A 1,072,635-nucleotide genomic window follows, 5' to 3' on the forward strand; every position below is an offset into this window, starting at 1 on the left:
CGTAGGGACAGGACAGGAATAAAGATGCAGATGTAGAGAATGGACTTGAGGACACAGGGAGGGGGAAGGGTAAGCTGGGAAGAAGTGAGGGAGTGGCATGGACATATATACACTACCAAATGTAAAATAGCTAGCTAGTGGGAAGCAGCTGCATAGCACAGGGAGATCAGCTAGGTGCTTTGTGCCCACCTAGAGGGGTGGGATAGGGAGGGTGGGAGGGAAATGCAAGAGGGAGGAGATATGGTGATACATGTATACATATAGCTGATTCACTTTGTTATCTAGCAGCAACTAACACAACATTGTAAAGCAATTATATTCCAATAAAGATGTGAAAAAAAAAAAAAGATTCATGGCAAGGGGATGTGTATGTGTGCAGAATAGTCACCTGTGTGTTAACAGAGAAATGTTTTCCAGCGGTTCAAGGGAATAAAGAATTTACCCACTGGCAAAATAAATGGAAATATATATTACTGCAACACACACATACAAACCAGAAAAAAAATATTAACAATAGCTTGCAAATACTGTTTCAAGTTCCAACCATAATTATAAGTTTCACCATGAACCCTGCTTATTCTTTCTGACTTCTGACGACTCAGTCGCCTACTCAAAAAGGAGAAAATAAAGGTGCAAGAACCTTTAGTTAAAGTGTCCAGTCACATCCTCAAAAAGCAGAAAACAAAATCTCATCCAATTTGTTTGGAAAGAGAGAATTATGTACTTGTTCCCATATAGTATCTACCAGTTGGGGAGGGGGCTGGTGAGGAGGGGAGGCAGGGTACAAATGAGGACAGGGATCTACGCTGGGGACAGTGGTTCCACAGACAGAAATAATCTAGGTTCTCTTGGACAAAATGAGGAGGTAATTTAGTTGCTGCTGGATCAAGGTTTCAGAGCAATAAGAATCAGGTAAGGCAACAGTGAAAGTTAATAGAGGATCGTTTAGATTCACAATAAAGATATAATTTCCTTAGGGCCTTCAAAATAACAATAACTTCCAGAAGGTAGTTAGCATGCAGATTTGGAGATTACTTTAGCTCATCCTGTTCATCAAGACACACATGGGTCCACCCACAAGAGCCAGTAATTAGATTCCACCACTCCCTGTCCCAAGCGGTCTTGGACAGTGACCATTAACCCTCTGCCCCAGAGGCAGGAGAAGCGATCTGGGAACGCTGCGTGCACAGGCCAGGGTTCATCACGACAGCAGCAATTACCCTCCCTCCAAGTGTGTGTCTGCCTCGGTGGGACCAGGGCACTTGGCACATTAAAGAGCATTTATAAACAGTAGGTTAGAAGAGCTCAGGGGAAGATGAACCATGTAATGAGTGATGGTTATTAATGACCATTATTATCCTTGTCCTGACCCAAGAACCATTCCTCTGAGAACGTTTACTTAGTATGCAGGACTGGAGTTGAGTCAAACATGAGGAGTTCTGTTTTTAATTCTGCTATTAACCCACCAGTTTTACAGGGAAAGGAAATAGCGCCATGAAGTGAAGTTCTCTTCTTAAAAATTAATATATATAAATGAAAATTTTAGAGCCCCTGTGTTCCACATGAAGAGAAACAGATCGATTCTCAGTGTGGCAAGTCACATAATGGAGAGCATAAGGGCAGGTTTAACGTGAATAAGATATTGATTTCCCCTTGTTACTTGATTCAACTTTATTCCTTTTGGATTGCCAAAGGCCTCTGTGACAACACAGGCTGTGGTCTAGAGGGCAATTTGGAGCTGTATTCTCTGGTCCTTCATTTATTCATTAAAGTTTTGTGCTAACAACATCTGAGTGAAAGAGAGGTTCAGTTAAGCCAACAAGTATGCCTGAGCCTTTTCAGACTGAAGAAAGAGTGAACAGTTTAATTATCAAGAAAAGGACAGGCAGGCCATTCTCAGTATGGTTTATGGTATTTTGGAGGGGTCTGGCTAATTTTTTTTACTTGTCAAAATTTCATAATTCATTACTACAGTTTTGTTAATATTTCATATCATACAAAAAGACTCTGAGGAAAAAGTGAACATCCTCTTTCACATACCTGCTCCCCTCTCCCAATCCATATGTCTCCTCTGGGTAATGCTCTTAACACTTAGATATGTGCCCATCCAGGATTTTCTATGCCTTTGCATCCATACTCATGTATATAGATTTGTTTTCACAAAAATGAAGCCATACCATAGTATTGTTCTAGAACATAATATGTCTTGGAGATCTTTCCGTGTCAGGATAAAGAGAGATCCCTCACACTTTTTAACAGCTGCACAGTATTCCACAATATGAATACTCTTCACTTATTTAATCCTTCTCCCACTGATGGGATTTCAGAACATTTCCAGTTATTACTGCAATGATACCACAGAGATCACACATCTCAGCCTCACAGAAGGTCCCTTGACACATGGGTAGCCAGAGGAGAGGCAAAGTGGTGGTAGGATAGGTCTGGGATGGCAGAGGTATACCCTGGGACCACCATTTCCTGTCCTGGTAGCCTATGGCCCCAGAGACAGGTTCAGGACAACATCTGAAAGGTTCCCCTGCCCCTGGCTGAGCCCATCCTGTCCCTACTTTGCTCAAGACAGGTGCAGATGAGGCTGAGAATGAGCTGGTGGCCCTGACTAAACCTCACAGTTAAGATGAGGGTGTTGAAGTTGAATAAACGGGTGGGATCCAGTGACCTGATACAGGGGCGGCATGCAGGGTGGATACATCAGTAACAGACACGGAGCATTTAGAACCAATGTAATAAAGAAGAAAAGAGACATGGCAGCAGAATCCAGAGGACAGATACCTCCGTGTAGGGCCGCAGCCTGGTGAGAAAGGAAGGAGGGAAGAGAAAAAGAGGAAAATAGGAATTGCTTGAGTATTTATTCAAAAGAGACTGAATTCACCTGAAGACTCCCAAATTTGCTTTGAATTGGCAAGATCAAGTTTATCACCATCATTGAAAAAGATTTGAGTGTTGTATTGGTTTGCTAGGTCTGCCATAACAAAGCACAACAAACTGGACGGCTTAAACAGCAGAAATGTACTCTCTCACGATTCTCTTAATTCTGGAGGCAAGAAGTCCAGGATCAAGGTATCAACATGGGTGCTTCCTTCTGAGGGCCAAGAGACAGACTGTTCCATGCCTCTGCCTTGGCTTCTGCTGGTTCCCTGGCAATCTTTAGCGTTCCTTAGCTTTAGAAGCACCACTTTGATCTCTGCCTTCTTTGGCATGTGGTGTTTTCCCTGAGTGCATGTCAGTGTCCAATTTTCCCCTTGAGGTAAGGACATGGGTCATATTGGATTAGGACTCATCCTAATGACCTCATTTCAACTTGACTCCCTCTGTAAAGACCCTGTCTTCAAATAAGGTCATATTCTGAGGTACTGGGGGATCAGAACTCCAACATATCTTTTTGGAAGGACAAAATTCAACCCACAACAAGTATTAAGGTCAGTTAAAGAGAAAAAAAGTTCTAATTTTGCACACCTGAATTATGTAGACTGAAATTTGAATCTCCAAAACTATTTCACTTGCATTTAAATACAGGAAAACTAATGTAAGGTTCTGTTCTTGAAAATGCTTGACCTGTAGCCTAGAATACATCTCACACTAGGTTGTCTCTAAGTTTAGCAGAATTTGCAATAGTCCTCTGAAAATCCACTGCCTCACCTCTACAGGGGTATGACCCTCAAGGTTCCCAAGGAAGCTCCCCAAGGAAGACCCCACTGGCCACCGAGTTCACCAGAGAATCAGCCCTAGGAGGCAGCACAATAAGTTACCATGTGCTGAGTCTTGCACTGAAGAGGTGCCAGAGGAGTTACCTAAGACCAGCAAAGGGGGTCGCCCAGGTTGTCTATGCACAACAGAGATGCCTAAGAGCAGGGAGCAGGATAGAAACCAGGAAGCTCGTGTGAAGCATCCATTTGACATGCAGCCTTCCTAGGACTCTTCTCATGATTCACTTTCCTGTTCATCCTAGCAGGTGAGTTCCAGGCACCAGCTCCAAGGGGCAGTCCAGGTGCCCATGCCAACACTTTGAATGGTCAGGTAGAAAGCAGGCAGGATCCATCCCAAACTCAGAGAGGAAGAAACTTGTCAGAAGCCAATTCACTCTCAACTAGTCAATGTCTGAAATGAAGGCAGCAATTCGGCAGCAGCAGTCATTTTGTGGAGCTTCTGAAGGACTGTAGTACCTGCCATTGTCTTGACAGTTTCTATGAGACCTCATCCAGTTAGGGAGCTGGTTATGGAGCTTTGTACAAGGCTGTCATTTCCTCGTATGTGTCAGAGGTTGACAGTTCTTGGAGGGAGCGCTGTCAGCACAACAAGTGATTGAGCTGTTGGAGGCTGCCGCAGTACATTCCAGCCAAGAGTGGAGCTTAGACAGCCTCTTGTGACAAAGGCAACAAAAAACACAGAGACAAACCACCGAGAGTTGGTGAGAGGCTCCCACCTATCTGCTAGATGGGTTTTCTCCAAAAAGCACAAATTGTGTATCACGTGCATGCTACATGCAGTGCTAGAAAAGCGGTCTCAAAGGATGACCAATGGAATGTGGTAAATAAACGCCCAGCTCCCTCACTCCAACTGGGAGAACTCCAGGCATCTTTTGTACACTGGCTGTAGAGTTCCCCAGGGGCATAAACTCTAGTTGCCCAAGTGGGCACTTGATAACACCCCTTTACCAGCTGCCTCCCTTCCCTGTCTCACTTTCCCCTTCCTCTACTGGTGTTTCCTGGAATCAATTTCCAAATAAACTCCAGGCACCCAAATCCTTGTCTCAGGGAAGACACAACCTAGGACAATCACCTGCTGAACTGGATTGTTCCTATTTCACCAAGATGTAAACCCAGATCTTAACATGGATTTGCTGAGAAACCTACTCTGTGTTCAGTACCGTGTGGTCTGGGGAAACACAACCTAAGCTGAAGATAAGCTCCAGGACAGCCGGTGATAACAGTGATTGAAGGTACAGAGAGATGTAGGTTTCACTGAGAAAGAAAAACAAATGGATGTAGAGGAGCCATCTTCTCCTCCTAGTCCTGAACCAGATCTTAGAATAAGAGTTTATGCCCTCTCGCCCCCAGCTTCTCCATTCCCTTTAAGTCCCATCTTCCAATAGAGGGAGGTGTCCTAAGCATGTGAGTAGCTGTCATTGGCTCTCTTTTGGATCCAGCCTGCCACAGGCCTCAGGTAGTCTCCACACTCCAGACTTTTCCATGCCTTTAAAGTCTACATTTTACTCCTGTGGAATCTAGCCACCCTGCTTGTGATGGGGTCATAAGTTCAGTTCAGATGGGGAAGACTGTTCTCCTTGGATTGGAATAAGGCAGGTGCTTTGAGCCCTTTTGGACCCTTATGACTAGTCTTTAACTGGTCCAGGATCCAGGCAGCAGATGACATGAATAGTTGGCTCCTTCAAACACCTACAGACACCAGATATGCTACTTTCATGATGGAACAGTGGGAGGAGAACACGTTCACTTACTATGTTGGCAGACGGAGTGTTTCACTGCTTCATTTTGTGGGCAGAAGATCAGATGGTCAACCCAGGAACAAATTAGCAGCACCAGGTGGCAGGAGTCACATAGCCCAACTCCAGCTGCAAACATCTGGCTTCACTCCGACTCATTTAATGAAGATTGGTTCTCCTCACCTCCTCAAATCAGCTCCACTAGAAAGCAGGTCCACCTGATGGGTGGCACAGGAAAGAGAACTACCCATGTGTCCTTAGCCAAGCCACTTCATCTCAGGGCTGCAGGGAACTCCTTCTCTTCCCCTGCCTTCTTGCTCAGTTCGTAATTGCTAGGTCTCCATGAACAAATGTGTTTTCCTCTGCGAACTTCCCCATTGACCCTGTGCTGCAGCCAGACCCTGAAGCATCTCACAGCAAAGCCATCTCCTGTGACACAGGTAATCCTAACCCCCTTCCAGCTTTAGGACTCTATGGTTCTGTGTGCCCAGAATCCCTCATACATAGAACTTCTTAACACTTCAATTCCCCCAGCCGGGGAGTCACTGCCCATCCTCCACCTGGCAGTTGTATAACTATAAATAACTCCCTGAAAATCCACTGCAGAGACACAACCCTCAAGGCTCCAGGGAAGTCCCCACTGGCCACCAAGTTCACCAGAGAGGCCCTAGGAAGCAGCAAGATAAGTTACTACATGGTGCATCGTGTGCTGCAAAGGACCGAGAGCCCTGTGCTGTGTCACCCAGGCCTGGAACAGAGAGACAGTGGTAGAGGCAGGGGCAGGCCATGACCCCAGGTAGACTCTACTCCCTCTGGACTATCAGAAATTCATTGCTATGAGAAAGATGCAGGGAGGGAGGAATGTTCCATCACAGTGAGATCATGTGAAACAAATATTTCTAAGCCCCAGGTATTGGCCTACGTAACTCAAGTGGGGTTGACTTGTATTAACACCAAGGGAGTTAGCCCAGGCATGGGGAGTTCACTATCATGGACTTTGACCATAAGTATATTCTCCCCACTCCTAGGTACTCTTATTCTCCATAACCTGACATCCCAGGAAAGCCACCAAGCTTTCCACTGGGGCAGACCATGAGGGAGGGCCTAAACCAGAGCAGAAAGATCAGAATAACCGGAGCAATTCTGAGCTAGGAGAAAGGACACCAACCAGTTGTCCTTCCTCCGTGAAATAGGCACAGTTGGAATTTAATACCTCCAAGGTAAACAGCTGAAGGGTCATTTATGCTCTCCAACCCAAATGCCCTTTGATTGTGTGGGCAGAAATGATGTCCCCTTGGCCTAGGGCCTTTGACTGCTTCTACCACACTTACCATCAGGCTGGACATTGAGGCCTAGTGTGAGACTTAGAATACCATTCTCTGCCTCCATTGTAGTTATTCATGCTCGTATCTTATCTTTAGCCCAGGGGTGAGGACCCTGAACTGGGAGTTAGAAACCCTGGGTTTGATCTTGGCTCAGCACTGAAAAGCTAGAGATCAAGGGGAAATCTTTGACCTGTTCTAAATTCCACTTCCCTACTTCAAGAAATAAGTGGATAAACCAGGAAATCTCTAAGGTTTCTTCCATCTCCTAAAATATCTCTACTTTCATTCAATTTAAAGACACACAATGGTTTAATTGCTTGCATAGGCCATATTCAGTCACGGGGGTAAGAGAGGCAGATGGTTGAGAATAATACCTTTTCAAGACACCAATAAAAAGTAATTTATATTTCAAGACTCCCATTCTGTCTTCTTGGAAAGCCTGAAAGAAATTTCTTCTTTTATCCGGTTGCCAGACAACCTTTCTATTGAGGATTTCATTCCCCTTGTTTTAAAAGAAATATAAATCTGGCTTTGGATACCTGGTTGGGGGGTGAAAGCTGACTTCAGGTGTCCCTCAGCAAGAATGTGAACTATGCTTGCCCATCAGGAGCTTGACTGAAATTGAAAGAATTTAAGGAGAATGCTTTAAGGCAGCGGATGAAACTAAAAATGGCTGGTAGATGCTGGAGGCTAGAAAAAGCCATGGAGAGGATCGATAATTAAATGGTGCATTGTATTTAGTGATCCTCTATGTTGCAAAGATATCTTCCCAAATTGTATTCATCCTCATATTAGCCTTTTGAGTAGGAAGGACAGTCTCTTTGTAACTGATGAACAAATTACACCCAAAAGGATAAATGACTTGCCTTAATTTTCATTTCTAAATAACGGCAGAGACTCTCCAGTTTGGTGCCTGATTTTTGGGTGAGCGTCTACAGAAGACAAAGAAAGGTTATTTTCATCAATCATCTTCCCTCAGACAAGCAGCCCAAGAAGGGCCAGGACACAGAAAGATGAGAAGCACCGAGGCAGATTAGGCAATGTACCTCTAGGCCGGAAAATCCAGTGTTACTTTTTCAGGGGACAAGAAGAACCACATTTCCCTTGTCTCAAGTCCCTGCCCAGCCCCTGGGAGAATATTCCCTCCTAGGCAACCAGGGCACCTCCACTTGTCAGGACTCAGCACGACGTTTTACGAGGAAACAGAAAGAAGTTCGTCTGTTGGCAAAGCCAAATTCAGCAGAGAAAGTTGTTCCATTTCAGTTCCCCAGCACCACACTGCCAGTCTATAGAAAAAAGAACCACTTGTCGCACTGTAATATATTTGTTTATATGTCTATCTTCCTATTAGACTGTAATCCCATTGAAAGCCAAAGACTGATGAAGCATACAAGTAGGTTTAAACTGGCAGGGAGAAACCACTTTTGCTTAATCTGTAAGGTTACGTGCCTGATTTCTTTGGCCAAGAACGCCAGAAGCGGTCGGGCAGCCACCCAGAGCAGAAGCAGATGAAGCTGTTTATAGCAGCTTCCCTTGGTGCCCAAAGCACCTGAGGGGCTGGGGGTCATGATGCAGCCCAAGTCTAATCCTTTTATACCTGGGACTTGCATCACTATTCACGAATGTATGCAAATAATTCATACCTTTGATAGGAAATATTTCCAGATACCATCATCCCTTTGTTTCTTGAGTCACACCCAGCATCAGCAAGGCCATATCCAGAGGTAGAAATGGGGTGAGATGGGAGGGAAGAAAATAAAGGCAAGTATCCAAGCTTTTCCTGGACAATATTCTTACTTCCAGGTGCCCAGCAGGCTGGAAAGTCCATTTCCCTGCCATTTCTTATTCTTCCTGTTCCCCAGTGTCTATATAGTGTCTGGTCCATGGTTTGTACTTCACATGCATTTTTGAATTGACTACTGTAGTTGCCTCTTAGCTGGATTTCCATCTAAATGCCTTTTTGCTCCCATCCTAACTATACAAACATGAGCTTTGGAGACATTAAATGATTTGAGTGATGACCCAGCTAGTTAGTAGCATAATCCAGATCTACAAGCATTAATTCCATCATTTTTTCTACTCTACCACACAGCTCCTCTCCTCCTAAAAACCCACAGTAGTTCCCTATGGGTTCTAAAAAACCTACAGGGGTACCCCGTGGTCACTACATCAAATTTCGATGTTTCTGCTCTCAGTCTTCTCTCCCAAACGCCACCCATCTCTCCATTTTTTCCAGGTTAAAAAAGACTCTCTTTGCTAGTCAAGCACACCTGCTGGTCATCTCTTCATTCTTGCATTCTTACAAGCCCTTAATCGGGCAATAAAATGTTCCCCCGCCTCTTTCTATGAATTCATGTCTCTTTTCCTTTTTTGGAAAGTTAGGTCAGACTGCATTCCTCCAGGAAGCCCATCCAAACTAGTACCACCTCCCTCTGCTCTAATCTGACCACTCCCCTGTCAGCATCAAGTACTTCTATTCTCTTCACGGTTCATACTGGCTGACACATAGCACAGACTGAATAAATCTGTAGAGTGAATGAATAAATAGATGCTGTTGATTCTATTTCTGAGCCATCTCTCAAATGTGTCCCTTCCTCCCTGTTCCCACTGTCATAGCCCCAGGTAAGCCTCTCATCATTGTTCCCATGGACCATCCAAATAGTCTCCAAAGAGCTTCCCTTCCATCTTCCCTCTATCCAGACTCCACAAGTGCCACCTGAGTGAACTTTCTGAAAGAAATTTGATCATGTCTCCTAATTTCATGGTTCCCCAATGCCTTTGGGATAAAGTCAAAAGTTCTTAGCATGACTTTTAAAGCTCTTCACAATCAAGTCTCAAACAATTCTTCTGTCTCTATTACTTTTCGCTAACCCTTCAAGCACAGAGTGTATGTTTTTTTTTGTTTTTTTTTTTTGGCTGCGTTGGGTCTTTGTTGCTATGCGCAGGCTTTTCTCTAGTTGCAGGGAGCGTCGTTGTGGTGCGTGGGCTTCTCATCGCGGTGGCTTCTCTTGTTGAGAGCACGGACTTTAGGCACGTGGGCTTCAGTAGTTGTGGCGCATCAGCTCAGTAGTCGTGGCTAGCGGGCTTAGTTGCTCCGCGGCATGTGGGATCTTCCCGGACCAGGTCTCGAACCCGTGTCCCCTGCATTGGCAGGTGGGTTCTTAACCACTGTGCCACCAGGGAAGTCCCAGGGTGTATGTCTTGTCAATGCTATTCTGTTTGCCAGAGGCATCCTCCCTTCTTTTCTACCTGCCAAACTTCCACTTATGTTTTGGGGTCTATCGCACATCTTACCGCCACAGCCTGGATGGCTGCCCCACCTAACCCTAGAGATAAACCTGCCCTCCTCTGAACTCCCAGTGATTTGGGGCACACTGAGTACAGTTCATTTTAATTGCTAGCTGGTCAGTCTTGCTCTTGCTTTGTGAGCCTCTTGAAAGCAGGACCAAATGTTCCTGTCTTTTATATCCACAGCCCCATTAGAGTACTCAGCTCCTAGGATGCTCTCAGTGAATAAGTGAACGAAGCAGTTTGTTCACACCATGTTAATTTTCATTCACTTGAAACCATACACTTTTAAAGCTGAAAAAGATATTAGAAAATATATTTTCTAAACTGTTCATTTTTCACATGAAGAAACTTCAGCCTGCAGGGCTTTAAGAGACTTGCCCAAGGTCATAAAGAGGCAGCAAGGGGCACTGATCCTGGTCACCTGACTCATAACACCTTCTACTTTATTGCACATATAAAGTTGTGATGCCAAAAGCCAGAGTAAGCACCTCAAGCAAAAAAAAAAAATGAGTATCTTCTTTCTTTTGCATTTTTCTATACAGGGGACTATATATCCTCATTTGAATTCAACAAATGTGACTGAATTAATGACATCTACAGACCTGCATCTTTGCTTTGCAGTTGTGCAGTTGCCCCTTGATATCATTTTGAAGTGCATTTTAATGAGTCAATTCAGTTGACTTACATTTTTTAAAAATTCTTCAGATATATTGAAATTCTGCAAAACTCCTCTTTGGATGATGTATATTAAAGTATTTAAGTTAAAGTGTTGGCGAGGATGTGGAGAAGAGGGAACACTTGTACACCGTTGCTGGGAATGTAAATTGGTACAGCTACTGTGGAAAACATACAGAGGTTACTCAAAAATTAAAAATATAACTACCATATGATTCAGCAATTCCACTTCTGGGTATTTATCTGGAAAAAAAAATGAAAACACTAACTGGAAAATATATATGCACCCTCATGTGCATTACAACATTATTTAAAATAGCCAAGTTATGGAAACAACCTAAGTGTTCATCAATAGATGATCAGATAAAGAAGATGTAGTATATATATACAATGGAATATTACTCAGCCATAAATAGAAGGAAAGCTTGCCATTTGCAACAACATGAATGGACCTTGAGAGCCTTATGCTCAGTGAAAAAAGTCAGACAGAGAAAGATACCACATGATCTCACTTATAAGTGGAATCTAAAAACAAAACAAGCAAACAAGAAATCAAGCACATGGATACAGAGAAGAGATTGGTGGTTACCAGAGGTGGGGGCTTGGGGATGCAAAATGAGTGAAGGGGGTTAAAAAGTACAAACTTCCAGCTATAAAATCAATGTCATGGGGATGTAATGTACAGCATAGGGGCTATAGTAAATAATACTGTATTATATATTTGAAATTGCTAAGCGAGTAAATCTTAAAAGTTTTCATCACAAGAAAAAAAGTGCTGTAACTATGTGTGGTGATGGATGTTAACTAGACTCACTGTAGTGATCCCTTCACAGTATATACAAATAATCGAATAATTAGGTTGTACAGCTGAAACTAATATAATGTTATCTGTCAATTGTATCTAAATTTTTTAAAAAAGAAGAATAGTAAAGCAAGCAATATCTGAACCTGAATTTTCCCATAAATTTCCTTTGGCCCTCCTCTATACTTTACTGTTTATAGCCGAAAAACTATGTATTTACAGATAATTCCTTCAAATGTCCTGTTAATGCTTGAAAGGTGTTTGCTTTCTACATAAACTGCACCTCTACAATACAGAAGTCAAGCTTAATTTTGATTCCATATTGCTTAGATGTGATACTTATTTTTAAGTCCTTGTTTTATGTAAAATTAAATAGAAATTAAATGGCCAAAACACTGGCAAAAAATAAAAGTTTACCTTAGACAGTTATGGACACTGACTTCTTCTAATACCCAAGATCAAATTACAAAGTTCCCAATTTATGCCATTAATGTAGACAAACACTAATGTCTAGCTATTCCATTCAGACTTCTTTTTTTTTAAACTTATTTATTTTATTTTACTTATTTTTTGGCTGTATTGGGTCTTCTTTGCTGCGCGTGGGCTTTCTCTAACTGCGGCAAGCAGGGGCTACTCCTTGTTGCAGTGCGCAGGCTTCTCATTACGGTGGCTTCTCTCGTTGCGGAGCACGGGCTCTAGGCACATGGGCTTCAGTAGTTGCGGCACACGGGCTCAGTAGATATGGCTCACGGGCTCTAGAGTGCAGGCTCAGTAGTTGTGGCGCACGGGCTTAGCCACTCCGCGGCATGTGGAACTTCCCAGACCAGGGCTCAATCCCGTGTCCCCTGCATTGGCAGGTAGACTCCCAACCACTACACCTCCATTCAGACTTCTGTCTCACAGTATGATGCTGAGGATAATTTGCTCTTCTCAGATGGGAAAAGTCAAAGAAAGATGATCTTAGTGATAATCATGGTAATAACAGACAAGTGGAGAAGCAGAGGAACTGACACTGTCAATCAGTGGGAAAATAGGGCACTCAGATTCTTCTATTTTTCAATCTTCTACAAAACTCGAACACAAAGAGAAATGCTTCTTTACAGGAAAAAAAATTAAATGAATTCATACTTTACTCTTTTGAGCGATGCAATTCAACGTGCCCTCAGGATTCATCACTGCTTCCTGCTTGTTGACCCTGTCAGTCACGAGTTTGCATTCTTCTCACAACAGAGGGCAAGTGTCTTAAAAGATTCTAAGAATTTTGTTCAAGTAAATACACAAAAAGATTTTTCAGTCATTTGCCATAGAAAGGGAAATGGCCACTTTAGAGAGATTTAATAGCCCTTAACATCACATCCGTGCACGAATGTGTGCGCAGCCTGTAAGCGAGGAGGTTATCTTTTACGCTCCTGCTAATACACTCCATTTCCCCCTTTGTCCTGCTTATAGTTCAAACAGGCTTCAGTAGTCACATCACTGTCATTTGGTGCTATCTCAAAGTTAAATCATAATGAGCTTCGAGATTGTTGCTTGTTTCTCTCTTGTTTCTGCAGAAATGCGGGCTCCTTTTCCATTTTGGAGGGTATGAGCCTCCAGGTTTCTATGATTGCCTCTCACGCCTTCTTTCTCCTTTTATTCTCTCTTCTTCTGTGGCTCAGAAAGCAAACTCATTACCAAACCAAATATATAAGCCTCCCACACAGAATCTGGAGGAGAAAGTCATCCCATTTAATTCAGAGGAGCTGTTTCAGAGGCCCTCCACCGTCCTCAGCTTCAGCGGCCTGCAGGCCACGCCACGTGTCACCTGACTAAATACGGGACTGTCTCTTCAGAGCCTGCTCTGTTGGCTGAACAAAATCACTGACATGGAAAAGTAACTAATTTTCTACGGAATACACTTACTCCCAAACAATTTACAATCTCAAAATTAAAATTAGTACAATAATAATTACAACAATAGTAACAACAAACACGTAAGCACTTTGTGCCAGGCACTCATCAGAGCACTTCACATATATCATTTCATCTAATCCTCACAACAATCCTATGAGGTAGATCCCCTCATTATCCTTATTTTATAGATAAGTGAAGTGAGGCTCAGAAAGTTTACTAACTTGCCCAAGTTCACACAGCAGCGAATGGCAAATGCAGCCTAAATTTCAAACACTCTGGTGCCAAGTTCATTCTCTTCACCCCTATGCTGTGCTGTCTCAAATTAAAGGACAAATATATCCTTTTATAATAGAGATAATAATAAAAATAGTAAGAACAAACATTTATTGAGGGCTTACTATGTGCCAGATACGTAACTTATAACAACCTTCTGGTGTTTATTATCCTCATTTTCCAAATGAAGAGACTTAGGTTAAGCAGCTGGCCAAAAATTGCGCAGCTAGTAATTGTCAGAATTAGGAAGTGAATTCATGCACCCTGACTCCTAAGTCATCTTGGTATACTTCTTCTCCATCTTACTTCCGTAAACATGAGGAAAATGAGGCCCAAAGGGGTTTAGTATTTATATAACAATAACCTGATCTAATTATTTTCAAGGTAGTTTTTCAAAAACTCAGACCAAATTCCAGGTCTTCTGAGTCTCAATTATGTGCTTTTCTCATTGTAGCTGCCCTTCCTATGTTCCTTATCAGTGAATGCTGCCCGCTCCAGTCACGTAGGAGCCCATGTTAGACACCTGAAATCATTCCTAGTTCCTCTGTAATGCTCAGCAGCCTATAGCCAATTTGTCATTATGTTCCATTGAATCTACCACCAAACACTTCTCGAATCTAAATCTTTTGCCTTTGGGATAATGTCCAAACTCCTTAATGTAGCAACTTAAGGTCCTTCACAATCTTATCTCAACTTTGTTTGCAAGTCTCTCATTACCACAAGGGACCCCACGCCATACACATAAACACACACACACACACACACACACAGACACACACACAAACACACACACACACTGTACATTGCACAGTAGTCATGCTAAGCTACATGAAACCCATGTTTCTTTATACCCATGCTTTTGCAAACACTATTCTCTTTGTAGGCAATATTCTTTCCCAAACTCTCCATTTTGTAAACTCCTATACAATCCTTAAAGCCTTCTTTTGCTTACCAGGCAGATTCAGTCTCTGCTTCCTTGATATTCCCATGTCACTTTTGTAGTATTTATCACACTGTGTTAGCATTTCTTATCAGACTGTAAATTCTAGGAGGGCAAGAACTTTGTTTTAAATTCCTTTGCATCTCTATCACCTAACACCATGCCTGCATCATACTAAAGGTTTAATAACTGAGAGTTAAATTGAACTTCTCTTACACAACAGCTGCCTTTATTGGTCTAGCTCCTTGCTACTCAAAGTGGGATCTAAGAGTAAGGCCCTATGGGACTAGTATTTGAATCTCCCTTGTACTTAGTTATAACTTGAAATACTCAGGAATGTATTTTCCTTTCTTACCCAACTAGTATAACTGATATTAATTTTTATTAATACCAGTCTTCTAAAATTTGTGGGAGTTCACAGATATGCAAAACTTTGCAATCAGATATTATTTCTTTAGGCTTGGCCAACCATGGAGATACTATATTAGGGTAACTTTCCCTTCTCAGTTAAAAACAAAACCACTCATGAAAAATCAGAGTTATATTGAGGAAGATAAATAAAAACTTAAAAGTTCTCTTTCAACAATTACAATAGAAATATAAATACTCCAAGTTGAAAGTTTAAATTGGCCTTGGAATTCCAGCTAAATTAATACATACATAAAAATATACAGAGTATATTTCCTTATTAGTTTTTAAGCACAGAAGATGAGCAGCAGAAGGAGTTGATAGTGTTTCACAGTTAGAACTGCTAAGGACCTAAAAATGATTTTTTAATTAGTTTTTCTTCCCAATTTTGGGTGGCAGGACCATATGGCTACCCATTCATTTTAAAGACGAAGAGAATAAAGCACAGAGAGTTAAATGATTTGCTGAAATTACCCAAACTACCACCTTCTGGTAGTAAACTAGTAGTAATCACTTATTGGGGCTTATTCTGTGACTGACAGAGTGCTAAGAATTTCTATGAATTATCTTAATCCTCACATGAATACCATGAGGTAGGTGCTAGCCTACTTGCTCAACTGTAATATCCTTTGATTAAAAAACATTTTCACATCTCTAAAATAGGTGAATTTTACAATCAATGTTGTGTCATAGTTTGATTGGCAGGCATTTTTCTTCATTGGTTGTATAAAAAGTAATGTTAACATCCTAGATCTAAGAAAATACAGTATCAGCCCAATTTTTGCAGGTGAGGAAATGTGACCTTGGAGAAATAAAGTCAGCTCGTCCAAAGTCAAACAGCCAGTAGGTGGCAGAGTCAGGATTTGAACCCAGGAATTTGACTGGAAGCCCACATGCTCAACCATCTATGGTACCACCTTCGATAGTTAATTCACACTCACGGTATCTGAAGTTGCTGGTGTAGTAAAGAGTGCTCTCCATTGGCTCTAGAAGACAGTTGTCTCTGGTTGCCAGGGTCATTGAGAAGAGTGATGACTGATGAATGAATGAAAAATTGAGTTTCCCTTAGCAGGTGGCCTTTGACTTCTTGGGGGTTCCTGCAGTGATACAAAGCATCTATTAGTAGGAAAGGCCTGTGGGAAGTACATGTTCTTCCCAGAGGCTACAGTTGGGTTGCAACACCTTCCAGCAGGTGCCATGGGGTCACACCTCTCGCTTTCATCCCCCAGCTCTGCATCTCCCTCTTGCAAAGGCAGCCAAGTATGGACCAAGCTCTGATTAGATCATCATCCTCTATGAACACATTCTACTTCCTAACATAAAGCCTGAATCTTCTCTAAACTGTGAAAAGCCTTCTAAGACCACAGTTAAGTTTCCATTATTGGTTATGTTTTAGAAAACAAACTTGGCAAGACTTAAACTTGGCAATAAAAAAATAGATATGTATTTTTCATTAAGGAGCATTAGAATGCAGTTGTCTGCAGGAATTGGAATGTGTCAGCTGCTCAGAGAGAGACACACAGTTGATATGGGGAGCAGTGTGACTAATTAGGTTTTCTTTTGTGAAGGAATTGGTTTGTATTGATTCATTTACGTCTGATGTAACTCAGCAGTCCTCCCTCTGCCCAGGGAAGCCTGCCTGGACTGGTAAGAGATAAGAAGACTGGCTCACTGGGGCTACGTCTACCTCACTGCTAAATCCGGTTTTCAGGGCCATGGTGACCAGATCACCCTTACTGGTGTCCATTCCCTGCTTAGACACAGGCCAGTCCTATGAGCTATCCCTGCTGGCTGGATATGGAAGGCCTAATACCAGGGCCGCCTTGAAAAGTCACTGGAGAATGCTCAGATTCTGAGCTGCAGAGAGTTTGTGCTTTCCTGATTCAATAAACTAAACCAAAAGGGACCCATCCTATATCTTATGTAAGGAAAAGCTCACTCCCTCTCTAGATGCAGACCGCTACCGTCACGCCCATCACAGGTAGGAGAATCTCTCCAGTGACAGAACTCAGCACTAGAGTTAATATATCAAAAAACTATGCATGGGCTTCCCTGGTGGCGCAGTGGTTGGGAGTCCGCCTGCCGATGCAGGGGACACGGGTTCGTGCCCTGGTCCGGGAGGATCCCACATGCTGCGGAGTGGTTGGGCCCGTGAGCCATGGCCGCTGAGCCTGCGTGTCCGGAGCCTGTGCTCCGCGGCGAGAGAGGCCACAGCGGTGAGAGGCCTGTGTACCTCAAAACAAACAAACAAACAAAAAAAAACACCCCAAAAGTATGCAGACAAAGCATTCAGGGCAACTTTTGGCATCAATAGTGCTTTTCAAAGAGAATTAGGAGGGGTGGATCTCAGATACGGTTTTGTAACTAATTAGCTGAATGTTCTTGATCAATTGACTGAACTTCTCTGGGTGTCTTTTATTTGTAACATTTCATATTAAAGGTGACACTAGTAAATTTGTCATCTCTAGAGCCCATGCAGAGTCATTTCTCCCAAGAGACTAGTGGTTTTGCACTGAGTTATCCACACTCTTTTGCCCAGAAACCGTTGTCTGCAATACACACCAGTACTGAGTCACTAAGAGCAGTCTGAAGTTCTGCAACCATGAACAGCATTTATTTCTGTAAAAACGGGCTCAGAGAGATTAGGTAAAGTCACCCATAAGTAGTAAGAGTGAGATGCTAACCCACGTCTGTCTCAATCCCAGAGTCACTCCTTTGTTACTACTCTACTGCCAGTAGGCTATGGACCCGGGAGACAGGAGTTCCTGAAACAGTGAATCTCCAAGAAGGGAGAATAGAAATCCCACTTGGGCATGCCACGGAGTTTTTTTGGTTTTTTTAATTTATTTATTTTAATTTACTTATTTTTGGCTGCTTTGGGTCTTTGTTGCTGCATGCGGGCTTTCTCTAGCTGCGGCGAGCAGGGGCTACCCTTCATTGCGGTGCACAGGCATCTCATTGCGGTGGCTTCTCTTTGTTGCGGAGCATGGGCTCTAGGTGCACAGGCTTCAGAAGTTGTGGCACGCAGGCTCAGTAATTGTGGCACATGGGCTTAGTTGCTCCACGGCATGTGGGATCTTCGCAGACCAGGGCTTGAACCTGCGTTCCCTGCATCGGCAGGTGGATTCTTAACCACTGCACCTCCAGGGAAGCCCTGCCATGGAGTTTATAGAGAAACTAGAAGACTTTTAGAGAAACTACCAGAGACAAAAAGCATAAACTTTTTAGTACTAAAACAGGTGGTAGAACAGAAGCAGCTTCCTGGGAATGGAAATGTCCAAAGAAGACCAAGCCGGGTCAAAGTAACCAGCATGGCAGAGCATAGGAAATGCTGCCAGATCAGGTTCAAGTGAGCACAGAGAGAACAGTTTCATCCCTACACTCTGTGAGCAATCTTAGGACCCAAGCAGAAAGGGCTTTGTCATCTTACTGACCGCCAGCCTGCCCTTGGCAGTTGTGATTTCAAATAAGTAAGGATCTGTATTTAAGGTTTTTTGGGTGCAAACAACAGGAACTGACTCTAGCTAATTTGAACAACAAATTAAAAAGAAACCTTAGGAAGTACATGGGGCAGTTCACAAAAATTAAAGGAAAGCTAAACCTTAGATTTTAGAGCAGTCCAAAATAAGGGCAGCTTAGACAATCTCAATAGTAGGACCATTGGACAGTCACTTCAGGTCACTCTTCCAAAAACAATCCATCCTTGGGTCAATCTGTTTAAGATTTAAATTCCTGAAGAAAATATCTGATTGGGCTGGCTTTTCATGTGGGGTGTGTGTGTGTGTGTGTGTGTGTGTGTGTGTGTGTGTGTGTGTGTGTTAGGTCTTAAAAGATTACAGTAATAATGTATTTAAAGTATTCATCAGCTTCTAGGTTATATCAACAATTTTAACGCAAACATTCCTTAGGGCATCTTTCCCATTGCTCCCAAGATATCATCTCTTTCTGTTGCTATAGGCATAGATGGCTTCACTCCATTCTGTCTTCTCTGGACCATGACAGAATTCCAGAATTTCTCACATTTCTTGTACTTGGGAAAGTGAAACACCTTTCCCTGTCATAATTATTTTCATCCAAACATCTGCAGAATCATCAGATTCTGACAAGCACACGTGCACACACTAAGAAAGGACATGCTCCAGGCAAAAGTCTCATCAAGAGCTGCTTGCAGTGTGGGAAGGGTAGTTTTACCACCAGGAGGGAAGGAAGGGCAGGCAGAAACAGTGGACATCCACTGCAGGGTCCCAGACCAGCAGTTCTACAACAGAACAAAGAGGGCAGATTGTGTACCTTTCCAGGAACTATACCTGGGAAGTTCCTGGGAACCAGAGGCTATGCCAAGCTGAAAGAAAATCCACGCATGCAAGTAAGTGCTGGGGAATAGGAGGAACTCAGGAATCAGATATTCAGAGCAGAACCGGTGGACAGAAAGCCTGGACAGTGTGACCAAATTTCACCCCAGCCAGAATCATCTTAAATATTTCTTGCTACAGTTGCGTTCATATAGAACCTGGGTTAGCTGAGAGAGAGAGAGACAGAGAGAGAGACAGAGAGAGAGACAGAGAGAGAGACAGAGAGAGATGTGAGGTGTTTAGGAGTTGGGTAACGGAAAATAATACTAAGTCTTGCCAATGACAAGATAGAGAAAGCTGAAACAATTAGTTCTGCCCCTGGAGAGCAGGTAGACTCAAGTCAAACAGGGCAGGAATTATCTCTGGGAGCCCCCAGTTGTGCCCCAATACACACTAACAGACACAGACACACACACCACCACCACCACCACCCTGGGGTAAAACCAGGGAATAGATGCTATTGTCTTCAGTTTCTCCCTATCATTCTTCAAGAACTTAGATTAGTGTCCTTGACTTTCAAACTCTTGTCCCCCATGTTTTTTTATATTTGCAAACTCATTTAGAACATGTTATGCTTTTGCACTTTAAGACATTATCTTTTATTCCAACTCTGGAATAAAATACTTTATTGCTAAAACGTAGTGGAAAGAGCATTTTATTTGGTGTCAGAGGACTTAGGTTGATGAATCTAGGCTGGACACTCATCATCAGGCTGTTCTCCCCTTGGTTCTCCATCACTGCAGGGTGAAGGGCAAGACAAGGAACTGTGTTCACTCATCTTTCTCTCTCCTTGGCCACTCCAATCCTCAAGGTCTAACCTTCATTCTAAGCTGCTCTACCTTGTAACTAAATCATGTCCAGCCCACGTGAAGACAGTGTGGCATAGAGGAAAGGATCCAATTGCCCCAGTTCAAGCCCTAGGTCTACCACTGATGAACTGGAAAGCTTTAGACAAATTACCTCACTAAGGCTCTGTTTCACAATCTGTAAAATCCTCTCTTTCCAGAAGTCCGTGAAATAGTTTATAAAGAAAGAAATGCCCACCGTAGCACCTGATGGCTATTATCATTACCTCTCACGCAAAGCCTTCCCTGACCAACCCTTTCCACTGATCTCTCCTTTCTCATCATACCTTTGGATGAATTCTCTGTATCATTTAGATAGTCATCCAATGCTCTGGGCTGCTAAAATATTACCTTTCTTCTAACACCAACATCAAAAATGTCCCCAATGTATTGTTTTAAAAACCTATTTGACAATGATCTGGTATGTTCTTTTTCCAGGAAATATCCTTTTAATTAAACTCTCCCATCAGCATGAAGTCCTATGACTTAGCAGCATGAGTAAGATGTTTAAAAAAGACCATTTTGAGTAAGAGGTTTATAACTATATGCTAAAATACCTAAGTCTGCTCCTTTTCCTTTTTAATTTAACCCAGAAAGGCTCTTCATGTACATATACTCAATTTCTGAACCTTGGGATAAGCATATATTTCCTGACTACCCGGAGTTAGTTGCTTCTCTTTTCCTGCTATTAATCCTAGTCACACCATCCACAGCCTGGCAGTCCTGTGTCCTAGTTGTGCACATCACCCTCTGTGTTTCAGTTGTGCTCAGCATTGGGATTTGTTAACCTAGGAAAAATGCAGAAGTGGGTGGAAATAAGAGCCAGGCTTTGTTGGAAACCTTGCCTGTAGTCCTCCCCTTTTACACCTCCCCAGGCACCACAGCCCTCTAAGGAGTTATTGAATTTGAGTCTCCTTTCATCAATTTCATCAAAAGTCCAGCAACAGCTGCTGCATTTGAGAAAAAAGGCAACGAGTGAGGAAGTTTAGAGCTCTAATATAAATTCAGCAAGTTCAAGTCAGAGACACAATTTGGCTTTCGTGGAGGAGATGAAAGGGCATGGTGGATGGCTTCCCTGGGTGGGAGGGAAATGAAGTCTGAAGGCTGTTTCTGCTGAGTGTGCTTATTGTCAGGTGTCTGGAAACAGATCCCTAAAAATTGAGCAACATCAAAGGACTCATCAAAGAACTATTCATCAAAGCTGGAATTCCATGCAGTCTGTATTAGAAACCATGTCCTCTCTCCAGACCCAGGAGAATCTGCACAGGCGGAGACAGTCTTCACTCCTGCTTATTGGTGTAAATCAATGATACTCAAAATGCGGAGGGGAGAAAAAGATAAATACCAGGAAAGTCAAGGTCTCTGAGAGCTTTATGGCCTTTTGAAACTCTTAAGAAAATCTCTACCTCCTTCCTTCCTTTCCTAGGAAGGCTCTCGCTAGCACCAAAAATAGGTTTATAGCTCTTACTATTTGTAAAAGGTAACACACTGAATGCCAGCAGTGATATCACACAGTGTACAGTTAGATCCGATCTCCGTCCTGTGGGCTCACATTCCCACTGAGATATAAATGAGAGAAAGGAAACAGAGGCCCTCAGGAGCAAGTACGTGCGTAGTATTTACACATGTTCTCTTGCTTTCTCCACCAAGCTGCGGGAGAGTGGTGAGCTCTGCATCCACAACAGCCCCTTGCCTCTAGAAGGTACTCCAAGAATTGGAAGAAGAGAAGTTGCACTTTGTTTTAGCTACTTTTGAATGCTAGATGAAAACTGAGGGGGTTTGCCATAGTCACAGATGGTAGACAGATAGGCAGAAAGGAAATGCCAGAGGCTACATCTATCTGTGATGAAGGACAAAGCCATGACTGGCAGACAAACTTCCCACCACATTTTCTTTTTTTTTTTTTAATATTTATTTATTTTTTTATTCAGCTGTGCCGGGTCTTAGTTGCGGCACGTGGGATCTTCATTGCGGCATGTGGGATCTTTTACTCGCGGCATGCAGGCTTTTAGTTGCAGCATGCGGGATCTAGTTCCCTGACTAGGGATCGAACCCGGGCCCCCTGCATTGGGAGGGCGGAGTCTTAACAGCTGGACCGCCAGGGGATTCCCCCCACCACATTTTCTTGAGAAGCAGAATGCATGCTATGAAGTATTGGGTTGGGTACAGATTCATAATAGACTCGATACTGCAATTAAAGTTCATGACTTTCTCCACATGATCTCTAAGCCCAAGACCACGTGAAAAACAACAATGGATGAAATGTTTCTCCCTAAAAGATCTTGGTGAGACAATAGTTGATGATTCAAGGTTATGGATTAAAGGTTATGAGCCCAGATGTATCTTCCAATAAGGACAGAAAAATAGGAGTCAGTTTTGGACATTGCCAAACACTGTGATGTCTTTGCCAGACAAATCTTGTCTTAACTTTAAAAGCATTTGAGAAATGGGATGCTTCCCTACAGTATAGCTTCCTGTAGTTTTCATAGAAGAAAACCAAATGTTGCAGAATTTGAAGGGAACAAAAATCATCCAGTCTAATTAAGTTTTCAAGTGAGAACTGAGTTCTCTCAAATGAGGTCTTTTCAAGAGGAAACTGGATCCACATTTCCTACAATATTTGGGGTATGGCTACAAGTAGACTTCTCTTCCTTATGGTCTCTGACCCTCTTCCAGGAAGTAACAGCTAAATGCAAAATCAGGATGAGGTCTTACCGGGAGGGCAGTCTCAACAGGAAGACTGTTCCAGGGAGTAGTCCTTCTGGGAAATAAATCCCCACACTTCAGTGACAACTGTGGGAAATGCTCTCAACAGATTTGCTATAGAGCAGCCACTGGGAGTGGGGTGGAGGATGTCACTGCCTGTCAGACACACAGCTTTTACTTATGTTTCTTAGGAAAACAGTACATGTCCCTTCTGTTTCCCACTGAGAGTGAATTACTCTTGCCTGCGCTCAAGCAGAGAGAGGCTGACGGGGCTGGGAGGGCTCAGCTACAGCCTATTTAACTGAAGTTGCCTTTAAAGTTTGTTAACAACAAGAAAAACTCTGTGCTCCCATCTATGTATATATCCAAGCTCAGATAAAGGAGAAAAAAGCTGGTGCAGAGGGACTTCTCTGGTGGTCCAGTGGTAAAGAATCCACCTTCCAATGCAGGGGACGTGGGTTTGATCCCTGGTCAGGGAACTAAGATCCTACATGCCACGGGGCAACTAAGCCCACACACCACAACTATTGAGCCCGCGCCCCTCAACAAGAGAGCCCACGCACCCTGGAGCCCCAGGCACCACAACTAGAGGGAGAAAACTCCATGTGCCACAATTAGAGAGAAACCTGCGTAGACCACGGCCGAAACGAAAAGATCCCTCATGCCTCAACAAAGATCCCATGTGCCGCAACTAAGACCCGAAGCAGCCAATAAAGAAATTCCTTTCTTAAATTTTAAAGTTGGTGCACAAAAATGCCTTCATTTGACAAATGTAAATGTTACTGACTTGATATCTAAAAACTCTTAAAGTTGTTGATGTAAAAGTTAAAATGCAACCTGAAAATGATTAAATCTATATTCTCTGATAGTTCAAATGTCTTGCTCACTTGCTCACACACCCACAAACAAAGTGACTTTCCTGGAGGTCAAACTGTACACAGCCTAGTTCGGCAAAGGAAACAGCAAACGTTTCCTCCCACTCTGTATCGTTATCATTGGTGTTTAGCATTAGTGCAGCATAGCACTGCACTTTGGGTTGTTATTTATAAGCATTCCTATCAGCCGGCCCTGAGCAGTAACCTTCTTTTAGAGGTCAGGTCAGAGAATGCCAGTTTGCAAAAGAGTCACATGGAGGCCAAGTTTTGAGCAGAATCTCAAATCAAGAAGCAGTATTTGAGTACATATCTTTGAAACAAGAACTAAAAATAAGGTAGATAACCGTCATATTCCCAAACCCGGTTGTTAATCATCTAGGTTGTTTCTTTTAGAAAAATTTTCAGGCCAAATCCATAGCAGTTTATTACCAATCCCTAGTATCTTTGTCTTTATTCACTATTACAATCAGCTCTAGGCAATTCTAAGATGAATTTCTGTTATGAAATAGCATTGATATAAAAAGCCTACATACTTGGAATTATCCTTCCATCAGTCTCACAAAGCCTGGTTTTATTTTACTACTCAAAAGCCATATTTGTATCTTAATTGTCCAAATCAACTGACCTAATTATTGTTGACATATTTTAACCATTGTTCAATTAGTTTAGATAAGAGTTGGTAACTTTGTATGTCCCTGTCACAATTTTAAAAGACAAAAGAACAATTTCGACATTCAATGATTTAGTATTAGCTTTCAATGGAAAGCAGAAACAGTAAAGAAAAGCAAACTCAGCATCACACGCCATGATTTGTCAACTGTAAAGCACAATACAAATGTTTGTTGGTGTTGATGATGGTGAAGGGAATGATGTGGAGGAGGAGACAGTTGTCATTTCCACAGAGAAGTACCAAGTGTCATTTCTGGTCCTTAGTTTCAATGATGTAGACAATCAGCCTTGACTAATCTTAAACTGGTTTTGAAAAGTTCTGGTGGTACAACAGGGCTTGTGGCCTGGTCTGGAAGTCTAAGCTTCTGATTGCAGATAAGTTGACCATATAACAGATATTTTGCTGGAGTGACAGGATCTCAATCATTTATCTAGTCTTTGATCTTGGAACTTCCCAAATGGCAGAAAGACTCAGAATGTCATAAAGTGTAGCTGGAAATAACCTGGGACTAACTTGTTTTTTTTTGGGAAGCAAAGGACACTGAAAACAGCTGGCTCTTTTTCAGAATCAGAACATCCAATAACTTGCAGTGATTTCAGCCAGGTACAAAATGTGAACATTTTGAACTCAGATTGTAACCCATTAAAGCTTTCCTATCTGAAATTCTGCAGCAACCATGAAAACAAGCACTAACTTGTGTACTTTGGGCCTAAAGAAAATTAGACAATAAGCTGCAAAAAGCTAACTCCGGTTTCTTTCTTTGTGCTATTCCCATGAATATCTGTACAGATAGCCTATAAACATCAAGCAGAAAAGCACCACCATCCCATTCAAATGCCCTCTTTTCTGGTACAACATCCCTTCCCATCATTACCTCCAAGTATTTATTTTCTTAACTTATGCTGCTGCTTCCCCACCTACACACCACCCCCACTCTACCCCCAATCCTAATTATCTATCTCAGGTCATTGACCCTGAATAACTGGATAACTGTCTGATCATCCAGCCACTGCTGAGACATGGATAGTAAGGCTGTGTCATGTGGTGAAAGGGCCACAGACTCTGGAGTCAGACTGCCTGGGTCCAAATCTCAGCTTTGCCAGTTTCTTGCTACTTGACCTTGGGCAAATTACTGAACCTCTCTGTGTCTCAGCTTCCTCCTCTGTAAATTGGGCATGAGAAATTGCTTCCCCCGTAGGCTGTCATAAGGATTGAATGAGTGAATACATGTAAAGTGTGTGGAGTAGAACCTAGAATACAGTAAGCATTCTACAAGTCCAAGATATTTTTCATCATTAAGGGCAAATGTTGAACAACCTTGCTGATGTCCTATTTCTGAAAAATACACTGCCTCTCTCTGGACAGGCAGGCAGCTCTCTGAACAACTTTTGGCCCCTGACACTCCCAGGCCCTCCTTACACGCTACAGATGGGACCATAGCCACCAAGCTCTCTGGTGCAAGCACCCCCGGACTCTATTCATCCAGCTGTCACTCATATACCTCCTAACCTATCCCTCTGGCCACCACTACTCACAAGTGTCTCTAGAATGGGTACAGATTCAAGTAAAATTTTGTTGGGCAATGAAGGAATAAGATTGCTAATATTAGTAAGAGAACTAAAGCAAGGTTTCTTGTCTGTCTCTGGTCTGAATACTCCAGAGGGTAAATACCTTAGAACTGGAACAGGTCATTGCCAAGAAGCACTTTCCTTTCAGCATCATTCATCATATGATCTGCATAAACATTCTACCCCTCTCCTTCTCCTTGGCAGAAACATCCATTCAGTTCTCCTCTAGCCAAACCCCTGTTGCTTACTTAGAGGCTGGATATCAACTATCCCTATTAAGGCTTTCTACCTTCTCTGAAAAGTCCTAAATTGGCCCACTTCTCCCCAACATTTCCTGCAGGTAGAAATTTAAAACCATGTAGGAGGAAGGAGAACCAGAGGCCAGTGGAGAAATGAGCTGGGACGAGCTAGATTCTCATTTCACCTTACATTTCTGACCAGCCACTTTCTGAGGGTGTTCGTATCACATTTGCTACTTGTGCTGTTTCCTGAGAAGGAGCCAGAAGGAAGATAGTGACCAGGAATGGTAAACATGGCAGGTCCAGTTTGAAAACTGACTTTGGAATGAATTTGTTTTTCTAACAGCAAAGATTGGAGAGCAGATACCAACATGCAAAGTGCTGGTCGTTTTCCACTTCTAAAAAATTGAATAACAGGCTGTAAAGCAACCTATCCTATAATAAAGAATATATTATGTTCTACCATGAGAAGGAAATAGTCAATAAGTATTTTTGAAAATAAGATCTTAGGATCCTCCAGGATCCACAAAGTACTCCATTATAATTTTCTTTTAATTTTGTGACTTTATGGCAATTATGTCTTTAAAAAATAATGTAAGCATTGCTATAGGCTGAATGTCTGTATCCCCCCAAATTCATAGGTTGAAATCTAATCACCAGTGTAAAGGTGTTTGTAGGTGGGACCTTTGGGAGATGATTAAGCCATGAGTGTGGAGCCCTCATGAATGGGATTGGTGCCCTTATAAAAGAGGCCCCAGAGAGTGTCTCAGCCCCTTCTGCCATGTGAGGACATAGCACCAAGAAGCCAGCCCCTCACCAGACATCAAATCTATTGGTGCCTTGATCTTGGACTTCCCAGCTTCCAGAAGTGTCAGAAATAAATGTCTGTTGTTTTTAAACCATTTAGTCTATTTTTGTTATAGCAGCCCAAACAGACTAAGACAAACATATTCTGGATCTCAGGCTTCCAAAGTCTCAAAAGCCACCAAAGATTGAGAAATCCATAGAACAGTTCACTCTTGAACAGAAAATATGGAAAACACGTATAAAACTCTAATCTAACAGATGCAGATAAGAAAAATGGCAGCCAAAATAAAAGTATCTTTGAATTTGTTATTTCAATCTTTTTATGAAAATTCTCAATTTTACTTCAGATAGTGTCACTTTTGCATGCTCTGTCCATAATTTTTATAGGAAAGACATTTTTCCTGACTCACAGTCAACTCAGGTGATTCTAATAACAGTTTCCAAGCCTTACCTCTTGTCTGATTGGGCTGAGCAGAAGCTGATAACCAGGTTCCAGGAGTAGTTCCACCTTTGCTACAAGGGCAAATACTCAACTAACATTTTTACTTACCTTTGGTTTGATGTTTCCCCCTCCTTGATCCTCTAAATTAGTTTAGTGAAAGATGCATTCCTCCCTTCTTCTTGAATCCTTGTAAATAATGGAAGGTTTTTTACTGATTATTGGGGGAGGAGAACAGCTATCCCCACACAAACATTTTACAGAACTGAAAAGGTAGGCCAACAAAAAGAGAGACTGCTAGGTTATAAACTGAATTAAGATACAGAACAAAAGGAAAGATAGTAATTTCTTTCATCACAACCTCCATAATAAATCTCTTCTCTTCCATTTCTTAATTGGCTCAGTCATTTGTTCAACAAATATTGATGGCAATTATGACCACAGGCACTATTCTTGGCCCCAGATATCCAGCAGTGACAAAACCAAGGCCCTGGTCTCATCAAGTTCACATTCTAGTTGTGGGAGCTGGTGGAAATAGACAAGAAATAAACATGCGGTGGGGTGGGGGGGGGATGCTAAGTACTAGGAAGAAAAATGAAGCAGGCTTAGGGAGCAGAGTATGATGGAGGGAGGGGGTGTTATGCAGTGTGGTTATTATGCCTTTCTCATTAGGCAAGACTGCAGCTGAGGCTTAAAGAGAGCAGGGCAGCAAGTCACTCAAATATGTGGGGACAGCATATCCCAAAGAGAAGGAACAGTATGAAATCCTGGAAGCTAGAGGGTGTTTGGAATGTTCTAGGAAGAGTCAAGAGGTCACTGTGCCTGGAGCAGTGAGAGCAAGGGGACAGGGATGACCCATGAGGTCAGGGAGATGGCAGAGGGACAGGGGGTGTGCAGTCTTGAAACTCATGGTAAGGATTTTGCGTTCTATTCAGAGTGATAAGAGAAGATTTATAGGTTTTAGTGCAGAGGAGTGACATGGTCTTATTTATATTTTTAAAAGATTCCTCTGTGGTGGGGCTTCCCTGGTGGCGCAGTGGTTGGGAGTCCGCCTGCCGATGCAGGGGACGTGGGTTCGTGCCCCGGTCCGGGAAGATCCCACATGCCGCGGAGCGGCTGGGCCCGTGAGCCATGGCCGCTGAGCCTGCGTGCCCAGAGCCCGTGCTGCGCGACAGGAGAGGCTGCAGCAGTGGGAGGCCCGCGTGCCACAAAAAAAAAAAAAAAAAAAAAAGATTCCTCTGTGGAATATATGCAGGGAGTGGGGAAGAGAGGAGCACAGGTAGAAGCAGAGAGAACAATTTGGAGGCTGCTGCAACAGTCCAAATGAGAGATGATGATGGCTGAGATTAGCATGGTAGTAGTGGAGGTGGTGGAAGTGAGAATTCTGATTTTATTGTGACGATTCCATCTCTGGGGGCTGCTAATGGACTAGGTGTGCAGCAGGTGAGAAAGAGGGGTCAACTGGGAGAATGGTGATGCCATTGCTCAAGACGGGGGAAGCCTACAGGAGGAATAAAAGCGGTGAGAGGTAAGAGAATCAACATTTGTTATGGACATGGCAAGTTTGAGCTCCTGTTAGAAATCCAAGTGGAGATGCTGAGGCTATAAAATATGCAAGGTTTTTCTCCCATGTGTAAAATATTCAGGAGAGCGATTTAGGCTGGAGACAGAAATTTAGGAGTCATCAGGGAAAAGACTGGATGGCCAAGGTTGCCAGATTTAGAAAATAAAAGCACAGGACTAAAAAATTATTGGTGGTCTATCTGAAATTCAAATTTAACTGGGAATCCAGTATTTTTTGTCAGCCCTGTGGGTAAGGTTGGCTGAGATCACATAGGCAGTTAATGTGGACAGAGGAAAGAGAATGGCCCAAGGAGTGAGCCCTGAGGCATTGCAAAGTAAACAGATGAGAAAGGGGAGGGAGCCAGCGGAGAGTCTAGAAGGAAACCCAGTAAAGAAAGAGTTCTAAGAAGGAAGGAGTGATCAACTGTGTCACTTGCAACTAATAGTACAGGGGGAGGAAAGTCTGACTGGAGTGGATGGAAGAAAAACAATGGGAAAAGAGAACAAGAACGTAGGCAATACTTTTTGAGTTTTACTATAATGGGGAATATATAAGTGGGCAGTAGCTGGAGTGTGATTTGTGGTCAAAGGAAGTGTTTTTATAAGATGAAATAGTGGCCAGCAGCCAGGACAGGGGACTGAACTGGCATCCTGACCCCAGAGTGGCCATGCACTTGACACAGAGAAGCTGGTACTCTCCTGTACACAAACTCAGAGCTTTGGCAGCCAGGTTGGAGTGGAAGAACCACAGCGCGTCCCACACCAGGAGTGTCTAAAATGTGCACAGTGTAACAGCAAGTTTAACTTAATCCCCAGAATGTACCACTGTCACTGGGGTGAGAAGTGCTTCTGCATATAAATCCCTAACCCTGGGAGTTTCAGGTTTGGATGGACGCTGTGTGGCTGAGTATCTAGGATGCTACTACCTCTGACTGCTGGAAAATCAGAGAGATCTGAAACAATGGCTTGTCATCTTTTCAGCAATCAGAGATCTTGTTTCTCAATAGAAACAGGCATTATGGAACTGAAAATACTTATATTTCTACTGCTCAGATGCTTAGGGCTTTGAAGAGGCAGCACAAGAGCTCAGGCATGTCCTTGCAGTATTCAGGTGCTGGAACAGAGGATGTGACCCAGATGAAGGGTGCAGCTGGGGGAGATTCGAGGTCCAAGAGGAGACAGTCAGATGGGGGGCTAGCAGCCATTTACAAGGCAGCCAGGTGTCTCCATGGCTCATGGGACCATAGATGAGAGGCACCAATGAGTCCAGTGACTTGGCTGACAGAGCAATCTGGCACCATACACCTTCCCTCTGTATCCTCACAGGTGATGAATCTTAACAGTGCTGAGCAATACAATTAAAGAATTTAGAGAAACAAATGTGTTCACATTTCTTCACATTTAAGAATGTGCATATTATCTTTCTGGTACTTTCTTAGGAGTGGGAGAGTCTAAGCTATACCACTTCTAAACTTATTCTAACATCATCTGTATCAAAGTTATATGATTTCCTAAGTTTACTAGAAGTTTATGGCCCATCATTGTTGATTTTGTTTAATTCTTCCACAGAAACCTGGTAATAATGCCTGTTTCTGCTTAATATTGGAGACTACCCAGCTTTAAATATAACAATTAAGGTTTGCTTTAGCATATTTTATAGACTGTCTACTTATTGTGTCACTAACTTTGAGCTTTGAAAAAATGTTTTACACTTCACTCAGGGAGAGGAGCCAGCTTCATGTTTTGTACATAATATTTTCCCTTATTAAAATGACTGTTCAGAAATTTGTTTATCTAGCTTATAGTTAACACCAATACTGAAATTTTTTAAAGGGTGAGTTATTGCAGCATGCATGGTGATGATCGACTAAGGAGGAGGATCATGCAGGAGAGAGTGTAAAATTGCAGAAATGTCCTTGAGTAAGCAAGGTTGGGGCATGTGCAGAATCTAGCCCGCAAGTGGAAGGACTGCCCTATATAGGTGCAGGAATAGCTCACCCACTGCAGCAACAGCAAGAGCAGGTTTGTGGGTACAGATGCAGCTAGGTTATGAGTTTGGGTGGTGAGAGCATGTGGAATTTCTCTTCTGAGTGCTTGTATCCTCTCAGTGAAATAAGAAATTAGGTCATGAGCTGAGAACGAGGAGTAGGGAGGGACGTTGAATGCTGGAGGAGAGAAGGTATGAGATGATGTTCTAGCAGGGATGGATGGAATTGACTAGGGAAATGCTGCAAGATTGGTTGGCTACACGATCCACGTGAGGCTGTGGTAATTAATTCAGAGTAGAGCAATGGAGAAATAAGGGGGCAAGGGAATTGAAGATACATGCAAAGAAATTTGGAGGGGGGGCAGTAAAGACTTGAGATAATGATCAGTGCAAAGGGGATAGAGTCAAAGGATTGGAGGTGAGGCAGAAGAGCTATTGGAGTCCAACTACTGGAGGGAATGAGCCTGACAGATGGTAGATGGTGGTAGGATATCAAAATATTTGAAACTGATATTATGAAGGGAATGCATTTCCATCAACATTCTCATTGCCTGCCGTTATTTCTAAGGTTCAATAAGAGTCAGTTTGATATTGCCTAAGAAGACTGCACAACTGCCAAGGAACGTAGTTCAGAAAAATCTCCCCTTCCCACCACCCTTCTTACTGCTTCTTCCCATCCCCTTTCCTCCCTCCCTTCACCCACCCCCCTCATAAATCTGAAATGGAATAAAACTGCTCAAATTTGAATTTAACTGAAACAGACTAAAACCAATCCCTGATGAAAGAGCATCCTTCTGTTGCTCTGAAGATGTAGAGAAAACATAAAAAGAGCATGTTGCTGATAGAAGTTGAGAGGAAAAACACAAGAAATAGTTGTCTCTGGCATCTAAGCAAGCCTGATGCTGGGTGTTTTTAGATTTATATGACTGATAAATATTACAAGATTCCCTGTAGAGGACAAATCCAAGTGAAAAATAACCAATTGAGAAGAGAGGTATGTGGTTAGTGATCTCAACAAGAAAGGATGAGCTATTCTGAAATCCAAGATATCAAATGATGATTTCTCATTTGTAAAATTATACCCTTGGCAATTATCCAGCTGCCTTTCTCTCTCTCTCTCTCTCTCTCTCTCTCTCTCTCTCTCTCTCTCCCCCTCCCTCCCTCCCTAATGGATTTACATCTCTATCCAAGTAAACTGAGGTCCCATCTGTATTAGCAGGAATTAATCCTGGATGTTATTTTATTTGGAAAATTCTTTGTCTGTTTTTTTAAACCTTTCTATTTTTCTTCTCATTCAAACATTTCAGCAAAATTCTTCTCCATGTCTGGCATTTTCAACCAGTGGAGTAGTGGGGTCGGGGATTACTGTGCTTTTCCTTGGGAGTGATCTGATTTCAAAAGTGAAAAAAAAAATCCATCCACTTTTTTACACTAAGCATTAAACACTTGGGCATTCATATTTAGCAGAAGAAATGCAAATGGTTAATAAATATATAAAAGGATGTTCAGTATCACTGGAATGCATTTATTTAACTCATATAGTGCATATTATGTCAGGCACTGCTCTAAGCAGTGTTTAGGCACCATTCTAAATCTTTACAAACATTAACATAATTAATCCTAATAATAATATTATTTTGCAGATACTATGATTTTTCCCATTTTCAATGGGAACAATGAAACTGAGTCACAGAGAAGCTATGTAACTTGCCAGGGTCACACAGCTAGTAAGCAGCACAGCCAGCCAGGTGGACTGTGGGTCCATGCTTTTACACACTATACTATGCAGTCTTGCCAAGGAAATGTAAATTCAAATAAGATACCATTTACTATCCAACAGATGGGCAAAAAATTTTTAAATACTGGTAACATCAAGTGCTGGTAAGGATGCAAGCAAATGAACATTCAAATACTGTTACACCCTGTTTAAAAGGCAATCTGGCAGTATTCACTAAAATTTATAGTACACAAAACCCTCTAAGTAACATTCTACTTTGAGGACTGTGGCCTACAGAAATAAAAGCATAAGTCCATAAGGCTGTATATGAAATTGCACCAGTGTTTGTGGTGATGACAAAACTGGAAAGAGTACAAATGTCCATCACAGGAGCTATGGCTGAATAAATTGTGTTACATCCATACCATGAAACATTATGCAGCTATTTTAAAAGGCTTCGATCTATATCTATTGATCCAGAGAAAGTTTCAATAATGTGTACAGTATGATCCCAATTTTCTGAGCATATTTGACAGTTACCTCAGGAAGTAGGACGGGCAGAGCAGATTATTAAATTTCTCCATATATATTTCTGAATTGTTTGACTTTTTATATAAGCTTGTATTATCTCTGCAATTTGAAAATCTAAGTTAAAATAATTATAAATGTAATAATCAGCATAGAAAATTTGTTTTAGATCTTCAGAAAATTATATAAATAATATGGCTTTTCAGATCAAATGTGAAAGACTCAGATTTATATTTATGGAGATCTCTTATGTACAGGCACTGTAATTTATAGTTCTCAGCAATTACAGAAGAAACATTAATTTTCTTTAAAGGGCATTTCTGGCAATAGAGAACAGAAGGGATAATTTGCTCATTCTTTGCTTAACAGTATAACTAGCTAGTGAAGGGTAATGTTTTAAAAATCAGTGTATACAACTACTGAGCCTGCGCATCTGGAGTCTGTGCTCCACAACAGGAGAGGCCGCGACAGTGAGAGGCCCGCGCACCGCGATGAAGAGTGGCCCCTGCTCGCTGCAACCAGAGAAAGCCCTCGCACAGAAACAAAGACCCAACGCAGCCAAATAAATAAATAAAAACGAATTTAAAAAAATAAATAAATAAAAATCAGTGTATAATCTACAATCTCCTTTTCTATTCCTTCAGTTTCACCCTCAGGTAGAGAGAAAATCCACATTTAGGAGGGAAATGGAGGGGCTGGTGGTGTTGAAAGGTTTAAAAATTCCTTTCTTCTTTGATAAAGAGGATTAGACAGACATTTTGGGGGCTTCACTTCCTTCTTTTTATACTCTACTCTGTGTAGGGCTCAAAGAGGTAAAGTGGAAATCTGAAATAGTGGCTGGAAATGTTGGGGGCGCCGGGAAAACAGTAAGGAGATTGCCAGCGTCATTTGATTTCTGGTTGTGTTAACCATAGGCCCTTCCTGGGCTGGTGAAATTTAAAGTGCTGCTGCTGCCATCTTCAGGAGTTCACCACTGTCATATTTGAGTAAGGTTATAAGTAAGTTGGGTACAGCCTTATAAGCCTCTCCAGGAGTTCTGAATTGCAGCTACAAAACAGACACCTCAGGTTACTGCTAAAATAAGCGTAGTTCCTCCTAAAAGCTTGAGACAGTTACCTCGCAAGGCAGCTTTGGTGTATATGTTTAATGTTACGAAGTGGTAAATTTCTCCCTTTGAGAGGTCATACTAATTAAATTAAGACTTAGGGTCCAAAAAAAATCCTCAAATGTGACTGAGAAGTAAGCCAAGGCTTTAAAAAAATGGGAAGGGGGTTAAGTTAGAGCAATTTGGATGTACCTAGTGGCTCTGAACGCAATCTAGTCAGTCTCCCGGAGGACCATGTGATCAATTTCCACAGCCAACATTAAGTTTAGAGAACATTTGTAAAAAATGAATCTGTGGCTTTCCACTTTTACCTCATTTCTTGAGTGGTTTGTTCATTAACTCTAAGCCTGTCTCTCTTCTCTGAATTCTTGAGTTATGGCTAATGGATATAAAAGTCCAAATTATCTAACAGTACTCTCAATAAATTTCCACTTCTTTCCCAGAAATAATTTTACTTCACTGCATTGTGAAGAAAAATTAATTAAGCCCTAAAGCGAAAATAGGTCCATTACACTATCTTTCTTCATGATAGTTAGAGGTGTCCACAAACGGTACAGGAAGTCCGTGAGAACATGAATACCGCTGGTGGCTCCCAGCGGGGCAGTGATCCAATCTTCAGGTCATGATATCACAATATTCTCTCCAAATACTCTTTTGAGACACTGAAGTTATCACAGAGCTCACTTCACACTGTTTCTTTTTTGTTTATTCATCATTTTAAGCAATCTTAAGTTCTCATGGCAAGTTGGAATGTGCCTTATAGAGTCCATTTTTGCTCTTGGTTTACATTATTAAAAGCAGAGAGAAAATCCCTTTCAATTCACCTTTAGAAAAGTTTCACAACATTTTAGATATCCAAGTTCCCTTTCACCATAAATCTGGCAGTTAAAAAAATGTATACTGAAAGAAAGGATTATAATACACAGCTAGCGCCACACTGGGTATGTCATCAGCATGACACTTCTGAAACTTCGCTGTATTTGGAAGACTGTCTATGTCTTCTGAAATCTTGCCTTGGCGTTATTTATTTCCTTGGCAAATACTTTCTAAAGGCGTATTAATATGCTAGGTACTTTTTATATGTTTTCTGTTCATTCTTCACAATGATTCTGTGAAGATCATACACTCCCCCTTTAGCAGATGAGGAAACTGGGATACAGATAGTTTAAGCAACTTGCCTCTGGTGACTTAGAGAACCCGAGTGTGCCTTACTCTTATGCCTACACTGCTTGCACAATAGAATTGCCAAAGCTGGCAACATTCTGAGCACTTTACTGTCTACTACAATTATGAAACAAGTCATTCAATGAACAGTTGACTCTTTGCTACATTCAAGGCATTGTGAATTTTATTAATACAGCAGTAAGAGAGGAAAAAATAAGTCAGGCCTAAAATTAGACTATAAAACAAGCAAAAGTGATAAAAATGGAAAGTATGACTCAAAGCATATTGAGCTACCTGTGCTCACTACCACTGGGGGCATTGCTGACTTACAAGTGGAAGGAGAACTAAGTGAACAGATTACACACCAGAGAAATCCCATACCTTTAATTTTGAACCCATCCACAATGCCACATAGAAAGAAAATGTTTAGGTAAAAGCCCAAGACATACTGAAATGCACCTCACCACAATTTGGCATCTGGGCCGAGGTATAGATTACAATTTTTATTTCTACTTTACTTCCTACCCCTATTACACCTGATCACTTGAAATGGGAAAACAAATGCTCCTTTGCAAAATTTACCCCATCTTGTTTTATGTATGATGCTGTTACTATTTCTGGATCTCAGAGCCTATAGCCTTAATTCACTGTTAGGGCAAATCTGGCCATGTTCAATTTCACCGCACTCACTGTTCTTTCTACAGAGCTTTAAATGGTCCCAGATGCAGAAGTTAAACAGTGAAGCCACCATCTCAGCCCAGTGCCCTAAGAAGCCTCTGGTGCCACTACACAGCTGCTTACAGCTTAATGAACCACTGCTTAGTGTGCTGCTAAATGAGGTTGCAAAGAGCGAACCATTTCTAATGGCATCAGCCTTTCACTCGAGAAAAGGAGTTCTCATCACTTACCCGACTTCACCTGAAGGACAAAAATCGCCCCCCAGCCCCCTGCCCCGAAGACATTTGCATTTGGGGAAACTGGAAACTCTGTAAGGAGCAGATCTGACTCTGCCCGCTGATCTGACTTTCTGCTCTAACACCCATCATTAGTACTAATGCTAAACTGGAAGGAGAGGCATTGGGGTCCTCGGGCAGAAAGTCAGCACAAAAGGCTGAATGTGAATTAGCCAGGATGGATGGGCCACACTTAATGCTGATAATGATGAAAACTTTATATTGCTCAAGTGCTTCTTGAGGAGCGCAGACAAATGCTCCTGATTCAGCCTAAAAGCAGTGAAATCACTAGTCTTGTAATGACATTACGTATATAAAAATGAAAAGTTGAGGAAATCGTTTGGATATCTGTCTAGAGATGTACTTCGTGTTCAAGGAGACCCTCTACCCTAGAACTGCCAGGGCCATTTATCTGAGCCGCGTAATGGAAACTGCCTCAGACCTTAGGAGTGTTCATTTATTCCTATCACCGCAAACTCAATAGGTCTAGAATATCATCTGCAGTATCCCCAGCCTCCTCCTAAGCTCACTTGGTACCTCAACTATCCCAATGTCTCCAGCCTCAACAACGGGCTCTCCCCCACCCTCTGCCTTGGCCCCAGCACTCAATGTCATCAAGTCTTCCTTAGGTCCACTTCAACATCCTTCCATCTGCCTTCCCCTTGTCCAAATTCTCATCATTGCAGTTCTGATTCTACACTGACTTGACCCTGAGGGTAGCAGAACATGCCACCCCAAAATAGGCTACTTTGGTAAATTAATTATTTTGAACTGTAGGCATTTGAAAAACAGCAAATGCAGGGAGAGGCTTCCTCTGAACTCCCTTATCTGCCCAAAGTCAGATCCTCCAAAAGGATCTCACTTGTCATAAATCCCCTCCCCAGAAGTTTCATCAACCAGGCGAGATTGACTCTTATCACAGGAGAGGAGCCTAGAAGTCGACACCACACCCAGACACACTTTGTCACAAACTATCACACCTCCCCTCTGTTCTTCTAAAGTCCATTCATCTTTTCTAAAAACTATTTACTCTCCCCTTAAGGGGCCTATGTACCTCTCCTCTTTCTCTGTTAGGATGGTATTTAACCCTGAATTCTAAGCCACCTCGGAGAGTTACTCATTTTTCCCTGGGTATCTCCCATGTATACATGAGGGCTACATGTTAATAAATTTCCATTTGTTTTCTCTTGTTAATCTGTCTTTTACTAAAGAGATCTCAGCTAAGAACTCAGAAGGGTAGAGGGAAAATTATTTTCCTCCCCTGCAACGCATAATCAGTCTCCTGGCCTTGCAGCATCCTTCACAGATTAAGTTACCTAATGTGCCACACTCCCCCATTCAAACCCCCTCTGTGGCTCCCAAGTCTTCAGTCAAGTTCTGACTCCTCAGCATGGTAGTCAAGGCCCCCATGAGCATCCCAACATAGGGCTTCACCTACTTCTCTAAGCTCACACGGCCCCAGACAGACCAGCCTCTCTTCCCGCCCCCGTAACAGGCCCCATCCCATCACTTCCATCCCCTATTATTCAGGCCATTCTGCCTGCCTCTTCTCTCGTAAAAATCCTACTTCTTTTCAAAGACTGAGCTTACAAGAGTCACCACCAGTAAGCCTCCCCAGTTCACCCATCTGTGCTCTTTTCTTCTCAACACGACTTCTTTATTTATAACACTGTTTCCCAGAAGGATTTACAGCTAACTCCTGCAGAGATTGCTGACTAAACCACTCGCCACTCGTTTACCACTTTCCATTATAATAGTAGTGAACACGTATAGTGCTTACTAATGCCTGTCTCTATATAGTGCTTTACATATATTAACCTATTTAAAACTCACAACAAACCTAGGAGGCAGGTACTATTATTTCTCCCTTTTACAGATCAGACACTGAAAGCTCTCACAATCTGCCCAAGGTTGCCCAGCTAAACAACTGCAGAGCCAGGATTTTGACCCAGGCAGTCAAACTCCAAAACTATGTTCTAATAGTTAATCTTCTATTATTCATTAACTTTTTATCCCTGCTCCTACCTTTCCACATAGCAGTCACTATGTCTCATGCCTCATCTTACCCCTTCCCATAACTAGTACAGAGGTTTGCACATAATTAGTTCTTTACAGTTGCTGATCTTATCTGCCTCAGATTAGTCTTAAATTCTTCCCGGGAAAAAAAAAAGCTGGATATAAGCAAATAAATTATGAAGTCTTTTACATGCCAGTCTCCCTGAAAATCTAGGACCAGACCTTATAAAGACTTTTATCATCTCCTTTGAATCACGAATGCAAATCACATAGTCTGAAAAATCTGACTTTCTAGAATGTATGAATTCTAGTAACAAGGCATGTAAAGTGAAACCATTCCCCACCTCCCCCATACACACACCAATTTCCAATATAATGTTAAAAAGTATTTTTACAGGGAAAATAATTCCCAAGAAAATAATTCTTAAACGCATTAAATAAAAAATCATTATTGAAGAAGATTTGGGGAGGGTAGTCAATCTATTGCAATATTATCTTAAAAGAAGTTTTTGCAGCATTTAGAATTTATTATTCGCAATATATAACCACCTATGAGGTCAAGAACCTTGTCTGATACCACATTTATATTGTCCAAGCACCTAGCATAGTGATAGACACATATTAGTTCTTTAAAAATTCTCTGAATTGACTTCTCCAACTTTGGGGTTTTCTCGCCACCACTGATTTCTTTTCCTATCTTTCCCTGGAATATGTTAATTTCTCCCTAGCCTATGGATTCCCCTCCTCAACCTTTCCAGCTCCTGCAGCTTTGTTCTCTTTGCTCATCTTTTTCTGGGCCATTCCACTGCCTACTAGAGTTAGCCTGTAATATCATATTTGCCAGCAGGTGCTGCCATTTGCCATAGGATTTGCTAATTTTCAAAATTCCCTAAACCTGAGACTCCAGATTTTGTAAAATAGTACAGTGCCTAATTTATCAACTTGGCAGGTTTGAAATGCTATAAAATCAGTTACCTAAAATGAGTGAAACTTGTATTGTGCTGCACAGTTTTAATGAGCAGAGCTCCACTGCTCCATTAAGACAACAGGAGACCACATTGAGAAAATAAGCAGCAAGAGTGTAGGTTGAGAATAGCAGGAAAACCTGCTTCTTGCCCACAAGATCCCAGCGGGGACAATGTGTTCAACAATTGACTTTCTCCTTGACAACTAAAAAAGACTCATCTTAATGTCTTTCATATCTGTCCTTCCTCTCCATTTCCATACAAGGTCAGCCTTTTATTACCTCCTATAAAAATTACTCCAGTAGCCTTATGTCTTTGCTCCCTGCCCCCAGGTTCTTCCCACTCCAAACCATCCTGTGCCTTGCTGGAATAACTTTCCTAAAATGATTGCTTGCCTAAAAACCTTCAGTGCTGCCCACAATCAAGGCAGCCCTCTTCAATGTGACACTCCAGACCCTATAATCCAGTCTCAGGTTACCTGTTCAATCTTACTTTCTATTATTCCCAGATTCTCCACTTTGACAAGGCAGGGGATTTTATTCTTCGCCACAGATTAAGCTCCTTCCCGTCTTAGTATCTTTGTGCCTGCTAATCCACACACCTGAAATGCCTTCCTTCTCTTAACTCCTTAGTCAATGCTATGGCTATCGTAATTTCCCAGGAGTAATTAAATGCATGGAATATTGCTGGTTAACATTATTCCTTCTCCCAGCATTCCTGGGAACATCTGAAATGTAGGACAAGTACTCTCTGACAAAACAATATTAATGAAATACAATACTGTGTAACACTTATACAGAGCATTGAGTGAGCAGACAACACACAGATAATTCCTGAGGGACCTCTGTCAGCACAAGCCCTTCTACTTGCCCATTTTTGCATTCCCAGGTGAAATATGATTTTGAAGGAGCCTCCCCACCTTCTCAGGACTTACCTTCACTGCATGAGTGGAATCGTAGAGGTAACAGGAAGAACCCTCTGCTCCATTTAAGCTCCATCTTTCCTCTCTGCCAGCCCAACCCACATTTTCTTGCTCTCCTAACTTCCTGAGAGTCACAGGCCACATCATGTTGTTGCCTACCCCACTACCCTGGACTTAGGACACACAAATCATGACATTCACTGGGATCACCAGAAGGAGGGCCAGCTCCATAATGTTTCCCTTTTCAATATGTTCATAGGCTCACCAGAGACTTCCCAGCTCTAGTTAGTCCTCCAAGAGCCTCTCTACCCACCCAGTCAGCCTCCTCTATGATACATCCTTGATTTATTGTGTTTGGATGAAATATAGTCTATTTGAAATCAAAAATCAAAAGGTTTTGAGCTTCCCTGATGGCGCAGTGGTTGAGAGTCCGCCTGCCGATGCAGGGGACACGGGTTCGTGCTCCGGTCCGGGAGGATCCCACATGCCGCAGAGCGGCTGGGCCCGTGAGCCATGGCCGCTGAGCCTGCGCGTCCGGAGCCTGTGCTCCGCAACGGGAGAGGACACAGCAGTGAGAGGCCCGCGTACGGCAAAAAAAAAAAAAAAATCAAAAGGTTTAGATTCAAGTTCTAGCTCTGCTACTATCTAACTGATGTATATGAACCTCTGTACCCTCAGAGGTAAAATGGAAATTATAACTTCCAAAAATTCAAGAAATGAGCTCAAAGGGGATAATGTATATGAAGCACACTGAAAGCTATAAAGCACCACACGCAAGTACAAGGTCAGGTATTTCTTCATTCACTTGGTAGCACTCACAAACATACAGTTCACCCCATGAAGAAGACACAATATGAACAAAGCTAAGGCCCTGGCAGGAAGGAGGAGCACCCTAGTTATTTTATTTTATTTTATTTTTGCGGTACGCGGGCCTCTCACTGCTGTGGCCTCTCCCGTTGCGAAGCACAGGCTCCGGACACGCAGGCTCAGCAGCCATGGCCCACGGGCCCAGCCGCTCCGCGGCATGTGGGATCTTCCCGGACCGGGGCACGAACCCACGTCCCCTGCATCGGCAGGCGGACTCTCAACCACTGCGCCACCAGGGAAACCCCCTAGTTATTTTTTTTCTTAGCACCATTATGCTATAGAAGCAAGAATTTGTCCACCAGTTCCAACTGAATGTCATCTGGGCACAAATTTCTTATGAGAATGGAAGTACGGCAAATACAAGTGAGGGTTCCTAAAGTATGACCCTCTGTCAGTATTATTAATGCACAATGTAAGTCTCAGCCTTAGCATAAGACAAATTAGTGGCCACCTATGAGGTACAATATAAAAAATTCTGATTAAGGCCCTGTTTCTTAGGGATTCTCCCCCCATTCTCCCATACCCCCCAAATTTCATCATTAGAGCTTCATTTATTCAACTTTTGGAGGGTTTTTAGTCTTTAAAAGTCCTTTATTAAAATTAGAAGATCTTTGAGCCCTTAAATCTCTTCTATCTCACACCTGAGTAGAGTTTAGCTGAAGGAAAAGAAGAGCAAAGTCATACAGGAATAGAAATCAGGAGGGGGAGGGAAGAGTGGAGGGCCTTGGAGGGTCACGAGAGGGTCAAAGAGGAGACCAGGAGGACCAACGGCAAAGTCCATACTCGCCCTAGTTTTGCTTTAGCCAGACCTTGTTAATATATGTTGTTTGCCTGATTTTCATTCTTTTTGTATCCAGCAGCTTACTATTAGCCTTGATGGCTGATGAAGCCCATACTCAAGCAAAAGTGAAAAGAACGTGTATTTTATTTTAAGTTTTAAATGTATCTCTGGAGCTATCTCGGCACACACAGAGGTCGAAGAGGAGCAGGGGGGCTGTAGGCAAAAGGGGGACCTGCCTTGTGATTTGAGTCCAAAGCCGGTGGGGCTTCCCACCAGCAGCCCTGGTTTGGCAGCGTGGCACTGGAAGCATGCCTCTTTGGAAACGTATTGGAGCCCTGCTTAGCTGTGTCTGCTCCTCCTCAACGTGCTTCCTCTTCTATCTACAGCATCTAGAAAGATGAGAGACAACGCTATGAAGAACACAAAAGCTTTTGCAAACTGTCTCTGGCTTCACGTTCAAAGCTGTTGCTATCAGGGTTAGATTTAGCAACCTGGCATTCACTTCATAGGACCACCCCTATTGGTGGCCATCTGGAGTCTTGGAGAAGTTTTAAAGAGACACTGCTTGGAGAGCATTTTGCAGTGGAGGAAGCACTAGTGTTCAATCCAGGAAACCTGGTCTGAGGCCACCATCAGTAGCTAAGTGGCCTTGGGCAGTCCACTGCACTTCCTTGAACCTCTGTTTCTCCATCAGTTCACTGACTTGTTAATTCCTTGCAAGATTTAATAGTCTGGGGCCAAGGTCCCCAAAGTGTGGTCCCTGGAGGAGCAGCATCAGTACCACCTAGGAACTTAGCAGAAATACACATTCTCAGCCCCCACCAAGGCCTCCTGAATCAGAAACTCTGGGAGGAGGGCCCAGCAATCTGTGTTTAAGAAGCCCTCCAGGGAATTCTGACATCCAGTCAAATTGGAGAACCACAGCTGTAGAGTTCCTTGTTGTCCTTCTGCTGTTCCCAGTGTGCCTGGGTAACACTGATTTGCAGTTGGGTGAAAGTGTGCTGACTGCTGGCCACAGGAGGCACTCACCTGCAAAAGATGGCTGACCAGGCAGCTGGAGAGGTCCAAATCAGAGTGTCAGGGATCCTGCAGAAGACCCTTCTGTCACTTCCCCAGCCTCTCCCGTGGCCAAAGTTCCAGAAAATGCCAAGACTGTCTACAGAACAGATGTATCTTCTGGGCCATGTTCTCACAGCACATTTTTACAACATCAAAAGAAACAAGAGCAAAAGTGGTTTTAATGATGCTAACTTCTCTTCCAACTATTTTCGTCTCTAGTCCCCATAGATACATGTCATTTAGTGCTGGGCAGGGAAAACTACTTCCTTCATTTTAGCTTTTTGTTTCTCCCCCTACTTTTTCTGACAGCTCTTGGCTTCCTCTAAGTTATCAGGGACAACTTGCAAGTGTTGTGCTGGGTCCCACCAGGGAACTGTGGTTTCCTAGCAACAGCCAGGGCCTGCTGGGCCATTCTGAGTCACCAGCTCCGGGCAGCTCCTGATAAGCAGTGCGGCTTGCAGAGGAACCCTCTGTGGACCCCACACTGGGGCCTGCCTCATAGAGTGATGGGATCTATAGAGAACAGACCATCGCTAGGACCTAAAGAGAGGCATAAATAGAGCGCTCTTTATTCTAAACTAAATGGTTCCTGATTATTCCATGATGTGTTGAAGAAGGAAAAGGGAGGAGGGAGGGAAGTAAGGGCAAAGGGAGAAAGAAAGGAAGGGAGGGAGGAAAGAAGAAATGTTTTCAACAAACATCCCCTGAACATCTGCAGTGTATACTTTAGCTACATACTGGAGATGCAAAATCAAATAAAGTGTAGTCCTTGACCTCAGGAAGCTTGTAGTCTAATAGGGAAAACAGTTCAGTAAACTCAGTTTGCATTCCATCCTAATAGATGTCATACTCCAATTTCCATGACAGAGTATAACTTCAGGGCTTCATGAGCCATAATAAGGCCTCTTTTGATTCTGTAGTATTTTTATTTCCCTATAAAATCATCATTACCATTGAGATTTTTAAATGTCTGAGGATTAAGTCATATACAATATTGTTCTTACAAGGTATTTAATCTCCGTATCTGTGGTTATATAACCTTTCTTATTCTTAATGCTGTGTATTTGGGTCTTTTCTCACTTTTTTGTGATAAGGTTTTCCAAGAGTTCGTCTCTTTTATTGATCTTTTTGAAATAGGCTCTTGGTAAATTTATCAATTTCACATTTCTTTCAAATGTATTGATTTCTGTTTTTGTTTTTATTGATTCCTTTCTCTTGCTTTCCTAAAGTTATATTTGTTTTTTGTCTTCTTGAGTTGGAGCCATAATTGAATCCATTTATCTTCATTTTTCTTGTGTATTAATAAAAGCACTTAAAGCTGTGACTGTCTCTGATTTCAGGTTTGGCTGCTGCCGTATGACTTACTATGAGCTCTTGTTGAATGTCCTTATTTAATTTTGTCTGCTTGATCTAGCACAGGGATTAAAGTCCCCCTCTATGATTATGGTTCTTGTGGATTTCTCATATTTCTAAGAGGCTTTGATATATATATATTTGATGTACACGATTTAGCACTTAAAGTTTCAATGATTCCTTCATCTTTGTTATGGATTGCACCTATTAGCGATGGAAAAAGGAAGAAAGAAATAGAAAAATGCTTCTTCATCTCATTTAATGGCCCAGGCCTTGAATTCTGCATCATCTGATATTAATAGTGTCACCCCTGATTTACTTTTATTGTCCATACTATTCTCTACTTTAAATAGAGGTGTGTCTTGTATTTTGACCAAGTGTACTTGGTCCTGGATCTGTTTTCCCTCCAATTTATTCCTTGTGCTTCTCTTACTTAGCTCTGCATCATAGTGGGGTCCCTACAGACTCTCAGCTGGCTTCCCACTGGGTTTGGCCAATAGAAGAAATCTGTGAGAGAAAAAAATAAGCAGGGGTATTCCTCTTCCCCCACCTCTTATGTGTTGTTTCTTCAATAGCTGCAGCTCCGCTCTGGCTCCAGCTCCTCCTGAATGAGCCTGTTCTGCCTTCTCCCTTGTCTAACATTGAGTGGACAATAGTTTCCTGAGGTTGCTAATCTCTGGGCTGCCTCACTGTCCCCCGTTTAGCTTCTGTACTCTTCAATCCCCTGTGTAACTGACTTCCTACATTAAACTCCCTTTGTGGTAAATATTCAGTGGCTTTTGTTTTCCTGAGTGAACCTTTAATACGAAGATTTAACCTATTCATTTTTACAGAAAATACTGTGGGTTGACTTACTTAACATCAATCCCAAACCCCCTTTTCCTTGGCTTCTCTAGTACAAAAGCTGCAAAACCAGAAACTAAACTCTCTTTCAGCAAGCAAGGCCATGTGATACAATGAGACATATATAGAAGTCTATTAGGAATTTTTGGAAAAATCTCGCTTTCCAAATAAAGATATCACCCTTTCTTTCCCTAGGCCTTCTTCTTCCTGTCTGGACACTGGATTTGATGGCTAGAGCTTCAGCAGCCATTGTGAGACTATGAGGAAAAGACAACTAGAAACGCAGTGAACTGAGCCCTGACCTGAAACGCTTGAGCCACTCTTGAACCTATACCAGCAACCTCCAGACTTCCTGTTACATAAGGAAAAGAAAATGATTATTTGTTTAAACTACTAATAGTAGGATTTTCTGTTATCCTCAGCAGAATGCAATTTCTAACTCAATATTTCCCAAAAGGACATAATTGACACTGGGGGCTGGTCAATTCTTTTTCTATAGGGGCAGTCCTACAAATTGCATCCCTGGCCCCAGGTATTAAATGCCAGTAACACCATTTAAGTATTATGCAAATCAAACTCTCCCCCCATATGGGGATATACGTATGCATATAGCTGATTCACTTTGTTATACAGCAGAAACTAACACAACACTGTAAAGCAATTATACTCCAATAAAGATGTTAAAAAAAAAATCTCCCCCATACATTTCCAAATGCCTTTGGAAGGGATAGGGTTGTGCCCTTCCATAAAAACAATGTGTATACACAGCAAACACAGGAAGTTTTGTTTTTTTCAATATCATGTCAGAGTTACATGCACCCACGACCTCCCTAAGAACTCATCAATCTCCTAAAAAAATTATTGTTGTAAGGACATAAGTTTAGATATTTATTACACTTTTGGGGGAGTATGAAAGTTTCTAAAAATAAAGAAAAGTACAAGAATAATATAACAAACACCCATGTATCCACTGTTCAGAATTAACAAATGTTAACATTCTGTCACTTTGCTTCAGATTTTTTTGAATAAAGGAAGCAAAATATTATGAAGTTGAAGTCTTTTATTTCAAACCACAGTCTCAAAACTCCCCTACCCTTCTTCCCCAGGGGTAATCACTATCATGAGTTTGGTATGTTTCCACTTAGTTCTTGTTTCTTACTGTTAATCGCTGTCTTTGTAGGCAATTTTCGTAGTAAAGTGGGTATGGCTTTGAGTGCTTCTTAAATGTGCATGAATCCTAGCATGGTATTCATACCATTCTGGAATTTGTTCTTTTTTTCTTTTTAACTAACTTTATGTTTTTGATATTTAGTTAAAACGCAAATGTAGTTCACTAATTTTAACGAATGTATATTATTCAATTGTGTGAATTAATCAAGTTCATTTATCTATTCCCCTTGTGATGGACATTTAGATTGTTTCCACTTCCTCACTATGACAAACAGGGACATCATTGGAGGAGTTCATGGGGAAGCACATTTACAAGAGTTTCTTTAAAGTGTATACTTAGAAATCAAGCAGCTGAATACACACACCTTCAGTTTTGCTTCACATTACCAAATTCTCCAAAGTATTAGTACTAATTTAAAGTCCACCAAAAGATTAAGAGAGTTTGTTTCCCCATATGGTCACCAACATGTGGTATTGTCAGACATATTAATCTTTGGCAATCACATCGATGGATAAGAATTAATATGTCTTTGTTAAATAAAATTTGCATTTTTCTGATTACTAGTTAGATTGAGTATCTTTTGGGGGGAGGGAGGGAGCATTCGGCTTTTATTTTCTTCAAATTGCTGTATTGAATTTTTCCTTAATCTTTCTATCAGTCTTTTTATTATTGTTTCATGGGAGTTTTAAATTATAATTGGTTATAGAGATTTGGCAGACTTTTTATTCATTCATTAAGCACCTGCAATATGCCAGGCACTATTCTAAGCCTGGGGATAAAATAGTAAACAGATCAGACAAAACATATATACTCACAGAGCCTCTATTTCTCCCTCTTTCCTCCACACTCTCAGGTTTTTATCTGAATAATCTACCTTTTTAGATCATATTATTATCATTTTTCATATTTTTGCTATATTTTATAATGCTAACAGCAATCATTTATACACTAATACTAAATTTTATTGGTTTCATCTTTTGCAATAACTTCTGTGATGCGCTGGCTTCCTCCAGTTTGAATTATTTATTTTGATTCCTTTCTTGAATTGCTATAGGACTTCTTCAAGGAATTTTTCTCAGGAAAAGGAATATTTTATTAGTTCTTGAATGTGTGAGAATAGATTTCTCTATGCCCTCTCACATAAACCAAATAAGAAATTCTTGGGCAATAATGTTTCCTTCAAAATTCTATGTATGTTTTTCCCTGTTGTCCAACAATTAGTATGGTGGGAAAGTAGTATGCTGATGCTCTTTTTTCCCTTTTCCAGATAATCTGTTTTGCTTTGTTGTTTTTCCCTGAGTGCAGGAAGGCACCTGCATTGGGCTCTATCTTAGTGTAGGAGTCTATACGCTAAGTTTACCTGATTCCTAGTAGGTCCTTTCAGTCTGAAGACGCAAATGTTTTATAAGTTTAGTTTTTTTCTATTATTTCTTTTTTGTTACCATTTCTGTAGCTGCTCTCTCCTTTTGGTATTTTTATTATACCTAAATTGGATCTGTTGGATTTATTCCCTGTATATGTTTCCTTTATATATGCATTATGGTTAAGTTTGTATTTTTTCCTCTGCAATCTAGGAGACTTTCTCAACTTAATCATCTAATTCATCAATTCAATTTACTGCGGGGTTCAATTTTCTCTATGCTGCCTTTATTGAGAATTTTAAAGATTATATTGCTGATTTTATGGCAATATTTCCTACCCTTAGATTGTTCCATTTTCATAAATACAGTGTCCTCTCTAATCTCGTATTGAAATATTAAAAGGAACTGGTGATTCACCTAAGTTTTTTCTTCTTCTGATTTCTTGGAATAAGTTCATTTCAGAGGGGCTGTTTCCTTGGATTGCTCTGACTGGCCTCTCTTCTTCTACCCATGTTTTCTTTTGTTTTGCCTTCAGGTCTTTGTATATGATACAAAACCTCTGAATGAGGCTCTCATTCTAGCATAATGCCTGGCACATAGTAAGTGCTCAACAAAAATTTGTTAACAAATGCATGTCTACATTTTTCCTGTTTGGGGATTTGAAAAGTGGCTTATCAGAAACTGTGCAGGTCTCTATTCAAACTGTTTCATTTCAGACAAAGAAGAAGGAAATTTTCATATTTTCATGACTTTATTTTTATAAGATTGGCTGTCTAGTTTGTACCCAGAAGTTAGGAAAAAGCATGTGCAAGAAAGTTTGCCTGTTTAGCCCATTGAACTTAGGGGATGCTTTTCTATGTTTCTTGTGGTCCCCCAAGCCAGCCCTTTCTCTCAATGGCACAGCTTTCCTTAGTACCAAACTGCTGTGATGATGCCTCCATTTTACTTGACATGGCAGTTCATGGCAAGGATGGAGTCAAAGTCCAACTTCCCAAGGTAATTTGTAGGGTTCAGATGTGTCCCACATTTACTTGAGCCCCTGTTGTCTGAGCCTGGAGATTATCGGAGGCTCTGCTAAGGGAATCTACCCACTTATTGTTCAGGTATCTTTTCTTCATATACATTGGAGTCAGTACTCCTCTAAATCCATTTTTTAAAGTCTTCAGTCAAGCTTGCATTAGTTTCCTAAGGCTGTTATAACAAATTGCCACAACCTGGGTGACTTAAAACGGTAGGAATCTATTCTCTTCCAGTTCTGGAGGCTGGAAGTCCAAAATTAAGGTTTTGGCAGGGCCATGCTCCCTCACAAGGCTCTAGGGAAGAATCCTTCCTCGCCTCTCTCTAGCGTCTGGTGGTTGGCGTTCCTTGGCTTACAACTGCACCACTCCAGTCTCTGCCTCGCTTGTTACATGACGCTTCATTCCTGTGTATATATTCCAAATATCTCTCTTCTTATAAGTGCACCAATCATTGGATTAGAGCCCACCCTAATCCAGCACGACCCCATCTGGGTTTGATTACATCTATAAAGATCCTATTTTCAAATAAGGTCACATCACAGGAGCTTGGAGTTAAGACTTAAACATATTATTCTGGGGGACACAACCCACAACAAAGCTTTTAAAAATAATTCGTAAAGTAAGAATTTTTCATTACTAAATAGTAAGACCCTAAATCAAGTTTTATATGAACTATATCTTATAGAAATGTCTCTAAAGTTTCCGGCCTCCAGTTGCATCGTTTTCTGTTTTCTAGCTCTGCTGCAGATGTTTGCTAATATTTCTTGAGCCGTTTCAAATAGAAATGGGGTGAAAAGAAGGAGAGTTAAATGTGTGGATTCAAATCACTATCTTAAGTGAAATAATGTTATTTCACAAACTTTATCAATATTCACTTAATGATAAATATTAAATGGGATTAATAACGAGCACTAGGAGAGAAAAACAGTGCCATGGCTTTCAGCCATTAAAGAAATACAAATAAAATGATCGATGATGTCAAAAATCTCTGCCCTGAGATTTTACTGAACAACAGCTCAAGGCACACTGCTTCCCTCTGCTGAAAAATAGTTTTCCCCCAGAGAACTTGCTTAGGTGCCTAGCTTAGAAAATATCTAAGGGTGTTTCTCAAAATTTTTCTAATGTCAGTAAAAATGGAAAGATAATGTGGAGAGACATTTTCTCATTCTTCCTGCTGAAGGGAGGAGGGAGGCCCCAAGCACAGGTTGAACTTTGGGAGCAGTGTAGAGGGGGCAGCATGGATGAGGCAGGCGGCCGGAGGTGAGGAGAGACCAGGCACCTTGTCTGTTCCCACAACTGACCAGGGACTCTTCGTGGACTAATTCCTTTAATCCTCATGTGAGCCTGCAAGACAAGTGGTATTAGTTCTGTTTTTACAGATGAGGGACCCAGGCTCAAAGGGATTAATTTCCCCGCATGATCATATAACAGTTAAGAGACAGAAGCAGGGGGAAAGGGGTGGGTTGTTAAGACAGAAGTAAGTGCGGGGCTTAACAGTGAGGCAGGTACTTATCTTCTCTGAGCCTTAGTCAACTCATCTGCAAAATGGGACTAACACCCACCTTGATGGGGCTAAATGAGACAAAATATGTGATACCTGTTTCAGAAGAACATTAGTTCTCTTCTCCCACTTTTCCCAACCTAGAAGGGGAAATATCCCCAAGGGGATCCCGACCTGCCTAGCTTTGTTGTTTGAATAATACTTTTTCCTTTCATTCTCAAAGTACTTCCACATGCATTATCCTAGTCAATTCTGGTTAGGAAAGTCTAACCCCCACTCCACTGCTCTGGCAGGTAAAGAAACAGCCTCAGAAGCATTGAGAAATCATCCCAAGGTCATAAGCTCCAGCTGGAACTGGGCTCCAGATCACCTGACTTCTGGTTACAGCTACACCTAATGGAGCAGTCCTGAAACACCGCATTTGCTGAATTACAAAGCGCTGTAGCTGTACATCAAAGCCAAAAGCTATAACAAGCTGCTGTGACAGCAATTTTGGGTTGAGATTCTATTGACCTGTTAGCTGTCCACCTTTACTGAGGCATCAGCTATCTCGCCTATTCTGTGTACAGTGTGGGGCTTCAGTAAAGAGCTAGGTGGGGACCATCCATCAGTGTCACCTGCTGTGTCTGGAGGCTCTCGAGGAGACAGGAGTGGTGGGGGAGCAACACTGCCCACAATCTGTGACCTGGGAAGCAGGCTCACGTAACATTTGAATTGCCACTCCACGGGGACTCAGCCACCTAACGCCACCTCTCAGATAGAGCCTTATCTAGGAGATAGAAATGAAGGCCCCTGTCCCCTTAACCCCACAAGTAAAACAAAGAATAATCATAAATTATTATAAATAGTGTGGAGTAAATCAATCATTATCTATCTATCATTATTTAACTTCCACTCTCAGATTTCTGCAACCACTTAATCTCTCTCTCCCACTCTCTCCCTCTCTCTCTCTCTCTCTCTCTCTCTCACACACACACACACACACACACACACGCACGCACACACGAGTCTAAATCAGGTTCAAGTTTGCTGGTGTACATATATCTTGACTTTCACAGAAAACAAGGCAAATGTTAAATCCTTCTTCCCGTTTGGATCCAAATCAATAATTTTTGGGAGCCTTAATACTTAATCCTTGGAGACAAGCTCCAGAGTAATGCTCAGTTAAAATGCTGCACAAGCGGCCTCATTTCCATCGCAGGATCTTAAGCTCCTGATTGTTAAATCTTCTGTGATGGGAATCCTTTGCTTACTATTCCCCTCATGTGCAGGCTGCATGATGAGCTGCTCAAACGCGAGCCATGCTTCATGCCAAGGTGATCTCAGGCTACCGCACACATTACACAGACTTTGCATATCGGGGGAATAAATCTCAACGACCCTAAAATCTTTCCCTCATAATCAGTTTTCTTTCCTGTAACTGCATCTCTCTAAGGACTGTCTGGAGCTTTACGGCAACAAATAAGTTAATATAGGAGAGGAAGCAGATGGGCTTGACTGCGTTCCGGGATTTTTATAAAGCAACTCATTTTGGAAAGTGTAAGTAAGGTTTTGTCTACAAATTCCCCAAAGGCATGAATAAAGAATGGGAATTTGTGTCCCAAAATAATAAGAAAAGACAATAATTATAGTATCAACGCACAAGTGGCCTGAGAATTCAGTCAGTAGCACTGAGGTTCCAAACGCGAATTCCAGATAGTCACGAACTCACTTTATGATCTTACACATGTCAGTTAAAGCTCTACGCGGAGTTGGAGTTTTCATTTGCAGCACAGGTTTGATATTACAAATGTCTATTCAAAGTGAACATGCTACTTTTTACTAGCCACTAGAGATTTTTGTGCCTTGTCATAAAGAAAGGTTTGAGGCTCAGTTTAATTTAAAAATAACAAATTGTCATCAACAGACCACTTCCATGACTCAGGACTATCGATCATAAAGGTGGTATGCTGAGGGTGAGGTAAGGGCTAGATAGGAAGGGAGAAATTCCAGAAATACCCAGATCACTCCTTCTTTTCTGAGAACTGCTCCATGGGGGCCTCTGCATGACTGTGACCATTCTACTCCCACACACCACTGCCCATCCCCATCCTGAGCCATGTTTAGCAGAGTAGGTATCTGACCTAAAGGGAACCCATCCTGAGACTGAAATGGAGTAACCAGATTCTATCTCCTAGAAATTTGGAATTAAAAGACAATGGCGGGGGGGGCTTCCCTGGTGGCGCAGCGGTTGGGAGTCCGCCTGACGATGCAGGGGACGTGGGTTCGTGCCCCGGTCCGGGAGGATCCCACATGCCGCGGAGTGGCTGGGCCCGTGAGCCATGGCCACTGGGCCTGCGCGTCCGGAGCCTGTGCTCCGCGGCGGGAGCGGGCCACAGCAGTGAGAGGCCCGCGTACCGCAAGAAACAAAAAAACAACAACAAAAAAGACAATGGGCCTCATCATACATTGCTGGTGGGAACACAAAATGACGCACCCACTATGGAAAACAGTATGGCAGTTCCTCAAAAGGTTAACATGGAATTATCATATGACCTAGCCATTCTCCTCCTAGGTAGAGAATTGAAAATATGTTCCTGTAAAAACTTGTACACAAATGTTCATAGCTGCATTATTGATAATAGCTAAAAAGTGGAAACAACTCAAATGCCCATCAGCTGATGGATAGATAAACAAAATGTGGCATTTCTGTATACTAGAATATTATTTAGCCATAAAAAGTAATGAAGTATTCTTACATGCTACAACATGGATGAACCTTAAAAACATTATGCTAAGTGAAAGAAGCCAGACACAAAAGTCATATGTTATATTGTTTCATTTACATGAAATGTCCAGAATAGGCAAAGCCAAAGAGACAGAAAGTAAATTAATGGTTGCCAGAGAATGGGAGAGGGGGGATAGTTGGGACTAGATGCTAAGAGATACAGGGTTTCTTCTGGGGTGAAGGAAATGTTCAGGACTTAGGTAGTGGTGACGGCTGGACAACATAAAGAATATACTGAAGACCACAGAAGTGAACACTTTAAATGGTGAATCTTACATTATGTGAAGTGTATCTCAATTTCTTGAAAATACTATATTAAAAATAAGCATTGAGATTAAGTCAGATAGGAATGGGCTGTGGACAGGAAACTTCCTATAACACAGAGACTGAGGGTACCATTCATGGGCATCCATAATGAGCCAAACACAAGCTCAGCAGAGAAAGCTGGTCTGCAAGGGAAACAGAGAAGGAGCAGACATTGCAAGAGTAGGAGGAACAAGGTGACTGGCAGCCCCTGGAGTGCAAAGCTCTCTGAGTCCTAGTGGATCCTTGTGAGACCCATCTGAACATCCTGCCCTTGGGAGATAACCCTGTATCTACTTAATAGGTTCCCCACTTTTGCTCAAGCTTGTTTGAGAGGATTTCTGTTACTTGGAACCACACAGTCCCTGTCCAAGACCAGTACCAAGTAAATAACAATACAGTTAAAGTATTCATTCCCCTTCTCACCCCACCGAGATGTTAAAAGCACTTTCCAGGTTTCTCAGACACCCATATGAAAATAGAAATACCATCAAGTACAAAATACCCGATTCTACTTGAAGAAAGGAAAGCTCACTTTCGCTTGGTCAGCACACTTTCTCACCACAGCTTCTGAGCCTGCACTCTAGAGCCCGTGAGCCACAACCACTGAAGCCCGCGCACCTAGAGCCCGTGCTCCGCAACAAGAGAAGCCACCGCAATGAGAAGCCCATTCACCACAACAAAGAGTAGCTCCCGCTCACCGCAACTAGAGAAAACCCACGTGCGGCAACAAAGACCAAACGCAGCCAAAAATAAATAAAAATAAAATAAGTAAATTTTTTTTGAAAAGGCTCGGAGGCCCAAACATAGCAGGAGCTTAGAGAAACATATGTCTAACCCAAGGGCCAGGGGGCATGAAAGACACAGCAAATACTGGTCTCACCTGACTCCTCAATCAGGGCTTGAAGGAAGTTCACCTTCAAGGTAGCTGCAAACTTCTCAGAGAACCCCTCTCAAGTTTTCTCCCTCCACCCTACCTACCCTGAGGGTATCCTTATTTCCCACTGAAGGGCTAAATGGTAAATGTCAGGGAGGACACTCACTTAAGTATAGTAGAGAGGGTTGGGCCATTCCCATGCCTGTCTTTTTTTCTTTTTTTTAATCACCTATATAAGAGCTTAGCTTTTCTCCCAAAGTATAAAGTAACATGATATAGGAGATAGGCTTGTTGAACACCCTTCCTAATAGCATCCATGAAAATTAACTTTCATTGATTTGCTATTAAAATTCTACATCCATAACTACTTTGTATAATGATTTACTCAGTAAAGCTGATTTTGAGTCATGAGCTGGCAGGTGCATAGGTGCATTTATAGCAGAAAATTCAATTCTTTTAAGGGTGCCAGGAGATGCCTAAACTCAGCATCACTATTCACCCCAAGGTTCCTGAAGATTGGAATCTCAACATCTTCCAGAGATGCAGCTTACAGAAACTAGGTTTGCAAAATCAGGATGTTGCCTGTGAGGTCATTGGACCTTGGCCTAAACCTAATTTGAATAATTACATTTCATTCCATCCTGAGTCAGTAGAGGCCCCTGATTAATAATCAGCATTTGCTACATGCCAGTGAAGGTTTGCTGCTATAAATAGACAGAGTTAACAATCTCATTAACTATAGGAACTGGCAAGATGAACACTTCATTCAGGGAGAAATATAGATGACAATATTTTTAAGGTCTGTGAGCACTGAGCTGTCCCTGACCCTAATCCATTAGCAGTTATTGTCAAAGATCACTCTGTTAACCCTCAGTTTTAAAACCTCCTTCCAAAAGCTGTCCCCTTTTCTTCCTGAGGGCAGGCATTTCAGTAATAAATATTCTGTAATGATACCATAGAACCTTGAGATGCCTAAGGATAAAACGTGACTGGAGAAGCATATGTCACTGTCATTCTAACACTTCTAACTCTGATAGTTCACAACCCTTAGACTTGCTGTCCTCAGTGACCAAGGCCCAACCTCTAGTGGCCAGGCCGGAACAATTCTGCCACTGCCTTTTTCACATCAGTGCTTGGCTCTCAGAGTTTCTTTGATGCTTTCTTCTACCCAGTTGCAATGAAATAAAATCCAGTATAGGGCAAGCCTCCTGGGCCAAGAGTGTGTTCTATTAAGTGATTTATAATCTAAAGTTCACAATCCAACTTCCATCTGAGCGTATCTGAATTTGGTCTACTATATAATTAAAATGAACATTTTGCCAACAGCAGGATTCCCGTCCTTTTGTTTTTTCTCTTTTTATTTCATTTGCAAAAATGTGTCTCCTTCCCTTGTCTTGCTCCCCAAAAAAAGGATGCCTGAGGGCTTCCCTGCTGGCGCAGTGGTTGAGAGTCTGCCTGCCGATGCAAGGGATACGGGTTCGTGCCCCGGTCTGGGAAGATGCCACATGCCGCGGAGTGGCTGGGCCCATGAGCCATGGCCACTGAGCCTGCGTGTCCGGAGCCTGTGCTCCACAATGGGATGTCTGAGTCCTAGAGTACCAAGCCAGATAAGCTGTGGCCTCACTATTAATCTCTGACCTTTAAAGAATTTTCTGAAGACAGGATCTTGGTTTTTCACACATTAACTAGATGCATATATCACCCCAGTGGCTGTGAGCCCAGGGCCTGGGGTCCATCTTGACATTTGGCCGTAGACTATATTTCTCTCCTTTCTTATTATCAAACCTCTCTACTGAGTGGCGCATTATCTGTTGCATTGGTCCTCTGCCTTCACTGCTGTGTCAAATGCCACCAGTGGTGTCCTAATGACAAAACCTCATTTCCATGGCTCTGTGGAAGTATCTGCCACCACTGAGCACCTTTTGCATTCTTGTACTTCTCTCCTCCCTTGGTTCAACTAACATTCTTCTGATTTCCATTAACTTTGGTGATAGGGTTGCCAGATTTAGCAAACTACAGGATACCTAGTTAACTTTGATTTCACATAAATATGCATGGGGTTTTTTTATACCTAAACTATTATTTGTTGGTTAACTAAAACTTGAATTTAACTGTGTGTCCTGTATTTTACCTGGCAACTCTACTTGGTGATGATATTTCTCCGCCTTTTTCCATCCAGGCTTTAGTCTTTGTTCCTATCATTTCCTTTATGTTTGCTTGCCCCTCTACGAATGTATCTATTGTATCAGGCTCAACCATCATATTCCTTCTAGATCACCTCTCTCCTTCCTCTGAACTCCTTACACATGTCTGGCAATTTAATATGCTTCCCTGTCACATACAGCTCTTCCGTTGTCTTCAACTATTATTTGAATCTTTCATGTGTTCATTATTTATTGCTTACATGATTTTAGATTCCTAGAGGTCAGAATTCTTCTGTGTATACCAAGGCCTGCAGCTTGGCTTCCACGGATGGGCTTGTCAACAAACGTATAAAATTCCCATCCTTTGGCTTATATTCAAAAAATAACCCCTTACCTTTTCATATTTACAGTGCTGCCTGGAGATCCTACCACTACGTTTCCTCAGTCCTTTCACTCTCCCACACTTCTGAGTGTTGCATCTCTTCATAATTCCAGCTCCTGCCCCTCCTTGCTCTTAGCTGATTGTCTTTCTTCCTGCCTTGCTGGGATAATAGAGGCATTCAGAGAATACTTGCACAGGCTCTCACTTGTGTGACAAGCAACCTACCCGTGTCTGTACCCATATATTATGCCTTCCCCCCTGTGACAATGACTCTGCTCCGTGCTCCTGTCCAAAGCTAACCTTTCCCCTGTTCAGTGGATCTCACCTCCCCCACTGACTCAAGGACATCACTGCAGCAATTCTCCTTTCTTTCCCTTGTACATTCAAGGTTCTCCTTTCTAAGGGTTGTTACCATTAACTTGCACAAGTATTTCCCCTCTTAATAAGCAAACAGACAAACCAAACTCCCACTCCCTTGACAGCAAATTACTCTCCAGCTACCACACTATTTTTCTGCCCCTTATGCAGCAAAATTCCTCTAAAGGGTCTCTATATTCTGTCTCTACTTCCTCTCCTACTATTTTCTTCTGAATCCACTGCAAGCAGGATTTGGTCCCACCTACACCTAAACTGCTTTTGTCAAGGTTGCCTATTAATCACTTCCAAGTTGTCATAATAGGTGGAAACAACTTCGTCTCACCTAACTCAGGTGGTCAGCATTATGTGTGTTGAGTTCATTGCTTTAGCAATTGTCCCTCTCTCTTCTGTGTGATAAGTTTCCAAACATTCTTGAAACATCATCTTCCCTCAGCTTCTACACCTCTCCCTTTTTGTTTTCCTCCTTCCTCACTGGCTGTTCCTTCTCAATCTCTTCTGCCTATTATTTCTTATTTTCCCGACCCCTATAAGAAGGAATGTCCCAGGACACAAGCTCTGAACATATTCTTTGTCTATATGCAACCCCTTAGGTGATCTCATCCAACCTCATAGATTTAAATACTTTCTATATGCTCTCAATTCCCAAGGTTTTGTCTCTAAGGAGGACCTTTTCCCTGAGCTTCAGACTCATATATCCTTTTGTGTACACAACTCTACTTGAAAGTCTACAATGAATCTCAAGTTAAAATGTCCAAAATTAAATTGGTCTCCCCACTCTTACCCCAAACCTACTTCTTTCATAGAATTCACCATCTTAGTAACTTTTAAATCCATTTTTCTAGTCACTCAACTCAAAACCTTGGAGTCATCCTTGATACATCACTTTCTTCCACACCCCACGTCCAATCAATCATAAAATCCTGTCATGTCTACCCTCAAAATGTATTCAGAATCTGACCACTACCTCTTGCCATTGATCTAGGACGGTCACGTAATCCGGCCTCCCATAACATTCTGACCTCCAATCCACTCTTCTTCTAACTGGATTCCTTGCTGTTTTTTTGAAGATCCCAAGAAAACTCCTTGAAATCACTTTTTATTTGCTATTTCCTTGGCCTGACATAGCCTTACCTAGATACCCATCACTTCCTTCACAGATCTGCTCCAAAGTCACCTTATCAGAGAGCCCTTCCTGACTACTTTATGTAAAATAACATCCTTTCTCCCCTCTCCCCAACCCCATAAGCCCTATCTCCACTATTCTGCTTAATTTTCTCTCTAAAAATGTCATGTCAAGATAGGAGTCTGTTTTATGTCTATCTCCCCGACTAGAGTGTAAGCTCTACCCAAACAGGGACTTGGTCTATTTTGTCACTGCTGTATGTTTAGTACCTAGACCCATGCCTAGCACTTAGTAAACATTCCACAAATAATTTTGTGTACATGAATGAGTTTTGTATACTCTATACTTTAATATAAGACCTTAAGAAAAGTTATTTTACCAGCAAAATGAATTTATTTGAGAATAGTAGAGAATTGCAATTCAGGACAAGCAAACTATGGCAAACCATAGGCAAGTCTGGAGAACAGAGGAGAGGGGAAGGAAAGGAGGAAATTGAGGAGGGCTGTGATGGTGTTTCATTGGCTGCAGGCGGTGGGCAGCTTGTAGCTGATGGGTGGGAAGGAAATCGTTCTTCCTGCTGGCGTCTATAAATTGTGGTGAGTGATACGTGTGTGAGAGCTCCCCCTTCAGGGTTTCCTGACTGCAATTTAAATGAGGTTTCCTTTATTCATTTTCACAAATATATTAGCCTTCTCTCAGCTGAAATGTTTTAAAAGATTCTCATGTTTAAGTGTCAGATAACAAAGGCTCATCCATTCCTTTATTCATTCAACAGATACACGTTGAGCATTTACTATGGACCAAGTGTTTTCCCAAACACAAGACAGTGGAGTATATGGAGTGGAGACCAAAGTCCTGTCCCTAGGATTTACCAGCTGCGTTGCCTTTGACAAGTAAACAGCTTCTCTAAATTCTGCATTGATCAGCAACATTACATCAAGAAAACTATCCACCTTGTAAGGTGATTGGGAAAAACAAAGAAGGTAATATTTTCACCTGGATGTGCTTTGCAAACATTTTAGGGCCATGTAAATCATTATTGATCCTCATCACAACTTTATGAAGCAAACTGGGCGGTACTTTTACAATAGTCCCATTTTTTAACTAAGTTTTAAAAACTCATAAAGGTTAAGTGATTTGCCACTAAATCACAGAGCTAGTAAGTAGCAGAGTTAGAGCTTCAGGCCTGTGTCCTAGCTCTATTTCCATGGAACTCTTCCTTCCACGCAGTTCAAATTATGTTGTATGGATTAATGGAATTATGTTTATGAAGTCCTTCAAATGTCTTCGGCAAAAGATCTAGAGACGTGTCTGTATTATTTTCCTAGGGTTGTGTGTGGTTAGGCCATTCAAGATGACTGTTCTCTTGCTCTCTGTACCTCCCCTGCACAACCAGTCCCTGCTTTACTCACATGACTATCCAATCCTCTTAATTATAGACCTTAATTAGCCCCTGGTAACTAATAAGCCCATATAACATCGATTCCCCCCTATAAAAGGTAGCCTCGTTCTCCCTCGTTCTCCCTCGTTCGAGTAGCAAAGACAGTTGCTGTGTCCTGCTTGCCATCTCCTGCACACAGGGGGTTGTCACTCCAGGACCTTGCTTCAGGTATGTAAGATTCCCCTGGTCCAATAAGTCACAGATGTCTCTGTCACTGACTCCTGGCTCTTTCTTCCATCTTGAGGCTGGGCAACTGCAAGGCTTGCAGGCCTGCAGGGTGCAGCCCAACAGGTTGCCATAAGTATCACAAATTAGGTGACTTAAAACAACAGAAACGTATTCTATCACAGCTCTGGAGGCTAGAAGTCTGAAATCAAGGTGTTAGCAGGGCCATGCTCCCTCTGAAGGCCCTAGGTAAGACTCTTGCCTTCTGCTAGTTTCTGGGGTTTTCCCACAATCCTTAGCATTCCTTGGCTTGTAGAAATATCACTTCAATCTCTGCCTTCATCATCACGTGGCGTTCTCCCTATGTGTCTGAATGTTTAAATTCCCTCTTCTTATAAGGACACAAGTCATTGGATTAGGGCCCACTCTATCTTACAATGACCTCATCATAACTTGATTACATCTGCAAAGACCCTGTATCCAAATTAGGCCACTTTGGCAGGTACCAAGGGTTAAGACTTGAACATCTTTTGGGGGGACACAATTCAACCCAGAACAGTATTTAAAGGGCCTAGAAACATCTTTCAAAGAGCATGCCAGGCAGGAAGTTAACATCGTTGGAACGTATGCATGTCCAAAGACAATCCAGGTATGCATGGCTCAGACACAAGACAGTTTCTCTTGCAACTGACAAATACAAAACCTAAAGGCGTGAAACTGTCACCCTGGTGGAGAAGGGTTTGGCAAAATGCCCTTGTTTCTCTGAGAGGCAGATTGATTCCTAAAGTAATCTACCTTAATCAGCGTTATATAATCCCACAAAAGGACGTGCCATGAAAGCAATGATGCAAGCAGGGCAGAGCTCAGGGAGGAATTTTGCCCTACATTGTTATGCGGTGCCGGCACACCTTTCATCTTGCTCTGCCTCTAGCACCTCAACTGGCAACTAACCCAGTTTAGTCAGACCTTCCAAAGTTAAGGGAGCTCTATATTTAGACAGTGTTCCCTGCCTGAGGATGAACTATACTGGCTGCAGTGTCACACCTTAACACAGCTCTGTGCCTGCCCTTTGTGTTTGTTGGGGGAAACAGCAGCCTTCCCTGGCATGTGGACTTAAGGTATTTTTAGAGCTAGAGAGACCCCCAGAAGCTCAACTAATTCAACTCTTCCTTTTAACAGCATCCACGTGCAGACTTTGGATTTGAATCAGAGTCCCAACAATTCCTAGCTGTGTGCCTTTGCCTCAGTTCCTTAACCTCTCTGTGCCTCATTTTTCTAGTCTGTAAAATGCAGACAATAGTAGTAGTATTTACCAGAAAGGGTTATCGGAAGAATAAATAGATCCATGTAGAGTGCTTAAAGTAGTTCCTGGCACATAGTAAATACAAAAGAAGTTTTAACCATTACTATTTTCATCATTTCAGATGAGCACAATCAGACCTGGAAATATGATGTGAGTTGCCCAGTTTAACCACAAGCGCATAGTCAGACTTGGAATTGGTCTGCTGGGGAAATACTCTCTCATTTGGTCCACAGTTAGCACACTTAAAGTAGCTCCTTTGAGATGGATAAGAAAGGTAGGAGCCATGTCTCACCAGCTCTACTGTTCTGTCTTTAATTTGTTTCCTAGGTTACCTGATTGTGAAAGTCAGGAGATGGGCCTAAGGGGATGAGATAATAATAAAAACAGCAAGTTAGATTGGAGGGGTGTGAGATTAAAGGCAAGGGAACCACTTAGTGGCCATTACAGTAGGCCAGCTGGTAAAAATTAGATGGGCAGGGAAGAAAGAATGGGGAAATAGTTTATTAAAAAAATCATAATAAACTAAGGTGGTTTATTACCAGCAAAAGCACAAGGCAAGCAGTGAAAGTGTAAGTGTCTTCCTGGATAAGACCATGAAGAGGACTCCAGGCAGGTAAAACTGGTTTGGTAAAAGTATGTGATCACTTCAGCTTGTTAGAAGTTAGATGTAAAGTTAACTGCTGAGGTACCCAGGTGGAATCTTCTCAGGTTTCAGCAGCTATTTAAATCATATGAGGAACGAAAGAAGAGAAGCTGTAGGAGGATTTATTCCTTCCCTCTAAATCTAAACAATTGAGGGTTGACAAGCCCGAGAAAACACCCTGACCTTCATAGCATAAGAGAACCTTGTGTGGCACTGAAAAGCAGGGTATCTTGAGTAAAGGTACAAATGAACTTTTCTCAGGAAAAGAAAACTAATACTTTAAAAATATCTCTGAGCTCCAGGCATGTCAATTCATCTCATCAAATTCTTGGTCCCTGCATGAGACCGCAAATGATAAACAGGTTAAGGAAGTATGTCCCCATTTTACAGAGAGGAAGAGGTGTTGATAGAACTTGGTAAATTATTGGATGTGGGGATAAAGGGAAATGAGGCCTTGCGGATGACACCCAGATGGAGGGCAATTTCCTGAGTTTGGAATTAACAAAGCACTTTCACATCCACTTCTCATTTCTCCAAAGTACCTTAAAAGACAGGTAATCACAATCATTTGTTTTTCATACCTACTTTCTTTAATCCTCAAAAGATCTCTACCAGGTAGACTTATCTTTATTTTACAGATAAAAGAATCGAGATTCAAAGAGGTCACAGAACTCTGGTTTTCTGATACCACTTTCCTGACTCTCAAGTCTGTCGGCGTGGTGGCAATGAGTCTTGTAAGGAAGGAGAACCAAATATGGCAGTAACTGAGAGAGCACACTCGGAAGCTTTGGCTTTGAAATGCCACATCTAACTGTCAGGGCCAAGAGAACATTCTAGCTTTACACTCAGACAGTGGGCCTCTGGAAAATCATGACACAAATTTACTCATTCATTTGTACATTCAGAGATACTTCTTGAGTGCCTGCTATTTGCCAGGCTGGTCCTGTTCTAAATGCTGAAGATACAGCCAAGGACAATACAGACAAGGGCCCAGTGCTTTGTCTCCTAGATGGGGAAACAGATAATAAACAAGTAAACAAATAAGATCTTCACAATGCTGCAAAGAAAGTAAATCTGAGGCAACTGGTACGGGGGCTCTGAGAGGGTATTTATCGTCATGAGGTGAGTGGGTCAGTGAACACATCCTCATCTACACTTTTTTCCAAATTAAAAAGAAAACCAGCAGAGAATTTCAGGTGAAAGAGTGTTGTTATCTGATTTGTTTTTAAAAGATTCCTCTAGTTGCCATATGGAAAATGGATTGTAGGGCAGCATGAATGACAGTTGGGAGACAAGTCAGGGTATTCTATAGCCTGAAACGAGAGATGGTGTGGCTTAGATTAGGGTGAAAGCAGTGAAAATGGAAAGAAGTGGATGGATGTGGTATATCCCTTTTTTGAGCACAGAGCTAATGGACTAGATGTGGAGAGTAGAAGAAAAAAGGGACTCAAGTAAGGATAATTCACAGAGCTAAGTTAATTCACAGAGCTAAGTCCTTGCTGTCTGCTGTGGTGAAAGAGAACACCATTAAGCCTAGGCAATGGAGGCAATAAATCGATGCAACCAAGGCAGTATGGAGGATTAGGGAGGACTCAGGCTTTGGCTGCAAATCTAAACTCCAGTTCTGGTTCCATCACAAGTAACTAACTTTGGACCAATTTTCCTTCGTCTCTGAGCATAGCCTTCCCTCATGTACAAAATGGTAATGATAGTGCCTTTTCTCCTAGGATTATTGCTAGATAATTCATGGAAAATACTTAAAACAGTAGTGGCATATAGTAAGTGCTCACTAAATGCTAGATTACCATTCTTTTTCATTAAGAATTACTTATAGGGAAGCAAGGTGTCACCTCTTTGTGCTTAGCTTCCAGATCTCTTGTTTCTTATCACATACCTAATCACATCATCCTCTTGGATCTGAAAGCAGCTCTCTTTGAGTTGGGTCCACAAAAGAAAGACAATTGATCACCTGCTCTCTGGGTGTTCACCTTATGGCAACAGGTACAAGGTTTCTGGGTCTACCCCAGGCATCCTTGCCGGGGATACCTGGCAGGTAGGACATTTTCACAGGCCACTCCTGGCCAACTCTGCTCAAGCCAACTAGGATTTCCTTGACTATACTTGGCATACTCAGAAGCACTACTCAAGTGTTTATGCTATATAATACATAATAAAGCTTGGTTATTCATGAATGGAGTCATATCGTGATATAGTTGCACTAGTCATCTGCTAGATCAGCATATTTGAAAAAATTTTAATCATGACCTCTAGTAAGAAATACATCATAACCCAGTAAACAGTGTGTAATGGAACGAACCATCATGGAACAGCATGTATTCTTAATACACATGGTGCACTCTGAATATTTCCTGTTCCTGTTCCCACCACCACCTTTTGTTTCAACTTCTGGTCACAACCCATTAAACTGATTTCATAACCTATTAATGGGTCATGACTCACAGTTTGAAAAGCTATGCTGGAGGGCTACAGCAAATTGTTCTATAGCTGAGTATATGTTTATTTCTCTAAACCTCCCTTTTCAGAAAGTTTCTCGAGCCTCACCCTGTGTGGTTTGCTGTGATTTTCATGTATTTGAACTCTCTACATCTGTAAAAGGCATTCATTGCTTGTAATTTTTCAAAGGATGCTTCTAACTCAAGTGTTAACCCATCTGTTAAGACCTATTTATTGCTTTTTTTAAAAAAAAAATTAAAAGCAAATTAGGAATTCCAGGCTTACACTAAGCAGGATTTTTTTTCCTTTTGTAAAAGCCTTCCATCTGCCTGCCCTCTTTTGCACATAACTCAAATAGGAGCACACATCTCGTCAAATCAAATGTGGGCTCTGTCAAAAAGCTGCCAAAATATCATGCCAGTTGCTTTATTTTTTTAAGGAGAATTCAAATCAGATTTAACATAATGACTTGTTTGTTTTGTTGCTTTTCTTTCCATCCATTATAGAAACATGGACTTCAATTTACTGTAAGTGTATGCACTAGCCTTCCAGAGGCAGTCCCAAGGTACACTAAGATAAATCAGGATTACACAGTTCTGCCGGGTCAAAGATTAGTGGTGGAGAAACAAACCACTGTAGGAGCTGGGGTAGATCAAGAGCTCGGAGCTCTGAGCCCCATTAGACTAGGAACACCAGGGTGGGGCAAATTATCCCATCTGACTTGTTTTACTCTCTCCCACAGAGCCTGGCCCAGAGGAACTCACCCTCCCATTCCATTCCCCTGGCAAGTCATTTAATCTTTGACTAGTTCTCTTTCTTGACCTAACCTTGAGATTTAAAATAATAGCTGTCTATTCCCCCAAAGAGCTTCTAAGAATAATCAAGAATTAAAGAATAGAGTATAAGCAGATTGAGGGACCAAGAAGTTACTGCCCAGTTATCAGATGAAAGAGCCTGAAGCCTCTTGGAGAGATCTCCCTCTCTTCCTCCCCACGATGGGTGGTCTCAGGACTACTACCCTACCACCCACAAGGATGCCACACCTGGAGGGGAGGCTGGTGATATGCGATGGTTAAGGGCAATGACTCTGAAGTCAAGCAGATCCTTCCATTCAAATTCTGACCCTACCATTTAGATCTGTATGACCTTGAAAAAAATCACATAATCTCTCTAAACGTGTTTCCTCCTTGTTGTGGGATTAAATGAGAATAAATCATGTAGAGCCCTGAACATTCTAGAGAAAAAGAAGTCCACAAATAGCAGACACTATTATTTTTGTTATTGTTACTTCTATTAAAGGAAGAAACTTAAGTACCTTGTAGGTAAAGAGCAATTGAAATGTAGAGAAATCTGTAAAAAAAAAAAAAAAAAGAGAAAGCATGCTTATGATGAATATGTTGATAAAGCCAAATGCTTAGATTTGAAAAGCAATGACATAATACAAAATAAGAGATTGATGAAGCTGAAAAAGTAAAGCTGGAAAATTATTTTAAATGGAGTATTTAGGAAGAATTGCTTCCCTGAATCAGCCTAATTAATGTCTTGGTGGTTGGGCCTTATTTAATCGTGCATATATCTTGTTACCTAATCATAGGGTTTTATTAAAGCAGAAGCTTATTTTTCAATTTCCCTTCACATCATTTTTATCTTTTTTTGTCACATTCTCATACTGAAGAGCCCTTCACAAGAAAGCTAATTTTTGTTTACTCAAAATATGCCCTATCACATCTTATCCACTAATGCTTTATTATTCTGTGATGTTAAATCTCCTTCTGTGGTTCTAATCAATGTACCTCTTGAGTAGTACTTGGGTATTCCATGCATATATCTGAAATAGAAGTAATTAAAGGGAAGTGGGGCAGGGGATCTTTAAGTTTGAAGACTCTGATAGAGTAAAAATAACTATGACAACATTTTCGGTCGGATTTTAGCAGCATTTATTTACTTGTAGAATTTAGTATAACCTATTTATCTGGTCTTTCCATTTCATAAATAAGAATCTTGTCTCCAGTTTTCAGCTCAGTTCAGTGACTCTCCTAATGACATCTGACAGGGTTCTTTTCAATGTAGCCTTCTAAAATACGTCTTCTAACTACCTAGGCATGAATACATTTCCAGCCCAAATCAATCCACTTCTAGGATACATGTATTTATGGAAAATGGAACATATTAAGTTGTATTTTCCTGTGATTTATTATTCCAGAAATTCTGTATCCTCATCTCTTATTGATCAGCATTTGGCCATGGCTCCCTAGACTCTGCATCAAGTAACTAATGATCAATAAATAAAATGTGCCAAGGAAACTGTAATTTAAAGAAATCTTGCAATTTAAGAATATTTGTCTATAAAATAAGTATTATTTTATAATGTAGATAAATTTTTTGTGTTTAGACTTCTGTCGAGCACTTTTCTTAAAGGGGAGCCTCAAGGCTACACCATAAAGGAAAAACAAGCCCATATTTAAATCCCAGTTAATGTCTCTTGTGTGTAGTCTTGGGCAAGGTATTTAGCTTATCAGAACCTCAGTTTCATATCTGTTAATGGCAATGATATTGTGTACCTTGACTGTTGTAAGGATTAAAACTGATGACTAACACAATATTGTAAAACATCTATACTTATATTTTAAAAATGAGATAATATTCCTGGCAAATATTAGCCACTTAATAAAGGCTAGCTATTTGCTATTAGAAACTCTGTTTATAATAATGAGACTGACAGAGCTGAAGAATAAGTCAAGCAGGAAAATTATTTTTAAGTGAAATATTCAGGAAGAACTACTTTCATGAATCAACCACATGTCTCTGTGGTGCCAAGTCATTCAGACTAAGCAAACAACCACTATGTATCCACTGGTGTGGCCCTTTGGGGGAAACTCTGAAAGCTTAGACTTCTGTCTCATTGGATAACTTTGCCGCCATGCTGATTTCCTTCTGTGTCATTTAGTAACCAACCTTCTTTGATTTACCCAAGTATTATCTGGGTCTGATTTGTTATTGGAGGCTAGTAGTGACATTTGTTAATGTGATGGTTAAACAGAGTTAAATGAGATAATGCAAAGCTGGAATCTTAAGTGCTCACTTAATATTATTATTTCCTAGCAGGTAAAAATAGTTGGATAAGATGACCCCTGAATTCTCTTCTGTTTTTTTAATATTTCATGAGTTCAACCCAAAAGACACTAGCAAAACTCACTGAAAACTGCGTAGTCTTTTATCTACAATTACAAAACACAAAATGCTCTTAAAACTGAAAGTTTTTCATAATTCATCTGTCGACAAACTTGACCTGAATGGCTGGGAAGCTATTCATAGTCCTTACACATTTCACTGCAGAAATATTCATGCATTTGATTGCAGGGTACTTGACCCAGACCATCCTGGCTGTGTTATATAATATACACAGATTGTGTCATTCCTTTACAGTGGCCTGTAAACACTATAATCCAGGATCATATCTGGAAATCCTGAGAGTCACCCGTCACCAGATCTTTTCCTACAGAGCTCAGCACAGTGCCTCGCCTAAGGCAACTTTCCCATTCAACTGATTAGATTCTTGTGAAGTATGTTCCTGCCTTGCAATTGTCCCTGCAACCCAGGTTTTAGCCACTTGACTCAACAAAGTAAAGACGGGAAAGAGAAAGGAACCAAAATTAAATCAGTAAGTATGTCTAATTATTAGGAAAAAATATTTTTTAAAAAACTTGAAATTATTGGTAAAAAATGAGACAGGCATTACATGGAGCCTTCACACAAACACCCTTCTAAGACACTAACACCATTATCACCAGACATTTTGCTAAATTCTTTCCAAAGAACTTCTACATAATATTTTACCCAAAGTGTATATAGTATTTATAGAAAACATAACAATTTTTACAAACAAAAAAAACCTAGACCCAGCACAGTTTTCTAATTACCACCATTAACATCAACAGCAACAAAAATGTCTTTGTGTAGAAGAGTACAGGTTATTGGCAGACTATGACGTAGGGTGATTCACTGTCTACAGCAAAGTTCTGGGAAAACTGGGAGGAGCTGTTCATCCTCCTCCTGTGCTCTTTCAGTCATGATTTCCTTCTACTCTTTTCCTGCTTGGAAAGAGAGCCATATCACTTTTGAGCAAGTAGCTAGTGTATAAAATACAAGGAAAAGTCATTACAAAAATTACTTTCAGATACCACGTGTACTTCATATTTAAACATTAAACTCTGCTAGGTAAGAAGCACAGAACAAGTTTGGAGAAACAATTTACTACTAATAGGCAGACTTTGTTTTTGTTGTTGTTTTCTTCAAGCTTATCTCCATATGTTTGTTCTTTTATAACAGTTAATGCCTTATTTATGCTTTTACAAAATCATCCTGTCACCATATGATCCAGCAATTCCATTCCTAAGTATATAGCCAAAGGAATTGAAAGTAGGGACTCAAAAAGATATTTGTACACCAGTATTCATTATAGCATTATTCACAATTAACAGATAAATGAATAAACAGTACACGGTATGTACATACAATGGAATATTATTTAGCCATAAAAAGGAATAAAGTTCTGATACATGCTACACCATAGATAAACCATGACGACATTATGCTAAGTGAAATAAGCCAGAGACAAAAGGATAAATATTGTATGATTTCACTTGTATAAAATATCTAGAGAAGGCAAATTCATAGAGACAGAAAGTAGACTGATAGCTACTAGGAGTTGCAGGGAGAGGGAATAAGGATTTATTGCTTAATGTTTAGAGAGTTTCTGATTGGGGTGATAAAGTTTTGGAAATAAGCAATGGTGATGGTTGCACACTACTGTGAATGTAATTAATGCCACTGAATTGCTCATTTTAAAATGGTAGATTTTATATTACATATATTTTACCACAGAAATACCCCAAAAAAACTCATCTCTAAAGACTGAAAAAAGTGAATTAGGAAAAATTAGGCAAAGTATTGAAGTCTATGGCTAATGCATTAATAGACTATTAAACAAGTTTGGTGTGCTAAACCCAGAATTATACCTGATGATATATGAAATACACCTTTCTCTTGTGCCTTCGAAATATCTCCCCTTTCTATATACAGGTCTCTACTCAAAGCTTAAACATTTTGAAACATAGTCAGATTTCTTCTACATTCCTTATTAAAAATATGTACTTAGGCATTGTGGGTGAGGCTAGCTGTTTAAAATACTGGAGGACAGGCAGCTTTTCAACTCAAAATAAGTAAGAAATTATGTACTTAAGAACAACAATCTTCAGAAATAGAAGTCATCCCCAGAACTCCAGGTTCCTCAGAGATGTAATATACCAAGAATAGACCTTGTCCAGGCATCACCCTCTAAAGCTCCATAACCCCTGAATCTTGTTTTCAATTGTTCATTCATACCGTGAGTCTCTTCTAAATCACACCTGGGGGATTCTTTTTGCATATAGATATTCAATTTTTCTAAGACATTTGCTGTAAAGATTATATTTTCTAATTGAATTACTTTGGCACTTTTGTCAAGAATCAGTTGATCAAATATATTAAGATATATTTTAGACCTTCTATTCTGTTCTGTTGATCTATTTTTCTATCTTTATGACAAAATCACACTATTTTGATCATTTTAGCTTTACAGTAAATATTAAAATCAGATACTGTAAGTCCTACAACTTTGTTTATTTCCAAAATTTTTTGTCTATACTAGGTCTTTTGTGTTTCTATATAAATTTTAGAATCAGCATGTCAATTTCTACCAAAAAAACCAAACCTTGCTAGGATTTTTATATCCACAATATTGAGTCACTCAATTCATGAACATGGTATACTTCTCTGTTTATTTAGGTCTTTAATTTCTCATAATTAAATAGTGTATATTTTTCAATATACAGGTCTGGTACATGTTTTATTAAATTTAACCCTAAGTATTACATAGTTTTTGATGCTATTGTAAATGGTATTTTTTTACTTTAAATTTTCAATTTTTCGTTTTGAGTACTGTTGATTCTCATTTTTGCAGTAGCTATGCTCTATGAAGTCATCACAAACACTGAAGTAATGCATACTGAACCTTTGCTCCTGGGGAAAATACAGAATTAGGTTGCTGTGCATCTCTGTTCACAACATTTTCATCAAATGATCAGTAGATAATCTTGTTTTATGTCTATTTCTGTTTAAAGACAACTTAATATATATTGTCTCCTTAGTGTTGAACTCACATCCAACAGCACTATAACTCATGCCTGAATTAAGCTTATCCAAACCAAGTAAGGTATATCACAGCTTTCTTGCACTTAGGAACACTATACAGCACTTTAACACTATTCTTGGTGTCATTTTAAACAGCAAACTCATCAACAAAAAGCAAAAAATATGAAAAATGTGACATTGGAGCCCCAAAAAGGAAACTTGTTTATAATATGAGAACTGAAACAAGAAAGCAAAACATCACCTTATTCAACTTCATCTGGGAATGTGAGTGTTGGGTGACTTGAATTTTTCACTGCTCTGTACATGTCTACAAATGATCACAAAAGCACTATTAAGTATTGATTTGGCAGTTACAAGTAAGCAAATTTTAGTGAGTAAGCAAATTTGCAAATACAGAATCCAAGAATAATGAGGATCAATTGTATTTATTTTTTTTTAATTTTTATTGGAGTATAGTTGATTTACAATGTTGTGTTACTTTCTGCAGTACAGCAGAGTGAATCAGTTATACATATACATATATCCATTCTTTTTTAGATTTTTTTCCCATATAGGTCATTACAGAGTATTGAGTAGAGTTCCCTGTGCTATACAGTAGGTCCTTATTAGTTATCTATTTTATATACAGTAGTGTGTATATGTCACTCCCAATTTATCCCTCCCCCACTTCTCCCCCCTGGTAACCATAAGATTGTTTTCTATATCTGTGACTCTATTTCCGTTTTGTAAATAAGTTCATTTGTTTAGATTCCACATATAAGTGATATCATATGGTATTTGTCCTTCTCTGTCTGACTTACTTCACTCAGTATGACAATCTCTAGGTCCATCCATTTTGCTGCAAATGGCATTATTTTGTTCTTTTTCTGGCTGAGTAATATTCCACTGTATATATGTACCACATCTTCTTTATCCATTCTTCTGTTGATGGACATTTAGGTTGATTCCATGTCCTGAGTGTTGTAAATAGTGCTGCAATGAATATTGGGGTGCATGTATCTTTTCAAATTATGGTTTTCTCCAGCTATATGCCCAGGAGTAGGATTGCTGGATCATATGGTAACTCTATTTTTAGTTTTTTAAGGAACTTCCATAGTATTCTCCACAGTGGCTGTACCAATTTACATTCCCACCAACAGTGTAGAAAGGTTCCCTTTTCTCCACACCCTCTCCAGCATTTATTGTTTATAGACAATTTGGTGATGGCCACTGACTGGTGTGAGGTGATATCTCATTGTAGTTTTGACTTGCACTTCTCTAATAGTTAGTGATGTTGAGTATCTTTTCCTGGTCTTCTTTATGTCTTCTTTGGGGAAATGTCTATTTAGGTTTTCTGCCCATTTTTTGATTGGGTTATTTGTACTTTTCATAATGATCAAAGACTTTTTATAAGTTTGTAGGAACTTTTTATTCTCAAATTTAAAACATATACTGTAATTTACCACACTCTATAATACTTTCAAATAATATTATACCTCTTCAAGTATATTATAAGAATCTTACCACAATATACTTCCATATCTCCCCTTTCATCCATTGTGCTAATGTGGTTCTGTATTTTATTTCTACAAAATTATTAATCCCAAAATACATTGTTATTATTTTAAATAATCATCTCATAGAGTTTTTATTTTTTTGAAATCGGAACTCTTTTAATTTTTATTTATTTATGGCTGTGTTGGGTCTTTGTTTCTGTGCAAGGGCTTTCTCTAGTTGTGGCAAGCGGGGGCCACTCTTCATCACGGTGTGTGGGCCTCTCACTATCGCGGCCTCTCTTGTTGCGGAGCACAGGCTCCAGATGCTCAGGCTCAGTAATTGTGGCTCATGGGTCCAGTTGCTCTGCAGCATGTGGGATCTTCCCAGACCAGGGCTCGAACCCATGTCCCCTGCATTAGCAGGCAGATTCTCAACCACTGCACCCAGGGAAGCCCCTCATAGAGTTTTTAATGAGAAAAAAGCTTTTCTATATTTACTCATATATTTGCTGTTTCTAGTCTTTTTACTTCTTTGTGTAGATCCAAATTTCCATTTTCCTTCTGTCTGAAGAAATACCTTTTACATTTCTTGCAGTGTAGACTGCTGGTGATGAATGTGTTCTGTTTTTGTTTTTATGAAAATGGTTTTTTTTTGCCTTTATTTTTTGAAAAATATATTTTGCTGGGTATAAAATCTTAGGTTAGATTACTTTCCTTCTGTACTATAAAGATATTCCATTGTTTTTTGACTTGCATGGTTTTTAACAAATCTGTTATCATTTCTCTCTCCCTCTTTGTTATGGCTTTTATCTCTAGTTGCTTTAAGATTTTGTCTTCACTGAATTTCAACAATTTGATTATGATATGTCTTGTGGTTTTCTTCTGTTTCTACTACTTGAGGTACATTGAACTTCTTAGATCTGTGGGATTTGGGGGTTCATTAAATTTGGAAATTTTTTACTATTATTTACTATTATTCAAATATTTTTCTGCCATCCCTTCTTGTTTTCTCCAATTACATGTACATGTACATGTTAGAACATTTGATAGTTTCCCTGAAATCGCTGATTTCTTGTTACTGATTTTTTTTTTCTCTGTATGCTTAATTTTGGATGGTTTATACTGTGATATCTTCAAATTCACTGATCTTTTTTGCTGCAGAGTTCTAATTATCAATTCCATTCAATATGTTTTTTATTTATGATATTGTATTTTTCATTTCTAGAAGTTCAACTGAGATGTAATTAATCTTTCTTTTCTCATCATTTTCACGCTTTCCCTACTCAAACATATGGAGATGGGCATTTTTAATGTCTTTGTCAGATAATTCCATCATCTCTATCTTTTTTGGATATGCTTCTATTGATTTTTCTCCTAGTTATGGATACTATTTACTGCTTTTTGGATGTCTGGCAATTTTTCTCTTGGATGTAGGCCCTTTGTATTAGAAATTCTTACCACTCTGGCTAGTGAGAACACCAGCTATTCTGAGACCTATGAAATCTACCTACTCTTTTCCAGGGTTCTTTCCATGACCTCAGGTAATTTTCTCAGATGCAGTAGATAATTACTCAGCCAAAGACTCAAGGAACTCCTTCTACAGATATGTAAAGATTTCTTTCTGTGAATTTCTCACCTCTCCCACATTTTTCCCTGAATATTCTGGCCACCTTGGTCTGCCTAAACTTCAAACTCTGTCTTCTCATCTCAGCAGGACTACTACTCCCTGTTTGGCTTCCCCTTCCTGTGCTGCAGTCTGGAAACTCTCTCCAGGTAATAATCTGTTATATTTGTAGGACTCACCTCATTTGTTTCCCTGGCTTCAGGGATCACTGCCCTGTGCCACCTGTTGTTCCATGTCTGAAACCCATTGATTCATTTTGTCCAGTTTTATATCTGTTTAAGGAAGGTGAATGAATATGGTCTTTTTTACTCAGTCATGGCCAAAGGTTTCCTGAGGGGTTCTTTTAAATGTGAGACATTTTAGAGGTCTCACATTAAAAGTATTAACTGAAAATAATTGAACTGCTTTTTGAAGATAGGTATTTTGTTTTGTTGGTTTAATAAACAATTAGCTAGGACATAAGTTAAAGTTTAATCATGCGTAACAGTTTAGTGCATGGACTCTGGAATCAGATTGTCTCAATCTTAGTGCTGCCATTTATAAGCTGAATGAGACTGATCCATGTTCTCATTCCCTCTTTCCCTCTGCTTCCCCACCTGTAAAATGAGAGTGATAAGGCTACCTAGTTTGTAGGGTTGTGGTGAACCTTAAGTGAGCCATATGTGCATAAGATACTCTAGCCATAATCTATTGCTGAGTAACAAACTTGTATAACAGAATACTCTAAAACTTAGTGACTTAAAAGAATAACCTACTTAGCTCACAGTTTGATAGGTCACAATTTTTTTAAAAATTTATTTTATTGAAGTATAACTGATTTAAAATGTATTAGTTTCTGCTGTATAGCAAAGTGATTCAGATATATATCTATATATATATATTCTTTTCCATTATGGTTTATCACAGAATATTGAATATAGTTCCCTGTGCTATACAGTAGGGCCTTGTTTATCCATTCTATATATAATAGTTTACATCTGCTAATCCCAAACTCCCAATCCAGCCCTCCCCCACCCCCCCCTCCCCTTTGGCAACCACAAGTCTGTTCTCTGTCTGTGAGTCTGTTTCTCTTTTGTATATAAGTTCATTTGTATCATTTTTTTAAGATTCCACATATAAGTGATATCATACAGTATTTGTCTTTCTCTTTATGATTTCCTTCACTTAGTATGATAATCTAAGTCCATCCATGTTGCTGCAAATGGCATTATTTCATTCTTTATTATGGCTGAGTAGTATTCATATATATATACACACACATATATATATATGTGTATATATATATATACATATCTCACATCTTCTTTATCCATTCATCTGTCAATGGACATTTAAGTTGTTTCCATGTCTTGACTATTGTGAATAGTGCTGCTATGAACATAAGGGTACATGTATCTTTTTGAATTATAGTTTTCTTGGGTTTTGGGGGGTTTTTTTTTGGCTGCATTGGGTCTTCACTGCTGTGTGCGGCCTTTCTCTAGTTGTGGTGAGCAGGGGCTACTCTTCATTGTGGTGTGTGGGCTTCTCTTGTTGCGGAGCTCGGGCTCTAGGCACGCAGGCTTCAGTAGTTGTGGCTCGCAGGCCCAGTAGTTGTGGCACACAGGCTGTAGAGTGCAGGCTCAGTAGCTGTGGTGCACGGGCTTAGTTGTTCTGCAGCATGTGGGATTTTCCCAGACCAGGGCTCAAACCTGTGTCCCCTGCATTGGCAGGCAGATTCTTAACCACTGCACCACCAGGGAAGCCCCTGAATTATAGTTTTGTCTGGATATATGCCCAGGAATGGAACTGCTGAATCATATTGGCAACTCTAATTTTAGTTTTTTAAGGAACCTCCATGTTGTTTCCCATAGTGGCGGTACCAATTTACATTCCCACCAACAGTGTAGGAGGGTTTCCTTTTCTCCACACCCTCTCCACATTTGTTATTTGTAGACTTTTTAATGATGGCTATTATGATTGGTGTGAGGTTGTACCTCATTGTAGTTTTGACTTGCATTTCTCTAATAATTAGCAATGTTGAGCATCTTTTCATGTGCTTGTTGGCCATCTGTACAACTTCTTTGGAGAAATGTCTATTTAGGTATTCTGCCCATTTTTCAACTGGGTTTTTTTGTTGTTGTTGTTATTGAGTTGTATGAACTGTTTGTATATTTTGGAGATTAAGCCCCTTATGGTCGCATAATTTGCAAATATTTTCTCCCAGTCTGTAGGTTGTCTTTCTGCTTTGTTTATGGTTTCCTTTGCTGTACAAAAGCTTGTAAGTTTGATTAGGTCCCATTTGTTGTTGTTTTTTTTTGCTTTTGTTTCTATTGGGTAGGTCACAGTTTTGATTGCACTTCTGAACGTTGCTGTCTCAATGTGGCTTACTCATTCATCTACAGTCAGTTGCCAATGAAATAGTTGACTCTGCTTCTGGGGTTCAGCTCCTTGTTGGCTCTGATGATGGGGGTAAATGCACCACATGTCCCTCATCCTCCCACATGGTAGCCTGAGCTTGTTCATATAACTGTTCAAGGTTCCAAGAGCAACAGCAGTGCAAGCTCCATTGCTCAAGTACTTCTCAAGTCTCTGTCTCTGTCAAATTTTCTATTTTCCCAATTGCCAATACAAGTCATATGGTGTAGCCCAGAGTCAATGAAGGAAGGCACCGTCAGAGGTGTGAATACAGAAAAGGGGCAAATTTGTGGCCACTTTTGCTATCTACTATAAACTCTTAGCAAAATTATAACTGTTTAATACATGTTAGTTATTTTTTATTTTATTTTAATATAATACAACAAGCATGTAGTAGTTATTATTTACAAATGATAGACAGTAATAAGGATCAGGTAGCTGTGGTACCAATTGTTAACTCTCTCATCAGTATATAGTTATAGCTAAAATAAATGTGTTTGTCTTGGCTCAACTGATCTTTTCACTCTGCTTCTGTGCAATCATTACAACTTCAGGGGACATCTCTTGCCTCCAATTCCACAATCACGTTCTGCTGCAAAATTCCTTCTCTCTGCACTCTTCAGTGGGAACAGTTGTATAAATCACCCAGAATATTGACAAGAAAAGAGCAACTTCTGAGCTGAGTGCTTTTTGAAAAAAAATCATTCCTGCTTACCCAGAAGTCATTTACATACATTAATTGCTGGGAGTTGAAATCCACAGCACCCCTTTTGCTGTAGCAACTGTGGGAGAAACTTTTTTTTTTTTTTTGCAGCATCACAGAGGATTTACTGCTTAAGCATTTTATGCACACATAAGTGGGTACTCCCGACAACAGAAATACTATGTATTTTTCCTGCACATTTAGGATTAAATAGCTCTCCTTCCCTGGTTGTGTTACTCTCCTGACACCAAATGCCACAATTACTGTCCCAATGAACTATTGCCTGAATCTCCCAGGATCAAGCACTTATCTGCAAATCATTGCTCAGTCATTCTCTGGTCCTACATTCCCAAACTCGATTCAATCATCAATAGGCTGTGCATATCCCACAAGTCTTCACTGAACCTCAGTAACCTACAAGTCACCTTCTTTGTGGCAGGATGATTCACTGAAATATTAATTTTACCTTGTTCCTGCTGTAATAGGAGAATACAAAGAATGAAAGGGAAATTTTCCTCATCCTACCTTCCTTCCAAAAATAATCATGCCCCTGTGACCAGCCTCCCTTGCTTTGTGAGAATTATTTTAGTAGCTTTTTTGTGATTCGGAAGAGACCTTGAAAGCAACACCCCTCTCACACCCAGATCTCTGAGAAGAAGCTGATACTTGGAAAACAGGGAATAATGGCCTGACTTCTGGAGAAAGAGAAGGATTCCTTCAGAGTAGGAGGTTCTTGGAGCGGGGAGAGAGGTATTGTGTGTTTCAGGTGTAGATGGAAGACTTGGCCTTTACTCCCATGCAGTGGCCAGACCTCTGCTGTGGCAACACATGGATACCAGGTATCATGGTCTTTGGAGCCATGACCAAGTTTGGTACAAGGGAGTGTTCATATTCAAAAGGACCAGATAGGCTTGGGCAATGAACATCTTAGCAGCAACTATGACAGAATAAAGACTGAGGGCTTTTCTCCAAGTTTCCTACATTGTGTAGGAAATCCTTGTAGGAGAACAGCCCTGTCCCACCCTCCCCTGCCCCATGTGCCTGCAATTAGATTTCCTGCTAGCCCTAACGTGACCAAGCCAGTAAACAAATCATGAATTACCTTTCTTACATCTTAGTCAAAGTGCGAATTTACGGTGATATGCTCATGAAAACAAAATCTTCATCACAAGTTCCTAGGAGCTGGTGCTCTAAGGTATTTTCCCTTGTACTTTTTGGTTTCAAGCTAGTCATCAGAAATCCCCGGGATAATATGATACAGGAGTTGGTAGGAGTCTAGTATGTCAGTGCTAAAACTTCCTCTGGATCTGGTGCACGATAACTAGCTAACTGGCACCAATAATCCTGTTAGCAGGTGTGAGATAAAAAGGGTTCAGATCCTACCATGCCCACAGAAGAAATTACGTAGAAATGTAGCTGTAGGACTTAACATTAGAAACTCTCCATCAGTTCTAGTTGTCTCTATCTACTAGTCCAAAGGCAATTTCCTTCCAAACTTTTAGCATTACAGATTCCCTCTTTCCCCTTGAACCTGAAAATCCAGCTGTGTTCTCTCGCCTCTGACATCAGCATTATTGGCTTTGATACAGCCAACCATCTGGTTGATGAGGCATGAGGCAGAATGGAACCTAGCTCACTGTTCCCTGCTGTTTCCACATGAACACTACCAAATCAGCTGGCATCAATATGGATGGTGAGCTGTGACTCAGACTCACAAAGAATGAACGTGTTGTATGACCTGGCCTGTAATTTCCAGTGACCATCATTGACATTTTCAGGTTGAGAATGAGGCATCTCTTCTTGTGATATCATGGAACTTTTGGAGGATGCTTTTGGTTAGGTGATCTCCCCAAGAAGTTTACCAGATGATGGGAAATCTTTAGTGCAGTTGATAGAGATCTAGAAAATTGAGAAAAAAGAGTTAACATTTTTAGCTATTTTATTGTTTAAGTATGAAATGTATCTGTTCATTTACTGTTTGAATTCATACTCCTTCTAAAGTTGCTCTTTATTTTTTCCTACTCCTTTTCAATACCTTATCTGTAAGTAGGAAAGTTCTACCCATCAGTGTTAACCATTTTCTTCACCTCCCACCCAAAATAACTCACTCCCCCAGCTTTCCTGTCATTTATAACTTGGGGAGTTATAAGGGAAAAGAGACAACAACAACTACAAAAAAGGAATAAGAGTAAGAAGAGGCAGTATGATGGTGGAAACAGATTTTTTAATCAGAGAACCTGGAATTAGTTTTCATTCTGCTACTTACTAAATGATTGTATATCTTTGTATAACATCATTTGAACTCTCTTCACCTCAAATTCCTAATCTGTAAATTGGGGAATAGTAAATGAGGTCAGGTGTGGTCTGTGCAAGCCCTTATTGATATTATTTATTAAAAGAAAATTGAGAAAAGGGTTTTGAACTTTATATTAGACCAAAAATAGAGGCAATAAAATGAAAGTTGCTGGAGAAAACTAGTTTCTCCTTCTCATTTTCCCCATGAGCACTGAGGTAGGGACAATACTTGTTTGGTTTAGTACTTTCATTATGGAGATGAATTCTCTGAATAGATTTTCCCTGGTAGGGTGAGACTTTCTCTCTCTCTTCAGGGAATAGAAATTTAGGATTTAGGAAACAACACCAGGCCCTCTACTTATTTATCTGCCTGTGTCCCTGGACTGTCCATTTGCCCTTCTCCAGCTCTCCTTTGAAACTGAAATATAAAAAGAAAAGGGCCATCCACATCCTTACTCAATGTGACTGTGCAAACCTATTTCGTTCTTACTTTGTATTCAAGACACACACGCTCCTTCTCCTGTAGTATTTGCTGATATACTTTGCACTCCAGCTGCTGCAATATTTAAATCAGTGATTCAGTACACAGACCACACGATGTGCCACTACACTCCAACAAGCAAGGTCTGTCTCTCCGTGGGGACAGAGGATCTAAGCATCTGTCATTCTCTTCCCGTCACTTATAATTAACCACACACCCCTTTACACACATAAATATTTATGTGCAAAAATAAAACTCCCTGGTGCTTTAAGCCAATCTCTCTTCTCCTCAGTGAGCTTTGAAAGTTGCCAAAATGAATGTTTTACTTAATTCATGACTCTATAAGAAACTCTTTAGTGTGAAGAATTTATAACACATAATTATAGTCCCAGAAAATAATTTTAAAACTTTGGAGTTAGAAGTAGGATACATGCAAATTTCTAGAATGTGAGCTTAATGAGGGAGTGATATTTGTTTTCTGTCTCATTGACCCACCCCAAGTGTTTAGAACAGTCCCTTGTGTAAAGTATGAGCTCAATGAATATTTTTTGACTGTTGAATGAATGAATACACAGAAACCCCAAACATGAGGCATGATTCTGCTGTTTAGGATGAAGAATTTAAGACTAGAACATCTGGGCAAACATTGTGGAATCTGAAAATACTTTGATATTAAGTAAGAGTAAACCAGAGTGAGAAATAATCACCTACTTATTTATTAATTGACTCAACAAATCATTTAACTATTGTCAAGCATCATTATATTAAGTCCTGAAACTTTTATAAAAAATAAATAATGGTCCTTACCCTCAAGGAACTCTTGGCTTGTGTGTGATTCTCAAAGGATGGTGCATGGATCTCCTACCTGTATTTGTTAAAAGTGCAGATTCCCAGGTCCCACCCCAAACCAACTGAATCAGAATCACTGAGGCTGATCCTGGGAATCTGTATTTTCAACTTGCTAGCCAGGCACTTACTATTTGAGAAGCTGGTCTAGTGGAACTTCTGTTATTTTACTGTTTCTCAGCAATTACCATTCAGGTAATATTTACATTGCCACAGCCAAACATCCCTTAGTGAATCAATAGAATGTAATAATATTAAGGTAACATGACCGTTTTAGATTAGTTGTTCAGTGTCTTATTAATTGGAGCCTACAAAATGGTCCTCTTTAAAACCAACCTTTACTGGGACTGTAATTTGAGATGAGTTAAAAAGACAAACGTAGCGCATGTAGACTTTCAGAAACAGGTCTAAACCGAATTTCCTGCATGTTCACTAAGTTCCTAAACTTCTTCAAATAGTGTTTGAAACTTGCTTCAGGCCTCACCAATTTCAAGTATTCCAGTGTCTCCATTAAACTGTCCTGCTCAGCACTAACTCCAGAATTGACTGACACCTGTACACCTTCTTGAAAAGACTAATTAGGTCTTCAGTGCCTAAGGTGTAATCAGAATCAACTACCATCTGTCTCAGGATGACACAGCCTTAACATTCTGAATGTTTAGCTTTAATTATGTGTTTGTGTAATTTAGTGCAATTTTTTATGACTACTGACATAGCACATCTTTAAACAATTTGCTGGCCTCCTGTGGATTGTAAGATCCATCCATTTCCCAGTTGTTCTTCCCCATTGGAATATCTTCTTGGACCTCACTTCAGCAGGCAGAGCCTTTCACATTTTTAATTGTCTAACGTCTTGTTCACTTCTACTCTTGGATATTTCCACATTGTTCAACTCTGTGATTTCTTCTGGCTCACGAATCATGTCCTTTATAGATCCTGACATCTTTAATAACCACTCTCCCCATTTCAACATCCATGCCAATCTTTCTCCAATTCCTCAACAATTCTTTTTGAAATGATTTGCAAAAGTTTAATATTTAATTATTTTCCTTGTTCTATGACTCAGAACTGTGTTGTTTACCATTTAACTAAGTAGAGAGTACAAACGAAGAGTTGATCACATACTAGTGTTGGTTATTATTTATATATTAGTATATTATAATCTTATCCTCTGTGGAAAAGGTATATTAAATTTAATGCCAGCCAGAAAAATGAAAATGGTTTGGGAATTGCAAACACTGGTCACTGAGCTAGATGCAAACACCTCCTCAACATTTTTTAAAAAACAGATTAATAATGATTTGAGATAGCACCATTTAATGTCTTAATGTTAAACTGTTCATATTTGCTGTTAATCGAAACAATTTTTTCAATTCAAAGTGATGGTACTTAGTGTTCTGTTAATTATACAAGGAGCTAATCAATTTGTCCCTTAAATGGATGTTCAACTGATTAAGAGAAGTTAATCATCAGTTATGAAATCCATACGGCTCAGATGAGTCAGTGATAAAATGCTTCTGCTAACTTGGGGCCAGTAGTTCTGTCTCCTTAAATTACCTCTTATTTCAGTTGGGAGAAGTTATTTTCTTTTCTTAAATATGTAAGTGTTATACTCTTATTTGTGGATTGGAAATTAAAGCCCAGGTTAGCCTATAGTTTAGGAATCAAACCAAGGACAATGCTATGGTAGTTCAATTTTGTGTGTAATCCCTAAAGGACAATAACTAGGCACAGGAAATATAATTCAATACTAAGAATAGATTGCTATGAATGAAATAAGACTATAAGTTTAACTCCCCTCAATGCTATAAACAGGGGTTAGGTATGTTAATTGTTCAGTACTCTAAAAAGATCATTTTTCTGATAATACCATCCATTCAACAAATTTTATTAAGCATCTATTAAATATCAGGTACTGTGCTAGACACCAAAAATGTAAGTAAGGGCATATAAGACACAGTTCCTGATCTTAAAAGGCTAACAAAGAACCAAAAACAACCACCATGGTAGAGCTTAAAAGTCCTACTCACAAGAAAAAATAAATTCTATCTATGTATAGTGACAAATGTTAACTGGATTATTATGGTGATCATTTCACAATATATGCAAATACCAAATCGTTATGTTGAATACCTGAAACTAATATAATGTTATGTATCAATTATACCTCAATTAAAAAAATTTAAGCAACCAAAATGACAGGTAATTAGATACATTTTTACCTATGAGTTACTCAAAAATAAACAAATAAAACAAAAAAGAAAGAGAAGCAGAGTCATATTGCAATGTGCTAAAGCTTATACATCAGAGATTAACAGGTAGATAAAAGCTACTCATGCCAGAAAAAAGCATAGTTCAATGACTCCAAATTCAACTGACTGGCAGTCAGAATGCCTGGCCTCTAATTCTAGCTTGTAGCTGTCACTAACATCCTATTTGACTTTGGGAGTATTTAAATTCTCTCTGTATTTCAACTTTCTCATCTGTAAGAAAGAAAAAAAAAAGGCAGTGAATTTTCCACCATACAGTAGAGGTCAATTTTAGATCACATGGAGGAAAACCAGCACATCCTCAAGGGCTTCTGTACTCGGAATCCAAATGCAAAGTGCATTGGTCAATCAATCATTCAGTCAGTAAGTATCTATTGATTATCTACTGAGTGCTCTTCAAGAATGCCAGGCCCTGTGGGGAAAGAGGAAATAAAATGATTACTTTCTTAATTAGTTGCCAGCCTTGTTAGGAAGAAAACAATTAATATGCAACAATAATGAAGAAGGAAATAAATGAATGAATATTTATTGGGTGACTATTATATGCCAGACACTGTTATGCTCTTTAGACTGCAAGGCGTTTTCACATGTTATATTATTTAAGGGTGAGCAAGTGTATATAATCAAATACTAGACTGTGTAGTCTATTAAGATCTGTATAAAGTTGGAGGAGAGAGATACCAGTTATGCTACATTCAGTGATAGCTCCACTGAAGTTAGAGGATTTGAACTAGACCAAGATGTAGAACTCTTTGGAGCAAATGAAGTTGGACAGAAAGCAACATATTCCAGAGTAAAGGGATCAAACCCCAAAGAGGCAAGGAGCGGAAGCTGATTGTGGTGGATTTATGGGCATATGCTTTTACTGAAACAGAGGTCATATAGACAGATGATGGGAAACTAGAAATGGACTTTGAATGCCTAATTTAAAATTTGCAGGAATGTCAATTTAGGAGAAAGTGTGTAGAAAGAAAGAAAATATTTGAAATTGGGATAGGATGAAATTTCTAGAGTAGGGAACTCATGTGATAAAAGAGGCTTAAGGGAGATTGATCTGGTAATGTCATATTGACTAGATTTTAGGGTTCAGCAACTAGACCATCAGGAGATCGGCTTTTTCTGATCCCATATTTCTGATTTCTGCAACACCCAAATCACAGATTTTGTTCTTATCTTTTGCAGAATAACATATCACTGAGAGATTTTAGATCTGCTATTTGATTTACTGAACCAGCAGTAACAGATGGCTCATGCAATATAAAGTGTTAATCCTACTTTTTCAATTTGAGAATTGTCATGCAAAGATGTTCTCAAAAAGAGGACAATTGTTTATTTGCCCAACTTATATTTCTTCACGGTCTTCCTACCTATATTTGTTTTAGCTCAACCCTGAACCAAAAGTCAGCAAAATAATGCCATTAATCCTTTTCTTCCTTCAATATCCAGGCACAATGAGTGCCTGGCCGAGGTGAAATGGGACCATGACTCCTGTGGGGTCCTCAAAGGTTTTTGTGGAATGAGAAGTTGGAGGTCAAAGAATCAAAATGAAAGTTGCCACAGCAACTGCTCTCTGCACGGTGACTGGAGAGAGCTTGGAAAGAAGAAGAAGGGAGGAGCAGTGAACAAGAAGAAAAGTGGAGATAAAGTGGGTGTTCTTTTCAAGTCTAGAAGAGGAGCCATGGGGCCAGTTCAAGACACAAGCTCAGTTCTGCAATTGCCTAGAGCATCTTAGGAAACTTCTGGGCAACACCCCCAGCAGAAGCATTCACCTTCTGTCTTTCCTCTTCTGTTTCCCCTCTCTCTATGTATCTCCAATCCACAACACCCCTCCTTTGCCAGAAACCAGTGCTTTTTTTATGCAGAACTACTATTCAAAGGGGAAAGAAGGAGAGTTCTTTGGTAGCACACAGGAGAGGCTGACATTTGATTTTTATGGAGAGTACATTTTTACAAGTTATGCTTCATGACTGTGTACCTATCTATCTATCTATACATCTATCTAAATATATTTTAACCTGATACCCTTTTGTAAGCAGGACCATAGGAATCTTGATTTTCAGGCCTATCTGGAATCCTCAAAAATATTCCTAACTACCATATTTTGTCCCTTATTTTTCCTATCCCTTCCTCCCTGGCTCTTCTCTACTCACTGTCTTCTCCTCTTCTCCATGCATGGCAGAAAACGTACAAAGCAAAAGAAAATATGGGGACTTCCCTGAAGGAATGCTGACTCTAATAGAGGAGACTGACTTTCTGGAAAATGTAGACTGTACAGGGGGACACCCAGACAGCACACTATTGTTTCTTCATTGTTTTTGTCAATGGCCAAAGGACTTCCCTCTTTCATACATCAGTGGATCTGAAACTGGGTCACTTTAACCACGGCCCTATTCATCAAGGTTTCAAGAATCATTGTGCTGCAGCCCTCATGCTCCTTTCTTGCCTCTCACAGAACCCCAGTGGGAATAATGTATTCTCATCTCTACCAGAATAGCTTTATCACTCAGGCATGCACTCCTGGCCATTGAACACAACACAGAAATGCTGAGATATTGCTTTGTGCTGGAGAGTTAGAAGAGAAGCTCATCTAGTCTAGAGCCTGGACGGAACTTTCTGAACCCTTTTAATATTCAGTTTTTTTATTTCTGAAATCAGACATACTCCCATCATTTCTAGTTTTTTGTCCTCTTCCCTCCCGCTCCCCACCCCCTCTCTTTTACACACACACACACACACACACACACACAAACACACACTTCTCTTATTCTATTTTACAGCAAAGAACTCCTATCTAGTTCCCTGTATTTTCCTCCATTTCAATTGCATGTAAAAACATCAGCAATGATACTAAAGCCATAAATTTTATGATTTGGAAATACTATATTCTAATTAGTTAACAGTGCATGGAGCATCTGTACACTGTTTCAGACCAAGTTCTGACTACTACACTTCCATAGTGTCATAAGCCCACTCTGTGATCAATTTTGTAATAGGAAATGGGTAAGTTTTAATAAATATTAGTCAAGTTCACCCACTCTGAACTGGTCTTCAGATTTCTTGTCAGTCCCTAGATTTCAATCACAGGTATTGCTGAAGTAATCATTCTCCATTGCTAATCAATAATAATTTTCCATTAGCTAATCAATGAGCTTCCTTGTAAGAACTTTGACAGTTATCTAAGTATTAAAATAGAGGAATAGGATGGAGTAGAAAAACCAACAATGATTTGTTTTTAGTCAGACATAGTATCAGACATGTACAAGTTTTCATCTTAACCTCATTGTGATGAGTTGAAAACAGAATAATAGGACTCTGATAGTCAAGGATTCAATGGCTTCAAAACATACTGGGTCTATTTTTCCTACAAGTATGACAAAGATATATTTTTACACTTTTTCTTCTAATGCAGTAATCTGGTATCATACCTGTTATATTAAATAATATTCCATTTTAACCTATTTAAAATTCATTTTTAAAATTAAAAATACTTTTTGACTCTTCTTAGAATGTTTCAGACACATACTGCTACATTAGACACATTTCACACCCACATTAATCAAAGCTCAGAGAAATTATTACTAAAGATGTGAGATTGAACACTGTCTTTTGAGACATCTAGAGCAGACACTATACTGCACAGAAGACAATATCCAACTCAAACCTCCATCTGCCCTCCTTCCACTTTTCAAAAAATCTCTACTAAAAATTTTTATAACCCAAAGAAGCCACCACTCAAGAAAAATTTTTGAAATCTTTACAGCCAGATCTATTTTTTACTTTACTGGGTAAACAAACAAACAAAAGAATAATCCATGGCAGTTGTGGTTATATTATAGAAATCCTGCTCTTAGACTTGGAAGAGTTTAAGAGAATGGAAGTTATTTTTCTCCAGAAAGCCATATTGCTCTCCATTAACAGTGATATTGTCATTTACTTTTATAAAGCGCATTGACATCAAGGGTCAGCAATGTTTTTCTTGAAAGTGCGTTCATTCTTTATTCAAAAAATATTTGACATCTATTATGCACACAACTTCAACATACTGGGGTTACACCAAAGCAATCTTGAGAAAGAAGAACAGAGCTGGAGGTATCACACTCTGACTTCAGGCTATAATACAAAGCTACAGTAATCAAAACAATATGGTACTGGCACAAAAATAGACATATAAATCAATGGAACAAAAGAGAGAGCCCAGAAATAAACCTACGCAACTATAGTCAATTAATCTACAACAGAGGAGGCAAGAATATACAATGGGAAAAGACAGTCTCTTCAATAAGTAGTGCTGGGAAAACTGGATAGCTACATGTAAAAGAATGAACTCAGAACATTTTCTCACACCATAAACAAAAATAGACTCAGAATGGGTTAAAGACCTAAGTATAAGACATGGCACCACAGGGCTTCCCTGGTGGTGCAGTGGTTGAAGAGTCTGCCTGCCAATGCAGGGGACACGGGTTTGTGCCCTGGTCCGGGAAGATCCTGCATGCCGCGGAGTGGCTGGGCCCGTGAGTCATGGCTGCTGAGCCTGCGCATCTGGAGCCTGTGCTCCGCAACGGGAGAGGCCACAACAGTGAGAGGCCCACATACCAAAAAAAAAAAAAAAAAAAGACATGGCACCACAAAACTCCTAGAAGAAAGCACAGGCAGAACACTCTTTGACCTAAACCATAGCCGTATTTTTTTATCTGTCTCAGCCTAAGGCAAAGGAAATAAAAATAAACAAATAGAACCTAATTAAACTTAAAAGTTTTGCACAGCAAAGGAAAGCATCAACAAAATGAAAAGATAACCCGCTGAATGGGAGAAAATATTTGTAGATGTTATGACAGATAAGGGGTTAAAATCCAAAATATATAAACAGCTCATACAACTCAATATCAAAAAGTCATACAACTTGATTATAAAATGGGCAGAAAAAAATAAATGGGCAGAAGACCTGAATAGACATTTTTCCAAAGAAGATATACAGATGGCCAACAGGCACATGAAAAGATGCTCAACACTGTAAATCAAAACCACAATGAGATATCACCTCACACCTGTCAGAATGGCTATCAGCAAAAAGACCGCAAATAACAAATATTGGCAAGGATGTGTCAAAAAGAAAACTCTTGTTGATGGGCATGTAAATTGGTACAGCCACTATAGAAAACAGGATGGAGGTTCCTCAAAAAAATAAAAGTAGAATTACCATATGATCCAGCAATTCCACTCCTGGATATATATTCAAAGAAAACAAAAACACTAAGTTAAAAAGCTATATACATACCAATGTTGTAAATAACCGCAGCATTATTTACAATATCAAAGATATGTAAGCAACCTAAGCGTCCATCAACAGATGAATGGATAAAGAAGATGTGGTATATATATATACAATGGAATACTACTCAGTAATAAAAAGGATGAAATTTTGCCATTTACAATAACATAAATGGACCTGGAGGGTATTATGCTTAGTGAAATAAGTGGGACAGAGAAAGACAAATACTGTATGTGGTTACTTATATGTGGAATCTAAAAAATGAAACAAATGAGTATAATAAAACAAAAGCAGACTCACGGATATAGAGAACAAACTAGTGGTTACCAGTGGGGAGGGGGAAGAAGGGAGAGGCAAGATAAGGATAGGGGTTAAGAAGCACAAACTACTGTGTATAAAATAAATAAGCTACAAGGATATATTGTACAATCAGGGAAAATAGCCAATATTTTATAATAACTTAAAATTGAGTATAATCTATAAAAATTTAGAATCACTATGTAGTACACTTGAAACTAATATAATATTGTAAATCAACTATACCTCTTTTTTTTAATTTAAGAAAAAGGAAAACTTGTTTAAAAAAAAAAGGACTGGGGATACAAGATTCCTCTTTTTCTGGGACTTATATTCTAGAGCAGTGTTATATAATAGAACTTTCTGCAATGATGGAAATGTTCTATATCTCTGCTGTCCAATATGGTAGCCACTAGCTACATGTGGCTACTGAGAACTTGAAATGTGACTAACACAGTTTGAAAACTGTATTTTGTATTTTATTTAATTTAAATTAAATTTATATTTAAATAGCCATAAGTGGCCAGTGGCTATATATTAGTGTGGTTTAGTGCATGCACGAGTGAGGGTGGGGGTGTAGTGAGGGGGTAGAAACAGCCTCCATAAATACTTAACCGAATAAGAAACATCAAATTATACTAAGTGCAAAGCAGTAGGGTGACGTGATAGAGAATGTTTGGGAGGCTACTTTAGAATGGGTGGTTGAGGAAGGAATCTGACAGAGTGACATTTAAGCTGCCATCTGAATGACAAGAAGGATCCATGAAAATATCAGAGGATGAGCATCACAAGGAGAGGGAACAGCTGGTGACAGCCCTGAGGTGAGAACCAGTTTGGTGTTCCAACACCAAGAACAGAAGGGAGACTAGTGTGGCTGGACTGGAGGGCAGAGAATAAGAGGAGGGCAATAGAGTTGAAGCTAGTGAGTTATAAATACACCTGTATTTGTTTCCTAAGGCTGCTGTAACAAAATACCACAAACTTGGTGGCTTAAACAGCATAAATTATATTCTCTCACTGTTCTGGAGGCCAAAAGCTGAAATTAGGGTGTCAGCAGGACCTACATCCTCTAAAGGATCTAGGCTCTAGGGGAGAATCTTTCCTTGCCTCTTCCCAGCTTCCACCAGCTCTCAGCAAGCGCTGGTGCTCCTTGTCTTAACAACTGTATCACTCCAATCTCTGCCTTCGTCTCCACGTAGGCTTCTTCTCTATATCTCCTCTGTCTCTGTGTCCTCTCGTCTTCTTATAAGGACACCAGTCATTGGATTTAGGTCCCACCCTACTCCAGTATGACTTCATTTTAACTTAATTACATCTGCAAAGCCCTGTTTCCAAGTAAGGTCACATTCTGAGGTTCCAAGTAGACATGAATTTTGGGGAGGACACTATTTAACCCCCTACAGCACCCATTTTGTAAGACTTTGAAAGCCAGATTAAGGAATTTGACTTTTATCTTAAATATGTTAATAAATTTATTGGGAAATTCGGAGTAAGGGAGTGACTAATATGATTTATGCTTTTTAAAAAATCGTTTTGACAAGAGGAAGGAGAAGTAAGGTGGAAGAATGGAGACCAGTAAAGAAACCATTGCAGGAGCCCAGACATCAGTGGCTTAGATATGGTAGAGTTGGTGGAAATGGAAGAAGCAGGCATATTTGAAAGATGTTTGGGAGGTAAAGGGGATGGGATTAACTGATAGATTAGGTATGGGAATGAGGGGAAAATAAAAGTCAAGGAAAACTCCTAGATTTGGGGTTTGAGCAAACAGTAAGTGGTGTTGTCAATTATAGGCCAGGGCAGAGTGTGACTGAAGCAGGTTCTGTTGGTGATGTTAAGTTTGAGATGCTTTTTAGAGAGTCAAGTAGAGATACTGCTAGGCAATTTCACATGCAACTATAGAGTTCTGAGTAGTCAAATCTGGAGATGTAGATTTGGAGATTCAGATGAAGAAACTAAGGCACAGAAAGCTAGGGAAGTTTTCCCAGGTCACACAGCTAGTAAATAATGGCAGAGGTAGAGTTAGAACCTGAGAAGTCTGGCTCCAGAATCCATTCTTTAACCAATATGCTGTACTACCCATTAGCACTTAAAAGGAACTGAGCTAACTGGAACATAATATATCCAATGAGAATATACCCAATAAGAATTCAGCAATGTCCTGATCAAGTACAATCACACAAAAATAATTGTTTATTTATACCAACTATCAGAATTTAGTAATTAAACTGTAGCAACAGTTGATGCCATACCTTATAATTAACATAGATCAGTTTTTTAAATGGCATCCATGATTAGTGACAAATAGCAAAATACTTCAGTTTATAGTCACTGTATTTACTACCAAGAGAGACTGTAGCACTGGTAAAAAATTTCAAACTTTTGAAAAAGAGAAAAGTAGGAGATTTTAGAAAGATGTAGTGTGCACTGTAGACTCTTTTCTTTGGGGACTTTTGGGAGGCAAGAATGCACGTGGTTAAAAGCACAGATGGCTCTGTGCCCTTCCGTGTCCTCAATGTGGGACACTGGGAAAGTTTTTAACTTCTCTTTCTTCTATTTTAAATATCTCTTAGAGTTATGGTAGGAATAAAGTGAGATTATACACAGAAAATGCTTAGAACACTGCCTGGCACATAATAAATACTCAAAAAATGTTAACCATTTTCAGACTTCCTCAGTCTGTCTGTCTTTCTAGCCTTAGTCTGAAATTATTGTCTAAATATGAGGTGGCAAATGTTAGACCCTCTTCAGAAGCTCCCCCCAGTATGAAAGGGTCCACTCTACTGTCTGTATCTCTTCCTTATCTCTGCTCTTGGGAGCTAAATGTTTTCTTCAGGAAATCATTCAAAATCCCCATTGTCAACCATGAAATTATACTTCTAGAATTTGCCAAATTTATTCTAAAAAGAATTAAGAAGTTATGCTCAGATTTAGCTGTCATGTTGTCATTAATAGTGAAGAAATGAATTCAGAAAAAGTTAGTAACAACAACAGAGGATTGTTTGGATAAATTGTGGAGCACAACACATACAATAGAATCTTAAGCAATTCTAAAAAGAATATACAAAAATAATGAGTGACGGGGAGTGAAGTTCATAACATATATTTTTTTCATTTTTAAAAAGCATGCTACAGTGCAGCATATGCTCTATGGTACTATTTTTTTAATGTATAAGTTAATATAAGCACAGAAGATGTCTCAAAGGTTTTCCCCAAAATGTAGCACATCATCCACTCACCCCTCCCATTAACATTGCAATGGTCTACTAGCTAGTCTAGAAAACCAGCCATTCTTGTGTAAGTTCAACCTAAACCTTCTCTTGCAAAGCAGAGACTGGGAGAAGAAAGGGGACACACTGGTTACAACTGGAAGGTAGCAGCAGCAGTCTGCACCTTCTAATTCTTCCCTGTATACCTCTTCGTGTTGAAGGATTTTCTGCTGGGGTTTCTCGTGTCAATGTCCACAAGTAGCTAAAGGAGTCGTGGATGACAACAGAAGCAAAAGTTACTGTATTTCCTGTGTAGGACTTTGCCCATGGTCACTGCTGTGATTCTAGGGCCATTGTCCTACCCCTGACCTAGGCCTTTCAAATGATGTTATGATTATTCAGGGATTTGAAATTGTTCAAATAGTGAATGATCAAAATTAATCTCCCTGCTTTGTATCACTAATGGCAATATTTTTTAAAACAAATTATAGATTCAATTTATTACTATATTCTTAGTTATGAAATACATGCAATCCTTTTTAACCATAATAATTGAGAGTGCTTGTTTTAACTTCAGAAATGGAAGGGACTTCTATGTGTTAAAGTAATCAATATTTAAGGTCATTAAATCTTTTTATAATACATTCAGATGGTCATTCCACAGTCTCTGGTAAGAGATTTATGATTAGCCATAAAAGTTCATAGTAAAATGTCTGCTTCACATATTTTAATGAAGATGCTATAATATTTGTTCTAATTTTTGAGATCACTTTCAGTTCCTGGCATTTGTAAGCAAAGAAGAACCCTTTTAATGAACATTAAAGTACATTTTCTCCAAGCTTCAATGTTTCCATCACTTGGAACTATAGGTATAAATTAGCTGGTAATTTGTAAACTAAGATCAAACAAATGAAATTGGCAGTTTTTGACCTACTAAAAACTGACAATTTCATATGGTTCATCCTAATATAATTAAATATATATAAATGATTTTTAAAGTAAAGCCCCCTAAAAATATTTTTAAACAATTATTTTTACACATATATATTTGTTATATACAACAGAGTTTGTTTGTTTTTAATCTGAGATTTAACAAAAATTTTATAATCAGTATGTTCTAAGGGAAACAGGAACAGGGAAACATTAAGTATAAATTATGTAACTTGCTCTAGGAAGTAAACAGGTTAAATGGGAAACCAGGGAAAGGGCCTCAGAGCTAAAATAACTTTTTATCCATTCAACAGATATTTGTTGAACTTATATATGTGGCAGGCACTGTACCAAATGCTGAGAACACACCAGTGAACAATTCCCTCATGGAAACTGTTGTCCAACTTTTTTACTTAATTTTATGTAAATATTCTCACAAGTATATTTCTTGTTTCTAGGGAACATTTAGCTACTATATATATGTTTTTCTCACACTAATAAAATATTTTTATTGTTTTATATATGACATCAAAAATATTTTTTGCAATGAGTTTATATTCTTACTCATGTACCACTGTCACCCCTGTTGCATTTTTTTAATTGTAGTAAAGTACATATTAAATTTACTGTTTTAACCATTCTGGCAATATGGTTTTTGTTATCAAGTGTGTAAGGAAAGTGTTCAAACTATGTGCATTTAATACTATAGATCTATGTGCATTGGACATTGTGGATCTGTCTAATGAAGTACCAAAAGTTCAAAAAGTAGGAAACTAAATCAAAAAGAGAGTGTACCCTTTGGGAAACTGGCAGTCAGAGCATGGTAGCGACTTGGCAGCAAGTTCTAGGTCAGTGTTTCCCAAACATGTTTGATTATAATGTGGTGATGAAAAATCAACAGCTCATAAAATATAATAAGCATCTGGATTAAAGTAGACAGTAAAAAAGTGGTCTCTGCTGTTAGACATCATTAACATTTTATCCATAACACAAATGTGTGTAATACAGGCTGAAGATCATGGGAAATTCGACATACGTTGCTGTTTAGATTAAGTTGGTAAAATGGTCAAATCTGACTCTGCATTAATTAACAAATTGAACACCAGTCAATTATGCTTCAGGTGACATATGCAACTTCCTTTGCTCTTAGAATTGCCCACCATATCTTGAGGACAGACTTTTGCATACTAAGGGCAACAGAAATACGCTTAGTATTTTTCTCACATATATATATATATATATATATATTTTTTTTTTTTTTGAAACACACTTTTGAAGCAAATATTGCTCCCACCAGGTTTTGGGGGTTGTTTTTGTTTTTGCTGAACCTATTAATATCTTAGGACAGTTTGGGAACACTCTTTTATCTGCCATGAGAAGCTATAAAGGATTAATGCAAAAGGCTTTGGTCATGTGTGGTACCTCACCTTATATTTCAAAAGGTTTTATGAACACTGAGAATACCTTCCAACTTATGTGGCTATAAGTGATCTCCCCTAATTATTTACCAGGTTGGGACATTATAGAAAGCTAAGATGATCAGTTAATTAATTAAAGTGTTCCTTCTTTAGATTTTAAACTCGGAGAGACAAGGAGAGAATCAGCTCCTGGTTTATATCCCTATTCCGCTCCTTATTTAAAGCATCTAGCATTTATCTTTCAACGTCTGTGAAAAAGAGGCAGTATGGCCTAGTCAGACACACCTGAATTCAAATTCTCACTCAACCTCTTAATAGCTGAGCAACCATGGGCAAATTCGTTAATCTCAGAATTTGTTAATCCTGTATTATACGATGGTGACAACTCATTCCACTATTGCTGTGAAAAGTAAGTGAGATAAATATAATGTGTCCAGTACAAAACTTGGGCACACAATAGAGACTCAACAAATGTAAGGTCCTTTCCCTTACTTATATATTCTTCATACCAGAGTCAATCCGAAAAAAAATTATAAAGTGAAGCCCCCTTGCACTTTCCCTTTTAGTACCCAAAGACATTTTCACTTGTGGTGGGTTGATTAGGGCTAAGGTATAATTCCTGGATGTTCAAATTCCCTCTTTTGTCATTACAGTTAATTGGTTGAAAAAGTTGGTGACCTTTAAGGTTTCTTTCAGCGCAAGAATTCTTTCAGCTCATCATTCCCCTCCTCTCCTCCCTACCAAATTTCTACTTAATCTGATAAACTAGGCATCAGGGAAAACCTACGGCATATTGCCCAAGGCTTCCAGAGGCAATTTTCTGGGCACAAGCAATTAGCTGTCCTCGGCAACATTGCACAGTAGGCAAGGCTTTCCTCCTCCCTCTCCTGCTGTACTCACCCCCATACCTGCAGGATTCCTCAGCTGCCTTCAGCCTGCCAGAGCATTCACACCCACCTGCAATTCTGACTTCTACCGGAATGGAGCCTCAAGCTCTAAACTTTCCCCCTCCATCCCCCTTTATAATCTTCTATTCTCTCTTTGGAGTTCATCTAAACTAGGTTATACAAGGTAACCTGATTTAAACTTTTCTGATTGACACCTGCATTTTAAAGAAGAATGCGTTCATGGACATATATACACTACCAAATGTAAAATAGATAGGTAGTGGGAAGCAGCGGCACAGCACAGTGAGATCAGCTCGGTGCTTTGTGACCACCTAGAGGGGTGGGAGGGAGACACAAGAGGGAGGGGATATGGGGATATATGTAAATAAAGCTGATTCACTTTGTTATACAGCAGAAACTAACACACACTGTAAAGCAATTATACTCCAATAAAGATGTTAAAAATTTTTTTCTAAGATTAAAAAAAAAAAGAAGAATGCGTTGGCATAAATAGTGAAATGTTTATGGGAAATATTTCTGAACCTTTGAACCATTAAGATGCCCTTTGCACACTCTAGGCTACCAGATCTTGCTCTACTGTTTTATCTCATCAAAAGAATAGAAGCCATTTCTTATATCCTTGCTTATGAAATATTTCCAATTATTATGATGTTATTTCTTTTGTGTTATGATTCCTACTCATCTGGTGTGAAACTCATAGGATTTAAGCTATATTAAGTAATTCAAGATAGAGTCACAGTGGCCAAAGCGAACTTCTGTATTAGTTGTTTTGAAATTGAAACGTCTGGTATAGGACTGCAAGTATCTCTCGGTCTGATAAATAAAGAGTGCTACTTTAGATAAGGAATTTGTTTGTTAACTCCAAGGAAAGATATCACTAGAACAGAAGGAGGAAATGATAGAGACAAGACTCCCGGGGGCATAACAGTTACACCCTACTAGAAGACTCCTTAAAATGAGACCTCTGAGCCCAGTGACTCTTTGCTGGAGGACCTGACTCCACGCTGCTGAGAACTAATGCAGATGGAGGCTGCCAGAGGCTTCTCCTTGGAATGGGTCATTTTCTCTTTTCACTACTTTGACTAACCTGTGTTGTGTGCTAATTGTGTGCAATAGACCAGTGATTAATAAATTGAATATTAGCTACGTTTCCTCCGTCTCCAATCCCGTGATTCTTACCTGGCCTTACCACTGGGCCCTATGTCAAAACACCAATCCCTGTGATAAATTAACCAATGCCAGTAGAGCTCTTAGAAAACATGCAAGTCTCAGTGACTTCTTTTTCATATTGCCCTTCAATCTGTAATACCTCACTATCCTTCCTCCATCTATATAAAATCAGGGGTCTCAAGTTGGTGGCCTAGGATTTCTGTAGGGCCCTGGATATGTTTTGTTGGCTATTTCATTGGGCCTATAATAGGTAATGAAGCACATATTATTCTTACCCAGCAACATAAACAGCTCAGCACCTATTGTGTTGTACCTAGTCTACTTCATATATTTATGTTAACTGCACAGGTACTTGAGTTTGTCAACCCCCTACTCATCCTTCAAGACCTCTCATCATAAAATCATCTTTTCCATGAAGATTTGAAAATCAATCCTTTGCATATTTACAGCAAGTTAGTTGCTAGTTGCATTAAGTTAGACTGCCTAGTCTTATGCAGGGGCTCTGAATAGAATAGTTGACAGCAAATGCAACCCAGTGGAGTAGGTGTCATGGTGGAGATTTCAGAATGTGGCATCCAGGAAGCAAGAGGTATTTTGAAGCTGACTGACCTTTTCTGTGCCCTTAAATTGCCCAGTGTAGGATGCTAACTCCTTTACATCTAGGAATGTCTAGTACAGCCACTAGTACCTTCTAGTGGCTCTGGAGGCAGTACTTACCCTTATATCCTATATACACCATGTCAATATTTATACAAATTTCATTTGCATTATGGAACATCACTTTTCCCTCCCTCTCATGCATAAACTGAACTATTTGGACTACAGCCAGGACCCACTCCTTTGTTACCTTTCTGCTCCTCTAAGCAAAATAAGCAAAAGCAGCACATCCTGCCCTCAATTGCTTCCTTCCATTGTCATGACTCTCCCAAGAGGATAAACATAATAATAAGGAAAGTAATCACCAATTTTTTTAAAAAAGGACTAAATCTAGTGTCTTGGAGCTTTTCTATGGGCCTACCATATAAGAACCATTTTCCTGGTATTTTGGTAACTGAAGCTCCTTGGACTGGAGATTGAAAGGACATAATATTATTCTAAACCTTATTCTTTTGCAAACAACCTAATGGCAAAATTCCAGCATAATAATACTGGATGTTTACATAATGCCCTTTTCACAGGCATTCATAGTGCTTTGCAAAATTTTTATGCATTTTTTTTAATAATAGATAAGAAAAGAGGGGAAGATGATTGATTTTCGATGGGGAAAGAGGGATAGGTAAAGCCTGGGGGAAAAAAAGTGTGAAACAGAAAACTTAACAGTGGATTCCTGACTCTGAACCTAATGTTTGTTCTCTCCAATATCCTTCTAATAGCAAAGAATTTTTTTTCTTTTATTGAGTCTGCTATTCAATAGCACCAAGTGAATATTGAAAAGCAAAAGAACATTAGAGTGGCCCTTAGAATTGGACACAGACAAGAGACATGTTTAGAAGGCAAGGTTTGTTAAAAACAGGTTCCAAATAAGCCTATTTTTATGAATTAAGAAACCAATAGCAAGTCAAAATTAGGAGAAAATATTAAATACCCACAAAACAAGCTATATCTTTGTGTACCCTAATGATGGAAGATATAGGAAATTGTTAGCTAAAAAAAGACCAGACTATCCTTAAATAACTTAGAGATAAGCAATAATAAATTATAATCCAACTGATAAATTTCTCGAAACAAAAATACATCCAGCTTGGACTCACTGGGGATTTTTCAGAATACTAGATTTAGAAGAGAAAAAACAGTACCTGAAATAGAAAAGCGGGGTGGAGGGGGGAGGCAAGGAATATATAAAGTGATTAAATTCTGAGCCTGATAAAAAAAAAAAAAAAAAAAAAACAGTAAAAAGAACTAGTGATGTCATAATAGCCCTAAGGATTTAAAAAGAGTTTCCTCAAATATATCGGGGGGATAAGAAACACTGGAGAGAAAATAGGCCCATTAATAAGTGACAAATGAGAGGAAATCAGATTTTGAAATAGTTGGGTTACTGAACTGCTTTTTTATTTTTTTAATATAAATTTATTTATTTTATTTATTTATTTTTGGCTGCGTTGGGTCTTCGTTGCTGCGCTCGGGCTTGCTCTAGTTGCGGCGAGCGGGGGCAACTCTTCGTTGCGGTGCACGTGCTTCTCATTGCAGTGGCTTCTCTTGTTGTGGAGCACTTGCCTTACCACTGAGTACACCCAAAATGTAACAGTAAATTTCATCAATCCATTTTCTACTTCCATAAGCAAAGCAAACTTCCTTTACAGATGTATAAACACACACACACATTCACACACACACATAGATGAATAAAACTAGAAAATATTTTGGTTCCAATGTGTTGTATCCATATATATTTAAAGTATATACAAAAGAATAGTTTTTTGCTATTTGTTTACTGATTTATTTGCTTACAGATTTACTTCTGTAGAAAGGATCTGAGGTGATTTATTAAAATAATAAAAAAGGGGAAAAGTCATTTAAAAAATCAGGACCAAGAAAAATATTAATTACGTTAGAAGATCATAAGCAGGGGTTAGGACCCAAATGTCCAAAGTAACAAAATTTTCTCGGAAATTCCTAGTAAACCAGAAGAAAAGAAAAGCAAAACCAGTTTACTGACTTATCCCTAAGGAAAACTACACACCAATAGTTCTCTGAAGAGGCAATACTTTCTTTAGTACCCAATTCTGGGTGAAATTTGTGATGTGTGGTCACCTGTGGGCAGCACTGGTGGCCGGAGAGAATAGGTGAGAGAATGATGTTTTGGATAATCTTCTTTACAAATGCAGGAAGTCTTCATAAAATCTTCTCAAGACCTCCCAAGTGAAAGGTGAAGGTGTGACACAAAATATGACTCAGAGGAAGCAGGCAGTTCTACAGATGGCCCAGAAAAAGTCGATTCAAGCAAGTAGCTTTCTGCTGATGCATTGTGATCTGAGAAGGAAACTTGAAGTGGTATTGCTCAAAGGCCAATCCACAGATGACATATCAAAATCACCAGAGACTGCTTGTTAAAACTGTACTTTCTCCAGATCTACAGAGTAGGGATCTCTGCGGGATGAGCCTGGAAATCTGCAGCTTTTACAAGTTTCCCAGGGGATTCCTAAATACAGTAGAGTCAAGAACCACTGCCCTGGAGCAGTGGTCTTTAGACTTATTATTTTTTGCTTGTCTATTCTAAAAGAATTTTGAAACACTAGGGAGCTAGGTATCATTTCACATGTTTTTAGATTGACATCTAAACTTTTTTATTGTAAGTTTAAGTGGTTAAAAAAATACAATTTCTGATGTAATATTGATGTTTTCAAATAAATCTTATGTCACTTTAAAATGTATACAATTAATCTTAAAAACCCATATGCAATAAAATCTAAATACATGAACAAGTTCTTCTTTAGCAGTCAAAATTTTTACATTTTTGGGTCTTCCCTGGTGGCACAGTGGTTAAGAATCCACCTGCCAATGCAGGGGACATGGGTTTGAGCCTTGGTCTGGGAAGTCACCACATGCCGCAGTGCAACTAAGCCCGTGTGCCACAACTACTGAGCTCACGAGCCACAACTACTGAAGCCCCTGTGCCTAGAGCCCATGCTCCGCAACAAGAGAAGCCACCGCAATGAGAAGCCTGCGCACTGCAACAAAAAGTAGCCCCTGCTCGCCGCAACTAGAGAAAAGCCCACATGCAGCAATGAAGACCCGAAAACAGCCAATAAATAAATAAATAATAAATTCTTAAAAAAAAACAATTTTTTTTACATTTTCTCCTTTTTCTCCTTGAACTCAAATTTCCATCCCATTTCCCCCACAGAATTTTATTCAAATGCAATGTATTTTATGCTTGAAGTCTTTTTTTATCACCCTATCGTTCTTCTCTGCAAAATATGCATGTACATTGAAATTTTATTTTTTATTTCATGTGACCTTAAGTTTCTAAATGTTAAAATTTCTTCAGAATTGCATTAGCATTATAATTATTAGTAAGTAGTACACATTGACAAAAAATAGACATTTTCATAATAATTTTTAATTATAATGAATTATTTTAGAAATGCTTGTATTAATTTGATGGGTAGACTGTTTTCCCCCTTATTTAATTCTTCTATTAATAGGTGAATATTATTTATGGCTAGAATAAGACAGACTTCAGCATCAATTTTATTCATAGTTTTTGCTTTACATAAAATACTCACTTAGAAAAATTGTTTACACAAAGTAAATAGGAGTGGAAGGTGTTTTGTTATAGCAGTGTCACTCAGATCTTTGAAATCCTTCTGAATTATAAGCCAAAACCCATATAAAAGTGTGATTAGGAAAGGGGAGATAGGAAAAGCCACCAAGGGGCATTTTCAGGCAGATCCACTTCAGTAAAAGAGTACTTGTGGAAACCGAGGATCCAGCAAGATCCCCTGAAAACTACCCTTGTTTCCACGTTTCTTAAAAAGTCTTTGTGAAAGTTCAAATACCTCAGTTTGAAGACCATTGTACTAAGTATCTGGACACATTGAGAGAATACTTTCAAAAAGTCCTCAACAATAACAGAGAGTTTAAGAGTTCCAAAATTTAATCTCCATCTTCTAAACTACCCGGATTCACTCCAAATGTAGATGCACTGTATCCTGGGACAGCTATAGCACAGATTAAAGTGAAGCAGACCACAAAACGGTCATAACAGACAACACAGGGAGATGTGGGAGATCTTCAAGAGCCTACAATTTTTGCTATTATGATTTTGCCAGCACACCTCTCCTTATTTTAGTTAATGGAATTCTTAAAATCTCCTCAGGGGCTGAACTGGCTCTGGGTCAGAAAGGACCAGAAGGTCCTCATGTTTCTTCGCTGAGGAATTCTGTAATTTTATTGCTACAACCAAGGATGAGTGTGAGGAGGATAGGAAAACTTTTTTTTTTTGCTTTAATATGAAAATAATTGTCTCTACTCTTGGAGACCTGACTTAATTAAACTAATCTGATTTTCTACTGGTAAAACTAACAAAAGTGCTATTGCTCTGAGTTCTCTAATTATAGAACAATGACACTTTCTCTTAACAGATACTAAAATCAAATGCTATAACATTGGATGAGGTCATTGTGAATAGCTTGTTATAAGGTCTATTTTGAGGTATCACATGAATTTCGGTGAATATTATGCAGTGACAGGAAGAAACAAAGCTTACTGCAGAAAAAAAATTATGAATTGCTACTAAAATTTATCTAATCAGTGATGAGGTTCTACAAGTTATTTCATAAGAAGTATGTTTGCTAACCATAACCTCCTGTTCTTCCACCCCAAACTCCTTAAATTCAACCCCTTCTCGATTTCCCCTCTTAGCTACCCCCTTCTTCATTTTTTTCCCTGCATCACCTGAATGAGATGATCAGCCTTTTGATAGATACTCTCACCAGTGCTCTCAGTATCCTTACTCCCTTGAACTTCTGCACATCCATTCTGCCAAGTCGCAGCTCAGAATCGAACAACCATCTGCTCTCTCTACTACTGCTTCTAGTTTGCCAAGTACTGCTGGAGAAATTGCATGACTGCTGATTCATGCCGTGGCAGATCAGCAATTCCCAGATTACCTTGACCCTTAGCACTACTTGGCAATCCTTTCACTCTTGCATGGTTGGCTTCCTTTTCCACTGCTCAAGTGCTATTCCAAACCTCAAGTTATTACTCTTCTAAAGTTTCCTAGCATGCTTCCTCAATCAACAGATGACCTAAACATCCACTTCAGGAAAAATTAGTGTTCAACTTCCTTCCTTTCCACTTCTAATGTTCATCTATATCTTCACCCTCTCTACCTCTGTCCCAGAGATAATGTAGTATGTCAATTATCCCCTTTCAAAACTGGGGGGTTTGGGGTTTTTTTGGGGGGGTTTTAAGCTCTTAAAGTCTGTGTACATTATTACAAGGCAAATATTCTTCTTAGAAGTCATATTCCAAGTTGAAGAAAGAGGCATCAGAATGTTAGGAAATTAAAGGTGCTGATTGGCTATAGAAAAGAGCACATCAGAATAGCAAGTGTTCTACTTTCAATCATTCCCAACCAAGGACAGAAGAAGAGAAGGTGAGTTGGGATTCTGCATGTGCATTTAAAGTTTTAAAATTCTAACATAATTCTGCCAACCAAATGTCACAACAAGAAATTTAAAGAGGTCATGCTTCAGTGATCAATGCCATTTTTGTCCTCTATTTGCTACCACCTGCCACGTCTGCAGTCTAAAAAGCCACAACTAATAATTAGTCCACCTTGTTCCTTCTCTTAACTGTGTGGAGTTCGCTCACACTCTTTCAATCCAAACTTTTCATGGAAAATCCTAGGGCAACCAATGTGAATTACATTATGTTTCACCTGATATGGCTATTCTAATGTAATGTCATATTACACTAGCTATCATACAAAAATTACAAGTGACATATATATGCTTTAGAAAAAGTATTTGTAGAGACTGCCTAAAGAGAAGTTTTGCTGTAGAAGATACTTTATATACCCTTAAAGTGTATATAATGTGGGGAGTTCTCTCTTTCCAAAAAAGAATACAAAATTATGAATACCAAATGAGGTCCAGGGCCCTTTGGAAGAGGTCTGTGAAAATGAAGGGCTCTGAAGCTTAAGCTTCATTGGGATAATATAAATCAGCTTTTTTGTATTTGACCTCTTACTTAGGACATTAAACAATACCTAAACCCAAACCATCCAAAAATTCACTAAAATGTAAATACCTGATATGAGCCAAGAACTCCACATATTGTATTTCATCCTTACAACACACCTTTTAATTTACCATTCTCGTTTTTATAAAAGTGGAAACTGGGACTTAGAGAATATAGTTTGCTCACAGTCAGCCCACTTCTCACAGCAAAGCTGAGATTCAAACAAAGATCCCGACAAACTAAATCTTGTGTTATTTTCACTACAATACTCTGCCTTTAAGTTTTCCCAAAAGACAAAAGGTTTAAGTCATTTTGGAGAATGCCCCTAGAAAATCCCTGAAAAGTCTCAGTTAATACTTGAAATTAACATGACAATTCACATTTGAGAACATCATTAAAAATGCCCTAGGGACTTCCCTGGTGGTCCAGTGGCTAAGGCTCCATGCTCCCAATGCAGGGGGCCTGGGTTCGATCCCTAGTCAGGGAACTAGATGCCACATGCCGCAACTAAAAGATCCCGCATGCAGCAACTAAAAGATCCCGCATGTCACAACTAAAGATCCTGCGCGCTGCAACGAAGATCCTGAAACTAGGACCCAGTGCAGCCAAATAAATAAATATTTTTTTAAAAAAAATATTGTCCTAAAACTGTGTGTACAGAGCATAAAAGGGAATCCCCTAGCAGTCCAGTGGTTAGGACTCCATCATGCTTTCACTGCATGGGCCCAAGTTTGATCCCTGGTCAGGGAACTAAGATCCCACAATCCATGCAGCGTGGCCAAAAAAGAACATAAAGAAACAAATGTATAACTCTTACAGTTATCTTCTGATCACTAAGTGAATAGTTGAAGATGGGAGATTTTAGGGTCTAGGAGAAACGTGATTCTAATAAGGAGAGGAAAATGGAGGCAAAATCAGAATCTGGAGGTAAGTCTAGAATTACAGCCTCTCAGGAAGGAACTTGGCTATGAAATGACATACTGATGGTATGATCTTTTACAAATTATATCTTCTTGTTTCATGTCTGATATAATTCTACCTTGCCATTGTGATATATCACGTTTTAAAGATAGCAAAGTAGGGGCTTCCCTGGTGGCACAGTGGTTAAGAATCCACCTGCCAACGCAGGGGACACAGGTTTGAGCGTTGGTCTGGGAAGATCCCACATGCTGTGGAGCAACTAAGCCCGTGGGCCATAACTACTGAGCCTGCGTGCCACAACTACTTAAGCCCGCATGCTACAGCCCATGCTCCACAATAAGAGAAGCCACCGCAATAAGGAGCCCGCGTACCGCAACGAAGAGTAGCCCCCACTTGTCGCAAATGGAGAAAGCCCACGAGCAGCAACGAAGACCCAACACAGCCAAAAATAAATAAATAAATAAAAATTTTTTTAAAAGATAGGAAAGTAATGACAATTGGTTCATGTATTATATTACTCAATATTATACCCATACCTGTATTTGTCAGTTTGGTCTCTATTTTCTTTTCTTTTTTTGTTGTACGCGGGCCTCTCACTATTGTGGCCTCTCCTGTTGCCGAGCACAGGCTCCAGATGCGCAGGCTCAGCGGCCACGGCCCACCGGCCCAGCCGCTCCGCGGCATGTGGGATCTTCCCGGACCGGGGCACAAACCCGTGTCCCCTGCATCGGCAGGCGGACTTTCAACCACTGCGCCACCAGGGAAGCCCTGGCCTCTATTTTTTTTAAATTGTATCCTAGAGGTATCCCCTCCTCCTCCTAAGTCTCCCAGAGGCAGATGCTCTGTCTTTACCTTTTCCTTATTCACAGAATCCAGTGCTGTGCCCTACAGATAGTAGGCATTCCATGGAGGTCAATTGCCATGGAAGATGGTGTTGATGGGTAATTTTTGACAAGCCATCATTTTCTAACACAATAGGAATTCCATAATATAGATGTGTTATGATTCTACCCCACTCAGTCAAAAATTTCAGAATAAAACTTTTGGCTTTGGTTAAAGCTAAGGCAAGAACTGCTCAGATGTAGTTAGTATTTTCAGTCAACAAGCTGTCTCTGATGTTGGAGTTATTTAAAAGACCTGTTAAATCTGTGGTCTTAGCGCCATTGTGACCTCAACCTGTAGCTAAAAATCTGTCCAATGAAACAGGAGTTTCAAGAACAGCAGCACAAAAATGATGACTTAAATGAATGGAACAAGAAGGCACATATTTTCAAGAAGACCTTTCTTATTCTTAGAGTAGAAGTTTTCCTTCAAGATGTCAAGTGCTTCAAACTCTCCGGGATCTTACTTATCTTCCAAAACAAGGTGAGTCTTTGACGGAAGATGCCAAGTGGTAACTATCCAGGAACGAAAAGAGGGTCTCTGTTATTAGCCCGGGCTGAAGGCAAATATAGTGTCTCTTCCCACAGAAGTCCAAAAATAGATGACAACTACTTGAAGGAGTTGAGTGAGGACTTAAAACTAAGGAAGCAGGAACTGCTAGAGATGCTAAAACCTCTAGAAGATAAGAACAAGCTGTTATTCCAGAAGTTGATGTCTAACTTGGAGGAAAGACAAAGAAGGTAAGTGTTCCCTTCTCAGGATTTCCTAGAAGGGGAAAGGCAAGAGAACTTTAATCCATAGGATTTAGCAATGATTATTTACATTTTTTAAAAGGTTTAGACCTTCAGCTATAGTAAATTAAAAGAATGTAACCACAAAATCAGGGTGGCAAGGAATCCTTCTTCTTTTAGTAGAATTAAATATAACTCAGCTCATCTCACAGGGCTACAGTTATTACTTTTCTTCCCAAGAAACTGTTAAGAGACTTTACTATCCTCAATCCATCATGGTCACACAGATAGCTCCTCATTCGTGTTTGTGGAATCACTTTAGGATAAATGATTCTGTTCTTCCATTGCCACACAGTGAAATGGTAATCATTTCTGAGCATCAAAGTCCTCTGGATTATGGTCTGGCCTTACTAAATGTACTAGGCAGTTGAGGTCTTAACTCTTTGCTAGGGCACTCACTGTTCTTGGGATCCACCAACTCTCTTTTTCCTTTCTAGTTTCAGAGAATCTCACCTTAATGTGTCTACCTTCATTCTGTACCCTACCATAAACATTTCAGGGAGCTCAGACTTTTGGAGAGCAAAAGCCAGGCAGAAAGTTGTGAGAACAAACGTCAGGCAGAAAGTTGTAGTCAAAGCACCAGCTGTTTACAACCGAGAAACTCAGCCCTCTCAGGGCAAGAGAACACAAAGGCTTGCTTCTTTGCTTATAATTAGAGAGGGAAAAGCACAAAGAAAATAAGCATAAGTTAATTAATACCTTTAAAGAATATCCTCTCTTACAGTCATAGATTGGATATTCGGATTTTATCAGAAACTTCTTGATGGCCTGATTCTCTAGAGGCTACCATAAGGATATAAGTGGGTTCTCCAACTAACTCAAATGTTTTTATGTGGAGAAGTAAAGTAGGGGAGATGAACAGAGATGGGGGTAGGGAATAATTCTGAGATTTATCCTTAAGACAAGAGGTTCTTCAACCTCCTTCTTCACAGAGGCAAAAAAAGTCCCCTTCTACCCCAAAAGTCATATAACAAAATTTTCTTCTGAAGGGGTGGAGAGGAGTCTCACTAGCTGTTGGACACCTAAGTTCTGAGCCTTACAGAGCACAGAATTCGTTATAGAGCACATACCTAAGGCAAACGTCAATTAGGAATGAAATTGTCTTTTCGAGACCTTCTATGTCTAGAAGGACTTCCATAAATCTTGTGATTTCAGCCCCTATCTCCCTCTCATGGTAGAGTAGTTTCTGACTGGTCATGGAATATTAATATTTCTTTTTAGGAAGTATTATGTTTTGTGATATCTCTGTCTTCTTTCTAGTCTGCAGATCATGAGGCAGATCATGGCAGGGAAGGGGAATGGTGAATCCTCAGTCATTGAGCTCATTAAGGAAGCAGAAGAGACGAAGCAGAATCTGGTAAGAGGTTGATGGGCACTCCAGGGAATGGCCTTCTGAACAGGGCTCTCAATTCCATTGCTGTCAGACAGAGTGCTCATCTCTAGCATTGGTGCTCCAACACTCATAGGTCCTTGATCTAGAAAAGTCCTGGGTGAACCAAAGGGAGTCAGGTGAAATGTTGGGAAGAATAAGAACTAGCTAGCAAAAATTCTATTTTTTTGACTTTTGAAAAACTTTTCATCTAAAGGTTAATGCATATAAGCATATTAACCCCTCACATTTCAGAAGAAATAGAAAATAACCAAAGTAAAAGAAAGGAAAGAGTTTGGTCTGAGAGATTCTTTCAAGATTTAAAGAAATTAACAATATAGGACTTCCCTGGTGGCACAGTGGTTAAGAATCCGCCTGCCAGTGCAAAGGACACGGGTTCAAGCCCTGGTCTGGGAAGATCCCACATGCCGCGAAGCAACTAAGCCCATGTGCCACAGCTACTGAACCTGTGCTCTAGAGCCCCCGAGCCACAACTACTGAAGCCCGTGCACCCAGAGCCTGTGCTCCGCAACAAAGAGAAGCCACCACAATGAGAAGCCCGCGCACCGCAATGAAGCGTAGCCCCTGCTCTCAGCAACTAGAGAAAGCTTTTGTGCAGCAACAAAGAACCAACACAGCCAAAAATAAATAAATAAAAATATAAATAAATTTATTTAAAAAAATTAACAACATAAAGGATCTTAAAAATTAGTGGTCTAAGCCCCAAAGAAACTGCCATATGATCAGAACATCTTACGTGTTTCAAGTGTGAGAAACTCATTACTATATTGATATACCACAATTACCATAATTAAAGTTACTATTCCAAATTGTTATTATTTTTTATCATCATCATCAATCTTATCTCTCATGTTCCTGGGTTTGGGGCTAGGCCCATTTATTGCCTTCCTCTGTGGTTTACTATGCCCCTACCCCTTAGTCCCCCTATTAGTAATTTCTTCCAACTTTAATGACTAGACAAACACATATTTCTATTTGCTTTTTCCTCTCCACCAGGAAAGGAAAAACAAGATGCTTCGGAAGGAAATGGAGATGCTATGGAACAAGGTATGTGTGCCTCTAAGGATCTCTTGAAAGTATCTGTCTTACAAACCAGAATGCAAAGAAGCTTCCCTTTTTTCTGGTCTACATCCTCATTTTTTCATGTCTCTGCTTCCACCCATGCCTCATTCCAATTCATTCTCTGATCTTATTTAAAACAATCAAGTAATGTCACTCTCCTTAGGAAAACCCTTTACAGCCATTCCAGGTATAGTCTGGCTCTTGCCTACCTTTCTAGTCTCCTCTCATAGAAGTCCTCCCCTCCCACACTGGTCTCCACATGCCAAGACCTTTCCTTTCTAAAGACTTTTGCTTTTGCTTTATCCCTGGGCTTTGTAATGCTATTTTCTTATAGTTGGCTCATTCTCATCCTTCAGGTCTCCGCTTAAATGTCACCTCCTCAGGGAAGCCCTCCTTATTCACTCCACCTGAAAAAGGACATCACCCCCCACACACACCCTTCCTATTATACAATTCTGTTCATGTCTTCCATAGCACTTTTTATAATATAAGATCACTATTTTTTAAATTTTATTGTGTTATTATTATTTTATTTGTTTCTTATCTCCCTGCCCTGTTCTGGAATACATGCTTCTCCAGTATCTTGATTGCTTTGTTCATCTTGGAATCCCTAGCATGTAGCACAATGCTTGACCCATAGTAGACAATCAATAAATGTAAGTTGAATGAACGAATACCTGATTCTAATTCCCCTTTGACTTTGCAATAATCACAGCATTGTTTAATATAAAAATATTTTGCTGGGAAACCAAGCAGGGGTAGAAATTCCTTTGTGGACTAAGGCTTTGGGATCCAAGTGTTTTTTCACAAATTATGAGACCTTAATAGCAGATTGTCTTGTGATATAAACAGGTGTGAGTGTGATCGCTGACTGCTTTTTCCATCTCACCTTTCCACAGATAATTAGGATACTATCAAGCACTGCATCTTGTACTGAGATCTGCTCCTAGTTCTTAGTGGCAGCTACAAATCAATTCTATGAGTTGTGAGAAGTTTTAGTTTCTGAGTTCTTGAGTCTTAGTGATAGGAAATATGCCAGCATCATTCCTCTATCAAAATCCAGTTTCTCCAGAGCTCCCAAAAGACTTTGTATAAGGGATGTCCATATAGCTGAGCTTGTGATTGACTTTCCCTCCCCATACTTTTAGACAATGAGAAATAGAGAGACAAGATCGTATGCCTAGTGGTTAAGAAGACAGACTTCAGAGTCCAAGAGATCTGGTTCAGATTCCAGCTCTGTACTTTCCTAACTGAGTCACCCTAAACAAATGACTTAACCTCTCTAAGACTCAGTTTTCTTATCTATAAAATGGAAATAAAAATAGTCCTGTGAGGATTAAATGAGAACATTTGTAATGTAGTAGAGTAAATAAGTAATGTAGTAAGTAGCTTACAGTAGTGATTGACATATAATAAAGGTTCAGTTAATAGTTTTTATTATTATAAGTTTCACTCAAAAGACCAGATGGAAGGGCTCATTCCATTCTGAACCTCCTTTGGTAGTACACTTTTCATATCAGGCCCTGAGAGTTTTCTGACTGGCAGGAACCAAAAGCCTTGACATTGGCTTTCCACTTCCCTCATGAAGTCCCAGTAATTTAAAGCTTTGCCAAAATGTCTCTCTACAGACATTCAGCACAGAAGAACTCAGTGATCAACAAAAAACACTGCAGATAAAGAACAAAGCAGACTTACAGGACAGAAAGGCAAGTGGACTGCATGGTGCTCAGAATTTCAAAGTTGTTGATGCCACACCGATGGCAACAGCCCGTTGAGAATCAGGACTGATTAGGGTAGACAGATAGGAAGGATCTGGGCCTTAAGGGTATATTGGATTTACTGTCTGCTAAGACATTGCATTTCTTTCCTGGGACCTCCTTTTCCTTTAGCTCTCTTCTTTCTTCCCAGGCTCCCCAAACCCCCTCATCGTCTAGGAAGACCAAGAATGAACTGGAGACATTGTATGCAGAGAAAGTGAAGGAAATAAGGAAGGTAGTATGATCTTTCTGAAAGTAGTGGCTTTTAGAGCTGATAGATTAGAAATCTTTAATGTAGCAATAATCTGCCTAAGTGTGCTCCTGAACTGATACAAAATTTTATAGGAGATCTGGTTCCCTTGGGGTATTACATCTGAGTCAGTGACACGGCAAGTTTCTGGTAAATCATGATAGCTAGAGCAAAGTGGGAAAATCTGTACCAATAATGACAACTTTGAAATAGCTATGTGATGTCAAAACACTTGTTAATTTGTTTTTGAACATTTATTTAGAGATATTATGCTTGTATCTAATCTTCCTGCAGCCAACTCATTGATAGAAAACATCCTGTTCTTTTAGCTTTTAGCTTTTGGAGAGTGGGATGTACAGGTGATGCCAATTAAGAGGACTGCAGTTGAAACCAATATATTAGTGAATCTATGACACCATAATTTTGCTATAAAGTCTTTGCAGCATATTGAGAAAACTGATTTCTGATCTCAATTTACTTTGTCACCAGAGGCTCTTTCTTCCACCAGGAAAAGCAACAGAGGAAAATGGAATGGGTCAGGTATCAGGAACAAGCTAACTTCATTCAGGTACTAAGTCTTCCAAGGCTGGACACAGGGTACAATTTCATTCATGCAATATACAGGCTTTTAGTTTCCTAATGGTAAACCTGATCCTCTCATCTGGATTACCAATTGTCATGCTAAAAGAAATGTTTTGTGGGAAGATGGCTGAAGAGACCTATCTCCAGCTTCACCTTGAGTATAGCACTTTTTCCCTATGATCTTGATTTTGTCCTATTTGAAATGGGGGGAAAAATCACACATAATTTCTGCCCACTTTTAAAGACTGAGCATGATAGGTTCATTTTTAAACTTCTGAGTTAAAAAGATTCAGGTAATAGTGGATTTAGAGAAGTCAATACTATATGAGTAGTTTTGAAAAATGTTCTCTTATAGAATGACTTTAATGGCCAAGTGATCAAGCTGAGAATTGAAGCCTTGAAGAACTACCAGAAGCACAATGATCTTAAGTTATCACTGTACATACAGCAGAATTTTGAGCCAAAGCAAGCATTTTTTAATCTTCCTGGGTCCCGAGGTAGGTAGAGTATCATAGGTACACAATTTGAGGTTTGTTTGGTTTTACATTGGAGATCCCATTACCTGTAAAGTGATAACACAATACCTGGCACACAGTAAGTTAGTTAGCGGTGTTATAAAAAATGTTTTCACTATCATCATCATTATTATTACACTGAAACTCTTATATCAAGGTAAGGATTCCTCTAGAGGAAATAAAATTTTCCTTTGTAAAGACTGAGTAATATATTATGTGCTTAGCATATGTAGTTGTTACATAGTTGACACCTGATAAAATATTAGTTTTCTCCTCACCTTGTCCCCTTTCTTAGGAATTAGAGTAGTTTGATCTCACAAATCTTATTGGAATAGACTCTGCTACTTCAGAATAGAAGGCCAAAGAGACATCCAACAATGGTTGTGAGTTTCACCAATCCAGATATTCCTCTGGGAGTTTCACCATTTCCCCACCCCAAAGAATTTATGGCATCATTAGAGGAAATCATATAGCTTATCACAAAAAAATAAAGGAATGGTTTTCTTAGGGACAGGAAGATAGGGCTCTTAAATTTTCATGGATCTATGAATCTGAACTCTGTAATTTAAAAAAGAGACATGCAATAAGAGATCATGGCTAAGGGATGCCAATGTTTTATCAGTATTAATATGTATGTCTCTAATTTCTTCTCAATCATATTCCATAAGGTCTTGAATAACTTATAAAATCACACACAGCATGAAGATCAAATAAACAGATGACTAAATCAAGGCAAAGGGAAAATAAGTTGAAGCCAGGTAAATACATAAAAATGTGTAGTGAAATTACCATACAGTTGGTACAGGTAGGCTTCAGTCTTGGTTATGAATTTCCCCGAAAAAGAAACATGAATTTATGGTGTCCACAAAATAAAAATAAACCAAGTTCTCAGAAGAAACACAGCTTTTACTGGTACTGAAATGAGAGAGAAATTTCTCTTCCAGGTCCTCATCAGGGGAACAAGACACTCTATGTGTGTCATAGTAGCTAATGTCCTCAAAAATATTTCTAAAATAAATTCAGAATCTAAATTTCCTAGGCTGTTTCTTATCTGTTCCTTGGCACAATCTGATAAGAAATTATTGATGTGAACTTTTTTTTTTTTTTTTTTTTGGCGGTACGCGGGCCTCTCACTGTTGTGGCCTCTCCCGTTGCGGAGCACAGGCTCCGGACGCGCAGGCTCACGGGTCCAGCCGCTCTGCGGCATGTGGGATCTTCCCGGACCAGGGCATGAACCCGTGTCCTCTGCATCAGCAGGCGGACTCTCAACCACTGCGCTACCAGGGAAGCCCCTGATGTGAACTTTTTTTAAAAGTGATGGATCAGCTCAAGATGATTTGGTCCAGGTCCATAGCACTCTGTTGGTCTGACTTCATCCATATTTAAAATTTAGAAAATCTGGATGATTGGAGGAACTACCTATCCTTCAGCCAGTGTTCCATTCATGTCTCTCTTTTAACTGTTGTTCTGATAAGATTGGAAAGCAGAAAGCTTGAGGTTTTCTTCTCCAATAAGAACCTGGAATACAACCAGAAGCAGTATAAAGTCATTAAGATGCAAATTAAAAAGATAGAGGAGGGGAGGGTTATGAGGGTGAGAGATCCACGTCTTATTTCATTTAAAATTAGTTGAAAGTCATCTCAAGGGATCCATAGAGTAAGGAGCCAAAAATCTTTTCACTCTGGATTCAAATCAAGCCAAGAAAATAAATAGTGAAAGATTCCCTTCAGCGTGATCACCGCGGAAGATATTTTTTCCCTTGCTTGCGGAACACTGAATCTCTGAACTCTGAACTAGAACAGCCCACAGATCAACATCCTCTTTTCTCTTCTCTCCTCTAATGCTTCTGGAGTATTAAGCGATAGGACTCTAAACTGTTCAGTTACCACAAGTGCACGTAGCCACAGGCATGCGTGACCCATTGCTTGTGTGTTATTGACTGCACATGCATTGAGCACTGATTGTAGACCAGTTTCATTTTCTAATACACACATATACAAAATCTCTGAGTTTGTCTGAGCCCAAGTGGATATGAAATTTAAGTCTTAGATTTTGGTTTTATTGACCTATTTATAACCTAGTGTTTAATTATTGAAAAGAAAACAAAAGAAATATTAGTTTTCTTCGTAGAGGGATTTTTAAAGTAGTTATATTAAGATATTATTACCAACAGTAATATGTGTTGTAAACGAAAAACAGATGTAGTTTTCTATAATAGAAAGTAAACATAATAAGTATACTGAGAACAAAATTTTAGTATTCTAACACAGTGCTGAACCCTAAGACCTGTTTTATCTTTATTAGGAAGTGAGATCAGCAAGATGTAGAGAGTTTTAAAGAAAACCAGCACCAAACTGAAACTCTTCTCCTTGATGCCATCAAGGTGTCAAGTTTGAAAGAATCAAAAAAGGAATAATTTTCTCACTGTGATTTATAGTATTTAATGCTGTGTTCCAGCACCTCCTAAATTTATTGCAGTTGCCTCCTAAAATCATCTCACCATCAAATTTTGGGAAATAGCAATTTACTGGGAAAAGCACTGGATTTAGAGTCAGATATATGAGTTGCAGGCCTTACTCTGAGGCTAACCATTTAGATGTCCTGGACCAGTCATTTTGTTTCAGTGTTTTTCTTTATCTAAAGCAACCATAACATATTATAGAGCATGTTGAAAACATGATTTTGTGTAACCCTCACAATGACTCTGTGGGGTAGGTATTATAGAACAAGAAACTAGTTCAGAGAAGCCAGGCTTCTGACTGCATATCCAAAGTTCACCTCCTAAAATATGCTATAAAGTGACAGTGTTCCAGTATGTGATTTCTTATGACTCTTCCACAACTAAAGGCTATGATTTGAATTCAAGCTTATCACTTGTTTAATGTATAATCCTCCCAATAAAGAATCATACCCCCAACATTAATTTGTTCAGTAACAAAAGAAATACTACTTCCAAAAGGGGTTGACAGATTTGTAATTCTTCATTTATCCCAGTAGGTGGCACCAATCACATCCAGGCCTTTAGTCCATAAACAGTGGTAATTCAGGAACCTGCAGGGAGCCATCAGTCTTCTATTGCCCTTAGGACAAAATGTGCTACATTTATGTATCAAATGAAAAAAATAAAAGATCTCCTGGTGTTTTCTGCCATGCTTTGTGACACTGAGGTGTATTACTGGCAGCCTTGATTATCCCGTATTAAATTCAGCATTCTGCTGCAAAATCTGTACCTATTATTCCACTCCGTGAACTACAGTGTCCTCCATTCCAAAAACAGCCACTGTCCCGCCCTCCACAATCCCTAATACTGTTTGTTTTTTTTCTACCACAGATAAATCAGGCGATCAGGACAAGGAATTAAAAAATCAGGCAATTGCGCAAGGTGGGGACCTTTTGAAGTTTAAGTACTTAGTAGTGTTCCTGGATAATGTTCCTTTTCCTCTAGTTTCAAAAGAATTGAATTTCACAGATCTGTCTTAAAGGATTGAATGTAATTTTGGACACACCTTCCAGCCAATCAGGGTACAGGCCCTTCTGCTATAGGCATTTCCAAGTAGAGGGAGGGTTATCTCACTGCTCCTGGCCAAGAATTCCTCCTCCCACATCGTTTGTCCTGTGTGCTGGTTGGCTGCATTGCAGTGGTGTGATCTGTTTGGTTGGCAAAATATAATCCTGGGGCTTCCCTGGTGGCGCAGTGGTTGAGAGTCCGCCTGCCGATGCAGGGGACACGGGTTCGTGCCCCGGTCCGGGAAGATCCCACGTGCCGCGGAGCGGCTGGGCCCGTGAGCCAGGGCCGCTGAGCCTGCGCGTCCGGAGCCTGTGCCCTGCAACGGGAGAGGCCACAAGAGTGAGAGGCCCGCGTACCGCCAAAAAAAACCCCCAAAAACATATATATATATATATATATATATAATCCTGTGTTAATACTGACTTTGTAACACTTCAAGCAATCTCTACGTGCAAATTCCCTTGAGGCCCAGGTTGTATGTATCATTAGCCAGGTCAGTCTCATCGGTTTAGCATACTTCATCACCTAGTCTTACAGAAGAGAAAAATATTTTACATCCACGGTGAAGTCTTTCCAGAGACGGGTCACATTTGAAGGGATTTACTTCCAGACCAGTATAAAATTACAGTTTGACCCAGAGTGTACGGCAGCCCTACCCAGAATTCTGTAGAGTCAAGAGAGCAGTTTTGGCCTTTGGCAGTCACCTATCTTAGAGCGCACAGGCACGAAGCGATCTTTAAATTCAGCTGTTTCCCATCACATCTGCGGGTATTTAAAGAAGAGGTTTATCTTCCATAATAATAGAACTGGTGATAAGACACTTGATTCTGACAGCCTTGCTCTTCTCTCCTCCCCTATCCCACCCCCAAACGCCCACCCCAACTCTTAGCATTTCCTTGAGCTCTTTTAAGAAGCTGAAGGTTGCATGTGAATATTTTGCTACACTTATAAATTCAGATGAAAGCCCAGTGCAGTGGGAAATGAATACTCTTGAGACCTTATTTATTCTATAACTCCCTCTGTTCTGAAAGCAAGTCATTCTCCCCAGCTTCAACCTTTACTTCACTTTAGTATTACTCCTCCTGATGGCTGAATACACTCCAGCAGGTGCTGCTGAAAGGAAAATAGTAGTGTTAAGCTAAAATTCTGAAAGGCAGGGGCGGAAACCCACAGCTGGCTCCAATGTGAGTCCTTGATAAATAACATTGCCCTCAAATACAGGCTTTTTCAAGCCTTGCAGCAACTTGAACCTTTTGAATGTCAGTCTTCGGTTCATGGTATTAGTAGGTCATGAAGTTAACTTTTTTTATTTTTATTTCTTTATTTTCAGTTGCATTGGGTCTTCATTGCTGCGCGCAGACTTTCTCCAGTTGCAGGGAGTGGGGGCTACACTTCATTGCGGTGCACGGGCTTCTCATTGTGGTGGCTTCTCTTGTTGTGGAGCACAGGCTCTAGGTGTGCAGGCTTCAGTAGTTGTGGCACGCGGGCTCAGTGGTTGTGGCACACGGGCATAGTTGCTCCACGGCATGTGGGATCTTCCCAGACCAGGGATCGAACCCGTGTCCCCTGCATTGGCAGGTGGATTCTTAACCACTATGCCACCAGGGAAGTCCGAAGTTAATTTCTAAACTAGCTCATTCTTTCACTTCCTATAAAACTCCACAGAAGTCCAGGGGAGAACAAAAGTCTTCTTTCCTAAATATAAATTTTGAAGGTTGAAAAAGAAGTAAACTGTACCTGTATTGATATTATGATTATTTCAGTGAGTGACAATATATTCTAAACTTTTTTGCATCACACAATCAGGAGAGCAGAAGGTTGTCTAGGATTAGGTTGTCATACTTAGCTAATAGAAAGAAGATCCCCAGTTAAGTTTGAATTGCAGATAAACAATAAATGTTGAGTTTAAATATGTCCCAACTATTGCATGGGACATACATATACTAAAAATTATTTGGTGTTTATTGAAATTCAAATTTAACCGGGTGTCCTATATTTTAGTCTGGCAGCCCTCACCTAGGACTGACTCACCACAAAGCCTATTTAACACCCTACAATTCTCCCTCTTTCCCTTTTTATTCTCTCCCTTTCTCTCTCAGTCTGTGCCTCTCTCTCTGCCTCCTCTTTCTCATCCCCACCCCCACCTTCATCTTTTGTTTGTTCTCCGCTGTCCACAGTTAGCCATTTTTGTGGAATGTGTGTCTGGGTTACCAGAGGGTGTGCAGATATGTGCGTGATTTATCATCTCATTTCTTCATTTAAAAGTTGTATTGGAAGCACACTTTGTAGATTACTTGATGTAATCTTCAAACGATTTTTTTGTCCTGTGGGATATGAGCTCTCAACAGAAAAAAAAGGTTTGCCAGGGCTTCCCTGGTGGCGCAGTGGTTGAGAGTCCGCCTGCTGATGCAGGGGACACGGGTTCGTGCCCCGGCCCGGGAAGATCCCACATGCCATGGAGCGGCTGGGCCCGTGAGCCATGGCCGCTGAGCCTGCGTGTCCGGAGCCTATGCTCTGCAACGGGAGAGGCCACAACAGTGAGAGGCCCACGTACCCCCCCCCCCACCAAAAAAAGAAGGTTTGCCACTTCAACTTTAAAAACATTGTTTGATGAAGTTATTTTCTAAAACAACAATTAGAAAATCCACATCAATGCTAATACCAGAGTCAGTCCTACAATGATATGGTACTATGACGAATGCTAATAGCCTTGCAACTCAAAATAAAACTAGGTTTTTTACTCAAAGAAAGCTCTCATTTTCCTAATTTTCCCCATCAGGTACCATGGACACTGCAACTATGAGCAGAGCAACTACTGGCAAAAGTGAATCTAATGTGAAAATTACTTTGGTTTTCGAAATCATTTCAAAGGCTTGAATAGATAGTGGGTGTAGAATTTTGGAATGCATTTGTTAATATTTTTAGTATTCTAATTTAATATTTTTAGAGGATTTGCAAAATGAGTGCCAGGACACTTGGTGCTTTAGCTGTCATTTTTTTCTGTTTTCTCCTGTCTTAGAGAATTCTGGGCGCAAAGACCTACACAGAACAACAAGGAGCTAAAGGAAGTCAGTTTGATGAAGGAAGAGGGAGGCTCTTTTTTCTGAGGTCAAGGCCAGATGAAGCGCTGAAGGATTAGAAAGCTTTCACTCCCTTTGCTTTGGACAGATTTAAAGACTAGGTACAGCCATTTGTGTTAATTAAAATCTCTCAAACCTTCGTTTTAGTGCTATTTCCACTCTCTCTCCCCTCCACAATGGGTGGAAATGCTAGTTAGATGCTTGGCCTTAAGCATGTCAGGAATTTAGTCATTTAGGGATTGTAAACAGCCTCTGATTATTTTGATAGCTTTTGATTTTTGAAATGACTAGATTCAAACCACACTGTATGTTGTTAACAAGTCCATAAAAATCTGTTCTCTCCACCTCTGAAGTGTTTAGTTCTGGGCAGATCCTCCACTAGCAAATGAGCAAAAGTAGTTACAAAATAAGGAAATAATACTCCATAGACTCCTCTACTCTTTCACCCACCACACCCATCTGCACTGTTGATACTGCCTCCTAGTTATCTATTCCTTGAATATCTTCTGCCTTCCCAGTGCCACTGTTTTAGTTCAGGCTCTCTTTCCTGCCTGGATTACCACACCCTCTTTTAACTAGTTTCCCTGATTCCAGCCCCTCTAATCCATCTTCCACAGCACCACTGAAACTATCTTTTCGAAAGGAGAAATGAGATCATGTCACGTCCCCACTGATTTCCCCTTGACTTCAGTATAAAGTCCAAACTCCTTCACAAAACACATAAAGATCTGCCTCCTGCCTACATCCCCAATCTCATCTTTCACTGTAACCCCCTTCCCTCATACATCTACAGTGAGCTGCACAGAACTAGTTGCAGTTCCCCTGATTCACCATGAGTTCTGTTATATCCATGCCTTTGCACAAAGCTGTTCCTCTGTCTGAAAGATTCTTCTCCTCTTGTCTGCTTGACTGTTGCCTATTTGACCTAAGGGCCAAGTTTGGTGCCCTTCTACTATCCCAGTAATTCTCAATCTTAGTTGTGTATCAGAATATCCTTGGGAGCTTTTAAAAACACCAATTCACTAAGCCTCTCTCCAGATCATGTAAATTATGATCTCTGAGGGACTTCTCTGGTGGCGCAGTGGTTAAGAATCCACCTGCCAATGCAGGGGACACAGGTTCGATCCCTTGTCCGGGAAGATCCCACATGCCATGGAGCAACTAAGCCCATGCACCACAACTACTGAGCCTGCACTCTAGGGCCTGCAAGCCACAACTACTGAAGCCCGCGTGCTGCAACTACTGAAATCCACGTGCCTAGAGCCTGTGCTCTGCAACAAGAGAAGCCACCGCAATGAGAAGCCCACCCGCGCACCGCAGCGAAGAGTAGCCCCAGCTCACCGCAACCATAGAAAGCCCGCTTGCAGCAATGGAGACCCAACGCAGCCAAAAATAAATAAAATTTTTTAAAAAAATTATGATCTCTGAGAGAGAGGGTAAAAACACCTGTATTTTTTAAACAGTTCCCCAGGAAATTCTTATGTGAAGCCAGGTTTCAGAATCATTGTTCAGGCTACCTTACGTCTACCATAGCTCTTAGCGAACTATCTTGCAATTGTTTATTTACCCAACTATTGATCTCCCTTACCAAACTGTGAGCTCTTTGAGACCCAGGACTGTGTCTTCTTCATCTTTTCATTTTGATCACCTAACACAGTACCTGGGAGTTGATAGAACCTCAGGTATGGCATAAGGCCACAGAAAGTTAATTCCAAAGTCCCAGGTCTATTGACACCCTGTCTTGCGTCAGTATGATACCACTGGATCATACTGTAGTCCCTGAGATCTTCAGATCTTTTCTTTAATTAAGTTGTCATTAATTTCCTATCTCATGTCAATATGAGGAAAGTTGATTTGTTACAAAATACTTCATTACCTGTAGGAATCCCTTGTATGGTGTAATGAGTAAAGTAAGCCAACTAAGTAAAAATCTTCCGTCTCCCAAGGTCAATTTACATTTTTAAAGGTTGCTTTAAAGGCGGATTTTTTAAAATGTACTTTCAGACTGGAAAACTTTACATGAAATCATAGAATTTGGGCATTAGATGGAACTTTAAACAAGTATAAATCTCCATCACTTTACAGAAGAGGACACTGAAGTTCAGATATGTTGAAAGGGTGTCCAAAGTCCCACATGTTACTGCCCCACGGTAACAGTTAAGCTAATTACCAGAGCCTGGTATTATTACTGCCAATTCATACTCCAATTTAACTCATATCTTTCCTCTCTTGACCACAAAAATAACAGGCTCTGCAGTCCTGAGACAATTAGTTTCATGTTCTACCAACTGAGTTAGCTGAGTGTATAGTCCACGTTCTGTTTCAAGAAAGCCACATCTGTTCTCATCTAGGCCCTCTGTGCTTTAGCAGTCCTGAAAGATTTTCCAAGTCAATTGGATTAGACAGAGCAATGAGAACAAAAATTAGGAAAATAAAATCTGATTGTACCACTGACTATCTGGAATACATCATTTAGTCACAAGGCCTTTGATTCCCCTTTTAAAAATTGGATTAAAAGAATACCATTCAAATGTTTTAAAATCATGGTTTTTGTTTGTTTTTACCATTGAAATGGGTTTAGATGAGTATCTGACCTTTTTTCCCATTTTTTTTTTTGTTAACCAAAGCATGAAATAAACAATTCACTTGCTAGCAGAGATGTATAACTTCTTAAAAAGTGAATCATTTGCCATCTCTAAAGTACTGAAATTGTATGTTCATTATTATTAGGCTTATCACCTTTCCCTCAAATGTTCCAAATCTTTCAATTTCTTCAAAGCACAAAACTGAAATATTATAGCCTTTTTTTCTACTGTCTTTAAGACTTCACATTGGATTCCGACTTTCACCTATATGGCAGTGCAAAGTTATCTGTTAGATTGGCTGGCTATGCCTGGGTGTCTGCATTTTGATAAGTCCAGAATATGGATCTCAGCTTTGTGGGTACAAATTTATTCGGTCAACTTACCCAGCAGATCAGAGACTCATTCAAGATACCCAAACTCCCAAGAGAATCACTGATAAATCCAATATTAGTTTAAATTACAGGGAGGGCTGTTCCTTCCAATATGGTTGGAATATGTCTATATTTAGGACACTCCCATCTCAGAATCAAATTATTAGCAAAACTGAATTAGTAATCAGAAAATATTTATGGCACTGAAACATTACAATTTTATTTATACTCAATATTCCAGTTATGTTTCTCTCAGAATAAAATCACTGATACACTTGACTGTACTTGGGAGATACTTTTCAATTTTAAATTCAACTGAGGAAAACTTTATCCCATCAGTAAAACATTTAATAACCATAATCTTGGGTAGCACTATTTTTGTGGCTTATCTCATTTATTTTACCTTGACATTCTAGCTATTCAAAGAATATTTGCTAACATTTCACCCCCAAAAGTTGCTGTTTTGCAATGACCACAAAGTGATTTGTAATGTTTGTCATACTTCTTTCCTAAATGAAATAAGGCCAACAACAACAGTCTGCTATTTTCATCTTTAATCTAGAATTGCAGTCATCAAAGGGGACAAGGGACAGTATGCAACATTTCGCCTTACTCTTTTAGATCCAGGCAGAAAAATCCAGCTTTAATATTGTTTATGTGAACTCTGGCCAGGTTAGCTGGTGTCTCCTTTTATAGGCAGAGGCTTCTGCAAGCTGTTACATGGCAAGGCAAATTTCTAACAGCCCCTCTGGTACCTTGGGAGTAGCCTGCACTGCTAGCAATTCAAAGTCCCTATTGCCTTATATGTTCTGTATTTAGTCATCAAATATTAGGAAATGGGAAGGAAACAAGGTTCTGTGTTGGAAAGGGATTCACGCTCTGCACCCAATCAATCCCACAGCAGGTGATACACAGATAAATATGAAATGTAATTATTACATGGTAAAATGAGATTTTTCAGCACAACTGAAAAATCCATCATCTCTGCTTCCTTCACCAATTCATTTATGCTTTTAACATTTCAAACTTCTACTGCAGTTTCATTTTAAGCTAAACTACTGTATAAACATTCCTATCGACGATACTTCCTCCAATTATTAGTCAACCTGGGAGAAAATGAGGTTATTTAGGTTAACAAAATAATTTTTTGTTGCTTTTATAGAGACAAAACTATTTTTCTAGGGTAGTTGGGCTTTGATTATATGGAAACCAATTAATAATAATAATTATTGATTTTTTTTAAAAAGCTCACTTAAACTTAATCCATGTCAGTGGTTAAGTTTTGGATTATTTTTTCTTTGCTTTATTAAAAATATTTATTTATTTATTTATTTGGTTGGTTGCACTGGGTCTTAGTTGCGGCAGGAGGGCTTCTTAGTTGTGGCTCACGGGTTCCTTAGCTGTGGCACGTGGGCTCCTTAGTTGTGGCATGTGAACTCTTAGTTGCGGCATGCATGTAGGAGCTAACTCCCAGACAAGGGATCGAAGCTGGCCCCCCTGCACTGGGAGCACGGAGTCTTAACCACTGTGCCACCAAGGAAGTCCCAGGGACTATTTTTTCTTTACTTGTGTATACTGTATCCTAAAAACTGAAGACCTTGTAAACAGAGCCCTTTTAAGAAATTAAATAGTTTCTGGACACTTAATGTTACTTTTCCATTTAACAAATCTCATTCTCCTTTCCCTTATCCAATAATTCCTTCCTCTTCTAGCAAATACTGTCCTCCTCCTCTTTCGTCTACACTTTCTTTGAATTAAGGAGGGAGAAAAACCAGTGCTTTCTTTAGAAACAAAACTTTTTTGTTTCTGGTTTCCTTCTTTTATCAGGTAAGCAGCCATATAAATAAGTGGTGACCTTGTACATTTGTAAATTGTCAGGACACACAGGGAAGAGCTTCTCTAGCTTCTGAATATTAACATAAAACAATGTGGGTCGTATCAAATGTATAAATTAAAGCCCTCAGAAAAGATTAAAATCTATAGTAATGGTAGAGAGAGATAGGAGATTTTGTGTGTGTGTCTGTGTGTGGGGGTGTTATGCATTTATTTTCCCAACTGTTATGCTACTTCAGATGCCTTAATGGAAGTATCCAGCTTTTCAACTTTTTATCACCAGAAACAATTTTAAGTCTCAGTTGACATTTCAGTTTAAACCCTTTCTGACTAACTACTAATCTATCAAGGCACTAGCCTTACATATGGTACCCAGATGCATCCTCCCTTGATCTTTGTCTATTTGGTAGGGGTTCATCTGATCCGGATCCTCTGGGTGAACACATGACTGAGGCCAACCAATTAGAAAATGCTATTGCCTTTGCCTTAGTGCTTTGGGATGGAGACATGACCTAAATTTGTGGTTTTCAAGATTTTGGTCTCAGGACACCTTTACACTCTTAAAAATTATTGAGGACTCCAAAGAGCTTTTGTTTAAGTAGGTTATACCTATTGGTATTTACTATATTAAAATTTTTAAAATATGAGAATATACAAACACACATTCCATTAGCTATCAGAGTGATGACATCACTACACATCACGTAGCCTCTGGAAAATTCTACTGTATCTAATGAGAAAATGAGAGGGAAAAGGCACAAAATGGCTTAGTATTACTATGAAAATACTTTTGACTTTGTAGACCCTCTGAAAAGATCTTGGAGTCTCCCGGTATCCCTAGATGGACTCGAAAACTACTCATCTAAATTATAGCTTACAGAAGCCAATACATGTCTGAACTTCCTAGCTGCGTGAGCCAATGAATTCTTTTAGGCTTAAACTAGCGTCAGTCACTTGCAACCAAAAACAGCCTCATTCATCTGGATTTCCAGTTGGGGACCTCAGAGGAAGAGAGTAAGTGTGAGGAAGAATACAAAAGACTGTGGCATAAAATTATTCAAGCAGCAATCTGGGCAGCAGAATATAATATCAAAAGCCCAAGGAAGGAAAAGTTCAATTAATTTTAATAAACATGGCAGACATCGGAAAACATTGTCCTAGTTGTTCCCAAATAAGTGTCATCAAACTCCATGAGAAATTGATGTGGCTCAGCTCCACTTTACTAAAAGATAACAAGGGTATCAGAACTAAAACCAAAATGTCAATTTCATTAGTAGGACTGACTAAATTTATCTTATTAGACTTTGGAAATTTCTAATTTTGAAAACTACTTCTGGGGGGAAAGCATGAGGCTATTTAGGTCAAAAATTTAAAATTTCCCCAGTATTCTCTATTCTATAGAGCTGTATTTTCTCTAAAAATGTGTCTAATTTCTAAATCTCAGCTTTTTATTTCTTTTGAAAAATTATTTATTTATTTTTGGCTGCATTGGGTCTTCGTTGCTGCGCACAGGCTTTCTCTAGTTACATTGAGCGGGGGCTGCTCTTTGTTGTGGTGTGCAGGCTTCTCGTTGCAGTGGCTTCTCTTGTTGTGGAGCATGGGCTCTAGGCCTGTGGGCTTCAGTAGTTATGGCTCGCAGGCTCTAGAGCGCAGGCTTAGTAGTCATGGCGCAGGGGCTTAGTTGCTCCGCGGCACGTGGGATCTTCCCAGACCAGGAATCGAACCAGTGTCCCCAGCATTGGCAGGTAGATTCTTAACCACTGCGCAACCAGGGAAGTCCCTAAATCTAGCTTTTAGAGAAACTTCTGAACATTCTTTTCTAATGGGCTGAGTTTGTAATTTATATGTTTACACAGTAATGTAATCTATTACCACCTGTACTGGGTTGAATAGTGTCCCCTCAAATTTCACATCCACATAGAACCTTGGAATTTGGAAATAGGGTCTTTGGAGATGTGATTAGTTAAGATGAGGTCATAGTGGATTAATATGGGCCCCAAATCCAATGACTGGTATCATTATAAGAAGGGCAAGTAAAAATACACACAGGGAAGAAGGCCATGTGAAGACAAAGGCAAAGACTGAGTGATGCAACTGTAAGTCAAGGAACACCAAGAATGGCAGGCAACCACTGGAAGCTAGAAAGAGGCAAGGGAAGAATTCTTCTCAAGAGACTTTAGAGTGAGCATGGCTTTGCTGACACATTGATTTTAGATTTCTGGCCTCCAGAACCATGAGAGAATAAATTTCTGTTGTTTTAAGTCACTGAGTTTGTTGTACTTAGTTATGGCAGCCCTAGGAACTAATACCTTGCCTGATTCAGTCAGTCAAAAGTTCATCTTAACTCTATCACCCTTCCTTTGGGGAAAATACTATGTTAAAATCAACCAGAGCTTCACCTTACATCCAGTTTTTAAAAAATTGTGCTAACTACACCAAACAAAATTTATCATTTTAATCATTTTAAAGTGTACAATTCAGTGGCATTAAGCATATTCAAAATGTTGCTTGCACCCATTTGTAATCCACTCAGTTGTGGCTATTAGCCAATCGGGAAAGAGGCAAGAGTAGAATAAGCCTTAGTGGAAGAATAATGCATTACCAAATTTGTTCTTGCTTACGTCTAGTGCTAATGAGGAGCGCCTAACCCCAGAAAAGCCAGTAAACTTTTGCCTTATTTATATTGAAAGTGTGATTAACCACAGGAAAACTAAAGTACTAGGAGGACTAAATGTAAATATACCAGTACCAGAAAAACTCAACTGTCCTTCATTCAGTAATTCACTTCTACTGATAAACTTTCATCTTTATAATGAAAGTCATTATGGCAGCCAAGTGTTTACCCATCTTTTGTGTTCTCAGTGTAAACTCACTTTTCATTATTAATATCTCAGGAATGGAGAGAATAAATCCCTGGGCACTTCTAATGCTTTATATACAAACTCTGAACTTTTCCACTTTCTCCCCCCCCATATATGTTCCTGAGACGTTTATCAATCTTTGGAAATGCTACTCTCTTCCTACTTTCCAGAAAGTTTTCTTTGTTGTAACACTTGATTCCCAGATGAATTCTGAAGAAATGTCACATGGTGACAGGAGTTAAAAAGCATGTGGATACTGCAATATTCATTCAATAACCAGCAGTAAAACAAAAAGTCCCACTAGACAGCAAGGTCACTAGGCTTTTCCTGTGTAAATTTTCTTAGAGCTTCCTAAATTCAGCTAAGATGAATATACTTGAGGAAAATTGTTGAAAGACAAGCATCTATTATAATTGTCCAGTTTAATTCTATTAACATTACTTCTTTTCAGCAATTTTAGCAGGTTTAACAAACTAACCTCCATATACTTTAAAAGGCTTAATTCATCTTCACCCTTCCCAATTAAAAATTTTTTTATAAATTTATTTATTTTTGGCTGCATTGGGTCTTCGTTGCTGCGCGCGGGCTTTCTCTAGTTGCGGTGAGTGGGGGCTACTCTTCGTTGCGGTGCGTGGGCTTCTCACTGCGGTGACTTCTCGTTGCGGAGCACAGGCTTCAGTAGTTGCAGCATGCGGGCTTCAATAGCTGTGGCTCGCGGGCTCTAGAGCACAGGCTCAGTAGTTGTGGCGCACGGCCTTAGTTGCTCTGCGGCATGTGGGATCTTACCGGACCTGGGCCCGAACCCGTGTCCCCTGAATTGGCAGGCAGATTCTTAACCACTGCGCCATCAGGGAAGTCCCGAATGAAAATTTTAATGAATTTCACCATTGCTGATTTTATAGATACAGAAAGTCCTTTGTTTTCTGTTATTTGTGAAACAAAAGTGCCAGTTTCTTCCCATGAATAATAACGGAATATTCTAAATTGAAAGGGTGCTTATCTACCAGCTTATATAAACGATAAAGAAAAAGACCCCAATTCATTTACGTTTACAGAACCTATAGTGGGCAGAATTAGAATTTCTCTCTCTGAAAATTCAAGACATTTAAAAATCATTTCAAATTTGGGGGCGCTAGAGGGAATAAAGATAGAAAGGCAATGTAACCAACCATTTTCGCATCTTTAGTTTGAAATAAAGAAAACATACTTTTACATATATATCTCTCATTTGAAACTAGTTAAGAACCCATTGGCTCCCAGGCTCTATGGTGATAGATTATTATAGGAGGTGGGTTCATGATCTGGCTTCAATTTTAAATCCACTGTCAAAAATACTAGCAATACACATACTCAAAAGAAATTTTACTAATTAACTTTCTCCCACCTCAATTCCACCCATCATCTCCTTTGTACCCCCATTATTTAAAATGAAATACATAACAATGTGAATCTTCAGTTAGAGAGTAAGTCCACGTTCTAGTTGGCACAATAAAACATAAACATCAAACTGAGATTTTAATTGTATACAAATGATTATACATTTTTTGACATTTTGCTTTTCATTTTTATGCTTCCCGGTTTTACCAAAGCTGAGAAAAAAAATACATATACATGTGTGTGTATATAATGTTTTTTATTCATTAGTTGAAAGGACTAGAAAGAAAGGAACTAAGAAACCCATGTGAAATAGCCACAGGTGATTCATATCACACTTTATGAAAGACACATGAAGGTAAGTGGCAACAAAAGCTATTTTCATGGTAACCTCATATCCCACAAATACTGAAATGAAAATTGCCACCACCGGGGTTCTATTACCAGGTTTGTGATTGTGGCTCCGGGGGGAGGTACATTCTCTAATCTCATTCTCTAAGATTGGTGCTTTTCACCTAAAAGCAGAGCCTTTAGCGAAGAAGCCTGATGCCACAAAACCATGCGACAGCGGGAGAAAGAGAAGCCAGCTATCTCTCCTCAAGATGCTCTGCCGCAGGCTCCTAAGCTTCGCTAGTGAGGATCCTCCTGAAGGTACAGACTTGGACCTTGGACTTGGGAAATCCTACGGTAGGGCGGCAAGCGGGAAGATAAGGCAGGATAGGATACCTCCTTCCTGCCAACCGCGGGCTGTCACAGCAGCTGCGGTTCTGCCACCCACGCAGCTTTCTAAGGCACCTCCAGGGTCCCTGGAGCCTTTCCTCTTCCCCTCGGGAGAGCTGTTTTGCCGCCCCAACAGCCGCCCGGAGTAGCTGACAAACGCCGGGCTCGGCAGGAGATTGCTTCTGTCTGGAGCTCGGCTGAGGCAGCCTTCACGTCTCGCGCGCACCCGCGTTCTCCCAACCAATCCCGCGCTACTCGCGCGCCCAGGAGCGTTCGCCGGTTCTGCTCGGGCTGCGCCGGCTCCTTCCCGCTCCCAGCACTCGGAACCGAGCTCTTACTCCTCCCCTCACTCGCCACGAGTTCCACGATTCGCGGTGTAGCTCCGCCCCTGTCCTCGAGTCCGCCCCCGCGACCTCCCGAGCTTGTGCTCTCCTTTCCCCTCAGTCTCCTGCCGTCCAGCGGCCCTGGGTCTCGCGCTCCGCAAAGCGACAGGAGTCTCTCTCGCCTCGTTCCTACGCCTCCGCGCGCTCTCCCTCAGCAGCCACCGCTTAACCCACCCGCAGCTCGCTGTCTCGGACCCGGACTCGGGGTCGCGCGCCCTGACTCCGCCTACTTCCCCCCTCGGACTCGCGCCCTCGGGGCCCGGCCTCTCACTCGCACAGGCCGCCGAGCGCTCGCCTCGCGCTTGCCTCGCGCTTCCTAGGCGCTCTCGCGCTTTCCGAGGCGAGCGCGCTCCCGGCCCGCGCGCTCCGGGCTCTGGCTTTTCCCGGCTCCCGTCAGTGCGGTGACTGCGCTGGGAAACATGGCGACCGAGGGAATGATCCTAACTAACCACGACCATCAAATCCGAGTCGGAGTCCTCACAGGTAACCGGGGGAGGAGGTCCAGGACCGCCGCGGCTGCTGTCCCCGGCTTGCCTCAGGCTTCTCGCCTGTGGTGACCCTTCTCTGTGGCCTCGGGAGGAGGGAAGGCTGAGGAAGGGAACTGGGGGGGGGGGGGGCGGACGTTTTACAACCGTTGAGAACTGCTGGAGGTTGGGGTGTTCTCGCGGGGTCCCCCGGGAGCTGGGGCCGACCCCGTGGGATGTCGGGTCCCACTGCCTTTGCAGCCGAAGTCCTGGGCCCCTGGGGACAGAGGGGCCGGTGCGGCGGCCGCTGCGGGGCTCCCTGCTGCCAGCGCAGGCGGCGGGATCCCGGCTCCGCAGGCTGGAGCACGCCGCTCTCGGCTGGCCCGCGCGCTTCCTCCGCTACTGCTGGTCTCAGAGAGGGGGGAATCCCATTTCCACCCCCTTCCTCCTCTCCCTTCCCCCCACCCGGGCGGCCCCGCTCTGCTCTAGGCGTGCTTTCGCGGGGCACCGGCCGGAGCCGACACGGATGTTCGTTAGGCGAAACTCTGCTCCGCCTCCAGCTGCCCCTCGCGAGCCGGGAATCCCCTCAGCCACTCACGGGACACCCCTCGTCTCCCCCGGGAGGTGGGGGATCGGCTTGCACCCGGACCTCGGAAAGTGTTTGCATTCCTCCTTCCCAAGCAAAGGGCCCTCTGCCCGCCTCTTCGTTTTCTTAGAGGGACAGACTGTTATCTGCGGCCAGGGATCCAGCCCTTTTTACTTGAGAGGGAAGGAGTCCCCCACTCGGGCTCCTCTGTTCCCCTCTCTTCGGGGACCACCCCCCGCCCGGATGGTCCCGAGGCTTCTGAGGAGCGCACTTTTCCCGGGTCGCGTTTCCCTCCCTCGCGGAAGCCGTGTGTGCTCTGCATGTCTGATTCCGTTGCGCTGTATTTGGGTAACATCCCTCAGTTCGGCGACAGGCAGTTGCTGCAGGGCATGACTTCCGAGATGAATAGCAAGCCGATTTGTAGGGGTTTCTGCTGTGGTTCTGTAGTTGGTAAGGTTTCTGTGTAATTGAGTGGCGAGGTGGGGGTTAAAGAACTATATTTGGAACCTTAGGGCTTAGTTCGGAGTGAAGGAAATCCAGGACTTGCTGATTTCGGAAAAAGAAGCGAGGTAGACGGGAATCCTGGTGTTCTCCTCCCACCTCCCGCCCCCACAACACACACACACACACACACACACACACACACACACTTTTAAATTTTTTTCCCTTGTCAAATTCTGACAGGTTGAGACGGTGCTCCAGAAGGAACTGAATTGAATGAGACTTGCTTTTATTATTAGGTAGAAAAAAATCTCTCTTGGTAAGATAAAAAATGCAAAGCTTAATTTGGCTGCTGAGTTTTATGAAAAAGATTTCCATGGTACCCCTTCCTGTCTTTTAAGTAGCTGGGTCGCCTTTCTCTGATATTGTTTCCAGATGTTAATGGTGATTTATTGAATTTTCCTAATTGAAAGCCCCTGCGATAGAGAAACTAGTCTAAACCAGTTGCAAGGAAGGGACCCTCCCCCGCCCCCCCATTACAAGATGCGCTGTTCTTTTCTTTTGGTGCTGAAGTTCTTGCCTTGTGTGAAGATTCAGTTGTAACTCAGAAATCTTGGAGTTGACATTGCTGATTTTCAAAGAATCTAATTGCGGGGTGTAAAAGTATATGCCCTATATCAACCCTCAACTTGCACTTTAAATTCTAGCTGTGCTTTGAAAATTATTAGAGTAGTGAGAATGAAGCTTAATAGAAACCAAAGTATGTCAACTGTCCATGGAAATGAAAGGTCATAGATGTTTTAAAGTTAAACCATAGAGATTAAAAAAATTTTTTTACTTAAGCTTTCTATAATAGTTTTATTTAGTGAATCATCCCACCTGGGTTAAGTGACATTGTAGATAGCTGTTGTACAGAATGCTTTGAAAGATGCAGCCCTTATCTGTGTCTCTGCAGTCCAATAGGGATGACATTGGTATGCAAACAACTAAAGAAACAGTGTATGTCATCACTGTGCTAAAATTGTCTAAATAAATTACTTGTGTGATTGAGAGCTAAATATAAAAGGTATTCCATACTCGGATTAGGAGCAAATGTGATTACCTGAAGGGATAATTTGGTACATTTAGCAGGGCTAAGAAGAAACTGACATTTTAAAGGGGAGTTGAAAGTCAGTGGCAACCTTATAAATGAATATGTTGCTGAGAGTGAGGCTCTTGCAGAAAAAAAAAATGTAATGCAAAGGCCCTGGAATGCCCAGGTAGGATAGGTAGGTGGCACGAGCAGAATGTCAATGAGAGAAGATAACTTTGGCAGTGGAATTAAAGACAATCTAGGGAAACTATCTCATGAGAATGAGGTACAGTAGTTTAGGGGGAGAAGTCTAGGGTCAGGAATAAGGATATAGGTGAAGGAATGAAAAGGAAGTTGCAACAGAGAAGTGGTAACAGAGGACAATAGAATTTGGTGATAAAATGGATATTTGAAGTCAGAAATAACTGAGAGGTTTCTACTTAAAGTTAGTGATATAAGTATTGTCTGCTATGATAGAGCCTGGAAATGTGGAGAAGAATCATAGGAAAGAGCACCAGTCCCCAGTCTGAATAGTGGATTTTACTACAAACAACTTAATATTTATGGTCTTAACATTCCATGTGATTTTGTACACACAAAGAAGACCTACAGAAATAAAGCCATGTTGCACAATTTTGTCTTGTAGAACTTTCAAGTACTGCAGTTGTACTATGTAAAATTATTCTTTACTGAACTTAAGTACTGTGATTTCATACTTAAGAAAATTGAATTTGAGGCCACACCTAAAACCTTGATTTTGTGAGTTATAATTTGTGGCTTTCTTAAAAGTGGAAGGCTTGTTTTATAAAATATCCTCTCAATGTTTCATAATAGTGATTTTAAGTATTTTATCTAAGTCTGTTTTACAGAGGTTTTAGAGGAAAACTTAGAGGTTTTAGAGGTTTTACATATTTTAGAGGAAATGCACACATTTTACAATATGTTAGTATTTTGGTAAATTGTGTTGTCATTTCTAAAATCTTTGATTTCTTTGTGACATCTTTGATTATGTCTTGAAAGATAGATTTTATACCACTTTGAAACTTTTCATCTTCTAGGTGTTTTTGTAATCTTTATCTCAGCTATGAATTTGGCAAATGTGGTACGCAGTCTATTGAAACCGTAAAAAATGAATTAACTGTTAGAATTTTGAAAGAATATGGTAGGAAAATATTTAGCAAAGGCATTTCTTTTTTGTATTACTATCTTGAATCATTCAGAACTTGGAAATCAGAGTATGATACTTAATGTAATATGGATATTTTAGTTATATTATCGTTTTGTTCAGGAAAATGGAAACATTTACATAGATTTTCATGGAAACGTTTTATGTTGAAGATTATCGTCCATCTCTAAAAACAATACCTTGGTTAGTAACTGTTTTATGTTGATTTGTTAGAAATGAAAGTTACATGGTCTTTAGTGATCTAAGCTCTAGGTTTTTTTTTTTTTTAAGAAGATGTTGAGGGGTAGGAGTTTATTAATTAATTTATTTACTTTTGCTGTGTTGCGTCTTCGTTTCTGTGCGAGGGCTTTCTCTAGTTGTGGCAAGTGGGGGCCACTCTTCATCGCGGTGCGCGGGCCTCTCACTATCGCGGCCTCTCTTGTTGCGGAGCACAGGCTCCAGACGAGCAGGCTCAGTAGTTGTGGCTCACGGGCCTAGTTGCTCCGCGGCATGTGGGATCCTCCCATACCAGGGCTCGAACCCGTGTTCCCTGCATTAGCAGGCAGATTCTCAACCACTGCGCCACCAGGGAAAGCCTTAAGCTCTAGTTTTTAATGCATCTGTATCTAATGTTCTTTACTTCTATTACTATTTTTTTTTTTTTTTTTGTGGTACGCGGGCTTCTCACTGTTGTGGCCTCTCCCGTTGCGGAGCACAGGCTCCGGACGTGCAGGCTCAGCGGCCATGGCTTATGGGCCCAGCCGCTCCGCGGCATGTGGGATCTTCCCGGACTGGAGCACGAACCCGTGTCCCCTGCATCGGCAGGCGGACTCTCAACCACTGCGCCACCAGGGAAGCCCTATTACTATTTTTAACAGACTAAAGACAATGTGATGAATAACATGAGGCAAATAAACAAATATCTGTTGCTTTGAAACTAGAAAGAAGATGTGGGGCAGATGTAGGAATTTTTATTATTTTTTTACAACTTCAGTAGTAATTATACTTAAAGTCTTAACAAGTACACAGCAGGCTCACTGTATCAAATGTGTCATTTTTCACCTGTTTTTGTCTATTTCTAAAGAAGCTGTTTATCAAGGGAGCACACTACTTCTACCACTATAAGTTCCATGGAAACATCAGGAAAATAATCAATACATATATGTTTGTGATACAGAGTGGGATAGATTATGTTTCGTTGGTTATTAAATATCATATTAGCTAACCACTGCTAATGTTTGGTATACCAAAGCACTTAGCTAAAGATGATAATCCATTACCTAAATATTCACTAACAGTGGCATGGATGAGAAAAAGATACAAATTTTTAGGAAAGGGCATTTTAAAATCATGTTTTTGCTCTAGTAATTTACATTTTATTGCACTAAATTGTAGATTTGTAATCAGGAAGAGTTATTAGACATATATAAAACTAGGTAATAAAGATTGGATAAAAGACTAATTGTAAACTAGAAAGCAAAAATATTAGTTACATGTAGGGAGTATTTCAGTCATTTATAAATAAAGCCATTCAAAATATTAAAAAAACAAGTTCTAAGCTAAGGAGGTAATAATCATTTGACTCTGGAATTGTTCAGTTGTTTATTTCATTCCTCATGCTTATCCTTGTGCATTATGTGTGTCAATATTATTTTCTGAAAAGCCCATTTATTGATAAAGATATATAGATATATCTTTTGAGAATAGATGTTGTCATTAAGTAAGGCAAATCACTATTGCAAACAAAACCTATATCCTGTGAAATGGAATTGTGTGTACTGGCAAACATACCAATATTGATCTATATGACTGTTATTAAAAAGAAGCCTATTTCTCAAACTAGGTCGTTCTTTCATGAATTTTTGGTTGGAAGCAGTGTATTAGTGATTAAAGTAAGAAATCATTACATTAACTTCTATTGAATACATTTAATACTATCACCACTGACCAAAGACTTTATAAACTAGTAGTATGTAAACATAGTTAAGAGTTTTAACTATATTCAAGGTACATATGACTGTTTGACTTTAAGGTATGTCGTGGAGAATCAGCAGTATGTTATTGGGGAGGAAATGATGAATGAATCTGTTTTTCTCTTACTGGTGAGAGATTCCTGGTTAAGATGAATAGGGTGCTTTTTTGATACAGTGAGTAAAATAGATAAAGTCTATACTTTGCACCTGTAAATAGGATTGAAGAACTAAGCATATTTGGAATGTGAGATGTTAAAAAAAAATCCTAAAAAAAAAATTAAACCACAAGGGGTTTCTTCCTTCACCTCTGGGCAGAGAAGATGAATACCAAGGAAGAAGAAAAGATTATTTAACCTGTTTAAAAGTAGTTGGATCTCTCAGTGCTTTGTGACCACCTGGAGGGGTGGGATAGGGAGGGTGGGAGGGAGATGCAAGAGGGAGGAGATATGGGGATATATGGATATGTATAGCTGATTCACTTTGTTATAAAGCAGAAACGTAACAAATGATTGTAAAGCAATTATACTCTAATAAAGATGTTAAAAATAAAAAGTAATTGGATCTGTATTTAATATGAATAACATGAAACCTTACTTAATTTTTGAGTGACCTCCCCGAAAAGCAGATGTCTAATGAGGTATTGTGATGTAGAAATTCCATCCAGGTTGTTTAGTGAGTTCATAAGTGAGTTTGTACTTAATTGATTTAAACTAAGTAAGTAGAACTTCTTGAATGTATTGTAATTAAAATAAACAACTCCAACAACTTTTACAATAGTTTTGCCAGTACGTATACATTTTGAAAGAATGGAATTAAATTTACTATGCTTTCGAAAATGTCCTGATTTGACAAATAAAGGAGCAGGTGGAAGGAACTTTACGCAATTTGTGCCCTGCTTCTCAAGTTGGGTTACATGACATTGTGTTTAAGGGATACTCTAAGGATTCTAAGCCTTAGAATCTAAGCTATGGGAACAAACATAATAATTCTTGAAGTATCAATTTTACTTAGAGTATATAATTTAAACCACTTTAATATTACAGTAAGCATGAGTAAATTAGGCATGAATATAGAATTGTAAAGGAGCTTTTAGACAAAATCAAACTTCAAAGAAATTTCAAGTGAACCCATTGTATAACTACAGACCTCATTGTTCTTCTGTTATTGGTACTTTGGTGAGAAAAAATTAAGGAGCACAGGGCCACAGAAAGAACTCTAGAAGACTCTATCTAATGCTAGTTTGGCCAGTAACGTCCTGTAACTTTGAGCAGTATTATTTAACTCTTTCTCTCAGCTTTTCTCACCACTAGCATGAAGGAGGCTCATATGGCAATATAGGTTTCTATCCTTTAGTATCTTGACCAGCCAGAAAGAGAAATATAGGATATCAGGCTTAGGTGTTTTTTTTTTTTTTTGGCTTTATAATGGGAATGATTATGGGGAGGGGTAGATTATACATTAAAAATGCAAGAGGAGGGCTTCTTTGGTGGCGCAGTGGTTGAGAGTCCGCCTGCCGATGCAGGGGACACGGGTTCGTGCCCCGGTCCGGGAAGATCCCACATGCTGCGGAGCGGCTGGGCCCGTGAGCCATGGCCGCTGAGCCTGCGCGTCCGGAGCCTATGCTCCGCAATGGGAGAGGCCACAACAGTGAGAGGCCCGCGAACCGCAAAAAAAAAAAGAGGATAAGAAATGGAAGAAAGGATGAAAAATTTCAGCGATTAGGTCCAGTCAGTATAAACCGAAGGGAAAATATTTAGATTTTTTTTTCATTTAGAAATTTTTGTGGTATTAATCACAAAATTAACAGTAGTTTCAGTTTTATACTTAATTTCAGACTCAGCTCACACTTCATTTCCACAACAAAATCTTTCCTGGGAATTATTCTCTACAATGATGTCTTTCTTTTCCTTTAGTGTTTATAAATGTTGCTACATCCTGTAATCATGTACATGTGGGAGACTGCAAGATGTAGTTTAAAGAAAAAAAAAAGACTTTGGAGTTAGACTTGTATTTCAGATCTCAGATCCTGATATGCCCTTTATTTTCGAAAGTCATTTAACCTCTATGAATTTCAATTTCCTTCTCCAAAATGAAGATGGCAAAGCTTACTTCACAGAGTTGTTAAGAACTGAGGGGACTTCCAGTGGTTAAGAATCCGCCTTCCAGTGCAGGGAACACAGGTTCGATCCCTGGTCGGGCAACTAAGATCCCACATGCCCTGCAGCTCTAGAGCCGGCACACCACAACTAGAGAGCCCACGCGCCGCAACTGAGACCTGACGCAGCCAAATAAATAAATATTAAAACAAAAAACAAACAAAAAAACCAACAACAACAAAAAAAACGGGACTTCCCTGGTGGTGCAGTGGTTAAGACTCTGTGCTCCCAACGCAGAGAGCCCAGGTTCGATCCCTGATAGGGAACTAGATCTCACATGCATGCCACAGCTAAAAGTTCGCATGCCACAACTAAGGAGCCCATGCGCCACAATTAAGGAGCTGGCGAGCTGCAACTGAGGAGCTGGCGAGCCGCAACTAAGGAGCCCACCTGCCACAACTAAGGAGCCCACCTGCTGCAACTAAGACCCGGTGCAACCAAATAAATAAATAAATTAAAAAAAATAACTGAAATAATGTATGTGAAAATGCCTACCATGTATGTCTAACTTGGATTATACAGTTGACTCTTGAACAGTGGGGTGGTGGGGGGAGTAGGGTTGCCAACCCCCTGTCCCCCACCCCCCACAGTCCAAAACCCGAGTTTAACTTTGTAATTGGTCCTCCATAGCTGTGATTCTCCCCTATCCAAGGTTCCTTATATGTTGATTCAACCAACCTTGGATTGTGTAGTACTATAGTACTTACTGAAAAAAATCCTGGGTGAAAGTGGACCCGTACAGTTCAAACTCCTCTGGTTCAAGGGTTAACTGTATACTCAATAATCTTCGTTTCCTCTTCATATGCTGTTTTGGCATATTTTGCTAATAGCTTCATATATAAGCATCTTCTTTAAAGTAGATAAAGTTCTTGAAACAGGTGTTCTTCACTTCTTCTGTGCCTTTCTGTCATAGTACCTATTAATGAAGTATTTGCATAGAAGATGTTTAAAAAAAATTGGATGGTGTGACATTTAGTAGTTTAGGAAGCAGCTACTGAGAAACATTTAGATAAACTAGAACTTCGCAATTATTACTAAAAAGACAGTTCAGGGTAGATGGAGTGGGGTTTAGTATTTTTCTGTATATTTATTACTGATAATAGGTTGATATCAATGATGTCTATTTGAGATATTTTATACTATCAAATTTAATATTTTATATATATTTTTTATATTTCCCTTATGTATTTCTTTATGTATTTTCTTATCTATTTTCTAATTAATTTGTATATGTATTCTTAGTTGATGGGCATAATTTGTATGAGGATTATTTTAGAGTAATTTTTAAACTGTCATCTTAAAAAATGAAAAATTGAAATTATAGGTAAACTATTCTGAAAATGCTGAAGGTTATTTTGAAGGTTAATTCTGAAGGTCAAAGTAGCATAAAATATGAGTCAAAAGTTCTACATCTTCTACTACTTTCAAGACACTTAACCACATTTTACCTCAGTTTCCTTAGCGTTGAATGGAGGAAATTATGCTTACCTTACATAGTTAATGTGAGGGAGAAAGGAAATAATGTTTTCAATAATCAACACCTACTGTGTGCCAGGCTCTGTGCTAAAGTGAGGGATACAATAGTGAATAAAACAGACACAGTCCTTATCCTCTTGGAGCTTGTATTTTAGCACTAACATGAACACACTGTTTAGTCAAGTTAGATGTTGACAAATCATGCTTCGTTTATGTTGCATTTCAAGGAATAAAGTGCTTCTATATTTTATTTTTGTTGTAGATAAGTATAAGCACCAAAACCGTTTTCACGTTAAGCCATTTTTGACACAGATTTTTAAACCATTACACATTTCCTGCTTTCTAAGATAGAAAATATTGAACATAATTTAATTATTTTATTCAGGTTTAAGTAATTATAGCTAACATCTGTCGAGTTTATATGTATACATACATATATATGGCATAAATATGTTCTATTTGTGCTTAGCACTTTGCCCATGTTATTTTATCCTTACAACCTTTATAAGGTAATATATTATTCCGTTTACACCGCCTGAGAAGTAGGTAGCTTGCTCAAGATTACACCAGTGGCTTCGCCAGAATTCGATCACAGGTCTGACTGCACTCTGAGCAATTACATTTCTATATTCTGTTCTGAATATCTTTTATTGTGGAGTGTGGTAGTATAGTTCTCTATAGTGTTTTCTTTTCAGTTGTGACTTTACACACTTGTTCCCTTCCCCGCTTCTAGTTTCTAATCTACTGGAGCTGCCTTTTTGTGGCAGTCAGTGGCAGACTACAGGCCATAACTGACCAGTACACATGTTCATTAGGCCCATACTGTGTCTTTACAAAAAAGTATGTTTCTAACATTAAAAAATGACATTTTATATTAACCCGTACTTTTAGCTTTTTAAGATTCAGCAACACTGCAACCTCTTTCCCACAGGACAGTAGTTGATTAGAGTGGTTTGAGATAGGGCATGTATTCTCCAGTTTGCCACGATTCCCACTTAACCTATTTGTTATCTGCCTCACCTCATAGGTATTTGAGTTTGTGATCTTTGCTCATACATATTCTTCTTTTAACATCATATCTTGGGCAACTTTTCATATTAGTGAAAATGATAATACAGAGTTTATCATGAGCTTACCAAGTGTGAAATAATTTTCTAGAGCCTGCCATAGAACCTATTAATTTATTTAATCCTCATAATAGTATCACCATTTTACATTTGAAGAAATTGTAGCAGAGAGAGATTAAGTAATTTGCTCAAATTACTGCAGTAAGAAGCCAAGCTGATAAAAGGCCAAACTGTAAGTTGAACCCATGTAGTCTGTTACTAGAGTGTAAGCTCTTAACTACTACATTATACTCCTTGGCATTTAATAATTAATTCATATAGATACATATCTTTCTTTGTAATGGCTCTATTGTATTGCATCATAAGTTATGCTATATTTAGTCCGTCCTCAATTGATGTCCATAGCGGTTTCTTATTTTTCATGTGACAAATGTTGCAGATAATAACATTGTACATTTATTATTGCATATTTGTGAGTTTTTAAAAAAATATAAGTTAAATTACTATAAGTAGAATTTTGGGGTCAACAGTATCTGCGTTTAAAATTTTTGATAGAAATTACACCCTTTTTGGAAGACAAGTTTGTACTAATTGTAATTAGTATTCTCACTTTCATTTGGTATTATCTTTTTAATCTTTACGAGTTCTTTTGAGATACAACTGTTTCTTGAGTTATATACGTGGATTAGATTGCAGACGACAGATACCCAGCTCACAATTACCTTAAGTGAAAAGGGGAATTTATTAATTTACATAGAGTATAGAGGAGGAACTGACTTTAGATACTCAAGCAGTGTGTCCAGGGGATTACTGTAATGATGGACACTTATTCTCCGTTTTAGTGCTTTGATTTTTCAGTTTGTTGCATGCTGACTTCCTTCATGTAGCCAGAATTGGGGCAGGGAGAGTGCAGGTTAGGAGATTATAGTAATAGGCAGTCAGGTTTTCCGTACCCAACTAGTGAATCCAGAGGAGAGATTTTCTTTTTCATGGCATTTGTATATAAAATTCCAGGTTGCTTCTTCACCTGGCTTGGCTCACAGGTCCATCTTTGGGCCAATCATTGTGACTAGGAAAGTGAGGACTATGATTGGCCAGGTCTGTATTTCATGTCTGTTTTGGGATTGGGACACTAAATAGGCAGCGTCACCAGAATCACACGCAGAAGGGGATAGGGAAGCCTTCAAAAGAAGAGGGGTTTCTGCCACTAGAAGGGCAGAATTTAGAGGTTTTCTTAAGTCTTTATTATGCCTTTTTTGCTTTCTTAATTTCCCCCCTAAGAGTATAGTTTATGTGTCCTATTTCCTTTCTCCTGCTTCTTCCATGAAAGTGGTCCTCTGGCGGATAGTTCTAATTGGAACTGGAACAAGTTAATGTGTGAGAACTAGTGGGTTAAACTCAGGGCCCCCTAATATCAACAGTGGTTAGTTTATCAGGAGCACTCACAATGACTGACTTCCACTTTTTCATATACTGCATAAGTGTGGTTATTTAAGGACATTTTAGAACAGTAGTATGCATGTAATAGAGTAAGATTTTACTAGTTTTTACAGTAGTTCTTTTATGTTGCTTTATTTAAATTTTTGATCAGCTATGAGTCTTTTTTTAATAAGTTAATTAATTAATTTTTATTTTTGGCTGCCCTGTGTCCTCGTTGCTGTGCGCGGGTCCTTTCTAGTTGCGGCGAGTGGGGGCCGCTCTTTGCTTTGGTGGGCAGGCTTCTCATTGCAGTGGCCTCTCTTGCTGCAGAGCACAGGCTCTAGGCGTGCGGGCTTTAATAGTCCTAGTGCAGGGGCCCAGTAGCTGTGGCTCATGGGCTCTAGAGCTCAGGGTCAGTAGTTGTGGTGCACGGGCTTAGTTGCTCCACGGGACGTGGGATCCTCCCAGACCAGGACTCGAACCTGTGTCTCCCGCATTGGCAGGCAGATTCCTAACCACTGCGCCACCAGGGAAGTCCCTAGCTATGAGTCTTTAGTCTTTTTTTTCCTACAAACGATCGCTCCCAGTATTTCCTAAGTTTTGTTCCTAAGTTTAGCACTTCTCAGGGAAATGTTATAATAGGTATGATGTTAAGAGATGAAGAGCGGCGGGGGCCGCTCTTCATCGCGGTGTGTGGGCCTCTCACTATCGCAGCCTCTCTTGTTGCAGAGCACAAGCTCCAGACGCGCAGGCTCAGTAGTTGTGGCTCACGGGCCTAGTTGCTCCGCGGCATGTGGGATCTTCTCAGACCAGGGCTCGAACCCGTATCCCCTGCATTGGCAGGCAGATTCTCAACCACTACGCCACCAGGGAAGCCTCTTTTAGCTTTTTGCTGTAGAAATAGTGGTTTCCTACAGTAATCTCTACTATGAAAATTAATTCTTTTTTTCTGGATTTGCCTTTAAAGTATATATATGTATATATACTTTAAAATGTAAATATATTTTTTTGTTTTGTTTTCCCAGTTATCACCTCTGACCTTTTTTTCTTTTTCTTTCCACATTAAAAGATTGGCTGACTATATTATCTTATTCAGAAAATCTATGATAGCGAAGACCAGTCTTGATTCTGTTACTACTATATGGGGAAAGAACCCTGGAATAAGTTCTATTTTGGATTTTTCCAGTGAGCATTTGGTATCGTTATTTGTAAAATGTAAAGATGAAGAGATGCTTTCTAAAATCTCCTTCAGCTCTAAAAACTTAATAATCCCAGTCTCAGAAACATACATACCTCATGTTTACCATTCTCTCATTGCTTGTATTCACGTTCTACAACCTGTTACTGACAGCAAAATTATTGATTTGAAATGTCTTCCTTGCTTCAAACAGGAAAAACTGCTAGAAAACACTGACATTCATACCAAGTGTAAATGGAAATAATGTCTGTAACTTCCATTGCAAAATTTGTGCAGTTTTATTTCATTCACTATCACATGCTGCAGAGTTCAAATTGCAAAATGTTTAAGATTTAGAATAAGAATTACACACATGTAAGTGTAATAACTGATTCACACAATCAAGCTTAGAAGAATAATAGAGATTTAGAGGTTTCAAGGTATTACCTTTTTCTTTTTAAATTTAAATTGTAGTGATATACCAGAGACCTGGAAAGCAAAAATTAGTATTCTCCCCAAATACTATGATTGTTTTGCTATTAAATATTTAAAATGAAGCTATTGTAAAAATAAGACATATACCTTCATGAACAATATTATGTTTTAGGTTCACACAGATATTCAGAATAGTAGGTAGGCTGTGGATTAGACCACCTGGGTTTATACCTGAGTTAAGTGTAGGTTTTAGAGTTACTTAACTTCTCCAAGCTTCAATTTTCTCATCCACGAAATGGGGAAAAATCCATTGCCTGCCTTAGAGGGTTGTTTTGATAAGTGAAATAATAAATGTAAATGTTGAGTGAATGTGCCCACATAATAAATATTCATTAAGTGTTTGTTATATATTGTAATAATTTGAATCTAATTACCTTTACAAAGATGATAACAGAAAGCAACCAATATAACTTTTAGATATCTGACCCAATCATGGTTTATTTCCATGCTGTTTTTCTCTTTTATTGTATCTTATTTTAGGAGCATCATTAAGGAACAATACTGTACTGGGGTTTTGCTTGATCTAAATTCTTATTTTCTAGCTTAGTTCTGGTGTTGTTAGAGTCAGAAGATGCTGTTTGTAGTGTAGTAACTAAGGACAAGAATTTGAGATTTTTGAGGCGTAGGTTTAAAGTAAAGTATATATGGGAAACTGCTTCTGATATTCTCTAGGGCTTGTTAAGATCTGTGGAGAAAACTGCCTCTACATACAGATATGTAGGTATTATAGTTATGGAATACTTTACTATAGTTAAGAAAGTGGAAAAGTTTTAAGTGTTATACAAATGGTGCAGTAATACAGGGTGGTAAAGTGATAGCAAAATGAAACTATTTACATCGATAATTGTTGATTTGTAGAAAAGAGAGTTTTAATTGACATATGAGGAAAATAGTAAATCCCAGGGACAGTGAGCCAAGGCTTAGACCTTGTGTTTGGGTTGACTTGGGGCATAAGACAAATGAATATTATATATAAAAGGAGAGAGATACTTTATAAAATCAGGTACCAAAAGAAAATCTATAGAATTTAAAGCATTGCCAAAGATGATTTTGGGCAGGAAGGTTTGAGAATAATTGACTTAGGTCAGTATTGGACTTGGAATTTTCCGGTTTTCTTCTGCAGATGGGTCTATGAAGCATTATTAATTTAAAAAAATTGTCACTTATGCATCATAATGAAACATTCATTACTTTCTGATTCTTAATGCAATTCAGAAGTGGGTCATATCTAATAACATGAGAAACTTGAAATAGAGACCCCCCCCAACCCCATAAGTAGGAACTTTTAAACAGCTAAATAGGTATGGATCTGATTTTATTACTATTGTTTTCCTGGCCTGTCATTTCCTGTTGATTAATCTGTTAGTCTGACTATAGCCTGACTTGTTAACAGACAATGCAACACAATTCAGTAACTGTCTCAGTCTACTTGGGTTGCTGTGACAAAGTACCATAGACTAGGTGGCTTATAAACAACGGAAATTCACTTCTTACAGTTTTGGAGTCTGGGAAGTTCAAGATCAAGTTACCAACAAATTCAGTGTCCAGTGAGGGCCTACTTCCTGGTTCATAGACAGCCATTTTTCTCTCTGTCTCCTCACATGGAAGAAAATGGGAGGGAACTCTCTGGGTCTCTTTTATAAGGGTACTGACCCCATTCATTAGGGCTTTGTCCTCATGACCTAATCACCTCCCAAAGGCCCCACATACTAGGGGAATAAGTTTCAGCATGCGAATTTGGTGGTGCCTGACACAAATATTCAGCCTTTGGCAGGTATGTGCCATGTGATATGCTTTGTGTTTTGTTAAGCTAATACTACTGAATGTTTATAGTGTCATCCTTTAGGTACGAGGAGTTGGTTGTAAAGTAGGTTTACAGGTTTAGTTATTTATATATTAAAGCACTTGCCAAGTCCTGCATGACAGGGTTTACTAAACTTTTTATGTAAAGGGCCAGATAGTAAATATTTTAGGCTTTATATTTAGCCACTCAGCTCTGCCCTTATAGCATAAAAGCAGCCATAGACAATATGTAAATAAATGAGCATGACTGTGTTCCAACAAAACTTTATTTACAAAAACAGATGGTTGGCCAGAGTTGACCCAAGGGCCATAGTTTCTCAATCCATGCTCAGAGACATAGTCTGTGTTAGGAAAGTATAATTTTAAGTTACCTACATGTGAATTAAACTTTTATATTAAAATTTGCATTGTAAACCACCACAAAACTTAGTGGCTTAAAACTACAATTTAATGTTTCTCACATTTCTATGAATTAACTCAGTCATTCTCCTTTATGTGGCATTGGTTGGGGTTCTGGTATAGCTGCAGACATCTGGAGGCTTGATTGGACAACAGGGCCTTGGTTCTCCTGCATGTGGGTTTCTCCACATGGCTGATTCATTAGCCTCATGGTGTGATGGCCGGGTTCCAAGAAGTATTCCAAGAGCAAGCATTGTGACAGGGAGGAAACAGATCTGCCAGGATGATTAAGGGGTAGGCCTGAAACTGGCATAGCCTCACTTCTGACATTATTCTATTGGTCAAAATGCTCAGAGGCTTAGCCCAGAGTCATCGTGGGAAGAGACTAGGAATACTAGGGAGCATGATTAATTTGGGATCATCAAAGTGTCAGTCTATCACAGGATTGTTTTGGTTGCAAGTGACCATTCAAATTGGGCTAGCCTTAGTAAAGGGGACATTTATTGTAAGAATAATGGGGTGTCTATCTCATAGAACCTAAATATGGGATGAGGCCCTAGGAATATTGGACCCAAGGTTTGAAGGTCCTAAGGACTGTTTCTCATCTTGCTTCACTCTGTAAAGTAAGCTCTATTTTCTCTTACCACAGATCTGCCTTTTTCGCAGTGTGAAAAACATTACCATTGACTGCTCCTGTATTGTTTAGATCTTCCCATTTCAGCCATTCAGAAAAGGACTGACTTTATTTTCGCAGTTTTGTTTCTAAAATACTTGAGGAAGAACTTTGTCCTGGACCAGTCATTTGTGATACGAGGATAGAGGTTATGTTGTACCATTGAGACAGGAGCAGGAGCAGTTAACAGAAAAGGGATGCTGAATATTTAACTCCCAAGTAGTTCGCTTGCTTTCTCCGTAACCACCTATTTCCTGACATAAACTAATTTGGTAATTATTTTAATAAATAATTTGTTTCCCCATTTCAGGCCTAGTTTACTTTTTTTCTTCAGCTGTCTGCCTTTGGCTGTTTCATTGTTCTGCTGGAGAGTAGGCTAAAGTAAGGACTGGAATTAGTTCAGTATTTGAATATTCATTGTAATTTCTTCTTGATTTGAGTAGGGTATAGCAGCATTTAGTATCTGTTATTTCACTTTGCCACCATTAACATAGACTCAGATATGAAGGTGATCCTACCATGCTGTTATTCATTGATTCCTAAGGTTGATTTGGGTGATCTGGTTGGCTTGAGTGAGTATATCCTTTCTCTGGAAAGGGTCCACTTGCATACAAGAATGCAGGAACTATAATACAGAATGAAATAAGAGCTGTAATAGATACAAGCAACATACTGCGGGTGCACAGAGGAAGGAACAATTAATTTTGACTGAGTGGCTGTAGGAGGGATGGTATTTTAAAGGAGATGGTTTGAGCGGGCGTGGAAGAATGAATAACCCATCCTTAGAAAAACAAGGAAAGGTAATCTGGCTGACAGGTTTCTTTCGCTGTTGAAGGGGTGGCACCAGAATGTCTTGGCTAAAGTAGATGAGCTTAAATATAGGTATAGAGGATTCAGGATAAACAGCAGCATGTACTTCTTTTAACCGTTTTCGGTTAAAATTACAAGAGCTAATTTGGTTTTGCTACATTCAGGCCTTAGGTGACTATGTGGTAGTTTGAAATTTGATTTTGTAAATAAAAGAGTATATCTCAAAGACTCAGATTTTGGATATAGAAAGAACTTTAAGTATTATCTGTACTAACCCACTCTAGTACATAAAGAAACTAAGACCGAGTTAAATGACTTATTTAAGTTTACACATCTAAATGATAGAGTTGGAGCTAAATCCAGGCTACCTTACTTCTAGTCTTGGGTATTAAAAAAATTATATGGTGTATCCTTTGTAGTAAGAGTTGTCCCGAATATCCCATTCAAATTATCTACTGTAGGAGTTTTAAAATTTAAGATATAACATGTATGCAGTAAAACACACAAACGTTAATTATACAGTATGGTGAATTTTTCATATGTATAGATCCTTGTAAATACCACCCATGAACATTTCCAGCACTCCAGAATTTTCCTTCATGCCTTTTACTCGTCAATATCTAATTCCCCTGCCACCTCCAAGTAATCACTATTCTGATTTTTATCATAAAGGATTAACTTTGCCTGTTCTTGAATTTTATATAAATTAATGACTTCTGTCACTCATTATTATGTTTGTGATATTATCCACATTGTTGTGTGTAGCAGTTATTCGTTCTTTTTATTAATATGTGGTATTCCACAGAACAAATTTATTATTTTTCTGTTGGTGGACATTTGACTTGTTTCTAGTTTTTGACTATTTTTAATAAAGCTGTCATGGATATTCTCATATGGGTCTTTTGATAAATATATTGTCTCCATTCTAGGTGTAGAGTTTCTGAGTTATTGTTTCCCCAAAAGGTTGTACTATTTTCTGTCCCCACCAACAATGGAGGCAAGTTTCAGTTGCTCTACATTCTTGTCAAAATTTGCTATTGTCAGTCTTTTTAATTTTGACCATTCTGGTGAGCGTGTAGTGGCTTCTAATTTATATTTCCCAGATAAGTAATGATGTTGAACACCTTTTAATATATTAATTTAAAAAATATATATTTTTAATAGGACTGTCTTTGTCTTATGGATTTGTGGGAATTCTTTATAATTCTGAATATGGGAACTCTGTGTATATGTATGGCAAATACCTTCTCCCAGTCTGTGGCTAGGCTTTTCACTCTCTTAATAGTGTCTTTTAATAAATAAAAATTCTTAACAGTAATGAAGTTCAATTTATTAAATTTTCTTTTTATGATTAGTGGATTTCTTGTGTCTTGTTTAAACAGTCTTTGCCTGTTACAGGATCATTAAAATATTATCCAAAATTTTCTTGAAGCTTTATTGCTTTTTCCCTTTTACTTAAGGTTCTGTGATACATTTCAAATTAATTTGTATGCACGACGAAGTAGAGATCAAGAATTTCTTTTGAACATATGGGTAGCCAGTTGATCTGGCATCATTTTTTGAATGAACTGTCCTTTTCCCACTGGATTGTAGGGTACCTTTGATATAAATCAGGCAGATTTGTTTCTACAGTATTTCTGTTCCACTGGTCTGTTTGTCTATCTTTGCACCAACATTACCTTGTCTTAATTACTATAGCTTTATACTAAGTCTAGGTATCTGGTAGTATAAGTTCTCCAAAGTTTTTCTTCTTCAGCTCTTTTTTTGTTTTTTTTTGGGGGGAGGGCTGTACTCCATCATTTGTATTGTCATATGCATTTAGAATCAGATTACAGTTTAAAAAATCTGTTGGTATTATGACTGGGATTGCATCCAAGCTGTAGATCAGTTTGGAGAGAATTGGCATGTTACAATATAGAGTCTTCCATTCTATGACTATGGATTATCTGTCTATTTCCTTGGGTCTTTAAGTTCTCTTAGCAGTATTTTATGGTGTTCAATCTAGATGTCTTACATAACTTTTGTTAAGTTTATGGCTAGGCATGTAATGTTTTAAAAATGTTGTTGTAAATGGTATTGTTTATTTAAATTTCATTTTCCAGTTTCATATTAATTCATAGAAATACCATTGATTTTTGTATTTTGGTCTAATGAACAGCAACCTTGCTAAATTAGCTTTTTTTATTGCTTTCTATTTTATTTATTTGAAAAATTGTTTTAATTTTTTAAATTGAATTAAAGATTCTTTAAATTCTATAGTGCTTTACAGTTTTCAGAAGTTTTACAAACATGATTTCATATAATCCCATAATAAACCCCTTTTCCCCCTACTCCTTTATTGCCCTTCCCCCCTTCTCTCCCCTCTGGTAACCACTAGTTTGTTCTCTATATCTGTGAGTCTGCTTCTTTTTTGTTTTATTCACTAGTTTGTTGTATTTTTTTTTTTAAATTAGTTTTTATTGGAGTATGGTTGCTTTACACCGTTGTGTTAGTTTCTGCTGGACAGCAAAGTGAATCAGCTATATATATACATATATCTCCTCTTTTTTGGATTCCTTCCTGTCTAGGTCACCACAGAGCACTGAGTAGAGTTGCCTGTGCTATACAGTAGGTTCTCATTAGTTATCTGTTTACTACATAGTAGTGTATACATGTCAATCCCAATCTCCCAGTTCATCCCCCCCCCCACCTTCACCCCTTGGTATCCATATGTTTGTTCTCTACTTTTCTGTGTCTTTGTCTCTATTTCTGCTTTGCAAATAAGTTCATCTGTATCATTTTTCTAGATTCCACATATAAGTGATATTATATGATATTTATTTTTCTCTTTCTCACTTACTTCACTTTGTATGACAGTCTGTAGGTCCACCACATCTCTGCAAATGACACAATTTCGTTCCTTTTTATGGCTGAGTAATATTCCATTGTATATATGTACCACATCTTCTTTATCCATTCCTCTGTTGATGGACTTTTAGGTTGCTTCCATGTCCTGGCTATTGTAAATAGCGCTGCAGTGAACATTGGGGTGCATGTATCTTTTTGAATTATGGTTTTCTCCGGGTATATGCCCAGGAGTGGGATTGCTGGGTCATATGATAGTTCTATTTTTAGCTTTTTAAGGAACCTCCATATGGTTCTCCATAGTGGCTGTATCAATTTATATTCCCACTGAGTTTGTTGTGTTTTAGATTCCACATATAAGTGTTACCGAGTCCAAGCTCATACTGCTTGCCACATAACATGCCAGTAATTCAAGAGACAAGTTGTTGGGGCAAGGAATAGAGACTTTATTTGGAAAGCCAGCAGACTGAGAAGATGGTGGACTAGTGTCCCGAAGAACCATCTTGCCTGAGTTAGAATTTAGGCTTCTTTTATAGTGAAAGAGGAGGGAGTGTGGTTGGTTGTGCAAATTTCTTGGTGCTGTAATCCTTTGTTCTTGTAGCTGTCTGCTAGGTCTGGTCGCAGTGTCCCTATAAACCTCCATCAAGACAAATGTTATTCTCTGTTCTGCAACTTTTTAATCTCTATATGAATAGAAAAGTTTTGAAGGTCAGAGCCTTGAGAATGGTCTATCCTGTATATTTCAGGCTATAGGCAGCATTCTTTTATTTATTAACTTGTAGCAAAAGCAATAGAACACAAAGGTTAAAGTAAAAGAAAGAGATCCAATATGGAGTCAGATTTGTTCTTCCCTATTCCATAAGTGATATCATACAGTATTTGTCTTTCTCTGTCTGACTTATTTCACTTAGCATAATGCCTTCCAAGTCCATCCATGTTGCTGCAAATGGCAAATAAATTAGCTTATTTTTAATATTTAGTAGTTTGTAGATTCTTTTGTATTTCCTGTTTACAACCATATCATCTGAGGATAATAATGATATTACTTACTCCTTTCTAGTCTTTATACTTTTTTCTTTGTTTTTCCTTATTGCAATGATCAAGACTTTCAGAACAATGTTTAGTAGAAGTAGTGATAGTTTTATTCCTGAACGTAGGGGGGGAAATGTTCACTATTTCAACATTAATTATTTCGTTAGCTATAGGTTTTTGTAGGTACCCTTTGTCAGATTAAAGAAGTTTCCCATCTATTCCTAGTTTTCTATATTATTAATGGCTAAATTTTATTTATATTTAATTTAAATATAAATTAACTATTAATGGTTAAATTTTATGAAATGGTTTTTCTGCTCTTACTGAGATAAATCATATGAATTGTGCCCTTAATTCCGTAATATGGTGAATTACACTGATTTCAATGTTAAACTAACTTTGCACTCCTAGGATAAGTTCCACTTGGTCACAATGTATTGTATCACTGGATTTAATTTGTCAGTATTTTGTATGGAATTTTTATGTCTATTCACTAGCCTGTAATTTTCCTTTCTTGCAAAAAGTTTTGTCAGGTGTTGGTATCAAGTTTTCTGGCCTCATAAAAACTAGTCTCTGTCTCTTTTTTATTCTTTGAAGGAGTTTGTGTTAGATTGGTACATTTCATCTGCTATAAAAGAATGTTCTGCAATTTGTTGATGTTAGTGTTATGTGTCAACAAGGTCAAATTGTTTAATCATGTTGATCAAATCTTTTAATGATTTTGTTTCTGTTTTTGCCAGTTATGACAGAAGAATCTTAAAATTACCAACTATGACCATAGATTTTTCCTTTCAGTTCTTTCAACTTTTACTTTATGTATTCTGGAGCTCTTGTTAGGTATATAAAAATTTAGAATTGTTATAATTTACAATTGAACCATTATGTCATCATAAAATGTCTTTCTCTATCTCTAGTAGTATTCCTTGTCTTGAAGTCTACTTTAGAACTTCTATTAATATGATTGCTCTTTCTTTTCATCAGTATTTCTACAGTTTATTTCTTCCTTTTTATTTCAAGCTATCTGTATTCTCTTGTTTAAGGTATATCCTTTGGAAGTAGCATATTATTGGGTCATGTTTATTTGATCCAGTTTGACAATCTTTGTGGATTTTTTTTTTTAAGTTCTTAATTTAATTAATTTATTATCTTTTTGGCTACATTGGGTCTTCGTTGCTACGCGCGGGCTTTCCCTAGTTTCAGTGAGCAGGGGCTACTCTTTGTTGCGGCGTGTGGGCTTCTCACTGCGGTAACTTGTCTTGTTGTGGAGCCGGGCTCCAGGTGCCCGGGCTTCAGTAGTTGTGGCATGTGGGCTCAGTAGTTGTGGCTCATGGGCTCCAGAGTGCAGGCTCAGTAGTTGTGGCACACAGGCCTAGTTGCTCCACAGCATGTGGGATCTTCCTGGACCAGGGATTGAACTTGTGTCCCCTGCATTGGCAGGCGAATTCCTAACCACTGCGCCACGAGGGAGGTCTCAATCTTTGTGTTCTAATTGGAATGTTTATTTACATTTAATGTGATTACTAACATAGTTGGGTAGAATTCTGTCATCTCACCAACTCTTTTTTATCTATCCCATCTGTTCCTTGTGTTTGTTTTCTTTCTTCCCTTCCTGCATTTTTTGAGTTGTCAACTTTTATAAATTTCATTTTTACTGATTAACTTTTCAGTTATACATTCGTATGTAATTATACTGTTTTAGTATCCTAGAGATTTTCATAAACATCTTTGATTTATTGGTGTATCTTAAATTAATACTTTTTCAACAATATCTTTTTCTATTTATCCATATATATATACTCTTTCTAGTGCTCTTCACTCATTTTTGCAGTTCTCTGCTATCATCTGGGATAATTTTCCTTTAGTTTGAGGTAATTCCTTTAATATTTCTTATATTGCTGATCTCTTGGAGGGAGATTTTCTTAGCTATTGTTTGTCTGCAAACATCTTTACTTCACCTTTCTTTTTAAAGGAAAACTTTTCTGTTACAGAATTCTAGGTTGGTGTCTTTTATTCTTTCTACAGTACAAGTATGTCATTCCTTTTCTGGTTGCCATAATTCCCTTTGAAAAGTCAGCCATCAGTCTTATTGTTGCTCTTTTAAAGGTAATGTGTGTTTCTTTGCTGCTTTTAAGAATTTCCTTTTGCTTTTAGTTTCTAAAAGTTTGTGTGGTATCTAAGCATGATTTTATTTGCATTTATCCTGTTTGGGGTTTGCTGGGTTGATATTTTTCACTAATTTTGGAAAAACTTTGGCTTTTATATCTTTGTTACTTCTACTCTAATCTTTCTCCTCTCTCCTCAACCTTGTTAGATGTTTTGGCTGTATCTCATATGTCTCTTGTGCTTGTCCTCTTTACTCTCTTCTCTGTGTGGGTTAGTTGGGTATTTTCTATTGACTTTTTTTTTAAAATTAATTAATTTATTATTTATTTTTAGCTGTGTTGGGTCTTCCTTGTTGCATGCGGGCTTTCTCTAGTTGCGGCGAGCGGGGGCTGCTCTTCCTTGCAGTGCACGGGTTTCTCATTGTGGTGGCTTCTCTTGTTGCGGAGCATGGGCTCCAGGTGCACGGGCTTCAGTAGTTGTGGCACACGGGCCTAGTTGGTCCGCGGCATGTGGGATCTTCCCCGACCAGGGCTCAAACCCATGTCCCCTGCCTTGGCAGGCGTATTCTTAACCACTGTGCCACCAGGGAAGCCCTGACTTGTTTTTTAAACTTACTGTTGTCTCTTGATGTGTTCAGCCTAATACTGAAATTACTTCAAATAGCTTATTTTTTCAGTTTTAGGAATTAAAAAACAATAGAGTCCCATTTTTAAAATAGTCTTTTTAAATAGATTCCCATTTTTGTTGACTATCTCTATCCTTTCATAAACTTTTTCTATTTTTTTCTTTCATGAAAATATTGATAATTGCTGTTTTAAAGTCTTTGCACTATCTGCATCATCTCTGACTCTGCTTCTATTTTCTAGTTTTTGTCTTGATTATAGGTCATATTTTCTTGTCTCTTTACATACGTTGTGACAGAAGGAAAAAAATATACCATGCAAATATTGATGAAAAGAGTGGTTATATTAATAGAAATTCAAATTTTTTATTATATACTGAACACTGTATATTGTAACTTAACTATATAGAGGCTGAAGAGGGTATCTTCCTCCAGAGGGTATCTTTCTTCCCTTTTTCAACTGTTAGGCCAATTGGGTGAGGTGCTGACATCTCAGTTTAATTAAGAATTGAGCTGGATTTAATCAGGGTCAGTCTGGAGTGCAGTTACAGTAATATTTTAGTAAGATTGAATCGTCTCTTACTTGTCAACCTTGCCCTACTAGATTTTTGATTGAGAGACTGTCAGGTTTCTTCTCCACAGTCCTGAAAGACTACAGGAGGTTCAGTTCTGTTCTTTGGAGGTCTTGAGATTGGCCCTTTCATCTCTTGCTTCACACTGCTTCAAATTCAGGCAATGTTGGAGACGTGTCATGTTTTGCTAGTGTGATTCTCCCTCTTCTAGCAAGTTTTCTCTTAAGTACCATGAAACTAAGGGAAATCTCACTCTGCAATTCTAGCTCATTACCCCAACCTCTTGCATCACTGTAGAACTCAGCAAATGTCCTTTTTAGCCTTGTATTTGGAGCTTTCTAGTTTTCAGTCCATCACACTTAAAAGCTGTGCTGCTTACTGTTTTCACCAGTCCTCCTGCCTGGGCCAGTCTCAATTCTCAGTCTATGCCAGGAATCTTTAAAAGCTCCTAGGAAAGAAATAGCAGGTGATTATCACCTCACCTAAAGAGGGCTCTTTAGGTGGAAATTCAGTTTATCTACTTCTTGTTACTTCTTAAGTTCTTTGATGTCTTAAAAATATCACATTTCCTTCATTTTTTCCCCCTAGTTGTTGTTGAAGTATTATGCACCTATTGTCCTTAAAGATGGAAGCAGTGAAATCTATTTTTTTCTGATTATAAAAGTAATACGTGCTGAATTAACTTTTGCTGAGTTATACTGCATGACAAATTACCCCCATATTTCACTAGCTTACAAAGGTTTATTTTTTGCTCTTGATACATGTTACCTGAAGGTTGGCAGTGGCTCTGCTCTTGCTCTGTGTGTCTTCTAATTCTGAGATCCAGGCTGGAGAACAACTCCTATTTGGGCCACTCTGTTCTCCCAACAGGGGAAAAAAGAAAGATTTGGCAGAAATACGTTCTGGCTCTTAAATCTTCTGCTTGGATGTTTGTTTATACGTCATTGGCCAAAGCCAAAGTCAGTGGGGCATAGATGTTTACTTCTATAAAAGTACTATGTTATATAGGAACAAGTAGAGGTAGAGGTTTCTTCTCCTTTTGAAGAAAGGTAGAATGAATAATTGCAAATTGTAATAAAACTTAGTAGCCATGCTAACTGAATATAAATGCAGAGATGTATAGTATTTATAGTAGAATTCTACCTTCTGCCCTCCAAGATCGTCAGTGGTGATAGTTTGGTATATATTCAGGATTAAAGACTTCTTATTGTCCTAACTTGATGGTTTCTTTAAAAATAATAGTCGACATAAATTATAAATAAGACCTTTGTCTTTTCAGCCATTTACTCATAATAACAGAAGAGACCTCTAACTGGCTACATTTAGTTCTTGCTTGCAGGTAGTTTCAGACTTACTGTAATATTCAATTTACATTTCTAAATATAAAATATCTTTTTATTTAAAAAAATTTTTCTTGGGCTATAGTTGTTTTACAATATTGTGTTAGTTTCTACTGTACAGTGGAGTTCCCTGTGCTGTACAGAGGGTTCTCATTGGTTATCTGTTTTATACATATTAGTGTATATACGTCAATCCCAACTTTACACAAGTTTGGGTCTGATTCATGGCTTGTAGTGTTATCACTTTCTCATTCTCTGAGAGAAGATAAAATTCTGTATTGTGGGATTTTATAAAGGATATATTTAAGGGAGAGAGTGCTGGCAATAAGAAAAGTCAATAAAAAGTTCTCGTGCAGCTCAGTTATTTTACCTAATATGGTTCACGATGAAGTTTAAAGTGGGTTAACCAGACTTCCTGTTAGAATGAGAATAACCATGAAGAGGGTTTATTTAGTCATTTATATTTGAGATATTGGGTTGGCCAAAAAGTTTGTTCAGGTTTTTTTCCTGTAAGATGTTAATAGAAAAACCTGAACAAACTTCAGTATTTTTACATTCAGAGCGATTCTTAGCGATTCAGATTTTCATGAAGGGGGTCCATTGGTAGGGAGAAATGAAAGTAATTTTGTATAAATCGGGGGGAGGGCAAGACTCATTTGTGAGTTTGGACACTGAAGGGCTCTTAGCGTTTGAGACATGGAAGAAGAGGGAGATGAAGAGGCCTGGGAAAAAATTGTTTAACTTGTAATTTGCCTTAGGTCCAACCTGGCAGAGGGTGGCATGCCAGTGAAAATCAAATTTACAAGACAGCCTGGCGCCGTTGGTACCATGGAAAGAGTGACTTGAATGAAGCACATCTGAGTTCATATTCTGTTCCAGTTATGTAACTGAAAAGATGTGTAGGGCTTCCCTGGTGGCGCAGTGGTTAAGAGTACGCCTGCCAATGCAGGGGACCCGGGTTCCTGCCCCGGTCCGGGAAGATCCTACATGCCGCGGAGCGGCTGGGCCCGTGAGCTATGGCCGCTGAGCCTGCGCGTCTGGAGCCTGTGCTTTGCAACGGGAGAGGCCACAACAGTGAGAGGCCTGCATACCGCAAAAAAAAAAAAAAAAAAAAAAAAAATGTGATTTGGGCAACTTAAGTCTTATTTATAAAATAGAAATAATTGATTTATTGCTTCTACCATCTTTTAATTTGTTCCTCTGTCCCTTGAGTCACCACTTCCTCTTTTATCCAACTTTAATTTCATGGTCCTTCATTATCTGCAGCATGCATCCTCAACTCCCTGGCATATACCCTTAACTTTCTTGTCTCATTCTAATGTGGTTACACTCACTTGGAAAAACCATAACCCAGATTAAATCTAATATTCATTTAAATCCAATCTGTGTCTGTGGAGCTGTATGTGTCTAGAGGAAAATGCAAAATCATGCTGACTAGTTTTACTTTAAATTCATCACACATGTCAAGTGAATCCTTAATAAATAGTACCATATTTTCCTAGATCATTTATTTTTCTATTCTCTTAAATGACTGATTTCATGTTTTTTGTCATGATACCTTCCAACAATATCTCATCCCCCGTCTTGTCCTCAGCTGATGATTTTGCTTCCTTCCTCACTGAAAAAAAATGAAGCAATCAGAAGAGAACTGATTGCATGGACTCCTTTTACCACATCTACCTACTAGCAACATCTCTAATCCCTATAGTCTGTATTCTCACCTATTACTTTCTACCGTTCTAAAGCCAATTCCCTTCATTGTGTTTTAGATTCTATTTTTTTTATGCCTAATTAAGGACATCAATTCTCCACTCTCACCATGTCATAAAATTTTCTCAGTACTGTATCACTGCCATAAGAAGACAAAAAAACCTACTGCTCTTTCTATCTTTAAAATATCTTTTTTTCCCCCTACTTACCAGGTAACACTTTATTTGCTCCCCATTTACAGCAGACTCCTTGAAAGAGTTGTCTGTGTTGTATCCAATTCCCTTCTTTTTATTTCCTCTTAAATCCAGTACAATCAAGCTTTTGCCATTACCACTGCATTGAAACTACTTTTGACAATGTTACCAATGACCTTCATATTGTTAAATCTCAAATTAATTTCTCCATACTCATCTCCCTTAATTTAGCAGCAGCATTTGACACAACTGACCATTCCTTTTTACATATACCTTCTTCACTTGGCTTCCAGGACATTATAGTTTTCAAAAATCTTTCTTCCTATGTCACTTGTTTTCCTCCTCTTCTCAGTCTCTTAAATATTGGAGTATTTGTTTTGGGTTCTCTTCTATGTCTATACTCACTCCCTTGATGACCATGGCTCTAAACACCAACTATACCCTGAAAATTCCTATATCCTGAAAATTCCTAAATTTGTATTTAAGGCTGATCCTTGAACAACATGGGTTTGAACTGTGTGGGTTCACTTATACTTGGATTTTTTTCACTAGTAAATACTACAAGTACTACATGATCCATGGTTGGTTAAATCTGCAGATTCAGAACCAAGGATACAGAGAAACCTTGGCTAAGGAGGGTAAACTATAAGTTATACTTGGATTTTCCACTGTGTGGAGAGTCATGTGTCCCTAAGCCCTGTGTTGTTCAAGGGTCAACCGTATATCCCCATTTAAGATCCCTCTCTTGAATTCCAGACTCATAGATACTGTACAGATCCTCTACTTGACACTGCCATTTGGATTTCTGATTAACATCTTATAATTAATATGTCTCAAACCAAATTACTCATTCCCTGCTCAAAACTTGCTCTTCCCACAATATTTTTTAGTTCAGTAAATGTTTACTACGTTCTTCCAGTTGGAGCTGCTCTTGATTCTTCTTTCTTACTCCCAAAACCAATTTGTAATCAAAATCTTGTCAAGCCCTACTTTCAAAATATGAAAATATATTTAAAATGTGTCAGTTTCTCACTACCTAAGCTGGTTTCACCCTGGTCCAAACCACTATTATCTCTCACCTGGATTACTGCAGTAACCTTGTAATTTGTCTCTCAGTTGCCCTCTTTTTTTGTTGTTGTTTTTTTGCGGTACGCGGGCTTCTCACTGTTGTGGCTTCTCCCGTTGCGGAGCACAGGCTCCGGACGCGCAGGCTCAGCGGCCATCGCTCACGGGCCCAGGCGCTCCCCGGCATGTGGGATCTTCCTGGACCGGGGCACGAACCCGAGTCCTCTGCATCAGCAGGCGGACTCTCAACCACTGCGCCACCAGGGAAGCCCAGTTGCCCTCTTACATGCCATCTAACAGTCTTTTCTCAACATAGTAGCTGAGTGATCCCTTCAAAAAGGGATTTTCCCTTTAGAAAAACTCTAAAAGTTTAGAACTCTCCAGTGGCTCCCAGGAACCACACAACCAACTTCTTTAAATGTCACCATCTCAAACCACTGTAATTAAAATGGCATCCTCATCTCTTTTTCACATACACTCCTCCCCTATATACGTCTAATCCCCCTTACCTGCTCTGTTTTTTTCTGTAGCATTTTTTGCCATTTAACACATTTCTTAATTTACATGTTGAATTCAAGACAGAGCATCTCTTGAATTGTCTATCTCTTCTGTCAGAATAAGCTTCACCAGGGCAGAGATCTTCATTTATTAGTTCTGTTTACTGTTGTATTCTGAGTACTCCAAACAGTGCCTAGCATATAGTGCCCAGTAAATATTTGTTAAGTGAAAGAATTGCCTGCATCTCAAGATTGTGTAGATATTAAATGTGATAATGTACTTGTGTGAACCTCATACAATAACTGGCAAGTTGTACATATTAATTTTGTTCTCTTTCATCCTCTGTTTCTTAGTTACTGATGCTTTATGTAGGTTATCTGGAGGTATTAGGAGTGCTGTAGACTTCTAGATACCATATTTTATCCCATTCTCCCTGGTGTAGCCTTTGTACTTGAACCCAGCTTTTCCTAATTCTTCTTTTTGCTCGCTTCCTCTATCCAACAGAGGAGGGAAGGAGTTAGAATTAAAGGAGTAGAAAGAAAGAGGAGGAGAAAGAGGTCTCTAATCTTCTTGTGCATGGATAAAAAATTTATTAGACTTCTTTTAATGATCTCTGTCTCTCTCATTTTAGTACACCTCTTTTTTTCTTTCTCTCCAATATTATTTTCTGGTTCATAGTTCACGGAACGTAGTTGATGCTCAACAATTTTTGAATGACTGTATTTCCTCTGTTCAGTGGAATTGATCTTTCCAAGCACAGACGGTTTCTTCTATGGATCAAATGAAGCAGAAGTATCTGAGAACTAGGGAGTCAATTCAGAACAGTGAGGAAAAAGCTGATATAGTCCTATGCTACATGGGCCAGGGAGAGAAAATGTAGTTATGCAGTGAATCAGAGATAGACAGGTTTTGGCACGAACAAGGTGTTTGAAAAAAGTACAGCCCCTTAGATTTTATAAGTCAGTTTTTTTTTTTTTTTTCTTACAAAACATTTGTTATCCCAATGTTATACATGGGGAAACAGGTTCAGAGTTGTGATATATCCTGTACAAGGTCAAATAGTAAGTATCGGAGTTGGTGCTCAAAATTAGGTCCTCTTGATAGCTAATTTCCTGCTCATTCTAGTAAGACAAGGAAACAATAAGGAATAACACAAAATTAACATTCTGAGGCATTTATCCTAAGTTTATGTCCTAGCTCTGCAGGTTATGGGTCAGATCACATTCTTTCTCTGAGCATGATAACCTTTTACAGGGTGATGGTTATGAGATTTAAATGAGAGGATGAATGTAAAAGTGCTATAAAAATGTTGTGTTTTTGGTGTTGTTATTCTATCACAGGGTGGCAGACCATGACTGTACTGAGATTATAGAAAATGGTAAGACTGAGTAGAGGCAAGTAAGAATACAGTTGTATCAAGCTCCTAGGAAAATGTCACCAGAGGTGAATAAGAAAAAAAAAATGGGGCTGGTGAATCTGAAGAAAATTAGTAAATATTAAAATGAATGAAAATAAATGAGAAGTTAAGGGAGAAAGAAATAATTTCAGAATGAGCAGGGGAAAGAGATGATATAAGCTCCTAATTTAATGAGAAGAGAGAATGTGAATTTTCTCCAAAAGCGGAAATTCTCAAACTGGAAGAGACCTACCTTAGAGTCTCTCATTTTATAGGTAAGGAAATGGAGGAGTCTCAGAGAAGTCAAGCAGATTGCTAAAATCTGCAACAAGTGGTGAAATTAGAATTTAAGCCCCAATCCAGGGCTTTTTCTATGTAACAGGAGAAATACTCTAATAATCATAGTTAACACATATCATTATGATTAGTATATATCAGGCTTTGTACTGAGCATTTTACATATATTAACTAGGTTAAAAGTAATCATAACCTAAAATAATAAGGCCTATTATTCCATTTTTTCATGTGAGGAAAACTGAGGTACAGAAATATGAAGTGGTATATCTAAGTCACATAGTTTACTGGTGGAGCTAGAATTTCAACTTGGGTAGTTTGGGTTGTCCATTTTCTTAACCCCGCTGCATTATATTACAACTTTATTTCATGGAGATAAATGAAATAATGTTAAAGATACCGTAATTAGCTCTTTGAATGAAATTAGTATTTTTGAAAATGATTAAGTGATCAATTTTGAATGTGTTGGTATAACTGAAATTAAACAGAAGATGGCATTGAAATACCTGCTTTTCCAGTGAACCTGGTAAAGTTACTCACCTGTCTTTTCTAAAACAAGTGTTATCAATTTAATACAGAAGAAATATCACTGAAATTTTATTTATACAAAATAATGCTAAAATAAGGTATTTCCAAGCATGCTAATATTAATAAATCATCTAGTCTACATTGGTAGCATTTTGTGAAGTCCTTGAGTTATGTTAACATAGATTAAAAAAAAGCCGGGTTTTATTTTTTATTTTATTTTTTGCGGTACGCGGGCCTCTCACTGTTGTGGCCTCTCTTGTTGCGGAGCACAGGCTCCGGACGCGCAGGCTCAGCGGCCATGGCTCACGGGCCCAGGCGCTCCGTGGCATGTGGGATCTTCCCAGACCGGGGCATGAACCCGTGTCCCCTGCATTGGCAGGCGGACTCTCAACTGCGCCACCAGGGAAGCCCCCATATACACTTTAAATCATCTCTAGATTATTTATAATAAGCTAATAACAGTGTGAATGCCGTGTAAGTAGTTGGAAATATAATGTAAATGCTATGTAAATAGTTACCAGCACATGAGAAATTCAAGTATTGATTTTTGGAACTTTCTGAAATTTTTCTTTAATATTTTTGATCTGCAAGTTGTTTGAATCCACAGATTCGAAACCCATGGATACAGAGGGCTGACTATAATTCCATTTTCTTGCCCCTTTTTGTGTGATTTTTCATCATATGTTTTACTTCTGTGTATGTTATGAACCCCACCTTACAGTGTTGCTATATTTTGCATTTAACAGTTATTTGACTTTTAAGTGATATAAGAAGAAAACATAATCTTCATATTTACCCAATTATTTACCATTTCTCGTACTCTTTGTTCTTTCCTTTAGATCTAAGTATCCATTTTGTATCCTTTCTTTTTGACCTGAAGGACATCCTTTAGCATTTCTTATAGTGAAGATCACATGGCAAGTATTCCTTCTCTCAACTTTTGTTTAGCTGGAAGTGTCTTTTTTCACCCTCATGTCTGAGGGATATTTTTACTGAATATAAAATTTTAGGTTGCTACTTCCCCACACCCACAGTACTTTAAAGATGTCATTCTGTTGTCTTCCGACCTCTGATGAGAAGTTGGTAGTCATTCTTATCCTTGTTTCGCTTGTGCGTGATGTGTCTTCCCTCCCCACTTTTTTTCTCCGTTTTCTGGCTGCACTCAAGATTTTTTTCTTTATCTTTGGTTTTTATCAATTTGACTATGATATGCCTAGATGTGGTTCTCTTTATATTTATCCTGGTTGGGATTGGCTAAACTTCTTGAAATTGCTGTGTTTCATCATACTTGGGAAGTTTTCAGCCATTTATTTTTCAGATATTTCTTTTGCCCCAGTCTCACTGTCTTCCCCAGTGGGACCACAGTTATACGTATTTTAGATCATTTGATAATGTCTGCAGGTCCCTGAAGCTTAATTCATTTTTCTTGAGTTTTTTTTTTCTCTCAGCAAGGTTCAGTAATTTTAATAATTGGTCTTCAACTTCACTTTCTTATACCATCTCCAGTATACTGTTAAGCCCCTCCAGTAGTAAACTTTTAATTTCAATTCCAGTACTTTTAAGTTCTAGAATTTCCACTTGGAAATTCTTTGTGTTTTCCATTTAGTTAATTTCTTTATGTTTTCCATTTAGTTAATTTCTCAGTTAATCTGTTATTGGTTTTTATATGGATAGTTTCCTGGCTTCTTGATCTTCCTTTTGTTTAATTTCATCAAAAGCCCTTTTATTTAATTTCATCTTGATTATAAAATGGTACTAGATATAATTTAGTACAAATTAAAAATATTTGTCTAATTATCTAAAAGTTTACATTTTGGGATATTTTACTTTCCTGAACTTCCTGGGTTTTATTGTTTAAAAACCACATGGATTTACAATTTATGCAAGGATTGGTGTGTGTAATCAGGGGCAGGGATGGGGACAGAAATGAGATTAAGGTTATGTTGGGTAGAATGGCCAGTGCAACAAATGGGGCTATGGCTTTAAAGACGTTTTAAATTAGGTGCAGGTCCCAGTAAATGATTGGATTTTACTTGAGTTTTGCTCTTATACTGTCAGTTGTACAGTTAGGGAATCATAGACTTTTAGTACCTGAACAGACTTTAGAAGTGATCCTAATAACCTCATTTTCATTCTTTGAAAGTGGGTATGTAAGGATTTCATTCACACCGAGTTGAACAGATATGTGAAAGATACTTCTAATGCAGATTGTTAAGCAAAAATACATAGTATAATACATACATGGTACAATATAAAGGTTTCAATAGTTTTCAGCCAGTTTGTGGCAAATAATATTAATGTTTAGATTTAAAATATTGGAACAAAGGTGGTTTCAGAATTTGAAGGATAAAGAAGTTTAAAAACACTAGTTTAAAAACAAAACAAAAACCAAAAGATGGTAGTAGCATAAGCACCTAATGTTTTTTTTATTATGTCACAAAACAAAATCTCTGTAGCAGATCATGAACATATGGTAGGTTACATAGAATGGTATATTACAAGTATGGTACATTATATCAAATATATTTATGCACATTTATTTATGTACACACATTTACCTAAGTTGTAAGTTCTATAATATTAAGTTCTATAAAATTAAGTTCTATAATATTACCAAGTAATAATATTCATCTTTCCTATATTGATATGGGATTCATAGATGTTTATCAGTAAGAATGAAGTGACTGTTTTGCAAATGTGTATATTGTTTATCACTCTTATCTCCCTAGCATCTATTATAGTGTCTGGCATATGGTAGATGCTTAATAAGTATTTATTGCATGAATAAATGAATGCATACAATTTTTTTTTTTTTTCTGCAGTACACAGGCCTCTCACTGTTGTGGCCTCTCCCATTGTGGAGCACAGGCTCCGGATGCGCAGGCTCAGCGGCCATGGCTCACGGGCCTAGCCGCTCCGCGGCATGTGGGATCTTCCCAGACCGGGGCGCGAACCCGTGTCCCCTGCACGGCAGGCGGACTCTCAACCATTGAGCCACCAGGGAAGCCCGAATGCATACAATTTTTAAAAGAATTCTTTTTAAAGAGTGCATACAGAGATGAATTTCATTTTTGTACTGACGGTACTACCAAATACATTATAAAGTTGAGGCATAAGCCTATACAGAAATAGAACTGTTATCCTCAAAATTTGGGGTTTGTGTTAGTATTTGGGATTTCTTCTTAGTCTGCTTCATGAACATTAACTTGTTTGTTAGTAGACAGGTAATTGCTATAGCATTTTTATGTGATGTGTACCTAAAATTATCATTTGACCTTTTTTACCCTCAGTTTCAATGGTTTCCATTCATTTTGGCATTTAATCACCTTCTATCTTGTATTATTTGTTATTTAAATGTTTCATGTATATTAATGTTATTTAAATAGGTTGTGTGCTTCTTAAGTATGGAGGCCCTCTTTTATACAATTATTTGCCACATCGTGTAATATTACTCACGTAGGTGATGGCCAATACATGTTGAATGATTTAAAAGGAGGTTGCAGAGCAGAAATATGTTTGAGACTTTGGTGGACTTTAAGCCAAGACTCTAAAGAGATGTTGTTAAGTGCCTTTCTGAAACCCATATCTTTGTAAGGCAAACAGCTTCTGTACTATTACAGCCCTTGCCAAAGTGGCATGCTGAGGCAGGTATGCATTTTGTATCTCTTGATACCATTCTTTCCACCCGTAGCCATTTGGACTTAAGAGGGGGCACCTGTTTCAAGAGATGCTCAGTAAATAAACTGGCCTGTAATCTGTTTATCTTCTTGTGTCTGAAGATGATTTTATCTAATCTGATGGGAATTAAGAAAATGAATGATTTAGCAGGGCAGCTGAAATAATGAGATTTCATGAGGTTGAATTAGTTTATATTAAGTTGAATCTTGTACTGGCTGAAGTCATAGGAAGCAGAAAAGAGAAAGGATAGAAAGTAAAGTAGCTTGTTAGTAGAGAGATCAGAGCAATAGCTATGTGAATACTTAGATATGACACATAAACTGGCTTCACTTGAATCAGTATTTTAAATTATATACAATAAGGACTTAAGTTTTTGAAGTTTTATACTTAAAACAGGAATGACATTGCAATGTCAAATACGTATATGCCTGTTCTGTGACTCATCTTTTGTAATCTTATTGAGGATTAGTGTTAGTTTTTGTTAGGGCTGATCTATTTCACTTTTGCTCTTGTTCCATGTAGTCCAGGCCATTCTGAAGTCTCAACTTAAAGCCTAGGGTACTTTATCAAGGTCCTTTTAACTTTATATGTATGTGTGTGTGTGTGTGTGTGTGTGTGTGTGTATTTATTATATATATATTTATTTATTCATTCATTCATTCAGGCTGTGCCATGTTTTAGTTGTGGCATGCAGGATCTTAGTTGCAGCATGCGGACTTCTTAGTTGCGGCATGTGGTTAATGAGGCCTGCATGCGAGATCTAGTTCCCCGATGAGGGATCGAACCCTGGCCCCCTGCATTGGGAGCACAGAGTCTTACCCACTGGACCACCAGGGAAGTCCCAAGGTCTTTTTAACTTAAATTACAGTCTTACCAACATGTGTGACTACTGAAACCTCTGCCATTTTCTGCTGGCATTCTTGGAGTTTTGCTCTGTGCATGTAAAGTTTAGGAGTATGTCAACAACTGGAGAGAATATCTTTACAGGTTTTTAGCCTCCTACTCTGCAATTCCTTTAAAGTCTCAGTCCCAGTAGTGGTTTAATAATAGTTTTATTTGTTTTCCCCCAGCCTTCTTTTCAGAAGCTAGGGTTGTGGTGGTGTGGGAGAAGTTTGAGGTATAAGTTCAAGCAGTGAGTTTAGCTGTGGTCTTTGCTAGAGCTAGAGAACTTTGGTTCCCGTTACCCTACAGGAACTGACTGATTATCTGCCACTGCTTTCTTCTGTACAGAGGAGCTCAATAGGTCTGTAGCTTTCACTCAGCTCACTTTACATTTTTATTTTATTTCCAGACCACAGGATGGGAGTGGGGTGAATATATAAACAGTAGGCCCTTGAACAATATGTGTTTGAACTGTGCGAGTCCACTTAATATGCAGAGTTTTTCCAATAGTAAATACTATAGTAGTACATTATCTGAGGTTGGTTGGATCCGTGGATGCGGAATTGTGAATACGGAGGAACTGAGGATACAGAGGGCCAACTATATGTTATACATGGACTTTCGATTGTGCGGAGGGTTGGAACCCCTAACCCTACGTTGTTCAAGGGTCAGCTGTATGTTTGTGTGTGTATATATGTACATACATACACACACAAGTATGTATACATAAATATAAAATATAAGTATATAACTATATAAAATAAGTATTTTATGTACTATTTATATAAATATATTTTTAAATGAATGTTGAGTAAAATTGACTTTTTTGGTACACTTCTATAAATTTTAATACATATATGAATTCACATAGCCATGACCACTGTCAGGATACAGAACAATCTCATCCTACCAAAAACCTCCCTTGTGCTATGTCATTTTGGTCACCTTCTCCCTGACTATAAGTTCTGGCAACTACTGATCTGTTCTTTGTCACTGTAGTTTTATCTTTTCAAGAATGTTATTTCAATGGAATCGTACAGTATTTAACCTTTTCTAGACTAGTTTCTTTCAGTCTGCATAATGGCTTCTGAGATTCATCCAAGTTGTTGCATTTATCAGTAGTTCATTTCTTTTTATTGTTGAGTTGTATTTCATTGTACAAATGTACCATGGTTTGTTTATCCATTCACCAGTTGAAGGACATTTAGGTTTTTTGTTTGTTTGTTTGTTTGTTTTTTTAACAGATCAGCTCTAAAAATTTACGTACAGGTTTTTGTGAACATACGTTTTCATTTCTCTAGGGTAAGTGAACATACGTTTTCATTTCTCTAGGGTAAATACCTGGGAGTGGGATTGATGGGACCTATGGTAAGTGTATATTTAACTTTTTAAAAAACTGCCAAACTGTTTTCCGTGTGGCTGTACCATTTTTGTCCCCCCAACAATGTATGAGAGTTCCAGTTGCTCTGCATCCTCACTAGTATTGTTTGTGTCAGTATTTTTTATTTTAGTCATTCTTTTAGGAATGTACTGGTATCTCATTGTGATTTGCATTTCTCTATTGGCTAATGATGTTGAACATCTTTAAAAATGTGCTTATTTGCCATCCCTGTATACTATTTGGTGAAATATCTGTTTAAGTTTTTTAAGTCTTTTGCCCATTTTTCAATTGAGTTTTTTTTTTAAGCCTCACTAAATATCTTTTTTTTTCCCCCCTTCCCAGTTTTCTTTTCTCTTTTCTGTCACTACCGTGTGTTTGGAGCTGATGCGATGAGTCTGTATAAACTCACTACACCATTCTTTTTTTTGGCTGTGCTGCATGGCATGTGGGTCTTAGTTCCCCAACCAGGGATCGAACCCTCACCCCCTGCATTGGAAGCGCAGAGTCTTAATCACAGAACCGCCAGGGAAGTCCCACTCACTATACCATTTTGATAGAAAGTTTAAGACAGAATATTTTCAAAGGCAGAATTTTTCATATGAAGGGATTGCAAAAAAACTATGGGAATGGAAATGGAAGGACATAATTGGGAATATCTAAATAATCCCACTAAATATTCGTTTGCAGATATATATCCTGATCAAAAAAATGGAATGAAACTAGTTTTTATTCGGATCTATATAAGATTTTGAGAGATTAGTGTAAGACTAACTTTTGGTTCCAAAAATTTAAATTTCTGCATTTAAAAAATAGTTTTAAAAGTCTGTTTATATAGTTTTATATTAAATATATTGAACATTTAACATTGACTTCATTAAAGAATAACAGAAGTACTGTTGTACTGTTATGTCAGATATGTCAGATTACATATATGTCATATTACATATGTCAGACTACCTTGACATGTTTTATTTCATTACCATTTTAAATTGGTGTTCCTTCATGGCAACTGTCATAGTATCTTTGGGTGCTAGAATATACAAAGCTTCTACTTCAAACATTTGTTACATGTCTTAATTAAAACAACAAACTGATAATGTTTAACGAATACTAAGATATTACAATGTTTTCCCAAGCTTTGTTGAGAATATAATGGCAAAACGATGGTTTAATGCAAAAGCAACTTGTAATTACCACTTTAAAATAAAAGACAAGTCATCACTGATTTAAGTGAACAATGACTGAGATACTTGACACCTGTAAATAGAATGACTGCTTATGTAAATTATGTCATCTTTAGGAAAGTTGTATTGGCAGAATTATGATGATTTCTAAGGGAAATATTCTAAGGAAAAGAAGATACATTTTTTACATTAAATTATAAGATGGAACATGCTACATAGTTTTTGAAGGCATAGTTTTGAAGTTTTCAAAGCCTACGTGTTTTCTCGCAAATAAAATCAAAGTATTAAATTACAAGAAAAGTAAGGTCTCACTGTCAGATTATCTGTATGTTCCCTTCTGAATCCACTGGATTCTGTGATTTAAGTGTGTTTAAACAAGGCTGTCATCAAAAATCATCTTGACTTTTAAAAGTGTATTCTACTTCAGAATTATGTGTGGAATAAATCCCTTAAAACTGAGTTATTTTCCAGTTATGTGAGTTATTAATGTATCTTATAGTTGTGGAATTCCAAATTATGATAATCCTCTCTTGCCCTTGATTCTCATTTTGGTTTGAGAATATTTCTTTGACCTGGCTGCATACTAATTACTATCCACTGGAGACATTTAATAGTAATCATTATTTTAGAAGCAGTTTAGTAATTTATTTGAAAAATTACTAAAAACCTTCACCTGAAAAAAATGACTCCCCCCCACCCCCACTAAATGAAATCTCTCAAACTAACATGGGATAGGTTTCCAGTTGAAGAATTATGGTAATCTTTACTACTGTGTGCTAGGAAGTTTCACTATATAAAACTGAATGTTTATTGATTCCTGAGGAACTATAGCATCATGGTAACATGTACTCCCACTTAGAATTTATTTTAAGAAATGACATAAATACTGTGTTGTAATTGATCTCTTGTACAAAAAGTACTGAAATACAGTGAGGAGAATACATGAAGAAGACAACATACAGTCTTGAAGATCAGAAACAATTTTTCTGTGAAATTCTCAGAATAATGAAAATTTGAATAATGAGGTGTGAGAGTGAAAAAAATAATCTGATTTTACTGTCTGTCTTAGATAATGATACTCATCAGACCCATATATATATATATATATATATATTTTTTTTTTTTTTTTGCGGTACGCGGGCCTCTCACTGTTGTGGCCTCTCTCGTTGCGGAGCACAGGCTCTGGGTGTGCAGGCTCAGCGGCCATGGCTCACGGGCCCAGCCGCTCCGCGGCATGTGGGATCTTCCCATAATGGGGCACAAACCCGTGTCCCCTGCATCGGCAGGCAGACTCTCAACCACTGTGCCACCAGGGAAGCCCCCCATATATTTTTTTATGTGGCTTCCTTTCAAAAAAATCTTTGTTTGCTCAGCCCTGAAATTTGATCCTTCATTTTAAGTCATTCTTACAATTGCTTATATCATTTAGTATAGAATTCATTGTTATAAATGGAATTAATTATGTAATGCTGTTCTCATTAACATAATCTTAAATTAATAACTGTTTCTATATTCTGTTTAATCCTCAGGATTCCGGAGTCTAGGATTGACTATAATTGCTGTTTTGATTTATTTCATAACAATTGCTTATGGGTTTCATATTACTGATGAGGAAATTGGTGTCCCAGTGGTGAATAAATGGTTTACCCAAGGTCACACAGATACTTAGCTGTCAGACTGTGACTAGAATTCAGGTTACCTTATTTTTAGTCTAGTATTTTGCTTTATATATGTCTGTATGTGTATTATTTCTAAAAATAGGCTAAGTTAAAATAATTTATAAAACTGAAGTTATAGAATATATATTTTCAGTTGCTGCTGTAACAAATTATCACACAGATGGCTTGAGCAATACAAATTTGTTAGCTTATAGTGTGATAGGTCAAAACATGGATCTCACTGGGCTAAAGCCAAGGTGTCAACAGGGCTGCATTCCATTGTGGAGGCTATAGGGGAGAATCTGATTCCTTGCCTTTTCTAGCTTCTAGAGGCTGCCTGCATTCCTTGGCTCATGGCCTCCTTCCATCCTTAAAGCCAACAATGATGGATTGTGTCCTTCTCATACTACCATCCATCCTGTTTTCTTTATTTGAAAACAATTGAGAAGGGTACCCTCTTTTAAGGACTCAGGTGATTAGATTAGGTCAACTCAGATAAACCAGGATAATCTCCCCATCTCATGGTCCATAATTTTCATTACATTTGCAGAATCCCTTTTGCTATGTAAAATAACATATTCCCAGATTCTGGGGATTAGGATGTTTACAGATTTTAGTGCGGAGGCACATATAATTTTTTTTCTTAAAGGATTTAATCGTAATCTGTGAAGAGCTTCTTATTAAACAAAATGTAATCCTCTAGACCTCTCTAAGACTAACAAATTTTAATTATAAGACTTAATGAACTTGGTTTTTTGAATGCTAGAAACATAATTTTAAAGAATAATATAGGGTGTAACATCTAGGATGGCTAAGTTTGAGCACATTAAATTAAGATGTAATTTAAGCCTCATACTAATATACAAGGTTTGGTACTTAGTGGGTTTATTATATACTTAACCTAATTCTTTGTTGATGGTTTCACTTCTGTCCCAAAAGCAGGAATGAAGAATTCTTTCTTTATTATTTCTGAATACCAGGTTTCATTTAAATGACTTCACCCCTTTTCCTTTTAGCTCTCTAAAGTTTTCATCTGAGCCTGTTAAATGCTCATTTGAAAGTTAGGTCAGACCTTAATATAGCATCAACTTCTTTCTAGATGAAGGAAATGTAAACAATCCTAAGTCAGTAACTTACTTTACATCCCAGTTCTAATATTTTTAGAATATTCTTATTTTACACCCCAGTTCTAGTTATATTCTTATTTTACATCCCAGTTCTAATATTTTTCTTTATGTCTTATGACCAAACCCTTTTTTAGTACTTTGGTTCCAGTAATACGTATCATGTCTGATTCATCACCACCTCTTTGGCCAACTCATCTTGGTAATTTTGCTTGACTGCTTGCATTTTTTTCATTGGACACTTGTATGTCTCTTTCTAATCGCAAATGCTAGTAATTTCTAGTCTGGCTTTTCTTGCCCACTGACAAATCCTTGGTTCTGCTATTCAGAGTTTAAGGAGACCACAGCAAGTTTTTATTATATTAATGTTTTACATTACTGTCAGCATAGGTACACAGTAAGTACTTGATGAATAAATTAAGTACATGTTCCATTTGAAGCATTCAGAAGGCATGAACATATATTCTTAACAATTTCCTGACAATTTCTCAAGTTGCTATTCATCTTTGTACCTCTGGGGAAATAGATAGCTATCACTGTATAAATGTGGTTCCTTATTAAAATACAGGGAGATTTAAACCTTTCATTGGACTCAAAACATACCTGTCTTTAGCATTTACTTTAGTGGTTTCTAAAATTTTGGATTTCATGGACTAGTAAAATGTATTAAAAAGTTTGGAGGATGGACAAAGAAGTGCCAACTTTTTATTTTTCTAAGAGCATAATAAAAACCCAACTGTTATCAGCTATCACCGTCATAAAGGAATGTTTGAACGTATAAAAAAGGACGAAGTCACTGAATAAAAAAGTCCTCTAAATTTAATAAAGTTAGCTTTATAGAAAAACTCAATACATTGTCATTTACTTTTCTGAGTGTACTGAGAATGACTTAAACTTAAAAAAAAAAAATTGGTCTTGGGTACCACTAATGTAGTCATTCCCTTTTATTTAAGTGAAGCTTCAGTCTCAGTGTATGTGGCTTTCTTAAGTCTTAAAGCTAGCTGGTTGAAACAAAAGGCTAAGAGGAATTTAGAAGTACTTAGTAGTCTTTTTCTTAGGGTGACTTGCTTTGATCGCACATCTAACATTTTGATGTAGTAAATAACATTTTATCCTTTCTGCTTCCCTTACTGTCCATTTCCTACAAAAACATCACATTCTCCCACTATGTATTCAGTACTCTGTAATCCTCTGTATTTTCCAGACCCTTGAGCCTTAATTTTGTTGTTGTGGCTATCTAATGCTTTTTTCATGGTCTGCTTAGTACTTCTGATTTATTTGTATTTAATATATACATACATTCAGTATAGCACAGAAATGTTTAAAATGAAAAAATTTTCAACCTCAATCCCTTGTCCTTTTCTTTAAAGGTAGTCACTGTAAATTTCTAGTATAACTTTTTAAAAAACATTTTATACATATACCAGTACCTGGATATATTTAAACATGTCTTCTAATATATACATCTATTAAAACATACAGCAATGGGTTTACATTTATGGTACATTTTTAGCTTTATTCCTGGCTCTACTTTGGTCTCACCCTTGTTTTTCTGTTTTTAAGAGTTTATGTTTAATTTATGCTCTCATCACACATTTTTTAATACACATATTTAGATGCTTCTTCGTACAAGTAAGGATACAAAAAAATAAATAGTACTTTGTTATATTTTTAGTATGCTACAATTAAATCTTGATTGATAATAATTACTCCTTTACAAGTGCTAATGATTGTAAGCCAAGAATTTTTTTTTTACCAGTTAAAAGTATTAGCATTATTCCTTGGCATGTGTATCATTAAATCTTTTCCTCAAATTTTATAACAAAGTATGTGTAAGAAGTAAAATTTGCTGTTTCTGGCTAATTTTTGTGTTGGGTGAGTCATCTATAAAGTGGGGAGGAAGAGGAGAAGGGTAAGTGTGTATGTCAGATTTTGTTTAATTTGGAAAGGTATTAAATTATCACAAGAAGAGGGTATATTATATGCCAACAACCATATCCATTCATAAAAATGAGATTTATCATAGCAGTCATAGTATAAAGCATTTGGTTCTTTTTATTGTAAATGTATCATCCATTCCTTTTGCTGATGTTCTGTAGCTAAGTGTTATGTACTTTTTTGATTACATTTCTCTTTCCTACTGAGATATAACTAGTTTGAGCAAATCACTGAACTGTGGGCTGAGACTCCTCTTTGGTAACAATGGACATCTTTCAGAGCACAGTGGTACTTTGAGCATCATAGGTCTGTTTTACCTGGACTTGACAGGTTTCCTAGACAATGAATTTGGTGTCTTGATGAAAGAAATCTGCTAAACTGGTATAAGATGCATGTATTTTTTGGCATACTGTTTTCTTATTGTGTTAGTTTAACTTATTGAAAGTCACTACTCAGACAGAAGCAACTAATATGAGATTTAATGCTGGGTGTTTGACATTTCAAAATTAAGTAATATTAGCTAGGTGAAAAAAATTTTTTTCTCTATTTATAAACTGGATAATCTTGAACGATTACACAGTCCAACCCAAATAATCTTAAATGAATTGGTTGCATGGTGTAGTTTACAAATTTGAAAAACTTGCTCTTAGGCCTTGCCTGATGTACTTTATGTATAAATATAAATATACAAATTAAATATATTTGTTAAGGTTATCTAGCTTGAATACTGCTCATCAGATTTCTTTTTCTTAAATTCTAGTTTGGCTCAAAATCAATGTTGTAATTATGATGATTATGACTATTGATATGTTTAAAGGGACACATAGGTTTAACTTTACAACATTCAAAGTTAGGCAGGGAATTTCTGCTTTGTAGGGTATGGGAAGCTAATGTTAATTTATTGTCAGGGAAGAGAACTTAAATAATAGTAATTTTTTGTTTTTGAATCTAAACTTCTGGAAAAATTTTTTTTTAATGAGCTAGCAAGTACAATTATTCTATTCATCAGCTAAGAACTGAATAACTTGAGTTTCAGCCCTGACTCTGTCATTACTTAGTTGTATGACATTGGGAAAATCCCTGTGGGCTTTAGTTTCTTCACTTTTTATTTTATTAAAAAAAAAAATTTATTGAAGTATAGTTGATATACAGTATTGTGTAAGTTTCAGGTGTATAGCCAGCAATTCAGTTATATATATATAACTGAATATATATATATATATTTTTTCAGATTCTTTTCCCTTATAGGTTATTACATAATATTGAGTAAAGTTCCCTGTGCTATAGAGTAGGTCCTTTGTTGGTTATCTATTTTATACTTAGTAGTGTGTATATGTTAATCACTGCCTCCTAATTTATTCCTCCTCCCACCCTCCTTTCCCCTTTGGTAACCATAAGTTTTTTTTCTGTGTCTGTGAGTCTCTTTCTGATTTGGAAATATGTTCATTTCTGTCTTTTTTTTTTTTTTCTTTTAGATTCCACATATAAACAATGTCATATGATATTCACTTTTTAAATAGTGGAGTTGAACTCCTAGTTTATCTCTGAAATCCCGATCACTTCTAAAATTTGGTGACATTTTAAGATTCTTCAGCCCCTCCCCCCAGGCCAAGATAGTTTTGAATTACATTTAAATTTACCTTTTATTTTTTTCTATATATAAATATGGTTTTAGGACTTTGAAATTGAGAGGGTACAAGTTCTAAACCAGAGAGAATCTTCTTAATAATCCCTTTGCTGACCACGATGTATGACCTAAGGAAGGAGTTAGGGGTTCTAGGCTAGTGTGAGATAGGAATAATATTTTATGTGTATGTATGTATTTGTTATGTATGTATTTAAAGGTATGTGTACATATATATATATGTAAGTGTATATAATTCACTCTCGTGCTATCAACTAATGTTATTGTTAAGTCCCAGTAGGCAGGCATTGTGTACCTGGATATAGGGATTAAGGCCTTTACAAGTGTTCCTTTCCCTCTTCTAGTTGTAAGGCTGGAACTAGCATGTATTCCTGCTCCTTCAAGAGTAGAGCATCCCTTCCCCCTATGCTTCCCTCTCCTAGCTACAGTGAGTTTCCACCAGGCTATTATGGTTTTGATGTACTTCTCCCTATATATTAAGGATTTTCCTCCTTATGTTAGTGCAGGGTAGGTTCTTGTTTCGTCACAGAAAGAATTCAGAGATGAGACATGGAGGCCAAGTAAACAAAGTGAGGATTTATTGAGCGACAGTACAACTCTCCGAAGGGAAAGCCGGCAGGCTCAGGTGAGCCCCAGAGTTCCTTTTAGCAAGATGGTTATATGGGATGTGAAAATGATTGGGTGGAATATTCATTGAGGAGGGAGGAGTTTTGGGGGTAATTTCCTGGTTTTCATCCCAGCTCCACCTTCCTGAAGGGAGGGGAAGTTTTTGTCCTTATTTGGTCTTCTTGGATCTGTCATGGCATCAGGTGCATGATGGGTACTGCTCTGGTTGCAAGGCTAATTCTGTGGAAATGAGGGAATAATGAGCAAAAGGTTACTTTCAGATTCTGGAGGTTCCTGCCTTTCTTTCTTTGCCTCTAGGACCCCTGTTATCACAAGATGTATGGTTTCCTGTCACATGACCTGTGACATGCTCACTGAGAACTAGCTTCTCTGCTCACATCTGGCTAACTGCCTGCTCTAACACTTAGGGGAGACAATCCTGATGAGTGTGGTTAAAGTTTCCCACCTAGGTTAATTAGCAATTTTATTCCAAGTTGTATTTGGACTAAATTATTTTTTTCCTTCTTAACTTGCTTTATTCTGTGGGCTAATGTTGAAACATATTTGTTCTAGAGACTGACAATTTTAGGGATGCTGGAACTGCTTTTCTCTGGACTGGATGTACTTTGATTCTTTTGATCACAATGAGATTTAAATTTCAGTACACTAGGAAACAGAAACCTATGAAAAGGATTTCTCCCACCCTTTATTTCCTATCCAAAGGAATGTAGACAATACCTCTACTTTTCTGTACCCACCTGAAGGTGGGAATTGTCTAAAAAGTCCTTGTACTGAGAACTAGCTTTGTTAGCTTAAAGATTGTAGGTTGACCAACAGGAGAGTTTTGCCTCTAATCTGTGTCCAGGCATCTGTAGATACTAGCAAATGACTGCTCCAGCAAAAGGAAGTGTTCTGACCTTTCTCTATGGAAGAAATTGTGGGGTCCAGTGACAACTTCTCTTTGCCTTGTTTAGAAAACTAGGAGATGGATTTGTCCTATAATCTATATATGGGGACAAACATATCAAACATGAAAAAGAGAAATAAGAGATCTTTCAACACAGAATTTGCAGAAGTTACTCATTTTATCTTAGGGAAAAAAATGTAATCCATCTTGTAGGAAAGGGTGCAGGGACTTTTTATACCTTGCCTAGGAATGAGGGTTATTATTTGCTAGTCCCATTTGTTTCCACAGGGTCAAATTGTTACATGATGGTACCAGGAATCTTAGACCTCAAGTATTACTTCTTAATATAAAACTAGAGAGCTAAAATACTTTAAAAATAGAGAATACTTTTATCTAAAATTTTGAGATATGAATAAGAGGACCTAACAATTTGTTTTCTTTTGTTCATTTGGTAAAAGAAAAATGATTAGGAATGGGGAGATGTTTCTCTCAAATTTTTAGTTAAAATCATATAACTGCTGATTAACATAAGATTTTGTCCCAAACTATGAAGGCACTGAACACTGAGATGAGCTGTTAAACAATCTTATGACTAATATGTTAACAGTTTTACAGTTAAAACAAGAGAATATTTTATGTTTCAAAGTATAAGGTAAAGTTTGCTTTACTATTGCAATACTGCCATATTCTTACCTATAATTCATTGGTGTTTAATTGTAGAGGATTAGGCTTTGTTTCTTTGAAATATATGACCATTGGAAATAAGAATCAAAGGATTTTTTGGTTTGTTTTTGGTTTTGTTTTTTTTACCCTTTTTTGGTAGTAGTAGTTTTTGATCTGTTCTAGTAGTTGCCAAAAGTTCACTCTAAATTTAAGTTAAATGCCACAAAGTAAGCATTTCCAATGTAAGAAAAATAGCATATCCTCTGGTATGCCATTTTTAGTACTGAGTGACAAAAGCAAAGCAAGGGCTTGAAACACACACTATAGTCATAAAATGTTAGGACTGAAAAGGGCTTTAGAAATTATCCACTCTAACTTCTTCCCTTTTAAAATTACCATCTTTGGATAGATGAATAACTGTTTTGAACCTTGATTTACTTTTATATAATTTGGCAACAGACTTGTTGAGCCTTATGTGACTGTTATGATTGAATATAAAAAGATGACAGTTGTAAAATGTTAATGATTTTTATTGTTGTAACCAGTTATTGTTACCCTAATTTTTAAAAACCAAGAACAGTAGCAAAAGATATCACGCATAAAACTACAAAACACAAGAAATACTTGAACAGAAAATTTTGACTCCAAACCCTTGCTTTTGTGTGTGAACTAACAGATAATAACTTACATTTTTTATCCTTAATTTCATTTTAGTCATTTTACTATACATAAATAATCTGAGATTTAAAGTAAGGAAATACTGAAAACATGAAACTAAAATATAGTGCTAGATTTGAGAAATTCTTTCAAGACTTGCAGGAAAAAAAGAAACAATATAAGAGAAAAATGAAAGAAAAAACAAAAAGAAAATTCATTTTTCTACTTTCTATTTATTTTAGGATTTTCTATTTTTTAATACCATCAGTTTATCAATCCTAAAGATTCTTCTTTCTTCATTAGGAGTGATAATAATTTTAACATCAACTGAACTCATATCATCTCATGTCATTTTTTTTATAAAAAGTCTTCCTTCATTCCCCTACCTTTAAATTTTATATTACTGGGAATTTAGTTAATTCATCTTCTTGCCTTAAAGAACCTTAAAGTATTTTTGACATTTGAGTTATCTTTAGCCTACTTTTAAAAGTCTCTGGAGAAAGAGATTCCACTATTTCACTGAAATCCATTCAGGTATTTAATAGCACTCATTGAAGAGATATTTCCATTTAATCAAATAGGTGGGCATAAAAGAGACATAAATCCTTGTATCTTGGGTATTTTCTTAATTCTGCAACTGACTTTAGAAGATAGCTAGGCTGTTTTATGAGGGAATAAAAATAACTAAGGAATTGTATCGACTGTGTCTCTGACACATAGTAAGCAGATAGTATTTTTTTATTGTCTACTTTTTTCCCAGTCTAGGTTATATGGGTTCCTAAACTATATGTACTGTTAACTTAATGTAAACCTTTTGACCCCACTAGGCTGAGCTCCTTGAAGGAATTTCTTCTTCATCTGGAAGATCTTTAATCAGGCACAGCCCTGGGAGGTAGTCAGTCAGCTTTTGTTTGTTGGTTTGTTTTCTGAACTGGAGATATTTTGAGTTTTAGAGGCTTAAGAGTGTTTATAGACTCCTAAATATTTTGTAGAATAAGGCAGAGGACATCACATTTTGGGGCAATGACAACATTTCTCTTGGCAACACAGGGCTGTTGATAGTTAAGGAATGTGAGACTTAACAGAGATTTAGCCTCTCTGAAACTTTGTAGCATAGTTTTGCCTGTAGATGTGGACTTTGGAAAATAAATCCCATAGGTAAGAGAGTAACCAAAAGGTGTGGCAGGCTAGGTTGTCTTTAAAAGTGTTGTGAGCACTACATTTTTAAATGGAGCTAGTGCCAATCAGGCAGGGCATTTCAGGAAATTCAATATAGGTAAACATCATGAAGGGATGTAATTATTACCTTGGAGCCAGATTTTGCCATTTAGCAGAGTCCTGGGATATGAATTTAGACCCCCAGATAAAGAACTGGTAAGAAAACAGAAGCAGGCACTAAAGCAGAATCCAACCCTGGAATCTTGTGCATACTAGGTTAGAGAAAGCTGAGACTCCAGAGCAGCATTAGAGCCTAGAGGTGGTATCTTATCTTTAGATTTGTTTAGCAGTCTAGGGGACTTGGGATGGTGGTGCAGCTTTGGCAGCAGTGGCTCTATGTCATTACTTGGTCTGGAAGGGTGACTAATGCTAAGCCCTAATGGATAAATAGGTAAGGCTATTTAATACTGAATTGCCTTCATCTGGAATCTTCCAGAGGCCTGTTTTGTCCAGATATAGAGCAAGAAAATGAGAGAGGGTGGGATGCAGAGCTGATCAATCTAGGAGGATTGCTTTGATTCCTGTTTAAATCCCTAGGGATTTGTTTGGATCTTGACAATACATTGTAGGTTCACAGAAAATATTTGTTGAATGACTGACTAAATGTAAATGGTCACTTTGATGCCCTAGGGCTATTCATACAACCTAGTTTAAGTTATGTGGATCATTTCCTCTATGTGATTATGGGAATAATAAACTCATCACCTCAGAACTTGAATATAAAATCTCCGAGTTAAATTACTGATCTGGGTAATAGGTTTTATTGGTATCAGTTTTGTTGCTTTTGTTCATTGATGTATACCCTACTCAGTAAATAATTATTGAATACATTTTGTTGCTGTATACTATGTTTAGTGATTAATTTTATTTCGTGTCTTTTTTCAGTAGGTGTTTTTTGAGAGTCACTGTGGGATCTATAAAGTGTAAGATGTACTCTCTCTGCGAATAAGGAGCTTAAGTGACCGTAGCTGACTTAGAGGAAGTTAGGTAACTGCAAGTCAGTAAATGCAGTGAGTGATGTTTGAGAAGAAAATATTTGTAACTGTACATTCAAAACTTGATAATGGCAGCCTAGTTAGTATTTTGAAAACATTATTCTCTAATAAAGACACTGTTAAAAGAAATAGAAAGTACTGTTATTTCACATTTTAATTAGAGGAAAGAGAACCAATTTATTTTTCAGTAGAGGTGTTATTAGATCACTCATTAATATTTCCAAAAGAAAAATTATAGAATTCTAGTCAAGCTGCAGTAGGAAGGAAGTAAATGTTTTGTAAATAATCATTCACTGTATTTAAGATTTGATTGGTTCAATGCATTAATTAATACAGATGTTCAGGATATTGTTTTATATTTTTGGGTGAAAGCACATTAGTGTTGGTTAAGTTTGTGTGCCCTGTTTTTTGTATTAGATCCATTTTAATTTAATGAGAACAGTGCCATCTACTGAGTCACCAACATGATTTAACATCTGTTATTTACAAGGAAAAAAAGAGGGAAATATACTTCTATGAAGTTACTTTTCTTTCTTATTTTATTTATTTATTTTTTTGCGGTATGCGGGCCTCTCACCGCTGTGGCCTCTCCCGCTGCGGAGCCCAGGCTCCGGACGCACAGGCTCAGCGGCCGTGGCTCACGGGCCCAGCCGCTCCGCGGCACGTGGGATCCTCCCAGTCTGGGGCACGAAGCCGCGTCCCCTGCATGGGCAGGCGGACCCTCAACCACTGCGCCACCAGGGAAGCCCTCTTATTTTATTTTCAAATCTAATTGTTCAGTATCAAAAGAAGTTTTAATGAAAGAATATGAGTAAACAGGTGCTTTGATGCTAAAAAATTCCTTGGTTGGAAATAGCAATTGAATTTGAGCTTTAAATACATTCTTTTTCTAGTACATTAAACAGATTGAATGCTATCAAAAGCCTCTTGAACTACTTGTAGAATATATCACTTTATCCATCATCATCCCCATGCTTTCTTACTTTTATACTCATTATTCCATAAGCATATTTTTCTGCTTAAGTCAAAGTTTTTTTTTAATAATGGATTGAATTCTTATCTTTTCAATTCAGTGGGGTAATTAAGTGAATTGTGAAAATTATCCCAATATCCCATCATTATATAAATTCATAGCATGTTTATAAACATATGGTTACATTTGGCCTTGAAAAGATATTCTAGGAAATCTCTATTTCCAAGAATAGAAAAGCATCTTGAAGAAAATATGTTGTGCTGTATATTGTAGCTAAATTCAAATCATTCTAAGCACATGAAGTAGTATGTAATGTATATATTTTTGATTTGTTACTCTTAATTTATTGGTACTGAATTATGGCTGTGTTTAAGCACCTCTGTTGATAGTTACCCATGACTGATGAAAAAGTTACTCTTCCTCAAGAACTAAGCAAACCTGTTTTCCCCTGCATGAATAAATCTATTGGTATGCTAAGGAATTGGTTGTACACAACTGAAAGGGAAAACGGTCACTGTCATTGTGAAATTGAATTAAAATGTGATCTTACTTTTCTCTGTTCCGTATACTTCTCTCATTTCTGTTAACAGACCCCCTTCCTCCCCCAACACATACCATTGTGCTTTTGTTGAGATTACCGAACATAATATTCTACCCTTGTTTATTGAGGTGGGGACTTAATCTAGATGTAGTCAATTATAATGCCCCATCCCACTGGCTATGGCAGTATATCCAGGGGCAGACAGGAGTTCTAACCTACCAAAGGTCATGCTCACCCTTCCATCTCCCACACCATGTAGATAGATAACCTATGTTTAGCTGGAGAGAATGAGATCCACTCACAGAGTGAAGAGGCAGAGATAATCCTGACTGTGTGGTCAACTCCCAGGTTCTAGTTCCTCTTGTCCCTGTAGTGGTCCTATATCTGGCCAGTTTTTGATACACGGAGGTGTCTAGATATCCTATAATAACCATACCCTACCTCTCTTTTTAAAACTTAAGTTATATCATTTACAATCAAAATAAATCTTTATTTTTCATACTTAATGTTGCCGGTTCATTTTTTAAGCACATTTGCTAAGAAAGCTGACTCTGCTTTAGTCCTCAAATTTAAATCTTTTCCTGCGGGCTGGAAAAGGCCTCCATTTTATCATTAAGTCGAGGGTTTAGAAACAAGGTTTTTGGCTCAAGGGATACTTGTGTTTTATATTTTTATTACCACTCTTCTTTCAGTCTTGGAACATGTGTAATACTTCTAATTAGTTCAGGAATGAGGGTGGGGATTTGGGAGGAAACTAGTGAAGTCAACAAATGTTTGAGATTCCAGGCCTGGGACAATTCTTGTAATGATAAAAGAAGTTTAGAAAATTCTCACTAAGGAAGGTTCTGAACACAGCCACCTTCCTTGAGAGTATCCTCTGCCTCTCTACCCTTTAACCTGGGACAGTCTTAGCAATGTGGGTGGAATTCTGGGTGAGTATCTTTGCCAGCCTAAGATTTCTCCTTCTACTTCTTGTGGAATATTTTTGGGCAAGTTATCTTCCTAAATGTATATAGCCCTTCCCTGCTTCCTCCCTGCCAATCTCTTGTCCTTCTGACCCTAAATAAAATGTCAGAAGAATTCCTTTGCCTTAAGCCATTCATTTGACATCTGCCTGCACAGCTGTTAGAATGAGAACTAAGAAATTTCAGAGTCCCTAAAAACACTTCTGATTAGGCTAGTCACTTACTGTCTCAATACTTAACATTCACATCTTTAAATGAGTAAGTTAAACTAGTAGGTGATCTCATTAGTCTTTTCAGCTCTGAGAAATCAACAGTTCTAAATAAATTGCTTGTTTTAATGACTTATCTTTTTGGTTCACTTAAACGTATTATTAAGTGCCTACTGTGTACCAGTTACTGGACTAGGTGCTCTGGGGAATTAAATACAATATTCATTTCCTGTCAATAGAATTTTAAGCTATTTAGGGAATTAACCAGAGAGAAATATCAGTTAAGAAACAACATGGTGTGGTGTAGTGTTTCTCAAAGTGTGTCACATTCAGATACTTGGGATGATGATAAGGTGTTCAGGACAGAGCATTAAATAACATCAAATTGCATAAAAACGTTATCCGTTTTTCTCTTTCAATCCTTTTCCTTGTATCTATAAACATAAGCCCTTAGCACCTCTTGAACACATTCTCCCTTTTTAACAAAGAGGGGCTCAGGCTCAGAACATTCTGTGGGCAACATTCACTAGTAGAATTTAATGATATTCTACTGTTATCTTTACTGTTGTGTGTGTGTGTGTGTGTATATATATATATATATTTAATTTTTATTGGCGTATAGTTGATTTACAATGTTGTGTTAGTTTCTGCTGTACAGCAAAGTGAATCAGTTATACATATACGTATACACATACTCTTTTACATTCTTTTATAAATTGGGAGATTGGGATTGACATATATACTGTTATCTTCTATTTATGACAAGTCATCCATTTCTCTCATTTGTGGTAATGATATAAAGGTTTTGTTTGGAAGTTTTTGTTTTAAAAAGTGAGTTGATTAAAAATGGCTAACATTGGAAATTTGGTATACTGTTTCAAGAACTGCCAAAATTAATGTCTTCCTTCTCTTGCCTGGATTGTTTTAATTTCTTTTAAATCACAATAAAGTAGAAATTTTAGGAGAGATGGTTCAAAGGTACTCATTCTTTCTTTATTCCTTATCAAATGTAATGTCTTAATATTTATGTGCTCTACTTTCAGTCATTTGTCTGAAAGTGGGACTCTTCACTTGTCCAAAGGGTGTTGGTTCCAGATATGATACTGTTCCTTCAATGATTAAGGGCAGAGGAGTACAGAAGGATTGTGCATATAACCTTTACTAGGATAGGTATTTTGGGTCCTGTGGTGAAATTTAGTCATAAGTTTATCCCTAGTGAAATCTCATCAGAGTTCTTCTCAGGCAAAATTCCTTTAGTTTTTTTCTTTGGCTGTATTTTGGTAATCAGATGGATAAATCTCTCTCTAAAATATCTTAGACTGGTCAAAACAGCAGGGAGTAGGATTTCTTAATTTCAGAAGGAGAATTTGCATGTGTTATTCATTTTCCCGTAGTGTAGATGTGACTGATACAATTTCAACCTTGATTGGCAAATCTTGCCATAATTTAATAATACGATAGGTTACTTGAAGAAGGAACGATTGTAGCATGACACATTTGAAGGATTTCAGGTTCCCTATATAGATTTAATTGCCTTGTAATTACATATAAATAATTGAAAATTGAGAAGCACTGGTGTAGTGGAAAGTGCACGGAATCTGTTGTTAGGATAAGTTGGATTTTCTTTGGCTCTACTACTAGCTATAGTGACCTTGTTTAGGACCCTTAAGTTCTCTCTGTTTTTATTTTAATTAATTAATTAATTCATTCATATTTGGCTGCGTTAGGTCTTCATTGCTCCCCGCCTGCTCTCTTTAGTTGCGGCAAGAGGGGGCTACTCTTCGTTGCGGTGCGCTGGCTTCTTATTGTGGTGGCCTCTCCTGTTGTGGAGCACGGGCTCTAGGCATGCGGGCTTCAGTAGTTGTGGCACGTGGGCTCAGTAGTTGTGGCTCTCAGGCTCTAGAGCGCAGGCTCAGTAGTTGTGGCACACAGGCTTAGTTACTCCGCGCCATGTGGAATCTTCCCAGACCAGGGCTTGAACCTGTGTCCCCTGCATTGGCAGACGGATTCTTAACCACTGCTCCACCAGGGAGGCCTCTCTGTGTTTTTAGATGGATTATAAATTTCGTAAAGTCCTTTCCAGCTCTAAAGTTTTGTAATAACCTACTATATACCCTACTTTAAGTTCCTTGCTGCTCTTAAGTGTAGTCTGTGGTCTAGTAACAGTGTCATTTGGGAGTTAATTAGGAGCACAGAGTCTCAGGCCTCAATCCTAGACCTACTGAATCAGAATCTGCATTTTAACAAGATTCCTGGGTGGTTACATGGAAATGAAAGTTTGAGAAGCACTGCTATAAACTACTTATGTATTTTAGTTGTTACTTGAATGTTCAGTTGCTCATCTGAACATAGGTGAAAGTGTTTTAGAAGGCATAGGAATTGATTTGAAAAAAGGGAAATGTGGAGATTCATGTAGATTAGCATAACTGAAGAACAATTAAACTTGATAATACTATTTCAAATTGTGAATTATTTAAATGGTTAGAATTCATTTTAGAGAAAAAAGGAATTAAAAAACAGTTCATCTCTTTAATACAGAAGAGAAAGATGATAGCCAGCGTTTATTAAGAATATACTAGTTTCAGGAATTCCCTGGTGGTCCAGTGATAAGGACTCCGTGTTCTCACTGCCGAGGGCCTGGGTTCAATTCCTAGTCCAGGAATTAAGATCCCAGAAGCTGTGTGACACGACCAGGTGGGGAAAGAAAAGGAATATACTAGTTTTAATTACATGATTGTATTATTCTGTTGGTAGCACCGTGGGATTGACATGAGGGTATTTTAACTTTTCCTGTTATTTCCACCAAAAATTCCCACCCCCACCAAACCTTCCAAATAAATTTAGATTGCATATAGAAAGTATGCTTGCTGTGAAAATTTAAATCTTTTAGCTTTATGCTCTTCCAGGCAGATTTCTATCCAGGAGTCCCTCTTACATAGATATCACTGGCATCATTATACACATTTTCAAGATAAGAAGACAGGTTGCAGAGAGGTTTAGTAAATTGACTAAGGTCTCTCAGCTAATAAATGACTGAGCCATGATTCATATCTTAGGCTGACTGGGTTTAGTTTTTCTACCATTATACCTTACTGTTTCTCTCTTGAAAAAAAAATTCAAATTTAGTACAAAATATCTAAAGGCGGAACATTTACTTTATAAAATAATTATGCTTCCTTTAAAAACCATCAGAAGGCTTTCACAGTCCTTGGTGAAATAAAAATAACTTTTAACTTTTTAATTTCTTTATAACTTTTAGAGATACATGTAATGGAATAAGGGAAGTATGCTGGTATTCTCAGTCAGAGTTCAGTAAGGGAAGCAGAACCATCATGAGTGTTATGGAATCAAGGATGTATTATAGACATAAAACCTTGTATAATTGTGGGAGAAACTGTCAACTAAGAATCCTACAAGGGAAATTGGAAATGCAGAGGAAAGTCACTAATCACCTATTCTGAGACATTGATGTTGGTGTATTAATTGGAGCTTGCAAGGGAATATGGGAACCCAGTCATTTCAAACTATTAGAGTGGGATCACAAAGAATAGCTACTGGATAAGTCTGTGGAAGGCTGTTGCCTGTGCTTCTGTCTTTCATCACATCTAACCATGACGATCTTCAGAAACTAATGGCTACTGCTTCATCTCCGCCTTCCAGGTCTCATGGACATTTCTATGGATTAGCCCAGAACTAATCAGAGAAGAGGATTCTGGGAAACATAATTTTGGCTTATCCAAGTGGACGTTATTAAATCACCACAATGTGTCTTATGACCTAAGACTGAAAAAAGATGCTAAGCAATTGGTTGATGTTGTTATATACTATTAGCAAAGAATATGTTGACAAACTCCTTTCATGAATAATTCAGTGTGAGATTTTGGGTGAAATAGCAGTACTTTGGGGAATTTAGATTCTGATCATATCTTAGATTTATGGCCTAGTTGCTTAATTGTAGTCATGTTCTCTTCTATAAAAAGAAAGAGCCAGCTTCATTTGATAAATATTAGTAAAATAAATAAATGGAAATCTCTCAACTTCCCCCTAATGTTTTATTCTAAAAATGTTCTAACATACAGCAAAGGTGAAAGAGTTTTACATTGAATATCTGTATAGCACCATCTAGATTCTGATACTAATATTTTATTTTTCTTGTTTCATCATGTGTATCTAGCCATCTGTCTATCCCACATTCCGTCTGTTAGTCCATTTTATTTTTGGTGCATTCAAAGTAAATTGCAGGGCTTCCCTGGTGGGACAGTGGTTAAGAATCTGCCTGCCAGTGCAGGGGACACGGGTTCGAGCCCTGGTCCGGGAAGATCCCACATGCTGTGGAGCAACTAAGCCTGTGTGCCACAACTACTGAACCTGTGCTCTAGAGCCCACGTGGCACAAGTACTGAAACCTGCGTGCCTAGAGCCCGTGTCCCACAACAAGAGAAGCCACCACAATGAGAAGCCTGCACACTGCAACGAAGAATGGCCCCCACTTGCCACAACTAGAGAAAGTCTGCGCACAGCAATGAAGATCCAATGCAGCCAAAAAAAAAAAAAAGACAAAAAAAACCAAAGTAAATTGCAGACATCAGTATGGTTCTTCCTAAATACTTCAGCATGAATGTTATTAACTAGATTCAGCATTAATTTACAGGTTTCTTTTTTCTTTTTATGTAAAATTTACATACAGTGAAATAAATCTCAAGTCTATTTTCCCTAAGTTTTTTTTTTTCTTTTTTTGCGGTACGCGGGCCTCTCACTGTTGTGGCCTCTCCCGTTGCGGAGCACAGGCTCCGGACGTGCAGGCTCAGCGGCCATGGCTCACGGGCCTAGCTGCTCCACAGCATGTGGGATCTTTCCGGACCGGGGCACGAACCCGTGTCCCCTGCATTGGCAGGCGGACTCTCATCCACTGTGCCACCAGGGAAGCCCCTTCCCTAAGTTTCGACATGTGTATATCTGTGTAATCAAAATCCATATTGCTGTAGACTGTGTCCCACCCAAAATTCATAAATTGAAACCTAATCCCTAATGTGATGGTATTTCAAGGTGGGGCCTTTGGGAAGTGGTTAGGTCATAAGGGTGGAACCCTCACGAATGGGATTAGTGCCCTTATAAAAGATTCCGGAGAGCTCCCGTATCTCTTCCACCATGTGAAGACACAGCAAGAAAATGGCAGTCTGTGAACTAAGAAACAAGTCTTCGCCAGACACTGAATCTGCCAGTGCCTTAATCGTGGATTTGTCAACTGTGAGAAACATTTCTCTGCCCGCAAGACAGAATATATGTTTTACTCTAAAACCATTATAGTTTTAGGCCTGTTTATCTCAAATTAATTTTTGTGTATGATGTGAGGTAGATGAAATCTCTATACACTTGGATCAGTGAATGGAAATCACTATGGGTTATATTTTATCCAAACACACTAGATTTTATTTTTCCCCAAATATGATAAAACAGATGCTGTGGATGTTATTTGTTTAATGTGTTTCTGGGTTAAAAAAAATTGAGAGTGGAAATGATCACAAATCGTATGACAGAGTCTTTCTAGCTGGCTCTGAGTTGACATTAGAAAGTGAAGACCACGCTGGGAACAGAAATCTACATGTGGTAAATAATTTTGCTAGAGAAAGGGGCTGACTGTGGTGGATGACCTAATGTAATTCTGGTATAAAAATACCGTAAATGAACTTTATTATGATTTAGTGTCAGAGGTGAAATGCCTGCTTTTAAAGTTAAAGTGACCAATTATAATGTATGTGTTGAGACATACTTTCTTAGATACTTTTATTTTTTCAACAGGCAAAGAAAGCAAATATGGACTTCCAAAAACTAAGAGTATTATCTCCTAGTGTAATACCTACTAGGTGATTCAGTTTGTTTACCTTTGGTGGTAAATTTCATAGCCAGCAAGCAGTGTCAGTGTAGGACTACATAAAGAAGTTGCTCTATTATTGAAAAATTTATGTCAAGTTGTATAAGTTTCTTAATCTGGCTCTGATGTGCGTTTTATCTTTCTTATACCAGGCACAAAAATATTAATTTTAGCAATCTTTAGATCATAGTGTTATTTATGAGTGACAGGAAAGAAATGTAAATGAATGAAAAACTCAAAAACTAAAACTACTCATTTAAGTATAATATTTTTCCAGTGTTTGGGTCATAGAAGTTATCAAATTCTTATGATTGTAAAATCTTTTATATGTGTAAAAATTAAAAGTTTATAGTAAAAATTCTTGGGCACATAGTAAATGCAACCATCATATTAGCAAAATTGTCATTTTTCAAATGTTCTCATAGAACACTGAGATGATTTCTGTGGGGTTTTTTTCTGTGTTAGTTGATATGATCATATCAATTTTCTTCTACTGATATGGCACATTACGTTGATTTTTTTTTTTTTGAGTATTGAACAGTCTTGCATATCTGGAATATATCCCATTTGGTCTTGGTGTGTAATTCTTTTTATATACTGTTATTCAATTTGTTAACATTTTACTGAAGAGTTTTTGCATCTAAGTTCATGAGAGAGATTGCTGTGTAATTTTATTTGTACTATTTTTGTCTGTTTCTGGGTTCAGGGTAATATTAGCTTCATAAAATGAGCTGGGAAGTGTTCCCTTCTCTTCTCTGTGTCAGAAGGGATTTTGTAAAAATGTTCTTTAAATATGTGGTAGAATCCTCCAGTGAAAACATCTGGGCCTGGAGATTTGTTTTCTTTTTTTTTAAACTTTTAAAGTTATGAATTCAGTTTCTTTAATAAGAAGCTAATCAGATATGTAGACCTAATCAGATATTCAGGGCTATTTCATCATGGTTGTATTTAGTAGTTTGTGGTTTAGGAGGAATTGGTTCATTTCTTATAGTTTGTTGGATTTGTGAGTGTAAAGTTTTCTGTAGTATTCCTTTGTTACCTTTTAATGGCTATGTGATCTTTACTACTGTTCTGCTTTATTCCTGATTTTAATGATTTGTATCATCCCTATTTCTTTCTTTGTCAGTTTTGCTACAAGTTTTAAAATTTTATTAACCTTTTCAAAGAACCAGCTCTTTGTTTCATTGATTTCCTTTATTGTTTTTCAGATTTTAATTTTATTAATTTTTGGTTTTATAATTTTCTTCCTTTTGCTTGCTATGGGTACATTTTACCATTTTTTTTCTTTCTTTTTTTAGTTTCTTGAAGTAGTTGGAGCTTGGATTACTGATTTGAGGCCTATCCTTTTATCTGATATAAACATTTAGTGTTATGAATTTTCCTCTTGGTACGGCTCTAGCTGCACCCATAACTTGATAAGTTGTATTTTCATTTTTATTTAGTTCTATGTATTTTTAAATTCTTTTGAGAGTTCTTTCACCCCTAGATTATTTAGGAGTATGTTCTTTAATTTCCAAGAGTTTGGAGATTTTCTTGTTGTCATTACATTATTGATTTCTAGTTTGATTCAGTTATAGTCAGCATACTCTGTATGATATTAATCATTTTAGTTTGTGAGGTTTATAATCTAGGATATGGTCTATCTTGGTGATTGTTCCATAGGAACTCGAAAAAAGTGTTTATTCTGTTGTTACTAGATGGAGTGGTCTATAAATGTCATTTAGATTCTATTGCTTGGTCATGTAGTACAGCTCAGTTCCTTCATATTTTTGCTGATTTTTCTGACTAGTAGTTCTTTCATATGCTGCAAGTGAGATGTTGAAGTCCCCAACTAAAATGTGGCTATGTCTATCTCTCCTTTTAGTTCTCAGTTTTTGTTTTTTTTAATATAAATTTTTTTTTTTAAAGAAGATGTTGGTAGGAGTTTATTAATTAATTTTTTTCTGTGTTGGGTCTTCGTTTCTGTGCGAGGGCTTTCTCTAGTTGTGGCAAGCGGGGGCCACTCTTAATCGCGGTGCATGGGCCTCTCACTATCGCGGCCTCTCTTGTTGCGGAGCACAGGCTCCAGACGCACAGGCTCAGTAGTTGTGGCTCACGGGCCTAGTTGCTCCACGGCATGTGGGATCCTCCCACACCAGGGCTCGAACCCGTGTCCCCTGCATTAGCAGGCAGATTCTCAACCACTGTGCCACCAGGGAAGCCCTCAGTTTTTGTTTTATGTATTGGGAAGCTCTGTCATTTGATTCATACATATTTAGGATTCCTGTGTCTTTTTGATGGGTTGATCGTATTATCATAAGGTAAGATTCTGCTTTGTCCCTAGTAATTTTTATTGCTCTGAAGTTTATCTGGTGATAATGTATCCATCTTTGCTTTTTTTAAAATTAATGTTTGCATGACATCTTCTTTTACATCCTTGTCTTTTAATCTACTTATGTTTGAAGTAAGTTTCTTGTAGAGAGTGTATAGTTTAGTTGTGTTTTTTAAATTCACTTTGGCAATTTCTGCCTTTGTGTGTGTGTGTGTGTGTGTGTGTGTGTGTGTGTGTTTGAACTGTTTACATTTAAAGTAATTATTTACATGTGAGGGCTGAAGTCTGCCATTTTATTATTTGTTTTCTCTTTGATCCCTTGTTTCTCATTGTTTTATTTCTGTTTTCCTGGCTCCCATATAGATTACTTGAACATTTTTTAGAATTTTACTTTGATTATAATGTATATAGTTATCCATATAATTCTTCCAAAACCAAAACTACTATACCCTTTGTATAGTTTTCTTAGTGGTTGTTATAGGTAGTATAATAAACGTACATAATTTATCTTAGTCTACTGGTAGGTGTAACCATTTTACCATTTCAAGTGAAGTGTAGAAAACTTAATTTCATTTAGACCACTTGCCCTTATATTTAAAATATAATTGTTATAACTATTTCCTTTACTTGTATTGAGCACATCAGATTGTGTTATAAATTTTGCATTTGCCATCAAATACGATTTTATAAATTCATGAGGAGAAGGATAGTCTGTTATATTTATTACTGTCATTACCTATTCCACTGGACTTCTTTCCTTTCTGTACTTCCAAGACTTCTTTTCTGTTTAGAGGACTTACTTCAATCATTCTTTAAAGGTATGTGTGCTAACGACGAGTTTGTCTGAGACTGTGTTTCCCACTCATTTCTGAAGGATATTTTTGCTGAATATAGAATTTGTGGTTGATACGTCTTTTCATTCAGCATTTGAAAAATGTTATGCCACTTCCTTCAGGCTTCCATGATGTCAGGTTAGAAATCCACTGTCACTGGAATTGGTGCTCCTCTATACATTGTTTCTTTCTGATTTCTTTCTTTCTTTTTCTAAAAAATTTTTTAAAAATTGAAGTATATTTGTTTTTGCTTTGTTTTGTTTTCCCAGCACCACTAATTGAAGAGGCTGTCTTTTCTCCACTGTATATTCTTCTTTGTCACAGATTAGGTAACTATAGGTGCATGGGTTTATCTCTGGGCTTTCTATCCTATACTCTTGATCTATATTTCTTTTTTTGTGCCAACCATACTTTTATTTTTTTTTAATACAACAGGTTCTTATTAGTTATCTATTTTATGCATATTAGTGTATATATGTCAAGCCCAATCTCCCAATTCATCCCACCACCCCCGCCCCCTACTTTCCGCCCTTGGTGTCCATATATTTGTTCTCTACATCTGTGTCTATATTTTTCCCTTGCAAACCGGTTCATCTATACCATTTTTCTGTATTCCACATATATGCGTTAATATATGATATTTATTTTTCTCTTTCTGACTTACTTCACTCTGTATGACAGTCTCTAGGTCCATCCATGACCCAATTTCGTTCCTTTATATGGCTGAGTAATATACCATTGTATATATGTACCACATCTTTATCCATTCATCGTTCCATGAGCATTTGGTTTGCTTCCATGACCTGCGTATTAAATAGTGCTGCACTGAACATTGAGGTGCATGTGTCTTTTTGAATTATGGTTTTCTTTGGGTATATGCCCAGTAGTGGGATTGCTGGGTCATATGGTAATTCCATTTTTAGTTTTTTAAGGAACTACCATACTGTTCCATAGTGGCTGTATCAATTTACATTCCCACCAACAGTGCAGGAAGGTTCCCTTTTCTCCACACCCTCTCCAACGTTTGTTGTTTGTAGATTTTCTGATGGTGCCCATTCTAATTGGTGTGAGGTGATATCTCATTATCATTTTGATTTGCATTTCTCTAATAGTGATATTGAGCAGCTTTTCATGTGCCTCTTGGCCATCTGTATGTGTTTTTTGGAGAAATGTCTATTTAGGTCTTCTGCCCACTTTTTGATTGGATTGTTTGTTTTTTTAATATTGAGCTGCATGAGCTGTTTATATATTTTGGAGGTTAATCCTTTGTCCGTTGTTTTGTTTGCAAATATTTTCTCCCGTTATGAGGCTTGTCTTTTCGTCTGTAATTTCCTTTGCTGTGCAAAAGCTTTTAAGATTCATTAGGTCCCATTTGTTTATTTTTATTTCCATGACTCTAGAAGGTGGGTCAAAAAAGATCTTGCTGTGATTTATGGCACAGAGTGTTCTTCCTATGTTTTCCTTTAAGAGTTTTATGGTGTCTGGCCTTACATTTAGGTCTTTAATCCATTTTGAGTTTATTTTTGTGTGTGATATTAGGGAGTGTTCTAATTTCATTCTTTTACATGTAGCTGTCCAGTTTCCCCAGCACCACTTATTGGAGAGACTTGTCTTTTGTCCACTGAACATCCTTGCCTCCTTTATCATAGATTAGTTGACCATCGGTGCATGGGTTTGTCTCTGGGCTTTCTATCCTGTTCCTTTGATCTATATTTCTGTTTTTGTGCTAGTACCATATTGTCTTGATTACTGTAGCTTTGTATTATAGTCTGAAGTTAGAGAGTCTTATTCCTCCAGCCCCCTTTTTTTCCCTTCAAGATTGCTTTGGCTATTCGGGGTCTTTTGAGTTTCCATACAAATTTTAAGATTTTTCGTTCTAGTTCTGTAAAAATTGCCATTAGTAATTTGATAGGGATTGCATTGAATCTGTAGATTGCTTTGCGTAGTATAGTCATTTTCACAGTATTGATTCTTCCAGTCCAGGAACATGGTATGTCTCTCCATCTGTTTGTATTATCTTTAATTTATGTCATCAGTGTCTTATAGTTTTCTGCATACAGGTCTTTTGTCTCCCTAGGTAGGTTTATTCCTAGATATTTTATTCTTTTTGTTGCAGTGGTAAATGGGAGTGTTTGCTTAATTGCTCTTTCAGATTTTTCATCATTAGTGTATAGGAATGCAAGAGATTTCTGTGCATTAATTTTGTATCCTGCTACTTTGCCAAATTCACTGATTAGCTGTAGTAGTTTTCTGGTAGCATCTTTAGGATTCTCTATGTATAGTATCATGTCATCTGCAAACAGTGACAGTTTTACTTCTTCTTTTCCAATTTGTATTCCTTTTATTTCTTTGTCATCTCTAATTGCCATGCCTAGGACTTCCAAAACTGTTGAATAATAGTGGAGAGAGTGGACATCCTTGTCTTGTTTCTGAATTTAGAGGAAATACTTTCAGTTTTTCACCATTGAGAATGATGTTTGCTGTAGGTTTTTCATATATGGCCTTTATTATGTTGAGGTAGTTTCCCTCTATGGCTGTTTTCTGGAGAGTTTGTATCATAAATGGGTGTTGAATTTTGTCAAAAGCTTTTTTTGCATCTATTGAGATGATCATATGGGTTTTCTTCTTCAATTTGTTGATATGGTTTATCACATAGATTGATTTGCATATATTGAAGAATCTTTGCATACCTGGGATAAATCCCACTTGATCATGGTGTATGATCCTTTTTTTTTTGCGGTACGTGGGCCTCTCACTGCTGCGGCCTCTCCCGCCGCGGAGCACAGGCTCCGGATGCGCAAGCCCAGCGGCCATGGCCCACGCTCCGCGGCACGTGGGATCCCCCCCGGACCGGGGCACAAACCCGCGTCCCCTGCATTGGCAGGCGGACTCTCAACCACTGCGCCACCCGAGAAGCCCGTGTATGATCCTTTTAATGTGCTATTGGATTCTGTTTGCTAGTATTTTGTTGAGGACTTTTGCATCTATATTCATCAGTTATATTGGTCTGTAATTGTCTTTTTGTAGTGTCTTTGTCTGGTTTTGGTATCAGAGTGATGGTGGCCTCGTGGAATGAGTTTGGGAGTGTTCCTTCCTCTGCAAGTTTTTGGAAGAGTTTGAGAAGCGTAGGTGTTAGCTCTTCTCTAAATGTTTGATAGAATTCACCTGTGAAGCCATCTGATTCTGGACTTTTGTTTGTTAGAAGATTTTTAATCACAGTTTCAATTTCATTACTTGTGATTGGTCTGTTCATATTTTCTATTTCTTCCTGGCTCAGTCTTGGAAGGTTATACCTTTCTAAAAATTTGACCATTTCTTCCAGGTTGTCCATTTTATTGGCATAGAGTTGCTTGTAGTAGTCTCTTATGATGCTTTGTATTTTTCCGGTGTCCATTGTAACTTCTCCTTTTTCATTTCTAATTTTATCAATTTGAGCCCTCTCCCTCTTTTTCTTGATGAGTCTGGCTGAGGGTTTATCAGTTTTGTTTATCTTCTCATAAACCAACTTTTAATTTTATTGAGCTTTGCTATTGTCTTCCTTGTTTCTATTTCATTTATTTTTGCTCTGATCTTTATGATTTCTTTCCTTCTACTAACTTTGGGTTTTGTTTGTTCTTCTTTCTCTAGTTCCTTTAGGTGTAAGGTTAGATTGTTTATTTGATATTTTTCTTGTTTCTTGAGGTAGGATTGTATTGCTGCAAACTTCCCTCTTAGAACTCCTTTGCTGCATCCCATAGGCTTTGAATTGTTGTGTTTTCATTCTCATTTGTCTCTAGGTATTTTTTGATTTCCTCTTTGATTTCTTCAGTGATTTCTTGGTTATTTAGTAATGTATTGTTTAGCCTCTACATGTTTGTGTTTTTTATGTTTTTTTTCCCTGTAATTTATTTCTAATCTCGTAGGGTTGTGGTAGGAAAGGATGCTTTATACAATTTGGGTTTTCTTAAATTTACTGAGGCTTGATGTGTGACCCAAGATGTGATCTAACTTGGAGGATGTTCTGTGTGCACTTGAGAAGAAAGTGTAATCTGCTATTTTCAGATGGAATGTCCTATAAATATAAATGAAATCTATCTGGTCTGTTGTGTCATTTAAAGCTTGTGTTTCCTTGTTAATACTCTGTCTGGGTGATCTGTCCATTTGTGTAAGGGAGGTGTTAAAGGCCCCCACAATTATTGTGTTACTGTCGATTTCCTCTTTTATAGCTGTTAGCAGTTACCTTATGTATTGAGGTGCTCCTATGTTGGGTGCATATATATTTATAATTGTTATATCTTCGTCTTGGATTGATCCCTTCATCATTACGTAGTGTCCTTCCTTGTCTCTTGTAACATTCTTTATTTTAAAGTCTATTTTATCTGATAGGAATATTGCTACTCCAGCTTTGTTTTGATTCCCATTTGCATAGAATATCTTTTTCCATCCCCTCACTTTCAGTCTGTATGTGTCCCTAGGTCTAAATGGGTCAGCTGTAGACAGCATATAGGTGGGTCTTGTTTTTGTATCCATTCAGCGAACCTGTGTCTTTTGGTTGGAGCATTTAATCCATTCACATTTAAGGTAATTATTGATATGTATGTTCCTATTACCATTTTCTTAATTGTTTTGCGTTTGTTTTTGTAGGTCCTTTTCTTCTCTTATGTTTCCCACTCAGAGAAGTTCCTTTAGCATTGTTGTACACCTGGTTTGGTGGTGCTGAATTCTCTTAGCTTTTGCTTCTCTGTAAAGCTTTTGATTTCTCTGTCGAATCTGAATGGGATCCTTGCTGGGTTGAGTAATCTTGGTTGTAGTTTCTTCCCTTTCATCACTTTAAATATATTATGCCACTCCCTTCTGGCTTGTAGAGTTTCTGCTGAGAAATCAGCTGTTAACCTTATGGGAGTTCCCTTGTATGTTATTTGTTGTTTTTCCCTTGCTGCTTTTAATAATTTTTCTTTGTCTTTAATTTTAGTCATTTTGATTACTATGTGTCTCGTTGTTTTTCTCCTTGGGTTTATCCTGCCTGGGACTTTCTGTGCTTCCTGGACTTGGGTGGCTTGTTCCTTTCCCATGTTAGGGGAGTTTTCGAGTATAATCTCTTTAAATATTTTCTTGGGTCCTTTCTCTCTTCTCCTTCTGGGACTTCTATAATGTGAATGTTGGTGTGTTTAATGTCCCAGAGGTCTCTTAGACTGTCTTCATTTCTTTTTGTTTTTTTTTTCTTTATTCTGTTCCATGGCAGTGAATTCTACCATTCTGTCTTCCAGGTCACTTATCCCTTCTTCTTCCTTAGTTATTCTGCTATTGATTCCTTCTAGTGTATTTTTCATTTCATTTATTGTATTGTTCATCTTTGTTTGTTCTTTAATTCTTCTCGGTATTTGTTAAATATTTCTTGCATCTTCTGAATCTTTGCCTCCATTCTTATTCTGAGGTTCTGGATTGTCTTCACTATAATTATTCTGAATCCTTTTAATGGAAGGTTGCCTATCTCCACTTCATTTAATTGTTTTTCTGTGGTTTTATCTTGTCCCTTAATCTAGTACATAGCCCTCTGTCTTTTCATTTTGTCTGTCTTTCTGTGCATGTGGTTTTCATTCCACAAGCTGCAGGATTGTAGTTCTTTTTGCTTCTGCTGTCTGCCCTCTGCTCGATGAGGCTATCTCAGAGGCTTGTCGAATTATATTTGACTTATAACATTTCAGGTGTACAGGAAAGTGATTCAGTTATACATATATATGTATAACTGAGTATATATATATATTCTTTTATATATATATATATATATATATATATATATATATATATATATATATATATATATATACTTTAGATTCTTTTCCCTTATGGTTTACTACAGGGTACTGAATATAGCTCCTTGTGCTATAAAGTAGGTCCTTGTTTATCTGTTTTCAATATAGTAGTGTGTATATGTTAATCCCAAACTCCTAATTTACTCCCTCTCCCCCCACCATCCCCTTCAGTTTTCTTTCTATGACTGTGGGTTTATTTCTGTTTTGTTAAAAAGTTCATTTGTATCATTTTTTTAAGATTCCACATATAAGTGATGTCATATGATTTTGTTTCTGTCTCACTTCGCTTATTATGATAATCTCTGGGTCCATCCATGTTGCTGCAAATGGCATTATTTCATTCTTTTTTGTGGCTGAGTAATATTCCATTGTATATATACACCACATCTTCTTTATCCACTCATCTCTTGATGAACATTTAGCTTGCTTCCATGTCTCAGTTATTGTAAATAGTGCTGCTGTGAACATTGTGGTGCACATTTCTTTTTGAATTACAGTGTGTATCTTTTCCAGATTTGTGCCCAGGAGTGGGATTCCTAGATCATACCGCAGCTCTATTTTTAGTTTTTTGAAGAACCTTCATACTGTTCTCCATAGTGGCTGCATTAGTTTACATTTCCACCAGCAGTGTAGGAGGGTTCTCCACATCCTCTCCAGTGTTTATTATTTGTCTTTCTGATTTCAAGATTTTTTTCCTTTGGCTTTTATTTCTGGAAGTTTAATTATGATATGGCTTGGAATGGATTTTGGAGGGTTATCCTGATGTGGCTTGACATGGAATCTTTTGGGTTTTTTGCCTATAGGCTTATGTCTTTTGTCAAATGGGAAATTTTCTCGCAGTATTTCTGTAAATTCTTCTCAGCCTGTTCCTCTTTCTCTTTTGCTCCAGTGATATGAATTTAGGTCTTTTGATATTATCCCACAGGTTCCTCAGTTTCTGTGTATGTGTTTTTTTAAGTCTATTTTTGCTGTTTTGGTAGAATTTCAAAGAGCGTTTGTAATTGTTTTTGAAGCAATTTTTTAAATTTATTTATTTTTTTTGATGTGGGCCATTTTTAAAATCTTTATTGAATTTGTTACAATACTGCGGTTTTTTTTGTGTGTGTGTGTGGTATGTGGGCCTCTTACTGTGTGGCCTCTCCCATTGCGGAACACAGGCTCCAGACGCACAGGTTCAGTGGCCATGGCTCATGGGCCCAGCTGCTTCATGGCATGTGGGATCTTCCCGGACCGGGGCACGAACCTGTGTCCCCTATATCGGCAGGCGGACTCTCAACCACTGCGCCACCAGGGAAGCCCCTACTTCTGTTTTATGCTTTAGTTTTTTGGCCACGAGGCATGTGGGATCTTAGCTCCCCAACCAGGGATTGAACCCACACCCCCTGCATTGGAAGGTGAAGTCTTAACCACTGGACTGCGAGGGAAGTCCCTTGAAGCATCTTTATGATGGCTACTTTAAAATCCTTGTCAGATAATTCCGGCATCTGATTCTTGATGGTGTTTGTTGATTTTTATTCTCATTGAAGTCTTGATTTTCCTTGACCTTGGTTTGAGGAGTATTTTTTGGTTGTGTCCTACAAATGTTGGATGTTGTTATTGATTCTATTTTAATCCTCTAATTTGGTAAGCATACACACTGTCAGTTTAATGCATAGTCTCAGCCTACTTTTGGGAGCTGTGGTTCCAATGACAGTTTAGTGCTCAGAGCTGTTATAATGCTATTCTGGTCTCCTTCTATGCATCCTGTTTGGTCCCTAATGGTGCCATCCTCAGTTGTGGAATGAATGTCTCTGGTCTGGATCTGCTAGGTCAGAGGTAGATGTCAGGCCTTTGGACACGGAAGACTCTTTCCCTGGCTGCCTGCTGCTGACAGGACTCCCACTCCATTCCAGTTGGTGCTTTTGTTGGAACCAAAGGTGTTTCTCAACCTGCCTGGGCTGCTTTTTACCCCTGAGTGTTGGGTCGGGTAACATCAACGCTGGGGTGCCTTTTTTAGTTAGGTGATAGATTGAGCAATGCTGCGCTGCTGTGTTATTCTTCAAGTTCTGGGGTCCCTAGCCAGTTGCCTTCTTTTTTCCATCTTTCAGATTTCTCCTATGGCTGTCTAGTATACTATTTCCAGTTTTTTTAGTTGTTCTTAGCATGGAGAAGCATGGAGAGATGAGTCCATGACATTGTGCCCCAAACTGAAATCCTAATGCTTTTTTAAAATAATAATTTAAAAAGGTAGTAGTACTGTAAATGAGGATTTGAGAGGTTTTTTTTGTGATGGATATATGTTTAGCAGTATTGGCCATTAGATTTATTTATTCTACTTTCTTAAATTTGCTTGGATTTTTTTCAGAAATAGAAAGTACTAAAATTTTTTTTTTAGATAGTAAAAACACACAATAATCAAAAACAAACCTAATTTTCATGTAGCACCATTTTAAACCACATTATATTGGAGAGTACCATTAAAGCAAATTATTCTGAAACCAGATAAATATTTAGGTGTTAATTCATTTTTACATTTTATATTCTGTATCCCTTTAGCCATCTATGTATTTCTGTTGCAATTTATTATTATGGAACTGAAGTGTGTATGATACTGGATTAGCAAAAAACCCTGCAAAGTAGACCTAATAAAAGATATTGGTAATGTTATAATTAAAGAACAAAACCTTTTGTTAGCACATTCACTGAATGAGATACTGTTTCTGGGAAGCAACAAAAATTTTTTTGATAACTAGCATTAGGATAAAAGTAATTTGATGACATGGTAACAAGCTGTCTTTTTAGTATGTTTGTTGATTTTGTGGTTAGTGGGTTCTCTCTTTGAATAAGTACAATTGAGTAGTATTCAGTATATTGACAAACTTGTACAACTACTACCACTCTCTACTTCCAGAACATTTTCATCACCCCGTAAGGAAATCTTGTACTTATTAGCCGTCACTCCCTATTTCCCCCTCACATCACTTCCTGGCAACCACTAATCTACTTTCCATATAAATTTGACTATTCTGCACATTGAATATAAATGGAATCATACAGTATGTGTTTTTTTTTGTCTGGCCTTTTTCCCTTAGCACATGCTTTTAGGGTTTATCTACATTGTAGCATATATCAATACTTCATTTAAGTGCCAAATAACATCCCATTTTATGAATGTACCACGTTTTGCTAATCCATGGATCAGTTGTTGGACATTTGAGTTGTTTCCACTCTGAATATTATGAATTATGCTGGTATGAGCATTGATATACAAGTTTTTCTATGGACGTGTTTTCATTTCTCATGAGTAAATACCTAGTAGTGGAATAGCTATGTCATACTGCAACTTTATGTTTTATTTTTTAAGGAGCTGCCAAACATTCTGAAGTGGCTGCATCATTTGACATTCCCACCAGTAAATGTTTGAGGGTTCCAGTTTCTCTACATTCTTGTCAAGACTTGCTATATCTGTCTTTTTTACTTTATTCATCCTCTGATATCTCATTGTCATTTTGATTTGTATTGCCTGAGGACTAACAGTGTTGAGCATCTTGTCATGTACTTATTGGCCATTTCAATATCTTTTTTTGAGAACTATCTATTCAGGTCCTCTGCCTACTTTTTAAAAATAGACTATTTTTTTAGAGCAGTTTTAGGTTCACAGCAAAATTGAGGAGAAGGTACAGAGATTTCTCATATTACTCATGCCCCTGCATATATATAGCCTTCCCCACTATCTTAAAGTCCCACACCAGAGCGGTACATTTGTTACAGTTGATGAATCTACATTTACACATCATTATCACCCGAAGTCATAGGGTGATACTCTTGGTGTCATTAGGGTTTACTCTTGGTGTCATATTTTGTATGGGTTTTGACAAATGTCTAACACATGTATTTACCATTATAAAATCCTACAGAGTAGTTTCACCCTCTACACTCTGCCTACTTGTTCCTCTCTCCCATAGTCTCTGGCAACCATTGATCCTTTTACTGTCAGTACAGTTTTGCCTTTTCCAGAATGTCATGTAGTGGAATCATATGGTGTTTAGCCATTTCAGATTGTCTCCTTTCACTTAGTAATATGCATTTAAATTTCCTCCATGTTTTTTCATGGCTTGGTGGCTCATTTATTTTTAGCACTAAGTAATATTCTGTTGTCTGGATGTACCACAGTTTGTCCATTCACTTATTGAAGGACATCTTGGTTGCATCCCAGTTTTGGCAGTTATGAAGAAGGTGCTATAATCATTTGTGTGCAGGTTTTTGTGTAGGTATACATTTTCAGCTTGTTTGGGTAAATACCAAGGAGTGCAATTACTGGATTGTATGGTAAGAGTATGTTTACTTTTGTAGGAAACTGCCAAACCGCCTTCCAAAGTGGCTGTACCATTTTCCATTCCCACAAGTAATGAATGAAAGTTCCTTTTGGTCCACATACTTGCCAGCATTTGGTAGGGTCACTGTTTGAGATTTTGGCCATTCTAATAGGAGTGTAGTGGTGTCTCTCTGTCATTTCATTTTGCATCTCCCTAATGACATAAGATGTTGAGCATCTTTTCACATGCTTATTTGCCACTTGTATATTTTCTTTGGTTAGGTGTCCATTAAGATCTTTAGCCCATATTTTAGTTGGATTGTTTTTTTTTTATTTTTGAATTTTAAGAGTTCTTCTCCTATGTATCTTCTAGGAGTTTTATATTTATAGTTTCATGTTATATATTTAGATCTATGATGTATTTTTAGTTAATCCTCTGCCCATTTTTAAATTGCTTTTTTGTTGTTGCTGCTGAATTGTAAGAGTTCATATCCCTCATATATATGATTTGTAAAATTTTTCTTTCATTCTGTAGGTTGTCTTTTCATTTTCTTGATGATATCCTTTGAAGCATAACATGTTAAAATTTTGACGATGTCCAATTTGTCTATTTTTTTCTTTTATAGCTTGTGCTTGTGGTGTCCTATTTAAGTAACTGTTGCCTGATACAAGTTCATGAAGATTTACTCCTGTGTTTCCTTTTAACAGTTTTAAAGCTTTATCTCTTACAGTTTGGTCTATGATCCCTTTAGAGTTAATTTTTGAATATAATGTGAGGTAGGGGTCCAACTTCATTATTTTGCATGGGGATATCCAGTTGTAATAGCACCATTGTTTGAAGACAGTATTCTTTCCCCATTGAATGATTTGGCACTATTGTCAAAAACCACTTGACCATAGATGTATAGTTTTATTTCTGAACTCAGAATTCTGTTCCATTGATCCTTATATTTATCCTTATGCCAATAACATACGATTTTGATTCCTGTAGCTTTGCAGTAAGTTTTGAAATCAGAAAGTGTGAATCCTCCAACTTTGTTCATCTGTTTCAAGATTGTTTTGACTATTCAGAGTTACTTGCAATTTCTAGGAATTTTAGGATAAACTTTTACATTTTTCAGAAAAGGCCATTATGATTTTGATAGGGATTGTACGGAATCTGTAGAGCATTTGGATTATATTACTGTCTTAACAGTAGTGAGTCAGTTCATGATTGTGCAATGGCTTTCCATGTAGTTAAATCTTATTTAATTTCTTTAAAAACGTTTTGTAGTTTTCAGTGCCCAAGTCTTGTACTTAAAAAAACCCCAAAACCCTAAGATTTGATTAGGGTTTTTTTTCTTTTTGATGCTATTGTTAATAGAATTGTCTACTAAATTTCACTTTTGGATTATTCATTGCTAGTGTATAGAAATACTGTATATTTTGGTATATTGATTTTGTATCCTGCAATCTTGCTGAATTTATTCTAATAATTTTATTGTGAATTCCTATGTGTTTTCTGTGTACATGATCATGTTTCCACAAATATAGATAGTATTTTTTCTTCCCTTTCAACTGGGATGCCTTTTATTTTTCTTGCCTAGCTGCTCTTGCTAAAACTTCTAGGACAATGTTCAGTATAAGTCATGAAAGTAGGCTTTCTTTTTCTTGTTCCTGATTTTACAGGGAAAGCTTTAACTCTTTTATCATTGAGAATGATGTTAACTGTGTTTCTCGTAAATGCTGTTTTCATGTTGTGTAAGTTCCTTGCTATACCTGGTTTGTTGAGTGTGTTTGTCGTGAAAGGGTGTTGGATTTTGTCAGATGCTTTTTGTGCATCAATTGTGATGATCATGTTGTTTTTTTCTTTATTACAGTGGCCTATTATATTAGATCTGATTTTGGCTACATTTCTTTATCCTTTTCAGTTTTCTGTAGTATTTCATTCTTTCTTTAAAAAATCTTTTTTGAACATTTGTTAGCAAGCACTGTCTTAGACACGTATTCATTCATTTTTGACCAGTTTTAAAATTCTTTTATATATACTGTTGTTTTATTCTGTGTTTGTTTAGGTTTGCCTTTACATTAAACAAGTTTTTTAAATAAATTTATTCATTTAATTTTATTTATTTTTGTCTGCATTGGGTTTTCGTTGCTGCATGCGGGCTTTTCTCTAGTTGCAGCGAGTGGGAGCCACTTTTCACTGTGGTGCGCAGGCTTATAGCTGTGGCTTCTCTTGTTGCGGAGCACAGGCTCCAGGCGCATGGGCTTCAGTAGTTGTGGTGCACAGGCCCAGTTGCTCCGCAACACATGTAATCCTTCCGGACTAGGGCTTGAACCCATGTCCGCTGCACTGACAGGCGGATTCCCAACCACTGTGCCACCACAGAAGCCCACAAGTTTTTTGATCATCATTTTTATTCACTTCTTATAGCTTTCTTTTAAGGACACATTTCCTCTTCTTTGGCATGCTTTATTGAGAAATTCTTTTTTTTTTTAACATCTTTATTGGGGTATAATTGCTTTACAATGGTGTGTTAGTTTCTGCTTTATAACAAAGTGAATCAGTTATACATATACGTATGTTCTCATATGTCTTCCCTCTTGCGTCTCCCTCCCTCCCACCCTCCCTATCCCACCCCTCCAGGCTGTCACAAAGCACCGAGCCAATATCCCTGTGCCATGTGGCTGCTTCCCACTAGCTATCTACCATACTACGTTTGTTAGTGTATATATGTCCATGACTCTCTCTCGCCCTGTCACAGCTCACCCTTCCCCCTCCCCATATCCTCAAGTCCGTTCTCCAGTAGGTCTACGTCTTTATTCCTGTCTTACCCCTAGGTTCTTCATGACATTTTTTTTTTCTGAAATTCCATATATATGTGTTAGCATACGGTATTTGTCTTTTTCTTTCTGACTTACTTCACTCTGTATGACAGACTCTAGGTCTATCCACCTCATTACAACAGACTGCCAACAAACACATGAAAGAATGCTCAACATCATTAATCATTAGAGAAATGCAAATCAAAACTACAATGAGATATCATCTCACACCAGTCAGAATGGCCATCATCAAAAAATCTAGAAACAATAAATGCTGGAGAGGGTGTGGAGAAAAGGGAACACTCTTGCACTGCTGGTGGGAATGTGAATTGGTTCAGCCACTATGGAGAACAGTATGGAGGGTCCTTAAAAAACTACAAATAGAACTACCATATGACCCAGCAATCCCACTACTCGGCATATACCCTGAGAAAACCAGAATTCAAAAAGAGTCATGTACCACAATGTTCATTGCAGCTCTATTTACAATAGCCCGGAGATGGAAACAACCTAAGTGCCCATCATCGGATGAATGGATAAAGAATATGTGGCACATGTATACAATGGAATATTACTCAGCCATAAAGAGAAATTCTTTTTTGAAAGCTTGACAAGCTCATTTATTATATATCTGAAAATGTCTTTGTTTTGGTTTTGCTCTTGGGGAAAGATTTTTCCCCTCTCACCAAGGTATACCATTACCAGTTTAGGTTGGTAGTTATTTTCTCTTAACATTTTGAAGTTATTATTACATTTATCTTCTAGCTTCATTTGAGCTATTAAGAAGTCTTTCATCAATCTAATTGTTATTCCTTTGTTAGTGAACTGTCCTTTTACTTGGGCTGTTTTAAAGATCTCTTTTTTTTTGTATTACAGTTTCTGTGTAATATATCTGGATTATGTATAGTATGGATTTATATTTGTCATTATTTGTTCTTCCTGTATCTGCAGGTTCAAGTCCTTGATCTGTTGTGGAAAACTCTTAGCCATATTCTTTTTAAGTGTTATTGCTTTTTTATTCTTTGTAGTCTCTCCTTATTGTGCTAAGTACTGTGGTAAGTAATTTGCTTGTATTGTCTCATTGAATCCTAACAACTGCCCTTTCTTACATGTAAGAATACTGAGACTCTGCCAAAGACATTAATTAACTTGCTCATGGTTATATGTCTAGTGAACCCAACAGTCTTACTTTGGATGAATGTTCTTAGCCAAAGGATACAGTGCTCCTTCTTCCTGATTTCCACCCCTAAAAGCCAAAAGCAAAATAAAGAAATGGAAAGAAACTCAGTGGTCATTTTATCCAACCCTGTAGTTTATGTGATCTTTAGCTAAACACTCTAATAGTTTGAGAGGGAAGGCCATTAGTATAGTTTTGTATATGTTGAGCTTAAGAAGCTTTTGAGGCATGAATCTTTGATAGTTGCCTTACTTTCATGTATAACATTTCCTCAGCTCATTTTGTGCATTTTCTTTCCTTACTTAAAGAAACTCTTTTTAGTGGAAAGTAGTTTTAAGGAGTTTAATCTGCTAAGGGTGTTCATTGCTTTTCTGTAATAGTTATTTTTAAATCTTTCATTGGGTGGAAGTTTTTAAACTTTTTCTTCCTTACTCTGAGTTCACTTATTTCTCTGCTGTATATATGCCTTTGTATTTTATTTTATTATTTTCATTATAGGCAGAGTCTTCTCTTCATTTTTTTTATCTAAGTAGTTTTTTGGGGGAAGGTATATATGAAATTATATACTTCCTATTTGTTAATTTTACATCTTATTTACTAATTCTCTTGTGATTTGTTATAGATTTCTGTTGATTATTTTTGCATTTTTATGATGTAATAAATTATACCATAAGTATAGATTGCTCTAAATAGAGATTGCTTTATGTGTTTTTTTCCTTTTTTTTTTGCCTCTGATGTTTTCTCTAATTGTATTGTTTAACACTACCGATAAATGTTAAATAATAGAGGTGATAATGGACATCCTTGTTCCTTATTTGAGTGAAAAAAGTGTCTAGCACTTTCCGTTAAATAAGATGCTGGATCTTTAGACACACACACACACACACACACACACACACACACACACATTCAGGTTAAGAAAATATCTCTTAATTTCTATTTTAAACTTTTTTTATTTTTTGTACATGAATCGTGTTGAATTTTGTTACTTGAGTTTTCAGCAGTTATAAGGATGAATATTTAAAATTTCTGCTTGTTTTTGTTAATATGATAGATTTTATGAATGGATTTTTGAATATTGAAGTACACTTGAATCTCTGGAGTATACCCCACTTTTTTATGATTTTTTTCTAGTGTTTTGGATTTTTTTTCCTAATATCTTAAGACTTGTACATTGTTTTTCATATGTGTGATTGATCTGTAATATTCTTTCTGTAGTTTTTGTCAAGTTTTGGCATCAATATCATACTTGTTTTATAAAAATAATTTGGAAATTTTTTTCTATCTGGTGCTTACTTTGATTTTATTCAGGCAGTAATTCAACAGAGATTTGAGTACCTACTATGTGCTAAATAACAATAAAGTATTAATGGTAATTAATAGATACTGATTTCTCACTATGTATTTGTCAGTGTTCTAAGATTCTCATTAACTTGCAGTATTTTGTACTTTTATAAAGATGCCACATATACTGACTTAGTAGATACTGAACCATTGCTCCTGGAGGAATTACAGGGATAGGTTCCTGAAAGTCTCTCATCACAACATTTTGGTCAACTGATCAATACATATAACCTCCGTTTATGTGTGTTTCTGTTTAAAGACACGTTATTTAATATGTAATTGATTCATTCATGTTGAATTCATGTCCAACAGTATTATGACCTATGCCTGAATGAAGCTTATCTAACACACATATTTTTCTCCTTAAAGCGTATCACAACCTTCTTGCACTTCAGAACACTAAACAGCACTTCAGCACTATGCAAGGGGGCCATTCTGAATAATGAATCACCAACAGAAAGCACAAAAATATGGCACTAAATAGACTGTGTAAAGGATACTTGTTTACAGTATGTGAACTGAAACAAGAGTATCACCTTGTTCGAACTCAGCTGAGGTCATGTGAGTCGACTCAAGTTTTTCTTGGTTCTGCATATTTCTGCAGAATCGCAGAAGTACAGCAAGTATTGATGTTGGGCTTACAAATAAATTTTAGTGAGTAGGCGAATTCACAAATACTGAGTCTATGAATAATGAGGAGTGACTGTGCTTCTATGCATTTAATATGTATTCATTCATTTATTCATCACAGCAGTCCTGTGAGGTAGATTTCACTATGGTAGATGATGTACTCTGCAACAAAGAGGTTAAGTAGCTTTTTTAGTGTTACACAATCAGTGAGTGATGAACTTAGGACACTACTAAAACAATAGGACTGATACCATGACATAGTACCTGCCCTTAGGGGCCCTTTCTGTCTAAAAGGGTTAATAGGGTGTTTTGCTAAAATAACTAAATTCAAAGTAATTTTTGTTAAGTAGCCTAAGGGTAATACCACCAAAATATAATAAGTATTCAGAGGAAAGATTATTTCAGAGATCTTGGAAGGGTTTTATGTAGCTGATAGTATCTAAACTAACTCTTGAAAAATCAATAAAATTGCACTAAATGGGCTTGTGAGAATGGAAGAGATTACTTAAATTCAGAATGTGCTCATTTGTTACATAATGGCTGGTTCTAGTATTGCTGGAATAGGGAAGTGATAGTGGAGGGTCAGGCTCTTAATTTTCAGGATTCATGTTATCACTGTGACCCTTTTTCAATTACTATCTCTTTTTCTTCTGTTCTTGTAATGTCAGAAAATATGACAGTAATGCCCTTAATTGGAAGAGGAACATGGCAGTGTTTTTTTTTGTTTTTTGTTTTTTTTTGGCGGTACGCGGGCCTCTCACTGTTGTGGCCTCTCCCGTTGCGGAGCATAGGCTCCGGACGCGCAGGCTCAGCGGCCGTGGCTCACGGGCCCAGCCGCTCCGAGGCATGTGGGATCCTCCCGGACCGGGGCACGAACCCGTGTCCCCTGCATCGGCAGGCGGACTCTCAACCACTGCACTGCCAGGGAAGCCCCCATGGCAGTTTTAACGGAAATGCATGAGTTTCTTATTAATGGAAGATGGAGAAACATTAGCTAGACGGAGAAACATTGGCTGAAACCAATCGGCATTTCCAAGTAGGACTGCAAAGAGTGTGTGTTTTGTGGCAGAGTAAAACAAACAAAAAAATTCAAGTAATTATTAAAAATTGCTAAAGTACAGAGGTTTTTCCCCCTCATATATTACCTTTTAAATACTAGACTCATTGTCTTCTTCAGCTACATCTTATTAGACCATACCTTTTATTTTTTATTTTATTTTTTTGCGTTACGCGGGCCTTTCTCTGTTGTGGCCTCTCCCGTTGTGGAGCACAGGCTCCTGACGCGCAGGCTAAGCGGCCATGGCTCCGTGGCATGTGGGATCTTCCCGGACCGGGGCACGAACCCGTGTCCCCTGCAGCGGCAGGCAGACTCTCAACCACCACGCCACCAGGGAAGCCCTAGACCATACCTTTTAAATTCATCGTAAAATCCAGAAAATTAAGAGGAGAATTTTTTAGGATCTCTTTTAAACCAAATGTTTTAATAGGCAAAATTGTGATTACCTTCTTAGAACTGGGTTCTTATAATTCAGTTGATTCATAGTAGGTGGTATATGCAGAAGTCTGCTGGAGTATGAACTAGTTGAGGCAAGAATTGTGGCTTTTCATCTTCTACATTCCTAATGCCTAGCAAAGTTCTTACCACATAGAAAGCTCACAGGAAATGTTAATATTAATGTTAATGAATACTTCCAAACCCTTTGTGACTAATATAATTAGAAGTGGCACATATAATTAGAAATGTTTATTTGTTACTTAAATCTTCATAAAATCTTAAGTTAGTGAAGGAAGTTTAGAAGTTACTCCAATTCCATCTTAATGCCTATAGTAATAAGCACTTAATGCTGATAAAACTATTTAATTTACTTAACTAATAGGTAAAATTTGTCAGAAAGACAAATTACTACCAAAATAAAGAAAATAGAACATTTTAATATGACTTGCAAGCTTCTTGGGCTCACATATTTTAGGGAGGATAGTTGGAAGATGAAGTTTAAGGATCACAAAGGCCTTAGCCAATTGGCCTTAGCCAATAAAATTGAACATTTTGAAATAAGAGTTATAGAGTACTTAGTCTTTGTTCTTGGTCAAATTTTTTTTGTCCCCCAAGAAATTGGTTTTTGATCCAGTGTTCAGTTTGTTTCTGTTACAACAGGCTCATGAGGCTGAAATGGGGATCATTGAGCAGGTATTTCACCAAAGAAAATTGAAAAAATTGTTTCGGAAACATGGGATCCCGTTGTGAATCTCATAGGCTATGAAATCCTTGTAGGAAATTTATGTCGGTAAAAACTAAAAGAATAGGATTTCTAAAAATTCTGACTTTTAATTTATAAAATAATAAAATTTGAGAAATGCAAGATACACAAAGAAGAAAATTAAAAATTCCTGTAACCCCTCTATCCAGAAATAGTCATAACATTTTGATGTTTTTCCTTCCAATTTCATTTTCTCTGTGTATTTTGCAAACTTTGAATCAAACTCTAAGAACTGTTTTGTTCCTTGGTTTTTTCAGCTTTATGAACATTTCCCATGCTATTAAAAATTCAGCACAGAATCATTTAAATGGTTATATAACTTTCTATTGAATACGAATGTCATAATATAATCTTTAGCAGTTGGACATTAATTATATCCAGTTTTCAGTAGTATGAGCAGTGCTATGCTGAGCATTATTATGCATAATTTTTATACACTATTACTATTTTTTAGGATGAATGGAATGGGGTTTTAAATCATGTATTATGTCTTGCAGCTATGCTTCTATTTTATCTTAAATATTTTCCAATTATGTCTTTAAATATCTATCTTGGTAGTATGTAGTCAACAAATATTTGATATAAATTAGGTCACTTTTGTCTAAGGTAAAATATTCTTTATTTCCATTTTTCTATTTTTACCCATCAGTTGTAGAGTATGAAGGAATCTTATATTTTCTTAAATCTGAAACTTTTAAATGTAAAGAAGGAAGCTTGTATTTCTTCATGTCTGACAAGTTGATTACACATCTTATCATTAATGTTAATATTCCCTGAGAATATTCCACTGTCCTTTATGTACAGTCAACTGTACGTTGTCCACTGTGATAAAATATACCTCTGTGATATCCTGTGAATGCATTAGTTGTCAAAAACTTAAGGTATGAACACTTTGTTTCCATATTAGTCAATATGTGAGACTAAGCACTTTAATTGGATTATCTCATTTAATTCTCACAATATCACATGAAGCTAAGGTAGTATTTCTTCCTATTTTATAGACGAATTCTGATTTTTAGAGATTTTGCCAGAGTTTATGCAAAATATAAATGGTAGAATCACTATTAGAACATAGGAACTCTGGCTCTAGCATCTATATTTGCAAACATATACAACAGGAATGTATGTCACCTAATACTGTTCTCTTCCTTCTACTCTCATTTCTGAAGCTTATGGTTAATCTTGTAGATTATCTCCATTAGCGCAAGTTTAAAAATTTACTGAATATAATATCTATGCATATATTTGTGTGTGTGTATTCAGGTGTAAATGTACACCCACAAGCGCAACTTAATGTTAAAGATTTAATATTAAGAATATTAAAACAGTTACTTTGTAGACACTAGGTTATAGGATATCCATTAAATGAAGTTTTGTTTCTGGCTATAATTGGAGTATAATTAAAATATAACTTTACATGTCTTTTTAAAAAATATTTCAGAAAAACAGATTTTACTGTTTGCTTCAGAAAATTATTCCAATTCTGTGACTACATTTGTACTCAGAAGTGCTTATGTCTAATTTAAAACTATTCGTTAATTGTAAGCTAATATTTTTTGTTGTCAGTAGGATGGACAATAGTTATTTGTCCTTATAAAGCCCTTCAAATAATAAAAACAGATTTAATGGTTATAAATTTAACCTTGAACAGAAATTTTCCAGATAGGGAACTAATAGAGTTCAGGGATATGCAGGGTGATTTTTTACTAGTAATTTGGTTATGTTTCCTTTTTTTTTTCCCTTAGAAGTTACATGAGAGCAGTGGTTATTTCTGTTGACTAAGGTTTATTCATTTGAATGTAAAGCATTATTTTTATGCTAAAGCCATTGGTGGTGGTGAAGAGGGCTGTGATAAAGAACTTTATTGGATAAGATGCCTTTATCACCAATATATTCTTTTTGTTTTGACACCATTTCTGTAAAGGCAACAAAGCATAGAGAGTATACTCATTGCTATTTGGAGTACTTTGTTGCCAATCTGGAATCCCTGCTTGTACTTTTATAGTAGTTCCATAACAAGGCTATTTTTAAAAACAACATACTAAACTGAAATTCCAACATTAATTGGATTGATACTGCTAGTTGTAAATTAACACTTTCAGTTGTAAATCTTGAGGAAATTGGCATCAGACTTCAACATATTCTGTTTTCATTTGGTTAGTGTTCTCAATATTATATTGTGCTAAAGAGAAGAATCTCAGTGCTTAAACCGCTTTAAAGATGTATAACTTGATATTTGTTCTTTTGAAAATCTTAGCCATCAATTACCAATTCAAATGCCTGTGTCCTTGGTTCCCTGTTCTTCCAGTCATTGCCCTGTTAGAGCATTATTGTCTCTCATAGGGACATAGTAATGCATCCATACTGTTCTTCATATTACTGCTAGATTAAAGTTTCCAAAGTTTAGCTCTAATCATGTTGTTTCCAAACTTGAATGTGCAAAATGATTTCCTGTTGCCCAGTGTGTTTTCTGTGGCCCAACATTTTAGGCTGTTTTGATGATTTCATCATCTATCTACTTTTTCAGGTGTCTCTCATTATTGTTTTCTTTTGACCTTATACTTAAGCCAAACTGTTCCCTAAATAGCCCAACACTAATAGTACTTTTATGATTTTGTTTACACTGTTTTCAGTGTCCACTTCATGCATTTGCCTGCCTTTGCCTGTCCAGAAAGATATACCAAATATGCCCAGTTCTAATGACTTTTCCATGAAGGCCTTCAAATCAAGTAATCACTTTAACTGTTTCACTTTTATAAATCTCATTTTCTCTCCTGTAATTTGTCTACATACTTGCTCCTTCTCCTATTATTTTTTAAACTTTTCATTTTGGAAAATTTAGGGAATATACAAAAAACAGTATGATATACCCCTGTGTACTCATCACCCAGATAGAGCAGTTAGCATTATGACTTCCTTGTTTCATTTATATGTTCCTCCACTTTCCACCTTCCACTCAGTTATTGTTAATTATTTGAGATAATTTATATATATTAAAATTCACAAATGTTAGCTGTATAGTGTTGACAATTATGTGCATACATGAAACTCTTCCCCTTTCATAATATAGAATGTTTCCATCTTTCCAGGAAGTTTCGCCTGCCACTTTTCAGTCAGTCCTCGCACACTGAAGCAAGCACTTTAATTTTTTCACCATATATTTGTTGTACGTTTCTTATTCTTTCCACGTAAATGGCATTATACTCTTTGTGTAAGGCTTCTTTTGTTCAGCATAACTTTTCTGATATTTATTCCTTTTTATTCCATTTTATTGCTGAGTACTATTCCTTTGTATGACTATCCCACGATTTATTTATCTGTTTGGTTAATGGACATTTGGGTTAGGTTCAGTTTTTGGCTGTTGTGAGTACAGCTGCGATGGATATTTGCATATGTCTTTTTATGGATATAGTTGATTCTCCTTATTTGTGGTAGTTATGTTTTATAAAGTCACTGTGAACATTGAACTAGCTAATACTAAACCATTTCTTCTAGGGGAAGTACAGGGTTAGGTTCCTGTGAGCTTCTGATCACAACATTTTTGTCAACTGATGAATATATAACCTTTTATGTATGTTTCTGTTTAAAGACATGTTATTTAACATATTCTGTTGATTCATTAGCACTGAATTCTACAGTAGAAACTAACACAACATTGTAAAACAACTATACCCCAATAAAAACAAACAAAGAAACACTGAACTAACGTCCAGCAGCACTATAACTCATGCCTGAATGAAGCTTACATAATACTCGTACTTGCACCTTAAGGCACATCATAGCCTTCTTGCACTTAGGAATACTAGAGAACACTTCAGCACTATGATAGGGGGACATTCTGAACTGCAGCATCACCAACAAAAAGCAAAATAACTTGAAAAACATGGCACTAAAGAGACCACAAAAAGGATGCTCGTTTACACTATGAGAGTTAAAACAAGGCAGAGTGTTGCCTTGTTCCACTTGAGCTGACAGTGTTTGTGTCAGGCAATTCAAATTTTTCTCCATTCTGCACATGTCCACAAATTGTTATGAGAGTGCTATAAATGTTGTTTATTGGGTTACAAATGAGTTTTAGTGAGTAGGTGAATTCACAAATACGGATTCTTTGAATAATGAAAATCGACTATGTATGTTTTCATTGGTCTTGGGTAAATATTTATAACTAGGATTACTGGGTCAAATAGTGTCTTCAACTTTATAAGATACTGCCAAACCTTTTTCCAAAGTAATTGTACCATTTAAAATTTCCACCAACAATGCATAAGAGTTCAGTTGTTTCATATACTCACTAATATTTGGTATTATCAGTCCTTAATTTTAACCACTGTTGTGTTCATTTGGTTCTTACTTGCTGTAGTTATTTTTTCATATCTTATCTTTCCTTCCTCTCCCAGCTGGAAACTTTTTGATGGCGGTATATAATTCACCTTTGTATTAGCCAAACTAGTATTTTTCAGAGGTACTATATAGCCTTGTTGTTAAGTGCAAAAACTTTGGATCCAGATTGCCTAGATTCAAAGCTCACCTCTTCCACTTACAAGTTTTGAGACCATGGGCAATAAAAATACTATAGCATTAAATGAACTTTTCATAGTTAATTAATTGTCTCTCCCAACAAATAATTTTGGACATCAAGCTTCTTTGAGGTTAAGTAACTTGTCCCAGAGCCAATGAGTGGGAAGTACTAGAACAAGATTTTTAAACCCGGACTTAACTGACTCCAAAGCCTATTCTCTTAATCACTATACAGCATATTGCTGTCACCTGATTCCCACTTTGAAACCTACTATATATCATTAAGTTACTGTTTACTATCCTCAATTAAGATGTAAATGAATGAAGGTACATCTTTAAATGTTGAGTGTTCCAATTCATGAATTTGATGTATCCCTTCATTTACTTAGATATTTTAATTTTTTTGAATTAAATTGCATAATTTTCAGTGAGGACATTTTGCATACCTTTCATTATATGGTACCTAGTTATGTGACATTTTCGATGCCTTGGTAAGTGGTGTCATTTAAAAAATCTTTATCTTTGTTATAATTAATTTTTTATATTGACCCTACATCCTTCAACCTTGCTAAATGTGCTTAGTAATTCTAATAGTTTCACTGTACATTCTTCGCATTTTTTGCCATATTGTACTGTTTAGCACCACCAGTTCATTTTTGAATAGAAGTGATAATAATGAATATTTTTGTCTCATTCCCAATTTGAAAGGGGAAGTTTTTAACATTTCATCATTAAGTGTAATGTTTTGCTTTTTGTACATATCAGACAAGGATATAACTAGTTGTAGATATCAGACAACTATTCATAGTTGGCTCAGAGTTATTAACATGAATGGATGTTGAATTTTATTTAAACATTTTTTTTCAAGTGCGAGATGGTCATATGTTTTTCTCCCTTAAAAGAGAAATATTGGTATAGTAAGTAACATTGATTTTTTAAAAATATTAAACCAACCTTGAATTCCAGTAAACTTGGCTGAGGTGTATTTTGTAATTACTGGATTTAATATACTAATATTTAGGATTTTTATAATATGATTATGAGAAAGGTCTTTTTTATATATATATATATATATATATATATATATATATATTTTTTTTTTTTTTCCAGTACGCGGGCCTCTCACTGTTGTGGCCTCTCCCGTTGCGGAGCACAGGCTCAGCGGCCATGGCTCACGGGCCTAGCCGCTCCGTGGCATGTGGGATCTTCCCAGGGGCATGAACCCGCGTCCCCTGCATCGGCAGGTGGACTCTCAACCACTGCGCCACCAGGGAAGCCCTGTCTTATTTTTTTGTCTGATTTTGATATCAGGGTTATATTGGAAGGGCTCACTTCTTTTCTGGAAGAGTTTTTATAATACTAATGGTATTTCTTTCTTTCAGAACTTTATTACTCTTGTTTGTCTTTTTCTGTGTTACGAGAGTGTCTAGGATCTTCAGTACAATATTGAATAGAAGTGGTCAGAGTGAATATCCTTGCTTTGTTGCCAATTATTAGAGGGAAAGCCTTCAGTACTTTAATATTATGAGAATTTTAAGCATGTGGTTTATTTATTGGATTTTATTAGATGCCCTATACTAGACTGAGGAAGCTTACTTTTATCCTTAGTTTAATGAGAGTTTCTTTTTTCAGTCATGAATTTGTGTTGAATTTTTTCAAATGCTTTTTCGGTCAGTATCTATTGAGGTTATATATTCATTGATCTGTGTAGAGGTTTTAAAATGTTAATCCAGTTTTGTGTTTGTGGTATAAACCCAGTTGGTCATGATGTATCATCCTTTTATATATTTCTGGATTTCATTTTCTATTTTTAAAAAGGATGTTTGCATCTATACTCATGTTGGGTACTGGTCTGTGTCTGTTTTTTGTTTTCTTGTGATGTCCTTGGTCATTTTGTTGTCAGGATTATGCTGGCCTTATAAAATAAATTGGGAAGTTAAATATTTAATAGAATTTACCAATAAAGTCATCAGTGGCTGGAATCTGGGTTTGCAGGTTTTGTATATGGTTGTTTTAGATGGGATGGGGTATGTGGAAATTTCTCTTTTTTTTTTTTTTGCGGTACATGGACCTCTCACTGTTGTGGCCTCTCCCATTGCGGAGCACAGGCTCCGGACATGCATGGCTCATGGGCCTAGCTGCTCCGCGGCATGTGGGATCTTCCCGGACCGGGGCATGAACCCGTGTCCCCTGCATTGGCAGGCGGACTCTCAACCACTGCGCCACCAGGGAAGCCCTGGAAATTTCTTAATTAGGGAGAGTACCATTCCAATTTTCTATTTCTTCTTGTGTCAGTTTTGGTAAGATGTAGTTTTTCATGGAATTGATCCATTTAATCTAAGTTTTCAAGTATATTAGCAAGCAATAGTTCATAATATCCCCTTAATCTTTTAATGTCTGTATAATCTTTCATGATGTATGTCAAATCTTTTAATTTTTTTAAAAAATAAAATGTATGTATGTATTTATTTATTTATGGCTGTATTGGGTCTACATTGCTGTGCGTGGGCTTTCTCTAGTTGTGGGGAGCGGGGCCTACTCTTTGTTGTGGTGTACGGGCTTCTCATTGCGGTGGCTTCTCTTGTTGTGGACCATGGGCTCTAGGCACACAGGCTTCAGTAGTTGTGGCACATGGGCTCAGTAGTTGTGCCTCGCAGGCTCTAGAGCGCAGGCTCAGTAGTGATGGCACAGGGCTTAGTGGCTCCATGGCATGTGGGATCTTCCTGGACTGGGGCCTGAACCCATGTCCCCTGCATTGGCAGGTGGATTCTTAACCACTGCACCACCAGGGAAGTCCCAAATCTTGTAATCTTAATATTGATTATGTGTGTGTTGTTTTTTTCTCAGTCTTGGCACAGGTTATAAATTTTATTAATGCTTTCAAAGACCCCAATTGTTGATATAATTTTTCTCTATTGTTTGTCATTTTCTATTTCAGTGATTTCTGTTCTTTTATTATTTCCTTTCTTCTATTTACTTAGGGATTAGTTTGCTCTTCCTCACTCCATCCCCTAGCTTCTTAAGGTAGAAACTTAGATCTTCGATTTTAAACTTTCTTCTTTTATAACATAGGCCTTTAAAACTATAAATTTTCCTATAAATTGTTTTAGATATCTCCTGAAATTTTTGATATGTTTATCATTTGAAATATTTTCTATTTTCTCTTGTGATTTCTTCTATGGCATTATTATTTAGAAATACATTCTTAAATTTCCCATTATTTGGGGAATTTTCTAGTTACATTATCATCATTGATTTTTTAAAATATAATGCTCTTGAGGTCAGAGAACATACTTTGTATAATTTCAGTCCTTTGAAATTTATTGAGACTGTCCTTCATTGGTTAAATTCTTGAACAAACTTTGGTACTTTCAAAGAATGGAATAGTACTCAGCAATAAAAAGGAATGAACCATTGAAACATGAAACAACCTGGATGGGCCTGAAGGACTTTAGGCTTAGTAAAGAAAGTCAATGTCAAGAGGTTATAACCTATATGATTCTATTTATATAACATTCTCCAGAAAAAATATCAATTGAGATGAAGAACAAACTAGTGGTTGCCACAGGAGCAGGGACAAGCATGGTGTGGGATGTAGGTGTTAATACAAAGAGATAATATGAGAAGTTATTTTGTAGTTTATGGTACTGTTCTGTATCTTGATTGTGGTAGTAATTAAACAAGTCCATAAATGGTATAAAACTGCGTGTAACTATATACACTAATGAATACATGTTGAAAATAATAAGGTTTGTAGACTAGGTAGCAGTGACGTACAAATGTTAATTTTTCTAACTTCGATGTTGTACTATATAACATATCACCATTGGGGGAAACTAGGTTAAGGGAACACAGGACTCTAGTATTTTTGCAACTTCCTGTGAGTCTGTGATTATTTCAGAATAAATAGTTACATTATGATAACATTCAATTTGTCAGTTTGTTCTCTAATGGATTGTGTTTCGGTATTCTAAGAAATCTTTTGCTAAATCAGAGTCACAAATATTATCTTAGGTTTATTTGGAGAATTTATACAATTTTAAGCTTTAGGTCTGTGATCCATTATGAAATGATTTTTATACATGATGTGAGGTTTGGATTGAAATTCTTTTTTTTTTTTTTTTTTTCTGTATGCTTGGCCAATTTTCCCAGCATCATTTGATGAAAAGACTGACATTTCTCTACTAAATTTCATTTTCACCTTTTTCTAGAAACAAATTTCCACCTATGTCAGGGTCTGTTTCTGGACTTCTTTTCTCTTCCTTTGATCTATTTATCTGTTTTTACACCAATACCATCCTAGTTTGACAGCTGCATCTTTATGATAGTTCTTGAAATCAGATAATGTTAGCCTCCAAATTTGTTCTTTTTCCAAATTTTTTTGTGGCTATTCTAGATCTTTTGCATTTCCATATGAATTTCAAAAGCAGTTTATCAAATTCTACAACAAAATCTGCTTGGATTTTTTTTGGTAATATCTGTATTGGAGTATAACTGCTTTACAATGGTGTGTCAGTTTCTGCTTTATAACAAAATGAATCAGCTATACATATACATATATTCCCATAACTCCTCCCTCTTGCATCTCCCTCCCACCATCCCTATCCCACCCCTCTAGGTGGTTAAAAAGCACCGAGCTGATCTCCCTGTGCTATGCAGCTCCTTCCTACTAGCTATCTATTTTACATTTGGTAGTATATATAAGTCCATGCCACACTCTCACTTCATCCCAGCTTACCCTTCTCAAGTCCATTCTCTACATCTGCGTCTTTATTCTTGTCCTGCCCCTAGGTTCTTCAGAAACTCTTTTTTTTTTTAGATTATATATATATGTGTTAGCATACAGTATTTATTTTTCTCTTTATGACTTACTTCACTCTGTATGACAGTCTCTAGGTCTATCCACCTCACTACAAATAACTCAATTTCCTTTCTCTTTATGACTGACTAATATTCCATTGTATATATGTGTCACACCTTTTTTATCCATTCATCTGTTGATGGAAATTTAGGTTGCTTCCATATCCTGGCTATTGTAAACAGAGCTGCAATGAACATTGTGATACATGAATCTTTTTGAATTATGGTTTTCTCAGGGTATATGCCCAGTAGTGGGATTGCTGGGTCATATGGTAGTTCTATTTTTAGTTTTTTAAGGAACCTCCATACTGTCCTCCATAGTGACTGTATCAATTTACATTCCTGCCAACAGTGCAAGAGGGTTCCCTTTTCTCCACACCCTCTCCAGCATTTATTGATTGTAGATTTTTTGATGATGGCCATTCAGAGTGGTGTGAGGTGATACCTTATTGTAGTTTTGATTTGCATTTCTCTAGATGTTGAACATGTTTTCATGTGTTTGTTGGCAATCTGTAAATCTTCTTTGGAGAATTGTCTATTTGGGTCTTCTGCCCATTTGTGGATTGGGTTGTTTGTTTTTTTGATATTGAGCTGCTGCTTGGATTTTTGACTGGAATCTACATAGGTCAATTTTGAAACAATTGGCATTTTAACAATATTGAGTCTTTTACCCACAAACAAGGTATATGTCTTATTTATTTAGATCTTTAATTTTTCTCGGTAATGTTTTGTAGTTTCAGTGTATAAGTCTTTCACATTTATTGTGACGTTTATTCCTAACATTTCCATAGTTTGGATGTTTTTGTAGTTGGTACTTAAAAAAAAATTCCCTTTGTTCATTGATAGTATATAGAAACAGTTTTTTTGGGTACATTGACGTTGTATTCTGTAACCTTGCTAAACTTACTAGTTCTAGTAGTTTTTGTGTAGCTTTGATGAGAGATTCGGATGCTGATAGACATGTGGCTTTAGGGAGGGAGGACAAATTCCCCCATTGGCTAGGTTAAGAAATGTGAGAAGATTCCCTGGGACCTGATAACCAATGCTTTACCTAAGTGTTGAGCATGAAGGCTGGGTGGGGAGGGAATTCCCCCATTGTCCTACCGATTGATGATGTTTAGAGGTTAAGCAGTGAGTTCCAGGATTCAAACAAGCTGCCCAAATGGTACTTTGGTTGTTCACTCTCTTCTGTGTGGGAGGAAAAGGAAGGTTATCCTGAGAATGTGTTAGCAAGCCCTGTGGCCCTAGTCAGAGGCAATATTGCTTGGCTGCTGAATCAACAGTTCCCCCAAAATGAAATAAATTGTGTCAGCAGTGAGGATATAGACCTTTGGGTGAAGGAACAATATTAGAAGTTGGTTTGGTTGAACGATGGGACTGGCTGCTCAAAACTGAAAGTAAATGCAAAGCCATGTTTATTGTTTTGTGCCACTTTCTCAGTCTGCATCCTCTTATCCCACCTTCCCTGTGTACCTTGACCTCAGATGCTTCAAAGGAAAAACTAAGTGCTCTTGGGAACTCTGAAGGAGAGGAGGGACTCAAATTTTTATGGCTCTGTTGAATACAGGTGCTGAATTCACCATCCTTCCTGGTCCCACGTGAGGAGGAAAAGATGGCCACAGGTGTTACCAAAAGTGCCAAAGACTGAAGGGAAGAGCTGCAGTGATATGTAGGTCCCCTGAGCTGGGGTGCTTTCCATATATTGGAAGTTACATGAGGGAGGAAACAACCCCAGGGCTTGAACCCAACTGTGGAGAGAGAAGCTAAAGGAGAGAAAAAGCCTACCTACAGCTCTTGGTGTCCCCAGCATCCTTTTTCTCTCTTGCTACCTGCTCTTCCCTGCAGTTACACCTGGGAGTGTCATTTGTAATCATTTGTGGCTATTACTGTAGCCCCTGATGTGTGCTTATTAGACACCTTGGTCATATTTTGGTAGGGGAAAAAGTACCTGAATTCAACTGGTAGATTTGAACAAAGTTTGCAGCTGGGAAATAATGTTAAATTGACCTTCTGGGTAAAGCCCTTAGACTGATTACATATACAGAGTTTACCTTAAATGTTTGGGCCTGTTTCGCTGATGATTCAGCTAAGTGAAAAACTGATGGTGTCCACTGGGTGGCAGCCACTCTCCAGCTCCAAGGACAACTCTGAAAGACCAATTGTGGTAAGGGCTGATTATGATTAGCACAATAGGCTAAATTGAAAGTTGTTTTCTTTGCCTTAGACCAGGAGTTGGCAAACTTCAGCCCATGTGCCAAATCTGGCTGCAGCCTGTGTTTATGCTGCTTTGAGCCTGGGAATGTTTTTTACACTTTTTAAAGCAGTGGGAATAAAATGAATACACACCAGAGATTGTATGTGGCTTATAAAACCTAAAATATTTACTATTCACCCTTTACAAAAATAAAAAATTAGCCAATCCCTGCTTTAGCCAGTACTCCAAAGGATCAAGTATGTTATATTTTTCCTGAGTGGTGGGCTATTGACAGTGGCCTCACTTGGGTAGGATTACAGAATATCAGATTAAAGGCACATCCTCAATGAGACCACAGCTGTGGAAACAAATCACAGCTGCCATTTGGAAGGTCTTGGTCACTCATATTGATGCTTAGAGTAAGGGCCTGTTTTTTCATGAGAGTGACTAGAATCAAATTGCTGATCAAGCCTACACTGCTCAGGTCACCACCACGGCCACCTGGATCCATCATCGTACTGGGTGTGGCTAATGTATCCACCACCGTAGACTGGACCAAAGATACAGTACTATATGCTTATGATGTACAGGCCATCACTGCCTGCCAAACTTGTCACCCCTGGCAGAAGTTGGCCTGTTTTTCTCATGGTGAAGGACCTTTGACTCCATCTTGGGTCTAGTGGTGGTCCTTCACATAACTTTTTTAGGAATGGTTTTGTCGTCCAGTCAGATCAACTGACTGGCTATACCGTTGTGACCCTTGAAACGAATGTGTCATGTTTTTGGCCTTCTGAACTATTTACATTCTGACATTGGTGTTCTTTTTGTCACAAAGGCCAAACTTGGTGGGGCAGTAGTCAAATTGTTTGATGGAAGTTCTGTGTTTCGTACCATCCACAGGCATCTGGTATTGTTGAGTACTGAGTTGCCCTTCTCCAACAACAGCTTAAAAACATTTTTGACTGACTCTCTTTCACCACCTCCTGGTGCACGTACCTTGGTAAGGCAATTTGACACTAAATGTGGCCATCCTCAGAAAATGATCATCTCTTGACTGCTTCCTTGCTAATAATGATCAGGGCTAAAAGGGCAGAAGATAATGTAGACCTATTTTGAAAATTCAAGATTTTGCCTTAACTATTCCTGAGCATAATGCTTCTTTCTTTCCTGTAATAGTTACTAGGCTATAATGGTTGGTATATCCTCAAGGTGTCAGCTTAGCCAAAATGGGGAGAGTTGGATGGCAGGTACAGACTTTACTTGTGGCTGGGGTTCTAGAGATTCTAGCCATCATGCTAGCCCACACTTGCCTTTAAATATTTGATAAAATTTTTCTGGTTTCTTCTTGTCCCCATTTATGGTGACTTCCTCCTGTTACAGCTGTTCTACCAAGGATGAAAGCAGCTCTTCTTCCATTTTCTGGAATTTATTTCATTTAGGTTTCTTTGGTAGAAGAAATCTCCCAGCTCTATGATTTTTTTTTAAATAATGATTTTTTGGTTTATTCAACATGTTCTTATATTTAGGGTGAGAATGATGTTCTCTTGTGACTGTAACTTATGCAGAAGAAGAAGTCTCTAGGGAATAGCTTTTAAATAATATAAAGCATAGAAAGCACTTTGTGACACAAATAGGGAACACTCAATAAATGTTAGTTTTTATTTGTGTCATTGCTATTATTGTTACTTATGCTATCCTTCTCTCAAAGGAATAGATTATGCAGTCAAATTTCTTTTATTATGATCTCCTCTGTGATCTAAACATTGTAGCTAGGCAGAATCAGGTAAATAAATATGGAACAATAAATATTTTAAATCAGATAGAGAAAATGAATATCATTTAAAAAAGAATATTTTTTCTTGTGTTTTTATCTTCAGAATCAAGGAACTGCACTGATATTATTAAATGGAAATTTTTATCATGAAGATTCAAAAGCAAAAGAAAAACACATTTTGTTACTTAAAAATGCATTGTAGCTATTGCTGGTAATTTGTGACAACTTTTTAATACAGTACCAGGTAACATGATAGGGTAGAAATCAGAGAGCACATTACCAAGTTGTTTGATACTACAAGAGGAAAGTCAGAGGCAGAAAAAACATGACTTTCTATAGAATGCCAGCATATTACAGTTAATTTCCTAGTATATCTAATATTATCTTTAGCAATATATCTCATCAGAACTTTGATAATTATATGATATTCACATGGGTTCTTTCCTGAGTTATATGATAGTTCATACCAACCTATTTGGTTATTATCCATGTGGATATCAAACATTATACATAAAACCTTTTGGATCCCAAATTCATTAATCCCCTATGAAAAACTAGACTTCATATGACATCTCAAGGGATTGTATTTTATCTAAAATCAACGTTTGTCACTTGGAGATTTTATATATAAAAGTAAGCAGTGCTCATCATATTTGTGTTTAGAAGGGTAACTCTGAGTCTATTGGAGGTTAAGTTATGGCCTCTTAGAAGAAAAGATTAAATGTAGTGATTTAATGAGGGATTAGGGATGATATGGACTGGGGTATGGCATTGGTTTTAAAGAAGAGGAAATGCCTAGGTGGAATGGATCATATTATTTTGTTTATTCCTGAGTTGATGTGTGTGTGTGAGATAATCTTTTTTGGCACAAGAAGTGGTTTTAGAAGGCATCTACAATAGTTGTTTTTCTAGGTCACATTAAAAATTAATATAAAATAGTATGACTTACCTAAAATATTTTTTACCCTTTGGAATTTTAAAAGTGTACTGCTACCTTATTAAACTGTTAAAATGTCAAAGGTGCTGCTAGAACTTGCTTATGGGGCAAAAATTATTCAGAGACTAAGTTTGACTTTGAACATCATTTTGGATTTAATATAGGCTTTCAAGTAAGTATTTGATGATGTAGAAGCTGAGTTTCGAAACTTTTTGAGTGCAGTGGAGTAGCTGGCAGCAAATTAGCATTCTTACCTAGAAAAACAGGATAAAATATAGACATTATATTACATTACATTACTATAATATGAACAGCTGAGTTTATGTTGGGGGCGTATTTTAAGTCTTAGTTGCATCTGTGTTAAGTCTCAGTCTACCTGTTCTGTCCTAATCATACTGGCAATTACATTAAATATAAACAGACTAAAATTCCAATTGAAACACTAAACTTGTCAGACTGTATAAAAGAAAACAAAACCCAATTACATGCTACTTTCAAGAACCACATCTTAAACATAAAGACCAGGGGAGGTTGAAGTAAAAGGATAGATAAAGATCTGCCATGTACTCTTAAAGGAAATCTGGTGTGGCTACACTAATGTCAAAGTAAACTTTAAAATCAAGACTAGATATAAAAGATGTATGAATATAATGATAAAAGGGTCAGTGTTTTAGGAAGTTATCACAATCCTAAATCTACATGGACATGGTAAGATAGTTTTAAAATATATAATGCAAAAATTGGTAGAAACAAAAGGAGAACTAGACAAATCCTCAATCATAGTGGGAGAATTTATGATAGCTCTATTAATAGCTGATAGAAGTAGATGATCAAAAAATAAAGAGATAGAAGAGTAATCAATGACCTCATTAATAACTCTACAACATGTCACTGGAAAATGATAGAATACACATTCTTTTGAAGTTCATATGAAATGTTAGCTAAAATTGACCACATAGGTCATATAGATTAATAGCTGTAAAGATTAGTGCAGTTCTTATTATAAGACACATAGATTTTTTGTTTGTTTTTTAAAATTGATGATCTAGTCTAAAATTTCTTTGGAAATTCAAAGGGCCAAGTATAGTCAAGGGAATCTTAAGGAATAACAAAGTAATTGGAAGACTTTAGGATACCAGATATTGATTTTCTGTAACACTAGAGTTATTAAGACAGTGATATTGGTGCAAGGGTAAACTAATGGAACAGAATAGAGTGTTCATTATAGTCGAGAGAATAATGTCCTCCAAAGATGTCCAGCCCTAATCCTTGGAACCTGTAATATGTCACATTATATAGCAAAAGGAACTTTGCAAATACAATTAGGGATGTTTAGATAGATAGATGATCCTGGGTTATCTGGGTGTGCCCAATCTAATCACTTGAGCCCCTAAAAGCAGAAAACTTTCTCTGGCTGGAAGCAGCAGATAAATGCAGCAGAGGTGAGAGTTGGAGAGATTTCAAGTATTGGGAGGATTCTATGCACTATTATTGTTGGCTCTGATATTCAGGTGCCCATGTACAAGGGCTAGAAAGAGGCCTCTGGTTGCTAAGAGCAGTCCCCAGCTGACAGCCAGCAAGGAAACAGAGACATGAGTCCTGAAACCAAAGGACTTGGATTCTGTGAACTTGAATGAGTTTGGAAGTGGATTCTTCCCAGAGCCTCCTAATAAAAGCCAAGCTGACAGACACCTTGATTTTGGTTTTGTGAAACCTGAAGCAGAAAAACCAGCCAAGCCAACCCAGACTTCTGACTTACAGAACTGTGAGATGGTAAATTTGTGTTGGTTTAAGCTACTAAAATTAAGTTAGTTGTGTTAATTTGTTACAGTAGCAACAGAAAACTATTAAATCCAGGAAAGGATTTATACATACACTATCATCTGATTTACAACAAAGATAACATTGCAGTACTGTACAGAAGAGAATTTTTCCCCCATTGGATATCCTTATGGAAAAGATGACCATTGACCTCCACTTCACATCATACGTAAAAATTCATTTCAGATATATTATAGGTCCAACTGAGAAAGATAAAAAAAATAATGCTTTTAAATGAAAACATGGGAAAATATCTTCATGATCTTGGGTTAGGCAAGGGTTTCTTAAACAGTAAACAGAAAAATTTGATAAACTGGATCACATTACAACTTAAGGAAAGACTGTAAAATTGGATCACATTAAGAACTTTAGGAAAGATACTATAAAATACTAAAATGCAAGCCATAGGATGAAAAAAGTTATTTGCAATACATATATACAGCAAAAGATTCATTTCTAACAACCCAATTTAAAAAATGATCAGAAGACTTGTAAGATACTTCACAAACAGTATGTGATCAATATGAACATGAAAAGGTGCTCAACACTGATAATCATTAGAGAAATGCAAATTAAAATCACCACAAAATATATATCTCTATACTTCCACCACAGTGGCTGGATAAAAAGATGACATTTCCAAGTGTTAAGAAGTTATACAATTATCCTATACACAAATTGGTACTATCACTTTGGGAAGCTGAACAGTGTTTACTAAACCTGAACATACATATTTTCTGTGATCCAGGAATTTCACTCATAGGTATATATCTGACAGGAATATTTGCTTATGTTCACCAAAAGACATGTGCAAAATGTTTATAGCAGTGCTATTTGTAATAACCTAGATTGAAAACAATCCAGACGTCTGCCTATGTTAGAACAGATAAATAAATCATTGCATTTTCATGCTGTGAAATACTATACAATGAGAATGAACAGTGCACAATTAAATTTAAAAACATAGATGAATCTCATAAGCATAATGTTTACCAAAAGGTACTAGATAGAAGAAGACTGCCTGTAGTGTGATTTCATTTATATAAAGTTCAGAAACAGGAAAAACTAACGTATAGTTTCAGAAGTTAGATAGTAATTCCTACTGTTATGGGTGGAGTAGTGACTGGAAGTTTTGCTTTTTAAAAAAGTAAAGATTTACACCCTGCTTCCAACAACATCTATGGTTATATTATGGTTATATTAATATATGGTTTTATTATCCTCTACTGTGGTTATATTAGAGGAATTGGCCTTTTAATTCTTTTATTTCCTGTTCTATATGATAAGTGATTCTGTTTCACTTTCATCAGTTTAATGGCACTGATTATTTACACCTTTACTTGAGTCTTGTACCTGTGCCAGGCAGGTAGGTAGGAAGGTATATGCATAGTCAAAGGTAACCAACTGAGATTTATTTGTAAGTGATGGCTTAATTCTAGTGAGATTTTAAATTACTACTTTTAATTAACCAGGTTTTTGGCCTTCATTGGAGTTTACCTTTAGAGCTGCCTGACTTTATTGCAATTTGGATTTCTCTGTTACTTAGATTTATGATTACTTCTGTAAAATTTCCAGTAAGCCTTGGGTTACATTGTGAGTTTGGGAAGAAGTAATTACAAGTATATAGTAAGGTTCTCAAAAAATCTATGTACTTCAGATACCATCTTTCTTAAATTTGTCTATATAAATTACAGTGTAATCTAGTGGTTCAGTATACTTTTTTAGATATTCATGATGCTTTCTAAGATGAATTTTATTCTCTGCCCACATTAATATCTTTTCTGATTGCCTTGTTAATTAGATAAACCTTTAACTGTGAAATGTGCCATCAAAAATGTTTCAGTTTTGCTTTTATCCTTTTAAGGGAATGTATCACAAAGCCAAAGCAGAGACAATAGTAATGATTACAATAATAGAAATAATAGCAGTAACATTTATAATGTGTCTGGCAGTATTCTAATCACTTCATCTGTATTGACTTATTTACTGCTTGCAACAACTCTGAGAGAGGTGCTATTATTGTTAGCCTCATTTTAAACATGAAAAAGTCAAGGAACAGAGAGGTTAACTTGCTGAAGGTCACACATTGATTAAATGGATGCTAAGATCAAATCCAGGTCATCTAACTTTGGAGTCTGTGTTCTTAAACCACTATGCAAGTAAAAGAAGGATAAGGAGATTTTAAAATTCAGTTGCTAAGTAAACTAGTCTGAGGTTTTTACAAAGTTTTGAAGAGGTTAATTATTATATTTAAATAGAAGTGATTAATTCTTACATAAAAATTTATAATTGCATATTTAAAATACTAATTTAAAATTTGCAGTAAGGCATGCAACTGTTTACTTATTTCATGCTTAGAAGTTTTGCTGTGTTTTTCTTTTCTTTGTTGAAAGAAGAAAGTAATTCATGCTCTATCCTATGGAAGAGTGGCAGGTTGTTCTATAGCTCCATGTGATGAAGTTGATATGGAATTCTTAAATTGCTCCTTGGAAATTCCTGAATATTTAGGAACTTCCTAAGAGTATTCTGGAAGCAAGCATTAAATGGAGAACATGGTACTTAAAAATCTATGAAGCAAATGAAAAGTAGAAAAGAATTGGTATGAATGATAAGAATGACACTAATCTGAAAGATATTTATCTGGCTCCATTTATCCAGGTTTTTCTGATTTACTTATCATACATCCCAATCCTCAGTCTCTTTCCAGGTTGGTACATCTTTATTTTAAAATTTTCAAAGCTGTTTAAACTGATTTGGGTGCAGCATTTATTTATATAACTTTATTTTATAGTTTTACAATTATCTCGTTTGATATTCAGGCTACCCCTATGAGATCGGATAAGGGCATATAATTGTCCCTATTGTATAGATGAGGGGCATAATGCTTAAAAAGGTTAAAATGTATATACAAAGTCACCTTATAAATAATGCAACATAACTGTGTTTTGAAACACAGTGGGTTTTTTTCTACTGTTATTGGTTACTTTCAATACAATTTAAAAAAACTTACATATGATTAAAATCACACTATTAAGAGTTATAATTTAGTTGCAAAAGATGAAAAACAACTCAACAATGAAAATCAGATGATTGGATTAAAAATGGGCAAAAAACTTAAATGGACATTTCTCTAAAGAAGATGTACAGATGACCAACAAGCATATGAAAAGATGTTCAACATCACTAATCATTAGGATAATGCAAAATAAAACCACAATGATATATCACCTCATACCCGTTAAGATGGCTACTGTCAAAAAATCCAGAAAATAACAAGTATTGGTGAGGGTTTGGAGAAACTGGTACCCCTATGTGCTGCTGGTGTGAAAGTAAAATGGTGCAGCTGCTATGGAAAACAATATGGCAGTTCCTCAAAAAGTTAAAAATAGAATGATCATATGATACAGCATTTCCACTTCTGAGTGTATATGCAGAAGAACTGGAAGTAAGATCTTGAAGAAATATTTGTACAACTATGTTCAAAGCAGCATTATTCACATTGGCCAAAACGTGGAAGCAACCCAAAAGTCCATTGGCAGTTGAATGGATAAACAAAATGTAGTATATACGTAGAATGGAATATTGTTCAGCCTTAAAAAGGAAGGATATTCTAACTCAAGCTACAACATGGATGACCTTGAGATATTAGGCTAAGTGAAACAAGCCAGTCACAAAAAGAAAATACTGTATGATTCCACTTACATGAGATTCCTAGAGTAGTTAAAGGCATACAAACAGAAAGCAGAACTATGGTTGCCAGAGGCTAAGGGTAGGAGAAAATGAGGAATTGTTGCTTAATGGGTACAGAGGTTCAGTTTTGCAAAATGAAAAGTTCCTGAGATTGGTTGCACAGCAGTGTGAATATATACTTAAAAATGGTTAAGATGTGAATTTTATGTTGTGTATTTTACCATAATTAAAATTTTAAAAGTGAATTGTATAAAGTTTTAAGAAAAACGTAAATCAGATTATGCCAACCCTCCAAAGCCTCCTAGTATACTTTAAATACAATTTAAATTTTTAAGAAAGAGATTAAAAACTGTACAAGAAATGTGTATGTGTTTCTTACAGTTAGATATGCTCCTTCCCTTGTATTAAAGATCTTTTAATTTTTACAAGAAACCAAATATCAGCACGTCTTTTACTTTTGGATGTATAACAACTCAAAATATTTTATGTAGTATTTATGTGTGTTAAATGGGAAATAAAGGAAGATTTTAAAATATATATTCAAATATCATCTTAAACAAGTTGCTACCTTGATTTAAAGATCAACTTGCAATGGCAATCAACTTGCAAATCCAGGGGAATTTGCTATTACCTGTGTGTTTTCAGTTTTACCACAATGGAGTTATTGATAATGTGGTATCAGAAGGTTAAGAATCATGTGGTGGTGTGTATGTAAATCAGCTGATTTTGCAGCCAAATAACCCGAATGTTATTGGTGTTCTGGGGATAAGTTTTATGATTGCAAATAGTTGGAAATGATTGTGAATGATGTGGAGAGAAGGATTTTTAACTATGGACACTTGGAGACTTTGCTGCAGTGGGTTTAACTCTGCATACTGACTACAAAATGAATGAGGGAAACAGAGCTCCAATGAAGATGATCTGAGATTTGCATGATTCAAAGTCCTTTACCTTAAAGGAATCCTTACTGATGGTTATTGCCATGTTAGAAGAGATATTTTTAATAAAAGACACATATTCAGAAATTAATAAAATAACATTTACTCTTGAAAATATTCCATAATGTCAGTCAAGGAACCTTGAATTTAATTATAAACCCATTGTACATTTATCAGTCCTGTTGATCTCTTTGCCTTAGTAATGTTAACCATACATCTTATTTATATGGTATCTTACAGGTCTCAGTGTGCTTTAACATATTACCCATTTGCTCTTTTCAGCAATTCTGAACATTAGATAGTACAGATATTCTTATTCCCGTTGTGTATATAGGTGAAGAGTCTGAAGGATATATACTTATGCTCATATAGCTAGTAATTGATAGAACCAGACTTGAGGTCGCTGTTCAGACTTTACTCTTACTGTTCTTTCTGTTGTACCATTGATTTTAAAACCTGACTGTACCCCAAAATCTTAACTCACAATTGCTGAGACAGAAGGAGGTTCTGGTACTTAAACAAACAAAAAACAAAAATTCCCTGGATGTTTCTGATGCACGTTATGGTTTGAGAAGCATTGTCCTTTACTATGGTTAATTAAATTGATTGCAGCAAACATTACTCTTAAAATTTTTTCATAATACAATGTACAATTTGTTGGGCATCTTCCCAGGAGATCTGGTGACTACTCATTGTATTCCATAGCTAGTTATCTGATATTTGTCTTCTAGAAGAGAAGGAGCTAGAATTGCTGCTGAGCCTCCAGTTCCTTATAGAGAAAACTCCTGATTGCTTAATAGGTCTTACAAATCAGAATATTTTTGTCTTCAACAGAAGTCTCAGGACTGATTTCTAATTCCATGTGAACTGAGAATGGACAGGACTTTTTATTTATTTATTACAAATTATGATCTAATAACTTCCACAAGGTAGAAGCAGATACACACACACAGAGACACACAGAGGCACAGACACACACAGACACACAGACACACACACACACACACACACACACACACACACGAATAGTAATTGTTAAACACATCCAGTACACTTTACTGCAATCGAGTACTAGATTTGACTCTTAAGTATCCTGGAAACCAAGACAAAATAGGAACAAAAAAAATATGTCCTGTGGATATCATTATCTGAAAAGAAGAATCATATCAGTTTTCCAGGAGAGTCAAACTTCTCTCTTAAAAAAAAGTGTGAGTAATATTCAACATAAGCAATTTATAAAGCATAATGGATAAGGTATTCAATTATGGACTTATAAAAGATATATAAATGTTTTTCTATCACTTTTACTATTATGCTTTTGTAAGGAGGTGAGCATCAGAGGTTTTTCTTAAAAGGAAGAAGGTTTAACTATTTTAAATTACATGCAGACATATTTGGTTGTTCTAAAAAGAGATAATTTTTGGTAGTTTCTTTCACTTTTCTAACAGGATTTTTCACACAGCAGCAGTTTTTGGTGAAATACAGTTTATATATATTTCTTTTTATGGATGGTACTTCTTGTTTTAAATCTAAGAATTCTTGCCTAGCCCGTAAGACTTTCTTCTGTTTTTTTCTAAGAATTTAATATAATTTTACATTTCACATTTAACTCTATGATCTAGTTTGAGTTAATTTTTCTTTAAGGTGTGACACAGGTGGAGGTTAAACTTTTTTGCCTCTGGATGTCCACTTTTTCCAGCACCATTTGTTGACAAGATTGTCTTTCCTTCATTTAATTGCTTTTGTACTTTTGTCAAAAATGAGTTGGGCATATTTGTCTGGGTCTGTTCTGGGTTCTGTGTTCTGATTTATTGATATGTGTGTTCATCCTTCTGCTAATACCACACATTCATGATTACTGTATCTATATGTCTTGAAATCTAGAAGAGTGGTTCCTCACTCTTAGTTCTTTTTCAAAATTGTTTTAATTATTCTAATTCCTTTGTCTTTCTGTATGAATTTCAGAGTGATATTGTGTAGATATACAAAAAATTCACTGAGATTTTGATAGGAAGCATGCTAAACTGGATGTCAATTTGGGGAGAATATGTATTGTTACTGTGTACTGTGTTGAGTCTTCCAATCCATGAACACCATATATCTCTCTTATTAGTTCTTTGATTTCCTTCATCAGCATTTTATAATTTTCAGTATACAAGTGCTGTACAAGATTTGTTAGATGTACTTACGAGTATTTCATTTTCTTTTGAACAATTGTAAATGGTATTATATTTTAACTTTAAGATAATGTTTTCATGGCTAATGCATAGAAATACAGTTGATTTTTATATGTTGATCTTACATCCTAACATCTTGATAAACTCACTTATTAGTTCAAGGAGTTTTTGGTAGATTTTGTCTGTTGATGACGATGTTATATGTAATGAGGGATAGCTTACTTCTGTCTTTCTAATCTGTATGCCTTTTGTTTCCTTTTATTGCCTGTTGCACTGGTTAAATCTTCCATTACTTCATTCAGTAAGAGTGATGAGAGGAGACATCTTCATTTTGTTCCTGACCTTTAGGGGAAAGCATTCAGTCTTTTTACCATTGAGAATGGTTTTAGCTGAAGATTTTTATAAATGCTGTTTATCAAGTTGATGAATTTCCCTTTTATTCTTATTTTTTTTGAGATTTTTTTTTTATTATTATGGAGGGATGCTGAATGTTGTGAAATACTTTTTCTGCCTCAGTTGAATGATCATGTGATTGTACTTTAACCTTTTACTATGTTGGATTACATTAATTGTTTTTCAAATTTTGAAACAGCCTTGCATCCCTAGAATAAACCCCATTTGGTCTTGGTATGTAATTCTTTTTATATATTGCTGAATTCTGTTTGCTGACTTTTGGCTAAGGATCTTTGGAGTCTATATTCAGATGGGAAATATTTGTGGGATTTTGTTTTTTGGTACTGTCTTTGGTTTCTGCATCAGGGTAATAGTAGATTCATAAAATCAATTTGGAAGTTTTCCCTCCACTTGTTTTCTGAAAGAGATGGTATAGAATTGGTATTAATTGTTCTGTAGATATTTGGTAGGATTTTCCACTGAAGTCATCTCAGCCTGGAGATTTCCTTTTTGGGGAGTTTTTAAATTTCAAATTCAATTTCATTTATAGTTGTAGGATTATTCAAATTATTTATATCATATTGGGTGAATTGTGGTAATCTGTGTTTTTTGAGAAATTGGTCTGTTTTCTTTATGTTGCTAAATTTAACTCCTTTATAGTTGTTTGTAATATTCCTTTATTATTATTTTGATTTCTATGGAGTCTGTAGTCATATACCTCCTGTTTTATTCCTGATATAGGTAATTTGTGTCTTCTATTTTTTTTTTTCTTTGTCAGTCTTGTTAGAGGTTTGTCAACTTAATTGATCTTTTCTCAGACCCAGCTCTTTAGGGTATGTGTCCTGGTGACAAATTTTCTTAGTTTTAACTTCATTTGAAAAATGTCCTAATTTCTTTTCCACCTCTGAAGGATATTTTCACTATATATAGTATGTAGGTTCACAGTTCTTTTATTTGAGCACTTCTTTCTTCTCTGGTTTCTGATCTCCTGTCATTTGAGTTGTTTTTCTGCTATTGATAAGGTGTAGTTTCTCTCTCACTGTTTTCAAGATTTTTTCTTTGTCTCTAGTTTTCAGAAATTTGGCCACGATTTGTCTTGGTACAGATTTCATTACCTTTCTCTTGTTTGAGGTTTGCTCAGCTTCTTGCATCTGTATGTTTGTGTCTTTTGCCAAATTTGGGAAGTTTTCAAGGCATTATTTCTTCAAATACTTTTTCAGCCCTGCACTTTTTCTCCTCTCCTTTAAGACTCAAACGATAGGAAAGTTAGGACTTTTCTTATGGTCCCATAGGTCCTTGAGGCTTTGTTTATTTTTAATTTTTTGGGGTCTATTTTTCTGTGATTAAATGTCTTTATCATTTCTGTATTGGTACCTATCAGTTGTCTTTTTTCATTCAGTTTGAGATCTTCCTGGTTCTTTTTATGACAATTGACTTTTTATCTTTTTTTTTCTTAATTGAAGTATAGTTGATTTACTATGTTGTGTTAGTTTCTGGTTTACAGCAGAGTAATTCAGTTTTGTATATATATTCTTTTTCATATTCTTTTCCATTATGATTTATTACAGGATATTGACTATAGTTCCCTGTCAATACAGTAGAACCTTGTCATTTATATATTTTATTTATAGTAGTTTGTATCTGCTAATCCCAAACTCCTAATTTATCCCTCCCCAAACCCCTTTGGTAACCATAAGTTTGTTTTCTATGTGAGTGTTTCTGTTTTGTAAGTAAGTTCATTGTATAATATTTTAGATTCCACATATAAGTGATATTGTATGGTATTTGTCTTTCTCTGTCTGATTCACCTCACTTAGTATGATAATCCCTAGGTCCATCCATGTTGCTGCAAATGGCATTATTTCATTCTTTTTTTATGGCTGAGTAGTATTCCACTGTATATATATGTATATATGACATCTTCATTATCCATTCATCTGTCGATGGACATTTAGGTTGCCTATTGTAAATAGTGCAGGTATGAATATTTGGGTGCACGTATCTTTTCAGATTAGAGTTTTATCTGGATATATGTTCATGAGTGGGATTCCTGGATCATATGGCAACTCTGTTTTTAGTTTTTTTAAGGAACCTTCATACTATTCTCCATAGTAGCTGCACCAATTTGCATTCTCACCAACAGTGTAGGAGGGTTCCCTTTTCTTTACACCATCTCCAGCATTTGTTATATGTAGACTTTTTAATGATGGCCATTCTCACCAGTGTGAGGTGTAGTTTTGATTTGAATCTCTCTAATAATTAGCAGTGTTGAGCATCTTTTCATGTGCTTGTTGGCCATCTGTATGTCTTTTTTGTAGAAATGGCTGTATGGCTGTTTAGGTCTTCTGCCCTTTTTTTTTTTTTTAGAAAGCAGAATTCAGTATTAAACTCCAAATTTCAGGGTTTTTTAAATTAATTAATTTATTTTTTCTGTGTTGGGTCTTCATTTCTGTGCGAGGGCTTTCTCTAGTTGTGGCAAGTGGGGGCTACTCTTCATCGCGGTGTGTGGGCCTCTCACTATCGCAGCCTCTCTTGTTGGGGAGCACAGGCTCCAGATGCGCAGGCTCAGTACTTGTGGCTCACGGGCCTAGTTGCTCCGTGGCATGTGGGATCCTCCCAGACCAGGGCTTGAACCCGTGTCCCCTGCATTAGCAGGCAGATTCTCAACCACTGCGCCACCAGGGAAGCCCTTCTGCCCGTTTTTTAATTGGGTTGTTTGTTTTTTAGATATTGAATTGCATGAGCTGTTTGTATGTTTTGAAAATTAAGCCCTTGTTGGTCGCATTATTTGCAAATATTTTCTTCCATTTCCTAGGTTGTCTTTTCATTTTGTTTATGGTTTCCTTTGCTTTGCAAAAATGTATAAGTTTGATTAGGTCCCATTTGTTTCTTTTTGCTTTTATTTCTGTTGCCTTGGGAGACTGACCTAAGAAAACATTGGTACAATTTATGTCAGAGAATGTTTTGCCTATGTTCTCTTCTAGGAGTTTTATGGTGTCATGTCTTATATTTAAGTCTTTAAGCTATTTTGAGCTTATTTTTGTGTATAGTGTGAGGGAGTGTTCTAACTTCATTGATCTACATGAGGCTGTCCAGCTTTTCCAGCATCAGTTGCTGGAGAGACTGTCTTTTCTCCATTGTATATTCTTGCCTCTTTTGTCAAAGATTAATTGACCATAGGTGTAAGGGGTTTTTTGGGGGCTCTCTATTCTGTTCCATTAATCCATAATGACACTTGATATTTTTGTTGAAACCTGGGCATTTTGGGTATTACATTATGAACTGGGATCTTATTTAAATCTTCTGTTTTTGCTGGCTTACTCACACGTTGCTCAGGCAGGTAAAGGGAGGTAGTCATTTCCTCTTTACTGCCAGGCTGGGGTAGAAGTCAAGTTCTCCATTTGGCCTCCTTTGATACTTGAGTTAGGCTCTCCACGGCACTGCTAGGTGAGAATGGTACTTCTGGCCCCCCACTGAGTCTTCAGTGATCTCTCATTGTCTAGGATTGGTCGGTGAACATATATGAGGATGGATGAATATATTTGGAAGTTTTCCCAATAACTTGAGTTTTGATATGGGATTTAGCCAGAGATATAAAAAATAGAGGAGAGTATAAATCAGTTCTGTAATTTATGCTGTTCTGTGCATAGTCATGGAAATATGCTATACTAATGCATGTGCTAGGGATTAACATCAACTAGCTCTGTATGGTGCATGGTAATCCTGCTGTGTTCCTATAAACCAGAGATCAGTAAACTTTTTCCATAAGGGGTAGATAGTAAATATTCTGGGTTTTGTGGGCCAAGAGGCAAAATTGAAGATATTATGTATATACTACTATCACAAGAAAGAAAACGTATTTTTACAATTTCTAAAATTTATGAAATCCAAATATAATTATAATAATTAAGTGCCGTATTTGTCATACACATTTACCAATTTAAAGAATGGAATTGGGTGAGGAATGATTAGAGTTTACAGTTAGTATTTCTTGTCATCAAAATAAATTGTAAATGTTCATTTATTAATGCTGATTTGTATGGAGTGTTTTATTTTTGCGTATGTCTTTCCACTCATTGAAAAGATAGTTACTGGTGAATACTGATATCAGTCCATGAACAGATAATTTTAATGGAGCACATTAATTATTTGGAATGTGGTTTTAGAATTCTATTAAGTTTTCTTGCCTTTTAGCATGTATATTACATTGCAGAATAATCAATGTCCAATTGAAGACAAGGTGGAGGCTCCTTAGTTGCATAGTTATTAAGTGGATTTTAAAATATGAAAAAATTTCTTTCCACTTGGATCAGATCCAAAAAATCCTGCTCAAACTGTAGTTTGAACTCAGGAAACATATCTGTTGCAAATTTATTGGGAAAGGAGATTTCGCTTATTGTTTTAAATTTTCTCAGCGTGGGAATGTGTTACCTTTTGACAGCAAAGTGCACAACAGCTTGAAATTACTTAAAATTACTTAAGATTCAGGCATCATTGGTAGTTGTGAAATGGTTATCATAGTATAGGTTTTACATATTAGCATTATTTTGGCTTGTAATTTTAGGTTGGATATATTAAGAACATTACTAAATTTCCATCATGACAATTTTTATCTTCAGTTTGCTCAGTAATAGTTCTTTACTTAGTTTGCGTCCTTTTTAGGAGAATTCAGGGAACTTTTCTTCTAGGAGGTAGAAAATGGTAGGACTTAAACATGGAAAAAAATATGAAGTGGCATACGAGGGTAGGTAATTGGTAATAGTCAAATGCATCTTAAAATGAATCTACTTAAAATGGGAAAAAAATTTGGTGTAAGAAATGGATTAGAGTCCTAATATTCATATGGAATTGCAAGGGATGCTGAGTAACCATAAATATCTTGAAAAAGAAAAAGTTGGGGGACTCACAGTTCCCAATTTAAAAGCTTCTTACAAAGCTACAGTAATAGAAACAGTGTGATATTAGCATAAGGGTAGACATTATAGATAAATGGTATAGAATTGAGTCTAGAAATCAGCTCATGTGTCTGTGAGTATTTGATTTTTCAGAAGAGTGCCAAGGCCATTCAATGGGGAAAGAACAGCCTCTTTAGTAAATGGTGCTGGAACAACTAGATACCCACACGTAAAAGAATGAAGCTAGACTCTTACTTTCACACCATGTACAAACATTAAGTCAAAATGAATAAAAGACCTAAATATAACAGTTAAAATTTTGAAATTCTTACAAGAAAACATAGGGGAAGTTCTTCATGACCTTGGATTTGGCAATGGTTTCTTAAATATGATACCAAAAGCACAAACTACCAAAGAAAAAATAGACAAATTGAACTTCCTCAAAATTAAAAACTGTTGTGCATTAAAAGACATCTAGAGAGGGCTTCCCTGGTGGTGCAGTGGTTGAGAATTTGCCTGCCAATGAAGGGGATACGGGTTCGAGCCCTAGTCTGGGAAGATCCCACATGCCGCGGAACAACTGGGCCCGTGAGCCACAACTACTGAGCCTGTGCGTCTGGAGCCTGTGCTCCACAAGAAGAGAGGCCGTGACAGTGAGAGGCCTGCGCACCGCGATGAAGAGTGGCCCCTGCTTGCCACAACTAGAGAAAGCCCTTGCACAGAAATGAAGACCCAACACAGCCATAAATAAATAAATAAATAAATTAAAAAAAAAAGACATCTAGAGAGCATAAAGACAACCTACAGAATGGGAGAAGATATTTGTAAATCATATGTCTGGGTCTAGTATCCAGAATATATAAAGACGTCTTACAACTCAACAACCTAATTAAAAAGTGTGCAAAGAACTTAAATAGACATTTCTCCAAAGAAAATATACAAATGGCCAACAAGCATATTAAAGAATGCTCAACGTCATTTATCATTAGGGAAATATAATCAAAACCACAATGAGATAATACTTCACACCCCACTGTTACGACTAAATTTAAAAAGACAGACAATAACGTCTGTGGATGTGGGGAAATGGAATCCTTGTACATTGTTGGTGGAATGTAAAATAGTGCAGCTGCTTTGGAAAACAATTGGCAAAAAGTTAAACATGGAATTTCCGTATGATCCAGCAATTCCATTTCTGGATATATACCTCAAAGAGTTGAAAACAGGTACTCAAACAAATATTTGTACGTGTGTGCTTACTTAACCTCTTCACAATAACTGAAAGGTGGAAACAGCTCAAATGGCCAACAAAGGGTGAGTGGATGAACAAAAGTGGTACATACATACAATGGAATATTATTCAACCATAAAGAGGAATGATTTTTCTCTGTACATGGATGAACCTTGAAAACATTATGCTCAGTGAAAGAATTCAGACACAAAATGTCCTATATTGTATGCTTCCATTTGTATGAAATATCCAGAATTATTAAATCCATAGAGACCAAAAACAGACTGGTGGTTGCCAGTGATTGGGGGAAGGGAAGGGAGGATTGGGGACTTGCTGCTTAACGGGTACCAGGTCTTCTCTTGGGATGATGAAAATGTTTTGGAAATAGACGTGGAGGTGCACAACATTGTGAATGAACTAAATGTCACAGAATTGTGCACTTTAAAATGGTTAATTTTGTGTTATGTGATTTTCATCTGAATAACAAAAAATATAGAGATTTATCTTAAAAAAATGAAACCAGGAATTATGGAGTTAGTCTAATTTTTCTTATATCAGGTATTAATTGAACTATCTGATATATTTTCAAAATAAAAGGAATTAAGTGCTCCTATTTTTTGGTATATTTTAAAATTACAGCATAATGACATTTTCCACTAAACCTTTAACTTTCACACTGTGATCATAGAAAGGGACAGTTTTTGAAAAATATGTATGTTCCTAAGAACCAGCTCTTAATTTTGTGATATTAATCATTGGAACAAAGAGCATAGTAATTCCTTTTGTTGGCATATACTGGGGGGGGGGGGAAGAACAACAAAAAAATATGATGACCAAACTGATTGATTTTGGTGTGATTTACACATGAAAAAAGTATGTTCACTAGCTTCTTAAAATCTACCATGTTCTTATTTATAATTCAAAAACAAGATTTGTTACATTGGTGAAATATATTTTATTTTATATTTTAAATATATTTAAATATTTTAAATATATTTTATTAAAAATAAATATATTAGGCAGGTAGAGTTTCAGAATATTTGTTAAGAAACTATTGAATTTCTTTAGATTTCTTGCTCTGTTTTAAACTTAAACTTTGGATGAGATATGAACATTAGAAAGTGCCTCCTTTAGCAAAATTCATTTTCATTAGCTGACTAATAAGCCTTTATAGGAGCAAAGGTTTATTCTATTTTAATTAAGCCTCCCAAACTTTCAGGCTCTTGAAGTTTTAACTAAGCTCTCATATTTGCCAAATTGGGCAAGAAACTTTATGAGAACAAATTTTATGATATAATATATTATAATTTCAATATTAGTTCAACGCAACTGGAAACCAACTTTTCTTATAGTGTGGCAACATTATATTTTTTTCCTTTTGGCCCTAATTAGGAAATGTTGTAATGAGCATTTGTGTTAAAATTATGAAGAGCAGGAAATTTGTCTCGAATCAACAGGTTGAGATCAGTGTCTGTTAAATATGGAGAGAAAATTATATATTGATCAAAATTACCTCATTGTGAAAAAAAAAAGTAGGGGATACCTTTTTGGAGTTAATAATAAAACTGCAAACTTGATTTCAACTTCAGATCCTTTAAATGCATCATTATATACGTTTTTCATTTATATTAGAGGCAGATTCAGATTTAGGGAGCTTATAATTTTGAGCTGTAAGAAAAGGGAATATAAAATATGAATAAAATATTAGGTAATGGATTTTTGAAAGGGACAAGGCAAGTGTTATATTCTTGTTGCTCCTTATGAAGATTGAAAATGGCTAAGAGATACATAATAAAACTGTTAAATTGAAATAGGAAATAATAACTTAATATTTATGCTTACAAATACAAAACTTTTATATGAGTAAAATTTTATTTCACCTTTAATTTTGGGATGGATATTTTATCAAGGTATAGACTTAGATTCTAGATATTCCCCCAGCATTTTAACTATATTGTTCCATTGTCTTCTGTGTTCCATAGTTTATGTTGGACGCTCAGCTGCAAGTTTTATTGTTTTTCCTTTGAAGGTGATGTGTCCTTTTTTTCCCCTTGCTGTTTTTAAGGTTTTCTTCTTATCTTTGATTTTCAGCAGTTTGCTGAGGGTGGTTTTCTTTCACATTTTCCAGTACAGGGTTGGCTGTATTCCCAGAGTCAATGAGTAATGTATTATATCAGTTTTGGAATATTCTCAGCTGTTTTTTCTGAAAATATTGCTTCTTCCCCATTCTCTCTCTTCTCAACTACAATTACATTAGCTGTTTGATTCCAACATGTCTCTTATGCTCTGTTCTTTTTTTTTTCTTCTTCTTTTTACTTCAGTTTGGATGCTCTCTTCAAGTTCACTAATCCTGTGTTTTGCTGTGTTGAGTTGGCTAAAAACCCACCCACAGATTTCTTAATTTCAGATACTGTATTTCTCAGTTCTAAAATTACTATTAGATTCTTTTTCACAGATTTTAATTCTCTATTGAAATGTGAGAACTTTCATCTACTGTGAACATTTTTTGTATATCTTCTTTAACTTATGGTTTTCTTAAAGTCCTTGTCTTCTAATTCTGTATTATCTGTGGGTTGGCATATACTTTCAACTGTTTATTGGTCACATTTTGTCCCCTTTCCTGTACTTTGTAATTATTATTGTATACCAAATACTGTCTATACTAGGATAGAAATTGATGTAAATGTTATTTTCTTTCAATATTATATTAGAAAGAAATGATTAAGTGTTAACCGTCTCAACTCAGCCACAAATTGAGCTGGGTGGTTTGAGTGACAGCTTTAGATATACTCAGTGTGCCTCTGGTTTTAAATGTCTTAAGGGCCAGACCTGTTGCGTTGCAGTTATTCCTCTGTGCTGTGGCTTTGTACTAATGTACTATGAAATTGTTGGAGATTTTACTCTACCATTTGGCTTCTGCCCCCTTTTACTCATCTCCCCTCTCAAGGTGGGATGCTTTTGATTGAGAGCAAATATCTTGAGGGGAGACCTATTGAAATTCTGCACTGAAAGTGGTAGACTCCATCTGTTGTAGTGTGACTTTAACTCCTAATCACTTCTGCACTGCAGAAAACATTATTTGCCCTGTGTCCCATTCTCTTCTCCTTCCCCCAGAACTTCTTGTACAGTCCTAGGCCCCAGCAAATCTCGCAGAAGAAAACTGTCTGTGTCTTGTGGGTCCCATGGAATTCCAGTCTGTCATTGCCCGCCCAAGAGCTATCGCAAACTATGCTGGTTTTTCTTTTCCCTGGTAGTGTCCCTCTGTCTGGTTCTTACGTCTAGATGGTAAATCCTCCCAGTAATGAAACAATCAGGAGGCTCAGCTTACCCAAGAAGAGATAGCACTTTTCTCCTAGTTTATCCTTTTTGTATCCAAAGTTCTCCATTGTCTTTAAAAATATGATTTGGGGGGATAGTTTACCTTTTTTTTTTTTTTTTCTAGTTGTTCTGGAAGCAGTGACTTGCCACTATGGACTGGTAAATTAGTCTTGTAAAAGTAAAATAAAATTTAGACTCGTATGTTTATTCTTTTATATATTGTATTTATATAAAGTCTGTGTGCTTAGATTATTGATGTTATTGAATGTTAATATTTGCTGTTCAATCTACCAGGCCTAGAAATTGATCATTCTTGATGTTTAGAAAAACCCTATCCAGAGAACCAATTTTAATTTCAAAATTCCTTTTGGACAGTAATAATTTAAATGAAATGTAAACAAAAATTAATTTTCTTTTTCTTTCCCCTTTTCCTGTTTAGTGAGTGATAGTTGCTTCAGGAATCTTGCAGAAGATCGCAGTGGGATAAATCTCAAAGATCTTGTACAAGATCCTTCTTTGTAAGTATTTGGTTTTCAGTATTAAGTGTAAATTAAAACTTTATGATTTGTGTGACTTTTTCCAGAAGAGTTGTAACAGAACTGATTTAAGGTTGAGTAATTTCTTGTTTTCTGACAATTTGTGTTACATATAGTGAAGCACATAGAACAGTTTCAACAGAAGTGAAGTTATGGAACACTTTCTGTTTAGAAATTGAGGAGATTTTAGAAGATGAGATAAAGTTGTGATTAATGATTGACTTTCAAAGAGTATCTACTAATGGTTGATGATATCTTACCAATGTGGCAGTAGATAGTAGGCAGGGAAGATGATTAGTAGTTGTTTTGCTTGGGAAGGCAAGATTGAATTTGTTTACATAAATTTTAAGCTTTTTTGAATAATTTATAATAATCATTTGTAAGTATAATTACAAATGTAAAACGGTTATTTGTAATAACAATATACTTGACTGTATTGAATGTATTTCTGATGTTTTACATTAGAACACTATGTATAGCACAAGATTTTTGAAGAGTTTTGTAGGTTTCAATTTTTAATGTTCTGGCTCATGAGTCAGTTCCATTCTTTATCAGAACATATTTCATATCAGAATATAATGTCACTTTCTATTTCTATTTCATGAATCAATTTTTTTCAGTTTTATATTAACTGCAAATCATGCATACTATCTTCTGTAGGAAAATATCCTTCCAGTAAGATCACCTTTTATTAAAAAAACATTCAATACTAGTTAAGCCCTGGGCAGCAGGGAAAGAAAATTGAGTGTGGGCAGATGCTTTCTTTAATGATACTTAATGCATTCAGTAAAATATATTATAACAAAAAATTACTCTTCCACATCAGATGTAATCTATACTCATCCAGATTTTACTAGTAATTCATTTAAAATTGTGTGAGGAATAAAACACAGGAGTGTGTTGAACCTGAAGGTTATTGATTTCATAATGATTTTCCAAGTCATTAAAAAATATAGTTACAAGACAGAATGGTGAAAATGATTGAATATTGAAGTTATTGTAATGAACTCATTATTGTAATGAGTTTCGAAATGAGTTTCCAATCCCAATTCTCTAGTTTTTTTTTTAATGTCTCTCTTTTCCTCATTCAAAAGGATTGTCAATATTCTTTCTCCATGATTTTTATTGAAAGGAAGATTGATAAGTTGTCCTTTCAGTTCTATAAATATTTAATGAAGAATAGAATTGTTCTATGTGGATATAAATATTCCTAGTAAATGAATATTGAATAACATGTGCATGAGGATATGGGAAGAAGCTTTACAATATCATTGAAAGATGTCACCCATTTGGATAAAATAAATTATTCCATTGTATTATTTGTAAGGTATATTTTTGGTACAGTGGGATTATATATCTTTTTAATGCAGTGTTTTTGGAAAAAAAAGTGCTTATATGGACTTCAATAATATAAAAGCTGTGGAGAATATACTTGAAAATTGGATTATAATAATGAGTTGTAGTGTTTTGAAATACTTTGGTACTTCTTCCTAGAATGTAGAATAATATTCATAATGTCACCTATCACTAAAATAGGAATTTAATCTTAGAGAAAATTTCTAAGAGAAATTTATCTCAGATCACTACTGCATTGAGTGGACAAAATAATTCTAAGTCTCTGTTTTAAAGTAGCTAGATATCTTAATTTAACATCATTCTCTTAACTTGGCATTAGTCTCTTGGCATTAGTCTTGAATGTAAGAATTCAGTGAGCAAGAATTTGTCTTTGCCCTTGACACTTGGATTTGGAAGGAACTTTTTTCTTAATAAGAATTGTCAAAATGTACTATTAATGACTGTAATTCATTTTTTAAAGATATATTTCTTACTTGCTGAAATTCTGTAGGGAAAGAAATGCCTGATGTGGAAAACGAATGTGTTTTTTTCAGTTGTTATGATGGGAAATATTTTATTTTGAGTTACTATTCTATAGCAACATTGACTTAGTACATACCTTAGTACATACCTCTTGTCTGGCACAGACTCCCAGATTTTTGATGTAATTCTTTACTGTTTGTTCATCAGTTCATGTACACTACTTTTTGGTTCTATATGAATTGTTTATGTTGTAACATTAAGTAGAAAATATTTCGGAAATAACTTTTCTGCAAAAATCCCCTCAAAAAATAACTGGCATTTGATGAGTACTCCTGACTAGTGTAAGGGTTGCTAAAATTGTATAATATGTTATTTTAATAAATGTTCCAAATAAAAAATATTATTAGAATAAGATATGTGTATTGAATGAATGCTCTATGTTAATATGCCTGGCAGATTTGTATTATGCTTCACCTACGTGAGCTCCTGATGCTGAAAGGAGTTGATGTGTGAAGAAAAATTAAGTACTGTGTTTCAATCACTAATGCTGTGAGAAAGGAAGACAGAATAAAGAGAGAAGGAAAAAGTAGGTTGAGAAGAACCCAGGCTAATCTGATCAATATTGACACTCAGAATGGTGTGTAGAGTGTCTTAATCAGATAAATGAGCAGGTATGGAATATCTGTGGACAAAGTATAGTAATAAAACCGAGTTGTATGTGTGTATATGTATGAATGAATGAAGTTTGAGAGGTTTACTGCCACAGAGGAGAGCAAAAGGGCAGAACCAAAAGTGACTGCTTTATACTCATATCTATGGCAAGCTAATGGAATAATGTGATAGATCCTCTGTAGTTTATCTAAACTGTGTATAGTACACAACCCAAGATTTTTAGTAAAATCATTGTAGTAAAAGTAATTATTGGGCTTGAGTGAACTGAGTGAGCTATATTGTGTGAACATGATGAAGGAGGGATGCCATGGGAGGAGAAAAAAAAAATAAAGTTGTGAATCCCTAAGCAAGACTTTCTGATCTTGTTACTAACTTTTGATTTGCTGTAATAATGAGAGCAGAATCTGACTTGTGGCAAGGTTGTGGTGAGGAGAATACATGACAAGCTCTCTTCTTTGGGTAGTTACTCTAAGAATATTTGTTTCTGTCGTAGTCTTGTAGGTGTTACGTACAAGACCAAGTAGAGGAACTTGACTTTCACTTTTTGCTAATAATGTGCCTAAAGATTTGTTTGACTTAGTAATTTGCATGTGTGTTAAATTTTGAAATAAACAATTAACAGCTTTAATTACTTATCTTCTATTTATGATTATAAACATTTTAAGAATGATTTCCTCTGCTGTATGTATAATTTGTCAATTTGAGTTGTTTTATGAGACTTCTTGTATTAGTTGTGGTCTTCAATGGCACATTGAAAAGTGTCAAATGTAACTTGATGTTATGTTAGAAACGTATCTAATGTGATATGTAATTTTCATACATACAAGAAACTATTAACATGGTATAATTAATTTTTGTTCTTTTTAAGTGGAGAGTTATGTGCTATTTAAATCATAAAAATTTTTGCTTTTTCTTGTTATCTATGCTGCAGAGATGACTATTATATGAAAAAGAGATACTGTATATAGCATACAGGAGATACTGTATATAGCATACTTTAAGTTATATCAGTTGTGTTCTCTATAGTGATAATTCTCAAAAATGCTTTCAAATTTCCATTGTCTATTTGCTGAAGATGAAAGATAAAACATATTAGCATATTTATGCTTTAGATTTGTTATTGCTTATTTATAAACTATTTAGCAGAGATAATTATTTGAACTCAGATTCATTTATAGAAATTATTAAAAGCTGTTTAAGAATCAAAAGAGGAAATGTAACATAAGAATGTAAAGGACTAACAGAAATTGAATACCTGTTTGTGCTACTCATTGTGTTGATGCTGATTGTGTGTGTGTGTGGGGGGGGGTATAGATGGATGTGCCTTGTTTGTTTAATTTGCAAAAGCTCTTAAAAATTTTGGTGCATCGTAGATATGTGATATGTAAATCAGAGGAAGAATTGTTTAATTCATAGAAGAATTGTCCATCTCTGAATACTAGAAATATAATTCATAATGTAGGATATTAGTAATTTTCTTTATAGGGCAAATAGGGAAGGTTTATATTCCTTGAAAATTTTGCAAAACATGACAATTACGTCAGTCTTTGTTGTTTTTCTTTCTGTTACTCAGAATGTATTTTAAATTGCTTCAGTAATGTTAAGATTTTGAAAAAGATTTTACCAAATTATGACCTCTTGTGATTTTTAAGAAAGGATGATTCAATAAAATAGAAGAAATCTTAATTATAAATTCTGGATAAATTGTATTATGGATGAGGAAATACTTCTTGTCAATATTCTTGGTGTTTTTTTTTAATTGTGGTAAAATAAGTGTAACATAAAATTTACTGTTTTAACCAATTTTACCATTTATAAGTGTACAGTTCAGTAATGTTAAGTATATACACACTGTTGCAGCCTATCCCTAGAGTTTTTCATCTTGGAGAACTGTAACTTTATACCGATTAAACAATAACTCCCTGTATTCCCCTCCTCCCAGCCTCTGGCAACTACCATTCTTTCTGTTTCAGTAGTTTTGGAATACTCTAGGAATCTCATAAGTGGAATCATGCAATATTTGTCTTTTTGTGATTGGGTTTATTTCAGTTAGCACAATTGCTTCAAGGGAGTTCCAGCATGTGTCAGGATTTCTTTCCTTATTAAGGCTGAGTAATGTTCCATTATATATATATATATATATATATATATATATATATATATATATCACAGTTCATTTACTTATTCATCCATTGATGGGCACTGAGTTGCATCTACCTTTTGGCTGTTGTGAATAATGCCGCTCTAAACATGGGTGTGCCAATATGTCCTTGAGACCCTGGTTTCAATTCTTTTGGATATATACCCAGAAGCAGAATTGCTGTATCATATGGTAATTCTGTTTTTAAGTTTTTGAAGAACTTCCATAGTGTTTTCCATAGTGATTGCACCATTTTATATTCCTGCCAACAGTGCATAAGTGTTCCAATTTCTCCACTTCCTCACCAACACTCATTTTCTGTTGGTTTTTGTTTTTTAATATAGTGGCCATCCTAATGGGTGTGAGGTGATGTGTTCTTGGTATTTTTAATTGAACTTCACTTCTTTTATCTTTAATAATTTTGATGCAGCTCATCTAGAGAGTAAAGAAAAATAAAACGTACTCTGGCTGATTATTATGATACTTTGGTACCTTGTGAAGTAAACTGTGTTACTTAGTAAAATAGAAATTCTTTTCACTGTCATTACAAAGATTATAAAGTACAAATACATCCAGGGTAATTTCATAACAGTATCATTTTAATCAATTAATCTTCCTTGTTATGTATTGTATTACTTGTCTTGTATTAATACTTCTCTTTGTTATACCTAATCTGTAAAGGATTGCTTTTGGGTAAAAAATAATTTTCTTTTTTAGTTAGAAGGTGCCTGATTGGAAATGCAGCATACTAATTAAATAATAACAAAAACCTGCTAGTTGAAATGTATTTTGATAGTATAGATCATTAGTGTTTGATAATGGCATTTAATGTTTAAGAACAAAGATAAAATTGGACAAAATAGTTGTATCTGATTGTAAATTTCTTAGACATGAACATTTTATTTACCTTTATGTGCTTCTTTACAAATTTTACCACCTTTGGTGGAAGCTATTCTTTTCATGGTCCTGAAACACAGCCTCATCCCCCTGAGTATGTATACTTGTCTTCACACTACAATCTGATTGAATGATATTTTGGTCCCTTGGATCATGACATTAAATATGAAGGAAAGGCAGGATTGCCATCTGGAAAGCAATCATATCTAAATATAGCCTGTACTTATCTGCTGGTGTTAAGACAGGTTGCTGTGGTGAACTGAATTTCTTAAAAATGCCAGTCAACAGAAGATAAACTGGTTTTTGAAGTGGTTATTTTCTGTAGAGCTGTACATTCTCATACTGCAGGTAGATGATTTTAGTTAATGTTTTTTACGGCTTTTTGATTACATTTCAATTTTAATGTTTTTTATGGCTTGCTTATTAAATTTCAATTTTAGAGTATCTTTGAGACCTTTAAGATATTTAAAAAATATTTCTCTTTAGGTTTTTTTAAAAAATTATTTTATTTTTGGCTGCATTGGGTCTTTGTTGCTGCATGCGGGCTTTCTCTAGTTTTGGCGAGCGAGAGCTACTCTTCGTTGTGGTGCATGGGCTTCTCATTGCGGTGGCTTCTCTTGTTGTGGAGCACTGGCTCTAGGCACGCAGGATGCAGTAGTTGTGGTGCGCGGACTTATTAGTTGTGGCGCACAGGCTTAGTTGTCTGTGGCATGCTGGATCTTCCCGGATCAGGGCTTGAACCCATGTCCCCTGCGTTGGCAGGCGGATGATTAACCACTGCGCCACCAGGGAAGTCCCAAGAGACCTTTAATTATTAAACAAAATATAAGAGTTTTTATATTGTTATCCTTTGTTTCTCTTAAGATAAATTTCATTTGATGTGGAAATGATTTTTCCAAGGACAGCATTTTAAACATTATTGATCATTCATTTTGCTCTGCTGCCAATAGTTCTGCTAGATCTAAGACAGATACCAAAGCTGTCTTGTCTGTAGTAACATCTCTAACTGTAAGTTTTTATCATTTTTAATCAGGTTCCTTTTTGGATTATATGGTTATTAGACTGTAAAGTATATATTTGGACAGTACAGCTTAATCTAGGCTGGTGCTAAGGTATTATGGTACTGTGCTCTATGTCAGAACTGCAAATCCAAAGACTTTGGATTATACTTTACTTTTAGAAGACTTTCTCTCATTTTCATCATTCCGTACATTCCTGGGAATGTATGTTGCAGTTTTTATGGGTTCATTTGTTTAAAAATTTATTTAATCAAAACACTAGTAGATATTCATCTTACATCCTTCAGCAATTAGGTTTAATTGACATTGTTCTTGTAATTAAGGAACATATGATTGAAGATGGGTAATATCTGAGTTGTCTGCCTGAGGCATATAGATGACCAATCCAGTATTAGAATTTTTTAATGAAATAAATAATGTATTTTAATTAGTTGATTCTTTCATTTTCAGCGTACAGAAACCTAAGTCAAACTAGCTTCAAAAGCTAATTTGTGATTTGATTGGCATATGTAACTAAGGAGTACTTCTCAAGGAATCAAGAAAGAGTTTCAGAAACCAGATCAAGGGTGGGAGCCTCAAAGAAGAGAATTACAGAGTTTGTGCAACTGGTTTTGTTTCTCTCACTTTCCGTCATCATCTCTTTTGGTTTTTCTTGGCTTTATTCTCACTTACGGCAGTCAGGCTTTCTCCATGAAATGGGCAAGATGGCTGATAACTTACTCTAATTCCCTTCCTTCTAGCTTCATGATCTCTCTTCACTTCATCTCTAAAACATAAAATCTCATGGAATAATTCTGATTTTGTTAATCTGGTCATGTGTCCAAACCTCCGCCAATCACTGTGGCCAGGGGTATAGGCTATCTTTACTTACCAGTCATGGGAGAGGTGCCTGTGGTCAGAATGGTGGAATATCCTAATTAAATGAGAGAGAAGATAGTTCCAGAAAAAGAGTGATAAAACTAAGAGATGTGTAGTGTATTCAGTCTCAGCTGTTAATTTAAGGACAAATGTATACATTGTCAAGAATTGTTATTATTTTAAAGCAGAACATTTTGCTTGCCTTCCCATATCATCTCAATTAGATAGGTATTGGTAGTAATAGCTATAATAATTTTAAAGGACTGCATAGTTCAATTAATTGATAATAGTTGTTCCCTGTTTCCTGATATTATTTACTGTTGATGTAGTACACACACGCAAATGTGAAATGACTCAGATGAATTTATTACATTAATTACAACTGGCTAGACAGCAGGTGGAATAATAACAGATTATTTCTGTCTTTCCATACTTCTTTCTTAAAAAGAGAAACTTTACCGCTATCAGTCAAAAAAGGAAAAGGAGTCAAAGATTCTTATTCCCCTTTCCATTGTAATACCTTAACTGAGGAATATTATTATAGAGGCATATAAAAGTTTAATGGGAGCACTGACAAAGTATTTTAAAAAGAGGTGATCCTTGAAATGAAGCTTTTGTTAAGGAAAAAAAAAAGCAGGAAAGGAGGAATGGAGGGAGCAAAGAAGGAATAACAGAGAGAGAGGGAGAGAATGATTGATTATGAGAATGAATAGAAACTCCAGGGGTATGTTACACTTTTTAGAAACTCAGTTTGGCTGAAGATGAATGAGAGTCTACGAGATTAAAACTAGTGATTAAAACAAAGTTTTGATATCCATGTATTTCGTTTATCAAGAACACATTGATACATCTGACACTGATGGTCAGAGTGAAAAAATGAATGATTGCATTGTCTACTTATATTAGTTTTATATTGCCATGTAACAGATTACCACAAACTTTCTTAAAACAATACGTATTTATTATCTCACAGTCAGGATTTTGGGCACAGTTTAACTGGTTCCTTTGCTCAGGATCTCCCAAGATTGCAAATCTAAGTGTTGGCTGGGGATTGCATTTTCATCTGGAGGCTTGACTAAGGAAGATTGCTCCAGACTAGTTCAGGTTGTTAGCAGAATTTGTATCCTTGTGTTGTATGACTGTATATCCTGCTTTTTGCTGGGAGTTGGCTAGTTTCCATTTGCACCTTCCATCATCTTACAGTCTATTGCCCACTACATTGAAATTGCCTTTTCTGCATGGGAATCATACTCAATTAGTTTAGTTCTGTCAATTTAGAGATGTAAAACCTAAAGCTCAGCTGAGTTGTGATTTATCTAAGGTCCTAAAACTACATGGTGATGGGCCTCCTGACAACCAGGCATTGCGTTCTTTCTACTCTTCGCCTTAGTTTTGACTTTCTTGATTTTGTTCTCACATTTAAAAAATTTTTTTTCCAGTTTTATTGAGATATCATTGACATACAGCACTGTGTAAGTTTAAGATCTACAGCATAATGACTTCACATTTGGTTTTAGTTTGTATTGCTGCGTTTATTAAAAATATGATGGAATAACATCTTAGCACTGGCCACCTAGGAACTGACATTAAAATGTTTGAAAATATTTTTTTCTATATGGCTTGTACGTATATGACTTTTGATCATTTAATTGTTCTCTCACCATGAACTTCTATATATATATTTTTTTCTCAATTTTTATTAGGAGGAGGTGGAACAGAATTTTTGTTTCCTTTGGTTATGGTTTATGTTGGTATCTGCAGAGACTAAACGTGAGATTGAAAGTGAGATTTAACACGTGCAAAGGAAAAGCCTCAATGAAATAATGACAGTTGAGTCCTATATATGAACTCCTTTTGGATTTTTCAGTGAAAGATTGTTGGTTGTTGGTTGGGAAGACAAACAGGCAGGTAAAGAAGCTTGCTAATCAAAAGTCTGCCTAAGTATGCTTCCCTAATGAGTTTCCTAAGAAACACCTGCTTGTGACTCAGCCCACATTAGGAAGAAAATGACAAAAGAAAAGCTAGGAGAAGAGACCCATTTATTTCTTTTCTAGATGTTTTAAGAGTTTAAAGTTTTAAAATACTATTCTTTGAGAGTAAGGAGAATTAAATTACCTTTACCCAGCTGGGAAAACGTCCACAATACCAGACAATTGGGCAGCAGTTTAAAGGAGACTAGCCCTTGCTGCCCCTTCTTTCCACTCCTACCTGGTCACTGTGGTAAATGTTAACTACCCTAATCTTTTTTTACCTTCCGAGAGAGATTAAATGAACGTTAAGAAGGAAGCCTAAATTTTAAATTTAGGGTAATCCATTTAGGGAGGAAGGCTGGTTGAGCTGATAGAGCTTGGATTTTTTTCCTTCCTGGAGTCCTCTATGATCTCCCATGTGCTCCTCCTATATGTTGCCTAAACTTCTATCATAGCTTTTTACACTATATTATCATTGTTTGTGTATGTACTATCTGTATTTCTCAATAGATTATAACTTACTTAAGGGCAGAGACTGTTCATGTTTAATCTTATATCGCTACCACCTACCACAATAGACCCAACCAGACATATTCCTTAAATAGTTGAGTGAAGGAATGAATGTGCGATTTAGTGACTAAATGAAAGAATGGGTAATAGAAAGAGTAAGAGAGTAACAGACTGAATGTATAGTGAATATACATTGGCAAAACCTGCGTTTTCCCCATTCTTCAGGCAGTTCTAACATTCAGCCCTTTATTGGTGTTCAATACAAAAGTCTACCCTCTGTTGACCTAATAGCTGTATTTAAACTTTGATCAGCATTGGTTCCTTCTGCAGCCTCAGTATCTTTCTAAGTGTGTATGACATAAATGAGAGACCTAACTCCATGAGCAAAAGGAGTCACTAATCCTCATGGTTTTGATTTATAGGCAGTTGCTGTTTAGAATACTGAGAAGATGTTGCCAACAAAGGATTCCATTTTTTCCTGATGAAAGCGAGGAAGATCCCTGAAGGCATTTTCAAAATTGAATCTATTTCTGAACAGTTCACTTTGAAAATAACTCTCATAGCATAACTTTGTAGAGGAAAAAAAATAATTTGAGTAATTCAGTGTTACTTTAACTTGTTTCTTAAAAGACAGTAATTTAAAAAGTAAGTTAAGATATTTTTCTTTTCTGTAAAGTTGTATCTTATCTTTCCCTCTTTTATAAATAACTAAGAGCATAGTCAGACGAAAAATATTTGAGTTGCACTTTGTGAGGTGAAGTGACATTTATATTCTGGTCAGACTTTCACTTAGCCACCTGGCATTGAGTGCAAATTTTTATAGTTCACTTAAATTGGAAGCAAAGTGATATTAAGTTTTGACATTTTTTAGCAGAAAAAAATGAAATGTAAATAGGGTACTTTTTAATACTTAGTTTAAAACATTCTTTTCTCCTCTATCATTAAGTCAAGAATTTAGAAGTGCTTAAAAAATAACTAGTGAATATTTGTTGAGTATATACTATGTGTCATTTAATATGGTAGGACCTGGAAAATAATGGTAAATAAAGCAGGCATGGTCCTTGCCACAATTTGGGGGACAGTTTTTAATAAAATGGACTTCAGGTTACTCTTTCTGTTTCCAGAATACCTTTATAAAGGACAGTGGTTTGGGAAGGTGTCAGATATTGCTAAAAAGATGTAATCCAAAGGTCAGTTGTGTGTCCTAATAAAGTATATTACATTCTCAAAAGGGTAGAATTAGATCATTTGTTATATATGTTATTTATAACTTTTAAATTTAGTTATTTCATTGATTTATTCAGACCAGTGATTTAGTCAGGATAATTGGATTTGAGAAAGCCATCCAGAACAAGCTGTAGTTTGTCAGTGCCTCCCTTAAAGTGTAATGGAAAAACTGAAGACAGTGTTTTAGATTTGATCTGGCTATCACTGAAGAGATTAAGACTTGCTGAAATTGTTTGTTGCACTTCTAATTCTTTGTGAATTTACTTTAACTTTTTTTTTTGGAGGGAGTGGGGAGCAGGTAGGGAGCCTGAACAGAAGAAGCATTATCCTCCTTTTCTAAGGATCTTTTTAATGTCTAGACAACTTTATTCTTTATTGAGATCTAAATCATATACCATACAGTTCATCCATTTAAAGTGTACACTTTAATGGGTTGTTTTAAAATTTTTATTTTATATTGGAGCATAGTTGATGAACAATGTTGTGTTAGTTTCAGGTGTACAGCAAAGCTATTCAGTTATACATTTACATGTATCTATTCTTTTTCAAATTCTTTCCTCATTTAGGTTATTACAGAATATTGAGCAGCATTCCCTGTGCTATGCAGTAGGTCCTTGTTGGTTATCTGTTCTGAATACAGCAGTGTACATGTCAATCCCAAGCTCCCAATCTGTCCCTCCCCTCCACCCTTCTCCCCGGTAACCATAAGTTTGTCCTCTAAGTCTATGAATCTATTTCTGTTTTGTAAGTAAGTTCATTTGTATCTTTTTTTTTTTTTAGATTCTGCATATAAGCGATATCATATGATATTTGTCTGACTTACCTCACTTAGTATGGTGATCTCCAGATCCATCCATGTTGTTGAGGTTGGCATTATTTCATTCTTTTTAATGGCTGAGTAATATTCCATTGTATATATGTAACACATCTTCCTTATCCATCCATCCGTCGATGGACATTTAGGTTGCTTCCGTGTCTTGGCTACTGTAAACAGTGCTGCAGTGAACACTGAGGTGCATGTATCCTTTTGAACCATGTTTTTTTCTGGATATATGCCCAGGAGTGGGATTGCTAGATCATATGGTAGCTCTATTTTTGGTTTCTTAAGGAACCTCCATACTATTCTCCATGGTGACTGTACCAATTTACATTCCCACCAACAGTGTAGGAGGGTTCCCTTTTCTCTGTACCCTATCCAGCATTTATTGTTTGTAGACTTTTTGATGATGGCCATTGTGACTGGTGTGAGGTGATATCTCATTGTAGTTTTGATTTGCATTTCTCTAATAATTAGCGATGTTGAGCAGCTTTTCATGTGCCTCTTGGCCATCTGTATGTCTTCTTTGGGGAAATGTCTATTTAGGTCTTCTGCCCATTTCTTGGTTGGGTTATTTGTTTTTTTGATATTGAGCCGGATGAACTGTTTGTAAATTTTGGAGATTAATCCCTTGTGGGTCACATCGTTTGCAAATATTTTCTCCCATTCTGTGGGTTGTCTTTACATTTTGTTTATGGCTTCCTTTGCTGTGCAAAAGCTTTTAAGTTTAATTAGGTCCCATTTGTTTATTTTTGTTTTTATTTCCATTACTCTAGCATATGGCTTGGAAAAGATATTGCTGCAGTTTATGTCACAGAATTTTCTAAGAGTTTTATTGTATCTGATCTTACATTTAGGTCTTTAATCCATATTGAGCTTATTTTTGTGTATGGTGTTAAAGAATGTTCTAATTTCATTTTTTACACATAGCTGTCCAGTTTTCCCAGCACCATTTATTGAAGAGATTGTCTTTCCTCCATTGTATATTCTTGTCTCTTTTGTTGTAGATTAATTGACCATAGGTGCATGGGTTTTTTTCTGGGCTTTCTATCCTGCTCCATTGATCTATATTTTGGTTTTCGTGCCAGTTCCATACTGTTTTGATTACTGTAGCTTCGAAGTCAGCTCTGTTTTTCTTTCTCAAGATTGCTTTGCCTGTTCAGGGTCTTTTGTGTTTCCATACAAATTTTAAGATTTTTTGTTCTGGTTCTGTGAAAAATGCCATTGGTAATTTGATAGGGATTGCACTGAATCTGTAGAGTGCCTTGGGTATTATACTCATTCTGACAATATTGATTTTTCCAATCCAAGAACACGGTATATCTTTTCATCTCTTTGTGTCATCTTTAATTTCTTTCATCAGCATTTTATAGTTTTTGGAGTACAGGTCTTTTGTCTCCTTAGGTAGGTTCATTCCTAGGTATGAATAAACCTAGGAATTATTCTTTTTGATGTGATTGTTTCTTTAATTTCTCTTTCTGATCTTTTGTTGTTAGTGTGTAGAAATGCAACAGATATCTGTGTATTAATTTTGTATCCTGCAACTGTACCGAATTCATTGATGACCTCTACTAGTTTTCTGGTAGCATCTTTAAGATTTTCTGTGAATAATATTGGGTTGGCCAAAAAGTTTGTTCAGATTTTTCCTTAAGATGTTACAGAAAAACCTGAATGAACTTTTTGGCCAACCCAATATTAAGTAATTTGCAGTGACAGTTTTACTACTTCTTTTCCAATTTGGATTTCTTTTATTTCTTTTTCTTCTCTGATTGCTGTGACTGGCACTTCCAAAACTATGTTGAATAAAAGTGGCAAGAGTGGACATCCTTGTCTTGTTCCTGATCTTAGAGGAAGTGCTTTCAGCTTTTCACCATTGAGTATGATGTTAGCTGTAGGTTTTTCAAGTATGGCCTTTATTATGTTGAAGTATATTCCCTCTGTGCCCACTTCTGGAGAGTTTTTATCATAAATGGGTGTTGAATTTTGTCAAAAGCTTTTTCTGCATCTATTGAGGTGATCATGGTTTTTATTCTTCAATTTGTTGATGTGGTGTGTCATACTGACTGATTTGTGGATATTGAAAAATCCTTGCATCCCTGGGATAAATGCCACTTGATCATGGTGTATGATCCTTTTATTGTATTGTTGGATTTGGATTGCTGGTATTTTGTTGAGGATTTTTGCGTCTATGTTCATCAGTGATATTGCCTGTAAGTTTTTTTCGTGGTATCTTTGTCTGGTTTTGGTATCAGGGTGATGGTGGCCTCATAGGATGAGTTTGGGAGTATTCCTTCCTCATCAATTTTTTGGAATAGTTTCAGAAGGATAGGTGTTAACTCGTCTCAGAATATTTGATAGAATTCGCCTGTGAAGCCATCTGGTTCTGGACTTTTGTTTGTTGGAAAATCTTTACTCACAGTTTCAATCTCAGTACTTGTGATTGGTCTGTTGATATTTTCTATTTCTTCTTGGTTCAGTCTTGGGAGATTGTACCTTTCTACGAGTTTGTTCCTTTCTTCCAGGTTGTCCATTTTATTGGCATAGAGTTGTTAATGATCCTTTGTATTTCTGTGGTGTCTGTTGGAACTTCTCCCTTCTCATTTCTAATTTTATTGATTTGAATCCTCTCCCTTTTTTCTTTTTCTTTTTTTTTTTTTGCGGTACACGGGCCTCTCACTGTTGTGGCCTCTCCTGTTGCAGAGCACAGGCTCCAGACGCACAGGCTCAGCGTCCATGGCTCACAGGCCCAGCCACTCTGTGGCATGTGGGATCCTCCCAGACCGGGGCATGAACCCGTGTCCCCTGCATGGGCAGGTGGACTCTCAACCACTGCGCCACCCGGGAAGCCCTCCCTTTTTTTCTTGATGAGTGTGGCTAAAGGTTTATCAATTCAGTTTATCTTTTTGAAGAACCAGCTTTTAGTTTCATTGATCTTTTCTGTTGTTTCCTTTGTTTCTATTTCATTTATTTCTGCTCTCATCTTTATAATTTCTTTCCTTCTATTAATACTACCTTTGGGTTTTGTTTGCTCTTCTTTCTCTAGTTGCTTTAGGTTTAATTTTAGGTTGTTTATTAGAGATTTTTCTTGTTTCCTGAGGTAAGATTATATTGCTATCAACTGCAGAAGACCTTCCAATACTGGCAGGTAGGCCTGGCCCACAGGTCACTGATTTTTTCCCCTGGGTCCTGGTGTGAACAGGACCTTGTATGCACCCTCCAAGAGTGGAGTTTCTGTTTCCCCCAGTCGTGTGGAATTCTTGCGATCAAATCCTGCTGACCTTCAAAGCCAGATTCTCTGGCAGCTACTCCTCCTGTTGCCAGACCCCCAGGCTGGAAAGCCTGACGTGGGGCTCAGGACTTTCACTTGTGTAGGAGAACTTCTGTGGTATAATTATTTTCCAGTTTGGGGGTTATCCACATGGCGAGTATGGGATTTGATTTTATCACAGTTGCACCCCTTCTACCATCTCGTTGTGGCTTCTTTTTGTCTTTGGATGTAGGGTATCTTTTTTGGTAGGTTGCAGCTTTTTTTTTTTTTTTTTTTGGGTCAATGGTTGTTCAGCAGTTAGTTGTGATTTTGGTGTTTTTGTAAGAGGAGGTGAGCTCACATCCTTCTACTCTGCCATCTTGCTGGCCAATTCCAATTCTTAATGGTTTTTATTGTATTCACAGAGTTGTGCTCTCATCACCACCATCAGTTTTTTAGAATATTTTCATTGCCCCAGAAACGACTCCCCAACCTCCCCCCTCCTAGACAACTATTAGTTTACTCGTTGTCTATATATTTGCCTGTTTGGGATAATTTGCATAAATAAATAAATATGTTCCTTTTCTGACTGGCTTCTCTCACTGAGCATAGTATTTTCAAAGTCCATCCATGTTGTTTCACATGTCAATACTTCATTATTTTTATTGCCAAATATTATTTCATTGTATGGATATACCACATTTTGTTTATCCATTCATCAGTTAATGGACAGTGCGATTTTCCCACTTCTTGGAATTATGAATAATACTGCTATGAACATTAGTTGTAAAGGTTTTTGTATGGAAGTATGTTGTCTTTTCTCTTTAATATAGAGCAAGCGGTAGAATTGCTTGGTCATATGGTAACTTCATATTTTAACATTTTAAGGAAGTGCCAGAATCACCCCCTTTCCCCCCAAATTTTTGTATTGTGGTAAAATACACACAATAAAGTTTACCATCTGAACAATTTTTAAGTGTATAATTTGATGGTATTATGTGTGTATTTTTGTGCACTTATCACCAACATCTATCTCCAGAACGTTTTCATCTTCCCCAAATGAAACTCTGTACCCATTAAACACTAACTCCAGTTCTGTGCTTCTCTGCAGTTCCCAGGAATTGCTCCTGGCAACCAGTATTCTACTTCTGTCTCTATGATTTTGACTACTCCAGAAACCTCGTATAAGTAGAATCATACAGTATATATTGTTTTATAACTGACTTATTTCACTTAACATAATGTCCATAATGTCTTCAGAGTTCATCCGTGTTGCAGCGTATCAAAATTTCCTTCCTTTTTAGGGCTGAATTATATTCCAGTGTATGCAAATAGCCCATTTGGTTTATCAGTTAATTTGTCAAAGTATACTTAGATTACTTCCACATTTAAGCTATAGTAGCCATCCTAATGGGTTGAGGTAGTACCTCAATTTCCCTGATAATTAGAGATGTTGAACATCTTTCCATGTGCTTATTAGCCATTTGTGTGTCTTCTTTGAGAAGTGTCTATTCAAGTCCTTTGCCCATTATTGAATTGGGTTATTTGTTTTTTTGTTATTGAGTTTTTGGAGTTCTCTGTATAATGTGGATATTAATCCCTTATTACGTATATTAATTGCCCACATTTTCTCCCATTCTGTGGGTTGCCTTTAACCTTTGTTGACATTGTTGTTTGATAAAGAACATTTCTTAATTTTAATGAAGTCCAGTTTGTCTTTTTCTATTTCTTTTTTTGCCTGTGCCTTTGATGTCTTATCCAAGAAATCACTGACAGATCCAATGTTATGAAGCTCTTGGCCTATTTTTTTTTTTTTTAATATTTGTTTATTTGGTGGCACCAGGTCTTAGCTGCAGCATGCAGGAGCTTCATTGCAGCGTGTGGGATCTTCGTTGCGGTGTGTGGGATCTTTAGTTGTGGCATGTGGGATCTAGTTCCCTGACCAGGGATCGAACCTGGGCTCCCTGCATTGGGAGTGCAGAGCCTTAACTACTGGACCACCAGGAAATTCCCTTGGCCTATGTTTGATTCTGAGAGTTTTGTAGTTTTAAGTCTTACATTGAGGTCTTAGATCCATATTAAATTAATTTTTATGTAAGGCATAAGGTAAGAATCCAACTCATTCTTTTGCATATGGACATCCAGTTTTCCAACAGAGTAACATTTTAATATCTTTAACAATTTTTCACTATATTTTTGAAGTATTTTCTTAGTGGTTACTCTATGGCTTACAACAAATATCTTAACAGATCCTACTTATTTATAATAACTTAATTTGTGTGAGATATAGAAATATTAATACTGTATAGCTCTATTTATTTTCCTCCCTTTTTAAAAACAATTATTATACATATTTTCTCAAAAATGTTACAATCCCAACACATAAATTGTTATAATTAGGTTATATAATTTTATATCTTTTCAGGAAACAAAGTATGTGTGTATAAAAGTGTTCATTGTGTTAATATTCTTACTATTTTTTATTCTTTTCATTTGTTCTTGTGGGGTTATCATCTAGTATGTTTCCTAACCCAACACAGCCTTGTCCCTCAAGCTTCTTGTGTTATTTTGTCAATTATATTTTGTTTTTATGTGCTATAGGCCCAACAATATAATTAGGTCTTTCTCTATATACATACAAACATCATTTTATACAGTTGCTCTTTCAATCAGTTAAGAAAACAAGAAGTATACAATTATACTGTCTTTTATAATTAACCTACACAGTTACCTTCGCTCTTCATTGTGTGTGTCTCCGTGTATATTGTAATTACTCTGGGGTATTGGCTTTCAGTCTTGAAAGTTTTTTAGTATTTATTGTAAGGTAGTTCAGCTAACAATAAATTCTGCCTATTTTATTTATCTATGAATATCTTTATTTTGCCCTCATTTTTGAAATATTACTTCCCTGGACTTAAATTTTTATTTGACCCATTTTTTTTCTTTCAGTGGTCTAAATATTTATATCATTCATTCTACTGCATTCTAGTCTCTGTTTCTGATGAGAAGTCAAATGTTAATCTTATTGGAGTTCCATAATATGTGATAATTCAGTTTTCTTTTTACTTTCATGGTTTTGTCTCTCACATTTTTACTGTAGTGGGTTTATTTGTGGATGTCTTATCTTAATTGGAGTTGGTTGAGACTCTCAGATGTGTAGACCAATGTTTTTCATCAAATTTTGGAAGTTTTCAGCCATTTTTCCTTGTAATATTTTTCAGCTTCATTCACTTTATTTTCTCCTGATACTCCCATTACACATACATTGATGTTTTTGGTGGTGTCCCAGACTTTTCTGAGCCCCTGTTCATCTTTCTTTATTCTTTTCTCTCTGTTCTTTGGTTTACCTAATCTCCATTCCTTTATCTCCAATTTCATCAATTCTTTCTATTGCCAATTCATATTTAATGTTCCCCTAGTGAATTTCCATGTCTTTTTTTAAAAAATAAATTTATTTATTTATGGCTGCGTTGGGTCTTCGTTGCTGCACCCGGGCTTTCTCTAGTTGCGGCAGTCGGGGGCTACTCTTCCTTGTGGTGCACAGGCTTCTCATTGCGGTGCCTTCTCTTGTGGAGCATGGGCTCTAGACGTGCAGGCTTCAGTAGTTGTGGCTTGCAGGCTCTAGAGCACAGGCTCAGTAGTTGTGGCGCATGGGCTTAGTTGCTCCGCGGCATGTGGGATCTTCCCGGACCAGGGCTCGAACCCGTGTCCCCTGCATTGGCAGGCAGATTCTAAACTACTGCACCACCAGGGAGGTCCTCCATGTCAGTTTTATACCTTTCATCTGCAGAATTTCAATTTTTCTTTTTTTTTTTAACATCTTTATTGGGGTATAATTGCTTTACAATGGTGTGTTAGTTTCTGCTTTATAACAAAGTGAATCAGTTATACATATACATATGTTCCCATATCTCTTCCCTCTTGCGTCTCCCTCCCTCCCACCCTCCCTATCCCATCCCTCCAGGCTGTCACAAAACACCGAGCCAAAATCCCTGTGCCATGCGCTGCTTCCCACTAGCTATCTACCTTACATTTGTTAGTGTGTATATGTCCATGACTCTCTCTCGCCCTGTCACAACTCACCCTTCCTCCTCCCCATATCCTCAAGTCCGTTCTCCAGTAGGTCTGCGTCTTTATTCCCGTCTTAACCCTAGGTTCTTCATGACATCTTTTTTTCTTAAATTCCATATATATGTGTGTGTTAGCATACGGTATTTGTCTTTCTCTTTCTGACTTACTTCACTCTGTATGACAGACTCTAGGTCTATCCACCTCATTACAAATAGCTCAATTTCGTTTCGTTTTATGGCTGAGTAATATTCCATTGTATATATGTGCCACATCTTCTTTATCCGTTCATCTGATGATGGGCACTTAGGTTGTTTCCATCTCCGGGCTATTGTAAATAGAGCTGCAATGAACATTGTGGTACATGACTCTTTGAATTCTGGTTTTCTCAGGGTATATGCCGAGTAGTGGGATTGCTGGGTCATATGGTTGTTCTATTTGTAGTTTTTTAAGGAACCTCCATACTGTTCTCCATAGTGGCTGAACCAATTCACATTCCCACCAGCAGTGCAAGAGTATTCCCTTTTCTCCACACCCTCTCCAGCATTTATTGTTTCTAGATTTTTTGATGATGGCCATTCTGACTGATGTGAGATGATATCTCATTGTAGTTTTGATTTGCATTTCTCTAATGATTAATGATGTTGAGCATTCTTTCATGTGTTTGTTGGCAGTCTGTATATCTTCTTTGGAGAAATGTCTATTTAGGTCTTCTGTCCATTTTTGGATTGGGTTGTTTGTTTTTTTGATGTTGAGCTGCATGAACTCAATAAACAATAAATGCTGGAGAGGGTGTGGAGAAAAGGGAACCCTCTTGCACTGTTGGTGGGAATGTAAATTGATACAGCCATATGGAGAACACTATGGAGGTTCCTTAAAAAACTACAAATAGAACTACCATACGACCCAGCAATCCCACTACTGGGCATATACCCTGAGAAAACCAGAATTCAAAAAGAGCCATGTACCAAAATGTTCATTGCAGCTCTATTTACAATAGCCAGGACATGGAAGCAACCTAAGTGTCCATCAACAGATGAATGGATAAAGAAGATGTGGCACATATATACAATGGAATATTACTCAGCCATAAAAAGAAATGAAATTGAGTTATTTGTAGTGAAGTGGATAGACCTAGAGTCTGTCATACAGAGTGAAGTAAGTCAGAAGGAGAAAAACAAATACCGTATGCTAACACATATATATGGAATCTAAGAAAAAAAAAATGTCATGAAGAACCTAGTGGTAAGACGGGAATAAAGACACAGACCTACTAGAGCACGGACTTGCAGATATGGGGAGGGGGAAGGGTAAGCTGTGACAAAGTGAGAGAGTGGCATGGACATATATACACTTCCAAACATAAAATAGATAGCTAGAGGGAAGCAGCCGCATAGCTCAGGGAGATCAGGTAGGTAGTTTGTGACCACCTAGAGGGGTGGGATAGGGAGGGTGGGAAGGAGGGAGACATAAGAGGGAAGAGATATGGGAACATATGTATATGTATAACTGAATCATTTTGTTATAAAGCAGAAACTAACACACCATTGTAAAGCAATTATACTCCAGTAAAGGTGTCAAAAAAAAAAAAAAAAAGAAGTATAGAGTATTCGAAAGGGAGCGTCTATCTCCTTTTGGCCAAAGGCTTCATTAAGGAAAAGGAAAGAGTGTTTGAATTATCAATATCCAGAGATAAGGTAGATTGTAGGAGCACAGTTGTGGGTATTTAAAAAAAAAAAGAATAGGAATTGTTTGGCAAATAATGAATGTGCAGTGCATTAAATACATAAAAGAAAGTAATGGGAAACTATTGAAGGAAGGGACTTGAATGGCAAAGGAAAGAAAACTTGTGAGCAGGAAAGGCATGTTGGGAATTGTCATTAAAAGGATAATTAACTGACAGTAGTGTGCATGAAATGGGCTGGATCCAGAAAAACATGGAGATTATTAATGCAATTGTACATACTTGACTATTCCCATAAATCACCCTAAGTTCTAAGTTATTCATATTTCAAAAGTTAATAACTTTATATATTAAGTTGTGGAAATACTAGAATTACTTCTACAATACAAATATATGGTACATAGATTCCAGTCATCAGTCATATAATAATTTGCTTCTCTTTGATTATAAATCCCAGAATATATATTCAGGGTTTGGAATCTGAGAAGTCTCTTTTTCAAAATACTTTACATATTATATGAGCTATGTTAAAGTGGATCTAAGTTTAGTTTGTGCATCATCACGTTTCAGAAGCTGCTAGTTAGCCAGGTCGTGATATGTCTTTTTCACATATACATGAATATAAAAATAGCACTATATGTATAAATTTTCTTTTTAAGGTGCTTTACAAATATTATTTCTCCCTATATTTTATACTCCCTATACTTAATTCTCTCCTTTTATTTTATACTGCTTTATCTTTTTTGTAGCACACTTAATCAGATCTGCTTCCTTACTCTCAGGTGGAACATCTGGTAAGTAGTATTTATGGTGGAGTAGTATCTGGGAAAATAATTGACATGCAAGACAATATAGCACAAAAGTTAAGAGCTCAGATCCTCGTGTGACAACCTGGATTGAAATAGTATGTTTTCCTCTTAACAGGGCTTCTTAACCACTGGGCCTCAGTTTTCATATCCGTAAAACTGGGATAATAATCTTACCTGCCACGTAGGATTATTGTGAGGCTTAAATGAGGTAATATAAGTAAGAGCTCTTAGAACAGATTCTGCTAAGTGGAAAGCACTCAGTAGATGCTGTCATTATTTTTATAATTTGAGTTATTTAGATAATCTGTGAAAGCACTATATATACTTAACTAGAATAGTTCTCAAACTTTATTGGGCAAATTTTATTGTACAAAGGTTAGGAATTTATTAAATTATATATTCCTAGGTCACAGCTGAGAGATTCTGATTCTAGAATAGGGGTAAATTCCAGAAATTTGTCTCTTTTTAAGAAGCATCACAGGTAAACCCGTTATGGAACGTATTTTCAGAAATTTTCCTTGAGTTTCAGAAAATGTAACAGTTGAGCTATTATAGGAATTGATGCATTGGATATTACTAGTTTCCATGTAAATCATACAACTTTGGAAAGAATTTTGGCATTTCTATCAAAAGCTACAAAAATGTTTTATGATTTGATTCAATAAATCCATTTTTGATTATTTTTCCTAAGGAAATAATCCAAAATGTTACATTAGTTCATCCTTTATTTTAAAATTTTGATATCAAACATGACAATGTCTAAATATAGATTGCTACCTGAATTATTGTTTATCTGTTTAGCGGATCATTGCATAACCATTAGATTTATAATTGTAAGTACTACAGTATCATAGGAAAATATATAGAAAATTAGAAAGCATAATTTATATGCACACAGTATTTGCAGTTGTGTGAAAATGTAACTTGGCAGGTGTTACAAAGAATGAAAGGAATATGCTCAAATTTAAAATAGTTGGCCTAGGATTAATTTAAAAGGGGGGTATATATACGTATGAACCCATTGTAAGCTATTTGGACAATGCATGGATTAAATTCAATGAATTATGCTTTCAGACTCAGCTTTCTTTGTATCATATAGTCTCTCCCAAGATAAAACAAAAATAAAGCTTCACAAGTTTTATTGTCAACACTTTCCTATAGATTCAGAGGCATTGGGTCCTCTCTAGCCTATTTGCTGAGTAGAGCCCTGATGTCAGGGATCCTTCTGACTCTCAAAGATAGAGAAAATGTATTAATTATCAGTACAATTCTAGAATGTTACACTAAGGGTTAATAATTGCTTTCTGCTCACCTGCTGGCTTATGAAAAGAGAGCTGACAGGCATTAAAGATTTGACATTACACACACACACACAAATACCATAAGCCCAAACACAGCCAGTTAGTATAAATTTGGTACTCCCACCCCTTGCTGGTATCTTTTAGTCGATGAGTAATCAGTTAAATGACAGATCGGTGGCAAATGGTAAAGCAGAAAATAGGGTATGGCATGATGCAAGAAAGTTTCTGTTTTCTATCATATAGGTTGTTTTTATTTATTCTTGTGGGACAGTTCGAGTCTTAAGATTTTTCTGGATTATCATTCTAAGAGAAAGTTAATCTACTAAATTGTGTTTTTATCAATTAGGAAACAACAGAAAATGCAACTCAACTTGGCTTAAACTACAAAAAGAATATATTGGTTTATAACATTTAACAAGTTTATAGGTAATTAGGGTTCAAGTATAGTTTAATCAGAGCTCCAGCTGTGTTTTTTGGTTTTGATTGATTAGTTGGTTGATTGGCTTATTTATCAATATTTATTTTTTATACTTCTCTCAACTTTGCCCTCTCACAGGCTGACAAAGTAGACAGCAATTCTAAGTTATTGATATTGAGAGAAAGCTTCTATGTCTCTGAATTCCCAGTGGACGATCGTAGACTCACTTTGATTGTATTGGCTGGTTTAGGTAGTATACCTGAAGTGATCACTTTGGCAAGGGGTTAGAATGTGCTGATTGGTTTAACTTAGTTCATGCTTCAGCATTGAAGCTGGAAGTCCAAGATCAGGGTACCACTATGAGGACAGCAAGAAGGTGGCCACGCAAGCCAGGAAGAGAGCTCTCACCAGAACCTAACTAGGCTGGTACCCTGGTCTTGGACTTCCAGTTTCCAGGACTGTGAAAAAATCAATTTCAGATGGTTAAGCCACCTAATCTGTTAGTTTGTTATGGCAGCGTGAGCTGACTAACATACCTGGCAAGCTTAAATGTTATACAACTGTCAAGTTTAAGGAGTATGTAGTTACTGTCTTATATCTTGATTTAGTTGAGTCTTTATTTAGTTCTAATATTTTCCCCTCATATTCCTTGCCTTTACTGGAAAATAATGTGCTTCATAGTGTGGCAGTAGATAGCCACACTTCATAGTGTAGCAGTAGATCCTTGAAAGTAATGTTTTTAGGTGCAGAAAGGACAGATAGTTTTAATTGTCCCATTTCTATATTCTTCTGTAAATATAGAATATTGAATCCAGTTTTTATATATAGATAAAATTTTGCTTCAGGTTTTTTTAAAAGAAAATATTTCCATTTTTAATGTTCACCTTAGAATTACAAGATGGTCATGCAATTCATACGTGGTACTGAATAGGTCAATAAAGTCCTTCTGACAGCTTACTATTGAAGTTGCTACTATATCTTGACATTTATAATATACCAAGATGAAATCTGGTCTTTAGCATCGTGATCACTATTATTGTCATCAGCTCTAAATCAGTTTCTTCTGGGTTCTTGGATCAAAAGAGATGAAATAAAGACTGATACTGTTTCAACTGAAAGACATACAAATAACAGCTACTGCCAAAGATTGCTGAAATTAGAATACATAAAATATCAAATAGTGCCACAAAGTAAACATTTCTTTGGAAGACAAATCAAATATGTCTTACCTGTTCTCTGTTAAATTAATACAAATACACTATTCTTTTTTTTTTTTTTTTTTTTTTTTTTTGCGTTACGCGGGACTCTCACTGTTGTGGCCTCTCCCGTTGCGGAGCACAGGTTCCGGACACGCAGGCTCAGCGGCCATGGCTCATGGGCCCAGCTGCTCCGCGGCATGTGGGATCTTCCTGGACCTGGGCACGAACCCATGTCCCCTGCATCGGCAGGCGGACTCTCAACCACTGCGCCACCAGGGAAGCCCTCTATATTCATTCTTGAATATTACGCCAAAACAGTAACATAAAATTCAAGTTATAAATTGAAGCACCGTTAATTCAAAACTATCTTTTCTGTTTTATATTAAAGTGTTAAGCTAAAACAGATTTTCTTCCTATCCCAAAATAGTTACATAAGAACAGTCTGTTGTCACAGAAATCATTCTATTATAAAGGGTATAGTCTTTATTTAAAATGTTAAGCTCCAAATATTTATCCTTTTGAGCCATCTGCTCTCCTAAATACCCGTAGTATTTTAGACTAAAATTTGAAAAATGGAAATACTTGAAAACCTTTTCATTGTTGACTTGATTTTTTTATAGCATGTGTCTTGCTTTGAGTGAAATAGATTGATGCTCACGTGAGCTTACTTGCAAAACATTACATTACCCTTATTAAAAAAAAATTTTAAATCCTCTTATAGAAAGGACCCTCGATATCTGAAATTATTTTATTAAAAATACAATTTGTGATCTAAATAAATTTAAATAGAAACTCTACTCAATATATTTATTCCCACAATAAATATATTTAACTCTTTTTTTGTCTATTCTTGACATTTTGTATATATATTTAACTCTTTAAGTTTAAAATTCTATTAGGTGAATTTATGTTTAAAATCATTACCTTAATTAACTAAGAAAGTTTCTGTTAGGAATGTGTGGAGAAAAGTTTGCTCCTCACTCCCTCCTAATGAAATCATTGTAATATTGCCTTTATAACTCCAGAAAATTAATAATGTCTTTAATTAGCCATTTTTATGAATACATGTTTTGTTGAATATTTCATATTTCCTTTTTGGATGTCATTTCTCTAAACATTTGGAGAGAGATTAGTCACGCTTGTACTACCTCTGCTCACCCATCACTCACACACACGCATGCACATGTGTGTGCACACACGCACACACACACACCCATTCCCAGAAGACCGAAAAATGGAAAGAAAGATGCATTAGAGATGGACAAAATAGGGGTTTAAGAAAAGTCCCTGAGAAGTAGTAACCATGATCTTAGAATGAATTTTCAATTCAAATTCGTATCACCTGGACTGTACAAAAAAACGTAAATTTGTGAATTTAGTTTAAAGTAGTTCGTGACTGATAGTGCTTCTGAGCACCTCACAGAAACAAATGCAGATTCCCTGGTGAATATATTTTATCCTAAAATTCAAAGAAATGCCACAGATTATTTCCTATGAATATGAAAAGCCACAAGGAAATCATGTACCATGAATGAGAATTACCAGAATCACTGGACAAGTTTTGTAGTTTGATTTGGAGGCAGTTGCATTTGTGGATTCTATTCTATTTGGATGGGATTGTATATGCCCCCAAAGCAAGAAATTTATTAATTTTTTACTGTCTAGTATCCTTCCCCTGTTAGGATTCATTTGTGGAAGCAATGGTCCAGTATCCAGCAGCCATGATAGTGGCCTGAGCTTGGAGAAATATGTTCTAGAGTCTAAGCCATGCTGTTTGTTCCACTAAAATATAATAGTTATTTTTCCTGCTCCTTTTGTAGTTGATTTTGTTTCCACTTGTCTTCTAAGCCTGATTTTCTGGCCTTAATTTGGATTTTCAAACTTCTATTTCTTGTTTATGCCCTTTTTTGCTTAATGAAGATGGGGTTAGTTTTTTGGTTGTTTGCAACCAGTTATTTTGGTAATTGCCTTCACATTAGAAGGACCCTGTGCATTTTCTCAACTGTTCCCTCCTTGTGAACACAAACCAGGAAAAAAGCTTGCCTCTGTTGAACATGAGCATGTCACCGCCATGTAGAGAGTTTGTTTGTTTTTTGTTTGTTTGTTTTTTTTTTTTTTTTTTTGTGGTACACGGGCCTCTCACTCTTGTGGCCTTTCCCGTTGCGGAGCACAGGCTCTGGACGCGAAGGCTCAGCGGCCATGGCTCACAGGCCCAGCCACTCCACGGCATGTGGCATCTTCCCGGACCGGGGCACGAACCCGTGTCCCCTGCATCGGCAGGCGGACTCTCAACCACTGCGCCACCAGGGAAGCCCCTGTTTATTTGTTTTTGAATGGCTCCAGTTTATACTTTTGGTTGATTTTTAATCTCTATTTTCCCCTCATAGTCCTAGTGAGCCCCACTCTCAATTTAAACACTAATAGTTTTCTTTTAAAAAAAAAATAAAATAAAACACTGATAGTATTCTATTTTCTATCCAAACACTTAAAAGGACAAAATTCATTGCTTTTCAAGGTAACATATGCCATTTCTTTTTCTTTTTTTAAAACATGGCTCCAATGTATTCAGTATCCTCTCTTTTATTGAGCCCAGATTTATCTCATTGCTGGTTCTAAATCCCTTCACAAGGCATCCAGAAAAGCTTACTCAACCTTCCATATAAAAGCTCTTTAATTACTTGAAAATAGCTAACAAGGTCAAGGCTCATTTTTTTCTTTGGGTTTTTTTTTTTTTTTTTTTTTTTTACCTTGTCAAAAGGGAGAAACTTTAGAATTTAATATTTGGCAAGTCAGTATAGGAATAAGTCATCATTAGTGAAGAATAAACATTAGCCATATTGTTATTTTAAACAAAAGTTTTATTTTTGCCTTCAGAATTCTGCCTGTTATTTACTGCTTCTCATCCTTTCTCCTAAAAGTTCCCAAGCTTTCAGCCATCTCAATTAAAGCATAACTTACAGTTTTAACTAGCACAACTATATGTAATTGGTTGATGATACTGGATCCAATTGTGTATGTTCTGTAGCCTTCTTTCTGTCTACAGCTTGATTATAAAATTGCTTTGAGTAAAGTAAGAGACTAATGAAAGCCTACTCTGAGTTACACAAAGTTTAATTGTATTACCTCTACTTTCCTTTTTATATCCTTTCTCTCCTATCTTCATTGTCTTCATGATAGCTCCCTCTTCCGTTTATTAAATCTTTTCTCAGGAAAAGATCTGATCACTTAGTTTATTGAAGATTTAAGTGGCTGGTCAGAAACAAGTTCTTCCTCTGGACTCTCTGCAGTTTAAACAAGGAGTGAAGTCATATACTGTTTTTGGTGGGGAGTGGTAGGGTGTGCGTGTGTGTGTGTTTGTGTGAGATATCTTCATAGCAGCCATTAAATCATACTATGCATGCAACTATCTACTTGTAAATCCAGTGCTTAGAATAAACAATGAATTATCTAATACATTTTGCAATTTTTTTTACACCATGAAAGAATGTAGTGGGTACTCAGTTCTTATATATTGAATAATTGACTAAAATTTCAGAATACTAAGAAGTTAGGAATTGTAGTTGACAAAATATTTTAAGATGCTATTATATACAAGTTAACAAAAGCACTGGCTGTCCAGATTGGACTCTGTTGATTGATTCTGCCTAGAAAGGCAGTCATCTATTTGAGCAGTAGTTTAGTTGCCATTTCTGGTTGGAGATTTAATATAGCAATGAATAATTTATCTTAGAAAGCTTCTTTATGAGGGATTATGATCCCAAGTAGTATTTGACGTGTGGATAAGGTCTTTTATGATATAGGAGCTTCATCTCCAGGGTAGATGCCCATAAAGCCTCAAGTCAAATTGATTCTATTTACACTTCAGGTAGAAGACCCATTAGGGCAAAAGAGAGTGAAGACACCAAGCTTTCAAGTGTAAAAAATTCTACATCTCAATAGAGGTTATAAATACTACATAAAGTTTATTTGTTTGTGAATTTATTATTTTCATCTTTTTGTTGTTGTTATGCCTCTTTTTTTCAACTTTTTATTTTGAAAACTTTTAGCTTTCAGAAGAGTTGAGAAAATAGTGTGATGAACACCTATACACTGCACACCTAGATTCATGAATGTTAGTATTTTCTAATACATGCTTTATCTATACATATATATGGCTCACTTTTTTTCCCTCCACTCTTTGAAAATATGTGCAAATATCATGGCATTTCACCCCTGAATACTTCAGCATGTGTCCCTAAAAATAAGGGTATTGTTCACAAAACCCTTATCATATGCTAGAAGTTTAACACTGATATAATAATATCACCTATTTTACAGTCCAGTCTAGATTTCTCCAGTTTTCCCAAAATGTTATTTATATATTTTTAAATTCAATATTCCATCAAGAATCATGAATAGCATTTGTACTTTATTTTTAATTAATTTATTTTTTAAAATGTATTTTTTGGCTGCGTTGGGTCTTTGTTGCTGTGCACGGGCTTTCTCTAGTTGTGGCAAGCCGGGGCTACTCTTTGTTGTGGTGCGCGGGCTTCTCATTGCAGTGGCTTCTATTGCTGCAGAGTACAGGCTGTAGGCTCACGTGTTGCAGTAGTTGCAGCACACAGGCTCAGTAGTTGCAGTGTGCGGGCCCTAGGGCACGCGGGCTTCAGTAGTTGTGGCTTGCTGGCTCTAGAGCACAGGCTCAGTAGTTGTGGCACACGGGCTTAGTTGCTACGTGGCATGTGGGATCTCCCTGGATCAGGGATCGAAGCCGTGTCCCCTGCATTGGCAGGTGGATTCTTAACCACTGTGCCACAAGGGAAGTCCCATGAATAGCATTTGTTAGAGATATCTCTTCAGTTTATTATATAAGTTGTCAGAAATTTGATGCAGAATAATTCCATATTTTAGCAACTATGGAAAGTGTCTTTTCAGTCATGAAAATATATATATATATGTAGATAATTTAGAAATATTCCACTGTAATTTTTATTATATAGTTGAATTTATTATTTAAAGTGACATATTCCTTGAAAACAGTTTACTTATGGATGTATGTGTTTGTGATGCCCTAATTAAAATTCTTTTATCTCTTTTTAAAAATTTATTTTTAAAATAATAATATAGTAAAACTGACTTTCTTTTCTAACCACCACCACAATCAGGATACAGAATGGTTCCATTATGCCCCCCAAATCCTTTGTATTTTCACTTCATAGTCACACCATGACATCCTCATTCTACCTCTGATGACAAACACTGATCTGTTTTCCATTACTATAGTTTTTGTTTTTCTAGAATGTCAAATAAACTGAATCAGATGGTGTGTACCCTTTTGTGACTGGCTTCTTTCAGTGCATTGTCTTTGAGATTCATCCAAGTTGTGTGTATCAATAATTTATTCCTTTTTACTGAACAACTGTGGATATACCACAGTTATTTATCCATTCCCCTATTGAAGGACATCTTGATTGTTTCCAGCTTTTGCCTATCACAAATGAATTTGCTGTGAACATTTATATATAGTTTCTTATGTGAACGTAGGTTTTCATTTTTCTGGGATAAATACTCAGAAGTAAAATTCTTTGGTCATATGGTAAATGTGTATTTAACTTTATAAAAAACTGCCAAACTGCCTTCCAACATTTGCATCATCTTGACACTGGAGTTAGTTGATTGTCTTTTTCTGAGTTTGTATCCTGTATTATAAGACCCTGAGTCTTAGATCCTGTGAATAATGATATTTTTGTGGACTTCTGTGGGCTGTGATTCTAATATCAGCTCTGTTTTACAAGACTTTGCCATGCTATTTGGGTTTGTCCTTCAGTGCACCCTTAGTGGTCACTCAGGACCTGCCTATGGGTCTACTCATTACTGAAGGTCTTTAAATCTTTGGTATGCTAATTAGGATCTCAGGTTCATCCATAAATGGGCAGGTCAAGAGTGAGTCCGTCAGTTCACAATAGCTTTATGGGGTTGCTTTCCTGGTCTCCCTTCTCAGTTGTTGCCTAGGTATTCTCTGCTTCCTTGCAGTCTGCTTTTTGTTCCTCAGGGAAGAAACTGCTCTCTTCAGCAGTTGCACTACATCCAGGGCTGTGTGGTGGGAAGACAGTGACATACAGGAAAAACCTACAGGGTTTGGCCCTGCCCTTTTGGTTGTCACTGCTTCTCTGAGAGTTCGCTTCACCTTCCTCAGAGTTTTGGCTCCTGTAAGCTCTCATTTCCGGCCTCACTTATCACAGTTGCTGTGGGACTGCCCAGGCAATTGTGGTATGGAAAAAAGGAGAAGGAAAAAAAGAAAAGAACATAGGGATTTCTCCAACTCTTTATCAGTGCTTTAAGAGTTTAGAGCCACGGTCCCCAACCTTTTTAGCACCAGGGACCAGTTTTGTGGAAGACAATTTTTCCATGGACTGGGGGTGCGGGGGGTGGTTTTGGGATGATTCAAGTGCATTACATTTATTGTGCACTTTATTTCTATTATTATTACATTGTGATATATAATGAAATAATTATACAACTCACCATAATGCAGAATCCGTGGGAACCCTGAGCTTGTTTTCACTTGCCACTGACTGATAGGGTTTTGATGTGAGTCTGCAAGCAATTAATTTATTATGGTCTCTGTACAGTCAAACCTCTCTGCTAATGAGAATCTGTATTTGCAGCCGCTCCCCAGCGCTAGCGTCACCGCCTCAGCTCCACCTCGGATCATCAGGCATTAGATTCTCATAAGGAGCATGCAACCTAGATCCCTTGCATGCGCAGTTCACAGTAGGCCTCATGATCCTATGAGAATCTAATGCTGCCGCTCTGACAGGAGGCAGAGCTCAGGTGGTAATGCGAGTGTTGGGGAGCGGCTGTAAATGCAGATGGAGCTTCGCTTGCGCTCCCGCTGCTCACCTCCTGCTGTGCAGCCCAGTTCCGAACAGGTCCTGGACCACTACCAGTCCGTGGCCCAGGGGTTGGGGACCCCTGGTTTAGAGAATTTCTCCTGGATCTCACCTGCATCACACAGTACTCACTTCTGGGTTCCTGGTTCCTGGCTTCATTGAGTTCAGGCAAGAGATAAGAGGGGAAGAAATGTTAAATTTACCACTGTTTCAGTGGTATTTTGAATTTTGATGTTCTTCCCTGATGTGCCTGTTAGCATTTTTTTTTGCACAGTTTTCAAACATTCTGTCCAGGTTTTATAGTTGAATTGCTGGGAGCTAAAAGGAGTCTGGTCTTTATTCCATCTCACTGGAACCAGAACTGCTAATTGAATTTTTAAAGGGTATTGAGGATATAATTGACCATCTACTTTAGTAGATAATTTCCAAACTGTGGGAAAAGCGAATTTAAAACAAACATCAGGCTCTTTTTGTTGTCGTTGTTATTTGTACCTTTGGCATGAGATAAAATTTGTGGAAGGTGTAACTAGAACATCATAAGAAGAAATTGATCCTAAGTGAAATATTAATTCATTCAATAAAAACGTAATAAATAGCAACTCTATGCCTGGGACTGGAATATGATAATGAAGAAGATAGGTAGAGTTTATTTTCTGTAAGGGGGTAACAGATATGAGACAGGCATTTATAGTACACTGTAAAAACACTATGTTCAGAAGTGCAAAGAGAACACTTAAATTGTTTTTTTCTTAAAGTATTTTTTAATTTATTCTTTAAGATACAACTTTTAAGGGTGTGGGGCCATGTTAAAGTTAAATGTACATTAATGCATTGATATATGAAATAGCTGAAGATTTTTAAAAATTCATTTAAAATAATTCTATAAATTAAATAAACAATTGGCCCAGCAGGTAAAAGGAAGATATTTCATATTTTTGTAATGAAGCCATAATATTTTTTTCTCTCAAAACTTTAAATGCCACATTATTTACTTAGGTAGTGAACTATAATTTCAACATTAAATAAATTTCCAAGCTTTTTAACTGCCAGACTGGAAAACAGTAGTCCATAGTCTTTTAAAATTGTCTTCTACCAGTGTATAAATACCTTATATCATTGTGTACTTTATACTTTTTTCCCCCCTAGGTAATTTTATATCCAGTCTCTAAGAGATCAAATTAGTCATCAGGCATTTTCTTTGATCAGTATGTTGATGTAGAATTGATAGACCAGATATTAAACTTGAACTAAAATATCATTAGCTATAGATTTTAAGATTGTCTTAGACCTGTCAAACGTAATATGTTACTGATGACTTTTAAAATTCTAAAATATTGAAAAATTAAGTGAAATTATGAGTTTGGAATTTGGTGACTTTGACTAAGATCATTCATCATGCCCTTCCATAGTTACCTCCTTTCCCAGGGCCATTTTCCCCAGTATCATTTCTTTACTTTACTCAGAATGCACTTCCCAATATTTCTGACTTAAGGTATTTCTCTATACCAGGACACATATTTCATATAACAAGATATGAATATCCTTACTGCCATTTTGTAAAGGAAATTTCTGAGAAATTTAGACAACTTGATGAGTTACTAAGAGATCTCAGCTCTTTCATTCTTGCAATAAGCATACATAAAGCTCCTCCTGTAGTTGGGCATATTTCTAAGCTTTGGAGAAATGAAGACATAGTTCCTGATTTTAAAGACCTTATGTGGTAAGGTAGAAAGCCATGATAATAAAACAGGTGGAATAAGATAAATGCCAAAAATAAGGAATACAAGATATAATACATGCACATTTAATAACTTCCCCTTAACCATTTAACTTATTTTCTTAATTACTTCTGTGAAACACACTGACAGATGTTCATAATACACTAAACCTTTTCCATTAGAGTAACAGACTGTTCTCTAGCATAGCTGCATACTTGTTCCCAGCAATTGGCATTTATGCTTCCAAGAATCAGTTGTATTTATCTCAAACCAGTTTATCCTGATAGAACTTTTTATTATAATCACTGAATTAAACAATAAAAACTGTTGAAATAAGAAAGCGAAAAATTCATTTGTGTTAAAACTATTTTTAGAAAGATTGTAAAGTTGAGTTACTTAGAAATTTGTTTGAAAATTAGATATTATATGAGATAAAATCATACAAATATATTCTAATGATAGTTCCATAAGAAATTATAGATAATTAATTATTGAAAGAAACCTGATGCAAAACTCCAATCAGAAGACCCGTACTCAGAGAAAAACCTTAGCCAAGTCACATCAGAAGATTGGTGAGTAGATGTTCATGTATATGTTTTAAGGTAAAATGGAATGTGTAAGGAATTGTTTTTATGATTCCCTACCTTAACTAATTTTATTGATTAATCAACCAACACTCATGTTGAAATAGGCCTAGTTTTCATAGTCAATGAAACATAATCAGTTCTGCTTTTTCTAATGACTTTTCTTTATCAGAAAAGATTTTGAGTATTAAACAACTGTGAGGCTTTTTGTTACATTACAGTTTTTTCTTCTTTTTTTCCCCTTAGTTTATGTCTCCTGAGTCCATATGCCTTTCTATTCAGTTGAATACTAGTATCGTTGGAGCCGAAGTTTGCTGAGCACTAGTAATCATTAACATACAAACCCAATTATTTTGTTCATTCCTTTTTTTATAGACAAGTTAAAAAATGTGCCTGGCATTATCTCCCAAATTTGATGTCTATTTTACATTTCACCTAACTAGGTAACAAAAGGTACAGAAATATTGTGTTGAAGTAGAATACTGGAATAGGAGCCAAGAGATGTGACTTCTATGCCTGGTGCAACGTTAACTGGGATGACCTTGGACTAGGCACTTATATATGTTTTTTATCTTAAAATGGAGAGTTAAACTAAATTACTTCTGAGCTATTTTTCCTTCATAAAACCCAAACAGAATAACCCAAACAAATGCAGTCACTCTTTTATAGATTTCGACTTCTTTCAGAAGGCATTCCTTTTCTGGGGTTCTGATTTTTGACTCTGCAAGTGTCACTACTCTGATACTAAAATCAAACTTATAATAGCTCTGTTTTCTGAATCTGGAAATATAGAAAGGGCACAAATGTAGTAGCCATGGTCTTATAGGTTTAAAAGAAGAAAAATGTATTAATTTGGGGGGAGTGAGGACGATGGCCTCAGTGCCTTTTTTTTTTTTTGCGGTACGCGGGCCTCTCACTGTTGTGGCCTCTCCCGTTGCGGAGCACAGGCTCCGGACGCGCAGGCTCAGCGGCCATGGCTCACGGGCCTAGCCGCTTCGCGGCACGTGGGATCTTCCCGGACCGGGGCACAAACCCGTGTCCCCTGCATCGGCAGGCGGACTCTCAACCACTGCGCCACCAGGGAAGCCCCCTTTTTTTTTTTTTTTTTAAGCAGAGGTAAATTTGATTTATAATGTCAACCTGTACTTTTTTTTTTCTTTTTTGTAGTAGGAACAAAATAAATTAAAGCTTGATAGGGCTCAGTAAAATTATAAATGTTGTTGGCCTTCTTGTATTTTATCCATGTAGAAAATCTGATGATTAAATCCTCAACTAAATGAGTTTGAGACTGGACTGAACATGCTCTAAGACTTCATGATTTTGACCCTTTTTATTTATTTTCCCATGTTACTGTTACTCCTAATTGTGGTAGATAGCTTTGGCTTAGATTCCAGCAAGCCAGGCAAGCTGGAACAATTGTCCTGAAAATAAAATTTTTGTTTGTTTTGCTGGGATAGCCTTTGGCTGATTTTCTAATTTTTTAGATTTGGCTCAGAATTAATTATGTGTTACTTTGATAGCAATGTAAGATTTGTATTTATAATATTCTTTTTTTTTCTAGAAGTTGTAAAATTTAAAAATAGCAGAAGAGCAGTAAATGATATTGAAAAATTTGTGGCACTCACATTTTGGACATGATCTTCTGAACGCTCCTAAAAGAAGCATTGTTCTATAGTATATTGGTCTTATACCTATCCTTGTTTTCTTTTAAAAAATTTTATTTTCTATAAATATTTATTTTTTTATTGAAGTATAATAGTTGATTTACAGTGTTGTGCCAGTCTCTACTGTACAGCACAGTGACTCAGTTATACAGATATATCCTTGTTTTCTTTTTATCTTTTCATACTTGAAACAAACTCTGGTTAGAGGAGAGATTAGGGTACCTTCCTCCTTTTGCAAGCTTGTGTTTATGAATCACATATTTAGAACCAGAGGTCCACAGCAGTGTTTTTCCAACTATGATCTTGGACCACTTACATCGGAATCACCTAGAGTGCTTGCTTAAAATGCTTATTTCTGGACCTCATCCAAAACCTGTTGAATCAGAATCTTTAGGGATGGAATTCAGGAATCTGGATTTTAACAGGCTCTCATGTGGTTCACATGCCCACTTAATGTAGAGTAATGGTCTCTGAAGTGGGTGGCATATACTCCAGAGTACAGCTTTTTGAGACCATTGTGACGAAGACTAAATCCTGTGCACCAAAATCTACTCTCTCTTTCTTCCTTCCTAACCTTCTATTGCAGTTAGGCATGGCCATGCGCTGACTGCCAGCCAAGGGGAATATGAGCTTACATTATTTGCTACTTCCCCGGCCTGGCCCTTATAAACGTCTATGCATATTCTTCTATTTTGTTTTTTCCTTCCTCTTGCTAACCAGGACTGAGATGACCATTATTAAAAGCTTAGAAGCAAAATGTTGAAAATAGTAGAGCCTTGTCACTGAATTTTGGGGGAGACATTATATCATCTAAGCCTACCTACCCTATCTAATATGGTAATGTTTTGGATTGAGGCAAAAATGTTAAAACTTACATTTATATATTTTGTTTTGTTTTTTTATTGAAGTGTAATGTGAGTCAGGGTTGGAAAGGTACTAATTTAAATACAGTGTACTGTTAGTCTCTAAAACAAGGAAAAGGAAAAGAATAGTTTAAAAGGGAGACTTCTAAAATGGTACCAAAAAAAATATTTCGGTTGGTGAATGACCAAAAGAAGTACAGGGTAATACATGTCAAAGTTTGCCTCAGGTCCTGACCTTCAAGAGTTTCTCCCTACCAACTTATTAAAATTATGATTAGTTAATATTTATGCAAATGTCTGCTTAATGTCTCCTTCCTTTTATTATAAATTATATGAGTGCAAAGATTGTCTATCTTAGTCTCTTATTTATCCCCATTCCCATTACATTGATACATAGTAGTATTTGCTCAAAAAAGTATTTGTTAAAAATATTCATGAATTTGAATGTTTAACTTACATATTTACTTAAAAAGTACTTATGAAGAACTTACAGATTTAGTATGAATGTTCATTGCATGTTTACATGTCAATATTTAACAGCTAAGAATTATTCTGTGCTTACTTAGAGGTTATAAATGCCTTAACACTTATTATTTGTTGTCAGTAATCCTGTGAGGTAGATGATGGTACAGTTTCTGTTTTACAAGCAAGCAATGTGCAGTTTAGATAGAGCAAATAATTTGCTGCAAGGACACGTAGATTTATAAGTGACAGATTCTGGACTCAAACCATTTGTTTTTAGTATCTTTGGATTCTTATATTAACTTTGTGTCATATACCCAGTTGTTCATTAAGTAAGGGATGGTTGCAAAATTAACGTCTATATAATTATTATTTCAAATAAATAAATGAGTACTTTGGATTATTTCATATGTGCTGAAAATAATAGTCATCTTTGATAATGAGCATGATATTTCATAAATTTAGGTTTTGTTTAAATCTGAATTACATAAAAGAAAACAGAGCAGCCTTATTTCTAAGTTAATTCTGCAAAGCAGAAATAGAAATCCATGGCAATTAATGAAGGAGGAGCACATAGTGGACCTAACTTAGTTATTTTCTTGCTTGTTCTACAAATACTTGAGTTCAGCTCATTAAATTTTCTTTTATTTCTTTAAAACCAGTTGCAGTAAGCAATAATACAAGGAGTGAAGGGAGATGACAACTGAGTAAATCAAGATATTTTGTTGAGAGTGTGTTTACGTGAGATTAGGGTGGGGAATCTGGAAAAACCCATGATGATATGAAAAAATAAAACTTACTGGTATATTTTATTTGGACTGGTAGAATCTCTAAGAACTAAAGAACTAAGAACTAGAGAACTGGAGATATTCATTATATAGGATCATCTTTTTTTAAAGAATATGTCAGTCTTATCTTAATGACTAAAAAAGTATGCAGAAGTGTATATCCATGTATAAAAAAGGGAATATCTGTATATATCTCTATCTATCTATGCAGTTGCTTTTATATGCATAGAGGGACACATAGGAAACAGGTGTATCAGGCTAGGGAGGAAGAGTTTTCACCATGCTTTCCTAACATTGGATTTTTTTTTCAACCATTTAAGTGTATTATTTATTCCAGAAAGTAACTTAAATGAAAAATAATGATATCTTAAAACAAGTTAATTTTTCTACATTTTGGGAGAAAACTGTAATCAGAATGAATTTATGATATTTATGATTTTCAATTGAATTTTCTGAGAGCTTTCTCTTTTTAATTGGTTATTAGCAATTTTGATATTAGCCATGGTGTTTTTCTAGATCTAGTGTCCTCTACTTGATAATAATTAAAATGTTTAAGATATATCCTCTACCTTTTTAAAAATAGCTATTATTTTATTCAGTTCTACCTGTGAACTGAATTCTTTGTTCATCTTCACGTTAAGTATATGTTTGATTCCTTAAATTTCATGAAGCCTATCAATAATTATTAATTGTATTTTATTTTATATCAGAAATGAAGTTGTAGAAATTTTTAGCTTTATTGAGATATAATTTGATATACTAAAAATTGCACACATTTAATATATGCATCTTGATGAGTTTGTGCTTTTGCAAACACCCATGAGACTGTCGCCATAATGAAGGTACTAAATATACCCATTACTTCCAAAAATTTCTGTGTTCTTTTGTGTTGTTGTTTGGTAAGAACACTTAATATGAAATCTGTCCTTAACATATTTTAATAAATACCATATAGTTAACTATGGGTACTGTGTTGTATAGTAGATCTCTAGAACTTATCTTGTATAAAGAAACTTTATATCCATTGGGAAAGAATTTCTCATTTCTCTCTCCCCACCAGGCCTTGGCAACCACCATTCTATTTTCTGCTTCTGTGGCACTGACTATGTTAGATACCTTATATAAGTGGAATCATGCAGTATTTTCCTTTTGTGACTGCCTTATTTCACTTAGCATAATGTCCTCTAGGCTCATTCATATTGTTGCAGATGTCAGGAATTCTTTCATTTTTAAGGCTGAATAATATTCCAGTGTATGTATGCACCATGTTATCCATATCCATTTATTTGTCGATTGACATTTGGGTTGCTTCCATATCTTGGCTATTGTGAATACTGCTGCAGTGAACATGGTGCAGATATCTCTTTGAGATCCTGATTTCAGTTCTTTAGGATATATACCCAGAAGTGGGATTGCTGGATCATATGATAGTTTTATTTTTAATATTTTAGGGAACCTCCGTACTGTTTTCCAGAGGGGCCGCACTGTTATACATTCCCACCAACACAGTGTAAGTGTTCCTTTTTCTCCACACTCTGGCCAACACTTGCTAGCTCTTGGTTTTTTGAAAATAGCCCTCCTAACAGGTGTGAAATGGTAGGTCATTGTGGGTTTGATCTGCGTTTCTCTGATGGTTAGTGATGCTGAACATCATTAGTGATGATGAGTGATGTTTCATATACCTGGTGGCCATGAGTATGTCTTCGTAGGCAAGTCCTTTGCCTATTTTTTAATCAGCTTATCATTATCATCATCATTATTATTTTTCTATTGTGTTGGAGATTCTTAAATATTTTGAATATTAACCTCTTATCAGATAGATGGTTTGCAGATATTTTCTTTCCTTCTGTAGAATACCTTTTCACTCTGCAGATTGTTTCCTTTGCTGTGCAGAGTCTTTTTAGTAATGTAGTCCTTCCCACTTGTCTGTATTTTGGATTTGTTGCCTGTGCTTCTGGTGTCAAATCCAAGAGGTAGTGGCCAAGACAAATGTCAGGAAGCTTTCCCCCTATGTTTTCTCCTTGGAGTTTTGCAGTTTCAGATTTTACATTTAAGTTTAGTTAATTTTGAGGGTTTCTTTTTTGTATATGGTATAAGACAGGTGTCCAGTTTCATTGTTTTGCATGTGGATATCTAGTTTTTCCAACATCATTTGTTGAAGAATCTATCCTTTGCCATTTAATATTCTTAGCATTCTTGTCAAGAATAGTTGAATGTATATATGTTGATTTATTTATGGAGTGTCTGTTCTGTTCCATTGGTCTATGTGTCTGTTTTTATGACAGAGTCATACTGTTTTAATACTTTAGTCCTGTAATATACTTTGAAATCAGGAAGTGTGATACTGGCAGCTTTATACTTCTTTCCTGAGATTGCTTTCGTTATTTGTGGTTTTTGCAGTTTTATATGAATTTTGGGATTGTTTTTCTATTCCTGTAAAAAAATGCCATTTGGATTTTGCTATGAATTGTATTCAATCTGTACCTTGCTTTGGGTAGTATGGACATTTTAACAATATTAAGATTTCTTTCAGCAAGGTTTTGTAGTTTTTACTGTACAAGTTAGTTGCCTTTTGGTAAGTTTATTTCTAAATATTTTATTCTTTTTGACACTATTGTAAATGGAATTGTTTTCTTAATTTCCTTTTCAGGTAGTTCATCGTTAATATATAGAAATGCAACTGATTTTTGTTTGTTGATTTTTTCCTGAAACTTGGCTCAACTCATTAATTATTTCTACCAGGTGTGTGTGTGTATTCTTTAGAGTTTTTCATGTATAAGTTTATGTCATGTATTTACAAACATAGACAATGTCATACTTCCTTTCCAGTTTGGATTCCTTTTATTTCTTTTTCTTGCCTAATTGCTCTGGTTAGGACTTCCACTACTATGTTGAACAGAAGTGGTGAGATGAGACGTCCTGTCTTGTTCCTGATCTTAGAGAAAAAGCTTTCAGTTTTTCACTGCTGAGTATGGTGTTAGCTGTGGACTTTTCATGTATGCCCTTTATTATGTTGCAATATATTCCTTCTAAACCTAATTTGTTGAGTGCTTTTATCACGAAAAAGTGTTAAATTTTGTCAAATACTTTTTCTGCATCTATTGAGATGACCAGTGATTTTTACCTTTTATTCTGTTAAATGTGGTGTATAACATTAATTGATTTGGATATGTTGAATTATCCTTGCATCTCAGGTATAAATCTTACTAAATCATGACATATGATCCTTTTATTGTGCTGGTGAATTCAGTTTGCTAGAATTTTGTTGAAGATTTTTGCATTTCTACTTTTAGAATATCAGTTTTTTTTCTGTTTCTGTTGGCTAAATATCAATTTATTTTTCCTATTTCTGTTGGCTTCCACTATCCTTGTACAGTCCCTTATCACATATGATTTGGAATATTTCACTATCCTTCTGACTTCTCTGTCTTTAATCTTTCACTAATTAGATCATTTTGCAGGCTATTCTTATAAAAGTTTTTTCCATCTTAGTCAAAACTCCATAAGCTCCCAGTGCTTTCATAAGTTAGTCCCTCCTTATTTACATATATTTATTTTCCACTAAATTTTGCACAGTTCCAGTGTTTTGCTGCCTTCTGTTTTCTACATGTACAGTTCTACAGTTTCTACCTCCGGGCTTTTGTTCATATTCTTTTTCCCTCTTTCAGGGTTATCTCCTACTTTGTCCAATCATATGTGGTACAGAAATATATTAAAATATTTGTAACATTCTATACCCTTCATATCTCCCAACTCCATTTCTACATAATAGTTAGAAAGGCAAGTGAGAGAAGCCACTAAATTGCTTCACATAGTAAAGAGATGACTGGAGAAGGAGGAATTGAAAGGGGAAAGGAACATTAAAGTAAGAGATAAGTTTTGAGTAAGTTTTAGAGAGAAAGGAGAGAGATTGCAGTTAAATGAGATATGACTCTCTTCCCTTAGAGATTGACAAAAAGACCTTTTAAGAAATTTTGCTGTGTGCAGGTAGTATGCAATGTAATTCCTTCATTCACATATTTTCTATTTAAAATAGTTTTTCCTTATATTTTCTCATATATGTGACTTTTTTCTCATGTATGAAAAAATATGAGAAAAATACATTAATATAAAGTAAAATGTATTAACTTTTTTTTTTTTTTTTGCGGTACGCGGACCTCTCACTGTTGTGGCCTCTCCCATTGTGGAGCACAGGCTCCGGACGCGCAGGCTTAGTGGCCATGGCTCACGGGCCCAGCCACTTCCTGGATTGGGGTACGAACCCATGTCCCCTGCATCGGCAGGCAGACTCTCAACCACTGCACCACCAGGGAAGCCCTAACATTTTATATATTATATAGCATGCAAATAATTTATATAATACCTGCATATATAATATATAAGCCACACATATATATGTGCCCATTATATATATATATATGTAATTTACATAATTACATATGTTTTGCTCCTCTATCAAGATTATAAAGTTCGTGGAACCAAAAACCATCTCTTTGTATCCCACAGATAACCCTGAATATTGCTAAAGTGAGTTTCCGTTGCTTACTTTTTTCATCTTTGTATTAAAGAGTATATCTTTCCATCTGTTTGTGTCATCTTCAGTTTCTTTCATCAGTTTCTTAGAGTTTTCTGAGTACAGGTCTTTCACCTTCTTAGGCAGCATTATTCCTAGGTATTTTATTCTTTCTGATGTGATTTTAAATGGGATGGTTTCCTTAATTTCTCAGTTTGTTGTTAGTTTATAGAAATGCAACAGATTTCTGTTTGTTACTTTTATATCCTGCAACTTCACCAAATTCATTGATGAGGTCTAGTGGTTTTTTGGTGACGTCTTTAAGATTTTCTTTGTAGAATATCATGCCATCTGCAAACAGTGACGGTTTTACTTCTTCCTTCCAATTTGGATTTCTTTTATATCTTTTTCTTGTCTGATTGCTGTGGCTAGGATTCAATACTATGGTGAATAAAAGTGGCGAGAGTGGTCATCCTAGTCTTGTTCCTGATCTTAGAGGAAATACTTTCAGCTTTTCACCATTGAGTATGATGTTTTACACCATGGAGTATATGGCCTTTATTATTTTGAGGTATGTCCCCTCTATGCCCACTTTCTCGAGAGTTTTTATTATAAATGGATGTTGAATTTTGTTGAAAGCTTTTCTTTCATCTATTGAGCTGATCATCTGATTTTTTTCCCTTCACTTTGTTAATACTATGTATCACATTGATTGATTTGTGGGTATTGAACCATGCTTGCATCTCTCAGATAAATCCCACTTAATCATGGTGTGTCATCCTTATGTGTTATTGGAGTTGGTTTGCCTGTATTTTGTTGAGGATTTTTGCATCTGTGTGCTTCAGTGATATTGCCCTGTAATTTTCTTTTTTGTGTGATATCTTTTTCTGGTTTTGGTATCAGGGTGATACTAGTCTCATAGAAAGCCAGTGGGGATTACTTTCGAAAGTCCCAAAAGGCTGGGGTTAATAGAGATTTCACTCTTAAAGGGCACACTCAAATGGGTTTGGAAGCATTCCTTCTTAGGCAGTTTTTTTTTTATATTTGTTTTATGGGGTTCTTTTTTAAAATTAATTAATTTATTTTTGGCTGCATTGGGTCTTCGTTGCTGTGCGCGGGCTTTCTCCAGTTGCGGTGAGTGGGGGCTACTCTTCGCTGTGGTGCGCAGGCTTATTTCTCATTGTGGTGGCTTCTCTTGTTGTGGAGCACGGGCTCTAGGTGCGCGGGCTTTTACTAGTTGTGGCACGTAGGCTCAGTAGCTGTGGCTCGCAGGCTCCAGAGCGCAGGCTCACTTAGTTGTGGCACACGGGCTTAGTTGCTCTGCGACATGTGGGATCTTCCCAGACCAGGGCTCGAACCTGTGTCCCCTGCATTGGCAGGCGGATTCTTAACCACTGCGCCACCAGGGAAGCCCTCTTATGCAGTTTTTTAGAATAGTTCGAGAAGGATAGGTATTAACTCTTCTCTAAATGTTTGGTAGAATTTACCTGTGAAACCATCTGGTCCTGGACTTTTGTTTGTTGGGAGTTTTAAAATTACTGATTCAGTTTCATTACTGGTAAGTGCTCTGATCATATTTTCCGTTTCTCCCTGGTTCAGTCTTGGGAGATTGTACATTTCTAGGAATTTGTCCATTTCTTCTAGGTTGTCCATTTTATTGTCATATATTATACTTGTTCGTAGTCTCTTACGATCCTTTGTATTTCTGTGGTGTTGGTTGCAACTTCTTTTTCATTTCTGATTTTATTGATTTGGGCCCTCTCTTTTTTTTCTTGATGAGTTTGGCTAATGTTTATCAATTTTGTTTCTCTTTTCAAAGATCTAGCTCTTAGGTTCGTTGACCTTTTCTACTGTTTTTAAGTCTCTGTTTCATTTACTTCTGCTCTCATCTTTATGGTTTCCTTCCTCCCACTAACTTTGGGTTTTGTTTGTTCTCATTTTTCTAGTTCCTTTAAGTGTAAGGTTAGGTTCTTTATTTGAGATTTTTCTTGTTTCCAGAGGTAAGCTTTGTATTGCTATAAACTTCTCTCTTAGAAATACTTTTGCTGCATCATGTAGATTTTGGGTCTTTGTGTTTTCATTTTCATTTGTCTTCAGCTATTTCTTTATTTCCTCTTTGATTTCTTCAAGAATCCATTGGTTGTTCAGTAGCATATCTTTTAGCTTCACGTATGTGAGTGTTTTGCACGTTTTTTTTTTTTTGTAGTTAATTTCTAGTCTCGTTATACTGTTGTTGAAAAAGATGCTTGATAGGATTTAAATTTTCTTAAATTTACTGAGGCTTGTTTTGTGGCCTAGCATGTGATCTATCGTGGAGAATGTTCCCATGTGCACTTGAAAAGAATGTATATTCTCTTGCTTTTGGGTGGAATGTTCTCTCTCTCTCTAAATATATATGTATATGTGTGTGTGTATGTGTATATAAAGTCCATTTGGTCTAATGTGTCTTTTAAGGCCAGTGTTTCTTTATTGATTTACTGTCTGGGTGATCTCTCCATTGATCTAACTGGGATGTCAAAGTCCCCTACTATTACTGTGTTACTTTCAGTTTTTCTTTTTATGTCTGTTAATACTTGCTTTATATATTTAGGTGCTCCTATGTTGGGTGTGTGTGTATTTACAATTGTTACATCTTCTTTTTGGATTGATCCCTTGATCATTATGTAATGTCTGTTCCAGGGCAGAGTCTGGCCTATTGGTGCGTGGGCTGCATCTGTAGGCTGCAAGGCTACGGTTTTCTTGTGGCTGGTATCTACCCCTTGATGGGTGAAGCTGGTACCAAGGCTAGAGCAGGCTTGCAGGAGGGCGGGGCTGGGGCCCAGGGGATTCTGGGGCTGGTGCCTGCCCACTGGTAGATGGAACTGGGTCCTGGAGTCTCTGGCTGGAGGGCCTGTCGATCCTGGTTCTAGTGCCTGTACACTTGTTTGTGGGGACAGGTTCTGGGCTCTCTGGTGGGCAGGACTGTGTCCAGAGGAAGCTGAAAGCTGAGTGGGTCTTAAGGCAGCCTGCCTGCTGGTGGGTGTGGCTGTATCCCTGTCCATTAATTGCTTAGCCTGAAGTGTCTTTAGCACTGGTGCTTACAGCTTATTGAGCCAGAGCAGGGCTGGATCCTGCTAGAGGGAGGATTCCAAAATGGTGCTTGCCAGAACCAGTGTCCACATGGTAGAACAAGCTCCCAATAATGGTTGCTGCCAATGTCTTAAGTCCCCAGGGTAGGCTGCAGTTGCCTTCTGCTTTCCTGGGAGACTCTTCATGATCAGCAGGTAGGTCTGACCCAGGTTCCTTCCGAATTAGTGCTTCTGCCCTGGATCCCAGAGCTTTTGAGACTTTGAGTGTGCCCTTTAAGACTGAAGTCTCTATCTACCCCAGGCTTTTGGGACTTTCGAAAGTAATCCCCACTGGCTTTCAATGCCAAATGCTCTGGGGGGCCGACTATGGTGCAGGACACCTGGGATGGGGAGCACAACATGGGGCTTGTACCCCTCACTCCGTTGGGAGGACCTCTGCAATTGTACTTCTTCTGTTTGTAGGTCACCCACTCAGTGGTATGGAAATTGACTATATCATGACTCTGCCTCTCCTATCTGTCTCCTTGTGATTCCTTCTTTATGTATTTGTTATCAATCTTTTCCAGTAGGTTCTTGTCTTTTAAATTAATGGTTGCTGATTTTAGTTTTAATTTTGGTGTGCCTGTTAGAGGAGGTGAGCTCAGGGTCTTTCTACTCTGCCATCTTTGCCAATATCCCAGAAAATTACTTTAAAACTAAGCTATTAGAAATGAATTATATATGAGTATTTGAAGTAGAAGCTCATTACAATTCTTTTCTTCAGCTGAGTTTTAGTTTTAACAGAAGGAAAATGTGAAACTATGTAAATCTGATCTAATAGGAGACAAATTTTGAATTTTAACCTAATATAAGGAACTAAAAAGATGTCTAATAACAAAAGTAGTTTAGAGGAGAAAATTTATATTACTAGAATGATCTCGATTGACAACACCCACTTTTTCCTTTCCAGTAAAAAAACCTGGACATGGTAGAGCTGCAGCTTTATTTTTGCAGTTGTAGCAGGTGGTTATCATTATTCATCATTAAAACAGCAAAAGAATAGACTATACGGTAGAAAGTAAATTTATTCAATGGTTTATTCGCATGTTTTTGTTTCATGAAGAATAGTAAAAATATGAGACTTTTGATTAATTGGGGGAAAATCCATGCCATTATAGAAGTCTGTCTGTTATCTTGCATAAATGTTTTGGTCAGATACTTAAATACCATGCTTTTTATTTTTTTTATTTAATTTTTTAATTTTTTTTTAACATCTTTATTGGAGTGTAATTGCTTTACAATGGTGTGTTTGTTTCTGCTTTATAACAAAGTGAATCAGTTATACATACACATATGTTCCCATATCTCTTCCCTCTTGCGTCTCTCTCCCTCCCACCTCCCTATCCCCCCCACAGGTGGTCACAAAGCACCGAGTTGATCTCCCTGTGCTAGGCGGCTGCATCCCACTAGCTATCTATTTTATGTTTGGTAGTGTATATATGTCCATGCCACTTTCTCACTTTGTCACAGCTTACCCTTCCGCCTCCCCATATCCTCAAGCCCATTCTCTTCTCTAGTAGGTCTGTGTCTTTATTCCTGTCTTAACCCTAGGTTCTTCATGACATTTTTTCCCCTTAAATTCCATATATATGTGTTAGCATACGGTATTTGTCTTTCTCTTTCTGACTTACTTCACTCTATATGACAGACTCTAGGTCCATCCACCTCATTACAAATAGCTCAATTTCATTTCTTTTTATGGCTGAGTAATATTCCATTGTATATATGTGCCACATCTTCTTTCTCCATTCATCTGTTGATGGACACTTAGGTTGCTTCCATGTCCTGGCTATTGTAAATAGAGCTGCAATGAACATTTTGGTACATGACTCTTTTTGAATTCTGGTTTTCTCAGGGTATACGCCCGGTAGTGGGATTGCTGGGTCATATGGTAATTCTATTTTTAGTTTTTTAAGGAACCTCCATACTGTTCTCCATAGTGGCTGAACCAATTCACATTCCCACCAGCAGTGCAAGAGTATTCCCTTTTCTCCACACCCTCTCCAGCATTTGTTGTTTCTAGATTTTTTGATGATGGCCATTCTGACTGGTGTGAGATGATATCTCGTTGTAGTTTTGATTTGCATTTCTCTAATGATTAATGATGTTGAGCATTCTTTCATGTGTTTGTTGGCAGTCTGTATATCTTCGTTGGAGAAATGTCTAATTAGATCTTCTGCCTATTTTTGGATTGGGTTCTTTGCTTTTTGTTATTGAGCTGCATGAGCTGCTTGTAAATTTTGGAGATTAATCCTTTGTCAGTTGCTTCATTTGCAAATATTTTTTCCCATTCTGAGGGTTGTATTTTGGTCTTGTTTGTGGTTTCCTTTGCCGTGCAAAAGCTTTGAAGTTTCATTAGGTCCCACTTGTTTATTTTTGTTTTTATTTCCATTTCTCTAGGAGGTGGGTCAAAAAGGATCTTGCTGTGATTTATGTCATAGACTGTTCTGCCTATGTTTTCCTCTAAGAGTTTGATAGTTTCTGGCCTTACATTTAGGTCTTTAATCCATTTTGAGTTTATTTTTGTGTGTGGTGTTAGGGAGTGTTGTAATCTCATACTTTTACATGTACCTGTCCAGTTTTCCCAGCACCACTTATTGAAGAGGCTCTCCTTTCTCCACTGTACATTCCTGCCTCCTTTATCAAAGATAAGGTGACCATATGTGCGTGGGTTTATCTCTGGGCTTTCTATCCTGTTCCATTGATCCATCTTTCTGTTTTTGTGCCGGTACCATACTGTCTTGATTACTGTAGCTTTGTAGTATAGTCTGAAGTCAGGGAGCAGGGAGCCTGATTCCTCCAGGTCTGTTTATCGTTCTCAAGATTGCTTTGGCTATTCGGGGTCTTTTGTGTTTCCATACAAATTGTGAAGTTTTTTGTTCTAGTTCTGTGAAAAATGCCAGTGGTAGTTTGATAGGGATTGCATTGAATCTGTAGATTGCTTTGGGTAGTAGAGTCATTTTCACAGTGTTGATTCTTCCAATCCAAGAACAAGGTATATATCTCCATCTATTCGTATCATCTTTAATTTCTTTCATCAGTGTCTTATAATTTTCTGCATACAGGTCTTTTGTCTCCTTAGGTAGGTTTATTCCTAGATAGTTTATTCTTTTTGTTGCAATGGTAAATGGGAGTGTTTTCTTGATTTCACTTTCAGATTTTTGATATGATTTCAATTTTCTGAAATTTACCAAGGCTAGATTTGTGACCTAAGATATGATCTATCCTGGAGAATGTTCCATGAGCACTTGAGAAAAATATGTGTATTCTGTTGTTTTTGGATGGAATGTCCTGTAAATATCAATTAAGTCCATCTTGTTTAATGTATCATTTAAAGCTTGTGTTTCCTTATTTATTTTCATTGTGGATGATCTGTCCATTGATGAAAGTGGGGTGTTAAAATCCCCTACTATGATTGTGTTACTGTCGATTTCCCCTTTATGGCTGTTAGTATTTGCTTTATGTATCGAGGTGCTCCTATGTTGGGTACATAAATATTTACAGTTGTTATATCTTCTTGGATCGATCCCTTGATCATTATGTGGTGTCCTTCTTTGTCTCTTGTCATAGTCTTTATTTTAAAGTCTATTTTGTCTGATGTGAGAATTGCTACTCCAGCTTTCTTCTGATTTCCATTTGCATGGAATATCTTTTTCCATCCCCTCACTTTCAGTCTGTATGTGTCCCTAGGTCTGAAGTGGGGCTCGTGTAGACCACATATATACGGGTCTTGTTTTTGTATCCATTCAGCCAGTCTGTGTCTTTTGGTGGGAGCATTTAAACCATTTACCTTTAAGGTAATTATCAATATGTATGTTCCTATTCCCATCTTCTTAATTGTTTTGGGTTTGTTATTATAGGTCTTTTCCTTCTCTTGTGTTTCTTGCCTAGAGAAGTTCCTTTAGCATTTGTTGTAAAGCTGGTTTGGTGGTGCTGAACTCTCGCAGCTTTTGCTTGTCTGTAAAGGTTTTAATTTCTCCATCAAATCTGAATGAGATCCTTGCTGGGTAGAGTAATCTTGGTTGTAGGTTTTTCCCTTTCATCACTTTAAATATTCCTGCCAGTCCCTTCTGGCTTGCAGAGTTTCTGCTGAAAGATCAGCTGTTAACCTTATGGAGATTCCCTTGTGTGTTACTTGTTGTTTTTCCCTTGCTGCTTTTAACATGTTTACTTTGTATTTAATTTTTGAAAGTTTGATTATATGTGTCTTGGCATGTTTCTCCTTGGATTTATCCTGTACGGGACTCTTTGTGCCTCCTGGACTTGATTAACTATTTCCTTTCCCATATTAGGGAAGTTTTCAACTGTAACCTCCGCAAATATTTTCTCAGTCCCTTTCTATTCTGTTCTTCTTCTGGGACCCCTATAAGTCGAATGTGGGTGCATTTAATGTTGTCCCAGAGGTCTCTGAGACTGTCCTCAGTTCTTTTCTTTCTTTTTTCTCTATTCTGCTCTGCAGTAGTTCTTTCCACTACTTTATCTTCCAGGTTACGTATCCGGTCTTCTGCCTCAGTTATTCTGGTATTGATCCCCTCTAGAATATTTTTAATTTCATTTATTGTGTTGTTCATTGTTGCTTGTTTCCTCTTTAGTTCTTCTAGGTCCTTGTTAAATGTTTCTTGCATTTTCTCTATTCTATTTCCAAGATTTTGTATCATCTGTACTATCATTATTCTGAATTCTTTTTCACGTAGTCTGCCTATTTCCTCTTCATTTGTTTGGTCTGGTGGGGTTTTATCTTGCTTCTTCATCTGCTGTGTGCTTTTCTGTTTCCTTATTTTGCTTATCTTAGTGTGTTTGGGGTGTCCTTTTTGCAAGCAACAGGTTCATACTTCCCGTTGTTTTTGGTGTCCGTCCCCAGTGGCTAAAGTTGGTTCAGTGGATTGTGCAGGCTTCCTGATGGAGGGGACTAGTGCCTGTGTTCTGGTGGATGAGGCTGGATCTTGTCTTTCTGGTGGACAGGTCCACGTCTGGTGGTGTCTTTTGGGGTGTCTGTGGACTTATTATGATTTTAGGCAGCCTCTCTGGTAATGGGGGTTGTGTTCCTGTCTTGCTAGATGTTTGTCATAGGGTGTCCAGCACTGTAGCTTGCTGGTCATTGAGTGAAGCTGGGTGTTGGTGTTGAGATGGAGATCTCTGGGAAATTTTCGCTGTTTGATATTACGTGGAGCTGGGAGGTCCCTTGCGGACCAGTGTCCTGAAGTTGGGTCTCCCACCTCAGAGGCACAGCACTGACTTCTGGCTGCAGCACCAAGAGCCTTTCTTCCACACGGCTGAGAATAAAAGGGAGAAAAAGTAGAAAGAAAGGGGGGGGGGAGGGAGGCAGGGAGGGAGGGAGGAAATAAAATAAGGTAAAATTAAAGTTACTAAAATAAAAATAATTATTAAAAAAAATTTTTTAAGTAAAAAAACCCCAGAAAACTGACGGATTGAACCCTAGGACAAATGGTGAAAGCAAAGCTATACAGACAAAATCTCACACAGAAGCATACACATACTCACAAAAAGAGGAAAAGGGGAAAAAAATTATAAATCTTGCTCTCTATGTCCACCTCCTCAATTTGGGGTGATTCGTTGTCTATTCAGGTATTCCACAGATGCAGGGTACATCAAGTTGATTGTGGAGATTTAATCCGCTGCTCCTGACTCTGCTGGGAGAGATTTCCCTTTCTCTTCTTTGTTCGCGCAGCTTCCGGGGTTCAGCTTTGGATTTGGCTCCGCCTCTGCGTGTAGGTCGCCGGAGGGCATCTGTTCTTCGCTCAGACAGGACGGGGTTAAAGGAGCCGCTGATTTGGTGGCTCCGGCTCACTCAGGCCAGGGGGAGGGAGGAGTACGGAGTGTGGGGCGAGCCTGCAGCGGCAGAGGCCGGTGGGATGTTGCAGCAGCCTGAGGCGCGCCGTGCGTTCTCCCGGGGAAGTTGTCCCTGGATCCCGGGACCCTGGCAGTGGCGGGCTGCACAGACTTCCCGGAAGGATAGTGGATAGTGACCTGTGCTCGCACACAGGCTTCTTGGTGGAGGCAGCAGCAGCCTTAGCGTCTCATGCCTGTCTCTGGGGTCCGCGCTGTTAGCCGGGGCTCACGCCCGTCTCTGGAGCTCCTTTAAGCAGCGCTCTTAATGCCCTCTCCTCACACACCAGGAAAGAAAGAGGGAAGAAAAAGTCTCTTGCCTCTTCGGCAGGTCCAGCCTTCTTCCCGGGCTCCCTCTAGTCTAGCCGTGGCGCACTGACCCCTTCAGGCTGTGTTCTCGCCGCCAACCCCAGTCCTGTCCCTGCGCTCCGACTGAAGCCCGATCCTCAGCTCCCAGACCCGCCAGACCCGGCGGATGAGCAGACAAGCCTCTCAGGCTGGTGAGTGCTGGTCGGCACAGATCCTGTGTGCGGAAATCTCTCCGCTTTGCCCTCTGCACCCCTGTTGCTGCGCTCTCCTCCGTGGCTCCGAAGCTCCCCCGCTCCGTCACCCGCAGTCTCCGCCCGCGAAGGGGCTTCTAGTGCGTGGAAACATTTCCTCCTTCACGGCTCCCTCCCACTGGTGCAGGTCCCGTCCCTCTTGTTTTGTCTCTGTTTATTGTTTTTTCTTTTGCCCTACCCAGGTACGTGAGGAGTTTCTTGCCTTTTGGGAGGTTTTAGGTCTTCTGCCAGCGTTCAGTAGGTGTTTTGTACGAGTTGTTCCACGTGTAGATGTATTTCTGATGTATCTGTATGGAGGAAGGTGATCTCCGCGTCTTACTCTTCCGCCATGTTCCCCCTCCCATGCTTTTATTTATTATTATTATTATATTTATTTATTTTCCTTTACACGGGCCTCTCACTGTTGTGGCCTCTCCCGTTGTGGAGCACAGGCTCCGGATGCGCAGGCTCAGCGTCCATGGCTCACGGGCCCAGCCGCTCCGCGGCATGTGGGATCCTCCCAGACTGGGGCACGAACCCTTGTCCCCTGCATTGGCAGGCGGACTCTCAACCACTGCGCCACCAGGGAAGCCCCTCTATGCTTTTTAAATAGTGTTTTTGAATGAATCTTCATAACTTCAGAGATTTCTTATGGTTTTAACTATAGAAATTTATTTTTCATTTTCTACATTAAATATTCCCTTTTTCACTCAGTGTGATTTTCCATTTTATTGCCTATTTCTTTCCGTTTACCACCTTGGAGAAGTTTAGCTTGGTGTCACTTTTCTAGCTTTTGATTAGTTAGTTGAATCGGTCAAGATTCAACCAGAAGAGGAATCACCCTGGCTTTTTCAAGCAGGAAGTGATTTACTAGAATTAGCAATTTATAGAACTTGTTGAAAGGCTGGAATGAAAGTCAGGTAAGATCTTTGTTAGATCTTAGTTGTACTGCTAACATTTAGGACGTCAGGAAGTTGACGCAACTTCAGGAATTGTGTAGGGATGATTATGGCTGCCTCCAATTCCAAGTGTGTAATTTGTAGAAAAACACCTAGAAGGAAATGTTACTGAGTTAGCAAAAAATTTGATACTATAGTAAAATATAGAAGGAGGATATGTTTAATATTTGAGAGGAAAGTTAGCTCTATACATTCTGTTAATGGCCTAGGATAGCATTTTTTTTTTTAAATGCATCATGTTCCATGTGGCTATTTGTCACCTTTTTCTCACTGAGCCTATATATTGTGACTCTGTTGGTAGTCACCAACTTCTTGCTGTCTCATTTCACTGAATCCCAATCATATTGTGCAATTTTTTTTTAAACCATGAAGTACTGAAGGTAAACCAAATATGCCACATTTAGAGGATGGGATTATTGAATGTACATGAAAAGGAAAAATTTTTTTCCCAGGAAACATATTCAAGTATTAGTAAAAGAAAAAATAAAGAGGAATGTCATCAGGTTCTTATATTATATTCATAATTACCATTTCTTGGTCAGCTTTAAGTTTTCCACTGGAATATGAGAAGAAAAGATGATGGTTTCATAGGTCGTGAAGAGTGCAAGTACTCAAAATTTCAAAAAATCACTAATTTGGAAGGTTATGTTAGCTGTCTGAGTCAATTACAGTATGAGTCAGTGATACATAAACCTTTTCTTAGAAATCGTAGAAGTCCCCTTTTAGGTACTTACTGTCTTTGTCATTTAACCTCGTATAAGATTCTGTGTAGGAGAAAAGATTTATCTCATTCTGTTGCTGCATCCCTGATGAGTCTAAGTGTTCAAGTGCTATAATTATAAATGCTTGAACAATGTTTATTTGCATGACTGTGACCAGCAATTTAATTAATCATGACAATGAGTGAAGAGAGAACAAGAAGAAAAGGGCTGCACCTTTTTTTGAGTCAGATTGTGAACATAAGCCAACATTCAGAAAATCATTAGAACTCCAAAGTGAATTTGACCACAAAATGCAAGAGAATTATGTTATTTGAGAATTTAAAAACCTAATAAATTTTCTTTTAATTATCTAGACATCAAGTAGTTTGGTCTTTTTCTGGGAAGTCAACACCCATTTATTTACCCATTGAAAAAAATCTCAACAAAGCATTTTCTTCTTCAAAATCACAAATATGTCTTCATCCTAAAGAAGCCAAAATTGATCTAAAAGGCAATTCCAGAATTTTATTTCCACTCTGAAGTACTTTTTGTTTTTTGTATAACAAGTAATTATGAAAATCATTAATACTTACTGAAATAGAAGTAAATAAGAATAGTAACAAAGACATTACTCTTCCTACCCTTATTTGTTTTAGATATTTTAAGTTGGTCTCAGTAATAAATATTTTTCTTTGTATTTTTATGTCAATTATGTATTTCTTATATTAAATTTTACCTTCACAACCAGAAAGATCTGTTGATGGAAAATGCTCCTATGGATGAAAGGTGAAATTTGTGCTTACCAACTTCAAAAAGTTGGTTTTAGGACACCAAATTAGATAATGCATGTGAAAGTATTTCTTAACCTATAGATGTCATATACATGTTAATAGTGTTTTAAATAATCATTTAAAATTGACAAGAATATTATATTTCTCTTTGTTTCAAGTCCTAAATCAGGAGTCACAAACTCAGGTGCTTATAGGAATGTATTAGAGTGGCTCTGTGCAATAGAACTTTCTGTGAAGATGGAAATATTCCACCTGTACTGTCCAGTAGTGTAGCCACTAATTATATGTGACTGTTGAGCACTTGATATGAATCAGTATAGCTGAGAAACCAAAATATTTTATTTTAATAAATTTAAATAACCACATGTAGCTAATGGCTACCCTATTTGGACAGCAGAGTTAGTGTAACACTACATTCTATACAAATAAACCCAAAATTTCAACGATATAATTTAAGTTTTATTTCTTTTTCATGTAATAGTCCAATGTGAATATTTCTCTATGTCTGGAGCTGGTCTCGCTTCTTTATCTGTGGCTTCATCATCCCTTAAGAGCTTGGAGACTGTTGCTTTCCGGTGGTAAAGGAGAGAAAAGTCTACTTTTTAAAAACTCCAACCTAGAATTCAGAAAGATCACTCTGCTCACATTCAGTTATAGAGAACTTGTCATGTGGTCATATCTGGATCCAAGGAACTGGAAAATGTAGTTCCTGACGAGGCAGCCACTCTGCAGCAATATATCTGACACTGTGGTGGGAGGAACACAAATTTTTGATGTTGAGTTCTGCCACAAAAGACTAGGCAAGTAATATACAAAAGTGAAATGGGCCAGATGTCAATGCATATGCATTCACTGTGTGAGGGGAGGCAGAGCTGTGGCATGCCCTGTACATAGACAAGTTGCTATTCATTATCAGCTAGTGTCGTCCTGTCCTAAGGTGGGAACCATGCTGCCAGATCTTTTAGGGTTTTGTGGGTTTTTCTTTTTTTGCGGTACGCGGGCCTCTCACTGCTGCGGTCCCTCCCGTTGCGGATCCGGACGCGCAGGCTCAGCGGCCATGGCTCATGGACCCAGCCGCTCCGCGGCATGTGGGATCTTCCCGGACCAGGGCACGAACCCATGTCCCCTGCATCGGCAGGCGGACCCTCAACCACTGCGCCACCAGGGAAGCCCCAGTTTTGTGGTTTTTAATGAAAATCTGAAACCCCTGTTTTTATGTGAAATAGCCCTAGTTTTGAAAGAATTATGAATAAAACTGCTGTAAACATTCAAGTATAAGTTTTTCTATAAACAAGTTATGTTTAATTTTTAAGAAATTGTCAAATTGTTTTCCTAAGTTGCTCTACCACCTTACATTCCCACCAACAATATATGAGGATTCTAGTTGCTCTGCATCTAAACTTGCTGTTGTCAGTATCTTTTATTTTAGCCATTCTGAGAGGTATGTAGTGGTATTTCATAGTGGTTTTTATTTCACTATCATATTGGCTAATGATGTGGAACATTTTTTCCTGTGCTTATTTGCTATCTGTATATCAACTTTGGTCAAGTGTTTATTCAAATCTTTTACCTATTTTTAATTGAGTTGTTTGCTTTCTTCCTGTTGAATTTTGAGAGTTCATTATATATTCTTTGTAAAGATATATACAAGCCCTTTGTTGGATTTGTGAGTTGCCAATGTTTTCCCAATATGTAGTTTGTCTTTTCATAAATGTCTTTCACAGAGCAAAAGTTCTCAATTTTGATGAACTCTTTGCCTAACTCCAGGTCACAAAGATTTTTTTTCCTGTATTTTTTAACAAAATTTTATAACTTTACAGTTAGTTAATTTCTGTATAAGGTGTGAAGTTTAAATCAAATTTTTTTGTTTGCATATGGATGTCTAATTGTACTAACACTATTTGTGGAAAAGGAAGTGGAATTGTGTAGGCTGCCAGGAGGAAAAGATATTTCTTAACTTCTATATTCTCACTAGAAACTTCCTATAAGGCTTTATCATTCCCATTGTGTAGCAAGTTCATTTGCTATAATGTGTTGACATTCTTCGGAAATTGCCTAATTTTAATCAAGAGCATGTATGTTTACTATGCTTATCATAGTGAATTCGAACTACACTATTCCTTTCCCATATCATTAGATTATGAGTGTAAGCCTGTAACCAATGCCTAGAGTTTATCTTCTAGCAAACATGTATAAAAGGCAATCAAAAAGAATTTAGAAGCAAATGTTTTAATACTTTAAATGTGTAAACTCTATAGTTATTTTGGACATTATATCCACAATTATTCTAGCACAAATGTGCTTTATAACCTCCCCCAAATCATTCAAAAATCAATAAACCAACAAATATTCATTGAGCATTTGTTTTCTAGGAATTGTATTAGGTTCTGTAGAAGATAAAAATATAATGTTTTAATGTCCTCAGAAATTGTACACTCAAGTTGACATATAGTAAAATCTAGACCTGCAAACTCAAATGTCTTCAGTTTCCAGAGAAGTATTATAAACATTCCAAGTTCTTGTATAAGACAATAGGGAGAGTTAGGAACTTTGTTAACCTATAGAGTTCATTCATGTTTAAAGGCATTCACATAAACAAACAGACATACAAATGTCCAAAGAAATCACCTTTGAAGACTGAATTCATCCTAGGCTAAGTTTGCAACCCAACCTCTGACTTTGGGGATCAACCTTTAGGTGTCTGGAAGAACTTTGAATTTGAAAGCAGTGCCTTTAAAAACAGTTATGTGTTATGTCTACATACATACAGCTTTCTTTGGTTAAAAAGCAGATTCTTCAAATTTCTCATTAGTTTTATATATAGATAGTGTGTGTGTGCACACATACATGCACATCTGCTTGTGTATTTCCTGTGGTGAACATAGTCCTTTTATTCTCTCTTACATTTTCTAATTGGTCATTATTGGTATTTTGAGTTTTGCTTGTTAACCTTCCAACACTTACTTATTCTACTAAGCCTTTTAATATGAATTTAATTACAGCTGAAGATAGTATGCTTTCCTGACTTATTTTAGTGAGAGAGATGGTTTCTGACTTCTCACCATTTAGTATGAGACTTCTCACCATTTAGTATGAGTAAATGTTACTTTTGATTTCTTGTATACCTCCTTAGGAAATTTCTTTCTATTCCTAGTTTACTTGAAGCTTTAGATTTTGCTTATTTAAATCAGGAGTGTATATAGAATTTTACCAAGTACTTTTCCAGTATCTGTTGAGATGGTTTTATGTTTTTTAATTTACATTGAACCCTACTCTAGAGGTATACCTTACTTCAACATGTTATTTGATAATGTTATTTATTTAATACACTACTAGAGTCTATTTTAGGGTTTCTACATCTACATTTTAAAAAGACATTAACCTGGTTTTAATACTGAGTTGATGCTAGCTTTAGATAATATGTTGGGCAGCTTTCCATCATTTTTAATGCTTTGGAATTGTTTGTATAGCATAGGAATTATCTATTAATTCACTGTTTTATAAGACTCACATGTGAAAACCATCTTGCTTCTGATTATTATGGCTTTTTAGAATTGGATTTTACCTGTTTTTTTCATCTCTTCATTGTTGCTGGCATTTTAAAAAACTTATAAACTTCCTCCTGTATCGATTTTTAGAATTCATATTCTCCTAGGAAATCTTTTATTTCCTTTATATTTTTCAAATATGTGACCATAATATTGCATATAGAATTATTGGAGAACTTTATATTTTGTCTTTTCCTTTTAATATTATCTCTTCAAAGTCAGTGCTCTTCCCACTATACTATAGTATTTCTATATCATCTGTTTTGTATAAATCTATAATAAGAAAATACATGTAATTGAAGGTCATGTCTGTATTCAGAAATATGTATAACAGAGTGTCAAAATAGAGAAAATGAACTATAGCTAACCAAAATAAAATTTTATACAAAAGCCTGGAGTTAGAGTTTTAGGTTCTAATCATTGTAAATTAAAAATAAGATAAATTTTTACTCATTTTAAGATCATCATCTTAGTAAGTCCATATTCATTATAATTATTAAAATGATCAGATACTGTTTCAGCTTTTCTTAAATGACAGTAATAATCAATTTCTATAGCATTTAGACTTTATAAGGTATATGTATATATATTAATTAATTTGCTTCTGGCAACAAAGATGTGAGGTAAGCAGGTTGCTCACAATTTTGCTTATTTTACCAATAATAAAATCTGGGAGATTAACCAGTTTACCTAAAGTCTTGTAACTTGTTGTTAGTAGATGAAGCTGTTATTAAGCTAGGGTTTTTTGATTCTCTGTCTGGTGTTGTGCAGACGTATCTGAACTATGTGTTTCTAACTTTCATTAAACTCTTAAGTGCAAAATGTTTACTCTTCCTCTAAAAAAAAAAAGAAAACCAAGTCCTGACTATTCTTCCTTAATTTAATGTTCCCTGCTTCTTTCTACAGGCATCCCTCACTTTACTGTGTTTCCGAGATATTGCGTCTTTTTATAGATTAAAGGATTTTGGCTATACTGTATTGTCAGACGATGGTTTTTTTTTTTTTAGCAATAAAGCATTTAAAAATTAAGGTATATACATTGCTTTTGTGGACATAATGCTAATGTACCTTTAATAGACTACAGTATAGTGTAAACATAAATTTTATATGCACTGGGAAACGATAAATTTGTGTGAAACCATAAATTTATTGCGATATTCACTTTATTGCCATGGTCTGGTACTGAACCCGCAATATTTCTGAGGTATGCCTGTAGTCTATTCTTTCTTCTAAATCAGACCTTCATTATCACATACATGAATTATTACAGTTGTCTCTTTTCTGATGTTTCTGGAAGCACTCTTCCTCATGCTCCAGTACTGTTTCCAGACTAATCTTCCCGTGATGGCTTAATTTATTTGTCAACTTGACAGGCTTACAGAATGCCCAAGTCACTGGTAAAACGTTATTTCTGGTTGTATCTGTGAGAGTATTTCTGGAAGAGATTAGCATTTGACTCAGTAGACTGGGTGAAGAGTCACCCCTCACCCACGTGGGCAGGCATCATCCAATCTACCGAGTACTTGAATGGAACAATAAGGCCAAAGAAGGGTGAATTCTCTCTCTGTTGAGCTGGGATAGCCATCTTCTCCTGCCATTGGACATCAGAGCTCCTGGTTCTTGGGCCTTGGGACTCTGGGACTTTTCACCAGTGACCCCTGAGTTCTCAGGCCTTCAGACTCCGTCTGAATGATACCACCTGCTTTCATGGTTTTCAGGCTTGCAGATGACTGATCGTTGGACTTCTTGGCCTCCGTAACCATGTGAGGCCATTCTTACAACAAATCTCTATCTCTATATCCATATCCTGTTGGTTTCTCTGGGGAACCCTGACTAATACACTTCCTAAATCTGCTTTCATATGTTATTTCTCTAATCAAAGAAATGTCAGTTGCTCCTCATTGCCATCATAATAATGGCTGTTAGCCTAACACTTAAGACCTCATTGGTCCTGCCCCCTTATGTCTTTCCAGTCCTATAGACTACTTCATTTGAACATCCAACTTTTGCTCTAGGTGATCTGTATAGCTCCTTTCTACCTTAATTCATACTGTGCTTCTCACATGAAGTACTTTTCGTCTTTATCTCTACCTATCTAAATTCAAATGACTGTAGGCCCTAAATAATTTTTTTTTTTCTCTGTCAGGTCTTGAGTAGCCATTCTAGTATACCCAGATTTTTTTTTTTTTTCGGTACGCGGGCTTCTCACTGTTGTGGCCTCTCCCGTTGCGGAGCACAGGCTCTGGACACGCAGGCTCAGCGACCGTGGCTCACAGGCCCAGCCGCTCCGCGGCACGTGGGATCTTCCCGGACCGGGGCACGAACCCATGTCCCCTGCATCGGCAGGCGGACTCTCAACCACTGTGCCACCAGGGAAGCCCTACCCTGATTATTTTCTGTATTCTGTATTCTACTGTTTGATAGTTCTCATTGTCTGTATCATTCATTTTAATTATATGTTGTTGTACTTAATTATATCACATTCCCCTAACTATTTTGGCAGTTCCTGATAGACAACGATGATAAGTTAAACTACTTCATGTTCTAAACTTTTTTTGTGTGTGTTGTCTTCAGTACACAGTGTGATGCTTTGTGTATTATAGGTGCTAATTAAATTTTTTGATTTAAATAAATGAAACTACGTATTTATTGTTACTGTTAAATTAGTATGTTGGAAAGACAGCCTGGGACATAACTAATAGACCTTCATCTGTATCAGAATCCATGATAAATATATTGTACTACTGTAGATACTTATAAGAAATAAATATATTGTACTACTGTAGATACTTATAAGAAAATGTTTTCTCATTTTCTATTTGGTTTCTCTATTCCTCTAATGTAGGGTTTCTCAATCTCAGCACTATTGACATTTTGGGCTGGATAATTGTTGTGCGAGGCTCTCCTGCGCATGGTATGATGTTAAACAGCATCTCTGGTCTCTCCCTACTAGATGTCAGTAGTACTATCTAAGCTGTAAACAATGAAAATGTATCCAGACATTGCCAGATGTCCCCAGGGAGCAAAATTGCTGCCAGTTGACAGCCACTCCAGTGGTTTTAGCAGATTTTTTTTTCAACAGAACATAAAAATGTAGATAAGCCAATTAAAATTATAATCTTATTCAAAGTACCTTTGGGGTTTTTCTTTTTAAGCGTTTTATTGAATTTCCATGCTATTACAAATACATGTTGCTGAAATATAAAGAATGCTATAGGGATATGCTGCTTCAGTGCTATTCAAATTTATAACTTCAGTAGCTTATAATGTCTAAGGTAAATTGTCAGAATGTTAAATTAGCTTTGGCAGGAAGCCTGGATGAACCACTTAGCAGGGAGCAGGGAAAACATAGGAATAGAGAGAAATCAAAAAAAAATTAACAAGTTTCATCCTTAAGTGTTCATCTTCTCAGTGCAAAACGTCTCCATATTATTTGTTCAAGTTATATATAAAGTGCCTTATGTTTGCATACAAGAGTGCTAAATACTGAATGGAATATCTTTTTTAAAAAAGGTAGGACTGTTCCTGCTAAATATAAATTCATTGTGAAAATATCGCGCACACAAACCAGAAACAATAACAAAAATAAGACAGTATATGTGATTACATGACAAGTGAATTGGGATAACAAGTGAATATTAGAAGTCTATAGAGAAGGGAGATCATCTTATCTTGGAATGGTCTTTTTCTAAGGAGTTTTTACTAGGAGCATTTTGCTTTTACTCTGCTCTTTCTCTAAAAATCAGACTATCTTTGTACTGTTATTCTTCTCATTCAAATTTTCACCAGAGTTTAGAGCTCATTTCATGGACCTGAAGTTGGATATTCTCCAGCCACACATTCTTCTAACTACAAGTTTCCAGTCAATAATATGGGTTAATACAGTACTGTGAGTTCTATTAACCTCTCTGCAATTAACTTGCAAGTGAAAATAAACTGTTTTACTGCTGAAAGTCATGATTAGCAGAACTTTCTTCCTGGTAGTCCTATTGTTTATTTTATAGTGTTAGAGTTTGAGAAGGAATAACAGATATGTTTGAGGTGAGGAGAACAGAAAAGTTTGAAAGATAATTGCTGGTTAATGCTAAAAATAAAAACAGTGAAACGATCAGCTACAGCTCAGCTTAGTTGAATCTTCCACTCTCACTCCTGGCAAACACTTGAAGAGCAATCAGATTTTTCTACCATACAACGTCTTTAGTTTATGTTGTTTTTCCTTTTTTTAAACTTAATTCTTATTTTTCATTGAAGTAATGCATTCACATGTTTTAAAAAAACTCAAGCAATGCTAAAATAGCTCATGACAACAATAAAAACCAACTATCTGCTTTTTTCCTGCTGCTTCCAAAAGCAACTTCTTTCTTGTAGTTGTTTCTTCTGATGTTTGCATACATATTTCATACTGTGCCCTTTGCTGTATTTTATTTTTTATAAATTTATTTATTTTTGGCTGCGTTGGATCTTCGTTGCTGCGCATGGGCTTTCTCTACTTGCGGCGAGCAGGGGCTATTCTTCGTTGCGGTGTGCGGGCTTCTCATTGTAGTGGCTTCTCTTGTTGCAGAGCACAGGCTCTAGGTGCGTGGGCTTCAGTAGTTGTGGTGCGTGGGCTCAGTAGTTGTGGCTCACGGGCTTAGATGCTCCATGGCATGTGGGATCTTCCCGGACCAGGGCTCGAACCTGTGTCCTCTGCATTGGCAGGCAGATTCTTAAACACTGCACCACGAGGGAAGCCCTTCTGTTGTATTTTAGAGATTATATGTTGGCTTCTGTATTAGTTTTCTGTAGCTACCATAACATTATTATAAATGGCTTAAAACAAGAAGTAGTTGTTATCTTACAATTCTATAGTTTAGAAATCCTATACAGGATCTCACAGGCTGAGATCAAGATGTGGGCAGGACTACATTCGTTTCTGGAGGCTGAAGGGGAGAATTCATTTCCTTGCTTTTTCCAGCTTTTGGTGGCCACCTTCTTTCCAGGGCTCATCACCCCCTCCAACTTCGAAGCAAGCAACATCAGGAAGCCTAGTCTTCACACTGCCATCTCTCTTCCACCTTTAAGGTACCCTTGTAATTTTACACTGGGAACCACCAAGATAATCCAGAATAAATTCTCTGTTTTAAAGTCAGCTGATGAGCTTCATTCCATCTGCAAGTTTAATTCCACAAACCACGTAGCTAACGTATTCACAGGGGCGTTATTCTACCTACTATACTTTCCCATTACGATAGATAAGAATATTATTAGCTCTCTTAACTTTCCCTCACTTCTACCTACTGTCCCTTTATAGTTAATATCACATTTTTTTTATTGAATCCATATTCAGTGTTTTCATTTTTTAGGGCTTGTAAATATTAGTGGCTGAACCAAGTGGTGTACTTCATTTATGCACAACTTTTTGTTTTTCCTATTATGCATAATTATCTCATTTTTTCCTTGTTAAAAAATTTTTTTCAAACTCTAGCTACATTTTCTCACTTCCTCCTAGAGCTCTGTGAAATCTCTCACAGTACTCTTTACCACTTCTTCAAACTCATTAAATAATCTGATTTCTGCTTGTTACCTGGATACCTCTCTGCTATTCCTTCACCATCAGAATAAGTAGTTGTTTACCTGTACTGAGGACCTGAGAGTCTTTCTATATAAGCAATCTGCTAGCTTATAATTCTCCACCTTCTACAGTACTTTATACCTACAGTTCCTAAGTATTCGAGGAGTTCTAAGATGAATCACCTTGTCATTGGTATTTCCTTCTGCAGGTGCTTAGGTAGTGCCTAGGGTGACCACATAATTGACCTTTATCTGAACATGGCATACTATAGGAGTAGGAAAGAAAGATAAAAGAAAGTCAGAGAAGAAGGAAAGGAGGCAGTAGAGATAAATTCAGATTACTTTTAGCCTAGACCAAGAGATATAGAAATACACAATCTCACTAATTTAAATAAAATGTTGATTAAATTGGCATTTAAAAGAGAAATTTTTGAATTATAAGTTTTTGCTTATTTTTAGAATAGCTTTATTACTTTAAATATGTACAAATACTAGGATAATTAATATCAGACCTTAAAGTTAGTACTTCCTCAGAGCTTAACTAGCACCATCCAATCTTGTGCATGCTGACACATCATCCTGGTTTTTATGTTTTCTTCACAGCACTTACTGGATTGAAATATTCTTATTTCTTTCTTTGTTTATTGCCTGTATCCCCTGATAGAATGTAGGATCCATAATTATAAGTACCAAATCTGTATTTTCATTGCCTTCTCTCTAGCATGTGGAGTAATGCCTAGCATATAATAAGTACTCAATAAATATTTATCGAATGGATGAAGAAAAGTGTTTGACATGTTATTTTAGCAAATAGATTAACAGAATTTTAGTAGCATATCAAAAGAATCTTTGTAAATAAGGCTTTAGAGACTCACAAATGTTTCTATCTTAGATAATTTAAATACTACTCTCCAATCTCATTTAATTATGGATTACACTCTTTGCATATCAGCAAGAGGTTAAGTTATGTTAGTCCTGGGCAAATTATCATATAATCTGTGAGTTCTTCATATTTACTGTAAATTATATTATGTGAAATACATGCAATGGAATTTCACTAGTGTTTATTAAAAATAAGACTACAAAACAAATTAAAACTGCAAATAAGGGAAATGGCATAGTTATAAATAAAGGCTTGTATCCAATATACTAATTACTAATGGTTTATGTCAAATTGTTAAAGATCTTAAAAGATTTCTAACTTCTTCCTAAATTTCTTTCTCTTTTAATTTATGAAGCATAATAATACAAACTTAATTGTGTTCCAGTGGTTAATCTATATGAGAGTTGTTTGAAATTAAGAATGTATTACAGTTAATATTTTTAATGATAATTAAGTTTTCTATTGTTTAAATAAACTAAAGTCTGAAGAACATTCTCAGTCTTTAGAATAACATTTATATATGAAAACTTAATTCGAAGAAACATATTTTCTGATGCAGAGAAGTATGACTTTGGTAAAAAAAAAAAGTCTGGGCATTGGAATGAGATAGATCTAGGTAAATGACACTTTTCTCCTTGCTTCCTGTCTATCCTTAAGCAAATTAACCTTTCTGAACCACAGAGACTGTACTGAGACAGTATATGTAAAAATGCCTAACATAATGCCCATTATAAATACTCAGTAAATTCTAGTTCTCTTTTCTTGCTGGATGAAGTGGGAACAGAAACTCTTCTCATTTACTAAAACAGTGGAGAAGAATGATGAGTTTAAAAAATACCCATTTAGGGCTTCCCTGGTGGCGCAGTGGTTGAGAGTCGGCCTGCCGATGCAGGGGACACGGGTTCGTGCCCCGGTCCGGGAGGATCCCACGTGCCGTGGAGCAGTTGGGCCCGTGAGCCATGGCCGCTGAGCCTGCGCGTCCGGAGCCTGTGCTCCACAACGGGAGAGGCCACAACAGTGAGAGGCCCGCGTACCACAAAAAAAAAAAAAAAAAAAGAGGGGAGTTTCTAACAAAGGCATTTAGGAATCAAAGTTTGACCATATTTTAAAAAGATAGCTCATTTATTTTTAAATAGTTTTGGTCTAGTCTGTCTCATTTATCTTTATTCCATCACCTTCAGGCATGTCCCTGCACCAAGGCTGATTTGAGTTTAAAAAACTCAGAAAGTTATAAGTCAGCCAACCTAGGTACCTCAATCCGTAGCTACTAAGGAATCTTTGGGAATGATTTGTTGATTTCATTTGTTCAGGCAGAATTCCAATGACTTCTCTGATGCACCAGAAACATCTCTAGAAAATAGTTTCCTAGACCAATGGCCCTCAAAATGTGTTAGGCACTCATTTGGAGGTCCCTGAGGTCAAAGCTATTTTTATAATAAGACATATTTGCCTTTTTCACTGTTGGGATCCTTAATATGTTTTAAGAGTACGGGGGTTCTTAGACCAGAAGTCGGAAAACCACCTACTGTGACATTTTGAAAAGTTTTAAAAAAAGAGTATGTGAAAGTGGGGTTTCTAGAGGAGGTAAAATTTTATCTAGGATTGTGTGGAAAAAATCGTTTTGGTCTCTAAGCCATAAATTATATGATAATACAATTCAGAATGTCCTCCATCCTCCATTATGGCTATCAGGTGGAGGTATTTATTGGTGGTTAGATATACAGAGTGGCTATAAAATCTGGAAACATAGATAATATTATTTTATCACATATTGTAATGTGATATATAACCCTTTATTAGATATTCAACTAATGTTCTAGACTTAGTAGCCACTCACAAGAATTAAGGGTTGGAGATACAGATTTGACTTAGGCCGGCATGGGAGTGAGTGAGAGAACATCTAAAGAGAGTATACAGGGTAAAAAAAAGAAGGGACATAAGGAAACATCATTTAAGTGATGAGTACAGGAAGAGTATCAAGCAGAGGAGACCAAACATGATGTGATGGGATTCAAGGATAGAAAGTTTCAGGAAGTAGGAGTGGTTAATATGTAGGTAAAGAATTTGATGTTTGTGTGTAAAAGTGAATAATAGAAAACAACATAAAGGAACACCAGTAGGTAAGGTGGGTAGGTAGTATATTCAGAAATTGAATACTATATATACATTGGGGAAAATGAATGAGCAGAGCTCCACATATTAACATGGATGAATTTCAAAGACACAATATGGAGAGAGAAAAAAACAAATTGCCAAATGATACTTACATTGTAATACCATTTAAATAAATAAAATAAAACTAATTACTGTTTAAAGCCCTAGGAGGTAAAACTATGAAGAAAAGATTTAAACTACATATAGGATAGTGGGTACTTCTTTGGGTTAGGGGAGTGAGTATGATTATGTGATTAGAAAGGTTTAAACAGGGACCTATAACTGTATTAGTAATGCTGTATATCATAATTTAAGTAGTGAGTACAGGATGTTAGTCATATTATTTATAATGCTTTGGGTATTTCTCAAAATTTTTAAAATTAAAAATTTTCTGAGAGCAGGAAATTGTTCATAAGACTAAAAAAAAAATCTGTAATTTACTTTTAACATATTTAAAAGAAGATGAAGCCTTGGTCTCATTTTTTTCTACAAGTATAAATCAATGAAATCCTTGATACTAGTGATCTAATGAAATGGCTGAGTAAGAAGGAGCATTTTATTTTATTTATTTATTTTTTTAACATCTCCATTGGGGTATAATTTCTCCACAATGGTGTGTTAGCTTCTGCTCTACAACAAAGTGAATCAGTCACACATATACATATGTTCCCATATCTCTTCCCTCTTGCGTCTCCCTCCCTCCCACCCTCCCTAACCCACCCCTCTAGGTGGTCACAAAGCAGCGAGCTGATCTCCCTGTGCTATATGGCTGCTTCTCAATAGCTAGCTATCTTTTTTTTTTTTTTTAACATCTTTATTGGGGTATAATTGCTTTACAATGGTGTGTTAGTTTCTGCTTTATAACAAAGTGAATCAGTTATACATATACATATGTTCCCATATCTCTTCCCTCTTGCGTCTCCCTCCCTCCCACCCTCTCTATCCCACCCCTCAAGGCGGTCACAAAGCACCGAGCCGATATCCCTGTGCCATGCAGCTGCTTCCCACTAGCTATCTACCTTACGTTTGGTAGTGTATATATGTCCCTGACTCTCTCTCGCTTTGTCACAGCTCACCCTTCCCCCTACCCATATCCTCAAGTCCGTTCTCCAGTAGGTCTGTGTCTTTATTCCCGTCTTACCCCTAGGCTCTTCATGACATTTTTTTTTTCTTAAATTCCATATATATGTGTTAGCATACGGTATTTGTCTTTCTCTTTCTGACTTACTTCACTCTGTATGGCAGACTCTAGGTCTATCCACCTCATTACAAATAGCTCAATTTCATTTCTTTTTATGGCTGAGTAATATTCCATTGTATATATGTGCCACATCTTCTTTCTCCATTCATCTGATGATGGGCACTTAGGTTGTTTCCATCTCCTGGCTATTGTAAATAGAGCTGCAATGAACATTTTGGTACATGACTCTTTTTGAATTTTAGTTTTCTCAGGGTATATGCCGAGTAGTGGGATTGCTGGGTCATATGGTAATTCTATTTTTAGTTTTTTAAGGAACCTCCATACTGTTCTCCATAGTGGCTGAACCAATCCACATTCCCACCAGCAGTGCAAGAGTATTCCCTTTTCTCCACACCCTCTCCAGCATTTATTGTTTCTAGATTTTTTGATGATGGCCATTCTGACTGGTGTGAGATGATATCTCATTGTAGTTTTGATTTGCATTTCTCTAATGATTAATGATGTTGAGCATTCTTTCATGTGTTTGTTGGCAGTCTGTATATCTTCGTTGGAGAAATGTCTAATTAGGTCTTCTGCCTATTTTTGGATTGGGTTCTTTGCTTTTTGTTATTGAGCTGCATGAGCTGCTTGTAAATTTTGGAGATTAATCCTTTGTCAGTTGCTTCATTTGCAAATATTTTTTCCCATTCTGAGTGTTGTTTTTTGGTCTTGTTTATGGTTTCCTTTGCTGTGCAAAAGCTTTGAAGTTTCATTAGGTCCCATTTGTTTATTTTTGTTTTTATTTCCATTTCTCTAGGAGGTGGGTCAGAAAGGATCTTGCTGTGATTTATGTCATAGAGTGTTCTGCCTATGTTTTCCTCTAAGAGTTTGATAGTTTCTGGCCTTACGTTTAGGTCTTTAATCCATTTTGAGTTTATTTTTGTGTATGGTGTTAGGGAGTGATGTAATCTCATACTTTTACATGTACCTGTCCAGTTTTCCCAGTACCACTTACTGAAGAGGCTGTCCTTTCTCCACTGTACATTCCTGCCACCTTTATCAAAGATAAGGTGTCCATATGTGCGTGGGTTTATCTCTGGGCTTTCTATCCTGTTCCATTGATCCATCTTTCTGTTTTTGTGCCGGTACCATACTGTCTTGATTACTGTAGCTTTGTAGTATAGTCTGAAGTCAGGGAGCCTGATTCCTTCAGCTCCGTTTTTCTTTCTCAAGATTGCTTTGGCTATTCGGGGTCTTTTGTGTTTCCATGCAAATTGGGAAGTTTTTTGTTCTAGTTCTGTGAAAATTGCCAGTGGTAGTTTGATAGGGATTGCATTGAATCTGCAGATTGCTTTGGGTAGTAGAGTCATTTTCACAATGTTGATTCTTCCAATCCAAGAACATGGTATATCTCTCCATCTATTTATATCATCTTTAATTTCTTTCATCAGTGTCTTATAATTTTCTGCATACAGGTCTTTTGTCTCCTTAGGTAGGTTTATTCCTAGATATTTTATTCTTTTTGTTGCAATGGTAAATGGGAGTGTTTTCTTGATTTCACTTTCAGATTTCTCATCATTAGTATATAGGAATGCCAGAGATTTCTGTGCATTAATTTTGTATCCTGCTACTTTACCAAATTCATTGATTAGCTCTAGTAGTTTTCTGGTAGCATCTTTAGGATTCTCTATGTATAGTATCATGTCATCTGCAAACAGTGACAGCTTTACTTCTTCTTTTCCGGTTTGGATTCCTTTTATTTCCTTTTCTTCTCTGATTGCTGTGGCTAAAACTTCCAAAAGTATGTTAAATAAGAGTGGTGAGAGTGGGCAACCTTGTCTTGTTCCTGGTCTTAGTGGAAATGCTTTCAGTTTTTCACCATCGAGGATGATGTTGGCTGTGGGCTTGTCATATATGGCCTTTATTATGTTGAGGGAAGTTTCCTCTATGCCTACTTTCTGCAAGGTTTTTATCATAAATGGGTGTTGAATTTTGTCAAAAGCTTTTTCTGCATCTATTGAGATGATCATATGGTTTTTCTCCTTCAGTTTGTTAATATGGTTTAGCACATTGATAGATTTGCATATATTGAAGAATATAATATATATTGAAGAATCTTTGCATTCCTGGAATAAACCCCATGGTGTATGGTGTATGGATCATGGTGTATGATCCTTTTAAGTGCTGTTGAATTCTGTTTGCTAGTATTTTGTTGACGATTTTTGCATCTGTGTTCATCAGTGATATTGGCCTGTAGTTTTCTTTCTTTGTGACATCCCTGTCTGGTTTTGGTATCAAGGTGATGGTGGCCTCGTAGAAGGAATTTGGGAGTGTTCCTCCCTCTGCTATATTTTGGAAGAGGTTGAGAAGGATAGGTGTTAGCTCTTCTCTAAATGTTTGATAGAATTCGCCTGTGAAGCCATCTGGTCCTGGGCTTTTGTTCGTTCGAAGATTTTTAATCACAGTTTCAATTTCAGTGCCTGTGATTGGTCTGTTCGTATTTTCTATTTCTTCCTGATTCAGTCTTGACAGGTTGTGCATTTCTAAGAATTTGTCCATTTCTTCCAGATTGTCCAGTTTATTGGCATAGAGTTGCTTGTAGTAATCTCTCATGATCTTTTTTATTTCTGCAGTGTCAGTTGTTACTTCTCCTTTTTCATTTCTAATCCTATTCTTTGAGTCTTCTCCCTTTTATTCTTGATGAGTCTGGCTAGTGGTTTATCTATTTTGTTTATCTTCTCAAAGAACCAGCTTTTACTTTTATTGATCTTTGCTATTGTTTCCTTCATTTCTTTTTCATTTATTTCTGATCTGATATTTATGACCTCTTTCCTTCTGCTAACTTTGGGGTTTTTTGGTTCTTCTTTCTCTGATTGTTTTAGGTGTAAGGTTAGATTGTTTATTTAAGATGTTTCTTGGTTCCTGAGGTAGAATTGTATTGCTATAAACTTCCCCCTTAGAACTGCTTTTGCTGCATCCCATAGGTTTTGGGTCGTTGTGTCTCCATTGTCATTTGTTTCTAGGTATTTTTTTATTTCCTCTTTGATTTCTTCAGTGATCACTTCATTACTAAGTAGTGTATTGTTTAGCCTTCATGTGTTTGTATTTTTTACAGATCTTTCCCTGTAATTGATATCTAGTCTCATGGCATTGTGGTCGGAAAAGATACTTGATACAATTTCAATTTTCTTAAATTTACCAAGGCTTGATTTGTGACCCAAGATATGATCTATCCTGGAGAATGTTCCATGAGCACTTGAGAAAAATGTGTATTCTGTTGTTTTTGGATGGAATGTCCTATAAATATCAGTGAAGTCCATCTTGTTTAATGTATCATTTAAAGCTTGTGTTTCCTTATTTATTTTCATTTGGATGATCTGTCCATGGGTGAAAGTGGGGTGTTAAAGTCCCCTACTATGAATGTGTTACTGTCGATTTCCCTTTTATGGCTGTTAGTATTTGCCTTATGTATTGAGGTGCTCTTATGTTGGGTGCATAAATATTTACAATTGTTATATCTTCTTCTTGGATCGATCCCTTGATCATTATGTAGTGTCCTTCTTTGTCTCTTCTAATAGTCTTTATTTTAAAGTCTATTTTGTCTGATGTGAGAATTGCTACTCCAGCTTTCTTTTAGTTTCCATTTGCATGGAATATCTTTTTCCATCCCCTTTCAGTCTGTATGTGTCTCTAGGTCTGAAGTGGGTCTCTTGTAGACAGCATATATAAGGGTCTTGTTTTTGTATCCATTCAGCCAATCTGTGTCTTTTGGTGGGAGCATTTAGTCCATTTACATTTAAGGTAATTATCGATATGTATGTTCCTATTGCCATTTTCTAAATTGTTTTGGGTTCGTTATTATAGGTCTTTTCCTTCTCTTGTGTTTCTTGTCTAGAGAAGTTCCTTTAGCATTTGCTGTAAAGCTGGTTTGGTGGTGCTGAACTCTCTCAGCTTTTGCTTGTCTGTAAAGGTTTTAATTTCTCAATCAAATTTGAATGAGATCCTTGCTGGGTAGAGTAATCTTGGTTGCAGGTTTTTCTCCTTTATCACTTTAAATATGTCCTGCCAGTCCCTTCTGGCTTGCAGAATTTCTGCTGAGAGATCAGCTGCTAACCTTATGGGGATTCCCTTGTGTGGTATTTGTTGTTTTTCCCTTGCTGCTTTTAATATGTTTTCTTTGTATTTAATGTTTGACAGTTTGATTAACATGTGTCTTGGCATGTTTCTCTTTGAATTTATCCTGTATGGGACTCTCTGTGCTTCCTGGACTTGATTAACTATTTCCTTTCCCATATTAGGGAAGTTTTCAACTATAATCTCTTCAAATATTTTCTCAGTCCCTTTCTTTTTCTCTTTTCTTCTGGAACCTGTATAATTCGAATGTTGGTGCGTTTAATGTTGTCCTAGAGGTCTCTGAGACTGTCCTCAGTTCTTTTCTTTCTTTTTTCTTTATTCTGCTCTGCAGTAGTTATTTCCACTATTTTATCTTCCAGGTCACGTATCCATTCTTCTGCCTCAGTTATTCTGCTATTGATCCCATCTAGAGTACTTTTAATTTCATTTATTGTGTTGTTCATCGTTGCTTGTTTCATCTTTATTTCTTCTAGGTCCTTGTTAACTGTTTCTTGCATTTTGTGCATTCTGTTTCCAAGATTTTGGATCATCCTTACTATCATTATTCTGAATTCTTTTTCAGGTAGACTGCCTATTTCCTCTTCATTTGTTAGGTCTGGTGCATTTTTATCTTGCTCCTTTAGCTGCTGTGTGTTTTTCTGTCTTCTCATTTTGCTTATCTTACTGTGTTTGGGGTCTCCTTTTTGCAGGCTGCAGGTTCGTAGTTCCCACTGTTTTTGATGTCTGTGTCCAGTGGCTAAGGTTGTTTCAGTGGGTTGTGTAGGCTTCCTGGTGGAGGGGACTAGTGCCTGTGTTCTGGTGGATGAGGTTGGATCTTGTGTCTCTAGTGGGCAGGTTCACGTCTGGTGGTGTGTCTTGGGGTGTCTGTGGACTTATTATGATTTTAGGCAGCCTCTCTGCTAATGGGTGGGGTTGTGTTCCTGTTCTGCTAATTGTTTGGCATATGTTGTCCAGCACTGTAGCTTGCTGGTCGTTGAGTGAAGCTGGGTGCTGGTGTTAAGATGGAGGTCTCTGAGAGATTTTCGCTGTTTGATATTATGTGGAGCTGGGAGGTCTCTTGTTGACCAGTGTCCTGAAATTGGCTCTCCCACCTCAGAGGCAGAGCCCTGACTCCTGGCTGGAGTACCAAGAGCCTTTCATCCACACGGCTCAGAATAAAAGGGAGAAAAGTAGAGAGAATTAGTAGAAGTATGAAGAAAGAAAGAAAGAAAGAAAGAAAGGAGGGAAGGTAGGAAGGGAGAAAGAAAGAAAGAAAGAAGGAAAGAAGGAAAGAAAGGAGGGAGGGAGGGAGGACGGAAGGAAGGAGGGAAGGAAGGAAAAAAGAAAGAGAGAAGATACAGTAAAATAAAGTATAATAAAGTTATTGAATTAAAAAATTATTTAGAAAAAAAACGGGACGGATAGAACCTTAGGACAAATGTTGGAAGCAAAGCTATACAAACAAAATCTTACACAGAAGCATACACATACACCCTCACAAAAAGAGGTAAAGGGGAAAAATCATAAATCTTGCTCTCAGAGACCACCTCCTCAATTTGGGATGATTCGTTGTCTAAAGGAGGGAAGGAAGGAAGGAAGGAAGGAAGGAAAGAAAAAGAAAGAAAGAAAGAAAAGTATAATAAAGTTATTAAAATTAAAATTAATTATTAAGAAAAAAATTTAAAAAAAATCCCATGGACGGATAGAACCCTAGGACAAATGGTGGAAGCAAAGCTATACAGACAAGTTCTCACACAGAAGCATAGACATACACATTCACAAAAAGAGGAAAAGGGGAAAAAATCATAGATCTTGCTCTCGAAGCCCACCTCCTCAATTTGGGATGATTCGTCGTCTATTCTTGTATTCCACAGATGCTGGGTACATCAAGTTGATTGTGGAGCTTTAATCCGCTGTTTCTGAGGCTGCTGGGAGAGATTTCCCTTTCTCTTCTTTGTTCTCACAGCTCCCAGGGGCTCAGCTTTGGATTTGGCCCCACCTCTGTGTGTAGATCGCTGGAGGGCATCTGTTCTTCGCTCAGACAGGACGGGGTTAAAGGAGCCGCTGATTCGGGGCCTCTGGCTCACTCAGGCCGGCGGCAGGGGGGGCACTGCGTGTGGGGCAGGCCTGCGGCGGCAGAGGCCAGCGTGACGTTGCAGCAGCTTGAGGCCCGCCGTGCGTTTTCCCGGGGAAGTTGTCCCTGGATCCCGGGACCCTGGCAGTGGCGGGCCGCACAGGCTTCCCGGAAGAGGGGTGTGGATAGTGAGCTGTGCTCGCACACAGGCCCCTTGGTGGAGGCAGCAGCAGCCTTAGCGTCTCCCGCCCGTCCCTGGGTTCCGTGCTTTTAGCCGCGGCTCGTGCCCGTCTCTGGGGTTCGCGCTTTTAGCCGCGGCTCGCGCCCGTCTCTGGAGTTCCTTTAAGCAGCGCTCTTAAACCCCTCTCCTCACGCACCACCGGGAAACAAAGAGGGAAGAAAAAGTCTCTTGCCTCTTCGGCAGGTGCAGAATTTTCCCCGGACTCCCTCCCGGCTAGCTGTGGTGCACTAACCCCTTCAGGCTATGTTCAAGCCGCCAACCCCAGTCCTCTCCCTGCGCTCCGACCGAAACCCGAGCCTCAGCTCACGGCCCCGCCCGCCCCGGCAGGTGAGCAGACAAGCCTCTCCGGCTGGTGAGTGCCGGTCGGCACCGATCCTCTGTGCGGGAATCTCCCCGCTTTGCCCTCCGCACCCCTGTTGCTGTGCACTCCTCCGCGGCTCCGAAGCTCCCCACTCCGTCACCCGCAGTCTCCGCCAGCGAAGGGGCTTCCGAGTGTGTGGAAACTTCCTCCTTCACAGCTCCCTCCCACTGGTGCAGGTGCCGTCCCTATTCTTTTGTCTCTGTGTTTTCTTTTTTTCTTTTGCCCTACCCAGGTATGTGGGGAGTTTCTTGCCTTTTGGGAGGTCTAAGGTCTTCTGCCAGCTTTCAGTAGGTGTTCTGTAGGAGTTGTTCCACGTGTAGATGTATTTCTGGTGTATCTGTGGGGAGGTAGGTGATCTCCGCGTCTTACTCTTCCGCCATCTTCAAGGTCCCCCCAATAGCATACATTTATAATAAATTCTTTCACTTTCTTTTGTGTTTCCCAGGAGTATGTAACAATGTTTGTACAAAGTAGGTGCTGAAAGGATTATTAAATAAAAGTAATTGTCAGTAGTATTTCTGGGAATTACTAAAGAAGAGAATACTGCATATATCAGGGAAAATATCTAACAGTCATACTAAATAATGTATTATAAGTTTATAATAAAAGAAACAGTAAAAATAAATAAGGATACACAATGATTAAAATTAGTAATTTAAGATATGGATCTATTTCAAAACTTTGGACATAATTTAGAAGAGACCTACAGGAACATACAAAGATTTAGAAAGTCAGATTTATGATAAGCTTAGAATTTTTAAGTTACTAAAGAGAAAGCTGAGAAATGATTTAACCATCTAGTACACAGAACTGATATATATATATATGAGTTCATATATATATGAGTTCATATATATACATCAGACTCATATATATATATGATTCTGAACATTTGTTTGATATATATACCAAAAACAGAACAAAAGAAAGTCAGTATGAATTGCAAAATGAGGGATTTTTAGTATATATCCTAGAGGGGAAAAGTATACAATATGAGACACTGTAATAGATTACTATAGAAGATAATGTAATTTATTTTCTAAATTATTAAAAATGAAAATAGATTTTATAAATTTATTTCATATCTACTTCACTGAAAATTAAAATAGATTTTTTATGGTTATGTCATATCTATTAATTATAAGTACTAAGCCAAGTTCTGTAATAGACCTACTGTTCCTGACTTTTCAGAGTTCTGTAGCAGAGAGTTTTATAAGCAGTAAGTTTTAAAAAGGGACATTTTATACTGATAAAAGTGTCAATCCATCAGGAAGAAGTAACAATTATAAACATACACATGTACCTCACAGCAGAGTTGGAAATATATGAAGCAAAAACTGACAGAATTGAAGGGACAAAATAGACAATTCAACAGTAATAGTTGGAGACTTCAGTACCCCACTTTTAGTAATAGGCATAACTGTGTAGAAGAACAATGCATTATAGTCTAGATTTATAAGCACAGCAATAGAAATAGATATACAGTATAGATAGACTAGAGTTCATGAGTTCATGATTAACTACTCAAGGGGTAAGGAGTAGTGGAGGGGTGGGAGAGTAATATCCAAAGTAATTTCCCAGAAAAATTGACTTCAGTTCGGTTTTTTTTTTTTTAAATAAATTTATTTATTTATTTTTGGCTGTGTTGGGTCTTCGTTTCTGTGTGAGGGCTTTCTCTAGTTGTGGTGAGCGGGTGCCACTCTTCATCGCGGTATGCGGGCCTCTCACTATCGCAGTCTCTCTTGTTGCGGAGCACAGGCTTCAGACGCGCAGGCTCAGTAGTTGTGGCTCATGGGCCCAGTTATTCCGCGGCATGTGGGATCCTCCCAGACCAGGGCTCGAACCCGTGTCCCCTACATTGGCAGGCAGATTCTCAACCACTGCACCACCAGGGAAGCCCCTTCAGTAAGGTTTTAAAGAACATATAGCTATCTGCCACTAGGAGGACAGCTCTTCAATTAGAGAAGAACTCTGTAGGCAATGTATACAAAGATATGGATGTGTGAAAAACTTTGGCTCTTTGGGCATCTATATGTGGTTTTGAATTGTTGAGACTTTAGTATGTGCATTGAGGTGGACTGGAGAAGCAATAATACTGGGAAATGAGACTGAAGAGGTGTTATTCTGTCTCAAAACAGTGAAGAATATAGGTAATGCACAGTATTTATTAACAGTACTTTTAAAAAATTGCTAAGCGTCTTTGAAATATAAAGAAATTGAGTTAGAAGGGAATCAAATTTAATTCTTACTGTTCTTTCACTTCTTGAATTTGCTAGTTATGATCTTGTATCTGGTATATTTTTAAAAAATAATTTAAAGTTTTTGATCCCGTTTAGGATTTTCTTTAATTATATATTAACTTTAACATTGAAACCTATAAAGCCTGACAGTTGCTCTATAGAGGTTTTGAACAAAAATCTATTTCAGTCCTTCTACCGTACAGTATGTTATTTGCAGTTATCACAGCTTTCTACTTTTAGTAGTAACTAAGATGTGCATATTCGTTAATTCTGCATTAGTCATACAATGTTCTATGAAACACTGACATTCTAAAAATATTACTAAATGGTTCAAGTGGGAGGTATTAAAGGATTTTCAGGCCTCTCAGTTCCTTTACCACCTTTCATCCAATGATATGCTTCACCTAATGATATCCTTCACCCTTCCTAAACCACTGGCTCCAATGGTCATACCGTAGGATTTTTTATTACCAATAACTATAACCCCTCTGTAATTTTTATTTCAATCATCCCTCTCACCAATCACCACTTCTTTCTCTAACTCGTCTAGTAACTCAACTGCAATTGATCTCACTTGGACCTCCAATTCACTGCCCTTTGATTAGCTCTTTACCCTTTTCATTTCCCTTCTTACTTAATTTGCATTCTGTGGTCAATCTTTATAATTACTCCTATGAACACATCTTTAATTTTCAAGTCTTACTTATGTTTCACTCTGCTTGCTTGGCTGAATAATGCTCACTCAAAGATAACAGATACTAATCCCTGGGACTCTTTTACCTTATAATGAAAACAGATATCTGCAGATATGATTAAGTTAATGATCTTGAGATGGGGAGAATATTTTGTATTATCAGGGTGAGCCCTCAATCCAATCACAAGTGTCCTTATAAGAGAGAGGTAGATGAAGATTTCATACAGACAAAAGAAGACACAAACACAGAGGCGAAGGTCATGTGAATTGGAGGCTGAGATTGGAGTCATGTGGCCAAAAACTAAGGAATGTGGCAGCTACCAGAAGCTGGAAGAGGCAGAGAGCAGATTCTCCCGTAGAGTCATTGGAGAGAGTGTGGCCCTATTGACACCTTGACTTCAGTGATAATCTTGTATCAGTGATTCTGATTTCAGACTTTTGGCCTCATAAGCTGTGAGAGAATAAATTTTTGGTTGTTTGAGCTACCAAGTTTGTGGTGATTTGTTACAGTAGCCACAAGAAACTAATACACTTGGCTAATTCATAAAGCTGATGAAATCCTAACTTTCCATCTATTTTGGACCTGCTTTCTTGCAACTAAATAAAATGGGGAAAAATGTGTAACCATACTGACTCATCTGTCTTTAGATTCATGATCACTGACTTCACATGGGTCTGTTTATTTCAGCCTAGTTCTCTAGTACAGGAGTTGGCAAAACTTTTTTGTAAAAGATAGTAAGATTTTTAAGACTATGGACCATATGGTCTCTGTCATAACTATTCCACTCTGCTGTTCTAGCACAAAAGTAGACGTAGACATAATACATAAACAAATGAATGTTGTCTATTTTCTAATAAAACTATTTTTTAAAAAAAGCAGGCCTGATTTTGCCAAGCCCTGCCCTAATACATTCTCTCTCCCATAATGTTAGATGGCAGTTGTACCTTACTCTAAATCTTTAGTTCTCTAGCACCTCCTCCCCAGTCCTTTCTATTAGCTTATGATCTTGTTTCTTATGTTAGGGAGTAAAGAAAAACAGTCTAATACAATTTTCCTATGTTTTCATCATATTGATCTACCTTCCTTCATCTGAATCCAGACAATATGTTTTCTTATGCATTACCCGTGAAAACACATATACATGAAAAACCATGTAGGCTTCTACAAAAGTTCAAGCCATTCATTTGTGTACTAAATCTAATCCCTTTTTATCCATCCAAATATGTAGCTCTCACAATTTACAACTCTCCTGAATCTTTACTTTTCTCTTTCTACTTGATTTTTCTCATTAGCATACAGTTATGCTGGTATTTTCCTATCCTTTAAAAAGATATCTTTTGATTCCCTTTCTTTTTTCAGTTATTGACCCTTTTTTCAGTTATTGAATATTTTTTCCTCTTTAATAAGTCTTCCCTTTATTGTGCAGAAAATTTCTCTACTCTATCTACAGCTCCTCTCCTCCCATTCTTTTTCTCTCCTTTTAAAAATTATGTAAAGATTCAAACATGTGTAAAAGAGAGACTAGTGTAATAAATCCTAATTTACCCATTACAAACCTTCAACATTTAATAATCTATGGCCACACGTGTTTCATTTCTACCCCATGTCTTCCCATACACCACTGGATTATGTTCAAGGAAATTTCTGTCATCACATAATTTTATCCACAAATATTTCAGTATGTATCTCTCAAAGGTGAAAACACTTCAGTGTTTAAACATAACCACAATACCGTTATCATACCTAAAAAATTAACATTATTATCTTGATATCCTCAGATACTCAGTATATGTTCAAATTTTCCAGATTTGTCTTATAATTCTTCTTTATGTTTACTGTTGATTTGTTAGAATCAGTATCCAAACAAAATTGTTTTGACTTGATATGTTTAAGTATTTTTAAATCTAAAAGCTTCCTCTTTCCACCTTTTTTTCCCATTCAAATTATTTTCTGAAAACACCCCGTTTTCCCAACACCATTTGTTGAAGAGACTATCTCGTACCTATTGTGTATTCTTGACACCTTTGTCAAAGATCAGTTGACAGTATATAAGTGGATTTATTTCTGGGCTCTCTATTCTTTTTCATAGGTTTATGTCTCTGTCTCTGCAGTACCATACTATTTTAATTACTTTTGCTTTGTAATATATTTTGAAATCAGGAAATGTGATGCCTAGAGTTTTGTTATTTCTCAAAATTGTTTTGGATATTTGAGGTCTTTTATGGTTACATATTAATTTTAGGCTTGTTTTTTCTATTTCCTTAAAAAATGCTCTTAGGATTTTGATAGGGATTGCATTGAATCTGTAGTTTGCTTTGGGTAATATAGACATTTTAACAGTATTATGTCTTCCACTCTATCAACCCAGATGCCTTTCCATTTATTTCTGTCTTTTAAAGTATATTTTAGCAGTGTTTTGTAGTTTTTGGTATACAAGTCTTTTGCTTTCTTAGTTAAATTCATTTCTAAGTATTTTGTTCTTTTTGATACTGTTGTAAAGGGGACCATTTTCTTAATTTACTTTTTGGATAGTTTGTTGTTAGTGTATAGAATAGAATGTAACTGATTTTTTTTTTTTTTTGTATATTGATTTGGTATCCTGCAACTTTACTGAATTACTTTTTTAGCTTATAACATTTTTTTGTGTGTCTTGAGAGTTTTCTATATATAGAATCATGTAATCTGTGAAGAGATATAGTGTTAGTTCTTCCTTTCCAATTTGGATGCATTTTATTTCTTTTCTTGCCTAGTTGCCCTGGCTATGGCAATTACAGAATTATAGAATTGCAGTACTATGTTAAATACAAGTGATAAGAGTGGGCATCCTTGTCTTATTCCTAAGCTTAGAGGAAAAGCTTTCAGTTTTCCTCTGTTGATTTTGATTTTTTTTTCATTGTGGACTTTTCACATATGGCCTTTACTATGTTGAGGTACATTTCTTGTACACCCAATTTGTTGAGGGTTTTTAACATAAATGTGTGTTGAATTTGAAGTGCCTTTTCTGTATCTATTGAGATGATTGTGTGATTTTTATCCTTCATTTTGTAAACATGGTTTATCACATTAATTGACTTAGTTATGTTGAGGCATTTCTGCATCCCAGGGATACATGTCACTTGGTTATGGTGTATTACCTTTCAATGTGCTGTTGAATGTGGTTTGCTAGTATTTTGTTGAGGATTTTTGTGTGTGTGTTCATCAGGGTTGCTGGCTTGATATTTTCTTATCTTATAGTGTCTTTCTCTTGCTTTGATGTCAATGTAGTGCTGGCATCATAAAATGCATTTGGAAATGTTTCCTATACTTCAGTTTTTTGAAGAGTTTAAGAAGGATTAATGTTACTTTTTTAATGTTTTGTAAAATTTACCAGTGAAGTCATCTGGCCTGGGCTTTTCTTTCTGGGGAGATTTTTCATTACTGATTCAGTCAACTTACTAGTTAAAGGCCGGTTCAGGTTATATATTTCTTCATGATTCAGTTTTGGTAGATTGTATGTTTGTAGGAATTCATCCATTTCTTCTACATTACACAATTTGTTGGCATATAAATGTTCATAATAGTGTCATGATTCTTTTTATTTCTGTGGTGTCAGTTGTAATGTTTCCTTTTTCATTTCTGATTTTATTTGAATCCTCTTTCTTTTGTAGTCCAGCTAAGAGTTTGTCAATTATTTGTTTTTTAAACAAAACAACTTAGTTTCCTTGATTTTTAAAATGGTTTTCTATAATTTATTTTGTTTATTTCTGCTTTAATATTTGCTGTTTCTTTCCTTTGAGTAACTTTGTTGCTCTTCTAATTCCTTGAGGTATAAAGTTAGATTGTTCATTTGAGATTTCTCTTTTTTTATTTTCTTTTTTTAAATTTTTTTTAAAAAATTTTTTATTATTATTTTTTGCGGTACATGGGCCTCTCACTGTTGTGGCCTCTCCCGTTGCGGAGCACAGGCTCCAGACGCGCAGGCTCAGCGGCCATGGCTCACGGACCCAGCCACTCCACGGCATGTGGGATCTTCCTGGACCGGGGCACGAACCTGTGTCTCCTGCATCGGCAGGCGGACTTTCAACCACTGCGCCACCAGGGAAGCCCATAGATTTTTCTTCTTTCTTTAAAATGTAGTATTTGTCACTATAAAACTCCCTTTTGACACTGCTTTTTCTGTATCCCATAAGTTTGGGTGTGCTTTCTATTTCTTTTCATTTGTCTCAAGTTATTTTTGAATTTGCCTTTTGATCTGTTCTTTGGCCCAGTGGCTGTTCAAGAGTCTGTTGTTTTTCCACATATTTGTGAATTTTCCAGTTTTCCTTATATTATTGATTTCTAGTTTCATTCCATTGTGGTCAGAAAAGATACTTGCTGTAATTTCAGTATTCTTAAATTTGTTGAGACTTGTTTTGTGACCCAACATGTGATCTATCCTGAAGAATGTTCTGTGTGCACTTGAGAAGAATGTATAGTCTGCTGCTATTGGATACAGTGTTTTGTATATGTGTGTTAGGTCCATTTGAACTGTAGTGTTTTTCAGGTCTACTGTTTCCTTGCTGATTTTCTGTCTGGATGTTCTGTCTATTATGTAAAGTGGGGTATTGAAATCTCCTACTATTGTTGTATTGTAGTCTATTTCTCCCTTCAAATCTATCAATATTTTATTTATTTAGGTACTCTGATGCTGAGTGCATATATATTTATAATTGTTATAGCCTCCTGTTGACTTGACCCTTTAACATTATATAATAGCCTTCTTTCTCTTTTGTGACAGTTTTTGATTTGAACTCTATATTGTCTGATATAAGTACATCCACCGCTGCTCTCTTTTGGTTACCACTTGCATAGAGTATCTTCTTGCATGTGTGTACTTATTTCTATAGTGAATCTCTTGTGGACAGCATATAGTTCAATCTTTGTTCTTTTCTTTCTTTTTTTAAATTTTACGCATTGAGTCACTATATGTCATTTGATTTGGGAGTTTAATCCATTTACATTTAATACAGCTATTGATAGCTAAGGACTTACTATTGCCATTTTGTTCATTTTTTCTAATATTTTGTAGTTTCTTGTTCCATTCTTCCTCTCTTGCTTTCTTCCTTTGTGATTTGATGGTCTTTTGTTACTGGTATGCTTTGAGTCTTTTCATGTATATCATGTGTTTTTGCTTTGTGGTTACCATGAGATTTTCATTAATTATCTTATATTTATCACAGTCTATTTTAAGCTGATAACAATTTAATTTCAATAGCACACAAAACTCAACGGTTTTACTTTTCTTTTTTTATTGTGTATCCATCTCTAATATTTTAAAATTTAATCTTACTATTGTCTTTTAACTTTAATGCTAAAATTAGAAGTGATTTACATATCACTATTGAGTTATTATGGTATTCTGTATTTGTCTATATATTTATCTTTCCCAGTAAGTTTTATACTTTAATATGCTTTCATGTTACTCTTTAGTTTCATTTTGTTTCAACTTGAAAAATTCCCTTTAGAATCTCTTGTAATGAAGGTCTAGTAGTGATGGGCTCCAAAGCTTTTGTTTCTCTGAGAATCTTTATATCTCTTTCATTTTTCAAGGATAATTTTGTCAGATTTAATATTGTTTGCTGGCAGTTTTTTTCTTTCAGCGCTATATCGTAGAACTTCCCAGCACCTTTATTATTTATTATGCTAAGGAGAACTATGAAGAATATATCCAAAAAAGACATGTAACATGTTGGTGTCCTAAGTGTATTTGTATATTTAACTTTGGAATGAGGAGGGAGTGTATTTATTAACACCTCAAAGAACACTGTTTTCGGAGTGCTACATGAATTTCATTATTCATTCAATACAGATTTGTTTGATACCTGTATGACGTTATCCTAGACACTGTATGGAATTCAAAAATGAATAAAATCTCGATCGTACTCTCAAGGAGTTTACATTTATTCAGGTTTTTCTAGATATGATTTAATAGCTGGCCACATTAAGAAAATTAATGTCATGTCCTTTGTAATCAAAGGACATTTTTTTCTTTCCTCCATCTTCTCTTTACACGTACATTGCACATGCTGAAGACTGATAACACGGACATAGTTGAGTACCATAAATATTAGACTTAAGAAAATTAATCACTGTCCTGTTAAGATCCACTTTCCAAACTGTTGCTTTTTTTAAACTCTATTAAATAGCACACTTAGAAATTGTACCTGCATTTCCAAATGACATAAAAGTGTATTTCTTTAAAAATCTAGGGAAATCTCAAAAGTGGTTTGCTTTTGTAAAGTTGTATTTCCAAGGACTGTTCATTTATAGATTTCTGTCCGAAGAAACCATTTTTGAAAGATTGATGTATACATTAGTATCTTGTATTATGTGTGACCAATTATGATTGGACCTAGACATTAATAATTTACTTTTTAGAGAAGGATGGTTTTTCAAATTTTTTGAGGTCTCTGCAGCACCCGCTGATTTTCTGGCATTCAGTAAACCTTCAATACATTGAAAGTCTTTTTAGAAAGGAATGATTGTTGAATGAATCAATAGAACAATTCAGTAACAGAAATATAATTGAATAAAGAGACTCCCAGTTTCTTGATTTGATAATTTTAGTATTCATTTTCTTAATATTGTATATTTTACAATAAATCAGTAATAAACCACATTACCAGGAGATATAATTTCTTGAAACAGTTTTTTTTTTCCTCCAAGATTTTTTTGATGTGGGCCATTTTTAAAGACTTTATTGAATTTGTTAAAATATTGCTTCTGTTCTTTATGTTTCGGTTTTTTGGCAACGAGACATGTGGGATCTTAGCTCCCCGAACAGGGGTTTGAACCTGCACCCCCTGTATTGGAAGGCAAAGTCTTAACAAGTGGACCACGCGGGAACTCCCTTGAAGCAGTTTTAGATTTGAATTTTAATTAGAGCTGGAAGCGAGACTTTATTTGCCACAACAGAGCCTTAAGCGTAGAAAACTCTAAAAATAATCACTTACAGAATTTATTGAATATGTGTGTATTAAGTTGGACTAGTAGTCTCACTTTTATATTTAATAGAAGAACCTTTCTATTGGGATTAAAAAGTTTAGCATTATTTAGACAACATGCTGTTGCTGGAAAAAAATAAGATTAATGTTACTTAATGTTAAACTGACATCTGATAACTTCTACAAATGGCAGGAACCAAGCCAAGGGCAGAGATAGTTTTTGAACTCTGTCTAAGCAAGACTAATCCATTGAAGTTTAATGTATGAATCAATAATTTGGCTTCTTATGAAAATCTCTAAAGATATTCTGCTTGCTTGTTCAGTCAAGTTGAAAGCATTGAGGAATATAACACTGCTCAAACTAAGGTGTGTAAAAATTATTTTATAAAAGAAGTGTGCATAATGTGCATACCACAAATGTATATTATTAAGGTAGAGAAAATGCTTTTTATTGAAATAAAATTGATTAACAAAGTAATATTAGTTTCATGTGTACAGCATAGTGGTTCAATGTTTTTATAGATTACATTCCATTTAAAGTTATTATAAAATAATGGCTATATTTTCCTCTACTGTAAAATATAGCCTTGCTGCTTATTTATTTTATACATAGTAGTTTGTATCTATTAATCCCATACCCTTATATTATCCTTCTCTCTTTATTTTTTTTATAGCCATTTTTTTTTACTGTGTTCCACACATCTATTATTCTCTTCTCTGTTCTTATTTTGAATTTTATTTTATTTTTATTTTTTCATACAGCAGGTTCTTATTAGTTACCTGTTTTATACATATTAGTGTATATATGTCAAACTCAATTTCCCAATTCATCCCACCACCACCACCACACCCTCCCTTCCACCCTTGGTGTCCATACGTTTGTTCTCTACATCTGTGTCTCTATTTCTGCCTTGCCAACCGGATTATCTGTACCATTTTTCTAGATTCCACATATATCCATTAATATACAATATTTGTTTTTCTCTTTCTGACTTACTTCACTCTGTATGACAGTCTCTAAGTCCATCCACGTCTCTGCAAATGACCCAATTTCATTCCTGTTTATGGCTGAGTGATATTCTATTGTATATATGTACTATGTGTTCTTTATCCATTTGTCTGTCGATGGGCATTTAGGTTGCTTCCATGACCTGGCTATTGTAAATAGTGTTGCAATGAACAATGGGGTGTGTGTGTCTTTGAATTATGGGTTTCTCTGGGTATATGCCCAGTAGTGGGATTGCTCAGTCATATGGTAATTCTATTTTTAGATTTTTAAGGAGCCTCCAGACTCTTCTCCATAGTGGCTGTATCAATTTACATTCCCACCAACAGTGCAAGAGGGTTCCCTTTTCTCCACAACCTCGACAGCATTTATTGTTTGTAAATTTTCTGATGATGCCCATTCTAACCGGTGTGAGGTAATACCTCATTGTAGTTTTGATTTGCATTTTTCTAATAATTAGTGAGGCTGAGCAGCTTTTCATGTGCCTCTTGGCCATCTGTATGTGTTTGGAGAAATGTCTATTTAGGTCTTCTGCCCATTTTTTGATAGGGTTGTTTGTTTTTTTAATATTGAGCTGGATGAGCTGTTTATATATTTTGGAGATTAATCCTTTGTCCGTTGATTCGTTTGTAAATATTTTCTCCCATTGTGAGGGTTGTCTTTTCGCCTTGTTTATAGTTTCCTTTGCTGTGCAAAAGCTTTTAAGATTCATTAGGTCCCATTTGTTTATTTTTATTTCCATGACTGTAGGAGGTGGGTCAAAAAAGGTTCTTCCTGTGTTTTCCTCTAAGGGTTTTATAGTGTCTGGTCTTACATTTAGGTCTTTAATCCATTTTTAGTTTATTTTTGTGTGTGGTGTTAGGGAGTATTCTAATTTCATTCTTTTACATGTAGCTCTCCAGTTTTCCCAGTACCACTTACTGAAGAAACTGTCTTTTCTCTATTGTATATCCTTGTCTCCTTTGTCATAGACTAGTTGACCATAGGTGCGTGGGTTTATCTCTGGGCTTTCTATCCTGTTCCTTTGATCTATATTTCTGTTTATGGGCCAGTACCATACTGTTTTGATTACTGTAGCTCTGTAGTATAGTCTGAAGTCAGGGAGTATGATTCCTCCAGCTCCCTTTTTTTCCCCTCAGGATTGCTTTGGCTATTCCGGGTCTTTTGTGTCTCCATACAAATTTTAAGATTTTTTCTATAGTTTTGTAAAAAAATGGCATTGGTAATTTGATAGGGATTGCATTGAATCTGTAGATTGCTTTGGGTGGTATAGTCATTTTCACATTATTGATTCTTCCAATCCAAGAGCATGGTATATCCCTCCATCTGTTGATGTTATCTTTGATTTCTTTCATCAGTGTCCTATAGTTTTCTGAGTACAGGTCTTTTACCTCCTTAGGTAGGTTTATTCCTAGGTATTTTACTCTTTTTATTGCAGTGGTAAATGGGATTGTTTCCTTAATTTCTCTTTCTGATCTTTCGTTGTTAGTGATTTCTGTGCATTAATTTTGTATCTTGCAACTTTACCAAATTCATTGATTAGCTCTAGTAGATTTCTGGTGGCATCTTTAGGATTCTCTATGTATAGTATCATGTCATCTGCAAACACTGACAGTTTTACTTCTTCTTTTCCAGTTTGTATTCCTTTTATTTGTTTTTCATCTCTGATTGCCATGCCTAGGACTTCCAAAACTATGTTGAATAATAGTGGCGAGAGCGGACATCCTTGTCTTGTTCCTGATCTTAGAGGAAATGCTTTCAGTTTTTCACCATTGAGAATGAAGTTTGCTGTGGGTTTGTCATATATGGCCTTAATTACGTTGAGGTAGGTTCCCTCTCTGCCCACTTTTTGGAAAGTTTGTATCAGAAATGGGTGTTGAATTTTGTCAAAACCCTTTTCTGCATCTATTGAGATGATCATATGATTTTTATTTTTCAGTTTGTTTATATGGTGTATCACATTGATTGATTTGTGTATATTGAAGAACCCTTGCATCACTGGGATAAATCCCCACTTGATCATGTTGTGTGATCCTTTTAATCGATTATTGGATTCTGTTTGCTAGTATTTTGTTGAGAATATTTGCATTTATATTCATCTGTGATATTGGTCTGCAATTTTCTTTTTTTGTACTATCTTTGTCTGGTTTTGGTATCAGTGTGATGGTGGCCTCGTAGAATGAGTTGGGGAGTGTTCTTTCCTCTGCTAGGATGAGTGCTAGCTCTTTTCTAAATGTTTGATAGAATTCACCTGTGAAGCCAGCTGGTCCTGGACTTTTGTTTGTTGGAAGGTTTTTAATCACAGTTTCAATCTCAGTACTTGTGATTGGTCTGTTCCTATTTTCTGTTTCTTCCTGGTTCAGTCATGGAAGGTTATACCTTTCCAAGAATTTGTCCATTTGTTCCAGGTTGTCCATTTTATTGGCATAGAGTTGCTTATGATGCTCTCTTATGTCTCTTATGATGCTTTGTATTTCTGTGGCGTCCGTTGTAACTTCTTCTTTTTCATTTCTAATTCTATTGATTTGAGTCCTCTCCCTCCTTTTCTTGATGAGTTTGGCTAAAGGCTTATCAGTTTTGTTTATCTTCTCAAAGAACCAGGTTTTAGTTTTATTGATCTTTGCTATTGTCTTCTTTGTTTCTATTTCATTTATTTCTGCTCTGACCTTTATGATTTCATTCCTTTTATTATCTTTGCGTTTTGTTTGTTCTTCTTTCTCTAGTTCCTTTAGGTGTAAGGTTAGATTGTTTATTTGATACTTTTCTTGTTTCTTGAGGTAGGGTTGTATTGCTATAAACTTCCATCTTAGAACTGCTTTTGCTGCATCCCATAGGTTTTGGATCATCGTGTTTTTGTTTTCATTTGTCTCTAGGTATTTTTTGATTTCCTCTGATTTCTTCAGTGATCTCTTGATTATTTAGTATTGTATTGTTTAGCCTCCATGTGTTTGTGTTTTTTACGTTTTTTTTCTCCTGTAATTTATTTATAATCTCATGGCTTTGTGGTCAGAAAAGATGCTTGATATGATTTCAATTTTCTTAAATTTACCAAGGCTTGATTTGTGACCAAAGATGTGATCTGTCCTGGAGAATGTTCCGTGTGCACTTGAGAAGAAAGTGTAATCTGCTGTTTTCAGATGGAATGTCCTATAAATCTCAATGAAATCTCTCTGGTCTATTGTCATTTAAAGCTTGTGTTTCCTTATTAATGTTTTGTCTGGATGATTTGTCCTTTGGTGTAAGTTAGGTGTTAAAGTCCCCCCACTATTAATGTGTTACTGTTGATTTCCTCTTTTATAGCTGTTACCGTTTGCCTTATGTTGAGGTGCTCGTATGTTTGATGCATATATACTTATAATTGTTATATCTTGTTCTTGGATTGATTCTTTGATCATTATGTAGTGTCCTTCCTTGTGTCTTGTAACATTCTTAATTTTAAAGTATATTTTATCTGATATGAGTATTGCTACTCCAGCCTTCTTTGGATTTCCATTTGCGTGGAATACCTTTTTCCATTCCCTCACTTTCAGTCTGTACGTGTCGCTAGGTCTGAAGTGGATTTCTTGTAGATAGCATATAGATGGGTCTTACTTTTTTATCCATTCAGCAAGCCTGTGTCTTTTGGTTGGAGCATTTAATCCATTTACATTTAAGGTAATTATCCATATGTATGTTCCTATTACCATTTTCTTAATTGTTTTGGGTTTGTTTCTGTAGGTCCTTTTCTTGTGTTTTCCACTTAGAGAAGTTTCTTTAGCATTTGTTGTAGAGCCGCTTTGGTGGTGCTGAATTTCCTTAGCTTTTGCTTGTCTGTAAAGCTTTTAATTTTTCTGTCGAATCTGAAGGAGATCCTTGCCGGGTAGAATAATCTTGTTTGTAGCTTCTTTCCTTTCATCACTATAAATATATCGTGCCACTCTCTTCTGGCTTGTAGAGTTTCTGCTGAGAAATCATCTGTTAACCTTATGGGCATTCCCTTGTATGTTATTTTTCGTTTTTCCCTGTTGCTTTTAATAATTTTCTTTGTGTTTAATTTTATTCAGTTTGATTACTATGTGTTTCGGCATTTTTCTCCTTGGGTTTTTCCTGCCTGGGACTCTCTGCACTTCCTGGACATTGGTGGCTATTTCCTTTCCCATGTGAGGGAAGTTTTCGACTATAATCTCTTCAGATATTTTCTCGAGTCCTTTCTCCCTCTCTTCTCCTTCTGGGATGCCTATAATGTGAATGTTGGTGTGTTTAATATTGTTCCAGAGGTCTCTTAGGGTGGCTTCATTTCTTTTCATTCTTTTTTCTTTTTTCTCTTTTGCGGCAGTGAATTCCATCATTCTGTCTTCCAGGTCACTTATCCATTCTTCTGCCTCAGTTATTCTGCTACTGATTCCTTCTGGTGTATTTTTCATTTCAGTTATTGTATTGTTCATCTCTCTTTGTTTGTTCTTTATTTCTTCTAGGTCTTTGTTAAACATTTCTTGCATCTTCTCGATCTTTGCTAAACATTTCTTGCATCTTCTTGATCTTTGGCTCCATTCTTTTTCCACGGTCCTGGATCATCTTCACTATCATTATTCTGAATTCTTTTTCTGGAAGGTTGCCTATCTCCACTTCATTTAATTGTTTTCCTGGGGTTTTATCTTGTTTCTTATCTGGTACATTGCCCTCTGCCTTTTCATTTTGTCTGTCTTTCTGTGAATGTGGTTTTCATTCCACAGGCTGCAGGAGTGTAGTTCTTCTTGCTTTTGCTTCTTACCTTCTGGTAATTGAGGCTATCTTATCCTTCTCTCTTTCCCTCTCCCCACTGGTAACTACTAGTTTGTTCTCTTTGTTTATGAGTCTATTTCTGTTTTGTTATACACATTCATTTCAGTTATGTTTTAGGTTCCACATTATGGATAATATAGAGGATTTGTCTTTCTCTTTCTGACTTATTTCACTAAGTATAATACTGTCTAGATTTATCCTCATTGTTGCAAATGGCAGAATTTCATTTTTTTATGCCTGAGTAATATTCCATTATATAGTTACCACATATTCTTCATCCATTCATCTGTTGATGGGCACTTAGTTTGCTTCCATATCTTGGCTATTGTAAGTAATGCTGCTATAAATATTGTGGTGCATGTATCTTTTTAAATTAATGTTTTCAGTTTCTTCATATATAGACACAGAAGTGGAATTGCTGAATCATATGATTATTCTATTTTTAGTTTTTTCTATATTATTTTCCATAATGGCTATACCTATTTAATTCCCACAAACTGTGCAAAAGTTTCCTTTTCTTCACATCTTCGCCAGCATTTGTTACTTGTATACTTTTTGATGTTAGCCAGTCTGACAGATGTGAATTGCTATCTCATTGTGGTTTTTGATTTGCATTTCTCTAATTAGTGATCTTGAGCATCTTTTCATGTGTCTGTTAGCTATCTTTCTTCTTTAGAAAAATGTCAATTTGTATCTTCTGTTTATTTTTTATACTGGATTTTTTAAAATTTTTAGTTGTATGAGCTGTTTTATGTCTTTTGGATATTAACCCCTTATTGTGTATGTCATTGGTATTGTCTCCCATTCAGTATGTTGTCTTTGCATTTTGTCTTTGCATTTGGTTTCCTTTGCTATGCAAAAGGTTTTAAATTAATTAAATTAAATTAATTTAAATTAAGGTCTTATTTGTTTATTTTTGCTTTTCTTTTCCCTTAGGAGACATATCTAAAAAGAAATATTGCTGTGATTTAGGTCAAAGAGTGTTCTGCCTATATTCTCCTCTGGGAGTTGTATGGTTTTAGGTATTACATTTAGGTCTTTACTCCATTTGGAGTTTATTTTTGTAGATGTTAAGAAATGTTCTAATCTCATTCTTTTACATGTAGCTATCTAATTTTTCCAGCACCACTTATTGAATTATCTTTCCTCCATTGTATATTTTTGTCCCCTTTGTTACAAATTAATTGACCATAAGTTTGTCAGTTTATTTCTGGGCTCTCTATTCTGTTCAGTTGATCTGTCTCTTTTTGTGCCAGTACCATGCTGTTTTGGTTACTGTAACTTTTTAATATAGTGTGAAGTCAGGGAGCATGATACCTCCAGCTTTGTTCTTTTTCCTCAAGATTGCTCTGGCAGTTCTGGGCCTTTTGTTTTTCAATATAAATTTTAGAATGATTTGTTCTGTGAAAAATGTCATGGGTATTTGGTTAGGGATTGCATTAAATCAATCTATTGCCTTGAGTAGTATGGACATTTTAACAGTATTCTTCCAATCCATGAACATGGGATATCTTTCCATATTTTTGGTATCATCTTCAGTTTACTTCATCAGTGGCTTATAGTTTTTAGAGTATAGATCTTTCACCTCCTTGGTTAAGTTTATTCCTGTGTGTCTTATTCTTCTTGATGTGATTTTAAAGGGAATTTTTTTTTTTTTTGCTTTCTCTTTCTGATAGTTCATTATTAGTGTATAGAAAAGCAACAGATTTCTGTATGTTAATCTTCTATTCAACAGCTTTACTGAATTCATTTGTTAGTTCTAAGAGCTTTCTGGTGGAGACTTGAGGGTTTTCTGTATAAAGTATTATGTCATCTGCAAATAGTGACAGTTTTACCTCTTCCCTTCGAATTTGGATGCCTTTTAATTCTTTATCTGATAAATTGTTTATTTCTGTTTCATTATTTTTTCAGAGGTTTTCTGTTGCTCTTTCAATTGAAACAAATCCCTATTTTTTTTTTTTTTCGGTACGCGGGCCTCTCACTGTTGTGGCCTCTCCCGTTGCAGAGCACAGGCTCCAGACGCCCTGGGTCCGGACGTGCAGGCTCAGCAGCCATGGCTCACGGGCACAGCCGCTCCGCGGCATGTGGGATCTTCCCGGACCGGGGCACGAACCCGTGTCCCCTGCATCGGCAGGCGGACTCTCAACCACTGCGCCACCAGGGAAGCCCTTTTTTTCATTTTTTTTTTTTGTCACTATGAATTTAGGTAAAACAGTTACCTATTGTGGTCTTGAAAGAATGTCCCTATATGGAAGTGTCCCTATACAGTCTGTGTGTGCCTGATGCCTGTGGTGAGAGAGCTGGATTTGACATGAACAGAAGTGACATCTTTCCTCAGGGTGTTGTGGCATCTATCACGTTGGTAGTGGATAGGGCTGGAGATGAAGGGATAGGGCCAGAGCTAACTGTAAGGCAGTGCTTCCCCTCTACTCATTGTCCCTTTCTGCCCTATTGGGGCTGGGGTTGGATCCCAAGTTTAAGGAGCAGAAGCCCTGAATATTGATTACGAGCTGGATTTGTTTCCTTAAAATATGTGCTCTCTCCTCTTTCAGTACCTGGCATCCTTGCCCTAGGAGAGCAGTGCTGCACCAACAGTGGCCATGCAGGCTCTGGGCTCATGATGGGGCATGGGCTTCTGCAGGTTGGCCACAGAGTTTTATGCTACCTCCAATTTGCTGCCTGCGATGACAGCCCCCGCTGCATCTGTGTCTCTATTTCCCCCTGCAGCCACACACTCCTCCGCAGTCTCCACTAACCTTGTAATGTTGTAGGGCTATGCCGCAGGGCAGGCAGAGCCCACCTGGCCTCTTGATGTGTATCAGGATGCAGGCTGTGAAGTCTGGCCAGTGTCAGAGATCAGGGTTGCTTCTGATAAGCTTTCTCGGTAAGCACCAGCATTGGCCACCGTGCTGTGCTCAGACACTGCCCAGGTCTGAGTCACCTCTGCCTCCCACAGATGAGCCTTCCCAGTTGTGGCAACTGTCACTCCATTGTGGAGCTCTGAGGTGAAATAAGCATGGCTGGAGCATTAGCTTAGCTTGGGCTGGGGTGCATGCTGGGCCTGTTGTGGGAAACTGGGTAGCCACTCATGCAGTCCTAATTCTCCCTCTCTGTTCTGCCGTGGGAGCAAGCCAGTGCTGGTTAACTCCTCACAAATGAAGTCCGTGCTGCTGACAGCCCTCCTGTTCATCGCAGCAGAGCTCAACCAGCCAAGGGGGCTTATCTTCCCTGTGTCAGACTCCAGTAGTAGGGCACCTAATATGTGGCTGGAACCACTCTCCAGGGAAATTCTCCACCCCTGTAATCTCCCTTTTCCTCTGAGTCCCCTCCCAGGGGCACAAGTCCTGACCTGATCACTTCCCTTGCTGCCTGATTCCCTGTGATTCTGTCTTACAACCTTAGTTGTACAGGAGTCTTTATGCCAATTTTCAGTTACTTTTTAGTGAGAATTGTTCCTCATGTAGATGTATTTTTTTTTATTGGAGTATAGTTGATTTATAATGTTACTTTCTGCTGTACAGAGAAGTCAATCAGTTATACATATATCCTTTCTGTTTTAGATTCCTTTCCCATATAGGTCATTAAATAGTATTGAGTAGAGTTCCCTGTGCTATACGGTAGGTCCATATTAGTTATCTCTTTTATATATAGTAGTATGTATATGTCAATCCCAATCTCCCAATTTATCCCTCCCCTCCTTTTCCCCCTGGTAACCATAAGATTGTTTTCTACATCTGTGACTGTATTTCTGTTTTGTAAATAAGTTCATTTTGACCTTTTATTTAGATTCCACATACAAGTGATATCATATTTGTCTTTCTCTGTGTGACCTCACTCAGTATGACAGTCTCTAGGTCCACCCATGTTGCTGCAAATGGCAATATTTTGTTCTTTTTTATGGCTGAGTAATACTCCGTTGTATATATGTACCACATCTTCTTTATCCATTCCTCTGTTGATGGACATTTAGCTTGCTTCAATGTCCTGGCTGTTGTAAATAGTGCTGCAGTGAACAATGGGGTATATGTATCTTTTCGAATTATGGTTTTCTCTGGGAATATGCCCAGGAGGGGGATTCCTGGATCATAGGGTAGTTTTATTTTTAGTTTATTAAAGAACCTCCATACTATTCTCCATAGTGGCTGTACCAATTTACATTTCCACCAACAGTGTAGAAGAGTAAAAGGTAAATTAAGGAAACAATCCCACTTACCACCACATCAAAAAGAATAAAATACCTAGGAATAAACCTATCTAAGGAAGCAATAGACCTGTATTTGGATAACTATAAGATACTGGTGAAAGAAATCAAAGGTGACACAAACAGATGGAGAGAGATACCATGTTCTTGGATTGGAAGAATTAACAGTATCAGAATGACTGTAGTACCCAAAGCAATCTACATATTCAATGTAATCCCTATCAAGTTACCAATGGTATTTTTCCCAGAACTAGAACAAAAAGTTTTACAATTTGTATGGAAACCCGAAAGACCCCAAATAGCCAAAGCAATCGTGAGAAAGCACAACGGAGTGTAAATAATCAGGTTCCCTGACTTCAACTTATACTACAAAGCTACAGTAATCAAAACTGTATGGTACTGGCACAAAAACAAATACAGGTGAATGAAACAGGATAGAAAGTCCAGAGATAAACCCACACACCTGTTCCATGTCATAATCTATGACAAAGGAGGCAAGAATATACAATGGAGAAAACACTGTCTCTTCAGTAAGTGGTGCTGGGAAAACTGGATAGCTACATGTAAAAGAAAGAAATTAGAACACTCCCTAACACCACACACAAAAATAAACTGAAAATGGATTAAAGACCTAAATGTAAGGCTGGATACTATAAAACTCTTAGAAGAAAACATAGGCAGAACACTATCTGACATAAAGCAAGATCTTTTTGACCTGCCTCCTATAGTAATGTAGATGTATTTTTGGTGTGTTCATGCTTTCTCCCACTCATCCATCTTGATCTGAAAGCCTGGAGATACTGCTCTTAAAAAAGATTTTTGTTTATGATCTTGGTGAAAATTCACATGTCTGGCTCCTCTGACCTCTCTAATTTACCAAATGTGTGCTGCTTTATCAAGCTTTAAGTACTCACTATTTGCCAAGTGTAGAAAGTAATTTAAAATATAATCTGTACCTTCATAATCTAGTGGAGAAGGTAGTTCTCTAAACAGCTAATTATAATAGTAGGATAAAAGCTATAATGCAAGTGTGAGTAAGGCACTATTCACAGTAGAGGAGGTGCTTATTTCTGCTTCCAGAGTTTGTGTAAGTGTTCTCAAAGTGGTATTTGACTCCTGAAGGTTGATATGGAGTTTTGGGGGTGTAGAAGAGCATTCAAGATACAGGTAATAGAGAGGCATAAAGCATTTATGAAATTAGTGACAATTGGGCATGGCTAGAACAAAGAGGTACTGTGAAAGGGTTACAGGAAATGAAACAAGAAATGGACTGAGGAGTCGAGTTTATAAAGGGAATTCTCATCACTTCTTAAGGTATTATCCATTAATAAGGATGTGACATGAGAAGAATTACATTTTAGAAAGATACAGCTTGTTACAACTGTGGCGAGGATACTACTAAAACTGTGGTTAGAAATGATAAAATCTTAAAGTACTGAAGTGGAAATGGAAGAATGGCTATTTTCCAGATAAATTAAGGCCAATAAAAATTTGACTGTTATTACTTGTAGGGGCTGAGAAAGGTAAAGGCATTTGAAAGATTTCCACACTTACGACATGGACTACTGGATCAATTAACATTTACCATAACAAAAACTGGGGAGAACTGTAGAAGAAGCAGATTAGAGTTGGGGAGAAAATTAAAATATTTCTGAGCAACTTTGAATTACCTTTAAATATTTCTATTCCTAATGAATTTGGACCAATATTTTTTTTCTGGAACTGTTTCAGTAATGGAAATAATCACTATCTACAGATTCCTTTATTTTTATTACATAGATTAATTCATTCAGAAAAGTCTTATAATTAGAAGCCTGTTAAATGAAATTGCATTAAGGAAATAAATGTATTATCACATTTAATTCTAACAGTAAATTAACAGACACAAGCACAGTCATGTTTCAAAAGAGAATTGCTGATAATACACAAAGGAAGACCTGGAACATTTTATAGGATAAGCCAAATGTTAGGACACACAAAAAAATGTCTCAGTAAATTTAAAAGGATTGAAATCATTCCAAGTATTTTCTCTGGCCACATTGGAAAGATGCTAGCAAACAAAAATGTAGGGAATCTAGAAAATTCACAATATATGGAAACTAAACAGTTCACTCTTAACCAGTGGTTCAAAAAGAAATCACAAGGTTAATTAGAAAATACCTTGAGACAAATGTAAACAAAAACACAGCATACCAAAACTTACCGGATGCAGTGGAAGCACTCTTCAGAGGGAAATATATAGCTATAAATGTGCACATCAAAAAGAAAGAAACATCCTCGATAAATACAGTACTTTATACCCTGAAGGACTAGAGAAAAAGAGAAAACTAACTCCAAAACTAGCAAATTTAGCTATGACAACAACATAAAAGTAGGAGGATAGCCCTGTATAGGAGCAGACATTTCATGTAATGATTTAAGTTATCAATCAACTAGATTGCTATAAATTTAGAATATTAAATGTATTCCCCATGGTAACCACCAAAAAAATACCTAAAAGATGTAAAACAGGAAATGACACGGGAATTAAAATGATTCACTACAGAAAAAGAAAAAAAATCAGCTTAGATACATAAGACAATTAATGTAAGGAAGGGAGGGAGGCAGGGTAAAAAGAAAAGATCAAGGAAGAAAATAATAAGGATTAAGGTGGAGCTAAATAGAGAATAGAAAAACAGTACAGAGTCAACAAAAGCAAAAGTTTGTTCTCTGAAAAAATTAACAAAATTGACAAACCATTAGCTACATTGATTAAGAAAATGAGAAAGCTCAAAAACAAATCAGAAATAAAGATGTGAATATTACTACTGATCTTACAGAAATAAAAATGATTATAAAAAATCCTCTAAACAGTTGTATGCCAACAAATTTGGTAACCTAGATGAAATAGACAAATTCCAAGAAGCATGTGAATTACCTAAACTGACATAAAAATAAATAGAAAGTTTCAACAGATCTGTAACAAGTAAACAGATTTTCAACAATTAAAAACCTCCCACCAAACAGAAGATTGTAAAACAACTATACTCCAATAAAAATTAATTACAAAAAAAAAAAAAAGAATCTCCCACCAAAGAAAAGTCTAGGACCAGATTACTTCACTGGTAAATTATTCCAAACATTTGAAGAATTAACATTACGCTTTTCAAACTCTTCCATAAAACAGAAGAGGAGAAAATACTTTCTAACTCATTCAATGAGGCCAGAATTACCTTGCTACCAAAGCCAGATAAAGACATCCAGAAGAAAGAAAAATTATAGAGTAATAACCCTTATGAATGTAGATGCAAAATAGGAAAGTATCACGACACTGAGTGCAACCACATATTAAAAGAATTATACACAGTGACCAAGTGAGATTACCCCAGGTGTTCAAGGGTAGTTCAATATAAGAAAATTAATCACTGCAATAATACCACATTAACAGAAAGATTGAAAAGCAGAAAACCACATGATCATCTCATTTGACACAGAGAAAGCATTTAACAAAAATCCAGCATTCTTTTCATGGTAAAAACACTCAGAAAACTAGGAACAGAGGGAACTTCCTTAACCTGATAAAAGGCATTTGTGAAAACCCCGCAACTAACGCCATATTCAATTGTGAAAAATGGAAAACTTTCTTTTTATATCTGGAACAAAACAAAGATACCTGCTTTCACCACTGATATTGAACGTTGCATTGGAAGTTCTAGCCAGAGTATTTAGACAAGGACAAGAAATAAAAGGCATCCAGCCTGTTAAGTGAGAAGTAAATCTATCTCTATTCACAGATAATATCATCCTGTATATAGATAATCCACAAGAAAGTTACTAGAGTCAATAAACAAGTTCAGGGACTTCCCTGGTGCGCAGTGGTTAAGAATCCGCCTACCAATGCAGGGGACATGGGTTCGGCCCCTGCTCCAGGAAGATCCCACATGCTGTGCAGCAACTAAGGCCATTCACCACAACTACTGAGCCTGTGCTCTAGAGCCCTCGAGCCACCGCTACTGAGCCTGCATGCCACAGCTACTTTAACCCGCGCGTCTAGAGCCCATGATCTTCAACAAGAGAAGCCCACTAGAGAAAGCCCGTGCACAGCAGCGAAGACTGAACACAGCCAAAAATAAATTAAATAAATAAATTTAAAAAAATAAACAAGTTCAGCAAAGTTACAGGGTACAAGATCAACACATGAAAATTACTTGTTTCTATACACTGGTAATAAACAATCTGAAAAGGAAATTAAAAGCTACGCCATTTAAAATAGCATCTGAAAATAAATGCCTAGGAATACATTTAACCAGTGTGCTAAAAGACTTCTATGCCGAGAACCACAAAAAGATAGACCTATAGACCAATTGAATAAAATTAAGGATCCAGAAATAAACCCGTATCTATGGAAAATTCATTTTAGACAAGGGTGCTAAGTCAAAGCTTTGACAACAGCTTTGGGAAAGAAAAAGCTTGTCAACAAATGTTGCTAAATGATTGGATTTCCACATGGAAAAGAATTAACTTGAACCCATATCTCACACCATATTCAAACATGAACTCAAAACAGATCAGTGTTCTAAATAGAAGAACTAATACCATAAAACACTTTGAAGAAAACATAAGGATAAATCTTCAAGGCCTTGGATTTGACAATGGATTCTTTTTTTTTTTTTTTTACATCTTTATTGGAGTATAATTGCTTTACAATGGTGTGTTAGTTTCTGCTTGGCAATGGATTCTTATGCATGACACCAGTAAGGTGAGCATGAAAAGAAAAAAATACATAAATTGTGCGGCACCAAAATTAAAAGTTTTTGTGAATCAAAGTATTATCAAGAACGTTAAAAGACAGCCTACAGAATGAGAGAAAATATTTGGAAATAATACCTTAGGTAAGAGTTTAATATCCAGAATATATGAAAAACTACAACTCAACAGCAAAAAGACAAACAACCCAATTTAAAAATTGCCAGAGCACTTGAATAGATATTTCTTTAGAGAAGATATACAAATGGCCAATAAGAACATGAAAAGATACTCTGTGGCAGTGGTCCCCAACCTTTTTGTCACCTGGGCCCGGTTTTATGTAAAACAATTTTTCTACTGACAGGGCAGGGCGGGATGGTTTAGGTGGTAATTCGAGGGACAGGGACTGGCAGATGAAGCTTTAGTCACTTGCCCATCGCTTGCCCACCGTTCCCTGGGTTGGGGACCCATGCTCTATATCACTGCTTATTAGGGAAATGCGAGTCTCAAAACTATGAGTTACCGGTTTACACCCATTAGGGTAGCCATTAAAAAACTAGAATAACAAGTATTGATGAAGATGTGGATAAATTGGAACCATCATGCATTCTTGGTGGTAGTGTAAAATCGTACAGCCACTGTGGAAAAGTGTTTGGCAGTCCTTCAAATGCTAAACATGGAATTACCATATGATTGAGTAATTCATAGATTGAAGTTCTGATACATGCTACCATGTGGATAAAGCTTGAGAACTATGCTGAGTGAAATATGCCAGATACAAAAGGACGGATATTGTATGATTCCTCTATGTGAGTTTCCTAGAGTAGTCAAATTCGTAAAGACAGTGTTGTTTAGGAGTTACCAGGGCCTGGGGGAAAGGGAAAATTAGGAGTTATTCCTTAATGATTACAGAGTTTCTGTTTAAGTTATGGATAAGTTTTGGAAATAAATAGTAATGATGGTTGCACATCATTATGAATGTAATTGTCACTTAGCTGTACACTTAAAAATGGTTAAAATGTTAACTATATTTATTACAATAAAATAAAAAGAAAAACAAAAACTAGTTGACCATAAATGTGATGTTTGTTTCCGGACTTTCAGTTGTACCCTATTGCTTTATATGTCTATCCTTACGCCAGCTCCACATTGTCTTGATTATTGTAGATCTGTAGTGACTTGAAATCAGAAAGTGTAACTTCTCCAGCTTTCTTCTTTTCAAGATTTTTTGACTGTTATGTGTTCCTTGAATTTCCATATGAATTTTAGAATTTGCTTATCAGTTTCTGGAAGTGAGTTCTTAAGCCCAGTCTGCCACTCCTAGTTGTGGGACCTTTGAAAAATTGCGATTAGAGTAAAAGAGCACTTTACCTCTAGAATGATTCCTTTAGTGAGGAAAGCAGTGTGTTGTAAGGGAAAGAACATGAAATTTGGAATCAGTCTTCCTGAGTACAATACTGTAGAATACTGATGGTATGTTAAATTGATAGGTATTCTAAACCTAGCTGTGTCTCATGATGCCATGAAAATAGAAATGTCTGCTATTGTTCTTGATACATCTTAGTTGTGACAGAATCTATCAGTAAAAGTGACAGTTTGAGCATCATTAAAACCATCGATAAGAGAAGTTTAATTATGGTTAAAAATCTAACTTATGTTTCCTCTTTCAGTAGTCATTTACTGTCTACCTTTTTAAACTACTATATGGAAAACCTGAGCACAAAATGGTTGTTTTTCCTCCATGGTTGTTGGGGTGGGTAATGGGCAATTATTGGTGGCACTCTGATGCTAATGGAAGAAACAGTCCTTATTTTTAATACACTGTTGCCGGTTTTGAGAATATTTTTTTCTCCTAATTTCAGGTTGGGTGGGACTATATCAGCATACAAGATAGTACCAGATGAAATAGAAGAAATCAAGGTATAGTATGGCGTTTTTCACCTCTACAAAGAATCAGTGTCTCAGTGGGAAGGTGGGCAAATAATTGTTTTTTCTTTATCCTATTGAATCTTTGGCAGTGTTAGGGCATCATTTAATTCCCAGTTATCCTGTTTGAATTAAAATATACATATCAGATAATCATCATCAGATTTCATCTACCATCATCAATACGTGTTAGGAAAATCAAGAAAGCAACCCTTTCTTGTAAAATTAATTGAAAATTTACTTAAGAAAGCACTTTATAAGCATTAGTATGCATAATGGACTTTTTTAAATCTTGTTTTAATTTCTTTTCCCTATCATCTTTCACCAATTATAAATAATATTAGTCTTCTAGTATATACTTCCTGGTTCCTTTGATAACACAGTAGGTCAATCTCAATTTAAAATTTACAGCACAATACATGAAAAATTGACCTTATTCTTTGAATATTACAGCATTGTTACATTTTTCTGTCTCTAACATTTTACTAAATCCTGTGGACTATTAGTCTTCTAGCATAACACGTGGCCCTTTCCTAAAAGCAGTTTACAGTCTAAAGAGAACTGAACTTAGTCTTTTCCATGAATAAAATTTAACAATTGGATAGCAATAGTCAAGGGTAAACAAGATGAGTTGAGCCTCTTAACAGTACATGTAAAGATCTCAACAAATTGTTAAGTTTGATTAGATCAAACTTTTCTAAATCAAGTTCAATAAATTCAAATCTTAGTAAATAATTCCTAAACTTGGTTACATTATTTTTAAATAAGTTAAATTCATGTTTATGTTCTATACTGTTACTTTCAGTATCTCAGGTGTTCTGTGTGGACAACACCAGTAATTAATACCATGATTGTATTCTAGCAGCAAGTGGGGGGAAAAAGGAGTGTCAAGAGACTCTTTCCAACTTGACATAAATTCATAAAGTAGTTTGGCTGAGAGGAATCTTATGTCTAATCCATATCTCTCATTTTTCAGAAAATAAAATGGGAATTAATAAAGGTGAGCTTGTTGAAATTAATTTTTTGTGGTGCTTAAAGGTGCTCTGTCTTATATTACAGTTGCAATATGTGTTAAGTGATAAAGGTAAACAAAGTATTCTATGAAATACATAGGAAGGAAGGACACTTGGTCATTCAAAAAAGATAATCAGCAAAATCTTTCCAAGAGGTGTACTAAGCAAATTGGAATTCTGTACAGAAGCAGAGGCACTTGTGAATGCATAAATAGGAGATAATATGACACCAGATAGATCACACGTGTAAAATAAAGATTGTTGAGATGTAGGATTTTCATTGGGCCTTTATGCCATTTTAAGAAATTTGGATTTTAAACTGAAAACTATGGAGTGCCATTATGTGATTTTAAGAAGGAAAGTGGCATAATCAGGTTGGTGATTTTATTAGGTTTTTCTTTGATGAGTGAGAAAAATTGTTTCAGTGGAGAAGAGGTTCCATCTATAAAGAAGGAGACCAGATTGCAGGAATATAGGCAACGATTGAAACTTGAACTAAAGCAGTGGCAGTGAGGCTGAAGAAAAAAGCCTCAGATTCAAGAAATATTATTTAAGAAAATAGAATCAACAATATTTGGTGATTTATTGGATATTTAAGGGAAGATGGAAAGGTTGACCTAGGTTTCTGCCTTGGGAATCTGAGTAGATTGTGTTGCTGTTAACCTAAAGAGGAGATACAAAACAAGGAATAAGTTTGAGAGGAAATAGGGTAAGTTTTGGACTTATTGAATTTGAGGTTCCTTTTAGATAACCATATATCCACTAAGCCATTGGGTAAATCAGCTTGTAACTCAAAAGAAAGATAATTCTGTCTTTCAGTTGATACTGAGATTTGTCATTATGCAAAAGTTAGCTGAGGCCATGCTAGTTAGTGGAATTGCCTAAAAGAGCTATATGAGATCATAATAGTGGCCCCAAACTGTTGCCTTGGGGAAGGCCCATCCTAGAAACAGAGGATAAATATACTCTTTTATTAGTTTAATTAATTAGCAGAAATGTTTTCAATTTTTTAGTAGTGACTTTTCTCTAAAGGAGTAGTGTTTTTCATTGTTTTTTTTTTTTTTTTTCGGTACGCGGGCCTCTCACTGTTGTGGCCTCTCCCGTTGCGGAGCACAGGCTCCGGACGCGCAGGCTCAGCGGCCATGGCTCACGGACCCAGCCGCTCCGCGGCATGTGGGATCTTCCTGGACCGGGGCACGAACCCGTGTCCCCTGCATCAGCAGGCAGACTCTCAACCACTGCGCCACCAGGGAAGCCCGTGTTTTCTTTTTAATTATAGAATTTTAACAGTTACTCTTCAAGAGATTCCTTGAAAAAAAACATGATTCATGGATGACATGTAATAGTGATTATTTTCCATCAGTTACTGTATCTAAAACAGCTTTAGAGAGTTTGAGGCCTGAGGCATAAAAAAATGTGAAATTGATTCTTCTTTTCAAAAGTGTTGGAAGAAAAACAGTCATAAAATATTTCAACATTTTTTGGCACCATTAGTATTTTCAGCTGATATCTTTTTGTTTTGATTGGAGGAAATTTGAAACATCTGGTTGTAATGTTTATTTTATTTGGCTAGTATATGAGTAATTTTAAATTACCTAAATAGTACAATTGAGTCTAAATTTGAAATATACTCTTTGTAGTATACTATGTATAAATAAATATGCATGTTTACATTTACTATTAAAAAGATATGATTGGTTGATGAAGCATAATTCAGTTTTTGTCAGATGTGGTAATCTTTCACAATGTTTCTAGCACCAGAAATCATTATTTAGTTCATACACAGTTTGAATTAAGCATACATTTATAATTTACCGTAAATCACCTCATATTGAATGGCTGCTTGGCCAAAGCCTTAAGGGATAAAGAGCAAATACATTCCTAGCCCAATCACAACCATCTCTTCCACCCAATACCCTGAATTTTTATCATTATCACTTCCTTTCTTTTATTTAGTTTTACTATATATGTATACATCCTTAAATATTACAATTTATTTTTGTTTCTCTTTGAACTTTGTATGAATTGAGTCGCATTGTATTCAATCTATTGTGCCTTGTTTCTTTTTTTCAATACTGTGAGATTCATCAGGTTGTTGTCTATAGCTAAGGTTTTTGGGGGGGTTGTTTTTGGTTTATTTTTTTGTTTTATTTTTTGCTATAAAATAGTGCATTGTGCCACAAATTATTGAGACATCCTTCTGTTGAAGGATATTCAACTTATTTCCATTTGGAACTATTATGAAAAATGATGCTATAAAATTCTTATAAAAATATCCTGTGTAAGAGTTTCCCTGAAATATATACTGAGGAATGGGATTCCTGAGTTTTAGTAATGTATATTTTCTGGATGAAATCAAACTGTTTTCCAAGGTAGTTAAGCCAATTTATACTGCCACTTGGCTGAATTTATTTAAAATAGATATATTTAAGTATTAACTCTTTAATATATTTGTAATTTATATTGGTGTAAATTTGTTTTTATTTACAAATGAGATGACTAAAGTTTCATAATATTTTCCAAATGTATCTATTTCCCCAGCCCAATTTATTGAAAAACCCATCTTTTCCCCCTATGGTTTGAATTGCCTCATGTACCATATATTAAATTTTCATATGCCTAGACACACACATACACATACACAAATCTCTCTTTTCCTGAACTGTTGTTTCATTGATCTGTTTATCTGTTCCTTTGCTAGCACCATACTATTATGATTATAGTGCTTTCTTTGTATAGTAGGAAAGGTTGTATGTTGCTTTTCTTTTTTATTCTGTTGGCTCATGAATTAATTGCTCCAGATATTACACTGAGTTTGTCAAGTTCAAAAGTGTTCCTACTGAGAAGACTTTTGGTTCTAACCAAGGTGGAGTAGCCCTGTTCTGCCAAAATCTTTCCTCTCACAATTAAAAATCCCTGGACTTTTGTTTGTTTATATTAAAAAATAAACAAGCATAGAAGGACTCTGAAAGGTAGGAAGAAGAAATCAGACTGCCTTAGGACTTCAGGACTTGAGGAATGACATGGCACTGAGTTACCTGGGTTTCTTTTTGTCTCCCATTTTACCCAGCCTCCAACCTGGAACCGCCAACAGGCAGAGAAGAAAAGCACGTAGAAAAGCCTGTTCCCTCTTGCCAAGGGACCCAAGACAAGGGTGGACTAACAGAACAGAAAGCCTTTTTTGGCATACCCTCCCTACTCCAGCCAAATGCCAATGAGAAAACTACTTAACTTCCCCAGAGTTTCAGCAGAGCCAAGAAGGGAGCTGATCTTCCACTTCACCCCTGCCACCTGACAGAAGCAGGTGGCAGATCTCTGAATCCCCTCTGCCAGTGGTGTTGGTGGGGTGATCAGGTAGCTATTCTTCCATCTCTCACATAGCAGGGTAGACAGTTCTCTGATTTCCCTGCCAGAATATGGTAGTGGGGACCAAGTAGGGAGTTGATATTCTATCACCAGCCCAGTAGAAACAGGTTATGCTCTGATTGCTCCTGCAGGATAGTGTCAGTAGGGTCCAGTGATGAGCCGAGACTCCCCCAACCCAGCAGAAGTTAGACCAAGAGGCAGTGCAAGATAGGACTAGTCATCACTCTACTTCACCCCCCCTTTACTGTGTTAATGAGGCCTTTAAGGGAGATGACACTCCACCCTCATATACATCAACATCAGTGGAGATGTTACTGCACTCTCAGTATGAGTCAACCTTCTACTTCCCTTCCCCTCTCAGGGTCCAGCAGGGAGCTGAATATCTCATACTAACAACAATGTGGAGCAAGGTGATGCACCACTTTCACCAGAAAGGTTTCAGCAAGGTTAAGAGAAGAGTTAAACTTCTACCTTATTGTCTTCAATGAGGCAGTGGGAATCAGTGCTTCACTTCTGCCAGAGTGGTGTCAGTGGGACCCAGCAAGAAGCTGAACATATGGCCCTTATACTACAAGTCAACAAGAGGACATCTTAAAAAGATTAAATAGGATTCAGAGTCTCATAATATCCAGAACGTCCTGGGAACAGTCAAAAGTCACTCATCATACCAAGATCAGTGAAAATCACAACTTGAATGAGAAGAAAACAGTGAACAGACACCAGTATGAAGAATAATCACATGTTGGAATTATCTGACAAAGATTTTAAAGCAACAGTCATAAAAATGCTTCAACAAGCTATTAGTAATTCTCTTGAAACAAATGAAGAAAATAGAAATTACAAAAAGGAACCAAATGGAAGTTACAGAACTGAAAAGTACCGTCTCCAATATAAAACACTGAAGGTGGGCCGGGGGGTGTGGTGGCAGGGTGGGCAGTGACACCAGAAGGAAGCGGCACAACATTTTTCAAGTGCTGAAAGAAAGAACTACCCGTCACAAAGTCTACATCCAGTCAAATTATCCTTCAAGAATGAATGGGAAGCAGATACTCAGACAAAAGAAAAATAAAAGAATTTGTCACTAGGAAACCTATCCTGAAAGAATGGGTAAATAAATTCTCTAAAGAGAAAGGAAATGATAAGAGAAAAAGGCTTGAAAATTTAGAAAGGAGGAACAACAGCAGAATGGGTAAATAGATTAGCTGATCTTTTTTTATGATTTTCTTAAATCACATTTGAAGGTTGAAGCAAAAATTATAACACCAAATGATGTGGTGCACAATGTATGTAAAGTAAATAATGAACATAATCATATTTAAAATGTGGGAGGGTAAAGGTGCCTAAGTGGAAGTAGAGTTTCAGTATTTCACTTGAAATGATAAAACGCCAATACCAGTAGACTGTTTTAAGTTACATCTGTATATTGAAACAGCAAGCAACCACTAAAGTATTTAAAATTGTGTACTCAAAAACACTGTAAGTTAAGATGGAATCCTAAAAAGTGCTCAAGTAATCCACAATAAGGCATGAAAAGAGAAACAGAAGATACAAGCATAAGATAAATAATAAAATGGCAGATTTAAATCCTGAGATATCAACAATTACCTTAAATAAATAATCTAAATATACCAATTAAAAGACAGAAATTGATGTAATGGATTTTTAGAAATGATCCAACATATGCCATTCTCAAGAAACTCATTTGAAAAACAATGACATAGGTAGGTTGAAAGTAAAAGGATAGAAAAAGATATACCATGAAAACACTAATTTTTAGGGAAGAGGAAAGCTCTCAAGTCACTAATCTATATTTCTTCCTCAAGAAACTAGAAAAATAAGAGCCAGATATAGTCAGAGCAAGAAGAAGACAGGAGATACTTAAGAATTGGAATCAGTGAAATTGGGAACATTAAAACGACAGGGGAAAATCAAATAAAAAGCTGTTTTTTTAAAAACTCAGTAAAATTAGTAAACCTCTTACTAGACTAACGAAACTAAAGAAGACACGATCACCTATATTAGGATAGGACAAAGACTATCACTGCGTATCTTCTAGTCATTAAAAGGATAATTAGAAAGGGCTTTGAAAAACTATACTCATAAATTGGACAACTTAGAAGAAACGGACCACTTCCTCAAAACCCACATACTACCAAAACTAACCACAATGACGTAGGCAATCTGCATAGTTGTATAACCATTAAAGAAATTAAATTTGTAATGAAAAAGCTCCTAATAAAGCTCCAGTCCTGGATGGTTTCATGGGAGAATTCTATCACACATTAAAGAAGAATTAATATCTATTTTACTCAGCTTTACTGAGTCATTTCCCACCTTGTTTTATGAGGCTAGTATTACATTGATACTAAAATCAGAAAAAGACACTACAAAAATGAAAACTGTAGACCAAGATCTCTTATGAACTTAAAATCTTCTACTAAATATTACCAAATCAAATCCAACAATGTATAAAAAATTATTATACACTACTACTAAGTGGGATTTATTTGAGGTAAAAACTTGTTCAACATTGGAAAAACAATCAATGTAATCTATCATATCTACAAGCTAAAAAAGAAAAATTATATGGTCATATCAATTGATGCAGAAAAGGTGTTTGACAAAGCCTAAAACCCGTTCTTGAAAAACCTCTTAACAAAATAGGAATGGGGTGGGGGGAAACCTCCTGAACTTGATATAGAACATCTACAAAAAATTAGAGCTAACAATATACTTAATGGTGAAAGAATGAGTGCCTTCCTCTTAAGATCAGGAAAAAAGCAATGTTGTCCGCTCTCACTACTTTCCTCCAACCGAGCACTAGAAGTTCTCAGTAGCCCAGGAAGGCAAGAAAACGTATTAAAAGGCACAAAGATTGGAAAGTAAGAAATAAAACTCCCTATTTGCAGATCACATGATTGTCTATGTAGAAAAAAGTATCTAGAGAAAAACTGCAGCTAATAAGTCAGTTCAGTTAATTTGGGGGATATAAGATCAACATCAAAAAGGTCAATTTGATTTTTATATAATTACAACAGTAGGAAGCTGAAATTTAAAACAATACCATTTACAATTACTTCAAATAAAATTAAATAGGTCGCACTTAAGAACACACATATCTGTATATTTAAAACTACAAAATGCTGAAGAAATAAAAGGACACTTAAAGAAATGGACAGACATACCATGTTCATGGATGGAAAGATTAAACATAGTAAGGGTGTCATTGTTCTCCAAATTGACATATAGGTTTATGCACTTTCTATTAAAATACCCAACAAGTTTTTTTTATGACATACAATTACATAAATTTATTTTAAAATTATATGGAAAGGCATAGGTTCTAGAAGAGCTAAAACAATTTCGAAAAAGAATAAAGGGAAGGACTAGCTCTACCCAATGATAAGGTTTACTGTTAGCTACAGTAATCAAGATAGTGTAGTATTGGCAGATAGATAGATAATATCAATGAAACAGAATGTATAACCAGTAAGTAGACTCACACAAATATGTCCATTTGATGTTTAATAAAGCTACAAAAGTACTTCAGTGGATAACCTTTTCAACAAATGATGCTGGAATAGTTGGGCATCCATAAGTAAAAAAATTAACCTCACCCATTTTATACCTCTTATATAAAAATTAACTCAAAATGGATTATAGATTTAAATATAAAACAAAAGCTGTTAAAAGAATAAAAGGACAAATGTTCAAGACCTATGGTTAGGCAAAGAGTTTATGTCCTATTTTTTGTTTCCTACTATAAATGGAATGCTTTCTCTCTTTTATTTTTATTTTAACCCCTCCTCATCTTTTTTTTTAACTGAAGTATAGTTTACAGTGTTGTGCCAATCTATGCTGTACAGCAAAGTGACTCAGTTTTATGCATATATGCATTCTTTTTTAAATATCCTTTTCTATTATGGTTTATCCCAGGAGATTGGATATAGTTCCCTGTGCTACACAGTAGGACTGTGTTGTTTATCCATTCTAAATGTAATAATGGTTTGTATCTACCAACCCCAAATTACCAGTCCATCCCTCTCTCTCCCCCTCTTCCCCTTGGCAGCCACAAGTCTTATCTCTATGTCTGTCTGTTTCTGTTTTGTAGAATAGGTTCATTTGTGCCATATTTTAGATTCCACATATAAGTGATATCATATGGTATTTGTCTTTCTTTTTCTGACTTCACTTAGTATGGTAATCTCTAGTTGCATCCATGTTGCTTCAAATGGCATTATTTTGTTCTTTTTTATGACTGAGTAGTAGTCCATTGTATATATATACCACATCTTCTTTATCCATTCATCTGTTGATGGACATTTAGGTTGTTTCCACATCTTGGCTATTGTGAATAGTGCTGCTGTGAACTTAGGGGTGCATGTATCTTTTTGGATTATAGTTTTGTCCAGAGTAGGATTGCTGGATCATATGGTAATTTTATTTTTAGTTTTCTGAGGAACCTCCATACTGTTTTCCATAGTGGCTGCATCAATTTGCATTCCCACCAACAGTGTAGGAGTAACCCCTCCTCATCTTGATGGAAATTTCACTCTGGGTAGATGTGGCATCGAGTATGGGGCTTCCTCTCCCCTCAGCTCCCAATTAAGGGTTATGGTATCTCTCCAAGATGGGCAGGCCTTCATCATTTCTCATGCCTCCAACTCTGAATTGCAGAGGTTAGATTCCTGATGAATGCAGTCGAAAGTCAGGGGCTCCCTTCCTTTACCCAGGCCCCATTCATAGGAGGGTAGCTCTAGTCCTGATGCAGCACACTGAGAATACTGGAGGCCTCATCATCCTCACTCCAGCTTGCTCATAGGGCAGAACATCCACATTAGGAGAGGCAGCCCAAGCAGACCAAAGGCTACACAGCACTTGGAACAGTGGCTTAAAGATTTTATCCAGGGTAGTCCATAAGAATATATTACTCTTAAGCTATTCCCAAAGAAAAGACCTTATTTGAAACAATATGGGGAAGTTCAAGCCTAAGGTCACTCTCAAAAACAATGGATATTTTGGTGGTAAACAATTCAGAGTAGGCTGTTAATCTCTCTAAAAGAGCAAGAAGCTAAATTAGTTTATCAGGCTGAACCTGGGAGAAAGTCAGCTAAAAAGAATCCTTGGATCAGAACAAACCTCAAAGATGAAATGAAAATCTACCCTGTCTGAATTTAATTGATCAAACTGTGGAGCAACGTATGTCCCCAGGCATTGTTCATCACAGTAGTATCATTAGTGGAGCATAACAGCTGGATGTGCCAGCAAAGAGGCAAAAAGCTTAACAGGTCAAGGAAAGAAAAGAGGCAGTTGAAGAAACCCCTACTAAAACCACTGTCTTCCCAAGGTGACTTTGTGTATGCCTTGGCTGTACCCTCTGAGGAGCAATATCAGAAGTTTCATACAGGGTGGAAATAGTCTTTTTAAAGTAGCCTAGCTGATTTCAGTAAACAAATAAATAAACAACAAAGCTCTGAAGAGAGGGAAGGGTGTCAGTATCCCAGGTTGCTACAATATATTATATAACATGTCCAATTTTCAACAAGTATTTTAAGACACACAAAGAATAGGAGAGTGTGACCATACACAAGAAACAAAGCAAACAACAGAAACTGCCTGTGAGAGGTCCTAGATATTGAATTTAACAGATTTCAAAGCAGTCTATTTAAATACGTTTTTAGAAAAAGAAACAAATCTTCTAGGAAGCCATATTGAAAGAAGGAAAGAAGCCATGATGACAGTGTCTCATGAAATAGAGACTATCAATAGAAATATAAATTATTTTTTAAAAGAACCAAATGAAAATTCTGCAGTTGCAAGTATAATAAATGAAATGGAAGATTTGCTAGTGGGGCTCACTCAACAACTGTTCTGAGTTGCCAGCAGACTTAAAGACAGGCAAATGATCAGAACCTCAGACAAAGGTGAAACACCATTAAGCACACCAGCATATGGTAATAGGAGTACAAGGAGATAAAAGAGCACAAAAAATATGTCAAAAAATAATGGCTGAAAATTTGCCAAATTTAATTATAAACATTAATGTACACATCCAAGAAGCTCCACCAATTCCAGATAAGATAAACTAAAATAGATCCATACCCACGCACCTGGTTTTAGTAAGTTCAGGCTGCTATAACAAAGGGCTCATATACGACAAAAGTTATTTTTCACAGTTCTGGAGGCTAGAAGTCCGTGGTAATGGTGTCAGTATGGTCAGGTTCTTATGAGGACCTTCTCTGGGTTGCAGACAGCTTTCTTCCCATTCCTCACATGAGAAAGAGAGCTAGCTAGCTCCCTGGCCTTTTGTTATAAGGGCATTAATTCCATTCATAACGAATTCACCTTCATGACCTAATTACCTCCTAAAGACCTCACACCTACCAAATACCATCACATTGTGATTACAGTTTCAACATAGGAATTTTGGTGGGACACAAACTTTTGTTTCATACCACACATCATAGTAAAAGTGCCAAAAGACAAAGATAAAAAGTTTTATAAAAGTTATAAAAAGTTTTCACCAAAAAGAAGTGAACTTGATAAAATTAACATCTGACTTAACATCAATAAAAATGGAGGCCAGTAGTATGACACATTCAAAGTACTGAAAGAAAAAAAAACCTGTCAACAAACCAAGGATCTTGTATCCAGGAAAACTATCTTTCAAAACTGAAGATGAAATACACGCCCAGGTAAACAAAAACTGAGAGAATTTATTGCTAACAGATTCACCTTGCAATAAACACTGACGAAAATTCTTCAGGCCGAAGACAAGTGGCCACATAAAGTAAATGCACACACAGAAAGAGCACTGGTAAAGGTAATTATGTAGTTATAAAAGACATTATAGATGAATGTTCTTTGTCCTTTCCTCTCATTACTGATTTGAAAAGCAATTGTATAAGACAATACATATACAACTTTTTTGCTGAGCCAATAATATATAGAAATGTAATATATTTGAAAATAACAAAACAAAGAAGGTAGGTTGGAGAGCAAAGCTGCATTAGAGTAAGTATATAACACCAGATGAAATCTTGAACCACGGGAACAAATAGAACCAGAAATAGTAAATAAGAAAGTTAATATCAAAAACTCTATAAATATTTACTTGCCCTCTTACTTTTCTTGGCTTCTTCAATAAACATCAATTATATAAAATCTTAATTATAGCAAATTGTTGAATTTGATGCATGATGTATTTGTATGTACAAAAACATATATATATATATGTAACGTGGATAACAATAGCACAAAAAGGAAAGATGAGAGACTAGAACTATGTAGGAGTAATGGTTCTATATCTCATGAAATCAAGTTAATAAACTCTAAAGTAGATTTTGATAAGATACATATAGTAAACCCTAGAGCAATCACTAAGGAAATAGCTCTAAAACATATATAGTATTTAGTTTATATATATATATATATATATCCTTTTGAGAATGTCTCACATATTTGTTTTGTCCTGTTTGTTCATTCTTTTTACTTTCTCTACATCAGTTTTTACTTTTTTGTTTATTTGTCTTTGAATTTAATATTCTGTGTTCTGCTGCATTTTTCCTTTTGACCTGTGTTTACATTCTTCAATCCTAATAAACCTACTCATTTAGATCTAAATTTCAGATATTGTAAGTTTTATGTCCTAGTATGTCCATTTAATTTTTTATAGATTCCATTTCCTGGTGTAATTTTCCATCATTTTTTCTGTTTTATTTATCTCTCTTCTATTTTCTTGAATATATTAATCATAGTTTACTTTAAAATTCTTGTCTGCAAATTCCCCATGCATCTCTTGTGGGGTTTTTCATCTGTGTTTTCTTTTTAATATTGTGCCGTATTTTCTTACGTACCAAGTAATTTTTATAAATATATTTCCTGTGTAAAACAGTCATATTGGTTATAGCTGATTTACCATCCATCATACTGTCTCCCTTTCTACTGATAGGTAGAAAATATGAGAAAGTGATCACTCCAATTCAGTCAAGAATTTTGCTGGGTTAGAGCTGAGTTGAGAATATAGTGGGTTTTCATCCCTTTCTTCCTGTTACAATAGGAGATTTAGCTTTGATAGTCTTAGGTTCCAGCCTAGCTCTCTTGCCTCCAGCCTAACCAATATAAGCCTCAAAAACTGGCAGATATCTTGAAGTGGAAACTTTCATTGTTCTTTGGTCAGCCTTCCCCAGCAGAACTTTCTTTCTTAAGCACCATGAAGAATGCAAAGGATTTCACTCTGCCTTTCATAAGCTTTTTGTCTAGCTTTGCAGGCTTATGTACAACACTGCAATCCACAATTGTTCCAAAGGAAAAAACAGCCATGTGTTTAAGTCTATTCAAGTTTCCAGTTTCTAAATGTCTAAATGCTTTCTGGTTTCTTTTCCTCCCAGCAGAGGATCTCTGCCTGGAAAAGCTGATGGTCAGCCCTGTGACCAAAATCAGCAAATATCCCCAGTGTAGATGGGTGCGGTGGGTAAGAAAAGCTACAGATTATCAGTTTAACTTAGAAAAGTTTCCCCATTTCTAAAATCTTATTTTGTCTAATTTATTGGTTCTGTAGCTTTTCAGTGTCTTTTAAAAAGTAGGATTTTTGTAATTATTTGATTGTCTACTCATTATGGTATGTAAGTATTGACGTGCTATGATCTACTGCACTCTGCCCAAAAGCAGAACTCTGGCATTATATTTTTAACTGATTATTGCTAGGAAACATTGTTATTATATCTAGTAGTTTTTCAGTTGATTGATTTAAATAAACTTCAGTAAAGTGAAATCACAAAGTCACATCCTTTTGCCAGGATTGTGTTTTGTTTGTTTGTTTAATGTTCAGCGTATCAGGCACTGTGGTAATTGCTTAAAAACTACTAACTCATTTTAATCCTCATAACAAACATATGAGGTGGGTACTATTATTGTTACTATTCATAAGTGAGGAAAATGAAGCCAAGATCATTAAGTGATTTGTCCAAGGTCACACAGCAAGTAGTGGTGGAGCCAGGTTCAAGCCCAGATTCTGGATTCTTTTATGGTAATGAGAATTAGTAGTAGCTTAGATACAAAACATCATTCACCCAATCTTTCTACGTGAATACAGCAGACCCATTGAGGAAATGTTTACTTCAATATTTGTTACTTTGTTTTATTTTAGAAGATGTGGGAAATAGGAGTTTATTAATTTATTTATTTTTGCTGCGTTGGGTCTTCGTTTCTGTGTGAGGGCTTTCTCTAGTTGTGGCAAGTGGGGGCCACTCTTAATCGCGGTGCACGGGCCTCTCACTATCGCGGCCTCTCTTGTTGCAGAGCATAGGCTCCAGACACGCAGGCTCAGTAGTTGTGGCTCACGGGCCTAGTTGCTCCGCGGCATGTGGGATCCTCCCAGACCAGGGCTTGAACCCGTGTCCCCTGCATTAGCAGGCAGATTCTCAACCACTGCGCCACCAGGGAAGCCCAATATTTGTTACTTTTTGATACCCCTTCTCTTAATTGGATTGTTATTCTTAAATCTCTCATTTGCCCTTTTATTTATTCAATAATTATTTAGCATTTGTTTCTTCTGTACTTAAACTCACTTGGTTATCTCATCCAGGTTCATAGCTCTTGTTTCAGTTCTGTTTCCTAAAATAAACTTTTTAATGAAGTATAATATTCTATATGAGTTGTACATAAAAGTCACAAATCGTAAGTGTAAAGCTTGTTAAATTATCACAAAGAGAACACATCTGAGTAACCCACAGCTAAAGAAATACAGTATCACCAGCATCCCAGAAATCTCCCTATGCCCCCTTCCAATCACTACACCTTCCCTCTTCCTCAAAGGTAATTACTATCTGATTTCTGTCACCATGAATTATCTTTACCTGTATCAAACTTTATAGCAATGAATAATTGCTGTGCTTTTTGTTTTATTAAATGTACAATTTAGTTATCCATTCTTTTGATGAAGGATATTTGGGTTGTTTCCAGTTAGGGGCTGTTATGAATAATGCTGCAATAAACAGTCTTGAACATGTCTTTTGGTGCACATATATACACATAATCTCATTAGATATCCACCTAATAGACAAGCTAGATGTGACCTAGAGATACTGGATCGTAGGGTATATAAATGAATAATTTCACTAGATTCTGCAGTTTTCCCAAGTACATGTATGCATTTATATTCTCTTTAGCATTTTAGGAGAACTCCACTTAACTTCACATTCTCACTAACATTTTGTATTGTCAGTCTTTTTTCATTTAATTATTTCAGAGAATTGTGACCAAAAATGTTTCCAATATATGTATTTCTCTAATAAATAACTAATGATATTGAGCATATTTTCATATAATTTGGATATCCTCTTTTGTGAAATGACTGTTCGTGTGTTTTGTGTTTTAAAAGTTAGGTTAGCTGTCTTTTTCTTCTTTATAGTAGGCATTACCTATGTGTTCTGGATGAGTCCTTTGATATGTGTATTACACATTTATTCTCGCAGTCTGTTGCTTCCCTTTTTACTCTCTTAAAAGTGTCTCTGACAAATAGAAATTCCAAATTTTTATATAAATCAGCTTGTCAACCTTTTCAGTTATAATTAGTGAAGAAATATTTGTTGATTAAATGAATGATCCTGAAGATTTCAATGTCTTGTGCAAGAGACAGTCTTATTCATTATAAAATGTAATTTTTATGTTAAATATGTATACTAAAACTTTTAGAGCACAGAGGGGACAGTGACTAATTTTGGCTTAGAGGGTAAAGGAATTCTTCATGAAGAATATGATGAGAAGGGCTTCTAAAGCAAAAAAAAAAAAAAAAGTGAGCAAAGACACTATATATGAATAAACAGTTGGTTTTTAAAATAAATTTATTTATTTATTTTGGCAGCGTTGGGTCTTCGTTGCTGCACGTGGGCTTTCTCTAGTTGTGGCGAGTGGGGGCTACACTTCATTGCAGTGCGCGGGCTTCTCATCACGGCGGTTTCTCTTCTTTGTGGAGCACAGGCTCTAGGCGCATGGGCTTCAGTAGTTGTGGCTCACGAGCTGTAGAGCGCAGGCTCAGTAGTTGTGGCGCACGGGCTTAGTTGCTCCACAGTATGTGGGATCTTCCCAGACCAGGGATCGAACCCATATCCCCTGCATTGGCAGGGGGATTCTTAACCAATGTGCCATCAGGGAAGCCCTAAACAGTGTTTTTGAGAAATGCAAGTTTGTCTAAAGTCAAGGGATTATTAAGAATAACTTTAGGAGATGACAATGGAATGTTAAGTTGCTGGAGTCACATTGTAAATGATTTGTATGTCTTAGGGAGGGAAACTTGAAGATTTAGAAAAGAGACATTTTTTCAGGTGTATTTCAGAGGATTTGCTATCCTTAGCAAATGGATTGGAAGGAGGTATAGGGGCAGAATACTTAAGATGCTCTATACCAATCTAGATGAATGATGATAAAGGCAAGGCTCATGTCTTTCCAACAGTAATGGAAAATATGGGAGGTACATCACAGTGGTTAATAAAACAGACTCTGTATCTTAATTGGATTGTGACCATGCCTGTATCTTAACCATTCTGTGTTTTCCTAAAAATATGGATAGAACAAACCAGCCTTTGTTGGATTACAAAACCTGCTGTTGTTATTTTGAGGATGAAATGTTTATAAAGTACTTAGCACAGTGCCTGGTACATAGTGAGCACACAGTAAATGGCACCTATGTGATATGATCCAAGTAGACTTGAGAAGTGAGGAGTAGAAATAGACTGATTCAGGTTTTTAGCTTAGACAATGTCATGGAAGATAGTGCCAATCCCTGAGGTCAGGAATTAAAAGGAAAAAATCATATTTGGGAGAACTAATGAATGTTGGGGGTCTTTAAGGCATATAGGTAAGAATCTAAAACTGGGAATTTATTCACTTCCCAATGCAATTAATTTAGTGTTTTTGTCTGGTTTGTTCAGTGTTGATGATTTTCATCTCTCTTCTTTTCTGGTACTATTCACTTAATTGAGAGCACCTTTTTCTATGTTACATTCTCCTCAGGATAAGGGCATCCCAGAGGAATGATGAAAAAAAGTATTTATTTAAAATATTAGAAATATTATATTGCTGTAAGTTTTCTCTCTACCATATTTCTGATCATTTAGTCCCTTAAGGGGGGAAAAAAAAAAACAGACCTTGCATTACCATTGTGCAATGTAATTTTCCTCTCAATATCAGAACAATCTGATCTGGTAAAATGAGTTGTTCTTGGCTCTCTTTGAAAAGATAGTTTAAGCCTACCTCTCTTCTATTTTTTCGCTGCCTGTAGATAGATCAGTGTTTTATTGTTCCTCTTACTAATTATTATTAATATCTTTACACAGAGGTCTTGGCAAAAATTCCATCCAAATACTATATTTAACCTTACTAAAATGAATTTCCTCTGCTCTTCTTTACTAATAAACATATAAATTATATTGTAACATCTTAAAAATATTTTTTGCCACTGATATTCTTATTGAAAACTAAACCATAGTGATGGTTATTACTATTAAAGTTACTGAAAATCAGACCTTTTATATTCCACATATGGCTAAATATCAGTGAATAAAATTGTTTTGAGATAACTTTTGTTAAGGAGATTTTTAAATAGCATTAAATTAATTAAATAATAGGTGTTATCTATGCCCAATTATTTACCTAGCTATATTCAGCCTGGAATAAAATGTTCAAAGGAGAACCACATCATATACAAAACTTTGTCAGAGGCATATCATTGACGTTTGAAAGAAGGTGATATAATTTAAAAAATTCTTTTATGTCCTACTCATTATAAAATTTGAATATGAAGATGGATTCTCACACAAAATTTTGGTATATGCATAAGTCAGTAATAAATAATGTGGTTTAATCCATGGAAACAACCTAAATGTCCATCGACAGATGAATGGATAAAGATGTGGCACATGTATACAATGCAATATTACTCAGCCATAAAAGGAATGAAATTGAGTTATTTGTAATGAGGTGGATGGGCCTAGAGTCTGTCATACAGAGTGAAGTAAGTCAGAAAGAGAAAAACAAATACCGTATGCTAACACATATATATGGAGCCTAGAAAAATGGTACTGATGAACCTAGTGGTAGGGCAGGAATAAAGATGCAGACGTTGAGAACAGACTTGAGGACATGGGGGGGAAGGGGAGGCTGGGGTGTAGTGAGAGAGTAGCATTGACATATATACACTACTAAATGTAAAATAGATAGCTAGTAGGAAGCTGCTGCATAGCACAGGGAGATCACCTCCATGCTTTGTGACCTCCTAGAGGGCTGGAATAGGGAGGGTGAGAGGGAGGCTCAAGAGGGAGGGGATATGGGGATATATGTATGCATATAGCTGATTCACTTTGTTGTACAGCAGAAACTAACACAACATTGTAAAGCAATTATACTCCAGTAGAAATGTATTAAAATGAAAATGAAACAAAATAAATCTCTTCTGCATTTAGGTTGCAAATTAAACCAAAATTTCAAATACTTAAAAAAAATGTGCTTTGACCAAGTATCTTTGCTTTCTTAATAGTTTTATATTGTGTGTGTATGTGCATCCATGCACATACAAACAGGCACTTATTTTTTAAGTTCCTGTTGTGTACCCAGAATTATAGTAGATGTTTTTCATGTCCTTGCTTACCTTACTCCTCTTAACAGTGGTCCAGCTTTCAAAGAATTTCACTAACTTGCCTATGGACATAAAGCTAGCAAATCGACTAGAACTGAAACAGGCACCCAGGTCTGTCTTGCCTCCAAGCCTGTTCCCTTTCTATTACCTTTTCTTCTACCCCAATGGCTCACAGTTAGAAAACTTATAAAGGTAAATAGTGTTGTTTATAGATGTGAAAAGCTAAAAGCAGCAAAAATATTTATCCATAGGGTTTTTAAATTAAAATATATAGACTATTTTATGTAGATTTAAAAATCATTTTAGTGAACTTACTAATGATATATTGTCAAACTGAAAAATCAAGTTAATAGCACAGGTGTGTGTGTTTATATATGGAAATTTGTATAGAAGGATGATTAGCAAGTTTTAAATGGGTTATCTCTGGTAAAATGTTGGTGATTTTCAATTCTTTATACTTCTTTATTTTGATTGAATTATTTTTGTCTTCTTTTCAGTAAGCATGTATGTTTAGAATCATGAAAATCACTAAGACTGTTCTTATTTGGCACCCAAAAATTAAAAGTGGTACAAAAATAGGAACAGGTTAAAATACAAAACATTTATTTTTTTCACCAACGGTCATTTCTAGAACCTAGTTTGTAATTGCATAACAGATGATGCGTGTAATCAAACTTCTCTCACATAGCCATTTCTTTTTTTTTCATATTGCCTATTCTACAGCAGTGAGTAGAATGACTTTAAATGCCAGACCCATAGAGGTGGCATTAAATTTTATTGATAAATAAAATAATAAGCATTTAAACTGCTTTGAGAGGAAGCTCTATTCCAGTATAGCATAGTAGTTCCTATTAGAAGCCCCCTATTAGAAGCCCCTGTTGTTTCCATAAATAACAGTTATAAAGTCTGGACCAAAAAAACCCCATAACTACCTGAAAGCACTGGAGAGTGACCAAGAGCAAGTAGATTCTGACATTTGGAAGAAGGCACTAGTTGAGTATTCCATTTTTATAACACTTAACCCCAGAATAGGCCCCAGTTTGGCCTAGCTGGCAGCTGAAATCTGTAGGCTTACTGGCTGGAAAAACAGAGTTTGGGCAGCCACAGCTGCTTTAAAGTGATGGGGGTACTACATCACACTGGTCAGAATGGCCATCCTTAAAATCTACAAATAACAAATGCTGGAGAGAGTGTGGAGAAAAGGGAACCCAGCTACACTGTTGGTCGGAATGTAAATTGGTGTAGCCACTGTGGAAAACAGCATGGCGGATCCTCAAAAACTAAAAATAGAGTTGCCGTATGATCCAGTAATCCCACTCCTGAGCGTATATCCAGACAAAACTACACTTCAAAGAGATACGTGCACCCTTATGTTCATAGCAGCACTATTCACAAGCCAAGGCATGGAAACAACCTAAATGTCCTTTGACAGATGAATGGATAAAGAAGATGATGTACATATACACAGTGGAATACTACTCAACCATAAAAAGAATGAGATAACGCTATTTGCAGCATTACATGGATGGACCTAGAGATTATCATACTAAGTAACGTCAGTCAGAAAGAGAAAAACAAATACCATATGACATCAATTATATGTGGAACCTAAAATATGATACAAATGAACTTATTTACAAAACAGAAACAGACTCACTGATATAGAAAACAAACTTATGATTACTAAAAGGGAAAGAGGGTGGGGGAGGGATAAATTCGGAGTTTGGGATTAGCAGATACAAACTACTGTATATAAAATAAACCACAAGGTCCTACTGTATAGCACAGGGAACTATATTTAATATCATGTAATAAACCATAATGGAAAAGAATATAAAAAGAAAAGTGAGTGGGGAAATCCTGGAAAAGATAGAGCCAAAGAGAGGCGCCTCAAATTCTGTAAAAAAGCTCCCTAGATCTCTGGCTGACATCTGAACCATGAGTAAACTATTGTCAGCACAGCTAAGGCTAAAGGAATTGAATTAAATTTTGGATTGCCGTCCACTGCAGAACAGACAGTTTTCAGTTAGGTCTACCCAAGTCATCTGCTTCTTGAAATAGAAAGAAATCCACGTTCTTCAGAATAATATAACAAAACTTAGTATCTCTTCAACATATCATTCAATCATGTACAGGATGCAATCCAAAATTATTTAACATACAAAGAAATAAAAAAATGTGACCCATTTTCAAGAGGGCAATCAACTGATATTAACCCCAAGATGACCCAGCTATTGGCATTAACAGACAAAGATTGTTAAAGCAGCTACTATATCTAGGCTCAGTGATTAAAGAAAACATGCTTGTAATTAATGAAGAGACATGAAATCTTAGCCCTAAAATAGAGACTATTAAAAAGAACCAAATGAAAATTTTAGAACTGAAAAATACAATAGCTAAAAAGTGTTTTGAGAGTATCTTTTTATCTTTAATTCAGGGTCTCACATGAGCTAATTTAAGAATGATGGCAATAAGACCATGTAATAAATGCATAGAGTTATTAAATAAAACTTTACAGCATGTTGGATTCACTTTCAAACCAACAGAATTCATGCCTAGTTATTTGTGTTTGGAAAGTTTTGGTATTATTAGTGGAACTGTACTGTGGAAATGTAGAATAAAAGGAAAACTGGAAAATATTCACAGTTTTTACTCTGAAAAATCATCTTTGGGTATGAGACAGAGATCATGCTAAAGGTAACACACTGTTTTACCTTGGCAAATTTCTTATGTAATATAGCATATCTATTTAGAATTAATAGTGGATAGTAGAACAGCTAGTGTTAGAGCTTCAAGCTCCCACCCCTCCACAGAAACACTATAAAACAAGCAGAAACTTATTGGAGAGGATCAAGATGGTGGAGTAGGAGGATGTGGAGCCCACCTCCACCCACAGACACATCAAAAGTACACCTACATGTGGAAGAATTCTCACAGAAAACCAACTGGAAACTAGCAGAAGGTCTCTTATACAATGAAAGCTTCAAGAAAGATAGCCATGTAAATGGGTAGGATGGGGGAAAAAAGGGATCAGGATGGGATCATCGCCACTGGGAGGGATCTGTGATGGAGGGAAGGCCTACGTGGGCAGCCCCTTGCCCTGGGGAGCCCCATTGCCTGCTGGGATGACTGCCAGGATACACAGAGGGGCTGATGGGGCCAGGACTCTGCTTGCAAGGAGTGAACTCATGCTGGCTTGATAGCAATCAGGATAGAGAGAGATCTACGCTGACAGCTGCCATCTTGCTACACTTCCTAGCCCAAAACCTGCACCAGCCAGGGTTACTAGTATGCACAGAGGCTAGGTACTGAATCTCAGAGGGAAGGGCCCTGGGAGAGGACTCAGTCTAGGTGCATGGAGACAGCCTGGAGGCCTTGGGGGCATAGTCCAGACCAAATCTCAGAGCCTATTGTCAGTGTGTGCACAGGGACAGGCCACAGGTCCTGAATCAGAGCCACAGTTAACACTCAGGTGGGTGGGTGTGGGTTAAGCAACCAGAGTTTGTTGGTGCACACACCAGGTGGCACCACAGAAATTCACGTCTCGGGTTGACAGCCTCTGGGGAGGAGTAAACAAGTGGTTAATTTTCCAGCAGGAGCACACCAGTTCTGCTCATCCTACACCAGTACTTGGAGCCAGATCTGGGGTGACAGGTCTTGGGAGAGGCCTGCCACAGAAGCAACCCAGGTCCCAGGCCACAGCATAACCAACTCAATTCCTGCAGTGACAGCACCCTGGCCCCCAGCACCAGCCTAGCACCAGGTCTGGGATGAACACAACAGAGAAAGGGATGCAACCTTGGGCTGCTTCTAGGCAAAACCACAGATGCCTGCACGGGCAGCAGATAGGTTTGCTGTGACCACATGGGCCTCACTTGCTTCAGCACTCACCTCCTTTGGGACAAATCATGCACTTAAAGGCAGTGGAACCTTATAAAACCCAACCCTCAGGAGTTCTACTCCAACTGGGAAGCAGACCCTGCCCTCCACAGGGCTGTGAGCAGAGAGGAGGCCCCACCTAACATCCAGTGCAGGCTCTGAAAACCATAACACCAATCACACCCCCTATCAAGGGAATAATGGCAAGCACACTCTGAGGAAAAACGTGGCTGGCATCCATACCAAAAACACCCCTTGCATCAAAAATATTGGACTCACACAGTCTACACAGGGACGCTCCCACATAAAAACACCCCTTCAAGATCACAGTAGATAACTGTTTTTCCTAAATTCATAGAGACAGAGAAAGTTAAGTAAAATGAAAAAGCAGAGGAATTAATCCCAATTAAAACAAGAGAAATACCCTGAAAGAACAAATAATGAAATGTCTCACCAGTCTACAAGACCCCGAGTTCAAAAAGGAGGTAATAAAAATACTAAAGAAATTAAGAAAGATTATCAATAGAAATGCAGGTTATTATAACAAGGAACTAGAAACTATAAAGAGGAACCAATCAAAATTAGAAAACTCAATTGCCAAAATAAAAACCAATCTAGAAGCACTGAATAACAGAATAAATAACACAGAAGAACAAATAAGTGATCTGGAAGATAGAATAATGGAAATCACCCAATCAGAACAGCAGATAGAAACATGAAAAAAAAATTAACATGTGAGATCTATGGGATAATATAAAGTGTGACACCCTACCCATGATAGGGGTTCCAAAAGGTGAAGGGGGGATTAAAAACGTATTTGAGGGCTTCCCTGGTGGCGCAGTGGTTGAGAGTCTGCCAGTCGATGCAGGGGACATGGGTTCGTGCCCCGGTCCGGGAAGATCACACACGCTGCAGAGTGACTGGGCCCGTGAGCCATGGCCGCTGAGCCTGCGCGTCCAGAGCCTGTGCTCCGCAACGGGAGAGACCGCAACAGTGAGAGGCCCGCGTACCGCAAAAAAAAAAAAAAAAAAAGTATTTGAAGAAATTATGGCTGAAAACTTCCCAAACCTAAAGAAGGAAACAGATGTCCAGGTACAGGAAGCACAGAGGATACCAAACAAGATGAATCCAGACAAACCCACACCAAGACATCATAATTAAAATGGCAAAAGTTAAAGAGAGGATTCTAAAGGCAGCAAGAAAAAAACAAAGAGTCAATTACAAAGGAACTCCCATAAGGCTATCAGTTGATTTTTCTGCAGAAACTTTGCAGAGCAGAAGGGAATGACATGATATATTCAAAGTCCTGAAAGGGAAAAGCCTGCAGCCTAAGATAATCTGCCCAACAGATTATCATTTACAATAGAAGGAGAGGTAAAGAATTTCTCAGACAAGATCATTCTTTAACACCATTCTCAAAAATAAGCTCAAAATGGATTAAAGACCTAAATGTGAGACCAGACACTGTAAAACTCCTAGAGGAAGGCATAGGCAAAGCACTCTTTGACATAAATCACAGGAATATCTTTTTCAATCCTTCTCCCATAATAATGGAAATAAAAACAAAAGGAAACAAGTAGGACCTAATTAAACTCAAAAGCTTTTGCACAGCAAAGAAAACCATAAACAAAACGAAAAGACAAACGACAGATTAAGAGAAAATATTTGCAAATGATGTGACCAATAAGAGATTGGTCTCCAAAGTTTACAAACAGCTTATGAGACTTAATATCATCAAACAACCCAATCAAAAAATGGGCAGAAGACATAAATAGACATTTCTCCAAAGACATACAGCTGGCCAAGAGGCACATGAAAAGATGTTCAGCATCACTAATTAATAGAGAAATGCAAATCAAAATTACAATGAAGTATCACCTCACACCAGTCAAAATGGCTATCATCAAAAAGTCTACAAACAATAAATGCTGGAGAAGGTGTGGAGAGAAGGGAACCCTCCTACACTGTTGCTGGGAATGTAAATTGGTACAGCTACTATGGAGAACAGTATGGAGGTTCCTTTAAAAAATAAAAATAGAGGTACCATATGACTTTGTAATCCCACTCCTGGGCATTTATCCAGAGAAAAACATGATCTGAAAGGATACATGCACCCCAATGTTCATTGCAGCACTATTCACAATAGCCAGGACATGGAAGCAACCTAAATATATCGACAGAGGAATGGATAAAGAAGATGTGGTACATATATACAATGGAATATTACTCAGCCATTAAAAAGAATGAAATAATGCCATTTGCAGCAACATGGATGGACCTAGAGATTGTCATACTGAGTGAAGTAAGTCATACAGAGAAAGAGAAATATCCTATGATACCCCTTATATAAGGAGTCTAAAAAGAAATGGTACAAATGAACCTATTTACAGAACAGAAACAGACTCACAGACTTAGAGAAGGAGCTTATGGTTATGCGGGGGGGGGGGGGAAGGATGAGGGGAAGGGATAATTAGGGAGCTTGGGATTGACATGTACACACTGCTATATTTAAAATGGATAACCAACAAGGACTTACTGTGTAGCACAGGGAGCTCTGTTTAATGTTATGTGGCAGCCTGGGTGGAAGGGGAGTTTGGGGAGAGAATGGATACATGTATATGTATTGCTGAGTCCCTTTGCTATGCACCTGAAACTATTACAACATTGTTAATTGGCTATACTCCAATATAAAATAAAAAGTTTAAAAAAAAAAGAATTTCTCAGACAAACAAAAACTAAAAGAAGACAGCAATAGTAAATGTACCCTAAAAGAAATATTGAAAGGTCTTCTCTAAATAGAGAAGCATGAATCTCTAGGAAAGGGAATATCACAATAGGAATGGCAAATTTATAAAAAGAATTGACAATCACTTAAATAAGCTAGTACAGAGCAACAACAATAAAAAAGCTAATCGAAAAATGAACAGAAGAGCTAAATAGACCTTTCTCCAAAGAAGACATACACATGGCCAAGAGACACATGAAGAGATGCTTAGCATTGCTTATTAGAGAAATGCAAGTGAAAACCATGAGATACCACTTCACTCTAGTCAGAATGGCTATCATCAAATAATATATGCTGGAGAGGGTGTGGAGACAAGGGAACCCTCATACACTGTTGGTATGAAAGTAAATTGGTGCAGCCACTATGGAAAAAAGTATGAAGTTTCCTTAAAAACTAAAAATAGAGCTTCCATATATAATCCACCAATTCCACTCCTGGGCATATATCCAGAAAAGTTGGAAACTCTAATTCAAAAATCTGTATGCACTCCAATGTTTATAGCAGCACTATTTACAATAGCCAAGACATGGAAACCACCCAGGTGTCCATCAACAGACAATTGGTTTAAGGTGATGTGGTATATATATATACACAGTGGAATATTAATTAGCTCTAAAAATGAATGAAATATTGCCATTTGCAGCAAAATAGATGGACCTAGAGAATATCATACTCGGACAAGTAAGACAGAGATAAACAAATATTACATGATTTCACTTACATGTGGAATTTTAAAAATAATACAAATGAATAAATATAGAAAACAGGAACATATTCACAGACATAGAAAACAAACTTATGGTTACCAAAGGGGAAAGGGAGGGGGAAGAGGGATAAATTAGGAGTATGGTATTAATAGATACAAACTACTAAACATAAAATAGGTAAGCAACAAAGATTTACTGCACAGGGAACTGTATTCAATATCTTGTAATAAAGTATAATGGAAAATAATCTGAAAAAAGTGTATATAACTGAGTCACTTTGCTATATACCTGAAATTAACAGAATATTATAAATCATCTATACTTCAATTAAAAGAATAGAATTATTCCTCTTAAAAAACAAAAACAGGGCATTCTCTGGCGGTCCAGTGGTTAAGACTTCACCTTCCAGTGCAGGGAGTGCAGGTTCGATGCCTGGTCGGGGAGCGAAGATCCCATGTGCCTCACTGCCAGAAAAACAAAACATAAAACAGAAGCAATATTGTAACAAATTCAATAAAGACTTTAAAAATGGTCCACATAAAAAAAAATCTTTAAAATAACAAAGAAACAAGAGAAACAAGCAACAACTGTTAGCATCAACTTTTTCAGAGCTCTATTTCAGAAAATAGTCAAAGGTTTATAGCAGCCAAGCAAACACTGAATCAATAATTTTGATTTGTTTGGGGTGATGAAAAAGTTTTGAAAAGAGATAGTCATGATAGTTGCACTGCATTGTAAATGAAATTAATGCCACTGTGTCACTGAATTGTGCACTTAAAAATGGTTAAGATGGCAGGGTTTATTATATAAATATTTCATCACAATAAAAAACTTTTTGAAAAGAAAAGTAGAGTTATGTGTTGGTAATTTGCTACAACATGTGTGAGTCTTAAAAACACTATGGTAAGTAAAAGAAGCCAGTCACAAAAGACCACATGTTGTATGACTCCAATTGTGTGAATGTCTAGAATAGGCAAATCCGTAGAGACAGAAAGTAAATTTGTGGTTGCTTGGGCCCTCCCAGTCTGAGAAGTAGTGACTGCTAATGTTTGCCAGGTTTCTTTTTGGAGTGTTGGTAAATTCTAAAATTATATTATGGTAATGGTTGCACAACCTTGTGAATTTATTAACAACCAATGAACTGTATACTTTAAATATACAGCTTTATGATATGTGAACTGTATCTCAGTAAAGCTCTTTAAAAAAAAAAGATTATGAGCTCACACAAATAAAGTTTCTTAAGTAAGCCTAATCCATGGGATGGGCTAAATAGTGAGAAAATGTAAAAGGATTGGTAAGTAATAATAGACCTTAAATATAATAGACACTAATATAGACCTTAAGTGTGTATAATTAGTTTTACCATTCCTGGTCTTAGTGTATTTGAAGCAGATCAGGATGAACTGGGATTAGGAAATAAGAAGACAGCCAAGAAATACTAAATTATGTAATCTGGATGCATATTCACCTTTACACTGTTTACTAAGTGATATATCATTACTGCCTGAATGTGTGTGAATATTGTGTGACCTGCTAGAGCTGTTATATTTAATTTTTTGGAGGTTATGGATACCTTGACCCTTGTCTCTCCAGAAGATCCTCATAGGTATATACTTTTGGATGTGATTTTACAAGAAATGTAAATCATGGACCATGGTAAGAACATAGAGCCTTATTACTCTAATGAAATAGCCTGAGTTGGAAAAAAGATTTAGGAGTTCTTGAGTGAGAAAGTTGATGTAAAGAATTAGACACAGAGAGAGAAAGAATGTAAGACAAGAAAAGAGCCCTCTGAAACCATGGTAAAAATGGGTAAAGAGCTGGGAATCTATAGAGACCAGAGTTTTATTACTACCATCTACCAGTACTAATTAAACAAATCTCTTACCATAGAAGAACAAAATACATTGGTAAAGCATATGAATAGGGGATAATGAATGGAAAGAGTACCAGTAGTGATAACAAAAATAAAACCATATTCTAATAAACATCTATGTTTGCTTTCTTAGCATCCCAGCTGTTCATTCTAATATTATTTTCCATTACCTCATTGAAGTATGGAAAGTATACTCTTCAGGAAAAAAAAATTAGAAAAATAGAACAAATATGTTTGTTCTATAAACAAACAATAGAACAATCTTTTTTGTTCTATAAAGATTTTAATCATTAAAAAAATTAGCTTCCCTGAAGCAAGAGTTTATATTGACTGTTTTCCATTGAGATTCAAGAATCTTAAGGCTAAAGGTCGAAGAAGAAGATGCCATCATCCCCTTTTCTCTTAGATCTTGTTATATCTTTAGTATGTAAACAAATCCACACATATATTGTTATTCCAAATGTTCAACCTTGGAAGCAGCATTTTTCTATATTTCTATTGGCTATATTGATTCTGTAATCTGGAATGTTACTGAACTTTGATTGTTATCAGGCTAGTCATATAAATATCTCATAAATTTAGTGTGATATCTCTATAAAATGGGATAAATATTCTTGCAATTATCTCATGGGATGAGCAGATTTGTCCTTACCTTGCGGAGTTCTTTAGCAGTGGGCCACAATATACCACCCTAGACCTAGAAATCTAAATGTATCTATAGTAGAAAAGGAATGATGGTACAAGTAACACACACACACAAATTGAGCAAAGTGTAAATACTGTAGCAGTGTGTTCTGTGTGTGAATGTTTCTCAGTTGTTTTTAACAACTTTGGGGACCTAGTATACTAATGTGATAAATAGTTCTCTCTCCTCTTTCCAAAGCCCTGTTAGTTCTGATTGAAATATATGGAATACCTAATGTTGAATTGCTCTCAAACTATTGGTCATATGTCTGTTTTGTCTTGTTCTGTTTTTTACTCTGTTGAGGTATAGTTGCTTCATCATGTTGTGCTAGTTTCTGCTGTACAGAGAAGTGAATCAGCCATATGTATACACATATCCCCTCCCTTCTGGATTTCCCTCCCATCTAGGTCACCAAAGAGCATTGAGTAGAATTCCTTGCACTATACAGCAGGCTCTCAGTAGTTACTCTGTTCCATACATAGCAGTGTATACATGTCAATCACAATCTCCCAGTTCATCTCACACCCCCTCCCCCCTGCTTCCCCTTTTGGTGTCCATACGTTTGTTCTCTATGTCTGTGTGTCTATTTCTGTTTTGCAAATAAGTTCATCTGTACCATTTTTCTAGATTCAACATATATGTGTTAATATACAATATTTGTTGTTCTCTTTGACTTACTCCAGTCTGTATGATAGTCTCTAGGTCCATCCGCGTCTCTACAAATGACCCAATTTCGTTTCTTTTAATAGCTGAGTAATATTCCATTGTGTATATGTACCACATCTTCTTTATCCATTCATCTGTCGATGGCCATTTAAGTTGCTTCCATGTCCTTGCTATTGTAAATAGTGCTGTAGTGAACATTGGGCTTCATGTGTCTTTTTTAATTATGGTTTTCTCAGGTATATGCCCAGTAGTGGGATTGCTGGGTCATATGGTAGTCCTAGTTTTAGCTTTTTAAGGAACCTCCATACTGTTCTCCATAGTGGCTGTATCAGTTTACATTCCCACCAACAGTGCAAGAGCATTCCCTTTTCTCCACACCCTCTCCAGCATTTGTTGTTTGTAGATTTTCTGATGATGCCTGTTCTAACCGGTGTGAGGTGATACCTCACTGTAGTTTTGATTTGCATTTCTCTAATAATTAGTGATGTTGAGTATCTTTTTATGTGCCTCTTGGCCATCTGTGTGTCTTCCTTAGAGAAATGTCTATTTGGGTCTCCCGCCCATTTTTTGATTGTTTTTCTGATATTGAGGTCAATGAGCTGTTTGTATATTTGAGAGATTATTCCCTTGTCAGTTGCTTCGTTTGCAAATATTGTCTCCCATTCTGAGGGCCGTCTTTTTATTTTGTTTATGGTTTCCTTTGCTATGCAAAAGCTTTTAAGTGGGGGAGACCTTCAAAATGGTGGAGGAGTAAGACGTGGAGATCACCTTCCTCCCCACAGATACATGAGAAATACATCTACATGTGGAACAACTACAGAACACCTACTGAACGTTGGCAGAAGACCTCAGACTTCCGCAAAGGCAAGAAACTCCCCACATACCTGGATAGGGCAAATGAAAAAAGAAAAAACAGAGACAAAAGAATAGGGATGGGACGTGCACCTCTGGGAGGGAGCTGTGAAGGAGGAAAAGTTTCCACACACTAGGAAAGCCCTTCACTGGTGAACACGGCTGATGGGCAGGGGGGAAGCTTTAGAGCCACGGAGGAGAGCACAGCAACAGTGGTGCAGAGGGGAAAGCAGAGAGATTCCCGCACAGAGGATCGGTGCCGACAAGCACCCACCAGCCTGAGAGGCTTGTCTGCTTACCCGCTGGGGTGGGTGGGGACTGGGAGCTGAGGCTCAGGCTTCAGCAGTCAGATCCCAGGGAGAGGACTGTGGTTGGCTGTGTGAACACAGCCTGAATGGGGCTAGTGCACCACAGCTAGATGGGAGGGAGTCCGGGGAAAAGTCTGGAACTGCCTAAGAGGCAAGAGACCATTGTTTCGGGGAGCGCAAGGAGAGGGTATTCAGAGCACCACCTAAATGAGCTCCAGAGACAGGCGTGAGCCCTGGCTATCAGCTCGGACACCAGAGACGGGCATGAAATGCTAAGGCTGCTGCTGCCGCCACCAGGAAGCCTGTGTGCAAGCACAGGTCACTATCCATACCTCCCTTCCTGGGAGCCTGTGCAGCCCGCCACTGCCAGGGTCCCGGGATCCAGGGACAACTTCCCTGGGAGAAAGCACGGCGTGCCTCAGGCTGGTGCAACGTGACGCCGCCCTCTGCCGCCGCAGGCTCACCCCTCATTCCATGCCCCTCCCTCTCCCCGACCTGAGTGAGCCAGAGCCCCCTAATCAGCTGCTACTTTAACCCCGTCCTCTCTGAGCGAAGAACAGACGCGCTCAGGCGACCTACACGCAGAGGCGGGGCTAAATCCAAAACTGAACCCCAGGGCCTGTGCGAACAAATAAGAGAAAGGGAAATTTCTCTCAGCAGCCTCAGGAGCAGTGGATTAAATCTCCACAATCAAATTGAGGTACCTGGCATCTCTGGAATACCTGAATAGATGAGGAATCATTCCAAAATTGACGCAGTGGACTTTGGGAACAGCTGTAGTCTTGGGGTTTGCTTTTTGCGTCTAATGTGTTTCTGGTTTTATGTTTATCTTAGTTTAGTACTTAGAGTTTCTTATCATCAGTAGATTTGTTTACTCCTATGGTTGCTCTCTTCCTTTTTTTAAAAAAATATATGTTTTTCTTTCTCTTTTTGTGAGTGTGTATATATATGTATGCTTCTTTGTGTGATTTTATCTGTATAGCTTTGCTTTTACCATTTGTCCTAAGGTCTGTCTGTCCATTTTTTTTGTTTGTTCGTTTTTTTGCTATAGTTTTCAGTGCTTGTTATCATTGGTGGATTTATTTTTTGGTTTGGTTCCTCTCTTCTTTCTTGCATTCTTTTTTTTCATTTTTTAATAACTTTAATTATTTTATTTTTAATAATTTTTTAATATTAATAACTTTATTTTATTTTCATTTCTTTTTTCTTTCCATTTTTCTCCCTTTTCTTCTGAGCCATGTGACTGACAGGGTCTTGGCGCTCTGGGTGGGTGTCAGGCCTGTGCCTCTGAGGTAGGAGATCCGAGTTCAGGACATTGGTCCACCAGAGACCTCCCGGCTCCACATAATATCAAACGGTGAAAGTTCTCCCAGAGATCTCCATCTCAATGCAAAGACCCAGCTCCACTTAACGACTAGCAAGCTACAGTGCTGGACACTCTATGCCAAATAACTAACAAGACAGGAACACAACCCCACCCATTAGCAGAGAGACTGCCTAAACTCATATTAAGGTCACAGGCACCTCAAGACACACACCTGGACGCAGCCCTGCCCACAAGAAAGACAAGATCCAGCCTCATCCACCAGAACACAGGCACCAGTCCCCTCCACCAGGAGGTCTCCACAACACACTGAACCAACCTTAGCTACGGGGGGCAGACACCAAAAACAATGGGAACTACGAACCAGGAGCCTGAGAAAAGGAGACCCCAGACACAGTAAGTTAAGCAAAATGAGAGGACAGAGAAACACAAAACAGATGAAGGAGCAAGGTAAAAACCCACCAGACCAAACAAATGAAGAGGAAATAGGCAGTCTACCTGAAATAGAATTCAGAGTAATAATAGAAAAGATGATCCAAACTCTTGGAAATAGAATGGAGAAAATACAAGAAACATTTACCAAGGACCTAGAAGAACTAAAGAGCAAACAAACCATGATGACTAACACAATAAATGAAATTAAAAATTCTGTAGAAGGAATCAGTAGCAGAATAACTGAGACAGAAAAACAGATAAGTGACCTGGAAGATAAAATAATGGAAATACCTACCACAGAACAGAATAAAGAAAAAGAATGAAAAGAAGTGAGGATAGTCTCAGAGACCTCTGGCACAACATTAAATGTACCAACATTGGAATTATAGGGGTCCCAGAAGAAGAAGAGAAAAAGAAAGCGTCTGAGAAAATATTTGAAGAGATTATAGTTGAAAACTTCCCTTATATGGGAAAGGAAATAATCAAGTCCAGGAAGCACAGAGAGTCCCATACAGGATAAATGCAAGGAGAAAAGCACCAAGACACATATTAATCAAACTATGGAAAATTAAATACAAAGGAAAAATATTAAAAGCAGCAAGGGAAAAACAATAAATAACATACAAGGGAATCCCCATAAGGGTAACAGTTGATCTTTCTGCAGAAACTGTGCAAGCCAGAAGGGAGTGGCAGGACATATTTAAAGTGATGAAAGGGAGAAACCTACAACGAAGATTACTCTACCCAGCAAAGATCTCATTCAGATTCGACGGAGAAATTAAAACCTTTACAGACAAGGAAAAGCTAAGAGAATTCAGCACCACCAAACTAGCTTTAATACAAATGGTAAAGGAACTTCTCTAGGCAGGAAACACAAAAGAAGGAAAAAACCTACAATAACAAACCCAAAACAGTTAAGAAAATGGTAATAGGAACATACATATCGATAATTACCTTAAATGTAAACGGATTAAATGCTCCAACCAAAAGACGTAGACTGGCTGAATGGATACAAAAACAAGACCCATACATACGCTGTCTACAAGAGACCCATTTCAGACCAAGGGACATATACAGACTGAAAGTGAGGGGATGGAAAAAGATATTCCATGAAAATGGAAATCAAAAGAAAGCTGGGGTAGCAATTCTCATATCAGACAAAATAGAGTTTAAAATAAAGATGATTACATGAGACAAAGAAGGACACTACATAATGATCAAGGGATCAATCCAAGAAGAAGATATAACAATTGTAAATATTTATGCACCCAACATAGGAGCACCTCAATACATAAGGCAAATGTTAACAGCCATAAAAGGGAAAATCGACAGTAACACAATCATAGTAGGGGACTTTAATACCCCACTTTCACCAATGGACAGATCATCCACAATGAAAATAAATAAGGAAACACAAGCATTAAATGATACATTAAACAAGATGGACTTAATTGATATTTATAGGACATTCCATCCAAAAACAACAGAATACACTTTCTTCTCAAGTGCTCATGGAACATTCTCCAGGATAGATAATACCTTGGGACAAAAATCAAGCCTAGGTAAATTTAAGAAAATTGAAATCGTATCAAGTATCTTTTCCGACCACAGAACTTTGAGTCTAGATATCAATTACAGGAAAAAACCTATAAAAAGTACAAACCATGGAGACTAAACAATATACTACTAAATAACCAAGAGATCACTGAAGAAATCAAACAGGAAATCAAAAAATACCTAGAAACAAATGACAATGAAAACACCACAACCCAAAACCTATGGGATGCAGCAAAGCAATTCTAAGAGGGAAGTTTGTGGCAATACAATCCTACCTTAGGAACCAAGAAACATCTTAAATAAACAATCTAACCGTACACCTAAAACAATTAGAGAAAGAAGAACCAAAAAACCCCAAAGTTAGCAGAAGGAAAGAGGTCATAAAGATCAGATCAGAAATAAATGAAACAGAAATGAAGGAAACAATAGCAAAGATCAAGAAAACTAAAAGCTGGTTCCTTGAGAAGATAAACAAAATGATAAACCATTAGCCAGACTCATCAAGAAAAAAAGGGGGAAGACTCAACACAATTAGAAATGAAAAAGGAGAAGTAACAACTGACACTGCAGAAATACAAAGGATCATGAGAGATTACTATAACAACTATATGCCAATTAAATGGACAACATGGAAGAAATGGACAAATTCTTAGAAAAGCACAACCTTCCGAGACTGAACCAGGAAGAAATAGAAACTATAAACAGACAAATCACAAGCACTGAAATTGAAACTGTGATTAAAAATCTTCCAACAAACAGAAACCCAGGACCAGATGGCTTCACAGGCGGATTCTATCAAACATTTAGAGAAGACCTAACACCTATCCTTCTCAAACTCTTCAAAAATATAACAGAGGGAGGAACAGTCCCAAACTCATTCTACGAGGCCACCATCACCCTGATACCAAAACCAGGCAAAGATTTCACAAAAAAAGGAAAACTGCAGGCCAATATCACTGATGAACACAGATGCGAAAATCCTCAACAAAATACTAACAAACAGGCCAACAGCACATTAAAATGATCATGCACCATGATCAAGTGCGGTTTATCCCAGGAATGCAAGGATTCTTCAATATACGCAAATCAATCGATGTGATACACTGTGTTAACAAATTGAAGGAGAAAAAACATATAATCATCTCAATAGATGCAGAAAAAGCTTTCGACAGAATTTAACACCAATTTATGATAAAAACCCTCCAGAAATTAGGCATAGAGGGAACTTACCTCAACATAATAAAGGCCATATGTGGCAAACCCACAGCCAACATTGTTCTCAATGGTGAAAAACTGAAACTGTTTCCTCTAAGATCAGAAACAAGAGAAGGTTGTCCACTCTCACCACTATTATTCAACATTGTTTTGGAAGTTTTAGACACAGCAATCAGAGAAGAAAAAGAAATAAAAGGAATCCAAATTGGAAAAGTAGAAGTAAAGCTGTCACTGTTTGCAGATGACATGATACTATACATAGAGAATCCTAAAGATGCTACCAGAAAACTACTAGAGCTAATCAATGAATTTGGTAAAGTGGCAGGATACAAAATTAATGCACAGAAATCTCTTGCATTCCTGTACACTAGTGATGAAAAATCTGAAAGGGAAATTAAGGGAACACTCCCATTTATCATTGTAACAAAAAGAATAAAATACCTAGGAATAAACCTACCTCAGGAAACAAAACACCTGTATGCAGAAAACTGTAAGACACTGATTAAAGAAATTAAGGATGGTACAAACAGATGGAGAGATATACCATTTTCTTGGATTGGAAGAATCAACAGTGTGAAAATGAGTATACTATCCAAAGCAATCTACAGATTCAGTGCAATTCCTATCAATCTACCAATGGCATTTTTCACAGACTAGAACAAAATATTTCACAATTTGTGTGGAAACACAAAAGACCGCAAATAGCCAATGCAATCTTAAGAAAGAAAAATGAAGCTAGAAGAATCAGGCTCCCTGACTTCAGACTCTACTACAAAGCTACAGTAATCAAGACAGTATGGTACTGGCACAAAACAGAAATATACATCAATGGATCAGGATAGAAAGACCAGAGATAAACCCACGCACATATGGTCACCTTATTTTTGATAAAGGAGGCAAGAATATACAGTAGAGAAAAGACAGCCTCTTCAATAAGTGGTGCTGGGAAAACTGGGCAGCTACATGTAAAAGAATGAAATTAGAACACTCCCTAACACCATACACAAAAATAAATTCAAAATGGATTAAAGACCTAAACGTAAGGCCAGACACTATCAAACTCTTACAGGAAAACATAGGCAGAACAGTCTATGACATAAATCGCAGCAAGATCCTTTTTGACCCACCTTCTAGAGAAATGGAAATAAAAACAAAAATAAACAAATGGGACGTATGAAACTTAAAAGCTTTTGCACAGCAAAGGAAACCATAAATAAGATGAAAAGAGAACCCTCAGAATGGGAGAAAATATTTGTAAATGAAGCAACTGACAAAGCAGTAATCTCCAAAATATACAAGCAGCTCATGCAGCACAGTATCAAAAAAACAAAAAATCCAATCCAAAAATGGGCAGAAGGCTAAATAGGCATTTACCCAGAGAAGTTATACAGATTGCCAACAAACATGAAAGTATTCTCAACATCTCTAATCATTGGAGAAATGCAAATCAAAACTACAGTGAGGTATCACCTCATACAGGTCAGAATGGCCACCATCAAAAATGTACAATCAGTAACTTCTTGAGAGGATGTGGAGAAAAGGGAACCCTCTTGCACTGTTGGTGGGAATGTAAATTGATACAGCCACTGTGGAGAACATTGTGGAGGTTCCTTTAAAAACTAAAAGTAGAACTACCATACGACCCAGCAATCCCACTACTGGGCATATACCCTGAGAAAATCATAAATCAAAAAGAGTCATGTACCACAATGTTCATTGCAGCTCTGTTTACAATAGCCAGGACACAGAAGCAAGCTAAGTCTCCTTCGACAGATGAATGGATAAAGAAGATGTGGCACATATATGCAATGGAATATTACTAAGCCATAAAAAGAAACGAAATTGAGTTATTTGTAGTGAGCTGGATGGACTTAGAGTATGTTATACAGAGTGAAGTCAGAAAGAGAAAAACATATACCATATGCTAACAGATATATATGGAATCTGAAAAAAAATATATATATATATATATCTGGTTCTGAAGAACCTGGGACAGGACAGGAATAAATACGCAGACGTAGAGAATGGACTTGAGGACACGGGGTTGGGGAAGAGTAAGTTGGGATGAAGTGAGAGAGTGGCATGGACATATATACACTACGAAATATAAAATAGATAACTCGTGGGAAGCCGCCGCATAGCACAGGGAGATCAGCTCGGTGTTCTGTGACCACTTAGAGGGGTGGGATAGGGAAAATGGAAGGGAGATGCAAGAGGGAGGAGATATGGGGATATATGTATGTGTATAGCTGACTCACTTTGTTATAAAGCAGAAACTTACACACCATTGTAAATCAATTATGCTCCAATAAAGATGTTTAAAAAAAAAAGCTTTTAAGTTTCATTAGGTGTCATTTGTTTATTTTTGTTTTTATTTTCATTACTGTAGGAGGTGGGTCAAAAAAATCTTGCTGTGATTTATGTCAAAGAGTGTTCTTCCTATCTTTTCCTCCAAGAGTTTTATAGTGTCCAGTCTTATATCTAGGTCTTTTATCCATTTTGAGTTTATTTTTGTTTATTGTGTTAGAGAGAGGGAACTAGTCTTAGAATCCTAAGGGAAATTTTGGAGGGAAGCTTTTTTATTAGTTTGTTTTCCATATTTTAACCATTCAGTTTTCCTAGGTAGCAAATACTTGACTGATTGGAGAAAGCCTGAAATTGCATTTCTTATATTAGGTAGATTCCTAAGTTTTCCTATTGGAGTCATCTTGAGATAATATGTTTGATTTCCTATTATTTATTTCAATGTCCTTTCAGAGTTCTAGTCAATCTTAGGAAAAGCTTTATGTCGGTAGCATCATCACAATTTATTCACGTAACCTATTATATAAGATCACTCAAGAGTACAGATACGCACAAGATATGGCTCTTAAGCTTAGTGAAGGCCTTAGGGAAAATAGGATAAAAAGGTCAAAAGACATATCTCTTAAATCCATTTAGGTCTATAAATCATTTGATTATTCTCTTTTGCAGTTTATCTTTTAAAAAATGTCATTTCGATTTTGACCTATCATAATTCATGCTAAGAAGATTACCATGAACCCTGAACTCTACTGATATCTTCTAAGGTAATTAACTTGTGGAGAAATTCCATACTTAGACAGTGTAACTCTGACAGAAATAATGTTGAAAAGTAACAAAAGTAATCATTTATTCAGCCCTTGCTATGTCTGAAGTATTCTGCCAAGTGCTTAACTTCCATCTGTGATATTCCATCTTTAGGAGCAAGTCCTTGGTATTCTGTGAAACAATTCAAGTTACTAATTCCTCATCGTAACAGTGTTCCCACACTATTGTGATAATTGAAGAATGTGGACCCGGGTTACCTTCTTTCAGAACAATACACTGGAGATGCCCAAGCACAAATTATTTATACTTGAATAATTAGGCATGTGATATAGTTGTATCTACTCATTTCTATTTCTTTCAGCAGTGAGAGGATTCATATACTGTTACCTAGTTAAGGTTGAGAAAATAATATTGATAAAAGACATTTAGTAGCACAAGAAAAGGATTATCATAAGTAATATTTATCTGCTGTCCACAACCATTTGACACAATCAGTGCAAGGTCTTACATTATGTTAATGAAGATCAACAATGGTTAGAACTCTAATCACTCACATTCTTTAAAATAAAGATATAAGTAGTACATACAGTATTGGAAAACTATATAGTGTTTGGTGTCTAAATGTATAGAAGTAAACTGAAATTGGTCCAGGGGTTAAGAATCAGACAACTTGAATAAAAGAACAGCCCTCACTTTCTTACAAGGGAGAAGGTACAATTAGCCTGAAATAGCACCTGGGTTGACATTTTTTGTGGGTGTAAGAGAATAACGAATGATGATTTGAAATGAAATAAATCTTAGTTTTGAGATATTCTCTACATAAGAGATGTTCTAAGGATTATGTAAACATGCATACATATATTTTTTTAATTAATTAATTTATTTAATTTTGTCTCCGTTGGGTCTTTGTTGCTGCACGCAGGCTTTCTCTAGTTGCGGCGATCGGGGGCTACTCTTCAACACAGCGTGCAGGCTTCTCATTGCCATGGCTACTCTTTGTTGCTGAGTATGTGCTCTAGGTGCTAGGTACGTGGACTTCAGTAGTTGTGGCATGCGGGCTCAGTAGTTGTGGTGCACGGGCTTAGTTGCTCTGTGGCATGTGGGATCCTCCCGGACCAGGTGTCGAACCCATGTCCCATGCCTGCATTGGCAGGCGGATTTTTAACCACTGTGCCACCAGGGAAGTCCAACACATATATATATTTTTAAAAATAGATGTTTTGAACGCATATAATGTTCATATACATGGAAATGGAAAATATAAATGTATGAAAAATTATGGATGAGTACTCCTTGGATAAAGCCACCTGCTTCCTTTTTATCTCTACAACCCCCGAAATATCTCAGAAACCCTTATACTTCTCATTTTAATCACTTGCTATGCTCTTTAGTCTAATAGATGATACCTATTGTTTGCATTTACTTTTTTAAGAGCTTAGTGAAAGCTTCAGCTATGTTAACAAATATTTAGAAAATGTGTTGCTGTTTTCTCCAATGAAGAAATGTTATTTTTAAAACGTTTTAAGGAAATATATTTTAGAATATTAATTTTAAAGTGGCTTGGAGTAGATTGACAAAGCCAAAAAGGACCAGAGAGAGAGATTTTAAGCCCAGATAATACATGAATACAGATAAGGTGATACTAATGGACAAGGAATGGGAGGATCTGCTTAATAAATGAGAAGTTAAAACAATTCAGGAGACAACTTGGAAAAAATGACGTGAAAGAAGAACTTAAGAAAATTTTCCTAAAATATTAAAACATGCTTAAGTTACTTGGATATTTAAAATTGTTCACATTAAGTTATCTCGTTAGTGGAAATGATACTGCGTTATTTATAAAAACTAGTAACTGCAGAGTTTAAAAGAATCTAGGAAACAAAATTCTAACTGATTTAAAAATTTTCCATTTGAAGAATTTTAGTGGATTTTGAACCTATTTGTTAATATTTTCAAAGTAACATCTTCCAATTATTTTGTAGAAACAACTAATTAATATTATAAAAGATGGAAATTTATTAACCCCATTTCAAAAAGGCACTTGCGTGTTTGGTGGATGAGATTGAAAAAATAAATGTTGTGTAATGATGTAGTAAATATAGGTAAAGTACTTCTTCCATTTCAGTCTAGTTATCTTTTAAAACTATTTTTTACTTTTTAATTACCATATCACAAAATATCAAACCAAGATTTTCTAAAATAACGCGTATTAATCACATTGCTCTCACAAAAACATTGTTGAGAACTTTTTGCGCATTATTTAGTAAAATAAAATGAAAAGCTATTTAAAATATTATGTCATCTTTATCTCATCTTTTTAAAATTTTTATTTAAGTGTGATATACTACATGCTTTTCCAGTGGTTTGTGAAAATAAAATTCAGAAATTGTTTACTGATAGAGATACATGATCAACCTTTTGGAGGTTACTCTCAGAGATGAGACATGTAAACATGTAAATTTCTTTAAACTGTGAAAAGTGCTTTCCAGAGGAACACACTCCGGGAACAAATTGCCTGGAGGCATTAGAGGAGACTTTACTGAGATGACCCTAAGACCCTGTTTCATTATGTACACATAGGAATTTTTCAGGTGGTTATTTCACAGCTCTTTAGTAGACCAAAGAAAAATGTAACATTTCTCAAATGATTTTATTTTGGTGAGGTCTGCTTAATTCAATGATTCATGTTTCTGTCAATAAATGTAGAGAAAAGAAGAAAATGTATTATTTTAGATTTAGATCTAGATGAGTATGTGACTTCGGGCGGACGTAGAGAAAGATGGCTTGTCTAAACTTAATTCCTCATATCTCTTACTGTCCCATTTTTCTCTTTATTGGGTTTTTCACTCTTGGGCAAGAGAAAAGTATTGCTAAAAACCTCTGTAGTGATAGTTTTCATCCTAGTTATGGTAGAGAAACTGTTATATATTCATAAATATGTAATATCTGTAAAAAACTTTTCTTAACATGGGCATCCCTCTTTCATAGCACTAACCGTGATATATTGATGTACCATACTATATTAATTTGTTCATACCTCTGAGCTCTTTGATATCAAGGACATTTGTCATGGTTTTTTTTCCCCCCCATTCCTACATTTTCCTGCACATACTAGGCATTGGTATGTTTCTTAAACTGAATAATTAAATGCTACAATCACTTTCGTGAGACTTTATGCCAGTTTTTTTAAATGTAACTCACATCAAGTTCACTTTCAAAGCTATTTGGAAATTTATTATAAAGTTTGTATGAACTTATGACTAATACGATATAAATTGGAAATAGCCAGAGAAAGAGAAGGATGCAAAAATGCTAATTATTAAAATAGTTATCTGTACTGTATTTGTTGCATTAAAAACCACCACAAGGGCTTCCCTGGTGGCGCAGTGGTTGAGAGTCCGCCTGCCGATGCAGGGGACACAGGTTCGTGCCCCGGTGTGGGAAGATCCCACATGCCGCGGAGCGGCTGGGCCCATGAGCCATGGCCTTTGAGCCTGCGCGTCCGGAGCCTGTGCTCCGCAACAGGAGAGGCCATAGCAGTGAGAGGCCCGGGTACCGCAAAAAAACACAAAACAAAACCCACCACAAAACTTAGTGACTTAAAACAACAATGACTTAGTATTTCTCACAAATCTGTAGATTTGCTGGTCTCAGGTAGGTGTATCATCTGGTCTTACCTGGAATCACTCATGTGGCTGAAATAATTCGTTAGCTCAGCTATGGCTAGAGAATCTAACATGGCCTCAGTCAGATGTCTAGGGCCTTGCTGCTATCTGTTTTGCTAGGCCTTTCTCTCCACATCATCTCTCACCATTCCATGATTTAGCCTGGGCTTCCTATCATGTTAATAGAAGTATACCAAAAGAGTGAAGGCAGAAACTGTGAGGCCTTTTGAGACATAGGCTTCAGAACTCACACACCATGACTTCTGCCCCATTCTGTTGGCCAAAGTCATAAGTCCAGTCCAGATGCAAAGGTTGTAGAAATACATTCCACCTCTTGATAGGAGGACTTATAAAGAATATGTGACCATATTTAATCTTCCACAATAATACATGAGTTGTTGCTAAGTATAAAATTTGTTTCTCAGCTGGCTCATAATGAGGGGGAAATGAGACATTAAAGTACTAGCTACCAGAATGAAGAACTAATACCAGAAGAATCCATTTTTTTCTTCCAGTTTTATTGAGGTACAATTGACATGCCACACTATATAAGTTTAAGGTGTACAATATAATGACTTGACTTACATACATCATGAAATGATTACCACAATAAGTTTAGTGAATAGAAAGAAATAGAAACAAATTTTTCCTTGTGATAAAAACTCTTATGACCTACTCTCTTAACATCTTTCATATATAATGTATGGCAGTGTTAGTTATAGTTATCACGTTGTACATTATATCCCTAGTACTTATTTATCTTATAACTAGATTGACCACCTTTATCCAATTCCCCCTCCCACCACCCCTTGCCTCTGATAACCACAAATCTGATCTCCCTTTCTTTAAGTTTGTTTATTTTTGAAGTATAATTGATTTACAACACTATGTTAGTTCCTGAAACAGGACAGAAAATTAAATTTTTAAAATCCCTTTAGTTTTTAATAATACATGGGAATTATAAAGAATTCCAAAAATACAAAAAAACTAAAATAAAAAGAGTAAAAAATAAAATGCACTTCAAATCTAATTACCCAGAAATAATTATTATTAAGATTAATTGTAAAACATTCTAACATCTTTCTATGTCTATATTACAGGTAGAAGAATGGATGAATGAATGTTTAATTGAGTAAAAGATACAGCTATATGAAATTAGGATAATTCTCTAAAGTTAATACAGAATAGCATTTTATTTCATTTAAACAGAGGGAAAAGAAAATGAATGAAAAGAGCATATTACAAGAGATATTATTTGCTAAACAGAGATCTCTCTAAAGTTAAAAAAAAATCAGGAAAATCATTAATAGGTTACAGTCATAGTTTTAACTTTTTAAACCTTAGGGTTGGTTGAAAGATAAGGAAGCTAGCACTGTTACATTTCCTTCTAACTACCCTCTCCTTGCCTTCAAATTTCTGCTTATTGTATGGTTATCAAAAAAAAAAAAAAACCTGCTTGAACAATATCCAGTCTTCAATCTGAGCTTATTTTATAAACCATTGCAGAGACGTAGGAAGAAAGGTGAAGTCAGCCCAGAGTATATCAGATCTTGACAGACTTGCACAAAGGAAAATAGAGGAAGCGAGGGAATAGAGACAACATATCGTCTTTTATAGAATGCTCTGTTTTTCTCTGTGAGATTTTATTAAATGTCCAGTACTAGAGTTTTTCTACCTAGATAAGGGTTTAACTCACCGTTTATGTGGGGATATCATTGGGTTTCAGATTAGTTCCCCAATTCAGTGTGCATTTGTTCCTGGAACCTTCAACTTGATCACAGAGGTTCAACCCCTTGTTTCATTTGTTTCTCACAGCAGCTGCTTTCAAGATGAAAAGATAGTTTCTTTCAGTTTACATCTCTCTAGATTTGAAGGTATTAGTGAGAATTTTTATGATTCGGATAATTCACCATTATGACTTCTTTGGGAGCCAGAACAGCATTATGAGCCTCAACCCTGCTGCAGTATGCTTCTCAAAGACCATTTATTTCTGTCGTTGACCACCCAACTTTTGAGATTTATGACATAAAGCTGTATATTTTTCCCCATTTGATCATTGCTGGTGGAAGTTTTTTCCTCTAGTTTGTACTCTTTTTTGTTGTTGTTGATTTCTGTTAGATATGGAGAGGCAGAAATTCTTTGTTACAGCTTGATCCTACTGTGCTAACCTGTAAGCTCAAGGCAGTAAATTTTTAAAGAAATACCTTTTATGTAAGGGAAAATAACCATTAAAATAGACAATGTCTTCAGCCTCAGTTTTGCAACAGATGCAGAGGAATTTTTCGTAATGATGGTTTATGTAGAAATCCTCAATGACATACTACCTGGTAGCAGCCAGGTATATCTCAAAATGAAAGGTATCTTATAGGTGCAGAAACATATATGATGAGATAAATTGCTTTCAGGTGATCTAACATGATAGAAAAGTAAGACTCACAATATCCTGAGTGGTACATGGTTAGAAAGCATGGCTTAGTCCAGTTTAACGTGCATATATAGCACCTTGAGGAGTCTTTCTAAAATTGCAGATCCTGAATCAGTAAGTCTTGGATGGGACCTGAGATTCTATATTTCTAACAAGCTCCCTGGTAAAACAAATGTTGCTCGTCTTCAGATCATACTTTTAGTAGCAAGGTTCTTGACTAGACTCACAGCACCTATACTTGACTAAATCCTTGAGGCCAGGGCCTTATTTGTCTTTAGATCCCTGTTATCTAATGAAGTGCCTGAATAAAAGGCACTTTATTGTTAAATAAACGAACTGATGTGTTAAATAAGTATATGACCACTAGGTGTCTGGAAGACTCGTATTTTATATTAATGGTTGAGAAAGAATCCTTATGTTTTGGAGACCAGCTGAGTGAATGATAAGATTGCTATTTTCTTTTAAAAGTCCAAAATCCTAACTAAGATTTTTGCTCAGTTGAAAAACTGTGGTACATCACACAGCTACTTTGGACCACAAAATATTACTTTTCAAATACTAGAACATATCCTTAACTGAGCTCAAGATATCAAATTTTATTTAAATGAAAGAAAATGTATAGAGTATGTGTTATCAGTTATCCATCCTGGGAATAGAAAAATTTAAGTAATATTCCTGTGGTGCAACTAATCTTAAGCTATGACATCTTTGTGGGCCCACCCAGTTGGGTTAGCTGTGAAGTTCACCTTCAGATAACTGAACTTATTGTCTCTTTAAGCTAGTAGTTCTCAACTGGTTGGCAGCATTTTAAAATTACCTGGGAAGCTTTTTAGAATCCCAATTTCCAAGCTGTACCCCAGAAATGAGACCCAAGCATCAGTATTTTTACAAGCTCCACAGATAATTCCAGTGTATAACCAAAGTTGAGAACCATTACTGGACTATGACCTCTTTAAAACCAGGGTCAGTCTTTCACTTATTTTTTAACTCTTAACACCTAAGACATGGTATAGGTCCTCAGTAAATGTTTATTTAATCAATGGATGAAATATGTTATAAGAATTATTGCCTGTTGCCAAACAATAGCATTCTTCACTCTAAAGGGACTATTTTGCCTATTTTTATTGGCATCTTGAAATTTGAAAAGTTTGAATTGCCCTCTTGGTATTGACAATACTGAAAATTAGTATTTGATATAATTTTTTTTTTTTAGTGCTTGAGCTGTTTTTTGTTGATACAAGTTGGATTTCACATCACTTTTTATCAAGATCTGATACAAATGGAGGTGTGGTCAAAGACTAGAATGCTGTGGCACAAACACTTCAGTAATATGGAATATTACAAAGAAATCTAAAGTTTCTAAGGTCTATTAGTGGGAAGACAAGATCAGTTCATCTCATTGCTGAGTTATGGAGTCAACTATGTATTTTTTTATAGACCAGAAATAATAACTACTTAGAATGATGAGTATTTTTGCTTTTCTAATTTCTAAATAAATAGAAGAGCAAAACACTGGAAATTTTAAGTTTGATTTGTGAAACCACCACATAATCACCTTTATTATAATAATCATTGATTTTGTTTGTTTTTGTTTTTTTAACATCTTTATTGGAGTATAATTGCTTTACATTGTTGTGTTTGTTGCTGCTGTATAACAAAGTGAATCAGCTATACGTATACATATATCCCCATATCCCCTCCCTCTTGCGTCTCCGTCCCACTCTCCCTATCCTACCCCTCTAGGTGGTCACAAAGCACGGAGCTAATCTCCCTATGCTATGCGGCTGCTTCTTACTAGCTATCTGTTTTACATTTGGTAGTGTATATATGTCCATGCCACTCTCTCACTGCGTCCCAGCTTACCCTTCCCCCTCTCCATGTCCTCAAGTCCATTCTCTATGTCTGTGTCTTTATTCCTGTCCTGCCCCTAGGTTCTTCAGAATCATTTTTTTTTTTAGATTCCATATATATGTGTTAGCATATGGTGTATGTTTTTCTCTTTCTGACTTACTTCACTGTGTATGACAGACTCTAGGTCCATCCACCTCACTACAAGTAATTCAATTTTGTTCCTTTTTATGGCTGAGTAATATTCCATTGTATATATGTGCCACATCTTCTTTATCCATTCATCTGTCGATGGACACTTAGGTTGCTTCTGTGTCTTGGCTGTTGTAAATAGTGTTGCAGTGAACATTGTGGTACATGACTCTTTTTGAATTATGGTTTTCTCAGTGTATATGCCCAGGAGTGGGATTGCTGGGTCATATGGTAGTTCTGTTTTTAGTTTTTTAAGGAACCTCCATACTCTTCTCCATAGTGGCTGTATCAATTTACATTCACATCAACAGTGCAAGAGGGTTCCCTTTTCTCCACACCCTCTCCAGTATTTATTGTTTATAGATGAACCATTGATTTTTTTTGTGTGTGAGCTTTCCTCAGAACAAAATTATAACTATATCAGTGGTGGGAGTTCTTCAGTTAGGCTCTAGTAGTCTATATTTTATGTCTTTTTAAAAATAGTTTGTTGCCATTAATTAATCACAGCAGGGGAAAATATCTCCTTCATTAGGAGTTTTGCGCTCTCCATTCCTGTGATACCAGGATGAAATAAAAATGAGTGAGAAAAGGGAAAAAAATCATTTAAAAATCCTGAATTGTCCTTCTGAATAATTATCATGCATTTTGTCTCACTGATGAATTAGAGAACTGAGGACATTGTATTTTACCTATAGATATCAGCCTGCTACTGGTATTTCACATCTAATTATCAGTACATAAATGATATAATTGTATTATTAAGTTTTGGACCTGACTTGTATAAAGGTAATGAAACAATAAAATACCAAAGCAAATATTTAATTATAATTTAAATGAGCACTTAGTAGTGCTTTTTAATAAATAGCCAAAATGTAGGATGGATGAATAGAACTAGCAATAGAGTAAGCAGAGATCCTTGTCCCACTTCTTTACAAACTAGCTGGGTAACTTTGAGTAAATTATTTAACCACATTGTACTTCAGTTGTCTTATCTGTAAAATGAATAGACAAATCTACTAAGGTCTCTACCAACTCCAGAATTTTGTGGTATGTAATTCTAATCTCAACTAAGTGTCATAATATTGGTGTGGAAAAAGAGAAACTTTAACCAATCATTTATTCCTACACCTTTCCTTTAAGGCAACTATGTAAAATAACATCCTGAAAAACGTAAAACTTTCCTAAACCACTTGAAACTTAGGAAAAAAAAATATTGACTCAATCATAGGCAAAATATAGAGGAACATCGTCCAACAGCTCTAAGTTTAAATTCTAGCTTTTTCCCCTTCTAGTTCGTGAGCCCATGAGCAAGTATATTTCTTGATCTCTCTGAGTCTCTTAATGAAAAAAAACAATGAGTCTGTTTCCTTAAATATAAAATTGAAGTGTGAATATTTACCTGACAGGATTGCTATACTTATTAAATAATGAGATCATATAATTAGAAATAGTGCTCAATTTTTTTAACCTGAATATATTTTGAGTGGCTGACAAGATGTCAGACATGCCATTTAAATACATAATGAATATTAATTATAAACTATTTATGCTATTTCCTGTGTTACATTTACTTTCAAGAATATGATGGTTGCATCTTCATTTTCTATAATGTATAAAATGCATACCCAAAACTGCAGTGTCTTTTGATTAACAGTGGAAACTGTTCCATGAATTGTGCTTCACATTTTTCTTAATGAGTGTTGAAAAGAATCTGTTTCTTCACTGTATACGAAGTATTTCAGTATGTGAATGTTTTAAGTAGGCAGGCAAGTCCTTCTGCATGTGAAAATATTATTGTTTTCTTTCAGGAAACCCTGATAGATTGGTGTGATGAAAAGGAACTTAATTTGATACTAACAACTGGAGGAACAGGGTTTGCGCCACGAGATGTCACTCCAGAGGTGAGATAGTATATGCTTTTCTGATGTTCAATGAGTAGACTATTATGTTATTTTTAATCCTTTTTATTCTTTTTATATGATTTATGTAATTTTGCTAGACAGAACAAGAGACCTGTGGTTCTAAGAATGTGAACATTTTGCTGTGGGAGAATCATTACATTAAAAAAAAACTGTCTTGACTTCTTGTCTTTGGACTTAAACTAGAAATTATCTAAACTGAGGAAGATTGAACTGGTCCAGAAGGTAATCCTGCATTTGCTCAGTGGTCTGTGGTATTGGCTGAATTTCAGGCATATTGCCAAAGTAGGTAATAGCAGAACTCTGACTCAGCATGGCATCTGGTCTGATGTGCTTTGTTAATATAATTCAAAATGTTTCTGATTTGTCTTGAGATACCCTTGTCATTGGTCTCAAGTAGGATGACTGCAATAGCATATTTATACCAATTTTATAGTATTTGATGAGAAAGTTATATATTCCATAATTTTAAATGTGAATTTAAATGCAGAATTTAATAAGCCAAAAGGCAGAATTAATCTCTAGGCTTCATGCCACAAGAATTACCTTCAACCTTGCACAGGAAAAAAAATTAGGGAAAGAATGAAGAATAGACAGTGCTCAGTGATACAGGGGGAAAGTCCTTCTTTCTTTTTAAAGAAGCCATAAGCTTCATGTGTCACTTCAGAGTCATATGCAAACTTATATTAATACTTGTGACATTGTTTCCTTTACCTCCCAGAAAAGTGTTTCTTGGCTGAATTTCAAGCTACTGTTAACTGGTTTTTTATTTCCAAATCAGTGCACCATTGTGTCTCCTATCTTATTCATAGCAAGATACTTTTGCTCAGTACCTATTAATTATTGTCCTTACTCTAATATAGCAGTTTTCAAACTTTAGCTTGTACCACAGTTAGAGGTAAAACAGATTGCTGTGTCTCACCCACAGTGTTTCTGATTCAGTCAATCTGCAGTGGGTCCCAAGAACTTGTGTTTCTAGTAAGGCCCCAGGTAACACACATGTTGCTGGCCCATAGACCGTGCTTCCAAACTTTGGGAACCATTGGCTCTAGTATGTGAAAATGCACATTGTTTTAACAAGTTTTAAAATGTTTTCTATTCTTCTATGTAAAAATCATGGCACAGAAATTTTTGGAATATTATTATAATTAAGCTTATAAATAAAGTCATTTTGTTAAGCAATTAGAATAGAATTCTGGGAGATTGTTAGCTTCAACTACTTAAAAAAGAAGTAATTCTTATATAGCTTCTGGGTCCTAAGGGGAAATGGTCCTTTGGCCAATTTTTATATTTCTTTTAAACTGTGAGACTAACTTAAAAAGTACAATTGCAGGGGAGCCATCTCCTGTAAAGGTGTGTTTATGTTTTGTTTTGTTTGTAAGAAAATCTCCCACATATGTGAAGACATTGATTTTTGGAGTTTGAGTGTTGGGTTAAGTGTTTGAAGTAAATGACCCTGGTTTTATATATCCTTGTTGTTTGTGTACTGGTTTGATATTTTCATAATATTACTTTTATATCAGAAAAGTAAAAAAAAGTTACCATAGAATTCATTCATAACCAGTTAACAAAATTATTTTTAATTGTGGGAAAATAATTTGCATCACAAAATTAAATATTTTGTATTCCGTGGAGTTTCAAGTTAATACCAAAACACTAGGTTGCAAATCCAAACTTCTAAATTCTGGCTCTGCTACTTGCAACACGGTGAGTGTAGACTAATTATTAAATCATTCTGTGCCTTAATTTCCTATAAAATGAGGGAAGTGAAAGTGCTTATCTACCAGGGTGGCTGTGAGGTTTCAATGAGAACTATTCCTGGCATTTTAGTAAGCACTATGTAAGGGTTAACTTATAAGGGTTAATTTTTTTTATTAGTTATTACATAACTACCAAAGTAGACAAATTTGTAGTATTTTTTATATATAACTATCAAATGGGCAAAAATAGTCGTATACTAGATTTAAAGTATATCCATGAAATCGTCACAATCTTGTTAAATTTTTTAAAATTTTAACATAGTAAGCTTCATATTTTATCTTTTCCATCTCCATATAATTCAGAGGTCTTGAAATTCTACCATTCTAGTATCTGTTTATCGCCCAACAGTTTTTTTGCTACTGTTAACAAGAGTCTATGTCTTTCCATGACTTTGTGTATTTCATTATATCAGAAAATTGAGAAGTCCTTTCTTTATTCTTCAATGCAGTTCTTCAGTTACCAGAAAACCTTAGAAGTGCTCTTATATTTGTATATGCCTATAGCAACTACCTGGCTAAAATTGTATTAGGGTAAATACATATAATTATGTCTTCTCTAATATCTATTTTTGAAAACAAGTAAGTTACTTGATTGTGAATATCTTGATCTTTAATAGATTTACTTTATTTCAAATTATATATATATACACACACACACACACACACACACACACACATATAAGGTATGATTATCTACAGCAAAAGTCCATAGGGCTGTTACGCCTTTGAAAAATAAACATAAAAGCAATATAAGACCACCCAAAAATAATTCTAATTTCTTCTTATCTTTAAATAGTTGCAATTCTTATAATATCTAAAATTTAACACTGGGATGTCAGCTAGGAATCCAGAAATATAATTTTGGACCTGTAATAATATAGTTAATTGTCTTAGATAATTGTGGCTGAGAAACCTATTTGTAGAGCATATGTACCTATATAGAACTTAAGGTTGCAAATATTTTTAAATAGAGTCAGAAGTTATTGACAGAAAACACAAATATTAGTGATAAAGGTAAAATAATATAAAACTTCTCCCTTAAGGTGCTAATATTTTATAGTCAGTAATTGTCAGTAATAAGTTTGATCTACAAACACAATGGACAATGTTTGTGAGTTGTGCGGGTTGTTTAAAAAAAGGAAGGGGGAGGGCTTCCCTGGTGGCGCAGTGGTTGAGAGTCCTCCTGCTGATGCAGGGGACACGGGTCCGTGCCCCGGGCCGGGAGGATCCCACATGCCGTGGAGCGGCTGGGCCCGTGAGCCATGGCCGCTGAGCCTGCGCATCCGGAGCCTATGCTCCGCAACGGGAGAGGCCACAACAGTGAGAGCCCCGCGTACCACAAAAAAAAAAAAAAAGGAAGGGGGAAAATGATAAGTTGAATGAGTGAAATAAAGCAATCTAAAGTTATTGGCACTGTGTTTGAACCTTAGAGAAAATGAAAAGTTTAATAGCTTTAGAGTTCTTCCAGGTCTATTAACAGAAAAATGGAAATAGCAAGTTTAGTAAAATGTATCTTATTTACATATTTTATACGAATAAGGCAATCAGAATTGATTTTCCTAAATTACGAATTTGTTTCTACTTTTAGGCCCTGTATCTTAGAATGAGGTTTATCTGATAGTCACTTACCTGCTGGTCTGTTCCCTGCCTCTCAACATGAGATACTATCAAAGCTTACATATAGTAGCATAATAATCCATACTCTACAACTTTTGAAAAGCTTTATTTTTAATAATAGATTGCATTTTCTCGGATCTGATAAAGGTTGGATAATCGTTGACATTGGTGAAATGCTAGTAATAAAATGCTATAGAACGTAACTCATTGCTATACCAAGTATATTATCTCTTCATGTCCCATTATCACTTAAAAGCAATTATATCCAAAATAGGTATTATTACATAAAGAATCTTTTATTATTCTTAAAAGGTAAAAGTATAATTAAGGACGTATAAGTGAGGTAAAGTGAAAGCCCTTTAGACATAAAGTCTAGAAGAGAATAAAAGATGAAGAAACATTTATTTTAAAAAGAACATCTTTGCAATTACAAAGAAATGTTTGATAATATATTATGGTAAATTAGAAAATACTGAACTATTTAATATTTGTAAGGTAAAAATAATTTTCAGCACTTTTAGACTACTAAGCTACACCAGAATAAAAGGTTGTATAGTAATATATTATTTTGATTATGAATTACAGAGTTAAATAAAAGCCTAGCATGCATCTTAGATCTCATTTATTTATTCATTTATCAAACTTTTTATTTTTAATCCTTGGTATGTATCTGATGCCATGTTGGGTGCTGGAGTTAAAAAATGAATAAGACATGGTCCCTGTCCTCAAGAAACTCAATCTGTTGCAGAGGTCAGCAAACTATGGCCTGTAGGCCAAATTCAGCCTGTCGTATTTCTTTGTATGACTTGTGAACTAAGAATGGATTTTTCATTTTTAAATGGCTGAAAGAAGTCAAAAGGAAAATAATACTTTGTGACACGAGAGCTATTTGAAATGTAAATTTCAATGTCCATAAATGAAGTTTTATTGGAACATAGCCACACTCATTCATTGACCTATTGCCTTTGGCTACAACAGCAGAACTGAATAGTTGAATGAAAACCGTATAGGCCTGCAAAGCCTAAAATCTTTACTATCTGATTCCTTTGCAGAAAAAGTTTGCCAACCTCTGTCTGTTAGATGAACATAAGTCATCTTTACTCACATTTTTAACTGACTTTTAAATTTACTTTTACCTTTTGTTCTTTAGTAATTTGAAATGATGTTGGGTTTCATTTCTTAAATTTTTACTTTTAGAAGGAGCAAAGAAAGAACACTTTTCTTCCATAGTAAAATGTATTGCACCATTGTCTCAGTAGACAATATAGAATAATAAAAACAAAAGATCCTTCATTATAAATAATATATAAAATTTTGAACCTTCAAAATTGATCAAATTATTGGATTTGTTATACATTAAGTAAAGTCTCACTCCAAAAAAATTTTCAAGCATTTGTTTGTAGTAGTATCTCCTAAAAAGTGTCCTGATAAAAGTTGTCATTATGAAATAAACTAAAGGAGGAATCACAAAAATTTCAGGAAACTATAAATTTGATGTAAAGGATGTTCATTTAAAAGGGTTTTTATGGTTCATTTTGGAAGTGAAGAGGCATCTGACAAAATGACTAATGCTGAAAGAGGTAAAATCTGGTACAAAGGATGAATTTCTAGGAAAAGATTATGAATTCCAGATCACATATTTTGTTTATAGCCTAAAATATTTACATTTCTTTGGAACAGATTACTACCTAAACTTTCTACAAATATTTTCCACTTGGGTTATTAGGAATTTTTTTACAGAAATATCAAATCAAAGAAAAACTATTTATTTTATAAAATTTATTTCATAATCAGTATATTGAAATTTATATATTTCATAACTTCAGGTATGAATGTACTGTAAGTCAACTATAATTTTATGTGGTCATTAACCATTTTTCTTACATTATAATGCTTCACAAACGAGAATACTGTGTAAGTAAAAGGAAGGAGACATAATTGAGCTGAGTTACTGACTATATGTTAATGATTCTTAATTTGTGACTCTTGTGAAAATCAGTGAGAATTTACATTTAACAGCACCATCTAAAAGTTAACATTGGACATTTTAAAAACCAGAAGAACTCTCCTGCATTATAGCAGAAGCATAGCAGAACACCATGTTTAATAATTTGTGTTTTTGAAAGAAAATTTGATCACTACTGTAGGTCATTTAAATTATATAGTTGCTTTCAAGTACATATCAATATTCTCTAGAAAACATTGTTAATTTCCCTAGCAAAATATCATATACTGATACTGTAGAACTCTACGAATATTTGTTTTGTAATTCTAACATTGTTATGACTAAAGTAAAATACTATTATACATGGTAAAGGTAAAAATAACCATATTGAAATAAAATTTTGAGTATTTTTAAATTGTTCTATATAAATAGGATAACTAAACAGTGTGAAATTGGTAAGAAAGCAGAATACTAGAAACTCTTGTACTGGAAATATTTAAAACTAGATTCAGTAAAATATACTATCCCTTTATGGTCAAATAAGGTTATATTTTATGCCATTTGAAGGAGCTCTTTTTGTAATTTTTATGAAATAGTCCTGGACATGGGAAATACGTTTTCATCTTTTTACCTTTGTCTAAATATGTTGGGATGCAATATGTCTATATCCTGATACTAACACTTAGTGAGTCAGACAGACCTAAATTTGAATCTAAAACTCTACCACTAACTATGAAATTAAAGCAAATTAACCTGTTCAAACTTCAGTTTTCTCATCTACTCAATTAACTAATGCCTACCTCTCAAGGTTGTTTTTTATGATAATTGAGATAATAAAAGTAGTCAATAATACTAATTAACAAACATATATAGCACTTACTATGTGTCAGGAGCTATTTCAAGCATATGTTAATTCATTTAGCCTTCAAAACAACCATGTGAGGCAGGTACTATTGTTGTATCTATTTTAAAGGTGGAGAAACTGAGACAGATCAATTAATTGATTTGCCCAAGGTTATCCAAGCTAGGAAGTGACTATAATGCATGTAAAAGCATCTAGTATAAAACCTGGCTTGTTTGTAGATGCTCAGTAAATGTCCTTTACCATTTTTTTCTCATTTAATTAATAATATTACCTATTACCTCTAATTAGATATGACAGCCCCAAATGTTTCTGCTACTAACCATTGTACCCTGATACCTATTGTTAGCTATTAGCATACCTGGTGGATATGTCTAAAAAATAAGAATGTTAGTCAACATTTTCCCACTACTACTTCAAGTCATGGGCAAAGGAACAAGAATAAGAATTTCTATAGTCTATATGATATGTGGATTATTAGTGCAGTTGCATTAAGTACCTCCTGATATCCTGTCTGAACCTATTTACTTTGTACCTCTGTAGTTTAAAATTTTTGGAATATGGCTTGAAATGGCCCAAATATGTGACATTCAGGATAGCTTTTTAGTAATAGTCCCTTTTATCTGGGGTTTATATTTATTTTGCATTATCCATTGTAAAGTAGTATATGCCTCAGAGCATGGGCACATTTATGACCTACCAGTTTGCTAAAAACAACATTTATAGTCTTTGTTCAATTTAACAAGTATTTACCAAGCACCTTGGGCTTTATTGAGTGAATGCTAAAGTACATGTACTCCTAAAATTGTCACCTGACAAATCAAAACAATACAAACTTAGTATCAAAAATGTTCAGACAAATGGGCTTCCCTGGTGACGCAGTGGTTGAGAGTCCGCCTGCCGATGCAGGGGACATGGGTTCATGCCCCGGTCCGGGAAGATCCCACATGCCACGGAGCGGCTGGGCCCATGAGCCATGGCCGCTGAGCCTGCGCATCCCGAGCCTGTGCTCCGCAACGGGAGAGGCCACAACAGTGAGAGGCCCGCGTACTGCAAAAAAAAAAAAAAATCAGGCAATTGAGGTCAAAAAAATTCTTTAAAGGGAAAGATTAATATAAAGCTGAGCTATCAATGAAATTTTTATACAAGTAGAATTTAAGCTAAATTGAAGGAGAGAAATAGGATTTAGATTAGGAGAGAAGAAGACATTACTGATGGGAGTAAGAAAGAAAGGGAAATGTATGATCAAGCTACAGAGAAAGATAAAATTAAGAAAATCTTCCTGGCTAGAGCAGAAGATTCACTTTACATAGAAGGATGGATAAACTAGAACTATGTTATTTTAATCTCTTTCTTAGAACAGCTAGAGTAGTACCATCTGTGGAGATGCAAAACAGCAACTATCATTATTCAGAGATTCCTCTGAAGCCAGAATTCATAAGATGACTATCAAGCAATACACACAGTAAAACCGTGCCATCAATCCTTTCTAAAAGTAAACGCTTTTGAGAATTGGCACTTATTCAATAAGTGTACATTCCCCAGTAAGACTAACATCATTATTTTTGAAGATTGGTTTTTTTGCCCTGGTTTTTGTTTTGTTTTATTTTGTTTTTGAAGTTCTGATGTAATGTGCAAGCCTAGTGACTATCCATACCATTATTTGTATATAAAATTTAAACTGCTGTGAAGTACCAGGTTCTAATTTTGTTGATTTGTTGTTTGGAAACCTTTTCAGTCAATACTTATCTTACCATCAAAACAAGGGATATTTTTTATCATAGATTTTTTGTCAGTGCTGTACCTCGAGTTGGCTTAATGTTTTATATAAAATTACTAGGTAATAATAGAGAACTCACCGTTTGATGAGAATTCAAAATCTGTCGTGTTCAAAGTCCTAGCATGACCTTTTCATCATTCCCAGCCTTTGTGTGAACATCTCAGTCACAGCTTCTTTCATCTGAGAGTTTATTGCTTGTGTAGTTCTAGTTATTTGAAAGTCCAACCCTGCTACCTTACCCAAGACATTTACCCTTTGTTTTATTTATGCATTAAAAGGAAAAGCTCCTTAGTATTACTATCCCAGTTGAAAAGTAACAGGTATAACATTAGAACATTTAGATAATTAGAGCAATATGTGACATTGCATTTAAAAATCATGTTGAAAGCCTCCTGTTCCACATAGCAATACTGCAGAGGGAAGTGTACATTGTTCCTTGAAGTGGGGATTTTGGAATTTTTAGCATAAGGCAAAAAGAAAAATTTCATATATGAAGAACCCATAAATAAAACGCTGTCTTCATTTTCCCTTAAGTACGTTTCTTTATTGCATGCCTACTCTGCATCAGAACAAGTTTTCAACTTTTGGGGAGTTCTGTTGGGGAAGAGAGATGAATCATATCAGTTAACATACAAGTGAGTACAAATATACTTATTATCGTAAATTCTATGTCTAATTAGAGCTCTTACTAGAAAAGTAGTGTTGCCCATATAACCATTTGTGACGCAGCATAACATAGTGCTTAAGAGCACAGACTACTTGGATTCGAATCCTAGATTCACCTCTTACTAGCATGTGACCTTACACAACTTACTTTACTCAGTTTTCTTATGTGTAAAATGGAGAGAATAAGAGTACCTACCTCAGAGGGTAGTTATATTATGTGAGTTAATGTAAGTAAAAGCAATATTTATTTGCTACATAAATATTTCGTATTAGTACCTACAATCTAAATAGAACTTTAGCTTAAAAAGTAAGTAGATAATGGTTGAGTAAATATTGAAAGAATTTTTCTCTAGGGAAAAAATCAAGCAGGATAGGTTACAGAAAAGGAAAAAGAAACAGAGATGACATGCTAAATGTTTGTTTTTACCTTGAATTTATCAGAGTAATAAAATCTTGAAATCAGTGTTCCAACTCACCCTTACAACCTACTCTCATAAAATGAACAGAGACTGGCAAACTAGAATAGTTTTGCAAAATATATGCTAAGATATTGACAATAAAGCATCATTAAATATTTTGCAAATATAAAATGCTAAAAGCATGTTTATTTAGAGATATAGTTTCAGGAATGAAGATTTCAGAATATTCCTTTCTTCATTATTGTCTGAAACCAAGAATGTGAATTCATCTTCCTTTTATTAGATCTCCATCTATAAAATGGACTTAATATCACTTTTCACACAAAATGTAATATGATGACAAATGGATTTATATCTATCAAGTCCTCTGAGCTTCTTAGAATAATATCACTGAATTAGAGCAGAATATTTGTATTGCCAGGCATAAAAGAAAACTGATAGAGGGTAAGAAAATGGACTCAGATAACAAAATAAACTGTTTGGAATTATGCTAATAATTTTACTAGTATTATTTCCTCATATTGGAACTTGGGAAAACCATGGCTGCTATTAAAGAATGGCAGACAAATATCCAACAGAGGGAGTAACCATTTCAGATAATCATAATAACAGACACAACTGAGAATTTACAGGAAGAATCCAAGTTCCTTCAAAAGATGCTGAGAAGAAAGAAGTAAAGCTGTTGGAAGTACGGAGTTTGAAAATGAACTGTTACCAGTTGCACAGAGAGAGAGAAGGACATCAAATATCAAAGGCACAATGCAGAAGAAGCAATTGATTGTGCTAAAAGGACCAATTGACAAGAGGCAATATATTATAATCCTCTATGAAGACTGAAGATAGCATTATATTGTTGGATGTCATTGAATAATTTAAGTGTTTTCCCCTCACCTTCTTCACTCCTTCCCATAAGTTTGATTACAGCATATGATACATGGCCCTTGCATGTAATAATCCTCAGCATAAAATTTTATGTGAGGAGAAGATAGGTCAGTTTTGATTAGAAGATGATTTTGAATAGAGTTCTGCAAATTTTAAGAATACTTTTCTACAAAATGTAGGCATTGGAAGCAATGACAAAATTAGTTTTGAATATTGTATAAATACGGGATTTCCCTGGCGGTCCAGTGATTGACTCCGTGCTTCCAGTGCAGGGGGGCATGGGTTTGATCCCTGGTCAGGGAACTAAGATCCCACATGCCATGTGGCATGGCAGTAAATAAGTAAGTAAGTAAAGTAAAATGGGGTCTTATTATAATGTTTCTCATGCTTGCAGTGATTCAAGACTATATTTTATATAGGAGACCCGCATTATAACCCCATTGATAAGATTCAAAAGAGATTCACGTCATGCCAATTTCCCACTATTGTTAAACACAGAATTTAGAGGTTTTGGGTAATTACGTGATACTTTGATATGAGTTCTATTTGTGGGTCCTATTTACTTCCCTTTCTCGTTTACTCCCTTTTTGGCATTTTTTAAGACTTGCCTGTACTGTATCCTGTCCCTTAAGATGAGATTGCTCTGTGGGGTGGATAGATGAATGAATATCACCATCAGTATTAAATATTTAGAGGAATGAGAGGTCTGCTTTTATATAATATTGAAAGCCTATCCTAATATAAATGCACCTTCCCTCATAGGTGTATCTTGTGCAACAGTATTAATAATAATGCTCTAGTTTATCTTTGTTCAAACTTTAGTTATTACTGTTTGCCTTTTAAATATAAAATACCTTAAAAGAGGGATCAGCAAACTTATTCTTTAGAGGTAGTAAATATTTAGAGATAATAAATATTTCAGGCTTTGTGGGCTATGTAGTCTCTGTCATAACTACTCAGCTCTGCCAGCCCTGTAGCACAGAGTCTGCCATATGATGATATAAATGAATGGGCCATGCTGTGCCCCAATAAAACTTTATTTATGGACACTAAAATTGGCTTTCTCATAATATTCATGTCATGAAGTATTACTCTTCCTTTGAGTTTTTTTTCAATTATTTAAAAATGCAAAGATTACCGTGATTTCAGGCCATGCAAAAAAACAGACAGCAGGCAAGAGTTGTCCCATTGGCTGTGGTTTGCCACCCCCTACTTTAGGACATTCCTAACCTATAGTGTATTAGCATCTGCTCTGTTAATCAAAAGCTCATAGGGTGTAAGGTTTTCAGAAAAATGCTCTGAGAATTTAAGACAGAAAGGAGTTGCCCTGTGAAAATTAACACTTCATAGACTCAAATATGCCCTGAGTGCCTACTGTGTATATACCAGGCACTGTTCAAGATATTGGGGATACAGCAATGAACAAAGAAGTCCAAAGATTCTGCCTTTATGGAATTTACATTTTAGTGGTGTGTCACAAATATAAGTAAATTAGTAAAATGCATAGTATTAGAGATGGTGATAAGTACTATGGATAAAAATAAACCAGGGAAGGTGGATAGGTATTACAGGCCGGAAAGAGGGTTGTAATTTTAAATAAGGCTATCAAGCAAGGCTTCATTGATAAGGCGACATTTGAGCAAAGACCTAAAGGAGGAGAAGGAGCAAACCATGGATCATGTAGAACCTGTGTGTCACCCTCAGTATAATGGAGAGTTTTGAGCAGAGGTGTAACATGATCTGACTTATATTTAAACAGAGAAAGCATTTAGGAGGCTATTGAAATAATCCAGGTGAAAAATGATAGTGACTCAGACCAATGATAGAGATAGAGGTAGTGAGAAATACATTATTGTTATATATTGAAGGTAGAGGTAACAGATGGAGTAAGAGAAAAAGAAGAGTCGAGCATAAGATCCAGGACTTTGACTTGGGCAATTGGAAGAATGGAGTTGCCATTCAGTGCAATGGAGAAGACTGGGGGAAGAAGAGGTTTGAGGAGGAAGATCAGGAGTTTTACTTTGGTCATGGAAATTTGAATTGCCTTTAGATATCCAAATGGAGGTGTTAAGTTGGCAGTTAGGTATATGCATCTGGAGTTCAAAGGAAAAGTCTGGGCTAGAGATACTATTTTTTTTAGAGTCATCAGTATCTTAATGGAATTAAAATCCATGACAACTGATGAGATCATCAAGGTATTTACTAGTATTACTATTTATTTATTGTATTACTACCCCTGCTTCATTTCCCATCCACTTTCAAAGAGGTATGTAGTTTCTAGTAACCTGTCCCCTCTGCTCACTCACGAAGGGTGGAAGGGATCCCACTGAACAGGAACCTGGCCTACACAGGAAGTACTATTAGTTGGCTATCCTGAAATTTTGCCATGGTGTAAACATGGGAGTGAATTTTCCCAAGTACCTCCTTGCTGGAAACTGTTTGCACTGGAGGTAAGTGTGAAAGGGGAGGTTGTGGGGAATGATGGGGTGAGGGCTTCCTAAACCTTTCCCAAACCTCAGGAATGGCCTGATTCTGAGGAAGGGAGAAGGTTCAGGCTGGTTCTTGTTTCCCTGAACCAGTTTATACAGCCCTAAATTTGACCTGCTTTCCTCAAACTGGGAGTCAGAAATCCCTTTTCTCTTCTGTTTTTCTGCTGCAGAAATTCCCAACATTCCCATTTTGTGGGCTCCAGAAAGGGGTAAGCGAAGACTTCAATCCCAGCCAATCATTTCCAGATTAATAATTTTTAGTGTTTTGGTTTCTTTTATCATCATAAAAAAACGCTTGGACCCATTTTTCCCATTTGTTTAATTTCCTTGTGGATTGTTATGTATCTATGTTCTAGGGTCATTCCGTATCCCTGGGCAGTAGAGTTCAGATCCATATGCTATCTCCATTTGTGTGCTGTTTCTTTTGTAGATTCTCATACGCAGTTTATTGATGACTATTTCCTAGATGGAAGACACCCCATTCAGGAGACTACTTCAGTCTTAATCTCTTCTTTTCCTGAGTGTTGTTTTGTTCTCCTGCTGACAGCTTTTCACTACCCTACCCAACTGCTTCTGATGATCTGTCATCACTTCTCTGCTGTTCTGTCTTCCTGTTTAACTGCCTTTGATTTTTGTCTCTCCTTTTTCCCCCCATTACGTATCTGCTGAATGATTTGCATTCTTCACTCACTGGTGCTTTGTCCATCAGCAAATGGCCTGGTACTACATATTCATCTGCTATTTTAGCATTTTAGACTGCCCAGCATTGTCTGTCGGCTCTCCTACCATTCTCCTATACCGTGGCCTTCCAAGTGCTATGCTTTCTGTCTGCCTGATCTTGCCCTACCCAGTCTATACCAGTAATATTATAAGTAGGTTCAGATTGTTTAGCACTTTTGTTACCTATCTCTACTTGCCTTGTGCCACTAAGTTGGACTGCTGACTGAATTTGCTTGACTACTGTTCTTCTCTACCTATTTGCTGCACATGGCTGCCCCATTAGTTGACATGAGACATCACATTCATCGCCTGTGTACTCAGCCTTGCAACTTGCTGATTGGTCCATATTGCCTCCCTTATACTTCTCTGCATCTGGTAAATCACTGGCGTTGCTCCTCTGTTGTCTTGTAACCCTGATCAGATTTTATTTCCAAGAAGTGTTGCCTACATATTGTCCAAACATATCTTAGCAATAGGAAAATGCCTCACTATTTAAGTCCAGTCCAGTTTACTCCTAAACTGACTTAAATTCACAACTACCATCTTTCTGCTTTTTTATACAACTCCACATTCTTCCTCTATTTAGGAATAGATTTTTTCCTAAATCATTTATCATCTTTGCTTCAGTTGCCTTTTCATATCATATATTATGTACTTTTGTTCCTTGTGTATGGGATCTTTCAGTAATTTTCCATATAATAAATTTGTTTCCTAATTTATTTTCCCTGATTTTTCCAGGGCTTCATGAGGATAAATTACTCCTATTAATTTTATCCTTTTTAGTTAAGACCAGAAGAATTTTTTGAAACTTTAAAGTATCATCTCTAAAAATAATAAATTTAGTTGTCTTATAGCTCTTTGTAGTTAAGATTAAGGTAACTTTCCACTCTGCTCCATTTTTTCCTTTGAGAATATCATTTCTCTGCTACTCCATAATTTATGTAATATCATTTAGAGATCCTTTTGATGTATTTATCTTTCCCTCCCACATTTTAGACTGTGTTTTCTTTTGTGTGGGTAAACTTTTAAAATTGAAATTTTCCTTTATTTACTAAGTATTTGGCAACTAGACTAAAAAGCTTTAATTATCTGGACTATAAAGCTTATTGTCTTATTCACTTGTATTTAAACAAAAGACAAGATCAAACAAAAAGTAGAGAAGAATCTTGGTGAAATTTTCACACAATTTCAAGAGTCTGAGGAGATTTAAAGTGGGGTGTGTATGCATGCATGAAAGTGTGTATATGTAGACTTGAAGTGTTCTATGTGTGTATATATCCACAACATCATTGTGCTTGAAGTGTGGAAAATGCTGAGTATCCATATTAAATTTTATTTTATTTTTACTAAAAATGAGAGGCAAAGGAGAAGGGAAAAGCTAAAAAGAGAGTGATAAACAGGGAGTACAGGAAAAGGTATGGATAGGTTTTGCTTCTGTTTCTCCCTCTCCTTTTCCTTTAGTGATAGAGATAAAATTGATACGAAGCAAAAGACTGCTCTAGGAAAGTCAAGAAAATTACTTCTGTAGGTTTTAATTTTTTTATTGTGATAAAATACACATAACATAAAATTTACTATTTTAAGTGTACAATTCAGTGGCATTAAGTACAGTACATTCACTATTTTGTATAGCCATCACCACTATCTGTGTCCGGAACTTTTTCACAATCCCAAATAGAAACTCTGTACAGTAAACAGTAACTCCCCATTCCTCCCTCCCCTAGCCCCTGGTAACCTCTATTTTACTTTTTGTCTCTGAATTTGCCTATTCTAGGTACCTCATATAAGTGGAATCATACAATTTTTGTCTTTCTATGTCTGACTTAACAATATTTTCAAGGTTCATTCATGTTGTAGCATATATCACAATTTCATCCCTCATTGTGTGTATATACAATTTGTTTATCCATTCATCTGTTGATGGGTACTTGAGTTGTTTCCATCTTTTGGCTCTTACATTAATGCTGCTATGAACATTAGTATGCAAGTACCTGTTTTTCTTACCATTCTTTTGAGTATTTACCTAGAAGTGAATTCAGTAGCTTTTAATACTTTTGTCTAAGAAGAAATTAAATTAGTAGCAAAGACATCAGGGAAACTACATAATTAACACGAAAGATGTATAAGTCCAAGATACTGTATCAGGAGTCGAAGAAATTATAAACCTTTAGAAAGGCCACAGAAGGCCAAGTGAGATTTAGAAGACACTATATTCTAATAATAAAAGGGAGAATAAAGTTGAAATAACACAGATATTGGATGTTTGAAGGACAGCAAAAGTGATTCTGGAGAAGGTTGAATTTAAAAAATACTCGAAGTGGAATAATGCAGACTTTAAAAGAAGCGGAGGTAAGCGTTTGAAAGGCAAGGTTTAAATGAAGTTAACGGAACTGAGATGAGGCAACCAGGTTGTGTTTATAGGAACCAGTAATGAGAACAGGAGTTCATTTCAATTCAGTGGTCTTCAATTCTGGATACCCAGCTTTCTACCTGAATTGAACTCTGCACCATAGTGTCCTAGACCTTACAGGAGTTACAAAGATTGGAAAAAATTGTTCCTTGTCTTCAGGGGGTTTGAAACTAGAGTAGTTAAATATGCAATAATAATGTGTTTAGGAAAGAAGATTTTCAATCCTTTAGGTGATAATGTTTTCACAACTCAACAATTTTTTGGTGATTTTACATACTTTATCCAGCCTTTCTGAGCCAAGGTTCCTCATCTAAAGTATCAAACACAGAAAATGATTTGAGTGACTATCTTCTCAGTTCTCCCAAGGGTGGTGTATAAACTAGTACTATTCTGTATGCATAGGAGAGAAGTTAATTCAATACATCCAATAATTCTCTCAGAATCTATTCAAAAAGGCTTACTCTGTGCCATATACTCTGTTAGGTGTCTGTAACACAAAGATAAAGACTTGTTCTCAAGGAACTTACATTCCAAAAGAGGGAAAAAGACATTTAGCAAAAAAATACATTTCTAATATCATCCACAAAATTTTGTTATTTTCTTCTAATTCTTCAGGGAAAATGTTCAAAGTCAGAGTGATTGTATATGAGGGAATCGTTTCACCTCTTCTAAGCATCACTGATTCAGGAAAAAGAATGTCTTCTATGTTAATACCTTTGCACAGCTGAAGGATTCTGGTAATAGTTTAAATGCCAATAAGAATCTCTTTAATTTTAAAACCTAGGGCATTCAGTGACAGATTACTGATTTCACTGGTTAGCTGTTAATAAACAGCATTACCTAAAACCAAGTTTATTGGTTTTATAGTGGAAGAATAGAGAATGGTTAGAGATAAATAGATAATTAATGTTCAGGAGGTTGTTCTTGAATGTAATTGCAAGCACAATGAGGGATTTTACCCCCTGAGGTACAACTATATACTAATACTGAAAATGTTTGGTAATTTAATTTATTCTTACTGTCAACTAAAGCTCACTTGAATTCCTGGTTACATTTATTGTTTTTTATTATGGTTTTGATTAATTTATCATTTGAACTAGGAGTTTGTCCTCCCTATCTTGATGTGTGCCTTCAAATTTGAGAGCAATTAGCTTCATTCCTATTGGTCAGTACTTCACAGTGATTCCTTTAAAGTAATCTCTTTAAAAGTGCTGCACTTAAGATAAGTTTTAGTAACCTATTTTTCCTCCCATCCCCTGATATCCTACTAAAGTTATTTATTTTGACAGCACAGCTGGGAAGATCAAAGTTCTTATGTCAGGAAAAAAGCATTAAAATAGAAATTACATCCAGATTTAACTTTTTTTTTTTTAACAATGGTGAATAATTTTAAAAGATTTTTCTTCACTTGTATTCATTCTGAAGAACATATTTAATGAAAATAAATGATTTAGGTTTTTTTTTTTTTTTCTTAGCGGTACGCAGGCCTCACACTGTTGTGGCCTCTCCCGTTGCGGAGCACAGGCTCCGGACGCGCAGGTTCAGTGGCCATGGCTCACGGGCCCAGCCGCTCCGCAGCCTGTGGGATCCTCCTGGATCGGGGCACGAACCCGCGTCCCCTGCATCGGCAGGCGGACTCTCAACCACTGTGCCACCAGGGAAGCCCGATTTATGTATTTTAAAGTATAAGACCTGGGCTAAAGGAAAATATCAGTAACATCATTTTATTCAACTTGTTTTATTTGTAATAAATATACTTTTTATTTTCTCGTGACATCTGAAATTCTGTTTTTATTTTGAGGGAATCTCAATTGGAAATAGAGTTTTGTAATGTATTTTTTTGTAAAGGTTAACCTGAAAGGCAGTATTTCTGTCATACCTTTATTAGTCTTCAAGTCCTTTTTATATTTAATAAGAAGATCCTCTAAATTTCTTTGCAATCAGGAGATTCTTTGTAGGCAGCTACTCCTAACAAACAAGTTGTCGTGTAATTTTTCATTTTCTTTTCTTTCTTTTTTTCCTTTCTCTCCTGAAGAACAGTAGATCATTTTCAATACTTCGCAAAGGAAGATGTAGCTTCCTTATATGAGCATTTTGTTAGGAAGTTTCACTCCTTCAGTTCTGAATATAGGCAATGACAGTAGCAGGTACTAATAACCAGTCTCTGAAACCCCAGTCTCTTTTTCTACCCTTTGTCTCCTACATCAAATATTTCAGTGTTGCTGGCAAAAACTAACACATTACATGTGTGGCACAAGAGATCCAGTGGAGTGAGAGAGACCATTGAGGGAAAAGTCAATTGCCTTGGATAAAGAAACTGTTCAATACAAACTTCTTCATGTATATTTACCAGTATTTAATTCCGTGAACATCAAAATCAATACCTGAAAAGTTCACTAGTTAGATATTTCGATGTTTATAAAATACAAACCACTCTAAACTTTTTGTATTTATCTCTGAATGCTTTTAGATTTCTTGTAATATTTAGTACTTATGAAGAAATAGAGATTATTTTCTATTCATATAAGCAGCATAAAAACATCTTAGATGTTCAGGAATCAATTTTTATTTGGTTTGTTCATAACCATATTACAGTAGTAGATGTGTACTTACTGTGCAATCATAGGTAATCTCATTATAGAAATCTTGAGCTAATGTTCTGAAAGAAAATATCTCTTATTAGTTAAATTCTTCTCTCATCCTCCAACTGGCTGTCCTCTGGTCAAAACTAAGATCAATCTTGAGAGAAGGATAAAAGGCAAAAGCCTTTGTAGATGTCCTGTTTCTCATGATGGTTAGTAACTAAAAATAAAACTTAAGGCCGTCTGCAGAAAACTCCTATTTTATTAACCAGAAAATCTGTCTTCAAATTTCCGTAATTCCTGGTTTGTTAGAATCAGAATGAGAATATTAGGACCCCAGCATTTTGCGTATTATAGGTGTTTAATAAGAGCATAAAAATGGTGACCTTTTTATTAAGACACAGTATTAAAGGTGAGATTTTAACTGAAAAACATACGGTCATTTAGGATAAGGAAAAGACATGTTTTTATGACTTACAAAAGGCATAATAAAATGCCTTTTATGAATAGCTTTAAATTTTTTTTCTGAATGTAGATTTCTAAATATATTTTGATTTTACTGTTTTTGCCAAAAAATAATTTGGGAAATACAGAAAAGCAAAATGAAGTAAATACAAACCACCAGTAATCTCAACATATAGTTATTAGCTAGGACTAATTGATTAATTTGCCCAGTAGCAAACCCAACATATATTAAGGTTTATATCTTGGGTTTCTTAATAACATCATCCCAAGTGATACCATCGCTATGAAAATTTATTGTGCACTTACTGTGTGCCAGGCATTGTGATAAACATTTATGTAATGTCTTATTTAATCCTCACAACAAACCTACACAAGAGGTACCACTTTACAAACAGGAAAATTAGATTTAGAAAAATTAAATCATTAATAAGTTAATCCAGATCACAGAGTAGAAGATAATAGAATTAGAATTTGAACAAGGTAGTCTTGACTCTAGAGCCCTTGTTCTTAATCACTCTCCTTTTCATATAAAGTAAGATTTTCTCTGTTTTGTAAGTGTTCTTATAAAAGAACAAAAACGGGGAGGAGGGATGTGTCAGTCACTACAGAGTATAAACAAGCTATGAGTAATTTAATTTCCCTGTCATTAATCATTTAGGTCCTTTATTATTTCCTGTCATAAACACTCTCTTTATATAAATTGTCATATACTTCTCTGATTACCAGTTTAGAAATATTTCCTTAAAATAGAATAACAGTCAAGATTGCTAAGTCTGCCAGTTTGCCCTCCAGAATATGTACAGATTTATATATTCATGCTATCAGTTTATGAAAGTACACATCCATTATCATTTTTAATCTTACTAATTTGATAGGTGAAAATTGTATGCATTTATTGGCATATTGCAGACTAATAATGAGATTAAACATTTTTCTTGTATTTTTCCAGTTTTGTTTCTTTTATTAACTGCCTGTGTTCTATATTCAGTTTTGGCTCAGCAGCCTGTTCTTAAAGACTGATTCTAATTGCTTGTCAGGAAATAATTTTGGCAGAGTCAGATTTATACTTTAACTATCTCAGTTTGACACATAAATATAAACCAATTCATTTTCTCTTTTTTCGAACTCCATTAACATAATAGTACTCAATTATTTCACTACTCACCATCTTGCAACAGAGGTCAAGTTCAAAACACATCCTGAATCAAAAACATGCAGTTTATAAAGTGCAAACACATTATTTTCTAACAAGCTAGTTATGCCCTTGGTGAAGTTTTCTTCTCATAGCTGATGCACAGTACTTTATTTTCTAACTATTCTTTTCTTATGGAATATTCACACTAAATGTTTTATGGATAGAATATTATGAACCTTAATATTTTAGAATTAATGGTCAATTCATAGATACAGACCTTGCAAAATAATTTATAGTTAGGACATTGAATACATATAGCTACTATTAACAGTCATTTTTTAAAACACCACAATGTACAGTCCTATTTACACAATTATTTTGCTTGGCAAACTTACTTTTCTGCATAGAATTCCAAAGGAAACAATATTCTAGCATGCAATTAATATGAATTACGTTTGATTATCTAGACATTTAAAGCATTTTATAAACTTTTCCTGACAGAGCTTAACTTCCCCTCTAGTGTTCAAGACAGCTTACGTTTTTTAGTCGCCCCTTAGAAGCAAACCATGTAATGCCCAAAGTTTTTTGGTAAGTGAATTGTTTAACACTTGGCTTGGCTTGGCTTGGGAATTCCCTGGTGTCCACCGCTTTCACTGCAGTGGCCCAGGTTCGATCCCTAGTGGGGAACTAAGATACTGCAAGCCACGCGGAAAAACATGTGGCTTGTATTTTTTGACAGAAACATTTTTTTATGTAAGTGATTGTCAAGTAGGGCATTTTGGTCCCCAGGGTACATTTAATGCTTTGTGACATTTTTGGTTGTTCCAACTGGGGGGATGCTACTGACATTGGGTGATTAGAGGCCAGGAATGCTGCTAAATATCTTCCAATGAACTGGACAGTTCCCACAACAAAGAATTCTCTGGCTCAAAATGTTAAATGTGCATAAATTGAGAAACCCTCATTTACATAATATTAGTGATTACTCACTGCCAGGCACTGTGCTGGGGCATGGGGATACATGGATAGAAAGTTATGATCTTAGTACTCAGGGAAGTTCCTTAGAGATATTTATTATCTTAGTACTCAGGAAAGAATTGGATATATAAAAGGTAACATGATCACCAATATAATATTGGTATATATGTAAGATAAAGTTTATCTGAGGGACATAGGGAAATTTTCAAAAAAGTGATACTAGAACTATTGTTCTTATTTTACCTTTTACTTAAATTTACATAAAGTGTACAAATAGTATAGTTACAATTTAATGGATTTTCAGAAAATGAACATACCCATGTAACCAGCATCCAGATCAAGAAACCAGAATAATTTTTTTTGTTTCTTAATCTCTTCTTTTTTTAATTGAAATATAGTTGATTTACAATGTGTAAGAAACGAGAATATTATCAGTGTCCCAGAAGACCCTCTTGTGCCCCCTTTTCCTCACAGCCCAACCCGTGAGAGTAACTACAGTTCTGACTTTTAGCATCATAGATTTTTTGGGTTTGTACTAACCATTATATAATTGAAAGTGTATAGTAGTATGTAATCTTTTGTGTCTGGATTCTTTTGCTCAACATTATATTTGTAAAATTGATTTATACTGTTACATGTAGTTGTTTGTTGATTCTCATTACCATTGTATAAATATGCCATTGTATAAATATACCATTGTATAAAGAATTGATTAATTCTACAATAAAGGCACAATGGCTGAAATCATAAGTCTGCCAGTAGGTCAGTCGGCCTGCAGAATGGGTTTTGAGGAGGCAGTGGCAAGAAAGAGCCTGGAGAGGGGTAGAGTCAAATGATGAAGGCTCTCTGTGTCATAAAAAAAAAAAGGCATTTGGATTCTTTCTAGTAGGAAATGAAGATATATATATATTTTTAAAGATGTTAAACAGCAATGAATTTAATGAGATTTGCATTTTAGAGAGACTACTTTGGCAGCAGAATAGAGAATGGGTTGAATGGGAGTGAACTTAGCTACAACACCAATTAGGATGTTATTGGAATATTCAAATAAAAGATGCTGAGAACCTAAATGCAGATGCGGGTAGAAAGGGTAGATTACTCTCAAGATAGAATTTATAACACTTTTTGACAAACGAGGTATGGAGGTTGCAGAGAGTAGTTTTCTGAGCCACCTTTCAAAAGACTTTGTGTGTTCCTGACATACAAAATATGTGCAAAGAAAAATAATAGAATTAAATGTTAGTAATTAAAATTGAATTCAAAATAACATTCAAATGTATCTATAGTGTTCAAACTTGTAGAAAAAACAGATGTCATTAATTGAAAATGAATAAATTGATGGGAATCTTTATGGAGAATATGTAGGAAAATTGTTAACAGTTTAGATGAAGGTTAATGGCATTGGCCCTTTATTTGTTTTAATTTTAATCTAAAACTTATGTCTTCCTTTTTGTTGTTTCAGAATTTTGCTATTTTTATTTTTATTTACTAAATTTGTACATTTAGTCATGAATAAGGTGGTTTGCAGTTCAGGAAGAAAAAATAAGAGATAAGTGTGTGTGTGTTTGTGTGTGTGTGTGTGTACTAAAAGCACAAGTTGAGAAAGGAAAGGAAGAAAGGGGTTAAAATATTGCATCTCTGTGAATAAGAAGGAAATTGTCTGAAGTGGAATTAATAGAGTTCCCAGTTATCTCTAGGTAGGAATATTACTGTGTTTTAATTTTGTTTGTGTATGCATCCCTAAAGAGAATAAAGGCAGTGAGTCAGAAAGTTCCCCGTAGTCACCCCTAATAGCATCACTTCAAAGATGCATTGACTGCTATCTGAGATAGTAAAGTCAGTTGTCTCTTTGTGACCTAGAGAATGAGTGCAATTAGCTTTTGATAACAGAGCACACTGCTTATTAATGTTTTTAAAATGAAGAACTCTAACATGAATTTTTTTAAAGCTGTAAGCCCTTTATTTATGGATGTGATTGTTCACCTAGAAGACCCAAAAGAATCAGCTGAAAAGGTATTAGAAGCAAGAAGAGTTCAGGATGGCAGCTGAATATGAGTATTTTATTTTATAAACATCTATATGCTAATATTACTTAAATTAGAAACAACCCACTAGAAAAAAGTTTGGAAAGATTTCATTTGCAATAGCAGAAAAAAGGAAACTTCATAATACCTAAGAATAAACTTAAGCCATTTGACAGACCTGAAAAAAGAAAACTTTATTAAAGGACGTAAAATATAGCTTGAATGATTAGGAAGTCATGCGATATTCTTAGATGCAAATATTTTTGTGAAAATATTTTTTGTGTAACTTATCAATTTACCTTAACTTGATTAATACATGTGATATAATTCCCACTGGAATTTTGGAGGAGAAATTGATTCTAAATCAACAAAGTTGATTCTAAATTTCATTTTAAAATAGCAAAGGTATGAAAATAACTAGTGATTTTTTTCAAGTAAAACAATAAAATATAAAGGCACAGCAATGACAGGAAAATAAACTCAGAAAGAAATGCAACCAAATGATATTTCATTAACATACCTATGTATAAAATTGGAATTTAGTATTATATATATATGATACATCAAGACATTGGAGGAAAGAAGGGTCGGTCATTCAATAAAAGGTGTTGAGAAAATTGGCTATCCATTTTGGTGGAGAAGACTGATCATGCAACACAGAATTAAACTACAGACATTAAATATTAAAAACTGCAAACTTATGATTTAAAAATTAAGATGTTATTTTTATCTCTAGGTAAAAGAAACCTTTCTAGGTGAGACATGAAACCCAGAAAATATAATAAAAATAATGATAGAACCCCTGTATAAGCATTTAAAACCTCTTAATGGAAATGTCAACTAAGTAACAAATTTTACTAAGCAACTAAGCAACAAAAATTGTAACAAATGTCAACTTAAAATTAATATTTGCAATAGATTTAACTGCCAAAGGTTTAATATTTTCAATATATTAAGTTTTCTAAATATTAAATAGGAATAACATGGCAATGAGTAGAATAGCAGGCAAAGGATATATACAGGCCATTTGCAAGGGGAAAGAAGCACGTTGCTTTTAAATATGTACTCATAACTGGTAAGAAATGTAAATTTTTAAAATATTCTGTTTCTTTGTACACATCAGTTAAATAACTATTTAAAACTGAGATTGCCTGGAATTGGCAGGGTTTAGATGAAAAGAGCATTGTTGTTTGGCATATAAATTGTTAGCATCTTCTTGTAGGGCAGTGTGCAGTGCATCAAAAACCTCAATGTAATGATGATATAAAAGACATTCATTTTATAGGAGAATAAAGCATTTTACGAAAATTATATGGCCTGGAATAATTGTTGATTTGGAACTTTGAAAAACCTTCCCTCTGTAGAAAAATTTGACCCAGTAAAAGGACATACCCTATGAGGCATACCCTGTTAAAGGACATATACTGTCAGTCTTTACATTCACTCTTGCCCCAAAATACCATGAGACCAAGGAGCAGGGAGCAAGAGCCAGAAATGTAGGAAGCCAGGACTTGGGAGAGGGAGAAGGAGATGCTCTGAGGACAGATGACCATCGCAGCACTGCTGGTAAGACACTTAAACTTAGACAAGCAGCAATGTGTAAAGCTCAGCCTGGGATCCCTGAGACTATGAGACACTTGTGGGAGGCTGAAGTGGAACTGGTCAGTGGTGTCCTCTGATTAAAGGTAGAAGCAGAAATAAATTTTCTCTGTAGGAAGTTTTCCCCACTTTCGGTCAGCCATACTCCAACAGATTAAAATCAAGTAATGAATGTACTACCAAAACTCACCAAGCACAAGTAAGGCAGCAAAACCATTAATCAATAGATGGACTGAAAAGATGACTGCTAGAACTGTCAAATACAAAATACAGAGAAGAATTAGGTGAGCATTATCATTTATTATCCATATTTGGAAAATTTTGTTTAGGACAAATACTAAACCACAAAGGATGCAGACACAACAGAAGTATATCAAACTGTCCCTGACAATCCAAGGTTAAGTAGTGTATGATGAAATATCCAGAAGAACAAAGACATATTGGGTTGGCCAAAAGGTTAGTTCAATTTTTTCCATAAGATGGCTCTAGTAGTGCTTAGTTGTCTTTAAATTCGTTCGAAACAGTTTTGTTGGATTGTATTGTGACAGCTGTCATATCAGCGTGCATAAAATTAAAAAAAATCAAAATTGGTAAATTTTTGTGTAGCCATTTTAATATTGAAGATGGAAGAAAAACAACATTTTTGGCATATTATGTTTTATTATTTCAAGAAAAGTAAAAACGCAACTGAAACGCAAAAAAAAGATTTGTGCAGTGTATGGAGAAGATGCTGTGACTGATGGAAGTTGTCAGAAGAGGTTTGCAAAGTTTACTGCTGGAGATTTCTCACTGGACGATGCTCCACAGTCGGGTAGACCAGTTGAAGTTGATAGCAATCAAATCGAGACATTAATTGAGAACAATCATTATACCCCACTTGGGAGATAGCCAACATACTCAAAATATCCAGATCAAGCGCTGAAAATAATTTCCACCAACTTGGTTGTGTTAATCGCTTTGATGTTTGCGTTCCACATAAGTTAAGGGAAAAAAAAACCTTCTTGACCATATTTCCACATGCGATTCTCTGCTTAAACGTAACAAAAACATTCTGTTTTGAAAACAAATTGTGATGGGCGATGAAAGGTGAATACTGCACAATAATGTGGAATAGAAGAGATCATGGGGCAAGCGAACTGAACCACTACCAACCACACCAAAGACCGATCTTCATCCAAAGAAGGTGATGTTGTGTGTATGGTGGGATTGGAAGGGAGTCCTCTATTATGAGCTCCTTCTGGAAAACCAAATGATTAATTCCAACAGGTACTGCTCCCAATTAGACCAACTGAAAGTAGCACTGGATGAAAAGCTTCCAGAATTAGTCAACAGAAAACACATAATCTTCCATCAGGATAACACAAGACCACATGTTCTTTGACGACCAGGCAAAAACTGTTACAGCTTGGCTGGGAAGTTCTGATTCATCTGCCGTATTCACCAGACATTGGACCTTCAGATTTCCATTTATTTCGGTCTTTAGAAAATTCTGTTAATGAAAAAAATTTCAATTCCCTGGAAGACTGTAAGAGGTGCCTGGAAAAGTTCTTTGCTCAAAGAAGATAAAAAGTTTGAGGAATATGGAATTATGAAGTTGCCTGAAAAATGGCAGAAGGTAGTGGAACAAAACAGTGAGAACATTGTTCAATAAAGTTCTTGGTGAAAATGAAAATGTGTCTTTTTAGTTTTACTTTAAAGCCGAAGGAACTTTTTGGCCAACCCAATACTTAAAAGGTGAAAACATAACAAGAGGCCATCATTTATGAATGAGCAAATGGGGAGAAAATGGGACTCTTAGCAATAAGAAAACATAAGTTAAAAACTTTAAGTATAAGAACAGAGAAAACAGCAGATTGGACCAGTAGAAGAGAGAATTAGCATACTGAATTATGTACCTGAGGAAATTACCTCATTTGGAAACAATTACATAGAGTGATGATGTAATGGAAAAAAGAGAGACATAGGTTATGGAGAATGAAATGAGTAGGTCCAAGATATATTATTATATCAAAGCCCCAAAAGAAGAGAATGGAGGAAAGGCAATGATTAAAGGGATGATGGCTGTAAATTTTACAGAACTGATGGAAAAACATGAATCCACTGATCCTAAAGGAATAGTGTATCTCAAGAAGGATAATTAAAATAAATTGATGCCTAAACACATAAAAGTAAAACTTTAGAACCAAAATAACTGAGAAGATTTTAAAAGTTGTCAGAGAGAAAGGACAGATCACTTATATAGGAATGACAGCAGGCTTTTAAACAACATTGGAATAAAATAGATCATAGAATAATATCTTAAAAGTATTAAAGAAGTTATATTGGAAATTATTTTGTACAGGGTTTCATTTTGTGGCATACATGTGTGAAGTGTTTATTTTGAGGTTCACATATACTACAAAAACTTGTTCTGAAATTTTGGATAGAGAGCAGTTAGACCATATTCATTAGGTCAGGACAACAATATTATCATAGGATACCATGTACCTATTACATAGGATACCATGTACCTGTTACATTTGTGGTGTGTATTAAAAGTTACAAAATGTTTTCCTGAATGAAGATATCTTAGATGCTTCAAACTTAGTAATCATGTTTGACTTTCTTTACTAATATTAAAATGAAACAGTTATATTTCACAACTGAATTAAATATCTAAATATTGTATTATTTTCTCTTCCTAATATAATATTTAATACTTTCTATTTTTCTACTGCTACCTGCCTTCTCACTTTGATGTTTTGAGGAACAATTTTTAAAAATCTTCCATCATGTTATTACTTATATAGGGAATGTAAAAAATACAGCACACTAGTGAATATAACAAAAAAGAAGCAGACTCAGAGATATAGAGAACAAACTAGTGGTTACCAATGGGGAGGGCGGAGGAGGAAGGGGCAAAATAGGAGTAGGGGACTAAGAGGTACAAACTATTATGTATAAAAAATAAGCTACAAGGACGCATTGTACCATACAGGGAATATAACCAACTTTTATAATAACTATAAATGGAGTATAACTTTTAAAAATTGTGAATTGCTCTATTATACACCTGTAACTTATATAATATTGTACATCAACTGTACTTTAATAAAACAGTAAGGGAGGGAGGGAGGGAAGAAGGAAGGAAGAAATGAAGGAAGAGAGGGAGGAAAAAAGAAAGGAAGAAAGGAAGGAAAGAAATACAGGACTCCCAGTTAAATCTGAATTTCAGATAAATAGGTATGTTTTTAGCATACATATGCCCATTCAATATTTAGGGAGTACTTAAGCTAAAAATTATTCACTATTTATATGAAATTCAAATTTAAATGGATATCCTGTGTCTTATTTGATATCCCTAAAAAATAAATAAAACTCTTCCATCATGTAATAAAAATAGTATATTTTAAATAGTAAAAATAATATATTAAAAGCTATGCTTCTCCCACATTGTAATTTTGCTTCTCACTTATAATAATTTTACTGTTTTATTTAATTGGTAAACTTTGAAAAATCTTGAGAGCAATCCATAGAATGATCTTAATATGCCAGCATTGAAAACTCACTGATTTTTGAGACTCATGTCAAAGTTATCCATAGTTAACCAAAAGCAGTTTCCCTTTATCTGTAAAGATTTATGCCCAGAATATATCATATTAGATTGAAAACAATATAGTGTCTCATATTTCTATGAAGTAGCATGTAAGTAATTTTGAGGTTACTTTTCAATTATGATAATGATTGTGTCATATCATATCATTTGTCTCTTGCTTTATTTTTTTTGTATTTTTTATTGAAGTATAGTTGATTTACAATGTTTCGGGTGTACAGCAAAGTGATTCAGTTATACTTACAGATATATATATCTATTCTTTTTCAAATTCCTTTCCTTTATAGGTTATTACAAGATACTGACTATAGCTCCCTGTGCCATACAATAGGTCCTTGTTGTTTATTTATTTTATATATAGTAGTGTGTATCTGTTAATCCCAGATTCCTAATTTATTCCTCGCCCTTTCTCCTTTGGTAACCATAAGTTTGTTTTCTATCAATATGTCTGTGAATCTATTTCTGTTTTGTAAATAAGTTCATTTGTATCATTTTTTTTTAGATTCCAACGTGTGTGATATCGTGATATTTGTATTTATCTGATTTACTTACTATGATAATCTCTAGGTCTATCATGTTTCATTCTTTTTTATGGCAGATTAATATTTCATTATGCACACACACACATACCACATCTTTATCCATTCCTCTGTAGATGGACATTTAGGTTGCTTCCATGTCTTGGCTATTGTAAATAGTGCTGCCATGAACATTGGGGTGCATGTATCTCTTCAAATTAGAGTTTTTGTCTTTTCCGGATATATGCCCAGCAGTGTGTCCCTTGATTTAACTAGTCTTTATTGCTTTAAATATGCCCAGGAGTGTGTCCCTTGCTTTAAATAGTCTTTACTGCTTTAAATAGTCTTTAATGTTTTGGATTTCTATTAATTACTATTTATTTAGCTTCCTAACCTACCTCTGCCAATGACACAAGAACAACTCAGACCTACCCTCCATTTTAATAAATAATTTTAAGAGTAAATCTACATTTTCCCTGATTGATTTAGGCCACATTTATTTTGAGATGCTGGAAATTAATACTATAATTTCATTCTTTTTTAATGATTCCTTCCAAGTTTAAACAACTGCTGTTTCTCTTTGATGTTTTCTTGTCATTGCTCCTAGAGATCAGAGACAGGTCAGAAAGATTAAGAATATTCCTTAAGTGCACCCATCATGTTGTAACATAAGAAGCTTTTAAAAAATAGAGAATTTGCAGAAGTGGTGGTATCTGAAAATTATTCACAGAAAATTCTAAAAAGTCTGATAACTTCTGGGAAACTTGTGTTCAAAAAAGAAAAAGAAGGAAAAAACAAAGACTCCTCTGGGAAACCAGGACACGACAGAATCTAATGTTGCCACTCTCCACATCCCCACCTATTTCTTTGTTTTCTTTCCTTTCTCTAGAGACAAACTTGGTTAGGTATAGACGTCTGCCCTTCCTATTACAGTATTGATTGAGCAAAATGTCAACTTCCATCTGCCCCAGTTAATGTTCCTACTTTGGGCACCTTCTACTCTTGGATACTTAATTTTTATTATGTGAAAAGAAGATCTGAGTTAACTCTTTTCATAATTACCTATCTGGTTACCAAATCTTTCAGGTTTGTTTTATAAACCTGAATTTTTTATATCCTTTGTTGATTCTTGTGTATTTGGTTTGGGCCTACCATATGCTGAGCTACACTTAGGGGTACAATTAAGGGTACAGTTAGGGGTAAAGCATATAATTGGGCTAAAATGAACATCAAGGTAGCATTGAAAGAGGCAGTGTTGTAAATGAGCAGCCTCAGGAGTGTGTGTGTATATTCTTGTGTATGTTGTTTGCGTGTTAGTAGAAATGGTCATTTCTACTCATTCTGACTAGGTGATGGGATTTGTTTAGTGGTGGTAGATAGAACCAATTTCTTCTTCCCCATTCCTACCAGCTGCCGTAATAAAGTCAACTATTCAGTTGCTTATAGCCCTAACCTAAAGAACTCAACTCCAGTTCTAAGACATGTACTTGTGTGTACACACACATATACATTATCCTCAGTTTTATGAAGTGTAATTGTTTTGTTCAAGGATGGACTCTATTCTGACTTCTAAATCTCAGACTTGAAGGCAACATAGGCTTTATTTGGATAGTGAACTGCCTTATTCTAAGCATCATAGTCTGGATGTTCTGAAAAGAGTTTGTGATCTTCAGAGCTTAAATTATAGATCCTGATTCTAAGATATCAGCTCTAAGTTCCATACCAAAAAAATATATTTGGTGTGTGTATACACAAGGGTATACACACACACACACACACAAATATGTAAGTTACGATTCCATGGAAGAATCTCATAATTATAGAATAAAATATTTCTTTTATCTTTCAAATTAGAGTGTATATAAGAGCTGTTATTTAACTTTTTAAGAAGTTTTTTTATCTTTTTTGCATTCCTACAGTTGTACCTTTTTCATTGGCGAAGGATAGCTGCAACTCTTTAGAATAGTTTTTAAAAATTGGGCCTCTCATTATTTTAAGTCCTTGTTAAGAGATTTTTCTTCCATTATGATAAAGGTACAGATTTTCTTTCATCTGACTTATATCAATTTTATTTAATAAATAATGTGTTCTTGCTTTTATATGTCTTCCAGATTGTAACTCACTGAGTTATTTTTCATTCTTTTTTTTGAGAGACTCTTGCAAAGTAGATTTTTCTACTATAAAGTATAATGTTGTTGATTTTAAGTGATTATGATAAGACCCCTCTGTTTAGCATGAGCAGCAGAGCATTAACTTGAGTCAAACGTTGCCTCTTTGCGTTCCCCTATTTTACAACATCCTGGGTCCAAGTCCATTCTGACTTGTCAGGCTGATGTTGTTTTCACAGCCTTAATTTGTAATGTATGGTTGTTATGGAAATTTTAAAAATTATATAAACTTATTTGGCTTACCAATTTGAACAATTTATTTACCATAAGTAGTTATGGATACTTGCTTATATTTTTTCATCTTTGCTTACGTATGTAATTACGTAGCTGTTTTCTATTGGACTTAGGTGAAAGCATAAATGCAGGAGGTGCTGTTAGTTATTTTTCTTCAAAATATATTTACAATCTTCTCATTTTCTTTTCCCAGTTTACTTTGGAGGTATTATGGTAATGTCCAAGGCTATATTCCTGGTCATTGGCATCTCCAAAACTGCTGTTTCTTGATAAATCTTCATTAAGTTTTCAAGATTATTGCTAGCATATTGCAATCTTCAGACATCTGGTAATTCACACACATTCAAAAACAAACGTACCCATAACTTCTATTCTGTACTGCTTCTGGTAGAACTATTCAGTTTTCACAGTTGCTTTGACTGTAGTCCATTACAGCAACTTGTATGACATAAGTGACTTTAGACTTTTGTTTTAGTACAAATCATAGTATTCAACATTTGTTAAGCACTTACTACGTGTTAGGAATGATACTGAGCATTTTTATGTTCTGTCGCATTTAAGCAAAGTACAAAGATCCTTCCTATGTCTGAATAGGGTGTAATACCTTGTAAACTGAAAACATATAATAGATTTAATGGATTAATTTCAGAATTGGAGTCTACAGGCCTAAGTTTTATTGATTTACTGTGTGGCTTTGCATTATTCATAGAATTTATTAGTGTGTCTATTTCTTCACTTACAAAAAGATAATAAAATATGTCTCCTCTGTATTATGTAATATAGGAATATGTTGTGTTTAAACACAGAATATCTATAGATGTTTTGTAAGAAATGCTCCATAAATAAAACATTCTGATGTGAATATTTCTCCTATTATTAAATTATGTTGCTAAATAATAGTATTCATGTTTAGCTCTCCAGTGCAATAAGAGAAATAAGAGCTTTTTCACAACATTATAAATTTATGTTATATATAATGTTATCATACTAGCATTATAAATATGACATCCTTTTAGTTAACTAAAATTGCTTTATAGTGTTAACAATTTAGTTTTATAAGATGGATAACAAATATTATTACCCCTTTTTACAAATGGGAAACTGAGAGATGGATAAATTTCTGGAGGCATAAGAACAAAAGCTTATATTTATTTAATATGTGAATAATGAAGGACTATTAGGTTATAGATGACGAATAAAAAGCCTGATCATAAAGTGAGAGGTTAGTAGCTTTAAAATCCATCTTTAGATGAGCAAAACCGTAAGAGAACAAGTTATTTAATTCAAGCTACAGCATGTCATAGCCTCCAAATACTTAATGTGTATGGATTTTTCTCTCATCTTTACTATTGAAACTTCTACTAAGTTAAGCTTATCGCAAGACAACAGCAATATTGCATTTCTTTGCTTTTAGGAAGTACTGTACTCATTTCCATCTTTCCCAGTTGGCCTGTAATTTTAAAACTGAGGGTGGTATGAGAAGACAAAATGCAACACCTTATAATAATATTTAAAATAAGAATGAGCTGTTTTTGGTTTTTCTCTTTTCTTAGCAGTTCTTCCACTCACTCTGTTTCCTTTACCTCACCTATTTCTTCCTCTCACTTTTTCACATGTGTCTGTTTTGGTGAGAATCTAGTTTTGTCGCAAGAGAACTGCAGATGTGATAATTACGTGTTTCTAATGTGGATACTTCCTAAAGAGGCCACCAGTGAGAATTATTGTATCTTAAGGCAAAAGAGCAAAGTTTTAGATTTTCTAAAATCAATTGGCAGTGAGTCATTTGCAAATAGTATTTATAAGTCTAAAGTAGGAGCTTATTTCCTTTATTCTCAATTAAGATGTTTAAGAATGGCTTAAATTATGTTGTTATATGAACATTAAAAACTTACACTGCTTTTAGTAAACCAAGTAATTATGTGTGACCATCAATAGAGTGGAAATCCAATGTATAGATTTTTTTAGGTAGCTCTTATGTTTCTACTTATATTATACACCACTAACTACATTTAAAAAACAAAATTCCAAAGTAGCTGGAGTAAAGAAGCTGGGTTATACATTCACCAGTTAACTGAGCAGACAACAGCCTTTCAGTACAATTTCAAATTGGATCATCTTTCTACTTCATCTTTCTTCAGATTTGAGAACAGGATATACTTCCATATCTGTATATCAACTTTTGAAGAACATGAATGAATAACATTTTCTTCTCTATAGCTTAAAGGACATGTAACCAACAATCTACAATAAAGGAGAACTTTATTATTTTTCACATAGTGCCAAAAATGAATAAAAGTGTAATGCATATATAAAAATGCTAATAATCCATAGAAATACCACTATTTTCTCCCTTTTCCTGGAATGAGATATAAAATAGTACAATTTATAAGTAGACTATAAAGATAAGTGCTATTCTTGTGAGAATCTCTTATAAAAAATAATTCACTCATTTGAGTTCCCTGATTTTTTGTTTGATAATTTGACTACCAATATTTAGATAAATGAGGAAAATAATATGAAAAAGTACTCACTGGGTAAAGAAATTATAAAACTTTGGAGTACTCACTGCTATACATATACTCAACTTGGTTATTTAATAAGGGTTGAGATGAACAATGGAAACAGTAGACTCTTCACTCAACATCTCATGCTCACTGCAGAGTACATGTTCGTTGAATGGAATGGACGATGAAATTGCCTGGAGTACTTAAATTTTTATTTTTATTTTTTTGTTTCTTTCTCTATAATTATACTGTCTCCTTTGATCTTTCATTATAACCAGATCTTACTTAAATACTGTACCACTTTAACTGAAAAACAAAATGGAGTATCTCCATTTTGAAAAGCTTTCTGCTTCTTCCAAGAGTGGAAAAAGATGTAAATATTTAAGAAGGCTAAAGCTCCAAGGAAGAGAAATACATTACCAGTGCATTCATAACTCTCAAATTAAACTGGAATAACTATTTTCATTACTTAGTTGCAGCTTCTTCTTTGTAGCAGTAGTTTTTAACCACTTAGTCACACTGTTACGATACAATGACATGATTAGTTGAAAGGTGTTTGTAATTAGTAATATAAAATTAACAAAATCTGTATATGAATGTTTTTAATCAAGTGGAATAAATTAAAGACTGCCCTTATAATACTGCGACTCTTACTTCCACTCTGCTCTGCTTCTTAAATGAGGAGAGAAAAGAGTAAATTTATAGCTGGTGTTCCTTGAACATCCCTATGAGTTAGTCATCTATGTAAATTTTATTCATCATGTATAGTCCTGAGAAAAAAATATATTAAAGATAGCTTCTCTGTACCATAGGATACATATAGAGACAAGATCTGAATTGTTTATTATAACCTTTTATTAAAGTGTAAAATAAAATTTATGTGTTTGAGTCAAGAAAATGTATTTGGCTGACGTTAATGGATAGAGTCAGGAAAGTTTGATTGGCTGGTATTAAACTGCCTATTTTTACCTAATTTATCTCCTCACTAGGTCTATATTTTGCTCTGATGAAGGATCCTCACATTTATTTCAATCTATTTTACAAAGTTGATTATAAGGTGATTATGAATATTAGAACAAGTTGTGTACATTATCATGAATCTACCTCATTCCTTCTATCTGCAGTCTGTTTTTCAAAGTGTAGTCCTCTGACCAGCATCACAAGCATAACCTGGAAACTTGTTAGATATGCAAAATTTGAGACCCTAGCCAGACATTCTGGATCAAAATCTCTGGGTATGCCCAGCAATCAGCATTTAACAAGGTTTCTAGGAGATCCTGATGCACACTAAAGTTTGAGAACCACTGCTGTAATCATATCCCACCTTGATAGCTTAACAAGGTTATTAGTACCCATTAGATACTGTTTCAAAGATAGTCTTTGTTATTTAAGATTATTTAATCAGCAGAGGGCACTGTAGTAGTTGTTAGGAGGAAATTGTATTAAATCTACATGGTCAAGTAACAAGCATGTAAATATTAATGCATAAATTATACCTGTTAATAAAAATATGTCTATAAACATAAGTAAAAGCAGTATACTAAGTGATTTTTCACCACCACCATGCATACAAGAAATTTCTGCACATTTACATTTAACTATTGTGTGTCCTGTGCATACTTAAATATCATTGACTTTTAGCAATAATGTTTTTTAAGGTAATTTTTCCTATGAAGGTTAAAAATGGACTTGAACTTCATTGACAATTTCCCTGGACTATAGAATCATTGTTTATGACACCCTTTTTTGCAACTTGAGTAGTCTTTGAAGCATCTTTCTGACTTTCATGTTATCTTCAAAGTGTCAAGGGTAAAAGAAAAAATCACAATAAGTGATTTTGCGTAGGAGATTGCAACCTTCAAAGTTTAGAAAGTATTTAGAAGTTAAAAATAAAATGTCTTATTTAAAGAGTATAGCTAAATCCAATTAAACCTCATTATTTTGGAAACTACTAGTCCAAAAAAGGTTATATCTGAAGTAAGAATACAAATTTCTACTATTGCTCAAGGAAAAACAGAAGTTGGTAATCAAATTTAATAATTTATTTAAAAAATGTGGGAAACGGAATGAAACTAATTAAGAAAAAAGGATTTCAAACTTTTAATGGCATCTTTTTTTGCCATTGATTATGAATAGTCCATTGATAATGATTGCTTGTTATCTACTTGTTAACAAGTACTGATAACCTTCATTTATCTGTGCTTGTCATCCTAATGTATATGATTGAAGGAATAAAGCTACATTTGTTAAAACTACTCTTCTGTTTGGATTTTCTAGTAAGTTCGACAGATAGTTTTTTCTCATTTTATTCTAAACTAACTTTTATTCTCTTGCTCTTTGCCTTCTAGTTGAGCCTCTCCATTTACAGTTTACAGATGTTTTCACCCAGCTCTTGCCCTCCTGTCCATCTTCCAATTTCCATCTCGTTTGGCTGTTTCTTCCCTTTAGATACCATTATTTCAGTATTCTTCCTGCCCCCAACTTGTCAATGTTCTTACATTTAGGTTCTTGCTCTCTGTTCTCTTTCCCCTCATCTTTGGTTCTCAACCACTGTTTCTAGGTTTGGTTTCTGGATTTTTGTATTATTTCTCTTCTTTAACTGGTATAATCAAAACTGCAAGGATGTAACAATTGGAAAGCAGAGGCATAGAGAAAATTGACATGTATTGAATACCTACTCTATGCTAGGTGATTTACTTACATCATTTAATTCTCATAAAATGTCGGTATGCTTTATTATTAGCTCCATTTTATTCATAAATACACTGAAGCTCAGAGAGATTAAATATTTTGTTCTAATTCACAGAGCTACTAAGTGACAAAGCCGGGTTTCAAGCCTATATGGGTTCATTTATTCACTCCTTTATTCAACAAATATTTATTGAGTGCACGTTCTGTATGTTGGACACTATGGTAGGTGCTTCAACAGATCCGGTCCTTACTCTCCAGACCTTAATTGTATGGTGGTATTGTCTGACTTCACAGATGGTGATCTTTTTGCTACACCAAACAGAAGAAGAGAAAATAAAAAGTAAATAGAATGGTTCTGATGTTTTATGGAAAAGATGTATTTGTTATAGATGTAAGAAAGACTATATTTGTGCATTATTTAGGAATATATAGCAAAAGGGTTGCTTTGTGTCTAGTCCTGGAGAGGGTCTCCCTCCTCACTCACCCCTGTCAACACCAATGCCTTGTAGTGGCATCACCACAATATATATTTTCCTCTTATGTTCTATGCTGTACAAGATTTATGTCTATAGGCCAACATTGTCTAGAAAGTCTTCAGAAAGAATTAACTGTCCTCCCTAAATTATGTTTGGAAAAAGATGAAGACCCCTGTGTAAGAATACATACATTCATTCATCCATCTATTATCCATATATTTACTAATACCCTAAAAAGTATTTAAGATGGTTTAGCCAAATACATAAAATATAACAGAACTTTTAATAAGATAAATATGGAAAATAGGGCAAGGAAAAATAAGATGAAATTGGGTTGTATTCAGTAAGCCTACTAAAAAATATTCATAAATTAGTCTCTCTTCTCAACGGTAACTTGATTCACAGTCATCATAATTTTAAAGACAAACTGGTATCACAGAAGTGTACCCCATTCCTAGTTGTAATACGTAAGAGGAAATTTCTCCTACAGGTCCTCCTAAAGAGGACCTCAGTACAGTGTGGTGAGCAATGTTCTCAAATACTCGCTAAAATAAATATGAGTTTCACTGAGCCATTTAATTGTATCCACCTGCATACCATAAAAGCAAAGTCCAGTAAAACAGTTCTTTTAAAAGTGGATGAGCCTTTTCAGGTAGATCACTGTGGTCTGGCCAAATCCGATGGTATATTTTAGAGGATCTCGAAAAATGAATGAATTACATTTCTTTTAGGTAATTCTCATATGTAATTTGTCAATTGAGTTTTTCATGTACTAGATAACAGTGAGTTTGCACACTCTTACAAGTTTTACTCACTACTGCAACATCATTGCATAGAATACCACCTAGTACATAGTAGGTGCTTAATAAGTATTTGTTGTATGGATGGATAAATGCTGTGCTTTGAAGTATGTAAGTGAAAGATTTCCTCTGTCACTTCTCTGTTGATATTTTCTTCCTTTGTCCTTAAATAACATGTGCTACTATACTTTGGAGTATATCATCTTTATGTGGACCCTCAAATTCATTAAATGTCATGCATTGCTTAGGTGACTTTTTCAAACAGATAATGAAATAAATATTAACCCTATACAAAGAGCTGTTTTAAGATTGTTCTCAGTAACATCCCTTTGTTGATTTTTAGGGCTCTAAGATTTTAAGGTCCCTAAGAAGAAGTTGTAAACTTCAGTGAAGCAATTTTAACATGGAAATAGTGTTTCTTCTCAGGAGACCTCAAAATCATACCGGATTTATTAAATTTGGAAAACATGGGATAGATTATATATAACACTAGCTCAACAATTTTCAGCTATATATTGATATTTTAATGAAAGTAGTTAGCTCCCAAACTTAGAATTTAAGTATGTCCTTTTCTCCTTCCTGTTGGCCCCTTATTTTTAAAGCAGGTTTTATTGAAAAGCTTTATGGTAGTGTTAATTTTCCTTTAAAATTTCTGACATTGTTCAATATTGCATTATGCTGGGATTCAGTGAACCAGTAGATTACATCAATTCCAGTAATCCTTTATTCTATATAATTATAAGGGATTAACTAATTTATATGCATCTTAAAAGTTTATTTATAACATCAACTGGCATGTAACACATACTTGGTGCATTTTAACTGCTCTGCCCAGATTTCTTACTCTATGAAAATCTATTGAGCTATTATAACAATCTGAGGCTTCATTTTAAAGTTTAGGTTATTAGGCTAGATGAGATATTTACCAACCTAAATTTTGCCTAGAACAGTGATTTTTACTTAGGACGATCACTCGACTTCTAATGAAATATTGAACTATCAATCTTTCACTATATTTTTCCATAACTTACTTTTTATTTTGTCTTGCTTCTTACTTACTGTAATACTTTATTTTGCAAGCTTTCTTCCTGTGTTGCTCCCAGTTATTGTAACCTGCTACATATGTAGAAAGAGGATTAGAAATGGATTAAATCATGTGTTTCACTCCCAACTTTAGCCTAAAACATATCTTTACCATCACATTATGATAAATATATGCCTATTTTCATTGACCTTTAGAAAATGAAATTTTCTTGCCTCCTTCAGTACCTTATTCGAGGTTTAACCACACTTGTCTTAAGAATGCCCTATCTTAAAAGTTCTATTATATAGTTAAAGCCTATCACTTCATTAATTCTTTTTTAAAAACAATCAGTTCATTTATATCAAAGATATGGAAATGGTAAATCTAGAGTTTTTCTTCTACCCAATTTATGGGGAAAGTTGACTCGATGATTTCTTGAGTTCCATTTATTATATCATAAAATCATAGAGCTAGGAGAGATACAAGGTGATCTTGGGTTTTTACGGACTAATTATTTCAAGAGTAATAGACAAAGAAAACTACCCAGATTTTTTATTCTGTGAAAATCTATTGAGCTCTTATAGCAATCTGAGGCTTAATTTTAAAATACAGGTTATTAGGCAAGATGAAATTTCTATTAAATACTTCTGAATTGTAAGGGATAAGAAAGGTCTGCTAATGTAAAAGCTCCCTTGATGTTCTGGTCCTCAGCTTTTATTCAGTGGTCCCAAAGAATTGAGTCTTGGTGCCTTAAAAAAATATTTGGAGAACTACTAAGTATGGTTTATAGATAGCATGATTTATAATTAAGTTAATTTTACTACTCTGCCTTCCTTATTTTTGGTTAATTTCACTCAGTCTGCTATTTAATCTTTAATTACAGGCCACAAAAGAAGTAATAGAACGGGAAGCGCCAGGGATGGCCCTGGCAATGCTGATGGGATCACTTAATGTTACACCTCTGGGCATGCTCTCTAGGTAAGAAAGTCACCAACATGTTGCAAAGAAAATTAATTCCATACCACTAATCACTACAATAGACTGATAAACCTAAGAAACTCCAGTCATACCACTTAATTTTGCCCCCCTTATTTCCCAGAGTTATGAGTCTCAGTATCCTGTCTAGTTAAATATTGGCCACAGTTTCTTTCAAGTTCTTTTTTTGTTTGTTTGTTTTTGCATAGTGTTGAAACTTTTAGAAAATACTGTATTACTGCTAAAAGTTATCAATTATAACCCCAAGAAGAGTCCAGTTTATTAAGATGTAAAATATTCTTTTTTTGTGTGATTATAATCATCAATTAATTTCCCTTAGTTGTCATTAAATACTAATTTAGTAAAACTAAGAAGTAGAGTCTTTTTTAATAAGTTTTTACAAGTCAGTTTATAAATAGGCATGTTGATGTGTGGTCATGAAAAGAAGCTCAATCAATAATATATTACTAGTATATTAAATTAGTGTATTTAAAACTATGCCTTTGTTGACCTAGATGGTGACATCCATCCTCAATTTGATGGTTTAGTTACTTATTTGTTATTATTTTAGCAATTCTTAGATTAAAATCCCCTTTAATGAGAACAACATACATCACTTACGTTAAAGACAGAAATATCAACTTAGTGAGAATCTGTTGATTTAATGACCATTGATTAATACAGTTGATTTCAGAGCAATCTAGAAAATATACAGCAACTTTATAATTGCAGGGTTTCACAATCATTATTTATAGCCATTTATTGATCCTGTGTGCAATATGAATATAAAAGTAAATATATCTATTGAATGCATAGAATATGAGTTATAATGCTCTTTCTGTTACTTAGACTAAGTTTGTATGCCATAAATGTCAGCCACTTGAAGCACAGCTACAGGGAAATGTGAATGGGTCATTAGTTAACTGTATTTTCTTTCCTGTTACAAATACTATATTATAACATTTCATTTTAATAAGAGCAAAAAAAGAACTAAAGTAGCTTGATAGAGATTTTGAATTTAAAAGTCCATGCTGGTCTTTAATGAACTCACATTGATTCTTTTATGCTGTTCTTTTTTTTTTTTTTTTTTTTTTTTGCGCAGCCTCAGCGGCCATGGCTCACAGGGCCAGCCGCTCCGTGGCATGTGGTATCTTCCCGGACCGGGGCACGAACCCGTGTCCCCTGTATCGGCAGGCAGACTGTCAACCACTGCGGCACCAGGGAAGCCCTATGCTGTTCTTTTTTTAACCCTTACTTATATTACCTGACTGTAGGAGATCAAAGGTCACATTTGGTCTCTTTTCTCTATGGAATTAAGTAGTAGTCTTTGAACATAAAAGAACTCTTTCTTGGCATTCAAGGAATATAGTCAAGAAAGAATTAAACGTTACCTCTTGTTAATTATTTTATAATAAAAATCTAATTCAACAGACATAATAATACTCTATTTGCCAGGCCTTGCATTAACCATTAGGGATGTAAGTATGGAAAGAAAAGTAAGAAATGGTCCTTACCTTCAGGATCCCCAGTTTATCTGGAGAACTTGTTCCTTACAACTGCTAAGGTAACTCTTTAAATTGAATATAGCTTTCTTGATCTAATATAAAAATAACACTTTTGCCTTATTGAAAGATTTTTCTGGATTAATTTCTCCTCTCCCTTCTGAATCCACATAATTACTGAGCAGTAGACTGCTGAGTGAATGGGAAATAAGTTAGCAAGAGCTGATTTTAAGTATTTTGAAATAAGTCCATCATCTTTAGGCTGAAGGCTTTGAAAACTAAAGTGTACACAGCATAGTATACACAAGCAGATTCTATATACACATGGTATACACAGTCAGATTCTTCTGGCTTTTCTTTATGTTCATTACCTATTGAACTGAGAGTTTATTTACAAATTTGAAACAAGAGATAGTAGTTGGCATGAGCTATGGAAAAGGGAATTGTGGACTATTTCCCTTAATGTTTATTTTTTGGTGCTTTTCAAAACGTTTAAAAAAAATGTTAAACAGCCATGATTAGATTGATGCTTCCTTTGTTTAGCATTTTTACCTTGTATGTACTTGGGGCTTTGTACATGCTTATATTATAACACGTGCTATATTGTAATTATTTACTTTCTTGTCTGTTTTACCTAATTTGTATAAAATCCAAATTTGTATTAAGAACAGCAGCTTTATCTTATTCATTTTATATCCTCAGCCCCAAAACAATTTCTGACACATAGTAGGTACTCAAAAAAATGTTTCTTGTTATGGTTCCTATTGATAACTCAGTGTTTCATCCTAGCTGTAATAGAATTTTTTTTCAAGGTTAAGTAATGCATCAAGTTGGTGCCTTGCCTTCCTATTTTTATCTCTAGAGAGCAGCATTAAATAAAAATAATTTTTTTAATTACTACATCTGTTTAAATGGTTTTCATCTGCTTGGTTAACTTAATATCTTCCAGTTTTCCAGTTTTTTTTTGTACAAGTAAGTTGGAAGATTGCATCAAGTAAAGGTTAAGAGTGTCATTTCTGAACTCGGACTGCTTGGGTTCTATTCTTGTTCTGTTACTAGTTACATAACATCGTTTTTTTCTCATCTCTATAATGAGGATGTTAGTAGTACCAGCCTTCTTGCATTAAGTAAACTAGCCCGCTTAAGTGCCCAGAACAGTTGATTCATAGTAAGTTTAAGTGTTGATCACTGTTGTGTCGTTATTTGTTCAGAATTCTAGTTCTTAGAGCAAGTCTGCTGGCAGAACCTTTTAATGCTTTCCTTCATCTGGAAATGTCTTTATCTTACCTTTATTTCTGAAGGATATTTTCACTAGATATAGAATTATGGATTGACAATTCTTTCCTTTCAGCATTTAAAAAAATGTTATTCTATTCTCTTCTGGCTCCATGGTTCCTGTGGAGAAATCCACAGTCTTTTGAATTGATATTCCCTTATATGTATGATTTTTTTCTCTGGATGCTTTGAAGATATTTTTTCTTTATTTTTGATTTCAACAATTTGATTATTATGTATCTGGGTGTGGTTTTCTTTGAGTTTATCCTTTTGGGTTAAAGGAGCTTCTTGAATCTGTAAACTTATGTCTTTAACCAAATTTGGGAAATCTTTAGCTATTTTTCAGACTTTTCTTTTTCTGCACCAATCTCTTTCTCATTTTCTTCTGGTACTTTTGTGATATGGATTATACATCTTTTGATAACATGTCACAGGTTTCTGATGTTCACTTTTTTTATTCATTTTTACTCTATTCTTCAGATTGTTTTTATTAATCTATCTTCAAGTTCACTGACATTTTTCCTCTTTCATCTTTATTTTGCCTTTGAGCCTATCTAGTGAATTTTTAAAAATATTTGTTTACTTATTTATTTATTTGACTCCGTTGGGTCTTAGTTGCAGCATGCCGGATCTTCACTGAGGCATACAGGATCTTTCATTGCTACACATGGGTTCTTCATGGTGGCTCACGGGCTTCTCTCTAGTTGTGGTGTGTGGGTTTTCTCTTCTCTAGTTGTGACGTGGGCTCCAGAGCACGTGGGCTCTGTAGTTTGCGGCACGCCGGCTCTCTCACTGAGGCGCGCGAGCTCAGTAGTTGTGGCACATGGGCTTAGTTGCCCAGCGGCATGTGGGATCTTAATTCCCCGACCAGGGATCAAACCCGCGTCCCCTGCATTGGAAGGCAGATTCTTTACCACTGGACCACCAGGGAGGTCCCTCCAGTGCATTTTAAAATTACAGATACAGTATTTTTTCAGTTCTAAAATTTCTATTCCGCTGCTTTTTTATGGTTCTATTTCTTTGCTAAGAATTTTTATCTTTCCATTTATTTCAAAAGGAGAATGGTTATAATAGCTGCTTAATATTATTTTTCTAACAATTCCAGTGTCTGAATCACCTTGGAGTTAACATCTGTTGATTTTTTCTGTGAGAAGTGCTCAGATTTTCCTGATTCTTTTCTGTGTTGAGTAATTTTGGATTGTACCCTGGACATTTTGAGTATTATCTTTTAAGACTCTGGACTCTGTTAAAATCCTCTGGAGAGAGTTAGTTAGTTAGTTAGTTAGTTAATTTGTTTCAGGAATCAAGCTGATTGGATTCAGATTGAAAATTCTGTCTCACCTTATGTGGATAGTGATTCAGCCTTTGCTATACTGTCTGGGTCTGCCCAGCACATGAACTATTCAGGAGTTAGCCTGAGATGTGGGCAGTGGAGTATATTTTACTTATGTTTTTAAAAGTCTTTCTTATAATTCTTTGAGTTTGTTACATGTGCTTAGCTCAGGAGTGAGCCTGGAACTTGTGTCAGTTCATTCGCAGAATTAAGGAATCCGCCTTCTCCAACTCTCTTCTCTCCAAGAATTTCCCTACACTCTTCACTTCCCAGTTAATACTCTATAAGAAATAGCTTCTGGCTAAAGGAACTGGAAATAGATGATATTTCTTGTAGAGTATTAATCCCCTGTGCTATTATGCAATTCCGCACAATTGGAACACCTTCAGGGCAAAGGCAAAAGAAAAGGAAAAAAAAAAAAAAATAACAGAGCTTCCTCTCACCCAAACTTTTACACTTTAGCCAGAGAGATAGGTCTTCTCACCGGGTTCTAGTGCTTGCACCATCACAATCGCAGTAGTACAGCTCTATAACTGGAATTAGCCCCCTTAAGGGTTATTGACTCAAGTTCTGACTTCAGTCCCCAGTTTGCCTGCTATTGTTTATGTTCAGAGTTCTCAGGTAGTCATTCTTTGATTTTCTGTTCTCAATAAGTAGGAGACAGAGCCATAGTTAAGGTTCTACAATGTTGGTCAACACCAACAGAAAAAGAGCTCTATTTTAAAAATCAGATCCCTGAGTTTATATCCTAGCATTTACTAGCATTTACTATCTATGTGACCTTGGGAAATTTACTCAGCTAGGTTTAGCACTTCCAGTCCCAGGAGCTAATTGAACTGCCCACAGAAATTCAGCATATAAGCTCCCTAAATCTGTAATTTATGCCCCACTCACTTTTTAAAGAGATCAAATACTTTTTTTTCTAAGCATCATTGACAGTAATAGAGCAACCACTGTGGTTACACATTGAGACATAATTTATCCTGGTTTTATTCTCAGTTCAGTCATTAACTTGATTTGTGATCTCTACGTAGTTTTTTAGTGCCTTCACATAGCTCATGGTAATGTTATGAGGTCCTATATAGATTAACTCACTAAGAATAACTATCATATGAATATCTAAATTCATAAAAAGAAAAAGTGATAAGGAGTTTTTAATTTTATAAAGAGATTTACCATCGTAATACTCCATAACGTACCTTTCAATTGTGTTTTAAATATTCAGCTTATTTTTTTGTTACATAGAATTTTTCATAATATCTGTCTTATGAAATAGAAGATGAAGTCTCTAGTTAGTTTTTAATATATGAAGTAGGACTAATCTTTTTTTCTTACAGTTTGCCCTACTATCTACCATTATTACCAATTTGATCTCAGCTTCATCTAGTCAGTAACTGAACATAAACACTCAAACACATGCACTGTTATTGGGGAGGAGTAAACTTTTTCCATTCAGTGCCAAAAATGGTTTCATGCTAATATTGTTTAAAAGTTTTTTAAGGAAAAAAATACTGGATTTAAATTTTTATATCAGTGAATTGAATTATCCCTAGTATTATTTAATACATGTTAAAACAACATGGATCATTTAAAATAATAATTGACAATAACAGTATTGCCATCTTGAAGTGCTTCTATTTTTTAACCTAAAACCAAATATACTGAGCTTATAAAAGGCTGTAGAAGGGAGCTGGGCAGAAGACGATGGAGAGGAAGTACCAGTAATCCACTTCTTGACCTAGACAATAGTTGACTAACAGAATCTGATATAACAATTTTGGATATCTAGAGTGTATTTGAAGGCTTTCAGCTTCCAGGGGTAGGTTTAGTTGGTAAACTATGGTTAATTTTAGTCAATTTCAGCCCAAAATAATTGTAACTATACACTCCCCAGTCCCTCAACCCCATGGCAGGCAGCCACACTAACATGCTTGTGGGAGCCAGAGTGGGCAATTAGGACCTTGTCGTTCAAATATCAGGAATCTAGGTTCTATTTGTGGATTACTGGTTTGATTATAGGGGTACGGACAAAGGCAGGTGGCTGCTGTTGTAACCCCCACCAATTGAAGTGACTTCAAGGGGAATTAAAGGGACAGTGCCTTTTTTTTTTCCCTTTCTCTTTTACCCTTTTTGGGAGCCAGACATTTAAGGATTAGGACACTCAAGAGCAACCACATACATAAGGGAATTTAAAAAGCCATTGCACATGCCCAAAGAGGAATGCAGGCTCAGAAAAGACCTGAGTTGGTCTTAGGTTTACACCTCAGACTGATCCCAACACAGAGACACTCTACAACAATCAAAAATATAGCAAACCCTGCAGGGAGGGGGAGAATGTGATTTCCAGAATTACCACATTACAAGATTCAGATACCCAGTTTTCAACAATAACAACACAACACAAGATATAGAAAGAAACAGAGAAGTGTGGCCCATTAAAAGAAAAAAAAAAAATTGACAGAAAAGACTGACTAGGATGACCAGATGGTAAACTTACTAGACAGAGATTTTTAAAACAATTGTCTTAAAGATGCTCAAATTACTAAAGATGTGAACAAAATCAGGAAAATGATATGAGTAAAATGTAAACATAAGTAACAAGATAAAAAATAAAAAGGCAAAAAGAAATTCTGGAGTTGAAAAATACAACTGAAATAAAAATGTCACTAAAGGGATTCAGAACCAGTTTCAGTAAAAGGAATCAGTGAACTTCAAGATAGGGCTATTGAAATTATGAAGTCTGAGGAGCAGAAAGGAAAAAAATTGAATAAAAGTGAACAGAGCCTAAGAGACCTGTGGAACACCGTTAAGTTCTTGGTCTAACACCATTAGACCATGCTTTGTGAAAATCCCAGAAGGAGAAGAAAGAGAGAAAGCGGCAGAGGATTATTTGAAGAAATAATGGCTGAAAACTTCCCAAATTTCATGGAAGATATAAATCTGCAAATCCAAGATAAAAAACAAACTCCAGGGGCTTCCCTGGTGGCGCAGTGGTTGAGAGTCCACCTGCCGATGCAGGGGACACGGGTTCGTGCCCTTGTCTGGGAAGATCCTACATGCCGCGGAGCGGCTGGGCCTGTGGGCCATGACTGCTGAGCCTGTGCGTCCAGAGCCTGCGCTCCGCAACAGGAGAGGCCACAACAGTGAGAGGCCTGCATACCGCAAAAAAAAAAAAAAAAAAAATCAAACTCCAAATAGGATAAGCTGAAAGAAGCCCATATAATAATCAATCTGTCAGAAGCCAAAATCAGAGAATATTGAAAGCAGCAAGAGCAAAGACACTCATCATATACAAGAGATTCTCAAAAGATTATAAGTTGATTTCTCATCAGAAACATTGGAGGCCAAAAGCAGGTATGGAAGTGAAACATTCAAAGTAATGAAAGGAGAATACTGTTAACCAAGAATTCTATAACTGGCAAGCCTGTCCCTCAAAAATGAAGGAGAGGGCTTCCCTGGTGGCACTGCAGTTAAGAATCCACCTGCCAATGCAGGGGACACAGGTTCAAGCCCTGGTCTGGGAAGATCCCACATGCCCACGAGCAACTGGGTCTGTGTGCCACAACTACTGAACCTGCACTCTATAGCTCACAAGCCACAACTACTGAGCCTGCATGCCACAACTACTGAAGCCCGCAAACCTAGAGCCTGTGCTCTGCAACAAGAGAAGCCACCACAGTGAGAAGCCCATGCACCGCAACGAAGAATAGCTACTGCTCGCTGCAACTGGAGAAGGCCCACGTGCAGCAATGAAGACCCAATGCAGCCAAAACTATAAATAAATAAATAATTTTTTTTAAATGAAGGAAAAATTAAGACATCCCTAGTTAAACAAAAGCTGAGCAAGTTCATTACTATTACACTCAACCTACAAAATAGGCTAACAGGAGTTCTTCAGGTTGAAATAAAAGGACACTGTACAATAACTGAAAGCCTTGAGAGGAAATAAAAGATCTCCAATAAAGGTATAAATATGGACAAGTATAAAAACTAGTATTATTGAAATTTTGGTTTGTAATTCCACTTTTTATTTTCTTTATTTAAATTTTTGCAATTTAAATGCATAAGAAAATTATTAGTCAGTGTTTTGGAGCACACAATGTATAAAGATGTAATTTGTGACAACAATAACTGAAAGGGAATGAGATGGAGCAGTTTAGGAGGAGGGTTTTTATATGCTATTGAAGTTAAGCTGGTACACATGCAAATTATACTGTTAAATTTTAGAATGTTAAGTGCAATTTCTATGGTGACTACAAAGAAAATAGCTATAAAATATACACGAAAAGAAATGAGAAGGGAATTAAGATATTTCACTAAAAAAAAACAACTAAACTCAAAAAGAGACACTAATATGGGATATGAGGAACAAAAAAAGCTATAAGGCATATAGAAAACAGTTAACAAAATGGCAAAAGTAAGTTCCACCTTATCAGTAATTACTTTAAATGTAAATGGATTAAGCTCTCCCGTGAAATAATACAGACTGGCACAATGGTTAGAAAAGCATAATCTGATGACATACTGTGAACAAGACTCTTGGTTTAGATCCAAAGACAAATATATTGAAAGTTAAAGGATGGAAAAGATATTCATGCAAATATTAACCAAAAGAGCTGGTTGACTATACGACTATCAGACTAAATAGACTTTAAATTTTAAAAGGTTAAATATCCTAAGTCAAAACAGGTTACAAGAGACAAAGATATTTATATAGTAATAAAAGTTTCAGTTGAATAGGAAGATATAACAATGATAAGCATTTATATACTTAATAACAGACAAATAACAAAAATAGATGATGATGGAATTGAAGGAAGAAGTAGATGGTTCTGGGCTTCCGTGGAGGTGCAGTTGTTAAGAATCTGCCTGCCAATGCAGGGGACATGGGTTGGAGCCCTGGTCTGGGAAGATCCCACATGCCACAGAGCAGCCAAGCCCGTGTGCCACAGCTACTGAACCTGCGCTCTAGAGCCCATAAGCCACAACTGCTGAAGCCCTCGCACCTAGAGCCCATGGTCCGCAACAAGAGAAGCCTGTGCACCGCAATGAAGAGTTTCTGCTGCTCACCACAACTAGAGAAAGCCCGCACACAGCAACGAAGACCCAATGCAGCCAAAAATAAATAAATAAATTTATTAAAATAAAGAAAAGAAATAGATGGTTCTTCAATAGTAGTTGGAGACTTCAGTATCCTACTTTCAGTAATGGATAGAAAAGCCAAACAGAAGATAAGTAAGGAGATGTGAGTTGAGAAACACAATAAATCAGCTATGTCCAACAGGCATATAAAGAACATACCACCCAACAACAGTAGAATATACATTCTTCTGAAGTTCCCATGTGACATTTCCTATAATAAACCATATGTTATGCTGCAAAATAAGTCTCAATAGATTTAAACAGGTAAATGTCATCTGAAGTATATTCTCTGACCACAAAATGATGAAGTTAGAAATCAGTAACATCAGGGACTTCCCTGGCAGTCCAGTGATTAAGACTCCACACTTCCACTGTAGGTTCAATCCCTGATCAGGGAACTAAGATCCCACATGCCATGCAATGTGGCCAAAAAAAAAACAAAACAAAACAATAACATCAGGAAAATCCACAAATATGTGGAAATTAAACCAGTACACTCTTAAACAACCAACTGGTCAAAGAAGAAATCATGAGGGGAATTAGAATATATGAACAAATTTAAATGAAAACACAGACTACCAAAATTTCAGTGATTCATCAGAGAAAACAGTGCTAAGAGGGAAAGTTATAGCTGTAAATGCTTACATTAAAAAGGAAAGATCTCAAAAACAACCAGCTAACATTACAGCTTAAGGAACTAGAAAAAGAGTAATAAACCAAAGCCAAGACTAGCAGAAGGAAGAAAATAATAAAGATTAAAGCAGTGTTAAATAAAAGAGAAAGTGGAAAAACAATAGAGAAAATCAACTAAACCAAACATTGGTGCTTCAGAAAGATCAACAGAATTGAAAACTTTTAGCTATATTGACTAAGAAAAAAAAGAGGTATGACTCAAGTTAATAAACTTAGAAACAAAAGAAGGGATTACTACCAATTCTACAGAAACAAAAAGGACTATAAGAGAGTACTATAAACAATTGTATGTGTATGTCTAATCTAGATAAAATGGACCAATTCCTACAAACACAAAACCTACCCAGATGAATCACATAAAAGTAGAAAATTCAAGTAGATCTGTAACTAATAAGATTTATTCAGTAATCAAAAATCTACCTACAAATCAAACGCCTTTACCAGATGACTTCCCTGGAGAATTCTCCCAAACATTTAAAGAAAAACAGACACCAGGCCTTCTTAAACTCTTCCCAAAAACTGAAGAGAAGGGAACACTTCCTAACTAATTCTGTGAAGCCAACATTGCCTGCAGATCAAAGACAAAGAGCTGCAAGAAGAGAGAACTACAGACCAATATCCTTTAGGAACATTGATGCAAAAAAATCTTCAACAAAATACAACCAAATTCATATCAAAAAGATTATACACCATGATCAAGAGGGATTTATTCATAGAATGCGCGGGTAGCTGAACATACAAAAGCAGTCAATGTGGTAAACTACAGTAGCCGAATAAAGGAAAAAAAAATCTTCTCAATTGATGCAGAAAAATCATTTGACAGAATTCAGCATGTTTTCATGTAAATGACCCTCAACAAGCTGGGAATAGAAGGAAACTATCTTTAAATAAATAAATAAACAAACAAACACAGAGCTAATGTCATGCTCAGTGTTGAAAGAGGAAGCTTTTCCTCTAAAGCAGGAACAAGTCCAGGATGCTTCCTTTTGCCACTGTCATTAAACATACCACTGGAAGTTGTAACCAAAGCATTAGGCAAGAAAATGAAATAAAAGATATCCAAACTGGGAAAGGATAAGGAAATTTGTTTCTGTTTGACATGATCTTATAAGTAGAAAACCCTAAAGATTCCACCCCCCCCCAAAAAAAATCTAATAGGACTAATAAATGTATTCAGCACAGTTGAAGATATATAATTAACATGCAAAAATCAGTTGTGTTTCTATACACTAACAGTGAACAATGCAAAAGAAATTATGAAAACAATTCCATTTACAATAGCATCAAAAAAATAAAATACTGTGTAATTAACTTGATCAAGGAAGTGAAACACTTGTACACTAAAAACTATAAAACTTTGCTGAAAGAAATTAAAGAAGGCATAGATAAATGGAAATACACTCAAGTTTATGGATTGGAAGACTTAATATTGTTAAGATATTAATATTGCCCAAGGCAGTCTGCAGATTTAATTCAATCCCTATCAAAGCACAGCAATATTGTTTTGCAGAAATAAAAAAATCTATTCTAAAGGGACCCTAAATAGCCAAAACAATCTTGAAAAAACCTCAGCAAAATAGTAGGACTCACACTCCCTGATATCAAACTTACTACAAAGCTACAATAATCTAAATAGTAGTAGTGGGAAAAAAACAAAAAACAGTGGTAGTGGCATTAAGTCTGACTTCTAGTCCAATGAAATAAAACAGAAAAAAACAGAAATAAGCCTTTGCATATAGGGTCAAATGATTTTTAAGAAGGGTGCCAAGAGGAAAAAACAGTCTTCAGAAAGAAATGGTAATGGAAAAATTGGATATCCACATGCAAAAGAATGAAATTGGACACTTATACCATATGCTAAAATTAACTCAAAATAGATCAAGACCTAAATATGAGAGCTAAAATTATAAAATTCATGGAAGAAAACTTTGGGGAAAAGCTTCATGACATTAGATTTGGTAGCATTTTATTGAATATGACACTAAGCGTACAGGCAACAAAAGGAGAACTCGATAAACTGGATTTCATCAACATTGAAATCTTTGTGCCTCAAAGGACACTATCAACAAAGTAAAATGGCAACCACCAAATGGGAGAAAATATTTGCAAATCATATACCTGGTAAATGTTTAATATCCAGAATATATGAAGAACTTCAACCCAGAAGCAAAAGCAACCCAATTTTAAAATGGGCATGTTTATCTAAGCAATGGACAGAAGTAAATTTTCTCTGGAAGAATTCTACTTCAACCTAGATCTCAAAGATTTCTCACAGATAAAGTTCTAACAAAATTAGCAGGTCACACATACAGAATAAAAGTTGACAAAAAAACATAAGAATCAAGGCATACTAAGGAATGAGAGACTACAGTTGGATCCTGAAAGACTTAAAATCCTGGTATTATCAAAAGAATAAAAATAAATAAATGTAATATATTTAGAGAACTAAAAAAGAAGCTTGAAAATTATATATGAGGAACAAATAGTTTGAAAAAGAACTAAATATGCATTTAGTTATGTAAAATATAATAATGAGTGTTTAAGAACTTAATAGATGTATTAGATTGCAGATTATATAGAATTGAAGAGAGAATTGGGGAACCAAATAAAACTATTTGAAGAAATTATCCAGAATGCAGCTCAGATTGACAGAAACATAAAAATGGATGAAAAGTTAAGCATGGAAGATAGAGTTAGAAAATATAAAATATGCATAGAGTTCAGAAGGAGATAATAGAGAATGAAGGAAAGGAAATGGTTGAAATATAATACCAAAAGTAATCTCAAAATCTTGAAAGACATCAATCTGCAGATTTGGGAATCCAAACATATATTTAGCAGGATGAATAAAAAGGAATCTTTGGGCTTCCCTGGTGGCGCAGTGGTTGAGAGTCCGCCTGCCGATGCAGGGGACGCGGGTTCGTGCCCCAGTCCGGGAAGATCCCACGTGCCACGGAGCGGCTGGGCCCGTGAGCCATGGCCGCTGAGCCTGCGTGTCCGGAGCCTGTGCTCCGCAACGGGAGAGGCCACAACAGTGAGAGGCCCGTGTACTGCAAAAAAAAAAAGGAATCTTTATCTATGCACATGGTAGTAACCCTGTAAACTATCACAGAAAAATAGATATTAAAAATTTCCAGGAAAATGAATTTTATGGTATGTAAATTCAATAAAGTTTTAAAAAGTGGAATTTTCTATATCTTGACATTATAAATTTGATTCTTTCTCATTGTGATAAGCAGTAAATGATATGTCATTATTTACCTGTACATTTCATTGCTTAATAGCAGTATTAAATATTTTACATGTGTTTTTTAACTATTTATAGTTCCTCATTTGTTAGTTGAATATTCATATCCTTTATCAATTTTTAGTTTGGTATGTTTCCTTATTGATTTTATGAGTTTTTTTAATGTTAAGATTTTAAACTTCACTTGTAATTTTTTTCCAATTAGTCATGCAGACATTTTATTTATAGTATTTTGTCAAACATAAATTTCAGTTTTATGAAGATAAATCTTTAAAAATAAAATTGGGGAGACAGAAAATACAGAGTACCTAAATTTAGACAGCAATTTGACTAATTGCTAACCTCTCAATAACAATAATTAAAAAGAAGATACTGGAATAGTACCTTCAATGTGCTGAAAGAAAATATCTGTTAACCATAAATTTCACAACCAGAAAAGCTGACATTCAATTATGAGGGAGGAAAAAAAATTTCATTTTTCTACTAAGGCAAATGGGCAGATTTTATCACCAAAAGAATTTCACTTCAAAGATTTGAAGGATATTCTGGCAGAAGAAAAATTATCTCAGCTGAAGAGTGAGGATTCAAGAAGGAAAAGGGAACAATGGTTAATGTCTGCTTTATGGATGAAAAAAAGACACTGGAACTAATACTTGAATACAACAACATTGGGACTTCCCTGGTTGTCCAGTGGTAAAGAATCCACCTTGCAGTTTAGGGAACCTGGGTAAGATCCCTGGTGGAGGAACTAGGATCCCACATGCCCTGGGGCAACAAAGCCCATGTGCAACAACTACTGAGCTCATGCACCTCAACTAGAGCCCACATGCTGCAAACTACAGAGCCCATGCACCCTGGAGCCTGCGTGCCACAACTAGAGAAGAGAAAACCCGCACGCCACAACTAGAGAGAAGCCCGCATACCACAACAAAGAGCCCACACGTTGCGACAAAAGATCCCGCATGCCTCAACAAAGATCCTGTGTGCCACAACTGAGACCCGACACAGCCAAAAATGAAAGGAAGGAAGGAAGGAAGGAAGGAAGGAGGGAGGGAGGGAGGGATTCAAAGTAAAGAAAAGAATGCCACTGATGATTATAGATGCAAAAATTCTCAACTAAATAGCAAGCCAAACTCAACAGGACATTGAAAGAATTATATATCACGACCAAGCGGGAATTATCCCTGGGATGCAAGGATGGTTCAACATATTTAAATCAATAAATGTAATATGCCACATTAATAAATGAAAGATTAAAATCATTAAAAAAAGAAAAGAATAACATATAAATTGGGTTGATATGTTTACAGTTAAATATTCTAAAAGTCCTGTGGTTTTTCTAGTAGATTAAAGATACTGATTAATTTTTTAAAGTTAATGTACATACTAAAATTGTTAGGGTAATCACTAAAAGAATGGCTATAACTTTCAAAAGCAAAGGGAAGAAATGAAATGAGGAAAACAATCAAAATAAGGCACTGAAAGGAGGGAGAAGATAAAAAGAAACAAAAAGGCAAGACAAGTAGAAAGCATATGTTTTTTTTTTTCACTAAAGCATTAAAATACAGGCAGACCATCAAAACATCTCCCCAGATAATAATTTCTTAGTAGAACACCACTTGGTTTTTTATATTCAAATTTTATAAATGTGTACCTCTTAGTATACCTTTGGCTGATATTTACATATAAAAATATTTATATCTACAAAATTCAGTACATTTTTAAAAAATTGGTTATTAATTAAAACTTTTTAAAGATAATTGTAGACTGACATGCAAATGTAGGAAACAGTACATGGAAATCCCATGTACCCTTTATCAAGTTTCTCCTAGTGGTAACACCTTGTAAAACTATAGCATAAAATTATAATCAGGATATTGACATTGATATAGTCAAGATACAGAATGATTTTATCCCCACAAAGATCCCTCCTGTTGCCTTTTATTTCCACAGCCAACTATCTCTCACTCAGCCTTCTTTTTCTAAGCTTTGGCAACCACTAATCTGTTTTCCGTTTCTGTATTTTGCCATTTCAAGAATTTATATACTTAGAATCATACAGTATGTAACTTTTGGGGTTGGCTTTTTACACTCAGCATAATTCCCTAGAGATTCAACCCAATTGTTACATGGTTCAATACTTTGTTCTTTTTTATTGCTGAATAGTGTTCCCTGGAATGGTTGTACCAGTTTGTTCCACCATTGAAAGACATCTGCGTCTTTACCAATTTAGGGCTGTTATGAAGAAAGTTGCTATGAACGTTTATGTACAGGTTTTCATGAACATGTATAGAATTATTCCTCATTATCAGCATCCCCCTCCAGAGTGGTACCTTTGTTAACAATTGATGAAGCTACATTGACGTATCATAGTCACCAAAAGTCTACAGTTTACATTAAGGTTTACTCTTTGTGGTGTACATTCTGTGCATTGGGGCAAATGTATAATGACATGTAGCCATCTTTATGGTATCATACAGAGTATTTTCACTGTCTTAAAAATACTTTATGCTCTGCCTATTCATCCCTCCCCCCTTGTCAACACCTGGCAACCACTGATCTTTTCACTATGTCCATAGTTTTGCCTTTTCTGAAATGTCATATAGTTGGAATCATGTAGTATGTAGCCTTTCCAGATTGGCTTTTTTTCACTTAGTAGTAAGAATTTAAAGTTCCTCCATGTTTTTTCATTGCTTGATAGCTCTTTTCTTTTTAGCACGGAAAATATTCCATTGCCTTGATGTACCACCATTTATTTATCCATTCACCTACTGAAGGACATCTTGGTTGCTTCCAAGTTTTAACAGTTATGCATAAAGTTGCTATAAACATCTGCGTGCAGGTTTTTGTGTGGACATAAGCTTTCAGCTCCTTTGGGTAAATATTAAGGAGCAAAATTACTAAATTGTATGGTAAGAATATGTTTCATTTTCTAAGGAGCTGTCAAACTGTCTCCCAAAGTGACTATACCATTTTGCATTCCTACCAGCAACAAATGAAAATTCCTGTTGCACTACATTCTTGCCAGCATTTGGTGTTGCAGTGTTATGAGTTTTGGCTGTCTAATAGGTGTGTAGTGGTATCTCATTATTGTTTTAATTTTCATTTCCCAGATAACGTGATGTTGAGCTTCCTTTCATGTGCTTACTTGCCATCTATATATCTTCTTTGGTGAGGTGTCTGTTAAGGTCTTCGACCCATTTTTTAATTGGGTTGTTTTCTTATTGTTGCGTTTTAAGAATTATTTGTTTATTTTGATAAATATTCCCCTAATGGTTGTGTTTCTTCTAATATTTTCTCCCAGTCTATGGCTTCTCTTCTCATTTTGTGAACATTGTCTTTCATAGAGCAGAAGTTTTTAGTTTTAATGAGGTCCAGCTTATAAATTATTTCTTGTGTGGATTATGCCCTTGGTGTTACATCTAAAAAGTCAATGCACCTACTCCTATGTCATCTTCTAGGAGTTTTATAGTTTTTGTGTTTAACATTTTGTGCTGTGACCCATATTGAGTTAATTCTTACAAAGAAGTAAAGTTTCTGTCTAGATTCATATTTTGCGTGTGGATGGATGTCCAGTTGTTCTAGTACCATATGTTGAAAAGCCTAATTTTTTGCTGCATTGTGTTGCCTTTGCTCCGTTGTCAAAGATCAGTTGACTATATTTATGTTGGTTTCTTTCTGGGCTCTCTATTCTGTTCCATTCATCTGTTTATCTGTTCTTTTGTCAATACCACAGTCTTGATTACTGTGGCTTTATAATAAGTCTCCAAGTCGGTTAGTATCAGTTCTCCAACTTTGTTCTCCTTCAGGATTGTGTTGGCTGCTTGGAGTCTTTTGTCTCTCCGTAAAAACTTTATTTTTTTAAATTAATTACTTAATTTATGTATTTATTTATTTTTGGCTGCGTTGGGTCTTCGTTGCTGCATGCAGGCTTTCTCTAGTTGCAGCAAGCAGGGGCTACTCTTTGTTGCAGTGTGCAGGCTTCTCATTGTGGTGGCTTCTCTTGTTGTGGAGCACGGGCTCTAGGCATGTGGGCTTCAGTAGTTGTGGCTCACGGGCTCTAGAGCGCAGGCTCAGTAGTGGTACACGGGCTTAGTTGCTCCGTGGCATGTGGGATCTTCCCAGACCAGGACTTGAACCTGTGTCCCCTACACTGGCAGGCAGATTCTTAACCGCTGCGCCACCAGGGAAGTCCCCTCCATATAAACTTTAGAATCAGTTTGCTGATATCCATAGAACGACTTGCGTGAATTTTGATTTGGTTTGCATGAAATCTGTAGATCAAGTCAGGAAGAACTGAGATCCTGACAATATTCAGTTTTCCTGTCCATGAACATGGAATATCTGTCCATTTATATAGTTCTTCTTTGGTTTATTTATTTATTTCATTCAGGGTTTTGTAGTTTTCCTCATGTAGAACTTGTACCTATTTTATTAGATATATCCCTAAGTATTTCATTATGGGGAGTGCTAATGTAAATGGTATTATGTTTTTAATTTCAAGTTTCTATTGTTTGTTGCTGGCATTCAGGAAAGCAATTGGCTTTTGTGTATTTACTTTGTATCCTGCAGCCTTGCTATAATCACTTATTAGTTCCAGGAGTGTTATTTAATCTGCAAGAATTGGGGGATTTTTCAGTTATCTTCTTGTTATTGAACAAGTTTAATTTCTAGTTTAATTCCATTGTGGTCTGAAAGTAGACATTGTATAATTTCTATTCTTTTAAATTTGTTAAGATGTTTATTTTATGGCCCAGATTGTGGTCTATCATGGTGAATATTCCGTGTGAGCTTGAGAAGAATGTGTTTTCTGCTGTTGTTGGGTGAAGTTTCTGTAGGTGTCAATTATACCCAGTTGATTGATGGTGTTGTTGAGTTCAACTGTGTCCTTACTGATTTTCCCTGAGTTATATCTGTCCATTTCTGACAGAAGGGTGTTGAGTCTCCAGCTATATTAGTGGACTCATATATTTCTCTTTGCAGTTTTGTGGTTTTGCCTCACATAGTTTGACACTTTTGTTAGGGGCATACACATTAAAGATCATTATATCTTTTTGGAGAATTGATCCCCTTATCATTATGTAATGTCCTTTATTCCTGATAACTTTCCTGACTTCGAAGTCTGCTTTGTCTGAAATTAATATAGCTACTCCTGCTTTTTTGATTGTTAGCATGGTATATTTTTATACATCTATTTACTTTTAATCTATATGTGTATTTTATATTTAAAATGGATTTCTTGTGCACACATATAATTGGGTCGTGTTTTTAATCCACTCTGACAATTTCTGTCTTTTAATTCGTGCATTTAGACCATTGGTACTCAAAGTGATTATAATTGGAGTAATGTCTACCATATTTGTTACTGTTTTCTATTTCTTGCCCTTTTTTGTTCCTGTTTTTATCTTCCACTCTTTTTTTCTGCCACTTGTGGTTGTAATTGAGGCTTTTATGTGATTCTATTTTTTTCTCTTTTCTTAGCGTATAGGTTAAACTTCTTTTTTTACTTTTTTTTAGTGGTTGCCTTAAGAGTTTGCAATATACATTTATAGCTAATCCAGGTCCACTTTCAAGTAACATCATACTACTTCACAGGTACTGTGAACACCTTATAATAATGAAGTTATCCTTATAATAATAAAGTTATCCTAATTCCTTCTTTGCATCTCTTATATCATTGCTGTCATTCATTTCACTTATATATAAGTATACATAAACATATATATACATAAATATACATAATTAAATACATTATTACTACAATTTTGAACAGACTGTTACCTGTTAGATCAATTAAGAATGAGAAAAATAGAAGTTTTTATTTTACCTTAACTTACTCCTTTGATGCTCTTCCTTACTTTACATAGATCTGAGTTTCTGATCCCTTCTTTCTAAAGAACTTTCTTTTTAATTTTTTTTATTGAAGTGTAGTGCTGTGCCAATCTCTGCTGTACAGCAAACTGACTCAATTCTACAGATATGGACATTTCTAAAGAACTTCTCTTAACGTTTCTTGTACGGCAGATCTGTTGGCAGCAGATACCCCCAATTTTTGTTTGTCCTGCACTTTTGAAGCATAATTTCACAGGGTATAGTATCTAAGTTGGTTTTTCTTTTCTCGCAACACTTTAAATATTTCACTCCACTTTCTTCTTGTTTGCATGGTTTCTAAGGAGAAATCAGATGTAATCCTTTCCTTGGTTTCTCTTTAGGTAAGAGTTTTTCCCCTTTGGCTTCTTTCAAGATCTTTTTTTTAATCACTGATTTTCTGTAGTTTGAAATGATACTCCTATGTGTAGTTTTCTTGGCACTTATTCTACTTGATGTTCTCTGAACTTTCTGGATCTGTAATTTGGTGTCTGACATTAGTTTGGGGAAAATTCTCATTCATTATTGCTACAAATATTTCTTCTGTTCCTTTCTTTCTTCTCCTGCTAGTATTCCCATTATGCATATATTACACCTTTTGTATCAATAGTTGTTCCACAGTCATTGCATATTCTGTTTTGTTTTTTTCTGTTGTTTTTCTCTTTGTTTTTCAGTTTTCAGAGTTTCTATTGATATATCCTCTAGCTCAGAGTGTCTTTCCTCAGCTGTGTCCAGTCTACTAAGGAGCCCATCAAAGGCATTCTTTATTTCCTTTACATTGTTTTTTATGTCTACCATTTCTTCTTGGTTCTTCTCAGGATTTCCATCTCTCTGCTTACATTGCCCATTTGGTCTTGCATGCTGTCTACTTTAACCATTGGGCCCTCAGATAGTTGTGTTAAGTTCCTGGTGTTATAGTTTAAGCACCCCTGCCATGTCTGGTTCTGATGTTTGCTCATCTTCAAATTATGTTTTTTGCCTTTTAGTATACCTTGTAATTGTTTTCTTAATAGCTAGACATAATGAACTGGGTAAAAGGAATTGCTGTAACCGCCCTTTATTAACTTGGTCATGAGGTTGGAGGGGGGAGCATATTTTGCTCTATAAGGTTCTTAAGGTGGGAGCTTATATTATTGATTTGAGACTTTACCTCTTTTTAAATGTATTTTTAGAAACACTCTTTTAGGTGAATCTCACAGATTTTGATATGTTGTCCTTTCATTTTCACCCACTTCAATATATTTTTTTTCATTTCTTTTGAGACTTTTTTCATCCATTGGTTATTCAAAAGTTTATAAACTTGGTTTAGGTTTGAAGTGTATGGGAATTTTTCTGTTAACTTTCTATTATTGATTTCTAATTTTATCCTGTTATGGTTAGAAAACACACTCTGTATGATTTCATTTCTTTTAAACTTGCTGAGCTTTGTTTTTATGGTCCAGGATATGATCTCTCTTTGTGAATGTTCCATGGGCTTTGGAGAAGACTGTAGATTATTTTGTCAGGTGAAATGTTCTATAATGTCAGTTAGATACTGTTGATTGGTGATGTTTTTAGTTCTTCTATATTCTTGTTGATCTTCTGTCTAGTTATTCTATCATAATAACTGAAAAAGAATTTACATCAAGAATAAAGGAGCAACGTAGTAAGGTAGATAGCTGGTGGGAAGCAGCCGCATGGCACAGGGATATTGGCTCGGTGCTTTGTGACAGCCTGGAGGGGAGGGATAGGGAGGGTGGGAGGGAGGGAGACGCAAGAGGGAAGACATATGGGAACATATGTTTATGTATGACTGATTCGCTTTGTTATTAAGCAGAAACTAACACACCATTGTAAAGCAATTATACCCCAATAAAGATGTTAAAAAAAAAAAAAGAATAAAGGAGCTCCTAGATATTAACCCAATTGATTTGAAATTTTATATTCATGAAAAAATCTGCATGTGAATGTTTATAAGAACTTTATTCACAATTGCCAAAAGCTGGAATCAACCAAGATATACTTTAATAGATAAGTAGATAAGCAAACTGTGGTGCATCCATACAATGGAATATTATTCAGTGTTTAAAAAGAAATGAGCTATCAAGCCACACACACACACACACCAAAAAAAAAAAACCATGGAGGATCCTTAAGCGCATATTGCTAAGTAAAAGAAGCCAGTCAGAAAAGGATGAATCCTGTATGATTCCAATTTTATGACATTTTGAAAAAAGTAAAATTATAGAGACAGTAAAATGATCAGTGACAGTGACTGCCAGGGGTCTGTGGGGAGAGGAGGATAGATGCATGGATGAGTCACAGCAGATTTTTAGGGCTGAAACACTATGCTGTATGATACTGTAGTGGTGAAATATGGAAACATGACATTATGTATCTGTCAAAACTCACAGAACTTTATATCACAAAGAATGCTTACTATATGCAAAATTTTTGTAAAACATTATCTAGACATAAAATAATGCAGACTCTGACAAGAGAATCTAAATGTCTTACAAATACAGGAAACAGTTTCACTAAAGGGAAACTGACACTGAGGGAAAAGACACTGATCTAAATAACTTAGGATATGAGTGGTGTTTATAAGACTGAAGGTGAAAGGAACTATACATAAGCATTTTTGTTGATAATGTTGTAGTCCATGTTGGTGTGCATTAACAATTCTGATACTTTACTGTATTTGTACAGATCTTCCTCAGTTTGACATGGGGTTGCATCCAAAAAAACCCATTCTATTATAAGTCAAAAATGCATTTAATACCTCTAACCTACCAAATACCATAGCTTAGCCTAGCCTATCTTAAATGTGCTCAGAACACTTATATTAGCCTACAGTTGGGAAAAATTATCTAACACAAAGCTTGTTTTATAATAAAGTGTTGACTATCTCAAGTAATTTATTGACTACTATACTGAAAGTGAAAAACAGAATGGTTATATGGGTAAAGAATTGTTGTAAGTGTATCATTTTTTACTCTCATGATTGCATGGCTGACTGGGAGCTGCACCTCACTACTGCTGCCCAGCATTAGGAGAGAATATCATACCACATATATTGCCGGAAATATCATACCACATATATTGCCGGAAAAGATCAAAGTTCAAAATTTGAAGTATGGTTTCTACTATATGGTTTCTACTATATACATACTAGTATGGTTTCTAGTATATCACTATCACACCATCATGAAGTCAAAAAATCATAAGTCAGAAATCATTGTAAGTCAGAGCCCTTACTGGGATTGAACAATGTAAATGGGTGATGAGTGGTGGGAACCATATTTCTCACTGATACAGTAGGAAATCACATAGTTACAAGCAAGAGGAGGAGGCTAGAATGATCCATGTGGTGTAATGGATCAGAGTTGGAGTAATCAGTATGGATTCATGTTAGGTTTAATATAGATACAAATGAGATATATAGAAATATTTGTAGATATGTATATATATGCAGGTTAGCATGCACATATATATTCCTTTGCTCTGTCAACAGAGAGGACCTAAAAGAAACAACACCCCAGTAACAACAACCATATCTAATGGCTCAGTTCTTGGTTTTGAATACCATTTTCCAATAAACGGAATTTCACCTCAGAGAAATGGTTGATTCTAGGACTGGAGCAAGAAATATACAAAATGACCCTGGAGTATCTTTTAGTGCTTGAAAGTAAGGAAGTGCTCAAAAAATAAAAAATAAAAAACCATATTATGGATGAATGTCACAGGAACATAGGAGCCAACTGACAAAGCTTCTAATGGCCAAAGACAGAACAGTTTGAGCAACAAAATAAAGTAGTATTTGATTATAACCTAAAGTATAAAATAAATATTCAAGAGTCCTTACTGATATCAATAAATAATTGAATAAATTAATAGTGAGGGAAAAGAGACAGATATCTCTTACAGAAGATTTCCAAATAATTTATGTAGACATTCTACCCTCGAGGAGGGGACACGTAACTCCCCACTCCTTGGCATGGGCTGCACACAATAACTTCCTTCCAAAGTGTACAGTGTGGAAAGGAGAGGAGAAGAGTAACTTTACTGTGGAGAAATCTCCCAACTGCCTCAGCTAGGTAATCAAGATTAATAACATGCATAAATCATGTTGATTGCATGGACCTTTGCTGTGATGTGATGAAAATAACACCTTACTTCTATGGTCTTCCACCCTAAATCCCATTATGAGAAGCATATCAGGCAAACTCAGTAATGGGGCACTCTACAAAATACCTGACCAACACTCAAAAACTTCAAGAGAGTGTTAGTGGTATAGTGGTGAGCACAGGTGCCTTCTAAAACTGTCAAAAGCATTATAGCCAAAGAAAGCCTGAGAAATTGTCACAGCCAAGAGGAGACATGAAAACTAAATGTAATATGATAATCTGGATGGGAACCTCGAACAGAAAAAGGACATTAGGAAATATGAATAATGTATAGGGGAAGCTGGGTGCAGGGTATATATGGACTCTCTATACTATTTTAATTTTTCTGTAAATCTAAAACTCTTCTAAAGAATGAGCTTTATTTTTTTAATAAGTTTAGTTCATTTTATAGGCATATTCTATACAACTTTCAAGGAACAGATCCAATCTTACATAAACTGTTCTCGAGAATAGTAGAAATGTAAATGTTTCCTAATTCATGTTATGAAACTAGGATAATCCTGTTATCAAATCCAGAAAAGAATAGTAGGAAAAGGAAAACTATAGTCTAATGTCATGGTGAACATAGATAAAAAACTTCAAAAATAAAATATTAACACAACAAATCCAGCAATGTATAAAAAATCAAGACCAAGATAGATTTATTTCAAAAATACAAAGATAGTTCAACATTAGATAACTGATTAACATGAGTCACCTATTAACAGAGTAAAGAAGAAAAGCCATGTGGTCTTCTCAATGGGTTCATAAAAAAGCATTTATTAAATTCAACACCCACTTATGAATAACGGCTCTTAGCAATCTGGGATTCGAACAGAGAACTCCCTTAATCTAATCAAGCAAATATAGTTAATAATTAGATGTTAGACTAATAGTCTTCTCTTTAAAGTTAGGAATAAGACAGAGTCCTACTATAACTACTTTTATTCAGTATTGTGCAAAGTAAAAGAACTTGTATAAGCATTGAAAAGGCCAAAACATAGCTTCATGATTATCTGTGTAGAAACTTATAAGAAATCACTAGTCTTTTAGAACCAGTGAAAGAGTTTATCAAGTTTGTTAGATAAAAAATGAAGATAGGGCTTCCCTGGTGGCGCAGTGATTGAGAGTCCGCCTGCCGATGCAGGGGACACGGGTTCGTGCCCCGGTCCGGGAAGATCCCACATGCCGCGGAACGGCTGGGCCCGTGAGCCATGACCGCTGAGCCTGCGTGTCCAGAGCCTGTGCTCCGCAACGGGAGAGGCCACAACAGTGAGAGGCCTGCGTACCGCAAAAAAAAAAAAAAAAAAAAATGAAGATAGATACACCAGTTGTTATCCTATAAACCGAAAATGTTTTTTTCAAAATGGAGTCATTTGTAAGGTTTATTTCTTGTTTATTTCATAATGTGGAGATTATAATGGCACAATTTTCTGAACTTACCTTGTTTCATAAAAATTGAATTAAGTGCATAAATAAATGATCATGACATTGTATTAGATGGTATACGAAAAAGTCCATACCTGCCCTCCAGAAGTTTACAATTCTTAGGCACCCTGCACAAACAGATGGAGGTACATAAATTACAGGAGAAAAATAATAAGCTAAAACATAAATAAACAATGATATACTTATATAGAGTCCCAGTACCTTTCTAAGGGTGGGAAATAAGGATAAATATAGTAGACAGGGAATTTAGAGAAAATCGGTAGGATATCCTTGTCCAAACTGGTCAAGGTGAAATATGAAATTCTTTTTCTTAACTCTGTGGACACCTCTTAGGGCAGGTGGTATTTTCAGAGCTGTTTACAGGATGAGATCAATGAATGGTGGTTAGAATGAAAGAATCTTCCAGTATGACATTGCTTTGAAAAAACTCTTAGAAAATTTAAGTTAAAGTAATTTTACTCCAAGCTTTTATTATGAAAAATAACAAACATATACCAAATAGAAAGAATTTTACAATGAATACCTTTATGTATTCTAACTAAATTCTACGGTTAACCTTTACTATAGTTGCTTTATCACTTATCTATCATCTGTTCATCCCGATGTTTAAAAAAATCCACTTCTGGGTGTTTATCTGAAGAATATGAAATTACAGTATGAAAAGATACATGCATCCTTATGTTCACTGAAGCAATTATTTATAATAGCCAAGATATGGAAACAACCTAAATGCTCATCAATGAATGAATGGATAAGGAAAATGTTTTATTTGTGTATATATGTATGAATACAACACAGCCATAAAAAAGAAGGAAATCATGCCATTTGGGACAACATGGATGGACCTTGAGGGTATTATGCTAAGTGAAATAAGTCAGATGGAAAAAGACAAATACTGTATGATTTTACTTATATGTGGAATCTAAAATATGACACAAATGAACTTATCTATGAAACAGAAACAGACTCATGGACATAGAGAACAGACTTGTGGTTGCCAAGAGGGAGGGGGTTGGGGGCGGGATCAGTTGGGAGTTGGGGATTAGCAGATGCAAACTATAATATAGAGAACAGATAAACAACAAGGTCCTACTGTATAGCACAGGGAACTATATTCCATATGTTGTGATAAACCACAGTGGAAAAGAATATGAAAAAGAATGCATATGTGTGTGTGTGTGTGTGTGTGTGTGTGTGTGTGTGTGTGTATAAAACTGAATCACTTTGCTGTACGGGAGAAATTAACAACATTGTAAGTCAACTATACTTCAATTAAAAAAAGAGGGGAGGGCTCCATTTCCCATGAATGGGGGCGGGCAAATAAATAAAACAAAACCAAACTCATAGATAAAGAGAACAGATTGGTGATTACCGGAGGGGAAGGGGACTTGAGGGTGGGAAAAAATGGGTGAAGGGTGTCAATTATATGTTGATGGATGATAACTAGATTTATGGTGGTAATCATTTTGAAGTTTACACAAATATTGAATTATAATGTTGCACACCAGAAATTTATATAATGTTATATACCATTTTACCTCATTTTTTTTAAAAGTAAATCTTTAAAAATAAAACAAATGCTAAACTAAAAAGAAGACAAAAAGAAAAAACTATGTCAGTATCAAGTTTTGTCAGGATAGACAGCAATACTGCTGCTGATAGGAGTATAAATTGGTACACTATGGAATATGATTTGTTTTTATGTAGTAATGCTGTACATCTGCTTATTATTATGACTTATAAACTCCACATCTGGTGATATTCCCTAGAACAGTAGCTTTCACTTTTTTGACCATGAGCCATACTAAAAAATATACTTCACATTGTAATCCAGTACCCTCACACATAATGTATGTGTATGGCTCTGTGTATGTGGGTATGTATATATGCATATATATGGACACATGTGTTTAGAAGGTACAAGTTTTTGGAAACAATAGTTATCCTAACTACAAGGAAGGCATTCTGATATTTTCTGTTTTTTGTATTTGTGTGTGTGTGTGTGTGTGCTACTTAAGACAAATATTTAAGTTGGTGTACTGCTCTACTAATTGGTTTTGACCTGCAAGTTGAAGAACACTGCCTTAGGGAAAGACTTGCACATATATACGAAGAGAAATGTAAAGGAAAGTTAATAGCTGGATTTTTTGTAATAGCAACAAATGGAAGCAAAAAATGTCCATCAGCAGAAGAATGCATAACTATACCACATTTTATTTATCCAATAGAATATTGTACAGCAGTGAAAATGAATGTCAACATGGAGGAATCTCACAAATACATCACTGAGTGAGAAAAACCAAGTTATATAAGAATATATGCCACATGATTCCATTTGTATAAATATCAAAAACATGCTAAACTGAACAATATATTTCTATAAACCTATGTGAAAAAATATTTTTTTAAGTTAACTATGACTGACATATATTCCAACATGGATGAACCTTGAAAACAAAAGAAGCTAATCTCAAAAGGCCACATGTTATATGATTCCATTTATGTGAAATGTCCAGAATATACAGATCTATAGAGACAGAAAGTAGATTAGTGGTTGCTCAGGTCTGAGGGTTGGGAGAAAATGTGGACTGCTGTTAGGTATGGGATTTTTTTTGTGGGGGTGGGGTGGGGGTTAATATAATATTCTAAAATTGATTGTGGTGATGGTTGCACAACTCTGAAATACACTAAAAATAATGTTTTTCACTTTAATGGGTGAGTTGTATAGTATGTGAATCACATCTCAATAAAGGTGTTACAGAAATAAGTAAGGGAATGATTTTTAAATTCAGGAAAATAGTTATCTGAGGAAAAATAGGACTTGAGATCAGGATAAAGCACCCAGAGTCTTTGAAGATATAATAGTCTGTTTCTTAACCTAGACTGTAGGTACATAGGTAGGTTTTTTTCATTATTGTCTGCATTTTATACATACATTACAAACTGTATGTATTTAATACTTAATAAAAATTTCTTTTTAAGGGAAACAAAATGGTATTTTTCGTATTATTTTATATCCATGCCTATTGTGATCAAGTTAACACAGAATATCAAATTTCTGGTATTAATCTAGACTAGGACTTAGTTTTCATCCAAGTATGTCCCATTTTAAAGAATTATTCTCTGTAATTTACAAAAATATATATATTTTAGGATTGAAAGGTTACTGTCTCATTATAGTTTCTGTAAGTCATGAAAAATTAAGACTCTAAGTCTCTGTAAGTCATTTAAAAACTATAACCTGTCTATTTTCATCACCATTGCAACCATCCTAACTCACCTCTCATATTCCAACATTCTGTTTTCTTTGCACCTCTTCAATCAGTTTTCCACATTGCAGCCCAGAGACATCTTTTGAAAACACAAATATTAGTATGTTATTTCTCTGCTTAAAACTTCAGTGGTATCTCATTTTTCTATGGATAAAGACTGAATTCTGTAAGATTATTTTCCAGGACCTATGTAAGTTGTCTCTGCTGTCAATTTAGCAGCATCTCCCACTGTCTTAATTTGGGCTGCTGTAACAAAGAACCAGAGACTGGGTGGCTTATAAACACCAGAAATTTATTTCTCACAGTCCTGGAGGCTAGAAGTCTGAGAATAGGGGGCCCAGCACGGTCAGATTCTGATGAGAACCCTCTTCCAGGTTGTACACTACTGAGGATACAGAAAAGAACTCACATAGTGACAGGTGTGGGGCTCTATAGTGCTCTTTGGAGTCTCTTCTTTAAGGGCACTAAATCGCATTCATGAGGGCTCTACCCTCATGACCTAATTGCCTCCCCAAGCCCCCAACTCCTAATACCATCATATTGAGGGTTAGGATTTCAATATATGAATTTGGGGAGGATACAAACATTCACTCCATTCCACCCACCTACCCTCATTATTGTTACTACACACAACAGGTTCTGTCTCTAGCTTCTGAGTCCTTTGTTCATGCCATTTCCCCTGCCTAGAATGTTCTTCCCACTCTAACTGATAACACCTGTTTTTCAGGTAGCAGCTTAGGTTTTCCTTCCTTCCAGAAGCCTTCCCTAACCATCCCTTGCCCTCCCCCAACTAAGACTAAAATGCCCTTCTTGTTGTTCCTATAGCTATTAATGTGCCTATAACTTAGTTAACTATCTTAATACTTACTGATATTTTCCTATAAATCTGTAAACTCCCCTAGGGCAACACTGTTTGCTTATTGCCCAGGTTAAGTACTCAGTAAATATTTACTGAATGAATGAATTCACTCTGATAACCATACTTTATATATTTTAGAAGGTGTTTTTAAATAAGAAATTCATGTTAAATTATCCCACAATTAATTAGCAAATAGGTTCATGGTCTTTAGTACTTGTTTTTTTGTTTTTTTCCCCTGATAGCTCTCCATTAGATGAGTTATATTGAAATTAATGACAGTTCAGTCTATCATTTAAGTTTATGCACTAACCAAGTTCACCTGATTTTTAAATATATTCTTTATTTTTTAAAAAACGACTGTTACATTACCATTTAATATTGAATATTTCTGGCTGTTTATGCATCTTCTCATTTGATATCCTTTTTTTTTTTTTTTTTTGCGGTACGCGGACCTCTCACCGCTGTGGCCTCTCCCGCTGCGGAGCACAGACTCCAGATGCGCAGGCCCAGCGGCCATGGCTCACGGGCCTAGCCGCTCCGCAGCATGTGGGATCTTCCCGAACCGGGGCACGAACCCACGTTCCCTGCATCGGCAGGCAGACTCTCAACCACTGCGCCACCAGGAAGCCCTCATTTGATATCTTTAAAGAAGACAAAAACTAGAACATTCTTTCAAAGGAAATAAACAAAAATCCTATTATTCTATTTCTAATTTCCTTTTTAATTTTTGAGATTTATTTTGTAAGTATAAATTCAGGCAAATATATCTCAAACTTTCATTGAATAAAATGTTGCTATTCTAACTATAATGCTTACAAGAATAATTTATCTTCTGTATCAGACATAGAAATATTTAAAAATGAGAGCTAAAAGGCAAGTAATATCTGTCAAAGTTGGCCGTAATTTATATTTACATATAAAAAACTAGAAGGTAATATACTATTATATACATACCTCGAGGGGGTGTTTTGTGTGTAATGTAAAAATGCCAGTAAAACACATGACATATAACAAGCACTAGTTAAATGTTAGATGTTAAGTTTTTCACAAGTCTTCTCAATCTCATTGCCATATCATTAATAGCAAAAGAAAAAAAAATCAGGTGTTGCCCCCTTTCTCCCTGCAAAAAAAGAAAAGTGAAAAAACAGTAGAAAAGGAAGTAGGATTTCTCTAGAAAAAACAAAGTACTGTATGAGGTACTGAAACAGATACATCATAGAACATATACCAGGAATCATTCAACTTGTATTTAGTGTTTCTATTATCAGACTTTCTTTTCTTTGTATCTTGTATTATGCCCTTCCCATTTATTTTAGACTGTTATTCCTCAAGTAGTGCTTGATTATATTGAACAGAATCCATCAGTGGTCCCTGATACCTTAGGAATACATTCTAGCTCTTTATCGTGAATTTATGACTTTCAGTGTCTAATCACAATATACTTTCTAAGAGAAAAAGGGCCAGGTACTTATTAAGTATCCATTAAGTACCATACTGTACATTATGTATCCACTGTACTATACGCTATATGTCAAGGATTATATTAATTCCTACAACAACTCAGATTTTGAAAACTACATTAAAGAGACTCAGTAACTAATGCAAGTTTACACTGATAATAAATAGTAGTACCAAAATTCATAGTTTATCACAGTAGTTCTCAAGCTTTGCCATGGAACAAAATCAACTAGAGAGCTTAGTAAGATACTAAGTGGTAGATCTCACCCCATAGTTTTTGATTCAGTAGGTCAGTCGCAGTGAGGAAAGGAGCAGGGCAGTGTGGAACGTTTTACATTTCTAACAATTTACCAAATGATGCATATATTGCTGGCACAGAGACCACACATTGCAAACTATTAATCTTTCAGACTGCAACATCTTCCCACTGGTACTTCTTATCTCACATTACTCCTCTGAGTACAATGTGCTCTCACTAGATGAAGGACTTAATATACCCAGAAAGTACTTGGTGCTATTTTTTTTGGCTCTGTGCTTTTATCTTGTTTTTCCCCTCCACTTAAAACTATCCTCTTTTTCTTGCCCTTCCCCCACTTTCCTACCTGTTGAAATATTTTCCTTTATAAAATCACTCAAGAGCTATCTCTTGCATAAAGACATACTTCATACCCTCCCATAGAAATTTCTTTTATTTTGAACTCATTGTATTTTAGGATAACTTGTGTCATCACCTACTATCTTGTAGTTGTTTATATGCTTTTGTGAATCTGTATTAACATTTGTAAACTCCTTAAGGAATTGGGTTGCATTTATCCCATAATACTTACTGCAGGTCATTTAATAAGTTTTGGAATATGCTAAGAATATGGTGCTTATGTTTTTGAAAACTATTAAGTAAAATAGTGTTTGTAAAAATACTTCATTAACCAAAAAGGTTTATATAAATAAAAAGTACTTTCTTCTTACAATAACTCTGGACGTTCTAGAAATGAAAAAACACATCTCAAAATTAATTTTTTTGTGTGTGTGTGGTATGCGGGCCTCTCACTGTTGTGGCCTCTCCCGTTGCGGATCACAGGCCACAGGCTCCGGATGTGCAGGCTCAGCGGCCATGGCTCACGGGCCCAGCCGCTCCGTGGCATGTGGGATCTTCCTGGACCAGGGCACGAACCTCTGTCCCCTGCATCGGCAGGTGGACTCTCAACCACTGCACCACCAGGGAAGCCCTCAAAATTAATTTTTAAACACTCAAAGAGAACAGGGAACTAATAAAGAATTTTTGTTAAGTCTTGTCTCATATTTTTGGCAAAATAAAAGGCCAAAGAGATTGAGGGGGGAAAAAACAGACATAATTTCTCATGGCTATATACTAAGGCTTTTAATTATATCACACATAACACATACAGAAATAGTGGTCTAGGTATTATAATTATTATGTACATACAGTACTGGTAGAAGTTTATACCCATAGCTTTATTAACACTGCTATTTGGGTATCAGCCTAGAGCAGATGAAGTATTATTGGAGACATAACAGGACTGGGCTTGATGACCAAAAAGTTGGAATTAAAAGTATTGACTGAATTTTAATTTGTCACTAACCTTGTGGTGGAGGGAGTTAATAAAACTTGGAACATTCTTGGAAACATCCTTGGAAAATAGTTATATTCTTGGAAAATATATTCCATGTTTTGTAATACTTGATAAATTAAAAATGTAGATAGACCCAACATCATTCTAAGTAAGGATAAATTTATGACCACTATACTTAGAAAAAGAAATGACATAAGCACAGTTAGAATGAACTTGCTTCATAAAATTACAAAGATCCCAGAGGCATGTATCAATCTGTACCTAAAAGACAAAAACTCAAAAAAAGACCTTAATGAAACAGAGATAAATGGTTTACCTGAAAAAAAGTTCAAAATAATGGTCATAAACGTGCTCACCAAGGTCAGGAGAACAATGCATGTACAAAGTAAGAATTTCAACAAAGAGAGAATATAAGAAAGTGCCAAACAGAAGTCACAAACCTGAAGAATACAATAACTGAACTGAAAATTTCAGTACAAGGGTTCAACAGCACTAGATAATGCAGAAGCAGGGATTGAGGAACTTGAAGACAGGGCAATGGAACTCATCCAGAAAGAGGAACAGAAAGAAAAAGAGTGAAGATAGCTTACAGGGCTTACAGGACAACATCAAGCAGAATAATATTAACATTTCTGTGAATTCCAGAGAGAAAAGAGGAAGGGACAGAAACCTATTTAAAGGAATAATTAATGGCTGAAAATGTCCCTAACCTGGGAAACAGACATCCAGATCCAGGAAGCCCAGAGAGTTTCAGTAAACATGAATCCAAAGAGACCCACCCACACAAAGACATATTGCAATTACATTGTCAAAAATTGTAAAGACAAGGAGAGAATCTTAAAAGCAAGAAAGAAAAACAATGTTTTATATATAAGGAAACTTCCATAATACCTTCAGTAGCTTCTTTAGCAGAAACTTTTCAGGCTAGAAGGGAGTGACATGATGTATTTAAAGTGGTGAAGTGAAAAAATTGTCTATCAAGAATACTTTACCCAAGAAAGTTGTCCTTCAGTATTAAAGGAAAGGTGAAGAATTTCCAGTCACGCAAAAGCTAAAAGAGTTCAGCACCACTAGATTGGCCTTACAAGAAAAGTTAAAGGGACTTCTTTAAGCTGAAATGAAAGAGTGCTAACAGGAAAGCATATGAAAATGTAAACCTCACTGGTAAAGGTAAATACATAGTTCAATTTAGAATAATCTACTCTTGTAATGGCGGTGGATTGACGACTTATCTAGTGTGAAGGGTTAAAGTAGTAAAAGTAACTATAACTACAATAATTTGTTTAGTAATACTCAAAAAGATGCAGATTGCAACATCAAAAGCATTAAACACAGTAAGAGTAAAACTGTAGAGCTTTAGAATGTGTTTGAACTTAAGTTGTTATAAGCTTAAAATAGACATAAATAAAAGTTGTTATCAGCTTAAAATAGACTTATAAATAAAAGATGTTTTACATAAGCTTAATGGTAACCACATAGCAAAAACCTATGGTAGATACACAAAAGATAAACAAAAAGGAATCTAAGCATACTACTACCAAAAAAATCACAAAGGAAGGGAGCAAGAGAAAGAAACAAAGGAATTATGAAACAGCAAGAAAATAGTTAACAAAATGGCAATAAGTGCATACTTATCAATAATTACTTTAAATGTAAATGAATAAATTTTCCAATCAAAATGTACAGTAGCTGAATGAATTTTTTTTTAAAAAAAGCACCCCACTATATGCTGCCTAACTTCTCACATAAGGATACATACACATTGAAAGTAAAAGGATGGAAAAAGATATTCCATGCAAATAAAAAACAAAAGAAAGCTGGGATAGCTATAATTGTATGAGACAAAATAAACTTAAGCAAAAGACTATATAAGAGACAAAGAAGGTCACTGTACAATAATAAAGGGATCAATCCAACCAGAGGATATAACGTTTGTAAATATTTATGCACCCAGCATAGGAGCACCTATGAATATAAAGTATATAAAGCAAGTATTAACATACCTTAAGTGAGAAATAGACAGTAAATACAATAATTGGAGATTTCAATACTCCGCTTTCATCAGTGGATAGATCATCCAGACAGAAAATCAGTAAGGAAACACTGGACTTAAATGACACTTTAGATCAAATGGAAAGCAAGAGAATACTCATTCTTCTCAAATGCACATAGAACATTCTCCAGAATAGATCACATGTTAAGCCACAATACAAATCTTGAAATTTAAGAAGATTAAAATCATATCAATCATCTTTTCTGACTACAATAGTATGAAACTAGAAGTCAGTTACAAGAAGAAAATTGGAAAATCCACAAATATATGGAGATTCAACAAAATGCTACTAAACAACCAGTGGGTCAAAGGAGAAATCAAAAGAGAAATCAAAAAATATCTTGAGACACATGAAAATGGAAATACAACATACCAAAACTTATGCAGCAAAAGCAGTTCTAAGAGGGAAGTTCAGAGCAATCATTTCCTACATTAAGAAAGAAGAAAGAGCTTAAAGAAACAGCCTAACGTTACACTCCAAAGAATTTTTAAAAAATAAAACAGAACTAAGCCTGTAGTTGAAGGAAGGAAATAACAAAGACCAGAGTAAAAAAAATAATAATAATAGGGACTTCCCTGGTGGCACCAGTGGTTAAGAATCTGCCTGCCAATGCAGGGGACACAGGTTTGATCCCTGATCCAGGAGGATCCCACACCCCGTGGAGCAAGTAAGCCCGTGTGCCACAACTACTGAGCCTGTACCCTAGAGCCCGTGAGCCACAACTGCTGAGCCCACTCACCGCAACTACTGAGTCTGTGTGCCTAGGGCCCATGCTCTGCAACAAGAGAAGCCACTGCAATGAGAAGCCTGCACACTGCAATGAAGCGTAGCCCCCGCTCACCGCAACTACAGAAAGCCCACGCACAGCAACAAAGACCCAATGCAGCCAAAAATAAATAAATGTATTATTTTTCTTAAATGACATAGAGACTAAAAAGACAATAGAAATGATCAATGAAATGAAGACCTGGTTCTTTGAAAAGATAAACAAGATAGACAAGGCTTTAGCTTAGACTCATCAAGAAAAAAGAGGACTCAGATAAATAAAATTAGAAATGAAAGAGGAGACGTTACAACTGATACCACAAAAATACAAAGAGTCTACTGTGTACAAAGAGACTGCTATGTACAATTATACACCAACAAACTGGACAGCCTAGAGATATGGAAAAATTCCCAACATCCACAAATCAGTGAGTATGATAGACCACAGTAACAGAATGATGGGTAAAAATCATACGATCATCTCCATAGATGCAGAAAAAAATTTGAGAAAATTGAACATCCATTCGTGATGAGAATTCTCAGCAAAGTGGGTATAGAGGGAACATACCTCAATGTAATAAAGGCCATATGTGACAAGCCCACAACTAACATACTCAATGGTGAAAAAACTGAAAACTTTTCCTCTAAGATTAGGAACAAGACACGGACAGCCACTCTTGCCACTTTTATCCAAGATAGTAATGGAAGTCCTAGCCAGAGCAATTAGAGAAGGAAAAGAAATAAGTCACCCAAATCAGAAAGGAAGAAGTAAAATGTCTTTCTTTGCAGATGATATTATATATAGTATACTCTACGGACTTCACCAAGAAAAAAAAAAAGTTAAAACTAATAAATTTAGGGCTTCCCTGGTGGCGCAGTGGTTGAGAGTCCGCCTGCCGATGCAGGGAACACGGGTTCATGCCCCGGTCCGGGAAGATCCCACATGCCGCGGAGCGGCTGGGCCCGTGAGCCATGGCCGCTGGGCCTGTGTGTCCGGAGCCTGTGCTCCGCAACGGGAGAGGCCACAACAGTGAGAGGCCCGCGTAGCGCAAAAAAAAAAAAAAAAAAAAAAAACTAATAAATTTAGTAAAGTTTCAGCGTACAAAATCAATATATAAAAATCAGTTACATTTCTATGCACTAATAAATTATCAGGAAGAGAAATTAAGAAAACAATCCCATTTACAATTGCATCAAAAAGAATAAAATACCTAGGAATAAATTTAAGAAATTGAAAGACTTGTACACTGAAAACTATAAAACATTGATGAAAGAAATTGAAGAATTCTCAGAGAAATGTATATATCATTCAAACATGAAGTCAAAAAGGAAACATAGTCCTTAAATGAAACAGTGGACTTAAGATATTTATACAGGTCATTTCATCCAAATGCAGCAGACTACATATTCTTCTTAAATGCACATGGAACATTTTCAAGAATATACCATATGTTGGAACACAAAAGAAGTCACAATGAATTTAAATATTGAAATCATATCACGCATCTTTTCCACCGCCATGGCATGATCAACTATCAATACAAGAAGAAAGCTGGAAAAATCGCAAATATGTGGAGACTAAACAACATGCTACTGAACAACCATTGGGTCAATGAAATCAAAAGGAGAAATCAAAAAATACCTGAACACAAATAAAATGAAAATGCAACATATCAAAATCTGTAGGATGTAGCAAAAGCAGTACTTACAGGAATGTTTATAGCAATAAGGCCTACCTTAAGAAACAAGAAATATCTCAAATAAACAGTCTAACATTACACCTAAAGAAACTAGGGTGGGGGGAAAGAACAAAGTCTAAAATCAATATAAGGAAGAAAATAAAAATCAGAGCAGAAATAAATGAAATAGAGACTAAAAAAGGCAATGGAAAAAAAGTCAATGAAACTGTTTCTTTAAAGAGATAAACAAAATTGACAAACCTTTAGCTAGACTCGCTAAGAAAAAAGAGAAGGTGTAGATAAATAAAATCAGAAACAAGGAAAAATTACAGCCAATATCACAGAAATACAAAGGATCATAAGAGAATACTGTGAAAAGCTATGTATCAACAAATTGGACAACCTAGAAGAACTGGATCAATTCTTAGAATCACACATTCTTCCAAGACTGAATCATGTGAAATAGAAAATCTGAATATATCAATCACTAGTAGGGAGATGGAAACAGTAATCAAAAACCTCCTAAGGAACACATCCAGGACCAGACAACTTAATTGCTGAATTCTACCAAACATTTAAAGACTTAATACCAATTCTTCTCAAACACTTCCAAAAACTAGAAGAGAAGGGAACACTTCATAACTCTTTTTATGAGGCCAACATTACCCTAATGCCAAAACCAGACAAGAACAACACACAGAAAAGAAAATTACAGGCCAGTATGTCTGACAGACATAGATGTAAAAATTCTCAACAAGACATTAGCAAACTGAATACAGCAATACATTAAAAGGATCATACACCATGATCAAATGGGCTTTATTCCAGGGATGTAAGGATGGTTCAGTATCCACAAATCAATCAACATGATACAACACATTAACAAACATGAAGGACAAAAATCATGATATATCAACAGATGCCCAAAAAACAGCATATGACAAGAGTCAACACCCATTTATGATTTAAAAAGAAAACTCAATAAAATGAAGGAGCATACATCAACATAATAAAAGCCATATGTGACAAACCCACAGCTAACATCATACTGAATGGTGAAAAACTGAAAATTTTTTCTCTAACATTTAGAACAAGAGAAGGATACCTACTCTTGCCACCTTGCCACTCTTACTCAACATAGTACTGAAGTCCTAGCTAGAGCAATTAGGTAAGAAAAATCCAGATTGGAAAGGAAGAAGTAAAACTGTCACTATTTGTGGATAACATGATTTTATATATAGAAAACCCTAAAGATTCTACAGAAAAACTATTAGAAATAATAAATGAATGCAGTAAAGTTGTAGGATACAAAATCAGCATGCAAAAATCTGTTGCATTTCTGTACACTAAGAATGAACTAGCATAAAGAGAAATTAAGGAAACATTTCCTTTTACAATCAAAACAAAAAAAATAAAATACCTAGTAGTAAATTAATCCAAAGAAGTGAAAACTATAAGACATTGTTGAAAGAAATTGAATAAGACACAAAGAAATGGAAAGATAGTCCATGCTCATGTTACAAAAATTAACATTGTTAAAATATCCACATTACCTAAAGCAACCTATGGATTCAGTGAAGTCCCTATCAAAATACCAATGACATTTTTGATAGAAATAGAACAAAAATCCTACAATTTATATAGAACTGCAGAAGACCCTGGATAGCCAAAGCAATCTTGAGAAAAATGATCAAAGTGGAGGTATTACACTCCCTGATTTCAAATTATACTACAAAACAATAATAATCAAAACAGCATGGTACTGGCAGAAAAACAGACATAAATCAATGGAACACAATTGAGAGCCCAGAAATAAACCCATACATATATGGACAATTAATTTACAACAAAGGAGCAAAGAACATACAATGGAGAAAGGACAGTTTCTTCAATAAATTGTGTTGGGAAAACTGGATAGCACATGCAAAAGAATGAAACTAGACCCTATCTTACACCATACACAAAAATTAACTCAAAATGGATTAAAGACTTGAATGTAAAACCAGAAACCATAAAACACCTAGAAGAAAACGTAGGCAGTATACTTTTCACATCAGTCTTAGCAGTCTCTTTCTGGATATGTATCCTCAGGCAAAGGAAACAAAAACAAAATTAAACAAATGGGACTACATCAAACTAAAAAATTCTACACAGCAAAAGAAACCATCAACAAAATGAAAAGAAACCCTACCAAATGGCAGAAGATATATGCAAATCATGTATCCATAAGTGGTTAATATTCAAAACTATAAACAACAATTTTTTTTAATTAAAAAATGGGCAGAGGATCTGAATAGACATTTTTCCAAAGAAGACATACAGATGGCCAACAGGCACATCAGAAGATGTTCAACATCACTAATTCAGGAAAAGCAACTCAAAACCACAATGAGATATCATCTCACACCCATTAGAATGGCTGTTATTGAAAACAATAACAAGTGTTGGAGAGGAGATGCAGAAAAGGGAACCCTCATACACTGTTGGTGGCAGTGTACATTAGTGCAACCACTGTGGAAAAAAGTATGGAGGTTCCTAAATACATTAAAAATAGAACTGTCATATGATCCAGCAATTCGACCTTTGGGTATTTATCCAAAGCAAACAGAATCCCTATCTCAAAAAGATATCTGCACCTCCATCTTTACTGCAGCATTATTTACAATAGCCAGGACATGGAAACCAACTAAGTATCCATTGATGGGTAAATGGATAAAGGAAATGAGGTATATATATGCTATAGAACATTATTCAGTCATAAAAATAAGAAAATCTTGCTACTTGTGACAACATGAATGGACTTTGAGTCCATTGTGCTAAGTAAAATAGGTCAGAGAAAGACAAATACTATGTGATCTCACTTACATATGCAATCTAAAAATAATCAACTCATAGATACAGAGAACAGATTGGTGGTTGCCAGAAGCAGGGGTTGCTGCGTGGGTAGAATGCGTGAAGGTGGTTGAAAGGCACAAATTTCCACATATAAATCCTGGGGATGTAATGTACAGCATGTTGATTATAGTTAATAATATTGTATCATATAGTTGAAAGTTTCTAAGAGAGTAGATTGTAAGAGTTTTCATCACAAGAAAAAAATTGTACTGTGTGTGGTGGTGGATATTAACTTATCGTGATAATCATTTCACAAAGTATACACATATCAAATAATTATGTTGTATACCTAAAACTAATACAATGTTATTTGTCAACTATATCTCAATTAAAAAGAAAAGCGTATGGAAAGTTTTAAATAGCTATGAACACTTTGTGAATAGGACAAGAAAAAAACAATAAAATAAAAGACAATTTTAGGTTATTTCAAAGAGTTAAAGTAATTAAAGAAGAAACTCAATCAGAAGTTTTAGGAAAAGATTCTTATGTGGCTTACAATCTAAGTTGTGAAATTTTAGAAATAGACTAATCTAATCTAGTCCTTTTGTTTTCAAATGATGGAAATGATATCATTACCAGGTCAAAGTAACACAGCCAATTATTGGAAGAGCATGATTTGAACTCTCATGAAATCTAGGCCTTCAACTCTTTTTTTTTTTTTAAGATGTTGGGGGTAGGAGTTTATTAATTAATTTATTTATTTTTGCTGTGTTGGGTCTTCGTCTCTGTGCGAGGGCTTTCTCTAGTTGTGGCAAGCGGGGGCCACTCTTCATTGCGGTGCGTGGGCCTCTCATTATCGCGGCCTCTTGTGTTGCAGAGCACAGACTCCAGACGTGCAGGCTCAGTAGTTGTGGCTCACGGGCCCAGTTGCTCCGCAGCATGTGGGATCCTCCCAGACCAGGGCTCGAACCTGTGTCCCCTGCATTAGCAGGCAAATTCTCAACCACTGCGCCACCAGGGAAGCCCATAGGCCTTCAACTCTTTATTCCAGTTTCCCATGCTTTTCCACTATTTATGTTTCTTATCTAACCACTTGGTTTAAAAGTGGCCTGAAAATTTACAATGATCTCTGAAAGACCTTTCTACTTTAAATTGACACATTATCAATGAATCAGTTAACAGCTGAGCTCTCTAAACTCTCCCCAATGCTGTTGATTTATGAGAGACCTGTCTTACTTTAAAACTTATAGACTTCCTGAGAAGCAAGAGTTTAAACATCTCACTCAACTCATGAGTGCCTTATGTGTTAGACTTTTGAACATAGATATTACTCTACTAGTCATTTTTAATATGCTATCTCATTGAATTCTTAGAACTGTAAGAGATATGAAAAAGTTGAAGTTAGAGGAAGAAGATAATTTGGCCAGTATTTCTTTAAAGTGGCTAATTTATTCTGATTTCATGTTCAGTGCATTTTTCAAATCCCCTGCACTAACCATTATTATAAAAATCTCAGCCAGAGTGAGTGCCCAATTTGTATAACAATTGGTGAATCTTTAGCTATAACAACTTTATTCCTAAAACAGTTGTTCACATATAAAGTACAATGATTGATCTTTGTTGTTGAATGTATTTAAACCAACTATCATTCTAATTTAGTATTCATCAGGTTTCTCTTTCCTTCCAGGCCTGTATGTGGAATCAGAGGGAAAACTCTGATAATTAACTTGCCAGGTAGCAAGAAAGGATCTCAGGTAAGCTATCTTGAGATTTATATGGTTTAGTGTAAGAAATTTTGGCCACTGTGAGAGCCAAACAAAAAGTTGGAGCACTCCACAAGACTACCCTCACTTCTGACACCAATTACAGTTCAATGCCTTCCCCAAACCACCCTCAGTTTCAGTAATTCACAAGATGGATTCAGAGAACTCATTGAAAGGTGGTATACTCATGGTTATGGTTTATTACAGGGTAAGGATACAGATTAAAATCAACCAAGGGAAGGCGTACATAAGACAGAATAAAGGAGAGGTACCAAATGGAGAGCTTCTAATATCTTCTTCCTGTGGAATCATGAACACATTGCTCTCCGGGCATCAGTGTGTAACAGCACAGGGATTATTGCTTATCAGGGAAGCTCTAAGCCCTTAGCATCTGGAGTTTTTATTGAGGCACATCATATACTGCCCATATACCTGTAGTCTCCAACACTTTCCAAAGGCAAAATTGATACCACATTTCCCAAAGCCCCCATCATAAATCACAGTTAGACTGTCTGGTGGCCAGAGTTTCCAGACAAACAAAGACACTCCTTTCATTTCCCAGTAACTGAGGGCAAAGGCCAGACTCTCTTTGGGTAAGGTTAATTCTGTATTACACAAGCTACCCCCTGGCCTCTGGCCAAGGCTTTCTTACAACAAAACAATCATATTTGTATGGCTGGCCATCTGTATTTAGTATAGCATGTATATTATAGACACAACATCAGTAGCAGTGTGAATATGCCTAAGATTTGGAGGAGCCAGAGTGGGATAGGAATAAATTTAGAGAAACATGTAATTCATCCTCTAAAGCCATTATACAAATTTTCATATTTTTGTACTCATTTACTAATTTTCCATCTTGATCTACTATTATTTGTGCCCTATGATACATTCTCACAGCTATTTACCATAGAAATTAGCTCTCTTGCTCAGGCCAATCATTTCCCATTGGTATTGCGTATTGAGGAGGCTTTAATTCACATTCCCAGTATATATCACTATCAATATCAGCATTATAATCTTATTAACAATGCCTGTATTATAACATATCATAGTATATTAGTAAATATAACCTGAAAAATAAGAGTCAAGATACTGGCACATTACTGGAGTCCTACACAGACATTAACAGTTATCCTAGTCGTCATCATATCATATGATCAAAACATGTCCCAGAGCAATGTTCCTCAGGTTTACAGACTTGTCAGGTTCCAAAAGCAGGAGTAGTCTCAGCAACATATGGCTTTTCCCTTTCTGGCATCTGCTACAGCTGAGCCAAGAAACAATATCGTCTTTGTTCTAAGCTTCTTTTGAGACACCAAGGTAATACTGGATTTCCCTTGTTGCATAACGCATTTACTCATTCCTTTACCTTTAACTGCCATTCCTCCTTCTCTCCATTTATACTCAGACATTTCCTTTGAACATCTTTGAATGAGACCGTTGGTTTGGCCACTGGGCTGGCCCAGATTGCCATTAGTAATACTAGTTTAGCAAGTACTTCTCACTCAGTCCATTTCATTCATATAAGATAAGATTAAGGTTACATAGGTACCGTGCTAGTAGGCAGTCTGAAACACCAGGCAATATAACTGCATTTACTGTCAAGCCCAATTTGACCAGATGGAGTAAGACATAGTCTACACCATCAGGCCCTTAGGAATTCTGACATAAAGATTTAAAAGTATAGTTACGGTTTGGGCTTAAGAATCATCCCTGCTTCTGGCACCCACAGTTGCAGCCCTGGTCCTAGGACCATTGCATCAGGTAGAAAAGAAGAAAGTTGAGGTGACGTGGGGAAAAACGAAAAAGGTTAACCGTAAAGAGAAAAGTATAGTTATACAAGCATCCTTTGCCATCCCCTCTTCCCAGAAAAGTAGAGGAATCTGTCTAGAAGGAACTCTCACTTAGCCTCCCTATTGTTGAGTGTGATCACACACTAATGAAGGCTTCATGACTTTATCTCCTCACATTTTAGACAACAAATATTTCAATTGCCCATTTCAATTTTCTATCATATTTTTGCTCTGAGGATGAAAGTGTTCCTTGGTCTGAAGAAATGTGCCTCCATGGTCGTTGATACAATATCTTCTTTTCTGGTCCTTTTATAGTACGTTGAACATTTGCATCTACTCTGGGATAAGCAAAGCTCATACCAGAGTAAGTGTCGATACCTGTTAGGACCCATTTGTAGCCTCCAGGGACTAAAAGCATCAGTCCAACATGACAGCTATGTGTAGGACTTTTCCCCTGTGGAATTTGCTGCATAGCCCTCTGCCTCTGTGTCTCTCTTTTTAGCAGACAAAACAGTTCTTATTGGCATTTTGTGTCTCAGAGTGTAAGAGGAATATATCTAGATTCAGCCCATCTCTGCATTGCTACAGACCTCCAGTGTCCACTCATTTTATGGACCCAGGTGGCCATCTCAAGCAAGTACACCAGGATATCTGCTCGCCAGTACCAATCAACTTCCAGTTCTGGAAGGGAATTCTTCTTGTGGGCATTAACATAATCTACTTTAATATACCCCTTACGTTCCCAGAGTGATTTCCACAGGGCCATGTCCCATACAGGTATTCCTTTAATAGACCAGTTTTCCATTGCCCATCTGCCTGACCATACGGCCAGGCCATTTGGACACTTCCCGTGACTCAGTAAAAACCCAAACATAGGTGCAAACATGTAGTTCAGCCCATCGAGCTGATTTGTTTTTACCTTCTTCAATCAGAGTGGCGGCCTTCCAAACAGGATGCTGTCCCTTCACCTTGGAATTGCCATCCATAAACCAAGCAGCTCTTTGTTGATCAATAGAAAGCTGTTTATAGGGCACCGCCCAAGTGGCCCAAGTGGCCATAGGATCCAGCAGCTCCTCAGGTGGTTCCGAAGTCAGCCCTAGGTGAAAAGAGGCTGCCTGCTCGTGAGTACCTCCTTGCATTCTCCTGGTAGCATGATTCTATATGCAACATTTCCATTTTATTATGGAACTCTCCTGGGCATTGCCATCCCCATTAGAGCTTTTCTCTGAAATTACCCAAGACCTTTTGGATATTTCAGGTTTTAGGATTATTTTGTGTCCTTTAGTTATAAAGGCAGTCTCAGTTAAAGTCAAATAGCAAATAGTAATTGTCTCTCAAATGGAAATTTTCTGGTCCAAAATCCCAGCAGTTGTTGTTGGGTGGCACTCAGAAGTTTTTGCTATAAGCCCAGTCTGCACTCCACACAGGGCTTTTGTACAGCAAATTAATGAACTGTGTGGGCCCATTTAGCATGTCCAATTATATTGGTGGAAGAGTGGATTTACATGCCTGCTGTTTTACAATATGAGGTAGAGGACGAATTCTCCAGTCAGACACAACATCCATGCCCATAATACATTCAGGTAAAGGAGATTCACCACTTCACATGAAGTTCACTTTCCAAACATTCTGATTCTTATCCAAACATTCACCTTAATCCCATCAACTATTGCATTCCTATATCTTCCCATTCTAACTGTACCCCCTCCCCCATTAGGATCTCAACAGGTTGTAGAATCACAGTACATGAAGCTCCCATGTCAAGGAGTTCCAGAAAAGTCTCTTCTCTGTCTCCTGATGATTTTAGCCATTTGTGTGCATATGGCCTTGGAGTCTAAGGCCTGGGTTGGGTCAAGGGATCCATACCCTTTTGTCAGACCTTATATTGATTAGATTATGGGTCCATCACTTAAGGTGATTAAAGGTAAGGTTTCTTTGCTTCCTAGCTTTTTTAATTGCTCCAAACCAGGGTAAATAGAGATTTGTTTAGGACCCCTTAATGTTAGGAGACCAGCAGGGTCTCCAGTCTGTCTATTCAGCCCACAGCAGTGCTTCTTTAAGACCTCTGTTTTGTCCCCATCAATGCTCACTTTTTTCATACATTTCTTAATAACCATTTAAATATTTCCACCCTGCTAGGACAAGTCCCTTGAATCTCTTGTTTCTTTTTCCCCATTTTCTTATGAATCAGTCCAACTTTATTTACTGTTTATTGCTTCAACATAAATTTTTCCTTGGGAAGCAGCTCTGAGGCTAGCAGCTATATGTCAGACCATTCAGAATCCAAACTTGGCCCAGCCTCAGGATCCACCCCAACATTCTCCATTACTTTTGTTTTAGCTAGTACAGATACCATTAACCAAGAAATTGTGTGTTTACTTTGTTTTTTATCATTTTGCATTTCTTGTGCTTTGACATAACTCCTTAGGAGTTAGATCTTTCATTTTAAAACTTCATTGCTAATTTTATCTCCAGTAACTAACTACAGTACAGCTGCAATTCCATACTGTGGGTGACCCTGTGTTCATCTAGGCTCTAAAGATTCGTTATCCACCACCCTCTCTTCCTTCCTCTTCCCAGATCACAAGTTTCAGTGAGTCAGGGTCTTTCTATCAAATCCCACTTCTTAACACCAACTGTAAGGAGTTTTGACCAACTGCAGAAGTTAGCCAGCTACAAAGTTGGAGCACTCCATAAGACTGCCCTCATTTCTGACACCAATTGCAATTGAGGGGATTTCTAAAATCACCCTCACTTTTAATAATTCACAAGAAGGACTCACAGAACTCACTGAAAGCTGTTATACTTATGGGTATGTTGTATTACAGGGAAAGAATACAGGTTGAAATCAGCCAAGGAAAGAAGCACATATGGCAGAGTCTAAGAGAGGTACCAAACAGGGAACTTCTGGTCATCCTCTTCCATGGAATCATGGAAGCATCACCTCCTCTTAGCCACAATATAAGACAGTATACACAGAGTATTGGTAACTATGTACATTCTCCTTTGCCTTTGGTGTTCAGAGTTTTTATTAGGATTTGATCACGTATTGCCCACATGGTTGACCTTTAGTCAGCCATTCCCAGTTCTTTCCAGAGGCAAAACTGATACAGTGTTTCCCAAAGCCCTCATAGTAAACCACATTGTTAGACTGTGCAGTGGCCAAAGCCCCCAGGCAAACAGAGACACTCTTATCAGGCATGACATAACAAGGAACTAGAGATCACCTCCCAAAAACTAAGAGTAAAGACCAGACCTCTCTTTGATTAAAGTTAATTTCTTCACTATACAATTTTTTCCAGTAGGTTAAAAGATTAGATACCTTCCAGGTAGTCCATAAATTGTAAGATATTTCTTTACATATTAGAATTTAAGGTAAGTTACTGTAAATGTAAAAGAGAAAGACCTCTGCTCAAACATATTCCCCAAACATATCTGGCCTTATGTTCTGATTTTAAAATTCTCACCTATTTTCTTTTGGTGATACAATATAGGTAATAATGGATATATTTTGAGCATTAGCTGCCTGTTCTCCTTGCTTGGCACCCTGCAATAAATGCAGTACTTTCCTTCACTGCCCCCTAAAAAAAAGAAACCAAGAGACTATATTGACTTTTATGCTGTACAAACTTATACCTATTTTTACATATTGTACAACGTTGTCTAGCTGTACATTATGACTGTAGTCAGAACTTATCTCTCTGAATAAAACAGTTCAGTACTCAATTGGTTTGTTAGTTCTAGTATCCTTCTCTAACCAGAAAGGTAAAAATTCTTACCTGCTCTCTCATAATGTATCTTTAAACCCCAAAGTTGTATAGAAATTTTACTTAAAAAAAAAAAATGTGATGTGTGCTTATATAGTGTAGTTCTTCAGCTTATGGAGAATACCGTAATATATACCATTCTTACTTCATATTTTGCATTGCAAAGACAATACATTAAATATGATTCTTTCTTAAGACAGATGGAGAGAAAATCACAAATCCAAAATCACAAACACATTTGATTGCTGCCATTTTGTATGCCTATAAAAATGCTTTATCTTCATTTTTTTTCTTCCTCTTGCATACAGGAATGCTTTCAGTTCATACTGCCAGCCCTACCTCATGCCATTGACCTTTTACGTGATGCCATTGTAAAAGTAAAAGAAGTGCATGATGAACTTGAAGATTTACCTTCCCCACCACCACCTCTTTCCCCTCCTCCCACAACTAGCCCCCATAAACAGACAGAAGACAAAGGGGTTCAATGTGAAGAAGAGGAAGAAGAGAAGAAAGACAGTGGTGTTGCTTCAACAGAAGATAGTTCTTCATCACATATAACTGCAGCAGCCATTGCGGCCAAGGTAAGTCTGCTGAGAGAGACCCAGAGATCTAAAGGACCCACAGGTAAATGTATTGATTTCATCTCCCTTTCCATCCCATTCTTCCATAAGTTAAGTACCACTTCAGGGCATCCTTTAAAAAGAACGGGGATATTCATGACACTCCACAGCTATATTCCCTCCATTATGTAGAGTTCTTGAAAGCATTGAAGTTTTATTCTGAGTTCTGAGGCATTAAAAATTCTGCTGTTATCTACTGAAGTGATAGCTCCAGTGATAAACAATGTGACATTTAAGAACTCTTTGAAGATGTCATTTTTGTGATCATAGTAAGTATACAATGTTCATGTATTCAGAACATCAAATATTCACAAATTCTTAGAGGAGCACCAAACTGAAGGTAAGATACCTAAGGTGGTTCAAGAAATTAGCTGAGGAAGATTAATAAATATTTTTTTTAAAGACAAGACTTTTCAGCAGTTAAGTAGCACTTATTTAACTATTGGACACAAATTACTCCAGTCATAAAGAGAAGAAATGGATGTAAGATATTCATGTTTTTAATTTAATAAAGTAATAAATATTATTAAAACAGCATCAAAGTGTTACAAGTTCTCTTTGAACAATTCTGGGAGTAAATATAGTACCATGAAGTACTTCAGTAAATTTAGTTATCATCTTAAAATCACAGAACATGATTTATATTATTATCCATATCTAGTATAACCCACCTTGTACACTTTAAAATCTTCAGACAGTAGCATATCACTTCTGGGAGTAATGATTGTTCATTGAGAGTGTAAAGATTGAAAATCTAATCACTATATGAAGTGATTTTTAAACTTTATGGCTCATCCAGATACTTTGGGTATGAGCATAGCATGAGAGGATTTTTTTGACAATGTATATATTGGAAAGGATCATAGAGATCCTTTGGAAGTGTCCATTCAGACAACAAGTAGGTGGTTCTTTCACTGAAGATGGGATTATTCTGTCTCCAGATCCATTCAGTGATCCATTAAGTCCTCACTTAAGGCTAGTAAGTAATTGTTGTGTGTGAGGTTTGTTCTGTTTTTATGGAAATGATTGATGAAATACATTATTAAATCATCGTATGTTCTCTTTCTTTTACTCTTAATTAAAAGAGTTAAAAGTACCATCAGTTTCAATCTTAAAAAAAGCTTGTACCATTTGAAATCTAAGCTAATTTTGTCATTCTTCATTTGAAAATTTTTGACATTCCATTGTTCCATTTGTTTTCACCCTTTTTCCTTTCCAGTCATTTTGCTTGTATAGTTTCATGTTTTCCTGTCACTATATTCATAGTTGTTATGTGTTGTGCATTAGAAGCATCCATTCTACACCAGTCCTGCTGTTATCATGGCACACGGTGAGCAGCCCATCCCTGGTCTCATCAGTTATTCCCATGATGCAACAGGCAGTGCAGAGGAACCGGTAAGACAAGAGGCTTTTGCATTAATGATTTTGCAAGCATACAGCCTACCTCCTATCCTTGGAGGTAGGCTATAGCATATGACGGAAGATGTGTTTTACTCTGAAAGACCTTCACTAGTGCTTTTTTGGGAAAGTGTTAAGTGCCACTGACTATCTTCCATCAAGGAATTTAATAGAGTTTCTCCTGTACCTAAAGTACTCTAACATCATTAAGATTTTGTAGTATGTGGCAATGAACTTTCATCACATGACTTTCAAGAAATTCATTGCTCAGAAGTTATCTTTTTCTTTAGTAATTTCATCACATACCTTAAAATAGATTGCCTAGCTTAATTAAGATAATCCCTTAAGAGGATCACATTAAGTTTTAATATCCAAACAGATTGGTCAAGATAATATTTAATTTGTATTAATCTTGCTTTTTTTCCTTATGATTTTGCATCTTTTTTTCTTTTCTTTCACTATGTTCTCATTACAACCATTTAGAAAGTTGAGTCTTTGTACAAATTCTGATATTACTGATCTTCATATAGAAACTTTTAAGGGTGTTTATCACTTCTTTCAGTCATTGGCTGAATGATACTTTGTAAAAAGTGTCAGGCTAGGAAAGATTAAACTGATAAGTATAGCTGAATAAGCAGTGACAATTTAGACCATGGCTGCAAAAGAAACCTCAGTCCCTGATATGAATATAAAATGAGAAGGAAAAAGAAAAATAAGTAATAAGTGTAATTTTGTTTTTAATCCTTAGGAAGAAAAAACACCCAGGATTTCAGGGGGATGCAGGGAGGAAAACTAGTATCAGTCGACCCTTAGGCGCTAAACTACCAAATGATGACTTTAACGCTTATATTCAACAAGCCATGCCTGGTTGGAAACAAACTTAGCTGAGTCAAAGGCCAAGTAGAAAATGTAAATATTGATTAATAAAATTATTAATGAATTCCAGTTGACAACTGAATTCTCCAGCTATAGCTTTGCTGTAACTTATAAACATTCCAAAGTATACCAAACTGTCTTTTGTATTCTCATATTATAAAGCAGCCACAGCAACTACAATAATTATCCTGGTTTTCAAACTAAAATATTTGGAAGTTTTGTATTCATAACCAAGCTTTTAAGTTATCATATTCTGAGTTTCGTATTATCACACAGAAAATGATTTGAATAACTCTTCAATAGTTAGCTCCCAGTGATCTGAATACCGGTTATTGCCAAACTGATCAACTTGCTTTTTCAGGAAACAAGGAGGCTTGAGAAGTGCTTCTCATAATGGATATTTGTTAGTTGCCTCTCCAGCAGCCAGTTCCCATCCCTCTTTCTAACACTACACTGCATTTCCCAGTCATATAGTTTGGGTGAGATTGACTAATCCTCCAGGGTAGGTGGCTTAGTATAATCAGCATATCTATTTCACATAACCACAGTTTTTAGTTCAAGGAACACATAATTCAGGTCAATAGGAGCAAGTGGGTCTCATCTCTTAGATTTTATTTGAATGACTAGGAACATAGACTCTCTGTTTCCTATTGAATATGAATGAGGAAATATACAACTCAAAGAATTCCTATCTTGGAACCATGAAAGTAATGCCTGCCAATAATGGAGCCAACTGGAAAGAAGCATTCCTAAGAAATGGGAGAGAAAGAGAGGTACTCGGTCCTGTCACATTTTTCGACCACTTACTCCAGCCCCTGTTGAACTATACCCGCCTCTTGACTTTTCAGTTACCTGAGCCAATACGTTACTTTGAAAAAGCTAATTAGAGATAGAGATGGGTAAACTGTTGTCTGCAACCGAAAAGCATCTTGACTAATAATTCTCAGTATGTAGTGTCTCATCAAAGAGCTGAAAAGACTTCCTTATAATAACTGAAACATAAATAGGAATCCCTGAAGTTTCATATTTGAGTGAGAAACCTGATTCAAGAGAACAGAGAGTAGGGGTGTGTGACACATGGAAGGAAAAAAGGAAAGATAAATCTTGCCCCTCTGTGATTACTAAATAAGTGTAAAGGTCTTTTCAAGGAGACTGGATCCAAACCTGAAGAAACTACAACTATACTTTGCATAATGCTTGTATTATGCTTGCAAAACTCCAAGCATAATGAGAGGCAAGGAGGAATTTAAGACAAAAATAGCCATGGAGATACATAATAAGAAATCTTGTCTTACTGACAGAAATTAAATCTTCTGGAGAAGTCCCACATAATAATGATGGTCCCCAAGCTCCACTGGATGCAAGAAAATCTGCTGCTTGCCCTGGGAAGAAAGAGTTGCTGATTTTCTTTTGGGAAAGAATATGGAGAAAACAAATATGTTAGATTGATATGGTCAGTCAGGAAGTGTCTATCTTCCTAGGGCATTTATTTGGAACTTAAGAGAGAAAATGCTAAAAGTTAGCAACCTGCCACACTTACAGATTTGCCTGGAGATAAATGATACCATTACAAAAGACCAGAAGCACTTAAAAAGTTTTGGTCAGAAAATTGAAGAATATACATATTTGTATATATATGGTTTTATTGTTTCTTCCTATCCATGGTGATTTTAGTATATTAAAATAATATTAATTGTCAGTCATTCTTCTAAACATTTTATATATACCAACACTTTACATACATTGTCATTTTACTTATGAGAAAATTGACACACAAAGAGGTTAAGGACATATAACCAGCTAGAGACTAAACTGGTATTCAAGTCCAGGCAGTCTGGCTCCAGAATCATCACTCTTCACCTCTCTGCTATAGCAACTCTCAGTGCAAGAGAGAAAGAAAAAGAATGATGTTATGGGAGATGACTAACTAGTTACAAATTCTTCTAAAGAATGAGAATTAGGATTTTTAGACCTTGGTTTGGAATACTTGAATGATAAAATGTATTGCACAACCTAAGAACTGTGAACAGTAGACTATATTTACTCTGGAAGTTTGCTGGTCCAAGCAGCAAAGCTTTAAGCTATAAGCACAATTGGAGTCAGAAATATATTTAGATAAATCCATGAAAACAAATACTTCGGAGAACACAGTATGTATGCGTTAAAGGATAATATTTTTAAAGGTTGAATCATAACATTCATAGAAATATAAATGTGTCAATTATTCTATTTAATTAATTAATGAGAGAACAGTAAGCTGTTAAACCAGTTCAAAGAAAAAAAATCAAAGGACACATACATATATCAACAGTCACAAAGACTGGGATGAATTTATAAATAGATACAAAATTGGTCAGTATACACAGGGCAATAATCAATTGTTCCTTCTCAAGACAAAATTTATTTGCATTTCTGTAGACAATAATTTGCATTAGCATTAGTTTTCTATAACTTGCAGAGTTGTAAAATAGTGAAAGTAAAAAGTGCAGATAACCCAGAAGAGTATACAAATCAGGACATTTAATAATCTTTCTTGCCCATTTTCTTGACAACTCTCTACACCCCCAATCATAATAATCTCATAATGATTTTTGTTGCAAAAAAATGGCAGATCTCATTAGTTTGGGATTGATTATTTATTTAGCTGCAGCAAGGTATTAATTAACCAGGTAGCTTCTCTGAGTTTGCTTTGCAAATACTGAGGCTGCAAAATTAACTTCTCTCTGGAAGTTTTCATAGGGAATCTCAGATTTTACTTTTAAAAGTTTCTATTTTTGCCATTCCAAGTTTAGGAAACCAAGCCCCAGACAATCTCTTCACCCTGTTTCACCTGCAGGTACCTGTTACTGGGTGAATTCCTCTCTTCTCCAGGTCACCAAAAGTTCATTACCATATATAAGTGACCTTCCTTAACCACATGCAAGGCTGAGACCCTCTACTTCAGGTACCAGGTCATTTTTCCTGGGAGGGCTTTATAGGTATTAGCTTCGTGAGTACAGCCAGTCTTTGTTCTTCAGAAGTGGTAGGCATATCTGATTAAATGGGCACCATTCTCAAACATGACACAGGTAAGTCCTTGGTTCCACCATCAGTTTGTCCAATTATATCCTGTTAAAAAGGAAGATATTCTTAATAAATCTATGGAAATCACTATATTGTCAAGAAAAGTTAGCAGACCTAGTAAGAGTTTCTGAATTCTGAGGGACTCAGTGAGAATCAAAACTTTTAGTTTTAAGAAATCAGGATGTACGAAATTGTGTGGGTTATATATAGATTGAGAAGAAAGAAGAAATTTCTTCACATAACCTGAAAATAGAACATTTAAAACATCAATAATATTCCAAACAAATAGCCAGGAAAAAATTCTTCTGTTTACTCAGTCCTATGTAGTTAATTCTCATTCTACTAGATCTTAGCAGTTTGCTTTCATGAAGCTTTCAGCTTCCAGACTAATGAGAGTTTTGGAAATACTAACCCAGTCCACTATTATAGTCTAAAAGTTATCTAAGCAATATCACTTCAGCAGTCTGTACCCAAGAATATATTCTTTGAAGTGTCAGTAGTTGGAAGTATCTGGTACAGTTCTTTCTATGAGGCTTGTGAAACTGTCCTTCTTGTTAAATGCACAAGCTCTGGTCTGTAGCTTACAGCATAACTTTTAGGTAAGCATCAAAATCCATCTGTAGATGACAGGAACTTAATAGCTGTAGTTATTAACTGTAACCAGTAATAGCAGAATGGCAGGGAGTAAAATTCTCTATTGAGGGATGGAATATAACTATTTCACGAGTTTTTAAGCAGTATGTCCCCTTAGAGTAAAACCATTAGGGACTGGGGGTAATTGACAATTCTCCAGGGACTTTACACAAAGCACACAATTAATGAAATAGTTATATTAATAACACTTTGCTTATATAAACTTAACCTAGAGAAGACTGGGCTTCTCTTTTGATATGACGACTTCTCATGAAATTTATAGTTGTAACTCATCAAACAAATCTAATTATATCTTTCATCACTCTTATCTATTCTGAAAGAACAAATTTCTGTGATTTCTAGGAGACTGCCAGGAAATCTCAAAGATAGTTTTCAGTGAAAGATACTCTGAAATTTTTTAATAATTTGATTTGATTTAGAGTTGTCAGAGGAAATTTGGACACTTGATTTAAGATAGGATCATGGATGCCTGAGAAATAATTTTTTGGTTGCCTTTTTTTATTAAAATGACAATAAAACATTTTTAAAAGCACAAAAGGTAACACAGTTGTTAAGAAGTAACTCTTTCATAACTGAGGAACTTTTTGTTCTTTTTCCCCTTAAATACTCAAGCATATAATAAAGTTAACCTATAGCAGAGAAAATTATTCTGGTAAGACACAGGATCTCTTCTATCTAGGCAGATTAGGTAGATAGTGGGTAAAAGCACTAATCAGTAAGCCAAGGAAAGAAGCCCATCAAAATTAAGTGAACCTTGTTTTAAGTGAATGTGTATTTTAACACATTTTATAACTTATTTTCAGTCTCGGGCATTATAAATCAAAGGAAATAATCTTCACTTTCCAAGTTTTATCTTTCATTATGTTCTTTCAAATATTCTGGAACAAACTGATACCTTGCTTTAGGATTACAGTTCTTTCTCAAATGACCCACAAGTTGAAAACTATCTTCATAATAATATAATGGTATAGTTTATTTAACATGCAACATGTTAATCATTGCTTTTTTCAAATGAATTAATAAGTTCGTAAATTTTTTGTTTTGATTTCAAATTCAGTAAATATTGATAGTTATAACCCACATGTACAAAAGCTCTATGAGTTCTAAATAAATTATAAATGTGTAAAGGGGTCCAGAGACCAAAACGTTCGAGGACTGCTGCTTTAGGGCAATTTTTTTTTTCCCCTTAAAAAAATAAAAGCACATGCTCAGTTGTATATCTCAGCGACTCATATTAAGTATAATTTTTAATGAAAGTCATTTCTACTTCACAGAGAAAACTTGGGGTAGATAATTAAGAACTATCTGACATACGCATATATTAGCAGACAGCAAAGCTCATAAACATGCATAATATAATTTTCTACAGCAACATGCAATCCTTTGACTACTTGTTAAAGTAGCAAAAAGGAACATGTTCATAAATATGACACAAATTTCTAGCATCTATATAGCAAATAAAAGTAAGCAAAAGTATATAAACTTAAAATTATGATTAGTAATCAGTGCAACAAAAGAAAAAATAGATAAGACTCCATCAAATTAAAAACTTTTGTGCAACAAAGGATACTGTCAAGAGAGAAAGAGACAACTGACAGAATGAAAGAAAATATTTGCAAATCACATGTATGAGAAATGATTAATATCTAGAATATAAAAAGAACTGCTGCAACTGAGAAAAGAAAAAAAAGGGAACCCAATTGAAACATGGGTGAAGGATTTGAAGAGACATTTCTCCAAGGAAGGTATACAAATAGCACTGTGCACACAAAAAGATACTCAACATCACTAGTCATTAGAGAACTGCAAATCAAAACCACAATGAGATACCACTTTATATCCATTCTGGTGTTTTATCAAAAAAAAAAAACAAAACAAAACCTCCCCCCCCCAAAAAAAAAAAACAAATAACCCAGAAAATTAGTGTTGGCAAAGGATGTGGAGAAATTGGAACCCTTGGGCATTGCTGGAGGGAGTATAAAATGGTGCCACCACGGTGAAAAACACTTTTGTGGTTCTTCTAAAAGTTAGCCATGTGATCCAGCAATTCTACTTCTACTTATATACCCAAAAGAATTGAAAGCAAGCAACTACTACACCAGTGTTTATAGCAGCTATATTCACAATGGCCAAAAGGTGGGAACAGCCCAAAGATACATGGATAAACAAAATGTGTTATACAGATATAACTGAATATTATTAAGCCGAAAGAAGAAATGAAGTTCTGATGCATGCTACAACATGAATGAACCTTGAAAACATTATGCTGAATTTAATAAGCCAGAAATAAAAGGACAAATATTGTATGAGTTCACTTACATGAGGTACTCAGAATAGTCAAATTCATAGAGGCAGAAAATAGAATAGATGAAAGTGGAGAGTGGGAAGTTACTGTTTAAATGGTATGGAATTTCTCTTTGGGATGATGAAAAAGTTCTGGAAATGGATAGTGGTGATGTTTGCATTACATTGTGAATTTGCTTAATGCCATTTCGTTGTACACTTAAAACTGGTTAAAGTAGTAAATTTTATGTTATGTTTCACCACAGTAAAAAAAAATTTATTTACGATTAGTACTTGATGTTTCCTATTTTACCTTATTTAAAAATTATCTAGGCTTCTAATGATCATCCATTAATTTAATGTAATGCACTCCAAAGTTTAAGTTACCTAAAGATCATGGAAATTATGTTCAAGCTGACATGGATTATGTAGGAATAATGTAAGCTTCTTCAGTCAATAAACCTGTATATGTTTAGGGAAAGCAACCCAAGAAAAACAAAATGTGTACTTGTATTATATTTAACATTAAAAATTATTTAAGACAATTGTTAAACCAAAATTATTAAGCTAGTCTTATTTGCCAAAGATTTACCCTAATTTTATGAACTTGGATTCTTAAAATATTTATGAGTTAGTTTCTAGTAGAAGATTCTTTTTTAAGTCTAGCATATTTAAAGTATTAGAAATTCAGTTTATTTTGGGAAATATTAGGAATAATTAACTTATTTAGGCATTTATCTCTGTAAGCCAGTCAGAACAGAACTCCTTTAACTTCAGAGACAATATAGCTTTATACTTCCCAGAGATTGGGAAACATTTCACAATGGTAAAGGGTAAAGGTCTTTCTGAATTACAGATAAACACAGAGAGGGCTCATAATTTCAATTCTGCAGCTTCAGCCACAGGTCTAGAGTAAATACAGAAACACAAAAACTCATCCCCAATACAACCCCCCCCAAAAAAATCAAAGACCTGTTCTCCTTCCCAGAGGGCACCAGTTTCTTAATTGTTTTGAGCTCAAAATGGAGAAATAGACAAATAAAACTACAAGTAGGACTACAAATAGGATTCTGTGTCATCTTTTACCCAACAAAGAATGGACATCTATAATACATTTACAGAGATCACCAAATGGTCAGACCATAAAAGCAAAGTCTCAAGCATTGCTGCCACCAGGAAGCAATAATTTCCTGGCAGTGCACAAACTAGAAACAAAGACAAAACACAAATCAAAAAATAATGGGGTTGGGGCTTCCCTCGTGGCGCAGTGTTTAGGAATCCACCTGCCAATACAGGGGACACAAGTTCAACCCCTGGTCCAGGAAGATCCTACATGCCACGGATCAACTAAGCCCATGCACCACAACCACTGAGCCTGCATTCTAGAGCCTGAGAGCCACAACTAGTGAGCCACGTGTCACAGCTACTTAAGCCCATGCACCTAGAACCCATGCTCTACAACAAGAGAAGCCACCACAATGAGAAACCCATGCACTGCAACGAAGAGTAGCCCCCCTCGCCAAAACTACAGAAAGCCTGTGTGCAGCAACGAAGACCCAATGCAGCCAAAAATAAATAAATAATAATGATGATGATAATAAAATAAAATAAAAGAGATGATATTTTAAAAAAAAAATCCACCTGCCAATGCAGTGGACACAGCTTCGATCCCTGTTCCAGGAAGATCCCACATGCCACGTAGCAACTAAGCCCGTGGGCCACAACTACGGAGTCTGTGCTCGAGAGCCCCAAGCCACCACTGCTGAGCCCGCGTGCCACAACTACTGAAGCCCATGCACCTACAGCTCGTGCTCTGCAACAGAGAAGCCACCACAATGAGAAGCCCGCACACTGCAACAAAGAGTAGCCCCTGCTCACCGCAACTAGAGAAAGCCCGCACGCAGCGACGAAGACCCAACACAACCAAAAATAAATTAAATAAATATATTTATTTATTTATTTTTTTAAAAAATGGGGTTTTGTTTTCTGTTTTTTTTGTTTTGTTTGTTTTTTTAAACCTAAAGAAACAGTCATCTAAGTAAAGTTCTGTTGGTATTTGGGATTCACCTCCAATTGCCAAGAAAAGATACTTGTGGGCTTAAGCAAGTGCTTAAAAGTGTACTCTTTATTATACTACAAAGCTACAATAATCAAGACAGTATGGTACTGGCACAAAAACAGAAATATAGATCAATGGAAAAGGATAGAAAGCCCAGAGATAAACCCACGCACATATGGTCACCTTATTTTTGATAAAGGAGGCAAGAATCTACAATGGAGAAAAGACAACCTCTTCAATAAGTGGTGCTGGGAAAACTGGACAGGTACATGTAAAAGAATGAAATTAGAACACTCCCTAACACCATACACAAAAATAAACTCAAAATGGATTAAAGACCTAAAGGTAGGCCAGACACTATCAAACTCTTAGAGGAAAACATAGGCAGAACACTCTGACATGAATCACTGCAAGATCCTTTTTGACCCACCTTCTAGAGAAATGGAAATCAAAACAAAAATAAACAAATGGGACCTAATGAAACTTAAAATCTTTTGCACAATGAAGGAAACCATAAAGAAGACCAAATGACAGCCCTCAGAATGGAAGAAAATATTTGCAAATGAAGCAGCTGACAAAGGATTAATCTCCTAAATTTAGAAGCAGCTCATGGAGCTCAATATCAAAAAAACAGACAACCCAATACAAAAATGGGCAGAAGACCTAAATAGACATTTCTCCAAAGAAGTTATACACATTGCCAACAAACACATGAAAGAATGCTCAACATTACTGATCATTAGAGAAATGCAAATCAAAACTACAATGAGGTATCGCCTCACACTAGTCAGATTGGCCATCATCAAAAAATCTAGAAACAATAAATGCTGGAGAGGGTATGGAGAAAAGGGAACCCTCTTGCACTGTTGGTGGGAATGTAAATTGATACAGCCACTATGGAGAACAGTATGGAGGTTCCTTAAAAAACTACAACTAGAACCACCATACAACCCAGCAATCCCACTACTGGACCTTTACCCGAGAAAACCATAATTCAAAAAGAATCATGTACCACAATGTTCATTGCAGCTCTATTTACAATAGCCAGGACATGGAAGCAACCTAAGTGTCCATCAACAGATGAATAAAGAAGATGTGACACATATATACAATGGAATATTACTCAGCCATAAAAAAAATTAAATTGTTATTTGTATTGAGGTGGATGGACCTAGAGTCTGTCATACAGAGTGAAGTCAGAAAGAGAAAAATACTGTATACTAACACATATATATGAAATCTAAAAAGAAAAAAATGGTTATGAAGAACCTAGGGGCAGGACAGGAATAAAGACGCAGACCTACCATAGAATGGATTTGCGGACACGCGGAGGGGGAAGGGTAAGCTGGCACAAAGTGAGAGAGTGGCATGGACATATATACACTACGAAACGTAAAATCCATAGCTAGTGGGAAGCAGCCGCATAGCACAGGGAGATCAGCTCGGTGCTTTTTGACCACCTAGAGGGGTGGGATAGGGAGGATGGGAGGGAGATGCAAGAGGGAAGAGATAATGGGGATATATGTATATGTATAGCTGATTTGCTTTGTTATAAAGCAGAAACTAACACACCATTGTAAAGCAATTATACTCCAATAAAGATGTTAAAAAAAAAAGTGCACTCCTCTAGCAATGCTGTTTACTGGTTCTATTAGGTGAATCCATTGGGCATCTCAGTGGATGATCTCTAAAACTGTTAAAGAATTATTTAAGTTAAAATCATGTCTTTGTTACAAATACCAAATCAATACATGTCAAAGATCTTATTTCATTCGTTAATTAATGAGGGAACCAGAAAGATGTTACAACTGGTTAACAGGAGAATCCAAAGAACACAAATATATAGGCATTGGGAGTGCTGAAATGAATTTACAAACAAATGCAACACTTGGTGATTACCTGCAAGGCAGTCCATTGTACTTCCATGGTACAAAAGGATCATTTGGACAAACACTACTTACATTACTCTCAGTTTTTTACAACTTATATTTGTAAAATAGCTAAAAGACTAAACAGTGTAGATAATTCAAAATGGTCCACTACACAAGACACCTAATAATAATTTTGTCCATTTCAAAGTCTTTCACAATTTTTCCTGGCATATGAAAGGAATACAATAATGCATGGATGTTTACAGAATAAAATTTCTGTTCAATATGTCCATGTGCTTAATGTGCTTTTTTATTCTTGTTTATTTGTTCCTACTCATATGGATGCCATGTAGCAGGATTTTTTAGAAGGCTATGTTATCTTTAGTAATAAATGTTTGACTTTCTCAAAATTTTAATTGAAAAAACAGAAGTTTTTATATCACTACTATAGTTGTTAATGTAGGGATTGAGTTATTAGGATGCCAGTTGTTTTTTCCTAGCATTAACCTTTTAGTGCTGTGGACTGATTTTATATGCATGTATAGTAAACCTGTAGTAATCACTATTTGGGCCAATAAGTATATGTTCTTATAAGTTTTTCACAAAGATTGCTATTATTATCAATAAAATAAGTAGGAAGCTGTATTAAACTACATAGACCTTTTTCAAATCTGGGAAACAGTATGCATTGTGCTTTAACAACATGAGCTTTGGCATCAGATAGTTTCTGTTCTACTAGATTCTACATGATCTGGTTCTAGGCCCTTCCCTTACCATCTCTCTCCCTCTCCCCTTTGCTCACTAAGTTTACATCCAGCTTTTGCTTGGCTCTGAGCACATGCTGTTTCCACTACCTAAAAGCTCTTAACCCCACTCTTTACCTGGCTAACTTCTGTTTATTTTTTCTGTTCCAGTTTCAGTGTCTCTTTATCACAGAAAGACTTCACTAATCTTCTCCTCCAATCTAAATTTTTCTCAGAGCTATTCTCTCTCATAACACCTTGTTCTTTTCCTTTATAGCACTTACCACAATTTACAATTATATACTTATTCATATGTTTGAGTTCTATATATGTAGACTATAACGTCCATGAGACAAGGATCACATCTGTTAGTTTATATGATTTATCCAACATCCAACACAGTTTGGCACATAGTAACACTGTGTGAATATTTGTTTAATATGTTTTATGAAAAACTACAATGCATCATCCAACTAAGTTCACAAGACAGATATAAAAAACCAAAATATATTTAGCAATTCCCATTATGTACAAGGACTTTTCCATGAGATAGACAAATAATCAGCATATTCTCTCCCTATAGTAGCAACTTCAGTAATAATGATAATATTGATAGTTAGCTTTAAATAATTATGTAGCAGACACTATTCTAAGTGTTTTAGACAGATACACCATCAGAAATTGATACTGGAATGCAGGTATCAGCAAGGTTATACCTTTTTATTTTCCTGGAAGGCAAATTTATATGGAATAATAAGAACTCTGATTACTACCATTGAGAACAACAAAAATCCCAAATGATTTTAGTAAGTATAAACAGTTGTTAAGAAACAAACTCATATGAATATTTAAATTTTTATGTTTATTTTAAAAGATCTGTTATAGTCAAGCCTCATAAGTTCTCTGTCTAGGCAAAATCATAAAGTGTGGCTTTTCTTTATAAATATAAATCATAAATTCTTGTGGATTTTTTTACCATTGATTTTAATCTGAATCCAGGTCTTCACATTTTCTTGTTTAATTTCATTTTGTTGCATTTAACTGATCAGTCTACCCCAAGGAGACCTTTTTTTAAATCTATATCAGACATTTGTTATTTTACCTGTCTTTTCTAGTGCTGTCACCTGCAAATATGTTAATCAAATCATTCAAGTCACTGATGGAACATTTTTTTAGGATAGGCTATTTCACATACTACCAGAAACTCTACTGGTTAAGTGCTTAACTACCTAATATATGTTTCTCTTGTAGCCCATCAAAATGCACTTTGTCTATCTTGTTCCAAGAACTTTTTAAATACTCGTCAAATATATGACTTGTCAAATACCTTAGTGAACTCAGGATACTCTGGTTTGATACTTTTGTTCTTTAGTAGAATTTTTATAACACTTAATCATAACACTTTAATTGGTGTTCTGATCAGTATTAGAAGCTCTGGGAAGACACATGATTTTTTTTTTTTTTTTTCTGAAAGAACCCATTTAGGCATTCATATGTAATCTATTTTTATTATTAGTTCAGATCCTATGTTGCACAATTGGATGTATAGTAGGATTTTTAAGGGAGTGCAACCTACCTTAAAGGTCTCTAAATAGAGACGTTACCAGGAAAGGGTTCATTTGATAGAGCTAACCATCAGGCTGACAAGGACTGCAAAAGCCTTACAATGGGGACTGGCAAATTGTTGCCATGGAAGCCATACTCCTTCATGCATGGCTGTTTTGGGAGACTCACTTCAATTATTATCAATCTGCTCACTAGCTACCCAAAATTAAATCCAAATAACAGATCTTCTGTTGTATTAGCCTTGCAACTTTTCTGTAAGTTAGATATTTTTTCAAAACAAAAAAATATTAAGTGGTAAAAATAGTGCTTCAAAGAGGAAATGTATGCCAGTAAAGAATTTCTCTAGCATCAAAATACAAAGTTGTATGTTGACTTCATTGGTATTCTTACTGGTGTTTCAAAAGACAGAGTTTATAAAGGGAAATGATACTTTGGCTATGTATTCTAATTTTGATAATTCTCCATTTCTTCTTTTAGAAGTGTTTGCCTAATCAGTCTAAGTAGCTTTCGGACAGAATAGCTACATACCTAGAAAGAATCAGCACAGTTCCTAAGAAAATATGTATTCCAGTTATAATTTCCCTTACGAGGAAAATTCTATTGTTTAATAATTCACAGTTGAAATTACAGTGCATATCGTCAGAGGGTTTGAGATCAACTGAAATAAATTGTCTTCCCTACTTTCTCAGTTGCATAATATAATAGGAATACAGATTAGTGCTCTAAAAGTAGGAATGCTATTTCTTTTGGAAGTTATTTGGCATTTCTCCTTCTTATTTGTGCTGACTTACCCACTACAAATTCTGCTTGCTCTAGAACCTCACTACTTAGCAAGCCTTTCATTCATCTCTTATTGACCCCTTTATATACGTTAATGAATTGCAGTTTTCAGACTTTTACCTTTTTTCATCTCCTCATTTCCCCTATTCTCTCCTCTTGCTTATTATATTAAAATAAAGATCACCAAGGCTAAACAACTATCCTTTCTGATTAAACTATTTTTCTGAGTTAATACTTAGTTCCATTCCTTCTGTCTCAAAGAGAGCTTGTAATTCTCAGAGTTGGTGGCTGCTTCTGCTTCTTTATTATCAAAGAATAAATTATTAATTATCAACTGTATACAAGACATTATGCTCATTTTTTTTACTTCTCTCAGGCTCTTGAGTATATTGATCACTCCTTAATTTTTGTAACAATCCCTCCCATAGTTTTTATCACTAAAATTTTTTTTATTGTATAATAATACATGAGTACATTCTTTTAATTAAAAAATAAAAATAAACATGGATAAGATTAACATCCGCTTGAACCACCCTCTCATCTCATTCTCATTTGCTTTCACACACACCCCTGAAGTAAACACTTTTCAGTAAATTAGAGGGGTATCCTTTAAAACTATTATCCTTTTCTGTACAAGCGTAGTAAATGAAATCCTAACAGTTTGTATGTGGTGTGTGTGTGTTTGTGTATGTATTTAATTAAGAGAGGGAAAGAGAAACTTGACAAGCTGCTTCTAAAATTTATACAGAATGGAAATGCAAAGGACCAAAAATAACCAAGATACTCATGAATAAGAAAAAGAACAGAGTGAGAAGATCTGCTCTATAAATACCAAGACTTAAAATGATATAAAGTGCATTATTGGTGCAAGAATTAACACTTAGATCAATGGGACAGAATAGAAGCCTAAAAAAAATGCCAACACATATGGACACTTGGTATATGACAGAGTTTGTACTACAGATTAGTGAAGTTCTTTTTTCAATAAATGATGCTGGGACAACAGGCAGTCCTTATAAAAAATGAAATTGATTCTCGTATCCCATACAGTGTCCAAAAAAAAGTTCTAAATTTTTTAGAGACCTAAGTATGAAAGACAAAACTATAAAGCTTTCACAGATTTATATAGGACAAAATTTTCATTGTGCTGGATTAGGGAAAGATTTCTTTTTAAATATATAATAGAAGTAAAAGTCACATAAAATTCAACATGTTTAGGTGTACAGTTCAGTGACTTTTAGTACTTTTACAATATTGTGCAAGCATCACCTCTAATTCCAGAATATTTCATCACCCCTCAAAAAATACCACACCCAGTAAGTAGTCATTCCCCATACCCCCACCTCCCATCCCCTATCAACTTACTGGTTATGTATTTGCCTACTCTGGACATTACATATGAGTGGAATCATACAATATGTGGCTTTTTTTGTCTAGTTTCTTTCACTTCACATCATGTTTTCAAGGTTCATCTGTGTTGTAGCAGACATCAGTACTCCATTTTATGGCTGTAAAATATTCCGTTGTATAGATGTAATGCCTTTTGTTTAGCCACTGATCAGTTGATAGACATTTAGGTTGTTTCCACGTTTTCGGTATTAAAATAATGCCGCTATCAACATCTGTGTACAAGCGTTTGTTTGAACACCAGTTTTTGATTCTCTTGGATATACACCTAGGATAGAACCGTTGAGTAATATAATAATTCTGTGTTTAACTTTGTGAGGAACCGCCAGATTGTTTCCACAGAACTGCACCATTTTACATACCTAACAGAAATGTATGAGCTTTCCAGTTTCTCTACATTCTCAACAACATTTATTTTCCTTTTTTAAAAAAATTACAGCCATTAAGTGAGTGTGAAGTATCTCATTATGGTTTTGATTTGCATTTCCCTTAATGACTGATGATAATGAACATCTTTTCATGTTGCTTGTTGACCATTTGTATATCTTCAGAGAAATGTCTATTCAAGTCTTTTACCTCATTTCTTAAAATCAGGTGTTTTTTTTTTAAATGGATTCATCTTTTGTTGTTCTGTTGTAAGTATTCTTTATATATTCTGGATACTAAACCATTATCAGATATATGATTTGCAAATATTTTCTCCCATTCTATTGGTTGTCTTTTCAACCTTTCTTGATAATCCTGTGATGTACAGAAGTTTTTAAATTTGATGAAGTCCAGTTTGTCTAAATTTTATTTTGTTCCTTATGCTTTTGGTATCATATCTAAGTATCAATTACCAAATCCAAGGTAAAGAATATTTATCCCTCTGTTTTCTTCTGAGAATTTTATAATTTTTAGCTCTTACATTTAGGTCGTTGATCCATTTTGAGATAATTTTTGTACATCATGTGAGGAAAGGGTAGAACTTCATTTTTTTTTTTTTTGGCTGTGTTGGGTCTTTGTTTCTGTGCGCGGGCTTTCTCTACTTGTGGCAAGCGGGGACCACTCTTCATCACGGTGCGCGGGCCTCTCACTGTCGCGGCCTCTGTTGCTGCGGAGCACAGGCTCCAGACGCGCAGGCTCAGTAGTTGTGGCTCACGGGCCCAGTTGCTCCGTGGCATGTGGGATCTTCCCAGACCAGGGCTCGAACCTGTGTCCCCTGCATCGGCAGGCAGACTCTCAACCACTGCGCCACCAGGGAAGCCCGAGAACTTCATTTTTTAAATGTGGATATCCAGTTGCTCTGGCACAATTTGTTGAAAAGATTATTCTTTCCTATTGTCTTGGCACCTTTGTCAGAAATCACTTAACCATAAAAGAATAAGAGGGTTTATTTCTGGACTTTCAATTCTATCCCATTGATCTATATGTCTATCCTTATGGCAGTATTACACTGTTTTGATTACTGCACCTTTGAAGTAAGTTTTGAAATAGACAAGTGTGAGTTTTCCAACTTTGTTTTTCAAGATTGTTTTGTCTATGTGGAGTCCACTGAGATTCCATATGAATTTTAGGATGGGCTTTTCTATTTCTGCAAAAAATTCTATTAGAATTTTTTTCCAGTTTCCGTGATATTTTTAAATTTATTTTTTTATTGGGGTATAGTTGCTTTACAATGTTGTGTTAGTTTGTTGGAATTTGATAGAGATTGTATTGAATCTGTAATTCCCTCTGTGTAGTATTGCTACCTTAACAATATATGTCTTTCCATTTATTTATGTCTTATTTTAATAAAGTTATTTATTTTATTTATTTATTTTTGTCTACGTTTGGTCTTCATTGCTGTGTGTGGGCTTTCTCTAGTTGTGGTGAGCGGGGACTACTCTTCGTTGCAGTGCATGGGCTTCTCATTGCAGTGGCTTCTCTTGTTGCGGAGCATGGGCTCTAGACGAGCGGGCTTCAGTAGTTGTGGCACGTAGGCTCAGTAGTTGTGGCTTGCAGGATCTAGAGCACAGGCTCAGTAGTTTTGGCACATGGGCTTAGTTGCTCCGTGGCATGTGGGATCTTCCCGGACCAGGGCTCGAACCCATGTCCCCTGCACTGGCAGGCGGATTCTTAACCACTGCACCACCGGGGAAGCCCTATTTATGTCTTTTTATGGAGGAAATTTATTCCTTAATATTTAAGGAATAATTAAGGAAATTTATTCCTTAATTTTTTTTTTAAGAAGATGTTGGCGGTAGGAGTTTCGTAATTTATTTATTATTATTATTATTTTTTTGCTGTGTTGGGTCTTCTTTTCTGTGCAAGGGCTTTCTCCAGTTGTGGCGAGCGGGGGCCACTCTTCATCGCAGTGTGTGGGCCTCTCACTATCGTGGCCTCTCCTGTTGCGGAGCACAGGCTCCAGACGTGCAGTCTCAGTAGTTGTGGCTCACGGGCCTAGTCACTCCGCGGCATATGGGATCCTCCCAGACCAGGGCTCGAACCTGTGTCCCCTTCATTAGCAGGCAGATTCTCAACCACTGTGCCACCAGGGAACCCCAGTTCCTTAATATTTTATTCTTTTTGATTCTGTTGTAAATGGAAATGCTTTCTTAATTTTCTTTTTTTAAATTTTCAGTGTTAGTGTATACAAATACAACTGATTTTGGTGTGTTCCTCATATGTCCTGCAACTTTGCTCAATTTATTAGTTCAAATATTTCTTTCTGTGGAAAAAAAAATTGTGTCATCTGTGAATAGAGATTGTTTTACTTCTTCCTTTCCAATTCGGATGCCTTTTCTTTCTTTTTCCTGCCTAATTTCCCTAGCTAGAACTTCTAGTACAGTGTTGAAAAGAAGTGGTGAGTGCAGACATCCTTGATCCTGATCTTAAAGTAAACTTTCAGTCTTTCATTAAGGAGAATGTTAGCTGTGGGGTTTTCATAGATGTCCTTTATCAGGTTTAAAGTTGTCTTCTATTCCTAGTTTTCTGAATGTTTTTCTCATGAAAAGGTGTTCTATTTTGTCAGATGCTTTTTCTACATCATTTGGATTCTGGGATCATGTGGATTTTTTCTTCATTCTATTAATGCATTGTATTACACTTTGATTATATTACATTTTAATACATTAATGGAATGTATTACATTACCTTACATTAATGGAATTAATGGAATAATTCCATTCCATTACATTACATTAATGGAATAATGTAATTATTACATTACATTACACCCTTACATTAATGGAATAAATCCCACATGGTCATAGTATATAATCCTTTTAATATGCTGTTGGATTACGTTTTATAGTACTTTATTTAGGATGTTTGCCAAACATCTATATTCATAAAGGATATTGGTTTGTAATATTCTTTTCCTGTGTCATCTTAATTTGTCTTTGGTATCAGGGTAATACTGGCCCCGTAAAATAAGTTTAGGAAGCCTTCTCTTCCATTTTCTGGAAGAGTTTGTGAAGGATTTATTATTTAGAATTATTTAATTCTTCTTTAAACATTTGAAAGAATTCTTTGATGAAGCCATCGGGTTCTGAGCTTTTTCTTGTTGGAAGCTTTTTTCTAATTACTGATTCAGTCTTTTTACTTGTTATTTGTCTATTCCAGATTTTCTGTTTCTTCTTGAATCAGTTTTGATAGTTTTTGTGTTTCTAAGAACTTGTCTGTTTCCTCTAGGTTACCTCATTTGTTGGCATATAATTGTTCATAGCATTCCCCTTACAATCTTTTTTATTTCTGTGAGATCAATAATAATGTTCCCACTTCATTAGTGATTTTAGTAATTTGAGTTTTATCTTTTTTTCTCTTGGTCAGTCTAGCTAAAAGTTGGCCAATGCTGTTGATATTTTCAAAGAACCAATTTGGGTTTTGTTGATCCTTTCAGTGTTTTTCTGTTCTCTATTTAATTTATCTCCACTGGAATCTGTATTACTCCTTCCTCCTCTTTTTTGGGAGGTTAGTTTGCTTTTCTTATACATTTTCCTCTGAGCATTCCTGTTGCTATATCCCATAAGTTTTGGTATGCTGTGTTTTCATTTTCATTCATATCAAAGTATTTTCTAATTTCTATTGTGATTTTTTTCCTTGACTCATTGGTTGTTTAAGAATGTGTCTAATTTCCACATATTTGTAAATTTGTCAGTTTATTTCTATATTGATTTCTACTTTTCTTCCATTATGGTTGGAGAAGAAACATTGTATGACTTCAGTATTTTAGTGAGACTTATTTTGTGGCCTGACATTTGGTCTATCCTGTAGAATGTTCCATGTTCACTTGAGAACATGGAACAATCTACCTGATAGGTAGATTGTTTTCTATATGGTTACTAGGTCTAATTGGTTTATACTCTTGTTCAAATCTTCTGTTTTACTTGTTGATCTTCTTACTGGCTATTCTAGCCATTATTGAAAGTGTTGAGAGCATTGAAGTCTGCCAGTTTTATTGTTAAAAAAGTTTTTTCTCTCTTTAATACTGTTGGGTTTTGTTTTATATATTTTGGGACTCTGGATAAGTGTTTATAACTGTTTTGTCTTCTGATGAATTGACCTTTTTGTCATTATCTGAGGTCTTTGTCTCTTTGAACAGTTTTTGCCTTACAGTCCATTTTGTCTAATATTATTATAGCTATTCCAGCTTTCATTCTTTTTTTATTTATTACATTTTTATTGGCGTATAATTACTTTACAATAGTGTGTTACTTTCTGCTTTATAACAAAGTGAATCAGTTATACATATGTTCCCATATCTCTTCCCTCTTGCATCTCCCTCCCTCCCACCCTCCCTATCCCACCCCTCCAGGCGGTCACAAAGCACCGAGCTGATCTCCCTGTGCTATGTGGCTGCTTCCCACTAGCTATCTGCCTTACGTTTGGTAGTGTATATATATCCATGCCTCTCTCTCGCTTTGTCACAGCTTACCGTTCCCCCTCCGCATATCCTCAAGTCCATTCTCTAGTAGGTCAGTGTCTTTATTCCTGTCTTACCCCTAGGTTCTTCATGACATTTTTTTTTCTTAAATTCCATATATAGGGCTTCCCTGGTGGCGCAGTGTTTGGGAGTCCACCTGCCGATGCAGGGGACACGGGTTCGTGCCCCGCTCCGGGAGGATCCCACATGCTGCGGAGCGGCTGGGCCCATGAGCCATGGCTGCTGGGCCTGCGCGTCCAGAGCCTGTGCTCCACAGCAGAACAGGCCACAGCAGTGAGAGGCCCGTGTACCGCAAAAAAAAAAAAAAAATCCATATATATGTGTTAGCATACAGTATTTGTTTTTCTCTTTCTGACGTACATCACTCTGTATGACACACTCTAGGTCTATCCACCTCATTACAAATAGCTCAATTTCGTTTCTTTTTATGGCTGAGTAATACTCCATTGTATATATGTGCCACATCTTCTTTATCCATTCATCCGATGATGGACACTTAGGTTGTTTCCATCTCCGGGCTATTGTAGATAGAGCTGCAATGAACATTTTGGTACATGACTCTCTTTGAATTATGGTTTTCTCAGGGTATATGCCCGGTAGTGGGATTGCTGGGTCTTATGGTAGTTCTATTTGTAGTTTTTTAAGGAACCTCCATACTGTTCTCCATAGTGGCTGTACCAATTCACATTCCAACTAGCAGTGCAAGAGTGTTCCCTTTTCTCCATACCCTCTCCAGCATTTATTGTTTCTAGATTTTTTGATGATGGCCATTCTGACTGGTGTGAGCTGATATCTCACTGTAGTTTTCATTTGCATTTCTCTAATGTTTGATGATGTTGAGCATTCTTTCATGTGTTTGTTGGCAGTCTGTATATCTTCCTTGGAGAAATGTCTATTTAGTTCTTCTCCTCATTTTTGGATTGGGTTCTTTTTTCTTTTTGTTATTGACCTGCATGAGCTGCTTATAAATTTTGGAGATTAATCCTTTGTCAGTTGCTTCATTTGCACATATTTTCTCCCATTCTCAGGGATGTCTTTTGGTCTTCTTTATGGTTTCCTTTGCTGTGCAAAAGCTTTGAAGTTTCATTAGGTCCCATTTGTTTATTTTTGTTTTTATTTCCATTTCTCTAGGAGGTGGGTCAAAAAGGATCTTGCTGTGATTTATGTCATAGAGTGTTCTGCCTATGTTTTCCTCTAAGAGTTTGAAAGTTTCTGGCCTTACATTTAGGTCTTTAATCCATTTTGAGCTTATTTTTGTGTATGGTGTTAGGGAGTGATCTAATCTCATACTTTTACATGTACCTGTCCAGTTTTCCCAGCACCACTTATTGAAGAGGCTCTCCTTTCTCCACTGTACATTCCTGCCTCCTTTATCAAAGATAAGGTGACCATATGTGCGTGGGTTTAACTCTGGGCTTTCTATCCTGTTCCATTGATCTATCTTTCTGCCAGTTCCATACTGTCTTGATTACTGTAGCTTTGTGGTATAGTCTGAAGTCAGGGAGCCTGATTCCTCCAGCTCCGTTTTTCGTTCTCAAGATTGCTTTGGCTATTCGGGGTCTTTTGTATTTCCATACAAATTGTGAAATTTTTTGTTCTAGTTCTGTGAAAAATACCATTCGTAGTGTGATAGGGATTGCATTGAATCTGTAGATTGCTTTGGGCAGTAGAGTCATTTCACAATGTTGATTATTCCAATCCAAGAACATGGTATATCTCTCCATCTATTTGTATCATCTTTAATTTCTTTCATCAGTGTCTTATAATTTTCTGCATACAGGCCTTTTGTCTCCGTAGGTAGGTTTATTCCTGGATATTTTATTCTTTTTGTTGCAATGGTAAATGGGAGTGTTTTCTTGATTTCACTTTCAGATTTTTCATCATTAGTGTATAGGAATGCAAGAGATTTCTGTGCATTAATTTTGTATCCTGCCACTTTACCAAATTCATTGATTAGCTCTAGTAGTTTTCTGGTAGCATCTTTAGGGTTCTCTATGTATAGGATCATGTCATCTGCAAACAGTGACAGCTTATTTCTTCTTTTCTGATTTGGATTCCTTTTATTTCCTTTTCTTCTCTGATTGCTGTGGCTAAAACTTCCAAAAGTATGTTGAATAAGAGGGGTGAGAGTAGGCAACCTTTTCTTCTTCCTGATCTTAGTGGAAATGCTTTCAGTTTTTCACCATTGAGGATGATGTTGGCTGTGGGCTTGTCATATATGGCCTTTATTATGTTGAGGAAAGTTCCCTCTATGCCTACTTTCTGCAGGGTTTTTATCATAAATGGATGTTGAATTTTGTCAAAAGCTTTCTCTGCATCTATTGAGATGATCATATGGTTTTTCTCCTTTAATTTGTTAATATGGTTTATCACATTGATTGATTTCCGTATATTGAAGAATCCTTGCATTCTTGGAATATACCCCACTTGATCATGGTGTATGATCCTTTTAATGTGCTGTTGGATTCTGTTTGCTAGCATTTTGTTGATGATTTTTGCATCTATGTTCATCAGTGATATTGGCCTGTAGTTTTCTTTCTTTGTAACATCCTTGTCTGGTTTTGGTATCAAGGTGATGGTGGCCTCGTAGAAGGAGTTTGGGAGTGTTCCTCCCTCTGCTATATTCTGGAAGAGTTTGAGAAGGATAGGTGTTAGCTCTTCTCTAAATGTTTGATAGAACTCACCTGTGAAGCTATCTGGTCCTGGGCTTTTGTTTGTTGGAAGATTTTTAATCACAGTTTCAGTTTCAGTGCTTGTGATTGGTCTGTTCATATTTTCTATTTCTTCCTGATTCAGTCTTGGTAGGTTGTTCATTTCTAAGAATTTGTCCATTTCTTCCAGATTGTCCATTTTATTGGCATAGAGTTGCTTGTAGTAATCTCTCATGATCTTTTGTATTTCTGCAGTGCCAGTTGTTACTTCTCCTTTTTCATTTCTAATTCTATTGATTTGAGTCTTCTCCTTCTTTTTCTTGATGAGTCTGGCTAATGGTTTTTCAATTTTGTTTATCTTCTCAAAGAACCAGCTTTTAGTTTTATTGATCTTTGCTATCGTTTCCTTCATTTGTTTTTCATTTATTTCTGATCTGATTTTTGTGATTTCTTTCCTTCTGCTAACTTTGGGGGTATTTTGTTCTTTCTCTAATTGCTTTAGGTGCAAGGTTAGGTTGTTTATTCGAGATGTTTCCTGTTTCTTAAGGTAGGATTGTATTGCTATAAACTTCCCTCTTAGAATTGCTTTTACTGCATCCCATAGGTTTTGGATTGTCGTGTCTCCACTGTCATTTGTTTCTAGGTATTTTTTGATTTCCTCTTTGATTTCTTCAGTGATCACTTCGTTATTAAGTAGAGTATTGTTTAGCCTCCATGAGTTTGTATGTTTTACAGATCTTTTCCTGTAATTGATATCTAGTCTCATAACGTTGTTGTCGGAAAAGATACTGGATACAATTTCAATTTTCTTAAATTTACCAAGGCTTGTTTTGTGACCCAAGATTTGATCTATCCTGGAGAATGTTCCATGAGTACTTGAGAAAAATGTGTATTCTGTTGTTTTTGGATGGAATGTCCTATAAATATCAATTAAGTCCATCTTGTTTAATGTATCATTTAAAGCTTGTGTTTCCTTATTTATTTTCATTTTGGATGATCTGTCTATTGGTGAAAGTGGGGTGTTAAAGTCCCCTACTATGAATGTTACTGTCGATTTCTCCTTTTATGGCTGTTAGTATTTGCCTTATGTATTGAGGTGCTCCTATGTTGGGTGCATAAATATTTACAATTGTTATATCTTCTTGGATCGATCCCTTGATCATTATGTAGTGTCCTTCTTTGTCTCTTGTCATAGTCTTTATTTTAAAGTCTATTTTGTCTGATATGAGAATTGCTACTCCAGCTTTCTTTTGGTTACCATTTGCATAGAATATCTTTTTCCATCCCCTTACTTTCAGTCTATATGTGTCTCTAGGTCTGAAGTGGGTCTCTTGTAGACAGCATATATATGGGTCTTGTTTTTGTATCCATTCAGCCAGTCTGTGTCTTTTGGTATGGTAGGAGCATTTAGTCCATTTATATTTAAGGTAATTATCGATACGTGTGTTCCTATTCCCATTTTCTTAATTGTTTTGGGTTCATTATTGTAGGTCTTTTCCTTCTCTTGTGTTTCTTTGCTAGAGAAGTTCCTTTAGCAGTTGTTGTAAAGCTGGTTTGATGGTGCTGAACTCTCTCAACTTTTGTTTGTAAAGGTTTTAATTTCTCCATCAAATCTGAATGAGATCCTTGCTGGGTAGAGTAATCGTGGTTGTGGGTTTTTCTCCTTCATCACTTTAAATATGTCCTGCCAGTCCCTTCTGGCTTGCAGAGTTTCTGCTGAAAGATCAGCTGTTAACCTTATGGGGATTCCCTTGTGTGTTATTTGTTGTTTTTCCCTTGCTGCTTTTAATATGTTTTCTTTGTATTTAATTTTTGACAGTTTGATTAATATGTGTCTTGGCGTATTTCTCCTTGGATTTATCCTGTACGGGACTCTTTGTGCTTCCTGGACTTGATTAACTATTTCCTTTCCCATATTAAGGAAGTTTGCAACTATAATCTCTTCAAATATTTTCTCAGTCCCTTTCTTTTTCTCTTCTTCTTCTGGAATCCCTGTAATTTGAATGTTGGTGAGTTTAATGTTGTCCCAGAGGTCTCTGAGACTGTCCTGAGTTGTTTTCATTCTTTCTTCCTTATTCTGCTCTGCAGTAGTTATTTTCACTATTTTGTCTTCCAGGTCACTTATCCGTTCTTCTTCCTCAGGTATTCTGCTATTGATCCCATCTAGAGTATTTTTAATTTCATTTATTGGGTTGTTCATTGTTGTTTGTTTCATCTTTAGATCTTCTAGGTCCTTGTTAAATGTTTCTTGCATTTTGTCTATTCTGTTTCCAAGATTTTGGATGATCTTTACTATCATTATTCTGAATTCTTTCAAGGTAGACTGCCTATTTCCTCTTCATTTGTTAGGTCTGGTGGGTTTTTATCTTGCTCCTTCATCTGCTGTGTGTTTTTCTGTCTACTCATTTTGCTTATCTTACTGTGTTTGAGGTCTCCTTTTTGCAGGCTGCAGTTCGTAGTTCCCGTTGTTTTTGGTGTCTGTCCCCAGTGGCTAAGGTTGGTTCAGTGGGTTGTGTAGGCTACCTGATGGAGGGGACTAGTGCCTGTGTTCTCGTGGATGAGGCTGGATCTTGTCTTTCTGGCTCGCAGGTCCACCTCTGGTGGTGTTTTGGGTTGTCTGTGGACTTATTATGATTTTAGGCAGCTTCTCTGCTAATGGATGGGGTTGTGTTCCTGTCTTGCTAGTTGTTTGGCATAGGATGTCCAGCACTGTAGCTTGCTTGTCGTTGAGTGAAGTTGGGTGCTGGTGTTGAGATGGAGATCTCTGGGAGATTTTTGCCATTTGATATTATGTGGAGCTGGGCGGTCTCTTGTGGACCAGTGTCCTGAAGTTGGCTCTCCCACCTCAGAGGCACAGCACTGACTCCTGGCTGCAGCACCAAGAGCTTTTCATCCACACGGCTCAGAATAAAAGCTAGAAAAAGTACAAAGAAAGAATTAGTAGAAGTAGAAAGAAAGGAGGGAGGGAGCAAGGAATGAAAGAGGGAAAGAAGGTAAAAACAGAAAGAAAATAAAGTAACATAAAATATAATAAAGTTATTAAAATAAAAATTATTAAGAAAAAAAATGGACAGATAGAACCCTAGGACAAATGGTGGAAGCAAAGCTGTACAGACAAAATCTCACACAGAAGCACACACATACACACTCAGAAAAAGTGGAAAAGAGGAAAAAATCATGAATCTTGCTCTCAAAGTCCACGTCGTCAATTTGGGATGATTCGTTGTCTAAAGGCGGAAAGGAAGGAAAGAAAGAAAGAAAGAAAGAAAGAAAAATAAAGTAAAATAAAGTTATTAAAATAAAAAAAAAATTAAGAAAAAAAGGACGGGTAGAACCCTAGGACGAATGGTGGAAGCAAAGCTATACAGACAAAATCTCACACAGAAGCATACACATACACACTCACAAAAAGAGGAAAAGGGGAAAAAATCATAAATCTTGCTCTCAACGTCAACCTCCTCAATTTGGGATGATTTGTTGTCTATTCATGTATCCCACAGATGCAGGGTACATCAAGTTGATTGTGGAGCTTTAATCCGCTGCTTCTGAGGCTGCTAGAAGAGATTTCCCTTTCTCTGCTTTGTTCTCACAGCTCCCAGGGGCTCAGCTTTGGATTTGGCCTGCCTCTGCGTGTAGGTCGCCAAAGCGCGTCTGTTTTTCCCTCAGACAGGACGGGGTTAAAGTAGCCGCTGATTCGGGGGCTCTGGCTCACTCAGGCCTGGGGTTGGGAGGGGCACGGAGTGCAGGCGAGCCTGTGGCGGCAGAGGCCAGCATGACTTTGCACCAGCCTGAGGCGCCGTGCATTCTGCCGGGGATGTTGTCCCTGGATCCCGGGACACTGGCAGTGGCGGGCTGCACAGACTTCCCGGAAGGATAGTGGATAGTGACCTGTGCTCTCACACAGGCTTCTTGCTGGGGGCAGCAGCAGCCTTAGTGTCTGATGCCCATCTCTGGGGTCCACGCTTTTGGCCGTGGCTCGCGCCCGTCTCTGGAGCTCCTTTAAGCAGCGCTCTTAATCCCCTCTCCTCACGCACCAGGAAACAAAGAGGGAAGAAAAAGTCTCTTGCCTCTTCGGCAGGTTCAGACTTTCCCCTGGACTCCCTCCCGGCTAGCCGTGGTGCACTAACACCCTGCAGGCTGTGTTCAGGCCGACAGCCCCAGTCCTCTCCCTGCACTCCGACCGAAGCCCAAGCTTCAGCTCCCAGCCCCGTCTTCCCTGGCAGGTGAGCAGACAAGCCTCTCGGGCTGGTGAGTGCCGGTCGGCACTGATCCTCTGTGCGGGAATCTCTCCGCTTTGCCCTCCGCACCCCTGTTGTTGTGCTCTCCTCCTCGGCTCCAAATATTTCTCCCTCCACCATCTGCAGTCTCCGCCGGTGAAGGGGCTTCCTAGTGTGTGGAAACCTTTCCTCTTTCACAGTTCCCTTCCACTGGTGCAGGTCCTGTCCCTATCCTTTTGTCTCTGTTTATTCTTTTTTCTTTTGCCCTACCCAGGTACGTGGGGAGTTTCTTGCCTTTTGGGAGGTCCGAGGTCTTCTGCCAGCGTTCAGTAGGTGTTCTGTAGGAGTTGTTCCACGTGTAGATGTATTTCTGGTGTATCTGTGGGGAGGAAGGTGATCTCCGCGTCTTACTCTTCCACCACCTTCCCCTCGTCCTCTCCAGCTCTCTTTCGATTACTGTTTGTCTGGAATATTTTTTCCAGTTTTTCACCTTCAACCAATATGGGTCTTTGGATCTAAACTATATACTTGGATCATGGGTTTGTTCTGTTTTGTTTTGTTTTTTTGAGGGGGGGTTTAATCTATTCTGCCAGTCTTTGCCTTTTAATTGAGTAGTTTAATCCACTTATATTTAATGTAATTACAGATAAGGTAAGATTTCTTCCAGTTCACTGTTTTTTTTCAGTGTCTTTTGTTGTTGTTCTTGTTTGTCATTTCCTCCATTACTTCCTTCTTTTTTGATTAATAGATATTTTCTAGTGTACCATTTTGTTTTTCCTCTCATTTCTTTTACCAAATATTTTTTCATTATTTCCTTAGAGATTGCTGTGAAGATTACAGTTAACATCTTAATTTGTCACAATCTAGTCTTAATTAATAGCAAGTTAGTTTAAATATTATGCAAAAACTTTTCACTATCTCCCTCACTTATATTGTTATTTTAACAAATTATATATGTATACATTGTGTGCCCATCAACACAGATTTATAATTAGTCTTTTATGTAGTTTTTTTTTAAATTGTATAGGAAAAATACAGATTCATGACCCAAAATATACATTAATAGTTATTTTTATGTTTACCTATGTAGAGTACCAGTGTTGTTTGTTTCTTTATATGAATTCCAAATTACTGTCTAGTGTCCTTTCATTTCAGCCTGAAGGAATCCCTTTAGCATTTCTTGTCAGGCAGGTCTTCTAGCACTGAACTCTCTCAGTTTTCGTTTATCTGAGAATGTATTGATTTCTCCTTCATTCTTGAAGTGTAGTTTTACCAGACAGAAAAATTATCATTGACAGATTATTTTTCTTTCAGCATTTTTGAGTATGTCTTCCCACTGCCAACCAACCCCTTTGCTTTCTGTTGAAAAATCAGCTACAATTCTTATTGAGGATCCCTTGAGTTGCTTTTTTCTTGCTGCTTTCAGGATTCTCTCCTTTCACTTTCAGTAATTTGATTATATATCTAGTTGTAGATCTCTTTGAGTTTATCCATCTTGGGGTTGTTGAGTTTCTTGGATGTGTAGATTCATGTATTTCATCTAATTTGAAAGTTTTCAGGCATTATTTCTTCAAATATTTTCTCTGCCTCTTTCTCTCTTCTACGTGGGATTCCCATTATGCATATCTTGGTACATTTATTGTTTTCCCACATGTTTCTTAAACCCTGTTCATTTTTCTTTATTCTTTATTTATTTCTGCTCCTCAGTTCATTGATTCTTTCTTCTGCTTGCTCAAATCTTGTACTGAACGCTTGTAGTGAATTTTTTATTTTAGTTATACTTTTCAACTTTAGAATTCCTATTTGGTTTCTTTTTATGATTTCTACCTCTTTATTGATTTTCCCTATTAATGATACATCATTATCATGCTTTCTTTAGTGCTTTTCCATGGTTGCTTTTAGCTTTTGAATATATTTCAGTTAGTTAATTTAAAAGCTTTTTCTAGTCAGCACAGTGTCAGGACTTTCTCAAGAACAGTTTCTATTTCTTCTTTTTTTTTTTTTTTTTTCCTATACATGGGTCATACTTTCTTGTTTCTTTGCATACCATATAATTTTTTTGTTGAAAACTGGGCCCTTTGAACATTTCTAGTAGCAACTCTGGAAATCAAATTCTCTCCCGTCCCCAGGGTATGTTATTACTGCTTGTTATAGTTGTTGTTGTTTGTTTGTTGATTAACTTTTCTGAACTGCTTTTTTTTTTTAACATTTTTCTTGGAGTATAATTGCTTTACAATGGTGTGTCATTTTCTGCTTTATAACAAAGTGAATCAATTATACATATACACATGTCCCCATATCTCTTCCCTCTTGCATCTCCCTCCCTCCCAACCTTCCTATCCCACCCCTCTAGGTGGTCACAAAGGACCGAGCTGATCTCCCTGTGCTGTGCATCTGCTTCCCACTAGCTATCTGTTTTACATTTGCTAGTGTATATATGTCCATGCCACTCTCTCACTTTGTCCTAGCTTACCCTTCCCTCTCCCCGTATCCTCAAGTCCATTCTCTAGTAGGTCTGCATCTTTATTCCCGTCTTGCCCCTAGGTTCTTCTGACCATTTTCTTTTTTTTTCTATTCCATATATATGTGTTAGCATACGGTATTGGTTTTTCTCTTTCTGACTTACTTCACTCTGTATGAAAGTCTCTAGGTCCATCCACCTCACTACAAATATCTGAACTACTTTTGTCAAGTCTGTTCTTCTTTGTTGTGTGTGGCCACTGAAGTCTCTGTTCCATTAGCTTCGTAGTCAGCTAGTGATTTGACATAATTTCCTTAAATGCCTGGAAAATATAAATATACAGAAAAGGAAAATCTCCCATTCTTTGCAGATGAGCTCTTTTTGTATATTGGAGCATGCCTTCAATGCTCAGCCAGGCAGTTTACTACTCTGCCTAATCTTCACTTCCTACTTGTGCAAAATCTTTAGTTCAGCAAGAGGTGAAACATTAGGTGAAGTCTTCTAAGGATGTGCATTGCCTTGGGCATAATCATGACCTCCTGGAACTCAGGAATATCTGGGAGCTTTTCAAAGCTCTTATGCCTGAAAGCATCTCATTACATGGCCTTTCCTCCCAGGTTTTTAAGTTAATCTGTTATTCATTCCACCTGTTATCCACTGCCCAGACAGCAGTGGCTAATATGTTTGACTTTAAATATTTGGATAACCTCCCCTCCAGTTAGTTGCCTGAGCCATGGGAGTGTTCCAAGATAGGGAAAATAAAGGAAAGCCCTTTGAGAGTATCCTTCAGTGAGCTACCAGACATGTTGAAACAACCACAACCCTTGAGAATAAGGTTTGTTTCCCTTCAGTATTCAGAACCTTTACCAGACATGTGGGCTGTGTCTTCAAGGCCATCACTGAGCTATATAGTAGGGGATCAATTGGGGGGTTTTGTGGGGGGTTTTGATTAAGCATTCACCTGGCTGCTGTAAACTTGATTAGTTTCTAGATTTCTGATAAAGTTGATTCTGACAGATTTTGTTAGTTTATTCACTTCTTTAGTAGAGGTGTGGACTATTGACATTACCTACTCTACCTTTCTACTGATGTCACTCAGAAAGGATTCCTTTTAAGACACAAAAACCACTTAACTATAAAGGAAAATATTGATAGAGCTAACTAAATTTAAATTAAAATATTCTGTTCATCACAATACATGATAAAGAAGGCAAGCTACATAGTAGGAATAGATATTTACACCATATAAAACTGATTAAAGGACTTGTTATCCAGAATAGATACAGAAATGTAACAATTCAATAAAAAATGAATGACTTAATAAGGGAAAAATAGGGCAAATTGAATAGGGACTTCACAGAAGAGAACATCTAAATAGCTGATAAACATGAAAAGGTATTTACTCTCATTAACAATGATGGGAAAAGAAATTAAAACCACATTAAGGGGACTACCCTGGCAGTCCAGTGGTTAAGACTTCACCTTCCAATGCAGGAGATGTGGGTTTGATCCCTGGTCAGGGAGCTAAGATCCCACGTGCCTCGCATCCAAAATATCAAAACATAAAACAGAAGCAATCTTGTAACAAATTCAATAAAGACTTTTAAAAAACACACACATTAAGACATTTTTAGTAACCCATTTGAAGAAGAATTAATAATACTGACAATACTAGGTAGAGCTAAGTAGTGGAGTAAGAGGAATTGTCACCATTTTCTTTTGATAGACATATAAATTGACTTAACCAATTTGGGAATTTGTAAAAGAAAGTATTCACACCCTACAACCAGCAATTCTGTTTCTGAGTATATATATCCTAGAATTAATGCATGTGGGAATTATGGTACATGAACAAGAATTGTTCATAATATCTCCAAAAAGGAAACATTACAAACACTGTACAACAGAGTTATCCATATTCACTGCATCCTTTTCCTCCAACTTTTTTCTTTACCACCTCTATTGAGGTATCTATCTTCATCAAATAATCGCTTTCTTTTAGGTTACTAATGACCACCTCTATCTTGTTCTTTAATGTCTGTTTCTTTCTCCTTTTTCTGTTTTGCTGTATTCTTTCCATAAGGTCTCTGTCTTTCAGATCTCATCTATTTCTGTAGCTTCCACAATCTTATCTCTGCAGATAATTTCTAAGTCTCTGTCTGTAGCATAACTTTCTTTTTTGAGATGGGTGAAGTTTTATTTCCACACTATATTACATAATGAAATTGGAAATTTATGGTTGCCAGGATTAACTGGATTCTCAATGATGGTTGATATTTCCTTTGCCAATGCCTTAGTTATCCTCCATGCTTCAGTCATCAATGCATTTTTCCAGATTTTTATGACGCTCCTAGAGTTATCTTTCCCACTTTTACTTCCCATTTTTCTCATTAGATAGATCTTCATTCCAAGCACCAAAGAAAAGAATATTAGTGAATGTCTCTCTTTTTTTTCCACCAGTTACCTTGGTTTGTCATCCCCACTTGCTTCCTCAACTCGTTTCTATTCTTTTTACTTTACTTGTATCTTCTTTAATTGCTAGATCTAATGGCATCTTTTCAACTCTCACCTTACTCCTGTTCTCCCCAATAGTTGATATTTTGTAACATCTTTTGTAACATCTTTCTTCTCTTTTCTCTTCCCTTATGTTCACTCTGTCTTAATTTTCCTCTTTTGTCTCTGTTTCTTAAAGATAGGAAGACCAAATAATTTATCTTCCAAACTGAAACACTTCTGAAAGTGAGAAGATGTGTTATTTAATAAAGTCAGGATAATAGATATAAACCCAGATTATTCAAGGAAAACAAGATTGTATCATCATACCATTTACAGGGCTTTTTTTCCCCTAATTCCTTTTCTTCTGTTAACCCCTTATGGATATCACCTAGAATTTTGAACCGTCATCTTTTGTTCTTTTACATGCCCTCCTTGGGTGACCTGAAATATTTGCATGACTGAAACTACCACCTTCAGTGATAATTCCCAAAGTATATATCCAATCCCTAACTTTTCCCTGAGCTCCAGTCTCATATTTCCAATAGTTAATTCTGTATTTCCAGGCTAGTAACCCAAAAGTATGTACCTCACAATTTAAAGTTACCTTCTTCCTCAAATATCCTACTCTTTTGTTTATTGGGGGGATGAAGATTGTGTGTGTGTGTGTGTGTGTAAGTCTGGAAATATATATCATACATGTATACTACTTTGTGCAGATGCTTCATTAGGTACTGGATGTACAGTAGTAGCAAAAACACAGTTCCATCATCATGACAATGCATTCTGGTGTGGGAGATAGACATTGATCAAACTAGCATACATATAACTGTAGTATAAGTATGGGTAATTTCTGTGAAAGAGAGAAACGTGGTATTATGTGAAATATAATAGAGGCATTTGACCTTTTTCTTTCCAATACATGGCCTTTTATATTAGATATAAGTGACAACATATAGCTCTTCTAAATTAGACTGCTTCCATTTCTTTAAAATATTTATTGCAATTCACTATTCAAATATAATAGCAAATGGAGCTATTTTTCTTCTCAGAATTCCCATTGCTTTTCATCCTAGTTATGGGGTTATTGTTCATAAATCACATAAATTGTTAAGCCCTGAAATGGTGGCAGTACCTTTGGTATTGAGGATGTAGGTATGGAAACTAAATAAAAGAGCATTTATGAAAATAATATGTCCTTTGTGAGAAAGAGATGGTGTGTTAGATAGAGAGCACCTTTCTAGTCACAAAATCTGGCTGCTGTTTTCTTCTTTTCACATAGTAAGTAATATTTGTTGATTGAATGATAATTGCTTGAAAGTAGTCAAGTTGTCATTTTGAGATTAGAAGACCTACACTCACTAGTACTAGCCCAGAACATGAACTAAATTATGCATAGCCCCAAATAATAAATTTTATAATCAACGTAAATATTAATATTTTTTTAATAATCCACATTATTTGTCCTTACATTTATATGTTTTTACAGTAGTAATATTCAGTTACATCAGTCTTTACCCTATTGATAGGTATAATAACTAGCAATCGCCAACATTTATTAAGTATTAACTACTTGTAAGTGTTACATAATTTATAGACATTATCTTATTTAACCCTCAGCAATAATCTGGTGAGGTAAATGCTATCATTATCTACATTTTTTAGGTAAAGGAAATGGCAAGTTAAAAAAATATATCCATCAGTATCCCAGCAAAGTCACAGCATACTTAAATGGATAATTGAAAAGAGTTTAATAAAGGACTATGATATTTACAAAAGCTTGGGCAGATTTTAGGGAAAGCAACAAAACATGATGCAGCACCCTGGGACTAGTAATAGTGGGGATCATTAATACTCCTAGTCCTAATGGGGCAAGGGAGGGAGCTGCTATTGGAATCCAGAAAAGAGCCGAAGGCAAGGGTCATCTGATAGGGGCTGTGATCTTAGCCAACCTACGGTGACCTGGTAGAGAAGGAGCCAGGGGAATAAATGTCAGACCTTACTCTCCTACAACTCTTCAGTTTCCTGACAGTGGCTCCTATTAGCTGAGCCCAGCTAGAAACCAGAGAGCACAAAATAGCTTATTGATTCTATCTATACAGGTTAGCTTCAAGCAGAGAGAGTGAAGAAGGGTGGAGAATGAATCTGAAAGGGAAATGGAAAATATCTAGGAATTAAATAACTATTAAGTGGCAGAGCCAGTATATGAATGCCAAACACTTTACTTCTCACTACAATTCTGTACTGCCTCATAAAAAAAGCTTTGATGAAATATTATTTGGCCAAGGAAAATATTTTAAATCTGAAGGTTTCTACCCTATCCCAAATTGTTGGATGCATTCATACGTAACAGTGAGTGAGACCAAATATCTGAGAGCTCAGCAGCAAAGAATGCCCCCCTCAAAAAATGTTTGATGTGGGTATTGATTTTACATGTTGTTGGTATTTTCAGCATATTAAACCATACTTGTTCCTCTTGTCCAGATTCCAGACTCCATCATTTCTCGTGGCGTTCAGGTGCTCCCACGAGACACAGCCTCCCTCAGCACTACTCCTTCAGAATCTCCTCGTGCTCAGGCTACATCTCGCCTATCTACAGCTTCCTGCCCAACACCAAAAGTAAGTACAGTTCCTTGGCACCTTACCTGCTCTGCTATGTGAATCTGGGAAAACTAACCAACCAATATTTCCCTCCGCTTGTCAAGATTGGATTGCATGCAAGATAACACGATGAAAAATTAATGGGCTATAACATAGTTACCACCTAATGTTTCACAGATTGTCGTATTAGGCCAACAATAGAGCAATAGAAATTTCATTCAAAATGCCTACCACCTCACAGCGATAGGTATTACTTTGTGTAGCTCCTGTTTCTTTGTTGTAGACTTATTACTTTTTAACATACTTATTAGTATAGAAGTGAAGTTATTTATGCAGGGGATGAATGTGTTTCTGGCCAATAAACAGTAAGATTAACAAAATAAAATAATATCACCAAAGGGATTTTTTTTAACTTGTCCAGGCAGGGGTAGCTCCCTGCTCTAGTATCATTCCAAATTTTTTCAAACATATTCAACTTGGAATGTTGCTGCCTAATATTTGGAAACAAATCTAAATTGATTAGAAAGAAAGTTTTAATGCCAACCTTTGGGGGAGGGAGGAAGTGTCTTAGTATTTATTTTTTATAATTTTTCCCAAGTACTGAATCATGTAAGGGGGTGGGGGAAGGATTAGACATTTATTTGCTACCTGACATCTTCATGTATGTGAAAAATTGAGTAGCAAACCTAATTATGACTGTGATGCTTTTTCCTGGAATATCTCTTTCCTGGCAAAGTTAGTCATTTGTGCTTTCAAGTTTTCTATGGGATAGATCCACTATTGGCATCAAAAGCTTAACAGTAACATTCCTTCTTATTTAATAAGATATGACGTTAGATATCAGGCTATACAGTAAATTTATTTCAGGGCTCTCTAGGTAATTTTTCAAACTGTGGCTTTTTCACTGTCATCAGATTTAAGGACTTATATAGCTATCTTCCTCAATTCCAGCTTTTCTATGAGTTTTATGAATATTATCATTGAATTTAACTAGAAGTAATCTCAAGCAATTCTTGATATGTGTAGTGCAGTTGTTTTTACATTCCATGGTACAACCTTTTCAGCAAAGTCTTCAGAGTGTTAACTGTTGTATATCATTGTTTTTAGACTTGTGTCAAAAATAGCTGATATTAATTTTATAGTTTAAAAAAATTGACGTCCTAAATCTTCAATAAAGAAAAACTATAAAAACATTCTAGATATAAAATGTATGTTATACATTTATACATGGGGTGCCAGTCAGCTACATCTTCAACTGAATGAAAACATGGAGTTCTCAAGACATAATTTGGGTAGAAGAATCTCACCCATATCTTATAAATTTTTAAAACAAAATAATTTATTTGACTTCATTAAATTCCAACAGTATAAGTTGTACTCATTTATAAAGTCTGGGAATAATTAAAGCTAGATGTTAAGTCCAGTATAAAATTTACTCATTCACCAAATATTAAGACCTTAATGATGGGAATACAGAATTATCTAAGACACAGTATTTTTTTCTTAGTGATATACTGTGTACATAAATATTTTAAGCTAAGTTTAATTATACATAGTAGTTCTTGAGCCTTTTTAAAACTCTGCAATTACATCTTAATTGCAAAGAGAATATTAAATACAGTTTTAAAAATCACTCCAAATTTCTACATTAAGTTAATTTGCTTATTGCAAAATTTTAGGGGAGGAAGTGGCTTGTCTTGATATTTTTTCCATAGTTAACACTTAGCTGTTCACATTGACAGTAAATTCAAATAAAACAATATTTGAATATCTTTTTTTTCAGGAATTTTTTTCTGTATTTTTGTCTAGGAATAAGATTCTGTTTCTTTTAAATAATTTTTACCAACACCAGAATGTAATCTCAAAGATAAAATTATTGCTTTGTTGTAATTTTAAAATTAAACTTTTACAGTTAAATCAGAATAGTAATATAATAGAAAAATTAGTTTGTATATTTTAAAAAGAAGTGAAGATAATCAAATTAATCCTCCTATTAAAAGTCTCAAATTATAAGACTGCTTAATTGAATGTAAACTAGATGCTTTTATATGTACTTTTATATCAGTGACATATAATCTCTGCCCTCATGGAGTTTACAGTTTAGTCAATGGTATATTGAAGTAAATAGGTATTTTTAAAATAAATTTATTTAAAATAACTGTTTAAATTATAATAAATATACTTTTACAGTAACTTAATAATGATACATTGAAATTCACGCTAAGGAGAAGTAAAAAAGTGTAGTGATAGAAAATAAAAGGAGGGAAACCTCACTTAGATGAGATGATCAGAGAAGCCCGCTCTAAGGAGTAACATTTCACCAGGGACATGAAAGATGAGTAAAATAAAACAAAAGCTTTTTTGCCAGGTGGAGGTTTTGAGAATTATATTCAGCAGAAATGACCACCTTACAGGTAGTATTCACCAATCAAGAACTCTCAGACTAAAACTTCATTAGTACATAAATAACCTAATTCAGTGACTTCAAAATTCAACTTCAGATATCAATTCTTTTTTATTTTAAATAATGACTTTTTTTTTTTTTTGCCTTTGCCTGCTGAGTCAAATTTCAAGGATGTAGGTTTTAGGACATTAATCTGTTCTAGATGAATTCTTTATTTTAATTTTATAGCATAAAAATTTAGGGCAGAGAAGAAATCAAAAAGAAAGTCAGGTTTCTAATTTGAGATATGGGTAAATGATGTTATTAACTATACTAAGGAATAAAAGAGAAAAAGCAAAGGAGAGTGGTTAATACATTTTGGTTTTGAATGTTTTCAATCTAATATATGTATGAGACATCCCAGGAATGATATCTTAGCACAAGATTAGAACACAAGTTGAGTTTGACATTGTTATTGTTACTGCATCTTAGATGGGATATTTATAATTTAGTACATATTACTGTTTGCCAAACCCCATAGAAATACCCCTTCCATGTTTCAGATTAGGCATGCAGTCTGTCATGTGTAGAAATATATGTGCGAATATGTTTTCTTTACATCGGAAATACAATACAGTCTTAAAAGATGAGCACTAGAAAGAGCACTTGACTTGATAATAGACGACCTGGATTCAAATGCTGACTTCTCTACTTAATTACTACACTGCAATAAGCAACTTGCTCAACTTCTCTGAGCTTTTTGTCTGTGATGAAGCTGGTAATCCTTGCCTCCCCAACAGGGTTATTAATCTATTAAATAAGTCTTTGCCTGGTTCTGGGAAAGCAGTGGTGAGCAAATAACATTGTTCTTGGCTTTACAAACAGATAAAACAGGCAACTATAAATTATAATAAAGTATAATAAGTGCTATGATTTATCAGCAGGAGTACAGAATACTCTGGGAATAACCATCAGAAACACTTACCCTAGTCTTTGTGAAAACACAGAAGAGTTAAATAACCAAATTATGATTAAAAACTAACAGTTCCAACCTTTCCCTCTGTAGCTTTTTATCATGGGGGAGGATTTAAGATGAAAACTTTCTGTCCATTTGTATGTATGCATCTATTCCTGTGAGGTCAACAATGTAATATTAAACATTATTTTAAATTCACGTTTTTTATGCTCACTGCAATATAATTGTTCTTTGATTGTGCTTTGATCCTTTAAGATTCTCCAGCTATAGTGAGAACACGATCTGTAAAACATACAAAGTTTGGATTTCCTTTTCAGTACACTCATCACAATCTAACAAGGACAACAAGGTGTTATCTTTTCTAAACAGTTCTTCATAGAATGACATTGTCTCCAGCAAAAATTTATTTGCTGAAATGACATATTTTTCTGTATATGGAGAAAGTCGTTTCCCTTTCATATCAGATATTTTCTTTTAATGAAATCTGACTGAAATGACAATTGATTTTCACTTCTCTTGCTTGAGAACACAGTGAAGTATATTTTAAAAACAAACTTGGGATTTTAGTCTTTCATTGCCCTAAGTAAATTAGTGCCTAAGTCAAAAAAGTCAAATAGTATGTAGATTCTATGAATGGGCAATATCTAGAGGACTCAAGTTCTAAAATGGTGATAGTCTCCCAAAAATGGTTTGCTAAAAGAATAATTCTGTAACAAACTGCGTTTTAAAGTGAGCATGGTCCACAACTTAAATGAGTTCTGATTTTCAATTATGAAAGGCAGCAGCACCTCTATTAGAATCAAGAGGCTTGTTGTAGAGCATAATAACCAGAACAAAAAAGAAAAAAATTCCAATCAATTCACCATTCCCTATAGATGTTACTAAAATAGAGAATTTTTTACAAAGACCAATTCAATTTTCCTTTTATTCCCTAAGCATCTGAAGTTTGACTAAAATAAATAAATGAATAAATGTAATCTCTTGTCACATATTCCCTTGTACCTCAAAGGTTAGAATAGAATTTTGTGCCCAGACTAACCAGCAAGTTCTTTTATTTTCCCCTTAAGAAGAAAATATAAATTCTCCCTAATTAAACTGAAGTTTATAAAATAATTTAAATGTATATATTGAAATATCTTTAGGTAGTATGTGTTCGTTTAATAATTAGTAATAATGTCTAATCTTATATTCAAACAAAATGCAGAATTATGACTTCTCTCTAGGCTTCTGTTATTGTCCTTTGAGCAAAAGAATTTATATTACTCTGGTTAAAGAATATTTTCTTAACTCAAAGTTTTTAATGTGTATGTTTGAAAGGCAGTGTGATTTCCTTTACATATAAAATGGCATTATTTGATCCAGTAATATTTGATCCAGGGTAATATTTTCTCTGAGATTTTTTTCCTAGGATGTTAGTTTTTACAAACTATTCCATATTATCACCACTTTCCTTTGTGAACATCAGAGTGATTGTGTACTATGGCTAGTTCATTGGTTCCCAGGTCTCTGGAGAATGTCATGAAATTTCTAAAATTCTAGCCTAGATCAAGGCAATAACTGAGGACTACAAATGATTTTCCACTATTTTTGAGAGCCTAAATAAAATCAGTAAGACTACACTAAACATCAGGTTTCTTTGCTTTTGTCTGAAGTCATGTCAACAATGGTATATCAACAACTGTTCAGCAGTTAATGACATTGTAGAAATGTATGGGTTCTACATGTGGAGTCAACAAACACCAAAAAGGTTGGGAAAAACTGAATTAATAACATTAATTAATTTAATAAAATACATCCTCTGGACATAAAAATATATGTTTTTTTGTGTTCAAAGTTAACTGTCCCATGGGGGCGTTGGTTATTGAGCAATAATATTCTCAACGTTATTGGTCAGATCCAGCAGCTCTCAAACTTAATGATCTCGGGACCCCTTTACAAACTTAAAAATTATTAAGGACCTCAAATAGTTTGTTTATGTGAATTATAGTTGGTGATGTTTACTGCACTGAAAATTAAAACTTAGAAATTTTTTAAAAGTTTATTTATTTGCTTCAAAATGAGAATAATAAGGCCTTTCTATGTTAATATAAATAATACTGCTATGGGAAAAATAATATTTTCCAAAAATTTTAAAATCTACTAAAAAGGATGGCACTGTTTTACTTTTTCTTCACATTCATTTTGATGTCTGGTTTAATGGAAGGCAGGTAGATTCTCACATCTGCTTCTGTACTCAATCTGTTGTGATATGTTATTTTGGTTGAAGCATATGAAGAAACAAATCCAACCTCACAGATCCGTAGTTAGAAAAGAAAGGACTATCTTAATAACATTTTCTTATAATTGTGGATATTCTTTGACACTACATCAAAATTTTTCAATTAGTAGCCTATTAAAAGTTAGTTGAAGCGTAGGGCTTCCCTGGTGGCACAGTGGTTGAGAGTCCACCTGCCGATGCAGGGGACGCGGGTTCGTGCCCCAGTCCGGGAAGATCCCACATGCCGCGGAGTGGCTGGGCCCGTGAATCATGGCCGCTGAGCCTGCGCGTCCGGAGCCTGTGCTCTGCAATGGGAGAGGCCACAACAGTGAGAGGCCCGCGTACCAAAAAAAAAAAAAAAATCAGATTGACATTACTGGGCCAGCACGACATATATCAGTACTCAGCTGACATTCTTTATACCCTCCAGCCGACTTTACTTATTTGCATTAAATGCCTGGCTCCTATACACTTTTGAGTAACTGATTTCCACTCTCATTCATTATTGTCTAGTTTCTCCTCATTTATAACAGCATATTTATTTTGCTATTTATTCTAGTTTGATAGCAAACAGATTTTTGAGACTTCAAAAAAAGGATTGTTTTCATATCATTTCTATCAGGAGAGACACTATCCAGTATGGTAAATTAGTTGTTGACACTTTGAAGAAAATTAAAATCAAATAGTAATAATATATTTTAGCTATGAATTTTGAGTTTACAAATTATTTTAAATGGTTGTTCTTTGACATTCTGCTAAATATACAGGACTTTACATTGATTTCTGTTTTTCATTCATCTGATTAAGTGTCCCCTCTACCTTTATGTACAATGAAAATTGAAAATGGAATTCGCCCCATCCTTTTCTTATTATTTAATGCTCACAGAATTATATTTATCATTGAAACTAAGAATAACTTAACTGTGAAGTGTACAGTCACCACTTTGGAATCTGAGTTACAAATGAAATTTGATTAGCTAGCCTGAGAAGATATAGCTAACCAGAAATTATTAGCTATAGAGTTAACAGTTTTATAGATTAGACAGTCTATAAGTGGCATGGTCTTTTTTTTTTTTAGTTTAAAAACAGTAATATACATGCTCATTTTAGAAAATTAATATAAGCAAAAAAAAAAAAAGAGTTCCTGTAAGACTGCCTTTAATAAATAACAACTGTTAAAACTTTGCTTATATCATTCTGGGTTTTTTTCCTATGCATTCAAATATTTTATATAAATGAATCATGATAGCAAGGCAGTGATTAAGAGCTCTGGTTCCAGAGTCTCCAGGCTTGGCAATGAATCTCAGCTTTACCACTTACTAAATGTGTGGCTTTCAGAACGTTACTTCACTTCTATAACCTTAATCATCTGTAAAATGAAAAATAATAATACTATTTGCCTCATAGGGTTGTTGTAAAGTTTAAATTTTAAAATGCATATACATCACTTACCACAGTGTTTGAAATATAAGAAACGATCACTAAATGTTAGCTATTGTTATGAAACTATATTTTAACCTATCTCATTCATTTAGTAACATTCTTTCTATGTCATGTACATCTTTATTTACATGTTTTTAAATTATCTTCTTCAACATTAATATCAGTTATTGTTCAGTATTCAAATTTGTGGGTATAGCATAGTTTTTTTCACCAGTCCCTATTTTGCATATTTTAGTTGTTACCTATTTCCTAGTTTTAAATATAATTCTGTGATAGTCTTCTGGAAGTGAAGTGTTTTAGAATCTTCTCTTAATTAAACTTAGCAACTTGTATTAATTCTACCTTTGTTGAAAGTATATGCCAAACTTTTAGGCCCATGGTTCCCATAATTCATATGGATATCAGGAAGAGATCATTTTTGCATCTTCATGAATTCAATTTAATGATATTCTGGAAGGAACAGTCTTTAGCATTTGCCTTTGACAGATTTACTGACAGATATTTAAAAAAATTATGGATCCAAAGTTGTTTGAAAAGTCAACAGTATTGAGTATATAAAAGTATTGCACTATCAGGCACCAAATATTGAGTATCAGCCCTAGTCTTCCACTTTATACCTTTGTTAGAACTAGTAAACCTCAGTTTCTATATCTGTAACATCATGATACTAAATTAGGTAGCCTCTAAAGTCCCTTCTAGACCTATAATTCTGTTCCTTTGCAATAAGTCTCTACACTGACTGAATAAATATTATCATTCTCTTTAGCCCTTCTCTCTGATATTATGTTAATATCCAATTAATGTAAAATAATTTACATTTATTTCAGCTTTTGCATTTCATGCTACTACATAAAGTTAAAGATTATGAAGTGAAAACGTTCTGACTTCATTTAAGATCTTTCTCATTTAGGTCAAGCTTTGTCTCTGTTAAGTGGAATATTGATTTCTCTTGGTATTCACTAGCATTTTGTTTAAGTTATAGGATGACAGGGAAGTGAGAACTGTAGAAATACAAGGAATAGTGAAATTAAGAATACTAGCTTTCAGTTAATTTAATATCTTTGATTCCTATAAACTTCTTTTTAAAGAAGTGGGGTATGTTTTGTGTAAAAGCAGCTCAACAAAAGTAATCTGTGCCATCATTATTTCACCAGCAGAATTGATTAGATATAGCCATTATTCAAATCTATATAGTTAACGGGCCATGTCTCATTCATGACTTTAATAGACAACATATACCAAACTAAATTATTTTCTAGATCTTTATATTTTTAAATGATACATATTCTAAAATTGGCCATGTATTTTCTTGCCCAAAACTTCAGGATTATCTGCTCTCCCTTTTCATCCTACTTTCATTAAAGACAAAACACACATTAATTCAGAAATTCATTCAGTGAATATTTTTAGTGCATATTATGTCAAGTACTTTTGGGAATCGGTTTTGGGTCAAGTAGGTTTTGGGAATATAGCAATGCAAAGACTTACTAACCATGACCTCAAGGATCTTATGGCGGAGCAGATGTGAAAAAGAAAAAAAAAAAATTACAACAAATCTATCAAAGCTTTGATAGCCTAAAAGAGCTCTTCTAATCTTATAGGGGAAAAAAATGTACCCTCACAGAAATCTGTTAAAAATTTTGTAGTCAAATTGGTAACTATTTTTAAATTATAATCATCCATGCTATAATGAGCAGTGACATGAATATTCCTAGTCACACTAGTAGGAATATAAATTTGTATAACCTTGCAAGCAAACTATATATATAAAACATTTTTTGTGTTTTAACCAATCATATTATTTGCAGAAATTTTTCAATGGAAGTTATCAAAGAGGACATGAAAGACTTATGTACAAGATTATTTATCACAGCATTATTCATATTCATGAAAAATTAGAACCAACCTTAATGTCTATGGTTAAATAACTTATATAATAATATGTATATATATGAGTTATTTATATAACCTAAAAAATCATATCTTTAAGAATATTTAATGACAAAGGAAAATGCTCAAAATAAAATATGTAGTTTAAAAAAGTAGTAAACAAAATTGCATAGGGATTAAATTACAGGTTATTTTATAATCTATATTATTTTTTAAACCAGAGAAGTGTAAGTTTTTTTTGGTTTGTTTTGTTATGTAGACAGGTTCTGGTAATGACGAGGATGGATGTCTTTTGCCTGCTTTTCAGATTTATGGCAAGTCTTCATAAAGCTAACTATTTGTTTGTGTTTGTAACTCTGTTTATACCAGAGCATTTTTATATGCAGGCTAAGCCATTCTAAATCTTGCTGGATAGAAAATTGTATTTCAATGGAAGTTTGAAAATAAACTTTTTTCTATCTCCTACACAAATAATAAATAATTCTTAAAAACATACTAATTAAAACTTATCTATTTCAAAATGCCTAATAAATTTTTTATACCATACCTGTGATGGGCTTCATTATTTCTTTTTAGACAGATACGAAACTTGGGGAAAAAGAGCATGGATTGAATTATTCTCTGGCTAGTGGGCAGGAAATAACTTGCTTAAAAGTCTAATTTTGTATAGACTGTATTATTTTGGAATCAAAGCTATTATAGAAACTTAGGGATCAAAATTATAAATGTACAATAAAATATAAATAACTATTTGAAATGTTAATAAACCATTAGAAATCGGAGCCTTTAAAATAAAGGATCTCCTAAGTATAAAAATTTTTCATAAGTGGGTGGGGCAGTTGGTAGAGCTGTGACTTGCTACCAAGATTCTAATTTTTGACTTAATTCTTCATTATTCTTTGCAATATTTCCTTGAACTTCTCTATTCTTTTATTGGTTTGCCTTTCTCCAGAAATGCATTAGAGTGTTTATTTTTTCCTGACACACTTATAGAATTATTGCTTCTCTTACTTTCATTTCTTTCTTTCCTCTTTTTTACTTTGCCTTAATAAATCACAAATGAAACAGAATTGTTTTACAATGAAGCACCAGTTTTACTGAAAGGGCTGAAATATAGTGAATTGAAATATTAACCGGATCCCCACAAGAATTTCTTTATTTACAAGAGTTTGTTTAAATTTTGAGTTCTCAAGTAAAACTTTTTTAAAAACCTCCTTCTCCAGTCACAACTACCAGAAGCAATCTATAGCTGTACCAATATGTACTGAGTGATATTGGTTGGAAGAGAAACAATTTCTAAAAAAAAAAGTTTTCTTTCCTGTCACTGATACCCATACTTTAAAAAAGAAACTGGCATAATAGGATTAAAAATGTCTGTCTCTCAGGGTAGTTCTGAATGTAAGTTAGATAATTCTAAAAATAAAACAATTCAATCCCTAGGACAAACAGAATTTTTTTTAATCTGTACAATCTTAATCTAAATCAATACAAAATATATCAGGGGAGAAAAGGGGGAAATCTACATTAGTCATTCTATAATGAGAGCCCAATTTTAATGAAGAGACCTGAGAGCCAGAGAATCTAATATAAGCTATGCTTTTTTTATTGATATGTCTCCAAAAAGCTAATGGACCCCTCTAAGACCTGCGTTCTCTCACCAATAAAACAAACACACAAAATATTAAACTTTTCTCACAGTTCTTCACCAGACATCTTGCAGCTAAAGAGATGTGTTAATGCATACATCCAGCGATATGGGTGCCTACCTTAAGTGGCTTCTACACCCCCAAAATTCCTTGAAGTTTCATATTTTATTTCAAAAATCAATACAAAGTTGGATTTCTACTCCAAAATCTTGTTTTTGCCTTTAAAAAATATTACACTTACAACTACTTATTATTGGCAAGAGAGATGAGGGTGAGATGGAGTAATTTTCTACTTTGTTAATAATGGAAATAATTTTACAGTGAGCTCAGTTTTGGAGAACTGAGCTAAATCAAAGGGAATCAACAGTCCGTATTGTGTTAGCACCCAGGCCATTTCTTTTGTTGCATGATATATCTAAAATTCAAGCTCTTATTTAAAAAAGTGAATACAAATAGCAGTCATTTCACTACTTTAGTAACCACATCCTGGTAATTAATTCCTGAGGATAGATTACCCAGTAATTAATTCCTGAAGAAATATTCCCAGAATGTTGCAAAACAGGTGATATAGTGCAATCTTTTCAGACAATTTTTTTTTTTTTTTTTTTTTTTTTTTTTTTACTTTTTTTTTTTTTGCGGTACGCGGGCCTTTCACTGTTGCGGCCTCTCCTGTTGCAGAGCATAGGCTCCGGACGCGCAGGCTCAGCAGCCATGGCTCACGGGCCCAGCCGCTCCGCGGCATGTGGGATCCTCCCAGACCGGGGCACGAACCTGCATCCCCTGCATGAGCAGGCGGACCCTCAACCACTGCACCACCAGGGAAGCCCTTTTCAGACAATTTTTAATGGATATCTTGTTAAATATATTTAGGCTGAGAGGCTGAATAGAAGATTGAAATGATTTTGATCCTCTGATTTATGTCTTTACAATCTCAGTAAAAATATTTATAAAAGGATTTCTTCAGGGTACAAAAATCATTAGTGATAATATTTTTTGTTTTGCAGGTAACATTTTAGTTTTCATATATCATTATTATAAAATAATAATCTCAACCAACCTGTTATCCCTACAATTCTTTACATCCAATTCTCAAACTTCATTTATATTGCAGTGATCTTATATGTAGTATAAACATTTGCAGTTTAGCCTCTCTTAGTTATTGATACAGAATGTTTATAGCCTCATAGAAAAATATGTATAAAATTAGCTAACAATGTGAGGCTTTTATAATTATCATGAAGAGTAAAGTTCATTTTATTCAAATGCTAATCTTTTGTGATTTCTTTTAAATTCCAATCAAAGAAAAATAGTAATCAGGTATCTGGATTAGCTGTGAATTTCTTTTATTTATACTACTCCATAATTGGTGATTAAGGGTTGACTAGCATAAATGAGAGCATTATGTCTTAAAATCTATCGATTTGACTTTTCTCTACAACTCAAATTTTAGTATATGTGACAAATCTTTTTCATGTTCTTTCTGAAGTTTTTCAATATTAGGGATAATTACCTATATCAGGAGCCACAAAAAATCACATGACACCTGATTTACAACCACTTGTGGCTTTGATAACCACATTGGTTTTCTAAAGTCTTCCTGTTACGATAGTTAAGGATTCACAAAATCAGATTTAAATACAGAAAATTGGTGTCAAGCATTGACAGATGAGCTGTCTGCTCCTAAAAGTCTTTGTGTAAATTGGTATATAGTCTGTTTTTCATGTTCAGAGTTCAATGGTGATTGTCTTTTCTCTTCTTATATTTCATTCTTTAAGCTTTTGTACTTGCACTTGCATTTGGAATTGAAATGATTTAGGAAAACTTTCATTCATACATTAATGTGGTAACATAAAATTTCCTCCATAAATGAGATAGACAAACAGACACACAGGGACATGTATACATATACATCCTATTATAAGCATCAGATTTTTTCCAACCCATTTATTTCCAGGCCTATTAAGGGAATACAGCTTTAAAGTAGAAACCAGGAATGGTGGTGGTCTTAGATTTGTCATTAATGTCCTGTGTAACCTTGAAGAAACTACCTCATGTTGCTGGACTTGATGTAATTTTAAGCTTTCCAGAAATAAAAGATAATGTAGAAAATGGTGTTCACTTGTTACTATATAACAATGCAGTTTCTAAAAGTTTTCAGAAAGCAGCATGAAACATTAGACTTTATATTTTTTTATAGAAAACTATGTTGTTTATAATCAAGATATTGTGTCAATTTAAAATGGAAAATAGCTTTTGATATAAAGATGTTCTCTGAAATCAAAGAAAATAGCATAAGAAAATGACTAAATAATATGAACTCACTGTCCATCCAGAGGCCCTTTCTTATAGACTGTTTCCATTCTAATTAGTATCCACTGTTTCTAAATTTAAGAACTCTGTTCAACCAAGAAGGATAAGAATCAGTGATTATCTTTAGGGTACAAAATTTAATTAATGTTGAAGAATTAGTAAAAACTATTTATATCAAATAAAACCAAAAGTTGACAGAATTCTTATGGATCAAGATGCTTTTTTTCAAAGTGAAAATCCAATTTTCTCAGTATTATTCCTAAGCAATCTACTTATGCTATCAGAGATGTCCTAAAAGGGATAAGACAATCTATAGCCTGTCTCCAGAAACTATAATTTTGTAGCACGGTCAGATTTCTTATTTTTCCTGAGGACTTTAACACTGGGAATTTGGCATCACAATGATACTTCATCAGTTGTCTCCTAATACAAGCAAGAGAATCACAACTAACTTGAGCTATGCTGCTCTGAATGGAGACCGTTATTCTGCACATGTAGGAATCCATAATGTAAAAGCACTTGGTCTGAAACTTCCTTCCAATCTCCCCCCTACTCTTTTTTAGTTTGACTTCCTCTTTAACCAAAATATTATTGTTACAGCTCTATTAAAAAGCAAAGGGATTTCTAATTTATACCTAATCTAATAGGTATATTAGATTGGGTTTAGAATCTTCCTTTTCTCATTTACACAGTGAGGTGAAACAAATTTTTAAAATAGCAGCTTTACTTTTCTTTTTTTCCTATCTTACCCAAAAGGAAAAAATAACTGAAAACTTTGAGGGAGTAAATGTATCTAACTTTGGTCTGGCATTAAAATTTTCTGGTTGGGCAGCACAGTTGTTTAATTGGAATCTCAGTGACAGCTGAACAACCTCAATGCTTGGGTTAACAAGCAGAGGAGCTTCGTTCTGTCACCTGTCAAGAATGATGCTTGTCAGGACTGATCTTTCCACTTAAGGAACACTCATGTTTCTAGTCATAGCACTGATGTTTTCTGATATTACAATGGAATAGACACTAAAGGAGACAAAGTTTTCTGCATAGGTATATTTGTAATTCTTTGTTTTTCATAAGCCAAATGCAAATGTAACACTACTCCAGATACTGCTTCATGAGAAGTCCCCAAGATAACCAAAAGTAAGTGCCCATTTCCTCATCTTAGGAATAGTGTCATAACAAAGACTGAATTCTAGTGACCAACCTATCTGCAGAGCATGTCATATAGCCTCTGGGTTAGTTAACTCCTTGGCTTGGCCTCCTAAGATGTATCTCAAAGAGTCAATTGTTGTTTTTGCATGTATTATTTAGTAATGTTTAGAAAAATTTTTAAGTTCACTTTTTCTTTATTCTGTCTTTTTTACCCATCTTCCCTCATTGTAGCAAATTAGACGGCCGGATGAAAGCAAAGGAGTTGCTAGTAGAGTTGGATCCCTCAAAGTAAATATGTTTCTAACATTTTTTGGCAAGATTTCGTCTATAGCCTACACTTCTTCCTTTTTGGAGGGTGGTGGGAGGAAGGGGGCTTTTTCCATTTTTCACCATCCCATTTTGTTTTATTTTAATATTTTTATTGGCTGTTGGGTCATATTTTTTTTGTTTCAGCTACACATAGAGCAACCAGCTGAAGGCAAGCTGCCAAATAACTAGCTTTGAGTGGCACCACAAACAATAAAAAGGGCACTGCCTCATTACGGGTGCCTGTAATTTGGGGTTCTAGAGTAAACCGTTCCTCTGATTGATGTCACTGACTATGTGTTAAGTTCCTGTTACACAGAGAACTAATATTTATTTTCAGAATGTTATATGCCCTTTTTACTTTTTTTTGTTAAATGTTATTTTAGTGTCATTACCATTTGTAGTTCATTCCAGAAAATAATTATTATGAGTTAATAACATGTATATTTTATATATATGTATATATATATATATATATATATAATCTTAAGAATTAGAAAAGGAATTTCATATGATGCTAGCTAGTATAGGGGCTCACATATAGCTAATAGTAAGCACTCTTAATCCCCTTTGTTTTATTTGTTAAAAGTTAAAAAGTTTATATAACAATCAACAGAAACTGACATATATATATATATATATATATATATATATATATATATATATGTTTGCCCATTTGTGTATGTGACCTACAAATACACCACTTAAAGATTTCTGATCTAATGGTCCCATTTGGTAGTTGTTAAATATCCATTTGGTCAATTTATCTTGGGCATTCGATACTCTAACATTTAATCACAATGAAAGGTAACTAAATTATCACCCTTAAGAGACATAGACATAGCCAATTAATCACTTTTAATGCTGCTACTATAAATGCAAGTTAGAAAATTTGCTGAATTTTAAAAATATGCAGAGAAATCTCCCTCAATATTAACCACTTCTTCTATCTCAGTCCCATTTGTCCTTACAGCAATAGTAACTGCTAAATTAATCAAAATGACATAATTCACTGTACTGGGATGTCCCAAAATTCAATAACTACTTTGAGGCTAATATTAAGTCATTTTAAAATTTTACACACCTCCAATTTATTTCCATTTAACAATTTATGAAGCACTGATTTCTGCACTCTTTCCTCTCCTTGCCTCTTCTGCCTTCTTAATTTTACTTTTTTGTTGTTGTTTATTTATCTGTGTGTGCACACACATGAGTGCACATGGATGAGGGTGTGTCTGTATGTTTGTGTCCTTTATTCCAAACAAGCCATCTTCTCTGTTCTCTAACACTGCTATATACTGGGTAGCATTTTTGTTGTTGTTGTTATTTCACTAAGAATAATCAGAGGGGATGGGAAGTGTCTATTATATACCTAATTCAGAAGCGAGGCAAGCTAAAATTATTTAGTCAGAAAAATATGACTTTATGTATCTTGATGATATATCAGTAGCATTCCTCACTGTCTACCTGTGAGGTATCATATTTTAATTTTTTTAAGGGAAGATAAATCCATTATTGTTGAGACTATGGATTATGACTCAGATTCAAGTGAAAAGGTGCAGATGGACATAACTTTTTGGAAATGACTGATAGTGAAATAGAGATAAAATGGCATCCATACTGCAGCACCATCTGTTATAAACTGGATTGTGTGTGCGAGTACACGTGTGTTTATCTCGAAGTTCAGCTTTTGGATGTGTAGAACTTCAAGTTGTGATTGTATGTTTATTGTTTTTAAGTGTATATACAATGTGATTATGTGTATACACATAAATATGTATAAGAACAAAATATACATTTTAGGGTTCAATCAGTTTATTTGAATATGGATGCAGCCTTAAATCAAAAAGTGTGTTTGGGAAAGGCAAATTTCATAATTTTTAAATGTCTTTATTCCATATTTCTACAAAATAGAAAATTTTAAAGTGAATCTCTAGGGGTTTATAAGGATAGTTAAGGTATTTATTTTCTCTAACACTTTGGGGAGAAAAGAGCCTTTAATTAAAACAAAATATTCTCTTCCTAGTCACGGTTTATTGAGCATGTATTCTTGCGCTATACAAAGATCTTTGATGTTTTGAAATGTTTGCCAAAGGCAGTGAGAAATGTATAATGCTATGATTTATTTTTAAAAGGAAAAAGGAAAACTGAAAAGAGACCAAGTTGCTTTTTCAATTCATTTTCTGATGTTTACATGTAGCTCCATCGAAAGCTGGAGGAGCTCAGAGATCACCTAGAAGGCAATGTGAAAGGATACTCTCTCAGAGTAAATGTACGATTTCACCCGGTGATTTTTTTTTTTTTTTTTTAACCTAAACTTCTGCTGACTGGTAATTCCAAATCTGATTGGTTTGTCCTCTCATCTCCATCTTTTTTACTTTCTGTCTCTTTTCTCCCTATCTCTTTCTTTTTTTTCTAACTGCAGCTTCATGCTCACATTTATGAAAGAAAGATTAAATCGGCATAGAAGACCTTTAAGCCACACTAACATTGCATTTGATTTAATAGCATTCTGGCTCCAGTGCAAATTAAAACCTTTTTCTTTTTTTCAAAATCTGTGTTTCTTATACAATTGTATAATTTTCTGACGATCGTTTTATGAGACTTCATTTGGAGCTTTTCCATTTACTGTGTCTTCTGTCCCTTGTTGGATGTGTCAGCAGGATTATAAATTATGGGCTGGATCCAAGTGATAGAGCCTTGATGTTTCAGTTTCAGTTGTCAAGGAAGATATTCAGTGTTAGAGTCTCATTATAGGTAATCTGGCAAGTAGATACATCTATTCTGAGTTAATAGACGTCTCTTAACTCAGACTCTTTGGGAATAACTATAAGATATCATTTTTTGTCTAAAAATAAGAAAATTAGGCAGTAAGAATCTTCACTATGAACACTATTATGTAACATCTTACAAATACTTGAGATAATGGCTAATATACCCAGGACAACACTGAAGGAGAACAATACCTTATAGCCACTCAATACTGTACATACGTCATATAGGCATACTAACAATTGTATTTTTTGTGACTGATAGTTCAGACTCAGAATGCTTGGTCCTTCTCCTGAATATATCTTTTCAAGATAAATGGAATTAAAATCTCTAAAATGGTACATGGTATAAATATGGTAGAAGAAAAGCTAAAATATTACAGTAAATAATTACTGGCTCTATTTAACCTTGACCTCCTATTTCTGAGGCTTTAAAAAAAAGTTCCTATGAAACTTAGCCCTGGTTTACTTCTCCCGAGATTATTGTCATACATTTAATTCATATTGCTATAATAATTTTGTTATGAAGGATAGAATAAAAAATAATAGTGTTATGATAATTCTCTGGTTTCTCAGCTTTGTTTTTAATTATATACTATGTGTATTTTGTATATCTCGTCATTAAATTTCTGTTGACTAAAGTTCAAAGTTTTTTATTAATATCAGTCTTTAAATTCTGATAACTAAACAGAAAAGGAAATTAATACACGTCTCATGTTTCTACTTCTTTCTTTTGAGCCAGTCCTTCTTTTCAGTCATATTCTTAGAGAATTTGAAAAATTACCCACAATCATCCCCAGAATCTATCCCGCTGTTTTAAAAAAAATAAAAAAGATTAGTATGAATTTTATGATTAAATCAGTCTAGATATATCTGGATATCATTCTAGAAACTCCTAAAAAGATTCTGATAATGTGTGTTTTTAGTGCCACACTCTTCCCTAACCAGTCATAAAAAATGATATTATTTTTCTTTCAGTGAAACCAAGACCAGAAAGTTGAAACTTGCTAAGATCTATATGATAAGGAGTTTGTGTTAGATTAGGGTTAAACTGAAATCTCTGTGCTTTGGAAATTGGTTTTCTCATGCCACTCTTCAATTTCTTTTTTTCAATACCTGTACTGCGTGGTGGAGTACATAATAACTAGTCTCAGTGTCTTCATCTTTTGTTTCATTTCACTGGGTCACACTTTGTTCTGATTACCCTTCTTCTAAAAAGATTGAATATAAGGTGTATCCTTCTAAGATTCCTGTTAACTAGAAAAGTACAGAAGAACAAAAAATATATTGTCAAAAGGCAAATAATAGTGTTTTCTCTACAGAGTTCAGCTAGCAAAAGACACAAATCAAAATCTTAGCTGAGGGCTTCCCTGGTGGCGCAGTGGTTGAGAGTCCACCTGCCGATGCAGTCCGGGAAGATCCCACATGCCGCGGAGCGGCTAGGCCTGTGAGCCATGGCCGCTGGGCCTGCGCATCCAGAGCCTGTGCTCCGCAATGGGAGAGGCCACAGCAGTGAGAGGCCCGCGTACCGCAAAAAAAAAAAAAAAAAATCTTGGCTGAATGTTCAGTGTCTCTCCTTCCCTTTAATTCTTATTGCCCCAGAATGCCTTAAAATATGCCTTGTATATTAAAAATTGTTGCTTAGAAGCAAAATAAAGTTATTCTAAGTACCATACGCTATATAAATAGATTTCGTTTCTAAAATGAGATAAATTGGCATATAGTGACCATTCCATTTTGTGAAAATTTATTGTAGGTGTCCACACAGAAGAGCAAGTATATGAATGCCTTTTAATTCATTGAACATCGCTAAATAGTTCAATAAGATGACAGGTTCAGAACCATGTTGCCACTTAAATATCTTATAGTTGAAGAAGGTGAGACATCATTCAGAAGTTTGGGATGAGAATTTAATTAAATTATTCATGTTTCAATTGGTATCATCTATATGATGTATTATTTTTTAGAGGACCTGCATTTTTATTTATTACTTATAATCAATGATATAAAGTAGACTTTTATTAAGAGGTAATTTTTAGAACAGTATTAAATTTTATTTATTTCTCATATGAAAACATACTTTTTAATTTTACATGGACTCTTCTATAGCAAAAAGTAGGATGCATTCGATTCTTGAATTCTCAGTTAAGAATGTATCATCTTTTTCTGTACTTTATACAAAACTGAAGTATTCTGAACCCTAAATGAGTTTTTAGTAATTTTCATCTTGTACCTAAACACAGTTTGCCTAATTTAACTACTGCAAAAGTAACTACAAATCCTTAGATTGATACTGTGCTGAGAACAATGATTGAAGAATAAAACCACATAAAGGAAAAAATTAATTTTCCATGTAATCTAATGTATGAATCTAGTAGGAAGTATATAAATCAGACAGAGAAAGACAAATACTGTATGATATCACTTATATGTGGAATCTGAAAAATACAACAAACTAGTGAGTACAAAAAAAGAAGCCAACTCACAGATATAGAGAACAAACTAATGGTTACAAGTGGGGAAAGGGAAGGGGAAGGGGCAGCCTAGGGTTTAGGGATTAAAAGGTACAAACTATTACATATAAAGCTACAAGGATATATTGTACAACACAGAGAATATAGTCAGTAGTTTATAATAACTGTAAATGGAGTGTAACCTTTAAAATTATGGCTCACTATACTGTACACCTGTATTTACATGGTATTGTACATCAACTATACTTCAATAAACAATTAATTAAAAAGTAATGCAGACAGATGATAATTGGAAAACATAAGATAATGCAAATGAATTCCTTTAAGTAATGTACATCAAGGTAAATTTATAAAATTGAAGTTAATTCATTAAAGAGCAATAGGGCCCTGGGAAGCTTGAATGTTAAAACATTCAGAAAAAAAGTAGATAAGTACTCATGAAATAAAGACAAAAAGAAAAGAAAGGAGATGAATAAAAATACCTCAAAGCCACAAATTTTTTATTTTCACTCAGTCTATGTAATATGATGATACATTTCCATTCAGCTACAAATATATACAGGTAGGTTTGGGGTAATCAAATATGTTAATTTTTTAAAGGCTTTAGCAAACAGTAAAAGGGAAGGTGACTTATGAAGACAGATTATTGACACATAAGTGAACTAAGAAGAAAGGTGATGAAGTAGAAGGAATATGATAATTATAAGTACCTGCTATGCTAACACAAAAAAGGGATGGTGTTATCTAAAGTGGAAAAAGTTAAGGGAGGAGTTATCACTTGACTATATTTTTATTAAGTTTAAGAAAAATGTTTGAATCAAGCCAGAAAGTAATATCTTTTGAAGTGTAGTTTTTAAATGTTTAATAATTTCCTGAGTGCCAAAATAAGACTGGTGTGAAATGGGGTAATACAAATAATGAATTAGATGGTTGTGATTTTATGTCTTTCAAGATCAGTGTCTTCATTCCAGCTTTAGTTCTAAACTAACTCATCTTATATTGTTGATGAATTGTCTGTGGGTTTTTTGCACTTTTTTATTAATTAAATTAATGCTATAACTCAGGGGTCAGCAAACTACAGCCCTTGGGCTAAATCCTGTTTCTCTTTTGTGGGCCCGTGAGCTGGGAATGATTTTTGCAGTTTTAAATGCTGTGGGGGAAATCAAAAGAATATCATTTTGTGACATGTGGAAAATTATATGAAATTCAAATTTCAGTGTCCCAAAAATAAAGTTTTATTGAAACACAGCCATACTCTTTCATTTGCATATAATCTGTGGTTGCTTTTGCAGTACAACAGCAGTTGAATAGTCATAACAAAGACCGTATGGCACATAAAGCCTAAAATACTTACTATCTGACTGTTTACAAAAAAGTTTGCTGACAGCTGCTAAAACTGGTTAGTGTGTCAAGGCAACATTGACAAAGAAATTATTATAATAGAGATTGTGTGAAATTATCATCGTTTTACAAACTGAGAAAAGGAGAGCTGCTTATTTTTTCTGAGGATGGTTTCGGATCATTCTGCATGGAAGCATGCACTTAAAAGAGTTGATCCCCTGAAATTTTCTACCTTTATGTTTTTATTCTTCCTTTTTGCACTGTTTATTCTGTGCTCTTCGCATGCCAAGCACACAAGGTAAACTCACTATGGAATTACATTAAACCCTTCAAATATAGAACTATCATATGGATAAAGTATCGATTATAAATTCCTCTTCTTTGGGGAGCCCCTTACAGAGATTTAAAGATAAATTCCACTGTTGCTCTTTAAACTTATTTAAATATTTAAATGTGTTTTTAGAGTATTTTTATTTAAAAATAAAAATGTGTTTTTAGAGTATTTTTGCTGTACACATTGTATTTTTCTGTTTATTACTTCCTTGCATCTTAATAAAGATATTTCCCCTGAAAACCACAATCAACTTTTGATTTCTGCTAAATTTCCTACTTGACCTCACCTAAAATCATACCTTCTATAGGAAATTTCGTACAACTAAGAAAGACACCCTGAAGTGATCAAGTAATACATCATATCTTAATATAGCACTTAAAAATCTGAAAGTGTCTACATTGAATCAGCCTACTTTGACTGAGGTGAGGAAGAACTACTGGAACATTAGTCCTTAGATGAATAATCTTTTGGTAGCTTTTAAATGAGTAAAGATCAATTTGTTTATGTACTCTACTTTCTTTAAGCAAATTTCAGTGTTTTTTGGTTCTTGTATGTAGAACATTGAGCCTCCTGAGTCTTCCTTGTTTGACATTTTGGCATTTACTCATATTAATAATATGTGTCTTCTGCTTTGAACCATCTATTACTTATAAAATCGCCTGCAGTAGCCTAAGACATCATTTGGAGTGGAAGTGACACATCTGTGAGGTGTTTAATGCTTACTGTGGAATTGCCTTCTCAGAATTGACATTAAGACAATAGGGTACTAGTAAAAGATCTCCTTGACAAGTAAATTTCCCTAGTAATTAAAAATGGAAAAGTGAGGGGAAAAAAAAGACAAGACTCAAACTATTTTGAAAGATAAAGTTTTTCACTTTTATGGGTATAGTTATAGGAACAGACCAAACATGCAGAGGAAGGCTTTCTTAGAACTAGTATCCCGCTAAAGAAAATCAGATATGTATGTGGTTGAAAGATTTAATTTCTTAATATGTATAGAATTGATCATATTTTAGAAACTACCTCATAGTAACTCATTAAGTGGCAGTGATACATTTTATCACAAATCTTTGTGATGGTAAGTGTAAAACCTTCTGAATATTATTTCACACAATTCAGTTTTTGAGGATAGAAGAAAAAGATTTTGTATATTCACTTATTCAGTAAGTCATTATTGAGTGCCTACTATATTCCGCTCTGCTGGGTGCTGGAAATACACTTAAAGAACAGATCAGATAATAAGGACATTTCTGATTTCTCCACTGTGCCATCTTCTTCTTTACCTTATTTCCCTACCCTAACTTTGTATTTTGGAACTTCCTGAAGAATTTCTAACTAGAAAATGCATACTTGAATATTTAGCTCACATGGCATTCTGACAACATAATGAAAGAAGAGGCCACAAAATTGAATGTGGCAGTGTGACAACCTAGAAAGTAAGAACAGGCCAGGAAATTATCAAGTGAAAGTCATGAAGATTAAACATGGTTTTAAGTATAAAATAGTTATCGCAAAAAAATCAATGAAACATTCTGATAAAAGACAGGTCTGGAGAAGAGTTTTGTGGTTAAGTTTTTTAAATATCTTTTTGGTGTTGCTACTGGCTTATTTGTTTATTTAGATTCAGTAATACTGAATGGATTCAGTAATGAGAATGAAATAGTAGGAACAGGAAATTAGAATCAGAATATTGATCTGGCTTTGGTGCCCTCTTTAAAGAGTAATATGAAAATGTACAATAGAGTCATTCTATAAATAATCTCACATGTAGTTTGCTAGTGTTAAGACTGAGATCAGTGTGGTACCATAGGAAAAAGTGACCAGTGTTCCACTTTCCTGTTAACCTTAAATGAGCGTCTTCTGAGCAAGATCATACCAGATTCTGATCTGGAGAGCCATCTCCATCATGGATCTTTTTTTTAAGCCAGGTATTTTTTTATCACAAAGTTCTCCTCAAATAGTATGAACCTTGAGATTTCAAGCTCAAGTGTCTCTTTATAAGACTGTTTTATTATCTGGCAAATGTGTTGGTGATGGAACCTTCTAAACTTCTGAGACCCTTACTGTGCTATCATTTCCTCTTTAACAGTGTTTTCTTTTCCCCACTGCAAAACCAGGCTCAGCTTCCCTCGTGCTTATCTACCTATAGTGTATCTGAGGTATACTTTGCACATAGTTTATTTACATGGTCAACAACATGCTCGCCCTCACCATTTTTCTTATTTTATTTTCCTTTTGCCTTAATTTATTTTGCCTTGCACTTTGCACTTGGCTGAAAGAGATGAAGGGACCAAAGGGGAAAAGTTAGCTGTTTTATGGGGAAATTTCTATATTTTCATACAGCACTTTTTTCTGAGTAACTTTTTTTTGGCAGTCACTGTATCAAATTGAAATGGTTAAAGCCCAAACAGCCAACTTAATTGTTGCCACCACCTTAATTCCATAAAGATTCCTTTGAACTGGGTAATTTGTTGTTAAACTCATGTTGGCTAACGGCAAAGATTCCAGTTTGCAGAGCTGTATAGGTCTGTCTCTGGTAGCTGAAGATTTACATTAAATTAGTAACAATCCTGTCCCATTAACCATAGACAGAGGAAAGCCTCCAAATTGATTATTAAATGAAAATTTAATATGATTCCCCTATTTTTATGTAAAATAGAAGATTCACTCCCTTTTAAATAACTGATTAGGTTACTCAGGAAAATAGTCTCCTTGATACTTGTATAAGGTTCTTAAAATCTAGAAAAGCTTACCACTCATGAGATTCATGTTCTTTTAACAGAATACTTTACATCAACTTTGACCTATGTTATTTGCCTTTTCAGAGGTTTAATTTCTTATTCTTATGGTGTTAAACCATAGCATAAGTGGTTTTTCTGGTTGTGTAAACCAGGGGTCCCTGAAATATCACTAATAGGCTCTGAATATCCTTTAAGTCTACTATTCAAAGCAGGGGCACTATTGAATAGCTAAGAGAAAAGAGTGTATGTACCTCAAAATATGACTAGTAAATAACAGGACTTTAATAGCCTGTGAATTTTAAGATCTTAATTTTTTACTTTACAGACATATTTCTACACATATTTACTTTGTGCAGGCAACTTTAGCTACTATGCGTAGTCCGGTATTGTCAGTGTAATTCTGATCACAGAAATATTATCTCTGAATTTCATGCAAAAAACAGAAAGATGGCACTGTCTAAAATACCAGGTAAATGTATGTAGAACCACAGGCAGAATATCATCTTCTGACTTTAAAACTTTATAAAAAGCCTTGAAAGGAATAGCATTGCTAAACCTGTAGCTTCACAAAGTTGAACTTATTGAGTCAATAGAATTAAAGCCATCTTCTTTAATTTTTTCCTTTGCAAGTTGCAGCTGTTACAAATTTTTTTTTCCTCTAAAACTGATTTTGTGGAGAATTGATTTCTTCTTGAAATGTGTGTTTGTAGGGAGAAACGAAGTAATGAAAGGGAAATGAATTAACTTGTGATATTAGCAAAGACTTTTGAAAGAGAAGATTGGTATCATCTCATCACCGCATTTTCCACAGGTCTTTTCTTAATACCCCAGGATTATGATTCCCAATGTAAAAAATATATAACCCATTTCTTTCTGCCACTTCATCCAGGCAATTCTCCATTTCCCATGAGAGTGTTTAAGAAGTTTACCATTGGCATCATCTCCAATCACAGCCTACAGCATCCATCAGGGTATTACTTTCTCTGTGATAGCATGTTTGCAGGAGGGCTCTCAGGTTGGAATGCGGAACTGGTTTCTGGGGAGTCGAGATTGTGGCCTTTTCTCCATAGCACTCAGCTCTTAAATGAACTCTGGCTTCACCTGGGTGTGTTTCTTTCATTGTGACACATGAGCTTTAGTTACTTGTCATGAAGTGTGTTTCTCCTTTTGTCATCTGTGGTAGGGTTTCTATATTTTATACTCAGTGCCACATTTCTGTGGACTCCATAGGTGGTGTTTATGTTTAATTTTTGAAGCTGTAATGACCGATACAGTGAAGAACTCCTTAGGGAATCTAACATTCATGATGTCCTCTTTACAGAAATAACCTTGCATAATTGTTTCCTGTTTCATTTTAAATTGGTAAATGATTGTTTCACAAAATTTAGACTATAAGCCTTAACAGTTAGAATTTCAAGGAATGTTCTCATGTTTCTATTTTTCATATGGAAGCCTCTTCTTATTTATTTTATAGCATCACTATGGAAGTAGCCAAACCTTCCATGTTTGGCTTCTCTTCGTTCCCTCACATTTACATCATTTTCATTTATCTCCACTGCTGAAGAAATAAATTCTCCACTCCCTGATGTAGCACACTGATTTTACCAATTTCATGTCACTATCTTCTGTGACGTTCATGAGACCAAAATAATAAGCCTTGTTCAAAAATTAATCTATCCATGAGATGTACAAAAACAAGATCATTTCTAACCTTACCTGGCTCAGCAAATGTTACTCCATGTAGTTGACAGCCCCTTTGTAAAAAATACAATTCTCTTACTATGTGACAAGCTCTATGTTTGACATCTTATTTATCTTATCTCAGTCTTCACTGCAGCTCTGTTTGGAGAAGATATTATTGTCATCCTCATTTTGCAGATGAGGAAACTGAAGCTCAAAGAGGTTAGAGGGCTTCCCTGGTGGCGCAGTGGTTGAGAGTCTGCCTGCCGATGCAGGGGACACGGCTTCGTGCCGCGGTCCAGGAAGATCGCACATGCCGCGGAGCGGCTGGGCCCATGAGCCATGGCCGCTGAGCCTGCGCGTCCGGAGACTGTGCTCCGCAGCGGGAGAGGCCACAACAGTGAGAGGCCCGCCTACCGCCAAAAAAAAAAAAAAAAAAAAAAAAAGAGGTTAGATACCTTGCCCAAAGTCGTAAAATCTGCCAAGTGAGTAGCAGAAAATTGTTTTGTCTTAAAAACCATGCTTTTCACTTTTCAGGAGTTATTAAAAGTCGTCAGCTCTCTGAATGGCATGTGGTAGTCTTGTGTTTTCACAGTACCTGGTTCAGGTTGATTATATAGTTTTGGATTTTATCTTATGAAAGGATACAGGTGTTTCTATAAGATATGAAACTTTAATTCAAGGAAATATTAGAAAGACATTCCTTTGTGTAATTTATTGTTCTTATTCTCATATTTAGTCATTTAATAAATATTTATTGATCACCTACTATGCCTTTCTTAAATATAATCTTCTAGCTATTTCTTGATCTTTGGAATTGGCTTCACATTTAGAGTGTATAAAATATCATGAATGTAATGAGATCAATGGCTCAGGTTGTACACTAATCATCCCTTCAAGCCAAGTTAAAAAAAAGCTGGGGGTTGGGGGAACAGGGGAACTCACCTTCCATATCTCTAACTAATCTTCAACTTTGTTCCAACAGTGTTCATTTTTTAAAATCCTTTGAAAAAATTGCTTCAGAATTCCCTTAGCTTAAACCAAAGCCAGAAATAGTACTATCTCTTGGTAGAAATAGTGTTCTTTCTGACTTATTTGAAAAGCTGGAGTGTATACTAGATATGTCTTTTATGATTTGTAACAGTATCTAAACAAAAACAACAACAAAATTAATAAACGTTGAACCTTTTGAAATCTTGTTTTTAATGTCTTAGATTTCCCAGTAGCAAGATTGATTTAGATAATTTGAGATTTTGAAGCTAAATTCATTTTTCCTGTTCAGTGGACAGAGACTGAAACTTAATTATATTTTTACTTAATGCTTAAGGACGTTTAGGGGACTTCCCTGGAGGTCTGTACTTCCACTGCAGGGGGCACCAGTTCGATCCCTGGTTGGGGAACTAAGATCCCAAACACAGTGTGGCCAAAAAAAAAAAAGAACTTTTACCTTTAACTTTTAAAGAAAAGGAGGCATTTTTAAATTGTAACATGCAAAACAGTTGCCATTTGAACTCTTAACCCACTATTAGCACACCAATTCTAATCTAAACAAACCTTGATTGACTGACAATTTTGAGCTTATACAAATGGAAGTTTTAGTTGAATTGCAGATAGGAGATTCAAGAAAGGAAGGAAAGGAATAAAACTTGACTTTAAGCACTGTAGCATTTCCTGTTTCAAAAGGAAAAATAGGACCGATTTTTAGAACCAACAGGGCCACAAAATGTTTAAGCTGGAGGAAACTGTAATAAAATATTCATAAAATGAATATACTGCGAGATAATCACATAAGATTTTCTACTTTACAAAATCTCACTTAGAAAATCTTTATTTCTTATTTATTTCAATATAGTTGTCTGGGATGTTCCACGTTCCTTTCACTCTTATCTGAATTATTTTCATGCTGTTTCTATATAATAGTTGGAAATTTGGAGATAGTGTAAAGAGATCTGTTAGAAATGTATCTTTTGAAAACACTGCAACTACTCTACCAAGTTTCTTAACTCATACCTCTTTTTGGAACCTTTAAAAATGAATTGGGGAACCGCAGCCCCGAGCGCAGAGGGCGATGAGGCTGGCGCCAATGGCCAGCGATTCGCAGCGGGAGCGCGGCCTGGAGGGGCTGGCCTAGCTGGGGCTCGTGGCCCTGCGTCGTCTGGTTGCGACGTGGGTCCTGTGCACGCTGTGGGGCCGCAGCCACCGGGCGGTGAGGGCCCGAGGGGCCGGGAAGCGAGCCGGGGACCCCAGGCGGGTGTGGGCATCGTGTCCACAACCAGCGTCCCCGAAGCCACGCTCGGGCCATGATCACTCGGTGAAGCTGCGCTGCGACACCGCGGCCGACTTCTTCCCGCGCTGTGAGGAACTGTGCGCGCTGCAGGGCTCGGTGCCTCTGCCCGCCTTGCACGCTTCCCTGCGGGAGGCCCTGCTGGACTTAACACCGACCGCCTCCGCGGGGTGGACTGGGCGCCGCTCCTGAGCACCCTCTGCCCTTGATCTGTATCCAGAGCTTCTTCCAGCCATGGCTGGGCAAGACAGTTATTTGTCAAGGTGTAAAGAACTCTATCACTCTTCAGACAGTAAACTTCACGGGGTGTAATCTGACATGGCAGGGAGCAGATCACATGGCCAAGATCTTAAAGTATCAGACTACCAGAAGGCATGAAGAAACCTGGGCTGAGAGTCTTCGTTCCAGGAGACCTGATCTTGACTGTATGGCTGGTTTGAGGCGCATCACTCTGAACTGCAATTTGCTCATTGGTGACCTGGGTGCAAGTGCTTTTGCAGAATCTCTTAGGATTTGTGGCTTGGAGTACCAGTGGGTAACTTCTCCATCGGTGAAGGAACCATCCAAAGCTGCTAGACAGAAAAAGAGAACTATAATTTTGGGAAGTGGTCAAAAAGGAAAAGCTACTATTAGAATTGTGGAGCCCCAGAATAGAAGCAAGATGAATATTCCATTCCACATTGGCAACACCAAAGGAGATGATGCTTTAGAAGAAAGATTTCTCGACAAAGCTCTTGAACTCAGTATGATCTCCCTGAAAGGGCATAGCTCGAGAGAGGCTATATTCATCTGTGTTAATCACTGCTCTGTTTCCTGAACATGCCTATAAAACATACTGAAGAAGGATGCCTGAAATTTGACTTTTAGAAATTAAAACTCAAGTTAAAAAGTGAGTGACGAGCTTCCCTGGTGGCGCAGTGGTTGAGAGTCCGCCTGCCGATGCAGGGGACACAGGTTCGTGCCCCGGTCCAGGAAGATCCCACATGCCGCAGAGCGGCTGGGCCCGTGAGCCATGGCCGCTGAGCCTGCGCGTCCGGAGCCTGTGCTCCGCAACGGGAGAGGCCACAACAGTGAGAAGCCCGCGTACCGCAAAAAAAAAAAACAAAACTTTGCACCAACAATGGCTAAGAATGAAAGGAACTCAGACCTGAATATTTTTTCCCTTGTCAAGCACAGAGAATATGGGAAAAAATGAAATTGGGAAATTGTTTTGCTCCTCGTCCTTTCCTCCTTTTTGGTCAGTTACCTTAGTCGTCCACCTCACTTTGTATTTCTAGCCTGGCTTCAGAAAGACCTGAATTTGATGAACTACACACTGTTGGAGTAGTAGATTGCTAGAAGGAACCAAGATCCAGACGACCTTAAATGGCATCTTCATGGAATTATATTCAAGAAGGATGGTCCAGCCAATTTCCTCACTACCATTGTGAAGGGAGTTCCCTGTTCCTAAGAAAATGGACCTATGTCCGACTGACACAGAAGATGGAGATTTATCCCAGTGCATTTATATGTGTATATATATTAAAATTATATATATATATATATAATGCCTAATGGAAATATCTCAGATGGTCTATTTTGTGTTTTTTCTTTAATTTTACTTATAAAATTGTAACCATTTTTTAACTCAAAAGAGGAGAACCTTAAAAATTAATTAAAAACACATTCTCAGTAGTCTAAGGTTCAGAGCGACTTGGCAGAGAAAATTGCTGAATGGTTAGATAACAGTGCTGGTATGCTTGGCTATTGTAACACTTTACATTTGAGTTTCTCTTCCTTGAAATTACAAGAACTATATGACTCAAGATAAAGATTGATAATTAGGAATATTCTACTTGCTTTTTATATAGCCCATTGAAGAACATTTTGATTAATTATTTGGAAGTCATAGGAAGGTACCTTCATGATCTAATTTTGGAACAAATAGTGTTACAACACAAAGCTATGACTTAAAATTAAAAAGGAAATTTGAAATAAAAAAACAATTGGAATATATAAATTGTTTGGGTCAAAATAAGAAAATTAAGTACATATTTCTCTCTGACATCCAAATAAGTGACCAGCCATAAAGATAGTGGGAAAGCACATGACTTTCTCTTTGACAGGGATATTTGATACATAAAATCAAAACATTCTTGGAAAAGAATTGAAACGAATTGGTTGATAATTTTTGACGAAAGACAATGGGTACTTCTTTCTACTTGGCCATACATTCTTAAATTTCCATTATAAAAAAGATTTTTGAAACACATTATTGTAGTTGACACTAATGAATTTCTGCTTATCCTCATATATTGCCTCATATACTCAGGTCGTTTGAAATACAAAAGAGGGTCATCAATGGAAATAAGAAATGAGAATTCTAAAGTTTAAGATGAGGAAATATTAATGCTGTTAATATAAGCAGGTGAGTTCCCCTGCTCACCATCCCCCCCCCCAGCTTTTCTTAACTTGGCTTGAAGGAAAGAACAATAGTGTACAACATGAGCCATTGATCTCATTACATTCATAATATTTTACACATTCTAAACGTGAAGCCAATTCCAAAGATCAAGAAATATTAATGCATAGATAACAAGTTTAGGAAGTTTTTGAGGTAAGTGTCTTAAAACTAAAATATAAACTATATATATCTCTCTTTGAGAGAGAGAGGAGATAGAGATATATTGTCTTGGTCCAAACACAGGTTGGAAAAGAATTTCCAGACACAAAGCAGAATGTAAAGAAGGTAGAATTCATTAGAGGGAAGGGTTGCTGCCAGAACAGTGGGGCCGACTTCCTAGTAGTTTGGGAGAGTCGAGCCCGAACATGCACTATTGATCAGGTTTTATAGCCAGAAAACAAAAGAATGGTCCGAGGTGAAAATTTCATTTACTGATTGTTCGAGGCACATATACCTTCCTTCTATAGGGTGGGAGTGGGACAGGCCAGACTCCTTTCCTTATTTGGGACAGGTCCCATTGCCCAGGTGGGCTCAGGAATTTCGTAACCATCACAACATGGTGGGGAGGGTGATTAAGAGTCCAGTAAGGGGTGTAACGCTTAAACGTTTTCAGGCAGGGTCGTCTTTTGTCCTTGAAGCATCATTGTTCTTGGAGCACCACATATATCTAGATAGATACATACATAGATAGATAGGTAGGTAGGTAGGTAGATTGGTAAAAATCTCCTTATGTGGAAATCTAGCTTTATTCAAATAGATTAGCTTATTGTCATGATGTTATCATTTTTCCTATGCCATAGAGAATTTACAAATACAATAGGTTAATTAGAGTTATCGATAGTTAAAGCCCAAATAAATGTTAGCTTGTTAGAATATACACTAAAGTGACATAGCTCACTTGCATTCATACTTATATTTCCAGCTGTTGTTTGAATGTTTTTTTATGATTTCAAACTTAGTATATCCAACTTCTATCTAAATCCCTTCTATCATGTTCTTAAAGTTTCTTAGATCATGTTCTTAAAGTTTCCCATCATAGAAATCTTCTAGTTATTTTTTACCCTTCCTTATTTTTCGTCTTTAACAGTATGCCATTAAATTTTGTCATTTTTGTTATTTCTTCCTTTGAATTATTCTTACTTCTAATACATACAATGAACTTTGTAGCCAGATCTACTTTCAAATTCTGGCTTTAGTAAGACAAGTAATGAACTTGGTGTGTCATATAGAAGTCACTCAAAAAATATTTGGGAACGATGAGTAACTGTTTAAACAAATAAATCAATCAACTTTTCAAAGGTTTATACAAATTTCAGCATCTGAGTGTCAGGAAGAATTGATAATTTATGTAAAATCTAGTAGAGTACCTGGGATATAGTAAGGATTAAATAAACATAAGTTTCTATTTTAAGCCCTAATCACCTCAGACTTAGATTACAATAGTAGCTAAATAATTGGATTCCCTTTGTATAGTCCTTCTTCCCTCTAATGGCAGACTAATCTTCCTAAGCACTACTTTAATTCCTTTTAGTTCCCTGATTGAAAAAGCTGTAATAGCCTACCTCTGAGTTGTTGTATCAAGAGTAGATGCCTCTCTGCCTCTCTTTCAAAGTCCTTCATACTTTGGCCAGCCACTGTTTATCTAGTAGTATTCTCTAGTGACCAACTCCTCCCAGTTTGCCTAGGACTTCCCTCACTTTAGCACTGAAGTACCATGTCCTGGGACTGTCCCAGTTTTAAAACTGAAAGTTCTGCATCCCAGGAACCCCCTTAGTCCCTGGCAAACAAGGACCGTTGACCACTTACTCCCTATCATATGCCTACCACTCCAGTCAGGGTGAACCTTCTTGTCATATTATGTTCCTTCTTTCTTGTTGGCCGTTATGTGTGCTAGCCTGTCTCCCTGAAATGCCCTCCTCCACTTCATAGCTCCAGTCCATACTCCTCCAGAAAGCTTCCTCTACCAACTCCCATTCATCCTAATAATCCTATCAAGGGAATTTCAATTGTGCCTCTAAACCGTATTACCCTATATTGTTTTTCCTTTTGCCTATTTGACTGTTTTTCTGCTATTCCTTACATGTTGATGATCAACTTGATTAATTCCCAAATTCTCTTGATTTCATTTCTCACTATATATCTACACTGTCCAAAACAATAACCAGCAGCTCCATATGACTTTTAAATTTAAATTCATTAAAATTAAATAAAATTTAAAATTTTCTCAATTGCAACAGCCACATTTGAAGTGCTCAGTAGTCACATGTGGCTATTTGCTACCATATTTTAAAGTATAGACATAAAACATTTTCATTATCACAAAAAGTTCTATGATGCTCTGTATACTTCTGAGTTATCTCATAATCAACCATTTTTATTATTATGATCATCACCATCCATCATCATTATTATTCTACTTACGGTATAGCGCTTACTTTGGTCAGGGATCATTCTAGGAGCTTCACATATATTAATATTACATCACTATATAGTAACTACCTTGACATCAACTCCTATTTACAGCCCAGATCTCTCTCCAGAGTTATAAGCACCTTGTACATAACTCAACCCCCAAATTTGTACCTTCATCCACTATGTCAGTATATGACACTGCCCAATCACGCAGACTAGAAACCTGGGAGTTATATCCCTTCTAACCAATCAGACCTGAGCCTTAAAGATTCTGCCTCTTTTGTATCTCTAGAATCTATGCCCTTCTCTCCAGAACCTCGTTCAATTATTTAGTTGGATTTTTCATCTGGATTACTAGATTAATATCCAGACTAGTTCCTCTACCCTCATAATTTATTCCATAAATATCTCTAATCCATCTTCACATGCTTACCGGAATGAACTTTTTAAAATGTTAATGTAATCATTGTCATTCCACTATTTAAAATATTTTCAGTGGCTCTCCACAACCTGTAGGAATTGGTCCCTACCTACATCATCAACTACTCCTCTTACCACTCCCTATCATGGTTAAAACTAGCTTCAGCCATGCTTTTTGCCATTTCCCAGTTGCCATGATCTCTCAAATCTGTGAATTGCGCTAGCCTTTTTCTCTGACTTTCCCATCTTTTCTTCACCCAAATTATAATTGTCCCTTAAAACTGTGCTCATATATCCCAGCTCCAGGAAACCTTTCCTGATAACCTTCCCCCATCCCCCCCCCCATCTGAGTTAGGAGCATCTCTTACATATCCCCATAGCAGTTTGTACTAAATTCTATTATATTACTTATCATGGTGTATTGTAATTGTATGTTTTACTTGTCTTTCTGTAATGAATTGTGAACTTCTGGAGACCAGAGGCTGCTTTCTTTTTAACCTGTAATTCACAGGCCAGATTAGTATGGGGCAGACAACAGATAGCAAGTGTAAGTTGAATGAATGACATTAATTATGCCTTAATTGCTATATCTATAATAATATTCACTTTGTTATTAGACTATGAAACTTGGTTGGGTAAAGGCATTGATTTACCTTCTTTACCCCATCTAGCACACAGTAACCATTTAATAAACACACATTACCCAAATCATGAGTTACAACCCAGTCTCAAATATCCCATTATATATGTATCAAATGTCCCTAAGATTTGTATGCATTTTTCTAATTCCCTGAAGCATATATTAATCTAGGTCAATGCTTCTAAAACATTTTAATTCTACACTGCCTGACTGTTCCTACAGTCTACTCTAATATTCCACTTTTAAATAAATAACAGGGGTAGCTGGCCCAATTTTTCTTCATTGTGGCTCAAACAGTATCAAACAGTCATCCCAGTCTCTACAACTTTAATTCCTTGTTGACCTTGGATGTAACAGGAGGGAAGAGTCTCAAACAGTAGAATTGACTTTCTTGCCCTATTATTGAAACTTGAAGTTTACATAGAGCAATGCAGCTTTGTTCTCTGTGACCGCAGTCAGTCTCCTTGACATCCTGTTTGAAAACCACTGGGAACTAAAAGTCTATGAAAAATCATACTCTCGTAAATTCAGATGGGAATTCATATGGGAATCAGAATTGGTACACAAGCAAAAAAATAATAATAGAAAGCTGAGGTTTATTGTTAAGTCAGTAAGTATTTCTTAGTTAGCTTTCAACAAAATTGTAGTCAGAATCTAATGTTATTGATTGATAAGTAAGTTGTATATAGGCCTCTGATTAAAGCTTCTTCATCTATTACTAAGACACAAAGGGAGTACTGACAGGCAATTTAAGTCAAAAGAAGGCTCAAAATATAAATTTCCAGTGGCTTTTGTACTCTGTAACCAATAGTGAGGGAAATTTACACCAAAGTGATTTTTACTCCCCATTGGGCTCATGCCCATCATTCTTTTCCTTCATGTGCCCTTATGCACCACAGGCCAGCATTGTGTCTCCATTTTTCTTTTTCTTTCTTAACCCAATTGTCACTTCTGTATAGGAGGTAATACCAATGCATGCTTGCACAGCTTCCTGTAAATTACAGAGGTTTAATGAATTCTGAGCAGTTCATGACCATACCCTCATGTGGTTCATACCCATAGATTTACAGACAGGTTTGGTTTACCACCAATCCTGTTCTAATTCTTAAAGATTTTGATAAATATCTTCTTGACTACTAGCAATGTAAATTTTCTTTTACTTGTTTACAGAAATATACATTTGGATACAATGGAATATATAGCTTGGACTTCAGCAAATAGAATTATCAGTTTTCTCTAGTCACCTTATTTTTCCCCTTTGAAAAGCACTTCCTCTCTTAGCCAGAGTTCCTCATCTAAACCACAGTACAAGAAGTGACTTGTGTGGCTGTTTTCTAAAGCTCCTGTGAAGATGGTGCCATTCTAGATTCATAAAAGAGAAGTTAATTCATTATATACAATGGATGTATAATGCATCAGGGCTTAATTCTCTCCCAGAATTGAAAAAAATATAGTAATTCTTTCTTTGCTTTTTAAGTAGTTCAGTGCTTCCTGAAGCCATTTGTTATTTAAAACCGTACTTAATATTTCTTCTTTGGGAATTCTCCCTGTTGCCTTATTCTTTGGATACTAAAATCTCTAAATAGCTTCATGCTTAGTGTGTGAATTTAAGAGTTGAGAGTATGAGGCCGTGTTTTTATTTGAGAGTTTTTTTAAATAAGCTTTTTAATTTTCTGAAAGAATCAAGAACTTTAACCAGCCTCTTAACATATTCCAAAGATGTTCATGCTTTGGCGGTAATGAATGTTTTATTGGTTGTCTCACAGTGCTTAAAAATCTGAGATTGGGCTAGATTTCAATCCCAGCCCTAGATTTGAAACCCAGCCCTGCCTCTTACTAGCTTTGTAATATTAAGCACTTGATTGTAAACTTGATTAAGTTAACTTGTCTGCACTTCATATTTCTATAAAATGGAAATGATACCACTTTAAGGATTGAATTGCTAAAGACTGCTTGGTGCAGTGCCTGATATGAATAAGTACTCAATAAATAATAATTATTATTATTATCAATACTGGTTGTTATACTAAAGGCCTAAAGGTAAAGTTATTTTTAGTTTGAACTAACTCTGTCAGACATATTATATGCTACATTTGTCACACAGTAGAATGTGTTTTGCATATGGTTGTTAGCCACAATCTGACTAAAATATCAAATATTATTAGCTTCACTGTCAACTTGACACAAGTTAATGTCAGCACTTGTGCCATTCCTGCCTTGCTTCTTTTTCCTAATCATTGTCCAGTGTATTGAAGATGATATATATGAACATATATCTACGAGATATATCTTTTTTCATTCAATGAGTTGACTGTCTTCTCCAGGTTTTATCTTATCTATTTCTTCAAAATCACTTTCCTATTTAGTGGCTGGATTATTTACACGCACACACCTCACCTCACTGAAGATTATGGCTAAAAAGAATAGCACTTTTTATTATAATTATTATTTTAGGGTAGGAAAAAGTTTTTCTTGACCCCCTTAGGGTCCCTGGTTGGGTCTGAAAATTAAACTGACAAAGATTAACAGGAGGAAGCATACAAATTTATTTCATATAAGTTTTACATGACACGGGAGTCTTCATAAGGAAATGAAGACCCAAAGAAATAGTTAAATCTGAGTGTTGTTATGCTAGGTTTGATGAAAAGGGGACAGTCACAGAGAAATATGATGGGGCATAAAGTATGAACTTAGAGTAGTAAACTAGAAGAAACTTAGTAAGGCCTGTTCATTCTTATTCTTCTTGGTGCCCTTTTGTCTTGGAGAAAACGATGCTCCTTTCCTCAGGGTATAAGGAGGACACCTCTTGTTTGAGGGTGTTTTGACCTTTTTCAGGGGAGAAGGGCAGAGGAAGGACAAGAGACCTTCTTGCTTTCGCCATCTTCTCATACTTCTTCAGTTTTATTCAGTATGCAAGATGCCATGTTTTTGGGTAGCACATCCTGAACCCCATCATTATATTATCCTTAAATTCCGTTATATGCCATACTCTACAGACAGTCACCAACTTATAAGTGGGGCAAAGCAGTTTCCAAAGAAAACAACTTTATAACTGGTTACCAGATTCCTAGGCTAGTTCTCAAAAGTTTATATAACCCTTAATAAGCTGAAATGGTGCTACGGTTTAACTGAATTGAGGGTCAAATAGACATATATGGATTAATGTAGGAATCTATGTACTATATGTAACATTATTTCTTGGGAAAATGCTTTTTAACCTCTAACAGAATCCAGCTTACTCCAAAGTATTTTTACCCTGGCAAATTCTGAATGGCAACAGGATCTTACATTCTGTTTTCTTCTTCCAACAGCTCAGATAGAACATCTTCTTTAAAATACTCATGGTAGTGGAAGGTAAAGCGGGAGGGAAACTGGCAGTTTGGGGCAAGGACTTCTCCACAGCGCCATCAGTCCGTGTTTGTTGAATGAATTTATAAATTGAATGTTTATATGAAGGGGTTATGCCTATATAGTTAAGTTTCAATAAGCTTTCTATAGTATGGTATTATTATTTTCTAATTCCTCTTTCTAGTGAATGCTGATTTTTCTGACTTATTAAATGCCTTCTGTGTCCTTAGTATCTTGTAAACAAGATATAGGTCTTTGAGCCAGCTGAGCAAAGTAAAACAAACATATGACTGTGAATTAAAAGAGGTGATTTCTACTGCGTGGTCTGTTCATGAGAAAACTAATATATCATGAATGTAGCAAACAGGATTTTTAATCCTGTTAAAATATTAATGGTATAATTTTAAAGGAACTGGACTTTGAGTATCCTGTATCCATTTTGCTTTCTACATGAAAGTTCAGTCAGAGTGCCAAATGCAGATAAAAAACATACTTAGAGCTTGAAAGTCTATAATGCATCTTGATGCCCTGAATTAATGTAAAAATTGGATTTGATACGATAGTTATTTTTACTTGATTGTTTATGCTTCCAGGATTATTGCAGACCCTACCAGTAGGTCACAATTAGTCATCTAGTGTCTGTTGAACATCTACACTGCAGAGTAGATATTACCATATTAAGTATATAGAGAACATAGCAAAAATTAAATATGGGGCCTCACTTAAGGATTTTACAAATTGGAATATTGTCTTTTTTTAAATCGTATTCTATGTATTCAGGCTATGGTGTTTGAAAATATTACTAGAAAAAAATGTCTTTGGCTTGAAAATTAAAGCTCTTCAGTGTTAGCATCAAAAAAAATCCATAGGGAAATTATCATTTTGAGGTCCTGTGTTTACAAAATAGTCATGGGGGAATTACTCAGAAATTTATGAAGTTATCAGTAAGTCCCAAAAAGGAACTTGCATAGGGTAGATTTTCCTAGAATAGTTTTGAGTTCTTGGGATCTTATTTTATAACTTTAAAAATGCCATATTTCTTTAGGCCACACAGAGATGGTGTCACTTATTCTAAATTGGTGGTAGGTCTTATTTAATTTATTTGCCAAGTACGCACCTCTTTGGAAAAGAGAAATAAAAGCAAAGCATGATATTACATTTTATTTCCATTGCTCATGGCAAATTTTCACCCCTTAAATGCTCTCCTGTGCTCTGCTAAGCTATCTGACACATTTGAGTGGTGTAGGAAGACAGAGGACTCCAGTAAACATTATAAGTCAGGATGAATAGCATATGCAAAGGTGATATCGTTTATGAAAAGGAATTTGATGTGTTTTTTTAAGTCTACTCAATTGAATTTAAGGGCATGTTTTGAATCCTGTGGAATCCGTTGTGATCATACTGATAGTCTTTTGCGTCTATTTTAGGCACTTACCTGTGTTATCTAGTAACACCCTATTTTACAATTGCAGCTATCATTCTCCAAAGTAGATTAATCTATAATATTCACAGTCTTGTTAATCCTATGTGTACTATGTCTATTATTCAAGAGTTTTTTAATGGCATTCTTTTGTCTTTTCACAGCCTCTCTCATTAAGATAGAGTTTTCATTTTATTCTCATTTTTAACAAGAATTACATAATTTGGAATTATAAAGAACTGTTGAGGGTTTTTCCACAAGGCACCCTATCATCATCAGTAGGCTAAGCTAGAAATAAAAATGGATAATGTATGGTAATACTCTTTCCATTAGCTTTTAAAAGTTCAGCTTGTGTAATTACATGTATATAATGTCAGAGTATTTCATAGGTATGCACATTTATCATATTCACTTACTTCTCTTCAGCGTAAGTATTTCAGGAACCCAGATTCATGTTTGGTTTTTCAGTGAGGTATATTTTTTTATCCATGAATAAGTATCAATGCATTGGATGATAAATTGTAATCACATACAGCTTTTTAAATATATGTGCTTATTAACATTTATGAATCTACCTTTTAAAGTGCTTTTGACTTAGTTTCCATGTGACTTATGTTATGAAACATAGTAATGTTATTATATAAAATAACATTTTTAATATAACACATCTCGATGTGTATTATGAATAGGAAAACTAGAATGGCATATATCCCTTGAAATTGAGTGGGGAGAAAAAGTAGGTATGTTGGTACTCAAATGTTTTGCATTATAAGAAATTAAAAAAAGAAGAAACAGAGAAGTGGGGGGCAAGGGGAAGGGAAGAAAGGGAGAGATGGAAAAAGGAAACAAGCCCTAGTTTTTCATTCCCTTTTCTGCCTCAGTATTTTAAAAATTGGTCACTTATTCTAACTTTCCCATATTAAATAGTTGCAGAGCATAAGGAACAACTTATAGAACAAGGTGATTTCAGAAAGACCTTAAAGATATTTTTAGATTCATGTTCTATGAAACCCTGAATGGAATTCAGATTCATATGGACTTTTATAGCCATAGTTTTCAATTATATTAGCAATTTTCCTTGTTCTATTTCTGAGTCTGCCTTAGGATAAGAAAAGAAGGGTCTATTTTTGAAATTTTGTCCTTGCCATTCTGCAGTCAGTATTGCCTACAGTCATAAAAATCAGGCTTGCTGCTTTTTTTTTTCCCTCTCTGGCAACTTGCTGCTATCCCAGCACACAGCAATTAAATCCAATTCTGTTTGGGCTGCCATGCCTGACTGTTCTTGTTGAGAAGCATGGCATGAACTAATGCATGGCTCTTTGAGAACGCTGCTGTGTATATCTGCACTGAAAGAAAACTTCTGTAGCAATCTAGCCCTTTGAATTTAGTATTAAAGCTGCAGTAATTAACGATGAGCTCCTGTACAGTGCTTGACAGAGAAGGGAATTCCCCAGGAATAAAAGTGGAAACTGAAGGAAAAAATGATCTTTTGCAGTCAGATGCTGCTAAATTAGTCATTGGTACTTCTCATCTGAGGAGGTAGGCATCCTTTCAGAGCATGCATATGAGTGAGAGAGTAGGAAAGAGATAAAAGGATGCCATTGAGACCTGAAAGAGGTTGTATAAGGAAATGTTGGGTCAATTCTTAATCTCAAGTATTTGGCTCAAGAGTCTGAAGTAGTTTGGGTGAAAACGAGACTGGTTTTAATTATCTTGCCACGAGATTTCACAGCCTAATCATCCAGCATTAAATATACTGAACATGACTTAACTCCTTCATACCATGACAGTTTCAAGCTGTTTTTGTAAGCAACCTTATAATTGCCTTCAGTATTTTAATTAGGAGCATTGGTTTAATGATCAAGTGATCTGCACCCTTTATTAGTTCCGTTAAGCATTTGTCTTGTTTCATGTATACATTTTTTCTTTACTAGAAAATAAACTAGACACTATTTTTCCAAGTGAAATAAACCTTCCTTTTTTCCTTTCATATTACAATTTGATCTTGAAAAGATGGGAAGCAAGTGAATGGTCCTGAAATTGGGCATTTAATCTTTATATTCCTAAACAATTTTTCCGGGCATGAATTATTAAGTTTTACCTAATTTATATCAGGATGTTCTCAAATAAATGTAAGTACAGAAATTGAACCATGCAACTGTCAATTACTCCAACCTTGATATGTAGGTTAATGAAGTTTGAACAAACAAAAAATGTTGTATGACCAGAAGTTCAGAATCATCTAAATCGCCTCCTTTAGCTCATTTCCCTTTATACATAACAAGTTTATCTGTAATCTCCCCAGTTCATCTGTTTTAGAGCCATGTAGCACAGTTCAGGAGTTCAAAGGACAAGTCAAAATAATATTGGGTTATTTGTTCAACCTTAACTGCCACCATATAGCAAGGATCTCTGTAGCCATTCTCACTATTACAGGTCAGTGATAGTAGCATTTCTGAAGCATTCATTTAGGTACCACTCTTTCAGTCCACCTATATCACTATCCTTTCACTTGCAGTTATCTGTCTTTCAGCATAACTGACCTCTGTTTCAAGGCTTTGGTCTGAAATATTCTCCAGCTAGAGTTACCTACTTGGACTTTGCTTTACTGAGTCATTTATCCTGGTGGATGTAGTCATACTGTGTCATTGTTTTAAGTTGTGTTTGAAATCACTTTGGTTTCCTTTTAAATATCCCATCCACAAAGAGAAATTTTGCTACTGCTCTTAAGATTAGTCATGATGGGGCTTCCCTGGTGGCGCAGTGGTTGAGAGTCCGCCTGCCGATGCAGGGGACACGGGTTCGTGCCCCGGTCCAGGAAGATCCCACATGCCGCGGAGCGGCTAGGCCCGTGAGCCATGGCCGCTGATCCTGCGCGTTCGGAGCCTGTGCTCCTTAACGGGAGAGGCCACAACAGTGAGAGGCCCGCATGCAGCAAAAAAAAAAAAAAAAAAAAAAGATTAGTCATGATGTGTTTCAAAATACCTATTTTTTTTCTTACACACACACTTTTTTAAATTTTATAAGCTATGACTTTTGATTTTAAAAGACAGTTTCAGAGCAGGGATGATATTGGTGTTGTTAAGGTCTGCTGTGTGTTTTGAAGGTTGACGTAAGAAGTGTGAAGAGGAGAATAATCTATACGAATCCTCATTCCCTTATTTATTACCTCATTTACATTCATCCACCTTCCTAACGCAGTTCCCTACACTTCACTCTTTTCTGTGCTGCTTTCCCCTTTCCTTGTGTGTGTTTTAGAATAGAAATTACCTGCCTTTATCTAGCTGTTTCTTGTTTTCCTTTCCATTTTCAGTGAAAACCCATCTCAGCCACTGAGAATTAGAGTATGAACCTTAATGATTGTTGTTAAAATGAATATGTGTATCTCATTTTGCTATAAAGGGACAAAATGAGATGAACATACCTGCTCTAGTGTTTAAATATGGTGACCCAACCATATACTGTGCCTCAATTCTAGGCCAACTAGTTCACAGCAATCTAGGAGAGGTAATCTGGATGAAACTAGCATAAATGAATTAGATATAACATCTCTACAGGTAAAATTTCTAAGTCTAAAATACAGTGATCCTGTGAAAAGACTGTAAAGTATTTATGTGCCTTTTTCAGCTTAGATGAGTGAAAACATAATGCTAATGAGTCCAGGTTTACAATTTATAAAACCAGTTAGCTTCACAGCTGTTCTATGATTATAGACTCTAAACTAATCCTAAGTATCTTATTGCAGATATGTATGCAGAGGAAGGACTGAGGAAGTATGTGTTGATGGCTCAAAATAAACCTATCAGGAATTGACTGAGACTGACTTGAACAAATATTATAATGGTCAATCTATATTATACTGAAAGGTTTGAATTTTAGAATTTTTTAAAAAATCAAATGTCTATCATTTTCTATGACAGTTTCTATTTTCCTTTCATTTTCAATGACTTTTGTCTTGTTTTTCACATGTTCAGTAAAGAATATAGATAAGCAAAGAGGGAGGAAAAATCACCCATGAACTGTCCCATGTTAATTGCTATTAACATTTAACAGAAAGAAATAACATGGATGGTGAGCTGAAGAAAAGAGAGGAGAAAGTAGGGAGTTCTACAGAGACAGTAGAGTAAATAAGCAATAAAGGAGCATGTATACAAGGAAGAATTATTATTTAAGAATTCCCTATGTGGAAAAATTTTAAGAACAGCTAGTAAATAAGAGATTTAAGAGTTGGAAAGCTCTGATGGATGCATTTCTGTGGAGTTTTGAGTTGATTGTGATTGTATTCCTCATGTAACAACTGAGCAATGCAAGGCACAGCAAAGCTACCTGAAGCAATCCTGAGAAGGGTTGAGGGAGTAAACTGGCTAATGGTGAAACTATCAAGGACAGTGGTTGCAATTTAACAGCATTCTCAGTACAGTGTATACTTAGTAAAGAGAAAAAAAAATGATGAAAAATATTTGGGTTGAAATCATTGGCATTGGATATTTTTAGAATAAAGAGGGCAAAAGGGTATCCAGATGATCCCAGATTCTAAATGTAAGAAACCTAAGCCAAAGGATTTGAGTATGGACAGCATCATGTCAATGTCCTTTGGTAAATCAGTCCCCACTTTTCTTTTTTTTTTTACAGTTCTCATTTTTTAATGAAATATTTCAAATATATAGTAAAGAATATAGCTGACAAACACCCATACACTGACTACCTCGATTTAATAAATATTAAGGTTCTCTTTCCCTTTGGAATTTTTCATGACTGAATCTTGACAAGATAAGGTTTATATTCAAACTGAGTTTTCACTGAACTTGGATGAAAAAGAAAACTACAAAAATGTGTGTGTATTAAGACTTGGAAGTTATATTTTTCAAGTCAGATTTTAAAAAGAATGCAAATTTCATATAAATTCCATTTTTTCAATGTAGTAAACTTATTTTAATATTACAATCAACACAAAAACTGAAGTCCATTTAAAAGGGACTACAGTAGGTATTTCATATACTCTTATAAGGCAAAGTTATACACTAGGGGAAGAAGTATCTAAAACTAAACTAAACAAAACTAGAACTCAATTAATAGACATAAATTCTATTAATAGGTACTCCCAGGTCAAAAAGTTATCAGGTAAAATTGTGAAAGACTTTGAAATAAATGAAAATGATTATTGGCTGTCTTATCTAGGGCATCCTTCTGAGTCATCTCCTTCTTTTACCATCTGAGCTATTGTACAAGATTAAATTGTAGTATATGAATAGTAATGTAAATGATCCTAATCCATAGAAATGCACATTGTGTCCAGTTGGAAATACAATTGATTTTTGCTCAATTAATCTGAAAATTCATTTCAACATTCCTGATGGCCCATATATGTGTGTTTTTTTGATTCTCTTTTGAACCAATTAAAACATCTTCCTGGTTCTCTCATTAATTAACACTTTAGACAAAATCTTTAACACATGTTCATTTTATATTTGTATGAGAGTCATGAGTTTGTCTTTTAAAAAAAATAATAACTTTTAATAGTTATGCCTTCTCTGTAAGCCAAAAGTTCTGTTTTAATGACAGTGGATTTTTCTGCCTTTCCTTTGATTAAGCCTAGACATCCAAAACTTGAGAATTCAGAGAAAATGGAAAGGATATGTATAATATAAACAGGAGTCTAACAATAATATCAAACTATATCTGTTAACTGTTTACTTGGTTAGGTCATGAGAGACTTGATTGACAATATAATATATACCACACATGGCTGCAATACAAGGCTTCAGAAAACTTAGCTCATATCTCCAGGCCTCACAGGAACTGCCTAAACATTTTCCAAATCATTGCTACGTACTAATATGTTTTAGAAATGTCTTTGCCTTCATACATCTTCCATGTGCCTTACGAATGCTAATTAAGCATTTAGAGAAATAAAAGTCACAACTTTTTAAACCAATACTGTGTTTAAAAAGAAACAAGAGGCCCAAAATGGAGTCACTTGTGCTAAACCCTACATCAGCAAACCAAGACTTAACACTTAACCTAATTGCAGTTTCAGCCTCTCCCAGGAATGTAACCTTTAACTAGTCAATCTAGGGTTTCCTGGCCAGCACTGGTGAGGCAATCCACCTGATAGACACCTGCCTTCCCCCACCCGCCTCCACCACCCTCAAGGAAGTTAGCCTAGCCTAAAATATTTCTTTCTTTTGTTTATGACTTCCTTGTCTTACTGCCTTTCTGCCTTCAAAAACCTTCCATTTTGTACAGCTTCTCAGAGCTCCTAACTAATTACTAGGTGGGATGATGCTTGATTCATGGAATGTTGAAAAAAGTCAAGTAGATCGTCAAATTTTCTCACTTGAATTTTGTTTTTTAACAACTGCAATACAACAGCCTTTGATTTAGAAAGGAGAACAATGCAGCCATACTCTTACATGGTATATTACACTCAGTAGAAATAGTAGGTTTTTTGTTTTGTTTTAATGAGTAAGTGGTATGACATGACATTTAAGAATGTGTAGAGGAGGCAAATAATTTTTCATGTACCTTTCTGAGTTCTTGGCTGAGACACCTGTGATAAAAGATTAATGAGAGGAAAACAAAAGTTTGTTAACATGTATACCTCATGTTTACTTGGGAGCTACCAGGAAAAGATGAGTAACTCCCTAATATAGCCTAAACTACCAGTTTAAATATCATCCTCAACTAAAGACAAATGAAAGGTGGGGGCAGTAAGTCCAGTTACAGAGAGGTTCCCAGGAAAAGCACAGCAAACAAGAATAAGGTTTGTTATATAGATTAAATTGGTGCCTTCTCCATTGACAAGATTTATCTTGTGATTTAAGAGTCATCGTTCTTCTTCCAAGTCCAGAGGACTGAGACCCCAGTATAAATGGAAATTTATTTCATAAGTGTAAATTTCCCTTACAAAAGGGTAACTTCTACTCTGTTTTCAGAGCCTCTTTTATGTCTGCTCTTTCTCAAAATAATCTTTATGCCAAAGAGGCACATTTCTGCTACCACTCAAGGAAAACCAAGGAGAATATTAAATCTAGTTAAAAACTCAGCATTTCAAAACTCATATTTAATGAAAATGAAGGTGATTTTCTTCTAAGAATGTCAGAAAATGATAATAATTACAAGTGCTCAATAATTCAGGTTTTTATATTATTGACTGTATCTATTAGGCTTTATTTCATAAGATATACTCGTTTTTTTTAAACTTTCTATTCAAATACTTATCTAAACTAATCTTACTTGATCTTATTTATGAGAGCTGTCAAAATCATGAAAGAAATTAGACATCATTCTTTATTACAGATCTAGAGTATCATCCAAACAGAGAATGGTAATAGTATTGATAACAACAGCAAACACAGTATTAGTTAATACTCATACACTGTTCACTCTGGGCCAGATATTCATCTAAGCAAACACTTTATGTATATTATCTCATTTTCTTCACAGCAACCCTATAAGTTAATTATTGGTATTCTTCTCATTTTATACATAAGAAAACAAAGACACAGAGAGATTATGACTTATCCAGTTTCAACAACTAATAATGATAGAATCAAGATTGAAATCCAGTTTGGCTTCAGAGTGCTACTCCCCAAACTGCCTTCCATTATATCATTTTTTCTTCATTCCTGCATTCACATACTTATTCTTAATGGTTTTCATTGCTAAGAGAAATAGTCAGGAGCAAAAAGTCAATGAAAGTTCAAGGTCTAATTAGGAATGCAGTGCTTGCCATTGGTAGGTTAGAGAGATAAGGTCATCTACTAGTGTACAGAGAAATGGATTTAGAAGTCAAGAGGGCTGAGTTCCGTTACAACTTTACTGTGTGATCTAAAGCCAGTAACAATCCTTGCTTTCTCATCTCTAGAATGGATATAAATTTCTCTTTAAAATAATCGGTTATTCATCTGAAAATTGAGAAATTGTGTCATCAATAATTGAAAATCCCTACTAGTCAAAAAATTTTATTTAGGTTTGTTATATATATAATTTTTATATATATATATACATATATATATAATTAGGTAGTTGTATTTTCCTCATGTTTATCATGATCAACATTAAAATTCTTAGAACAAAAATCAACTCACAAATATTGTTGGTACCAAGGGAAGACCAACCTAGGACTTTCAAATTTTTTGGAGGTCATTGAGAGTGACTCAATTTAGAATTAAAGCTTTAAATAGGAAATACATTAAGAATATTCACGATTGATGTTCAAATTATATTCCCTTGAGTCATAGTGTGATCAGTTCTATTCTTAGATATGTTCTACATATTATAGTGTTCTCTTTGAGAATAAGGAACTCACCATGTTACCTATAAAGCAGCATAAATAGGCTTTTCATTTTTAATGGTAATTATTCACTTCACCAGCTGTGTAACCTGCCATAGTTCAGCTTCTTTTAGAAGAGGTTAATACTGAAAAAAGAGAAATTCTTCACATTTACCTAGGACTTAGGAAAGCTAAGTGGAATTTAAGACAGTAGTAATTCAGATGGTGGTGGGAAAACATTTAAGAATGGTCCTCTGGAAAAGATGTGTAAAATTATGTTGCTTATAAATATTGTCTGTGTGCCTGCAAAGATTTATGTTATACTTAGATAACAGCATTGTCGCTCTCTGCCTGTGGTCAAGGTATGACTGAGTTCAAAGAATATTAATTAATGATACACATTTATCCACACACACGTGTGTGTGTGTGTGTGTGTGTGTGTGTATGTAAGTTCACCTTTGGTTAGAGAGTTTGAAATGTGATGACAGTTAAATGATTATTCCATTTAATTAATTATCTAAACCAATTGGAAAAGAACAAGTAAAGCAGAATTTTTTTTTTTAAGTCTGAGGTCTTTATAACTTTTTAAAAGCCATGTATCTTTTTTGTTTCTGAGATGGTCTGTCTATTAAATGGGCAGTTGCTTAATTCAGTGACCAATATATAATTTTCTCAAAAAGAGAAGGGCTTCTTTTATATGTGGTTTCATAAAGGGCAGCAGACGGAGGTGTTAAAGATTTCTTACAGCAACAAAATCCTAGAGATAAAAGGAAGCTTAAAAGTTATCTAGTTCAGAGTTTTTTTTAACATTTGCTCCCATAGACCCATTTGGGAATCTGGCAAAGCCTACAGACTCTTTTTCAGAAAAATGTTTTAAATATATATAAAATAAAATACATAGGATTACAAAAAAAACTAAATTGAAATCATTAGCAAAATATCTATTACAAATTATGATATAATAATACTGCCTTTTTAAAAACACATCAAATAACAAAATTTAGCAGCAAGTCATTAGACTACTGTAATTTGAAACCCTGATGAACATACACAGTATTTTTAAATATCCATAATAATTTGAAGCAATAGATTCTGCTATTATTACTATAATTTGTCACCTAAGCTCATAATGAAAGAAAATAGTAAAATTTAATTAGGTTGGTGAATATAAAAATGATAATTTTTTTCTCCATCACAGTAAATGGACCCCTCATTTTTATCCACAGGTTCTCTCAAGGGGTCCATCAACCTCAGTTGAAACCCCCGAAAACATCCTCATTTTGCAGATAAAGAAACTAAGTCCCATGGAAGTGAGATAACTTGACTAAAATCATACAACACAGAATTAGATTAACCCTCGCAGTGGTAACCTCACACCTTAACTCAGCCTTTTTTGAAGCTTTAGTCTAGAAATTGGCAATTATAGTCTTCTGTTTGTCCCTGATTTATGGCATGATCTGGAGCAAATTCTTTATTCTCATTGTGCCTCAGATTCTACCTATATAAAATGTAGGTGACTTAAAATGTACGTAAGGATAATAATAATGACTTAGATTTGTATTGCTCTTTTTCATTTACAATAGTTTTTACATATATTACCCTGCTTAATTTTCCTCATTTTATGGATAAGGAAATTAAAACTCCAGGATGTTGAATGTCGTCTAAGGTTCTAAAGATCAGAAAAGGAAAAACCAGTATCAGAAACCATACCACTGGACTCCAAAGAACATTCCTTTATCATGCTGCCTTTCACGTTATAAATAAAACTCTGAGTTCAGTCACATATGTATTGTGATATCATAAACACAAATTAAACACAAATAAGTGGTCATTGGGCTCAGATGAGCCAAATACTTATATCCTAATTTATCCAGATAAAGTGATGAATGAATAGAACTATGGAACGGAGCTTTTCTAGACCAAGTCTCCATTTTTGCAATAAGAAGTGAGAAGAGAAAGAAATAGAATTTAAGAGTCTAAGATTGTAGAGTTGTTGGCTTAATGTTGTTTAAATCAATCCTTTCTTTCCTTCTCTTTCAAGGTAGGCTAAAGAGGCAAGTAATCTGAGTAAATGCCAATGAGGTCATTTTTCTCTATTCTCTTAAGTTTTACTTTTATGAGTTAATGGTATTCAGTGAAGTTTGTTCTTTCAGAGACAGATTACTCTTAAATAAGTTTAATAAGGTAGAGAAATTAAAGTCAAAAGGGCCATGATACATCAAATATCTCTGTCATTCAAGTGACCTGACCTATGAGATACAGGACATTCTGTTCTCTCAAAGAAATCTTCTTAACCTGACCTAAAACCTATGGTATAGAATAACCTTTATTGGACTCCAAATGTCACTATTTGATTAACCTTAAGCAGTATTAATAGTAATTTGTTTTCCAAATTCTTATAATCATTCTATAGGGTATTCAGATATTTCTTTGCTATAATCCACATACTTTTCATATTATATCTCTTAATATTACCTGATCCAAATAAATTAAAAACATTTTAAGATAGTACAGGAATAGCTATGATCATACTTATACTATAAATAATAAATTTGAATCTGCTGAGATTGAAAAAAACTATAATTACTACAAAAATAAACACATTGAAATTTGGCAAATGTTTATACAAAGCACTATATTTGACTTAGCTAGAAATATAAAGAGAATTAAAGTCATGGTCCTCTCCCTCCAAAAATAAACAGTATATTTGGGAACCTACATCAATAATTGAAATGTGAGTAACTATGAGAACTCTTAAAGTAGAAGTTCAGTTAAGAGGCTTTAAGAATTTAGGTATACCCTAAAACTAGATTGTGGTGATGGTTGGACAGCCATATAAATCTATTGAAAGCTATCAAATGTGTACTTAAAATATGTGAATTTTATAGTATGTAAATTGTTTCTCAGTAAGGCTGTTAAAAGAGTTCAGGGAAAGAAGAGATTATTTCTGGTTGAGGAACTTGGGGAATATTTTTTGCCCCAAATACAATTTAAGCTGTATCTTAAAGGACAAGTAGTATTTGGATCAGAAAATAAGCAACAGAGTATTCTAGAAAGAGGAAATAGCTTGTCTAAGGTCTAAAAGCTCAGGAGTACAAGAAATATGCTAGAGGAGCTAGTTCAGACTTTGCTCCATGACTTAGATTATATGGCTTTCATTCCTACCAGTACATGTGGCCATATGGCTATGACGTTTCCAAAAAGTTTTGGTCAATCCCTATTGAGAAAAACATATAACTGTACATGGCTATTTTTTCTTTCCATCAAAAATAAGAACTTGCCTCCATTTTGAGCTGATGAGAAAGTTATAATGAGGAGTGTGTATAATTCAGAATGTTTCACAGCTGTCAGTGGCTCCACTGATCATAACAACCACTGACATTTGTTTCCGTCTTTATAGCTTAAAATCACTGATACATACATTATTTCCTTTGAGCCCGTAACAGTCTTTATTTTACCGATGAAGAAAGTAAGATTAAAGCAGGGTCCAGAGCCTAAAATAATAAAGACATGCTAAAGTAAAGATCAAGATATTCTGGCCTGCTAAGAATAGGATGAGGGAGAGAAAATGGTAATATAAGTAAATGATCTTTAAACAATTAAAAATCTGCTAACTAAATTGCATGCCACACATGAATCAAAACCCATCTCATACAAAAAATAAAACAGATAAAGTTAACTACTGTCATCAATAATAGGAATCCAAAGTTGACATTTTTCCTAATAAGCTGATAAAACCCTCTTATTGACTGGAACAGCCCATGTTAAAATAAGATTTATCAACAGTAAAGAAAAGTACATAGGGAGCTTACTAACAATTTCTAAATAGGTAGTCATTTTTATTATTTGCTTTTTAAAATTTAAACAGATTAAAATTTAAAGCAAACCACTGACATAGAGTTTCTCGGATTATGTAAGTAAGCATATATACAGAAGCTTAATTTTTAATTTAAAATGTAACTGCCAACCAGTAAAATCATGTTAAAAATAGAGAGGGCTTTCATAATGTCCATCAAAGAAGATGACTTTTGTCCTTGACTTTGACACCATCTGACCAACTGCTCAGAAATTTTAAATATGAGCCATATTGTATAGATTTATTCCAAATTTTTACAAGGAAAAAGAATACAAATTAACCCAGTGAGCAGCAAAATAGAGGCAGTTTTTATGAAATCTGAGTTGTGTTAACCTGCAATCAAATGTAATCTCCATTTTAATATTTACACATCTTTATATTGTTATGAACCTATTCTTGACATGGGTTTTATTTTGTTTCTCTCCTCCCTCACTTCTGTGAAATGCAGAAGGGAAAAGATGTTTGTTATTCACATATTTGTACCCCACTAACTGGTGTTACACATCTGGCTTCCACTGGAGAGCCCCTGACATCGCAGGGAACGGTGATCAAAATTCCACACACTAGCTTCAAGCTGGGGGCTCGTAGCTATTGCAGCATTGAAGGGGGTATTTTCCTGGCTTCTTTAAAATAAGCATGGTGATGGGATGGTTTAAGGGAAGAACACCTCTCAAATCACATGACCACTGCTGTGCTTCCTTGTGTCCTGCTTTCTTCATAACAGCTTGGCACTACATTCTTTCTCTGTATCTTAGTGGGCTTTTGTGTGTACAAGTGGGATGGGGATTGGGTGTGGGGGCTTTCAGTGGATGCTTACACATTATGCATGCATCTTTCAATGTTAGAGTGATGTGCCTTCCCTTATGTGTCACAGATTACGGTCACAGATTAAATCTTCTGTGTTCCTGAGAGATTGGGCTGTCTCTCTCTTATTGGTGTGAGATTCACGTGTTTTGATGTTTACACCCTCAAATGTTCTTCATGTTGCATTAAACATAAGTTGAAATGTTTTCCCATAAGAGTTAGCTTTTCATGTTGGGCTGAAAAAGTCTTCATTTCTGTGTAGCAATTCGTGTTATTATAACCTATGGCTTTCAATTGTACCTCCCATAATGAAGAGCTGACTTTAAACACTGTGCTATTCTTGTTAAGACCTAAGCATAAGGTAAGTCACTTCTCTAACTGTATCTAAAGATTGTGGTTGTTTGTTAAAGTTTTCTCAGCTTTGTTTAAAGCATTTTCACTTTTTTTCCTTACCGTTTATTACGTGCTCTCCCTCCTTTTGTTTTCTGTTTCATTGCTTAAGATGTCTTAATGGACAATGTGATCTTCAGCAAAAATTATACATGTAAACACATGTTGAAATGAATTAAATGAATTATTTGATGTCTGAAAGCAGTCTTGATTAGTAAATGAATACCTTCATTTTCAGTAAGTCTCTTGTGTTTTTTATTTCCTCCATTGACTTTAATATACTGTTTCTACACATGATTTTAGCTTTGATTTCAGTTGAAAGGGGAATTAATTGTCAATACTATAAATTTATCTTAGTAAAATAACATAATCCAGTAGAATAAAGTAACAGATCATCCAACACCATACTTTTCATTTTTAATCCCTGACAAATTGGGTAAGATAAAGAAAAACAACAGCAAATCATAAAACTTGAAACAGACCTGTGTTACCTTTTTTATAGTCCATATTGTGAGAACAATAGTTGTTTCTCAACTTTATTCTTTCAAGTAAATCCCATTACATTGTGAGCTAGGCAAAGTCTTCATATTGGGATTTTATTAAATTAAGTCAGTATTATAATGATGACAAGTTTCATGGTACAGAAAAGGGCATCCACTGCACACATAAGTATTAAAATGTTTTAAATTAATTTTCTCAATTTTTTAATGTATACTCAAAATCACTACAGTAAAGAAGTTCATTTAATCATTGATTTTTAAAAGTGATTTCCCTCAAATCTGGATCAAATAGCCAATGTAATGTGAATGAGAAGACATTGATTATACTGATGTTGGCAATTTTTGAACCCAGATTCAGAATATTGAATTTTTCTCATCATCCAAATTTCTCTTCAAAACTGTTTGAAATATATCGTTCTAAACTGATGTGCCACAAAGCAAGACTTGGGTTTTTTTATTAAATTCATGCTATGAGGGACTTCCCTGGTGGCTCAGTGGTTAAGAATCCGCCTGCCAATCCAGGGGATGTGGGTTCAAGCCCTGGTCCGGCAAGATCCCACATGCCGCAGAGTGGCTAAGCCCATGTGCCACAACTACTGAGTCTGTGCTCTAGAGCCTGTGAGCCACAGCTACTGAGCCCATGTGCCAGAACTACTGAAGCCTGCGCGCCTAGAGCCCCTGCTCTGCAACAAGAGAAGCCACTGCAATGAGAAGCCCGCACACCGCAACGAACAATAGCCCCTGCTTGCTGCAACTAGAGAAAAACCTTCACACAGCAACAAAGACCCAACGCAGCCAAAAATAAATTAAAAAGTAAATTAAAAAAAAAAACTACTTAAAAAAAAATTAATGCTATGAATGAATTTTTTGTTAAGTTTTAGGCCACCTAAGAAAGGGAGAGAGTGTTTTTTTTATTGTGGTTTTGATTTGGTTCGCTTTTTTTGGTAAAGCCAGCTAGTACTTCACCTCCATTTCCATTTAGACATTATATAAGTCTGTTGAAACATTTGATGAGACAATTTGAACTACTCATCTGAACTGCTCTGTTCATTGTAAATCTCTTGTTTCTATCCATACACTAGCTCCACTCTAGATTGGAAGGGCTTAAAGATGAACTCTGGAGGAATAGAGGATACGACTTAAGAGTAACTATTACTGATCAAAGGAGCTGCTTTCCATTCGCAAACGTTGCTTTGCGCTATGGGTTTGGCTCCTTCTGTTTCTACATCTTGTTGAAGACTTTCTTGACTTCCATTTGACTTCTTTGAATTCTGTTTTTGTCCTTCAACATTTTCCCCTTTCTTTTCCTTCTCTCTCCAGATTTTTCTCTCACTCTTTTGGCTATCTCCTGTGTTCTTTGAATCGTTTTTAAAAGTAGTTTATCTCTTTATTAAGCTTGTCTATTAATTTGTCTATTAGTGTTTGTTTCTTTTCTCCTTTAAGGCTGTACTGATATAGTTAACACTTATTTTCATTCCATGGTATGCCAACTTGCTTGTTTATTTTGCAGCAAGTTCATTAGTCATTCTTACCCTCTTGGTATGAATTTTCAATAAGAAATGGCAGAACATTCTGCATTTACATATTGTCCCCTTCTATAAGACCATACTTTCTTTTCTATCTACTAGATTTACCCTCCTCAAACCTCTCTCTCTTTTTTTTCTTTTCCTTGCTCTCGTGTCTTCCTTACTGTATTATTTTCTTTAAGTAGTCATTAATTTCTTTCCCATTTGGTCCAGCATTGTTCTCCAATAAAACTTCGAGAAAAGAATATAAGAATATTATCTTACAGATTAGCTTCTTCATTCTAGTGTATTTAAAACTAATTAAACAATCTGGGCCAAAAGAGAATAACTTTAACATCTGGAATTATATTTCGTCTCTCTTTTTTTTTTTTTTTTTTGGTGTGTCTTGTGTGTATGTGATTTTTTTTATTGTTGTTGTTTCTTTAAACATTAACAATTGTTTTTTTCAGGGAAGGACAACCATTACCCACCCTAAGTTGCAACATTACTTTCATAATTTGTTTCATTACAATAGTAGACTGTGTTAAGCGATAGAAATTAATTTGCTGTGTATACCATTTGGGGCAAGCTGCTGGGGAGTGGGAAGAAGAGGTGTGGAGTTTCAATACAGTTGCCTCTGAAATCAACAAGTGTCAATGCCATCCAGCATGGCCCTTGAATTCATCAGTTTTGCAACATGTAAAAGAATGTTCCACTTTGACCTGAAATATTTGAATCAGCATGAGTTTCTGATTGATAACTATATACACACTTAAGAACTGGCAAATAAATGACTTCAATTTCATTGATTTCCAACTGAAACATCTTTCATAACTAATATTATAATTATAATCAATTATTATAATCAGTAAATAACAAAGGTTATTAGACTCACATGTAAATATTGTATATGAAGATTTCTCTTTTCCCCTCATTAACATATGTAACTAAAAATGACTACCAGTGAACATTTGATTACAGCTTTATTACTTGAATTGCATTATTGTTTTAGTCAAGAGATAAGCACAGTATCTTTAATATTAAGCATCTGAATTCACAACTGAATATGTGGTAACTTGAATTTTTTCCCATATACTAATTTCCAATACACATCAATTAAAAAATGCCATTAGTTTTACCCTTGTCCCATGTACAATGTTGTGCCCCCAATTTTTTTTCTAGAAATCAGTCCTTTCTTTAAGTAAGAAAAGGAAAAATTAAAAATATATGGAATAAGTGTAACATATTTTTATTAACATGTTTTTATATGTGAGATACATAAAGCCTTTGCTCCTAGACCTCAGGAGTTTGCCCATTAAATATACATATCTGGCTATCTCTGTTATGAGCCCTAAATTACTGAGTTTATGCTCTCTCTGCAGGTCCAGTCCAGGTGCAGCAGCAAGGAGAACATTCTCAGAGCCAGTGAGTATATCATTATTTCAGATGGACTACTGGATTAGAACTTGTGGTTCAACAAGAAGGAAAGCTAAAAATGACATTTTGGTGAAAGAATAAAGAAGAGCACTGGGGAAAGTTTATGTCAAGAATATGAATTTTAGAGCTTTTGCCTTCTAAAAATAACAGTATCAATATATTAATGAATATTTCCCTTATCACAATTGTTTTTGCAAGTCCTGACATCAGAACTTTGACAGGACTACTGGTTAGGGTAGTAATGACCTCCTCTGTGACTCCAAGATGAGAACCCTCTTTAATTGCCCCACTGCCAAAAAGTTATTTGAAAACAGACTAACTGAAAATAATGTAATATAAATCCACTAAATGAATCTAAAAAAGAAAAAAAGGACCCCTAAGCAGGTACATCATAATCATTTCATTAATATGAATTCCTAAAAGATGTTATCTTCACAGGCAGCATATTTCAGAACATAGTGCCCTAAACCAAAGATGAAGAAACCTTATTTTTCTGTTTTATCACCAATAACATTTGCATGGAAGTCATTTGACTTTGCGTATTATTCATTTTCTGACTTTGTGTATTATTCATTTTCCTATCTTATAAAAAGGAAATATAAATAGCTTTTCCTTACCTGTATCCTTGAAATGATGTGACATCAAAGGTTGTGCCTTGAAAGCTTTGGGATTCTAAGAGAAAAGTGCTGTATAAATGCTAATTTTGTAGATATTGTTCTCTGTCACTTAATATTAATGGTATCACCCTATCTTCTTCCTGATCATTATCAAGAGAAGAAGTGCAGGAGGACAATACTGAAATGGGTCCTTACTTATACCACTGGGAGTTTTAGTAAATGGAATGATTTCTATTTACAGTAGAATGTCTGTATTATTTAACAATTTGAAAAGTACCTGGAGAACTTCAAATAGGTAAAATTTTGTTTCATTTATTTTTTTTAATGTAAGATTTTCCCATTTCTGTGTTGTAAATCTGCTACCTTAGCTTGAAGACCTTGAGTTATTAGGCAAGCACACTTCAGTTGTTTGTCCAGGACCTTCATATTAGAGTTATATAAAAATAAGTGCAAACAGGCATGTTTAACTTGTATACTTTTGTGAGTTTTCATAACATCTGACAGGCATGTGAATCTGAGGGAGGTGCTTCAATAATAGGAGATGTAAAGTCCTATAATCCCTTAAGACCTAAGGTTGAGAAAACTAAGAGTCAAGGAAGTGATGATTGAATATTTACTAAAATAAAACAACAGAAATAAATGAAATTTTAAAATGACATTTTTGATGATTTCCATTTATTGTTGATCCTGAGATGATGATGGATCACTGATAGTGATTGTGGTGATTAGGAATTAAAAAAATTTCTTACTGAGAACAGATTTCTTTGAAACCTTTTTCACCTCTATCATGGATCTTTGTGCTGTTAGAACTGCTTTCATTTCACTTATGCTCTAACTGGCTTGTTGGTTGTTAATCACTTTGGATGGACCTTATGATGGTCCAGGTTTTTCTGTTCACCTTTTCTTAGGATAAAATAATCATGTAGATGGTCCATATAGCCATTTAGATCCATGTAGAGAGCCCATCCAACATTGTAGCCTCTTAGTTCTGTGAGTTCTATAAGTTTAAGGTCGTTCCTCTCAACACTGCTTTAGTAACTCATACTCATGCCCATAGCCACACCCAGGACTTTTCATGAGCTGTTCTACCTCTGAACTTCTTAATCTCATTGCTTATTTAGTCTATTTCTATCTTTTTTTCTTCCTTCCTTTGCCATGTAATACTATATTGCAGTCATAGAGACCCTATTAGCAGTTCTCCCATTCTCTCAGTGCTATGTCCTGCCTCTATTCCTTGGGACCCTTTCCCTCAGAGCATAAAATATCCATTCCCCTTATTTTCCTAGAAAACTCTTACTTATCTTTCCATACTCAGTTCAAGTGTGATCTCCTCTGTGATGGCTTCTCTGAGTTCCCCCAAGGCAAGGTGACTAATCCTTCTTGTATACCCCATACAGTTTCTTCTATTTTAATCATTTTTTCATTTACTTACTGAATTAACTATCCTCAAGGAAAACATTTCCAAAATGTAGCTAATAAAAAGAAAACTATGATCAACTGCTTTTTTAGCACATATAAAAATGTATCAAAGCAAAAATCAGCAGATACTAGAGAAAGGAAAAAAGTTAGAACTTAATAGAGCTTGTTCAGAATTGTCCAAGGAAGAGTTAACTTTGGTAACTTTGTTCAAGCAAGAGGTAACTTTCCTTTAGCACCTCAAAACTATTGAATTGGCCAAAAAGTTCCTTCGGTTTTAAAGTAAAAATAAGAGACACATTTTTCATTTTCACCAAGAACTTTATTGAACAATGTATTCACCGTTTTGTTCCACTACCTTCTGCCATTTTTCAGGCAACTTCATAATTCCATCTTCCCAAAACTTTTTATCTTTTTGAGCAAAGAACTGTTCCAGGTGCCTTTTACAATCTTCTAGGGAATTGAAATTTTTTTCATTAAGAGAATTTTGTAAAGACCGAAATAAATGGAAATCTGAAGGTGCAATATCTGGTGAATATGGCAGATGAATCAGAACTTCCCAGCCAAGCTGTAACAGTTTTTGCCTGGTCATCAAAGAAACATGTGGTCCTGCATTACCCTGGTGGAAGATTATGCATTTTCTGTTGACTAATTCTGGACGCTTTTCGTCGAGTGCTGCTTTCAGTGGGTCTAATTGGGAGCAGTAATTGTTGGAATTAATCATTTGGTTTTCCGGAAGGAGCCCATAATAGAGGACTCCCTTCCAATTTCACCATATACACAACATCACCTTCTTTGGATGAAAACTGGTCTTTGGTGTGGTTGGTGGTGGTTCATTTTGCTTGCCCCATGATCTCTTCCATTACACATTATTGTACAATATCCACTTTTCATAGCCCGTCACAATTTGTTTTAAAAAACAGTCCATTTTTGTTATGTTTAAGTAGAGAATCGCATGCGGAAATATGGTCAAGAAGGTTTTTTTCACTGAACTTATGTGGAACCCAAACATCAAAGCGATTAACATAACCAAGCTTGTGCAAATGATTTTCAATGCTTGATTTGGATATTTTGAGTATGTCGGCTATCTCCCACGTGGAGTATAACGATGATTGTTCTCAGTGAATGTCTCGATTTGATCGCTATCAACTTCAACTGGCCTACCCGACCGTGGAGCGTCGTCCAGTGAGAAATCTCCAGCACAAAACTTCGCAAACCACTTTTGACACATTCGATCTGTCACAGCACCTTCTCCATACACTGCACAAATCTTTTTTTGGGTTTCAGTTGCGTTTTTACCTTTCTTGAAATAATAAAGCATGCCGAAAATGTTGCTTTTTTTCTTCCATCTTCAATATTAAAATGGCTACACAAAAATTCACCAATTTTGATACGGTATTTTTTTAATGCACACTGATATTGTAGCTGTCACAATACAATCTAACAAAATTGCTTCGAATGAAGTTAAAGACAAGTAAGCACTACTAGAGCCCTCTTACAGAAAAAAACCAAATGAACTTTTTGACCAATATTAAAACAACCTGTTGATAAAAGGCTGAGCTTATTCTTACTCTGGTGAGAGAGAGTGCCACTTCAACAAAGTCTTAGTCTCAGAGTCTCAGAAAGGGAACGGCAAAGTCAGGATATTTATGAGGTTTTGAAATTTGATTTAAAGCAGTTCTTTTAACGTGGGCTTGATTAGAATTAAATAAGGATCATGATATAATCATTTAGAAATCACGGGCATGGCAAGGCAAGGACTTCTGAGTCTTGGTGTATAAACCGTTTGTTGGTGCTTTCTGTTTAAGAAGCTTCTGGAATGAGCAATAAAGTTATTTATAACTTTTATCTTCCAAGGAAGAATCTTCTGGAATAGTAAAGTTATGCTGATAAAGACAATGGAATAGTAATGTTATGCTAATGAAGACAGTAAGCTGTGCACTTACAGATGGTTTCAGGTATCAGAATTCCCCTTGTGATCAGCCTAAGCTGAAAGATAGACCATTAACATCTAAGGATGTGATCAATCAATCAATCTAGACCTTCACCCTTACTTAAGGAATCACAGTATTACATCAACTATCTAGGAAAGTTTTTTCAACCTTCATAAGTGTCAGTTTGCCTGCATTTGTTGTTGTTGGATGGTCATTTATTGAACTATTGAATGAGACAGCAGCTATATAGCAACATTTAGAACTGTGGAGGTCTCACATCTGAACCCTGCTACACAAATGTGAGAAGGATTATGATCAGAGTTTGTAGTCCTTTTTTCAGCCAGGAGCCAAAAGTGTCCAAAATTAAGCCAAGAACAACTATATGTCAACAAACTGGACAACATAGAAGAAATGGAAAAACTCTTAGAAACATATAATCTATCAAGACTGAATCAGGAAGAAATAGAAGGTCTGAAGAGACCAAATACTAGTAAGGAGATTGAATCAATAATCAAAAATCTCCCAACAACAAAAAAAAAGCCAAGAACAGATGGCATCACTGGTTAATTTTACCAAATATTTAAAGAAGAATTAACACTGATCTTTCTCAAACTCTTCCCAAAAATTGAAGAGAAGGAAACACTCCCAAACTCATAAGACCAGCATTACCCTGATATCAAAGCCAGAAAAAGATACCACAAGAAAAGAAAACTACAGGCCAATATCCCTAATGAATATAGATACAAAAATTCTCAATAAAATACTAGCAAACTGAATTTATCAGTACATTAAAAAGATCATTCCCTGTGATCAAGTAAGATTTACCCCTGGGATACAAGGACAGCTCAATATATGCAAATAAATAAATGGGATGCATCACATTAATAGAGTGAAAGAAAAAAATCATATGATCATCTCAGTAGACACAGAAAAAGCATTTGACAAAACTCAACATTTGTTCATGATAAAAAAAAAAACTCTTAACAAATTTATAGGTATAGAAGGAACGTACCTCAGCATAATAAAGGCCGTATATGGTAAGCTCACAGCTAACATCATATTCAATGGTGAAAAGTTGAAAGCTTTTCCTCTAAGATCAGGTATAAGATAAGGGTGCTCACTTTCGTCATCCCTACTTAACATATTACTAGAAGTTCTAGACAGAGCAATCAAGCAAGAAAAAGAAATTAAAAGCATCAGAATTGGAAAAGAAGAAACAAAGTAGTCTGTATTTGCAGATGACATGATTATATAGAGAGAAAATCCTAAAGACTCCACCAAAAAACAGAACTGATCAATGAATTCAGTAAAGTTGCAGAATACAAAATTGACACACAAAAATTCAGTAGCTTATCTGAACTAACAATTATCTGAAAAAGAAATAAAGAAAATGATCCCATTTATAGTAGCTTCAAAAAGAATAAAATACTTAAGAATAACTTTAACCAAGGAGGTGAAAGATCTCTACACTGAAAACTACAAGACATTGATGAAAGAAGTCAAAGAAGACACACATAAATGGACAAGTATCCTTTGTTCATAGATTGGAAAAATTAAATATTGTTAAAAATGTTCATACTACCCAAAGCCATCTGTAGACAGTAGACTATTCCTATCAAGGTTCCAATGGTGGGCTTCCCTGGTGGTGTAGTGGTTGAGAATCCACCTGCCAGTGCAGGGGACACGGGTTCAAGCCCTGGTCCAGGAAGATTCCACATGCTGTGGAACAACTAAGTAACTAAGCCCGTGCACCATAACTACTGAGCCTGCATTCTAGAGCCTGTGAGCCACAACTACTGAGCACGCATGCCGCAACTACTAAAACCCATGTGCCTAGAGTCCATGCTCCACAACAAGAGAAGCCACCGCAATGAGAAGCCCGCGCACTGCAGCCAAGAGTAGCCCCTGCTCGCCGCAACTAGAGAAAGCCCGCGTGAGGCAACAAAGACTCAGTGTAGCCAAAAGTAAAATAAATAAATAAATAAATTTATGTTAAAAAAAACATTCCAATGGCATTTTTTGCAGAAGTGGAAAACAAAAATCCTAAAATTTGTGTGGAATCATGAAAGACCCAGAATAGCCAAAGCTGTCCTGAGAAACGAGAACAAAATGGGAGCCATCACACTTCCTGATTTTAAGCTATATTATAAAACTATAATAATCAAATAGTATGGTTCTGGCATAAAAATAGACACATAGACCAATGGAACAGAATCAAGAGCCCAGAAATAAATCCATGCATATACAGCCAACTGATATTTGACAAGGAAGCAAAGGATATTCAATGGAGAAAAGACTATTCCATAAATGGTGCTGGGGAAATTGGATATTCACATTTAAAAGAAGGAAACTAAGGACTTCTCTGGTGGCACAGTGTTTAAGACTCTGAGCTCCCAATGCAGGGTGTCCAGGTTTGATCCCTGGTCAGGGAACTAGATCCCACATGCGTGCTGCACCTAAGAGTTCGCATGCCACAACTAAGGAGGCTGCCTGCTGTAACTAAGGAGTCCACGTGCCACAACTAAGGAACCAGCAAGCTGCAACTAAGGAGACCTCAAGCTGCAGCTAAGGAACCCACCTGCCACAACTAAGGAATCAATGAGCTGCAACTAAGGAGACCGCCTGCCACAACTAAGACCCAGCACAACCAAATAAATAACTATTTAAAATAAAATAAAAGAAGGAAAGTAGACACCTGTCTTACACCACTTACAAAAATTAACTGGAAATGACTTAAAAGACTTAAATGTAAGACCAGAAACCATAAAACTCCTAGAAGAAAACACAGGAAAAAAGTTCCTTTACATCAGTTGTCCCCAACCCCTGGGCCATAGCCCGGTGCCAATCTGCAGCCTGTTAGGACCTGGGCCGCACAGCAGGACATGAGCAGCGGATGAGTGAGCGAAGCTTCTTCTGCCGCTCCCCACCACTCACATTACCACCTGAACCATGCTTCCCATCACTTGCATTACCGCCTGAACCATCCTCCCCCACCACCCCAGTCCATGGAAATATTGTCTTCAACAAAACCAGTCCCTGGTGCCAAAAAGATTGGGGACTGCTGCTTTACATGGATTTTGTCGATGATATTTTGGATATTACACCTACGGGACAGGCAACAAAATAAAAAGTAAGCAAGTGGGACTACATCAAACTAAAAGCTTCTGCATAGCAAAAGAAACTATTAACAAAATGAAAAGACAACCTATAGAATGGGAAAAAAATATTTGCAAACTGAATACCTGATAAGGGTATATTAAAAGTATATAAAAAGCTCATACAACTCAATAGCAAAAATAAATAAATTAAAAATCCAGTATAAAAAGACCTGAATAGATATTTTTCCAAAGAAGATATACGAATGACCAACAGGTACATGAAAAAGGCACTCAACATCACTAATCATAAGGGAAATACAAATCAAAATCATGATAAGATATCACCTCATGCCTGTCAAAATGGCTTTCATCAAAAAGACAAGGGATAACAAATAGTGGCAAGGATGGGAAGAAAAGGGAACCCTCATTCATTGTTGGTGGGACTGCAATTTGATGCAGGCAACAGGGAAAACAATATGGAGATTTCTGAAAAAATTAAAAATAGAACTTCCATACTACTCAGCAATGCTACTTCTGTGAATATATCCAAAGGAAACAAAAACACTATGTTGAAAAGATATGTACATCCCTTATTCATAGCAGCATTATTTACAATAGCTGAGACATGGAAAGAACTTATGTCCGCCAATGGATGAATGGATAAAGTAGTTGTGTCATGTATACACACACACATAGACACACACACACACACACACACACACACACACACACACACACACTGGAATATTATTCAGCCTTAAAAAGGAAAGAATTCTTGCTATTTGCAACAACAAGGATGGACCTTGAGGGCATTATGTTAAGTGAAATAAATCAAAGAAAGATAAACCCTATATGATCTCACTTATCATAACAATCAAAAAAAACTCCTAGAAAAGGAGATCAGATTTGTGGTTACCAGAAGCAGGGAGTGTGTGTTAGGAGAACTGGATGAAGGTGGTCAAAAGGTACAAACTCCCAGATATAAGGCACACAAGTACTGAGGATATAATATACAACACGGTGACTATAGTTAACATTATTGTATGGTATATTTGATAGTTGTTAGAGTATAGGTCCCTAGAGTTCTCATCACAAGAAAAAAATTTCTTTTTCTTTTGTATCTATATGAGGTGATGGATGTTAAATAAACTTATTCTATTAACCATTTCACAATATATGAAAGTCAAATTATTCTGTACACCGTAAACTTACAATGCTGCATGTCAGTTATATCTCAGTAAAACTGGGGAGAGAAACAAAAACAAAATTAAGCCAATCTGAGGAGTTTTTAGAAGAAGATATAGGGTTATTAGCCAAACTACCCAATTTTCTGACTTCTTTGTTTGCTTACTGGACCCTTTTAGTAATATAAATGATTCCAGAGAAGTATACAGGCATGTAAGAACAACATTCTTATCTAAAAGCAGCACATGTTTTTCCTTCAAAGGCCAATATTATATCTAAAGCAGCTGAGCCACTGCCACTGTAATTTCATGAAACTTTCAAGTGAGGAGTTCTTTAGTCTTGGTGGCATTATCTAACTCGCCTACTAGTGTCTGAATCAGAGCATGTAGCACACTCCCTACTTTCTGCGCCTCTTGTAAAGCTTGAAGTAAAGAGGCTTGAGAAAGGAAGAAAGAAATCCAGAATTTCTCTGGAGTGATCATGATATTTATTCTTAAATCAAGGTCCACTTTTCCTACTTTTTTAAAAATTAAATTATCTAACAATCTTTTTTTTCTTCAAAAAGAAACTGATGGCTTAAAAATGGATCTTGGATGATGCTAGGGACTCTACTGAAGGCAGGCGTCAGTTTACAAAGATAGTAAGATCCTATCCAGTCTGTAGGCTTTGTACCACAAATCCAATACCAGTAATTGGGGAACACCCAATGACCTATTTGGGATCAAAATACCCATAAGTGGTTATCAAATATGTTATAACATTTGGAGCCACTCATCAAAAATAATTCTGCACCATACAATAAAATTTAAAGTGTTGAGTCCATTTAGAGGATCTGAAACAAAAGAAAAATAGTAACTTGTAAGGTGTATAAAAGTGAGACAGCCTCCAAATAATATATTGTTGTTTCTTAGTTCCCTTACAAGTTCTATTTCTTTTAAAGTTTGCTTCCCACCCCAAAAAATTAGAGAATTATTTTGGTGGAGTCAAGAACCTTGTCTTCTAGGTATGACCTAAGAAAGGGTTTTAGATTTCCATCTCTTTGGCCTGTTACATAGTGTGTCATTGGAAAAGTCACCTAATAGTTGAGCATAGTTCCCCAGGAAACCAACAGATTCAATTTGAGGAAGTGGAACCAAAGGAATCTGGTTGGCTACCAAAAATAATAATAATAATGTAGTGCAAAACCAGTTTGGTTGTATACTTTAGCTAGTTCACAAGTAAATAACAGCCAAGTATTAGATACATACCAATGAATGATTAAGGATGCAAACGAAGTGCAATATTAAGAATAGGGCAATATAGATAACAGTTAAAGAAACATTAAACCAGGGGAAGAAAGGGAAGAAAATAACAATGAAAATAAAGAACAATAGAATGCAGATAAAACTGTGGTAGTCCACCTTCTTATTCTATGGATCTTGGGTAGAAGCTCCCTACACTCATATGGTCAAAGGTCTTGGATGGAGGATGTCTCTTTCAGAGAATTGTCTGTTTCTAGAGGATTTCTAAAAACTCCTCGGCTTAAAATCTACAAATTCAGGAATGGATTATGCCTCTTTGGGAGACATGAATCCAAGGATCAAACCTTTAGAGTTGTATAGCTGTGCTGATTACTAACAGTACTTGATAAGGTCCAACGGGGTTCCAGAGCTGTCTTTCTCTGATGTCTCTTCCAAAAGACCACTTCTCTGGGTTTTAGGTCATACAAGGTTATTTAAAAGGGTGTTGATGAAAGGCTGCTTGTACCTGTTTATAAGACTTGGTGTATGGCATGAATAATTCCTTGCAATATTTAGCCATATCTGCTTGCAATAGTGTGGAATTTAAGGAGATATTCCTAGATGTATGTGGGAGAGTTGATGAACCACAGAAAGATTTGATCTCGTTGCCATTAAAGACAATGCCTTAGGTCATGGAAGTTCAAGAGTTTCTATGTTTGTTCTCTCTACCTTTCCTGAAGATTGGGGGTGAAATTAGTAAGTGGCATATCTTTCCAAAACTCTTTAGTAATAGGCCCAGGAAAATGGATGCCTCCATCACTAGAGAGAAAGGTCAGAATTCCCTGGATTGGGAACATGAGATCAAGAAAATTTTCCTACTATTAGAGTTATAGCTCTTTATCAAGGGAAGGCTTCAAACCATCCTAAGAATAAGTAAACAATCACCATGAACATATTCAAAACCCAGAGAGTAGTTTCATGAAACACATTTGGAGGTGTTTAAACCTCAGGAGGGGGCCCTGAGTTTTGGGCTCTTATCCATGTCCCACCTTTATATTCTTACCAGGATTATAGTGGTGACAGATGAGATAGAGTAAAGCTTTCCCATCAGTATTAATTATGTACAGTGGCAAATTTCTTCTTTAACTTGTGGATAATTTCATGTAAAATTTTTATAAGATTCTGTTTGAAGTCCTTCAGTGCTGCTAAATAGCTAATAGTGCAATTTACACCCAGCTTTCTCGTGGTACCTCTTTTCTGACTGGAGCTGATTGCTAGCATTCTATAATAGGGGCTTTGAACTCAGTTCGCTTTTGAAGCAAACACTTGGTCCCTTGGGGTATTATAAGGGCTATAATTTTAGTGAAGGCTGTCTGTCTGGCATGATGATTAGTCAAGACATTTCCTCTAGCTTCCATATTATCTCCTTTTGTTTGAGCTCCTATTTTTATAATAGCCACTTCCTCAGGAAGCATTAGAGCACTTAAAATTTCTATAAATTGCTAACCTTTTTTTTTTTTTTTTAATTTATTTGGCTGCGCTGGGTCTTAGTTGCCATATGCGGGATCTTCATTGCAGCATGTGGGATCTTTAGTTACAGCATGCGGGATCTAGTTCCCCGACCAGGGAACGAACCTGGGCCCGCAGCATTGGGAGTGTGGAGTCTTAACCATTGGACCACCACAGAAGTTCCTAAATTGCTAACCATTCTTAACTGAGATTCCTTCTGAGGTCAAGACCCTTCCTTGTTTCCAAAGCATTTCAAAATCATGGAATAACCCAAAAGCAAATCTACAGTCAATGCATATATTAACCCTAATATCTGTAGCTAACTAAAACTTCTGGTGTGCTCACAGAGTTCTGCCATCTGGGAAGATTTGCCTCTGACAAAGGATCATATCCTAGGGATGAAATTTTATAAAAATTAGGTAGGAAGTTAGTAAAGAGCTAATTTTAACTCACAAAAGGCCTGTTCATGTTTGGTGCCTAGGGAAGAGGTTCACTTTCAAAGGACTTGGTTAAGTCTTTTATTGGCATGGCAATTGCAGAAAAGTTGGGAACGCATGGCCCACGACAGTCAGTGAGACTCAAGAATCCTTTTTATTATCTCTTAGTTAAAGTCCATATTCTGTCAGGAGTAAGAGATTTACTTCCTTGAGAGAAATCATGTTCTAGGTAATGAACTTTACTTAGACAAAGTTGTAACTTCTCTTTGGAAACTTTATCCTCTTTGTGAGTTAAAAAAGTAAGTGGATAGATGGAATCAATCTTAGAGCTCACTCCATCTTTAGAACACAACGTTACCCACATGTTGAATTAGAGTAGGATCACAGGGAAATATAAAGTCTTAAGGTCCTGGTTGAGGACTTGTGAAAAGTAGGAGAGTGTTTCAGTAAATCTTTGCAACATAACAGTCAAAGTATATTTTGTATTTTCTCAGGAGAAGGCAAACAAATATTGACTATTTTGACCTAAAGAGTCATTAAAGAAAGCAGAACATAAATCTCCACAGTCAAATATGCAGCCTCAGGAGGTACTGAAGATAAAATACGTTTGGGGATTGGTACTACATGGAAGTGGGAAATGACTATTCTATTATGGGCCTGTTGTGCTGAACAAATCCCTATCCCCACCCATGCAGCATTTTGGCTGAGGGATAGAAGTGTTACAAAAACTAGTACAACATATGTTGCATCTTTTCTCTATTTGCTTTTACCTGTTAGTTTTAGTGCTTCTTTAGCTTCTGGTTCAAGAGAGCATTTTACACTTTGGGGTATAGGTTTCAATGGCTTGATTTGGGTACTAATAGGTTCAGCCCCTGTAATCCTCCCTATATTCATAGAATTTTTGCTCACAGAATGAAGAAGTCTGGCATCTCCTTCAGATCTTCAATTTAGGGTTGATTTAAATACAAAGATACTAGTAAATCAATTTCCAAATTAGCTATATTCTCTTTGCAAATAAGGGAGTCCTCAGAGATTTCAAGAAAGAAACCATCAGGAAAATATTTAACAATTCCATTATAGTACACCCTGCCTAGCAAGTTAGCAGGTATGATATCACAGAAGAAGGAAGAATGTTATTTTGTTAAATGTCCAAGGATAACAGTTATGAATGACATGGAACCAACAAAAGGATTATTAGAGATACCCACTGAGTAGCTTTTTTTACCCCATGGGGGAGATTGTGTAACAGTGGTCGAGTTTAAGATTGATAGTGTTTGCCTCTATATCAATTAAAAAAAAAAAATTTTTTTTGGCAAGGTTCTCTAATATTTAGAGAAATTTCTCCCTGGGAATTTAAGGGTAAAACAAAAAATACCCCTCATTAATTTATTTTTTTCCCCTTTAGCTTCTTAGCTAACACAAGATAGCTCTTTTTCCAATATCCTTTTTTATATAGTATCTGTAAGTATCTTTATCAAGAGATTCCCTCTTTTGGGATTTACTGACCCTGGTAGAAACATCTAGTTGTTTTATCTCTAATGCTATCAATTTATTCTGAGTTTTATTTTGTTTTTGTTCTAAGACTCTCAAAATATTCAGCAAGGTGCTTGAGTTCTGGCAGTGGCATTATTTCCCATACTAGTTTTTGCTTGCCTACTAAATCCCCTATTTGGCTTAAGACTGTTTACAAAAATCTAGAAGAGAGTTAGGAGTCACATCTGCTTTAACATCTACTCCTGAGTGCTGTCTAAAACTGTTAAAGAGCCTATCCCTGAGGTCTCCAATGTTATCCTTTCCTTGCTTGTAAGAATAAGTCAGAGCCCAGTCTACTTTCTCAGGAAGGACTTCTGGAATCGCCTCCAAAAGACTATGACCAACTTCTCTAGCTTTTCTAAACCCCTCTGGTTTCCTGTGCAGTTTAGGTTCTTCTGAGTTACCCTCAGGTTCTTCAATTCTGCTTTCTCATGGAATTTTTTGCGTCTCAAGCTTCCGCAAACATAAGAACTAATTGTTATAGAACTGGAAGCCCTGGGTATGTTCTTAAAATTATTCCAAATTTCTCTGCAAATTTCACTCTGCCCTTTCTAGGCTTTGGAAAGTCATTGATGACTCTCAGCTCAGAGGAAGAACGGAGCTTAAAATCAACTATAAGGGGATTTTTTTCTGTTCTGAAGGAAGTTAAACTTTAAGAGGTAACTGAGCTTTGGAAGTTTCTGGCCAGCCACAAGGAAAGGGGAGTGGAACAGAGGGAGAGATGGATGGAGGGAAATGGAGGAGTATAGGATGGGGAAAGAGAAATAAGATAAGATCCACTAGGTTCAAGGTATGATTTTGGAGGATCTAAACAAACATTATTTTAAGTTTTTCACATTTTAATTTTGCCTTGGCCAAGGAATTTCTTTAAGCAATTTTGGAATCTGAATTTCTTTTGGTTATTTCCTCACACCAATCAAAAATATCCAGCCCATTAGATGTTTGGAATTTTGTTCCTTTTTTGTCCTACAGCACCTCTCAAACAATTTTGTTTATAACAGAAGTTCCCCAAAGTGACCACTATAATTCTAAATTATCCTCGGTGAAATTAAAGATGAATACATAGATTTGGGGTATAACATAAATGCATGTAAAAAGTAGGATTCTGGCCTGGATAGAGGCATAGATTTAAGTTTAGACTAACACAAACGAGAACCTGTGAATAGTCCATCCAAGGTGTTGCTTGGACACCTCATACATCAGACTCCCCAACCTAATGAGTGGACTGTCCAACTACAGACTGACGTATTTGTAGTTCCAGAGCATCAAAAGCTTTGAAGGGGAGCTCTCTTCCACAGTCAGACTCTCACTAACAAAATAAGAACAAGGGAAGTTCTCAGAGGTTGATGGGTAACCCAGGGCAAAGCTTAATGAAAGGACACCACTTTGAGAAGAAACCTGAACCTCTCAATTCCCAGAGCCAGTTTGCAAAATAGACTTATTGGGGCCTACGCCCATATTTTTCCATATGAATTTTCCCCTTATAGAGGTATAACAGAAAATGACAAGGATAGACAGAGACAAACAGTAATGTTAGTAAGAAGATGGGTTCCTTATTCCTACGAGACAAAATAAATTTAGCTGTTGGGGAGCTCAAAGAAAATAAATGAGTGCTCAGTCTAATGTGAGACTTATCTCACTGTGGTGATTAGAGGCACTCCCATTCCCCAAAGCAGGAGGGTCAAGGGGTCTCAGAGGAGCTTGCTGTTGTCAAATCAAGAATCTTGCACTTTGGCGGGAAGGGGTCAGTCTTGACTGGGTCTCCTTATGGCCTCTAAGACTGTTGAATGTTGACTCCCCACAAATATGAGGTTAGTGTAGCCAGGGAGAATACCACCTTAACAGAGTATTAGTAGCGTCTCAGTGTGCGCTCAACATTGAGGTATTTATGATATTTTGAAGCTAGGTTTAAGTTGAGTTTTTCATTGTGACGGTTTGATTAGAATTGGGTGAAGATCATGATGTAACAGTTTAAGATGGGTGGATACAGCAAGACAAGGATTTTGTGTGTATGGTGTGTGGCTTTGTTTGGTTTTACTTTAATTTTGGCCTTTCTACTCTACAGAATAGATTTGCATGTAAGTAAAATTAATTACAACCTGAGCAAAGCTCAAGTTGAACAAAAGGGCCAATGCTAACTCCAGGAAACCCTGCAGGGGTCCCCAAAAATAAAGACAACATGTTAAAGTTGTGACTTGAACATATGGATTTTTTTGGTGTATTCAGTCATTTAGCTACAGTCTTCACGTTGTCAGTCAGCATGAGTACCCAGGACACAGATAAGGCTTATGTTAATAACAACCTAACCAAACTATATAGCGATAAGGAGTTACATTTTTCAGGGAAATGAGTCATTCCCAATCTGAAATGACTAAAATAGTTCATTTCACTTCATTCATACTCAAATTCCACTGGACTCAGAGATGAAGTGTCATCTTCAGTTCCAAAAATGAAATCTTTAGGTAATGTTAGATGCTGTCTAAACTAAATGTCATATGAGTACATGATCCATAATTTCTCTAGTTGGTAGGTTTCTCTGGTTTCTAGAGCATCAAATGAATTACCATGGCTGCCAAAGTCCACATAAAACCAATCATCAGTGTCTTTCCTTTTAATTTTTTTTAATTGAGGTAAAATTCACATAATGTAAAATTATTAATCATTTAAAGTCAATAATACGGTGGTATTTAGTAAATTTATAATGTCGTGCAACCACCACCTCTGTCTAGTTCCAAAACATTTTCATCACCCCAAAGGGAAACACCATACCCTTTAAGCAGTTACCCTCCATTCCCCAGCCCCTGACAACCACCAATCTGCTTTCTGCCTCTAAGGATTTGCCTATTCTGAATATTTCCTATAAATGGAATCATACAATTTCAGATGAATGTAATATGTGACGATTTTTATCTAGCTTCTTTTACTTAGCTTAATGTTTTCGAGGTTCATCCATGTTGTAGCATGTGTTAGTATTTCATTCCTTGTTATGGCTGCATAATATTCCACTGTATATTTATACCATATTTTGTTTATGCATTGGTCAGTTTATGAACATTTGTGTTTCCACCTTTTGGCTATTGTGAATAGTGCTGATTTGAACATGCCTGTACCTACATTTGTTTGAGTACCTATTTTCAGTTCTTTGGGGTATATACCTAGGAGGTAGAATTGCTGGATCATATATTAATTCTATGTTTAACTTTCTGAGGAGCTGCCAAACTATTTTTCACAGTGGCTGAACCATTGTACATTCTCAACAGCAGTGTACAAGGATTCCAATTTCTCCACATCCTTGCCGAAACTTGTTTTTCGTTTTTTGTTTTATGTTTTTTGTTTTTTTCATTATAACCATTCTAGTAGAAATGAAGTGGTATCTCATTTTGGTTTTCATTTGCACTTCCCTAATGAGAAATGATGTGGAGCATCTTTTCATGTACTTCTTGGCCATTTGTGTATCTTCTTTGGAGAACTATCTTTTGAAGTCTTTTGTCCAGTTTTTATTCAGGTGGCTTGTCTTTTGTTGTTGATTGTAGGAATTCTTTATATATTCTGGGTACTAGACCTTATCAGATATATCATTTGCAAATACTTTCTCCCACTGTCTAGGTTATCTCTTCACTTTCTTGATAATGTTCTTTGATGCACAAAAGTTTTTAATTTTGATGAAGTTTTATATATATATGTTTTCTTTTGTTGTGTGTGCTTTTGATATCCTATCTAAGATTTCATTGCCAAGTCCAAAGTGATGAAACTTTACTCCTATGTTTTCTTCTAAGACTTGTATGGTTTTAGCTCATATATTTAGGTCATTGATCCATTTTGAGTTAATTTTTGTATATAGTGTGAGGTAGTGATCCAGTCATTCTTTTGCATATGGATATCCAGTTGTCCCAGTGCCATTTGTTAAAGAGACTATTCTTTTCCCCCATTGAATGGTCTTGGCATCCTGGTCAAAAATCAGCTTACTATAGGTGAATTGGTTTATTTCTGAACTCTCTATTCCATAATCTATATGTCTATCATTATGCCAATATTACATTGTTTTGATTACTGTAGATTTGTAGTAAGTTTTAAAATCGGGCAGTGAGAATCCTTCAGCCTTATTCTTATTTTTCAATATTGTTTTGTCTCTTTGGGGCCCCTTGCCATTTCATATGAATTTGAGGATTGGCTTTTCCATTTCTGGGGAAAAGAAAAAGGCCTTTGGGACTTTGATGGGTATTACAGTGAATCCATAGATTGCTTTGGGTACTATTACCATCTTAACAATATTAAATCTTTCAATCTGTCTTCCTTTGGATCTTAATGTGAGGCTCACTTTTACATCTCAGGCACTTGAACATTTCACAGTGAACTAGGTAGGCCATGACATGTAAGTATCTGATGGAGATTCCATTCCCAATCACAATGTGTATATACACAATCTGTATACACAGTATACACAATCTGTATATTTCACCTCTGGAGGAACTTTTATCACACAAATATCTCTTTCATTTTCTTGCCCCAAAGTGAAACCAGCATATCAATGCCAAATTTGGGATTAATATGATCTGCTGTGCCAGACTCCAGGCACCCCTCCCCACTTTTCCTCCCACCTGCTTTTCCAGGCAGGGCTTAGGGCCAGGCAGCCCAGGCCAATTGCTAGTTCTGCAGTAAGCCACCTCATGGCCAGCAGTGGAGACCAGGGCCATGTGCCCACAGCATGCCTCACTCCCTGGAAAGAGGTTGTGTACCACAGCAGTGCCCAGGGCCCCCACCCCCACCCCACCCCCAGCACACAAGGATTTGTGGATGAGGGCTTAAAATAGTCTTGGTGTTTAAACTGTCTTTGATACTGTCTATTTAAGAGCTAATGGGTCGGGATTTACCTGGCAGTGAAGTGGTTAAGAATCCGTCTGCCAATGCAGGGGACATGGGTTCGAGCCCTGGTCTGGGAAGATCCCACATGCCGCGGAGCAACTACACCCACATGCCACAACTACTGAGCCTGTGCTCTAGAGCCCGCAAGCCACAACTACTGAGCCCGCATGCCACAACTACTGAAGCCCCTGTGCCTAGAGCCCATGCTCTGCAACAAGAGAAGCCACCGCAATGGGAAGCCTGGGCACCACAACAAAGAGTAGCCCCCCCTCACCACAACTAGTGAAAGCCCACATGCAGCAATGAAGACCCAACACAGCCATGCATACATACATACATACATACATACATAAAAGAAGAAACACACACACACACACACACACACACACACACACAAAAGAGCTAATAGCTCTTTCAGAAAATTCCTAGATTGAGTAATAAAGTTATTTGAAGTTTTATCTTCCTGGGCAAGAAGTTTCTGGATTAATAAAGTTATGATTATGAAAACAATAGTATAGTAAGGTCAGGTTTCAATTCTCATTCTAACATAGTAGTCAACTGTATTTATCTAGGCAGAAATATCCCTAGAGTGCAAAATAATTCATCTGCACCTAATTTGGTGAAAAGGCATTCTTCTTCATTTAACTGTGTGTAAAATTCTATGCTAATTTCTGGAGAGTATTTGAACAAACTAAAAGAAGTAAAATAGAGGCTTTGGGATTTGGGTTAAACAACGACAGAACTGACTTTCTTCTTTTTTTTTTTTTTAAACATCTTTATTGGAGTATAATTGCTTTACAATGGTGTGTTAGTTTCTCCTTTATAACAAAGTGAATCAGCTATACATACACATATATCCCCATATCTCCTCCCTCTTGCATCTCCCTCACACCCTCCCTATCCCACCCCTCTAGGTGGTCACAAAGCACTCAGCTGATCTCCCTGTGCTGTGCAGTGCTTCCCACTAGCTAGCTGTTTTACATTTGGTAGTATATATAAGGCTATCTATTTTACATTTGGTAGTATATATAAGTCCATGCCACTCTCTCACTTCCTCCCAGCTTACCCTTCCCCCTCTCCACGTCCTCAAGTCCATTCTCTATGTTTGCATCTTTATTCCTGTCCTGTCCCTAGGTTCTTCATAACCTTTTTTTTTTTTTAGATTCCATATATATGTGTTAGCATACAGTATTTATTTTTCTATTTCTGACTGACTTCACTCCGTATGACAGTCTCTAGGTCCATCCACCTCACTACAAATAACTCAGTTTCATTTCTTTTTATGGCTGAGTAATATTCCATTGTATATATGTGCCACATCTTTTTTTTTTTTTGCGGTACGTGGGCCTCTCACTGTTGCGGCCTCTCCCGCTGCGGAGCACAGGCTCCGGACGCGCAGGCTCAGCGGCCATGGCTCACGGGCCCAGCCGCTCCGCGGCATGTGGGATCCTCCCGGACCAGGGCACGAACCCGTGTCCTCTGCATCGGCAGGTGGACTCTCAACCACTGTGCCACCAGGGAAGCCCCACATCTTTTTTTTCTTTTTTTTTTTAACATTTTTATTGGAGTATAATTGCTTTACAATGGTGTGTTAGTTTCTGCTTTATAACAAAGTGAATCAGTTATGCATATACATATATCCCCATATCTCTTCCCTCTTGTGTCTCCCTCCCTCCCACCCTCCCTATCCTACCCTTGTAGCTGGCCACAGAGCACCGAGCTGATCTTCCTGTGCTATGCGACTGCTTCCCACTAGCTATCTATTTTACATTTGGTAGTGTATATATGTCCATACATATACTACCACTCTCTCACTTTCTCCCAGCTTACCCTTCCCCCTCCCCATGTCCTCAAGTCCATTCTCTAGTAGGTCTGCGTCTTTATTCCCATCTTGCCCCTAGGTTCTTCATGACCACTTTTTTTTTTTTTAGATTCCATATATATGTGTTAGCATACAGTATTTGTTTTTCTGACTACTTCACTCTGTGTGAGAGACTCTATGTCCATCCACCTCACTACAAACAACTCAATTTCGTTTGTTTTTCTGGCTGAGTAATATTCCATTGTATATATGTGCCACATCTTCTTTATCCATTGATCTGTCAATGGACACTAAGGTTGCTTCCATGTCCTGGCTATTGTAAATAGAGCTGCAATGAACATTGTGGTACCTGACTCTTTTTTAATTATGATTTTCTCAGGGTATATGCCCAGAAGTGGGATTGCTGGGTCATATGGTAGTTCTATTTTTAGTTTTTTAAGGAACTGCCATACTGTTCTCCATAGTGGCTGTATCAATTTACATTCCCAGCAACAGTACAAGAGGATTCCCTTTTCTCCACAACCTCTCCAGCATTTATTGTTCGTAGATTTTTTGATGATGGCCATTCTGACTGGTGTGAGGTGATATTTCATTGTAGTTTTGATTTGCATTTCTCTAATGATCAGTGATGTTCAGCATCCTCTCATGTGTTTGTTGGCGATCTGTATATGTTCTTTGGAGAAATGTCCGTTTAGGTCTTCTGCCCGTTTTTGGATTGGGTTGTCTGTTTTTTTGATATTGAGCTGCATGAGCTGCTTCTAAATTTTGGAGATTAATCCTTTGTCAGTTGCTTCATTTGCAAACATTTTCTCCCATTCTCAGGGTTGTCTTTTTGTCTTGTTTATGGTTTCTTTTGCTGTGCAAAAGCTTTTAAGCTTCATTAGGTCCAATTTGTTTATTTTTGATTTTATTTCCATTTCTCTAGGAGGTGGGTCAAAAAGGATCTTGCTGTGATTTATGTCATAGAGTGTTCTGCCTATGTTTTCCTCTAAGAGTTTGATAGTGTCTGGCCTTACATTTAGGTCTTTAATCCATTTTGAGTTTATTTTTGTGTATGGTGTTAGGCAGTGTTCTAACTTCATTCTTTTACATGTAGCTGTCCAGTTTTCCCAGCACCACTTACTGAAGAGGCTGTCTTTTCTCCATTGTATATTCTTACCTCCTTTATCAAAAATAAGGTGACCATATGTGCATGGGTTTATCTCTGGGCTTTCCATCCTGTTCCATTGATCTGTATTTCTGTTTTTGTGCCAGTACCATACTGTCTTGATTACTGTGGCTTTGTAGTATAGTGTGAAGTCAGGGAGCCTAATTCCTCCAGCTCTGTTTTTCTTTCTCGAGATTGCTTTGGCTATTTGGGGTCTTTTGTGTTTCTGTACAAATTGTGAAATTTTTTGTTCTAGTTCTGTGAAAAATGCCATTGGTAGTTTGATACGGATTGCGTTGAATCTGTAGATTACATTGGGTAGTATAGTCATTTTCACAGTGTTGTTTCTTCCAATCCAAGAACATGGTATATCTCTCCATCTGTTTGTATCATCTGTAATTTCTTTCATCAGTGTCTTATAGTTTTTTAGAGACAGGTCTTTTGTCTCCTTTGGTAGGTTTATTCCTAGGTATTTTTTTCTTTTTGTTGCAATGGTAAATGTGAGTGTTTTCCTTAATTTCTCTTTCAGATTTTTCATCATTAGTGTATAGGAATGCAAGAGATTTCTGTGCATTAGTTTTGTATCCTGCTACTCTACCAAGTTCATTGATTAGCTCTGGTAGTTTTCTAGTAGCATGTTTAGGATTCTCTGTGTATAGTATCATGTCATCTTCAAACAGTGACAGCTTTACTTCTTCTTTTCTGATTTGGAATCCTTTTATTTCTTTTTCTTCTCTGATTACTGCGGCTAAAACTTCCAAAACTATATTGAATAATATTGGTGAAAGGGGACGACCTTGTCTTGTTCCTGGTCATAGAGGAAATGGTTTCAGTTTTTCACCATTGAGAACGATGTTGGCTGTGGGTTTGTCATACATGGCCTTTATTATGTTGAGGTAAGTTCCCTCTATGCCTACTTTCTGGACGGTTTTTATCATAAATGGGAGTTGAATTTTGTTGAAAGATTTTTCTGCATCTATTGAGATGATCATATGTGATCATATGGTTTTTCTCCTTCAATTTGTTAATACGGTGTATCAGATTGATTGATTTGTGTATATTGAAGAATGCTTGCATTCCTAGGATAAATCTCGCTTGATCATGCTGTATGATCCTTTTAATGTGCTGTTGGATTCTGTTTGCTAGTATTTTGTTGAGGATCTTTGCATCTATGTTCATCAGTGATACTGGCCAGTAGTTTTCTTTTTTTGTGACATCTTTGCCTGGTTTTGGTATCAGGGTGATGGTGGCCTCATAGAATGAGTTTGGGAGTGTTCCTCCCTCTGCTATATTTTGGAAGAGTTTGAGAAGGATAGGTGTTAACTCTTCTCTAAATGTTTGATAGAATTTGCCTGTGAAGCTATCTGGTCCTGGGCTTTTGTTTGCTGGAAGATTTTTAATCACAGTTTCAGTTTCAGTGCTTGTGATTGGTCTGTTTATATTTTCTATTTCTTTCTGGTTCAGTCTCAGAAGGTTGTGATTTTGTAAGCATTTGTCCATCTCTTCTAGATTGTCCATTTTATTGGCATATAGTTGCTTGTAGTAATCTTTCATGATCCTTTGTATTTCTGCAGTGTCAGTTGTTACTTCTCCTTTTTCATTTCTAATTCTATTGACTTGAGTCTTCCTCCTTTTTTTCTTGATGAGTCTGGCTAACGGTTTATCAATTTTGTTTATCTTCTCAAAGAACCAGCTTTTAATTTTATTGATCTTTGCTATCATTTCCTTCATTTCTTTTTCCTTTATTTCTGGTTTGATCTTTATGATTTCTTTCCTTCTGCTAACTTCGGGATTTTTTTGTTCTTTTTTCTCCAATTGCTTTAGGTGTAGGGTTAGGTTATTTATTTGAGAGGTTTGTTGTTCCTTGCAGTAGGATTGTATTGCTGTAAACTTCCCTCTTAGAACTGCTTTTGCTACATCCCATAGGTTTTGGGGTCATCATGTTTTCATTGTCATTTGTTTCTAGGTATTTTTTGTTTTCCTGTTTGATTTCTTCAGTGATCTCTTGGTTATTAAGTAGTGTATTGTTTAGCCTCCATGTGTTTGTATTATTTACAGATTTTTTTCCTGTAATTGACATCTAGTCTCATAGCACTGTGGTCAGAAAAGATACTTGATACAATTTCAATTTTCTTAAATTTACCAAGGCTTGATTTGTGACCCAAGATATGATCTATCCTGGAGAATGTTCCATGAGCACTTGAGAAGATAGTGTATTCTGTTGTTTTTGGATCAGAATGTCCTGTAAGTATCAATTAAGTTCATCTTGTTTAATGTATCATTTAAAGCTTGTGTTTCCTTATTTATTTTCATTTTGGATGGTCTGTCCAGTGGTGATAGTGGGGTGTTAAAGTCCCATACTATGATTGTGTTACTGTCGATTTCCCCTTTTATGGCTGTTGGCATTTGCCTTACGTATTGAGGTGCTCCTATGTTGGGTGCATATTTACAGTTGTTATATCTTCTTCTTGGATCGATCCCTTGATCATTATGTAGTGTCCTTCTTTGGCTCTTTTAACAGTCTTTATTTTGAAGTCTGTTAACTCTGATATGAGAATTGCTACTCCAGCTTTCTTTTGATTTCCCTTTGCATGGAATATATTTTTCCATCCCCTCACTTTCAGTCTGTATGTGTCCCTCGGTCTGAAGTGGGTCTCTTGTAGACAGCATATATATGCCTCTTGTTTTTGTATCCATTCCGCTAGTCTGTGTCTTTTGGTGGGAGCGTTTAATCCATTTACATTTAGGGTAATTATCGATAATGTATGTTCCTATTACCATTTTCTTAATTGTTTTAGTTTTGTTACTGTAGGTCTTTTCCTTCTCTTGTGTTTCCTGCCTAGAGAAGTTCCTTTAGCATTTTTTGTAAAGCTGGTTTGGTGGTGCTGAATTCTTTTAGCTTTTGCATGTCTGCAAAGGTTTTAATTTCTCCATCAAATCTGAATGAGATCCTTCCTGGTAGAGTAATCTTGGTTGTAGGTTTATCCCTTTCATCACTTTAAATATGCCCTGCCACTCCCTTCTGGCTTGCAGAGTTTCTGCTGAAAGATCACCTGTTAACCTTATGGGGATTCCCTTGTATGTTATTTGTTGTTTTTCCCTTGCTGCTTTTAATATTTTTCCTTTGTATTTAATTTTCCATAGTTTGATTAATATGTGTCTTGGCATGTTTCTCCTTGGATTTATCTTGTGTGGGACTTTCTGTGCTTCTTGGACTTGATTGACTATTTCCTTTACCATATTAGAGAAGTTTTCAACTATAATCACTTCAAATATTTTCTTAGTCCCTTTCTTTTTCTCTTCTTCTTCTGGGACCCCTATAATTCAAATGTTGGTGCATTTAATATTGTCCCAGAGTTCTCTAAGACTGTCCTCAGTTCTTTTCATTCTTTTTCATTATTCTGCACTGAAGTAGTTTTTTCCACTATTTTATCTTCCAGGTCACTTATCCGTTCGTCTGTCTCAGTTATTCTGCTACTGATTCCTTCTAGAGATTTTTAAATTTCAGTTATTTTGTTGTTCATCATTGTTTGTTTGTTCTTTAGTTCTTCTAGGTCCTTGTATTTTCTCCAGTCTATTTCCAAGATTTTGGATCATCTTTACTATCATTACTATGAATTTTTTTTCAGGTAGACTGCCTATTTCCTCTTCGTTTGTTTGGTCTGATGGGTTTTTACCTTGCTCCTGTATCTGCTATGTTTCTCTGTCTTCTCATTTTGCTTGACTTACTGTGTTTGGGGTCTTCTTTTTGCAGGCAGGAGGTTCATAGTTCCCATTGTTTTTGGTGTCTGCCCCAGTAGCTAAGGTTGGTTCAGTGTGTTGTGTAGGCTTCCTGGTGGAGGGGACTAGTGCCTGTGTTCTGTTGCATGAGGCTGGATCTTGTCTTTCTGGTGGGCAGGACCGCATCCGGTGGTGTGTTTTGGGGTGTCTGTGACCTTACTATGATCTTAGGCAGCCTCTCTGCTAATGGGTGGTGTTGTGTTCCTGTCTTGCTAGTTGTTTGGCATAGGGTGTCCAGCACTGTAGTTTGCTTGTTGTTGAGTGGAGCTGGGTCTTAGCATTGAGATGGAGATCTCTGGGAGAGCTTTTGCCTTTTGATCTTACATGGAGCTGGGAGGTCTCTGGTGGTTCAGTGTCCTGAACTCAGCTCTCCCACCTCAGAGGCACAGGCCTGACACCTGACCGGAGCCCCAAGACCCTGTCAGCCACACGGCTCAGAAGAAAAGGGAGAAAAAAAGAAAGAAAGAAAGAAAAAAGGAAAATAAAAAGAAATAAAGTTATTAAAATAAAAAAAAAATTTTAATTATTAAAAAAAATTAAGTAATAAAAAAAAGAAAGAAGAAAGCAACCGAACCAAGAAACAAATCCACCAATGATAACAGGTGCTAAAATTATATTAAAAAAATAAAATAATGGACAGACAGAAACCTAGGACAAATGGTAAAAGCAAAACTATACAGACAAAATCACACAAGGAAGCATACACACTCACAAAAAGAGAAAAAGGAAAATATATATATATATGTAAAAAAAAAGAACAATCAAATCAATAAACAAATCTACCAACGATAATAAACTCTAAATACTAAACTAAGATAAAAATAAAACCAGAAACCAGTCAGTCACATTCAGCAAACCCCAAGTCTTCAGTTGCTCCCAAAGTCCACCACCTCAATTTTGGGATGATTCCTTGTCCATTCATGTTTTCCACAGATGCAGGGTACATCAACTTGACTGTGGAGATTTACTCCACTGCTCCTGAGGGCGCTGGGAGAGATTTCCCTTTCTCTTCTTTGTTCACACAGCTCCTGGGGTTCAGCTTTGGATTGGCCCCGCCTCTGCTTGTAGGTCGCCTGAGGGCATCTATTCCTGGCCAGACAGGATGGGGTTGAAGGAGCAGCTGATTAGGGGTCTCTGGCTCGCTCAGGCTGGGGAGAGGGAGGGGTACGGAATGCAGGGCGAGCCTGCGACGGCAGAGGCCAGCATGAGGCGCGCCGTGTGTTCTCCCGGGGAAGTTGTCCCTGGATCAGGGACCCTGGCAGTGGCGGGCTGCACAGTCTCCCCGGAAGGGAGGTGTGGATAGTGACCTGTGCTTGCACATAGGCTTCTTGGTGGCTCTAGTAGCAACCCTAGCATCTCATGCCCAGTTTTTGGTGTCTGCGCTGATAGCCGCGGCTCACTGCTGTCTCTGGAGCTCGTTTAGGCAGTGCTCTGAATCACCTCCCCTCGCACACCCCAAAACAATGGTCTCTTGCCTCTTAGGCAGATCCAGGCTTTCTCCTGGATTCCCTCCCGGCTAGCTGTGGCACACTAGCCCCCTTTGGGCCGTGTTCACGCAGCCAACCCCAGTCCGTCCACTCCCTGGGATCTGATCTCCGAAGCCTGAGCCTCAGCTCCCAGCCCCCACCCTCCCTGGCAGGTGAGCAGACAAGCCTCTCAGGCTGGTGAGTGCTGTTCGGCACCGATCCTCCATGCGGGAATCTCTCCGCTTTGCCCTCTGCACCCCTGTTGCTGCGCTCTCCTCCATGGCTCCGAAGCTTCCCCACCCCACCCCCGCCCACCTCCCATCTCCGCCAGTGAAGGGGCTTCCTAGTGTGTGGGAACTTTTCCTCCTTTACACCTCCCTCCCAGTGGTGCAGGTCCCATCCCTATTCTTTTTCTCTTTTTTTTCTGTTGCCCTACCCAAGTACGTGGGGAGTTTCTTGCCTTTCGGAAGTCTGAGGTCTTCTGCCAGCATTCAGTAGGTGTTCTGTAGGAGTTGTTCCACATGTAGATGTATTTCTGATATATTTGTGGAGAGGAAGGTGATCTCCATGTCTTACTCCTCCACCATCTTGAGGGTCTCCTCTGACTTTCTTCTTTAAATGAATTAAGACATTTTATTACTTCAGTAGCAAGAAACTGGAATAATGATTCAGTCGAGTCACTACTGGAGTAAAGGATTTCCCATAGCTCTATTTTGAAACTGACTCAGCATTGTCCTTCTTTTCAAGCAACTCTTTTCTTCCAAATTGTTTTGCCAGTTCTCAAAGACTAGCACATTCATCCCAGGTTTCAAATTGGCTTTTAATTTCAAAGTAATTTTATCTTACAGACACATTTACTTGAAGACATTACTGTTTTTTTGGAGACACTCATTATATGATAAAACAGGGTTCAGTGGGATGCAGATGAGATAAATGTCATTCATTAAAATTCTTACCATAACTATTAAATGAAAATTTTAAGATATGTTAGTTTATCTGCAGCTCCTAACTTTCTGTGAGGCTTTGCTTTTTCTACTTTATGCATAAAAAGTTTGCTAGTCTTATTCTAATCAACTGAATTTTATGATTTTTTAGAGTTCCTCTCAGGACCTTAATACTTCAGGCAAAGGTTTCAGGAGTTAGATTTACTTCTGTTTTATTTTATAATTAATTATTTTCTATCTATAACCTTACTTATATCTCCTTCTGTTCACATACTTTTAATATCCATACATAAATGTGATACTGCATTTATGTATGGATATTACATACATAATATTCACACATAATGGATCATCTTTTTAATGATGCCATCATCACCTTAATGATAGTGATCTTAAATATTTGTATGAAACCTGTCCATCATCCTATTACCATCAGGTTTGATAAACATTTCCTGTAATGATAGATCTAGTCCATTAAAACCCCTTAGTATTTAAAGTATTATAAGTCCCAAATGTTAATTCTAACTTAAGAAAGTAATGAAACACTTTCAATAAGCAAGATTTATGATTTAACAAGCCTGAACTCTCTAAATTGATGTGCTGCTCAAATTCAGGCACATACATAAGCAGAGCAAGTGGGTGCCTTTTTTATATATTTTGAGATACAATGAAAAATCTGTGGATCTCAAACACCTGTCCTCACTGGCTCATTTTATACAGGAAAACACACTCTAGTATTCAACTACCTGAATCTTGGTTTCTCTACTTACTAGCCTTCATTTTTTCATCTGTAAAATGATAATAAGAGTATCTACCTTAAAGGTTATTATAAGGATTGAACTGTGAAATGTTTGGTAAACAGTAGTCACTCAATAAATGTTAGCTGCTACTATTGTTATTATTACTAGTAGTACTGCTGATATTACTGTTATTATTTTAATAATTATTCTTTAGAGTGAAGACATTGTTTCAAAAAAAAACTACTACTTCAGTGATAATCTGTTAATTGAATGGGGTAACAAATCAAGCCTTTAGAATCCATAATTTCAGGTAAATTTATCAGATAATCTGGCTGCGACCTCTAAGTGTTGAGTTTTATGAAAATGGGTGCATACAGTACTATTATTAGGGTATAAGAGAAAGGGAAAGCCTAAAGGTAGGTAGGTCAAGGTTGGGCAACTCTTCTAATCACCCCCTCCTTGAAACAATTATCTTCCTTGGCATTGTCCTCTCCTTTTATTTATTTTTTTAACATATTTATTGGAGTATAACTGCTTTACAATGGTGTGTTAGTGTCTGCTTTATAACAAAATGAATCAGCTATACATATGCATATATCCCCATTATCTCCTCCCTCTTGCATCTCCCTCCTACCCTCCCTATCCCACCCCTCTAGGTGGTCACAAAGCACCAAGCTGATCTCCCTGTGCTATGCGGCTCTGTCCTCTCCTTTTAAAATATGTTTCCTTTTTTTCCAGCTTCTCTGAAGGCTCCTACTTTAGACCCAGTCATTAAATATCAGTGTTATTCAGAGTTCTCTCTTAGACCTTGCATTCACACTCTGTATTCTACATGTGCAAGGTCATCTACTCACAAAGCTTCAGTAAACCTATATATTTCCCTAAACTTCAGACTTATTTCCAATTATCTATTGTAGATCTCTTCTTGGATATTCCACAGTTATCTCATACTCAGCATGACCAAAACTAAATTTATAATCCTAACCTGTTCTTCCTCACACCTCAAGGAATGACATCACTATCTACCTAGTTGTACAAACCAAAAATCTTTCCAGTGTTTATCTTTTGTTCCTCTTCCTGCAACCATTATTATCTTTCTAAAATGCAAATCTAAACCTGTCATACTCTTTTAATGACTTTCATTCTTTAATAGTTTATTCTTGTTCTTAAAGTCCCAAATCCTTGAAATTGCTTATAGTCTAGCTTCTGCTTACCTCTAGTTTTACCTTTACCACTCCCTTGAATTCAGTGCTCCAGCCATACGACACTTTCAATTTGCAAAAGGTTCCCTCTTTTCCAAAATGTTGTCCCTTCTCTTTCCCTGGAAAACTTCTACTTATTTTATATTTCCTCAAGGGGTACCTCTCAAATCTGAGCAAAGTGCCCCTCCTATGTTTTTCTCTTGTGCCCTATAGTCCCTTACCTTATCTATCTTGTTCACCAGTACTATTCTCAGGATCTAGCACAATTACTGTTTCTCAATAAATAGGTTGAATGGGTAAGTGAGTAAATAAATTAGAGGAAGACCTTGGGCAAGCAGAGCAGGCAAGGGACAGCAGAACATCCAGAGTAAGAATTCAGAATGGGAACAGAGAAGGAAAACAGTAGACATTAGCAGAAATGCTAACCTCTTTGTTACCGACACTATTTTTCTTAACTGCTCCTTCTCCTTAAATTATTTTGTGTTTTTATTCTGGCCCTTATTCCTTCACTCATTCTCACTACTATCACCCAGATTTAGAACCTATTACTGCCTCTTACCTGGAGTGTATCATTACTTTTTGGTTTTAGTCTTATGCCATTCAATCTATTCTTTATGGATAAATCTTCTAGTTAATTTTCTTGCACCTTGCCATAAAAAACATGAAGTTTTCTTTTTCTTCATATTCCTCAGAAAAGAGAATTATGAAATAGTTCTTGAAGAAGTATGCTCATTTCTTATAGTTCTTATTTTTAGAAGAAATTTCCTAGTTCTCTCCTTTGGCAAACTAATTCCTTACTCCCTTAATTGGCACTTACTGGATCAAACAACAACTGCTTAGCAGAATAAATCAACTGTTTCTTTCATATATCCTCATATAGTTTATTTACCAAGTTTTCAAATTTTTTTTATTGGTAAAACTTAATAATTCCATAAGGAGTATTTACCTTCAATTTAAATTTGATCTCACTTGTCTTGTTTTCCTAGCTTATCACATTTTTAATTTATATGAAAAATTGTGACTCATTTATTACTTTTAGTCAATCTTTTTAGCCTCCTCATTGTCAGTATTGTATCTGGTATAGCTAAAAACATTAAGTTAATAGATTGCAGAATAGGAAGTCCTACCCTTCTTTCCCCTACAGACACCAACTTAACAATATATGGACCAAAATATCTTATGAAAACTTCAGAAACCACTTAAGATGTTGCAGTACCCAGGTGTGGGCAAAGCCAAGAACAAGCCAAGAACAGCTGCATTAAAATGGGTAAGAAGAGTCTTTTCACTTTACCTGTGATCTCTCCTCCCCCAAGCCAACACAGCTCACCATGATCAGCGGAGAGCACCTGCCTTGTAGTCTGTCACTGGAGGGACAAGGAGAGAAAAGAATAGAATGTGCACCCAACATTCCAGCTTTTCACAAGGCTGCCCAAGGAACTCATTTCTGTCTTGCTTGATGCAATGCTAATGGAATCGACATAGTTTGGGTACATGGGGGCCACTGAAAGCAAGGGAGAGCAGAAGCAGCTTGCACTGACACCACAGAGTCTGAAATGGTGCAGAGGCCAGCATGGCTCAGTTTGATGGGGAGAAAGCACCCAACTCACAGTTTCTCCATTGGGCAGAAGGGAGAAGAGTAGAGCATGTGTCCGGCTTTTTTTTTTTTTTTTTTTGGTGAGTGGGGAGGTTTCTGTCTACCTGACTCAGGACATTTGAGCCAGCATACTTTCAATGCCTAAGAATAAAAGAGTAGATTGGTTTGCTAATGCAGCACCAGAGAACCTGCAACACTGCAAGCAGACACCAGAAGGAATAAGAGATTATGGACTTCTGAAAAGAAACTGGCAAACCTCTGATTAGAAAGTTACATACACAGCCAAGAGAAGTCACATCACCCAGAAAAAGGTTTCAGAGGCCTGCAGAATCTCTAGACAGGCTGACTGGTGAAAGTCTTCACCTGTACAAAGCCAGTCCATAAAGACTAGGAGATGTGGCTAGTTTTTCAAATGCATAAAACTCAGCCAAAAAAAAAAAAAAATTCACAAGGCATGTGAAGAAACAGGGAAACATGACCCAATCAAATGAACAAACTAAATCTCCAGAAAACAACCTCAAAGGCACAGAGAGCTATAAATTTCCTGACAAGGAATTTAAGGTAATTTTCTTGACGCTAAATGATCTACAGGAGAACACAGATAGAAAACTGTGCAAAATCAGGAAAACAATTCATGAACAAAATGAAAGTATCAACAAAGACATAGAAATTAAATAAAGAACCAAATAGAAATGCTGGAACTGAAGGATACAATAACTAGATTGAAACATTCACTAGAGGCATTCAATAGCATACTTAATCAGGCAGAAGAAAGAAGTTGAAGAAAGATCATTTGAAATTATCAAGCCAGAAGGGCAAAAAGGAAAAAATGAAGACCAGTGAAGAAAGCCTAAGGGATTTATAGGACTACATCAAGCAGATTAATATATGTATCATGGGAGTCTCAGAAGGAGAGAAGAGAGAGAAAGGGACGTAGAGCTTATATGACAAAATAATGGCTGAAAACTTCCCAAAGCTGAGGAAAGAAATAGAATTTGAAATTCAAGAAGCTCAAAATCTTCCAACTAAGAATAGGAAAGTTTGAAAATTCACAAATTTGTGAAAGTTAAACTCTTGAGCAACCAATGAGTCAAAGAAGAAATCACAAGGAAATCAGAAAATATCTTGAGACTAATGAAAATGAAAACAAAACACCAAAACTTATGGGATGCAGGAAAAGCAGTAATAACAGGAAAGTTTATAGCAGTAAAACCTACATTAAAGAAGAAGAAAAGTCTCAAGTCAGTAACCTAACTGGACAAATTAAGGGACTAGAAAAAAGAACAAACCAAACCCTTGCATATATGGTCAAATGATTTTTGACAAAGGTGCCAAAACTACACAAAGGGAAAAGGACAATCTCTTCAACAAATGATGTTGGGAAAACTTGATGCAAAAGAATGAAGATTGACCCTTATCTTATACCATATACAAAAATTAACACAAAATGTCTCAAAGACCTGAAGGTAAGACCTGAAACTATAAAACCCCTAGAAGAAAACATAAGGGGAAAGCCTCAAGACTGGAATGGGTAATGGTTTCCTGGATATAACACAAAAGCAGTGGCAACAAAAGCAAAAATAGACAAATGGCACTACATCAAACTTTAAAACTTCTACACAGCAAAGGACACAATCAGTAGAATGAAAAGGCAACCTATAGTATGGAACAAAATATTTGCACACCATATATCAGATAAGCAGTTAATTTCCAGAATACAGAAAGAATTCCTGCAACTCAGTAACAACAACAATAAAAATTGTTAAAAAAAAATGGGCAAAGGACTTGAAGAGACCTTTCTCCAAGGAAGATATACAAGCATATGAAAAGATGCTCAACATCACTAATTATAAGGAAAATGCAAATCAAAACCACACCTATTAGGATGACCACTATCAAAACAACAGAAATACAAGTGTTGGTGAGGATGTGGAGAAATCAGAACCCTTGTGTACTGCTGGTGAGATTGTAAAATGGTGCAGCTACTATGGAAAACTGTAAAGAAGTTCCTCAAAAAGTTAACATTAAAACTACCATATGATCTAGCGGTCTCACTTCCAAATAAATAATCAAAAAGAATTAAAAACAAGATCTTGGGGCTTCCCTGGTGGCACAGTGGTTATGAATCCGCCTGCTAATCAGGGGACATGGGTTCAAGCCCTGGTCCGGGAAGAGCCCACATGCCACAAAGCAATGAAGCCAATGCACCACAACTACTGAGCCTGTGCTCTAGAGCCAGCAAGCCACAACTACTGAGCCCGCATGCCACAACTACTGAAGCCCACATGCCTGGAGCCCGTGCTCTGCAACAAGAGAAGCCACAGCAGTAAGAAGCCTGCGCACCTCAACAAAGAGTAGCCCCCGCTCACCTCAAATAGAGAAAACCCACATGCAGCAATGAAGACCCAGTGCAGCCCAAAATAAATAAATAAAAATTTTTTTAAAAACAAGATCTCAAAGAGATATTTGCACATCTGTGTTCATTGCAGCATTATTCACAATAGACAGGATGTGGAAGCAACCTAAATGTTCATCAACAGAGGAATGAATATATACATACAATGGAATATTATTTAGCATTTAAAGACAAGGAATTCTGTCATATACTACCACACGAATGAGCCTTGAGTCATTACGCTAAATGAAATAAGCCAGTCACAAAAAGGCAAATACTGCATGATTAGACTTATCTGAGATATCTAAAGTAATCAACTCATATAAACAAAGTAGAGTGGTGGTTGCCGGGGGCTGGAGGAAGGAGGAAATATGGGGCATCATTGTTCCATAAGTACAGAGTTCCAGTCACACAAGATGAAAATGTTCTAGAGGTCTGTTGTACACAATGTGCATACAGCTAACAAGACTGTACTGTACACTTAAAAATTGTTGAGTGTAAAAAAAAAGAAATGTATATTATTGGATTTACTAGGTGTATACTACTGATGCTTAAATATAGGCCTACCTTCTCTCACAAACTCCAGACACTCCTTGCTGTTGCATACTGGAATCACCCCTTGATGTCCTGCTGACATCTCACATTTCCCTCATCAGTAACCAAATTTAGTACCCTTCCATCCAAATTGTTTCTATATTGCTCTCTTAGTTAATGATACTCTCACCCACCCTAATAACCAAACTTGAAGTTTCACTATAATATTTACCTTCTCCTTCCCAAAGCACAATCACTCATAGAACCCTTTGTTATGGCTCTTCTAAATATTCTTTATCCAATTTCTGTTGTATTCTGGCCTTCATTGTCTTTTAGCTTTAGGATTGCAGTAGCATACTAACTGCTCTGCCTGTCTATAGTCTCTCTTCCTTACAATCTACCATTAGTCAGGAATTACATTTTTATGTATCACTTCACTATAAAAAGTCTTGAATAGTTCTCTATTTTCCACAGTACTATAAGCATCTTCAAAATTTGTCCTAACTGAATTGACCAGTTTATGTCTTATATTTCATCCTCTCCATCCAACCTCTAACCTCATTATGCAGTTTCTCATTCTCTAAAATGAGAATTCTCTCTTTTTTTGCTCATTCTGTTTCAAATGTTCCTTCCTTTTTCTTATTGTTTAAAGATCAAAGCAATTGTTACCACCTCTATGAAGTTTTGCAGATTGTTCCATCAGAATTAGTTATTCCCTTTTCTGTGTTATCATACATAGTATTTTGCTTTTACATGAAAACATAAATATTTACAGGGATTTTTTTTGTTTTGTTTTGTTTTTACTTAAAACACAGCCTGATTTGTGTGTTCCATGAGATTATGGAAACTGGAATCCCATCTAATTTACCTTAACATCACTCCCTAATGCTTAATAAACAGCCTTATATAGAGAGAGTATTCAATTTATATTTAGTAAATGAAGTTGACAAAGAAAGTTCCCCTAATGTAAGATAGGAGGAAGCACACCAGACAAAAGCTGGAGATTTGGTCTTTTCATCTTGACCTACTGTCTATTACGACATTTGACTTTGAGCTAATCTTTTAACCTCTCTGTGGTAGAATTTGTTTTCTACAAGAAATCTTTATGGGCATCACACCCATGCTTAAAAACTTAAAATATTGGCTAACATGATAAAGTTATGTAAATGGTTTTCCATCGGCTTACATGATAAAGTTCAAAGCCTAGCATTCAGAGGCCTCCACAGTCTGGTTTTAGTTACTGTTCTGGTCTCAGCTCCCACTAACAGGAGGCCAAGGGGAAGAAATACCTTAGTTCTGTACTCTTCTCCTGCTCACCACTCTCCTGCCAATACTTCCCATTGGCTAAACTCAAGCAGAAGCCACAGGGACAGGGAGACCATTGGTCCTATTCATAAACACTAGCTCCTTGAAGGCACAGAGCAGGGTAGAGAAGAGTGACAGTGATGAGAAGGAACAGATGGAGCGGCCTTATTCAAACTGTTCTCACTACCTGAATTTAAGGCTATTTATCTCAGTCGATGGCTCTATAAAAAATAATATTAACGCAAGTGTTTAACATTTATGGAGAGGTTACCATGGTCCAGGCAGTTTGACATGCAGATAGAGGAGGAGGTATGGTTTGAGGAGGAGAAAGAAGGGAATGAGGGAAAAAAGAGGCTGAAGAAGTTACCAGATGATGACCTCCAATTGGCCATATAATTTTTGCAGACAGACATCCTAATTGCCATCCTAATGGGTTTGGACCTTATTGTAAAGACCAATAAAGGAATTTAAACATGGAAATGACAAGATCAAGTTTGAGCTTTTGAAATAATGTCTACTACTATGTGGAGAATGAATTGAGTCAGGGTGAGATCAGAACCAGGAATCTGATGAGAGCTTGAATGAAAGCTGAAGCAATAGTAATAGAAAAATAAAGCAGGATTTTTGAAATATTAAGGAATCACAATTGACAGGATTAGAAACTGGATGTGGAAGTTAAGGAAGTCAAGAATGACCCCCAATTTCTAACTTGAGCAACATAAGAATTAGAATACCATATATTGATATAATCCATACCTTATCTTCATAGTCTTAAAATATAAGCAAGTATTTGCTAGTTGGACTGCAAGAAGGAGAGTTGATACAGATGTGTGACAAAATCATGCTGTGTACTAGAAATTATTGTTTGCTATAGCTAGAAGAAGGGTATGTGTAAGAGCAGAGAGAGATGAAATTGAAGAGAAAGAACAGATCATGAAAGGCCTAACACATTACTCTAGGCAGCCTGAACTTTATCCTTAGAACAGTAGGAAACTTTTAATAGTTAAAAGTGCAATTAAATCAGATGCTGTTGAAAAATTTCCCTATAACCCTAGAATTTGGACCATGAGTTTGGAAGATATTGACTAGGTTTGACTAAGAAAATAATAATTTCAAATTAAAAAGCATTTATTAAATATTTTTGAGCATTGTAGAATCAGTCAACAATCTGAATAATAAGGGCTTCCCTGGTGGCGCAGTGGTTGAGAGTCTGCCTGCCAATGCAGGGAACACAGGTTCGAGCCCTGGTCTGGGAAGATCCCGCATGCAGCAGAGCAACTAGGCCCGTGAGCCACAACTACTGAGCCTGCACGTCTGGAGCTTGTGCTCCACAACAGGAGAGGCTGCGACACTGAGAGGCCTGCGCACCACGATGAAGAGTGGCCCCCATTCGCCGCAACTAGAGAAAGCCCACACACAGAAACGAAGACCCAACACAGCCAAACATAAATAAATAAATAAAATTTTTTAAAAAAAGAATCTGAATAATAAAAGTAGGGAAAAAAATCACTTTCATCCTACTACTTAAACATAACTACCAACACACATAATTATTTTCTTCCAGTATATACCTTGGATTGTACTTTATTTCTACAGTTACAATCATACTATGATTCATACTTTTTTTTAATGTACGGCATTTATATCAGCAGAATTAGTAGTGAATTAACCCTACTTTTTAGGCCTATGGAAAGACCTAGATCATATCAAGTGCCCAATAAATATAGAGTAAACCACGTAGTTTTTATCTACATATTGTGCAAAATACCTTAAAAACTAGATTTGTTTTCACCAATGACACTAACTCAGTCTTCACATTTGCTTCATTCTCTATGATCACCTGTTCTAAGATTTCCTTTCTCAGCCATACAAATTAACGTCTACTACTTGCCTAAAGACCGTGATATATATGTATGTCTGAAACTGCATCTTGACAGCCTCTTTAGGGAATAAGAGAATTCTCAGTCAGCTTTTTTGACTACTGAAGATTAAAAGGGGGGTCCTAGCAGCCTAACAAAGGCAGCTAGAGTTCAGAGACCCAAAGTGCACCAAACCAGAAATCAGATAGTAGGACAGGAATGAACCAAGGAAATATAAACCAAGCTCTGAGGTTTGTATTCCTGAACCAGCATAACAGCGAAGCAAAAGGTAATTACCAATAGTGTAAGCAAAGAGAAAGATCTGAAGAAAGATGGGGGCAGAAAAGGGGAAGATTGTGTCTGAAAGCTGGTCTTTTGCCATAATGGCTATAACCAGTACCCACAATTCTTAATGTATATAAAGCACTAGCACTGCTAGTAAGGGCAAGAACCCAGGGTCCCGATTTGAGAGCTTCCTCAAGAGCCCTCATCCTTAAGAATACCTTGTTGTGAAATCCAGCCCTATAAACACAGTCATGAAAAAACTACTGTTGATCATCTGAAGCCACCTCAACTCAAAAGGCTTTGCTTCCTTTGTTAGGAATATTGGCACTTGATTCCTACACTTAAAGTTTTTTTAAATAATTTTATCCTTTTTTAGTGTTACTTTAACTGTTCTCTTTAATCATTATATCTTCTAATACCATTTTTTTCACTTCATCTGTTTTTACACTGTTCTATCAGTTGTTTTACCTATTTACTTTTACTTTTCTATATTTAACTTACATGATGTGACAAATTTAAAATAAAAGCCAAAGGAAGACAGCTGCCAAGACAGTTCATACCTGACCATGGGAAATGAATTACTTTTTCCTCCTTTTGGACTTATAATTTTTCTGTAGATAAACTTCTTGATCTCAAAAAGAACCTATAAGGATTTATTTACAGTGTTGCTTACAGTGTTATCATTTAATCTTCAAGCTAAGTAGTACATGCATTGAACAAAGCTAATTTTCCATTTCCCTGATTAGTTGACCTTAGCTAAAAGTGATAATTATCATATTTTTTACTCTCCTTTTTCTTTTCCCTACTACAGTGACTCACTACTTTTTAACAAAAAGGTAGAGAAAAGAGGAATACCTAGTTTTCACTTCATTGTTAACAAATGTCTGCAGTTGTCTTTAAAAGGGGGGCCGTTCTAATAAAAAGAACATTGAAATTAATGACCAGTATAGGGTTTGAAACTGTATTTCAAACTCTAGAATACCATATATGTTCTATATATATAGAATAGAATATGTATATATCTCTACAGCCCATCTTCTTTGGCAATCTATGTATTCTAGACTGATTAAAATCAAGCATTTAGAAACTCATTCATCAAAAATTTTCTTTGTGACCGCTGTGTGCACAGTATTGTTGGGCCTTGACTTAAAACATGTTTTCCTTTCTCAAAGAGCTGTTAATCTAGTTAAGAAAACAGACATGTATATAAAAAAGTATAATTACTGTAAGATATGTAGTAAATACAATATGCAATGAGAATCCTGTGATAAAGTATTTCCTAGTGCCTCAGTGCAGAAAAAAATAGAATGGTCATGCATTGCTTCATAACGAAGGGACTGTTGAAAAAAGCTTCTTTAATTTTTTTTATTTTGAAGTGATTTCAAACTTCAGAAAAGCTACAAGAATGGTACAAACAGTTCCTGTATATCTTTCACCAAAATTCCCCCAAGTGTTAGCATTTTGCCACATTTGCTTTATCATTTCTCTCTACATATTAATATACTTCTTTTCCTGAACTGCTTATGAGTAAATTGCAGACATGATGCCTTTTACCCCTTAATACTTCAAATGTATACGTCCTTTTTTTTAAAATAAAAAAAGGAACAAAAGAAAAATATATATATATTCTTAACTAACCACAGTACAATTATCAAAATCAGGAAATGAACCTTGCCATAATGCTATTATGTAATCTTATTCAAATTACATTTTGCCAATTTTTCTAATAATGTTCTTTATAGCCAAAAGGAAAAAACATTCTCTTCTTCTGATCTGGGATCCAATCCAGAATCATGCATAACTTTTAGATATCATGTGTCTTTAGGCTCTTTTATCTGGAACAATTCTTCAGTTTTTCTTTGTCTTTCATGACCTTCACATTTTCAAAGAGTATAGGAGAGTTATTTTGTAGGCTATCCCTCAAATTTAGACTTTTCTGATGTTTCCTGATGACTTGGTTCAGGTTATGGATTTTTGACAGTAATACCTCATATGTGATTTTGTGTCCTTCTTAGTACATTATACTAGGAATTTCATAATGTCATTTTGTCCCATTACTAGTGGTATTAACTTTGATCATTTGGTTAAAGTGGTGTCTGTCAGATTTCTCCACTGTAAAGTTACTATTGTGGTTAATAAGAATCTTGTGGGGATATATGTTGAGACTATATAAATATGTTGTTTTTCTTGAGGTTTTTCAGCTTCTAGTTTTAGTATCCATTGATGATTTTTGCATGAACCAATTATTACTATGATAGTTGCCAAGTAGTGACTTTCTAATTCCTTCTTTTCATTTATCAGTTGATATTCTGCTATAATGAAGAATTTTATTTAATCATTACTTTATTAGTATATGCTCATGGATTTTAATTTTTATTTTATTAAATTGATTGTATTATCTGTTAGTATCCTAATAACACAATCCCCTCAGCCACGGTTTTTAGGTTTTGTCAGATATATTATTCATTATCTTGAAAAAACAAGTAGAAAAACATAGAATAATCAAGTAGAAAAAGGCTATTAAATTGAAAACAATATAAGAAATTATTTTCAGATATACAAAATGCCCTGTAGACCTGAGCCTACAAATGCTACTATTGCCACAGTTTCCCTAGAGATTTGGACCTGATTTCTCTTAATTTGAGGTTTATATGAAAGACTAAATGCTTTGTATATCTGAACCACACATTCTTTGAATTACCAAAGGCCCTAGCTATTTAGCCTGAATAAATTACTATCACCTTTGCTTTTTAAGCTTCCTAGGAAAGTTATTCATTGTCTTCGATGGTTTGTGTTCAGAAAGATCCAGGAAGTAGAAATATAAGAAATTCAAGCTTCAAATACAACGGGAAATAGAGGCAGTAATATTAATAAGGCAGACCAGGTCTCTCCCGTGAGATTTTCTGTATCTAAGGAATGAATAATGATTTACACTTTAAGTAGTTTGGAGAACTCTTTTATTGATTGTTTTGAAGAATAAACTTTTCTCTTGAGGTTTTGAATTCAATCAAGAAGAACCTGCATGAACATCTTGTTTCTATTATACTCTGTCACCTGAAAGCATCTTTTCTTCATTTACTTCTTTTTTATTTTTTTGATTCTCTCAATCTTCATTTACTTCTAATTTAAAAAATGGATTTTCAAGCCAAGGTGAAACATTGTATATTAAGAATTGGAAGGTTAAAAAGGATGCATTTGAAGTGGGAAAAAGTCATTCCATTGGTATGAACAGCTTCATTTAAGATGGCCATGCCATAAGAAAAAGATTACTGCTGTATAACAAAGATCCCTGGTTTGCTCAGTAGAAAGGAATCCATTTGTACTTTTTTGTCCCTTTGAAGGCCTTGTACATCATAGACATTGCCATTAGTATTTAAATATGTCTTTGATGATGGCAATCTTGAGTGAACATCATATATAGTCTTCTTAGTGATTATAAATGCTGCATGGAAAATAGGAAATCTCAATAATATTTTGAGTACTTTACCTGCAAAGATTCTGAACTCACATATAATCAACCCCGTGTCTGGACCTAAACACGGGAAAATATAAAAGAGACAAGTTAAGTTTTACTAATGGAAACCTAGGCTTATTAGAGAAACCTCTAGATCATCAATCTGTGGCTAATTTAGAATTGCTTTAATCCTGAAAATCTACTTCAGAAAATTAAACCCATCATATAAGAATGTTGTCAATTTAGATATTATAATAATTCAGCCTGTTACTCTTTGCTTAGGTCGGACATCTATGAGTAGGGAAGATGTCTAGACTTCCACTCCCCATCACCATCCCTACTCCCATATAAAGATCCCATATCCTAAAGTACTTTGTAGTTTATTTTTCTCAAAGTAGCCAGTCTACCTACAAATTATCATTACCATACATCACCAGCTAAACTGTTATAAGTTTAGATTTGATCAGCTCAAGATGGTGGAGTAGGAGGACATGGAGCTCACCTCCCCCCATGAACACATCAAAAAATTATCTAGAGCGTCCCCCCACCACTAGGGCACCTGCTCACCGCTGATGGGGGACTCTGATGCCCAAGGAGATGGGAGGAACCCCAAAGCGAACCAGCGGCTTACGGGATCTTGGTTCACGAGCCTGGGGTCAGGCAGAAGCTCCTGCAGTGGGAGCTCTGAGTCCAAACCACTGGACTAACAGAGAGCCTCAGACCTCCAGGAATATTCATTGGAGTGAGGTCTCATGGAGTTCCTCATCTCAGCACCAAGACCCAGCTCTACCCAATAGCCTACAAACTGCAGTGTTGGAAGCCTCAGGCCAAACAACCAGAAAGACAGGAACACAATCCCACTCATTAAAAAAAAAAAAAAAAGAGAGAGACGGCAAAAAATATGTCACAGATGAAGGAGCAAGGTAAAAACCACCAAGACCAAATAAATGAAGAGGAAATAGGCAATCTACCTGAAAAATAATTCAGAGTAATGATAGTAAAGATGATCCAGAATCTTGGAAGTAGAATGGAGGCCCAGATTGAGAAAATACAAGAAATGTTTAACAAAGATCTAGAAGAACTAAAGAACAAACAAACAGAGATGAACAACACAATAACTGAAATGAAAAATGCACTAGAAGGAATCAATAACAATAAGGCAGAAGAATGAATAAGTGAGCTGGAAGACAAAACAGTGGAAATAACTGCCAAGGGGCAGAATAAAGAACAAAGAATGAAAATAATTGAAGACAATCTCAGAGACCTCTGGGACAACTCTAAACGCACCAACATTCACATTATAGGGGTCCCAGAAGATAAAGAGGAAAAGAAAGCGTCTGAGAAAATATTTGCAGAGATTATAGTGGAAAACTTCCTAACATGGGAAAGGAAGTAGTCACCCAAGTCCAGGATGCGCAGAGAGTCCCATACAGGATAAAACCTGGAAAAAAACACACCAAGACACATATTAATCAAACTAACAAATTCAAAGAAAAATTATTAAAAGCAGCAAGGGAAGAACAAAAAATAACATACAAAGGAATCCCCATAAAGTTATCAGCTGATTTTACAGCGGAAACTCTGCAGGCCAGAAGGGAGTGGCAGGATATGCTTAAAGTGATGAAAGAGAAAAACCTACAACCAAGATGACTCTACCCAGCAAGGGTCTCATTCAGATTCAATGGAGAAGTCAAAAGCTTTTCAGACAAGGAAAAGCTAAGAGAATCCAGCACTACCAAACCAGCTTTACAACAAATGCTAAAGAAACTTCTCTAAGCGGGAAACACAAGAGAAGAAAAAGACCCACAAAAACAAACCCAAAGCAATTAAGAAAATGGTAATAGGAACATACATATCGATAATAACCTTGAATGTAAATGGATAAAGTGCCCCAACCAAAAGACACAGACTGGCTGAATGCAAAAAAACAAGACCCATATATGTGCTGTCTACAGGAGACCCACTTCAGACCTACGGACATACAGACTGGAAGTGAGGGTATGGAAAAAGTATTCCCTGCAAATGGAAATCAAAAAAAAAGCTGGGGACTTCCCTGGTGGCACAGTGGTTGAGAGTCCGCCTGCCGATGCAGGGGACACAGGTTCGTGCCCCGGTCCAGGAAGATCCCGCATGCCGCGGAGCGGCTGGGCCCGTGAGCCATGGCCTCTGAGCCTGTGCATCCAGAGCCTGTGCTCCGCAATGGGAGAGGCCACAACAGTGAGAGGCCCGTGTACCACAAAAAGAAAAACAAAAACAAACAAAAACAAAGAAAAAGCTGGAGTCGCAATACTAGTATCAAATAAAATAGAATTTAAAATAAAGACTGTTACAAGAGATAAGGAAGGACACTACATAATGATCAAAGGATCAATCCAAGAAGAAGATATGGCAATTATAAATGTTTATGCACCCAACATAGGAGCACCTCAATACATAAGGCAAATGCTAACAACCATGAAAGGAGAAATTTATAGTAACACAATTATAGTAGGGGACTTTTAACACCCCACTACACCAATGGACAGATCATCCAAACAGAAAATAAATGAGGAAACACAAGCTTTAAATGACACAATAGACCAAATAGATCTAATTGATATTTATAGAACATTCCACCCAAAAGTGGCAGAATACACTTTCTTCTCAAGTGCACATGGCACATTCTCCAGGATAGATCACATCTTGGGTCACAAATCAAGCCTCAGAAAATTTAAGAAAATTGAAATTGTATCAAGCATCTTTTCTGACCACAGTGCTATGAGATTGGAAATCAATTACAGCAAAAAAAAACTGTAAAAAACACAAATACATGGAGGCTAAACAGTGCACTACTAAATAACCAAGAGATCACTGAAGAAATCAAAGAAGAAATTTAAAAATGCATAGAAACAAATGACAATGGAAACACAAAACCTATGAGACACAGCAAAAGCAGTTCTAAGGGGGAAGTTTATAGCAATACAATCTCACCTCAAGAAACAAGAAAAATCTCAAATAAACAATCTAACCCTACACTTAAAACAACTAGAGAAAAAAGAACAAAGAAAACCCAAAGTCAGTAGAAGGAAAGAAATCATAAAGATCAGAGCAGAAATAAATGAAATAGAAATGAAGAAAACAATAGCAAGGTCAATAAAACTAAAAGCTGGTCCTTTGAGAAGGTAAACAAAATTGATAAACCCTTAGCCAGATTCATCAAGAAAAAAGGGAGAGAAACTAGCACACCACTGTAAAGCAGTTGTACTCCAATAAAGATGTTAAAAAAAAAAAAATGGAGAGGACGCAAATCAATAAAATTAGAAATGAAAAAGGAACAATCACAACTGACACTGCAGAAATACAGAGGATTATAAGAAACTACTACAAACAACTATATGCCAATAAAATTGACAACCATGAAAAAATGCACAAATTCTTGGAAAGGTACAATTTTCCAAGACCGAACCAGGAAGAATTAGAAAGTATAAACAGACCTATCACAAGCACTGAAATTGAAACCATAATTAAAAATCATCCAACAAACAAAAGTCCAGGACCAGATGGCTTCACAGGCGAATTCTATCAAACATTTATAGAAGAGCTAACACCAATCCTTCTCAAAGTCTTCCAAAAAATTGCAGAGGGAGAAACACTCCCAAATTCATTCTATGAAGCCACCATATCACCCTGATACCAAAACCAGAAAAAGATATCACAAAAAAAGAAAATTATAGAACAATATCACTGATGAACATAGATGCAAAAATCGTGAACAAAATACTAGCAAACAGAATCCAACAGCACATTAAAAGAATCATACACCATGATCAAGTGGGCTTTATCCCAGGGATGCAAGTATTCTTCAATATACACAAATCAATCAATGTGATACACCACATTAACAAATTAAGGAATAAAAACCATACGATCATCTCAATAGATGCAGAAAAAGCATTTGACAAAATTCAACACCCATTTATGATAAAAGCACTCCAGAAAATGGGCATAGAGGAAACCTACCTCAACATAATAAAGGCCATATGTGACAAACCCACAGCAAGCAACATACTCAATTGTGAAAAACTGAAAGCGTTTCCATTAATATCAGCAACAAGACAAGGATGTCCACTCTCACCACTCTTATTCAACAGAGTTTTGGAAGTCATAGCCACAGCAGTCAGAGAAGAAAAAGCAGTAAAAGGAATACAAATTGGAAAAAAAGAAGTAAAATTGTCAGTGTTTGCCAATGATAGACATTCCAAAAGAGGCCACCAGAAAACTACCAGAACTAATGAGTGAACTTGGTAAGGTTGCAGGATACAAAATGCACAGAAATCTCTGGCATTTCTATACACCAACAACGAAAAATCAGAAAGAAATTAAGGAAACACTCCCATTTACCATTGCAACAAAAAGAATAAAATACCTAGGAATAAACCTGCCTAAGGAGGCGAAAGACTTGTACTCAAAACTATAAACACTGATGAAAGAAATCAAAGATGACATAAACAGGTGGAGAAATATACTATGTTCTTGGATTGGAAGAATCAATACTGTGAAAATGACTATACTACCGAAAACAATCTGCAGGTTCAATGCAATCCCTATCAAACTACCAATGGCATTCTTCACAGTTTTAGAACAAAAAATTTTACAATTCGTATGGAAACACAAAAGACCCCGAATAGCCAAAGGAATCTTGAGAAAGAAAAATGCAGTTGGAGGAATCAGGCTCCCTGACTTCAAACTATACCACAAAGCTACAGTAATCAAGACACTATGGTACTGGCACAAAAACAGAAATATAGATCAATGGTACAGAATAGAATGCTCAGAAAGAAACCCATGCACATATGGACACCTAATTTATGACAAAAGAGACAAGAACATACAGTGGAGAAAAGACAGCCTCCTCAATAAGTGGGAAAATTGGACAGCTACATGTAAAAGAATGAAATTAGAACACTATCTAACACCATACACAAAAATAAACTCCAAATGGATTAAAGACTTAAATGTAAGACCAGACACTATAAAACTCTTAGTGGAAAATGTAGGAAAAACACTCTTTGACATAAACCACAGCAAGATCTTTTTAGACCCACCTCCTAGAGTAACAGAAATAAACACAAAAATAAACAAATGGGACTTAATTAAACTTAAAAGCTTTTGCATAGCAAAGGAAACCATAAACAAGAGAAAAAGGCAACCCTCAGAATAGGAGAAAATATTTGCAAATGAAACAACAGACAAAGGATTAATCTCCAAAATATTCAAACAGCTCATGGAGCTCAATATCAAAAAAACAAACAATCCAGTTAAAAAATGGGCAGAAAGGGCTTCCCTGGTGGCGCAGTGCTTGAGAGTCCGCCTGCCAATGCAGGGGACACGGGTTCGTGCCCTGGTCTGGGAAGATCCCACATGCCGCAGAGCGGCTAGACCCCTGAGCTGTGGCCACTGAGCCTGCGCATCTGGAGCCTGTGCTCCGCAACGAGAGAGGCCACAACAGTGAGAGGCCCGCGTACCACAAAAAAAAAAAAAAAAAAAAGGCAGAAGAACTAAATAGACTTTTCACCAAGGAAGACATACAGGTGGCGAAGAGACACATGAAAAGATGCTCAACATCACTAATTATTAGAGAAATGCAAATCAAAACTACAATGATGTATCACCTCATGCCAGTCAGAATGGCCATTATCAAAAAATCTAGGAACAGTAAATGCTGGAAAGGGTGTGATGAAAAGGGAACCCCCCTGCACTGTTGGTGAGAATGTAAATTGATACAACCACTATGGAAAACAGTATGGAGGTTCCTTAAAAAACTAAAAATAGAACTACCGTATGACCCAGCAATCCCACTACTGGGCATATACCCTGAGAAAACCATAATTCAAGAAGAGACATGTACCACAATATTCACTGCAGCACTATTTACAATAGCCAGGACATGGAACCAATCTAAATTTCCATTGACAGATGAATGGATAAAGAAGATGTGGTGCGTATATACAATGGAATATTACTCAGCCATAAAAGGAAACGAAATTGAGTTATTTGTAGTGAGGTGGATGGACCTAGGGTCTGTCATACGGAGTTTAGTAAGTCAGAAAGAGAAAAACAAATACCGTATGTTAACACATATATATGGAATCTAAAAAAAAAAAAAAAAAATGGTACCAACAAACCTAGTTTCAGGGCAGCAATAGAGGTAGACATAGAAAATGGACTTGAGAACATGGGGTGGGAGGGCGAAGCTGAGGCAAAGTGAGAGTAGCATCGACATATATACACTACCAAATGTAAAATAGTTGGCTGGTGGGGAGCAGCAGCGTAGCACAGGGAGATCGGCTCGATGCTTTGCAATGACCTAGAGGGGTGGGATAGGGAGGATGGGAGGGAGGCTCAAGAGGGAGGGGATACGGGACCATGTGTACGCATATGGCTGATTCGCTTTGTTGTACAGTAGAAACTAACACAGTATTGTGAAGCAGTTATACTTCAATAAAGATATATTTTTATAAACTATTATAAGTTTAAGTAAATATTTCTTTGAACACAATAATCTCAGTAGGACCCATATTTCCATATGTTTGTTAGTTTTGTTTTGTTTTATATTGGGTTGACCAAAATGTTAGTTCGTTTTTTTCCGTAAGATGGCTCTAGGAGGGCTTAGTTGTCTTTAACTTCATTTGAAACAATTTTGTTAGATTGTATTGTGACAGCTGTCATTATCAGCATGCATTTTAAAAAAGACTTATCAAAATTAATGAATTTTTGTGTAGCCATTTTAATATTGAAGATGGAAGAAAACAACATTTTTGGCATATTAGGCTTTTTTATTTCAAGAAAGGCTTTTTTATTTCAAGAAAGGTAAAAGCGCAACTGAGACCCAAAAACAGTGTATGGAGAAGGTGCTGTGACTGATGGAACATGTCAAAAGTGCTTTGAGAAGTTTTGCGCGGGAGATTTCTCGCTGGACAATGCTCCAAGGTTGGGTAGACCACTTGAACTTCATAGCGATCAAATTGAGACTTTCATTGAGAACAATCAACATCATACCATGTGGGAGATAGCCGACATACTCAAAATATCCAAATCAAGCATTGAAAATCATTTGCACAAGCTTGGTTATGTTAATCATTTTGGTGTTTGGGTTCCACGCAAATTAAGCAAATAAAACCTTCTTGACCGTATTTCCTCACGCAATTCTCTACTTAAACATAGCAAAAACATTTCATTTTTAAAACAAATTGTGACGGGCTATGAAAAGTGGATATTGTTCAATAATGTGTAATGGAAGAGATGGTGGGGCAAGCTAAATGAACCACCACCAACCACACCAAAGGCCGGTCTTCATCCGAAGAAGGTGATGTTGTGTATATGGTGGGAGTCCTCTATTATGAGCTTTTCCCAGAAAACCTAATGATTAATTCCAACAAGTACTGCTCCCAGTTAGACCCACTGAAAGCAGCACTCGACGAAAAGCGTCCAGAATTAGTCAACAGAAAATGCATAATCTTCCATCAGGATAACGCAAGACCACAAGTTTCTTTGATGAGCAGGCAAAAACTGTTATGGCTTGGCTGGGAGGTTCTGATTCATCTGCCGTATTCACCAGACATTGCACCTTCAGATTTCCATTTATTTCGGTCTTTACAGAATTTTTTAATGAAAAATATTTCAATTCTCTGGAAGACTGTAAAAGGCACCTGGAACAGTTCTTTGCTCAAAAAGATAAAAAGTTTTGGGACGAAGGAATTATGAAGTTGCCTGAATAATGGCAGAAGGTTGTGGAACAAAACAGTGAATATGTAGTTCAATAAAGTTCTTGGTGAAAATGAAAAGTATGTCTTTTATTTCTACTTAAAAACCAAAGGAACTTTTTGGCCAACCCAGTAGTTTACCTAAATTGAATGGAGCTAGTACAGTCACAGATTATCTTTGTGACTGTTGGTATTCATTTGTAAGGTAGTCATCAGGATATGTTTGTGGCCGGGAAATAGCTTTTGCTTTATAGGAAAAACTGTATCCAAATTTTGGATATTTTCTCTGTCCAAAACCCCAACTTCCTTTTGTTATAACCTTCTTTCTTTTTAAAAATTATTCTTTCCTTCCTTTCCTACTTCTTTGTAAATGGATTTATGGACCACTCAGTGAAAACTGGCTGCTAGGCTATAACCCATCTGGCCTTCAGAGACAAGAGTGCATACTTTTTTTCCCCAGTTTTTTTCTCTTCTATCAGATTTCTATGCTGAGCTCAGAATCAAGAAGAGGGCTGGGGTGTGGGGGAGAACATTTCATGGTGCTTTTTCCTGAGTCAGTTCTTCAGTGGCCCAGGACTGTTAGAAGTGCTTTGGGGTTTTAACTTGCAAAATAGGAGAAGTCAGAGGCAACTATTCTTAAGTTTCGTGAAGCTTTCATTTTAAAGCTTCTTTTTTTTTTTTTTTTAAATTACATCCTTAACTTACTCCCAATACTTCTTTTTTTTTTTTTTTTTAATTAATTTATTTATTTATTTTTGGCGTGTTGGGTCTTCGTTTCTGTGCGAGGGCTTTCTCTAGTTGTGGCAAGCAGGGGCCACTCTTCATTGCGGTGTGCAGGCCTCTCACTGTCGCGGCCTCTCCCGTTGCGGAGCACAGGCTCCAGACGCGCAGGCTCAGTAGCCGTGGCTCACGGGCCCAGTCGCTCCGCGGCATGTGGGATCCTCCCAAACCAGGGCCCGAACCCGCGTCCCCTGCATTGACAGGCAGACTCTCAACCACTGCGCCACCAGGGAAGCCCCATTTTAAAGCTTCTTGTCAGTCACTGGTGTCAACATCAAAAAATAGTTGAAATTTTTTTTTATGGAAACAAAAGAAGGAAACATAACTATTTGCTTACCAGATTTATTTTGGAAATGTCTGCCTTCTAAAAATGGGCCTCACCATGCCAGCCCATGGGAGGCCTGCATAAGAGCCCCTGAGCTATACATGTGAGTGCTGTGCATCCTCAGCCTGTGCCTCCAGCTGCCAGTGGCTCTGTGTGTGTGTCCCTGGTGCTGTCCCTCAAGCATGGCTTATCCACTTTTGATCTGAACGTGAGAGTACTGCATCACCTAGATCAATGGTTTTCAAACTTACGTTAGCTACAGTCTTTTGTTAAATGGAATCTTATGTGGTCACATAGTCATCCTACATGTGGTGAGGGATACAACAGAACTAGGTATGTTAATGTTATATATTAATTCTATTTATGTAAAAGGAGCAGCTATTAATTATTAGAGAAATGCAAATCAAAACTACAATGAGGTATTGCCTCACACCAGTCAGAATGGCCATGATTAAAAAACCTACAAATAATAAATGCTGGAGAGGGTGTGGAGAAAAAGGGACCCAGCTACACTGTTGGTAGGAATGTAAATTGGTGCAGCCACTGTGGAGAACAGTATGGAAGTTCCTTAAAAAACTAAAAATAAGAGTTACCATATAATCCTGCAATCCCACTTCTGGGCGTATATCTAGAGAAAACTCTTAATTCAAAAAGATACATGTGCTCCAGTGTTCCTTGCAGCACTGTTTACAATAGCAAAGACATGGAAGCAACCTAAATGTTCATCAACAGATGAATGGATAAAGAAGATGGTGGGTGGGTGTGTGTGTGTGTGTGTGTGTGTGTATAGATATAGATACATATAGATATAGATATAGATATAGATATAATGGAATACTATTCAGCCATAAAAAAGAATGAAATAATGCCATTTGCAGCAACATGGATGGACCAAGAGATGATTATACTAAGTGAAGTAAGCCAGACAAAAACAAATATCATATGTTATCACTTATTTGTGGAATCTAAAAATATTATACAAATAAACTTATTTACAGAACAGAAATAGACTCACAGACATAGAAAACAAACTTATAGTTAGCAAAAAGGATAATGACGGGGGGGGAATAAATTGGGAGTTTGGGGTTAACATATACACAGTAGTGTATATAAAATAGTTAAACAACAAGTACCTACTGTAGAGCACAGGGAACTATACTCAGTATCTTGTAATAACCTATAATGGAAAAGAATCTGAAATAGAATATATATATATATTCTTAGCTGTATACTTGAAACTAACACAACATTGTAAATTATACTTCAATTTTTAAAAAGAGCAGCTGTTATCTATATCATTTTATTCTTGTGTGTAGAAGGTAACAATACTGTTTTTCTCATATTTACACAAATAAGTTAGCCCTTCTTTATTGGTGAAGTAGCTGACTATTTCTACTATGTGACCGTGGGTGGGTCTTGAGTGGGAAGAAGCCACTTGGCACATAGAAGGTGCTCAGTGAACACTTGTTGAGAACACACACATACACATACACACACACACACACACACACACACACGTATCTGCTAATGTGCCAGAGAATTAAAATACTCCTCTTTTGAGACATTTCTTTCAGTTAATTTATTTTATATCCAGAAAACCCCTGTGATAACATGCAAATAGTTTAGTGAGGGACCAATATTAACCCATTAGCATCAAAGTTTGGATTATTTATCTAGCAATATGGATTATTTATCTGTCACTTTGTGACAGAGAGTTTGTAAATATGAAAGGACCTAGAGACACAAAGAGCAGAACAGGAGGTGCAACTTTGAATCTTCCTTCCCAACTTTTAGCTTTGTTTGAAGGATTTGCTATTCATTCATACCTCGTTTATTCAGTACCTACTGTTAGTATAAGGAAAGCATTGCTCTAAAAGTAGCAAAGGATACACAGATTAATAAGATACAGGTTCTGCCTTCAAGGAGTTTATGATAGACTAGCATAGGTAAGGCAAATATTTAAATGTCTATAACATTAGAAAGTGGTAGGTGCCATAAGAAAGATATAAACAAGGTACAAAATTATCTTAAAGACAGGAAAGATTTTTCCAGGCTGGGGGAAATTGGTATGCAATTTCCAATTTAAAAAAATATCAATCTCTATAGTTAGAGAACCATCCATTTGTTTACTGTCCTCCTGCCCTTATTTTTTAATTCACTTACATGTCTTTCCTTTCTGCTGAGCTGAAACATTCTTCATGGCAGGGTGTATCTTACTCTTTGTATACCAAGGGTGTAACTGTGCCTGGCTCATAAAATGCACTCAATAAATATTTGTTGAATGGATGTGTGTATCACTGATAATCAAACTTGCTTTCTAATAAAGTACAATTTTCTCCTCAGAAACCAAACATTTTAAAAGCACAGCTTTTATAAGATTGTACACAATTTTCACCATAAAGAAACTAAAGAATATCTTAGAAAAGATCAGATCTGAGATCTATAAACCCGAATAAAAGGGTCTATAGAAACACCTATCTATCATTCTCTTCAGTTACACTGGTTGTGACAATATGTATTTATTGATATTTAATGATGTGGCAGGGACTGTAGTGAAAGTGAGTTATGAATAAATTTATGTTTCAATTATAGGTAAATGATAAATCATACATAATCCTTCTTTAAGTGTTCACCTTAAAGTAGAAAAAATTTTTCATATTTAGCACTAAATAATTTCTAAGGTCCTTCAAGCTTTGAAAATTTTGTAATTTTGTGATTACCCATGGGTGAGAAATAAGTATAAGCATATTGTATGTCTTTTTCTTTGACTACTTATGACAATGTCATTTGTCTTAGAATGAAAACTCTTTGGGACAGTTCCTGTAAGTCAGTTCAGTGAATATGTCTGAAGCAGCTGCTGGGGTTTGGGTAGGAGGACTAAATTTAATAAATTGCAGTGACCAGGAACTTACAGACTGCAGGGGAATATATACAATCATTATAAAGTGGATTAAAGAAATAGGAGCTTATTTGTCTCACATATAAAAAGTCTGGAGGCAGGCAGTCCAGGGCTTGTACAGCAGCTCAGTATTGTCATCAGAGACTCTGCCTCTTTTTATTCTCGTGTTTCCAATACTTATGTGTGGGTTTCTATCCTCATGGTTGAAAAATGGCTATGGCACCTCCCAGTATCTAACCATGCTCTCCTCTTAAAGCTTTATCTCTTTATCTTTTTATTTGTAGTAGGAAGCCTGCCCCAGGGACTTCTTCCTACATCTCACTGGCTGGAACTATATCGTATGGCCAGTCTTACCTGAAAGGTGGCTATGGAAGAAGGGAATTGTGGATATCAGTTACAATAGCCAAGCAACAGTGTTTGCAGTTACTCCTTTTATGTTTACCCTTTGGGCCAAGTTGTTTATGCATGGGCCAAGTTGTTTATTGTGCTCTAAGAATTTCCTTTTTGTCATTAAATGATTCATTTATTAGGTCAACAACTATTTATTTTTTATTGCCTAATATGTGCCAGATACTCTTCTAGGTTTTGGGGATGACAACAGTGAATAAAAAAGACAAAGTTGCTGCTGTCATGGAGCTTACATTCTACTAAGAAGGTTATAAACAAATAAGTATAAATATATATTATAGGTATATAAATATCAATATATATGTGTATATGTGTGTATATATATGTATATATATATATTTTTTTTTCCCCATGAAGAAAAGTAAAGTAGGGTAAGGAGAATAGAGAGTGATGGTAGGTAATATTCTATGTAGGATGTTTAACAAAGGCCTCTGATTAGGTGATCCTTTAGCAAAGACCTGAAAGAAATGAGGGATGAATGGAACCATAATATCTGGGGAAGAATGGTCCAAGTAGAGGAAATGGCAAGTATGAAGACCCTAAAGAAAGATGTATTTGGCATTCTCAGACAAGGAACGAACCAGTTTGGCTAGAGCACATTGAATAAGGGTGAAATGATAGGAGAAGAGAACAGTGTAGGCTATAATATGTTGGGCTTTGAGGGCCATAGCAAAGATTTTACTCTGAATGAAATGGAAAATCATGGAGAGTTGTGAGCAGAGATTAGCACAATTCAACTTACAGTTTAAAAGGAGCATTGTAGCTACTGTGTGGAGAATAAACTGTAATGGGACAAGGATAGAAGGAAGAAGACAAGTTAGGACACTATTCAATTTCCCAGGAAATAAATGATGGTTCCAATTATTGTAATAATTGTAGAGATGGTGAGTAATGATCAGATTCTAGAGACATTTTAATGGCAGTTTAGATATGGTTCTGACAAAACTAGAAGAATCAAAGATGTCACCAAGGTTTTGGATTAATAACTGAGTGAGTAGAGTTTCTATTTGCTGAGATGGGAATTGCAAGAGAATAAGACATCGTGCAGGTAGGTTAGGAGGGTGGGGAATCAAGAGTTTGATTTTGAGCATGTTAAGTTTGAATTGCCTGTTGCACATTCAAGTGCATATTTGATGATTTATAAGCTTGTAGATATACGCTGTTATCCCCCAGCTATTTGGATGACATATAAGTATAGAGGTGAAGGTAGAGGTTGAGGTTGGAGATATAAAATTAGGGAGTTTAGTGTATGGGTGGTATTAATGCCAGGGGACTAGCTAAGGTTACATGGGGAGTGAGTAAATAATAATATTTTTCTATGCTTTTAGAAGAAAGAAAATTTCCTATGAAATTCTGAATAAATTCAAGTTTGTATATTTCACTTCACTAACTAGCTCATTAAGTGTTCAAACAGTATAGTAGTTAAGGACATGGACTCTAAAGCCTGGCTACCTAGGTTTGAATCCTGGCTCTTCAGTTTCTAGCTTTGCGATTTAGGCCAAGATATGTAAACCTCTTTTTCCTCATCTGTAATAAAGGATAATAATGATGGCTCCCTTTAGGTTGTTGTGAAGATTAATTAGAATAGTGCCATGGCACATAGTTAAGCACTCAAAAAGGATTAGCCAGGGCTTCTCTGGTGGCGCAGTGGTTGGGGGTCCGCCTGCCGATGCAGGGGACGCAGGTTCGTGCCCCGGTCCGGGAGGATCCCACATGCCGCGGAGCGGCTGGGCCCGTGGGCCATGGCCGCTGGGCCGGCGCGTCCGGCGCGTCCGGAGCCTGTGCTCCGCGGCGGGAGGGGCCACAGCAGTGAGAGGCCCGCATACCGCAAAAAAACAACAAAAAAAAGGATTAGCCAATATCATCATTAAATTTCACCAACTTTTGATACATGATGTAACATTACTAACTTGATTTAATGTTCCACCAAAGCAGGCTATATTTTGGAAGCAGGAAAAAGTTTCTCACCTTGTAATCTTCATTTCTGGACACATGAAATTGAGAATTGTTGATATTTATAAGCCTTTCCCACTTTTTAATCAGTGTTTCAGCATCATATTCTTAGTTAATTATCTTCCTGTTTAGGTCACAGTGCTGTTGATATCACCAAGGTGGCTAGAAGACACCGCATGTCTCCTTTTCCTCTAACATCTATGGACAAAGCCTTTATCACAGTCCTGGAGATGACTCCGGTGCTTGGGACAGAAATCATCAACTACCGAGGTACTGTTATATTTGCCCATTGCCTTTTATTTTCATTTTTTTCCAAATAAGATTCATCTAACACTAATACACAGTTTTCCTGAAAGAGAAATGTTATTAATCATTACTGCAATTATCATCATCTTGCTTTTTGCTTCTTATTTCTACTCAACTCTAAGATCAACCTTAATGGTATACAGAGTAAAATACCCATAAAGCTTCCTTTACATAAAGAAAAAAAAAAAAAAGGAAAAAGTCAACCGTGTTTCTCCTGTTCATCAAAATACCAATACCCTAAAGAAAGGGCTGTCAGCCCTGAGTGAGAAAAACAGTTGACTGTGAGTCTGCCTTATGTCCTTTCTGACAGAAATGGGAGATAACTAATGTGTCTCGTAATTATTTTCATTTGTGGAAATCATGTTTTTAAATGTAAAATGTAAATACTATGTTAATTTATCTATGGATCACTGAGCAACCAGTCTGATCTCAGTTTTTCTGCTTCATATATCTTCTCATTTTCTGCTCTTAGTTTAGTAGTACATTGAGACCAGCTTGTGGAAAGATAATGGAAGGGTAGTTTTCCCCAGTGTTTTCAGTTTTTAATCAACTACTTCCCTTTCTAAAAATTCAGTTCAGGTGCAATCTGAATAAATTGTAGTTTCTTAATTGTTTTTGTTATACAGATAAAAACAATACAAAAGGATTGCTTTTACAAATAAAGGACTTTATTCACAGATCATAAAATATTCAAATTTCAATGAACATTAGAGAGCATCTATACAGACACCATAATTTTTCTACAAGAAAACTCAAACTCAGAACAGCAGAAAAGGAATAGGATTAAGCCTCAAGACTTAACATTCTTGGGAATTCCTTTGCAGTCCAGTGGTTAGGGCTTGGCGTTTTCATGGCGGTGGCCCGGCTTCAATCCCTGCTCCGGGAGCTAATATCCCGCAAGATGCGTGGCACGGCCAAAAAAGAAAAAAAAACAAGACTTAACATTCTTATTTTTACTACATAATAGTGCTCTTCTTCCAGTGTTAAAATATAAAAAACAATAGTAGATAAAGTAACAAATTATGTGAAAATTAAAAGGCCTAAAATTAGTGAAATATTAAATGCCAAATTCTAGCTCTTCGATCCCTGACCCGACTTAGACAAAAATTATTTTTACATAACTTACACCTATCCTACATCTTTGACTTACATTCTTTTAGATATGTTATCATTAGGTTTAAACCTTTTCTTTTGTTTTTGTTTTATTCCTCATTAAAGGAAATAAAGATAATAAAACTGACTAGAGTGGGGAGTTAGGAATTAACTACATAATTTCAGAAATCAATTTTAATGAAATAGGTTTCTTTCTATTATTAAGTACAGATATTTAGATATTTTTATGTCAAGCAACACTAAGACATCTTCAGAAAATATGTATGTAAGTTGAAAAAATTTACATGTTATAAAAATAAGTTAACCATCCCTGGCCTCTTGTAATATCAGGGTAGTTTCTCTTAACATCAGTCCTTAGAAAAATCTCACTGTGATGCCAAGTCACATTTAGACAGAAATTCCAGTCCTTTTAAGGAAAAAACAGAACTGGAAATGGCCATTTCTATTTCTCCTCTAGAAAAAAAATAATACTGTCAGGTGGATTCTCTTTTCCTTTCATGTGCTTGTTTCCCCTTCATTTGTTCATCAAATCAGTTGTCACTCATAAGTAAGCAAACTCTTCATGGATGGTTAACTTCTTGTCAAGTGTTTCCATGCATGATGATGAAAAATAATAGTTAGGTTTGCATTCAACCTTTGAGTTGGATCAAACTCGATTTGTAATGCAAAAGAGCATTATAATTAAACCTCCTAGGCACTTTAATTAGTTGTTTAGAAAACAACACCATATATAGAAACATAATGCAATTTGTTTAACAATTATCTATTAAAAATCTAAATTCCAGGTACTATGTTAAGTACAGATAATGCAAAGATGAATAAAATAAAACCCCACCCCATGCATCTCACTGTGTAGTGCAGGAGAGGGACAGATAAACAATGTGGTACATTTTCTCCTTTACTGGCTCTTTTGTAAGCTTGCCTTCCTTTGTCAATTCCTTGAATATGAACTTCCTTTAGAGTGTTTGTCTCTGACCCTTTTCAGATCTTACACATTCACTTCAGATAACCTCATACATGCCAATTGTTTCAAGTACCAACTATTAAGTGATTTCTAAATCTGTATCTTTGCCCAGACCTTGCCTGAGCTCCAAACTCTTACAACAAATGTATACCTGCTGCGAGTAAGTTTAACATGACCAATATTAAACTTATTTTCTTTACTTCTACAATACTCATTTCCTCTACGTCCTGTTGAATCTGTCCCTTGTTTGCCATCCCCACTGCTATGATTTTAATTTAGGTCTTTATTATTAACTTTCTGGATTATTGTAAAGGCTTCCCTCCCCCAATTAGCATCTTTACATCCATTTTCCAATTGCATACCAAAGTTATCTGTTCAAAATTTGATATTAACATTCCTGCATACAACTCTTCAGTAGTATTCCTCATAACCTCCAGATAAAATTCAAACTCCTTGATATGTCATATAAGGCCCTTTATAATTGGCCACTATGTATTCTTTTTTTTCTGACTTTATTGAGGCATAATTAATAAATTAAAATTGTGTATATTTAGGGTATACAACATGATGATTTAATATATATACACATTGTGAAATAATTACCATAATCAAGCTAATTAATACATCTATCACTTTATAGTTACTCTGTGTATGTGTATGTATGGTGAAAATACTTAAGATTTACTCTTTTAGCAAATTTCAAGTATACAATACAGCATTGTTAACTACAGTCACCATGCTGTACTTTAGATACCCAGAATTTATTCATCTTATAAATGAAAGTTTGTACCCTTTGACCAACATCTCCCCATTTTGCCAGTACATGTTTTTTAAGATTAAGCTTAAGAAGCTCTCCTCCATGAAGACATTTCTGGTGTCCACTTCTCCCTTTCCCTAGCTGGGTTAAGTATCCTTCCTCCATGTCCCCATAGCACTTTGTTCATTCGTTTTGTAATAACAATGACTGACATATTTGATCACTCTCTCTCATAAGTGCCCGAATAAACAACACGGGTATAAAAAGCTGAGTGATCTAAATGTGAATCACTATAAATTGAGTTTTGAGTCAAATGTGGCCTGTAATTCTCTTACTCAAAATAAGCAATTTCTCCCCAGAAAAAAGATTAGAAACTCACTCTCACTATACTTTAAATGTTATCTTTTCCGAGGATGTTTGCATTTTAATGAGCAAACCTTCATAGTTCATTTTGATTTCAACTAGATGCACCTCTAACTATTGAATTTCATAGGGGTGAGGAGGACTGAAAGGCCTTCACAGTTCTCTGAAATCCCAAATATTTTGCCTCTGCAAATACTCTGACACCTACAATTATAGAAGCCTGTAGAGGAAAGCCCATGTTTCCTAAGAGAGATCCAGAACCACTGAATCTATGAGGCAGTTTGCTACTGTAGGATCTCTAAAATTACTTTTTATATGTCTGTGAAGGTTCAGCAATAATCCAGAAAACTAAGAATAAATCACGTATACAGAAGTGCTGGTAGTGATGCTCTCAAGGTCATACATATAGGGTAACTCTGTGAAGGAATGTTACCATATAATATATTAAATACTTACAATATTACAATAAGAAGGTAACTTGGAGATCAGGTAGTCTCTCTTACTTTAAAGACAAAGGAATTTAGGACCAAAGAGGTATAATAATGTTCTTAGAGTTAGACAAATTGTTATGATTAAAAACAACTAGAACCCAGGATTCTTGACTCCTAGTCTACTGTTCATTCCATTATAGCAAAGTACGTCTCAAATCAGTATGAAAATTATTCTTCTGAAGTAAGTGCCTAGATGTGTAAAGTGTATTGTTTGTTTGTTTTAACCTATTTTGACTACAGGTGAATTTTCTATTGTCTCTGGTCTGCCCTTTAGCATATCTACTATTTTCAGCTCCTATCTGCAAGCAAGGCCTTTAAGGAGCAAGTGCTCCACTGATTATAAATACCTTACTTTGGTTTCTTGGGAGAGGAATACCAATAGAAGATAACATTTGCAAGACTACCATTTATGATTCATCTTTGCTTATAAAATGCATGACATGAACACATTACAAATTCACACTTGGTACAGTACTAGCTACTGAAAGGCAGATTAAAATGTTCTAGAGTTCCCTGTAATCCCCAATATTGTTCAGTTAACAATGGAAAAACTATAATCTTTGAATAGAAAGGATTCTGCTTTCTTAGGAGCATTATTTTATAAGCGCTAGGCTTTTTTTTAAGATTTCATGACCAAAGACTTTAGCACCGCTGACCTCAGTTCTTTGTATTTCCACAAAAGACTTAAGCAGTTCTAGACAAGGAAGCTTTAAGTTTACTGAACTCAGTTTAAAGCAGTGAAGTATCCTTTTTAGAATATTGACCACAACAGAGGTAGTTCTCCCTGTCTCTGACCTAAAGCAAGATATATTTATAATATATTTTAAAAGAAAAAAACATATATGAAAATATATAATGATATGCATAGAAGGAGGTATGAAAGAGGAAGATTAGTCAACCTGGTTGTGACATAGGAATAATTCAGCCAGCATTATAGGTCTGATTCCTCTGTGAGTTAATTTTACTCAATTGTGTAACTATAAAAAGAACTCCCCCGCACAAGGGGGCTTTATGAGTGCCTAAACAGTCATAATATCTAGTTGAGAAGTTACTGCTGCCTGGCTCCTTTTCTAAAACCATGTGCCCGAAGTTTATTCAACACTAATACTTGGGCTCCACCTATGGGCAAAAAGAAGAGATGGTTTAACATCTATCTAAGTATTTGTATGTATGCAAGAGAGACTGCCCCACGTGATAAAGTAATTTGCAGCACTACTATATACTCTTTAAGTTCCAAAGTCAGTCATTGAATGAAATGTAATATTGACTGCTTGGAAGAGCTATCCATTGTCTAATCCTTGAATCCTACTGAGATATATGGATATAGTTGCTGCTGTAGCAGAGGGGTGTACCTGACGTTTATTCCTTCAGTTCTCAAGTATTTGCTGCCAGCTGAGAGTCCTTACCATTTTCTAATCAATTGCGTTTTTCTCTTCAAATCCTTTCCCTTGCCTTACTCAGGCTTTTAGAAAAAAACTTGAAGTAATGTATGTTTTTCTCTTTGAAGAGACGTAAGTTCTGCTGGTAGGTTAACTTGATACCAACTCCAAAAGCAGAACTAATCCAGTAGGGATCTAATTTACCTTAAAGATAGAAATCCCTATATTTAGCATGAGTACAAAATAAAAATCTGGCCAATTTTCTATTACTAGATTTATATTGATAACCTTAAGTATGAAGCTGTTCTTTCTTTCCAAATGAAATGTTTTATTTTTCTTTCCAAGATATTTTAAAGATCTATAAAGACCAGATGGTATATGTGTGCTTCAAATATGACTTTTCTTGACTCTTCTATATATAGCTATATGTTAAAATGAGAGAAATATTCTTTTTAAAAAAATCTCTTATTCTTGCCCTTTAAAAAATAAGTTTACTGAAATACAATTCATATACAGTATAATTCACCCACATAAATTATACCGTTCAGAAGTTTTTAGTATATTCACAGATATGTACAGCCATCACCACAGTCAGTTTTAGAATATATTCACCTCAAAAAGAATCCCGGAGGGAAGGCGGAAGATGGCGGAAGAGTAAGACGCGGAGATCACCTTCCTCCCCACAGATACACCAGAAATACATCTACACGTGGAACAACTCCTACAGAACACCTACTGAAGGCTGGCAGAAGACCTCAGACCTCCCAAAAGGCAAGAAACTCCCCACGTACCTGGGTAGGGCAAAAGAAAAAAAGAAAAAACAGAGACAAAAGAATAGGAAAGGGACCTGCACCAGTGGGAGGGAGCTGTGAAGGAGGAAAAGTTTCCACACACTAGGAAGCCCCTTCGCGGGCGGAGACTGCGGGAGGCGGAGGGGGAAGCTTCGGGGCCGCGGAGGAGTGCACAGCAACGGGTGCGGAGGGCAAAGCGGGGAGATTCCCGCACAGAGGATCGGTGCCGACCGGCACTCACCAGCCGGAGAGGCTTGTCTGCTCACCCGCCGGGGCGGGCGGGGCTGCGAGCTGAGGCCGGAGCGCAGGGAGAGGACTGGGGTTGGCGGCTTGAACATAGCCTGAAGGGGTTAGTGCACCACAGCTAGCCGGGAGGGAGTCCGGGGAAAAGCCTGCACCTGCCGAAGAGGCAGGAGACTTTTCCTTCCCTCTTTGTTTCCTGGGGCGTGAGGAGAGGGGTTTAAGAACGCTGCTTAAAGGAACTCCAGAGACGGGCGCGAGCCGCGGCTAAAAGCGCGAACCCCAGAGACGGGCGCGAGCCGCGGCTGAAAGCGCGGACCCCAGAGACGGGCGCGAGCCGCGGCTGAAAGCGCGGAATCCAGAGACGGGCGCGAGCCGCGGCTGAAAGCGTGGAATCCAGAGACGGGCGCGAGCCGCGGCTGAAAGCGCGGAATCCAGAGACGGGCGCAAGCCGCGGCTAAAAGCGCGGACCCCAGAGGCGGGCGGGAGACGTTAAGGCTGCTGCTGCCGCCACCAAGGGGCCTGTGTGCGAGCACAGGTCACTCTCCACACCCCTCTTCCGCGGAGCCTGTGCAGCCCGCCACTGCCAGGTTCCCGGGATCCAGGGACAACTTCCCCGGGAGAGCGCACAGCGCGCCTCAGGCTGGTGCAAAGTCACGCCGGCCTTTGCCACCGCAGGCCCGCCCCGCACTCTGTGCCCCTCCGTCCCCGCCGGCCTGAGTGCGCCAGAGCCCCCAATCAGCGGCTCTTTTAACCCCATCCTGTCTGAGCAAAAAACAGACGCCCTCCAGCGACCTACACGCAGTGGCAGGGCCAAATCCAAAGCTGAGCCCTGGGAGCTGTGAGAACAAAGAAGAGAAAGGGAAACCTCTCCCAGCAGCCTCAGAAGCAGCGGATTAAAGCTCCACAATCAACTTGATATACCCTGCATCTGTGGAATACCTGAATAGACAACCAATCATCCCAAATTAAGGAAGTGGACTTTAGGAGCAAGATCTATGATTTTTTCCCTTTTCCTCTTTTTGTGAATGTGTATGTGCATGCTTCTGTGTGAGATCTTGTCTGTATAGTCTTGCTTCCACCATTTGTCCTAGGGTTCTATCCGTCCATGGTTTTTTTTTAAATTTTTTTTCTTAATAATTAATTTTAATAACGTTATTATACTTTACCTTCGTTCTTTCTTTCTTTCTTTCTTTCTTTCCGTCCTTCCTTCCCTCCTTTAGACAACGAATCATCCCAAATTGAGGAGGTGGTCTCTGACAGCAAGATTTATGATTTTTCCCCATTTACCTCTTTTAGTGAGGGTGTATGTGTATGCTTCTGTGTAAGATTTTGTCTGTATAGCTTTGCTTCCAACATTTGTCCTAAGGTTCTATCCGTCCCTTTTTTTTTTCTAAATAAGAATTTTTTAATTCAATAACTTTATTATACTTTATTTTATTTTTACTGTATCTTCTTTCTGTCTTTTTTCCTTCTTTCCCTCCTTCCTTCCTTCCTCCCTCCCTCCCTTCCTCCTTTCTTTCCTTCTTGCCTTCTTTCCTTCTTTGCTTCTTTCTTTCTTTCTTCCTTCCTTCCTACCCTCCTTTCCTTCTTTCTTTCCTCATACTTCTACTAATTCCCTCTACTTTTTCTCCCTTTTATCCTGAGCCGTGTGGATGAAAAGCTTTTGGTGCTCCAGCCAGGAGGCAGGGCTCTGCCTCTGAGGTAGGAGAGCCAACTTCAGGACACTGGTCAACAAGAGACCTCTCAGCTCCACATAATATCAAACGGCGAAAATCTCCCAGAGACCTCCATCTTAACACCAGCACCCAGCTTCACTCAACGACCAGCAAGCCACAGTGCTGGAAAACCTATGCCAAACAACTAGCAAAACAGGAACACAACCCCACCCATTAGCAGAGAGGCTGCCTAAAATCATAATAAGGCCACAGACACCCCCAAACACACCACCAGACGTGAACCTGCCCACTAGAGAGACAAGATCCAGCCTCATCCACGAGAACACAGGCACTAGTCCCCTCCACCAGGAAGCCTACACAACCCACTGAACCAACCTTAGCCACTGGAGACAGACATCAAAAACAGGAGGAACTACGAACCTGCAGCCTGCAAAAAGGAGACCCCAAACACAGTAAGATAAGCAAAATGAGAAGACAGAAAAACACACAGCAGATAAAGGAGCAAGATAAAAATGCACCAAACCTAACAAATGAAGAGGAAATAGGCAGTCTACCTGAAAGAGAATTCAGAATAATGATAGTAAGGTTGATCCGAAATCTTGGAGATAGAATGGACAACAGATTGGACAAAATGCAAGAATCAGTTAACAAGGACCTAGAAGAACTAAAAATGAAACAAGCAACGATGAACAACACAATAAATGAAATTAAAAGTACTCTAGATGGGATCAATAGCAGAATAACTGAGGCAGAAGAACGGATAAGTGACCTGGAAGATAAAATAGTGGCAATAACTACTGCAGAGCAGAATAAAGAAAAAAGAATGAAAAGAACTGAGGACAGTCTCAGAGACCTCTGGGACAACATTAAACGCACCAACATTCGAATTATAGGGGTTCCAGAAGAAGAAGAGAAAAAGAAAGGGACTGAGAAAATATTTGAAGAGATTATAGTTGAAAACTTCCCTAATATGGGAAAGGAAATAGTTAATCAAGTCCAGGAAGCACAGAGAGTCCCATACAGGATAAATACAAGGAGAAATACTCCAAGACACATATTAATCAAACTGTCAAAAATTAAATACAAAGAAAGCATATTAAAAGCAGCAAGGGAAAAACAACAAATAACACATAAGGGAATCCCCATAAGGTTAACAGCTGATCTCTCAGCAGAAACCCTACAAGCCAGAAGGGAGTGGCAGGACATACTGAAAGTGATGAAGGAGAAAAACCTGCAGCCAAGACTACTCTACCCAGCAAGGATCTCATTCAGATTTGATGGAGAAATCAAAACCTTTACAGACAAGCAAAAGCTGAGAGAGTTCAGCACCACCAAACCAGCTTTACAACAAATGCTAAAGGAACTTCTCTAGGCAAGAAACACAAGAGAAGGAAAAGACCTATAATAACGAACCCAAAACAATTTAGAAAATGGGAATAGGAACATACATATTGATAATTACCTTAAATGTAAATGGACTAAATGCTCCCACCAAAAGACACAGATTAGCTGAATGGATACAAAAACAAGACCCTTATATATGCTGTCTACAAGAGACCCACTTCAGACCTAGAGACACATACAGACTGAAAGTAAGGGGATGGAAAAAGATATTCCATGCAAATGGAAACCAAAAGAAAGCTGAAGTAGCAATTCTCATATCAGACAAAATAGACTTTAAAATAAGGACTATTAAAAGAGACAAAGAAGGACACTACATAATGATCAAGGGATCGATCCAAGAAGAAGATATAACAATTGTAAATATTTATGCACCCAACATAGGAGCACCTCAATACATAAGGCAAATACTAACAGCCATAAAAGGGGAAATCGACAGTAACACATTCATAGTAGGGGACTTAAACACCCCACTTTCACCAATAGACAGATCATCCAAAATGAAAATAAATAAGGAAACACAAGCTTTAAATGATACATTAAACAAGATGGACTTAATTGATATTTATAGGACACTCCATCCAAAAACAACAGAATACACATTTTTCTCAAGTGCTCATGGAACATTCTCCAGGATAGATCATATCTTAGGTCACAAATCAAGCCTTGGTAAATTTAAGAAAATTGAAATTGTATCAAGTATCTTTTCTGACCACAACGCCATGAGACTAGATATCAATTACAGGGAAAGATCTGTAAAAAATAGAAACACATGGAGGCTAAACAATACACTACTTAATAATGAAGTGATCACTGAAGAAATCAAAGAGGAAATCAAAAAATACCTAGAAACAAATGACAATGGAGACACAACGACCCAAAACCTATGGGATGCAGCAAAAGCAGTTCTAAGGGGGAAGTTTATAGCAATACAAGCCCACCTTAAGAAGCAGGAAACATCTCGAATAAACAACCTAACCTTGCACCTCAAGCAATTAGAGAAAGAAGAACAAAAAAACCCCAAAGCTAGCAGAAGGAAAGAAATCATAAAAATCAGATCAGAAATAAATGAAAAAGAAATGAAAGAAACAATAGCAAAGATCAATGAAACTAAAAGCTGGTTCTTTGAGAAGATAAACAAAATAGATAAACCACTAGCCAGACTCATCAAGAAAAAAAGGGAGAAGACTCAAATCAATAGAATTAGAAATGAAAAAGGAGAGGTAACAACTGACACTGCAGAAATAAAAGAGATCATGAGAGATTACTACAAGCAACTCTATGCCAATAAAATGGACAATCTGGAAGAAATGGACAAATTCTTAGAAATGCACAACCTGCCAAGACTGAATCAGGAAGAAATAGAAAATATGAACAGACCAATCACAAGCACTGAAATTGAAACTGTGATTAAAAATCTTCCAACAAAGAAAAGCCCAGGACCAGATGGCTTCACAGGCGAATTCTATCAAACATTTAGAGAAGAGCTAACACCTATCCTTCTCAAACTCTTCCAAAATATAGCAGAGGGAGGAACACTCCCAAACTCATTCTACGAGGCCACCATCACCTTGATACCAAAACCAGACAAGGATGTCACAAAGAAAGAAAACTACAGGCCAATATCACTGATGAACATAGATGCAAAAATCCTCAACAAAATACTAGCAAACAGAATCCAACAGCACATTAAAAGAATCATACACCATGATCAAGTGGGGTTCATTCCAGGAATGCAAGGATTCTTCAATATACGCAAATCTATCAATGTGATAAACCATATTAACAAATTGAAGGAGAAAAACCATATGATCATCTCAATAGATGCAGAGAAAGCTTTTGACAAAATTCAACACCCATTTATGATAAAAACCCTGCAGAAAGTAGGCATAGAGGGAATTTTCCTCAACATAATAAAGGCCATATATGACAAGCCCACAGCAAACATCATCCTCAATGGTGAAAAGCTGAAAGCATTTCCACTAAGATCAGGAACAAGACAAGGTTGCCCACTCTCACCACTCTTATTCAACATAGTTTTGGAAGTTTTAGCCACAGCAATCAGAGAAGAAAAGGAAATAAAAGGAATCCAAATCGGAAAAGAAGAAGTAAAGCTGTCACTGTTTGCAGATGACATGATCCTATACATAGAGAACCCTAAAGATGCTACCAGAAAACTACTAGAGCTAATCAATGAATTTGGTAAAGTAGCAGGATACAAAATTAATGCACAGAAATCTCTGGCATTCCTATATACTAATGATGAAAAATCTGAAAGTGAAATCAAGAAAACACTCCCATTTACCATTGCAACAAAAAGAATAAAATATCTAGGAATAAACCTACCTAAGGAGACAAAAGACCTGTATGCAGAAAATTATAAGACACTGATGAAAGAAATTAAAGATGATACAAATAGATGGAGAGATATACCATGTTCTTGGATTGGAAGAATCAACATTGTGAAAATGACTCTACTACCCAAAGCAATCTATAGATTCAATGCAATCTCTATCAAACTACCACTGGCATTTTTCACAGAACTAGAACAAAAAATTTCACAATTTGTATGGAAACACAAAAGACCCCGAATAGCCAAAGCAATCTTGAGAACGAAAGAAGGAACTGGAGGAATCAGGCTCCCTGACTTCAGACTATACTACAAAGCTACAGTTATCAAGACGGTATGGTACTGGCACAAAAACAGAAAGACAGATCAATGGAACAGGATAGAAAGCCCAGAGATAAACCCATGCACATATGGACACCTTATCTTTGATAAAGGTGGCAGTAATGTACAGTGGAGAAAGGACAGCCTCTTCAATAAGTGGTGCTGGGAAAACTGGACAGGTACATGTAAAAGTATGAGATTAGATCACTCCCTAACACCATACACAAAAATAAGCTCAAAATGGATTAAAGACCTAAATGTAAGGCCAGAAACTATCAAACTCTTAGAGGAAAACATAGGCAGAACACTCTATGACATAAATCACAGCAAGATCCTTTCTGACCCACCTCCTAGAGTAATGGAAATAAAAACAAAAATAAACAAATGGGACCTAATGAAACTTCAAAGCTTTTGCACAGCAAAGGAAACCACAAACAAGACCAAAAGACAACCCTCAGAATGGGAGAAAATATTTGCAAATGAAGCAACCAACAAAGGATTAATCTCCAAAATTTACAAGCAGCTCATGCAGCTCAATAACAAGAAAACAAACAACCCAATCCAAAAATGGGCAGAAGACCTAAATAGACATTTCTCCAAAGAAGATATACAGACTGCCAACAAACACATGAAAGAATGCTCAACATCATTAATCATTAGAGAAATGCAAATCAAAACTACAATGAGATATCATCTCACACCAGTCAGAATGGCCATCATCAAAAAATCTAGAAACAATAAATGCTGGAGAGGGTGTGGAGAAAAGGGAACCCTCTTGCACTGCTGGTGGGAATGTGAATTGGTTCAGCCACTATGGAGAACAGTATGGAGGTTCCTTAAAAAACTACAAATAGAACTACCATATGACCCAGCAATTCCACTACTGGGCATATACCCTGAGAAAACCAAAATTCAAAAAGAGTCATGTACCAAAATGTTCATTGCAGCTCTATTTACAATAGCCCGGAGATGGAAACAACCTAAGTGCCCGTCATCGGATGAATGGATAAAGAAGATGTGGCACATATATACAATGGAATATTACTCAGCCATAAAAAGAAACGAAATTGAGCTATTTGTAATGAGGTGGATAGACCTAGAGTCTGTCATACAGAGTGAAGTAAGTCAGAAAGAAAAAGACAAATACCATATGCTAACACATATATATGGAATTTAAGAAAAAAATGTCATGAAGAACCTAGGGGTAAAGCAGGAATAAAGACGCAGACCTCTTAGAGAACGGACTTGAGGTTATGGGGAGGGGGAAGGGTGAGCTGTGACAGGGCGAGAGAGAGTCATGGGCATATACACACTAACAAACGCAGTAAGGTAGATAGCTAGTGGGAAGCAGCCGCATGGCACAGGGATATTGGCTCGGTGCTTTGTGACAGCCTGGAGGGGTGGGATGGGGAGGGTGGGAGGGAGGGAGACGCAACAGGGAAGACATATGGGAACATATGTTTATGTATGACTGATTCACTTTGTTATAAAGCAGAAACTAACACACCATTGTAAAGCAATTATACCCCAATAAAGATGTTAAAAAAAAAAAAAATCTAGAAACAATAAATGCTGGAGAGGGTGTGGAGAAAAGGGAACACTCTTGCACTGCTGGTGGGAATGTGAATTGGTTCAGCCACTATGGAGAACAGTATGGAGGTTCCTTAAAAAACTACAAATAGAACTACCATATGACCCAGCAATCCCACTACTGGGCATATACCCTGAGAAAACCAGAATTCAAAAAGAGTCATGTACCAAAATGTTCATTGCAGCTCTATTTACAATAGCCCGGAGATGGAAACAACCTAAGTGCCCGTCATCGGATGAATGGAGAAAGAAGATGTGGCACATATATACAATGGAATATTACTCAGCCATAAAAAGAAACGAAATTGAGCTATTTGTAATGAGGTGGATAGACCTAGAGTCTGTCATACAGAGTGAAGTAAGTCAGAAAGAAAAAGACAAATACCGTATGCTAACACATATATATGGAATTTAAGAATAAAAATGTCATGAAGAACCTAGGGGTAAAGCAGGAATAAAGATGCAGACCTCCTAGAGAACGGACTTGAGGTTATGGGGAGGGGGAAGGGTGAGCTGTGACAGGGCCAGAGAGAGTCATGGACATATACACACTAACAAACGTAGTAAGGTAGATAGCTAGTGGGAAGCAGCCGCATGGCACAGGGATATTGGCTCGGTGCTTTGTGACAGCCTGGAGGGGTGGGATAGGGAGGGTGGGAGGGAGGGAGACGCAACAGGGAAGACATATGGGAACATATGTTTATGTATGACTGATTCACTTTGTTATAAAGCAGAAACTAACACACCATTGTAAAGCAATTATACCCCAATAAAGATGTTAAAAAAAAAAAAAAAAAGAATCCCCATCCCCTTTAGCTATCAGCCTCCTCCTGTCCCCGCAGCCCACCATTCAGCCTTAAGCAACCATTAGCCTACTTTTTATCTCTATGGATTTACCTATTCTGGACATTTCACATAATGGGATCATATAATATGTGGTCTTTTGTTACTGGCTTTTTCTACCTAGAATAATATTTTCAAAGTTCATCCATGTTGTAGCATGTATCGGTATCTCATTCCTTTTTAAAATATTACTGTAGTAAAAAAAACATATAAAATAAAGTTTATCATCTTAGCCATTACAGTTCAGTGGCATTAAGTACATTCACATTGTTGTGAAACATATCTCCAAAAGTTTTTCATACTGGATACCTGAAACTCTTTACCCATTAAACAACAACTCCCTTTTTCCTCCTCATCCCAGCCCCTGGTAACCACCACTCTACTTATTATTTCTAATAATTTGACTATTTTAGATATGTTATATAAGTGCAGTCATACAGTATTTGTCTTTTTGTGGCTAGCTTATATCACTTAGTATAATGTCCTCAAGGTCTGTTCATGTTGTGCCATGTGACAGTATTTAGATATATACACCACATTTGTTAATCCATTCATCTGTTGATGGACATTTGGGATGCTTCCAACTGTTGACTATTATGAATAGCCATACTATATGAACATGGGTGTACAAATATCTCTTCAAGACCCTGCTTTCAATTCTTTGGGATATATACTCAGAAGTGAGATTGATGGATCATATGGTAGGTCTATTTTTAATTTTCTGAGGAAACTTCTTCTGTTTTCCATGCTGGTTGCACTATTCTACAATCCTACCAACATTACATAAGGATTCCAATTTTTCTACATTCTCATCAACACTTTTTATTTTCTGATTTTTTGATAGTAGCCAATTTATGGATGTGGGGTGATATCTCATTTTGATTTACATTTTCCTGATAATTAGTGATGTTGAGCATCTTTTCATAAGTTTTTAGCTATTCATACATCTTTAGAGAAATGTCTATTCAAGTCCTTTCCCATTTTTAAAAATTTTTTAATTTTAGTTAATTTGTAATGTTCTGTTAGTTTCAAGTGCACAGCAAAGTGATTCAGATATATATATATGTGTGTATATATATATATTCAGATATGTGTGTATATTCTTTTTCAGATTCTTTTCCATTATAGGTAATTAAAAGATATTGAGTATAGTTCCCTTTGCTATATAGTAGGTCCTTGTTGTTTACCTGTTTTATGTGTAGGAGTGTGTATACGTTAATCCCAAACTCCTAATTTATCTCTCCCCCCACCTGCTATCCCCTTTGGTAACCATAACTTTGTTTTCTATGTGAGTCTATTTTAGTTTTGTAAATAAGTTTATTTGTATCATTTTTTTAGAGTCCACATATAAGTGGTATCATATGATATTTGTCTTTCTCTGAATGACTTACTTCACTTAATGTGATAATCTCTAGGTCCATCCATGTTACTGCGAATGGCATCATTTCATTCTTTTTTTTTTTTTTTTTTTTTTTTTTTTTGTGGTACGCGGGCCTCTCACTGTTGTGGCCTCTCCCGTTGCAGAGCACAGGCTCTGGACGCGCAGGCTCAGCGGCCATGGCTCACGGGCCCAGCTGCTCCGCGGCATGTGGGATCTTCCCGGACCGGGGCACGAACCCGTGTCCCCTGCATCGGCAGGCGGACTCTCAACTTCTGCGCCACCAGAGAAGCCCCATTTCATTCTTTTTTAAGGCTGAGTAATATTCCATTGTGTATATACACCACTTCTTTATCCACTCATCTGTTGATGGACGTTTGGGTTTCTTCCATGTCTTGGCTATTATAAATAGTGCTTCTATGGATATTGGGGTGCATGTATCTTTTTGAATCAGAGTTTTCTCTGGATATATGCCTGGGAATGGGATTGCAGGATCATATGGTAACTCTTATTTTTAGTTTTTTAAGGAACCTCCATACTGTTCTCCACAGTGACTGCACCAATTTACATTCCAACCAACAGTGTAATTGGGTTCCTTTTTCTCCACACCCTCTCCAGCATTTATTATTTGTAGACTTTTTAATGATGGCCATTCTGACTGGTATGAGATGATACGTCATTGTAGTTTTGATTTGCATTTCTCTAATAGTTAGTGATATTGAGAATCTTTTCATGTGCCCATTGACCATCTGTATGTCTTTTGTAAAGCAATGTCTGTTTAGGTCTTCTTCCTATTTTTTGATCAAGTTGTTCAGTTTTGTTTTTTTTTTATATTAAGCTGTTTGAGCTGTTTGTATATTTTGGAAATTAATCCCTTGTCAGTAGCATCATTTGCAAATATTTTCTCCCAGTCCATGGCTTGTCTTTTTGTTTTGTTTATGGTTTCCTTTGCTGTGCAAAAGCTTTTAAGTTTAATTAGGTCCCATTTGTTTATTTTTCTTTTTATTTCCATTACTCTAGAAGATGGATCCAAAAAAATATTGTTGTGATTTGTGTCAAAGAATGTTCTGCCTGTGTTTTCCTCTAGGAGTTTTATAGTATCTGATCTTACATTTAGGTCTTTAATCCATTTTGAGTTTATTTTTGTATGCAGTGTTAGAGAATGTTCCAATTCCATTCTGTTACAAGTGGTTTCCCAGCACCACTTATTAAAGAGACCATCTTTTCTCCATTGTATATTCTACCTCCTCCATGGTAGAGTAATAGACCATAAGTGTGTGTGTTTATTTCTGGGCTTTCTATCCTGTTCCATTTATCTATAAGTCTGTTTTTTTGTGCCAGTACCATACTGTTTTGATTACTGTAGCTTTGTAGTATAGTCTGATGTCAGGGATCTTGATTCCTTCAGCTCCATTCTTCTTTCTGAAGGTGGTTTTGGCTATTTGGGGTCTTTTGTGTTTCCATACAAATTTTTCAATTTTTTGTTCTAGTTATGTGAAAAATACCATTGGTAATTTGATAGGGATTGCATTAAATCCATAGATTGCCTTGGGTAGTATGATAATTTTAACAATACTGATTCTTCCAATCCAAGAATACGATATATCTTTCCATCTGTTTGTGTCATCTTCAGTTTCTTTCATCAGCGTCTTATAGTTTTCAGAGTACAGTCGCTTGCCTCCTTAGGTAGGTTATTCCTAGGTATTTTATTCTTTTTGATGTGATGGTTTCCTTAATTTCTCTTTCTGATCTTTCATTGTTAAGTGTATTAGACATGCAACAGATTTCTGTATATTAATTTTGTACCTAGCAACTATACTGAATTCATTGATGAGCTCTAGTAGTTTTCTGGTAGCATCTTTAGGATATTCTATGTATAGCATCATGTCATCTGCAAACAATGACAGTTTTACTTCTTTCCCAGTTTGGATTCCTTTTATCTCTTTTTTTTTCTCTGTTTGCTGTGGCTAGGACTTCCAAAACTATGTTGAATAAAAGTGGCCAGAGTGGTCATTCTTGTCTTGTTCCTGATCTTAGAGGAAATGCTTTCAGCTTTTCACCACTGAGTGTGATGTTAGCTGTGGGTTTCTCATAGATGGCCTTTATTATGTTGAGGTATGTTCCGTCTGTGCCCACTTCTGGAGTTTTTATCATAAATGGATGGTGAATTTTATCAAAAGCTTTTTTCTGCATCTGTTGAGATAATCATATGGTTTTTATTCTTCACTTTGTTAATGTGGTGTATCACATTGATTGATTTGCAGATATTGAAAAATCCTTGCATCCCTGGGATAAATCCCACTTGATCATGGTGTATGATCCTTTTAATGTATTGTTGGAGTCAGTTTGCTAGTATTTTCTTGAGGATTTCTGCATCTATGTGCATCAGTGATATCGGCCTATAATTTTCTTTTTTTGTGATATCTTTGTGTGGTTTTGGTATCAAGGTTATGGTGGCCTCATAGAATGAGTTCGGAAGTGTTCCTTCCTCTGCAATTTTTGGAATAGCTTCAGAAGGATGGGTGTTAACTCTTCTTTGGTCATCTTTACGATGATTACCATGAACACTTTCTCGGGTAGATTGACTCTCTCCACATCACTTAGTGCTTCTTCTGGGGTTTTATCTTGTTCCTTTGTCTGAAACATCTTCCTCTGTTGCTTCATTTTGTCTAAATTGCTATTTGTAGTTTTATATATGTGGTAGATTGGTTACGTTTCTTGACCTTTGAGAAGTGGCCCTCGGTAGGAGATGTCCTATGTGTCCCAGCAGTGCACTCCCTTCTTGTCACCCAAGGGCCAGGGGCCAGCTGGTCTGTATCTGACCTTTGTTCGTGGACTCGATATGCAGGCTGCAGGACTGTAGTTTTCTTGCCTCTGGTGTCTGTCCCCTGGTAGATGAGGATTGTCTAGAGGCTTGTGCAGGCTTCCTGGCAGGAAGAGTTGGTGCCTGCCCCCTGATGGCTGGAGCTGGGTCTTGGTCTTCTGGGGGGCAGAGCCATGCTTAGGGACGTGTCTAGAGGTGGCTGTGGGCTCAGGAAGTCTTTAGGCAGCCTGTCTGCTGATGGGTGCAGCTGTGTCCCTATCCAGTTTGTTGTTTGGCCTGAGGCATCCCAGCACTGGAGCCTACATGCTGTTGGTGGGGCCAGGTCTTGGTGGCAAAATGTCAGCCTCCAGGAGAGCTCACACAGATGAATCCTCCCCGATATGTCCTCCACCAGTGTCTCTGTCCCCAAGGTGGGCTATAGTCACCCCTTGCCTCCCCAGGATACCTTCCAAGACCAGCAGGTATGTCTGGCTCAGGTTCCTATCAAATTACTGCTTTTGCCTTTAGTCCTGGTGTGTGTGAGATTTTGTGTGTGCCCTTTAAGAGTGAAGTCTCTCTAACACAACACTGTGAAGCAATTATACTCCAATAAAGATGTATTAAAAAAAAAAAAAGAGTGAAGTCTCTATTTCTCCCAATCCTGTGGAGCTCCTGCAGTCAAGCCCCACTGGCCTTCAAAGCCAAGTGCTCTGGGGGCTCCTATTCCTGGTGCCTTTCCCATTTTTAATTGGGTTATTAGATCTGTTTGTTTTTGAGTTGTAGGATTTCTTTATGTATTCAGGAGATTAACCCCTTATCAGATATATGATTTGCAGATATTTCTCCCATTTTGAAGTTTGCCTTTTCACTCTGTTGATAGTATCCTTTGATGCACAAGAGTTTTTAAGTTTGATGTTGTCCGCTGTGTCTAGTTTTGCTTTAGTTGCCTGTGCTTTTGTTGTCATATTCAAGACATCATTGCCAAATCCAATGTCATGAAGCCTTTCCTCAGTGTTTTCTTCTAAGAGTTTTATAGTTGTTGGTTTTACATTTAGGTCTTTAATCTTTTTTGAGTTAAGTTTTGTATATGGTGGAAGATAAAAGAGTCCAGCTTCATTCTTTCAAATGTGGCTATCCAGTTTTCCCAACATCATTTTTTGAAAAGGTTATCTTTTCCCTGTTGATTGGTCTTGATATCCTTGTCAAAGGTCATTTGACCATATACATGAGTGTTTATTTCTGTGCTCTCTATTCTATTCCGTTTGTTTTAGACAGAGTTCTCCAGAGAAACAGAACCAACAGAATATATATAGGAAGAGATTTATTATGAGGAATTGACTCACATGATTATGGAGGCTGAGAAGTCCCATGATTTGCCATCTGCAAGCTGGCGACCCAGGAAAGCTGGTGTTATAATTCCAGTCCAAGTCCAAAAGGCTGCAAACCAAGGGAGTTGATATAAAGCCCATCCAAGGGCAAGAGAAGACCAACGTCCCAGGTCAAACAGGCAGGCAGAAAGCAAAAGGGACAATTTTTTTCCTCCACCTTTTTGTTCTATTCAGATGCCCAGTGGATAGAATGATGCCACCCACAATGGGGAGGGCAATATACTTTATTGATTCCACCAATTCAAATACTAATCTCATCTGGAAAAACTCTCACAGACACACCCAGAAATAATGTTTAATCTAGGTATCTCATGGCCAGTGAAGATGACACATAAAATTAACTATCAAACCATTAGTCTATTTGTCTGTCTTTATGCTGGTGCCACTCTGTTTTTCTTACTGTAGCTTTGTAATATGTTATAAAATCAGGAAGTGTGAGTCTTACAACTTTGCTTTCTTTATAATCGTTTTGGCTGCTCGGGGTCTCTTGAGATTCCATATGAATTTTAGGATGAATTTTTCTATTTCTGCAAAAAATGCCATTTGCATTTTTATTGAGATTACATTGAATCCATAGGTGGTTTTAGATGGCATGGGCACTAAGAATATTACGTCTTTCAATCCATGAACAAAGGATGTCTTTCCATTTATTTGTATCTTTTTTATAATTTCTTTTCAGCAATGTTTTATAGTTCCCATTAATACCTCACTCCTTTTTATGGCCAAGTAATATTTCATTTTATGTATATACCATGTTTTATTTATCCATTCATCAATTGATGGACTGTTGGATTGTTTCCATCTTTTGACTGTTAATGAATACTGCTGCAATTAGTATTTGTGTACAGGTTTTTGCATGGACATATGTTTTCATTTCTCTTGGATTTGTCCTTGCCTTTTAAGAAGAACTGAATTTAAGTAATAGAAGAGACTCTTCTGGAAGCCTAGGCTGCTATAAGTCATTTTAAATATAACCTGTGTTTGTTGCTTTGATTAACCATAAAGGAAAAATACAGTTCTCTTTCTTCAGAATCTTAAGAAACCAAACACACACTTTTCTCACACTCACCACCTTGAGAACTCTTACACACAATTTTGCAAATACTTGCTGATATATTACTAACTGAATATACAAGAGTAGTAATCAGAAGGGCAATAATCAAGGAGAACCTACTGTCTTAAATGGGGTCTTGAAATAGGTGATAGACATTTATTGATAACAAAAAGGAAGATGATAGTCCAGGTTTAGGAAAGTCATGACTGTAAGCATGGAGGTGAGCATCCATTGCACACACAAAAAATGACTTGCTTAGAGGAGTCTAAGTGGGAAATAATGAGAGTAGAAGTTAGCAAGATGTCCTTCTCCATTTTATGTATTCTCTGGATGAAGTTGGTTGTATTTGATTGATATGACCTTTTTCTCTATTTACCTGACATTTCTTTCCCTCCTTAGTTCTAATCATTAACGTACTCAATCATTGACTCAGTCATTCAACAAACATTTACTGGGTACCTTTTAAGTATCAAGCACTGTGCTTGGTACTGGGGATACAATGATGGATGAGATATGCTGTGACAACAAGGAATTCACAACCTGATGGAGAAGTCAAGATAGTTTCACAAACAACCGTAATGTAATGTGGAAAGTGTACCATAACAGATGGATACAAATGTTTTAAGAATATGAAGACTAAGTACAATCCCTCCAAACTATTCTGTATCTTGTCACTAGGCAAGCTCATAAAACGTTCCATTATCTCTGAAGAGACTTAAACACTGCTGGGAGGTTAACTTGAAGTCATTACTCTGCTTAAAAATCCTACATTGGATTCCCATTTTCATAAGATTCAGTTTAAACTCCCTCGATCCTGCTTCCGTTGTCTAAAATGTCCCCTCCTTTCTCCTACTTGATTCTTACTTCAAACTGTGAAACTCAGCATAGATACCTCATCTAGGAAGATTTTCTTGATGTTCCACAAATTGTTGGTTAGGTGGTTTTTTCTGTATGCTTCCGATATTGCCCTGATCATATATCTGTCACTGCCCATATCATACTATCTTTTAATCATATTTTTATTTTTCCATATCCCCCTCTCTCACATGCACTGTTACATGTGAATTCCTTGAGGAAATCAGCCAGGTCTTACTAGTATTTTTGTCCCCAGTGTCTAGCGTATAGTAGGTTCCCGGTGTTTGATGAATGGATAAATAAATTGGTCAATGAACTAACTTTTCCTGTTTAGAGACAGAAGGCCAAAGACATGACATCTGAGCTGAAACTTAAAGGTTGCCTAAGATTCACTAGGGGGAGAAAAGAAGAAGGAAAAAAGGTATTGCCGTCCAAGGCAACATTATTTGCAATGTCATAGAGATAAGAAAAAGCCCACCATGTTTAAGACGTGGCAAATCATTCTTTGTGTCAGAAACTGGACACTTGTCAAAAATAAAGTTCAACCTCAGTATAAACATTTTCAAATTACGCTAGGCAAGTCTTATGCTAGCACTACAGAATTCTTAAAATAGGATCTGTGTATTATTTTGTAGCCTAATGAAGCTTGGGTAGATTGTAGCATTTAAATAACTCGCTTATAGGATGTAAAGAAAAGGGAACTTCCTCGTCCACTGTTGGTGGGAATGTAAATTGGTACAGCCTCTGTGGAAAATAGGATGGAAGTTTCTCAAAAAACTAAAAACAGAACTACCATATGACCCAGCAATTTCACTCCTGGGTATATATCCAAAAAAGCAAAAACACTAATTCGAAAAGATACATGCACCCCAGTGTTCATGGCAGCATTATATATGATTGCCAAGATATGTAAGCAGCCTAACTGTCCATCAGGAGATGAACAAATGAAGAAGATGTTAACACACACACACACACACACACACACACACACACACACACACACACACACACACACACACACACACACACACACACACACACACACACACACACACACACACACACACACACACACTGGACCACTACTCAGCCATAAAAAAAGAATGAAATTTTGCCATTTGCAGCAACATGAATAGACTTGGAGGGCATTATGCTAAGTGAAGTAAGTTAGAGAAAGACAAATACTGTATGATATCACTTATATGCAGCATCTAAGAAATACAACAAATTAGTGAATATAATAAAAAAGAAGCAGACTCACAGATGTAGAGAACAAGCTAGAGGTTACCAGGGTGGGGAGGAAAGAAGGAAGGGGCAAGTTAGGGGTAGGGGAGTAAGAGGTACAAATTATTAGGTATAAAATAAGCTACAATCATATATTATACAACACAGAGAATATAGCCAATATTTTGTAATAACTATAAGGGGAGTATAACCTTTAAAAATTGCAAACCACTATATTGTACACCTGTAACTTATAGAACATTTAAAGCAACTATACTTCAATAAATAATTAAATAAACTCACTTATTCTTGTCATATGTACATCTTCTCAATCCAGAGTTATTATTTGAGCCTCCTCAGATTTGAGGGCTATTTCTTAGTGTTTATGTGTATGGTAGGATGGGGGTAGGGGGTCAATTATTATTGGAAACTTACAGAACAGAGTTTTTACTTTAGTTTCCAGAATCTAATTTTGTCAAATTATGATTGAGTAGACTCTATACCTTAGGAACCCTCCAGAGTGGAATTGCACAGTGAGATATATGAGTAACTCAGGCATTAAAGGGAGAAATCAAGTCAGCTGATACTCTTTTCTCTAAATTGGCTGTCAATGAGAACTTAGTTAACTTGTGTTAAGCCACTACGATATCTACAACTGTCAGTATCAATAGTCTTTCATACTTAGCATACTAAGCATTCAACCTCTTTCTTTCTGGAATACAGGAATAAAAAGAGCCATCATGAGCATGTATCACTTCTCTTGGGCTACTGGCAAGGACTTAGGAAGGAAAAATAACATGTGCTAGCTGTTGATGCCATCAGTTCTTTGTAGTTTTTGTGATGGTGGTAACACATACATAAAATAAGATTTACCATTTTAGTTGTGTTTAACCGTACAGTTCAGTGACATTAAATACATTTACATTATTCTGCAGCTATCATTACCATCCATCTCCAAAACTTTTTCATCTCCCCACACTGAAACTCCATACTCATTAAAAAATAACTTCCTATTCCTCCCTCTCCCCAACCCATGGCAACCACCATTCTACTTTTTGATACTATGATTTCGATTTTGAATATTCTGTATACCTCATATAAGTGGAATCATACAATATTTCTCCTTTTGTGACTGGCTTATTTCACTTATTTTCACTTATTTTATAATGTCTTCAAGTTTCATCCATATTATGGCATATGTCAGAATTTCCTTCCTTTTTAAGGCTGAATAATATTCTTAAATGTACATACTACATTTTGTTTATCCATTCATCTGTCAGTAGACACTTGGGTTACTTCCACTTTTTGACTACTGTATTGTGAATAATGCTGCTATAAAAATAGTGCACAAATATCTGTTCAAGTCTCTGCTGTTAATTCTTTCGAATATATACCTAGAAGTGGAATTGCTGGATTATATGGTAATTCTATGTTTAATTTTTTGAGGAATCACCTTGTAGCTTTTTTAAACGTCAGAGAAACAGAGGAAGAGCTGTACATGGAGAGTATGTAGCTATTGCCATTGTAGTAATGATTGATGCTCTAAGATCTAAATTTCAGTCCTACCTTAGCCACCTGTGAAATATATGACCTTGGATAAGTTACTTACCCTGTTTAAATTTCTCTTTTTTCATCTGTAAAATGAATATAATAATGCTTTACTAGATTTTTAAAGGATTAAATGAGATTATATATGTATATGATATTACTTAGTAACTTATAAAATGCTATATAAACATTTACTAGATTAACCGCACCAGCTGCCAGAAAAACTCAGCTCTGGCGCTATATTTGATTATTAACCACTGTTACTGAGCTATTCCAAATCCCAGAAAATTATTCTCTTAGGATCTGAACTGGCATAACACTTATATTTTCATTCGGCACACCAGACCAGAATAGTTTCAGATAAGGAGCTACCCCAGGTAGTTTATTGTGACCCTGGACAGATGTCATGGGGCTCAGTACCAGAGACTGCCTTATAGCTTCAGGTTCATTTGGGAGTTAATGTTGTATATGTGAATACAAACCAGACCCTCTGGTCCTACCACTTCCCTGGTCTTACAAAGTATGGTCCATAGCTACAGAATAGTTTCAATCTCCTGGGAGTACCTACAGCTAGAATCTGCTAAGAAGTTCTCCCTTCCAATTCAGGTGTCACTTTCCTTAAAAAGAAAGAGTCACTATCACTATCACTGTGGATCAGAGTACAAAATTTATAATCTGTCTGTTCTTACTTCTTTGTCCTGGAATCTGGAAACCAGAGGCTCTAGGTGGCTAAGAAGGACAAAGCTAAAAACAAAAAAGAAACAAACAAAAAAAGACTCATCCAGCTCTGGAAACAATGGAATTTTCTAAATCTATACAAACATCTTATGTAAATCAAGTTCTATATTACTTACAGTCTTTGGAGAGAAGCTTGATTTTTTTTCCTCCTCCTCTTCTTCCTTCTCTATCTCCTATTAATTATTCTGTTACTTCTTTAGAATAATAACAATAGTAATAATAATAATAAGGACAGATTCTGACTAGAGGGTTTAAGGAATTGGTCATGACTCTTGAAACGTTTATTCTTTTTGGCACTAAATCAAACTTCTGAGCTGTAACCAAATGTGATTGTCATCCAGAGTGGATGAATAGTGGTTTGAATAGTCACTTCACACAATAGATCAATGGTGCTCTTCTTATAGTCACTAATTTTTTTTAGGTTAATAAAGGCAAAATTTTGGCTAAAGTTAAAATAGAATAATAAGGAAGCTCCTTTCTTTTCTTTACTTTTCTCTTCTAAAGGAAAAAAAGCTCTAAAAATTATATGTGATCATTGTAGAAAACTTGGAAATTTTCAGAAAATTATAGCAAAGGGTATAAAATTATACATAATTCTAACATACTGCAGTAAACAAATACTTTATATTTTCATGTATGCCTTTCTCATCTTTTTCTATTGCTCTATATACATCTTAACATAGTTAGGATTATACATTGTATATACAGTTCTGCATGTTTTTAAAATGTATGTCATAAGAATTTTCCTGTCAGTGAATATTTTTCATAAATATTACTTTAGCCTGTATAATATTTTATCATAAGGATACATCATTGTTTAAATTTATGTATTGTTAAACTTTTGATTTCTTTCCATTTCTCACTAATGTAAGCAACTCTGAAATAAACATGTACAGAAAGATTTATCCATTTTCTTAAGATAGATTTCTAGAAGTGAAATTACTGGTTCAATGTCTATGACTGTTTAAGAATTTACTTTTTAAAGAAAATCATCTTTGGATTGTTAAAGGATTAATGACACATCAACTTGAACACATCTTTGATGACTGTGTAGCTACTCATATTCAAATAATCCCTGGAAGCATTGCTATTAATTGACTGAATCTTAATCTTTCATTTCAGACACTAGGATGCATCTCTTCCTTCTGTCGCCTATTCCTTGGGATAGAAATCAGGAGATCTGACTGAGCCCTTATACAAGCCTTGTCAGACAAGTACCTATGTCCATCTTGTTTAGGACTACCTGTTTAACCCACTGCACTTAACATCCATATTTTCCTTCTTTTCTCTTACAGATGGAATGGGGCGAGTCCTTGCTCAAGATGTATATGCAAAAGACAACCTACCCCCGTTCCCAGCATCAGTAAAAGATGGCTATGCTGTCCGAGGTAAATATTTTGGTTTTCTTGAGTATCAACATACTCACATTGTAATTTGTTTTTTTTTTTTTCAGATTTTTGGCTAAGCCCAGGTACCTAATGACTATTACATCTATTTTCCCCTTGGCTGTCGAAATAATTTTATTCACAGATAACAATGTTAACCTACACCTATATATTTTCCAGCACAATCTTGATTAAAACTTTTCAGTGACAGTACTATAGTTACTTGAAAATTCTTACTTACAAATAAATATGTAGAGGTTGATAAAGACACTGTATCATGATTTATTCTTTCGGCCTCTACACATACCAGATGGCAGACAGTCTTGGTCTGGAAGTCCAAATGTTTTCTAGTTGAAAACATCTGTATGGTCCAAGAAAGAAGAGCAAACTCCCAACACAGGGATAAAGTAGGGAATTTTTTTTCTCCTGCTTTAAACTGAAACATCAATAAGGGCTTCATAGAAAGCAAGCATGAGGGAAACCTCTAATTCCCTAGAAGATTCCATATTTCAAGGCTCTGAAGCCCCAGATGGTACCAGCAGCTCATGCCTTTAGAGTTGCCTGGGATTGCATGAAGCTCAAAAGCAAATACTAAATAACATTTGCCTGCCTAAAGTCCAATCTACGAAAGAACCCAAAATGAAAATGCAACTGAATTGCTTAGAAACTATTATTGGTTATTAACTCAAGGCTGGTGTCATTGAAGAAATGTCTAAAAACATTTCCCAGTTTATCAGAGCTGTTAAGAAGGCCAATTCCTTTTTGATGTCATTTATGGAGTCCCTTACTTGATTTTTTGGTTTTGGATTTTTTTTTACTCTATCTAGCTATTAAAATAATTTCTTCTTTCTTGTAATTAAATACATTCATTGACCTCCTCCGTGTTCCATTGCCATATCTTAGCAGTATCTTTCTCTGTTGGAGACAGTAGAACAAGTGGTTAAGATTATGGACTTTGGGGCTTCCCTGGTGGCGCAGCGGTTGAGGGTCTGCCTGCCGATGCACGGGACACGGGTTCGTGCCCCGGTCCGGGAAGATCCCACATACCGCGGAGTGGCTGGGCCCGTGAGCCATGGCCGCTGAACCTGCGCGTCCGGAGCCTGTGCTCCACAATGGGAGAGGCCACAGCAGTGAGAGGTCCGCATACCGCAAAAAAAAAAAAAAAAAAAAAAAAAAAAAAAAAAAAGATTATGGACTTTGAGTGATAAAAAAGTGAGTGATAACAAAGTAAGAGTGATCTGGGTTCTAGCACCAGTTCCATCTATGTAAGTTTGAGCAAATCACTTAAACTTTTTGAGGCTTGGTTTCCTCATCTATAAAATGGTGATAATTAAAACAGTATTTATCCCAACAGGTTATTGTGAGAATTAAGTGAGACTGTAGAAGGCCTTAAAGTATATGGCAAACACACACACACCAAAAAAGCACTCAATCGTTTTTTTAATGTATAATAATAGTACCTATTATTACTATTATTTTTTTTTATTTTTTTATTATAATTATCACATTTTCTTAAACCATCTCTGAAAAAAGGATAACATTTATCTAAACTGTTATTCTCATAAAATGGTGGAGAGATTAATTCCTACTAGTGTATTCTTTCTCAGGAAACTGTCTTAAATGCACCTCATTCAGCTCTATCTCACAAATTAGAGTATTTCTGAAAATATAAATAACAAATCCCCAATGCCTCCTATGTTTTCTCTTCCAAATTCATTTCTTCTATAGTGTTTATTATAATGAATATTATCCAGAAAGAAATTTATTTTAGTCTTCTGATAGCCTCACTGGCTCTTGTTTCTTATTCCCTCTAAAATGTAAATTCGGTTTGAACTTATAATTGGTAGCCATATTGGATTGCTGTGAAATGATGAATTCTTACTTCCAGAGTAGAACAAACAACTACAGCAGATGAAACACCAAAAGGACAAGAAAGTCTATTTTTTATATTCTCGGTAATGTAAAGTAAGAGAAAGTGAGAAAATAAATTATATTAGGCAGAATTATTCTGAAACAGAAAGTTGTTCTGTGATTTTTAGATGAGGTAGCGGCAGCTCAATAAAAAGAAACTATTGCTTTTAGCTTTTCTAGTTAGCCCATGTGAGCCAGGAAAGAGCCTTTCTGCAACTGTAGATTCTATCAAAGAAATTTATATATAAAATTACCATTTAGAATATCATTTATTTTGTTTTAGAGTGGTGGTGTTTTTAGTTATTTCACACACATACGCAAGCACACACACACACACACAAACATTTAAAATGACATCTCACGGTATAAAATGTTCAACAGATAATCCACCATGCAGCTAATTCACATTATTTCTTTCCTGTGAAACATTGCTAGTTCTCTAAGATGTGGAATGTATAACAGAGACATAACAGATAACCATCATGGATATGGTTAAATTTCAAAGTAGGAATGACTGGTTAATTATGATCAACATAATTAAGGCAGCAGAAGTCATCAGTGAACAAAAAGGCATGGTCTTAGTCTTTTCTGTGTTATAATACCAACCCCAGGCAGTGTTTTGGTAAAGAATATCCTTGAGGCTATTGTTGTGGCTCTCTACCTCTCTACTTTGTATACCTTCTTCTCTCCACCCCTTCTTCCTTTACTCCCACTCCTTTCTCCCCACTCCCTTTATTCTCCTTGTTTTTCTTCTCCTCTGCCTTTGCCTTAGGCCTTCCAGTAATAACCAGTGGCACCTGTGAGCATTGCTAACCCTCTAGGTGTAAAGAGATTGCTAACTTGCTCTGGATCACTAAGCATTAGCCAGTATCCTTCAGAAACATGTGGGATAAAACTCCAAACCAGTTGGAGGATCACTTGCTTTAAGGTATGTGGGTTGAAAAATCAAGACAGTAACAAATAGCTAAAGAAATAGGAACAGCTTTTAAAAAATAAGAAAGAATAGAGTATAAAGAAGATAGGAATCAAGTGATGATGATGTGAACTAATAAACCTAAAACTACATTCAGGAGGGAATGAATTTGAATGATGAAAGAAGAGAAAAGAAAATGAAAGTAGCATTTACCAGATAGAAGCAATACAATAGTTTTATTCGTATTTTTGAGGAGTTATTTCTCCCTTCACACTGATTAAGTCAACCACCTTCTTGATGCATTCACACGCTCCTATAGAGATGTGGGTGCCCATTGTCTCACAATTGCTTCTTAGATGTTAATAAAGGTAAAAATATCTCAGAATACCAAATTCACTCTCTTGAAAATGTTCAATTTGAAAGACTTATCACTTCAGAATTAGTTTTGGGATTATTTAAGAAAAGGGAAAATTATAAACAAGCCAGTAATTATTTTGAGAACCATGTGCAACAAACAATTCTGGAAAATTATATTAAGAGAAATCCTTGCCATTTAGGTTAAGTAAATATTAAAGCTTTTTCTTTTATACATTCTGATTAAATACATGCTTATGGAAAATACAGAAAATCAAAAAGAACATTTTAACCCATCATCTCACTGTCTAGCTACTATTAACATTTTGTTGTACTTCCTTCCAGTGTATTAAAATGCATACTAAAATTTGGTATAACCTTTTTGATTTTGAGCTATTTCTTATTCTGTCACAAAAGTAATGTTTTAGAGTTTCTGTTTTGTCCATTTAAATCCTGTTTGGCCATAGCTGGTTTTCCAACTCATTTGACAGCCAGTGGCCTTCCACTGTAGGACACTTTGGATGAAAAAGAAAGCCTTATGATATAGGAGTATTACTCATGTGAGCAGAGAGATAATTTTGAATAATTAATTTAAGTTAATCCCCAAAAGCTTAAAATAATGTATTTAAGGAAATAATATATCTTTTCTCAATACTAACAATATATGGGCATTTTTCTCCTGGAAGATGATGGTAAAGAATACAGAATGCCTTCTCATTCATCTGTTCTACTCCTTGCTCCCTGCTTTCCAGGCAGCAGATTTAAAATTCCAAACAACTCACCTGATTTAATCCCTCAGTATAACTGCAGCAAGTATTAATCCTGTTGTGCTAGTCTTGTCACCTACCCTTGCCACCACTCCAAACTCATGCTACAATGTTAATTTTAGTATACACATAAATATCAATACTATTACCCTGTTGCCTATCATCCAGTCTTAGACAGTTTGGTTCTATAATTAGAGATAAACAGAATATTAGTCCTTCTGCCTTATTCCTCTATTGAAGAATAGAGGTGCCTAGGACCTCTGAAAGTTATGCTGTCTATGGCCTCTGTTTATTCAGTCCTAACATGGAAACGATGAGGCTTTTGTTATTGAAAATAAGTGAATAGCTATAAAGGATTTCAAGAGATTTAAAGAGAGCTCCCACATGGCTGGAAAATGAAAATGAGGGATAATTCTAGGGCAAATGGCTTGAGGATTTTCTATACATTGCCACAATGAATAGTTATCTAATGGTATCAATTTTATATCAAATGATATAATCAGAAATCTTCAAATAAAGACTAAAAGTGTTTTCTGGACATTAAAAAAGTGGAAGTGGGAGCAGTTTCAGGGTCTAGCATTAAGCATTATACAGTGCATTTGCTGTTAGGATTTGGTTTGTATTGCTTTTATCTCTTCCTTCAAATTAAATTCTACAGTTACAAAACAGAAAAGAAAACTTATTAATAGAAATGCCAGAATTAGTGGGGGGAAAGAGTCTAAGCCTTTACAGAAATCCTTGGAATCCATCCATCTTTTCTAATGGCGTACTGTGGCTTACTTAATTTCTTTCCAAGCTTTAGCTTCATCTGCCACTGTACCTCCACTTCTGCCCCCTCCCACCCAAGCTGGTAGAATTCATCTTGAAAATGGCAACTTTTCTTTTACCTGTCTCTTTAATAGATATTTTAAAATAAATATCGGTAAGTTAGGTAGATTGATCGTTACTTTTCTGTCTTTATAATAAATAGTTAGCCTTGGTGTTGATGTAAAATCAGGACTTCTGTTGTAGTTCACTGATTTTTTATTTCTTAAGTTTTCTCTTAGTCTGAATTTGTCTGTATTCCGTTCAATCTTACAGTACTCTGCTCCTCAGAAGGGGTAGTCCATGAACCAGCTGCATAAGCATCAGCTTGTTAGAAACGTAGAACCTCAGGGCCTGTCCCAGACCTACTGAATCAGAATCTGTATTTTAAGATCTCCAGGTGATTTCTATGCACATTAAGGGTTGAGAAGCACTGTTATAAGGGAAATGGTAAAAATGACTCCTCCGTTGGTACCAGGGACTTTCTATAATGTTGGTTGACTAAGCCTTCCTTATCTAGCATGTTTCCCAGGTGGAAATTTTCAGAGCAAAGTGGAGAACATAGTTAAAGTGAGATATATTCTCTCCCCAGTCAGTGTACCTTCCTTGGCAACAAAGCATCTTTCTTCTTAGAATCATTTAAAGGCTCTTTCAGTTGTTGGCCTCCCTGAAACTCTATATCAACCTTGCCCCGGATTATCTCTAGCCACTCATTATATAATGACATTTGTTTGGAGCATTTGTGCAGAACACTGATATGAGCATTTTGAGTGTATGTATATTTGCATGTGTGGGGAACAGGAGACAAGAGGAAGACTGAAGAGCAGAGGGTTTCAAAAAAGAAATAAAGGAAGTGATCCCTACCTACCACACATTTATAAAATTATTTAAGAAAATTTACAAAGCACAATACTAATGTGTATAAGACAGTTTACAAACTTCCCACCTAAGTATTATGGAAGTGCCAAATTGATTTCTTTGTTTTATCAAATATTTACTGAGCATCAGTGATGAACTAGGCACTATGCTAGACATAATCTAAGTTATATAGAATTAAGCAGAGCAGTCTTTCTGAACATTCTAAAGATGGTGAATGTTGACTCGTATTTTGAAGAAAACAATATACATGAACCAGCAGAAAATGGAAGGCATTCAAAATACAGCATTTTGCAGTGGAAAATATTATTTATTTTTCATTCATGCATGCATCTTTCTACAAAGATTCTTAGGAGCCACACTCATTCGTTTCTTGAACTTTCGAATACTTCGTATATTGAACATTTATTGAATACCTATTATTCAGCAGGTACTAGGAATTTCCCTGAGACAAATAACCAAATGGTTACAAATACATTAGGAAGCCATAATTAGAATTATTTTAGGAATACACTGTGGAAACAAAAGAAGAAGTAGGTGACTCTTGAGGGAAAGGAAGTCAGATATGACTTCCTAGAGAAGGTGACACTTGAGCTGAGTCTTAAAAGCTAAGAAGTCTTTAACCAGAAGGCAGGGAGAAGAAAAGGACACTCCAAGCAGTGAGAGTAGCATATGTTATGGAGCTGAAATATGAGTCATCTTGGTATTCTAAGGTACTCCTGAGAATAGCTAGACTATAGGATAGAGGGAGGACGTGAACCAGAGCCTTTACACATACTGTTTTCTTTAGGTGAATATCTATAGATGAAGCATTTTCATTTCCTCTCTGTCTCTCTCCCTCTCCCTCCATCTCTCCCTCTCTCCCCATCTCTCCCTCTTCCCCTCACCCCATCTCTCCTTCTCCTTTTCCCTCTCCCTCTCCCCCATCCCCACATATTTTTGCCTACTTAGCTCTTCCTCATCCTTCATATTCAAATCATAAATGCTTTTATCAGGGTGTCTTTCCCTGACCCTCCAGTGTAGTTCAGGTACTTTCAGTGTATGCTCTCATAAAACCGTGTTCCTTTCCTTTAGAATGGTTTTCTTAATTTGTATTTATATACAAATTTATATGTTTGTTAATGTGACTATTTGATTAATATCTATCTCCCTCACATCGGTGGCTTTAAGAGTTTTGTTTTCACCACACCCATAGAAAGACACACATTAATACATTAGACATCACAAACCAATGATATACACATACATATATAACATATACAATGCATATAAATATATATGCATGCATATATATAAACAAAAATAAGTTTCTTGACACAATTTTCACCTTTACCATGTGTGATGAGATATATTTTATGTTCTTTTTCTTTACAAGATGATTTTACAGCCCACCTCTATTTGTGATCTAGAGTTTGAAAAACATTGCAACAGACTGACACTGCATTAGAATAGAAACAATATCTAGTTTTACTCTCTACTCTGTCCCAGCATCTAATATAACACTAAGAGCACAGAAGACCTCAGTAGAAATTTAGTGAATGAATGAAAGGAATAAAAAGCCTTAAAAGGTATTATTTTTAAAGTATGGTTATTCCCATTTTTATCAACAAGCAAACTGAAGGTTAGAGAAAGTTTTAGTAATTTGCTGAACGTCCTGAGGCTAATAATAGGCAGAACCAGGATTCAGATTCAGCTTTTACTCTAAAACCATGCTAATTTTCCCTTGAGCAAGAAGTAAAAAGAGAAAACATCTAGGTTGCTTATGGGAGGTGGAAAGCTGGTAATATCTCTAGCAGAGAAATAATCAAAACTAAGTTTATTCAGTTTTGAGATGCAGTTAGTACAGAACTCTGAAAGATAATTGACTTTTTAATTTTCTACAGTAAGAACATTATGATTAACTTTAAAATACTGCAAAAATAAGTGTGGGGGCAGATGAAACAAAATTGGTAAAATGTTGATAATTGTTGAAGCAGTGATTTCTATGTCTGTTCTAAATTGTTTCATTAAAAAAAAAAAGAGGAAAGAAAAAAGAACCCATGAAAGCAGCATAAGAATACCATTGCAGGAAAACTACAGTATTCTCTTTCTTACAAGTGAACACTGAAAATACAATAGCATTCCAAAAGAACACCAGAAAGCCAAGAATTTATTAACTGAGACAATGTCTAAAAAGCACAAGATACAACATCTAGTAAGTAGAAGGCACCCAATGTTAATTTTTGTTCCTCTTCACATCAGGTTAACCAAAGCCAGCTGTGCAAAATAGTGACTTATTATAAACGGTATTGTATATATAAGGCTTCAGAAAAAATACTACTTTGTAGTCACATAAAGAAACAATAATTTTTTAAAAAAATAAATGTAATCAGGCTACATGGATTCTCTTATATCTGGCTTTCTTTCTTTTTTAAATTTATTTATTTATTTATTTATTTTTGGCTGCTTTGGGTCTTTGTTGCTGTGCGCGGGCTTTTCTGTAGTTGCAACGAGCGGGGGCTACTCTTCCTTGCGGTGCATAGGCTCCTCATTGCAGTGGCTTCTCTTGTTGCCGAGCACAGGCTCTAGGCGCACGGGCTTCAGTAGTTGTGCCTCACGGGCTCCAGAGCACAGACTCAGTAGTGATGGCACACTGGGCTTAGCCGCTCCACAGTATGTGGGCTCTTCCTGGACGAGGGCTCGAACCTGCATCCCCTACATTGGCAGGTGGATTCTTAACCATTGCGCCGCCAGGGAAGTCCAAGAAACAATAAATTTTATATATCCTCTCTAAAAGAGGGAAAATACTTTTTATTATTTATCAACATGACTGCAAATATGATTAAAATATTCATATAAATAGTGTTATCTTTGCTGTGTATGTGCCCCCAAACCCTTGCTGTATGCTGATTACAAGGAGATAATGGTCATGATCATGAAACTCATTAGGTATGCATTGCCTTGCCAATAGTATTGGTCTGAAATCCAATTGTATGTGAAGAAAACCCTTTTGAATACATTTATCTCCAGGAATATTTTTTCATCCAGCCATTACTATACTGTATATAGAAAAAAATTGGATGAGAAGTTTTTTCCGTCTCAAGTCTGAAAGTGTTTCTTTCAATTTAAAAATAAACAGTCAATGGGAATTGTGATGCAGCACTGCCTGTGTATTTTGATTTAGAAACAGAATTTTGATCCATCACAAAAAAAAAAATACTGTATTGGAAATTCAGGGACTGGGGTTTTAGTCCTAGCTCTACCACTAGCCAGAACTCGTTAAAGGTACTGAACCTTTTCTACCTGAGTTTCTTCATTCTGTAACTCATTTCCTTCAAGTGTCAAATGAAGAAAAGAATATATGTTCTTCCTACTTCACTTGCTACTTCATACATATGTCTTCATGAGTGTGTACACACGTATAACGCATACATACCCATTTATTTAGGATGATAGGCTAAAAGAACTTCCTATTAAAAAGTGCAAGAGTGGAAATTATGGAACAACAAGAAAACTATCTCCAGAGACACCAAGAAAAGGCACAATCTGGACCACTTCTGTTGGTTCTTGTGAGTTGTGGATACCGAAGATCAAACTAGTAATAACAAAGCCCTTTTCTAAACTAGGAGATCAGAAAAGTATTCCACTTTCCTGAAGCCTTATCTGATCATTTGAGTCAAGTTTTAGAATTCCAACACTAGGTTCTTATTCTTTGCTATAGGTCCATTCTGATGATTGTTCTTGGTTCTGTTCATCTCACAGCTGCTGATGGCCCAGGAGATCGTTTCATCATTGGGGAATCCCAAGCTGGTGAACAGGTGAGATTCATAAGCCTGAAAGGCCCTAAAGATTTTAGTTTCATGGACTTTGGGCTTCTAATTCTAGACTTCTGCCATTGTTGTAATGGAAATCTTAGAGAAGGATTAGACAGGTTATCAAAGAGATGAAAGGATGGTTCCCATGAGAAAGAACCAAATGAATTATTTCTTAACTGAAAGAATCTGCATCTATTAATATACAGCATGATGTTACTGGTATGTCTCAGACGACATGCCCCACAAGCATTTTCCAGCCCTGTGATTGGATGAATCTTTCTTCTGGTATAAACATTAATGTTTGAATAGAGCTAAAATTTCTAAGTGGTCTTTGCAGAGTTTTCCCCGACTCGTGTTACATACAGGGAAATTTAGAAGAAGCAGATTATTTAATCTTTCTAGCTAATCATTTTGATTAATTTTTCTCATCAGGGAGCTAACCAGAGAACAGGTATTTCTTAATAGAATCGAAGCACTAATGGGCCATGGTCGAAGTACAACAGAAGTCCTCTTAATTAATGCTTTGGATACCAGTAATTGGTCATTTAATTGGAAATAAGTTACAAGTGGGAAATTATCTTTTACTTTTAAAATAAATATAAATGTAAGTTAAATAAATGAACATTTATTTGTCAGTAATTTGATGGAGAGCTAGGCTTTTTTTTTTCTTTTTTTTGCAGTATGCGGGCCTCTCACTGTTGTGGCCTCTCCCGTTGCGGAGCACAGGCTCCGGACGCGCAGGCTCAGCAGCCATGGCTCACGGGCCTAGTCACACTGCGACATGTGGGATCTTCCCGGACCGGGGCACGAACCCGCTCCTCTGCATTGGCAGGTGGCCTCTCAACCACTGCACCACCAGGGAAGCCCTAAGGCTTTTCTTTTAATAAGTATCTGCTATTTGAACTTCTCTTATACCCAAAAGGCATTATATGTGATTTCAAGTTTTAGTTTCTTTAAAGTAGAAAAAAATTTAAGGCCTTTGCAAAGTATCTAAGTATACAATCCTTCTAGATTTTTATTACACTTTTATAATTTTTTTTACAGTTGCTTCACCCATACCTAATTTGACATCAGTTCTTTTTAGCAGCCTTTTTTAAATGAGTTTTTCCAAAGGTTTAACTTAATTTTTATAGGAAAAAAATAACTCCTTTTACACTCATATATCATTGGTTTATGTAATATTTATTTAAATAACTTAATTCAGTAGCAACTATTGCCACAAACTGGTACAAACAAGTTTGGGAGCAAACTCGGTTGAATCTTAGGTGTACAAGAGAAGAGTCTAACAGTTTCAAACAAAGTGTCTGTAGGCATCATTACGTTCAATAGGAAATAGAGAACATATGTTAATCCAGTGAGTTTTGAAAGTTGGTTAAAAGAGCACCTTCCTTATTGACTAGAGGCAAAGGGAAGACCAACGCACTTTTCTGCTACCACCAAACACTCATAAGGATTATATAAAAATAAAGGACGGGGGCTTCCCTGGTGGCGCAGTGGTTGAGAGTCCGCCTGCCGATGCAGGGGACACGGGTTCGTGACCCGGTCCGGGAAGATCCCACATGCCACGAAGCGGCTGGGCCCGTGAGCCATGGCCGCTGAGCCTGCGCGTCCGGAGCCTGTGCTCTGCAACGGGAGAGGCCACAATAGTGAGAGGCCCGCGTACTGCAAAAAATAAATAAATAAATAAAATAAAGGAGGAAATAAATAAATAAATAGGGCAGTTTGAGCAAAAGCTATATCCCACACCTTAACATGTACTCCCATATGTGCTAAAAATAGAGAGGGGTTGAGGAAGTATATAGGAGAAGGATGGTGCCAATGGTGGTAACCCTAGCTGCCTCACCTCTACATCCAAGCATTGAGGAGTACTGTGTACAGGTCTCTGAAGCTAAGCCTGGCCCTGTAGTAATTAGATCCTTGTCCATGCTGTGCACAGGCTGGTTTTGCTCTTCATGACTGTTTTCCTGACAAAAAGAACAACTAGACCTAGGTCGCTTTTTTATAAATAACTTTCATTATGACCTCATAACTTACTTGACCTCTTAGTATGTGTATCCATCAGCAATGGGCATACAAAGCATCCATTTTTTTAAACAAAGCCCCAAAATATCAATTATTCAAGGAGTACTTCTCTGATCTTCAACTGAGTCTATCCAATATTTATCAAACATACCTACTGTCTGTACCAAGAAGCACTGTGCTAGGTTCTAGGAATATAAAATAGATTAATACATGATTACTACTCTTAACAGTTTACATATAGTGGAGGAGACAGAGTATAAACAACTAAATATAATACAATATATTAAGTGTTAAACTAATGCTCTCAGTCATGTGCTATGGAGCACAATAGAGAGGTTGAGCATTTTGTCCTAGAAGGGCTAGGCAGATGACATTGGAGCTGGGCCTAAGAGAGTTTTACAAAAACAGAAACAGAAATGAAAAAGGAACATTCCAAGCAGAAAGAACAGTATAAGTCAAGACCCAGTGGTGTTTGAAAAATTGCATGGTATTAGGAAATTGCAAATAGTTTGTGGTAGTTACAGCCTAGAATACTTAGGCATAGGTAGCAGATTGTTAAGAGCCTTATGGACCCTTAAACTTTATTTACTAGTTAAGACTTCCAACTGATAACAAGGAGCACAAGAAGAGTTGTGAAATTAAAAAATTGCCAACTTCTTGTAAGTTCTCATAAAATTTTGATGGGAAAAAAGATCAAAACTATATAAGAAAACAGGGTTTTTCCTCAAGTTACCTGTGATGTACTTTATCTATAACTGATGTATCATATACATACACTCTTTACAGCAATCTCAGGGATCTTGCAAGAGCCAAATTGCTCACTTATTGAAAGTAAATACACTTGAGCACTAGGGGACCATTGCATACACTGAGACAGTTATTTACAACATGGTTTATTGGTGTACCAAAATACTTAAACTTAAATCACTTATAGTTTGGTCCTATTGGTTAGCATTGGACACTTTCAGTTTCAGTTGTGTAATTATAAAGTGCTATCATTGGACAAAGTTCAAAAAATCCAACTCAATATCTCTATTAAGGAAAAATCAAGATTTTTGTAGTTTTTACTTTATATAAAGTATATAAGGTACCTATATCAATAAAAATAAAAGAGTTGGTAGTCTTAACAATCTAAAGGAAGTACTTCATTTATTGCTAGAGTTTTTCCAATTGATTCAATTCAATTCCAGTTTATATGTCTACTCTAAGTAGATATATAAATGTCTTTATATATCCAGTAATATCTTTTACATTAGATTTAATATAAGTGAGCTGGTGGGAATCCTTCACCTACCATTTAGAATTACTGGTTTTGGAGAGGAGCCAAATTTTTTATTTAGCAGCCACACAGAAACACTTCTTTAAAGTTGGTTTAAGCCAAGAAGCAGAGAAAATTACAGGTATAGCCACAGTAAAGCTTAAAGTAAATTTACATAATATGGTACATTGAATCAGACTAAATTGAGGGAGGGCTCCAGGCTAACACACATCAGCTTAAGAAGCAACTACCCTGAAACTCACTTTGGGAATCACTTTCTGCCTTAGCCAAAAAGGCACTTTCAGGGGAATAAAAGGGCTTCTTTAGACCTACATTAAATATTTTTATTGCACAGTCTCAGAAGATAGTTTTGACATTAGCACCTCTACTAAAAAACACATATATCAAAACATTAATGCTTTTCATCAGAAATCACTGCACTGCAAAATGGTCATGTTTAGTGAATTAAGAGATGCACCAGATAATAAGTAGTATCTGGGGTTGAAAAAAAATTAATGCATTGAGGACTTGCCCAGTAGCGCAGTGCTTAAGAATCCACCTGCCAATGCAGGGGACATGGGTTCGAGCCCTGGTCCAGGGGGATCCCACATGCCGCAGAGCAACTAAGCCCACGCCCCACAACTACTGAGCCTGCACTCTAGAGCCTGCTAGCCACAACTACTGAGCCCACGTGCTGCAACTACTGAAGCCTACGTGCCTAGAGCCCATGCTCCACAACAAGAGAAGCCACTGCAATGAGAAGCCCACGCACCGCAACAAAGACGCAATGCAGCCAAAACTAAAAATTAAAAAAAATTAATACATTGAGCCCCAAGCTTTTTTTTAAATTCTATGCATTATCTTGGTAGAAAATTACATTAGAATGTAACAATTCCAAATAAGCCTGAAATGTGTTTTGTTTTGTTTTTCTTGCGGTACGCGGGCCTCTCACTGTCGCGGCTTCTCCCATTGCGGAGCACAGGCTCCGGACGCGCAGGCTCAGGGGCCATGGCTCACGGGCCCAGACGCTCTGTTGCATGTGAGACCTTCCTGGACTGGGGCACGAAGCCGTGCCCCCTGCATCGGCAGGCGGACTCTCAACCACTGCACCACCAGGGAAGCCCTGAAATGTCTTTTTGTCAAATAACATAATAAGGGGATATAAAGTATGTAGTTCAATGCCAGATTTGATCCCAAGAACCTTTCTCCAGTGACTTGTGGGAGAAAATCAGTGAGAATACCGGAGTTGTAAGCCAAGAAGGATTACATGGTTCATGTAGTTGTTGTGGTAATGAGACCATGCATACTTATTCATTCATTCTGGAAATATTTATTGACTACCAACTTTGTGCCAGACACTTTCTAGGCTTTGGGATGATAGAGCAATAAATATGTCTGGAAAGAGGGTGATTAAAGATTAATGAAATGACTCTACCCAAGATATAGACAGGATTAAGGGAAACTAACAAAGGAATGTGAAGCACTCAGGTACTAGCAACAGTGAGATTTCATTACCTCCTCTAGGTTTGAAGGGGCAAAGGGAGAGAGTAGTACCTAGACCTGGGAGATTGATAGCTATGAGAGAGGTCCACCTAATAGGAGCTGTGGCATCAGTAGTAGAAATGGCATACCCATCACCAAACTGCAGCCCAGCAGGGAAAGGGCAAGGGGAATAAAAATTGTACTTCTCTCTCTCTCCTACCCTCTGATCTCTTGTTGGCCCCTCCCATTGGCTGAACCTAACCAGAAGCCAGAGTGATGGGAACCTGGTTGAAACAGTCCATAGAGGTTGGCCTTATGGGCCACAGCACAGGAAAATAACGATGTGATCTAGAGAGGCAAACAGAAAATGAAAATTTCTGTCTTTATAAGGCTTATATTCTGGAATATAATAATGCACCTAACACTGCCTAGCATAGCTTGAGTATTCAGTAAATATTAGCTATTGATGGTATTGTTTATAGCAATAAACAATTGTTTATTGCAATTGTTTATAGCAATAACATTATTGCTATAAACAATATATATATATAGTATATATATATTGTGTATATATATATATATTTATATTGCTATAAAAGCTTTTTAAGGCTTTTCTAACAAATAAATTTCCAGTTTTACTTTGATTGTACATCTAGTGGAAGGGTATTTTTCCTTAATCATTCCCTAATATTTTTTAATGTGGTAAAAAATGTATAACATAAAAAGTACCATCTTAACCATTTTTAAGTGTACAGTTCAGTAGTGTTAAGAATATTTACATGTTGTAACCTAAAATTTTAAATACCTAAGAAGCAGATGTCTTTGGAAAGATATCATTTTTATTGGGGAATTAATGTTATCTCAGAATTTTCTTTTTGGGGAAATTTAAAGCATTCCTTTTCCCAAATCTGCCCTAAATCATGGCCCATGACAAGTGACTCTTCTGAGGCCAGATCAAACCTATTAGATGGAGCTGACAGAAATATGATTTTTCCTGTGCTGGGAGGAAGTGTGCAAGGTAGGTCCTGTAGTCAGTCTCCCATACCATTCATATGAGAGCTCAAACAATAAAAATCTTGGATATAATATTTAACCCAAATCATTACAGACACTGGAATCATTTTTAAATGGTTTATTTACATTTGTTAGACTTTTATTATTAGTTGCAAGGTGAACTAATATATTTTATAAAGATTTTCAAGAGTAATAATTAAAATAATTTTTCTGGCTTGCCTTTATTTAACTAAAACGTTGGTTAATAAAATACTACATTTCTCAAACATCAGAACTTCAGTAAATGATCAACATGATGGTTTTTCATAATTGTCATTCATAAAATCATATTACATGGTATTTTTTTAAAGACTGTAAAATCGCTTTACATATATTAAGAAAATTCACAATGAGTGAGAGACAGTAGTGGCAAATATAAGTGGTAGTTCTTCAAAAGGAAAGCAGAGCACCAAGAAAGACATCTAAATAAGTCATTACTTAAGTCAAATGAAAGCCTCTTTGGTGTAAGTATATTTGTTTGTGACTTTTATTCCATTTTCCCAAAATGAATAAGACTGTAAGATTTTCCTTTTATGGTTTGTTTCAAAAACTGTCACATCTCCTGCAGACTTTTCCTTTGCAGCAGTAAAGTAAATCGACTCTTTCTTGCATGTTTGTATTTCCAGCCGACTCAGACAGTAATGCCAGGACAAGTCATGCGGGTTACAACAGGTGCTCCAATCCCCTGTGGTGCTGATGCAGTAGTACAAGTGGAAGATACTGAACTGATCAGGGAATCTGATGATGTATGTCATTACCAGGTCTCATGGCTCCATTCCTATGGCGGTATTATAAGTCATGCCTATTTTCTGCAATGTTTATGAGATTAGCACAATTTTTTTTGGTTATGTTAGAACCTTACATTGTAGTGTATAGTAAATAAGGAACTGCCTTAGGCTTGAAAACCTTTTGTTATAGTAGATGTTTTTATGATCATTACTGTGATTACAGCAGAATTTGAGCCACATTTGAGCCAAGAAATTTCATATGCAAGCAAGGAAAGAAACTACCTCAAGATAAAAGAGCAGAGATATTAACTGTTGACTTATCATTCTAGCTGAGAAACTTGTTCATCAAGACTAGTTTCTGGTAAAATGTGAAGGAGATTTTAATAGAGAAGAATTAAACAAAGAACACTTGGGCAAGTTCTTGAATATTACACTAAGCCAAGCATTTAAACCAAACGATCCTTTCAGCTCTGGTTTTCTATAATTCAGGAAAATCTGTGCCGCCAAATTACAGTCTGGAAACATTAAATTTATGTCAGTTCCCCCTCTATTGCCTAAAATACAGGACTCTGTTCTAAGTAGGCCTTTATCTCACTGAAACTAGTGGCAGTTATTGAAACCAGAGGATCAGTCACTAATAAAAGAATAACTTCAACTGATGCTTTAATGACTGGCTATCTTACTTGTTTTGAGAAGTTTAAGATATCTTGTATTTTTAAAGTTAGAATTAATAACAAATATATATTCTCCTCGGCTGGGTATATAGTAAAATTTGGCCATGCTGAGACACACCCTCTTTTCTTGATTTGGGGATTTTCTCTTTAATCACCTTCCCACAAGTAAATCTTATAAAATTCAACTCTTGGCACACAGATCACATTGCCCTGCTGTTAAAACTGTCCAACAGATTTATTGGCATCAGTGAAGCCAGCAGAACATTGAAATCCAGAACACATGCCTCCACAGACTCTGCCAGATGACAAGACACAGTTCCAGTGTCACAATGTTATTCACAGTCCATAAATGTAAAAATGATGATCACCATTAATTTATAGAAATCTACTACCAGATAAACTATAAGTCCTTCACTGAAATTTCTGCAAGTATTTCAGAAATACCTGCAGATATGTATGCAAGGAACCTTGGCATAGTATTGAACCCATGATTTAGAAGAGACAGGTTATCTCCATGCACATTCACTGTATCTATTAGGGTAGCCATCTTTTTTTTTTTTTTTCCTAAAGAATGCTGCTTACAAAGTAAGAGTCAGTATTTGAATTGGTACATTTTTTAAAAGCATGAGAATCAGTGAAAATGTTTGTTTGTTTATTTATTCATTCATTCATTCCTTGGCATCAAACCTGATTTTTCAGGAACGTGTGGTAGAAATTCATCATGTTCAAAGGGTTTAGCAAAGGCTTTTCTGTTCCTCTATATTTTTATATATTCTGGGCCTATCTGATGATGAAAGCATCTGAGTAGCTAAATTCTATTGATCAAAATTCAGTTAGATTGTTCTGTTTGAAATTACATGATTTGCTCTTATTATAGGGCACTGAGGAGCTTGAAGTACGAATTCTGGTGCAAGCTCGGCCAGGCCAAGATATCAGGTAAGTTCATAACATATAGAATGTATAGCCAACTTTTGTTTCTGCCATGATCATGAACTCAGGAGAGCATGGCTATTATAAATTCACAGCTCAATCAGTTAACCATTAGCTTTCAGGGCTTTTAACAAGTAGCAAAATTAATTTTCTGAATTCTGTATCCCATGTCTGCCCTCCCTACTTTTTTGTAAAGTTGGTAAAAGCAAATGAAATATTCAGAAGCAACATGAGAAGGAGGCAAAATCATGAGCCTACATAATCCACAGTCAATCCTCCTCCTAGATAATCCAGAATTACCCATCCCTACCCCCTTGGTAATCCAGAATTTGATATTAACACAGATACTTTCAGAGTTGAGTATTTATATAATTAGCTGAAAGCCCCTCCTCTATTGACTGCCAGTAATAATGGAATAATGTACTACTGTTTATATACAAAGATGAGACTACGGTCTTACCATTAGTAGTGTATATTTGTCAAATGATTTTTCTTACAATTGAATATGTTTGCCCTGATTCTATTAATGCTAATTTGCTCAACGTTTTGTAACAAAGCTATACTTCTCCAGTTCCTGTGGCAGCAGGCCAAGAGTGAATGGACCTATACAGCCACAGAACTGGACCAGCCTAAGTGGTCTAAATGGAAATTATCTCCATGACTGTAACCTCATTAGCATTATTCTCCTCACCACAAAGCTAACAAGCTATGGACATGGCATTAGATATTTTCATATAAATGCTTGCCTTACATCAAAGAAAGATTGCAATTGGTGTTTTGGACTGTAACGTGATACAAAACAATTTATAAAATAACTTTCAAACATGAAGTAACATATTCCTGTTTAACAGCAATAGATACAAATCTATTTCTGTCTTCTGTTATGTGATTTAATTTTTTTAATTAAAAAAGCATAGAGTTTTTAGAATCTCTTCATTTTAGTATTCTGGTCCTGCCTCATCTCTTCACCTTTTCCCCCTTGAGTGTCCTCCTTCTTTAACACTAAAGTTTCCCCTGAGTTGAGAAAATACTGTTCTTAGTCATACTGTTTATGGTTCTGCTTTGACTTTCAGACCCATTGGCCATGACATTAAAAGAGGGGAATGTGTTTTGGCCAAAGGAACCCACATGGGCCCCTCAGAGATTGGTCTTCTGGCAACTGTAGGTGTCACAGAGGTTGAAGTTAATAAGTTTCCAGTGGTTGCAGTCATGTCAACAGGGAATGAGGTAAGGAAAAAAAGCGGAGGTGGGGCGGGGGTGACAGCAGGGGCAAGATGGTGGGTAGTGGGGCTTTCAGATGAAAGTATTTCTGACATTCTGTATTCTGTGTTATAAATAGAACATTAAGGATTATAGATCTTACCACATTTCTATAACAAGGAAATAATAAATTGGCCTCAGGATAGTTCAAGTACAGAAAATGAAAACGAAGAACTAGAAATTACATATTAAGAAATGTTCCCTTCCATTTACTAAAATGAAATATTACAACCAATGACCTTCCACACACTCAGTACATATAAACAAAGAATGTTGACTGCTAGCTGTAGGTATTCAACTGTGCAAACCCAGTACTTAGTCTGTTGGGACAATCAATTGTGCATACCCTGCTGCTGAGATGATGGGCCACCTCTGTGTGGGAAATAATTCAACGAACTAGGACACCATGGCTAGCCCCTTTTCTTGCTAAACATTCCATGCGATCTTTAATCACCAGGAAGGATTTGAAAATCAGAGGTTTTTTTTTTTCTCTAAAGATAGCATCTCTAGTAGCATGCTATTCAGAATGTGTCAAAATGTCATTTCAGCCCTGATTTAGGAAGGGGAATTTAGTCAGTCTTTTTATGAGAACTCTTGAAAAACTTCCTGTTCCCTGTTTGCTTAAGTTATACAAAACTTCAGTTGGAAGCTGTAAGGTCAAACTGGGAATATTGAAAAGTGAATCCGCTGGAAATTCAAAGCCTAAAAGCAGAATCAAACTATTGAGATTTTTTTAAGTAATTCCTTTAGATCTTATACTATTTTTAAACAGATTAACAGGATTTTGTTTTTTTTTTTCTCTTTTAACCTCTAAAAAGAGGTTGCTACCATTATTTTTAATTTCCTAGGGTCTTGGAGATGGATGTTTTCAAGGGTCTATTACCGTTATAGTTCTTTTGGAAAGGGCAAAAGAAAAGAATGTTTTGTTTTGCTAATGGAGAGGTAAATCAGAATTCTAGATTTGCTTACTTCCCAGTATAGGTGTACTAGTCATTCCCAAAAACTATTGACTGACCCAAAATAAACATTCTTTTTAATTGATCTACAAAGTGATGATTCTAATATCCCTAGGACGAACTGACACTATGTTTAGCATCAGAAAGAAATTTCTGTTAAACTGGTTGACTTAATGATCTATTCTTATTTGAGATTTATTTATATGCTTTGTGCATCTAAGTGACTTCATGGGGTTTAGGAAAGCTAAGTACAATGAGCAAACTAATAGACAACTAGTTATTAGGCAACTTTGTTTAAGCTACATGTATTATGTTCTTCCTAATGACTTTGTAGGCCTGGATTAATATTATCAGTTATCCCCCAGAGTACATTGGTAGTATTTTTTAAGCTATCTTTTTTTTTTTTTTTTGCGGTATGCGGGCCTCTCACTGTTGTGGCCTCTCCCGTTGCAGAGCACAGGCTCTGGACGCGCAGGCTCAGTGGCCATGGCTCACGGGCCCAGCCGCTCCGCGGCATGTGGGATCTTCCCGGACTGGGGCACGAACCTGTGTCCCCTGCATCGGCAGGTGGACTCTCAACCACTGCACCACCAGGGAAGCCCCTAAGCTATCTTTTATAACCTTTATTAAAACTCTTTACTAGTAGTAGGGAAAAGTGACAGGGTGAGAATAGAGATGATACATACATGGTAGAATCTAAAGAAGATTTTGTAGTCCTAGTTCCCTGCCCCCATAGATTTGATTGTCCTTAGAGAAGCTTTGACAGATTCCCCTACGTTTTCTGGCCTGCTGTACTTAACATGGTTTTCCAAGGGAATAATGCTTCTAAGTTCCATAATCTCTGGCTCCATGTAGTTTGACATTCCTCCCTACTCCCATCCAAAGTTAGCTATTATTATGACTCTCTATCACCATATAGTTTAGTTCAACAAATGTTTGTTGAATACCTCTATGCCAGGCACTATACTGGAAAATAGAGATAAAAGTAATAAATAATGCATAGTATCTCTCCTGAGGCTTGAGATCCTCAGATAGCCAGAAAATAATAAGGAAAAAAAAGTATTCATTTATTTCAGAAAGGCCAAAAGAAATTACATTTGTCTATGAATGTGACAAGTCTATAATTTATTCAGTCACAGCACAAGCTCCCCTTAAGTATTAGTTCTGATTTCCCCTGATATGTATGGCTTCACATACGCCACCTCTTGAATCCAGTGTGGTATATTGCTAAGCAGAACAGTAGCCTTAGCCAACCCAAAGAATGCCATACAAGATGTCTATGTATACTATATTTAAAGCCTGCTCTGTATTTTGTGACTACATGATCTTATTCAGGATGAAGGAATTCTTTTAGAATTGGGAAGGTAGAGTTGTAAACAATAACTAACACAGACCAGCTGTTGTAGACATTTGTTGATTTCGACAAACTATGCAGGTTAAAATTTAGGTAATAGAATACCATTCAATAATTACTTAATTGTGGTCGTACATTTCCAACCTCATGTATTTGTTCAATATATATTTATTAAGCATCTGTTACACGCTGGAATGCTCACCAGAGGTTCTCTTAACTAAACATCAGACTTAACAATATATGAATATACTGTACCTTGAACCAGCTTACTTAGAAAGATACTGAACAGGAAACTCAGCATCCAGCAGGGGAGCATCATGCTTTCTTCAGTGGGACCAGTCATCTTAGCAGTTCATACAGCCATCAACAGCTTTTCTCTTTGTTCTTCAAGTGACATTTAAGTGCAAGGGAACAAGAATTCTACTAGGGGAATATGGGAGCCAGCAACTTAGAAGCACCATCTCCTACATAGGAATCAATATTTCTTATAACAATCTTAGGTAACTTCCAGAGTCCCTACAAGGGATATGCCCAGCTTCAAGTGTCACCACATTCGTGGAAGCCCAAAGCTTGGCTTTCCACTAGGGATTTATAGGTCATCTGTAATTTCTTCCATTCCATATGCAAGTTACTAATCAGAGACCATTTTACCAGAAGAAGTGTTGCCTACTAACAAGCTGACATTTTTCTTTATCAGATTTCCAGAGGAACTGAGCTAGAAAGTTAACCCAAGTTCAAATTTGTCCTTAGACATGGCAAAAGGGTTTTATTAAGGCTTTACCCTCACATAAAAGAAAGCACTGTCTGCAGAAAATTCGAAAACAGTAATAAAACTAACTACAAGTCATTCTGTTCTTTATTATCACCATACACTGGCAATCCTAAACAATGTCAGTGATAAAATACTCCTTTCCACTGAGGCAGTCTTCTCTCACAACCCCTCCCCTTTTAGTATGCTACCATACCGATGTCAGGCAGTGTTCTGACTCCTGGAGATACAGCAGCAAGAGGGACAGACAAAGCCCCTGCTCTTACAGAATTTATATTCTGATGGGGGTGGGGGGGCAGGTAGTCAATAAACAAACATATAGTGGTAAATGATATGAATTTTTAAAAAGCCGAGTGAGATAATACAGCATGCTAGCAGAAGAGGTATATGCCAGGTATTATCTATTGAAACTTATTCCACATCAGCTCTTTTGTTCTCTCCCCTATACAATAAAGCTGGAAGCCTGAAAGCAGTTTCCCAGACTCTCTTTCCAGCTGTGGTCCAGTTAGGTTTTGCCATTGAGATGCATTAACATGGTATTAGAAGGTGGAAAGAAGGTAGCAGGAGTATATCTCCTCAACTCAGTAACATCACTTTCCTCCAACAGCCCTGGGGACGATGGTGACTGCAGTTACTGATCTTTAGTAATACACGTTTCTTCTTTTGTTTCTCCAACTCTGCCAACACATTTGTAACCAATCCCATGCATTAAATCCTCTCTTCTCCTACCCCCTCCATTTGAAATACCTAGAGGAGTTTTGGTTTTCTTGTCCCGGACCTGACTGGTAGACAGGTAGAGTCCTCTGTTTTACAAAGGCTAATCAGGCCACACTGATGAGGGGAAATTAGAGTGGAAATCTGAAGCCATTGAGGGTATATGCCTCGTGAGCAGAACTGTGTTTCAAGCAGAGGGGACAACAAACACTAAAGCCCTGGAGTACATGCTTATCAAGTTTGAGGAACAGCAAGGAGGCCAATGTGGCTGAAGTATAGAGGGAAAGGAGAAAAGTAAAAGGAGTTGAGGTTGGAGAGGTAACAGAAACATGATCATTTTATTCTAAATGGACAGTTTTGAGGAAGCGAAACATAGCATGGAACATAAAATGTCTTAAATTTTTAAATGATCACTCTGGCTTCTATATGTATGGCTTGGCATATGGGAGAGAAAAAGTGAAAAGCCAGGAGGCCAGTTAAAAGGATATGCAGTGGTTACTGTCTGTACCTCTTTGAAGCTTGTATTGTTTGTTCACTACTGTATTACCAATGCTGATAAAATTGCCTGACACACACACACACACACACACACAAAATTAAATTAAAATTAAAAATTAAAATAAATTTAAAAAAGGAAAGGATATGCAATACTCCAGCAAGAGATTTGGACCAGAATGGTAGTGGAGATGGTGAGAAGTAATCAGATCCAGGATACATTTTGAAGGTAAAATCAACAAACAGGATTTGCCAGTGAATTCAAGGTAGAAGATAAGAGAAAGTGAAAAATCAAGATGAGCTCCATTCCATAAAATATTTTGTTTCCCTTGAAACTGTAGATGGTGAATTTTAGGTCTTTAAACTGGACATCAGTCAGCCAGCTGCCATTAGCTTCAGGAAGTCAAGATTGTATGCTTGTTATCTAGTTACCCAAAGTACTAGCAATAAATATTCCTTCCATAGATGGTGAGTTTTCTTCTAGTTTCAGTCACCTTCTGCCATATTCCATAACTCATTCATTCATTTCTATTCATTCTCATTCTTCCTACCCCCTCCTTCCCTGTCTCTTCCTCTCTCCCTTCCTCTCTCTCTCTCTCTCTGTCTGTCTGTCTCTCACGCACACACACATACACATACACAGAACTAAGTGTATTTATTTCCACTATGCCTCTCCTTACTTTATTCTGTCTTTTGTAAATCTCTTGGCCACTCTCAATAACAGATGTCTGTACAAACAAGTTTAAACTTTAGATATATAAAGTCTGTCTAAAATTTCCATATACTGTTCTTTGGGAGCTGCCACAAGCAGCTGTTATTATAAAAGTAGAATCTTTAAAATCTTTGTCCCCACTAATAAGAGAAGGAATAAGAAGTTGAGTGTCTACTATGACCAGTACCGCTATGTGCTTTATGATTAAAGCAACACTATGAGGTTAATATAATTATCCTTCTTTTTACATAAGAGAAAATTGAAGCTCAAAAACAAAGCAACTTACCCAACATTATATATGTTGTGTAAGTGATGAAGCCTGGTTTCACACCTAAATCTTTTGGCTGTAATGACTTTTTTCCACTATTCCACAATGCTTCCCACTTCCTTAAATTTCATTTCCCCAGCTTTTTAATGGCAATCTCTGAAACCTATCGGGTTAGATAGTCCATTACTTTCTTCTAGCCACACTATACTTCTTGTCCAGATTAAGGACTATGACTCACCACTTTAAAGTTGCCTTCATAACACTTCAGATAGCTTCACTCCTTTAACCTATTCCTTTGCTTACTGTGGTAATACCCAAAGTGAATGACTCCATTCTCCACTTTCTCCATTTTTGCTCCCAAGCAGAAAAACATTACTGAAAAAATTCATAGAACTATGATTACCTGAACAACTACAAATTACTGCCATTTAATGGCAACCTGGCACTTAAAGTTGTTCAGTAATTCTGATGTAACTGTCTTGTTGATTTTCTAGTACATTCTTCCAGTTCCAGTATGATAGTTCATTCATACACTCTATACCCTCTTTAAACCTCAGTAGCAGCCCTACTTTGTACTCTTGACAGATGACCTAACCACCTTTATGGGAAAAAAGTAAAGGTAAAAAATAAATATATTTGTCAAACTGAACTAGATGAGATCTCCCTCTTCTTCCCATCTCATTACCTCGAAAATTTCCCCATTCCTTTAGCTATCCTCCTTTCTTCCAATCTAAAAGGAAAAGGTACTTCTTTCTAAGAACAATTCCTCTACTTCTACCTTTAGACCCACTTTTTCTCACCTTCCTCAGAACTTTGATTTCTAAATTACTTCCTGTGTCTTCTATGTTCTCTGATTATTTTCTCTCTAGTGGCTCATCCTCCTTTCACATCCAAAAAGACAAAGATTACCGCTATCAGAAGAGAACCTATATTGAAACACCTTCTTGCCTCCTTGAGCTACTGCATATTCACCTCCTATCCACTACCAGCTTTGTTGAAAGAGAGGTCTGCACATGCTGGCTTTCTTCCTCACTCTGCACTTTCTCCTCAAACTCCCGAATCTCATTATTGCCCCCCATTAGTACAGAAACTGCTTTCCTGAGTATACTATTCACCTCCTAACCTCTAAAACCTGCTCTGATATTTATCTTCCTTAACCTGTCTATATCATTTGACATCAGTGGCATTCCTCACCCACCACCTTGAAACTGTCTCTTTCCTGGTGTTCCATGATTGTTCTCTCTTGATGCCCTGCCAATTACTACTTTTTTTCCTCATCGTTCCTTTTCTTGATCCCATTCCCTAATTGGAATATTCCCCTAGGATGCTGTTCTCTGCTGTGTCTTCCACTCTCTCTAAATTCTTCCTTAGAGTTTTCCTCTCATGTCAAATATATGCAGGTAACTTCCCATATCTGTAGCCCTAAACTTAACCTCTTTTGTAAATTCAAGCCTTCATTTACAACTTCCTCTGGATATTTCCACCTGATGTTCCACCATTACCTAATCTCACTCACCATCTTTCCCTTCCTACCAGGAAGAGTGGAATACTTCCTTCCTGACTTGCCTCTTTTTTAAAGGCATCACTATTCCCTGAAACTGTTATTGCCAAGGTCATCAGTGACATTTAATTTTTTTCATTTTTAATTACAGTAGAATACACATAACAAAAAATTTATCATCTTAACTGTTTCTAAGTGTATACTTCAGTAGTTTTAAGTACATTCACATTGTTGTGCAACCAATCTCCAGAACAGTTTTTATCTTGCAAAACTGAAATTCTATACTCATTAAACATAGCTCCCCATTTCCTCCCTCCCACAGCCTGTGGCAACCACCATTCTACTTTCTATCTATATGAATTTGGTTACTCTCAGTACCTCATCTGAGTGTCATCATATAGAATTTGTCTTTTTGTGTCTGCCTTGTTTCACTTAGCAAAATATCCTCAAGTTTCAACCATGTTGTAGCATGCGTCAGAATTTTCTTCCTTTATAAGGTTTCTTAAAGGAGGTGAGTCTTGATCCTTCAGTATAGTTTTTAACAATATAAAAAATGACCATGGATTGGCAGACAGGGAGACAGTTCTGAGTATAGTTGAGGAGGAGAAAGTCATAAGATTGGTGTTTGAGAAAGATCATTTTCAGTAGATGTGGGCTCCTGAGCAACAGAAATGTCAAAACCCCCGTACAAAGACCACCAGAGCCCTGGGTATGACTCATTAGAATTTGTAATCTAGGCAGGTTGCTGGAACTGGACAGTCAGTATCCTTATCTTTGGAACATATGAATCTATGTGGAGTTACTATTAAATCATTTTGTTCATGATCTTAGAACATGTGGTTCTGAATGAGCTGGTGTTAAAAAACAATTTCAGCCAAGACAGTTTGTGCTCTGTATTATGGTTTGGCACAATTTATCTGTATTAAAAGTCATAGTACACTTTTGCAAATTCTGATTTCAATTTCATTTCTCAGTGCCCCCACTTCTGGTCACTTTCAGCCTAAATTAGCTCATTATCTTTGAGATGTGATCAATCCAGATTGGTACCACTTTTTGATGGGCTATGATTGTGTATTAGGTTTTCTGAGGTAGTTTTTTTGATCTCTACATGCACCATGCCTTTGTGTACTCTTTATTTCATGATAATTTGTTGAACTATATAGCTTACAGCAAATATGCAGCAACATTTAAGGCTCTAGAGTTTATATATTCGGCCACTGCCATACAGACAAACATTAGGACAAATATATTACCAAAGTTTGCAAGGTACTTCAAAGCCATGATTCTAGACTTCCAAACCTGTACGTGAAAATTTGTCAAATATTTTAGCATGGTTCTCTTTATAAGAAGAAAGGAGCAAATCTTTGTATTATGTAGTAGCCATCCAGTAAACTCAAAAATTGCTTAAAAGGTATAAAAGACAACAGATTTATTCCAAATTTGGGAAAGGCAAAACCAAGAAGAGTTGTCAGAAGAAACAAGATATTAATATGTCATAAATATAGACAATAAATATTTACAGACAATATTTTAATCAACAATAAATAACCATTATTTTTATAAGCTTTTGATTAAAATGATTTAAGAATGTGCCATAAACCAGAGAGTTAACAGAATATTTTGGTTATAAAAAGGGACCTTTGTTATCTGGACACAAATTAACTTAGCCATTTTTAACAAAAAGAAAACCCAAATTCTAGTAACAATTTACAATAAAAGATCCATAGGCCATTTTTCCTTATGAATAAACCCACGTCATGTAGCCAACTTTGTCAATGTTTTTAATATATATTATTCTTCCTGTATATTCATTATTTGTAGTTATTACTGCCAAGCAATAAGTCATTTCCCTTCAGACCTTCTATACTTTACTGAATAATACTCCTAAATTTGTTTTTTACTGTCTTCCTTTATATTTTGGCACAATCAGTAATTTTTACTTTAAGAAAAATATTGTTCTGTTTTTTCCTAATAAATAAAACATAATCATTACCCTGCACAAGCATTCCTCTATCTTGATATATCCTTTCTACTCTGTTAATGGTGGTTACTTTAACCTGTTAATGATGTACTTAATATAAACACTGGTATATATTTTTTAACATCCTTATTGGAGTATAATTGCTTTACATTGGTGTGTTAGTTTCTACTTTATAACAAAGTGAATCATCTATACATATACATATATCCCCATATCTCCTCCCTCTTACGACTCCCTCCCACCCTCCCTATCCCACCCCTCTAGGTGGACACAAAGCACTGAGCTGATCTCCCTGTGCTATGCGGCTGCTTCCCACTAGCTAGCTATTTTACATTTGATAGTGTATATATGTCCATGCCACTCCCTCACTTCTTCCTAGCTTACCCCTCCCCCTCCCCATGTCCTCAAGTCCATTCTCTACGTCAGGCACTGGTATATTAAACATTTCAGTGTCCACATATCCAAGATTATTTACCAGTCAATCAAATTAATATTAGTTTAAGATCTTAGAGCTAACTAAGGATCTGGCAATTTAATTTCTTATAAAGTCATGATTTAATAGAAGCGTTATAAGGATTCATCTTGTAAGGGAGGAAAAATATTTTTTCCTCTACCTTTCTAATTTCTCAAGCTCTGAATTTTATTAACTCTGTAACAAAAGACAGATTAATAAGAGAAAAGCACAGCATTAATTTATGTAAGTTTTATGTAACACGAGAGCCTTCATTTAAAAAAAAATGAAGACCTGAAGAATCAGTTAAATCTGAGCATTTTTTTAATTAGTTTTGATGAAAAATGGAAAGTTGTGGAGAAATATGAAAGGACAGAAGTCATGAGGAAAGTGTAGTAAACTGGGGGAAACTTAGCAAGGCCTGTTCCTTCAGATTCCTCTCTCTGTCCCTTCATCTTCAGAGATAAGGATGCTCCTTTCCTCTGGGCATAGGGAGGGCACCTCTAACATAAGGGTTTTTTGACGTTTTTCAGGGGAAAGTCAGAAAGTCCTTCCTGCATGTACTATTTCTCAAATTCCTTCAGCTAAAATATTCACTATGCCAAATGCCATATTTTGGGGTAGCATGTCTTGAACCTCATCAGTCTCTTTTCACAGAGACATTCCATATCATCATCCCCATATTTAGATGAACGCAATTTAGAAGGTTCAAATTAGGATTTTTTTAATAAGAAAATAGGGAATTCCCTGGCAATCCAGTGGTTAGGATTCCGCACTTCCACTTCCAGGGGCCCAGGTTTGAACCCTGGTCAGGGAACTAGGATCCCACAAGTCGTGTAGCATGGCCAAAAAAAAAAACCTATTAAGATTTTTTATATATGTGTATGTATAGCTGATTTACTTTGCTGTACAGCAGAAACTAACACAAGGTTGTAAATTAACTAACTCCAATAAAAATTAATTAAAAAACAATTTTTTTAAATAAGAGTCTTTAAGAATAGAAAAAAAAAAAGCAGAGAGACCCAAGGCTTACATAACTAGAATGTTATACTAGTATAACTTTCTTACATGGTAGTAAAGTTAGGAAAAAGACATAGGACAGTTTTTAAACTAAAATTATTAAATCAGTCTAACATGTCCAGAATCATGATAATAGAAATAGAATATGAATTTTTTCTAATACCATTTGTAAACCTCTGTATTTATAAACCAAATTCTTAAGGACTCCTTAGATTATGTTTAAAAGCTCTGTATGTTCCTTTTTCTTTCTTACATCCAAGCAACCAAGGCAATTAATTTAACTCTCAATTAAAACTTTTTTTTCAGAGTTTAATTAAAAGCCATTTAGAATAAGACCATTCTCCATTAGAGTTTATAATCTGACTTTTCTCACCTTTTTTTGTGTTAGGTCTGTTTGTCTGGACTATCTAGGTATTTCTAAGGTGTGGCCATAATTAATTAATGTCCATAATTAATTAATGGAATTAATTATTTAATTACATTTTCCAAAAGAAGGAGAAAGTAAGGATGTATAAGGAAGCTGTTTGCAATGGATATGGTAATAGTTACTGACCTATAAAATTCTAATACCTTCTCTTTGCAAAGAGGAGAAGTCTTAGATGCAGACAAACCCATTTCAATACATTAAAAAGAGAGAAAGTAAGTTATTACAACCAGTCTTAGGCCCTTTGACAATTCCATCAAGACCATCAAGATAGAATTAAATAGGATTATTCCATCAAGGTAGGAGTAAATCTCTGAAGAACAGAAACAAAGAGAGAGAGGTCTCTTAAAATAAACTAACTGATTTCTCTTTTAGACAAATAAGACATAGAATTTCCTCAATACAGGGTTTAACAAACTTGTAAATATTTTGTATTTTTATTAAAATTTCATTTTGAAGCAGTGCATAACAATAAAAGTGATAATCATTGAATATTCTGAATTGTATTCGCCCTTTATTCTAAAAGTGCTTTCAAGTGAATAATTGTCATGTCAAAAGTACTCCAAAATGACCACTGCAATTCCAAATTTTCCTTGATGAAACTATGCTTTCTAGAAAAATAAATGCAAGAAAGACAAAACAGAAGCCAACTTATGCCAGGAGAAGTACAAGTTTATTATTAGATGAATCCATGAATTCATTAGCTAAAAGCCAGTCAACAGGGAAAATATCACTTATATATATCTAAAGTCCTTAAAACTAAGGCTGAGAATGGAGCTGGAGGAATCAGACTCCCTGACTTCAGACTATACTACAAAGCTACAGTAATCAAGACAATATGGTACTGGTGCAAAAACAGAAATACAGATCAATGGAACAGGATAGAAAGCCCAGAGATAAACCCATGCACCTATGGTCAATCTATGACAAAGGAGGCAAGGATATACAATGGAGAAAAGACAGTCTCTTCAATAAGTGGTGCTGGGAAAACTGGACAGCTACAGGTAAAAGAATGAAATTAGAACACTCCCTAACACCATACACAAAAAGAAACTTAAAATGGGTTAGAGACGTAAATGTAAGACCGGACACTATAAAACTCTTAGAGGAAAACATAGGCAGAACACTCTTTGACATAAATCACAGCAAGATCTTTTTTGATCCACCTCCTAGAGTAATGGAAATAAAAACAAAAATAAACAAATGGGACCTAATGAAACTTAAAAACTTTTGCACAACAAAGGAAACCATAAACAAGACGAAAAGACAACCCTCAGAATGGGAGAAAATATTTGCAAATGAATCAACAGACAAATGATTAATCTCTAAAATATATAAAGAACTCATGCACCTCAATATTAAAAAACAAACAGTCCAATCCAAAAATGGGCAGAAGAGCTAAATAGACATTTCTCCAAAGAAGACATACAGATGGCCAAGAAGCACATGAAAAGCTGCTCAACATCATTAATTATTAGAGAAATTCAAATCAAAACTACAATGAGGTATCACTTCACACCAGTTAGACTGGGCATCATCAGAAAATCTACTAACAACAAATGCTGGAGAGGGTGTGGAGAAAAGGGAACCCTCTTGCACTGTTGGTGGGAATGTAAATTGATACAGCCACTATGGAGAACAGTATGGAGGTTCCTTAAAAAACTAAAAATAGAATTACCATATGACCCAGCAATCCCACTACTGGGCATGTACCCAGAGAAAACCATAATTCAAAAAGACACATGCACCCCAATGTTCATTGCAGCACTATTTACAATAGCCAGGTCATGGAAGCAACCTAAATGCCCATCGACAGACGAATGGATAAAGAAGATTGGTCCATATATACAGTGGAATGTTACTCAGCCATAAAAAAGAACAAAATTGGGTCATTTGTTGAGATGTGGATGGATCTAGAGACTGTCATACAGAGTGAAGTAAGTCAGAAAGAGAAAAACAAATATCGTATATTAACGCATGTGTGTGGAACCTGGAAGAACGGTATGGATGAACCAGTTTGCAGGGCAGAAGTTGAGACATAGATGTAGAGAACAAACGTATGGACACCAAGGGGGGAAAGCGGTGGGGGGTGGGGGTGGGATGAACTGGGTGATTGGGATTGACATGTATACACTGATGTGTATAAAATTGATGACTAATAAGAACCTGCTGTATAAAAAAATAAATTTAAAAATTTTTTAAAAACAAAAAAATAACTAAAGTTGAACCCTTGAGAGCTAACCCTAAAAGTCAGCAGGCCAGAATGGGGAGGTAGATCTCTCTGAAAGCCAGTTTCTCATACATAAACAAAGAAAAGTTCTTACAGACACACAACAATGTAGCCAATTGACAAACAAAATGGTTAGTAGCAAATCAACACTTTAGCAAACCAACACTAAGGAAAACAAAAATCCTTACAAATTCAGTCAGATAACCAAAAAGTCCTGGGAATCTTACTCTTAGAGCAGAAAAATTTTCCATCTACCCTTCTAGGTTCTTTGGCTAATCTAATAATTAAATTGACATAAGGCAGATTAACAGGAGAAAAGTTTAATTTTGTGCATACAGGAATCCCATAAAAATATGAGACCCAAAGGCAGTCAGGCAATTGAGGCTTGTATGTCAGTCTGAGCTAGGGAATGGGATAGGGCCTGGGGCTTCAAAGGGGAGAAGGGCAGTTCAGGAAGATGAGAAGAGCAGATGTTTAGTAATCAGATGTTTGCCCTACCATGCAGGTAAGTCAGATAAAAAGTTATCTCTGGTAATGGCTCTCTTTCTGGGCCAGGCCCCCTATCTAAATTCTTTTAGTCAGTTAAGGGAGTAGTAAATGTTTTTATTGAGTCTGCTGGGTCTTGATTGCCTTCAGCTGAAAGTAATGCATGTGCCAAATGGGCACATTTGGAGGTGGCATATTCTGCTCCCCTTCAAAAACAAAATAAATTTCAGCTAACTTTGGGAGCTCAACAAAAAAGCATCAGAGTTTAATGTAAGTGCTGGACTTACCATCATAAAGACTCCCCTGAGCAAAGAGGCTCAGAAGACCTCAGTGAAGTGCAATGTAACCAATATGAGAATAGTGGTGGCATGAGGTCTTGCCTAAGTGTTGGTAGGGACCTTCATGACCATCATTGTCCTAATACAAAGGCCACCAAGGAAACCTGTTGATCATACAAAGCTGGATATATTAAAGTTTCTGAGCAAGGAAGAGCATCACCTTGAAAGTCTCAGTAGTGTCTCGAGAGGAAGAAGTTACAGAAGGATACTTACAGGATTTTGAGGACTGGGATTGGTCATGAGGTGGTTTTAAGGTAGTTAGTAAGTACAGTCTAGGCAGACTGATCACATTTTGTGAAATAGGTGAGTTGCTGAAACAATTGCATTTTATCTTTGGAGCACGAGTCCATATGGAGTTACCATGGTCTCTAATTGTCCATAATCTTATAGGACCATACAGGTCTGAACAAGCTTATGTTATAACAATTTGACTTAAGATAGTTTGTTACATATCATAGTTTGGTACAGTTTACCTGTTATGCAAGTAATCGTACAGTTTTGCAAGTAGATGTGTCTATTTTATTTCTCAGAAGGAAAGAGTCTGTCAGCAAGATAGCCAATTATAAGACTTTTGCAGAAATTCAGATATATTGAATGCCTGAAATTGGGGATGGGGAGGGTTGATAAGAGAGTGAATAAAAATGTAGTGTCAAGGAGGAGATGGATTCCGTGTATAAAGCAGCAAAATATTAAAAAAAAAAAAAGATGGAGTAAGGATTAAGGATTGAAACCTTTGGGAAGATAGTGGACTACAAAAGGAAAAAAATAAAAGGCTAAATGTTTGAAAGCTGGAAATACAGTGGCACCATTGACAATAACAGAAACAGGAAATTGAAATTTAGTATGGGGTAGATAAGAAAGTAACAAGGTATCAAGATAATGGGTTATGTTTTTGTTTTCTTGTTTGTTTGTTTTGGGTTATGTTTTATTTTACTTTATATTGTATTTTTTCTTTTATATTTTAACTACAGTAAGTTTCAGGCATCATTCCAGAGATGACTAGAAGTATAAGAAGCTGGAAAATAAGATTACATTTTTAAAGAGGAATATTGTGAATTTATTCTAGTGTATGCAACCTTATAATCTTCCATTCGATTCTGTATGTTTTCTTTGAAAATACTTAAAATGCACTGGAAATCCCATACCCTCACTTAACTAGCTATTATTTCATTATGTCAATTTTACAGACAAACAACTGGTTCTCCAGTGATCGCTAATTGTTCTATTATTTCTGGAACTGTGTGCAGCAAAATAACAGAGAGGAACATGAATGGCAAAGAAACCACCCTAATAACGGGGAAATCTTATTACTCAGTTGGTGGTCAGTACCCTTTGTGAAAAAAATATTATATAACCATTCAGTTTTCTTTCTGCAGCAACTTGTCTGATTAATGGAGTTTAAAAGCTGCAAGCCTTGGCCTTATAAAATTATAAGTTCAATAACTGTGTGTTAATTAAGATCAGAAAATTAATCTGTATTAGTACTGCAATAGCAATTTTCCAAGCTCTCCCAGTGACAAAGGATGAAAGTGAGTTGCAGTGTCACATGGGATCTGATTAAGTTAGATTAGTGCAGTATTTGAAGGGAAGTCTCCCAGGTGACAGTGAATAAGATGATCAAAGTTTTTCTGCAGATATTTTAAGGGGACAGTTGTTTGCAAAGCTACTACTTTTCCAACATAAAGCCAAAGGTCCAGCCACATGGTATCACTAATGAGTCAGAAGGAAGACTAAAGGGGCTTTAGGTCATTGTTTGGCAGAACTGAGATACAAAACCCTGGGTATTGGCCATATTAACAGCCTAAGCATCTGAAATGTGCAGGCTTGCCTTCAACCTCCTAAGATAATATTCCAGATTTTCTCACTTCAAAGATGTACTTTTTTTTCATTTTGTAATTTTCAGAAATCAAAGTATATCTTAAAATTGTGTAAATTAAACTTGCATGTTGTATGTGTCTGTGTGTGTTAGGGACCTCCTACTCTTAAGTATTTTATAATCTAATAAATGTAAATCTGTGTTCACGTTATAAACTGATTCCATCCATACTAGCACCTAGGAGTAACAATATGAGAACAATTGGGGGGAATTAGGTGCTCTTTCAATATCATGTATCATAAAGAAAGGACAGAGAATTGTTTTTATTGTATATTTATCTATGTTAACTGAGTGTTCATTATCTCAGTCCTAACAACTGCCTTTCAAGGTAGTTTTATTACTATATATTATAAATGAGAAAATTATGGCATAATGTGTTTGGGCAACTTGAATTTGAACCTTATCTGAATAAGGTAGACTCTTGCTTGCTGCTACGCTACACTGCTTCATTGGAACATCCTAACATAAAGTAAGCTTCTTATAATTTTCTTCATTGACATATAATAGTAGATATTAAATCTCTAAAGGGTGATTCAGTTCAAAGTCATGGAATCATGGGTGTGTGCAGTTAAGTATTACTTGTTTAAGTTTGCTAATAGAGGCAAGATATCTGGCTCCCTTTCCTTCAAATAAGTTTAACTTCTTCGTTACTACTGATCCCACTTCACAAAAGAGATCAAAAGCTTGAAAGAAAAGATAAATGATCATTCTCTTCAGACTTGAGAATATCATGTCACACAGTCTCTTCCTCAAATATTCTCAGTGAAGGACAGATTAGAAAATAATAGTGGGAGGAAAAAAGAAAGTTGTTTTTTTTTTTTAACAACCAACCAGTAGAAAGGCAGCTATCTCCAGAGCACTATTCTGTCAAATTGTAGCCAAAGCTGGTGTGAATTTGGCCTGCTGTTTAGTCACCACTTAAATTTCTGCATGTTTTTTAATTCTGGAGGACTGTTTTCTGATCCTCCTATGCTTTCATTATTTATCAAAGATCCTTTAAGCATATATCTTCTATGGGCCAGATACTGTTATAGGTGCTAGATGTGCTAAACTCTGTTTACTAGATCTATTTTTTCCCCATTAACAATAGGCAATATTATCCTAAGAAAATAATTTGTAGTGGTTTTTTTTTTTTTTTTGGCTTTGTAGCTGCTAAATCCTGAAGATGACCTCTTACCAGGAAAGATTCGAGACAGCAATCGTTCAACCCTCTTAGCAACAATTCAGGAACATGGTTACCCCACAATCAACTTGGGAATTGTGGGAGACAAGTAAGTATTGGATTTTATTTTGAAGTTGTTATTGTACAAATATGAATTTTGGGAGTACTAACTAGGCGGGATTGTTGCTAAAGAGAAAGAAATTTAATACCATAATTTTCACTTATTTCATTCTTCAGAAGTCAAAGAATTATGGAGATGTCTATGTCCTTTAGCGATAGACATTTTCCTGGAATGCCTTTTACAATAGGAGAAATATGTTGCTCTGCTTTGGGTGTTATTCCTATTCATACTTTTACTTATGTCAAGAAAGATAGGGAAGACATGGGTGAGAAGAGTAAGAAGGAAATGTCAAAATTAGTACTAACTGATTCTTTGAAGTTTAAGTACAATTATTTTCTAGGACTTTTATATTGATTTTTGTATTCTTATAAAACCTGAGTTTCTCCAGGCTTCACCCACTTGTAAATACAAAGGGAGGCACATTGACTATAATTGCCCATCTCTGAGAGCATATTACCCCATTTACTAAATTAACTCAGCCCTCTGCTAAATTCTCCAAGTATTTCTATAAATTTCCAACTACGTCTCCAGCTCCAGCTGCACATGCAATCAAAAACAAGTCTGCTCTTTCTGAGCATCCCACTTCCATGCAACACTGCTGTTCAGCCATCTTTCACCAGGCACTATTTCCAGTTCACCAGAGGTGTGCCTGCTCTTAGTAACACTCAAACAACAGCCTGCTGGAGACAAAGCTAGGAGACATATCTGAGTGATGGATGCCCTGATGTATCTGTCACCCATAATTGCCCCTTTCTGTCTTATCACCACCTTGTCACTGAGCAAAGCTCATTATGCCTGGATCCTCCTTCCCTTAAGATGAGTGCTTTCCCAGGGCTCAAATATACTCTTGAAAAGGCTCTGTCCTACCATTTCACAAGGTATGCTGGGACTCCTATAAACCCCAGTTTAGGCTCAAACTGGACACAATGTAGTCCAAACCTGGAGCACAGCGTCTTGCTAGTAACCTGAAAGGCAGTAGTTATAATGTTAATCTCACCTTTTAAACTTCTCTTCTTTCCTCCTGATTTTTTTCTTTCTCTGTGGACACTGGAGTAGAGTCTGTGACACATATTTTCAAACATCATTTTATTTTTTTAATTCACCATTTGTATTTACCTGAAAGTTTAGTTCTAGAGAAGTCCATAGGTAAGTAACCAGCCAACTTAGAACCCATGCTGGTGAAGCCAGTGCTGCAGGTTACCTAGTATCACCCTGACCCAGTCTCCGTAGCCCTGGGAAGGGATAGAAAGAACCCAGTGAAAAAAAGCAGGGAGGGTTGAATTTGGACCTGACTGGTAACCCATCCTTTCATATATATAAACTTCCAAGCATCTAAAAATTATCCTGATGCAGATACACCTTTAAAGAAGGCAAAAAGTAATTTCTGAGAGGAGGTAGGATGAATCCAAGAGTTCCAACAGCACAGAACAGACCTGAAACTCTAGGGAACAAACGCACCAGATTTAGAATTTGTTTCCCAGCCACTGCTGACTTTGGCCCTGCCTCCAAGTGCATTAATGAGCTCTAAGAACTATTATAAGGTAAAAGGTGCTTTTTGTTTGTGTGTATCATTTTTACCTTATGCTGTCTTGACTATAATTCTGTTCATTCTCTCCTCCTAATGTTGTACTTTTGTATTAAAATAAAAAGCTAACTTGATATATACTATATATGCTGCCATTACCTTACTACAAAGGCCAAAACACCATTGAAAGGTTCCTATGTTGATATGCTAATATTTGATTTTCTAGGACCAGCTGTTGATTCGTTGTAGACATTTCCTAATAATTAATGTTGCTATTACATGTAACTTCAAAATGTCCCTTGAAACAACAGCATATAAAGAACAACAAAACTTATAAGCAAGATATAGGCAATTTTGAGAATATGTACATCTTTAGTATATTCTTTTCTTGGATTTAATACCTTACATAAAACTGAGAACAATTTTTTTTAAAATACAATTGATGCAAATCTAAACTTTCTCAGCCTTAGAGTGCTGTATTGAAGAGGCCCAGAGTAAATGGTTTAAAATGCAGAGGTGGAATGTGGGAGGAAAGAATTTATAACTGTTCAGATGGAAATCTGTGCTGGGAATTTAGCAAAGGAAACAACGCACATTTAATCTGCAGCCTGTTGATATTCTGTGAAGGTTGTCTCCCTCTTCATCCTTCTCTTTCCTATATAGCCGTTTGCTAGTGAAAGCTAATGTTGTTATACAGAAGCCTCTATGTGAAGCTCTCCAGGGAAACAAGCAGGGTCACGGGAGAAACTACCCTATGTTTAAAGCAGGGAGAGAAATAGCTCAAGAATGTCAGCAAGCACAGAACCCTTACTCAGCTATGCCAGATAAGAGTAGGGAGTAAGAGTGCTATTCTTGTTACTTTTAAAAGGTTTCAGTCTGGGTTTAAATTCTGTATGATTCTACTTCTTAGCTCTTATTCTTATCACCTACCATGACTTTAACAATAAATGTTAAAATTGAAGGGTAAGACTCTATAACTTATTTGGATTGACCTGGATGAATTTTGCCTTTGTTTCTTGTACATTTCATTTAAAAAGAGGGTACAGTGGAGCTTATGGGAGGGGTGCTTCAAATACGTGAGCATTAACTACATTTTTAAAACATCCATTTTTAACTATTATGTGAATATTAAAACACATTCCTTAGACATATTTTCTCTCATTGTGTGGAACACAATACCATTGTGGTTCCTAGCGTTTTTCTCTAAAAAGACAAATTTTTTACAATGTAAAAAAAATTCTATTGAGGTATAATTTACAATGTTATATTAGTTTCAGGTGTACAACATAGTGATTCAGAATTTTTATAGATTATACATCATTTAAAGTTATAAAATATTGGCTGTATTCCTGTGCTATACAATACATCCTTGTAGCTTATTTATTTTATACATAGTAGTTTGTACCTCTTAATCCTCTACTCCTTAATCCCTCTTCTCTTCCCTCTCCCCACCGGTAAACACTAGGTTTTTTTTCGATATATGTGGGTCTGTTTCTGTTTTGTTATACTCACTAGTTTGTTTTATTTTTTAGATTCCACATATAAGTGATATCATACAGTATTTGTCTTTCTCTATCTGACTTATTTCACTAAGCATGATACACTCCAGGTCCATTCATGTTGTTGCAAATGGCAAAAGTTTTTTCTTTTTCATGGCTGAGTAGTATTCCATTGTATATACCACATCTTCTTTATTCATTCATCTGTTGATGGACTTTTAGGTTACTTCCATATCTTGGCTGTTATAAATAATGCTGCTGTGAACACTGGGGTACATGTATCTTTTCAAATTAGTGTTTTGGGATATATACCCAGGAATGGAGTGGCTGGGTCATATGGTAGTTCAGTTTTTAGTTTTTTGAGAAGCCTCCATACTGTTTTCCACAGTGGCTGTACCAATTCACATTCCCACCAACAGCATAGAAGGGTTCCCTTTTCTCCATATTCTCACCAACATTTGTTACTTGTGGTCTTTTTGATAAAAGCCATTGTGGCAAGTGTGAAGTGATATCTCATTGTGGGTTTGATTTGCATTTATCAATGATTAGCAGTGTTGAGCATCTTTTCATGTGCCTATTGGCCTTGTGTATGAAAAAGACTAGCTTTTAAACCCAGAGATGTTCATTGAACTTGCCCAGCAATATACAAGTTAGTGGCAGAGGTGGAAATGGAATCTAAGTTTCTTGAAAGTAACAATCCACAATTCTCATTATGAAGACAAGATAATATCATTATGAAGATATTTCATTTTAGCTAGAACAGGAAGGATAAATAGGATTTGTGTATTTAGAAAAAGAGAGTATGTTAACCAAGTAGGAAACGGAATGAACAAAAATAGAGAAGTAGAAAGAATAGTTTACTCAGGTCAGGCCAGACTGTTTAGAGTAGGAGGTTCAGGTAAAAGGATAATATGTGTAAATTTGGTAGAAATTTGAAGCCAGATTTTGAAAGGTTTTGTAATCCAGGCAGCACTACCCAATTTGGTTAAATTTGCAGCTTTTTTAAAAAGCAGAATTAACATAGTAAACCATATTTTGGAAAGATAATTTGCCCAAGTTGTATCACATGAGCTAAAGTTGGAGACCTACTAGAAATAAGAACAACAATACAGTTTGTTTATTCATTGTTCAGTTAGTCAGGAAGTATTAATTGTGTACCTATTTGAATCACCTGGAGATCTTATTAAACATGCTGATTGTGATTCAGCAAATCTGGAGTGGGCCAAGATTTTGCATTTCTAACAAGTTCCCAAGAATACCAAGCCACTGGTTCATGGATCACAGGAAGTAACAAGGGTGTGGTAAACTTAATCATGATTCTACTATGAACTTTTAACCAAAGGCTCTTGAAGATTCAAAACTGAAATAGATATAGATCTTGTCCTTAAAATTACATGTACTGTAAATGCACTATAAACTACAGCCTAGTTATAAAGATGTTTTAGAAAGTTCCAGAGCTTATGCTCAAATTTGGAAGTAGAATTTTTAAAAAAGAGATTAAATCGAAAGACATTTTGAAGGCTATTACATAGAACAGAAGGGTGTCAGTGTTGATTCATCTTCATCTGGATTGCAAAGCCTCATCAAAATGGTATGTGTCTGTAAACACAAATAAAATGCCTGCATAACCCAGCTATTAGGTCTCTCTACCACAATTTTACATTCCTCTCCAGCAGTACACCATTTCAACTTCTTCATTCTCCATTTGTAGTTTATTCTTTCTTGTTTTGGCAGCTTCTCTTCCTATGCTCATTCCCAAATGGAAGTGTCACCATGGCTCACCCTTGACCTTTTTTCCTTCGAATTCTGTATGCTATTGACTCCCAGATCTTATCTCTGTCTTGAGCTCCATGCCTAGATCCACCTGCTTACTAGGTATATTTTCTTTAAGTTCAATAGGCAGAGCAAATTCAACATGTAAAATTAAATTCATTGGGCTTCCCTGGTGGCACAGTGGTTGAGAGTCTGCCTGCCGATACAGGGGACACGGGTTCGTGCCCCGGTCCAAGAAGATCCCACACGCCGCGGAGCGGCTGGGCACGTGAGCCATGGCTGCTGAGCCTGCGCGTCCGGAGCCTGTGCTCCGCAACGGGAGAGGCCACAATAGTGAGAGGCCTGCGTACCGAAAAATAAAATAAAAAATAAAAATAAATAAATTCATTTTCCTTCCTTTCCTTTCTCACTGCACCTCCCACTTCCATCTTACTGCATTTCTTTGAGTTCTTCTAGCTCAGTGACTGTGCCCACCAGCCACCCAGTCACCCGAGCCATAAGAAACCTGAATGGAAAGCTTCCGTCTCTCACTCAGCCCTATATTTAAATCCCATACAGTTTCCCTCATCAGTACTTCTGTACATTCCTATCTCTTCATTTCTACCATCCTGGCTTAGTTTGGGGCTCCGTTTACTTTTTGTCTAGGCACATGAGGCTATCCTCTTAACTGGTCTCCCTGCGTCAAGCCTTGTTTTCCTCTAACTCACCCTCTATTCTGCTACAAATATGATCTTTCCAAGGTGCCAATTATATACTTGTGGCAGAATTGGGGTTTTATTATATGTGGGTAAGTATACTCTAATAATCCAACAAACTTTTATGAAGTGTTATGCTATATCAGATGTTGTCTCAGTCTTTGGTACTACAGAAATGAGTAAGATAGTTATTAGTAAGAACTACAAAAAAGTTTTCAATTCTATTTCACTCCTGTCTTTCCTCCCCACCCAATCCACATCCATTTTCTCCAGCCTCCTCACTCCAAACATGCCAGTCTTTTCCTGGAAAGAGATACTAATCTTTACTTACTACCTACTATATATATAGTACTATACTACATTCTTTCACTTACTTATCTTATTTAGGCCTCATGAAACAACCAATCCAGATAAGTGTCTTTTATCCTCATTTTGTAGATAATAATATGAAGCTAAAAAAAATTAAATAAGCTGTTCAGAGTCATACAACTAGTAAAAGACAGAATGAGGAGTCCAACCTAGGCCTGTCAAACTCCAGGGTCTTTCTCCTTTTGCTGTACCATGCTGCCCTCTTAACTGGGCTTAGCACCCACAATTTATTAATATTAAGGTTAATAAACTAAATAGTCTATATCCATTTTAATAGATAAAACCCCTAAGTAAATAGTAACTATCAATATTTCAAAAGCCAGAGAGGAAAATTTAGTTTAAATTTTGAATTAAATATTGACTGTAGGTATGAATGAATTATAAGGACTTGAGTTGCAAAATTCTAGATCTTTAGGTGATATAGAAGTGGGAGAAAAAGGCAAGAGGATTTATTACAGTAGCTCAAGTTTACTTTCTGGACCCCTAAATAAAGCTTCTTATTCACTGTAAAATAGACACCTCTCCCTTCCATAAAGAGAAAATCCCCTTCCTTTTATAATTTCTTATTTTATCTTTCCTCCCACAACTACTAGAGCCACTTTTGCAGCATTTATTACCTCTGGGTAATTTGTTATAACAAGTTCATAGTATCTTCCAGGGGGTGGGAAGGAGTGGAGAGAGGAGAATGGGAAAGAGGAGAAGAGAGCGTGCATGCAATGTAAATAATGGTAATTTGGTATTCAGATCTACATTAATTCAATTTATAAATGACTGAGATTCACAAGTGGCTACCCTATTCTAACCTTTCCCCTACTCACCATCTAAGCTCCTCTATCAGTACTTTTAAGAGAAGGGAAGCTTTTTGAGAAGTGAAAGGGGAAAAGCCATGAACAGCAAGAAACTTTAAAAGAACAATTAATCTCCTTATTCCCTGACTCTCAAGACCCAGTCCGTTTAGGAGAGGTGTTTTATTAAGCCCAAATATCCTCCACATTGGCTAAATGTGTTTGTTCTGTTCACTTTGCTGTACTTCTTGATAATCTAATATTTAGAGGTGCATTTGTGTTTAAAAGTATTCTACCTGAGAGTGAGTTGTTCACATATTAATATTTAATAGTTCAAATCAGACATGCAACATCTGGGTAAATCTGCTGTCCTAAATAAACAGGAACTAATCACTTAGAACTTAGAGTTCTTTGACTCACAGGGCAAATCCTGAACAGGACCACATCAGAACCTTAGCATAGCAAGATACTGTAGGCATGGCAAGAAGTACCTTTGACAGCAGGAAAGGACTCTAGAAAGGTAGATAGGAAGATAACTTAAACAAATGCTTTCCATTTCAACATTCTTTCTTCAGTCTTCCACCTTGTTTCCAAAATTCAGGTTAATACTAAAGCATAATTCAGCAACATATTAGTAACATTATGAGCTAAATGAAGATTTGTTTTTAACTACCCTGGAGTCTTGCCCACCATCTGTAATATTATTTTTAAAGGAATGTGTTCCAGGTTCCAAACAGCCAATTTCTCATATAGACTCTGGGAACATAATCTGTGAGTTAGGAACTACCTGTGCGAAAAAAGACTCTCCTGAAGCAGTCAGCTTACTACTGACTGTATACTGTCTTTCAGTGCTGTTTAAGGAGTTGTATTGGGTTGGCAAAAAAGTGCCTTCAGTTTTTAAGTAAAAATAAAAGACACATTTTTCATTTTCACCAAGAACTTTATCAAGCAACATATTCACCCTTTTGTTCGACTACCTTTGCCATTTTTCAGGCAACTTTGTAATTCCATCTTCCCAAAACTTACCCTTTTGAGCAAAGAACTGTTCCAGGTGCCTTTTACAGTCTTCCAGGGAATTGAAATTTTTTCCATTAAGAGAATTTTTGAATAAATGGAAATCCAAAGGTGCAATGTCTGGTAAATACAGCGGATGAATCAGAACTTCCCAGCCAAGCTCTAACAGTTTTATCCTGGTCATCAAAGGAGCATGCGATCTTGAGTTATACTGATGGAAGATTATGCATTTTCTGTTGACTAATTCCAGACGCTTTTCGTTGAGTGCTGCTTCCAGTTGGTCTAACTGGGAGCAGTACTTGTTGGAATTAATCATTTGGTTTTCCAGAAGGAGCTCATAATAGAGGACTCCCTTCCAGTCCCACCATATATAAAGCATCATCTTCTTTGGGTGAAGACCGGCTTCTGGTGTGGTTGGTGGTGGTTCATTTCGCTTGCCCCACGGTCTCTTCCATTCCACATTGTCGTACAGTATCCGCTTTTCATCGCCTGTCACAATTTGTTTTAAAAACAGACCGTTTTCATTACGTTTAAGTAGAGAATCGCATGCAGAAGTATGGTCAAGAAGGTTTTCTTCACTTTATATGGAACCCAAACATCAAAGCGATTAACATAACTAAGCTGGTGCAAATGATTTTCAGCGCTTGATTTGGATATTTTGAGTGTCAGCTATCTCCCATGTGGTATGACGTTGATTGTTCTCAATTCATGTCTCCATTCTCGATTTGATCACTATCAACTTCAACTGATCTACCCAACCGTGAAGCATCGTCCAGCGAGAAATCTCCAGCACGAACCTTCGCAAACCACTTTTGACATGTTGGATCAGTCACAGTACTGCACAAATCTTTTTTTGCGTTTCAGTTGCGTTTTTACCTTTCGTGAAATAATAAAGCATAATATGCCGAAAATGTTGCTTTTTCTCCTCCATCTTCAATATTAAAATGGCTACAGGGCTTCCCTGGTGGTGCAGTGTTTGGGAGTCCGCCTGCCGATGCAGGGGACGCGGGTTCGTGCCCCAGTCTGGGAGGATCCCACGAGCCGCGGAGCGGCTGGGCCCGTGAGCCATGGCCGCTGAGCCTGCGCGTCCGGAGCCTGTGCTCCGCAGCGGGAGAGGCCACAGCGGTGAGAGGCCCGCGTACCGCAAAAAAAAAAAAAAAAAAAAAAAGACTACACAAAAATTCACAAATTTTGATAAGTCTTTTTTTAAATGCACACTGATATGACAGCTGTCACATACAATCAAACAAAATTGTTTAGAATGAAGGTAAAGGCAACTAAGTGCTGCTAGAGCCATCATACAGAAAAAAACGATCGAACCTTTTGGCCAACCCAATAATTAGTAGTAGGACGGTGAAACATTTTAAAATGGGTGTAACATGATCACCTTCTCTTCCTGGTCCAGTTCTATTATGAACTTCTTAGGCCATTGTTCTAGATATTCTAGGTATACGTTTTCTTTTTTCTTCTTTTTTATTTATTTTCTTGTTTATTTACTATTCTTTTTTATTGAAGCATAGTTGATTTACAATATTATACAAGTTTTAGGTGTACAACATAGTGATTCAAAAATTTTATAGATTATATTCCATAGTTATTATAAAATGTTGGCTATATTCCCTGTGCTATACAATACATACTTGTAGCTTGTCTATTTTGTACATAGTAGTTTGTACCTCTTAATCCTCTACCCCTATCTTGTCCCTCCTCCTTTCCCTCTCCACACTGGTAAACACTAGTTTGTTCTCTGTATCTGTGAGTCTGTTTCTGTTTTGTTATATTCACTAGTTTGTTGTATTTTTTAGATTCCGCATATAAGCAATAACATTCAGTATTTGTCTCTCTCTGTCTGACTTATATTATTAAGCATAATACCCTCCAGGTCCAGCCATATTGTTGCAAATGGCAAACTTCCATTCTTCTTTATGGCTGAGTAGTATTCCATAGTCTATATACACTACATCTTCTTTATCCATTCACCTGTTGATGGACATTTAGGTTGCTTCCAAACTTGGCCATTGTAAAGAATGCTGTTATGAACATTGGAGTGCATGTATCTTTTCAAATTAATGTTTTCATTTTCTTTGGATATATACCCAGGAGTGGAATGCTGGGTCATATGGTAGCTCTATTTTTATTTTTTTTGAGGCATCTCTGTACTGTTTTCCACAGTGGCTGCACCAATTTACATTCCCACCAACAGTGTACAAGGGTTCCCTTTTCTCCACATCCATGCCAACATTTGTTACCTGTGGTCTTTTTGATGATAGCCATTGTGACAAGTGCAAAATGATATCTCATTGTGGTTTCAATTTGCATTTCTCTGATGATTAGCGATGTTGAGCATCTTTTCTTCTGCCTCTTGGCCATCATATATCTTCATTGGAAAAATGTCTATTAAGTTCTTATGCCCATCTTTTAATCAGGGTGTTTGGGGTTTTTTTTTTAATATTGAGTTGTATGAGCTGTTTATATATTTTGGATATTGATCCCTTATTGGTCATATCATTTGCAAATATTTTTTCTCATTCCGTAGGTTCTTTTTTCATTTTGCCAATGGTTTCCTTTGCTGTGCAAAAACTTTTGAGTTTAATTAGGTCCCATTTATTTATTTTTGCTTTTGTTTCCTTTGCCTTAGGAGACAGCTCCAAAAAATTATTGCTACAATTTATGTCAAAGAGTGTTCTGGGTTTTCTTCTAGAAGTTTTATGGTTTCTGGTCTGACATTTAGGTCTTTAATCCATTTTTAGTTTATTTTTGTATATAGTATGAGAAAGTGTTCTACTTTAATTCTTTTACATATGGCTGTCCAGGTTTCCCAGCACCACTTATTGAAGAGACTGTCTTTTCTCCACTGTACATTCTTGCCTTCTTTGTCATAGATTAATTGACTACCACAGGGGCATGGGTTTATTTCTGGGCTTTCTATTATATTCCATTAATCTATATTTCTGTTTTTGTGCCAGTACCATACTGTTTTGATTACTGTAGCTTTGTAGTATAGGCTGAAGTCAGGGAGTCTGATTCCCCCAGCTCTGTTTTTCTTTCTCAAGATTGCTTTGGCTATTCAAGGTCTTTTGTGTTTGCATACAAATTTTAAAAATTTTTGTTCGAGTTCTGTGAAAAATGCCATTGGTATTTTTTAAGGATTACATTGAGTCTGTAGATTGCCTTGTGTTGTGTGGTTGTTTTAGTTCTTCCAGTCCATGAACACGGTGTATCTTTCCATCTGTTTGTGTGGTCTTCAATTTCTTTCATCAGTGTCTTATAGTTTTCTAAGTACAGATGTTTTACCTCCTTATGTAGGTTTATTCCTGGGTATTTTATTCCTTTTATTGTGATTATAAATGGGGTTGTTTCCTTAATTTCTTTTTCTGATCTTTTGTTGGTAGTGTATAGAAATGCAACAGATTTCTGTATATTAATTTTGTATCCTGCACCTTTACTGAATTCAGTGATGAGCTCTGGTAGTTTTCCAGTGGCGTCTTTAGGGTGTTCTAATGTATAGTATTATGTCATCTGCAACAGTGACAGTTTTACTTCTTCCCTTCCAATTCGGATTCCTTTTATTATTTTTCTTGTCTGATTGCTGTGTCTACAACTTCCAATACTATGGTGAAGAAAAGTGGTGAGAGTGCGCATCTTTGTCTTGTCCCTGATCTTAGAAGAAATGCTTTCAGCTTTTCACCATTGAATATAATGTTAGCTGTGGGCTTATCATATATGGCCTTATTATGTTGGGGTATGTACCCTCTATACCCACTTTATTGAGAGTTTTTATCATACATAAATGTTGAATTTTGTCAAAAGCTTCTTCTGCACCTGTTGAGATGATCATATAGTTTTTATTCTTCAATTTGCTAATGTGGTGTATCACACTGATTGATTTGCAGATATCAAGCCAGCCTTGCATTCCTGGGATAAATCTCACTTGATCATGGTGTGTGATCCTTTTAATGTACTGTTGGATTTGGTTTGCTAATATTTTGTCCAGGATTTTTGCATCTACATTCATCAGTGATATTGGTCTGTAATTTTTTTGTGTGTGTGATATCTTTGTCTGTATTGGTATCGGGGTGATGCTGACCTCATAGAATGAGTTTAGAGGCATCCTTCCTCTGCAATTTTTCGGAATAGTTTGAGGAGGATAGATGTTAATTTTTCTCTAAATGTTTGGTAGAATTCACCTGTGAAGCCATCCGGTCCTGGACTTTCGTTTGTTGGAAGTTATTTGGTTACTAATTCAGTTTCATTACTGGCAATTGGTCTGTTCATGTTTTCTAATTCTTCCTGGTTCAGTCTTGGGAGATTGTACATTTCTAGGAATTTGTCCATTTCTTGCAGGTTGTCCATTTTATTGGTACATAGTAGTTTTTATAATCTCTTATGATCCTTTGTATTTCTGTGGTATCGGTCATAACTTTGCCTTTTTCATTTCTGATTTTATTGATTTGGGTCCTCTCTCTTTTTTCCTGATGAGTTGGCTAAAGTTTTACCCAATTTGCTTATCTTTTCAAAGAACCAGCTCTTAGTTTCATTGATCTTTCCTATTGTTTTTTCAGTCTCTATATCTTTTATTTCTGCTCTGATGTTTATGATTTCTTTCCTTCAACTAACTTAGGTTTTTGTTTGTTCTTTTTCTACTTCTTTCAGGTGTAAGATTAGGTTGTTTATCTTAGATTTTTCTTGTTTCCTGGGGTAAGCTTGTATTGCTATAAACTTCCCTCTTAGAATTGCTTTTACTGAGTTCCATAGATTTTGGATTATTGTGTTTTCGTTTTCATTTGTCTCCGGGTATTTTTATTTCTTTCATTTTTTCAGTAATCCATTGGTTGTTTAATAGCATATTGCTTAGCCTCCATGTGTTTGTGTCTTTTGCAGTTTTATTTTTTCTTGTATTTGATTTCTAGTCTCATAGTATTATGGTCAGAAAAGATGTTTGATATTATTTCAATTTTCTTAAGTTTACCGAGGCTTGTTTTGTGGCCTAGCATGTCATCTGTCCTGGAGAATGTCCCATGTGCACTTGAAAAGAATTTGTATTCTCCTACTTTTGGATGAAATGTTCTCTATATATCCATTAACTCCATTTGATCTAATATATCATTTAAGTCCAATGTTTTCTTATTGATTTTCTATCTGGATGATATTTCCATTAATGTGAGTGGTTTGTTAATGTCCCCTACTGTTACTGTGTTACTGTAAGTTTCTTCCTTTATGTTTGTTAATATTTGCTGTATGTATTTTGGTGCTCCTATGTTCGGTGCATATATATTTACAATTGCTATATCTTCCTGTATTGATCCCTTGATCATTATGTAACATCCTTCTTTTTCTCTTGTACAATCTTCGTTTCAACATCTATTTTGTCTGGTATAAGTATTGCTACCCCAGCTTTTCTTTTGATTTCCATTTGCATGGAGTACCTTTTTTTCATCCCCTCATGTTCAGTCTGTGTGTGTCTTTAGATCTGAAACAAGTCTCTTGTAGGCAACATATATATAAGTCTTGTTTTTGTATTCATTAAGCCATTCCGTGTCTTTTGATTGGAGCATTTGGTCCATTTACACTTAAAGTCATTATGGATAGGTATGTATTTATTGCCATTTTGTTATTTGCTTGGGGGTTGTTTTTGTAGTTCTTTTTTGTTCCATTCTTCTTTTGTTCTCTTCCCTTGTGGTGTGATGGCTATCTTTATTGTTATGTTTGGATTCCTTTCCTTTTTCTGTGTATCTATTATAGATTTTTGGTTTGTGGTTACCATGAGGTTTATATATATAGCAATTTACATATATATATGTATACGTGATTATTTTAAGTTACTGATCTCGTAAGTTCAAAAACATTTTAACAACCCTGCATTTTTACTCACCTTCCCTCAAAATTACTATTTTTAACATCATATTTTATGTCTGTTTGTTTTGTGAATCCCTTAACTGCTTATCATGGATATAAATGATTTTGCTACTTTCGTCTTTTAACCTCCTTACTTGCTTTGTATGTGGTTGACTTTTACTGTATATTTGCCTTTATGATGATCTTTTTCCTTTCATAATTTTCATGTTTCTAATTGTGGCCTTTTCTTTTTCACTTAGAGAATTCCCTTTAACATTCATTGTGAAGCTGCTTTGGTGGTGCTGAACTCTTTATGTTTTCCTTGTCTGTGAAACTTTTGATCTCTTCATCAAATTTGAATGAGAGTCCTGCCAGGTAGAGTATTCTTTGTTGTAGGTTTTCCCCTTTCATCACTTTAAATATATTGTGCCACTCCCTCTGGCCTGCAGAGTTTCTGCTGAAAAGTCAGCTGATAGCCTTAGGGGAGTTCCTGTGTATGTTATTCATTGCTTTTCCCTTGCTGCTTTTAATATTCTCTCTTTATCTTTAATTTTGCTATTTTAATTACTAGTGTGTCTTGGTGTGGTCCTCTTTGGGTTGATCCTGTTTGGGACTCTCCATGCTTCCTGGGCCTGGTTGTCTGTGTCCTTTCCCAGGTTAGGGAAATTTTCAGCTGTTACGTCTTCAAATATGTTCTTTGCCACTTTCTCTCTCCTCTTCTCCTCTGGGACCCCTATAATGAAAATGTTAATACATTTGATGTTATCCCAGAGGTCTCTTAAATTGTCCTCATTTTTTAAATTCTTTTTTCTTCAGCTTTAGTGATTTCCACTAGTCTGTCTTCCAGCTCACTGATCTGTTCCTCTGTATCACCTAGTCTACTGTTGATTCCTTCTAGTGTATTTTTCATTTCAGTTATCATGTTCTTCATCTCTGGTTCTTCTTTATATTTTCTAAGTCATTGTCAAAAAATTCTAACTTCTCACTCTGTTCATCCATTCTTCTCCCTAGTTCTTTGATTATCTTTACGATCATTACCTTGAACGCTTTCTGGGGTGCATTGCCTATCTCCATGTCACTGAGTTCTCCTTCTGGGGTTTTATCTTGTTCCTTCATTTGGAACATGTTTCTCTATCACCTCATTTTGCCTTACTTGCTGTTTTTTATTTCTATGTATCTGGTAGGTTGGTTACATTTTCTGATCTTGAAGAAGTAGCCTTTTGTAGAAGACTTCCTATGTATCCCAGCAGTGCACCCTCCTCTGGTCACCAGAGCTATGTGCTATAGGGGTGTCCCCTATGTGGGCTATGTAGGTCCTTCTGTTTCAGCAGGCTGACTACTCTGGGCAATCTGGTAGGTGTGACTGGCCCCCAGTTTTGTTGGTTACCAGGCGCTGCCTTGTACAGAGCTGCCAGCTACTGGTTGGTGGGGCTGGGTCACAAGACAGCTAGCTGCAGAATCCCAGGGTGTCCAGGGCTATTGCTGGCTCACTGGTGGGTGAAGTCGGAGTCCAGGACATCCTGGGGCTGGTACCCACCTACCAGTGGGTGAAGCCAAGTCTTGGAGCTAGTGCTGGCCCATTGGCAGGGTTTGGCTGCAGGGCCCGGTGGTCCCAGAGCTGGTGTCAGACCACTGGTCATTGGGGCATTCCTGACACAGCTGGCTACGGAGTCCAGGATGTCCCAAAGCTTGTGTTGGCTTGCTGTTGGGCAGTGTAGGGGCCCAGCCAGTCCCAGGGCAGGTAGTGGCCTGCTGGTGGGTGGTCTGGGTCCTGCCACAGTGGGCTGTGGAGCTGCAGTTGTCCCAGGCCTAGCATTCTCGTCCAAGGTTCCTGCTATTGCGTGAGACTGCTCCCAAGGCTAAAACAGGCACACTGGTAGGTGGGATCAGGACCCAGGGGATTCTGAGGCTGGTGCCTGCCCACTACTAGGTGGAACTGTGTCCCAGTATCTCTGACTGCAGAGTCTTGGGGGTCTCAGGTCTAGTGCCTATGCAGTGGTGTGTGGGGACAGGTCCTGTGCCCTCAGTTGGGCAGGGCCGTGTCCAGGGGTGGCTGTGGGCTCAGGGGATCTTAAGGCAGCCTGTATGCTGGTGAGTGGAGCTGTGTCCTGGCTCAGTTAGTTGCTTGACCCAAGGCATCGCAGTACCAGTGCCTACAAGCTTGATGGGCAGAGGTGTGGCTGGGTATTGAGACTAATAAGCTAGAGGGAGGATTCCAAAATGGCATTTGCCAGCACCAGTGTCCACGTAGCAGAACAAGCTCTCAAAAATGGCTGTCGCCAATGTCTGTTTCCCCAGGGTGATCTCCAGTTGTCTCCTGCCTCTCCAGGAGACTCTCCAAGATCAGCAGGTAGGTCTGACCCAGGCTCCTTTCAAATTACTGCTTCTTCCCTGGGTCCCAGAGCATGTGAGATTTTGTGTGCCCTTTAAGAGTTTAGTCTCTATTTCCCACAATCCTCTGGGACTCCTGAAAGCAAGCCCCGCTGACCAACAGAGCCAAATGTTTTGGGGGCTCGTCTTCCTGGTACAGGACCCCCAGGCTAGGGAGCTTGATGTGGGACTCAGACCCCTTGCTTCTTAGGGAGCACCTCTGCAATTTTAATTATTCTCCCATTTGTATGTCACCCACCTGGGGGTTTGGGTCTTGACTCTACTATGACTTCACCCCTCCTACCCATCTTGTTGTGCTTCCTTCTTTATGTCTTTAGTTATAGTATCTTTTCTGGTAGGTTCTGGTCTTTTTCATTGATAGTTGTTCTGTAAATAATTCTAAAATTTTTGTGCCTGAGAGGAGGTGAGTCCTGGATCCTTCTACTGTGCCATCTTGGGAACGCCACCTGCCCAGCTATACATTTTTAATGTAACTTTTGTTTTTTTTTTTTTTTTGACCTAGCCTCATGGCATGCGGGATCTTAGTTCCCCGACCAGGGATCAAACCCGCACCCACTAGAGTGGAAGCGTGGAGTCTCAACCACTGGACTGTGAGGGAAGTCCCTAATGTGACTCTTTAATCTTAGAACAAGTAAACATTCATTGAAGAAAATTTAGAAAATATAGATTTTTTTTAAAGCAAAGGAAATTAACACATCATCCTGTTACCCAACATTACTCTTCTTCTATTCTTTAATTCTGTGCATGTATACAGTTTATGTGTATGTGAATGTGTATTAAAAAACAAAGAAATTATACTTATTTTTGCCTTCCATTTTCCTTCCCTCCATTTTTATACTCAGTATACTATAAACATCTGTCCATATCATTACATAGTACTCCGCTATGTCATTTTAATGCCTACATATTATTCTCTAGTAAAAAGTATAATTTGACTGATTTAATGTCTGACAACAATCGCTTGTTGTCAGACATTAGATTGTTCCTAATCTTTCTCAATTGTGAGTAATTGATGAAGACCTTTATAACTAAATCTTGGCATACACCCACAATTATTTGAGAGTGTTTTTAAATTTTTTATTTTATTAGCTTTACGACCATTTGTTGAGTGTCTGCCGTATGCAAAGCTATATTGATACCAGGGGTAAAATGATAAATAAAACAACTGCTATCCTCAACTGCTTGCTGGTAGGCATGTGAAACAAGTTGTTCATGGCTTTATCCTTAGCATTTAGAACGTTGCCAGCACATAGTAGCTACTCAATAAATGCCAGGAAGTAACAGGAAAGGAAAGAGGGGGGCACTGAATATGGTCTGAATATGAAACTAGTCAAACCTAGTGATTTCAAACTGGCACAAATTAGTTTGTGTTTACAGGGGTAAACTATAATACTTCTAAGCTACATCCTATTTCTACTTTGAATATGGAACAGTAGATATCCTAGTTTTCTTTTCCCCATGGCTGGTTCAATAACCTGTTAGCTTCCTTTTGTTCTCCTAGGCAGCAGGAAATACTGTTTCCCTACTGTGGTGGAAGTCTAAGACAAATGAGGATGTTTGCATACGTACATAAGTACAGAGTATTATATGTGCCATGACAATTGTGGCCAGACTTGGTTAAGATATTGGTCATTTAGCACATATGTGCTTCTCTGTTTTTACATTTTTTCTCTTTTCCCTCAGTGTCCTGATGTGGCCTAAACAGGGTGGGAAAAGGATTTGTTCATATTGAGCCAGTGTTGTTTTCTTTCCCAACATGTAAGCTCCATGAAATCCAGGACAAGGTATGTCTTGGTAACCCTATGTCTATAGCACTTAGTAGGAGTACCTCTTCTAGATTAGACAACTCTGCTATCTTTTCCTATACCATCCTCCTTTTCCATGGAACCTAGAAACTTCCAACTGTGCAACTGTCCAGACCCTGTTACAGGGTCCCTTCAAAGTGAGTACAAAAACCTTAGCCATAGGAGCAGACCAGAAAATATGGCACTGACAACAAAATTATATTGGTAACTGAGGTACCTCAGAAAAAAATGCATGATATAAAGCTTTGCACCTAGGATGATTCATTTTATATTTCTGAAGAATGTGGGGCAGGACGGGGGAACAGAATTCCAAATGAATTTAGGAAGCTTCTAACTTTAAAAGTTGGGGAGCTGCTCCCACTGGCTTACATGATCTTACACATTAACATCTTTTTTTTTTCCCAAAAAATAATTTTTATTGTCACTCTCATTCACTTCACACACAGTTAATTCTTCCAAGCCATCTTTCACAAAAGGTAAAATGTTTTTCCAGAGTAACATATATGCATTCTGGCACCCGAAAATTTAAGTACAAAATGACTCATTATATTGTGAGGAGCAGGATGGTGATGATTTTAAAGAATCTGTCCAGTTCATGAATATAAACCAATTAACATATCGAGTTCAATGCTTAAAACTACATCTCTGAGGGGTGTTGTCATGTGCAGTAGCAAAGGGAACAGAGTGAGGGACTCAGTTCTCAGTGGGTACATCTCTTCATGCTCCAAAAAGTACTAGATGGTCACAGCAGGTATTAAAAGAAAAAAAAAAAACTACTATAATAAAACATGTCATGCATTCTATCAGGCCAAAAGAAGTAGAGTAACAGAGTGAAAACAAGGTAGATTTGGGGGATTTAATCATTCAATAGATATTAACATCCAAACATTACACATTAACTTCTTAAATATACCAAACAGTAATTATGATTCAAGTACACAAAATCCATTCGAGGAAATCGTTTTAAATAAAGTTCAGCATTGATTAAATTTATATCATTCCTAAAACTGAGTTTTAACTATTGAGCTGTTTATATTTCTACATAAGTTTTGAAACAGCTTGGTGTAAGGTAGCTAACAAACTGCTGACTTAGACTTTCTAGCCTTTCAAGGCCTGAAAGGCTGGGAAATTCCCTTAATTAAGAAAAGAATTCCCCCTTCTGGAAAATTGCCATCACAGAAGCCTGCCCCACTCAAGTCATGCTGGGCTTGCTTGGTTCTGTCATAAATTGATGTTTTGGATTTAAATTGCCTGCTCCTGCTGCTGCCAATTTGTGAAGCTGCCTCTTCCCAGGGAAGCGTAAAACAGAAGGGGAACAGGCACGGAGATAGCAAATTGGATTCTTATAAAACTGACACATTTAGCAGGAATTATCAAGATAGACTTAACAGAGCCCAGTGCCTTACATCCTCCAATTTGTGAACCAAACATATCCTAGCTTCCTAGTGCTTATTTTATAAAACTAGAAATTTCATATTATCAGAATTTAGATCTGAATTTAAATGGTTCTTATCCTCTTTATAAACTGCCAGCTTCCCTTATGGAATAAAGTTTTAATTTTTAAGTCAACATAATGGATTTATTTTCTGATCATTTATCAACAGAGGTCTCTCATTTTCTATTGGTTAACCAAAAATATTTTTTTTACCATAAAAAACATGTGTTTATTGACAAGAGATTCTTCCCATTCTTAATGACAGACTTTTTAGTGGCTACTACATTCGCCTTTTTTAATCCTTAAGAGCTGCTATTACAGTTGATGTTACTGTTTCTTCCAAGAATTACCTCTAGGTATTACTGTAATTTTCGAAATGTTTTTCTCATATGACCTGACTCCCATAAAGAGTAATATGTCCAGAAAGCCTTTCCTAATTATCCCAAACCAATTCTGATCATTCTATTCCACTCAACATTTATAACATTTCTTTTTATATGTATTTTCACTTTAATTAATGTATTTTAAGTTCAATCAGTGTTAATTTATTTGCTCATTTTATTCAGTTTTCTAAATTTTGTCACATGTTTTCTGCACTGGTTTGTACATTTAAAGGCAGTGACCATACTTTGTTCTGTTTTATATGACTCCATAGTACCTGAAAACCCAGTGAGACTGAAGGAGGACTAAATGATGACTATATGTAGTATATAGTTTGATCCTATACATGAAGTAGACACCCAGAAAATATTTATAGTTCAGGAATTTATCCTTGACCTCTGAAGAAATTAGTATATGATTAGTTTATCCTCAACTATTTTTTTTTGGTTATCTTGGTATGATCAACTGCCATTATTGTTTTAATCTCCAAATCCTAGAATTTTTTTCTCAGTCTCCTGCTGTCATCTTCACTCATCCTAAAATGATACAGCTCACAGTTGGTGTAACAGATGAAACAGGAAACTAATTAGCAGCTGTTGTCCATCTGTGTGTTTATATTAAATATGTTAAAATAAAACTGCATTTGCATTCTGAATACTCTAAGTCCATAAAATCTAATCTTGGGTAAAGGATCTGTCTTTGTTTTGACTTCTATAGTAGACTATGTGATAAAGCAAAAAAAAGTTTATCCCAGAATCAGTATTACAGTAACTTAAGGCAGATACAATTTTTTCCACTTTTATTGAGATATAATTGACATCCAGCACTATATAAGTTTAAGGTGTACAGTATAATCATTTGACTTATAGTAGTTCTATATTTAGTTTTCTAAGGACCCTCCATACTGTTCTCCATAGGATTGTACCAATTTACGTTCCCATCAACAGTGTAGGAGGGTTCCCTTTTCTCCACACCCTCTCCAGCATTTATTGTTTATAGATTTTTTGATGATGGCCATTCTGACCAGTGTGAGGTGATACCTCATTGTAGTTTTGATTTGCATTTCTCTAATATTTAGTGATGTTGAGCATCTTTTCATGTGCCTCTTGGCCATCTGTATGTCTTCTTTGGAGAAATGTCTATTTAGGTCTTCTGCACTGGGCATATATCCAGAGAAAATCATAATTTGAAAAGATACATGCACCACAATGTTCACTGCAGCACTATTTACAATAGCCAAGACATGGAAGCAACCTAAATGTCCTTCAACAGAGGAGTGGATAAAGAAGATGTGGTACATATATACAATGGAATATTACTCAGCCATAAAAAGAACAAAATAATGCCATTTGCAGCAACATGGATGGACCTAGAGTTTGTCATACTGAGTGAAATAAGTCAGACAGAGAAAGAAAAATATCTATATGATATCACTTATATATGGAATCTAAAAAAAATGGTACACATGAACTTATTTACAAAACAGAAATAGAGTCACAGATACAGAAAACAAACTCATGGTTACAAGGTGGGAAACATGGGGGAGGAATAAATTGGGAGATTGGGATTGACATATACACACTACTATATATAAAGTAGATAACTAATACGGACCTACTATATAGCACAGGGAACTCTACTCAATACTCTCTAATGACCTATATGGGAAAAGAATCTAAAAAAGAGTGGATATATGTATAACTGATTCACTTTACTGTACACCTGGAACTAACACAACATTGTAAATCAACTATACTCCAATAAAAATCTTTTAAAAATCATCTGACCACATCATGAAATGATTACCACAATAAATTTAGTGAACATCCATCATCTCGTATAGATATAAAAGAAAAGAAAAAAACATTTTTTCCTTGTGATGAGAACTCTTAGGATTTACTCTCTTAACAACTTCCATGTATAATACACAGCAGTGTTAGTTATATTAATCATGTTGTACATTACATCCCTAGTATTTATTTATCTTGTAACTGGAAGTTGGTACCTTTCTACCACCTTCATCCAATTCCCCCTCCCCTCACCACCTGCCTCTGGTAATCAAAAGTCCAATCTCTTTTTCTATGGGTTGGTTTGTTTGTTTGTTTGTTAAGTGTAATTGACTTACAACACTATGTTAGTTCCTGGTATACAACATAGTGACTCAATATTTCTATACATTACAAGATGACCACCATAATAAGATTAGTTACCATCTGTTACCATACAAAGATATATTATTATTGACTGTATTCCCACACTGTACATTTTATCTCTTTGACTCATTTATTTTATGTTTGTACCTCTTAATTGCCCTCACCTATTACAGTCATCTCCCCCATCCCCTCCCCTCTAGCAACCACCTGTTTGTTCTCTGTATCTATGACTCTGTTTCTGTTTTGGTTTTTTTTGTTTGTTTTTTTATATTTTAAAATATTTAGATAATGCTATTACATATATTAATAAATATCAACCAAGCAGAGAAATAGGTATAAAAAATATAACCAGTTATTGACTTTTTTTTTAGGGCTTGCTTTAGTAAATCAAGTATTGATCTCTCCCATTTGGAACTTTGCTCTATTCCACTCTCCACTCCTCAGTGAAATGGATTCATTGGTCTTGGCTTCTTCTTAGCAAATCGTAATCCACATAACAAAATATAAGCTGTTCATCTCAGCCAATTTGGTCTTTTCTTTATGAGAAGAGGCTCACAGAAGTCTTCCATGGAGACCCAAAGAAACCATCACCTAAAAGTACGATTTGAAATCATCCACCTGAAACACGTCTTCTCTCCACATTATTTTAATAAGCATTATAAACCTCTCCCCACCTTTTCTCCGAGATTTTCTTCTGACCCAGAATTAGGTGCTTTTCATGGACTCTAAGAAACTTTTCTGTCACACCCTAGGTGTTGTTTTGTTTCTTTTTCTTCTTTTTTTCTTTTTCTGGCTTTTTGCTTTTGCTTTGTTCTTGGTCAGTAAAAGTCATTAAAATGCAGGAATGTGTTTGGAGGCGTGGCAAAGCCAGCAGTTAGCTACTCTCTCATTATTGTTCATTAGCAAAAGCAGCGCAGCATCACCACACCCAGAGGGAAACTTAAGAGTCATCGCAGCCATAAGAAATGCAGTGGCTCACTCAAATGTAGTGTTAATCAGTAACTACAAACATTTACATGTGTTTAACAAGTTTGATCTGGAAATTAAAAAATTATCTAAGTCATGAGATATTGAAAATCTTGCAAGAGACAAGATTATTTTTACTGGGAAGTAAGAAAAAACTGAAAAGCCCTATTTATCAAAACCTTAAGATATTCCCCATCAGAGGCAAGATATTTGGTTCTCTCCAGTCAAAGCAGAAGCCTCAATATCCATGAGAAACAACCATCAGTGGAGGGAAGGCATACCTCCCCACGGTCCTTTAGATGGGAAACAAAAGCCCAAAATCTCTTAAATTCTATGATTAGCATTAGTACTGTCTAGATGTGAGAATGTGTCAGGTTTACCATTGAGGGTATGGAAAGACCACAGCCAACACTTCTTCAATCACAAATGTTATGGTTTTTGAGGGAACTTCGTGCCAGTGTCTCTACATGTTCCCATGAAGAAACAGTTTAGTGCATTTACCAAGGAAGCCTAAGTTAGGAAAATGTTTATGACTCATTTTTTGAAATGCTAAATTAAACTTAAATAGTTAAGTTTACTAAAGTTATAGGGACTATGTTTTAAGTCACAATTTTACTACCCTACTGAAAAATGATGCTAATTATTCTTTAATCCTATTTCCATTTTTTATCAGTCGCATGCAGTGCAGCCACATTGGGTTATAATATGTAGGATCTATACTACTTAGCCAGCTACAGACATACCAAAAAATCACAAACCTTCTCAGTTTTCCCAAATAAAAGGAATTAACTTTAAAAATGTAACTTTTAATAAGAGTTGAGGTGGGTAAAGGAGAAGAATGGAAACCTCTTTCTCTTCATTTTGGCAAATTTTTATAAATGTGAGAATTATTTCCTCCTGATGAGTCAGTTGAGTGGCTTAAGTAATGTGTTTTCTAGGCCATCAGGTAACATATGGCAAATAGTTTTTGTTTTGGGGACTTTGCTCTATTCTACTCTCCACTCCTCAGTGAAGTGGATTCATTGGTCTTGGCTTATTCTTAGCAAATAGAAATCCGCATGACAAAGTGGATCCTACCTAGCATCCTACCTAGTAAATTCTCAGAGACAACAATGAGAACTTCTTTAAAACAAGTGTAAAATAGGTCCTGACCTTTTAAATGATTAAAGTTATATTCCAATGAATGTAAACTTAACAGAGACAATGAAATCTCCAAGAGTTAGTTTATTACTACACTCTGTTATTAACGTGGTCAAAAGGCTATTTTCCATAAGTTCCCACCTCTCCTTCCATCTCCACACCTACAAAAACATCCATAGAAAGAATGATAGGTTGGTTAGTAGTAAAATCTACACGCTAAATGTTAGGTGAAAGTCTTTAAGAAACAAAGGCACGACAGGAGATTTTGCAGCAAAACAAAACATGGCCATTGGTATCATCCTTTAAGACTACATGATAATAAATACATGAATAATAAATCAACTTTCTAAATCATTTGAATTCAGGATGTATGCATCAGAAAGGCCAATATAGTTATTGTTCCCTGTAAAAGTGCTCACTGCTTTTTATGCATTTAATTAAATTTTAGAAATTAAAAAGTTTTTAAACTTAAGGTTTCTAGAAATTTAAATTTCATTCCTGATATAAAGTGAGTTCGCTTCTTTCAGTGATAGCCATACAACCCAGAAAAATTAACCTGAATTTGCAGCAATATGTTTTCTTAATTTCATGACTAATCAAGTGTTTATGAAATCAAATCAAGTTTTTATCAAACAGAACACTATACTTGTATATGTGCATGAAATATACAGTACACGTTATTAAATCCTTATTTCATTTATGAAATGTCTTCACTTTTTTCCTATTACTGAGTTAAATGCTTTCCTGCCAAGCCTGTTTGTATCAAAATCTACAAAGGTAATTCGTTTCATGCACTCCTCAGCTTCACCTATAGAAAGAATTGGGGCTCGTCATGATGCCAAACAAGAGATTTTCAATAAAATATCAAACATGAGACAATGCACTATGAACAAGAGACGTAAAGTTTCTTCTCATGAAGAAACATGAAGACAGAAATGCAGACATTGACCTTGGGGGCTGTGACTTGTCTCTCCTCTAGCTAGCAACACCATCATTCCTAGAGTTCAGTGTGATTAGTAGAAGTTTCACACAGACCTGATTTCTCGCTGCACAGCTTGTCAGCGAGGTAGTGTGCCTCCTGGGCCATAAGTGAGAATATTTCATCTTCGTACTCTTCCATTATAGTTTCACACGTGAATTTCAAATGTCTGTAAGCATCAGAATAAAAATAGAATTTTAAAAATTCTTTGTATATTTTGTCTCCTTTCCTTGGAGCAAATCTCTTGAAAGTCTTCTCCTTAGTCACGGGGTCTTCTTCAAGCTTATAGTCATTCATTCGCTCGCACACTTTATCCAAGAGGTCTGTGAGGAATGCCTCTGACTGGGCTAAGGGAATCGAATCACCCGCTCGCAGGTACAGCTGCGCTGTCTTTGGAACAGCTGGTGCCCGTCTCCGCGTGCCCCTCTCCCTCCGGAATCCAGCGAGGATTCAGAGGACCCTTTGGCCACCACCTCCGCCCCACGCCTCTGTTTCTGTTTTGATATGTATGTACATTTGTCTTGTTTTTTAGATTCCACATGTAAGTGAATCATAGAGTATTTGTCTTTCTCTGTCTGACTTATTTCACTTAGCATAATACCCTCTAGGTCTATCCATGTTGTCACAAATGGCAAGATTCCATTCATTTTTATGGCTAAGTAGTATTCCATATACAGTATATACACACACCATCTCTTCTTTATCCATTCATCTATCAATGGACACTTAATTGCTTACGTATCTTCACTATTGTGAATAATGCTACAGTGAACGTAGCGGCGCATATATCTTTTCAAATTAGTGATTTTGTTTTCTTTGGAAAACTACCCAGAAGTGGAATTGCTGGATCATATGGTAGTTCTATTTTTAACTTTTTAAGAACCTCCATAGTGGCCACACCAATTTACATCCCACCAGCACTGCACAAGGGTGCCCTTTTCTCCATATCCTTGCCAACACTTGTTATTTGTTGTCTTTTTTATAATAGCCATTCTGACAGGTATGAGTTGATATCTCGTTATGGTTTTGATTTGCAATTCTGTGATGATTAATTATGCTGAGCATCTTGTCATGTGCCTGCTGGCCATCTAAATATCTTATTTGGGAAAATATCTATTCAGGTCTTCTGCCCATCTTTTTTTTTAATTAATTTTTATTGGAATATAGTTGCTTTATAATATTGTGTTCATTTCTACTGTACAGCAAAATGAATCAGTTATACATATACATATATCCTCTCTCTTTTTGGATTTCCTTCCCTTTTAGGTCACCACAATGCATTGAGTTCCCTGTGCTATACAGTGTATTGTCGTTAAGTTGCCTATTTTATACATGATATCAATACTGTATATATGTGAACCCCAGTCTCCCAATTCTGCCCATTTTAAAATCAGGTTGTTTGTTTTTTTGATATTGAGTTGTATGAGCTATTTATGTATGCTGTATATTAACCCCTTATTGGTCATATCATTTGCAAATATTTTCTCCCATTCAATAGTCTGCCTTTTCATTCTGTTGATAGTTTCCTTCTCTGTGCAAAAGGTTTTTAATTAACAAATATAGTCCCATTTGTTAATTTTTGCTTTTGTTTCCTTTACCTGGGGAAACATATCCCAAAAAAATATTGCTACAACCAATGTAAAACAGCATACCGCCCATGTTTTCTTCTAGGAGTTTTATGGTTTCTGGTCTTACACTTAGGTCTTTAATCCATCTTTAGTTTATTTTTGTATATGGTGTAAGAAATTAGGCAAGTTTGAGTCTTCTGCAAGTAACTGTCGAGTTTTCCCAACAACATTCTTTGAAGAGACTGTCTTTTCTCATTGTGTATTCTTGCCTCTGTCGTATATTAATTGACCATAAGTCTGGGTTTATTTCTGGGTTCTCTATCCTGTTTCATTGATCTATGGGTCTGTTTTTGTGCCAGTGCCATACTGTTTTGATTGTTGTAGCTTTGTAGTGTAATTTGAAATCAGGGAGCTTAATACCTCCAACTTTGTTTTTCTTCTCAAGATTGTTTTGGCTATTCAAAGTCTTTTGTGTTTCCGTACAAATTTTTAAATTATTTATTCTAGTTCTGTGAAAAAATGCCATTGGTATTTTGATAGGGATTACATGAAATCTGTAGATTGCCTTGGGTAGTATGGTAATTTTAACAATATTAATTCTTCCAATTCATGGACACAGTCAGTGTATCTTGCTACTTGTGTCATCTTTAATTTCTTTCATCGATGTTTTTATAGTTTTCCAAGTACAGGTCTTTTACCTCCTTAGGTAGTTTTATTCCTAGGTATTTTTTTTCTTTTTGACACAATTGTAAATGAGATTATTTTCCTGATTTCTCTTTCTGATAGTTTGTTGTTAGTGTATAGAAACACAACAGATTTATGTATATTAATTTTGTATCCTGCAACTTTACTGAATTCATTTATTAGTTCTAACAGTTTTTTTGCTGGTGTCTTTAGGATTTTCTATATATAGTATCATGTCGTCTGCAAACAATGACAGTTTTACTTTTTCCTTTCCAATTTGGATCCCTTTTATTTCTTTCTCTTGTCTGATTGCTGTGGCTAGGACTTTCAATGCTATGTTGAATAAAAGTGGGTATCCTTGTCCTGTTCCTGATCTTAGAGGAAATGCTTTCAGCTTTTCACCATTGAGTATGATGTTGGCTGTAGGTTTGTCATATATGATCTTTATTATGTTGAGGTATGTAGCCTCTGTAACCACTTTATTGAGAGTTTTTATTATACATGGATGTTGAATTTTGTCAAAAGCTTTTTCTACATCTATTGAGATGATCATATGATTTTTATTCTTCAGTTTGTTAATGTGGTGTATCACATTAATTGATTTGTGGATATTGGACCATCATTGCCTCCCTGGAATAAATCCTACTTGATCATGATATATGACCCTTTTAACATATTGTTGAATTCTGTTTGCTAATATTTCATTGAGGATTTCTGCATCTATGTTCATCAGTGATTTTGGCCTATAGTTTTCTTTTTTGTGTGATATCTTTGTTTTGATATCAGATGATGCTGACCTCATATATGAGTTCAGAAGCATTCCTTCCATCTCAGTTTTTTTGGAATAATGTGAGAAGTATATGCATTAATGGTTCTTTAAAAGTTTGATAAAATTCACCTGTGAAGCCATCTGTTAATGGACTTTTGTTTGGTGGGAGTTTTTTAAATTACTGAATAAATCTCGTTACTGGTAATTGGTCTGTTCATATTTTCTAATTCTTCCTGAGTCAGTCTTAGGAGATTGTACGTTTGTAGAAATTTATCCATTTCTCCAAGGTTGTCCATTTTATTGGCATATAATTGTTTGTAATAATCATTTATGAACTATTGTATTTCTAAGATGTTTGTTGTAACTTCTTTTTCATTTATGATTTTATTTATTTGTGTCCTCTCTCTTTTTTTCCTGATGAGTCTGGCTAAAGGTTTGCCAATTTTGTTTATCTTTTCAAGGAACCAGCTGTTAGTTTCATTGATCTTTTCTATTGCTTTTTTAGTCTCTATTTCATTTATTTCTCCTCTGATCTTTATATTTCTTTCCTTCTATTAACATTGGGTTTTGTTTGTTCTTTTTCTAGTTTCCCTTTAGGTGTAGGTTAGGTTGTTTATTTTAGATTTTTCTTGTTTCCTGAGATAGGCTTATATCACTATAAACTACCCTCTTTGAAATGCTTTTACTCTGTCCCATAGTTTTTGGTTGTTGTGCTTCCATTTTCATTTGTGTTTAGGTACTTTTTTACTTCCTCTTTGGTTTCTTCAGCAATTCATTGGTTATTTAGTAGCATATTATTTAGCCTCCACGTTTGGGATTTTTTTTGCAGTTTTTTTCCTTATAGTTAATTTCTAATCTCATAGTGTTGTGGTCAGAAAAGATGTTTGATATGATTTCAGTGTTCTTAAATTTAATGAGCCTTGTTTTGTGACCTAGTATGTGTTCTATCCTAGAGAATGTTCCACATGCACTTGAAAAGTATGTGTATTCTGCTGCTTTGGATGAAATGGTCTGTATGTATCAACTAAGTTCATCAGGTTTAATGTGTCATTTAAGGCCAATGTTTCCTTATTAATTTTCTGTCTGGGTGATCTGTCCATTGATGTGAGTGGGATGTTGAAGTCCCCTACTGCTATTGTGTTACTATCAATTTCTTTCTTTATGTTTGTTAATATTTGTTTTATGTATTTAGGTTCTCCTATGTTGGGTACATATATATTTTACATTGTTATATCTTCTTGTTGGATTGATCTCTTTATCATTATGTAATGTCCTTCTTTGTCACTTGTAACATTCTCCGTTTTAAAGTCCATTTTATCTTGCATTAGTATTGCTACTTCAACTTTCTTTTCTTTTCTATTTGCAAGGAGTATCTTTTTCCATCCCCTCTCTTTTGGTCTATGTGTGTCTTTAGATCTGAAGTCAGTCTCTTGCAGGCAGCATATATATGGTTGTTTTTTTTTAATTTATTCAGCCACTCTCTATCTTTTGATTGGGGCATTTAATCCATTTACATTTAAAGTTATTATTGATAGGTGTGTACTGATTGCCATTTTGTTACTTGTTTTTGTAGGTCTTTTTTGTTCCTCTCTTCCTCTTTTGCTCTCTTCCCTTGTGATTTGATAACTATCTTTATTGTTATGTTTGGATTCCTTTCTCTTTTTGTATATGTATCTTTTATACATTTTTGGTTTGTGCTTACCATGAGGTTTGCATACACATATACATGATTATTTTAAGTTGATGCATTCTTAAGTTCAAATGCATTCTAACAACCCTGCATTTTTACTTTCCCCTACATGTTTAATATTTTTGACAACATATTTTATATCTTTTTGTTGGCATATCCTTAACTACTTACTGTGAATATAGATGATTTTACTACATTTTTCATTTAAGCTTCCTACTAGCTTTATGAGTGGTTTGTTTACTATGTTTACTGTATATTTGCCTTTGCCAATGAGATTTTCTGCTAGTCTTCAGGTCATTCTCATCAATAGTTTCTCTGTAAATAGTTGTGATTTTGGTGTGCCCATGGGAGGAGGTGAGCTCAGGGTCTTCCTACTCTGCCATCTTGGCCCTATTCCAGATAGAAATTTTAAAAAGCAGAGTCTGAACTGGAAGTGGACCCCCAATACCCACTGAAATCTGAGAAGATATAATAGTCAAAAGATATCATACCCTCTAGACATATTCCTCCTTCACAGAAACTGATTAGTATGTAAAGTCTTGAGAAAGCCACATTCATTTTCTGATAGATTTATTTTGAGATATACTTCTTTCTCTTTTATCTACCTTTCTATTAACTTTAAGCTTTTTTGACATCTAATTAAGTTACAACTCTAGGAAGGGTTGTTATTATTATTGGTGACCATCTTCCAAGATGAAGGTGAATGTCATAGCTTGGGGGAGGAGAAATGCTTCTATTTTTTTCACTCAAGTCAAATAGTCAAATGTTCCTGGTGTCCAAAAAGTGAGAAGGAGACACGTGTCATCTACAAGCTGAGTATTATATTGCAATGCCTGCATCAGTTTCTCCATCTCTGGTTCAGTCTATACGTGAAGAGAAAATAGTCATTGTGTTAATTATATAAATTTTGGTATTTCCATAGAATACAATATCTTAGAATTGAAAGGAATTTCTGATGTTAGCTTCTCCAATATTTTACTCAGTGGAGGTGTTAGAGAAAATTTCTAACAGCTGGCCATCAGGTTTTTGTTTGATGCTTTTAGTGAGAAAGATATTATTTGCCTCATGAGGAGAACATTTATTGTTGGATGGCTGTTATGGCAAGGATGTTTTTCTATTACCCTGAGCCAAAGTCTTTATCCCTGTTTCTCTTATCCATTAGTTCTAATTCTGCCTGGAGCAACACCAAGTAAATTGACTCCCTCTTCTACATGACATCCTCTCAAAGAAAGTACTATTTATGATTACGTAAATGTTAGTAGTATCTTCTCTTCCACCCACAGATAATATTATTTGCCCATAATATCATTATAGTTGTAAATATTGTACATTATTTATTCCCAAAGCTACTGTGGAGAGATTAATTTGAGGCCAGTGTTCATTCATTTATTGAGTGCCTACAATGTGCAGGGATTTGGTAGGTCAGTCAAGAAGCCTAGATAAAATGAGAACGTGACTTGTGAGACAGTCATATATTATTGTATCAGTTTTATAAATTTGCCTTTTATCACAATTAGTTTCCTCTCTTTATCCTTTTTAGTTCTTTTGACTTTAAATTCCACTTTGACATTAAAATGCCATTCCTGCTTTCTTGAATATCTATATTAGCCTGGTGTCTTTTGGGCATACCTTTTATTTTTATTCTTTCATCTCTTTTTAAGTGTATCCCTCATAAATAACATCCAAATGGGAATTGAGTTTTAAAAACTCAATCTTGCATTTGCCTTACTGTAACCCTGATCCTAGCTTGACGTTCATTTTGCTTTACCATGAAGTTTTCTATGTATTATTCTCTTGATATTTTTTCCTTCCATCTTACTTTATTTTTACTATTAATAGAACTTTGTTATTTCTTCTTTGTCCTTTTCCCTATTATTGGTTTGATCCAGGTGCTATTTGTTCCCTTTCACTCATTATTTTGGAAGGTGTGCTGTACTCTACCATCCCCCTCATGCTTTCCTTCTAATTTCTGATACTAATAATCAAATATTCATTTCTCCACTATTATATTTTTAAAAGGTGCTCACTATATCCCTCCTACAAGGCCTTCCCGTTTCCTCCATGCACATCCTACACCAATGAGACTTTGAGAACACTTTTACTTTTCCCATCTCCTCCCACTCCCTCAACTTTTAGGCATTGCTGAGGTAATGCTTTTAAACCTAGACTATTACTAAGTTTTCTCTTGCAGTATGTCTCTACAACTTCTGGGAAATCCGTGTTTAGTACATATATTATAATCCCCCAGTTTATTTGATTGTTATTCATTTAAATTTAGTTATATAGTTTATAAATGTGTGTGTATTTTACTAGTGTTTTCTCTACTCTTCATCTTCCCCTATCTTGAGGTCTCCAATCTGGTTAATTTTTTTCATTTAGAGTCATTTTTCCAGAACATTACTTGTTGATTTATTGTCTAAATTTTTACATTTTCACAAATATTATTCTTCTGTCCTGACAGGTGAGTGGTGTCTGACTGGATATAGGATTTGGGGGTTGCAAGCCTTTTTTCTCAGAGTATGTTGATATTAATCTACTGTTTTATAGTTTTTAGTATTGTAGGTAAGAAGTCCAAAACCAGTATTCTTATTTTCTTTGTTAGTAAATTTAATCTTTCTGTCTGACAGCTTGTAAGATATTCTCTTTATCCTTGAAATTATAAAATTTAACCAGGACATTTTTAGGTTTATAATTTTTTGTCAGTCTTACCTGGAACTTAGTAAATCTTTTCAATCTCCAAGCCCAAGTCATTACAAATAAATGAAATTTTCCTCTATTTTCCCCCTCTATCAGTTCCTTTTTTCCCGTATGGGATTCCTATTAATAATATGTCAGTGTCTTGCTGTGTCTTCCAAATTTCTTATCATCTCCTGCATGACTTGTGTCATTTTATATTTTTGTACATCTCTTTGAGACATTTCTACTACTTGGTTTTCCATGCCACTAATTGAGTTTCAACAGAGACTATATTCACCTTCATCTACTAAATTTTAAATTTTGAAAATTATATTTTTTGTTCCAGAACATCCTTTTAAGGTTGTAAATGAATCTCCATTAGTGCTTTAATTGTGTGTTGTTTTTGTTGTTGTTAAAATTATCTATTTCCCCCAACATGTTGATTTCACTAAGAGCCATCCTAACTATCGTTCTTATTCTTCCACCCTCCAGTTGCTGGCAGCTTAAATTGCTGGTATTTTCCTTTACCTACTGAGAGTTGTATTCACCCTCAGCCCTCAAGAAGCTGCTAGGGTGCCATAGACCTGACAGGAATGTAGTTATAGTGGAAAAGAGCATCAGAGTGGTAAAAGGCATGGAAGTCACAACTCCTGGATTGGCAAAGCAGCAATAGCAAGCTGCCAGTCTTCTATTGAAGCCGCTGTGCTTCCTGGACATTTAGTTATGCAGGTTTGGGCTTTCCCAGTTGTTAGGGATAGGGCAGTCTTAGTATTTTTTAAGTAGACTTCTGGGTCAACTTAAAAATAATACCTTTGTGCTTAAACTGCATCCCAATCAGCTTCTAGTGCTTTAAATCAGTGAATGTTAGACATGGAAAGGACCTAGTCCAAATGTTCTCATTTTACAGATAAGGATAATGAGACCCCAAGAAATGATGTTCATTTTTCAAAGTCATCTCAGCGGTAGAGACAAAACTGGATTCTAGGCCCTGACACACTCAGGCTTCAGTTGACAGTTCTGTTTTCTGTCATCGAGTACTTAAATTTCTAGCATTTAGCACTAAATCAATGCTCTTATAGAATGTTCTCATATAATATTGGTACTCTCAGAGAACCATGGGTAGGTACTTATTTCAAGTGAAAATGGATAGAAAGTGTTAGTAAATCAAGATTAATGCTAGTATTAGATTTATCTTTAAAGAAATGGTTAATCACCTTTCAAATCTAATTAAAACTGCAGTTTTTAATGAAGAAAGAATTAAATGATATCACAATATCCCTTTAAGATCTGCTGTTCTTTGAGAAAAGGGAAGCTACTGGTATATACCTAGAAAACTTACTAATCTGCTTAATTGAACATCCCTTCGAGTGGCGATGGTGAGAAGATATTTCAAACGTAAAAAATACAAGTTATTGGTTTTTGATCGTCACTATTTGGCATACACAAATAATATTTGTATACTTAGATAAAAATGATAAATAACTTTTCTGACGATGTATATAACAAAGTGTCTTTCACAGTGTGAATACTACTGTAGTTTAAAAGAATAGTAGAGTGAACATAGGTGACCTTGAACCTGTCACTACCTCTGTGAATTTCATTGACCTCTCTTGCCCTTCCTACATCATAGAGTTGTGAAATTAACACATAAGTGTGACAGTGTATTGTTCTTTTAAAACAAGAGAATTATTGTCATTAATTTTATTTCTTAAATATCAACTGATCTTATATATAGGAAGTAATGTCATATGTAAGACATATAAGGTCATATTATGTTTTCAATTTACTCTCCTATCGTTGCAAAAATTAATATGCTATGCTCTCTATTTAACAAAACTGAGAAAATCATAATTATTTTTATCCTACTATAATATCCATGATTATAATCCTTGCTACCTATTTTTTATCATTATTCAGAGTAATCTCTTAGTCTTAGAAGCAAACTCAGTTTTTAGTTCTTAAAAATAAAAAGGTTGGGGGGATGGAATATGAAATAAATATGGGAAAATATTAGCATTTGTCAAATCTGAGAGATGGATACATGGGTGTTATACTGTTATCTTATGTGAGAAATATTTCATCATTTAAAATATGAATCACAAAAAAAGAGAGCAAATTTATGACTTGTGAGCAAGCCCTAAGTTATGTTTAATCAAAATCTTATTTAGTTTTCATCTGAATACAGGATTCAGAACTATGTTTGTTTCATTCCGCAGAACTAACATGTTCACAGATGCACTTTTCTTGTCATCCCAGACAGATCTCCTGCTGCCTTAGCATCCTCTGTTTTATGCTTTTGCATAACGGTCCATTCTCATGAGAGTTTTCCTTGTATGACATATCATATGCCTGAAAAAACTAGACAGTCACTCTGCTTAGGCACTCGACAAGGAAACAGAGGTTCTAGTCCTAGCTCTGCCACTTACTGCTCCGCCTAGCCTTTAAAATGCTACTTTGCCTCTCTGAATACCACTTTCCTTTTCTGTAAAATAGGCATAATCATACTGTTCAATCTACCTCAGAGATTTATTGTGAAATAATAAATGGAGTTATATCATGCAGTATAAGTGAAGTTACAAATCCTCTGACAGTTGCCATACATTGGTCCCTGTCCCTGTAAGCTGTGATCTCTTTCTAGGTCCCACACACCGGAAGTATGCAACTGAAAGTAGAGTTAAAGAGGTGGGCAGAGGGAGATAGAGAAGGGCAAGCCCCAAAGAATGCTCCCAGCTCTGCTACTGAACACAATGACCCCCAAAGACCTTTCCAATTTTAAGATTTGATGATTTTGTGAATCCATCAGCCACAGAGAAGAAAGCAGCATTGAATGTATTCTTTGAAACATAATAAATTACAGTAAGGACTTGCTTGATATAAAATTCCTTTTAGTTTATTTCTGCAAGTTAGAAAATATCATGTGAAGAGTTGATGACTCTGCAGTTGTACAAAATAGGAAAAAGTCTTTCCCAGATAATATGAAAACAAGGAATAAGGGGGAAAAAAAATCACTGAAAAGTATGTTTATTTGCAGCCATCAGCTAGCCTGTCCCAGGAACTTTACCCACCTACAAAGATGTTGATGTGTATGTCACTGCTGCTTTGTTTCCAATGACTTTGCCATAATCCTGTAGAGTTGACAAGCTATAAATTAAATATTGTAAGATTGGTAGAATTAGCAAATGTCTCTTATACTAACACAAAATTATATGTTGTGTTGATAATAGTCATTGTCCCTTCACCTGAATCACATCCTGCATCACCCTGTGTTTGTGATGTTTTTCCCATTTACTCCATAGGCCAACCATTGGCTCAGCTTAATGATTCAGCAAGGCAAGGGGACCAGAGTGCTGGGCATGCAGTGATCAGGAATCCATCACATACATATCTTATAGTATTGCAGTACAAAAGAATAATTTGTTATCTTTTTCCCTAAAGCTAAATGAAAAAGATTGATGAAAAATCTGTTCAAAATACATAGTTCAAAAATACACCCATTTTTTAATATAATTCTTCCAAGATGTTTGCCCAACCAAATTAGCTTCAAAATTCATGTCAGGGATTTTTTTTTAAGTTTGTTTGTTTTTTAAATGTTTTACACATAGATCCTACCTTCATTGAATACCTGGGTATCTTTTTGGCTGCATAAGCAATTAACTGGATGATTTCAAAGGATCCCTGTGTTATAGATTGAACCTCATGTGAGCCATTTTTCAAACTTTTATTGTTGTCTCCTTGGGAACTTGCTCACCAAAGCCAAACAACCTCTGGTACACTCATGGACAGGCCAGTGCTTGAGGAGCAGGAGAATTTTATCTAGAGTCAATAAGAGAACCTAATAGTAAATGGAACTATTCAGGCTGGAACCAGGCCTAGCTTATTTATTGAGCCCTTTGGGCTTTTCACATACAGTTCTATGAATGTATTTGAGGTCCAATCTATGATTTTCTTCTGTGTTAGTCATAGATATTCTCCTAAATAAAAACAGTCAAATATGCTAAAGTTGAACTCTGCCAGGTTGTTAGGTTTGTATGATAACTTTTGTCAGTACCACAGTAATAACAACAACAACCAACCTTTCTTATAAACTCAGTTTGTACCAGGTACTGTCCCACAAACTTATATATATTATGTTACTTAACCCACATAACAACCCTATACTATCCCTACCTTACAGATGGAAAACTAAGGCAAAGAAAGGTTTAGCAACTTGTCCAAGGTTCTACATCTAGCAGGTAGTAGCACCAGGATTTAAACTCAGGCAGTCTGACTCCAGAGTTCACACTCTTAATCTCTGTAATGTGCCACCTCCCAACTTTGTCTCCTGAAGAGCCTCTCGGGTAGATCTCAAGTTCCTCTCCTTACCTCTGTCACCCCTGGATAAAAGTTGTGCTAGTTACAAATCTCCTCCTCCTCCTCCTTTTCCTCTCTTCCTCCTCCTCCTTCATCTCCTCTCCCTCCTCCTCATCCTCCCATGAAATAGTGCATCAAGGGAAAAGGATATGAACAAACTTCACTACCATGAGAGATTTGGGAGAACATATGCAATCCCATTGAGACATCATTTGATTTCAAGTTAACAAAAACCTGCTGATTCTAGTTTAAGCAAAGGGGGGGATTTATGGGAAGAGTTGTCTCCTGGAGCACAAGACCAAGAATATGCCTCAGGAAGGACTAAAAACAAGAACTAGAGCATTAGAAGCCAGGATGGTTCCCTTTTCAAATGTACATGTTAGATGTCTATGGAGGAGAAAGGGAAATACCTCCCTTCTCCACAGGGTAAAAAGTTCTTAGAAAACAAGGGTTTAGGCTGAACAAATATTCCTCAAAAGGCACCTTTTCTGTACTCCATCATTTGAAGGTAAATGCAAGTGCAGTGCACATTGCCCAGTAGCTTTGTATGCATTTAAAATTGTGACTAAACAGTCCCTTTCAGCTATTGCCTGATTTCCTGTCCCTCCAGAAACCCTGATGGTTGGCATTTTGTTTTTTTCTCACTTGATTAATCTCAAGTTAGGCCTTTGCAACCCTTCTAACATCAATAGGATAAGACTGTTGATTTCACGCCATCCTTCCTCCCAGGCCTTCCATCTGTACAATCAGAGGGCCTGGTGCAACTTGTCTTTTCAGTTGACTGTCAGGAATCTCACTAGTTTCAATCCCTAACATTCACCCTGTCCCTTTATCCTCTCAAAATATCTCATACTGTCTCTGCCTTCCTTGTTCTTTTTTTCTCTACCTTTTTCCCAATAAACACCTACTGGCTCTTTATATTTTTAGGGACCCCCCCCACCCTTTTCGCATTAGATGAAGTTCAAATTCTTGACCTTGAGAGCCCTCCAAAATCATGCCCTACACTACCTATCCCAGCCGTTCCAAGTCAGGTCCCTCACTCAAGCAGTTCATTTTCCCCATTCATCGAGAACACCACAGGCTTCATCACAGTCCGATCCTCTTGCTTACAAGGCCCTTTCCCATTCCTTCCCACCTGTAAAAATTCAGCCCATTTCTCAAGGCCTAACTAAATTAAGTCATATTCCCTCTAAAGAGTCCTAAGTCTCCAACACCTAGGGCGATCAACTGTCCTGGTGTGCCTGAAATTTCCTAGGAAATGTAACTTTCAGCACTACATCTGGGATATTCCTAGGCAAACTGGGATGGTTAGGCAGCCTATCCACACCTCACTGTCTCCCCTCATTATACTGCCTTTTTGGGTAAAAAGCCTGTGAAAGTACCAGTAACTACTATTTCCACACTTACAAGTTTCTTTCTCCACAATGAGTTATGCTTTTACTGTGCAGAGACCTTTTTGATTCCCACTTCATACAGACTTTTGTGCTGTACTCATGTTAATGCCTACTCGTTGAATAGGTGGTCTAGTTTTTAGTTGGCACTATATTTAAAATCTTTTCCTTGTGTGTTAATTTATTTGTCTTTATTTTTTTTCCAGCCCAGATGACTTACTCAATGCCTTGAATGAGGGTATCAGTCGTGCTGATGTCATCATCACATCAGGGGGTGTGTCCATGGGGGAAAAGGTATGAAAAAATGAGGTTCATGAAGTCTGCAGTTGATTAACAGTGGTGTGGTAGTCATCTGGTATCCATAACCAGACTCCCACAAAGCTGAAAGTCCACAGGGCTTCAGAAATTTCTGGGCATTCTAAAAGGTATGCAGTGCAGATAAGTCAGAGAGCTTACCATCTCAAATTAAATCCAGGAGTGAAGGTGTTAAAATGTAGATAGGTATTCTTTTCATAGCAGACAGATTGCCGGGTCAGTCTTCCCTCAAAGTCTTCTAGAGGTCTTGAGCCCTGGGTAGAGCAGATTGCTGCAGTCCTCTCCCAAGATCACAAAGGCTAGGCTGAGGTCTGCATTGTAGCAAAGCTATAAGAAATAATTTGCAACATGTCTGTTATCATTACCATCAAACTGCCTGATGTGCTCTGAGCATCACGAGGGCAAACCCTGAAGTTAAGAGTACTTAAGTTTTAAATTTCTTATTTCCAGGGAGTATTTCATATAAAACTTATCTTGGTTGCTAATGAACTTAATTATGGGACAGTACCTATTTGACAGACCAGAAGTTTGCTTTTCCAGTACTTCTGAAGAGGCAACAAGCTTATAGCTTACATAGGCTTGGCAATTGTGGCTCAATTATGGTAAGAACAGAACACTTCTGGACCTTAACCTTCTTTATTAGTGCTAACAAAGATGTCATTTATCCCAGGGATTTGCTCACAGGTCAACAGCCAATATAGTAAAGCATATTGGTTTTCTTTTTTTACTCTCTGTGTGGTAAGATACTTACACTGAACCTTTAATTTACTAGGAAGGAGATTTTTAGGAACTGGGCATCCCAGAGTATTCCATAGGAGCTAATAATTGTCCTTCCTAACTCCTTGAGGGGGAATCATATGAAAGAAGAACCAGGAAGAAAGAGAGAAAGCATCAATGCAGCATACTCCTGCCAGCCTGCAAATTCTAGTCCCCAAAAGAATTCCAGTGTACCTCAGTAGCAGAAAGAAAGAAAAGTGTAAGAGAGAGAACATCTGCTTCAGCCCAAGGGCAGAGCCTGAAAACCAGTCACTGAAAAGACAGGGAAGTTAGTCAAGGAAAGATCCAGAAGCATTAGGTAGCACGCATGAATTTTAAGTGCAGAAACTCAGGTACACAAGAAATTTATTTATGTGATTCAACTTAAATTCCACTGTGAGTACCTATGCTACAGAACTGGCAGGAAATTTTATTTAAGCCACTGTAGGACTAATTGCCTCCAAAAATTATGCCAAAGAACTGGGAGGGGCTTAAGAGGCAACAGAGCATCAAGGAGACACATCTGGTCTCCAGTCTTCGCTGGACACATCTAGAGTGTCCTTGTCATGCCATTAGATCTCAGATCTTTGTTCTTATGGGCCATGCTAATAGCACTGGGATTATGGGGAGACTGGGAGTCTTAGGGCAGAGGAAAGGGGCCCCTACTGCTTGTGGGACCCACAGACGTCTATCCTCTTCTCAGCCAAGGAGAAATGACTCTTCCATAGTTGCTTCCCTCAAAATCTCTCCCCACCCCCACCTCCTCCTGTTTCACATAGCCTTTGCAAAGAGTTTTCATTTTTATAAAACACCAAAAGTTTCGGGTAAACAGTATCTGCTTTCTGCCCTAAAAACTAAAGAATTGTGTGCATTACTATAAATTTTCCACCACCTACAAAATTGTAAAATAGCTCAAAGACAATGAAACGTGTAGATAATCGATAAGGATACGCTAGACTGGACATCAAATAATTGTGTCTTCCTATTTCAAGGTCTCTTAATTTTTCCTAACAGTGTCTCCCCCACCCCATATGATCAAAATAATCACAAAGATCATTACTGATCACAGAAAAGGACTGGTCTCATAGGTTTGCCCTGATTATTTAGCAACAAAAGTATTAATTAACCATATAGGTCTCCTTGAGTTTGTTTTACACATCTACAGCCATATAGCAATAGAATATTAAAACTAATGAACAATATTCCAAATAAATAATTTGTTAAAATATTTTTTATTTCCCTTAAACATTTCATTTAGTCCCATGGTTTTCTTGTTCTGCTAGATCTTGGGTTAGCAGTCTGCTTTCTTGAAACCATCTGTTTTCATTCTAAAGAGTCCTGGGATTCCTGACTCAGTCCACTGGTACTGTACAAAAGTTATCTAAGCTATATCACCTCAGCAGCCTGTACCCTAGAGACTATTCTTTGAAGCATCAATAGTTCAAAATACCTATGATTGTCCTTTTCCCTAGTGCTCTGAGTCTCTTTGTTGCAGACACTAACTATTTACTGTAGCTTATATAGCAGAGCCTTCAGGCCAGCATCAAAGTAAAACAGAGGCTTTCCTTAGCTAGTAGATATTTAATAGCTGTGCTTAATTTATTACTGTAACCAATAATATTAGAAGATAAGTAAGATTCTCTATTGGTATACAGTAGGTAACTATTTCATAAAAGTTTTGGTCAGTGTTTCCCCTGAGGGTGAAAACATATTATGAACAGCAAGGGCATTGTCAAATCTCCAGACACTTCCCATAAAGCATACAATTTCTGAAACATTATATTAATGACATTTTACCTGCATAAACCTAACCTAGAGCACCTAGAGCACTAACCTAGAGTGAGCCTTTCTTCTCAGATGTAATAGTAACTCCCTTCCTCTGAAACTCCTGTAACGGTAACATATCAAACAAACCTAACTATTTCTAATTTCTCTTTTTATAAGGTGAAAGAACAAATCTTCGTGACTTTCTAGGGGCCCTCTAGGAAATTTCAAACATAGTCTTAGGCGTTGAAGATATTCTGAAAAAATTTTTTTTTCCTAAATTTAGATCTGATCTTTAGAAGGCAAAAAAGAGTTGTCAAAAAAAAAAAAGTGGGCACCTGATTAAGATAGGATCATAGCTACCTAAGAAACATACTTGGTTACCTAATTTTTCAAAGCAACAATAAAATACTGGAAAACAAGCATAGAAGGTAACATGATCATAAATAATATTGGCTCATTCATAAATTAGGAACCTTTGTTCTGTACTTCTTTATTTCCTTAAATAATCAAAGACAAACAAAAAGGCATATTACACAAAAAGAATAACCTTACATATCATAGGGAAAGCATTAATCAGTAAAGCAAAGAAGTAAGCTCATCAAAACTGAGTGAACTTACTAAAATTTTAATATATTTCTCAGCTTCATTTCAAACACAGGTAATTAAACCAAGGCAAATCAAAGTCATTTTCAGAGTTTTGTCCTTTATTATGCTTTTTTTATATGTTGGAACAAACTGACACTTTACTTTAGAACTAAGAGTGGTCTCCAGACCAAAGAGGGTCCTGGAGACTCTTTAAGTGGGTCTGCAAGGTTAAATCTATTCTCATAATAAAACTAAGACTTTATTTGACTTTTTTATTTTCCTTCTCTCATGACTGTATAGTGAGTTTTTCCAGTGACTGTATGATCTATAATATCTCATCAGACTGAATATGGAAGCAAATAAGAGAATCCACCTGACTTCTATTAAGCTGAACATTAAAGAGATTTTTTAAATTATAAAACAATGTATAAACAATAAGTTACTTATGTTAACATGAAATAGCTTCATCACTGCTGTTTACAAATGAACCAACAAATAAATATTCTTAAATTCTTAGTTTTAATTTCTAATACAGTAAATATCAATAGACATAACCCACATAACAAAAGCTCTAGGGATCCTTAATGGATTTTAATTTAAGAGCATGTAAAGGGTCCTGAGACCAAGTATTTTGAGTATTGGACTTTTTTTTTAATATTTTTTTTTCCTGAAAAGTGAAAGAATATGCATAGTTTACTTGTCTGTCATGATTACTTCTAACATAATTGCAACCACCCATATTTATTATAATGTTTAAGAAAATCACTAATTTCTATTTCACAGCAAAAATTAGGGGGCATCAATCATTGACAAATCATATGTAAGCATTTTAGCAGACTAGCAAAGTTCATAAACACAGAATACAACTTTGTACAGCCACACACATCCCCTTTGTACCTTCTTAATGTAGCAAAAATGAAAACATACTCATTAACACGACCCAAAGATATATCCTCTCTATGGCATATTAAAATAAGAAGCAAAGTATAATGTATTAACTAAAAGTCATGCTTAGTAAGCAGTGATCGAGTATCCTATTGTACTTAGAAATCAAGGTATCTCATGATTATTCATTAATTAATCAATTTAATAACTGTTCAAGATTTTAAATTACTTAAAAATCTTGAAAATTATTTTCAAGCTGACATTCTACAAACATAATTACTATTGAAATTAAAAGTTTGTCAGAATAATGATTCTATTTCATTGAACCAAATTTTAGATTTTTCACAATCTTAAGTATTATATAAGAGTAGCGTTAGACTCTTTGATGAGTAACCTATATAATTTTAGGAAAAAACAAACCCAAGCAAAATAAAATGTATTTTCCTACTTAACACTGATAAGAGAAAGAACATGGCTGGGTTTGCTTATTAACCAAAATAATTAAGCTAGTCTCATTTGCCAGAGATTTACCTTAACTATGTGAACTTTATTCTTAAAATTATAAGAAGAATTTTTTTTAGTGCAGCATATTTAAAATAGTATAAGATAAATTTTCTTATTATCTGGGAACTTTAGGAATATTCTATTTATGTAAGTACTTATCTCTCTAAATGAATCAGAATAGAGTATCTTTAATTTAAGAGACATTAGAAGTGTTTCGGTGTGTTCATTTTTCTCCCCGTTGGCAAAGCAAACTTTATTGTGGGCCTAAGATCAGGGCTCTTCTCTTCATGTCCTGCTAAACCAGAGAGCTGGGGATGAGAGGCTCTTGTGTTTCCCCTGCAACACCTCCATCACATTCAAATTCAAATGGAGAGAGCCAGGGTAGGGGACACCCTGAATCTGCAGCATACTCCGAGGAAGGCCCACTGTGCATGGCGGTCTCACAGGCATATAATTTATGAATACCCTCCAGAAATAGGAAAACATTTCACACTCACAAAACAAGATAAATGCCTTCCCTGGATCACAGACACATAGACACACAACCACATAAAGAATATACAGCTTCAGGGACTTCCCTCGTGGTCCAGTGGTTAAGAATCCACCTTCCAATGCAGGGGACGTGGGTTTGATCCCTGGTCGGGGAACTAAGATCCCATATGCCGCAGGGCAACTAAGCCTGTGCGCCGCAACTAGAGAGCCTGTGTGCCACAACAAGAGAGCCCACATGCTGCAACCACTGAGCCCGCATGCTCTAGAGCCTGCATGCCACAACTAGAGAGAAACCCACGCACCGCAATGAAGAGCCCACTTGCCGCAATGAAAATCCCGAGCGCTACAACTAAGACCCAACGCAGCCAAATAAATAAATTTTTTTTTCAAAATACAGCTTCAGCTCTACAACTTCAACCACAGATTAAGAGTAAACACAGAAACAAACAAACAAACAAAATTAGTCTACAAATAAAGAGCTATTTTCCTTCCTAGAGGTCACAAAATTCTTAATTGGTTTAGGCTCAAAATGACAGACAAACAAACAAGAAAGACTAACAAACCAGATTCTCTATCTTCTCTTACCTAACAGAGAATAGATTTCAATCACCCATTTATAGGAATCACCAAATGGTCAGACCATAAAACCGAATTCTCAATCATTGATGCTACAAAGGGGAATACCTTATTGGCCATGCATAGAACCAAAATTAATAGAGGAGGCAAAAATAGAGAAACCCAAAGTTAGCAGATTTCAGGTTTTATTACTACTTGGCATACACTCCAGAAACCAAAGAATGATGTATGCAGGTTTAAGCCACCCATAAAATGCACTTTTCTGGCAATTGAGTTTACTTGGTTTTGTCAGATAAATCAATACGGCATCTCAGTGGAGCCTTCAGAATTGTTAAGGTATAGTTTTTTAAAGATAAAATCATGAATCTCATATTTTTTTTATTTTATAAAATGAACATGTGTCAATGATTTTATTTAACTCATTAGTTAATGAGGGAACCAGTAAGATGTTGCAACTGGTTCTAAGAATTCAAAGAACAGAGACACCTATAGGTAATCAGAAATGCCAAAATCAGTCTGCTAATGGATGCAGAACTGTTCTATATCCACAGGAGAATAATCAATTACACCGCCACTGACAGAATTAATTTGCATTTCTTTGGATACTAATCATGTTCACAATCAGTTTTCTACAGCTTAATTTTTATAAAATAGCACAAAGACAATGAAAGGCACAAATAACCCAGAAGGTTGTTTGGATATCCAATAATCTTTTTTGCCCATTTCAAAGTCTTTCATAATTTATCTGACATTGTTTGTTCTTACTTGAGTTGAGGGAAAGACCTGTCTCCTTCATCCATTCGTGTTTCTTCTTCCTATCTGAATCTAGCTTTCAGAACATCAGACAGAGGTCCTTCCTGCTTCTATAGGTAGACAAAAACTTAAGAACAGTGATGATTCTCAGCTTTTATTGCTATGTCTGGTACAAGCTTTCCATCACAAGAAACATGAAGCATTTCTTCATGTTCAGAAAGAATGAAAAGGGGCATTTTTACAACAGAAATGCTTTTTTTTCAAGAAAAATAAAATACTTTCATTCATTTAACAAGTATGTAGTGAGCATATATGCTTTCCAAATTCTGTATCATTACCCATAAGGCCCTGCATGTGTGGCCTCTGCCTGTCTCTCCAACCTCCCCTTATGCCTCTTTCCTATTCATTCACTACCTTCCATTGTCTTTTCAGTTCTAGACACACTCTTTACTGCTCTTGAAGGTTTTGTATATATACTTTCCTCTGTCTGGAATTCTCATCCCTCCACACTTCTCATGGCTGAGTCCTCATCCTCACCACCTCTTTTAAAATGGCCTTTCCTTATTCTCCACCTCATACCATTATTCTCTATCCCAGCACCTGCTTTTTTCCTTCATAGCATGTACCACACTTTATAGTTATTTTATTTGTTGTTTTATTTTAGGCTGTCTCCTCCTCCAGTAAACTATAACAGGACATCCTTGTGCCAGGGACCATATGTATCTTGTTCACTATTAAATCTCTAGCACAAATAGAATTCCTCAGACATAGTAGGCACTCAAAAATATTTGTTGAACTAGCGAATGAATGAAAGTCATGTGCTAATCACCATGGACTCATTATATATATACAGAGGGTTTCTGATCTCACAAACTTTATAGTACAATAAAGGATACATATCTGTTATCAGGCAACTGCAGTATTACTTAAGTGTATGATGTCAGGAGGACATAGTACTATAAGAACACATAAGAAAGGCCTGGAGATTTCTGCTTCTACTATGATGGAGTGGCTTATTTGGACCAACTCTCCCACCAAGGACAACTATAAAAGCTATGGTGGCACAGTGGTTAATAATCTGCCTGCCAATGCAGGGGACACGGGTTCGAGCCCTGGTCCAGGAAGATCCCACATGCCACGGAGCAACTAAGACCGTGCACCACAACTACTGAGCCCCCGTGCCACAACTACAGAAGCCCACGCGCCTAGAGCCCATGCTCCGCAACAAGAGAAGCCATCGCAATAAGTCAGCCCACCACAACAAAGAGTAGCCCCCACTCGCTGCAACTAGAGAAAGCCTGTGCACAGCAACAAAGACCCAACACGGCCAAAAATAAATAAATAAATAAATTTATTAAAAATAAGTAGATAAAAGCTATGTAAATTTTTTTAAAGAATAAGAAAAATGTGTCCAAAGAGAACAACCAAGACAGATGGGATTCAAGGCACCAAGATGTCAGAGAAAAGTGAACCACAGAGAAGCTGAACTGGAATTCTTCACCATATATTTCCTCAAGGCATTTACTAACTCCTAAGCCAGGAGGGACAGGGGATGATGTAATGGTCAAGAGGTCAAGAATCTAAGCATAACAGAATAGCTAAAAGGCTAAGAAAATAAGCAGAGTTTTCAAAAGTCTTAAGAGTTCAAGACCTGCCGTGGAGGAGGGACCCTGGCAAATATCTCAGTCTTTCAGTTTAAACCCTTGAAGTGCCGTGATCTAAGAATAAGGGCAAACTGGAAAAAAAAGCAGTCTTCACAAAGACTGCAATTGAGCCTCAAATTATCTCAGTCTCTGATTATATCAAGGTAATCTTAGTTAAGCTGCCAGAAGAAATTAAATTCTTTCTGGAGGAATAGATCATCATTCAAAACCTCTGAATTTTTTTCATATATAATGTTTGGACTTTACCAGAAATAGCACAAAATAACTAAAAATTTAGAAGGGAAAACAAGATAGTACAACCCTAAAAATGGTCCTGACATTTATATTGCCTCATATGGACTTTTAAAAACTGTAATTAATGTGTTTAAGAAAAAGAAATGACAAAGAATTTCACTAGAAAATTAGAATCTATTTATAAAAACTAAACGAAAATTTGGAAAAAATATGGAAAAGAGCATAAAAGACATATGGAATTTGGTGAAAGGTGTAACATATGTGTAATTGGAGTCCCAAAAGGAAAGGAGAGAGTGAACAAAAGCAATATTTAAGAGATACTGGCAGAGAGTTTTCCAAAACTAATAAAAGACATAAAGCCAGATATTCAAGGAGTTCTGCTAATCTCAAGCAGGATAAATACAAAGAAACCATACATAGGTAGTCATAGCAAAACTACTGAAAACCAAGGACAAAGAGAAACATCTTACCAGAAGGACATGTTACCTTCAAAGGACCAAAAATAGAACTAACAGAAATGATTTAAACAGAAATTATGGAACTCAGAAAACAATGGAGGGACTTCCCTGGTGGTCCAGTGGTAGAGAATCTGCCTTCCAACGCAGGTAACAGGTTCAATCCCTGGTCGGGGAACTGAGATCTCACATGCTGCAGGGCAACTAAGCCCACGCACCACAACTACTGAGCTTGCACGCCTCAACAAGAGAGCCCATGTGCCGCAAACTACATACCACATGCACCCTGGAGCCTGCACACCACAACTAGAGAGAGAAAACCTGCACGCCACAACTAGAGAGAATCCCACATGCCACAATGAAGACACGACGCAGCCAAAATAAAATAAAATATTAAAAAAATAAAAACAAAATCAATGTGTTCAAAACAGAACTTCTAAAACATAAAAGAGAGAGAACAATGGAATGGCATTTGTAAAATGCTGAAAGAAAATAAAAGCTAGTGTGGAACTGAACTAGATAAAAACTGAACAGACCTATCCTAAAGGGAGTTTTTCAGGTGGAAAGATTATGGAAGCATGAAAATGTAGAAAGGACTAAAGAGCAAAGGAAAGGGTTAATATGTGGGTAAATGTAAATGAATTGTTATCTTGAGGTTTAAATGTATATAAATATATATTGAATATATAGAGTATATATTGTTTGTATAGTATATGTAGAATGTATATATATAATAGTATATATATACACACACACATATTTATAATGTATATAGAGTATATGATACATGAGAGCACAAAAAGGAAAGAGGAATGGATGGAGTTAACATGTTTTAAAGTTCTTACATTGGGAAGTGATAAAAATACCAAATTATGATAGATTGCAGTAAGTTAAGAATGCATGTTGTAATCTCGAAAATAACTACTAAAATAATAAGAGAATGTGTAACTAACAAATAGAAGAAAAAGAAAATTAAACAACAAAAAATTTTGGTGAATTGGAAGAAGACATGAAAGAAGAAAAAGAAATAAAAACAAAAGTGACAAATAGGTAATGAATAGGAGGGCAATAGTTTTAAACCCCAAATATAGCAATAATTATATTAGGTGTAAATGGACTGAGTCCTCCAATTAAAAATTGTCATTCTGGATTTTAAAAAACAACCAATTGCATGATGCTTATCAGAGACCCACCTTAAATATAAGGACACAGCTCATTGCAAGTAAAAGATGAGAAAAACGTTACAAGGAAAGATAGCTGGTATGACTCTCTTGATATCAGAGAAAATTAAGATAAAAAGGATTGCTAGATATTAGGTGGAGGAACATTTCCTATTCATATATGTACATGGATCAGTTCATCAAGTAAATTCTAAACTATTGCATCTAATAATATAACCTAAAAATAAACACTAATCAATCTACTATCCAGCCCTGGGAATTTAGGGGAGGCTGAGAAGATGACTGAGATTGAGAGTCATCTCAGAGATTGAGAGAGAGGAGGGTGGAAAGAAAGAGTTTTCTAAACGGAAGGAAGAACATTTTCAAAGATTTGAGGCAAGAAAGTGTAAAAACTGACAGCAATATAGTCCTGCTGGAATGTAGAGAGAGAGAGATTAAGGAAGAGGAATCGGGCTGGTGGGAAAAGGATTGCCTGATAAGAGCAATGATTGGCAAAAGGGGACTAGAAAATACAAGAATCTTAGCTATGATATTTAAAAGCTGAGACTTGTTTCTGGAAGGTTAGGAAGGTTAGGAACTTCCTGGTTAGGAAGTTATTGAAGTATTATATATTGATTTGATCAGATTTGTTTCCAGGAGGCCTCTCTCACTACTGTGGCGGGAATAAATTGGAGGAGGGCAGGAGTGTTGGCAGAGAGACCTATTTCAGTAATTCAGGTGAGATGATGTTGGCTGAGGCTGTGGAGATAGAAGGAAACAGCTTTTAAAAATAAAGTGTCCTGGGCTTCGCTGGTGGCACAGTGGTTGAGAGTACGACTGCCGATGCAGGGGATACGGCTTTGTGCCCCGGTCCGGGAAGATCCCACCTGCCGCGGAGCGGCTAGGCCCGTGAGCCATGGCCGCTGAGCCTGCGCGTCTGGAGCCTGTGCTCCGCAACGGGAGAGGCCACAACAGTGAGAGGCCCGCGTACCGCAAAAAAAATAATAAAAAAATAAAAGTGTCCCATAACTTGTGAAATATTTAAAATTTTAGTAGGTTACTAGAATCTTGGATTAGTGAGCAGGAAACTCAGTAATAGACCAAGAGGTTGTATTACTTAAGAGAAACTTTTTAAACTGCAATTTTTTTCTTTACGTTTACAAAACCAACTACAAGGCAGTATTGCCTTTCCTTTCCAAAGATCATGTTTTGTCAGATGGCTCTGGGTTGGTCATAACCTTAGGTTGGTTGTGTTGGTAATAGCAGAATATAAAGTTGGAGCAATTAAACACCCTTGACTTTCTGTTTTAGAGCTCCCTCCCTACATTTTTAGTTGACTTATTTAGATTTGGTAATCTGTGGGCAAATGTCCAAGTGTCTCCTCAAGGAATGTGCATCATTTTAAGTTATTAGACAGAATAGTGTGTGATGCATACATGTGGCTTCCCTGCCCAGGCACGGCTACTTAAGTCATATTTATTAACATCCTTTCTCAGACGTAAAAATCTGTCTTAAAAGAGAGACAACAACCTATCAAGTAATGATTTATATGTTAATGTGGTTGCTTGGTTTACTATCTATCTAACTACTTCTATTAGAATGTACCTTTTATGAGGGAAGGGACATTGTTTCTTTTGCTCCAGGCTGTATCTCCCTGTACATGGATTGATACTCAACATATACAGGTGCTCAGTAAATATTTACTGAATGAATAAATGAATGAGGAATGAAGGGATATTTGTCTTAAATCAACTTCACTAAAATAAGGTGTTTCTTTTCATTTCAATCTTACAAATTTATTTTTTTTCATTTAAAGTTTGAAAGTCTGGTATTAGAATGTTCGAAAGTAAAGTGATTATTTTTCATATTTGCAGGACTATCTCAAGCAGGTGCTGGACATTGATCTTCATGCCCAGATCCATTTTGGCAGGGTTTTTATGAAACCAGGGTATGAAAATTATCTTGTTATCTAATATATGGGGTTGGTTTGGCTTGCTTTGACTAACAAAGTTTTTAAATGCTTTCTTTTTACATTTTCTATTATGGATTATTTATTCTAATAAAAAAATATTATAGTATTAGAGTTCTCTGAACAAGTGTATATCCTATCTGAAATGGGAATTCATCTTCTTTATAAATCACTGGGTCTGGTTTAAACAAAGCAAAGCAACTTTCCAAACCTTTTCTCCCTTTAATTTCCATGTCTAGTTCCTTCCTTCTCTTTTTCTGCTTCTTTCTCTCACTTATAACATTTCAGTATGAAAATTCTCAAACATACACAAATGCAGGGAGTACAATGAAACCCCCATATACCCATCGCCCAACTTCAGTAACTATTTTTCTGTAATTGTTTTATCAATCCTCTTCTTCACCTTTTTGGGGGGGCAGAGGGCTGGATTGTTTTAAAGCAAGTTCTAGACATGTCATTTTAGTATACATCTCAAATATTAATAACAACAGCAGTACTTTCTTACATAATCACAATGGTATTATCTCAGGTAACAGAATAAATAAGAATACCTCAGTATCATCTAATACCGTGATCGTATTTGAAAATTCTCCCAAATGTCAAGGAAAAGTATGCCTTCTTACATATGCTTTGTTTGAATTAGGAATCAAGTCAGGTCTACTCACTGTATTTGGTTAAGTTTCTATTAAACAGGAACATTTACCAACCACCGCCCCCCTTTTTTGGCATGCCACTACTTGTTGAAGCAACTGAATCTTTTGTCCTAGTTTTGTCCTAGTGAATGGATTTGGCTGATTGCTTCCTTGTGGTGGCATTTAATTTGTTCCTGTCTCTCTCCAGTATATTCTGTACATCGGAAGTTAGATCTAAAGGTTTGAGTAGATTCAGATTCAGTTTTTTTTTTTTTGTAAGAATACTTCATGAATAGTGTTTCATACTGCTTCTTACTACCTCCCAAGAGGAAAGAAGATCTTGCATATCTCCTGAAAACTAATAGCTCCCTCAGGAAGGGCTAATGGAGGTTCTGTAATCCATTGTAAATCCTCAAAGAATGCAAACATTGGTGTTGATAAAATATGTGTGGCCATGTCTTTAAACAACAGGCTGCCTGTTGAGACCCCTGCTCCTCTATAAACCTGTGGTATGTAAACATTATAAAAACACTGTTGAAAGCCCTCAGTGTGTGGGTGAGCATTCCAGCACACCTCCATGCTGTCAGGGACAACAGTAATGATGCTTTAGTTCAGGGTCATACTCTGATGGGTGCTCATATGAACCCTAAGAGAAAGTAGAGGTGGGACTTAACCAGTTGTTACAAGTGAGCCATGGGAACTAGCAGCAAATTCCAGAAACCTTTTTTAAGTGTCAAGCCAGCCCTCCTAATCTCCCTGATTTATTGGATACCTTGTGTCAGTTCTAAGGCAGAGATCAGGCTTTACATTTAAGTATGAAGTTAAGATTGTCCCTAAAGCCTTCTCCACAATGTAATAGAATTTAGAATTCTTGGCATTATATTTCTGTAGTTGCTCTGATATGCTGCCACTGACAAGGCCCTTTTACTATTGAAGGTGTTGGATTGGGATCATTCTTATTAAGAATATCTTGTCTTAAGCAAATATTATTATGCTATGAGTACACAGGCTTTTTTTTACTCTGTCCCCATGGGCAGTACTAATTTGATTAGAATACAGAGGACATACCAAAAGTATGTCAGTGTACTTCTCACTAATCTCAAAAATTGAATTGATTATTCCTTTGCAATGAGAAAGAAGCTGACATTACTTACCCTCACCTCTAGAGGAGAAATATTTGTATAATATCTATTATTTAAATTATCTATTATTTAAATTAATCTCAGCACCCATGATGTATAATTTTAGTACTCATTTTTAGTCTATTATTTACCACTTACTTCAGCTGTAGGACTTCTGTGACTTCCGTTATTGTATAAAAGCTGTTACATTCTGATCTCAAGAGGAAAAATGAACAATAGGTGTTGAGTTTCAAGGAAATGACTTTCCAGATCCTAAACAAAAACTTCACAGTCTAGCAATAAAACACTCATGATAGCAGCGCACATAACAAAATGTTTTATTGTAATGGAATCTTTTTAAAATGAGTACCTTCAGAGAAATCACAGTAGCTGTCTGCAAGGTTCAAAAGATGATTTAAATTGGTTTTAAATACAGTAGAAGGAAGGTGTTATGCATTCCCTCCTCAATCTTATTATGTGTGTTAGTTTGCTATTTAAAAAAAATGGTGTAGAAGTTTAAATGGGCTTCCTTTAATTGTCCAGAATTTTATACTTGTCTGAAGAGAAGAAGAATTTAAAGGTAATTGCTACTTAATAGTAGAATAAGAAGAAATATAAAAAGCTCAAGAACAATTTAGCTTTGCTCTTCCCACATACAGTACGTTCAGAATGCAATTAACCTCTTTCCTTTTAGACACGGAGATACTCAAAAAGCATTTGGAATATTATCTACCAGATCTACCAATCACAGTTTTTATGGACCATCTACAGTGAGCATAGCTGTTGTCGAAAATGTATCTTGGAAATTATTTTCATCACACAGTAACAGTCATTGCCAAATAACCTATCTATAAATGGATATGACATTCTAATCTCAGTTTTCTAAAACACAGCAAAGAATCAGGAAGTAAGCAAAAAAAGGCCTCAGAGTAGCCAAGAATAGATGTTACGAAGTCCATGTAATAACACTTCACAGTGTACCCTATGAGAGCCTTATCTAATTATGAGCCATAAAGTTAGAAAAACCTTGGTTCAAATCTTAGTATCTGAGTAATTTTGGCCAAATTGCTTAATCTCTCTGAGTCTCATTTTCCTCATCTGTAAAATGGGATGACAATTGTCACCTCATGGGATTATTGTAAGAATTAAATGAAATAATGGATATAATGCTTAGATGTTTCTTTAAAAATAGTAACTTCTATTATTACTATTATTATTATCATTCCAGCAATATAACTATTACTACTGCTCTCTGGTTCCCAAACCAAAGGCCAGCTTTAAGGGTCAAGATGATGGCAGTCTAGCATTAAGGGGACCTACAGAAAAAAAAAGTAGGGGAAAAAAACAGAAACAAGAACTATAGAAACACCGCCACGTGTACTGTTATGTTATGGTTTAATACCCCTGTGACCCAAAATCTCTGTATCATAGCAGAGTAGAATCAATTCATAATGATGGCTGTAATTCATCAAAAATATTAACGTTCATCATATTATTGCAAAAGGTAATGAGTGAGTGATCCTTTCTTCTTTCAACCAACGAGCAAAAATAGTAAAAAGAAAAACAATTTGGGTGCTTAAAAGGGTAATTTTTCAGCTACTTTTAAATTTCAGCATTCCCTAAGAATTTTGCATCACTCAAGATTCATTAATATAATAAAAATTTTAGCTGAAATTCTATATTAAGGGTAGTCAATAGAAAAAAATCACTATTAATAACCACTTGCCCTCTTCACACTCACACCCCTTTGCATACCCCCATGATGAGGGTTCATGTCAGACTTTTGAGGAAGTATAATTTGATAATATTCTTAAATTACTATTGCTTTAATTTTGTTCTAGTCATGGTATTTTATTTATTTTGACATTTCAAAACATTCCCTTCACAGGAGGGAAGCTTTTATGTTTATTGCTGAGTATAGTCTTAAAGGGCTGAGAAATACTCATCTTGAACAATAGGTAGTTATCTGGTAGACATGTATTACCAGGTAGTCTTCAGATAAAAAGAATGATTGTTATTCTCCAGCAGAAAAAAAAAACGTATAGACATTGTTAACTAGAGGGGTGGAGAAACTCCAGGATTTGGCATATGCTTCTACGGCACTGACAAGAAGGAAAAAAATGTAAACTACAGAAAACCAGGAAGTTTGGTTACTTGAAAACAGAAGATGCTAAAAAAGAATTAATTTAAATGCTCTCGAAACACTTCAGGTTATAAAGATTTAAAGGAGAGTCAACAGAAAAGAACTTTCACACGATAGGTGACCTGTATGAAGAACCATGTAACAAGAAAACTGCAGTATTTAACTTACTACTCAGGTTGCTTAGCAGTCACTAACAAACAACCTCTACTTTTCCTCTAGCCTGCCAACGACATTTGCAACTTTGGATATTGATGGTGTAAGAAAAATAATCTTTGCACTACCAGGTAAGAATAGTTGAAATAGTTTCTTTTGCTTTTTCTGGAAAAATGACCAAAATCTTTTTGTTTCCCAGGTGACCAGTCCCCTATCAGAGCGCATGATTTGGAATCTGAAACACCTGGGTTCAAATCCCAGCTTTTCATACTGTATGACCTTGGACAAATCACATAACCTCTCAGAAGCTGTTTCTTCATCTATAAAATGGGGCTAATTAGGGTTGTTGTGAAAGTCAAATTAGTATCTTTCAAAGCACATTTCAGACCCTAAGATGATAATCAGGAGTTAAGTGTCACTACGTCTTTCTAGGGCACCTGCTTTTCCTTAAAGGAAATTGGTCAAAGTTAGCAGTATGATTACCTCTCACAACTAGAGTATTATGCTCAAGGGGCCAAAGGGCCTTAAATCGCCCATGGAAATACTAGAACAAAAAAGTACAAAGCTGCCTTTGGTTCTCACCAGATTTGGACTGGTTGGGGAGAGCAGCAACACAGGAGGGGCTGCAAATACTGATGCTTCTCAGCCAAATCCCAGGCATCATCAGTCTGACCACATCATTATCCCCACCCTCTCCCACGTGAGCAGAAACTCACGTGTTCAGATTATAGAAAAAGCAAAGTGGTTCAGTTTACAATTTTTGGACTTTGGCTGTGCATTTAAAGCCAGGTTTTAAAACCATTACTAATCTTGATAAATTCTAAAGCAGTTTAGAAGTTTTGTGTATCTACTTATTTTTTTCAATTTTAAAAATTATCCTCTGATCTGTAGCAGTGTCCCATTCTCTATTTTTTGGCATAGATTCCTTTAGAAAATAACCTACTTATTCCTTTCAGATGTACAAGTCTGGTGGCTTTGGGATATTTACCTGCTTTTTTATATTAAATAAAGCTCAAGTAGAGATAGAAAGAAAAGAAGGCAGGCAGAAAATTTTAGAACTTTAAAAACATGTTTAAAGCCCCTATCTGTAAGCATAAAAGAGAGTATGTTTCTCTCATATAGGAAATGTTAAGAGCGAGGTCATGTAAATAAAGTTTTAGTCTTCAAACGATTTCTGTGGTACAAAACTCCTTAGGGCCTTTAATACATCCCTAGATACTCTGAAGACCATTATATAGAGAAATGAAATCATCTTCCTAGCTTCATTTTGACTAGAAGAGACTGTTTTTGTTGTCTACAGAAGATATGACTTGACCTACAAAGTATGTTATAGTGGGAGCCTATTTTGCCATTACTAAGTGTTGTTGATCTGCCAAAGAAGTTATAATTAAATAGCCGATTTTCAAATTGCTGCTTTATTTTGAGATTTTCACTGCTCAGCCTGAAAGTACCAAAAGAGGGCAGCAACAATTCACATGTTCAGATTGTAGAACCAGCAAAGTGGTTCTTTTTATAAGGATTTGAAAACTCAGAATTGGATTTTTGGTTTCTTAAGGTCCTTGCAATTAAAGCCATTACTAATCTTGATAAGTTCTAATGCAGTTGAAAAGTTATGTGTTATCTACTTTTTCTTTTTTTTAACTTTTTAAAATTACTATAGTAACATGTGTTCACTGTAAAAACATTAGAAAACACGGATAAGCATTAAGAAATGTTATCCATAATCTCCCTCCCCCTGAAATAACCACTATTCGCAATTTTCTTGGTGTTGATTTTTCCAGTCCCTTTTCTTATATAGAGCAATTCATATTTTATAGAGTAATTTTATAAAACAGTAGCATTACAGGAATACTGTAATCATTGTTGAGCAATAGCTTTCTTATTTTTCTTTTATTTTTCCTTTATTTGCTTTTCCAGAAAAATTTCCATCTGCTCATATTTTGAGGCAAGAGGAAAGCAATTGATTCTCATTAAGAGTCTGCTGTCCTGTGGGACAGTTCACTTTTTCTATTGAAATAATCAATGTCATTCATCACAACTTTTTTTAACAACTTAAAAAAAATCTATTCTTAACTGCTTTTGTGGGTAGAAGAAAATTAAAGGTATGCTTTTAGCTAGTAATAGGCTAAACTGACCATTGCTTTTATTTTGATGATGAAATTAGCAACACAAAGCCAGGCCAAGGTAACCTAAAATATAATAAGCATTCCCCACCCCCTCTCTCTCTATATATATACATACTCACATACCACTGTATAAAAGTATTAGTAAAATTTGAATTTTAGAACCAAAAGGAATATTAAGAATCATATAATCCAAACCTTTCATTTTGTGGATGAGTAACGTTAGACCCAGAAAGGTTTGGAACTCTTGCCTGGGTCGCATGGCTTGGTTAGTTAACAATACCACACAAGAAGCGAAATCTGTTATTCTCAGCTCAGTCATTTTTTTCATAGCCCACCATACCTCTCTTTGAAGTGCATGACACACCCAGATTTCTTCTTGGAGAGGTACAGTTGAATTCCTCAAATTTTTCTTGTAACTGCAAAAAAACTTGGTGTTTGTATTAATCTGCTCAGGCTGCCATAACAGAATATCACAGACTGGGTGGCTTAAACAACAGAAATTTATTTTCTCACAGTTCTGAAGACTGAAAGTCTAAGATCAAGGTGCCAGCAAGGTCGGTTTCTGTTACGATCTTTCTTCCTTGCTTGCAGATGGCCACCTTCTCTCAGTGTCTTCACGTGGCCTTTCTTCTGTGTATACACACTCATGTTTCTTCCTCTTTTTATAAGGACACCAGTCCTATTGGATTAGGGCCTCACCCTTACAACCTCATTTAATTTTGGTTACCTCTTTAGAGATCCTTTCTCCAAATACAGCCACATTGGGGGTTAAGACTTCAACATATGAATTTGAGGGGAACATAATTCAGTTCCTAAGAGTATTCGCCTTCAAGTCCTTCACGTCTTAAATCATTGTTGGTTTTTTTTTTAGTTTAAAGAAATTTTTGGTTAGAGGGGATTATGGATAAATTTCTTTATTCTTATCCTACTTGCTAATTTTCTTTTGCACTGAGCATGTACTACTATGGTAATTTTAGAACATTTTAAAAATAGCAAGTGCAAACTCATTACTAAAGGCTTTCAATGCACGGCTCTCAGGAAAACAGATATAAATGGTGCCAAACAGCTTCTGTGCATCAGAAGTCTCTGCGTTTCACTGCTAGATCCAAATATTTACACCCTCTGTGGCATTTGGTCAACTACAGCTCTATTCTGGCATCCTTTTGGATTCAAGGTGATTCAGAAGAGGAATGCTAGTGGTTAGTCATTTCACTCTCTATGATACCTGAAGGTATAGACAGTCATAATTATATGGCAAATTTTTATGTGTGTACTATAAATAACTGCTTGGTTGACTTTCAGGGAATCCTGTGTCAGCCGTGGTCACCTGCAATCTCTTTGTTGTGCCTGCACTGAGAAAGATGCAAGGCATCTTGGATCCTCGGCCAACCATCATCAAAGCCAGGGTAATGTTTTCTAATGACCGGAAACCAAAATTGAAGCCTAATAACAAATTAGGATATGATTTTTTAACTGCCCAAAACAAACGTCTAGAATTTTATATTAGTTTTGAGGGAAAATGTGGTTATAGTCCCCTCTTCATGATAGAAAACAGAGGGAAAGGAGTCCCTTTTATTCCCTTCCCACATTATTCCATGACTCCTAAAGTGAATAATTTTCTCCAGCTAGAAGTCCATTTAGGAGTGGATATGTAATGACAAAATGGTCAATAGAATACTAAACTAATACTAAAGCTATATGGAAGGAGGGACAAGAATTTCCCCTATGTAAACTTAGAGAGAACAGCAATTTAGCTGATCACTTTTTCTGTGACCCTGCTGATAAATTTTAAACAGTTCAGAAAAAGACAATTAAAGGACAAGAAAGAGGCTCTAGTGAAGCAGAAGAAAAGGGAGACCATATTGTTTGGAAAAAGGACCACTAAGGCTGAGGAATTATACCTGCAGTAAAAATCACTCCGAAATTAGAGTCCCCTTCTCCACCAACACTAACTTCAGTTTGCTTTACTACTACTAGTAAACTAATTACGTAACACAGTTTCTATGTAATAACTAATGAACAATTTTCCTGGCAATTTAAACTATAATACTAAATCAGTACTGTTCTTTCTTTTAAGCTTTACTAAGGTATAATTGATATACACAAATCGCACATATTTAATGTAGACATTTTGATGAATTTGGACATATGCAAACACCTGTGATACCGTCATCACAATGAAGGTACTAAACATATCCATCACCTCCAAACATTTCTTTGTGTTCTTTGATTTGTTTGTTTATTTCATGCTAAGAACATTTAATGTGAGAACTATCCTCTTAAAGTGTTTTAAAGTGCACAATACCACATTGGTAACTATAGGTAATATGTTGTACAGCAGATTCTTTAAAATGTATTCACCTTGCATAACAGAAACTTTATATCCATTGAGCAACAATTTCCCTTCCCTCCTCCCCTCAGCCCCTGACAACCACCATGCTATTCTCTGCCTCTGTGAGTGACTATTTTAGATACTTCCTATAAGTGGAATCATGCAGTATTTTTGTAACTGGCTTATTTCACTTAGCATCGTGTCCTCTAGGTTTATCCATGTTGCCTCATGGAAAACAGTATGGAGGTTACTCAGAAATTAAAAGGAGAACTACTGTATGATCCAGCAATCTCACTTCTGGGTATATGTCCAAAAGAATTGAAATCAGGATCTCAAACAGATATTTGCACCCCGGTGTTCATTATAGCATAATTCACTATACAAAGATAAGAAAACAACCCAAATTTCCAACAACAGATGAATGGATAGGGAAAATGAAGTGTATGTGTACAATGGAGCATTATTCAGCTTTAAAAAAGGTCAGTCATTGAACATCAAAAGGTATAATTGGATACCTGTTATATGAGAATATAATGGCCTATGGATTGATTAAAAAACAGATATTGAAAATGATAGAACTGTCTATGATTTATAAGAAATATAAACCAGTTTTATTATTATTCAGCGATGAAAAATATAACTAGGTTATAGAAACTTTGGAAAAATTAACTTAAAACTGATCTGCACCAACAGGTGTAAGAATTTTTAAAGTTACTTGATAAATTTTAGATGATTTATAAGGCAGATGAGCTCGAGCGCCTCTCTGTTGGACTAATGAAATCAGTGCCTCATAACTTCTCTAGTACTTTTAAAAGTTAGTGTAAAGCTCCTTTAACCACTCTTTGGAAGTTTTGACCAGACTTGAGCAGAGTCCGGGCCCTAGGTACCAACCAGGGCCTGGAGCATGTCACGTGGGACCTCCACTCTAATAGAATCCCCTCTGGTCATCTGTTTTCTCACAAACTCTCTTCTCCAATCTGTGCAGCTTAGTCCAGCCTCCTCCCTGAGTCTCCTGGAGCTTTCACCTTCCCCTCATTACCACCATCAAACCTTCCCAAGACTTTCAGGTCTTTGGCAATCGTCTAAAAGTCTTCTCTCCCTCACCTCTTATCATCAGTTGCTTTATTTTCATAATTCTAAATAACTTTATTTCTGCTTCAGCAACTCAATACACATATCCTTTTTAATACCATGAAGTTCTCCATCTCAAAAATCACCAACTCTGGTATACAGTTTAGGAACAATGGCAAGTTACCTACCCGTAGATATAAAAGAATTTAAACACTCCTATAACACCTTCCCTTTTCCCTTTCCATAAGTCCCTTCTGGCTTTACCCCTTTCCTCATCCAACCTAAATCCTGTGGTGTATCACTTCAGTGTTTTTCTAACACCCTCAAATGTTTTTTGCCTCTTCTTCCATGAACTGTAGTAACTCTAAGAATCCACAAACTTAGATCAATCCTCCCTTTTTTGTCCTTCAGTTTTATTTCCCGGGCACTGAGTACAACTAGAGAAGAGAGTACAGCTGTTCAAGTTATCCCTTCCAATTTACAAACCTCAGCAGGGGCCAAAATTCCCCTTGATGATCCTTTTATATCCTGTGGATCAGCTTTTTCCATTCCTTACTGCAGTCTTCCAAATCTTCACCATTCTCCTAAAGCGCCCTCCACCATCCACATCCCCTGTGTTTTATAGCCAAATAAGCTGGTTTGAATGATGGCTCCAATGTTTAATGGTTTCTCTTCTAATCCTGCCTCCTTTTAAATCCCTTTTCTAACTCTAATCATGTCAGCATCTCCAATTAAAATTCTTCAATGCTTCCCATGACCGCAGGGTTAAATCCAGACTGCTCAAGTGAGCACAGGAGGCCCTCCATCCCAAGGCCTGTTTTCCCTTCCAGCTTCATCTGCTTCCCATCCTGCACTCTGACCATACCAACCTTTTTACTGCCTCCAGAACGGACGTGAGATCTCCTTCCTAGGAGGTTCTCTCCTAATCACCCCCATCTCTTTTCTCAGCTTGGAAAATTCCTTAGTCATAAGACTCAGGCATCATGCCCTCTGTGAAGCCTTTCTCAGTGTCCCTAAGAAGGGTTGATTATTTACTTCTTTGTGCCCTATTACACTGTGTTTGCAATTAATTATTTACTGTATTAGATAATTCTTTGAGGTCACTTCTCTAAAAGATGGACAGGACAAAGAGGAAGGAAAAAAATATTCTCCCCTTTTTTTTAAGTAACAAATTTTGTTTTTAGAGCACATTTAGGTTCATAACAAAATTAACTGGAAACTACAGAGAGTTCCTGTATTACTCCTCCTCCCCACCCCATCCTTACACACACAACCTTCCCAGCTGTTGACGTCCTGCACCACAGTGGTACATTTGTTACAATCAATGAACCTACAGTGACACATCATTATCACCCAAAGTCCATAGTTTACATTAGGGTTTACTTTCAGTGTTGTGTATTCTAGGCGTCTTGACAAATGTACAGTTACATGTATCTACCATTGTATATCGTACAGTTTCACAACCCTAAAAACTCTCTGTGCTCTGCCTATTCGTTCCTCCCTCCCTGCTCACCCTTGATCTTTTTACTGTTTTGCCTTTTCCAGAATGTCATATTGTTGGAATCATACAGTATGTTACCCTTTCAGATTGTCTTCTTTCACTTATTAATATGCGTTTGTTCCTCCGTGTCTTTTCACGGCTAGATAGTTCATTTCTTTTTAGCAAGGAATAATATTCCATTCTCTGGATATACCACCGTTTATCCATTCACCTACTGAAGGGTATCTTGGTTGCTTCCAAATTTTGGCAATTATGAATAAATCTGCTATAAACATTTGTGTGCAGGTTTTTGTATGAACATAAACTTTCAGTTCACTTGGGTAAATACCAAGGACTGAGATTGCTGGACTGTATGGTAAGAATATATTTCGTTTTGTAAGAAACTGCCAAAATGTCTTCCAAAGTAGCTCTACCATTTTGCATTCCCACCGTAGTGAATAAGAGTCCCTGTTCTTCCACATTCTCAGTAGGATTTGGTGTGGCCAGTGTTTTGGATTTTTGGCCTTTCTAGTAAGTATCTAGTGATATCTCGTTGTTGTTTTAATTTGCAATTTCCTAATGACTTACGATGTTGAACATTTTTTCATATGCTTACTTCTCATGTGTATATCTTCTTTGGTAAGGTGCTCAATTCTTTTGCCCAGTTTTTACCTGGGTTGTTCATCTTCTTATTATTGAGTTTTAAGAATTGTTTGTATATTTTGGATAACAGACCTTTATCAGGTGTGTTTTTTACAATTATTTTCTCCCCGTCTGTGGCTTATCAGCTCATTTCATTGACCTTTCTTTTTTTTTTTTCTCATTCTCTCTCTTAGACATTCACATGTAGAGCATACCATATAATACTATACCAAATAATACAATTTTATCTCTTGAGTGACTACTGTGTGCCAGCAAAATATTCAAAGGAAACAGAGGACTCCTAGTCCACAGCTCACTGCCCAGTTTTGAAAGAGTAGAAGAAATCGGCAGAAGTGAAACATCCACCATTTGCAGTGTTTTTCCACCAAAATATTGATATATGTGTATGTTTACTCATGGTACATCATTCTTATAAGCACTGAAGCTTATAGTAAATAGGTGCTTTCTTAAGCTAACTGATGTAATATACCAGAACCATAGTGTCAGTGTAACTAAATATATTGGTGAATAAAGTATTCTGCATTTCAGTAAAATACCATAAAAATCTAATTAGCTTCATCTCTTGCTACAAAAGGAACAGCTGTTTGTGAGGCTGTGAAAAAATTTCATTCACTTTAATTTGATGCAATTGATTCTTGTTTATTAAATTAACAAATATCTTCCTTTAAAACAAACAACCCCATTTTGTAGATGAACAAAGAGGTATGGGAAAGCAAAATAAGTTGCCAATACAACACATCGGTTAGCAGTAAAACTGGGAGTAGAACCTAGGTGCCCGTATCTTCCCAGTATATTATTTGCTCCACTGTACTTCCATGAGCCATTCAGTGCCATTGCTGGGGAAAAACCTCAAACACTTAGCAAATGACACAGCCACATGAATAGCTCTTGTGGTTTAGTGCTGGAGAACACACACACCCACACACTCAGGTTGAAAGACAGATTTTTGTCCTCAGGTAAGCACAGAATAATTTAGGAACAATGGCAAGTTACCCCCCAGTAGATATGAAATAGGGTACAAACATAAGTAATATCATGTGAAAGAGTAGAGTGTGACTTAAGGAGAAACACCCTAGAATTGAATTTTATTCTGGATTCCAGATAAAAAGCATAATTAGAATGTTTTAATATTCTAATTAGATTACTAGAATATTTTAAAACAAAGTAACCAGAATGGATTAGAGATGAACTCACTTCAATAAAAATTTCCAGGTCAAGTTTTAACTATATCATTTAATTTAAGCAATATCTGTTTTAGTTGAGTAAAGGATTTCTAGACCATTTTAAGATAGAGTAACTTAAACGATTATTATGCTAATGGAAAATGTTAATTCTCATGCATTGGAATGAGTCTTGTTTTCATTGAACTAATCTTTGATGGGCTATAGATCATAATTATGTACTGTATAAACTTGTTCAAGTTATACCTTTTAGGCACCTGCTACCAACACATTATCACCTTGATCAGATTTCAGGATGAATTTAATGACATAGATAAAAAAAAAAAAAAACAGTGGCTCCAGGTTGAATGTTGATTGGTCATTCTGTATAATGTGTGTGAACAGAAATTGGCTATGTTACAAAGATATGAAAGATGCCATTCCATAGCAAAGACTCATTCAGAGGAATTCTTTTAGTGCCAGTGATGTGACCAAACCAAAGTGGTATAACTTTTATGAGACTACTTTTATTTGCTTTAATGAGATTGTTTATCAGTATTGGGACTGATATAATCAGTCCTGATTACAGGATAATCTGATAATCAAGAGAAAAGAAAGTAACTATCCCTTTTGATTAATCTCTAAAATATACAAATACCTCATGCAACTCAATATCAAAAAAACAAACAACTCAATCAAAAAATAGGCAGAGGAGTTAAATAGACATTTCTCCAATGAAGACATATAGATGGCCCGGGGGCACATGAAAAGATGCTCAATATCACTCATTATTAGAGAAGCGCAAATCAAAACTATAATGAGATAGTCAGAATGGCCATCATCAAAAAATCTACCAACAATAACTGCTGGAGAGGGTGTGGAGAAAAGGGAACCCTCCTACACTGTTGGTGGGAATGTAAACTGGTACAGCTACTACGGAGAACTGTATGGAGATTCCCTAAAAAACTGAAAATAGAGCTACCATATGATCCAGCAATCCCACTCCTGGGCATATATCCAGAGAAAACCATAATTTGAAAAGATACATGCACCACAGTGTTCATTTCAGCACTGTTTACAATAGCCAGTACATGGAAGCAACCTAAATGTCCATCAACAGAAGAATGGATAAAGAAGATGTGGTACATATATGCAATGGAATATTACTCAGCCATAAAAAAGAATGAAATCATGCCATTTGCAGCAACATGGATGGACCTAGAGATCGTCATACTGAGTGAAGTAAGTCAGACAAAGACAAATATCATAGGATATCACTTATATGTGGAATCTTAAAAAAGGGTACAAATGAACTTATCTACAAAACAGAAATAGAGTTACAGATATAGAAAACAAACTTAGGGTTACCTGGGGGTAAGGGGGGAGGTGAGGAAGGATAAATTGGAAGATTGGGATTGACCTATACACACTATTGTAAAATAGATAACTAATAAGGACCTACTCTATAGCACAGGGAACTCTACTCAGTACTCTGTAATGGCCTATATGGGAAAAGAATCTAAAAAAGAGTGGATATATGTATATGTATACCTGATTCACTTTACTGTACACCTAAAACCAATACAACATTGTCAATCAACTATACTCCAATAAAAATTTTAAAAAGAAAATATCCCTTTCATATTAAAGATAAGTGTATGAATGAGTAGCTGAATTAGCACCTCAGTAAATCTTTACTGGATGGATGGATAGATGGATGGATGGATGGATGGATGGATGGACGGACAGTTGGATGACACACCGATAAATGGATGTTGAGCTTGTATGTTTGTGTAGGTCTACCTCCTTTATTTTCAATGTTAAAACATCTGCTTTGATTTCTTAATTCATAGGTCAGAGGTAAAATTAGAATTCAAAAATAGACTTTATATTTTTCATCTGCCCTTTTTCCTACTGCGGGTACCAACTTCTTAGCCTTCTTTTCTCTTTTCACCAGAGCAACGCAACCTCTGGACTTCCTGTATTAAGAACATAAGGTGGCAGTGGTGGAGACAGCAGAATGCCAAGATAGTTCCATGTCCATTGAACTCTTTGCACAACTGCCACCACCCTGTAGTTTTAAGAGATGATCAGGTGATCAAGTTTGTTTTCTTTTCCTCATTTTTCTGTAGTTATCATGTGATGTAAAACTGGATCCTCGCCCAGAATACCATCGGTGTATACTGACTTGGCATCACCAAGAACCACTACCTTGGGCACAGAGTACAGGTTAGTCATTCACACCTGCAGGTATCTCTATACACCCATCCTGTTAAAACACAAATTTATGTATAACCTCCTTCCTTGAGTATACCTAATTTTGTAATTATTGTACATTTTCCCTTTTGAAAGATTAGATGTTAACTTATTCCTAAAACAGTGTAGCATAACAGGACAAGAGGAAAAAAAAAATAAAGATTTTGTTATTCCATGGAGCCATATTTTCTAGATAAACATTTGAAATACAAATCTAAAATTACAGAAGATTTTTATCTGTTTGTTCAACCAGTAAGTTCTGAGCATAACTTTGATGGTAGGAAAAGGAGGGGACTGGGCTATGCCACCCATCAGTGTGAGATTAAAGCCCAATTAGAGTGTGATTCTCTGTAGCCTTTACTATACACTAGATATTGGTAAGATTTAAGGACTGAGAAATCAACGTTGATAATTCAGAGTTCTGAAGTTACCTGCTGTAGACTTTAAACTTTTATCCCCAACTTCTCTAGTCATATTTTACCCGACTTTTGATGGGATTCCAGAAAAAATTAAACAAAGGTCCTATCAAGTGCAAACATCAGCTAGCACAGTGAGTAGGTCTCTGATGGGCTTTGCCATCAGACTTGCATTCAAATTGGCCACCAACTAATTAGTAGGACCCTAGGCAAGTTATCTAACCTCTTTTGAGTCGTTGAGAATTAAATAAGGTAGTTGAGTAAAACGTCTACCACCTTGTCTGGTACTTAGTAAATACTAAAGAAATGGTAGCCACTGCTGTTATTATCATTATTGTTTTAATAGGGTTTAAAAGCCTGTCTTTTCAGACACACGTCACATTTTAGCCTGAATTGAGAAACTCTATGGTATTTTCCACAATGCTGTAAAATTTTGGTTTTGTTCTTTTAAGCAATAATTTGTAATGTTTATTTTTAAAGTTCAGTGAGAAGGTAGTAGGATACAGTAGCAAGGCCACCTGAAAAAGGTACTGGGAAGTCTGATCATCTCTCTTCCTCTTGAAGACCTGTGTTTCTGTTCATCAGTTTTTATTCTGAAAAGGACTGCAAGGGCTGCGCATGCATACACCATGACGCTGATGCTGCTGTAATGAAAGTATTTCCTCCTAGGTAATCAGATGAGCAGCCGTCTGATGAGCATGCGCAGCGCCAATGGATTATTGATGCTTCCTCCAAAGACAGAGCAGTACGTGGAGCTCCACAAGGGCGAGGTGGTGGACGTCATGGTCATCGGACGGCTATGATGGTCACCAGCGGGAGAAAGCTTTGATGCATGTCTACATACCATTGACTGTATCCTGTAATATGCAACGGCACAGCTAGTTTTTCTGATTTGGATAAAAGTTGATCTGTATGGTCAACATCTTGAACTATATTTCAAAAGAATTTAAATACCTTTTAAAGAAAAAAACACCTAAAAATAAATCTTAACAGACAACTCTATTCTGATTATATCAAAGCAAATTTTTCCTTTCTTGCAAATTGCTTTGTGTGTTCAATGCTAGGTCTGATAGCGATAGCTTTTAGTAGACAGCAGTAGGTGCCTGCAGAACTTGTGTTTTTCTCATCTTTAAAATACAACTACTTATGCTCTTAAATCAAGGCTGTCTGCTTATTTATACTAGCGTAGGCAACACTTGGATTTCCCTTCTTAGTATGCTTCATAACCGCTTTACAGAGAGCTTTTGCTTGTTCTTTATCATGTATCTCGTGTTTATGTGCACAGTGCCAAACAAAGAGTGACTGGGTGGTGGCCCTGCCCTGCCTCAAGGAGAACCATCCCCGCAGAGCGTTCGGGGGTGGGGGGGCCTCGCATCCCAGTAGCCTCATGGCACAGTACTCTTGGGCAGTAACTGGATACCTTTTATTTGAACAAACAAACTGGGGGGAAAAATGCTTCCTTAAGTGCTGACAGCCTTTTTAACCAATACATTTAAAATTGTACAGAATAAAAAATAAAATCAAAGACTGATCTTGTACAGATATTAGTGTTACCAGCATTCATGTGGAAATCAAGAGCAAAGAAAAAACAATGTTAAACAACTCTGTACCATAACATTTTCTGTAATGATACTGAAACTTAATGAATAAAAAAAATCCTCGATCATTATTTAAAATCCAGTGTGTGTTGGCCTTGTTAATAAAAAAAGAGAAGATTGTTATGCCATTCTGATGGGGTTCTGCCTGGATAAAAGGAATAGTTCAGATGGCTTAGCAAGGTTAAGTGGTATAAAGGAGATTTTTAAAAATATAGAGTAATCTATATTTTACTGTAGCATTGTGCAAATACAGATTAGAAAGTAGGAGAGAACCTGTAGTTGGTCTGGTCTTTCCAGTCATAGCTGGAGAATAGCAAGGAAATTTAGAGGAAAGATAGTTGATAATTTAGAAAAAAACTACATTTTTATTTCAGATGTCATAAAAACAAATTTCAAACATCTACAGTTCCTTGGAATAGAGGGGGAAAATAAGTAATGAACCATAAAATTGCAGATGAGTACCTGGACATTTTTTTATCATGTTTGGAAGTGAAAAATGGGAAAAATCTGTACTGACTATAGAAAATACAGTTGAAATATATGCTATCCACAATGGCTTCTTTAATAAAAACTTAGGGGCACTTTCCAAACAGTGGTAACGGGGCACATTAAATATGCTATAGAGTACTTAGTAAAGCAAACAACAAAAATTAGCCCACTAGTAGATAAGGTGCCAAATGATGGTAATGAAAAAAGCCAATTTGTAAACAATAAATATTTGATACTTATACTTGATATTTCCAAAGTTGAAAATAAAATGTTCTACATTTTAAATTTAGTTTGTATGTTCAATTAAAGAAGATAAGGTTAATTAATAGAGGTCAAATGAAAGCTCATGCAAGGAGTTCTTTACCTACATTCATCCAAGAAATATTTATTAAGCATATACTGTGTGCTTGAGTACAAGGTCCATCATGCTATACTATTTACAAGAATGAATAGGGATAATTGCTAACATTACAGTCCATCAAGGAAGATTAAAAAAACATGTGCAAGTAAGCATAATATTTGATATGTTTGATATTTGATAATATGGTAGAATGTGTAAAATGTGATAAATGCTGTAATTCAGATTTAAAGAGTTGGAGGAGTTCCAGTGAGAACCTTCTACAAGGTAAGATTTCAAGGCGTAAGAAATTTAGTGGGTCTTGAAGTCAAGGTAGAATTTTAAAGGTGGTAATGCAGGAAGAAGGGTATTCTAGAAACAATGTACAATTAATAATAATTGTTATTTTTATTATAGAATTTAAGATCCACAAGGGCAATGATTTTTGTTTGTTTTGTTTACTGATATTATCCCCCAATCCTTAGAGTTCCTAGCATATGTGCATATGGATAGGCAAAAGTAAATATTTGTTTCATGAAACATTATACAGAGCTTACCAGGAACTTTTCTAAGCACTTTTCATATGTTTAATTTTCACAACAACCCTGTAAGTGTTATTATTCCCATTATAGATGAGAAAACTGAGGCACAGAGAGGTTAAGAAACTTGTCCAGGGTGACACAGCTAATAAAAGGAGGAGCCAGGATGCAAACTTAACAATCTGGCTTCAGAGTCCATATTCCCAAACACTAAACCATAGAAACAGAAAATTGATATATTTGTAAGACCAAAAAAGTACATGTTTGAGGCCCAAACTATGAACTTCTTGAATACCAGGGTAAGGAGTCTAGATTTATTCTAGAGACAATTAAACCATTAGAGATTCTTGATGAGGGAAGTATTAGGATCATTTTTTGGGGAAAAAAAATGCTCTGGCAGCATTGAATAGGATAGACTGTATTGAGGAAAAACTGAAGAGAGACACCAATTAAGAAGTGATCATTATTGTGCAGGTGAGGGGTGATGATAGCCTTAACCATAATGTTAGAGGGGTAATGGTGATAGGAAGGTCATGACAACTGAGTGTGCCTCTGGACCTAAAAAATAGAAAGAATTTTATGACTGATTACAAGTGTTGGAAAGGAAGTTAGACGAATAAGAGATGATTCAAAGTCTTTAGTCTTGGCTGACTGAGAACATGTTCAACAAGAAACAAAAAAAAGAAAGTCAGAAACATGGATTTTGTGGAGGAGCTGGTAAGTTTGGACATGTGTTTGAGATGTCAGAGGGGCCCTAAGGTAGCCATGTCCTGTTGACATTTGAAAGTATAGGTTAGGAGTTCACAGAAGAGATACTGGCTGAATATAACCTTGGGGATCCTTCACATGAAGGTAGTATTTGAAACGTAAAGGTAGATAGGAAAGATTATTAAGGAAGGACTTGCCAAGAAAAGAGGACAGAGCCTTGGGAAGCACCTTATTTTGGAGTGTTGGAGGAAAAAGCCATGGATGTAATGAAAGGAAGAGCAGTTTGTAGAAGAGGAAAAACAGGGAACTGCAGTGTCCCAGAACAAGGGAGGGGAGTTTCAAGAAGGAAAGATAATCAACTGTCAAAAATAAATGTCAAGAAGAATGAGGGCTCAAAAGAATGTATTGATCAGGCAATCATTTGTGAGCTGCAAGAGTGCAATTTCAATAATGGGTTGAAGGCAAAAGCCAGATAGCAAAATAGAAACCGTGACTATGAAATATTTGGAACTTGGGCATGAGGAAAGAAAGATAGACACAGGATGGTAGCTTGAACCAATTACAAGATGAAGAAAAGATATTTGTTTGAAAAACAATAGTAGTGGGCATATTAAAAATTTGAGAGTAAGGTTCCAGATGGGGAAAGGAGAAGAGGAAGGAAGGGATGAATTAAAGGACACTGATGGCCCAGTTAGGCTGGAGAAGAAAAGGAACATTTTTCTTTCTGAATTAGAAAAGGAAAAAAATATATATGAACACATTTGAGGTAGATTCAAGGGAAATTTAATTTAAAACTTAAGGGTCAATAAAATGGTTCTACTTGGTACAGTGAAAGTCAACGTCTTATAATCTATTTGCATTATTTGACCAAAATTATTTTAAAATTATGTATGTATGATGTATTACAATTCTTTGTCTTAGTAGTTGATATTTAAATAAAAGATTATAAGGTGTTTTTAGATTCTTGCTTATAGCTGTGTGGAAGTTAAGCAGTTCCTTTTTTTCATGTTTGTTTGTTTTTTCTTATGATTATACAAGCAGTACATACCTATCCACCAAAGTCTACAGCAAGACTGCCACCCCCACTAAATTGACAGGCTCCCTGCCCAGACACCCAGCCCCTTCTCTAGGTCACAAAGAAGTGCTTGACCCTCTTCTGTCAAGGACCCACCTTTCTGCCCAAGCCCTATACTCTGCTCTATCTAACCTATAGTGTCACCTCTCTCTGCTTACATGCTTTCCCATCCGCTTTATACATCCTTAAAATTCTCCTTTGTCCTAAAAACAAAAATGAAAACCTCCCTTAGCCCCCTGCCTACCCATAGCAATTACCCAGTCTTTCTTGTTCCCTTCAGAGCTTGACTTTCAGAAAGAATTGTGTATATTTATCTATGTAGTTTCCATTTCTGGGGTTCTTCATTCTTTGGTGTGGATCCACATTTCCATCTGGTATCATTTTTCTGTTGCCTGAAGGAGTTCCTTTAAAATTGTTGTGTGGGTCTGCTGGTGATATATTCTTTCAGCTTTTGCATGTCTGAAAAAGTATTTGTTTTGCTTTTGTTTTTGAGAGAGATTTTTGCTGGGTATAGAACTCCAGGTTTATAGTGTTTTCCTTTCATTACTTTAAAGATGCCCCTCTTCTCGCTTGCATTGTTTCCAGTGAGAAAACTGCTGTCATCCTTATCTTTGTTCCTCTGTACATAGCATATATGTTTTCTCTGGCTGCTCTTAAGACTTTTTTCTTTGTCGTTGTTTTTAATCAGTTTGATTATGATGTGTATTGGTGCAGTTTATTGAGGTTGAGGTTTATTGAGCTTCTTGGATCTATGGATTTATCATTTTCATCAAGTTTGTAAAGTTTTCAGTTATTTCTTTAAATACTTTTTCTGTTTGCCCCACTCTCTTCTCTCTTTCAGATACTCCAATTATCTGCACATGAGGGCACTTGAAATTGTCCCACAGTTCACAGATGCTCTTAATTTGGGGGGACTCTTTTTCTCATTGTGTGTTTCATTTTGGATGGGCTCTATTGCTATGCTTTAAGTTCACTACTCTTTTCTTCTGCAATGTCTAATCTACCATTAATCCTATCGAGTGCAATTCTCATCTTAGACATTGTAGTTTTTATTTTATTGAAGTATAGTTGATTTACAATATTGCATTAGTTTCAGGTGTACAGCATAGTGAATCAGGTGTGGGTTTTTGCAGATTATATTTCATTATAGATTATTACAAGATATTGAATATAATTCCCTGTGCTATGGTAATTCCTTGTAAGCAGTTCCTTTTTAACCTGCTTTCTTGGTTCTGTGCTTTGGTTGTTTCAAATCATGTAACACATAATGAAAAAAAGAATATAAGCAGATTACATATACCAAGTAAATGCTATTAAGTGATGTTGCATGTTACAGCAAGTGGATTCTTTGGATGGCTTTTGTTTTTTCAATTATTTGCTAACCAAAAACACTTTGTGGATCTAACCCATAACCAACTCTTGATCTTCATGAAACCCTAATAGGTAAGTCATTATCATTCCTAATTATAGAAAGTAGGGATTTATGTACATACAGAATTCAAAGCAAATAAATTATGTATCTTATTATCCCAATGATGATGGGTGGATCTATGTTAAATAATACATTGTATTCTAACAGGCTTATAAGAAGTGTTGAGCTCAACTGTCTATAACAGAGTTACATCATTATAGAGTTCATTTATAACTTGGCCTAGAACCAAGAGGTTAAAAAGTTGCTCAATTCTGGCCATTTTGTATGGTCAGTTAGCAGTATGTCTCCTGTAGTCTTTTGTAATAATTCAATAATTTATTTAACAAGCATATATTAAGTTCCTACAGTATGCAAGGCTCCATGCTAGGCTCTGAGGATACAGTGATGAATGAGACCAAGACTCATATCCAAGAGGAGACAGATTATGAGAAAGCAAAAAAAAAAATTTTTTTGAAATACAGATTATGAAAAGTCTATGAAGAAAATCCTATTATAGTTAGAGAGTAACTGGATGGAGCCCTAAATCATATTCAGTTGTGTAAGATCCAGCCATTAAGAAAGGCAGAAATTACACTAAGAGACTTTAGCGTGACAATAAGTTAAATCTGTGTTGGAGATCTGGAAAAGCACAAAAGAAACATGGAAATGTCAGAGATAATAACTATAGGAAGCGGATACCACAAAAAACTAGGGCTGGGAGATGGGAGGAAGATGTTAGAATTATCAGAATCTGGAAGCTCAGAGGTTAGACCTCTTGGAGCTAGGACTCAACCCTCCAAGGAAAGGGCACTGCCCAGATGCTAATTCTGAGAGTGAGGGGAAAAAAAGGCTAGAACAAGTTGCCATTACCAGGGTGACAGGGAGAATCAAGAAGCAATCAGGAACGAACACAAGTCCCTTCTTCGCTCCCTCTGCTTGCCGAGTTCCCTGTAGTCTAATGCAGCCTATTGTTCAACCTAACAGAAAGCCAGCTGGCAAAAAAAAAAAAAAAAAAAATGTCATTAGCTGAGTTCCAGCCCCAGCACCACAATGTAGAATGCAATGGTGGATTTAGAGCTGAGAGACAGTCACTTGTCCAGGGATTGAGGAAAGGGTTCTCTAAACAGGTGACATTTGAAGTCAGATCAGAAGAATGAAAATAAGCCCCACATGTTAAGAACTGAGAGAAGAGCATTTCAGACAGAGAAAAGGGCTTAAAGAATACAACACCAGAAAGGAGACAGAAGCATGATGAGGGAGAGGGGAGGGTTCTGAGATACAGCTGGAGAGAACTGAAGCCGGGATGCAGCCAGATCACGCTCACACATGTATAGGCTCTTGGGTGTATACTGAACACACACACATACACACACACACACACACATCCCTATGATATATGTCAAATAGCCTAAGAGCATGGGAAGCCACTGAAGGTTTAAGAAAAAAGCCTCTTATTTACTAAACACCTATTGAATACAAGGCACCATGCTAGACAAGGGCTCCTGCAAACAAGGAACTCATCCTTCCTGCCTCCTACACCTGTTCCTCTGCCTGTGTTTTGTTTCTTGGTTAATGGCACCACCATTTACCCAGTTTCCCAAACCAGAAACCTCTGAGTCACTCTTTCTTCTCACTTCCCACATCCAGTTAGTCACCAAGTTCTGTCAACTCTACTAATAGTTCCTAAATTAACCCTCTCTTTTCTAGTCCCACTGCTACCATCTTAATCTGTATGCCTCCAGAATTGCCCTCCCTGAGTCTGTCCTTCACACTGCTACCAAAGTGATCAATGCAGAGCATAAATCTCTCTGTGCTAAAACTCCTCATCAGAAAACTGCTGCAACAAATTAAGTCCAAGCCCCCAGTTAGGTTCTTTAAAGTCCTCTGTGATCTAGCCCCTCCCTCGTCCACCTTCACTTTCCCCCCTCACTTAACAGCAGACCATTTGCAGTTACCCCTTCAAAGCATGTCATTTTATGCCTCAATGCCTTTGCTCAGGCTGGCTAATCTTCCAAGATTAACCTTAGACATTAACTCCTCCAGGAACCCTTTCCTAAATCCCCAAACTGGACTTAGTGCCTCTTATCTGTGCTTCCACTTATCTCTGCATCCCACTGAAATTATCTGCTTACATCACTCCTCCTCCACTTAATGGCAGAGACTGTTCACCTCTGTAGCACCAGGAAATAGTAGGTACTCATTGCTAAACTGACCAACAGAATTGACCTTGTATAGCACTCACCAGGGAACCAGAGACAGAACCTGGCATAAAAACTTCATATCATGCTTAAGATATGCAGTAGAGAGGACCCCATGCAGGCATGAGCAAGTTGGCACATCTCATGAGGAACAAGGACAGAAGGTTAATTGGTCATGGACCTCATTTCAACAAAGTGCCTCAGACTCAGAACTATGACATCATCTCCATGTAAAGTTATAAGTATGGTTTAATACTCTGTGCACGTTAAAACGCATTAATATTTTAAAGGTAAATATTTAAAATATGCCATGATTTTTATTTCCCTCTTTTGGTATTTCTTCACTTTTTAAGATACCAGTAGCCTCGAAAAAAATAGAAGTGAGAAACGAAGAGTTTCATCAAGACATCAGAATTAGTAACACCAACATGGAAGAGATGAATCAGATTTATGCAGAAATGTACCCTGGTCCTGAGTCAGGAAGCACAGAAAATGGCAAGTGATCACACAACAAATATGCTGAAGGAAGAAAGAGCCAATGGTACTCATACAACTAGAGGAAGAATTTGTCCATCCGAAAGAGGGCATTCAGGATAAAAGACGGGAAAGGGAGTGTCTGAGGCAAAAATAAAAGGAAACCCTTTGATCCTGCACATGTACAGACTGCCCTTGCCTGCAGGCTGAGCCAGTTATACGTGGAGAGTTATCACCAGAGCCTGATGCCAGTAAACACTCCATTTATGCATCCAGCCCTCAACACTGCTTCTGGGAAAACTGCCTGATACACATCCTATGGGAGTGGATGCTGTGGTCTCCCTGATCCCAACACATGGTCCCACATGGAAGTTACCGTTCTTAAGGAAATAGGAACCCTATCATCCACTCAAAAACTCAGAGGGTATTTATTCTGAGAGACTGAATATCCTCTGGGCCCTGTCCAAAGCAAGTGTGTGAATCTAGAATATAGTGACCCAAATGAAGTTAATTCACTAAGGTCATGCCCCCCAGGCCTAAGTGGTGAGTTAGCATCCCCTGGTGCCCTTCCATCCTCAAGAGCAGGGGAGGGAGTGGCTAGACAGGTGGGCATCTGCAGCACTGGACCACAACACAAAGGTGAAGAAGGACAATCTGACAGGGAAGCCACAGAGAAAAGCAAAGACAAATAACCTAATCATGTATCTTCAAGAGAGAAGAGAACTTCAGAGAGAGAATACCATGCAGTTCTTTACATTCATTCATTCACCCAACAATTACTGAGTGCCTACTACAGCACGTGTCTGGATATACTAGAAGCTGGAGGTATGAAGATAAAGAGGCCTCTGCCCTCTAAGAATCCTACCTTCTTTAGAAGTTTTTCTTCATAGAAGCACAAAGCGGCTTAAATATGTTTAAGTCTCTGAAAATTGGGATGTTGGTAGATTGAATGATAAATTATCACTTGAATGATAAATGATAGTGTTTTCAACTTTCTCAGTATATCTTTTCCATGGTGATCCTATGACTAAATTGGCTTTTCTCTCCAGGGAAGCCTCTGAAAACCTCACGTGGCAACCAGAACTACTGCTCCTGAGCTGTGCAGCTCCACAGGAATGCTAGCAACACCTAACCCCAGGGTTAGGGGCTGACCTTCAGGGCTGCTGCTTCCCAGCGTTCTTCTCTTACTTCAGAGACTATGTCAGCACATTGTGATGCAGGAGCCTTAGAACAATGCCCAGGGAAGTCTGGCCTCCTGTGCTTCTTTTACTAAGTGGTAAGTTGCCTGTCCAGTAGACTGAAAATACCTGCCAAAGAAATGTGAAAAGAGTTGGAAACGTGCTATTTGGAGACTATTCTAGTAGACATCCAGGAGATCTCCAGAGATCTGTTTCATCCTCACCTCTATGTAAGTGACTGTCTGCCTACTGCAACTTTGGTGTGAACTTGAGAGAGAAGGAAAGGATAGTTCAGTGAATTCTCATAATTCGAGGGCAAAATGTCTACTCTTTTTCCACCTTCCCCTTTTCCTTAAAGTTTCATTTCCTTCTAGTTTCAACCAGAGCAAGCAAGAAATCTCAGAGACTTAACACCTGGTTACTGAATTTCTTTTTCTTAAAAATAGTTTCATTGAGAGTTTCTTTGAAAACAAGTTTTCTGATGATTTTTACATTTTGATTTTTCAAACTTTCTTCCATAAGTGACTGAATTGAATGAATTTATGGAAATATGGTCATTTTAAATTATTCAAATGAGAGAGAAGATCTAGAACACAGGGCTTTTCTGTTCAAAGCTAAAAGGTTAGCTGGGGCCCCATTGTCAGAAGAGAGGGAGGCCACAACAGTTATATCTTCTCTAAGGTTCAACCAGAATTGCAACCTATGACTGTGATGGACCAATACTAAAAATGTGTTTACTGCTGTGTTAAGAATCTTAGAAAAAAACTAAGTAAATGCTATGCTTCAAAGTGCTACAAAGAACTAACCTCCAAGCTCCAAGTATCACAGAGACCAGTTCTAATGAGTGGCAGGTAAACCCCATCATTCAAGAGCTTTCACGTCATTATGGAAATAACACAACAAAAGAAAAAAAGAGAAACTATGTGGTAGGTATATGGGTGTTCACTATAGAATTTTTTCAGCTTTGTTATAGCTTTGAAAATGTTTTATCATAAAATATCAGTGTGGAGAAAGACTACATGGAAGTGGTATTATTTTCAGGGCATTTATAGACACCCTCTCTGATTTCAGTGGTCAGAAAAGCCAATGAAAACACTTGCACGCTAGCTCCCAGACTTTCACTCTCTCCCCTTCCCAATTTCCATTAAAACTCAAGCTGTTGAGGAGGACCTTCAAGATGGCGGAGGAGTGAGATGTGGAGATCACCTTCCTCCCCACAAACGCATCAGAAATACATCTACATGTGGAACAACTCCTACAGACCACCCACTAAACGCTGGCAGAAGACCTCAGACTTCCCAAAAGCCATGTGGCAGACAGGGTCTTGGTGCTCTGGCCCGGTGTCAGGCCTGTGCCGCTGAGGTGGGAGAGCCAAGTTCAGGACATTGCACCACCAGAGACCTCCCGGCTCCACATAGTATCAAATGGCGAAAGCTCTCCCAGAGATCTCCATCTCAATGCTAAGACCCAGCTCCACTCAACGACCAGCAAGCTACAGTGCTGGACACCCCATGCCAATCAACTAGCAAGACAGGAACACAACCCCACCCATTAGCAGAGAGGCTGCCTAAAATCATAATAAGGTCACAGACACCCCAAAACACACCACTGGATGCGGTCCTGCCCACCAGAAAGACGAGATCCAGCCTTATCCAACAGAAGACAGGCACTAGTCCCCTCCACCAGGAAGCCTATACAACCGACTGAACCAACCTTAGCTACTGGGGGCAGACACCAGAAACAATGGGAACTACAAACCTGCAGCCTGAGAAAAGGAGGCCCCAAACACAGTAAGTTAAGCAAAATGTCAGGCTGCCCTTCTGTGATCTCCCCACAAGAAAGCACAGCAGAGCACAGGAGACTCATCAGAGGGAGAACCTTGAATCATCCACTGCCCTTTAACAGAAAACTATTTCCCAAACATCGGTTGAACCATTGCGTGCAGTTCGTTTTGGCACATCTTACAAGAGACTGTGATGTTCCAAATAGGTCCACACCATGATTGGTAACTGCTGTTTTTTAAAATATCTAATGTCATGGGAAAATATTAGTATGTATTATATAGCTAAAGCAATTTGTAAAACTGGAAAGATATGAGATATATATGGATATATATATATATATATATATACCAAAACTTTAATACTATCTCCAGTTTTTAAGAGTGGTCCTAGTAAATAGTTAACAGCTGACCCTGCTTTTGGACCACTGACAAAACACGTGTGCACTGCCACACAGTTGGTTTCACAGAACGATTCATATGCCGTAAGAGCAGTGCTATCTTGATTAATTAACCAGCATAACTGAAGAGGTTAGGGGTGGAGGCTTTGGTATACAGAGCGATAATCTCAAATCACAGTTACAACAAAACTAGTTAAAATTCAGCACACATTTACCATCCATACACATAATTCAAAAGTATTGAAGTATTTCCAGAACAAATATTTAGCAACAAACAATAAAAAGCATCAAACCAGAGAAGATAAAATATATGGTTACATTCTTTGTTCCTTAGCTGACGCCTACCTTTGTTCCGGGGTTCAAAGGGGACAAGAGGGGCCAGGCCTGGTCTTGGCTACCAATCCCCTGGAGCCCTTCCTTCTCCTCATTCTCTCCTCCCTCTCTGTGGCCTTGGATCCACAGCTACACCTGCTCCCTTGGGAGATCATCCTCTCTCTGGAGGAACTGTTCTCAGATCCAGGGATTCTGGAAGCCACATAAATGACTGTGCTGCGAAAGGGCCACAGGGCACATACAGAGTAGCATGTGTTTGTGAACAGTAGACATACCCTCCAATATGTGGATGTTGTCACTTTGTTAAGTGATTTTTTTCCCCAAAAATGTGTACTCTATCATCCACTTGTGGATGAGCAAGAGTCAACTACTGTGTTTTATCAAATCTGAGATCTATCAATTATAAGATACATCATTATACTATGGACCACTGAGAAAGAAAAAAAATGCAGCTAATTATGTGACTCAATGCTTTCTTACTACTTGGGATTCTTCCACACAATATTTATCTGTCACTCTCTGTGCCCTCATCCTCTGTGCATTTCTTAGAGGAGTGCTCCACTCTGGTCTCTTGGACCTTCTTCCAAGCCTCTGATGTGCATTCTGCAAGTTTTATACAGAAACTTTCTCAATCTTACAAGAAGGTGTCAACAAAAGATTTTCAGGTACCCATTGGGAACACATTTTAAATGGCAATTAAATGCAACGCATGCAGTACAACCAATGTACATAATTTAATGTGAACAACCATGACTAAGTCCATGCAGGTACAGCCAAATGACAACCACCATGCAATTGTCCCTGCCAGTGGAGAGTGATCACAAGGCACACTCCATTTCACAGTTTTTAAGCTGAGGAAATTCCTTCATTCCTTAGAATGAAGGAAACTTGGGAAATATGAAACTAACAGTGATCAAGAAGGAACCCAGCCCGGCAAACACTGAGGAGATTATACTTTTGGACACAGGGTCAAGTGTGGTGGACCAGCACAAGCAGCTACAGGTGCTCACTGTGCAATAGCCATGCTATTCAGTGTTTTTTATACATTGGTGCATCCAGTGGTCCCAACACTGAGTTGAGTCGGGTGTTGTTTTTTTTTTAATTTCATTTTTTAATATTTATTTATTTATTTATGGCTGCGTTGTGTCTTCATTGCTGAGCGCAGGCTTTCTCTAGTTGCGGCAAGCGGGGGCTACTCTTCATTGAGGTGTGCGGGCTTCTCATTGCGGTGGCTTCTCTTGTTGCGGAGCAAGGGCTCTAGGCGCGCGGGCTTCAATAGTTGTGGCGCACGGGCTTAGTTGCTCCGCGGCATGTGGGATCTTCCCGGACCAGGGATCGTACCCGTGTCCCCTGCATTGGCAGGCAGATTCTTAACCCCTGTGTCACCAGGGAAGTCCCGAGTTGGGTGGTTTTATCCTCATTTTATAGATGAGGAAATTGAGCTCAGGGCTATTAAATAACATGCCAAGGTCACCAAGTAGCAGGTGACAGAGCCCAAATATGAACCTGGATGTGTCTGACTCCAGATTCCTTATATCCCCACCACACCAGTTTCCATACTGGCCTTACAGCGCTTGAGTTCTGAGAGCAATTATAGTTGTAGTTCACCTGGTCCCAGGTATTCCTGAAGGGGTTATTTCAGAATTTTATGGAGAGGAAAAAGGAGTGTCTATGGTGTCTGCAATCACAATACGGTGTGAGAACTACATACTCGTGACAAAATAGTATGAGCATATGTAAGTGTACACATGTACACAACTAGCAGTTGGGATGGTAGAGAGTTGAATAGAGTGCTGTGGCTCTTTATAGGAAGACAATAACCCAGGCTCCTTACGACCCTCCATGGCACAACGGTTATTTGAGTCCATATTACTAGCTTTGTCACATTATAGAATATCCTCATGACTATAGGAGCCCAGGATTTCACTTATTTGACAGTTTCAGGCCAGCTATGGGCTACAGACTCATGGCTGTCTGATTCCACTCACCAAAAACCATGATTGGCACCATCGCCAACAGCTCAGCTCAAATACAGACAGCAACCTTCTGACTACTAGTGTAATTAGAGGAACTCTTTTTTTTCTTTTTTTAATTTCAGCATGGGCAAAAGTCTTTATTTATTTATTTTAATTTTTTTTTTTTTTGGCCGCTCAGTTCCCTGACCAGGGATCGAACCCGTGCCCCCTGCAGCAAAAGCACGGAGTCATAGCCACTGGACTGCCAGGGAAGTCCCTAGAGGAACTCCTTTTAAGGCATGGTCCTCATGTAGTAAATGAAAGTAAGGATTAGTATTTTCTTCCTTTGTACACTTTATTTTCCATTTCTTGTCTCCTTCACAGAAGACTTCATCATTAAAAGGAGGAAGCCCAAAATGAAGTGAGTTAAAAACTTTGTTTCTGAGAGGACTGTGGCTTGATCCTGAGTTGAGGTAAGAGGTGATGGTGCGTATGGCTGGCGGGGTGTGGGGGGACCACGTAGAGCTACACTGTCACATGCGCCCTCACCCTTGCTCTCTCTCTCCCTTCGCTTTCTACTTACTCCACTTTCCAGGCTTTCTCTTTCTCCTTTCCTCTTCTGGGAATGACGCTGTACCAAAGACACTGCTTACAGGGATCAGCTTTTCTAGACCTCAAGCAGGTACACGTGAACTGATAGTAGAGAGTCTGGGCTGATAGGGACAAAAGCGTAACAATCACAGCTGTTCTGGGAAGTGAAGGGTGAATAGTTGCTGTGATATTGCTGGTAACCCTGAACCAAAAGGCGGCCGACCTTTGCTTTCCTTCCTGCGTCATACCTTGCTCTCATCTAAAAATGCACCTTTCTTGTGATTTCTTGTCAGATTCTAGGAGATCCCCGTATATTTAGGCCCCAAAGAATCCAGTTGATGTTTTCAGCACTTGCTGTGTCCTCTGATTCTCTAAGGCAGCTTCATTGTTTCTCAGCCACTCAGCGATGATAAAATAAATGCCTTGTCCTGCTGGATGTCACGGAGGAGAGAAAACCTAGATGGCAATGGGCCATTATGTGCCTTTTTCCTACCATCCTGTCACTGTGAGGATTCTCTCATTGCTATTGCAAAGCTCTCTCCTTGGAATCCTGAAGTGGCTAAATACAGCCTTTTGCACTGATGGCCAAACACTCAGAACTCATCCATCTCCCCTCCTCCATCCTCTCGTCTATACTAGCAGTCCCCAACCTTTTTGGCACCAGGGACCGGTTTCATGGAAGACAATTTTTCCATGGACCGGGGGTGGGGGACGTTTTCAGGATGATTCAAGCATATTACATTTATTGTGCACTTTATTTCTATTATTCTTACATTGTAATATATAATGAAATAATTATACAACTCACCACTGCCACTGATCTGACAGGAGGCGGAGCTCAGGCAGTAATGCGAGTAATGGGGAACGTCTGCAAATACAGATGAAGCTTCGCTTGCTCGCCAGCCACTCACCTCCTGCTGCGCGGCCTGGTTCCTAACAGGCCACAGACTGGTACCAGTCCATGGCCCGGGAGTTGGGGACCCCTGGTTTATACCTTCTTTTCCTTCCTCTTTCCTTGTATTATTATTCCCATTAAAATTTTTAAACAATCACAAACAGAAATATTGCAAGTACAATACAAAGACTTTTTTTTCCTGAAGCTTTTGAGAGTAATTTGCCAAGTTGTTGCCCTATTATCCCTAAATACAATCAAGGGCATTCTCCTACACAGCCAAAATACAACCATCAAAACCAGGACAGGGGCTTCCCTGGTGGCGCCGTGGTTGAGAGTCCGCCTGCTGATGCAGGGGACGCGGGTTCGTGCCCCGGTCCGGGAAGATCCCACATGCCACGGAGCGGCTAGGCCCGTGAGCCATGGCTGCTGAGCCTGTGCGTCCAGAGCCTGTGCTCCGCAACGGGAGAGGCCACAACAGTGAGAGGCCTGCGTACCTCAAAAAAACAAAAACAAACAAACAAACAACCAGGACAGGAGCATTGCCTATTACCACCACCTAATCCCAAGACCCCACTCAGCGTTTGCCAGTTGTCCCAGTAATGGCCTGCACGGCCAATGGATCCAGTTCAGAATCACTGTCGTGTCTCTTTAGCCCCCTTCAGTCTGGAACAGCTCTATACTCTTTCTTTGACTTTCGTTAGTTTGACATTTTTTAAGATCACAGGCCAGTTATTCTGTAGAATGTCCCTCAATTTGGATCTGTCTGATGTTTCCTAATAATTGGATTCAGGTCATGCATCTTTGGGAGGAATATCACAGAATGATATGTGCATCTCGTTGCATCCTGTAAGGTGGTACATCATTTTGGTTTTTCCCATTACTGATAGTGTTCACTCATCACTTCACTGAGACGGTGTCTGCCCGGCTTCTTCACTGTACAGTTATTTTTTCCCCTTGACACTGATAAATATGTTGGTGAGAGGTACTTTGAACTAAATATTCTGTTCCTCATCGAAATTTTAATTTACATAGAGTCTCATGGTCTCCTATTTTATTAGATCAATTCCCCTGCATGAACATATTACCCATCTCTGCCACCGTCCTCTCTCCCTCTCGGACCCCCTCCTCAGGCTGCTCGGCCCTGGTTTCTTACAATGGGCTGCACCCCTTCTCCTGGTAATAGATGCCCTCTTGCCTCCCTTGTGTCCTGAGCTGTGGCTCCTCACTCCCCTCATTACAGAGTCCTGCCTCCCTTTGTCCCAGCTAATGGATTTAGGACTAAATAATTCAGGAAGGGAAGAGAATAGGAAGAAGGGGAAGGCACCTTCTGTTGTCTCTGATTCACCCTCCTTTTCCTTTTTCCCATACGTCCTGACCTATCCTGACCCCTCGCACCCTTGCCGATTCTCACATCCATCTTTCCAAGCACTCAGGGCAGGACTGAACCTTAGGCCATGGCATAAGCTCCTCTAGTCAGACTATGAGGTTCTGATTCCTGGTGTGGGGACTTATAAGGTATGACCTCGGGTAAGTTACTTTCCCTCTCCAAGCCTCATGATGTATAAAATAAGCATCTTAAAAATGCTAGTTCATAGTGCTTTTAGAATCAAATGAGACAGTGCATGTAAAGCTATTATTGCCTGCCACAAAGCAAGAACTAAATATATTTTGTTGGTTATTATTTTCCATCCTCTCTGTTTCAGCTGATTGTTGTTGTTTTATCTCTCTCTTTTTTTCCTGAATGATCTGTCTCATTCTTTTTACATTTTGGCTCCTCTGGACTATTTCACTTTCTCTTGAGTTATTTCACTTTCCCTATGTTCATGTGTAAGATGCGCTGGAGGGGGGCATTGTGTTGTCACCAGCAGAAGGTCTGATGAGAATTCCCAGGGTCACACGCTCATGGGATAGCAGGCAGCGGTGGCCTCTGTGTCCCAGGCCCTGGCTGGGACAGAGATGGGGCATGTTCACTGCTACTCTCTAGCTTGGCCAGGGAAAGGAAAAGAAGGATCTCTGAGAAAGGACTGAGGTGGAAATAAACATTCAGAACTTACTGCTTTCCTCTAACCGGCATGGAGTTTGTGAAGAAGGAAGAGTGACCTTCTGAAGGTTTGAACAGAATTGCATTCTAGGACCTGTTCCTTTCTTGGAACTCTGTGATTTCTGGTAGATGAAAGGTGAAATCCAATGATGTAAAGCCATTGGTGTCTACTGAAGCAGGTTCTGGAGAGAGAGCCAGAGCGACAGCAGGAGATGTACAGCTGTCAGTGACTAGATAGATACCCACTGTTCACTAAGCCTCGGTAGTGGGTGAATGGTCAGGAAGAGATGGTCTCAGGTTAGTATGGTATACCCTGCTTACAGAAAAGGACTTTAGGCCCATGCATGCTGGGAAGGATAGAGGTACCATTAATTAGGAAGGTGGAAAATAATGGTTTGGGGAGGGGGGATGCTGAGAGGCCTCCCCTAACCACCCTAACTAATTTCTGTTGCCAGTCCCACACCCCAGACACTTTTTATCACATGGATCTGATCCAGAGTCTTTGTAGCCCTTATCACCCAACATCTTCTTGCTTACTCGCTGTTTCCCCAGAGACTGTAACCTGCGTGAGGGCAGGCATCTTATTGGTCTTATTCACATGGATCTCCAGTGCCCATCACAGTCCCTGGAATGTCGTAGATGTTGATAAAATTTGTTGAATTAGTGGAAAAGTGAGGCGACTTAATTATTATATTAGATTTTCTCTGTCTCTGTTCACTGTATTTCCATTTCTTCAACTTTCTGAGGTTTATACATAAGCACAATGAAGAAGAATGACAGCAAGTCTACTACGAGTATTGACGAGCAAGATGACATCTGTGTCCCAGGCTCCAAGGATCCAGGAGAGCTTCAAAATATGTTGGATGAAGGAGAGTATGCCCCTTTTGTATCTCCTCCCATATTAGAGAGCAGTTTTATCCAGGTAAATAATAATTGAGCCCTGAATTAAGTTCTAATAACTTTGGTAATTCATTTTCTCAAAGACAACAGAAAAGGTTGGAAAAATTGTTTTAATGCGGCAAGGGAATGTGTGATACAATTAAAGGAACAGTGTGGGAACTTCAAACAACCTAAAATAATTATGATGTAAAAGGAAAATTCATTTCAAATTTTCCCAACAAACTCTTACCTAGAAATTCTGTCCCAAGTCTACTGAAATTTTCATTCTATCATCATCTCCCCAAAACTACACAAAGAGATTATAGTCATTTTTAGAATATTCTGCCACAGGAAAGCACTCAGATACCTCCTTAACTTAGGAGACATTTTAAAGAATAACATCTATGACACAACTAGGGATTAAAATGCATTTTGGTTCTTAGTTCTGAAGGTAAAATATAATTGTCAAATTGTGCCAGGGAGAAAAGTTTCCTTCTCCTAAAAATGTACCTACATGATGAATGAAACTACACTTCAATGCATTTGAGAGCAGTTCTAACTTTCCGCTAAACATTCAACATTAAATTATTCAGACAGGGGCTTCCCTGACGGTCCAGTGGTTAAGACTCTGTGCTTCCGCTGCAGTGGGGTGCAGGTTCGATCACTGGTTGGGGAAGTTCCGCATGCTGTGAGGTATGGCCAAAGGGAAAAAAAAAAAAACTCAGACAAAGAAACAGGGAAATGAGTTCAATGGTGTGGGCCATACCCTTAAACTTCCTGAAAATGTCACAACCAAGTCTAACGTGAAACATGCCCATTTAAGCAGCTCCTCGGCTGATTCTACAAAGGAGTGACAGGAACGACAACATACACACATTCTCTGCACTGACGGGAGACCTCCTCACTTCCAGACACCATAGGAGGGAGGTGATGCCTCAAAGAACACTAATGTTTAAGTCATGCCCCAGAAAGCATGTGATGCCGCGATTTGATGTTCTTTACCTTCTGTGCGCTTCTTTCCTACTAATAATCTTTTTATTTTATTTTTCACACTTCTGCACCTTTTTCAAATAACCATTTGCAAGCTCTAATGAACACTGGGAGAGGCAGTCAGCATTCTATAAATCAGACATGGCCCCATGTCTTAACTGGGTATGTTATTCCCTTTAACACACACAACCTCTTGTGGTCGGTATGTCTTTGGCAGCAAGTTATCAAGGTTCCTGACTCAACTGTGAGCGAAAAAGAACAATTATCTCAAGTAGAGTGAAAGAACCACAGGACACCAACTCACTCTTGGGAGTCATCAGGGACCCGGGTTGTCTCTTTTTGTTGTCACCCTCAAATTCACTCCCTTCGTGATATCACATGCAAACAGGACATGACAGCTGCCAGCAACGGAAGGGATGTGTCTCATCCTTGAACTGTCTGTGAGGGCTGAGAACCCTTTCCCAGAGCCTCCAGGAGGCCCCCAGCAGTGTCTCATTGGCCAGGGCCTGCTGAGAGCAATCACTGGCCAGGGGATGGAATGGATCACCATGACCAGTTTAGGTGGATCAGGATTTAGCTCCTCAGCTGGGGCAGCATCCCTGAGGGGTGGATACTGGACAAAACCAGAATTCCATTAATCCGATGAATAGGAGCATGGCTTTGGGTAGGTATTCAATAGTGTAGGCTACAATCTCTTTCTAAATATATTTGCTTTTAAGTCATTTATGTTTTTGAAGCAGTTAATGTACAGCTGAGAAACCAAGTGTTTCCCCTCTCTGGCTTCCTTCGCATCCCTGTCTACCCACTTTCCAGTCTCCTCCTCTTCCAACTGGCAGAGATTCTCAGCCAGTCTATGTCCCACATTGTTCAGGTCTCAGCTAGAGGTCCCTTCCTCAGGGGAGGATTTTCTGACCCTATGGTGAGGGTGTGCTGCAGCTGTCCGATTGGTAAGTGTTCAGGAAGTTTACAAGTCAGTTGTTAAACACAGCCATCGTTAAGAATTAAATTATATAAACTTATAAATAAAACTATTCAGGGGCTTCCCTGGTGGCGCCGTGGTTGAGAGTCCGCCTGCTGATTCAGGGGACGCGGGTTCGTGTCCCAGTCCGGGAAGATCCCACATGCCACGGAGCGGCTAGGCCCGTAAGCCATGGCTGCTGAGCCTGCGCGTCCGGAGCCTGTGCTCCGCAACGGGAGAGGCCACAAGAGTGAGAGGCCTGCGTACCGCAAAAAAAAATAAAAATAAAACTATTCAAAACAAAGGCAACAAGGGATTTCCCTGGTGGTCCAGTGGGTAAGACTCTGCACTTCCAATGCAGGGGGCCTGGGTTTGAACCCTGGTCGGGGAACTAGATCCCGCATGCATGCCACAACTAAGAGTCTGCATGCTGCAACTAAGAAGTCCACATGCTGTGACTAAAAGCCCACATGACGCAACTAAGACCCAGTACAGCGGAAATAAATAAATAAGTAAATGTTTTTTTTTAAAGTACCCCCCCCAAAAAAACCAAAGGCAACAAATACTCAAAACTCATCATTCCTATTATATTACTACATTTTACTATTATCTTGAGGTTATGGATACAAGTTTGACTTCTGGGAGAATCAATTGGTTGTATGGATTTAACATAAAGAGTATGGTATATCATTGTCTGTAAATTGTGTGCTACTCATCTTTTATACCAGTGAAATTGATAATAAACTTATGAGTATCTCCCTAGAGACAGTGGTTACACACTTATCAGCACACCATTGCCTTCCTCCTCCCAAGTCAAGTTTTCTGTGATGTGCTCCACAGCACAGCACCCTGAACTTAGTAACACTTACAACAACACTTAGTGACATACTTGTTTAATGTTCGCCTTCCCCAGTGGACCCCACAGGTCAGAGACTGTGTCTGTCTGTTCTCTGTGATATCTCTAAGAATTCACTTGAACAAAGGCATCATGGTTCGTTTCTCCTTTATTCCTACACTGCTTGGGTAAACGAGGTTGTCAGGGCCACACACTTTAACAGAAAACTCCTCTTCCTGTTCTCTGCCTCAGGTCAACAGGAGAGGTGAATCCATTTACCTTCATAACCGAGCCAACTGGGTGACTGTAGGCATCTGCTCTTCCAGTCCCACCCTCAAGACCCCCAACGTGATGCTGTTGGCACATCTGACACCCGCCGCCCAGAAAGATTCAGAACCCCTTTTTAAAAGTCTTCTGACATCTCCTTCTCCGGAGAATCTGGTGCTCACCAGGTGAGTTATAAAGAGAAGAGGTTAAAGACCTCTCAGAAAACATGCTTTACCCCTGAGGAGCTGAGAATAGAAACACAGATGACAAGTGGTCCAAGGGAGCATCTCACTTGTGCTCCCTGCTGCAGATGAGAGAGTCACATCCTTAAAGTCTGGGGAGACAGTTTGACAACCTGGAAGTCAAACAGGCCATTCACTTTTCAAAACTTAAACCTAAGTAACAGGAACTGAGGGCTCATAATAAAATGCCTCACTAGAACATTCCCCCCACCCTATCCCAACTTCCATCAGAATTAGCTCTGGTCTTGTCTCAAGCCACCAACTTGCTGTAGGACCCACAGAAAATCACTAACTTCTCTCAGTCTCAACCTTGCAGGATTAACTAAATGGGACAACTTCTCCTAAATAAACAGTAAATAGTTGATATTTTAGTTCATGAGAGTCTTAGTATGATTCAGGCCAGATGGCCCTCAGGAGCCTGATTACCTGTACGAAAAATCAAAGTTTTGACCCTCAAAAGCTAAGAACCAGACCTGGGAACATATGGCCACAAGAAGGTCCTGCCCCATCCCATGCCTGCCCCTCCCCAGGCCTGTCAGAGAGACACGCCTGTTGTCCTGAGTCTCACGCCACAAACTGCTATAAAAGGAAAGTCCTCATGATAGTTTCCAATCAGGCCTCCAGATGATATTTGCATTTGTCTGCAGGTTTCTCCCTCTGCAGTTTGTGACTCTTTCTGTGCATGATGCTGAGAATATGCGCATCAAAGTAAAGCTGGTGAGTGGCCGAGCCTACTACCTACAGCTCTGTGCCCCTGCATGCAAGCAAGACACCCTATTCCGTCAGTGGGTGGAACTCATCTCCCTCTTGAATGAGGAGAAAGCCAAAGCTTCCAAAGTGTCAGAAGTCTTCAGCCTCTCAGAAATCAAAAACAGCACAGACATCACAGGGGCAGTGGACATCACAGATATTGCAGCCTTCACAGCTGTACAGACCCCACACCTGTACACATGTTCAGACCTCATCAATGGCATAGAAAGCATTGATTTCTCAGAATTCACGGACATCACCGATGTCACCGATGTCACAGATACTCCAGAAAATGAGGTCACCGAGGCCCCAGATATAAGGATTGTCACAGAAGTCACAGAAGTCACGGACATCTGCAATGTCACAGTGGTGTTTGAAAATGATGACATACTCAGGGCCAAGCGGGAGGAAGAGGTATGTGACATGGAAGACTTTCATTCTCTAATAATCACTCTCTTTCACCTTCTTTGGTAAAAGCTACCTGACATCGATTATCAAAATGCTATGGAACTTACTCTTAGTAACCTAATATTAACAATGAGTTCCGCTACCTGAACCCTGGTGTAAAAGAGTTGTAAGATGTTCCCTGAAACAGGCAGTGCACATCCATACCATACAACTTAACCCTGTAGAAAGCTATGGTGGGATAAAAGGAACTTTGGTATCAGAGTCAGAAGCCCTGGGTTGGAATCGTGCCCTGCTGCATGTTAGTTTGGCCAAGTCACTGAACCTGCGTGAGTCTGTTTCCTCACCTCTCAAATGAGGATATTAATATCATGCAAGGGCTATATTAAGGTTTAAATGTACACAAAAGTATGAAGTATACTGAAGGATAGGGTGAAATTTCAATAAGAAGTGAAGGTGGAAATAAGAAAATAAAATACCCAAAGTGAGCATCTTTAGAAAGGGCCAGAAAGTGGAAAAACACAGAAACACATCTGAGAATAAATCAGTTTGGCTGGAGCATAACATATGTGGAAAATATTAGGATATAGGATGGAAAGTTGCTTGCAAACCTTGAATGCCAAAATAAGAAGTGTAGACTCAGTCCTTGGGCAAACCTTAGCCACAAAATCTCTGTGTAAGGGAGTGAAAGCTGTGTTTTTAAAAGATTAGTCTGATGGAAGGATGGATGGCAAGTAAAGAGATCAGTGTGTAGACTGCTGCTGAGAAACCTCCGTGGGGCCCACAGCAGAAAAATGGCAGAGGGCAAAGATGGACATTTCCAGAAGAAGAAAACGCTAGCTAATGAATTTAGTGGGAAAGTTTTACCTCACTAGTAATCAAAGAAATGCAAACTTGAAAAAAATTTCATCTATAAAACTGCTAATTAAAAGAATAAAAATAGTCAGTGTTAGTAAAGGTGGGGTCACCTTGGAACTTGTAAACATTCATGGTAGGGTGAGAATCGGAACAAACTTTCTTGAAATCATTATGAGTCAAGAACCTAGAAATGTTGACACCCTTTGACTCAGTGATTCCACTTTTAAGAATCTTTCTTAAGGAGTTAATCATCAATAGGAATGAGGATTTAGCTATAAAGATGTTAATCATACCACATCTATACCATGTTTATAAAAATGAAATAATGAAAATACGGAAGTAAACTAAACATCCACCACAGAGAAATGGCTAAATGAATTTAAATCCACAAAGGTCAGGTACCATGTTTATCTCATTCAGGAGCAACCACAGTGACTGGCAAGATCATAGTCACTCAGGAAATATTAGTTAAACGAATGACTACTCTGTAGCTGTTAAAATTGTTGGAGAATTTTTCTTTACTTGGAAAAATGTTTATGATGTAAACCTGAGTGAAAAATGAAGTAAAGAATATGATCCTTATTACATAAAAATGCATGTAAACACACAGACAATAGGAGGGGGAAAAGTCATATTGTTAATAGTAGTTTATTTCTAGATTGCAAGTTTATAAGCAATTGATGTTTTCTTCTTTATATATTTCTGAATTTTCTGTTTCCTACAATAAAAATAATTTTTAATTAGAAAAATTCAAGTAGCTTTACACAGTTTTTAATAACATGGGGAAATTTTTATAATAAATCATTAAGTGAAAAATGTGGGCTATGACCACAAAGCAGACACATTCAAAATAAGTAAATGGACAGAAAGATCGCAATGAAATGTGTCATGGTAGTTATTTCTGGCCTGTGGCATCAAGCAAGCAATAATTTTCTCCCTCTAACTTTATATCTCTTAGGATTTTCTAAATATTCTATGATAAATATACATTACTTTCATTGTCAGAAAAAAATGTTTTAGCTTTAGAGAAGATTATTGCATTATTTTCAAGGAACAGCCATAGAGGTGATGGACTATGTAATAACAAAGGGAGGAAGAAGGTGCAGATGTGAAGGACATCAGAGAGACGGAGTCTTTTTTTAAAGATTTATTATTTATTTATTTTAATTTTTGGCTGCATAGGGTCTTAGTTGCAGTACGCGGGATCTTTCATTGCGGGGCATGGGCTTCTCTCTGGTTGTGGTGTGCGGGCTTCAGAGCTCATGGTCTCTGTAGTCTGCGGCACATGGGATCTCAGTTCCCTGACCAGGGATCGAACCCACGTCCCCTGCATTGGAAGGCAGATTCTTTACCACTGGACCACCAGAGAAGTCCAAGAGAGACAGAGTCCTTAAGACCGGTTGACCTATTGCTCTGAGGCCTGAGAGAGATTCTAAGGAAGGTGGGGAGCGACAGAAGTGGTGTATTAACAGAAACCAGGACATTAGAACAGGAGATATTTTAGGGTACTATGTTTTAGATTCTAAGTCTTTTGAAAAACAAACTCTTTAGTATTACTAGGAACCTCCAACTTCTGTCACCTATTAGATGCTCTTAAATCAAGAGCAACCTTGGATTGGGGAGCAGGTGTCAAGGCATTTCTAGAAAACCTTCCTTTCCTGCCAATTCAGGGAGAGGAAGTCCTGCAATTGAGTCCTAATTTTCTTGTGTGAGGTGACATTGGTATACCTGACCACATGAGTTTTAGCATGTGCTGTGTCAGGTCCCCATGCTGCCAGCCTCCAGCGCCCACCTGGGCTCTTCTCAATGGCTGTGCAATACCAAGCCTCACCCCCCTCATCATTGTGCCTGTGCACTTGAGGCCACTCAGTAAATATAGATGAAATAATTACTGCTCCTTAAATAATCTGCTTCTGTATGATGCTCTTCTGCTCCCTGATTTGCTGCCGCCTGTTATTTTCAAAGGAAAAAATGGAAAATATTCTGAAGGCTGGTTGTCTACAATATACAAAAATTAAGAATGAGTTTAGAGAATCCTCAAAACATGTCACCATCTCAAACCTAATGCTAACTTTCGAAGGTGAAAGATGTTTTCAAACTACCTTGACTCCAGAAGAAGGTGAGACAAATAAATCCAAAGAGATGAGCGATAGGCCCTCTGAAATAAGGCCAACAGACTCTAAAAGCACGGCTCTCAAGGCTGAAGAATCCAGGTATGTGAGGCAGGGAAATGCCAAGTGATGCTGAGATGTGAAGTATGTAAATAAGTGCATGCTTTCAAGTCCCTGCAACTAGGGCATTGTTTGCTGAAGATCCTCAGACATACATACAATGTAATTGAATGATAACATAATCAAATCACTTATCCACATTTGATTCAACCTTGTCTAATTTTTATTTTCACACCAACTTCTCACACCATTCAGTTGGCATTCTGGGCCATCTGCCTGGTGTCAGTGGTGTGTGCTGAAGAAAACAACAGAATCACGATGTCCACATTTTGGAGTTAGAGGCTAGAGTATTTACAGGTATTTTTATCTTTACACTTCTCTGTATTTTCTTCTCTACATATCCCTTACCCTTTTTTTTTTTTTTTTTTTTTTTTTTGCGGTACACGGGCCTCTCACTGTTGTGGCCTCTCCCGTTGCGGAGCACAGGCTCCGGACGCGCAGGCTCAGCGGCCATGGCTCATGGGCCCAGCCGCTCCACGGCATGTGGGATCTTCCCAGACCGGGGCATGAACCTGCGTCCCCTGCATCGGCAGGCAGACTCTCAACCACTGCGCCACCAGGGAAGCCCCCCCTTTCCCTTTTCTACATTTCCAATGAATAACTTAATAATCTGAAAAACTATTTTTATAATTGTAATACCCAATTGCAAGATGAATGTGAGAGACACTGTGGTATTATAAAGATAAAAATTAATATGACCATTCTGGAATAACAGCTAATAAGAAACCAGAGAAAAATATAGAGATCTAAATGCTACATTAGCAAGAATGAAAATGAGGAATGTCATGAATTATGTCTAAGTTCTTTTTAAATATAAAAAGGAACAGGGGAAAACAGGGAAACAAACTTTTTAAAAGTTTCACTCACTCATTCAATAATATTTACTGAGCACCTTCTATGTGCTAGAGACTGGAAATACAGCAGTGAAAACGAGTCATGGAGTGTTTCATTTTAGTGGAGGGTATAGATAATAATCAAATAAAGTATATTATGCCGCTGGAATGTGCTGCGAGAAAACAAAAAGTAACAGAAAGATTTGAGGAGGGAGGAGGGATAGTGGTCAGGAACTGCTTCTCTGAGGAATGGCAGAGATCTGAAGGAAGGGTGGAGCTCTGAGGGAATAGAGTTCCAAGCTGACTGACTGCATAACAATTATAAATGGGACATGTTAGGTGGTCAGCAAATGATCATTATTGTCACTATTACTTCATTTCCAATAGCGTAGATAAAAGAAAGTTGGCTATTCTGTCAAAACAAAAACAAAAACAGAAAACAAAATATCTTAATTGACTGAGGGTTAAGTGTTCAAAACTGGCTTTCTTCTTAACCTTCTTTCCCAGCTAAGAAGGGGTCCAGGGAAGGAAAGGAATATGGATGATCCTTAGAGGATTCTTAAGCCTTGAAGTCAGAGTAACATTTGCTTTTGCCCCTGGGCAGTCACATTTCTCGCAGTTCTAGGGCCTCTAGATCCAAGTGCCAATACATTCAAGGTGTTGGATCTTGATTATAATTTCAATACTTTTGGTTGTATGCTTCAGCAAAGCATCGTGTCTTATCTAGGGTTTCTATACCATTGGTTCTTTTTTTTTTTTTTTTGGTGGTACACGGGCCTCTCACTGTTGTGGCCTCTCCCGTTGCGGAGCACAGGCTCCGGACGCGCAGGCTCAGCGGCCATGGCTCATGGGCCCAGCCGCTCCGCGGCATGTGGGATCTTCCCAGACCCGGGGCACGAACCCGCGTCCCCTGCATCGGCAGGCGGACTCTCAACCACTGCGCCACCAGGGAAACCCTACCAGTGGTTCTTAATGTGTGGCTGGTCAGCAGCATCACCTGGGAGCCAGTTAATGATGTAAATTCTCAGGCCCACCCCACCCTGCTGAATCATAAACTCTGGGATAGTCTCAGCATTTTGTGTTGTAATAGGCCTCCCAGTGGTTCAAATGTACAATCAGGTTTGAGAACTGTTGCCTTATGAGAAGCCAGTCCTAGGTACAAAGCAGGGCTGAGCAAGGCTTGTGAGGGCTTCTCCTGAGGCCCTGGAGCCAAAATGGGGATTCCCCTTCATAGCCATAGGAAGAACAATCAGGTCAAATTCAAGGGAGGCTTCTTCAGAAATTTTTCCTATATGACCAAGAGCTTTGAAGTTTGGATTTAAAAATATATTAAAAATCAATTCATATAGATAACTAATGAGAACCTGTTGTTCTCAGGAACTCTACTCAATGCTCTGTGGTGGACCCAAATGGGAAGGAAATCCAAAAAAGAGGGGATATATGTATACATATAGCTGATTCACTTCACTGTACAGCAGAAACTAACACAACATTGTAAATCAACTATACCCCAATTAAAAAAAAATCAATTCATGTCTTTTTCTTCTCTGATTGCCATAGCTAGGACTTCCAAAACTATGTTGAATAAAAGTGGTGAGAGTGGACATTCTTGTCTTATTCCTAATCTTAGAGGAAATGCTTTCAGTTTTTCACCATTGACATGATATTAGCTGTGGGTTTGTCATACATGGGCTTTATTATCTTGAGGTAGGTTTCCTCTATGCCCACTTTCTGGAGAGTTTTTATCATAAATGGGTGTTGAATTTTGTCAAAAGCTTTTTCTGCATCTGTTGAGATGATCATGGTTTTTATTCTTCAATTTGTTGATGTGGTGTGTCATACTGATTGATTTGCAAATATTGAAAAATCCTTGCATCCCTGGGATAAATCCCACTTGATCATGGTGTATGATCCTTTTAATGTATTGCTGGATTTGATTAGCTGGAATTTTGTTGAGGATATTTTCATCTAAGTTCATTGGTGATATTGGCCTGTAATTTTCTTTTTTTGTGGTATCTTTGTCTGGTTTTGGTATCAGGGTGATGGTGGCCTCATGGACTGAGTTTGCAGGTGTTCCTTCCTCTGCAATTTTTTGGAATAGCTTCAGAGGATAGGTGTTAACTCTTCTCTAAATGTTTGATAGAATTCAGCTGTGAAGCCATCTGGTCCTGGACTTTTGCTTGTTGGGAGTTTTTAAATCACAGATTCAATTTCAGTACTTATGTTTGGTCTGTTCATATTTTCTATGTCTTCCTGGTTCAGTCTTGGGAGATTGTACCTCTCTAAGAATTTGTCCATTTCTTCTAGGTTGTCCATTTTTGGGGCATATAGTTGCTTGTAGTAGTCTCTTATGATCCTTTGTATTTCTGTGGTGTCAGCTGTAACTTCTTCTTTTTCATTTCTAATTTTATTGATTTGAGCCCTCTCCCTTTGTTTCTGGATGAGCCTGGCTAAAGGTTTATCAGTTTTGTTTATCCTTTCAAAGAACCAGATTTTAGTTCATTGATCTTTTCTATTGTTTTCTTCATCTCTGTTTCATTTGTTTCTGCTCTGATCTTCATGATTTCTTTCCTTCTACTAAATTTGGATTTTGTTTTTTCTTTCTCTAGTTGCTTTAGGTGTAAAGTTAGGTTGTTTGAGATTTTTCTTGTTTCCTGAAGTAAGATTGTATTTATATAAACTTCCCTCTTAGAACTGCATTTGCTGTGTCCCATAGGTTTTGGATCGTCGTATTTTTATTTTCATTTTTTTCTAGGTATTTTTTTTCAATTTCCTGTTAGATTTCTTCAGTGATCCATTGGTTGTTTAGTAGCATATTGTTTAGCCTCCATGTATTTGTGGGCTTTTGCAGTTTTTTTCTTGTAGTTGATTTCTTAAGTTCATAGCATTGTAGTAGGAAAAGATGCTTGATATGATTTCAATTTTCTTAAGTTCACTGAGGCTTGTTTTGTGGCCCATCATGTGATCTATCCTGGAGAATGTTCCATATGCACTTAAAAAGAATGTGTATTCTGCTGCTTTCGGTTGGAATGCTTTTATTTATTTTCCAGATGGAAGAAACTTTCCTGCTTCAGATTGAGGGTGGAGAAGTAGCTGAAATAGAGAAGTTTCCCTCAGGACACTGATCTATTATTTCTTGATGGTAACCGCTGAGTTCTTTCAGTGGAACTAAATAATGCCCAGGAGGACTACTAGAAGTCTGATGTGTTAGAGGAGAAAGAAGGAAGGGAGATTTAAAAAGTAACCAATTGGTGCTTTCCTGGTGGCGCAGTGGTTGAGAGTCCGCCTGCCGATGCAGGGGACACGGGTTCGTGCCCCGGTCTGGAAAGATCCCACATGCCACGGAGCGGCTGGACCAGTGAGCCATGGCCGCTGAGCCTGCGCTTCCGGAGCCTGTGCTCTGCAACGGGAGGGGCCACAACAGTGAGAGGCCTGCGTACCACAAAAAAAAAAAAAAGTCATCAATCATCTGTCAGAAGTAGTGAGAGAAAAGCAAAGAATGTAAGAGGCAAAGGTATAGAAGCAGGTGCCACTCAATAGAAAATATATCTTTTGCTGTGTATGAGTATGACTTTCATAGAAAAGCATAAGATTTCTAAAAAACAAATGAGATAAAATTGAATCCATCCAATCTAGCAATTTGTCCTAAATAATAATTAATCAGGTCTGATCATTCTGACATCTTCCTTCTGCTTTATTTCATTCATTATGTCTCAAAGTGTGTCCCGCCCTTGTCTAAGGCTTCAGAAACACACAGTTCAAAATCTAACAAGGTTAACTGTTTAAATCATTTCAACTTCTTTCCTTGCCCTTTTGCAAATAATAGATGCCCTGAAGCACTGGATTAACTTTTAATGCCTTTAAAAAAAAAACTTTAAAAAAAATAATTAGCAAACTTTTTTAAAGTACAGTTTTAGATTTACAGAATAATTGAGGAGATAGTACATACAGCCCCATATACCCACCCCACCCACCTCCTCACCCTCCTCTCATCCCCAGTTTCCCCTATTATTAACACCTGCATTGGTGTGGTACATTTGTTACAACTAATGAACAATATTGATATATTATTATTAACTATAGTCCCTAGTTTAAGGTTCACTCTCTGTGTTGCACAGTTTTGTGGGTTTTGACACATGCATACTGACAATGTATCCACATAAAGAACAGTCTCACTAAAAAAAAAAAAAAAAAAAGAACAGTCTCACTACCCTAAAAATCCTCTGAGCATTAGATAAGCTCTTAGCAGTTTTTTTAAATATTAAAAATTGTAGAGAGAGCTTAAGTTTTTAGGTTGAAAAATGATCTGCAGGTGCAAAATTTTGTTAGTCTCACTATTATGATCACTATTAGAAATGATGAGAAAATGAATGCCTATATAAATAGCAAAAATCTTAGAATTTTAAAGATTGAAAAGGATCTTGGTTGGCAAATCCCAAACTCTTCCAGGCCCTGCCCTTCAGTCTCTCAGCTTCCTGTGTGATCTATCTGCTGACCCTACTGTAGAGAAAGAAAGAAATAGATAAAAACAAAGCAAAAAACAAATTTTGGTTCTAACTAATCCTCTTAAGTCCAATTTAATCAAGCATAAGTTATATTTTATTGCCTATTTACATCAGGAACTTAATTACTAGCTAGAGCCTAATTTGAGAATGTTCATTATAAATGAAAGATGTGATAAGATCAAAGAACAGAATGGGATTCACTGATGCTTAATCCTGGGACAATTGCAGGATTAAGTCAGGACACCATGAGAGTGATAAATAAATTCTAGTATATATTCATTTTTCTTCTCCAAGACCATGGATTTCAGTGACACTTTCTAACCGTATACTTTGGAACAATGGAAAAAAAATTAAACAATGACATCATTGAATATTTTGCCCTCAGATTCATTGGTCTTTAAAATGTAAATTGAGCAACTTAAATCTAGATGAGTGAAAGACGCTGGAGACTTGTATAATGTCATTTTAGGTGCTTTAGAAGTGAAGGATTTACTTTATAAAGCATTTATATTCCTTCCCATACCTTGGCAATAGTACTACTGTGACTCTTCCCTTTGTTTTAAAGAGGATAATGGCAGGCTTTATTTTAATTTGCACCTATTTTTTTTTAAGTACACTTTCTTGATACTTCTCAGTCTCTTGAAAACTTTTATCATTAAACTCAACCTTATTTAAATCACCAGACCTACTTGGTACATGAGTAGTTGTTTGCAAACTTCTCAGAAAATTACTAATTTAACCTTAAGATCCATTGTAGAACCTGAACTGCATGGATTTGCCAGACCTCTTAAATGGATCAGAATTATGTCTTTGCACATTTATCTGGGAAGATATTATCTAAGGATAATTATTCTTCCCAAACCCTTTTACTCAAACAGCAATACTTCCAAAAGAGTTACTGAAATGTAGCCAAGGAACAAAGATTTGGTGAAAATTAGCTGACAAGTTTATATTTTAGCATGTCAATGAGGTTACAAAAATAAGTATTTTTTGATATTAATTTTAAAAATCAGGCATGCAGAAAACAAACTTCTTTATCCAAAGACATCTCTGAAAGTGAAATAGCCTGAAAAACTGACAGCTAGTCTCCTATTTTATCCACTAAACCATAAGAAGTGTATTAACTTGGACAAATACTTGGGTATGTTATTCACCTACAAGATTCCCATCAGGGCCATAGAGATTGTGATGAAGAGCTAGCAGAGTAGGCACTGTAACCCCAGTCACCCCTCCATTCCAGAATGTACCCCACGTGTCTATGAGAGCTTCCTGTGTGATCTATCTGCTGACCCTACTGTAGAGAAAGAAAGAAATAGTGATCAAACAGCTGACTCTGTTTACGGAAGCCCCAGAGCAGCAGCAGTTAGCTTCTTGGAGTCTCAACCTCAAATGAATTTTCAGGGGCTCGAGAGGTAGCAGGTTAGGGATGGTCACAGCCTCACTGAGTGACAGGTGATAGTTACAATAAAAATAGGTTAGGGCTTCCCTGGTGGCGCAGTGGTTAAGAGTCCGCCTGCCAATGTGGGGGACGCGGGTTCGTGCCCTGGTCCAGGAGGATCCTGCGTGCAGCGGAGCAGCTGGGCCTGCGCGTCCGGAGCCTGTGCTCCGCAACGGGAGAGGCCACAGCAGTGAGAGGCCCGCATACCACAAAAAAAAAAAAAAAAAAAAAAAAATAGGTTATATGTAATTACATACAACTCACTTTTACAGCTTTTACATGTTGGATAGCTTACATGTTATGAAAATTTAGGTAATTTTACTCTAAGATGTATTATAATGAATAATACCCTTGGCTTGCTAAATATGTTTCATTACTACCTACAAAGTACTTAGAGAATGATTATCTCATACTTAGTAGTTCTTTTCTAAGTATTTGTGGTTATACTGCCAAAACTTTGAAATGTGCTATTTATTTTTACAGGAGCAGGAGAACTGATTCAGACACTTCAGGTATGAAACAAATTCCACTACATTTCTTTGTGATCCCTGGTATCGAGCAGTCACCTCTGGGTCCTAGAACAGAGTAGTTAAGAACAAAGGAATCCAGCTAGATGTTTTGATGCATTCCCTTCCTGCCTTTGCTCCATTGTGAGAGTCCTATCCTGCAGAAACTGCCTCAAAGACTATATTCATGCTATCTTTCAAGTGGTAGGCATCACTTTGCTTTTTTCTGTGCTGATAGAGTTCCCTAGTTCCCTGAATGTCTAACTCACTGGGCGTGAACCACTCCCGAGGTAGCTCTGCGGGCAGAACCTGAACATGATACGGCCTCTTATTCCTACTGATTTGGAAGGGAATTGATCCACAGCGCAATTTCTTGGTAAATCTAAAACCACCTAGCCCCTCTTTTCTTCCTGCTTACGTCTTTGGCTTCTGCTTCGCTGTCAGGTGATACCATTTAATTACCATTTTCCTTACATATTTCCATGGCTTGGGATCTTTAACCTGTAACAAGTATTTGAAGTAGAGGCTGTCTTGTAGGCACCGGTGGAGATTTCTCCCCTTACTTGCTGCTGACCCACTTCTAAGTTACTGTCTAACTTCTGGGGGTGGGTAGAATGGGCCTCAGCTCCAGTCATGCACATAAAAGAACATCATGGAAGGAACACAGAAGCACACTTAACTAAATGTAAATGGAGAGGAAAAAAATACCAAAAACACTTGAAGACATTTTTAGTCACTTTTGCAAGAGTACTACCAAAAAAAAAAAAAGCAAATGATTGGTGGGGAGGGCTAAATGGGTAAAGGGGATCAAGTGTATGGTGACAGAAGGAAAATAAATTTTTGGTGGGGAGCACATTGTAAGATATACAGAAATAGAAATATAAAGTTGTACACATGAAATTCATATAATGTTACAAATAAATGTTAGCTCAATAAAATTTTTAAAAAGCAAATGATTATAGGAAAGCTATTTATACAAGTGGGATTTGTCTTTGGGCCTTCCCACTGGAATTTAGTGTCCAAAAAACCAGGTGAACTTCACTGTAATGTGGTTTTACCTATATTCCAATCTACAGTATTAAACCTGAAAACAGGGGCTTCCCTAGTGGCGCAGTGGTTAAGAATCCGCCTGCCAAGGCAGGGGACACAGGTTCAAGCCCTGGTCTGGGAAGATCCCACATGCCGTGGAGCACCTAAGCCCGTGTGCCACAACTACTGAGCCTGTGCTCTAGAGCCTGCGAGACCCAACGCAGCCAAAAATAAATAAATAAATAAAATAAATGTGTGATAAACCTGAAAACAATGTAGGAAAATGCTATCATAGTTTATAAGAAAAATACAAAATTTTATTCGCAATATATAGAATTTTCATCTATCAATTTCTATCCCAAATTTTATTTCAAAAAGAAATCAAATCTGTAAAAATTCCAGAGATATCCTACACCGGCAAACATTTTCCTCTTATTTTCTAAAGACAAGGATAAATCTAGCAACAGCCTTACCACTAATACATAATTAGTGCAGGAGCATATAATTAGTACCTTCTTTGTACATTCTGAAGCACTCCTTATTTTAGCCATGGAAATTTGAAATTAATGTAGGACATTGATACTTTTATTTTCATCTTATATGTGACTGATTCTTTTACATGTCTTCTGGCACAAACTCAATTTTGTTCAACTGAACAAGCATTCATTGCCTATCTATTATATATGAGGCACTGTGACAGGCTCTGGGAGAGATTAAAAATAAATAACAGGACCTATTACCTGGCCTCAAGACATGTGCACAAATAACATAAAGAGGAATGTTATAGGCCCTATATGAGAAAAGTGGAGAACTAATTTTAGCTCAAGAGAGAAAATCATGAAAGATTCTATGAAGGAAGCAGTCTTTGAGTTAGGAAAGGGGAAACAAGGACATCCTGGATATAAGGAACAGTGTGGGCAAAATCAAAGGAATGAGACAGGGCTGGGCATGTTGAATTTAGGAAAGGCAGCTGGAAAGCAAGGCAGGAGTCAGGTCATGGAGGTTTTAATCCACACTAAGGAGTTTGGAAAGTACTACTTGGTAGGTAAGGAGGAGTCACTGAAAGCCAAGGAAATGACAAAATTAGTATTACATTTTAGGATGAATACTCTGACTGCAGTCTCTAAGAGAAGCTGGAAGAGGCTAGAGGCAGAATGTCATTATAATAGTCTAGGTGAAGGGTACCAAAGTCTTGGCCAGGCAAGAAGCAATGAAATGAGAACAAGGACATGAACACACAGTCAACAAGCTTTAATGACTAAACTACCTGTGTGGACACGAGAAAAAAAGGACTGAGGAGGACAGAGTTTGGGAGGCCACATGACTAGGAGGTAGTGAGTCCATGAAGCAAGCTGGGAAAAGGAAGAAAATCTGGAAGGAAAAGGTGAAGAAATCAGCTATGAAACACTGAACTGAGAATCAAAAGCCCTAGGTTTGAGTCCTAACTGCACTTCCTCTGTTTCATGAACGCATCATTTAATCTCTCTGGGCCTCAGTTTCCTCAGCTATCAAATGTGTGTGCATATGGGTGGGGGAACGAGGAGGGCGCGACTGGCTGTCTCAAGGCCCTTTCTGCTGCTGTGATTTTCTTAGCTCCCGTTTGTGGTCCTGGTGGCGCATCTATGTAAATTTACCAGGCAGCTTGAAATGGGGCTCCGGAAATCAGGAGCTGAGGAAAGATACGGCAAACGTGCAGCGAAATTCCCCTCTTGCGCTTGTTAAATCACGAAGATGGTACAATATACATGTTTGGCATGCAGCTTTCACGAAGTATTAATTATTTTCCCTGTTTGTTTTCTTTCATGTACTTTCTCATTCTTCCCGCTTTCCTTTCCTGTATCTTCTCACTTTTCCTTACTTAGGATTGTACAGTTTTTCAATGTTCCCTCTGATTAGCATTTCTTTCCCCCTTATCACACTCTTCTGAATCACTTCTTTTTTCCCCTTTCACACTCAACACTCTTCACCCCAAGAAAAGCAAAGATTAGTAGAATTTTAATCCCTTGTCCCATTGAATTTAGACTGAATGTAGACGGAAAGTGAGTTTGTAAATCTGATTTCTATTCTAGGCAGGAGCCAGAATAATAACTGCTCCCATGGCAGTAAAACAAATCACTGTTTCTATTAACCCCATCAGATTCACATTCACACAACTCCTGGGCAGGGCTAGTTGGGGACCATGGTCTCCAATTCATCTCTCCAACCTCTCAGCAGTTTGAAAGAATGACATTTCTTCTCCTTTTTGAGTAAGGTTTTGGGTAAAGTGGCACTGCAAATGTACTGTTTTTATGAAAAGGCTACAAGGCAGGGCCCAGGCTAAACCCATCTTCTCTGGATCTGGGTCCATCTTTCTCCTTTATTGACTTTCAATTTCTTACCTTTCTAAGCTTTATTCTCCTTAACTTTGCTGATTTCTTTACAGTGAGCCCAAACAATAGGTTTATCTATAATCCCGTGTTATTCTTCCAAGATGGAAAGAAATGAGACAAAGGATAGAGATTCAAGAAATAAGAAAAAGAGGGCTTCCCTGGTGGCGCAGTGGTTGAGAGTCCGCCTGCCGATGCAGGGGACACGGGTTTGTGCCCCCAAACCCGGTCCAGGACAATCCCACATGCCGCGGAGCGGCTGGGCCCGTGAGCCGTGGCCGCTGAGCCTGCGCGTTCGGAGCCTGTGCTCCGCAACGGGAGAGACCAGAACAGTGAGAGGCCCGCGAACCACCACCCCCCCACCACCCCGCCCCGGCAAAAAAGAAAGAGGGAACTCATTTAAGAAATACTGGGAGTCCTCCCCTCCCCCACCCATCTTTCTTTTCCACTTTCCTCTTAACTACCGCAAATCAAACCCTTGGAATCCTAAGCAGCCAGGTTCATTCTGTTTATGAAACCAGGGCTAAAAAGAAAAAGAGTGGGAGAAACTGTGAAATTTAACAATGGGCTCCATCGGAAAGAATAAAGACATTTTTGATGAGACATTTTGGAACATCATTTGAATTTAAGACTCAAATTTAAGTTCTCTCTACTTCTGTGACATTTTTCTCTCCTGTTTTTGGCTTTTTTCTCTCCTCACTTCCTCTCTCTCTCTAGTGATCTCTCTTCCACCTTGTCCCAGTATTTTCTGGCTCTCTCCTCTCCTGTCAAATCCTCTTCTAATTTCCTCAGTCTTGTGCCTCATCTGTCCTCCCTTTCTCAGGGGAATACATGTGAAGAAAGGAAAGTAAAACAAGAAAAGGCCAATGGGAAAAAACAAGTAAGACAACCTAAAGGTAATTTTTACAATTATAAGTCTATAGATATAAATGACAGACATGACTTTTTCACAAAAAGCTGTCAATAAACTGAATCTTTTAACATTGAATCTTATGACTTCTACTGTAGTAACAATAGAGGTGGAATGGAATATTGAGATATTGTTGTGGCTTCTGCTCTAGAATCCACCAGGGGTCAAAATGTAACATCAGCACAGGGCAAGAAGGCGCTTCAGGTGAGGCACTGGCAGGGAATTACTTGCTACTGCTTTTACAGTGATTCCTTTCTCATTGCTACCTTCCTCTTTGCTCCCTTATCATACTCTTTCCCAACCTGCTTTCTCAGATTAGCCAACACAGCCAAAGCCTCTTACTTTCATACCAAAATTATACAAATATTCTCAGAGTCCCTGCAGGGCTGCCATGTACAATTGTGCAGATTGGACACTGCACAGAGTTGGGGGTCCTATTCACGTTGTAGTCTGTGCAATGAATAACTTGCACAGCTGTATGTGGTGGCATACAGTATTCTAAATTTCTTTGAGACACTAGCTTTACAGTGAGTTACTTATGAATGAAACTTCTCTCAGTTGCCTCTCCCAATATAGCTAATGCTGTGTGTGTGTGTGTGAGAGAGAGACTGCATGTGTGTGTGTGTGTGCATATGCACACACATGCGTTTAAGGCTGAATTCACACAATTGAAGGGAAGTTTGGTGAAACAGGGGTGGCTTCAGCAGGAAGCACATGCCCATCTTATCAGGGCTCTGATGATGGAATTGAGGTGCCTACCCTCTTTTCCGCCTTTCTGTCACTCTGCCACCAAAGTCAGTTTAGCATTTGAGCACTGAGTTTATTAACAGGGCCCCCCCCAGATGCACACCATGGGCCAGAGATAATGCACCAGAGAAAAACAATGTGGCCAAAAATAACAAATGTTCACACACCATAATCCCCTGGCCTTCACATACTCTCCTTAGTCTGTGCTGTTCTTTTGTCACTTCTTAATAGTGTTATTAAGAGCATACACTATTAAGTATGCTCTTAACAGTGTTCTATGGTGGTGGACAGTGAAGGGATGGCACTCAGGGTGATATGCCGATTCCTATACCCACCTAGGGAGAGTCCCAAGCCCAGCTATTTCTCAATATATTATAGCATTTAGAGAGAGAAGTTCCTTTAAAAAGCTAACCCAATATTCTACAGTGATTTCATCCTTTCATTGATACATTCTATAACATGAAATTTCAAATATTGTGGTCTCATTAAGAGAGATCTACAAATGCAAAGAAGGGCAAAAATGATGATATACATAACGTATTTAAATCTTGACTTCAGAAATGCAAAAAGTGGTTCCCAAATGTTTAAATTGTGAATCGCTAATATATGGGAAAAGGTAGATGATTTTTTTATGTGGTGAAAAAAGTTTGCTACTAATAAAGACTTCGTATTATTACAACTGAAATAATGTGAAAGTTACTTGGCCCCTTATTTACAATAAGCATAAATTATGTGTATGTAAATCTCATATATATATATGACTTATTTCAGGACTCAGTTTAGCATAGATCAAGAACTTGCAAATAATTCAATGACAATATCTATAAGTCTTAAAAAATAAAAGCCCATAATTTTAATCTTGACTTTTTGATTTATTAGATTATTACATGGTAGAAGTAACTTTTAAAAACAAAAATTTTAAGAAATTAAGAAGTTCCTTTAATATTGCATCAACTTCTAGATTTAAAAAATGAGATCTTACCTGTCCAAAGGATATTTATTGTTATATTAAGAAGAAATGCTGTATTGTATTATAAATGTAATTTTACTTATTTCAATCACTTATTTTACTCATGTTTAGTTACTTTAAGTTTTATACTTAACAGTAATAACTTTAATAGATTCTGTATTTCAGACTTTTGAATTAATTGAACTGACTCCATCTTTTTTTCTTTGCCAGATAAATACAAACTACTAAACTAAAAAACAAGCACAGCTCAGGAAATAACAATCGAAGGAAGGGAAAACAAAGCAGTGTCTTCCATGTGGCAGAAATAAAGGCTACTACTGATCATTAAGCATTTAATCCATGTCAATCTAATTTCTTAAATCTTAATTATTGTAATTGTGCGTACTGATTTTTTTTTTTTTTTTTTTTTTTTTTTTTTGCGGTATGCGGGCCTCTCACTGTTGTGGCCTCTCCCATTGCGGAGCACAGGCTCCGGACGTGCAGGCTCAGCGGCCATGGCTCACGGGCCCAGCCGCTCCGCGGTATGTGGGATCTTCCCGGACCGGGGCACGAACCCATGTCCCGTGCATCGACAGGCGGACTCTCAACCACTGCGCCACCAGGGAAGCCCGTGAGTACTGATTTTAAAATAAGTAGAGAACTATACAAACTATAAGATTTTCAATTCATAAACTCACTTTTATCTGTAGAGCTTCTTTTCTTTGGGGTTGTTGGATAAATATGTTATTCTCTTTGGTTTTACTTTTTCTTATTTGGACATTAGCCCACCAGTGTGTTGTTTCTAACACTGGGCACTCTGGGGTCCTTGAAGGTGGGACCATGTTCTTTCCGTCTTTGAGTTCCAGTGAGCAGCTGGCCTAAGAGGCAATACTTAGGGAATCAATGAATGCCATTTTCAAACAGGTTGTTTTAAACTCTCTACACTTTTCCAAGACATTCGTATCATATAAGCAAACAATCCTACTCCAGATATTTACTCAAGAAAAATAAAAACATGTTCACCACAAGACATATGTTCAAAACAAGACTTATACACAAACTCCCATAGGAGTTTTATTTATAATAACCAAAATCTGAAAACAACCCAAATACCCGCCAACAGAGAAACAGTTCAACAAACTGTGGTACTGTGTATTCATACAGTGATACTAAATAACAACAACAAAAAGAGATGCAATAACAACAATGAAGTCAGATACAAAAAGAATACATACTATATGATTCCATTTATATGAACATTGAGAAGGTAAAACCAATTTATAAAGACAAATTAGATCAGTGGTTGCATGGGATCAGGGTGGGCTGGAAGGTATTGACTGCAAGGTGGTAAAGGACACTCTTTGAGGTGAAGGAAATTTCTATATCTTGACTGGTAGTGGTAGTACATTGGTGTATACCAATTGGTAGTACAGTGGTAGTACACTGGTGTATGCATTTATCTAACTTAACACTTTAAAGTGGGTGCATTTTATTGAATATAAATTATACCTCAATAAAACGATTTTTTTAAGGCAGTACCATATTTTTTTTTTTTTTTTTTTTTTTTTTTTGCGGTACGCTGGCCTCTCACTGTTGTGGCCTCTCCCGTTGTGGAGCAACAGGCTCCGGACACACAGGCTCAGCGGCCATGGCTCACGGGCACAGCCGCTCCGCGGCATGTGGGATCTTCCCGGACTGGGGCATGAACCCGTGTCCCCTGCATCGGCAGGCGGACTCTCAACCACTGCGCCACCAGGGAAGCCCAGTACCATATATTTATAGAAGAAAAGAAACTCAAGGTAGTTCAGCCTGAAGTTGCAAATTTTTATTAGGTTTAAACATACACACGCACACACACACACACACACATACACACAAACTTGTTTGCTCTTAATAATGTACTGAATTTTTTTCTTAAAAATAGGTTTTTGGTCAAAGAAAGTTCATAAATATTCCATAAATGGGTTGTTTCAACTTTCTGCAATATTCATTATTCTTTGTTATATAACACGTAAGACAGGTTTATAATATTTACCTAAGCTTTTAGAATTTCGTACCAGTACTCCTTTATATTATTTTCCATATCGTCCTGCTGTAAAAATAGTTCATGGGATAGCACATTGATTCCCTAGTACAGCACTGTCTAGTAGAATTTCTGTGATTATGAGAAGCTCAATATCTGTGCTATCTAATATGATCAGCATAGCCTTAGAACACAATTCTTAAGACAATGCCTATTATAAGCAAAAATATGTTCATGATTCATTCTACTTTAAAACAAAAATATTTTAAACTATACTTTGGAAATCTTTCAATAAAATGAGCGTGATATTCCCTGTGGATGGATAAATAAGTGTTACCTATAAATACCAGATATTAATCTTGAGCATAACTGGCTATCAACTGTCAATAGTCTGTTAATGTCAATATTTAAGGAAAATTCAACTAACGACCAATAAGCTAATTATTAATACATGGCTAATGCAAGTGAGTGCAGTGTTATCTTTCTAGGAAGCAGATGATCTCCATGATTTAGACATAAAGTCAGTCCTTGAATGTATAATATTTGTTAGAAGAGCCTTTAGATATAAACAGGCTGAGCCATCAGAAGTGCATATTTGTCCTTTGTCACTGCTACTGCTACAGGACTCCGAGCCACAGAGACAGCTCTTACCTTCCCTGCTACTGGCACCACTGCATGGGACCAGGACAAAGTAGGGGTGTCCCAGATTTTCTGGCTAGAGAACTAGTGTGAATACTACAGGAAGCAATCAATTCCCACAGTAATAAGTTTTAACTTGGAACACATTTTCTGATGCATTGGTGAAGTTCTGTAGGAGCAATATTATGGATCAAATAAGGTGTTTTGGTTTTGGAACTGATATAAAAACCTCACCATCATAACTTGTCTGTTATTTGAGAGATCCTTGTATCTTTAAATATATCAAGCAGATCTAGATTTTGCAGGGCAGAACGTCTCTGTGGCTCACTGAACACGTAAATAAAGCCTTCTTACTAGGGGAAAAGCAGCATGACTTCTGAAAGGGAGACTCATGCCACAGGAATCTATCAAAGTTCACTAGAGCTAAGTCTGTGTGAAAACAAGGGCACTTTATAGAATTTTAGAGTATGAATTTATTTGAACTGTTCACACCTTTTGACAACGTGCCATATCAGAAGTGTTCTGCTATGTGTGGAAAGCAGCCCTGCTGTGGGAGTATGACATTTCCTATGCTCACAAGAAAGGAAATAAGGGGCTTCCCTGGTGGCACAGTGGTTGAGAGTCTGCCTGCCGATGCAGGGGACATGGGTTCGTGCCCCGGTCCGGGAGGATCCCACGTGCCACGGAGCGGCTGGGCCCGTGAGCCATGGCCGCTGAGCCTGTGCGTCCAGAGCCTGTGCTCTGCAACGGGAGAGGCCACAGCAGTGAGAGGCCCGCGTACCGCAAAAAAAAAAAAAAAAAAAAAAGAAAGGAAAAAAGGATTTTCTGCAAGAACTGGAGTACGTCCTGGGTGGGTTTGGGAGAGAGGCAAGTAATACAGCTATTGTTAGAGGGAATGTGGACACAGACAATAGACTGTGATAATGCTTTGAACATTATTTGATTTTATCTACCTGATCCTCATGGTCATTGCTCAGAGGAGAGTAAAAAGCTCAAGGCTCACAGATAAAATATTCCTCAGCCCTAAATATGTTCACATGTAATTTATTGATGCCTAAAGTACTTATAAAATGTTAGATTACCTGGTGGTTTTAAAAATATGTCCACAGATGCTTGGTACTCCTCCCTTCAAGAGTTGGAATCTGTTGCCTTTACCTTGGGTGTGGGCTGGATTTAGAGGCTTGCTTCAGGAGGATAAAGTAGCAGTGATGGAGTGTGGTTTTGGAGACTAGGTCATAAAAAGGCCCTGCAGTTTCCATCTTGGTTGTTTCTCCCTTGGATTGCTTATTCTGGGAGAAGTCAGCTGTCATATCCTAAGGAAAGGTCCACATGACAAGAAACTAAGGCCCCTAGCTAACAGCTATGTGAAGAAAATTCCTGCAAGCACTTCCTCCCGTCCTAGTCATGCCTTCAGATGACTGCAGACCCAGCTGACATCTTAACTGTAACCTTAGGAGAGACCTTGAGCCAGAGCCACCCAGCTGAACTAAGCTCCCGGTCTCCTAACCCTCAGAAACAGATTATATTTGCATGTAATTTTGCATCACAAAATCTCAGCCTTAATTCTACTATTAGAAGAGCTTGTCTTTCTGGGTATATTTTATATGAGAACTTCTAGATGTTTTGTGAAATATGTTAACATGTTTTGGACACCCTTTGAAAGAGCTCAATTTTCTCATTAAAGCTAATAATTCAAATGTAAGAGAAAAAATAACATAGCATAAAGCAAAGGTAACTATTAATCTTCTAATGCTTTACAAGGGGTCAGCTCTTTTCACTACTAAACATAATTTGCTAAAAGATAGTTTTCAAGGAATAATTGTTAAACTGTGATTCTGAATAATGTCTTTGACTTCTAGGTTACCAGATGAGAAGAAACAGGAAACGCTCAGAGTTTCTGCATACTTTCAAGAGCCTTTAAACATGTGGTTGATGTAATAGATGTTTACAAATTATATTTTTTTAAGTTAGAAAATAAAAACCCAACAGTTAGTTCATACATTTAACCATGATCCTAGGTATATTCATTTCCTATTCTAGACTTCAAAGAAAAAAAGTGAGTGCATTTTTATTCTTGTTGCCAAACTGTTCTCAGCTCTTCTGTGCCCTGAACCGAGATCACAAGGCTTGGGGTACACCTGTTTGCTACTCCACCCTCTAGCATTTGATTCAAGTGTTATCCAGGTGCTGTGAGGCCTGAAAGCTTTCAGTCTAAGTACTTGGTTAGTCAGGCCCTGGCACCAGCTTCACACTATTTACTTTCACTTGATTTAAAACAGTTTATGTTCTCAAATATGGTTTGGAAAATTCTTCTAAAAAATACTCCGGAAAAAGGGGGGAAAAGACACCTTATTTTTTCTCAGTGGCCCTAAAGTGTCCACTGTGGTACTCCAGATCTCTCATTCAACCCAACACATTTTTTAAAACTTAGTTGAGGGCAAATACGTATTCTGTTTCTCTTGGAGTCTTTCACATATCAAAGTTAGGACCTGTCCATGAGAAAGAAGTTTGTAAAGTCCCAGATATATGTTTCCACTGAGTTTTTGCAAATTCCTGGTTAGGACTATCTCCTCTATGTGATCTGTAATTTCCATCAGAAACTCCCTTCCCCTACCCTGTCTCATGGCAGGGGTATGTACGCTCTGAACTGACACGTCCATTAAAGGTCACACACATAATAAGCCCTTATAATCTGTCGGATGTTAGAAACAAGATATCTAAGCTTGTCAGAGACTTGTGTAAGTTCAGAAGTAAAAGTTAAGTGCAACGAATTAGTTATATCTATTACTACTTTTGAAGGAGATTTTTGCTTTCTAATTCTCAACTTTATCAGATAGATGAGGATTTATTTTATAGCAAATGGAATGACCCATGAAGCACAGGAAGGAGGTCGTGAAGAACAAATAGTTTTCTCTTCCTTTTTTTATTTGTTATACTGTCTCCCTCCCTCAACACAGAGTACTACCTAAGAGCAAAAACAATAATCTTTAGGCAGAATTTATTTCTAAGGCTAGTCATAGGCCAAACATTTGACAAAGCTGAAGTTTTTCTTTGACCCTTTCATCATCATCCTTATTCCACATACTCAGATCTATTTCACTCATTCATTCATCAAATATTTATTGAGTACTAGTTAGAACTATCTCCTAACTATGTTAGGAACTATTTTAGATACTGGGGAATCTAAAAATAAGTAGTGGTGAGTAAAATAGACAAAGTCCTTGCCATTACATTCTAGTTTGGGGAGACAGATAACAAATATGCAATATGTCACATGGTGAATAAATACAATGAAAAATAAAGTTGGGTAGAAGGGATAAGGAGTGCTGGGGCGTGAGAGATATTCTAGATTTTATCTATAATAAGACAGGTCTCACTGATAAGATAACGTTTGAAATGAGACCTAAAGGAAGTGAGGGAGAGTAAGCATATGGAGCTTGGATGTTTCAGGCATAAGAAATAGCAAATGCAAAGGCTCTGAGGCAGAAGCTGTTGGAATATGTGAGGAGCAGCAAAGATGCCAGTGTGGCTGGTATGAAACGAGAAGGAAAAGTGTAGTAAGAGTTGAGGTCAGGGAGATCAGGCCAGGCTATAGGTGACTAAGCAGAGCAGTGACTTGATCTCACTTTTATTTTAGCAGGTTCACTGTGGCTGTAGTATCGAGAAGAGAAAATACGGGTGGGAAGAGCATATCTCAGTAATCTAGGCAAAAGATGATGATGTCTTGGAGTACAGTGGTAGCAGTGGGGTTGGTGAGAAGTGGTTAGAGTCTGGGGACTTCCCTGGTGGTGCAGTGGTTAAGAATCCGCCTGTCAATGCAGGGGACATGTGTTCGAGCCCTGGTCCGGGAAGATCCCACATGCCTCGGAGCAACAAAGCCCGTGTGCTACACTACTGAGCCTGCGCTCTAGAGCCTGCGCTCTAGAGCCTGCGAGCCACAACTACTGAGCCCACGTGCCACAACTACTGAAGCCCATGGGCCTAGAGCCCATGCTCTGCAACAAGAGAAGCCACCACAATGAGAAGCCCGTGCACCGCAATGAAGAGTAGCCCCCGCTCACTGCAATTAGAGAAAGCCTGTGCACAGCAACGAAGCCCAACACAGCCAAAATAAATTAATTAATTTTTAAAAAATGTGGTTAGAGTCTGGAAACATTTGGAAGGTAGAAATAAAAGGATTTCCTGATGGATCAGAAGTTCGATGGTAAAGAAAGCCTGAACAACTGGAATAGTGGCATTACCATATACTGAAATGAAGAAAACTGGATGAAAATGAAAGTTTGACGTGTTAAATTTGTAATGCTCATTAGAAATTCAAATGGAGATTTTGAGCCAACAGTTGAATAGGTGATTCTGGAGTTTAGGGCAGAAGTTCAGGCTAGAGATAAACTTAGAGTTTATGGTGTAAAGATGGAATTTAAAGCCACTGAGACTAGACAAAATCATGTAGGAAATGAGTGATAAAGAACATGATAATATGAATAAGGACAAGTAGTTTTTTTTCCTTGTAGATCTCTCTTAGTGCCTCTAAGAGTCCTGTGTTAGACAGGGTGCTTCAGAGAAACAGAACCAGGAGGGTGTGTGTGTGTGTGTGTGTGTGTGTGTGTGTGTGTGTGTGTATGTGTATGTGAGAGAGAGAGAGAGAGAGATTTATTTTAAACCTTGGCTCATGAGCCTGGGGGTCTGGTGAGTCCAGAGACACAGGGTGGGTGGGCAGGTGGGCAGGCTGGAGACTGAGGGAAGGGCTGATGTTACAGACAGGGTCCAAAGGCAGTCTGGACAACAGCATGGCTGGGCTGGACTTTCTTCACTGTGAGATTTAGGAAAATCTGGCAGAGTAGAGATGGCGGAGTAGAAGGATGTGTGCTCACTCCCTCTTGTGAGAGCACCCGCATCACAAATAACTGCTGAAAAATCATTGACAGGAAGGCACTGGGACTCACCAAAAAAAGATAGCCCACATCCAAAGACAAAGGAGAAGCCACAATCAGACAGTAGGAGGGGCGCAATCACAATATAATCAAATCCCATAATTGCTGGGTGGGTGACTCACAAACTGGAGAACACTTATACCACAGAAGTCCACCCATGGGAGTGAAGGTTCTGAACCCACATCAGGCTTCCCAACCTGGGGATTGACAATGAGAGGAGGCATTCCTAGAGAATCAGACTTAGAAGGCTAGTGGAATTTGATTGCAGGACTTTGAAAGGAACGGGGGAAACAGACACTCCACTCTTCGAGGGCACACACAAAGTAGTGTGCACATGAGGACCCAGGGGAAGGCGCAGTGACCCCATGGCAGACTGAACCAGACCTACCTGCTAGTATTGGAGAGTCTCCTGCAGAGGTGGGGAGTGACTGTGGCTCAGCATGGGGTCAAGGACACTGGCAGCAGAAGTTCTGGGAAGTACTACTTGGCGTGAGCCCTCCGAGAGTCCACCATTAGCCTGACCAAAGAGCCAGGTAGGCTTCAGTGCTGGGTCACATCAGGCCAAATAATCAACAGGGAGGGAATGAGCTCCACCCAACAGCAGACAAGCGGATTAAAGTTTTACTGAGCTCTGCACACCAGAGCAACACTCAGCTCTACCCACCATCAGTCCCTCCCATCAGGAAGCTTGCACAAGCCTCTTAGATAGCCTCATCCAGCAGAGGGCAGACAGCAGAAGCAAGAAGAACTACAATCCTGCAGCCTGTGGAACAAAAACCACATTTACAGAAAGAGACAAAATGAAAAGGCAGAGGACTATGTACCAGATGAAGGAATAAGATAAAACCCCAGAAAAACAACTAAATCAAGTGGAGATAGGAAACCTTCCAAAAAAGAATTCAGAATAATGATAGTGAAGATGATCCAGGACCTCAGAAAAAGAATGGAGGTAAAGAAAGGGAAGATGCAAGAAACGTTTAACAAAGACTGAGTAGAATTAAAGAACAAACACCTAGAAGAATTAAAGGACAAACAAACAGAGATGAACAATACAATAACTGAAATGAAAAATACACTAAAAGGAATCAATAACAGAATAACTGAGGCAAAAGGACGGATAAATGAACTGGAAGACAGAATGGTGGAATTCACTGCCATGTAACAGAATAAAGAAAAAGGAATGAAAGGAAAGAAGACAGCCTAAGAGACCTCTGGGACAACATTAAATGAAACAACATTCACATTATAGAGGTCCCAGAAGGAGAAGAGAGAGAGAAAGGACCTGAGAAAATATTGGAAGAGGTTATAGTCGAAAACTTCCCTAGCACGGGAAAAGAAATAGCCATCCAAGTCCAGGAAGCACAAAGAGTCCCAAGCAGGATAAATCCAAGGAGAAACGTGCCAAGACACATAGTAATTAAACTGACAAAAATTAAAAACAAAGAAAAATTATTGAAAGCAACAGGGGAAAAATGAAAAAATAACATACAAGGGAACTCCCATAAGGTTAACAGCTGATTTCTAACCAGAAACTCTACAAGCCAGAAGGGAGTGGCATGATACATTTAAAGTGATGAAAGGGAAGAACCTACAACCAAGATTACTCTACCCGGCAAGGATCTCATTCAGATTCAATGGAGAAATCAAAAGCTTTACAGACAAGCAAAAGCCAAGAGAATTCAGCACCACCAAACCAGATCAACAACAAATGCTAAAGGAACTTCTCTAAGCAGGAAACACAAGAGAAGAAAAAGACCCACAAAAACAAACCCATAACAATTAAGAAAATGGTAATAGAAACATATATATCGATAATTACCTTAAATGTGAATGGATTAAATGCTCCAACTAAAAGACACAGGCTCCCTAAATGGATACAAAAACAAGAGCCGTGTATATGCTGTCTACAAGAGACCCACTTCAGACCTACGGACACATACAGACTGAAAGTGAGAGGATGGAAAATGATATTCCATGCATATGGAAATCAAAGGAAAGAGGAGTAGCAATACTCATATCGATAAAATAGACTTTGAAATAAAGAATGTTACAAGAGACAAGGAAGGACACTACGTAATGATCAAGGGATCAATCCAAGAAGAAGATATAACAATTATAAATATAAATGCACACTACATAGGAGCACTTCAATACATAAGGCAACTGCTAACAGCTATAAAAGAGGAAATCGACAGTAACACAATAATAGTGGGGGACTTTAACACTTTACTTACACCAATGGACAGATCATCCAGACAGAAAATTAATAAAGAAACACAAGCTTTAAATGACACAATAGACCAGATATAGTTCATGGATATTTATAGGACATTGCATCCAAAACCAGCAGATTACACTTTCTTCTCAAGTGCACACAGAATATTCTCCTAGATAGATCAAATCAAGCCTTGGTAACTTTAAGAAAATTGAAATCACATCAAGCATCTTTTCTGACTACAACGCTATGAGATTAGAAATCAATCACAGGGAAAAAAACCTGTAAAAAACACAAAAACATGGAGGCTAAACAATACGTTACTAAATAACCAAGAGATCACTGAAGAAATGAAAGTGGAAATCAAAAAATACCTAGAGACAAATGACAATGAAAACACGATGATCCAAAACCTATGGGATGCAGCAGAAGCAGTACTAAGAGGGAAGTTTATAGCGATAGAATCCTACCTCAAGAAACAAGAAAAATCTAAAACAATCTAACCTTACACCTGCAGGAACTAGAGAAAGAAGAACAAACAAAATCCTAAGTTAGTAGAAGGAAATCATAAAGATCAGAGCAGAAATAAATGAAATAGAAACAAAACAATAGCAAAGATCAATAAAACTAAAAGCTGGTTCTTTGAGAAGATAAACAAAATTGATAAATCTTTGGCCAGACTCATCAAGAAAAAGAGGGAGAGGACTCAAATCAATAAAATTAGAAATGAAAAAGGAGAAGTTACAACATACACCACAGTAATACAAAGGACCATAACAGACTACTACTCTATGCCAATAAAATGGACAACCTGAAAGAAATGGACAAATTCTTAGAAAACAACTCTATGCCAATAAAATGGAAAACCTGAAAGAAAAGGACAAATTCATAGAAAGGTATAACCTTCCAAGACTGAACCAAGAAGAATTAGAAAATATGAACAGACCAATCACAAGTAATGAAATTGAAACTGTGATTACAAATCTTCTAACAAACAAAAGTCCAGGGCCAGATGGCTTCACAGGTGAATTCTATCAAACATTTAGAGAAGAGCTAACACTCATCCTTTTCAAACTCTTCCAAAATACAGCAGAGGAAGGAATACTTCCAAACTCATTCTACAAGGCCACCATCACCCTGATACCAAAACCAAATAAAGATACTATAAAAAAAGAAAATTACAGACCAATATCACTGATGAATATAGATGCAGAAATCCTCAACAAAATACTAGCAAACAGAATCCAACAACACATTAAAAGGATCATACACCACGATCAAGTGGGATTTATCCCAGGGATGCAAGGATTCTTCAATATACGCAAATCAATCAATGTGATACACCACATCAACGAATTGAAGAATAAAAACCATATGATCATCTCAATAGATGCAGAAAAAGCTTTTGACAAAATTCAGCACCCATTTATGATAGAAACTCTCCAGAAAGTGGGCATAGAGGGAACCTACCCCAACATAATAAAGGCCATATATGACAAACCCACAACGAACATCATTCCCAATGGTGAAAAACTGAAAACATTTCCTCTAAGATCAGGAACAAGGATGTCCACTCTCGCTACTATCATTCAACACAGTTTTGGAAGTCCTAGCCACAGCAATCAGAGAAGAAAAGGAAATAAAAGGAATACATATTGGAAAAGAAGAGGTAAAACTGTCAGTCTTTGCAGATGACATGATACTATACATACCAAATCCTAAAGATGCCACCAGAAAACTACTAGAGCTAATCAATGAATTTGGTAAAGTTGCAGGATACAAAATTAATGCACAGAAATCTCTTGCATTCCTATACACTAACAACAAAACTTTAGAAAGAGAAATTAAGGAAACAATCCCATTCACCATTGCAAGAAAAAGAATAAAATACCTAGGAATAAACCTACCTAAGGAGGTAAAAGACCTGTACTCAGAAAACTATAAGACACTGATGAAAGAAATCAAAGATGACACAAACAGATGGAGAGATATACCATGTTCTTGGATTGGAAGAATCAATATTGTGAAAATGACTATACTACCCAAAGCAATCTACAGATTCAATGCAATCCCTATCAAAAAATCAGTGGCATTTTTTACAAAACTAGAACAAAAAAATCTTAAAATTTGTATGGATACACAAAAGACCCCGAATAGCCAAAGCAGTCTTGAGGGGAAAAAATGGAGCTGGAGGAATCAGACTCTCTGACTTCAGACTATACTACAAAGCTACAGTAATCAAGACAATATGGTACTGGTGCAAAAACAGAAATATAGATCAATGGAACAGGATAGAAAGCCCAGAGATAAACTCATGCACCTATTGTCAACTAATCTATGACAAAGGAGGCAAGGATACACAATGGAGAAAAGACAGTGTCTTCAATAAGTGGTGCTGGGAAAACTGGACAGCTACAGGTAAAAGAATGAAATTAGAACACTCCCTAACACCATACACAAAAATAAGCTCAAAATGGATTAGAAACCTAAATGTAAGACCAGACAGTGTAAAACTCTTAGAGGAAAACATAGGCAGAACACTATTTGACATAAATCACAGCAAGATCTTTTTTGATCCATCTCCTAGAGTAATGGGAATAAAAGCAAAAATAAACAAATGGGACCTAATGAAACTTAAAAGCTTTTGCACAGCAAAGGAAACCGTAAACAAAACGAAAAGACAACCCTCAGAATAGGAGAAAATATTTGCAAACCAATCAATAGACAAAGGATTAATCTCCAAAATATATAAACAGCTCATGCAGCTCGGTATTAAAAACACAAACAACCCAATCCAAAAATGGGCAGAAGAGCTAAATAGACATTTCTCCAAAGAAGACATACAGATGGCCAAGAAGTACATGAAAAGCTGCTCAACATCACTAATTATTAGAGAAATGCAAATCAAAACTACAATGACGTATCACCTCACACCAGTTAGAATGGGCATCATCAGAAAATCTACTAACAACAAATGTTGGAGAGGGTGTGGAGAAAAGGTACACTCTTGCACTGTTGGTGGGAATGTAAGTTGATACAGCCACTATGGAGAACAGTATGGAGGTTCCTTACAAAACTAAAAATAGAGTTACCATATGACCCAAGAATCCCACTACTGGGCATATATCCAGAGAAAACCATAATTCAAAAAGACACATGCACCCCAGTGTTCATTGCAGCACTATTTACAATAGCCAGGTCATGGATGCAACCTAAATGCCCATCGACAGATGAATGGTTAAAGCAGTTGTGATATATATATATATATACAATGGAATATTACTCAGCCATAAAAATGAATGAAATTTGGTCATTTTTAGAGACATGGATGGATCTAGAGACTGTCCTAAAGAGTGAAGTCAGTCAGAAAGAGAAAAACAAATATCGTATATTAATGCATATATGTGGAACCTAGATAAATGGTACAGATGAACCAGTTTGCAAGGCAGAAATAGAGACAGAGATATAGAGAACAAACGTATGGACACCAAGGGGGGAATGTGACGGGGATACTGGTGGTTGTGGGATGAATTGGGAGATTGGAATTGACATATATACACTAATATGTATAAAATAGGTAACTAATAAGAACTTGTTGTATAAAAAATAAATTAAATTAAGAAAAAATTTAACAAAACTAAGCCAAATGATTAAATATATCATTATAATAAATGATTTTGGTGACTGAATGAAAAAAAAAAGAATAAGGACAAGTAGTTAATGCATACAGTGTCGGGCACTGTTCTAAGCACTTTACGTATACATTTCATTTAGTCCCTATAACCACTGGAGGTAGCTAATTTTATTATTCTCAATTTATAGATGAGGAAATTGAGTCTTAGAGAAATTAAGTAACTTTCTTCTGATTAAACAGCTAGTAAATGTTAGGGCTGTTTGTTCAAACCCAGGCAGACAGAGAAGTAAAATATTCCATGTGAGAGCCCTGGGACACCCCAACTTTTAGCATTCGGGGATATAAAAAAGAACCAGCGAAGGAGACTGAACAGGAGGATGCAGTGGGTAGGACAAGAAGCGAGAGTGGTACTTCGGGAGCCCAGAGGATAAAATGGAGAAAATGCTCAACAGTGTCAAACGCTGCTGGCAGGTCAAGGAAGATGAGGACTGAGCATTGCCCTTTGCATTTAGGAAAGTTGCTCTTGAGAAAGGCTGTTTTGACTCAGTGGTGGAGTTAAATCTCAATCAGAGTGAGTGCAAGAGAGGCTAGAAGAGGCATTAGAGTTCAGCTCTTTGGAGTTCAGCACAGGTACCACTCCAGACTCAGTCTCAGACAGGTATTCACATATGGATATGAATCAAAGTGACAGGTGAGATTAACACACTAACAAAATAGAGATTTGATTGGAGCTTGGTGAGGAAAAAGATGTGGGTCACTTTATAGCCCTTTTTCAAGGAGAACAAATTTGATTTCCTTTCTCTTGGCATTCAGTCTTGGACTTCCCTTCATTAGAAAAATTTCCAAGCTCCAAATTTGCCTACTACCTCTCTCCAAAATAAAAATTTTCCTGGGTCATGTTTTATTTATATATACATCTTCAGCGTAGCAAAGGACCAGCTAAGAAGGGTACAAATAAAAGTGTGATAAATGACTAATATCCTATATATTGAATATCCTACCCTGAAGTTATTGTAGACTACTTGCTGTTCCCATATGAGCCCATGTTGTCTCTGTGGACTGTACTCAGTCATTCAAATTGATTAAAAATTTTATATCTATCTTTCTAAAGCCATGTGTAAGATCTCGGTTTTCCTGTTACTGTGGGTATTTTCATTGTAGTTTACTCTCTGTCTCTCTCTCTACCCCCCCTGTCGTTAGAAGTTAGTAAAGTTTCTCTTAGTATAAGACTACCTTTCTCTAAGTCCATAGAGCACCTTATTTTCATTTACCATATTTTCCCTTGTATCTTACCTATATGAACTTGCCTTACTTTTCCCTTTCCTCACCTTTTTATAGTCCAGGACAGGAGCTCTCACATGTTTTGATTCCCTATAGCCCAGTTCTAAGCACATAGGAAGTACTCAGTATACATTTTTTAAATTAATGAGTGAATATTTAGTAAAGTCAATTGAGTTGAATGCTACTGACCTATACTGAATGATACTGATGCTAACTGCAGACAGTGGGACCTCCCATTCCACATGGCAACAACTGCATAGTGTTCTTAGCTTAAGGACATAATATTTTTAGGTAGGTTTATGAAAGGTTAAGAAGTACTATAAAATATCAAAATAATAATAACTAAACCCAATTAAATTAGAAAAGTTCATGGTTTGTTGGTTTGCTTTCTGGTTTTTTTTTTGCATTGATAAAAATTTTAGATATTTGTTTAATAATTAATGTACCTACTAATTTGTTGTTTCATAACTTCTCATATCTGAATCAGTGAGTATTCTTCTTTTAATTTACATTATTTCTGATCATCTGGTTCATACAATTATAAGGTGATTAGGCTATTAATTCAGTTACGAAAACTCAGATTTCACTAGTACACAGAGGTGATAAGACCAAAGGGATATAATAGCCTTAGTTAAGAATTTCACATATAACCGTTAATGAATCTTGAAAACTGAGATTTCAGACCTGCTGAAAATATCTGAAATGCAATATTAATATATTTCCCCCAAGCCTTTAATGAAATAAACAGCACAACATTTTATTACATCAACATGTAATAGAAGCTGTTGTCAGATGATAGACTGAACAGATGCCAAGATGAGGAAGGAGGAAGGGTATTTACTATGGTTACTCTGCACCATTCACTTGATTTTACAGTTTGACTTTCATTATTCATCCAAAGTACTTAGTTATAAATTTGCCAGGGTGATTCAGTGGGTAAAGTGCCTTCTGACAGGAGGGTTTAAACCACAGATTGCCCATTTCATTCTATTTTGGGATGAATATCATATTTTCTTAACTCCCTATGCTATCCATGTTAGATTACACAAGCAGAGGCTTCCAGAATCTTAAAACTAGAAAAAAGAAAAAGTAGTTAACTTGTTAATTTACACATGAGAAAATTTAGGCCCAGGAAACTTGTCACGCACCCATATCACAGAACTAGTTAATTTCAAAGCTGAAACTCAAATCCAATCACCTTGCCTCCAGTTTCTATACCTTCCATTCTTCCAGCTATCCTTCATTTTTTGCACACGAGACCAGTAATTTGAGTGATTTGGGGATTCCGGGAATGGCTCTATTTACCAGAGAATAAACTTTTTATTTGCCATAGGTTCTACCCTTTTTTAAGATGAAAATACCTTTAGAAAGTAAAGATAATAATTAACATTTGTATAGCATTTCACAAAGGAATTTCCACATATTTTGAGGTCAGTAGCTGCTATCTCAGAGAGTTGTCAGCATTTTATTAGGATGGGGCTCTGTGACAGGAGTCCAAGCAGCTGGGGAAGCAAGGCTAGGTAGCTGGAGGGTTCATTTGGGTGGGGTCTTTTGCAAAACTGCTTGAGGCCAGGCAATTGGAAGGGATGGGTAGAGAGACTACTTTATAAGGAGGCCGTTTCTTTGAACAGCTAGATCCGTGGTTCTCAAATGGAAGTGAGTTTATCCCCCAGAAGATCTTTGGCAACGTTTAGAGGCATTTTTGAGGGTCACAAATGGGGGTAGTGGTGCTGCTGGTATCTAGTGGGTAAGAGAGCAGGGGTGCTGCTACACATCCTAAATTGCACAGGACAGTCCCCAAAGAAAGAATTATTTGGTCCAAATGCCAATAGCGCTGAGGTTGAGAAACCCCGAGCTAAAGGGGAAAAAAATTCATTGAGGAACCAAAGGAAATTTCTTGAATTATTACTTATTTTATGCATTTAAGAACTTAGAAAATGAACTAGGTCTCTCTTCACACACACGCAAACCTTTTTTTTTTTTTTTTCCTTTTTGGATATGGCTGTTTCTAGGGAATCCTGAAGACTGTTTATCTGGATTTCCTTGCGTTGGATGTGGGTTGAGCCAGGGACTTGAGTTTTGTGAAACAGCTGTGGCCCTTGGCACCTTCCTGTCTGGTTTTCAGAACTCGGTCCTACGTACTAGCTTTGTGGCGTCTTCTGTGGTAGCAGAGAATTCTTTTGTGGGACACTACACACATCCAGGTGTTCAGGTATGTCGTGGTTCTTTTTTACACAAATGTTATATTGTGTGATATGTTTCACAGGACACGAGGAGTCGCCTCAAGAGGAATCAGATTTTCTTCAGGAGCTGACAAACATTCAGGGAGAGAAGAAAGGTCTGCAAGAGCGTTAACCCGCCCATTGCGTCTTAGGGAAACCTCACGTCCTCCCACAACCTGGCCCGCAGACTCAAGCCGAAAGCTGTTCCCCAGCGACTGAGCGCGAAGAACTTCGCTTCTTCCACTTGAGGCGCACGAGTGCGTGTGCGATCCGGCCCCCGGAGCTGCGGAGCGGACCAATGAGCGGGCCCTTTCTCCGCGCCGGCTCGGGATTGGGCGAACCGCGCCAGGCTCTCTGCCTAACAGCGCCGGGAGCGCGTGCGCGGTCTCGAGGTGGAGTCGCTGGGGGCGGCGGGGGCGGCTGCGGCGACGGCGGCGACTGGCGGTGGGGCGGGGGCGGGGACTAAGGATTGTGAGGTGGGGAATCGCGAGTTTCTGGATTCTTTATCCGGTATTTTAAGTGCCGCGGGGGAACTGTCGTTTCTGCAGTGTTTGGGAGAGGCCAGGGCGGGAGAAGCGGCGGCCGCCGTGGCGCGGAGGTAAGAGGCGGACCGGCAGCGGCTCGGTGTGGAGGTCTTAATCAACAGGTCCCAGCGAGCGGCCGGGGGAGGGGCAGCCGGGCTCACCCCCTCCCCCACGCGCCGGGCCCGGGCGGGACCCCGGGCTGCTGCAGGCAGCCGGCGCCGGGTCGGCAGCGGAGGGCGTGAGCCCAACCTTTGTCCCTCGGAGGAACGCTGTCTGGCGGTGCCCGCTCCCTCTGGCTTGGTGAACGACTCACCTCGGCGGGGGCTCGAGGTGCAGGGAGGCGCCTTCTCTCTGCGCCCGCGCTCCCGAGTTCGCGACTCTCCTGACTCCCTCCAGGCAGGGTCCGGGAGATCGGCGGGGCGAAGAACACTTTTCTTTAGAAGACGGAATGTAGTTGGCGTTTCTCTGCCCGACTCAGCTGCTGGTATTCGGCTGCTCGCTGCATTCTTTAAACAAATAAACAACTTGCTTCCTCGTAACCATTTCAAGAAGAGCCTAATCTTCTTCATGGTTTCTGATAATTTACTATAAGTTTGCAAGGTGAGCTTTGAAGCCTGTAAATTGTTTTAAGCTACTTTTAATGAGAGGCTTTAAACAATCTTTGGTGCAAATTATGTAACTTCCTAATGATAATAACTCACCTCTGTTTAGTTGATTGACATACGGTAAGGTGTTCGAATTTAGGTTTCGGTCGAAAGGTTTTTCTTGGCATTTGGCGCTGAAATTAAAATCTGATAGCCAGAAGGTTTCTCGTAGTACATAGTGTGTGTTTTGTCTCCATACTCGTTTAGGATTGTGAGAATTTAGATTTGGAAAGCCTGTAGCACAAGAATTTTGAAAGTTTGATTTTAATGACAAGGTGAAAGGAGTTAATATTTCTGTTTTTTTCAGTGTATATGTTAATGATAGTATTCTAATTATGCCTTTGGATTATACCGGAAATTAATAACATAATAAATTCTGCAATAGGAACAAATGGCATGTTGGTTATTAGTGTCTTTGAAGTATTAGTACTGGGATAATGAAATTGTTAAATAAGCTTTTTGGATTATGAACTACTGATTTTTTACTAGATTCCTGTGGACTTGGCATATTACAATTTTTTTTTTTTTTTTTAATTGCTGCGTTGGGTCTTCGTTGCCGAGAGCAGGCTTTCTTTAGTTGCAGCGAGCGGGGGCTACTCTTCGTTGCGGTGTGCGGGCTTCTCATTGCGGTGGCTTCTCATGTTGAGGAGCACGGGCTCTAGGCGTGCAGGCTTCAGTGGTTGTGGCTTGCGGGCTCAGTGGTTGTGGCTTGCGGGCTCAGTAGTTGTGGCACGCGGGCTCTAGAGCGCAGGCTCAGTAGTTGTGGCGCACGGGCTTACTTAGTTTCTCTGCTCATGTGGGATCTTACCGGACCAGGGCTGGAACCCATGTCCCCTGCATTGGCAGGCGGATTCTTAACCGCTGTGCCACTAGGAAGTCCCTGTAAGTTTTAAAAGGCTGTCTATACTATTGTAGCAGGTGAAAGCTATTAAATTATAATGTAGGAACTCTGTAGGTGAAACAGGCAAAAAATACGGAAAGCAATTTGTCATTTTATCTTTGTTAAAACAAAATCAAGTAAATCTTACCATGTACTTCAATGACTTTTGGCCAGACTGATCTGAACTTGACAAGGTGGACTCATTAATATTAACTTGTTTAGAATGTTAAAATGCAAAAGGATATGAAGGTTACCCAAGTCAGTAGGGTGAGTTTAGGAGTTTGTATGGTCTTTCTAAATTATTATTATATGATTAAAAAGCTCATCACAGACATGCCAAGAAAGTTGGTCCATTTTTTTGTATCAGTGTTCTTGTTGAGTTGGAAATAATCTTAGTCTTTGTATAGTCTAACCTCTTCATTTTCCAGGAAAAGGAAGGTGAGGTTTATAGACAGACTAGTTAGTGGCAGAGTTGGAGCTAAGTGCTAATATGCTTGCCTTCAGATTCCAAGTACAGTGTTCTTTTGACTATATACTGTTGTTAAATAAACAAACCAATAAGTTACCCTTCTTTGATTTTTTTTTCCATCTTGCATTTTCTTTCCTTTTCTTTTTTAAATAACCACTAACCACAATTAATTCATTCCCTGACTGAAGGGTTGTTTTCAGTTTTTCAATATTTCAAACAATGTTTAATGAACATCCCTGTGCATATCCCCTTAAGCACATTTGTGAAGTTTTCCCTAGAATGAATTGCTGGACCATAGGTTGATGTGCATTTTCAACTTTACTAGCTGCAGCCAAATTATCCTCTAAAGTTGTAACAATTTACATACCTGCCAACAGTATATGAGTCATCCTTGTCCAAACTTGGAATTGTCAGATTGGCATTGTCAGATTTTTAAATTTGTGCCAATCTGATGGGTGACAAATGATATAATTATTTTCCTTCTTTCACAGAGGTTTTAACTTTATTTTTAATTTACGTGAAGTGAAATTAACTCTTTTTGTTGTACAGTTGTCTTGACAAATGCATAGAGCTGTGCAACTACCAAAGTCAAGATACACAACAGTTCCAGCACCTGCAATTTCCTTGAGCTGCTCTTTTGTAGTCAGCTCTTCCCCCACCCTTAACCCCTGGCATCTGATGTTGTCTTTCCCTGTAGTTTGTCTTTTCTAGAATATCAGGTAATGGAATCATACAGTGTTTATTTAGCCTTTTGAGTCTGGCTTCTTTCATTTAGCGTAATACATCTGAGTGGCCGTCCATGTTGTTGGGTGTATCAGCAGTTCCTTCTGTTGTATTGCTGAATGTAGTATTCCATTGTATGGATGTATCACAATTTATCCATCCACCAGTTGAAAGACATTTGAGTTTTTTGTTTGTTTGTTTGGACTATGAATAAAGCTGCTATAAATCTTTGCCAACAGGTTTTTACGTGAACATAAGCCTTCATTTCTCTTGGATAAGCACCTTCAAGTGAAATTTCTGGGAAGTGTATGTTTATTTAAAGAAAAAACTGTGGTGGGCTGAATAATGGCCCACAAAGATGTTCTAATCCCTAGAACCTGTGAATAAATTAGGTTACATGGCAAAGGTGAATGAAAGTTGCAGATGGAATTAATCAACTGACTTTAAAATAGGGAGTTTATCCTGGGATTATCCAGATGCTGTGCTGGTGTATCCTGACGATCCTTAAAGGGGAAAGAGAAGATAGAGTCAGAAAGATGTAGCAATGAAAGCAGGGACAGAAATGCAGAGTTCTTAGTTTTGAGGTTGGAGAATTTGGGGCACAAGCTAAGGAATGTGGTGGTCTCTAAAAGCAGGAAAAGGCCAGGAAATGGATTAACCTTTAGAACTCCCAGAAAAGACTGTAGCTCTGCCAGCAACTTGATTTTAGCCCAGAGAGCCCTGTGTCAGATATTTAACCTACAGAACCTGAGAATAATAAATTTATGTTGTTTTAAGCCACTAAATGTGTGGTAATTTGTTAAAGCAGCATAGGAAACTATACACTGTAAAACTGGTTTTCCAAAGAGGCTGAATTGTAGTCCCACTGGCAGTGTATGAGTGTTCCAGTTACTTTACATCCTCATCAACACTTGGTATGATCAACCTTTTTAATTTTAGTCACTCTAATAGGTATATAGCAGTATTTCATTGGGGTTTTTATTTGCATTTTTCTCATGAATAATGATGATGATCATCTCTTCTTTGCTTATTTGCCATCTGTATATCTTCTTTGGTGAAGTGTCCAAATTCCAAATCTTTTCCCATTTTTAAATTGAATTTTCTTCTTTTTATTTTTGGCTGCGTTGGGTCTTCGTTGTTGTGCGCAAGCTTTCCCTAGTTGTGGCGAGCAGGGGCTACTCTTGGTTGTGGTGTGTGGGCTTCTCATTGCGGTGGCTTCTCTTGTTGAGGAGCACGGGTTCTAGGCATGCGGACTCAGTATTTGTGGCTCTTGGACTCTAGAGCGTAGGCTCAGTAATTGTGGCCCACAGGCTTTGTTGCTCTGTGGCATGTGGGATCTTCCTGGACCAGGCCTCAAACCCATGTCCCCTGCATTGGCAGGCGGATTCTTAACCACTGTGCCACCAGGGAAGTTAATTTTTGTATAAAGAAAGGTTTAGGTTGAGTTTCGTTTATTCAGTTGTTCCATGACCATTTGTTGAAAAGACTATTCTTCTCCATTGAATTGCCTTTGTCTCTTGGTCAAAAACCATTTGACTACATTTGTGTGGGTCTATTTCTAGACTCCTGTGTTCCATTGATCTATTTTTTTGCCAATATCATAGTGTCTTGATTAATACAGCTTTAAAATTAAGGCTTGAAATCAGGTAATGTGAGTTCTCCAACTTGTTTTTCCTTCAAAACTGTTTTAGCTCTTTTAGTTCTTTTGCTTAAATTTTAGAATCAGCTTGTTGATATATCAAAAAAAATTCTGCTAGGATTTTGATTGAGACTGTATTAAATCTATAGATTAACTTGATAATTGACATCTTAACAAGGCAGTTTTCCAATCTATGAACATGGTATTTCTCTCCATTTGTTTAAGTCTTTGATTGCTTTCATGAATGTTTTGTAGTTTTCAACATGTAGATCCTGCAAATATTAGATGTATACCTAAGCATTTCAGTTTTTTAGTCCTATTGTAAATGATCATTTTTAAAAACTTGGGTTTCCAATTGATCATTGCTAGTATAATTGATTTTTGTATGTTGACTTTGTATCCTGCGTTTTTACTAAACTCATTTATAACTTTTAGGAGCTTTTTCCTGTATATTTCTTGGCATGGCATTTGTCTAAGGATATAGTCATGTCATCTATGAATAGAGTAATGTTTCTGGAGATAGTCATGTCATCTATGAATAGAGAAATGTTTCTTTCTAATATGTATGTCTTTTCTTTTTCTTGACTTTGCAGTCTAGGAGTTCCAGTGAGATATTGATTAGGAGTGTTGAAAGGGAACATCCTTGCCTTGTTCACAATCTTAAAGCATTCAGTCTTTCACCTTTAAAATATAATGTTAGATATAGGTCATTTTGTAGATTCTTTAAATCAGGTTAAGGGAGTTTTCTTCTGTTCTGAGGTTGCTGAGGGTTTGGGGTTTTTTTTTTTTAAATCATGAATGGATGTTGAATTTTGTCAGATGCTTTTCTGCATCTATTGAGGTGACCATTTGAATTTTTTTCTTTAATCTGTTAATATGGTGAATTACACTGATTAATTTTTAAATGTTGATGCAGCCTTTCATGTTTCTGGGAATAACTCCAGCGTTGTTACAAACTAAATCATTTTGGATTATTTTTCTTTGACATTAACATTTTTCTTAAAAATAAACAAGGAAACTGAACATAAGATTTTGTGAACCAAAGTGTTTATAAAGTCAGATAAATCAAGGTATTCATTAACAGTTGTGTAAATTTTACATGTTGGTAGGACTTAAGTTTTCTTGATCTGTCTATACTGGAGTTTATACACTGTACCACTGGAGGACGCTTCTTTAAAATTACTAAATGGAGAAAGGAAATATTATTTGTGACACTGTAATCAAGCATTCCTCATGCTGGCTTAATTTAGGCAAGTTGTTTAAATGTATTTGGATAGTAAGTATATTTTGAATGAAGATAAAATGATTTAATTAGGAGATTTTTTTTTTACTTGGAATGAAAACAACCACAGGAAGAAAACAGGCTCCTTCCTCAACACCGGAAGATCAATAATAGACCCTTGAGTGATCACATAAATGTTTGGCTTGGTCCAAGTATAATGAATTAAGTGAACGTATTAAAAAGTGTGAAGTGAAATATAAACTAAAGTACTTATAAGAAAAAGCCAGGCTCTGTTTTGCTATACTGAAGATATTCTTTCATGAAAAATGTGGGTACGTAGTAAAAAGATGCATGCTTATTAAATATTCTTTAGTATGTTGAATTGTGAAATTTTTCCTCCATCAGTTCAGACTACAGAAGACAGTTTAATTATTAAGAATAAGGTTTCATGGGGAGTTCCCTGGTGGTCCAGCGGTTAGGACTCTGTGCTTCCACTGCCGGGGGCACAGGTTCGATCCCTGATCGGGGAACTGAAATCCCGCATGCTGTGCAGCGCGGCTAAAAAAAAAAAAAAAAGAAGAAGAATAAGGTTTCAGTAACTTCATAGTCAAGCTGTTTAATTTTATCATTTTTATAAATTTGGGCTTATCATATGATTTAATCACTATAAAAATTCAAGCAATTTCTCCCACATAATTTTAAAGTTCCTTCTTAAGTTATTAGTTGTCTCAAAGACCCTAAACATCGAAGTTTTGAGGCCTCTGAGGTTCTTGGCAGTATTGATCCTTTAAGGCAAGGGTTGACAGATTTCTTTAAAGGGCAAGATAGTGAATATTTTAAGCTTTGCAGATCATATAATTTCTGTTGCAGGTCCTCAACTCTGCTGTTACAGTGCAAAGATGGCCAAACGAATGTGACTGTGTTCCAGTAGAACTTTGTTTGTTAAAATCAGGGTATGCCTTGATTTGGCCTGTGGGCTTAGTTTGCCTACTTTGGTTTTGGGCAAAAAGTTAGCAGGAGAAATGAAAATAATTATAGTAATGTAGGAGAAAGACCCTTAGGGTCAGCTGAGTTGGGAGGTTATTCCATGCTCTAATTCCCAGCCAAGCCCTTACTTTCCTTATCTTTAACATGTGGCCACCTCGGAAGATGATTTAAAAGGTTAAAAATAGGGTATGGAAGGCACTGAGCAAAATATTCTGACACATAGTAGATACTTAATAAATATTTGCTCCCACCACCCCACCATTTTATATTATTTTACAGTGTGTAGTATATCTAATTAGTTATTCCAAATATTAGAAATTATAGTTGTGTTTATAGCTAAATTGTCTTTTGAATTATGCTTTTTGGCCATGTAAGTTATAACTGTTTGGCTTCACAATAGTATCAGAAACTTCACATGAAAAAAATTGAGAATTTGTTTTGAAATATAATTTCATGTTTTGAAGATTTTACATTGTCACAAAAAGTGTTTGATAATGTCACTTAAAATGCATTACTTTGATTTGACCTAAGAAGTAGGTTTTCTGTATTCTGTGTGCTTCAGAAGTGCCTTTAAGACTGCATTCATTTAAGTTAATTGACTGCCTCCTGTGAGTGAACTGAACTAGGTGCTCTGCTAGGATTTGGTTGTACTTAAAAAGTACCCATATTTAGGTACTCATTTTTGTGTAATGTTTGGGACATAAGGGAAGCGTCAGAAAGTTGTTTTTCTTTCTTTCTGAATTACTGTCAGGATAAAGCTGGATTCGAGATTTTTAACTCCCCTCCAAAAAAAAATTTTGTGCTCCTTCACAGATCAGAGGCAGCGATGCCACATAGGTGGATGTTGAAATAATTTTGCGCCAGTAGTTGGTGGCAGGACTAGAGTTGGATCTCACATACCAGGTGCATAATCTTTCTAGTACTCTTTTCATTGCACCATTGCCTGGTTTGTTAGCTCTGTTGTCACCTGCATCTGGACTCCCAGAAATCTAGTTTTCTTGTCCCACGTTCTCCATTTTCCCCCTAAAGCTTAAACAGAAGCTGTTGCAAAGTCTTATCAAATTTTACTAAGAAAACTTTATATTATTGTTTAAATACAGTTACAGCTTAGAATATAATTGTATTATACTTAATATGAAAGAAAAGTTTTCTGTTTTTAAGCAGATTTTAAAAATTCTGCTTTACATTGGTTATATTATCTGTATGATATTTATGTATAAGGAGTTGGTTTTCCTTTGTTCTACAAGTAATCATCGTTCACTTTTGCACACTTTTGTCTGCCTCAGATTTCCTAACTAGTTTATTCAGAAAATTATAGGTAAATACTGAATACTTACAATGTGAAGACTTTGGGCAGGATATAGAGAAGTATTAGATAAAGTCACTGCCCTCAGAGGTCTGGCTTTGAAATAAGTATGGACAGTCCCTTAGAGATTAGGTTGGATTAAGAGAATTTAATAGTTGTTTGAAACGGGCAGTCAGAGAATTGCTCAAATAATATGCAAATAAATTGTAGGATTGTACTTATAATGTTACAGAATTATAAGTTTATTTAAAAAAATAATATATCACAGTTTATTTAACTGTATTACTGTTGGTGAGTTGTTTCTAGCTTTTGGTTATTATGAGTAATGTTACCATGAATGTCCTTACACATTTAGTCTATCAAGGTTAATATGTACATGTGTTTCTCTAGGGCTGTGCTCTCTAGTATGGTAGCCATTAGCCACATGACTATTTATTTATTTATCTTTGAATTTCATTTATATTTTTATACAGCAGGTTCTTATTAGTTACCTATTTTCTACATATTAGTGTATATATGTCAATCCCAATCATGACTATTTAAATTTAAATTAACTAAAATTAAAAATTCAGCTCTTCAGTTACACTAGCCACATTTCAAGTGCTTCATAACCATATATGGCCAGTGGCTATGTTATTATTGCACAATGCAGATATAGAATATTTCCATTATTGCAGAAAGTTCTATTGACAGCACTGTTCAAAGTATATAATTAGGAGTGAAATTGCTGGATGATGGCATAGGGGAATGGTCAACATACTAGATAATGCCATACTCTTTTAGCGTAAACTATTGAGTTTCTTCAAATTGCCTCACATTGAAAACTCTACTTTATAAATACTGGACATGTAAACTTAACTGTCTGTTAATCTTTTGTGAGTCTTATGGTCGTTTGGCCCTGTCCCCCAAAACACACACACTGTTGTGCATATCAGGGAATTCATGGAAATTAGATCATGAACCCCAGAGTTAAACCTCTGATCCAAGTGATTTGTCTGAGAACTATACACATAAGCTGCAGGTGTTTTTCAAAATAATGATTCACTTAAGAGTAATCAGTAGATACCTAAGAGTTTATGAAAGGAAATTTGATGGTTCTTTGTAGGCATCTAAAGGGATGGTGTTCCTTTTATGTCTTATCCTTTTATATTTTACATCTTACCCTTTTATACTTAAATTTTATAGTGAGAGTAGTAGTGCATTTGGCTAAATTACAGTACTTTTTGCTTTCCCCTAACTCCTACCCAGAACTGTATACCTTGCCCCATCTCTTAATGTGTCATGCAGTATGCTATATCCTTTGTATATAGTTGTTTTTTACATAAATTTATTTTATTTATTTATTTTTGGCTGCATTGGGTCTTCATTGCTGCACGCGGGCTTTCTCTAGTTGCGGCGAGCAGGGGCTACTCTTCGTTGAGGTGTGTGGGCTTCTTATGGCAGTGGCTTCTCTTGTTGTGGAGCAAGGGCTCTAGGCGCGTGGGCTTCAGTAGTTGTGGTGCATGGTCTTAGTTGCTCCGCGTCACGTGGGATCTTCCTGAACCAGGGCTCGAATCCGTGTCCCCTGCATTGGCAGGTGGATTCTTAACCACTGTACTACCCGGGAAGCCCTGTATATAGTTTTAAACATTAACAACTTTGTGACTGAACAGAGGCTCAGAGAGATTATTTTATCCAGAGTCCTATTGTAACTGATAGCGGGTATTTGAATTCAGTTTGACTCCAAAGCCCTTGGATTCTTCTACTTTGTATTTTAGCCTGCCTTAAGACTTACCTTGTTTAACACTGTCTTTTTGGTAAGATTAAGATCTTTTTTTGGGAAAACCATCTTGAATTTAGTGTTTAAATTGTACTTGAATTAAAGTGAAGAACTTTGAACCTGTAAATTGTAAACTCCTTAAGGGTAGGGGCTATGTCTTTTTATTTTAGTATCTCACAGCTTCATATGGCACAAGGTAGGTGCATGTTAAGTTTGCACTTTTTAATCATTTACTTGTTAAACCTTAGCCTTACTTGTGAGTTTCATCCCAGAGACTGTTCTAATCTAGTTACCTCCTGTAACCTGAGAGAATTTGAGATTCAAAACAATTCCATTTATCCTCTTTTGGCTGTAAGTGTGTTTAATTGTGGGTGGAGGGTTCTTGATTCACTTTATTTACAAAGATATAAATATGAACAGATGAATTTGCTCATGGCTTTGTCTTGCTTTTTTGTGGGCTCTTACTGATAGACATTATAGTTACAAACCTTGCGCCGATGAAGTACTCAGACTATGGAGTCAGACTTGTGCTGAAATGCCTTCTTGACCCTTCTTGACTTGTGTGTGACTCTGGGCAAGTTTACCTGTGAAAATCTGATTAGTTATCTGCAGAATAAGGAATGTTGTACTTGTGGGGGGTTGTACTTGTGCCTGATTCAGAAGGCTTTAGGGGAGGAAAAACCTTTTTCTCTTTCCTCCTAGGTTCATTGTCTGGGGCCCTGTAAATTAAACTGACAAAAGACAGATTAACAGGAGAAATGGTTTATTACTTATGCATATGGAGACCTTCAAAGAAAAGAATTGAAGACCAAAGAAGCAGAGAGACTGAATGATAAATTGTGGAATCCAGACAAGACAAAGGAAAAGAGGCTTTTAGGGGCTGTAAATTGTGGGAAGGTAATTATGTGGGGGGAACTAACGGAATATAAAGGTTATTTTAGTAAGGTTTGTTATGCAGATTTAAGTTGGTGTCATCTGATTTGATAAGAGTCAACTCCCAGGGTTGAGGTCCTCTTTTTTTTTTTTTTTTTTTGAGGTCCTCTTTATGGTACCTTTACAAATGGAAATTAATGCTAGCTTTAAAAAGGGAAATTTATGCTGTGCTTTTTAAGCCTGATAGGGGAGGACAGTTTTTTTTCCTGTGTCTGTTTCTTTATTTATTTATTTATTTATTTTTATGGTACGCAGGCCTCTCACTGTTGCGGCCTCTCCCGTTGCGGAGCACAGGCTTCGGACGCGCAGGCTCAGCAGCCACGGCTCACGGGCCCAGCTGCTCCGCGGCATGTGGGATCTTCCCAGACCGGGGCACGAACCCATGTCCCCTGCATCGGCAGGCGGATGCTCAACCACTGCACCACCAGGGAAGCTCCCTGTGTCTGTTTCTTAATTGCCTTTAGCTCACAATAATCCTTATGCCAGTGTCACATTTTGGGGTGGAATATTCTGATCCCCTTCAGAGTCTTTATTTTGAGGATTAATTGAGATGATGTATCAAGAATGATTAGCGAGAGGGCAGACAGCAGAAGCAAGAAGAGCTACAATCCTGCAGCCTGTGGAACAAAAAACACATTCACAGAAAGATAGATAAGATGAAAAGCAGAGGGCTATGTACCAGATGAAGGAACAAGATAAAACCCCAGAAAACTAAATGAAGTGGAGATAGGCAACCTTCCAGAAAAAGAATTCAGAATAATGATAGTGAAGATGATCCAGGACCTCGGAAAAAGAATGGAGGCAAAGATCAAGAAGATGCAAGAAATGTTTAGCAAAGACCTAGGATAATTAAAGAACAAACACCTAGAATAATTAAAGAACAGACAAACAGAGATGAACAATACAATAACTGAAGTGAAAGATACACTAGAAGGAATCAATAGCAGAATAAATGAGGCAGAAGAACGGATAAGTGACCTGGAAGACAGAATGGTGCAATTCACTGCTGCAGAACAGAATAAAGAAAAACGAATGAAAAGAAATGAAGACAGCCTAAGAGACCTCTGGGGCAACATTAAACGTAACAACATTCGCATTATAGAGGTCCCAGAAGGAGAAGAGAGAGAGAAAGGACCCAAGAAAATATTGGAAGAGATTATAGTCAAAAACTTCCCTAACATGGGAAAGGAAATAGCCACCCAAGTCCAGGAAGCACAGAGAGTCCAGGGAGGATGAACCCAAGGAGAAACATGCCGAGACACATAGTAATCAAATTGACAAAAATTAAAGACAAAGAAAAATTATTGACATCAACAAGGGCAAAATGAAAAATAACATACAAGGCAACTCCCATAAGGTTAACAGCTGATTTCTAACCAGAAACTACAAGCAGGAGGGAGTGGCACGATATATTTAAAGTGATGAAAGGGAAGAACCTACAACTAAGATTACTCTACCCGGCGAGGATCTCATTCAGATTCGACGGAGAAATCAAAAGTTTTACAAGCAAAAGCTAAGAGAATTCAGCACCACCATACCAGCTCTACAACAAATGCTAAAGGAATTTCTGTAAGCAGGAAACACAAGAGAAGAAAAAGACCCACAAAAACAAACCCATAACAATTAAGAAAATGGTAATAGAAACATACATATTGATAATTAGTTTAAACATGAATGGATTAAATGCTCCAACCAAAAGACAGGCTCGTTGAATGGATACAAAAATAAGACCCATCTATATGCTGTCTACAAGAGAGCCACTTCAGACCTACGGACACATACAGACTGAAAGTGAGAGGATGGAAAATGATATTCCATGCAAATGGAAATCAAAAGAAAGCTGGAGTAGCAATACTCATATCAGTTAAAACAGACTTTAAAATAAAGAATGTTACAGGAGACAAGGAAGGACACTACATAATGATCAAGGGATCAATCCAAGAAGAAGATATAACAATTATAAATATATGTGCACTCAACATAGGAGCACCTCATTACATAAGGCAACTGCTGACAGCTATAAAAGAGGAAATCGACAGTAACACAGTAATAGTGGGGGAGTTTAACACCTCACTTACACCAATGGACAGATCATTGAAACAGAAAATTAATAAGGAAACACAAGTTTTAAATGATACAATAGACCAGATAGATTTCATTGATATTTATAGGACATTCCATCCCAAAACAGCAGATTACACTTTCTTCTCAAGTGCTTATGGAACATTTTCCAGGGTAGATCATATCTTGGGTCACAAATCAAGCCTTGGTAAATTTAAGAAAATTGAAATTGTATCAAGTATCTTTTCCGACCACAACACTATGAGACTAGATATCAATTACAGGAAAAAATCTGTAAAGAAAATACAAACACATGGAGGCTAAACAATACATTACTAAATAAGAGAACACTGAAGAAATCAAAGAGGAAATAAAAAAATACTTAGAGACAAATCACAATGAAAACACAACAATCCAAAACCTATGGGATGCAGCAAAAGTAGTCCTAAGAGGGAAGTTTATAGCAATACAAGCCTACCTCAAGTTAACAAGAAAAATGTCAAATAATCTAACCTTACACCTAAAGGAACTAGGAAAAGAAGAACAAACAAAACCCAAAGTTAGTTGAAGGAAAGAAATCATAAAGATCAGAGCAGAAGTAAATGAAATAGAAACAAATAATAGCAAAGATCAGTAAAACTAAAAGCTGGTTCTTTGAGAAGATAAACAAAATTGATAAATATTTAGCCAGACTCATCAAGAAAAAGAGGGAGAGGACTCAAATCAATAAAATTAGAAATGAAGAAGAAGTTACAGCACACACCACAGTAATACAAAGCATACTAAGAAACTACTACAAGCAACTCTATGCCAATAAAATGGACAATCTGGAAAAAATGGACAAATTCTTAGAAAGGTGTAAACTTCCAAGACTGAACCAGGAAGAAATAGAAAATATGAACAGACCAATCACAAGTAATGAAATTGAAACTGTGATTAAAAACCTTCCCAACAAACAAAAGTCCAGGACCAGATGTCTTCACAGGTGAATTCTATCAAACATTTAGAGAAGAGCTAACACACATCCTTCTCAAACTGTTCCAAAAAATTGCAGAGGAAGGAACACTCCCAAACTCATTCTATGAGGCCACCATCACCCTGATACCAAAACCAGACAAAGATACTACAAAAAAAGAAAATTACAGACCAATATCACTGATGAATACAGATGCAAAAATCCTTAACGAAATACTAGCAGACAGAATCCAACAACATATTAAAAGGATCATACACCACGATCAAGTGGGATTTATCCCAGGGACACAAGGATTCTTCAGTATATGTAAATCAATCAATGATACACCATATTAACAAATTGAAGAAAAAAAACTATATGATCATCTCAATGGATGCAGAAAAAACTTTTGACAAAATTCAACACCCATTTATGATACAAACTCTCCAAAAAGTTGGCATAGAGGGATCCTACCTCAACAGAATAAAGGCCATATACAACAAACCCACAGGAAACATCTTTCTCAATGGTGAAAAACTGAAATCATTTCCTCTTAGATCAGGAACAAGACAAGGATGTCTACTCTCGCCACTATTATTCAACATAATTTTGGAAGTCCTAGCCATGGCAATCAGAGAAGAATATGAAATAAAAGGAATACAAATTGGAAAAGAAGAAGTAAAACTGTCACTGTTTGCAGATGACATGATACTATACATAGAGAATCCTAAAGATGCTTCCTAGAAAACTACTAGAGCTAATCAATGAATTTGGTAAAGTTGCAGGATACAAAATTAATGCACAGAAATCTCTTGCATTCCTATACACGAATGATGAAAAATCTGAAAGAGAAATTAAGGAAACACTCCCATTTACCACTGCAACAGAAAGAATACAATACCTAAGAATAAACCTACCTAGGAAGAGAAAAGACCTGTACTCAGAAAACTATAAGACACTGATGAAAGAAATTAAAGATGTTACAAACAGATGGAGAGAGAAACCATGTTCTTTGATTGGAAGAGTCAATTTTGTGAAAATGACTACACTACCCAGAGCAATCTACAGATTCAGTGCAATCCCTATCAAATTCCCAATGGCATGTTTTTACAGAACTAGAGCAAAAAATCTTAAAATTTGTATGGAGACACAAAAGACCCCGAATAGCCAAAGCAGTCTTGAGGGAAGAAAATGGAGCTGGAGGAATCAGGCTCCTGGACTTCAGACTATACTACAAAGCTACAGTAATCAAGACAGTATGGTACTGGCACAAAAACAGAAATATAGATCAGTGGAACAGGATAGAAAGCCCAGAGACAAACCCATGCACCTGTGGTCAACTAATCTATGACAAAGGAGGCAAGGATGTTCAGCGGAGAAAAGACAGTGTCTTCAATAAGTGGTGCTGGGAAAACTGGACAGCTATATGTAAAAGAATGAAATTAGAACACTCCCTAACACCATATACAAAAATAAACTCAAAATGGATTAGAAATGTTAATGTAAGACTGGACCCTGTAAAACTCTTAGAGGAAAACATAGGAAGAACACTGTGACATAAATCACAGCAAGATCTTTTTTGATCCACTTCCTAGAGTGATGGAAATAAAAACAAAAACAAACAAATGGGACCTAATGAAACTTAAAAGCTTTTGCACAGCAAAGGAAACCATAAACAAAACGAAAAGACAACCCTCAGAATAGGAGAAAATATTTGCAAACCAATCAACAGACAAAGGTTTAATCTCCAAACTATATAAACAGCTCATGCAGCTCAATATTAAAAAAACAACCCAATCCCAAAATGGGCAGAAGAGCTAGACGTTTCTCCAAAGAAGACATACAGATGGCCAAGAAGCACATGAAAAGCTGCTCAACATCACTAATTATTAGAGAAATGCAAATCAAAACTACAATGAGGTATCAGCTCACACCGGTTAGAATGGGCATCATCAGAAAATCTACAAACAACAAATGTTGGAGAGGGTGTGGAGAAAAGGGAACCCTCTTGCACTGTTGGTGGGAATGTAAATTGATACAGCCACTATGGAGAACAGTATGGAGGTTTCTTAAAAACCTAAAAATAGAACTACCATATGACCCAGCAATCCCACTACTGGACATATACCCTGAGAAAACCATAATTCAAAAAGACACATGCACCCCAATGTTCATTGCAGCAGTATTTACAATAGCCAGGTCATGGAAGCAACCTAAATGCCCATCAACAGATGAATGGATAAAGAAGATGTGGTACATATATACAATGGAATATTACTCAGCCATAAAATTGAACAGAATTGGGTCGTTTGTAGAGACGTGGATGGATCTAGAGACTGTCATATGGAGTGAAGTAAGTCAGAAAGAGAAAAATATCGTATATTAACACATATATAAGGAACCTAGAAAAATGGTACAGATGAAGTGTTTTGCAGGGCAGAAATAGAGACAGAGATGTAGAGAACAAACATATGGACACCAAGGGGGGAAAGTGGTGGTGGGATGTGTGTGTGATGAATTGGGAGATTGGGATTGACATATATACACTAATATGTATAAGATGGGTAACTAATAAGAACCTGCTGTATAAAAAAATAAATAAAATAAAAATTAAGAAAAAAAAGAATGATTAGCATACTACTTGGTGTATGTTAAGCACTTCATAAATGCTTATCCGTAGATAAGAGATAGGAAGAATACAAAACTGGTTTATGATGTTTACATGGAATAGCAATGAGCTGCATTATGTTTTAATAAATATATTTTGAATAGATTGTATGATTATCAATAATTTGATTAAGCAGTTTTATAGGAATTGTGTGAATTGGTTGTCATAGACTGAGTCAGTGATGAATAATTATAATTGTGTGTTGAGGTGGAGCTTTTTTCATCTCTGAAATAATAGTGAAAGTGAATGGGGGAAAACAATTTGTTGCTTTATTTATAAACAGCTTATGTATGTAGTGAGATCAAGTTCTACTCAGCTTTATCAGTTTCTCTTATTGACTCTCAAGCATTATTCTAGGGTAATTTTTACTAGGTCATTTTTACTACACATGTTTAAAATAGGCTTAAAAAGTAACAGTTTGTAGAGTTTGAGTTTCATTAGGGAGATTTAAAATTTTATGTTTAGAAAACATTTGTTTAATTTTACTCATGTCTGTGTGCTTGCATTAGTGTTTTGTTTACTTTTTTTCCTTTTGTGTAATGGAAGCCTTTCATATTTGTCTTGGGTCTTATATTCTTTCCCATTTATACAAGTTTTCTTAGAATGCTCTTCCTCTATAGGTAATTCCTATAGCATTTTCTGCAGTTGTAGTATAGCACTTACCAAATACCGTTGCAGTTCTATAGGGGTTTTGTTTGTTTGCTTGTATACTTCCCTGTTTTCCATACTAGAATTTAAGTTCCTTAAGGATAAAGACTCTGCCTTAGCTGTCTTTTTCTTGCCAACGACTATCCCATGTTTTTGTACCAAATGGGTACTTACATTGTTGCACGAATGTGTAGTTTAGTAACTCTTCATAACTGTAGTATTTCTGTACAGTAATCTTTAAGATTGACCTTTTGTTCTTATTTCTTGTTGCATAATATCGCCTTTATGTTTTCCTGCCTTCTAAGACTGTCTGGTCAAAATCAGATCATTACTCATACCCAGACATCAGTCAGCAATTCTATAGTACTAAAAGTTCAGTGGATTCTAAACTTGGTGACAGTTTTATGCTCATCAGTCTTCTTCATTCTCAAATTTTTTTTTTTTTTTTTTTTACGGTACGCGGGCCTCTCACTGTTGTGGCCTCTCCCGTTGCGGAGCACAGGCTCCGGACGCGCAGGCTCAGCGGCCATGGCTCACGGGCTCAGCCGCTCCGCAGCATGTGGGATCTTCCCGGACCGGGGCATGAACCCGCGTCCCCTGTATCGGCAGGCGGACTCTCAACCACTGCGCCACCGGGGAAGCCCGGTTCTAGAACTCTTGAAAGGACTTTGTTGCTTCTGCTAATTTTTATGTACTTTAAGAAGGTAGTTATAATTTTAAAAGTTTCTATGTTTTTTTCTTTCAAAAAAGTGTTATCTGTGTGTTTTCTCTCCCAAATTATGAAAGTAATACTTTTGTTGTCAATATTTTTTAAGATATCCAAATTGTACAGAAGAGAGACCTGAGAGGTCTGTTATCCTTACTTTTCAGAGATAGTAAGTGAAAACAGTATTGCCTATATTCTTCCAGATTTTTTGTTAGTAATTTTATAAACGTATTTTTATGTGCATTTATAAAAATGGGATGATATATAAACACCATTTGGAAACCTGATTTATTCACTTGCCTTTGTTCCATGTTAGTTGATATAGGGCTTCATGCTCTAGTAACCACATTAAAAAATTTTTGAAAGAAACAGGTGACATTCCTTTTCTTTTCTTTTTTTTTTTTTTTAGCTGCGCTGCATGGCTTGCAGGATCTCAGTTTCCTGACCAGGGATTGAGCCCAGGCCATAGCAGTGAAAGCCTGAAATCCTAACCATTAGACCACCAGGGGACTCCCTTAATAGTATATTCTATTTAACACAATGTATAAAAAAATTACCATCTCTACATGTATTAAATACAAAAAATAATGAGATGTTTTACATTTATTTTTCCCCCACACTGAGTCTTCAAAATATAGTGTGTATTTTATACTGATGGCACATCTCAATTAGAATGATAAACTTTCATTGGAAATACTTGATCTGTATTTAGAGTTTTTAAAATTTACAGTTGAAAAAGTAGAGTAACATATCCCAGTTTTTCCAAACATACTTTATAGGATAAATTTCTAGAAAAGGAATTGATAGTGGAGGTTTATTTAAAATTTTTGGTATATAGTTGCAAAATTGTCCTGTATTAACATTGTACTGATATATGTAAGAGTCAACAGTACATAATGTCTGTTTTCCTATATTGTTTCCAACACTGGACATGATTGGTCACTCACACAGACACACAAAAACCGTATACCAAAGTGAATATTTTTACGTATTTATGCTACTTTTTTTTTCTTCCTACTTTAATTGGAAGAAAAGGGCCATTCTCACTATAAATATTTCCTTGGCAGAGCCAGAAGTCATGAGCAGCTGTGAGGAATTAAGGTAGGGGGCAGGGATGCAAAAGAATAACTCAAAGAGGATGTGATCTGCTCTAGTACCACGTAAATCATAGTCTTAACAAATTTACCTCGTGTACTCTTTCTGAGGAAGCTATTGAAGGTCTCTCAAAAAGAAGGGAGTAGATAAAGAGGAAAGAGGTGAGGAGAATTTATCAGGGTAAGGATGAACAAATGAAGATGACTTAGGGAATAAATTCAGACTGGAGCGTGTTTTTGTCAGATTCCATGCAGAAAACAGATGGCAAAATCAGCCTGAGTAATGGAAGACAGTTTAATCAATGGACCGTTCACAAAGGTGTGGGTTGGGTTAAGGGAGCTAACAAGGATGGTGAAGCACCCAGGGTTAGCAATAGCAGGCAGCCAGCTAAGCCTGGGCCTAAAAGGGCAAAGGTGGAAGTAATTATTGGCATTTACAAGAGCTACTGCTGTAAGAGAGGGGCCACTGGATGAGAACTGTGGCCTTAGAAGAACATACTGCCTACCGAACTACAGGAGGAAGTGAGGGGGATGAAGAACCCAACCACTCTCTCCTCCTTTCCAATGGGTATTTCCCCCCTGGCTGAACCCATGGGAAGTCAGAGGACAAGAGAACATGGGTAATACAGTCTGTAGAGGTCAGCCTTTTTGGATGTGGAGCTGATGGAGAACGATGGTGAGTGGATCTGGGCAGAAAGAAAATAGCCCAGTTTAGAACTGGAGAATGGAGGGCTCCAGAAAGGATGTCACTAAAAAAAAATAAAACAATAGGGTACCTGATTTGCTTGAGTATGTACATTAACACGTAAATTGAGGGCTTCCCTGGTGGCGCAGTGGTTGAGAGTCCACCTGCTGATGCAGGAGACACGGGTTCGTGCCCCGGTCTGGGAAGATCCCACATGCCGCGGAGCGACTAGGCCTGTGAGCCATGGCCGCTGAGCCTGTGCATCCAGAGCCTGTGCTCCGTGGCAGGAGAGGCCACAACAGTGAGAGGCCCGCGTACTGCAAAAAAAAAAAAAAAAAAAAAGTAAATTGAATCATCTACCAGATAGTATGGAGATATATTAGTGACTTAACTAAAAAGTGGAATATAACTTATGGGAAAGGGAAATGTATAAATAAATGCTACAGCAGAGGCATAGATTAAGTACCCTGGAAGGGTAGGGTTGGTTGTGGATGGGAACAGGCAGAATTAAGGAAGATTTCATAAGACATTTAATGGAAGAGGAAAATTTTAACATAAAGAATTGAACAAAAAGGACTTTTCCCCCAGGTATGAGAAAGAATAAGTCAAAGTTGCAGAGGAAAGAAATTGCAGGGCTTGTACTGGAAATGGCAAGTACAACTGACCCTTGAAAAACTCGGGGCTTAGGGGCAACCCCTGTGCCCAGTCAAAAATCTGAGTATAATTTATAGCCTGCCCTCCGTATCTGTGGATTCAACCAACCTCAGATCGTGTTATACTGTAGCATTTACTACTGAAAAAAATCTGCATATAAGTGGATCTGTGCAATTCAAAGCCGTGTTGTTCAAGGGTCACCTTTAGTTTGATATGGAAGACAGAGGAGGGAGAAATAAAGTGGGAAAAGTATTCTGGACTAAGTCAAGGGGAGCCATATTCCATGCTAAGAAGTTTGAAATGTGCTCTACGGAGTAGTTGTTAAGTGCCAGAGTCAAACAGACTTCAGTTTGATGCTCAGCTATGCCATTGAGCTTTTGGCAATGGACAAGTTACTTATCATTGCTAAATTACAAAATTGAGCAAGGAGATGGTTGTGAGGGTTAAATGAGATATTTCATACGAGGTGTTTAGCTCAGTGGATGAACGGTACCTAGTAAACCCTTGGTAAACAGTTGCTTAAGATAGGGGAAAGGCAACAGGAACTTTTGAAAAGGGATACTGTCATGATTGTACGTGTGCTTCAGGAAGGTTAATCTGGCAGTACTCCGTAAAATGTAAAATGATTGTCAGCTAGAGACACTGAGTTGGGGGTGACTATCAAGAAGTTCATAGAAAAACCCATGAAAGAAATAATGTGTATATGATTTAAGGTAGTAGTATGAGAAGAGAGAAGCTGAAGGAGGTATATGTGAGATATTATGGAAGGAGAATTGATGGGAGTTGGTATAATTAGTTATTAACATATTTAGGGGTATTAAGGTTATAATTTTCAGTACTTAAATTTGACCCCATGGGGATAGCTAATTTATCTAACAGGATCTGGTCTATTGTATTTTTATGGTATTCATTTTTCAAGCTATACATTAATATTATCAAAACAGTTGTCAAGACAGGACATTTGGCTCACTATGGCAGGACATACTGAAATTGGAACAATCCAGAGTAGAGAATAACATTTAAAAAATGTTACTGAGAAGTTGGGATATTGGTAGCTTAGTTTCACTTTTCAAATAGGTTGGAAAATTCACTTGCATTTTCTACTGTTTCTCCACTTGACTACTTCTGCTGCTTGACTGAGTATTTAGAAACTGAGCAATAGATGTTATGCTGCCGCAATCTGGCACTATAGTAACTTTGTAGTCTCTTAACATGTAACAGTGAAATTAATTACCAGATTAAACTTCATTTTATGAAGCACTCAGTTGAGGAGAAAAGATGAATTTTCTATAACCATATTGTAAAGGTAAAAGAATGATGTAATTATGTGATTTTTGAAAGGAAGCCTGTAGTCAGTATGGTATTGTCTTACAGAAATATAGCTAACTTAGCACTGTGGATCCACATAAAGTTTCACTCATCTGGGTTTTAGTTCCTATTCTAGTACTTCTAGCTCTGACTTAACTTGCAGTGCTTGCATATCTTCTGGAAAATGGGGATATCTGACCTGCTTACCTTTCAGGGCACCTGTGGAGATCAAATGAGATAATGTGCTTGGATTACTGTGGAAACTGAAAAGCTTTACAAATGCAAGATGTGAATATGAAATCACTTACAAATTTTCATTTCTAGCCTTTGGTTCCCTGACTAGCAGTTAACAGCCTGACAGAATTCCCACTTTAAATGCAATACTTCTAAAATGGAATTTATCGTCTTTCTAATCCTCCCCCTCCTCTTTCTCTCACTTCCAGGAAGAGAAACTTTATTCTCTGAATTTTCCTGTTTTAAGGTCCCATAATTTCTGCCAGGTTCAATTGTCATGCTCAGTATTTTAGAATTGTATTTGGTTCCTGGTCTCCAAAGCCTGTCAAATCATCCTTTGTTATCAGCATTGTTTGAAATTATCCCTTTTCCTTTCTTCTCCTATTTCCTTTATCCTCCCATGCATAAGTATTAAAACATTGTCTCTATTGGCTTCTCTACTTACATTTCCCCTAGTCAACTCTGGTTACAGTGTAGAGAAGATTTAACTTTCTAAAAAACCTTTTTTTGATTCTTTTAAAACTCAGAAACCCATAGTCTCCCATTGCTTGCAGGAGAAAATTCAAACAATTTAGCTTGCATTTAGAGTCAGTTCTGGCTTTATCTTCTATCTCTTACACTGGCTCTGTTCCTTATCAGAGACTGTTCTTGTTCTCCAACTAGGCCATATATATTGTTGATCGGTAGCAATATTACTGAAAAGCCATATTGCAAGTAATTTTATCCCACAAGTTTAAAAATCCGTTTCTAGTCAGTTTGAAAATGTTGTAAATTAACTTTTGTCTTAGTGCCTTTTTCAGAAGCTTTACTTAACCTTTTGGATGCATTTAATCTTTCATTACCAAGTTGTTGAAGGTGATAATGGGGCAGTTCAAGTAACCAACCATTTGATATCTTTGATACTGTTTGGCTTTTAACCAATTCCTACTATGAGTGTGTGGTCTTGAATATCTCCAAAGACCACCATATCTTCTATTTTGTGTTTGATATAAGCAAATGGAGAATTTTCCCACTGAATTGAAAAAAAAAAAACAATACTTTTCTCTGCAGAATATTACATAATATATAGGGAGCTTATTATCATCTGGTTAGCAAAATGATTACTTGTTCCTCCAACAGTTTTTTTTTTAAACTTATTTATTTTATTTATATTTATTTTTGGCTGCGTTGGGTCTTCGTTGCTGCGCATGGGCTCTCTCTAGTTGCGGGGAGTGGGAGCTACTCTTTGTTGTGCTGCACGGGCTTCTCGTTGCTGTGGCTTCTCGTTGCGGAGCACGGGCTCTAGGCGCACGGGCTTCAGTAGTTGTGGCTCGCGGGCTCCAGAGTGCAGGCTCAGTAGTTGTGGCACACGGACTTAGTTGCTCCGTGGCATGTGGGATCTTCCCAGACCAGGGATCGAACCCGTGTCCCCTGCATTGGCAGGCAGATTCTTAGCCCCTGCGCCACCAGGGAAGTCCCCTCCAATAGTTCTTAATATTGCAAGGTACTACTACAACAGGATACTATCCAGATTTGTAAAGGAACATGGTGAATGATTTTTCTTTAAGTAGTCCCATTGGTCCCTGGGAATAATTATGGCCAAAGCTAAGTTTTAGGCATAAAAAAGCAAGAGGAGGCTATTAGGTATCTGGATCTGCAAGTGTGATTTTCATAGAAGTTCATTGGTTAAAAGAGAGACTCTATGGACAAAGTGAAGGAAGGTTCAAACTGAGAATAATCAATAGAAGTTTTCTTTCTTTCCTCTTTGTATTGGATAAGACTAGATAAAAGTAATGGCAGGAGTGAAGAGCTTCTATTCTGAAGTCATACAGACTTGGTATGAGTCTTGGCTCTGTCATTTAGATTTATGACCTTGGGAAGCAACTTAACCTCTTCATACTAGTTTTCCACATCTGTAAACTTGAGGATAACTTTGAGGAGTTGGAAGGATTGAATGTGAATAATATATGTGAAATTTTTGGCACCCTGCCTGGCAAGAAGTGCTACTGCTTCTACTTCTATTAATACTAACCGCTATCACCATCACTGCTACTCAAAACCATTTAAATAATCGTTCTACTTTTGGCCTCTGTAAAATACTACATAAGGATGTTGTAAGGATTATATGATACGAAGGACTTGAAACCATATACATAAAAGTGCACGTTACAGCTGTTGAATATTTATGTTGAGGTGCTCTTTGGGCAAAATACTTTGCTTCTTTAAATTTGTCTTCCTTTTTGTCTGGGGATAACAGTAGTACTTAAACTTGTAGAACTGTTTGAGGATTAACTATGTAAAGTTTGGTAGCCCAGTGTTCAGGACACAGAGAGAATCAGTAAATAATACTAGCTTGACCATTAAATGTTTTGTCTAAACACTTTTTTAGTCTTGTTTGGGCCGCTCTTAATGTAAATATCATTTTATATGCATGTTTAGTCTCTGGCCAGATGGTAATCGTTTGATGCCGGTGTGGGGTGGGGGGGAATGTATCATATGCTGGAATATGTTATTGAAATTGTATTTGCTTTCCCACTCAGGTTCTGGTATGCAATACAGGGCAATTTATTTGGCACCAGTTTTTATTCCATTTACTCTGTTGCTATTCTGTTGGCGATCGTTACCTTGTTGAATTTCTAGATTTATTGATCTCTGCCACTTTGTCAAGTGACTTAAATTTTTCTGGACCTTACTTTATGATTTGTAAAGTAAGAGTAGTTCATGAGATTAAAGGTTTTATTATTTAAACATTTAAGTTAACAGAACTTTTATTCCTTGAACCTTAAAAAGAATGACAAAAATGAGCTTCTGCTCTTTCCATCCACTGCCAAGATGACTCTTGAAATAAATCCTTTCCTGAACATTTTGAAAAACACTAGATGATATTTAAGCATCTCTCAGCCGCAGTTTATTTGGAAACCAACAGTACTGTACTTGAAAAAGAGTTGAAACACAATCAGTGAAAATAATCTAACGATCAGTGAAAATAATCTAAGTGGTTATTAGCAAGGGAGCTTGACTGTTTAAAGTTTTGTCTTGGAAGTGTGAGAAGCTTATTGAAAATTATTGAATGAGTGAATGCCTCAATTTTGGGTTAGTGATTGCTTGGTTTAACTCAGGTTCTCTCAACTTTGGCATTACTGTCATATTTTGGACTGGATAATTCTTCGGGGGTGGGGACGCTATCCTGTGCATGTTTAGCAACATTTCTGGCCTCTGCTAAGTAGATGCCAGTGGCACCCCTCAACCCAGTCCTGACAATAAAAAATATGTCTAGACATTGTCAAAATTCTCCTGGTGGGGACAGGCGGAAGGCAGAATCACCCTTGATGGAGAGCCACTGTAATCCAAAAATGTTTTAAGAAGAGTCAAGGTGATATTTATAAATAAATGTTTGATAAACTGGTAAATGAATATTTTAGGATATAGATATTTAACAAATGATAAATGCAGCATTATTTTTCCAGCTAATTTTTCCATGTTGTCTTATTTTTATTTTTGTCTTAAGGCAATCATATGGCCTAAAATTACAGGGTGAGAATAGGAACTTGAAAATTAAATCTTTCTGTTGCAGATATGTTTTATATACAACTTTTGCCAGTTATGTCCAAAGCTGCTAAGTCTCTGAAAGTTTTCATCTGAGAAAGATGTGTCTTCTAAGCTATTGACATGGCCTTATTGATATCCAGTTACATTGAGCAGGAATCATACCATTCTTTTTTTTTGTCTGTGAGAGCAGATGACTTATGTGGCTTTAAGTTATATGTTACCCCTACTTCCCTTTGAAATATTTACTCATTTGATTTCTACTTTGAGGATTTTTTTCAAATGAAGGAATTTGCTTCCATTCTATACAAATATATCTGACATACTACATTCTAAATATATAAATAGTTTTAAAGCTGTGAGTGTAGCAGTGGCTTCTTTGGCATGCAGTTATCTGGATGATAAATAAAGATACGTTTATCTGAAACCTAAACCATAAACTAAGTAGAATTTTAGAAATGCCATTATTATAGGACTTGTCAGAATGTTCCATTAAAAAATAAACCCAGGACATTTGCATTTGGTCTTTTTCTTAAGTTAAGGGGCTTGGTTTGTCAGTTGTATAAATCTGTTTTGCAGCTTAAAAAAATTTACATTGTTACCTATTGAATTCAGTTTACTTCAAATATATTATTTTTTATTTTAAAAATATTCTGTTTAGTTCTCCATAAGGAATAATTGAAAAAACTAGTTTTTCAATTAAATCTTTGGTGAGTTTATATATTTTTGCTTAAATTGTTGTCACTAGTAATTTCTGAGCTAGTACTTTTCATGACTAGCCCAAATACAGTTGACGCTTGAACAACATGGGTTTGAACTGTGCAGGTCCACATACAGGTGGATTTTTTTCAGTAGTAAATACTATAGTATTACAGGATTCATGGTTGGTTGAATCCATGAATGCAGAATTGCGGATATGGAGGAATCACCTATACGGAGAGCTGCCTGTAGGTTATACATTTTCCATTGTACAGAGGGTTGGCGTCCCTATACCCGTGTTGTTCAAGGGTCAACTCTATTTGAGTTTTGACTTGTATTTACTTAGTTTTAGATATAGTTAAATTTCTTCTCTGTGAAGATGATGTGTGGGGCATTCATTGTTGGAAACTAAAATTTTTGCATTGAGTTAAACATTTATTGAGTAAATAGGTTTTTTTAATGTGATGTCAGTAAATGACTTGGTCTTCTTTTAAAATTGGTTTTGTTGAGATATAATTGACATGTAATAAGATGCAATTTTAAATGTGTAATTTAAAATCAGCTCAATAGGTGTAACTTACATTAAAATTTAATAATTTTAAGTGTTCAATTTGATGAATTTTGAAAACAACTTTATCGAGGTATAATTTACATTCCATAAAATTCACTTGTTTTACAGGTACTTTGAGTTTCATTAAATTTATATCGTGTAGATATCACTGAAATCTAGTTTCATTACACTTCCATCCCATAAAAAAATTCCCTTGTCTCCTTTTATAGCTAGTTTCTGCTCCCATCCACAGCTCCAGGAAACCACCAAACCGCTTTCTCTAACAGCACTAATTTTGCCTTTCCTAGAAATTTCATTACAAATGGAAATCATACAGTATGTACTCCTGTGTCTGGCATTATGTTTTTGAGGCCATCCATGTTGTTGCATATATCAGTAGTTCATTCTTTTTTATTACTGAATAGTATTCTGTTTTTTTAATTTATCCATTCACCAGTTGAAGGACATTTGGATAGTGTCCAATTTTAAGTTATCATTATTAATAATGCTTCTATGAATATTCCGTATAAACCTTGTGTTTTTTTACAACTAAAAATATGTATTTCTCATATGGAATCAGTGGGTTATATCATAAGTGTATGTTTAACTTTTTAAGAAACTGTCAAACTGACTACCGTTTCATGTTCTCACCTGTATTAGGGTTTCAGTTTCTCCACATCCTCTCCAAAGCTTAGTATTGTCAGTCTTTTAAATTTTAGCCATTTTACTGTGTTTGTAATGGTATTTCATTGTGTTTTTTTAAACAGCTTTATTGAGTTATAATTCACATACCATGTACAATTCATCCATTTCAAGTGTACAGTTCAGTAACTTTTAGTATATTCAGAACTGTGCGACCATCACCACAATCAATTTTAGTCTTTTCATCACCCCTCAAAAGAAACGTGTACCCCCCTTAGCCATAATCCCCCCACCCCACCCCACCAGCCGAAGGCAATCACTAATTTACTTTCTGTCTCTCTAGATTTGCCTATTCTGGATATTTCATAACTGGAATTATACAGTATGTGGTCCTTTGTGACTGGCTTCTTTCAATTCTGTTTTTAAAGTTCATCAATGTTGTAGCATGTAGCAGTACTTTCTTTTAATTGCCCAATAATATTTCATTTTGGATATACAACATTTTATTTATCGGTTGATGGACATTTGGATTTTTCCCCCCACTTTTTATATTAATAACGCTGCTGTAAACATTTTTGTACAAGGTTTTTGTTTGGACATATATTTCATTTCTCTTGGTCGTATACCTAGGAGTGGAATTACTCTGTGTTTAGCCTTTTGAGGAATTGCCAGACTATTTTACAGTGTGGCTGCACCATTTGACATTCCCAACAGAAGTGTATGAGAGTTTCAGTTTCTCCATCTCCTTATCAGCACTTGTCTTTTTGATTCTAGCCATCCTAGTGGGTGTTGTGGTGTCTCATGGTTTTGATTTGCTTTTCTCTGATGGCTAATAATGTTAAATATCTTTTTATGCACCTATTTAATAAAGCCATTTGTATATTTTCTTTGGAGAACTGTCTATTCAGGTCCTCTTCCCACTTTAAAATCAGACTATTTGTCTTTTTATTATAGTTGTAAGCGTTTGTTACATATTCTACACTTAAGTCCCCCATCAGATAAATGATTTGCAAACATTTTCTCCCATTGTGTGCATTGCCTCTTCACTTTCTTGATGGTGTCCTTTGAAGCACAAGGTTTTAAGTTTTGATCCTGTCTAATTTATCTATTTTCCTTTTGTTGCTTGTGCTTTTGATGTCCTGTCTTAAGAAACCATTGCATAATCAAAGGTCATGAAGATTTATTTATGCCTGTGTTTTCTTCTAAGAGTTTTATAGAGTTCTTACATGTGTGTTTTTGATTCATTTTGAGTTAATTTTTGTATATGGTGTGAGGTAAGAGTGCAACCTAATTTTTTTGCATGTGGATATCTGGATATCTAGTTGTCCTGGCACCATTTAAGAGACTGTTTTTTTCCCATTTAATTGTCTTGGCACCCTTGTTGATAATCAATTGCCTGTAAATGTTAGAGTTTACTTCTGGTCTCTTAGTTCTATTCCACAGATTTCTGTCTATCCTTATGCCGGTATCTCATTGTGGTTTTAATTAGCATTTTCCCTAATGATTAATGGTGTTGAATATCTTTCCAAATGTTTATTTTTTGCCATTTGTACATCTTTGGTGGTCAAATTTCTTGCCTCTTTTTAACAATTGTATTATTTGATTTTCTGAGTTATAAGAGTATTTATAGTGAATATAAGTATTTTGCAAATATTTCTCTTTTTATAGCTTGCCTTTTCATTTTCTTAACAGTATCTTTTAGTGGCATATTCTGGGGTGGCTATTCTGCCACTTTTTCAGTGGATCCTAAAAACCTTGTGGTATCAACAGATCTTTGCAACTGATTGGATAATAAGGCTTGAGGAAGATTTAGATCTAGATAGTGCTATAATTAACAATAGTGGGAAGAAGTTCAGGTCAGTTTGGGATATATTGAAATTGAGATTCTGGTGACATCCAGAAAGTAAAAATGTACTTTCTGTTCCCTCAATCTGGAACCCTTTATTTCTGGATCTTCCCACAACTGACTTTTTTTTTTTTTTTATCATTCAAGTCTCAGCTTAATTATCATCTCCTAAAATAGGCCTCCCCTGACCATCTTATCTAATGTTGCCCCTTCCAAACATCACTGTCTATTGTATAACCCTGTTTTACTTTCTTTATAATTCTTTCTCTGAATTCATCTTATTGTGTATTTGCTTTTTATTATCTTTTACCCTATCAGAATGTAATCTCCCATTAGGACAGGATCCTCTTCTATCTTGGTCTTCAATGTAGCATCAACATTCCCCCCTCTGAATTAACTGTGGTTCTTGTCTGTCAGATCCTTTTTGAATCTTTTTGGATCCTAAACTTCTCATTTTCTTGACTTTATGAAACTATTTATAAGGTTTAAAATGGATCCAGAAGTTGTAGTTAAAGAAAAAAACCAAAAACTGCCTTTTTGTTTGAGCCTAACCTAGAGATTAAAAAAAAGTCATTAAAAATTGTTAGACCTGCGCGGTCTCCTAGGAGTTTCGACTCGCCCAGGAAACAACAAGAGTCGGAAGTCGATGCAAAACGCAAGAGGTTTATTGAAGGCCGGTGCACCGGGGTTCCTTGGTCCTCACGCAGGAGGTCGAAGAAGGAACCCTTTTGGGCGCGAATATGTCAGTTTTATAGGTTCCCACTTCCCCGTATGTAAATTATAGATTTGGTTGTGTTCTCCTGCTGATTGGTCCCGGCTTAGGCTCGGACCAGAGAGGGAACTTGTCCCCAGCTGCCTGATTGGTCTTTGACAGACACCTTTTTTACATTTTGTTATCTCCCTCCTTCTCCCCAGCTGTCTGATTGGTCTTTGACAGACACCTTTTTTACATTTTGTTATCTCCCCTCCTTCTCGGAAGGGGGCCGGACATCCTGGAAATTCACCCATTGTCTAAGAAGCCCCTATTGTCTGGAGAGTTCTTAATCATTAGCTGGAACAATGTCCCTCGAGTCCCACAAAATCATCTACAAAAGGGTCTTGTGCTTTTTTTAAAAACTTTTAAACCAGTTATGTTTACCTCTTTCTTATCATTGACTTCAGGTAATTTATATTGATTTTAATTGATGTTCATTAGAGATGGGTGTGTGTACATTTTTATTGCTTTATACTGAGAAACCCTAGTCATCTGAAAACAGAATTGGATATCATATTGAATTAACTTTTCTCTGCCATTCCCTCCCTCTAAAAGACACTACAGACTTTTACACTTGATTAATTGTCTCTTTTCTGTTTTACAGAGTAAGAAAGTTAGTCTGAGTTCTGTGAAAAATCAAAGAACTAAGGATAGTAGACAAGGACTTTCCAATTTGCATAATGTAAGTTCTTTTCACTATTCTTGGCTTGAATTTTGTGTTAGCTGACAAAGCTGTTTCTATGGAAACAAATAGTGCAACTTCTTAGAATGTCAGAGGAATGCTGATCACTTAAAATGAGACTTCCCAGCTGCTGGTCAAAGGGCATTACTCCTGGGAGAAGGGGAGGAAGGATGAATTGAAAAAAAAAAATCTAGAGTTCTAAATGCTAGTGTAGACCGACTGTGTTTTCATATGAAGTATATGTTTTACATATCCCTTTGCCTAAAAGTTAGGATACTGATTATATAGAAACTGGTCTTCCTGCTAACAGTTCATGTTTCCCGGCTCTCACACAAATGGTTTTGTTTCTTGGTGTGGAGTTTTCAGTGGGCCTATATCCCTATATCCCTATTTCAGGCCCCCCAGTCTCAATCATTTGTACTTATTGAAGCTTGTTTAGCTTCTTTTTACCCCCTTCTTCTGTATTCAATTCACATAAGCAGAGCCCTTTCTCTCCACTAGTTCAAAGTTAACATTGAAATAGCTTTGGCCTACGAGCCTGAAAATTCATTTTCTTCTTTTGTGGAATGTGTAAAGAGTTTTGCTTTGTTTTTAAAATTTTTCTTTCTTTCTTTTTTTCCATGGGGGTGTGGGTATAATAAGCTGGGACTTTGATTAGTATTTGAAATGTGGGCCTTTGAGGCATTTTTATTTATTTATTTATTTTGCGGTACGCCGGCCTCTCACTGTCGTGGCCTCTCCCGTTGCGGAGCACAGGTTCCAGACGCGCAGGCTCAGCGGCCATGGCTCACGGGCCCAGCCGCTCTGCAGCATGTGGGATCTTCCCGGGCCAGGGCACGAACCTGTGTCCCCTGCATCAGCAGGTGCACTCTCAACCACTGCACCACCAGGGAAGCCCTGAGGCATTTTTAAAACAATTTATTTATAATTAGAGTTTTGAGATGAGAGGAATACTCTTAGGACCAGCAGCTTGTAACTACATTGTCTGCATAAGTCAGTCTTTCATTTACATATAAGGAGGTAATTCTCTAGTTCAGTTATTTACCAGCCTCCAAATTGTCAAACAAAGGACTGTAGGGTTTTTTTCTCACCCCCCCCCCGCCCCCCCACACCCCGCCCCGAGAGTGAGAGAATAATTCCTTTGGACTGGTACTCTTTCATTGTTTATTGTTATGTGATGACTACATAAATGAGCTAGAATATTCATGGTTTGCCTGTTTAAAAATTATAATGATCTTTAATGCTAAAGCTGTGGGACACAGCATAATGTTTCTTTGATTCTGGAAGAATCTGTCATGGACCTCATGAATTAACTTGTGAGCATTATGAAGTCTTTAGGAGTGTTGGTATGATGAGATCATTATTTAACTGGGGTGATCTGGAAATATTTCTTGAAGGAATAGTGATTTATGGTAGATCTTGAAAGCAGAAGATGAAAGGAGAGCAGTTCTTATTTCTTAGTTCGTAAGACATTTGGGCAGGAAGAGAAAGATATGGGATAGGCAGGCACAAATGAGGAAGCTAACTTAGAAGCCTTGTACAGGAAAGTAGTAAAAGATACAGTTAGAAAGTTTGGATTTACCTTGTGAGTTTAGACTCTGTTCTCTAGGCAATATGAAAGCCATCAGATGTTCTGAACACAGGAGTAATTTGCTTATATGGTTAATTAGGCGTTTATCCCTTAACTAGTTATCAGGGCTATAGAGATCAATAAGACAGATCCTTGCTGATTAGATCATTTACCTGTATGACGTATAATCACCTTGAAATTGTGTCTAAAACTAAACCTGTAATGCCCTTTAATTTATCGCCCCTTCTATCGAATTCTCCATCTTAGTTAATGACATTGCTGTCCACCTTGTGACCCAAAGATAGTGGCCATGAAGTCACACTGCCTGGGTTCATATTCTGAAGCCTCCAGTTTGCTTGGTCTTATACTAGGCAGTGTCACGGATCCAGAGAAGGGTCGGCATGGTTCCTGACTTCCAAGCGTTTCTAGTCTGGGGCAGACAGACAGAGATACAAATAGCTGTAGTCGAGTTTGATCAGAGATGTGGTAGGGATTGTGGGATTTCAGAGGAGGCACATATACAGTTTGGGAAATTATGGAAATCCAGAGGAGGATGTATTTGAGCTGAGACTTAAAAGGAAAATAGGCAAGGATTAGATCCTAGGCAGCCTGGTTCTGGAGCCTGTACTCTTAAACATTGTGCGGTCTTGGGTAACTGGGTAGATACAGTGGCATTGATTAGAATTGAGAATGGAGGAAAAGGATCAAGGAGAATAGAGGGGATTAAAGGGAAATATGAGTTTAATTATGGACACATTAATTTCTAGATCTCTGTGAGACATTTTGGTAGATAAACTAATGGACAGGGATCCTGTCTCTGTAGCCCCAGTACCTAGCCAGGGGTAAGTGCTCAACTAAATTTATGTTCAGATCACCCCTTTTTTCTAAATCTTTGATGGCTTTCTTACTGCCTTGAGATTAAGGACTTATATTTAAGACCTTTCATAAGTTGGACCCAGTCAAATTTTCTAGCCAGTATTCTCTTATACAAACTGACTGCTATAGTTCAACTAGCTTTGTTTGTACTTTTCCCATACCTTTAATTTTTTGTCTTTAGTTCATATGGCCTCTTTCTTTTTCCTTCATCCTGTCTTCAAGGCCTACTTCAATCCCCATTCCTCATTTATAAAACAGGCATATCTGGACCTACTTTTAGAGTTTTAGTGAGGATTAAATGAGTGAATACTATGTGAAGTGCTTGCAGTAGTGTCTGGAATAGAATTATGTGCTCAGTAAGTGTTGTAGTTGTTGTTACTACTACTACTACTACTTCTTCTTCTAGTGTTACTACTTCTATCCTTTTTGCCCTGCTATATGAAATATAGACACCAAGTTTTAGGAATTCTGTAACCTACATGCTTCTTTAATATAACTTTTCTTCATTCTCACTATCTTAAATTAGTTCAGGACCCCATTTCTTTCTTTCTTTCCCTTTCTTTCTTTCTTTCTTTTGGCTGCATTGGATATTTGTTGCTGTGTGCTGGTTTTCTCTAGTTGCGGCGAGCGGGGCCTACTCTTCCTTGTGGTGCACAGGCTTCTCACTGTGGTGGCTTCTCCTGCTGTGGAGCACGGGCTCTAGGCACATGGGCTTCAGTAGTTGTGGCACGTGGGCTCAGTAGTTGTGGCTCGTGGGCTCTAGAGCGCAGGCTCAGTTGTGTGGTGCATGTGCTTAGTTGCTCCGCGGCCTGTGGGATCTTCCTGGACCAGGGCTTGAACCTGTGTCCCCTGCATTAGCAGGCGGATTCTCAACCACTGCGCCACCAGGGAAGCCCAGGACCCCATTTCTTACAGTTGCCCTCAAACTGGTCTCATTGCCACCCTTCAGTCTATCCTCTAGTCTTCTACCAGAGTGATATTTCTCTAAAAGTGAGTGTGATCATGTTAGTCCCTGCTTTAAATCCTATGATGATTCTTACTACTTTCAGGATAAAGGTCAAAGTTTTCATCTGTTACTCTTCTCCAACTGGCCCCCTGCTTGCCTTTCTCGTTTTATCATTATTCATGTATGACATGCTCCCATTGTCCCATCCAGCCATTTTGCATTCCATTCTACTTTATACAAGTGCCATATTCTCACGTTCTTCCTTCCTTTTGGTCTTGTGTTTCCCTCTGCCTGGAATAGACTGTTCTATCTGGCTAATTTTTAGTTGTTTTTTGAAATGCTGCTGGAAGAAATGTGTCCTTATGTTTTGAGGGTTTGCTTTGACTATCACAGACTAAATTTTAGAGCCCATCGTCTGAATTTATAACATTTCTAAGTTCAGTTGAACAAATACTTAATGGGCATTTCCTATATGACATGTATTGTGTTAAGTACAGGGAAGGTATAAAAATAAGACATGAATGACCCGTTTTTAACAAATTTAGAATCTAATGAGGAGAAATCAACTGAGAAGAATAATCATTCATTTTCTTTGCTGTCTCGGCCAGTGGACTATGAACACGCTAAGGGAGATGTGACCAAAATGGAGATTTAAGTGAATTAATATCAGGTTGCAGAAATTTTTCTGAGGGTAAAAGACTAGATCCAGATAGACAAGCATGATTATAGTCCAAGCATGAGAACTCTGACTGAGATCACCTGGCCTAGTTTCTCTTGCATGATTGTAATTTCCACCTCCATGATTTAGTACAGTGAATATGGACACAATCTTATAATTTTTAAGCTAAGTTTTAATTTCAAATCATAATTTTTGTAGACCAGCATATATATAAATAAAAAATACTCATGATTAAGTTTGATTTTTAATATCCCATAAATGTTGTAAGTAGAGAAAGTTGAGAGTTTTAATTTTCTGGAAGTAAATATACTCCTAAATTTTAAAAATTAAACATAGCACTACGGTAACTCCTACATAAATTTCTGCTTACTTGTAATGAAAATATTAAATAAGATAAATTTGCATTTGCATATAATCAATATTATAAAACAAGAATTATCTAACATAATTTTTTTAATATATAAATTTATTTATTTGTTTTATTTTTGGCTGCATTGGGTCTTCGTTGCTGCACACAGGCTTTCTCTGGTTGCAGCGAGCAGGGGCTACTCTTTGTTGCAGTGCACGGGCTTCTCACTGAGTGGCTTCTCTTGTTGCGGAGCATGGGCTCTAGGCTCGCGAGCTTCAGTAGGTGCAGCACGCAGGCTCAGTAGTTGTGGCTCGTGGGCTCTAGAGCGCAGACTCAGTAGTTGTGGCACACTGGCTTAGTTGCTCCGCAGGCATGTGGGATCTTCCCAGACCAGGGCTCGAACCCGTGTCCCCTGTGTTGGCAGGCGGATTCTTAACCACTGGGCCGCCAGGGAAGTCCCTATCTAACATAATTCTAATAGCTCTCGTTTTAATGAAAAAGAAGGCAATTTAATGATAAATAAGGTATTTCTATGTAGATCGCATAATTATAAAAAAATAGAGCTATAATTTGGACGGAAGACAGAAAAATCTACCAGAGTTCTTGTGAAAATGTAATTCTGGTGGCTCATGTAGCTTGCATCTATTTTCCTGATTATTGGTCTAGTGGTTTTCCTGGTAGTCTGGGTGGGTTTGTGTTAAGCAGTCTGTGACAAGATGTTTGCTTGAGAGAAGACTGGCTGGCATTAGGAATATCATCTGAAAACTCAGCTTTTGCTTAGTTGGCATGTTCTCTAACCAACCTATTAACTGGAGTGCTACTCAACTCAAGGAGGTAGTAGGTTTATTATTGTAAATATTTTTAAAGTCTTGAGCAAAAGAAGACTAATTAGATTTAATGTGTGGGTTTGCACATATATAAATAATCTGCCTATTTATGCCCAAGAAATGGCTTGATGAAAAGCCATTGTCATCCAGTAAAATATTTTTCTTGTCTAAAATATGTTGAAGGATTTTTAAAATAGGAGAATCAAATTAATACTAAGAATTAATATAAGTATAAATAGTTTTTAGTTCTAAAACTTTATCTCATTTAAAACTCAGAACAGGGGACTTCCCTGGTGGTCTGGTCGTTAAGACTTCGCCTTCCAATGCAGGGGGTGCGGGTTCAATCCCTGGTTGGGGAGCTAAGATCCCACATGCTTGCGGCCAAAAAAACAAAACATAAAACAAGCAATATTGTAACAAATTCAATAAAAGACTTTAAAAATGGTCCACATCAAAAAAATCTTAAAAAAAAAAAACTCAGAACAATTCTATGAATAAATTTTCCAAAGGAATCTAAGGTTCAGAGAGAGAAACTAGTCTTAAATCATAAAGCTAGAGGAAGTAGCAGAGCCAGAATTAAAATTCAGTCTTCTGGTCTCCAAGTCCAATATGTTCTTGTTTGCTGTATAGTGTGACTTTAAAACATTTTTGAGTGGTAACAGATACTACCATTTTCTCTAAATGAATCCTCTGAAAGAATTAACCCTAATTCTTTTTTTACTGCCACCAGTTATAAAGACTGATAACTGACATAGTCTTTTTCTCACTTAAGGTAGTTTTATCCTGTAGATGCCTTAGCTGCTAATTAAAATTTCTTTTTCATTGGGTATCTTCTTCATCTCATAAACTCAGAAAAGTGAATTGTCTCCCATAGTGCTGCCTTTATATCGAGTCAGCAACATGGCTTGCTGTATGCCAGGTTCTTTAGGAGTTAACTAGGAAGGGATTTCAATCTCATGTATATTAATTGAGCATAAAGGATTGTGTTGAGACAACTGTAAAGATGATTAAAATACTTTTACACCTTAAATATCTCATTCTCTACTAAACTAGTACCCAGAACCTTCTTATTTTCTTGCTGTGCTAAACTTTCTAATACATCATTTTTCTTAGCTGTAAAATTAAACAGTATACTTGAGAGGGTACTTTTTTTTCTTGAAACACCTTGTTTTCCTCAGATCTATAAAATGAAAGGAAAATATTTAATCTATATAGCAAGATAATATTATATACTTATGAGATATTTTCTATATTGTGTAGAGATAGAGATTGGAAGTGGACTATGTAAAAAAATCTACTTTTATATTGTAATTCTTATACTTTTTTTCCCCATCTTTCCCCTTAGATTTCCTTCATGGATACATTTTCATAGCATTATTATGTGATGTGAGAAGTTTTTTTTTTTTTTTGAAGTAACATGGATTTTATACTACAGAATCAAGAGATTGGCTTTATAGGAAAAATTGAATCATAAAAAGTGGTACGGGTTTTTATAGATAACCATGACAACATCCCATATGAATGGGCATGTTACTGAGGAATCAGACAACGAAGTAAAAAATGTTGATCTTGCATCACCAGAGGAACATCAGAAGCACCGAGAGATGGCTGTTGACTGCCCTGGAGATTTGGGCACCAGGATGATGCCAGTACGTCGAAGTGCACAGTTGGAACGTATTCGGCAACAACAGGAGGACATGAGGCGTAGGCGAGAGGAAGAAGGGAAAAAACAAGAACTTGACCTTAATTCTTCCATGAGACTTAAGAAACTAGCCCAAATTCCTCCAAAAACTGGAATAGATAACCCTATATTTGATACAGAGGAAGGAATTATCTTAGAAAGTCCTCATTATGCTGTGAAAATATTAGGTAAGTAAAAACAGTAGAATAATAGAAAATGTTTTGCTTTTGTTTCTCTTGCCGTGACATAAATGTGTATAGGAAGGAGGAGGGATATAAGAGAATGTAAGTAATAGCAATTTGAATTCAGACCAAGATCAGTTCCTTTCTTGTAAAGGCCATATGACCATTGTTTACTGTTAGCCATGTAGAGCTAAAGCACATATCCTAAGTGTTCAGTCACTACAACATAATTTTTATATCTAATCTTTCAATTAAAAATTTATGTATGAGGCCTAACTTTTAAAGCCTTGAAATTCACATTTTATTTCAAACTCAAACTTTTATATCAAAATTACTGAAAAGTAGTTTTCAGATTTTGAATTTCTGATTTCCTTAAGGTTAGTAAAATAGTAATAAAATTAATATATGTAGCTTAACATTGATTTGATTTTCTTTAATTAATGGCTGTTAATGAGAACTGGTGCTATTCCTATGTCATAATCCTATACTAACTATTCCCAAATTTCATTTTGTGAAGAAAACAAAAAAACTAGTGACATGAGATATTAATAGATATAAATAAAAAAGAATTCTGTGATCAAATAAATTTTGAGAACACTTGGTTAAATAAGTTAAACAGCTTCTTATTACAGTACTTCTTGTAGCCTTTATAATCTAATAGGCATTATGAATCTATGAGAGAAATTGATGTCGAATGTGTGTTTCCAAACTTAAAATATTTCATAATTGAACTTAACTGCCCTCTCTTCCTACACACACACAGGAGAGATTCCTGAACTAGTGTCAGTGGTATACATTAACTTGTGTTCCCTTAAAACCAGGCTAACTAAAAGGAAGTATTTTATTTCTTAGTGGTTTATTATTTATAGATGTGAAAAGAGAGACACTTCACTTTTCTATGGAAGGAGAGGGTTTTCGTCGTTGTTGTTTTGCCATTTATTTAAGTGTCTATTGAATCCTGTACTAGATGCTGTAGCAAACAGCTTTCTGTTTAGTACCCAGAGTAGTCCTGTTAACAGGGCTCTGTAATATCCATTACAGAAAAAGAAATTGAACCTCAGTTAAATCACTTGTGTAAGACTCCATGCTAAGTGGTAGGGCCAAGTTTGAATTTGCCTAATCTGGATATGCAGTTGATGTACTGCAGAGAACAGGGGGTTTGAGTGGAGACTGATATCCAGCCTGCTCTTCACTCACTAGACCAGAGCTTTGGCTACCAAGAGTGGAACACCTTTTTCTGATTTACTCAAAGGTACCATATGTACTCTCTCTCTGTATATAGTATACCATATATATTAAATCTGTATATATAAAGGTACCATATATACTATATATGGTATATACACCATACATACTAAATCTAGTCTAGAACAGTTTCTACTTTATCACAACATCTGCTGCTTTTCTTTGCTATACATTTACTAAGGATCCACATTTCTTGACAGAAAGCAGTGTGCACACTTCTCTGTGACTTAAGAAATCATAGGTGTGTTCAGTCATAGTGAAGTCTGCTAAATGCCTTCAGATGAAAGGCATTATAGTGAAAACAGAAAGATTACATATTTTTAAAATACATTTATGTGAAGGAATTTTATGCTCTTTTTTCCTAAGAGTTTTGTTAGAGTAAAATTGTTTCATTCCCAGTTGCCTCTTATTGGCCTTCATCTCCTACCACTCCATTATTTTATATTAAAATATTCTGTAAATATTCTCTGTGACTTGGAGAAAGCTTACATTGTAACATATCCAACCCAAGCCTGGATTGAGTCTTCTGGGTTTCTGTTTAAATTTCTTTAAGATTAATGTATTTGTCCATTTGCTTTAATTGTATGAGGCATAAAAGCCCATCTAATAGACAATATTCGTGTAATCTCCATGAGGAAACAAATACAGCTTAAGCCAGATTCACTTAGGGAATTTTTATTTATTTTTTTACCTAACCACAGAAAACTGAAGACCATTTCTCTTAAATTTTTTGCTTTTTCCTATTTCTTTTTGTATGCTGCTTGGTTAATTTTTCTATAACTATAGATTAAAGTACAGATATATTTTCTTCCAACTTGCAATCCAGTGTGGTTTTAAAAGTTATCTTTGTGCAATCTTTGAACGTAAGGCTGTTTATTATATTTTATTTTAAAGTAATTTGAAATGTAGTACCAGGTATCTGTAAGTCATTTCTTGGTTAGGAGAATATTTCATATTTTGAGAAATAAGTGATAGATTTAATTTTAATACACTCAACACAAATGTGTTAAGTGTTGGAATCATGAAAAGTTATCGTAAGTTATAAGGTTGTTATTGTCAGTCAAATCTTCAGTTTTTGGATATACTCAGTTTTAAGTATTCATTTTAAAATGAAGTATATTAGCTTTGTATCAGACATTTTTTTTCCTGTTTATAATTTGCTAACACATCAGACTACAACAGTACTCCCTTAAAGTTGTATGAGTCTCCCTGCCAGTGTTTTGATTAATATACACATGCCAGGAGACAACTTCTCAGCCTTTTTCACAGCCAGAAACAGCAACCTTGTGTTAAATGAGGGAAGGATGGGGCAACTGATTTATTTCTTTGAGAGGGAGCCTTCAGTTTCCAAATGATACATCATCATTTATCTGTGAGTAGAGGAAATTCTCCTTAAAGAATTGAAAATGTGATTGGAAAGGTTAGATACTTTAATTATCTGGGTGGTGGTTTTTAATGAACATATTTATAAATTCGGCACTGTATAATAATAAAAATGCAGGGATGGAATTAATAGAAAATATTCAGAAAGGATAAACTGAATTTTCTTATTTAAAAGCAGTTAGAATCTTATTGAAAATTAGAAAATAGTGATGTGGAAATTTCAAATGAATAATTAATATTAGTAGTATAAATTATAAGAATTTTGATATATTAGGGAGGCTTTCCGTAAAATTGGCACGAGTTATTCAAACTTGCTTTGCTACAAATACAATATCATTGTCTTGTTCTCTTTCATAAGTAAAGCAAGCTACCCTGTGAGAAAACTTCTGAGAAAAGAGCAGAATGCAGGTAGGATGAGGTAGAGTAGGATCATCTTCAGATGTCTTTAGATTATAGAATTGACTGTTTGATTGATTTTTATAGTCAGAGATAAGTAATTTGGGGCCAGGATTGTGGACAAGTAAATATAGTAGACAGAATATTTAAAGGGAATAAACTAGGAAACATTGCTATCTATCATGGATGTCACTGTGATTATCACACTTTTGAAGAGACCTTAGGAAAGGCATACACACCCACCCATCACACAACCATGGTGAGCTATCTGTTTTGTGGCTAATAAGGAGATTCTTGAAATTTGTGATTAGGGGCTTTCTGATTTACACCAGATGCTACTAGTGTTAAGAAAAAATAAAAAAGACACACCAAGGGGAAGAAAACTAGGATGAATAAAATATTTTCGTAATATTAATAATACCATGTTTCAGTCTTTATTAGTATCTACATATTTTTTGCCAGGTGTCTCTGAATATTCAGACTTTTAAGTCAAGAGTATTCTTGTGTTTGATGTTATAAAATAAAATATTTCTTCCACATTTGTTTCTGATGTTATTTGACTTCGATTGACCGTGGGAAATGCTGGAATTTTGCTGGCTTGTGATAAACTTTTTTTAAGATTGGCTTTTAAAATAAAGTTTATTTAAAGGCAGCAAACAAAATTCTAGTGCAAATAAACCTTGAGTTCATACATTTCTGAGAAGTTAATTATTCTTGCTATTAAATTTTTGCTCAACTGCTATAGATATTTCCAAACTTTATTAGCCATTCTTTGAGAAATTTTTTTTTTCTGGAAATGAAATGATTAGACCCATTGGTATTATGTTTCAAATGTTGGGACATTTGATGATTTTTTGATCTGTTCAGATTGCTAAAATTAGAACTAGCCTAAAATAAAGATTAAAAAATTCATTAGAATATGTGTATAGTCATGTAATGTTTGGTTATTAAATATGCATAATGCTACTGAAAAATAATTAACTGCTATACCATTTAGTCTTTGACACAATGTATCAAAACTTCATTCCACCTATTAAGTATTAATAGGTTTTAACTTTTTCCCTTTGCAAAGACTTGAATCATTTTATGTTCAGAAATGCATGATATCATTACATATTGGTACAGGGATGCCTGGAGTCAAATGTAGAGTTTAAATACTTTTTACCTTCACTTGCTATTGACCTTTGACAAGTTACTTAAGTTTCCTGAGCCTCAGTTTCTGTATTTTATTGAGGATCAAGTGAAAACACATATATAAACATGTTGCACATTGTAAGTTTGACTAAAATGTAACTTTTGTAAGGACCAGAAGCTACCAGAGATTATCTAACCTTTTAGTCCATGAAATTAGTTTGTGGATCTTAACCAGTAATTTTTTATTTCATTTTTTAAAATAACAGGTTTACTATACCATAAAATTCACTCTTTTAAAGTGTACAATTCATGAGTTTTTAGTACATTCACAAGATTGTGCAGCCATCACCATTATGTAGAGTGTTTCCATTACCTCAGAAAGAAACTCTGGACCCATAAGCATTCACTCTCTATTCTCTCCTCGCCCTAACTCCTGACCACCCTAATCTACTTTCTGTGTATTTGTTTATTTGGGACATTTCATCTAACTGAATCATACAGTATGTGGCTTTTTGTAACTGGTTTCTTTTCACGTAGCATAATGTCTTCAGGGTTCATCTGTGTTGTAGTATGAACCATTACTTCATTCCTTTTTATAGCTAAATAATATTCCACTGTATGGAAATACCATGTTTTGTTTATCCATTCATCTGTTGGTGGAATGTTTGGGTTGTTTCTACCTTTTAGCTATTGTGAATAGTGCTGTTACAAATATTCACATACAATTTTTGTTTAAACATCTGTTTTCAATTCTTGGAGTATATACGTAGGAGTGGAATTGCTGGATCAAATGGTAATTGTGTTTTAACTTATTGAGGAACTGCCATATTTTCCCCAGTACCTGCACTATTTTACCTTTTCATCAGCAGCATGAGAGGGTTACAGTTTCTCTACATTCTTGCTTCTATTTGTTATTATATCAATATGTCTTTTTAATTTTAGCCATCCTGTCAACCAGTAATTTTTTTTTTTTTTTTTGGCGGTACGCGGGCCTCTCACTGCTGTGGCCTCTCCCGTTGCGGAGCACAGGCTCCGGACGCGCAGGCTCAGCGTCCATGGCTCACGGGCCCAGCCGCTCTGCGGCATGTGGGATCTTCCCGGACCGGGGCACGAACCCGTGTCCTCTGCATCGTCAGGCGGACTCTCAATCACTATGCCACCAGGGAAGCCCAACCAGTAATTTTTTTAAGAACTAGAAAAAAATAGAAGATATTAAGGTATATTATATTGCATGTAAGTATTTATAAATTTTTATCTCAAATAGGGATGTATATACTGGGTTGAGAAATTTAAAAATACACATTTTTAATGGATCACTAACGAAAGTTTGAGAAATAATATCCAAGTCAAACCCACTCATTTTATAGAAAGGCCCAGAGACTTGAGATGGATTTTCCAGTGATATATATTGCAGCTAGTAAGTGATCCAAGTCATAACTAGGACCCAGGTATTCTGCCTTCAAATTTGGGTCTTTTTCTTGCTCACCAAACTCATTTCAGTTTTGTCCAGAGAAAAATCATGAAGCTTTTGTACTTGATTGAATAGTAGTCATTTCAATGATATTTTTCCATTGTCTTATATTTAGGGCTAAGGTTTTTGCTCTGCCATCTCTCTCAACTGTCTTTGCTTGTATGCTTGTCTAGAATTTCTTTTTAATTTGTAATGCAATTTTTTAATGATTAATTACTGTTCAGGGTGTTTCATGAGCTTCTCGTTATTTTTAATAAATGCAGTTTAACCTAGTCCACTGAAAACCAAAGCTCAGAGATCTGAATTTTATGTCCTTAAATTTAAAAAGAAAAAAAGAAAAAGGAAAGACAACCCATCCCTACTTAAGTAAAGATTTCCTAAATGAACATTCGAATTTCGAGTCAGTGGATAGATGTACTGGAAACTGGTATAATCTCCTCATACTCAATACTATTAAGTTCCTCATCTGAATAGTCAATTTGACTGTACAGTTTAGGGGAAAAGAAGAAATCTTTAAAAGTGTTCAGGAAAAAGTCATGAAGTTGGTTGAAATATAGAAATTTCTGAGGATAGGTTAAAAGAATTGGTATTATTTAAACAATGAAACGGAAGAATATTAATGCTAGAATAGATATGTAGAAACTGTTTTCATGTGGGGTAAATGATAGCAGTAAGTGAAAATAACAAAGCTAATCCAAGGTAGATGGTTATCTCCATTGCTTTGAAAGATCTCCAGAAACGGAGATTCCGTAGCTTCCTTGAGTAATTTTATTGTTTACCCTTACTGCCAAACAATTCTCCAGAGTCTTGGGTGTTTGAAGATAGAATTTTCAGATAGAGCAACTCTTGGTGATTGCTTTCTGTTGCCCATTTTAGAGTCTTCATTCTTTTATATTTTAGGCAGCCAGGAGAGGGCCGAGAGGAGAGTGTTGGGGGGTGGATTTGTGGGCTTATGTGTGTGTTTGTATTTATCTGATTAATTGTATCCCAAAGCCAAATGTAAGTGATTTTTCTTGCTTTTAGATAATATGTCCTCTCTTTTAACATAAATAATCAAGATTTAACTGTTGTATGAAACGTTAGAGGAAATGGGAAACGTAAAACAATGTCTACTGAACATCAAATAAGAGGAAATAGATCAAACTGCAGGACAAGGCATTTGAACTAGATATAAAGAACTTGCTTCTAGGGAAGTTGCTACAGACTGGAGTTTATCACCAAAGCCAGATTTGCCATGCCTGCCTTTGCCTTCCCCTCAGCACAGTGTCCGTCCTCATTTCTGTCTTCCCTCCATCCTGCCTTGTTCTGGGTACTGCTCTTCCTCCGTAACCCCTTCTTTGTTCACTCCCCGCTCTACACCTGTGTCATTCTTTCTTGCTAGCCCTGTGTTCTTTATTTATCTCTCTACTTCTCTGTCCATGTGGTTCTTTTTCCTTGTGCCTGTTGTGTCTCTGTGTATGGGAATGGGGAAGGGAGCCTCTGATATCTGTATATGGGGAGTCTCTGTTCTCTCTCTAGTCTGTCCTCTCTTTGTTGTCTATCTTCATCATTATTATAAAAGAGGGTACATATTTGACAGGATGGATTTAGCTGCATCTGATTAGATTTTTCAAATTTCCTCTGGAATTGCACAGAATTTCGAAGAACTTAGGTGGTTTTCGTTTAAGTAGCATGTAATCTAATTACTACATCATACAATGGAACATTTCTTATGTGTAGAAAATTTGCTGTTTTGCATAATATGTATTTGTAAAATGCTTTTAAAGATATACCATATAGAAACAAAGTGTTTTAAACCTACAACAAAATACCTTTTGAAATTAAGAATTTTTATATGAAACTAAAATGAACGTGTGTCAGAATGAGAATCCCAGAGTTGATATTGCCAACAATTATTTTTCATTATGACATCATACTTAATATCAAAGAAAAGACCTTTTGTCAGAATTCCATTCAGAATTTTCCAATAAAATTTATCATAATCAGTATTTTAAGACTAATGCGATAGATATTTTTTGCTTTCTCTGTGACCTTAAAACTTTATTGGGCAGAGGCAGCATCATTTTTAATTTCCATTAAATTGATAAACCCTCTGATGAAATTCATGTCTTTATAAATAAGTTTATATCATTTACTGTTTCATATTTCCTTTTACATATTTATTTGTTTCAGCTACATATGGTTTAATCCATATCTTCTTGTCAAGCTATATATTTATATTTAATGAAGTCTTAAAAACTGTGATTGTCTAGTAATTTAATCTGTTCTGTTTGTTCATTAAACATTTGTCATAGAAACATATTTGAACCTGAAGCATGAGAGTACTTGGGGAGCTTTCCTGCCTAAGAATGCTATCTGGAAAATTTCCCAGCTAAATTGGCCATGAAAGCAGATATGGAATTTATCTGAAAACTTCCCATTTAAATCATAAGTTATCAATTTTGCTGAGCTACTTAGTTACCCAGGCTAGTGCTACACTATCAAAGATGTTTTTACAATATTTCTCAAAAAGATACATAGCCTCTACATTCACAAGAACTGCAGTTTTGGTTTCTTTTGCTGAACTTTTACAGTGTACTGCCTAGCATACTATTGTGATGTTAGAGTTGAAATAAAATACTCTGAGAAAATATTTGAAGCATAAGACACTTGGTTAAAACAGCAGAAATAAAATGCAACAGTATTATAAAAGTAGCATTTGGAGGGTGTATTATATGTGTGAACATGTACAAACACAGTTAACTAGAGGAAATTCTTCGTACAGGTACATGGTAAAATAGAATGTGTAAGCTCCTCTAAATACTAGTCAGTGTACATTGCATGCTGCTATATTGGGCAGAAAGACACTTTAGGACAGCTTTTCTAAAGCAGATAAATGACATGTCACAATCAAGCCCTAAAATCTAAAAAAGAAACAAAAATTTATCTTTTTTTAAGCCCTTGGTATGGCAGAAAAAGCACTGCCTTAGAAGTTCAAAAAGATTCTTCACCCAGGTGCCATTTTTCTGTATGACTTCATTTTCTCCATCTGTAGAGATTTGCTCTGAACTATGTATGTCTCAGGTTTTGGTGGGTTTTTTTAAATTGGGAAAAGTTTCTCAGATTTTGTGAGGATTAAATAAAATAATATATATGTATATATGTCTGTAATACAGATATTGTTCTATGTCTTTCTATTCAATATTGGCAGTGACTAGTGTGTAATTCAGGCCAAATACATATTTGTAGTTTTTCAACTACAAATAACGGGTTGGTGATATTTCATTGTGAAAGCTGAGCTTAAGTGTAAATGATCTCAATTTAGTCTGGCAACATTGATTAATGCAATAAGTCTGGAGGCAACTCCTAAAAAAAGATAATTTCAGTGAAAACACTTTTTACTAATTAAACAGCAGAAACGTGAATAGGACTTCATAGAGGTTAGTGAATTTGTAAAGGATGATAATTAACAAGTTTAAATTGGTCTTGATGCTAACCTACAAAATTTGAACCTTAAGCCCAGTTAAAGTTGTTATTTCTGGCACTTGGCATGGTCCTTAAGTTCTCCTGATAGCCTTTACTTAAGTAGATAGGTACTAAGTCAACAGCCTCTTTGGGACTCAGTTGTATTGTTCTGCTTTCAGCCTTCCTATTTCCTATAGATCTTATCTTGGTCCCTGATCTCCTGAGAGAAAGACATTTCCAGTTTGACCCTGAGATTTTTTTTTCTTTTCTGGATTTTAAACTGTCCCGGATGGTCTTTAATGTCTTTAGAATTCCTCAGTATGAACACAATATGAAAAAATTGACCAGATTTACTCTTCCTCTGGAACCTGTATTCCTTACCTAACTTCCTATCAACACGAGAAGCCTACTGATTTCTTAGAATTTTTTTTTCTTTTTTTTGGCTGCGTTGGGTCTTCATTGCTGCACGTGGGCGTTTTCTAGTTGCGGCGAGCGAGGCCCACTCTTCTTGTGGTGCGCAGGCTTCTCATTGGGTGGCTTCTCTTGATGCGGAGCACGGGCTCTAGGTGCGCAGGCTTCAGTAGTTGTGGCACACGGGCTCAGTAGTTGTGGCTCGTGGGCTCTAGAGCGCAGGCTCAGTAGTTGTGGCTCAGGGGCTTAGTTGCCCCGCGGCATGTGGGATCTTCCCGGACCAGGACTCGAACCTGTGCCCCCAGCATTGTCAGGTGATCGATTCCTAACCACTGCGCCACCTGGGAAACCCCTCTTAGAACTTTAAAGCAGTCATCCCTTTTGGATTAACCACAAAATTTACTGTTGCCTGGGCTTCCCTGGTGGCGCAGTGGTTGGGAGTCCGCCTGCAGATGCGGGGACGCGGGTTTGTGCCCCAGTCTGGGAGGATCCCACATGCCGCGGAACGGCTGGGCCCGTGAGCCATGGCCGCTGAGCCTGCGCGTCCGGAGCCTGTGCTCTGCGGCGGTAGAGGCCAAGACAGTGAGAGGCCCGCGTACCGCAAAAAAAAAAAAAAAAAAAAAAAAAATTCCTGTTGCCTCTCTGTGCTGCATCTCAGCTGTTAACTGATATCGTGAAATAAGGCCATTGATCTCCAGTTTTATCTCTCATTAAGCCATCCCTAGTTTAGATTACCCTACCTTACTTTTCCTATTTCCTTGCTGGCTTATGACTACAGTATTTTATTTGTGTGTAAAATATTCTAAAAATGAAAATTCTATGCTGTGTTTACTACGGAAGTAAGAGAGGGCAACAAAAGGAAATACTGAATAGTTGCAAAGGAGGAACTAGAATAACTATAAAGCAGACACAAAAATTCAATACAGCAATCAAGGTTATTTAGTATAGAAGAAAATAGGTGTGAGTGCTTTAGTTATTCCCAAGTATATCATGTCTTAAAATATTACAATAACTGCTGTTAATAAAGCCTGTAAGTCATTGGTTCTTAACCAGAAGGGTACATAGTCAACTTTAAAAAAAAAAAAAAAAATATATATATATATATATAAAATTAAAGAAGACACAGGAGATTCTGATTGTGTTTGAGGTAGAACTCAGGACATAAATATCTTTGTAAATTTCCTTAGTGATTCTGATAAATATCCTTGATTAAAAACCATTGTTCTGATACAGCAAGAAAATTTAGTACATTCTGCTTAAGACTGCAGGGATATTTATATAATCTCTGTAATTCTAGTCATTAAGGAAAATAATCTAGTAGAAAAATGGTCAAAAGATAAGGAGAAAATCGATGAAAGAAGAAATGTTAACCTTGTGAAAATACATTAAATGTCACTACTAGACAAAGAAATACGTTTTCCTAACCAGATCACCAAAAGTGAAAAATTTGGGCTGTTTGTAGAAGCAGGCACTCAAGTTCTTTAGTGGTAGGAGTATGAGTTAGTACAAATCTGTAGGGCAGTTTGGCAATATGTATCAAAGTTTTAAATGTTTTTATTATTTGATAAATAATTTTATCCTAAGAATGAATTCTAAAGACATTGGAAAATATCAGATTACAAAACAACATTTACAATGTGACCTCTGTGGTTAGGATCAGCATTTTTTACAAGTCTGAAAGGCTATATATATATAGTATAACAAAATAATACCAGTAGTTATATCTAAGGGGTATGACTACAGATAAAAAATTTTTTTTAAATGTCAGTATTTTAGTGTCTGTGGGTGGCTTTGGTACACAGAGATTATGTAGAAGTTCCTTTGTCTCTAAAATTTTAAATCCCCCTGGGCTTGAAGAGACATAGTAGGGAGTTTGTTACCTTCTGGGCTGTCTAAAGTTGCTTATTGATTTCATTCAGCAGTGAGATCCTGAAGCTCCTGATTTTCTCATTGCCCTGACAACCAGGCTGAGCCGCTTTAAACGATTACTGAAATTTTAAACAGAAGTCTCATTATCCACTCAGAAAGTCTATAGTCTCCTTAAGATTGTAGTCAATTACCTTAACTACTTTGTTGGTTTTGTAATTCTTTTTCCTTTTAAGATATTTAAATGTTTTCCTGTTTTGCTCTAAAGATACTTTAAGGCTATTGAATTCTTTATACTCGGGGAATTCTTTATATACTTAGGTAATTCTGTGGTAACTTCTTCGAATTTGATGAAATCTGACACTCCATATTCTTCCCCCACCCCAACTTTATTGAAGTGTAGTTGGCAAAAAAATTTTATATATCTAAAGTGTACAATGTGATATTGTGAAATGTTTACCACAATTAAGTTGATGAACACATCCATCACCTCACATAGTTACCTTTTGTGTGTGTGGTGAGAATGCTTAAGATGTACTCTCAGCAAATTTCAGGTATACAATACAGTATTATTGACTCTAGTCACCATTGCTGTCCATTAGATCCTCAGAACTTATTCACCTTAAAACTGACAGTTTGTACTGTTTGACCAACATCTTTAAATTTCCCCTATCTATATTCTGTCTACTCTTGTAGATAACATTAACTTATGGTTAAATTCTGGCTATTTCTCAAGTTTTATTTAGTTCTGAATCACAACTTCTTAGGTCATTCAAATGACAGTTTTGACTTTCAATTTTTTTTCCAGTTTTTTGGTACATTTTAAATTACTAAAGAGCATATATAATTTTTATAAGGAGAGCTAAAGCTGTTTTGATTTGGGGGGGAAAAGATAGGGAACTTCAGAATCAACAGAAGAGCTATTCTAACCTATAAAACATTTAACAACTGTTAACTGGTAGGATATAAGATAAATAAGAATGAGTAACTTTTCTACAGGTCCTGTGTGAAGAAAACTAACAGAAAGACTTAAACCAAGAGGTTTTCTGCTTTTTTTTTTTTTAATGTGACTGTATAAGACACAGATATACACAGATACTATCTACTGAAAGTTTCTCCCAGAATCATTTACAGTTTTAATTTTAGTCAGCATCTCAATAGGTTTTTCTTTCTGGATGAATAGGAAATAGAGAGTGAGGAGGTATCTTAAAAATGATTCTGTAGCTCATTTGAAGTCAAGACATTTTTGAAAACGTAATGAGCAAGTATTTGTCATATCAATATGAGCAAAGACTATAATACTATTGTAAGAAGATTGTGGTTCTGATAGACCAGTGGACTAGAAACAGACCCTGATATATGTAAGAATTCGGTGGTATCATAAATCAGTGGAAAAGGAGGGATTATTCAATAAATGGTGTTAGAATAATTGGTTAACCATTTGGAAGAAAAGAAATGAAGTTAAAATTTCCCCTCAAATCTATAACAAAATTCCAGATAGATTGAAGTTAACTACAAAATAGAAGCCATTAGAAAATTTAAATGTAGGTAAACATTTAATGACCTAGGGGAAGGAGTTTATAAGCTTAGACAGTGAAAGAAATCACACAGGGAAAGGTGGATCATTCTTAACACATAACAGCCGAAAACTTCTACAATAAAGGTACCACAAATGCAATTAACAGACAGATGGAAAAATTAGAAAACTATTTTGAGCAAATGTGACAAAGTGTATACATGTGCACATATCTACCTCTTGGGGGTCAGAGAAGAGATAAACTGTAGTTCTTAACCATTTTGGGATAACCCTCTTCCAGAAAAATGTATGTGCTGCACGTGCACACTAATGGGAACGTGCATATGTACACATGCCCCAGATTTTCAGTAAAATTTTAGGAGACTCACATGTTCATAGGAGTTCTATGAACCACAAAAGAAGTGCCTGAGTAAACTTCAACCTCCCTGTTAAAGAAGTGGAAGGTTTTTAAAAATGGTAATTTTGAATATTGGTAAAAATATTGGTAATGGGATATAAATTAGTAAAACCTCCCTAGAAAACTCTTTGGCTTTTAAAATGTCAGAATCTTATTTAAAAATTCTGTTTCTTGGAATTATTTTAAGAAACACCAGAATCTCAGACATTTTTACTGTACATAGCAGTGATCATTATGTACAGAAATGCTCATTACTTATACTAGCAAAAAATTGGAAGCACCCTGAATGCTCAACTTAGTGTATTGGTTTTTATAAGTTTTAGTTTAGACATATAATAGAACATCATGGAGCCATTATAAGTTTTTTAAAGACTGTTTGGTGATGTGGGAAAACAATGAAAATGCCCTGTTAAATGAAAAAAGGAAATGCAGTACGATTTTTTTTTAAGTTGTTTCTAAGTGATGGGACTATTGGTGGTTTTAAATTTTTTATTCATTTATGTATTCTAGCCTTCATTTATTTTTATAGTGATATGTATTAGTTCCATAATTAAAACACTCTTGAAAAAAAGTTATTCTGTTGTATAATTTTTAAAGTCTTACTTAAAAATCAGTAAAATGACAATGATTTGACACTCAAAAATATTTGCAAGTTTTGTTTTTCTTGAAAACTTTGTTATTGGTTCAAGAAATTTTATCTTAAAATACATGTGGAATTAAGACAGAAAATTAATTTTTGGATACCTTTTCCTTCTCCTACTAGAAGTGGAAGACCTGTTTTCTTCACTTAAACATATCCAACATACTTTGGTAGATTCTCAGAGCCAGGAGGATATTTCACTGCTTTTACAACTTGTACAAAATAAAGATTTCCAGAATGCATTTAAGATATACAACGCTGTCACAGTACACATGAACAAGGCCAGTCCTCCATTTCCTCTTATCTCCAATGCGCAAGACCTTGCACAAGAGGTATGTATTCTGAACGTCTCATTGACATATACAAAGTAATTGATAGTGATAGTAAGGCAGCGTTCTTGGAAAATACTGGTGTGAATATAAGGTTTGTTAGAATTACTGCTGATCACATGTTAATAATTTATTGTGTTAGGAAAAATTTGCTTACGTGTATTTTATCCTGAAAAAAATATATGCTTAGTTCACAGTCAGGGCTCTGTTTCATGAAGAGAATAGCATTAGGTTTGTATATACAACTACATATTTGCATAGTAAGAGAAATATTTGTCTAAATTACTAAAGGGGAAAAATTTTAATGTAGTATAGTTTTATTTTAAGCATTATACATTATAAACTGAGATAAATTAATACTGATGGGATTAAATTATATTCGATAATCAGGTATCATAAATATGTAACTTCTAAGATTTGTTACTTGTAGGTATTTTGAAGTTTTTCCTCTATAGATACTGTATAGAAGGTCCAAAATAATTAAATTTTAATGTACAGTGAGAGTTTCTCATGTTAACATGCTGATATTTAAGTTCTAGTGTCTGCTGCTTGTTGATGTTTAGTGTTTAATGTGTTTTGCAAACATTTTATTTTATTTATTTTAAAAAGTATTTATTTGGCTGCGCCGGGTCTTAGTTGCAGCACGTGGCATCTTTAGTTGTGGTGTGTGGGATCTTTAGTTGCGGCATGCAGGATCTAGTTCCCTGACTGGGGATCGAACCTGGGCCCCCTGCATTGGGAGCACAGAGTCTTAACCACTGGACCACCAGGGAAGTCCCTCTGCAAACATATTTTAAATTGAAGGTTTTAAAAGGATGTAAGTAAGCCATCTCCTATTTTTGGGGGGTGGACATTCTGTCATTATTACAGGATTTTAAGTTATTTTAAAATGAATAATTCTGGAAGCCCATCAGGTAAATCTATTTCACTGAACCCAGACACAAAACAGAAAATGGGCTGAGGGAAGGGTAGGACTTCCAGAGCTACAGACACGTAAAATAGGTTAGGAGGCACTTTTTGAATTAGCACAGAATGTATTTTCTTCATTTAGATGCTTACAGTGAGCGAAGGTCCTATGTGCAAGAGTGGCAGAGAGAAGTCTCATGTTGCTCAGGATAGGAGTGTGACCTAGGGACCTGTTCCTAGAGGGGAAATTTCCCATCTGCTAGTTAAAAGACCTAGTTGAGACCTATTCTTTGTGCTCATTTTTTATTATTGAAATTAAATATGCAGAATTTTTCATTAATAAATTATCCCTGTAGTTTTACTTATAGTTTAAATGGGTTTCCTGAAAATTCCTTATAGAGATTGAAATAGCTGACAGTACTTTGATCTTATTTATTCACAAATACAGTATAACTTTTATTGTGTAGGGTTGGGAGGAATACATAATAGATAATTGTAATCCTTCTCTTCCCATTTAGGAGGAAGGTTTGTCCAGCTAGGTACTGGGGCTTTGTTTTGTTAAGAACAGTAGGTAGAAAAGAGAATGATATAAGCAAGAGAGATTTAAATTGCTCCATTGGAAGAAAGTGACACAACAGAAAGGCTGGAAGGAAAGGAAAAAAAAAAGGAGGCAACGTAGCTTTAAAGGGTTTTAGGAGTTGAGAGGCAAAGAACTAGAAGTGGCTTAAAGAATAATGCTTTGAGAGAGAAAGAAATGGTTAAAAAGGACTTTAAAAACTCAATTTTCAATATTAGATTTAGCATAGTTAACATGTACATGGTTCACAATTGTAAAAGTATTGATTCTATATCAAGGAGATTTTCTCAAAGTTTGCTTTCACAGCCTTCAGTAATACTTGAGAATTGTATTGCTTTGGTGGTGGTGGGATAGTAGGTGATTAGTGACATTGGGCTGAGACTGGTCTTAAAATGAGTGCAAAATGACTAACCTAGTTGGGGCAACAACATACGGTTGTGCTACAAAGTGAATGACTTCCCCTGGAGTTGTGCATGCACAACTGTGTGGCAGCCCTGACTTGACAGTGCATAACATGTGAGAAAAGGATGTACTTGGAACTCATCAAAGAAGAGTGTTAAATCTGATAACAAAATTCTGAAGGTTAAATGGACTCATTGCTTTTATTTTACAGCTGGAAAAGCTTAACAATCACCTTATTCAACCCTTCTGTTTTATGTTTCTGAATTTTGAGGCCAGGTGAGGTTTTGTGACTGGGATGAGACTAACTAGGCTACTCATATGCCCATTGCCTAATTTTTTGCTTTTTAGCATTCATCATTCCAGCTTTTTTCATATACAGTATTTAAAGGAAGAAATTACTTCATGTTTCAGTTAGTATATCATTTTTAAATGGAAATTTAATCCAAGTAAGTAAAAAAAACTCAAGAATTTGATGAAAGAATGTCTTACACATTAGGAAGTGTTCTTTGTTTTTATAGCTTAAAATATCAGTTAAACATTAAATATCATATAATAGATAATACGGCTTCTGAAAACTTCAGATACTGAGATCCAGATTATATCTTTGACAATCCAGGATACTCATTAATAAATGTAAAACAAGTTTTTTGATCATTTTTAAAGTGCTTTTATCAAGAAAAGGTTGAGAACCGGGGTTTTGTTAAATGAACTTTTGCTTATCCAGTAAAAATGCAAGCCAACAAACTACAAAATGGTATTTGATTATTTGATTTTGAGATATTGAGGTATATACGTGTATAAATATATATATAACAAAAACTTGCATCCAAAAGAACTGTCGCGAATTAACAAGAAAGAGACTACTTAGTTTTTTTTTAATGGGCAAAGGACTTGAACAGACACTTCACAAAAAGAGGAAACCCCAACAGCCAGTAAGTATGAAAAGTCCAGCATCATTAGCTAATAGAGAAATGCAAATTAAAACAAAATGAGAGACTACCGCATAGACACCAAAATGACTAAAAAAATTTTTGAAAGACTGGCAATGTTAAATCTTAATGAACTTATGGAGGAACTGAAACTCTGATAATGTTGCTGGTGGAGTATAAATTGGTACCGCCACTTTGGAAAATGTTTGGAAATGTCTGCTAAAGCTAAAGTACCTATATCTGTGACCCAGCATTTTTATGTCTGGGTGTGTACCTGAGAGAGATGAAAACATATCCACACAAAGGCTTAAGCATAAACGTTCATAGCAGCCAGATAATCATTAGAAGCTGGAAGGAGCCCAGCTGCACATCAACCAGTGAAAACTGAGTTAGACTCTCACTGTGGAAGAAAAATGAGTTAACAATCACAATCTAATGAGAAGTACTATGGTGGCAGTATGAAAAAGGTACCAAGAGCGTAATGAGAGATGTGCCTACTTCAGTAGGGGTTGGGGAGAGGCAGACGTGGCAGAGGAGGAGATTTGGGAGGAAGGAAGAAACAGAAAATTTAATATGCTAAGTCTTCAAGGACAGTTGGGAATTTACCTGAAAGCCCAAGAAAGAAGAAAAGCCTTTCCACTGGCAAAGGTTCAAAGATAGTAGTGACTGAGAGAGCATGGCATATTTATTGCACAATGAGTAAGGAGTAGGATATGATTTTCAAGATAGAGTCCAGATCCTGAAGGCCAGATAAGCCATATTAATAAGTTTAAATTTTCTTACGATGGATCCACATTGGTAAACATTTTAAAATAATTAAATTACATGAATAGATGAAAGGAGATATGATCAACTTGATGCAGAAAAGACATCTGAAAAAAATTTAATACCTTTTCCTTGATAATGAGAATTCTTAGAAAACCAGGTACATTTTGTTAACTTGATAAAGAACAATATCAGAAACTAATAGGGAGCATCTTACCTAATGATGAAACACCCAACATGTTGCTTTTTTTTTTTTTAATTTTTGTCTGCATTGGATCTTTGTTGCTGCGCGCGGGCTTTCTCTAGTGGCAGTGAGCAGGGGCTGCTCTTCATTGCGGTGCACGGGCTTCTCATTGCGGTGGCTTCTCTTGTTGTGGAGCACAGGCTCTAGGCGCGTGGGCTTCATTAGTTGTGGCACGCGGGCTCAGTAGTTGTGGCCTCGGGCTCTAGAGCGCAGGCTCAGTAGTTGTGGTGCACGGGCTTAGTTGCTCCATGGCATGTGGGATCTTCCCAGACCAGGGCTCGAACACGTGTTCCCTGCATTGGCAGGCAGATTTTTAACCACTGTGCCACCAGGGAAGCCCCCAGCATGTTGCTTTTTAAGCCTGGAATAATAAAAGGAATCTACAGACTCTCACCACTAGAATTCAACATTTTTCTGGAGGTACTAGCTAGTGCAGTAAAACAAGAAAAAGTCATGAAATATAATGTTGTAGAGGAACAGGGAAAATGTGAATAAGTTTAATTAGTTACTTTGAAAAACTAAAACCTTGATTCATTTGGTAGTCAACATGAGGCCTATTAAAGTATAGGTAAAATGTGTATACACACAGATATCCTATTTGAAAATGCAGGTAAAGAGATATTGAGAGAAATAATAAATTATTAACAAGGCTATCTCTGGGTGGTGGATATATAGGTAATTTTCTTGTTTAGATGTTGATGTGTTTCTCAAATTTAATACACAAAAGCCACTAAAGGAGAGTTCAAAGCAAGAAATTTATAAGTGATTGCAGAGCTACCGAAGGATTTTAAACAAGAGTTTAATATAAACAGGCTTCCAGTTTAAAGTATTATTCTGATAACATTGTGGGAGATGTGTGAGATCAAGAATGGAGTCCGGCGTAGAGTATGGAGGCTAGTGTAATTGTCCAGATGTAAGATTTTGAACAGCCATTGAACATGAAGTGAAGAAATATTTCAGTAGGAAATTAGGGCTTCCCTGTGGTGCAGTGGTTAAGAATCCGCCTGCCAATGCAGGAGACACGGGTTTGAGCCCTGGTCTGGGAAGATCGCACATGTCACGGAGCAGCTAAGCCCATGCGCCACAACTACTGAGACTGCGCTCTGGAGCCTGTGTGCCACAACTGCTGGAGCCCACGCACCTGGAGCCTGTGCTCTGCAACAAGAGAGGCCACCGCAATGAGAAGCCTGCTCACTGCAACGAAGAGTAGCCCCCGCTCACGGCAACTAGAGAAAGCCCGCGTGCAGCAATGAAGACCCAACGCAGTAAAAAATAAACAAATTAATTAATTAAAAAAATAATTAGTATCAAATTGAAATAGTTATATTGTTATAAAACAGTATGACTAGCATGATCTCATTCTGGTAAAAGTAAGAAGTAAAGGATATACACAAAGATTTTCTCATGGTTATGAGGTTATGGGTGTATTGTTTTTGATAACCAACTTTATTGAGATATAATTTACATACACTTAAAATTGGTATGCTTCATTATATAGTTCAATATTTTTGGCACATGTATACACCTGTGTAATCTACCACCACAATCAAGTTATAGAAACATCCGTGAATGCATAAAGCTCCCTTAATTTCTTTTGTAGACAGTAACCACTTCCCACTCCCCAGACCCTGGGCAGCCAGTGATCTGTTTTCTGTTTTTACAGATTTGCCTTTTCTGGAAATTTCATATAAATGGAATAAAATAATATGTAGTCTTTTATATCTGACTTGTTTTGTTTAGTATAATGTTTTTCAGATTCATCAGTGTGTTACATGTATTTAGTAGTTTGAACTTCTTGTTGAGTAGTATTCCATCGTATGCATATCCTACAGTTTGTTTAACCACTTTCCTATTGGTGGATATTTAGGTTATTTCCATTTTATTATTCTAGCAGATGTGTAACAGTATCTTGTTTTAGTTTGCATTTCCATATGTTGAGCATTTTTTCATAAGCTGTTTCCCTATCTTCTTTTGGAAAATATTTTGATCTTTTTCCCATTTTAAAAATCATATTGTAAATTTTATTGAGTTGTAAGAGTTCTTAATGTACTCTAGTTACAAATCCTCCTGTCAGATGTATATCTCTTGGTGAATATTTTGGTAAAAACAAGTATAAGAATATAGGAGGATATATACCAAATGATTCTCTCTAGGTTTGGGGATTATGGTGAGTTTTATTTCCTTCTTTTGGATTATCTATTTTCTGATTTTTCACATTTAACATATACCATTTCTGTAATTTAAAAAAATTAGTTTAAAATGCTCTGAAGGAAAATAGAGAAGGTATTTTAGCTAGAGAAGAGTACAAGATCAAGAGAGAACTTTTTTTTTTAAAGATAAGAGATTAGAGCATTTTTATAGCCTAATGGAAAGGAGCCAGTATGATGTAAGAATAGCCTTTTAATTCCTTAGGCCTTTGTAGAAGTAGCTCATGTTGTATGTTGACACTAAAATAGGCAACAACTGGATTAATAGGGGAAGGAAATAAACACTTAACAGGAGTTGAAATTTCTTTAGAAGGGACTATCTGAGAGGTGCTAGGAACTGATTTAAAAGTAAAAATAGGAGGGAATTCCCCTGCAGTCCAGTGGTTAGGACTTGGCACTTTCACTGCCATGGCCCCAAGTTCAATCCCTGGTCGGGGAACTAAGATCCTGCAAGCCGTGCAGTGCAGCCAAAATAAATAAATAAATAAAAAGGTAAAGATAGGAAAAAAGTGTCTATACACAAAATTATTGAGTTGACTTTGTACATTTTGTTCAAAGTGCGTTTCTAATCCAAAATCTTCTTTCTCTCTCAGGATTACTTTCTTAGGGACTATAAATTTCATTTTAAATTAACTGGGATATGATATATTTAAAAAAGAAAAGTACCCTATTTTAAAAATGAGCATTTAATTATTCACAGTTTTGGATTACTGCACTCGACCATTAGTAAGACTTTAATTGAATTCTTGCAAAAGATAATAATTGCTATGCCCCCCTGTTTATACATATAGAACTTTACATTTAGAAATATGTTTTTCTAGGTACCAAAACCAGAGGACAGGCTAATTTTGATGCTGTCATTGCTATGATCTACTTGTGGTCAAATTAGTTAATCCCAAAATTATCATCTCTTAGGTTTGGTAGGGGAATTACTTTAAAAATTATTTAAAATAACCATAAGAGGTATTAGAGAATTACTAGATTCCTGTTCTAATCATGAGTTACTTTTTTTAAAATTAATTAATTTAATTTTGGCTGCGTTGGCTCTTTGCTGCTGTGCACAGGCTTTCTCTAGATGCGGCAAGAGGGGGCTACTCTTTGTTGCGGTGCACGGGCTTCTCACTGAGGTGGCTTCTCTTGTTGTGGAGCACGGGCTTTAGGCGCGTGAGTTTCAGTAGTTTTAGCACCGGGCTCAGCAGTTGTGGCTCCGCGGACTCTAGAGTACAGGCTCAGTTGTTGTGGTGCACAGGCTTAGTTGCGTCGCGGCATGTGGGATCTTCCTAGACCAGGGATTGAACCTGTGTCCCCCACACCGGCAGGCAGATTCTTAACCACTGCGCCACCAGGGAAGTCCCAATCATGAGTTAGTTTTATTAAAAAATTATACTATATATTAATTTACTTCTATATGTTTTCATTGATGATGATAATTTTGGCTTTGTTAATCTGCATTGCTGCAAAGTGCTCTTTTTGGTACTTGAGTTACGAAGCACAGAAAGGAAGAAAATCAGAGGTATTAATAGTGAAAACATATATAGTATAATCTTTGAGGAAAACTAGTCCACAGAGCAAATTTGTACCTTTAAATATTTACGGTAGAAAAAAAGATGGAAAATAATTCGAGTGAACATACAGCTCAAGTGATTAGAAATTGAAAAGGGAAATAAACTACAGCAGAAAAAAGGAATTAAATTATTTAAATGGAAAGAACAATAGATTTAACATCAAAAGCTGGTTTTTTGACAAGTACAAGAAAATAGAGAAACCTTTGACCAGTTAGATGAAGGAAAAATACTAATAACATTAGGAAAGAAAAAAGAAGCATAGATGCAAACACAGGAGAGTAAAAAATTATAATTGCAACTTTATGTCACTAAATGTGAAAGTGCTGTCAGGTGGGTGGCTTTTGTAAGAAAATGTAAATTGCCAAAAGTGACTTAAGAAAAGGTAACCAAAAAAAGTAGTAACTATAGATAAAATTGAAAGTTGGAAATCCACCCCTAAAATAAACTACCAGGCCCAGATAATTTTACAAGCTCTATCAAAACATTAAGGGACATATGAGTCTTACGTTAAATAAACTGTTTTCATGTATAAATGTTGACTGTTTCCCAGCTCATTGTGCTAGAATAGTATAGATACTAAAAACAGTAGTTCTGTAACCAGTGTATATGACTATGCTCACCAAGTCTCTAATCCAGTTTATGAACATTAATATAGAAATCTTAAAATGTGAGTAACTCACATCTAGAAATATATTAAGGTAATAATTTACTATGTGCTAGGTAGTGTGCTAAGCAGTTTATGTGGATTATCTCAATCTTTTAAGAACCTTACATTGTAGGCGCCAATCTACAGGTGAGGAAACAAAGACTAAAAAAAATTCTTCATAATCAAGTGGAGTTTATCCTAGGAGTGCAAGAATTGCTTGACTTGGGTAAATTTTTTAATGTGATTCACTGTAGTATGGTGGTTGTTTCATTACTCCAATATAAATTTATATGTTAGTCTGTAACTCTTTAAAATGTCATCTCTGATTTAAAATGTAGTTACATAAACATATGATTAAAACACTATAAAATAGCAACATAACTGTTAGAACAGTTCTTCCCTTATATAATCATTATTAGTCTCTTTTACATAGTATGTTTGCAGAAATTTTGAAGAAGGAAATACCTCATTCATAGGCATAAATAAAAATGCTATTGTCAATCAGGTAACAAGATTGAAAACTCTGTGAGAAAAAAATACTTTTTTAAAGTTATAATTCTCTTTAGTGCTTTTCTTTCTTACAAGTAGTTTTTACAATTTTTTTTTGAATTTTTATTTTATTTTTTTAAGCAGCAGGTTCTTATTAGCTATCCATTTTATACATATTAGCGTATATATGTCAATCCCAATCTCCCAATTCATCACACACACACCCCACCACCACTTTCCCCCCTTGGTGTCCATATGTTTGTTCTCTACATCTGTGTCTCAATTTCTACCCTGCAAACCAGTTCATCCGTACCATTTTTCTAGGTTCCATATATATGCGTTAATATACGATATTTGTTTTTCTCTTTCTGATTTATTTCACTCTGTATGACAGTCTGTAGATCCATCCGTGTCTCTAAAAATGACCAAATTCTGTTCCTTTTTATGGCTGAGTAATATTCCATTCTGTATATGTACCACATCTTCTTTATCCATTCGTCTGTTGATGGGCATTTAGGTTGCTTCCATGACCTGGCTATTGTAAATACTGCTGCATTGAACATTGGGGTGCATGTGTCTTTTTGAATTATGGTTTTCTCAGGGTATATGTCCAGTAGTGGGATTGCTGGGTCATATGGTAGTTCTATTTTTAGGTTTTTAAGGAACCTCCATACTGTTCTCCATAGTGGCTATATCAATTTACATTCCCACCAACAGTGCAGGAGGGTTCCCTTTTCTCCACACCCTCTCCAGCATTTGTTGTTTGTAGATTTTCTGATGATGCCCATTCTAACTGGTGTGAGGTGATACCTCATTGTAGTTTTGATTTGCATTTCTCTAATAATTAGTGATGTTGAGCAACTTTTCATGTGCTTCTTGGCCATCTGTATGTCTTCTTTGGAGAAATGTCTATTTAGGTCTTCTGCCCATTTTTGGATTGGGTTGTTTGATTTTTTAATATCAAGCTGCATGAGCTGTTTATATATTTTGGAGATTAATCCTTTGTCTGTTGATTGGTTTGCAAATATTTTCTCCCATTCTGAGGGTTGTCTTTTCGTCTTGTTTATAGTTTCCTTTGCTGTGCAAAAGCTTTTAAGTTTCATTAGGTCCCATTTGTTTATTTTTGTTTTTATTTACATTACTCTAGGAGGTGGGTCAAAAAAGATCTTGCTGTGATTTATGTCAAAGAGTGTTCTTCCTTTGTTTTCCTCTAAGAGTTTTTATAGTGTCCAGTCTTACAATTAGGTCTCTAATCCATTTTGACTTTATTTTTGTATATGGTGTTAGAGAGCGTTCTAATTTCATTATTTTATATGTAGCTGTCCAGTTTTCCCAGCACTACTTATTGAAGAGACTGTCTTTTCTCCACTGTATATCCTTGCCTCCTTTGTCATAGATTAGTTGGCCATAGGTGTGTGAGCTTATCTCTGGGCTTCCTATCCTGTTCCATTGATCTGTATTGCTGTTTTTGTGCCAGTACCATATTGTCTTGATTACTGTAGCTTTGTAGTATAGTCTGAGGTCAGAGAGACTGATTCCTCCAGCTCCGTTTTTTTCCCTCAAACAGCTTTGGGTATTCGGGGTCTTTTGTGTCTCCATACAAATTTTAGGATTTTTGGTTCTAGTTCTGTAAAAAATGCCATTGGTAATTTGATAGGGATTGCATTGAATCTATAGATTGCTTTGGGTAGTATAGTCATTTTCACAATATTGATTCTTCCAAGAATATAGCATATCTCTCCATCTGTTTGTATCATCTTTAATTTCTTTCATCAGTGTCTTATAGTTTTCTGCATACAGGTCTTTTGTCTCCCTAGGTAGGTTTATTCCTAGGTATTGTATTCTTTTTGTTGCAGTGGTAAATGGGAGTGTTTCCTTAATTTCTCTTTCAGAGTTTTCATCATTAGTGTATAGGAATGCAAGAGATTTCTGTGCATTAATTTTGTATCCTGCAACTTTACCAAATTCATTGATTAGCTCAAGAAGTTTTCTGGAGGCATCTTTAGGATTCTCTATGTATAGTATCATGTCATCTGCAAACAGTGACAGTTTTACTTCTTCTTTTCCAATTTGTATTCCTTTTATTTCTTTTTCTTCTCTGATTGCCATGGCTGGGACTTCCAAAACTATGTTGAATAATAGTGGCGAGAGTGGACATCCTTGTCTTGTTCCTGATCTTAGAGGAAATGCTTTCAGTTTTTCACCATTGAGAATGATGTTTGCTGTGGGTTTGTTGTATATGGCCTTTATTATGTTGAGGTAGGTTCCCTCTATGGACACTTTCTGGAGAGTTTGTATCATAAATGGTTGTTGAATTTTGTCAAAAGCTTTTTCTGCATCCATTGAGATGCTCATATAGTTTTTCTTCTTCAGTTTGTTAATATGGTGTATCACATTGATTTGCGTATATTGAAGAATCCTTGCATCCCTGCGATAAATCCCACTTGATCGTGGTGTATGATCCTTTTAATGTGTTGTTGGATTCTGTTTGCTAGTATTTTGTTGAGGATTTTTCCTTCTGTATTCATCAGTGATATTGGTTTGTGATTTTCTTTTTTTGTAGTATCTTTGTCTGGTTTTGGTATCAGGGTGATGGTGGCCTTATAGAATGAGTTTGGAAATGTTCCTTCCTCTGCATTTTTTTGAAGAGTTTGAGAAGGATGGGTGTTAGCTCTTCTCTAAATGTTTGATAGAATTCGCCTGCGAAGCCATCTGGTCCTGGACCTTTGTTTGTTGGAAGATTTGTAATCACAGTTTCAATTTCATTACTTGTGATTGGTCTGTTCATATTTTCTATTACTTCCTGGTTCAATCTTGGAAGCTTATACCTTTCTAAGAATTTTTCCATTTTTTCCAGGTTGTCCATTTTATTGGCATAGAGTTACTTGTAGTAGTCTCTCATGATGTTTTGTATTTCTGCGGTGTCTGTTGTAACTTCTCCTTTTTCATTTCTAATTTTATTGATTTGAGTCCTCTCCCTCTTTTTCTTGATGAGTCTGGCTAATGGTTTATCAATTTTGTTTATCTTCTCAGAGAACCAGCTTTTAGTTTTATTGTTCTTTGCTATTGTTTTCTTTGTTTCTATTTCATTTACTTCTGCTCTGATCTTTATGACTTCTTTCCTTCTACTAACTTTGGGTTTTGTTTGTTCTTCTTTCTCTAGTTCCTGTAGGTGTAAGGTTAGATTGCTTATTTGAGATTTTTCTTCTTCTTGAGGTAGGATTGTATTGCTATAAACTTCCCACTTAGAACTGCTTTTGCTGCATCCCATAGCTTTTGGATCATCATGTTTTCTTTGTCATTTGTTTCTAGGTATTTTTGATTTCCTCTTTGATTTCTTCAGTGATCTCTTGGTTATTTACTAACGTATTGTTTAGCCTCCATGTGTTTGTGTTTTTTTTGTGTTTTTTTTCCCTGTAATTGATTTGTAATCTCATAGCATTGTGGTCAGAAAAGATGCTTGATATGATTTCAGTTTTCTTAAATTTACTGAGGCTTGATTTGTGACCCAAGATGTTATCTATCCTGGAGAATGTTCTGTGTGCACTTGAGAAGAAAGTGTAGTCTGCTGTTTTTGGATGGAATGTCCTACAAATGTCAGTTAAATCTGTCTGGTCTGTTGTGTCATTTAAAGCTTGTGTTTCCTTATTAATTTTCTATTTGGCTGATCTATCCATTGGTGTAAGTGAGGTGTTAACGTTCCCCTCTATTATTGTGTTATTGTTGATTTCCTCTTTTATAGCTGTCAGCAGTTGCCTTATGTATTGATGTGCCCCTATGTTGGGTGCATATATATTTATAATTGTTATATCTTCTTCTTGGATTGATCCATTGATCATAATGTAGTGTGCTTCCTTGTCTCTTGTAACATTCTTTATTTTAAAGTCTATTTTATCTGATATGAGTATTGCTACTCCAGCTTTCTTTTGATTTCCATTTGCACGGAATATCTTTTTCCATCCCCTCACTTTCAGTCCGTATGTGTCCCTAGGTCTGAAGTGGGTCTCTTGTAGACAGCATATAGATGGGTCTTGTTTTTGTATCCATTCAGCGAGCCTGTGTCTTTTGGTTGGAGCATTTAATCTGTTCACGTTTAAGGTAATTATGAATATGTATGTTCCTGTTACTATTTTCTTAATTGATATGGGTTTGTTTCTGTAGGTCCTTTTCTTCTCTTGTGTTTCCTGCTTAGAGAAGTTCCTTTAGCATTTGTTGTAGAGCTGGTTTGGTGGTGCTGAATTCTCTTAGCTTTTGCTTGTCTGTAAAGCTTTTGATTTCTCCGTTGAATCTGAATGAGATCCTTGCTGGGTATAGTAATTTTCGTTGTAGGTTCTTCCCTTTCATCACTTTAAATATATCATCCCACTCTGTTCTGGCTTATAGAGTTTCTGCTGAGAAATCAGCTGTTAACCTTATGGGAGTTCCATTGTATGTTACTTGTCGTTTTTCCCTTGCTGCTTTCAATAATTTTTCTTGGTCTTCAATTTTTGTCAATTTGATTACAATGTGTCTCGGCATGTTTCTCCTTGGGTTTATCCTGCTTGGGACTCTCTACGCTTCCGGAGAGTGGCTATTTCTTTTCCCATGTTAGGGAAGTTTTCGTCTATAATCTCTTCCAATATTTTTTCGGGTCCTTTCTCTCTCTCTTCTCCTTCTGGGACCCCTATAATGCGAATGTTGGTGTGTTTAATGTTGTCCCAGAGGTCTCTTAGACTGTCTTCATTTCTTTTCAGTCTTTTTTCTTTATTCTGTTCTGTGGCAACGAATTCCACCATTCTGTCTTCCAGGTCATTTGTCCATTTTTCTGCCTCCATTATTCTGCTATTGATTGCTTCTAGCTTATTTTTCATTTCACTTATTGTATTGTTCATCTCTGTTTGTTCTTTAATTCTTCTAGGTCTTTGTTAAACATTTCTTGCATCTTCTCAATCTTTGCCTCCATTCTTTTTCTGAGGTCCTGGATCATATTCACTGTCATTATTCTGAATTCTTTTTCCAGAAGTTTACCTATCTCCACTTCATTTAGTTGTTTTTCTGCGGTTTTCTCTTGTTCCTTCATCTGGTACATAGCCCTCTGCCTTTTTCATCTTGTCTTTCCGTGAATGTGGTTTTTGTTCCACAGGCTGCAGGATTGTAGTTCTTCTTGCTTCTGCTGTCTGCCCTCTGCTGGATGAGGCTGTCTAAGAGGCTTGTGCAAGTTTTCTGATGGGAGGGACTAGTGGTGGGTAGAGCTGGGTGTTGCTCTGGTGTGCAGAGCTCAGTAAAATTTTAATCTGCTTGTCTGCTGATGAGTGAGGCTGGGTTCCCTCCCTGTTGGTTGTTTGGCCTGAGGCAACCCAACACTGGAGACTACCTGGCTCTTTGGTGTGGCTAATGGCAGACTCTGGGAGGGCTCACGCCAGGGAGTACTTCCCAGACCTTCTGCTGCCAGTGTCCTTGTCCTCACAGTGAGCCACAGCCACCCCCTGCTTCTGCAGGAGACCCTCCAACACTAGCAGGTAGGTCTGGTTCAGTCTCTTATGGTGTCACTGCTCCTTCCCCTGGATCCCAGTGGGCACACTACTTTGTGTGTGCCCTCCAAGGGTAGAGTGTCTGTTTCCCCCAGTCCTGTGGAAGTCCTGCAATCAAATCCTGCTAGCCTTCAAAGTCTGATTCTCTAGGAATTCCTCCTCCCTTTGCTGTACCCCAAGGTTGGGAAGCCTGACGTGGGGCTCAGAACCTTTACTCTTGTGGGTGGAGTTGTGTGGTATAAGTGTTCTCCAGTTTGTGAGTCACCCACCCAGCAGTTATGGGATTTGATTTTATTGTGATTGCGCCCCTCCTGCTGTCTCATTGTGGCTTCTCCTTTGTCTTTGGATGTGGTGTATCTTTTTTGGTGAGTTCCAGTGTCTTCCTGTCAATGATCAGCAGTTAGCAGTTCAGCAGTTAGCTGTGATTCTGGTGCTCTTGGAAGAGGGAGCGAGCACACATCCTTCTACTCCACCATCTTGAACCCGTTTTCCAGTTTTTACAATTTTAAATCGTACCTTTTTAAAAAAAAAATCTTTATAAATGCTAGTGATAGTTTTTATAACCTAGGAAGAATATTCTTTGTTTCTTAGGTACAAAGTGTTTTGAAGCCAATCCACCAGAAGGAAGGACAAGAATTAACTGCTTTGCTGAATGCTCCACATATTCAGGTAGAAAATGGAGAGAGCATCACATGTGTGGTTTTTCCAGCATCCAAAATCACTTTGAATCAGAGTCTCTTGGGCTAAAAGAGACCTCAGATATTAACGTAGCCTGTTTTGATTGCTTACAACTTCCACTGCAGAATAATTATTGTTGGATTATATATTTTTGTACTTAAAGTTAACCACATTATTTTTGAAACAATTTCTTATTCTTTACAAATTCCTCCCTTTTTTGGTCATATTTTTCCATAAATTTTAATTATCTGTGATGTTGGACCCTTGAGGTAATTTTGTTTTTTATGAAGTTTAATAAGCATTTTAGACTTTGATAACTCATCCCAGAGTATTCCCTATTATACCTAACAAATCTTTAGTTATTATTAGCTATAAAAGTTACAGGGTTGCATCTGTACTTCAGTTGGAAAGTTTGGAAAGAGATCTGAATATATAATTAATTACAGCACTTCTTTTAAAGGTTTAATGATCAGGATACTATGTACATGATTAGGTTAAAATCTCTCTACAGAAATAAATCATGCTGTTACTTTAAATGCTATGGGTTTCTTTGAAACAGGCACTTTTACTGGCCCATGATAAGGTTGCTGAGCAGGAAATGCAGCTAGAGCCCATTACAGATGAGAGAGTTTATGAAAGCATTGGCCAATATGGAGGAGAAACTGTAAAAATAGTTCGTATAGAAAAGGCTCGAGATATTCCATTGGTAAGTGTCCCACATCTCTGATATAAGATCCTTTCTACACAGGGGTCTTCTGTATGGCAGATAGTTGAAGACCCTTTACATTTCTGGTAGTTTTTCTCTTTGGAGGCTAACTTTTTGGAATTCTTTTATGTTCTTCCTCATACTCCTTATTCATCTGAGAAATAATTTGTTCATCTTTTCTCACCCATAATTTGATGAAAATAATAGCTTGTGAAGTAATCGTTGAACAAAGAAGGGACAAGTAATCTGCTTCATTAGTCTGCCAGCTTCTTAAAAAAACAGTGGAAAGTCTGATCTTTTCATTCAATGTAATTACTTACATACTTCACATATACTTAGAAGTATGCATTGTTTAATGTTAATATTTTGTAGTTTTTATATGTAGAACATTTTTCTGTTAGTCTGCTATCATTGACTTAATTTTCTTTATTTTCAGGGAAATAGTTTTGAATCCTAAATTCTCAAATTGTCTTGCACAGTGTGGTATATGAAATAGGGACTGTGTTTTATTAAAGGGCATTTTATGTAACTAGGTTTTCCCCACCAGAAAGAAAGAAATTGGGAATGTTATGACAAAATTTTAAAATAAAAGTTCAGGAGAAAAGTGTTACAAACTATCTACTTTCAAGCTTTATTCTGTATTTCATATTTCCAGTTTTTGAGTGTATATATTGCAGTTGTACTTCCAATTTGTGTAATAAATATTAATGTTTAATACATTTTAATGTGAATTGGATGCAGCTATCATATTTAACATTTTGATAATTAACCAGATTAGTATTCATCTCTTAATGATATTTTGAATTTAAAAAGACTTTTAGTTACAAGTTATGTTCACTAATTATACCTAAATATAGTATAACCATTTGAATAGCATCCAGCATATAGAGAACAAATTTGATTATAGGCTTTCACATTGTTCTTGAGCAAGTGCATTTTTATGCTGTTGTATGCTTCAAAAGTCTGATTTTAGAATTTTAACGAATGGAATGCTTCTGAAGCACAAAATGTGGGGGAAGTGATCAGCTTTCAAACCTAATTGCCATGATTATTCTAGCTGTGTAAATAAAGTTTTTCTCAAGATAACTGAAGGCTAGAATTGTTGAATACAAAAATTAAAAAATGAGGACATGTTGAACAAAAAAATTGCATTTTTATTTAAATATTGGCTATTGAATTTTTTTAAGGGTGCTACAGTTCGTAATGAAATGGATTCTGTCATCATTAGTCGGATAGTAAAAGGAGGTGCTGCAGAAAAAAGTGGTCTGTTACACGAAGGGGATGAAGTTCTGGAGATCAATGGCATTGAAATTCGGGGGAAAGATGTCAATGAGGTTTTTGACTTGTTGGTAAGTTGCCCCGTGTAGAAGAATAATTGATGGACTCTCAAAAGCCTCCTTTGTTATTGGACTTCAGAATAAAATATTTAAAAAGCATTTTAAAAATAACTGTTAAGATCTCTATACAATTTCTAGCATAATTTTCCCATGGTATAATTGTTTCCACAATATTTATTAGTAGAATTTTATTCTTGTGGGGGTGGAGGTGCTGCTGATTTTTTTTTCTTTATTACTACCAGGTATATTTGTTCGCCTCTGAAATCACTAATAATAACTCATTCAAAAATACATGTATTAAATGCCTACTGTGTGCTAGCTGCTAGGAAACAGTAACAAAACAAAGTTCACACCCTCATGATTTTTATGTTCTTTTTTTTTTTCTTTTTGCGGTATGCCGGCCTCTCACTGTTGTGGCCTCTCCTGTTGTGGAGCACAGGCTCCGGACGCGCAGGCTCAGAGGCCATGGCTCACGGGCCCAGCCGCTCCACGGCATGTGGGATCTTCCCAGACCGGGGCACGAACCCGTGTCCCCTGCATCGGCAGGCAGACTCCCAACCACTGCGCCACCAGGGAAGCCCTCATTTTGGTTTTTTATTAGCTACAATTGATTGTTGTTTCCTTAGCAATATTAGATAATAGCAGTGGTATAGATCTACATTGTTGAATATGATAACCATTAGCTACATGTGCTAGTTATTTCTATCTAAGGAACACTTAAAATTCAGTTCCTCATTCTTACTAGCTGCATTTCAGATGCTCAAGAAGCGTATGTTACTAATGGCTATCATATGAAGGTGTAGATATAGGAATATGGCATTCTGCAATTCCAGTCCACTGATCAGAATTCCGTCATCATAGGAAGTTCTGTTAGACAGTGGTGGTATAATCAGGAGGCCATTTAGAGCCAGCTTTTGAGGGTGATTTATGATCACTTCATATATACCCATCAATCAGATTTATATTCTTACTTACTTAGTATCAGTTGTTACATTAGAATCTCTCCTATCTGCTGACGTCTACTGAAGAATCTAGAAAACATCCTCACATCCTTATTGTCACCCAGTCCCATTCATTGCTTTGATAGCACAAAGTGCCAGTGGTCATTGTTCTTAGCCCTTGTTTTACTGGCTGCTGTCTCTAGATTGAGTACTTCTCCCTGCTATCTCAGGACCATAAGTGTGATTACTGTCTAGGCTGGAGGTAGCTGAGCAAGGTGGGCAGTGGTGTACAGTTGTCCCTTGGTATCCATGGGGGATTGGTTCCAGGGCCCCATGGATACCAGAATCCATGGATGCTCAAGTCCCTTACATAAAATGGCATAGTTTTTGCATATAAGCTACGTACATCCTCCAGCATACTTTAAATAATCTCTAGATTATTTATAATACCTAATACAATGTAAACGCTAAGTAAATAGCTGTTTGCAGGTGGCAAAATCAAGTTTTGCATTTTGGAACTTTCTGGAATTTTTTTCCATCCGCGGTTGGTTGAATTCACAGATATGGAACCCATGAATACGGAGGGCCGACTGTGCTGGAAGATAATAGAGAACCTAGCAGTAAGACTCTATACAGTTATAAAATAGAATGAATGACAGAGACAAAGCATCTGGGAAGTAAGAATATTTGTGTACTTGCATCGCTTTTCTAATCCTAGTAAAATTACTATTTCAAATTCTACTGTATTAAAATCGATGTATGTCAGAGTAGATGACCCTGAAGTGCTGCAGTGTCTTCCAGTCCTTCACTGTGGAATCTTCCAAACTTAAACTTAATGGAAGATAAAAACCCAAGACTTATGGGCTAAGTGGCTTTTCCCAGTGGACGAGAGGACCAAAATTTCAGAATGTCATATTCCTGGGTAGCTCTATAATGGAGTCCACGAAAGGCATAATTTGTGCTTCCTGATAAAATGGGATTCATCTTTTCCAATTTTTTTTTTTAAGTCTCCTTGGAGTTCCAGAATAGTCCAGTTTAGGGACTGTTGATCATAAGATCGTGGAATGATTTTCATAAATACAGCTTTTTAAAATAATGTACTTTTTCTGTTACAGTCTGATATGCATGGTACTTTGACATTTGTTCTGATTCCCAGTCAACAGATCAAGCCTCCTCCTGCTAAGGAAACAGTAGTAAGTGATTTTTTTAATGTTCATTATTTATTTTCTGATGGCTACTGTTTACTTTTTTCTTAATTAACAAACTTTATTTTTTAAGAGGATTTTTAGGGGACTTCCCTGGTGGTACAGTGGTTAAGAATCTGCCTGCCAATGCAGGGGACACGGGTTCAATCCCTGGTCTGGGAAGATCCCACGTGCCACGGAGCAACTAAGCCCGTGCGCCACAACTACTGAGCCTGAACTCTAGAGCCCGCGAGCCACAACTACTGAGCCTGAACTCTAGAGCCCGCGAGCCACAACTACTGAGCCTGCGCACCACAACTACTGAAGCTTACACGCTCTAGGGCCCACGTGCTGCAGCTGCTGAGCCTGTGTGCTGCAACTACTGAAGCCCACATGCCTAGAGCCCGTGCTCCACAAGAAGAGAAGCCACCATAATGAGAAACCTGCGCACTACAACAAAGAGTAGCCCCCACTTGCCACAACTAGAGAAAGGCTGCATGCAGCAACAAAGACCCAATGCAGCCAGAAAAAAAAAAAAAGAGTAGTTTTAGGTTCACAGCAAAATTGAGCAGAAAGTAGAGTTCACACATAATTCCCACTCTCACACATGTGCAACCTCCCCTGCTATCAACATTCTACACCAGAGTGGTGTATCTGTTACATTGGTGAATTGATGGTTTCATTATTACCCAAAGTACACAGTTTACTTTAGGATTCAATTTCGGTGTTGTACATCCTATGAGTTTTGACAAATGTATAATTACATATATCTACCATCGTAACGTACAGAATAGTTTCACTGCCCTAAAAATCCTCTATGCTCTGCTTATTCATCACTTCCTCCCCCCAACCCATGGCAACCACACTGTCTTGACTGCGATGGTTTACCTTTTCCAGAATGTCATATAGTTGGAATCTTACAGTATGTAGTCTTTTCAAATTGGCTTTTTTCTCTAGTGGTAAGCATTTAAGTCCTCCATGTCTTTTCATAGCTTGATAGCTCCTTTCTTCTTAGCACTGAATAATATTCTATTGTCTGGATATACAACAGTTTACCCACACACCTACTGAAGGACATTTTGGTTGCCTCCAAGTTTTGGTAGCTATGAACAAACACCCCTGTGGAGGTTTTTGTGTGGATATAAGTTTTCAGCTCATTAATACCAAGGAATTGAAAACCTCAAACAAAAGCATGCACAGTGATGTTTATCATTTGAGCATCAGAAATGTCACTCTAAATATTCTTGCACTCAAGTAAAAACAGGTAAATTCAGTAGATTTTATTTAAATAAATATGACATATTAATATTTCAAAGTTAGTGAACTCTGAAAAGTAAAAAAATAGAAAATACTTCTTTTTCAGAATTTTTATGACTTATAATGTTCAGCTTTGTCTTTTTCTGTCAGTATAGGTGGGTTTATTTAACTTAAATATGCTTAGTGTAGTGGGAAAAGGTGCTTTTTACAAAGTATGCACAACTCTTAAATACTCTAGCTATAGTAAAAGCAGACTTCATTACCATATGATCCAGCAATTCCACTCCTAGGTATAGACCCTAAGAGAACTGAAGGCATACCTCTTTTCAAAAATTTGTACATGAATGTTCAAAACAGCATTTTTCATAGTAGCCAGAAGGTAGGAACAACTCGGATGTTTGCCAGCTGATGAATGGAAAACAAAATATGGTATATCCATAAGAATGGGATATTATTTGGCAGTTAAAAGGAATAAAGTGCTGATATATGCTACAACGTGGATGAACCTTGAAAAAGTTATGCTAAGTGAAAGAAGCCATTCGCAAAAGGCTGTGTATTGGGTTCATTTATATAAAATGTCCAGAATGGGTAAGTCCATAGAGACAGAGAGTAAATTAGTAGTTATTTAGGTGAAAGGGTGGGGATTTAGGAGGGAATAAGAGTGATTCCCAATCAGTAGGGCTTTGATAAAAATGTTCTAAAATTGTTTGTGGTTGCACGACTCTAAATTTACTAAAAACCACCCAAGTGTACACATGGGTGACTTGTATAGCATATGAATTATATCTCAGTAAAGCTGTTAAGAAGTCGTAGACTTCAGTGTGCTGGATTAACATGGTAGCCTGATGTATTGCATCTGTTACTATTCTTAATTTTTGTACAAGCATAACAATTTGAAAGGGAACACAGTTTCATTTTTTTCTTAATATTTCATCACAGTTATGCTTTATATTTTGGCTGTCGTTCCATCTTTTCCCTTTATTGGAACATATTGAAGTCAATATTGCATTTGCAACCTTCCTTCTGTTTAAAGTTCTTTGTAGGAAGAGAAATGAGGAAATAGTTTGTCTTTGAGTTTCAACAGCCTTATTCTCAGTGCACTATTCTTTCCCACATATCTCTCCCACGAACAAGCCCTGAACTTCAAAGGTAGCTATGCAGTGTGAGGAGACACAACAGAAGAAGGTTGGAATATTTGCTTACTTATATGACTTTAACAAGAAAGGGAGAGAAAGGAAAAGAAAAGATGCTAGGCTTATCCCTTTTAGAATACAGCATTTGATGGGTAGAGGTGTTTTCAAAATAGAAATGGTGTGCAATATTTTTTTCCCTTCATTTCCTCCTTTCATTGAGAAGAACTCTCAATTGCAATATCTCTTGTAAAGTTTTTGTCAAACTTAAACAGGTTTGAAATGAACTACTATTATTAATGCTCGCATGGAAGATTTCCGCAAGGAAAACAGTGATAGTATATCATAATTTTATTTGGCATATGCAGAATAATTTTATATGGGATTAGTGATTTTAAGAAATAACCATTTTTTAAAATTGAAGTATGGTTGATTTACAATGTTATGTTAGTTTCTGGTGTACAGCAAAGTGATTCAGATATCTATCTATTTTTCATATTGTTTTTCATTATGGTTTATTACAGGATATTATCGTTCCCTGTGCTATTCAGTAGGACCTTGTTGTTTAACTATTTTATATATAGTAGTTTGTATCTGCTAATCCCAAACTCCTAATTTATCTCTCTCCCACCCCCTTTCTGTTTTGGTAGCCGTAAGTTTGTTTTCTACCTCTGTGGGTCTGTTTCTGTTTTGTAAATAAGTTCATTTGTATCATATTTTAGATTTCACATGTAAGTGACACCATATGGCACTTGTCTTTCTCTTTCTGACTTCACTCAGTATGATAATCTCTAGGTCCATTCGTGTTGCTGCAAATGGCGTTATTTCATTCTTTTTTATGGCTGAGTAGTATTCCATTGTATATGTTCCACATCTTTATCCACTCATCTGTTGATGGACATTTAGGTTACTTCCATTCCTTGGCTATTGTAAGTAGTGCTGCTATGAACACTGGGGTGTGTATATCTTTTTTCATATTAGAGTTTAATTAGAACCAACTTATTAAGCATAATTATGGTACAGGTCGGGATCTAGTAAGAGCAACAAAAGGTTATCATTCTGATGTATGTTTTGTGATGTTAGAAAGAAATATGCATTTAAGATAACAAAATAGGTGTTATCTGAAACTCCATCATAATGACTTGCTGAATTATAACATTACAAATGGCAAGACTAAGCTGTGTCAGGAGAAGTACTCCCTTATTTGGTAAGTTTCTTTTGTATCACACATAGCAGCCAGGGGCTGCTCCATTGGTTGCAGTGGACAAAAGTCTTGACACCTTTGTAGTTTAGCTTCCTAGGTTACTGGCACATTTGTCTGAGGAAACATTTACATTGTTTAAACTGCAGTTACCTTCTCCCCACATTGACTAAAAGAAAAGTTGTGTACAACTTTAGATTATTTCACAATATAATTGAAATAATATTGAAGGGAGGAAATAGAATATTTGAGCCAAAGGCACTTTTTTCGTCTAGTCTGATGCCCAAATATAAACAGGAGTAAATTGAAATGTAGGGGATCACACTAGTTATTAGTGATGGAATATGCACTAGAAAATTCAGAGATTATTGATTGTCCAATAGGTGTTAGCTATTATTATGATTACTTACTTTGTGCCAGGCACAATACTAATTGTTTTACATGTGTTATCTCATTTAGTCCTTATAGTATCCCTTTTAAGTATAGCTATCTTTATTACTCCCATTTAACAAGCATTGCAACTAGAATTAGAAAGGTCAAGTTAATTGCCCAAGCCCACTATTGGTGAGTGACTGAGCCAGGACTAGAACCCATGCCTATTCCAGAACTTTTGCTCTTAACTGCTGTGTAATATAACAGGTACTGTCCCACAAAGCTACTAAATGTTAGAAGTTTCTGTATTACTGTTTATTATCAGTCCGAAGAAAATAATTACAATACCATGATAGAAAATTGTAACTATGGATGAATTAACCTGTTAGTAGCTATATGATATGGTAGTGAGTCTGGATTTTGAGTATAATAAAAGCATATTATGAGACTTCAGTATTTGAAATTGAGGTAGGATCTCTTCTGTCTGTAGGAGACTTGATAACTCTAAAATGCTGGGAGCATGACTGAAGTCTCTTGATTTTGGGGGTCTGGGCTGGGAGTATGGGAGAAAGATGTAGTTTTAGGGGAATTTAAAGACTTAGGAGGATACTAAAATCATAGTTCAGGGATACAAACCATAGAATTAGCCACTAGGCCAGTGGTATTAATAATTGAAATATTATGGGCCCCAAATAGTTTTTTTCCTCACAGTGATTATGTACTTGATCCCTTTTGTGTACTAGGACACTGTGCTAATAAGTGCTAGCTTTATAATAATGAACATGACATTAATTATAGTTTGCAGTAAGTGATAAGATGGAAATCAATAGAATTTGAACACTGAGAATAAAAGGAGGTGGGATTGATTATATAAGGTTGGCAGGAAAGGCCTCCTGGAGGAGACAACATGAAGCTGAGACCTGTAGAATGAGATGAAGCCAGGCCTGTTAATTATCAGAAGGGCTTCCAGGTATAATTTCTAAAGAACTTTGTGTTTGGAAAGCCTGTAGGAATGGAGCAAAGTAGGGGAGTAGAACGGTGAGGAGGGAATTCTAAGAGATGAGGCTTGAGAGGTAGATAGGGCCAGGTCAAGTAAGTCTTCTTGGCCGTGGCAGGGAGTTTGCATTTCAAATACAGTAACATGGTGTGATTTGTATTTAAAAACAAAACACATCTGGCTGCTGGGTGGAAATTGGATTAGTAGAGCCAATAATGGAAGCAAGGAGATTCAGGAAACTGTTGCCGAAGCCATTATAAAGTATGATGTTGACTTATAAATTTCGATGATAGCAGTGGCAGTGGAGAATATGAATCAGGCTGCTCTGAAGTAGAAATGACAGGACCTTGTAATGAATGTGGAGAGTAAAGGATAGGGAAGAAGCAAGGATGCTCGAACAACTGGGTGGATAGTGGTGGTGCTTTATGTGGAGGAAAAACTGGTTTGGGGAGAAAAATCCAAAGGTTTATTTTATAGATTTGAGATACCTGAGAGGCATTCAGGTAGAGATATCGAATGCATAGAATAGAATATATCATTTTGGAATTCTAAGGAGAGATCTGGGCCATAGTTGTATTTATTGTGGGGAAATCAGGTCAGGGGAACAGTCTGTTTATATGTACTTTATGTGTTTGCAAAAAATTCTACAGATTTTAAAAAATGATAGGTTAAGAATTGTTCGTAGCCTATGAAGATAACTGGGTTGAAAGGAAAGGTTGAGAACCACTGCCATCCAGTATACTTACTTTTCTCTTAGAGGTATAAAATGTATAATATAATTTTCATCTTAATTTTTTCTCATTTGGAAGAAGATCTGGAATTTTATAATGCAATAAAAATTTTATAAATATTTTATCAGAAGATGAAAAACTATTGAAAATTTCTGTGTACAGTGTATTAGATGGACATCCCCTTTCAGGTTAGGGCAGTTGCTCTATTAAGTTTGCTGTTACCCTAAGGTTCATATTTTTGTCTGCCTACTACTACTAACCATTAACTGGATGCCCCACAGATATCCCAAATTTCTCCTGTTAAAAATGGAAGAGAACAAATAATAAAGATATTCCTTCTTGAATGGGCATTGGAGAGGAGGAATCTCAGGATGAGGAGAAGGAATTTGAAAACTGTTGCTTGACACTCAAAGGCTTTTCTTGATGCTGCCCTTAGTTTTATAATCTGCCTTATGGTAAAGTTTAGGCCAAAGACAAAAGAAGACACACTTTCACTATTTTCTCTTCTATAAGTAATTTTAAAAGTTAGAGATAAGTCTAGTATAATAAGAAATACAGAAATAAAAATTACAAGGAAAAATTATTTTTGAGCATTGAATCCCTTAGGAAAGATGTAAATAAATTAATGAATTATTATTCCTTTACTGTGCTCCCATCATTAGGATTTCAAATGTGCTTAAAAAAAAGGGGCAAGGAGAAAAATGTTGGACTGGAAGATAATTGTGTCTAAACAGCCCTGTAATTTAAAATTTAAACAGATGATTTTGTTTGGATTAGAAATCAGACATTGTTTTGGTCAGATACATTGTAGTGATACTACAGCATTGTTAAACCCTGGAGCTTTCCTATAGGGGTCGGCATCTCTCCTTCATTTGAAAAGGACTCTGTTTTCTTTTGTATGGGAAAGGAAATAAATTAGCCACTAACAGAGCTGAAGAGGAAAGATTGCTGAAGATAACTTCTAGAGCTGATAAGAATTGCAGTGGAATACAGGCATACTTCAGAGATATTGCAGGTTCGGTTCCAGACCACTGCAATAAAGTGAGTCACACTCTATCTGCAAAATGCAGTAAAGTGAAACACAATAAAACAAGGTATGCCTATATATAGATAGAAGTCACATAGTACATGTCAAGTCAATACTCAGACTTTTACCCTGTCATATGGTTAATTTCCCTGATATGAAATAAACTTTGCTCTCAATTTTACTCCTCTTCCCAGCCTGCACAGAGGGGCCTCATTCCAAACCAACTAAATCTGAATAGTGAAGAGGTAAGACCTAAGCAGAGTAGGGAGAAAAGCATCTCTGGGTGATTTTGTTTGGCCTCTGGCAAAGGTCATAGACTTAGATACAGCGTCCTCACTGGTCTATTTAGTTTCCCTCAGGGTAGTAGTTCCCTGAGATTTTAGGGTACATCTTAAACAGCATGTATGTAACAATTATCCAAGGAACATAATTAAAATACAGAGTCTGAAAGTTTGAGACGTAGCATAAGAAGTCAGTATTTTAATAAACATCCTAGCAGGTGTTCTGAGCAAAACAGTTTGGAAACAACATGCTGGGTATTGATTTCAGAAAGTGATTTGATAAAATCATCAATCAGGCTGACAAGTAGTCTGATTTCATGCATCTTTGAAAAGCCTGTTAATAAAATGATCTCTCCACCACCATAAATGATGCCTATAATTTCATGTTCAGATTGCTAAGATTGTTTGACTAAAAAAACAACAATTTAAACAGATGTAGAAGCATTATTGATTAACAGGGATGGTACTCAAGCAGAGATTTTTTTTTTTAATCATCCTATAGATTAGAGACCTCATGCCAGGGTTACAGAATTGTATGTATAGTCTTTTTACCCAGTCTCTCAACTGTTTTGACTCACTACTACCCTGTATCACTCTCTAAAATTCATTTTTGGTTTTAACTGACAAAGTTTTCAAGATTTTATTAAAAAGTCTGTTTTTCATATCAAGAATAAGGCTGTTTAGGGCACACTCCAGTTGTAATGCAGCAGAACACTGTTAAATTGAGTGAGGTATCGTAAACATATTTAAGCCAAGAGTGTGTACTATGTGATTCCATTTATATGAAGTAAAATACAGGGAAATTAATCTATGCTAGAAACCAGGGTGATGTTTACCGTTGGAGGACAAAACTAATCTATTCTAGAAATCAGGATGATATTTATCCTTGGAGGACATAGCATGGCTAGTGACTGAAAGGAACGTGAGGCGGGGCTTCTGAGGTGCTGGTGATATTCTGGTTCTTGATTTGGGTGCTGGTTACACAGGTTTGTTTTGTTTATGAAAATTAATTGAGCTATACATTTAGGATTTTGTGTACTATTTGAACTTATGTAGTACATCAGTGAAAAGCTACCCCCCAAAAAGCAGACTAGCATTTAAGTTCTATATTTTTAACTGAATCACTTGCTTTACTTCAGTGTTGCTGTTTGTATATTGAGACATAGATTTCCTCATTTCATATTTATAGCAGTAAAATATTTTTCTGAAATTAAAAAATACAGTATTCTTTATCTAAAGATACCTTCAAACAAAATTTCTGAAAGAGGCTGTTGCTTTCATGAGGATTCTTGGTTATTATAATGGAGGGATATGTATTATATATATATAGCACTTTAAAAGTATTTTATCAGCTTTCATATATTCTCATTATTGATTGAGAATAGTCAATTTTTTAAGTGTTTCAGGAGCTGAAAAAAGATAGTGTTTTCTCATAAAAATAGTTTTTGAAGCAGACCAGTATTATCTTTATGATTGGTGGCCTCAGTCATGGTTAGGGTAAAAGGCTTAAGGAAAGTCAAACAACACTTGGATAGAAGAGAACTCAGAATTATAAAATTCTTAGACTGTCAATCAGGTGCCTGGCTCACTGAGCCCAGACCTGAAATATAACCTATGTGGGGCAGAAAAACTCATTGAAAATAGGTGTAGGATTTTGTTAGATGAAAATGGACTTCTTACAGATTTTGGAAAATGCCACATGCCATTTGACCAGCTTGGATAAAAAGTACAGATAGGGGAGTTAAAGAGAATATTAATTCCTTTATACCTCCTAAGAAGTAAGAATACTTGATCTTATAGAATATATTGAAGAAAATAGCATTGGAAATAACTTAGCTTTCAATAAGGTTCATGTGAATTCTTACCTTTAGTGCTAAGAGCGTTAACAGGTTTTAGATACGCAAAAACACAGTTAACAAAAATTTTAACTTATACCACTAGTAATAAAGCCTATGTATAGAACACGATAGGAATGATTATACACTTGATTTAGATAATTTTAGCAGTTTAGGGTGTCTTTATTTATGAACCCTAAACATATCCCTTTAGAAGAAACTCTGAAGGAGATTAAGGTGCAGTCGCGCTGACAGTGTGGCCAAGAGCAGTTTCCCTGGATGATGGCACCAGGGAAACTGACACTCACCTGCTTAGATGACAGATGTGGTGAGGTTTACAGTCTACCTTTCCTGGTAGTAGTGGTTTAGAAATTACATACCTTACTGCAGAGTCATTGTTTTCACAGGTCAGGAATGGAAGGGGAGGGAGTCTCTATTACATTCCTTCTGCTTCTATCAAACCTTTGAGGCCCCTTAGCACCTCAGCTTGTTAGCAGCTAACAGTGCAGTGTTTTGCATACTCTTGTACATGTTTGCAATCAACAGGACTGTCTTAACTGAAGAAAACAGATGAGTCTGGGAAAATTCTGCTCCCAAAATACAGTTAACTAAACTAACCTCCCTTCTTTCAATTCATAATATCTTTGCACTAATGAAAAATGTAACATTTTAATTATATTTATGCTGAAGATTTTGTGTTGCCATTTCATTATCGTTGTTCTTACTTTTACCCTTTTTATCTTTTAGATCCATGTAAAGGCTCATTTTGACTATGACCCCTCAGATGACCCTTATGTTCCATGTCGAGAGTTAGGTCTGTCTTTTCAAAAAGGGGATATACTTCATGTAATCAGTCAAGAAGATCCAAATTGGTGGCAGGCCTACAGGGAAGGGGATGAAGATAATCAGCCTCTAGCTGGGCTTGTTCCAGGTAAGAGACAGTATAGTAGAAAGTACAAAGTTTAAAAAAACATTTAAAATACAAATCTTCAAAGAGAAAAACTCACTTTTTCATGCCTTTTAAAAAATGATGTAAATACTTTTTCACGTCGTTGATTTTTATGTTGTATCTGTAACATAAGTATCTTGAATATAAATTAACCAATTTGTTGGGCTTTAGAATGGAATTACGATATAATCTCGTCAGCCAATCCCATGTTGTACTACATTCACTGTAGGTACATTGAGACTACCCTGTTTTCAAGGCAACAAAACTTGTATTGAACAACAAAAGCATCAAGGCAACAAAACTTATACTATAACAGATTATCATCAACTGGAGCATCAAACTTGATATCTAAATAGGAATTTGTGAAGGTGCATCACTTTATAAGGAATCAGGAGAGTAAGACTACTGAATTTATCTCTCCTAAGATATCTTAGGGTGGAAATAGGATGCCCCCAACTTTTCATTGAAGAAGACTCTCTAATTTAGACTATACTAAAATAAAACTTTAGCTCACATTGGACATTAAGATTATTAAGGGAACATATTTCTTCTGAAGAGTGAAGATGATGCTTAATGGAATGAAGTGTATAGATGTAATTTTTCCTACAAATTGTTCCTGCAGTTCCCAGGATGTGGGTATGGTGGAATGAGGGAAACAGAACCAAGGAAAGTATAATAAGATATTAGTGAAGGCAAAGGAATACTTACAGAATGATGAAATGGGAATAAAGTGATAATTCATCAGCTTATTCACTCAAAAAATACTGTTATATCAGCATTGTATAAGGCACTGAGATAAGCTTCTCTTCCATATTTGACTTTAAAGCATATCCGTTAATACTTTAATTATACATTAATGTAAAACAATGTTTTTTTTTCCTTTTTTGTGTGCCCTACTTCATAATACTTACATGGAATTGTCTGTTACAGTACTTTGTACTGTATATTCTCAGTTTGTAAACTTCTAGGCCAGTGACTACATCTTACTTATTCTTTCAAATTTAGGGCAGTATCTGCTAAATTAATAAATAGGCGGTTTTTAAAAATAGTTCTGCCAGAACTGGTGCTTCTGAATTAGACCTTCTAAGGCTGTTTTTTTTTAAAAAAAACTCTTCCAAGCCTTGACTTTTGCCTATAACATTTTTTAGGGATTATACCTCCTATTAAACCTTAAGATTTTAAGCATAACAGATCTGGCTATAGAATTTGGCTTACAATGACTGTGACTACAAGTAATACATTATGTGTATAATAAAGTCACAGCCACAAATCATCTGCTTTAAAACCCCAAAGCTGGAGATTCTGTGTATACTGACGCATATATCAAGGAAGGAGGAATGGGCTTCTTATATTAAGTTCAGAGGATGATACTGTACCCTTGACTCTTCACAGTAACAGTTACAGGAACATTCCTCTAGAATCCTGGGGTACTGGGCAGCCATTATGGTTCGTAGTGCTTGTGCCAGATATCAATTTGATATCTTTCACCATGTCAGCTTTAGCCCATAAATACTTAGAACTAATATCTATTGACTGATTGATTACATTGAGTTTCTGAAAATAGATAGATAAATCAAGGAAGTTTTAATGATACCATTTGTAAGTCTTTTTATAGGACAAATAAATGGACCCATGTTAGTTTGAGTTTGACAGTTTTCTGTCAGGAGGATTTCTAAGAGGTTATAATGTCCATCTCCCACTAATGTCTGCTTCTATTTCAAAAACAGTCTACATACGTGTGTACTATAAAAATGTGCCATAGCAGTACATTACTGTAATGTTTTTAAACATTTTAGTATATAAATTATTTAAATTATTTTGTTCTTTATTTTCTAAATCTGTTGAAGTCAAATATTTTTTAAAAAATTTAATGCTCTTAAAAATTTCCCTATAGTCATAGCTACTTGTTTTATCTAGAAACACAATCTGTACAGCTTCTGGAGATAACTTGATTTCTTTTAATGTTTTTTATGTATATCAAACTCAATACTGTTTTTGCTTGTGCTCTTATAAAATGCACTAAGTTCAACAGATTATCCCAACATCATAGATGGAATTTGCTTATTGATTTTTAAGAATCTCTGGCCTGAAATGGAAAGAATTAAATATAAAAATTAAATATAAAAGTAGAACTCTAATTCAGAATTTTCTAATTAAAGCCACGTTTATCCTTCAGAAAAAAAATACATTTGATTCTAAGGTGGATGTCTGAAAAGAACATGAAAATCAGAAACCTTGAAAGCCTCCTATATTTAAAATCTTAATCCTGAGAGGAAAAATGTAATAGGTTTTTCATTTATTTGTATCATGGGTAGCTTAAGGTAGAAATGAAAAATCTTTAAAGCATATACATACATACAAAGAAAAAGAGGGATTGAAAATGATAAATGCGAGGGAATATGTTGAATGGTGTCTTGGAATCAAAAACTGGTGACTGTTTACATATTATTTTGGAAAGTTAACTCCTAGAATTAATTTGCTTGATTTGCAATAATTCAAATGATCAGAACCATTGTAACATCCAGCACAGTGCTTTCCACATAGTAGATGCTAAATGAAAACTTTGTAAAAATTGAACTATTAAATTTTCTAGCACTGGTTTGTTATTTATCTTTTTTAATAGATGATATATAGTCCAGTAATACATGTTCTAGGATTGATTGAGAGCAAGGTGGAGACTTAATACTTTAACTGTTTGGAGCGTATAATCATAGTTGATATACTCTGATGTGGTGGCAGGAGGATTTAGAAGGGAATATAAATGAAGAGTTACTTCTGGTGGTGTCCCTTGATTTTAAAAAAAATACTTCTATCCTTTTGACTTAACTATTTTACTCTTTTTCCTTTCTGCTTATTAGGGAAAAGCTTTCAGCAGCAAAGGGAAGCCATGAAGCAAACCATAGAAGAAGATAAGGAGCCAGAAAAATCAGGTTGGACACTTATATTTGACATTGAGGTTTCTTGGGTCTTCATCTGGAATCAGGTTTAGATTTACATATCATAACTGTCAAGAAAGAGGTATTCATGGCAAGAGTGATGTGAGAAGCAAAACTGATTACCTTAGGACTGTAAAGGAAGGAGAGGATTTAAGTATTAAAGATTATCTATCTGTGATGTGAGATTAATGGAAAATTATAACTACTTCTCTGAAAAATAGTTCTTCTATGAACAATGTAACGCGTCTATAAATTTAAATTTAAAACTATTTGAGTTCTTCTATTTGAAATATGTAGCTTTATTCAAGGAAACAAATACCACATTTATACTTACGTTTTTTATTCTCAACAGGAAAACTATGGTGTGCAAAGAAGAATAAAAAGAAGAGGAAAAAGGTTTTATATAATGCCAATAAAAATGATGGTAAGTTCCACTCTCAGATATAGTTGTATTTATATCCGAAAGAGGTCCATATCTAACACTTGAAAGAAATTAAATTGATATTTTCAGGGAATTTTATTTCTGGTCTTGGCCTCTTAATGTAACATGTGTGCTTAATAAAGCCATTTAGCAGAAATTATTTTCTTTTGGAATCCTATGAGGAATGCACAGTTTTAAATTCTGAGAAAAACTGGTATAAAAATTATAGTACAATTTAGCATGTACAGTGTTATATTGATAGTTTCCTCATAAATTTTTTCCTACTTAAACTCTTTATTTGCAAAATTAATACATGTTTCTAACAAATTCTAACAATATAGCTGTATTTTAAGTAAAAAATGAACATTTTGTCTACAGTAACTCATGTCACCAAGGCAAGCCATTGCATAGAGCCTGCTGACTGAGTCAGGCACACAGGAGAATTTTCTGTTCTATTTTAATTTATTGTTAAGATTAAAAAAATTTTAAGTTGTAGCTTCTCTTAAAATCAAAAGCTCAAATAACACTGGGCTCATATTCCCCCATGACACTGGTCTGCTGGACCTGAATGATATGCTTTTGCCTTTATACTGGGCACCTACTTAGTTCAGCAGTCTCCACCACATCCAATTTTTTATAAACCCAGCCTGATTTAGTGCTTTCATTACCTTCTTGGTTGGTCCTTATGGGCTTTAGAATTTGCTACCCCTTCTTTAATTCACATTAGAAACAAGCCAAATAATAAAGCAAAGGGAGTCTTTAACTTCTTACACAATTTATAAGGCTTATTTTTATTCTCTCAATACCTTGAAAATTTCTTAAGTGGCATAAATTGAACTAGTGAAAATAAAATGTTATAGATAATTGGAAAATTTGATACAAAACTAAACCTGAGATTCCATCTACTATAATAAATTTTTTTTCCCAAAATAAACATCCTTAATGCTAAGTGATAGATTATGTAGCTAAGAAGATTTATTGGAATTTTAATCTTTTCCTCTATACTTGGGTAAGTGATTAATATCTGTTTCTTTATCTTTTGAAATACACTAAAATTAACTGGTTCAGCTCTAATAGCTGTTATATTATGATATATCTACGTCTGTGAATCAAAATGTTTCCACAGTCTGTACATGTTAGAAGAAGGAACTTAGATTTTTCAGAGGGAAAGCGTTTTGAGAAGGGAAGGAATTACATTTCTGTTCATAGTGCTGTTATCATAATTAACATTTTTATTAATAACTATCATTTATAATAACTTCTGTTCCAGGGGCAGTAACCTTCATCCATTTAGTTCTCAAAATAAATTCCTTGAGATTACAGATTAATGAATTCAGGTTCAGATGTGAAAGTGGCCTGCTTAAGTTCTTACAACTAATACATGGTTGAGTTGGAGTTTAAACAACTAGAGTTTGAGTTCCTGCTCTGTGCTCTGTGCTAAGCACTGACAAGATTAAGATGGTCCCCTGCCCCCATGGAACTTATAGCTGACGGTCTGACTACACATCTGATGCTCTTACCCAGCTAGGTGAAGTAATATGATTGAGAAGATAGCAGGTCACTAGTTGTCTGCCTTTGTTCTTACCACTGGACAGCTCTGATTTCATCTGGATTGTGGGCTTTAGGAATGTTACCCCACCTGTTATAATTTATACCTCTTCTTGAATCATGATCTCAGGTTAGTATTAGTATTCCAGGATAAAGTAAACAGAAGTGTAGAAAGTTGGATAGCATAGATATGCTGTGTTTTCAAGTTATATGATCACAGAAAAGTATTCCAGCTTTCTCTGATAACACTAGTTGCAGCACTATTTGTAAATGTTTGTCTATGCCAGGTATTGTTTGCAGCATATACGTTGTCTTCTCCTTAAACCAACCCTCTAATTAAAGTATTAGTATCCCCATTTTACAAAAATGACAGATATTATTCTCATTAGTTTATGCCTTGGTGCCTCACCCTCTGTCAAAGTATTGGCTGCAAACTAGCTATTTGATATGAATCAGTATAGTTATATTGTATTAAACATTCAAACACAGTATGAAATGAGAAGCAATAAACATTTCTAGAAGGATTAATATATTATTTGATTTATTTTCATAATCCTGGCAAGGATATAATGACATGGGAAAATACTCATGATTTTCCATATTACTGTCTTGATCCCAAAAGTTAAGCATTTTTAATGATAATAACTTGTGCTTTTTTTCAATTTTTTGAAAGATCTATGAGTATATATTTATTACATGGCAATAATTCTGTCTGAAGGGCTTAACTTTTTCTTTTTCAAAGATTATGACAATGAAGAGATCTTAACTTATGAGGAAATGTCACTTTATCATCAGCCAGCAAATAGGAAAAGACCTATCATTTTGATTGGTCCACAGAACTGTGGCCAGAATGAATTGCGTCAGAGGCTCATGAACAAAGAGAAAGACCGCTTTGCATCTGCAGTTCCTCGTAAGTTTGGATGCATTCCCATTTTCCTGTGCTTTTCAGCTTACTACCTTAGAACCTAACTGTGTAGGGAAGTTTTTCACCCATTTCATCAAAAGAGTGTTGTCCAAGAAAGAGGAACTTTGTTTTAACCAAATCTTTTGAGAATTTGCTATTAAAGATAGTCACTCTTGATAAATATACATTTTCTCTAAGAGTATGGTACTAATTACTTTCTAAATGAATTTCAATTTGGGCCTCTTACAATGCCGTGCTCAGTATGGAATCAGCCCCTGTTTTTTTTAACTGATGCAGAAGATAGAAATTTAGACCTAATTTAGACCTAATTTCTGAATACAGAAGTTCTGTTTAAAGACTGTATAGTACCTAATCTTATGGAAAAACTGAGTGATAGTATTTTATTTTACTTTTAAAATTTATTTATTTATATTTATTTTTGGCTGCGTTGGGTCTTCGTTGCTGCGCGTGGGCTTTCTCTAGTTGCAGCAAGTAGGGGCTACTCTTCGTTGTGGTGCGTGGACTTCTCATTGCGGTGGCTTCTCTTGTTGCGGAGCAAGGGCTCTAGGCACGTGGGCTTCAGTAGTTGTGGCACGCGGGCTCAGTAGTTGTGGCTTGTGGGCTCTAGAGTGCAGGCTCAGTAGGTTGTGGCGCATGGGTTTAGTTGCTCCACGGCATGTGGGATCTTCCCAGACCAGGGCTCAAATCCGTGTCCCCTGCATTGGCAAGCAGATTCTTAACCACTGTGCCACCAGGGAGGTCCCCAGAGTGATAGTATTTTAAATGAAATGCAAGATGAAGTAATTTGGAGTGTAAGCATAAAACATATTAAAGGTAATGGTTATTAAGATAGTAAAAACACAGTTTTGTTCATTTCTCAATCTAGAAATAAAACCAGTCAATGTTAAGTTAAACACATGGGGGTCTAACATTTCCTTAATTCATTATTTTTAAATTTGTATTACAAAATAAACATTTTTTCTGACTAACAGAATTATCCCTCATCCTTACTCTGATCCACGTCCATTATTTTTACCTGATTTTGTTTGCCTAGATACAACTCGGAGTCGGCGAGACCATGAAGTAGCCGGTAGAGATTACCACTTTGTTTCACGGCAGGCATTTGAGGCAGACGTAGCAGCTGGAAAGTTCATTGAGCATGGTGAATTTGAGAAAAATTTGTATGGAACCAGCATAGATTCTGTACGGCAAGTGATCAACTCGGGCAAAATATGTCTTTTAAGTCTTCGTACACAGGTAAAAACTATTTTGGTTTAGGGTGTTGAACTTGAGGACATTTTTCACAGAGTAATTTTTAGTGGGAACTGTATTTTGGTCCAAGAACCACAGGACCTAATTAAGTTCTCATACAGTTTTTTCACACTGATTCCCTACGAATTTAGGTTGCTAAATCTCTTTCAGTTTCCTCTGAGGGGAAAATACATATATTCCATACTTACATATACACATGTACATGTTTTCTGAAACTTAAAATACAGTAACTGTAGTGCTGGTATAGTACTTTAGTATTTTAAAGGTTATAAAAGAATTTCCTTTTCCTGATTCTTATATGAGAAAAATTAGAACAATTAGAGGTCATTTTTATGGTTTTAAATGACGTAGTTCAAGTATTAGTATCATTACGAGTGCTGGGTTGTATCTAACGAAATGTCCACTGTTCTATTATCTGTCATACAAAAGAAAACCTTCAAAAATTACTAACAGTTGCTTTTTAGATTTCCATTAAAAATAAAATAATTTTAGAAATTTGGGATTTTTAAGATTGTGTTTGTTGTGAATTTTTTTTCTTTTTGTACATTGTACAGCTTTAGCATAAAACTTTCCTTAATGTCGTGGAACCTACTGTGTATGTCAACTCACGAGACATAGGTAGTGGTCATTAAAGAGATGTATATGAAAGAGAATTGAGGGACTTCCCTGGTGGCGCAGGGGTTAAGAATCCGCCTGCCAGTGCAGGGGACACGGGTTCAAGCCCTGGTTTGGGAAGATCCCACATGCCGCGGAGCAACTAAGCCCGTGCACCACAACTACCGAGCCTGCGCTCTAGAGCCTATGAACCACAACTGCTGAGCCCGTGTGCCACAACTACTGAAGCCCATGTGCCTAGAGCCTGTGGTCCGCAACAAGAAAAGCCACCGCAATGAGAAGCCCGCGCGCCACAACGAAGAGTAGTGCCCCCTGCTCACCACAACTAGAGAAAGCCCGTGCACAGCAACAAAGACCCAACGCAGCCAAAGATAAATAAATTTATTTAAAAAAAGAAGAGAGAGAGAGAGAGAGAGAATTGATTCCAAAATGGCTTTCCTGAAATAGTAATTAGGTTTTCTTTATTTTTTAGTGAACAAAAGAGCTTATTAGTCTCTGCTGTTTCAACTATAAATATCAGACTTAAGAGAAGGATTGATGTTTTTACTAAATTCCTTCAGAATTCTTTATATTATTTTGGCTAACAAATTTACCAAAGAACTTAGAGTAGTTAAGCATATTGTCTTAATTACTGTTTTTAAGATAGAAAAGGACATGTCCCTATAATCCCCATTTTTGTAGAGTACTTCAATTTAGGGACACACATTCATGCAAAGGCAAGGTGAAAACCACAGTCTCTTAATTCAGACAGTATGCTTTTTCTTCTTGGATGTGCTTTTCCAGAATTTTCTTTTGTATGTGTATGTGAAGTTTTTCTCTGATTCTTTTTGCATTTAGACCCTGGCACATGGTAAGGTGACTGCTCATTTGTAATTCCTTCAAAATGGATTTTTAATATGGTTATTTTAATCTGTGTGTGATCTTATTAGCAGGGTATTTTATCATCACATAGTTGTAATTCTTCATTAATTTTATTTCATTACATATAAAGAGTAAGCCAATATTCTGTGTGTGTTATAGGTACACAATATATTCTTATATTGAATGGTTAAGATCTATCTTTTCTTTACAGTCATTGAAGACTCTCCGGAACTCAGACTTGAAACCATATATTATCTTCATTGCACCTCCTTCACAAGAAAGACTTCGGGCATTATTGGCCAAAGAGGGCAAGAATCCAAAGGTAAAGTTATTATACTGTCATACTATTCCATTGAAAGTAACATGAAACAGTCATGGCTTAATATGTCACAGTGCTTAAAAACTACATCAGGCTTCCCTGCTGGCGCAGTGGTTGAGAGTCCGCCTGCCGATGCAGGGGACACAGGTTCGTGCCCCGGTCCGGGAAGATCCCACATGCGGAGCGGCTGGGCCCGTGAGCCATGGCCGCTGAGCCTGCGCGTCCGGAGCCTGTGCTCCGCAACGGGAGAGGCCACAACAGTGAGAGGCCCGCGTACCGCAAAAAAAAAAAAAAAAACACATCAGCTTAGGCTTTCAAACGGATTATTCTTTCTGCCATATCACTTTCCCAAAACTGCCACAGTTGCCTCTGGTTGGACTTCAGCAGCTCTCCAAAGCAGGGGGCTTCTCTTGTTGTTCTGCATACATTCTCTATTATCACTCTAAATGTATGGTAGGAATACATACATTTTTATGTATTCCTACCATATATACATACAGTAATACATACACCTTTGGCATTTCTTAAAACTTCCTTACCCTTCTTCACACAGATCTATGTTATTTCTAACAAGGATTAGGTAACACCCTCCCCCCACACCAAATATTCTCAGCAGATTCTTAGGGATTACCCACTTTTATCTGCAGATATTCCACATATGCAAGGAGCCAAACTTGAGTCCCCTTGCTTTTCTCTTCTTTTTTCTCATTGAAATTTTATGTTCTGTTTGTCTTCTGCCTTTGATCTTTTTGTATGATCTGAAATGGAAAAATGTTTTTAGTTATTATTTTTTTTTGCCAGAATATAGTCAAATTTTATTTTATATGTTATAAGGTACAAACATATGATGCCAGAGATTGTACTTTAAATTTGGCATTGAAAAAATATAATTTGGAAATATAAATAATTATTCAAAGTTCCATAATATATTACTCCTCAGATTTGAAATTCAAAATCTGGCATTCCTTTCCTATGCCCCAAGATATCAATCAGCATGAGGTTGTGAATCTTGTGTTGCAACATGCAGCAGAGAATTCATCTTTGAATCCTTTAACTTTGAGTAACACTTAGTTTTCTTTAGTTTCATAGCAGAAAATAGCTGCTCACAAACATAAGTACTTCCAAACATGGACAGAACCTTTGCATAATGGTTTTTATATTTAGGGTAACCTCCCAAGATATCTGTAGAATTCTGGGATTCCAACGTTATCGTATTTGGCTTTCAGTATAGTGTTGACCTGCAATTCAGTAACTTCCATTTGTAGCTCTTTATTCACATTATTAATACTAATTGAGAAAGGGGAACTAAACAAGATTAGTTCATTCTCATAAAGTTGGAAAAGTCAGAGAACGTTTTTTGGAATTGAGTCTTCAACTCTTTAATTTGGGGAATGTAGTTCAGGCTGTCATTTTCATTTTCAAAAACTAATTTCATCGTAGGAAAGTGGGCCAGGTTGTTCCTTCCCAAATGAGTCTACCAAAGACAAAATTTCACTAGGAATGAGCCAACTGAATCATACATTTGTGTCACCACTTGTGAACGCCTTTGCAGAGAAATATCCAGCATGTTTAGATATGTTATAATAATGTCAACCAAAAAGGTTAAGTCTCTGAGCCAATCTTTGCTCGTAAGCTGAGGCTCAGATTTTCCTCTAGAAGACATGAAAAAGTCAGTTTCCTCCAACTGTTCAAAAAGCTGCCTTAGGACTACACCACAATTCAGCCACTTAAGTTCCATAGAGCAGAACATGTTTCCATATTGTGTGTCTAACTGATTAAACACAGCACCGATTTCTGTGGTCCGAGCCATGGGAGTGTATCCAGGTTATGGTATAAACTATGTCCATGACGTGATCCATTTTTAATCTTTTAGCACAAAGTGTCTCCTGGAGAATGAGACCGTGCAGAGACTTAAGTTCCTTGTCTTGGCAAAGCCCTGACACTTTAGATTTCAGTTTTGTAACTAGTTCTTTAACACTAACCATCACAGAGTCACCATCTGTGCTAATACTTACCAACTTTGACCAGTCCACGTTAAATTTTTTTAAGACTTTTCTCAACACGTAAAACTATTTCCTGATGTTGTGCCTGTTATGGGAACCATGTCCAGAAGTTCTTTGATCACATCAAAAGTTTCATTGACACCATGAATAAATACAGCTACGTGGGGGGGGTGTTATTTCCATCCACACCTTCCTGAGCTAAATGGAAAAAAGCCACAAATGATTCAGCTTTTTCTTGCAACTTGTCCTGCAAGTTCTCAGTCGTATTGTTAACATGCTGGGCAACAACATTACCAGTTAGTCTTATGTTGGCAAATGCGTGTCTGTTCAGGGCACATGATTTCTGCTGCGCTCAACAGACAGTCTTTGATAAACTCGCCATCTGCAAGAGGTTTTGCTGACCAGGCCATTTTCTCACTTAATACATAACTACATTTCATGGCAGCATCACTTATTTTATCCACGTTCAAAAGCAAATCATATTGAAACTTCAGCCTTTTTTTCAGTTTGTTGAATTTTGTCACACATCTTTTCTGTAAATCCATCGTGGTTCCTATGATGGTTGCTTTCCTAATGGTGTTTTAGGTTACATTCTCTCGACACAGACAGGCTTTGTTTGCATATTAAACATGTAGGAACATTCTTTACCTCCACAAAGAAATATGCTCTCTCACATTTTTCTTGAAATGCATGGCTTTCTTATTCTTTCGTTTTCCCATTCTCCAAGTGCTCTTTTTTTCCATCTCTTTCATCTTGGCCTTGGCTTTTTTCTCCAACAAGGTCCAGAACTACAGCAAGCCCACCGATCTCTGTTCCTTGCTTCTCTTCCAAGGCTCATTGTGCATCGGCCTGTGACTTGAAGTCAATATAGGCGATCCTTTCACTCATCCTATCCTTGCTCACCAATCTGATTTGAAAAGCATCCTAAAACACTTCTATTAATTCATGCTGAGTGACTTTGTCAGGCAGGTTCTTGATCAAAAGTGTTTTGGCATTTCGATCTTTCTTTGTTTCCTTTCCCTTTGGTTTCTTCAATTTAGTTTCGTATCCAAGGACCTTTGTTTCACTGAGTTCCAGGGCTTTTTCCTGGTCATCAGCAGATTTAAAATTCACTAACCAAATCTCCTTCTAATTTCTGTTTTTTGGTTTCAGTGGAAGCCTTCTGTTTGGTCATTTCCTTCTGTTTATCAGGTGCTTTCCTCGTAGGCTCTTCATCCTCCTCCGAGTTCTCATGTCTCTTCTCATGGTCCTTGAGCTTGGCACTCCTCCTGTCTTTTGGCAAATTGGCCCCTGTGGCTCCCCTCCTGTGTGGTGATATTAATTTCTCAGCAAACATGGGAGCCAGAAACGTTTTTTTTCGATTTTATTTCCGGGAGCAGTAGCAACCTTCCTACCATTCTTAGGGACGACAGCCTCATCTCTGCTGCCATTGTCATTATCTTCTGACATCTCATCTTCCCCATCTTCTATTTCTTTTAGGGAAAGACTCATTTTCTTTAGTTCACCTTGATTTGTTTTCCTCTCCAGACTGAGTACTCATTGTTAACGGGACCAGCTTCCATCTCTACCCCCATCAAAATTAACAACATAAATAAGGAGTCTAAAGCCAGAAACTTTAACCATCACTTCGCAAATTAACCCGCACAGTGTCGTCCCTGACGAGTTCTCCTCCCTTTAAGGCTATCGCTGGTGTAGGGCACTGCCCACTCAGAGCCCTGCAGGCCATTACACGCAGCCAACCAGGACTGGACGCCCAGGAGAAGCCTGCAGCATCCCACAGGCACCAACAGGCCAGGAAGGCCCTCTCAGCAGCCGCCCAGGACTCTAGGCCCCAGGCAGCTAATTATTTTAGATGCTGGATGTGGTTGAGGTAGTCCATATTATACCAAACAGTACTAAAAATTAAATGATAATATATTGATATATTAATCAGAAAGCATTGACATTTTATTTAAATGTATGAAATGAAAACTGTCAAGTGACATGCTATATCAAAGTAACAAATACTCTTCCTTGTTTTTTGCCAATTTCCTAAAAATTTCTATTTTACAAAGGAATCACTTAGATCTCATTTCATTTGCTATGCCTTTAAATCTCCTTAAAAGCCATAAAAACACATAATAATATTCCTCCCTAAAATCTCCTCAAAAGTCCTTGATTCTTGACTATTCACCACACCCACCAGCCCTCTTTTTTCCTCCCCAAGGTATCTTTTTCTACTCTGGGTCTACTTATATTTGTTATTCAGTCTGTATGTGAAGGTGGTATTTTTCAGTGTCTTCGACATCAGGGACTTTCCCATCCTTTGTGTTGAGCATAATTCTGGTTGCTTTATTTAGGCTAAGTAGGCCAGCTGGTTAAAGTAGTGTTTCACTCCTTTTTCATTTTTGCAACACAAGTGCAAGTTCATAAATAAGTAGGGTCAGAGTATCTGCTGTCCTAAGCACTTGAGATGATACAAAAGAAATCTGAGACATAAAGTGGGGGAGGTGGTGGTTGTGGGATGAACTGGGAGATTGGGATTGACATATAGACACTAATATGTATAAAATAGATAACTAATAAGAACCTGCTGTATTAAAAAACTAAAATAAAATTCAAAAAAAAATATGAGACATGTTCGCTGGCTGTTCTTGAGGAGGATCACATATAATAAGGAAAACTAGATTGACAGTCTATGAAACTTGGTGCCCAGTTAACTACTTTGGTAGACCAGAAACACTGTAGTGGTTCTAGGAGAGGAATGCACATAAAGGACCAAAATGGACTCCATTTTACTTGTTCAACCTAATTTTCTATTTTCTGACATGCACACTTATTTTTTGTTAGGTTATTCTTCTCCAGCAAGAATTTGATAGCATGCCAAGGGCCACATGCCGTTCCAAAACATGTTAAGCAACTTTCTTTTGGTTGGTGGTCTCTGCCAGGGCTCTCATGGAATTTTTTTACCTATTTTATTTTTGATATTTTAATATTTAATTGTAATATTTAAAATATTTTTACCTACTTTATTTTTAATTCAGATTGAGTGAGTTCTAGAAAGAATACCTATTAACAGTTGACCCTTGAACAATGTGGGGTTTGGGCACCAAAACCTCCATACAGTTGAAAATCTGTGTGTAACTTATAGTTGGCCCTCCATATCTGCAGTTCCACATCCTCAGATTCAACCAACTGCAGACAGTGTAGTACTGTAGTATTAACTATTGAAAAAAATCTGTGTACAAGTGAACTGTGCATTTCAAGCCTGTGTTGTTCAAGGGTCAACTATATACATGCTTTTAAAGCAGGAACTTAATCAGTTACCACAATGTTTTAGCAGTATACAATGTGCTTGATTTTCTAATTATAGTTTTCTAATTTTAAAAAATTAACTTTATTGAGATTACTTTACATGCATGCATTTTAATTGTATAATTTAGTGAGTTTTGGCAAAATGTGTACCTGTGAAACCATCATGCCAATCAACATTTAGAACATTTGCATCACTCTAGAAAAGTTCTCTCATGCCCCTTTAAAGTTAATACCCCTCCACTCTTTCCTAGGTAACCACTTACCTACTTTCTGTCGCTATAGATTTGTCTGTTCTGGAAGTTCATATAAATGGAAACCATTTATAAGTTTAAGTTTATAACCATTTATAAGTAAGTTTAAATTTGTATCTAGCTTTTTTTAAAATAAATTTATTTATTTATTATTCATTTTTGGCTGTGTTGGGTCTTCATTGCTGCACGCGGGCTTTCTCTAGTTGCAGTGAGTGGGGGCCACTCTTCGTTGAGGTGTGTGGGCTTCTCATTGCGGTGGCTTCTCTTGTTGCGGAGCATGGGCTCTAGGCGCTAGGGCTTCAGCACCTGTGGCACATGGGCTCAGTAGCTGTGGCTCGCTTGCTCTAGAGTGCAGGCTCAGCAGTTGTGGCACACGGGCTTAGTTGCTCTGTGGCATGTGGGATCTTCCTGGACCAGGGCTCGAACCCGTGTCCCCTGCATTGGCAGGTGGGTTCTTAACCACTGCGCCACCAAGGAAGTCCTGTATCTAGCTTTTGATAAGTATAATGTTTTTAAGATTCATCTATGTTGCATCTAACAGTAGTTCATATCTTATTGCTGAGTTGTGTACCAGGATCTAAATATATCACAGTTTGTCCATTCACCAGTTAAAAAACATTGGGGTTGTTTCCAATTTTGAGCTGGTGACTAAAGCAGCTCTAAACATTCATAGTTTTTTGGTGGACATATGTTTTCATTTTTCTTGAATTGCTGGATCAAAATGATAAGTGTATGTTTTAAGTGTATAAAAAGTACAAAACTATTTTATAAACAGTTTTCCTTTCTACACTCTCACTTTGGTTCCATTTGCTCTACATCCTTACCAACTTTTGCTGCTGTTGTTTTGTAACAACTTTTTAGTCATTCTAATAGGTGTGAAGTGTTACCGTTGTGGTTTTCATTTGCATTTTCCTGATGACTAATGATAGCATCTTTTCATGTAGTCATTTGGACAAATTCTTTTGTGAAATGTCTCAAGTTTTATTTTTTTTAATTGAGTTGCTTTCTGGTTGAATTGTAAAAATTCTTTATATATTCTGGATATAAATATTTTTTCAAACTCTTTGTAATTTAAAAACATATTTTTTGAAGATCAGAATTGTTTTTAATGAAGTACCTCTGTCCCTTGGTATGCATGGGAGATTGGTTTCAGCACCTGCTGCGATACTAAAATGGAGGATGCTTAAGTCCCATACTTGGCCTTCCATACCACAGTTTCATGTCTTCAGATTCAACCAACCATGGATCATGTAGAACTCTATTTATTGAAAAACATCTCTGTATACACAGTTCAAACCTGTGTTGTTCAAGGGTCAACTGCATAATTTTTTTCATTTTTCTTATGGTTAATGATTTTTGTGTATTGTCTAAAAAAATTTGCCTACTCCAAGATTATAAAGATTTATTCTGTATTTTCTTCTAAAAGCTTTCTTGTATTAGCTTTCCCTTTAAGGTCTATAATCTATCTCAAATTAATCTTTATTTTAGTGTAATGTAAGGGTTTGTTTTTTTTTTAATCACACATGGCTATCCAATTGCTTTAGTATCATTTCTTGAAAAAGGCTATCCTTTTTTTCCCATTGAATTACATTGGCATCTTTGTCAAAAATGACCAAATACGTAGCGGGGAGGGATTATTTCTGGACTCTATTCTGTATTTATGCTGAATCACATTGTCTTGATTACTGTAGCTTTATCTTTTCTCGAAAAATGGTCATTAAAAGGAATGAAGTACTGATACATGGTACAACATGGATGAACCTTGAAAACATAAGTAAAAGAACCCAGTCACAAAAGACCATATTTTGTATGATTCCATTATTTGGAATGTCCAGAATAAGCAAATCTATAGAGACCTGAAGTAGATTAGTGGTTTTCCTAGGGCTGGGGGTTGGGAGAAAATGGGGAGTGGCTGCCAATGACTGTGGGGTTTTGGAGGGAGCGGGGTGAGGGGGGATGGAGGGTGATGAAAATGTTTTGAAATTGATTGTGGTGTTGATTGCACAACTCCTCTGTGACTATACTAAAAACTATTGAATTGTACATTTTAAGTGGGTAAATTGTATGAATCCCCCATTGAATTGCTTCCAGTTCACCATTAAATGGGTGAATTGTAAATGAATTATATCTCAAGAAACCTGTTATCTGGGCAAAATAAATCCCAGTGGGCTTTTCTCTGGAAATTGAAAAGAGTATTTTAAAATTGTATGGAAATTTTAAAGAATAACCAAAACACTTTAGAAAAAGAAATAAGTTGGGAGACATTTTTGTTAATTTTCTTTATTGTTTGACTATTTTCCATTTAATTGACTTATTTTTATTCTTATACTTACGTTGGCTTTAATTTGCACTTGCTCTAGTTTCTGAAGAAAATTAGATGATTTTTAAACCTTTCTTCTTTTCTAATATAAAGTTATAAATTTCCTTCTAAGTAGTTCTTTAGTTGCATCCTACAAATTAAGGTTATATTTTTCATTACCATTTTGTTAGAAATATTTTCTAGTTTCCTCTGTCATTTTCTTTAACCCATGGGTTATTTAGAAGTATCTAATTCCCATCTGTTGGAGATTTATAAAATATTTTATTGATCTACAATTCCATTGTGGTAAGAGAACATACTCTGTAAGATGTCAGTCTTTCAAATCTTGGTGAGTCTTATTTTATGACCCAGTATCTGTTCTATCTTGGTGCATGTTCCTGCACACCAGTAAGAATGTATATTTTGCAGCTGTTGGGTAAAGGGTGGTGTATCTGATTGCCTTTTATGTTTTATCTTCTTTGGTATTTAATAGTGTTTTATCACACAGTAGAAGTGTTGAGTAAAAACAAATTCTCAATTTTAACTCTGTGAGATAGTGCTAACTAAGAAAGTGATGGTGTTCCTCACCAAATGCAAAATTTAAATAATCAGTTATTTCATTGTACTGTGAATCTGTTCTGCTGTAATGGGGGCTTGAGAGTGGTAAACTAATAGTATGAACTATTATGGTCAATTTGGCCTATAGATAATTTTTTCAGGCCAAAGATATTTGAGCAAAAACATTTTGTTTCAATTTCGCCATGAATTGTAATTTGAAAAATTAAAACATAAACTACCAAGTAAATAAGTCATTTTGGCAAAAGATGAATACTTAAATTTGATAAAGAAAAACTAGGTGGATTAGATATTCATGTGAATCTATGTAAGACGTGGGGCTTAACATTTATATTTCAAATCTAGTAACACAAGGTTTAGAGTCTACCTTGAATTCTAGAATGTTCTTTCAATAATCTTCAGCTTTGAGTAGACATAAGTTTTAACCAGAATGTCACAGTATGTTCAGTTACAGTGGTGTAGTAGAGTCCCTGCTGGGAAACAAAGGATTCTGTGTACCAGAGCCAGATGCACAACATTCCAGAACGAAAATTAGAGGGCCACACAAGAAACTAATTCAGGACAAGCCAGAGCTGTCATCTTTTTTCCTTGACTTATGTTTGTTTTTATCTTTAATATCCCATAACTTAAAGACAATGATATAAAATTAATACTACTTAACACTATGATATATGATCTTATGTTACATGATAAGGAAATAAGAGAGGGAAGAAAACAAAGATATTTTAATAAAAATGTATTCTGAAGTAAATAATGAAGAAATACTTATGACAACTACAGTCCTTATTTCTTTAACTGGTCACATGGTCATAGGTGGTATTTGTAACTACTTTCTTCTACTATGGTTTTTTTTTTTTTTAACATCTTTATTGCAGTATAATTGCTTTACAGTGGTGTGTTTCTGCTATACAACAAAGTGAATCAGTTATACATATACATATGTTCCCATATCTCTTCCCTCTTGCATCTCCCTCCCTCCCACCCTCCCTATCCCACCCCTCTAGGTGGTCACAAACCACCGAGCTGATCTCCCTGTGCTATGCGGCTCTAGTGAGTTGGATGGACCTAGAGTCTGTCATACAGAGTGAAGTAAGTCAGAAAGAGAAAAACAAATACCGTATGCTAACACATATATATGGAATCTAAGAAAAAAAGGGTGATGAAGAACCTAGGGGTAAGACGGAATAAAGACACAGACCTACTAGAGAATGGACTTGAGGATATGGGGAGGGGGAAGGATAAGCTGTGACAAAGTGAGAGAGTGGCATGGACATATATACACTGTCATATTTTTAATGTTTTCCTTCTGTTAAAAAAGTTCAACCAGTTGAACAATACAAATTGTTTGGTATTGTGGGTCCAATATAGTATTGATGTGTGGCCTTTACGTCTGAGACATATGGACATTTAATTAGTTCTCTTCATCAACAGGGGTGATTTGGAGGCAGTTTCACTTTCTTGGACACATGTGCCTGATTATCAGAAGGTTCTCGATAAGTTTTGCATATAACCTTGCCATCTGCTTATCTGTGAAACAGCTGTTTCCTTCATGCATTATTTTAAAGTAGCCTGCTCTATATGGCTTCCCAAACTCTTCTTAGGATACTTGTTTTTGCATCTTGAAGACCTCCTTTGTGTATTGAAAGCAGAGAAGCAATTTTAAAAGCTATTTCCCCCAAAAAATATATTAATTAAAATCTTGGATTTCCAGCAGTGTTTTCATAGAAAAAGGTACCCATTCTGTTGATCCTTTTCTCATGATGTTTACTCTTTTTAACTCTGCAACAGATATAGAGGGCAGGGGTTCTTTATAAGAGCCAAGAGCAGGTGGCACTTGAGGTCCTGCCAGAAAGGTTCACTGTTACAGAAGATGTTATTTTTAGGAAGAGGTTATGGTGCCCTGAAATGTTTGAAAACGAACGTCTGTAGGGAATTCAAAGTAACAGTCTGTGCTCTTGAAGCCTCTTCTTGTGGATAAGACAGAAATATATAAAAACCTAAATAGCAGTATAAACAGGTTATATTGAGTTGCAAATGGTTTGCAGTGTCAGTGCTGAAGATACCAGAGCAAAGGAAATCCCTGTGGCCATGACAGGGTTGGGTTGAACACTGGAGACTGAGTATTTTGAGAGACAGAAGGAAAGCAGTGTTAAGGCCATTTCTTGTTCTTCAGCCATCTCTGACTCATTGTATATTTTGGTAAGGAATGGACTACCTCTTAATTTTTTTTTTTTTTTTTGCGGTACGCGGGCCTCTCACTGTTGTGGCCTCTCCCGTTGCGGATGGAGCACAGGCTCCGGACGCACAGGCTCCAGACGCGCAGGCTCAGCGGCCATGGCTCACGGACCCAGCCGCTCCGCGGCATGTGGGATCTTCCCGGACCGGGGCACGAACCCCTGTCCCCTGCATTGGCAGGCGAACTCTCAACCACTGCGCCACCAGGGAAGCCCCTACCTCATAATTTTTATCTTCTCTTTGCAGCCTGAAGAGTTGAGAGAAATCATTGAGAAGACCAGAGAGATGGAGCAGAACAATGGCCACTACTTTGACACAGCAATTGTGAACTCGGATCTTGATAAAGCCTATCAGGAATTGCTTAGGTTGATTAACAAACTTGATACTGAACCTCAGTGGGTGCCATCCACTTGGCTGAGGTGAAGGAAACATCCATTCTGTGGCATGATTGGACTTGATCTGGCAAACTGCCAATAGGAAGATAGCCCTGATACCTGAGCAAGTCTCTGAGAAGGTGGCAGGCAGTATAAATTGTAGACCTGTTCTTAGATCTTGAACTAGTGAGAAGAAAATCCCCTTAGGCAATTCATTAACAGCATTCTTTATTCTCTGTACATGGGCTTTAGAGGTTCTTGCCTCATTTGGGGATTTTAAATGGAAGTTTTCAACAGAGCAGTTCCATTTTATCCACATAAAAACCTTTTAATTCTGTTTTCATCTAACCAACTCTTTTCTGCCTAGTCATATTTCCATGAAAAACTTTTGTGTGTATACACAATGGTCCATGTCTCACATAGTAATAAATATTGATGTTATTTAACAGTTAACTTAAATGACTTCATGGGAATTTGTGGGTGAAGGGAAACTGCTTCTGTGCACTGGGCAAGACAACAGTATTTGGTTAGTCACCAGAACTACTTTAAAAAAAAATGGTGCCACTTTGGTCTGGAGCTGCTCTGTTAGGCTTGAATTCATTTGTATGTCTTTTAATTCATAAAAACATTCCGTTAGAAGCACCAATTTTTTAGCCCAAACTTGTGGATCAGACTTCACTGCACATGTGAAAGGTTTATGCAACGGTCACACCTGTTTTAGACTCTGCTCTAAAACATGTACAACATATGCTGATCTTTTTAAAGGTATAATGGTTTTCTGAATTTTTTTCTTTAATCGTTGCAACGGATTGGGTAACTTTTACTTCCTTTTCCTGATCTGCATAGTACAATAGAATGTATAAGTTACATTTTTACGAATGGCAGATATTGATATAAACTCTGTTGACTGTTAAGTTTCTTCCTCATGATGCAAATAGTTTTTTACATGCATAAAAGGACATAGCACATTTGACAGTTTTTTCATTTTTATATATGAGCACAGTATAATTTGATGACTGTGCCATATATGTAGGTAATAAACTGGAATTTGTGATCAATATAGTTGCTGTACTGTATACTAATATTTAATGGATTGACAAATGGTCATTGATTACACTTGTTCAGCATTGGAATAAAATTATATGAGGGAAATGATATGACAATTGACTTTGAGATCAGAAGGAAAAGATGACCTGAAAGTCATTTGAACATTTTAGGAAAAGAACACTGCAGGGGAAAAGTTAAGCATATAGAAATAGGTTTTTATCCTGATAAGATCTGCCTCTTATGATCAGAATGCAACAAGCTAAATCATAAAACATTTAAGCTAATGAAACTTTCATACTGTCTCTATAGCTTGTAGCTTTAAAATTCAACTTCTGTAATTGGCATGGAAAGTTAATTTGTAGTATTTTCAAGGCTTAAGGGATGGTGTGATGTGTGACAGACAACCTCAAATGTGAATGTCTTGATTTTATTTATATGGTGACTTTAGCTACAATTCCTGTTCCCAAAGCTAAACACTGGAATAATACTGAATTGTCACTTAATTTAACATAAGCAACTGTTTTTAATGAGTAGTTTGTCTCAGTGTCATGTACATACTTTTTTTCTCCTTTGCATAATATTATTTGAACAAATTGTAGACAGTTTATATGCTGCCTTTTTCTGTTGAAATTCACATGGCCTCAAAGTTGGCTGTGGAATATATCTTGTGTGGAAGTACTTTCAAGATAATGTTCCTTAGGAAGAAAGTTAACATTCCTAGGTTGAGGTAAGGAATGCCATACATACTGTCTCTTCAGGTCTGAAACACTCCAGTTTATGGCAGGAAAATGCAAAGGTCACAGTGATTTTCAGCACTGAAAACAAGGCACTGTAAGTACTTAATCTTTTCAGTTTTCCAGTATACTTTCTCTTTAGGAATGAAAGGTAGTCTGTGGTAGACAGTGGAGTTTTGTGAGCTGCTTATCATAACTGACAACTATTTTCAACCCTACGATCTAAAACGTTTGCAGTTTGAGTCAAGTTAGAATGAGATTTCAGGCGGTGTCAGTAAGCGGCTGCCGCGCTAGTCCCTGAGTTACCTGTAGACCACAGGGCCAACACTAGGGCCATGTGCTATGCAGACTCAGGCATGGCTTTAACAAGCAAGTCCAAGTCCCCTACCGAGGCACATGCTATGCCGTAGTATACTTCTTGAAAATCTAAGCTGATGAGGTATTTTGAGGATCAGTTAAGTCCTATATATTTTTCTCCTTCCTCATCAGCAGTGGTAGAGGGATAGAAATGTTTATATCCCAACTTTCCTCAATCCTGGTGATATGGATGTGCTGATATTCGACACAGTCCCTACAAAGTGAAAACTGAGTTGTTGCTGACTTCCTTGAAAGAAAATGGAAAAGAGCCTTGCTCTCCACCTAGTTGTGCCCTACACCGCTCTGGCCAATTCCATTTCCTGTCCCTCTGTGGTTCTGATTGGAGACCCCAGTGTGGAGGGAGGTCTTAACCACTTATAAGAATGATACCAATCGCTAATGAAATGTACATTAGTTCAAGTAAGGAAATAATCTTCCTTTACTAAATTTCCTTAAGTCAGAACAAACAGAAAGGAGAATAGTGTTTAGATTAATCCAGATTTGCTTTCTATGAAAATCTAATGTCTGGATTTTTTTTTTCCTTTTCTCATGGCCTAAGGAATAATTTGAATGTAATTCTGTGAATGTGTGTGGAAAATTTAAACCAGGGATTTAGCCTTAATAAAGGTAACCTTTCTGACATCTATTGTTAATTCTCCTTTGTACTCTTATCCTGCCTGTATCTGCACTCTGTTGTTTTGAGATGTAACACTGCACATTGTAATGTAAAAATAAAAAGTAAAATTATATTTCAAATTTAAAAAGTCACTGAATACTTTCTCTTGCTGTGTTTATATCCTCTACCATTCAAGGTGTCAACACATCTAAAATGACGCACCCTTGTCTTCAAGTTTTGCCAGAATCAAGTCCGTTGGAACCTCTGGGTGAAACACAAATACGTTTTAATTTATTCTTCACAGTGGGGGAGTGCCCCCTCCTGGCACAAATGTAGGTTCTGTTTCCTTAATTGTTTAAACTGTATTAAAGATGATTGATAGATAGATAGACAACTTAAAGCTGCGAACTCTGCAACTAGTTTTCTGGGGAAGAAGGTACGTAATACTCAGGCGAATTCCACTACATGCAACCACCAATTTGAGAACACTGAGGATAGGATGACTTGTTGACAAATACATAACATATTTTCATTCTCCATTCTTCATCCCTCCCCTTTTTCTATAATACCTACTCTGTATCTCCCAAAGGAGGCCAATCATGTACCAGAAAGTGTTTGTTACACATACACACACATGCTACCCCAGTCCAGCTTTCTATTCCTATTCCTGATCTACTCCCTTCCCATACAGCTCCAGTCACCCCAACCCTACACAACAAATTTTCTGTCCACTCTTGTCTCTTTCTTTTTAACAAACAATATGCTAAACTGTAAAATCTTCTACACTTATGTAGGGAGGGAAGCCAAAGCCAGTAAGTACCAGAGGTTTATGGTGCCACAGGAAAAACTCTAGGGTACTTCTCTGGCTTAGTTCCTTAAGAAGTTGAACATAAATTTATCTAAATGAAAACCCACGAAACCTGGCTCTCTGCATCTACTTTCCAGCTAATTTTTGCCTTCTACAGAGCCGTACATACATACATACCACTTAAGAACCAAGGCTCTGAAATCAAGATACATTTGGCCTGCCTTCCACCTGCAAAATGGAGATGATGGTATTTATAACTCACTAGAGTGTTGTTGGGAGGAGTAAATATTAAGCAGTTCATTGTTACCTATTTATTTTCAAGACTTACGAACTCAGTTGTTGGTTTTCCAATCACTACTGAATTTACATTGAATCTGAGATTTTATTGTGAGCAGCAACAGGATTTCCTAAAAATCAGCTCCTCCAGGACAGGCCTTATGTCTTTACCTTTACCCAAAGTTTTTAACATAGGGGAGGCAAAAAGGATAGAAGTTAAGGATGTAAAAATTCTGAAGGTAGACTGCCTGGATTTAAATCTGGGATTCACCACTTCAAGCTCATTGTGCCTCAAAATTTTCTTCTGTGAAATGCAGGATTAAAACAATATGTACCTCTTAATGGTTGTTGTGATGAGATAATAATAGATAAAACACAAATGTCTAATACCACTAAGCTATTTTATAGTAGGTCTTTGTTAAATGTATGCAAAATTACTTTAAAATTACCTACTTTAAAATTAGTCTGTGCTGTGATATCAGTTGATTTAAACACAATACGGTTAAGGCTAGTGTCACAATTTCACTAATTAAAAACTGTTCCATGGCCAATCATGTCAAACAATGCCTATAACTGAGTGCAGGAAAGCCTGAGTAATCATGGATGGCTCACACCAGATCAAACTACTAAAAACCTCAGTCACCCAATATGGTCATTCAAATGCCTCAAGTTGTTACTGATTATAAAATACTACAGTTACCTTATTACTCTCAAATGGGAATTAATTATTTTTTCTTAGAAAAAACAGCAGTAATAATAAGCCCTCTTAACTCATTGGCAATCATATTTATTAGTATCCCAAAATTCAACAATCACTCACTCACCTCAGTAAGTTTATGAAGGGGGGAAAAGGGAAGCTACCCACTTCATACATGTCTGCAGAGAAAGCTCTTTTTGGATGCCAATCCCATGTGGTGATCTGAGCATAAGAACACAACTTAGCAGTAAATTCATTAAAAAAGGAACAACTCATTTTTAAATCATTTTACTGTATATTACCATAGTCACATTTGAATTGGCAGAACTGTTCCCATGACAGACAAGACAGACCTGTCATTCAAGGAAGAATAAGTGAAGGTTTTCATAATGTTTGAGGAGAAGTCCCACAGTAACTAACACAAGGATGGCCGCAGCAATCTCAGACAACGGTGTGCAAGTAGGTAGGAACAAAGGGTGTTCCAGCAGTAGCTGGCCTACGTGTGTTGGCCTGAGACCACTGCTGTTTCCTAAGGGGAATTTCTTAATATGTTGGTAAGCAGGTCACTTGCAACAGACATGTAAGTGGAGAAGGGTGACACTTCGCAGAATAAATTCTGTAAGTTTCTGGGCAGGTTCTCCAAATGTCATTGGTGATAAATGGTTGTTGAATTATGATTCTGCAAAGGTAATCCCATAAACAGACAACAGGGAATTTTACAACTGGTGAAATTCTTAGGCCAAAAATTAAATAGCCACACATACCAAACCTACACACCGTGAATTAAAATGATGCCATGTTAGGCCTTCTGAAGGAATCAGAGCAGGAAAGATTATTCAAAGAGAAGATCCTCATCCTTCTCTTCAGCCAGAAGATTAGCAGGTTCCATCACCTGTCCAGCTGCCTTCCGTTGTTCCAAGTCCTTCTCAGACTTTTCCTTGAGAATCTTTTTCTTCTCCTGTATTTTCTTTAACCTATAAAATAAAATAAAGGAGGGAATTTTCTGAATGCTGTTTTGGTACTAAGTAGAATTGATTTCTTCTAGTTTTGTAACAAGGATAATAAACACCTACAAAGTAGAACAAAATTCTACCTTTATTAATTTCAATTTCAGTAACATATTTATAACCCATTTAAAAAAAAAAAGATTTGAGGTAGAATACACACACATTTTAAGCTAATAACTGATTTCAAAAGCTCCTGTCTCAGGGTGAATAAACTTCGATGTCCATTCCCTGATAATGGAACAGGTTTTCAGCATTCAGACACTAAAATTTTGGATCATTCAATCTGGATTACCACAACCCTGCACATCAACTGAAGGACAAACTAAATTTTGCTAATTACGATTATAAATCATACTCAGAAGCTACTCAAGGTCCAAGACAGCTATGTCTTTCCTGAATACGCCTGCCTTCACCTATCTCCCACTTCTCTGAAACTGACACACTGACCCCTGCACACCACCTATTTAGTATTTATTGTCCCTACTAGCTCTAAATGTTCAGAGCTAATTCCTGTACAGGTATCATTTCTCTCCAAGTACTCTGACTTTCTAATGGTATGATTTATATTATTATGTAATGTCCCCAAGTACTTTATACCTTCTCCTGGAACATTTCCAACATGCAATACATATTTGTTGATTGACTGATTAATTCCAGTTTCTTTTTATGTGGGAGACACCCCATCTAAATCATTGTTTCATTTTAAAGAATTATCGAGGCTATTTATAGTTTCTCTGAAGGGCCTGAGTTTTCAGAGATGCCATATTTTAGGTGTGTGCAAAACTTGGCACAGATCTACCTCCACAGCCTTTGGCAATATTATTCCTTGTTTCTTATCAGAATAAAATACAAGTTGTACTAATTCTTTTTTTTTTTTTGCCCGCGCTGCACTGCATGTGGGATCTTAGTTCCCTGACCAGGGATCAAACCCATGGCCCCTGCAATGGAAGCGTGGAGTCTTAACCACTGCCAGGGAAGTCCCAAGCTGTGCTAATTCTAAAGAACATAAGCCAACATGTCTCAGCAAATCGAGCTTTTGGAATATGGAAAAACAAAAAATGATCAATAACTGCAAATTCCAACAAACCTATAGAACTCTTCTCTCTCTCTCTCATCCAGCTCTGTGATGATATAAGCAAGGGTACGTTCAATCCGGGGAATGATGACTAGGGTTTAAAAAATATATATATAGTGAGAACTTCAAATCTTTTTTCAAATTGCCAGTGCTCATTTGTATAACAGTAACATTTTTTCTAACTGTAAAATAAATGTACATTTAATGCAAAAAACAAAAACACAGGGAAATAAAATGAAGTATAATCCAACCACTCTATAGTTAACTAATTATAAATATTTTGGAATATGCCCTCATACTGTCTTTTCTATGGACAGGTAACACTGGACCATGATATATATACAACACTGAATATACTGAATTTATATGAATATGTAACATTGAACCATATGTTACAAATAGATGTTATTTTAAATACAACAGCAATCCATTGTTAAAAACTGGAGCACTGAGCAGAGAGAATACAGTAAGTTGAATTTTGTGTCAATCATAAGGTTCTACTTTACACAGAATTTGCCTATTCTGCTTCTAGAATGTGAACTCCTTGTGAACTGAAACTGTTACCTTATCCATTTTGTTTTGCTTGCAATTCCATGCAAGAGGCTGGCACAAGCAAGCAGTCAGGAAATGTGTTTTAAGTTTTTAAACAATGAGATAACTTCCTCTTTAACACTAATAGAGCCCAAGCAAAATAATTTCCTTGCTGCTCAAATTTTGCTCCTTTCTTACTTTAAAATTGAATAAGTGTTGCTTTAATGAAAACTGAGTTTCTTAAGCAAAAAGTACTGTGGCAACATTCAGCAGTCATAGTTTTAAAATAATGAAATGAGAGATGGAAAATAAATACATTCAATGGGAAAATTTATTTTTAGAAATCAAGAAGAACAGCAAGAGAACAGGACATAAGGCCTAAGAGAGACAGCTTTAAAGTTTAATACTTCATGTGTTCAAAAACATTTATCACTCAGTCATTGGAAAGAACTTACAAAAACATTAGGGCTCTTGAGAAATAGTTTCACCTTTTATTCATGAATAATCAGAAATGAGTAAAACATTCCGTACTTTTTAACTCACCACTCTCCTCTAACTACCCGCTAAATCATACACACACTTCTATCAAAGGATTTACTAACAGTTATCTGTATTACTGACTCACTGCCCTTCCTACTGTGGGCAGGGGCAACATCTTATTCAGCAGGTGATCAGTGCCTGATTCCTAGTAGGTCCGTGACAAATGTGGAGGTGCGGACAAGAGGATGGACAAAGAGCCTCACAGCAGCTTACACTCACCATGTTCAATGGCATTTACACGCCTGTTGGTTATCTTAATAGCTTCATCCAAAGTAACAAAGGAAGTCTAAAATAAGAGGATAAATTAATAATGTAAGCACAAAGTCTTCCTACTCATGCCCTGTCCACCACTTGCCTTCACTCAGCACTTGTAGAAACATTTGGAAACCAAGACTACTTCAACATACTTAAAGAACAGAAAATTCTTATGAGATTTCCATAGAGCTAACATGATTTCCATTCTATTAGAATTTGTTTACTTCAGACTCACCTGAAGTTATAAAGATGGCATGAGAAGAGAATCATACACTAATGACCTAGATATATATTAACTGGCTACAAAGCAGGGGGGGAAAAAAAGGCTTTCATGCATAAACCATATTATATTTGCATTTAAATCTATATTGACTATTGCTGTTCTCACCTAGCCAAGAGTGAAACTATACCATTGCACAAACATTTTGTTAGTAGTAAAAAGTAGGGACAATGGTGCAGAAGCCACCATTTCAGAAACTTACCTGCAGCGAAGCTAGTTCCACCAGTAGTTCCACTGCTTTGGCATAATTCCTCTTCAGTTTAGCCAACTGTTCACCTCCTCTGGCTAAACCAGTCAGTTCATAACCTGAAAGAACCAGTCAGACAACATTTGTATTTAGGGTGTAATCTTCCCCATAAACTTCCCAAAAGAAGATAAGTCAGAATAATACCAAACATGGAAAAACAAATTCACTAACCCAAACATTAAGTGCCCATTTCACTCCCCCAAAACTGTAGGACATGTTGCTGAGTAGTTTTGCACAAGGATACTTTCTAAATCTAACTATAGGAGAAGTTACCTTGCTGGATTAACGAATGCACCCCTTCCCTTTGTAGATTATACTGCCTGATGCCCCAGTACGGTTGACACTCTCTGTTAACAGGTGACTCACTAGAATATTCTACTTCTTTATTCAAGCAGTACTAAATATTTGATGTGAACCAATTTAATATGAGGGCCAAAGAAAGAATATTGTTGTTTCTATGAAAGAAAGTTGATTAGTTTGGAAAGACTCAACGAAGATGCGTTACTACCTGAAACATGCTGTCAAATTAGGAAAAGGTGAGACAATTATAAAAAAATCGGGCAGGCTGGCTATAAAAGTCTAGGAAGATTCAGCATTCAGATTGTATCACAGTGCCTAAGATCTTACTGTACTTTAAAAAGACCCAAACTGGAAATTATAAACAATACATTGTGGGTGTGGTTTATGCAGACAGACAACATGGAAGTCTAATCAGTGGATTCATACTCAAAGAAAGGCCATGGCCTTATATTTTTAAAATTGCAAATGACTCTATAAATTTCTAGGTTGAAATAAAATATTTTAAGCAATGTATAATGTTTTGTGACTCCCTGCAATAACACTTTTTTGATTAACTGATAAACTATTGTCCCAAATATATCTGATAAGAAGGCTTCTGGACTTCCCTGGCGGTCCAGTGATTAAGACTCCACACTCCCAATGCAAGGGGCATGGGTTTGATCCCTGGTCGGGGAACTAAGATCCCACATGCTGCCCGGCGACGCCAAAAAAAAAATAAAAAAAAAAAGAAGGTTTCCAACACTGGAACCACTGAACTCTAAGCAGGTCTATTTATCATCATTTTCCAGAATAATTTTCATTTAAAGAGGAACTGGAAGAACCCAGAGACACACACATAAAAAGTTTCACACTTACTGTCAGTTCCTTCATGGTAATGTTCAAATACTGGCAAAGTAACACCTGTTAAACACAGAAACATATATGGATTCACAAACATGTCCTTGAAGTACTGTTTCTTAACCACTGTTTCCTGTGTTTCTTTTTCAGCAAATACTCAAAAGCCAAGAGATTGCCTGGAACTGTAACTGGTTTCAATGAATGAATTTAGGAACCTTCCTTAAGTGTTCATTCCTATTCAAAAGTCAAATTATCCTTAGTAAGGGATCTGGCTGTTACAATGTTTGTTTTTTTCTTTCATCTTTGAGGTGTACATAGTATACAAATAATTGCACATATTTAGTGTATACATTTTGATGAGTATAGAAATATGCATATACCCATGATACCATCGTCACAATTAAGGTAATAAACATATCCATCACCTCCAAAAGATTTGTGTCCCTTTTCCTGTGTGTATGTGTTAAGAACACTCAACATGAGATCTACTTTCTTAAGCTTTTCAGTGCACAACACCCTATTAACTGTAACTATACTACTGTACAGCAGGTCTCTAAAATGTATTTATCTTGTATAACTGTAACTTCACATCCACTGAACAATAGCTTTCCCCACCCCCATCCCCTGGCAACCACCAGTAAACAAGTTTTAACATGTAAAGCCAAACAACTTTGTCTAAGGAGAAAAGATTAATTGGGCCATCAAGATCTTGCTGTATAAACGGGTTAATTTAAAAATGTTATCTTTTCTCTGCCAAGAGTTCCAAAGGGTTGAAAAGTTACCTGCTACATTATCTTTCTTTGCTCTAATCTTCACTTGGGCTTTATTTACATTTTGGATTACTGTGGTGCTGCAGAAAAAGAAAAGGCCTTGATTTAGTTGAGTTTTTAGAGTGAGAAATAAACCAGCAGGGACCCATCAGGTGACTTCAACAAAAGTAAGATGTCATGATTATGCTTTGATGATTGTCTTCTTTCAGAAAAGAACAATCACTGCTACCAGAGGAGGGCCTCAGAGAGCAAAGTATGAACAATATTCAAACATTAGCCATAAGAATACAAAGAATGATTTTAATGTACATGGGCTGCTTAAGTTTTCAATCAGACATGTGGTGCATGGATGTGACTTTAGGGATTTTCTTTCCACTAATGTAATTTGGAGAAAACGTTCCTTCCTTCTGGGTTTGCTGTTCAGAACTGTAGGTGTGCCTAAGCAGGAGTTCAGTTCCTTTACCTTGGAATCTATCTAATTTCCATCTGGCTTTGTCTGACTCCCCACCTGTTACTATCACAAAATAAAGTGTCTTCCTCATAACCACCCTAAAACACCTTCACATACCACATACACACTATTTATTCCCGCCCTCTCATGGAAAAGTCAATGCAAATTGTTATCCTACCAACACTGGCAAAAATTAAAAGTCTACTACTTCAAAACGTCTTATGACAAAAAAAAAAAAAAGGTCGGGTTTCCCTGGTGGTGCAGTGGTTGAGAGTCCGCCTGCCCCAGTCCAGGAAGATCCCACATGCCGCAGAACAGCTGGGCCCGTGAGCCATGGCTGCTGAGCCTACTGTCCGGAGCCTGTGCTCCGCAATGGGAGAGGCCACAACAGTGAGAGGCCCGCGTACCACCAAAAAAAAAAAAAAAAAAAAAAAAAAGGTCTCATGCCCCTCAAGCTGTAAGACTGTCCACAGGTAATGTTCCCAGATAACACAAACTAAGAATGGAGGCATTGTGTTATTGGTAAAGAAGACTAAAATCAAAAACCCTGAAAACTTCCACTTCTGCCCCTGAGTAGTCATTTGACTTTAGGAAGGCACTAAACTTAAACTGAGAACAACAATGCTCGCCTGGTCCACCTCACAGGCTTATTTGGAGAACCAAATGACATAACCAAACATAACATATGTAAAGCAATAACTAAGCCATTTTGTACACTTTGTAAAGCACACATTGACATATGCCATAAAGTCCATGCCCTTTAAACAACCAATTCCATTCTCAAAAATTTTCCTAAGGAAATAATTCAACAGAAATTTAAAAATATATACATAAAGATGTTCATGGCACCTTTTCTAATAATCCAAATATCTGAAAATCAACCCAAAGGCCCACCATTACAGGAAAACGTTAATACATTATCATACATCTAAAGATTATGCAGCTATGTGAAAATAGGGAAAAATGTTTATGATACAATACTAAATGAAAATGGACTGTAAAATATTAAGTATTCTGTGCCTGCAACTATGTAACAGATACACGTGGGTGGTAATAAACACAAAAGTGTTAAGGTGATGGGGTTAAAAGTGTTCTTATTATTACTATATCATTTGTCTTTAATGCTTATGTATTTTTTTTAAATTAAAAGAGGCTTTTACATGAAATTATGAACATGATAGCACTTTGTTTTTCAAAACACCCCACTTAAGTGTTCTTACCTGAAGTCCCCTGCTGTGAACTTGGCCTCAGCAAGTGAAAAGGCAGCTTCTCTCATCACTTCACCCATCAACATTTTAGTCTGGAAAAGCAAAAACCAATAGCCAATAAAACCAAGTTTTTTTACAGGGAAAAATCATATCATAATCATGTTCCTTTAACAACCATCAGTATTTTACACCAGGTGTACATGTAAATATTGATTTGGTAACAATAAAATAAATATATCCAATTTTGCTTGAACAGTTTTGGTTACGGTTACTAACAATGTTGCAAAACCATGAGTTTTATAATTAAAATACTGGAACAAAGGCACTAAGAAATAGAAAACTGAATCTTTACTGAAGGGCTGACCTTATTCCTGAATGAGTCCATGCTGTTTTGCTCAAATTAATCTTTTAAATTCACTATACTGCTCTCAAAATCCTAATGGCACAGTGATTCTAAAATCTGGAATATTTAATGTTTGAGAATACACAATAATTTTTTTTGAAAGAGAAGAAAAACTGGGACAGGTGGGTAGAAAGTTACCAGACAGGCCAGAGGACAGTTATAATAAATTCTGGGGAAAGAGCATTTCGGGCATTAGAAACAGCTAATGCAAAGGTCCTAGAGGAGGATGTTAGAAAAAAAGCTCCAAATGAGATCAGAGGGGCAGGCAGGGGCCAGAGCAGATCAAGTGGGGTTTGGGGGCAAGAGTAAAGAGTTTGAATCTTATTAAATGTACTTTCTGAAACTTGTTACATTTACAATGGCATTTTTACTTTTGAAAGAAAAATGTTTAATTAAAATGCCAACGGTCGTGCTGGATTTTCCATAGACACTTCTAAAATAAATACAATTCTAAGCAAACTTCACTCTACCTCTATTATCTTCTTAAGGATCTGTCGAAATCGAAGAGTTAAGGCGTCAGATTTTTTCTTTAGGAGGTTTCGACCTGTCTGTGCTCCTTTTAACCGAGCCCTCATGATGGTCTGTGCCCTATGTAAATAAAGTTAAAGACATTTAAAATAAAAATACTTCCCCAATATGGTGTTAAAATTATGCGAATTCCTTGATGTCATGAGAGCAAGAATATATACCATTTGTAACTGACAGGCTTAACTGGTTTCTCAATACTGTAGATTTCCACCCTCAGTGTTCCATAAATAAGAAGCCTTTTTTATTTAAAACAGAAACAATCCTTTAATAAGAACTTAATAATTTGATAAATAAGTTAATAACATTAATAATTTAATAAATTATAATAATAAATATTACTTAATAATTGGTTAATAATTTAATAAATTTTATTATGATTTAATAAATATTTATTAGAACTATTTTATGATACCAGCATAGTTTAAATAATTACTTGATTTGTGAGTTAAAACAGTATATGTTTCCATTAGGTATGCACTAAGAAAAAAAAAATCTGTCCAATGATATATGTCAAAATTTGAAATGCATTTACCTTCAGGACCAACAATTCTACTTTAAGGGATTTATCCCCCTGATTTACTCCCACATGTACACAAAAACATGTACAAGGTCAAGAACGAGTAGTCCAGCCTTATTTATAATAGCAAAAGGGTGGGAACAAGTTAAATGTTCCACAAATCACGGTTCATCATACAACAGAATGATGTGAAGCCATTAAAAAAAAAGAGGAAGGTAGATCTGCATGTGCTCCTCATATTACATTGTCTCAGTTATGCACAGTAAGGGATGAATGTGCTTATATAGAGAATAGTTCTAGAGAGGTTCACAGAAAGTGGTAACAGTTTCCTTTGGAAAGTGAGGTTGAGTGAAAAAGATGGATTTACTTTTTACTACTATATTCTGTTTTACCTTCTGTATTTCATACCACAATCATTTATCACTTTTTCCATTAAAAGTGTGGCATTGAAGTGTTTTGATATCATCAATTAAGACTCTACTACCAATCACTTTACTAATTTGTAAATGACTCCAGGTAACAAATAACACATATAAGTAAACACTTCTGAGAAGTGACAAGCCACTTAAATCTCCTTACCTCCCTACTTCAATCTTTTCTCATCAGAAACCCCAAAACCAAAGTCAAGAAAGCAACAGCAGAAATTGACATTTCCATTCTTGCTACCATATGCCAGATAAAATTTAATAATGAGAAAGGATAATAAGATTCAATAATCAATTGTATAACATACCTAAAGTGATTTAAGGGGACATAATTTCATATGACTGGTGTTATTACCAACTGCAAAATAGTTTTTGCTAAACTTCTGACTAAATTCTTGGATTATACTGAATCTTCTACCATAGGCCAAAGATTACTAAAATAATTCTATAGCTGGAAGGGGCTTTAGACATTATCTTGAAAGATAGGAAAACGAAGCTCAGAAAAGTGAAACGACTTTCCCACAGTCACTCAGTGAAGAAAATGCAGAGCAAGACCTGAAACAGATTTCTGACTCCAGGGATTTAACCAAGGTTCAAACCTAGGTCCACTGTACCCCAACCATGTGCCATACTACCTCACCTATAGATTAAGGGGACATAGTTCAGGTGAACAGTTCTGTCTTTGAAAAACTAGCTATCAATGGCTGAATTTGCACTGACTAGCTTCACTGGAGGTCTAACCAAGTGAAGCTGGTTCAGCTTCCAGCCTGAGCAAGAGCTATGCACCCCAATGTACCGTGTTGTTGACACTAACCACCAGACTTTGGGCTCAAAGAGTTGAACCAAATTTAAGTCAAGTCCTAGTACTGCAAATAGCAGCAAGTTTACAGTAAAAAGGTGAACTGGTTCATAAAACTGAATTCACCACGCTAATTTTAATTTCCTCCTATATTTAATTTCTTTTCTCATGAAATAGACAAATTTTAATTCCTGAGACTCAAAGAGTGACTTGCCCAAAGGCTTATAGCCAGTATGTAGGAGAACCTGGATGTGACTGACTTCTGTTGACTCCAAATCCGTCATGCCTCTTTTGCTTCCACTCTAAACTTGTTTTGCTCTCTCTGGTGCCTAAGTGGGTGACAGCCCCATTTCACAGGATAACACTGTAAGGTAGTAGTGTCTGAAACAGAAGTCACTAGTGTGTTTCCTAGCCTCGCTCTTTAAACACTTGTTATTTTACAAGTTACAGAGCTGCTTGGCCCTACAAAAAATGTTTGACCTTCAGCTAGGATGATGACTTTGCTTCCAGCTGAATCAAAAACATCTGACTACATGACAAAGTACCTGCTGATAAGCCTTGGGGAAAATATTTAGAGAAGCAGTTACTTCCTGCACCTGATTTTCCTCTCAATCGGCAAGCTGAGTGCTCTCAAATAGCAATTTTCACATTCACAAACCTATCATTCTTGTCTAAGCCCAAAGAGTGTATTTTCACCTCTTAGTCTCAAAGTAAAAACAAAACAAAACAAAATGTTAACATTCTGACTACTAGCAAAGATAAACACAGCCAGACATTAAAACTGTGAAAACAGATATTATTCAGTAACCACTGACAGCAGGGGAAAGAGCTGAGCTCCTTTCTGATTGTGCACAGGTGATTAGGCATTTTAAAATGAGCGAGGAGAGTGAGAGTGGATGCGAGTCAGAGAAAAATTCCAAAAGGTTGGGCATTGGAAATGCCATCAGGCCAGCTGTGTCTGCTAGCAGGCAATTAAGGAAGGGAGGTCAGGGGCATAGTCTCAGGTGTTGCATAGAACAAAGAGTAAATTCTGGCTGGATGAGTTTTCTCAAGCAGGCATTTTACTAGGGGCTGGAGTCATTCTAGGAACATAGCCTTAGGCTACTAGAAGCCATGCTAGAGTCTGGTGTCTCTTAGGGCAGAGGTTTGGATGGAGTCAGTCTTTAAGTGCTGGGAGTTCTACAGTCCTCACTACCCCAGGGTAGTACTGAGCCTTATCTATTTCACAGGCACTGCCTTTCTCCACAACTGACTTACTTCCCACCTAGGACTAACAGCTATTAGAAAGTCAATAGGCAAAGGTAGAAACCAAACAAACAAAATCCCCTTCATTTCATTAAAAGCTGTAGCCACCCAGGTAGGTACAGAAATCTAGGTTTGGGGGTTAAAATACAACTCTTATTTTAAAGCATCCTCAGATTCTCTGAGAAAAAGTCAAAATAAAGAAAAACAGCAGAACACCCCCAAAGAGATAGGACCACAATCAAAAGATCTAAGTGTCAAAGCCAAAACTGATTTTCTGCTCCTCAGTGAAAAAAAGAGGAAAAGGAAGAGGGGGAGGGGGAGAGGGCAAATAAGAACAATCTTCACCTTCCACAAGTTGTTAGGCACGTTTGAGAAAACTTAAAATTTTTCTCCTGACAAAGAATTCAGGCCCAAAGAGAAAAGGAGGCCACAACTGAACAGACTCCACGGCATGGGTTCATTTAAGTAACATTTTTTGTGGACCTTCTGTGGATTAATAATCAAGACACTTCTCATCCTGGAGAGAGCTCACAGTCCAGTGGTAAATATACATAAACAAATATGCACTTTACAATGTGATGGGTGATATTAACAGAAGTCTGAATGACATGCAACAGTGACAGACAAAAGGAGTGCCTCGGAAATTCAGGTCTAGCTTCCCACCACATGTGACATTTCAGGGGATCTTGGAAAATGAGTATGGGTATCCAAGATCGAACCTGACGCCCACTTTAGGGCGATTCGATTCAACACCCAAATTGGTTTAGAAGCCTGCTTCCCACCGCAGTAGACTGCTCTTCTCAAAGCATTTATCAGGGCTTCCCTGGTGGCGCAGTGGTTGAGAGTCCGCCTGCCGATGCAGGGGACGCGGGTTCGTGCCCCGGTCCGGGAAGATCCCACACGCCGCGGAGCGGCTGGGCCCGTGAGCCATGGCCGCTGAGCCTGCGCGTCCGGAGCCTGTGCCCCACAACGGGAGAGGCCACAACAGTGAGAAGCCCGCGTACCGCAAAAAAAAAAAAAAAAACAAGCATTTATCAAACTTCGTCCGCTTGTCTATCCCTCCACTAAACTGTGAGCCCTGTTAGGGCAAGAGTGGCGACGATTCATAGTTATATAAATCCAGTGTCCGGATCAATAAGGGAATATGGAATGAATGGCTCGATTAATGACTAAAGTCAGCTGATCTCTACAAAAGCCAGCAGGCCGGGCGCCTGTTCTCACGGGCTGGACTTGCCCTGTCCAGTCTGGTTCACTCAGAGGAATGTGTAAGGGGCCCCTCAGGGAGCCTCGCCCTGGACTCACGAGAAGAGACTGGAGAGAGCTCAGGTCGGCCCAGGAAACAAGGAGCCCCGCTGCTGGTCCAGGGTATGTAGGGATAGCGGCTCGGGCAGGTCTTCCTGAACACCTGTTCGTTCCATTCTTTTACTTACATTCTCGAGGGAAAGATTTCAATTCGGTCTTTGGCCGACATTCTGACGATGTCTGTTCGGCCTGGGTCCCTGGCCGGGCAATCGTGGCTGCAACAAGCCCACCCACTGAGTCTAGCGCTACCTGAGTCAGCTGGTTGTGTCCCGTGACCCCCCTGGCGTTGCTAAGAGGCAGCCAGGATACGCCTTCTTAACTTCCGCTTCCTGTCGGTAGGGGTTGGGGGTAGGGGTGTGGGGAAGGCGACAGGAAGAAGGCGATGCCCGGATGTTGAGGCGCGCGCACCCCGGAACCGCCTCTCATTTCCGGTTCGTCTTCTAGCCCCTCCCCCCCGCCCCCGCCCCCCCCCCAGTCTGCAGCTCCCAGGCGGCTGCGCAGGGCGAGGCGAAAGACCAGGGAAGAGTACACTCGTTCTCTTCCTCCACTTTTCATTTTTGGTCACAGCGCCGCCTCATGGTTGACTAAAGCTTTCAGAGAGGATTTATTTTTCAGGGACAAGGAATCAGAGTCCTCCCTCTTACCTGCGCCTTGAAGGTTCCTTAGCGAAAGCTAAAGACAGCGAGAAAACGTACTTTTCAGGTCCTCCTAAGGTCCACATTCTTCTTTGTTCTCGGAGGACCTGGACTCCATGGTCAGTGACGAAGAGGGGCCTCCATCCTGTTGGCGCTTGCGTGCTGCGAGGTGGTTCCGCATGCGCGGTGGGGTCGAGCGAAGCGCACGCTGAGGAGAGTCGGCGGCTGCTACGGGTGCATCAAGTCTGGTCTCTCCGATTGAAGAGCGTGGCGCCGGACACCAGTGCGGGATTCACACACATACCTCAGGTGACTAGTCGCCCCGATCGGTTTCTCCAGGAATTCACTTTGCTTGTGTCCAGTGACGTGGGTGATCGATAGAGGGTAGGCCCCGGGCTAACACCCCCTCCTTCTCCCGTCCCTGCGCGGGAAGTGTCTGCACACAGCTGCCACCGCCCGCCGGCTCCGTGTCGGTCTCCCCGTGTACCAGAGGTGTCATGGTGCGAACGGAGGCCTCTCGTGAAGGGAGGCGGGCCGAGTGACTGAACAGCCCTTTCAGTGTGCTTCAAGTGGGGACGCCGTGAGGTGGGGCGGCCTTGGGAGAATGCCGTGACGCCCCCGCCCCGGGACGCGAACACTTTGCCCTTTCCGGGCCTGAGAGTTCCATCCTTTTTTTTTTTTTTCTTCCGCCCCAGCAAATACTCTCAATTGTAACCAGACCTGGCACTTCAAGGAACCCGTTGATTGGGCCACGATATTGACAAGAGTTGGGTTAAAAAAAAGATCCAAGTTTGTTCATCTGATAAGTGATAGTAAAAAAATCGAAGCTGCTTTCGCCCTGTGTTGCTGGAGTGGTGCGTTTCTGGAGAGTGAGTCGCTCCTTAAGATGGCACTAAAAGATCCTACTGAAGAGTTTATTACTCTTCGTATCGGTTTGCCGTGTTTCAGCACCGATGAGAATAGACTTGTAGAAATACGCGCTGTGATCTTACGGTTAAGCAGAACTAAAACACATAAGATACGGGAATTTCAGGTCCCTTTTGTCAGCGCCCCAAACTTAGGCTACTTTAACGTTCATTAACAAGAAACATTGTTTCTTGGGGAAAAGGTGTAGCAAAGAAGTCTTGTTTTTTCTACCGATTTAAGCTGTTATCCAAGGGGAAAAAACCTTGTAACTCTGTGTCTTTCAACAGTTTGGAATTATTTACGTAGAGCTTTACTGCCTCTTCTCAGTTCATTGGATGCCACATGACAGTTAGCGATTCTCAAAACATCTCAAAAAGATGCACAGTAATGTTTTTAGAGATGGGTGCTTCCTATTTCAATGACAGTGAACTAGTTTAAAAGCTTTATTTGTGTAGCACTTATGTAGTAAAAACGAGCATTCAGAACGTAACTAAGTGTTAGGGCCGAATCAGCATGATCACGGGAGTTGCCTCTATCACATCATACTTTACTTTGGAAACGAATGTGGACTTCTGTATCCATTATGGCGACTTGACCATGCAGTGGTTTAAGAAGTCCTGCCTACTGTTTGACCAGGCAAAATTACTGACATTGCAGGGTATTTGAAATTATCTTGGAATTCAGTTCATGTATTTTGAAAGATGGGTGTTCTTTACTGGAGAACACATACTGTATTGTAGTACTCTGACATATTGAGGCTTTGTGGGTTAAACTCTGGAGTCAATGTCAGATGACCTGGATTTAGCTCCTGTTGTACTTAGTAAGCATTTGTCTTTGAGGAAGTCATTTAATACTTTATTTTAATAATAATTGTTTAATGAATTAAGTTACAAAATGGAAATGATAGCTCCTTTGCCTTTTAATAGCTTATATTTGTATAGCACATTACACTTTCCAAATTTTATCACATGTATATTATTTCATTTGATACCCGCCACAAACCGGTGAAGTACATGGCACACACTAGAAACTACAGTTAATGGGAATGCATTTCCCAAGCAGCCACAGCTAGTAAGTAGGAGAGCGAAGTCTGGAACCCATGTCTAGAACTATTCCCAAAGTCAGGCTATGCTACTTGCCTGACTTGAGGACCCTATTGAGGGCAAAATAAAATAAGTCGAAGTGCTTTGAAAATTATGTAAAAGGGCTGATAGATACTTGATGTGTGACTCCTATTCTCCTGACTGATTTTTTTCAAAGTGAGTGTTATTAGCATAATATTTCCATAAATAAGGAGATAGTTTCAAAATCTGTTAACCATTATGCAGGTTCTTTTGCAAAGTAGATTTTTTTTATACTCCATTACTTGTCTTTTACTGGGAATGACATACCATTAGCAGTATTCCTTTATTTACACCGTCTATTGCAAAGAGACTTGTACCTCCTGAAGCATTAGCATCCATATCTCCCTTCAGGATTCTTTTACACGATTGTCTATGTTCTTTTACAATTGAATTAAGTCTTGCTTCTCCAAAATTATTGGCTTTACTATTTGAAGAAACTTGGTGAGTAAAAGTGGTTAGCACCTGTTAAATCTCTTAAAACTGTTTCATACATTTCCGTAACGTTTATTTTTATATCCAGTTTGAAACTTTTTCAGCTCTCAAATTTTAGTACTTTACATGCAGATATTTGACAACAGTTGTCCAAGAAAAAAAAAAGCCCTGTTTAAAAATGAAACAACCAGCTCAGCTGTTTCTTGGTGGGTAATTGAATGTCTGCTTCCCTTTATTTCCTAAATCCCTGTTTTGTCAGGCTTCAAAGAGAAATATATCTCTGCCACTATTATTAATATGCAGCTTTATTTTTTGTTATATGGGATAGGTTAATACTAAAAGTTTGCACTAATTTATAGTTTATGTTCCAGCACTGAATATGTACATTGATAGTGCTTTTTGTTTAAGATGTTTTACTGATTGTCATGTATTTATCAGTGATATTGAGAGAAAATATAGCCTGATGTATAAGACACAAACTATGGATTCAAACTTCATAGGTTCAGATTTTGACTGTCATTGTTAGCAGTATATGACAAAACAAGATGCTTAACCCATGCTTCATGTTTTTCATCTATAAAATGGGGAAGACTAGGAGGAAAGTGATACCTCAGGGACATAGGCAGTGGCCAGATAATATAGGACCCTGTAGGTAGTGGAAAAATGTATAAATCAGTGGGTAAGCCACTAGGAAGAAACATGTGGGTGCAGGTAGCAAGTTCTCAAACTGCTCTGAAGCAGAACTCTGGTGTTCTATGAGCTGGATATAGGTGTTCTGTCTTTAAGATAAGTAATGACAGTCTTATTTCCCAATTAATATGAAAAAAAATAAGTTAGTAGGTGAAGTTTCACAAATTTTTCATAGGACCTTAGGTCTTATTATTGCCTGTCTTCTGAGCTTTGACAATAGTAAGTTAGTTAAGGTTAGCAGAAAAACATGAAAATTATCAACTATGATTAATTTGAAAGCTTCCTTTTAAAAATGTGTTTCTACATATGGTATGATTTTAGGCCTGTGGGTCATAATAGGAGTGGTGTTGAAAATAGGTTGGGTGGATCAAAGGGAGTAGTTTTAAATATATTTAATGTGTGGAGGTTAAGAGAAACTTGAACTTTATAGTAGTGGGAATCTATAAAGCTGTTCTCGAGCTTCGGTATAACTATTCAACAAAAGAGAAGAATATTTGGGAGTAATGGGAAAAGTGGAAGCTAAAAATTATGGTAGTTGTGAATTAAATTCAAGTTTGTTTTAAGAGGAAAAAAATTCAGATTACTGTCTTTTGTGATTAATAAATTTTTTGTTTTTGTCTTGACATGTGATACTATAATTTTGGCTATAATAAATAATAGAGTATATCATTTGATATATGGTTAGGGTTAGGATTTAATTTGTTGGAAGAGTCTTCCCTTCATGTAGCAGGCAGTAACATATCCAGTCTTAGCTGACTTGGAGGAAGAATAGCTTTAGTTTTTCTGACAGGTTTATAATAGTAGTGATGCTTCCTATCATTTGTTATTTCTTAAAGTATTAAAATAATATTTTACTCTTAAGGTATACCTTTAATCCTTCAGCGTCAGGACTTTGTAAATGGTCGTTATTTTTTATGATTCCTCTGAAACTGATGGTAGAGAATCACGCAAGCCTTACAAAAATGTGGAGCAAAATAAAAATTAAAGCTTGGTTCCAGAACATTCCTCTGTTTTCTGGTACCATTTAAGAAGTTTAAAGAGGGGAGAAAACCAATAACTTCTTCCAGTGGCAAGATGTGGAAAATTGACATTTTAACATTTTGACCTTTACTGAACACTTACTTGATTCTTTTGTTCAGATTGCAGAATGCCGGGTCTAAGTTGTAGATTTTATCAGCACAAATTTCCTGAGGTGGATGACGTAGTGATGGTGAATGTAAGGTCCATTGCTGAAATGGGAGCTTATGTCAGCTTGCTGGAATACAACAACATCGAAGGCATGATTCTTCTGAGTGAGTTGTCCAGAAGGCGTATCCGTTCTATAAACAAACTCATCCGAATTGGCAGGAATGAATGTGTGGTTGTTATCAGAGTGGACAAAGAAAAAGGTAAATGAGAAAAAGATTTAAAATAATTTATATTTAAAAAATTTATATTTACTTATTAAATATAAGTTTATATTTAATATATAAGTATTCATATATTAAATAATTTATATCTGGAAATTTTTGATTTAAAATGGTTTATTTTAAAATATATTTTTTGTAAATTGCCTACTGAAGTAAAAAAAAAAGAAAAAAAAACACCTCCTTTTGTCTTTAAACTCTTTTACATACAGAGTTGTTAGAGAAGGGTGCTAGTTAACCATCTAAACAAGACCTTTTAAGTTAGTAGTGTTTTGGGGTTTTTTTGGTGGGTTTTTTTTTTTTTAATTTTATTTATTTATTTATTTATTTTGGCTAAGTTGGGTCTTTGTTGCTGTGCACGGGCTTTCTCTAGTTGCGGCAAGCGGGGGCTACTCTTCGTTGCAGTGCATGGGCTTCTCATTGCGGTGGCTTTTCTTGTTGCAGAGCATGGGCTCTAGGCATGCAGGCTTCAGTAGTTGTGGCTCGTGGGCTCTAGAGTGCAGGCTCAGTTGTGGCGCATGGGCTTAGTTGCTCCGCGGCATGTGGGATCTTCCCGGACCATGGCTCGAACCTGTGTCCCCTGCATTGGCAGGCAGATTCTTAACCACCACGCCACCAGGGAAGCCCAGTAGTGGTTTAATTAGTACATCCCAGGACTAGTTTTTGTGAGCCAAGTAACCTGAATTTTATTCCCAGAGGTTATCGGGATCTTGATAATTGACTCATTGCCAAACTCAGCAAACTCAGAGAGACAAATAAGCAAACCAGAGTACTAGTTCATTCATATTTGTCAGGTGCCTTTTTATTGATTTAGAGTTAGATTAGTAATCAGGTTATTGAATAAGTGATGGAAATTGGGCAAAGGTAAGTGGATTTTAGGAATATTTTTTATGTCTTTAAAAAAGCAGTATACTGCAGACAGCACACCCAAAACCCAATATTGTATGTCTCTGATAATCAGAATGTTTGTGACCCCCAGATCCTATGGGATCTTTCCGGCAGAGATGAATAGGTATTCATTTATTTACTCTTTGGGTGCCCCTTCTTTGGACCCCATGTAAATCTTCACCTTTGTGAACACAATTTTTCTAAATATATTGTATAATACCATTGAGTAGGTTTTGTCTTCAACTGGCTTAATATAGTTAAGATAATTTGTTTTAGTCATCTTACTATAGTTTGTTAGATTTTAGTTTCAGGCAAGTGGTTACCATCATGCTTAAAAGACCAATCAGTCACCCTGACTGAGCTTGGCTTTCTGAATCTCCTCAGCCACCTAGTTAATTGATACTTCTGCAAATGAATAATTTTATACATAACTGACTTCTTTTCTGATTATAATCTTAGACAATAAACTTTCGAGGCAGCTTGTATTACCCCTTAGGTGGTGCTACCACTTAGCACATTGATTATTCTAAATGCTTTGATATGACTTACTTGTGCCACCCTCCCCAGCTTCCATTTTTTAAACTGCTTGAAGACTGAGATTATTCCTTAAACTTGTGTTTCGTTGTTGCTCCAGTAGGACCTCGAATGGTGTCTTATCTTATATTGCTTTCCTATTATATGAAATATATACACAAAAAGGAATCAAATACATTTTCAACTGCCATCAGAAAAAGTGAAAGGGTAAACTTGTATAAGTACAGTATTTACATGTAAAAATTTATTTTCATAATAGCATTGTTTTTACAGTGTTAATTAAAAACAAGAAACAATAATCTAAATTGTGGTTATATAAATCATGACACAACCAATCAAGGCAATTTTATACAGAATGGGATCTGAATATTCTGATATGAAAAGATCTCCAGGGTAAGATAAGAAAAAAAGCAAAGTGCAGAAGATCTATAGAAGGGATCCTTTCTGTTACTAGAAGATTAAGTCCTATTGGATAAACCATTCATCATAACTGCTATAAACCCTAAACAAGTATCTGAACAGGTGGTAAAAATTACTCAAGGAGAGTGGGAGCAACCAAAAGCAGGCTGAAACTGAAGGCAGGTTGACACTTGGAAGAAAGGAACTGCACTGGATAAATTTTACAGTTTTTTGACTGAATGCATGTTACAGACAACTTCCAAGCAGGGCATTGAAAATTCTAGGGGAAAACCTACAGTCTTAATGGCTTGAGAGCCAGAGATGAGAGTTCTGGACAACCACAGCAGTTGGAAAGTAGTGATAGGGATTAGAGAAAGGAGAGACACAGAGGGAGAGCCCCCAAGTTTATATATAAATTCTGCTGAAATCTCTGGCCAGCCCATGAAACTAGTAATACACAGGGTAGACTGCAGCCCAATAGGGTAAAAATCTAAACAAATTTTGTTTGCTTTCCATCTGGGGAGACAGAGCTTATAGTTTTGAATTCAAACAAGCTAACTGCTAAAACAAAAATTCAGTATCCTTGGGAATTCCCTGGCAGCCCAGTGGTTGGGATGCCTCACTTTCACTGCTGAGGGCGTGGGTTCAACCCCTGATTGGGGAAATGCAAGCCGTGCGGATTAGCCAGAAAAAAAAAAAAAAGAAAAAATTCAGTGTCCCTAAGAGGAACCTAAAGGAATTCACAATGTGCCACATATATTTCCTAATGTCAAGGATACAACTCAAATTGCTAAATAGTTGAAGAAACAGGAAAATATGACCCATACAAAAAAGGTAATCAATGGAGACTGACCTGGAGATCACCCTAATGTTGTAATTAGCAGATAAGCATTTTAAAGTAAATGTTATAACTGCTCAAAGATATTAGGAAAATATGCTTAATAGTGAATGAACAAAATGAAATCTCAGTAGAGATATTAGAAACTCTCATAAAGAACTAAATATAAATTATAGAAATGAAAAATATAATATCTAAAAAATTCACTGGATGGGCTAACAGCAGATAAAAGATAACAGAAGGCTCCTTGAAATTTGAAGGTAGTTCATTTAAAAAGAACCGATCTGAAGAACTGAGAAAAAAAAAAAAAAACCTGTCAACTGTCAAAAGCTCTATTCCAAAAGAAGGGGAGAAAAAGAAAGAACAGAAAATATATTTGAAGAAACCATGGCCAGAAGTTTCCCATATTTGCTGGGGAAGAAAAATGTTTATATATTAGAGAAGCTCAGCAAACCTGAAGCAGGATAAATACTAAGACCACATTTAGGCATACCAAACTATTGAAAAACAGAGAAGATCTTCAACGTAGCCAGAGGAAAATGAAGTTATTTGTAGGGGAACAGTAATACAAATTACTGTGGCATTCTTATTGGAAATAATGAAGGTCAGAGCATTGAATGATATCTGTAAAACACTGAAAGAACACTGTCAAACCAGAATTCTGTATTTGAAGAAAATATTCAACAACAAAAATCAAATGAAAACATTTTCAGGTAAATAGAAACTAGGGGAATTTATTACCAGGTAAGACCTACATTATAAGAGATGGTAAAGGAAGTTGTTCAGGCTGAAGAACTGTGATGGCTGAAATGGAAAATATGTGGGTGAACGTAAAAAACCATTTTCTCCCTCTTTATTCTTTTTTTTTTAAATGGGGGTGTAGTTGATTTACAATGTCGTGTTAGTTTCCAGTGTACAGCAAAGTGAATCAGTTATATACATATATCCACTCTTTTTTTAGATTCTTTTCCCATGTAGGCCATTACAGAGTATTGAGTAGCATTCCCTGTGCTATACAGTAGGTCCTTATTAGTGATCCATTCTATATATATAGTAGTGTGTGTATGTCAATCCCAATCTTCCAATTTATCCCTCCCCCCACCATCCCCTGGTAAACATAAGTTTGTTTCTACATCTGTAACTCTGTTTCTGTTTTGTAGATAAGTTAGTTTGTACCCTTTTTTTAGATTCTACATATAAGTGATGTCATGATATTTGTCTTTCTCTGTCTGACTTATGTCACTCAGTATGACAGTCTCTCCATCCATCCACATTGCTGCAAATGGCGTTATTTTGTTCTTTTTTATGGCTGAGTAATATTCGATTGTATGTATGTACCACATCTTCTTAATCTGTTCCTCTGTTGATGGACATTTAGGTTGCTTCCATATCCTGGCTATTGTAAATAGTGCTGCAGTGAGCATTGGGGAGCTCCCTCATAATTCTTTAAAATACATGTAACTACTTGTCTCATTGTGTACCCATGGGCCTTTTATTTATGGAGGTGACTGGTGACATGGAGAGGCCAATGCCATTGAAAGAACATTTTTATTATTAAAGTTTCCCAAGAGATGGGAACCCAGCATGCCATGCAAAGCCACATGAGGAAGCACCGGTTTTGATCAGGAGATAGAAGGAGCAAGGGGAAAGCCTAGGCCAGAGCTTTTATTGAGGTTTCCATGACAAAGGCAAGGCAGGTCGGCATAAACAGTTTAGGGTTGGCTCATTTGAATAGTTTGGGCAGGGCTTGGTGCATTGGGGCTGTCCCTAGTTGTCTGGTACCTGGCTCTATGCTGGTTTAGGGCATGGGATAATATTGGCCTGCTGTGTGGAACTTTGATGAGATGATTGGAGGTATGGGCTCTAGATTGGTTGATTTGCATGTAAAAGGCTGCTCCCACTGAGGCCTTTGCCAACTCTAAGAATTGTCTAGTGCCAGGCAGGGAAGTCTCTTCCCCAGTCAGCCAGGCCACAAATGTCAGAGCATCAAGAATACAGAAAATATAGTTAATGCAGTTGACCCTGTGATGAATGGATGCCAAATAGACAAATACAGTGTCTTTTGGCTTTAGCTCTCATTTGGATAATTGAAAATTATCCCCTCCACTAAGGTAATAGAATATGCAGTTACACGATGATAAAAATTCATTTCTGAAAACAAAAATCTCTTACCTTGTACTTTTTATGCAGTATTTTGTTGATACGATTTTAGTGGGGAATAAGTGTAGGTATGCCAACCCAACAATCTGGTGGTGAAAATTGTCACAGTGATTCTTTGGCACTTAGACAGAGATAATTTTTTCAAATTTTTCTCATATAGGATATATTGATTTGTCAAAAAGAAGAGTTTCTCCAGAGGAAGCAATCAAATGTGAAGATAAATTTACCAAATCCAAAACTGTAAGTTGATTTTTTAATCAAATTAGTCCACTATTTGATGTGTTTAATAAATAATCTGCATGGTGTGTTCCTGGCAGAAACAAAACCTACATTTTCTGTAACAGTATTACCATTTCTCATTCTGTGTTACATAGAAAAACAATTTGAAGACTTTATTTCAAAAGAGTATGACTTCAGTGTTCTTGTCTCATGATGTTACTACCTTAAAGCATTGCTTGATGTGTAATATTCTCAAACCAGTACTGGACCATTAGTGTTTTTAAGGTATTTTAGGTTAAATTAACTATGGGTGATTTCAGCTGATTGGGCTTGTCGCAGCATGTAGTTTTTGATTTTCAGCTCTGTTCTGGGATAAGGATCACAGAGACAACCAGCTATTGTTTGTTAAGAATGAGCAAAGGTCGGGCTTCCCTGGTGGCGCAGTGGTTGAGAGTCTGCCTGCCGATGCAGGGGACACGGGTTCGTGCCCCGGTCCGGGAAGATCCCACATGCCGTGGAGCAGCTGGGCCCATGAGCCATGGCCACTGAGCCTGCGTGTCCAGAGCCTGTGCTCCGCAACGGGAGAGGCCACAACAGTGAGAGGCCCGCGTACCACAAAAAAATAATAATAATGAGCAAAGGTTTGTAAAATGTCTTTGAATCCAGGAAAGCAAGGCAGGGCCTGTTACTTAGTGTGGTTCTCCACACCACCCCTCACCCGCCTTGGTTTTTTTCCTTTTCTTATTAGTTTTGCTGTAATTTCCTCAGGAAGCACTAATAAAGCAAGGACAGGCATTTCTTCATTCTCATCTTCCTGTATTTTTCTGTTCTCTGGTCCTATTTAGATTTTCCTTTATTCCCTAGATCCTCAGTGCTTATTGGCAGTTTCCACTGGTTCTGTTTTCTCTACCCTTCTCTTGTGTCTTTTGTTCCTCTGCCATGTGTGTTTCTGTCCTCAAGATAAAATGCCAAGAAAACAGTGTTTACATGAAGAAAAGATTTTTTAAATCTTGTTTAACCCCAGTAAAAGAGAGTGTAAATCTAAAAGCCATCAGACCATTACCCAAATCTTTCAAGTCCCACCAAGTCCAGATCTGAGAAGCACTGCTCAAGGAAACTTCCTTTTTGTTTTGTTCCCCTAGGATATTGTAAAATGAGCATAATAGATCTTATTAGGATAATAAGACGATAGAATGAAATAGCCAATGTTAGTACTTTTCCTCACTCAGATTTTGTGTGTAATTAACATGAAGGCCTCTTTATACTCTTTTTCTTCTTTAAGCCCTTTTATGTTTAGATTAGGAAAAGAGTTTGGCAGCAGTGGGTAGGAGGTGGGTAGGATTGAAGGATAACTGTTAAATGACAACAGAGCAAAAGAAATAATAAAATCTCCATCCAGGTTCCATGCTCTTATGGAGTAGTAATAATGCTATCTTACATTTTGATCCGTAAGACCTCACTACAGTAAAAAGGAAAGATACTAGTATCTCCCTTTCCAGCTGAGGAAATATATTCAGAGAGGTTTGTTTGTCCCAGAATTGACTTGATCTGGGTCTTAGGTTGTAAATGCTATACTACTTGTACTTGTTATACCCACTTGAGTTCGTTATTATGGAAAAGCGAATATTTCTCTATGGAGAAAGAATTTGTGTGTGGCGATCCTTTGTTGTTAAGGAATTAGTGTAGTCAAATTAACCAAACGTTTGTTTTTATATGCTATCTACTAAAATGTAAAAATACCTTTTTCTTTTTTAATATAGATCTCTTACCTTTGAATTGTTGAGCTCTTCATTTTGTTTCTAGGTTTACAGCATTCTTCGTCATGTTGCTGAGGTCTTAGAATATACCAAGGACGAGCAGCTGGAAAGCCTGTTCCAGAGGACCGCTTGGGTCTTTGATGACAAGTACAAGAGACCCGGATACGGTGCCTATGATGCATTTAAGCACGCAGTCTCGTAAGAACACCTTCTTAGCTCTGCTTCTCCATTGATACTACAGCTGCTGGGTCTAGCACACAAGTTGAGAGCCTGACATTTAATAGCACAACATTCATGTATTAAGTCCTTGCCAAATTTAGATTAAAATATTTTAGTATAATAGGCCCATGATATGGGCCAGTCCTATAAAGCCGAGCCTGTATGATTTGGTATACCGTAGTTATGTAGTTTTGTAAACCATATGGTTTCATCTCACACTACTGTCTTACATACTCTCCTCTCCTAGTTTTGTTATTGTCCTAGGTGACTTCAGGGCCAACATAGATGTTTTGTTTAAAACTTGTTTTTACCTCAGTTCCTTAGACCTTCAGCCCATGCCACATTAGCTAGTCTTCCATATAGCCTTACCCTGGGTCTTACTGTCACCAGGATTTGCTCTGTTTCCGAAACCTTTAATTCACACATTCTGTTCTTTCACCACAGCCTCCTGTCCTTCCAGCTCCCACAGGTAGTCCTACTCTGTGTCGTTTTAATTCTTATTATTATCAGGCTCTGATTCCAATCCTTTTTTTTTTCTCCCTTTTTCACCCTTTCCTGCCTTCCCTTTCTTATTCAGCATAGACACACCATGGTCCATCATTTCAACAACTTTCTTGCCAGTGTCATGAGTTTTGCCCTGTTTTTCCTTCTGTTACATCCAGCCTTGGAGCGATGTTCCTGCCTTCTCTGCACTTGTAGACTGCTGGGTGCTGCTAGGAAAAACCACAGTCTTGCAGGTTGGTGCCACTGCATATTCATGGTCTCCAACCTCAGCTGGGCCTTAACTGCTGCCCCACATTCTCTTTGCTCCTGGTCACTTCCTCTCATTCTTAGATTGGCTATTTTAGAACTTCTCCACACTCTTCCTCAGATACCCACTCTGTCCCTCTCCTCTCACTCTCACCTGGTGCGCTCACTACCTAAAAAAGAAGGTAGAAGCCATTGCACAGGATCACCTCTACTTCCACTTTCTCAGCCAACTTATCTCCATCCCACCTGTCACTACCTCCTGTGCTCCTGTCATACTGGAATTTGGATCCTTCCTGCTCTCAAAGTAATCTTACCACCTGTGCCCAACTATTCCTAAGGGATGTCTTTCCATCTACTATTCCCTCTCTTGGGTCTTCAGCCTTTTTCTTTATTGGTTTTGCTCCATCAGCATAAAAATATGCTCAGATTTCTCCCATTTATACTAAAAATGAACTTTTCAACCTCCCCTCTACTTTCTCCTGTCACAAGCACTGTGTCCTCTCTTTTTAACAGCCAGATTTCTTAAGTTCTCTGTACTTACTGCTCTACTTCTGCACCTCCCAGTCCTTCCTAGATGTTAATACCTCACAAGCAGCCTCACCACTGCATTGTTACTTTCCCAGCCCTTGTGCTGCCAAGGGTTATTGGTCTCCTCAGCCCTCAGAATGGCCAAGTGGGGCTTAGAACTGTTAGAACCTCCATCAGGCCTACTCATCAGAGGCTCCAAATACCTTCTAGTTTACCCCCTCCCCTCATGTGACTTATTTTTTTTTTAAATATCACCTTGTGGGAAAGGTGAGAATAATAATAACAGCTAACATTTATATATTCTCACAACAACCTATGGTATAAGTGTCATTATTATTCCTATCTTATAGATGAGGAAATTGAGATGAGATTAAATTGTCCAAGTTCACACAGCTACCAAATGGTAGAGCCTCAAACACAGGCATTGTAGTTATGCTACAGAGCTTATGCTATTAACCATCAAGCACTGCTTTGTATTTCTGTCCTCCCTGACTTCAGTCCTGGACTCCTCAGTCAGTACATGTCTTACCTTGGTTTGCTGTCATTATCAGCCCTGCTTACCTCTCTAGCTTCTGCCTCTACCCCGTCTCCGTTACCACTCTGCATTCTTAACAAATAACAGGTTACATTCTTAACAAATTAACATTCATCTTAACGAATTAACATTCACTCATCACCGTTCACATTGTTTCCTTGCTTCATCAGACATGTTGCAACTGTCCAGATTTAACTCATGATAATTCTGTGCCACATGTGCTTCATTTTTTTTCCTCTTAATTAAATAATTAAATATAATTTCTGAGATTGTTGGAAACGATATTTTATTCCTCCCAAGCCAGAATTCCGGTCACTTATCAGTGGTAACCACTATTCTGAAATTAGTATGTATCATTATCATTTATATACATATACATGTGTGGGTAGGTTATGAAAAGTATGTATAGAATCTTTTTCATGTTTAAATAATTTGTTTAAACAAAAAATAATTTATCATTGTAACAAGCTTTTCTATACATTTTTACTCATAATGCTATTATTGACCAGAATTTCTCCAAATTGATAGATGTATGCCTACTGCATATTAATTTCTATATAGTATTTCGTTGTGAGAATATGCTTTATTTGTTCCTCTATAAAGAGATTTTTACATAATCCCCTCCGCCCTTTTATCCCCCTACTTTTCAAAACTGCTATGACAAATGTCGTACATGTCTCTCTGTACAATGTCTGGGAATTTCTAAGATACCTAGGAATAGAATTGTTGGGTCATAGGATTGATTATATGCACCTTTAAATTTACTTAGTTTTGCCAAAGTACTCTCCAAATTGGTTCTACAATTTATATTCCCTCTTCATCAACATTTGGTATATATCTCAGATTTTTTTTTTTTTTTTGGCCAAACTGATTGACGTACAATAGTGTCTTGTTTTGATTTGCATTTTGCTGGATGTTGATAAAGTTAACAGCATTTCATATGTTTATTGACCATTTGTATTTCTTCTGTGAAACATCTGTTTATCTCATTTCCTCATTTTCTGTTGGTTTGTCTTTCAGTTATAACTTTCTTAAAACTTTAAGTTCTACCTTAGCTCGTTAAAATCCTACCATTCTTTTAGTCGTCATTTCATTTTTTCCATTTGTTCATTCGTTCAGCAAACATGCCAGTGACTAAGACTGTGGTCCCTGTTTGTGGCACTTACAAGGGTCAGATGAAATGCCACTTCACCCATGAAGCCCTTCCTGACCCCACTAATTAATATCTTCCTCTCCTCACCCCCAGGGATGCACTTCTGTTTGTTTTTTTAAAAAAATTTTCCATGTTTTTGTCCTTTTTAAGCTCCTTGAATCAGGGACTGCTAATTACATGGAAATGCTTAATTATAGTGGGATGTGAGACGTATAAGCATAACTCATTTTATTGCACTTCGCATATACTGTGTTTTTTTTACAAATTGAAGGTTTGTGGCAACGCTTCATCAAGCAGGTCTGTTGGCGCCAGCTTTCCAACAGTGTTTGCTCACTTCATGTCTGTTACACTTTGGTAGTTCTTGCAATATTTCAAAATTTTTCATTATTTTGTTACCGTGATCTGTGATCTTTGATGTTACTATTGCAAAAAGATCACATCTCTCTGAACACTCAGATGATGGTTACCATTTTTTAGCAATAAAGTATTTTTAAATTAAGTTATATACATTTTTTTAGACATAATGCTATTGAACACTTAATAGACTACAGTATAGTGTAAACATAACTTGTGTATGCACTGAGAAACCAGATGTGTGACTCACTTTATTGCTATACATGCTTTATTGTGGCAGTCTGGAACTGAACCCGCAGTATCTTCAAAGTATGCCTATATAGGCGACATTTTAAATTGCTTGCTTTAGCCAGATCTCTAAAATTTTTCCTTTAATAATAATCAGTTGGATGTTTTCTGTTTGTCATACAGGCCTAAACGCTTTACTTGCATTATCTCATTTAATACTACAATCCAGTGAGATACACTGTTTTCATTCACATTGTACATATTTGGAAATTGAGGTCTAGAAAGGCCCCAAAACACATAGTGATTAAATTGTGAAGCTAGGATTTGAACTCTAATTCTGACACTGAAGGCTGTGCTCTTAACCATTATTCTGTGGTATTATGTTTGGTGTCCTAATTATCAGTAAAGTAACCTTGACATTTTGTTTTGTGTATGTGTGTTGTTTTTTTTTTAATTATCAGAGACCCATCTATTTTGGATGGCTTAGATTTGAATGAAGATGAACGGGAAGTACTCATTAACAATATTAATAGGCGCTTGACTCCACAGGCTGTCAAAATTCGAGCAGGTAAATGATTTTTTAAATGATGTTTAAAATATTTTGCATGTACCAAAAAAGCTGTTACATAATGAGCCTCACCAAAGAATATGTTGCTACATCAACATCTACCTTTTTCTAAACGTTTTTCATAACACGAAAAGTTGAAGAAATTAAGTTATCTTTGCTTTTACAGAATTATAAAATACATATATATTGACGCAAGTAAATGAGTTCAGCTAACCTTAAGTTAGCTCGCTTTCTGGGGCATGGGGGGTGGCGATTATTTTGTTTTAGTGCATGCTTTAAAATTCCAGCAGTCCAGTAACATCCTCCCAGGCCTCTGGATTAACCACTGTTATGTTAGTTTGCAATATATTCTTTCAGCAGAGATTTTTCCTATCCACATATGGTGTATAGGAATGTATGCTGTTTATATTCAGATGTAAATTTTTATGTTTTTATAAGGATGAATACTATGCAAAATTTTCTTCAACTAGCTTTTTCCACTTGGTGTATCATGGCTGCCCTTTCATGTAGAACACGGGAATCTTTCTCATTTTGAATAGCTAAGTAATATTCCATAGAATGATAAACCTTGATATAAGCCAGTCTCCTCTTGATGAGTGTTTAGGTTGTGCCAGTCTTTTTATAGCAGTTGACCCTTGAGCGACATGGGGGAGTTAGGGTCGCCTACCCTCTGTACAGTCTAAAATCCACATATAACTTAGTCCTCCGTATATGTGGTTTTGAGTCCAAGATTCAACTACCATGGTTCGTGTAGTGTTGTAGTGTTTACTGTTGAAAAATTCTACTTGTAAGCAGACCATGCAGTTCAAGTCTGTATTGTTCAAGGGTCAACTGTATTACAAAAAACACTGCAAATTAACACCCTTATACACATACACTTACCCATTTATACAAGTGTTCGGTAAGGCAGATTCTTAAAAGTAGAATTGCTGGGTCAGAGGGTATGCAGTTTTTAAACTGTTCTAAACAGTTTGTGGTTATTATTTCATTCAGTCTTCATCACACTCCTCATCTCCATTTTACAAATAAGGAACTGAAGCACAGAGGGGTTGAAATCATGACTTTTAACCCAGACATAGCCAGAATTCAAGGTGTTCGTTAAATTTCTCTGGTTTTTTTATAGTTTCATCATTCAGGGGCTTGATGTGAATGAGAAGATACAATTTCAGTGCATATTCAGATATTTTTAATTATGAAAATTAATGGCTGGGATTGATAATTGAAAGGATGATGAAAGCTTTCATACGTATTTGAATACTAGTGTATTTGTCATGTCTCTAATTTCTTTTAAACCTCTAAAAAAATTTTTTGCATTTTTTTGGTATAAGCTTTTGAATTTTTATAATTTTAGATATTGAAGTGGCTTGTTATGGTTATGAAGGCATCGATGCTGTAAAAGAAGCCCTGAGAGCAGGTTTGAATTGTTCTACAGAAACCATGCCCATCAAGGTGAGTAGTCAGTTTTTTCCCTCCCTGATAAACCAAAATCACCTAAACCAAATCAAACCAGATTTTTTTAATGATCATGTCTCATAACAAATGTTATGAAAAGTGGTTCTTGATACGATATTTCTAGGAGATGTTTACAATTATGTGTAGGCTTTTTGTTGTAGCTACTGCTACTGTCACAGTGGATGGAGATTCCTGTTGGTATTTAGTGCCAAGGGGCCAGCTGTGCTAAGCCTACTTTACAGTAAAGAGTCACTGTGCCCATAATGCTCATGGAATCTTGAAAAGAGCAACTTATTCTCTCATATTCACACAGAGCTTTCAAGATGTTTGCCTTGAATCTTTCATTAGCAATAAAATTAACTGGATGGTTGTTATTCAGAATCTCATAGAAGAATTTCTTCTATCAGTTTAGTTTGGAACCAAACAGGAATTTTAGAGACAAATTATCCATTGTGCCAATGATAGCTATAGTTAGTTTAGCCACCAAAGACCCAGAAGTCATAATCCTTCATATTTGGTATTGCAGTAGCCTGTTTATACTACTGGATTAGATCATAGTATCAGTTAGCTTTGGCTACCTAAACAAACTACTCCAAATTGCTGTGCTGCAGAATTGGGAGTAAGTTTTAGGGTGATTTGTTGTTAAAGCAGCAGATAAGCAAAACGATTCTCGAACATCCTCATTGTTGTGTGTTGTATAGGTACATTCATAATTGAATTTTGTCTTCCTTAGATTAATCTAATAGCTCCTCCTCGGTATGTAATGACTACAACCACCCTGGAGAGAACAGAAGGCCTCTCTGTCCTCAACCAAGCTATGGCTGTTATAAAAGAAAAGATTGAGGAAAAGAGGGGCGTCTTCAATGTTCAAATGGAGGTGAGGTCAATACTGGGGTTTTTTGCCTTGTTCTTAAAGTTCTTAAGAAATTTAAATGATCTAAGTGATTTGCATTCTAAAATATCTAATCGGAGTCATTTTAAAACATGAGATGCGTTTAAGATTACAACTCCCCTAAGCATAAAATAATCATTGAGTCAGAGAGTTCCTAAAAGGGTGTTTATAAGTAAATAAGAACTCTCATGGGATGGTTATTCAGGACTGTGGTCACTGATCCCCCAAAAGGAAAAAAATATAGACAATGAAAATAAGTGATTGGTTATTGCCAGAATTCAATGTAGAATGCTTAAAATTTGATTTCAGAATTAAAAACAAGAATAGTCTCATACTTTCCTCATCTCAACAAGAACAAAAACTAATTTTCATATATAATTTTCAAAACAATTTCTTCTGTGGAAAAGAATAGTAAGTAATTTATTTTGAAGCCAGAAGATGCATTTTTACAGGACATCTTTTTGTGTATTTGAAAGATACAGCCACTGCAATTATTTTCATATATTTTCCGTTCTAGCTTGTTAGAAATTACAGAAAATGTATTAGGTTTTAATATATATGTTTTCTTTTCCTGTATTTTCTTACTCTCACAAATTTCTTTTATTATTTATCTCATGGAATTTATTGGTGATATTTCAGCACTCAAAAGTGAACAGATAGGGCAGAGTTGTTAGCAAAGTGTTTTTTTAAGAGTTAAAATACCAGGCAGTAATACTATTGAAATTGAATTTGTGTACTGTTTAACTACTTCACTTTGAAATTGTGCCTCTGCTTCCACAGCCCAAAGTGGTCACAGATACAGATGAGACTGAACTTGCAAGGCAGCTGGAGAGGCTGGAGAGAGAAAATGCCGAAGTGGATGGAGATGACGATGCGGAAGAAATGGAAGCCAAAGCCGAAGATTAACTTTGTGGGCAACAGAGTCCAGTTTAAGGAACACAAAGCAGCCTTCCTGGCTGTTAACCCTAGACTTGAAAGTTTTCCAGTATTGAAAACTTCAAAGCTGAATATTTTTTATTTCGAAGTATTTAAATGTTCCAACAGACCAAAATGTGAAATGCCCTCCTAAATGTCAGCTGTTTTCACACAGTAGCTCTGACACCTTGAGCATTTTTTAAGGGAGTGGCCTGATTTCACTAGAGACAAATCTTTAAGAACAGTCATAAAATGGGGCGTGTGATTTCCATTTCTGATGTCTCCAGATTGGCACCCCTTTGTAGTTCAGTGCCTCCATGAGATTTACCAGGGGCACCCAAAGCAAATAGTCCTAACCTTTCTATATAAAATGTATCAAGCAAACATTAAATAAATTTCTGGGATATTTAACCATAGGTTTCTTCCTTATTGTCACCAGTTAAAAGCATTATGATTACTAAGACCCTAATTCTATTATCTTCATTTTATTTGAAATGTAGTAATATAAAGGCAGGTGACCTAAAGGATCAATATAGCAGATCCTTTTAAAGGGAGGGTTTAGAGAACATAATTTTAATTAGTGAAAGTTTACTCCTAGGGGGAAAAAGCCTTAAAATGCAACTAAAGAATTACATTGGTTGTGTGCCTTTTACCTATTTGAGACTGATGACAGCATGTGGTATGAGGGAGAATTTATCACACTGGTCCTTGTTGGTGTACTAAGCTGCTTGCCTTGAGTTTGTAATTCAGGGTGGTAAAGGTTTTAGGGGTGTTTTTTTTAAGAAAAAGATGCTGCTTTTTAAATTAAGTTATTTGAGTCTCATTGCCCAACTTTTGGGGTTTTTTTCCAGTAAAATATTTGCTAGGTGCCACGTAGAAGCTTCAGTTCTCTTCATAATAGAGTGAGGATCTGTTTGAACACAATTACAATGGTTTTTCTGTGTTTCCATCATTTTTTTCTTTAAGAGCTGATTGTTCTAAAGGTAAATAAATAATATATACAAAGGTAAATAAATTTCATAGATAACGTATGGTTTGCAGTTACAGTTACCGTAGCCAGGGTGTAGAAAGTCTTAAGTTAACTTTGGTCTGCTTCATAAATTTAATCTCTTAGGGTACTTGAGGTACTAGATAAATTAATTTTTACTAATCATTCCCAAGAAATACTTCTTAGAAGATTAAACCTAACCCACCTTAGTCAGTCCAGGACTAGACTTACCTCAGTGTTAAAGGGAATGGAAAATAGAAGAGTGTGTCGGTGAGCCATTTGAGCCATTTTTGAAGGTTTGTCCCTTTGTTTAACTTAGCAGCCTCTACTAGCTCTCTAAATCCAGAAGTCTAATTTCATATAACCGTTTCCACGAGGGAGCCATGATTGCTGGCTTGCATACTGGGAATATTTAGAGGAGAATCTGGCACATAATTTTCACTTCAGTCTTTCTGAGGAGTCAAAAAAAAGTCTATAAAGCTCACAGCATCAAGAATGTTATCAAACTGTAACAGGTGCTCCTTAAATGTTTGCTGTAAGCAGAGGAATTGAATTTTCACTTTGTTTACTGAATTTTTTTTTAATACTTCAAAAGCCATAACTGTCGATAAATACCGGTGGCATCAGTGGTGAGTGATTTTATCCCATGCAGGTCTTTTGCTCAGTTTCGCAACAATTTTGCAAATTTATGACCCTTATGAGAAAAAAGATCAATACCTCACTGATCATGAAGGAGAGAACTAACTAAACTTACCCTGGTGACCTAAAAGTATCACTTTCAAATATGAGAACAAGATCACACCCAGCTCCAAATAACTTGAACAGATTGACAAAGAAAGACAATTGACCAGTTTATCCAAATGGATCTCTCCCCACAAAGACTCTTCATTAAAAATTGACAATTTCATCTATTCCCCATGCTGCCTTTGAGGTCAAGTGGTTATCGACTCATAACTGAAAATAGTTTGAGTCTCCATTAGGCATAATTAGTTGAAAATCTTAAATGGCCTGGAAAAATATGAACGCAAACCATTTTTCATGTTTTCTAGTAAAACAAGACAAGCCATTACTTATATGGCTAATGCTCAAACACTTAGTGGAAACCTACAGAGACGTGCTAAGCAGTACAGTTACTACTCAGCTGCCGTACTTGACCTAGCTACTTTTACATCAAGAACAGTGTAAATGGTTCCAGATTTTTAAAAATTCAAGTGCTAGAACTCTTGGCGAGAGTTGACCCCTGGTTTGCCTCAATGTGATAGTCAACTACTTTTCAACACACGATACTGATACCATACAGAGTGGGGTGTAATTGTGCTAATTTAGAGTCAAGAAGCCATCAAACCAAATGCAGTTTAATTCAGGTAAACACCTGTTGATAACAAGAAGCAATAAAGAAACTAATTCCAAGGACATAGACCTTGGTGAAATGCCAAATGGAAAATGGTGCTTTAAAAGGCAGTCTCTTAGAATGTAAGGAATTAAAGTAAAACCTCAGATCAGTTATTCTAGACAAGATTAAGAGGAGACAGTTCAAACTATTGAAGAGAATGAATTTTTACTTAAGCACTTTGGAAGTATCCACTCCCCTTAAATGTAAGTTACGTATCTATTCATTAAAGGAAGCCGAAGCACTTGTACTTGGCAGATTACTGTATTAAACTTGAAAGTAATAAAAATGTTTTTAAAGATACTGTATGATGCAGACTTTTCACTACTTCAGATTAACCTCCTAACTGGTGAAGCTTCTTGGTACCTATTTGTCTCCATTAATCTTCATTCTAAAACCCAAAATTTCATGCCTTGATTTAATTCTTTTCCCACTGACATCTTTCTGTGTCCTCTAGAGAGCTCCTGTTCCTGTCCTTCAACAAACTCCTGCTCTGTCTATCTAAATGACATTTTTATCCACAGAAAAACTGTAATTTTACTTTTTTTATATGTGTGACTAATCTGTCTTGAGTCCATGATTTCTTTTCTGCAACATATAATACTTACGAAAGCTTATTTTTCAAAGCAAAACGATATTTTCAAAATTTTGCCCCCCATCCCCACTTTAAGATGAGGCATGTTTTAGTGACAGATCACTTGAGATGTTTTTATAATCAGCTTGCCTAATAATTCGTATAGCCTTATGAAAAACCTTTGAAAACTAAAACTTGGTATAGGAATTCTAATAGCCAGGAACAAATAACAATTTTTATTCATTCCAAAGAATGAGTTGCTGACAGCATTTCAGAGAGCGCCACCATGAGACTATAGTGTTTTATTTAGTATTACAACGTGGCCAGTTAGTATGACAAGGGAAACCTACTTTGGTACCCAAGGAATGGCTGGTTGTGATGATGAGCGAAAGTCAAGATGCTGATGCCTAATGGCTATTCTAGCATTTCCATGTTAACTTTGAAGGTGGGGAAGGAAATAGCACCACTGCCCACTGTAATCTAAGGAACTCTTCACCAATCTCACTCCAAAGCAGTACAAAATAGAAAAAGCTAAAAGTCTTAACACATTCCCGTTTTCCAGGAAATCCTGTGTCATCTGTTAAGAGGGAGGAATCCTGATCCCATTCCCTCAGGTCCTTGTCACGTTAGCTTTTTGATAGCTTCAATCCACTCTGAACGCTCAGCCTTGCTGCTGGCCTGGATATAATAGTGTGTGTCATCCTTAGTAATCACTTTGAAGAGATTTCCCTGGACATTCCCTTTAACCCCTAGGCAGGAAGAAAAAAAAAAAAAAATCAGCGAGTGAACATCCATGTCTGCCTTCAGCTGGGAGTAGCTGAAAGTCAACTGAGACACAGACAAAAACACATACCATGAAGTATTTCTTAGTACAAATGTGTATGGTTAGGAAATCCCACCAGATGTGTGCTTTCCTGTATTCCTCCTGTCCATCCCCTCTCCCTCACCTGTGCCTTAAGGCCTGCCAGTGCTATGTCTGGACATTCTTGGAAGCCCTCTTGGCCTGCCCCCTATGCAAACCACAGGTCTACAGTCTAACTCACATCAAAGAGTCCAGTATGTTTATGTTAAAACCAGACACAGATGTGGGATTTGACTTGAATTGTTTAACTTCTTTGAACCTCAATCTCTACATCCATAAGTTAAGAATAATACTATCCTCCTACCTCAACTGTCTATTGTGAAATTAGTGTGCTAATAGTGTGTTGTCAATCCTTAAGCACTATTGTAAGCTACTGTTCTTAGGTGGAAGCCTATGGGCCAGTAAGCACAGAAAAGGATGGGAAAGAATATGAAAGACAAGGGTCATTTAGTTGTGTTGTTAACACACTAAGAACACCCCACTTGCCCTTTCTCTAATCGGCTTCAAAGCTCACACCATTCATCGTCTCGCTGAGAAAGCCCATCAGCCCTCACAGCTTAGCCCTTCATCAGCAGAGTGTTAACTGAGAGCACAGGAGGGAGGCCCCCGAGATCAGGCCAGGGCGAAAGTTGCCCCTTACCAGTGGGAACGCCATTATCCTCCAGAGCAGATACGAGTGAACCACGAAGAGAAAACCCACCCACTGGCCGGTTCTCTTCCTGCAAAGGAAAGGAGACCTGATTAGGAACTGTGTGAAGGCACAAAAAAGAAGAGTCACCCTCTCATCTATAACCACCCGCAGTCAGCCTGCTAAAGTAGTCTGTGGAGTCATTTGTAACAGCAGTTGAGGCTGAACTTGGACATCACATGGCAAGTCGTCTGCACCAGCGAGGAAGTCCGGGCTTCTTCATTCCACAGCCAGCTGCAGCAGTGCCAACCCCCTCCCTGTCCCTCGGCCCTCCCTGTCCCTCGGCCCTCCCTGTGGTCTAGCAGGGTCCCAGGGTGGGGGGCTGTTTCAAGCTCCTTCAGTTTCTCAGCTTAGGGTGGGGTTCCTGACTGAAGCTCAGCAAGGGAGGAACGTCCATTCTTATTTCAAAAAACAAATGAATACATCTACCAAGACAAGGCTGAACAGGCTGACTAAAAGGACATTTTTCTTTTCTTCTGATTGGAATTAGATCAAACCCAGCATGCAGGAATACTTATTATCTGAAACTCAGAATTATGGCTTAAATATTAAATGGTAAAAGAAACCTTTCAAAACGTTGGTGGGGACATGAGGTTGAGGGGGCAGAATTCATGGACTCTTTGGGTGGAAAGGGGTGAAAAGAGACTAGAAAGCACCAGTTAGGAGTCTCTTTATCAGCGCACCTCACCTTCCCTAGGCACACAGCCAGCTTTGGAGAAACTGAAAGACGCTTTTCCTCTCAAAACAATGTAGATCCACTGAGCAGGCAACAATGTGATGAAAGAAAGGAGTGATCAGACTGTGAGGGGTAGCTTGCACCGTGGAAGGAAAGGCATAGTGGGTGGGAGTTATGGTAGGGATGCTGGGAGGAAGGGCGGAGGTGAAGCCAGCTGCCTGCTCTGCTCTGGAGAGATGTGTCTGGGAGCATGACAAGGCACTCACTTTGGAAGGGTCGTAGTAATGCAGAAAAGCCGGGTCCTTCCTCAGAACAAAGCGCCGCACCTTCCAGTTTTTCCTCTTGTGCCCCTGAGGCAAAGAGAGGGTGCAAGGCTCATCGGTGACAGCTCTCAGTCACTTCCTCCCACCTCTGTGCCGCCAGTGCGGAACCTCGAACCTCCCAGCCAGCCTGCTCCAACGAACGACTTTCTCAAAAGAGCCTGGAGACCTGGGGATTGCAGTGACGTGTCATGGACTTCACGGCTCAGTGACACTTCACCAACAGCAGTCACCTTTAGCCGAGCTGACACAGCCAAAGAGGGTCAGCACTGAAAGAAAGGGGGAGCACTGCCTGGACACCACTCAGGGCAGACGGAGGACAGGGAGGTCACAGGTTTCAACTGGACCAAGAACTCACAGGCAAACTTGAACCCAAAGGCACCAAATTTTAAGCGTCAACTTAGTCCGAAAACAAACCTACACCTACAGGAATATATGTGTGCTTATATACAGTGAAAACCACTTCGGCATTCTGCATCAGAAGAAGAGTAAGGCGTATGGTTACCAAAGGGGAAAGGGGGTGGGGGAGGGATAAATTAGGAGTTGGGGATTAGCAGATACAAACTATTATATATGAAACGGATAAACAACAAGGTCCTACTGTATAGCACAGGGAACTATATTCAATATCCTGTAATAAACCATAAAGGAAAAGAATAGGAAAAAGAATATGTATATATATATTTATAACTGAATCACTTTGCTGGACACCAAAAACTAACACGACCTTGTAAATCAACTCTACTGCAAAAAAAAAAAAAGAGTAAGAAACAATCAATTATATGTTTAAATCTAAGCGTGGAAGATACTGCCGTGCGTGTGACTGTGGCTTCACCCCTAGGTCACAAAGCTTCCTTAACCCTCTAGTCTGGAGCACCCCGAGTCCCTCCCACACCCTCCTCCTCTCCCAGGACCTCACTACCTCCCCTCACCAGACTCCCTTCAGGCCCAGCAGAAGCAGAGCCCTTGGAATAAACAGGCAGTTATGTGGACGGTAAGCAATCTAAGAGCAGAAGGGGATCCTGATACGCAAGAAGCAGGTGACAATGACATCGAGTGCTCCAAGAAGATGGGAACGGTGCTGAGCAGTGTTGTACAGACGCACACATTCACGTGGCGTGTCAGGAGTGCATAGACACAAGAGGTGTGTAGGAGACTGGCTTACACCTCACGTGCCGGGACGCGGCAGCTTGGTTTGCAGGCACAGGTGGACATGCCGCAGGTGTGACTGTGACCCGGCTGTCCCTGCTTAACGTGGCCGCTCTCCCAACATGGTAGGAGCAGTGGCCATGGTCAGTTTTTAAACACAGAGATTACACTGCAGAATTTCACCTTCAACCCACTGAAGTAGGTGGAGAAAATACTTCTCAAGGGGGCAGGCAGAGTCCCACAAAAGCAGACAGAGACCCCAGGAAGCCTCAGGGAGCAGAAAGCCAGCAAAGGCAAAATGCGAACCAGTGGGCAATGCCCTTCCAGACAAATAAGTGAACTGGGCAGTGACACAGGCATTGTTTTCTAATGCTGTGTTAACTACTTGTGTGCACTTTTCCCGGAACGCCCCCTTGTCTGGGGCTCGTGTATGCGCGAGTGGACACGTGCATGCCCCTTGATTTGCTCCCGGTGGCTGCCACTGGACCCTGACTTTAGCAGATTCTGCTGATAATTAGTGCCCCTGGCAGTCTCAGCCCTTCCCGCCCTTTGCGGGGATTCCTGCCTCCCCCGAGCTTGCGAACTGCCCATCTGCTCCCCGCTCCAAGGCGGCCATACCTGCTTGGCCAGATAGCCTTGCTTTACCACTGTGCCACTTAACTCCACGGTGCTGAGACTGATTTCTTCCTTGGAGCTTATCTTCCTCTTGGGGCTCTCAGCCTAGCGGGAAGGAGAGAGCAAGGACTCTGTTACCAAAAAGTCCTAGGTCTAGGCTGTGGAGGCTACCGCGGGGAAAAGGAAAAGCCTGCATACAGAAAACCCACTCCACCTGGGGTGAAGCTTGGCCTCTCACCCGTGACTGTGGATCCCCGCCCGCCCCCCCACTCTGTTGCCTCTTCCTCTCTCTGCCCCAGTGGCAACAGGAACCCACTCCCTAACTTACAAAAGTGTACAGGGCCATGGAGTCATCCAGGAACTGATCAGCCAGATCCCCAGAGCGAATGGCTCCCGTGCTTCGGGTGCCTACCGGCCTCAGGAAGTTCTCCTCCATGAGCATGGAGGCCAGGGTCACGGCCTCCAGACGGCTGGCTGCAAAGTTGTTGGAGATGAGCCAGTCCACCAGGGAGGAGCCTGCATCAGGGTAAGGGCAGCACCCGTCAGACGACAGGCTCCAGACCAGCTTCCTCAGGGGTGCTTGGCTGTGACCTCATTGACCTGGACCTCTTGGGCAGCCTTGCATAGCCTTGGGGCTCTGCCCTAGAGCAGACCGAAGGTCACACCTGCTGCTCAGAGCTGTGGCCGCACTCACATGTGGCCATCGCAGGCCAGCCCCTCGGCTGGCAGGCAGCTCTGGCCTCAACACAAGCCGTTCAAGCACAGAGTCCCGGATCACCAAGCCCCAGGTTTCCAGTGCCTGGCCCAGCCCCCGAGAGGGGAGGCTCACCTATGAAGGTCTTTTTGTAGGTGCTTCCCTGCTCCATGTTGGGGCTTGGCCGGATTCCGCTGCTGCTGTCGTGCATCTTGTCCACGATGCGACTACACAGAAGGAAGGCAAAGGAGAGGGACCCTGGTCACACTGACAGGTATGAGGGAGGGTCCAAAAGTCATTGCTAAGGATGTAAAGCACATGGCACATGGGAGGATACACATCGCAAAAAAAGGGGTATTCCATTATGCATCAGCATTTGAGAGGTAGGATTTGGGGACGTTTCTTTTTCTTCTTGCTCATCTAAATGTTCTAATATTTCTAGACTAGACAGGTATTACTTCTGTAGTAGAACTAATGAGGTGTGGCTTTTAATTTAGAAACAAAAGAATGTTCAGTAATGATTCTCTATGATCTACTGCATAAAGTTCAAACTCCTCCAGCTACTTCTCAAAGTCACCCATCACTTGAACCCACACTCATCTGCCACTGGTCCTCCTTGCACTCACCACGGTTCAGCCGCGCCCTAGATGCACAATCAAGATCCCAGAGCCTGGTATGAAGCTTTTTGGTAGTTTTGCTACCTGGAAGGTTAGGGGGTATTTCCTGCAGATGGGCTGATGTAAGAGATTCCATGATGGGAACTCCTTTCATCCATCCCTACTTTATAGTATCGCCTCCACTACTGTTTTCCTTCTGTTCTGTGGGATGATTCCTGCCACAAATGGAAGATCTTTTCTCATTCTCTGTTTATGTACTTGGGCTGGAAAGCCCCTGAGATGAGACTTTGTTTATTCTCATTTGCATCTCCTGAGCACCTAGAGCAATGTATGGCATGCAGTAGGCACTCAATAACTGTTTCTTGAATGAATGAATAAATGAATGAATGGATGAATGGATGAAGAATCCCACAGAGTGAGAATGCAACCGCTACCGGAACACATCGTTCTTGCCCCCAGGCTGCAAACAAGACTAATGACTTGGGTGAGCAGGGATTCCTGGGGAGCTGTCACATAGCCCTGAGCACCCTGGGTGAAACTGAAGAGAGGATGTCAAGACACTGAGGGGGGCAGGAGCAGCAGAGGCCCCAAGAGGTTCCCAGGGCAGGTAGGTAGGGCCACTCCCAGGCAGAGAAAACAATGTAAGCAGGACAGTGACAGCGAAAGGCCCTGAAGTACAATGGTGGTACCAGTCAGGCCTGGGTAACAGCCACAGGCCGCTCCCCCCGCCAAACCCCACCCCAACCCCGCATCCCCGCTGCACACACACAGAAGAGTCTGCAGCCAGGCCAGATAGGGCAAGGGCAGGGCCCAGGCACTCACTGCAGGCTGATGTGAGGGGGCAGCTTGAAGGAGTTCTTCAATATGTGGAGCTGTTGGACCTTGCCCGGCTGCCCCGCGTGAATAGCTCCTGTTATCTCAAAGGCCCAGGCGTCCCTCTCCTCTCGAGAACAGGCCTCCAGGAAGTACTCCGTGGATGTTTGAGTCTTCAGCTTAATGAGGAGCTGTGGGAAAACAGCCAGTCAGACCAAGCAGGCAAGAGAATGCTGGCTGAGCAGCTAAAATGACAGAACCGAGGGGAATCTGGGAGGCCACGTGGTCCAGTGACTGCCGAGTGCCCGAGCGCTCAACCACACCCCAGCTGGTGGTCTTTAAAGATTTGCTTGTATACCTCCAGTGACGGGGAGCTCACCACCTTTCCCCTTTGAACAGACTCATTAGCATAGGGTCTGCTTCCTGGGCACTCGGTCTCTCTGCTCCTGATTCTGCCTTCTAGAACCACATAGATTAAGCTCACCTCCTATGACAGCCCCTGTGCTGAAGTGGGAAATGCACAGGCTTCCAGGTCACACTGATGTGGATACTTAGCTATGGACGTTTGGGCACATTAAAGGACCCACTGACTCTCAGTTCCTTCATCTGTCATATGAGGCTATTAATGCCTACCTTGAAGGAACTGTTAGTTCTGTTCCTTTTCATCCTCTCTCTAATCGGGTCTAATCATCCCAAGTCTTTCACACGTTCCTCATATGATACTGTTTAAACTTTCTCAACCAGTTTATGCCCTGCTAAATGTTCTGCAGTTGGTTCAACATTCTCATAAAATATGACCCTTGGAATGGAACAAACTGCTCCAGGGAAGGTCTGGGGGTACAAGACAGCATGGGCCTGAGGTCTCATTAGCAGTGGCATCCTCAGGGCTTGATGCTCTGTGCAGTCAGCTGAGAGTCTTTTTCAGGTGGGCCACATCTCCTCCATCTTTTAAATGGGCATTTAGGGGTTTTTTTCAAACGTTGAGATTTTGCATGTTGATCCTACTAAATGTCATCTGAGTAGACTGGGCTCACCACTTCTGTTGCAAAACAGAAGGATTCTGTCTCATTCTGATTCTGTTTTCCAATGTATTAGCTCCTACCTCGCTTTGCTTGCAAACTTCATCAAGTCCTTCACCTAAACAGCAAAAATGGTGGATAAGACAAGGCGGGCTCACGGTCCCAAAGAGTACCATGTTCCTCCAAGTTAACATGGATTCACTCATCAACATCGTGGAAAGATGAGTTCAACCAGCACCCTGTCAGTCTGTAGTTCGCCATTTTAATGAAAAGATCTCAGGAGAGACTATAAAGTTCCACATGAAACCCAGACACACTTTTTTATAGCTTCCCTAATTAAAACACACACACACACACACACACACACACACACACACACACACACGATACACTTTATAACTTGTTCTTAGTGAACCTACTGACTCCTCTTGGCTTCTTCCCCCTCAAGTAGTCATGGACTGGCAGATGCCAATTTTCTCTGTTTGAGAATTTTACGTAGAATTAGCAAGAAGTTCACAGCTCCAGCTAGCAACTTGTCTCCTTTTTTGAAACACAGAACAAAGTTTTCCTATCGCCCACCTGTTCTACCAGCACTTCTGCTCTCCACTGTTCCTTAAAGACTATGAGGTGGTATCAGGTCAACAAGTTAACCTACAACAGAGGAGGAGCCAAGATGGCAGAGTAGGAAGAGGTGGAGTTCGCGTCTCCTCACAACTAGGGCCCCTACCAGGCACTGGTCAGGGACCTCGGAAACCTAAAGGGACGGGAGGAATCCCCGAGCAACCGGGTAGGATGTTGGGGGGAAGGGGGAGGGGAGGAAAAGCGGAGGCGGGATGGGACTGGCACCTCTGAGGGGCGGCTGGGGGAAGGGAGGGGTTCCCATGATTGGAGGAGCCTGCCCATGGAGCAGGGATTAGCAGGGATGGGGAGAGACCTTCGGGGTACTGGGGGATCGGAGGGGAACGAGGCTAGCGTCTCCCCTGCCTGCTTGAGCCCCAGAGAGCCTGCCGGGGCGCTGGGCCTAAACCTCAGCCCTCCGGGACCCCCTCCAGCCGTGCTGCACCTAAGCTCCGCCCACCACCAAGGCCTTTTCCAGGCTTCTTTTTTTTTTTTTTTTTTTTTTTTTGCTGTCGTGGTTCTGTTTTGCCTTGTGGTTGTTTCATTTATATTTTTATTTTTCCTAATATATTTTTAATTTTTCCAATTTTATTTTATTTTTTATTCTTTGTTACTGTTTTGCTTTTTTTTTGCTGTGCTGCACGGCTTGATTCCCAGGCCGGGGCTCAGACCTGAGCTCCTGTGGTGGGAGCACTAAGCCCAAACCGCTGGACTAACAGTGAACCTCAGACCCCAGGGAATATTAATCGTTGTGAGATCTCCTGGAGGTCCTCATCTCGGCACCAAGACCTAGCTCTATCCAACTGCCTGCAAACTCCAGTAATGGACGCCTCAGGCCAAACAAACAGTAAGACAGGAACACAGCCCCACCCATCAAAGAAAAATGAGACAACACAAAAATATGTTACAGATGAAGAAGCAAGGTAAAAACCTACAAGACCAAATAAATGAAGAGGAAATAGGCAACCTACCTGAAAAAGAATTCAGAGTAATGATAGTAAAGATGATCCAGAATCTCAGAAACAGAATGGAGGCACAGATTGAGAAAATACAAGAAATGTTTAACAAGGACGTAGAAGAACTAAAGACCAAACAAACAGTGATGAACAGCACAATAACTGAAATGAAAAACACACTAGGAGGAATCAATGGCAGAATAACTGAAGCAGAAGTATGAATAAGTGACCTGGAAGATAAAATGGTGGAAATAACTGCTGAGGAGCAGAACACAGAAAAACGAATGAAAAGAAGTGAGGACAGTCTCAGAGACCTCTAGGACAACATTAAATGCACCAACATACAAATTATAAGGGTCTCAGAAGAAGAGAAAGAGAAAGGGTCTGAGACAATATTGGAAGAGATTACAGTCAAAAACTTCCTTAACATGGGAAAGGAAATAGCCACCCCAGTCCAGGAAGTGCAGAGAGTCCCATACAGGGTAAACCCAGAGAGAAACACACCAAGACACATATTACTCACACTAACAAAAATTAAATTCAAAGAAAAAATATTAAAAGCAGCAAGGGAAAAGCAACAAATAACATACAAGGGAATCCCCATAAGGTTGTCATCTGATTTTTCAGCAGAAGCTCTGCAGGCCAGAAGGGAGTGGCAGGATATATTTAAAGTGATAAAAGGGAAAAACCTACAACCAAGATTACTCTACCCAGCAAGGATCTTATTCAGATTGGACAGAAAAATCAAAAGCTTTACAGACAAGCAAAAGCAAAGAGAATTCAGCACCATCAAACCAGCTTTACAGCAAAGGAACTTCTCTAGGAGGGAAACACAAGAGAAGAAAAAGACCCACAAAAACAAACCCAAAGCAATTAAGAAAATGGTAATAGGAACATACGTATGGATAATTACCTTGAGTGTAAATGGATTAAATGCTCCAACCAAAAGACACAGACTGGCTGAATAGATACAAAAACAAGACCCGTACATAGGCTGTCTACAAGAGACCCACTTCAGACCTAGGGACACATACAGACTGAAAGTGAGGGGATGGAAAAAGATATACCATGCAAATGGAAATGAAAAGAAAGCTGGAGTAGCAATACTCATATCAGATAAAATAGACTTTAAAATAAAGACTGTTACAAGAGATAAGGAAGGACACTACATAATTAACAAGGGATCAATCCAAGAAGAAGATATCACAATCGTAAATATTTATGCACCCAACATAGGAGCACCTCAAAACATAGGGCAAATGCTAACAGCCATAAAAGGGGAAATCGACAGTAACACAATAATAGTGGGGGACTTTAACACTTCACTTACACCAATGGACAGATCATCCAGACAGAAAATAATAAGGAAACACAAGCTTTAAATGACACAATAGACCAGATAGATTTAATTGATATTTATAGTACATTCCACTCAAAAGCAGCAAAATACACTTTCTTCTCAAGTACACATGGAACATTCTCCAGGATAGATCACATCCTGGGTCACAAATCAAGCCTCGGAAAATTTAAGAAAACTGAAATCGTATCAAGCATCTTTTCTGACCACAACGCTATGAAATTAGAAGTCAATTACAGGAAAAAAACTGTAAAAAACACAAACACATGGAGGCTAAACAATACACTACAAAATAACCAAGAGATCACTGAAGAAATCAAAGACGAAATTAAAAAATACATAGAAACAAATGACAATGAAAGCACAACAATGCAAAACCTATGGGATGCAGCAAAAGCAGTTCTAAGAGGGAAGTTTATAGCAATTCAATCTCACCTCAGGAAATAAGAAAAATCTCAAATAAACAATCTAACAATTTAACAATCTAACAATCTAAACAATCTAACCTTACACCTAAAGCAACCAGAGAGAGAAGAACAAAAAAAACCCAAAGTTAGTAGAAGAAAAGAAATCATAAAGATCAGAGCAGAAATAAATGAAATAGAAATGAAGAAAACTATAGCAAAGATCAAAAAAGTTGGTTCTTTGAGAAGATAAACAAAATTGATAAACCTTTAGCCAGACTCACCAAGGAAAAAAAGGGAGAGGTTTCAAATCAATAAAATTAGAAATGAAAAAGGAGAAATTACAACTGACACCACAGAAATACAAAGGATTATAAAAGACTACTACAAGCAACTATATGCCAATAATATGGACAACCTGGAAGACATGGAGAAATTCTTGGAAAGGTACAACTTTCCAAGATTGAACCAGGAAGAATTAGAAAATATAAACAGACCAATCACAAGTAATGAAATTGAAACTGTAATTTAAAAATCTCCCAGCAAATAAAAGTCCAGGATCAGATGGCTTCACAGACTAATTCTATCAAACATTTAGAGAAGAGCTAACACCTATACTTCTCAAACTCTTCCAAAAAATTGCAGAGGGAGGAACACTCCCAAACTCATTCTACGAGGCCACCATCACCCTGATACCAAAATGAGACAAAGATATCACACACAAAAAAGAAAGTTACAGACCAATATCACCGATGAATATAGATGCAAAAATCCTCAACAAAATTCTAGCAAACAGAAACCAACAACACGTTAAAAGGATCATACACCATGATCAAGTGGGATTTATCCCAGGGATGCAAGGATTCTTCAATATATGCAAATCAGTCAATGTCACACACCATATTAACAAATTAAAGAATAAAAACCATAGGATCATCTCAATAGATGCAGAAAAAGCTTTTGACAAAATTCAACAACAATTTATGATAAACTCTCCAGAAAGTGGGCATAGAGGGAACCTACCTCAACATAATAAAGGCTATATATGACAAACCCACAGCAGACATCATTCTCAATGGAGAAAAACTGAAAGCATTTTCTCTAGGATCAGGAACAAGACAAGGCTGTCCACTCTCGCCACTCTTATTCAACATAGTTTTGGAAGTCCTAGCCACGGCAATCAGAGAAGAAAAAGAAATAAAAGGAATACAAATTGGAAAAGAAGAAGTAAAACCATCACTGTTTGCAGATAATATGATATTATACATAGCAAATCCTAAAGATGCCACCAGAAAACCACTAGAGCTAAGCAGCGGATTTGGTAGAGTTGCAGGATACAAAATTAATGTACAGAAATCTCTTGCATTCCTAAACACTAACAATGAAAGATCAGAAAGAAAAATTAAGGAAACAATCCCATTTACCATCGCAACAAAAAGAATAAAATACCTAGGAATAAACCTACCTAACAACGCAAAAGACCTGTACTCAGAAAACTATAAAACACTGATGAAATAAATCAAAGATGACACAAACAGATGCAGAGATATACTGTGTTCTTGGATTAGAAGAATCAATATTGTGAAAATGACAATACTACCCAAAGCAATCTACAGATTCAATGCAATCCCTATCAAATTACCAGTGACATTTTTCACAGAATTAGAACAAAAAATTTTACAGTTTGTATGGAAACACAAAAGACCTCAAACAGCCAAAGCAATCTTGAGAAAGAAAAATGGAGCTGGAGGAATCAGGCTCCCTCACTTCAGACTATACTACAAAGCTACAGTAATCAAGACAGTGTGGTACTGGCACAAAAACAGAAATATAGATCAATGGTACAGGATAGAAAGCCCAGAGATAAACCCACGCACCTAAGGTCAACTAATCTATGAAAAGGAAGCAAGAATATATAACAGAGAAAAGACAGTCTCTTTGCTGGGAAAACTGGAAAGCTATATGTAAAAGAATGAAATTAGAACCCTACCTAACACCATACACAAAAATAAACTCAAAATGGATTAAAGACCTAAATGTAAGGCTGGGCACTATAAAACTCTTAGAGGAAAACATAGGAAAAACACTCTTTGACATAAATCACAGCAAGATCTTTTTTGACCGTTACTAGAGTAATGAAAATTAAAAGAAAAATAAACAAATGGGACCTAATTAAACTTAAAAGCTTTTGCACAGCAAAGGAAACCATAAACAAGATGAAAAGACAACCCTCAGAATGGGAGAAAATATTTGCAAATGAAGCAACTGACAAAGGATTAATCTCCAAAATATACAAACAGCTCATGCAGCTCAATATCAGAAAAACAGACAACCCCATCCAAAAATGGGCAGAAGACCTAAATAGACATTTCTCCAAAGAAGACATACAGATGGCCAAGAGGCACATGAAAAATGCTCAACATCACTAATTATTAGAGAAATGCAAATCAAAACTTCAATGAGGTATCACCTCACACCAGTCAGAATGGCCATCATCAGAAAATCTACAAACAGTAGATAGTGGAGAGGGTGTGGAGAAAAGGGAACCCTCTTGCACTGTTGGTGGGATGTAAATTGATACAGCCACTGTGAAGAACAGTATGGAGGTTCCTTAAAAAACTAAAAATAGAACTACCATATGACTCAGCAATCCCACTGCTGGGCTTATACCCCGAGAAAACCATAATTCAAAAAGACACATGTAAAAAAAAAAAAAAAAAAAAGACACATGTACCCCAATGTGTATTGCAGCACTATTTACAATAGCCAGGACATGCAAGCAACCTAAATGTCCATCAACAGATGAATGGATAAAGAAGATGGGGCGCATATATACAATGGAACATTACTCAGCCATAAAAAAGAACTAAATTGGGTCATTTGTAGAGATGTGGATAGACCTAGAGTCTGTCATACAGAGTGAAACAAGTCAGAAAGAGAAAAACAAATATTGTATATTAATGCATATACGTGGAATCTAGAATAGAGACACAGACATAGAGATCAGACATGTGGACACGGGGCGGGAAGGGGAGAGTGGGATGAACTGGGAGATTAGGACTGACATATATACACCACCATGTGCAAAATAGATAGCTAGTGGGAACATGCTATAAAGCACAGGAAGCTCAGCTTGGTGTTCTGTGACGACCTAGATGGGTGGGATGGGGGGGGGTGGGAGAGAGGTCCAAGAGGGAGGGGATACACGTATACATATAGCTGATTCACTTCGTCGTACAGCAGAAACTAACACAACATTGTAAAGCAATTATACTCCAATTTTTAAAAATTACCACCCCCAAGAAAAAGTTAACCTACAAGTTCCAAGGTTTAATTTATTGAAACCCAGAGTCTTAAATGCACCTAGAAAACTAGGTTGTCTTCTTAGAACTGTCTCACTTATCTGTAAATCTTTCTTTTTCATTAACCATTTATTCAACAAACATTTACTAAGCATCTGCTATGTGCCCAGACATTGTGTCTGGTCTGATGATGCTACAAGGAAGAAGATGCAGACCCAAGTCTCTTACCAGGCTCAGCACTCCCCAGCAGTCCCATCCCACCCCCACGGAGAGCTACGCCATCTCTTTTAATCAGTGGCATTTCCAGGTTTGCAGTGGAAATTACAGAATGACATTTCACTTTTGCAGCCTCTTAGGCTGGAATGATATTCAATGCCTCTCTCTCCCTTGCCCTGAACATCCAGTCAACGATGTCCTGTCAATGTTTCCTTCATAATGTTTCCTCAGGTTCATCCCTTCTTTCTGCCTCATTTCATGCCTGATTTTTATCAGCTCCTTTTGTTTCCTATTTGAGAAAAATTTTAAACTATAAAGGAGTACAAAACAAACACCAGTAAACCCATTACCCAGAACTGACTGTCATTAATATTTTCTTATACTTAGAAGATTCATCAATTTGTCTAGAAGAGTCAGAGAAGAAAAACATGATAAGAAAGAAGAAAATAGTAAGACCCCTTCTTTATGGAACTAGTTATCTTATTAGGAACTGAGCTTAGGTGTTCATTTTGGTCTTCCTAAGAGAGTTTTCACCAGCCCCTTCTCTCAGTCAAGACCTTCAATGGCTCCCTATTACCTGTACCTGGCCCCAGCCAATCTCCCACCACTCCTTCATTGAACATACCCTTTGGCCACAATGCCCATCCTGATCTCTAAATTTATCCCTACCTGTCCCTCCACTTTTACCCAAGACCTTCTACCTGCCTGGAACCTCTGCCTCTTTCCTCTTTCAGATCTTTGCCCAAACCTCTATCCCCCTCAAAGCTGTACCTGAGCAGACAGCCTATGATGGCATTTTCCTCCCCTTCAGCAATACAGTGTTCTCTGTGGCTAATAATGTTTGTACCAACATTTGGAACTCTGAATGTTTTTCTGTTAATCACTTGCTTTCATAATAAGATCATTAACTGAAAGAAGCAATCTTACCATTTTCTTCCTTGACACCTCCAAGCCCAGCAAATTTCTTGGTACTTAATGGGCCCTCAGTAAATGATTAATTCAGATTCGTTTCTGATGGTAGAGTTGAAGCTGCCCCGAACTTTTGGAACATGTGCCCCTTGGGGGATGAAAGTCATCCTATTAAACCCCAAGTAGCAGTAATTATTCACATTTGTGTAGTGTCTCCTAGCCTACAAGGTGTTTTGACCCACCGTTACCTTCATGATTCTCATCACAGTCGTGAGAGTCAGGTGTCATTATTTTATCCCATTTTATAGATGAGGGACTAAGGCTCAAAGAGATGCAATTACTTGCCCAAGGTCACATGCCTGGTACGTGATGCAGCCAGGATTTGAGTCTAGGTTTTTCAGTAACTCAGCTCTTCCCATGACCCACACCACCTTCACCAAAGAGGCCAGAGACGGGAGGGTCCATGGAGTGGGAGGGAGGAGCTGGGAAGCGGGGGCCTTCACTTACTGGTCGGTTTTCATACTCCAGGCAGGGGCAGGTGATGGTGCAGCCATCCAGAAGGATGCGGCCCTTGGGGGGGATCACTTTCCGACCCCCCTCAAGCTTGTAGTACAGCAACGTGTTCTGCTGAAGGGTGAACCATCGCACCTTCCAGTTGTGGACAATGTGACCCTGAGGACAGACAGGAGAACCCTGAGGTGAGGTGGCCGAGGGGACAACGTGGTGTCCAGGGAGAGGTGGCCCATGGCACAGGTGACCAGACTGTGCCATGGGATCAACTCTCCAATAAGGGGACAGAATTATCTCTCTTTTTTAGCTTAATTTTATTTTTTTACTTTGAAATAGTTTCAATTCAGAGAAAAGCTGAAGAAAATTATAAATTTTTTTACAAAAGCAATTAAGAGTTAGTTTTTAACATGATGAAGCTCCAATCACTTCTCAGTATTTTATTGTGTAACTCCTACCAAAAACTAAAAAGGGTATTTCCAACATAACCACAATACAATCAACATTAGGAAATTTACATGAATATATTATTTTCATCTGTTCCACAAACTCCATTCAAGTTTCACCAATTACCCCAATAATGTTCTTAATTGCCAAAGGATCCAGTTCAGAATCACATGTTTTATTTTCATTTTCATGAAGAAAGCATGAGCTTTGGATCTCTTTGCCATCTCTTTTGAGTATGTAACAAACACCTTTGGCATTGACTTTCTAGTTCCCATCTGTTCTTTTTTTCTGGTTATAATAAGCCTCGAAAGAAACTGCAAAGTCAACAGAAGAAAAGATCCTGCTACTGGGAGACAGCCATTGTTAACATTTTGTATTTCCTTCCAGTCTTTTTCCCTTTTAGTTTTTACTTTCTAGTTTTTTTAAAAATCAGGATATTACATATATGAGTTTTATTTTCTAGTTTTTCTTTTGCCAAGCATCGTCTCACACCATTAAATTTCTTTAAAACATGTCTTTTAATGACCACTAGGTGGCTGCATCATTTTCTTGTCCATCTCCTGTTGTAACTGAGGTCGTTTTTTTCCCACTATTATAAACAACTCTGCAATGAATATCCTTGCACATAAATTTTGATCTGCATCTCTTAATTTTTTTTCCTTAGGATGTATTCCGAAAAAAGAATATTGTTCGTTGAAGGATGTGGGCAATTTGTAAAGTTGAAGCCACAAATTGTTAAGGACCCTAACATTTTTACCTAGCCTGCTGTGACAGGCCTAAAAGGCAGGGGAGTTTGGGGGGCTCTCAGGTGGGTCATGGAGCCAGTGGACAGGATAGTCAGGTGAAGGCAGAGAGTCCGCTTCTAGAACAGAACAGTGGATGGGAGAATGTCTGCTGAAGAATCAGAATGAAATGATTTTGTGCACGCTCATGAAAGTGACTTTCTTGGCATGTTTCCCAGAGCAGAGCCCAATTAGGGCTGGATTCTAACCAAGAGAGATGCACTTTATCTGATTCAGAGACTGTCCCCGATTCACTGGTTTCCTGACCCAGCATTTATTAATTTCAAAGGCCCCTTCAGTTCTCATACCTGTGGTGCTGCAATTCTGTTCCGCGCTCAGCGTGCGTGTACTGACTGTGTTAGGGAACCGCAAATTGTCGAAGGAGTCGACTGTGTGAGCACTGGTCTACACCAGACCACGTGGCCCAGACTCAAGTCCCCTCGCCCAGCAATCCCTGCTGAGGGGGTCCTGGCGCAGCATTAGCAGTAAAGGCAGTTGCTGGCACACAGGTGTGGCTCCGGCATGGGGGCCGGTGTGAGGCGGAGAAGGGGAGGGGGCAAAATAGTCTTAAACCTTAAAACATAGGTGTTCTGAGCTGAATTATCCCCCCCTCCCCATTCATATGTTGAAGCCCTAACCCCCTACTACCTTAGAATGTGACTGTATTTGGAGACAGGGCCTTTAAAGGGGTGATTAGGTTAAATAAGGCCATTAGTTGGGCCTTAATCCAACCTGACCGGGGTCTTCACAAGGAGAGGAAATTTGGACACGCAGATGTCAGGGAGGCGTGCACGCAGAGGAAAGGCCATGTGAGCACACAGCAAGAGGCGTCATCTACCAGCCGAGGAGAGAGGCCTCAGAGGAAACCAAGCCTGCCAACAACTTGACCTTAGACTCCGACCTCCAGAACTGCAAGACGATAAATGTGTTGTTTAGGGGGTCCTGTCTGTGGTATTTTGTTACAGCAGCCCTAATAAACTAAAACAACCGGAAAGGAGAAAGGGGCCTGGAGATGTTAGGGAGAAAAGTGTAACCAACACCTGTTGAGCAGAACAAACCAATAGAGATAGGGCTACGATTCCTGGACAAAATGCTACATTTCCCAGAATCGACGGCAGGAAGGAACAGGGAGGTGGCCAGGCTGCTGCCAGTCCTGTGCATGGGGCATTGATACATGTTTGGCAGCCACCAAGGTGGCAGGACAGTGGTGGAAGGACAGGTTCTTCTGACACCCAATCCCCAGAGTTACCAGGGACAAGTGGCAAACAGCGGCGGCAGTGACGTTTCCACAAGAAACGTATGGTGGTGCTGTTGGATATTTTGGTCTGGCTGCATCATCTCTGGCTGTGTGGCACCCGGCCCTCCCAAATATTCCCGAGTTACTTGATATTTATTATTCTCTATGAAATCCCTTCCGTTGAAACTTGCTAGAGTGGACCGTGTTATGAGCAGCCAAGAATCCAGACTGACAGCAAAGGAGAGCAATCGAAGAAAGGCTGATGAGATAGAATCTACTACGTAGGTGGAAAACTCGGAGCAGCTGGTGACTTCACTGTGGCCGGAGGGGAGTCCCTGAAGACTTAAGCAGAAGGATGACAAGCAGTAGGTTCTCATGTTAAAAGGATCAATCGACCACACCTGAGCGAACAGCTGAGTAAGGTCGGCCAGACTGGAGCAGCCAGCTCAGCTGGAGGTTACTGTAATAACCCACAAAATGAGAAGGAAAGCCCCCTTATCCCTGCTTCTCAGATAAGCTTCGCCATATCAGACGGCGTAAGGGACTCATCCAAAATCAGCAGGCAAACGGTGTCAGAGGCCGAAAGGACAGTGGTATAAGCTGAAAAAGAACCCAGGCTTCCCTTCACCTGGGAATCTGCCTCCCTCTCCAGGCTCCTTGTCTGTAAGTGGCTGACTGGGACCAGAGGCCAGTTGGACCATGAATGGCTTAGAGCCCCCTTAGGGGGAAGGAGGAGATTCCATAAGCTGGGATGTGACCCTAGGACTGGGCTTAAGAAGCACAGAATGGGACTTCTCTGGTGGCACAATGATTAAGAATCCGCCTGCCAATGCAGGAGACACGGGTTCGAGCCCTGGTCCGGGAAGATCCCACATGCCGCGGAGCAACTAAGCCCATGTGCCACAACTACTGAGCCTGTGCTCTAGAGCCCACAAGCCACAACTACTGAGCCTGCGTGCCACAACTACTGAGCCCGCGTGCCACAACTACTGTAGCCCGTACGCCTAGAGCTCCGCAACAAAGAGAAGCCACCACAATAAGAAGCCCATGCACCGCAATGAAGAGTAGCCCCCACTAGCTTCTCTCTGCAACTAGAGAAAGCCTGTGCATAGCAACAAAGACCCAACACAGCCAAAAATAAAAATTAAATAAATAAATAAAAATTGAAAAAAAAAAGCACAGAGTGTTACAGCTGGAGGACCCTTTGAAAAAGCCTATACTATACTCCCTAACTTTAATGATGAGGAAACTGAGACCCAGAAAGGTCTTGCCCAAGACCCTACAACCCCAGAGAAGCAGAGATGGTATGTGTTGTGGGTTGAATTATGTCCCCCCAAAAGATACATTGAAGTCTTAACCCCAGGGAACTGTGAATGTGATCTTATTTGGAAATAGGGTCTTTGCAGATGTAATCAGGTTAAGGTGAGGTCATACTACACTAGGGTGGCCCTAATAACACTAATATGATTGGTGTCCTTATATGAAGAGGAAAATTTGGACACTGAAAGACACACAGGGAGAAGACAGTCATGTGATGATGGAGGCAGAGATAGGATTATGCATCTACAACTCAAGGAACAGCAAGGAGTGCCTGTGTGAGATAACAGAAAATGCAATATATTGCTCTCTGACCCCGGTTCTTGGTACAGAGCTCCTGAACCCCCTGTAATTTCCTGGGTGACAGGAGTATCTTTTGTGCTAATGAGGCAACTCTGGGTGGGCTCCTGGGTGAGGGCTGGTCACTGGAAAGACCACACCATGATTAGAAGCTTGGAATTTTCAGCCCCCCCTCCCATTCTCTTGAGAAAAGAGAAGGGCTGGAAATGGAGTTAACAATCTATCATGCTTACATGATGACACCTCCATAAGGTCCCAGAAATATGGGATTTGGAGAGTTTCCAGGTTGGGGGACACACGGGGGTGGTGGGAGAGTGGTACACTCGGAGAGGGCACAGAAGCTTTGGGCCCCTTCCCACAAACCTTGCCCTACACATCTCTTCCATCCGGATGCTCATTTCTTTCCTTTATCACATTCTTTAATAAGCTGGTAAACATAAGTTAAGTGTTTCCCTGGAACCTCTGATCTATAGGCAGTTGGTCAGAGTACAGGTGACAACCTGGGCTTTTGACTGGTGTCTGAAGTGTGTGTGTGTGTTGGGGCATGGGGGAGGGCTGGGGAAGCAGTCTTGTAGGACTGAGTTCTCATGCTGTGGGATCTAACGCCGTCTCTGAGTTGATAGCGTCAGACTTCAGTTAAATTATAGGACACACACTGGGTGTTGCAGAGAATTGCTTGGTGTAGGGAAAAACTTCCACACGTTTGGTGACTAGAAGAGTCAGAAGTGAAGTGTTCTGTGTAAAAGTAAAGGAACCCCACAGGATAGAGAAACACACAGTGGGGAAGAGCTAGGTTTTTCCTACACAGGAAGGAAAAAGCTGCGTGTTTCCTTTACAGCCTGCGAATACAGGAAACAAAAGCGACAAAGAAGGATTCTCCCCTGCGGGTTTCAGAAGGAGTGTGGCCCTGCGAACACCACGATGTGAGACCTTTAGCTTTCGAAACTTCTTCTAGCCTTCTTGCTTTCTTCTTCCAAGCAAATTTTTTCCTTACTCATACCATTTATATTTTTACTCTTTGGATTATAATATTATAAACATTTTTAACATCTGCATAACTAAAATTCACTTGTAATCATTTGTTTATTTGGGGAGACATATAGGTAGTTTCCAGTTTTTTCACGACAGAAATAACACTTTGTTCCTAAAGCTTGTATGGCATTTCCTGGGGACAGAGTCCTACAAATGAACTTTCTAGGCCAAAGCGTGTCGACACTGCCATGTCATTTTCTGAGTGTTGTTTCTGAGGTACGAGCCAGGCAGCAATGCCTGATTCAGTGCTTCAGCTGCTGCTTAAAGCACAAGCAGTCCTACCCACGCAGATCCGCCTTCCTTCCCCCTCACCCTCCTTCTAAAGCCAGGCCAAGTGAGCATTCTGCATTTCTGTCGGGAGCTTTGCTTCTTTCTTGTCTGGGCTGGATTAAGAGCCAAATCCATCATGTCCCTGCCCGTCTCCTGCTTTGCCCTCACTGGTGATGACTGTTCTGTATGCTGGGTTTCCAGCTTGGGCCCTGCCCCACTTCTGGACCGTAAACCCCCCCTGAATCTGTGGAATCCCCCCGTCGTAGCCTTGCACCTTCTCCAGTGGCCACGGGGGCTGCTGTTGCCATCCAGGAGGAGAGGGGAAATGGGGGAGAGGAAAAGTCCGACTGATCAGTGGGCAGGGACAGTTAGCAGGGGCAGGGGCCCCATCCCTGCCTTGTAGGAAAGGGTGTGGCTTCCGCTTGCCTCAGGGTCAGGCTCCAGCTCCAAACTCTTGTCTTTGGGTTTGGCTGGAATGTGCTTTAGGTATTTCAGCCAAGGCCCTCGGTGGGCTCTTGGGGCCAGACCTGGTTGACTGTCCTCACTTCCCTGTACCCTATACTCCCTAAGCTGCCACCCTGGACTGGGTGGCCCATCTGGAAGAGAACTCACATCCTTCCTTCCCTCCAGCCCTCCCCTGACTCTGCGTCGTGGTGGTGGTGGTGGGGAATCATATAAGGTAACCCCCAGGAACAAGGGGACGCCCCAAAGGGCCCCTCTGCGAGGGCTTGTCCTCAACAGGCCCCTACCAGGGCTCGGCTATCCCGGCAATCAACAATGCCCATCAAAACCCCTGCCCAAACCCCTCTCCCTCTCACCTTATAAGCTGCAGGAAAAGCTCCCCATAGGTGGTCTCTCTGAGGTGCAGCTGCCTCCACAAACTGTGAGGGACCAACCTATCACTTTAATCCCAGTGGCATGGAACAGGCGTGGAATTTTGTACCTGCTTGTATCCACTCTGACCCTTGATCCGGCACAGCCTCCTACACCTCCTGCTTACAGTTTTGAGCAAACAACACACCCGCCCTCCTATGTCAAACAGTGTGTAAAATAACATGGCTGCATTACCTATTGAACAGAAAGTGACTTGAGACCTCAGGGTTGATCTGGTGGCCAGGGGAGGCCGAGTCCCTTCATCCCTCTTCATCCATCCCCCTCCCAAAGCTATAAACTCAGAAGAGCCAAAAGGCTCATCCCCAGATTTTATGCTCTGCTCTTAGGGTTAGCATAAATGTTTCGTGTGAACATCAATGTTAAAAGAACTTTTAAAAATCTAATTTCCTCTTGCAGCTGCTTTTTCATTCATTTTCTACTTTTTTTTTTTTTTTTTTTGCGGTACGCAGGCTTCTCACTGTTGCGGCCTCTCCCGTTGCGGAGCACAGGCTCCGGACGCGCAGGCTCAGCGGCCATGGCTCACGGGCCCAGCCGCTCTGTGGCATGTGGGATCCTCCCCGACCGGCGCACGAACCCATGTCCCCTGCATCGGCAGGCGGACTCTCAACCACTGCACCACCAGGGAAGCCCTCCCTATATGTTGAGCTTTTGTCTGGACTCTTGCTTGCTGTGGGAAAGGCCACATGGGGTGATGTGGAAGAAACGAGGATGGAGGTTCCAGTCCCGGCTGTTATTAGCCCTGGGGCTCTGGGCAAGCGCTCTCATCTTTCTACCCCTGTTTCCTCATCTGTAATACAGGAATAACAATACCCACCCTGCAGTGGGCAGAAAACGGTTTGGAGTCAGCCTGAGTGGGTTTGATCCTGTTCCATCACCCACTAGTCCAGATCCTGAGTTACTTAACCTCTTGGAGCTTTGTTTTCCCCTTGAAGAAACGGGGGTGGGTGGGTAATGTGGTACCACCAACCTGTCGGACTGTTGGGAGGATTAAAGGAGACAACGTCCAGGACTGGTGCACAATAGGGGCTTAAGAAACATAAGCTTCCTCCTCCTTCACGGGTTATTGTGAAGAATATAGGAGATGATGCATTAACTGGACGGGCGCTGGGGACTACCGAACACACTTTCGTTGTTTTAATACATCATATTTAAATCCTATACGCTTCGTATTTTAGTAAGTTGTTTTAATTAAGCTGTCCACTACGAGTAGCCGCCCCCTGCACCCCACACGCCCTAGCCAAGCGGGATTCTCCTCCTCGCCTGTGCCCTGGCCCCTCTTTTCTATCTAAAGCTCACCCCCAACCACCGTCCACCCGTCTTTCCCTACTACACGCGACTCCGCCCAGCGTGGCCCCAGGCCGGCCGACCGCGGCTCAGGTGAGCCGGCGCCCGCCGCGGGCCCGCCCCGGGCCGTGTCCGGAGAGGCTCCGTTGCGCTCACCCTCTTGACGAGGAAGCCCTCCTTGAGCACGCCGTCCTCCATGTCGCCGCCAGCGCGCCCTCCCCGGTGCGCCGTCCCGCGCTCCCGCTCCTCCGCGCGCAGCTCGGCGCGCGCTGCGCCCAAGAAGCGCCTCCGATCCGGCGCCGGCGCCGCCCCGCTGGCCCGCGCCCAGGGCCCGAGGCCGCGGGGCCTCCCGGGCAGGAAGTCAGTCCCGGACGGGATTTCTGACGTGGTCTCCCCGCCGAAGGTGCCCTAAGGTTCGTGGTTAGTCCTCAGGGGAGGGCCGCCCCCGTGTCGCCTCCCGGAGCCTCCCCCGCCCAGGCTTTCTCCATCCAGGTTCCCCCAGCGCGCTCTGCGCCTCTGACTCTTCCCGTCTTTGCCCATCTTCCTCCACTCCCAGCCTTAACCAGGTACTTACCTGGCACTTAGTATATTGCTGTTGACTAATACTTAACGGAATTAAGCTGAACCGAAAGGATTTCAAAGATTTGGGGTCATTCCTGAGCTCCATGGAAATGGGGGTGGGAGAGTGGAGGAGTTGGAACCAGGCTGGGAGCTTTATCCTGGCCTCTGGTGGGGGCAGAGAAAAGTTCCCATTAGCAAGGTCACAGGTTTAAGGAAGCAGGCACAGTCGGTCTCCAAAATACACCTCTCCCCTCAAAAAGTTAGAGCTGAAGTTTCCATCATTAGGGGCAAAAGTTACGGGAGTGCCAAGGAGCTCAGTAATCAAGATAAATAATATTTTAATGCAATGTTTTAAAATATGTTAAATATTTTTTCAAATTTTAGTAAAAATTAATGCAAAAAAAAATCCATGATGAACAGAATGTCACAAATTTAAGTGAGGACTGGATGGATGGACAACAAGCCATATTGGAGCCTGAAACAAAAGGAAGCATCAGTAAAACTGATCCTGTCTGGTAGTCCTTAGGAGAAGGTCAGTTTATTCCTTGTTTGCCCTGCAGTGTGAAGGGCCCTGTTAGGACTGTTCACCAGGAAGGGGAAAGGCCCCAGATGCCTCAAAGGGAAGAGAAAGCTCTAGATTGGGAGATGGTGCCCCGACTGCCTTTCAGACCCAGGCTGGAGCCCACTCCCAAAGCACAACGGGCTCCCGTGCCCTGGAAATGGCCCATTTCAGCCTTCTGCAAAAAGCGACTTTTGGATCCCAGAGGAGTCCAAAAGCAATGGGGCTTCCACTCCATTGCAGACTGAACGTCGACTCAGCACCTTCTAAAGCCAGGCCTGTATTGGGTGCTGGGTTCTATCTAATGCACAACATGCCATGAGGTGAGTTTATTATCTCATTCTTTCCAGCCAAGGAAACTGAAACTTGAAGCAGTTAAATAACTTGCCCAAGGTCACACAAACTTGGATTTTAACCCCAGGGCAGTGTGAATGCACTTGTTTCTCATGTCAAGAGCTGGGAAGAGGAGGAAAGGATAATCGGAGCTGTGAAAACTTGCTAGGCTCAAACCCAGGACATGAGAGACTGGAATGGGAAATTCTTATCCTCTTTGGCTCTAACTATGGTCTGTTATTCTCCTTCTTCTCGGATGCTGGGGGGCAGTCATTTGGCACAGAGGCAGTTTTGGCCTTACCCAGACAAAACCTTCTGAGGCTTAGAAGAGGTGGCATTTTCTTTGGCAAGAGGGGTTCCTGAATGAGTTCACAGAAATGGGAAAGGGAGAAAGATTGGTCCTCTATCCTGGCAGCGTCCGTATTAGGAGGGAGCTAAGGCCTCTGCATACTAAGAACCTGCTTCCTGTCCTAGGGAAGCCCCTGGTCCAGCCCACCCCGAGTCTGACTCACTGGACACAGGGCATGAGTCACACTCCCTCTTCCCCTGGTTGTGGTGGCTGAGCCACCAGTCCACCAGGGAACTACACTAACATAAACCAGACTCAACCACAGCGAAGAGGATGGAGATAGAGAAAGCAGAGAGACAGTGGGAAAGAGCTTGAGACTGGAGAAAGGAAGCAGGGAAGGGAAGGAAACTCGGGACCAAGGAACTTGTCTTGTTCTTCCAGAGAGACACCTCCCGTCTCCCTTTCAGGGCCAGAGGCTGATGTGGAAGGGACTCTGACTCTCTCAAAAGGGCCAGCTGATGTCTAGAATGTGTAAGCTGTAGAGAGCTATAAGGTCAGTATTTGGGTGTAGGTGATTCACAGTCTGATGTGAAATTCTACCATTAGAGAGTCACTTCTTTAACTATAGCTAAGAATCCCATTTACTAACACTAGAAAAGGATAAATCATGAAGCCTTATTCACAATGAATACCTTGACCCAGTGAGTTTGTTAGAATCACAGAATCAGAATTTAACTCTTAAATCATCTAATCCAGTAACCTCATTTTATAAATGAGGACCCCAAAGCCCAGATAAATAAAATGACTTGTCCGCAGTCCCACAGCCAGTTAGTGGCAAAGCCAGGACCAGAATACAAGCTAACCATGTAAGGCTTGCTCCTGGCAAATGCAGGGGCACTTCCCCCAGCAGTGTCCTGCATCAGAGCAGGACTGCAGTGAGGGAGTGACTGTCTGCAAAACCAGAAAAGACTTTAAACAATGTTTTCTATATTTTTTCTGATCATAAAAATAATCTGTGCTCATTATAGAAAGTTTAGAAAATACCCAAAAGGATAAAACCACTCAAATCCCATCACCTAGACAGATGATGAGTATTTTTACGTGCACATATATTTTTATTAAATTTTATTTAAAAAATTTAAACCCTTCCTTTTCCATTTGTCATAGCTAATAAGCATCTCATCAAATCATTAAAAACAATTCAAAAACATAACTTTAATGGCTGCATAATATTTCATCATGCCTATTTCATAATGTATTTATTTGATCATTTCCATTTAGGTTGAATTTCCTGTTTCACTGTGTAAATGATGCTATGATAAATATCTCTATACATAAAGATTTTGCTACATCCCTGATTATTTCAGATAAATATCTAGGGCTTAATTTTAGGTTAAAGCGTATAAATTTTTAAAATTCTTGACACATGTTGCCAAACTGCTTTCTAGAAATGTACCACATTTCTAGGAGGAGCTAAGAGTGCAGGCAACAGGAAAAGTTGGAAGAGAAATTTTGCCCAAACCTTGGCTTTGCCCAAGGCCATCAAATTGCCCTCTTACAGTGAGAAACATATTCATTCATTCATCCATCAATTCATTCATTCACTCGCTGGAGCAGGAGACTCATATTGAGTGTATCCTGTGTACAAGGCACAAACCAGTTGCCATGGGTAATACACAAGCCCTGCCCCCAGGCCTCACCCATCAGTGTAAACAAGGTATCATTTTGATTAACCACAAATATTTCCCTGGTCTGCCGCAGCTGACCCGGCAGGCCCACCAGCACATAGTGAATGCAGTGTTCCAGATCATTGCCCCTCACGCCGTCTGTGGTGACGACCAGCGATTTTCATTTCCTCTGAGTCATAGACAATTGTGTGGTCCTACTTGCATGACTAGAATGGCCTCCACCACATGCAATTTACCAGAGACTTCTACATCACCTAAACTAGTCTGTATTCTGTTCAGCGAAATAAGGCTATTTCGCTTTAGCTTGAATGTCATGGCAATGTCCACCTGCCATAAGTTCCCAAACTTACTCTCAGTTTCTTTTCTTATCTACCAAACAAATCACTCTCAAAAATCATTGCTTTAGAGCATGGGTCATGGAATCTAAAGCATGGCTTTAAATCCTATTTCTGTCACTGCATGACCTTTGGCAAGTTACTTATCTTCTCTGATCCTTATTTTCCTCATCTATAAAATGGGGTAATAATCGTACCTACCTCACAGGGTTATTGGACAAAACAAGTGAGATCATGAAGGTAAACTGTGTGTTCAGTGCCTGGTACGTAGTAAGGACACAATAAATTCTCTCTGTTCCACTTGATCCCAACCCTGTGAGGTTAGTAGATGGAGTCTTGGTAATAAATACCTCCAGAGTTATGGATAAGATACAAAAGATGGGCAGGGAGTAGAGTAGGGAGTTTTTATTTACTGTATTCCTACTATGTGCCAAAGACTTAATATTTACTATCTCATTTAAGCCTCAAAATTTCCCTGTGAACTAAGTATTATACCCATTCTGTAGATGGAAAAGAAGATTCAGAGAAGGTAAGTAACTTGGACAAGATCACACAGCTAGTATGTGGCTGAGTCCAGGTTATAATCTAGACCTGTCTGATTCCAAGCCTTTTTCTTTTCACCACTTCATACTGTCTCCTTTGGCCAAAGGATGTTCTCTGTTCCTTAGAAGGAATCCCCTTGGCCTAAGTCAGGGTCCCACTGTGGGAGATTGCATTACTGTTCCTGATTATTCACTGCCCTATCCTTGTGATAGAATCATACGTCCCTGCTCCAAGTCACACGCAAGAGACTTGGGATGGGTCACGTGACTTGCTTTGCCCAATGAAACGTCAGCTGCATATCCCAGCAGCCGCTTTAAGCACCATCACTTGGTTCCACCATTGCTCTTTCCCTGTGCCACAGCCCAGCGTGACCCAGAGAGGGGCTGTTCCTACAGCTTGGATCCATTAATGAAGACAACTTGGGAAGGGAGCTGCAGCCAGACTGAGTGAGAAGTAAGCCTTTGTTGTTGTAATTACTGAGGTTTGAAGGGAGGGGTTGCTTGTTACCGTGGTGTAACTTAGTGAAAACTGATACACCCACCTCTCTATCCCAGCTGCCCACTCTCACCATAATGGATGCTACAGGGCAATGCCAAAAGAACTACATGACTCGGAACCTCTCCCAGACATGAAGGGGTGGAGTGCCCTCTCATTAACACCCTGGAACTCACCTCCCTTTTCCACTGGAAAGGCTGGAACACCTTGAGAGGGGTGTCACTCCCTCCAGGGTGCTCAGCCAGCCTTTGGTGGAGGAGAGCCCAGACTCCCTGCCACCAGTGCCAGCAAGCCTGTGTAGCCCCCAGAACCCAGTCCTGAAAGAGAAATGCCCATGGGCAGCTGTCTCACTTCCAGGTGGTGGGGGGTGGAGCAGGACACCTAGCATGACTCAGCTGTGCTCACAGGCGGAGCTGGACCTGTTTAATGTAGATAAGGGCCCTCCCCTCCTCCTCTTCCCCCTTCCTTCCTCTTCCCTCCTTCACTCCCTTCCCTAAATGTTATTCCTGGAGGTTAGGCTTTCTTTTTGTTTATTCTGTGTGGGTAATAAAGAAAGGGGCAGAACCTTGGCCTGGGAATGTCTGAGGAACCCCACAGGAAGTGCGTGGCCATGGCGCCATGTTTGGCCAAGATGTATCACATCCACTCTCCAGGCCTCAGAGACTCCCATTGGCCAGTCACCAGAAATACCTGCAAGGCTTTCACCAACCCCACCCAGGTCCCTGGCTCACAGCAGTGCAGGTTTTGTTCTGCATAAAGCGGGCAAATGGGGCCGAGGGCAATGTGTGTCCCTCAGTCCAAGATCTCCGAGCCCCCGGGGCTGCACTCCTAAGGGGAGGGCGTTTCTTCACCTGAAGGCTCCATCCACGTGCCAAGCCACATCCCAGCAGGGCGCATCTGCTCAGAGTGGGCACCTTTTTTCTACTTCATACAAAAGTAGCAGGGGCCATCTCCAGGAGATTCTGATGTGTGTGGACTGGAGAATCCTAATTTTAGAAATCTCTGCAGGTGAGGAAAAGCTCTGAAGTTATGTCGGCTCTGGGAACCTCGGCCCTGGAAAATCACTAAGTTTCTCAGCCCTCCCGTCAGCAGGACCCTCTCCACTCCAGCAGCCATCATGGGTGCCAGCTGAAGGTCAGCGCCCTTGCTGATGCAGAGCCCCAACTAGACGCTGCCCCAGGGAGTCTCTGGCCTCTCCCGGGTGCTGTGAATGACTCGAGCTGAATTCAGGTGGCCACCTCCAGCCTGGCCTCCCGCCTGCACTCATGCGGGCACAAAAGCCGCCGGCCCCACGCACCCAGCTCCGCCCCGGGAGGGGTTCTCTGATGCCGGGTGAAGGCAGCCCCAACCATCTCCAACGCAGAGCTGTGAGCTTAAAGGTACCAGGGGGGTACAGGGTTGCTGCCAGCTTCCTAGGGTTAAAAATGAGAAGAGATGGTGAAAGGATTGAATTCTGATTCTGAGCAATCAGGCTCTTTTTTGGCGTACCCTGTACCGAGCTGCTCTAACCAGAAATCCCCAGGACTGGAGCCTGGCTCTTCTAAGCGCCCCACGCGCGCCTGCGGAACAGCGCGGACGGGCACCGAACCGGTGGGGGAAGCGCCAGCTAACCGAGACTTCTCACTTTCCCCTCGCTTTCACTTTTCACTTTTCACTTTTCTCACCTGAGGCACGCATATCAGAGCCGTGCGGCTGCGGAATCAGTACCTGGGAGCGCGTGCCTCCTTAAATTCTGCGCCCTCCTCTTCTTGGCGCCGCCGTCCTAGTCCCACCCCAGTCCGGTCCTGGGGACAGTGTAACGTCTGAATTAGCTGACGCTGCCGACAGTCTGTGCGGCGGGCCTGCCCGCGCTGTTCTAGGATCTGGGGCCCTTAGAAGCCCACTTCCCAGAAGCAAGGTGAATCTCCCCTCACTTGATGATCAGAAATTGAGGTCTTTCCTGTTTCCAGTAAATGCGGACATGGAAGGAAATAGCAGACGACAGCGATTGAGATTGCAGGCTCTGGATCTGATCTTGATAAAAGCGCAGATCTGACTCCGGAGGGCTGTGCCGGGCCTGGGACTCTGCATTTCTGACTAGCTCTCAGATGATGCTAGCTATTGTCGTCGGTCAGGGACCACAACTGTCAGTTACTCAGCTACTCTAGAGGGGAGATCGGCAACATAATTTGCAGGGCCCAATACCAAATGAAAAGGTGGGCTCCTGGTTCAAAAATTAAGAATTTCAAGACATTGACAGCTAGGTATAAAACAATCGCTGGGCCCTTTGCCACTTAACCTGAGCCTCATAGGGTTGTTTGGAGGATTAAAGCTTAGCTACGTAAAGCACTTAGAAAGCACCTGTGCCTGGTCAACCCTTGATAATGTTAGTGATCATTATTGCCCAGCCCCAAACAGCCTCGTCCTGAAAACATGAACTATCAGTCTGAGAGCTTACGTAGACCAACCTTCACTTTACAGGGGAGGAAATGGAGCCCCATAGCAGGAGCTCAAAGAATAACGGTTGGGTGGACGGGTGACTCGGGTCTCCAGACACCGGGCTAGGGCTCTTCCTCCTGGATGGTCTCTTCAGTGGGGAAAAAAAAGTGGTAACAAGAAGTAGGTAACATTGCATTTCTCAGAAATGCTGGGGAGAGCTTGAGACTGGATGGGTGAGGGTTGGCCCTATATGAACACAGTGCTAACCATTGCATCACTCACCCGTTGGACTTCTAGAGATGTATCTTCTGAGCCCGTTGGTAAGAGCATGGAATTAGGCAGGAACTGCAGAGATGCTGTCAAACACGCCCTCTGAAACAGATCCAGACTGCTGTGCTTTATGGGTTTGTGGTCTGCTTTTCATAATTTCTCTCTCTCCTCCCTTATTACCGGCTGCCACTTCTCTTGCTGTCAGGGTGCCCATCTCCAGCGGCTACTCTATAAATTGCCTACAATCTGATTAGACTCAGACAACTAACCCGGGTTATTAGATGGTGCTTAAGAAAAGGGATAAATGGCGTCCAGAAGCATTAGTGCTGTCATCATGTGATATCTATTTCAGCTTCTCCAGGCTTTTCCTCATTCACCTGATTTCTGTTTCTGTGCTTTGTTTTGCACATGAGTGAGGTTGCCAGATACTGCATTCTGGATGAATGAGATATCAACATAGCAATAAGGAAACTGATACCAGAAAAACTGCAGGTTTTAAACGTTACTGCCACTGTTACAATTTTAGTTGTCATTATTAGGATAAAAAGACCGACAGTGAGTTTCTGAGGTCATTCTGACAACCAGACCTGCTCGTCACTTCCTATGACAAGACAGGGTACTCCGTGCTAAGAGGGCAGTTGTGCCTTCTCTTTCTAGAGGCCACCACCAGGCAGCTTATATTGAGGACAGTCCTGGATCCCTCATGGCACTTTTCCAGGGATGGGGACACGCTATGGCCAGAGATGTGAAGATGCGGTGGTGAGCTATCCAGCCCTCAGCTTTGTGTCCACCCCAAACCAGGACACAGATCATGGCCACCTCCTCCTTCCCTCCCTCTCTTCCTCTTACCCCTCGTGGTGTCTCTTGATTGGCTTAGGAAGGGAAAAGTGGGGGAGGCTCAGGGGTCAGCCCAGTCAGGCAGGCAGCCCCAAGGACTGGGCAAGACAATTGTCCTCCTCCCAGAATGGTCCTCCCCACTTCCCTCTCTAGCATATGACCCTGCCTGTCGCAGACCCACCTCAGCTACTGAAGCCCCCTTCAGCTACTCCCAGACAGAGCTGTGGCTCAGCGCTGTGTGTAACCACAGCTTACTAGTAATAATGATAGCTGACATATTTAGGGTACCATGCTAAGTGGTGCATTAATCCCAACGGACCTGTGGGGTAGCTGCTGTTTTTCTCTGCATGTACAGGTAGAGAAACGGAAGTAACTTGCCAAGGTGATACAGGTCTGACTCCAACTCTGGGCTCGTAACCTCAGAGGTGCAGTGAGGTAGTGTATTGTATTCTACGGAGGTGGTCTCCCAAGGAATGGAGCAGCACAGAGGCCTGGTGCTCCAAAGACTTTTCTTTCTTTTATCACTTTTTTTAAACGTGTAATATTTTATTTTATCTATTTTTAGCTGCACTGCTCTGCACACGGGATCTTAGTTCCCCCACCAGGGATTGAACCTGTGCCCCATGCAGTGGAAGCACAGAGTCCCAACTACCGGCCTGCCAGAGAAATCCCTCCAGTGACTTCTTTTTTTAATTTTTTTAACATCTTTATTGGAGTATAATTGCTTTACAATGGTGTGTTGGTTTCTGCTGTATAACAAGGTGAATCAGCTATACATATACATATATCCCCATATCTCCTCCCTCTTGCGTCTCCCTCCAGTGATTTCTGAATGAATAACAGAATGCAGGGGATGGAGGCATTTTGGAGGACAGGTAACTCTGTAGCACAATCCCAGGGAGCTGCCTGGTCTGCAGGCGTGAAATGCTCTGGGGTGCCTTGAGGTGCTTCTCCTTGTGATTGTGGCCTGCTCAGTACATTGCTGGCTCCTGGAAGTGGACTTGGGTAGGAAGCCTGTCACCTATGATGTCAGGGTCTCTGGGAAGTAGGCCTGGTGGGGAACAGTCCATATTTCCCTGAAGACCATGGTCAACTTGAGAGGATGCAGTGCTTGTGTGTGAGACCCAGAGGCAACCAGGGAGGGCAGACCTGGGGTGGGTCAGCCCAGCCCTAGGACCTGGGATGACTCAGTCCCCTCCTCATGTGTCCTTTTTGGAGCAGACTCTTGGGAAGTGTATTTGTTTTACCCTCCGGCTCCTTGTCGTAGCCCCTGAATCAAGGTAGCTATCCGAGTTACATGTCCCTGTGCCCCAAGGGCTGCACGTTTGCATCTCGTAGCCTCACACCTTCTTCCCCTTCTGCCTTAGAATTAACACCAAGAGGTCCTTCCTCCTGGGGTCCTGAGTCAGGACTGGGTTCCAGGGTGGGGACCTCCTCGCTGCCCCCAGCCTTGCTGTCTCACAGATGGGGCAGGTTTGAGACCTCTGTGGTGGGCTCTCATTCTGCGACTTTACCTACCAGCTCAAGCCCTGCGAGTGGTGTCACTGAGCTCATCTTAAAAGTCTGAGGGCTGGACACCTGGCCTGTCCACCACCCATACACACATGCATGTGCGCGTGCACACACACACACACACACACACAAAGACACAATCGCACGCATGTAGTGCTTCTCTAACCACCAGCTGGTCCCAGTCTGTGTCTTGGTCCAGGAGTGGGATGACAAGTAAAATAAGCAGACCTCCTGTTTACACATGGTCCTTTTCTCCAAGCCAGCGTTATCTAATTGAACTTTCTTTTCTGATGGAAATGTTTTATATCTGCCCTGTCCAATACCCCTAATGGCTGTTGAGCGCTTAAAATGTGGCTAGGGTGTGGAACTGAAGTTTACATTTTATTTCAGTTAGAATTAGGTAGCCACACGTAACCAGTGGCTAGCAAATTGGACCATGCAGATCTTGACTTACAGGGGTCATCTTGCTTTCCAAAGAAAAACTCAGGACCCAGGGCCCAATACACGGGAGTGGACACGTAGGGCAAAATATTTGAAATTGAGACTGAATGCTAATTCCTGGACACTAGATTTGTGCTTGAGCCCTAGCTTAGGTTTAAAAATCTCCTCTCTCTCCTTCTTTTATACATTTTTATTTCTAATCCTCACAGAAACTCTGTAAAGAAGATAATCTTACTCCCTTTTTGCAGATGAGGCAAGTGTGGCTCAGAAAGCTTAGTGATGGCCCAGGTCACGCCCAAGAGCTGTCTAGTTCCAAAGCCAGCCGCCTCCCACTGGGCCACACTGCCGCTCCTTAGGCCTTTTGAAGTCAGTTCTTCAGAGGGTGGCCCAGCCCTCCCCCAAAGCCCCGGGCACAGTTGCAGTGAGAAACCTGGGTGCAGAGACCTCTGAGTTCCGTGGCGGAGGAGAAGTTACTGGTGTATCCAGGAAGGGAAGGGAGCAGCCGGCCCACCCTGAGAGCCCGAACTGCACCCCAGGCATCTCCCATGCAGAGCCCACTGGTGGCTTATGGAGGAGGGTGTGTGGGAGGTGCCAGGTCCAGGGCCTGCCTCCTGCCTAAAATTTGCTTGCTGTCTGAATTCCAACAGTGACAGGCTGGTTTTCTCTCTCAATATCTCATTCACTTGCTCTCTCACTCTTTTTTTTTTAATATAAATTTATTTATTTATTTTTTATGGCTGTGTTGGGTCTTCATTTCTGTGCAAGGGCTTTCTCTAGTTGTGGCAAGCAGGGGCCACTCTTCATCGCGGTGCGCGGGCCTCTCACTGTTGCGGCCTCTCTTGTTGCGGAGCACAGGCTCCAGACGCGCAGGCTCAGTAGTTGTGGCTCACGGGCCCAGTTGCTCCGCAGCATGTGGGATCTTCCCAGACCAGGGCTCGAACCCGTGTCCCCTGCATTGGCAGGCAGATTCTCAACCACTGTGCCATCAGGGAAGCCCTCTCACTCTTTTTTAAGAAGAAAATATAGGAGAAATTCTTTGATAGATTGGTTTTTGGGGAGGCAAAGGGGGTTTTGATAGGGAGGAGGGTCATTTGAAGGGTGGGGTTAGAGGGAAAGGCAGGTCTGGGTGGAGTTCCAGAATGTGCAAACTTTAGTCAAAGAGCCTTGAGGACACAGGGTTCCTGAAGGGCAGTGTGGGATGAGCAAAGAAGCAGGGGGTATCATGGGGAACACTGGTAGGCCAGATTTGGGGAGACACTGAAGGCAAACTTTTCAACCCACTTAAACTCTAGTCTGCTTCTCTCAGAGCTCTTAAACCAGCCTGGTTCCCTCCTGCCCCAGGGCCTTTGCATGCACTGCTCCCAGTATCCCCAGCCCTCACTAGCTTCTGCCTGGTTCACCCGTCCCCTTCCTCCTTCAGCTCCTAGCTTATAGATAGATAGATTGCTTTCTCAGGGAGGTCTTTCCAGCTTCCAGGCTTTGTTGTATGTATTGTATTGTAGGTTCTCACAGCATCTGTTCGTTTCCTCCATGTTAGAAGCTTAGCTCAGCTTCTAATTATTTACTTGTTAGGATTACTATTTGGTTAATGTCTTACTCCCTCATTGGATTCTAAACCTCATGAGAACTGGGACCGTGTGTGGTTTTGCTCTTGATTCTAGCCTCAGCAACTTAACCCTGATGCCCGGGACGTAGGTGCCACTCTATAAATATTGGCTGAAAAAGTTAAACAAAGGTGACGTTGGCCCATCTACCACAGGATTTTCTGCCCCTTTCCACGAAGAACTTGGGTTTGCCCAGACTGGTCACTAGAACTGTGATTTGTCCATCCCCAAATCCTCCTTAATTTTCTTCTCTCATTCAGGGAAGAAAATGTGTATTGGTTATAATGCTTTGGGCTACAAGTAACCAAAAAGTCAACTAACAGTAGCTTAAACCCTAGGGGGATGTTTTTATTTACTTAACAAAAAGTCTGGAGATAGATGGTTTCAGACTTGATTCAATGGCTTAATGCTGCCATCAAAAACCAGGCTTTTCCCATTTTTCTGCCCTGTCATCTTCAGTGTGTTTGCAGCAACAATCATCACATTCTTTCAAAAGTGTCCCAAGCTGGAAGGAAAGGGACAAAAAGGGATTGGGAGCATATTGTTTCCAAGACTGAATTTAAAAAATTAAGCGACCATCTGTATAAACCTCTAGGATAGTACTTACGACAAGGCTTTGTAGTTCTTTCTTTTTTTTAATTTTTAAAATTTTTATTTATTTTTCGCTGCCTTGGGTCTTCATTGCTGCGTGCGGGCTTTCTCTAGTTGCGGTGAGCGGGGGCTACTCTACGATGCGGTGCGCGGGCTTCTCATTGCAGTGGCTTCTCTTTGTTGCAGAGCATGGACTCTACACGCGCGGACTTCAGTAGTTGTGGCACACGGGCTCAGTAGTTGTGGCACACGGGCTTAGTTGCTCCGCAGCACGTGGGATCTTCCCGGACCAGGTCTCCCCGTGTCTCCTGCATTGGCAGGCGGATTCTTAACCACTGCGCCACCAGGGAAGTCCCTGTAGTTCTTTCCTGACCTATGACCACCCCTCCCCAGTCTCCTCCCCAACCAGCTTCTTCGTAAGAGAGATTGTACTATAGGAATTTCCTCTACCAGCCCCTAGCACAGTCCGGGCACCCTTGGTGCTCACAGAATGGGGAGCCCTTAAGGGGGCCAAGACTGAGAGGTGGGGAGGGGCCACAGAGTGGGGAGAGGCTGTGCCCATTGCCAGACAGATGGGCTGTGCCCATTGCCAGACTGGGGAAAGTGGGGTAGCCCAGGAAAGAGGAAGCGGGAAGTCTGAGACAAGACTGGAGAGAGTTGTGGCAATATTGGCACAGTCAGAGGGAGCTGCAAAAAAGGGAAGAGTGTGGATAACGAGCTTGTGCTGATGCAGCTACCTTTAGGTCCCAAGTGTTTCTTCCATCTCAGGGGGTGTCGTTTCCCCCCAGAGAGGGCAAGTGTGTGGCTGTCACCCTACTCGGAAGCATCCAAGTGCAAGTGAGCCCTTGGTGGGTGTTTCTGATGGCTCCTGCAATAGTTGGAGGAATTCAAGGATTTTAAATCCCTCTCTTTCTTCTCACCTATTATGGTCCAATGAAACTGAATGCTCAACACCAGGCAGGGGAGAGAAGCTGAAATATTAGGGGTCGTAAAGAGAGAAGGAAGTAGAACCAACCCCCTCCACCCCCATCTTGCCTCTCACGTTCATTCTCAGCATCCTACATCCTCCCCATTTCTTGGGCCCCAGCCTGCTGAGGCTTCCATGGGGGGCAAAGCTCACGGGGTCAGGCTGGCTCTCAGGGTGCCATCGGATCAGGAAAGCCATGCCCACTGCTGTGATCCCATCATGTGCTTGGGAGTCGGTCCCCCCGTGGTCCTAGCCCAGCTCTTGTCCATCAGAGCAGACCCAGCTCCCCTCCATTGCATCCTCCCCTCTCATTGCCTTAATTCTTCCCAGGTCTCACTTTGAGAGGAAGGACGTCATCCCAACTGGCTCAACTGCTTTGCCTTGCCTGGGGAAACAAAGTTTAATACGCAGAATGAAACCGTTTTAATGGCTGGCTTATGCTGCCCCAAACAAGACATCGGTAAGTGGTTTCTCAAAATAACACATCCAAAACCAAAACACATACCACATCAAACATTTAAAATATTCAGTATGACTCTCAGATTACTTTTTCCTGCGGAAGATAATCAGCAATGGCCTCTAGGACACTCCACACAAGGGAGAATACTGTTGGATCTGAGAGCATCTTGGCCGAGCTCCTGAGGAGGGAAGAGGATCTGAACCTCACCCTTGGGGTTTTCAATGATCTCAGCAGAGTTAGGAGCCAAAGACGAGGGATCATGGCTGTGAGACCTTTGAAAGTATGGGAACCTCTGTAATTTGCCCTGTTGGAGGTTTCATTATCTGCTACCCCCTTCACTCTGGGGACAATCGGTAAGCCCCTCAAACAGCAGCAGAGAAAGGACAGGATGTGTGCTGGTTTGGGGAGGATGGTGTGGATGGAGTCTGCTTTAAAGAGGAGCTGAAAGTTGCAGACTCCTGGGGTTTGCAACTCAGAAGCAAAGACAACTCAGAGCAATTCTAGGCCTGAGGTGTGTCCAGGGGGTCAGGACCACTGTGTGAAGAAGGGAGAGCGTGGGCAAGCTGAGCGGAGGGGCTGCCATTTTCCAGCTGTGCTCTCCAGTCCTCTGGCTGGAGCAAGGACCCAAGGCACTGGAGGAGTCAGAACTCACCCAGTCCTCCCCAGGCTCCAGGACCCTTTCCTCCACCCGTAAGGAAAAACTAGATGAGTCCAGGGAATCGGAAAGGTGGAGTGTTGGAGGTGGCTGGGGACGGGTGGGGGAAAATATGCTCCAAGTGGCTGAGGACTATGGGAGATGGGGGCGTACTCAGCAGAAAGGCTACACATATTTGTGACAGTGCCTTTTAACTGAAAAGCGCTATCCAAATGCTGTTGTAAAATCTTCGCGTTTTCTCCAAGAGAAGAACTTCTGCCTAGTGGCCGTTAGGGGGCAGCCAAGTCCCACACGGTCGAGATGGCTTCCGCGGGGAAGGACCACCTCGGTCGGCCAGGGGAGGGCATGAGGGGCAGCCCTGGTGGGCTGTGGCCCACGGAGAGTCTGTCAATGGTGGACCCAGGGGCTTCAACCCGAGGTTGAAGCAGGCCACCTTTGTCGGGTGCTTGCCTCCTTGCTCTCTGCAATCCCCACGTATGCCCAAAACACACTCAGAGCTTCTTGTCTGCCACCCAGAGCCCACCCACCTGCTGTCCCACACAGAGCCCGTGCTAGGAGCCGCCTGCCCCATCCAATTTTAGTTCTCATTTCCTTGGGTTCTGCTAAAACACTGGCTCATCTGAGAAACTCATTTGCGCTGAATGGCAGATGACAATTTACTGTTTAGCCCATCCAGGGGTATCCGACTTGAGGGGATTCGATCCCGAATAATGAGGGGGTAAACTTAGTTTCCTCAGGCCCCTGCATGGGGGGTTATAGTAATTTGTGAGACACTGTATTTTTCTGGTGTGCTCTGCCACTGGTATGGGGCCATCCAAAAAGCCTTTTGCACCCATTTCTGAGACTCTCCAGAGAGTGTCTTATAGGAACTCCACCTATGCCCCAGACCTTCAGGCGGAAGCTCCTGACTGTTTCTACTGCAACGTTACAGGGACCACCTGCCTTCCCCCGTGCAAACGCGTCCTCAGCATACCAAGCCCAAAGCACTATCATAAAAATATTCGCAGCCAGCACTTATATAACACGTATATGCCTGGCACCTTCCTAAGGACTCATATATACTTAGTCTTCACAACAACTCAGTGGGGGGAACTACTGTTACTACCCCTGCTACACAAAAGAGGAATGTGAAGCCCAGGGAGGTTAAGTACTTTGACCAAGGTCACAGAGCTGCTAAGTGGAAGAACCAAGATTCTGGGTTGTTGTGAAGACTAAGTGTGTGTACGTCATTAGGAAAGTGTCAAGCAGCCTGGCTCTTCAGTCAGGTCTTTAACCAATGCCCACAATGCCTCTTTAGAGAGCTCAAGAAACCGCGTTTTCAGCCCGGAGTCACCTCACAACTTTTCTTACTAGGACTCAGTCTGGGGCAGACATTTACCCTACTCAGCGATGCCTGTTCCTTTGGAACTCAGACTCTGTTTTTCAGGTAGACTTCAGGGCCTGGCACTCCTTCCTTTAATATTGGTTATCTACCAGGCTACTCCTACAGGCAAACTCCCCACAGCCCTTCCTGCCGCCGCCCTGGGATCTAGGCCAGGAGACAGACAGGCTTTGGTTTGAAGAAGCCTGGTAGACTTTTGGCAACCTCTCTCATCTGATCATCCTAACATTGGTCCCCGTGGCAGGTGGAATTACCCCATTAGGGTCAAAGGAATCGTAGGATCATGGGGTAGGAAGGAATACAAGGCTCAAGACCCATCCTCTCATTTTATATAAAATAAGAGCCCACAGAGGTGAAATAACTTGCTCAAGTTCACCAAGCTCAAGCTATCACTAGAAACTAAATCATTTCATTAATAACACAACAAATTAATATTTATTAAGTGCTCACTACATGCCAGGTACCAACAGTTAGCCCTTTATATGCATTATCTCATTTCCTTCTTTTGACATCCCTGTAACCTGGCTCTATTTGATCTTCATTTTACAAATGAAGAAACTGAGATTACAGGAGATTAAGTAACTTGCTCAAGGTTGCATGGCTTGTGAACTGTGGAGCTGGGATTGAACGAACCCAGGTTTGTCTTTGACTCCAAAGTCGTTGCTCTGAACCATTATAGTGTATAAGGGAATCACAAGCATCCTTGTTAAACTCTTACAAGAGGAGGGCAAGCCTGGCTATGTCTTGTTTAGAGCTGAGGCCCATGGAGACAGGCCACGGTCATACATGCCAGCCCCCTCTTATGCTCGACAACCCCACACCCTGGATGGCAAGGACCCAGGGCCTCCTGGGACAGAACCTGAATCCTGTACACAATCTGAGCTCACTTAGGTACAGTCAGGGCTTGGGAAAAATAGGTTGTGGGGAATAACATCAGGGCACTGCTAACGTGGGGAAGGATCCTCACCTGGTGGCTCCAACTCAAAACCAAGGCCCAAATGGTTCTGGAGAAAGGCTGCACTGGCCCCGCAGCTGGTGCCGTCTGAAATGTCAGTGCTCCGAAGGAGAGGGCTGTGTGGCAGAGCCGAAGGAGCCTCCGTACTGGGGGCTCAAGGGACTTTGCTCTAAGCCTTATACCCCCGAAGCAGGATGAAGAGGGGGCCTTTATTGGCAGAAGGCTGACCCAAGTAGAGTGTCACATTGACCAGCTAGTGCTGATGGTGTCGAGGGGATAGAGCTTTCGAAGAGGCCAGTGGTGACAACTGGAGGAGTGGAGTCTTGGCAGCGAGCGGGCTGGTGCGAGTGTCAGGCATAGCCCTGGGACATAGAATCAGGGGGAAGGACCCGGATGAGCCCTCAGGACCTTGGAGGACCTGCTCATCACCTGGCAGGGGGTGGGCAGAGAGCTTCATTAAGTGGAGGCAAGGCTCTGCTTCCCATTCTGATGCCTCGGGGACTCTGATTAAATCACCTCTTTTTTTTTTTAATTTTATTGAAGTATAGTTGGTTTACAATGTTGTGTTAATTTCTGCTGTACAGCAAAGTGACTCAGTTATACATATATTCTTCTTCATATTCTTTTCCATTATCGTTTATCACAGGATATTGAATATAGTTCCCTGTGTTATACAGTAGGGCCTTGTTGTTTATCCATCCTATATATAATAGCTTGTATCTGCTAATCCCAAACTCCCAGTCCTTTCCTCCCCCTCCCACTTCCGCACTGGCAACCACAAGTCTGTTCTCTATGTCTGTGAGTCTGTTTTTGTTTCATAGATATGTTCATCTGTGTCATATTTTAGATTCCACATATAAGTGATATCCTGTGGCATTTGTCTTTCTCATTCTGACTTAGTGTGATAACCTCTAGGTCCATCCATGTTGCTGCAAATGGCATTATTTTATTCTTTTCAATGGCGGAGTAGTACTCCATTGTACGTGTATATACCACATCTTCTTTATCCAGTCATCTGTCGATGGACATTTAGGTTGTTTCCATTTCTTGGCTATTGTGAATAGTGCCGCTATGAACGTAGGGGTGCATGTATATTTAGAATTATAGTTTTGTCTGGGTATAAAGCATTTACTTCTTGCTGTGCCTTTGGGATGAGCACAAGACCTCAAAGTGCTCTGGGAAAATGCCTTCCCAAATATGCCTTTGTCTTTACACACAATTCTATAAGTTGCCCAATCACTTGGCAAGAGGGGTCCCTAGTCTCTCTAGATTTCAAAAAGGTAAATCAGACAATGTGAAATCCATGGCAGGGCTGGACACCCAATTCTATTTTCCAAACTGTGGATTAACACAAGCAAGGAAAAATGGTTCAGGAGATATGAGCTGGGTCGTGTCCCAGGAGCTCCTGCACCAGAAGCTCCGGAGAGACGGAGGTTCCTACCTGAGGGCCATTGGTGCCCACATTCTAGATGTCTTCGCTGGGCGACGATGGAAATGGGCATACAATTCTATTTACATTTTCCTCTTCATTACACATCAAAATATTTTTAACATATTATTTTCACTATATGCATGCAACAAAAAAAGGATACAGTGAGAAGTAAATGTCCCTCCTGCCCCTCCTCTCTGTCCTGCCCACCCCACAGGCAAACACGAATTGATAACATCTGCCTGATGCTTTACAATTTAAACAATGATTTCCCATAAACTGTCTCATCAGATCCCAGCAATAACTCCCTAAAATATGTTAGGTATAAATTTTTATTGTCTCCTTTTACAGATTGGGAGTCCAGCTCAAAGAGATTAAGTGACCAGCTCAGAGCGACACTTCTGGTAAATGAGAGTCGAGATTTAGGCCCTGGTAGTCTGAGCCCAGTTTCCGAGCTTTTTGAATTACATCACACTGCCTCCCTTGCAAAAGAGCCCTGGGTTCTTAGAACTTGGAATATGCCATAAATAGTTCACCTTCTACAAAGAGAGACTTGTGGTTGGTCAGGAAACAGGAAAAATCTCATCATTTCTTGAGTATTTACATTCCAGAGTGGACTGTTCATTCTCTGCTTTGGGGCAGGCTCACAAGGAGATTTCTCTGTGTTTTAGATAATCCTACAATGAAAAGTCAGCACTGGGGACGATCTCAGTGAGACCAGGGATCCTGTGTAGACTAGCTTCACAGGGCTGCCGTAACACAGTACCACAAAATGGGTGGCTTAAGTCAGCAGAAATTTATCTCTCACAGTTCTGGGGGTCAGAAGTCTGAAATCAAGGTATTGGCAGGGTTGGTTCCTTCTGGAGGCTTTGAGGGAGAATCTGCTCCAGGCCTTTCTGCCAGCTTTTGGTGGTGACCAGCAATCCTTGGCCTTCCTTAGTCTATAGATGCATCATCACCCCAATCTCTGCCTCTGTTGTCAAATGGCATTCTTCGTCTGTGTGTCTGTCTGTGTGAGTGTCTGTGTCTCTGTTTTCTCTTTTATAAAGACAACAGTCATTGGATTTAGGGTCAACTCTAATCCAGGTATGACCTCATTTTAACTAATTACATTTGCGAAGACCCTATTTTCCAAATAAGGTCGCATCCTGAGGTTCTATATGGACTTGAGGAGATACTCATTCAACTTACTACACTGTATCTTCCTGTTTTGTTCAATAAATAGGGATGACACTTCTGGAATACTCTAAGTCTTCCTAACCAGCTATGTCCTAACCCAGGAAGGTGGTGCCGGGACAATTCTGCCCATCTTACAGGCAGGGGAAGGAAAAGGGAGTAAGACAGATGGAGGTGACCTCAGAGCAGCTCACATACTGCTGCTGGCTGCAGCCAAGAAGCAACATACGCTGGGCCTGGGGTGGGGGTGGGGGTGGGGGAGTGTGTCATTTTATTGGCATGGATTTTGGGTCAAAACACTTATATTTTAGTGAGTATAAGGATAAATTAAGAGTGGGGCAGAGGGAAGGAAAAAGGAAGAGGGAGAGCTGGCTTAGTCACAAAAATGATCCTCCCTCCCTCCAAAATAGTTGGGAATTCATTTAACTTGGAAAAAATGATATATATATATGTATATTTATAAATTTTTATTTTTTAAAATTTATTTTTGGCTGCGTTGGGTCTTCGTTGCTGCGCGTGGGCTTTCTCTAGTTGCGGCGAGCGGGGGCTACTCTTCGTTGCGGTGCATGAGCTTCTCACTGTGGTGGCTTCTCTTGTTGTGGAGCACAGGCTCTAGGCACACGGGCTCAGGAGCTGTGACTCGGGGGCTCTAGAGCGCAGGCTCAGTAGTTGTGGCGCATGGGCTTAGTTGCTCCACTGCATGTGGGATCTTCCCGGACCAGGGCTTGAACCCGTGTCCCTTGCATTAGCAGGCAGATTCTTAACCACTGCACCACCAGGGAAGCCCCTCAATGATATTTTTTCAAAGAAAATTTTAAAGTGGGAAGAGTAAAGGAAAACATGAATGAATGAAGAACTCTCTTCTTGATTATAAAGTCTAAATAAAGTTAAGATTACAAAAGAATATAACTTAAAAACACAATGAGATGGATCACAAGATTTAACAAATAAATTCTAAAACTCAGCTGGAATATGAATGGGCAAAATGTCAAAAAATGTTTTGGGGGAACTTAAAATAACCAGACAGCCATTACTGTATTTTCTTGGAGTAAAGACAAGAGAATCTGCCCAGGGGAATAGAATAGACTCGACAGAAAGAGACTGAAGTTATTTAAGGACTTGATGTAAGATGAATGAGCATCAACACAAGGCTATAAGAAAGAGTCACTATTTAACAAATTTCATCTAAGTCGTGGTACATCATGGGGACTTCCCTGGTGGTCCAGTGGTTAAGACTCCATGCTTCCACTGCAGGGGGCACAGTTTCAATCCCTGGTCGGGGAACTAAGATCCCACGTGCCACACAGCGTGGCCAAGAAAGAAAATAAATTAATAAATAAATAAATTTTCAAAAAAATCATGGGACATCAGCATGGATCAGAATTAGCTTATATCCATATTTTTTCCCACCGTGCACTACAATACATTTCAAATGGGTCATAAAAAGCCAGAGAAGGAAATGGAAAAGCAAATGCGTTTCAACTGTGATGAGAAAACATTTTGACTACTGCTGAAAGAGATATCAGAGACAGGCCGGATGGACCCAAATGTGTTGTTAAAAGCCTTTTGTGCCACAGAATGTAATAAAGCCAATCCGAAAATGAAAGCCACAGAAGGGGGAGAAATATATGTGGCAAATAAAGCTTTCTATCCAAAATAGCTAAGGAATTGATACAACTATAAAAGGCCAGGATCCTGCTCCTTTTTTGAGAAGTAATCAGAGGAAATGAGCCGATAGTTCACACACAAAGCTTTATATAGAAAAATGACCAGCCCTATTATAAATGTTGAACTTGCAATATGGACAACTTTTATACTGTTATAAAAATCAATTTAAATGCTAAAACTTAATGTTCAATTATTCAAATTCCCTTGAGACTACTTTGGCAAACGCTACGAAACAATTCCGATCCTTTGATTCCGTAATCTTTATTTTAAGAAAATGTCTAAAGAAAATAAGGTAAAAGAAAAAAAATCATCTCTACAACGTCTTCATGGCAGTATTATTTAAATAGAAAAAAATTGGAAAGCAATCAGTTGCACAGTGATTTCTTAGTACTTCTCAAAGTGGGGTCTTAGGATCCCCTACATCAGAGTCACCTGCGATGCTTGTAGAAATGCAGATTCTGGGGCCACACTTCTGACATAGTCAATGAGAATCTCTGAAGGGTGCCTGGGAATATTCATTTTATCAAGCAGGTCAGCTGACCCATAACAACACTGAAGTTTAAGAACCACTAACCTCTAAGCAAACCGCAGACCATGGGAACATTTAGAGGACTAGACAGCGTTTCAGGTGACAGACCCTGTGCCTGCATAGAACTGGACAGAAGGAATAGTGATGACTGCAGAGAACGCCAAAGCCCATGGGCAGCCCATGCCCCATGTGAGATGCCCACAGAGCAGTGGCCACAGCAGGGTAGAATCACTTAAGTCCTTGGTGCTTGTTATGTTGTATTTTGCTCTAGAGACTGTTTAAAAAATGCCTCATGGTCATACAAGTTTTCACTGATTTGTCAGAATCCCAGGAAGGGCACTTGAAAAGTTGACAGAACACTTACAAATAATCTCCAGGATCCCTGCCTCGAGCCAAACCTGCCTGGATGTCACCCCCTCCCCTTTCCCTCCATTGGACCCCCAGTCTCTAGGCGGTAACAGGCCCTTTTTGCCTTGGATTCGATCCAAGCCCTCGCATCCCTTTACGTGTCACCCCACCGCGTCCTTGGCCGTGTCTAGCGTTGGCGCCACTGTGTGGGATGTAGTCCTCTCATTAGGAGAGTTTACTGCCCACACATTTTTGCAATAAACTGGGGAGCAGGGAGAGCTTAGCAGGCAGCTTTCTGGAGACTGCTGAATATTTCCTTTTCAGGATGAGAAGGGGAGACAGGTCTGATAGGGTGTGTTGCTAACGCAGTTCTGAGCTTCTGTGGCTCCCAGAGGGCTTACTTCCTTGCGAGCCGATCCCTGAGGTACAGAAATGTCACCATAGCTCTGCTTCCCACAGAAGCCTCTTTCTTGGAACGTACAGATCCATTCTTGCCCAGAGCCTTGGGGCTTCTTGCCAGGATCTAGGGATGTCACAAGAAACTACTGTCCTGTCAAGGTTGGCCAACCTCCCTTAAGAAGGTTGGGCAAATGCCCAGGACTCCAGGTGCCTGTGTGGGATGGGAGAGCCCACCCGCTCTCTACATGGAGCAGCGGGGGGTTAGTGGGGGAGCCAGACCTTGCCCAGCGACATGCCCAAGGTTTGAATCTTGATGTTCTGCAGCCCTGAGGGAGAGTACAAATGCTTCCTTTCAAACTACCACATCTGTTTTCTGGCCCTGAAATACCAGATCTCACCCAGTCCTGGCTATTTCACAGCTGCTCCCTCTAGGTGGTACCCCGTCTTCGGCATCCTTGTGTGGTCCAGCAGAGGGGCTTCTTTTCCACGAGGGAGACCAGGCTGGGGAAAGAATCTCCTCAGGACACCAGAGTGGGCGATTGGAGGTTATCACTCTGCTTCCAGCCCCCATCAACACCCTAGAACCTCACTGCCGCTTTCAGCCCTTTTGCAGGTTTTTCCCACGAGGTCAGAAACCAGCCCAGAGAGCAGATTCCTCACTTTCCCAGCCTCCGTGCAGCGGGCCACCCCCTTGAGGAAGAGAGCAGAGGAGTAGAAGCAGGAGGGGCAGGAGAGACACTGGGCTGAGATCCTATTGTGACTTTTGGAATGGACTTTTAATCTTTCATCCAAAAGTATGTGAGTGCCAGTGCTGTGCTAGGGAGCTACGACGTAAACAGACAGACCCCTGCCTTCAGGGAAATTACAGTCTGATGGAGGAGGCCAAAAATAAACAAGTAAGCAAAGCCATGAAATGACATGTTTATATTGTAGTGAGTGCTCAGAAGGAAATAAACGGGTACTGTGCTAGGATATAAGGTAGAATTCTGCTTCAGAAAAGATGGTCAGGGACGACCTCTCTGAGCTGAGCCTGGGTGATAGGAAGCTGTTGACCAGGAACAGCATTCAGCTGAGGGACCAGAAGGTGCCAAAGCCCTTTGGAGGAAGATGGATTCTAGGAACTGCAGGTTCATCGGGATTGGGGTTCACTGAGTGAGGGTGAGACCTGTGGCCTAAAACGGTTGGATGGGCGGGGGCCAGACCAGTCAGACCAATTCTAGGGATTTTGATTTGTGTCTGTGTAGAATGGGAGATCATCGAAGGCTTTTAAGCAAGTGACATGATCTGGTTTAAATTTTCATGCATCACTTTGGCTGTAGGTCTGGGAATAGGCTTTAGGGGAGGAGTGGGGGAAAGGAGAGCATTCAGGAACCCCTGCAGTGTCCAGGTGAGAGAGGACGCTGCTTGGACTCGGTGGTGGAGTGGAGGGGAAGGGGTGGAGCTTGAGACATATTTGGGAGGTTGGACCTGGAGGTTTGCTGATGGGCTGGAGTGAGAGACAGGGAGGAATCGAGGCTGAATCTCAGACTTGCAGCTTGAGAAGCCTGATGATGGACGGTGCCAGTTACCAAGGTGGGGAGGACTGGTGAGACAGAGGGGGACAGGGAGTGGGGGACGGGAGCAGAACAAGGTCTTCAGGCTTGTCCTCACTCCAAAATCAAGGAAGTCATTATCTCATGTTCCTTCCCAGCCTCTTGAGTAAGCCTTGTGAACCCCATTTTCCAGGCTGAGAAAGCTAGGTTGAGCCCAGCAGGTCAAGAGTCGGGGCTGAGAGATGACACCAGGGAACCAGTTTGCCATTTGGGAACTTCTGCACCCAGCCTGGTGCCCTCTTTCCCAGCCCAGCTATGAAACCCCCTCCCAAATACCTCGCCAAGGCCGCTTTGAGCCATGTTGGCAAGAGCTCCAAGGACAGCATGCTCTGGCCCCAAGATATTTTGTCCTGTCCCTAATCTCCCCTCGAGTCTCCTTCCTTTTCTAAAAATGCCTGTCCAGTGCCCTCTCCTGGTCAGCGTCTAGAAGGTGGGGTGCTCGTGGGCTTGGACAGGAACCTAGGAAGCATGGAGATTTAGGCCTGATGCTGGTTTCAGCTCCAACCTGGTCTGGGACCATTACTTCCCTTCTCTGAGCAGTTTATATTTCTAACTGCAAAATGGGACATAGTCTCCCCCTTTCTTTACAGGGTTAGGAATAGGGGCTTTAGAGTCAGGAAGACCTCAGTTCGAATCCCAGCCAGCTGTGTGACCTTGACAGGTCGCCTCTGTAAGCTGCAGTTATGTCACCTTCAAAAGAGAAACAATAAACCCCTTTCCTATGGGAGTCTTGTGAGGATAAAGCGAGATCATGGAGGCCAAGGACCTCATCCAGAGCATCAAGGTAAATGGTAGCTGCAGTGATTGTGTTGTTGTTGGACCCTGACTGAAGGAGACCATCCAGACAGGGACAGGGACAGGGACAGGTACCAGTTTCTCTCTGGCAGGTGGGAAATTATAGGATCCAGGACAATGAGCTTTGGTCTACATGTCCCAAGGCTTACACACACACATACGTTTAATCTGACCTCTGCAGAGTCAGGAGAGTCCAAGGTCAACTGAATATTATTTTGTGACGTCATTATTTTGTCTGTGCCTTAATGTCCTTATCTGCAAAATGCAAATAATAATCATTTCTACCTCATGGGGTTGTTGTGAAACTTGAGTTCGCTTTTTAAACTCTGAATATGTACGGTGCTTATAACAGTGTCAGGAACAGGCTGTTGTTCGTATTTTAGTAGCTGTAGTAGCAGTAATGGTATTCATAGCAGTAATGGTAGTAATAGCAGCAGTAGTAACAGCAGTAGTAATAGCAGTAGCAGCAGTAGCAGTAATGGTAGTAGCCGTAGCAGTAGTAAGAGCAGTAGCAATAGCAGTAGCAGGGGCAGTAGCAGTAGTAATAGTAGGAGCAGTAGGTTTTCATCGGCATGGTTTGGGGGAAATGTCTCTTTACCATCGTAGATGTTTCCATTCTCTCATCTGCAGAAGGAGGAAAGGGCAGCTAAGGGCTGGGCTACTGACCGTTCACAGACTGATAATTCTGGACAAAGGTGCAGAACTGAAAGATTCATCCTACCACATTACAGCTTGAAGATGGACCTGGGAGTATGTGAAGTTTAATAGTCACGAAACTCCAGGCACCAGAGCAGTACATCTATGGTGCTCTTTTCTCCTGTCTAGGGCAATATTGGGAAAAAATACAAGCTAGTGGATTTTTCTTAAATCTAAATTTACCCCATTTTTCAACTTTGAGATTTTGTCCTTTGTACCTTGGGGGTTAAAATAGTCTTTCTTCCATAAAATGTTGGTGATCGTTGCTGGTGATGTGGCTACTTATGATGATTTAAACTGGTCCATGAAACCCAAAATCTGAAAACCACTGGTCTTTTGACAAATGGGGAAACTGAGAGCAGGGGAAGGAGTGACTTACCCAAGGTCACAGCCTGGTTTGTGACAGAGCCAGTGCTGGAACCTGGGTCTCCTGACTTTCAGTCCAGTGCTCTTTTTACTGGACTCTTCTATTGTTCACTTAGGGATCTTTCCACTGGCTTAAGCAAAAAGGAAATTCAAGAAGAATTTCAACTAGAAAAAAGGAGAAATAGATTCTTGGCAGGAAAAAAACTTCGAGTGCCCATGAAACCCCTGGAAATAGACCCCCATCTCTGGTTCAAAACCCATGACTAGACTTCCCCAGTCTCTCCCTCATCCTCCACCAGACCCTTTCCAACACACACACAGACACCCCATACACAAACACACACGCAACACATTCATTTCCCCCCAACACACGCACACACCGTACATACACACACATTCTCCTCATTCTGAGCAGCGGCTGAGGACCCATCCTTTGACTCACTCACCCTGACTCAAGCCTTCTCTCAGGATGCACAGGCCAGGAGTGTCTAATCCACCCCACATCCAACACATCTCATTTCTTCCTCAGGGACAGAGCTACCTCCCCAGCAAAGGTCATCAGAACACACTGTCCCCAGGAGCCTTTCATCCAGGATTTATTAGCTGGGTAATTATGGGAAGCATTTTTCTTTTCTGCATTTTCTTTACTGCGTTGGTGACGATCTGCACACGTCCAGAGAACTAAAAATAAATAGCAGGAGGTCTGACTTGTTTGAAGCTGGGTCAGTGTTTATTTCCTCAAAGATCAAACCTCCTTGATATGGAGGTAAAGCAACATGAAATGGGCCTTAGGTGCATAGACTGCGGTCTATGATTTGAATATGCAGGTGGGGAGGATTTGCCCTGAAAATCTTAGCTGTGAACTCTCTGTCTCTCTCGCCTTGCCCCTGCTCCTTGGTCAGGCCTGGGGCATGGGAGACACGCTCCATGGATCTCCCAGTTTGCCCTGGTGTTGCCATGATTCTATTTCACCACCTGCCTTGACACTCTGAGCAAATGGGTACTCTTCTCTAGGCCTTCTCTAGACCATCCAGCTAATGCGCCAATGGAAGAGACGGCAGGGAATGATGGCAGAATATTGATCTTAACTGTTGTAGCGTCCTAAGGATAGAGATGGTTTGTGACGAAGGAAACATGAAAACCAGTCATCCGAGGCCTTGGCCCTCTTTCTTTCCCATTCCTCCCAACTAGAGATTAAAATGCCTGGGTCCCAGTCCGCAGGCCCAAGACCCTTGGCAGTGAGCCCAGGTAACCACTGTGTGCAAGAGCCATCTCTTCTGTGGGTCCCATTGACAAAGTGGTAACTCCAAGGAAAGGGCCACATCTAACCTACTCCCTGACGCTCAGGGCCAACTTCTCCAGGAGGCCCAGCAGACGAGGCGCCTGAGGTCCTGGCTTGGTTAATTTTCTGTGTCAGCTTGACTGGGCCATAAGATACCTAGAAATCCGGTTAAATATTACCCTGGGTGTGTTTGTGTCACATGAGAGTGACATTTGAATTGCTGGACCCGTAGGGCAGGTTGCCCTGCCCAGTGTGGGCGGGCCTCGTCCAATCTGTCAGAGGCCTAAATAGAACAAAAAAAGACAGAGCAAGGAAGCATTCGAGCTTTTGCCTGGCTGTCTTCAAGCTGGGACATTGATCTTCTGCCTTCAGACTCAGACAAGAACTTACACCATTGGCTTTCCTGGGTCTTCAGATTGTCAACTGCAGCCTGTGGGACTCCTTGGCCTCTGACGCCACATATGCCAATTCCTTACAGTAAATCTCTCTATATTTATATATCTATGTATCTATATCTATGTATCTCCTACTGGTTCTCTTTCTCTGGAGAGCCCAGTCTAATACAGGCCCACGATACTTGTAGGGGCCCATGAAAGTGTTTTAATTTTTAAAAATCAGAAGTAGAAGATGAATATAATAAAATATAATATAATAAAAATGAATATATAAAAAATGAGTCAAGGCTGAATTATATTTGTCTTTATGACAATGTAGTCATAAAGTATAACCTAAAATATATGTTTTTAGAGGAATGGGCTATGAGGGCACAAGTGCCTAAGGCCCATGAAATGCATAAGGTGGTCCCACTCCCCCTCCACAGTGCCCCATCCTTGAGGGTTGGGGGTCTTTTTATCTGAGAACCAGTGTCCACCTATTGGTTCAGCGGGTTGACCAGGATGGTGTTTCTATGGCCTCGCACTGACCTTGAAGAAGAGGTTATTTCTGAAGCTGCTGTCTTGAGTTGTATCTATTAATAGAAGCGTGTGTGTCTAGTGGGGGTGGATCTAGCAGTGCAGAAGGCAGAGTAAACCAGAACCAGACATTCAAGAGCAATAGCTTCTCCTTCCGAAGAGGATAGCTGTCAGGGAGCGCCCTCCCTACCCACACCACCAGTTTTCCTCTGTGTCCTGTCCTGGATCTTGTATAATTAGGTTACCCTCTCTCTCCTATAGACCCGGACTCAGTATTTAGTGAGCCTTCATGATGTGTCAGATACTGCTCAGGGCAGAGATCAACGACCTGATGCTCACAGCCTTTGCAGGCAAACAGCCTGTTAACAATCTAATGGAGCAGAGTACAAAGTGCTATGGGAAGACCTGTTTTAATTCTGCCTGGATGAACCACGAAGGCTTCGTACGGGAGGGAGTGCTTGAACAGGGCTTGGGAGGATGGCTGTGATTTTGACCACAAATGTAGCCTCAGGGAAAAGGGGGGTGTGGGCGTGTGCCCTTGCATCTGCCCACAGGGAAGAATTTGTGATGATCGGAAATGTGATAGAACCAACAGCAGTGACGTGAAATGAGTGCTGTCAGTTGTGAGCCCCAAATTACATCTCTGTTCTGTGACAGTGTAAAATGATTTCTTCTAGCCAAAAAAACAAACGTACATTAAAAGTACCCTGTCATAGAAGACCTACCAACATCACAAAGCATTCTGTGCCCTACATTTTTGATCACCTGCAATCTGACAGGAAAAGAAGGGAAAGAAGTTCATTCCAAGCAGACGACATGGCACAGGCAAAGGGGAGGAGGGCCAGTGTCCTGGGAATGGCAGGAAGTCCTGTCCACTCAGAACTGGGGGCATAAGAATGACATGGCCCCAGTCGATCCCCTTACCCCAAATAGGGAAACAGGTACAAAGAAAGGGAGCATCGTTTTCTTTCATGGGAGGAGGGTGGCCTCTTAATGATGAGCATGATAAAGTGCATGTCCAGAGTGTGTTTTTAGGGCTCTAGCTATAAACATCCTAGCTGATTTAGGAACTCCATAGTATAGTGTAGTATAACAACAACAACAAAATTGGTCTTTGTCCTAGGTTCCTGGCACAGAGCTTCCTTGGAAATTCCTGATAGGAGTGTCTTTTGCTATTCATAGCAGGCCCTTTTGAACACATCAGAGTTTATGCTAATGAGGTGACTCAGGATGGGACCCCTAGAGATAGCTTCAGGATGGGAGCTGGTCACCCGAAAGACCAAACAGTGGTAAGAGGGTGGGAATTTTCAGCCCCACCTCCCAACCTCTGAGGAGGGGAGGGGGGCTGGAGATTGAGTTATAAAAACTCTGGAACAGCAAGATTTGGAGAACGTCCGGGCTGGTGAACACATCGAGGTGCTTGGTGGGTGGTGTGCCCTGAGAGGGCATGGAAGCTTCACCCCTGCATACTTGGCCCTGTGTATCTCCTCCATTCAGCTCTTCCTGAGTTGTATCTTTTACAATAACGTGGTCATTGTAAGTAGAGCACTTTCCTGAGTTCTGAGTCATTTCAGTGAATTATAGAACTTGAGGGGAATTGTGGAAACCCCCAGATTTGTGGTTGGTCAGGTAGAAGTGAGGGTCATCTGGGGATTCTACTTGCAGCTAGCATCTAAAGCGGGGGAAATCTTGTGGGACTGAGTTCTTTAACTGGTGGGATCTGATACTAACTCTAGGTAGGTAGTATCAGAATTGAATTGAATTATTGGAAACCTAGTTGGTGATAGGGAATTGGAGAATTGATATGGAAAAACAACATGTATTTGGTGTTGGAAATACGTGGAATATACGGAAAAAAACCCATGTGGCGTCAGAAAAATAACCCATGCATACAGAAATGGTCATTCACAAGGAAACATCATCAATCTTGTTTAAAGGAGACAATTTGCAAAGCCGCTCATGCAGTTCACAGTTTGCTTATAGCTAACGCAAATTCCTTTTGGCTTTAGAGCCAAGCTTGTGAGAGACGTTCACAAAAAACAGGGCTTCTCAGGGAAAAACTAGATATTCTGTTCAATTTAATGGCAAAGTGGGAGGCCCAGATAGAAGAACTGCAATGCACAAGTTCCCGGGTCCGTGTCCTCTCTGTCACTGGACTGGTACAAGAGGAGGGCTGCTGGGCCTTCATGACCTGGAAGCTCACCTGAGGCAGTTCCTTCTGGAAGGATATGGAAAGAAGCAGAGGGACCTAGGGTTCCAGTCTGGCTCTTCCACAGATGCCCTGCATGCCTTGGGCAAGTTGCTCCCATCTCGGGCTTCAGATTTTTCATCCGTAAAATGAGGGATACTGGGCTTGATGAATGCCTAGGTTTATCCAGCCTGAAGAGTGGGATTCCAGGGAGGGTGCCCCAGAGATTGCTGGAGGACACAACAAAAGAGCGGGCATGGGGTTTATCACATTGAATAACAATGAGTGTTGAGTAAAGGAATTTTTCAGAGAAGCAAACAGCCTCCAGATGACTCCTGGCCCGTCCCTGAGCCAGAAAATCAGAGAAACAGAGAGAGACTGGGTGCCGGTCAGCAGAGGCTGTGTGATTAGAAGGCCGTCCGGTTAATCACCCTACCCTCGGCGGTCCTGACTTCTCCCTCGTGTGTCCTTTCCCAGGATGGGCAGCACAGCACCACCTACTGCATTTTCAAGGGCCTGCTGCTCTGATGAACCATGAAGACCCCGAAAGCTCATTCAATATGCACGTGACATAGAGCAGGGAGGGAGAGCTGCTGTGCTGGAAGGTAGAAACAGGATTTAAAACTATGCCCCCGGGGCTTCCCTGGTGGCGCAGTGGTTGAGAGTCCGCCTGCCGATGCAGGGGACGCGGATTCGTGTCCCGGTCCGGGAGGATCCCACATGCCGCGGAACGGCTGGGCCCGTGAGCCATGGCCGCTGAGCCTGCGCGCCCGGAGCCTGTGCTCCGCAACGGGAGACACCACAACAGTGAGAGGCCCGCGTACCGCAAAAAAAAAAAAAAAAAAAAAAAAACTATGCCCCTGGACTTGAAAGATGGGTTGAAGCTAATGAGATTATGTTTAATAAGGAGAAATGAGAAGACCAGGCTCGGATCCAAAAAAACCAACTAGATCAAGGGTTGGCAAACTACAGCTTGTGTGTGAAGTCCAGCCTGCAGCAGTTTTTGTAAAATTAGGTTGTATTGGAACACAGTCACATTCATTTGTTCACATGCTTTCACACTACAATGGCAGAGTTGAGGAGTTGCTCCGGGATCTTATGGTCCACAAAGTCTAAACCATTTGCTATCTATCTGTCTGACTCCTGAACTAGACAAGAAAGTTGAGAGGGGGAGATTCGAATTTATAGCAGCTCAAATGAAAAAGAGAAAGAGAGAGAGAAAATTAGTGTGTGATTATTTAGTCTGCATTAATAGTGTTGTAATGTTAAGACAAAGAACGTATTAGACAGATAGGTCTCCTTTAGCTGTAAGCGACCAAAAGTAATACAAAATTAGCTCAGCACAGGAGGACTGTATTGGAGGGAAGCTGTCAGAGGACCCTGACAGGTCTGAGCTATCAACTTGGCCCTGGGCCTCTATGTCAAGGAGGCTGGGTTGGGTCCAGTTGCCCCTTTCCCTGGTTTCAGGTGTGTATGAGCCTGTCAGCCATTGCACCAACGGAGCCCCTGATGGATGGACCAGGAGAGCAGGGAGGGGCAGCACCAGGGAAAACGTCCTGGCATCCAAGTGAGATGGGGCATCTGCCAGAGGCTCCAAGCCCTGCGTGGGATGTTGCACAGGGACCACGCAGGTCCCCGGGATGCTGACTAGTTGAGTCCTTAACCACCTTCTCCTAGATTGAGCTGTTGCCTTCCTGCCCATCAGGGATGTATAAATAGATTTTACTTTTTCCCCCAAAAGTTGCTTATGGATTTAGCTGCTCCTAATTTCGTGCCAGGTCGAGATGGTGTTCCTGTCTCTGTAGTGGTGGGTTAGAGGCTCAGAGCTGGGATGGGAAACTGCGGAATAGAGAAGGTGCTGCTGAGTCAGATACGTACACGGGGCACTGCATCTGCCAGGCCTTGGCTGGGGCTCCCACGCTGCAGAGGGAGTGGCCTACGACCCAGGTTAAGAGATCAGTTGAGAGCATCAGGGGGACATGGGAGACAGCAAGAGTGGCTGTAATCATAGATCCTGGCTCTGCCACTTACCAGCTGACTGGCCTTCTGCAAATTAACCTCTCTGAGCCTCAGTTTTCTGATCTGCAAAATGGAGAAGAATCATACCTCCCTCTCAGGAGGATCTTTAAAAAGATTCCAGGGCTTCCCTGGTGGTGCAGTTGTTGAGAATCCGCCTGCCAGTGCAGGGGACGTGGGTTTGATCCCTGGTCCGGGAAGATCCTGCATGCCGCAGAGCAACTGAGCCCGCGAGCCACAGCTACTGAGCCCACGTGCCACAACTACTGAAGCCCGTGGGCCTAGAGCCCGTGCTCCGCAACAAGAGAAGCCACCACAATGAGAAGCCCGCACACTGCAACGAAGAGTAGCCCCCGCTCGCCGCAACCAGAGAAAAGCCCACGCGCAGCAAGGAAGACCCAATGCAGCCAGAAACAATAAATAAATAAAACAAAATAATAGAATAAATAAATTTGTTTTTTTTAAAAAAGCCAATTCCTCAGTTATACCAGCAAAGAGCAAGGGTTGGCTTGAGGGCAGCACGGGGTGGGGATAAGAGCCTGGCTTCTGGGCCAGAGTGCTTGCGTTCAGAGCCTGGCTGCTTGGCCCTGAGAGATGTATTTAACATCTCTGCTCTTCAGGTACCGAATCTGTAAAATAGACCTAGTCACAGTTAAATGCTTCATGCAATTGTTATGAGGATTTAAATGTTAAATACCTGCAAAGAACTTAGAACAGTGCTTGGCACGTAATACATGAGAGTCTGCTAAATACCCAGCGGCCGTTCTTGCTCATCCGTTTAAACCCATGCAACTTTACCTGGCGAAATTCCTTTCGCATCTCATAAGAAAATCCTCCTTGACACTGTCATCCCTCCTTCCTTTTAAGGATGGCACTGTATATCCTTTTTTCCTTCATGTGGTACTAACTGCACAGTTATCTTCTGACCTTTCTTTTTTCCAGCCTTCTGGCTCCCTTCCCCTCCAGCACTCAGCAGAGACACCCCCATCCACACTCTTCTGTTAGCAACACAGGGCTTAGCTGGGGCTTCCTGAGTGTATAGAAATCCAAACACCTGTCCAGCACCACCATGACCTGAGGGCCCTCCATCCATTCATTTATCAAACGCTAAGGGGTCATCTATCACGTCCCTGGCTCTGTACTAGGCACTGGTGGCACAGGATGAATAGCCAAGGTCTCTGCCCTCAAGGACCTCACAAATCGAGAGGCCAAAAATAAGAAAACAGATCATTAAAGTAGACTTTTGTAAGTTAAATGATGAGAGGAAGCCCTGGCCTCTTGGGAGCACAAAGGAGGGGACTAACCTAGGCTGGCAGGTCAGGACCAGTGTCCTAGAGGAGGTGACGTCTCCTACAAAGGGCACCTGCCCTGGCCCAGGGCCCCTATTGAGCACATCTGGATGCTGCTGGCCATCTGCTCTGCTCAGGCCTCGCCAGGGGGGTGACCCAGTTTCATCCTGACCTCCTCACTCCCTGGCTGTCCTCAGTTTCTCCTTCTTGCATGCTCCCACCCACCCCCAGCCCTTTCACGTGGCCTCCACTCTTCCTGTATATCCTTCTGTCCCCACTCTGACTCCCAGTCAGTGACTTTCTTCTTTTAGCTCTTGGCTTCTATGCACCTTCCTCCAGCAATCTTCCCCTGACCTCCCCGACTAGGTTAAATCCCCCACCCCTGGCCCATCATAGATGCTTGTAGAAGTTGGTACCCGTATTTTGTACCCCGAAATACACACTGTGTGACTGGATAATTCCAATCTCTCCTACAGATCAAATATTGGGTTGGCCAAAAAGTTCGTTCAGGTTTTTGTAAGCTGGTATGAACACCCGAACGAACTTTTTGGCCAAGCCAATATAAGGTTGAATGAATTAATGAATTAATTAAAATGAATAAGGCAGGACAATGTGTATGTTAATTTTGAGAGACTGAAAGTTACTACTTCCTTTAAAGTAATTTATTTTTTATTTTATTTACTTATTTATTTATTTATTTTTTGTGGTACGCGGGCCTCTCACTGTTGTGGCCTCTCCGGTTGTGGAGCACAGGCTCTGGACGCGCAGGCTCAACGGCCATGGCTCACGGGCCCAGCCGCTCCGCGGCATGTGGGATCTTCCCTGACCGGGGCACGAACCCGTGTCCCCTGCATCGGCAGGCGGACTCTCAACCATTGCACCACCAGGGAAGCCCTATTTTTTATTTTTTTATTTTTGGCTGTGTTGGGTCTTGGTTGCTGTGTGCGGGCTTTCTCTAGTTGTGGCGAGCAGGGGCTACTCTTCGTTGCAGTGTGCAGGCTTCTCATTGTCATGGCTTCTCTTTTTGCATGCAGGCTTCAGTAGTTGTGGCACGTGGGCTCAGTAGTTGTGGCTCACAGGCTTAGTTGCTCCGCGACATGTGGGACCTTCCTGGACCAGGGCTCGAACCCCTGTCCCTTGCATTGGCAGGCAGATTCTCAACCACTGCGCCACCAGAGAAGCCCTAAAGTAATTTATAATAATTACTTATTTATACTAGTTATCACTTATCACATATAACAGACATTGCAAGAGAGTTCATTTGTTTGTTCATTCATTCATTCACAAATATTAATTCAGCACCTGCTTTGGGTCAGGCACGGTTCTCACACTGGGACGAGAAAGCAGTGAAAGGGTTAAACATGCGCCCTACCCTCTGGACCCTACATTTGGATGGAGAAGACAGAGAATAAAGAGACAAACACACAAAGAAACCAGACTTCGGAAAGTGACTGGTTGTCACAACCCCACAGCTGCAGACCTTCACAGCTTGTCCTGTCCTTGAGGATATCACAATGAGAAAGATGACATTGACTCAAGAAATACAGGAAACCTTGGGAAGGTCAACCAGTTGTCCGGACTTGAGCCTCTTTGAACTCCTTAGCACAGGCCAGCCAGGAGTTGTGAGTACCAAATGCCCCAGGAGCAGCAGGCAGGCTGGGCTAGGAGATGATGGAACACCTGAGGCCCTGGCTGGTGGTGCATCAGGCATGGCTGCTCTCTGGTGGTGTCCTTCTCAGCTGGCCAGAGAGCCACTGTTGGCTGCTGACTCCTGTGGCCCAACATTCCCTTGCCTCAGCAGACAGGAGCGGGAAATGAGGGCGAAGCTGGCCAGTCCCTTGTGACAGAGTGCTGCAGCCTGAAACCCGAGGAGATGGGCTGAGGTCAGTGCTGGCCTCTGCTCCCCAACCACAGGTGAACTTAAGGCTTTGAATCTTTGCTGCCCTGAATGAGGGACTCCTTATAGTGGATACAGGGTGACAGAATCAGGATGGGAACTGCTCTGGGGAGGATGGATGTGGGGTTGAAGGTGGAGTGGCGTGAGTCTCCTCCACAGGCTCAGAGTTGATGGAATGACGTGCGGTTCTCTGCCCTTTATGGACTCATGATTACACCTGCCAGTTCCCTCATTCACTCAACAAATGTTTATTGAGCTCCTACTATGTTCCAGACCCACACTGTATAGGTGCTTGGGATGCGGCAGTGAGCGAGATGTGGTCCCCAGCCTCCCCCAGATCATTTGGGCAACATTTTGCTCTTTTTGACACATTTGTCAGGATCTCAAGTTGTCCTCGTTACAATCCTGAGTCCCATGAGAACATTATTGTCATTCCCATTTGATGGATGGGCAAACAGAGGCAGAGAGAGGTTAAGTAATTTGCTTAAGGAGAAGCTAGATAGAACCAGCAACCAGATCTTGCTTAATCCTTTTGCTGACCCCCCACCAAGGGGATTCAGGGAGGTGGTACTTTCGATTGATTTTTAATGATTTGTCCTGACCGTTAGAGTCTGAAAGTAAAACCTGGTAAATTAGGGAAGGTTTCATGGAATACCTGACCTTGTTTTCCTCATTCACTGTTTCATTTTTAGCACCTTCCTCCTGAATGGAACCAAAGCCCTTGACAGGCAAGGGAATACATCAGAGACCTATTTAAAGTTCTTGCTTTCATCACTCACATCACACCCTGGTGCCCATCTTTACCAGGCCTGCTTAGAAGGCCTCACTGTCTGGACTCAAACCCATCTCGGTTTGAAGTTGAAAGGCCTCCTGGGTTACACATCAGCCTCTTAAGGGTCAGAGACACAGCTTATGCTTCTGTGCCCCCTCCCAGCACCAAAGAGCTCCCTGTTCCCCATGTAGGCGTTCAATAAACCCTAATTGATTAGTTGATTGGGAACAACAAATATATGGTGGAAGTGCCTGGAAATACAATCTCCCAAAGGCTACCAGCCAGCCAGGGGCTCAAGGCACAGGTGTTTTCAGATCAATGTGCTTGCTCATCCCCAAGGCAAAGTTTAAAGTGAGTGACTGAGCATTATTTTAGAACAGTGCAAAACTGGAAACATGCAAATACCCTGTTATAGGGGAATAGCTAAGCTAACTGAGTTATATTAAGATTCTGGAAGACTGTATAGTTTTTAACAATGACACTACAACACAATACCATACAGAGAAATGTGTACCAAGCACCAAAATGGGAAAAGCGGGATATGTGAAGAGTGTAGAAATATACACACATCCACTTAGAAAGACGAGAAGAAAACTTGACTATTTAGTAGCTGCTTTTTTTTAAAGTTCACTAAGCAAAGGGGATGATTGTAGCAGGGTGGTGTCTCTCACAGTGTGTGGTGTGATGGGAAGAGTCCCTGGGCCAGGTGACCAGATGACCCAGGGATCCTGGTGCTGCCAATTATAGACTATGTGCTCTTGCACAGCCCACTATCCTGAACCTTAGTTTGTAATCTGTCAAGTGAGAATGTTAATACTTGCCCTGCCTGTCTCACAAGGTAAGAATTTATTTACCCCACTTAGTATGATATTCATAGGTTTCCTATAGAAATAATAATGTGTTTGACTATGGGGTGCTGACCCATACCTGGTTCAGGAGTCACAAAATATACATCATATAAATGTTATTTTCTGAAATCCAGAAAGTCTTGCAAAATCCCATGGGTTTGGGGTAAGGAATCATGGACCTGTACTAAGCATCTAGACATGTAATTTTATTTAACTTAACCTTCACAATAATCCTATAGAGTAGGTTTGATCATTCTCGCTTTACAAATGAGAAAACTAGTGTGTACAGAGGTTAATTTGCTTTCCTATTGATAATAAGTGGCCCAGTTCAGATTGGGAGCATTCAAAGCCCATGATTTTGGCCACCATGACCACATCAGCAGGAGTCCAGAGATGCTTGCTGGAGTGACATCTGCTTGCATTTTGACTTATGAGAGTAACAAAGGAGAATATTTCTCCTAATACCTGATATTGATTGCATGCCAAGCTCTTGACAAGCATTGTCTCATCTGATCTCCTCAACTCTGGGAGGTGTGGACTAATATTAACCCCGTGTCCAGATGGGAGACTGAAGCTTAGACAGTTTCCATAACACGCCCAAGTGAGTCAGGGACCTGGGATTCAAACTCAAGTCTAATGACTCCAAAGCCTGGAATGTTGCATCTTCTGTTGAACAATCAAGAATTTGCCAGGGGAACACAGAGTGTAGATGGCCACATTCTGGAAAGACTGAGAAAGGGGCTGGTTACAAATAGCGTTATAAATGTGGAACAATCTGGTCCTTCCATTTCCTGGTTCTATGCCTTCACTTCCCCCTCCCTTACCCTCATCCTGCCTCCTCGTGTACAACAAGGTTAGCTGGCATCTCAAGGACGTGAAATATAAGCTAGAATTGGGTCCCGAGTGCCTTTAGCAGACTCACAGAAAGGAAAATATATGGATAACTAGAAGGAATGCACGGATATGTCAGTCAGAAGGAGAAGGTGAGTCGTTTCTTAGGATGTTCAAGGCCTACACACAGGCCAAAATGATGAGATATTCCCGCAAAAGGTGCCACCTGGTCCTGCTGGTCAGCAGGCCTGAGGCCCTGGGGGAACAGATAGAGTGAAAGTCAGCAAAATAACACCTAACATCATTTTGTTCTCATTTCTAAAGTGATTCAAGGAAGACACTTGTTCTTTGGTGTTGAAGAGGTCTAGGCAAGGTTCTGCCTCCTGCTTTGACCCTTGGCTTTGGTTCAGCAGGACAGGTTGTCCCAGGGAGCAGCCCGTGGGCAAGCCAGGTAGGCAGTGGGCATTAGCTGTCCTTCACTGTCCACCCAGAGGTGGTTAGCAGACTGCCTGCTTCTAAAGGATTTAGAGAGCTTCAGTTTCCCCATCTGAAAATGGAGCTAATATTTGTTCAGAGCTCTATAGTTTTCCTGGAGACCCTACTGCAGAAAAGGACAGCTCCTAAATCAGATTACTTGGGAACTTCCCTGGTGACACAGTGGTTAAGGATCTGCCTGCCAATGAAGGGTACATGGGTTCGATCCCTGGTCCGGGAAGATCCCACATGCCATGGAGCAACTAAGCCAGTGCACCACAACTACTGAGGCAGTGCTCTAGAGCCCATGTGCTGCAACTACTGAGCCAGTGCTCTAGAGTTCGTGCGCCACAACTACTGGGCCAGTGATCTAGAGCCCGTGTGCTGCAACTACTGAGCCCACATGCTGCAACTACTGAAGCCCACGTGCCTAGAGCCCGTGCTCCGCAACAAGAAAAGCCACTGCAATGAGAAGCCCACGCACCGCAATGAAGAGTAGCCCCCGCCTGCCACAACTAGAGAAAGCCCGCACACAGCAAGGAAGACCAAATGCAGCACACACACACACACAAAAAAAATCAGATTACTCCCAATTGGATCAGGTCTGAATCCTGGAATATACACAAATTTTTTTAAAATAGTACCACATACACATTTACATATGCATGCGTTTTTAAAAAAAATATTTATGGGCTTCCCTGGTGGCACAGTGGCTGAGAGTTCGCCTGCCGATGCAGGGGATGCGTGTTCGTGCCCCGATCTGGGAAGATCCCACATGCTGCGGAGCGGCTGGGCCTGTGAGCCGTGGCCACTGGGCCTGCGCGTCCGGAGCCTGTGCTCCGCAGCAGGAGAGGCCACAGCAGTGAGAGGCCTGCGAACTGCAAAAAAAAAAAACAAAAAAAAAACTTGCCAATCTTAAAATGTCACACAATTTTCCTTTACCATAAGAAACGTTCCAAAATTGTTGGTTTTCTGTGATGACAAGTGGTTATTGGCAAAGAAAAAAAAAATGTACTTATTTATTTGGCTGTGCCAGGTCTTAGTTACACCATGAGAGATCTTTTAGTTGTGGCCTGCATGCGGGATCTAGTTCCCTGATGAGGGATCAAACCCAGGCCCCCTGCATTGGGAGCACGGAGTCTTAACCACTGGACCACCAGGGAAGTCCCTATACACAAATTTTGAAAGGTCATGATTCGCACTTCTGGGTGCTTTACAGTTTATAAAGGAAGGGCCTAGTTTGGGGCATTCCCATGTTGGAGCTTCCTCAGCTTTCAACAGTCAACCTAAGGCTCCGCACAGGTGCAGGTGTGGCAAGCATAGACGGTAATGGGTGAGGTCTCCTAGAGGTGGGGTGCAGACTGGGTAGAGGGTATTAGCTCAAGGCATGAGCAACATCTCATGAATTAGGAAGGAGTAGCATGAGGGCTAAAGATACGATCACAAGTGATGGCTGGATGCTTAAAAGAAGTCAGATATGTAGCAGGGATCTGGAGTGTCAACACACAGAAGTGAAAACACTGCTGCGCGGAGAGTGGGAGAAGGGTCGGTTAGGTTACAAGCAACGGAATCAACTGACTAACACAAACTAAGAAGGAATTCATCGGAAAATTGTGAGGGGCACCTCAGGGTGTCTAAGGAAAGGCCAAAGAACACTCTGAGAAAACAACAGGAACCCAAAGTCCTGTGGGGATCCACGTGGCAGGAATGATTTATTGGACAGTCCCTTTCGGCTTCGTTTTGATACTCAAATGAAAGAAAAAAGGGTTGATTGTCCTTCCTTGTCCTTCCTCGTCCTGGGAGAGGAGGACCCGCCAAGATCATGTCGAGGGGGAGAGGGGTCATTCTGCAAAGCAGGAACTGCATTGTATTGTATTTGGTAAGGATACTGTAAACGCCCACCAGCTAGGGTCACCAGTTTGCTCTGGTTTGCTAAGACTTTTCCCGTTTTGGCACAGTCCCTGAGTCCCAGGCAAGCTGGGAGGGCTGGTCTCCCTACAACCGGTGATGGGCCAGAGCTGGCCAGTTAAAACTCCCTGAGGGCAAGGCCCACAGACTTTTAATAATAGGGGTGGCAAATAGTCCACTGTAAGATGTTTGCTGTGCTGAACTGGACTGTAATGCCCCCTCTGGTTGCTCCAGACCTTCAGCGTGGTTACTTTTACACTCAGCTTTGCCAGGAAGGCTAGGATATGCTCCCAGTGAATCAAACTAAACTAAGTGTGAACTAAATCCACTGAGCTAAATCTCAAAGGGGCTCAGTGTCTTATCAGAAGTCATACAGAGAGTAAGTGGCAGAGCCAGAGTTAGGCCTAAAGTCTGTCTGATTCAGTACTTATGCTGTTCCCCACCCTTGCCCTGCTCTGGGCTGCCCCAATCTGCCAGGGCCCTGAGACCCCAAAGGTCTGTGGGTGGGATGGGGGTTGGCTCACAGGTAGCTTCAGGACAGCTCTGCAGGCCCATCTCACAAAGGTTGAAGCGTAAGAGGTGGGGTGAGATGAGGTGAGATGGGTTGGATGTGTGGTGGAGTAGACACCCCTGGCCTGTGCATCCTGAGAGAAGGCTTGAGTCAGGGTGAGTGAGTCAAAGGATGGGTCCTCAGAGGCTGCTCAGAACGAGGAGAATGTGTGTGTTGTGTATGTGGTGTGTGTGTGTGTGTGTGTGAGAGAGAGAGAGAAGTTTAGTTTGTTAAGCCCTGCAGGACCCAGCCTGGAATAATCTACCCCAGGGCAGGAGTGCTTATATAACAGGTAGAGAGAAGGGTTTGCAGAAACCAAACACACCCACGTCTCAGTTATGCTGACCCCAATCCATGACCCCACGTCTAGGAGGGCAGGACAGATGCTAGGGCATGCGGGACCCCAGGCTCTACCTGCAGTCTCCCCTGCCGGGCCCCACCCCCAGAAAGGGATCCCTGGCCGGGGTTGGGCCAGGCCCCATGAGTCTCCTTCCTTGAGATCTCTCGCCTCCGTTTCTCTTCCCCCCGACCCAGGCCTCCAGAGCCCCACACACTGTGACGCTCGCCTGCCTCTCTCACCTCCACACTGTCCTCCTCACCCCCTTTCTCAACAAGCTCCAGCTGCGCCAGCCTTTCATCTGTTCCTCAAGCTATATCCAAACTCATTCTCACTTTTTGGCCTTTGCACCAGCTGTTTCTTCTGCTTGAAACATTCTTTCCCCATCTTCGCGTGGCTGGTCCTCCTCATTATCCGGATTCAACCTAAATATCACCTCTTCCCAAAGGCCTTTTAGGGCCACCCGATCTAAAGGTGCTCCCTATTCATTTGCACACCACTCTGTTAATGTATTACAGCCTGTTGTCTTCTTGTTTGTTTATATCTGTCTCTCCCTGACTTGGTTTACAAGACATTTCCTGATCTAGCCTGCCTTCCTGTGGACTCCATCCTTCACCCTGGGAGCTACTGCAGAACCACAGGGGCCCCTGCTCTTTCTCTGAGTTCCCAGTCTCTGCGTGTGCTGTCTTTTCTACCTGGAGTCCAGCACTTCACCCCCTCCTGGCTATCTGACACAGACATATTTCCTGACCCCTAAGTCTAGTTAATTCCTTTTCCCTAAATCAGCCCATCAGCGTTCTCTGCACCCCACAATTCAGGTGAAGCCATCAGGCAGGGAGGGCAAAGAGGAGTCTGCCTTGTTCACTGCTGTACACAGGCCCAGCACAGGACCTGGCGCTTAGTAGGATGAATGAACGAACGAAGGTCGGCTGCATGGACAGCACTGGAAGAACTTAGCTACTGCTGCTGGAAGCTGTCACGCTGAGAGTTTCCAGGGAGACAGCTTCCATCCTGAGTTTGCCTGAACTAAATCGAGAGCTGGGTCCAGAGAGAGCTCGAAGTAAACAGAGACCAACGATGCTGGCTATAATTGAGCTCATCCGTCTCTAGTTGGGCTAAGAGAAGGAGTAAGAGTGTTTCAGGAAGAGGAAAGGCCCAGAGGCAGTGAGCAGGGAGCTGCCAGGGAAACCACAAGTCATTCTCCCTGGATTGTGCAGGACTGAGGGGGAGGTGAAAAATGAAGCCAAACCACAAAGGGCTGTGTAAAGCCTTGCCGAGGTGGTGAACTTGATCTTAAAGTTGGTGGGAAATCACTAAAGAGTCTGGAGTAGGGAGTGAAGGAATCAGATCTGCATCTAAACAGAGAAACCATTGCAGCTACAGGACGTGTCTTGGGATGGAGAGCTCCAACCCCGACCTAAATCCTTGAGTTCTCTCCCAGGTTACCCCACACTGTACTTCTAGCTCTCGCTCTTAATGGAATCCCTAAATGGGTATAGGATGCAGGGCTTCAGAAGACATCTCCCTCCTTAACACCTGAGCGGCTCCCCAAAAGAGACAGCCACATCCAAATCCCTGGAACATGTGAATGTGACCTTATTTGGAAAAAGGGTCTTTGTAGATGTAATTAAGTCAAGGATCTTGAGATGAGATCAGCCTGGATTATCTAGATGGGCCCTAAATCCAATGATAAATGTCCTTAGATGAGGCAAAAGAGGAGAAGACACAGACAGAAGGGGAAGAGGCCACGTGACCATCGAGGCAAAAACTGGAGTGATGCCACCACAGGCCTAGGAAGCCAAGACATGCCAACAGCCACCAGAATCTGGAAGAAGCGAAGAATGATTGTCCCCTAGAACCGCCAGAAGAAAGCCCTGCTGTCACCTTGATTTCAGACTTATGACTTCCAGCACCGTGAGAGAATAAATTTCTGTTGTCTTAAGCCAGCTAGCTTGTGGTAATTTGTTACAGCAGCCACAGGAAACTAATACATCCCCATGCTGTAACTAGGAAGATTCAGCCTCAGGACCCTTCACCATCAGTGGACCCTTATGAACCAGAACCTTCCTTTCTGTTTAGAAGGTGTGACTGTAACAGAGGCAAGAAGCCAGGCTAGACCATCAGTGGATCCTTCTTCTTTGTACCGCTTGGCATTGAAAGGACACCTTTGCCCACACCTAGAAAGCATATCACCAGAATGAAGCATTGGACAAATCAATGGAGCTGGGTCTTTGGCCAAGGTCCAAGGACTCTGAGAGTGAAGCTAGAATGCTGCCAGGGCTGTGTGGGGACTAATGGTTTGGGAAGAGCAGGGAGGGTGGTGAGTTGTTCTATGGTAGTGGGCACAGATATGGCAGGGAGGATTGTTGTTCAAACAGGATTCCTAACTCCAGTTTCCCAAAGGGGACTGTGGTGCTCTGGAACATTCAGCTTGGCTTTTAGGGTGGGCTTACTAGGGCTGACATACTGTGAGACTTCATTCACCAAGAGTTCCTTAAAGTACCCACTGTATGCTGGCTTTGTTCTGCACTCTACCCATCTAGGTATCTCCCAGAGCACAGTCAATGTCTACATTTCCAGACAGTGAGAAGCCAGCCCACCCCTGAAAGCATCAGTACTTGACCTTCAGGTTTGCACTACGTGTCTCTTCCCTGGGGAAGCCTTACGTATATCTGTGGATGAGTCAGTTTCCTCTGTTAGACTGAGGCTTCTCTTTTGGAGGCCTGATCAACATTGTACTGTACTGATATAACTATCTTCATGAAAGAACAGTCCACGCCTTTCTCCTGACTAGCTGTGAGCACCCCAGTAACCAGCCTGGTCCCTGGCTCACTGTAGGTGTCCAATAAGTAGTTGAAGAACTAACCAGATCAATTCTCAGGCCCATCTGAGTTTTCAAAAGGAGAACGATTTCACCTGGTAGTTTCAAACCCTCTGAGAGCACCAACAGCTAGGGGCCCAGGCTTAATCTCAAGAGAAGGAAATAGGATCAAAGGTGAAAGGCCCGGGGAATAAATAAAGCTGCATGTGGGAGGTAGAGAAGATGTCACCTCCAAACCCAGGGTTGTCAGACGCCAAAATTTCACAACCCTCCCTCCGTGAGGAGGGATCCTTGTGCCAACTGGTTTAAGTCTTGGCCAAGATGGCATCCCATACTTCCTTTTTTATAACCCCATCTCTCCTCCCAAAAACCTCCCCCTCCTGAACATTAATTTCACGTTGTGAATAGCATTTGGAGGGACTGGACTCTGACAACATCCAGAGTCTCATCAAAGTACAAAAGGACACGTGACTCATCACAAGTTCTCCCCAAAGGGTCTTTGGCTTACGTTTTAACAGAAGAGTGACACGGTAAATCGGGATTGTAGACTGGTTGCCACCAGACCTCCTCTGTAAAATAGGGAAATAACGGTGCTCACCACGGATGGGAGAAAAGTTGCGAATGAGGGCGAGCAATCAGTGCAGTGCCTGGCCGCAGTCGCAGGACTAGCAGCAGCAGGGACCACAGTTGTTCTTCTAACCTGTGGTGTGATGAGTCAGAAGGTCTCTTTGAATCGGGTGAGGGTGGGGCAGAGGAGGTGAGGAAGGAAAGTATCAAGAAAGAAAGGTACCCATTTAGTAGAGTACAGAAGGAGCTGGCCAGTGAAGAAGGGTCTCAAGTCCCCTCGGCCTCCTTGTTCTGGGTCCTACCTCTCGCCTCTTGTCTGAAGCTCCATCAGGTAGACCCTGTTCCATTATGCTTGCCTCTTTCTTTTTATAAACACCTGCTCTAATGGACTAGCCTTATAGATTTGTTTATACTAACATGTAAATGACTGTTGGGGCTTTGCTCATTTGCATAAGGGGAAGGGCTTTCAGTTGAAATGAACACCATCGAGTGAGTGGGGGAGGCAGAGGGCTTTCTCAATGATTCAGAAAGCACAATGCCTATTCCATCTGGAAAACCAGCAGGTATTCTACAGTCTGGCTGTGCCAGGGGGGCCAGGCCATTTTGGTTTTGGTTAAACTGGCTGAGCAAATTCTGAACCCTCCATCCTCTTCCTGGAAGTAGGAAAGTAGGCAGGACCATGGTGGGGGGAGAGGCGGACAAGGGATGCTAGACAGAACAGAGGTACACAGAGCAGGAAGGGATGACTCCCTCCAAATGTGCTTCTCGGGGAAAGCAGCACTGCCAGGGGGAGAGCAGAACTCTAAAAAGCATGACTTTCAAGGTAATGACAAGTAAGGGGTTCTAGCCTTCCAGCTCTTTGGGGTACCCTCAGACCCCTTCCATGGGCCCTCCCGCCCCATGAGACATTGCAGGTCATGGCTGGCATTTTCAAGAGAAGCCCATATCATGGGAAGATGCAGTAACCCACAGTCAACCTGGATACTGCCTGGGCCTCCCCATCTGCCCTGCAGCCTGGTCCCAAAGTTAGGACTGGACCAGATTATGATGGGGAGTCGGGTGTCGGCTGGAGAATTCAGGTTACCAGAGGTGGTCAGCACAGAGATCGTGGAAAGGACTGGTGGAGAATGCCACCTGCCCTCCCCACAGCATGGCCCCATCCAGCATGCTTCAGGACAGTGTGATGCCAGAGTGTGAAGGGCCTGGCCTCCAGCAGCTCCTAGGAAAGGGGCTCCAAAACAGAAGAAACAGAGATGGGTCAGAGCCAGTCCTGGAACACAAACACCGGTATATTTTGTGTGCATGAATGTGAAAAGAAAGAGACAAAGAGACCAATGGAGACAGAGCAGGCAGGGTGCACAAACCAGGCATGTATCCTTCCGAAGAGGTGTCATAGCTGGGAGACAGTCCCACCCACCTCAAAGCCCCTTTTGTAGAGCAGGGACCTGCCGCTCCTCCAGGCCTGGGGTGGCCTCAGAGTGGAAGGTGCTTTCCCTGCCTTAGCCGTAAGCCCTCCAGGCCTGAGCCTCCCAATTTTCTGCATCCCCTGTGGTGGTGTCTGCATAGCCCAGAGCTCTATAAATACAGGTTCTCCTAACTGACCCACTCAGTGGCTGCCTCCCCAGGAGACCCATGCAGAAAGCGAGGGACCAGGACAAAAGGACTTCATGGGCACTCCCTAGGTATTATTGCTATGAATAAGCATAGACCATTGTGACTCACTGGCATGGGGGGGGGGGACACGGCACAAGGGACAGGATGCCTAGCAGATGTCAGAAGCGATTCAACCATGCAGGGCAGCACATGGCGATCTGTGACTCAGAGATGCTGCCATGTCCTGTGGAGAGAGGCCCAGGACACCAGAGGTTCATAAAAAGTGAGCAGATTCTCTGCTTTGCAGGGCTGGGATTACTCCAAACTTTGAGTCCTTGGGCACTATGGGATTGGGGCCCTGAAGACACACAGATCCTGTGGTCAAGCTCCAGGTCATCACCTCCCTTTGCTAGGGGCTCTGTCCCCTATAAGGGAGAATAGGAGCCTCAGGGCACCTGGATGAAGCAGAAGTACAGTGCTCTGCACGTTGCCAGGCAGGCAGGTTTACTCGGGGACCTCTCGCACTTGGGAGTTTTTGTAGGGCCCCGAGAGATAGTGCCAGGGAACAGACAGGGCAACCTCTGGAGCGGCCAGACCCAGTGGGCCACCCAAGGGCTTGCCCTGGCAGAGAATCATGGAGGCCTTGGGCTGGGAGACATCAACAAGCTGACCACCAAATTCTGTCGTGGAGGGGAGAGCAAAGGTGAGTAGTGTGGTCCAAGGGGCTTAGAGGGGTAGTGGGGTCCAGGAGACAGAGATAATGTGGATCAAGGGGAAAAGACCGAGGAAACAATTACTGACAGAACCGGGAACCAGACACTATTCTTCCTCTGGAATCCCCTCCACCTGTAGATGGAAAGCAATTGACCCCCACTGGAAGGCTGAACCCCTAGAAGCCCCAAAGCCCTGGAATTGGGGCCACAGTAAAATCAAAGGTAGGGTTAACCCCTGCAGAATGTAGGTTGTGCCTAGACTGGAGGAGCCTGCCCAGGACGTAGAGGCTGGGATCGCCCTTCAAACTGTCCTGGACAGGGTCACTGCAGAACACAACCCTGCCAAAGGCAGAGTCTCCCAGCCTTTCTCCCAATCCAGGACACCACCCCTGCCCACCCCCCACCGCATCCCCACCCTGGCCTGTGCCCTAGCTGGTGCTGTCTGCACAGTCTAGGTGGAGCAGTACAGCAAGAAGAGGAGATTCTCTCCACAGGTGGTATTATCACTTTTAATGTTCTATAAAAAGGGAAAGGCTGATTTCTACCTAAGAGTCATAGTGTGGTCAAGAAGAGACCATGTACCGTGGGAAAGGCTGTGTTCTGATGGACCCCTCCACTCAGGGAGGGGGCAGAGCTGGAAGTGGGCTGGAGTTAGGATTTCACCTGTCTACTGCCAGCAATGGACCTGTCACTGAGGAAGGCGGGGCAACCGAGATGACAATGCCCATGAGCACGGCAGGGTTAATACTGTTTAAGGAGCAAGCTCAGTGGGTCAGCCTTTCTGGGAGGGCTGAGGACGGGGTAGCCCTGAGGAGGTTTTGCTGCAGGGCTGGGGCTATGGCAGAACCAGTACTGACCCATTCCCACTAAGGATGCTTCGAAGACCCTCCCAAAGCTGAAAGGCTCTTTCTCCCTCCCTCAGTCTCCATGACTCTCCACCACTGCATACCGGCTCCTCCACCACCTAGAAAGCTAGACTGCCCCGGCTGGTTTGAAAATAAACCAGTCAGGTACCTTTACTGCCCAACTTCCCCCCTTCACACTGATTTGTCTCTAGGTCCCCACTGTGGATCCATGGGGCTCATGATGGCCTGACTCTGCATTGGGGGTATCATTCATTTTTAGCCACTGCAAGGAGGTGAGCACCAGGGGCCCTGCCACAATCCCCCAGACCGGGGCAAGTGGGGAGGCATAAGGGGGGACTTCTCAGGAATCGGGCCATCGACAATAGTGGAGGGAAGGCTGCAAGAGGGTGGGAGGGGTCTGCTCAGGGCTCTATCTCTGGCAGCTGCTGTGTTGCCTAGGGAGTTGTGGGTGGGGCAGGTGGGGTGCTTACATGGATAAAGGGGCTGCTAGTGGTAAAGGCTTTGAAAATAAGAGAAAAGGGGGAAATGCTGCCGAACACACAGGGATTGAAACCTCCAAAAGCCCAAGGTTGGTGGGAATCCAGCACCAGGGGGGGAGCCCCCGAAGGCCAAGGGATCAGCGTGGGACCCTGGGGGAGGGGAAAGGAGCCAAGGGAAGACCTCCCAGCCCTTGCAGACCAGCACTCCTGCCCAGCAGCCTCCTGGCTGCCCAGTCTCTTCTTAGGCTGCAGCTCAGCAGGCCCCTGGGGGAGGTATTGGTTGCAAGCAAGCACCTGAATATTGCCTAATGGAACCAGCTGAAGCCCAACTAAACCAGGTGAGAGGGAGGCAGGTGGCCCCCGCAGCAGCCCAAAGCCTCCTCAGGCTTTGCCTCCCACCTTCTGCTCCACTCTGTGTCCCTTAGTCAGGACAGGGCCTGCTGCTTCCAAAGTCACCCACGTAGTCCCGTCCCTGTGTAGCCACAGGCCTCCCGCCCCTGAGCTGGGCTGAGATCCACAGACCCTACCCGAAGTGCCCCTGCCGCCTCCACACCCCGCCCCCAACGCCTGACCACGCCCCCAACGCCCGCCCACGGTGGCGGGGGGTGGGGCACGGGGGCTCCGAGTGCCCTACGGGGCAGGGCTTGTGCTGTACAGAGGGGGCAACCCTACCAGCTTGGTACCCTTGTCCATAGGATCCATGAGAGCCTCCCAGCCCACCCCCCTCCCCCAGCTCAGTCAGTCTTGACGTGGCCGTTGGCCAGGGCCAGGGGGCCGCTGGGCTCCCCGGGCTCGGCGTTCTTGTCAAAGCGGAGGCGGAGGGTGTTGCGGATGATGAACTGCTCCATGATGAGGGCCCCGCAGAACCAGGGCACGGCGTACTCCAGGGTGATGAGGCCCATGAAGTCAAAGTCGAACTGGGAGTAGTCCCAGGGGCAGGCGTTGAACTGGCGCAGGATGAAGCCGGTGGTGAACTCCCACAGGTAGGTCCAGAGCGTGTAGATGAGGCAGCGCACCAGCAGCGGGCAGCGGCCGCGCAGGCGCAGGTACATGCGCTCCACGATGAGGATGGACGTGCCGTAGATGAAGAGCGCCCACACGCTCGTGACCCCCGGGAACTTCCAGTTAAAGTTCACCACGAATTCCCAGGCCGCCGTGAACATCACCTCGCAGAAGTAGCCATGGATGGCGTACAGGTACCAGCGGGACAGCGCCGTCAGGGGCTCGGCGGAAGCCATGGCGCTGACTGGGGCTGGCTGTTAGGGAGGCAAAGGAGGCACAAGTGAGGGAGGAGGCCCACAGACTTGCCCGCCCCAAGTCTCTGGAGTGACCAGGCCGGAGGGGATGTCAAACCTGCCTGTACCTTTCTCTTTTAGTTACTCATCATACTCCTAACCCTATTCCATGTTCATTACTTTATTTCATATTCCTTACCTGAGCCAGGGAGGCATGAGAAATAAAAGGAGGAAAACAAACAGCCCCACTGGCTTCCTCTGAGAAACGCTGCTCAAGTGCTACTTGGAGAGAGGTGTCTACTACCCTCCCTATAATAACTTCTTAGGATGATTGGTAGTCAGTGGAAGAGTACCCCCATTTCCAGGCTACTTGCTAATTTTTCACTAGGCCCATCCACTGGGGTCCCCATCTCTTCCCCCACTTCTTCTCAAACTCAGGTGAGTTCCACATCACTCATGCTTCAAGTGAGCTCTTTCTAAGCAGCCCGTCACATGTGTCTTTTATGTGTGTGTATGTGAACCTATACATAACATAAAAGTTACCATTTTAACTGTTTTAAAGTATACACTGAAGTGATATTAAGTACATTCTCATTGTTGTGCCGCCATCACCACCATCCATCTCCAAAATGTCTTCATCATCCCAAACTGAAACTCCGAACTCATGAAACACTGTCTATCTCCCCATCCCCTCTCCAGCCCGCGGCAACCACTATTCTACTTTGTCTCTATGAATTTGACAACTCTAGGTATCTCGTTTAAGTGGAGTCATGCAGTATTTGTCCTGTTGTGACCGGCTTATGTCACTGAGCCTAACGTCTGCATGGTTCATCCATGTTGTAGCATGTGTCAGAATTTTCTTCCCTTTTTAAGGCTAAATAATACTCTGTTGTGATCTACCTAGATATATTTTGTGTGTCAATTCATCCATTAATGGGTGTTTCCACCTTTTGGCTATTATGAATAATGCTGCTCTGAACATGGGTGTACAAATATCTGTTCGAGTCCCTGCTTTCAGTTCTTTTGGGTATTTACCCAGAAGTGGAATTGCTGGATCATATGGTAATTCTGTTTTTATTCTCTGAGGAGTGGCCTTGCTGTTTTCTACAGCAGCTGTACCATATTACATTCGCACCAGCAATGCACAAGGGTTCCAATTTCTCCATATCCTTGCCAGCACTTATTTTCTGGTTTCGTGACGATGGCCATTCTAATGGGTGTGAAGTGGTTGCGTATTGTGGTCGCATTTGTTTTTAACTGCTCCATTAAGTGGGGTTTTGGTGTTTAGTTTCGATACTGAGAGGAAACCAGTGGGCTGACAGAGGAGAGAGTCCTCTCCTTTACTTCTCATTCCCTTCCGATCCTCTCTTTTAAACACCACTGGCCTTCAAGGCCCCATCATGCTTCTCCGAAGACTGGCCTGGCCCTCCACCAGCGACTGTGTGGACCACTCATTTGACCCTTTACTCAATGCCACCCCTAGTTCCTATCCAACCAGCCTGTGTACTCCTTGATGGCAGCAGCTGTCTCCCGGTCCTCTGTTCTGTGGCCTTGGTACAGTCCTCCCCTGAGCAGGTGTTCTCTAAATGACACGTCATTTATGTGGAGGGTGGGATGGGAGAGTTCAGGGTTATATCAAGAACGGGCAGGCAGAGCAGGAGAACATGAACCCCAGCGGCCAGTGGACTCCAGGCTGACACCTCTGGCAGTCCTCTCTCCGAGGTGGTAGAAGGGACAGAGGTTAACAAGATGACATTTGCAGTCTGCCCACCTGTCTGGGAATCCCAGCCTTACGTTTCAGCTAAAGCAGACCTAGTCACAATAATGCCTACCCATGCACATTGCTTGGTGGTCTTCCAATCACTTTCATTCACATTTTGTCATTGGTTCTTACTAAATTAAGACTCGTGTGAAGGGCAGGTAGTTTGACTTCCATTTTTTAAGAGAGGTAGTTGAAGCTCAGAGAGAAGTCATTTGCGCCATATCCCAGGGCCACTGAATGGAAGACGTGAGACTAGAATCCGTATCTTTTGATTTCGACTTGAAAACTCATCATACTTCAGCCATCTCCTAGACATGCGTGCCTAATGTCACTCCCCTGCTCAAAAACATTCAATGGTTCCCCATTTGCTAGTGAAACACTGCAGTGTCGTTGGCCTGGCATTCAAGACTCTCCCTGATCTCACTCCAATCTACTTTTTCAGCCTAATTCTCACAGTCCAGCTCTCTGCATCTTACCATCATCCCATCTAATGTGTTTTATGTGCCTTTCTCCTCTTGCCTCCACAAGTACAGACCCAGCTTACAGGTTACCTTCAGAACAAAATCTTTTTCATCCTCCCAACCACAAATCCTTTCTTCCTCCCCTGAATATCCACAGCATGTACTCTGTCTCCCTTTGGTACAGATGATTTTGTTTCACTGTTGATGACTTTCAGTCCCCAGCCAAACAGCTTTCCTGTGTTCTACACCTATTTACCCCACTCCTTCCCGAACACCTCCACCTAAGTGTCACATAGGCACCTCATATTCCTTTCCCAAATCAAACTCATTATCTTCCCTCCCAATATCTCCTATGACCCCCATCATTTGTTTTCTTTTTCTTTTGGAAATTAGAACACTTTGTGCAATGTTTTGGTCCACTCTTAGCTTCTTTTTTTCTTTTTACATTATGCAATTAAAGGAGCACACAGCACACAACTCAACACAGAGAGTGTGGGAGGACCGGCCAGTGATAGGAGCCCAGGCCTCTGGCCTCAGGCTCGAGCTCCCCTCGCTGCTCCGGCCATGGCACCAAACAGCAGCCCCTCAGGGCCCGGGAGGGTGAAGGGGGAAGGCAGTTCCAGCCCCAGCAGCTTTCCCGTCCCTACTGGTGCCCAACTGTCAGCGTGTCTTGTCCCACACCTGTGGCCGGGAGGGGACCGCTTGTCCTCTGTCCAGCAGAAGGGGTGGTCACCTTCCCTTGCTGCGAAGCGAGTACGGAGGGCCTCCCACCAGAGGTGCCGCCTCAGGCCAGGTCACCCAGGTCCACCTCAGGGATCGTATGACCCCCATCTTTTTTTTTTTTTTTTTTTTTAATGTTGCCTTCACAAAGGAGGTAAAGCCTGGGCTGTGTTTTGTTTTGTTTTTTAAAGAAGATGTTGGAGGTAGGAGTTTATTAATTTATTTATTTATTTTTGCTGTGTTGGGTCTTCGTTTCTGTGCAAGGGCTTTCTCTAGTTGTGGCAACTGGGGGCCACTCTTCATCGTGGTGCACGGGTCTCTCACTATCGCGTCCTCTCTTGTTGTGGAGCACAGGCTCCAGACGTGCAGGCTCAGTAGTTGTGGCTCACGGGCCTAGTTGCTCCGCAGCATGTGGGATCCTCCCAGACCAGGGCTCGAACCCGTGTCCCCTGCATTAGCAGGCAGATTCTCAACCACTGCGCCACCAGGGAAGCCCTGACCCCCATCTTGATTAATGGTACCACCATGCACCCAGTTAGCAGAGAGAGGTCATTCTTGCTTCCTCTGCCACTTCCCCCCTTTAATCTGAACTCCCTGACAGTAAGGACTTTGATTCAGCACTGCATCCCCAGGTGCCTAGAATAGTGCCTCGCACACAGTAAGCATTCAGTTCAAGAGTGAAGACATTCTTGAGACTTCCCTGGTGGTCCAGTGGTTGAGTCAGTCTTACTGTGCAGGGGACACTGGTTCGATCCCTGGTCGGGCAACTAAGCCCATACGCGCAATGAAGAGCCCGTGCACTGCAACGAAAGATGCTGTGCGTGTCACAACTGAGACCCGACGCAGCCAATAAATAAATATATACATTAAAAAAAAAAAAGAATGAAGACATTCCTATCACTCAGCAATTGCTACATAACAAATCATCCCCAAACTCAATGGCTTAAATAAACTCTCATTTATTATTACAACTCACGTGCCTATGGGTTGGCAGATCTTGGCTGGCCTCAGTCACAAGGCTGTGAGTCATCTGGGGGCTCTGTCCTATGCTTGGCTGGGATGGCTCTGCTCCACTTGCCTCTTGTCCTTCTTCTGGGCCTAGTGGACTAGCCCTGGCAAGGTCTTCTCATGGCAAGGGCGGAGGCCCAAGAGCGAGCAACCCCACTGCACCGGTGCTTTTCAATACTAGTTAAGTTGTTAAGTCACACCCACTAATATCTTGTTGGCCCAAGCAAGTCACATGGCAAAGCCACCAAGTCAGCCATTAACGCCTATCCTTTCTACCTCTTAAACATCTTTGAAATCCATCTCCTCCTCATCATTCCTGTTTCTCATTCCTGCTCTAGTTCAAGCCCCATCATCTCTCACCTGGATGACTCCAATGGTCTCTTACTTAGCCAGTCTCCCAGCCTTGCATTGCTCCTTTCAATTTACTCATCACGACTGTGAAAGCGTGTATAGAAACAGCAGTCTTTCTAAAATGCACATCCAGTGTTTCTCCCCACTTAAAGCCCATTAGTGGATCTCTAACATCTACAGAGTAAGGCTCAACCCCTAGGCATGACTGGCAAAGCCCATCGTGATCCACTTCTGCTTCGGAGCCTGTCCTCCCGATCTCTCCATTGCTGTTTTTGCTACTTGGGGTGCCCTTCCCCCAACCATGGCCTGCGAAGCCATAATCCTTCTTCAAGATCCAGCTCTTCTGTGAAGACTTTCCTAAACACCTGCAACCCTGGAGCTGTCCACTGCCCTGTCCACCTCTGCACCCCGTTCACTTCTGTGATAACAGTTAGCGTTCAGCTTTGCCATGATTCTTCTGGAGGCCAGCACCAGTAGCCACCTGATGAATGTTTAATACAACATTAAGAGAAAAAAGCAGGATTCAGAGTGGAATGCTGAGTATGATTTTGAGTTTGCAAAGGCATACACACATGTAAATATACAAAAAATTTAGCCACAATCATCTCTAGATGGTGACATCATAAGTGATTTTTATTTCCATCTTTATACTTTTCTGTAGACTCTAAAATTTTTTTCTAACTAGTATGTATAACTTTTATAAAAATAATGGTATCTTAAAAACATTTGTTTTGTTTGTTTGTTTGTTTTATTTTCTTTTTTTGGCCATGCAGCATGTGGGATCTTAGTTCCCCAACCAGGGATCGAACCCGCACCCCCTGCAGTGGAAGCACGGGGTCTCAACCACTGGACCACCAGGGAGGTCCCTTAAAACTATTTGTTGAATGACTATATATCAATCATCTTAGCACCTTGTATATAGAAGATGCTCAGTAAATTTGCCAGACAAATGAACTTAAGGAAACCTGAAATTGTGTAAAATTAACACCCATTCTTCCCTCCTGAGCCATGCCCAACAACAAACCATGACTCACAGGTGTGAATGGTGTGTAGGGTTAAGTGCAGGGGCTCCAGATGCTAACTGCCTGGGTTTGTGTTGTGGACGATAATACCCCCCACCTGTGGGATCTAGGGCACATTACCTGACCTCTCTGTCTCAGATTCCTTATAAGTGAAGTGAGAATAAGAGTAACCACCTCTGAGGGTTACAGTGAGGATGAACGAGCCAGGAGATATCCACTACTAGGGATACAGCAAATGCTCAAGAAAAGATGGCTTTCATTTCTGGCACAGAGCCAGGATTCCTGGTCAGCTTCTCCCTCCCACCTGTGGCAGGGTCCTTCTGCCCCTGTCCTCACTAGCAGCCGGGCAGCCTTCTGTGCCAAGCAAGTCAGGTCTTCACCTCCACCCAGAGCACTAACCCGGCAGCCAAGCTACCCGTGAAAACAGTAATCACACATACAGCCCATGGAACAAAAACTCAGCTGAGGAGAATCGAAGTGAGCTTCCAGCTCCCGTGTGGCTGAGGAGGTGTGATGAAAGGGGAGGGGTCTCAGAACCAGCCCTGTGAGGGCCTGGCTTTAAAAGACGCGTGAGTGAAAGGGCCAGCATTCCTGGCACAGTTTCTCAAGCTCTAGTTTTATGCTGAACTCCCAACAGGTTGCTAAGCTCTGCCCAGAACAGAGCTTGGGCTCCAGGGAAACACAGAGCAGCGAGGAGGGGTCCGCAGTCCGAGGTGGGTGGACAGTGGTGGCCTGGAGACCCCTCTGCCTCCTGCCCGACTCAGGGTCCTCTGAACGCAGGTCTGTCCACCTGACAGGCACACGTAGCCCTGGCCCCTCTGTCCCCCAGGATCCGGAGAAGGGACTTCTTCAGATGTGCACGTCAGCAGGCTCATGTAACTGGTGGAGTCATCACTCTGGTCAGTCCCCTCCTTGATGCTGATTTTAAAACCCTACTCTCCTTGCCTCTTGGTCTGATCTTTTGGGGCAGGCCAAGAATGGTTTCCCAGTCGGTTACAGATCAGAGGCTCCAGCCACGCCCACACCCCCGGAGCAGGTGACTTGGAAGAGTTGGACGCCCAAACCCTATGGAGCAGAAGCAAGATTAAAGGAGTGGCTGTCAAAGGGAGAGAGGGCAAGTGCCGAACAGAAGAGAGGGTGTGGGGAGAGAGAACAGGGCGAGCCTGAGGCCTGGATTCTGGTTTTAGAATCTCTGTGCCTGGAAGAACACGGGTAGGTGGAGGGGAAGCATACCTAGGTGAGGTCAGGTCGTGTCTGAGGAGACCTGGACTGGTCCACGGAAGATGAATGGGGAAGAGCTGGCGGGAGCCAGGAGGCGGGGGTGAGGACAGGGGCGGGGACGTGAGACAGTGTCGTCAGGTGGGATGGCAGCTCACACTGTGATGGGACAGATGCTAAAATTAAAGGCAGGCATTGGCCTGGGTGGATTTTCAGAACTCCACTCCCCAAACCCACTTCTAATAGTCACCGGAGCTGTGCCTGAACTTTGAGCTAGGACAGGCTCCCCTCCCTCTGCTGGGCCCAACAGCCTCCATCCCTGCCTGGCCTCCCCCAACCTGAGCCCGTTGCCCCAGACCCTTCCAGTACCTCCTTGTTCAGCCCTGGGATCGGAGCCCTGGGTCTACCTGCATCAAGGGGAACCAGCAGTTCACGGGATGTTGCTTCTTTCTCCTGGTGACAGACATAACCATCCTGAGGACCATGACACAAAGATGGGACAGCCCAGGAATGAAAACTCAGGGTGGAGTAGAGAGGAGAGCGTGGGCAAGACTGAAGGCAGAGAAAAGAATCTGCAGAGCAGTGGATGGCTTCTCAAGCGGGATTTTAGGGAACAACACTCAAGTACAAGAGCCCTCATGTGTGATGACAGAGCCAGGCACACGGAGTCCCAGCAAAGGGCCAGAGCCCAAGGCGAGTCATCAGGACACGGCACTGCCCCTCCAAGGAGACAGGTGGGGCAGGGGGAGGGCTGGCTTTCAGAGCCCTGCTCCCTAGGAGTAGCTCACCTGCTGCTCTTGGAACCCGCTGGGCTATTCCTTAGGGTGACAGAGAGCAGAGTGAGCAGTTGAGAGGAGCGAAGAGAATGCCATCAAAGTCCAAGACAGGCTGGAGGCAAAACCGGATGGGATGATTGCTCTTGGTTTTGCCAAAACCCCCCATCTTGTAGCATCTTAACTTCCTGGAACAACACGACAACTCTGGGAATTTTTGTCCAGAGGAGCGTCTTGCTAGAAAATCAGGATTCCCCTTCCATGCAGACAGGCTGGGCAAGCCTTCCTCTTTCACCTCATTTACTTCCCAAATTTCACTTCCCATCCCCAGGCAACAAAACCATTACAGTTAATTAATACCACTGCACTGGGGAGATGCACAGGCCTTCCAGGGGTCTCTGAGGACAAGGCATTGGGGACACAGCTTGAGCAACCCGGAGTGCAGTCTCCTGGTGGGGTAGTGGAATTAATGAGGGGTGGGCGGTCGCCCTTACCTCTGGGTGCCAGATGCAAGTTCTGAAACAGTCCTGAGCCTCCCCTGTGGTCATCAGGTTGAGGGGGAGGAAAACATGGGCTTGCTTCAGGGCCAGAAGGAAAGCAAGTGGGAGAAGATACCGGTGGTCACTGGCTTGTCCAAATGCCATAGAGTTCCACCCTCTCTTGCTGTGGGCGTCCCCCCAGGAAAGCTCCCTGGGCTGGTCCTCCTGCCACTTCCCAAGTCACAGTAATAATCAGGCACTCTTCTCAGTACTTCCCATGTACTAACGCAGATAATCTTCAAGCCCATTTCACAGATGGGGAATTCGAGGCAGAGAAAGGCTAGAAAATTAGCCTAAGTTCTTACAGCTCCACGAGGCAGAACTGGGATTCGAACCCAGCTCCAGAGCCTTCACTCCCAGTCAGCACATCGCACTGTTCTTGAGGCTGACTACAGGCTCCTTTGAGGGCACTACCGTTTTCTGAGTTTCTGCTTGTGGAAGGCTGAGATGGTATATGGGGAGACAACAGGAAGCAAGAAGGATGTGAGCTTCTCGGTAGGTCATCAGTGAAGCCCAGAACCGGTGTCAGAGCTCCTGAAGGCTCTCAGTCTATTCTGAGAGGCCAAGTTCTGTTCTGAAGCCACGTTCTGGCAGCGTCCACACGAAGATCCTCCAGGGTCACGGCTGACCCTCACAGGACCATGGCAGCAGCCACCCCTTTGGACCTTAAGGCACGTGCCATTCAAAGACCTCTCACCAGGACACACGTTACCCAGAGTCTCCCCTATGGCCAGCCTGCCCCAAAGCTGCCGGGAATCTCAGACGCCCCAGCCCTGCCACGGAAATGCCAGCCAAGAGCAGCGGCCAGCGTGCAGGCTGCCCAGAGAAGCCCTGTGCCTGCAGCAGCGACAGCAGCCGGAGTAGCAGAACCGTGCAGGGCAGCCGGCCGGGGAGGATTTCGGACAGCCTCAGATGCTGAGCAAATCCCAGCTGGCAGGTGCAGCGGGGGCAAGTGGGCTTGGGGAACGGAGTCAGCCTGGCACCGAGGCTTACCGGGGCTCAGGCAGCAAAGGGCAGCCTGCGGGTGGGGACTGCAGGACCCTTCCCAGACTTTACACGGCTGCCTCTCTGTTGTCATTCAGATCTCAGCTCAACCAACACCCCTCAGAGGAATCTCTGATCCAAAATAGCCTCCCCGTCACCCACATCATCCCATTTTAGTCTTAGCGCTTTCACTTTCCGATATTTCGCTACTTGTTCATTGTCTGTCTCCCCCAATTAGAGTGAAAGTTCCACAAGGGCAGGGCTCTGCCTTGTTCACTGCTGGGTAAACTAGTGCTTAGAACAGTGCCTGGCAGTAAGACCCACTGATACCTGTGAATGAATGGATTGATGAATGAATGAATGAATGGGCCCAAACAGGCGCAGGCCCTTAAACACTGATGAGAGCAGCTATAAAGAGCTAAAGAGCTCAGCCTTTCTCTTCTCCTCTTTCTTAGGAAATATAGCCTTTAAAATTTTTTATATCTAGCATTTTAAAATGTCTTTCTTTTTCCTGATTACAAAAGTGACATTTGCTCACAGTTGAAATTTAAACACTGCAGAAAGGAATGATATAGAAAGCAAGTCCCCCATCATCCCACATCTTAGAGAAAATCACTTTTAGTGGTATGTGGTGTACTCATTGAGATTTAATTTAGTTTTAAAAGAAACAAATCCATGCATCATAGAAAGAAAAGGCATTCATAATTCCAGCAAACTAGCAGCCATTATCATTTCCCCTTTGCGATCTTTTCTCATGTGTTTATTTTACAAGTTACCATAATGTACTTATCCTGTAACCTGACACTTTCACTCATTACATCATAATCAATTTTTCCAAGTTGTCATATAGCCTATGTTCTCCTTATTATAATGGCTGTGTAACATTCCACCAAGTGGAAATCTATAATTTACTTAACCTAGGTGTTCAACAAAGGGAGAACAACTGTTTCCCATTTCTACTCTGACAATGACACCACAAGAACATCTTTCTTATGCCTGTAACAAGAGAATTCAGCGCTTTTCTTTGCTGGCACTATTTCCTAAAGAAAGATTTCTTAATGAACAATTCTACAAGTGGTATCACTGAACAAAAGGGTACAACTGTTTTAAGGCTGACGATGTAGGTTGTTCTGGGGAATTCTGTGTAATGCAGGGAATAGGTCTCCGTCTGAGTCACCGCGTTCCCACAGTGGCCTCCATGACCATCTCTCTACCCCCCACCCCACTCCCACAGTCCAGGCTCTCTCACACCACCCCGGCTGTAAATCAACTCGGTAACACACTTCCTGAAAGACCCTCCAATCACAAACTGATTTTGCAAGCCTCGGTTGACTGAAAAATAGATTCTAGCCTTGAGTTTTAAACTCTCAACTAGCAGTGGAGTCAAGATCTATCTAAAGCTGAGAAGTATCCGGTTACCCTTTCCCTCTCTGCAAACTCCTACATAGAAGCTAAGGGCTCTGGGCTCCCATGGACCAGGCCAACAGCTCCTAAAACTTGTCCGAGTACAAACCCACCAGCGCTCCCTGCCCTGGTTTCCAGGGGAGCTCTCTGCCTGCCGGCCCCCGGTCCCACAGTGGGACTGTCTGTCCTCTTCAGACAGAACAGCCTTTAGGCCGGACAGCCTCTGGGGCTTGGGAGAGCAGCCAACTGTCATTTTTTTAAAGCATCATCAAGGAAAAGCCAGAGGCCGAGGCTGGAAAGAAAGGCTATGTGAGGACAGGTGAGACTCCCCAGCCAGGGGGCCCCTCGCCCTACATGCCGCTCCTCTGGACTGAGGAGGAGATATGGCTGAAACATGGCAGAAGCAGCAGAGAACTTGCTCCTCTTGACCCCCTGGTGGCCACGCTTATGGCAGCTAAGGCACCACAAAGCCTTCACCATCCAGTGCCCTGGATGCTCTACCCAAGGCCACACAAACCACTCATGGCTTCTGGGCAGAGTCTGGAAGCCTAGGTGAGATCTAGTTCCCACTGCACAGAGGTGAAGCCCAGGGCCCAAAGCACCCATGAGCATACAGATAAGAAAGAGAATTGGGGAAGATGCCATCTCCTAAGTGCTGGGTGTCTCACATCACTCATGTCAGCCCACCTGGGTCTGACCCAGTTCTTAGAGGCCATGTGGCTATACAATGGCTCTAGCATGTGACACGACCTGAAACTGCTGGAAAACCCCCTCCCATTCCAGGACCATAGCCCTGTGACAGGCCCTTGGACCGGAAGCAGGCTCAGGACTGGAACCTTCAGGCCTGTGCCCATGCTGCTGAGGCAGGAAGGGCCAGGGATCCCCTGGGAGCCAGTAACGTACTCACTTATCACACCCTTGAGTGCGCGGCTCCGACCAGACATCAGGATCACTGTCCAGGAGTGTCCCGGGTTAACCTTTGTCCCGGTGCCTGGCTGGGCCTCGGTGCCATTCTCAACAGTGTGGGCAAGCATCAGCCCCAGGGCTCAGCTGATCCTCGGCTAGTGGATGGGTGGCTTCCATTTGTCCCTGGAATTAAAGAGGAGGAGTTCATTAGCTTAAACTATCCCCAGCTCCGAGCCACCAGGCCAGCCAGAGAGGCGGCCTCGAGGCGAACACCACAGCTCCGGGCTCCAGGCTCAGCGCCTGACACTCATCACACCCAGGCCATGGGGCCTCTCCTGGAGCCTGCCACCTCCTCTCTGCCATCCTGCTTGCCCAGGTCTGGTTAATCCGGAGATGAGAGCCTGGAATGGATCCCAGGCAGTTCACATGGGGGCTAGGACTCGGTGCTTCTTGTGCCATGAGTGAAGTGTGTGCACACTTGTAAATCTGAGCAGGGATATAATTTTAGAATCCAGCTCCATTCTCAATTTAGCTTCAAATTACACTCTCACCTTCCCCCTGTAGTGGGTACATCTGTTCTCAAGGGCGATCAAGGACCTCACGGAAGACAGACGATGTAGAGCATTTGTTTGCATTTGGGGAGCCAAGCACAACTACACGTGCAAAAACAAGCACACCAACAAAACGTGTGCTAAAACCCTCTACCCGCAATCCCACTGCCCTCCTATTTATTTCATTTTATTATTTTATTATTGTTGTCGAGACCCTTCCTATTAACATCGGTAATTGACTATAAGCTGATATAAATCTGACTTTATAATGCCCCTTGCCACATACATATTTTTAATAGAGCCCTAAGACTTGACCATCTGATAGAGACTTCGACATTGTTTTTGCTTTAACATGAAGGTGCTGAAGCTTCCCTGAAAATCCCTTGGATAAACTGTACCTTCTGCACGAGCCCAGGGACAGAGATCAGATCCAGCCCAGCCCTACAGAGGGATGGACCGGCTGCTCAGAAGCTGAGAATAGTGTGTGACCGGCGGAGGGAATTGCCCGCATCCCCCAGTGGACGACCAAGCAGGGTGGGCCACAGAGGCACCACCCTGCGCTGATGCCCATGGCCACCCTCCTCCCTCCCCCAACCCCCAGGCTCTCTGAGCAGGGGTGACTCGGGCCTTTGCTCCCGAAGGTGACAACTTGCGAGGCAGCAGGGGAGCCAAGAGAAGTGGAAGTGCAGGGCTTGGGGACCTGAAATTCACTGTGTGCACCTGTGCTTGCAGGCAGGGAGGGCATGCACCCCCGGGTCTCTCCCCTGGGCCTCTGCACTGAGAGAAGTGAAGGACAGAGTGGGTGAAGTGCTGCGGGCTGCTGTGCTCTCCTGGCCTCTGTCCCTCCCCAGCTCCTCCACAAACAGGAGCCCCCAACCCTGCCCCACCTGTCCCCACCCCTCCCTTCTCCCAGCCTGCCGGGCCATGGGCAGGGATCACCCTGGAACATACCTATCAGGGGCATGTCCAGCGCGCCCTCCATCTCCAGCACCACCGTGACCCTGTGCCTGGGGAGTTCGATCCCCCCACGGGCACTTCCCCTTCTCTGGGCCCTAAGCAGGCCGCATTAACAGCACTAGTCAAAACCCAACAGAAACAGAAACCAAAGCCCACATCCTGGCAGCACAGCCTGCTGGTCGCCACGGTTAGCCCTGGGAGCCCGAGGCTGGTTAGGCTGCCGCCCTGGCAGATGAAGCGTGGCAGTCAGAACAGGCTCCCTCCTGGGGCCAGCCTCATGCTGGACACCTCCTGCTTCCTGGTCTGCAGGCTCTTCCCCCAGGGGAAGAGCTGGACGAGGAGGTGATGGGGTCCCACCTCTGCCTCCAAGTGCACAAGCTGTCCCCAGACCCCTCTGACACCCTCGGGCCCCTTAGACCGGGTCCCACGGTGTAGAGGGCATGAGGCTCCCTTGAGGACAGCATGACCTGAACCAGAAGTTTTTGGAGTAGAGGAATGTGTGAAGAGCCCTTATACAACTAACATGTGGTAGTACTTGTACTTTTTCAAGTATATGACCTCTCATAATTCTCCCCAGACTCCTGCAGGGAAGGCAGGAATTATCCTACCTCCCCACCCCCACCCTGTCCCCAGCCCTGCTGCATTTTAAAGATGAAAACACTGAGCCTCAGGATATTAAGAGATTAGGCTAAATCCATACATTTGATTCAAACCCTGGTCCTCGGGCTCCAGAGTCGCCCCTCTTGCCATATAGCATACCTTCAAAGTGCTTTCCATCCCAATCTCATTCTCAAGGCACACATCTGCATGCACTCATCCTTCATTCGGTGTAATCTACTTAGTCCATCCTGTAAGCAGCTTATTTGTAAACGTACAGCCAAGTCCGTCCAGCTTCTCCTTCAACATGTCCCAATGCTCCAGAAGCTTGAAGGGGCAGAGACTACCGTGCAATTTCAAGACCTCTCTAACTGCCCTCCTCTGCAGCCCACCATACCCACTCCTCCTTTGAGACCCTGCCCCCTCTTCATTCCTTTGTGATGCCATCCTCCCACAGCCCCCCAGGTATTCCATCACTGATGTTCCCACAGGACCCTGAACAGCCTCCTATTGAAACATATTGCCCCATCTTAAAATGATTACGTGTCTGTTTCCCCCTCCACATGATGAATTCCTTGAGACCATGAAACTTCTGTTGGATGGAGGGACAAGCAAGGTAGAGAAGGATCCAACTAAATTACTGGGTGATTGCAACATCCAGTGTTATTAACCAAACATAATGATGTCTGGTGTTCTCTAATTTTTAGGCCACCATCATGGAAGGGTTCTCTCCCACAAAGCACCATAAATGTTGGTTTACAATGGGCAGGGCTGTCTCCGGAGACCAGGGAAGAAAGGAGGGTCCTCGCTATCCTTTCTCCCACCTCCAAGAGCCATCACCCAGGCTGAGAGGTGAGGATAGATGGGGTGAGTGCCTTGGGTCTGGACAGTACAGAAGACATGTCACATGAGGAGGGATGGGGCAGGAACAGAGCGTCCAAGGCATCCCGGGAGACACCGCAGGCTTTCATATGGGCAAGGAGCCAAGCTCAGGCTCAGGTCAGAGAATAACAGTGCCTATTCTGTTATTTCTACAATGTGCTGGCACTCTCCAAAGAAGCGTCCAGTTTCCATATATGTAGGATTCATTTCCCAAAGAGGTTTAACCAGCAGCTGCTGGCAGGAAATTCCCTCTGCATCATTCTCTCTCCTCCCCTATAACTATTTAAGGTAAGCTGGGCTTGCAGGATTGCATCTCTGCTTCTCTGACCGGAACCTCAAAATCAAATCTACCCCCATCCACCACCCTTCTCCATGGCCTGGAACCTAAGAGTGAAGCCAGGAAGTGGCAGGCAAACACTATCCCTTTTTCTCTCCTATTCTCCTCTTCCCCAAATCACCCCACCCAGGTGCCCATAGAGTAAAGAGAAGATGCCCCAGAGACCCACTGGGGAGCCCTCTGGTTTTTCAAATCCTCCCCAGTTCCTCCCTTTTGACCCAGAACAACTGCTTTTACTTGTCCTGTAGTAAGACCAGCCCTGAACACAAGTGGATTGGCAACTTCCCAAACCAAGGAGTGACCGTGCTCAGCTACAGATGCAATTGGAATGCCAAACCCCCCCCCCCCGACCAGGGGAAAGGCTGTATCTGGTCAGCTCCCCCTTGGGAGCAAGGAGACCCAGGCCCTGGGGCCTGGCTGGCATGCGGAAGAAAGGGTGTAGATAGGGGATGGAACCCCCCTCCCCTCCACTTGGCCATGTCCTTCCATTCCATGCCCCTCACTCTGGGCTTGGAATCTGGGTTACCCTGCCTGCTGGACATCTCATCACCCTCTCTTCTGTCTCACCTGTAGGCTACCCTGTCCTGACAACCTCCTCTTCTTCCTTCCTCCTCCACATGCAGCCCACTCCACCTGACACACCCCTCCCAATGTCCCCCCCTGGAACCAACCCCGACCACCCACCCCCTACGCCTTAGAGGGTGGCCTCTGGCCCTGTGCTCCTTTCCTTTCCCTCCCATCCCACCCCCTGGCACTGTGTAGCTGCTGCTCACTGCCTGAAAGGCTGGACAGCTGCTGGGCTCTCTAATTAGCTGCCTGGCTGCCATCCCAGAGCAAGGCATGTGTTACTGTAAAGAGCTGCCTCACCTCCCCTTCATCAATAATCCCCTGTGCAGATCCCATCAGGCGGCAGCTGAGGGGCCCTGGAATCCTCATCACGTGAGACCAGCAAGGCTCCTTCTGTCAGCTGGACAGGAACAGGCAGCGGACTCACAGCCTCACCCGCAAAGTGACCGGGAATTTATCTGCTTTCTCCCTATGACGGCCCACATCCTTCGGGTGTCCCACAGGTGAATCCACCGCACCTGCCCCTTCATTGCCTCCCCGGTGGAGGCAGAAAGAAGCCCAGTTGGTCTTTCGGAGGACAAATCTGGAGCATCTCAACAGCGCGACTCCCAATGCCCTACTTTTCACAGCTTGCTACAGCCAAGCCACCCCCAGAGATTTCTAAACAGCCAGGGGACCCGGTCCCAGAAGTCCTGTGGAGGCTGGTTTGTTTATACGGGGGGTTGTATTCCAGCAAAGATTGACTACCTGGTGAAGGCCAGGCACTGTACCCCGTGTGAACAAGACAAGGTTCCTGCCCCCTTGGTGCTCACAGTTCTGTGGGGAGACAGACCATAAGTAAGCCAGCCAGCACATACTGTAATGTCTGGTATCAGGCCACGAAGGAGGGCAAAGGCCTGGAAGGGGACAGAAAGAAATTAGATGCAGGAGGGCGAGTCTTAAACTTCTCTAAGGATCTAGCATCAGGGCCTACATCAGAAAGACACAAAGAAGCTTAGCAAAGAGCTTTGGGAAAAGCATTCCAGGCAGGGGGAACAGTAAGTGAAACAAGCTAAACAAGTTTGAGAAACAGCCAGGCCAGAGAAGCTAAAGTTTGTGTAATTAGGGGTCAGACATTCTCTGCCCCTTATCGCAAGGGTCATCTGGTGATCCCTACAGGGCCAACTAGGTCAGGGCAAAGTGCCCAACTGCCAAATAAATGTAGCTAGTCAACTGAAGACTCTTCTTGCAGGCAGGGGCTGGAAACCGTGAATTCCTCATCAGCTGTTGCTTGGCAATTTTATTAACACATGAAGGGAAGGTGAAATCCTTTAACTCATGGTCTGGAATTTCCATCTGTTTCTGATCAAAAGAATTTAAGTAACTTCACCAGGTCCTCTCTAGCCTGGGTGTTTCACCTTAACAAGAAGGTAAATATTCCTTTTTACTCCAGGTAGTTTGTTGGATTTTCTGTCACTTACAATCAAGAAAATTCTAACTAGCACAGATGGTTTCTCCTCACCTGGAACACACCTAGCTGGCACGAGAGTCACGTATCTGAGCACCACCTACCCATCTCTGCTGCTGTGAAAACCAGTGGCTCTGCCCTTTGCAGACAGTAAGGGGCAGAATCTCAAATAAGAAACTCGGATGCCTGGCGTGGTGGGTGAATCTCAGCGGGATGGCTATAGCTCTGGGGGCTCCAAATCACCCTCCTGGTCACTGATTTTGTCAGTTCCCCTTGACTTACCTGGTCCTTGCCAGCAACTAGCACACCTTGACTTCTGAAAACAGGACATGAGAAAACTAGTAGCCTAGAGATGAGGCCCAAGCCAAGATCAAGAAGTGCACAGAGAGATAGTTTTCTGAAAACTGCAGAACTGCACTACCCAGTTTGAGAGCCACTAGCTACATGGGACTCTTTCAAATTTAACTTTAAAAATGAATAAGATAAAAAAAGTCAGTTCCTTCGTCTCACTAGCCACATTTAAAGTGCTCAATAGCTACATGTGGCAAGTGTCTACCATATTGGACAGTGCAGATGTAGAACATTTCCATCATCACAGAAAGTTCCACTGGACATTGCTCTAGAACTTACCAAGGGTGACGAGAAGGCTGCCAAACACGCAGACCTAAAGCTGAGCTGAGCTGAGCTTCCTTGCTCTTGGAAATCCTCTTTCTTTTCTGAACAGACACCACTGCCCTCATTCTCTCCCTCAAGCCTAGTTAACCAAGGCTGCCATTGTGAGATGGGGGAGGATGAACCCTTGTTCCAAGAAAGTCACTGTCTACTGTCTGAAGAGTGACTTTTATCCAAGAGGCCAGGAGAGGGCTCTGGCCATGGGTAAAATGAGGCCAGCCTCTGAGTCTCTGGCTATAACTCAGTGTAGGGGGTGCTGCTTCGACTATTTAAAAAACTCCAAACCATTTATTGAGTACCCTCTATGTGCCAGGCAGGTGTCACACAGGTCATCTCATGAGTCCCCTCCATGAGCCCATGAAGCAGGCATTAACTCTGATTGACAGGAGGCAAGGGAAGCTCAGAGGTTAAATGACAGCTAGAAAATGGGAGGGCCAAGGGTTTCATCAGCACTTTCCCCCTGCTACACCATTCATGGGAGGTGCAGATGTGCAGACAGGAATTAGGGGACTTAATTTACCTATGGCAGTGGGCCACCTAGAGCTGCCCTTTTTTCTCAGGGCAGACAATCTCATGTAAGCTGTCCCTTCCAGCCTACTCAAGCCCACCCAGGGGCTTGGGAGAGCTGCCTTCCAAGGGTCTACCCATGAAGTCCTGGTTATTGAAAGACACCACATCAGAACAAAAGGAAGGCCACCAAAGGAAGTACAGAAGATAAACCCTGGAAGGGGGCAGGGGTCAGACATGTAGCATTTCTCCTGGCCAAAGAGGAGAAGGGCATGATCAAATTTTTTGTTTTAGAAAGCCATCTGGACCACGAGTTCCTTACCTTTGCATCCTCATGTCCTGGATAAAATTTGACATACGGTAGGGACTCAAAATCCAAGTGTTGAATGGAGGGAAAGGCACGGGGGCAGGTCCTCCAAGAGCGAGGGGCCTGGCCAAGAGGAGCTTGAAGGGCAGGTGGGTTGGGGGGGAAGACCGAGAAATGAGTTGTTCTGGGGGTGCCGTGATGGGTGCTGTTTGCTCCATACATGACCCAATCTGACTGTCCCTTTTCTTTAAGTAATGGCCCAGAGGAAAGGCCAGCATACACCGGGCTGGGCACTGACTGCAGCAGGCCCCTCCACCGTGGGCCTTAAGCCCAGCAACCCTGGCCCCTCACTCAGCCTCTCGCCAGACAGCTGCATCTACTGTGGAAGTACCGAGCCCTGCAACACTCTCAAATATGGCTCCAAACAGCACTTAGGCAAGAGTAATTAAAGGGAATGTTATCTCAGTCAGGCTCTCATTAGGCACGTAATTAGACTGCTGAAAATAATTAACATTCCTTTTGACAAAGGAAGCAGAGGACCCATTACATTCACTAGGACGCCTCAGACCAGCCTTAGGAAGGCCGAGAAGAGAACTCATCACCTCCCAGGCCTGCACAGGACAGAGTCAGCATCCAGGAACCTAGACCAGGTGGCGAGTCCTGCCCTGGGCCAGGCTCCTGGGTGAGTGGACACAGATGGAAACGGACGCCTTCATGTATGTATTACAGATAACAATAACACACTCATACAGGCTCACAGAGAAAGAACTTGAAGGAAATGTATGACTATATCAAGATGGCAGGCCAGGGGCAAATGCCTAAATCCCCCAAGTCCTAGAAAATGACAGAAAAGACATTTTCTAAGAAGAATAAATCCATTACAGCACCAGAAAGCGAGGGAATTATATGGGCTCCCTGAAGATGGAAGCAAATGAGAATAAACAGATACAGAAACCACAACCCCCAAAATAAAATCATGGAATAATAATAATAATGACACTCATACAGGACATATATGTGCCAGACGCTGTTCTAAGCACATATTATCTCATCTAACCTTCACAAAAATCCTTTGAAATACAGACTATTATTTTCCCTGCTTTACAGATAAGACCCAGAGTTACACAGCTTTCCCAAGGTCATAGTGCTAGTAAGTGCCAGGGCTAGGATTTGAACCCCAGCAGTGCGGCTGAGGATTCTACACTCAGTCAGAGGAGTGGCTCTGCAGGGTCCAAGTTTGGAGAGATTAGGGGCCCAGGAGACGCCCTGAGTGGTTGGTCATAGGATTTGGAGGAGCCAGGCAAGCGGGCTCCTGCCCCACCTCTCCACCCAGGCTCCTGCCGGGACGTTAGGGTAGGGAGGCAAGGGGACACGTAGACGGCTCCTGCATCCCCAGCAGGCACATCCCACCCTCCTGTCCACAACCAGGGGCAGCTGGCTCTAGAGCGCGGAATCAGGTTTCACACAGAGGTGACTAAAAAACCTGAAAATACAAAGGGAGAAGAAACACAACCAAGACTTAGCAAACATTTGACAAAAACCAAAGCAACCAGAGAAGCACCGAATTAGAGAACAGAAGTTCCAGCTGGAAAACAAAATCAATAAAGTCACCAGAACGAAATGTTTTCCAAAGTATGATTAATATCCTCTGAGGGATAAGAGGGGCTACTGAGTCTATGAACCCAAACGAAGCTGTTGCCAGAAGGATGATGAAGATCTCAGAAATGACGGAAATACACCATGGTTAACCACTTATCTCTGGATGAAAGAATAGAGCGACTTCATTAAAGTGTTTCTTTATATAGAAAAACTATTTTTCTAAACTTCCTATATCAAACATGTGTTACTTTCAGAATCGGGAAAGTTATTTTTTAAAATGCCTGGTGCGAGGTAGGTGCTCAGTGAGGGGGTAGATCCTGCCCCCTACACCAACCCTTGGCCCCATCCAGACTGGTACATAACTTGCTGTCCCCCAGTTTCTCCATCCATGCTCCTGTCTCCGGGTCTCTGTGCACACTGTTCCCCTCCTGGAATGCCCTTATCTATCGCTATTTACCCAGATTTGCCTGTCCTTTAAGGCCCAAAGATTACCCTTGTTAATGAAATGTCCCTTCATCGTACCTAACCCACTCTGATCCCTCCTCCCCCAAACTCCTAAGGGCACTTAATTCTCCAGGGTCATAGGACAGCTCTCACTGAGCTGTCCTGTGGGGTCACAGTACTGACAACTTACATGTCCTTTACCTTTCAGTGACCAAGTCTTGTCTCCCCAACTCAATGGTAGGCTCCTTAAAGACACCGAGAGGGAACTAGCTTTCGTCCCATACCCCAGTGTGCCCAAATAAAGCTGAGAAGCTTTCGTAAGAACATTCTTATGTGTCAGTTGAATGAACGATGAATTAGCTTCCGATCCTGGTGGGAGTAGAAAGAGGAAAACTATTGTGGAAATGTGGTTTCTCAGCAGGGCTGGGCACAGCACAGCAAGGTCCTCCCATGTGGGTGATGCCCTCGAAAGTGGGTCACCTGGTCGCAGATAACTTGACCTCCCATGCCTTGCCTGGGATCCAGAAATACCTGCAAACCCAGGGTGGATGACTGGTAAATCTCGGGGCAAAATGTGGATAAGGAGTAAGACATTTATATGGTCTTAGGTTGTCTCCCCACAGATTGCTTATTAGTAGCGAGGAAAAATCAGTAAATGCACAGTGAAGAGATCGGACACCTTGACGAAGTGATCCAACTTAACATCACACGTAAGGGGCGAATGGACATCCGGTGCCTCTGGATGTAATACAATGAAAAAGATACAACATCACTCATGTGTATGCTAGCCAGGAGGGTATAACTCAGTCTAAATGTGAGGCAACAGCAGAGAAATCCAAAAGGAAGAACATTCTATTTTTTTTAAAGGGGGAGGAGGAGGCGGCTATATTCTTAAAAATGTCAATGTCATGAAAGACAAAGAAAGGCTGAGGAACTGTTCTGGATGAAAAGACTAAAGAGACATAACAACTAAATGCAGTGCTGGATCCTGGACTGGAGAGGAAATAAATGCTGTAAAGGACGTTATTAAGTCAATCAACAAAACTGTAAGATAACCAGCAGATTAGATAAAAGTATCATATCAAAGTTCAATTTACTGAAGGTTCTGTGAAACAATATCCTTATTCTTAGTAATCCACACTGAAATATCCAGAGAGAAAGGGCCATGATGTAGGCAACTTACTCTAAAAAGGTTCAGGAAAGGACCTCCCTGGTGGTGCAGTGCTTGAGAATCCACCTGCCAATGCAGGGGACATGGGTTCGAGCCCTGGTCCGGAAAGATCCCACATGCCATGGAGCAGCTAAGCCCAAGAGCCACAACTACTGAGCCTGTGCTCTAGAGTCCGAGAGCCACACTACTGAGCCTGAGTGCCACAACTACTGAGCCCACATGCCTAGAGCCCGTGCTCCACAACAAGAGAAGCCACCACAATGAGAAGCCTGCGCTCCACAACGAAGAGTAGCCCCCACTCGCCGCAACTAGAGAAAGCCCATGCGCAGCAACGAAGACCCAACGCAGTCAAAAATAAATAAATTTAAAAAAAAAAAAGGTTCAGGAAAAAGAGGGTGAAAGAGGGAGAGAGAGAAAACATAAATGATAAAGCAAATGAGGCAAAATGTTAAAAAATACTGGATCTGGATAAAGAGTATATGCGTGTTCTGTACTATTCTGGCAACTTTTCTGTAAGTTTGAAATTACTTCCAAATAAAAAGTTTGGAGAGGGACTTCCCTGGCGGTCCAGTGGTTGGGACTTTTTGTCTTCCAATGCAGTGGGTGTGGTTTGATCCCTGGTTGGGGAGCTAAGATCTCACATGCCTCGTGGCCAAAAACACAAAACATAAAACAGAAGTAATATTGTAACAAATTCAATAAGGACTTAAAACAAAAAGTTTGGAGAAAAAAACAACAACAAAGGGGTCCCTTCCATTAGACAGGGTGGGGTGGGGCGGAGCAGACATGGAGGGTGAATCCAGGGAGGACATTTGTCCTCACGTGTCTACACCAGCCCCAAAATTCCAGCCCTGTCACCATGTCCCTCACAGACACATTTCCTCTCCAGTGGGGCCCTCCCCTTTTCTTACTTCTCCACCTATTTACTCCTTCCTCTACCCAAGATCAGCAATCTTCCAGGAGGCCGCCCTATCAGTACCACAGGACAGAACTGGTTAACCTTTTGGATCTATTCTTATATGTAGTTAATATTTTCTGGAGATGTTCTGACACCTGTTTTGTCCACAAGCCCATACTAACGAGTCAGGTTATATTTTTTAAGCCACAGCCTTCAAGGTGTTTCATGGTATTTCATTCCCCCCCGCCCCCCCCCCCCCGCAAATGTGTGGTCAGTCCTATTCATTCTGTCTGACTTTAGGCCTTTAGACCACGTTCATCCCTTCTGAGATCTCATGCAGGCTTTCTAGGGTAGATGCTCTGTTTCCCACACCCCACCACCATCACCACCACCTAACTCCAGAGTAAACCCCCTGCCCTCCCCTCCCCTCCCCTCCCCACACACAAGCACAGCCTCCCTCCCCAGGTACTATGAGGAGGGGTAGCCACTTTAAATAATGCACCTCTTTAAACAAGAGGCAGCTGATGGAGTCTCTTTAAGCAGCCTCACTGCAGGAAAGGGAATCGAGCAAACCATCTCATTGCACAACTTCATTTATTTATTAATTCAGAAATCCTTATATGCATCTTTTATGTACAGACTACTCAATGCTAAGTGGGTTGGAGTATGAAAGCTGAAGCACGACAGTGGAAATTCTACTGTAGCGTCAAATAGCAGAAGCCTACAAATAATAATAGCCTCCATTCTGACAGTGCCTTTTACTTAAATGAACCTACTTCAAGTTTATCTCATTATTCATGCATTCCTTCACACGCTCCTTAAACAATTACCCAGGATCTATGTCATGCCACCAGGTACACGCAAAGACCCAAGAGGCCAAGGGCCAAGCTCGGGCCACAGGTGGCTGACTTTCTAAGTGATCCTGGATTGGCCCACTAGCCACACACTGAGGGCACCAGCCACGACGGGACACCAGAGGAAGTTATTCTAAAGAAGAGAAAATGAGTGAGAATCAGAAAGAAGCTACTGTGGCTTCAGCGCACAAATAAATGTTGTTTCTAAGTACATGATTTTATATTATAATTTAGAATTATATTAACTTATTTTTAATTACCTAGGGGACCCTAAGCCTGTCAGTGCTGAGAGCCTCTGAAGATCTTAATCCAGACAAACAGTAAGTAGAGGTCGCAATCCTAAATGCCAACAAGGGTCAAGCAGCCACCGCGAATTAGCGAAGACTCCAGAGCTATTAAGAAAGCAGGACTGGGCTTCCCTGGTGGTGCAGTGGTTGAGAGTCCGCCTGCCGATGCAGGGGACGCGGGTTCGTGCCCCGGTCCGGGAAGATCCCACATGCCACGGAGCGGCTGGGCCCGTGAGCCATGGCCGCTGAGCCCGCGCGTCCGGAGCCTGTGCTCCGCAACGGGAGAGGCCACAACAGTGAGAGGCCCGTGTACCGCAAAAAAAAAAAAAAAAAAGAAAGAAAAGCAGGACTGACAGGAGAGATTTATTGTGGGTGGGGGAGGAGAGGGAGAGAGAGAGAGGGAGTAGTGGAGAGAGAGCGGAGAGACAGAGAATGGCATCCATACTTCTGACTTGGGCAATAGCGGGCTCGTTCCCTGAGAGAAGAGGATGCCGGCAAAGATGTGCATCGGAGGTGACCCACAATGAACTGCATTTCAGATGCTCTAAGTGTGAGATGCCCACAGGACTCTAGGCTGGAGGCAGGTCTGGGACCCCCGCTGGATGGAGCAGCAGAGGGGAGGACCCTCTGGGGAGAAGGTGCAAGGGGTGACATCTGGGGCCGGCAGAGGAGGAGGTACTGTGAAGGGGCCTGTGGAAAGGCCAGGGAGGGAGGAGGACACCAGGAAGGGGCCCCGCCAGGGAAGTGGGGGCAGGAGAGTGTCAGGGGTCACAGTCAACGGCAGAGGCAAGCCAGACAGGGACCGAGGAGGTTTAGCAGAAAGAGCTCCCTGGGGACCATTGAAGAAGGAGGTGTGACTGCAGAGGGAGGTGACTGAGACAGTGTGGACAGATGACTCTTTTGAGAAATTTACTCGTGAAGGAAAGGAGAGAGAAAATCTGCTGGAGATGTAGAGATGGGGGCAGGGGGAGGCATCCCTTCTCCCTTTCTCCTTCCTTCTTTCCCAGGTAAGAGAGACCTAAGGATGTTTCAAGGCCAAGAAAAAAATAAAAGACACACACAGCGACGGAGAGCTTGTGGCTGGGACATACATTGTGGGGCACACATGGCTGCTCTGGGCTGTCCTGAGGTCATGGGGAGAGCACAGCAAGCCACAATCCCAAAGGCCAAGGACACGTGTGTCATTATAATCCCTTTACAGGGGCTTCCCTGGTGGCGCAGTGGTTGAGAGTCCGCCTGCCGATGCAGGGGACGCGGGTTTGTGCCCCGGTCCGGGAGAATCCCACATGCCACGGAGCGGCTGGGCCCGTGAGCCATGGCCGCTGAGCCTGCGCGTCCGGAGCCTGTGCTCCTCAATGGGAGAGGCCACAACAGTGAGAGGCCCGCATACCGCAAATAAATAAATAAATAAATAAACAAAATAATAATAATAATCCCTTTACAGAGAGGAGACCCAGGTAGCCAGAGTTAAGGTCATACAAGTACTAAGGTGCTGTGGCCCAGACCCAGAACACAGATCTCCCAGTTCCTGGTCCTGGTCCTTCTTCCAGACCAGTTGTTCTCAATGGGGCCACCCCTGGGATGGCGGGGGTAAGGGCCTTCTGTCAGCACCATGGTGGGTGGGGAGTACCACAGGTACTTATCAGTGGGGACCTGGAATGCCAGACACCCTGAAGTTCCCACAACAACCCACAAAAGAACCCCCCCACACAGATAACTTTAGAACATTCCACTAGGCATTCACAGAGGTGAAAAGCCCATTCATAATTATCGGCATCTAGAACAAAACTCCCTTTCTGAAATAAACAGAGGATTTTTGTATGGTTTTAACATATACTGACTTGTCCAGGAATGCCACCGGAGTACAAGTCGAGGGGATACTGTACTGTGTGTTTGGAACTTTACCAAGAGTGGTCCACCAGCTGGGAAAAAGCCTCAGCGTCACCTCTCCTGGTATTTGAGTCACCCACACAACACACCTGTATCTTGTGGGCATTTGCAGCTGTTACATTCTCAGTGATTCTATGTACAGGTTCAAGCATCTGACTCCTTCCTTCTGTTTTCTGTTGTCGTGCCCAAACAATTACATACTGGAATATGTGATATTGTATTATAATTAACTTTTCCTTTATTTCTCTTAATACAGTTTAGGCATATGGATTTTTTTTTAATTTACGTATACAGGTATGTCATATTATCTATGAATTTTATTCGGGGTAATTAGGAGGCATTACAAATAATTGTTCTAATAAAAAGGGGCACCATCCCAGATTGTGGGATGCAAGGGAAACTGCAGTGCTGAGGGCAATGGAGGGGTGAGTAGAATCAGGGTGGCTTCACACGATCAATCCCACAGAGTAAATTCAATGATCTTTCACAGATATGGACATGAAGTTCCTGAACGATGGGTACACGACGTGGTCAACCCATGGGGCTTAAGACAACTATTCAGTTGGGGACCTTTGGGAAATTTCATCTCCACGATTAATTTAAATTATACTATACCTCAGCATTTTCCAGCACGTAATGACAATAGGTAGAAGACCACACGTCATCTGCAGGGCCCAGGGAAATGACAAATGCTTGACTATCTGGAGGCAGTGATGTGTTTAGAAGAAGTCAGAGAACTAGGTGCCAGGCTTGGTCTGGGGAATCTCTTCTTAATGCATGAGAAGATGAGTAAACAGTATGTAATAGGTTAAAAAGGCAGGCCAGAAATACTTAGGGCTCCGAATCTGAGAGGGGCTGGTTATTTAATGGGAGGGGAAAGGTGGCCTAAATTCCCATAGGCATGCCCGTCACTGCCAAATAGGGATGAAAGGTTAAAAAAAACGTGTCCTTCAATCAAGATGGGATAGCTAACTGATTCATGTGTCCTCCCCATCTGAGGACACCTGGGGACTGGGAAAAAAGGAACAGCACAGCCTGCTGGCTTGGATGCTAATGGGAGACCTGGAAACAGGGCTTTCTGAGCCTGGCTCTTCCACTAACCCTCACAACTCTATTACCTCTCCTCTTGGTTTCCTCATCAAAAAAAAATGAAGAAAACACAATAGAACACTTTAGATTCCACCACTGTACATTCTTCTGTTGTTCTCATGTTCTTCCAGGAACACTTGTATGTGTGTGTGTGTGTGTGTGTGTGTATCTTTTTTTTTCTGTTTTTAATTTTAAAATGTCAGGTTGAAGCAGCCGTAGGGATTAACAAGCAGATTGACTCTCAAATGAGTTACTGCATCCCTTCCCAGAAGGAAGTAGAGGAACCTGGCTCACTTGGGCTCTGAAGAAACACCCAGATGTAGGACATGCATCTAGGAACGAGTTTACAAGTCCCTCTGCAGAGCTGACTCAGCCAGGGGGCCAACAGGGCCCTTCCCCCCACCCCCAATCCCAGGATTAAAGTGACCGTACATACACCCAGCAGTCACTCCCACCCTGAGGACACATCAGTTCATCCCTGAGATGCCACAGCAGCAACAGGGAAGCCTTCTTGCTTTAGGAGTCAAGCAGGGCTGGGACTAGGGTGAGGGAGAAGTCACACTTGCCTCAGCACAAAACTTAAGGAGGTGCCAAGAAGACTTACTAATCAAGATAAATTATATCATAATGCAATATTTTAAAAAAACAGATTGGAAAACCAAGGCGTGGGCTATCATACTGGAACCAGGGCCAAGATTAGAGCAAGGCCAAGGAGGCGAGGTCACGTGAGGGTCTGTGATGTTAGCACAGTCCCGCATCCCAAGGACCTATCCACCACTTACTGCCAATAGCATCTCTGAAGAAATACCGCACAGAACCACAATCTCTGGTCCCAAACCCTTGGCATTCAGAATTGTTTAGATTTTTTTTTTAAGGTAATGTAGAGCACATCCAGTAGATTACATAATCCCCACAGCAGGGTCTGGGGGCAGCACCCCCAAACACATGCACATTTCTGCAGCCAGATCTATGAATATTCACACTCTGCCTAGTAAAGAGACTGCCGGTGGCCTCATGTTCGTCCAGGTCAGGATTTGTCATCACACGAGTTAAAGAAAAGCCTTTTGGTTTTAGAATGTTTTGAATTTTGAAACTGCAGATAAAAAAGTGTGGGCCTGAATAGCATTACATTACGTCTCTTAAAGAAAAAAGGCGGCAGATTGGACCCAAAACTTTTGTTATAAACTTGTACAGAAAAGAGAGCTGCAACGGTCCTCAGCAGTGATCACCCAGAGGAAGGCGATTTCTAAAAGTCAGTCAAGCCCAGAGCAAACGTAAAGCATTTCCCACCAGCCAACCAACCAACCGACATTGTTAAATACTGTGTGTGTGTAAAAGCCTGTACAGAGTCCTGGGCTGTACTGAGACATACTAGACACGGGTCCAGCCCTCAAGAGCTGAAAGGTTAGAGGAGACTGGAAGGTGACCAAAAAGCATTGAATATTGGAATCTGAAAAGGGCTAATCCACACCCACACTTTAAAAATGATGAAACCGAAGTTCAGAGAGGGTGAAGGCCTTGCACGAGTTAGAAACAGGAAGTGAGTGGCACAGAGAGATCAGACTCAGGTGTGCTAAAACTGCTCTTCACTGCTCTCTGCATAAAAGCACATCATAATTGCCAGTTTAGTGAGGAAATGAAAAGAGTTGTAAAAGGTCCCAGCGGAAGTGGTTTTGGTCAAACACACCTTTGCAGCAAAGATGGGTTCCGACTTCTACAAGGACTGTAATTTGGGGAGGCAGCAAAGCAGGGGAGGGACCTCCTGGCAGGGAAATAATGAGGTATGGGGCGGGGCGGGCGGCTGCATGGCGGGTGAGTTGGGCATGTGGGTTAGGCTCTGGTGAAGGGCACAGAACGAGCAGTTAGAAAAGCAGGTAAAGAGCAGGTAAAGGTAGAGAGCTTAAATGCCAGAGTGAAGAACTTACAATTATGTCCTAAGGCCACATTTCCCAATCATTTGGGTTCTGCCTTCATGATTTATGGCTGCCCACAACCCTCTAGGAAGAGGCAGAGCATGGCTATTTAAATGAGCCCACTCTGGGGTCAGATTCTTTCCATCTGAATCCGGGCTCTGATGCCAACTGTGTGACCTTGGACAAGCTGCTTAATCTCTCTTTGCCTCAGTTTACTCATTTGTAAAACAGAAATAAAGAAGTACCTCCCTTGTAAGAGTTACATGAAAGAGTGTTTACTGTCCTGAAAACAGTACCTGGCATTCATTTTAAGTATTCAATAAATGTTAGTTGTTGTTAATTTAAGTTAAATTTGTAGTTATATAGGTACTGTAGCCTTATCCTAAGCTATAATATCCATGAAATCCTGGGCTTCTTGTGACAGCTGTGGTTTTGATGATACGTAACAAGAGGGTCCATCAAAAGTGTTAACTAAGGCAGTGAATACAACAGGTAGGACGCTCCCAAGCTGGTAAGAGGGCCTCCAAAAGAACCACCCAGGAAATCTGATATCTGACCTTGCAACTGAAAGGACAGGGTGGACTGGCATCTGACTATACCTGAGACACACAAGGTGTGAGACAAAAGCTGGCCATCTGCTGTGGGCGGAGCCAAGGGAGCCGGCTGAGCTGGGGGATGGGCCTGCATTCCCAGGTTCACTGCGCCAGAGGATGTGTGATTGTCTCCTTGGGCTAAAGTGGGCCACAAGCAAGTGAGGGCTGGCAAGAGATCAGAGCAGGTCTTGTCCAGGAGGGCCACTTGGACAGACAGAAGGACCTTAGCCGGAAGAGGCTGGAGGTGAATCGAGGATTTTAGGGGCTGAGGAGAGAACAGTGATCTAGAATAGTGGATAATTTGCTCTTTTCAAGACAACCAGGAGTAAATGGTCCCAGCAAATGTGGGGGAAGAGTGTCTGAGAAACCCATGAACGTGGCCACAAGAAGAGACTCAGCATTAAGTACCTGCCAAGCCCAGGAAGCTGGGAGCTGGCAGACAACAGTGCTGGCCAAGTAAGCCCTTTCCTGTCCCTCTCAGGCCAGTGACAAAGGACTGGATGTATTAAGTACTGAATTGAGACCGTTTGTGACTTAAAGTGACCACAGGACCTCCTACCGCCTAAGAATGACCCAGAAAGTGATGGGGCCTGATTGAGTTTTCCTCCCACGGCAGGGAAACAACTAATCCCACTGAATCAACATAAAGGTCCAGCAGGAGACACAATTAAGTCGTGTTAGTGAGTTAAGTCATCCCAATGAGTCATGTTTCTTTACATTCATTAGAAACATAGCTATTGAAATGAAATGTTTGTCCCTTTACCAACTAAAATCATCTCTCAATATTCCCAGTGGTATGGTAACCACCATTAGAAATCACTGCTATAGGGCAATAAGGAACTCAGGAATAAAGCAAGGCAGGTAGGGACAGAAAAGATGGGTTTGGTGGGTTCAATGGGAACTCATTTGCTCCCCAACCTTGAATACGATGAAATTAAAACAGAAGACGTACCGATGGAGAACAGAATCCTTGGACAAATGGCTTGCGCAAAGGGAAATCAAGGCGGCCCAATTTCACGAGTTCCTAGGCTGAGCTCATAGTATGATCTTGCTCTTTTAAGTGGAGCTAGGGCAGCAGGGGGAGATACGTTCTCATTGACTCTGAGTCAGTCGGAAGGCATCAGTCAAAGTCCTCCGGTCCCGGAGCCCTGGAGGATCCTGGACTGAACCAGGCCCTGGCATCAGCCACATGTAAGTGCAGACTCTAAGACATACACCAGGCACAACTTCCCTGCTGCCTTCACTTGGGGAAAGCGGAAGGACGGGGGCGGGGTAAAGTTGAAGTTTTAAGACAAGATACAAGGGGTGTACCTCATCATTTAGGAGATGGCGTGTATAAGGGTGAACAGACGCCACCTCTCGGCTGCCCCCTTTAAACAAACGAGGAATGATCCAACCTAGTCCCCCTTCCCAAGAAGGGACTTGCTCCAACTGTATCTTAGTCCCCTCACTTCCAATTTGGCTTCTTTCTCCTTCAACCCCACCTCTGCTCTCCCAGCTGTGACTTCCTCCAACTCCAGACCAGCTGAGTTATCGTTTGAGAAAAAACCAAATTATCCAGATTCTACTAGATGACCCAAGCATGATGGCTGCAGGAGGTGTTAGAGAATATCTCTTCCAACATTCTCATTCTACAGACAAGGAAACGAACTCATGTCACATGAGCTGAGACAAGAACCAAACAAAGTCCCCAGACCCCAGCACAACGCTCCATTATACACCGTCATGGTAACTCTCAAAGGAGGTCAGCTCCCCTCCCGCAGGCCACCACCTCAATCTTCATTCCTCTTCCACAAACACGTCACAGTGGTAGGAAAGCCCCAGAGTTAACTTGCCTAGAACAAACAAGGATAAAAGAGTTGAGGACCATCCCGATGAACTGGCCGGTCACCTTTGAATGGAGTAATCAGCGGCCACAAGTACTTCCTCAGAAGAACAGGATGGTCCAATGCTTACCGTACTTTGCAGAGTATACCTGGGACCAGGAGTCATAATCAGGGTCTCCACAGCTGGACCATAATGACGGGCAGGGGAAGGAAGGCCCAGAAACTAGGTTGGAGGACGAGGCCTGGAGTCAAGAATCTGCTAAGATGAACTACTATGACTAGTGGAAGGAGGGTGACAGAAGGCAAAATGCTGCCCAGACAGCCTATCAAGCAAGAGAAAAATCTGGCATCCAGATGAAATGGGGTTTATGAGACATATCCCTATGCCAAGCAGAAGTCTGGTCCTCTTACAGCAAATCCCAGGCCATCTGGTCTGCTTCCCCAGTGCAGGGTACCGACCCCTCTCTTCCCAAACATTCGTCAGGATATTGTTTTTCAAAGAAGAATCTCAATTTTCATCTCCTTTTAAGTAGCTGTGTTTAATCCACACCAGCTCTCCTTCCTATACTTTAACTAACACCACCTCCACTTTACTTCCTCCCCAGCGTTTGTTCCACCATGCTATCCAAGGCTACTGAACACAGTAGCATCAGACAGATCTCAGTTTAAATCCCAATTTGGACTCTTGCTAGCTGTGTGACATGGGCAGTGACTTTATTCTTTATCGAGTGCTTAGCCCAATGCCTGGCATATAGTAAGTATTCAATAAACAGTGGCTGTCGTCATTATTATTGCTATGTTCACTGAAGCCAGCTGAAGTTCCCTGTGTGGAATTAAATCCCAGAGGGCTGACGTGGGCTGTCCAAGGTCACACGAGTGAGTCAGGGAGGGATCCCGGATTTCCTAATTCCGGAAGCCTTCGCCAACCATCAGCTCCTGCACAAACAACAGCATTGCCCAACAGCCTAGAAATCTGGGTCTCTGATCATATCCAAGTACCACAGCTGATGATGTAATAGGTACTCGCCATGTGCTGGAAACTGGGCAGGCTATATGAAAGCTTTAAGGCATCTACAGATCAGCATAGGAAGGTCATCTCCTTGTTTGTGGCAGGCAAAAACACAATTACAAAATGAAAGTCTGGAGCCGTTGCTTCTGTTTCCCACTGGTGACAATATTTCTCGTCCATATTTGCTTTCAGAAGGTAGATGAAAGTAAGACCACCGACCTGGCTGCCTTATTCCTGGCTTTAGAAAGGCTTTTTTGATCGGGAATGAGGCGGGGTGTGGGTCCTAGGGACTGAAGACTAAATGGAGTCTGGCCAAGGATAGCTATGGAAAAGAAGATGGGGGCTGGCAGTGGTCCCCAACGTTGCTCCAAAGAACTCCAGAACTCCAGAAAAGAATCCTCTCTTTGTGGCCCTTTAATCTCCTTCTTGGCTGGCATTCCTAGCTCGGGGCTGGTGTCAAGGCCTTAGGAAAACTCAGGGTAAGTGACCTTTCTGATGAAAACGGACCATTCCAGAAACTCACGTGACAGGAGTGCCTCTTAAAAACTGAAAGGAGGGCTTCCCTGGTGGCGCAGTGGCTGAGAGTCCGCCTGCTGATGCAGGGGACATGGGTTCGTGCCCTGGTCCGGGAAGATCCCACATGCCGCGGAGCGGCTGGGCCCGTGAGCCATGGCCGCTGAGCCTACGTGTCCGGAGCCTGTGCTCCGCAATGGGAGAGGCCACAGCAGTGAGAGGCCCGCGTACCGCAAAAAAAAAAAAAAAAAAAAAAATTGAAAGGAAACAACAAATGAATGAACCAGCTAGAAGGCCTTCGTCATTCAAGTCCAACGACGAAAGCAGTCAGAAATGCCTAATCCAGTGTGTCCTGAATGCAGGGCTTCTGACGTGGAAAGGAATGGCAGAAAGAGCCCTCTCCAATTACGCCCCCGATTTATTAGATCTCCCTATGGTAAGTTAGGATTTAACAATGCAAGTCTTACTTTGTTTTAACTGCCATGCTTCCAGAGTGAGCAGCAAAAAGGAGCGATCTGAGGACCCAAGTCCTGCCCATGTAGACTGTCTGCCCTAATTCCAAGGATGCTGTCCCTCTATAATACCAGCCACACTGAGAGCCAAGAGCCCTCAAAGGGTATCAAACTCCCTGTTGGGGAGCAAGCAGAGTAAAGAACAATGGGGAGCTGGATGTTCAGAAACAGGAATTGGCAATGACTTTGGTTACTCCTCGAGTTGCCAGGCTTGATGGTGACCGACCCCAAAGGCAGAAGCACCAACATCTGGGGAGGGTGGAAAGTTACCTTTCAGAACCATCCTCTAAGGGACCAGGGGGCCAATGGTACTCACTCTGTGACCTCGACCCCACCAGATCTATACATAAAGGAACTGATGTTAAAATGAACATTGAGGATAGCCTTAGGGCGAAGCAGGGTGGGAGTTCACACCTGCAGGATGGATGTGAGCAAAGGGAAGGGAGCAGATTCTCTTTTTCATCTGGGAATGGGACAGAGAATGGGATAGATTCCTTATTCAGCCTCAGTTCTATCTATGGCTGTGAGTTGCAGGGGTGAAAACCCCTTCCTTTTCCTTGAATCACAGCAGCATGACACATCCCACAGCTCAAAGTCTGAGGCAAATGTACATTTGAAATCAAACACATAGGTACCTAAATTCTATCAGTGCATCTTTATCTCATGATGGAAAAGTGTAACCAGTGGATCTCCTCTGGTACTTAACGGTAAACATTCTTAAATCCCAGGAAAGGAAAACTTCCCCAACACAGACATTCACACACACCACAGCCAGTGTGCTAACTCTTAGTGTGACTCAGTTTCCCTCCATGGAAGCCACAGTCAAAAGTACCACCTCCCAGCCCTTCCCCAGAAATCAGCTTAGACTTTACTTTTCAAATACAAAGCCTCTGACTTCTGAGAGGTGGTGGTGGAGGAAGCAGAATACCTGGTCAGTAAGGCTGAGTTTCTTCTTGCTCAGAGCATCAGTATCCCTTCCGACATTCCCTCCTTAGCCAGGTGTTGCCACAAAGGGAGCTGAGAGTTTGACAAGTCAGAAATTATCCACACCTTAAAAGGAATGTTCCTGGAACAAAAAGTAAAAATAAAAAAATAACCCAAACCACCTTGTCTGTAAATTGGGGGTGGGGGAGGAATGCGGAGGAAAGTAAAGAGATACAAATTTGAAAACAGTCAGGCTGTGCCAGGGTTAGATTTCCCTTCCCTCAAGGACAGCCAGATCTGATACGGCTGCTGATAAGGTCAAGCGGCTTCACTTTACTGCCCTTACCCAGGTCTCAATTTATAACATCAGCGTCCCCAACATCATCAGAGACCCTTCTGAGAGCTTGGAGGGTGACTGTCACCGACATCCAGGCTGGACACCATCTACCAGAAAAAACCCTACTAGGAAGTAACCTGAAGGTATCCAGAGAGCAGAGGCAGACAGAAAAGCACTCGCTGCCCGCAAGCGCCTTTCTGATTAAAACTTACACTTTTAAAACCAACACTGAGCTTTCCCTATCACAAATGCTGTAATGTAGCCCTTTCCTGCAAAATGACACCTTTCCCTTTAGAAACAGTATGTGAATCTGATACAAGTGAAATTAAACACAGTATAAGGCTCCCTAACTCATTTAACATCTTTCATTCAAGAACCCAGGGCACTTAAGTCACTTTATAAATGTAAAAACTCATGCCTCATCACTTTAAAAGGGGGAGTCGGAGGGAGTATCATTTTCCCATCTATGGTCAGTACATTTGAGTAACAGTCCATGGAAAAGCCCCTCTCTCACCACTGGAGGTGGGGAGGTCAGGCCTCTATACCATTATCCTCAGCTCAGAATAGCTTGGGGATTAACCCAAAGGGGAACTGAGCCATAATCAACCCTGCCCATTTAGAGGGGAAAGGGCCCTAGAAGTGGGGCGGGTGGTGCTCTCCGGTCTAGCACCTGCATCTGACTTCAGCCACAAGGTCCAGGGCCATATAGAGCTATAGCTCAGGGGACTTCATTTTTTCCTGCTATCCTTTACTGCTCCCTCCCTCCTGTACCTTTAAGTGACCAAAGTCAACACTAAATCAGCTTGTAATTTCCCTCCAAGGATGAGATAAATAAGTTGGCCCACTCTCTACTGTCTCCCCAGTTACTCAACTCTGTCCCCAAATATAAAGCCTAGGGGAGAAAGGCCAAGCCTCATCTCAGCCCACCCCTCCATTCCTCTAGGGTGTCCTGGGAGGCCCACCTCTGGCCCAACCACTCACAGCATTAGTTCAGTCACAGGAGCAGACAGGAGAGTCACCCAGCAGTTCAAACCCCCCCCACACACACACACAATCCAGTGCCTTCTGTCTCCACAGGCAAGCAGATGTAGCACTGCCTTGCAACCAGGGGGAAAATCCGACTCTCAGAGGGCTGTCTTTTCTAAGAGGAAGAAAGGCAATGGGCAGTCCTGCCACAGGATGGAAGCCGGTGGTCACATGCAAGCCAGATCAGAGCTGGAGGCACCTTGTTCTTGGAGACACAAGGTCGGGGACTGGGGACCTGGAAACTGGCCCATTTGTTTTCTAGAGAGAAAGACACTGTATCCCCCATCCCTGCCCCAGGAAGGCTCTTCAGCCCTCCCCTTGACCCCTCTTCCTGGTTACAGCAAAGAGAAAAACCCAGGCCCCCTGATGACCCAAGTCTGAAGGCCAGAATAACAGCTCCTTTGCTACTGGGTGCTGAGAACGCAGGAGAATTGGTGAGCTGAGCCCCCAAGGTTATGCTGGCACAGCTCCCCAGGGTCCTGCTCTTTTCCTCCTGGGAGGGCTCGAAGTGGCGTCAGAACAACCTGCCACCCTAAGCTCTGTACCTGAGGCAAACAAACAAACATACCCCCCAAGGAAACTGTGGAGAAAGAGGGAGACATAGTCCAGGGCAGGAAGGGAAGGGGATCAGTTTCTGACTGGGCACAGGAAGAGGGAAAGGAAGACACCTGGGAAAGAGGCCAGTATCGCCTTCCCCTTGCTGTAATGGTCCCCATCCCAGCCCCGCATCTCCCACAGAGGACCGGAATCAGGGTGGGCAGATGGAGAGCTGGCAGCCAGGGGGCTGGGAAGGGGAGGACGCCTAGGTGTGCAGTCCACCATCACCTCGTTTTTCTATGCACCCTGGAGAGAGGGTTCATCTTGGCACGGTTCCCTCCCCTTCAGAAAAGTCCTCAGCCTCAAACTCAGGAGGGTCCGTGGTTCCCACTCCCAAGCCTCTCTAGCTTCCACCCAGCCTGACGCCCCCTCCGCTCCCCTGAGGCGGCCTAGGGGATGCTCTCCGCCCGGAGGAAGAGGGGATGTCAACCTTCCGCTGCCGGAGATCCCCGGCTGACCCCTTCCCCTCGCATCTCCCCAAGCCCCCTTTGTTTCAGGCGGTGAAAGTTGCCAGCGTGCACCCCCTTCCCCAACACGCCCCCCTGTGCGCCCATCCCCCTCAGGGAATCCAAGCCTGGGCGCACCATCTAATTAGCGGCTCGCTCTCGAGCAGGGGCACCGCTTCGAAACCGAAAGCAAAGAGGAAGCGGGATCCGGCAGCGCCCCCAGCCCGGTCGCCTGGTCTTCCCCATCACCGCACCATCGCCCGCGCCCCCCCGCACTCGGCGCTGCCCGCCCCGCGCGGCCACCTCTCCCGGCGGCGGAAAGGCCTCTCTGCGGGCATCGGGGGCACCTACCGGTGCGGGGCCGGGGCCGGGGCCGCGAGCAGGGGCAGGGCAGGGCCGGCCGCCTGCCGGGCGCAGGTGCGGCCGGGAGCGCTGTCTCCCCTGCTCGCTCCCGCTCCTCCTCCCGCGCCGGTGCTCGGGGCGCTCTCCTGCGCCGCCTGCTCCCCGCCCCCAAGCCCGGCGCTCGGGCTCCCCCCGCGCCGAGTTGCCGGCCCTGCCTCCCCCACGCCGCCGGTCCTCCCGCGCGGCGCCTAGTCCCGCATTGTGTGTCGGCCGCCGCCGCGGCGGTGCGGAGGTCGGGGGGCTGTTGTCGCCGCTGCCCGGGCAGAACGGAGCCGGCGGCGGCGGCGGCGGCGGCGGCGGCGGCACTCACCCATAGTACGGATGCGGTGCAAACTGCACATGCTCGCGTCTGACAAGCGCTCTGCCTCCGGCCCCGCTTAACTCCTTGCTCGCCCGCTCCCCCGCTCCCCCGCCGGGTCCGCTGCCCGGCCGACCGCACCGCCTCGCGCCGCCGTGAGTCGGCGGCGCCCCGGGCGCCTGGAAGCGCGCCCTCGGTCCGGGCCGCGGCGCAGGTGGCTGCAGTGCAGAGCTCCTCGGCCCTCCCAGCTTCTGCCACCGCGCCTGCGTTTGAGGTGTCTGCAGGAGCCCCGAGGAGAGGACCAGCCGGGACCCCTCAGCTCCCAGCTTGTAGGAGTTGTGTGGACTGCGTGTACAATGTCCACTGTGGGTATCCTGTAGGTCCCAGCTACCTGAGGGCCACGGTCAACATGGTATTGCAGACCCACTATATGCCAGCATAATGTTCCGTGCCGTCCATTCATTGAAACGGGCCTGCAAGATGAGTTTTATTATCCCCATTTTCAAGATGGAAGAACTGAGCCCTGTGGAAGTTACGGAATCTACCTAAGGCAGAGCCTGAACGTCCAAGGCCCACAGTTTGGTTTATACCACAAAGATTAAACATAAGATTTTCCTTCTGAAGTCAATCTCGATTCTTCTATTGGAAGGTGGAAAATAATGGATGTCATCTAGAAAACCTGGAGATTTTGGTATGTGGAACTGTGGGAAATCAGTGGCAGAGGGCCCTGCCTTAAGACAGGCCCCTCAGGCGGGTCCTGGGTCCTGCAGAAAGGCTGCGCAGGGAGTAGGAAGGCAATGCAACCCCAATCCCTACACCAAGCCTGGGTTTGGCCCTGGGCTCTGCAGCCCAGAGGGAAGGACATTTTTACAACTTCTAATGCCCCCTGAAGGTATCTTTTTGTAAATAATCCGTCCAGGGGGGTGCTCTTTTCTAATTCTCACACAGACCATATGTGTGCCAAGGCCTGATCTGTGAGGTCTGATGGCTGCTTCCCTCCTAGCCCTCACCCCCTTTTTGTCACATGCCACAGTGACAGAGAGCTCTCAGAGGTCCAAGGCAGCACAGAGTCTTCTAAGAAAAGGAACCTGAGGTTCATCCAGCTGGCCTTGCCCCACTCTGGATGAGAAGCTGAGCTGCTGTCCTCCAGTCCGAACCTAATCTGATCCTAAGTCTTGGGTTTCTCAAACCCACAGAGGAAGTGCACAGCCATGCGGTGCCAGTGACAAGAGCTCTTGGCTTCTCTGAGTTAGTTTCCTCCTCTAAGATGGAGATAATCTCGCCTATTTCATAAGTATATTGTGATGACCCAATAGCAATGTATGTAGAGTCCTCAGTACAGTAGGCCTTCAATAACAGGAAAGTGTTTTCTGCTGGGGGTAAAGCAGGGATGGGGAGAAGCGACCAGAGCTACAGTGAAGCATGTGGGCTGTCCTAGAACACTGTCAGAGAGGCAGGAGACAGCCCCCTCCCAGAAACACCTTGGCAAGAAGAGGCTTCAGTAAGTCTGGCAGCAAAGCCCACCTGCTGCAGAGGGACCTCCCTGGCGCCCCCTTGCCTCGGAGGACCAGTTCTGCTCTGGTTCTCAATCTGTGGCTGGCCGCTGATCCTACTCCCTTCTGGCTGGGGGAGGCAGCATTGCTCAGAGGAAAGCACAGCGGTCTGTTAAGGCAGAAGATCTGAATTTGGGATGACTTATCCATTAGGTACTTTGCAGTGCCTAGCACCCACAATATTTTGGGGGCCAGCAAAAATGTTTGAATTTCTTTTGAAATCAGAGGCAAAAAATAAACTTTGAGGTCAAAGAAAATGTTTTCCTCTATAATTTTAGTATAGAAGCCATAGTATATAGAAGCCAAGGTGCCAGTTACAGAATCTGAAGAAGGAAGAGTTGGGAACTAAGGCACAAGAGTTGGCATCAGTCACTCTCTCCTGTAACCAGCTCTCCTATGGACTTAACTCCATCATCTGGGTCTTCCTCATTCCCAAATTAGGAATCATTTCTTCCTAATAAAAATTTATATAATGCCTTACAATGGACATATCTTCTCTCTTTGGGTAAGGCAGCTGTTTTTAATCCCCATTCTATAAACGAGGAAATCAAGGCTCAGAGAGATTATATATGGTCAAGGTTATATTGCTAGTAAAGGCAAAATGCAGTTCAAACTTAGGTCTTCTGGCACCCCATCCAAGGTCCTTTCCATCTGCACCTAGAAGATTTCAAATAAGATCAGGTGTGTACAGGACAGAGCTGTCTGTTGCAGAAGCAGACCTAAAAATAGCATCTGTAGCAGCAAGTGAGTCCCCTGGCTTTTCACCCAAAGAATGCTGAGACAAGCATGCGGTGTTCTGGGAATGGGTTGGGGCAGGGTGGCCCTGGGTGAAGGTAGGCACCATGATAGTGGTTCCAGTGATTCAAGTATAGATTCAAGGTGGAGGGCCATGGGGCAAAGCAAGCCCCACCGCACTAACACGCGCCAAAGGATGCCAGCCCTTTGACTTCTTGTCTTATCAGAGCAACTTGGATCTGAGTTCAGACCCCACATCCCAGCCAGATGTCTTAAGGCCGTTTATTTAAGCTTTCTGAGCCTATTTCCTCATCTGCAAAATGGAAATGGCGATAAAACTCAACCCCATGGCGGTTGCAAGCACAAACGAGATGATGCGTGTTAGGACCATAGCACAGTGCCAGGAACACACACGTAGTTTGAATTCCCTGCCACCACAGGCAACTAATGGTCTTTCTCTTCACCATCTTCTTTCTGTTCTACCACTAGGCAGGGAAAAAGACAGTCTTTCAAGTGTCTTTGTGTTTCTAAAGTGCCTTGAATATGTTAGGTTCTTAACCATATTTTCTGAAAGACAGGCAGAACTTTTCTGCCCTTCTACAAAGCAAACCTTCCATAAAAGCCGTAGCTCTTGTCCACCATAAGTAGTTTTCTCAATGACTTTCAAGGGGCACCAGAAAAACACTTCTGTATGCTCATTAGAGAGGACTGGTTCTTTGGGGGTTGCCCTCTGACTACAAGTCAGGAGAGATGTTGCTCCAGAGGGTGATTTCAGTGGAGGGACTGGGCCAGCAGCCAGAGCAGGAAGGACCAGGAAGGAGGGAGCTGGAGCATGGAAGTTGGAGGCCGAGAGAGAACTATGTATAGTCTGTCCCAGATGCTGTGATAAGAAAGAGAGGAGTGAGGTAGGGGCCGAGGAAGCATTGAAGTCAAAGGCGATCTTGAGCTTGGAATTATTTGGACTGGCTTATCAGGAAAATAAGTTGGGTGAGAAAGAACTGGGGGAACCCCCAGGGAACCAGTCCTCCAGAAGAGGCATACAGAAATATTTCTGTTCCCTTTGAAACAGAAAGAAAAGAAACTTTCCCTTGAAAGTCATCATGAAAATTACTTATGGTGGACAAGTGCTTCTGCTTTTCAGATGGTGTGCTTAGTGGAAGGGCAGAAAAGTTCTTGTCTTCCAGAAGATATGGTCTTGGCAGTAAGAGAGGAGGTCAAGGTAATCTGCTGGAGTTTGAAAATGGGTGGGTGTGGGGGGAAGGAATCTCTTTGTAAAAGCCTTTTCTTGAAATAGGAAGGAAAGAGGCATCAAGAGGCTGAGGAGTATGAACCTGCACCATTTAGGATTCTTTGGCTGCAAGCAACAGAAACTGACTTTAGCTATCTTAAGTCTAAAAGGAATTTATTGCCAGGCTATGACCAGGTGGCTCACAGATTTGGAGGGAATGCGGGCAGAACAGACTTGAAAAGGCTAGGACCAGGACAGCTTTGGGAGTCCAGGGAATGGGAAGTAACTGAGAGCCTCCTCAGGGCCTTGCTGCCGGAACAAAGGGACTTCAATCTTTTTATCACTTCTGCTCAAGTGTAAGAATCAAATTTGCCTAAGTTCAGTCATGCATCCACGTCTTGGCCAGGGAAGGGCCAGCAGGATACCCGGATGTAAGCTCTATCAGCACCCCACATCACAACTGAGAGGTAAGACAGAGAAATCAAAGTGCTGTTACCGTTACCCAAAGGAAAGGAGAGGTTGCTAGGCATCCCCGGAAAAGGGAATGTCCATGGTATGGGGGAAGCAAGGAGCACAGGAAATGTACACCTGACTCGGGGCCCCGTAAAGTTCTCAGCCATGAGAAAAGGTGAAGGGGGAAGCACAGAAGCCTTCAGAAAGTAACAGGAAGCTCTGAAAAGTACTGGGACAGGAAGGCCTAGACTGTTGACAAAAATCACTGCTCGTGCTGGGGTGAGTATAGAGCTAGAGACAGGCCAACGTTTTAGGGACTTTGCACAGCTGCGAGCTGTGCTCAGGGATGGATGAACAGTGATAGGGAAGCAGGTGCAATAGGTTATTAAGGATGTCCTTGAATGTTTATTAAATGCCTCTGAGGAGTGGAAAGTGGTACCAGTGGAGGGGGAAGAGGCATCAGGCCCCAGGGAAATGGTCAAGTTGACTGCAGTTTTATCAGAAGGTTTGCTACCCAACATGTCCATGTGGGAAAGGGGTGCGTACTTGTCACAGAGCTCTCAAAATAATGTCTGTTCCTACTTTAGGGATATTTAAAAGTCATGTCCTCTCTCTTTTTTTCAGTCATCAAAAAGAAAATGCAGTGGATAAGAACTATGCAGGATTCATGAACGCCTCGAGCCTGAAAATGAGGAACTCACCATTCTGTGATAATATGAATTCACCCATAAAGCATTACGACATTAACATGTGTGCAGTAAGGTAGCCTGGAAAATGAGTGCAGGTTCATGAGACTAGCAGTAAATTAAGGGGGGGGGGGAGGCCAATGCTAAAAGAAATCAAAGTGAAAATATGAACATACATTGGAACTACACTACTTCACAGCTGTAAGTGTGAGTTTAACTGTGAAGGTTGTAAATTTGGGGAGGGCTAGAGTTGATTACGAAACTTGGGAATCATGGGGAGAGCCAGCCCCATCCGCAGCTGCTCTCATTTCCCACTCAGCAGTCAGCCCAGGTGCTGGGCAAATTTGAAAGAATTTCTGCCCTGGAGATTAGAAACCAAACTCCAAGATAGTCACCTCCCCTCCGTGCCTCCCTTTGCCAGGATACAAGGAGCTTAGTCGTCTGAGGGGGGACAAAGGAGTATTGTTAAGGCGAGCCTGGTTATGAGAAGGCTTTGCAACTAAAAGCTTTTATGCTGCTATCTAAGCCCTTCTGCCTGGGGGACACTGGGTGCCTGTCCCAACTTCACTATATCAGTTCAAAGAGAAATTTCAGCCTGACGCAGTGATTGCAGAAGGATATCTTAGGACTCAGCAACATTAATAGATTAAGAAATTCTATCACAACATCTCATCCAAGACCCAATTCCTGGCCCCACTAGGTCCTGAGCTGGGTTAGAGTGGGAGAATCTTGCTTTTTGTAGATCTGAGACAAAAGAGTTGTCCCATAGGAGCTGGCTGAGAAGCAGCCCATCTTGGGAGGGGGGAATGGGGGTAGGTGGGGCGGTGGTATTGGGATTGTATCACCGAGGGTAGGATAAAATCTGTTTCAATTCTTTTTACCCCCTTTGTCCTAGCCCTTCTAGGAGAACTCTGCCACCTTTGGGAAAGGTTGTGTAAGCCTGAGGGGTTGATGATGTCAGGGACTCCATCTTGTCTGGGGAATTAGTTCAGGTGAGGTGTCCTATTAGTCTTAGATGCTAACTGATTAAGAAGTTATATATTTAATGTCTTCTCTTCTCTAGTCCTGTGCTGTTGTGAGGACTGGAATCCTGACTTCAAGGAAATTGTTATTCAATTTAACAACCTTAATGTACCATGCAGCATGCTAAGGATTAGGGTCATAGTGGTGAAAAGATTGAGACCTAAGCATATGGATATGGGAACAATACACAACAGTCTCTAACTCAATATTACCCGATGCTCCTAGTGACTTCAATTTTGTACCTCCCGTGGAAGGGCATGTGATTATTTGTGTTCTCAGATGGAGCTGTTTCCATGCCAAGCTTTATCTCTACCACACTTGATTTGTAAAGTAAACTCTCAGGCACTGGCTCAAAATTGACTAGTATTTACAAATTTATACACTTCTTTCTGTCAAGAGACTCTTTACCCTTCTTTCTTGTCCACGGCTTAGGTCAAGGGTTTGCTTTCTCTTGTGCCCTTCAGCAAGTACAGACTTGGGAAGGGGTATTGCCATCTTTAGTGGATTTTTCCATATCTGTGAGCAGTAATGTCAGGTATAGAGCTGTGATCTCCCCGGGGAATACAGCAGAGGAGTACAGGGACAGAGAAGGAACAATAGTGGGGTTCCCAACGGAAAAAGGAAGACCACAGAGGGGATAAGTGCTTTGTTCTGGACCTGCATGTCTGTTCAGAGTGCACAGGCTAAGAAGGGAACTGGTTGCTCGAGGCCTCATCTTGACCTGGTAAGTGCCCTTGTGGGCAGTTGTATGATGGGAGATTAACACTACGCCATATCCTGGAGCTTTAACTATTTAAGTCCAAATTCATGTTGTAGGAAAACATTGGACCCGGTGGGTCCCACACCCGTCCTAACTGAATGGAGCTGGATGATGGCCTGAAACTCTAAGAATGTCAAAGGAAGGTTCACGAGGGTCTCTGGTGCTGCAGTCCAGGATAAACGTGGTTGAGTGTGGAGGAGTGAGAAGGGGTACAGGGAAGGAACAGGGGCTCCAGACTTGCTCCCTGAAATCATCCGCCATGCTGCTCCCGCCCAGAATCTCACAAAGTCAAGCCTCTGGACTATACCCAGCTAGCTTCACATTCCTTCTTTCCTCAAGTGGAGACCACGGCTGAATACGACATTTCCCTTGCAAGATGTAAAAGGGGCTTGGATTAGAACTAGGCCTAACTTAACTCTGTCCCCAGACTTGTGTCTGTTCCTTCAAGACCTGGACAACTTCCAGACCACAAGAACATGGTGTATAATAGGAATCCAGTTGCTGTCGTGGTCATAGCTTAATTGCTCTGAAGAGGTAACAGGACCCAGGCAATATCAAAAGCATGTGAGTCCCCTCTGCTCTCGGCATTGGTCCTCAGCTCGCCCCCTTGCCAAATCCCTGCCCAGGATCTTCACCAGCTGGAGACCGTGAGTTGGCATTAAACTTGAAAGATGGGAAGTTATGAGGGCAAATTCTGGTTCTCCGAGTGGCAGATTGTGGCTTTATTGAGTTAGTTGTCAACTTCTCTGAATCTCAGTTTTCTACTTTACTGATGAGATCAATATTTTTAAAACATTTTAATAGCTTTATTAGAAAAATGATTCATATTCCTTATAAAACATTCACATAACATAAAAAGAACAAAGCAAAAACTAAAAACGTTACACCAAATTTCTACACCCAAAGATAATCATTGTTAATATTTGGCAGAAAAAGTCTTCTACCCATATTTACATACATAGAGTTTTACATAAAGTCAATTATATTATACTTTTCTAGAAATTGTTTCACTTGACATTAAGTAATGAATATTTTTCCATGTCAATAAAAATAATTCTTCAACGTAAATTTTAATGGCTGCATAGTATTTTATTTTCTAGATGAATTTTAATAACTTATTTACTAGGTTCCAACTGATGGACATTTAGGTTATATCTTTTTGTCTTTACTTTGTTATTATTGCTGCTATAAATATTTGGGGTGACACGGTCTTTTCAAGCATCCTTCTCCTAACAAGAAAAATATTGAATGATGTAGCTCAAGGAACGACACAAGAATCATAAAACTCTGTCAGTGAGAACAGGAATTTGGAGTGGAGGAAAAGGTCCTAGAAAATTTTTAGTGATCTTTACCTCCATAAATGGTTTCCAATCTTATGTACATTACTACATATGTACATTACTATTCCACTGGCTTGAGTGGCAAGTATATTTAGGGAAATTTCTCATTCCGGATATTCCAATGGACTTATTTCTTTTTCTAAAATTTAATTAATTAATTTGGTTGCACCGGGTCTTAGTTGCGGCAGACGGGCTCCTTAGTTGGGGCATGTGAACTCTTAGTTGCGGCATGCGCGTGGGATCTAGTTCCCTGACCAGGGATCGAACCTGGGCCCTCTGCACTGGGAGCACAGAGTCTCAACAACTGCACCACCAGGGAAGTCCCCACCAATGAATTTATTTCAACACTAAGATTTTGCTTCCCAAAAGAATCATTTTCTTCCCAAGAGTGTCTTTGTTCCAGAGATCCTGGGTCCACGTAGGCACAACCCCCTGTGCCCTGCAGGGAAATTCCTGCTTGCAGGTTCAGGCAATTCCAGATGCCATCTGAATGTTTATCCAGTGGCCAATGGGACAATGCATAGTGCTTGGAAGGAGCAGCAGTCACGTCTCACTCCCAGAGCAATGCCTGTTGGTTTCCCATCCTAGGAATCGGCGTGTTCTGCTCCATCGCTTACCTCCCTTTTTTTTTTTTTTTTTTTTTTGCGGTACGCGGGCCTCTCACTGTTGTGGCCTCTCCTGTTGCGGAGCACAGGCTCCGGATGCGCAGGCTCAGCGGCCATGGCTCACGGACCCAGCCGCTCCGCGGCATGTGGGATCTTCCCGGACCGGGGCACGAACCCGTGTCCCCTGCATCGGCAGGCAGATTCTCAACCACTGCACCACCAGGGAAGCCCACCTCCCTTCTTATGTACAAGACCTGTCTGTAGGCTCTACCTGATTCCTTTGGGTGGACCCAACTCTGTAAGAAGAAAAGGACTAGTGTTCCCTCTTCTGGACCTGAACCAGGAAATTGAGAACCTAGAAATGTGGATATTCCTTTTTGGAAAGGTGCACTGTCCACAGGACCTCTCTGAAAACTCCAAAGCTCACTTTTACATGAGGAAAGCTCCCAATAGGTGGATTCCCTCAGTGCTCTGAGTCAAGCAGTCTGGTTCCAGCTCCGTGTCCCATCACTTTATTTGTGGCGGAGTAAAGATGATTCTAAACGCTCAGCTTGGACATTGTGCAGAAGAGACTCTTCCTGTGTCCTCCTCTTATGGTACAGTTGGGTGAGAGAGACCTGGAAAAAGTGCCAAGCTGATGATCTGTGCATGCTGGATCCAGGCAGCTGGGAAAAAGGAGAATGTTCTTTCCATCTATCCCTACTTCACCTTAGTCTTTTAATACCACTAAATTCTCCTATCCCCTTCCCTGAAACTATGTAAAATTGAACAAGGACAAAGGATACAGAGTTTAAAGTCTCCACTTTAGGCAGAGCTTAAAGCTTCGTTAATCACCACTTTTCAAAGTGACCAAAGCCTGCAGCGGTCCGAGGAGAAGGGAGCAGATCTAGCCCTAGGTGTGGCTGGGAGCAAGAACGCTGGGGCTCAGGGTCCTTTAGGAAAATAAGCCATGCCGACCACTAGATGGCGCTGAGCAATAGCCTCCGACGTCCTGGCGGGTCCTGGGTCACACCCAGGACTCTGAGACGGAAGACACGTTTGTCATCTGGACTAAACCCCTTCACAAAAAGGAGTTGGCAACAACAGCTTCCAGTAGGATATGAGCCCTGACGCTTCTGGTAAAAACCCCGAGCCTGAGCACAACGATCAGAAGCACAGGAAGCAAAGGTCTGATTGATCAAAGGAGACCTACTCTTTTCATCCCAAACCACCCAGGTGTGGGGCAAGGGCTGCAACGGCTATGCCTTCTCATTCATTCAGGTATTTCACATCTTCCCTTCTCTGTGAATGCTGGGGTGTTTGCTGGCCCAGTATTACAGCCACCCTGGAATGCGCCCTGCAGGAGAGCGTAGTATCCCTGAAGCAGAGGGAACTCCAAGCCCTGCCCCACCCCGGTTCATAGGCCTCTTCCAGTCAGGAGAAGCAGCTGCTTAGAGGGGAAGCCAAGGGGCTCCCCAGGCTGCTATAGCACCTGCCACCTACTTGGAGCTGGTCTCTGCCCAGCCCGTCCTGCCCCCTGATGTGAGCTGCCGTTGTTGTCATCTGTGATGAAAGCTAATGGAGAAATAAGACAGCTGGTTTCAAACCATGATGTTGCAAGTTCTAAAATGATCTAGAATCCCAGTTAGATGACTGGATTTACCAGGTTCTCATTCCCTGAGCTCCATCAGCTCCCAACTCAGCTTCCCTTTCTCCCTCCCTGCCATCTCCTTTCCCCCCTCTCGGCCCCTATCCTACCCAGCCCCCATCCGCCTGGCTCTCTCTTGCTTGGGGAGCCCACAGCTGCACTGGACAGATCATTTTGCACTGATATATGCTGTCATTACATCAGCTCTACCCTGTGTTCCCCTCTGGGGCTGTTGCTGCTCTCTGAGAAGATCACTGGAGTGTTGGAATGTGATGTATGACAAACCAGTCAATACCAGGCACCCTACGGGTCCTAAGGAGCCGGGAAATACAGAGCCCTGAGTCTGAATGCATGTTTTTTTTGCGGTACACGGGCCTCTCACTGCTGTGGCCTCGTCCGTTGCGGAGCACAGGCTCCGGACACGCAGGCTCAGTGGCCATGGCTCACGGGCCCAGCCGCTTCACAGCATGTGGGATCTTCCCGGACCGGGGCACGAACCCGCATCCCCTGCATCGGCAGGAGGACTCTCAACCACTGCGCCATCAGGGAAGCCCTGAATGCATGTTTTTAATAAGTGTCCCCAGGATTTCGTGATGGGGAATCACCGCCTACCTTCTCGCTGGAATCCTTCTCCTTCAGGCCCTCCTTCCACCTAATCCTCTTAGTAGTTAGTTTCCAGGTCCCTAGTCTTTGCACATCTTCCTAGTCTTTTACCCCTTTATACCTTCACATTCCCTCCTCATTGAACAACACTTACTAGGTGCCTATCATATGCCATGCACAGGGGCAGACCTTTATCCCCACCCCTCAGGGCAGATAAGAATCCTGCTCTCTGTTTTCCAAACGCAGAACCCCTCCACCCGCTTCCTCCGCCTGGCTCTCTTTGGCTCCAGAGCCCACAGCTGCACTGGACGGATCATTTGTGGGGATACAGGTGGTAATTGCATCGGTTCTTCCCTGTGTTCCCCACTGGGAAGAGCCTGGATTCAATGGCAGGTATGTCTGCTTCTGAAGCCTGTGCCCTGCGTTCGTCCGTCACACTTGCCACAGTCTGTTTCCTCGCACAGTGCCTGGAAGATAGGAAATGCTCCATAAATACTTGTTAGTGAGTAGCTGGATGAATAAATGAAAGAGGGATCCACACTCAACGTTAGGATACACCCACCCAATACACACACAAACACACACACACACACACACACACACACACACACAGAATTCTGCCTCTGGGCCTTCTCGTTTCCTTCCTACCCTGCACCTCTCTGCAAGTCCCATCACTGTCCTCCCAGCCTCACTTGGATGATAACTGAGCCTCTGTGACCCAGCCCATGGTTGCTCTGGCTGGTCCCACAGATTCAGCAGTAGAAATAGCCTCCCGAAAGCTACCAAGCTCTGCCCCTGCTCCTGAGGCATAAGGCTGGACCAGGACTGGCTCTAGGGCTCCTGAGAATCTGAGGCCCCTCCCCCCTCTCCTCTTTGCTCTCCTTCTTTCCCTTTGCTCTCCTTCCAACAGCAACTGAGAACCAGGCCCTGAAGGCAGAAGAAGGGTTGCTTTGATTTGGGAGGGTTTCCATGAGGCAGGATGGATCTCTGGAGCCCAGAGCCCTGCTCAGAGAAAACAAGTGGGGTTAGGAAGTGAGGTCTCTAGAAGGCCCAGGACATGGGAAGGATGAACCGTCAAACATTTCACCAGCTCTCCTAGAGTTATTGCTGTCTCTCAAGCTATCTTGCTTAACTATTGCAATCCTGCAACAAAGAGAATTCTCTGGGAGCAGATACCACCTCTGGACCTAGTAGAGGAGATACCGAGAGAGGGACGTAGGAGAGTATCTGGTAAACATTAGACTTCCAGCAAATATCTGTTCAAAGAATGCATAAGAAAAGCTACCATTTATACAGCACTTGCTAAGTGTCAGACACGTACTATCTCACTGAACCCTCTCAACAAGCCTAAGATGCGAGAATTATTATCACCATTTTACAAACAAAAATTAACTCAGAAAGCTTAAGCAACCATCCCAAGGTTACATCAGCACATATGTGGGAAAGCTGGGACTTGAACTGCGGCCTGGCCAGTTCCAAGGTCCCCATTCCTTCCCACAGTGCTGTCCGGGGAACCAGGCACAGACTAGGATGCTGTGATATTGACTCTGGAGGAATTTCTTTTTTAACTATTTCAGTCTAAACGGTATGGTGTATGGATATAAATGGACTCTCCTCTCACTCCTAGAGTGGTTAGTTAGCCCCTGAAGTGCTCTAATCAGGAATCTGCACTCTAGAGGGTGGTTACATAAACACTTCAAACGCCATCAAAATGTACACTAGCGGGCTGGATGTGCTTGAAGGATGCTAGAAATAATCTTTCACTGGTGAAATGAGTGGCTTTCAAAATATGGAAGTAGCCAGAAAGATGATGATGAATGATGTGTGAGAACCAGACCAGGCCAACTCCCCAACTCCCTGGAAGCGGGTTGTGGGACTTTTGGGGCCGGGATGCTGATAAATGTTTGTACATTTGGCAGACTTTGGCCTTGGCCATGTTTAATGCCCCACCTGTAGGAGGTAATGGAAAGGGGACAAGAGGCCTCCACTCACCTCTCATTGCTAGTGGCTGGAAATATAAGAACCGACAATTGCCAAAGGGCCAAAGGAGTTCGGATCTGTTCACAACAGGTGCCTATCCAGGCCTGATGCTCTTCTCGGAAGAGTAAGAGGAGGCCCTCGGCTTCCGTGGCCCAACTGAGCCTTCGACTCCAGGCACATGATGACTTTCTCCCCTTCTCGGTGCTGTCAGCCCACTTGTAATAATAAGCTAACATCAGATAGAAACGAGCTTCAGGTGTTGTGGGTACCATCTCTCCGTGAATCCTTAGAGGGGTCTGGAGGCTCAGAGCCTTCCTCTCAGCTCCCACCCAGCCCTGCCTGCTCCCCTCCCTCTCCCACTACAGCACCCATCCAACATGGCTTTTTTTTCTTTACCTCAGTTTTGCAAAGTTCCCCCTTTGCTGTGGTGACTCCCTCATAATCCTGCCTTTTCCTCCAACTCTCAGATATTATGACCTGAAGGGTAGCTGTGCCGAGGAAATAATTTCCCCACTTTACAACAGGACAAACTGAGGCAGGAAGCAAGGAGATGGTGTATCCAAGCTTATAGTTGGGCAGCTAATAGAATCCCTGGAACAACTTGAAAGTCAGCTACCATGAATGAATGAATGAATGAATGAAATGGTGGGAGGGAGGGAAGAAGAGAGGGATATTGGCGTCAGCAGATACTATCATCTGATTCGGCAGCGGCCATGGTTTGACTCTGTCTCAGTCCATGGAGGGCTGCATAGAAAGTGCTTTAAGGACTTCCCTTGTGGCGCAGTGGTTAAGAATCTGCCTGCCAATGCAGGGGACACGGGTTCGAGTCCTGGTGCAGGAAGATCCCACATGCCGTGGAGTAACTAAGCCCGTGCGCCACAACAATTGAGCCTGCGCTCTAGAGCCCGCGAGCCACAACTACTGAAGCCCATGTGCCTAGAGCCCGTGCTCCGCAACAAGAGAAGCCCGTGCACCGCAACGAAGAGTAGCCCCCACTCGCCACAACTAGAGAAAGCCCGCGTGCGGCAACGAAGACCCAGCACAGCCAAAAATAAAAATAAATAAATAAATAAAATTTTAAAAACAAAGAAAGTGCTTTAAGACAAAAAGATTGTGGGGAAAAGACAGTGTCTCAGACATTGCAACCCTTGATCCCAGAGTTAAGTTAGGGGTAGGTCACCCTGAAGGTCCAAAAGAATTCATCCTGGGGGAGGCGTGGCATGGGAGCTGTGGTTGAGGGCACTGCTGGGGAGCCAGGCCTCACTGGAGCCTGAACAGCTGCCCCTGATGATTGGGGACCAATGAGAGGGCAGGTGGAGGAGACAGCAGAAACCCAACCAGAGCTCGGGGGAGGCAGGCAGGACCTTTCTGGGCTGCTAGCACTGGGTGGCTGGGGCAGGCAGAGGAGGCAACTGTAGCAAGGAAGGCTGGTGGGACAATCCCTAGCATTCGATGGGAAACTGCTCTGCCTGTGTGCATCCTTGCCAGCCTGCTTATTGATTACCTGCAGCCCCCAAAGGATGCCAGGGTCTAGGGCTGTGGGAGTCACTTTCTCCGTGGAGTGGAGGAGGGGGCAGACCCATCCTCCTCCAGGCATCCATTCTCCCTGGGGAGTACTAGGTAGGGACTTATAACAGTAAATAGGAGAGCTATAAAACTGAGCTCTAAAGGGCATTATTGGGACAACTGGGGAAATGTAACTATCGCCTGTACAGTCAGTGATAGTATTGTGTTGATGATAAATTTTGTAAGTGTGATGATATTAGGAAAACATGCTTGTTCTTAGGAGGAACATGCTGAAGTATCCATGGGCAAAAGGTCATGATGTGTACAACTAAGTCACAAATGGAAAAAATATATATATATATTCACACACACACACACACACACACACACATATACACATGGAGAGAAAAAAAGAATCAGGGAGAGAAAGTAAACGTAACAATGTGTTAACAATTGGTAAATCTAGATGAAGAGTATATGGGTGTTTAATGCACAGTTTTTTGCAACTTCTATAGGTTTGAAAATTTCAAAATAAAAAGTTGGGGGGAGATTTGAGGGAAGAAGAATAGCTATCACTTATTGAACAATGATCAGGTCCCAATATTTATGTAACTCTATTATCTGATTTAATCCTGAAACCAGCTCCAGAGGGAGATATTGTGATTCTCACATTAAAGATATGGAAACCAAGTACCAGAGATGCTAACGAACTCGCCCAAGTTTACAGAGCAGGGATTGAAACAGAGCCCAAAGCAAGGGGAGGGTCATGCAGAGGAGTGTCGGCTAACACTTTATTGAGACTTTCTGTGTGCCGGCAGTGTTTTAAAATCGTCCGTGTGTTTAACTCATTTCATCCTCCCTCTCTAAAAGCTTTGTGCTTTGTGATAAATCACTTCATCGTCACCGCTGGGAGGGAACAAAGGGGCACTCAAACACACGGACAGAAGTGTAGGTTGGTGCAGTCTCCTTTGAGGGCAGCTGGGCAGCATCTAATGAAATTTAAAATTCACATTGTGTTTACACCCAACAATTCCACTTCTAAGTGTTAAACCATAAAGATAGTCATATATGTGGACCAAGAAGTATGTAAAGAGATACTCATTGCAGCAAGGTATACAATAGCCAAGGACTGGAAGCATCCTAAATATCCATCATTAGGAATGCTAGGTAACCATTTAAAAAAGTAAAGCAAATGAACAAACATAACAAGACAGAAACAGAGTTATAGGTACAGAGAACAAACAGGTGGTTGCCAGAGGGGAGGAGGGTGGGGGAAGGAAAGAAATAGGTGAGGAAGATTAAGAGGTACGAATTTCCAGTTGCAAAATAAATGACTCACGAGTATGAAATACACAGTGTGGGGAATATAGTCAATAACTATGGAATACCTTTTATGGTGATTTATCATAACGAGACTTATTATAGCGATCATTTTGAAACATATAGAAATATCGAATCACTATGTTGTATAACAGGAACTCACACAGTGTTGTAGGTCAATTATACCTCAAACACAAAGTAATTCACAAACAAACTCCTAGAAAAAGAGGTCAGATTTGTGGTTATCAGAGGCAGGGTGGGGCGAGGGGGGGGGATTGGATGAAGGTGGTCAAAAGGTACAAACTCCCAGTTATAAGATAAATAAGTACTAGGGGTGTAATGGATAACATGATAAATACAATGAACGCTGCTGTGTGTTACTCATGAAAGTTGTTAAGAGAGTAACCCCTAAGAGTTCTCATCACAAGGAAAAAAATTTTATTTCTATTTCTTTAATTTTGTATCTGTATGAGATGAGGGATGTTCACTAAACTATTTGAGATGAAGGATGTTCACTAAACTTATTTCATGATGTACGTAAGTCAAGTAATGCTGCACACCTTAAACTTATACAGTGCCATATATCAATCGTATCTCAATAAAACTGGGGGAAAAAAGTAAGGCATCTCTAAGTGTGCTGACGTGTCACACTTAGAGCCCAGGAATGGTAAAGACAAGAGAAAAAAGCCTTCCTCAGTATTGAAAGGGATATATAAAAATATATATATGAATACACATGCATTTATGAAGACATGAATACTTATGTATGTTTTATATCTTGAAGGAATACACACAAAAATTTACAACAGTAGCTGCTTTTGAGGGGGAGTGATCTAGGGGACAAGAGACAGGGCAGGAGGAAGGCTTACTATTCATTGTTAGCCCTTCTGTATTATTTGAAATTTATACTATGTGCATGATTACCTGTTCAAAATCAGTGAGTGCATGCATGCATGCATGCATGCATGAATGAATGAATGAACAAACGAGCCTCCCTTACAAACTCCACAGGACTTGCTTTTGGGCTTCCTTAGGCAACCACTTCCAGTGTTGAAGGGGACAGCAGAGGTTAGTGTCCCACAGTCTGGGGCTGTTCTCTTCCAATCCTCAGGAGCTATGAATCCATTTGCAAGCTCAGCCCCTGAAGTCCCACTGACCCAGTTGAATTTTCACCCTTGTCCTCCTGAACTACTGGGGTCAGCATTCCATAGA

At 38.1% G+C, this 1,072,635-nt stretch overlaps 9 protein-coding genes, 1 long non-coding RNA gene and 1 pseudogene across 31 annotated transcripts; 6 read left to right on the plus strand and 5 right to left on the minus strand.

Annotated features, from left to right (window-relative positions):
• The first annotated feature begins 104,828 nt into the window (after positions 1 to 104,828).
• CCDC196 (coiled-coil domain containing 196) lies at positions 104,829 to 117,389 on the plus strand. Its single transcript, XM_030854464.2, has 10 exons — positions 104,829 to 104,878; positions 104,983 to 105,135; positions 106,447 to 106,543; positions 107,573 to 107,623; positions 109,267 to 109,344; positions 109,547 to 109,630; positions 110,154 to 110,213; positions 110,583 to 110,724; positions 117,030 to 117,100; positions 117,270 to 117,389. The coding sequence occupies exons 1-10, from the start codon at positions 104,829 to 104,831 to the stop codon at positions 117,387 to 117,389; spliced, it is 906 nt and encodes a 301-aa protein (XP_030710324.2).
• Positions 117,390 to 127,329: 9,940 nt separating this feature from the next.
• On the plus strand, positions 127,330 to 750,956 carry GPHN (gephyrin). Of its 15 annotated transcripts, none has more exons than XM_060294925.1 (26): positions 127,330 to 127,940; positions 240,559 to 240,637; positions 341,274 to 341,331; positions 388,646 to 388,738; positions 401,347 to 401,385; positions 427,980 to 428,074; positions 468,927 to 468,993; positions 474,874 to 475,146; positions 476,473 to 476,580; positions 511,098 to 511,232; positions 525,500 to 525,556; positions 527,775 to 527,846; positions 566,595 to 566,637; positions 621,228 to 621,365; positions 647,967 to 648,059; positions 657,423 to 657,478; positions 663,917 to 664,051; positions 665,570 to 665,628; positions 666,696 to 666,849; positions 683,607 to 683,728; positions 721,820 to 721,907; positions 733,634 to 733,707; positions 737,844 to 737,908; positions 741,206 to 741,309; positions 748,742 to 748,838; positions 749,951 to 750,956. In XM_060294925.1, exons 1-26 carry the CDS (start codon positions 127,877 to 127,879, stop codon positions 750,082 to 750,084), a joined length of 2,502 nt encoding a protein of 833 aa, XP_060150908.1. In that variant the 5' UTR covers positions 127,330 to 127,876; the 3' UTR covers positions 750,085 to 750,956. The 15 variants fall into 15 exon arrangements, with proteins under 15 accessions (XP_060150908.1, XP_030711130.1, XP_060150910.1 ...); XM_060294926.2 differs by having other exon boundaries at positions 127,332 to 127,940; positions 663,917 to 664,036; XM_070044981.1 differs by lacking the exon at positions 127,330 to 127,940 and adding an exon at positions 164,730 to 164,759.
• On the minus strand, positions 581,990 to 600,188 carry LOC132596831 (mitochondrial assembly of ribosomal large subunit protein 1-like; annotated as a pseudogene).
• On the minus strand, positions 708,504 to 708,809 carry LOC115852054 (protein canopy homolog 1). Its single transcript, XM_030854476.2, has one exon. The coding sequence runs from the start codon at positions 708,780 to 708,782 to the stop codon at positions 708,504 to 708,506; it is 279 nt and encodes a 92-aa protein (XP_030710336.2). The 5' UTR covers positions 708,783 to 708,809.
• Positions 750,957 to 767,571: 16,615 nt separating the features above from the next.
• On the plus strand, positions 767,572 to 787,227 carry GARIN2 (golgi associated RAB2 interactor family member 2). The gene is made up of 7 exons (XM_060293638.1): positions 767,572 to 767,581; positions 768,031 to 768,206; positions 771,199 to 771,398; positions 772,103 to 772,619; positions 775,434 to 775,681; positions 782,959 to 782,987; positions 787,094 to 787,227. Exons 1-7 carry the CDS (start codon positions 767,572 to 767,574, stop codon positions 787,225 to 787,227), a joined length of 1,314 nt encoding a protein of 437 aa, XP_060149621.1.
• A 19,155-nt stretch (positions 787,228 to 806,382) lies between these two features.
• PALS1 (protein associated with LIN7 1, MAGUK p55 family member) lies at positions 806,383 to 909,766 on the plus strand. 4 transcript variants are annotated; one of them, XM_030855283.2, is made up of 15 exons: positions 806,383 to 806,525; positions 836,647 to 836,724; positions 843,317 to 843,840; positions 857,882 to 858,090; positions 872,919 to 872,996; positions 873,565 to 873,711; positions 874,899 to 875,060; positions 877,105 to 877,182; positions 886,752 to 886,935; positions 889,812 to 889,883; positions 890,242 to 890,313; positions 892,601 to 892,768; positions 893,817 to 894,019; positions 895,722 to 895,832; positions 906,734 to 909,766. In XM_030855283.2, the coding sequence occupies exons 3-15, from the start codon at positions 843,474 to 843,476 to the stop codon at positions 906,908 to 906,910; spliced, it is 2,028 nt and encodes a 675-aa protein (XP_030711143.1). In that variant the 5' UTR covers positions 806,383 to 806,525; positions 836,647 to 836,724; positions 843,317 to 843,473; the 3' UTR covers positions 906,911 to 909,766. The 4 variants fall into 4 exon arrangements, with proteins under 4 accessions (XP_030711143.1, XP_030711146.1, XP_030711145.1 ...); XM_030855286.2 differs by having other exon boundaries at positions 843,553 to 843,840; XM_030855285.2 differs by lacking the exon at positions 877,105 to 877,182.
• A 1,704-nt stretch (positions 909,767 to 911,470) lies between these two features.
• ATP6V1D (ATPase H+ transporting V1 subunit D) lies at positions 911,471 to 924,909 on the minus strand. Of its 3 annotated transcripts, none has more exons than XM_030855292.3 (9): positions 924,761 to 924,909; positions 919,771 to 919,888; positions 918,910 to 918,989; positions 917,251 to 917,318; positions 916,487 to 916,531; positions 915,287 to 915,390; positions 914,769 to 914,835; positions 913,491 to 913,569; positions 911,471 to 912,370 (listed from the first exon to the last, which is right to left on the minus strand). In XM_030855292.3, exons 1-9 carry the CDS (start codon positions 924,835 to 924,837, stop codon positions 912,229 to 912,231), a joined length of 780 nt encoding a protein of 259 aa, XP_030711152.1. In that variant the 5' UTR covers positions 924,838 to 924,909; the 3' UTR covers positions 911,471 to 912,228. The 3 variants fall into 3 exon arrangements, with proteins under 3 accessions (XP_030711152.1, XP_030711154.1, XP_030711156.1); XM_030855294.3 differs by lacking the exon at positions 924,761 to 924,909 and adding an exon at positions 924,245 to 924,425; XM_030855296.3 differs by lacking the exon at positions 924,761 to 924,909 and adding an exon at positions 924,117 to 924,241.
• Positions 924,645 to 944,109, plus strand: EIF2S1 (eukaryotic translation initiation factor 2 subunit alpha). The gene is made up of 8 exons (XM_030855289.3): positions 924,645 to 925,060; positions 929,043 to 929,291; positions 934,289 to 934,368; positions 936,151 to 936,302; positions 940,333 to 940,439; positions 941,791 to 941,888; positions 942,625 to 942,768; positions 943,564 to 944,109. The coding sequence occupies exons 2-8, from the start codon at positions 929,051 to 929,053 to the stop codon at positions 943,687 to 943,689; spliced, it is 948 nt and encodes a 315-aa protein (XP_030711149.1). The 5' UTR covers positions 924,645 to 925,060; positions 929,043 to 929,050; the 3' UTR covers positions 943,690 to 944,109.
• Positions 944,110 to 945,702: 1,593 nt separating this feature from the next.
• Positions 945,703 to 970,174, minus strand: PLEK2 (pleckstrin 2). Its single transcript, XM_030855287.2, has 9 exons — positions 970,092 to 970,174; positions 962,373 to 962,537; positions 953,094 to 953,275; positions 951,790 to 951,881; positions 951,289 to 951,476; positions 950,964 to 951,065; positions 949,143 to 949,226; positions 948,153 to 948,231; positions 945,703 to 947,399 (listed from the first exon to the last, which is right to left on the minus strand). Exons 1-9 carry the CDS (start codon positions 970,131 to 970,133, stop codon positions 947,272 to 947,274), a joined length of 1,062 nt encoding a protein of 353 aa, XP_030711147.1. The 5' UTR covers positions 970,134 to 970,174; the 3' UTR covers positions 945,703 to 947,271.
• A 45,612-nt stretch (positions 970,175 to 1,015,786) lies between these two features.
• On the minus strand, positions 1,015,787 to 1,055,833 carry TMEM229B (transmembrane protein 229B). Of its 3 annotated transcripts, XM_060294936.2 has the most exons (4): positions 1,055,656 to 1,055,833; positions 1,052,903 to 1,053,040; positions 1,030,554 to 1,030,735; positions 1,015,787 to 1,019,421 (listed from the first exon to the last, which is right to left on the minus strand). In XM_060294936.2, exons 3-4 carry the CDS (start codon positions 1,030,678 to 1,030,680, stop codon positions 1,018,904 to 1,018,906), a joined length of 645 nt encoding a protein of 214 aa, XP_060150919.1. In that variant the 5' UTR covers positions 1,030,681 to 1,030,735; positions 1,052,903 to 1,053,040; positions 1,055,656 to 1,055,833; the 3' UTR covers positions 1,015,787 to 1,018,903. The 3 variants fall into 3 exon arrangements, with proteins under 3 accessions (XP_060150919.1, XP_030711159.1, XP_069901083.1); XM_030855299.3 differs by lacking the exons at positions 1,052,903 to 1,053,040; positions 1,055,656 to 1,055,833 and having other exon boundaries at positions 1,015,787 to 1,019,425; positions 1,030,554 to 1,030,692; XM_070044982.1 differs by lacking the exons at positions 1,052,903 to 1,053,040; positions 1,055,656 to 1,055,833 and having other exon boundaries at positions 1,015,787 to 1,019,425; positions 1,030,550 to 1,030,658.
• Positions 1,055,834 to 1,056,218: 385 nt separating this feature from the next.
• Positions 1,056,219 to 1,063,382, plus strand: LOC132596870 (uncharacterized). The gene is made up of 4 exons (XR_009563151.1): positions 1,056,219 to 1,056,695; positions 1,060,598 to 1,060,735; positions 1,061,555 to 1,062,406; positions 1,062,499 to 1,063,382. It is a non-coding gene; the product is annotated as an uncharacterized lncRNA (long non-coding RNA).
• Positions 1,063,383 to 1,072,635: the final 9,253 nt, after the last annotated feature.

This window comes from Globicephala melas, chromosome 2 (assembly GCF_963455315.2).
Source record: "Globicephala melas chromosome 2, mGloMel1.2, whole genome shotgun sequence".
Lineage (NCBI taxonomy): Eukaryota > Metazoa > Chordata > Mammalia > Artiodactyla > Delphinidae > Globicephala > Globicephala melas.

Bases quoted from the DNA above. Each gene is read 5' to 3' on its own strand.
- CCDC196 (XM_030854464.2), top strand. From the start codon at position 104,829: ATGTCAAGTGCTTCAAACTCTCCGGGATCTTACTTATCTTCCAAAACA. The intron at 104,879-104,982 runs GTGAGTCTTTGA...CTCTTCCCACAG, and splicing joins TACTTATCTTCCAAAACAAG to AAGTCCAAAAATAGATGACA. The intron at 109,631-110,153 runs GTAGTATGATCT...TTCTTCCACCAG, and splicing joins AAGTGAAGGAAATAAGGAAG to GAAAAGCAACAGAGGAAAAT.
- GPHN (XM_060294925.1), top strand. From the start codon at position 127,877: ATGGCGACCGAGGGAATGATCCTAACTAACCACGACCATCAAATCCGA. The intron at 664,052-665,569 runs GTCTCATGGCTC...CTCTTATTATAG, and splicing joins ATGATGTATGTCATTACCAG to GGCACTGAGGAGCTTGAAGT. The intron at 748,839-749,950 runs GTTAGTCATTCA...ATTTCCTCCTAG, and splicing joins ACCTTGGGCACAGAGTACAG to GTAATCAGATGAGCAGCCGT.
- LOC115852054 (XM_030854476.2), bottom strand. From the start codon at position 708,782: ATGAATGACTATAAGCTTGAAGAAGACCCCGTGACTAAGGAGAAGACT.
- GARIN2 (XM_060293638.1), top strand. The intron at 772,620-775,433 runs GTATGTGACATG...TTATTTTCAAAG, and splicing joins GGGCCAAGCGGGAGGAAGAG to GAAAAAATGGAAAATATTCT. The intron at 775,682-782,958 runs GTATGTGAGGCA...TTATTTTTACAG, and splicing joins CTCAAGGCTGAAGAATCCAG to GAGCAGGAGAACTGATTCAG.
- PALS1 (XM_030855283.2), top strand. From the start codon at position 843,474: ATGACAACATCCCATATGAATGGGCATGTTACTGAGGAATCAGACAAC. The intron at 858,091-872,918 runs GTATGTATTCTG...TTTGTTTCTTAG, and splicing joins CGCAAGACCTTGCACAAGAG to GTACAAAGTGTTTTGAAGCC. The intron at 873,712-874,898 runs GTAAGTGTCCCA...AATTTTTTTAAG, and splicing joins AGGCTCGAGATATTCCATTG to GGTGCTACAGTTCGTAATGA.
- ATP6V1D (XM_030855292.3), bottom strand. From the start codon at position 924,837: ATGTGGACCTTAGGAGGACCTGAAAAGTACGTTTTCTCGCTGTCTTTA. The intron at 918,990-919,770 runs GTAGAGTGAAGT...TTGCTTTTCCAG, and splicing joins TCCTTAAGAAGATAATAGAG to ACTAAAATGTTGATGGGTGA. The intron at 912,371-913,490 runs GTTTGTTGGAAT...TTTATTTTATAG, and splicing joins GAGAGAGAAGAGTTCTATAG to GTTAAAGAAAATACAGGAGA.
- EIF2S1 (XM_030855289.3), top strand. From the start codon at position 929,051: ATGCCGGGTCTAAGTTGTAGATTTTATCAGCACAAATTTCCTGAGGTG. The intron at 934,369-936,150 runs GTAAGTTGATTT...TTTTGTTTCTAG, and splicing joins AATTTACCAAATCCAAAACT to GTTTACAGCATTCTTCGTCA. The intron at 942,769-943,563 runs GTGAGGTCAATA...CTGCTTCCACAG, and splicing joins TCTTCAATGTTCAAATGGAG to CCCAAAGTGGTCACAGATAC.
- PLEK2 (XM_030855287.2), bottom strand. From the start codon at position 970,133: ATGGAGGACGGCGTGCTCAAGGAGGGCTTCCTCGTCAAGAGG. The intron at 951,066-951,288 runs GTAAGTTAGGGA...CCTTCCCGCTAG, and splicing joins CCATGGCCCTGTACACTTTT to GCTGAGAGCCCCAAGAGGAA. The intron at 949,227-950,963 runs GTATGGCCGCCT...TCTTTGCCTCAG, and splicing joins AAGGCTATCTGGCCAAGCAG to GGGCACAAGAGGAAAAACTG.
- TMEM229B (XM_060294936.2), bottom strand. From the start codon at position 1,030,680: ATGCTTGCCCACACTGTTGAGAATGGCACCGAGGCCCAGCCAGGCACC. The intron at 1,019,422-1,030,553 runs GTGAGTACGTTA...CCTAACAGCCAG, and splicing joins CGCACTCAAGGGTGTGATAA to CCCCAGTCAGCGCCATGGCT.